Source organism: Prionailurus viverrinus, chromosome X (genome assembly GCF_022837055.1).
Source record: "Prionailurus viverrinus isolate Anna chromosome X, UM_Priviv_1.0, whole genome shotgun sequence".
NCBI lineage: Eukaryota > Metazoa > Chordata > Mammalia > Carnivora > Felidae > Prionailurus > Prionailurus viverrinus.
The window spans coordinates 114,858,341-116,011,773 of NC_062579.1; the positions used below are offsets into that span (position 1 = coordinate 114,858,341).

A 1,153,433-nucleotide genomic window follows, 5' to 3' on the forward strand; every position below is an offset into this window, starting at 1 on the left:
GAAAAGGTAAGCGTGAGGTGATGGATATATTAACTAGCCTTGTAGTAATCATTTCACAATATGTATGTGTGTGTTTGTGTACCACATCATCACATTGTACATTTTACACTTACCTAATGTTATATGTCAATTATTTTTCAATAAAGGTGGGGAAGACAAAGAGCTTTGTGATAATTACTTATTTTCTTCCATGTTCTGTGTGGGAGTTCAGCATTACATCAAGATCTCCTTTACACAGGGGCACTTGGAGACTGACTTAGGAAGGACCCGCTTTCAGCACCACTGACTCATGGGAAAATGTAGAGGAAACCCAGTACAATACTCATGGAACCAACTCCGCCTCCTAGCTTAGGCACTGTTTTCATTGGGATCAGCAGATTAAAGCCATTTCCAGCGGTTCCTGTTCACTGCTTGAACTATGACTAAGGGACGGGCAATCTTTTCCTTTCTCGAGTTCAGAGAATAAGAACTTTGTATCCTCACATTCAGATTCAGGGCTACAAGATATTTACTGAACTCTGTTAATCTTACTTCTGTAGTTTTTTTTTTCTCATGCTCAAAATCCCTGTGATATGAAAGAGTGAGAGGTGAAAATAAAGGAAAGGAGGGAAACATCAATGGTGTAAAATTCCTGATAAAGTGAGAAGGCTATTTCATCCGTGGTGTCAGCGGGCCACAAGTAAGATTCTAGGACACTGGTGCAGGAGTTGTGCAGAGTCCTTGTCACTCGGATGGTTACTTTCCCTGGGTTCCGTGGGAATGCAAGTTCTGCCTATGGCACTGCCTCACTCAAATACAACTGGCTCGGATCCCCAGGCCAACGTTCTTTCTCCACATTGTGCTGTTGTTGAAAACAGCATTATTTAAAAAATTATCTTCATTATTTGTAATTGGCGATTACCAGTTTCCTCTGCACTTTGTACATTCCGTCTAGTGCCTTGCTTTAGAGCTGGTTCCTACATATGAAATCAGTCTGAGGGCCTGGACGCTCCTGGCCCAGATGTCCGACTCAGCCCTCTTCTCCCACTCCACTACCCGGGTCCCTCTCATTACTCAGTGCAAATGTCTTTTCACACTTATTACCATTTGAAATGACCTTGTTAAATGGTTTACTGGTTTATGATCAGACTCCCCAACCAGACTTAGAGTCCCCTGAGGATATGACTTGTCTCTGTTCTGTTCCTACAACCGTATCCAAAGTTCCTAGAAAAGTGCCTGGCACATAGGCAGCCTTAGATAAGGCCGTATCAGGAGTCTGTAAGAATCGAATACTCGTCCTTTCCCAAAGGATAGAATGTGTAATAAATGCATGCATACATAAAGGCATACATACATACTCCATTAAAAGGGACCTTCATAGCAGGGTGGGGTGTAATATTCGTTCTTTTAAAAAAGTATTTATTGAATTAAAACCACAAGCCATATACCAAGGTAGGTGTTTAGAGTAAAACAAAAATACAACATGGTACCTGCCTTCAAGGAGCTCATAGAGTAGTAAGGAAAGAGACATGTAAACAAAAATGGATGTACAGTACCATATTCCAAGTTCATATAAATCGTCCTTGACTTCCCATTCCTGGCTTCATTAGAGTCATCCACGGGGACTTAAAAAACCCTGAGGCCTGAAAGAAGCCGGATTCACAGGCACCGGATAGGATGCCTTCTAGATGAAATCTCTGGAGTAGGCAATGCATAGAAACAGAAGGTAGAATGAATGGTTGTCAGAGGCTGGGGGGTTGGGGTGGAGTGTGAGAGGGAACAGGGAGTGACTGTTAATGGGTATGAAGTATCTTTTTGGGGTGATAGAACTCTTGTAGAATTTGATAGTGGTGATGATTGCACAACCTTGTAAATGTACTAAAAACCATTTGATTGTACACTTTAAATGGGTGTGTTGTATGATATGTGAATTCTCTCTCAATAAAAGTGTTAAAAATTGCTGATGCCTGGCTCCTACCCCTATAGATTCTGATTTAGTTGGCCACAGGTATATCATAGGCATTGGGGTGTTGGAGGCTTCTCTGGGGACCCAGGTTGAGGACCATTGGCCTAACTACAGCGGTGGCTCAGAAGAGGCAGAGAACAACCCTGTTTGGATGGATTAGAAAAGGTGTTTTATGCTCCAGCCAGGGCTTAAAAAGATAAGTAGATCACTTGATCTTTCATACGTGTGATTAAAAGTTGTTTGGGCAGAGATGGTCTGTTATTGCTAATTTGCCAAGATTTCATGAATATCTAGGCATTGATCTGTTTCAGCAGCATTGGCAGCAAGGGTGAGATTTTTTTTACATTCAAATATAGCATATGGGATTGTATTCTTCTGTATTGAAACAGTCAGTATGTATTCTTCTTGAATACGTATTCCAGGGCTGGCTGGCTTGCTCAGTCGGTAGAGCATCTGGCTCTTGATCCTAGGGTCCTGAGTTCAACCCCACACTGGGCATGGAGCCTAATTTAAAAAAAAAAAAAAAGAATATATACTCCAACCCTAATGTAGCCAAGTTTTTTTTTTTTTTTTTTTTTTTATAGGAGAGTTGATAAAGTCAGTGAGCATAACAAATTTTGAATAGCTTTGGATCATAGATGGCTTGCTGTTTGGTCAGAGAGATTGCTTAAACCATGGCGGGTATTTCCTACCCTGTATCTGGTAAGACAGTAGATATATAGAACCAGTACAATTTAACAAAGGAATGTTCTTACGTGTTAGCCCCCACTTTTACTCTTCTTACAGTTACCTTAAAATTCTCTGGCAAAACAAGTCAAAGACCCTTTGATTATGGTTGTTTTTGCAATACAAAACAAGTTGTTCAAGAAGAGAATTAGGAAATCCGATATAAGTTAGAGAGGTACCGCTTCATGTTCCACAGCCCGAAATGTGGGTAATACAGCTGACTTAACCGAATTATCAACTAAAAATCCTTCCCATCTCAGGGGACTATTAATGTTCATTCCAGTGCTTCTCTACCTGCTTTTACTTCAGCATTTAGAGCATGATCATAGGGGGCAAGAACTTTCACGCTTACTGGTGAGGACTCCAGTGCAGCAAGCGTGGGCTGTGGTGGAAATATGAATTTCTGCATGGTCCCACCCAGATGCACATGACCCCAGCTCACACTTGGAGCAACCCTGCAGTAGAGATGACCTGGAAGGAGCAGTAGCACTAGCGACAAAAACAGCGTTTTGTATATATAAAGCACTTCTGCTTTTTAAAAAATTCCAATGTAGTTAACGTACAGTGTTATATTAGTGTCAAGTGTACAATATAGTGATTCAGCAGTTCTACAAATTACCCGGTGCTCATCATGATAAGTGTACTCTTAATCCCCTTCATCTGTTTCCCCCATCCCCCTGCCCAACTCCCCTCTGGTAACCCCCAGGTTGTTCTCTAGAGTTAAGAGCCTGTTTCTTGGTTTGTGTGTCTTTCTCTCTTTTGCTACTTTTTAATTGTTATTCCTCAGATGATCTTAGGAGACAGACTGGGCAGATATTGTCCTGCCCATTTTACAAATGAGGACACTGAAGTGCGAGAGGTTAAATGATTTGGCCAAAGCTGCGCTATAGTAGGTGAAGTAGGTGATAAAAGTCAGGACTGGAATCCAACTCTTCCTACTCCTAGATGGGCACTGTTGCTATTAAACCCACAAATGCATGTTTAATAGTGCAGTAACATGCAGTCATTTGGTGTAAGGGCGGGCAGTTGCACAAACCTCAGTACTCTTTATGGGCACTGGACAATAATCAATGCTAAGGCCTGTTTCATCAAGGAAATAGTCTTTAGAGTAGAAGATAACAGAATATATTGTGGGAAGAAGTTTTTTTTGTTTTAACATTTTAAAATTTAAAACACTTTAGAGGCACCTGGGTATCTCAGTCGGTTGAGCGTCCGACTCTTGATATCGGGATATCGGCTCAGGTCGTGATCTCGCTGTCATGGGATTGAGTCCCACGTTGGGCAGAGCCTGCTTGGGATTCTCTCTCTTCGCCTCTCTCTCTACCCCTCCCCCATGCTCTCTCCCTCTCTCTCCCTCTCTCTCTCTGTATCTCCAAGAATAAATAAACTTTGGGGTGCCTGGGTGGCTCAGTTGGTTAAATATCCAACTCGATTTCAGCTCAGTTCATGATCTCAAGGTTTGTGGGATCGAGCCCCCCATCGGGCTCTGTGCTGACAGTCTAGAGCCTGTTTGGGATTCTTCCTCTCCCTCTCTACCCCTCCCCCTGCTCATGCTCTCTCTCTCAAAGTAAATAAACATTTAAAAAATAAAATTTAAGATACTTCAAGTCCTCTGTTGTTTTAGTTGGAGCCCTCACTTATATAGAATAACCTAATAAACATTTATTCATTTATTCAATAGATATGCCACAATCTTTGGAAACGCCCTCAGTTTTATATGTATTATCATTATTTTTATCCGCTATTATTATAAAATGTATCTGCATATTACACATCTTTATACTTTGGTGTTTTCCATGTGTAAATTCACTAATAAGCCCATTGGCTATACTTAGCAATTCCTTATTCAGTCATTACTCTCTACTCTCCATTTGCTTCACCCACTAGATGATTTCTAGCATATGAATCACCCATTCAGGTGACCATCATTCTTTCATCCCCCAGATTATAATTCTTTGCTCTTGAGTCTCATCCCTTTGCTCCATTTGAATAGGACCCTATACATTCTCCTTCCAGCCATTGACTTGGTTCTTAATTTGTTTCTCACATAATCTTGGCCGAAAGGCTCTTGTGTAGCATGTTCTGAGCCTGTGTTGCCGCACGGTCTGGTGGGTTGGAGCTAGCCCCCAGTTACTTTCTTCTGCCTTCTTAACCTTGGGGCACTGAAATAATTCTTGGGCATGCTCAGCATTCCCTTCTCTAGTGGCAAGCTGCCTTCTGACTGTAGATCCAGAACACGTTTTGCAGGGAGTCATGCAACGAACAAGAAACTGATGCCAGAACGTTCTTGATCAGTCCTACAATTTCCTAATGACTGACTCCCAAGTCCTCCAGATGTCCCTTCCTTTTCTGATGTCTCTATTCCCATGTACAACTTCTTTTGTGTCATCTTCCCCTACAGACAATTTGGAAGGACTCTGACATGCCCTCTGTCCGCCCGTACATCTTGCACACCGGTACTCTTCCACTTAAGTCTCAAGTGTATAGCTTTAGGTTTTGTTTCACCAAGTTTGTTTTGTGCTTCTTAAGCCTGGTCTAGATATTTTAAACCCATGCTGCCTTTCTTTTGCTGCTCCTGCCTATGTGATGGAACACATCAGCTGAATCCACTGTGACTGGCGTGATTGGCCAAAGGAGGCCCCAATATGGACCAAAATGGAAAACAGGTACAGGTGCAGAAGAGTGGAGATGAGCCCACCAAATTTAGCAAAGCAAGAATTTCAAGTTTTAAAAACGCACGACATTACGCCCAGATGATATGGTTTCCTGACTACTGTATTCTGTATAGGGTAACTTGTCCCTGGGTGTTGAGTATTAAATGTCTGAGCTCAGGCTGCCATAACAAAATACCACAGACTGGGCGGCTTAAACAACAGAAATGTTTTTTCTCTCAGTTCCGGAGCCAGGAAGTCTGATATCAGAATGCTAGCATGGTTGGGTTCTAGTGAGGGCTCTCTGGCTAGCACATGGCCACTTCTCATTCTGTGCTCACATGACCTTTTCCTCTAAGTGTATGCAGACATGGAGAGCGAACTCTCTGGTGTCTGGCACTAATCCCATCATGAGGATGGAACCCTCCTGACTTCATCTGTGATCTCCCAACACTATAGAACTTCTAACACTATAGAACTCACAGCGTGCCTCTGAGAGATGCGAGGGAGACTTGGGCAGCCAAGCCCACTCATGCATCCTTTGAGATTAAACCAAAGTGACCTTGAACCTGCACCGGACTTTTTGGTTTGGTCTCATGCAACTGTAATCAACTGTTCTTTTTTATATCTCCACTGATCTGCTGTAGACCTTATCAGTGGGTTCACAGTCAACACATAGAGGAAGGGGCTCTGTGGGAGGCTCTGACTCCCTCCTCGCTTCACGTTCACTTCTCCTCCCTGCTTCCTTCATTCTAACTTTTCTGGTGGTTGATCCTGGATATGTAATTGCATTGGCATTGAATAAATCATCTATTCATTTATTGATTGATTCAATCAATCATTTAATCTTTCAAGAAATATTTTTAAGCACCTACCATGTGCCAGGTAGTGTTCTGGGCACTTAGGACAGAGCAGTGAACAGCAGAGGTAAAAAACCCTGCTCTTGAGCAGCTGACATTAGAATATTAGATGGTGTGCAGTACGGTGGAGAAAATGGCACAGGCAGGAAAGGGCGGTAAGGCATGCTGGCGGGTCACTTTAAATGGGATGATCAGGGAAAACACCACTAAGAAGCACCATTTGAGGACAGACCTGAAGGAAGTGAGAGTATAAATCATTCGGGTAGCCTAGGAGAGACGGTGTCAGGTGGAGAGGAGAGCAGGTGAACAAGCCCTGACGTGGGAACAGGCTTGGGATGTTTGAGGAATGGCAACGAGGCCAGTGTGGCTGTAGAGGAGCAGGGGCCCGGTGTCACGCAGGGCACTGCAAGGTGCCCCACGGGATCACACGTTCCTATTATATACTGTACCACACCAAAGCATGAAGAAAAGCCAAGATTTGTTGAGGATCAAGTGGACTTTCCTTCATTCATCCATAATAAATATCCTTTCTAATCTCCCTGCATGGGCATTTTCTACTTTAGGGCAAGTCCAAGTCTACCAGTTATCTCTGGATAAAGCCCACTGCTAGTCTTGACTGTCATGGGTATACGTTTGTTGCTTAACTTAATGTAGTTCACATTCGGTAATGTAGTTCACAGCCAGTTTCTGATGCATCTCTCTTTTAAAAGCATTGTTGTAAGGGTGCCTGGGTGGCTCAGTCGTTAAGCGTCCAACTTCGGCTCAGGTCATGATCTCGCAGTCCATGGGTTTAAGCCCCGCATCGGGCTCAGTGCTGACAGCTCAGAGCCTGGAGCCTGCTTCGGATTCTGTGTCTCCCTCTCTTTCTGCCTCTCTCTCTTTCTCTCTCTCTCTCAAAAATAAATAAACATTAAATGCATTGTTGTTGTACTATAAAGTGTTATCAAGAGCTATCATATATTGAGTGCCTGCCATGTACTGGACACCTTACAGATGTTGCATCATTTATTCACCCAACAATTAGCCAACCAATTAGCCTTTGGGGTAAATATTATTATTATCCCCGCTTTACAGACGAGCATACTGAGACCCAGGGAGGATGAACACCTTGCCTAAGATTATAAAGCGAGACTTTAAAACTGTACCCGAGTCAAAAGATCCTCTTTTTACCACACCTGGCTATAGTTCTCCTTAGATAGATGGATTTCCCCATAATGGGATCTCATAGTTGGAAGCTCATATCTTGAGACCTCGATGACTTTGTCTTTTGTAGCAAGTCCTACCACTCCCTAACATCTTAGAAAGCAGAGAAGCTTTACCTTCCTTGATCCCTTCTATTTCCGTAATTGAAATTTTGCCCCGTTCTGATAGGGATTTTCATATCCATCCTATATGTACGTGTCAAATGTTTTGTCTTTTGATAAGTTAATTTCAGTTATTACCAGAGGATAATCAGAAAAGTTAGTATTTTTCCCTTTTAATTACATAGCACCTTTTCTAGCATTTACTTCTTAGCAATTATGTTAACCTATTTCTTTTTTATAACCTTTTTTTTTTCAGAAGATATTCATAAGAAGCCTCCATTTCAGGATTCTCCCATGCCCATTCTAAATGTTTGTCATGTTTTTGCTGCTTTCAACACCATCATCTTTTTTGTTGATGTAGTTGATATTGCCTCCCATCCTCCCCCTTCAATCCAATAACCTTTGATATTTCACTTTCCTATACAGTTTGGGGGTCATGAGGTCATATCCGCTCCCAGTGTTGATCTTTTCTAGTCTCATGTTCACGTGTGTGCGTGTGCACGTATCAGGTACCCAACCAATATGTCTTTCATTCTTCTTAAATCCTAATGCCCTATGACACCCCCTATCACCCTCTGCCATTCAATCAGTGGTTTCCAGTGCTTCCAGGAAGGGCAATCCTTTTTTTCTTAAAATAGCCATTACTGGGCTTTCATCATCCAATTAATGTATTTAAATCCTCACAGAGACAGTGGCTTTCAGAGTTAGGGATCTCTAAATTTCCAAAATTCTGTTGACATATCAAAAGGCAAAACTGTCACATCCATGTGAATGGCTATAATAAAAAACTGACAATCCAAGCGCTGGCAAAGATGTGGGACCACAGCTGCACTGCTGGTGGGAATGTCAAATGGTGCAGCCACTTTGGAAAACAGCCTCACAGTTCCTCAAAAACTTAAATATAGCATTATCCATGACCCAGCAATTTAAGTCCCAAATATATACCCAAGAGAAAGGGAAATCTACGTTCAAACCAAAGCTTGTACATGAATGTTCATAGAAGCATTACTTATAACAACCAAAAGGTGGAAACAACCCCTACTTCAATCAACTAGTGAGTGAATTAGCAAAATGTGGCCTCTCCATACAGTGGAATATCATTCAGCCTGAAAAAGAAGGGAATCTGGTACACACTACAATATGGATGGCTCTCGAAACCATGCTAGGTGAGAGAAGCCAGTCACAAAATTCCACATATTGTATGATTCCGTTTATATGAAATATCCCAAGCACGTAAATCCATAAAGACAGAAAGTAGATTGGTGATTGCCTGGGATTGTGCGGAGGGGGGAATGAAGGCCTCTAATGGATTTGGGGATTCTTTTGGGGTGATGGAATTGTTCTGAAATTATATACCGGGGATGGTTGTATAACTCTGTGAATATACCAAAAACCACTAAATTGTACACTTTAAATGATGAATCTTATGGTAAGTGAAAGACACCTCAATAAAGCTGTGAGAAAAGAAGAAAGAAGGGAAGCAGAGGGAGGGAGGAAGGAAGGGAGGAAGGGACACGCCTGGTCAACGGGGACTCTAAGCTTTACTATAAGCCATGAACTGGAAAAACTGAGAATATGACGCAAGCAAAGGATCTAGTCTTTAGAAACAGAAGTGGAGCATGCCGAGAGGTAGGGGAGAGGGTGGGGGCGGGGAGAAAGAAGTATGAGGAAGCAGTCAGACACTGGTGTCCCATCTCTCCCACTTATCCCATATTAATAAGGGTGGAGCCTGTGGGGGAGTGGAGTTTGACAAAATCATTCCAACCGAGTTTAAGGAGGAATTCACAACAGAGTGTACTTAAGCCATCTTTGCTCTTTGAGACCCCAGGAGATCACCTTTCAGAGCGCCCCTCATGAACAAGGGGCAATCATAATAGGGGAGAAATCAATGCAAAAGGGTGGGCCACTTTCTCCCTCGGCTCCTACCTGGATTAGAGGGATCCAGAAGTTTCCATGTGCTCCTAGTGGATGACATGTAAGCAGCTAAATGTTGGGAGCGAGCAGGCCTGCCATGGGGCCACTGCAGTGAGGCCATGGTGGCCCATGGCAGAGGCTGCAGGTGGACAGCCTAATCCAGGGACTGGATGGAAGATGTGGCTGAGACTCTGAGGACCTGAAGGGCAGGGCTGAGTCATCAAGGTGGGCACAACATCAGGCCTGAACTGGGCTTAGAGAACTGACTACACCTTTCACAAGCCCTGGCCCTCATCATTGGATGCCAGGAAGGTGTTCAATGATGGAGTGGGGGTACCTAGGGACATTACTGGAGAGGCCAGTGAGGGCCCCTACAGGGACCCCCATATACCAACTTCTGTTGCCATTTGGGGGACTTTGAAATAGGGGTGGGTGATAAAGCTCTGAAACACTGAGAATTTGCCCAAAGCTACTAAGGTAGCCCAGAAGAAACTATTTTTAATGGACAGAGAACTGAGTTTCCATTGATGAGAAGATAATTAAGATACCTTTCACCACTGCCATCCATGAGAATAGGCATTTCAGGCAGATATGAGAACGTGTGCCAGGGTTTCTTGGCCTTGGTGTCACTGACATTTTGGTTGGATAATCCTGTTGTGGGGGTTGTCCTGGGCAGTGTAAAATGTTTAGCAGCATCCATACCCTCTACTCAGTATATGCCAGTAGCAGCCCCCTCAATCATGACAGTCTGTTCCCTGGGAGGCAGAATTGCCCCAGTGAAAAACCAGTTTATTACAGCAATAAAGAATGCCATGCGTTGTAGATATATCTGAAGGTGGAGGATAAGTTTTAGCCCCTCTGTCTACATACGTGTCCCAGCTTAGGCCTCGAATATTTCACGCGACGTGAGCCAAGCCAACTTTCTCTCTCGTATGACTTCCTACCCCTGTTGACCACTGTGAAGAGCCTGGAAGCCATATTCTTTCATGCATAATACATGTCTTTCTTTGTATTCAGCCTCGTTTCTTATACTAAAATTACATCTTGTTTCTTTACTCTCAGAGCCCCACAGGCTCTGTGTTGAGCTTCCTGTGTTTTTATATTATTTGTATTACCTGTTCTGAGATGTGCTTTCCCCGTTGGTGAGATTTTAATTAGTCCTTCCAGGTTTCCTTTGACCTCCCTCGTCTTCTTTCCTCCTCTACTGCCTCCCTTAGCTGCTACTCCTCCTGCTTTTCTATTTGCCTCTTCTTGCTCGTACTGGACCCATGTCTATTGGCTTACCTCTTTGGTCTTGTCTTCCATTGGCTTCTTGGAGGCCTGTCTGCTCCACCTCTACCCTGCTGCCTTCTCTGTGCGATCCGGCAAACCACGTCTGCTGACTAAAGGAAGCAAGAGTGAGTCTGCCATTCCTGTCCCCACCTGTCTCTTCCTGACACCTCTTCTTGCCCCCTAGCATTTCTGTCTATTGGTCTTCTTTGTTTCTTGTCCACTGGAAGCTGAAATCCAGCTTCTTCCTTCTTTACCATGCTTGTGACAACATGTCCCTGGCCCTCCAGCTGCTGGAGGGCCGACAGCCTGGTGGAGGGGAAGGGCACAGGGAGGTGGATCCTGGACCTTAACACTTGACTCATCTGTGCAACATGGGAGTAACACGAGTACCCAGTCCAGGAGGGCACTGGAGAATTAGGGGCTTTGGCAGTTTCCAACGTACAGTACATTCTCGACCATCTAGTCTGGCATCTAGTAGATAACAGAGTGAATGTTTGTCTGTCAAATGGCTGAAAGTTTGCATCACCACCATCCAGCCTGAGGCCAAGGGCTCAGTAAGTGCTCAAGGCAAAAATGTCCTTGAATGGAATGGAACCAAACTTTCCTTCCCACATTGGATTCGACAGTCCAGACCTCAAACCCAAACCTTACTTTCCTCATACGTCACAACCTTTTCTCCTTCAGGTTGAAACCTCTCCTGCATCTACAATTTGATTTCTCGGGAAAGCAAAGACGTTACCTGAACCTACTACATAGAATCCTTCTTAAACCATTCCTGCTGCCTTTTCTCCTGGTGCGCTCACCAAAAGAAATCCACGTTTTCTGCTGATCTGAAGCTTATACCAAATTCCTTTACTTTCTGGGATTTAATTACGATGAATACGTCCCTAGGGCTCACGTTGATCGGATTAGGAACCAGGATCCCCGGCACAGGATTGCGGTGCAGCATCTGAAGCAGGTCCACAGGCCACTTCTTCCCTTCGTGGAGTGTGCAGTCGCTTTCTTCCCCCAGTGTGGAATCTCTCAATGCCTGGCTTCCGCTCTGTCTGCAGCTCTCATGGAGAGCTGGCGAGAGAGGCTGCCTGCATGGTCTGCTTTCTTGTCACTTTCTTCTTCCTGCTCCCCATGCTTTCGCCTCCCTCTACCCTGCTGCCATTCTTCGGACTTTTTCTTTGCCCTCTGATTACTAAAGTCAATTTAATCCTGTTGGATGAATTGAGCAGGTGGTATTAGCTCCCCTGACAGATGAGGAAACAACTGTGAAGCAGTTAGGTGACCTGTTCACACCATAGAGTGGCCCATAACTGACACAGCAGAGATTACAAATAAAGGCCCTACCTCTTAGCCTGTGGTTTTTTCATCCTGTCTAAACTATTCGACTCTATTATTTCTCTGTTTATTTATCTATTTTGAGAGAGAGAGAGAGAGAGAACGCGTGAGCTCACATGAGCGGGAGAGGAGTGGAGACAGAGAGGGAGAGAGAATCCCAAGCAGGCTCCGCACTGTCAGCACAAAGCCCAACATGGGGCTTGATCTTGCAAACTGTGAGATCACAACCTGAACTGAAATCAAGAGTCAGACGCTTGACTGAGCCACCCAGGTGCCCCTAAACTATATTGACTTTAAGTAGAGCATCAGGGATGGGCAAAGTGGTCATTACTCAGTCTCTACAGAATCTATGGAATGCTGTGGTTTTGTCCTTAAAGGTTAATGCAGATAAATACTACAGAAGGAATGTGCATTAGCTCCCTCTAATACTTGTATGGAGGTGGTGTTCAGCATCATTAGTCTTTTGTTCTTTCCAAAATTATTTATAAACCTCAACAGGAAACAATAACTGCAAGTGTATAGCACTTTAAATTTACAAAGTCCTTTTATGAACCATATTTCCTTTGAATCCTCAAAATAATCTTGCAAAGAGGACATCATTAACCCCATTTTACAGATCATGAAACTGAGGCTCAGAAAGCCTAAATGATTTAATGCAAGACACAGCTAGGAAATAGCAGAGCTGTGACTTAGATGCTTTTCCTCATGACTCCAAACCTCATATTCTTTCTCTTTTAGCATTGCACTTCACACACGAAGGGGCTGCATTTCTAAAACCCATTTAGCTTAGTTTATGAATATTTATTGTTAAGAGTAGAAATGCATCAAATTTACTGACAAACAAGGTAAAGGCAAATCAGTAATATTATGTTTAGCTATTGATATGAAATGGAGCTGCTTGCAAAATTAGAATTCATTACAAGCAATAGATCTTTTTCATGACTAGGCTTTGCTGGATCTTATTATCTTGTAAATAGCACCAAAATAAAAGACTTGGGGTTTAATAGGGTAATGAAACAAGTTGATTTAGTTCCCAATTGAGCATGGTGGGCCGCAGCCTGCCTGATCGCTCACTCACAGAACCCAGGGGGGTTGTGGCAGGGTCTGGGGGACCAGACTGGGCTCTGCAGAGATACATGGGTGTCACCTGCATTGTCAGCATCAGGGGCTTGATCAGGATTTTTGTAATGAAGTTAGAAGCGAGGAAGATTTGGATTATAAGACTGCATTATGTAACTCCTTGAAAACTCAGTTTGGAATAGAATTAAGCCCCAAATGTGCGAATTCACTTAGTACAAGGAGATGTGGTTTCCTCTAAGCCAGAGATTCTTACTCTTGGCTCCATGGATGGACTTCAGGTGGTGCGTGAGTGCCCTGAAGGTCAGGGGTCATGCTGAGAGGATACATGCTTATGTGCGTGTTTCTGGAGTTTCACAGAGACGGCAGGGAATGGTGAGCTACTAATAGGGTGCAAGTGGGTACTTACTAGGTACTTGCTAGGGAGTGAGTAAGCCCACCTGAGGAGAGTGGGGACACGGGAAGTTCCCAGGCAGAACCTAGGAGATCAACCAACTCTAAGATGTGTCGGATGTTTTAATACAATGATTCTCAAGTCGGTATCACATGAACCACAGATGGCATGATTGGATCTCATGCTAGGGGGTGATTTTTGATGACTTCTGACCTGGGCCTATGGGTGCACCATATGAGGTTCCCCACGTCCCTGAAACCGGATGTGACGTTCTGCGTGTATGTGCGTATGAACATGTTTCTAAGGAGAGGAGCTCCAGTGTTTCACCAAAGTCTTGCAGAGGGTTCTTGATCCCTGAAGGTTAAGAAGCCCCGAGGTGGAAGAATCATCCACGAAGCTTTGAGCTTCTGGCAGTGACAGGGATTCAGATTCCTTGCTATGTCCTACTTTCATCTTTATATGATCTCTTTTCCATCTCTCTCTCCCCCTCTCTCTTCTTACTTGACAAGACAGCATATTCGGCGCAGAACAATGAAGTCCAATCTGAGGATATGAGAGCTGGCTGGGGAGAGCTCAAGGGGGTGATTCCGCGGGGATTAATCTCAGCAGGTGTCCCAGAAGAGGCCTCTTTTGCAGTGAGGTCTAGCAGGTCTGCCCAGCACTGAGTCCTGCACTGGCATGCGGGAAGAAGACTTTTTGGGTAGGGAGACATGGATAGGAGGGCTGGGGCTGACCATATAATGGAGTATCAAGTTTACACGCAAGGCGAGGGATTTCCCCTTTGATTGTGTAAGACACTATAAATGAGGGAGGCCATTGCCAGATGGAATACTTCATGGGCTATTTATCATTATAAAGTGGGCAGGAGGAATTGACCGACCTGGTGGGTTAATCAGAATTCTGAGCAATGGCTTCATTACATGATAATTCAGCGCACAAGATTTCTACAGCCCCTGTCTTCATTAACAATATAAATATTTCTTTAAAATAACATTTGGAATGGAACTCGGGAGTTTCTTCCCTCGCCGAACTGCTAGGAATTGATTCGCACCTAGGCTTCGGTGCTCCCAAGAACCAGCCACAAGACATGAGTTACTGTGCTGTAATTCTCACCTTGCCAGGGTTTCTAGCTTTCATGAAGGAAACTGTCCTTGGCATCAGTAGGAAATCTCCAGGAGCAGATTGGATCCGTGACAGGACTGCCTCAGAATAATCTGGAATCCAACTGGTGCTCTCGAGCTTACCTATTCATTCCCAGCGAGAGCCAGCGGCTCTTGCTGGTATGCCACATTTACGTAATAGGTGTGCTTCTGAAAATCAGTAGGGAAGTTACACAAACATCGACATACATAACGAAGCTTTAAGTTAACATAATATGGTCACTATTGCAGAGCAAGTTTTTACGAAGTGAAATCTTTTTTTTGTACTGTGCGTATCACCACTGGTTTTATAAGCATGTGTTTTTGCCTATTAAATTTGCTTAAATTGAAATCTATTTGTATGTGAGCCTAGGGAACTCATAATCGCTGTCTTCATGTGTTTAAGCTGATTGGATCAATATTTTCCTTGGGTCTCTAATTCTTTTTTGTTGGGAGCAGATGGCCCTGTTACATGAATAATAAAGTATGAAAACTGAGCATACATGAAAAAATTAGTATTATAATCAAACATAATTTATGGCATAGTTAAAATGAAATATGTCTAATGATTTGTGTGATAATTGCATCAAAATATTAAGTGGTTTCAAAAAAACCCCAAAATATTAAGTGTTTTCTATAAATGGCTATAATTAGTGTGACTCCTGCAGGCCTATGAAACATTTGTAGGGACAGACGTCACTGAAGAGAGTGGTAAGGAAAACTGACTGATAGCCTCTTCTACAGCCCCTACCTAATCATGACTCAGGGAGACTCAAACCTTTCCTTCCTTCAGCTGGCTGTTTCATTGGCCCAACTTTCATGGAGCTCCTGATAGAGATTTATTGTGTCACACCTAACCCTGTAAGACCAAACCAGAGAAATCACATCCACCATGGACCAGTGGTTCTTCAACTTGTATATGAGTCAGAATCCCCAGGAAAACTTGTTAAGGCATAGATTGTTGGACCCCAATTCCACAACTTCTCACTCAATAAGGCCTTAGGGTTGGGCTCAAGAATTTGCATTTCTTTTTTTTTTTTTAAGATTTTATTTTTATGTAATCTCTACAGCTAATGTGGGGCTCAAACTCATGACCCTGAGATCAAGAATCGCATGCTCTTCCCACTGATCCAACCAGGCACCCTAAGAATTTGCATTTATTTTTATTTTCTTTATAAAGATTTTATTTTTAAGTAGTGTCTACACCCGATGTGGGACTTGAACTTACATCCCTGAGAGCTACTTACATCCCTGAGAGCTAGAGTCATATGCTGCACTGACCAAGCCAGCCAGATGCCCCAAGAATTTGCATTTCTAACAAGTTCCCACATGATGCTGTTGCTGCTGGTAAGGGGACCACACTTTGAGACTAGTGGCTAAAAGGCAAGACTTAGAACTTCAGGATTCAAATGGTAATCAAGAGAAGTCCAAAAAGTGGTCACGTTTATCCCCCAGCATGGGGAGAAAACTGGGTATAGTGGTGACTATACCTCAGGGGCTACCAACATTCCTCACAGTCTCTCCCCGCAGCATTTCACGTTTGTGGATTCCCTAGTTTGTTAAAAACTTATTTGCTCAGCACCTACTAGGATAAAGCATAGAACGAAGCATTGGAGATGCATCAGACGTGGCTACTGCGGTACAGAAGTTTACAGTATAGAAGGTGTGATGAGACATACTCACCAGTGAGGATGTAGGTTGACAGTGCTCAGTGCCTACAAGAAGTAGCACTTCTGAGCCAACAATACTCTCCTCCATTCACCTCCCACTCACCCAGATGACAGTTTCCCACATTCTCTTTCCACAGTCACCTAATGCCCATTCTCACTTTTGGCTGATGGCCTTACTTTTTACTTCACTTAGAACAATTCAAAGAGAATTTCTGTGAGCTTCCACAACCACCTTTCCCCAACTACCTGCACCTGAGCCATGTACCCCCTCCTCTCCCATTACACTAATGTAGTAGTCAAGGTTCTCCAGAGAAACAGAATCAGTAAGGGTGTGTATGTATGGGAGACACAGAGAAGAGATTTATTGTTAAGGAATCGCTTCACATGATTGTGGGGGCTGGCAAGTCCAAAATCTATAAGGAAGGCCAGCAGCTTGGCAACCCAGGGAAGAGTTGATGTTGCAGCTGGAGTCTGAGATAGTTTGGAAGCATAACTCCCTCTTCCTCGGGAGATGTCAATCTTTTTCTTAAGGCCTTCCATTGATTGGATGTGGCCTGCCACCTTATGGAGGGTTAACTGCTTTACTCAAAAAGTCTACTGAGTTAAATGTTAATCTCATCCAGAAAGCACCCTCGCAGAAACATCCAGAATAATGTTTGACCAAATACTTGGGTGCTGTGGCCCAGCTAAACTGACACATGAAATTAACCATCACACTGGGTTAAGTGGTTATGCTTTTGTCCAGCCCAGCCCTTCCAGGGATGCCCTAGATCCCACATCGCTCACCTATTTAGGGGCTTTTCTCCTACCATTGTTTCCTCATTCTCCTTCCTCATCAATTTTTCTCACACTCCCGGGTCTTTCCCATAGCATGGAAACAGGCTAAATATCTCTCATCATTGCAAAGCCCTGATTCTACATCCTCCTCCAACCACTGCCCTGTGGCTCTGCTCCTCCTGCCAGCAAAACTCACCCAGAGAGCTGTTTAGACTTGTCCTTTCTACTTGCACTCTTCCTCATTCTCTACTGAACCCACTACAGTCCAGTTTCCATCCCTCACAACTCCTCTTTCTTCAAATATGTCCTTCGCTTGGTTTTCAAGATACCGCATCCTTTGGGTTTTACTCTTAACTTAGCAGCTGGCAACTTCTCAGTCTTCGTTGATGGCTCCTCCTCCTCTCCCTGACTTCTAAACATCGCAGTACCCCTTGGCTTAGTCCTGGGCCCTCTCCTCTTTTCTACTATGTCCACCTCCTAGGTGAGCTCATCTGGCCTCAAGGCTTTAAATGTTTTGAATACACTGATGACCCCAAAATTACTCTACTGGAGGGGTAACAGCAAACTGTAACCGGTGGCAAACTGTAACTGGTGCTCAGAAGAAAAGATACACAGTATTGTGAGATCACATACCAGAGATGCTTGCCTCGCTCTAGAACAGGGGCCCGCAGACTTTAACCTGTGGGCCGGTATTGGACCTGCCTTTGCCAATAAAGTTCTATTAGAAGTTAGCCACCCCCAACTGCTTGTATCATCTAAGGCTGCTCTTGCACTAGAATGGCGGAGACTACACCGCCTGCAAACCTGGCAGTATTTACTATCTGGCCGTCTGTAAGAAAATCTGTTAACTCCTGGGCTACGAGATCAAAGAGCGAATGATATAGGAGTTGAGGTCAGGAGGGTGAATGTGAGTTATCCAGGCAACAAAGTGGGGACGGTGTCCCAAAGCCCCCAGAAGAGCACTTGTGTGGGTCTTGTGAGGGAAGGGAGCTTGGGGAATCAGGGGACCGGATGGAAAGCTAGTGCAGTGGGAGAATGCAGATTCTGATTCAACAGGTCTGGGATGGGGCCTGTTATTCCGCTTTTCGAATAAGTTGCTAGGTGATGCCTAAAGGCCAGGGCCATATGCCACCTAGAAAGTAGAAAGGCATGATCTCATTAAAGCTGAGGGGTTGGATGAGGGGCCTGAAGGAAAGGAAGGAATCAAGGATGATTCCCGGTTTCTAACTTGAGCTGCTCAGCGGTACCCCTTCCTGGTAAGGGAAAACCGGGGAGCAAGCAAGTTAGAGTACGGAAGTGATGAGTCACATCTTGGAGGAGTTGCATTTGTGATGTCCTTGGGATATTTACATGTAGACCAGCAGGTAGCTGAATGTTCAAGGTCGAGGCCAAAGGGGGGAATTAGGATTTAGGAAACATTTCTCAAAATTAGGTGAATGAGGCTTGAGTATTTTCATAGGCTTAGGGGAAGGTATAGGTGATGGGGCAAAGCTTATGGAGCTGAATCCAGAGGAATTACTACCCATGGACAGGAAGAGGTTGGGGCGTGACAGGTAAGAATAGGTATTTATGCAGGGACGTTGGGTAGTGCTTGAGGACACTGGCTGCTGGCCTCTATTTTCTTTGTGAAAAATGAAGTAAGGCCATTCAGTGAAACTGCAGTGATAGCATTGAGAAAGGGAGGAGAGGAGGGAGGAATTTTCTGTATATGTGTGAGTGTATGTGCAAAATATCAAAAATTTGGGTCTTTTTGGGACACCTGGGTGGCTCAGTCAGTTAAGCCTCTGACTCTTGATTTCAGCTCAGGTCATGATCTCGTAGTTCGTGAGATCGAGCCCCGTGTCTGGCTCTATGCTGATGGGGCAGAGCCTGCTTGCAATCCTCTCTCCCTCTCTCTCTGCCCCTCCCCTGCTTGTGCATACTCTCCTTCTCTCAAAATAAATAAGTAAACATTAAAAAAATTGTGTCTTTTGTATACGTGCTGCCAAAGCAAGCACTAAAAATTTGTGTCTTCTCATAATTTTTTTTTCCTTTAAGCATCATGGTTAAGTGGTGTTTTGGAAAAAGCGTAGAACTTGGGAAGAATCAAGAAAACTGCTATTGACTTTCTACTTGACCCTTGACAAATCCTTTCCTTTGTGTGCGCCTCAATTTTCTAACTTATAAAATGAGAGGGGTTGGAATTGATCCCTAAAGTGTCATCTAGTTTTATGGTTCTGATTCAGTACAAGAAAAGAGTTTTAAATTTAGCATACAGATAAAGAAATATTTAATAGAAATGTTTATATTTTATCTTGGATCTTAATAAGGAGTACCTACTCTGCCTAGAATTGGATGAGTCAAGTAAACATTTCATTTCAAATCATCCTAAAAGTATTCAATGCATGATAAAGAATAAGGGTCACGTAGGGATGTACGTCTTGCAGAATTTCTGACTGAAGGTACACGACACCATATAGCAGTTATAATCTTCCAAGGGTTTGGTAATCCTGAGTCCATCTGCACAAAACGCCTGGGAGATTTTTACTTCCTCTTAAGATGGTGTTGAAACCGAGGCAAGGAGATTGTGACTTGTGTAGGGCTTGGAAGGAAATCGTATAGTCCTGTTCATTAAAGCTAGGACCTGAAGAAGAGTCCCGTTTGCCTGATTTTCTTTACTTGACGGGAAAGGGCTCTGGAGAAAGCCTGTGGGGCGCCCGTGCCGCATCACCCTCACAGTCACATAATGACACGAAGTGTATCCTGTGAACAAGGTGTTCTTCTTTCAGAGGATATTTGAGAGGCTCCTTAAGAGCTGGGACCACAGGGCACCTGGGTGGTTCATTCGGTTAGGCGTCAGACTCGATATCAGCTCAGGTCATATCTCTCGGTCCCTGGGATCGAGCCCCACGTCAGGCTCTGCATTGACAGCACGGAGCCTGCTTGGGACTCTCTCTCTCCTGCTCTCTCTGTCCCTCCCCTGCTTCCTCCCTCTCTCTGTCTCAAAATAAATAAATAAATAAACATACAAATAAAAAAGAAAGAGCTGGGACCACATACAGCTCTTGATGTTTCCTACAGTAGTTGAATCAGAATGTGTTTCTTTTTAAAAGCTGTGTTTTTTTCGAATGAGAAAGTTTGATTTTTCCCGGCTAAGGTCTGGCTCACAATTAGGAAGTCCTAACTGATCCTTAGGTTCCTAGTTTTGCTTACAGAGAACGCGATTCTTAAACTGAGTTCCTGGCAGGAGTTTGGTTTTTGCCCAATCCGCTCTCTGGAATGAGAAAGTGGATCTTGGCCTCTTACTAAGCTGCTGTGTGCCCCTGTAACTCAAGTTCTGCTTTTCTGTGTTCCCATTTAGTAGTCCAGAGCAATAGTGCTTCTGCCTATCTACCTCAACAGCTTTTGTGGAGATAACTTTTAAGTATGCTGAGCTCTTAGAAGAAGGGTGTTATATATATGCAAAGTATTGTCATATACGTGCCAGATGCTTTCTAGTGAAGATAAACTTTAGTTTTTAGAATGTTCATTTATTTATTTGGAACGAGAGAGCATGTGTGCGCACAAGCACACACATGAGTGAGCAGGGGTGGAGCAGAGAGAGGGAGGGAGAGAATCCCCAACTGAGCGACCCGGGCACCCCTAAGATGAATTTTAAAACCAAAATAAAAAGAATTTGTAGAGTAGAAGTTAATAAATATAAATGAATATTCTGGTCGTATCTGCTTCACAGGGGAGTTGAAAGAACTAATTGATGCTTGTAAGTTCCTCGCAGTCTTTGAATTAAAGAGTCTAGAATTTGCAAGGTATGATTACCTTCTGTATTATAAATGTTATAATTAATACACACATATTTTCCAGTTCAGATGCATAGCTTGGGCTTGTTCAAAATGAATAAACCCTTTAAAATGAATATTTGGGGGAGTAGCTTTTACATCCTCTAGAGTTCTGACTCATCTGGGTGGGCACCAATCGATACCAATCGGTGGACTCTCGTCTCACCCAAGTACATTTTATCACCTGTGCTTTGTAATTTGAGTAATCTGTCTTGCATTCGTGGCAGAAAGAACTGAAATAACCTTGTGTTATGATTTATTCACGCTTGATGGAAATCAGGAGCCAAATAAAAGGGAGGACAGATATTTCTCTAACAAGGTTACCTCAGATTGCTTGATGTTCTCTGTGACATTTGCTTGCAAAACATTCTTCCAGCTTCATTAAACTGTCTTTGGTAGGTGGCAACTGAATGCTCCCTGTGGTCTAGGTTTTCACATTCCCAAGTGAGTGGGTGGGCTTGGATGGGGGCAGACAGTGGGTGTGGTCATGGGGCGTGGCAAAGAAGCGGTCTTTAAGCAGCAAAGACCTTTGGGACTTTTGGGAAGCATAGTATATTTACATTCATTTACTGAGAAAATAGACACAATTTGTTTAGATTGCAAAGGAATGTCCCATTTAGGCACACACTGTTCAGAGGACAGAGGGCAAAATGCTGCTGCCCAAGGTGACCTGGTCAGAGTATACCAGGGAAAATGAAATGAGATGGATGTTTTTATAGTTCAAAAACACTCGAATGCTGTTAACCATAACGTTCTTCCAAATTTGCTATAGGCTTGAAATTTTTCTAATAAAATGTTGGAATAGGAAAAACAAGAAACGCTCTTGACTTCTTTTATACTACCAGATCTATTTCATTCCCTTGTAAGTTAGATATTCTGGAATATCCTTTGCTCTTCTAAAGTGAATATTAGGCACTTCTCTCCCATCGCACAAAGGGGTGACAATAAGATTATTAGAGCCACCTATGGTAATAGGTTCTGAAACACACTGAACCATACAGGAAATAGGAAAGATGATAATGACAGACCTCACACACACATATTACTAACACCCACGCAGCCAGGGGGACCTCAGCTTTTCCTTTTTGGAGATGGGTGTGAGGGAGACGGGAAGGGGCAAACAGTTGACAGTTAAATAAAAAAGGCAGTGGTTTTCGTTACGTGATGTGCTCAATAGGTTCTTTAAAAGTGTGGATCAACTATTTAAAAAGTGAACTAACCAAATCTCATTGAGTGACTGTTGCAACTATGAGGATTGTATTTTCCAACCCCCAAACTGGGACACATACGGTGAAACTGGGACTGCCTGGAAAATTCAGGATATGTAAGACATCCCACACTCTGGTTCCGGTGTCTGTCTTTGTACTCCCAAAGGCTGAAGGAAAACATTTGTGATCAAGTTCTATGGTTTGTCATGAATCTCATTTTATGTAAAGGGACAATTGGCATTTTGAATTGGAGACCTGGGGCTGAAAGCACATGTGCATAATGTAAATATCTTAATTATCATTCATTATGCATCTTTGGGAGGTACATTATTATACATAATTATGCATATGCCTGTAAAGAGATATGGCTCCTACCTACAGTGACCACATTTCCCAAATCCCAAACTGAGAAGCATAATCAGAAACGTGGTCTGACAAGGAGATTGGATTTTTAAAAACCTGGGCTGCCTTGGAAAAGCTCTAAGCCGGGACGGAGTCTGTAAGACCCTAAAGCATGGTGGTCTTCAGAGGGAAAAGTTTAGATGGAGGTCACGACTGGGTCACCTAAGAACCACTTGGTTGTATATCTTTGGCATCTGGGAAGAGTGAGGGAGACTTATGATGGAAGCTTTAGGCACTAGAGAACATGGTCTCCATTTGGCAGGAAGACAGAGGGGGAGAGGAAACAAAAAGAGACTAGTATTTCCAAGGGCAGGCAGTACCCCAGCTTGGACTGAGGGCTGGAGCCCCAGGCCCCCCCGCTCACAGTGTGTCAGCCTGCAAGCTGTTACGGGCTTGTTTGTGTTCCCTGAAATGTGTATGTTCAATTTCTAACCCCCAGTACTGCAGAATGTGACTACATTGGGAGACAGGGTCTTTAAAGAGGTAATTAAGTTAAAATAAGGTCAGTCGGGTGGGGCTTCATCCCATATGACTGGTATTCTTCTAAGAGGAGGTTAGGACACAAAGACAGGGGAGAAAAGCATGTGAACACACAGGTAGAAGACAAGGCCAAGCAGAGAGGTGTCAGAAGGAGTAAACTCCGCCAACATCTTGATGTCGGACTTCCCACCTCCAGAGCTGGGAGACAGTACATTTCTGTTGTGTAAGCCTTTGGGTCTGTGGTACTTGGTTACAAAGCCCTAGCAAACTAATGCACAAGCAGAATGTTGATGTGATACAGGGGCTCCAACAGGAAAGGAGCCATGTGGGCCTGGGAGAGAATAGGCCCTCTGGGGATGGCTTGGCCCTGGGGTTGAACTCATCTGCTTCTTGGAGTAAGCTTCAAGGACAAAGGTAGAAAGCGTGACACTCTGTGAGGCCTATGGCCTGTGAGGTTTTTACCCCTGGCTCTAGCCTCTCCAGAGGGATTCGAACATCACGTATATCCAGTATGAAGCTGGACCAGAGTTTACATGAAACCAGTTTGCGGAGACACCAAGAGGCTTTGTGTGTGGACTTCTAATGATATTGCTGATGGCTGTTACCCACTAGTACCCCTAAAGAGGGGTACAGGACCACAGAACAGCATCATCTTCAACAGATACCCCAGGAGCTGTGTGAATCTGATCGTACACGAGGACAACATTCACTTGCTGTTAGCTTGTTTCCATCTGTTCCCAGCATAGCTGCTTTTTCCCGGGTGAAGTGAAACTCAGGTTAACCACAAAGCCATCGCAGCGTTTGTCTCTTGACTAGGCAGATTGAGAGGTGTCCGGGAGGAAGAATTGCCCCTGCTATTTAAGGTCCTTCTATCTGGATTAAGAATCAAATTGACATGAAACCGATTAACAGGAGAAAATCAAATGTAATAGTGTATGTACACACGGGGAATCTACACAGACATGGAAATTCCAAAGAAGGTGAGGCAACTTAACACTTACAGGAGCTAAGGAGAGGGGTGGGGGTCTGAGGACACAAAGGGGAGAAAGACCTTTAGCTGGAAGGTAGGAGGAGATGTTTGGAAAACAAAGGTGCCCTATTATGCAGATAAGTGTCTTAGGTAAAGAGGAATCTCTGTTGATAGCTCTCTTCCTGATATTGGCAGGCAGTTGACTGGGAGGTAAAGAGCTTTTCCTGAATGAGGTGGATCTTGATTGCTTTGAACTCAAAATAACATTCAGGCCAAAGTGACCCATCTTGGGGTGCCTGCCCTCGGCCTCCACGGAGGTCCGGACTTAGCCTAGGAAGACAAAAGAACGAGAGGGGGAAGGAAACAGGGGAGGCTCCTGACACCTCTCTCCCTCCCTCTTATAGATGTCCTTTGTGCCAGGGCTGTTCTAGCTGATGGACGTGCCCTGTCTCATTCCCTTCTTGAATCCAGCAAATGAGCCAGGTGGGGGAGGCAAGAGAGGCTCAGAGAGTGAAAGGGACTTACCTAAAGTCGCAGAGCCAGTGAGTGGCAGGGCCAGGGAGAGAAGCCAGGTCTGCATAACTCAAAGCTTATGCCCCTGATTACCCCACATGCCACGTCCCCGCCGAAAGGATATAAATAGATGATTCTGGACTTACTCATTAAGTCTTAGGATGCTAAAACGAAAGAACAACTTCCTTCCCTGCATTCCTTGAACGCATCCTGAAACTGGGAGGAGGCAGTCATGTTCGTGTTGGGGGAACAAAAATACTACTTGTTTTTTTTTTTTTAATATTTATTTTTATTTTTGAGGGAGAGAGGGCGCGAGCGGGGAAGGTGCAGAGAGGGGGACAGAGGATCCGAAGTGGGCTCCGTGCTGACAGCAGAGAGTGGAGACCATCAGTTCTGGCTTTGGACTGGTAACTTAGCCAACCACTCTTCTGTCTCATTCGGTCTTCACCATGGTCCTGAGGGGGTGGCTAGTGTCACCTCTGTGTTACTGATGAGGAACTTGAAGCCAGAGCACTGTGACAAGAAACTGGAATTATCTAATCCTTTTAATTCAGGTTTTGAAAAATAGGGGGGGGGGCAGGAAGCTTAATTATGACTTCCCAAGTGAAGTTGCTTAAAGAAGGTTGTTCCAGTAAATAAATGCAGTTTGATATGGCAAAATATTTCAAAATGTGTAGCTCCCAGTGGAGAAAACCTAAAGAAAAAGCGATTAGTACCATGGGGCCGTCTGTCGGCTTAGGTCACGTCGTGAGCGAGGGCCTCATACTGGGCTATTGGAGAAGTCCGAGAAGTTGAGAGCAAACCCTAACCTTTGGGGCCACCTGAGACAGCAGTCTCAGAGCTGGCTGAGTCACCGGAATGACCCACTTCTTATAGAAAAGCACAGAACACAAGAAATCAGTCATCCTGTACCGCTGAGATAACTCACAAATCCGGAAACATGCACAGAAGCTACACACATAGACAATAAACCCGTAGCTTGGGCCCCATTCCTATGCTAAAATGTACCACTCTCACCTCCTAGTCTACTTACTGTCACAGGCTACACTTTGCTCGAATGCTCAGATCCACTGGGGGTAGAAATCCCAAGCATAGCAACAGTGTCCAAGCAGAAGCAGCAGTCAGATGTCCTTAACTAGCAGAGGAAAGGCCTGGGTAACCATAATGGAGCTCAGGAGCCAGATCGGAAGTGGGTTCAGTCGTAGCTGGCATAGCAGGGGGCTGGCAAGTGCGCGGGTGGTGGTGGTGGTGGTGGCAGGCAGCCCCTGGCTTTTAGTTTTTTTGCCCCAGGCCCGTGGAAATCTCGTGCTTCTGGGCAGTGCAGCTGAGTGCCTCTCGGCCAGTGAGGAGAAAAATGCTGGCCAAAGAGGCTTGATCTTCCTCAGAAATGACAATAATTGCCATCGAATGATAGCTTACCATACGCCAGAGACTACTCTAAGCAGACATTATCTCATTTCATTTTATTGAGTGACCAACGGCAACCCTATGTGGCAGGCATTATTGTGATGCCCCGTTTTCCGTGTGGGGAAACAGAGGCTCATGAAGGTTAAGTAACTTCTGAGGTGACACAACTTCAAAGTAACAGGATTTCTGGTACGTGTGAATTCCGAGTCCAGGTCTTTACCCCCTAGGTCAGGGGATTGCAAACTTTAACGAAAATTTTTGTGTGTATTTTTATTTTAGAGAGCGCGAGCAGGGGAGGGGACAGAAAGAGAGAGAATCTTAGACAGACTCCACACTCAGTATGGAGCCCGACTCGGGGCTTGATCCCACAACCCTGGGATCATGACCTGAACCAAAACCGAAAGTCAGAGGCTTGACCAACTGAGCCACCCAGACGCCCCAGATAGCAAACTTTTCTGTAAAGGGCCAGAAAGTAAATATTTTCAGACTCAGACCACACGCTCTCTGCTGCGAGGACTGAATTCTGCCCTGATAGAGAGTATGCAAATAAATGGGTATGGCTGGGTTCCAATAGAAGTTTATTTAAAACACAGGCAGTGTGCCGGGTTTGGCTGGAGTTTGCTGACCTCTGAACCAGGCTATAACACTTCCCTGTCTGCAGCCGCATGTTGGTCTGGGCTTACAATCACATGCCCTGGATTTAGAGCCTGATCTATGGGAAGGAAAAAGAACTAAGGACTTGGGGCTTGAGCCCCAATCGTGGAACTACGTTTCCGTGGGAATCTGGGGGCGTTCTGTAGTGCCTTTGTGCTTTAGTTTCCCTATTTAGTGAGAAAAAGGAGAATCACTGTTCTGTCTACATCTCTGGAATATATGTTACCAGGATGATGTGGAAAAGATACATGGCCCGCATGTTGAAAAATGAAATTACCATGCAGATCTTAAATGCTTGCTTTCGCTTACACCAGGGAGTGGCCGTCTGGAGCCCCTGAGCCCTGATTTCCCCAGAGATTACAAGAGAGGCCTGGCCCCTAGTGTGTTCGGACAGAGCAGCAGGTGAGTCCCCGGCACTTGCACATCCATGTGAAAGTCGATTCCTATGGCAACAAACAGAATCAGAAGCAGCTCCCTGGCTGTGCGAAAGAACAATGGGAAGACAGTAAACCAGAATGTGAAAATCAGACAAGATAGGGGATGGCGAGGAAGAGTCCGTGAAGCTCAGCTTGAGTGGCCAATGCTGATACCGAAATAAACTGCTGATGTTGATAATGCATCTCTCTCAGCAATAAGGGATTGTTTTCATCGGGTGAGAGAAAGCTCCGGCTTTGTTGAAGCCTGTGTGTGTGACACCATTAAACAGTCAAATAATATACTCCTTCCTGACAAGGAGCCTCTCCTGCCAGTTGCCAAGAGAAGGCGCTTCCTTTTGCCTTCTCGTCCCATGTGGGCACCCACGGGAAGGCCTTCCCTAGTCCTGGAAGGCTCCCTAGTCCCGGAAGCCTCGGTCCTGGAAAGAATCTGCACCAAGGGGCCAGGAGCAGCGGCACACTCGGGGAGATCATTTTATCTAACTATTTGTGTTTCCACAAGGGCAAGTGACACCTGAAAGGTGGCCGGGAGGAGGCCCTCTGATGTATAGCAAGACCCACACTACACAGCAGGTCTGCTGACTCTCTTGCCCCATGAGTTGCTCTGTATTTGGAATCTGAAATGTTTATTGCCATACAGCTCTTTTTGTGGAAACACCCCGATTTTGGCAAGTGAACCCACGTTGAGAATCTCCTTACATTTGGGCACATCTTGGGTTCACAGCCAGCTATCGGGCCTCTTTCCTTCCAAAGAGAAATAAAGAGAAAAAGGTCCTGTACCCCTCTGTGTTCCCATGGAGTCGTTTAAACAATTAGGCTACAAATAGTCCCTTGTTCTTTTCCCTTTGTCCCAGTGGTTGTGACTTATGGTCACATTGAAAATAGCTGAACAGGTATTGACTAGAGTAAGATACCTGCTTCAAAGCTTTCCTTTACTAACAACTGTGAGACCTAACCACTGTGTAGTCCCTTTTAACTAACACTCAGCAAATTAGGCCACTGAAGTTTCCAAACAATGAAGTGTTTTCTTGCAGCTTTGCCGGTCTAGGAAGGACTCAGACAACAAAAACCTCTTCCTGCCTGGAGGTGATAGTTAGCTGCGCCTCTAATTAGCCTCTCGACCTATTTGCACACAGCTGTAGTAGCTTTCTAATATTTCCGGCTGTAGTGTTTCCTCAACGTTGCCAATGTATTTGTTTACACACTCTGCGTTGTACACTTGAGGAAATATGGGGGTGAGAAGAGGTTAAATATAGAGGTTAAGAACTTGGGATTTGGAGGGGTGCCTGGGTGGCTCAGTCGGTCGAGCGTCTGACTCCGGCTCAGGTCATGATCTCACGGGTCGTGAGTTCGAGCCCCGCGTGGAGTTGGCGGCTGTCAACACAGAGCCTGCTTTGGCTCCTCTGTCTCCCTCCCTCTCTTCCCCCTTCCCCCCGAAAATAAAAACGAAACATAAAAAAAACACAACAACGTGGGATTTGGAGTCAGCGTGGAGTGACCGTGGGAAAATTAGCCAATGTCCTCTGCTCTTTCATCGATAAGGCGTGGAAAATAATGGTCCCTGCCTCCTAGGACAGAGCTGCAGGTGAAATGCGCTGATGCAGGCAGTACTTGGCAGACGCGCGCTCAGGAAGTGTTAGCCATTATTTCCTTGGGGAGCCTGAGAAGTTTATACTACTTATTTTCTATGATACAGGAAGACACAGAAAATATTTATTTTGGAGCCGTGAATAATGTGAGATAAAAATACAGAAATGCCGATCGTTAGTGCTGACACACACCCCCTCTCCGTGAAGCCTACTTAAAGTCGGTTTCTCCATCAAAAATTCTGTACTGAGAGAGACTTTTTTCTCTCAGCCAAATGCCTTCCGTTTTCAATGTAACGGGTGTGTCTTATTATTGCTACATCATTTCCCACTGAAACATCTTTCCTCCAGAGCATGTGATGTCATTTACAGCTACTGGCACAAACATTTTTTCCATATTTTGTCAATTAAGCGTGTCCCCGAATTGAATGTTTACACTCTTGTATGGTTTACTGAACTACTTGCAGGAAAAGGGAAATAATGACATGGGGGAACAAAATCAGAGATCGTACTTTTCGGCGCTGAAGAGCTGAGGGTAGAAACCTACCCTGTTGACTTCATTAGTGAATATTAAATATAATTACGAGGTTTGTAATGAGCATACTGATAACTTTGGTAAGCATTTCGAAGAACAAATTAATATTTAATATTTGGAACTCAAACTTTTGCACCGATGCTTGCCAATTGTCCCCTAACAGACAAGATTTGCCTTCAGAAGCACATTGTACAGCACACTTGTGCAAGGTAAGGTTGCTTATTGCCAAAACCTAGGTAGTGCACAGTCAAACTCATTTGTGTTGGTGACGCTGGTATGCTAACATGGGCAGTCACCGAAATCTTTGGTTTCGGTATACGCTGTTAGGTCTGGATTCTGTTCCCCTTAAATTCCCATTTTGAAATCCTCAGCCCCAGTACCTCAGAATGTGACTATATTTGGAGACAGGGTTTTTAAGAGGTGACTGAGTTAAAATGAGGTCATGAAGGTGGGCCCTAATGCAATATGACTAGTGTCTTTATAAAAAGAGATTAGGACCCCGACACACACACACACACACACACACACACACACACAGGAAAGACCATAGGATGACACAGGGAGAAGGCAGCCATTTACAAGCCAAGGAGACAGGCCTCAAAGAAATCAACTTACCTGGCACTGATCTCAGCCTTCCAGCCTCCAGAACTGAGGAAATAATTTCTGTTCGTTAAGCCCTCCAGTTTATGGTACGTTGTTATGGCAGCCCCCCCCCCCCCAAAACAAATACAAAAGCTCAGTCATTGATGCGCTTGACCCTGCCAGCTGAGGCAGAGAATCGTAGTTGGTTCATATTTGTATCTCCTTCTACTTCAGTGACCCAACGTGTGAGGAGCAAAGCCGTCACAATACCCATCCAGCCCCGGCCAAATGGCTGCCCCTTAGGTAACAGAAGAGCTGGGTGTTTCAAACAGAGGTCTGGCATTGGGCACCAGAGATTGGTCAGGAGGTGGGAAATCTAGGTGGACAAGGCATAGGCTAAGTGGACGGGAAGGTGTCAGAACTCAGGACAGGCATAGAAGTGAGCTGGGCTAAGCAGAAAGTGCCAGTGATCGACATGCCAAGACGTGAACTTGATTCAGATGTTGAGGTCTGCTTTAGCCGGAGGTCTCCCACCCTCTTCTTGCAGATGCAGGGACTAGTCCTGGGATGGGCAGTGTTGAGCTGGAAGACACGGCATGGTGCAGTGGAAAGAATATTTGGCCTCCAGTCAGGAGGCTTGCTCTCACAGTTTTGGATTGAAATTATTTTGGCAATTCGTTGTCCTAGAATGTATTGGGTATTATCTATCGATCTATTGATCTATCGATCTATTTAGTTAATGTTTATTTTTGAGGGGGGGAGGGACAGAGAATCTGAAGCAGGCTCCCAGGTGTCTGCGCAGAGCCCAATGTGGGGCTCAATCCCATGAACCACGAGATCAAGACCAGAGCCAAAACCAAGAGTCAGACACATAACCAACTGAGCCACCCGGCCACCCCTGTGCTGGGTATTTATTTTTAGTGATCGGGTTCTGAACAAGCACTAGGGACACAAAGTAACTTGTGGTCTGGAGGGAGAGAGGGGGAGATAAAGAAGGAAATTGCAGCAGAGGTGGGAACTTCCATTTAAGCTTAGTCAGAACCTCTCCCACACACACCCCCATGAAAATTTAAAACACTGGGTAGGCCAAATGTGCTCAAACTGCCCAAAAGCAAGAAAGAAATAGCAGGCTATTAAAGTACCAGCAGGTCAAAATTCAAGGGAAATGGGAACTGAAGTGTTCTGCCAATCCAGGCGAACTTGGCTTTTCAGCTGTGGTGGCCTCCCAGGGTAAGGGGGTGGAAAAGAAAACCCAAGGCATGCCCTAGAGAAAGAAACTAATAGAAGACTCTCTCCCATATTAAACTTGGACCCCAAAGAATTATACTCTGGTAGACAGTAGGAACCGAAGGTATTCTCCTTCAGAGTTAACAAGAGGACTGGAAATAAAAGAAATAAAAGAAGAAAAACTTGTCACTGAGAATTGTAGCCATGAGTCTGTCCTCATGTGAAATTGTACATAGGCAGTTGGCATTGCCTATGTTGGCATTAATGGGTTGTCAAAGAAACATCAAGCTGTGCACTATACTGACGGTGGTCTTGGACCGGTAATGCCCCCAAGCACCTGGCAGAAGCAAACGCAGATCCTTCTGGAAGAAATGACCTTCATGTTCATCCTGAAAATTGCCTACAAATAATTCTACAATGAGACATACACTCCACCTCAGTTTAAAGAAAAATAGTGAAATATTTGAACAGCACTTTAAACAAACTTGACCTAATGGACTACATGGAAAATATTAGAATCCACAACTATATTATTCACATTCTTTTGGGGCATGTATGGAACATTTTAAAACTTTGACAACACCTTGGGCCAAAAGTCTAAACTTATTTCAAAGTATTGCAATCATCTCACTGCAATAAATAGAAATCAACAGGAAAAATACACCTGACACAGTCTTATGTATTTGGCTTTTATATTTATTCATCACTTTATTGTTTTTTTTTTAATTTTTTTTTCAACGTTTATTTATTTTTGGGACAGAGAGAGACAGAGCATGAACGGGGGAGGGTCAGAGAGAGAGGGAGACACAGAATCGGAAACAGGCTCCAGGCTCTGAGCCATCAGCCCAGAGCCTGACGCGGGACTCGAACTCACGGACTGCGAGATCGTGACCTGGCTGAAATCGGACGCTCAACCAACTGCGCCACCCAGGCGCCCCTTAACTTTATTATTTTTAAAGTATGCTCTATACCCATCATGGGGCTCGAACTCATGACCTCAAGATCAAGAGTTGCACACTCTACCGACTAAGCTGGCCAGGTGCCCCTCATGACTTAACTTAAATTCTTCTGCAATTTCTTCATTTTTGCATTGAGTTATGACATGGATACAGTAATATACAAAGTGCACTAATCTTTGGTATCTGGCTTTATGTATGTATGTATGTATGTATGTATGTATGTATGTATGTATTTTAGAATTAACATCCAGTAGAATTGACTGGTAGATAGGTCTATGAATTTTATACCATTTATAAGTTCATATAACCATCACCACAATCAAAATACAGAATTGTTCCATCACCTCACCTTTAACCCCTGGCAACTCCCAATCTGTTTTCCATTATTATGGTTTTAGTTTTCTCTTCTCAAGAATATAATTAAAATATAAAAATACATACATGCAGGCTGTAACCTTTAGAGACTGGCTTTCTTCATTCAGCATAAATTCCTCCAGATCCATCTAAATTGTTGTGTGTACCAATCGACCATTCCTTTTTATTGCTGAATAGTATTCCATGGTATGAATGGACCACCGTTTCTTTAATCGTTTACATGTTCAAAGACATGGGGGTTTTGCTTTCAGTTTGGGCTGTTATTAATAGTGTTTCTATAAACATCCATACACAGGCTTTCGTGTGGATATTCATTTTCATTTTTCTGGGGTAAATGCCCATGAATGCAATTATTGGGCTGTATGTTTAATGTATGTTTAATTTCATGAGAAACTGTCAAACTAATTTCTAGAATGTCTGTAACATTTTAAATTCTCACCAGCAATGTATGAGTGATTGTTCTGCATCCTTGTCAGCACTTGGTACTTTCAATATGTTTTAAAAAACTTGTGGTTTGAAATAATTTTATTTTTTTAACAGACATTTATGTATCTATTCATTCATTGATGTATTTATGTATGTACATATGTATGCCTGTATGTATTTATAAGTAAGCTCCACGCCCAATGTGGGGCTTGAACTCATGACCCTGAGATCCAGAGTCACACGCTCTACCGACTTTTGCCACGTCTGAGAACTTCTCTCCTAACCCCATGCCGTGAAGGTTTTCTCCTATGTTATCAGCTAAACGTTGTATGGTCTTAACATTGTATGTTTAAATCTGTTATCCATTTTGAGGATAATTAGATATGAGGTTTAGACTGAGGTTTTGTTTCTTTGCCTGCGGATGTCCAATTGCATCAGCACCATTTGATCAAAAGACTGTCCTTCTTCCGTTGAATGCTTGCGTTGCTTTGTTAAAAGTCAGTGAGTCATACCTCTGTATGTCTCTTTCTGGATTCTCTAGTCTGTTGCATTCATCCGTGTGTTTATTCTTCTGCCAGTACGATGCTGTCTTGAGTATTTTAGCGTTATAGGTCTTAAAATCAAGTAGAATGATTCTTCCACTTTGTTCTTCTTTATCAAAATGGTTTTGGATGTTCTAGTTCCTTTACCTTTCCATATATATTTTAAAATCCTTTTGTCTGTAATCTACAGAATGATCCTGCTGGGATTTTGATAGGAATTGTGTTAAATTTGTGTATCAGTTTGGGGAGCGTTGACATCTTTACCATGTAGAGTCTTCCACTCCATTAACATAGTGTGTCTCTCCATTTATTTAGGTTTTAAAATTTCTTGTATCAGAATTTTGTAGTTTTAAAAATCTGTTTTGCATTTGGATTTATGTGTAAGTATAAAAAAGAGCAGGATAATGAAGGTGCGGCTGTAATTTCAAGTAGGTTAATCAAGGTAATATTTGAGAAAAGACACGAGGGAGCTAGTCATGCCAATATTTGGGAGAAGATCATTCCTGGTGCTGCAAAAGCTTTACCAGTACAAAAGCTCTAAGGCAGGAGCATTCCAGGCATGGGAATAGTAAGGAGGTTAGTTGACAGGTAGGGCAAACGAAGGGGAGAGTAGGGAGAGAGGCAGCCAGAGAAAGAATGGAGGGACAAGGCTGTATAGGACCTACTAGTTCAGGCCTTACACAAGACTGTGGTTTTTACTCTGAGTGAACTGGTGAGCCCCTGGAGGGATCTGTGCAGAGGAAGGCCTTGATCTGACTTTGATTTTAGGAGAATGCCCGTGCAGCTGTGTTGAGAAAAGACTGTAAGTGATCAAGGATAGAAGAAGCGAGACCAGTTTAGGAGGCTCGTGCAATAAACCAGAAGTGGTTGGATTCTGAAGAGTTGGTTCATTCAACTCATAAGCATTGGCCAACAGTGGAGGCTGTAGGAAGTTATCGATGATGCCGCCAAAACTCAGGTAATGATCTGGAAAGTGACAACTATGAAACCAAATTTGGGAAGGAAAAGTACATTACAGCAGCATGAATAGCCATCTAATTACAAGTGTTAAAACCTAATTAGTATTCAGTTTATAACACCTAAGGTGCAAACAGCAGTGTGTAGGAAGTGTGGGATGCTGTCGGACCCATCCTCTTTGCTTGAGTGAACAGCAGAGTCTCTATTGTCTGTCATGGGTCTCCACAGATATATGGATGGCATATCTACTACCTTTGAAAAAGTTATAAGGACTCAGTATTAGAAATTAGGCAATTAATTTAGCAGAGATAGTATTGCACCATAGGTTTACTCCTTGAGAAAACCAAAACTTGAATTAAACTGCTAATTTGAGAAGCCAAGCAGAAATTTACTTAGCTTTGTTTCTGCTACTCAGCTGATGATATGTGACCCCAAATCACACCTCCGCTTTCTGATGTGTGCATTCATAAATGCTTGTCGTTGGGCCTGATATAATTAAATGGATTTTGAAATGTTTTTCGAGGTACATTGCCTCTCCATCCTCAGAGTGCTATGGCCATTATACTGTAGATCCTCATTAGGCAAAGGCTTACAAATCTTCAGTGACTTCATAAGGATGGATTATAAAATTAAATCAGGGTTTTTAATGTTGAAACTTATGAGCTGTAATTTTATTAGGGCATATTTTTCTTCCTCCTATTGCACATATCTGCAAATAGCTTATACTCTTTGTATAATCCCAGTACTAGTTATAGACTATTTACTTGTTTAAAAAAGTAATTTAGACTGGAATGAATAACTATGCCTTAATAGATATAAATATGTTAAACTTATTCCTGTGATTAGTTCATCATTTTGGTGGGGAGGGGGGCAGGGGGAGACTACATAGAATTATCCATAAGGTGAATTAGGACCTAATGGGGGCCTCCTAAAATAATGAAATAATAAATATGAATTCTCTAGTTTTTTCCAGAATCATTGGGTAATGTCATCTTAGAGGTAGGACGCTTAACTGTTATCTGGAACCATATCTTCTAAAGGAAAAAATTCTTTCCCCAGACTCCCTAAGATTTGGTCATCAAGCCTCTGCTTGGACATCTTCATCAATGGGGAGCTCACCACATAGTCGAACAACCTAGTCTTATCAAATCTATCTCCCCAGCCCTTCTACCTTCTGGTCCCTCTGGAATAAATCACAGCTGGTCTACTCCCTCTCCCACTTAAAAACCCTTCAAATACTTGAAGCCAGGCGTCCTTGACCTCTAGACCTTTCCCCAAGCTGGTTGCCTTCCTCTCTGAATGTGTGTATGTTAGCTTCTTTCTCAGTATTGACATCCTTGGCTTTGAATACCAAACACTTTGGTATCTTAGTTGGACCTTTTCTTTCCTCAGTTGGAGCTTCTTGAGGGTTCTGTCTCAGATCATTTACCTTAATAAGAAAAAAAAAATCTCCACAATGTTTCTAGGTCTGTGTGGTCTAGAAGAGGAAGGCACCCAACAATCTGGAAGGCTATCTCAGAGTCATGCAGGATACTTTTTTAAAAAGTTTATTTATTTTCGAAGAGAGAGTGTGCATGAGCAGGGGCAGGGGCAGAGAGAGAGGGAGAGAGAGAGAATCCCTAACAGACTCCATGTTGTCAGCACAGATCCTGACACGGGGCTCAAACTCACAAACCATGAGCTCATGACCTGACCGGAAACCAAGAGTCAGATGCTTAACCGACTGAGCCACCCAGGCGCGCCAGGATACTCTTTAAGTATGGACAGGACATCAAAGAGTGTAAATACAGTAAAATCTTTGGGTTCCCCTACACAGGTATAACCCTCCTCCACAGGTACAATCAGACAAATGTATTTGCTGGAATTTTCTGGAACCTTGCCAACCATTCTGTCCGCCTAGACTGTGGCTAATTGCTAGCAGTTACATTTCATACTAGTGAATTAGGCAACTCAATGTCCTGCTTGATTAGTAAGGTGATATCACTGGCCCACAAATAACTGAGGGTAAGTTTACCTGAGACTTCTCAGGGGCTAAACTGGATCAATTCATCAACCATCCAGTCCACTATTCAGTGACTGACCGCCAGAAGCAAATGTTAATTTGCTTGGTTTGGGTTCATTAATACTAGCTAATACTGATTGCCTAGTATGTGCAAGACAATGTGTTAAGCATTAGGTCATTTAATCCTCACAACAACTTTATTAGGGCAGTTTCATCATCCACATTGTACAAATGAAAAACTGAATGTTCAGAGAGGTCAAGTAACTTGCCCTGGGTCACACAGCCAATAAATAGCAGAGACAGAACTCAGGTCTGAATCAGTCTCACTGCAAAAGCCTAAGGTCTTCATCTTTACCTTACTGTGCAGTGGTCTATGCAGCACAGCTCTGGAGTCGTAACGTCAGGTTTAGGGTTCATCATGTGAGTCTGTGGCAAGGGGAGAGGTAGAGTTCTGGTGGGGAAATAGGCCATTCCAGAAGAGACGTTGTCAGTTTATTACTAACTGTGCCTCTCTTTTCACCCTCAGTATCATCATCCAGGACCCGCTGGGGATCCTTTCCAATTCATCCTAATATGTGGATAAGAGAAAGCTAGAGCACATATGACTCAGAATCTTCCTTATCCTCTCTGGTAACATGTTCTTACTTAATGGGAGACTTCTGGATGAACACCTTTGTGTTAGATATTGAACTTTGCACAGTGATTAAAATGCTGGGGTTTTAGGTCAGGGAAACTCCCCAGCAAGCAGGTGGAGATATGTTGGATCAGATATGACCTTGGGAGCCTTGACTGCAGCTTTTTGTAGAGCTAATTCTATAGATGCCCGATGAAAGCCATCAGTTAAGAATTTGGGTATCACATCCACTTTCATAAGAACATACCTTTCATAGGCAGAGTTTGGGCAATGTTTTCATCTGTGGAAAAGCCACTAATCAAGCCACTTAATCAGGTTCAGTCAAGCAGGTTCTTTGGTTTGCTAACCCAGAAAGTTACACTGAATAATAAAGCTAGCTTCTTGGCTGCAATATAAAAGATAAGGTGGGACGCGCACACGTGTGTGTGTGTGTGTGTGTGTGTGTTTAAATACATTTCAGATAATAACCAGATTACGATCACGAAATTCTAGGATCTACTGGCTATAAAGTGATACACTAACTGTTGCTTTCCAATTTTTGGTTGTAATGTGTGAAATAGATAAGCACGTCCTTTTATCAACAGCAGTAGAAAATGCAAATCTATTGGAATAGTGATATGAACTACTTGATGTTAATGAAGAGAACACTTTTTAAAGGAAATAATAGGTGTTTGGGACTGTTATTACCAAAGATCTGTGAGCAAATGGGGAAGGGTAGAAACTAGAATCTAAAGAAGCAGAGCAATATAAAATGATAAGTCAAGTGGGGCCTGTGGAGTTAATTTCACAAATGACAGATACTTGAGCTTGAATGTCCAGTCTACACAGTGGATATCTATAGTTTATTTTGAGTAAACAATATAACATAATTAAAGCTTCACCCTAGGGGTTTTTGAAAAATGGCATGGTTACCCATTTCGGGTGTCCATCCAGACTGGATTGGTATTAGCATTCCATTCTTAAAATCAGCAAAAGAGCCAAAATAATTTTTGTTCAGTGGGAGACTAACTTTGGTCCATAAGGCAAGCCAGAGCAATAGTGTCTGTATTAGCTTCCCAGGGTTGTCAGTAACAAACTGCCACAAACTTGGTGGCTTTACCCAAAAGAAATTTGTTGTCTCGCAATTCTAGAGGCTAGGAGTCTGACATGAAGGTGTTGGCAGCGTCATGCTTCCTCTGAGGGTTTCAGGAGAAGAAAAACGCCCGCCTCTTCTAGTTTCTGGTGTTGCCAGCATCTTTGTTTTGCAGATACATCACACCAATCTCTGTCTCCATCATCAGGTGGCCTCCCCTTCTGTGTGCCTGTGTCTCTTTGCCTACAGTCCCCTCTTCCTATAAGGACAGCAGTCATCGGATTAGGGTCCACACTAATCCAATAGGACCCCATCTTAAATTGGTTACGTGTGCAAAGACTATTTCCAAATGAGGTCACATTCGTAGGTATGAGGGGCTGGGACTTCACCTTACCTTTGGGGGAGACACCATTCAATCCACAGCAGTATCCTATAAAATCTGTGGATTTTTGAAGCTCTCTTTATCAAAGAGATGCCAATCAAACGCACTTCGAGGATGTCATATCTGCGGACTGACTTCAGATACTTGAATGAGAAGGTAATAAAGGGCAGAACCAAGAACTGGAATACTCTCTCCTAACTCTTCCCACCCACCATCTCTGCCAGCCAGTATACTTCTTAGGGCTAGTGGACAGGGTGGGGAGTATCTTCTGAGTGGCTACACACTCCATCCCCAAGCTTCCTCAGATTCCCATTTGTCATAGTGTCCCTGATTAAGAGCACAGACCCTAGAGTCTGATTGTTTAGGTGTAAATTTCAGCCCCTACTTGCTAACCGGCTCCGCCCCCCGGCACCACCTACCAGGCAAATTGGGGGGGGGGGGGCTGGCACGATTCCTTTAATTGAGTTTCTGACAGTGAAGTTGTTTAGTGACTTCTGTCATGTGGTGTCAAACTCACTGCTCCAACTCTGTTATCTTTGGGATACTTTATTTTTTTATGTTTTCATCAAAAGAAAAATATACTTCTTGATGCGTTACATTCTTTTATTCATATACAACTGGATGCCTAGCTCTCTATTCTGAACCTACTGCACAACGTGGGGTCTGGCCCATTGACCTTTACAGTCTAGTGGAAATGAGCACAAAAATATTTTCTGGGAGTTCTTTTTTCTAAATATTATTTTTGACAAGTGCTGGATATTTTAAGTGATCTTTGACTTAAACCCTGGCAGTCTTATCTTTTATGTCCTCCTTTACTCTTGTGGATGCGTTTGGGTAATTATTCTGAAAAGAATGTCAAAACACAGCAAATGGTTTAGAATAACTCTGTTTATATCCCTGAGAGTGAGAGGGGAAAGGTCTTGGGAGTGAATTAATAATGTCCTATAGCTGCTTGCAGGGGACATCAAACAAATTGATAGTGATCTTGTTTGTACTGTAAGATAGTACTGAAATTCATAAGGATGAACGAAAGCCACCGAGCCAAAGGCCTGGACCACAAGTAGGGGGTGTTCCCGCGTGGGTGTGGGTTGCTCATTAGCGAAGGAAGGAAATTCAGAGACAAGATGGGTGGTCAGTAAGCTCATCAAAGAAACGTCTTTGTGGGTGCAATGAGGGTATGATTATTTATAGCCAGCAGCAGAGTATATTTGCTTTTGTCTACGTTGTGAAATTATTCTGTATCTCAAGGGAATCCATCCGGGCCACTTTGAAAGGAGCTTTATCTTTTTCTTCTCCCAGGTCACTGAGTATTAATGGGACAACTCATCACTCCACGGCACCGGCATGCGTATCAGGAAAGAGGAAGTTGCCCTTTAATAAAACTCGAAAACAGCAATATTTTCTCAGAAGAAATCGCAATTTTCATTTTTAATGTGTTCCGATAAAGTCGCAGAAGATCCAGGGCTTTCTTTGATTCTCTGAGGTCAGTAGGGGTCCTTGACTATTATTTCCAGGGCTTCGGTAGAGCCCTTCTCCACCTCCTGGCCTCCCAAAGAACCCCAGGCACACCAGGGAATTCAATTTCACTTATAAAGCACAACGTGCAATGAGGGCTTGACCCCTGGGGCAGGAAGTGGCACAAAGGTACCTGCAGTTCAACGTAGATGTTCTCGGAGGAAAATATTCTCATTTCCAAAGAAAATCTGCACCCAGAAAGGGGCAAAAATTTCCAGAGCTGCAGGTAGGAAGGCAGATGGCCAGGGTTTCTGCCCCCAGCTCTCCCACCGGCTCCCTGTGTGGCCATGAGCAGGCAGGCCTCGGTGTTCCCATCTGTAACATGATTGGGTTTGACTCGATGAAATCTAAGGGGGCTTTCTTGCTCTCAAGCTGATATGCTTCCCGACACCATGCAGCTGGTATCTGTGTGGCTTCTTGGGTCCATTTCTCTGGCCAGGATCTTATCCACACTTTCGTCCAAATACCTTTCTATTTCTTCCCCTCCTCTGCTCCTTCCTTTCTCATCATTTTGCTTCTTCTCTTTCTTCTGGCCCATCCGTCTTCTTGTCTTTCCCTTCAGCCTAAATGAGGACTAAGTAAGTTCCCGTTGGGCTCTGTTTAATGTTCAGGTGGTATTTGGCTCTATCAACGTCTGTTCTGTAGACAGAGCAGACTTTTTTATTTCAAATCAAGTTTTAAAAGGTATCTGGAAGGCTCTTAATACCACTAGAGTATGAGGAGGTGGCCTCAAAATACTGCAGTAGCTGTTTTCAATGTAGCACTCAGGGGTCCCTTCACCAGACTGCTGACATTACGTCTGCAGTCTGCGCTCTCTCTAACCTCAGTATACCCACCCCCAGCCCCAGGGAGTTTCCCACGGCTGGAGAGACGGGCTGATTTTATGGGACTCTTGTCTGAAACCGAGCTACTCTAACTCCAAGAGTACAGACGTTGGCCTGGAAGGTCTTGGGGCCTGTCCACCTCAGGAGCCACTGCGACACAGGCGTGACGGGCGTCTCCTCCGTAAGCTGGCTCTCATAGCCAGCTACTGTTGGGTAGGGGCCACTACTGTGAAGGGTTTGCAATCCAACCCCCTCCGCGAGCAGGCAGAGTTCTGATCTGTTTCAATATTTGCACAGCACACTTTTGCGGCCTTTTAGGTTTTCAGTGGTCACCAAATACTCTCTGCCCTCTGATGTGGGACATTGGAACTGAATAGACGCTAATGTGTATTCGCCGTGCGCTCAGTCCATCCTTGCCACAAATCCGTGGGGCAGACACTATGATTATCGGCCCTAGTGTGCACAGCTGTGGAAGTTCAGGCGTGGGGATGTCAGGCAATTGAGATAGCACATATAGCCAAGGAGGACTTGAACCGGGTGTCAAACCCAGGTAGCTCTGGAAAAAGTATTGACCTGTACCCACCGTGCCGTGCTCACGCGTGCTGTCCCATAGTTCCACACGTGTGTAGTGTGGACCCATGACTGTCTGTGGCCAGAGACCACGTCCTCAGCTGCCACATCCTGCTGGCGCGTGATGAAGAGAGGAAGGGGCCCAACCATGCTCTGCCTTCTCTCTTTTGGTTCTGTTGCCACAGCCATTGAAGTGTGGGGGAAATTCCCTGAACGCAACCGACAGTCGTAGGTTGCCAGGCTTTGGGGCGTCACTCCGTAAAGCAGAAACCTGACGCTAAATGCATCCCTTGGGAATTACAGAACTGCCAAACTAAAATGGCAGGTAAATTGTGATACCTAAAACCTGGGCTTGAGGCAGAAACCAATGGGGGTGGGGGAGGCGGGGACAGGGAACTCTGTAAAATAGACTGTTAGCATTCATACAATAAACTTGTAATAAACTTGGCAATTGTCATAATATTTGGTTTCATTGAGAACACAGCCTCTTAGCAACGGGGAATAACTTAATCTGTTAATTAAATACAAAATTCAGTTCTCATAAAAACATAATAATTAGCCTTTTCTTACCTTAGGATATCTGCATCAGCAAATACTGGAATTTCTCAAGAAGGGAGATGAGGGGGTTCTTACGTCTGTGATGCTCACCGTGGCTTTGGCACTGAGCTTTGCAAGTTCAGCACTCAGGAGACTGTTTTTTACTTCTAGATGCTTTTCTTGCAATTAGGGTACGCTAGTATCCAGTGACGGCAGATGACTCAGTTAAATTCATGTTGCTTGAACTACGAAAGATTCATCTATTATAAGCACGAGTCCTGCTGTGAATTTCCACTGCTTTAAGCCCAACTAAACCTTGCCTCCCCACCCCCCTCCGAAAAACACCTCACTTTAGCAATTTAAGAAGCAAATCAGTTAACCATTAATTGGTAAAGTTGACAATTGTCTAGAACAAGAGTGAAGGGACAACCCCTTGAAGATGTGGATAATCGCAAACATCTGTAAGGACAGGATGGTGGCATGGTGAGGCACCCAGGGACTCTGAGGGACCTGCCTTCCCAATCCAGCCCTTTATTTGTTTAGCTGCAGAATCATAGGTGGGCCAATTATTTAACATCTCAAAGCTTCCCTGTCTTGTTTGGAGTTAATTACATGTACCTTTGTAGTTTCATTGTTGTGAAGATTAAGCAAGATAGTATGAATGAGAGGCTGGGCCCAGGGCCAATGTCGCCCCCACCCTCCTGAGCCAGTCACTGAACTACCTGCGGTTTTCCACAGAAGCCAGGCTAGGCTCTCTGCCCGTCTCAAGGCCTCATAGTCCCCTTCGGCCCGCTATGCCTTTGTCTTCTCCTGGCTTACACCGACTTGTTCTCTAGGCACGCATTCAGAAGTCACCTTCCTTAAGAAGCCTTCCTTATGGTTGATTGTGCTAAGTGTGATGACGGCCATGTTTTTTAAAAAGTCCTTCTAGTGAGTTCAAGAAGCATAATAAAGTATTTACAGGTGGAATGGTGTAATGTCTGTGATATGGCTTGAAATACTTCAGGAAAAAAAGTAAGGGGAAGGGGATGCATGGAAAGACAGTTGGCGGGGTGTTAAGAACTGTTGAAGCCGCGTTATGGGGACACGGGTTTCACGTATGTTTCTTTTTCATTCGGGATATATTTAACATTTTCCATAAAACACAACCAAATCTAACTTCGCCCCCCTCCTCAAGTTGATTAGGTGTTTCTCACAGATACTCCTTTTTATTTTAATGTCCATTTATTTATTTTGAAAGAGAGAGAGACCGAGTGGGGGAGGGGCAGAGAGAGAGTCCCAGGCAGGTTCCACACTTTTAGCGCAGAGCCTGATGTGGGGCTTGAACTCATGAATCATGAGATCATGACCTGAGCCAAAAATCGAGGTTCGGATGCTTAACTGACTGAGCCACCCAGGTGTCCTTCTCCTACATGCTCCTTAACCACGCCGTTATATCATCCCTTAACTGCTGTCCTAATCATCTATTTTCCTGGATAGTCTCCGCTATTAGACCGTGAACTCCTTCAGGGCAGAGACCTGCGTATTACTCATTTATGTATCACCATACCTGGCACAAAACATAAAAATGTAAAAAGATCACTTGGGAGCAAATTATTCATTAAGTTGAATATACATTTTGTTTGGAATGTCTCTTGCCTGTCTTGAAGCCTCCTCCGAGGAGCTTGTTTTCAGGACCTTCCTAGGGTAATTTTAGGAGCTGATAATCCTCTCCTATTTCAGTCACTGGCTTTTAGAATTAATTACAGAAAAAAAAAACCCATTATAATACATCTTGTGCTAAGAATCGAAAACTCTCCATCACCAGTTGTCTTTAATTAGAAGGAGGTGATTTTCCACTTTACTCAAAGAACGAAACCTCCACCTTCTCCCAACAGCTTTAAGCTGCAACTTTGATTTAACATGTGTTTACATAACACTTCCTTAACAGTTCCCCAGCAATGGCTGTGGCCTCCCAAACCATCATTTTCTAGGTGGTGAGTATAGACTCAAGGCACATTTATGACATGTTGGTGCTGCCTAGGGGTGTCCCAAACCTCCACTTACCTGGCACCTTTAGATTATGCATAAAGGTAACAACGTGTACTTAGAACACACGGTATGTTACTGAAGATCAAACTTCGGACGTTAGGATACATTCCACTTAATTGCCAAAAGTCTGTGGTACTACTTTGCCCATCTTGAAGCATTGAGGCTTTTCCTCATCAAATAATTAGAAGCAAGTTACTCACTCAACAAATAACTGTTAAGCTCTTCCCGTGCGTGCCAGGCCTGGCCCTGTGGAGCTTACAGTTTAGAGAGTTCCACTAGTCCCATTTCAGGGATGCAAACAACTAGTGTTGGAAGTTCTTATTGGGGGGCGAGCACCCGGGTGGCTCAGGTCATGATCCCATGGTCATGAGATCAAGCCCCCCATTGGGCTCCATGCTGATGGCGCAGAGCCTGCTTGGGATCCTCTCTCTCCCTCTCTCTCTGCCCCTCCCCTGCTTGTGCTCCCCCCCCCTCTCTCTCTGTCTCTCTCTCTCTCTCTCTCTCAAAATAAATAAACATTTTTTTAAAAAAGGAAGTTCCTACTGGGGCTGTCGGTGAAGAGTTACTCCTTTGAGCATTACATTTTTCCCTTCTCAGTGGTTTCTTTTCTCTGCTGGATCATGCCCATCAGCATACACACATGTCATGATTTCTCCCAGTTAAGGAAAAACCATCCCTCTCTAGCAACCACCAGGTTTCTTTGCCCCTCTGTACAGTAAAATCTCCTACAAAATATTGCCTATACACACATCTCCACTTTCTTGCCTCTCATTCTCCACTCATATTAGCTGTTCCCTTCCACTGGAAAGGCTTTTGTCGAGGTCACCTCTGACCTTCGCTTTGTTAAACCCAATGATCAACTCCTGGTCCTTATTTTGCTGACCTGTCAGAGGCATATGACTCAGTGGATCAGTTCCATCTCTGAATCATGAATCGTGTCTGGGACACCACACTGCCCTGAGTTTCCATCCCCCCTTACTAGCCATTCCCTTTCACTCTCCTTTGCTGGTTCACCTCTTTCTTCCATCCTGTATCTTTACCCCACCTGCACTCATCTCCATGCTGCTGTCAGCAAATCTCAGGCCTTGAAAGACCACCTATATGCCAACTGCTCCTAAATAACAGTCTCTGTGCTAGACCTCTCCTTTGAACTCTGGGCTCATACATGCACCTGTCTGCCCGACACTCCTGCTTGGGTATCTAGTAGGTATCTGAAACTTCACATAACCCAAACTGACCTCCTGATCCTTCACTCCCTTCCAATGGCTTCCTAGCTCTGTTAGGAGTAAAACTCCCATTCCTACAATCACCTATTAAGACTCTACATTCCAAGTTTTTTCTGCCTGGAATACCTTTCCCACAGATACCCGCATGGCTTCCTCTGCTCTTTCTGATCTTTGCTCAAATGTCACCTTCTCAGTAAGACCTTCCCTGATAACTCTATTTAAAACTACAACCTTCTTCTGGCCCGCACTCCGTATCCCCTTTATTTTACCTATAGCTCTTGTCATAATCTAACATACTACACATTTTACTTTCTTGTTTATTTTCTACCTGTCCCCCCCCACCCCGCCAACACACACACATACACTGAGAACATAAACACCAGAAGAAGCAGGACTTTTTTATCCGTTTTATTCATTGATGAATCTCCAGTGCATAGAACAATGCCAGGCACATGGTAGGCACTCAGGAACTTGCTATTGATTTCTTGAATGAATGAATGAATGAATGAACACTTCTTCTTATCCAGGCACGGGAGATACAGTAACCAACAAGACATAGTTCCTACCCCGAGAAGCTCACAGTGTAAGGAGGAGAAATAGAGAAGTTAACAGAATTTCTATTCAATGTGTTAATTGCAGTGCTAGGGATGCATGCCAGCAGGGCTATGGGAACACATGGTAGACAGTCAATAAATGCTTGCTAAATGTTGAATGAATGATTTCTAGTTAGTTTACTAATAACAACAGAAAGACTTCTCTTGAAAAACTGACAGCTTCCTAATGCTTCTTGTCCTTTTCAGCCCCTGGGGAGCCACCAGAAGCTTAAAGAGAGCCTGTTGATACGAACGCTGTCCGGCTCTACCGCCACAAAACCTAAAGCACTGATCTTTGTTACTTGTTCAAATCACAAGGCAAAAATAGCGTTAAATTGGAAGTCAAAAACAATAACGTGCCAGGATACATAGTTCTGCTGAGAACTACAATAAGACTTATTATTCCGCATTAAGATGTAAATTGCATAGTCTTTTGAGTCAATATTTGCTGGTTTTATATTTCTTTTAGCCAAAGGTGAGTCCGTTTGAGGTGGGGAAAAGAGAAAATAACAAAAGCATGAATTCCTGCAATGGAGCCTTCCTCCTGCTGCTAAAACTTTGCACTGAAGCTGTGCTTGACAACAAAGCAATAGATTGAAAAATGAAAAATGGAGTCAACCAATTGTTCTGTCCACATGACATGCATCCTTTGGCTTCTTTCCCCACTGAATTGATATTGTGTATATGTGGTTTGAAGGGTTGAAAATGGGCCAGTGGTGGGGAGAGTATTATGAGAGGCATTTGGTTCCAGATCCTTATGTCTTTCCCGTTATCTGGCTTTTCTTGGGTGGCGGGAGCTTGGGAGTCAGCATGAAGTGTTGCGCAGCTACCCTAAATGTGGTGTGCATATTGGGGTCCACAGTAGTCCTGTTTCATTTTTGTTCACATCCTGAGAATAGTGCACCTTGATGTCTACCAGAAGTAGACAAAGTTTTCACAGAGGCCATCGGTAGTTGGTACTGTGGATTCGGGGCACAGAGAGTGAGAAAGAAGGACAGAGAGGTTTGTTTCATGGGAGCCCCTGCACTGAAGGGGCCCGTAAGAGAGAGGATGTGAAGACAGTAGTCAGAGAAGCTGGAAGAGTGGTCCATTTCAGTGGTCAAGGGAAGAAAGGATTTATGATGGAGACGAGCAGCATCCCACGTCTCCAAAAGGTCAAATGAGAGGAGGACTAGCCATCAATTTGGATCAACCTCAATACCTATCAGCTTATGAATAGATAAGCAAAAAGTGGCATATCCATGCAATGGAATATTATGTACGCTTCAAAAGTATTGAGGCACTGAACTGTGCTACAATGTGGATGAACCTTGAAAACATTATGCAAAGTGGAAGAAGCCTGTCACAAAAAGACCACATGTTGCGTGATTCCATTTATATAACATGTATAGAACAGGCAAATCCCTAGAGACAGAAAGCAGGTTAGTGGTCACCAGGGGCTAAGAGGGGAAGAAGAGTGACGGATTAATACCTACAGGAAAATGTTCTGAGATTAGAGGCGATGGTTGTACATGTGAACGCACTAAATGCCACGGAATTGTTCAGTTTACAATGGTTAACTTCATGTTAATTCGAATTTCACCTCAATTTAAACTTGCTTTTTTAAGTTTATCTATCTTGAGAGAGAGAAAGAGAGAGAGAAAGCGAGCATGTGAGCCAGAGAAGGGTAGAGAGGGAGAGAGAATCCCAGGCAGAGGGGGAGAGAGAATCCCAGGCAGGTTCCGCACTGTCAGCACAGAGCCCCACAACGGGCTCAAACTAACAAACCGTGAGATCGTGACCTGAGCTGCAATCAGGAGCTGGACACTCAACGGACTGAGTCACCCAGGCACCCCCCACCTGAATTTAAAAGATAAGATTAGGACTGGGGCGCCTGCGTGGCTCAGTTGGTTGAGCATCTGAATTCAGCTCAGGTCATGATCTCGCAGTTCGGGAATTTGAGCCACGTGTCCAACTGCAAGCTGACAGCATGGAGCCTGCTTGGGACACTCTCTCTCCCTCTCCCTCTCTACCCCTCCCCCACTTGTGCTCTCGCTCAAAATAAATAAATTTTAAAAAAAGTAAGATTAGGACTGAGAAGTGGACATTGGATGAGGAAGTCACTAAGACTTCTGTGGGAGCAGCAGCAGGTGCTGAGGTGAGCGGAAGCCAAACTCCCGCCAGCTGAGGCGTGATGGGCTGTTGAGAAAGGGGACGCAAGGAATACAGGGAAATATGTCAAGATGCAGCATAACAGGGCGAGACTGGAAGGGCGAGAGGAAGGTGTCGTTTATTCATTGTCAGATCAGGGCGACCTGAGCCTTTGTATCAGCTGAGATGAAGGAGCCCGTGGAGAGAGCAGGGCTGAAGATCCAAGGACACTGGATGTCTGATGAAGCACGGTCCCCGCAGAGGACATGGTGACGGGAGCCAGAGCAAATTGAAGGGGCGAACCTTACATAGCAAGCAGGACTATGCCTCCCCCTCCATGGGAGGTGGGAAGAAGGGATGCCAGGGCAATAGGGATGGGGAGAAGAAGCTAATGACATTCCCGTCTCTGGCATTGTCTCTGTGAGATGGGAAGGAAGGGCAGTACATAGAAGAATGATTAAAACTGGTCACCTGAAGTCACCCCATGTGGTTACTGGAAGCTAGCTGACTTCCTTTCCTATAATTTTTAATGAGGGAACAAAGATTGGTCTCAGGAGTCTTTAATCTTTATTTATTTCAATTGTCTATATTGAGCTCATATTTTTTTTTTGTCTTGAATCTCTTCATCCCCCACACACATGAATTCAAGTTTTGAATTTCATTTGTCTAATGAGTAAATATAATTGTAATGATAAAAAGAACAGTAGATTCAGCGAGTTCTCCAATTGTAATAATCTTAAAGTACAGTGTCTGAGGCATCTAAAGTTCAGCACCTTAGAGAGTTAATTAAGTCAAGTTAATTGGCAAAGATCTAATCTCCAGATAGGTAACATGGTTGATTATCTTATTTATGCGTAAACAGAGTAACAGAGGTCATTACAAGACTTTTTAGAAGATTATTGATTGATATATAATTTCTTAATTAATTTTGATTGACAACATCTCTTGCTACGTGAATTCCCCCTCCCCCTCTTTGCAATCTCAACACAATTGATATTATTGAAATCATGATGATTTAGTAAATGTGTTTTTTTGTATAACCTAGTTTTAACATGACAAAAATCCCCTGCCATTTGGCATTTTACTGTGACTCTCTACAAATCAAACATGTGTGGCATGCAGCCAAGGACAGAACCGGGAAGATGGAAGTTTCTGGGAGCTCTGGAGATACTAATGCGTGCTTTAGTCTCCTTTGATCTTCCTTTTCCTCACTCCCACACTATGTGAAATAAACACACACTCCAGGTAAAAACCATGTGCTTCCTGGGCACATGCGATGTCGAGACAAGCTTTCCAATCCGTCTTCCCAACCAGTCTGCAGCCTCCAAGCCCCTGCTCCACAGAAATGTTAGTCACTCTGGCCACTCTGTTCAATGCAACCATTTCTAACAGTGAAGGTGGAACGGACTGCTTTGTCACTGGAAGGCACTGTGAGCAGGAGAGAGCATCTGCTTGGGAGGCTGTAGAAGGAGTTTCTAGTTTGGATACTTCAGACTAATGTGATCTCCTGGGTGCGTTTAAAGATAAATTCTTTCATTACAAGATCTACAGTAAGGTTGAACCAAAGAGATGTTGAAATCATTCAAGTGTAACTATCTATGTATCTGTGTATATTTCATTGAGATGTCCCCTGGTATAATGTTACAACTATTAAGACCCTTGTTTATCTGGGGGCGCCTGGCTGGCTGAGTAGGTAGAGTGTACGACTCTTGATCTGGGGGTTGTGAGTTCAAGCCCAATGTTGGGTATAGAGATTACTTAAAATATTTTTTTAAAAGATACTCGTTTAGCTAGATCCCTCTGTTTCCTCCAAAATAGTATCTTAAAATGTATTTCCTATCTTTCCTTATAACAGTAGTTGTTTCTAAAACTATATTCCCAAAATACATTCTGAAGGCTAATTAACTTTCTTTTCTGGAATATTCCATGTATTAACGCTAATGATTTCAAAGCATCTATCTGGAACACACCATGGGCTTTTGGAGAAAAGGAGCTCATGTGGATTCTAACTCACTTTAAAGTGCTTGCTTCCACATTTGCAAGTTACCTTCACCAAACGTCTGCTATTCTGACCATTTTAGAAGCATAAAAGATGGAGTCCAAATGATCAAGTTGAAAAGAATGGAGAAAATCGACAATAATACATAAAGCAGCTGTGTTTAAAAGAAACCTTCAAGTATTCCCCACCTCATCACTGGCACAGCTGTAGGGGAAACTGCTGTAAATGAGCATGTTTTACATTTGGACAGTATAATGAATTTTCCCATAACACTTAAGCAATTAGCTAAGCATTGGTGTTTTGCATAGAATTTTGTCCTTGTTATAATAATTTCTTACATGTTTATATCACTTCAGGGTTTACAAACGTGCTTTGATGTATATCGTCTTACTTTAACAAGTTTCTATGCCAGGCATTTGGCACACTCCATAAGCCATTTCATTTAGCCCTCACAACAGTCCCATGCAGTAGGGCCCGTGATCTCCGTTTGGGAATGAGTGGACTAAGAAAGCAGAGCCCAGCTTCGAACTCCAATCCAAGGGACCCAGAACCCATGCTCTTTCCCACCAGGCCGTGTGGCCTCTGAACTTTGCTTTTGCTTTCTGCCTGTCGTACCCCACGTCTTACTAACCCGTGATCCCTCTTTGTGCAAAAGTTTTATGGCTAGTCACTCTGGAGAAGTAGTCATATAAGAAAGAAGCGCTGAACAATGACAACCATAATTATGACAGTAATAACAATAACTGCTAGCATTCATTGAGCTAAGCTGACTATCTGGCACCAGCTGGGGGGCTTTAGATTCCTTATCTCATTTAATGCCCACTTCGTACCTACGTTTCATTGGAACCTTACGCAGTTCTGGGATGCTGGCAGTGGTCGTGTCATTCTTCACTTTACAGATAAGACCTCAGGTTCCTTGAGCTTAAAGGACATGTCTGAGGTCACGCTGCTTAGCAGTACGGATTCAAGAGTCCAGATCATCTGTCTTCCTGTCAGTTACCCTTACTCTCTCTACTACACCTCACCAATACCAGCCCTTGGCCACTCTGCACCACAGATGATACTCTGTATCTTTGTTTTACCATTTTATTTCCACAGCAGGCACCAATACTGCAGTAAAATTAATGATTGTGTCCTTCTTTAGTGCTCCTCTATTCAAATTGCTTTGTGCCCCAAGGATGAGCAAGTGATGGCCTCTCTGAGCATCTGTGTCTCTTCTTCATTTCATCTCGTTCCTGACAACAAATTGAACTTCTGATGGGGATGGATAAGATTCTGACTCATTGAGCTGCAAGGCAAGAATGACTCAGTAGAATGAATGTGTTCTCTGGGAAGTCTAGAGAAGTGATCTTAAGGAAGAAGAAATGTACTTTCTTCATGTGTACTAAGAAAACTATGTCTCTCTACAGGCTAAGTGACTGAGTCAGTGCCCCAAAGCATATAACCTATCTTGTTCAAAGTTCTGTGAGACATCCAGCTACTTTGTCTCTGTTGTCTAGGAGGAAGCGAGCATAGGGAACCGGAGAACTGGGTTCTAGACCCAGATCTATCACTAAGCCTAAGTCTCTTCATTGGTGAGAGGATGATATGGTAGTAAATCATCTATAAATGCCTTCCTGCTTCAAAAATAACAATAGCTAAATTTGGTGGAAGACTTTATGAATCACTTTTATGAACTCCATCCCATTTACTCATCATTACAAGCCTGCAAAGTGGATGTTTGTCTTTCTTCATTTTATGGATGAGGAAAGGATCAGGGCTCAAGAGCATAAGTGATTAGTCCAAGGTCATGAAGCCACAAGTGGTGGAACTAGAACCAATTCAGGTCTTTTTCACCTTGAACTCCACCTTCTTTTCACTATCACACATCTATATGTGTTTATTCTATGTTTGCACAATCATTTGAACAGGAGACAGATGCGATCTAAGGTTTAAGAAAGAAACTTAAGGGGGTGTCTGGGTGGCTCAGTTAGTTAAGCATCTGATTCTTGATTTCTACTCACATCACGATCTCATGGTCGTGAGATGGAGCCCCATGCTGAGATCTAGCCCCATGCTGTCAGCACAGAGCCTGCTTGGGATTCTCTCTCTCTCTCTCTCTCTCTCTCTCTCTCTCTCCCTCTCCCTCTCCCTCTCCCCCTCCCTCCCTCCCTCCCTCATGTGCTCTCTCTCTCTCTCTCTCTCTCAAAATAAAAAAATGGGTAGCTCAGTCGGTTAACTGACTCTTGATTTTGGCTCAGGTCATGATCTCATGGTTGGTTGGATGAAGCCCCTCATTGGGCTCTAGGCTGATGGTGCAGAGCCTGCTTGGGATTGTCTCTCTGCCTCTCCCCTGCACTTGGTCTCTCTCAAAAATCAATCAATCAACATTTTTTAAAAAGATATGTCTTCTCCATCACCCCCACAGCCAAATGGTTACATTCTTCCTCTTCAGTGTAAAAATGCTGAAAAAATTGGACTCATGGTTTTCTTTCCATCATCACTGCCATTTAGGCATCATTAATGTCATAATCACCTTATTAAGTATATCCAATTTTTCCTGTATCTCACCTGCCCACTAATTCATCCTTCCATACCACCATCTAAGGTTTCTTTCTATTTTTTTTATTTTTGTTTATTTATTTTGAGAGAGAAAGTGCGAGAGAGAGTGAGCCCCGATGTGGCGCTCAAACTCATGACCTGTGAAATCATGACCTGAGCTGAACTCAGGAGTCAGATGCTTAAGTGACTGAGCCACCCAGGCACCCTGAAGAAAGACATATGCAGGATGACTTTCAGGTTTGGTGCTATGGGAACTGGGTCAATGGCTCCTTTCCACCAATAATAATAACGGTGATTAAAAAAAACACAAAACCTACATGATGCTTACTACGAACCAGGCCCTGTTCTAAGTGCTGTACACAGGTGAACTTGCTTAATCCTTGCAACAAACTTTATGAGGCAGAACCTCTTATCATCCCCACTTTGAAACATGAAGAAATTGAGGCAAAGAAAGGTATGATTATCTGCCCAGATTCACACAGAGAGATTTGTGGCAAAGTTGAGATTGGAATCCAGGAACTTTGGCTCTTGAAATCCATGCTTTTTAATCACGACACTAAGCCACCAATAGGATATGGGAGTGCCCGTAGTCCTATAGCCTTGAAAATACTTCATATGCTGTCAAAAACTATTGCCAATGTCAATACAAAAGAATACCTTATTATTACTTTATATATTTATATTGTTAATAAGATGGAACAGCTTTCATGTATTTATTGACCATTTAAAATGTGTACTGCCTGCTAGTATCATTCATTGATTTCTCTATTGGGATTTTTTCTCAATGTTGTAGAACTATTTATATATAAGGAATATGAGGTCTTTGTTATACATATTAATTTATATTGTATGAATTTGCCAATATTTGACCATGTATGATTACAATAATGGCAATTTCAGATGGTTCAGCCTAATGTTTTCATTCCATTAGTCATAAGAATAACTGATATTTATTTAGTACTTGATATTTGTGAGGCACTGTGCTTTATTTGCATGCATTGCCTGCTTTGACTCTTACCACTACCCCGGGAGGTGTGGACTCTTATCTCCATTTCCAGATGAGGAGACCGAGGGGCAGAGAGGTTAGGTAACTGGCTATAATTCCTGAAGCTAGTTAGTTGGTAGGCATGGGTGGGAGGTCTATCAGGAGTGAAACACAGTCTTTCTGACTCAAAGGCCTGTGATCTCAACCACTGCCCTATACTGTGTTGCATTTTCTTTCTTCTAGATAGGTTCCTCAAAGAGTTTCCTGGTGGAATTTTAATTGGGATTGCCTTAAGTATAGATTAGTATGCGGGGACTCAGTATCTTTATACTGTCAAGTCCTCCTATCTGAAAGCAAGGTATGTTTCTCCATTAATTCAAGTATTCTTTTACTCCCTTTATAGAGTTTTATAGATTTATCCATAGGATTAATCACAATGATGATTCCAAGGATTTACTGAAGGTTATCCTTTGGGTTTTTAACTTTTCTGTTGCTAATGTGATAGGATTTTTTTCTCCTATTATATGATCTAAATGCTTATTATTATTCTTACATGGAAGACTATTGATTTTTGGTACATTATTTTTGTAGTTATCCATTTTATGGGGTTTTCTTTAAGGATCTATTCCTTTCTCAGCCGGCCGACCAAGCAGCCTTTAAATCTTTAGGTGGATCCCCACTGCCTTAGGAGACATGTATGTGCCCTCATAAGGTATCCAAGCCTCTCTGTGGCCTGCCCTGGTCCACCTACCTTCCCAATAATGTCTCTTGCTACTTGCCCACATGGATTCAACGTTGGAGCCAGACCAACCATTCTCATGCCAACTCATGCCTTGGTACATATTACACTCTGAAGTGCTTTTCTCCTTTCTCCACATCTGCCTGGGGAATTGCCTTCGGGTCTTAGCTCCTCAACTCTTCTCTGAAGTCTTCCGTGATTGCTCCAGGCAGCTTTCCCACACCTTTCTTTTTGTCCCCACGTGGCACCATGCATATACTCCCATTATTGCAATTGCCAGGCAAGAATGTCATTGTTTCTCTACACCGGTTAGTGGTTAAGATGGGCTTTAGAACTAGACAGACCTGGGTTCATACCCAACACAACCAACTGCTACTTGTGTGACCTTGGGAAGGGCATATTACCCCTTGTGGATAAGAATAAACACTCTAGAGGGCAATTGTGAGGATTACTTAGGGCAATGTGTACAAAGTACAGAGCCCAGGGCTAGGCACCAGTAGATGCTCAGTATCTTATACTTTTTTTTTGAGAGAGAGAGAAAGAGTGGGGAGGAGAGGGACAGAGGGACAGAGGGACAGAGGAAGAGAGAGAGAGAGAGAGGGAGAGAGAGAGAGAGAGAGAGAGAGAGAGAGAGAGAATCTTAAACAGGCTCTATGCTCGTCACGGAGCCCGATGCAGAGTTTGACCCTGGGATCATGACCTGTGCCGAAACCAAGAGTCAGATGCTCAACCGAGTGAGCCACCCAGGTGCCCCTTCAGTATCGTTTTAAATTAACAACATAGAAGACAAGAAGAGGGTAGACTAACCAGAAGGTGGGGGCTTTCAGGACAGGGGTGTTGCCAAGGAGAATTTAGGGTAGTTACACTGCACAGCAGGGAGAGTGTAACTTACCTTTGGGCCTATGTAGGAGGGCTATGGGAAAATGAGCAGCCTCCAACTGGGAGTATTGCTAGACAATAACATTTTATTTTTTTAATTTTTTAAAGTTTATTTGCTTTGAGAGAGAGAGAGAGAGAGGGAGAGAGAGAGTGTGTGTGTGTGCGCGCGCGCAAGCTGGGGAGGAGCAGAGAGAGAGAGAGAGAGAGAATCCCAAGGAGGCTCCACATTGCCAGAGTGGAGCCCAATGTGGGGCTCAAACTCAGGAACCGTGAGATCATGGCCTGAAATCTAGAGTTGGACGCTTAACTGACTGAGCCACTCAGGTGCCCCTAGACAATGACGTTTTAAAGGAGATTCAAGTTTTAGTTGAGGCAATAGAAGCTGAAGAGGGAATGTTTAAGGTTTCCACCAGGAATTGCACGTGATGTTGTACCTGGGAACCCTCACTCTTCCTACACCAGAGACCAAGTTGGCCTAACAGTTTGAGGTATAAATGGAGTCCTAGTGGTGGGTCTTGGGAGGGAGGCCAGATATGGGGCCATCACGCATGCTAGTCAAGTTTGGAGTGACAACAGTCTTATTTTACTAGTTGCTCAGGGTTCTGAGGATCAGAGGCCGGAAACTACCTGAGGCTTCTTTCTGAGTCAAGTACAGAAAATGAGTCCCAAAGCCGTGCCTCATGGTATGATTTCCCCCAGCCCTCTACCTGACAACCTTATTCCAACCCCGGTAACCAAAGGCCCTCTAATTCCTTTGTGCTGCTTTCTGTTGGGATAATCTGCACAGCTTTGGTCATTTGGCAGCTGCTATGCCAGGAGGATGGGAAAGGGGCTCCATTATCTTCTATTAGGGTATCTGGGCCCCATGCATCCTTTGCCTCCATGTGTCTTCTTGGGAAGGCCTTTCCAGGGGTTTGGCTGGATCTTAATTCTGATGGAATATACACCCTCATGCTGTGATGTCTAGAACTAAGTCAGCCCTGGATTGGGGTGTTGACCATTTCCTTTGCCAATGGTTTTGCTTTCGTTTGTGCAGCTCAAATCTTTCTCTGGTAAGGGAAAAGCTGAGAGAGAGAGAGTGAGAGTGAGTGAGCAAGACTGAGACCGAAACAGAGGCAGAGACAGCAGGGGAGTGAGGGGTGAAATCAGTTCACTGTATCAGGGCTCCTGGGTGGCTCAGTCGGTTAAGCATCTGACTTCAGCTCAGGTCATGGTCTCGCGTTTTTGTGAGTTCAATCCCCGTGTCGGGCTCTGTACTGACATCTCGGAGCCTGGAGCCTGCTTCAGATTCTGTGTCTCCCTCTCTCTCTGCCCTTCCCCCACTCACGCTCTGTCTCTCCCTCTCTGAAAAATAAGTAAACATTTTTTAAAAAGACAATTCACTGTGTCTTTGTTTTAAGAGATAAACCAGCAAAAATGCAGATGGTGGAGACAGACAGATCTAAGTATAGCACCAGCTTGACTACCTACATTTTAAGCCTGTGGTGTGGGCCTGGTTATTTAATCTTCTGAGCTTCATGGTTTTCATCTGTAAAATGAAGATATCATTTCATGAGCATGAACATCAGCAAATACACTTACAAAAAAAAGCGACTTTCTTCTTTTTTTTTTTTAATGTAATTTATTGTCAAATTGGTTTCTATACAACACCCAGTGCTCATCCCAACAGAATCCCTCCTCCCTTCCCGTCACCCACTTTCCCCTCTGCCCCACCCCCCATCTACCCTTAGTTTGTTCTCAGTCCTCAAGAGTCTCTTATGGTTTGCCTCTCTCCCTCTCTAACTTTTTTCCCACTTACCCTCCCCCATGGTCTTCTGTTAAGTTTCTCAGGATCCACATATGAGTGAAAACATATGGTATCTGCCTTTCTCTGCCTGATTTATTTCACTTAGTATAATACCCTCCAGTTCCATCCATGTTGCTGCAAATGGCAGGATTTCATTCGTTCTCATCGCCAAGTAGTATTCCATTGTGTATATAAACTACATCTTCTTTATCCATTCATCAGTTGATGGACATTTAGGCTCTTTCCATAATTTGGCTATTGTTGAAAGTGCTGCTATAAACATTGGGTTACAAGTGCCCCTGTGCATCAGCACTCCTGTATCCCTTGGGTAAATTCCTAGCAGTGCTATTGCTGGGTCATAGGGTAGATCTATTTTTCATTTTTTGAGGAACCTCCACACTGTTTTCCAGAGCGGCTGCACCAGTTTGCATTCCCACCAGCAGTGCAAGAGGGTTCCCGTTTTTCCACATCCTCACCAGCATCTATGGTCTCCTGATTTGTTCATTTTAGCCACTCTTAGTGGCATGAGGTGATATCTCATTATAGGTTTGGTTTGTATTTCCCTGATGAGGAGTGACGTTGAGCATCTTTTCATGTGTCTGTTGGCCATCTGGATGGCTTCTTTGGAAAAATGTCTATTCATGTCTTCTATCCATTTCTTCACTGGATTATTTGTTTTTTAGGTGTGGAGTTTGGTGAGTTCTTTATAGATTTTAGATACTAGCCCTTTGTCCGATATGTCATTTACAAATATCTTTTCCCATATCTTTTCTGTCGGTTGCCTTTTTTTTTAGTTTTGTTCATTGTTTCCTTTGCAGTGCAGAAGCTTTTTATCTTGATGAGGTCCCAATAGTTCATTTTTGCTTTTAATTCCCTTGCCTTTGGAGATGTGTCGAGTAAGAAATTGCTGCGGCTGAGGTTAAAGAGTTTGTTCCCTGCTTTCTCCTCTAGGGTTTTGATGGTTTCCTGTCTCACATTCAGGTCCTTCATCCATTTTGAGTTTATTTTTGTGTATGGTGTAAGAAAGTGGTCTAGTTTCATTCTTCTGCATGTTGCTGTCCAGTTCTCCCAGCAGAATTTGTTGAAGAGACTTTTTTCCATTGGATATTCTTTCCTGCTTTGTCAAAGATTAGTTGGCCATACATTTGTGGGGCCAATTCTAGGGTCTCTATTCTATTCCATTGGTCTATGTGTGTGTTTTTGTTTTTCATCTACTTCTGAAGAAATCTCTTAAAAAGCAAAATCTGGCCCAGAAGTTGTCTGGCTGAAAGTACCGTGGATTAAGGATGCACCCAGACCTGAGCTGAAGTCCTATCACATCACATCTCAGAGCCTCAGTGGTGTTCTGAGAGGTAAACCTAAATTGAATTGAACTCAGTATAAAGTGTACATGAAATACCTAGTGTGGCTTCTGGAATACAATAATACAATAGGGCCTTAGCAGTTTTAGCTGTTACTGTTATCACCATCATTTTCCTCCTCCCCTTCTTCCTCCTCATTATTTTATGAAAGGTGACCTAAGCAGGGAGATTATGATCTGGGGGATATATACCAAATATGTTTGTATTTCTAGTTTTGGTTTCAATAGCAGCGGCAAATGTTTATTTGATGCTTAATGCTATTCCAACAGGTGTATTCTGTTTGTGTGCCCACTTCTTAATTAAATGTTGAGTAGTCTCAAGTAACGGAAACGAAAGCTGTGTCGTGGTTTGGCTTATGTCTAGTCGCTGCCTGTCAGGATGTGGGACAACATGCCATCTACCAAGAGTCCCTGGAAGTTCTTTGTCCTCAAAACTATGAACCCTTCCAGCATCACCGGGATCAGGCAGTATCTACATGTCCTGAACCAGTTGCTATCCATGTTCAGTCCCTACAAAAAGAGGGCTTTTTTTCCTTCTTTTGTGTGCATTTGTGTGATGAGTGGAGGTGTTGATGGAAAGTGGCTGCAGCATGGAAAGGGACCAGATCTTTTCCCTCTTTGTCATTTAAGAAAATGATTCAACTTCCCATTTGGGGAGTGTCTAAGGGTCACCTTTATGCAATTATGACTCATTTTCTGTTTTTTGTGTTATATTCTTAGACTTGAAAACTCATACAAATGAGATTTTTTTTATATATGTTTTCTTAATAGCGGAAATGACTAAAACTCGCTAAAAATCAAATACCTTTGTGAGGGTGTCGCTTAAAGTTGGAAAATGAAATCTTTTGTTGAAAAAGAAACTCTTATAGGTAGTAGTAATTCCTTCTCCCCTAACAATGCCAAGGTGGTGAAAGAATTATCTTGGGTGCTTAAAAAAATGGATCGATTTAATTTTTCACATCCCAAATTGTTAACAAAAGAACAATAACAAAATATTTCAGTAGGCGGACATGCACGCACACCTGGGACCAATTAAATATTTTTCCTTCATCTTAATCAGAATGATCAGGCTTTCTTTCATAGTAGACCTACATTCCTCCGTTTTGAAGGTTTTTTTTTTAAGATTATTTTTAACAAGCCAAACTCAGTGATTTTACCAATTTCACATGGCTTTCGTATATTATTTCATTTGATTCTCACAATGGATAACAGGTAACAGTCTTGAAAGGTAAGCCGGTCAGGCATTATTTTCTTCCTATTTTACAGGTGAGGAAAAGTGAGTTTTCCACCAATTTAGGATCACACAGGATTACACGTTAGCCACAGAGTCAGACTCAAACCCAGGTCACCCGACTGCCTGGCCCCGTGCTCTTCCAGATGTACCAACCCGACTACTTGATGTGCCTTTGTTTCCTTTCCAGTCCTTTAGCATGGTGTGCAGAACTAGATCAGTTTCCCACAGCCTCTTCCAACAAAGTCCACAAACTCGGTGGCTTGCAATAATAACGATTTATTTTCACAGAGTCCTGGATTCCCCAAGTCCAAAATCAAGGGTTCAGCAGGGCCATGCTTCCTCTGAGAGCCCTAGGGGTATGTGCTTTCTTTCTTCCTCCTAGATTTTGGTGATTGCTGGCAATGCTTGGCATTCTTTTGCTTCTGGCTGTGTCCCTCCAGTCTCTGCCTACGTTGTCACATGGCCTTCTCCCTGTGTGTCTCTGTGTCTGGGTCCAAATTTCTTTTTTTTTTTAAGGGCACCACTGACATGGGACGAGAGCCCACCCTACTCCGGTACAACCCCACTTAACTAATTGCGTATGCAACAATGCTATTTCCAAATAAGGTCACATTCTGAGGTACTAAGGGTTAGGACTTTAATGTCAATCTTTTTGGGAGACACAATCCAGCCAATAACAAGAACGAATTATGGCTTTCTTTTTTTAGAGTGTAATTTAATAAATTATACTAAAGCCCATAATACATTATCACACCCAGAATCAAAGGACATATATAGATACTGACGAAAACACACACAAATAACTTAATCAGTGATATGTTGTTTGGTGATGGGAATCTACTACAAACGGCCAGTGACTTGGTGCTTTTAGTCCACTTTCTGGGCATTGTCGTTTATATGGGCACGTCTTCTCCCATAACTGACATTTCTTCCTTGAGGCATGCCAAAACCTTTTAGTTCCCAACGGGAAGGAAGGTTACTGGAGATGGATATTTTTGAAAAATGTCTTCAGGTATTTAATGTGCATCCTTCGTAATGCGGATCTGGATATCACAAGAGCTATAACTGAATTCTCGTTTAAGTGTGATTCTCACGGGCAGTTGCTTTTGGGGGGTGTTTGGGGGGGGTTTATCATTAGAGAGGAGTAATTGGAAGGTATTTCCTTCCAATTTGGGCAGTAGTGTAAGTTTCGCTTTGAGAGATAACCTGAATCGGTGCTTTGTAGGGCAAATCTCCGTAACATTCATGACCACAGGCTTTGGCCTTGCAGAAGGCCTCTAAATAAATAGTGGGATTTGGTGAAATGGACATTAATTTAGCAGTTATTCTGTGCAAGGCCCTTTGCTGTAGTGGACACAGAAAGTCATCACCCATGCTCCTTACCCTGCAGGGAATCCAATCTGGCTATTTAATTAGAAAATACTGGCAACTTCCTAGGTGTCAGGAACTGTGAAGACACTGGTCATATAAAGGATATGGAGAGAAAAAGGGGAAAGAAGAAGGAAAGACTTCACAGAAGGCTCCACTTCTAGTGGGTTGGGGAAGGCAAGTAAGAAGCCTTACATGATTCAGTAGGTTCAGGCTGTGGCTGGAAAGAACGGGTGCGCCTAACCTAGCATGGGGCCTCAGGCAGAGCCGCCACCGTGCAGGACTCCGTGGGCCATCAGTCACATAATTTGCAATGTGGGAGTTTCTTCTTCCAGGAGGAGGTGCTACCTGAGCTGATTGGGTGATGAATTAGAGTGAGTCCGGTAAAAGGTGGAGCAAGGAGAGATCCACCTATAGCTCACGCTAGTCTACCAATTAGCCCCTTTCTCTAGCTATGTGCAGCATGGCGAAGGGAACGTAGCAGTCTAACTCTGAGTCTTCCAGCAGGGTAGGGGCATGGCAGTGACGACACGGGGAAGATCGCCCTGGCAGCGAAACATAGAAGAACGCAAGGGGGAGGGTGTGGAGGCGGTGAAGCCAGTTAGAGGCCATTTGTCACAAGGGAATGTTAGAAGGGAATGCTGTCATTCCCCACCAGGCCAGTAACTTGGTCTTCCCACTCCTCGTCTGGCCCCTGCTACAACCTATTCCCCACCCAGCAGCTGAATTCAGTGGTTTAAAGCATAAATAGAATCATGTCACTCCCTGTTTACTGCCTATCAGTGGCTTCTTATTGGCTCTTAACACAGCTGGCCTTGGTGTCCAAGGCTTGGCGATGGCGAAGCCTCCCTCTTCTTCCTATCTCTTTCATCCCTTTCGCTTTCCCTCTCCAGCCCAACTGCTTTCTTTTCAGGACTTGAAACACAAAGCTCTTATCTGTTTTGAAACCTTTGCACTGGCGACTCCCTCTACCTGGAAAGCTTTCTTCCCAGATCTTGTTATGATCCTAATCTTCCAGATTTCAGATAAAATGTCATCTACTCTCAGAGAGGTCTTTACCTCACCACCTCATCTAAAGCCTCCTCCCTACTGCCCTATCTCCTCATCCTGCACACTGGACACTGCTGATTGCCTACCCAGCATGAATCTTCCAGTCCTTCCCTCTTCCTTCCTAACAGAAAACTCAATTTGTTCACATATTCACCCCTTCCCCATTCAATCCTGAGTCTTAGGGGAAGCTGATGCTACCCCAGGTCCAGGAATGGACATGCCCAGGCTACAGATTATTGCATTTCACTTGCCGATGACTGGTTGAGGAACCCAACTCTGGACGATTTATTCTCTCAAACAGCTGTGTTCCACACACCGCTCTGTGCCCTGAGGATGCTGCAGTGAACAAAACAAATGAAATCTCTTCCCACGTGAAGCTCACATTCTAGTAGGCAGGCAGGCAAGGAGCTAGGCCGAAATATGGAGAGTGGCTAGAAGATGATTGCAATAATCCAGGCAAGTGAGGATGACTGTGGCGATAGCGTAATGCTGAGAAGTTGTAGATTCTGGATATGTTTTAAGGTACAGTTGACAGAATTTCCTGATATATTGAATGTGAGGTATAAACAAAAGAGAGGAATCAAGGGTGATACCAAGATTGTGTTGCCTGAGTAACCAAGAGAATGGGGTTGCATTCAACTGTACAAGGCAGATGGCAGGTGCTATGGTCTGAATGTGTGCGACCCCCCTCCAAAAAATCCGTATGTGGAAATCCTAGCCTTCAAGTTGATGGTATTAGGAGGTGGGGCCTTTAGGAGATGATTAGGTCATGAGGGCCCAGCCCTCATGATTACTGCCCTTCTAAAAGAGACCCGAGACAGCTAGCTTGTCCCTTCTGCTATGTGAGGTTTCAGGAAAAGACAGTCATCTGTGAGGAAGCAGTTCTCACCAGACACCAAATCTACCAGCAGCACTTCCCAGGCTCTAGAATTGTGAGAAGTAAATGTTGTTTATAAGCCACACAGTTTATGATATTTTTGTCATGGTAGCCTGGACAGACTAAGATAGCAGGATAAGCTGGATTTGGGGAAGAGGGTAGGATAGGGTAGTCAGGAATTCCGTTTGGGACATTTAAGTTTGAGATACCTATTAGACGTACAGGTAGAGATGTCAAATTGGTAGTTGATTATAGAGATTCAAAGGAGAGGTCCAGATTGGAGATATAAATCTGAGAGACATAAGTGTACAGATGATGATTTACGTCTTGAGAATAGATGATATGACCACGAGACTGAGGGTAGTAGAAAAGGACTAAGAAAGGAGCCCTTAAGCTCAGGCGTGCTGTGGATGAGGAGAACCAGCAAAGGAGACAGGAAAGAATGGTTAGAAAGGTAAAAAGAAAACTAAAAGCTTGTGGTTTCATGCAAGTCAAGTGAAGAAAGTTTTCAGGGAGGACAAAGTACCTGATTGACCAATTGTGTCAAAGGCTACAGAAAGGTCGAGTAAAATGGAAATGGAGAAATGACTATTGGATTTAGCCACATGGCAGTCATTGTTGACCTTGACAAGAGCAGTTGGGGTACAGGTAGGGTGAGCCTGATTGGAATGGATAGAAAAGAAAACTTACAGAAAAAAAAAATCGAAGACTGAGTTCACAGGCTGCTGTTTCAGGAGTTTTTCTGAGAGAGGAAGGAGAGAAATTTGGGTAGTACTTGGAGGGGAAATCAGGGTCAAAAGAAGGTTTAGTTGTTTTTTTTTTTTAATTTTCGTCAAGATGGAAGGAATAACGGTATATTTTTATGCTCATTAGAATGCTCTCCGAGAGAAGGAGAACTTGAGATGGAGAAGAGGTGGGAAATTTATTAGAACAAAGTTGTTGGTTCAGTGAGAAGGCCTGGAGTCTACTGCACAGTTCATCCGTCGTGTCTCAGCAGAGTATCCGGGCGCAAATGCAAAAGTAGGAACGCCGAGTAGGGAGTTGGTGGGAGTTCTCTTCTGTTTTCTCATTGAAATGGGAAGTAAGGTCACCATCTGAGGGGAGGGGAAGATGAGAAAAGAAAGGAGAACATCAAAGCATGTTCCAGGACAGTGGAAGAGAAAATGGACTAAAAACACGGTTGCGAGGCAGGATTAAGACTTCGCCTAAGGTAGTGCCCAGCAGTCTCCAGTGAGACCAATCATTACGGCTGTGTGGTTTTCTCTTGGCACATTCAGCCAAACGGGAGAGTGTGAGTGAGAGACAAGATGGACATAATGAGACAGGGAAGATGCCTACCACAGGATTTCTGGGAAAACTTTCCTCTCCTTTGAGTAGGAGTAGATCCAGATTGTGTGGGAACTGCAGCCTTCACAGTTTGAGAAAACTAATACAAAATTGCGAATATAACTTTATTTATAAAGCTTTATCTTTAGAGTGAGGAAATAAATTAATGGGTCATGGCTTTTAAAAATCTGACCTCACAAGTTCAGCAAAACAGCACAATACTTTTATTAACTGGCAGATCACAATACAGTTTCTCCCCCTGGGTTTTGGCAGAATACACTTTGATCACGTCTTTTCCTGACAATTATTGTGTGAGATTTTCTACAGAAAGATAAACTAGTCCTTCCTCTAATGTGATTGGTCACCATTTTAGTTTTCGTCATGATAATTTAAAACAATACTCGTATAATAATTTAGAAACAGTTTGAGGCTTTTCATTGGATGCTTCTAATTAGTGAGAACCTTAGTAACTAAGAAACATATGAAAATACATTACTAGATCCATGCTAAATGTATCCACGACTCAAGTCTCCGTTAGCTGGATTCCTGAAATTCCCATGGCTGTTCTAGTGCCGTCTGACACAAAGGGAACTGTGACTGGAGATGCCAGAGTGGAAAGAGACAGAGGCCTTAACTGAAAGTGCTTAAGATACCTTGGCAAATTTTGCATAAATCCATGACCCTGTGATTGCTAGGCTTTTCCCCAGAGCTTGGGAAGGAGTTTGTGCCAGGGAAGGACCCAGAGGCTTAACTGAGCTTTATTAGCATCACAATAAGCCTTCCTCCTTCTTGGGACGCCCACCCCCAAGAATGTCTCTCTTGCTCTTCTGGAAGTTGTAGTATTTTTCCGTGATACTTAGAATTGCTGCAGCATCTTGTTCTCAGTCCAAAGATGAAGCCAATTGTAAGATGACAGCGTAGAGATAGATCCTTGGATCCTTGGATCCCACTTGGATCCTTGATGGTATTGTTGAGCCATTGATGAACCAACTCTGGAAACCTGCCTCACTTGTGGACTTCCTGTTCCATAAGATAATAACTCACCTGATTCTTAAAACCATTTTGAGTTGGAGTTTCTACTACGCGTAGCTGAAAGCATCCTTATTTCCTTTGTTTATTGTCCTCTAAGCATTTATTTTTGCTAACGTTATCTTTTGAGTTTACTCCTTTTTTTTTTTTTTTGGTCTGTCTAAATGTAAATTCCGTGAGACTTTATCTTGTTTGATGTGGTATCTGCAAGACCCAAAAGCCAGTTCATAGTAGATGTTCAATAAGCATGTGTTGAATTGGACAAAGGAAGTATGGCATTGACAGTGAGTGACGCTGGCAGTGAGTCTTCACTTTCATTATGTTTCACACTCCCAGCTATGCACCCTCACAGAAAGAAGCTCATTTCAGTAAAAATATTCTCCTGATATTTTGAGATTGCTATGCCGAGGCACTGCCGTTGCAGACATTTCCCTGTTCCACTCAAGACAAGTGACCTGCTGGTTTTCTCCTGTCAACAGGGCCAGTCTGGGGAATGGATATGTAAGCCCAAAGGTTGCATTGTCTTGTTTCCATAGAGTATTAAATTGTGGGCTATATAACAGTTTAAAAAGCTAGACTTCTTGGTGGGGAAAAGAAAGAAATTTTCTTTGGAGAGTAACTTTTGGCTTCTCAGTATGCTTTGTTCCTCGCATTCCATCTGTCAGAGTGTTCTGACATTTCCCCGAACAGAACATCATCTGTGTTTGCCCTCTTCTCTTTATTCCCTGAGTTGGCTCCTTCCTGGAGTTATCTAGTGTCCTCAGCACTTTCAGAAATGTTCTCTAACAACCCACTCTCCATCTCTGGCCAGTTTCATCCTTAATTCCCTATGTTAATGATTGCTCTCTGCCAAAGAGTCTTTAGTGGTTCCCTGGAGCCTTGGGGGTTAAGGCCACATTTGTTTCCTCTCATCTTTAAGAAAAAGTTATTGGATTCCCTGGAGACAATGACTGGGGACTCGTAGAATTAGTGCTAGTGGCAGCAGCCAATTCCAACTAGAGGATAAACAAGGCATGAGACCATTCTGCAAATTGGAGAATAGGTATGGATCCTTTCTTTCTTGTCCTTTTCTCCTCCTTCCTCCCTCCCTCCCTCCCTTCTTTCCTTCTTCCTTCTCTCTTTCTCTCACTTACTATGTGCCAGACAGACACTGTGGTCAAGGCTGGGGATACAGAAAAGAATGAGACACACTTTTGTCCTCAAGGCGCTCACTGTGCAGTTGAGGAGACGGACATAAGCTGGGGTTTATGGTGCAGCGTGGTGAGGGTACGCATTCGGTGTTATGAAAGCCTTTAGAAGAGACATGAAGCCCACTACTGGTGGTTCAAGGAATGCAGAGAGGAGGTGAATCCTCTGGTCATCTATCAAGGATGAATAAGAATTAGCTCAGTTTTGGTAGAGTATTGATAGAAGGTATTCCAGGGGTGGGGAACAGCACGCACCAAGGTCTAAAAGCAAGAAAGTACGTGGCACATTCACGGCAGCTTGGCTGGGACAGCGGCACTAGATGAAATAAAACGAGTAAGAAAGAACCATCGCATGGAAGACTCCAGGAGAAGTGTTTAGGTATTGATGGGTTTGCAGCAAGGAAATGACATGGTCAGATTTACATTGCAGAAACCTCACAATGGCTTCAGGGTAGAAAAGATTGGAGAGGATTCTCACAGGAGGGAGATCAGTTAGGAGCCTGGTGCAGTAGCTTAGGTGAACGATAACGATAGCTCGACCTGGGATGTTAGCAGCTTTTGTGGAAAACTCTGAACATACGTAGAATATGTTTGGGAGGTAGGACTTCTAGGAAGGAATTAGTGACTAATTGGTTATTGGGAAGTTGAAGGAGAGGGAGAAGTCAAAATAAGGATGGGGACAGGCAAGGATTTCTTAAACAGCACACATTAAAAACAAAAACAACAAAACAACACCACCACCAAAATGAAAGAGTGATATATTGGCTTCGTGGAAATTAAGAAACTCTATTCATCAAAAGATGCCGTTCAGAGAGTGCAAAGGCAAGCCACACACTAGGAGAAGACACTCACTCACATGTATCTGTCAGACAACTCATGTCTAGAATATATAAAGAAATTGTACACATCAGGAAGAAAAAGGCAACCCGGTTTAAAGTCTGAGTAAAAATCTTGAATAGTCACTTTATAAGAGGACTTCCAAAGGGCCAATGAGCATATGAAAAGGCGCTCAACATTATCAGTCATTAGGGAAATACACATTAAGTACACATCAAAACCACAGTGAGATACTACCATACTGCCACCAGAATGGCCGATATTTAAGTCTGACAATAGCAAGTGCTGACAAGGTTGTGCAACGATTAGTGCCCTCATATACTGCTGGTAGGAGTGTAAACTGGTACAACCACTCTGGAAAATTGGTTGGCAACAAATACAAAAGTGAAATATGCCTATTCTGTGACTCAGCAGCCCCACTTCTAGGTATATACCTGAGATAAATGAATGGCTATGCCTACCAAAAACATACACAAAAGTGTTAATGTCAGTGTTACTCATAAGAGCCCCAACTGGAAACAACCCAAATGTCCGTCAGAGCGTGGATAAATGTATTGTGGTGTATTTGTACAATGGAATATTACACAGCAATAAAAAGAACAAACTATTAGACTCTTACAGATGCAGTATTTGTGAAAGACAGAAGACTGCCTATAATATGAACCCATTTATGTGAGCAGACAAAACTAATCAAAAGCTGATTGATGTCAGAATAGTAGTTCTCTTTGGATGTTGGTACTGACTGGAAAGGGACACTCAGGAGCCTCCTGGGTACTAAAAACATTCCATATCTTGATACGGCTGTGGGTTATATGGATGCATACATATGTAAGTATTCATTGGATTTTTGTACTTGTTTGTACTTTCCTATATGTGTATAATACCTTAGAAATAATGAAATAGGAGTCAAGGGTGATTTTCAGGTTTTTCATATGAGCTACTGGGTGGATGATGGTGCCATCAGCTGACTTGAAGAATATAATTGCAGTAGACTGGGGCAGACATAGAGGTTGCAGGGACAGGATGAGGTCAGATTCGGACATTCTCAGTTGCGGGTGCTTAAACCCACTGAGATGTATCTGATGGACACTTGGGAAAATCCAGACTGGATTTTTCAAAGTAGTGGCTATTTTCCACACCAAAGTGTATATTGTGGCTGTAAAATATGGTAAAAGCATGGAGCCCATAAGGTTCACAATTACAAATGATCTTTGCTCTTCAAAACCCTCATGCGGAAAATAGTATGGACTAATGAATAATGTGGGTGAAAAACAGACCAGTTGGTGAAGGGTCTTACATCTTAATCTGAAGAGTTGGGAATTGATTCAGCATGTAGTTGAAAGCTATTATGGGTTCTTGAGCCTGGGGGGAACCTAATGAAAATACTCCTCAAAGTAGATTACTCTTGTAGCCATGAGAAAAATGCACAGGAACAGGCCGAGGCTGGCATGGGGAAGACCAACAAGGACGCCAGCAGCAGTCATTTAGGCTTGAGGTCAGAATGGTCTGGCCAGAGGCATGCCATTGAGAATGAGGAGAAGATTCAAGCCCAAGAAGTGGTGGGGAGAAAACAGCACTCGATGGCTGACGATGTAGCGGTGGGAGGGAGAAGGAAAATGGAAGTCTAACTCCAGCTGAAATAATATGACTCCAGCAGACTTCTTCAAATCAGTACTTGAACCCATTTCGTACTGATTGAGCACATTTAATGAGGTAACATGTGCAAAGCAGTCTGCACAATGCCTGACGCATGCTAAGTATTCAGTTAAGTTAGCTGCTATTATTCTATCCGCAGCTCTTCACCGCTGGAGAAATTCACCCGGCCAGGCAGCTTGGTTCCACTTTCATGATTACCGACCTCAAGTGGGTCCTTGACACAGCATATTCTTTCACTTGCTGCCCCGCTGTTACAAATCTTTCCCACCTTCCTCAGGCACGTTGCCTCCCTTCACCCTTTCACTCTCGCTCTAGGAGGCTCTCACTAACCTCTTGCGCTACAGAGAAAATGGATGCCATCAGAAAACCTCTCTCTCAACATCTCACCACCCAGTCCACATGTTTGTCTCTCCCCCATGGTCTCCTCCTCAATGGCTGCTGTCATGGAGAGGGATCAAAGACTAGTACCCTAGAGAGCGCCCCTTCCTTCCTACTCTGGACCTCTAGGAAGTTTGGGATCAATCCATCACCTGTCTCTTCCACCTCTTCATCTCTAGAAAAGAGAAACTAAATGCAGGGTTCTACTGCTTGGGTTCACATCCTGGCTTTGTCCCTCACCAGCTACAGGCAAGTCTCTTACCTCTCAGCACCACCAGGCCCTCAGCTGTGAATAAGGACCCTCTTGGGTTGATGTGAGCCTTTAATGAGACCATGCACAAAAAAGTGCTTAGCCAGTGCCTAGTATGTGTATTATCTATTACTTCTTCAGTCTTTCCATTGGCATTTAAATATTCTCAAGTGTCTCCCATCTAAAGAAAAAAAAAAGCCTTTGTGGATCCCACAGGCTCCTTTAACTATTGTTTCATTTATTTGCTGCAACAAATGAACAAATATTCTGGGCACGTTGTGCTCGGTCCTCCCCTCCCATTCACTCTTCAAATCTTTTCAATCTTGTCAAGGTCACCAACAACTGAAATGTTGCAGGATCCAACAGACATTCTTCTGTCCTCATCTTATTTAACATTTCTGCAGAATTTCCATGTTTTCTGAGCCTGCCCTCATGTTTTAACGCTTCACTGCCTGTGATTTCAGGACCCCCACATCTTAATTCTCCTCCTACCATTCTAGCAGATCCTGCACAGTCTTTGTCATCCCTCCCTCCTCTACCCAAACTTTAGCTATTGGTAGTTGGTAGTCTTAAGGCTCTGTACTAGACCCTCCCATGACTTCAATTACCATCTGCATTAGTCAGTGTGGGCTGTGTTATGCTGAAATCTCAGGGACTGAACACACAACGATGGTTTCTTTCTCACTCAAGACCACCACAGGGCCTCAGGCTGACACCTTGTCATCATTTCATGACGTGGCTTCAGTGACCACCACATCAGGAAGGCAGGATGTGGAGGGCTTCCGCTGCCCCGTAATTGCTTCCAACTTGATAGTGACACATGTCACTTCCACAGCCGGAACTAGACACACTGCTGAACCCAACTTCAAGGGAAATTGGGAAGTTATATTATGTGCCCAAGAAGGAGAAAGCTGAATATGGTGAGTTGTACAAATTTCTAATACACCATTCATATGCCAGTGACTCACCAAATGATGTGTCCAGCTCAAACGTCTCTTGTGACCTCCAAGTCTGTTTAAGTTGGGACTCCTGGTTGCAAGTAATAGAAATGTAACTCAAATTATTTATGGAGATAAAAGAACTTGTTTTAAGGATTATTAGATTGGCTTGAGAAATTTAGAATCTGGTATATGTACCTGATATATCTACCAGGAATGAACTGAAACCAAGGAAAACAGAACCGAAGAATGACTCTGTCCATCTACCTCCTGGATTCTTCTCTGTGTTTGTGTCTACTTCATGACTCTTTTTTACTTTTCTCTACCTGAATGTTTCTGCCCCCAGTCATCATGGCAGAAAATGATCACTGCCAGGCCTGGGTTTCAAAGCCCTGTTTCAACCAGTAGGAGAGATTAGGATTCCTTTTCATCAGTTGTGTGTCCCAAATGCTGAGAAAGAATATATATTGTCCAGCCTGGGGTAGGTACCAGCTCCCTGGTTAATTCACTGTGTCCAGAGTGTCTGTTAACCAAGTGACTTATGGGGGAGGGGGCGGTGGGCAGCAGAAAGGCAATCCCCAGAAATTGGGGGCAGTTTGGGAATAAATAGAATGGCAGATATAAAATAAAAAGATAGTTATATATTTAGCAAATAGTTGATGAATACCTACTATATTCCTAACCCTGTTCTGGGCACTGGGCATACATTATTGAATGTGACAGAGCCCCTGCCCTCAACAAGCTATATTCTGGTGGAAGCAGGCTAGGGTAAAGAAATAATAATATAGTTTGAGATGATGATAAATATTAGGGAACAAAATGAGATACATGGATTAAAGAGTGATAAGGAGTGACATTCTAGATAGGACGATCAGGGATGGGCCCGCTGAAGAGGTGCTATTTGAACAGAGACCTGGATGAAACGTGACAGCAATTCCTGAGAATATCTGGGAGGGAGAGTGTTTCTAGGCAGAGAGAAGAGCAAATATAAAGGCTCTGCAGCAGGAGTGAGTGTGGCATGTCCTCGTAGGAGCAAGAATGCCAGCGTGGCTGAAGCGGAGTGAGCTGGGGGCAGAGTGATTGCCACTGAGCTTGGAGAAGCAGGCAGGGCCAGGTCATGGAGGGACCGGTCGGCTCTCTAAGGAATTTGGGTTATAATCCGAGCATAGTGGGAAGACTTTGAAGAGGTTTGGGAAGCAGGGTGGCATAATCTGATGTATAGTTTTTAAAGATCGTTCCGCCTGCTGTGTTGGTAAGAATCTCTAGCAGGGTGAGAGGAGGAGAGGGGAGCCCAGTCGGAGACTGAGACTGCGGCAGGTGTCCAAAGGACAAAAGACTATGACTAGAACTAGGGCTGTCCCAGTAGCGGCGGTGAAAAGAGGTGGTTACACTGTGGATGTATTTTTATTTTATTTTTTTAAGTAAACTCTGCCCTCAATGTGGTCTTGAATTCCTGACCCCAAGATTGAGAGTTGCATGCTCTACGGACTGAGCCAGCCGAGCGCCCGACCACGGATGTATTTGGAGGGCAGAGCTGCTTAGAGCTTCTGATAGATTAGATGCAAGCAGAGAGGGAAAGGGAGGAATCCAGGGAGGCTCCTACGCTTTTGGCCAGAACACTCAGATAGATGGTGTTGCCAGTTACTGAGATGGGGAAGTCGGGGAGAAGCAGGCTTTCATGTGGTGAGCAAGGTTCAGGTTATGGGTTTTTTCGGACAAATGAAATTTGAACTGACAGACATCTATCGGGTGGAAGCCACGGGGAGACAGATGATATCGATCCAGGGGGCCGGATGTGCCAGAGGCACTTCAAACAGAGCATACTTGAAACCAAGTTCAGAAGCTTCCCACGTGGTCCTCGCCAATCCGTATCTTCTCCCTGCAAGAGAATATGCAGTCAGTCACCAAATTACAACTTGTTTCAAGGCCAAAATCGTCTACCACTTCTCCCAGAAATGATCATGTCACCCCCTTGCTCAAAACTATTCAAGGGCTGGGGAGCCTGGGTGACTCAGTTGGTTACGTGTCGGACTCTCGATGTCAGCTCAGGTCTTGATCCCACAGTCATGAGGTGGAGCCCTGAGCCAGGCTCCATGGATTCTCTCTCTCTCTCTCTCTCTCTCCCTCTCTCTCTCTCTCTCTCTCTCTCTCTCTCTGCGCCCCTCCTCCAGTCATGTGTGAGTGTTCTCTCTCTCTTTCAAAACAAATAAACAAATATCAAAATAAATAAACATTAAAAAAAAAGAAATCTGGCTTTATTAAAAAAAACTATTCAAGAGCTTCTCATTGCTTCGGGACAAATCCAAACCCTTTCCCACAAGCAACAAGGCTTTGAGTGACTGACCTCGTGATCCCCTCCAATTTTCTCCCACATCTCAGTCGCTCCTTCCCTGGCACACTCCGCTCCTGTCACACCAGCCTTCTTTCAGTTCCTGGAACACACCGCAGACTCTCCCCTCTGGGCCTTGTTTGCTGTTCCTGAAATATTCTTTTTCCACCTCTGCAATTTAATTTCAGTAGGCAGGATAGCATCAGGGTGACGAGGGCAGGCGGTGCAACAGCAGAATCCACGAGAACTGCCTGACTTTCCTGTGTGCCTCGGTTTCTCCATTTGTGCGATGACGATGCGTGGCTGTTGTGAGGATTAAGGGCATTCGGTCACGTAAAGCCCTTCAGATAGGACCTGGCACAGAGCAAAGGCTCAATAAACAGCGGCTCACTCTCTCTTTTTCTCAGAAATGTCTGGGCCCGACGTGGGGCTCAAACTCACAACCCCGAGATCAAGAGTCACGGCTCTCGTGTCCCAGCCGGCCAGGTGCCCCCAGTTGCTGTCAGTGAATGAGTTCCCCCGGGGCCAGTTTCAATGTCCTGTCCTGGTCATTTCGTGTGACCCTGACGGTGGAGGTCATTCTTTCCCGGTCATCTGCTTCTGGCGGTTACCCACGGCGCTGCACCATATATCGTGCAACAGAGCGGGGCGAGGGTCTCAAACTCCCGTGTTCCGGAGACGTCCTGCTCGCCGACACAGGCCTCCGACTCTGCTGTTGGCAGGGTCTCCGCGTTCCGCGTGAAACACAGTAGCGCGTGTAAGAAAAGCAACGCTCTGTTCGGCACAGGGTGGCACGGACCCATTGCTACGGTGAATCGTCCGCGCACCGGGCGCCGTGCAAGACGCGGGCAACGTACGTCCCTGAAGAGGGCCACGGGGGGCACGTGTGGTTGAACAGTGCTTCGCACCGACGTGAGTCGCCCGCGCACCTTTTGTGTTGAACACCGTTTCCACCGAGGTCACCGGAGGAAGCTGTGCTCGAGCCACACGCCGCTAAACACGCTATTTCCCAGAGATGGGGTCACGCCAGCGACACACGCGCGTAGCCCTGTCAAAGAGAACATCTCTGGGGGATACTGACTGGGGAAGGAGGAGAGGGCCCAAGTCTGTTCCTGAGGCCACTGCCTCTCTGTCTCGCCTGTTGCTTCTCGCCCGGCGCCTTCCGACCTCATCGCACAGCCTCCGTTGCCACTGGAGCGTCAAGTGCGGTCCAAGGTACGCACGCAGCCTGCAGCTTTCACGGGGAAGCCGCCGAAGGGTTCACTCCAGGACGTAGGGACGTTTCCTTGCCCTTGCGCTTGAAAGGGCCTACCTTCGGGCCTCCTCCTCGGACTCCCACGCAGCTTCAGGGAGGGTCACCCCTGCCCAGAGGGAGCGGGCAGCCCATCAATAGAATCGGTGCTTTCCCTGCTGGCCTACGGCGATCCTCCACGGGCCCCGTCCCCGAACGCAGATCTGGGTTAGAGTTCATCCTGGGGCGTAGGTCGGGGGCTTCCTCGGGACCTCCGGCTAGGCTCGACCCTCCCACCCAGTCCCTTCGATGTCCCCCCTGCGGTAGAGGGCGGCTCACTTACACGCCCCCCCTTCCAGGTGACCCAGTGCGTACTCATTGGAAAGACACAGAAGCAGACGTACAGACGTATGCACGCCCCCAAAGGGCACATACACATTCTCCAAACAGGCCCGTCTGAACCCTTATTAAGGAAGAGAAACATTTCCTGACTCCACAGTGATCAGCTCAGCTGACCCAGGAGTGCTCTGGAGGTAGCACTTTCCTCTATTATGCAGAGCAGTGTCAGCCCCCCTTTGTTCACTTTAGTGCTTTCTAGACTGTGCCCCAGGGCCTGTAGGTGCATAAGAAATGGAAGCCATTACCGGGCTGCTTACCTCTTAATGGCCACCACTTAACTACACAAACACCTGGCAGAAGCTTTGAAATAAAAGGGTTTCCTTTGTCTTGCCTTTTTTTTTTTAATTTCATAAATTTGACATATTGCATTTTGTAACTTTAAGGTATACCGCATGTTACTTTGATACATTTCTATATTGTAATATGATTGCCGTTGAGGCAAATTTATCACATTGCGTCATTCTAGTACAGTATTATTGTCTACATTCACTGCAACGTGCATTATATCTCCATGGCTTATATACGACTCCTTACAAATTTATACCCTGAAACACCATCAGTCTTATCCACCACTCCCCCCATCCCCTGGTAACCCCCATTTTACTCTCTGGGTTTGTGGGTTTTTTACTGGTTTTAATTTTATATTCCTCATGTAAGTGCTATCATACAGTACTTGTTTTTCTCTGATTTGTTGCACTTACCATAATACGCTTAAGGTCTGTTTCTGTTGTACCAAATGGCAGGAGATCCTCCTTTCTCATGCCTCAATAATATTCCTATGTATATATCATAATCCATTCATCTGTTGATGGGCATTTGGGTGTGAATAATACTGCGATAGACATGGTAGGCACGTATCTCATGGAAATTCTGTTTTTGTTTCCTTTGTGTACATACCCAGAAGTGGGATTGCTGGACTCTATGGTAGATCTATTTTCAATCATTTATAAAGTTTGTTTGTTTGTTTGTTTTTGAGAGAGAGAGACGGAATGCATACACATACACTCATGCACACATGCAAGTCGGGGGGAGGGACAGAGAGGGAGAGGGAGAATCCCAAGCAGGCTCCTCACTGTCAGCGCAGGGCCCGGTGTGGGGCTTGAATTCAGGAACCGTGAGATGGTGAGTTGAGCCAGATCAAGAGTCAGATACTTAACCGACTGAGAAACCCGGGAGCCCCTTTTTTCAACTTTTTGAGTAATTGCCACATTGTTTTCCATAGTGGTCGGACCAGTTTCCGTTCTCATCAACAGGGTTAAAAGTGTTCCCTTTTCACCACATCCTGGCCAGCCCTTGTTGTCTCCTGTCTTCTTGGTGATGGCCATCCCTAACAGGTGTGAGGTAATATCTCACTGAGGTTTGGGTTTGCATTTCCCTGATATTGAGCGATGTTGAGCATCTTCTCATGGGCCTGCTGGCCATTTTGATGTCCTCTTTGGAAAAACGTCTATTTAGTTCTTCTGCCAAGTTTTTAACCGCCATTTTGTTAAAAAAAAAATGGTTGTTTTCTTGCTATTAAGTTATGCTAGTTTTTAAATATATTTTGGATATTAACCCCTTATCTGATATATGGTATACAAAAATTTTCTCCCATTCTGTAGGCTGTTTCATTTTATTGTTTCTTTTGCTGTGCAGAAGCTTTCGCAGAAGGTTGATGTAACCACAAAAGCAAAAATCAACAAATGGGGCCATGTCAATGTCTTGCCTTTTGGAGTGTGGTCACTTTGCTGGGCAGGGTGCTCAGCTGTCATCTCAGTGCACCCGAGGGAGTCCAGGGTGGGGCTCTAATGTCCTGTAGTCCAAGTAACTATGTGGGCTATAGCTTGCTGATGAGACAACAATAGGCTGCCCTTGTGGTTACCTATAAAATGCTTGGAATGATTATTTAGCATCTATCTTTGCCTCAGACCAGTTTCTCCATGTTTGTTTCCACGTCCGAGTGCCTGGCACATAGTAAGTGCTTAATGAATAGTCAATGGATGAAATTTCTGGAAGTGTGAATAGGTGACCATGCTTTTAGAGACAAGTGATGAAGGAATTCAGAGAACTCAAGGGGTAGGGCTGGTGGTGGAGGATACAAAGTGAGTAGAAAGGAGACTTGCCAAGTTCACTTGGTGTTAAGGAGTCAACGGCTTTATCTAAGAGGTAACTCGGTATTGCCAAGTAATTGGCATTGCCAGTTACCACTGGTCCAGGTGGGGAGGTCAAGTCTAGAGCCCCAGGACTGGAACACCAACAGAAATTCAGCATCATGAAGTAACGACTTTTCCAGGAAGCAGGCAAACACAGGGGGAAATGGGTGAGTTCCAGATGCCGGAGCAAGCGTCCTTGGCCGGGGAGGGGAACAATCCTGGAGAATACAGAGGCTGGATACTGGCAATTGGAACCTCAGCTCAGGACAGCTGGGCAGCAGGAAGCGAATCCACAAGCCCAGATGAACTCATCAACAGAAGTTGCCAATTCACACAGCCAGAATGTGGATCCTCGGTGCAGAAGTATCAGGTCTGAACAGCAGGCCCTGAACCAGCAACAACATTTGGGTCTACGTCATCGTGAGATGGAGGCCGTGCATCCTGAGGCCAAGAACTAGGCTCCAAGTGTTGGCAGGATGGAACTCCCAAGTGCAAACTGACTTGGGTGTGGGAAAGTTTACAAACTAAGGCAGGGAGCCAGGCAGCTCCTGGAAGCAAAGGATGATGGGATACAAAGGGTACCTGAGCTATCCTGACCTCCTGGGCCTGGTCTCTTCATTCCTAGTCATGTTCCTTTGCTTTTGCTCTTCTCTTTCCTTCTGTCCGTCCCCTTCTACTCCTCCTCCTCCTCCTATTATTATTATTATTAAACAGATAATATATGAATACATTTTAAATATTCATTTATACAAGATTCTGATGTTACTATTACTTCTGTGAAGTCCAGTGTGTTCTAAGAAGTCTATCTGACCCTGACCCCATTCTGATGTTTTAATATGTTTCCTTGGAACTTCTGATTCGGTTTTGTCATTACTGTTTTGTTTCGGTTTTGTCCCATGACTATGACCTCAATTATTATCACTTTGAAAACTTTCTAGAATTTCATCTATGGCCATTGCAAGCTTTCACAGACAGGGCCTATTTCCTTGGTAAACCCTGTCATCAATTCATTCATTCAAAGCACCTGTTGAGTACAAAGTGCCTCGTCTGTACTGGGTGCTTGTTTAATCCACAGCTTCATTGCTTTTGGAAGGAGAAGCTACTGGCCCATATAGAAAATATATTTTTTGTCAGATATCTTTTTTAAAAAAAGAATAAAAGAGGAAAGGAAAAATTACTGTGAATGCTGATTAAGCAACCAAAGTCGGTCCAGTTTTATTTTAGGACTAATAGTTGGTCTAGCTTAACTGGATTGGCCTTTTGCCAGCTCTTTCCGCCCAGCCTCCAGTGTGGCCCTCTGATACCTGTTCCACCGACAGGGAAGTTAGCTGTTCTTGCTAAAGGTCATCATTATCGCAGGCTGCTGTAGTTTATTGCTCCTAACCTGGGAGAATTCCCTTTAATGGGTTCAATTTTCATAAAGTCTTTCTGCTCTTTGGAGCAGCCATAATTTAGTGCCCCCAATTAATTGAGGGAGCTAAAATTTCATACATAGTTAACTACGCCTTCAATCAGTATTTGGTGCCTAGAAAATAAGTCCCCAATGGACATTTGCCCCTACAAGTCATGCCGCACCGAAAAATCGGTGCCTGTTTGCAGACTGTTTCTCCTTCAAATGTTCAAGTTCAACAAGGATAGCAGTCGGCCGAGTGGAGAGGGTTTCCAAGAAAAAGAGCACTCAATGCTACTCTAGGGTATCCGACAGAGAAATGGAAGCGACTTTAACTTCCTCCAGGTAGATGAGTCGATGGTTATATTATCCACTCTCCAACCCATGCTAAATGAGTGAGGGTCCCCAAGAAGCTATCCATTCTCTTCCAGTGGGTTGTAACTGTTTGGGAGAAGCAGTTACTCAACCCAGTGCCTGACAGGACCTCACCAATTATGGATTGTTCAGATATGGCAGCTCAACCTGTACACTCCTTCAAACCCCCGGGAAGAAATATTTTTAAAAGGTTCACACAAGGGGCACCTGGCTGGCTCAGCCAGAAGAGCATGGGACTCTTGATCTTGGGGTTATGAGTTTGAGCCCCATGTTGGGTCTACAGATTATTAAAAAATAAAAAGCTGAAGAAAAAAAAAAGGTTCATACAGATTTCTAGATTTCTGCCTGGGATGGGCACCGTGGGGAAGGGACAGAGTCCTGGCTGGGAGGTCTGCACTCTGAGTCCAGCTCTGCTGCTGAAACTTCTTGTGTGGGGTTGGATGTGTCCCTTCTAGAAATCCTGTCTCTCTTTCCCCAACTGCGGGACTTTTATCATCACCAACTACCACGACACACTGTGGGAGAATTGTCCTCATGGTAATTTCTCATAGCAACATTACTCATAAGAGTCTAAAAATCAAAACAACGTGAATGTGCATCAACTGGCAAATGGCTAAACAAAATGCGGTCTGTCCACATAACAGAATACTATTCAGCCATGAAGAGGAATGGAGTACCGATACACATGACAACATAGATGAACCTTGAAGACGTCATGCTAATTGAAAGAAGCCAGACAGAAAAGGCCACATATTATATGATTCCATTTATATGAAATGTCCAGAGTAGGCAAGTCCGTAGAGACAGAAAGTAGATGAGTGGTTGCCAGGAACTGAAGGAGGACGAGTGGGGAGCAGCTGCTTGATGGGTACAAGGTTTCCTTCTGGGGATGCCAAGCACATTCTGGAATTGAATGGTGGTGGTGCTTGCACAACTCTGTAAATATACTAGAGACCACTGAATTGTATACTCTAAAAGAATCACCAGAGTAGCTTGTTTAAAATATGGATTCTGGTCGTCTCCCTCATAGATCTGGCAATCAGGAGGTCAGGCGGTGGGTGCCAGGTAATCTATATTTTTAACAAGTGGCCAGGTAACTCTAATTGTCAGAGAAGTTTATAAAACACAGCTGTAATGGCTTCCCCAAGAGTTCTTCCAGGTCTCTACTATTTGACTTCTTTGCGAGTCACGTTACGCATTTCTCTCTCCACATTACCGTGCACCACGCACTTGTATCAGTACACCAGATGTCCCTCTGGGGAGATCGACATGGGTGGCATACACCCGCATACACAGGGCACACACAGTCGTTGCCCTGATGGACCTTACCTGTAGTACTCTGGGTACAGGGGATGCTTCTAAATGCCTTTAAATTCTAATTCACATTCTATTAACCAACCAACCAAACTACTATAAAGAGAGAGCCCAGAACATCCACCTAATAAAATCTTTTTTAGGTGGGAAAAACAAAATCAAGATATCAAAGGGTGGCTTCCGACCAAATCACCCTCCTTCGGTGTGGCCCTGCAGAGTCCACGGCCTACTCTCACAGTCCCTTTGGTTAAATTAATAACTGGGACACTCAGTGGATGGTTTCTCAGAGGAGTGTGATAATACGGAGAACTCCACACTGAGACATCACTTCTGAGGGAGTTTTAGTCCATGGCAACACAGAGGCTGAATATATTTGAGGTTTTGGGGGTAGGGGAAAGTCTTCCTAACTGACCGGTCGAAGGGGGCCTCGCAGCAGACGCCTTGAAAATTCTGAGGTTGGCCTTGGGGGGAGAAAATGAAAGTACTACACAACAGTGAGATTGCAGTTTCAGAAAGGGTGCCGCACTAATGAACGCTGAAGGTTTGGAGACCAGCCGTCTGAAATGATGTCGATGTTTTTGAATGTGATACAAAAATGTATACTTTCACCTAATAATAATGGGCCCTCGATAAATCTGTAGAATTGACTTGAGGAAAAAGAAAACCACTCTGGTTAGAGCCATCAAACACCGTCCTTTCTTGGTAAACTAAGAATGCTAGAAAGGTCACGAACCTCTTCTGGTTCAAGTCCCTCTGTCTCTTGATGGAACGAGGCAGGGCAAACTGGAGGAGGAAGCCCACGGTAGGCCTCCCCTCCATCTGGCTGGCTGCCTCGGCGACTCACACTTATCTCTCCCCCCGCCCCCGCCCTTCTCTGCCCCTTTCCCTTCTCCTTCCTCTCTTTCCTTTCTCCACTTCTTGTCTACCTTCCAAGGAACCAGAGGCCAGTGCGCCCTGGTCCCTGCCTTCAGGGAGCTCCCGGCCTGTGGGGGGACACAAACAGCAGACAAATGAACTCGAGGCAAAATGATACCTGCTGTAACAGACATGTGGACAGGAGCCTGGACCAACATGTATTTGTCTGAGCCTTTCTAGGAACGTAAGATGTGAAGGAGGCTGTTTTGTTTAAGGAGCAGCGGCACCTTTTGTTTGTTTCTTTATGCGGGGGAGACTGACCTGAATACCTGGAACACCACGAAATAAGGGCACCTGTTTCCTTCCTGGAGGAAATGCTTTGAAGACGTCGGATCCCTTCCAGGTTCCTGAGGGCTGCCGGGTTCTTGGATGGTTGTGAAATAACTGTTTTCAGGATAGGAATGTGCCTACTAAAAGTCACAGAAGAAGAAAGCATCTCTCTGACTACTAAACACTCAGGTTGTGGACCGTTCAATGTGACAAGCTAGCATTAAGGCCAGGAGTCCCTTCTGTCTTTTATGCTGCAGGATATAAATAACAGTGCTGGGGAGCTTGGTCCCTCACACCTGCAGCACTGAGCAGGCAGTGCATGGTAGCAGGCAGCGTTTGAGAGCGTACCCCAAGGGTGACCTAGAGTTCACACTGATTAATATTTGTTTGGCTGGTACCCGATGGCATCCTTGATTGCACAGAACTGGGAAGATTACAGCCGGACCAGCCCCGTAACGCCTTCTTCCTGGAACTGAGACTGCTAAATAGGTCCTTGACGTCTAGCGTAAGTTCCCCTAGCATTGCTTATATATACGCTATTATTTTCCTTTTTAAACTATAAAATCTGAAGAAATGGTAATACAGTCGTGAGATGTGGCAAGTAATCTGATGATGAGAAAAACAGAGACATATTGCTTATTTCTCACTTTTTTCTCATGTTACCGAATGCCCTTCTCTCCTCTGGTTGTTTCCTTGTGATTCTGTGCCACAGTTTAACACCGCACATGTCCTAATTCTGCAATACAGTTTGCCGAGTATCTCTAGGCGTGGAGAAGAGAGCTGAAATAAAATATATTTTTAGCCCGTTGTTAACTCCTGATTGCCCATGCACACAGACGCCGTGTTGCAAAGGATGTGGGCTCGGGAGGGAGCGGGAGCTGCATAGGGACCCGGTCTTGCCCTTCAGGTAACAAATATTCATGGACCAGGTACCACTTCTCACTCATTCAGCGTGTGAACTTGGGTAACAAACTTAGCCCTTTCTGAAGCAGGGTTTCCTCACTGTAAAATGGGAGTAACAACCTCCCCTTACTGTGTGCTGAGGAGTGTTGTGAGTTCTTTACACGCTGAACTCTCTTAGGCATCAGAACAACCCTATGCCAGGTCTCTAATTATTGTTATTATTCCTATCTTGCAGAGGAAGAAACAGGAGCACAAAGAAGTTGAGGAGTTGAACTAGGTTCATAAATCCTTTAATTTCCGTGGGCCTCAGTTTCCTCATCTGTAAAATGTGATAGTAATAGCGCCAAATTTATAAGATTATTGTAGTGTTGAAGTAGGCTAACTAGATAAGCCACCCAGAAGAATACTTGATGCAGAATGAGCCCTCTCAATTCCCATTCTATTATCTTTAAGGCACTTGGCACTTTCAGAAATCGCCTTCTCAGTACATTCAGTCCCTCTCCCATCCGATCAGGGCCTCTGTCTGGGTTCTTCGCTGTCCTATCTCTTAAATGCCTAGAACAGCGACTATACAGGGGCTCCCGGTGGCTCCGTCGGTTAAGCGTCCAACTTCAGCTTAGGTCATGATCTCACGGTCTGTGAGTTCAAGCCCCGCATCGGGCTGTGTGCTGACAGCTCAGAGCCTGGAGCTTGCTTCGGATTCTGTCTCCCTCTCTCTCTGCCCCTCCCCTGCTCACTCTCTCTCTCTCTCTCTCTCTCTGTCTCAAAAATAAATAAATGTAAAAAAAAAAAAACAGCGACTGTACATAGAAGGTCATTACTAATTATTTTGTGAATGAATGCATGACCATGCTAATGACGTCTACACTCATCTGCCGAGGCAAATGACAAGTGAACCACGTTTCCATTTATTTCCTCCACGATAACTACTTACCACAGAGCGGTGACTTGGTTTGCTCTACATTTAGTGGCTCTATATTCATTCGATAATGAAACTTTCCTACTTTTTAGCCACACCAAAACTGCATGGTCTCCATGTAGTAAGGTGATAGCAGTCACCCTGAGTTTTTGTTAAAAGTCTTCAATCTCATGCCAGGAGACAATATCATCCGTATCACATTGTTATTCTCTGTTGCAAGCCCTTGGGCGAATTCCCCTCATTCCCTTTGTCTTTTTTGAGGATTTTAGCTCCCGGTGCACAGGCACTCTCTCCAGTACCGCTCCTGTGTTAATTCTTGGTGATTTCAATGCCGGCATAGATGATCCGCCCAACACCCTGACTTCTTGGTTCCTTGACCTCTTCCCCTTGTCCGGGCACCCCACGGTCATATCCGACCTCTTGTCATTGCCAATAATTGTAACCCTTCCGAGTTGAGTTTCACGCATCCTGGTGTCTTTCCACTACTTCCTATCTTTCTGGTCACTCCCTCTAATGCCCAATTTCCGACTGCCCCTTTAACCGTAACACACTCTATAACGCTCTGCTCCTACACAACTGAACATGCGTGACAGAAACCCCACAAAGGTGCTGGCTGGTCTTACGTTAAATTCACAACCATGACCCCCAGATAGATCCTTAATGTGCCTCAGCAGCTACACGCTATTTGCCAGGTCCTTACACTTGCCCACTCTCCAAGATGACTGAGAAAATAGAAGCCATCAGGACACTTTCCTCAGGCTCCCACCACATCTACCTGCCTGTCTTCCCTCCCGTTAAACTGATAAACTGTGCTAAATGTGATGGTCAATGTTTAGTTCTCATGTTACTTGACTTGGCAACAGCTTCTTGACACGGTTGAGCATTCGCTTCTCCTGGAAATGCTTTCTTTGCTGAACAGTCAGGACACCCAAATTGTTGGTTTTCTTCTCTTGCTGCCTGTTTGTCTTCAATCTCCTTGGCTGACTCTACCTCACCTCCCCAGGCTCCAAACACTGCAGTTGCCCTGAGACAGTGTCTACACTCATCCCCTTGGTGATCTCAGCCAGTCGAATAGCTTTGAATACCATCTCCATGTTGACGACTCCCAATTCAGATCTCCAACCCAGACTTGATCATCCTGCATAAGAAATGCAACCCAACTGGGGCACCTGGGTGGCTCAGTCAGTTAAGCGTTCGACTTCGGCTCAGGTCATGATCTCACGGTTCATGAGTTCGAGCCCTGCATCGGTCTCTGTGCTGACAGCTCAGTGCCGGCAGCCTGCTTCGGATTCTGTGTCTCCCTCTCTCTCTGCCCCCCCCCCCCGCCCTGCTCCCACTCTGTCTCCCTCTGTCTTTCAAAAATAAACAAATGATTAAAAAATAAAAATGTTTATTTTCTGTCTTCCCTTATTAGAATAAACCCCATCGAGACAGAATATTTTTTGTCTGTGGTCTTTTTCATTGATGTGTCCTTACTGCTCAATACACTACTTACTGTGGAGTCGGCATTGAGACTATGAAATCAGAATGTCTGGAGGGGGAAGGCCCTGGCGATTGGAATATTTAACATGTTTGCAAGATGATTGCTGAATATCAGGGAAGTTGGGGAAGTCTGGCCTAATCAAACCTTCTATTAGCTGCACCTTCCTTGCCTCCCTGACTTAATTTTGTTCCTTCTCCGCCAACTCATGTTGCTCTACCTCACTGGGGGGTTGTTTTTCCAGGTGTACAAGAACTTTCCAGATCCACCACACTGGTCTTTTTGCGGTTCCTATAACGTGCCAGGCATCTTCCAACCCCAGGGCCTTTGCAGTTTGATGTTCTTTTTGCTGGGAACATTTTCTGTATGACTGGTTGACTCAGTTTATTCAGGACAATAATTGAGTTTGTGCAGTTTAATTCAGTTTATTCAGAACTAATAAATACTCAGGACTAGGCTTCAAAGACCCTCGAAAAGGTCTTTCCTTGTCTTAAAAAATTTTTTTTTAATTTATTTATTTTTGAGAGAGAGACAGCATGTGAGCAGGGAAGGAGCAGAGAGAGAGAGAGAGAGACAGAATGCGAAGCAGGTTCCAGGCTCCAAGCTGTCAGCACAAAGCCTGATGCGGGGCTCCAACTCATGAACTGTGAGATCATGACCTCAGCCGAAGTGGGACACTCAACCCAGTGAGCCACCCAGGTGCCCCCAAAAAGTCTTTCCTGGCCCCATCATTCTCAATCCCCTACCTGCTGTATCGTTCTTCATAGCACTTACCACTACCTGGAATTAGGTAATATGTTTATTTTTTGTCCGTGTTGACTACAGTGAAACATAATAGCTAACACTCCCTACCTTCCAGGTACTATTTTAAGCGCTTTGCAAACGATAATTTTCTCAATGTTCACAAAAGCTCTGATGTTACTGTTACCATACTCACTTTGTAGATGTGGGAAATTGAGGCATGGAGGCGTTAGGTAGCTAGCCCAAGATCAAACTACTAGCAGGTAGCAGAGACTGGACAATTTGGCTCCTGAACCTGCCTCTTAGAACATGACCTGAAAAAGAAGGTTTGTGTGTTGTACTTACCATTATATCTCCAGGGCTGAAACATGCTGGGCACATAGTAGGTGCTCAACAAGTGACAGTTAAATCTTGGATCATTGGGGATTTTATTAGCCTGTGAGGACAGCTATAACAATACCACAGTCCGGGCATCTTCAATAACAAAAATCTATTTTCTCATATTTCTGGAGGCTGGAAGTCCAAGGTCAAGCAGGTTGGTTTCTCCTGAGGCCCCTCTCCTTGGCTTATAGGTGGCCACCTTCTCACCGTGTCTTCACATGGCCTTTACTGTGAGCGTGCACAGCCCTGATGTCCTTTCCTGTTCGTCTAAGGACGCCTGCCCCACTGGATTCAGGCCCCCTCCCTTAGGAACTCATTTTTACCTTAGTTATCTCTTGAAAGCCTTATTTCCAAATACAGTCACATGACGGTAAGGGCTTCAACATAGGAAATTTGGGGAGACACAGTGCAGTCTTATAATAGGGTGGAAGCCTCGGTTGCTAGAGAACTAAGACAGCAAGATCAGAATTGCTACCAAGGACAAGACATGCCAGGGTGAAAGGAGGTTTATTTATTAATTTTTTTAATGTTTATTTATTTTTGAGAGAGAGAGAGCAAGCATGAGTTGGGGAGGGGCAGAGAGAGAGGGAGACACAGAATCCACAGCAGGCTCCAGGCTCTGAGCTCTCAGCACAGAGCCCAATGTGTGGCTTGAACCTATGAATTATGAGATCATGTCCTGAGCTGAAGTCGGACGCCCAACCGACTGAGCCACCCAGGTGCCCCAAGAGAAATTTATCCATCATGTAGTGGGTTGGTTTTCAATATCTTTCTTTTTTTTTTCTTTTAGTAACTGAAGCCCTTTCTCAAAAGCAATCTCCTGAGACAGCCTACTACATCAAGCATGCAAACTGGCTTCACTTTTGAGAGCTGAGGAAGGCTGTGTGGACCATGAGTGAGTACTGTCCCAGGAAAGCCCCCTGACCAAATCCAAGTACCTCACCTTACAGAAAAGACCTTTGAGTCTATAAGGCAGCTCGAACACTCTCTCAATTCTCCATGTCTCGCAGCCGGCTTGGTCTCAGCTCAGACAGGGGGATTGAGTCTCCAGTTTGGGGTTTATGGGCTGCAGGTGGCAGCCTGGAGCCCTAGACCGACCGGATCCCGGCGGGCCTCAAACCACGGGACTGAGAATCATGCCTGTCATGACTCCACCAGGTGTAGCTGGGGAGGTCCGACCTCGCCCCAATCAGGATAACGACCAGGCTGCTGCCATTTTTGTATTACTAACAGCTCATCATTTTTATGAAAGGTTTAGGCCGAGTTTGAGTGAGACAAAAGCTTGCAGTTAAAGTTCTCCGATTGTATAGATCTCTATCGCCTTTATCCTAGAGCACAGGAACTGGTGAAAACATTATAAATCACTCCCAAGTGCCTCAGTTCAAATATTATTTCAGTATGCAAATTACAGTCATAAAGCATAATGAAGCACATTTGAATATCTAGTACAAAAGTCACCATATAAATATAAAATAGGAGTGAATGAATGTGGTCAGTGTTTTATTTTATAAATGCAATTTGCCTCCTGAAGCCTTTAAAGAGCTTCTGGCCAATACTTGGAGAGCTCAGCTAAATCTACTACCAGGAATTTCATCGTTTTAATCTTGAAAGAAGCAAGAATATGAATATATATATGTGTGCATTTGTGGCTATAGGTATAAATATGGATGGAGACGGAGAGATGGAGATAATGTCATCTTGTTCTCTGTGTTTCCTACTGATGTCCCGGTTTTAAGTAGCTCCTCTGGTGTGGCCATTCCTTGGTTCAGAGACTCTTACAGGCTGGATTCAGAAGTGTACCTTGGACCACCTTGCTTGCAGGGCTGGGGCATGGAAGGAACTCAGACAGGAATGACTGGAGGAGCATGTGAATGAGCCTAGCTAGGATTAGGCTGCTTTGTTGAAGAGCCAGGGTCCCTGATAACAGAGCTACGGTACTGAAGAGCCCATAGGGACCGAAATGACTTTTGTTCCAGGACGTGTGAGTGTCACGACCCAGAGTCCTGCTCACTGCTTTGGTGTGACCTAAGTCCCCGGGATTTCTGTTCAATCACAAGTGGTAGAGTCCTTATGGATAAATGGTAATGATAGCTTACTGTTTCAGTAGCGTAGGACCTCAGAAGTGGAATTCGGATGGTTTAAAGAGAATATTAAAAAGATAATCCCAAAAAAGGTCTTTCTTATACTCTAACCCAAATCTGTGTCCATCTCCAAACATAGATGGGAGTGAAAGTCTCATCTCTGGCCCTGTCCTTTGCTTTTGCTCCTGTCTTTCCTTTCTTCTCTTTGTCAGTTATATGCTATTCCATATTTTATATTATAGAGGTAATACAAGAGTCCATCCATGTTGTAGAAGATTCTGGTTACCATTGCTTCTGTCAAGATCCAGCTTAAGATTGATGTTTTCTAAGAAATCTTTCCCACTCTGATACCTATCTGATAGTTTAATGACTACCTCCTTGGGACCTTAGATTTTAGTTTGTTCCCATTACCAGAACTCATTGTCTATCATTTTGTAAAAATTCTATACTTTTACTTACATGTTCTATCTCTCTGAGTAGATTACCACAAAACAATGTATCAGGTACTTTTTATATTAACGAACAGATAATAGCTTTTGGAAGGAGAAACTTCTGATTAGATTTAGAAGAGGAGAACCTCAAAGACCTAAGCACCCAAGCTTCATGACCTTCACTGACCTCGTAGTCATTTCCTTTGCCCCTGGATTGGGAAGGTTCTATGGTTCTTGGCTTTAGGAGCCCTATCCTTGTCCCTGCACCATTCTTTGTCCTTTTCTGTTTGTTTGAAGCTGAGTTTCTGTTCATTGTTAAAGCCAGGCTGTCCATTACAAAGGCCTCTTCAACTTTTGTTCTAGACTATTCTTTGGGTCAGTCTCTCTAGTGTGAGTTTTCTCAGCATGTGGCCCAGTCCCCTAGCATGCTTGATAAAATGTAGATTCCTAAGCCCAATCCTAGACCTTCAAAAAGGTCTGTGATGGGGTCTGGGAATCTGCATGTTGACATATTTACCCCAAGTGTTTTGGAAGCAGACTAGTATCCGAGAATTCTCTTTCTAGTAGCTCTGTGTCCACCGCGGCAAGGTCTATCTTGACCCTCAGTGTCTCTACTTTGCCTCATCTTCCTTCACCACCCACACAGAGCAGACTGCCTTCACTTTCTGAATGGCTCTTTCTAGTCTGTGAAGTCAGCTCTTGCACAGATGCAAAGCAGATCTGCCTACCACTGAGCTCAGTGGCCAATAAAACCCCTCATTTATATAGGCACTTCTAATGCTGGTTTCTTTAACTATCTTCCACTAATTTCAGAACCCAGATATCTTCAGGGCTGTGGTCTTCCCAAAGCTTTCATAATTTGCTTTCATAATTTGGCCCATACCATAGTATTTTAAATGAACACTGATCATGGCATAGGTAACAATCCCACCAAGGAAAGAGGAAGTTCTGTGTATGTTCAAAGTCATGTAGTCACACGGAAGCCATTTTCAGCATATTCAAAATACTGCATATTTGCTTTAATTCCAGTACTATTTATCGTGCATGCTTCATGTCCTGGATGTTATGCTTGCCAATATGGGGCTAAAAACAAGCATTAATGATCAATTCTTATACATAGTCTGTATCTTCACATTCTGATTGGTATTTGTCTGCTCAGCTGTCTAGAGAGTTGAATCAAAATGAAAGAAATCACTTGTTTGGCAAATATTTAATGAACACCACACATTGTGCTGGGTCCTGGAGACATAATGGTAACCAAAACAGACATGGTTGTTGCCTTCTTGGAAATGATAGTCTAACAGGAGATAGAGACAGCAAGGAGATAAAATAATTACATATTGCAAAATGTGTCAACTCAACACAAACCATGGCATGATATACTGTAAGGGATAGAGCAGAGATGAAGAGATATGGATGGATTCAAGATATAATTTGGGAGTGAAGCCTTCTAGATTTGCTGATGGATTGGATGTGGAAGGTTGAAAAACCAAAAGCAACCAAAGAGGATTTCTAGATTTCTGTCCTGAAAACTGAGTGGATGGTGGTGTCATTTACTCATATGAGAAAGACAAGGCATATGATATTTTGCCAATGGATGGGTGGGAACTAAAAGCTCTAAATTAAATATGCCATAGTTGAGACGTTCTATGAGAAATGCAAGAGTATATTTGGATATGTGCACATGGAATTCAGGAAAGAGCCAGGGCTAGCCAGTTTTCAGTAGGAAGTCATCAGTACAGAGGTAGACTAATTTTCCTGGGCACAGCATGTGGAGAGAGAAGGAAGAAACCAACAAGCTAGAAAGTATTTGAAGAGATGCTCAATGGGATCACCGCATGGAAAGATGATGTCTGAAAAGTGGAAAGTGGCAAATGTTGATGAGGATGTTGGATCAAGGAGCCCTCATGTAGTATTGGTAGTAGAGACTGGAGCAGCCATGCTGGATGGCAGTCTGGTTAGTCCATGATCAAATTCAGCACATACTCCATGACTTAGCAATTCAGTTTCTGGGTGTGCAGCTCAGAGGGTCAATGGGGGACATCTCTAAGGATGTTCATGGAAGCACTGACAATCATAATGGTGGTGGTGAGTGGGAGATGATCTGTGTGTCTACTTCTGGGGGAGTGGAAAGGCAGGAAGTGGGGTCAGTCTGGAATACTATGTGATAGTAAGTAACAGATCAGATAGATCTAACTAATGTTGAGTAAATAAATGCAAAACAGCATGCCACATTTAATGCAGTATGCTTACAGAAGTTAAAACAACTCTGTATTTTATAAGAATACATACAAACAAAAGGATACATGTGGAATACATCAGGATGGTTATCCACAAGGCCAAAGGAAAATGAGATTGGGAGATGGTGATGAAAGGGAATAAACACATAAATAAAACAAGAGAAGGGCCTTCTGCAGGCCCAAGATAATGGGCCATGATCTGAGGACTAATAAAACCCAGCCCTCCGGAGGCCCCAGTCAAAAGGAAATAAAAGGTGAGGAGGGGTGCCTAGGTGGCTCGGTCGGTTAAGTATCTGACTCTTGGTTTGGGCTCAGGTCACGATCTCACCGTTTGTGGGTTTGAGCCCCACATTGGGCTCTGTACTGACGGTGCAGAGCCTGCTTGGGATTCTCTCTCTCTCTCTCTCTCTCTCTCTGCCCCTCCCCTGCTCTGTCTCTCTTAAAATAAAAAGCTTAAAAAAAAAAGATGGGGAAAGCAGGTTCCAGACTGCAGAGCAGCAGTGGGAGAGGTGAATGGAATGAATTCACTGGGTAGGTATCGTGTTTACCATGCCCTGAAACTACATGCAAGACGCATTCAGATGTTGGTTACCTGATGGAGGTCAGGGGTTTCTCCCTTCTCATTTTTTGCAATTCCAACCCATCCTCATTCAACCAAGATTTTTACACTTTGATTCTGGACAGAAATGATACACAAGTCAGAACGACCATTTCTGATTTGTCTCGGGAGATACTATCCTTCAATGATTTAAGAGTAAATGAAGCAAGAGAAATATGTTGTCCTTCAGTTTTCTCAGGTACAAAATCTTGATCATATGGCCCTCATTACCTCTTGCTGGTTTATACCAACAGCCTCCTCACTGATCCCCTTGCCTGACAGTTCTTGTCCAATCCATCCTCTGTTGCCCGGATGGTATTTCTGAAATGCAAATGTGATCAAGTCATTCCCTTCATTAAAAATGTTGTGTGGCTCACCAGTGTGTCCAGAAAAAAAAATCCCCTGTCAGGAGTAAGGCAGCATGGTACCGGAAGATCGGGGGTTTGAGGGTTAGATAAATCAACTTGACCATCAATTGGCTGTGCAACCATATATAAGTTACCGTACCTCTCTGAATTTACTTTGTATACCTGTAAAATATGGGATAAGAATTCTTAACTTACAGGGCGGTGGTCCTCATACTTTAGTTTGTGTCAGAATCCCCTGGCAGGCCTGTTGCAATGGAGTGCTGGGACCTGTCCCCAGAGCTACTGACTCTGCAGGTCTGTGAGGGACTTAAGAAGCTGCATTTCTAATACGTTCCTAGGTGACACTGATGCTGGTGCTGCTGGTCCCAGGGCGTCACCTGTTGAACTACTTATATAGTTTATTATGAGGACCAGGAACGATGCATGTCAAGAGCCTCCCTGCGACACCAGCCATAAACTGTTGAAGCTTTCGTGCCCCTCCATCTCTTGGTCTCCGCTTCTCAAGTTTCATTGCCCACCACCAACACATCCTGTGTGCCAACCACAGCAAACCACTCACGGTTCCCTGAACCTTCTGTGCAGCTTTTGCCCTTAGGGGATTTTCCCTGTTCTTGTCTTTCTTCCAAGAATGTCCCTGTCCCTCCTGCCACCCATACCACATCCTACTTTGGAAGAACCTCCTCCTTTTCAAGGCCCAGCTCAAATGCCCTGGAAGTGAGTGTTTGCATATCTTCTCCCGTTGGGATTAATTGGTCTTTCCCAGTAACGCTTCATCTATCTGTTCATTTATTCATTCGTTCCGTAAATATTTATTGTCACCGTGTGCCAGACTCCGTGCTAGCTGTTGGGAGCACGGTGGTGAGCAAAAAACAGTAAGGATATTGTCCCTACTCTCAAGGAGTTCAAAGCCTTAGAGGAGAAAAGAGATGGCCCTCAAATAAACACAAATGAATGTAAAATTACAATAGTGACCAGCAGTTAAGGGGGTGGGGGAGGGTGATGCTGCTTTCAGCATTTAGACGAAGATTCACAGAGGTTTAAAATGACGCCCTTTCTATATGAATCATTGAGCTCTGTAAGGTTGGAATGAGGCAACAATCCAAAAATGAGTTGGGGATGCATAGCGCCTGGTATACAATGAACGTATTTTCTGACCCATTACAAGATTATTTCCTTAATTTTCATGATGGCATGATATGGAATCTCACCATGAACACTTGCTGAGCACATAGTATGTCCTTGCCAGTATTCTAGCTGTAGCTACTCTCAGAAGTGTCAAGATGGATAAGATGCCACCTTTAATTCATTCCCCATACCACAGTAAAAAAGAAATCTCCGAAACACAACTATATCACTCCCTATTTAAAACATCTCGGCTGCTCCCCCTGTGTTCTTGGGAAAACTCCAGACTCTTTATGTAGGCTATAAGGCCCTTTGGGATCTTCGGATCTGGTGTATATCTTCTGTTTCAGCTGCTAAGACCAGTGCCCCCGCAAGTGGTCCAGCCAGAGTTGCGGTTCCCTGAATGTGCCAGACTCTTTCCTGGAAACTCCACTCCTCATTCCTGTTTCCCTTGGCCACTGCTGGTGAATATAGGCTAAAAGCTGAATTTCCCTACATTGGGATAAACCCGCCAAAAGACTTCCTTATAACTTTTCTTAGCTCTTCACCTTTCAATCTGGGGTGGGAGGATGGAGTTATTTATGAATGACAATGTCATTAGCAACTGAAAGAGGATTCCAGGGGTCTTACAACATCCCAGACACTTGTAGTTCCTGATTTAGCAGCCCCATTTTCAGATTAATTCCAGATGAGTTTGTGATAGTTTGTTGAGTCAACCCAACAGTTTCTGCAGAAGGAGACATAAGCAATAGTGACCCTGTCCTTAAAGAGAATCTCCCCTAGTTTGCGACTCAGTGAGGGACCAAGAGGTTGTCCCTTGTGGCTCTGCTAGGGACGGAACATATGTCTGCATTTCAGGTTTCTTAACTTATAAATGGAAAATCACTCTGGACCTTATCTGCAGAGTGCTTCAGGATCCCAAATGGGTCTGCCCCATAAATTCAAAGCGGACCGTAAAAAAAAAAAAAAAAAAAAAAGCAAACCCAAAGGTTGTGGCCAGATCATGTGGCTGCTCCTCGAGGGAAGGTTTAGTCTCTCAGGAATGTCTGCATCCTCTTTCCTTCATGTTATTGACTGTTAACACCTGGCCTTTCCGTGCCATAAGAAGAAACTTTATTAAAATATTTTGGCACTTCTGCTTTTAGTAGAACTAGGAAGCCGTGAAGCATGCAAACAGGGCATGAAAATGAAACACATCCTGAGGACAGTTATGAAACTTTTTCAGACCAAGAAAAGTTTCACTTTAGGCTATGTTTCAACGTGAGCGGGAGTCTGCATGATTTCCTCTGCTTCAGCCAGCAGATCCATGTCTATTTTCTGACTCTTCACTTCTTGGCTAAAATGGCCCACTGGCCTCCTTGGGGCAACCTTGGACAATTCTAATGAGAGCAGGCAGCAGAAACTTCCAGGTAGAGATGGGCCTCTGCTGTCCATTGCCCCCATCCTAAAAAGTCAGAATGTCGATGTTGACTTACAGGCTTCTGAGCAAACACTCTATAAGCTGAACCCAACTTGGGAGATCATGAGTGTACCCTGCAAGGAACCTCAGTCAGTTTATCTCACAATATGGTTCTTTGTGTGCCTCTTTTCTCCACTAGCATGTGAGCCTCTGTAAGGCAAGGATTCTGGTCAATCTTATGTGCTTTTCTCTTCCAGCCCCCCTGTACCACTCCCACCCAACTCTATCCCCACCCCTTGCTTCTGGCACAGTGCCTTACAGGCCTCCGTGAAACCTACTGAATCAAAAAGTTGATTATATTTATGTTAGGATGCTGGCCTCTCACCACAGACTGACCTGTATTTGCTATAGAGTGGAATGCAATACATTGAGGGGCCATCTGGGACCTTCCTCTTCTGGTGGGTTAGTATTGAAGTTCCAGGAAGACTTCCCAAAGCACAGGCCCTCGGTCCAACACTGTAGGGAAGCTTCCAAATAGCAAAATTATGCCTTTTTCCTCCAGATTATTCTTTACGTGTAATTAGTGAAAAAAATTGAGTTACACTTTTTCAGACTTCCTTTTCATGGTGAGAAATATGGCAGTCACGGTGTCCATTTATAAATCGCTGGTGAAAGATCATGATGCTTAATTTTCCCACCCTCTGTCATAACCTGAATCCCATTAATGAAGTTAATTCGTCTAAAAAAAGAAACGGCCCCTGCCATTCTTCTCTTTCTGCCGGTCTGTCAGGTGACACATGAGTTCGTGGACACATCCAGGCAGGACCTGCAAGCATAAAATGTGCCAGGATTGTAAATGATGCTGAGAAGCCATTCTGCCATGGCCAACTGGGAGAAGCAAAGGAGCCCCGGACACTGTGCAGCATTCTCTTGTCCTCTCTGTCTCTAAGCAAGGAGTTTTCATTGTGAAAGGGCAAACCACAACATTTGGATGCTTGGATAACTGCACCTTTGATGATAATCCACAGCGTCTGAATGTGGGCTGGGAGCCTGGTTAGATGAAAAGAGTTGAGAGATTCCCATTCAAGAACCATTTTGGAAGTTTGAGCATGGCATATCTCTGGAAGGACAGTGTGAGTAGTTTTCATCCTAACTCTTTATTGTTGCTCTGGACACCAGAGGCTATCAGTAAAAACTAACACAGAGATACATTTCTAAATCAGAAAGTTGAGAAATGGTCAGCTCGGGTCTGAACTGAGGGTTCCTAGTCCACCTGGGCCTTTTAAATGAAAGTCATCTGCCATATTTCAGTCTTCCAGTTCCTCTGGCCAAAAACCTTGGAGTCCTTTTACGCATCAAATTCAAATCATCAATGAGTCCTATTGGCTCTACCCTCAAAACATGTCTAGAATCTGACCAATTCTAACTACTTCCGCTGCTACTACCTTGATTTACACCAAGATTTGGGTTTACTCAATAGCTCCTTTCTTGGATCTATGGGCTTATACTTTTCATCAAAATTGGAAATGTTTTTACTACTAATTCATCAAGTGTTTTTTTCTTCCCCCTCTGTTCTCCTTCCGGGACTCCAATTATGCATATTTTAAGGAGCTTGAAGTTGACTTACTGCTCATCAATGCTCTGTTTATTTTTGCAGGGGGTATTCCTTCTTCGCTCTTTCATTTTGGGTGATTCCTATTTCTGTGTTTAACAGATGTATTAATCTTCTCTCATGCAATGTTGAATCTGTTGCTAATCCTAATCCGGGGTATATTTCATTGCAGACATCATTATTTTCATCCCTAGAAGTTCAGTTTGGATCTTTTTAAAAAATATCTTCCATGTCTCTTATTGGAGTTCAGTGTTTCCCGCCAGCTTCCTGAATATATGGAGTACAGTTTACTGTTATTATCCACTAATTCTATCATCTGTGCACATCTAGGTCCATTTTCATTGATGGATTTTCTCCTCATTATAACTAGCATTTTTCTCCTTTGCATGTTTGATAATTAAAAAGAATTTTTTTTTAATGTTTATTTTTGAGAGAGACAGAGTGTGAGCAGGGCAGGGGCAGAGAAAGAGGGAGACACAGAATCGGAAGCAGGCTCCAGGCTCTGACCTGTCAGCACAGAGCCTGACGTGGGGCACGAACCCACAAACTGTGGGATCATGACCTGAGCCGAAGTCGGACACTCAACTGAGTGAGCCATCGAGGTGCCCCTGCATGTTTAATGATTTTTGATGGGATGCCAGACTTGGTGATTTTTTTTTTTCCTTTGTAGGGAGCTGTGTAGTTTTTGATTTTCTGTAGATATCGTTGAGCTTCATAATGACCACACTTCAGCTTTTTGGGGGTGCTAAATCTGTGGTCTTCTTTCTCTATGGTACCCTTAACCTTTCCTATTAGATAATTAGTGTTAGTGTGGCATTTGGTCCTTTGACAGAAACAGCTATCTATAAATGATTCTGTGAAGTTTCCTTTGAACTAAAATTCTCATGTATAGGGCTCCTTTGTCATTTTTCACATTTTCGGGGGATTTTATACTGCCATTGGTGCTACTTTATTCATCTCTTTTCCACCTTTGCTTCTTCCCTATGCAGCTATCCCTCCACTGTCCTATTGTTTGGGGTCCTGGCCTATGGCTGTTAATGAGCATGGCTAAGGGCCTCTCCAGATTCAAACCCTGCATCGTCTTCAGGTGGAACATTTAAAGCAACATTGAACAAACAAAAACTAGATGTGGATATGTTAATACAAAGAACATGATTAGAAGCAGGATTTTCCAAATTTCTTGAGAAAATTTCCTTTACTTGCTTCTGATGCATCTACAATATATCACAATCAAAATAGTTAGCAAGGAGTGCACCTTAAATATGTCATTTTCAAGTAGGGGCAGATCATATTTGTCAAGGGGGGGGGGAGCCTGAATGATGACAAATGGAATGGAACCATAGCAGTTCCTGAATCCAGTCTTTCGAAACTTTCTCTGAAGTGTAAAAAATTAGGGGGCACCAACATATTCCCTCTTGAAAGGCTTTTGTTGTATAATTTCTATGGGGGAGAAAAGAAGGATGGATGACAGCATCGAGAATCTACCTGAGCAGAAACTGTCTATGAAGATCATCTTTCTGAATAAAAACAGGATTTCCTTTGTGGCTTAATTTAATGAGCAGTTATGGTAAAACATTATTAATTCAGATACGTTCATTTTCACAGCGGACTGAAGCTTACTCTTGTCTGGCAAGTTTCTTCTTTCTGTTTGGCTATTATCTAGAACTTTGTCTTGTTAGGTCACCATCCTTAATTCTGTTCTACTTTTCATCATTCTGGCTACCTACCCTTCCACACACTTCATCTGTGGCTCATCTTCTTAACTTGATCTCAAAGTGAAGACCCCATTAGCCAACTTGATAATGATCCTTTGGATGTGTACAGCACTTTTCACTTTCCAAAGACTTTTAGTTTTTATTTCATTTGATCTTCACAAGAGGCAGTTTTTCTCTCCATTTTACAGATGTGAACATTGAAGTTCAGGGTGGGAATCATTAATACTGCTCACCAACTGTTTCCACTTCCTCCCTTCCACCTCCCCCCTCCCATGCAGATGCTAGGATGGCAACTTCTGGCTTCTTTATGGTTGTGTGACACCAGCTGACTGGTACTCATCAATGAGTGGTTAGTGGAAGTGATATGCACCAGTTCTAGGCTGATCACTTAGTTATCGATATTGTACCGTCCAGAGCTCTCTTTTCCCCTTGCCACAGTGACTGGCCATATTTGTAATAGTGGCTAATAATAGAATCATCTGTTGGGATTGGGAGGTTGTAAGTTCATCGTAGGCATCCTGAGTCCTGGATTCAGGAGTAAATATCAACTGAACTATATTGCAAGTCTTCTCATCTATCCCACTTTCCACAAAAATGTCTTCCGGCAAACAGAATTAAACAGTGTCCTGTTTAACTTGGTCTAAGTCTCTAAATACTAAGATGCACTGTGAAGCTCCAGGAGGTGAATAGCATGTAAATTTTCCATAATTGCCCGACCGGGTAAACCTATCTGTTCGTGCACAGGAACTTGCAGGATTCGTGTTGTGCGTAACACACTTTGGAAAGCATTGCACCTGACACCCTGTGATTCTCTTCATGTGCCTTTTTTCCTCTTCCTTGGGCTAAGAGCTTTGGTTAAAGATGTGGTTAGGGAAGTTTGGTGGAGGTCTTGAGGAAGAGTAGGGTTAGGCTGAAGACCACTTATCAGCAAGATCAGCCCAAGTTGGGGGGTGTGGTGGCCAGGGAGAATATCTAAAGGAGTAAGACCAAGACAAACCATGGATACAAGCACAGTGTCAACATGAAGAGAGAGAGAAGGGCAGCCACCTAGAGAAAGGTACAGATGATGAACAGCCAAATTAACCTCCAAAAGACATGGTTGGTGAAAGAACCTATAGATGGGGCAGAAGGCCAATCGGGCAGTGAGCATGAGAAAGGCAAGGTCAGAGGTGCAGCCTTGCAGACTGCTGTGATACCAACTAGGAAAGCCTGTAGTTAGGGAACTCACTAAGTGCTAGGTATTTTGATTAGCACTTTACACATTTCATCATTTAATCCCACAGGCATGGTTGTGTCCCCACTTCACAGACGAGGAACCTAGCCATTGTTACCCTAACATTAAAAGACCAGGTTGAGATTTGCATCCTCATCAGTCTAATTTCACCACCAGGTGTGTAGCCACTATGGCCCCCTGCCTCCCTACAGTTCGTGAAGTCCAATTCTTACCAAAGATCCTTCCTGCCACATTGGCTTTTCTCTTTAATGGCCTAATTAGCAGACTTTGAGTATATTGTCAATGGAGGATTCAGAGCAGTAGACCTGTGGATATGATAGAGGGGACTTTCATGTTTGGATAACCAGTATTCTAGTTTTCTTCTCAAAAGTCAATCCTATAGGTAAATCATCTTCCAAAATTATGATAGGTCAGTGAACAAAATACTTTCAAAATGCCTTGATGAGTAGAATCACTTTCTAATTTAAGGCGACATCATTCTGATGTCAAAAAGAAACCGCAGTGTGGTTTACGCCAGAAGCAGAAACTGGTTACAAACCTATCTCTTCCATGGATGGTTTTGGTCATTTGTTACTGGATAAATAAGTCTTAAATTGCTAAGTCTCTGAAAGAAAGTGACTTCTAATTCCAAAAAGCCTCTTTCTCTTCTTGCACTGCTAAAAGATTGGATTTGGATCATTTAGTCCCCCCCCCCCCACACTATATTTAGTTTCTGTGATTAGGTCCACAGAGATCAAGAAACATTAGTCATAAACTTTGAAACGAAAAGGCCTCTGATTCATCTAGAACTTGTTGAGTGCATGAGTCAGTGTATTGATTAACTTGAGTGGTTACTGACATTTTTTCCTTTCATTACTAGTCATCCAGACCCAGAATTGGTAATGAGGTACTGTTTTATACTTCCTGATCTTCAGACTTTGTTTGCTGTGGTTTGGTTAGCTTTTTTTTTTTTTTTAAGTTGTCTCTTCAAGGCTGAAAGTCAAGCTATAAACAAAGGCATTGATTGACTCAGTGAGTTGAATCACTTGGTATTTAATTATGAACTACTTGGAAATTGTTAAAAATTCATGCAGTCTTGTATTTGTGGTGGTACAGGTTTAAAAGTCATTAAGAAACAGCATGACTCGCTTAGATAATTAATATTTGGCTTGAAAAATAAAAACATTGCAATTACGAACAGCATGACCCATGGTCAATTATCTATCACGTTTTTTTCAAGTAAACTCCACAATTCAAATGGATTCGTTATGAAATTGGCCATTCATTCATTCATTCATTCAACAAGCATTTCTTTATAATTACTAACTACTGAGTGACAGGAAGTGTGCTGGAAAGTGTCAAGGTTACAGAGACGAACAAAACCCTTCCCTGTCCTCAAAGAGCTTATAGTCTAGCAGAGGAGTTAATACCTCTGCCCACAAAATACCCAATGAAAACAAGATACATGTGGAAAATAGGTAATAGAAGGAAAACAGCAAAGTAATTCAGAGAAGAGATATCTTACTTTTGAGCGGAGGTGGGGACAGAATATGGGAAAAACTTCACAGGACATATGGGATTCTGAGAAGCAATAGTGGACAGAGAAGACATGATTTGAAAGCAAAACAGTTATGAGAGATAAGCAACATTCAGGGACTGAATCTAAGATATTTAATAGCTACAAATGCATGGTATAAGGCAGTGCCTCCCAAACTCTGTCATTTGTAAGAAATGCGAAGGTCTTGTTAAAATGCAGATTTTTTTCTTTGGTAGGTCCAGGGTGGGGGATGCGATCTGTGTTTCTAACTGGCTCCCAGGCGATATCCATGCTGTTAGTCTGTGGACCACCCTTTGAGTAGCAAGGTCCTAAGGCACTGCATTAGAAGTCAAGGACGAAGGTGTGCTAATGGCCAACAGTATGACGCAGATAATAGGGACTATGGGATTTTATGTGAATTTGAGGTCAATAAACACTGGAGTGGTTAGAGAATGTTTCAGAGGAGAAGCAGAGCTAAAACCAGGATGTAAAAGGGCAGAAGACTCAATCGAACATGTGTGAAGAGGCACAGATTCCAGGAAGGTAAAATATGGTGAGCAAAGGTGCGGAGGAAGGAATGCATAGGGGGTCTCCAGGCAACAATGAGCAGAGCGGTCTGGCTGGCATAAAGGCATTGTGGAGGGGATCAGTGGGTCATAATGCTAAAAACATAAAGTTAGGACCACATCACGGAAGGCCTCAGTAATGAGACTAAGGTGCTTGGGTATCAGCTAGTCTACAAGCTTGGCATGATGGGAGTACCCATTGGAAAATCAACAGGAAACCCAAAAGTACTGTCCCATTGCTAAGCCATGTACCCACAGCACTGGGCCTTCCTGAAGGGGAGGCCTTTTCTATGCTGCACAGAGCTGCATGTGGGCCCCTGAGAAAGAAGCCTGGTAAGGCAAGGGACAGGCCAGGCTGGACTTCCACAGAGGGTATGTTTGCTAATGCTCAGTACTCCTGTGTACCAGGAGAAAACACGAGGACTCAGCCAGACTTAAAGGAGTGAGGACTAGGGAGAAGGGAATCATTTCAGCCTTGGAGGATGAAGAAACTGCTCAACGAGGAAGCCTAGAGTTTCTGCAGGATCACGGACCCCTTTGAAATCTGATGAGAGTTACGGACCTTTCCACCCAAATGAACACACAGATGCACGTGCAAACACAATGTGGCAGAAACGTACAGAGGTTTTCTGGAAGTGTCTGAAGCCTGCCCGTGTATTCCTAAGGCTAGAAACTCTACCTTCTGGAGAGGAGAAGAGAAGAGGTGGAAGTGAGCTCAGTAAGAGGAGAGTCTAAATACTTCAGTATAGGATTGCCTGAGCCAAGGAAAAGAGAGTTTCTAGAAGGGAGCGGGAAACATAAGACAAAATCAGAGAGGGAGGCAAAGCATAAGAGACTCTTAAAGACAGAGAACCAACTGAGGGCTGCTGGAGGGGGGTGGAAGTGGGGGATGGGCTAAATGGGCGAGGGGCATTAAGGAGGGCGCTTGTGGGGAGGAGCACTGGGTGTCGTATCTGATGAATCACTGAGTTCTGCTCCTGAAACCAATACTACCCTGTGTGTTAACTAACTTGAATTTAAATAAATAAAAAGAGAGAGAGAGAGAGATGATGGAAAAGGTGGGTAAGACAGAGAGGAATTCTAGGATGACCATGAAGAAAGTTGAGGAAGCTCACGGCAGTGAGTAATGGTGTGAGGTTGTTGGCTAAGGAGGGTGCATAGAGTGGACAGCTTGAAAAAGTGTTGGAATTGGCACTGTGAGCATAGGGAGTCCGTAAAAGATGAAACCGAGATTTGCAGTCAACACCCGATGTAATACTAATGATGAAAGGTATGGCGCTTTTGAGTTGGGGGATTTCTCTGTGCCAAGTGTCCCCAAGGACTGACCATATATATCTGACACGGTCAATGGCAGGGCTAAATACTTGGGACAAAATGCTGGTCGTGCAGGCTCCAAGCTATAATCTTCGTATGTTACTGCGAGTTTGTGTTCTGTAAACAACTTTCCAAGGGTGGTTATTTCCCCCATCTAGCCACATTCTTCCCGTGAAGAGGCAGTGTTATCTGTGTAGCTAATCCATTGGAGAGACAGCCATTGACAGCGGAAATAAATTAAATACTGCACCTATTGTACCTAATATACTTAATCGACACTACTGTATACACATGCAAATTGGGTGCAATTTCATATTAAAATGTGAATGTAAATCATGAGTATCAAATAGCCCATCAGCAAGAATTTGGAATATGTAATGGTTATTGGCATACTATCCAGTGTGGTGATAACAGTCCAATTTGGAGCGGACTGAATGCGGGCAGATTTTGGTTTCCTCTGCTTCCTGGCGAAGGGTCTAAAGGTCCTGAGGGGGATGTTACGTGGATCAGGAGGGATAGAGACTGATCCAGGCTAACATGGTAAGGCACGCACACATTTTGCAAACAAGTGATGAGTTGCTTGTGGCTGCCAAAATTCTGAGTGGATTTGCAAGATTGATTCGAATGATTGCCTGCAGTGTAGACAATCTGAACTTACCACATTCCACTTTCATCAGGTCGGACGTAGGCGCCCGCTGGGATAGCACTCACACAGCACCTAGCGCAGGGCCCCGTGTGTGAGGTGGGTTCCCAAGGGGGGGCGCTGTCTCCTTTTAGCACGAGGTGATTGCAGGAAGGATGCACTGCTGTTTCGACAACAGCACGACAAATCCACCTTTAGCGATGAAGGCTTCCACCCGTGGTAGAACTTCAGTTTAATTTTAATTCATAAATAGTTAGATTTTTGAGCCTCCACATGAATTTTGTCGACATTTGTCCACATCACAAAAACGCCACACCAGATGACACATTTTGGCACTGCATCTCATCTCCATTTGAGAGACAGAGAATTGTATCGGGGAGTTGGCAGAGGTGCATATCTGCATTTCTAGCTGGCTGTAGCGTTCTGTTCCTCTTTGAAGCTCTAAAAGTTATCGCTTCTCCTAAGCTGCGAGAAAATGGCTGGACTCGCCAAGATGCCAATATTTTACCATCATCAATTCATCCAGCGCCCGAGAACATGCCGATCGGTCACCTCTGCTCTTCTAACAAAATAAGCAAAATGGAGAGTTGTAAAATTGGGGGTCACAGCCTATCAACCACTCAGCTGTCATGTGTAATATAAGCACAACACTGTCTCCATCAAAAAAAAATTTGCCAAAAACCTAACTGTATTCTAGGAAGAGAGGGGCATAAAACCCCAGCCTTCAGGGGTGCCTGGGTGGCTCAGTCAGTGCATGGGTCATCCGGCTTCGGCTCAGGTCACGATCTCGCGGTTCATGGGTTCGAGCCCCGTGTCGGGCTCTGTGCTGACAGCTCAGAGCCTGGAGCCTGCTTTGGATTCAGTGTCCCCCCCCCCCATGCCCCTCCCCTGCTCGTGCTCTCTCTTGCTCTCAAAAATAAATAAACATTAAAAAAACAATAAAGCCCAAGCCTTTGAAGGGGAATACATGGACCCTGGGCCCTCGGAGATCACAAATGCTACACAGGGCCAATGGAAGACACATACAGAGACCAGAATAAACATGTTTGGTCACATGTGACCTCCCAGTCAAGCATATGACAGGTAGGATGTCTTCATTTGGTGTCTTTCCTTTATTTTTGGTATCTCACAATCTGTGGACAACCATTTTTGAGGGCCTACTCCGTGCAGACCCTCACGTCTATATCTGTGGTGATCTACCCAACTGACTGGACTCAGAAAAGACAACAGAGTGGCCTTTGTGATAAGTCACCCTCCTTTCTCCAGAATTTTCTAGGCTTTTGATAAGGGGTTCGGGGTGGTAATGAGGGCATGAGCTCCATGTTTCTGTTTAATTGAAAGACAAACATAAGGCAAGCAGAATCTTGTCATTAAATATCAACTGTTAATATGAAATCCTCTCATGTAGAATTGAGTTAGTTTTGTGTGAAGCGAGTCTCTGTTCTGAGGGTAAACACCATGACCGAGAATGGGAACTCGCATTCCATGAGATACTCTGCATCTGTGCTTGGAGAGCACACGGAGAACACGGATTGCTAAGCGTTACCTGCTACCCACACCCAAGACACGCATACCATAGTGTGCTGTCCTCTACCCAGTCCTCTTCGTTACACAGGGAAAGGGTGGTCCCACAGAAATGAAACAGATGTGCCAGTCAAATCCTTGGCTTCCTCTCACCCACTGCCTGGATCGGTACTCTCTGAGAAGCAGAGCATGATTATTGGAGATGGGTGGCATGAGTTCAAATCCCAACTCTGCCACATTCTAGCGGCGTGACCTTGGGTGAGGCCCTGAATTGCTCAATGCCTCGGTTTCCCCATCTGCACCACGCTGATAGCCGTGGCACCTCCCTCCCTGGGTTATAGTGAGGATGAAGTGTGTGAAGGGTTTAGAACGGTATCTGGCATCTAATGATAGCAATCACTCTGTAAATGTAGTTGCTGGCGGGGGGTGGGGGGCAAGGCGACTGAGCGGGAGGAGGCAAGAGGGTAGGCCCCTGAGATGCAGAGCCCCACCCCGGGGTCGGAGCCTGGGACCGGAGGAGGGGAAGGATGTGTGAGCCGCAGGCCAGCCCTGGGGTTCCAAGAGCAGCTGTGGCCTGCGGGGCACTTTGCAGATGGTGGCTTGGGCAGTAGCAAAGCCTCAGAGTGATTTCCGTCCAAGCCCCGCACTGGCAGGCTCGGGAGCAAAAGATTAGATGTGACGGGGGTGTCCCCAGGCCGCAGACCCAGAGGCAGCCTCACGGTCTTCCTCGGTTGAAGAGTGGCACGAAAGAGCGGCTGACTTGGCAGGCCGCCCGCCAGGAGCTGAGGACGAGCCGGGGCGGGAGCGGGGGACGCAAGGTGACAGTTTGCTCGGGAGCGTGGGGCCTGCCGACCCTGGAGCCCCAGCGCGAAGCGGGGAGAGAGCGCCCCTCAACGGACGGACCCCACGTGTCTGCCACCCAGCCAAATGGGGACCAGGAAAAGGCATGGATTTGATTTCTAGAAAAAGGGGCACGCGCTTTGTGCACCTGTGTTTAAATTAAGGCCCGAGATTCCCGCGGGGGCCCCACGTTCAGCTCTTTGAAGGGTCTCAACGATGCCGCGCGCTGCTGGTTGTTCTTGCCGCTTTATCGATGAAGAAGGTGAAGCCGGGGGAGGCCGTGGAGCTTGCCCCAGGTCGCAAGGCTGGTGCGTGACAGAGCTAGGCCTCCAAGCAGCTCTCCGGGTCCCCAACCTGAGGGAGTGTGCACAGCCAGATCTCACAGTCGAGTAGGCCTCGGTCGGGCTTCGTCAAACGATAGAGAGCCCGCCACGTGCCTCCTGCCCAGCCTCCTCGTCTGCCGGGGGCTTGAGCAGGGTCCACTTTATGTGTCAGAACGAGCGTCCTGGCCAGGACGCTCACCCCAGCCCCGCTAGCCTTTCAAAGCTCACCTGGCAGGTTTCCCAGAACAAAACAAGGCAGGGTCATTTCATTGCCAGGAAAAGAGCTAGATGACACTCATTCGAGCTATTTTCACGTGGTGTTCTTTTTTACTGTATGCAATAAATATGTCAGGCGTCAGACCCTCAGTGACAAGAAATCGCCAAGAACATCTGGGATACTGTTTGTGAAAAAAGGCTTAATCCAAAGATTGGTGTGTCATTGGAACAAAGATGCCGTGAACCCTTAAGCCTGGAATTGTTTTGGCAGCCAGGCCCCGGGCTGCCTTCTGATTCAGAGAGTTCCTCGAATTGGTTTATATCTCTGTAGGCTCTTTTACCCCACCTCGGTCTCACCTTTACCATCGCGCCTTCTTGACCACGGCTTCTGATAATTTGAAGTATTAAAACACGTACAAATTATATCTCAAAAAGTGGATTACAAGAGATCCGAAACCGGACGGAAGGAATTTCAAGCAAACACGTTGATCTGGACACAAAAGAGATCCCAGTTCCAGCACCCACCCTGAAAATTGCGGGCCATGCTAGAACGGAACCTGGCTGGTGCAGTATGGGCATTGGAGCGCTTGACTGCACTGGGTTTTGGTTGTCTGACCTTGGCCTTGAAAGGGCCCCTGGTAGAGAGCCATTATCTGAGTTGAGTTTACCTTATTCTCATCAAGCTTGACACAGCTACATAAGCCACAGAATTTAAACGCTTTGTAGAAGCGCACATAATACATGATGTGCTTTTCTTGGTAAAAATCTCCCCTACTTAGGCAAAGAATATTGAATCTTATTTCCTTTCTATGTTTGGAATTCTGGCTCAGCTTCTTTAAATCTTCACTGACTTACCTTTCAGCAGTATCTCATTTGAATGCTTTCGGTGCCTAATGCTAATAGTACAGTTTTTCTTGATGCTTTTGGTTTCACTTTGCTTCCTGGTAGGGTATGTCATTTTTAGGTAGAAACGATCACAGGCAAAATAATGCAATGAGGGATTTGGATCCACAGAGAAATATCATTTTGTGCTTTCTGTAGATGATAAGACTCTCCCTACAGGTATGAAGGCACAAGACTGAGCAGGCATACCTCCGGCCTTCTGAATATGATAGAGTCAACCCCTGATTATCCACATAGACTTTATCCTCTCTGTGAATTGTTTGCATTAATTTTTTAATGCCTATATCAGCTTCCCACACCCCCACGCAGCTTTCTCCCAGGCCGTCTCTCCCCATTGACCGGAATGATTTACATTCTCATTTGCTGGGAATAGTGACGGAAGTTAAAAATGTAAAACAGAATGAGGAAAGTAGGATAAAGCAAAAGACAAAATGTTCTAAGCTGGGACAGTACCCTTCCAAAACCAAAAAGAAATGACTCTGGGCTTTTCCAGCATCTTGAGTTATCTGTCCTACAATTCCTCTCCCCTTTATGGCTTCCCGAGATTTGGCTACCATTTCCATTTGGTGTTGAATCATGCACAGACAAGCAGACTTAAGCCAAGAAGCCTGTACATCTTCCATATGGAGCTGTTACAGAAATTACCCAGCTGAGGTTGAAACAATGAAAACAAGAGGCCAGTCTTGCTGGGACAGTAAAAATAATGTGAAGGTCAAAGACCAGAGGATAGAAAAGTTGACCTCCATTTTCTTATTTGTCCTGCACGACTCATTGTTCTGATGATTTTTCAAGTAAAAATGGCTGTCGTATATAGAGCTTTGGGTGAAATTCATTAAACGTTGTGTTCTGGGGGGCACATGTGCTCATGTTCTCATCTCTCTGAATAATTGGTCACAGTGAACCAGGCAAACCCTGTTCGTACCGTGGTGAACCTAGCAAACCATTCTTCAGACATCTGTGAAAACTTCAAATGCCTTTTCTCAGAGTCTTTTTTTAAAAAGAAAAGTGAATCTGTGTATTTGAGAAAAATACTGATAAGGGGATGCTATATATTATCCAAGTAAATCGTTAAGCCTTTTAAAAGGATTTTTCTTGGAGACTAAACATCAGGTTTTGTAAAATTATACAGACTTAAAATGCAATAAGGTCATGTTCATCCAAGAGGAACTTGGAAACTGATGTTGGTTGTAAACTTTGGTTAAATTCATTCTTATTTCTTTACTCTGGGTCTTTGTTAGTAGTTCATAAAAAACATTCTCAGTAAAGTACCTTTATGCGGTATCTCGTTTGAATGCTTTCATCGCCTAATGCTAATTTCACAGTTTTTCTTGATGCTTTTGGTTTCGCTTTGCTATTACTAAGGAGGATAAAGAAGAAAGTCTAACGGCGGAGTCTGTTTCCTCTATCTTGGTTTCGTCTGATTTTACATGGCTACATGGCTAAAATATCAGGGTTTTCTTTTTTTCTTTCTTTCGTTTTTTTCATTATCCGCGGATCTTGCTTTTCTAGGTAAATAATATTACGACTGGGCTGTGGGTAAATCAGCTCTTGCTTGTGATCATGCTACAAGTGGACTGTCGACTCTACGTCCAGCTGGAAAAGAATGAGAGCCAGCACACGAATGACAAAATGTCTTCTTTGCTGACAGCAACAGTGGGCCAAGGCACTTGATGTTGGATTAATTCCTTTGAAATTTGGTCCCAGGTGCACGGCAGGGTTGAGACTTTCAAGTTTATTTAGCACGACAGGGGAAGTAAACTAGTCAGAAGCACATCGTTTCAAAAGCCTGAACCAGGAGGTAGTCCGGGAGACAGCTTGAACGGGGAGGGGCGGGGGAAGAGCCATGGATGAGTAGACGAGGGCTCTGGAAACTGGGGAGCTTCGGGCAAGTCACTTCCCCGCCCTGAGACCATATTTCTCCTCTGCGAGGTAGGAGCAGTAATACCTCCCGTGTTCTTGCGGGGATAGCGTGGAAGAGTTTTGCAAACCATAAAATACCAGAGACTTGTACTGGATTCTTATTATTGAGAGAGGAGATTGCTATTCTCCTAAGAGTACAAAGAAACTGTTGGTTGTTTATCTTTATGTCATATGTAATATGTGATTTGCTGTTGTTTAATAACTATAGAATGTTTATATTCCGCCAGGGTGCCAGCTGGCAGAGTTTACACTTCAGTCAAAACAGATAAAGAAGGAGATGTATCATATTAGAAGGAAGGGGGGGGTATTCTTAAGACTTCTGTGTTAATGGTTATGCTTAACTCACTTTCCGTGCCCAGTTTTCTAGTTAGGAATTTATGGAAAAGTGGTTCGGTTTCTCTGAGTTTCTAAATTCTATTTGGTGCACTGTTGTTCCCCAATCCAAATTCCCTCGTTTGAAAAGCCTGGAAGCCATTAACAGCCTTTACCATTCAGCGTCTAGAAGATGCCGTGGGCTCCAGGTATCATCTATCAATTGGTGATACTCAGGAGGGAGCTGAGTCATTTTCTGGATTTTTTTTTTTTTTTTTTTTTACCAGTGACACAATGTCATGGTGACATTCTCAGTCTCTTAGTCACTCAGGTCAGACAATATCACTGACTCTAAGTGCTGTGCCTTGTCCGCAAGCTCTGCACACTTCCACTGAACACCCTGTGCTGTCTCTAGAATCACCCATTACGTTAGTGTGGTTTTGCATCCCTTCCTTAAACTACGGGAGGCATGAGTACAGCAGGCTGGTCAGAAGGAGAAAAGCTTTGAAACTTCATATCTTGGTTGTAGTAAGTAGTCTTAAAGTGTTAGCGACAGTTACTGTTATTTTGGAAGCACTTAGACTGGAGGTATCCTTGGATGTCTTTTCCAGAATTGCTCGTGGCAACTCTTCTGGAATCGCTAGCAGACATTGTTGGTTGGCAAATTCAGCAGCCATTTTCAGCTCCCTGTAGATACCGGGAAGCTAGGGACCCGTAGCTAGGTTTGGCCCCGTGGTTCGGTGCAGGACAGTGAGACCTAAGGGGAAATCTATCGTAGGACTTGGTGAATGCTTGTGCTTTCATGATAGCAGGGCACACATGGCTACCCTTTTTATTCTTTTTTTAAGTTTCTTTCTCTCTTTCTTTCTTTCTTTCTTTCTTTCTTTCTTTCTTTCTTTCTTTCTTCATACAATCTCTACATGAACGGGAGGCTCGAACTCATGACCCCAAGATCAAGAGCCGCATGCTCCTCTGACTGAGCCAGCCAGGTGCCCCCACGCCTTTTATTCTTCTTGCTAAAATTTAAACAGAATGTCTGAAGCTTCGGCAGCCTTCTTGTCACCATGAAGTGACTTTGAGTGTGGCAGAGTGTAGAGGTGGAAAAAAACATAAGTCCTTGAGGACACTGTTGAGCTATCTGCCCAACTCTCACACTGCCTTGTTCCATACCGTCGCTCAAGTGAACAGTAAAATGTCCTTTTTAAAAAAAATTTAGTTTTAATTAGTTTTAAATTTTATTTAAATCCAAGTTAGTATATAGTGTAATAATGGTTTCAGGAGTAGAATTTAGTGATTCATCACTTACACGTAACACCCAGTGTTCATCCGGACAAGTGCTCTCGTTAATGCCCATCACCCATTTAGCCCATCCCCCCACCCAACACCCCTCAAGCAACCCTCAGTTTGGTCTCTGTATTTAAGAGTCTCTTATGGTGGGGCGCCTGGATGGCTCAGTCGGTTAAGCATCTGACTCTTGGTTTCGGCCCAGCTCGTGATCTCACGGTTTTGTGAGTTCGAGGCCTGCACTGGGCTCTCTGCGTGGAGCCTGCTTGGGCTTCTCTCTTTCCCTCTCTCTCCGCCCCTCCCCCACGCATGCTGTCTCTGTCTCTCTCAAAAATAAACTTTAAAAACATAAAATTAAAATGTCCCTTATGGTTTGCCTCCCTCTCCATAAGTGTCCTTACATTTTCAATGACTATTCAGCAGGTATTAGTTATGTTTAGCCAAAAACCTTCCCAGTGACTATAAAACGCAAAGCTTCGTGATCGTTTCAGAAGGATGGAGTTGTTTGAAGTTTGGGCATTCTCTGTCTCCAAGTTATGCGAAGGGCATGGTTTTCACGTGATTTCTACCCTTTGGTTTGCCAGCAAAGCTTTATAAAGCATATTTGAAGGAGAAGTCTGACACCAGAATGTTTTCATTAGATGTCACTTTTGTGTCTAAGATTTGGGTTATCTACTGCTGAGGGCAAGTCCTCCCACAACTTGATTCTCCATTGACTTGTAACAATATTACTGTTATTTATTACTCCCTTCCACAAAAAGAAGTAAAGTTGGTTTTTCCCAAGTTGGAATAAAAAGCATCCTTAAAGCTCTTCTTCGAAAATAAACATAGGCTAACATGAAGTAGCCAACAGATAATGGGTACAGTATGTAACCACCTGCCTCATAATGCCCTGAAAGGATTGAAAAAAGAAAAAAGGAAAGAAAGAAGGAATCTATGTGAAAACCATGCCCTTAGCATAACTTGGAGACAGAGAATGCCCAAACTTCAAATAACTGTAAGTGAAAACAGAAAATTCACCAGTTCCCAGAGTGTGATCCCTCATGACCCGTAACCCATGCCTGTCCTGCCGTAAGGCAGATGAAGAAAAACTTCTGGGAAGACAGAACAAGTTAGCAAAAGGTCCGAAGTTTATTTTAAATCTACTGCCAGAAAGACTAACTCTACACTAAGTTTGAAGATACTAAAAGAAGGGGCTCCTGGGTGGCTCAGTTGGTTAAGCGTCCGACTTCAGCTCAGGTCATGATCTCATCGTTTGTGGGTTCCAGCCCCACATCAGGCTCTGTGCTGACAGCTCAGAGCCTGGAGCCTGCTTCAGATTCTGTGTCTCCTCTCTCTGCCCCTCCCCTGCTCATGCTCTGTCTCTGTCTCTTAAAATAAATAAACGTTAAAAAAAATTTAAAAAAAAAGAAAGAAAATACTAAAAGAAAAAGTTTCTAGGAAGATCAGAGCAGGAACCACAAGGAGGAACTTCAAATTATACAGGATTGAAAGGGATACACATGGTTGAAAATGGTCAAGCCCTACTTAAACAGGTAGGCATGATGTGAAAGGGCAGGCAGGGGATAAAGGAATAGCTTTCAAAACACGTAACTCTGGAGGGGAAAACACAAAAAGGAAGAGAAGAGAATCATTTGGCAGTTGGGTACCCAAGAGGAATACAAGGGAAAAGGGGGAAAGTTTAGGGCCCCTGCAAGACAAAAGAGAACCACAAAATCTAAAAACTTCCAATCCTCTCCCCTCTCAACCATCACTATCGAATTACCTGAGCTCTGCTATACTGACAGAGGAAGCTACCTGTGTTAGGTCAGCCTGGGCTGCCATAACAAATATCATAGACCAGGTGGCTTCAACAATAGACTTTTATTTTCTCACAGTCCTCGTGGCTTGGAAGTCCAAAGTCAAGGACTGGCAGGGTTCAGCTTCTTGTGCGGCCTTTCTTCTTGAAGTCAGCCACCTTCTCACTGTGCCCTTCCATGGTCATTCTTCTGTGCATGCATGGAGAGAGGGATAGAGAGAGACAGAAAGAAATAGAAAGAGAGAGAGAAAGAGACATCTCTTCTTCTTATAAAGCCACCAATCCTAAAGGATAAAAGCGCTATCTTTATGACCTCATTTAGCCTTAATTCCCTCTTTAGAGGCACTATCTCCAAATGCAGTTGAGGTTAGGGCTTCAACATATGGGATGTGATTTAGTTCATAGCAGTGTTGTTAAATTAGAAGTCCTGTAAGATGCCCTAATACCATAAAAATGAACAAAAGAAAAGAAAGCTATGGCAGAAAATCAAGAAATAAAAAACATATATGAACTGAGGATAATACTCCCACCCCAAAACAAAAGGAGACAAAACATGAAGCATACAAAAAACTGTATGTGAACCAGCAGACATAATTAAATATATTCAAACAAGCTCTTAGGGCTATAAAAAACTACCTTGAATCAGAAAGTCAAAAATGAAAAGTAGAAATGGACTGAAAACCAGGTGAAATAAAGAAAATTTAATGGACTTTGGAAATAAATAGAAGAAAAAGACAAAATTATCTCATAAAAGAATAACAAATTACAAGGGACACAAGGGATGGGGAACAGGTTAAAATGAAAAAAGGCAGGGATATAAAACCAAGAGAAGGAAATGCCATAAAGAAATAAGAAAAATGGTCATAGAGAAGGCAGTGGAAAGGGACGAGAGGCAAAGAAGGAATAGTATTTGTATTATTGGAGTCCCTGGAGAAGAAAAAGCAAAACACTGAGACAGGGCCACGAGTTAAAAGTATAAAATGAGAAAACTTCCCAGAAATAGGAAAAGACCTGAATTGACCCAGGGCTACCTAGGGAAATTAACAGAAAATGATCAGCTCCAAGACATGACCTGGTAAAAGTATTAGATTTCAAAAACAAAATCTTCACGGCCTCCGGGCGAAAAGATCAATTAGCTTATAAAACAATTAGACTGACATAGACTTTTCAAAACCAACACACAAAGCAGGGCAACAATGGAGTAGCAGAGAATTAAAACAAAAACAAAAACAAAAGCAAACACAAAAACAAAAACACAAAGCAGACTCAATGAAAGATAGTATGAACCGAGGATGATATATCCTACCAGGCCATCCTTCAAGTTTCCAAACAAGAGAAAGCCAGTTTGCAATGTACAAGAACTCAGGGAATTCTGAAATCATCAGCTCATTTTGAGGAATACTGTAGGGGGTGAGTTTCATCCAATCATTATGCCTGGGAAACTTTTGCAAAGGACTGGCAATGAGCATGTTAAAATATAACTAAGACAGAAAGTAAGAATTCTGGTGGGATATTAATGCACAAAACTTCACAATCCAATCATCATTAGGTGGAGGGAGGAGACTGAAAGAGGAAATAGCAAAGGCAATAGGTGTGCGTTAAGGGAATTGGGAAAAACAGGTCAACCAAACAGGAAAAGGTTAAACAAGAACGCCAGGTATGTTAACAAAGTATACCCACGACAGTAACCACTAGAGCAAAAGCACAGGCCTTCGTCAATAACAGAAGAAAATTATAAATGAAAAAGAAAAGTACTTCTATCTAGTAGGGGAAAGGCACAGAAAATATAGCAAAAGAAACATAACGACAGGATATTGTGGCAGATTTGAGAGAAAACCTATCAGTCATATCAATAGATGCAGATAAGCTTAACTCCTTAATTAATTCTTAATTAACACTTTGGTTGGCTCGTAACGCAAGATCTAATTATAACCTATACAAAGCTGGACCTAAAGCAACTTGATTTGGAAAGGCTAAAACCAAAGGGATGAATGAAAGAACAGCTGACAAATGGAGACCAAAAGAGATAGTGGTGCTGATACCGGACAAAGTAGGTTTCAGGCCACAAGACGTTAAATGTGATATAGTAGAAAACTTTTCTTATTGTTGGTTTTTTCTTGGCCAGACTTTTATCAATTTTATTAATCTTTCAAAGAACCATCTTTTGGTTTCGCTGATTTTCTCCATTGTGTTTGTTTTCGATTTAGTTGATCTCTCTTCTAATCTTTATTATTTACTTCCTTTTCCTTGTTTTGGGTCTCATTTGCTGTTCTTTGTTGATTTAAGGTCAGAAGCTTAGGTCAGTAATTTTAGGTCTTTCTCCCTTTTTTTTTCCTATTTTATGCACTTAATGTTATAAATTTCTCTATGGCACTGTATTAACTGTGTCCCGCCGATTTTGATTTGCTGTATTCTTACTTTCATTTAGTTCAAAACACTTTTTAATTTCCCCTGAGGACGCTGTATTCACCTATGGGTTGCTTAGAAGCAGTATGTTGTTTAACTTCCAAATATTTGGGCATTTTCCAGATATCTTTTTGTTATTGATTTCTGCATTAAAACTGTTACAGTCTAAGGATGTAATTTATTATTTCTATTCTTTTAAATTTAAATTTGTTTTTATGGCTCAGATTATGGTATATTATTGGTGAATAGCTCATGTACTTTCAGAAAGAATGTATGTGTATATATATGCATATATATATGTATATATATATATGTGCTGTTTGTATATAGATATATATACTGTTTTATGTATGTATATATAATATATATACTTTATATATATATAAAGAATGTGTGTATGTATGTCTGTGTGTGTGTGTGTGTGTGTGTGTGTATACCTACTGTTGCCAGGTGGAGCATTCTATTAATATCAGTTAGGTAAAGTTGGTTAGTAGTGTTTTTCAGGTTACTATATACTGTCTTTTTTTAAAAGTTTATTTATTTAAGTAATCTCAACACCCAATGTGGAGCTTGAACTCACAGCCTGGAGATCTGTCAGCTGAACCAGCCAGGCGTCCTAAGGCTATCTGTATACTTTCTGACATTCTGCCTACTTGTTTTATCAATTCCCGAGAAAGGAATCTTGAAATCTCCTATTGTAACTATCGATTTGTCTATTTATCCTTTCAAATTGATCAGTATTTTTGCCTCCTATATTTTGAAGCTCTGTTCTTAGGTGCAGAAACATTTAAGGTGGTTATATCTTCTTGAAGAATTGCCCTCTTATCATAGGTGATGTCCTGTTTTATCCCTGATGATATTCCAATGTCTACTTTGTCTGAAATTAATATAGCTTTCTTTTGGTTCCTGGTTGCATGTTACATCTTTCTTCATATTTTACTTTTAACCTATCCATTTAATTTATACTTACAGCCGGCTTCTTGGAGACATAAAGATACATATTAGTGCTAAAAGCCATGATTCACAATAAAGATATATCATTTATGAATATTTATGTACCAAATAAGACATCAACCACTTTTAGGAAGCAAAAACTACAGGAGATGACACTAATAATGGAGAGATTAATAAACCACTCTCAGTGTAAAAAAGATGAAGTGGACAACAATTAAGCAGGGAGAGAGAGGAGAGGAGCTAAAGAACATAATCAACTGGGTAGATTTTATGGATATATATATTGAATTCCCTTATAAGAGCAAGTCCACATTCTCTCAATAAACCACAGCACAGGCACAATATTGATCGATACTAGAACACAGAGAAAATATTCGTAACTTCCATAAAGCAAAAATATTACAAGGGATACTCTCTAATCACAATATAATGAAAGTAGACATTGCTAACAAAACAAACATAGAAAATGTTCTTCAAACTGAAATTAAGAAAACCTACCAAACAACTCTTCAGTGAAATAGAAAATGTAAATTGGCATTATAGAATGTAAAAAATAATTATACTGAAAACACTATATATCAGAATCTACGGAATGCGCTCAAAGCAGTGATCAGGGAATCACTATACACTCTCACTATACACTCTTCTCAATAAAAATGAAAGAATGAAAAGAAATGAAATACTTCTCAAAAAAAAAACTGGGACAAAAAAATCAAAGTAAAAAAAAATGAATAAGGAAGAAAAAAATAAAGTTAAAAACAGGAATTAATGAAGCAGAGAATGGAAACAGTAGATTTAATTAATAAAATCGTTGGATTTGGTTTCTTGCAAATTATCAAAATAGTTAAATCAGTAACTAAAGAAAAACAGGAGAAAGTAAAATTGTGTAAAACAAGCAAAGGTAAGAGGGAAGAACTTTAAATAAAACCTAAGATATTATTTTTCATACCTGTATGTAAAAACATTTGAAAACCTTAATGAAGTGCATGATTTCTTATGAAAATGTAGATTACTGAAAATGAGCTTTTTGATTTTTGATTTAGAAAGCTAAGCAGATCAACTTCCATTGAAGGAATGCAGAAGTTTTAAGGCTTTACCCTCACACCAAAAGAAACACGAGGCTCAAATGATTTTACAGGGGAATCCTACCAAATCTTCAAATACCGGTTTGTCCCAATGTGCTGTAAATTATTCCTGAGCATCGAAAAAAACAAGGGGGAGAAACTTTTTAGCTCCTTTTACAAAGCAAGTATAACATGGATATCTAAATTAGAGGAAGTCAATATTAAGAAACTAGAGAACACCATCACCCATGAATATCAATGCAAAAATACTAAATAAAATATTAGCAAACAGAATCCAATACCGTATTATCTAAATAGTACACATGACCATGTGAGATTTATTCCGGGCATGTAAGGTTGGTTTAATAATAGGATATTCATTAATACAGTGTATTTATAGATCTCAGGAAACAAATCATATAATTATCTCCATAGATGCTGAAAAAACTTGTAACAAAATTTACTATTCATTCATGAGTAAAAACATTGAAGAAAATAGTAATTTAATGTGTGACAAAGGTGTTATCTCAAATCACTGGGATAAAGATGGACTTTTTCATAAGAATTTCTGGGAAAACTGGCAAGTCATTTGAAAAAAAATATGTCCTTTCTTTTCACATAAAAGACATGAATAGATGCCAAATGGATTGGGATCCAGATGTCAAAAAATGAGACCATACAAGTACTGGAAGAATATTGGGTGAATTCCAATTTAAATTTGATGTAAGGAATGCCTTCCTAATTGTGACTCAAAATCCAAAGCCAATAAAAGAAAAGATCAATGAATTTGACTACATACAATTAAAAAACACATGGCAAGGAACACTATAATAAAGTCAAAGACAACAGACAAACTGGGAGAAAAATATTTGCAACATACACCATAGACAAAAAGGCTTATAATCTTACTATATAAAGAATTCTTAAAAATTGACAAACAACAAACAACCCAATATAATAAATGGGTAAAACACAAGACTAGACAATTCACACACAGAGACACAGAGACACACAGACACACAGACACACACAGACACACACACACACACACACACACACTTCCTAGCTCTGTCTGCTGAGAGATGTAGGAGCAATGATACCCCAGTAGCAATGAGTACACCTAGTGCCCAGTTCTTGGTTTCTAAATACCTTGCTCCCATGAAAGCAATCAGAGACCCCCGAGGAAATGCTTGATTCCAGACCCGGAGCAAAGAAAATACAAATGAGCCTCGAACATGTTGTGGTAACTAAGAATCAAGAATTGCTCAAAATGATGGTACATGTCAGTAGGAAACAAGTTCCAAACTAAAAGAGCTCCCAATGGCCAAATATGGTACGATCTGAGAAGCAAAATAAATAATGATAGTATTGGATTATAGTTCACAAAATATAGTAAGTGTACTTGAGTCCATGGTGATGTAAATAATTCAATAAATGGGGGGGGGACAGCCCTTAGAGAATGATGCCAATTGATAAATGAAGAAGGAAAGAGGGAAATAGAAAATCACTATTAAAACATTACAATAATAATTGTTGCAGCAAGATCCAGTGGTGGATGTTAAAAGCGGTGGGCAAAAATTTGTGGAGAAACAGATTATTTCCACAGTCTCAAAGTGTCTTCCTCAAGGTCTTTATTAATCACAATGGGAAAAGTCATGACCTTACAGCAGAGAAACCCAGCAGACACTTAGACCAGGTGATCAAAGTTAACGTCAGCAGTGATAACATGTTAGCACCATGAACCCCATTATATGATGCACTAAGGAAGGTGTAGTATTACTTCTTAGATATCCTTACCAGAATCGCATAACCTCAATCTAATCAAGAGAAAATATCAGGCAAACTCAAATTGAAGGACATTCTCAAAATAACTGGCCTGTGCTCTTCAAATACCAAGGTCATTAACATCAAGGGAAGACTTAGAAACCATCACAGATCAGAGGAGACTAAGATGACAGGACATCTAAATGCAACGAGGGGGGCGCCTGGGTGTCTCAGTCAGTAAGGCATCCGACTCTTCAGCGAAGGTCATGATCCCAGGGTCGTGGGGCTGGCCCTGCCAGGGTCATGCGGTCGAGCCCTGCGAGTGGCTCCGTGCTGAACGTGGAGCCTGCTTGAGATTCTCTCTCTCCCTCTCTCTCTGCCCCACCCCCACTCGTGTGCTCTCACTCTTCAAAAAATAAAATAAATGCAATGTGGGATTCCAGATTGGACTCTTAAACAGAAAAAAAAGATGACACGAGGGGAAAAGTGGTGACATTCGAATGATTTCTGTAGCTCGGTTACTAAAATTGTACCAATTTTAATTTCCTGGGTTTGATAATTTTAGGATGGCCTTGTAAGGTGCTAACATTAGGGGGAAGCTGGGTATAGAGTATATGGCAGCTCTCTGTACTATGTTTGCAACTGTTCCCTATGTCTCAAATCATTGGCAAATAGAAGGTAAAACCCAAAAAGACAGACAAATCTGCCTCCCCTTCTGAAGCCATCTTTCTGATGGGGACAACAGAAAATAAAGAATAAATGTAACAGTCGATTGAAAAACAACAACGAAACCCACCTTCCCAGGAAATACTGTGAAAACCTAGGGTCACACACAATCTTAATCCTTCTCGGGGATAAATGGACTTACATTCCTGCACTTCCGTAGTTTCTGTTCGCTGGCCTGGGTTGCTGTGGGTGGTTCTTTCACGGATCCTTGCTGAGTTTTTGACATTCGTATGAATATACAGAGCCTTAAAAAATTTGAATCAGGTGTGACGAGGACTGAAACTTACCCCTTTCAGTTTCTTTTGATGGAATCCTCTCGAAATCAATTGTCCTTTTCACCCCTTCCCAGGAATATATCTCACTGAGGAGATTTCCACTAATGTACATCTCTTAGAAAAGAAGGCAGGGTCTTGGTTCCCAGGAGGAATTGGGCCTGGGGCTTCTGAGGAGACCTTAGTCCAATCTGTGCACAGATCAACTTCTTTCACGTGAAAGTTTAATTTTGAAAATTCAAAGGTAATACAGGGGAATTACAAAAAAATTTGAAAAACACAGAAAAGGAAAGAAAAAATTCACCCAAATCTCATTCCCTCTCCTTCCCCTAGAGACTACTATCTACTTTTTGATGCATTGTCTGTTCTGTGCAGTTCAGGACTGTGCCGTGTATGTAATTGTGCAACATGCCTTTTACATTCAGAACACAACAGTTTTTGGGAGTATCACAAACCTTTTGTAAGCATAACTGTAATGATTGAACAGTATTTCTTCGTGTGCCTGTGGACCCAATACGTCCCCTGGTTTTGGATGTTTCATTTGCAGACTGACTCCTTGCTAAATGATGCCAGCTATTGGCGAGTTTTGCGGACAAGTATGTGATGGAGAGGAATGGACACTGGGCTTGAAGCAGGAGACATGGGTTAGAAGTTGGACTCTGTTCCTTATAAGCCTTTCAAACTGTGTTCTGCTCATTTCCGCCCTCTGCTCTTTTCTGTTAGAGGCAAAAATGCCATCACTGATCCACAGTCCCCAGGGTTTCTTCAAGCTCTAACACTCTATGAGAAGAATATTTATTTTAGTTTAAAACTTTTGTGAGGTTTGCAGCAATTTTCAAATTCTTGTCTGTCCCTGTGTCAATGTTGACACTGATATTTACATGTCGATACATCAAAGTTTATATAGGTCATATTTCTATAGTTCAAAATGTCAGGTAATGGCGCCCACATGATTTTGTTTTGCCAGTAGGCACATTCTTTGGCACCTGGGAACTCTACAAAACTTTCAAAGAATTATATGTTATCTCCCACGTGTAGAGAAAGCCCCTGTTTATACACTACAATAGCCACATGGTCTTAACCACATTGACTGTTGATTGAAATTCTGCTCATGGTCCAAGAGGAATACCAGGTCTTGATCAACGGACTCGCCTTGAAAAGTTTGTTCCTTATTTTACGGTTATCTTCAAGTCTCATTGAGGTTGTGAACTTGTCCGTATAAACTGTCCTGATGCCTCTTCAGCCTTAGAAAATGTTAACTGTAAACAGAATTCTTGCAGAAAGGTTTTATCATTATTCTATCAGTGAATTTCGAGGAACTACACTATGTTGAGTGCGACACATAGGTTCTAAGTGGCTACGTGGAAACCTGTTAATACAGGCTAATGTATCTGAAAAAATAAAACCCACTCACTAAAAATATGTGTTAGGTTGAAAGCAGGTACTGTAGCCAAAACTGTGGTATGTGAGAATGGAAGGAAACTACCAGGTACCACATCCATCCTTCGCTAGCTCTGGCATATGGGAGCACGAGATTTTTTTTCAAAAAAAGATTTTCTTCACACACACCACATTTATTTCTGACGCATTTGAGCAAAGTAGGCCAAAGTTTGCCTGCTTTGGAGGTAGACTATGGTTGCCATTTGGCCGAAGTGAAACATCTGCTCAAACGCGGCTCAGCAAATCAGAAATGGGAGGGATGAATTCTACCCGCTAGAAATCAAAAGAGGGATTTGGGAAAACAGAAAGCATGTAGGTCCTGTGTTGGCAGGATTTTCGTAACATTTACTGTGTAAAGTATACCGTGTTGGAGAAAACGCGCATTATTGATGACATTAATGTAAAACGAAGGTATGGTCAGAGTGTTTCTTTCTTCAGAGCCTGTGGCTTTGTTTTTGGTTTTATTCTTTAATTGAGAACTACTTTGGTACTTTACACTCAACAGAGCCAGTAGAATTCCTTCCAGGAAGTCCTGCTTTAAATAAGGTAAATTGCATGTGTTTTCTAAGGGTGAAAGAAAAAATTCACCCAAATCTCATTCCCTCTCCTTCCCCTAGAGACTACTATCTACTTTTTGATGCATTGTCTGTTCTGTGCAGTTCAGGACCATGCCGTGTTCTGTGCAGTTCAGGACCATTGCATGTGTTTTCTAAGGGTGAAAGAAAGGGTGTTTCCCTGTTCAAGCAGTGCCACGGGGCAAAGTGTCTACATAACGTGGGACCTTTTGGAGCTGAATGAACACTTGTTGATAGTTATTGACTTAGAGACTGTCAATCCTCAGAACAAACAACAGCCTCAACAATTCTCTTATAGACTGTCGGGTGGAAATTTACACTTTCTCCAAAGGATTATAGTTTCCTTAATTAATAGTTCAAATAACAAGTATTTTATAACGTAATTAAAAAATGGCACAAGATGCAATGGCTTGAGATTTCAGGATGGCATGATGTGCGCATTCAGCTGGGACTCAGGAGATGTGTGGTTATGGTTCTGGCTCAGTTATAACTAGCTATATGATCTTGGTGAGCCATCTGGGCCTCTGTTGGGTTAGAGATAATCAGTAAGGTTCCTGGTCATGTTGATATTCAATGATTCTATGATCTATAAAACTGAATGATGACAGGAAAGCAAAAGGCCATCTTGGGGGCATCATCCTGCCGATAAATTCAAACTTAAGTAAAAAACATCATGCTCTAATAAGTAAGGCCACAAAGTCTAGCGAGTTGACATACGGGAAGGCTAACGGAGGCTCTAAGGTGACACCCTGAAGGGTTGTGGGGGGAGGGACGTGGCCCTCTTCTTGGCTTAGTCTCTCAGAGGAAGTAGCTTTGGACTGGAGGACACCTTTTGATTAGATCCCTGGTAGCAAGGCAAAGTAGACTATTGGGTAGAGATGGGCAGGGCCCCCACTTTGCTTCTTCACAGTAGATCCTGTTATCATTGGCGGTAGCCCCAGAGGTGTGTGATTCATTTAGGTGGCTGTAGGTTTAGGAAAGAAAGAGCCTAAGCGCGGCCACTGGGTAAGTGTTGGAAAGCCTTCTCGGCCACGCATCTGCTCCCGTCCAGCCGACCCCAAGTCTCTCCTACATCACCCTGATCTGGTTCAACTGCTGTGAAAAGAGGAAAGGTGAACCACCAAGTGGCTGGACAGCACGGCCTCTTTGGAGCAGCAGTTCTCAGGAGGTCAGATGATCAGCCAAACTTTCCGGACGCTGATGCCTCTGTCCCCCCTTTCCCCATGGAACAACTGCACTGATTGTTCCTCTGACACCCATCCATGAAACTTTCAGTTGAAAGATGAGTAAGTTCTGGGGATCTAATGTTCAGCTGATGTATAGGGATCTAATGGTTGCTATAGATAATGGCACTGTACTATATACTTGAAATTTGCTAAAAGAGTAGATCTTAAGTGCTCACACACACACACACACACACACACACACACACCACACGCACAAATGGTTACCATATGAGGTGATGGATGTGTTAATTGGCTTGACTGTGATAATCATTTCACGATATATACAAATATCAAACCATCACTTTGTATAACTTAAATATATACAATTTTTAAAAAATGTTTAGTTTTGAGAGAGAGAGAGAGAGAGAGAGAAAGCATGAGTCAGGTAGGGGAAGAGAGAGATGGGGACAGAGGATCTGAAGTGGGATCTTTTGCTGACAGCAGAAAGCCCGATGTGGGGTTTGAACTCATGAACCATGAGACCATGACCTCAGCCAAAGTCGGACGCTTAACCCACTGAGCCACCCAGGTGCCCCAATATGTACCATTTTTATTTCTCAATTATACCTCAGTAAAGCTGAAAGAAAGAAGAGTATGTCAAAGCATGAAGGACTTATCAGTGCATTCCACTTCTTGAAAATAGAAAGGCAGAGCAGCTGAAAGTTTACTGTAGGCAGTCATTTTATTTTTTCTAATGCCATTGCTAAGGATTTGATTCTTAGCAACTTAATAGAAAAATAAAGGTTTCACATGATGCTAAGAACCAGGAAGCTTTAAACAAACACACTGATTTAAAACTCTTAAATGTTTCAATATGAAAATCAATAACCTGAAAGCTTTCCAAAAAATGATTACTAAGTAAAAATAAGTTTGTATGTCCTAATATTATTTTGACAGGATCCAAACTTGCAGCTCCTTAACCAGACTCTGTACCCCACGGCGTGTGCGCCCCTTTGCCAAACAAACAAACAAACAAACAAACAGAAACAAAAACAAAAACAGAAATGTGAAGGAAAGCCCTACAAACACAGCCAGTGCACTTAGCACAGCTGATCTCACCTGAGCAGCCTCTGACACAGCAGCCGGAGGGATGAAGAGAGTAGGCATTTGTAGGAGGCTTTTTACCGTTTACAAAGCACTTTCAGAGACATTAGGTTCCCTCTCTCTGGCCACCGGGAAGATGCTTAACTTCCTTCTGGAATCCAGCCCTTCAACCTTGCAGAGTGGGCTCCGGGTAGAGACTCTTGGCACTCACACTGCTGAATGGGTTTATGAGAGCTGCCCAGGGACAGGGCTCTGAGCTCCAGGAAGCAGATTTCCCAACCACCGGATCAGGATTGGAGATGATTGACCTGGGTAATCGAGGCGACTCTTCGCTTTGCCTCTCTCATTATTATAAGTTACCAATCTGCATTTGGTCGCGGACGGAGGTGGCGGGTCGCAGGGGGCAGGGGTGGGGTGGGGTGGTGGTGTTGTCTAAAGGGACCTCAAAACAAGGAGCCCTAGAATGTCCGAGCGGGAGTGTTTCCAACTCCCTTAATTTGTAGACAAGGGGATGGAACCCTCAAGAAGTCGGGAGAGAGAGCTGCGGACTCCGTTGTACAGCAGCAAGGTCTATGCAGAAGAGAATTCCCCAGTGTGGTCTCACAGCCAGGCCACCGTGCACTCCCCCACAGTCAGCCTAAAGACTGTCTCAAACCTAGATTTCTAATCTCCAGGAAAAAGACCCATCTGAGTCTCCTTAAATGATGAAGCAAGAATTGCCCCACCATCTTCTTGTTTCCTGTGGCCGGACTGACTTTCTTTAGTCTGAGGGCATCGTTCAGCCAACTGCCTCTCCCCCAGGTCAGCCACGGTTGAGATCCGGGAAATTGCACCATGAGAATTTTTGTTTTTTAATCCAACAGTTAACTGATGCCAATGCAGCCCCCAAGTTCCAGAGTGGTAGAGGCCATGGCAGTGGCCCCGGGGCTATAAACAATAACGTGGTAAGGAGAGTGTATGTATCCTGGGCTTGGAGCCCAGACGACCATGTCTGAGCTTCAGTTGCTCAGCTCTGCCACCGTATGATCTTGGCAAAGTCACTTGACCTGTTTCCTCAACTGTCAAATGAAGATAATGGTCCCTTCCTCGATTCCTCCCCACTCCCCCCCCCCCCCTACAGTGAGAGGAAAGCCTTTGGTCTCATAGAGTGGAGGCTGTGGGGCAGCACGGATTAGACCTGAGCCTTGGCAGCAATCCAACTTGGGGACGACGCCTGGCTGTGGCACTTAGGAGCTCTGTAACCCTGGGCAAGTACTCAGCCTCTGAGAGCCTCAGCTTCCTCTTGCAAGATATGCATAACAGTAGCCCCTACCTTGCAAGGAGTACATGCAATAAGGTAGGTAAAATGCTTAGCATAGCTCCTGGTCCATAATAAAAGCTCAGTCAACATCATCTCTTTATTCTTATGCTAAAGATGTACAAAGAGTGACAGGAATGTACCACAGAAAATCGTGACAGCATCACCTTCACTACCGGACACCGAATTAAGCAGTGATTAAGCAGTAAGATAAAGTTAGCGGGAGTGGATATTTAGGACCCAGTAGGCGCCCAGAGCCAGGGACTATGGAAGATTTCTGAGATGGGGTCACCGTCTGCAATAATCAGACAGTCCGAGAGTAGGGACTTTCCCTTGTGATACATGATTGAGGTCCAAAGTCAAAGTGGTAGAACCAGAAGTTGGGAAAAATATTACACATGTGTATTCATGAGGCTCATCCTAAATTCAGAGGGTTGTCCCGATCTAATTTCACATCGACTCCTGGGATTGCCACCCTCACAGAGGATAGACCCTGCAGGGACTCGCTACACGTCAGATCCTGTGCTGGGCTTTGACGACACGGACCTGGGCCCTGCCCTCATGTGGCTTCCAGTTTCTGGGAGCACTTGCACGGGACAAATACAGATATTCTGAAGTTAGAAAGGGTCGAAATGCTCCTTCGACGAGAATCATTCTGGATTGTCTCGCCCACATGTGATAACGGCCTCAGATTCGGAGAATCACACTGGTCCCTTCCAAACTCATGACAGCACCAGGCCGCTCTACCGAGGAAAATCCAGTTGGGGAAGGTGACGCTTCCCAAATGGAGCCCACGGAATTCTCTCAAGCAGGCTTCCTCAGATGAGTTGTTACCTTGGTCAGGATTGCCTCCTAGAGAGAGTAACTGGGCCTGACGCACACCAGGTCGGAAACAAATGCTTAATATTTTAAGTGGAAATCGGAGGCGTGACAGGATGACGTACATATCACACGCTGTCTTTGTGTTCATTTCTTGGAACCGACATCAACAGTGAAACTTTCTTAAATTAATCTTAACTGTAGACACTATCTACCAGAACCTGCGTGATGGTGCCTTTACTACACCTGTTAAGAATCAAAGATTTCAAGTTCTTTGAAATGAAGATTAGTACTCAGAGGCTCCAAATTAAATTCCTTTAAAAGTAGCTCAAGTCAGGGTCACCTGGTGGCTCAGTTGGCTAAGCATCCCACCTCGGCTCAGGTTGTGATTTCAAGGTCCTTGAGTTCGAGCCCCACATTGGACTGTGTGCTGACAGCTCAGAGCCTGGAGCCTGTTTTGGATTCTCTCTCTCTCTCTCTCTCTCTCTCTCTCTCTCTCTGCCCCTCCCCTGCTCATGCAGCGTCTCTCTCTAAAAAATAAATAAACATTAAAAACATTTTTTTTAAGTAACTCAAGTCAAAAAATGTCCCTTTGGAAAGTCTGAGAATTGGCATTCCTACACAATCAAGCATCTTAAAAAATGATTTCTGGTTTTACCTCAAGAGATTGAGTCACGAAGTCTGTTTTGATTCTTTTCTCTCTGAAAAGGTGGCTTTCTCTTGGGCCAGTGGCCCTCCCAGGCGGTTCTTTGGGTCAGGGTTTTTGAATAGGGGGGTTCGGTGAGGTGTGGAGGGGGCCTGGTCACAGAGAATAGGAGAAGCCAGCAGAGAGAGGAGGGTCCGAGTTGGAGAGGCTGCAGCTTCTGGAGTATTGGGTTGAACTAAGAGTGGTGTGGCCAGATCAGAGAGGGGCTTTTCCAGGCAAAGCCCGGACCACAGCCTGGCCCAGAGGAGTCTTCCGTAGCTAAGATGCCCTGGGGAGTGGAAGAGGAGGGAAGCGAGCTGACCCCAGGGAGTAGGTGGCTGAGCCACCAGTCTGACGGCAGCGGTTGGCTCTGCCTGTGGACAGCCTTTTTCACGTTCTGTTGCTACTGCCCTCCCTGCAACCTGCCTTCCCTTTCCTCCCGCCAGCGCGCCCGAGGAAGCGTGGCTTGGAGGCGTATCTGCAGATCCATAAGGAGCTGGCTTGTAAGGCTCTGGGGCCCCATCAGAGCCCGAGAGGGGCAGGAAGACGAGGAAGGGAGAAGGCCAGCTGCTCCCCACCTGGGAGCCGACAATGCCAGTGAGTGCGTGCTGGGCCTGGGCAGCCTGGCTGGCCTCAGGGACAGCCTGGCCCCTTCCTGCTGCCAGTCTCAGGCCCTCCCCATTCCAGGAGGGTGGCTGGGAGCGAGCCCCTTCCGTCCAGTCCACCCTTCCCCCCCCCCCCCCCCCCCCCCCCCCGCCTCCTGGTTTCGATCTCGGGAAGAGAAAGCCCCCCGTCCCTTTTCTGAAGCAGCGGCACACCCCACTTGTCTCTTCTCTCCTTCCCGCGGGCACTTCTGTGCCGAGTGCTGCCTCTTGCTGTCTCCTTCTGCTTCTGCTTGGTCCTCCCGCTGATTGGGAAGAAAGTGCACCAGTGGGGTGATGGGGGGGCTGCAACTCTTAAAGGAGCAGCTTTATTTCGGTAGGAAATGTATTTCCCCAGCACTTTGTGTATATATTTTTGTCTTTCCACAATCAATATAATCTGGTGAGAAAAGTGAATACAAAGTGACCATTATCACCACATTTAAATGTTAATTGTAGACGTTCTGGTTTTCCTCTAAGGATTTTCTAGCAGATCGAGCACTAGCCCAGGCAACAATCATTATTAGCAATCAAATCCAATTTGGGAGTCATTTACTGAGGGCACCAAGGTTGGGGGCCACGGATCTGAGCAGGGCAGTCCCTGCCGCCTCAAGGGCTCACAGGCTAGGGCTGAAGACTGGAATTCCCACGAACAAACAAGCCCCAGAGAGAATCTGAAAATCACCTGCACCAATTTTGCCCATAGCTCTTCTACCCTGGAGTCTTTGACCAGAGGAGTTCGCAAGAAGCCAAACCGATAAGACGATTTGAAATGTAGTCTTCCCATGGCTGCTCGTTGGGCTGGTGTGCAGTCAGCTGGTATTTGTAAAGAACTCGGTTTTGTGCAAAATAAACATTTGAGCAGGGCCTTCAGTGGATGCTGGTGTAGCCATCTCAGTGCCTGGTTTCTGTGTGTTCCTGGCGTGCTTTCTTTGTCATACAAAGATTGCAAAAGAGGTGACCCTCCGGCCCCTTGGAGTTCAGATTCTGGAGTTCAGATTCTGAAGGCGTCCATTTCTTCAAAGCTGTGGCACTCTACCTCATTTAGCCCTACACGGGCTTCCCAGTGTCTGGGTCCAGTGCAGTTCCCCCTCTAGGAGAAATGTCACATCTTGAGCAGAGTATCCAGTCTCAGTGCCTCCGTTTCTCCTGGGGGGGGGGGGGCGGGAGGAAAGCAAAGCTATCTGGATGATTTTGAGAATGTGAGATAATATTAGGGAAGCACAGTCACACAGAAAGGAAAATGGCCAGAGTGGCAAGAGCCAGATGGCCGCTGGATCAAGTCTCTGTTTTTACGGATGAAGAAAATGGGCCCCAGAGAAGAGACTTTGCTCAGTCACAGAGTCGCTGATAGGATCAGAACTGGCACCTTGCTCCTACTGCTGTTCCCAAGAGAGTCCTAGACTTAAGCTTTCAATAATGCCCTTACACGATTCCCTCTGTATAACCACATGAAGGAGGCAAGCGAGATGTCCGGGACCCCAGAGTACTACCTTTCCTGAAAGGCCACAGCCGGGTCCCGCCCCTTCCGACACCCCCGGTCCGTTTCGAGGCCAGGAAGCCTTCCCTGAGGGTATTGGCCAAAGGGAGGCACCCTGTCCTGGAGCGCCACTAGAGGCTTGCGCGAGGGAGGAAACTGCACCTGGAGAGGAAGATTCTCTGGCCAGAAGGGAGCCGGGCCGCCGGTGGGTGGGCTCGTGGGCACACATCCAGCGCCTTCCCCATTTCCCAGAGGAGGGAAGAGCATTAGTCCTCTGGCCCGGGCACGTGGCGGCTGTGCGGGGAAGGTGGTAGTGCAACCGAGTTTCCCAGCGTCCTGACCCCGCACCCAGAGTTCACGCAGGGGCCGCCATTCACGCCCACCCTTGCAGCCCACGGGATCCAGGGCCCGGAGCTCGCCGACCTACTGGGTGCGCACCGCGCCCGGTAGCCCGGCACGGCACTGCGGCACGCCCGGTGACACGATGAAGGTGACCGCCTTCTCCTTCCCGGCCCCGCGTGCTCTGCGCCGCGGGCCCGAGGGATGCTCGGGCCCGCCAAAGTTTGCTCCGGCGCTCGGAAGCCGGAGCAGAGTCCCCGGGGCTGCGGGGGTCGACCCCCGTCCCCGCGGCGGTTAGTGCGCTCTTTTCTGGTTCCAAACAGTAACTCCCGCGGTGGGAGTGGGCGGGGGTTCGGAGGGGGGGCTCCCTCCTCGGAGCCTGTGCCCCGAGCGCCCCCCTCCCCTTCCCGCACCCCTGCGGGGCCGCCCCTCGGGCTCGGGCCAGGGTCCCCAGCTGGGCGGCCGCTGTCACCAGCTGATTTTGACAGGGTGGGGGGGGGGTCCCGGGCGGCGCGGGCGGGCGCGGCGAGCCCCCTGCCAGATCCCGGGCCGATAACGTGCCGGCTCCATGTCGCGGCTTCGGGCTGCCCAGGCTCCGCCCCCTGTGAGTGTGTAAGTGTGTGATGCTGCCGCGGCCGCCGCCGCCGCCTGTGCAGCCGCCGCCGCCGCCGACGCCGCCGCTGCCGCCCCGGCTGCCGCGCCGCGCCGCGCCGCCGCCGCTACCCCGGCCGCCCCCGCCGCCGCCGCCGCCGCCCCGCAGCCCGCCAGGCGGGCGGCCCCGCCGGCCCGAGCCCCCAGCGCCTGCCGCCGCAGCGTCGGGGCGCTGGGCGCGCGGGCAGCCGCGGAGCGAGCGGACCCGAGCGGGCGGCCGGGCACTCGCCCGCCCGGTGCCACCGCCGCCGCCGCTCCGGAGCGCAGGACCGGGCACCGCCGGCGCCCGCCGCCGCCGCCGATGCGGCCTGGGCACTTTTAGCCGGGCGGGAGGGCCGGAGAGCCGGGCCGCCGAGAGCAGCGAGCGAGCCGCGCCGAGAGCCGCGCCGACCCGCCGCGAGCAGGGACGGACGCCCGCCCGCCGCCGCCGCTGCCGCCCGGCCGCTATGGATCTATTCGACTTTTTCAGGGACTGGGACTTGGAGCAGCAGTGGTAGGTGTTGATCTCTGCCTTCTCCTTGCGACGCGGGTCCCCCGGCCGGGGCCGGGCTTTTCGCCTTTGTTAAGAGGAGCCGGGGCTGTGGTGGGGGCGCCCCAGACGCCCTCCCACTTGCTCCCAGCCACCTCTGGCCCCGCCGCCGAGACTCCTCTCGCGCGGGTGCCCGGGTGGTGGTGGGGGCGAGGGGAGGTGGCGGCCGCGGGTGGAATGCGGGTCCCGAAGGCGTCGTGTGGCGCTCCAAGTCCTAAGAGTTGCCTGTGGCCCGGATGGGAGCCCGCGCCGCCCGCGGGCCGAGCCGCACGACCCCCGCGGGGATCTTCCCTGCGCACCCACCGGCCCGGCCCGTCTCCCAGCGCACCGGATCCCGCCTGGCCGAAAGGCTTCAACTTTCTAGGTGTCGAGCGCCGGCGGCCGGCCGCGGGAACCGGCAGCGGCAAGGTGCCGTCGGCCGCCCTCCTCCGTGTCCGCGACCGCCTCCCCCGCCGCCGCCGCCGCCGCCACCTCGGTCCCCGCGCGGCGCGCACACCTTCCCCCGCCGCTCGCGCAGCACAAGTTCCCCGCACGCGGGTGCCTGCTGGCCTCGCGGGTCGCCGAGCGGGGGACGCCGGGTCCGGGCCGACTTCGGCGTTGGCTCTCAAGGCAGAGATTTTGAAGTTAGTCCCCCGAAGTCTGCTGCTCCGACGTCTGTGCACATTTAATTACCGGCCGGACCCCTGTCCGCCCCCACTGGGAGGCAGCCGCAGGTCTGTGTGATGGGCACCCAGCTCGGATTCAGAGGGTTAGTCGGCTCTTCCCCAAATACCGTAAACTTGTCGCTGAGAGCGTTTTGAAAGATGGTGCAAAGGTGACTGGGGAGCCGGAAAGTTGTTACTCACCGCGTGCCGTGCGCGCGCGTGTGCATAAATAGTGATATACATATCTATTAACTTTTAAAAAAACTCCACCTTCTGCCACAGGCGTTATTATTGTTAATCCGTCACAACATTTTAACATACCAATTGCCGCCCCCCCCCCCCCCCCAGCCTGTGGCTTGAGAAGGGGTGAGGATGCGGCGGCAGCGATTTACAATTGCATCTTGGTTATTGCCTTTTTAAATGTAGTTAGGATAATCTACAATACAGACCGGTGGTGCGAAATCTTCTGCGATGTTAAACTGCTAGCAGCCGTTGGCTATGAATGCTGTGTATTTTTACAAGGATTTCCCTTGCTGATGTGATATTTTAGGCAATTTCCTTCTTTAGAAAAGGGTCATACTCTTAGCCAATAGCTTCATTATGCCAATCGTGAGCCCTTTAGTTGCAAATCCAAGATAATCAGAACTTAAATACATTTTCTTTTACAGCAATTCCGGGTAAATCCTTGCAGCCACAAATTACACTGTATCAGTATTAATCGGTAAGGCATTTTTGATACTATGCACGGTTTTATCAACCCTGCAGAAAAACATTCTGTTACGGTTTTTAATAACCGTGCTGTTATTTAAAAGTAAAGATCACAATAAAATTACTCCTCAATTAAATATTATGCTCCTGCACACAGCCTTTACTCTGCTTCACTAATTTATTTTGCAGACAACTGATAACCACAGCATTACCATTTGCATACAATTTGCCTAATATATGGTGTGGGTAACATCATTAATTTAACAGACGTTGTTATAATTGATTTCGTGGGTGTAGTTCAAGTGTTAAACATATCCAAGGTATTAGGTTTAAAAAAATGTGTTTCTTATATTGTTTTAATTTCAGTTTAATCTTAGACACATGCAGTTGCATATTTAAAGGGGATGGGCTCTTTTGATTCTTTTTTCAGAAAGACACGCCCCCCCCCCCTTTGGGGACTATCATTTCTTTTTTTAAAGAAAAGGCAAAACCTTTTTCCTCCAGTTTTGTAACTATGCCACATGCAGACTTGGACACTCTGTGGATATTATGTGAAATATGGATGAATTAGTGTAACATATCTGCATAAATAAGCTGGCCTTTTCCCTCTGTGCCCATGTGCCAGGAAAATTTCTCCTTCTTACTGTTTGATTGCGAGGGGCAAACTTCCTTATGAATCTGTTTGTAAACATTTGTAATGTGGGTTGTGCATCTGTCTTGAACCCCCCCCCCCCAAAAAAAAAGGAACATAAACGTGACAATAGCAGATGAACTAAAAAAGCTTCATACTGCCTTGAATGGAAATCTGTACTTTTCCAAACTCTGCGGACATGTAGAGCACACCAGTTATATGTTCATTACCTGTTTACTTCCTTTCCTGGGGAGTAAGTAGCTGCTTAGAGTGCTGGCATCCATTCTTCCCCCTCCCCCCAGGAGGTCCAAGGAAAAAGGCTTGGGCCAAGTTAAGGGTCTCATTTACATAGTATCTTTTCTCAACCTTCACTTGTAGAACTGAAAACTCTGAGCTGCCTCTAGTGCAACCCTAGATGTCTGACAACAAATGGATCAGGCCAGCTACAAAACAAACTCATTTACCTAGACTTAATGAAGGAAGACTTTACATACACAGGCATATGTGTTATTTGCAAACACTTGACTACAGTAAACAAAAAGTACATGCCCATTTACAAACACATTTGTCAGAATGAATGCAAATGGGAAGGATGGGGCATGAAAGACGATGTGCTGGGTCTGGGAGTGCTGTGTGCCTAAAGGAACATATCCCTGGATTTCACAAACTGCCCGCGTATCTTAATGGGTGGTGCTCTGGACTCGACGAAAGGGCCAAAGCATAAGTTCTTTAAGATTCTTGGATGAATGGGCAGTGTTCACCTGAGTCTGAATTTCATATGAACCATTCTGTGAAAGAAGAGGAAGGTGCAGGTGTCTGTCTGTGTGCACCAAACACACCATTGCTCTCAAGTAAAAGAAAAAAAGGAAGAAAAAATGAAATTTTACAGCCTGAGCCATTCTATCGACTTGCCTCTGGTAACTCAGTAAATGAATTCTTGAGGTGTCTGGAGATCTTGTGGCGAGATTTGGCCTTGTTTACCAGCGGTGGGGATGTCATTAATCCCCATTTAAGAGGGGATAAAAGCAAAATCGGAGGGGCTACAAAGTGTCCCACCTTTCAGTCCTGTGAGCACCCCCCCCCCCCGTATTGATTAGGTATGGCTTTGTGACAGGCCAAGGTCCTCTGTGGCGATGTTTACCTTTTCATTATTAAAAAAAGAGGGAAGGAGAGAAGGGCCCACAGATAGAGACAGGGGTGCATCCTTAAACATAAAAAATGGAAAGCAAGCCACCAGGCTACCAAAATCAAAGTGTGAAAAAGTCTAGTGAAGATTGTGGTGAGGCACTTGTGACCCAAGGCCGGCAGCAGTGGTTTGTAGTTTTTAAGTGATGTCTCACAAGTAGCCTAATTAGAGGCCAGCTCGCACACGGGCAGTTACACAGGAAGAGACTTAAACTCACTAAACCGTTATATAAATAGAAAGTTCAAAGGTCTGTGTGGGCTGTCAAGGCTGGGAAGGGGCCATGTGCAGGCCAGGCTTCTCCTCCTCCCGCGAAGGCGGCCCCGGGGGCCTGCCCCAGCGGCCCCTGCCTTCCCCAGCCCTCCTCGACCCTGCGGGGGAGGGGGAGACCCTGCTCCACTCTGCAGACAAAAGTGAACTGTTTCACGTCCAGCCGGGCCCGGCCCGTGCGCGGCAACAGCCCGCCAGCCACTGCCAGCCGTGCGCGCACAGGTCTTCCGAGGCCCCTCCGGCCGCAGTCCTTCGGGAGCGTGGCACAGACCTGCTCCTACGTGGGAAGATGTGGGAGGGAGAGAGCGCGCGCCAAGGGGTGGCAGCACCGTGGGGGCGGCGGGGCAGGGTCCTGTTCAGACCCCGGCCTACAGGTTGCCAGGGTTTGTGGTTCTCTACCTGCGTCCATTTGTCTCCCCCCTCTCTGTTTGGCTTCCATGAAAAAGGAGCCGGTCTGCGGTCTGTTTTCTTTGCTAGTACAATATGCATTCTCCAGAGTGCGTGAGCGTTCGTTCAGCAAACCGTGGCGGGGGTTGAAGCTCTTAAGGGAGTGTATGGATGGGGAGGCTAGACCGGAGGCCGTGAAATTAGCCAGTGCTGAGGTCTCCTCCGCAGCCCCGCCAAGCCCTCCAAAGGATAAAAGCTATCTCGGTAAATCTGAAAAAGGCACGTCTATTGGACAAGAAAGAAAATTGTCTCATGTTAGAAATCAGTTTAATGATACATGAATTGTTTTGCTAATGATTCAGTCAAGCGTTTAACAACTTTAAAATATACAAATCAAGATTGAAAATGACTACCTCAAAAATGAAATCTGTCATTATAGACATAAACGAGATTCCAAACATTTAAGCATTTTGTAGATGGGTAAAAATTATATTGTATTTAAACATGCTAATTATTGTTGAATAGAAATGGCTTTAATGCGCTGAACCTTTATTTCATGCTCATTATTCTTAGCTAAGACTATTTCTTGCATGCAAAATTGGCACATATTTAATGTAATTTCAGAATCATAAAGGTCCAATAAAATGGCCATCTCTGGAACAATCTAGAAGCTCTTGCCCTATGGGCTTGTAACTCCTACCTCAAAAAGTGAAACTGCCACACAGTTGATTAGCCTGTCCTGTGGACAAAACAATTGGTACAGGGACAGCATTTTTCACTTTTAATTTTGTCTTTTTCAGATTGTTGTGGGATAAAGAAAGAGGTTTTAAAAACTTGTTTACTGATAATGGGAAGAAATGCATTGCTGTTGACACCACAACTTGAAGCAACCTTTTGGAGTGTGTGTGTGTGTGTGTGTGTGTGTGTGTGTGTGTGTGTTTCACCTGTGCGTTCTAGAACGCATCGTCATCATTGCTACTGTGATTGGAGTGTTTACTCTGTGCCCCAGGCATCACCGGATGCTTTAAATAGTCAATCTCACTTTATCCTTCAGACGTCTTTATGGGATAGGACCTGTTACGCTCTCTGTTTTACAGATGAAGTAATGGAATCACTAAGCTACTTGGTGATACAATCCAGGTTCTGCCTTAGATGGAGTTGACCCCACAGCCCGCACCATTGACAGCTGATACCTTGTGTGAGCCTTTTCAAATGTGGGATACTTTCCCATATGTCACCTCATTTACAGATGAGCAAACAGCCCTAGAGAGGTCGTTTGACTCGCTTACGGCCACACAACCTGGTTAGTAGTAGAGCTAGGTAAGAAATCCACATCTCCCAATTTCCAGGTCAGGTGCCTTGCCATGAAACCTCATTGCCTATTATTTATTGTTACTGTACGGGCCTGAGCATTTAGCCATCACTGAAACAAATGGATTGGATTGTGTATATCATACTTGTGTAAAAAAAAAAAATTGGTGGAATTAGCACGTAATTGACTAGGCATGGGACTCTGCTTTTTTCTTTTAGATAAAAAAAGAACAATTTATGTACTGATATAATCTCGTAGCACTTCTTTGATGGATGCCCCTTCAATGAAAACCTGTGAATGGCAAGATATATATAAAAAAGAGGCAAAACTCAAGTCCTTGGGAACTGTCTATTTAAATTTGAATGCCTTAATTTTGAAGATTTGATACTTGATCATAAAGAAGATCATAGGTATATTTGGATCCTCAAAGCTGGGACTAGGAGGTGGATAACATTTCTTCCCAAAGCTTTGTAACTTACCGTATCGGTTGTTTGATGTGATCCTCACCATAACCTTGTGGGTTTGTCAGGACTGAGACTGTTAGCTTCATTTTGTAGATGAGAAAACTGAAGTTCAGAAAGGTTAAGTGACTTGCTTAAGTTTACACAGTCAGTGGAGGCCCTAGGATTTGTGTTTATGGCTCTTTTCACTGCGTTACTGCTGTTGCATTAAGTCGTCGATGTCTAAATATCCACACTGCCTCCTAGGGCGTGGTGTATCACCCTCTTGCATCATGTAGCACAGTGCCTTTCCCATCACAGGTGCGCAATAAACATCTGTTGATTGATGTTACAGCCCATCAGCTCAAAGAGTGTCCTATGCAAATGCTTGAATCTTTCAAAGATAAAAGTTGCTCAGTAAATCCTGGTGATAATACTGGCCCTCTGCCTCTTGGATAGTGGTTTAATTGTCTGTAATCTTCTTGAAGATCTCGGAGCCAGTCTGGCCTCTCTTACAGAAGGTAAGGACAAGGAAGAAGGGTTACGAAAGAAACTTAGGCAAGGAAGAGGCAAAATTGGAACCCATGTTATTTATGGGTACGATGTTTTAGAAAACAGAATTTCTCTGAACTCTCAGATATGCGTAGAACTGAAAACCCCAACTTTTAAAGCATGGGATACAGGAGTTAACGGACTAGGATTGTGTCTCAATTCGTACGGAGAATATTAAAGAAGAATGTGTGACAAAAACCTGAAGGAATTGAACGGTCGGAGGTTGGGATTCCTCCAGCTTTCCTTGAATTTCAGCCTTTCTGACTTGTATTTCATCACGAGAAGGCTGTTTTTCTACTTAACTGTAGCAGATCCACGCCATAAATTATCATGACTGTTAAACAAAGGTCCGGCGCTAGGTTCCTCTAATGTAAAACTTTTATGTTGCACTTTAATGAAATTTTATATGCATGTTCAAAGCAAGGTACACTTTGCGCTGTGGAGAGGGCGATGCTCTGAATTGTTGAATTTATTTTAAAGTAAATCTTTTCGATGACCTTAGCTGCTAACATCCACCCACTTACTGAGCTGCAAGAAATTATCTGAGGGCTTAAATAAAATGGCATGATTTAAGCAGGGCTGACAATAGCACTACAGCTAGAATCTGATTTTGATTATGGAGTGCTCAGTTTATGGAACGCTATTTTTTTTATATACCTGTGCATTTTGCTTCATTTGAAAAAGAACGCCAGCCAGTGATTTAAAGTAATCTTTGATTTGGTTCTTCAGTAGGCATGTGCTGGTGTATGAGGGTATAAAAGCCACACGTTGGGAAATAAGCTAAGGAAAGAGGTTTTGGTTTCAACACAAGCTCAAAATCCCTCATCTGTTTATTTTTTTCAGCATTCCCTTGGCTGGAAAAAAGGAAAAGAAAAAAAGACGCTACTTCCATCCTATAAAGAATGATTCACTTTGTTACATTTCCAAATAATAGTTGTCTGTATTGTCTATTGTCTTCAGCGAAAACCAGATCTCAGTAGCGGATACTGGTTCGCTCGGTGGCCTTGATTAAACTGTATTCCTGGAGTCCGAATTTTGTGTTCTGTAGGCAACATGTCTCCTGGAAATAGCATCGAAATGGTTTCGTTTTTATATAAGTAAAAAGTAAAACCCTATTTACCTCATAGTAATGCTGCACTTGCTTTAACACTCATTGCGAGAAGTTTCTTCGCGTCTGAGGTACTCTGGGTCTTCAGGTCTCTAGTCTAGTTCGATCAAACCAACCAGCCAGAAGGAACGTGTTATGAAGTCAGTTTAACCTTCTGACGGTGGCAATATGTACATGACGACCTAACCATCCAGTGAACAACGAAACATGCAATCACAGAGGCTTTACTTCTCCTTCCAGCATGCCAGTCAACTAATTTTTTTAAATAAATTAATTTTCCAAAGGGACTGGCTGTTTTCATGCCAGGTCGGCACAGCCACAGTAACTAAATTAAATTCCAGCATTGATGGATGTTTCTGACGAAGTGCCATGGAATCATGGAGAGGTCTCATCAATTAGCCATTATTTATTTGCTGGCAAAAGGCTTGGCTGTGGTGTGCACAAATTAATCAATTCCTCGAACCTAATGCTTCAAGACTGGAGGGCCCTTCAGAGTCATGTGGTCTAGCCTCTTCATTGTACAGATGAGGAGACCGAGGCCCAGGATGGGACAATGCCTTGCCCAAGGACATACAGTCAGTAAGGGACACAGCTGGGGTCGGGAGCCCTCATGCCCTAGTTCAGTGTTTGTCAGTTCTAGCAAGAACTGTTTTCAGGCATGCCTGGGTGACTCGGTCGGTTAAGCACCTGACTTTGGCACAGGTCATGATCTCACGGTTTGTGGGTGAAGCCCTGCATCAGGCTCTCTGCTCTCAGCACAGAGCCTGCTTCAGACCCTCTGTTTCCCTCTCTCTCTGCCCTTCCCCTCCCCTCCCAAGAAAAAATAAACATTAAAGAAAAGAACTGCTTTCACTGTGTACCTACTCTGTGCCCAGCACACTGCTAGGCAGTCACTTTTAGGGGGAGATGAAAGGAACGTAAAGATGACCTCTGGCCCCGCTGACGTGACAACAGAATGGAGAACGAGATCGGGGGAAATAGTGTGTCATGGGTGTGAGTAAAATAGGAATTCAGGGAGAGCGAGCGTGTGAGCTAGGATAGGAGAAGCGGTCGTCATCGGGGCCCATGAAACTCGTTGAGTACTATTGGCACGGGCCAGAGTGGACACGGAAAGCCAGAAATGTGGATTATTTGGATGGCCAGCCAGAAATGGGGATCGTTTGGAGGGCCGGCGGCAGCCCACATTCAATATTAAGCAATGGTTTTGGCTCCGGAGTTGTCTGGTTTGACGGGATGAGCGTGTGCATGTGACCTACCGAAGTTACGTTGTGCCGCACGAATGGCGTATTTTCATGCACACTGACCGCCATTGACTGGGAGACAATTGCAGAACTCTTGACAACTATGCTGACTCTCTGAATTATGGAAATATTGGCGCAAACGCTCTTCAAAGAAATCCCAAATCAAAGTTTGTTTTCCCGAATCGGTTGAAACAAATGTTTGTAAATTGGCACAGTGGCCGACAAAAGAGCCGTTTTCAAAAGAGGCACATGTTGTGGCTCTTGAGATGTGCCCAAATATCTCTCTTTGGTTCTTTCTCCGTTTTTCAAAAAATAATTAACTCATTTGTCTGGAAGGTGCCTACCGGTATTTTGACTTCTGTGTTTCCTTTCCCTAAAGAGCGAGTTGGTGCCTGGGGGTTTATATCTGTGTTTCTGATTAGTTCTTTGGCCACCAGATAATTCTTGGTCTGTCTCATCCTTCAGATCTCAGCTAGGTGTCTGGGAAGCCTCTAGCTGCGGTCCTCTTCATCCTCTGCCCACCAAACTCACATACTGATGTCCTGTCAAGTTAGACTCTCCTCCTCTGAACATACTTCTGACATATGACGTCATACGTCATATGATGTAGCATCATTCATTCATTCATTCATTTATGCCGAATTCCTTTGGGCACTTTGCTAGGTCTCAAAATATTAAGTCTAGGCATCATAATAACAATCGAAGTGAAGATAATAAGTAGAGCTGACGTTTCCTTTGTGAAGGGCTCCGGTTTGCGTTATCTGATTGCCCGATTTTACAGGGCGGAGAGACTGGGACGTAGTGGTTCAGTGACTTGCCCAAGGTCACGCAGGTAGTATATTGCAGAGCTGAAATGAAGCCTTAGCTTCTCTGCTAACCCGTGATGATACCCTGAGACACATGCTAGAATACTGGCAAGACACTGCATGTTGCGGGGCACAGCCGGGGATGGGGCTGATGGGGCCTTTCTCGCTCAGCTCTGGTACTTACCTGTGGGGTTGGGTTTGAAACCATAGCCAAACAGGAGATGTAACTGACCTGATCTCTTACACAGCAAGACGTTGCAAGATTGTGCTCCTCTTGGGTGTAAGCAGCAGATTGGGTGTTTGGGAGGGAACTGGACTGATCTGTAAACTTTAACTTAATTCAGACTCGGGAAGCATGAACTCAATGAGGGTGGATTCTGCTTTCTTTTCTTTTGTCCACTAGTGCGTCGGCAGTGCCTAGAACCTTGTCTGGCATGCAGTAGGCGCTTGATTACTTTTTGCTGAACAAATAAATGGATTTCTGTACAATAGCCTGCTTAATGCTGTGTGTGGTCAAATTTGTGAAGAGATAGTTCAGAGGAGCAAGAATGAGGTCAAAGAGAAGAGCTAAAATCACAATGGTCAGACAGGTAGGTCCAGGTAGGTACATTGCCTTACCTTCAATAGATGTATTCTTGAAATAGCATGCCTATTAACATTTTATAAGTTAAATGATCTCGATGTGCATCTTGCCTGCCAGGAATCCTGTGGGGACTTCTTTATTGATGAGAATAATCGCTCCCAAATAGCCCCAAGCTTATCACTTTTGTGATTTTAGACTTTTACATATAGCTTCTCTCCCCCCACAAGTTATACCTACATTTAATATCTACAATAATGCTATGAGGGTAATTGTGCCCACTTAACAAAGAAAACATGTCTTAACTTATTGCCATCATTGGATGAGGCTTTCGTCCAGTACCAAGTGTGTGTGTGGGGGGGTGGGGGGAGGCGAAGAACACGCCTTCAACATTTGCCGAGTATTTTTCTCCACGCTTTAATAGCATTGTCTCCTTTGTGCCAGATGCCTTGTTTGTTTGTCTGTTTTGTCTTTCTTTTCTTCTTCTTTTTTTTAAAAAAAATAGTTCCTGCTTTGGAGGCTAACCTAGGATTTGGGTTTTCCTAACATATATTTTTAGACTGAACACATTTTCTATTTAAGCCTCTGGAGGATTCAGATTACAATTTCATCCCAAGGATGTGCAGAAAAGATTCCATATGTTCCGTAAGATGGTTCGATAGTCAGGGTAAGAGAACCAACATTTGCAGAGCATCATGTCACATGCTTTGCACACATCACCTCTTGAATAAGCATCCCAGAGATAGGTGTTCTTACCCTTGCCTTCACAGAGTTCGAATCAGCTGTGTCTGAGCTGGACATAATAGAGTTTGATGGGTGATAAGGAGCATCTTTTCTTGTGTCTCTTGGCCGTCTGTGCGTCTTCTTTGGAGACATGTCCGTTCATGTCTTCTGCCCATTTTTCTATTGCATGATTTCTTTTGGGGGCTGAGTTTTTATAAGTTCTTTATATGTTTTGAATAGTCACCCTTTATCGGATATGTCATTTGCCAAGTTCCATTGAATGATGAATGGATAAAGAAGATGTGAGGTATATATGTATGTATGTATGTATGTATGTATACACACCCACACCCACACCCCCCCCCCACACACCCACACAGAATGGAATATTTCTAAGCCATAAACAGAACGAATGAAATCTCACCATTTGCAGCGGCATGGATGGAGCTAGAGAGGATAATGCTAAGTGAAATAAGTCAGTCATAGAAAGACAAATACCGTAAGATTTCATTCACATGTGGAATTTAAGAAACAAAGGAAGAAAAAAAAGAGAAATTAACAAACAGACTCTTAACTACTGACGGTTCCCAGAGGGAAGGTGGGGGGATGGGTGAAATAAGTGATGGGGATTAAGGAGGGCACTTGTGATGAGTACGGGTGATGCATGGAAGTGTTGAATCACTACATTATACACCTGAAACTAATATTACACTGTAATGTAACTCACTTGAATTAAAATTAAAACTTAAAAAAAATACAGTTTGATGGGCAACTTCAAAGTATATAAAATAATCTTGGAAAAAACCCTCAAAACATGTTTGTATTGTTTTCCCAGCGCAAAATGAAACACGACACAATGCACATTGAGGAAGACAGGTAAAACAGGATGAAGAAATCTAGGACATTTTAGTGCAGATGAAACACGCGAGTGGTTAAATTAATCATATGCTAAGACACATACTAGGAGGAGAGATAGTAGGGACTTGTGGGTCTTTACTGAATTAGGGCTCATCGTCAGAAATGAAACATATCTGGGTCATAAAGATCCCGGAGAAGTGCAGGAGCCACCGTGGACCTTTTACAAAAGTTAGCTATTAAATATTAACTCTGTCCCTTTTGCTGCAATTCGGCATCTTGGCCCATTGGTTTTGAGGTTCTGTAACAGTTGAAACGTAAGCAGCGCACATATATTCAGACTGCAAGTGGGAAAAGTTCCCCTCAAGAATGATGAAGACCATTTTCGTTGGATTTTGATCAGCATTTTACCCAGAAGTCACAGGGAAATGTCAATGGGTGCTCTAAGGCCATTGAAAATTGACACGAGCGCCTCACTTCTGCTGCCCAGGCTTTTGTAAACAACCGCTGTTACTCATGTATTTTGAACAAAAAAATAGAGATTTGATGACCCTTTTTCAAGGGGCTCGAAAAGTTAAAGTGAATTGTAAATGTAGATTAGTAGCGAATGATGACAGCCAAGCCAGTTTTACCCCAGTTGATTAATTTATAAGCATACTGGGCAATGATTTTAACCAACAGCTATGCAGAGTAGAATCCTAATGGGAACTGTCTGTTAAAAATTACGTAAAGTAGGGCATTTGATTTATTTCATAGTTTCTCAAAGCTCAATTTTAACTTCATACAAAATAATGCATTAGTCACCCGGGATAAATGACACATTGAATGAAGTTGTGATTTTGTCTGCTTCTCCTAATCTGATTTAGCACAGGATTACATCTGGCTTCGTGGTTTATTCCTATCCTAAACATTTGCCGGGGAGGGAGGGATGGGAGGCGGGATCTGTGTATCTCCTGTTCCATATCTCATTAGATGAGGCTGGGCCGTATAGCCCTGGCCCACCCTAGCCACAGTGAGGCAGATGGAAGGATTTATAGACACAGCCCCTTTAATACATGATGAACCGACAGATTTCAGTTTTGGTGGTAACCAATTTGAGATTGGTTACATTTTCAGACCTGGAATATGTATTATTATAAAGTATCTTTTTTAATGTTTATTTTTGAGGGAGAGAGAGAGAGAGAGGGAGAGATTGGAAGGGGCAGAGAGAGAGAGGGAGGCAGAGGATATGAAGCAGGCTCTGATGTTAGTGCAGAGCCCACATGGGGCTCGAACCCACGAACCACGAGCTCATGACCTGAGCCGAAGTCGGACGCTCAACCGACTGGTGCCCCTAAAGTACCTTTACTAAAGGAACACAAATCACTAAAATTCATGAAAACAAGTTAGAATGTGAGAGACCACCAGACTTGGCCTAGGTGCCTAATTCCAGCCCACCATCTCCAGTCATGCCTTTCCCCTCGACCCTGTGGCTGGGGAGTCTTTTCTGTGGACCACGAATGGGGTAGTGGTTGCCCCAGGGGAGCACATCCCTCTGAGCCTTACAGTGTCACCCCACATTCAATTGCCGTGCCAACAACTGCCAACTTTTTCTACTGTGATCACTGTTATCGCCATCTTTCATTAGGTTCGTTGCCTTCCTGGAAGGTGGAAAGGTGAATTTGTCCGGCGGAAAGGCTCTGAAATCTGTTTGGCCTGCAGTGGCACACCAAAATTAGAAGAGCCGGGAGGTTTTACATTCATGGCTGACTGGAAATATGCGGGCTTATATTTTTAAGATGTAAAAAACATGACTAGTAGAAAGTTCATAGAACTTCATGGACATCAAATAACTCTTAAAAACAGGTAAATGATGAAGTATGGGGTACGTTTCCCCTAAATTGAACATAATCATAAAAATTCAGGGAAAAGCAATATATTCTGCAAAATTTATGAGTTTTTTTTTTTTGTGGGGGGGAGAGTTTACAAAGCTTGACAACCCCCAGTGCATCTGGCCTGGCACATTCCTGTTTGTAATGAGAACCTTATGGGGTTCTGGGCCTGCTCCCCAGGGGGTATCATAAATGATACGCAAGTCAGAGACTTCGTGGCTCATGGCATTTCCCAGAAATGTTTTAGTTAAGCTGCCTCACCCAGCTACAGGGGCAGAAGTTGGGATGAAGTCCACTCATAAATCTTCACTGAACTTTAATTAAGTTATTATTTTTTTGCTATTGTTCATAGGAATTAGAGAGGGGAAGACATAACTGAGTGAATATATACCCACCTGACTTCACAGAAATGGCCCAGCTTCTTGAGGTTAATGTGACTTTTATTATTTCATAGGCACACATTTTTTTTTAATTTAAACTTTTTTTTAGTGCTTACTTTTGAGAGAGAGAGAGAGAGAGAGAGAGAGAGAGACAGAGTGTGAGTGGGGGAGGGGCAGAGAGAGAGAGAGAGAGAGAGAGACATACAGAATTCGAACCAGGCTCTAGGCGAGCCATCAGCACAGAGCCCTACGTGGGGCTTGAACCCATGAACCGTGAGATCATGAGAGAGAGAGACAGAGAGAGAGCACAAGAGGCAGAGAGGCAGAGAGAGAGAGGGAGGCACGGAATCTCAAGCAGGCTCCCGGCTCTGAGCTGTCAGCACAGAGCCCAGTGTGGGGCTTGAACTCGTGAACTGTGAGATCATGACCTGAGCCAAAGTTAGAAGCTTAACCGACTGAGCCACCCAGGTGTTGTGGCACACATTTTTTTTTTTAACAACAACAACAACAACAACCAGAAAACCACAGAAGTATAAATTCCTGAATGTAATTGTGATGTGACTTTATTATCAAAAGATGTGATGTCATTCCAACCAGGATGCTGTGTTCTGGTGGTGGTGGTGATTGGGGATGGGAAAAGCTCAAGCTGAAGTGGCCTGTGCGTGTTGACCCCTTAACGTGCTACTGCCGCTCCTGGGAATTCTGGCCCTTCTTTTTGTGTGCCCAGAGCTCTGCAGCCTTTGGGAGAACCCTGTTGTTACTTTGAACTACACAACCCTCTGGGGGGCGCCTGGCTGGCGTGGTTGGTAGAGCATATGACTCCTGATCTCAGCGTTGTGAGTTCGAGCCCCACGTTGTGCCTAGAGATTAGTTGAAAAAGACAAATGGACTACACAGCCCTCCGTTCTGCATCCCCTACCTTGCTGTTGCCATCTTTTGAATTCCTGACATTTATTTCTAGAATGAATGCTTCCTTGGGTAGGTCTAATAGCATTCAGAAATAGATACCTTATAGCATGAACATCACTGTTCTTTTCATTGTCTTTCTTTTAATCATATCTGTTACATCTGATCAATTTTCAGACTTGTTTACCCTTTATTAGTGAGCTGGGATACTTGCAGCAGTGTTTTGAAAGGGGAAAAACAACACTGCTTTCTGGGAGCCATTTAACTAATTTCTCCTAAGGACTATTTGTGCATTTTACGAGAGGAATGTTTAAAAGGTTGTAGTGAATGAGGCAGCTACACTAAAAGACTGAGGAGATGAGACAAATGCAACATTTTTTAAAGGGAAAAAACCAATTTTTGCCTTTCATAAGTTTATTTTGAAAGGGTAGTAGAGAAATTGCTGTTTCGTCACTGGAAAAGAAGAGGGAATTACATATTCAAGGGACAGAAACCTTTAACATCTTACAAGGTATTGCAGTGAATTCCGTATTGCAGGTCCTAGACTGTTGTGGCTAATAGAAATTTGTGCCCCTGCCAACTGTACGAATCAGAGGCAGCATGTTTTGTTTAAGTTGTCGAATTATTAGACCTTCATCATCAACAAAATGGAAAGACACTGGAAATTGCAGCCATTGTTTAATAGTGTTTAATAGTGAGACTTCATTTCCTTTCTTTCTTTTTTTTTTTTTAATTTTTTAACGTTTATTTTGGAGAGACAGAGACAGAACATGAGTGGGGGAGGGGCAGAGAGAGAGGGAGACAGAATCTGAAGCGGGCTCCAGGCTCCTAGCCGTCAGCACAGAGCCCGATGTGGGGCTCGAACCCACGAACTGTGAGATCAAGAGGTGAGCTGAAGTCAGACGCTTCACCGACTGAGCCCCCCAGGCGCCCATTGTCTTAAGTAGACGATGGATGATGAAGGCTTCTGGCGTCACTCCTGATACTCTGTACCCCCTCCATTGCATGTTAACAGGAGAATTCAGGCTCTCTGTGAGCCACATCTTTTTTTCATAATCATAATCTTCCGTTTAAAAACTGAAATGTAAAAGTCGTAAAAGCTATAAAAATATAAAAAGCAATACGATCGGTTTTCATGAATCAATTTGAGCTCCTTTGAGTGGTGTGCACGCGCAAGGATGAACACGCGGATACGGCGTGCTTGTCATGAATGGCGAGATCGGAAGGAGCGGTTGTGGTCTTCGAACTTCAGGCTTGTGGAGGTCTTTACGGGGATGAGAGCTAGGCCAACTATGGGGCAGCGCTGACGCCCTTTCCTCAATCTCCCTGCCAGTCGATGCCCAGCTTCTGCCAGTCCAAACAAATGGGAGGAGAACAAAAATCCCTCTCAAGGCAGCTCATTTCTTCCTGTTTGGACCGTTCTGATACAGACTGCATCGAATGTATGAAAAGGGCCTCTCTGGAGCTCCCAGCTCTTGGTTGTGTTTCTGCCCTGGAGGCCACACAGAATAAATATAATCTCTTCAGTTCACCTGAGCCCTTCCTGGGTTTGAGGACAACCCTCCTGTGTTCACCGTGTTCTCATTTCTCAGGGCAAGATGTCCCAGCCTGTGGATAATTGCATAGTGAGAATCCTAGCAACCCTGCCTAGATCTGCAGGCGGGAGGTGGCCGTGCCCCGAATGCCCTCGTTCTATTTTTAGGGTGGATAGAGCAGGGAGAGGCCTCTCCGCCTTGTTTTCAGAAGCTGGGGTGATGAGCAGGTCCTCAACAGCCCTTGCTCACGGAGACTTCCCTCTGGATATCTTGTCCTTAAATAGCCCTGATATGGAAATCCCAAAGGATCCAAAGACTAACAAGAACTTTTCCAGAAGGAATCAAATACCTCCTGTTGGGCCTTGGTGCCTCCTGGGAAACTGTATCTCTCACTGTGGCTTCACTGGCCTGTACTTGGCAGGTGTGATGGCCCCCATGTATCGAGCGGCTGTTGCATATCAGACACTCCTCTGAGCGTTCTCTAAACATAAACTTTGTCAAGCCTCCCAGTAACCCTGTGAGGTAGTCGACGTGTTTGTCACTGACGTTTTTACCGTGGGGACATCGAGGCCCAGAGAGGCTAAGCCATTTGCTCAAGATCACCTAGGTAGGTATAGTGGCTGATTTGCACCCTACACTGTCTATACTCCAGTGTTGAGATGTTGCTCCACACTGGCCGCCTCTGAACAAGCCACCACTTGGATGGCACAGAAGCCCCCTCTTCTCCTTGCTGTGACCGTCACTTCCTCTTGCAAGATGGAGAACGGGATCTGAATAGCATTCCACTGTGGTGCCACATCCTTGACTGGCCACGTTTTCCTTGTGGTCTGAACTGACCATGAAATGCTTGAAGCAGGTTCCGCTGAACCTTTGCGATAGATGAGATCCTAACATCTTCTGAAGTGGGGAATGGGCGTTCATTCATCCCTCCATTTGTGAGATATGTTGTGGGTGTCTCCCATCGGCCAGGCACGGGGGATCTCATGGTGGCCAGTGTAGGAATGGCCCCTGGAGCCCAACCATTACATTCGTGAAGTAGGATGAGAGTTGGGCCGACATTGTATATGATGATCCTTCCGGTTGCGGGGATTATGGCACTCTTTAAGATGACAAGAACAGGTACCCATTGACCCGTCCTACTCAGCCTACCCTTCAGTGCCACTGCTCTGGTTGATCCATACTGGAGATTTATGTGAACGGGATCAGCATGAGAAAGAGGATTGGCCAGAGCCACGGCGAGCCATTTCCAAAGACACTATTCTGAAAGGGCTTGAGCCATCAATCATATGTTGAAACATAGGGCACAGGGCATGTGGCTTTGCCTGTGGCTGTCCGGAGGCTAGGCTGACCCAACACTGCCTCAAATAGTTTCTTCGGTGTCTAGTACTCATTATTTCCACCTGTTACAGGAGAGGGCCCTGAAATCAAAAGCTGGCTCTATGACATTGCACTTCATTGTTGATTACCACTTCCTATACTACAGTATTGACGAATTACTGTAAAGTCTCGAATTCAGCTTCACGATATAGACTCTGCCAAAAGGAATCTAAAGCACAAAATCATTTTTTCACACATCATTGTCACTGCGATTAATGGGGCACCCTGAGATGAATAATTTCTCGCTACCAAAGGCTTTTTTCATAAATATTTCGAGTCAGGACTAGAGACTTGACTTGGGGGATTAGCTTAGTAAGGAGACTTTAGATCCCATTTTGTGTGGGTCTAGTCTTGGCACCGCAGTATGAATTTTTCTAACAAGACCAAACAGAGCCAGCTCTTTTTCTTCCAGAGAGCCACCTTGACTGTCAGTGTGGGTGATAGATGACGGCCTCTGTGTTAAGAAGTTTATTGTATTTAATTGGACCGCGGTCTGTTGTGCTCTCAGTGCTTTGTTGGCGCCGTCTTCCTCTTCTGCGAGAAAGTTATACATGACTGTGGGTCATTTCCTGACCGTCCGGCGAAGCCTTTATGAGCCAGCATCCTCTGAGCTCTGCCCTCGGCGGTGACCCCACAGATGACTGACCTTTGATGGGGAGAGGAAGGAGTGGCATGTGGCACTTGGTCCCTTTCCACTTGAGTGGAGGTGACTTGGTGGAGTTTTGGGTGGGGGAGTATGTATGCCTTGTGTCAAAGCTGAGACTGACCGACCCTTGTCAGGAATGTTGCAGGGGGGGGGGGGCGGGGGGAAGGATTCCAGCAGGAGATAAAGGTTGAACTAGATGACCTTTGAGGTTGTTTCGACTGTTGCGTTTTTATGATGCTTTAAAATCCCTTAGGAGAATGGTATAGGGCATTGGCCAGGACTCTCAAGCTTGAAATTGTCGGAAAATAACACCCAAATCCAATCACACCAAATTCACTTTAAATTTTCAAAGTATGCGGCTCATATTTTTCCCGACTTTGGGGGGAGGGACTACGGTGAGAGCGCAGGAAGAAGATTATGGCAACAGAAAATACAACAAACAATGAAAATTGCACCGACACCCCAAACTTTAAATTAAAAAAATTTTTTTAAGGATTGGGAATCGTTGACATATAAAGTGTTTAAAACCTTTTTGCCTCCTTTGTGAGCACAACCAATGGAGCCTATTAATTACTGTTGCCGCCTCTCGGCATTTAAGGGTGCCTTATCTAAATAGAGACAGGGAAGCTGGCCGCCGCTCTCCCCAAATCTCTTCATTCTTGCAGTCCTGACTCAGCGTGGGGACCTTCCTCCATTCGGCTATTGACATGCTCGTTCCAGAAGTGGCTTAGCTCTTCTCTGGGTCAGGAGCGAGAGGCTAACATTCTCGCAGTGGAGAATGTACGCTTATCTCCCTCTAATCCACTCTCCGTGTGATTCCAAAATCAAACCCAGGCGTCTTATTCTTCTTTGTTCGTAATGCCACGGAATAAATATTACAGTGTTTAAACACATTCTTGACGAAATCACTTGCAGCGATTTCTAGTCCAGTTCGGTTTGTAGACTTTAATGTCTCCCACCCGTGTGGACATGAGACTAATGCAAAGTGGAAGAGACTACAGATTAAAAAAATAAGTGATAAAGAGAGAGCTTAAAAACTCAGAGAGGAATTTGAACTGTCCCTTGTGTCCATGCATTAGGGCACATGCTAGGCACGTGGCATCAGTTAATGACATTAGAAGGGGCTATGCAGAAGCATGAGGAAAGAAGTTAGTAATAATGTTCACCCGTGCGTATACAGAGCATATACTTACACACACGTGTCTATGTACACGTATACACATGTACACACGCATGCATACATAAGTTAACTGTAGATTCTAGGCTTTTGTGAAACCTAAACTCTTAAGACATGTGGTTCCTGATACCCTATGCCACCTCCGTCGCCGATAGACACAAACAACCTGTCTTCCTCTGTTAGCCTTTTTGTGTGGTTGAGGGCTGTTCTATCTAAAAAACTTATGCCATTATTGTATTTTAAACACTCCTTTAAAAAAAAGAGCAAAATAATCAATGCCAGCTGCCCTGAACACTTGTGCGTTTAAAGAAAAAAATTATGTCAAGCCAGCTTCCATCTGAGATGCTTCAAAGGGGGAGCGTTTACTATCCAACGTTTTCAAGCTTCTAAAATCTCTTAATGTCCAGGATGCATTCTGGGCCTGCTGCTTGTCTAGAACTGTTTTGAAATGCTTTTGGATTCAGGGAACCCCCAGATGCGTGTAGCCCCACGCCCTTTTCCCCTCGTTGGTTTTGAGACCCCTGTGTATCTGGAGGCAAACGTATTCCATGTGTTTCCAATTCATTTACACTGAACTCGTCGAAATGTGGCCTCGTAAGAGCGATTTGAGGTTCAAGAAGCTTTTGTGCATTTTTTAGTGTAAGCTTTTGAAAACCTTTCCCACCACCCCCATTCGCCCCAAGAAAGGCCCGTTTTGCCACGGGTAAGCAAATCGAAATGCCGACAGGTCTGAATTCCTTGGTCACAGTGTGTCCAGGCGGCAGGCACTGGCTCCCATGTTTTTGCGTTGGGCCGACTGGGCTCCCCTGGCTCGGCCGGCTGTCTTGGATGCGGTGGACGGAATTTCTGCATAAATTGAAACTGGACAGGGAATTGATGCCTTCTAACCGGAACTTGCACTCACCTCTTCAGAGAAGAGAGGCATTTGCACTAATTTGTCACCTGAAATACAATGTCTTAAAGTGGAAATGACTCCATACCGCAGCTATAGGGTGTCTTTTACTTTCGGCATTACAGCTTTTGAAAAATTTGTCGTCGTTCCACCTGCAGTTACTTTCTTCCCATTTAATAAGCAATCTGATATAAAGTGATCAGAAATCTCCTTGGGTGCTGCCGGTGGCAAACAAGAGCCCCCGAGAAGCAGTCCGTGTGGAAGCGAGTGTCGTGGAGCACGAAGGCGGCACGGTGCTGAGGCCGGTGGAAATGAAGGTCAGTGTGACAAGCAGGTACGATTCCAGGGGAGCCTCTGATGGTGCCGTTGTCACTGTTCCTGCAGCCTGTGCCAGCACAGAGGACTGGCTGATTGCAAACCCCGCACAGGCGCGAGGAGTTCCTGGATCTCAAGGTACATTCATATATAACTCTTAGTAGTCCCACAGCCCAGAAAAGAAGCTTTTGCCTTCATCTTGCTAAGAAATTCTCTTAAAAAAGAGTATGTTTGGGGCGCCTGGGTGGCTCAGTTGGTTAAGCATACGACTTTGGCTCAGGTTGTAGTCTCACAGTTCATGAGCTCGAGCCCCATTTTGGGATTCTCGCTTTCTTCCTCTCCCTGTCTCCCTCTCTCTGCCCCTCGCGGGATTCTCTCTCTCTCTCCTTCTCAATGCCCCTCGCTCACTTTCGCTTTCTCTCTCTCTTTTTCTCTCAATAAAAGGATATGTATGGTTTCATGAATTAACATAGAAACATTTCATATGAGATCATTTGGGTTCTCAAGATACATTTCCCTTCCATCATAAGCATTAAGAAGACCTGAGAACCAAATTATGTGTATTTCAGTGTGTGTGTGTGTGTGTGTGTGTGTGTGTGTGTGTGTGTATAATCTCCAGGGATTTCTAAACCTGCTAATGCCAGTCCTTGGATTTGTGCTGATGTGGAAGCCAGTGGCCAAATGACCACCCAGGTTCTCAGTTGGGGCCACATAGAATTTCACACGAATATTTCAGGTTAGATTTGACCTGATCATAAATTCTTAGTTTTGTTTTTTTAAAGTGTTTTTATTTATTTTTGAGAGAGAGAGAGCGAGGGAGGGGCAGAGAGAGAGGGAGAGAGAGAATCCCAAGCAGGCTCCATGCTGTCAGTGCAGAGCCCGATGCGGAACTAGAACTCAAACTGTGAGACCATGAGCTAAGCAGAAATCAAGGGTCATCAGACGCTTAACCGACTGAAGCGCCCAGGCACCCGTAAATTCTTATTTTTGTAGCTTGGGAGTGTGTGGAGTCGGTGTGAAAAAGAGAGCGGTCACGTGAGCCGTGTGTGGGCGTCCTGCAGGGGGGTTGAAAGGCACTGTGTGTGTGGAGCAGCCTCACTCACCCCCCGGACCCACATCTGCCCTCCCCACGTGCACCACTCTTCGGCCGAGTTCACGCCACTGCCGGGTCGGGGCACTGAGCGGGGGCGGACAGCTTCAAATGAAGGCTCTGCCCGTGAGCCACAACCTTTCCCTTTGTGCTTGTGGTGGCGGGAGATCGTGCAGCTGGCCTCCCCCGGTCCCAGTGGACTCCGGCTTGCCTCCGGGCTCTCAAGACAGCCCCGAAAAAGTTCTAATGCAAAACAGTCAAACCGTGGCTGTTATTTGCTGGCCACCTGTCCCGACCTAAAGTCTTCACTTCTCCAAGGATCGCAGGTGCACGGGGCTCTATATTTAACGTTGTGGGTTGTCGCCGAGGCAGTTGACGAGGCTGTGCCTGCATTGTGTTTAGCTAGATGACCAGGTCTTGTCTGTGTTCCATCCAGTGATAGGGGTAGTTTCACGTTATGTGTATTTTGGGGGGGGGCGTTTTGCATTAAGAGGTGACAGCGGGCTTTCTGTAGGCACTCACTCACTAGTTTATACAAACAGGCCTACAAGTGTGTCTGTCTCCAGAGCAACAACAACAACAAAAAACAGGCTTGGAGGGAAAACTTCAGTTCCTTCCTGCTGGGGCAACATGCTGCAGGGACCTTTTCAGTTTCGCATTCACTATTTTACTGTTTGTTCCAGGGCTACATTGAGTGGGAGTGAAATTTTAAATGCACATTACATCTCTGAAAAGACTTTTAGCATAGCGTCGCTTGGACGGTTGCACAGCTGGCCAACAGTCGCTCACAACGGATGGGTATTTGGACCGACTGAGGCCGGGCAGCAGTGGCCTCACCAGCCCTGTCCCCGTTTGTGCAAAAGACCCTCAACAACCCTAGTTTGTCAAGATATACCCATCTTGTTGATCTGATCATGTTTATATTTCCGTTTACTGTAGCTTCAGTCTCCTGGCACATACTCGTTTATAAACCATTCCAACACCTTAGTTTAGACCCCCCCCCCCCACACATGCACACACACTCACACGCACAGGCACACACATACATAAAAAGAGAAACTGAGGCACAGAGAAATCATGCACCTTTCCGGAGATCAAATTTTGTGTTGGTGGTCGTGTCGAGAAGTCATCCCTGGCATTGGAATCCCACCGCAGTCACTAAAACACTTGCTCCTCGCAGCATCCTTGTGCAGTGCAAGGCTGATGCATATGCATATGAATCTTCATTAAGATGAACGTAAGATGTTATCGTAACTGTTAATGTTAATATCTGTTCTCAACATTAATAACCAGATGAGCAAAACGAGGCCGATAGATCTCAGTTCTGTATGTGATTAAAATTATTTATTTTCATCTTCAGGGAAAATGTGATGTGGATTGCATGGTTTCCCCTGGATTTGTTAATAGTGACATTGTAACACACACACATGCACACACACCCCATTCATGTAATTAAACCGATTCATCAAACATATTGTTGGAGAATCTCGGAAACGCGTGGGAGAGAGGATTAATTAACTCAGAAGCATGTAAACTCTCAAAAGTTTGTCAGCCTATTTTTATTATACATATGCTCTCCCATGTATGATTTGTGACAGCTTAAGGACAGATGGCCAAGTGATTTACAACTCTGACTTCAATTATATACCATGTAGTTCAAGTGAAAATAGCTCTCTTGCAGCCCAAATAGAGATGTTAGCAACCATTTATAAGAAGTGTTTTGAAATTCGAATCAAAGTCAAAGCCTGCTTTGTTTGATTTTGTGCAAAAAAAAAAAATTGGACTGCCTGTTCCTGAAATTATCAGTAAATATTAATCTCTGTTCCTTGGGCAGTTTTAAAATTGTGCAAGTTTAAAAGCGATGCTTTTTTCTCCTTTGTGTAGTTCATAGCAGATATTTCGACCCTGTCACCTCGTAGGGAAATCCTTGGGTCCACCTCCTCCAGATTGAGAAAGAAATGGCATACTGTAATGACATATGACATCGTGTAATCACGTAGGCAGGGATGAGGAGGAAGGTCAAGGAGAGAGAATTCTTTTCTGCGTTTTGACTTGTAAAGGCACCCACCCCACCCTTATATTTTCAAAGTGGCTGTTAGCGTTTCGGTCTCGATGTACAACTTACGTTAAAATCTGTGGCGTGTGTGTGTGCGTGCTCTTGGTGGTGGTGGCGTTTTGAGAAGCGTGTGCTTTCCTCCTGCAGACTGTAACCTGGCCTTCTAACGTGAGGGGCGAGGGTAAAAATAAATATATGCCTCTAGAGAGAAGAGGGGGTAATATATTTTTGCCTTTCCATTTTTAATTTGCCCATTCTAAATTCTGTTCCAGAAGGGTTTGTATGACTGTATACTTTCCAGAAATATTCTATTTTTGTAGGCTAATGGTTCAGTTTACTTCTCATTTCTTCATTGCCTTTCAGATAAGTACTTCCCCAGGAACTTAGTATTAAAATTTGCCTTTCCAAATGTACCATCTGGAATTCCCAGAGGAAATTATTTTTCAAGTGTCAGTCTCACTCATGAATTTGGCTATAGAGTTGAGTTCTTTTTCTAGCACAACCCCCCTCCCCAATTTCAGGCGTTTTCATAAGTGAAGATACAGAGGGACTGAAAAAGGATCCCTGGATACTTGATTTCCATAAACATTTATTCGTGTCGAATTTTCCAGAATATTCCTATCATAAAGGGAATGTAGAGACAAAGTCTGCACTCACAGGCGTACAACAGCCTAAGAAGCCAGGTGTAAAGGGCACTTTTCCATTCTCAGGGCTGTTTTTGTATGTAGACTCAGAGGCGTTTTCTATCCGGACTGCTGACGCCTTCCAGAAAGCAGGCGGCAGGCAGCATGTGTGTCCCGGGACCCTGAGTTTGTCCTCCCCTGGACTCAGGGGCTGTGGCTGCCACATCATCATTTGGAGCTACGACTCACAAAGTACTCGGTCTACTTGTCGACAACTGTTGCCCACACCCCTCCCTAAAAGTTTTAAGAAATCAGGTCAGTTGAATTTTCTAGTATTTTTGGAATGCAAATTACCCGTACAAAAAGCTTCAACTGCAGTTGTAATTGTAGCTTGTTAAAAGTGAAAAACAGAGTTGTCAGAATTCTATTAGGAAGAAATAGTTTGGGTAATATTTTTCGGCTATATTGACCTTGCTAACTCTGTAAAAAGCCAGTGAGTACAACATTTTCATTTGCGTGTGTGTGTGTGTGTGTGTGTGTGTGTGTGTGAGAAGGAGAGAGAGAGAGAGAGACAGAGAGACAGAGAGAGAGACAGAGAGATATGGAGACAGAGACAGGCAGAGACACAGGGAGAGACACAGAGAGACAGAGAGAGAGAGAGACTAGTCACTGGTTTCCTCTTCTTTCTTTCTATAACCAAACATAAGACATTAAAAGAGCTTTGACATAACATTTAAAATCTAAACTACAGCCAATGTCAATATTATATAGCTAATATTGACTTTAATCAAAAAGGTCTGGTTAATGTTAAAGCTTATAAAGAACAAACAAAATTGTGACACTTACCGCTAAACTACCACTATACAAGTCTATGGGCGATAATCTCAGCTCTGCGAATGAGCTGACTTTCAGAGATAATGGTGCTATTAGTCAGATTTGGTCCTTTTACCTTATCTATATTGTAGATAAATAGCTCACATTTAAATAATCAGAATAGAAGACTTCATAAATATACATGAGGTTTTTGGCTATAGATTTCAACACTATCTAGCTGTACATACAGCTACAAAGAGATGGGTATTAAACATAGTATGTTATCACTTAAGTATTTTGTAGTATCATTGAAAGGGATCACACCCGAGCCATACTTGTGAGGATTTCAAATGTTAGAGAAACAATTGAATTGTGAAATTCACCAAGAAAGACAGGAAGAACGTTCTGAACGGTCCAACCAGTTTGGAGATGAATGAAGGCAGCAGTAACAGTTCATTCTGCCTCTGTGTGTGTGTGTGTGTGTGTGTGTGTGTGTGTGTGTGTGTGTGCGCGCGTGTGTGTACATGTACATACTTATGCCCCTAATTCGTCCCATGGCGGGGTCCCAGTGTGTTATTGGGATAAAATGACATACAAGAAATCCGTGAGTCCTGAGTGCTCTGAGGGCTCAGAACCCCCAGAGAGCACCAGATCTTGATTGCCAAGTTCAGGACTTCTAGGACTCTGCAGTCACCCAGGTACAACTCCACACAATGTCTTCAGTGAGCAAGAACGCTTGGGCAGAAATGGGCAAAAAACCTGGTATTCTACCCTAAGAGCCTTTCACTTCTCCCTTATTGATTGATTTTGTTACTTAATCAGTTGATTCTTATTTTATTCTGTGAGTTGTAATACACTGCAGCCATTACTTGTATTTTTTAATGTTTATTTATTATTTTGAGAGAGAGAGAGAGAGAGAGAGAGAGAGAGAGAGAGAGAGAAGGAGAGAGAGAGGAAGGGGCAGAGAGAGAGGAAGACACAGAATCCAAAGCAGTCTCCAGGCTCTGAGCTGTCAGCACAGAGCCCCACGTGGGGCTCGAACCCACGAACCGTGAGACCATGACCTGAGCTGAAGTCAGATGCTTAACTGACTGAACCACCTAGGCTTCCCGACTTATATATATTTGAAGCATTTGAGATAATTTGTAGATTCATACACAGTTGCAAAAAATAATACACAGAGCTCCTCTGTACCCTTATCCAGTTTTCCTCCTGGTAATATCTTACAAAACTGTAGTACAATATTACTGTCTCATTACTTTGAAGCACATTGTCCCAGACTTGACCAGTGGGCGACCCTTCAAGTTGGTTCCTGTGTTCTTTTGATCTTTGAGCACTTCCTTAATTTCTGGTGAGATACGCCAAGCTCATCTTGTGTTTCCCTGCCTGAGCCCTGGAATCATCCATTTGTCTCAGGATCTTTGATTCTTTGTATTGGAAGATGGTATGTAGAGAACAAGATGTGGGGGGTTTGGCGTGTTTTTTACTGCTGGAATGTCATGATCTCTACACCATCTCAGCACATACACAGCGATGAGATATTTGTATGTGCATATACACAGATACGTGCACACACACACCTCTGTGTCTATATTGGCCCTTCTGTGCATGTATTTAAATCCCGTCACATTCCAGTCTTCCCCGTTTTCTGAGTGCTAACACCTTTCTCTAAGATTGAGAAACCTAGCTGTCATGATCCACGATACACTTAACTTCTCTAGCATGCTAACCCACACCACTGTGAACAACTGATTCAGGCAAGAATCACTGATGGGTTCTAAAAGTAGTGGGCGGAAGTTTGAGGAGGAATGAGATATTTACACAACTTCTACGTATGTGTCCACAAAACATCGCAAGGGGTATCATGCCCTGCCAGTGGAGAAACGTGGGAGACGCCACCTTACCCAAGTGATCAAAGGTACGATCACTAGTATTAGGATGAGTTGACTTCATATGCATCCCGAGGTGAGGTGTCAAAGAGGATTGTTCCTGCCAAAAATGTGTGACTTGAACCTAATCCTGAGGGAACGCCAGACAACAAACTCAAATTGCGGAACATTCTACAAAATGGCAAGGCCATGAAAAACTGAAGAAGCGAAGAACTACTTCAGGTTAAAAGAGACTAAAGGCACATGACAGCTACACCTAAGACATGAACCTAGATTGGCTCCTAAGTCTCTTCTTTTTCTTTTTCTTTTTTAAAATTAAAAAAAAAATGTTTACTTATTTTTGAGAGAGAGAGAGAGAGAGAGAGAGAGAGAGAGAGAGAGAGAGTGTGAGCGGGGAAGGGGCAGAGAGAGAGGGAGACACAGAATCTGAAGCAGGTGCCAGGCTCCCAGCTGTCAGCACAGAGTCCAATGCGGGACTTGAATCCACAGACTGTGAGATCATGACCTGAGCTGAAGTCGGACGCTTCACTGAGTGAGCCACCCAGGCGCCCCTTCTTTTTCTATAAAGGATATTATTGAGGCAACTGGCAGAGTGTACATAAAGTTGCTAGATTAAACATTTTTTTTTGGTAATGTGTATTTACTCTTGAGAGACAGAGCATGAGTGGGGGAGGGACAGAGAGAGAGAGAGGGAGACACAGAATCCGAAGCAGGCTCCAGGCTCTGAGCTGTCAGCACAGAGCTCACCGCGGGGCTCGAACTCACGAGCCAGGAGATCATGACCCAAGCCGAAGTCGGACACTCAACCGACTGAGCCACCCAGGCGCCCCAAGATGATAGATTAGATCTAACCATAGGGCATCAACATTTATTTCTTGATTACTTGATAACTGTATTGTGGTTATATATGAGAATGTCTGTATTTCCTGGAAATACACACTGAAGGATTTAGAGGTAGAGGAGAATCCTGTCTTGGTGAAGGATATATACGTGGGCTTTAGTTTAATATTCATGCAGCTTTTCTGGAAGCTTGAGTCGTTTTCAAACTACAAATGTTTTAAAAAAGAGATAAGTCAAGGTCCACTCATGTACCTCTATCACTTTCTGGAATAGTAGTACGGTCCCGGCTATGCCACCCGAGGCCATCTGGTCCGCTTGCCCTAAGTCTTGTTGGGCTCAGGTGAGCCTGCTTCTATATTCCTGTAGGTTTCATTCTCCTCCTAAGGGCGGAGAAGCAATTGAGGGATGGTGTACATATTGCCCCTTCTCTTACCTTTCCTCAGCAGTTCTCCAGTGACAATCTGCATCTAGCTAGCCCACGAAAGTGATGATGCGATGAGCCATAGGCAGTGTCCTGTAATTGCAGATTTCAGCTTCCTGATAGATCCAAAGTGGCTTATGGCAAGTAACAGTTTGCCCCAGGAGAACAGCAAAGGCGATTGCAATTCATTTTGCTTCTTAAAATCTCCCCCAGAAGAGGAAAAACAAGAGGGCCCATACAAAGTTGAGGGATTTGTTAGTTTATTTGGTATTTGCCCTCACAGGTATGTCTCAGTTCATGTATTCTGTCTACTTTGGGAAATCATCAGCACATTAGTAAAGTGTATAGTATTTTTAATTACCGTGATGGGCTTCCCATTTAAGAGGGAATTGAGGGGCGCCTGCTTGGTTTGGTTGGTGGAGCACGCGGCTCTTGATCTTGGCGTTGTACGTTTGAGCCCCATGTTGGGTGTAGACGTTACTTAAAAATAAAATCTTAAAAACAAGGGGGGGAGTTGAGACAAATTCCTTTGTAAACATAAGTCATCCCTTCCTACTTTTGACAAAGGAAATGTTTTCTGTGTTTATCTGTCTTTTGTTGTATAAGTGCACATATCTGTTAGAGAAATCCGTACGGTGTTCTCGTTGCCCAGCCTTAGACCTTAGACAAAATCCTGGTCACAAAGTCTTGGGAGACAGAGAGTGGAAATTGGTGCTGGGCATGATATTATATGGAAATCAGCTGGATCAGGAAGGATTCTGGAACTGGGGAGGGAGGGCAGTGCCTCACCAATAACATTTTGGATTCATTGCAATTCGTTTTTTTTTTTTTCTAAGTAGTGATCATAGTTCAAAATGATGAATATTTCTTTTTTTTAAATTTTTTTAATGTTTTATTTATTTTTGAGACACAGAGAGACAGAGCATGAATGGGGGAGGGGCAGAGAGAGAGGGAGACACAGACTCGGAAGCAGGCTCCAGGCTCTGAGCCGTCAGCCCAGAGCCCAACGCAGGGCTCGAACTCACGGACCGCGAGATCGTGACCTGAGCTGAAGTCGTCCGCTTAACCGACTGAGCCACCCAGGCTCCCCCAAAAGGATGAATATTTCTAAAAGAAACCATTGGCCCTCAATTCACTTAAACCAGTGTATTCAAAAAGCCACATGGATGTTGTTTTCATTCAGAAAATTACTGAATACCTGGGTATGGAATTTGCTTCAACTTCAGCATGTTGAGTGCAAGTGGCTCCTTTTCTAATTTATTTATTTTTATTTTAGAGAGAGAGAGGAGTGTGAACAGGGAAGAGGGGCAGAGGGAGAGAGAGAGAGAGAGAGAGAGAGAGAGAGAGAGAGAGAGAGAGAGAGAATCCTAAGCAGGCTCCACACTCCATGCAGATCCTGATGTATGGCTTGATCCCACAACCCTGGGATTGTGCCCTGAACTGAAATCAAGAGTTGGATGCTCAACTGACTGAGCCATCTAGGCACCCCAAGTGGTTCCTTGTTTAAAAAAAATACTTTTGTGGGGTTGGCAGGTGCCAGATACCTAAGCACATCAGATAATTACAGCGAAAAATACCAAATGTTGATAAATCCTTTTGAAAACTTTGCCTTAGCAACTTCTTCAGTTTTCTTTTGCTGCTCATCAAGTTGAGAGTCATAACCTAAAATTATATTGATACCACTTTTGTCCCAGATTTTACATCTTGAAATCTCACAAAACATCACGATGTCCACACAAAGCGCTGAAAAAAAGTAGACCCGTTGTCGACTCCAAAGGTGGTAATGGAGGTGAGCCCCAGGGTCATGCCCAGGACATTTTGTCAGCCTCTTAATTCGTGACAAAATCCGTGCTAGTCCAGCGCTGCCCTGGGTGGGTTGGGGGAGTGGTGTGGTTGTCATGCCTGGCCCCATGATCTTCACCATTTCACTGAAGCTTTCCTTCAATCCTGCATCATCCTTCAGTGAAGATGGCATGTGGCGGTGTGCTGTCATTCAACGAGCACCGGAGTGGGCAGCGAGAGGAAGTTCTGTCACCTCCCCGCTCTGGGCTTCGGTTTCTCGAGGGGGGACCAGTGAATCTCTCGGGCACCATTCCCGGGCCCCTGGTCTGTTCCTATGAAATGGGGCCTTTATAGGCAAACCCAAGGCACAGAGAAACACAGCCACCGCCACGGGCTGATCGGTACACGAGTCCACTGGCTGTGTTGACATTTCTCTTCTTGACCTAATCATTCGTTTGTTTAACTGATGGTTGTTAACATATCAAAATCGAGCTTGAAAAGTGATAAATTGGGTGCATGTTTATCCTCTTGTCTCTGATGCGACATGGTTTTTGAACAGCCACCTTTTGATGTGCACACGTGCTCCAACGAGGTTAGGGTGAACGAATTGTGTGGACAGGAGTGGTCCCACCACCTGGCAACCTGCTTTGAAGTTTCTAGCAGCCTCACAACCAGGTTTCCAAACCAAAGAATGAGGCATCTTGAAAACCCAGCCAGCTTTTCCTAAGCGTTGCCAGGTGGTCTTAAAGATTATTAAGAAGAAAATAGGGACATTTTTCTTTGCTTCTGGTGTTGGAAATGAGACGTAAGTGGGTGACTGTCTTGGAACAGCCTGCTGCTTCCTCATCATTTTAGTGCCCATCTCACTGGGTGGTTGTGGCCGTGGGACAGGTCGATTAGTAAACGGGCTGAGAAGCGTGCCTGGCATGTCATAAAGAGCCGGGCCTCCCTTGCAGGGCCCTTGGGAGCATTAGATGAGTTTATACATCTAATATACATTGCAAAGTATCTAGAACAGTTCCTGAGTCATAGCGAGTGCTCAAGAAATGTTAGCTGCTGCTATCATTCTTACTCTCAGGTCATCCGGGGTCAGGTTTGCTATTATTATCCAGTAACCTTATGCCGGGCACGTAGTAAGTGCTCAGTGAATATCAGGACCGTTCCTATGAAAAATATGATCGCCTGATAAAAATGCCCAGAAATCTCCCCTTGGGTTGAGCCGAAAACATTTTCCAAGGCAGATGATTTGGCAAGTGTCGCCTCGGGGTGATTTGCGCGGATCGTTCGTAATTGCCGTGTATTTCTCTCCCTCCCGTGTCTTCCGCCCTCCACGAGAAAGAACCGGACGCCTTGAGATCCCCTTACTCCGGTCGTAATCCTTGTATTTTGGCCTGCTTGCCAATGTCTAGTACAGTTAAGCTGCACTTCCCCGTGCCGCCAGCAGGTGCTGACGACGGACGCTTGGTGTGTGAGAGCCTCAACATTTTTAAGACTGGAAGCCGGGAATTCAGGGAAACAAATTCGTGCCATACTTCGTGAACAGGGACATTGGAACTTGCGTACAACGAATGGGCCCAGGACAAGGAATGCCAGTGGGTATGGTGCTCGAACTCCTTTGTCAGGGAATTTACAGCTCAAAGCCTTCTGCCCTTGTCTGTTCAATCGCCTGGGAGGTATTGGAGTGCCTACTGTCTGCAAGGCGCCCGGTTGAGTAATCTGGGAACCGATGACGAGGAAAAATAGAAAACAGACATTAACTTTGCCCTGGGGTGAAGTTTCTTTTTTTTATAGGCACACACACAGGAAAATGGCTTTAATGGTAGTTCATTCAGAAAAATAGAACTTCTCTCATTAACACAGACTTGCTTTATTAAAAGTGTACCAGAAAGGTTACAGCAAACATGAAAATATAGTGAAAATCTGAACAGAACATTCAAATGCATTTGCGAGATGATGAGATGAAGGCCAGATGCCCCCCCCCCCCCCCGCCCCTGTCCCCTTTCTGAAGTAGTCTTCACAAAACACGGAGTTTGTTAGGAGGACCGGATATTCAACTTCACCAAAGAAGGCAATTTAACCTCGTACCGATCTAAATAAGATGAACCGTCGTGTTCCAGAACGCTGAATGTTTTCCTGCTGTATCTTGCGTGGAGCAACGGTATACAAGTCTCATGTTTCCAACCTGTCCTTTACCTTGGGCTTTAAATAGAAAAGAAACTATTCGTCAGCATCTTGAGGGTGCTGCTGAACAGGTATTCATTGACGGAGGACCGCTTCCTATAGGTAACATGTGAAGGAGGGAGGAGCGTGGGATCTCCAGGGGCCTCAGTGTTTCCATCTGTGAGATGGGGCTGTTGTGAAGGTCCTAGGGGGCAGTGTAGGCCAAAGCACTTGTGAGCTATGAAGCGATATACAAATGTGGAGGCTGGTGGAGCGGTTAGTGCTGTTCCATGTATTAGTTTTAAATTTGGAAATGTTAGAGCCATATGGCATGCGTCTGTCTACACAAGAAGTTGGAAATATTTGTATTTTTATTACCGGGGGATCAGATGTTTGCTCGCTTTGACAGCAACACAACTCAGCTGATTTTACTCAACTTTTATTTTTATTTATTTATTTATTTGTTTGTTTATTTAATGACGGCTGCGTACCTTTGTGGGAAGAAGAAGTATTTACGAGAGATCATGAATTGCCCTTTTAAAAAACAAAATATTGGACTAGCGTCTGCCTGTCTTATTTGTTCAAGTGTTGTTAACGCTCTTCAGGGGTGGTTTTTAATCAGTTCATCAACATCACCAAAAAGTACATCATTGAAACCTAGATTTAGTAACACAGCGAAGGCAGATCATACAAATTGACATTTGTACGTTTTCCTGATTCTCATTTTGTGCAAAGCTAACTTAAGATGCCAGTGACTCACAAAACATATTGTTTCAACATGTTCAGATTGCTAACAGACCATACTGTTATGCCTTTTAGATTCCAATAAACCATATGAAAATGCTAATTATTGAGTCTACATTAATTTGTATAAATTATGCAAATTGAGTAGCAATTAAGCACTACTGTGGTTGAGGTAGATTCCATGCTATTTTTTAACTTAATGTTGGACTGACATAGACTCTGTTCGCTAAAATAAATTGTTTTATTGTTGAGTGTTTACAAAGCAATTGCTGATGGTAATTGGTTGTAGATGACACTATTGTGCATTTCAGTAAGATTTATTTAACCATATGCACTACAACCAAAACACACACACGCAGGAAGAATGGTCAAGGAGTGGCTTTATAGGCAGTTCAGTCAGAAAAAAAAAATAGAGCTTCTGTCCATTAACATAGACATTCCTTATGAAAGGTGTTTTAGAAAGAAGAAAACAAATAAGACAAAGGGAGAGCACTTGGAGAGATGGGGTTAGGAATGTTTGAAAGAAGGAGACGACAGCAAGAGGTCAGAACATCTCCCTCCGTCTTTTGAACAGAATCCCAGGGAGTGATTGTAATTTTAGATGCCTCCTTGGTATATGGATGAGAAATTCAGCCCCAATCTGGTCAAACCAGTTGTGTGTGCTTTGCACTGGCACACAGGGGTTTCTCCCTGAATCCCTGAGACACGCACAAACGGTCTAACCAGATCGCGTGCCTGGGTGTGTGCACGCGTGCGTGCACGCTTCCATGTATGTGCGCATGTGTGTGTGTGTGTGTGTGTGTGTGTGTGTGTGTACTTAGCAGTTGGTGGAACGCCATCTTCACACTGTCTCCAAACACTAAATTATTAAGTGTCCATGTCTCGGGAGCGGGTCGGCCGCCTGGCTCGTCTTAGCCCCTCTCTCTGGAAGACAGGAACTCTCTCTGGAAGGCAGTCACCCTCTGTTACCACTGAGCAGAACTCGAGGCCACACATCGTTCTGTCTTTGGGATTCAGATTGGGTTTTCCAACGTAAAGGTTAAACACGTTGATACAATAATTGCCAGAGGAAAATAAATCCTTCCTCTCCTCCAAAATGATCGTGTGAAGGAGTGTGTAAATTACGATTTGCAAGTGCAGTACTGGCTTTAACGTTGAAACATGGCCTTGTGGTGACGAGCAGATCGTGTCAGCCTTTGCTAATTTATTTCATTTTAGTTTCTCTAACCGGCAATGAATCGGGGAACTTTAGATCCATGCAAGTGTCTTCCTGAGAGTTTAACCAAAATAAAGGGAATATGTTACCGAATGTCTACTGAGGTCATATTTATGCCATTATTCTAATAAGTTTAGTCAGACGAATCTAGAAATTGATTAGTTTTACCAGCTCCATAAATGTGTTTTCCATAACCTCCCAACCAATTTTCATCAGTTTTCATTGGCTTGAAATATATCAGAATTCTGAAAAATTCATTGAGTAAATCATTAACTCCAGTTTTTGTTACTTGATATTTTAATAACGAATGATAAATCTCCTCAAGGACTTTTTCAGCTTAAACTTTATGGCTTGAAATACAGCTCACTAAGTCCTTTGGTTTTCCTTTACAAACCAGACTTAGTTGTAATCCCTGTTACTTTTGCCAGATTTTCCATTTCCCTGGCTAAATCCATTGGGGGAAACAAGGTTTTAGAGCAAGGTCTCTACTGTGAACGTTTCATTCACACTAGCTCACTAAATCATGTAGAGTCAAAGGATTTGAATAGAACTCTGCTTCCAGCAAAAGAGGTGAAGCTGTGCATTGCCACGTGGGTCAAAACTTTGTTGCGTCTCTCAGCTAGGATCACTGGGCGGTACGGCGGCGGGCCAGCACTGAGCCAAGCGTCCAGAGACCTCTGTTCGGGACCAGCTTCGTGGCTTTAGGCATATTCAAACTCCGTGCTTGAGTGCCCTGATCTGTGGCTGCCGTGGAGAGACCTGAACGGATGTATAAACGGCAGGGATTATCACTTAGTCAGAAGAGCCAGGTAATTTAAAAGTCAGCATCACGTGTTGGTTTCAGCTCACACCCTAATACCAGACAGCAGTCCCCCTCTGGGGGCCCTCTGTATTAATGTTGACAAAATAGGAACCGTGCCCATTGGGCAGGTACCAGAAGATGCCTGATAAAGTTTTATTTGTTTTCGTGTTCATTGCCTACCTGCCGACATTTAGATGCTTAAAACTTTATTGAACTGTCTAGGCTACCCCAGACTTGCTAACAGAGAGCCGTTCTGTTTCTAAATCACGGATCCAATCTGGTGACCTGCTTACTCAGTAGAACAGGATGGCCCCACAAATGACATCCTGAGATATGTAGGGAAGTGCTGAAAGGTGTAGTTTTGTGGCCAAGGGGACAAGGATTGGGGTGCCAACCTTTTTAGTTGCTAGCCGGGTGACCTTGGCAAAGCTACTTAAAGTCTTGGTGCCTTAGTTTTCTCATGTGTAGAACAGAGATACTCACAGTACCTGAGTCATTGGGTACCTGATCGCGACGTAATCCACACAAGGACTTGGCCCATAACACTTAATACTCATCGCCGCCACCACCTTCATTGTGGTTATTCTTACAAAGGTACGGTTTTGATTATTGGGAATTAAGTCCAGATTCCCGAGACTGGCATTGATTGATTTGACTGATTGATCGAAGTATAGTTAATACACGATGTTACATTAGTTTCAGGTGTCTAATGTAGCGATTCGAGAACTCTGTACGTTAAGCTGAATCTGTACGTTCAGCTGGCCTCACAAGTGCAGTTACCATCGGTTGCCATATGACGTTGCCATACCGCTGGCTGTGCCCCTCACACGGCACCTTTCATCCGCATGACTCCCAAGGCTGGCATTTAAAACCTCCCTTAAAATGATCTACCTCCATTCTTTTCTTTCTTCACACATTGAAATTTTGAAGTATAAGTATGACCCAAATATTGCAGGGGACATAATTCTACCCAAATAATAATTTGTCATTTATGTGAAACTCAAATTTAACGTGGCATCCTGTAGTTGTACCTGTAGATGTAGCTGCCTTCCTCACAGGTGTGCTCCTCCCTTTCCCACCTTGTCCCCTGCCTCCAGCGGGGAAAGATCTCCAGGAAGGCAGAGCCGCCCTCACCTCCTGAGTCTCTAATTAAATCCTGCTCAGGGGGCACCTGGGTGGCTCAGTCGGTTAAGTGTCCGACTCTTGATCTCGGCTCCGGTCGTGATCTCATGGTTTGGGAGTTCGAGCCCCACATCGGGCTCCATGCTGACAGTGCGGAGCCTGCTTGGGATTCTGTCTCTCTCTCTCTCTCTCTCTGTGCCTCCCCGTGCTCTCTCTCTCTCTCTCTCTCAAAATAAATAAACTTAAAAGAAAAAGAGCTGCTCAGACCCCTGAGCATATGGTTATAGCAAGAAATATTTTTATTCTTTTCCTTCATCTTTCGGTGAACATTTTTTTTTAAATTTTTTTTAACGTTTATTTTTTTGAGACAGAGAGAGACAGAGCATGAATGGGGGAGGGTCAGAGAGAGAGGGAGACACAGAATCCGAAACAGGCTCCAGGCTCCGAGCTGTCGGCACAGAGCCCGATGTGGGGCCCGAATTCACGAACCCTGAGATCTATGACCTGAGCTGGAGTCGGACGCTCAACTGACTGAGCCACCCAGGCGCCCCTGTTTCGGCGAACATTTCTCTATTCTTGCTCCTCCAGTGTGCGATGGTGTAGACTGGGGGGCCGCCCAATCTGCTCGTGGCTGCTGGCTGCACTGCCCACGCCCGTCACCGCCTGGTTCTGCTCCCTGGCCGGCGGCGTCCGCTTTCCTAGCACGTTACATAAGCTCCCCTGCGTGACGCTGATGTGTGGCCACGGCGGTGAGAAATTGCTAGGCCCCTGCTGCAGACTGTTCCCTGTGCCTGGAGTACTCCCCCCCCCCCATTTGCATGCCCACATTTTGCCCTTGACAAATTTTACCATCCGTGAGGACCCTAAATGCGGTCCCTGGAGTCACCTCCCGTGGACGCTCCTCAGCACCTGCCTTCCGTCAGGGGGCTGCCTTCTTGTGCCTGGACGCTTGGCCCACAGTGTTGGGAGCTGGGGGGGGGGCTGGGGTGCCAGCCCGCGGGGACTCACTGTCCCTTCCCCTGGTGCCTCGCGCAGTGCCGTCGGCATCACTGAGGCGGCGTCGAGGGCTGCCCAGTGGAACTGACCGTGCGAGTAGAGGCCCCGGCCTACCGGGAAGGCTGCCAGGGAGAGAGACTTGCTGGAACTTCTCTCCGGGTGTTTTCCTGAAGAAACTAATGCAGATATCTAGTGATCGTTCGTTCCCAAGCTGAAAGCATTTTTGACTACCCGTGTCAAAACTTTGTGAAGAGACTAATAAAAAATAGCTTCATAGGATACTTAGCGGTCATGAACTTTGGGACTTGTCGTCTCTGTATGTGAATCCTAGACACCCATTTTGATATCTGCACTTTTGTTGAAAACCTATTAAGCCAATAGGAAAATCAAAGATCTTTACCCATCTCTGTGAGCGGTGAAATCTGAATCTATAGCTTGCAGTCGAAACTATTTTTTTTCCCCCAAAGCCTTTGAGGGCTGTTACTCGGTCTGGTGCAAACAATTTATTGTTAAAGTCCTAGAATATTTGCATTTTAATTAAAGAAAATTTTAATTAAACTGGAAACTTTGTTGAGAAAAGGCAAGTTCAGACAGCAAGTACACTTTGGGAATTCTGCGTTTGGTGCCATTTAAAGAGTAAAATGGCATGTGTCTGTCTGGCGAACTTAGTTGAAAACATCTCCCAGCCCCCTCTGGGGAGCGATTGCTGGAGCAGCCGAGGGAGGCTGGCCTCAGAAGGGCTGCACACTGGCCAGGTGTTGAGATGTTTTAGACAGAGATGCAGATGAGAAATCAACTTTTCTTTGGCAGGGGATGGCAGGGGGAGGTCAGACGGTCAGAAGAAATACAGAATCTCTCTTTTTAAAAAAAATTTAATGTTTATTTATTTTTGAGAGAGAGAGAGAGAGAGAGAGTATGAGCAGGGGAGGGGCAGGGAGAGAGGGAGACACAGAATCCAAAGCAGGCTCCAGACTTCGAGCTGTCAGCACGGAGCCCGATGTGGGGCTTGAACTCGCAGACTGAGATCATGACCTGAGCCGAAGTCGGACGCTCAACCGACGGAGCCACCCAGGCGCCCCTACAGAAACTATATTAATAGAAATATTTTCATACATTTATGTCAGCAGTGACCTGGAGGCATGGCTCTAGCCCTGGATCCACAGTGAGAAGACTGCGTTCACGCCTGGGTTCTGCCCCTTTTAAAAGCTGTGTGACCTCGGACAGGCCATAGAGTAAAGAATGAAGTTTCCCCAGCCGTGAAGTGCACATGGTAACCTCTGCCCTCTTAACACCACGAGCTTCTGTGATGGTCAAATGATGGAAAACCATGCAAATGCAAACACCATTAATGCGCGATATCAGTGTACAAAACACTTTGGTTAAGATTTGTGAGCAAATTTAATGTAAAGTACAAAAACAGTGAATTATTTAAACATTAGGGGGAAGTGCCTCTTATTGTTGAAATGCAAAGTCAATGTCCTGATGTTTCATGATTCTCTTTTTTTAAAATTTTTTTTTTAACGTTTATTTATTTTTGGGACAGAGAGAGACAGAGCATGAAGTGGGGAGGGGCAGAGAGAGAGGGAGACACAGAATCGGAAACAGGCTCCAGGCTCCGAGCCATCAGCCCAGAGCCTGACGCAGGGCTCAAACTCACGGACCGCAAGATCGTGACCTGAGCTGAAGTCGGACGCTCGACGGACTGCGCCACCCAGGCGCCCCTCATGATTCTCTTTTTAATGTTTATTTATTTTTGAGAGAGAGAGAGAGAGAGCGCGCACGCACGAGCGCAGGGGAGGGGCAGAGAGAGAGGGAGACAGAATCCAAAGCAGGCTCCAGGCTCCCCGAGCTGTCAGCCCAGAGCCCGTCACGGGGCTTGAAGTCGTGAACCGTGAGATCACGACCTGAGCTGACGTCCGACACTTAACCAACTGAGCCACCCAGGCGCCCCTGTCATGATTCTCAATGCAGCTGCGAGGAAATCACGATTAGGGTTTTGAACCGCTCTCCCAACTTTCAGATTGACAAAGGTCACACATTAATTTCACCTTACTCCAAGTATATTCTGAAAGATGAGGTGCCTGTGTGTCTCCAAAGATAATCATGGAACTGAAAAGGTTTCTTAATATCCTGTCATGTACACATGACAACAGCTGTCAAAGAAGAGGTTTGGTGAACATGCGTCAAGTCCCAGGGCAAACGCTGCTTAGGTGAGAGGTACATATCAACAGGCACAGAGAGTGACTGGACTGCCATGTGCTGGGCGACAAGAGATCAGGGACAGGGCTTTCCGAGACTATTTACATGGTCCGGGTGTAAGTTGATGCAAGCCTGCCCTGCGATGGTAGTGTGGGGTTGGAAAGGAGAGGAGGAGAAATGCATTTCGAATTTTTGATTTGTCCAAGGTGTCCTTCCTTCCAGCGAGCACTTATGTAATGGCAGCCCCTTGGATCCTGCCGTGGCTCTGTAGGCAAAGTAACAGGCAAGGCAGGCTTTTGTTTGTTTCCGGGAGCTTTCACTGAGGCCCGTTCACTGTTGGTGGCCTGGTAGCCAGCGCCCTGCATCTCCTCCCCACTGCTTAGCTGACAGCTGCAGGTAGAGAAGCTTTGCCTGTTCGGGAGGCAGCTCTGAGAGCAGAGGGGAAAGAGGGAGAGGCTGGGGGTGGGGGGGGGGGAAGCGGAAGTGGCTCCATCAGTAGCATCGAGATTAAACAGCTCTCCCATCTAATGGTAGGAAATGAGGCATTTTCAGTGGGGCCAGCTCTGATAGCTGTGTCCTTGCAATGCCACACCGAGCGTGCGGGGGTAGGAGGCAGTTTGTAGTGAAGCAAGTTAAGAAATAGACCCAGACATGGGTCATCTTTCTCCTCGGCACAAAGGTGGCCTCCAGTGAGATTAGACCAACCTTCCCCCACACTGTCAAAGTCTACAACAGAAACACCGATGGATATTTGACTAAATTAAAAAACAAACAACTACCCTTTCTAATGTAGGAGCTGTTTATCAAGGACTTAATCCAAGCAGATGTTACGGGGTCGTGTATTGATGCTTACCGCATGGAAGGCACTGTGACGAATACAGTCAATGCACAGCCAGAAACATGCAGATTGCCAGGCTCAGCCCTGGAGACTCAAATAAATGGGTCCAGCCTGGGGCCCCAGAAGCTGCCTTTTTTAATCGGCTTCTAGCTGACGCCCATGCTGCTGGTTCCCAGACCACGCTTGGCATAGCCAAGTTGAAGGGCACCTTACTAGAGGCGTGCTTCTCCAACTTTATGGTGTTACGATGCAGATTGCAACTCCGTTGATCTAGAGAGGCAGTGGCCGAGTCTACCTGACTGTCGAAGCCCACTGTCGTGCTCACCACCACCATCTGATCCTTCAAGAACAGCAACCAGAAAGAAGACAAGGCTTCGATTCCCGAATGGCTACCCCTTACGGATTCTTGGTTTGTTCAACGTGTCGTGCCAAGTGCTCTGCGTGTCTTCTCTCATTTAGTCCTGACAAGAGCTTATGGAGAAAGATAGGAAAAAAAAACCAAAAACAAAAACGAAAAAAAACAAAAACAACAACAACAAAAAAAAACAACTTAGGGAAGACAATTCCCATTTTAAAGATGAAACAACTGAGCCTCAGAGAGATCTCCTCCACGCTAAAGACTTTCATTTGCTATTTAAAGTACCTGTCCTCTGTTGTCTGTGTCCCTCGATGGTCCTTCCTTGACATGTTCTCGGCTAAGCAGAATCTTTGTGGCTCCACGCAGAAAAACAGACAGGCTCTGCTAACTAGAAATTGTTTTTAATCCCCCAGTAAGCATGTGATGCATTACATAGTTGTATTTTTTCTTAAACTCTGGGTAACCTCTAAATTTAGTCTTAAGAGAGTTATGGGCAGACAAAACAATGTAATTTATTAGGCCTTATTATGTACCTTGTACTTTCATATCTGTTTTTTATTTTTTTAACTCTCTGTACTGCCCTGAAGGTCGGAATGATCCCCCCTCCCTCATTTTAACAGATGACAACTAGAGAAGGTTCTTGACCTGCTCAGCATCACACAGCTACAGAGACTGGGTTGGGCTCGGAAGCCAGCTCTTACCCTTAGGCCCTACTGCCTCCCAGTTCCTCATCTGTGAAATGGGGGAGAATAATACTCATTACTCAGACAAAGTCTAATACCTGGCATTGATTAGCTGTTCAATACAGGGGAGCCGTGTATTACTTCGATTGTTTCGGTGGGGCTCAACGTGGACGGAAAGCCCTTGCGTCACCGCCCACTCCCAGTGTCTCTGGAAGTTAAATGCCCTACGTCACTTTGTTAGATTATGTCTGAAACTGCGGCTCGTTTAAAAGGACCTGATCTGAGCTGCTAGATATAAGACGTCGTTTCTTTTCTTATAGCCCGAAACACCAGCTTGTTCCAATTAGAAATAACTGTAAGGCATCTGCTGAAAATATGTGCACTTTTGTTAATCTGGGGTTGCTCAAGAGAATGGAAGAGAGGTTTATATATTACATTTGCTAATAAAGAGAAATGTTAAATATAAACAGTATTTCAAGATGAGGACGAAAATGAAATACCTAAAACCTTACCACGTCCAGCTGGTTCATATTTACATCGCCAGAAGGAAACACTGGAAACCTTCTGCATTCTTAAATTAAAGGGACAAATCGTTATCTGCAGCGAGCCGTGGGCCAGGGGCGGGGTGGGGCCGGAGATAATAGTATCAGCAGGAACAAAGACCGTCACTGACCAGCGAAAGATTGACTTTCCACCCCACCCCATTTTTTCTGAATCTAAAACGAATCCCATCACACTGCGTCATGTAACACGGGAGCAAACTAGAACAGAGAAAAGCCAGTGCAGTCACAGAGGCTAAGTGTATCCTCCCCACAACGGAGACTGTCCTTTGGCGTAATTCACACCAGCGTGGCCTCCCCTGGAGCGGACACCACTTCCTGGGAGTAAACGACGCTGGTCTTAGGCTACCGGGGTCCCATTCACTTAGTTATTGCTTCAGGACCCTTCCCGGTGCCCTCGTGGCCCCAAGTGAGTGAATGCAGTTTCTCTAACACCCTGACTTCTGGGAGTGGCTTTTGCGTGACGAGAAGCCGCTTCCTCGTAAGCCACGCAAAATCCATGCAACGAGACGCCTCTGGAACTCCCAGAGCCAGTGTCAAGCTGTGAAAGCGGCCGTAGCCGGTACCTTGGCCGGTACAGATCGCTGGCATCCTTTACAAAAGCCGAGACGGGTGGAAAAGACAAGGTCTACGAATTGAAGATCTTACAGCTGTGCCACATGCTTTTGAAAAGAAAGAACTCAGTCATTCAAACAGCCTGGTTTTTACGAAGTGACATTTCAGATTATGATACGACATCGCAGATTTGACACGATTGTGCTAATTGTGAGAAAATATGCTACTTTGATCAAACCGGAATAAAGGAAATAAAAAGACAGTGTGGTTCCACTTGCGCTGAAGAGTGGCTCATCCTCACAGCTTTTGGGTTGTTACCGTCCAACACCCTTAACGTCTCCCTAGCCGGGAGCCTGTTGCCTGCTTGCTGTTAATGGGAATTTAACATACGAGCTTTCGTGTGAGTTGTTTGCCTAATTCGGATTCCTCGTGCTGACTGGCACGGATTGTATTTAACTGGTTTTATTGTGACGTGACTATGATGGATGTGACAAGGGCTTCTATTATTCGCTGGGGAGTGTGGCCGTTAATGAAGCCATTAGCCGAGCTAAGGCAAGTGAAGAAAATAGGGAAATTACCATTATTCCGAAGCCATTAAGTTGTAATCCGCCACTTTCTCTCCTTCCTCAAAAAGGCGTCGTCTTTTTAAGGCCTCCCTGACTGTCCTTTAAAGATTCATTAATTCATTAACTTTCCAAGGAGATAGGGGTGGATGGCACGGTTGAAATTTTAATCAGTCCGGCATATCATATTATTACCATTACGCCGGTGTCTGTGCTCATGGCTGGACCACAGCAGGTTAATTTTAAACAGACCACATTACAGCAGATGTGGTTCTGTTCTGTGCGTCACAGAAAGAGCTTCACGGAGCTCTTTTCATGCTCAGTAGATACACAGGACAGGCAGTCTGTACCCTCATGTTACAGATGAGTGAACTGAGGCTTAGGGGGCCTAAATCACCGGGGGAGTGATAGCACGTGGGAGAACACGGGTCTCCCATTTACATTCTCCTTGAACCCTTCTGTATTACAGCGTGGGCTTCTCCCGTGCAAATGCTTTGCTGCGAAAGGGAAACTAACCTCTGCTTGGCACACGTCTTTTGAAAAGGAACGTCTCGCGTTGTGCCCTGTGCCCAGTGCGTGCCCACCATCTTTACATCCGTCTCCGGTCACGGCTGACCAGGGCTTTGCGGAGTCGGTTACACAACGGCAGTGTGCTAGTCCTGGCCCTGCCGGGCATAGTCTCCTACTTCTGCATTTATGTGGAGAGGCGAACGCTGCCTGTGGGACTCATAGATGTCTTCTGCAGCGTCAGGAAGCTTGCCCCGTGGGTGGTTTCAGTTGACTCAAAAAAACCCAAAAACCGTTCCGCTCGGTCAAGCTGAGCAAAGTCTACTTTTTGGCAAAGGAGAAGGTTCTTAAAGACGCAGTCCTGGGTCCTGCAGCCCTCAGGAAATCACGGTTTCCCTAGCAGCACTTAGCGCAGTTTCTCCTGCAGATGGACGAGGAGGTCAACTTCCATGCCTGATCCTTGACCTCTTAAGGAAGTTTGCCACCCAGAACCCACAGCTTAGCTCACTGAGGGTAGCCTGGCGCCAAATGGATGCATTTTCAAACCCATTAGTGCAGGCCCGGTGCATATATAATTGTTACCACACACGTCGAGGTCCAGTTGGGTAAAGGATACAGATTAACGTCTCCTGCACATCCATCCGTGCACACACGTGCCCCCAGGCTGAAGGGCAGTCCGAGGCCCGAAGCAAGTGGGATCGATATTTCTTGTCACATTTTTGCATGTTTCTCGAGGTGGGCTAGAGCCTGGCCCTGAGTAGAAGCTGGGTGCGTATTTGTTAAAGGAATGGACGGAAAGTTAAGGGGCACTGGCTGCGCGTGATCTTTGGGGTCACTCTCATCTTCCTCACCAGCAAGGCCACACGTGGAAGTGGAGCTTGGTCCCCCACATCACACGGTGGACCACCAGGGGGAGAGCTGTAATGGCCTCTCTGCCTCTGAGGCCTCCCAGGCCCGAACCTGGCCGCCTGGCCTTGGACATGTCTGTGCCAGTTAGCACGTGGTCTCCTGACACCTTCCTGACAACTTTTCACGCTCTGGAACCACACAAACAGCTACCCCGCGACCATGGGCAAGCTGCCTCGTGCCTCCCAGTCTGGATTTCCTAGGCTAGAGCACGAGGAAGGCAGCAGGCCTATTTTTTTGCGACAGGGTCAAAGTAGGTGTTCGGACCCGTGGCTGCCACCATCCCTGTCGCTTATTTATTTTTGTCCCTCCGTGTCCATGAAGGCAGAAGTCTTTTTAGCCACAACATCTAATTACCTCCCATGGGAAGGAGCTGGAAAGACGGAAAACATCCAAAAGGTCAGTTCAGTTAAAGCCGGTGATCGGCCACAGTCTGAGGTGAGGTGGTCATTCTCGAACTTGGAACAGATGGTCACTAAGCAGGGACCCTCCCAGGGCCACCCTCTGCATGAGGCGCTGTCTTTCAGGAGGCATTTCCTGGCTTGCCCGAATTGGTTCCGTGGTTCCGCTTTCCCTGAACAAAATGCTCACCGGGTCTAAATATAAGCCAGCCCTTTCCTTAATTACTTTTTAAAAGTGGTTTTGGGATTCACCGTTTGAATGACCCACGTGACTTCTTACACTCATGGCTGTCTCTTAAAAGCATCCCATATGGGAAATGATTTGATGCCCTAAGAAAACAAGCGGGTTGTGGGCTTCCGTCCTCTCTTTGTTTTGGTCTCTTCCGCTTGGACCAGCAGAATCCTCATTATGGGCGTAAATGTGTGTGGCATGTGCGTGGGTCTCCGTTCGTCTGTGCTTTAGAGATTGGCTCCGCTGCAAGGCAGCATTGTAACGGGCAGCCTCTCCTACATGTTTATTACTAATATTAATATTTCCTCCTGCGTTTTGCAGGGCTGTTCTGTACAAGAAGCTATTGTCTTATTCTTACTTTGAGGTTTTGTCAAGTGCCACGCTCTCAGGCTCCTGAGTTGTTAAGAAGCCATCTTCTCAAAAAGCCTGTAGCGAGAAAGCCGTGAGAGTGTGAGTCCATTGAGCTCCGTTCGTGTGGGTGGCCAGGCCAGCTATTGGCAGAATTGCTGGGCCCATGGGACAGTCACCACAGTCGTGACTCAATTTGGGAGGAGATGCTTTGAGGCTGCGCAAATATCCCATTGCTCTTAAATGTTTCACCCACCAATGTCAGCATCCATCGGTGAACGTTGCCTGCAGAAATGATTACTGTGGTGTTCTAATGAAGATTTTCTCTTTCCCTCTTTCCCTCTGCTTTTATTAATTGGAATTCTTCTGTAAAGAAGATCTGCCCCTTTTCCCCCGTTATGTGTTTATTCAGTCATGTATTTATATTAGTACGATCTCACAGATATTTCTTTTATTCTATGGGTCATAATCTAATACTGTCATTTATTTTCTTGCTCACGCAAGATGGCCACGCTTCACTTCAGATCGTGAAACAGGCTGGAGCGGGGAATGCCCTGCCCGAGATCATGCCGTGGCTTTGGACGCAGCGCTGGTTTTAGAACACAAATCTCTCTTTGAACTCAAGGTTTAGGCCTCTCCCCTCATATGGCGCCATTCTGTGAAGCACGGTGAAAAATATTTAGGTGCGTCCTCTTGCCCCGCTCTCCATTTTGTTTATTTTTTGGTTAATTCAGCTTTGCTTGTATTTACTTTATAGTCGGGTACAGGAGGAACTCGTGGATGGGGGCCCTGCTGTGTTTAAGTCGGTCACGTACACAGCGCTTCGCCAGCATGATCCACTGGAGAAGGGGATTTAAAATAAGATGGGCGCATTTTGTATCCCTTTTAAGTGGTCACCCCATGGTGATTGCTTAGGTCACCTCCCTAAGGCAGCATAGGGACGGGAACACATGGTCAGCATCCTAGTTTCCCTGGGACAGTCCCAGTCCTGTTTTCCAGGTGTAATTGTCACGGATGTCCCTTTTTTTCCTCAAAAGTTTACCGATTTGGATGAATGTTTATATGGTCACCCCAGACTTTCAATCTTTTGGTCCCCGTCAGACTCACCTGGACGGCTTGTTATGCCACAGACTACAGTGACCCCTCCCCCACAGCGTCTCCTTCCTTCGGTTTGAGGTGGGGCCTAAGAATGGGCATTTACAGAAAGCTCTAAGGTGATGCTGGTGCTGCCTTGTGGGGACCCCGCTTTGATTACGACTACCCTGAACACTGGACAGACACTCACTGGCAGATGAATGGATGAATGGTTGGCAGGGATAAGATTTGGTCTAGTGGGAGCAGATAGGCAGTTAGGTGGATGCACAATGATGAGATGCTGCTGTCATGGCGGTGATGGAGCTAGTACGGGATGCTCCATGAATGAATACCAGGGGCACCTGATGTGGATTTGAGGCCTCCCTTCCTGGACTCTGGGAAAGAGGTTGTATTGAGCTCTCAGTGCCTTATCAAATCACCTTTTTCCTAGTCTGTTCTACAAGTGTTCAGTAATTCAGTCAATTGGACACCAACCGACAGTCCAAATCAGCATTTTTCTACTCTTGACTTTGATTTAAATTCAAGAGGTGAGGAACCACTTGCTCACCGTTCCCAGTATGGGCATGCACTGTTCAACTCCGTTCGAGGAACAATGTTTATATACATATGTGCATACAGGTTGAATTGGACTCCATTTCTCAGTTGTGTCACGGAATAAAGACAGAGTCATTTCTTTCTGTTTAAAAAAATTTTTTTTTAAATGTTTACTTATTTTTGAGAGAGAGAGAGAGAGACAGACAGAGCACAGGCAGGGGAGGGGCAGAGAGAGGGGGAGCCACAGAATCCGAGGGAGGCTCCAGGCTCTGAGCTGTCAGCACAGAGCCCGAGGCGGGGCTCCAAATCATGAACTGTGAGATCATGACCTGAGCTGAAGGTGGTCACTTAACCGACTGAGCCACCCAGGCGCCCCATCATTTCTTTCTGCCACCTGCCTGCATCTACTAGACCAAATAGTGTTGAAAAATGACCTTGAATCTCTATGGGATCCAGAATGAGAAGTACCTTATTACTGTACATATTAAGGCAGGAAACATGAAGGCATATGGCCCATTTTCAAAGGAATTTTAGCAATAACAGATGGAATAAAAGATTTTCAGTGAGCCCTTTACTTAACCACAAAGTCTGCTTAATCAGAACAACCCATCCCTCAAATAGTTTAGTAAAATTATGTTTCCTTGGGGGTTCATAGTTTGAAGATAGTAAAAGGGGTATTTGTTTTTCACGACACCACTAGGAAGAGTATTCCATAGACATGTGCATTTTCCAGTAAGAACCTAGCCTTCAGACTCTGTTCTCAACAAGGTTGAAGTTTGCATTGGAATGTGTCACTGAACGTGGTTTCTCCTCAGATCACCTAGTGAGAGGAGTTCCAGCTGATGGCATAATCGCTGGGTGTCAAGCCACTTGATTGCGGTTAGGAATATCGCCCTCCTTTCTAGGGCTGAGTATTTGGCTTGGCCTCCATCCATAGCGTGTTGAACCAGAACTACCAGCAGGGACTCTCTCTGATGGGCCCTGATTTTATACCTAAGGTGCGAACAAAAATGGTGGGAGTCATCACCTTCGTGGTCAGGGATGTACTGTGTGATTAGTATAATAACATCCAGAAACTTTCCACTGGTAGGTATTATTAATGTTTTGTGGTAGAAAATAATCTTTTATACCTTGGCATGATGCCATGGGATAGATTCATTTAAAATATTTTTCAGTTTTCCCCTCCAGTAAATTATGCTTATAGAGATGTAGTTAGTGACAAAGGCAAGATAATAGTAATGACGCTACTAATTATATTGCTGTACATAAAAAGTGACATCGATATTATCAAGTGCCATTAATAGCCGCAAATGGTGTCAGATGCAGCAACCTTTGATTTGAACACAGCTTGTAAATCTTGTGAGACCTTCTTCTCCCCTACCAATTTTCAATTTTTCCTTGGCTCTATAGTTAATTGTTATTTAAAGAGAAATAGAACCGCTTAGGAGAGCCAGCATACCCCCTTTGTAGCAGTGGCTTTGGGGACAGAGTTGACACCTGCTTCCTAGATGGCCCCAGGGAGGTGACCTTTTAGTCTGGTGTGCTAAGGACAAAGCAGTCTCGTGCCCTCGTCCTTCATATAAAGGAGAATACCACCGACCGTCATGATGACCACAAAGTTGGCAGCAGTCTTTCCTTTGCAATTTTTTGGTAGAAGCCGATGATCGACGATGGTGTCTCCGGCTTCTAGGTGTCTCCGGCTTCTAGGTGGCTGCCGTGCGTGTTCTGCATCGCTTCCTGTGTAGAACTGAGTTTGAGACCCAGCACCCAGTGTGTATCGTTGTATCCACCGTGTTTCCACTTTGTTGTTTCGCTGACACTTAAGTAATGTTTGAGGGCTTGCGTCGTATTCTCCATGGAAATTATTTTCCCCTTTGTTTCTGAGGGAAAGAATCCCTTGGATGGGCATCTTCCCATGGTTCCAATCATATCATCAATAATACGACAGATTCCGAAGACCCGTGCCTTAAGTTTCCCTTTTCTGCAGGCCGGGGATATTTAGAGTGTTGGAAGAAACAATGTTGGGTTTGTGTGACGTGGCTTTATGTTTGCTGCGGTCACGTGCAAAAAGATAATTAACATTTAGCAGTGATTGGGTCCTGGTAGTTGTATTTATTGAGCAGCTAGTAAGTGCAAGGGGCTGTGAGAAATAAACATGTGGTCAAGACATTGACTTTGCCCTCGAGTCATTTAAGGTATTGTTGGGGAGATGATACATGCCCACAAACACCGTGAAGAGTAGACAGGGTTAGGAACTAAGAGAGAGCCTGATGCGAATTCACAGGAAGGGCTGCTCCCTTCCCACGGCGAGGGGTAAGGAGTGGCCTTCAGATTGGCTTTGTGCGTGAGGAGATGAGAAAGAACAGTCTAGGTGGAGGATACAGGGGGGGAAAGGCAGAAAATAAAGAAAAAACAGGCCAGGGAACAGACTGCAGATTCTTTTGGCTGGTTGCATGCCAGGGAATAAGAGTGGGAAGGCCTGGGCCAGCCGAGCAGGAGGGGTGTCTGCCGCGTGGCCGGGGGCCACAGGACCTGCCGCCTGCAACTTCAGCTGTTGGGGCAGGGAGCTCCAGACGCTGGGGAGCCACTGTCCCCTAGGGAAGTTTAGGTGGTGTCCTGAGAGGTTGGAGGGATTGGTCGGCCAAGGAGTCCAGCTAGGAGGCTTGTTGAAAAAAAACAAAATAGGTAATGGTTTTGCAACCAGTGTACTTATAACACAGGCATCTGTAACATCGTTGTGGTTTTGGAATGAGGAATTTCTTCCTCTGTGCGTATTTTTATTTGAAGATAATAGTTTGAAAATGCTCTTATATTGCCACATAGATCGAGTAAGAGAAAGGATCTGGAATAGGGGTCTGTGTGTGTGCTTGGGATCCCTCCTCAGTGCGAGGATCTCGAACCCTAGTATGCCCGAGGGTCACCCCTGGAACTCTTGTTAGGATTTTAGATTCCGTACGTGCAGGCTGTGGCCCAGAAAGCACCACCTATGCCAAAGAGTCCAGGGCCCCGGGTGGCTCAGTTGGTGGAGCATCTGACTTCGGCTCAGGTCACGATCTCACGGTTCGTGGGTTGTTTGAGACCCGCATCAGGCTCTGTGCTGACCGCTCAGAGCCTGCTTGGGATTCCCTCTCTCTCTCTCTCTCTCTCTCTCTGCCCCGCCCGCACCTGCGTTCTCCCTCCGTCTCTCTCTTGTTCTCTCTCTCTCTCGAAAATAAATAAACATTTTAAAAAAGAGTCCAGGGTGATTCTGATGCAGGCGGTCTCTGTCTTTTCCAGGGGTAAAAAGGCAGGAGTCTTTGCCCACAAGTGGCCTGCCTGTCGCGGGCCAGTGACCGTGGTGGGTACCCTGTGTGCCTTCTCTCATTTTGCCCTCAGCATTTCTCTGTGGGAGGGAATTGCTTCATTCTCACCTTTGGGTGAGGCCTGTGAATCTTTCTCAGGAGCAGAGGTTCCAACACGCTTCAGTAGGGTGTTGGGATTGTGTGACGGCACAACAAATTGAGTTGCCATGAACGTGGTCTGGTCCCAAGGCCCCCCTATAATTCAGAGTCTCTCAAGGGAGAAGCGTCGACTTCCCAAACATCCGGTTTAGTCAAAACCGAACAAGGAGAAAGCCCTTCTTTGAAGACACAGGTTGAGCTGGAGGTGTAGCCTTCTCTTTTGTGCTCCCTGTCTGCCCGGCTGTGTGCCAAGATCAAGGTCACGTCTCCTCTTCATGCTACACCTGTCACTCTCCTTCGCTCTCCTTGCCAGGCTCTCGTCATTGGACACTTCCACTGCGGAAAGTTGACTGTGGTTACCTGAAGTCCTTGCAACGAGCTTCGGGCTGGTGCCGTGTCACACTGTGGGACGCTCTGCCGTGGGAGGGCTGAGATCATTTCGTTCAGCTCTTGCCACCCAAGCCATTGAACGCTGCCCTGTGTCCTGTGGGTTTCCTGGACAGAGACCCTGTGCCGGGGAGACTGGCACAGTGTTGCATCTCCAGCCGCTGCCTTCCCCGCAACTGAGATGTCCATCCACGTCTTAGGATGTGGCTGCATGAAGCAGCCATTTCCTATTTACTTTATTTTGATTTTCTTGAAGTGTTTCTTTATTCATTTTGAGACAGAGAGAGAACACCCGCAAGCGGGAGAAGGGCAGAGAGACAGGGAGAGGGAGAATCCCAAACAGACTCCTCACTGCCACTGCAGACTCCCATGTGGGGCTCGAACTCACCAATTATGAGATCGTGACCTAGGCAGAAATCAAGAGTCAGACGCTTAACCGACCGAGCCACCGAGGCACCCCCTATTTACTTTTAAAACGCAATGTTCCAATCTTACGACGTAGACAAGTCCATAGGGCGGGAATCCCTCTAATAGAATTGATTCTGGCCAATTAGTTCATGGAATCAAGAGGATGAAAATTTCATCTTTTCACACCTGCATGCCTTACTGTGCATGGGCTGCCTACCTCCTTTATCATTTTTAAGACTTCAAGTATGATCTCTCATGAAAATAACTCTGCACTAGTATAGAGTTCTTGGGTTTTATGATGTTTTTATTTGTTTTACCTGTAAATAGTGGAAACTCAACAAATACTCATCAAATTAATGAATGAGTCTTTATTAGAAACGCATTTATGGGGCGCCTGGGTGGCGCAGTCGGTTAAGCGTCCGACTTCAGCCAGGTCACGATCTCGTGGTCCGGGAGTTCGAGCCCCGCGTCAGGCTCTGGGCTGATGATGGCTCGGAGCCTGGAGCCTGTTTCCGATTCTGTGTCTCCCTCTCTCTCTGCCCCTCCCCCGTTCATGCTCCGTCTCTCTCTGTCCCAAAAATAAATAAACGTTGAAAAAAAAAATTAAAAAAAAAAAAAAAGAAACGCATTTAATTGGCCAGCTAGTAAGTTCTGAACACATATTTGTGGACTGGACGCCCTCATGAAGGAATGGTCAGAGACGCCACTAGGAAATTTTCCGCTACAGCTCAGGTGATTTCCTCACGTTGCAGGTAAAATCCGTTTCTCCTTATTGACTTTGCGGAGTGTGAGTGAGTTCCCTTGGCCATTCACCATCCCCTCTATGTTTGAACGAAGTTCAGAATTCTTCCCTTAGTCCAGTCTTCCTCCAGCTGGATAATCACAGCCTCATTTGCCTTTCCTCAGAGTTTCATCTTCCAAGGCCTCCAAGAGTCTCTGTGGCTCTCTGATCCTCTCTCTGTTGTGGATCCCAGGCCTGGAGGTGCCCAGTCGAGGTTCACAGAGGATTAGCGAGCATTTTGTACCTAAACCTGGATGATGTCAATCACAGACTTCGTTAGTGGATAGCGAAGGCCATCAGACAGTGGAGGTTTCCTTAGATTTGTGACGAGGTTTTCAAAATCTGGTTTGACCACTCTTTGCTCTTCCTCCTCCCAGCTGCTATTTCTAGAACTCACAACTGTGATTAGACAACATCGGGAGAGGAGGCTCCTGCGTTTCCCTCTTGGTGATTGACAACGATATGCTTAATAGTTTATTAAGCATGTTCAAATAGCTTCCTCCAAGAGCTGGAGCAAGATTCCCCCTCTCCCCTGTAATTCTGCAGCTCCCAACTATTCCTTTAGCTGGAAAATATTGATTTGCTATTGTGTGGCCCCCAATGGATTGCTTCTTATCTCCAAGACTGGATTTTTGTTAGAATGAGAGCTGACAGAATTCAGATTTAGTCAAGAGAAGTATGCCAGGGTCGGCAAAATGTTAAACACTGAGAACAAATGGGGTATTAACTCGGGAAATTTTGTGTGACTTTCATGCAGTGAAATTCTGTCAGGAATCAGGACCTTTGTGGCAGACGTTTGTAGAAGATAATTATTTAAATGTTCCAGCCTCCTTGCGGACAGAGGGGATTGATTTCCATGGATCTGTTTGTACAGGTTAGATCATAAAGCAAGACTAAAATGGGAAACAGTCCACATTTTCAACAGGAAGAGAAGACTTGAATCAAGTTTGGTACATCCATACGTACAATATTTCTTCTTTGTGCTTTTTAAAAATGGCCGTTTTTGTGTTATGATGGCCCTGTGTTGCCTTCTTATGCATACTCATAGTCTTTCTGGTTATTCATTCTACCTGAGCTCTGTCCTGGGCGCCCTGGTGCTCCTAATGCACGTTCTGTATCTCACAGAGAGTGACGGGGGAAGGTGAGGGGTGAGTTGTGGTGTGGAGACCCCCCTAGCTTTACCCCTGGCAATGTGCTCCGGCTCCAAGTGGCCGCAAGGCCTGAACTGGCCGTGTGGCTCTGTTGCGGGCAGAGGCTTCACAGGTGAGATGTGCGTGGGAGCCGGGGTGGGCTGCACTGTGACCTTGGGGCTGTCTCCACCTGGGGAGGCTCATGGTCGGACCCCCTTCCCTTGGAGCCAGATGCGTGGAGTCCGACACGGGGGTACATTTGCCTTTAATTGCATTTGGTTCCCACCGGGTTCTGAGTGATGTTCCCGAATGCCCCGCCACGCTCCTTGGTCTGTTCACGGGGCTGTTTTGTTTTTGACCAGAAGGACCAAGTTTAATATTACAAGGCGAGTCTTGGCTTCACAGCACAGATACCTAGGCGTGAATGAAAAAGTCAAATCGAGGCGAAAGCAAGGCTTTAATGGTTTTCGATTTTTCTCTAACGTGTTTTGTTCAAAGTCTGTTTACCTCTAGATATGGAAATCAGGGACATCCCTCACTTACTGCCTCTGTAGTGACAGTTCCTAAGTCAGTCAGGGCCCAGCTCCGTTCTGAGCAGTGGTTGGTCTGTGGGAGAAAAAAGCAAATAGGAAATGAGAGGCTTCTTCTCCCTACTAGTTTGGTCTTGGTGGTGAGACACCAGATATCTGACATCTAGTGGGGTTTTAAAAACTCTCAGGGTGGTTCTCCCTTTTATGTCCAAACACATTCTTTGCGGGTGACAAAAGAGGAGACTCTTTCTTCTGTGGCCTTCTGTCTCGCGTGTGTGTCATTTTTTGTAATGGAACTGTAACTAAGAGATGACGGGCACAGATCTTCGGTGTTCAGTTCCACAAGTTTTGACAGTTGCACCCGCCCAGGTAACCGCCACACAAAGGAAGATACAGATGGGTTTTGCTCATTAGCAATTGTACGCCAGCCACAGACAATGTATAATTTGCTGGTAGCCACACTAGGAAAAGTAAAAGGAAACAGTGACACAATTTTAATACATACCGTATTTGAACCCAGTGTATTTAAAAAAATTTTTTTAATGTTTATTTATTTTTGAGAGAGAGAGAGAGAGAGACAGAGTGAGAGCGGGGGAGGCGCAGGGAGAGAGAGAGACACAGAATCGGAAGCAGGCTCCAGGCTCTGAGCTGTCAGCACACAGCCCGACGCGGGGCTTGAACCCACGAACTATGAGACATCATGACCTGAGCTGAAGTCGGACACTTAACTGACTGAGCTACCCAGGTGCCCCTAACCCAGTGCATTTAAACTGTGGCAATTCACCCCAAAATTAATATAGAAATTAGACCAAGAAACGTTACACATTTTTGATAATCAGTCTTTGAAACTTGGTGTATATGTGTGTGTGCATATGTATATGATAACACCTCAATTTGGATGCTAACTTTTTAAAAATCATTACAGTGAAATCCACATAACATACAACGTGCCATGGCTTTCTCTGAAAGGGTTTTGAAAAAGTGCTTGAAATGAATGAGCAGGGGCTGCGTGAACAGAGCGCTCTGCCTCGGTTTCCACTTCCCAGTGACACAAAATTCTGAATCTCTGTGGACAGAAGGCAGACATGTCTTTTCATGACATCATCTGAAGACCCGAACCATACCTGAGCCTCAGGCTGTGCCCTCGATCTGTTCCTTGTTGTTTGCTCCTCTTCTTCTCATCCCTGCCCTCTGACTTCCTTCCGCTTATATCACTGAGTGCTTACCGAGGGCAGGGCATCTACAGAGTTGTGGGTGAGGGAAAGGCAGGGACATCGTCCTGGTCCCGGAGCAGCTCAGAACGCAGTGGAAGGTCCTTCCCCCCACCCTTGTGGAGAAGTATGACACAGCCCTTGGATTAGACGAAAAATTAGGCTCTGAAAAACCTGTTGTGATGATCGGGTCATGCCCTCATTCCTTCATTCGGCAAGTGCTTTAAAACCCTTACCACGTGCCAGGTGCCAGGCTGGTTGCTGGGAGGGTTGTAGCACAGCGTGTATCCTCCCAAAGCTGGATGTCCGTCTGAGGGGTTTAATCTACAGTAGCTGTTTTATCAAGAAGAGAGGAAGGCTTGGTAAAGCCCACGACGCCACCGGGGAGGGGCAAGAGGTTTAAATCAGGTGGACGTGCGCCTAGGGAGGGGTTCCTGGAGGGAGGTAAGACCGGGGGTTAGAACGGGGGCCCGCCTCACAGTCTCACCCCTGCTGCAAACATTTTGAGAATTTTCTTCAGGGTTGGCCAATATTCGGGATTACTCATGTGCTTAACTAAAACCAGAATGGACTGTTCTGTGGCGGGGACAACAGGAAGCCCTTGGGTTTCCCTTGCGCTTGCCACGTGTTCCCATCCGCATTTCACACTGCAATGAGGGACCGCGCTGCATGCGAAGAGTTCACTCGATTCCTATGCAAGGTCCTTCCGGAGCGCTCCCCAGACTTAGGTTTTCATTGACGTCACTGGATGCAGAGCCCCTGGCACGAGATCTGGCCCGTGATGTTTGCTCCATAGATATGGGCTGAGAAGCCGAATGGGCAGATGGGTGGGCCGGTCCCCGTGAGCGTCCGGGCTGCTCTGCCGAGTCCAGCCTTGCAGAGGAGAGCCACCTTGCTGCTCGATGAAAGGAGCGCTGGCCTAGAAGTTAGGGTAGCTGAACCGTGGCCCCATCTCTGTCGTTCATTTTCTTTGTGACCTGGGGCAAGTCACTTAACTCCTCTGGGGCTGTTGCCCGTCCCGCAAAAGGATGAGTTTCAACTCCATGACCTCTAGGATCTCGTTTCACCTTCCATGATCATCTGGCTCCCGGGGTTTATTTCTTCCGAGCCCCTGGCCCCGACCGAACTCCCACCAGTTGAAAACGGAGCACATTGGGGCGCCTGGGTGGCTCAGTCGGTTGAGCATCTGACTCTTGATTTCGCCTCAAGTCACGACCTCGCGGTTTGTAGGATCGAGCTCTGCGTCGGGCTGAGCGCCGACAGCACGGAGCCTGCTTGGGAGTGTCTCTCTCCCCCTCTCTCTGCCCCTCCCCAACTCAAAATAAATAAATAAACTTGAAAAAAGAAAAAAGAAAACGGAGCACATTGACAAGAGTTTTGGGGGAGATGTCTTATTCCCTTGTTGCTGCCAAGGGGAGTGAAAGGGCAGCGAGAGGTCTCTGTTGGGAGCTGTGTTTGGTTCTTCGTCTCATCATTATCCACAGGCTGAGTACTCGATCATCGCTGTGCATTACGAAGAGGAAGGGCATACGTCATCTGACGCATATTTCAAAGCACGTTAGTATTGTGCTCGAGTGAGTCTGAGCCCTGCCCTCATAAGGCGGTTTCTATCTCAACCTTTTCAATCCTTAATATGTTCCACCTCCTGATTTGGGCACCAGACCTGGATTTGTGAAGACATGTCTGGCAGCAAGATTGGCGTTTCTTTTTGTAGTTGGTTACTGTGTGAGCTTCCAGCACCTGGGAGACGAGCCAGCGAACAGTTAGAAAGATGAAGACAGCCAGTGACTGTAGGTGTTGCCACATACACGCAGCCCATTCCGTCCTCCCGTACAAAAGTAAAATCACCATCGACATCTTTCCGCGTATGTAAGAGTCTGCATTTGCAGCTTTGGAATATTCGTTCAATTTTTACACATCAAATTATGCACATGCCAATAACCCTGTAATTTATGGATGCTTGCTATTAGGTTTGGTTTAAATGAGTTGCTTCCGAAAAGGAACCGGCTTCTGTTCTGAAGAAATAAATAAACCGCATGAGGTGAGCTCTCCTACAACTGATTTTCAGCGTGGAGTTTTCAGGGTGTAATTTAGAAGTAGCGGTGGAGGTTTATGACCAGAGAAAGTGTGGGTATGTAGGTGGGAGGCTACATGGATGTGCTTGTAAATGACTGGAAGCCGGAGGGCAGAGGGAGAGATCTGGTGGTGCGGATTTCAGCTCAGTTTCACATCTCTACCCTAAGGCATTAGATGCTGCTAATTCCTCAAAAGCCAAAGATTTGTTTTACAGAAGAAATTCTGATTTGATTAAGATATTGCTTCCAGACCTAATGTTCCTTTAGCAAATCATGCCTACATCCATGATTGGAAATAAACTGCATGTTATCTAAGCATAAAGAAGCCACATGATTTGGAACTATTCTACAGAAGTAACATTTAGTGTAATTACAGTACATTTAGATTAATTATAGTGCTGGTTCCGGGCGCCACCATAGTTAAGGTCGTATCAGCATTTGCGTTATTAACCCTGTGCAGAGGAAGTTTGTCCTCTGGCTGTATATGTTTTCCTCTGGAAACTACTTGCATTCTCTATATGGCTGGAGGGCCATTGAACGGCCTTTCTACTTTCAAGGTAACTTTGAAAAGATACGATTTCAGAGGAATGATTCTTGTTCAGATGGCTGTTTCTGTGTAGAATCTCAAAATCGGCAGAGATTAATTTTCCAAAAGTGAAAGTGGCCCAAATGTTTAGTTAGGAAATGGACTTGCTAGCAAATGCTCGCGCCTCCCTTTCGGAGGCTTCGTACCATTGACCACAAAGTACAAAGTGGCTGATGCTTAACCACCGTGTCCAGGATTTACCTATCCAACCTGGGTTGGGCTTCATTCAAAGTGACCTCCTCGGGAGGCACCGCCTCAGTCCCACAAAGCTGCCAAACAATGTTGGTGACTGTGCGGTGTCGTTCTTTCTGAATATCATCATAAGCCTCAGATTTTCATCTCTCGATAGCATCGGTGATTTTTTTTTCCTGAAACAACCAAAAGTAATCTGGAGCCAGATTTGGCAAGTAAGGAGGCTGATAAGGTCGAATACATATTTTACTAAAAAATGAGCTGTGCGTGTCTCCTTGAAGACCGCGTATAGTTTCCTTTTTGCATTGCTTCGAAGGTCCGGGTCTTCGTTTGAATGTCAAATGTCTGCTAGTTTGTTATGTGAAGAGTCTCATTATTTGATGGTCCTATGTCATATGAGTAAAAGGTTTCTTCACAAGTCTAAGTGATCGACTTTAATGGCACTAAAAAGTGTTCTGACCTGTTATACATGTTAAAAAAATTTCCCCAAATCTATCTTTCTGTAAATGAATATAAATATTCTTCAAAATTTTTGTCATAATAGCTAGCATCTTACTGCTGAATGCTTATCATGAATCAAGGAGTGTGTTTTCTATGCTTTAACTCATTCACCTGTGATTTTTAAAAAGGTTTTATTTTTATTTACGGTTTATTTATTTTTGAGATAGAGTGTGCCAGCATGCGAGTGGGGGAGGGCCAGTGAGAGAGAGAGAGAGAGAGAGAGAGAGAGAGAGAATCCTAAGCAGTCCCCGTGCTGCCAGCTCAGAACCTGACGCAGGGCTCAATCTCATGAACTGTGAGATCATGACCTGAGCTGAAATCAAGAGTCGGACACTTAAATGACTGAGCCACCCAGGCTCCCCTAAAAGATTTTATTTTCTAAACTAATCACTACACACAACATGGGGCTCGAACCCATAATCCCAAGATCAAGAGTCATACACTCTGCTGACTGAGCCAGTCGGGTGTCCCACCCTTGATTTTTTTTTTTTTTAACCAACTTTAGGCAGCGGTCTTTTCAAATGGTACCAATTACATTTACAGGGTGATTAAGTCACTTGCCCGAGCAAGAATCAGGGCAAAAGCAGTGGATTTTTGAAGTCCTGACTCGGTTTGATTTTTCTTTTCCCCTTCTGTTTTGCCCTGCTAGCTTCTCTTTTACCTTTTCCTGGTAGGGGCGTGCAGGGGAGAAGCTCTTATCAGGAACGAATGATGCCACAAATCCGGACTGAGATCAGTGAGGTTCCGAGCTCTGAGACCGGGCTCTCCCTGCTTACCACGCTGCGTGTTTGAAGCCAGAAGCCAGAGGCTTGGGTGTTGTTCCCCACACAGCTCTCATTTACAGACCTATATATAGCTCCTCTGTCACCAAGCTGGGTTCCCAATACCCATCTTCCCCTTTTCGACGGGGGGAATATTTAGAAGAAATAATAGAGAGCACATATGTTCTCATGGCTGTCTCCAAACATGTAAGAAAAGAAATGGAAAAGGACGTGCCAAACAAAACCACCTCTCGGTAATAACACTGTAATGTAAAAATTACAGCCTGGAATTCTTGGAAGTGGCTCCATGCACCCCCCCTCCCCCCCACCACCTCAGAGAGACTGGCACTGGCTCTTTAGATTTACTCAGCTGAGGGGAACTTATTTACCAGCGCCAAATGCATTAATTTAGTCCAAGGGAGGAAACTAGCAATGGACGCCATTCAGCTTTCTGATGACTGGGTATGGCCATTTTCTGAAGTACTGACTTCATTTAGAGGAAACCCATTAACAGACACCAGGGATCCCAGGCACTCGTGGGCCAGGGAGCCGCCCCTTGAATGCCGTGGGCTTCTGTTCTCGGTTCTTGGCACCTTTGGTGCGCTACGGAAGGCCAAGTGGGAGTGCCCGCCGACGTCGCCACTCCAAGAAGACAGGTTCAGCCCTGTCATTTTTTAGGTAATGTGGGGGAAGCCGGTTTGGCAGTTTGAGTTGGTCTTTTCTAGTTGAGTGTGTGGAACAATGACTACTCTCTAGAATTGTGGAACAATTCTCTACTCCCTCATCACATAGATTGCTTGGCTCAGGGAAGGGCCAACCAAGCCTGCGGTGCGGCACGTGAGGTACTCGGCCCAGCACGGCGCTTAGGCGGCACCAAAGACTGAGTGATGGAGGTAAATAATAGTGAATGTGGCATTTGTGAAAAATCAAAAATGAATGTAACAGAATCCATGATGAATTAAAAGATCGAATTAAAACAAATTTTTTTAATGTCTATTCATTTTTGAGGCAAGAGAGACAGGATGTGAAGGGAGGGGAGAGAGAGAGAGAAGGAGACACAGAATCCGAAGCAGGCTCCAGGCTCTGAGCTGTCAGCCCAGAGCCCGATGTGGGGCTCGAGCCTATGAACCGCGAGATCATGACCCGAGCCGAAGTCGGACGATTAACCGGCTGAGCCACCCAGGCGCCCTAGAAAGATCTAAGTTGAAAATAAAGCCAGGATCAGTAACAGTGCTGTTCTGAGCAACGTTGGAGCCCAGGGTGAAAGGAAAAAAGCATCTTGCATTCGTTTTAATTAAAAAACAAAACAAAAAAAACCAGTGCCCTACAATTGCATTTATCTTGATGACTGAGTTTTTTGCACACCTGCTGCTCCCCTGAAAGCCCAACTCTACTGCCATGTCTCTGGAGTTTTCCCTGATTTCTCTGTCTCCCCCTCCACTGGCTTCTGTGTCAGAAAGTACAGATCTCCTGACAGCATTTGGCACGGTGGCCTCCAGTTATTTGTCTGGCGTTTCTGCCTCCTTCAGAATAGAATGGCTTCCTTGAGGATAAAGACCACGATGCCGGCCAGACATTCAGTAGGTCCACAAAAAAATATTCGCTGGTTGTTAGAAACCAGAAACGAGTGAACGGATGTGTCACATGAATAAGGGAAAATAACATCTTGAGTCTTTTAGTGCTTTATTAGTGGGGTTGCCATTTCCCAGTCATTCCTAATGATAACCTTGGCCCGATCGGGACCCTCTCTTGGGGAGACCCAAGCACCATGGAGAGAACCCTCCTTCACGAGGATGGCTCAGGGGGAGGGGTGTGTGAGGCGGGAAACAGTGGAGTCGGCCGCTTGAACTGGTCCCGGCACCGATCTCCTTTCACTCCTTTCACGGCCCGCCCGAGGACAAGGCAACCAGGAGTCAGTGGGGGCTCAGCAAAGCTTCAGAGCCAAGGGGTTCGCCAAATCGCCAAATCGCCAAATCCGATCGGTGCTTCGGTGCTTCGGGAAGCGCCCCCACCCTAACCCCCGTGGCTTTCTTCTGGGGCCTGGTCCCTCAGCCTGGCTCTGCCTCAGGATAGGGGCGGGGGTGCCTGGGCCCCGCCTTGGCCCCACAGAACCGAACCGGCAACTCGGCTGCTGCCAGAGGGTGGGGGGGGTGGGGCCCGTGCAATATACACAGATGACACTTAGGAACACAGCCTCGGGCCTCTGTGCAGACGACTTATGTGGCCCTATGTGGCCCACTGCGCTCCTTTCTTTGAATTGCCCTTAACCAAAACCATTTACCTTAGGGCAGCCTACTAAAAGAAACAAACAAACAAAAAAGGAAACCCTGAGAGGGAGGCAAGTTATACAATATTCATGATCGCTTCAAATCAGAGACGCAGACGCCAGTATTGACATGGCCCCTTGCATGTGGAGCCCCTGTAGGACGTTGGGAAATGATTGGACCTCCTTATGGGGACAATGGTGCCGGCGCGTGGCCACGTGGCTGTGCCTACCCAATGTCGAATGACCGGTCTGTCTGATTTCCTTTTGAACCACACTGAATCACTTGGCAGTTTGCTCTGGCATCATGGAGATGCAGCCTGTGCTGTCCTGGGAGCTGTGTATTGATGTAGTGTTAAGAAGCCACGGCTGAAGGGTGAGTAAGTCATGCGACGCTAGAGTACGCACCCACCCACGGCAGAACAGAGACTCTGCCGCCCAGGGTCTTGCCAACATGCTCGGGAGAGCGGCACCTTCCGCGTCTCCTCTTGGCCCCCTGTGTCCCGTGAGCAATCTCAGAAAGATCCCAAACCTCACTCACCTCCAGAGCCCTGTCCCGTCGTGTAAGGTGTCGGGAAAACAGTGGCTCTGGCCGTGCCTCCCTCCCTGCCCCAAGCCCTACAGCGACTCAGGCTACAGACAGACCTAGGCCGACTCAACCACTGAAGGAAAACAAACCTGATATTCCCGAGACTAGCAGATGTCTCTCTTCTTCCCGCCCTTCCATTCCCTCTTTCTCCTCCTTTCCTCCCTCCTGTCCCCACCTCTCGTGAGGGGCTGAATGCCAGGCCCTGAGCCAGGCGCCAAGGGGACGGGACTCGGTGCCTGTTTTCATGGCGAGAATGTTCTAGTCCGAGCGGGCAGATGTGCAGAAATGAGCACAGATGGAAAGGGTCTCACGTGCGATGGCAGCGAGTGATTTGAAGGATGAGAACAGGACGATGTGACGCAGCCAGGGAAGTGGACGAGCCCGACTTGAGCCTGGGTGGTCTGAGAAGGGCCTGTCTCAGCAGCCGCCTGAGTGAGGAGGGGAAGTGAGTGTCTCCGGGAAGCTTCTCCAGGAGGTAGCCACGCAATTACAAAAGGCCCCGAGGCAGGGACATGCTTGGCTCGTTCGAGGAACAAAACGCGCCTTGTCAAGGATGGTAACCTCACAGTGGATGGGGTCAGGGAGGTAGGCAACGACCAGATCAGTGGGTGTTTCAAAGGCTGAGATAAGCGATTTGAATTTTATTCTACCTGCAGTGGGAAGGCATGGGGGGGGGGAGGTGGAGGCAGGAGGGACCGTGTGATCTGACTCATGGGTTAAAAGGGTGCACTGGCTGCTGGGCAGTGGCCACGCGGTGCGGAGGGGAGCAAGGAGGCAGGGGAGGCCGGCCGTAGAGGCGGGCGAGAGGCGATGGTGGGAGGGGGCGAGAGGGGAACGGTTGCAAGTCGGATGTGTACGTGGGGGCGAAGGCTGATGAAAGGGAGGAATCGGGCAGGCCCTCCCAAGTTTAGTATCCAGTGCCAGCCGGATGGTGGCTCCTTCATTTATTATGCGTTGTGTTCGTGTCACTAGAGGGTTTGCGGAGATGGTTTTTCCAAATCAAAGGGCTAGTCTTTGCCTAAGAACCACTGAGGTTGTATCTTTGGATGGACAAGAGTAAAATAAGACGGAACTGTTTGCGGCCCACAGAGGGTCACCTTTTCCTTCCCATCGCACATACTCATTTGTGGGCTCTCGGGCTTCTTGGGACCGAGTTTCAGCCTGGGCTGTTTTCCCGACGAGACAGTGAGCCAAGTGAGGGTAGACAAGGCACTCTTTCCTCCAGCTGCTTCTGGTGTCGGTGCGAATGTCTGGCGCGTGGCAGGGGTTTGGTAAATGCTTGGTGAAAGGAAGGAAGGAACGACGACTGCCCCTGTCTTTAGAGCTTGTCTACCTTTCGTTTGCAAGGGTGATCGTGGACATGAAGGGGAGACGCACAGGGTAAGGGAATCTCTGCAGAGTGGGAAGGAAATGTCAGTATGCCCAGAAGGGGACCATGTGGTCGAAAACAACAAACACGCTGTACATAATTTCTCCCTCACCGTGGAAGGATTCGATAAATCTACGGTGGCACTTGCTTGTCTGACAATATCATGATGCTTGAGACTAAATTTCAACTCTAGTTGATCGTTTGAATCCAGTCGCAGGTACATTTTAAATGTATATTTTGTTCATGTCTGAGACCCTTAGGATGACAGATCTATGACCACAAGACCATATTCAGTGACTGATAAAGAAATTGCTAAGAAAGGGAAGTCCGTTGATGCGACAGAGGCAATGGACTTTCTGGAAGAAAGCTATTTTTCTCCAAAGCATTTGGTAGTTCCTTCTTGATTCAAGAGAAGAGCATCGACATTACTCAACACGCTCTTTTGGAGGCATGTTGGTGCGGTCTCCCCCGCCTTTTCTCGCCCAACTTCTACTCTGCCATTTGATACGGTTTTCGCATTCTTAATTACTTATTCTTCTTTCCTTCACTCCTCTTCTGTGCCTTTCCTCTTACTCTTCCAATGCTCAGGAACACTGCTCCCTCGCCCTCTCTACCTCCACTAACCCAATTATCCTTCAGTGTTCAGCTGAAGTACAACCTCCTCCAAGCAGCCTTCCTGGATTTCCCGAGGCCGAGTGTACACTCTTCCCGGGTGTTTCCTCTGGCCTTACGTTATGTTTTTTTGTTTTTTGTTTTTTGTTTGTTTGTTTGTTTGTTTATGGCTGCCTCACAGAACTACACCATATCTATCTTCCACAGTCCCTGGAGAGTGCATTCCACAAAGTAAGGTTCGATAGAGACTATTGAATGGCTAAGTGGAATTGCAAGAAAATCATGATCGTTTTTCTCATCCTCTTCTGCTGCATCGGAAGGAGGATATGTGAAGACTTGGCTGCTCTGTGCTGTGCTGTTTACAGCAGGTCAGAACAGTTGCAGGATCTGATACATACCATGTAATTGAAGTGACGAGGAAAGAGCATGGATGTTTGTCATTGGTAGAATCATGGACATGCGGGGGAAAATTATTTCTTGGTGCTCGGAGGAGCATTGTGTAATTCATCTCTAGTTTATATATATATGAGAAGAACAGATTCTGTATCCCCTGTATTTTATTTTCTTAGGTTGTAAAAACTGGCTTCTTTCAACCACTTGATTCAATCTTCCCCCACGGGCATCGGCAGCAAAAATTTATGAATATTTTTTATTAGTGATGATTTGGTTTTTATTCGTAGGAAACAGAGCTAGAAAAATTTTAAGGTCATTAGCCATAAGAATTTTAAATACATAGTCGTTTGAGTACGTTAGTTTTAGCTTTTAGGTTCTCTGCTATCTTTAGCTTTTTCCATTTAAAGTTAATAACGATAAAAATAAATCTCGTATTTATTAGCTTTTTTCATCCTAAGGTGTTTAACAAACCTTAGGAGTGCAAATATAATGTAGTAAATCCATATGCTTGCTCCTAGGTTTATGGCCCTGAGTGCACTTGATTACAATTAGTTCTATTTCATTAAAATGGCCCACAGTGCACAGAAGAATTGAGTCCAAAGTTACTGGAAAAGTGTTTGCAGAAACCCTTGTCAACCCATTTAACATGTCTCTCAAGATACCATGTTAACACAGAACCTCCATATTTTTAAACTCCAAAATATTTATCTTTAGTCCTCTTCTCCCTTATTTCACAACCATTTGTCGCGTAACAACGGTGTTGGATTCCGAACTCAACCCTGGGGACAGAAAGGTCAACAAGGCTGTCTGAACTATGTGTAAGTAGATATGGGTGTGTATAGATAGCAATAAGGTAGGTTGTATGTATATAGTAATAAGGTGGTAGGTATACACACATACGTATATGGGTATAAAGTATGTCTAAAAGCATATGTCAGAAGTACATTGCCAGGTGTGTGCATGCCCTACGCCTCCGTTTACAGAAAGTTTACTGTCTGCTCTAAGCACTGTGCCCAATGGTTTATACACAGTATCTCATTTAACATTTGCCGCAACTCCCCGAACTACTATTATCCCCATTTCACAGATAAGAAACCCAAGACTCAGAAGTACGATGCCGATTTGCCCAAGTTTACCTCCTAAAGGTGGTGTGGTCGGGGTTCAGACCCAACGTGTCTAACTTCCAAACTCCTGTTCTTTGCTAGTATATATTTGAAGTGTCTCTTGTTTAACCTTATACTAATTTTGTCTGCGACATTAAGATTCAGGGTCAAAGAGAAAAGAATGCAAAGTATGAAATTGGTCGCGTGAGTATGGATACCGAGGATCTGTTTGTTTACTCGATACGTGCTTTGGGAGTACAAAGTCAGCCTTCAGACTCTGGCGCCTGGTCCGTACTTGATTCAGAGCATGAAATACAGCATTTCAGTGACAGCTGCATTGCCCCTCTTCTAGCTGAAGACCACCTTCTTGAATTACTTTAGGGTGCAGCCGTTTAGCTATCATGGTGGCAGAGAAGGAGCTTCCAGACTCACGATGTGTTCAAATGCCAGATGTGCCACCAAGGTAGTCTGTGAGGCCCCCATCCTTAAGAATGTCCACGTGGTGAAAACCATCTGTCCTGAAGAGCTGAGCCATTGACCTGGTCTCAAGATCTCAGACAGTGTTATGATTTTGCAAAACACGCACAAGTCTCAAGTTAATTTCACCTGAGGCCAGACCCTACTTTGGAGCTCTTTAGAAAAAAGGTGTTGGGGCACCAGGGTGGCTTAGTCGGTTGAGCGTCCGACTTTAGCTCGGGTCATGATCTTGCGGTTTCTGAGTTCAAGCCCCGCGTTGGGCTCTGTGGTGACGGCTCAGAGCCTGGAGCTTGCTTTGGACTCTGTCTCCCTCTCTCTCTGCCCCTCCCCCACTTATGCGCGTGCGCGTGCGCGCGCGCGCTCTCTCTCTCTCCCCCCTCTCTGTCAAAAATAAATAAAACATTAAAAAAAATTTAGAAGCAAGGTGTCTCTGCAGCCCCTTACTCTACCTTCTGCTCCCTCTCAGGCACTCAGTAGTTTGGGCCTCGTGGCATTTCTTACGATTGCAGTTCATTTTGTGCGTGTTGTCGTTTGTTTACTGCCTGTCTCCCTGCTAGATCATGAACTCCAGGGGAACAGGGACCGGGTCTGTCGCTCAGTGCTGCACCTTACCTGCAATGCTTAACACCCTGTGGCTGGCAAATAGTTAGCACCCGATTAATATTTATCGAGGCACGAATAAATGACTGGAATCTGATAGAAGACCAGACACCTGCAGCCACGTGGTGGATTTAGTCTTGATTTATGCCACAGAGATTCCCCTTCTCAGTTTTTAAGCACAGCCCAAGTTCCATACCTCTTCCATGGCCTAACAACTCTGGGGGTTTGATGTGACGGAGGGCAAGTCTGTTTGCTTGGTGATTACAAGAGACAGATACAATATTTACTAGCCTTAGCGACTCCTGAGCAAATGTGGTCCCTGGAGAAGGACACACCATAATAAAGCAGGGAAACCCAGCCGTTATCTCGAAGCAGAGCTACCCAGGCATCAAGGCCGTGACTCACGATCCTGTGGTCAGGAGCGCTGGAGTCTTCAAGGATAATTTATGGCGACACTGATGAGACACAGTTCCTTTAAATACTGTACCTGCCGAAGTACTGTGGAGTGGAGAAGTCAGCTCGTGGCTGGGCAGAGACCTCGTTGACCCCTTGTCACTCTCCGACACATCGTCGTCTCAAGTGTTTGCTCTATAGTGCTCGAGTCCTAAAGTGACCCAGGAGAGATGAGCTGATCACGGCTGCTTCACGCGCAGAGGATTTGGTTTCTGCAAGCGGAGCACACATTCATCTTTACCCAGCCCATTGTTCTTTGATTGGTTAAATGATGCTCTAAATGGAGGACTGTGATAGCACAAAATAAATGTTTTATACAGTGCTAGAAAAAGCTTTAGGGGAAAATTTTAGCGAAAGAACAGATTCTTTCTTGTTTCTATAGAAACCAGTAGCGATCAGGAGGAGAGAGGTGTTCTTTCAAGTGTACACGGTAGTAAGGCCAGCTTGGCAGTCCCCTGCACACTGGAGGGCTGCTGTGAAAGACCCACCAGCTGGGGAGTGCCTCTGTGTGTGTCCCTTTGATCTCATGGGGAGTGGGGGACATCTTGCCGGAAACCCCCGCTCCGTCACGGGCCGAGGAGGGCTGCAGGCATCGTAGGAGTCGCCCGGCATCGTAGAACCAGAAAGGCTCGTAACAGGAATCTCTTGTTGAAAGAGGAAGAAAAAGATAAACATAAGGAAAGCCCTAATATCAGCTGTCAACAGGCCTTTGAACTGCTGCTTACCATGGAGCAGAAAATGTCCTGGTCACGTCCCGACTAGATCAGTCATAAACTGGCCCAGGCAAGCATGTGAGCCATGGGGTGGTGGGACAGTCTGGGGCCCTTCCAACTTGTCTGCTTCCGTGCGATCTCTTTCTTAATGAAATTAGAAGTAAATGTGTCCCTTTTAGTGGCATTTGTAAAGCTGTTACATTCTGGACAAGTGAATGTTGGGCGAGACTTAAATCAAATTCCAAGGCAAACACTTTTCTAAAGCCTAATCAATACTACAGCTTTAAAATGAAGTTTAGGTCCAATGTAATGAAAGGATGAAACAGGCGCGTTTTGCTTCAGTCTGACGTGTCCCAGAAGGTAAGAGGAATATCTAGTAACTGACAAAAGGGTTTTCCCTTTGCCTGACATTTACTTTGTATGTAAACAATCCAGTATATTGGCCTGTCAGTGTATTAGTTGGTGGTCCAAAACATGATGCGAATTTAGAGAATATGTCTTTCTGCTCACAAAACACACTCTTGATCAACAGGAGAGCATTTATTGCAGTCTTGCCTTGCAGTTGGCAGAGCAGAATGAATCATTTTGAAATATAAACTTCCTCAGATCTAAAATATATCACGAGAAAACACAAGACACGAGGGGAGTGGATTACGGAATAAAAGGGACGTAGTTAGTAGTCCATAGGTTATGAACATCGGCGGTCATTCGTAAAATATTGGGACAAATGTAGAAGGCTGCATTGAGTGAGTGTGGCTTAAAAGCCGTGCAACTTCCTTGAAGCTGTACTGTCGAGGCAGGGCGGAGGAAGTGACCTCGTGCTGGCTGTGTGGCCTCAGGGAAGTCACCCCGCCACTCTGAACTTCAGTTTCCTTGGCTGTAGAATGGTAGTAATATAGATAATGGTGATAGTGAGGAGGAGGAGGAGGAGGAGGAAGAGGGGGGAGGTCTCTGTCGTTGGGTTGCTGCGTGGCTTAAAGGAGAGCATTCTAGAAAGCTCTGCACGTAAGAGGTGCACAATGTGTGTCACGTTCCTTTCCCCCTTCCCTAAAATAACCATGTTAGTACCGACCGAGCATTTCTCTTTCACCAGACTTTCCACTGTCATCTGTCTGCTCTTAAAGGAGAACTCAAGTTTTGCTAAAAGATCCTTGGGCAGAACAGTAAGCAAACTTCTCTAAGTCAGAAGCTTACATGGAATGAGAAATACCCCATATTTTCTAGACACGTTTCAGTTCAGCTCCCTTTCCCCCGGGAGTAAAGTCGAGGTGTAAAATCCATCAAATCCTTCTATGGATTGCAGATGACGAGACCTTGGGATTTGCTGTGCCAGACCCAAAACAAAGCTCTTCTGGAGAATTGTGTGAATGTTTGACTTCTGGGGTTGGAGTCAGAGTATCAGCCTCATCTGACATTAGCATTCAGAAGCTCTTCCTGCTCTTGGATAAGTCTTGGTTGCGTAGCACACACATAGTAGGAGCTCAATAAATATTTGTGGAATGAATAAATGACAGTATTTTGAAATGAAAAGTGTAATGCTTACCAAACAGATCTCAATACATTTCTTTCAGCGATTTTTTTTCCCTCCCGTACAGTCATGTGTCCTATTGGCCCATGTGCAATGTTTGAAAAGGGGGTAGCTGTAGGTAAAAATGGGAAGAGCCCTGGTTTTCATTTCACTGGCCTTATTGATGTATATACCAGTGTCTCCTACCGATGTAATTGATTGTATTCGTGTCTGACTTAATTTTGACTGGATCAGGATGCAGGCTCAGTCTAACTTCTACCAACCCCGAATGACCAGCCTTTCTTTGTGGTGGTCTATAATCTCCAAACAGCCATTATCAAATAAAAAATGTATGGCCTCCCACTTCTGGAGGCTAGAAGTTGGAAATCGAGATGCTGGCATGGCCGTGCTTCTGCTCAAGGCACGAGGGAGACTTCTAGACGCATCACTCCAATCCTCTCTCACATGACCAACTTCTTCCTGTATCTTCACATGGGTTTCCCTCTGTGCCTGCCTCTCTGTGTCTAAATTTCTTCTTTTTGTGAGGACACCAGTCACACTGCATTACGGTCCACCCTGGTGATATCATCTTAACCTGACTGCCTCTGTAAAGGTCCTGTTTCCAAATAAGGTCACATTGTGAGATAGTGGGAGTTAGGACTCCAGCATATCTTTTTGGGGGAGACCCAATGAACCCAGAAGGACCTGTCATCTCAAAAGCTTGCCATTTGCAGCTGTGCCTCTGACACTCATGGTCTAAATGGAGCCTTAGCCCCCGAAAGCAACTCCAATCTTTGGACCTGCTTGCTAGGCAAGCCTGTGGACTCTTTAATTGTTGACCAGGCCCCACTGTTAGACCCTAACTCTGTGGATCTTTAAGGATGAACATGACCACCATATCTGGTCAGTTACAGCAGCATTGCTTTCCAAATATTCTGGAACTCGAATTTGTCGCTAATTCACCCCGGCCTGCCCTTCACCCCCCTCCTTCCACCCCACAGTTAGCCTAGGTTGGTAAGCTTAACTGGATCTGAATGATATAAAGAAAATTTAAACTTCTGGGCAAATTAAATTTAAATGGGAAACCAGATGGCAAAGCTGTCTTGGATTATAAAGTAAAAGGTAGTATTGATTAAAGAGAGGATTTCTAAAAGTCTTGCAGCTACACTGTGCTCCAAGGGGTGAGGCTGCTAACTGAAATCCTCCTAGGTAAACAATGCCAGTTAAAAAAAGAAAAGGCATTGAATTCATTTGCTCAGAAGCAGGCATTCACAATGCAGCATTATCATTTTAAAACTACTTCATCTTTTTGGGAAGTTTGAGAAGGTTCATTATCCTAAGGACAGATGGACGGACACCTGATAAAGTATTTATGTTCCAATCTAAGGATCAGCTCAGGATCAGAGGGCCAGTGGTGGTAGGACTAATATTTCTGGGTTCATCTACATGTAGGAAGCTCTTTCTAGAAATTATGAAAAAAATTATCCTGGGGCATTAGCAATTATTTTGATTAAAAATTGATAGGGACCTTCAAAGGACATTATCAAGAAATTGAAAAGACATCCCATAGAATGGGAGAAAATATTTGCAAATCATATATCTGATAAGGTACTAGTTTCTGGACTCAATCAAGAACTGATACAACTCAATAGTCAAGAGAGTAATGGCCCAATTAAAAATGAGCAAAAGCTCTGAGTAGACATTTTTCCAAAGAAGACGCATAAAAGATCAACAAACACATGAAAAGATGTTCAACACCCTAAGCCATCAGGAAAATGAAAGCAAAACCACAATGAGATACCACTTTACGCCTTCTAGGATGGCTATGCTCAAAAAAATAGACAATGGTGTTGGTAAGGATGTAGAGACATTGGAATCCTTATGTTTTAATGGTGATGGAAGATGGGGCGGCCACTGTGGAGAACAGTTCGGTGGTTCCTCAAAAAGTTAAACATACAGGTACCATACGACTGAGCACTTCCGCTCCTAAGTGTATATCCAAGAGAACTGAACATACGCATCCACACAAAATGTATCCATAATAGCCCCCAAATGGAAACAACCCAAATGTCCATCGGCTGATGAATGGATATACGATGTACAGTCATCTGTACAGTGGGCTGTTAGCCGCAACAAGGAATGAAGTAATGATACATATGCTACAACTTGGATGAACCTTGAAAGTATTCTGCTCGGTGAAAGAGTGCAGCTCCAAAGGGTCATATATTATACAACTTCATTTGTATAAAATAAGCAGAATGGGTTAAATCCATAGAGTGGTTGCCAGGCACTGTGGGGCAGGGGACAGGATGGTACGTTTCTGTGAATATACAAGAACCACTGAGGTGTGTACTTTATTATTTTTTTTAATGTTTATTTTTGAGAGAGAGAGAGAGAGAGAGCGCACGAGCGCATAAGTGGGGGAGGGGCAGAGAGAGAGAGGGAGACACAGAATCCAAAGCAGGCTCCGGGCCCTGAGCTGTCAGCACAGGGCCCGACTCAGGACTCGAACTCGTGAACTGTGAGATCATGACCTGAGCTGAAGTTAGATGCTTAACTGACTGAGCCACCCAGGGGCCCCACGAGGTGTACACTTTAAAACGGTGAATTGTATGTCTATGAATTATGTGTCAGGAAAGCTGTGACGAAAAAGTTGCGCTCGCCAGCTTTAACATTCATTGATGATTCATTGGAACAGTGACTAGATCCACTGTTTACCACCTGGCCCAACAAAATGTCTATCGGGGAGGAGTATTTTATCACTGGCATTTAGAATTGCTGCTGTGTGGTGATAATAAATAGCAGACAGCCTTAAAAAATGGTTAGGGAAGTTACATCGGAATACATTAATTAGGTAAGGATCACCAAGCTTCTGGAAACAAATACACAGAAAGCTTTCAGGGTTGGGCCAGGGAGCAGTGGCAGTCGATAGCCAGTGGTTTGCTGGCCTTCCAGTTGGAAGATCGGCCCATTTAGTGTCCTTCAAGCCACTGGGACCCTGATCCCCAGCACCTCCACTAGAGGGGGAGCAAGGCAGATGAGGGAGACCCACCATAAGCGCAGTGAGTTAACTGCCCCGGGGGAAATTCTATAGGAACTGGAAAGTCCGGGCTAGTGTATAGTTTCTTATGTGTGTCTGTGAACTGCAAGTCGATCGTAACCTGTGCTCTTTAAAATGGTGACAGAGACAAAAATTTTGTCCTCAGGAATAGCAGAGAAAAATTAAAGTTGGCAATAAACTTAGCATCCTTATCAGTTGAACATCGGGATTATTTTGAATTGCATTAAAAAAATGCATGTGGGGAGGAAGGCTGACTTTGATGTGAACAGCCGTTAAAAACCAACAGCACATTTAAGGTTAACATCTTTCTTATTTCCACACATGGAGACCTTTAGTGTTTTCTTGCAGTCCTGGAAACAAGTTCAAGTCAAATAATACAGGGATTTGCAATTTTATCCTCTGGAAAGGGAAGCTAAAGGTTAGGAAAAGTGGAACACCCTGTATTTTTGAGGCGAAAGAAAAATCATAATTTAGCAATAGAATTAGTATTAGCCGTGCGTTCCGATCTGACAACTGAAACTAAGAATGTGTGGCGAATGTGCATCTGTGAGACTCCAAACTGAAAAGCTTAGAGCTTTCTCACCCTTAGCGTTGTGTACTCTGCCTTGATAAGGAGGAGACAAAGAATAAGCCACCAGTGTTTTAAGAGAATAAATATAGAGGTTATATCAGAGGGATGGTGGAGATGTAGCCCAATCTATATTTCTCACCGCAGCATCGGGGTTTATGATGACCTGAATCACCCAAAGAAAGAGTAAATAGTGTTCAGTAAGGATTCAGTTAACAACTGGATTTTATCATTGTCTGAGGCCTGAAAATTGGTAACCCGTGTCTGTAAGCGCACTGGTGGTTCCCGAAAATATTCAGTGATCCGCACTGGCTCGTTCATTCTCGACAACATATCGTCAGGCCTCCCCAATATATGAGCTGATTTTCTGATATGGAGATTACTCGTGGCCCTCCTGCCCTGGTGACAAAGGGGAGGGTTGGGGCTTTGTGAAGGGATCTGACTGAACAGCCCTATAAGTGTTGGTGTTGACAAAGCCAAAGTTAGTGGATTCTTCATTATGATTCATGGCCCCTTGTAGGCAGCGGCACAACAGACTGAGCCATAACCACAGCTCTGGGTCTGGTTTGCTTTGATCCCAGTCAGTGACCTGGAAATCTCTCTTAATAATAGGAGCACACAGATTCGTTCTGTAGCGCGGCAACTTGTTTATTCTTGTTTGGGTCAAACTGCTCACGGATGGGGATGTGACTGACGACGTGCAGTGGGCTTCGGGGAGATGACTGATTAATCTGGTGCTTAGGTGGCTTCGGCGTTAGCCTTGTACCCGCTTGCTGATATGTCTAATAGTAACGACTGCCGTTTACTGGTGCTGGACCATGCCTTTCATTTACCTCGTCGCCGCGTAATCCTCAGCCGACAGCTGAGAGGTGCCCATTATGATTTCCATTTTGGAGATGACAAAACTCAGAGTCTGAGGAGTGCTTGCAGCTGGTACCGCGACCTGCCCCCGTTGGGAGATTGTGCAAGTTCGTGAATATACGCGTAGTGCTGGTGAGCACGTGCGCGCGCCTGGTGGCTGAGCACGGTGCCTGGGACAGGAGAAGGACAGGAGAAGCCCTCAGTAAATGAAAGCCATCCTTCTTTTGTCTTGCACGGCACTGAGTATTTTGCCGGCCCTAACAGGTTCGATAGATAGTAGTTCAATTGAATTAAAATCTTGCTAACTGGATTTTGCAAGTTGGCTTTCCTTCTGTAATTAGCTTTCTGACAATTTGGGTGGTAATTGGTTGATGGAAAGAATAATTAATAATAAAGGCTGTTTATTTGTGGGGTAAGCATTTATCATAGTTTTCACTGCTTTCCGTCAGCATTTAATTCACGAAAAGGCTCATAAGTTAACTGCAGAGAAATTATATTACTAAATATTGAATAGTAATTACAATATATGATATGTTTTCCCTTTAATTAGCAAATAGGCTGTTCATTATGTTTTAGATAATTGTGACATATCATTTGATTTTATTTCTTTATCGTTTGTGGCAGGTGATTACATTTCCACAGGGTATAATTTTTTATCACATTATTTTGAAATTTGATTGCAAGATTATGCAGTACAGAATTCAGTGTATTCAAATCACCCTGAATTCTCTCACATTCTCTGCTCCTGGAAAATCGGCACTTCTTTTTCCCTCCCTGCGTGAGCATGATACGTAAGAATTCGTTATTAGCGAGCGCCTGTAATTGTGTAAATCTCTCTAAATGCCCCTGATCAGAGACCTCGGACCTCGAACTTGGGAACTTCTACTGGTTTCCCGTCACAACAGTCATCTCTTTGAAAATCTCTTTGGCTAATAAAGGCACATAACATATATATGTAAACAACAATATAAAATGACATATGATAATGCAATCGGATAGGTAAGCATTGATGACATTATAATATCTAACAACATTATAATGAATAAAAATGAAAGTAAATGCAGATTTTATGTACGAGTGTCTCCGGGCCCTGAGGGAGCTCGGGAGCACGGTAGTGATGGCTGCTGGCTTTCCTCTCCCGTCTTTGAGTAATTGGGCTGATAATGCCCCTCATTGCCCTGCTCCAGGATTGACACTGCGAGTTTAGCTATGACAGGAAATCAGTAACGGTGTGTGTGTTGCCTGAATGCATTCAGACCTCCCTGCCTCTGCTTTGATAATGTTATTTATGATGAAGGCGAGATCACAGGCTGCACAAATTACGGTTATCGCGGTATTCAGGCATCAGCGGATAAGGCATCCAGATGCCTGGTCACAATTTGTCTTATTAACTTGATTGTCTGATTTCCTACAAGTTCTGCAATGTCTACATGGCAGCCTTCGCGGGGAAAGTTTCACAGAATTCGCACTGTTCTGCGCAAGGCAGCCGCCTCGGTTTAAAATAAGATCCCATCAGGGGAAGGGGGCAGGGGCAACAATGATATGGTCTTACGAAGATTGCTGAGATACTAGATGTGAAGCAAAACTCTTGCGTTCCCTCGTTTCGTTTTGTTCCAAGGTGTTTAAATAATACTGCTCAATGCCATCAGGACGATGTCAGTACTTCAAGGGAATAACTTTCCTATTTAGATTTGGCCATGCAGTCTGTTTAACAGCTATTCCCTTTATAATGGCATGTTGCGGTTCCCAGCATTCCTTAGGGCATGCAGGGAGAATGGCATGGACCTCTTGAATAATTAATATGGTTTTCAGAGCAGTAGTCATGGAAACCCAAGCAGTGTCACATATTTGGATTATAAGAATTAGGCACATTTTGAATATTACATTGAACCCAAAGAGGTGGCCATTCCCCCAAAGACAAAAAGCGTTCTTCCCGATTCCCCTAGCTCAGTGAAATGAACATGGGTTTACTTATTTATTTATGTTCTAGGCCCCGCGTGAAACTAATCCACGCTTCGTAAGAAAATTATTTTTCTATCTTTTGCGTCTGAATTGCTTAATTGGCTTCCTCTGCTCTATATTTGGCGTCTCTGTTTAATTGAGATGTTTTCGCACACCGGCTTCTGTTTTCATACTTTACCCGGTGCTGTTCGTGGTCACAGGTTATTACTTTTTTATTAAAGACAAAATGTAGAACTTAATTTACAATAAAACAGCATAGACCGCTTGCTGTCTTGAGTATCTCTAAGGTGTCACATCCTATCTAATGCTACGAAGGTGGAGGATTTTCAAGAGGGTTCGATGGTTGCTCTAGACAGTGTTCCCAAGAAGTTCCTAGACCTGTTCTGTTAGACCAGTTGTATGGCTCTTTTATTTGTCTCAAAAAGTGTCTCTTCAGAATCAATATCGTCATTACCTTGGTGTGTGTGTGTGTGTGTGTGTGTGTGTGTGTGTGTGTGTGTAAGAAGTCAACCAGGCAATAGCAAAAAGCTATCATCCAGTCTTCAGGAAGAGTGTACGTGTAAAGAATAAGAATATGTGGAAGTTATTTATAGAGTGTAAACCCTCTGGTTTCATAAAGTGTGTTATGCTGTTATTTGCTCAGGTTTATTCCACAGACAACTGCACTAAGAGTCCCAAGCCTCCTCTTTCCTAGGGGTGACGAAGGAAGTGATTAGTAAGACCCTTACCAAAGATAAAGGAAAGCCAAGACCTCGTTTTATTCCTACTACTGGTTTTCTGCCGGCTGTTTCAAGTTGACTTCCTCGCAGAGACGTGTCCCCTCACGGAAGCCCCCGCGGGTTTTGATCGCCTCACTGTGTGTTCCCCCTTGCCAAGTACCCCTGGGTGGTGGGGTCCTCCTTGGCAGCCCCAGATTGCCCCCTTGCCTGACGTGGATCCTTCCTCTAGGACGAACACTCTCGGTTCGTCCTTTCTTCCCCCAAATGTGGTTACCGCAGTGCCACAGTGATTCCCTGGCGTGAGGCCCCGCCTACTTGTCACCTCTCAGCCCCTGCTACTGCTTTCGTTAGGATTCTGGCTGCGTGGCTGGCCGTCCATCTGGTGAGGAGTGGCAGCCCCCCCCCCCTCTTCCTCTGGTCCCCCAGTGGGTGCGCTGTCCCACTGTGCTTTCTTTTAGTCCTGTGTGGCACGTACTGTGGCTCTCGGCCTTTAATTCTTTCCAGTGAACTGACCCAGTCGGAAAATTCCGAATGCCTGTGATTCGAGGTGCTCTTTCTTCTTGGAAGTTCGCAGCCTGTGTTTGTGAAGTCTGCCTGCCTGCAAGGGCCTGTTGACTTCCTCCCTGCCTGTGCTTCACCCCCAGGGCTGTCTCTTTGACGTTCCCCCAACTCCTTTCCTCCCTTCTTTGTTTCATTGGCAACGGCTTTCCTCCCTACCTACCCCCCCCCAATCGCTTTTTCTAGCCTGTTCCTACTAGTCTTTTAAGGTTCAACTTCCTGGTCATCTCTTGCCCCCTTCATGGTCCCCGGGCCCTCCCACACTGAAGCAGACGTGCCGGGTGTAGACAGGCTTGCCTCCACCCCCCTGAAACTGCAAGGGGCTCCGGGGCGAGCAGCCCGTCTTCTTTATTTTTCCGGCTTCTGCCCTATGGACAGTGTCCAACACGTAGGAGGTGCCCAATAAGCGTCCCTGGCAATGTTGGGGTCCGTTTCAAACTCTGTGAAGATTGTCAGGCTGCTTTGTTTTGTTGCCTCACGTGAGATTTGCTACCTCTACTTGTGCCCCAACACGCCACGGGACACTCCAGGACGCCTCGTCACCCAGCTAGCGCCCCGCGGGGCAAAGATAGTTGAATGTGGACTGTGAAACATGCTGATTTCAAAAATTAAATCGCTTTGCAATTTCTCATGTAAGTGCGCACGTCTGGTGGAGGAAAAAGAAACGTGGAGCGTGTCCCGTGACATTGGGTCTGGCCTCTTAGGCAAATGTTTTAGAACGGTACCCTCCGCCCACTGCCCAGAAGCACTGCCGTCACCTTAATTAATTACAGACACAGAGATCTCCCCCGGACGGGGGCTTTGGGAGTTCCACGGGGAAGGACACCTAGCCCCAGAGGCTCTGCGGTTGGCGTTACCGCAGTCGCGGATTTCGTTTCCGGGCCGGAGTCAGCTACACTTGAGCCGTGCCTGTGTTCGCTAAGCTGTTTTGAAGCGGGAGGCACCAGGGCTCTTGTGTCTGTGATCAGGAATGCAGCAGGCAAAATCAAATAGTAATTTGAAATAGAAATGTTCTGTTGTGACAATTAAGCACCATTGTTAGCCTCCATATGCTGAACTGAAAACCCAAGTAGGTCTGTAATTGATGGCTGAAATGGCTGAATATAGCCTCCGTATTTGTTACCAGATTGCCTCCAATATATTTTGTCTGTAAATAACGTTGGGGTAGTACACACAGCTATATGGAGCGAAATTTTACCTGAGATGCACGCTCACAGTTTTCCCTGAGTTCAGTGCAAGGCCAAGCACAATTTAGTTCGGTGAATAACAGGCTTTTAACAGCAACATGTATATCATAGCCACACGTGTTCCGAAAAATAAACTGATTGTTGTCATTTGCCACAGTAAGGAGACAGTTGTCTGTAGTAATATATTTAAATGATGCTATTAGTCATTTATGCCCCCAATGTAAATGCTGTTTCCTGTTTGTTTTAGTAAATATGACAGTATAGCAAGAACCTCTTGATGCTCAGAGACCTAACTGGAACCCGGGCTAAATAAGATTAAAGAGCATTCCCTGCTCGCAGCGCGCGGCCACCAAGTTAAAATCGTCTTCTGTTTTGCGACGGCCTGGAACGCCGGTCACGGACCTGCCGGCTGGGCTTTACGGCGCTCAGTCTGCAAGGTGGGCAAATGGACGTGAGGACACAGAAATCTTCTTCGAGGGTAAACGATCGCGAGGTGCGGGGAGTGGCGAGGAGAGGTGGCAGAATGTGGCGCTGGCGAGGGGAGGATGGGCAGGGGTTCCTTTGCGACACGAGGAACCACTTTCCTTTGGGTCCTGCATCTCTCGCAGAGATTTTTAGGGGGAACGTGTGGCTTTTTATGTTTTCCATTGCCGAGGGAGGTCATTGCCGTGTCCTCTGCCGCCACGCTGGCCTTTGCTCAGAGGCGTCTCTGTGCCCCGTGCCTCCTATTTGCCAGATGGCCGTTGCCGGGTCCGAGTCGGTGAGGCTGGTGCTTATCAAATTCAACTCAGCTTCGAGGAGTCTCCGCTTCTAAGGGGCTTATCCTTGGAGGCGGCCCATCCACCTTGTGTAAAAGAATCCCCAGGTACAAAATCCAGGTCGTGGCATATTTCTTTTGAGGTAAAAGTAGTTAAAATAAAATCAAAAGTAATTTTGTCCCATTCTTTACAATACTGGCGTAAGTCAAGCAGACTCGCATGAAGGGCCCCCAGTTTTTTTTTTTCCAAAGGAAACTATTGGAAGTTAGACACTTTGTAAAACGAATAAGCTCTATTAAAAAAAAAAAACCTCAAAATTAAACAACTTTCTTTTTTTGTTTGTTTGTTTTAAAGTTATTTATTTATTTAGAGAGAGAGAATATGCAGGACAGGCAGAGAGAGAGAGAGAGAGAGAGAGAGAGAGAGAGAGAAATCTTAAGCAGTCTCCATGCTCAGCATGGGGCTTGATCTCACGACACTGGGATCATGACCTGAGGCGAAATCAAGAGCCGGATGCTTAACCGACCGAGCCACCCAGTCGCCCCCAACTTCACTTCTTAACATAAATACGAAAAAAGAAGTTTATACTGCTATTAAAACTTTTTCTTTTTAAGTTTAATTTTTATATGTTTTCGACGTACAAAGAAGTTGCAAGAATCGTGCAAAGAATGCCCATATACGTGTGACCCAGATTCCCCCAATGTTATCATTTTACCACATTTGCTTTTTTCTTCTTTGCCTGTATAACTATCTATGTATCTATGCACTTTTTTTCTGAATTATTTGAAAGTATAGACATGCTACTCCTTTTATCCCTAAATAGTTGAATGTATATTTGCTAAAAACAGTCTCTTACATAAGCGCGGCACGTTATTCACACTCAGGAAGTTGACCTTGGTATGACACCGTATCTAATCTAGAGATATCCAGATTTTGCCAGTTGTCCCAATAATGTCCTTTATGGCAATGGAGGTTCAGCATTCAGCCTTTAGTCTCCTTTAATCTGGAAAATTTTCTCAGTCTGTCTTTGTTATTTCATGACCTTGATATTTTTGAAGATTATAGGCCATTTATTTTGCAGTGCATCCTTCATGTTGGGTTTGTCTGATGTTTTCCTGTGAGTAGATTCAGATTACATGCTATTGGCATCTCGATGCATCATATCAGAGAGCACATGCTGTTGATTTGTCCAATTACTGGTGATGTTCTTTGATCACTAGGTGAAGGTAGTATCTGTCACCTTCCTTCCCTGTAAACTTAGTATTTTTCCTCTTTGTAATTAGTAAGTATCTCATGGGGAGATACTTTGAGACTGTGTAAATTATCTTGCTCCTCATCAGAGTTTCACCCGCAGCCCAAATGACAAATGGGCAAGAGCATGTGAGTAGACATTTCATCAGAGGGTTTTACAAATGAAAAGATGGTTAGCATCATTAGCCGTCAGGGAAATACACATTAAAACCACAATGAGATCGTACGTCACACCCACTGAGATGACTGTGATCAAAAAGACACACGATAACAAGTGTTGATGAGGAGGTAGAGAGGTTGGAAACCTCGCACGTTGCTAGGTGGTAATACAAGATGGCGGAGCTGCTGTGAAAAAATGTTTGGAAGTTCCTCAAACAGTTAAACACAGAGTTACCATAGAGTACGACCCAAGAATTTCACTCCCAGGTATATATTCAAGAGAATTGAAAACACAGGTCCACACAGACACTTGTACATGAGTGTTCACAGCAGCATCATTTATTTATTTAAAACAATTTTTAAATTTTTAAACTGGACCATCAACACAGACCCCGACTCGGGGCTCAAACTCACGAACTGCGAGATCATGGCCCGAGCCGAGATCAAGAGTCGGACGCGTAACCAACTGTGCCACCCAGGAGCCCTGCAGCATCATTTATAATAGCCCCAAAGTGAAAACCAAAGTATCTTTCAACTGATGAATGGATAAAGAAAATATGATGTATGTCCATACCATGGAGTATTATTTACCCCTAAAGAGAAATGGAATTCTAACCTATGTTAAACATGGCTGAACCTTGAGAACAGCATACCAAGTGGAAGAAGCCAGTCACGAAAGACCACATACTGTATGATTCCATTTACGTGAAATGTCCAGAATAGACAGATCTGTAAGAGACAGAAAATATGTTTGTGCTTGTCAGGGGCTGAGGGACGGGGAAATGGGGAGCGACTGCTTGATGGGTACAGGGTTTCCTTTGGGGTGATAAAAAGCATTCTGCAGCTGCTGGTGGTCGTACAACCTTGCGAATAGACTAAAAGCCACTGAATTAGCATTTGTTGATTATTCATTGGTGACTCCATCGAACCAGTTATTATGGCGGATGCTAAGTGGTGATTTTTAAAATTCCGTCATTCCTGTGACATTTCTGTTGGCTTTCCACAATGAAGCCAGACTTTCCTCTCTTCCTCTTTCTTCCCTCCTTTTTCTGTCTTTCCGTGTGGATTCTTATGTTTTTCAATGGGCTGTGATCCTCCACTATCATTATGGTTCTGATGCTCAAATTGTTCCCAGTTTGACCCAGTTATGGGAGAGCCCCATAACGGTGGTTCGGGTGTCTGTTTTTGTCACGTGCCCGCCATTCTTTAAGACCGTTCTCACTTTATCCATTAAAACAAAAATTATCCCGGTTCATCTTGTACTTTGTCTGTTCCAGCCCTGGAACCGGCTGTTTTCCAAGGAATACTGTCAGTGGAAATGACGTTTGAAAACCAAGAGCTGGGAACTACGTGTGCTTATTACTGCTGGGACGCAATTGAATGTGAGCCCTCTTAGCAGACAGCGCTAGAAAATGCAGGTGCATTCTAGAGAAACCTGGATCCCTTCAGTCACTGTATGTTAACTTAGTTGCTCCATTCTAGAATACGCAGAAAGTTTTGTAATTGTCTTTAGCCTAAAGGTATATGGTTGAAAGCTACCTGGTTTCAAAAGCTACCTGGGTTCCTTCTCCATCGCGCACCTCCCCCCACACACCTGCCCTGAGTGTACTTACGTTATTCATTTGAAAGATAGATCAGCTCATTTGTTTCTTCGGGGGGGTTTGTTTCCTCATCTTTAGTATTTGTTTCCCTTCTTTTGAAATCATTGTGAAACATTAACATGGTTTCAAATGTTAGAGCTTTTTCACTTAAAAATATGTCCATGTCAGTTCATAGAGCTCTTCTGCATTTTAAAGCGTATTTTAATTAACCGAATCTCTAGTAAAGAAATGTCAAATAACTTCTTGCTAGTAAAGAAATGTCAAATAACTTCTTGCTTCTTTACAAAACACGTCACTTAATCTTTTATTTTGAAACTTATTTTCAAATGCCGGGACTTTTTAAAATGATGGCAGAGAATGTTAAGGAATCATTAGCAATCCAAGAGAGAGCGCTAGGAAAATGGCTGATGTAATAATTGAATAATCAAGGAAGAGACTGAAAAACTAAACTTTATTATGTCTGCTTACCAGCTGTTAAGGTGGGTCACTGAGGTCAGCTTGACCTAGTTATGTGTCCCTGGGGATAAATCAAATCACCCCCCCCCCTTTTTTTTTAACTGAGTATCTACTTTGTGCCAAGTGCCATTTGGACATAGAAGAAACATAAGATGCAATCCCTGACCTTAAAGAGCTTCAGATCTCACTGGAGGCAGAAGGCAAACATGGATAAACGGAAAATCCAACCTTGCGGAACAAGGCGCTGTTCCAGGGTAATAGATAATTATTTAACAAATGGATTGTTCCAGCTTCCAAGAAGATCGTGACTGCTCCAAGAGTTCAGAGGTGAAGAGCTCTGAGCACTGGCCTGGCCCAGTCCCGGGATGTCTCAAAGCCGGGATTTGAGATGGTTTGGGAGGGCACATGGGTAGGTGCAGGGAACGGGGAAGAGCTGGTGGGTACAGACAGAGGCAGTGCACCCCAGTGGTTCTGAGGACAGCACCGGAGCCAGGATGCCCGGATTTCACTATTGGCTCTACTGGGGTCAGGTCACTTATCCTTCCAGGTGTCGGCTACCTTCGTCTATAACATAGAGCAATAATGGTATCTGTCATGTGAAGATCTTGTGAAGCTTAAACAAGGTAACCCATGCAGCATTTAGCACAGAGTCTGGCACGCTCTCAATAGATATTTGCTATTTTTGTGTGAAAGCGCAATGGTAGGAAAGCAGGAGATGTAATAATTTAAGAAGAGTGAATAAAAGGGGCGCCTGGGTGGCTCAGCTGGTTGAGCGTCCGACTTCGGCTCAGGTCATGATCTCACGGTTTGTGAGTTCAAGCCCTGCGTCGGACTCTGTGCCAACAGCTCAGAGCCTGGAGCCTGCTTCGGATTCTGTGTCTCCCTCTCTCTCTCTGCCCCTCCCTCGCTCATGCTCTGCCTCTCTCTCTCTCTCAAAAATATATAAACATTAAAAAAAAATTAAAAAAAAAGAAGAGTGAATAAAGGGGCACCTGGGTGGCTCAGTCGGCTAAGCATGCAGCTTTGGCTGAGGTCATGATCTTGAGCCCCGCATCGGGCTCTCTGCTGTCCGCACAGGGCCCGCTTTGGATCCTCTCTCCCCCCCTTCTCTCTGCACCTCCCCCACTCAAGTGCTTTCTCTCTCTCTCTCTCTTTCTGTCTGTCTCTCTCAAAAATAATAAATAAAACAAGTTTTAAAAGGAAGAAGAGTGAATAAAGCAGTCTGATTGGATTGGAGTGTTCAAGAGGGGGGCAGTGGGAAGTATATGTTGAGACTGTCTTATGGAACGAGCAGCCGTGGTAGCTGATATTTCTGTGTATCAATCCGTTTACTCCTCTCACCAACCTTATGAGTTAGGGATTACTAGTGTCCCCAGTTTATAGCTGAGGGCAAATCGAGGCACAGAGATGTTAAGTGACTTGCCCAAGTTCACAATGCTGTGGAGTGGAGGGTCCGAGGTGTCAGACCAAGGAGTTTGAGTTTTGTTCTGTAGGCAATGGGGAGCCATTGGGAGTCTTTAATTGTGTGTCTGTAGGTGTGAGGGAGGTTACTCACATGAACTTGTTTGAGTTAAGGAATTGTTCAACCTGCCTGTCATACTGGAGGAAGACAGAGAGAAGGGCAGAGAGGAAGGGAAGGAGGGAAGAAGAGAGGGAAGCAGGGAGGGAGAGAGAGAGAGATACCTAGGGCTCAGCAAATGAATGAATAATGATACTTCCTCACTCTGGGCTGCCTCTTGTAGCGTGTATAATGGTGTGTAATGGAGAAAGCATCTCATTGGCACAGTTACAACTATGTGCACACTGAGAACTGAATTTTAATAGGTGTGCATTCAGATGAAGTGTATGGTCTTATGTTTTGTTTTCAAACTTGAGAAAATATGATTTTCTTTTAAAAGGTTTCTAAATGTATTCACTGTAGATTCACTAATACTGAATGTGAAGTTGCACAAATTCTCTTGTAGGCCGTAATATAAGTACTAGCTCAGCAGACACACAGCATTAACTAGCCTTGAGTTACAGGGTTTGTGGCTACTAGGAGAAATGTCATTACGCCCCTTCCGGGAGCTGTTAACCTTGGAAATGGGGGAGTTAGTTGTGGCAGGTGCTTTCGTTGGTAGAAGATAATCTCAGCCACACTTTGATGGAAATAGTTTTTAGGCTTTTAGAGTTTCAAGAGGTTAATATTCCACACGTGTTCCTTTTAGGTGACACTAGCTTCCTTTCCTCTCCTGAGTATACATTATTACAGGAGGATAATACTCGAATTGTTGAACTAGAGTAGTGACAAGTGTTTTAGTAAATCTGTGGAAACGCTTTGGAATCTGAGCCCTGTCAGTCTACAAATTAAGCAAATATATGCCCAGTTCATCTTTTCAGTGCAGTTTAAATATTTGAAACAAAGAATTCTCCAGCGTTTGGAGAATGGGACAGATATTGGGCTAATAAGGGGTGCCCTTCTGAATACTTTTACATATTTCATTGGCGACAAGAGAGTACTTTTTAAATTACCTACATTACCATTGACATCAGTGGCCAGTTTAACTCATAGAATCGTAGACTTTTACAGTTGGCAGGAATTTTAGACATTATCTGATCTGCCCTCTTCATTTGACCCAATAGAGGGTATGGCTTAGAGGCTCAATTACTTGTCCAAGGTCACATACCTAGCAGAGCCTGCCTTCCTTCCTTCCTTCCTTCCTTCCTTCCTTCCCTTTCCTTCCTTTATTCTTCCTCTGTTCCCTCTGTCTCTTCCCTTTTCCCTTTCTCCCTTCTCCTTCCCTGCTTCCTGATTTTCTCCCAACGAACATTTATGTACTGGGCACCTTCTAGGTGCCAGATACCAGTCTGGGCACTGGGGACCCAGCAGTGAACGAGGCAGCAAAGTTCCCTGCTCTCATAGTCCCAATTTAATGTACTCTTAAATGCCTTTCTTCCAGACTGGAGCTCATATCCCTACTCTGTTACTCTGCTAGGGATTCACTGACCAAGACAATCTAGAGGGAGAGATAATTTCTGCCTTAAACAAAAGCACGTGCAACATTATGCAGCCAGCCTTCTGCATATTTTAGGGGATAGGTCCAGGAAGGGGCTATTCTGTTTACCTGATTCTGACAGTGTTTCCAAAGCCAGAAAGGCCGACCACTCCAAAATTGGATGACTGGTGGGAAATTACTTTCAAACATATTGCTCATGATGAAAAAACATTTTAGTGTATGAATATTTTATTGAGCAAAGTGCCTGTGAATAGCTCCAGAATTTTGTAATATGCAGCATGAGGTGTGTAATAAATTTCATAATTGAAAAAAGAAAGGTGATTACAAAAACATGGCTTTAAGGGGGCTAATAACTCCCAGAAAGAGCACGCGAGTGCATAACTGCTTGAGCATTAGAGTGCTAGATCTTGCAAAAGGCCCCGTAGTGAAAGTTGGAGTTGAGTCCTTAAAAGGAAAGAGCACACTCAAGGTACCTTTATCTCTTTGCCACGGGAAGGAGGCTGCCTGAAGAAGAGTGGCTGAGCTCCACTGTGGAGCCTGGCTCTACGTCCCTTCGCAAATGGGACAGATAGGATCCAGGCTTATACTGGCTCCCGTTGGAAAAGCAGGCATATAGATCTAGAAATATATTAGTTTTTCATGCATGCTTAGAGATCCGCTGTTTGCTTAGGTGTCAGTCCAACCTTTTGTTTATGCCACACTTTCCTGCTTACCCGACATGCACTTTGCACATAGGAGATGTCCCGAGCTTGTTGTTGATGTCCAGTTTTCCAGGGTTTCTGCCTCCCCCAAAAAGCAGTCCCCCTGAGGTCCTCTTCGGAGAGCATCAGTGTGCTTTAGCTGTGATGGCCTCACTAGTCCGGAGAATGGCTCTTTTGACATTGTGGGTGGACTTGGAAAGGCTGGAAGATGGCCTGCTCTGGTACTCTGTCCCACACAGGCTCTCAGGCAGCCGCGTGCACCTGCCCGGGCATGTGCACGGCATGGCTTTCCACATTAACGGAATGCAGCACGTTGATCCAGAAGCAGCAACATTTGCTCATATGGGTAAAATGGCGACATCTCTAATGCAGTGATGTGACCCAGCCAGAGTCACTCTTGGCAACGATGGAGTGGCAGTTGTGCTGTAGCTTTAAAGGCTTCATTCATGCGGTGGATGGTGGACAGGGGCCGCTGGGCAGGGGCCGTAGAGGTGCAAGTTTCACTGTTGTTGCCTCATCAGGCCTCCCCTTTGTTAGCCCTTCCGACTTTTGAATTTGCCACTTTGCACCCCAAGATCAAACTGGAGGGAAACTACTTGTGAAGGTCAGAGAGGGGAGGGACTTTGACTTCTGGGTTCCAGTAAAGAACATGTTAAGCCCGTGGGTTTGTTCAGTGAGTCACGTTGCAGAAATTTTGTGAAATTTTTCCTCCAGACCAATTGTTCCCTGTTCACATTAAAAAAAAAAATCAATATCTGAGTATAAGCTGATTAGAATGCTTTCTTTCCAGCGTGAAAAGTTGTGCTTTATTTCAATCAAGGCAGAAATACCAAAACATTACACAATTTACACTAGCTTACCAGTGCGAAGTCAGGTTTGTTTGGTCATCTGCACGCCACTGGCGTTTTTTTTTTTCTAATCATCTTGCCCCGGATTGTTGGAGAGAGCTGATAAGAGATGATGCTTGATTAAAGTGAGCCGCAGGACCCCTGCTCTGTCTTTCAACAGAGTTTGTACGGACGTAGTGACATACTGGCCATGGAGATCAGAAGAGCCACTGTATATCACTGATTAAATGAGACTGAAACCATGCCATCCATGGATCTGCATGGCACGTGGCCAGTCAAGAGCTGAGCTAGGTTGGCATTCACGGCAGGGGAATTGGAAAATTGCCCAGGTCACACCTAACCCAGCGGGTCTCTCACTGTGGTGACAAGACAAGTTGACGGACTTCGAGAACTTTCGTCTTTCCACAGATGGGGGAGACACAGAGGCAGTGAGAGGCATTTCACCGCGCTGATGTGACTTTTTAAATTTTTTTTTTTTCAACGTTTATTTATTTTTGGGACAGAGAGAGACAGAGCATGAACGGGGGAGGGGCAGAGAGAGAGGGAGACACAGAATCAGAAACAGGCTCCAGGCTCCGAGCCATCAGCCCAGAGCCTGACGTGGGGCTCGAACTCACAGACCGCGAGATCGTGACCTGGCTGAAGTCGGCCGCTTAACCGACTGCGCCACCCAGGCGCCCCTGATGTGACTTTTTAAATCTACTGTCACCGGTGGCGTGGATGTTAATTCCGGCGGTGTTAATTATGAGGAATTAAAAAGCCACTCTGAGCAGACTGTACCTTTCGCACTCTGATACAAACTAGGCTCTGGCATGAGAATGTCTCTTCATGCGTATCCAACCCCAAAGGGCCACCGGATGCGGTGTTCTGAATGTGAATCCTGAACTTACGAGGGGCCAGGGAGACAGGATTCCAAAGGCGGGTGACTGTTTCAGGAAAATACTGGAGCCCCTGCCTGGAAATCACCCGGCCAGTGACATCCGGAAAGGAGAATTTATTTATTTGCTTGTTGGCGCGTTACGACTTCTGAAATACAGTTTTTACTGCATTCTGTGTAGGCCCCACTGCATCTGGGCTCTCGGCGTTGGCTGTGTGCGGCCGCTAACAGGTAGGTTTGCAGAAGCTCTGCAATTGTTTGCTGTTTAGTGCGTTGCCCGAGTGGCTCTAGGGTGTCCGTTTCCTCTTCAGGAAAATTTCACCAGCTTCTTACAAATGAGGCACTCCTCCACCAGCCTAATGTATTACGCTCAATAGCAGTCTCGTTACCCCAAATATGTTGCAGAAAGTAAACTGTGAAAAAAGAAATACCAATATAAACAGTGCGGCTGTAAGGCAGATGCTTAATTTATATTACGGTAACCTCAAAAGGCCATATTATGGAGGAAACCCACCTAGAAATGGAAATAGGTAAAACTGTAAAATGCTACCTTTCAGCCAAACTGAAACCCTATTGTTCAGCGGATTAGGCATTGAGGCTGGTCACAGAACAGCAGCTCTCCGCGTCAAGAACACGAGTGTTTTAGTAAAGGCATCTGCTAATCGTTACCAGAAAACACACAGTTGGATAGACATTAAAATATACTACCTTCCATAGAGAGCAAAGCTGGCGGTGTGCACACAGAGCCGTTCTTGGATTTGCTGGCTGTCTGAGGAGCAAAGACAGCCATTGGCTATTAGGAAAAAGAAGGAAGCAAATCCATCAATATGTAATTGGCCCTTCCCTTTTGTCTAAAGATCATATTGCTCAAGGGGGCCTAGACAGGCACACCACTTTTGTTCTGTGTGTGTGCTCTCTTTTACACCTTTCCCTGTCTGCTGAGTGGGCACGTACCCGGGCCTCGCTTTTGGTGGTCCACTAAGAACTCTTTGCATATCCACACTCTGCATGCTTGTAGGTCTTTCTCTCACCCTCTGTCCCTCCCTCCCTTTTTTTTTCTTTTCTTTCCTTCATCTCCGGAGCCCCCGAGACCTTGGTGATTCTCCCAGGAACGCATCCTCGCCGCCCTCAGATTCTCTAAGAAGTGCGGGCCAAGGCAGCATTGCCTCGTTCAAGGTCCTAGCGGGTCAGAGTGTGGGAATCCACTCTGTGGCATCTAGTGGCTCCAAAGAAATCTTCATGGACCCTTCCAGAAGAACCAGAGAGTCCTGAGGGCAAGGTGGAACAAAGCCCCGGGTTACTAATATCCAAAATAAGGAATTTCCACATTTCTTCTATTTCTTACGTTCTATTGTTATATTTCTTAAATGTTCCCTACACCCAAGACTCAGTAAAATGGTTACTTTTCATTATGTTTTCAAAGAGGGGCACACGAAGACAGGGGAGTGGTCGTATGTGCAAAATGATTGGACGGAAACCATATGTCTAGTCTTGCGACGTTTCCATTCGGAAAGTACTTGTCTGTGCCAAAGCAGTGGGGGGTGCTTGGGGTGCAGGTTACCGTATATGCAACCCGTGTTTACGATTTCCCTTAAATGCACGAGCTGGTTGTTTCTCTTTGAATTGCTCTTGCCACCACCTGGGTCTTACAGACAGGCCAGCGTCAGTGATGAGCTTGTATGTTCATCGAAACACCAGCAGTCGTCACCCAAATGTACGCTTGGTCTGAATTTTCTTCCTCTTGAGCTTACCGGTAGTGCCATCAAAAGAGAATGTCAGACATGAGGTCCATCCGCAGACCCGAGCCACGGGGAGCAGGGGGGACACAGGTCATCATAATTAGCTGACGGCGAAGTTCTCGGGCAGCGCTGGAATGGAAAGAATGCTGGATGTGTATGGAAGTTTGTCTGCAAGTCGGTCCAGTGGCTGCATTGTAGGGCAGAGAGTTCCAGAGCTCTGCAGGCAGAAGAGCTGGCCCGGCCCCACTACTGGTGGCTAAGTTAATTCACTTATGAGAGCTTCCATCTCTCTCTCTCTCTCTCTCTCTCTCTCTCTCTCTCTCTGGAATCGAGCTGATCATCATTTCTACCTTGCTTTTGTCGCTAAGGATCAAACAAAATACACAGCAAGCACTGTAAGTACCGTATAGTGCCACACACATGCCGCTTATTCTTGTGCGTTGCGTATTATTATCTGCATCCCTTATTTAATGGCTTCCAGCCTTGATCAGCTCTTTCAAGGCGTGGACTGGATTTCCTGCATCATTAGCGAAGAGACTTCCTTTTCTGAGAGGGCCAAGATTAGACTCTGTGTAATGTTGCCTTCCTTAGAAGTGACCACGTTCGAGTACTAATTTTACGTGCTCTTGAGCATTTGGCAAATGAAGTGGAACACTTTTGAAAAAACATCTTTCCATTCAGACAGTTGTCTCACAACATAGACCTAACGTTTCTGATCCGAGCCAGGCTACACACCGTTTTCAACGGGATTTCTTTCTTTCGTGAAAAATGCAGCTCACCCACGACTTGTTCCTGTCTCAGGAAAATGCTCACCGCCACATTTCCTCATTAGCTTCGCCTAAGACAGGCTCCTGTGTCACAGCTGATGGAGCCTTTATGAGCCTTTTAGCCAAATGACTGATGTTTGCCTCGTTATGTCAGATCTGAGGGCACTCCTGGCATCTCTCTTTATTCCCTGTCGAACACCATCAATCGAGCAGCTGCCGGCACCCGTGATCAGGCTGATTATGAAAATGTGCTCAGGAGCCTGACGACGCCGACTGGCTTTTACCTGAAGACGCCGGTAGACGTTCTGTGAACGGCGGAGTTTGTCCCGGGACGGGCAGGTGACAGTCGCCTGAGTCCGTTGGAACTAGGGGTGGGCCATGCAAATTAACTTTGGCTCATTATGGAAGAAGTTCCTAGAAAGATGGCTCTTGTCCCTTTTAGCCATTTCTCCATTCACCCCTGAGAAGATCCTTTGGTCCTTTCATTTTGATTTCTTGTCCACTAGACAAGTTCATTACTCCCAGGGCTATAGGAAGAAAGATAAAGCCCGAGGCCTGCTCATAGAGAGTATGTTTCTCTAAATGCACTTCTGAGAAATGATGGCAAACACTTGTTTATGGAGAGCGTCAAGTTTCCCTGATTATGTGATGACGGCTTTCTTCGTTGCCGAAGATCAAAATGATCTGTGAGGTTTTGTGATTGTGGGACTGCTCCTGGCCCGCCCGGCTGATGGAGTGCTCTGCATGTGATGGGGGTTTGGGATTCCTGAGGAAACCCCCCTCCCATTCCCGAGCCAGCTGGAGGGGGTCAGGGGTTCTTGGCCTGTGGCCTCTGGATAGGGCGTGGCTAGGTGCCTTGTGTGGTGTCAGCTCTGTGACCTTGAGCTCATCAATGCCAGGTGCTCCCACCCAGGCTCGGGCAGGGTGACCTGTCCCTCATGGCTCTGAGGTTGTGACAGCTTCACAGCCTTGCCTCCTCCCAGCTTGCTGTTGACCCAAAAGTGTAGCCTTATGGCATTTCTCTCTCTGTCCCCGGATCGAGCCTCGCTTTGTATCCTTTCTGGCTTAGAAAACCGGAAGCTGGTTTTTTAAATAATTTAGTTCAGAACCTCACGTTGCCCTAATGGTGTTTGAAATAGACCATTCTGCAGACCCTGTATGGGGGTCCAGGCTGACGGCCCAGAATCACGTCCCCATGTATTCAGGGAAACCTGGAAAGACTGTCGCTGGAACTTGACATGCTCATTTCTAGTCATTTCTGACCAGCTTTTAATTCTCTAAACCAGCCAGTCCCTGCGGTGGTCAAACAGTGGGTGGGTGGGGAGGAGTCTTTATATTTGTTTAACACTTTGTATAGATAGTATATCACAATTGCATTTCTCTGTAATGACAAGGAGTCTAGAGACATGGGTGTGAATAAGGGCCTGGTGGTATGTAAAATACGTAGTTCAAGACCACCTGGGACCTAAAGAGGAAGTTTGGTAAAAAGCATAGGTTTGCAACTCTGGCTTAGCGTCAGAATCGCCTGGGGAGCTTGGAAAACATACCCGTGTCCAGAATCCACACATGGCAGTTAAGTCCAAACCTCAAAGATCGGGCTTCTCAGTCTAGCCTCTGGCCTTATTGGTGCTGTGAACTTAGAGAAATCATTTAACCTCTCGGAATCTCAGGATCCTTATCTGTAGAATGAGAATCCGAGTAATGGCTACTGTGTATCAGTTGCTTCCTCTATACCAGCCACGCGCTGACTGCATTACCCGTGCGGTCTTCCTTAACCTTCACAAAAACCTCAGAACGTTGGAGTACTATAGTTCACTCCATTGTACAGATGTGGAAACCGAGGCTCGGAGCGTTTGGAGAATTTGTCCGGGGTTACACAAATGATGAACGTAGCACCAAGACTCTAACCCAAGTGGCGTTGGCCCCAGAGTCCAAGCTCTTAACCATCATTCTAGGAAATAGGGATCACCACCGTCATGATAATTTCTTTGCCGAGTTTATGTGTTTGAAAGCTCTTGCAACTGTATGTGGCTCTGCACGTGGAAATTGTTTATTGGTGGCAGCAATAGTAGTCAGAAGACTGGGTTGGGAATTTCAGTTTTTGAAACATAAATTCCAGCCAGGCTTTAGTAAGGTCTGGAATCAATTCAGAAATACATCTGGGACACCCTCCTCAGGACCTCTTTTTACCTAATGTTTATATCTGCTAAATTTCAGGTTCTTGCCCACTTTGCAGAGCTAGCTGTGTAACATCAGGAACGTAATTGGTGTTTAAAAGAAGAGAGGTGTAGTTGTCATGTGTGAATTAGGTGCTTGGACTTTTTTCAGTGCCGGGTTGATCACACACATCTAATTTCACTCCTTTCCAAAGCCACACCAAAACTACAGTGAAGGAGGTGTTTTTTTTTTTTTTTTTTTCCAAAGGGATAAACCCCAAAGGACTGGGACAATGGAGTGGAAATAAAACTTGGGAGGCTGGAGAGCATTTGGAGAAATAGTAACCGATTTAGCAGATCTAGAAATCCAAGCCCTAAGCCGGCAGCTGGAAAAGCAGGGAATCCGTCCAATTCATGTCACAGAACCCTCAGAAAGCCCAGGAATTGCTGGTGCCAGATATCCTAGGAGCTGTGTAAGAAGACATTCGATCCCTAACTCCCCTCCCTTCCTCTTCCATTCTCCCACCTCTGCAGGAAATGGGGGGTTTATTCTCTGAGAGGGTGAAGCAGAAGGTTGTCCTGGGGTACTTTCCTGGAAACAGGGACATGAAGCGAACACAACATACACCACCGACCAAATTCAGGGACTGCCAGTCTGCTTCCCCTCAAATGCTGGCAAACAGGATCCACCCTTATATTCCACAACGAAAGGAGATAGAAATGTCCATAAACTTCCTGTGGGAGGGAGGGAGAGACGGAGAGAAGGAGGAGGGGAGAGCGAGACAGAGAGAGAGAACAAGCAGGTATCATACAAAGGGACAGAAATAAGAATGGGTATGAACTTCTTAAGCAACGATGGAAGCCAGAAGACAATTCTCAAGGAAAATTACTTCCACCCGAAGATTTCTACCTAGCCAAGTGATTGGTCAAGTGGGAGGGTAGAATGAGGACAATTTCAGACACTCAGGATCTCAAAACAATTTGTCTCCAACCAGTCCTTTCTGAGCAAGCTGCCGGAGGACTTGTTTGTTCCGTAGAGCGAAGGAATATATCAAGCAAGAGGGTGGCATCCATACAGGAAGGGGACACAGGAGGGCCAACACGGGAGACCTGCAAGGGCAGGCGGGCTGCGGGGTGATGGTGAAGCGGATCCCCCGTGTAGACGGGACCAGTCTGGGTTGGAGAAGGCCAGAAGGCTCCGAAGGAAATTTATCACATTTACTGAAGATCAAATGATGGTACTTCCACAGCTGGGAGAGAGTTTGGGTTTGTGTTAGTGATAAGGGCAGAGAAAAGTAAGCCAGGCAAGAATAAAAGCCAAAGATGAGCATTAACTGCAAAGAACTGTGCAGGAAAGGAAAACCATAGTCTAGACAACTTAGTGTTGACCAGCATGTGTAATCCTGAGAATGTAAAAGTAAGTTTCGATGTCCCCAAAGTTTTGATAAAGTGTGTTAGGAAGGTGGAGGGATGGGAAGACTTGAGTATGCGGTTGGGTCGGGGGAGAGTAAGAAGGCTAAGTGGTCGCCTTCCATTGAAGGAAGTGATCGAAGATATCTGAAACTGGAAAATCAAGAGCTAGCCATACGATTGTGTTATGTAGAGAAATGGGGAGCAAGCGTGCAAAGGACAAAGTCAAGAAAAGTTACAGTTGCCTCTTGAGGGGAGGGAAGGAGATGCGGGTCGAGTGCAGGGCTGGAGACTGTCGTCACAAATCGTTTGCTAAGCAGGTGATGGTCACAAAAGAAGAAAGAAGTCCATCAGCAGAGAAGCAAAGCCTTCCTCGGAGGTTAATTGTGGAGGAGAAACAATCTAACACCGAGGAAATGAGCTCTGTGCATCCGGGGAACAAGAGCCTGCCCCCAACGTTCATGGCCCCTTGCGAATTGGCGTGACTGCCTGGCCAAGGGGCCGGGAAAGCAGCACAAAGAACCCTTCATCTAGCCAGGTCTCTTCTCTCATCGCTTGCAAATGCAGTGGCACTGACCCAAATCCAGTGGGCACTTGCGAGGTAGCCTCTGAACAGAGCATAAAGTGGGACTGCTATGTTCCATCTCCTTCGTCTAGCAATTGGGATTTTCCCTGACTTGGGCGTTGGCATTGGCATCGCTCTTTAGTATTTCAGCTCTCTGAACTAGGCCGAAGAGCGACACGCTGAACCCTGGGACAAATCCTAAATGCCAGTTAGCAAGGTTTAACGAAATCCAAGAGCTCAGCACACGGGGAAAATCATATTAACAGATATTTGTAGGCATTTACATAATTGATGCGACTCAGTAGTTTAACCAGGAGAATATGGGAAATAGTTGTTACTGTTTTCACCTCCTTTTGTCTTTCTGCATAATAAAGACGTGGCGATGGCGGTATGTATTGACTGACTCCTCACGGAACGCGATCTGTCTTGCCACAATAAAAACTCCCTGATAAACTCTCAGCGTTACTAATGAATGACTCAGTAATGATGCTATGTCACCTCTTCCTGTCTGTCACCAGGTAGCAAGCAGGAGTTGGGAGGGAGGTATTGTAGCTGGACTCTCCAGGGAAAGGGCTAGCAACATCACATGGGGCAGAGGAGGAGGAGGGGGTCCTAACTACCCTGTTTTCTGGGGTAAGGCTCCGGTTACTTAATTCGAAACAGGTAGCACCTCGGTGCGGTTTTCCAGGACCCTCTGCTTGCAGGGCTTTGCAACAAAGAGGGGAGCTTTCGAGCTGGAAAATGCTTAAGGGCGTTTAAAATCTCCAGCCCTGCTGCTTTTGTGCGTTGCCCTAAGAAAGGCCCTAGAAGGGAGTGGGGAGGCAGAGGTGGGCCAAGAAGTGAGTGCGGTAATCTCAAAGAGCGTGGTGGGCCGGCCAGGGACGTTTCTTTCTGTGCACCAGGTAAAATCCACACAGGAACCCTTAATCGCATGTTGTTCTATGGTATTATTAAGTGAATACATTTTTCATGGCCCACCTGCTAGTGTAACTAATTAACAGCCATTCTCATTAATTACATTGATCAGGATCATAAAATAATTTCAAATTGCTGAACATGATCAGCAGGAGTAAAATGGTTTCACTTTAATCCCTTAATGATTTTTTCATGATTAATCAAACAAAATATATGTAGTTATTTGATCCACTTTTTTCATCTTGGAACTGCAACTCAGGGCAATTATAGTAGACATAAAGTTGATGCAAACAGAACTACATTTCATGCAGTAGCTAATTAAGCAATAAGGCACAATGGGGTGGGGGGATATGATTATCATGAGATAATCACCCCCCTGAGGAGTCACAAAGCAAAAGGAACAGTTGAGTACCTCTGCTCCCACAGGGCTGTGATTACCTTCGGATAACCACATATCCCGCCGGCGCCTTACTGCTAATCGGAAACTCTGTTTTACGCAGAAATAAATTGAGGAAAAATGACTTTGATCATAGGAAATGGTTCATTACTGTATAAAGGTTTCATCTATTAATAGTGACACCATGAATGCGTGCTTTAGAAGGTTAACTAATCAATCATACTGTGATGTCATCCATGGGTGTTGGAGCTATTTTAAATTTATTGTTTACACTTTGAGGAAAAGCATACGTTTGGTGGTTTGGGTGTGTAAAACGTCGTCTCCAAATGCTCATCCGTCTACTAATTTTTGATCGAATTGGAAAGTTCTTGCATTTAAGGTACTAAGTGTTTCTTGAACGGAATCCTAAAAGAATAGCAGGGTAACTTACACGGTCTAACAAAGAACAAAATAAATCTGTTAGATTTTGGCCACGATCTCCCACATCGCTTCCAGCTCCGAAACTTTCACTGTGTTGTGTAGCCAGCTGCAGACCTGACGGTGGGAATGCACGACCATTTCAGCGGGGAAGATGATTCGGGCTCTTTCTAGAACATGGCTCCTCTCCCTTTCTTCCAAAGGGAAAAGGGATGAAAAAAATCACACGCACGCAAAGAAGAAGGTGAAGCGACCAGTATCCTTCCTGTGCCCAGGGCCAACTGGAAGCATAGAAGGTCCTGCTCTCCTGGATGAAGGCCGTCTGTGGCCTCAGTTTCTCCGTCCTCACCTGTGCACCCTGTGGGGTGTGAATTAAGTTCACCCCAGCCACCAGACCGAGTTATTTCTTCTTTTAGGAGCAATAATGGGGTTAGAGCGGGGTCACACCAGTCTCACCAACGGCTTCTAAGCAACAGAGAGTGGAGACTAACACCTAACGGTGGACAGCATTCTTGCTAACTGTTGAGAGATACCTCGTAAACTTTATTTTGACCAACGAAGCTTCCCTTTTTGTTATTAAAAATCACTACAATGGAGGGGTACCTAAAGCGATCAGATTTATTTCATTTCATAACCCCCCGCCCCCTCTTGGCTGAAGTATTTAGGGCATTTTCAAAAGTGGTTCTTTGTTCGTTTCTGTTTTAACTGTAGAACGATAGCAAACAACTTAAATAGTTGTTGATTTTTGAAGATGTTCATCCAAATTGGCCCAGGTTTCTTTCAAAATGAGGATGGCTGGTTTGGCATCTGTGGGCTTCCTGGAGGAAATGTAGCCGTGTACTTATTGTGACCCTGTGACCTGAAGATAAATCGTGTCGTGTGCAGGATACGTTACTGCCTTTATGACATATAGAAATCAGCAGTTGAGTGCGTCCCTTCCACAAAAGCAGCCTTCCATTGCTTATATTGTGTTTTTAATGTAACTTTGTTAACAGTGTGATGCATTGAAAAATATGAAGGTAAAACAGTTGGACACCAGACTCAGTGTTTTTCCTTCAAGTGTCGAGTAAGTGCTAGTTTTGAAAAGAACAGGCTACCTTAACCCTGCGAAACATTCAATTCAAGCCACACTGCTTGATCAGGTCAAACCATTTGGCTCTATGCGGCTCTGCTTGGCATGGGGCTCTCTACCATTAGAAGCACATTTTGGTCAGGGTTAAGAGTGAGCAACATTTTATTGAAAAACAAAATAGGCACAAGAGATAGGCAATCAGTATGATCTTGAAACACTGGCTTCATACTGAGTGTACTGGTCCCGCGGCTTATCTCAGGTTCACAGCACTACTCAGGCTTACATTCCGCATTACGAAGAGGAAATGTCAGTTATTAACTTAAGTAGCATAGGTAGGAATTGTAAAAGGGCTTTTAAAGTGCCAAACGCTGAAAAAGGAAATTAAATGTAGTTATTTATGATAGAGCTTTGGAAATACTTAGATTTGTTCTTGGGAGGCCTGGCATTTAGATTTTAAATTACGTGCACTCTTCAAACTTGCACAACTCATGTAAAAATAATAATAAAGGCATCTTCCCCTATAATCATCCACGTGTGCATTATGTGTGTTGGGCTGTGAATATTCCCCACCCCCCCCAAAAAAAAACCAGCCGACCATCCCCACTTCAGCCTTCTCTCAAATGTGAAACAACATTGTCGCCGAGGAGTTAAAATGATGACAGATGAAGCTTCACGGATGAATGAAGGTCATTTGAAAAACTCTTATCAGTTTGAATTCCTTAATTTTTTGGTTTTAATTCCTGTGACTCCTCAACATTTGGTGGAGACCGAATAGAGGAATCTGCACCTGTAAACACTGCAGGTGTTTTGATCTTTCCAGGCTTACGCAGACCCAATAAAGTCTTGTGTGGAATTTAACGGCACAATAGGTCTTTAGCTAGATAGCCCACATGATATCAATGAAGTGCCATTTAGGAATTGCTCATTGGCCCAAACGAGTGGGGGGCCAGCTTGGCGAGACAGATGGAAAGGGCTGCTTTAAGAAGGGATCAGAAAAGGCATTGCTCCTCCGCTGGCCTAAATCCACTAATCTGATGTTATTATTAGCGATAAGGAGCAGTGGCCAGAAGAAAATCTCATTCTCTGCAAATGTCATTTAAATAGGACTCTGATATTTTCCGGTCAAGTCGACAGGCTTTAGTCAAATAGTGAGCACTTGATTTGTAAATGCAGGGTTGGGGGGCGGGAGAAAAGCTTCAGTCCAGCAGTTCTTAGGATGTCGGCTTACCGGTATTGATTAATTGTTCAGCAGTGGCAGCTGCTTCCTTATTAAATGTGCAGCTCGCCATACAGAGGAGATCAGGTGTAGGAAACGTTTGTTGACGATTCACCTTTTCTCCCAGTGTGGCAGACCGGACCCTTCCGTGTTTCTCGACTGCCGTTCCTGGGAATTCACCTCCTTCCCTCTCCACCTGCTGCCCCCCAAGAGTGGGTTACGAGGGTGAGCCTCCCCCGGATTGTGACTGCACAAGTTAAAGAATCTTGGGACATATTTTATCTTTCTTCTCCTTCTTCACTTAAGTACTAGCTGTACTTCCAGAGGTAGCACGTACATTGCCTCAGAACCTTGCTTGGGGAATGAGGCCTCTCAAGAAGCTGAAAGCACTCTGTGGGACCACTGGGGGTACTGTTTACCAAGGTATCTGCTCTTTGTTTTGAAATTGTACCCCAGTGAGGGCAGAGCTTTTCCGGTTTCCTAAAACATCTCCCAGGCAGAGTGGAATGTACACTTTAGAAGGATCTGGCATATCTGTAAATCCTCAATTGGCCTTTAAGAAACACAAATCCAATGGGGGGGGTGGTGGTGGGAAGAAAGCTCTCTAGCCTTTCCTCATTTCTTCAAGAGCAATTTTCAATTCATCTACCTTTAGGATTCCCCAGCCCTTTGAGCTCCCTTGGCATTTAACTTCTGGGGCCCTCACTTGGCATCTGGCATAAATTACATGTGCACGTATTACACGCACCTTTTCTTCCCCTTCCAGCTGGAGGGCTGGAGCTTCGTGGGGCGATGCCTTTGTTACTGGAAATCCGTATATCGTGAATTTTCAAGAATTAGTTCATTTTAAAAGATTTTATCTGGGTCCCATAAATCATCAGAACGCCTTAGAAATGTCAATATCTCAGCATCCTAACAACCACCTCTGGAAGCCTCTTTGGGCACGGAGCATAAAAATGTTTGGTTATACCCTGTGTCCTCATTATTGATACACAAAAGATGACCAGTGTACCGATGATTCTTTCCTCATTCAGTAAATTTCTATTGAGTAACTACGATGTGCCACACATTCTAGCTACTTGAGGATACAGCAAACAGCGAGACAAAGCAGAAGGCGATGCCTGCCATGAATGAAATAGCGTTGGCTCACGTCATAGGGAGGGGTCGGGTGACATGGCAGAGTGGAGCACTTCCTGGACTGGGGTGCTCAGGGAAGGTCTTTCGGAAGAGGTAATGTTTGAGCGGAGACATGAAGGAAGATCCAGGAGGAGAGTGTCGTGTGCTAATTGCATAGCACATACAAAGGCTGAGGCGTGAGGGAGAGAAAGGAGGCCGGTATTGACATGAAGACAGTGCAGTGGGAAGCGGCTGGAGAATTGAAGTCAGGCAGTGACAAGATTTGGTTTATGTTTTATTAATAAGAAGTTGCTCTGGCTCCTGTGTGGAGAATGGATTGGAGGGGGGTGATGGTGGAAGCAGGGACGTTCTTATGGCAATTGTCCCAAGTGGGAGTTGGTTCTGGCTGAGACCAGAGTCACGGGCTTATTATATAGATGGAGAGCAAGGGACTACGTTTTGGAAGCACGCAGATGAACCTCGCTCAGGGTGTTCAGCGAACATGTGGAATCAAGGATGTCTTGAGGGTGGCTGTTGGGGCCGTACAAACAAGAGGATGAACGGAGAGGTAGGCAATATAGAGTTGTAGTCAGGAGCTCACGCTTTGGAATGGAGTGGCGTTGCTTGTGATCCCTGGACAAGTTGGCTTACTTCTGTGGGTCTGACTTTCCTCATCTATAGAAAGTGGGTAATAGGAGGTACTTCCTAGATTTTTCTTAATGGAACACGTAAGAACTAATGCTGGTAAAGGCTTATTGGCACAGTACATCATAAGCACTCAAAAGATAGTTACGGGAGTGTTAATTGATAAACAACTCTGGAACTTTGTGTAAGTTTGTATTAAATAACTGAAGAGGGATCCCCCCCCCCAAGGTGAAGTTCCTGATTTGAGGAATTAAAAAGTCAAGTCAGAAATGCCACTTAGCTGAGGGCGATGTCAGTAGCGTAGCTGGCTCTCCCGAAAGGTTCCCTTCGCCACACGAACCGTAAGAAATAACAGCATTGGAAACGGAAACTCTACACAAAGCCTAATGCTCAGCATAATGTGAAAAAACTGTGAGTAAAAAGGGAAAAATGACCACATCCCAGAGCGTGACCTTACTCTTCCGCTTGCCTCCCTGCTCTGATGTAACAGCCAGATCCAAATTCTCGTGACTTTCTTTCAACGAATTTTGTTTGTTTGTTTTTAAATGCTACTCCATTGTTTCTTTGGTTTTGTAAACTCGTGTGTATGCCTTCCTTTCTTGCCTTTGTAAGTTATTTGATGCTGTTTGTCAGGTGGTCTGGAGAGCGTTGTCTGTATCTTTCAAATCTTTCAAATCGAATGGTTTTACCACCATCTGGCTTGGAGTGGATCTTTCTGGATAATTTTCCTAGGTATGCAGTGATCCTCTTTCAATGAGTTTATTCAGGTCTTGTTTTCTATTTGGGAACATTTTCTTGTATTACAATTTTACACATTAATTGTACCAGTGTTTTGTTTCTCTTTTCCAGGGACTGTGGTGATATGGATACTATTTCTGACGTTTTTTACTTTTGTTTCTGTGTCATTTTTCTTCTCTCTTGGTTGTTTTCTTTTAATGTCTCTTCTTAAATTTTTTTTTTAATTTTTTTTCTTTTTCAACGTTTTTATTTATTTTTGGGACAGAGAGACAGAGCATGAACGGGGGAAGGGCAGAGAGAGAGGGAGACACAGAATCGGAAACAGGCTCCAGGCTCCGAGCCATCCGCCCAGAGCCTGACGCGGGGCTCGAACTCACAGACCGCGAGATCGTGACCTGGCTGAAGTCGGACGCTTAACCGACTGCGCCACCCAGGCGCCCCTTCTTAAATTTTCATTTGACTGTCTTTTCCCTTGTGATTTGTTCTTTATTTTCCAGATAGTTTTTTTCTTCTCCATTTCATTCCTGTATTTCATCAACCCACTTCTCATTCCTTTCTGTTTTTCTTCTACATTAAAAAAAATGTTTATTTATATATTTTGAAAGAGAGTGAGAGGCAGAGGGAGAATCCCAGGCAGGTTCCACAGTCCGCGTGGAGCCAGACGTGGGGCTTGATTTCACGACCGTGAGATCATGACCTGAGCTGAAATCAAGACTAGGACGCTTAACCAACTGAGCCACCCAGGTGCCCCTCTTGTACACCTTAAATTTTAGTTTTTGCATTTCTGATTCAAGGTAGTTTTTCATATCTTCAAATAACTTTTTGAGAATGTTCTTTTTGAGTGTATTCCTCTTTATCGTGTTAGCTTAACACTTTTCTTGTGCTTCATAATTGTTCTGTGGAAAGGGGATTTCTGCAATTGATGAGTATAAATTTTCAGTTCCTAGCTATTGACATGGCCACAAAGAGTGATCACGTAGTAGGTCACAAAGCAACCATGAATACTTTTCACAAAGTAGAAATAGTGAAGATAACACTCTGTGGCCACAATGTAATGAAACTAGAAAGCACTAACAAAATAAAAACTAGAGTGTCACTTTTGTCTAGAAATTTTTTTTTTAATTTTTTTTTTTTTTAACGTTTATTTATTTTTGAGACAGAGAGAGACAGAGCATGAATGGGGGAGGGACAGAGAGAGAGGGAGACACAGAATCGGAAGCAGGCTCCAGGCTCTGAGCCATCAGCCCAGAGCCCGATGCGGGGCTCGAACTCACAGACCGAGAGATCGTGACCTGAGCTGAAGTCGGACGCTTAACCGACTGAGCCACCCAGGTGCCCCTAGAAATTTTAAAAGCTCCAATTAATTCCTTCTAGAAGGAGGAAACACAAACTAAAATTATAGACTAGAAGATAGAAATGAAAATACCACACAGAAGAATCTGTGGAATGCATTTCAAACAACAGAGGAAAATTCATGACAACGCACACTTTTACCAATAAAAACGAAAGACTAGAAATACATGGGGAAACACCCAGATCAAAAAAACTGCCAAAAGAACAACAAAATACACCAAGAGAAAACACAAGAAGGGAAATAATAAAGATTAAAAAAAAAAAAGGAAAATAATGAGCTAGGGAACAGGAAAAAAGAGTAGATCTAATCAATAAATCTAAATCCTGTGTCTTAAAAAATGACTGAAATAGAGAAACCACTAACTTACTAAAGAAAAAGAGAAGGCACTTTGCCAATAATAGATGAGAAGGAGGAGATATCCATTTGAAAAAAAGAAATAAAAACAGAATCCCAAGAGACTACTTTTCAGACATCCATGGAGATTGGAAACTTCAAGAAAATTGATAATTTCTCAGAAAGATGTGGACTATCAGAATTTAGATGGTCTGATTTCCAAAGCTTAAACATATCAACACCTATGAAAGCAATAGAGAAAGCTCCCAAGGAGCTACCTCACAAGACCCAGATGGTTTCATAGTTCTGAAACTAGGTATGTGTTATGGTTGATCAAACTTGTGACTATTTTGTAGATAATGAATGTAGGTTTCTCACTGTTGGAAGGAGTTACAAATAAGCAAAGGGAGAAGGGTAGAATGAAACTGGCGGTGTTGGAGTACAACTGGAGGTGTCAAATGGACTCCTGTATTTTAGATAAGTAAGCAGTAAGTGTGTGCATCCATGTGCATGCTTCCTGGCTGGACCTGCTGTGAGAGCCTGAAAGGAATAACGCCCTCATAGCAATGAGCATACCAAGCACCCGGATTTTGTTTTTTAAATACCATCCTCCAACATGGGAAACCAGGAATACTTGGTGGATTGATTGACTCCAGCACCAGGACGGGAAAAGAATAAAATAAGTCTGAAATACCTTCTGTCAGAAGTAAGGAAGTGCAAAAAGTTGTCAAGGCATGTCCAAGGTACACGGGAGCTGACATAAAAAAGCACACACGGGTCAAATCTCAGAGAATGGGAACAATAAAATAATGATGTAAGGCAGTATAACTCACAGGATAAAATAAATATCCATTAGCTCTTACTGCTATGCCAATGGATCATAAAATCTGTTGATGAAAGGTTGAGGAGAAACAAGATGTTAGCATGGTCTCAAAATATCTCCCCCAAATTTTGATCAGTGGCAAAGGAAAAAAACTTAAAAAATTACTTTAGCAATGTAGCAGACATCTCTCCAACTAAGTGATGAAAGTTCCCCTCACCAGTAGTAAGTTATATGGACCTCACGGACTTCCTGAAGTGAGGCACTGAGAACAACAAGATGACTTTAAAAAAAGGTTTTTTTTTTTAATGTTTATTTACTTTTGAGAGAGACAGAGACAGAGTGCAAGTGGGGGAGGGGCAGAGAGAGAGAGGGAGACACAGAATCGGAAGCAGGCTCCCTGCTCCGAGCTGTCAGCACAGAGCCCGACGCGGGGCTCAAATCCACAAACTGCGAGATCATGATCAGACACCCAACCGACTGAGCCACCCAAGCGCCCCAAGAATAAGATGACTTTAATGCCACTTTTGTAGAATTCTTGCCCATGTGCATAACCTACATACGACCATGATAAAACATCTGACATACCCAAATTGGGAGACCTTTTACAAAGCAATTGACCAGTATTCATCAAAAGTGTCGAGACCCTGAAACTTTGACCTTGAGACACAAGATGTGGAATCGTCACAAGTCGGAGGAGACCAAGGGGACACAACCGATTCCTGAATGGGATCCTGTAACAGAGAAAAGGACATTAGGGGAAAACCTGTTGAGGTTTAGTGTTTCATTAATGTCAATTCCATTTTTAATAATTGGATTGCAGTTACGTAGGTTAATAATATGGGAAGGCTGGGCAGAGGATGTACATGAATTCTTTGTACTATGCTTGCAACTTTTCTATAAAGTCTAAATGTCTTTCAAAATAAAAAATTAAGTCATCTTTGCAGATAGATTCATAACACTTTCTAATGCCAGCCTAGTTTTTAACAGCCTTTACATTTTTTACTGTGTAAAGCCTTTAAATGCCTAAGCCTTTTAAACGCCATAGTAAGGGCACCTGGGTGGCTCAGAGGTTGAGTATCCAACTCCTGGTTTTGGCTCAGGTCGTGACCTCGTGGTTCATGGGTTCGAGTTCTGCATTGGGCTCTGTGCTGGTGGCGTGGAGCTTGCTTGGGATTCTCTCTCTCCCTCTCTGCCCCTCCCCCCCCAAAATAAATAAATAAATAAAAACCGAAAAGAAAAAAATCTTCAAAAAATGCCATAGTATGTTGTTATGAATGGAATGCTTGGATCACCCATAAAGACCGAATGTTGAAACCCTCCATCCCAATGTGATGGTATTTGGAGGTGGGGCCTTTGGGAAGGAGTTAGGATTAGATGAGGTCCTAAGGAACTGAGCGTCACGAATGGGATTAGTGCCCTTGTAAGAGTCAGGAGAGAGTTCGCATCCCCTCTCTGCCCTGGCCATGTGAACATTGGGTGAGAAGGCAGCCGTCAGTGGCCCAGACGAGGGCCCTCATCAGAACACAACTGCGCTGGCACCCTGATCTTGGCCCCCCTGCTTCCAGAACCGTGAGAGGGAAATGTCTTCTGTCTGAGCCGCCGAGCTGCGGCGTCCTGTGATAGCAGTCCCGGCAGTCTAAGCTACATGCGAAGGCTGTAGCGGTACAGGTTTCAGGAGCCATACCGTCCACGGGTCACCAGTTTTCATTCACTTAATACTAAAACTATACTGGATGTGAAATACTTGCGGATTTTGCATAACCTCTGAATCATGCTTGTGAACGTCTAGTTACCATTGTGCAACATAAGAGACACACATAGAAGAGCCAGTTAATGGAGATTTCTGGTTGATACGATGCCATGTAAAGGAGTTGTTTCCCTGACTTAGATCCGAGTTAACATGGGTGGAATAAATAACTTGTCCTCTCTCTCATTCTCTTTTTTTTTTAATCGTTTTTAACTTTATAAAAATGTATTTATTTTGAGAGAGAGAAAGAGAGTGTGCACCAGGTGTCAGTACTCAATGCGTAGCAGGACCTCAGTGTTCTAATTTGTGTCTTGATGCCCAAGACCCTAACTATGGTGCTTGACACACGAAGCCCAATTCTTATCATGGCCTTAGAGCAAGAGAAATGCGTGGAAACGAGGTCAACTCTGCTCTCAGAGGTAATGCTTTAAAAAAAGAGAGAGGGGGAGCCCAGGTGGCTCAGTCGGGTAAGCGTCAGTTGGAGTTAGAGTTAGGGCTGCGGCTGGGCTAGGGGCTAGAGGGGGTGGTAGGGGCACTCCAGGCCTGTGGTTTTGAGGTAAGCTGCCCCGTGATTAAGACTCCAGGCCTGAGTGCTCTAGGATGGACCGGCTGTAGATGTGTTCAGAGGTCACGGGTGATGCTCAGGGCTCTGTGGTCAGAGGTGGGCTTGGGGTCAGTGGGTCCCCTGCATTGCCCCTCCCGCACAGTGCGCAGCTTTTCTGTGTCTGTAACCCCAGCGACTGGCTGGGGCCTGTGCCATGGTAGGCACTAAGGATACGTCAAAAATAGAATATTAGAAGCAGTCCATCTCAGGGGAAGGGATCAGGTTCAGCGGCTGCAAACCCCCAAGACTCTGACGCTTGGAGGGGCCCAGAGACCGTGTTCGTGGGTGAGGCGTGCACCTTCTCTCCCAGCCCCTTTTATCCCTCTCTGGCCCGCTTCTCAGAAGTCTTCGCGGGAGGGCCCCCTGTAGGTAACCTCTGATGTGCCTGATGACCTGAGTGTCTCCTGGAGCACATACTTGGGCAAGGGCTTCCCCATCAGGACTCTGACCCTAAACCATGAGAGGCATGTGCAAACTTGGAACACCCCTCTCCGGGACAGCCTCCTCAGCCAGGACTGAGAGAAGGAGCCCCCTGGCATGGAGGCAGGTGCTTGGTCCTTGTGCCCTCAGAACAGGGCCTTTCTCATGTGCGAGGGAGGCACTCGGTGTGCTGTGTCCCTCGCCTCCCTGCCGTCCGGTCCCTGCCTCTCCCCACAGAGGCCCCTGCAGGAAAAGCTCCTTGGCGTTCATCCCTTTCAATTTCCCTCTTCTTTCACTCATTGAGGAAGGTTCTGAAGCACATTCTCTCTTTCCCTCGTAAAGCCGTTGTCTCAGAGTGGGAAACCTCACCAGGAGACACCTGAGCCCAGCATTGTCTTTGCTGGTACTTGATCGGAGGAGCTCGGAAGAAAAGCAGGACCACTGAGGGTCCCGCCACTGTCCCCACCGGGGATGAATCCCGTCAGGGCACCAGGGCTCGTTGACTTCAGGGCAACCCCCCCCTCTATACCGGTGCTCCTCCTACCTCTCCCCTGTTATGGGTTTTTAGTTAGTTGTTGTGTGTGGTGTGAGATAGGGGTCTGGTGTTCTGCTTGGGGCTGTCCAGTTTTCCCAGCGCCAATCACTGAGGAGACTTGCCTTCCACCATTGCGTATTCTTGGCTCCTTTATTGAGAGTTGTCCACATACGTGTGGATTTGCTGCCGGGCTCTCCATTCTGCTCCATTGGTCTTTCTGCCTCTTAGCCCATAGCATCCTCTTTTGGTTACTTTAGCTTTGTAATATAGTTTCAGATTAGGGAATGTGATGCCTCCTGGTTTGTTCTTCTTTGTACAGATGCTTTTTCTCTTCATGGTTAGACACCTTTCAGGATTTTTCTACTTCTGTGCCAAATGGTACTAGGATGTTGATTGGGAGGGATGACATTGAATCTGTATATCACTCTTTGGTAAAATGGATAATTGTATAATATTCATTTTCAGAATCCATGAGCACATGATATCTTTCCATTTATTTGTGTCTTTTTCAGTTTCCTCACCAATGTCCTATCGTTTTGAGGATACAGGTTTTCCATGTCTGTGGTAAAGTTTCTTCCCAATTGTTTTCTTATTTTCTCCTTGTGATGGTTCAGTATGAGTTTGACCAATGTGATAATTTTTGTATCTTGACTTTGTATCCTACAACTTCACTGAATTTGTTTGTTTTAACCTTTTTTCCCTTTCTTTTTTTTTTCTTAATTTTCTTTTTTTCTACCATTTCCACAGCACAGTGGCCACTAATGTAATTCTACCACAGTGTCCTTTAGTAATATGTTGCATCTTGTGAACTGTGTCCACGTTGGGTTTGGCCTCCATCATGAAGTTGGATGTGTTCTGCACTTTTCTGGTAGTTACTAATATAGTTGTTTTGAGAAGTAACGTAGTTTCCGTGAATTTCCAACATACAGCAAGTCTGCAATAGCAGCAGAAATACTCTTTATCTCTACACTCAGCTTCACCAGCTGTCGTCTTACACAGTTGCCACTTCATACGACATACTTGTTTATTTTTCGCTCAAAACAGGACGCCTTCCACGGGAACTGTCATAGAACTCCCAAACAGGGAAATCATTATGGTTTCCTCATTATAATCCAATCCAGAGGCCGCTTTAACTGTCATCACCTGCCCAAACTCTGTGACAATGACTTCTCCTGTTGTGACCCACTTTACTGTTCCTGAGACTCTCCCTCAGTCTGGACAGCCTTTTCTGTGTGGCTCCTATAGTTAGTATGTTTTTAATCTTCGTTCATGTCGTGACATGTTTTAGTACTTCAGTCATGACTTTAATTGTGGTTCAGTTTACAAAACATAATAGTGACCACTTAAAAGATTAAAAAAAAATTTTTAACGTTTATTTTTGAGAGAGAGAGAAAGAGAGAGAGCGAGCGAGCATGAACAGGGGAGGGGCAGAGAGAGGGAGACAGAATCCAAAGCAGGTTCCCGGCTCTGAGCTATCCGCACAGAGCCCGACATGGGGTTCGCACCCATGAACCGTGAGATCACGACCTGAGCCGAAGTCGGACGCTTAACCTTCAGAGCTACCCAGGCGCCCCTAAAGGATTTTAAGTCTACAGTTGTATGCCACTAAATATATTCCCATTGTGCACAAATCACCACCTTTCATCTTGAGAATGTCTAAATTTTGGCCTACTGAAAATCTGTGTATATTACACATTAACTCCCCATTCCCTTTCCCCTCTGCCTGGCAACCATATTTTACTTTTTGTAGGTGAATTTGATTATTTTGGATATCTTAAACAAGTAGAATCTTAACAATATTTTTTTCTGTGATTGGATTATCACCCTTGCATAGTGAATTGAAGGTTCATCCATATTGTGACATGAATCAGTACTTTAGTCCTTTGCATGACTGGGCAACATTCCGTTGTCTGTACTTCACCCATTCATCCTTCAGTGGACACTTTGGTCGGCTTAGCCTTCCGACTCTTGTGCATGGTGGTGCTATGAACTTGGGGGAAGAAATACAGAGTGAGTCCACGCTTTCAAATATTTGGGGTATATACCCTGAGATCTATTAATTTTATTTTTAAGATTTTGAGGAGCTCCCATTCAGTTTTCCTCCGCAGCTGCACAAATTTATTTCATTTCTTGCTATGTTGGAAGAGTATTTCAGTTTATGGATCTACCCCATGTTATATATTCATTTACCCTTTGTGGTATGTTTGCATATTTAGTACCATTTTCCAGTTGTGAATAGTATTGCTATGAATATTTATGTTGGCTTTGGTTTTGATTATGGTTCTGGTTCAGGATGTGTGCATCATGGCTGTGGTTTGTTCCTATGACTTATGGTACCTAGTTAGAGCTCATGGTGTGTGGTTGATAGATTATGGCTTTAGGATTCTGCTGTTTAATGGTGTATGGTTTGGGGTTTATGGCATACGGCTTTTTGGTTACATGCCCTTATGATTTGGGTGTTTTAGCGTGAGGAGGTGGGAAGAAGAGGGAATGAGTGTTACTGGGTTTGAGATGAAATGTTTTTGGGGGTGAGTGGAGGAGGGGGTGAGCTGGTATGTGTTTGTGGCCGGAGGGTGTAGGAGGTTCAGGGGGTGGTCTGTGGGGAGCCGGTGGGCTCAGAATTTGGAGGGTGGTGGTTTAAGGTGAGTGAGGGAGGGGGTTTGATAGGGTGATTGTTTAGGTGGTGAGGTGACAGTTTGGGGCATGTGTTTATAAGGTTATGGGGATGATTGCTTATTTGTTGAGAGATTAGAGGGATCAGGTGATAATGGTTTAGGGAATGAGGGTTTAGAGATGAGGATAGGAGTTAGGGTGAGCCTTGAGTCATTGGAGATAATGGTTAATGTGTTTAGGCTGGGGCGGTGGAATTCCGATGCAAAGAGAACCCGGTTGTCCAGAGGACTCATGAGGGAGAGCACTTGACCAAATAACTGGAGTTTGTGGGTTCCAACTTACAGGTAGAAGACCGTGAGAGAACTAGGGGTTAGGATCAGGGTACATTCTGCATACAGATCCTTTTGTCAGATACGTGATTTACAAATATTTTCTCCCAGTTTGTGGCTTGTCTTTTGGTTCTTTGAGCAAGGTTTATCAGGGTAGAAGTTTTAATTTTATAAAGTCCATGTTGTCAATTTTTTTCTTTTTTGGACTGGTCTTTGTGTTTGTGTTTTATTTTTTTAAATATTTATTTATTTTGAGACATCGGTGCTGTCTCCGGTGCAGAGCCCAATGTGGGGCCGATCTCACCAATTGTGAGATCATGACCTGAGCGGAAATCAAGAGTCAGATGCTTTACCTGCTAAGCCACCCAGGCGCCCCTCGTGTTTGCACTGTATTGTGTTGTATTGTATTGTATTGTATTGTATTGTATTGTATTGTATGTATTCATTCATTTATTTATTTTTTTGGTGCAAAAAAGGTGATTTTGTTAAAGCACGGGGACAGGACCTGTGGACAGGAAGAGCTGCCAGGGACCATGATGGAGTCTGGGGAGGTGGAGTCCAGGGGAAGTTTCCAGTGAGATTTTCATATGCTAAAGAAGACTCCCAGGATATTAGAGGCCTAGCTTTTGTCAAGCTAAGGTTGGTTTTCCCCCTAGCAAAACATTAGCATTAGGACAGTAGGGAGTTCCTAGAGAAAACTCTACCTGTCAATGGGCTGCAGGTAATAAGGACCTTTAATTTTATCTGCCATTTCCTTCTGCCTTTGTTTCTCACATCATTCCCCCAGGAACAATTTTGACCCTTAAAATCTTTGAGGCTGCTGAAGGTGGAAGGTCTCATCTTCTGTAACTTTTCCTGCTGAATAGGGGCGTCAAGATGTCCCTACCTATGGGTCAACATTGGTCAGTTGGGGAAGCTATTTATATATAAGAGTTACCACAGGCAGAGGCAGCCAATCCAAGGTAAACACATATATGAACCTCCTTGAGTAGAAAGGACCATCTGTCTTCTAGAAGTTGTGGCTGTGAAGGAGTCTTGGCACCAGGCAGGGAGACACCGGAAAAGACAACAAAATAAGGTTCATATGATGAGAAAGAGAAGCCTAAGTATATTTAAAAAAACAAAAACAAAAACAAAAACTTTTGTTCATTACTGACATTTGAAGAGAGATTCGAGGCCTTCCACGGGAAGGCCTTTCACGGGAATAAGAAGGTATGTCAGCTTGCATAGTACATTCCTGTGAGGAAGGTACAAGTTTAATTCTTGATACATGAGTCCATGAAGAATGGCCTTCGAATTTTTACTGTAGTGGGAGTACAGAGTACAACCAGGTAAGGGGCCCTTTAATTTTGGAGTTAAATCCGCTGTTGTATGAGACTTCCAGTGCTTTAAATACATCATGTCTCCTGGGTTTATACGGGGTGGGTTTCTAGTAACTGGCAGATCAGGTTCGGGGAGGCTATGACTTGCATATTCATTTAGAGATGCATGAATTAACCCGGCCTCAAGCGAATAAGTAAATAAAGCACTATAGTCTATCTATTGATAGGTCTACAGTGAAGAAAGACCTTCCATAGGCAATTATTGGGGGAGCCCATCCCATCTTTAGGTGTTTAAACAACCCTCTGCCCATGGGGTCCTGTTACTATCTGCACAGAATAACAAGCAAGGAGATTGTCCATACCTGTGCTATTGTGACAATTGTTTTCCAAATTTATCTCAAGTTGTCCAGCTTAGGCTGGAATAGCCTTTTCCACCCAAATCTTCCAGATGCCAAAACCGCAGGTTCCTTGCATCATCCCAGGTTGTCTCTAGAACAGGGGCACACAATCATTTGAGGATATGTGACCTAATACAAACTGTTTCTTTCGTCACCTGAAAATTTGTACCAGTGAGTTTAGGGCATAAAAGCTTTCGTTTGTGTTGAATCGCAAGGGAACACGTCTCTTTGAAATGTTTCCAAAACTCTGGGTGTTTGCTTCTTATGTAAGTTATATGCTGTTAACGTGCTTCGTGGGCCTTTGCTATTTCCTCTGACCTGGGGGAAGCTTTGGACTCAAGACGATTCTTACCTGTCACGTGCAGTTTGGCAATAGAAATAATAAGGTGAGCCTTGTAAGAAGTCGTTGATGCCTCGCCATCTTTAGAACTTCTGCTCCCTGGGAGTATTTAATAAACCCTACAAAGAGGCAGTTGTATTCTGTGCACTGGAAGTTCAACATACAGCTATAATCCAGCCTTTTTGCCTTTACTGAGGTCGAGGAGACAGTGTGACCCCTGAGAGTAGGGTCCTCTGTCCGCACTGACCTCTCTCTCTGTCTGGTATTTGATTAGAGGAGTTGACCACAAAGCTGTGGTCGGTTATTGGATTATCTAGTCTGGCAAGGCTTATTCCAGGATCCACAGCCCCGGGCCTGACATGCCCCAGGGTGTCAGTGAATTTGTCCAGATGGTGTGATAAAGCTATCAAAGGGCTGTCCATGTAAAACTAATTTTAACTAGATTTTCAAAAAAATAAACCATGCAGTACTTCTCTATGAAGAACTGGGACGGGTATCATGATATCCGAGGAATACAGGTGGCAAATTGCACCTTCAGAATCAGTGGGAAATTCTGGAAGTTGCCTGGCTCTGGAGGAGGCCAAGGTTTTTGTTTGTTTGGCAGAGGAGTTGGTGAAATCTTTCAAGCTGCTCTGTGGACATCTCCAGAGTCTGCATTTTACATTCTTGTCCTGAAATTCAATTTTACTTTGTAATGGCATATATATGTAAAGGTGCTTTTAACAACAGGAACGTTGAGTGCAGTGTGGAAAGTCTTTGAGCCAAACCCTGTCTTCGATGTGCACTCAAGATTCCATTAAAGGGGAGTTGCAACTGAGCTCGCAGAGCTGAGGGTAAAATTTGAATTCTGCTGGAGGAAATCAGAGTATTAGAAGCTGGGATATAGAATTTCACTTTTCCCCATGCTGATATTGACTTTCCTCTGGAGCATCACCAACTAGTGAGATCTCGTTCAGTTGCATGATTTTTTTTTTTTTTTTTTTTCTCCACTAACCCAAATCCAGAGATACAAATCCGGAGCTTAGGGGGGTCTCATATAGATTTGCGATATTCCTGAGGGTGTGTGAGATCTTAATCACTTTCATATTTTATTTATAAAGCAAATGTTTCATGACATTGAAACATTAAATGGATTTTACTCAGCCATGTGCAATGTATAATTTTCTAAAATCTCTGATTAATTTAATATGGGTGATTTTCATTCTTTGATACATGGCCTTACTGTAATTTACAACAAGCTATAAATACTTGAAATGCCGTGGAAATATGGTTGGGGGAATATTATTAACACCTGTCTTATATGCTAGTTAGGTTATATTAAGCTCTGAACGTATGCGGGTATGTTTCTGGGATACCATCTGAATTGCGTTCCATCTGAATTTGTGTATGTAATGACTGGCTGGATTATAAGGGGTTCTCACTATTTTCTTAGCTTTTGATCCAAAACCAAGCCTAAATTTGGGGAGTTTTATGGAAGCATTCCTTCTTTTACGCACTTTTAAATTTTTGTCGAAGCAGAACTGCCAAATCTGATCCTTCTCTGCTTCTGTGCAAGGGCAGGTGGAAAGGCAGCCTGCAGCCCAGGAGAGGAGACTTTTCTCTGAGATCCTTGGCCTGCCCTCTGCCCCTCCCACATCCAGCTGGGCCACACCCTGTGACAGCTCTGGCTTGTCCCTAAGCACTTGCCCAGCTCTGCTGCTGAGGAATCTGAACCTCACTGAACCTCGATTCCTGTATCTGTAAACTAGGATTGTTTTAAAAATTAGGTATTACACACACACACACACACACACACACACACACACAAATGCACGCACGCGTGCACACACACATACACACACAACACCAGGGGAGGAGGACGGGCGAGGGTCTGGTACGTAGTATGGGTGCACCATTATTGCCACTGTTGTTCATTTTCTGCTGTTAATAATCCTGATTGCAAATGACTTGGTATTGAGTCACAGGTATTGGCCGTTTGGTGACGTGTTAATGGCCAACCCACGAACACAATCTGGGATGCCTGACTCGCCGTTGCGGGTTTACCCCGCTTGGCCATGATTTCTGTGCCTGTCGATATTCCTTGTCACATGACGTCTATGTTTTTGTGCATTTCCTTTCCAAACAATAGCAGTGAAACAAAACAGAAAACAAAGGTTGTCGCGAATTATTAATGTGTAGCGAGGGCAGAGCAAGACATTGTCCTCTTTTCTGTTTTTCCCCCTTCATTTCGATGGAGCCATAGCAGTACACATAAAAGGGGTGTAGCCGCCTCTTTCTTATTCCACAAGATTAGTGATTTGTAGAGTCAGCTGGGGATCTGTTCCCCCAAGTGCATTTCTGACATTCCGACTGCATTTCTGGTGGGGTAACGTGTCTGGGGAGTCTCGTGGTCCAATGCGGCCGATGTGTTGCTACAACCTGCCTTCTGGGAAGTGCCATCGGGGTATCTCCACACAGAGCGACACCGACGTCAACTGGTCCTGTCAGCCTTTGGAAAGTCCACTGTGTTAAGAGTTAGAATAAAATCTATTTTTTTCATAAATTTCATTTCTCCATATAAATAAGAAATTCCCTTGAAAAGGTAATTCAGGAACCTTATCAAATAGTAAATACAGCTAAGGAGGAAACAACACTTGGAAAGAATTGTATTAGCAAACACCAAAAGCAGCAGCTTATTAAAATAATGTTTTGCAAATTCTTGGTACTCAGTCCGTGTTTTTCGGACAATAATCTGTCTTCCTAACGGTCCCAGTGTGAATGTAGGAAACAGGCCTGTTTACGAACTATACAAGGTGACTTAGGCAGAAAGCTGGAGCTTGGACATGCAGGGTCAAGTGCTGGCAGGTAAGGAAGTCTCTTGGTGAGTAGTTGTCGTGTTACCCTGCGGGGTATTTCCCATGGTGCATTCTTTTAAGTTTAATTCCATACAGTTAGCATAGTGTTATATCAGTGTCAGGTGTACTGGGTAGTGATTCACCACTTCCCTACATCACCCTGTGCTCATCCCGCCAAGTGCGCTCCTTAATCCCTTTCACCTATTTCCCTCCTCCCCCACCCGCCTCCCCTCTGGTAACCATCACTGTGTTCTCTAGAGTTAAGTATCTGTTTCTTGGTTTGCCTCTCTTTTTTGCCCCCTATGCTTGTCTGTTTTATTTCTTAAATTCCACAGATGAGTGAAATCATACGGTATTTGTCTTTCTCTGACTGATTTATTTCGGTTAGCGTAATACCCTCTCGTTCCATCTATGTTGTTACAAATGGCCAGATTTTATTCTTTTTTATGGCTGAATAATATTTCATTGACTATATAAACCCCAACTTCTTTTAAATTTTTTTTAACGTTTATTTATTTTTGAGACAGAGAGAGACACGGCATGAACGGGGGAGGGGCAGAGAGAGGGAGACACAGAATCTGAAACAGGCTCCAGGCTCTGAGCTGTCAGCACAGAGTCTGACGCGGGGCTCGAACTCACGGACCGTGAGATCATGACCTGAGCCGAAGTTGGACGCTTAACCGACTGAGCCACCCAGGCGCCCCTAACCCCGACTTCTTTATCCATTCATCAGCTGATGGACACTTGGGCTGCTTCCATAACTTGGCTATTGTTGATAATGCTGCTATAAACATAGGGGTGCGCATATCCCTTTGAATTAGTGTTTATATTCTTTGGGTAAATACCCAGCAGTGCCATGGCTGGATTGTAGGGTAGTTCTGTTTTTAACTGTTTTTTTTAAAGTTTATGCATTTATTTTGAGAGAGAGAGAGAGAGAGAGCGCGCGCATGAGCAGGGGAGGGGCAGAGAGAGAGGGAGAGACCGAATCCCAAGCAGGCTCTACGCTATCAGTGCAGAGCCTGACGCGGGGCTCGATCTCACAGACCTGTGAGATCACGACCTGAGCTGAGATCAAGAGTAGGATGCTTTAACTGACTGAGCCACCCAGGTGCCCCTATTTCTAACTTTTTGAGGACCCTCCATACTGTTTTCCAGAGTGGCTGCACCAGTTTGCCTTCCCACCGACAGTGCAAGAGGGTTCCCCTTCCTCGCCAACACCTGTTGATTCTTGTGTTGGCGAGTTTAGCCATTCTCACAGGTGTGCGATGTTCTCTCATTGTGGTTTTGACTTGCATTTCCCTGATGACCAGTGATGTTGAACATCTTTTAATGGGTCTGTGGACCACCTGTATGTCTTTGGAGAAATAGCTGTTCATGTCTTCTGTCCATTTTTCAATTGGATTATTTGGGCGTTTTGGTTTTGTTTGTTTGTTTGTTTGTTTTTTTGGTGTGTGTTGTGTAAGTTCTTCATATATTTTGGATACTAACCCTGGATCAGATACGTGATTGGCAAATGTCTTCTTCCATTCAGTAGGTTGTCATTTAGTTTTGCTGATTGTTTCCTTCGCTGTTCAGAAGCCTTTTATTTTGATGCAGATCCAATAGTTTAATTTTACTTTTGTTTCTCTTGCCTAAGGAGACATATCTAGAAAAATATGGCTGATGTCAAAGAAATTACTGCCGAGGATTTTTTTTCTAGGATTTCTGTGGTTTCGGGTCTTGAATCCATTTTGAGTTTATTTTTGTGTGTGGTGTAAAAAAGTGGTCCGATTTCATTCTTTGGCATGTAGCTGTCCAGTTTTCCAAACACCATTCGCTGAAGAGGCTATCTTTTTCTCATTGGATATTCTTGCCTCCTTTGTCGAAGATTAATTGACCATATAATAGTGGGTTTATTTCTGAGCTCCCTATTTGGCTCTATTGATCTATGTGTCTATTTTTGTGCCTTCCATGGTGCATTCTTATGATGTAGCTTTCTAATTTACTGAAATTGACAACACCTAATTCTCTGAGATGTGTGATTTTGAGAATGCCATAGTTTGGATGGTGACTTTTAGAAGGCAACCTCTTAGGAGAAGCTGGCTTGTTGCCTCCTGCTTCTGGATGGTTCTAAAGGTCTTGCTGTCTTGTCTACAATTTGTTGAAATTAAATACAAAATTCAGGGAAGATGGTCTAGTGGTTAGTATAAGTCTGTGAAAATGAGCAATATGTTTGTGTATACATATGCAGTATTAGTTTTCTATGGCTGCTGTAACAAATCACCCTACACTTAGTGGCTTAAAACAACACACATTTATTCTCTTACAGTTCTGGAGGTCAAAAATCTGAAATGGGTCGATAGGGCTGTTCTCCTTCTGGAGGCTCTCAGGGAGAATCCCTTTTCTTGTCTTTTCCAGTTCCCAGAGACTGCCTGCATTTCTCGGCCATTGGTTCTCCATCATTCTGACCTGTGCTTCTTTGTCCCCACCCTGTTCTCCTTCTCTGATTCTGTCTCCCTCTTACCAGGACCCCCGTGATAACATTGGGCCCCCTCACATAGCTCAGGATAATTTTCCCACATCAATATCCGTAAGTCAATCACCTCTGCAAAGTCTGTTTTGCCAAATAAGATAACATAATCGTAGGGCCCAGGGATTAGGATGTGGACAATCTTTGGGGGATGCTATTCCTGTGACCACACATGATTAACCTTGTGCCTCAGTTTCCTCATTTGTGAAGGACTGGCTAAAACCTCCCTCTTCCCCACTAACCCTTCCACTCTTTGAAATTTAGTGAAATATTTTCCCCAAAGTGCTCTAAGCACCTTTGGGGATTAGTTCCTATGAGTGACAAAGTGGTTAAGGATGATATGCCAGTTGAAATCTGAAACATGAAACTCAGAATTTTCTTACCTCGCCTTAGGTTCTCACCTGCCCTTCCACCTGTGACTTGGGATCTCCCACCACGTCTCCACTGACCAAATGCGACTGCAATTTTCTCCTGCTTGTAGTCAGTCCCCACTTAGTCCATTTTACATCTTTGTCCCAGCGTAGCCGAAAGCATCCCTTGGCAGAAATCACGTCTTCCCTGAGCTATTTGATGGAGCCTGAACTTGTCGGCCTGCACCCATACGTTCCACGGTGCCCCAAACTACTTTGCCATACTCATCTTCCTTGGATTCCCTAAGTGTCCTTCCTCTTTCTGCAGACCGACTCGGACACTCAGTGTCCCCTGAGGGGGCTGCGTGTGCTCCTAGCCCTGAACCTCATGTCACCCCCACACCGTTCCCTAGACTTCCTTGGGGATCTTCCCCGTCTGGCAAGGTTCCGGTTTCAACTCATCCGTGAAACCTGCTTGCCCACTCCAGCCTTCGAGGGTTTTCGTTTCTGCGAACCCTCTGGTAGTTATAACCCATACCACTCATTTTGGCGATTGTTCGGGAGTGTCTAATTTCGTTAATTATCTTTACGTGTCCATAGGTCGTATTTCTTCAAATAATTATCATCTCGAGATCAAGGGCCATACATTTCACATTGGCGAGCTCTCCACTCAGCATTTAGCACCCAGTAAGCCTTAAATACATATTTCTTGATAACAGTGTGTGTGTGAATAGGGATTAGCTTTGCAGACCTTTTGTTCTGGGATTTATTTTCCTGCGCTATTAATCAGGCACTTGATGCTATTTAAATATATGGACATTTAATTCCTTAGCTCACACTCTGTCTGCTATGGAAAATTATGTACTGGCTCATTTTTCTGACTATGAAACTATATGGAAGTTCGTGTAATTGTGCGGTGAGCAGCGCAGACAACCTTTTGTAGTTCGGACGATAGGGACTTTTTTTTGAGCTTTGGTCCATATATCTGACCAGGTCTGTGTGAAGAGATTTCTCATCTATGGGTACTTTCCCCCTACTTAATGTGTCTGAGACCTTTATGAACAAAGCCCTGCCTCCTTGTGCTCTGTATTCGTAAGGCCTATCTTTGGGATTTCCTCCAAGGATGCCCCCACTGTGAGGCGGCAAACTCTCTCGGAAAGCCGTTGAATATACACTGCTTTCCTGATACTGTCGCTTCCACCTGCCGCCACCCCTGTTGTTGCCAAACTGAAAACTATACGCAGCCATATTAGCAAAGGAAGACAGACGCTGCGCGTGCAGGAAAACTATTTCTAGGGGCTTTCGAAGGGATAAGAAGACATGATCGTTAGACCTGTCCTGGGTTCGGGGGATCCTTAAGAGCTGGATTTGTGAGCCGGCCGGCTGGCTTCTGGCTGACTGGCAACAGGAGAAAGCTAGCACTGGACGTTTAGTGCAACACGATTTTCTGGGTAGTAAGAGGAGTTAACCCATGTACAAGTATTTATGAGCCTATTGATGAAAATTCTAAGTGGTTTGAGGCCCCAGATAAATGTGGCCTTCATGATCCTTTTCTTTTCTTTTCTTTTCTTTTCTTTTTTCTTTTCTTTTTTTTTTTTTTAAATTTGATCCTTTGAAAGGAGGGGGGAGGGAAAGAGGAGGGGGGTTGATCTTCCGCCGACGTTACAAAGTAATCACCGTATTTGTGTCAAGGCTGTCTTTTGAGGCTATAATAATGATCACATCGCAAATTTTAAGACGGTCTTTTCACTCCAGTTTCTAAATTGGAGAGGCTCTTTCTAGGACACTCAGTGGTGACCATAAGGATCATTTTTAGCTTTCATTATTATGGCCTGCCTCCATTTTGCACCCCCTAATATATGAGGCCATAGAAATCAGAAGTGTGAATTCAGCCTTTCCTTTATCATTGCAGTTCCCTACTTATCGTTAAATCCTTAATTTTGAAGGCTCAAGTGGCCTATTGTGCTGGCAATTAGCCAATTGCAGGTGCAAAATCTCGAAGGCATCGATAGGGAGGTCTTGGTGGGAATCGTCTTAAGAACTGATCTCTCCTTATGCGCTGGGTTGCAGGATTTGTGAAGGGTGGGTGTGAAGAATATTAAACGGAGACAGATGCCGTTCCAGGAAAGAATTGCCGAAGCCCGTGAAAATGAACATGAAATTGCTTGTCTGAGGGTTGACCTTTGCTAGGCAATAGGCAAAAGAGACCCTTCACCCTAAGCCCTTCACAATAGAAATAGTCAGGGCGCAGTGGAAACGGAGGCAGTGGGACGTGTACCACTGCCCTGCCATCTGCCTGTCAGACTTCAATAATGCTGCAGCCTTCCACCCCTCTCCACCCCACTCGAAATCAAGGGCAGATGTTCGAGCTCGGCATATAAACCCCAGCACGATTTGGCCCCCAGCTTTGTCTCCCATCGACCCCCACCCCCACCCTACCACTCCGAACCCTGTGCTCTAGTCTCCTGTTTTTCACCCAGGCTGTTCCCTCTTTCTGAAATGCCTTTCCCTGCTCTCTATACACCTTAACTAATCTGCCAAGAACCATTTCAAATCCTCATGTCTTCTGAGAAACTCTTCCAGATCCTTCTAGCCAAAGGTAAAATCTTTGTCAGTCACATCCCTGCAGCACCTTGTAACTCTTTTTTTTTGGGTACTTAGGCCTGCATTAGAGTGATTTGTGTCTCATTCATCTGTGTATTCATCTGTAAAAACAACCATATAGCCAGCTTTGGAAAAACTTGGCATAAGAAACTCTGAGCACGTCTCTTTAAATAAGATATATGAAGAGTTGGCAGCTCATCAATGACTTAATGGACAGGCTGGGGGGGCCATCACAGATCAAGAGCTGAATTGTTAGGATAAACTGTCAATTGGTGATCAATTGGAAATGGAGACAATCACTTTTAAAACGATAGTCGATGAGGAAGGGGAAATGGACTGATGGTAGTTTAACGTGCAAATTTGCACTCACTTTTGTGAGAACACGGTATCACACGGTCCTGTGACTCCTACAAGCTGTGTTTTGTTTTGTAGCCTTCTACGCCTTTCTGAAAAATCGGGCATTGCCGTCCAGTGAGGTGGGAGGCTGCATTGTCCTTTTGAGGGAGAGCAGCGTCTGTTAATGGCATTTGTGGACCTACTGGTAGGGGTCCGATTAAACAAATGAGATACAGTATTCCAGTTTGTAGCCACTCCAAGCTATGATCCCTGCTCAGCAGGGTGAACACTTTGGCCTCATCGTAGCCAGCAGGACTCAGGAAACCAGCTCAGCTGAATCCACATTTCTGTAACAGACTCCCTCTCGCACATCTCTCTTCTGTGCTTTATCGATGTTCAGTCTTCCCTTTCTTTCTGGGCAGAGATAAAGGACTGATCGTTTTTCCCGAGTGAATGATTCCGTGCAAGAGATCTCCCGCGTTGTTTTCCCACCCTTGCTTTTTGTTGTTGTTGTTTTCATTCCCCAAATAAAAGGCCATCTCTGTGAGCCAGAGTCAGTTTTTGCTCGGCTCCAACAATCTTGTCGGCAGTTTTTGAATGTCCGCAGCAAGTTTATATGGCCTTCAACACCCTGCACAATTGGCGCCCGCCTCTTCCTCCTGTCATTTCCATGCCGAGGGAGTTCAGGCCCGGTTTTGGTTAAGAGAGTAAACGGAGTCGTGAAATGCAAGAATGTTCTCAGCAGCCAAGGACAAACGCTCCTGAGCTCCTACACCATGGTGGAGGCTCTTTGCGACTGGCCGCCTTGTACACGGGAGGCGTGTGATCATTTGGGAAGAGTGATAACGGAACTGTACTTCGACGGTGTCATTCTGGGGCTTTTAAAGTTTAGACAGAGTTGTCAAACCATTATCGTGGCTCTCCATCATAATCCCTAAAAGAAAATTACTGTATGTGGAATTAAAATGAATCGTTCCTGATTTTCCCGTCTCTCTTCTATTTGTGCCTTTAGGGGGCCTTTAAGGACTAGAAGGCAGAATATTATGAAAGGAGATATATTTATTCTGCTCCTGAGAAGGCTCGATGCTCTTGGCCTCGCCGCCTGTGAATCATCCTGTCTTTCCTCCCTTGAAGGATAAATATGGCATTCATTCCAACCCATTTAGCCCATTATTCTTTTGTATATAAAATAGGCCCAATTAAGACATTCTTGTGTTAATTTCTGCATTCTATGTATGGCTAGAAAGAGTTTAAAAATATCCATCGCTACGACCGTCTCAAAATGCTTCGTGCATACTGAACATACAGCCGCGGCACCGCCCCGCCCCCCCCCAACTGAAGGCAATAATTCACCCAATCACGGAAATTTGCGATTTTCTGTTTTCCACTTACCTACATTAAGGGTCTGTCTGTGCACAATCCAATATTTAGAGAAAAACACGTGTTTGTAAATATCTGGGGTTTTGACTAAAAATTTCAATTTTCATCCAGATGTCTGGCATTGTAGAGACCCAGCCTAGGAGTCTACTCTCTCTGTGTGTTAACTCATTCGTGGCTACTCAAGTGAACATGCGGAAAGTGACGCACAGCCCTGGTTCTTCTCTCCCTCATCTGCCTCTGCCTCCCCTGCTCCTCCCCACCGATGACAGCGTGGGATCATTGCTTTCCGAAGTGTCTCGCTGAAATTCCATTTTGTGTCTGCCATTGCTTACGCCAAGACGTTAGACAGACCGCATTTGGCCAAGTCTGGACGCCTGGGCTCTCATCCTCCTCTTACCACTTACTGGCCATGTCATCTTTGGAAACTCATTGAACTTCTGTTGGGGCCTGGCTTCTTTAACATTGAAAACCGAAGGAACCCAGGGACGAGTTGGGACCCTGTAATCGCTCAAACTCTGTTGCAGCCCAGAGTTCTGTGAATTCCCTGAGCTCCACGCTATGTATGAAAATTAATTGTTAAGGAATATTACTGTGTCAGTCTGCCTTTTGGCTTTGAGGTTATTTTGGCACGTTGTGGGTAAGTTGCTAGAGTATACAATAACTAAAAACATGGTTTTCGAAATTTTTTGGAAAAAGGACATTTTAAAGGACAATTCCACTTTCTTTATGTTGATGTGACCCCCAGTCACCTCACGTTCACTTCTTGTAAAATCTTTCTTGTATGTACCTTTTTGATAAACTCAGCGTGTAAGAACCTCATATGAAATATCTATCCCCAAGATGCCATCATATTTGGTTACTAGAAAGATTATCTTCCAGAAGAGATTCACCAAAGTTCCTCTGAATGGCAGGGAGGACATGATAAACCTTTAAACTGAAGTGGCATCTAGTGAGAAAATACAGAGTATATACAATGAACCTTCTTCCTCATTCATGCTCGCTTGTGCTCATCCTCTCCCTCCCATATATAAACTTTCTGTGTGTGTGTGTGTGTATGTATGTATGTATGTATGTGTATATATTATATATGGCTCTACATTATAATCCCTAAAAGAAAATTACTGTATATGAGAGTGTGTGTGTATATATATATATATAAAGAGAGAGAGAGAGAGAGAGAGGGAGAGAGATTATTGGAAGAAGCTGAAAATTATTTATAACCTGAATTCTATTCTTCCTGTAACTAACTCTTACTAAAAATTCTAAATATCTATTTGAGTCATTAAACAAAACTCATTTTCTTACCTAGGGGACAATTGAAGCTTATAACCTTTGAGATGGAATGAATCTAATTAAAAAAATCATACCCTTTCATTCCTTTATGAATCTTTCCCCATATGATGACATCAGCAGAAATTAGTACAAGGTAGATTTTACAAGAGGGCCTCATTTTAGCTGGGAGGGTTTCTTTAGGCACCGTTATAGTTTTCTTAATGAAGAAAACAAACGAACGAATTCTGCTCCTGGAAGACATGGGCAAGTCCTAAATAGGAAGAGGTTTCTAGCCAAAATGGATGCCTGTTGAGCCAGTCACTTCCGGACAGTCCATCAGGATGAAAGAACCACCCATGCTATGAGTGAGGTTATGGCCCAGCTGTTCAGAGGCCAAAACATGTGTGGGAATACTCAAGGGCTCTGGGGGAATTGAGTTGAACATTGTTTTCTTCCGATTTCTTTAATTCCCCCAGAGTCCTTGAGTATTCCCGCACATGTTTTGGCCTCTGAGCAGCCTCACTCGCAGCATGAATTGTCCGGAAGTGACAAGGTAGATTTTACAAGAGGGCCTCCTTTTAGCTGGGGGCTTGGGAGGATTCCCCCAATATCCCTCCATACAGGCCCTTCTGGCTTTCAGAAAGACCCTGTCATTTGGCCTGCAGGAGTCCGTTCTGACCTCTCTGAACCTGGGGCTCTAGACTTCCTTGCAAATGGCTCGGCTGTAATGTCAGCAAAGCAGCGCTGGGAATGGTGGGCGCCCCGTCTGGGGTGCGGTCTTACCGTTGACGCAGAACCGGAACGAGGACTTTGGACCACACAGATGGCTGAGCCCTGAGCTTACCTTATAGCAGAGAAATCCTCCGACTGCCCCCTTCGACTTCTGTTCCCAGATAGCTCCGATGTGTTTGGTATGCCTGCTTTGTAGCCGAGCTGTTAGCGAACGTTGAGGAAAACACATATTTCTTCTTTTATTCCTGCCACTGGTCTTCTAGGAGGTGGCAGGATGGCCAGAAGACGAGAGACCGGTGGAAGAGGAGCTGTTGCGTCAACCTAAGACGTTTCTGTGTAGATCACAGCAGCCTATTCTCCATACGCCTTCTGTAAACAACCCTGTGGGGGTGCTTTGTTGTAGTTTGTGTGTCTGGGCTCCGAGCTGCACCAGCTACATGGAGAAGCCAAGGGGAAGATACGTGCCTACACATACAACGTTTGTCTTCTGTCGTCCTGCGTCTGTAGGTGACTTTCCCGGGGGGCCGTCTTGGTGACTGCTCTTTCACCCTTGGCTGTGTGGTGTTCTGGGTTCTGTGTTATCTACCGGCACATTTTTGTTCACTCTAGCAATTTTGCCGAGAAATTCTTAATTGGGATTATTGTCCTGGCAAAGCATTTTCCTCAGTGTGATGAGAAGTTCATCATTCGGGAGAGTGACGGTAATTCCCACCTCGATGTAGGCCCCTTTGTGCTTGGCTCGGGAGGACTATGTCAAACCCTAGAATTCAGTCTGGCAGAGCTGTCACCAAGATGGGCGTCAAAGGCATTAGGCTTTCGTGGGGAATAATGCCTTGGGCCATCGGTTGGGTAAGGCAAGGCTTGTCTCTCATTCCTACTCGGTGGGCTAGGACATCCACATGCACGTGGTGGTTTGCGGCTAACAAACATGAAGGGAATGAGCCAGGTGACAGAAGAGTTGGGTTCGTAATAAAGATTGTTTTCATTTTTCCGAGAACAGCTCTTGGCCATACCATTCTTGTTCACAAGCTATACCTTAGAACTTCCTCAAAATAGAAGGCCAGGGTCTTTGAAAGATCTATGTGAATCACTCAACATGCCTTGGGCTCAATACAGAATACAGCCATATCCTCCTTCTATGGTGAGTGTTTTGGTTGTAACTTAGACTGGCCTTGCTCTGGGAAGACGTCCACATTGGCAGCGTTGGATTCTAGTCTCTCTGAGACTCCGATCGCAATTGGTGACTTGGAGCAAATTGGCTTATGCATCTCTACTGGGTCGTAACTTCTCGGCCCCTAGTGGGGCTCTTTTTTTTTTTTTTAACTCTCCCTAGGAGGTTTCAGGACTCTGGTGTCCCCAAAGGAAAGCAGTGCCTGTTTAGCCTCTAAATTTTAGCCAACTGTCGTAACCACTCATTTCAGGAAAACCTTTGATCAGAAGTGCCAACTCATACCATAAAGGACTGATGGGCAATCTCAACTCTCCTTTTGCCTAGTCTGCCCTCTGTCGGTGATATCGATGAGTGTTCGCATACCTAATGACACTGTCAGAGAGCGAAATAATGATGGAAAGCACTCTCAAGGGAGAGCCGTCCAAGGCAGTAAAAGCTTCCAAACCAGACAAGTGTATGGATTCAGAAGAGGTGATTTCTGGGAGCTGTCCCGGTCTTGCAGCAACAGCAGAAGTGACGCCGAAACTAAGGGCATACCTTTTCCGAATTACGGTACTTGTATTAGAGTGGAAGCCTTCTTGGACAAGACTGGGAATGGTAGTTGGTTCGCTAATCAAAAAGTCAGCTAAAGCAGGGAATTATTGAAAAATTACAGCATATGAAACATTTTACTTTGACTTAACATGCCTAATATGTGTTTATTTACTAATTTTTGATGGTCTTTTTTGAAGCATTAGATATATTGATGTAATATAGTATTATGACGATGTAATATAATATTAATGTAATATGATATTACAACATATAATATATGGAGTTGTAGGTCTCAGGAGATCTGCACTCTTTCTCCTTCTGGATGAATCACTGCCCCTCTCTGGCCCTTACTTTTCTCATATGTAAAATGAAGGGGCTGTGGCCAGTGATTGTAGTTGACTCTCATGCGGAAGACTGTGTATGGTCGTTAATATTGAAAGAATCACAGACTTGGTTTTCTAAGCATTTGAGAGGCTCAGAGCTTGAAAGAAGTTGTTTTTTGGGGCACCTGGCTGGCTCAGTCAGTACAGCCTGCGACTCTTGATCTCAGGGTCGTGAGTTTGAGCCCCATGTTGAGCGTGGAGCCTACTGAAAAAAATTGTTTTTCTTGAGATCTGTATGAATGGATGTACTTTGAAAAAATGAAAGGATGTCTTTGTATCCCTTTAGTCCATTGTTGCCTAGCTTAGTGCCTGACATGGGTGAAATGTTTCCAGAAAACATCTGGAGGAATACCAGAAGCATTGGAGGGTTTCTTTTAGTCCTTATGGTTTTTTTTTTAATGAGTTCATTTATTTTGAGAGGGAGAGAATGTGTACATGAGTAGGGGAGGGGCAGAGAGAGAAGGAGACAGAGAATCCCAAGCAGGCTCCGTGCTGTCAGCGCGGAGCCTGACCAGGGGCTCGGACCCAGGAACTGTGAGATCATGACCCGAGCCGAAATCAAGAGTCAGACATTTAACCAACTGAGCCACCCAGGCACCCCTAGTCTTTGTGTTTTATAGAAGTGTATTATCCCTTCTGTTAGATGGTTCACACACATATGTCCTGCTCGAACATTTGAATAAAGATGTCCTTTTTCACTTGGTCTAGAATGAAAGATTGCATGTTTAAAGCCGCCTCAAATAATTGGAGGAACACGGGGAGTTGTAACTGGATAGGTAAGTAAAAGAATAGAAATAAACAGATGATCTCTGTAGGGAAGACCTGTGTAGGTGTTAGTCATTAATACAAAAAAGAAACGGCACGTTTCAGACTGTCTCAGGCTACGGGGGCCACACCAGCCCCCCAGTTCACAGTAGAAGCAGCCACTATCCCGGCCAGCTCCTCTGGAAACCCTGCTCTTTCCACAGGCGGTTTCATAATTCGGCCGGCACGTGTGCCAGTTAAAGCCTCCAGATCAGTGGAAGGTCTGCAGTTAGCTCACCCTTTTATATTCAGAGAGTGATTTTATAAGTGCAGTTTGACAAATGCCACACATTTAATTTAATTCTTGTTTCTAACCCGGCAGCTCTAGACATTGTAAGCCAATGGTAAATAACACAGCATAGATTTTTGTTTTGTTTTTTTAAAGGGCCAGATCTAAATAATTTCTGATTTATTGGGCAATTTTGAAGTGTTGAGAAATGCATCTTCTCAAGTTAAAATCTGCACAGGTTTTGCAGTCCACCGTCCCTCCCCGTCACCACCTCTAGACTTGTCACCCATCATTCTTTCTTTGGGATTTCTCTCCTTTGCTACCTACCTTTTCCAAAAAATCTTGGTGTACACAAAACTATAATGACCTAGCTCTAAATGCATGTGATTGCAGGGGCACCTGAAGGGCTCAGTTGGTTAAGCGTCCAACTCTTCATTTCGGCTCAGGTCATGATCTCGGGGTTCCTGGGATCGAGCCCCATGTCGGGCTCTGCGCTGACAGTGCGGGAGCCTGTTTGGGATTCTCTCCCTGTGCCCCTCCCCCACTCACTCGTAGCTGTCTCTCTGAAAATAAATAAAGTGAAAAGTTTTTCTGACGTGGCATTTTTTTTTAAAAAGGCTTTTGCTTTCTGTTTTAGTGAATCAGCATTAAAGTTGCCTCTCACCTTTTAAAGTGACATAGCCAGATTACCAGCATCATTTTACTTTCTATATACCTGCGTGAGCATACCTTTTATGTTGCCTGTGCAGTTCATATTCAAGTTGCTGATCGTAAAAGGGTGAGTTTCAACTGATTTTTATGTTTTCCCCTTTATGTATGTGTACACTTTTCATGGAACAATAATGACCAGAAGGAAAGTAAGACTAGCTCGTTGCAGATAAATGTACTCAGCATTCACTTCTTTTTACATTTCTTTTTGCTTAGCCATCAGTAGAATTTATAATGCCAAATACTATTCTCTGTCACTTGCAGTATAAGAAAAATTACTACAGCCCAAAGACACATTCTAGGGCACCCGAAATCCAGGTGAAAACTGAAACGTCTGTGCCATATCCGACCCCATCTCCACCCTCCCCCATGATGACAATCCTTTTTCTATTTGGAGATTATCTCCATCTTTTAAAAAAAATTTTTTAATGTTTTTATTTATTTTTGAGACAGAGAGAGACAGAGCATGAGCAGGGGAGGGGCAGAGAGAGGGGGAGACACAGAATCCGAAGCAGGCTCCAGGCTCTGAGCTGTCAGCACAGAGCCCGACGCGGGGCTCAAACCCACGAACTGTGAGATCGTGACCTGAGCCGAAGCCGGACGCTTAACCGACTGAGCCACCCAGGCGCCCCAAGAGATTATCTCCATCTTAAAACCGTATTCAGAAACATTGACGGCCTGGGAACAGAGTTCTAAGAACTGCCAGAGGACGCCTGAAATTTGGTTTGCGCTCAGCTGATCGCACAATACAAACGGACAGGAGAAAACCACTGCTAGCACTTTGAATCTCTGATGATGAGCTCCGCTTTCTACCTTGTTTTCTCCCTTTGCATGCTCATCGGGCAAGTGCCTCTTGTGGGGTATCCGTCTCGCGGCTTCTGAGCAGTTTCCTTGCCACTAGGAGGGACCTACCGCTCCTCACTGACTTGGTCCCAGTGATCGGCTTTCTGCGCAGACTTTGCTTCTCCACAGGGATGAGCTACTTCAGAGAAGGGAGATCTAACTTGAGGCTCTCCGCCCAGCAGCCAGACCCGGTCATTAGCTGCGGATATGGACCTCCAGGCGCTGAGCTACAAGATTGATGTGTCTGTGGCTGATTGAGCATGCTGGCCCATCCTGAGACCAGCGTCACTTGTGGAATTGTTATCTTGTCAGTGACAGATGTGCTTTGTGGTGGTGACTTTTGACCCCCTCCTCCCTCCCAAAAGGCCAAAGGAGCCAAAGGAAACTTCAAAGAACAGGAGTGTGGTCACCCGTTGCAGGCTGAAAGAACATGTACCGTAATCAACCTCATTATCAGTCACATTTCGCCTTGCGCTAATCGGAGTACATTTCGTTTAGTGGTCTAGTGCTGCCTGTCCCTTCCTCCTCTGGACTGGACATCAAAGGCTTCAGATGCTTTCATTTCCCTAGTCTTATTAACGTGCCGTAAAAAAAAATATATATCACACTTTCTTTCCACCATCGAAGAAATGTCTTTGTTCCTAAAGATAGGAGATCCTTCGGCCATTCTGACTTCGAAGGAGAAAGTAAAATGCATTAGTTCAGTTTGAGCACGAAAGACCGTTATCGCCAATGACCTGTTTCAGCAGGGCATATCATGGGGATTAATGACAGACTCAGGGGAGCTGATGACCCACAGCAAAACCAAAGGGCCATGAACCCCCATCAGCCATTTAATTCCCAGGGAAAACCCATTCAGAGGTAATTATTGCTGTTATAACCTGAAAAAAAAAAACCAGAGGTGCATGAATTACATTAATGAGCTCTGATCATTTTATTTTATAATGTTAGCCCCAGAAGAAGTAGATGGACTTAGAGATGTGAGTTTCCCTTTTTAATTTCTAAGAAAACACTCTTTCGGAAACCATGGTGGTCCCGCGATGAGCCCGCAAGTTTGGTGGACTCTCTTCCCTGTTCTGTGTTCAGTTTCTAATCCCAGACACCGTGGACCAGAGAGACATTGACCTCAGGCTGTATTGTCCCAAGCCACCCAGGCACCCCCCGGTCGTTGATTTCATCTGGAGATCCTTGACTGATTGCATATACACTGCCAAGATCCTGTGTCCAAATAAGGTCGCAGTCTCAGGTTCTGAGTGGACATATATTTTGGAGATCACGACCCAACGCACTACAGGGAGCAAATGCCAGGCATGGGCATTGGAGAAGACTTAATGGCGGAGGGAGGCTTAACGTTCAGACATGTAGAAGGGTCTTTCCGGGTGGGGGTGCCTGGGTGCAGAGACAGGACAATGGAGGGATTGGGGCAGAGTGCAGGTGGAAGATTGCCCAGGCACAGGATGTAGAGAACAGGGGTGAGGGACACGTTTGGGAAGACGGACCGGGGCCATGTCCTAGCCACTGGCCTGGGAAAGACTGAACAGGTAAGAGACTATGCAGGCACGTCCAAGAGAAAGGGACCAGAGATTCGAGTCAGGGCAGTAGCAGTAGGAACTGATGAGAAGGATTGGATCCTGAAGGTAAAATGACCTGGAAACTTGTGTATGTCACAGATGGAGGAAGCGGCCCCGGGCAAGAGCGAGTGAGGGGAAAGCAGCAGAGATGAGCCCCAGATGTGAAGCCTGCACGACTGGGAGTGTGTGTGTGTGTGTATGTGTGTATTCTACTCTTTCTAGTCTGTGTTCTATCTATATAGATATAAGGGAATGGGAATTGGGAGAACGAAGCAAACTACTTTTAAAATAGTTGCCTGAGAGAACCATGATTAGAAAGTCCGTGTAGTTGACCCCCAGTCGTCCTGCTTTCTTTGGCCATTTGGAAAACGTTTTTGCCTAGCGGGTTGCTTCCTCTGGTGCATATCTGGGCTTGGCATTATAAAAAGATTCATGGGGCTGTGAATGCATGGCCTTCTTAGAGCCAAAGTAGTCATGTCCATGTTTAAACATCAGAGCAAGAGCAAGAGAAGGTACCATGACATATGCCTTTAGGAGCGCGGTCACGATGCTTATAGATAACGATATGCTAATTGCCATAAAGACACAGTGGCAGTTTCTTCGAGATTTTCCCGCCTTCTCTGGATGGATATAACAGCTGTGCTATAGTAGAAAACGAACTTGTGCCCTGGCAGATGAACTGTGGTCATCTCTAGCAGGCACCTCTTGGAACGCTAAGCTGTTAGTTTTCTCTGCCCGTAGGAATGAGCCTTGGCACCAGGCATAAATGTAATTATGATAACTGTCATCGTCCTGTTAGATAAATTGAAACAAAATATGCATTTCCTAAAATATGTCCCGTTTTTAAACAATTATCCAAGGCCAATAGAAACCTCATAAAGAATGTTAACTTGTAGGGGCTCCTGGGTGGCTCCGTTGGTTAAGCGTCCAACTTCGGCTCAGGTCACGATCTCACAGTTCATGACTTCGAGCCACGTATCTGGCTCTGTGCTGACAGCCCAGAATCTGCAGCCTGTTTTGGATTCTGTGTCTCCCTTTCTATCTACCCTCCCTGGCTCATGCTCGATCTCTCTCTGTCTCTCAAAAATAAACAAACATTTAAAAAATTAAAAAAAAAAGAATATTAACTTCTCTCGCGTTCGTTACAAGTCCGTGGTGAGTGAGTGTGTGAGTGTGTGTGTGTGTGGCCGGTTTTCTCATCTGTCAGCGAAGGGACAGAACCAGATGACTTCTGAGAGTACTCTGAGTGTAAATATTATGTGCTCCTAATAGTGGGAATAGAACAGCAACAGACGTGCCTAAAAGTTTGAGATCAAGCCTTACATTAGCTTTCAAGTGGCAAGTTCTTAGTTTAATGAATCAAAACTTTGAAAAGTCAAATGTTTGATTAATTGCACCATTAACCTATTCCTATTAGTCGATGGAAACAAATTGTTTATTAAATTAATTTCCAGTTGGTAATATGTAAACTTGTAATTGAATTAAAATCCCATTATGTATTTTCTTAAGACAAAAGGCACATTGATATATAGTTTGATGAGTGAAGCATAACAAATGCTAAGCCATCAGCTCAGCTGGAAGAATGATGATCTCTTACCGAGCTCTTTGCTGAGGGAGTGCTGGGCCGAACAACAGTGGGAGAGCAAGCTCTTTATGGAACATGAGCTCCATTGCACCCTGACCAGTGAGTGTGGCTCACACTGGCCTCAGTGGATCTGACAAATCAGCATTTCGGAGGTGAGGAGGCGTTTCGAGATGATCAGGCTCCCTTCCGGTTGTTTGAATCGGCAGCTGCCAGTTTAACAGTCCTACGACCCTGCTTGAGCCCCTCTGGCAGCAGGGAGCTTGCGGGCTAAGCCAAGTTTGCTTCCCTTTGGATGGAGCCAAACCTTCTCCTGTGTCCCCTGGGGGCCCCTCAGGGGGCTGCCCCTTCTTTCCTGAGACTGTGTTTCAGAAATTGAAAACCGGAGCCCATATGTGCCTGGAGTCTTGCCTTTTTTTTTTTTTTTTTAAGTTTATTTATTTCTTTTGAGAGAGAGAGAGAGAGAGAGAGAGAGAGAGAGAGAGAGAGAAAGAAAATCCTAAGCAGACTCTGCACTGTCAGCACAGAGCCCGATGCGGGGCTCGATCCCATGAACCTTGAGATCATGACCTGAGCAGAGATCAAGAGTCAGATGCTTAACCTACTGAGCCACTCAGGCGCCCTCAGAGTCTTGTCTTTTTTAAAGTGAAACATCCCAGCTCTTCAGGCCAGCGTTGAGAGCCCACTCTGTTTCACTTGTGAGAGCATTGCATTCTGCCTCGTTCCACTGAGCAGTGGGCCCACAGTGATGCTCCCTGTGGGGAGTCAGGGTGACCAATTCGACTTCTTTTCCTTAAGGGCCTTAGTGCAGGCCTGGGAGGCTCCTTGATGAGGGGGGAGGTGCAAAACCTGCAAAACCTCCCTAAGTAGGCATTTCCCAGCAGTTAGTCCCTCACTGGGCTTTGAAATGCACTGGGGACCCTATGGGGCAGTTTGGTTTCCATTTTGGGGGGAAAGACAAGTAACATTTGCAAGCCATTGCAACGGAATTGTGGGGCATTTGGGGAAGTATTTCTCTGTTGTCCTTGAAGACTTCTCTCATTCTTGCAGGTGGAAAACCCTGAAGGTCACCTGTGTGCACACTCCAAGCATGTTTCCAAAGTGGCATAGCCTGGGCCCCCGACCCCGTGTAGGCCAAAGTATAGAAAGTGTAGAAGGTGTCTCTGGGGCTTCCGTCTGCTTCCCCTGCCCCCATTTCTACCAGAGCCCTGGAGGGAACTTGCAGACATGTGACCTCTCCAGCCCCTCCGGTGACTGGTCCTGTCCCCAACCAGCTCCCTGCTCACCTTCGTGGGCCCCCTCTCCTCGCCGTCCAGCAGATCTCTGGTTCAGCCTGACATCTTCACAGCTGCCATTCCAAAAGCTTTCCTTTCTCTGTGAGCCTGGCCCTCCTGTCTTCGCCCTCCTCCAGCTCTCAGCAGTTGGACTCACCTTCTGTTTCTCCAAGGAGGTCAAGGCCGTTGGGCTGCTTGGCACAGGTTTCCTCATCTTTCCACCCCTCCAGCTGTCATGGTGCCTCTCTAGCTCTTCTCACTTCCTGCCTCAGGAGAAGGATCCTGCCCCTTCCCACATTCACCCCTCAGTCTCAGAACCCTGGGGCTTTCTCTTCTCTTTATGTTTGTAGGGTTGAGGGTCCTAGAGGATTCTATTTGCCTGACGACTCACCACCATAGAAGCTGCACCCTGAATCTGAATAAATCGCCTTTCATTCTAAGAATATGTAGTGAGATTACACTGATAAACTGTTTCTGCCTAAACCCGGGAAGGAAAGACGGCACAGATTCCTGATTTGGCTAAGATTGCTTCAAGGAAGTTTGCAGAGAAAGGAAAACAGATCTATTTGGTTGTCAGGCGCCTGCAATTGAGATAAGGACGAGGCCAAAGCCTGACTGATGTGACTGGAAATGATACCTCAGCAGGACAGTTTCAGATTGAGGCAGTTGCACGCACACACAGACAGTACACAACAGAATGAGCCGGAGAGGCCAGGTCCCCTCCTCCGGGCGGCACACACAAAAAGGAGAACAGGGAAGGAAGAGGGGCTCATCCCCCCACCTTTGCTGAAGAGTTCCGGGGTGGGGGAGTGGCCAGAACCCAGGAGTTGTTGAGAGGCTGTCGTGACCGTCTTGCGGGGGATATGGGGAGGCGGGTGGGAGAAGGCCTTGCAGCCTCTGGTGTTCAGGGAGGATCACAAGGCTTCCCGCCAAAACGCAGACTGGCTGTGGTTCAGGCCTCTGCCCTGTGCAAGGTCACCGGGACGCCATGACAGCACCATGACCATATGGCAGCAAAGGACCAGATAAAGCGCAGATAATAATGTTGTGTCTTCGTGTCTGGTGTAAAGCCTGCCTGTGTGGGATGAGGGATTCCGCTGAAATGCAGCCATCATTTTGAGTTTCACTGGCCTATGAACCCAGTAGTGAGCGACCAAAAACTAATTTCTATTTAACTCGCATGCTAACTTAATAATCATATAAATACCTTCATGTTTAATGCTCAAGCAGAATTTCATTAAAATTTCTTTGACGTTAAGCCAAATTTTGAAGTGAATTGGAACTGGTTTGCGTTTCTTAAATTGGTCTTTTCTTTGGAAATAATGAAAAAGTGTTAGAGTCTTGGCCGAATTCCAGTGACTGTGACTCAACTTTGTGAAAGTTAGATTTTAATATTTACACATTACATAGTATAATATTTATACTAGGCAACAGATTGGGAGTGCGGAATTCAAACTAGGATACACTTTGACTTGGAACTCCGGGATGGCAATTGTCACGCCCGGAGAATCGGGTTATCTCATCCTGAGACTGGGGCAGCTTGAGCAAAGGAGTTTGAAATAGAAAAACTGCTAAGCGTGCACTCCTAGCTTCTACTCGTGTGTTGGGTTTCGGGGCAGCGTGTGCTTTGTGTACTGGCTGATCGTTGATCGCTGTCTCATTGAGATATTGAGGGGACGGCTGCCTCAGCACCACCCAATGGACCAGCTAGGCTGGGAGTGGCCTCAGGGAGGTGGCTGGTGACCTGTCCTGAGCATGCTGGCATCGGAGAAGACAGAGGAAGCTATCAAAAGGTGAATAATATCCTAGGGGGGCGCTGGAAACGATCCACCACAAACACTGTGTTTTACATGTGAGGAAACTGAGGCCTGAAAGAGTGAAATCATTTCCTTGAGGTCGCCAAGCTGGTTAGTGGTAGGTCTGCGCTGGAAACCCAGGTCTCCAGGCTCCCGCCCAGATAGCTCTGCCGTTCCCAGAGGGAAACCCACACGCACCTGCCTGATGTTTACATATTTGCTGCTGTAAAGGGCGTTCAAGAGTCAGTTAGGGGTTGGAGGGCAACCAGATGATATATCCGTTCCTTTCACAGCCCCCCAAGTCAGGTTCCGGGGGTGCTGTGCACAAGTACATCAGGTCTGCAGCCAAGAGAGGAAGGATTCAACACAACGCCCTCTCTCCCCAGTCACAACCATGTACCAGTGGATTGTTGAGCCAACCTTTGAGGGTTCTTTTCTTACTGAGCGGAGGGCTGGACAGTGGAACCAGATGACTTCTGTGGTCTCTTCTCGTCTGAGATGCTCTGATATAAATCTGCCTCACCCAAGAAGCACCTGGGTGGCCCAATCGGTTAAGCGTCTGAATCTTGATTTTTGGCTCAGGTCATGATCTTCTGGTTTGTGAGATCGAGCCCTGCATTGGGCTCTGCGCTGATAGCACAGAGCCTGCTTGGGATTCTGTCTCTCCTCTTTCTGTACTTTTCCCCTGCTCCTGCTCTCTCTCTCTCTCTCTCTCTCACTCTCTCTCAAAATAAACATTAAAAAAATCAATCTGCCTCCCCCCTAAGTTGTGGGTGCACACGTGTGCCCACACTCAGGGCCCGTTAACATTCACCGCAGCCTGCCCTTCAGCCGGACCACTGGGTTAAAGAGCATTAGGTTGTGCCCAGAGGACAACGTTGAGGCAACCAGTTACAAAGAACACATTCTGTCACTCACTTGGCCGTTTGGTCGGCCCCTCCCTCTTTATTTAATAACTCTCTCTGCTTTGTGCCAAACCAGGGGCTTTCCTTGGAGGGCTTCCAGGTTTCTTCTCTCCTAAAGTAAATCCCACACAGTCTGGAATATGACAGCCTTTTCACATGGAGTGGGTTGCTTGCAGACACCGAGGCCCGTGTAGTTTTTAGCGATTCACGAGCATTTGAAAGTAAATTTCCCTCTGTCGCCTGCCCTTTCTCTCCCCAAGCAGTGAGCCGGCAGCACTGCCCCGGGCTCAGGGAAGCTGAAAGGTGGCACAGGGCAAAGGGCACTGAGCGGAGAGTCGGGACCTGGGCGCCGGTCCAAGTCATGCCACTGACCAGGTGGATGGCATCCGCCGCCCCGGTTCCCCTCTGTATACTTGATCTTCCTCATAAGGGAAAATGACAGCTTTGATCTTGATGCCCTCTAGAGATCCTTAGGTTGGAGGTTGTTTTCGTGCTCAAGTTTCTCCCGTGTTCACATTCCTGGCTTGAACTACATACAATCAAGCGTTTTGCAGGTGTGTGTGGCGCCTCTCAGGATCATTCTGCTCGTATTGGAAGATGTATTGTCATCTGTGTTGTTGTAATGTCAGGGAACCGTCTTATTAGTCAATAAAATTGATGCGTTAATATGCAGGGTTTGATAAATGAGTCACAACAGATCTCATACTGCCGTAATATGTAAACAGGGCGAACCCATCTTTGATTGTTGTGTTCAACTACAATGTGAGAGGGCGACTGTGGCCCCACTTATCTTGAGCAATTGAGCGTCTAGTTATTTGAGGTAATTTCAGTGTCTTGTGTCAATCTCTTAAGCTACTTGCATATGAATAGAAAGCATATTTTCAGGTCACTTTCAGATGGTTATTTTTATTTAGATTTACTGGGTAATAGTACCTTACATATCTGTAGAAGTGGGACTTCTTGCCTCTTATTTTTCTCTCCCAAAGGTCTAGTGTCTTCTCTTAGCGATAAGCAAGGATAATGTTATAACACAGATAAAGCAAGTTACCTTCACAGATGTTTTCCCATACATTATCTTATTTGAGGGTCACAGCAATTCCCAGAGACACTTACTGGTGAGAAAAGTCAAGCCTTGGAGGACTGAAGTGGCGTTAAATGACAGAGCAGGTGTTGAGGCCGTCGGGCTTTGCCCTGCCTCACCCATCGGGCACTCTTCATGCATGAGGCACTCTTCCGTAGAGACATCTGAAAGCTTTAATGAATCATCCTCATGCATTCATTCACCTCTGCTCATAATATTGAAGCCCCACTAATGTCATGTAACTGGGAGGACAAGAATGATTAAACCGTCGAACCTGTGGTAGGCAGAATAATATTCCCCTCAAAGATGTCCGTGTCCTAATCTGCCAAAGCCGTGAGTACTTTACCTACAAGGCGGGAGGGACTTTGCGGATGTGATTAAGATAAGGACCTGGAGAGGTGGAGAGGTGATCCCGGATTGAATGGGTGGGCCCTAAGTGTGATCACAAGGGTCTTTCTAAGAGGGAGGCAGGGGGGTCAGAGTCAGAGAAGATGTGATAAGGGAAGCCGATGTAAGAGAGAGATTTGAAGATGCTACACTGCTGGCCTTGATGTTGGAGGAAGGGATCATGAGCCAAGGAATGGGGGTGACCCTTGGAAGCTGGAAAAGTCAAGAAAAGCCATCCTCCCCGCCCCCGCCCCTCCGAGCCTTTAGAAGGAACACAGCCATAGACACCTTGATGTTAGCTCAGTGAGATTCATTTCAGGCTTCTGACCTCCAGAACTGAGAGACTGCACGTGCGCTGTTTGAAGCCACCAAGTTGGTGGTAATTTGTTACAGCAGCCACAGGAGCGTCATACGGTGCTTAGCTCGGGGAAGTCGCCATCCGTTTAGCAGCAGACAGTTCTGGTAGAGTGGAATAAGTGAGGTTGAGGAGGAGCTGTGGAGTGCTGGAGAGTGGAGACCAGGGGCTCTGCTCCTAGCCTGGATGGAAGGTGCAGTGTCAGGCGACAGGGAAGATGAGTCACAGACATCTGGGTCACTCCGGACGGAAATGAGTAGCCTGTGAGGGTTCCATTTGTCCTGAGGGGCGGGGGACAGAGCGGTAGAGGACCCACTGTTCCCGAGGATTCTGTGTCCTGGCCCAGTCTTAGCAGAGTCATGCCATCTGCCTCCACGGAGGCACGCAAGCCCGCCAAGTGGCCATCGGTTGTAGATCTGTGTGACATCGACATACATGAAATACATATGAGTGTGCATATCTAGAACTCTCCGAAGATCCATCTCCTGCAACCCAGCAGATATGCCGGCAGAATATTCTCCATCCATTAACTTAGGGACACACTGCGGAATTTGAAACAGCTGATGCTTGAAGTTGATCATCTCCTTTCTTTCCAGTTTGCGTTAGAGCATACATTACAATGAATGGAAGCAATTACAGGCGGATTCAGTGACAGTGCCATCATTTATTGGAGTATAATTCCTCTAGCCAATCAGTGCTCCAAGTAACAATAAATCATATTAGACTCCCAAGTATTACTTGAGCATGTTGGGGGCTATGGATCAATGGGTATCTGATACTTGAAAAGCTTCAGCATTCAGTTCTTGTTGAATCTGTAATTAACAAATGAAACTAAACTAATCACAGCAAATTGTTCATTTGCCTACATTCTTGTTGTCGAGCATACTGTGTGCTGAGGAACAAGAGTGTGAAGTGCTGCGGAGTGTGGGCCTGTGCTCCTCGCGTGTTGTGCCCATCAGCAAATGAATGCATCTATCAGAGCATTCGAATGGTGTGTTAGTGCGATAAAACGCTTCATCCTTGCAGGCTGCTGATTCATCTGGCTTGAACAGTATGTGTTAATCAATGATTGTTTTATATTAAAAGGCACAGTTTAATTTTGCTACAGATTGGCTGGCAACGTTCCAAGAAAATATCAGTAAACTGAGGAGCTCTAAAAGTAACGTGTGAAATGTATGTGAAACAGGTAGGAAGGAACTGCTGATGGCTTAGGCTAATCAAAATGCTTCCTAGCTGTGACACGCACTGGGGAAAGAAAACAAGCATAGAGGGCTTCAAAACCACACGGAGTTTAGATTTAAAGACACAGTTATTGGTGGAGTGAGGCCCACGCTGTTATTTAGTCTCTTAGTTTCTATATCCAAAAAAATGCCTTCCTCTTGTAGAATGAAATTCACATCAAGCCTGGGATAGTGCCTCGGCTCTTTTGGTATTTCAGGGAAGGGCGTGCGCTACGTTTGAGACACTCATTAAAAACATTAGGGATCGCGATGTTCAGCGACTACTTAGCATAATTTTGTTTTACTAGTTTACTAGGCACCAGTGATACTCAGTTGAGTCTTAGTGTTAATACGCTCGTAATACACAGTGCAGTGCCTCCGTATGGCGCATTGGGTAGAAGCATATTAAGCATACTACACAAACACAGCTCGACACCTCACCTAGTATTGATCGACAACGCCCCAGTTAGACAATATAGCGGTCACGAGAAGAAACATTGGCATATGTGCCCCAGGTCTAAATGAAAATGAGATTGAGGGGAGCAGCTGAGAATAGAGAAGGGGCCACGAGGTTAGACTGTTCCAGTGAACCCAAAGGCACAAAGCCTCTTACTGCCCTAAGGCAGCGCTCTGAAACCAGTATCGGTTAAGATGAGTGGGTTATTAAGTAGACCTAGAAAATCATTCTTTTTCAGGCCAGTGCTGCCCAGTACAAATCTAATGTGAACCCCAAGCACAAGCCACATACACGTGTTTAGATTTTCGAGTAGCCACATTGAGAAAGGTGAACAGAAGGAGCCACCACCACCTGCTGCCAGTCTACTTGGGTGTTTCGTCCAGGTGGGAACATTCGGGTCCCGGCCCCGCACGACATACTAGACGGGCAATCCGCACACGCGGACTTTGCAACGCCAGGCTGACTTGGTGACCGCAGGTGAGCAGAGCGCCCCCACCTGCACAGCGGAGCGCGTCTGTACCGTTGCTGTTGCTTTGTCGCCACAGGTAACGTCCTTCATCACCAGTGTCAGGGGGTGTGTGGGCGCCCCGGGCCGTCCATCGGATCCACGCTAGACGCCTGCGATAGAGCCGCCTCTTGTGTTGACTGGCTTTTCACGAGATCTGGAAAAACAATGAAAGCTAGCGCTTTCTTTTTCAGATGAATTGGCGGGAATATTGGCTGTTAAGCCTTCTGTGACAGTATTCGCAGTAGAGAATTTTCTCTTTAATCGGTGAGTACGGCGGAGGGGAAGAAAAATCTGCCACCAGACACTGTCATGGCACCTGAAGTGATGATAATGGTAATGATTATAGGGATGATAGATAGAGGAACTGCTGTTTGATCAATATAGTAAGTTATTTTTGTTTCGATACGAAATGTTAAAATACTAAATCGCAAGGCATTGTCCATTTTTATTCACTGCTCTTCAGAGAGCAAATGCAAAGTGACAGAAGGGTTTGAATAACAATAGCAAGCAAACCTATAGAATAAGCGTTGTTAACTGATGCCATTAACGTGTGTCATGTTTCAAAAGACGAACATGTTGTTTAATTTGCTCTTTTAAAACATCCACAACAAGCTCGCTGAGCGTTTAAATAAAACAGAAATCGTCCATTAGAACAGAAGGAAACTATCTGGATATATTGGTCACAACTTGCTTGCAAGCGTTTCTGACAGCAGCCCTCTGCTGAAGGGAAAATTGCACAAATTGCCAGTTATTATCATTTTTAATAAATAAGCCTTCTATCCTCTCCCTCCCTCCCTCCATCCCTCTGGCTTCTATGCGATTGTGCTCAACAAGCATATTTTCAGTGGGACCATTTCTATTACAGAGTGATTGAGCTCTGATTTACACATCAATTACCCACCTTCATGGAGGTTTTCGTGCTCCCCTCGCTGACATCAATGAAGCATAACTGCGTAAACGCTTTATTTCATACCAGTTTCGGATAACTGAGACTGATAACTAATCATATCAGGAGACAATGCGCTATAACACAGGAAACAATAAATGCTTCCCTTTGAAATCGCATCATTCTTTATGAGCTCACCATTCACATGCTTATCTCAGCCATCCATTTCTTTGTGTATGGCGCTTCCTCTCACTGGGTATCACAAGTGCAATTAGGGTTTTACCCTTGAATACCAGCACCTGCAAATACCAAACTCTCCTCTTCCCAGCTCCCCCAAAGAGCAGAAAGTCTCACCGTTCTCACGCCACTGCCGTAGACCAGTTTCGCCAGGCATGGGCCATCCGAGGGACTGGCTTGGCTGCAACTTGAATCCTCTGTTCACTCGTCCACGTTTGTCCCACGGGATCATCTTTGGTTAGCGTGTACTTGAACGAGCTGATGGGCAGGATGTCAACCCCCCCGTCGCTCGAGGACCAGCTGCAACGCACCCCACACCAACCTGAGAATGTTCCCACAGCACTTTGTTCCTATAGGCACGGCATATGTCACCCTATACTACGATTCTTTGGGAATGGATTTGCCTCCCCTTCTGGGCTGTGAATTTCTCAAAGAGTCGTACTGTGTCTTATTTTTTTCTAAGCACCAAACATGGTGCCTGATGTGACGTAGGCACCCGGTAAATGTTTGTTGATTAAATAGACAAGTTAATTAATATATTAATTAATATGTCTCTGTCAACATTTGTCACTGAACTTGGGCAGAAAAAATATGTTTGCCTGTCGTTTGTTCATTCAGTCAGTCAAAAAAAATATTTATTAAGAGCTGAACACTGAGCTTGGCACTTTTCCAGATAAAAGGGAAGCAAAAAATGCGTCAATTCCTCTCTGGTGACAGTCTCACTGAACACCCACAGTTCACTGAGACAGAGCTGGAAAGGGGGGAAGGAGGAGCGCGGTGCCGGAGTAGAAGGGAGAGGAATAGGTGACAGTTCTGAGGTCTCGGTCATCTGCCCGCACCGGGAAGCGGCCTGACGTTTTCATCGTGAACTGCCTCGGAGATGCATTCTGAGGGTGTTTTAGTTTGCTAGGGCTGTCGTATCAAAGTACCACACACTGGCAGGTTTAAACAAGAGACAGGGATCGTCTCACAGTCTGGAGGCTAGAAGTCGGAGATCCGGGTGTGGGCAGGGTGGGCTCCTTCGAAGGCCGTGACGGAAGAATCTGTTCCAGGCCTCTTCCCCGGCTTCCGGTGGTTCGCCGGCCATCTTTGGGGCTCCGTGGCTTGCAGCAGCGTCGCCCCCTCATCTGCCTCCATCTTCACGTAGCCTTCTTCCTGTGTGTCTTTATGTTCAAATGTCCCCTTCTTCTAAGGTCACCAGTCACATTGGAGTCCGGGCCCACCTTCCTCCAGGATGACCTCACCTTAACTTAGCTAATGTCCTTCACGATGACTGCATTTCCAAGTAAGGTCACCTGAGTTCCGGGGGTCAGGGCTTCACCATACGAATTTTGAGGGGAACACACTTCAGCCTTTGTCAGACACCTCATCAAGGCAAGGGGGAGAAGTGGGACCCAGGAGAAAGTCACAATGTCAAGTCCACGTGATCTGTGAGAAAACAAGCATGGTGTCATGACAATAAGTAGACGCCTGGACAAGCTGGCTGTGCCCCGCGGGTCTTTCCTGCAGTCTGAATGTCGTGTTCCTGGCTGTATGCTCAGGCCAGAACTCCGGTGGTGGCTGGGGGTGTGGGGGAGGTGACTGCGCCACAGAGAGGTGGGGGCCCAAAGGGTAAGCCTTTAGGGGGTAGAATTTGCCTGGGTAAAAATTAGTGAGTACACGAGGATCAAAGGGTTGGGTGAGACATGAAAATAGAGTCAGCCTAAAGCTGTCAATTATAAACTGCTCGTTAAGGGCATTAATTTCCTTAGTTTAAAGGTAATTAAGAATCTGATTTCTGAGAAAATATTGTTTTAAATTAAGTAGTTATTGAAATTGTCTTGCTTATAGCTAGCTGAAAATAAAACACCTTTTAAAAAGTGTCCTTTATGAGAAGCCAGGTTCTGTGAAGGCTTTGACTTGGAAAAGAATTCCCCATATTTAATGGGCATGGAGAGGAAATACTTCAGGCAGCTTTTTCGTAATTCGAAAGACAGAGCTGCGCTGTGTAGGTCGGCTGCAGAGGTAACAGGTGTGGAGCTGGGGACGTGGCACACAGGACGGCGCCAGGACCCACTGGGGCTGGACAGGAGATCCAGCGAGAGCAGAGGGTGAAGCCAAGCCTTGGCCACCCAAGCGGGGCCTGCTGCCTGCCACAGGGCACAATTCCAACCAACACCGAAGACCTTCGGAGCCATTGAGGACGCTCAAGGCTTGTCGCCGCCGTCTCACGTGTGGACCCGTGGGTTCGTCTTTTTCTCTTTTTTCGTTTTTCACAGAATCATTTCTTTAAAAATTTTTTTTTAAATGTTTAGTCATTTTTGAAAGAGAGAGACAGAGCGTGAGCAGGGGAGGGGCAGAGAAAGAAAGAGACACAGAATCCGAAGCAGGCTCCAGGCTCCCAGCTGCCACCACAGAGCCTGACGTGGGGCTCGAACCCACGAACCATGAGATTGTGACCTGAGCCGAAGTCGGACGCCCAACCGACTGAGCCACCCAGGTGCCCCTGAGATCATTTCTGATGACGAAAATTCCCTTCAAGCAGATGAAGTCTTAGATCCAGAAGCTCCTTAAAGCTCAGCACTAGTCTCAACTCTGGGTAATTTAAAGAAAGAACTATAAATGAGATCATTTCAGGTCGACACTAAAGAGTACACAAAGAAACTGGATGAATAAACAAGAAAATAATAAAAATGGTTACATTTGATTGGCAGTGGTGAACAGGATAGGTACTTGCAAGAGTGGGAGTGAGAATGCTGTGTAACATTTTGATTTGTTTATAGTTTTAATGTTTGAACCAATTCAAGAGTCCTAAAGCTATAAGTACATACATTTACTGTATTCACTCTCTCACTGCGGCTATTCGTAGCGATTGTATCCACTCCAGGCCCTTACTCGTCTTCGGGAAGTCCTTTTGAAAGGTTCTGAGTCATGCAGTTGTGCGCCGCTCTCTTGGTTTGGCCACATTGAATGCGCAGTGCTTGTAAGACACTGGATTGTGCTACCGAGGGGTCAATGAGCCAGAAGAAGTGATAGTGAATTCTCATTTTTGATGAATGGATCAGAAGTAGAGTTCTCTTTAAGTGATTTGCAATAAAAATGGAAAAGGGACGCTTAGCCGCGGAAAATGTTATGAAAGCAGAAAAGAAACTTGGGGATGTTTATGTATGTATTGTGAAGCACGGTCTTCTTGTAGCGGGGTGCCTGAGTATGGAAGAGGAGGGGTGCTTGACATGAAGTTGAAGGAGATACAGGCACACTGTCGTCAACGGAGAGCTAACACATTGTGAGCTGTCGAGGAGAGGAGGAAACTAACACTTGGTGCGGAGACAGATCCCTCTCTCTGGCAGTCATGGGTATTGGACCGTGTCTCTTCACCAACGTTTATAGTGGGTGAGGACAAAAGAATTTAATTTCACTGCAAAGACTGCCTTTAAAGTACATTTCAACAGGCTTCTAGAAAGTTATTGATAAAGCTGAATGCTGCTGCAGGCGGATGGGAACCTTCCGGCTGCCGGGCTCATGGTCATGCTGTATAAAAGTGGCATTTCCATTAAAATGGAATCCTCCAAAAATGGAATTTTAGTGCACTCTTAGAATATTGTTGATCATCGACATCCATATTCGACCTACTAGCGTCTTCTTTTAGGCTAAGGGGGCGGCCTCGGGATTCTAGCAGCCTCCACGGCGATTCTGCTGGCACCACGTACGAATTGTGTGATGCTGGGCCTGTTAACCTCCCTGGGTTTCGTGCAGCTCAGTTTCCTCATCTGCAAAGTGAGGATGGTAGGTACCTCATCAGAGTTTTTGTGAGGATTAAGGAAGATCATGGTCACAAAATGCCTATCTTGGTGCCTGGCACGGAGCAAGGCATCAACAGAGAGTAGCTGTTGGTGTTACTGTTGTTCTGCCTGACAAGTCTATGCTTGTAATAACGGCTTTTTGCCTTCAAGGCATGTCTGCTGACATAGATTAGCAATGTAGATTTCTGCATAATAGAATACATCTGTTCCCTACACAGCCTGGTTCTTGATTTACCTTCATGTTAGGCCCATCAGATTTAAGCATGCCCAAATGGGTCCAATAGAGGAGATTATATATGAATGATCTGATATACGAAGACCAGAAGTTGTTTCATATTGGATGCCTGAGACCCACTCTGGGCGATTCTGATGCACTCGGTCTTGGCACGTGACCTGGGCATGAGGATTTATAAAGTCTTCCCTGGGTGATTCCCATGCACAGCCAACGGTGAGAGCCAGATGACAGAAGATTGAGAATATTTAGAAATATTTTAAATTAGGGGCACCTCAGTGGCTCAGTTGGTTAAGTGTCCCATTTATGCTCAGGTCATGATCTCAAGGTTTGTGGGTTCAAGTCCCATGTCGGGCTCTGCACTGACAGCGTGGAGCCTGCTTGGAATTCATTCTCTCTCTCTCTCTCTCTCTCTCTCTCTCTCTCTCTCTCTCTTCCCCCCCTTTCTCTGCCTCTTACCCACTCATGCTCTCTCTCTGTCTCTCCCTCTCTCAAAATAAATAAAATAAACTTTAAAAAAAGAAAATCTTAAAAAAAGGAAAAGAAATACTTTAATTGAACAGGTAGAATTTTAAGCCTCATGTCAGTATTAGTTTGTGAATTGAGTCTGGGCATTTGGTACCTCTATCACAAGGATCAGTTTTGAGTCTATGGAGAAAAATTCCCAGGGGATATCTGATGGGCTTTGTGGGCCCTGTAGCAGTATCTCAGACTTTTTGAAAGAGCCCTGGGTTAGGAATCAGATGAGTGGTGCCCTGTCTCATAGTCTGGAGCAATTTTCCGAGCCTCTGTTTCCCATCCTTAAAAGGAAACAATATTCCCTGCCCTGCTAATTTGCCAGACGTTGGTGAGGTGTGCGTGAACTAACGTGCAGTGAAGTTTTGTGTCATGAAGGTGAAGTATGGTCAGGGTACCAGTGGTCTTGCCCATGACAATGTGAGCAGCTCCTAGTAGTTTACAAGACCCTTTCTCACCCCTCATCATGTTCAGCCTTTACACCACCTGCAGGAAGAGGGAAGAGAAAGATGATTCCCATCTTACAAATAACAAAACTGAGGCTTAGAAATGGAAAGTGCTTTAGAAATGATCAAGCGACGTCGAAGTGAAAGAGGTAGGGCCCCGGCTTGGATCTTCCGAATCTGGATGCCGTCATTTCTGGACACCCCGCAGAATCTTCAGGAACCACAGAACCTGTTTATTTGGTTGCTGTCGGGTTTGGTTTTTACTAGGTCTTTGCCATCCCTAGATGTGATCAATTGTCTTTACCGCTTGAGTATTGGATATACGTTAGAAGTAATGCAGCATTTGGGGAGTTTCATAGGCTAGTCAGAATAATTTTATGCTAAGCCTAAGCCAAACACTTTAAAAAAAAAAGTCTTTGGGGCGCCTGGGTGGCTCAGTCGGTTAAGCATCCGACTTCGGCTCAGGTCATGATCTCACGGTCCGTGAGTTCGAGCCCCGCGTCGGGCTCTGTATTGACAGCTCGGAGCCTGGAGCCTGCTTCCGATTCTGTGTCTCCCTCTCTCTCTGACCCTCCCCCATTCATGCTCTGTCTCTCTCTGTCTCAAAAATAAACATTAAAAAAAAAAGTCTTTATTTTCAGAAAGAGAATGCGTGAGTGGGGGAGGGGCAGAGACAGAGGGAGAAAGAGAATCCCAAGCAGGCTCCAGGCTGCCAGCACAGAGCCCGATGTGGGGCTTGAGCTCCTGAACCATGAGATCACAGACTAAGCTGAAATCAAGAGTTAGACTCTGAACCGACTGAGCCACTCAGGCGCCCCTGAGGCAAACACTTTTTAAAAGCATTTTCCTCACAATATCTGTATTTGACATTGCTTGTTTGTGTATAGGAAGCTTTACACCCCAGTGAAATCATTGTAAGCTCCCAGGAATGAACCCCCTTAATGAGCATGGAGTAACACAGGACCAGGAATATATAGTGGAGTATTGATCCATGCTACAGGATGGATGGACCTTGAAAATACCATGCTGTGTGAAAGACGTCAGGCACGAAAGACCACATGTTACATAATTCCACGCATATGAAATATCCAGAATAACCCAAGTCAGAGAGAAAGCAGATTAGTGGTTGCTTAGGGCTAGGCTGGATGGGAGATGGTGGGAGGTGATCACCAAAGGATAGAGGGCTTCTTTTTGGAGCTATGAAAATAGTCTAAACCTGTATCACGACAGTAGTTGCAGAACTCTGTGAATATGCTGAAAACCACTGGGTTGTACACTTTAAGTGGGTGAATTGCATGATATGTGAATTATATCTCAGTGAAGACTGTTAATAATTTGTTTTTAAATGAGAGGGTGGGGACTGGGAGTTAAGGGGAGCTAAGTGACAGACATAAGACAAGGAGAGTGGTTCTTGGAATGTCTGCCTCACCGCACTGGAAGATGACCTTGGCAAAGCTTCTGCATGATCTGAATTTTTGCTTTTGTTCCCAGAGGTGGAGGGAACAGGGGTATCCCTGAGATGCCTCTACAAGGAAATATTGAGCCAGTTTCCCGCCAGGACTTCAGGGAGTATTGGTGTGTACTTTGTTTTAAAAAAGCACAGATTAGAGGCGCCTGGGTGGCTCAGTTAGGCGGCTGACTTTTGATTTCGGCTCAGGTCATCATTTCACGGTTCCTGAGTTTGAGCCTCACGTCGGCTCTGTGCAGACAGCACAGAGCCTGCTTTGGATCCTCTGTCTCCCTCTCTCTCTCTGCCCCTCCCCCCCTTTCTGTCTGTCTCTCTCTCTCTCTCTGTCTCTCAAAACTAAATAAATGTTAAAAATATAAAGCACAGATTTAAGGAAACTCTAAGAATAAGCACTGCCCCATTTCCCTAAGACCTAAAGAAATTGGCATGGCCGCAAGGGCAGCTGACAGATATGTAGAGTAATTGTCTCCTTTTTGTTCCGATCTCGATTTTTTAAATGTATTTAAAAAATTGTTTTAATGTTTATTTATTTACTTCGAGAGAGAGACAGAGAGCATGAGCGGAGGAGGACAGAGAGGGAGACACAGAATCCAAAGCAGATTCCAGGCTCTGAGCTGTCAGCACACAGGCCGCGAGATCATGACCTGAGCCGAAGTTGGATGCTAAACGTACTGAGCCACCCAGGCGCCCTCGATTTTTTTTTTTTTATTTTAAATGAGAGCCACCGTCTGTGGGGAGTCCATTTGCTGAAGAGACTGGTTGTATGCAGAGGTCTCAATGAATCCTGCTGTCTGAACATGACTTAGAGGTTCTACTGATTGTAGAAACTCCTTTTCAAGGCCATGTTCACATGTCCAGATCCCAGGTCCTCATGTGTCTCCCCTAGATGTGTAAAACAACTATGACCTGCTTTTAGCTTTATTTCAGAGTTTTGAATTTAGCACTTTACATTTAAGTGCCCATGGATATGAACAGTATATAACTTGGGGGTGATTTTGAGGGAATTGAATAGCCGAGATTCATTTTCTTTCTTTCTTTCTTTCTTTCTTTCTTTCTTTCTTTCTTTCTTTCTTTCTTTCTTACTAACAGAAGCTTTGTAAAGATTAGGTCAATGTCAAATTAAAAATAGGACTAGCTACTGAAAAAAAAGTGCCACTTGGAGCTCCGGAACATGTAGTGAGTACAAATACAAATCTCATAGAAGGCAGAGATTCATTCAGGAGAACCATAAGGAGTGAGTTATAGCTTACGTTTGTCTCTTGGGTGAATTAAATATGTATTTTTTATGCCTTTACAAAGATATCAGCCAAAAAAAAAACCAAGGTATTTTAGTGCCAGTTGAATTAGAAAATGAGTAAATCCTGTATTAGTTAGCAGTGTTTTTAAACAAGCTGGTCATTTAAAGATATCAGTGTTTTTTATTAATGTGTCCCCAACTAGCTTTGTAAAATAACTGAATTAGGCAAAGGATGATTTTTGAACTTCATGGAATCCACAAAGCAAATGGACTTCAACTGGGTTTTACTCTCCCTGGCTCAGCTTCTCCCCACAGATGTAGTTAATTTTTACAATCCCTTTAGGGTCTGTACGTTTGGTATAAGGAAACGAATGGTTTTTCTATACTCGAATCCAAATTAAATTCCTAAAGTTTTTTTTTTCCTACTGGCAATTTCTAATCAAAGACAATCCTGAGGAAAGTTGACCCACAGAGTGCAGATGGGACTGATACTTCTTCTCGATGGAAGCCCGGGCGGCAGAAGCCCGGTGTCACCACAGACCTGCTGCGAGGCCCATTACCTTTCTGAGCTCAATTTCCTCATCTGTCAAATGAAGAGACCGGGACTGCATGATTGCTACGGTCTCTTCCTGTTCTGACAGCCTTTGTTCTAAAAGACTAGCCTGTGCCGTCAGCCCGACTGCGCTACCACCGTGAGCTAATGAAGACAGCACAATGGAACTTTCTCGATCTCAGCGAATCTGCATGTGCTCTGGGTTTTCTCGTCCTCGGAGTGCACCTGTGGCTTCTGGTGATGAAAATGGGAGTTGCCTGTGTACGTGATCGGGTTTAAGTGCCAGGATGGGAGAGTATCTGAGTGAGAAGGAGAAGTCACCTTTGCGTTTACCTGGGTGAGGCCTTGGCAGGAACCCCCCCGCCCTTCTCAGGAGGGTCTTAGCTTCCTCCCGTGTTAAGGAGGGCAATCTCTCTGTCATTGACGCCAGGGCAACAGACGGGTGGGCAAAATCGGAGCTAACAGAAAAGCCCCATTCTAGAGAGAAGCTTCTCACCCTCACGCCCTGCACGGATTCCAAAAGGGAGAGGGGCTCCGGAGAGAGAACTCTCTCTCTCTCTCTCTCTCTCTCTCGACCTTCGGATAATTAAGACTCAATTGAGTTGTGTGTGTTTGGTGGTTTTCATACCACTGTAATGTGACCAATTTCATCATTTCCTGGAGTAAAAAGTTGGAAGAACATTGTATAACTTGCTATCAGGGAGAGGCCTTGAGTTGAGTTTTGGCTCAACCCTCCCCGTCCTCATCAGGGTGAGTAAATTCGGATTGTTCGGACCAATAATATGGTGATTAATCCTGATTTCTGGCTTGAGCGTTTCTTCATGGGCTGTGGAGCCCTTCTCTCCTCTGGGAAACGAGCCTGGGCGGGTGAAGGTACATCCGGTCATCAGGGGACGGTCACAGAGTTTCCTGGGGCCTCTGTGGGGCTCACACGTTCCGACACGACCTGCGTGAATCAGAAGCACTTTAATTGAGTAGATAAAGAGGGCCTCATAATTATAAACTGCAGTAGGTATAACAAGAGGCTAAATACATGGCTGTGGTCTTAATTAGCCGGTGCTTCGAGTTACTAATTCTGGTTTCAGTCAGAAATCGGTGACATTCCCCACCGCGAAAGCCTCGTCGCCGCGTAGTTCGTTCCTCATCAGACCTCGCCGGGTGAAGCTTTCAGCACAAGGCCGTGCCCAGCGAAAGGGGAACGCGTTGCAGAGACTCGGTTGCCTTCCAAGGGCAGGGGAGCTCTGTGGAGATGACATTCATTCTCGCCAGAGATGCGAGGCTTTAACCGTCCTCTGTGACGCAGGTTACAAAGTGCAGCAGGCAGTTTCCCGGCACCAGAAACACCCCTGTGCGCCCTCAGTCTGCTCTTCCTGTTTCCATCTGGAATTTGGTGGCTAATGCGCTGCTGCAGAATGGAGCCAAGAGCCTCCTAAGAAATCGGAGCCGGGTCGAAAGCGTCCGGAGGTACCCCGGCTGCCAGCCGCTTGGACGGTTGTCGCGCGAGTCCAAGCGCCGTCTCCTTTGCTTCTCCTTCCCCTTCTGTTCCTTCAGGGGTTGAATTCTGCCTTTTCCCTCAGAGGAGAAGGAAGGTGGTTCGCCAAGCCGGGGCACCGGAGGGCTTCGGTTCCCTTCGAGGGAGAATTAAACCTGACCCGTGGGCCTGTCATTCTGGGCCGTCGGGTGCACAGAATGAATGGAGGGCTAGAAAACGGGCATCTTGCTCGCGTTCCTCGGACGCCTGAGGTGTGGGCTCTTGTTTCTGCATGTAGAGTCGCATGCTGGGGAAGGGCAAGGAAATGAGGTGTCTTCCTTTGTGACAGGCCTTCCTCCCCCCCCCCCCAGTACTGCTTTAACTCGTTCGTCCCCCTCCACGCCTGACGCCCTCTCTTTCTTACATTTTTAAAAAATTTTTTTAATGTTTTTATTTATTTTTGAGACAGAGAGAGACAGAGCATGAATGGGGGAGGGGCAGAGAGAGAAGGAGACACAGAATCGGAAGCAGGCTCCAGGCTCTGAGCCGTCAGCCCAGAGCCCGACGTGGGGCTCGAACTCACAGACCGTGAGATCGTGACCTGAGCTGAAGTCAGATGCTTAACCGACTGAGCCACCCAGGCGCCCCTCTTTCTTACATTTTGACACACGGATGACGGGCTTGGGTTACGAGCGGCCCGCGGATGGTGCTGAGGTCGAACTCGGGCTCCGTGTACACGGTCTGAAGACATCGCCAGGTCTGGCGGATTCCCACAGCGGCCCTCCAACACGGTGGTAACCGGTTGGGGTTCTGATCTCAACTCGTGGGTGGAAATGAGAGCTGATGCCGGCAACCGTAATACCTGTGGATGGTGTCTGAGACTACAAGACGTAGGCTGCCTTCCTTCCGGTATCTGGACTTGGCCTCATTCTTGACCGGACGGGGCCCAGATGTGGGGTCTGGGCTTTGTGTGGCGCTCCGGAGGGTCTTTGTGTTTTCCCGGGCAGTGTACGATACCATTTGCCGAGCACTCTTGCGACCGGCCTGGCGAGCTCCTGTGTCTGGCGTTGTTTGTATTGTGAAAGCATAATGTACGTTGGAACATCCTTTAAATGTTGCCACTTTTTAGATTGGAGAAATGAAGTGTTGTTGATTTGGAAGAGAAGGCTATCAGAGTCACTTTGAATGTGTCAGTTCAAGGATTCCCGTGGAGAAAGGTGGATGATTAAGTGTAGTGGCATCTCACACTCCACGTATATCAATATCTAGTTAAGCTGCCGTGGATATTTCATGCTCTGTGCCCTTATTTTGTAAATTAAAAGTTCTGATACTCATGAGCAGACTCGGCTCCCAAGGATAGGCATTAAGGTTTGGGATGTATTCAAAACCTGTCGACTGTACTCTTAGATCAGCGTATCTCTTGTAATTCCTTTAGCTATTACGTTCATTTGCATGCCAATTATCTAATTAAGTCTTAACATGGCGGTATTAACATGGGGAAGGAAAGCAACATTTGTACAGCACCTGTTAGGCATTTTACGTACGTTCATATAATTTAAATTTGCCCAGCATATGTGTACTCGCTTTGAGTAAGATTTCAGTCAAAAGCAGGGGACGGGGAAACCCAATGGACAAAAAGAATTCACCACTTTTGATACTTCCAGATTATTGTTTGTTTGTTTATTTTGAGAGAGAGAGAGTGCACAGGTGTGGTGGAGGAAGGGCCGAGGGGGAGAGAGAATCTTAAGCAGGCTCCATGCCCGGTGCAGAGCCCGGCACAGGGCTTGATCTCACGACCACGAGATCATGACCTGAGCTGAAACCAAGAGTCGGACGCTTAACCAACTGAGCCACCCAGGTGCCCCCACGTTGTAGTTTAACGTGTACGTTCTTGCCTGATGAAGAAGACAACTGTTTTCTTCATCAGGAAGCATTTCCTTCTATAAAATTCAAGGTCCTGGAGTACATCTTAGGTATTGTCTGGAAGCTTTTGTACTGAACCTCCCATGGGAAAGCCTGAAATGCAATGAGTTACAGAGCTATACAGTGTTTCTAGAACGTGTGCCTTAACGTCGTTCAAGGCTCTTAATCACCTTCTTTAATTGTTAGTGGTTTGGACTTCAAGCCAGGCACCTTTCTTTTGAAGAGTTTCCTTAAAAGGCTGTCACCTGTGACACAAACTATGAGAAGGCCAAAACGACACGACCAGTGTGAGAAGGAGTGTGAGTGAATGATCTCGTTACAACAGGCTCACTCTAACAATCCGAGTTATGGTTTGTCTGTGACATATTGGTTAATCCCTTCCCCTTAGGACTTTGTAGTATCTGTGAATTCTGAGCCCTGAGCCATTGGCGACAGAGCAACTTGAATTCAGGACCTTTCTGTGCAGTGGACTGACTTTTGGGGAGCCTCTAATTGCCTGTAGCACTCAAGCAAGGACAAGGAAAGAGGATTCTGCAGTGCTTAAGTGGGCATGAGTAGGATTTCTAATCAGCAAGTTTCCATTTTCCTCTGTATTCCAAAGAACTGGCTGGGATCTTAAACCCACTTGGGGGTCAAGAAAAGGTTTCTCTGCTCTCTATATGGTATCCGTTTGGGGAGCGTTGCCTTGCATTGTTTTTCTTCTTATTGATGACAAGGGAGTGCTGAATGACTTAAGTGACTAATCTTTTTCTCCTTTTGTCTTTTTTTTTCGTATCAGTCACTATGAACAAGACCGAAGTGCCCTTAAAAAAAGGGAATGGGAGCGGAGGAATCAAGAAGTCCAGCAAGAAGACGATCTCTTTTCTTCAGGCTTTGATCTTTTTGGGGAGCCCTACAAGGTAGCTGAATATGTATGTAATTTATCTTTCTGGAAAATGCTTGCTTGTTACATTTTTGAACACACTAATCAACGTTTAATCTATTTTTAAAGCACCCGAATCATTTCCAGGAGAATATATTTCACAAATGAAATATGTACGTACACTGTATTGGGAGCAGTCGCAGGTTTCTGAGGAAGCCTTCAGAGACAAATTCTGTCTTCTTTGGGGAGTACCGTCAGATTTGAAAGGAACTAGTGAGACTTCCCGTCTCCAAGGAGTTCTCTCCCGCCCAGCACTTCCTACAGCAAGCAGTGCCCTCTTGACGCTTATCCCCACTCTGGCTATCAGCAAGGCAGCCCCTGAAGACTTCATCAGAATGTCAACGGCTATGTCTCTTTCTCCTCCCGGTCAATGCCGTCCATTGCTAGCAAGGCCAGTGCTTTCCTTTTCCATTTTATATTGCTAGCAGCCGTTGAGTGGTTTGAGTGCTCTTTGAAAATCGTTGCTCTAGGAGAAAGGGAAAAGCCAATCGTTTTCTCCGGTGGTTACCAATCCTGGATTAAGAGATCGCCTCAGCCAGAGCGGCTGGTGTAGCTGGCTTGACATTCTGGTGGTATTCTGGCTAGTGTGTAGCTCCAACAACACTCATACTGCTGAACTTTCTATGTGTGGGGTTTGGGGGAAGAATCTTGTGGAATTGCTGGCAGCTGGTTGGTGTTTATTGCGATTTAGTAGCAGTGTAATTTTCTGTAATGAAACAAAACTGATGTAAGAGTTAAAACAACAATAGAGAAAATTTTTGAGAGTTGTGATTTTCGAAGGGCACCAATTAGAAGACAATGACTTCTGGAAAAGGAAAGGACAGCATAGGCACAAATACCACTCTGGGGTAGAGAGTAAGCTGTTTGGATCGGTGACCAGTGAGACCAGAGTCTTGCTGCCTTGTTTGTGATAAGTAGGCAGCTCTTGACTAAGACTCAGGTGCTTCCAAGTTCGGTGAGTCTGGCCAAGCGAGTCAGGTCACCTAACCTACCGCTTTGCAATCTGTCAATAATAGTATAATCCTTCAAAAAGCGTTTTTCCTATCTCCATTTATTTAATGTATACAGTGCCTTTGAATGCACGTATTTAGGGATATGATCGGTTTAGCAAACACTTATTGAAGGCCCACTACGTGCTAGTCACGTCTTAGACTAAGGTACAAAGAGGAACAAGACCTAGTCCCTGCCCTCAAGGACTTCCTTGCCCAGTGGTAGACATCATCATGGTGAGTGAAGGCGTGACTGCGTGGTAACTGCTACAGAGATGGGCTGGGGAGAGGTTCGTGGAGATTTGTATCTCGTGCCAAGGAGTTTGGACACAATTCCGCACATGAAGAGAAGTCACTGAGAGCTTTTAAGTAAGGGCACGTCCAGGACAGACAAAGAGCTTTAAAGGTGATGTTGGAAGCGTGGAGAGTGGGTTGGAGGTAAGGAAACTAGAGGCAGATAAAGAGGCCCTTGTAGTCAGCTAAGGGGAGTTCATGGAAGGCAAGATTTAAGGTAGAGCAAGTGGGTTGAAATGCTGAGACTGGCTGCCTGCGTGGATGTGGGAAGTGTGGGACAGGAATGAATGATGCCCGTATTTTTGACTTGAGAGTATGGCAGTCTCACTAACAGACTGTTGAGGAGGAAACAGGGTTGGTACTTGTGGAGAAAAAACACAATTCTGTTTTGACCATGCCAGTGGGATATGAAGGGAGAGATATCCAGTAGGCATTGGATGGAGGGATCTGGAGCTAATGAGAGTGGTCAAGAGAGAGAGTTTGGTGTTAGCAGGCAGGGGGGTAGAAGCTAGCAGATGACTGAGTAAGAGGGACAAAGTCAGAATCTTGGGGAATAGCAACATTGAAGCAGTAAGCAAGGTGGCAAAGTAGAAGCCAGGAAAGGAACCTAAAGAAGGAGTGAATGATCACAGAGGTAGGAAGAGAAGGAGAAGAGAATCATTTAATAGAAGTCAAGGGGATACAGGGTTTTATAGAGGAAGGATTTGTTAGTTATCTGTGTCTGAGTGGCCAGGAAAGGTCAGGACTGGAAAGTGGCTGTTGGTTTGCTAGTTAAGGGGGAGGGGGTCAGTGACCTTAGGGAGAGTCGTTTAATTGTTGATGGTGGTGCTCACTGCAGGTAAGCCAAACTGCCTGGGGTTGGGGAGTAAATGGGAGGTGGCAAAAGAAAGACAGGCAGCGGGTTTTTGTATGGAGGGAGGAAGAAAGGAAGGTAAGTTAGAATGTAAGGGAAGAAATTATATGGAATGCAAGAGGCTTTGTTTTTAATAATGAGAGAAATGTGAACACATTTAGAGATTGAGGGGAAGGACCCGATGTCCGTCGAGAGGGAGAGGGTGAAGGTAGTGGAGGAAGAGGTGATGAGTGGGGCAGGCTCCCAGAGGAGATGAGCAAACGCAAAATCAAGCATGTGTGAAGGGTGACCAGCCATGGTGAGGAAGAGTGGGAAGGAATATTGGGTTGAGAGCAAAGCAGGAGAGTAGAAGAAAGACTGGGGGAAGGGCAAGATGTTGTGGCCTCCATTTTTTCCGGAAAATGGAGGAGAGTCCAAGGATGATAGATGCCTTGTCCCTTCTTAAGAGGAATAACCAGATGAGTTTTATGTCTTATCTTTGGATGAGTTAGAAAAGTCAGCTTTCCTCAAGAGTCATGCTTAAAATTCAAAATCTACTTCATGCCCAACACTATTATGAGGCATGGGACCCTTGGTTTATCCTCCCCCCTTTATAATTTAAGTCATGTTGAATTAATGGTCTTGTATCTTTAAGGTAAATGCCATCTCTTGTTAACAAGGCCTGTGATGCAGATGCGTGTTCACTTTTAGATGTAAGCAGTATATTTTTGAGTAGGCAGTTATTAAAAAACCTGTTATCAACATTGTCAGAAGTTTTCGAAAGTCATCTGTCTTGCTATGACAAGGGTATATCAGGTAGGGACACTAGATGGGAACATTAGTCTAGCCCAGAGCCAGGCCGTTGTGTGATTAGTAGCCTATTGCCTTTATGCTTCTTGATCAGGAAGAGCTTTTGTTCTTCTCAAGACTGTATAGGAAAGGAATTAAGCTATTGGTTGATGACCTAGGAATTCTTTCTTCCTCCATTGCTTTGATGATCAGCTGCCATCTTGTGCTGTGTCCATGTTCAGGGTTCCCTGGGAGATCACCGGGGAGTATACCTTTCCTTTCCTCTCATACTATGATACTAGAACTGGTGTGCATCTCCATAACTCCCCGAGCCTGGACTAGTATGGACACCCTTGGAGTATCTGGACATGCCGGTGGCAATGGGAGTTTTAGAGCTGGCCCACGGTCCACTGGTAGAGACAAGGACATACCATAACCCCTTCCTTAGGGTTGTGGTAGGAATGCTTATCAAATTAAAAATCAGAACTCCTGGTGGTGGATCGGGACTTTCAGGAAACTTCTTGTCATCTTGAAGCCTACAACTCGGCCTGATCAGTTGTCCAATGGTGTTGGTAGTTCATAAAGTAGCCAATGAGTATCGGTCCCTAAGACCCACTGCCCTTTCTTGGCAGTTAGAAGAAATGGTGATCTCTCATCAGCCTGGTTGGTTTCTTTCCGTTCTTTGCTTCACCCGTACCGTTCCCAGAATGGAAAGAATGTTGACCACCCCTAGATTTGGTTGGTGATGGCTGCGTTTTTCGCTTATAACTTTCAAATCTGACTTTGTGCTGTGGTGCTGATAAGGAGGTCTTCAAAAGCACTTGAAGACTGTGAAGCTCTTTGCCATGTCAGGTTAGTGTGGAAAGACTGGGCGGGACAAGGACCTGGCATGTATCAAGTGCCTACCGAATGCCAGGCACGTGCTAAGGCTCTATACATGTGTGTTTAGTCCTTATGGCAGCCGGAGTACTCATTTTCCTCATGTTGACCACAAGGAATTTGAGGCTCAGAGAGGCGAGGTGACTTCTCTGCTGCTTCATATCCATGTAAATGATGAGTCTAGACCCAGTTCTGTGTGGTTCAGTATCTGTCACAGGAAGCTGTTTATCCTCCCATAGGAGGTCAGAAGACCTGATAAGCTTACTTCCTGTGTGACTTGGGTGAAGAAGCTTCGTTCCTCTGACCTATAGTTTCCTCCTCTGTGAACTGAATAAGAATACCTGATATCAAAGAATCCCTGATAATAATAATGATGAGAAAGCAACAACAACTAACAATTTCTAGCTCTTTGCAGCTCTGCAAGAATGAGGAAAGCAAGGCACAGAGAGATTAAGTGGCTTACCCAAGGTCATTTGGGTCGGGGAGGTAGAAGGCAGACTGAGATCAGAGCTGCTCTGTTGAGTCATGTGCGTGTTGTAAGGATCAAGTCAAACGAGCTGGGAGACCTTGCTTTGAAATCTGGCAAGTGCTGTACAAGTTCAAGAGACCATTGTTATTATAATTAAAGAAAGAAATAACAATTTACAGCTTAGAGAGATTAACTGTAAAACTATTACAATTAGAGAAAAAGGAATTACTAAATCACACGCATTAGCCACAATGAAATAAAAGGAAAAAATGAGCCCCCAAACTTAAATTATTTTGTGACTTTTATTAAAAAGAAATGCCATGGTACAAATAGCCTCCTAGGACATTAGTCTTGCAATGAACTTCTACTTACTGATTTGTAGATAGCATTAGAAGCAAACTGAGGCAACTTTGCATTTCCTAAAGTAATGAGAGGCAAAAAGCTTAAATGGAGGAGTGCTGTTAGTCATGAGCCACAAACCAGACGTGTAATTTATGCCTGAAAATACTTGGAAAATGCATTTCCTTGATGATGGAGAAATTGTGATTACTTAGAAAGTAATAGCTGCAGAGGTTACCTTTAAGAATCAACCAATTATCTAGCACGGGAAGGAAAGAATCGGCCTATTGAAAGAAGGCTGTAATTGATTGAAATGGCTAAATTTCATTTTTGCCATGTTTATAATGTCCAATCAAGACTGCCAAGGATACCTTGCTCCTTAATAGGATTACTAAGACTCCGGAGGGTGAAACAGAACATGTGGAGTGTGAATCACAAGTTGCTGTGGTGTATAATGAGAGTGCATCGTGCGGGTGTGCATAAATGTATTTCAGGCCCCATTGGGTTTTCTGTCTGGTAGCTCTCATAGCTACATCTTGAGAAATTTAAAAACTGGTTGACAGTCACCCAGCTCTGGTGGTGGAGAGGCAGAGAGGCGACTCAGGCGACCTGGACTGTACTGGTAATTATTTGGAGATTGTTCAGTGGTGGACTTTTTGAGGCTATGTGTCTGTGTGTCCTCTGTCCTAACCCTGCCTCGTGACTGTGTTGAATTTGCCAGTATGTGTCTTAAGCATGACCGTGGTAATTCCTACCTGTAGCCGCAGCACGTCTGTTATGCAAAGCATGTGGATCTTCTTCCTTCGATCAGCAACTCAGAAAGTGTCGCCAGTGAACTCAACCTCGAACTGTCTGCTGTGCAGTTCCGCTCACGAGTCTCTCTGAGACCATTGCTCTGTGAGGAAGCTAGTCTAAGGGAGTGGACATCCCTTCATTCCTCCAAGTTGTCTCGGCTCTGCCCCTAGGTCATTTGTGCACAGGAAATCCCCACACCTGGAGCCATTAGCCTAGCCCCCTAACTCCACATAGAGATATGCCTTCACCGAGTTAGACTTTAATGCAACACTCTCATTTTTTGTCATTGTAAGAAAAAGCCACATAAAGATCATCTTTGCATCTTCTGTGAAATTGGGACTGAAAAAATGGTTTTATTGTACAGAGGTTCTTGTAACTGAACCAATGAGAAGAATTCCTATTACGTTTTAGTATCCGAAAGCCATTTAATCTTATTTAATAAATTAAGATATGTCTGCTTCCTTCCATCTGACAAAGAGAATTCTATAAGCTGGGAGCTTTTCCTTTTTGCCTTAGCTACCAGGAAACTCAAAGTTCAATTGAATGTTCAATCACGGTAACCAAGGTAGCCTGGCTTTTGCTTTTCTGTTGATGTACCTTTTACTCCAAGCTGTTGCAAATCCTTTATTTTGATATAGGTAGGGTATGAATTATAATTTGATTCTGTTCGTGTTAGCAACGAGTTTTTGAGTACCTGACGTGCATCTGACATGGTGCTAAGCCTTGAGGATGTAAAGGCGAACAAAAGGCGGTCTTTGACTTTTAAGAGCTTGTAGTTTTATGCAGGAAAAGAAATCATTACTGTAGCATACCCTGTATGGTAGGAGGTTGACCTTCTGGACGTATTGAGAGAACTTTTAATTTTCCTCTGATTTTATTTACGTAGATACAGTTTTAGACATTGGCCAGGTTAGAAGGTCTCCTAATTTCAAAACCTAGAGATGGGGAAAAAAATCTTAGCATGCATTGGAAGCCCAGATCATTATAACAGTAGAAGTTAATAAAGAGACATTAAAACCTAACCAAGGTTCTCCCCATTGAAGAAAAGATGAGTGTGGGTGGCCCCTTTTTTTGCTGCTAAACTAGCTTGCTTGCAAGCAGATGAGTCTCAAGTTTCTTGAGACTTGATTGTGTTGGCCCGGAGAGAGTGAATTACTTCTCAGGGGCTTTGAGGTATTGTGGTGGTCTTTTTGATATCACGAGGCAAGGTTCTGATTCTGTAGAACTCAGTTTCAGTGGAAATTCAATGAACTTTCAATGAAAGTCCAGTAACCTTTCAGTGAAAGTTGGGTAAGTTGAGCTTTGAGCTTCCTGGTAGCTAAGGCAAAAAGGAAAAACACTCAGCTTATAGAATTCTCTTTGTCTAAGGGAAGGAAGCATATCCAAATTCATTAAAATGAGACAATGTAAACTAAAGGTGTTTGAAATGGGAAATAAACAGTTCAGACATTTGGAGACAGCCAGGTATTAGTGTTCGTTAAGCAATAATCTGACCCAAGAGGTAAACTGTTTGAGGGACCAGAACAACTTTGCAAGTATTTAAAGTTTGCATCAAATTTGTACTGGGCTTTCAGCATGATGAGATCTCCTTGTTTTGAATTTCGGGTCTGAATAGGAGGGAGACTGGTTTTGGCTGCTACCCAAATGGTTCGTTTGTACAACGTCATCAAAGGAGACCCCACTGTATATACAAAGTTTATTCTGGCCTTAGCTGAAGACTAATTTGTCCCATTAAAATGGACAAACGTAGGGATTTTTCAGGGAATAAAAATGAGTTCTGCTCATATCTATCTATTAAATACGCCTTTCAAATGTACTTCTGAAAACGGAGCGATTATTCGGCTGAGGATTATATGGAATGTTAATTGTTTCATCACTGCTTTAGCACCAATGTTGCATGTGAGGCAATATCAGATGTTCTTGTGGATAGGAAAACTAAAATGGACATCTATTGGATCTCTAAAATTCCCCCTCCCCAACAGAACCCTTTTAACATATATTTAACATACTTTTCCTTAATCTCTGGAATCGTATTTCCCTAATTGCCCTCATTTCTTTGGAAATGTCTTCTATGATTTCACACATGCTGTGAGTTGGATACTGTATACACTCTATGGAGACCATGTTAACAACGGGGCCAAGGTCACCAGTTTGATTCCCTCTCTGGTCGCTCCTTCTTGGTATCCTTTGTTGCTTCCTCTTCTTTTCTCAGTCGCTTAAAGGTTGATGTTCCCCAGGGTTGCCTCCTGAGCCTGATCTTCTCGTTCTGTATTTTCTTTCTCTGGGTGATTTCATCCATTTCCTGCACTTCACCCTCCATTCATCTGCACCCTCTTCCATCCTCACATACGGAGAACAGCACACGGCCATACAGCCTAGGTTTAGTCTGAAATCCCAGGCTTGGATAGGCACACCCCCGTGTATGCCAGGAGATGGGGCTGTGTTAAGGGCAAATGAGAAACCTGAGATGTTAAACCTCTATCTGCAGTGGAGGCGGTATCCATGGGGAAGTTGTCACTGCCTCCCATGCGTGGAGGGCACGCCTATGGCTCCTGGGAGCCAGAGGTGATGTAGGGTGGCTGTCTTCCCCATCCAGTGGTCCTGCTGCCACATGGCCCCACGGATGCCAGTAGCCGTGTTTCATTGCAATATCTTGGGCCAGGATAGTGCAGCCTAAGCACAAAGAAGTCCTTTGCCCTTCTGAATTCAACCGCTTGTTTTGAGAACACCTTTGGGCAGGTAAAGGGAATTATAAAAAGGCGCTTTCGGAGATGAACAGCTGAGCTTTTGTCAAAGTCATTTCCAAGTATGTAGCTAGCCACCGTTTTCTAGTTCTGATAGCTGTGCTTTCTGTATTACAGAAACCCATGCAGGAACTTAATTGTTTTAAGAACAACCACAGCCATTTTAACAAGATTAGTATTTCCTGCAGGGGAAGATAGAGCCGGTATGTTGATTGCCCACAGAATGATTTAGTGGCCAACATCACTTTGGAAATCTGACTTTGTTTTGATTTACGTAAGCAGCGGTTTAAGTCCTTGAATAAATTTTTTTCTGAATCATTGAAAAGACACAGGAGAGCTTGAGTCAGTGTTGATGAACAATTGCACCATTTCAAAGCAAACAAGTATGAATCATCAATACGTAAACACAGTTGCCCCCAGAATGTGTAGGCAGACACTAGTAATTTATACAGTCCTTTCATTAAAAGGAATTAGATTCGCTTTAGTCATGTTAGCTCAATTAGATGTTGAGCTTTTCTGAACCAATATATTCATGACCGCACGATTTCACCGACTTCCTTATCCAATGGGCTAAGCCTTTTTCATGGTATAATGTGGCGCAAAGGGCTGACGTGTCAAGAACAAACATAAGTCGAATGTTCCATTACAATTCCCGGGCTCACCAGGCTGAAGTTGTCCCTCACAACGCGGAATGTAACGGTTCAGCTCCTCTGACCTAAAAGAAGTTATTTTGCTAATAAAATTCTTCAGCGACGTCATTTAAAACTTTCTCCCAATGAGCACGTTTAAGGATAGGCCAGGGAGTATACAAACGTTAATCACACAGCTCATTCCAAGAGGCTCTTTCCATAGTGTTATTGGGTTTTTTTTTCTTACATAGCACATGAAAAGTATGAAATTATACGGCAGCATGAGAATTTTAAAGAACCCTATATGCTAGTCTGCTTAGGACATCTGTTTGAAACATTAACATTAGGAAACACAAACCTATTCATTCTCTCTCCTCCCACCCCCATCTTTTTGTTATTTTAGACAAACAAAGGTGATGCACTTGCCAACCGAGTCCAGAACACGCTGGGAAACTATGATGAGATGAAGGATTTGCTAACTAACCATTCTAATCAGAATCATCTAGTGGGAATCCCAAAGAATTCTGTGCCCCAGCCTCCCATCAACAAAAACGAGCCAAGCTTTCTCCCCGAGCAAAAGAACCGAATGCTCCCACCTCACCAGGATAACACTCACCCCTCGGCCCCAATGCCTCCGCCTTCTGTCGTGATACTGAATTCCACTCTAATACATGGCAACAGGAAATCAAAAGCTGACTGGCCACGGGATGGTCATAACGCTAGCCTTGTACCAGCCAGCCAGGCAAGTAGCCAGCCAAACAAGATGCAGCTGCCTGCGCAAGACCAGCCCCAAGCCCGACTGGAAGACTTCTTCGTCTACCCGGCTGAACAGCCTCAGGTCGGGGCCACCGAAGAGTCAAACCCATCTGCGAAGGAAGACAATAGCCTCAAGTCCAGTGGAGGGGATGCTTTCAAAGAAATCTTTCAGTCCGTCTCGCCAGAAGAATCTGAATTTACAGTGCACGCTCCTGGGTCTCCCCTAGTTGCCTCCTCTTTGTTAGCTCCCAGCAGTGGCCTTTCGGTTCAGAACTTTCCACCAGGGCTTTACTGCAAAACAAACATGGGGCAGCAAAAACCAACCGCATATGTCAGACCCATGGATGGCCAGGACCAGGCACCGGACATCCCTCCGACACTGAAACCTTCCATTGAATTCGAGAACAGCTTTGGGAATCTGTCATTCGGATCACTGTTGGATGGAAAACCCAGTGCGGCCAGTTCAAAGCCCAAACTGCCCAAGTTCACGATTCTCCAAACAAGTGAAGTAAGTAATTTTTCAAGTTTTGTTTGTTTCTTTCTTTTTTTTTCTTTTTAGTTCACTTCTCTCACCGCTGTAATCAAGTATTCACAAGCACCTCTTATTTACCTTCTTGAGCCGTAGATGAGACTCTTCAAGGTCAGAGTCTGAGTCTTGATCTTCTGTGGCTTGTGACTTGACTGATTAACATTCTGCAAATACAGTTAAATCTCCGTAATGTGGAATGGCAGCAGACAAGGTCAGTCTGAGTGAATGAAAATTTGGACTTCTAAAATAGTTTCAGAGAGTGCACCTGTAGCAATATGTACAGATTAGTAACACTGGAGATTGTAATTGGTCGTAAACAGTATGAAGTCCCTGAAAAGATTGTGAGCCACCGTAGGCCTTCACTAGCAAGTAGCAGGTCATAAGCATAAAACACAGAAGTTCCTTAAGGTACAAGACTGTACAAGTGTGATTTGCTGGCATCGGAAGTGGAAGGCATTCCTTAAGAATCTTAGTTTCTTGAGTGCTTGTGGGGGCTATTCCTTGGCAAGATCCTAACGTTGTCCTCTGTATCCCTCAGTCCTCCCTTCTGCACCACCTTCCTCTGCAGGTACCTACATAGCCCTCTTACACTACCTTGACCCCTTCTGTCAAAGCCAAAGGCATATGCTCAACCACAGTGCCGCTGGGTTTAGAATGACTAACTGTCCTACCCATCTCAGGAGTCATTGCCTTATAAAAGAGAAGTCGGAGGGACCAAAGCCTCTCCCAAAGGAATGGATCGCTAATGATTGGATCCCAGGCCTTGTGGTCCCTGGGTGGGGGACATATATTGGGTGCCCCTCAGACACCACCATGTAAGCGGCTGCCTACTGCTCCTCAAGTCTTGATTGGAAGAAGCCACTGCTTTTAGATTGGATTCCTGTTACTGGGGCCTAAAGGCTTGAAAAGACACAGAGGAAGAAAGTAGGTTGAAATTCTTACTCAATAGGAGTCACAGACAGTCTGTGTGAATTGTTGCAGATTCTGAGGTAGTGGTGTCTCAATTACAGAAATCTGACCATGTGCACCTCTGGCCCTTCCGCCGTTATCCGTACTCAGCAGATGTGGGGATGTCAGAGGATGATGGGAACACAAAAGAAGGGGAGGAGTGGGGCTGAGGGTTGTATTTTCCGAATGTGTGTTTTTAATACTGTTTCATTTCTGAGGCGGTTTCGCTTCTCATCATTCATCAAGTCTTGTCAAGCTTCCCCCTGAGTATCTCCCCAGCCTGTCACCTCTTCACCCTCACCGCCTTTCGGAGTGCCCGTGGGCACCCACAGACAGCCCCTCCTATCTGCTCTCCCTCCCTCCAGTGTCACCTCTTTTCCAAACCATCCTCCATTCAGGCTGACCCAGTGGGCTGACGTAGCCACGTCACCCCTGCTTTGCATTCTTCAGTGCCTTCTCATCGCTCCCCGGACAAGGTCCAAATCTCTTAGTCCCGCGTACAAAGCTCTTCACGCCGATTCCATGCTTCTCCTCTGACTTCACGTTTCACCGTCTCTTCGTGCACAGATGAAATCCCAGCCACATGGAGCTGCCTGTGGCTCCCCATCATGTCACGCGTTGTCACGCTTCCTTGCTTTCGTGCCCGCTGTTCTCTCGGCCTAGAGCATCTGTCCCCACCCTCCCTTGTCTTCCGGTGAAGTCCTGTTCCTCCTTCGGGTCTACCCGATTGTTCCTTTCTCTGTGAAAGCTTCCCTAATTCCACCAGGCTTACTACAGACTGCTCCCTCTGGAGTCCTCTAGCGCCTTACGTACCCCTTGACTGGCACTTACTTCGTGTATCATAGCTACCCGTTGATGTGTCTGTGTCCTCTATTAGACTGTGAGCTCCTTGAGAGCAAGGAACGTCCCATTCTTCTCTGTATCCCGAGCGCCTAGCAAATGCCTGGTACGTGGTAGCGACTTAATAAATGTTTGCTGAGTGAATGAATTTGAAAATTGGTTACTTGAGTACATTTTCGAAGCCATGATGTGAAGCAACTCACACGGAAAAGGTAAACGGTTGCTAGAAAGTCCATCGTTCGTTGTATCTCTTTAATTGGACCCTGATCGCCCATGTCTCGTTCTGCTCTGCTCCTGCACAGTCATTGGGAAGTCCTAATCCTAATTTCCACTGGATGACTTCACACAGGATTGTAATACTTAACATCCACAAGGAAACGTGCATTGAGAGACGAGTATAATGAGAGGCTGGGATCTTGTTCTTGTCCCTTCTCTTGCCCCGGTACCTGGTGGTGGTCCCTCCTCCCACGGCAGCGCCGTCACTCGGGACTGGTCTGGGAGTTGTACTGGCCCATCAAGGGGTCTGTCAGCCTATGTCCATACCTCATTAGTGGAGTGACAAGTCACAGACCCAGTGAGATTCACTCTGTTGTCATCCCCTCTCTTCTACATTCACGACATGGCTGACCCAGATTCAGAAACGACTTCATGCTTTTGCTCAGCACTCTGGCGCACCAATGAGAGGTACATTTCCAAAGAGAGTCTGAGCTATCTTCACTCCGGAGACGATGATCCAAGGAGCAGCCTGTGTGCACGCAGCCTTTGGTGACAGTACAAATAGACTTTGGTAGAGCCTTATATGAAAAATGGGTCAGGTGCAATAGAGTCACGGTAAGAGATCAGTGAAGAGAGTACTTATTTTAAAATATTGGTCTCAAGAAAGGATTTGAAAGAGGGGTAGACACAAGCTTAGGGCCCTCAAGTCAGGAGAACATCCTGGCTTCAAAGGTAATATGAAAAGCAAGGGTAGGAGGAAAGGAAACCGGAGATTGACAGCCTGACAGGGAGCTTAGAAGGGTGTAGATTAAAACATAGGCATAAATATAGACAGGGTGGAGCATTATGGAGCTTTGCACCTAATGGAATTTATGTGGCTAAAACTCTGACCAAGGCTGGAAATTCACCCTATTAAATCTTGATGCACTTTTCAAAAGCACTTAGCATTAGAATTCAGCCCCGGTCCCTGGTGCCGAGAGGTCCGGGCGTTGGGTTCTGGGTCCCCAGTCAAAATAGCCATCGTTGATGAGTGGCAGCATTCCTTGGAGTTATTACTCAAAAGGGCTTGTCCAGAGAGCAGTCACAAAGAGGGTCTCTTTGTGTATTCCCATCTCTGTCCCTGGTTCTAGTGAGAGGAGGTCGACCCGTGTGTTAGTGAAGTGCATTTGGGAGCAGCGGGGGGCTGAATGCCCAGGAAACAGACCGCGTTCTAAGATACACAAATAAGCAGATACTAATATATTTGTGAGTTGGGAGACACAAACTGTTATTGAAATGACACGAGCACGTGCCTATGCCCTTGTTCTTTTCCGTGTCTGTGCTCGTGTCTGGAGTGGAGAAGTGTTACTTATGGCCCATCCTTGACATATTTCCTGGCTTCTTCGAATTTCTGTATCAATAAGAAGGATTCTAGAAGTCTAACCAACTTTATGGCGAAAGGTCAGCTTTTCAACTGAAGCATGCTTTTGGAACAGAATTTGTTTAAAAACTTAGTTTTACAGAATTTACTAACATTCCAGGCAACCAAAAAAAAAAAAAAAGGAGAAAAGAAAAAGACTGATGTGTTCTTCAGTTGAGCTTAGAAGAATTTTCTGGGAACTGCATCTGAAAACAGTAAAAGGCCTATTTATATCCAGTGGAAACTGAGGGTACTTGCAGATGGTATTTTATTAGGAAATGAATTTGTTAATAAATGTAGCTTTATATGTGATTTCATTACATACATTTTTGCTTATGTTTCTCATTGGGATACAAATCTTTTGGTGTAGATAGCTGTGCATTTTGGCACAATTTGTTGTTAGTATACTGTCTGGGAAATAAATGATTGCATGCAAATGAAAGGGCCAGTGACAGGTATGAAGTATTTCCATCCTAAGTCAATAAGCTTTCATAAGTACAATACTAACGTGTGGAGTGTCATCACCATAAAGGATCATTTGCCTTGCAAGCCGCTCTTGGCTGTGACCCTAAGGCTATCTGAGGCTCCAGCTGCCTCCAAATTAGGAGTCTCTTAGCAAAGTTTGATGGAACCCATAGGAATGATGGGATCTGGTGTTCGCTTATTTTAGTGGCTGGTTTTGTCAACCAGCTGCAAAGCTGTTGCTCACATTTGTGACTGCCCGTTTTGTTGTGTGTCCTATGCAGTGAACACTGTGGGTATAATTAGCTTTATGTATTGTGAGGTAGATGGGGAAGCTCAAGTCCCTTGGGGGAGAACCGCTGAGGATGCTGGGAACTTAGCACTCAGGTGCCGGATGTGCCCAGGCAGCTCCACAGGAACCACTGAGGCAGCTCCTTCAGGGAGGGTTGCTGTGTGCAACCAGGCCGAGCATTTGCCACTTGATGTGCATCACCAGTTTATTTATTTGGGGGCCCACTGTCACGGAAATAAAATAGCACCCAAGCAGTCTTCTTCCCACCCCATCGGGACTGATCTTAGCATTCAGTCCATACAAGCGTAGGATCCAGAAAGTTTTGTATGTCCTCTGTCAGTCCATCCCCTAGTGGTTGCTTTTCACTTGTGCTTTTTGACGACGTCTCCAATGGCATGGTGTCATTGGTGTTAAAATTCATTTTCCATGGGGCGCCTGGGTGGCTCAGTCGGTTAAGCGTCCGACTTCAGCTCAGGTCATGATCTCACACTCCATGAGTTCAAGCCCCGCGTCGGGCTCTGCGCTGACAGCTCAGAGCCTGGAGCCTGCTTCGGATTCTGTGTCTCCCCCTCTCTGCCGCTCCCCTGCTCATGCTCTGTCTCTCTGTGTCTCAAAAATAAATAAAAACATTTAAAAAAATAAAAAATAAATAAAATTCATTTTCCTTACCACACGTCTTCATCCCCTCATAACTTCAGTGTCTCCCTAAGCTGACTGAAGTGGCCCCAGGGAGGCATCTGAGAAGGAAAACCGGTGATACAGGTAGAACACGGAGCCTTGCACTGTTCGTGATGGAGAGGTCAGAGGTGCTGGGTGATCAGGTAGGGTGTCTTGGGGAGGGGCAGCTGAGACCATCCTCACGGTCTTGGGGTGTTTCGCCAGCCATTGACACAGAGGAGTAACCCCGGGAGGTCTTACAGAGATAGGATGCAAGATGCATTTTGAACTTGACCTTGAATCCTGGGTGGGATTACAGTAGGTGAAGAGGGATCAGGAGGGCAGTTCGTATTTGTGCGAATAGGGATGGATGGAGAGAATGGCAGGTACCAAAAAGGGAGGTAAGAACACAGAAGATACATTCTGAAGATAGGCCAGTTTGTCTGCAGCTGTGGGGTTATGGCACCAAAGTAAGATAGGGCTCAAAAGGCTGCCTTCTAGGTGTCTTGAATGCCTGGGTGATGTGGCAACCAGATGGTAATGGTGAACTTGAAACTTGACTTTCCCAAAGGCTTCACATGTGGCAACCTAGGAACTGTCTCAAGCCAAGTGCTCTCACCAGCTCAAGCAGTAACTTCCGAGCTCCAGTGCTCTCTACTCCCTTTCAAGAAAGCACATCTCATTTCTGGGGTGCCCGGGCGGCTCAGTCGGTTAATTGTCTGACTTTAGTTTCGGCTCACGGTTCATGAGTTCGAGCCCCGCATTGGGCTCTACGGCTGGCAGCACGGACCCTGCTTGGGATTCTCCCTCTCCCCTTTTTTCTCTTTGCCTCTCCTGCTTGCACACACACACTCTCTCTCTCTTTCTCTCAAAAATAAATAAACATTCTTTAAAAAAAGAAAGCACATCTCATTTCTTACTCTGTAGACCTCAGCTTCTCCTCAACATGCTTTCCCAAGGCTCTCTCTAAAGTTGTGCCAAAATGGTTGTACTCAACCAAGCTGTCTTTCCTGGGTGCCCCTGCCCTTCGTTGTCCCTTTCCATCCATTTGCTCGTTAGCACTAGGCAAACTGAGGAATAGAGCTCAACTTTGGCTTGGTGAAGGGCTTGTAGATCCCCGGTTTTCTGTGTGTGTGTTTTGTTGTTGTTGTTCCTTCTCATTTCCTCAAATCCTGTTCTTTAGGGTCTGTATTTTCTCTTGTAAAACTCCATGTAAGTGATTCTAGCCACCAGTGTCCTGGAACAATGTCTGCTATTTCCACATTCTATGTTTGCAATGAATTGGGCTATTCGGTTCAGCACAACTGTCTTGGTGTTCTGTGCTTTTAAATCCCTTGTTACTTTTAACATTCTTTTGGTCAGAAAGAAGCCAAAAGATTGATTTATTCTTCTTCCACTAAAAAAACAACAACAAAAAACAACAACCTTTGAATCTTACACTCTGCAAATTTAAGTCATCCTTAATAATGATACATTTTGAAACATCACTATTTATTAATTTCAGTGAATCTTCAGGAGATGGCTGAAAGTCAATCTTACGTGAAGGAACATGTGGTATACTAGCAAGTATAGTTTGGACGATGTCTACTGAGCTCTGGGTTCCACATCTGGCCTTGACTTGCTCTGTGAACTTGACAGAGCGATTTTGCCTCTCGTTACATGGGGAGTTCCGACTAGCTCACCAGTGAGGTTTCTTCTAGCTATACATCTCCGAGGGCATGCTTCTCCTTTGTGTTGAGCCCAGACCTGCCTTGTTTGTGAAGTTACTTCAGCCATTCCCTTGTCATGCACCCGCACCAAGAGTGTGGGGACAGCATGGAGGGATGGAAGCCTTGCCTGAATGACTCTTACCACCATCCTTCCGAACAGCTGGGGACGTTTTTAGACTAGGGAAATAGGGGAAAGCTAGAATTGGATCTTCCTTGGGGATTGGATACTAGTTCATCCTGGATTAAACTCATTTTTTTTTAAAAGATAAACAGCTATATGCTGTATTTCACTGGAAAACACCAAGCTGTGAACTCAGGAAATAGCCTCCTAATCCTTTTGTCACTACCCACTCACATCGTGAAAGATGGAGAACTTCTATTTTCACATTACTTCTCGGAAAATATTTTGACAGATTCAGTATGCAGTAAAGTGATAAGCTTTTGTTATGTGTGTTCCAAATCATCCTGTTATCACTGGATGTATCGATTAGCTTAGTACATTCTGAGCCAGTCATAAAAAACAGGCTGCTCACATTCTGTGTTAAAGAATAAGAAAAATTGACAAGTAGATAACCATATTGATTCAACCCAAATAGTGAATGCAAAGGGCTTTGGAGAGGAGTTATAAACTCTTTATGGCTGCTGTAAGTCTCTTTAGTATTTTTTAATTGATGTGAAAACAAATAATCCTTAATTAGCCATCTTTTTAAAAAGTACTGTTCTTTGCTTACCAAGTGAGTTGATAATATAGGTGACAATAATGAAGACCTACTACCTTTATACTTTAAAATCTACGAATGCTTTCACATACATCGTCTTATCCTCATCTTACGGAGGTACAGTTGACAAGTAACAATTGTGTCTGTTCAAGGTATACAGCTAGATGTTTTTATATACATACACATTGTGAAATAACCTCTGCGACTGAGCTAATTAACATATCCATCACCTCTAGCTGCCACGTTCTGAGCATGTGGTGAGAACACTTAAGATTTATTCTGTTAGCAACTTTCAAGTACTGCTTGAAACACAGCACTGCTAACTGTACTCACCACGCAGCACGTTCATTAGCTCTCTAGAACTTAGTCATCTTGCATAACTGAAACTATGTACCACTTAACCAACATCACCCCAATTCCCCCTCCATGTAGCCATCTTATTTGGATCCGACTCTAAGAGAGTCCGGGATTATTGTCATCCCCGCTTTTCATAGGTGCAGAAGGGTAGTCTCAGAGCGACTAAGAGTTTCATGCCTAAAGTCACATGGCCAGCAAGTGACTCTGCTGGGACTAGAAGCCAGGTCTTCAGTGCCATTTCCACAATGGCATTTGGGGTCCAGTGTGCTACTGTATATATATGGGTTAATTTTCCAAAAGTAGCTTCTCTGCTGGCATATAAGGGGCAGGAGAATAACGAGCTGAATCCAGCTTAAGTTGAAATTCCCTTGCTGGGTTCATATTTCAAAAGTCTGGGGCCAAGCATACCAAAAGAGCAATTTTTCTTGTGGTATTACAGGTTACAGTCATGTGTTTTTCATTTACAAATATGGTGAGAAGTAGTGTTTTTGCAATATTCCTAAATGAGTAACATATGACACAACTTGTTAGAGGACCTTTCCTTGGTTCATAAAGTTTCTGAGTTTTTGCCTATTTGGTAAGATGACTTTAGCAGAGTGCTCAGACAACATAGCTAAAATCTGGATTTCTGTAGCCAAAACGCAACCACTGAGTAGATAAGCCTGAGATGTGAATGAGAGGTCACTAAAACGTGGGCATGTGAATGATTGCCATAGAAGTTACGAGTAAGACTTCTCTCAAATGTTTGAACCCCCCTACCCCCCGCCAAGCAGACTGAAACAACTTGTGGGTCATGAGATTGCAAGAGTAGTTAACAAAGAGCAGGCAAGGTCCCTGGCTTTTACTCATAGATACTCCATGGAGGAGTCTCCCTGTTCATCAGCACAAGAATGTGGTTCATCCATGGACTGCCTACACAGAAAGTCACTGCGAGAATAAGTGAGCTATGTAGCTGTGAAATGGCTTTGAAAATTTTACAAGACTCCAGAAATGCAAGACTTATTAGTTTTCTGTAGATGACCCTAACAATGTGTCATAAACTGGACGGCCTCGAACAACAGAGATGTATTCTCTCCTAGTTATGGAGGCTGGAAATCCAGAAAGGTGTCGGCAGGGCTGAACTCCACCCACGTGCTCTATGGGGGAATCTTTCCTTGCCTCTTCTAAGCTTCTGGGTGGCCCGTGGCTTGTAGCGGCATCGCTCCCATCTCTGCCTACATCTTCGCCCGTCTTCTCCTCCTGTGTGTCTCTCTGTGTCCTCTCCTCTTCTTGTAAGGACATCAGTCACCAGATTTAAGGCCTGCGCTATATCCCCGGTGATTTCATATCTAGATCCTTAACTGATTACATCTGCAAAGGCCATATTTCCAGATAGTCACATTCTGAGCTTCTGGGTAGAGATGAGTTTTTTTTTGGCGGGGGGGGGGGGGGGGCACTATTCAACCCACTGTGAGAAGGGTCATTCTTCCACTTCCCAGACCAGGAACGGAGGGAGGCCAGACAGTATTCACTGTGAAACACCCAAGCCAGTCCCTAGGAGGGAGGTGGGCTTCCCCATCTCAGAGCCGACTTCAGGTTTAGTTCACAATGGTTTGGAGCCCGATTCTCTAAACTCTTCAATTTGTGCCTATGTGAAAGATAATTTCTGTGGATAAATGATTCAAATAAAAGTGTGGAAAAGTGATTTAAAAAAAATCTTTTAGAATAAGTATAAAGGTTTTTGTCTTAAGTAATAGAGAAAACAGAATTTGTTGATGCAGTTGACTCAGTTATGAATTAGAGCTTAGGTGGGCAGGCTTATTCTGTGGAATAAATATTTTCGGTTTTGTGGGCCATACAGTCTGTGGCAAGTATTCAACTCTGCCACTGTAGTGTGAGAACAGCCATAGACAATACCTGAATGAACAGGCATGGCTGTATGCTGATAAAATTTTTTATATGAATACCGAAACTCAAATACCATGTATTTCCATGGGTCATGAAATATTGTCTTGATTTCTTTCAACCACCTTATAGTATAAAAATCATTCTTAGCCTGCGAGCCGTATCAAACCAGGCAGTGGGCTGTGTCTGACTTGGCACAGTTAGTGAGCTGAGACCTGGACTAGATCTAGACAAAGCTTCAGACAGCAAAAAACATTTGGCTTCCTCTGCCTGTCGTCAGCAGGAAGATGGCCTTGAGTAGAGAAGGAGAAAGGTCAGCCCTGCAGCTTGTAGATTGCAGAATCCTAGAGTCTTGAGAGATGTCTGTAGTCGAGGGAGAGTGGACCCCTAGAAGGTTTTGCACCCAGGATCAGAAATACTTTTTTTTTAATGTTTATTTATTTTTGAGGTGGAGGGAGGGCAGAGAGAGAGGGAGACACAGAATCGGAAGTGGGCTCCAGGCTCCCAGCTGTCAGCACAGAGCCCGACGCGGGACTCGAACCCACGAACTGTGAGATCATGACCTGAGCCGAAGTCGGACACTTAACCGACTGAGCCACCCAGGCGCCCCAGAAATACTTTTCAAACCGAAAATTGTATCACCATTCAGCAGGGTTCTTTTTCCTTCGTAACTCAGGAGGTGAAGATGGTTTGTCTTTTGCTGTTTTAGAATTGGGGTGCCTGAGTTCCCAGGGCACTGAAGTATGTATTTGACTTGGGTGTGGGGTGATAGGGATTTTTAAGATTCTAGGAAGAGCAAGTCCTCTTGCACAACCTGAGTTTTTGGGTCCAGTGAGAAGAAAGGGCTAGTGGTCTGTGGCATCCCCTACAACCTCTTCAGAGCTGATGTGTAGCAGGGATTGTGCATGTGTATACACATGTGCATGTGTCAGTGTCCAAGTGTCTCTCTGGGAGGCCTGAGAAAGCCAGTGGCCTTCTGGGAGGAGAAGGCTAGACAATGATGTCTTTCTTGGCTTTCCCCATGAAGTTTAGCCCAGACTCCAGGGCAGTATCTAGGTTCTGAAGGACTGACAGAAGAAAGGATCTATGTCATTAAGGCTTTAAAGTTGAAACAGGGTTGAGCTAAGCCTCCAAATACATGGTTTGATGGAAAAAAAGAAGTCAGATCTTAGCCAGATCGAATGAACTGAAATAAAGCCTTACAAGTTGGTGCAGTTGCAAGGGCCGTGATCCTGTGATACAGGGGTGTCATGATAGCTCTTAAAGCGTGTACCATAGAAGAATGTTACATCCGTGTTGTAATTTCATCAATTAGGTTCGTGGGGGCAGAGGTAGCTGCCGTCTTAGACAGTTTCCGGAGTCACCATTCACCTAGCCTACGTATGTGAACGGTGACTCCTAAAGCTGGTTAAGGAAATGTCCCTGGCTTTAGAGCAAAGCTGTTGTTGGACCTGCCTTTGCCTGTCAGCCTCTTATTCATTCGGGTCTTGAGGCAGACTTACTGGGGAAGCTGGCGTCCTCTGGGATACCCGGAAGTGCCCTCCCGGGCACCCAATGGAGATGCAGACCAGGATGCTCACCGTAAGTGGGGTCTCTCCAAGTCAAATGGTCTCTCCCATGTGTCAAGGCACCCATACTGTCTCTCTGTAGCTCTACTCTGCTTGCTTGAACAAACGTGGTCTTTAGGTCCTTGGGAAGATGAATAGATCTAACATCCTCCCAGGCAAGATTGATGGGTAAAGAGGACCCATATCAGAGAATTCAGTTTGAATCCACAATTTACCTATAATAAATCTCAAAGAAAATGGTCTTGTTGGATATTTGAGCACAGCATTTGGCCCAAGAACACACATAAGAGAAACCCAAGTGTAACATTTTGAGTTGTTCACATTGAGCCTGATGTTATGAATTGTGATGCTTTAAATCTGAAAATATTGTCATATGCATTGTCGAAGAGATCCATTAGAAGAGAATACCTAGAAGACATATCTTTTTTTATCTGTTTGTTTTATCTCCTCATTCATCCAACAAACTTTTAGTGAGCACCCATTGTGCGCCAGGCACTATACCGGGAGTTCGGAGGCCGAGACGATGAAGACATGTTGCTTGATCTTGAGTAGCTTAAATCAGGGGATGTGGACACAGAAACGGAAAAACCACTGTGAAATATGATGCACGGTTGTTGAATATTCTTTGGGAGTGGAGAGGATGACTAAGACTGGCTGAAGTGTTCAGGAAAGCCTCTTCAGAAGGCAGTGACTGGTGTGCTAGCTCTTGAAGTATGATTGGAAGTTTTCTTGGTGGAGTGGCGGTATGGACATTTCCTACAACGTCAACCCACATTAGGTTGCAAACGGGCCTGATGATTCCTGAGAGGCAAAATAATCCTCCGTGTTTGGGGAGTTCAGCTGGAAGATTGGGGTCTTGGGGTCAGCTCCAGGCGTTGAGGAGCTTTTCAGTGCTCTAAGATGGCCGCTGATGTTTTAAGAAAGTCATGCTGGAGGAGGGACCGACAGGGATTGTAGGAAGGGAGGAGCAGGCATGATAGGGCTGGTGAGGTTCGAGGCAGAAAGAGCACTGAGCAAACTATTAAGGTATTCCAGACCAGAAATGCCAGCAATTTGAATTAGGCCATTTTTCAGATTTTTAAGGTTGAATTTGGGTAAGATTCAGTTATTACTTAGGTGGGCCGTTGAGAGGAAGCTGGCAGAGAGGATCTAAAATGGCTTTGAGGTTTCTAGCTTGGGCCATCGGTGGATGGTGACACCATTACCCAATAGCCTTTATTTTGACACCCAAATCTTCACAAAGCAGGTAAGTTTCTTCTGTCTCTTTTATTGTCATGTTTTCATGATGTTAGAGGCTTTGAATGTCGTGTTATTTGATTAATGTTTGCATGGTGCTTCTCGTGCAAAGCTTTGTAAGAAAAGTCATGATTATTTTCTTATGCTTCAGTGAAGGATTTATTTCCTATAAATGGCCTTTTTGGTTCTGCACTTAAAAATTAATATCTTAACTCGGAAAGATTATAGTACTTCAGAGAACATGGGAAAATATGCTGAATACTTTCTTAGAAATCACAAAATTGGAAGTGACAATTTTCTGTAAGTTATGGAGTATATTAAATATTGAATTATGTTTTGTATGTTGTAATTTTTGAAAATTAAGTGAACACATTTCCAGTTGAATTTTTCTTGCAGTAATAGCTGTGGACTTTGCTATGGTCCTTCCTGGCTTTTTTTTTTTTTCCTTTAGACTCATGCCGTCAACACAGGGAATGTGCTTACAATGGTGAGTTGGGGTAACTTTCCACTCAACACTATGCTCCTCCCGGCCATAATATAATCTTAAGTGGGAAATTGCATCCTTTGGTTTTGGTGGAGTTGGAATAGGGTTATTGCAACTGGCTATTTATATAAATTGCTACCTTAAAAACTGTTCAGCTCTGTTTCCTTGCCTTTATTTGGTGGACATGGTCATTGCCTTTCAGCTAAGGTCATGAATTTCTGGCATGGAGGAGGTGGAAGCAGGAGAAAGGAGCAGAACTGAGTTTACGACATGTTTGCACCCCATGGTTAGTAGGATTGACATTGTGTGTTTCAAATATAGGAAAAGATCATCATGTAGTTACTTGATTTTACTTACCCACTCCTCCTCTGTCCTCAACTATTTTAAATTCTCTCTGTAACTCCTGAATATCTGGAAATTATTCTAAACACAGACTTTGGGAGTTGAAAGCCTCACGTGTTGGAGGTGGTGAACACAGAAGCCAGGTGGGAAAAGGTCTCCTCAAAGGCCTCACTGTACCTAGTTACAGATCTGAGCCTTGAACTCTAGACTTGTAACTCTGGACATTAAGGTAAAATAAAAAAGTGGTCGATATCTTAAAGAACAATGGTCTAGTTTATAGAATTAGAGAATCTGCACATTGGAAGGACCCTGCACAGCCAACCAGTCCAGCTGGCTTGATAGAAATGCATTAGTCTGCTCTTAGGTGGCACATTCTTCACTCAAGAATGGGAAAGTCCTTAAAGGCCACAAGTGAAACCTTCATCTGAGAGTACTTGCACCAGAAATTATCAAGTGCAACATGGAACTTGGCCACTTTCCACAACTCAAAGATAACAGACAAAAGTTCCTTCGTTGGGATGTTCCGGCAAATATATTACCCATGTGAAAAAACAACATCTAGTTTCTGTATTTTGACTTCTGAAGGAAAAGGCATCCCTGCCACATAAATATGTTCATTTCACCTTCTGGGAGGAGAAGCAAGGAAATTGCAGCTGCAGTGTGTTATTGAATCTTCCTGAAATTAGCCTGTAGAGTTTGGGAAGATTGAAAGATTGAATGCCAGTGCCTTCACACACACAAAACAAAAAAAAGGCACTCTACCTTTGCTCTAGTACTGGTTCACCTCTTAAACAGCGTTAGTCAAAATCCCCCTTAAAAATTTCTGTGTTCTATATCACAGCTCTGAAACAGTGAAATATACATTTTGGCTTGGGAAGAGATCACCGATGAAATATTCGACTTAGTTTGTGGATTTTAATTGCAACGTAATTTACTATGTGATTTACATAGGTAGACATAAATATATTTCTTCCGAACCACATAACAATATGCGTGTAAAAGCCGTGGAGTAAAACAAACAAAAATTGTACTTGATCACTGGTAAGAAAAGATTACGGTTAATTTTTTTTTAATGGCAGTCTGATAGTAAAGTCAAAGTGGCATGGGGGAAAAATGATTTCACTAATAGAAGTTTAAAAACTGCATTTTCATAAATCAAGAGTATATAGTACTTAGAGCTAGAAATAACAGTGTTGTGCTTCCTGTTTTGAATACGCCATTAGGCATTTTTGTCTTTGCATTCCTATTTAATCTGTACAGCATTATTTATTCCAATAATTAGTGTTAACTTTCTTGGCAGTAGGCAATATAATTACCTTTAAAATTTAAATGGGATAAAAATGCCTTGAGAACATGGTTTAGGAAAACTCTTAATATTTATTTTCAGTGCCTCTTTAATTATTCATTTATGGAGTATTTGAAAAAAAAAAAAAAGAATCTTGAAAACTGGGAGGCCACACTGACAGAATGACATTCCAGATGAATGGCTTCGTGTTCTCAGTTGGTTGAGTAACATCCTGGACGGCTAAGCCATTAGTGATGTCCAATGGAAGCTCCACTACCCATTTACCTTGCCAATCTAAATATATTTCATTTATTTTGTTTTAAAGTTTATTTTTTCTGAGAGAGAGAGAGTGAGACAAACGAGTGATGAGCGGGGGAGGGGCAGAGAGCGCGAAGGACAGGGGATCCGAAGCAGCCTCTCTGCTGACAGCAGAGAGCCTGATGTGGGGCTTGAATTCACGAACTGTGAGATCTTGACCTGAGCTGAAATCGAGAGTTGGCCGCTTAACTGACTGAGCCACCCAGGTGCCTCTAAATACATTTTATTTAGATCGCCCCACACTGCTTTTTCTTATTATGATTGGTTCCCATTAAAATAAATCTCTCTCTTAACCCTGTACCCGTCCCTTTCCAGGTTGTAAAATCCCAAGTTTGTAGCTCACCGAATTACACGCTTTAACCCCTCCATTCACCAGGCAAGGAGGCAGTTACTTTAGTTTATTTGAAGAGTCTTAGTGCCATGTATGTGAATCTTGATTTCGAATATAAATATGAAAGTGATTATTTTCTTAACTGTGTAAGTTAATGAGAAACTAGCTTTTCAGCCTAATAAACCCTATAGTTCTGAAGGAGCATACGAGTCTCAAAGAAAATCAGTGTTTCTAAAGATGGGAGGAATAAAGTTCGTCTGTTCTGAGCCATTCATTATGTATTGAGCACATCTACATGCACAATGCAGTTTCGGTTTTATGGGGGATTCCGAAACATTAGGAAAGACGGCTGGATTTTTACCAGTTCCAGTCAGAGAATAGGTACTTGGCACAGAATAGGTGGAGTCCATAGCATATCTGGGGCAATTCGAAAATAACCGCGAGAAAACGTGTCTTCTGTTGTGTGATAACAAGGAGAGCAAACAGGAGGGTGTTTTCTGTGTAGGCCTTGCCTGGAGATGCGAGCCCTGAGACTGACCAGCCAACAAGGCTAGGATTTGAGGAGGTGAGCCCTCTAGGTGAGGGAATTAGGTGACAAAGGCGAAGAGTACAAATCAAGAACAGTTTTGATAAGTAACGACCAGTCACTAAATCGTCTGATGTTGTCAGGCACCCCTTCTGTGCAGAGTACTGTGCTGGGGCGCTGAGGGAGACCTAGTTGGATGAGATCGTGCCCTACATTCAAGAAGCTTCCCTCTAGCGTGGCAGCTAAGATATGTACACAGATAATAACAAAACGAGACCAAACACCAGGATTCCAGGAGCGGGCAGCGTGCTACAGGAGCCCGGAGGAGGGAGAGGGGCAGGCTGGCGGACAGGTGTAGGATGGGTCTGGGGAAGCATTGCCATCTGCAGCAGGTTCTAGAAAGCACTACCATGAAATCATGGCAATTCATTATCTTTTGGGGCCACTAGCTCCTTTCCCCAAATGGATGTATCCAAACAATTTCGTATACAATTGCTTAGACTTCCTGAACACAATCTGTGCACCCTCCGGGGAGTGCGCGCTGTACCCCAAGTTGACACCTCTGGCAGAGCAGGGAACAAATGGCTTCGGAAAAGGGTAGAGCCATATTCACATTGCATCTCTGTCGCCTCTACCTGTGGGATTTGGCCAAGTTTCTCAAGCCCTGGGTCTCAAGTTTCTCATCTAGGAGACAAGGACAGTAATACCCACTTCAGAGTACTGAGGCATGAAACGAGTCTGCAGAAGTCACGTGATTGTGTCACCAGGGGCCAGACCCATTCCACTTCTCACGGTACCGTGTGGCTGTGCATGGTTCCCCACGAGCAGCGGGACTGGCTGCCTGGCTGTGCTGTTTTATTAAGTGCTGTTTTTCTTCTATCCATTCCCCCCAATCAACAAGCTATTTGTTTTAAAATGATCCCTAGGATTTAAAGGGAATGAGCATATGGGGCAACATGAACTGGGAAATAATAATCCCACACTGGATTCCTAGAATAAGCAAAGTCAAAAATGAGCCTGAGTGTTCTCTTTGGATGTTGTCGATCACGGTGTGCCGGCAGGTGCGTGTACGTGCGTGCATGCATTCGTCTGGGTGTGTATGTGAATAATGGGGCTTTGTGCTCTCTTTGTTCCACCCTCCCCTCCGGAGGGCTTTGTGCTTTCATGTTCCTCGGTTATGCCTGAAACCGTCTTCCTGTGTCCACTCTTCACCCCCCCCCTCCAGTTTGTTTTGATTTACTGATGGATGCCTCAACATTTTGGTAGGAGCAATCCAGCCTCACAGAAATACACACACAAACTCAAAAGTTGACATGTATATACTCAAAAGCCCATATAACAACAGAACAAAAGCAGCGGGTGACGAGTACATACTATAGTTGTTGTACGAACTTCTAATGTAGCTTTACGAACATGATATTTAGAGAAGAAGTCAAAGGAGGGTGGCAATAGGTGGTGGGGTTTAAAATCAAAAGTTACTCAGCTGGTCGTCATACAGGTGGCTCAGGTCGGCTTTGTATACCATGAGCGTTTTGATTGCAGGGCTTAAACATACGTAGTCCTAATTTTAAGAAAACCGGTGGAATACATACTCGTTACACAAACAAAAGCCCTTCCATTCAGCTTTTCATTGCTTTACAGTTATTTTCTCCCAAATAAAATGAGTAATTATTTGAAAGTACTTTTAGCACACACACCATGTGGGCTAAGCTTGCTCCTGACATCCACAATCCTTTGAATGGAAGTGCCACAGGCACCCTGCCACTATAGGCCACAGCCAAGTGTCATGTGAATCTGAGTCTCACGGGTTACGTAGGAAAGAAACGACAGCCACACCAGCCTTCTCCCGAGAAAGATGCAAAATGCAGGGTCTAGAGAACAGCAACAAGGTCTTATGTGACACTAGGTGCTGAGTAGGTATTTCATCCATGTATGTTGGTGGATGGGTGGATGAGTGGATGCTTGGATGGATGGATGGATGAATGGAGGGAGGGAGGGAGGGAAGGAGACAGGGATGGATGGAGGGATGGATGGATGGATGGAAGGAGGGAGGACAGGAGGGAAGGTTAGAAGGATGGATGGGTTGATAAATGGATGGAGGGAGGGATGGAGGGAGGGAAGGAGAGAGGGTTGGATGGATGGATGGATGGATGGATGGATGGAAGGAAGGAGGGAGGATAGGGAGGGTTGGATGGAGGGATGGATGGAAGGAGAGAGGACAGGAGGGAGGGTTGGAAGGATGGATGGATGAATGGATGGATGGATGAATGGATGGATGGAGGAATGGAGGGAGGGAAGGAGAGAGGGATGGATGGATGGAAGGATGGAAGGAGGGAGGATAGGGAGGGTTGGATGGATGGAAGGAGGGAGGATAGGGAGGGTTGGATGGATAGATGGAAGGAGGGAGGACAGGAGGGAGGGTTGGATGGGTGGATGGATAAATGGATGCAGGGATGCAGGGAGGGAAGGAAAGAGGGTTGGATGGATGGAAGGAGGGAGGATAGGGAGGGTTGGATGGATGGATGGATAGATGGATGAATGGAAGGAGGGAGGACAGGAGGGAGGGTGGGATGGAAGGATGGATGGATGGAGGGTGGTGGGTATTTCATGCAAGCCTAGCGATGTAGCAAGATTAGAATCAGGCATGGTTATTCACTTACATGACAAAGACAACTTTTTGAAAACAAGATCTTTGTGATTTGGTTTACGATAGTAAACACTCTGTATTTTTCTAATCAGAAACTTATGAAATGATCCTAAATTGTATTATTTGGCTATTTTTTTCCCCTTTGTGCTGAGAAATTCCAAAAGTTGATGATTTGGATAGGTACTAATTCCTAAAGCCCAGGTCTTGGTGAAGTCCACTAAAGAATTTGTGGTGCTCAGGAAATGGCAGATATCAATCTCACTGCCATTGTCATTTTTAGAAAGACAATTGTTCTGGAGTCGGGAGTGGGAGTGGATATGCGTGTTGCTACACCACACCCTTGCCTGAGGTGAACGGGGTGGAGAGATTTGACTAGAACATTAGGAGCATCTAGCTGGGCTGACTTGCGGTCTAGGGTCCTCTTGGATCGGTCAAGTCCATCCCTTCTTCGAGCCACTTATTTCTCAGCTCTATCAGAGGGAGAAGTAATCCCTGCTTTGCTCTCCTTCAAAGGCTCTCCGAAAATATACTGAGTTCACGGATGTGCGGGTGCTATATAAACTGTAAAGTGCATTATGCGTGCAAGACAGGAGCGCCCCAGATCCTTTTACCGGCCCGCACGGGACCACAGGTGTGTTCCTCTCCACCACTGTGGTTGTATCAGGCTGTGTAGTACTCGGTGGCTGAATGGCTCAATATTTGAGGTTAAAATATCACGTTTTGAGCTCTAACTTAGTCTGTTTGTGCACGTTGACGGTTGCTGTGTGGAAGTGCCTTTTCGACTTTGCTTTCTCGTGTGCGTGGAGGGAGGGTCGGAGTGGTCCTGGACTGTTGCTCTGTTAATTTGGCCCGTGTGCATTTATTTTACATGTTTGGCTTAGGTCTTTTTAAGTGCAGAGTTGATATTCAGGGCCTGTGCTCCCCTCTCCGTGGAGAAGTTGTAACTGCAGTTTTTGTTGGGGAGCTTTCCAAGCCTGGCCGCCCATCCCTCCACTCCGCCTTTCTCTTGACAAAACTCGAGCCCCAAATGCTTTGCCCATTCCTGGTCAAGGTTTAGACTCGAGCTCTTCCTGAGTGGTAAGACGCTTTTAGTTGGCATCTTGTCTCTCGGAAGACCACTTTTCTGGGATCACTGACTTCTGTTGGCTTTTGAGACTGGGGGAGGTATTTAGAACATTTCTTTTTATGCGGCCGCATTGCCCAATGGAAACTTGCTTTCTATTGACTTTACATACTTGAGATGAATGTGTGCCTGGCTTTCATTAATTTTACCTATACTTAATTGCTTGGAAATTACCCCATGTGAGAGCCTTTGCAAACATTTTAAATGAAGACAGGCTAATGTACAATCTCGACCTGAAAGGCATTTAAAAATTTAAAAGCATCATCGTTGGAGAGGAAGTGATGGAGGCTATTCTCAATGAGTAGGATCATTATTATTATAAAATAATTAATGAATATAACCAGCCCTTCCTAATCAGAAAGCTTTCAAATTAGAAAGAGTCAGCCCTTAGAATTCTGACCTCTTTGCATTCAGCAATGTCCAGCAGTTTTGATTCTGAAGAAAGCTTTTGGTGGGCCTTTAAATTTGTACACTTAGCTTCAAATGCAGCGTATTTCTGTAGTGTTCTATGTGAGCCCAAATCGCATTTGCTGAGAAATGCGATTCATTTCTATGAACCACTTTTAAAAGGCAATATAGAAAGCTTGATAAAGGGGGCCACCTGTAAGTATATCATTAATGAGGCAGAGTCCAATTTCCTAACTTGGCCCCTCTCTTCAAAACACAAATTCCTGTAACCACTCCAAATAGCACTCAGGCACTTAGAACAAATATATACCTGGCCACCTACACACCTGTTTGATTTCCTAAATGTCAGAGCAGAGCTCCAGAGTTTAAAAGTGAACCTCAGTAAGAAAGTATCAATTTGCAGAATAAGCACCCCAGTAGCTAGATTGAGAAATGCAATTGTAATTATTTGGTGAAGTAGAAATCAGGTCACTGCAGCTGCACGTTGGTGGTAGTACAATAAACTTAGAAGGGAAATGTCTTAATTTTTTTTTTTTTACTCACATTGCCATCTTTTAACCTTGGGTTTTTTAGAACCTGTTTTTCCATGGGCATTATCTATATTATATATGTAACACCAAAGCAGCTCTTAGGCTCCAACAGCTAAGTGGAAATAAATGTGTATTTGTTGAAAAGCTTTTCTAGTGTACAAGGAGAGAACATTGTTTTTCTGCTTTAAGGAACATAACTTAGAACAGGATCCAGGTTAGACATTTCCAACTAAAGACATTTCTGTAGGTGCTTAAGTTCAAATTAAATGCGTTAAAACCCAAATTAGAATCAATCTGATGTGAGCCAATTTAGTCTGAGCCACAGTCCTGGGCAATGACAAGTGAAGTGCTATGTCAAGGCTTAGCTCAGCTCTTGGCAGAATAGTGGACCAGTGGCTTCCACTTGGAAGAATAGTGACCAGTGCCTAAAAGTAATGTAGTAATTAGTTTTGCACATTAGTTAGTTCTTGCATTATTTACACAAAACCAGGAACATTTTCAACCCAGCTAGTTATGCCTGTCCCATAGCAGGAATTATTGGAGGACGCTGAAGGAATATACTGGGTCACCTAAAGCATTTGCATAGAGATTTAAGTGAATTTCATTCCTGGCTAGCACAAAGTAGCACACGTGGTGACTTTATTTTCCTAGGAGTTCGAGGTGTGTGTTTGTGTGTGTGTGTGTGTGTGTGTGTGTGTGTGTGTGTTTAAATGCTGGATGAGGTATTCAGAATTATGAATAGCTAAATGAAATGCCCAAACTCTAGAATGGGTCAATAAAATACCACTGTAGATAGGAGCCATCTCAGAACTCCCACTCATGTACATGTAAGGGTTTTGGAATTTAATGCTCCGACTTGCCAAATATCTCCCTTTTTCTGAAGAACTCCCTTCCAGCCCCCTACCGAAATATTTTATTTTTTAAAATTGCTGGTCTTTTGTAAAAATTCAGAACTTTAATATATCATTTTCATTCATTGATTTCATTCATTCATTCGTATCATTCTCCTGCTGTCTCTTTTTCTTTCCCTCTCTCTCCCATGCCCTTCCTCTCTCCACCTCCCTCCCTCCCCCTCCCTCTCTGCCTCTCCCCTGTCCCTCTCCCCCTCCCTCCTCCTCCCACTCTGTCTTCCCCCCTCCCTCTCTGTCCCCCTCCCTCCCTTCTTTCCTCTCCCTCCCCCCACCATAGGAACTTTCATTTTCTTCTCAGGTGATTTGAAGTCGAAAGGCCTGTGTACTGTTTAATTTCAGAAATCGCCAAGATGGAATTCAGTGGTATATTACTTGTGGAACTTTTCAAGTGTGTAATTTTTAGCAAAATCTAAACGAATCTGTGATAACTTATAAACATGATAATAAAATGTTGGGTTTCTGTAATTGTTTCCATTCTGACAAATTCCTGACAATTTCACATATATATTTTATACATATATACCTGCAATTCACAAATTGAGGAAGGAGGTGAAATCACATGAATGCTCACAGCAGTGGTGACCCCCCTTCTCTGTTGTGCTTCAGGCCGTCAGTCAGCACACAGTGACTGAGCGCCTACTCTGTGCTAGATATTGACAGGGCATGACTCAGACGACAATAGGAGTTGTTCTGAGTGGAATGCTTTCTTTCTTTCTTTCTTTTTTTTTTTAGAGAGAGGGGGAGAGAGAGAAAGTGTGGGGGAGAGGGGCAGAGGGAGAGAATAGTAAGCAGGTTCCATGCTCAGTGCAGAGCCTGACATGGGGCTCGATGTCCTGACCCTGGGATCATGACCTGAGCTGAAATCAAGAGTCAGATGCTCAACTGACTGAGCCCACCCAGGTGCTCCTAAGTGGGATACTTTTAAAGTGAAAAGAGGCATGAACCACTGCTATGGGTAGTTGATCTCAGCAGAGGGACCTGTAGACAAGTGATTTAGCCTCTCTAAGCCTCAGTTTCCTCAACTGGGGATGAGAATACCACATACACACGTGGCATGTGCATGGTGCCTAACAGTACCTGGTTCACACGGTGGGCTCCCCCCCCCAAATGTCCCATTTCCTCCTCTTCCCTGGAAGCGTTCCCACCCCTGCAATCCTGTACGTTTTTGTCTAATAATACTTAATGGCACTTAGCATGTCTTCTAATGTCATTTGGATCATAATTCACTGGAGAGCTGGATCTGTGCCTTATTTATCTTTGCATTTACCAAGAAACCATTAATTAATTAATTAGTTACTGATTGAACACCGTGATTTAACAGAAATATTTTTTAATTTTTTTTAACGTTTATTTATTTTTGAGACAGAGAGAGACAGAGCATGAATGGGGGAGGGGCAGAGAGAGAGGGAGACACAGAATCCAAAGCAGGCTCCAGGCTCTGAGCCGTCAGCCCAGAGCCTGACGTGAGGTTCGAACTCATGGACCGCGAGATCATGACCTGAGCTGAAGTCGGACACTTAACCGACTGAGCCAGCCAGGCGCCCCAACAGAAATATTTTTAAAACAAGATGGGTAGAGATAGGGAGGTAGAATAAAGCATGCCCGTATCGGATGAATACGTTAGGAACTGTAGAAATAATAATACAGTGTGAAGTTCAAGCAGTGACTATGACCAGGGGAATATTCCCAACTAAATTCTGATATAAGAATCATCAGTTTTGGGGTTCTTGGGTGACTCAGTCAGTTAAGCATCTGAGTTTGGCTCAGGTCATGATCTCATGGTTTGTGGGTTTGAGTCCTGCATCAGGCTCTGTACTGACAGCCTAGAACCTGCTTGGGATTCTCTCTCGCTCTCGCTCTCGCTCTCTCTTTCTCCCCCTCCCTCTCTCTCTGCCCCTCCGCTGCCTGCACTCTCTCTCTCAAAATAAATAAATAAACTTAAAAAAAAAGAGAATCATCAGTTTTGATTTCATAAAACATGTGCATTGGCATTTTCATTGCAACTGGGTGAAAGTAAGGAAGTAACCATCGCTGTGTGACAGGGTTTCCACTTTTTAAAAAACAGAACAAATTATCAGGTTTCAGTCTCAACTATTTTTTAAAAAAAATCTTGCCAAGAGCTTTTTTTAAAACTTGTAATTTTGTCCATTTGGGGATGTGTTTGAGTTTCTTTTTAGATGCTTAAAAATAACTTCTGGAGATTGCAAAAATTGAAAGTTTTTTCATGGCGGTAGCCTTATTTCTTTATTTTTAATTAAAGTCAATTAGGTGCTTATCAACGTGTTGATTTGGTAGCAGCAGAAAATTCAGTAGTGCCTTTCACACTAGAAAAAAAACTGTTGAAAGGCAGATTTTCAAATGTCATTTCGGTTGATGAGATTTAGAGTTTTCTACATATTTAGTTTGCTCCTTAAGATGATATTGGTACTTAGATAAGAGCTCATTATCTTAAGACTTTGATTTCCCTTCTGCTTGATCCTGCTGTGAAACCAAAAGCTCGTGTGTGTAACTTCCTGGTCTCTTTCTTTACAGTGTTTTTCCTTTGTGGCACAACCCAGGATGTAGGGAGGCATGCCGAAGGGTTTCATCCACACTGATGCTTAAACAGTTAACGTTGTTAAAGGAGACCAGCTGAGTAAAGAATTTGGACTTACCTATGATAAATCTCATTGCCTTCTGCCTTTCTCCACCTCTCCTTTTGCTTTCCTTCTGTTCTGAATACCTGCTATGCTCTAGACATCAGAGACATCAGATATGCATACCCAGCTGCCTCCTAGACATCCAGAGTCAGGTGTTCCCACAGGCACCCCATACTCAACTAACACTGAACGGTTGATGGCACAACCGTGGAGTCCGCTAACATTCCTTCCCGTCCGTCTTGCTCTGTTGCCGATGAGTCATGACGCCCTACCTTCATTTGCTTTGAAACTGTAGCTCCGAGGCTTGGGCCATCACCTTACACCAGGTGATTGTCATGTCTCACCTGATTTCTGTACCTGAGTTTCTCGCCTCTGGTCTTGTCCTTCCCCCCACCCCCCATGCCTTCTCCACCTTGCTGCCAGGCTGACCTTTGAGGGCCTCCCATTGCTTAGAGGTAGAGGTGAAGCCCTTGGAACCCCCTTTTGACCTGACCCTTGCTGCACTTGCCAGAGTGGGTGGCTTAAACAAGACAGTTGTTGTTTTGCACTTCTTGAGGCTACAAGTCCAAGGTCAAGGTGTCGGCAGGGTTGATTTCTTTTGGGGCTTCTCTCCCTGGCTTGTAGATGCCCTCTCCTCCCTGTGTCTTCACGTGGTCTCCCGTATATGTCTCTGTGTTCTGCTCTCTTCTTCTTAGAAGGACAGCACTCATTCGATTAGACCCAAATGATTTTGTTTCAACTTAATTACCTTTTAAAAGGCCCTGTCTCCAGACACAGTCACACTCTGAGGCCCTAGGTACTGGGCCTTAGGGCTTCCACATATGAAGTTTGAGTGGACAGTTCAGCCCAGAACACTTGCTTTCCTGATACTGGCAGTCTAGGGGGCAATTGTCCTGCCTAAGGCCTCTCTTACTATTTATGGCAGCACACATTGGGAGTGTGATTCTCGCCGTGGGCATCTGGGGTGTTGGGGAGCCCCCAGGTTTTAAGTATGTGCGCTGCCCAGACCCCTGCTGAGCAGAGAGTGTATCTTCTTCTAGTTCATGGATTTTGTTGACCTGATTGCTTGAGCAGCACTGCCAACAGGCTGTTCTGTAGAGCAGAGGGGTACGGATGCCCTGTGATGATGTTGGCTGTACTGCCTGATCCCAAGGGCTTTGCCCTCACTCTCAGCACCCAACGCTGTTGTAACTGTTGAATATGTGTCCGTTAGCAGAACGCCACGTTGATGCGATCACATCTAATCGTTTGCTTTTGCAAGCATATCTGAAAAACTTTACCCTTAGCTCCTCTGGGTTGATTTCCTGCTGCAAAGCAAACTTGGATACTCAGAAAGCAGTTGCCTGGCCTCGGCAGGTCCATCACCTTATAGATGAATGGAAGCTACTGGTTATTTGTTCATTCGGAAACATACACATTACCAATAGCCTGTTCTCTCTCTGGCATGTTTGATTGACAGGCACCATTTGCAGTCTCCAAAGTATTCTTGGTGTATACAAGATTCCAGACTCGTGTGCAGTCCAAATATGAAATTAAAATGTTACTGAAAGACTCGGGCTTTCTCAGCCAGGCCTGACAATTCATCTCATGGAAGGCCTGTTTGAATCAATGGACCCCTGACGTCATCAGACCCAGCCTTCTCTGGTCAGAGGAGGGGAAGTGTGTAGGAGCATAGATCTTCCAAAGGGAGAGGGCTGCAGTTTGCAGTGAGGGATTGTCAGCCAGAGGGAACTTGATCAATTTAGCATTAGTGATCAAATATTTGAGAAAGAGAATGCCTCAAACTGTCAGCATATACAGTTGACTCTTGAACAATGCTGAGGTTGGGGGGGCAACCCCCATGCACTCACAAATCCATGTGTAACTTTTGACTCCCCCCGCCCCCAATTTAACTATTAATAGTCTGCTGTTGACCGGAAGCCTTACTGATAACATAAACAGTAAGTAGACACATATTTTGTATGTTATGTGTATTATGTAGTGTATTCTTATACTAAAGTAAGTTAGAGAAAAGGAAATAGTGTTCAGAAAATCATAAGAGAAAATTGATTTATAGTATTGTACTGTATTTATAAAAAAGAAAAAAATCTATGTATATGTGGACCCGTGCAGTTCAAACCTGTGTTGTTCAAGGGTCAGCTGTATGATCATTCGATGGCAAGTCAAAGATGACTCAGTAACCTGGGGAAAAGCTTTTTGTTTTCCCTTAGATCAAGCATTACTGCCAGCTCTCTGGCCATGTGGACCAGAGGCTCGTTGAACTACAGAGAATGCAGGGAAGGGTGCAGAGAGATCATCTAATCCAAACCTCTCATTTAGACATGTGGGGGAAATGAAGCCCAATGATAAGAGGTAACGTGTTGCTTGGGACAGTGTGTTGTGCGAGTGACACGGCAGGGAGCAGGATTTAGATCTCCTGCCCCTCAGTCCATCCTTCTTTCCTCATCCTACCAGGGTGATGAGACCTCACCATTCAGAGGGGCCGTGGCTGACCGTCTCGGTTGAGGGCAGTAGGGCTTAGCGGTTAAGAGTGTATGACCCAGCAAGAGCACTGCTAGGAATCGACCCAAGGGATCCAGGAGTGCTGATGCAGAGGGGCACTTGTACCCCAATGTTTCTAGCAGCGCTTTCAACAATAGCCAAAGTATGGAAAGAGCCTAAATGTCCATCGATGGATGAACGGATAAAGAAGATGTGGTTTATATATATAATGGAATACTACGTGGCAATGAGAAAGAATGAAATCTGACCTTTTGTAGCAACGTGGATGGAACTGGAGAGTGTTACGCTAAGTGAAACAAGTCATACAGAGAAAGACAGATACCATATGTTTTCACTCTTATGTGGATCCTGAGAAACTCAACAGAAGACCAGGGGGGAGGGGAAGGGGGGAGGAAAGAAAGGTTACAGAGAGGGAGGGAGCCAACTCATAAGAGACTCTTAAAGACTGAGAACAAACTGAGGGTTGATGGGGTGGGGGAGAGGGGAGAGTGGGTGATGGGCATGGAGGAGGGCACCTGTTGGGAGGAGCACTAGGTGTTAGATGGAAACCAAGTTGACAATAAATTAAAAAAAAAAAAAAAAAACATGCACTCCAGAAGCAAACTGCCCGGATCTGAATCTCATATTCTGTGGCCTTCAGCGGGGTATTCTGGATGGCTTAAACGACACAAGTTTACTTCCTTACAGTTCTGGAGGCTGGACGTTTAAGGTCAAGGTGTGGGCCTGGTTGGTGTCTTCTGAGGGTTCCCGGGCTCGCAGGTGGCAGTTTCCTCCTGGCGTCCTCACGTGGTCGTCCCTCTCTGTGCCTCTACGTCCTAATCCCCTTTTAGAAGGACAGCATTGATATTGGACTGGGGCCCACCCCAGTGACCTCCTTTTACCTTAATTACTTCTTCAAAGGCCTTATTTCCAAATACAGTCCATTTGAGGTACTGGGGTTTAAGACATTAATGTGTGAATTTGGGGGCATACAATTCAGCCCAGAAGCGTGACTGAAGGTTTTAGTTCTTTAAACTACAAAATGGGAATGATAATAGGTCCTGCTCCAGAAAGGTGTGGGAATTAAACGAATGGACTCCTCTCGAGTGCTGAGAGCAGTCCCTAGTATGTGGTAAGCCTGCAGGAAGCCTTACCTAATATTCTGGAAGGTTAGCTTCAGAGTAGTTTTGAAGCTGTTTCCTGGCTGACTGTGTAAACACAGCAATAGCACACATTCCTCATTTCCAAAAGATCTTTAATTCACAAACTGACAAGACACAATCCAAAATACTTTGTTCAATGAGACTGTTCCACATGGATCAGTATAATTTGAAACACATTGAACAGAGGGTTCTGAGGGGCGGAAACATGCTACGTTTAAAGAGACAGTCCTGGATAATGCCCACAAAAGGTACAAATAACGAACAAAGGGTAGAATTGTGCTCGGTTTGCGCTTCTGGTCCCGTGAGCTATTATTGAATAAAACTTTCTTTCTTAATTAGTTGGCTGGCACCAGAAATATCTTTTGGGCCTAGCACCCTGGTGGATGAAACCCAGACTTCTGAAACGTACATACCTTTTTCTCCTTTCATTCATTTATTCAGCAAAGGTTTATTTTGTATCATGGTGGTTGCCATCTGTCACCTCAAGAAACTCCTAGTTTGGAGGGGCGATACAGGATTATAAGTGGATGAAATAGAAGAGATGGCCAGGGAGCCACTTAACTCCGAAGAACTAGTTCTCATCGCCTCTGCTTGGCCTCTCCCCTCTGTAGGCGATGGCAGTCATCAATGAACGAAACGAGGTCAGAAGCACTTGTTGTTCCTAAAATGATTAGTCTTGGAATAGTAGTCTAAAACTATAATTTTTTGGCTTCCTTGCCTGATTTGTAGATGTGATAGAAATGTTCTTCAGAAGGGCAGGATTGAGATCCGATTCAACAATTCGGTTACAAGGGTTTCCTGAATAAAGCAAAAGATAAAATTGGCCCCGCATGTTTGTCTGAACGTGTACCGTTCTTGAAGTACGACGAAGCGTTCAAATAACACCATCGTATCGTGGCCATGGGTATCTTGGCCAAAAACTCAGCATTAGGAAGTTCGAAGAATGATTCATCTCAGTATGTTTGCTTTTTCTGTAAGGAATAAATGATTTTCTTCACAAATCCAAACAAAACAAAACACCCAAGGTTACCCTCTACCGTAATAAGGGAAGCCTTTAGAATGCAGTATACTGGTCAGCAGCACCAATTGGTATCATAGGGCCCATGGGCTGCACATGATATTCTGGAAAACCTGACCCACTTTTCTGTGTGCTGTTTTAATACTTGTGCCTTTGTTCACAATAGAAGAGGTTGCTGCTAAGGTAAATCAAACTTAACTGGCCACTTTTGGTTTTGGTGAGTTTTGTCTAATTCCTAAGAATCTTGAATTATTAATTTCTGGCAAGATGAAGTGACATTTCTTTTAGTGCTACCTGTATCTATTTATATCTATAAACCTATATATATAAACATATAAAACTTAAGATATAGTTGCGTATTCTATTTAATTTCTTGTGTTACGTATGCAGAGATAATGGATGTTATCAACATATAGTGATGCTCTCACAGGTCAGTTTTTCCAGGAAGCCAACTCTGAGATGGAGATTTATTTTTGTCTGTGGGAAGCTTTTTGGGGAGTGCTTTTAGGGTCAACACTTACGAAGGAGTAAAGAAACTGAAATGACCCATTGTCCTGAATTGACATCACATCCCGGGTCTGTAACCCCTGTGTCACCCAGTTACTGGACACGTGCGGTCCCCAGGGAGTGGGTGTGACTTTGGGTGAGGGGCTCGCTTAGGCTAAGGGCAATCTCTGGGAAGATACTCAGTTGAGAGCAGTCAGCACCCGACTCTCCTAGCTGCTGGAGGAATGACTGTGTCTGTCTGGAGCACGGGTGGGAGTCCGGGACACTGGGGACACTGCATGGACCCATGCATTTACACAAAGATGCATATTCTTTGCATCTGATGGAAAGTGGTCTTTCCATTGGTGGTGGCACACTTAACAGATATTTGGCTTATGACTTTTCATGCCTATCTTTAATGTTCCCACTAGTCCTCTCTGGACTGATTGATATATGTGTCTTCTCCTTACATTGTCTCTAGTCAACTTAACCCAGTGTGTGTTTCTAGCCCCCTGGACCAAGCCACTTGAGGAAAGACTATCATTTGCTATATACTGACATAATTCTTTCTTTTGTATACATGCGAGTGCCTGAGCCCATTGGCTGTGCCTGCCAAAGGAGAGGAAGCCATTGTTTCAATTGAATGACTGTTTCTGGCCTCACCTGCCTGCCAATAAGCCGTTGTTTGGTGTGGACTTACATTGGACTTAAACCCCTATCCTCACGCCACTGCTTCAAAATGGAAGTAAAAATCAGAATCCTATTTAAGAATGAGACACCCAAGGACTGGACGCTGTGCCATTGGCTAGGACCAGCCTACTGATGGTGTATTATGAGCAAAGCTCTGTTAGCTGGAAAAGACCCTCAGCTCAAAGGCGTGTACTCTAGGGCACTACTCTTTTTAAACTTAAAGGGACCATCGCGTCCAATCTAGTGTCCATCAACCTTGCCCGGTAGAGGGCAGAGAAGGGGGCAGTGAAGTTCACGAAGTTCCAAAGCGGCCTGTGAGCAACATGTTTACGTACTTTCAGATTTTAAAAGACAATTCTGGCTTTGTTGGTCTTACGTTACCTGGGGTTTGTTGGAATGTTTGGATGCTCTAACTCCAGACAGATACATTCACAGAAGCATTTGCATTCATGCTGCGATTGTCATTTAATTCTAATGAATGAGTTTAGGAGAATTCTTTGATTAACCATTTCTAGTAAGGGTTTTGAGATTCTGTGTTTAGTTTTGAAATTTGAAAATAGACCGTCTGTTTCAAACTATGTGTGGGGTATCCTAAAGTGTACTATTTATTAACCGCCATACAACCTGTCCACTCAGTTCCCATTTGTGTGGACTAGGTTTTATTTCAAGCCTCACTGTAACTTCACAAATATCTACTGAGTGCCTACTAAGTAGAAAACGGTATTTGTATCATAAGACCCCATCTGGTGACAGGTAGCGAGGCTGTGCATTTGGATGGTGCTGACACCTGGTCATGATGGAATCTGTGCCATCGGAGACAGTGCCCCAACTATGTCTGAGATAATGACACTGTAGTCTAACGCATGTATGTAGAAGCTGAAGACAGGCCCGATGAATAACAATACCCTCTGACAGCAAATAATCAACGCAGGAAATTTAGTGTCACGGTTGATTGGTTATTTTCATCACCCTTTGTTTAAAATCATTTCAGAATTAATTGGCATTCATTAACGAAAGTCTTTGCAGTGGAATTGCAGAAACAGTCATTAATGTAGCTAATAAACATAAAAAAGAAAAAAAGGTCCTATTACTGGGTCCCTACAGGCTGTTAACTAACATTTTGAATAAGAATACATAAACATAAATTAAACATTTTTCAAACTGCTAAGAATGTGGGAATTTCACTCGGTGGTCTGTAATAAGGCTTTGAACTAAATTGTTCTTTTTTTTTAAAAGTATACTCCAGAGAAAGTAGTTCAGGTTAGGAATCATCATCTTGGGTGAGCTGTCAGACAGAGAAGCCAGGGCAAGGCCAGAGATAAGCCATCCTATCAGCTGGTAGAATTCACTTAAAACTAGAGTCTTTCTAACACAGAACAAGAGCTAAGTCTAACATTGTGGCGTTATTTGATCACGCAGGAGGTTCCTAATGTAAGCACCTTCATGAGATTCAGAGAAAGACATGTTTCATAAGACAAAGAAACAGGTCTCTTTCTGAGACTCAGTGATGCTTTCTTGACCAGGTGCTTCAGGTGTGGCTTATCGGGGTTACATATGCCAAATCTTTAACCCCATCTCATAAGAACAGACTCCAGAAAACATCCACATAATTTTGGAATGGTGGAATGATCCTTACCTCTGTTTCTGCCCGGAGACCCAGGTACTAGGACTTGTAAATATTTTCAAATGAGCTGTTGACCTGCGTTCCCCGTATATCTTCATATGCACCACTCCGTTAATGCCCGAAAGGTACAGTGTTCTAGAAGTGATCTGCAGCCAGGCTAGAGAATCCGTCACGATGCCACCAAGCACTTCCAATGATCTGAATGGAAGTGGAAACAAAATGTAGTTTTAAAAATTCACTTACTATGCAAAGGACATTCATGTCCTATGGCGACGTTGTGTTTTTAAGAACAGTGCAAGGCATGGGGGTCATCTCCTGGCTGCAGAGTGTGACATCCGTACTGATGGCCAGAGACAGCTTTCAGGTACACCTGTTCCTTCCGCTCCCACCAGTTCAGTTGTATGGCTAGCGGGGGGAGGGGGGGGAGAAGGGTAGCTGTTTGCTCCCAGTCCTGCTAATGCTGGTTGTATTTAGTATCGTAATTATGTGATTTAATTCGGAATGGCGTCAACCAAAGAAAAATGGGTGTGAAGAAAAGGAAATTGTTTCTCCGATGACATGAAGTTGAATGTTTTGACAGAACTCAGTTCTGTTAGTTTCCTATCGTTGCTACAACATATTACCACAGACTTAGAGGCTTACAACAACACAAACTTATTCTCTTATGCTTCCAGAGATTGGAAATCTGAAATGGGAATTCTAGGTAAAAATCAATGTGCCTGTGTTCCTTCTGGAGGTTTTAGGGAAAAGATTGGTTCTTGTCTTCTTTAGCTTCTGGAAGCTACCTGCGTTCCTTGGCTTATAACCCCTTCCTCCATCTTCAAAGCCAGCAGTGTGTCATCTTCAAATCCTTCTCTCTCTGATCTCCACTCCCATCATCACATAGCCTCTTGTGCCCCGGCGTTCATTGTCACATCGCCCTCTCTGACACTGACTGTACTGTTTCCCTCTTCCACCTTTGTGGACTCTTATAATTTTGTTGCCCTGTGATAGCCCAACGCAGTCTCCCCATCCCAAGACCCTTAACCTAATCAGACACCCAAAGTCCTTTTTGCCACAGAAGGCAACGTATTTAAAGGTCCTGTGGATTGGAATATGGGCATCTTTTGGGGGGCATTATTTTCTCTACTAGCATCCAATCTCTGGGCCGCCAAGATTCATGCCCACCCCGACATACCCGCAAGTCTCAACCTGTTCCATCAGTAAAGTTCAGTTGATTAAAAATGTAATCAAAATAAGTGTTGATAAGACAACTGTTAAAGATGGAGGAAGAAATTATACAAATCTAAAAGATTCTGCACTCAGATTGCTTCTTAAGTGTCTTAAGTTCCTCGTCTTCTCGCAGGAATCTCCAACAAGTCCTAGAGCATGCGCTAGAGGTGTGTTTTATGTGAGAAGTATATTGTAGAACTCAAGGACTTTGGCTTTGGATTAAAAGATTTATGAATGAGGGATGCATGGGTGGCTCAGTCGGTTGAGCATCTGACTTCGACTCAGGCCACGATCTCACGGTTTGTGAGTTCGAGCCCTGCGTGGGGCTCTGTGCTGACAGCTTAGAGCCTGGAGCCTGCTTCGGATTCTGTCTCCCTCTCTCTCTGCCCCTCCCCCACTCGTGCTCTGTCTCTCTCTCAAAAATAAATAAACATTAAAAGAAGTAAATGTTTAAGAAAAAAGATTTATGAATGAATTCACAGTTTTATAGGTGAAGTTATAGTATGGTTTTTGAGGCACCAAATGTGGCAATACCCCATGTGAACAAAATCCTTTCATTCAGTGACCAACTATGGGTTGTAATCAAGTCCAGTTGAAATAGCTTCTTTAACTCTAGAGTAATTCTAGGCTGAGAGTTACTGTCCCAGATGAATAAGCAAAGTTGGGCTTTATGGGTCTTGTGTTTAGGTCTTGCTGCTATATCTTCTTCCGTTGCCAGATTGGGCTCTTCACTGACCCCCAAACTCCTCATGCACATTTCTCTCTGTGCCATTGTTCATACCATTTTTCCCTTGTCATTTTTCTAGTGCCCCCCCTTCCTTGCCAACAGGAGACATTTATCTTCTCTCTGGTTCTCTTTTAAAAGGAGCCAATTTAGGCAAATGTACAGTTCTGAACTTGGGCAATTCGATGAATAGGCTCCATTCCTGAGCCTCAGAGACTCACAAGGGTTGGGTCCCTTGGACCTGGATGGGTCCACGAGGACCTGGTGGGGGTGTTGTATATGGGATGTGACAGAGTCCAGCCTTGTCCACTGAAAATTATTTCTGTTGTATTCAGAAATGGTAGGACCAGAGCTTCTGGTTCCTGATACGGATCATAGTAGGGTAGCCCAGAAAAATGTTTTGCTAATGTATTTGAACATAAAATATGCGGGCGGGTGATTTGTAATGGGATGCCGATACCCTTTGAATAAATGCCAAATCTCCTCAGAAGTGCAAACGCTGAATGCGTTGTGACAAAACATAATTTTATTATGGCAGCAAACGCACACGCGTGTGTCTGGAGTATACATGTAATTGCAGGCATCATAGTACAGGGGATTTCATATTTAACTCTTAACTACAACTAAAGTCAGTCCTGGTGTGATAAAGAAAAATTGTGTTAACCTTTGGTAATTAGAATATAAAACCAGGAGGACTAAAAATTGTTAGTCTAACTTTTGTTTATTGACTAGAACATCTAAATGGCTTTAGGCATCGCAAAACAATAAAAAAAAATGTGGCTTCCTATTGGGTCTTTGATCCATTTTAATTTATTTTTGATGCTGTGTGCAGTTTCTGAATATCTTTTGTGGCTTGTAATAAAATAGCCGCAGTGCAATTTTGCATGTATCTCAAGCGACGTGTGACCTGCTATGCAAATTTAATACCAAGGTGCCAAAGCTGAATTCATAATGTTTCCCAGCTACAGAGCTGTTTAAGGCAGTTTAGAAATCAATGAATATGTAATATGAAGGTGATAAGACCTAAATAAAAACCCTATTTATCTACTATGAAAAAGTATTTATACACAGAATACTTAGCACAAGCAGAAAATGGACAGAGTTTCCAATTATATGGTTTGCATAAACAAATGTTAAACTGCGTGCTCTGCATAGATAATAACGTAGGCAGTCCCTCTGCATTGTGCTTTAAACTTTGAAAATGTTTACAGATGTGTTCTCCCTCTTAGGATATAAATAAAATGAAATGTGCAGCCGAAGCAGTGGGATGTCCTCTGAGGTTCTAGCAGTTTTTTTTTTTTTTTTTCCGCATGGTACGTCAGCTTAGATTCTATACCTACTTGATAGAGGACCGGATTTCTTTAATGCAGATATGTGTCTGATGATGTCTTGCAGTTTGTTTTGCAATGAGAGAGATCAATTGACAGCAATTGACGAGAGCGAGAAAATCTTTCACCTGGGTTATTTTAGAATGTGTACTATTATAAGGGTCTCAACTTTTGAGATGCCACTATTCAAATCAATGCAATGCTCGTGATTCTGATGGAGTGGCCATGCTGTAATCTGAGTAAACATGTCAGGAGTTTGCCGGCTGGTTCTTGTGTAGTAACTGGCTATGCCGTGGACAGAGGTGGATGGGGCGGTGGGGGCGGGGGGGGGGGAGACAGGACTTGATTGATGGGAATCAATCCTAGCTTTTTTTCATGAGACAAATATATTTCTGCTTCCCCCTCAAGAGAGTTAAAAAGCAAGCTAGTGCATTTGTGTATAGGCAGTGGGTGCACACGTGCATATGTGAGTTATGCGTATGCGTGCATGCATTTTTGCATACGTGCGCACGCACACACGCATACACGTACGTGTACACACTCAAGCTGCACTGTTTTTATGACACCCCTGCCAGTCAGATTGCAGACACATTTATATCCTTTGGCTTAGAGTAAGCTGCCACAATAATGACTAATAGTGTGTAGAGCAGTCAAGGAAAATGTAGGGGTGGGATTTGAAAAAGGCATCCATAATGCCATCTGGGTGGTGCTGATACTTGGAAGAACTGGGAATGAACCAATGTAGAGGCCAAATGCTATCATAACAAAGTCAGAAGAAAGTCCAAGTGATAGGGGAAGTCACGACTCTTGGTAGAGAGTGATGAACTTTCATACTGGGTCTGTGTTTAGGTCTTTCGACGGGGGCGGGGGTGGGATTAGTTTCTTGAAATTTAGTGCAGTGAAAGCTGCAATTTGCCCTTCGACAGGTTGCCAGAAGAGACACCACAGCTAGAAAACTGGAGGGTCTCTGCCTTTGAATTTTCCCTTGCCATATGTTCCCTTTGGAAAGCAACATACTCACTAAGAGGGCTTAAAAATCAGACAGTAATCCAGAGGAAGGACCAAATAAAGACTAAGTATATCCAATGTAATCCCAAGATTTTCATATCAAATTTTATTTGTATTGGTGTTTGTCATTGTATATTTTCTGCATCTCACCTGAAGGTTATGTATTGCTTTCTAAATGAGATGTGATGTCAGGTACTGTTCATCTTATTAGCAAATGGGGAAACCGTCAGGGTAAGTAATGCTATCCTCAAAAGACTGCTGGCATATCTGGGTTGTGGAGACTGGTGAAATGGAGATTTGGCAATTATCTGGGTCATTTCATCAACATAGACAGCCAAACTTGATAATTCAGACAAAAAATAATCTACCTTGGCCACTTTTATTGAACAGATGAACTGAAAAATTGCCAAACCCCTACTTCCTGATGCTCTGTTCAAAGCAGCCTTGTCTGCCACAGGGCCGGGCGAGCAGGCTGACTCCCAGGGTAGGCTCTCGTTCTACTTAGCTTAATTAAATGTACCAGACCCCCGAAGTGATGGGGTTACCCCCGGGAGTACTTGAGCCCCATATTGAACCAAAGAGACACGTGCCGTGGACGTGGGGAGGTGCCGTGTTTAGCGCCCACCGTGTTCCTGAACAAGCCCCAGTGTTGACACTGAAGCCGACCCCCCAGCCTCCACAGACTCCCCTCCTCTAATGCATTCTTCCCAGGAAGCTATTCTGACCTTGGCCCTGTTGCTGATGCTTTTGGGAAGAAGAAGCTCATAAGGGATGTTTTGGAATATAACTCCAGAAAAGCATTAAAAATTGTTGTTGTTGTTGTTGTTGTTGTTGTTTAGAAAGAACATCTGCAGCCACTATTTTTCAGGATTCTAATTTACTGCTGTGCAGACAACAGGCCAAATTATATTATCTGTATTTAGCCCAGTCTGTTGCTGTACTTCTGAGGATTTAATTGGCAAGCAAGTGTCCTGTCAAAATGCTTTCTGTGGCTGGAGATCTTTCTAGCTCTTAAAGATTATAAGGCTCAAAATTAACTAGAACTCCCCAAATAAAATTTTAGCTTGTCGTGTAGGGCCTTTGTCCTTTGTATTCGGTGAAAACCTTTCTTTCGTAGGTATGATGATAGTGTGTGTGTGTGTGTGTGTGTGTGTGTGCGCGCGCGCGTGGTGCCCATGTGCACATGTGCCCACACCATTATGGTAAATTGCCTTGGTGGATTCCACTCAGCTGTGCAAAAATCTGTAATGCTGGCAGGAGCAATTATATCATGTCCATAATATTGAAATAGACCTCCCAGATTTAGAAAAAGCGGTGTTTGAATGGGCAGACAAAATTGTGTTCTAAGCGATGTGCTTATAAGCATTTTGATGAGCATGAAGTTATGTGTGGAAAATGTTTGACCTGTCTCTCAAAACCTGGTCAAATACTGGCCACTTTTAACATTCAACGTGCTCTTTTTTTTTTTTTTCAGGAGACTTTAAAAACCTGTACAAGGCCCTCTCTCTGTTCTGATTTCCCTTCCTTCATGGATAAGAACAATGTGTTCATTGTTTAACTATTTGTTGCCATGATAAATGCCAAAACTTCGAGGGAATTCATATAAAGTCCAAATGATAACAACACACCCAAAGAGACTCTGCATTTCAAATACAACACATTGATCAGTTGCAACGATTTTCCGTGATTTTCAATTTCCAAAAATAGCAACAATATGTTGCAATTATTTGAATACTTACATAGAAGAGCACGGTTTTCCTGAAGAAGAATTTTTCTAGACTCGTTGCTTTAGAATGTAGTTTTCAGTGCATCCTATGGAAACATCTTGTGGCACACTCGTGCTCTCATTTTTAACCCTGAAGAGTAATTTACTTGGCAGTTAAATTGATTTTATTGGCGGCTGTGTGTCTGTACATTAGTCTGTGACTTACTGTGAAATTTGCCATCTTTGCCATGACCAACCCATGAAATTTATCATCTGTCTTTCTGATTTACATAAAACTCCATTTACAACCATCAAACCCAACTCACGAGTGAAAAGTGTTAAAACGAAAATCCTCAATGTGGAAGCATTTTGACTTTGTATTTGGTGTGCAGTGAAAAGGTAAATTATGAGAGCGAACCATGTACAGATATTTTGACATTTATATTTTTAGGTTTCATTTGATCTTAAGTGTGCCATCATTATGAATTCATTTCGCTATTACTGGAAAAGTACTTCGTATAATGGATTCATTTGGTATCCATGTGGATGTCACATGTTCTTTTATACATGTTCTCCTATAATTTTATTTCCATTCCACTTTAATTCAGAATTGGTTAATGGACTCTATCATAACTACAGTTCATTTTTAAAAATCCAAACCTCCTAACTAAATTTTCTCATACTTAAACTGTTGAACTACATGGCTTAGAAATAGCAAATTTTCCTTGGTCCTTGTCAGAACTACGGAGTAACAGCTGCTCCAGTAGAGTGGTGTGCACTGTGGACAACGGGGCACAGCGACACAGAAACAGAAAAGACGTTAAAGGTGACGTTGGTGAGGGAAAAACACACCAACACCATTTCTAAGTCAGTTTTTCTGTACTGTTAAATGCTGCCTTATCAATCCATCCTTTGTCCGCACCCCCCCCCACCCCAATCGTAATGCTTTCTCTGTCTCTTCAATGCTTCAGTAGGGACGCTTCACCCAGTGAAGGAATATTTAGCACCGTCAGGAGGGTCACATGAAAACCCTTCCTGATATCTCCAGACCAGGCTGATGGATCAGTTCCCTTGCAGAGGATTCTTGTAAGTCACTCCCACACTTAGTGAAACCTTAAACAGTAGAATTACCTAATGTTGCAGCCCAAACCCACACGATTTTAACGATGAATCTTCCTCGGGTGTTTTAAACAAAAGTGGCTTCATATCCAATTATGTTGGAAAGGCCACACGGTCTGCATCAAAGCTTGGGATTGCTGAGAAACAATAGCATAAGGTCATAATTTTCGCTTGTTTGTAGAGCGATAGCGGACTGTTTGCCCAAGATTCGATCTAGGGAAACGAGCCCCTCTAGACTCACTTGGAAAAGCCAGCAAACTCACTGAAGCTCTTTGCCTATTAGGCTCTGGATGAAAAGCGAGGCTGAAAGCTGCCAATATTTATACACAGTATTTGATTCGGTTGTTTTATCTTATAGTAAAACCAGTCAGGGGGAGACAGAGACTTTGAGGGACCAGAACAAACAAAAAAGTATATATAAAACTATTTAATCAAGGTGTGGTGTCAAGGCGTCTAGACCTCTCTATCCCACTGTCTGCGTTTCTTGTTGCCTTTAACAATGTGCCATTTTTCTACTCTAATATTACTGTGGTCTTCTAGTTCGGGAGCAAATCATATACCAAAGTACTTTTGATATCTCAGGGTCATGAAGACAAAGCAATGCCAAGCTTCTACCAGTAGTTCAGACTCCGATAAGGGTTTTTGTTTTTGTTTTTCTGCCCTCAGTCATCATTAAACATGAACACTCATAAACAGAAAACCCGTGTCATGCTAAATGCTTCCTTTAAAATCATATCTGGTTCCCATATTGTGCCTGGATGCTTATGCCAGAGAAAATGATTCTCATGACTCGGATATAATCCCCAAAGTGCATTCAACTTGGAAGGTAAAACAGTAGAGGTGCCTGGGTGGCTCAGTCCACTGAGCATTGACACTCGATTTCAGCTCAGGTCATGATCTCATGGTTCATGAGTTCAAGCCCGACGTTGGGCTCTGTGCTGACAGCACGGAGCCCACTTGGGTTTCTCTCTCTCCCTCTCTCTCTGCCCTTCCCCAGCTCCCTCTCTCGAAATAAAAATAAATAAACTTAAAAAAAGAGAAAGTAAAACAGTAGGTTTATTATAGGTGGGTCGTGGATTTTGAAACTTAGTGTTTGTTTTATAGCTGTTTGAGGGTAAATCCCTTGCTTTGTAATGACTGACCCAGTGGGAGGGGCAGTATGTCAGTAGTTGACTCTGAGGCAATAGAATTTAACAGGGTTCGCTGTGTGGTTCTCACCTTTCTTCTGCACCCTTACTCTGCCACCCATGTTGATGACACCCAACTCATATCACCTGTCCACAATCACATTTCCAACCGCATATTACATTTTTTACCTAGATGCTCTGCACATAATAAAAGACCAACTCTTTTATTCTTAAGTGTTACACTTATATTAATGAGTTATAATTATTAATGGAACCTTGCGTAACTCTGAAAGACATAGCTCTACATTCTTTTACAACAGAATATTTTTCATTTTTGTCTGCTCAAAGACCATCATCCACACAAGCACCCAGGCTCAAACCCTGCCCCCCAACATCCAGTCATTTACCGCCTGTCGACTGACCGCTGTGGCTTTGCCCACTGCCACCTTCCTCCTCAGGCCCCTCTTCATCTCCTGTCAGAATGACTGCAGGAGCCTGTCCAGCTGCTGGTCCTGCTAGCAATTCCGACTTTGTCTTCCATGTCACTCATTTTCTGTATTCTTTGATTGATTGAGTTTTCAAAAAAACATTCCTCACCATTCGCTTCTTTGCTCAAAAACCTGGATAGTATGGTGTTTCCTGAAGAACAAAGTCCACACTCATCCAGACCCTCAGCCCTGAGCCCATCTCCCATTTCCCCTCCATAACTCCATCTGGCCCCATGAGCCTTGTGCTCTAGCCTGAGGTGTGGACAGCGTGTGGTGTCCTCATACACACCAGATGCTTTCACCTCTGTCCTTTGGCAGAGACTACTTTGAGGTGGAATAATCTTCCTTCCTGTCAAAATCCCATTCGTTTTGTAAAGTCATCCACAAAAGTTCCTCCTTCTGGGCTATTTCTAGTGTTCCCACCTCTCCTAAGCAGAATTTATGATGCCTTCCTCTGTGGACCTTTTTGAATATTTTAGTCATAACATATATGACACTTTAATTTTTATTATATCATCTCTGTCTTTCCTCCTACAGTGTTGTTCCCTGAGTAGGTTTTTTTGTTGTTGTATTCATCATGGTATCCTTAATTCCTAACATGGGATTTTCATTCAGTAGGCATTTTATAAATGTTTGTGAATTAAATCTCCCAGAACCAAATGGGGTCCACGTAAGTAGCAGAAGGTGAGGGTACACCAGGCATGATTTGATGGCAGAGGCAGTATGCTGCCTAGAGGTTATCGCGGGATGTCATTTTTTACTGTGATCAAAACAGCAAATAGGCTCTTAGTCGGCCAGGAGGAAGTGTAGTGTTTTGCAAAAGGACAGTGATCATTGCAGTTGACTTTGAACTCTTAGGACTATGACATGAGAGTTTCACTGAGGGCTGGGTGCCACCTGTAAGCTGGAGTGAATGAGAAGGGGAGGGGAGGGCTCTAAGCTTTATCACGTGAAGCAGAAGCAGTGAACTTAGGGGAACAGAAGACCTTTCATTATGCATCTCACAATCTGTCAAATGGAAGGAAAGCAGAATTAAGCTTGTTCTTTGTGGCGCTAAGGGATGGAGTCCCAATCACTGTACGAAAGCTTTCAGGGAGGCCAGTTTTAGCTGAGTGTTCGATAATGCATGTCTCATCCTGAGGCGGAGGAAGTACAGGTTCCCTGTCACAGAAAGTATGGGACGAGAAGCTGCATGGGGGAGGGACGTACCACATGAGAATTTCAACTAGATGACCACAACTAAATGGTCCTTCCAGCCCTACAATCCTGTGGTTCTATACGTTGCGGGGCAGGCTCTCCTCATTTCATACAATATATATGGACTCGAGTTGTCCAGGCACATTTTCATCCTCTATCAAGCAACTGCGTATCTGAAGCCCCTTGACTGGTTTATTTCTCTAGCTTCTGTTGTCACTTTCTTCAGTGTAAAAAGCACCTGTGCCCTCCAGTTATCTTTGGAACCTTCTTTCTCGGAGCCCTGCCCTGCATTCTTGTGGTTGTGCTAGCTATAGTTCTTCCTAGGAAGCCATATGGACAGGATGGCATTTTGGACACCGTCCATCCAACAAGGAAACAAGTGCTTAACCTTGGCGTATGGAGCGGTGGAATTGTATGCCAGAAGGTACTGTTCATAGTTTCTGAAAGGGATCTCCCACCATGGAACCTACCGGCATTACCCTTAGCATAAAAGCTACATGTCACATAAGCTCAGCTATTGGAAACTTCGAGAAAACCCATACATGAATGGTACACACGAGACAAGAAGAACTCCCAGTACTACAATGCCTGCACTTATAACTGAGTTGTCCTAGATACCTGTGTGTTTCCTTTTCCAGACCGAGAATGTTCAGGGTAGGACCATGGGGTATGTCGATGTCATATCTAGCCTGGAGCCCAAGGATGCTCTTTCTTTAAGGCATAGAAACATTAAATGGGAGAGCTCTTTTGAAAAGCATATGGCTTTCTGTGTTTCGGTTTCTGCCTCACTGACCATTTACTACATTATCCCATAGTCTAGGAGCGAAAGTCACTTTTGGGTGTAGTGGGAAAAAAATCATCAGCCATTTTAAACACTGTCTACAAATGTGTTGCCTGATTTACGCTTAAACAGAAGATTCTTATTTTAGGAGAGAGAAGATTCTTTCATGTGTCAGGTTTTAGAACCAAGCCGCCTCTCTCAGTGGCCTGTCATCTCCTTGAGGGCAGAGATTATGTCTTGTCTTTCTTTGTGTCCACAGGGCCTGTCAGAGCCGCTCGCACCCACAGTAGTGGCTTTGGAGCCGTTGGCTGGAGTGAATGGTTTTAATTTAATTTGAAAAGTTTTGATCTGTTCTAGCTTTTAATTCAGTGTTGGTTTCCTAACAATAGGTCTGATGCACAAATTGGGAGAACCTGGACTGTTAGAAGAATCTCAAAAAGCAATATGAATATACAGAGAGACCATTTCATTTTCATTTCTAGGGATAATAATAAGATGACCTCTGATATTCCTCTCAATACCTCTCTTTGAGGAGTTGAAATGCTCTGCTGGCTGTATTTGTACAAGGATATCTTTTATTAAAGTTTTATCTACTCATTGTAGAGACTAGAATCTGTGCATTGTAATCCTTAACATATTCATCTGTTTTAATTATCCCAACTAGGATCTCTTTGGCACTTCTGTGTTTGAAAATTCTATCACATAATTAGACATATTTATTGCTTTGTAAAGAGTATATCCTGTTACAGAATTTAAAATCCTAGATGTTTTTTTTTTCTTTTTCTTTTTGGTCATTTGGGGAGAGGAATAGAAGTGGCATTTATTGAGTATCCCATAAGTGCCAACAAGTATGATAGGTTTTTGTATGCATCGTTTCATTTCATTTCTGCAGTTCCTTGAAGCAGGAGCTGTCATCCTCCCAGTTCTATTAACATTGAAACGGAGGCTGCAAGGGACTCAAGTATCTGGACCGAAGGCACAGAATAAAGGATTTGAACACAAATCTACCCAGTTTCTAAACTGATGTTTCTTTATACAACAGTGTATCCATTTGGTTGGGCTTGTGGCCACTACAAGTGTTTTACATTAGCGGTGGATTTAATATTGATCCAGTGTCACCATTAGAACTTTGCAATGCCTGGGGTGCCTGGGTGGCTCAGTTGGTTAAGCATCGACTCTCACGGTTCATGAGATCGAGCCTCGTGTGGGGCTCCACACTGACAGCACAGAGCCTGCTTGGGATTCTCTCTGTCATCTCTCTTTGACCCTCTCCCTGCTCACGCTCTCTCTCTCTCTCTCTTTCTGAAAATAAATAAGTAAACATTTAAAAATAAAACAACTTTGCAATGCCTGTCCTTTATTCCAAGGAAAGCTAAGATAGAAAGAGATGCAGAAAGGATGGCCTCTCAAATTTTAGTGTTTTTGGTGTCAGGGGGCTGGGGTTTCCAATGGCTGAAAATATAAAATACGCTCATAAAATAGAAAGGATAAACCATGTCAGAATTACCATGCAGCCCCCTTCTCCCCATCTTTTAAGCTCTACTAACTTATCATTACATTTGTTGGCTTGCCATTGTTACCACTCCTGAATTTCGGGTTTTTAAAAACTGCATGCTCACTCGTTGTTCCGAAATGTTCTGGTAATTAGATCTTGAAAAAAAAAATTCAGTATACTATATATAGATGAGCTTGTCTGTAAATTTGCATGGATTAGAGCCTGAACTGTGTATTTCAACCACCATATAGAGATATTTAGAGCATCCTATAAAGTTATGCCATGGAATAAAAAGGAGTTAAATCAAAGATTCATGTTGCCTCATGAGTAGAGACAACTACTCACAGGTACCGTTGTAGTCTAAATGAAAAGTGAGTTTTACAAGTAATAACTTTTTTCTTGTATTCTTTGATCAACTCAACTCAGTTGGAAATGCACAAGCAATAAAGAAATCTCCAGCAGGTTAACTTTTTGCCTTTCATCTACTGTGGTCAGAAAAAGAAATCTAGAAATAGGGTAATAAGATACAACATGGACCACTTCGGACCAAGATTTCATGGGTCAACTTTTACAGTTAAAGTGTAGGCTAATCACATCCTAGACTAAGTTGATCGCCTTAGCCAGATGTGCTGAAGTCGTGTAACTGCTTCTTGACCTACTGTTAACTTGAATGTGAAAAGATAGGATTAGACTGAGTACAGTGACAATTTTCAGAATATGTCTTCATGTGTCCTTGACACCTAGACCAGTGCCTGGAACTCAGTAAATGGTAGGCACTAAATAAGTGTGTATTTTGAATGTATGAGTTAGTGTCTTTAACATAAGCACTCGGGAAAAACACAATGTACTATGGACCACCTCTGCAAAATTATAATGACAATTATGTCATAGAGTTGGTATAAGGATAAAATTATTTAATCATGTAAAGTCCCTTGAATAGTACGTGGCATATTGTGATCACTTAATAAATATTGGAGTATAAATTATATAGTAATGTCTTTTCACAATGACTTTGCTGTTGGAACCGAGTTTGAGACACACACATATGCATGTGTGTGCACACACGGTGTGGCATAGTAGAGAGGGTGACATACTAGTGGCCAGGGGTACTGATTTCTGACACTCATTCCACAGTGTGCATTTTCTCTGACCCCAGGAAAGCATCGTTGCTTATCTTGCTTCAATTGTCATGCCTGTAAAATGGGAATTCTAATATTGAACGGCTTAAAGGCAAGGTCTTGAGACAAAACCTCTCCAGAGGACTTTTCTACAATACTTAATGGACATGAGCCAATGCTAAGCTTAACATAAACTGCGAAAGCCTGATATGAGAATAGATTTGTGATGTATAAATACTTAATCTGGGGGCCCCTGGCTGGCTCAGTCAGTTGAGTGCCAGACTTTGGCTCAGGTCATGGTCTCATGGTTCGTGGGTTCGAGCCCCATGTCGGGCTCTGTGCTGACAGCTCAGAGCCTGGAGCCTGCTTCGGATTCTGTGTCTCCCTCTCTCTCTGCCCCTTCTCGGCTCACACTCTGTGCTTCTCGCTCTCAAAAATAAATAAACATTAAAGCAAATACTTAATCTGAAAGTTGTCATAATCTGAAAGTTGTCATCGTGGTGATGATCGGAGACTCGGGAATGGTGTTAGATTAATTGAACTGAAAGAATTCCTCACACAACAGATTCGGAAATGGAGCCCCAGTTAAAAATAAGGTAAATACTCCAAAGCCAGTTACTGTTACTAAGGGGAAGATTCTCGATTAGCAATTAGGTGTTCAGCTGGTGATGAGCTTGATCAAGCTAATTCTTATTGCATCACTGACTTGGATGAAAAAATGGCACAACAGAACCGAAGACAAATAAGGCTCTTAAAAGTATGCAGTGATAAAATGGATCTCTTTGAAAATGGATGATTCCCTGTACCCTTCCTCTCTGCCTCCCTTGATAGCGATGTCCATCCATCATATAGGCAATATAGATCTGAGAGCAACATTTATAATTTTTCTAGGGTTCTGTTCCATCTTCCTGCTTCGACAGATGAAAGCATTGAAATCCTTATGACTTTATGAATAACATAGCACTTAAATTTTGTTATCGTAGTGGAATAGATAGAACCTCAAGTTTACCATTTTAGCCATTTTTGTTGATGTACGATTCCGTGGCATGAAGTACGTTTGCAATGAGGTGTTACCACACTGCTCTCGGTTGCCAAAACTTTCATTATCCAGAACAGGCACATAGCGTTTTGGAAAATAAAATAGATCTTGATTTTTGGAAAATTGTGTTGGGGTGGCGCATTATCTCCACGTACATAAGTGGGTTTATTTCACGTGTTTTTCTCCTGTTGAATTCAACTGAAACAATTGGTTTTATCTTCTAGGTATATGCCATATCCCTCTGAGGCAATTTTCACAGTTTTGCATCTGGGAATCTCAACAGTGCTGTAGGATGGGAGGAGGCACTGGTTTTAGGTCGTTTGGCTGACCTGTCATCATTGTGTCTCTTGAAAATAACGACAGGGCTAATTTTAGTATTCTTCATGCTGATTGCTGTTTTTACATGTCGTTTAATTATTTAGACACCTCTCTTTTTGATACTGAATCACACCTGATGAAGTTACTAGCGTTAGCGCGTTTAAATGTGCCAGCCGTGGTCCAATATGATCATGGAAATGCTTAGCATACCAAGTTTAGACCACATTGCCAAGACCAACTGAGTGAACAAGGGGTGAAGGCATTGGCCCTAGGTAGACTAGCTTTCCCCTTGCTTGAATATATCATAGTTTAACAATTTCTAAGAGAGAACAAAGTCTTCAATCCAATTTGGCTCTGGGAAAAAAAAATCATTTTGCAAAATGGATAAACTGCCATTTTCCATACCCAGTGATTCATCATGTATTTCTAAATTCTGGTAAGAATTGTTACAAGTCTTTTCTATAGCATTATTTGAAAATCTACATTATTATGTATGACAGACCATGTCAAAATAATTGTGTGGGGGACTGGTCTGGGTTAAGGGGAATCATATTTGATGTTACTAATTTTCACATTATTTCACCCATAAAAATTCTTCTAGCAGCAAAAGTTTTATTGCACTGTATTTCAGAGTCTCTAATTTATTCATGGGATAAATGTTTCATATAATGAATTTTCGAGTAAATGTATTCTGAAATTCATGCATAACCACGGCTGCTGTAAAACCATAAAAATTTGGTTAAAATTGAGGCATCTCTCTATTCCTCTTGGAAAGTATAGTGGGGGACCTGGAAGATTTTATGCTAATGAAGACAATATTGTTCGGCTTTCCTTTTTATCCAATATAACCCTTTTATTGAGTTCAAGCCATTATCGCAATTAATAACTTTAAATGGAAGCACTTCATCAATTGTATTGAGCCACTACTACTGCTTAAAGGGTCGCGAGTGCCAGGCCCATTTTGTGTCATTTCCCATACACCTCTTGGCTAGACGAACGCTCTCTGTATTGCCTTCTGGATGTCTTGTGTGGTAGTGGTTCAAGAGCCCTCTGCCCTTTGGTCTTTTATCTGCCATTCTCCCCTCACTCCCTCCATGCCCTGTCTACACCTGTGGATACCCGTGGCGGAGGTGGTCGCCGAGCTCTACACTGAATAAAGACACGTGAATAAAAGCAGTGGTTTCGAGCGCTCGGTCCCACTTGCCTCCACCCTCACCTACAAGAGTGGGATCAGATTACATCACCAGGGATTTTATTCTAGTTTCCATTCTTTTCAACTTGCAGAAGTAAGAGGTAATCCTAGGATTTGGAAGCACAGAATCTGTGTTTATCGTTAAGCCCAGGAATCGCTGTGATGTGGGAATGTTGCCATATGCCAAACCCGTGGAGTTACATCTAAAGATCAAGTTCACAAAAATAACTCTGATTCTGAAAGCACACGATGGTACTGCATTTGAAAAGTTTTTAAGTAGAAGCCCCTATTCTGAAAAATATCTGGAGTTCACTCCTCCTCAAGGCTGTGTTTCCTAGGGACGGGGACAACACAAAAGTTGAAAGATTACATGGCACACACGTGCCTGTGTCTAGACAGGCTCTCTGGAATGGAATCCTTCCCTGAGAGGTGAACGGTGATCAGAAAGGGATGGGCAACCCCCTCCTCCAGAAACCGAAAAAGAAAGAAAATTGGCTATGCAGTAGAGTTTTTTCAATGAGTAGAACCAGAAATTCAGCATCTAATTACTCGTCTCAGTTGGAGAGGAGCTGTTGCACACCCATACCTGGTCATTCGTTCAACAATGTGTGTTGTGTACCTACTATGAGCCAGCCACTTTTCGAGGCACTAGGGACATTAATGGTAAAGCCAGGTCCCTGCCCTCATTCACCTTCTGTTCCACAGAGGGGTGGCGGATGGGGGACAGAAAATACACAAAATAAATATAGACTGAAATACAGATCGTGCGGGATGATGATAGTGCTGAGGAGAGCAGTTGAGCAGGGAGGGGGTTGGGGCATGGGTTACAGGGGCTCAAGTTTTTTTTTTTTTAATGTTTGTTTATTTTTGAGAGAGAAAGAGTGCACAAGCTGGGGAGGGACAGAGAGAGAGAGGGACACAGAGGATCCAAAGCAGGCTCCGCATTTGACAGCAGAGAGCCTGACGTGGGGCTTGAACTCATGGGGTTCAGGTCATGATCTTGTTGGACGCTCGACTGACAGAGCCACCCAGGCGCCCCCACAAGGGCTCAGTTTTTAAAAGAGTCGTTAAGAGAGGCTTGTTGAGAAGATGACATTTGGGAACAGACTTGAAGGAGGTGAGGGAGGAAGCCATGGGTTTCTGTGTGGGAAGAACCTTCCAAACAAAAGTATGTCTGAGAAATACAAAGCAGGCCACTGAGGCTGGAGCAGAGCATGCGATGGGGAGAAAGCTAGGAGGTGGGGCAGAGAGCTGGCAGTTGGATTTGTGGTGAGTGGCCAGCAAGTCACAGAGCACCTTGTAGGCCATTTGTAAGGGCCCTGGATTTTTCTCTGAGTAACATGGAGCCTTTGGAGCAGTATGAACTAGGCATGCTTTTGTGGCATTTTGACCATTAAAAAAATGCATTGGGGTGCCTGGATGGCTCAGTTGGTTGAGCATCCGACTTCAGCTCAGGTCATGATCTTGCAGTTCATGAGATCGAGCCCCAAGTCAGGCTCTGTGCCGACAGCTCAGAGCCTGGAGCCTACTTCGGATTCTGTGTGTGTGTGTGTGTGTGTGTGTGTGTGTGTGTGTGTGTGTTTGTGTCTGCCCTTCCCCCTCTCATGCTTTTTTTTTCTCTTTCAAAATAAATAAACATTAAAAAAAATTTTAATGCATCAAATTGCGTCCTTTTCCTTGGTATATAACATCAAGTTTGGTAAGAAGTCTGCTGGGACTGGCACCTTCAGCGTGGGGGAGGTCAGCCTTGCTCTGAAGGATGCACAGTTTGCCCTGATCTTAAATAATTAGCAATAGATTTCCCAGGAAATGGCTCTAGTATAGAATTTGCAGAGTTTCCCATTCCACCCAGCACGCAGAATTTCCGACAATAAATTACATTCCAAAACCACTAGCAGTCAGCCTAATTATAGGCATCTAAACAATCCCCTCTATCCATTGGCAGAAATAAACTTGAAAAGTCTGCCCAGTTATTGACTCTGAGTCCCAAAATCAATGTGAGGTAGTCAGTTCTCAAATAGAAGAGGCTGAGGAGAATGTAAGAAGAGGCTTGAAAAATTAGCCTCTTCAGAAATGCAGGAAAAGAGGATGTTTGCAGTCTTAAGGGGGGCGCATTTCCTCACAGCCTGTCTTGCAGGGGCCCTATTTAGGTAAATGAGTTCATCTTAGTCTGCTCAAGAAGTTCTGTTATTATAAGGGCTCTTTCAGGGTATGAAAATGCAAAGTGAATCTTTGGGTGACCGGATGCATGGAAACAGGTTTTAAATGACTACAATGTAATTGATCTATGCTGCCATCAGTTGTGACCCAGGTAATAGTGGAGCTAAAACAATTTCAAGTGGGTCAAGACATCCCTGGAGTACTTGCTGCCATGATATAGAAATCTCCCAGCCATGTGTCTTAAGTCCTGTAAATCATGTTAGACTTAATGAAACCTTCTGCAGGAGCGTTCCATTTCTATGATGCATTTAACTGCAGTTGTTGACATGTTGTATCTGGATTGAAGAAATATATAAACTTTTGATTAATTGCAGTGGTACTAGGAAGATAAAATATATGGACCACTAATTTTTTTAAAGTAATGTCCAGAGTGTGCGTCTTTATGTATAATTGCTCCCTAATTATTTACAGCAGGCTCCCGTAGATTTTGGCTTCCAGCTCAGACTAATATTTGCACTTCTACTTTATGGGTTTAGTTTATGATGTTTATTTTTTTAAGATAGAAAACTCTTAACACTCAAGTCTGATCCGGGTTGTCGTGTTTATTTTCGTTGCTTTGGCACGGCCGCGTCAGCTGTAAAAACACTGCCAGTTTAGCCTAGTTCCGTCGAATGGATTCAGCGACCGTGGCGTGCCTACTGTGTGCAACGCTGTGTTCGGGAAGCATCTTCACCATGAGCCGGAATATACGACAGCCCCAGTACAAGGTTACTGACAACCCAGATTTAAAGCCAGACATGGCCACTGTCTCCTTCCTCATCCTCTCCCTTCTCCATGTCTCACACCAGTCCTCTCTCCATACACGCACATGTACATACCTTTAATCTTTTGCCTGTAAATCTGGTCAATTCTCCATTGTTTTTTCCCTTTGGGGTTTAATAAGTATCTCCAGCCAATGTTCCATAAATTCTTGAGTCACAGTGATAATAGTGGTAGAGAGAGCAACACATTTGGTACTTTTTATCTCATGTACCAAAGTAAACATTCATGTTGCCATCCATTACTCCCCAAAAGATGCTGCAAGCATATTGGTTAGTGATATTTTGATAATAACTATATAAACCTTTTTGTCATGCTATTAGGACTCCCACACTTTCATTCACAGAACATTTTATTTACATTGTCAAGTAAGACGGTGGCAGCTTGACTGAGACTTGCAGTGTATCACTCGCTTCACTTTCCAAGGCAAGTCCTGGAAGTTGCTTCCCCCTGCCCCTCCCCCCCACAAATGGATCTAGAACCATTCTTTGGAAATGTAGGTTTTCAATTATGCTTAGAAGGAAAAAACATATGTGTGTGTGTGTGTGTGTGTGTATAATATATATATATATAATATATATTATATATAAATAAATATTTATATTTATATATTTGTATTATATATAGTAATATATAATATTAAATTATATATATAAATATATATATTTTATGTTTTGTTTTCTTTTTGAGAGACAGAATGTGAGTGGGGGAGGGGCAGAGAGAGAGAGGAAGACACAGAAATTGAAGCAGGCTCCAGGCTCTGAGCTGTCAGCACAGAGCCCAACGCAGGGCTCGAACCCATGAACTCTGAGGTCATGACCTGAGCCGAGGTCGGATGCTTAACCGACTGAGCCACCCAGGCACCCCGTATTTATACCCATATTTATATGTATATTCATATATACCTTCCCTCTGCATCCTGGGTTTCTTTTGGCCACCTCAGGAGGCTGAGGTGATTCCAATCCACCAGGGTTTATGTGTCTGACTGCGTCTTGACATTAGAGGCTTAAAACCCATGCATAGAAAATTCATTGCACTTGGTGGAGGCCAACTTTCTTTTGCGTGTATGTTTCACAGTCAAAGCAAGATGGTCCCAGTGTGAAGGAAACTTTTACATGCAGGAGGTGGCACAGAACTGAACAAAATGGGGCCAGGCAAAAAAAAATTACCTATGGACAAAGGGAAACTTGAACATGGCAGTAAAGAGCCCATGCTTTGGAGTGGTACATAACTGGTTCTACCACTTATTTGCTTGGTGACATTGGAGAAAATCCTTCTGGGCCACTGTTTGCTGCTCACCTGTAAAACGTGGATAATAGACCCTGCCCTGTGGTGTCATCGTTAGGCTCAAATGAAACATGCATTTAAAATCACTTGTGAGGATAACGTGAGATATGATTTATAAAGTGATCACATGGAATCACTTACTAAATGAGAGCTGTTATTATTGTCCTAGTAGATGGATTATCTGTGTCAGCCCCTCATTAGGATGGTACCATCCACCTAGGGCTAGCAGTGGAGGGCAGGGAAGGATTGTGGGCTGAAGATTGTTTTCTGACTTTTAGGGACAGATAATTTCAGGCTTGAAGAGACAGGGTAAGCTTCATGGAGGAGCCATGATTTTATCTGATTGTTTTCAATTCACAAGTGTATTGGTTTCCTAGGGCTGCTGTAAAAAAAGCAGGTGGCATAAATGGCAGAAATGTATTGTGTCACAGTTCTGAAGGCTAGAAGTCCAACATCAGGGTGATGGCAGAACCACAGTCACTCTGAAGGCTCCAGGGAAGGGGCCTCCCTTACTTCTCCCAGCTCCTGGTGGCCCTAGATGTTCCTTGGCTCATAGCTGCGCACTTCAGTCTCTACCTTCTTGGTCACGTGGCCTGCTTTGTGTTCTTTCTTCCCACGAAGAGAGTTCTCTCTTCCTACGAAGAGATTTCTGTCAGATTCCTACGAAGAGATTTCTCTCTTCCTATGAAGACATCAGTCATACTGGATCAAGGACCCGTCTTACTGTAGTATGACTTCATCTTAACCTCACTAATTGCATCTGAAAGGACCCATTCCCAAACAATGTGGGTCATGTTCACAGGTCCCGGGGATCAGGAGTTCAGCCTATCTTTTTTGGGTGCACACAGCTCAGCCTATAACGGCCAGTATGTATTAAGGTCCTGCTCCGTGCTGGGTGCCAATCTTAATTAGGAAGGATTGGCAGGTGGGGCCGAGGAAGGAGGGCTTGTAAGTGAGGGACATCATGTGAGTTAAGGTTCGGGAGAAGAAAAGCACCATTTTGTCCAGAAAGGAACATATTGATGTGCTTGTCAGAGCGGACGTTTCCTCATGACCGTGGGGGAGGAGTTGCAGGGAAGGTGGGCGGTGTCACATATGACCAGGCCTTCTGATGTGTGGAATCACACTGGGCCCTTTTGCCTTAATGCCCAACTTGGGGACTGACCCTTCCCTCCACTCAGTCTCACGGGCAGCAAACCTGCACGGTGTCCTAGACTTCCTACCTCTTCCCACCTCCGCATGCCCCTCTTTGTTCGGTCATTACGGACTGTCAGGCTGACCTCTCCCCACACCCTTATTGCCTGAGACACGGCTGCGTTTCTTTCTTGCTTCTTCCTCTGCCTACAGTTCTTCTGCCTAGTTGATCTCACATATGGCCACAGACCTCATCGTCCCAAGCTCCTGTCAGAAACCCCTTCGATAGTTCTCCAACACTCACGTGATAAAAGTCAAACTCCTTCCTTTAGCACAGAGGCCGAATGTACATACTCCTTCACTACTAGACCCCATTTCCCCAGAAGGACTCTTCATTCCCATCACACTGAACTCCCACTTGGAGCACTTCAACTACCCCGCGCCGTGTCCTGCGCATTGCCTTCTTTACATCCTGTTCCCCTGGGGAATGCCCTCTTCCTTTCTCCCGGTTCACGGTCTTGTTAGTTCTTTCTGAGCCTTGAATTGAATACTCGAGCGTCATCTCCTCCAGGAAGCCTTTCCTGACCCCCTTTCTGGTCTGCGACAGGTGCTCCTCCTTTTCATGCTTCCTGAGTACAGAGCTGTTGTCACTTCTCTGCCCACCCAGTGAGTGCTTGAGAAGGGCCCGTGGCTCATGCCTCTGTAGCCCCCAGGCCTAATGATGGGTGTGGCCCAGGGAAGGCTTCCAGGAGAGGTTCAAGAGCTGGAGCTTGAAAGGGCAGAGGGAGTCCAACGTCGCGGCCTTTGAGTTACCCCTGAGATGACCGACCCCCTGATGCCTTCTGGCACAAATGCAGGTAGAAGCATCTCCATGACCTACAAACACTGTAACCAAAGAGGAATTTAATGCAACTGAGAGATAAGGGGAGAAACTTTCTAATTATACAGCCCACGGGCCCTGTCATTTGGCGGGGACCATATGCAGCACTCACTTTTCTCTGTTTTAATCCACCATTTCCCAAAGTCTAATTATTGAGAGAACATTAGGCAGAAGATGGGGAGTGCAGAAAAAACTTCAGTAGACAATCACCTTGTAAACATCTTGTGATGGGGACGGCTATTAAACAGGAACGCTCAGTACCAACTGAAGCTCGGGCGAGTTTAGCCAAGCAAATCAACGCAAGTTAATCTTTCAGTGTCAGCTGGCTGAGTTTTGGACGAGTGATGAATGCCTTGACTGGAAAGATGGAATGCTGGAATGCCAGCCAGTGCTGTGACAGCTACAGATGGTGCCAATTACTGCCAGTGGAGCCTGTGTCCTGCTGGGAGCCCAAGATGTCTGATTTGTGGCCACAGGAAAATGAAAAAGAGGCCTTCCAGCTGGGCCTGTCACCTGTCCTTTATTGTTCTGTAACCAAAATTGTATTCAGGTGTGAAGACCATTTCGGTGATGGTGGCGGTGGGGGGGTGAGGAGGGGAGGCGTCGAGTGTGGGGAGAGGACCGTGTGCCTCATGTGAATTTCACAGCCATGCTAATTGCCTAGCATGTGCCTGAGGAGGGTGGGGCGAGTCACTACCAAGGATGGCCGCTTCTTCCCACCCCATTCCCAGAAAACAAAAGACTCCCTGGAAATCATCCTGGAATACAGACAAAGGCAAATGAAAATATCCCACATACTTGTGATTTCCACGGGGCTGGATACACAGCATCAGCATCTAGCGCGTCGTTTGATTAGGTGAGCCCTGCTTAGAAAGCCTGCTCTGCTTCTGTCCCGTGGCAGGCTTCGGAGCTCGGCTCTTCCCATGTTCACATCACGGCAATGAACGAGCCCACGATCTAGTGCCCAAAGGCCTGCTAGTTTGCTTCTCCTCTGAGGGGGTTGCTGGTACTCACACTCCGGAGGCGATGACCAAGAATGAAATTTTGGCTTGAACCACAACATCGTTATAAGAGGAGCAGCAATAACAGTTTTGAAAAATAAGAGTAACATCAACAACAGTATCCGCCTCCACTCTCATTGGAAGAGAGCCCTGGATTACTTTTCCGACGTGATTCCTCATCTTCCCAACAACCGTGCCTGAGAGATATTATTACCCCACTTTAAAATGAAGGGACTCAGCAACAGAGAGACTGGATGGTTTTCTCAGGGGCTCAGAATTACTGAGTGATGCCACCCAGATTTGACCACAGTTCTCCAAATCTTAAGAAGAAGGACGGCCAAGAATGGAAAAGAAGGCTACTAATTTCCGTTCCGCGTAGTTGAAGAGACAAGTGCTTGAGAAATGTCAGAAGGAGCAGTAATGGCCCTGAGACTGGGCTGGTTACTAGTAATGGGATAGTAACGAGGCACAGAGGCAATGGCAGTGGTCCTAATTAATACATCATTTACAATTTTGCTGTTATCGGCAGCCACGTTTTTTCTCCAGTGGGTTATGGCAAAATGTTACGGTCCTGGCCTTTGATAATAGTTAGGCGCTGGGGTGGGTTTTCATGAAGCAGGTGGGGAGATGGGGATGGCTGGCACCCAATTGCTTGAGTCAGGAGGAGACACCAGCCTACTCCAGTTTCTGAGCCTTGGAGTGGCGTTAGACTCTTCCAGAATGCCTAAAAGGAGCCCCTCCAGCCTCACTCACTAATAGTTCCATCGTCCCTCAGGAGCCCCATAGATTCAGGGATGTTGTCCTCCATGCATTATGGTTTCCCTAGAGGTAGAGCTGTAGTAGGTGTCTGCTGGGGTTCTCTCCTCAGGATTTGGGGGTATCGGTCCTGGGTCTGAAATGTGTATTCCATTAAGAGGCTCTCCCCCTTCCATAAATCATGAAGCAAATCTAGTGACCTCTGAGAAAGCCTCAAATACTTAACGCAGTGTCTTAAAAGATATCCCCTCCAAGTCTGTGGGCGAGTCGAGATGAAGCTTGGGTCCTAAGGAAATTTGGCTCACTACGAGGTGGCTGGTGTCTTGAGACCATTTCACTTTTCTGACATAATTCACATCTTTGATAAACTTTCGGAACACGTCTCCCTTTCCTGCTTTGTTCGTTTGTACATTTTTTTTCTCATTCAACGCAAATGACCGCTTACTCCACTTCCACATTCCTTTCTCTTTGTGATATTTAATGGAATTAGTCTAGACATCTGTGATCTCTAATTGATTTTTTTTCCCAAAAGGCAATTAGCTATAAGAACTTAAGCCACTCAGAATTACTTTACTTGTAATATTGTGACCTTTGTGGACAGAATATCTGGGTCATTTTCGTTTTCCTTCCTGACTTTTCAAGGTGGCCAAGGGTATCCTCTAGACTCTGTTGAGCACATGTATTTTTGGAGGGATTTTATGTAAATTTAATATAGTATCTGAAGGGTAACAGGCCATCAGTGATGGCCATGTGGGGATGGTTTCAGGGGTTTTTAAGATCACCCAGGGTTCACTGATTTGCTAGAAAGGCTCATAGGACTTAATGTACAGTCTTACTGATGGCTCAGATTTATTATAGAGACAACAGCAGGGATATGTAGCTGGATCACTAAGGGAAAAGATCCATCAAGAAGAGTCTGGGGGGATCCATGTGCAGGCTTCCAGTGCTCTCTCTCTCTCTCCCACGAGGGGCCACACTGAATGCTCTAACCCCAAGTAGCAAAAATGCAGCAACCTGTGTGAGATGTTTCTGCCCAGGTCATCGCATTTGAGGCTTCGTGTCCACGTTTTTTACTGGGGTCTGGTCACATGGGCCCACTCTGCCTAGCCACTACCAAATGTCCAGATTTCAAGAATATGAGAGTCATCAGTGACCCAGGCAGGTACAACAGCTTTACATTTGCACTTAGGGAAAGTCCCGTATCCATGTAGGGAGATACAACAGTCCATCTTAGAAAGCTAGGTGGCTTCCTTCATATGTTTCCATATGGACCTTTTCAACCTGGCCTGGGGCACACACACGATGTGTGATCCCTGAGGGCACATGTGGTCCCCTGCAACTAGAGTTCACGAGGAGTAGGCACCCCGAGCAGTACAGGCTAACAGAGCCCCTGGTGTGACTGACCTTCCCCTCAAAGAGGAAGTGCTGGGTCTGAAAGGTAGGAATGCTGCTTTATGGTTGAATTTAGATGTTTGCTTATCTATTTACTTCCTTATTTAAAATTAATAATGATCTTGGGGCACCTGGGTGGCTCAGTCGGTTAAGCGTCCAACTTCGGCTCAGGTCATGATCTCGCGTTCGGTGGGTTCCAGCCCCGCATCAGGCTCTGTGCTGATAGCTCAGAGCCTGGAGCCTGCTTTGGATTCTATGTCTCCCTTTCTCTCTGCTGCCCCCCACCCCCGACTCGTGCTTGCTCTCTCTCTCTCTCTTTCTCTCTCTCAAAAATAAACATTAAAAAATAATAGAATGAAATAAAATTAATAATCTCCTGAAGCCAATTTAAGCATCATAATATGGAGACCTGCTACTTTCTCCATGGAATGATCTGGCTGGAATTACCTAACTGCTAATACTTTGTAAACTGAGATGGAGAAAGAAACACTTTTTTCCCATTTTATTAAATCTGACTGATAGGAATTGAGCTGTTTTGCCCTCAACTTCACACACAAATACGTAGCAAACTTTAGGATCCTTTTTTTTTTTTTAAATATACTTGAGGATCCATTTAGCAGCAGGACTCCATCAGTAGACAAATGGTCCTATAAAAATGACCCTCTCAACACCTGGGAATCAGATCAGAAGTTCCAGATAAGCCTGTGTTTGCCAGTTGGTGTATATTGTATTTCCAACCATTAATGCTTTGGAGAATTGGTAGTTTCTGCGCCAAATGGCCATGGAAGCTAAATCGTAGTCTCTTAAATGAGAAAGTGGCTTTCCTATTAGAACATTTGGAAATGAAGATGGAGAGGGTGACAAAGGGGTCGGTAATGACACAGCACTTGGTAGTTTACAAAATCGTGTCCCCATTGATTCTCACAACTGTCCTCTGAGATGGGCACTTTCCTTCCCACTTCATAGGTCAAGAAAAATGGAGGTTGGGACCTGCTAAAAATCACTCTGAACATACAGATAACAAAGCGGGGATTCAAATGTGGAGATTCCGACTCCCACCTCTATACTCCTCACTCGCCGCAGGCTCTGAACACTCCGCCCTCAGCTGGCTTCAGCCAGGAAATAGCTCACAGTAGAGAGAACATTCTTGATAGCCTCCTAGTGCCTCGAGGCTGAAGTTTCGCTTGCCAACATTCCTCGCTTTTTCCATTCGAGGAATCACAGGGTTCCTGTAGGAAGAGGTTGTATTCCGCCTGTTTGGGGCAGCGGGTGGTGGTGACGGCCTGGGTGGATGCCTGCTGTAGAAGGACCCTGGGCACAGGGAAGCCGCTGCAAGACACAAACCCGCAGAGACTCAGCAAATACAATACGGCCTAAGCTCCGGATGTCACACGGGCTGGAGGAGCTTTGGGCTGGTGAACTGTCCTGCCCACAGAGGTGGTCACCTAAAAGCCTCTTGAGTCAGACACGCCGCCGCTGTGGCTAAGTCATCACCTCCCTCCCTCGGTCATTTGTGCAGAGGCAGCTAAGGATGGAAGCAAACCTCTAGGCTTCAGCCTTCCCCGGGCCTGGCTTGTTGCTCAAGGAATCTCCGCCGTCTCCCCGAACCCATGTTCATTTCCTGCCGGCAAAGAGAAGGGGTAAGGCTGGTGCGATCCGTGGGCCGCAGGCCCCAAGTGGACAGTTTGGTGCAGAGCTGGAGGAGAGGACGATGGGTGGGTTTATGTAACATTAAACCCAGGCGGGCACTTACCTACTTTGCCTCGGTGGGACTCGTCTAGGACTTGGCACGAATTCGTGTGCATTTCATTCCGCTTGGCCCCTGGCCATCAGGGAGACTCTATTTTCATTTTGAAATTTCACTTGGCAGATCCTTAAAAGTCACCAGAGAACTTCTCTTGAGTAATAAAACGCAACTTTTATTGGAAACTAATTATTTTTTCAGATGAATATGCCAGCTGTTTGAAAATGTTCTGGTCACGTTAAAGCATATTTTAATAGTGTGCCTACAGATCCAATTGTGAAATCCTTTTTGACAGTAACGTATAAGCACTTTATTCCAAAGTGCCTTTAAGGCTAGTTCCGTGCAGGTCTAGAAAGCTGATAAATGGAAAAAATATCCACTAGTTGAATAAATCAATGATTTGGGGAATGTGCAAATACTGTAAAATTCAATATGTAAGTTACAGCGTTTTTTTTCCTTTGAGCTAAGACTGACAAAATAAATACAGATTTCATTCACTGAGCGGTTCTAAGCTTTTCGAAGGAAGTGGGATCCGATGACTTGGGAAGGTTTGGGTTATGCTGAGTATACTTGGCTTTGTGTCTCATTAATGGGGATACCTCCTCTGGTGTGTTCCCCATGTTCTAGGCTCCCCGCTCGCCGCTGGGATGTGGGTGCGACACTAGGCTGAAGCGGAAGGCATTGTTTTGGCCTGCCAGGAATTTATAGCCCTGTGGGGTGCATCAGAACTGGGGTGAGAACAGACATGTGAACAAGCCAGAATGATGTGGGTGTCAGATAGAGGTTTGAGGGATATCTTGAGCAAGCCCAGAGCCTGGTGGACATTGTGACTGAAGGAAATGAGGCTAGAGGGAGCAGATAACGGAAGGTCTAAATGTCACACAGTGCAAAGTTTCTTCTCTTTTCTGCAGACGTTTGTGAAAAGGGGACTCACGTATTCAGGCTTCGTCTTAATTGTGGTGGAGAATCGATCGGAGGGGCAGGAGATGGGACTAGGAGGCTGACCAGTTGGAGCTGATGTGGTAGTTCAGGGGAGGGTGATGGGGGCTTGAGAGAGGCATTAGAACAATTATCCAGGGAATTCAATCCGTGCGGAGTGTGATCCGGCTAATCTGGGGGTGAGAGTGGGGGCAGAGGGAGGCACTTTACTCTCAATCACTTGTTTTTATTGGCTTGACTTGGCCAGATGATGGTCTCAACTCTCCACATCGCTTTGCCTTTGTCCCAGCTCTTGTATCCTTCGGACAAATTGCTAGCGTCTCTAGGTTTCCTTTTCGCCAGCTGGAAAATAGGGATAATAATTCTTACCACCAATGGTAACGGCCTCATAGGAATGTTCCACGCATTTGTGTGATGGCTAGCATATTCTTGGCATGAAATGATCATTAATAACATTCCTAATACTTCTGCTAATGTGCTTCGGGATCTTCAGAAAAGTCACCGCCCCCAAATACTAAATATTTGAACTAGGAGGAAACATTGGGAAGTAATAAAAGGCTGACACCATTTCCTTAAGCAATAATCCCTGATGGCTTTCCTTTCATTCGCAAATCCTCTCTGATCCATTTTCATTGAATTCACAGAGCTTCATTTTGTCAAACAAATGCAACATCCAAAGTTGTCATGAGAACCTTCCTAGGGTTTTTGCCACACATTGGAGGCCCCCTTCCAGCAGCTCAGACGAGGCTCCAAGCTCCTAGAGTGTGCCTGTCTGTCTCTGGGTGACAGTTGAAATGCCATGGTGCCTCAGAGTTTGACGGACTCCTTTGCCTGTGGCCCAAGGGCCCAGTGACAGAAAGATGCTTTTTTATTTTTCAAAATGGTGATGGAAAGTTTAAAAAAAAATGCCTTTGCTAACTCACTTCTGGCTATTGTAGAGTGTTAAGGAAATAAAATGGCTTGAATTAAGGGGAGCTTTAGATGGCATTTTCTCTCAGGAAGCCAACCTCCACCATCCCCCTCAAAACAAATAAGACAAAAGTGCATGTTCATGAGGGGTTTAGCAGCCACGAGGACTCCAAGCACACGTCTGGGCAAAGATCCCAGAGGCCACTCTCAGAGGTCGACTCTTTCTGACAAGTCACTTCACAGAGACGACTGCTTCAAGGAATGGCATCCAGTTCCTTAAGTGGCCTCCATCCCCCATGCTCCTCTTACTTGCTTCTCATTGGCTGAGTTGTGACAGTCTCTCATTGACTGGGCTGTTGCTGGGCAAGGAGAAGATCATCTTGCCTCCTGCTGGGGTAATGAAGCAGTGGCTTCTTCCTGTTGGGAATGTATGTCTTTCTCTGCTGGGGTCTTCAACTGGTAGGGCAGGAGAGTGGTCTCCTTTTAGCTTCCTGACTCCATTGGAAATGAGAGTAATGTTTTAGTAGTGTTCACATTCCCAAAGGGTTCACCCCTGTGCTTCTCCAGGTGCCTCAGACCAGCTTCTAGAAAAGTGTTCCTTTGCATGCGTGCATTCTTCAGGACTCGGCAAGTGTAGAGCCATGCTACACGTCCTTTCCCAGGTCGTTTTGGTGAGAGGCCAGTCCCAAAGAATCTTACCCATGATAGCAACATTTGACAGCTTTATTTTTTTAATGTTTATTTATTTTGAGAGAGAGAGAGACAGAATCTGAAGCAGCCTCCAGGCTCTGAGCTGTCAGCGCAGAGCCTAACACTGGGCTCGAACCCACAAACTGTGAGATCATGACCTGAGCTGAAGTCACATGCTTAACCGACTAAGCCTCTCAGGCACCCCCAAGGTAGCAACATTTTAATCCATCTAAGTTGTTTGCTATTTTTTTAATTATTATTTTAAAGTTCATTTATTTCTTTTGAGAGAGAGAGAGAGAGAGAGAGAGAGAGAGAGAGGAGGGGAGGGGCAGAGAGAGAAGAAGAGGGAGAATGCCAAGCAGGCCCTGTACTATCAGCGCAGAACCCGATATGGGACTGGAACTCATGAACTGGGAAATCACGACCTGAGCCGAAACCAAGAGTCAGACGCTTCACCAACTGAGCCACCCAGGTGCCCCTAAATGGTTTGCGTTAGTAGGAACAGGAAGATTTAGCCTGCGAGACTGTGGGGCTGGCCCTGACTTTATATCGGGCTACTGACTCACTTTTTATACCACACCCCCGAGCATCTAAAAAGCAGCATTTTCCTTCAGAGTACTGCCTTTACCTTGTCATAGAGGTAACTGAAGAAAGGAGGCATCTTGGGACACAGCACTTACTTTTGAACAAAATAGAGAGCCCTGTTTATTTTTAGAAAGGAAGAGTTTAAAAAGCATTGGCTACAGATTCAAAAGGCCCAAGGTACAAGAAGTTCTGCCGCTGGTTTTTATTAACGTGGTTGGGGTTCGGTCACGTCAGCATTCTGACCACTTGTCTCTTCTCATATAGAAACGGAACATCTACGACCTGCTCCACTGGCCTCTCGGCATTTTGTTAGGGGGCCACAGAAGATGTTCCATATTGTCATTCTTGGAAAACTGTCGAGGGCTGTTCATTTGGAGGTTTCTGTTTGGGGTGAGGAATGTATTATGAGCGAGGGGCCTGTGATTGTCCAGGTTAATTACCTGTCAATAGAGGCAGGAAGAATCCAGTAGCCCGGCAGACCGCTCATATTCGCGAAATGCTGAACGACAGGTTTGTAACTTCCTTTTTCCTTGTATCTAAATAGCACTAGCTTAGAAGTGATTTGATCTTTGGTCAAGAGGTTATCACTGACTCTGATTTAGAGATGCCGTTCACTGGCCATCAATGACTGCGGTTGACCCCAAACAATTATAATAATTATTCTTTTCCCTGCAAGGTTTTGGCTGGAGGTGGGGTTAACTGTTTTTCCCATCAGCGAACTGGTGGGAATAAAGTAATCAAATGTTAGTTTCTTTTGGCCACTCATGCAACATAGTTCCCACAGGTTTTATGTTATCTCTTAGGGACATTTGATCGTGGCTGAATGATATTGTCATGAATTTATTCATTAAAATATTTGTGGTGCAACACTCATGCCTCCAGAGCACTGTCACCTTAGGTACTAAATAATGTAGGATTTTTGTTTTGCCAGAAACCATCATGTCTCTTAAGCCTCGTCTGCTTTTCTGTCTTTTGCGCATTCATTCCTCTACTTGATAAATATTAGAATGAACCCTTGTTCTTTCTCTGAAATGGGGCTACTATACTCTGGAGGCGGGGTTCAGTAAGCGTATCTATGATGCCTCGCACGGAGGAGTCTCTAAAGGGATTTTCATGAAAATGAAAACATTTTAAAACACAGCACATGAGCCAAACTATAATTTTATTAAAGCAAAAGCCACACTTCCTGAAACTCCATGATTTGTGTTTTTCTGCCTCTAGGGTCTTTTGTGTTTTTTTTTTTTTTTTTTTTCTCCTCCTTTGGAGCACTGCCATTGGGTTAACATATCAGTAGATGTACAGCCCACCAGCATATATAATTAATGCTTGGGAATTGTGGCTTTCAGTCTCACCAAGCACAGGAAAATGTCTCAATTTGACAGTGGGCCTGACCAAATGCTAATCGTTTGGGGAGAAAAAACTAGCCAGTTATGTAGCTACATGTATGTGGTCTGTAATCTAAGTGGAAGGAGATCAAAACCCAGTCAGCTATTTCCATGTGATGGCCTCACTTCCGACAATAGTACCATTCTCAGTAAGACTATTAAATATCCTTGCAAAGCCTCATCGTATGGAAGTATAGTAGTGTGGGACTGGAAGCCTGGGGACAGAACACGTGTGTCCTGGCCCTCTGTCCACCCAGTGGGGACCTCCCAAGCCCTATTGGCCTTACACAGGGAGGTGGTGAAGTGTTTCCTCTGTACATTCTCTGCCTCCAGTTGTTGTCTATGGATCCCTATCCTTCAATAGGCCCTTCTTTGGCTCTTGACCTTGAGATCTTACCTAATCTCAGCTCAAGAATTTGGCCCAACTTTGGAGGAGGGGATTATGGGGATGGCAGTGCTGTGAGACGAGTGGCTTTGGAAAGGCTGGATGATCACTAGTGGGGATAAAACACTAGCTCCTACCCCCGAGGATACTGGGAGGTTCAAATGGGATGGCATGTACAAAAGGCCTCGGGGGTAGGAGCTAGTGTTTTATCCCCACTAGTGATCATCCAGCCTTTCCAAAGCCATATAGTATGTATGGAGTCAGGATTCAAACCCAAGTTCACATAGACGCCCCACGCTGTGCTCTTTTTGCTATACGACACTGATTCCCTCTCCGTCTTTGCTTCTTGAATCTGGAAATGACAGATGGTAGGGACTGAAGACGGGCCATTTTCTTGGGTGGCTTACACTAGCCAGTGCCATAATTTTGAAGATACTCACTAAAGCCATTTCAGGACTTTAGAAGATTTTAAAAGTCCAGCTCAGTGTTTCCCAGTGCATTGCCCCCCTCCCCACCATTCCCACCAAATAACGTGGGCAGTGAAACCCATCTACCAGAATAGTCCATCGTCAACCTGGTTTTCCTTATGTTTTGTGCCTTTGTATTTTTTGTGTGCCTTCAACCATTTGAATATATACAGAGTCACAGGTGTGAGAACTGAAAAGAACCCTCTGTGATCATCTCGCATGTTTGACAGATGACTAAACTTGGGTCCAGAGGAGACTCTTATTTCTTCCAAAGTTACACAGCAAGCTAGTGGCAGCACCAGAACTTAACCCTGAAGAAACTGCCACTGTGCCTGTAGATGTAAGTTAGATCACCCAGACCCATTAGGTAGCAGTTCAGATAGGAAGACTCTTAGGTTTTGCAGTGGCTTGACAGGTACCTACAAGTGCATGGAAAGCACGTACATTTTAGGCATTAAATCAAGAAACCACACGTTATCTTTGATGATAGAAAAACCAGAGATCTGGGAAAATAATTATTCCTTGGAGAATGGGTACAAAAACACTGTCTCAGATTTTTTGATTTACAGCTCTCTTTGAAGATGTGTGTATCCTTATATACGTACCCATTTTTCCTTTACTAATTCTTTCAATCCTACATTTAGCTCTTTGGAATTTAAACATAATCTGTGTTTTTTGCTTTGTTTTGCATTTTGTTTTTTGTTTATTTTTTTGAGAGAGAGAGAGAGAGAAGAGAGAAAGAGAATGGGCATGAGGGGGGCAGGGACAGAGAGAGAGGGAGAGAGAGAATCCTAAGCAGGCTCCGTGCCCAGCACGGAGCCCGACGTGGGGCTCCATCGCACTACTGTGAGATCATGACCTTGAGATCATGACCGCAGCCGAAATCAAGAGTCGGATGCTTAACCTACTGAGCCACCCAGGCGCATTTTGCTCGGGCACATTAAAGGCTCCATTGGGGGTGGAGCAGGGATGAAGAGTGGCTCTACCGTATAGTTTATAAGTTTTAAACAGGCCAACTGATTGGTACATATTGGAATATTTAAAGAAATGAATGCAAGTCATTGCAGACTCTTTTACGGAGCAGTGCAGATAAATTTATCTTGGTGCACGTGAGTTAAAATCAAGACGGTAGCTCTGTATGTTTCAATCTGTTAATATTCAGACTCCTGTTTTCAGTCTTTTACGGATTCAAATACAAATTAATGTTCAGCAACGTTCACCAGACAGCTTTCTGCAACAAATCTATATTGGTTTCTGGATAAAAAGTATGCTTGATTCACCATGTCCCCTGAAAACTTGGACTTTCAGGAAGGAGAGAGTCAAACTCTTGGTTCAATAATTCCATTGTGTATGGGTTTGTGGGAAGTGTTAGAAATGATCAGTTTCGAGTTTAAAGAGGATAATTAAGAGCTCCAAAGTTAATGTAAGCATTTTATTTTCAGTTTGTAGTGTGTAACAGTGGAGTTACTGCATCAGAGTCAGAACGCAGTGGACTTCTGTGTTTCTGTCGTTAAAATCAAAATGGAACTTAAATTATCATTAAGGCTCCTAAGATTCTAACATCAAGTGCTTGGTGAACTGCTGTCTAGTTTGCAGGTAGGAAAATTACGAACTAGGTTTACTGCAGAACCAAGTGTGTTTTGAGTATGGTTTTACCACAGGAATAGGATGACTGCATCTTAACATTAACCTTCAAAAATAAAACTGTCCATGATTTTGTCAGCAGAAAATGGGTTTATTCGGGAATAGCAGAGAATTGCCATTTGGGATGTGTAAGCTCTGGCAAAACCCCGGGGAAGGTTCTGCGAACAAAGGAGAGGAGAGCTCTTTGATAGAGGTAGAGGGAGAGTTGGGAGGGGCTATGATAAACACAAAGTCCACTGGAGCAAGCTGGGAGTTGGTAGTGTAGAGGCTTCTCGTTGGCCGAGTTGTGACAGTCTCTCATTGGCCAGGGTGTTGCCGGACAAGGAGAAAATCTTCCTTCTGCTGGAGTAGTCAAGTAGTACCTAAAGTAGTATGGACTCGGGAGGTATGGCTCTTTCTGTTTGGTCTGCCATTTTGGACTGGTAGGGCATGAGAGATCCCCCTACTGGCCTCCTGGCTCCATTTTGAATGAGGTTTCTTTTTATTAATTTTCACACTAAACCCTAGTGGTTCATATTCTCTGTTCTGGACTTTCCATTTCCTTCATGAACTCGTATCACTCCATCTCCCCGTTGACACTCAAGAGTCCTATAACTTTTCTCTAGATTTCTTCTCTTGGCTTCAGAAATTTTATTTCGATTCTGTTCTAGCCTATATATTCTTGATTTATCCAAAGCTTACTTCTTTTTATACTGTTCCTTTTCTCTTCTTTTTGTGTTTCGCTTCTATTTTGTGTTTATTGGCAGAGGTAAATCATTTACTGTTCATCTGTTTACAACTCTAGCTGCTTCCTCCTGCCCAGACATTTAATCTGACTTTAAAACTTTCATTTTGTTTTCATTTTACAGTTGATTTTCCCCATGAAGCTTTTGTGATACTATCGCCTTATGGACCTGAGGTATAATGGCATAATACTATAATGATCTAATGCAAGCGACTTTTGTGTGAAAGAGGTGTTTTCTCAATGAGTGTGACAGTATTTCTCCAGCATGCATTACTCCGTTTTGAATAACAGAAAGCATTTGGTATCCTTCGAATAGTAAGAATAGGTGAAAAGTGAAGGTTTTATTGATCAAAGTTTATATGTTTTTTTTTTAAATGAATCCGAAAATAGCAGTTGCTGCAAGTGTTTAAATATAGTGGAGGAACTCCTTTGTAGGAATACACAAATACACAGATACTCTTTCAGTGTGTGGATGGTTTTTTTTTTTTTTCATGCCTTGCTAAACAATAAAAGCTGACATTTAATAATGAGCCTTTGCATTCTGGGTGAAGGGCGGGGTATTTGTCAATGTTTGCATGTGCCTATATCATGGGCGGGGGGAGGGAGGGCGGGGGGGGGGGCGCGGGTGTGCAGGATGAATTTCCTAGTTTGTCCTCTTTCTCCTCTTTTCATTTTAATGGAGGGCCCCGAATTCTTTATTCTCTTAACTGTGACTACTCACCCAACAACAAACACTAAAACATTGACTAAGGATGTACCTGGATAGAAAAGGCCAGAGCTGTAGTGTGATCTATAAAGAGGACTCTGTTTGAGGCTCAGAGTAAGACATACTAGTTAGTTGATTAAAAACGAAGTCCTTAATGGCTTCTGTCATAGATTCCTATGTGATTATGGGGTGTGGCGTACTGGCAATAGAAGAAAAAAAAAAAAAACCTGCCAACCACAGAATGGATTTGGTTGAAAGGCTTTTAAAAGAGGGTTTCGAAGCATAAATGAATGTATATATAAGAAATATATAGAAAGAAATGTGTAAATCTGTGCTTATATTATTCTTCTTTTCACTGTGTTGGGATTTCTGTATAGAAACAGCATAGGAAAACCTGTTCCTAATTGTTTACATCTTATGCGTCCAAAGAAAGGAGTAAGTACCGATGCTAAGAACCCAGGACGATTACCTTACACTTTTCTAATCGCCGCTTTCTGCGTCCTGTCTTTCACTGTTCAAAACAGCTGTGTGCAGAAGGAGCCCCTCTGAGGACGGTTATCGTGGGGCTCAGCCAGGTTAAGTGGCCCCGTGAGTGACGGGGCTGGGGCTCAAACCTGACTTCTCAGCGAGCGCGCTATTTTTCACTATCAAATTCTAATGTTGTATAACGTTAAGAAGTTTGCACGTATGCAAAAATTTAAAGAAGAAAACAAAGTCGAGGCATAACATCGACCGTGTTGGCTTATTTATGTGTGTATGTGCATATAGATGACAAGAATTCAGATGGTCCTCACAGTCAGAGTTTTGCACCTGGTTTGACTCCTCCTGATGTAACGTTATGAGCATTTTCCCGTGTCATTACATAGTATGCAGGATTGAAATTTTAAACTTTCAAAGCCTTTCTCCTGGCTTATGCTGCCCCTTTTCAAGGTGACAATGCCCAAAATGGAAACATGACATATTCTGATATTCTAAGAGCCTTCGAATATTTATGACGGTATTGTGGTACGGAAGCATCACATTAGGGTCAGGAAGAAAAAAATGTGTTTTTGTCTCTGTTTTTTTGTTGTTGTTTTTGGTCTGTTTGTTGGTTTGCATCAGTTCCAAAGAAGGAAGGCATAGAGAGAGAGAGAGACAGGCCTGTACAGCCAGCTGTCAGGTTTTTAAGCTGATTTTGCTTCACTTCTTACCCCTATGATTGTCATGGTCTGTCCCTTATTTCTTATCTATAAAGTAGGCGTGCCCCTCACCAGGGACGGGAGGATTCGGTGAAGATTCAGGATCCCTTAACATGTAGGACTGTGGCTGAGGAAATAAAGGATAAGCCAGGACTTCCCAAGCCGTGTCTGCCGTGGCGTCGTGGAGGGTGACCTTGGTGCCCGACTCCCTTATTTTCTTACTTAGGAAATGGACCTGTCAGGGGATTATTGCTCTGGCCACTATCCTTTTGTGAATCAACTGGTCATCGGTGCTGCTAGGTTTCCTGTCTGTGGCTTCATCTCTAACATGTTAGGCTCGCAAAAGTGTGGACCAGCTGATCTGTGCATGCCTACAGCTTCAAAACGTGGTATATGACTGTCATATTCCGTACGGAGAGTAGATGACCAGACGGGAGCCCCGTAATGCAGGGCCATAGGCGGTTTCCATTAATCCCTTCCCCGCTTCACAATTTCTTTTAGGAGGCAAGTGCTTCTTGGCTTCTTGCAAACCAGTGTTTTGATGTGTTAATTTAAAGTGGATCAGCAACATATGGACTCTATTTTCCTCGAAGTATCCATTGGTTTAAAAATGAAACAAACAAAAAGGACTTGGGCAAATGTTTTAAAAGCATTTTGAAACATAACCCAGACTTGCTGGGCCCGTGCCTTTATATGAATGTGACGGTTATTGTTCCCTTTCCTTTAAATCCCGAGGCCTGCAGTGTCCATCACAATTATATGTGCACCAAAGAACCAGTAGGTGCAAGCTGACACTCAGACCGTATTCTTGGAATGATAATACGCTGTGTAGCTTGTTAATTAAAAAAAAAAAAAATAGTAACCGGGGGCACCTCGATGGCCCAGTCGGTCAAGCATCTGACTCTTGATTTCAGCTCAGGTCGTGACCTCACGGTCCATGAGATTCAAGCCCTGCGTCGCACTCTGCGCCGACAGGGCAGAGCCTGCTTGGGATTCTCTCTCTCTCCCTCTCTCTCTGCCCCTCCCCTGCTCTCTCTCTTTCTCTCCCCCTCCACTTAAAATAAATAAATCATTAAAAATTAAAAAAAAAAATAGTAGCCCAGGCTGAAATGAGTCGAAATGGCTACTTGATTAGTAGTGTGTTCCTGTTCTTATTTAATCTTGAATTCCCGACAGGGTTCTCTTTGAAAATTCTGCCTTCTGCCTCCGGATGTTGGCCCTTGTTTGTAAGATGCTACTTAGTTTTCTCCTAGCTACAGCCTAACCTTTTGTATCTGAAGCGTTTAGAAAATGAATGAATTCATAGCATCGTTTGCCTTCCTTTATACCCGGAGTGTTTGGGAAACTACGAATGAGAGAACACAGGTTGCAAAGCCAGGCGGAATCCCTCCTCTTACTTTTATTGTATCAATCAGAGTGTTGGTTTTTCTAAAGGGATCAATGCCGTTTATCTGTTGGAGCACATTAAACCCCTGACTAAAGGATTTAGGCTAGTGTTTTCTCTTCTAGAAAGGAATTACCACAGCCATAGAAATCAGCGTAGTAAGAGGTTAAGAACATTTTATCGATTTATTCATTCGTTCGTTCATTCATTCATTCATTCATTCTGCATTATCTTCTACTTTGTGTCTTGCACAAGAGACGAAGCATGGGCAGGATGCTGGGGACTGAAGCAAGGAGGGACCCGGTGCCATCAGGGAAGATTTCTCAGAGTGGATTTACTTTTTTGAAACCTGAGGGCCAGTGCACTGGTAGGAATCGGTTGCGAATGGCAGCCCATCAGGTAGAAAAGAGATTGTATCAAAGCACAGAAATGGGAAAGGGTCTGGCTAAGTTTGGAAAGAAGGAAAATCAGCCTCTGTGGCCATAGGGTTGGTGGCAGAGACGCAGATGATCTAGGGACAGGGTTCCCAGACACAAGAGAAGCGTTAGACGTTTGATTATTTCTCTTAGAAGGACACAAATCTTTTTCAAGTGCATTTTCCCCCGGGACCTTCCGACTGCTACGTGAAGTTTTCCCGACTCACTCGTGCAGAGACACAGCTGTCAATAAAAGTTACTGTTGGCAGTAACAGACCAGTCCTCACAAACTCCTGGTCACACTTGAAGACCTAGCTGAAATGGCTCTTTCGCAAGGAAGTCCGTCTCGATCCCCCCACTGCTGGTACACTCACATAGCGCTTAGCATGCGTGATGGGTATTGCTTTTTAAATCCTCCTGGCTTCTGCAGGAGTCTGCCCTGCCTCTCTTGCTCCCTGCTACATCTCAGGAAGTAATTTTCGGAGGTACTAAAGAATACGCATTGAGTTCACTAAAATCCTACCAAGGATACAGGTACAACTTTGAGCGTATATGCGGGGAAAAAAAAAATGAAAACCTTTTGGCCTAAAGAGCAAATGAAGTATTTGTTGATGAAAATAACAGCAAGGCGGGAGGGGGGCGGGGTGGGGGCTTGTAAACAACAAGAGAGTCCCAGGCAGGAATATTTGGGAAGCGACCCTGTTTGTTTTTCCATTGCCTTTCATAGTCCAGGGTCGCTTCCCAAATATTCCTGCCTGGGACTCTCTTGTTGTTTACAAGCCTCCAGCCACTGGCGCCACCCCCCCCCCGCCCCCCCCCCGCCTTGCTGTTATTTTCATCAACAACAAATACTCCGATGTGATGCTAAACTGAGCTATATTAGATCAGCTAGAAATCTTTTAGGCTCTCAAAGCATGGGGATTACATATTCAAAACAGGACCTAATGTTTCAGCGCTTCATATTCTACTATAATTATATGGTTCAATGCAAGTGATTATATCTCTTCTTCAGTAACGGGCTGCAAAGTTTTGGTTTGCCGGTTCCCTCATAATTTACTGCCTAGGTATAATAGGCCAGTCTTGCGGAAAAAAAGATGATAAATGATGCTGGCTAGGATTCATAGATTTATTAAATTTCTATCAAACAGTGCAACAAAAAAAATCTGCTTAAGTTAGAAATGGGCTCAAATTTTTTAATCAAAATTCATGAGTCCTGATGCTTGGTTCAGTAGGTCCAAGGAAGGCTTGAATTGAAGACTGATTAAAGAAAATAAAAGGCTTATTTGAAGTAATTTTTCAATGACGGCTTTTAATTGGATGTTAAATCAAATTCTTATCTGCCTTTCTGCAGATAGCACATTATATAAAATACAGTTAGTGGCACTACCACTGTAACGGATACACTGAATAACAATTGACTTCTTACTTTACACCGAGAGGGGAGAAGGGCCGCGGTTGTCAGCCTGTCAGAAATTAAGTATGTAAATTAATGCCTAAGTGTATGAATATGAATATGATTTACAAGAGGCTGGGAGTGTTGTTGGGGGAAAATACTGCGGTTTTTCTTTCCCCTTCAAGGTGAACAAGCGCTCGGCGACCTTTCCAGGCGGCGTCAGCCGGTGTGCCCCCATGTGCGTTTGGCCACCGAGCTCTGGCTGGGCCCTGGAAGCCTCCCGAAGAGCAAATACTGGGCTCCTTCGCTGATGTCCCTTTCTGCCATCCATGAATGTCAGCCCGCAAAAGCAATTTCATTAGCATTTCCTCATTTTCCAATATAAGCGCTTGGTGTGGCCTACTAATGGCCCCTTATCCACCCTCTGTGGGGGACGGTGCTGTGCTTCGTGGACGGAGGGGGGGCTGCCAGGGCCGGGGGCTCGGGGGGCACCGCACTTGGCACATGGGGGCACTCAGAGCCTCGTCTGGGCGCCACCGTGGGCTTTCCTTGAAAAGCACGCTCCCTCTTGGCGGCCGCTGTTGGGGAAAAGAAGGGGGGAACAAATGCCCCTTTCACGGCTGACTTAGGTGGCGGTGGTTTGTGAGAGTTCCTGGAACTTTCGCAAACGCTGTGTTAACTCCCAGGATAGCGTTTACAGATTGAGGGGATGGAGTTTGCCCACACTGGTTTTCTCGTATCCATTCTTGATGGTAGATCTTTAGTAGACAGCCCATTAATTTCATGCTTCTTTATTGCCAAGAATAATATCCCGTAGGCTTGGGGGAAAGTTTCTCCCATTTTTGTTCTGATGTTCCGAGCAACCGTAAAAGCTGCCCTTCATAGAATTTTAACGGGGGAAACCCTAGCACATCTTCGTCTCCTTGTTACCCTAAATAGAATTGCATCCGTCTTGGCTTTCCGGGTTTGAAATCACACACCATGTAGTCATTTCGCTGCTTGACAATTATTCAGCCTCGTGCAATTTATGTTGCCTGACTAGATAGTCTCTTTTTTATTGCGTATTTCACTGACCTTTTCTCTTTTTTGGAGTAGACTTCAGTTCAGTCGCCTGATTCTAAATTTCATTAATGATGATGCTTACGCCTGCTACATGTTGAGCACCTACCTGGGGCCAGGCTGGTCACTTTGTAGTGCTGGTCACAATCACCGGAGGTCAGTGCCAGGGCACCCGAGGCGTGGCCCGAAGCCACTAGGTTAGAAGTGACCAAGCCGACACTGTAGCCGTGCGTGCACGGACCCCAGATCCAAAGTGCTCCAGCAAGGTAGCTGGCCTGAAGCCCATTTTACAGATGAGGAGCCTGACGCTCAGGAACGTTAAGTGATTAAGAGGATGGCAGTTAAGGGGCTGATGTGGAATTTGAGTCAAGGTCTCCATTTCCTCCCTTCAGCCCTTCCTCACACCGCACCTTGGGGCTAAATGCCTGCACCCCTGATACTCCTCCAGAGCTCCCTAAGCAGGGACCCTCCCACACACCTCGTTTTTGTTGAGTTTACGCTTTGAGGGGGAGCCCACGGTGCACCACCCTTCTCTCTGAAACTCTTTCTACGACATGTGCTCATCTGTCATCTGATGTCTTTCCCTTCCATGCCCCAGCCTGGGGACATCATTCCTACCAGGGCCGTCCCTCCCAGATTCCCTCCTCTCCATCCTCGCACCAGATTCGGATTTCAATCCAGATCCTACAGAGTACTTGCTGTGTAACCTCGGGGCAGTCAGTGAACGTGTGTAAGCCTCGGTTTTCTTTGGTCACGTGTCACCCCCTGCCTCGCTTGTCATTTTCAATGGTCATGTCTTGTCTCCCTGAGAGACTAGGAACTACTTGAGCTATAGATATATATCAATGTAGCTCAATAAAAAGACAGACCCTTGACTCCGCTTTTGGTGGCAACCATTTACAGTAGTTCATCTTTATTCTGTGAGCTACGCACAACAATTGATGCTTATTTCCAAATCCTCCAGTGTTTGCAGGCTGTAACTGAAACCCCGTGAGGATGCCACGGTTATGACACAGAGCTAATAATTCTGTGCTACCAATATTGTCTAATATTTTAAGGAAGGAGCCAGTCTGTGGAGACAAACTGATAGTTTCACCACCATGTATGATGGGCTTCCTGACTGGCTTTGCACAGCTGCAGCCAGGTCACGATGCTGGATCGGAAGTGCTACACAAACCAAGTTCGAGTTCATTTGCCTCATTCCGATGTACGTGAGGGCCAGATCCTTCCCTCTCTGTTACTGTGTTGCTTTCCCTGAGCAGGAGTTGCCTTGGGAATGAGGGGGGCGTGGTACTTCCAGAGCATTTCAGGATTCCTAGATTCCTGAGCAGGTACGCATGCCTCTGAGATGCCCCACTGACAGTGGCCGAGAGCACCCAGCCGCTCGGCTTTCCTGCTGAGCAGGGTCCAGAGGACAGGGCTCCTGTTCCGGGCAGGTCTGCCCTGAGTGTCTATGCGTGTGTGTGTGTGTGTGTGTGTGTGTGTGTGTGTGTGTGTATACCAGTGGATATCGGGAGCTTCTGAGTACAGGATCCATGTTGTCTCGGGTGGCCAAAGGTCAGGTGTTTAAATTACTGTAGTATTGACACCCCTCAGCCTTTCTTAACCAGGCCTCTTGGATGCCAGCAGATGACTCTGTGAACTTTGTGAGTCCTTGTCTGTTTTCTGTTGTTAGGGTGTCCACCTACCCCTGTACGTCCAGTACTCAGCACAATGTCTTGAACCTAGGATGAGCTCCCTCAACGTTTCCAGACAGAAGGAAGGAGGAGAATAAGGGAGGGAGGGGGATGGAGAGGGACACGAGCGCAGGGGGGCAATTTAGTCAAACCACTGGGGAACCGAGCAACTCATTAATAATCTGACTATGGAGTTTGCGCAACTAGTTTTATTCCTGAATAGCATCCCAATTAAAAAAAATTGGATTTCAAGTGAGAGAATGTCATGGTCACATTAGTATTGAACGAGCCAGAGCACGTCCCTGATTTAATTATGTTATGTGAAAATCTAAGTAGTGATGTAAGAACATCTCCCTTTTGGGGCATTTGCTGTTTTTAATTTAACCTTTGTGGCAGCTGAAACCATCTCCTAAATAAAGCGGTATTATCTGGTGAAGACCCTAATGAACATTGGCAGAAATTCATGTTTTTCTTTTAACTGCATAGAAGAAAAATAGCATGTTACTTGTGCAGATATGTTTCTAATTATAGCTTTTGCATTATACTGTTTTAATTGTCTTCTTAAATGCAGTGTTTGACATTCTGCCAAGAGCTGCTCAATGATTTCTTCATTGAGCAGAGGATTTTTGAAGCATCAACCCCGCTTCTTAAAACTGTACATTTTAACAACATGAAAATCTCCTCTTTCCTCCCAGAGTCAAGTTGCACCGTATGCTCCTCCTTTCCCGGGGCACCTCGTCCCCTGGGCCCGGATGCCAAGGCCAAAGTCAGGGGAGCCTGAACAGCCATTTGTAAGGCTCCCTTCTCCTTTTTCAGCTCTAAGACCTTGGGGATGTTGTGATGATATAGCTGTTTGTGGGGGAGGAAATGGGATGAAATGAAATGAAACCAGAATCACTCAAGTCCGCATTTTTATAGTATGCATAATCTGCTTTTTTTTTTCCCCTGGAAGTCATGAAAGATGTTCTTTATTTCTTGTTTTACAAAAATAGCTGCCCCTGGGTGTTGATAACGCTAGTTTAAATTCTTCAAAAGAATCTGTGAATTGTAACTGTTTCGATAGTTCTGCGGCTATTTTAAAGTTTGTGGGCTTTTTTTTTTTTTTTTTTTGCTCAGAAAAATGATACACTGTGGGGTAAATTTTATGTGTGATTATATATGGCTAGAGGAAACTTCTGAGGCAAGAGCACAAATGGACTTAGGGAGCGGCCCCCCGATAATCTGGCCCAGCCGATTTTTGTGACATGCACATCTTGTCTTTTGACGGACACTAATACTATCTCTGTTTTGGTGTCTTGGAGCGCTGATGTGTATCCTGCCTTTTACTAAGTGGCAAAAGGGCCTCTTGTCCTGGTCGATTATGACCAGGATCACCTGTGGGTGCTGAGATTCTATCCAGCGCCTGGAACTGGCAGTTTCCCGCCCATCGCTGATGGAAGAAAGCCCGTGGGGTCCGTGTTGTTATGGTGGAGCTTCAGATCCTGCGGAAGCCATCGTCACCACCTGATCTGCCACTTAGCCTTCCAAACCTGTCTCCTGCTCCTTCTGGATAGATCATCCTCTCCCGATCTTTCTACAGGTGTCTAGCTAAGAGGTACATGATGAACTGCACAACTTCCCTGATTTAAGCAAGCTCTTCTTTTGGTGAAGGAACAATGTGATAGCAGGCCTTTTGTTTCTGATCAACAGCTCCCCATCTGATTTATCAGGGCTCCGATCAGGGGTAGACCAGGAAAGCAGAAAGCACAACCGCAAGCCTCCGAAATCACCGAACCTAGTAAAATTATGTTCCAAATCTTATTAAAAGCACTAATGTACAACATACATCGATTATACAAGAGACCTCATTATGCCGCGTATAATATGCAACACACAAGAGCAACCATACTGTAAAGACTTTTTATCTCTATTAATCTAATAAGCTAAGTCTAATGAGCATTAATTCAACGTTTAATTGCCAATAATTGTGTTTGGCTTCTTAGAATTCTAAGGAACTTTTGGCAATTGATTTGGTTTTCCACATCTCTTAAAAGTCTCTTGCTGGGAAATGTGAGCCGATATCTTTTGTTCCCTCTTGATGAGTTTCCCAGTAGGAAAGACCATCAGTATCAATGCCTTAAGCTTAGAACTGCTGTTAAGTGTCTACCCATGCTTTAGAAATTGCCATTGTTGTACTGAAACCTCTAGAGGCCTCACAAGGAATTCCACGATAAAAATCTGGGGACCAGACTACCTGTTGGTCCTCTTCCTTTCTCAGTTTTGTGCCTCTCCTTTCCAAAAAAAAAAACCCCAAAACAAACAAACAAACAAACAAAAACAAAACCCACACAACACACACACAACTCTCTAAAAAAAATCAGGTCTATCTCTGAAGGAACAAGAAAGCAGAAAATGTCGAATTGTGGTGATAGGAGAAGGTACGAAACGGGAAGATTTCTTTTTTGCCTTGAGGATGCAAGGTCTGTTTATGGGCTCCCTGGGTGGATCCAGACGTCTGGCCTTAATGCCACTAATGAAATTAGCCACCACCAACCTCTTCTTCCTGCTTTGCGCCCCCCCCCCCCATTTCCTTTAGGACACCAGCAAGATAGCCCCGCTGGAAAAGCCATCCAGCATTTGGGTATTGATTGATTAGGCCTTGTTGAAGGGGCAGGGAGCCACTGTTGGAGGAGGACAAGTCTTAGTCAAGTGCAAGTTCTGAAAAGCAGAAACTTCTCTGCAGGAGACACACCTCTCTTCCCTGTTGGGAGACTGTTCACTTTCAATGCACTGTTAAGGAATAATATGCAATAATATGAATCCCCTGCCCTCCAGAAGTTCGTAATTAGGAGGGCTAAGAGAAATATACAAAGTAGTGTAGTGAAATCGGTAACAGGGCTGATCATTAACAGCATCTTTCTGAGCTACGCGTATAAATCGGATGGAGGCATGAACATGCTCATTGCGTTTACTGTCTCATAGATGGAGTTTTTCATGTTGGCTGTAGTGGTGATTACGTCCTTGCGATTGTCCGAGCGAGTTTGGGAGTTAAGGGGATAGATTAATATTCGAAACTTCCTGATTGCTTTCCATCTTGCCATCAGGTTATCGTTTTACATGCACTCAAACCAGAAACTCCCGTGTTCAATCAATTCTTTCCATACCATATATTTAGCCCTATCTTGATCATGACTGAAACTGCATTTGTCACTTTTGTTTTCCAATCATGGTGATGCTAAGGCAGTCCAGTGCTTTGTCTGTACTTAATTATGATATTTAGTTACAGAAAAATGTTTCCGTTTTTCCCAGTCTACCTTAATCAAAGCCTTTGGTCTGACCTCCCAGCTCTGGATCAGGTTGTATTTGCTCTGCAACAAAATAGCAGGGGGCTTCCTGCTCGGGTTACACTAAATCGCAAACTGATGAGGGGTGACAGGTTGTGCAGTAAGGTGGAATCGCGCCTTGTTTGATTTTTGCCTGTATGGGCCAGATTTCGATACAGAGACAAAAAGAGGAGGTCACCGCACATGTGCAGATCGTCTGAAATGAGATCACAGCACCATGGTGACAGCATCTTATTCTTTCATAAGGGAAGCATATAGAATTTTCTAACACAACCCCAAATACCCAAACATCATGAAAATGACTGTGCAGTGAACTACCTGTGTATGTATTTATATTCGTGTATGTGTCATGTATGATTAAACACATAGGTATTTTCGTAAAGATATTCAATAAAGATATCTGCCTGCTTCGGTCTACCATGCCATCTTACGAGATGTTTCCTAGTTTCTGCTTGGAACTCCTGAACACCTTTCTGGAAACAAACATGCTGTTGGTCATCTGAGCCCTTTGCTCCTTCAAAAAAAAAAAAAAATCATTGAGGCAGAACAGCTGATGTGGAAACATTGGCGAGTTTTAATGTTTATGATTAGTGATTATTTACAAGTTTCGTGGACCGAGCTTGACCAGCAATGCATGGAAAGAGAGTGGGCCTGTATCAGTCTAGTCTTTAGAAGGCAGCAGCCTGCATTTACATCCAGGAGCTATCTCATACTAGCCTGGCAAGATACTGAACTGCCCCAAGTCTCATTTTCATTGTCTTTAAAATGCGGATAATAATAGTGCCTACCTTACAGGGTCAGCAAGGATCACGTGAAATAAAACTGGCAAAGTGCTCAGCACAAAAGGTTAGCTATGTTGTATGTGCGCTAACATTTAAATAGAGCTGTCTTGGTGGAAAAACAGAGCTGGCTGGGGTCAGCAGAAGGCAAGAACAGTTAGCAGTCGAATACAGCAATACAGGCACTTTTCATACCTTGCCCCGGCATCATCTCCAATGAAAGAGTTAACTGCGCTTTCTTCTTTGTGGGTGGAGTATGAGAATTCGGAATTTTATGCCTTTGAGATGCAAACACTTCGTTTGATAGTGGTTACTGGCATCCTTTGTAATTCATAAATAATCAACTTATTTATTTGACATAAAAAAGGCAGCTCAAGAATGACTCATTTCTCTCTGTTGTCTCCATATTGCTAAATTGGAGTCTTCGCTCACTGTAACCAAAAGTAGTAGTTTTGAATTTTAAAAATAAAATAAATAAAACCGAGGCTTCGCGGCGATAACTTCCTCGCTCTCTGGGTGATTAGGTTTAGGTGGTGCACGTGTGTGTCCTTTCTCAAGTCCCTAGATTTGACCCATTGACCCCTGGGCGGGGTGGCTGTACAGGGAGCCACCGCATAACGCAAGGACATGGAATCCAACAAAAGGGTCAGAAGATGTGAATTCTTGTCCTCCAAAGGGGAAAACCCCATGAGGAGGTTGAACTATGTAAGTCGATCCGATGGAGTTTCATTCTGATATATTTAGGAAATTTTGTTCTATGACAGTCTTGCCTCAGGGTATATAGCTTTCTGGTTGTGGCTGGTACTCTATCAAATTTCATTTGGGAGAGAGCAGGGGTTTACGAACTGCAGACAGCTGTTTTTGCAAATAAAGTTTTATCAGCACACAACCGTGCCCATTTGTTTACTTCTTGTCTGTGATTGCTTTTGTGCTTCGAGTAGTTGTGACAGAGGCCATGTAGCCTGCCAAGCTGAAAATATATACTGTATGGTTCCTTACGGGGAAAATGTGCTGCCTTGTGTGCATGTGTGTGACGCAATATGCATAAAATGTGTATACACATATAAATTTTAGAGTACCATGTGTACGTATTTATTAGAAAATAATAGATTACCATGCCATGCTCCTAGCATGCTACTTGGCTGCGTTAGGTGCCCAATATATGAGACTTATTCATAGATTCTTAAGGAATAGAAATACTCCTCAAATATTTGATAGACATTTTTGTGGTTTTGTTTGGTTTTGGGGATGATTCTTTGGCAGACATCTGCAATAACTTGTTTTTTTAATTTTTTTTTAATGTTTATTTCTGAGAGAGAGAGAGAGAGTGAGCAGGGGAGGGGCAGAGAGAGGAGGAGACACAGAATCCGAAGCAGGCTGAGGCTCTGAGCTGTCTGCACAGAGCCCGACGCGGGGCTCCAACTCACAAACTGTGAGATCATGACCTGAGCCGAAGTCGGACGCGTCACCGACTGAGCCACCTAGGTGCCCCTGCAATAACTCGTTTTAATGAAAGTAATGGAAGTTGACTGTGGAAAAGTGGGAAACTGCAGTAAAATGGAAGGAATGGAATGAAAAACGCTCATAATCTCGCTAACTATCAATGACCACTGTAGACGTCTCGGGGATAGCTGTCTCTTCATTCGGTTATTTATCTCCTCCAGACAGAACCGTACTGTGTATACAACCGTCTGTCGTCCTTTTTTGAGCATTCTTACTTATCATAAATTTTTAAAACTTTATTTTAGGGACTGATAATATAAAGTTATAGCATATGATTAGGTCGTATTTGGTTTAACCACTCCCCCTGTGTTGAACACTTAGACTCTCCATTCTTCGGCACAGTAAATAGAACTTCAGGACATAGTATTATACCTGAGTCATTTCATGTGTGTCAGGCTCTTTTCCCTGATGATAGGATCCCAGAAGTGGAATTACTGGGTACGTACATTTTTAAGGCCGTTGATATTTGTTGCCGGATGTCGTCCATTACAATGAGAGAATGCTGAAATCCGCTACTCCTCCCTGATTGACAGCACTAGGCGGCATCCCTTTGAACATTATGCTCTTGTGAAAGTTGAAATGTATCGTTTTAAATGTATGCTAACAAAATACTTCCCCTTACCTCTCCATCTGCTGTTGTTGGAGCATTCGGAGATGTTCTGGCGCGTAAGGCTGAGTCTTTGCCATTCAGGAGGCTTTGCGGGAAGAGATGCCTCTCAAAGTAGGAAGGCCATCCATCTCTCTTTCTTCTTGCTGCCCAAGCCCAGGCCCAGGCCCAGGCAATAGTTCAGGGCCTGCTGCCAGGGAAAGAGCGTGCTCTAGGTAGGCAGACCAACCGTCCTGTTCATTCGTCTGTTTCTTTCTTTCTTTCTTTCTTTCTTTCTTTCTTTCTTTCTTTCTTTCTTCTTTTTTAAATTTATTTTTGGGAGAGCACAAGCAGGGGAGGGGCAGAGAGAGGGGGACAGAGGATCTGAAGTGGGCTATGGGCTGACAGGCTGATAGTGGCGAGTCCAATGTGGGGCTCAATCTCACGAACTGTGAGGTCATGACCTGAGCCGGAGTTGGATGCTCAACCGACTGAGCCCCCTATTGTCCTGCACTTTCAATGCTCAACTGGGCAGTCCTGGACAAACCGAGATAAATGCTCACTCAATTTTGCTTGGTGTCACCTGGACATAGGACTTGAATCCTGGAAATGTCAGACAGGGGATTTGTAACATGACAGAGTCCTTACAGAAAGCTGCGTTTCTGTGAAAGAATCTCTCCTTTGGTTCGCATGATCCCTGAAGATGTTTACAAAATCATAAGCCATTCTACTTTGGAAGCTTTGAAACGTTTTGGTACTGGACTTGATTATTCGCGTGACTTTACGGGTCCTGGGGCCTATCTTCTTTCTCTTGAACTATGGAAAAAACCACATTTAAACCCAAACCAGAAAGATTGAAGGGGTTTTGCTCCTCAAGAAATACTGTGAAATGGGTTCAAGGATTGTGACTGCGATAAGAAGGTATGAATGTGGCGTGACGATGAGGGCACAATGTATTCGGAGAAGCAAAGCGGTTCTGAAAATGACATTTTCTGACACAGTTCTCAACTGACATTATGGTAACTCCAGAACACGCTGTGTGCAGATGGTGTTGATTCCAGATCACGCTAGGGGAAATGGAGGGTGGAGCCATTTTTCATTATCTTTTGAGGACGGAAGGATCATTATGTTGTCCTAGGGATAGTTTTGTTAGTGGAAATGCCTCTGATTTTCCTTCCATCCATCGTTAATAGACTCAGATGGCGTCAGGGCCACCGAGCCTGCATCCGTCTCCACTTGTAACAAACCCGAGCCACCTTCCGGCTGGGATGAGAATCGTCGTCCCACCAAGGGAATCCAGTCACGTCATCAACTTCTTAGGCACGTGGTGCGAGAAACCTGTGAAGCAGCTGACCGGTGGTAGTTGCGAACCCCCCGCATTTATTAGAGAAGCTTTTCTTGACGCTTGTGTTTTGAGCCACAGGTAGAGACCATAGAGGGGAAAATTCAGCTGGCAGAGCTCACCCATTTCGCAAGCAACGCATCTGCCCCAGAGCCAAGTTTTCTCTCTTCTCATAACAATGAATAGCATCGTAAAGTGAAAACCAAAACACTGAAGCCAGGCTCCGTGTCCTCTTCTTTGTTGCCACGTGTCCTAGCTGGCATTTTTGTTGGGTTGGAAACTAAGGCACTCCCCAGCTGGGGCCGGGTGTCCCCGGTCGGCTCACCGAAGCGTCAGACCTGGCCAGACCAGGGTTTACAATGGGGACAGCGGCACACCTCTCGAAGTCTGTGAGGCAGCATCGACTGGAGCTGCTTAAAAAGCCAAAGTGGAGTTTTCTGTGGGTCTCCTTCCAAAGGATTCGACTTCCTCCCCGTGCTCCCTGATGACAGAAAGCAGTGTAAAGCGCGCGCGAGGGATGTCCCTTTCTTCCTTCTTTCCTGGCAGAATTCACAAAAACTTCCTCGGGCTCTCAACGGTGTCTCTCTCGGCGCCTCCTCAGGAAGAGAGATGGCCCTCAGGCGTTGTCCAATAGCTACCGGGAGAGAGGCCGTAAGAATTATAGTGCCAACCGCACCCTCACGATCGGGCCGGCTCCCTGGATTCCCGGACCGTGGCGGAGCGAGCTGTTTGTCATTGAGAAGTGCCATCACTGAGAAGAAACTGGAAAGTGTCTGTGTGTACAAGAGTGAAATACTCTGAAATCTAGAAGTGCACACCTGGACTTTATATGCTTCATCTTCTGGACCACTTAGAGCATTTTCAAAGTGCCTTAAGCAAGGCGTTGTTGGTTGGGTGGGTGGTCACTACAGTAAAGTAAAATAAAATCACACGCAACTCTTATTACAGTTTGACGTCACCTCTTCGGAACATAAATATGCAGGATTTTAAAATGCGCCTGTATTAAGCTCACGTTCAGTCCCGAGCCTACAGTTATGACCCCTCAACACCCCATAAGCCAAGAGAGGATATAAGGGGAACTCTTCTCCTTTGGGCTCTCTCCATGTTACTGCACGCACCTATGTAGCCTTAGGAGGAAAATGGAAAGTGTGGTCTTAAATTTTGCTAACACGGTTCCTATGTGTTCTGGGCTCCATTTCCTTATAGGCGAAGCGACTTTCTCTCTTCCTATCACTTCATGGATTGGTTGTGGAGTTATAGCTCCAACTGCACTTGAAATATTCAACTATTTGGAGAATTTTAGAGATTGTAGTATTTTTTATTGTTTAAATCTATTCTTGTAAAGTACTTTCTGATACTGTATAGTTTGAGGAAAAAGTCATTGTACCTATAGCTCAGTTCTGTGTGTATATGTCGAAGGAAGGGAGACACGAAAACACAGAATGATAGGGGCGCCTGACTGGCTCAGTTGGGGGAGTGTCTGACTCATGACTTTGGCTCGGGTCACGATCTCACGTTTCGTGGGTTCGAACCGTGTCGAACTCTGTGTCGACCACGCGGAGCCTGCTTGGCATTCTTGGTCTCTCCTTCTCTCTCTGCCCCTCCCCCACTTGTGTCACTCTCACTCTCTCAAAATAAATAAATAAACCGAGAAAAACATAGAATGATTAAAAAAAAGTGAATGATTGCGATGGCATGTCACTGAGCTGCCTTTCAAAATCAAGTCCCACGGTCTCTTTATCTCCTCAACTGAAAGCATTCACTCTCCAGTGTGTCTCTACTTCCTGTTCGGTTCAAGTCCTGTTAAGTCAACTCCCTCAGATTCACTAGCTCTCTACACTGCAAACTCATTCACTGATTTATTCAACAGACGTTTACGGAGCCCTGACCCCATGCCAGGCAGGCACCGGGCGAGGTGCTGGGAATGTAGCAGTGAACACAGTGGACAGCGTCCCTGTCCTCACTGCCGTTGCCCCGATGCCCAGCGTGGCGTCAGCTGCCCAGTAGGACTTAGCGATGTTTGTCGAATACGTGATGAACCACCGAGTGAATTAGCATATGACAGAGAAAGTGTGTGATACAGTGTTCTGCAGGTTTAGACTTCGTTAGCTGCAAGCACCTTTCTCTGACGATTATGACCCCCCCCCCCCCATATGGTACTTACATTATCAGAATGCTGCTTGGGCATGATCCATTGTGTCATTGAGCATCTTCTTGTGAAGATCCAGGAAAGCAAGTTTTCTCAGATCTCCATCCAAGAAAGGGCTCTCCTTAGCATGTAGTTGGCCCCTTCTCATTTCATGTGCCCTCTGCATCTCCTGACTTCTCAGGGCCTCCTCTTTGCTCTGGCCGCCAGGAACCAGCTCCTTTTTGACCCTTTTTGACCCTAAGTATCTGGGCTCTAATAGAAGCCTTTGGGCTACTGAATCTTGGCCTTATTCCACTGTCCTTATTCCTTCCATTTTTTATATCATTGTATTAAGTTTATCTCACAGGCTGCCTCACACCTATTTTGTGACAGGCCAGGATTGAACTGGAAAATATAAAAGTGAATGTGATGTGAGGTCACTGACCTTCACAGCCTAGGCTGATGAGGCTTTTTCTGGATAACTTACTTCTTGAACTCTGGGTATGCTTTGCTGAATTACTTTATATTTTCGAATAAATGTACCATGGCCCTTCTCAAAACAACAAATATTGATTTTTTTTTAAATCTGTTTTTAGGATTGAGAATCTCAAAGCATTTAGTAGGCTAAAGGTGTCTAGACTTAGCCATATTCTCCTGGTAAAAACTTTTCTAGTACTTGGCATTGTGCTGGACACTCAAAAAATGTTTGCTGAATTGAATTAGCCTGCATATTTCACCTGGAGAGTAAAAACCAAAACCCAAATCTTGGTCCCTAAGACATGTGTTAAACCTCAGGCTGGCTTTTAGCACTGGATTTTAGAATCAGTATTTTATAAATTTAAAAAATTTCTTTTAATATTTATTTATTTTTGAGAGAGAGGTAGAGAGAGAGAACCAGCAGGAGTGGGGCAGAGAGAGAGGGAGACACGGAATCCGAAGCAGGTTCCAGGCTCCAAGCTGTCAGCACGGATCCTGACACGGGGCTCGAACCCACGAACCGCGAGATCATGACCTGAGCCGCAGTCGGATGCTTAACCGACTGAGCCACCCGGGCGCCCCTGGAATCGGTATTTCATGATGCCGTTTCCCAAACACTTTCTGCTTTGCATCTTTGAATGAAGGAGAAGACCTTACTCCAGGGTTAATTTGGTATTTTCCACTTCTTTTCACCTGATTATCTTTATGAAATAGCAAGGTCGGAAATTAGTAAGAGACACTGAGGATGAATGCGCAGATGCTCAGGGTCTGGACCTTCAGACAGACAGCTTTGATCCCAAGTACTTCATTTTGATTTTGACCACTGCCTTGGTGGTGGTTCCCGTTGGGAGCATAGCATGCAAGGTGTCACCCAGGAAAGGAATTTGCCCAGGGAATAAACCAACAACCAGAAGGTTTTCCTGGGAGCAGAGGGAGTAATTCGAGCAATAACTTTTAGAGACTTCATTTCAGAAAAGTTCAGGTTTTAATATTCAAATAATAATTACATTAATCTGTAGATTAGTCAGCTGAAATATTAAATGCTTTGGCACAGGCTTGAGGAAAACTGTCCTAACAGTGCCAAAAAGAAATCTTATGGTTGCCTTTTAAATACCAAAGAAATTCCCCATTGTTGTGATAAAATACAGATGTGGCTTAGAAAGGAACTTGCATCGTGAGCAGAAATAGAATATATAATTAGAACAAAGAGGGCTTAAATCAAATTAATCTTAATCTGACAGGAACAGTTACATTTACATCATTGAGTGCAAAGTCATAGCCAAAATTGAAATTAGAAACAGATAATTATGATAAGAGAGGACACTTATGCTGACTTTTCTCGGGCGTAATTGGAAAGCATACAAAATGCAATGCTTGTTCTAATTAGAATTAGCATTAAAAGATGCCAGTTTTGATGAATTCTAGGTTTTGCTATAAAGTAAGTTGTTTAAATAATTGGACTATGGACATGCAAATTTATTGGCCTGTTTGTTCAAGATCAGAACAGGAAGCTAGTTTAAGAATACCACTTTCATAGTAGCAATAATAGGAATTATGTTAATTTCTTTTGTCAATGGCATATTGTAATTGTGTTGGCTTTGTGTTGGTTTGTTTCTGAGAATCTGATTTTATTCTTGAAACCTGCATTTTGTTTCCTTTTGCAAAGTCTCTCTTTTTTGCACATGTACCTACATATCCGCGTGCCTGATAAAAACAGAAGGTCCACTTGTTTACTTGGCATGCACACATTTGTGACGTGAAACTGTTTGTGACATTTCACAAATGAAGACGTCAAAAGGCTTTGTGATACAGTCCCATTATTTCATCTTGAAGTTGAATAGACTTGCTATTCCTGAATGATTGTACTCAAAGGGAAAATTTGCTTCTCATTGACAGATCCTTTTGAAACACTTGTCCCTGAATTCCATGCCAGAATCAATCTCTTTGACTGCGGGGCATTTGCAGTGATCCTGGCGGTTTAGAGACGCAAGGGAAGGGGTTGGCCAGCATTCTGGGGCTTCAGATGGGGCCCCGGAAGCCATTACCCTATGGTACACGCATGCAAGGTGTCACCCAGGAAAGGAATTAGCAGTCTGTACTCTCTGCTTTTCCCAATCCCTTGTCCTGTTTCTCTTTACTTACTTCCTTTTCCTTCTTTCGAGGTGAAGCTTCTGGGTTCTTCAGTGGCAGCCGTGGGCCTCGCTGGCTCCTCGGCCTCCAGGGACCTTTGGGGGTAATTGCATCCTGTTCCATTGGACCCTTTCTGTCACATGGCAATGCCCATGATGGTGGATTGGCAGTCTCCTAATTCCATCTTCGTGGGTAACGGACGGGTTTCTGGTGAGGGAGACGGACCCAAACACACCAACGGACTATTATTTTAAAGCCCCTTACTTCTTGACTGGGGGTAAAGGGTTTTATCTATGCATAAACAAAGTATGCCTTAGCTGCTTTCTGAAAATAGATGAATCGGGGTTTATGGAACCCCTTTCTGCATAGCATAGAGGATTTCTATTTAGGGTAACAGTGAATGCCTTACCATCTAAGTGATGTCGATTTCCTTCCCAAAAAGGTCTTCATGAGCAAGGATTCTGATCTGTTAGGGATTATTTAGGGTGATGCAGCCTGAGGTTTGTCTAGTTCTACGACCTGATCGCTGTCTGCTTTCTTCTTTGCTTCATGTTCGGTCAGCATTCCCCGGCGCTCAGAAAGGCCAGCAGTGCTGAAGTGTGGATTCTCCCTTGATTATGGGTTAGCGGCATCTTTCTTTGGCCTTCCCATTTTTGTTAGGATCGTGTTTTTGTTCGGTTTTGGTCCAAGGGCAAAGGGCGAAGGAGAGGGTAGCTGGTATCTGATTTGGGGGAGCACAGTCCTATGATATGCAAAATGCCGTCTGAATTGAACTTCTCAGACTGTTGTACAGGTGATATAATCCTTGCCAACACGAATTACAGAAATGGTTCCTGTACTGTGCATTGTATTCAAGAAAGGCAGTTGGAAAGGAAAGAGGATTCTCAACGCCAAGATACAAAAACCGATCATTTATCGCAAGGTTCAATTTGTGTTATTAATGTAGTTAGATGATGTAGGTTAAGTATCGCAGGCGATTAAAAGATGGTTGTAAAAGCTAAGCATGAACAAAGAAGTTACGTGACCATCCCAGGAAGCTTTCTGTTAAGAAGCGAACAGAGCCCCTGCACGGATGGGCTCAGAAGAGTTTTTTCACTCGAGAGACGAAGACACGAGGGCGGCTTGATGGCAGGATCGGCTCACGAAGGCCTCCTGCAACCTTAGCACAGTCTTACGGGAGAAAGGCCTTCCAGAGCTTGTGATTTCATAATCTCCTCGCAGCCACTCGCTGAACAAACTAATTTGCTATGAACTTGAAAGGGCTGACAAACAAATTGCTGCCATCTTGATAGAGGGTGATTATTGGCATTGCCGGCTCAGTTGGTTCTTCGTAATGAAATAAGACAGCTTTATTTTCCCAACTTGGCTTGTAATGGAGGTGAAGGATATTTAATGTTTTTTTAATGAGCAACACTACACAGCTAGATAGCGTTTTACATTTGCAGATATCATTGAAGTCAATTGTATTTTGTTCCCCTCCTAAGCCTTCCGTGAAGTAGGCCGGGTTGTATAGAAAGAATGACAACAACATAATCAGAACGCTCGTGTGTGCTGATGTCTGGGGCCCCTGGGACACTGGCTCGAAATGTGGCTGCCGGGTGCCCACCGCAGGCCACGCGCCTCCTCCACACCCTGCCTTCTGCTTGGAATTTTGGGCTTCCTCCGCTTCCCCTGCCTGGTGAACTCTTTCTCATCCCACAAGAGCCTCCCCTGGTCTCCCTTCTGTCATTTCCTCTGCTCTCTTCCCAGCCCTGCCCCCAGCCGTTGGTCCCTGCCTTGGGGGATCCCACCCTGCTCTTTTCTAGGCTATTAGAGTGTCTATCAGTCTGATTACAATGATCTTGTCACATACGCTTCCCGGACTAATCTTGTGAACCCCTGTGGCCCCTGCATCTGAGACTTGTGTCCCGGTTACCTGCAGGAACTGGGAGCCGAGATAAAGATGCTTTAATTAAATGCAGTTCACACCTCCTTATAGACCTGTGCTTCCAGGTCTTTAGAGGTGCAAGCCTGCTGTTACCACCCCGCTGCCCTTACTGGCAATTTTCTAGAGTATGTTTGGGATTCTCTTTCAAAGTGGAACAAAAATGAGCACGTGTACACGTTTGTAAGCCACTGTGCTCTGTAGGACCTTTAAGTTTTGGGGGGCACTAGGGGTTTAGGCTACAGATAAAGCCTTCCCATAGGCATCACATGGAGAATAAATTCAAAAGAAAAGTTGCCTTCTCGGGTAGAGATCACGAGAGACAGAAGCAGCATTTTGGGTACACTGACCAAAATGGTTTTGGTTTGGCAGAAAGTTCTGGGGTATTATTTCGTGTGCTGGTCTGTTGGTCGTACAGCCTGTCCATGTGGTTCTTCCTGGGCTACGTGGACTTGGCAGTCCGATTGTGCATCACCTCACTTCTTTTTTTTTTTTTTTTTTAATCCCAGCCTTTGTCATTGAATAACCCCAGCGGCCCCTTGAAGTAGGTGCTGTTCTCTCCCATCTCCAGGTATGAAGGTTGAGATTCAGGAGGCCAGGGAGCTTGCCCGTCTCTGTCCCGAGGGAAACTTGATAGGGGACAAACCGTATTACAAAATAGATGGCTTACTATAAAAATCTTTACAATTGGACTTGCTTTCTGGAAAGCCAGATGCACCTGCCTTACGAAGGGGCTAGTTTGAATACACTGGCAGTTAGAGCAGCACGAAAGCTGCCGACAGAAGAAACTAAGGTGACGGGGTAGCAGGCAGTGCCAACGGTGATGTGTTTTTGTTCCCTATTGATAAACTGTTCAACAGTTCTTAAATGCATTGTATTTAGGCGCAACGGTGTCACTGGCTACCTGGGTCGGAAATGTAGAGCCATTTCTTAGTACACTGGGGACAAAGACTTCGGCCCTGCCCCTCCATCCTGGACTTGGCTCCTGTCTCCCTCTGGGGGCCGTAGTTTCTGCGGGAGTCCAGAACAGACGTTCTCTGAAAGATTTGGGAGAGAGCCAGAGTTGTTGGAGTAATATGGAAACTGCTGTTCCTCGGACTGAGGGCTCCAAATTAATTGAACAGATTCCAAACCCAGACCCCTTCTCACTGCCCTGATATTAAATGTTGGGCTGTTTCCCAGGAAAGATCCACAGATTTCCAGCTGTCCAAATGGGAAATTCATTTCAAAGAAGTACATTTTGCATTCAAGTAAAAAATGGTTCTATAGCATTGTGATTCCTGCCGCTGTAGGCAGAGCTTTCTTTGGGAACACGTGCCTTCTTTAGAAGTCCGGTTATCAGCACAATTCATATGGGCCGATTCAGAGCCCTTTCAGATTATTCAGCCATCCACCCATCCGACATACATTTGTTCAGTGCCTACTGGGTGTGAGTACTGTTAGACATTTAGTGGTTTGTCGTGGGGAAGGGCTGAAGGGTACAGAAATTGATCCTGATTGGTCTGGACCCTGCCTCCATGCAGCTTTTGCAGGTAGAAGGGGAAATCTGCATGCAGCAAGGTGTGGGCACAAATAACCATACTTGAAGGTAGAAACTACCGTGAGAGGTACGGATTAAGTCCGCCAGGGTTACTGGGGAAGGCTTCGGAAGCAGGCAATGATATTTGATCTGAGCTTTGAAATGTCAGTGGGATTTGTCATTGTGGAGTTGGGGGAGGTGTGTGGTTGCCAGGGCAGGAGGCATTACAAGTAGCGGAACTGTAGGGGCGCCCGGGTGGCTCAGTCGGTTAAACGTCCGACTTCGGCTCGGGTCGTGATCTCGCTGTTCGTGGGTTCGAGCCCTGTGTCGGGCTCTGTGCTGACAGTTCAGGGCCTGGAGCCTGCTTCGGATTCTGTGTCTCTCGCTGGCTTGGGCCCTCCCCCATTCACACTCTGTCTGTCTCTCTCAAGAATAAATAAACGTTTTAAAAAAAATTTTTTTAAAGTGCCGGAAGTGTAACACACACGCGGACAAATGGGTGAAATGTCATGTAGATTTAAATTGCATAACAGGTGATATTGCAGGGAGTCCCTGATCCTTTGAGAACTAGAAGGGATGACCATGGCTCCTCTGGCCCAGAAATGTCTCCCGGAAGGCTTGGATAGAACATTGAAGAACCTGAATGGGTTTCCTCATTCCTTCATGAGGATTGATTGGAAAAAAAGATTTTAAGACAGAGGCTCCCTTGACCTGCTTATGATGACTTTTCAGGGTTCAGATGCACACAAATTATTTGTAGTTTCATATAGCATCAGTGCATTTCACTGCAAGTGTATTTGTGCCATACTAAAACCGTGATCTTTAGAAGAGTATGCCTGCAAGGTTGGCCTCTGGTGTCAGAACTTGGCTTTGAAAACATTCCCTGGGGTGCGTAGGTGGCTCAGCCGATGAAGCATCCGACTTTGGCTCAGGTCATGATCTCGCAGTTTGTGAGTTTGAGCCCCACATCAGGCTCTCTGCTTTCAGCACAGAGCCTGCTTCAGATCCTCTGCCCCCCTCTCAAAAATAAATACATGGACAGTTAAAAAAAAAAAAAGGAAAATGTTCCTTAACTGCAAAAGCTGCCTCACTGTGCCTAGGCTGTTGCTATAGGCAGTGTGGTTCGTGCTGAACACCTGATCCCTTTCTGCGAGTCTGGAGTTTTGGGATACGCTAGGTAGAGAGCGCCCACATGGCCAGCCCCAAATGCAAACCTTGAGCGCTGAGTCTGTAACGGGCCGCCCTGGGTAGAAGCATCACACGCACAGGACTCCATTGTCACCGTTGGGGCAGAATGCACTCTGCGTGGCCCTTCCCGGCGGGGAGAGAACATAAGGAAGCCTCCAAGACACCACCTGTGTCTTTTTCCCCTCACGATATTCTCACGTGTCCTTTCACTGTCAGAAACCGTAGCTGTGACTCTAACTGTATGCTGAGTCCCGTGAATTCTCCGAATATCGGTTGGCAAATGCAGTAATTGCCACCAACAGAACCAAGCCCTCCATTTCCTCCTTGTAACCACTTCCTCCTGGTCTTTTCCATCTGTAATTGCAAGGAGATGGCCCCTGATTTCCATATTGTACTGCCTGGTAATAAACATTCCCTCCAACCTATTTCATTCCCAGAATAGAAGCCACCTTTGAGCCCCATCGCCGTCTTGTCTGTGTTGTGACTGGCAGTCATCCAAGTAAAGACAGTAGTAAATATTTTTTCTCCTCTCACACCAGGTGATCCTCAGTCGATCTGATTGCTGACTCATTTGCTCCCTTGCTGTAACAGATGTTGCATTTGGAGATGGAAATCAATGTTACAAAGTATTAACAGGAGGAGAACTTACAGGAAAGTGAACCCAAATGACTCCCTGCTTATTTAATACAGCATGATCTTGGCCTGTTGTTACCTCGGGTTTTGCCAATAGATTTCAAGGGACACAATTTTAAGTAGGCAATTAGTTCTGTGAAGTGCATGCATGCATCCCAGATAGCCAAGGTAGGAAGACAAGACCCCACTTTGAAATGAAAGGACAGATCTAAAGTTTACTTGCAAAAGACACCTGCAGAATTCATGCAAGACTGGATGTAGGCAGGAGACCGTTGGCCCTACAAATGTGTTTTTTGACCCATAATAGGTTACAGCCTGATTTAATAGGTCACATTTCACTGCCTTTATGGGCATCCTTACATCTTCTTTTCAGGGTAATTATCTCAGCACACATCTGATGTGGCAATGTAATTGACTCTTGCTTTGGTACAGTTATAGGTTAATGAACCAGACTGACTTTTTTAAACTAAATCACTCATGTTTTGTTTTTGAAATGAAATAGAAATGTGTTTGGAAGGCGATGTTTGATACATTAAAAATTCTCAGATGGCTGACAACTTTGATTTCTCATCCTTTATGCATCTCAGTGTGTAGCCATGAAGAAAGGATTACAGAGGCATCTGAAAGCAGCTTGGATGTTTGAAATTTAGAATCCAAGAGGAAAGAATGGCAAAATGATGTTTTATGAGTTTAACACTGGGTGTATAAAATACCATGTGATTATGATAGAAGAGTGGTTTATGCTTTCCAAGCTTTGGTTTATTTTTTCTGCCCCTATGAATTGCAGGTGTACCACTTGGTTACTTTAAAATTTCCCTCAGAACCTTTCCAAAAGTCTGTTTGGGCATGTATCATTTTATACTCTGATGAAAGCTGTGTGATGATTTCTTTATTAGGAATTTCCAGATAATTGAAAGCAATGAAGAAATTAGGGATATTTCGGCTTAGAAGTGGGACTGAGAAAGCAGATGCCTTACACATTTTATTTGACATTTTGTATTTGCCATGGAGTTAGAGTACTGTGGAATCAAAACCAGCATAAGATAAGAAGACAAAATACAATGATAACAAGTCATTCGTCCATTGATCAAGAAGCAATTGGTTATGTATGGTATAATCTGTTTTGTTTTTTTAAGAAAGCTTATGTATGTGAAAAACAAAACACTAGAAGACCATACACCAAGATGTTATCTCTAGTAATTTCTAGGTGGGGGGGGGGGAAGGTTTCATTCACTGTATTGCCTACATTTTATATAAATACCGTGCCCTTTTTTGTTATAAGATAAAATTATGTATCTCTATAAAAAGAAGTGATTCGCGTGGGGAGCTATGAAAGTAATAGTATACATTTGAATGTGGTTATTTTTTTTTTCAAATCTTGAAGAGGAAACAGTACCCCTCCGATGAAGGCTGTTTCTAGCTCTTATAACCAAATTGAAGGCCAGGGCAGTTTTATAAGCACTTGTGAAGACGGTAGCCTGTGAGTCAGAAATGAGATTCGCTCTGGAAATGTGCAAAACTGGGGAGAGAATTAATCAGAATGACAAATGCCAATGATGAGTATGCTTCAGAGATGTAAAGCTGCTGTTGGAAAAAAACATTGTCAGGTCTTGAGGTTTTGGGAGAAACCCTCCATTTCCAAGAATTTCCTGTTCGAATGGAGATGTAGGTCTCATCTTTAGTTATTGCAGATACAACCAGCAGCACATACTGGTCAGAAATGGCAAGTCAGGATGACTGCCTCTATCCTGTCATTTTTTTAACTCGCCTACCGTTATTGGTTTATGACCCACCTATTCTCCAAAATGAATCAAGGCAGGCGAAAAATTAAAATGAATATTGGCAAAGGCAATTAAAATAATGTTTCAAAGTGATAAAAAAAAATATTAGGGGAAGAAGGTGAGGACATACTGGAAACCTTAGATATAATCATCATCCTAAGAGCAAATGTGCAATTTTAGAATCTGCCCCCCCCCCCCGATTCCTTCTCCCTCGTATTTATGGGGATTTTGTTTCTTTGGCCTCAAGACCAGCAAGTTGGGAGTGAAGTTCACAACTAGATGGACAGGCCACTCTCTGCAGGCAATTGCCCAGCACCGTTCCAGGTTCGTAGGCCACATGGCAGGAAAAAAAAAATCAGAAAGTGTCTTGTCATGTAATGAACTTTGGGGGCCTTTTGCAAGATCAGAAAGAGCAAGTCGGACTTTATTGGACTGGAACGTGCAGAGGAATTTTTATCAATTGGGTAGCTCAGCTCTTCTACTTGATTCATTATAATAATGCACAATCAGCAAATCCTTATTTTGAACGATTATTCACACAAATGGATCCACCCTTAACGAAATGCTCTATAGGATAGTGTCCTCTTCGTTCATGTACATGTAGTCGGTATCCCCGAGAGCACATGCTAAGTGCTATGTAAGCACTAACCTTTCTTATTATTACGGTTAACCCTTTAACAACAGGAGGGTTAAGGGTGCCCATCCCCCATGCAGTTGAAAATCTGTATATGACTTAACCCTCCACCAAACTCCACCAAACTCCACCAAAACTTAACTACCAACTCCACCAAAACTTAACTCCACCAAACTTAACTACTGCACCAAAACTTAACTACTGACAGCCTATTGTTGACTGGAAGCCTTACCAATAACATAAACAGTCAACACATATTTGGTATATGTTTTATCTATTGTATTCTTACAATAAAGTAAGCTAGAGAAAAGAAAATATGGTTAAGAAAATCATAGGAAAGAGAAAATATTTATCAAAAAAATCCATGGACAAGTGGACCCGCACAGTTCAAACCTGTGTTGTTCAAGAGTTAACTGTACTTACTCGTAAGTTTATCACATTGAATCTGTGAGCTAGACTTTGTTGGCCTCATGTTACAGCCAAGCAAAGTGAAGTCCGCGGTTGGATTAGTTTCCTATGGCTGCGGTAACAAGCTAATACAAACCGAGTGGCTTAGAAACAATAGGAATGTATTCTCCAGTAGTTCGAGGGGCTAGAAGTCCAAACCGAAGGCTTATGCAGGACACCCCTTTGGGAGAACCCTGCCTTGCCTCTCTCAGCCTTTCCACACCTCCGCCTCCATCTTTACATCAACTTCTCTGTGTGTATGTCTGTCGTCTACTGTTCTGTGTCTGTCTCAAAACTCTTCCTTGTACAGGGATCCATGTGATTGTATTTTAGGGCCCACCCAGAGGATCCAGGGTAAATTCCTCCTCAAGACCTTTAACTGGACCACATCTTTTGTCATAGAAGCTAACACTCACAGATCCCAGGGATTGGACAGGGACATACCTTTTTAGAACCATTATTTGGTCTTTCACACAGTTTGTTCAGCCAATAAGTGGCAGAACCGAGATGGACTGAAATCTAGGTATCTCGATACCACAGCTCATGTTCTTTCTAATACCATCTTAAAATGTACCTTAATTATCTCTGCTCCAGAAAAAACTTGGAGATCACCGTTTAGAGGTTAGGAAACTGAGTCCCCCCCGAGGAGAAATGTTTCAGAAGTGTTGTTAAGAAATTAGAACGACAACCTTAAAAGCAAATCATATCCACGGTTAATCCAGGCAGGATATTGTTTTCCCATTTCCCTATAAGGAAGTAAGGGTTTTCCTTGGAATGTTTCATACTAAAGACTTTGAGATATTATTTAGACTAAAGTAGGCTAAAAAGAATATTTTATTCCATTATGTATTTTAGTGAGCTTATTGCCAGTAATATGTTTAGCATAAAATTTATTAGTGGCATGCCCTTTAATTTAGCCTGTCTAATTGGTGCTAATTTAGGTAGATTGTATTAAATTACACCATTTCATGTAGCTATACATGGGTCAAGAAATCTATTTCAACAAGTTAGGTAATTTTTCATGTAGCTGAACAGTAAAAAAAAAAAAAAAATGGCAGCGAGGTGGCTGAAAAATGCAATATTCCAAAATACTAATTTTCCTGGAGTCTCGTCTCATTTTCCCAATCTGTAAAAATTAGGCAAGGTACACATGAAGGAAAGGGGATCGATCCTTGTTCCAGCCTTCCATTTCACCCCAATTCACCCTTTCACCATTTCCACACAATTCACCAGGTTAACCGGCGAATAACCCTGGGGTGGGGGGTGGTTTGCCATCTTTGAGCTGTATGTTTTCCTATTTGAATCTTACCAGTTAGAAGGTGCTGACACTTCCCGCCTCAGTGGTATAAGGAGAGACCAGCTGACATTCGGAAAACACACAGACAAAAACAGAACATCGCCGCGAACCCTCTCAGTGGTGCGCGGTGCTTCCACAGAGGATAATGGCAGTCCACGTTGGCAGTCCCCCTGCGGCATGGTCTCCGGGTCATGCTTCCCGTTTTATCTTACCTCTGCCCTTAAACGACGCGTATCTCCTGTCACCTACCAATGACTGAACGGATGCCGCAACATGACGGGAGCCCATTCTAGAATGCAATGACCATCTTCAGGTGTGACTTGTGACTTGTCTTTCTGGAAGGAAGGGTTGCCGTGGTCCTCGGAAGGTCTGCAGTGGTTCCAATTAGACCCACAGGTGCCTTTTTCTTCTGTTTTCTTTTAGACAGTGCAACGCTGGGCAGGACTGCTGAGCCACCCACAGATTGGACAGACACTTCCAGCTTTATCTAATGGGGTCTGCAAGATCACAGGACATCCGAGCCCTGGGTGCCTTGTAAACTGAGTGTGGGCAGTCTTCGGGGCTTTCTGGCACGATCTAGCTTCTGCCTCGCCTCCTGGGCGTTCCACAGGAACGGGAGCAAATGCCTCACAGCCCAGTTGGTTTTGCCATTGTGCACAGCTGAAACCTGAGGCTTTAGCGAATGTTCTTTTCAATGGCAAAAGAGACCCTCGCTTATCCGGGGAGTGACAAGAGTACAGAGTAGGTTGAAGAAAACTTAATGCAGGAGAACTAGGAGCCGTATGTCTATTTCTGGGGCCCGGCGGTGGGTAGCACCCCGTTACTGCCACCGAGTTCCTGGGCCTCTCCTTGCAGGAGATGGCTGAGGTGATGTTTTTGTGCGGCCCCTTGTGCCGGGCATTTGGGTCGCAGACCCAAGACATAGGAGAGAGGAGGCTCTGCGGGGGGAGGGGAAAGTGCAGGAAGCGAATGAATTTGAAACAGCGTTTTATTTAATTTTTTTTTTAATGTTTATTTATTGTTGAGAGACAGGCAGAGAGCATGAGCAGGGGAGGGGCAGAGAGAGGGAGACGCAGAATCTGAAGCAGGCTCCAGGCTCCGAGCTGTCAGCACGGAGCCCGACGTGGGGCCCGGACTCACAAACCGTGAGATCACGACCTCAGCTGAAGTCAAACGCTTAACCAATTGAGCCACCCAGGCGCCCCTGAAGCAGCATTTTAATGGAAAGTCAAGAACCAGTTGGGAAGGACACCCCAGACTCAGGGAGGCTGGGGGAGAGAGGGTGCAGACCGGCAGCCTTCTGGGAGGGGTGCTTTGCTGGCTGAAGCCCCAAGCCAACTACCTTGATGAGATGAACCGTTCCCTGGTACCTAATGCCAGAATACTTAAGGATTAGATCGCTCTCGCTGAGTACCATTCCTCCTAATAATAAAATTAATTTGACCATTTGGAACAAGATTTAGTAATGGGCCTCATCCAAGCCTCTAAATATGCATATTCCACTTTGGAACTGTACATAATTGCTCAATTGCACCTGCAAATCATGTTGTTAGCTCACTAATTATTCAAATAGTGGGGGCAATTCCACAATTGTGTGTGTAATTGTGTTAATTGTTAATGCAGTTAGGTACAGGTGCACCGTGACTAATTACACATGCAGAAATGGCTCCCGAACAGTCCACCGTCTCCACGCACGGGCCGTCCGTCTCCGAGACACGACAGAAGTGGGTGACACACACAAAGCCACAGGCCATCAGTGGGGGTCGATCTGGCACAGCTTTCACTTGGGACCACAGCATATACGTTTGGGAAACAATTAGGTCTTTGAATTCAGCTATTTATGCATTTGCTTCCCTTGCGACCCTGTCCGTGAGCCGAGAGAGGCAGGGGGCACACGCACACACAGTTACACGGTCAGACGTGGTCACACAGTCACACGCTCCTCAGGCTCCACTCATCTTTTCACTGATGGTTCTCTTGCCTGGTGAGTTTAGCTTTTAGTCAGGGGTTTGATCACTGTCTTTCCCAGTCACTATATGGTTTCAGGAATCTCATTTCGCTGAACCCGATAGTGGGGTATTTATGCCACTTTCGGAGTCAGGTGCAGCCTGGGAGGTGACATTTGGGTGATTTCTGGGACGTTCTGACAGCTTATGTCTAGAGGACCGAAATCGGGAGTGCTACCACGTTCATGCTTCACCTTCTCGCTCATCTCTGCATCCGGTTCAGCCTCATTTCACCTGGTGGCTCTGCGTAAGGCCCTGGCGAGCGCCTTCAGCAACAAGACAAGTCTGGTGAATGCAGAAGGCTTCTGTGTGGCGTGGTCAGGAGCTGGGTGCGTGCCTCATGCGACGGGAGATACACTAGAGATAGGCTGTCGATGTTTCAAGATCCCCCGAATTTCAGATATTCTGCCCAATCATCCCCGTAAACCAGAGTCTCTGAATCTTTGGTGGATCACAGTGTATTTTGAAAGTCTGATCAAAATGATGGAACCTCGTTTCAGAAAATGCACATAGGCAGTCATGCACACAAAATTTTCTGTACGATTTCAGATCCCCTTCAGTCCATTATGGATCCCAGGATAAGAACCCATTCCACAAATGCTTCGTGTTTTAGCACCTAGCAGGGTTCTCAGTTCATAGAAGGACTTAGATGGAATTAAATACATTATATGTAGGAACTCTGCCTGATAACTGAATGAAGTTGGTAAGAATTACACTGCAAATATACTCCTCTCTCTCTCCCTCTCCCTCTCCCTCTCTCTCTCCCTCTCCCTCTCCCTCTCTCTCTCCCTCTCCCTCTCCCTCTCCCTCTCCCTCTCCCTCTCCCTCTCCCTCTCCCTCTCCCTCTCCCTCTCCCTCTCCCCCCACCCCACACACACCTGTGAGATGATAAATTCTACTTCTCTGTTTGGAAAGATATGGTCAGCATTAGCTATAGGTTTCTGTTATTGTCACGACCATCTGTTAGTTTCATAACACAGTTGGTAAATTTAAAAATGAGTATTCACCGCCAAGTATGTGCTTGATGATCTGGAGCTCTTGTGCTCAGGAGGGAAGGAAGAGAGGATGAGTTGGATAGACGTTTATGGACTTGGGTAAGCATAGACCCACTTGGACACGGAATGCGGGACTCCCAGGCTGCACATTCGTCATGTGCATTGCAGTTCGGGCCCTTTAGCATTTAACGTGTACTTATTGTTTTGACTTTGCGCCCTGTAAGCCTAGCTCTGAGGAGCAGGCTCTCTTATGAGGATCTTTATGTACCGTCCCTGCTGTAGGGAAGGTGGGTCAGCTGTAAAAAATTACTTAGCGCTGGCTTGTGAGCCCAGTGCCAAAGGACAAAGGACCACGCGGAAGACAAATCAGTCTGTGAGCGACGCGGGAGGACCTTTTTAGGGAACACTGAGGATAGGGGCAGGGGAGCCCACCCGAGTGTGGACTTGGTGTGGCAGAAGAGGTGCGTTCTTCACCACAGCTGTGTGGGGAACAGAAGTGACCAGCTGCATACCTGAGTTTGTGGGCCGGCAGGTGCCCAGTGGAACGTAGGGATAATGCTAGAACTCACCTCACAGGATCGCTGTGAGGATTAAATGAGATAATCCTTGCCGGGCATTCAGCGCAGTGCCTAGCACATATTAAGGACTTAGTCAATGTGACTATAATTTGTAACATTATTACCATTATTGTTATTGTGGTTATTATTTCTATTGTCGTCAGTTTAATCTATAAATATGGGAAATTAACCCCGCAGTGCTGCGCCTTCTCCCCTCCCCCCGGCAATTAACACTGTCCCCCCGCCACCGAACATTGTTCGTGCGTTCCTTTTGTCATTTTCTGTAGTCAGCCTCGTAGGGTAGGCATCCGTGTCTTTGTCTCATCCCACCAACTAGACGAAATGGCTGAATTAATTTGCGAAGGCTGCTGTGGCAAAGCCCCACAAACAAGGTGATGTAAGCAACAGAAACGTACGGTCCCATCGTCTGAGGTCAAGGTGTGGGTGATTTCTTCTGAGGGCTGTGATGGGGATCTGTTCCAGGTAGGGACGGCTGTCTTATCACTGGGTCTTCACAGTCTCTTCCTCCTATGTCTTTGTCCAAATTTCACGTTTACAACCATGCTTCATTTTATTGCCCTTTGCAGATAGTTTTTTTTTTTCTCTTCTTTTAACAAATCCGAGGTTGGTAGCGACACTGCGTTGAGCAGGTGTATCAGTGCCAGTTTTCCAACGGCGTTTGCTCCCTTTGTGTCTCTGGGTCACATTTTGGTAATTTGCACACTATTTCAAGCCTCGTCATTAGTATTGTATTTGTTATGGTGATCTGTAAATAGTGATTATGCCTCACTGAAAGCTCAGATTATGGTTAGCATTTTTTAGCAATAAAGTATTTTTATGTAAGGTATGTACACTGCTTTTTAGACATAATGCTATTGTAGACTTCACAGACTACAGTATAGTGTAAACATAACTTTTATACACACCGAGAAACCAAAAAAATTCACTCGACCCGCTTTACCATGACACTCACTTTATTGCAAACGGCACTCTCCGAGTTAGGCCTGTGTAAGGACACCGGTCGTACCGGATCGGGACCCACCACAGTTGACCTCATTTTGACTTGATGATATCTGGAAAGACCCCATCACCAAATAAGGTCATATTCTGAGGTACTGGGGGTTATGACCTCAACATGAATTTGGGGGGGAGACAATTTAACCCATGGTAATGATCATTAACGATAGGGCTTATGTTTTGCTGGTCTTTGAAGCATTGTCTGGGGCTATGCCTGGACCTCAGTGGAAGGAGCAATGGGCCCAATGTGGTGGAGACCAAGGAACCTGGGTTCTAATCTTGTTTCTCTCTATCCATGGGCCACTTAGCCAGTCTAAATATATATATGCAAAATACCTGCACATAATACATGCTCAGTCAAAGATGATTATTGCTCACAAATGTTTGCTGAATGAGTGAATGAAGAACCACATGAAGGGATGACTGAAACATAGGTGTCACTCTTTGATAGCATTTCATGATTTTGTACCCAGTCCATATATCATGGAAAGGGAGTCGTGCACTGGTATGGAATGGAGTGAAAAGTTAGTCAAGTTTCTGAATCCGTTTTTTGAACAACAGTCAACGTGTGTGTGTGTATGTGTGTGTGTGTGTGTGTGTGTGTAGTCCAAGCTGCCTCTTTCAGACGTGATATTTAATTTGTGGATAGGCAAAGCTGTTTCATTATCACCCCAAATTGAAATGTGTCTACTAAATTTCAAAAATGTGTGTCATTATGTAAAAAAACCCCAAACCTCCCAATAACAACAGTGGCCACAATGCCCAGTAGTGAGGAAACAGAAGAGAGGTACTTGTTTTGAGCGAAGGAAAATTGGAAGTTGATGTTGACATTGTTCTTCATTATAGGTTCGATTCATTAGGATAGGAGTGTCAAAATCAAACCCATATTTCCCTTTGCCTGCTTGTGTCAACACCGCAACAATGTCTCAATGTGCGTTATTTGCTATTTGGTTGAAACAGATCGGAAAATCAGTAACACCAAAAAGCCAACCTCATAATCACCGATTTTTAACACCGTGTCAATTGCTGTAAATCACAGAGATATAGATACGTGTAGTTGTCATGTCAAAGGTGATTAAAAGATGCCGAATCTCTAATCACTGCAATGAAAGAGATTGTCATCAATAAAGAGACTCTAGAGCTGGGGAATGGTATTGATCCGAGCAGAGGAATTTGCAAACTCTCTTTCTCAGTTAATCTTGCCCTTCTAGAACTGTAGCAGACAGCTCTAAAGATATAGTGGTGCATTTGATGGAAGAAGAAAGTCCATATTTCAGATAAGGCTACTTTGTTCGGTTTCAGCTTCCAGGTTCTAATGTGCGCCTTCTTGGTGGATGGTGAAACGTCACTCATGTTACCCGAAAGTTGTGCCCAGTTTAGAAAAATCATTTGGGGCCGGGAGAGGGACTTCAGTGATCGTTTATCTTTGGTTAGAATTATCCACGGGCAGCGATTGGTTTCATACTCACTGTAAAGCGCTATAGAATTGTGTGTAAAATGCATACTAAATGGCCTAATGCAATAAAAATGAAGCATGTACTTCCATTAGGTTTTCTGTTTTCAGCAGTTCCACAAAGCCACATATCAGGAACTGTGTCTGCGTGGATCCCTATTAATATAAACTCTGTGTGATTGCAGGGCCCACAGGGCCCTGGCTATTTATATCTGGGGCCTAAACCAGCATTCTCTGTGCAGAGTCGACCCACGTTCCCACTGTCCTGCCCCTGTTCACGCCACCCTCTTCTGCATGCTTGGGTGGTCGTATTTTGAAATTTCCCCAGGCCCGGTTTGTCATGCAGTCACGTTTCTCGTCACATCTGAAGGCTGTTGTGCCTCGCATGGTAATGAGGCCCTCTTTGTTTCCGCTGCTGCACTGCTCCCAGTAAGTCCCATCCCTTCCATTCTGCAGTCTGAGGGCTAGTTGCTGTGAAGGCAGAGCCCTGCAGGGCCCCACAGAGCACACGACTCACCTATTACTCGGTAGGGTTTTTAAAAACTGATTTACATCAGTTTTGGGTTTGAAGCTGTTATGTGTACTCTGGGTTTTTTTTTTCTTTTACATGCATTAAAACAATTTATGGGCATCATTTGCAAGTGTTGTTCGTGTGGCACATGTACATTTGCCCAGATTATCATGCTCGTGTATACAACTTACTGCATATTTAGCAAAGAGGCCGAACTAAGTGACGCCCACTGGCATATGTTCTAGGGAGAAGTGATACTCCTGGAGGCATTAATTTCTTTATGAATTTAGTAGCTCTGATGATATATTTCCCACCTGAACTACTGAAGAGTGTGATTGTCTGTCATCTCTTGAAATGATTATTTGGTTTTCAATTGCTTTAAAGTGTGTCCTAAGAACATGTTGCCTTTCCAGAGATGCAGTTGGTCGATTTTCCTTTTTTTTTTTTCATGTTTATGTATTATTGAGAGACAGAGAGAGACAGAGCATGAGCAGGGGAGGGGCAGAGGGAGGAGGAGAGGCAGAATCCGAAGCAGGCTCCAGGCTCTGAGCTGTCGGCACAGAGCCCGACGCGGGGCTCTAACTCACAGACCGCGAGATCGTGACCTGAGCCGAAGTTGGACGTTCAACCGACTGAGCCACCCGGGCACCCCAACGGTTTTCTAAAAATATGTGCCCCTGCCTTATCTCAGCCAATGAAGAATCTAGTTCCACATCCCTTAGCTGGACCCCAGAACATGAGTGGCAACTTGATGCTGTGGAAGGATGGTGGGATTGGGTTTTCTATAGTTCCATCTTATCCGCTTGCTGAGCATACCACCATCCCCACGGGATCAATGTCCTGAGTTAGGACCGAAGGTCTGGTTATTGCCGAAGGTGATTATTTCACCCTAAGAGTCTAGGAGGCCTTGGGAATAGTAGTTATATAGATACAGGCTCTTGTACAGTATAGACCATGGAGAGGATCAGACCCCTTCATTTCACAGCAAGGCATCTTTGGCCCAAAGGACAGAAGTGATTCACCAAACACACACCGGATGAAAAATGGGCCCCAGCTGCCAGAGTAAATAGTGAAGGATGGTTCAGGTGATATGGTTTGAAGCTATCAATTGTTGTCCTGACAAAATGAGGAAGGCTTGAGAGTCCAACCCTTACCGTGTGTTCTGGATGAAAGTGTAACTCATCTTCCTAAAAGGAATCGTTCCTTGTAGATTCTTACAAAATGACTTACTCTCAGTCTTATTAATTTCAGCATGGCCATTTCATTTGATCACCAGTCCCAGCATTGATTGGGGGAGCCCTGTAAAGTCCAGGATACGTTCTCTTCCTGTTTCTTCATTTCCTAGGTGAGAGATCCAGAGAGAAGAGTAGAACCAGGGACTTCTGACCTCAGCTACAAAGTTCTTCCCACTGGCCACCCCATCCTCCCTCGGTTAAACCATGCATTTCAAAACTTCCCTCTCTGTTGTTGGTAGAAGCAGGCAGGCTGATTCTGAGATCTATTTCTTGTTCAAACTACAGCTCTGGAAACAGAGAGATGGAAATATAAGTCTATTGATACGTTGCCTTGACCAGACAGTGGAGCTGGTCGTCAAAGGGTCAGCTTGGCATGATCAAGGTCAAAGGAGCATTTCAAACCTGATCAGACCACAAAGTTTTTCACTTCAAAAGCTTCTGGTCATGATAATACTGGAGAGAGTAGATTTGCTGTGATTAGAGTCTAACCAAATAAACAAGCAAGTAGTGAGCCCATTAGAGAGAATTTGTGAGAAATGCAGCCTTTGAAAAATTAGGCTTTGACATTCCCGTTTTGCCGTTAGATTATCGGTTGTGGGCCAATGTATATGTATTCTATGTATACTCGCCTACGTATTTCACATTTGCAGAGAGAAACACTGAAGTTTCAGCTTCAGAAATCCAGAGCAGGGTAATTCAATTTGTTTTTTAAAACTTTCGCTCCTTAACGACTTGTCTGTCTTCAACAGGCTCAACATAATCTTACCTTCTGGTTTGATGTAATTTTTTACCATTGATATTTTTTTTTCAACGTTTTTTATTTTATTTTTGGGACAGAGAGAGACAGAGCATGAACGGGGGAGGGGCAGAGAGAGAGGGAGACACAGAATCGGAAACAGGCTCCAGGCTCTGAGCCATCAGCCCAGAGCCCGACGCGGGGCTTGAACTCACGGACCGCGAGATCGTGACCTGGCTGAAGTCGGACGCTTAACCGACTGCGCCACCCAGGCGCCCCAGATGTAATTTTTTAGATAAAGGAAATTTGTTAGATAAAGAAAAAATGGCACCAAATCCTCTCATGGCCGCTTTAATCAGCTTCTCTTTGAGATCCTTTGACATAGCCCATTGAACTACACATTGTACTCTGTATACATTGATTTGAAGCAATTAAATTGGCCATAGTAGTTGTGAATGTGAAGAAATCATCATGATACCTTGTTTATCCTACAGAGCTGGGCATCTGTAACGTTATGCTCATCAGAACAATGGAAAAATTGTGCTTATGGAACGGCAACGTGTATGTTCACTACATTATGTTATATTGGTACAGCGAAGGAGTTTTGCAAAGTGAAAACAATGAACACAGTTTTAATAAGGGCTGCTGCATACCTTCCATTTTGGTAATATAATTTTGTTCGCATGCAGTGGTTAAGAGCACAGGTTTGAAGTCAGACAGACATGGTTGTCTGTCTTGGCTTTATCGCCTATTAGCTGTGTGACCTTGGGCAAATTACTTAGCCTCTCTGAACCTCACTTTCATCATTTATAAAATGGGGATAATAACGCCTGCATCATAGGTTTTGTTAACATCTAGTTTGCGTTTCTGCACCTTACCATTAACTCAGTGTACTGTTAAGCACTCAGCTGGGCAAATAACTATGTGAGATGCCACTGCCGGGATGGTCTGCAGGTAGCATTCAGTGTGCCTTGAGGGCAGCTGTCACCAACTGATGGACTAGGCCTGGAGGTTGCTATTAGGCCATAGGTTCCTCATAGGTTTCGTGTTAAAATGGGCACAGAAATGCTGACTGTTCACAGAAATGCTTGTTGAGCACTTACAATGGGCCAGGCCTGTCCTTTATCTTACTTAATCTCCATGACAACACTATGATGTAGGCATGAGAAGGATCATTTACAGAAGTGGGGCCTTTGCAGCTGCTCCAGAAATTGCATGTTGCTCCCGAAATGAACAAATACCATTATTTTGTGCACGTAAATCAAAATTTACAAAATGGGTTTATTCATCTAACCTTCCCTTCTCGACACTTCCAATTTCCTGTCTCTTTACTTTGACTCGCTCAGTTGTTTAGACTGAACGTGGTGCTACGGAAGTCAAGGCAATGGCCGTGACCCCAATGCCCTGAGAGCCAGAGAATCTAAGTGGGAGCTTTCGCCTATTGCCTAATGCACCTGGCTCTGGGCAAAGCTGGATTCTGACTTTCGGATGACCCAGCCTTTGATGGTGAAGGTGGGGGAGGGCGGGGCCCACACTGCCTGGGACTAGGGTGTAAGCATAGACAAAAGTGCCAGCCACAGCCTCCCTTTTATGTGTCTTGTGGCCCACACATGGCTTTCTCGCGTGTCTTGCATCAGAGTCTGAACAAGCACCATGGTGTCACACTATTTAACGTTTAAAATTTTCTGAAGATTTTTTGAACTGCATTTAGATACTGTTTTGTGGGGGTAAGGTCGGCACAACTCTCTCCTCCCCTGCCCCGCCCCCCCGCCACTTCCCAATAGAATACAGAGGAGACCATGTAGACAAATCAATTAGATCTTCCAGAAGAAGCTTGAGCAGAGCTACTTTAGTTGTTTAATTTAATCGAAGCGACTTGAATCGAATGAGATGGAATCATAAGGTAGTGAGTCCTCTGTCATGGGGATTATGTAAGTAGTGGTTATATAATAGGATTACAAACACTTGGCCTTTTCAGTCACATGGACCAGAATGTAGTCCCAGTCCTTCCATTCACATGGCTGTGTGACCTTGGGCAAACTCTTTTACCTCTCTGCACTTCGTTGCATCTTAGCTTTAATTTTTTTAATGTCTATTTATTTTTGAGGGAGAGAGAGAGAGAGAGAGAGAGAAAGACAGAGACAGAGAGAGATGGAGTGTGAGCAGGGAAGGGGCAGAGAGACAGGGAGACACAGAATCCGAAGCAGGCCCCAGGCTCTGAGCTGTCGGCACAGAGCCCGACGCGGGGCTCGAACTCACAGACCGCGAGATCATGACCTGAGCTGAAGTCAGATGCTTAACCGACTGAGCCACCCAGGCGCCCCTAATTCTTAGCTTTAAAATGGGCCACATGTTAGAAGGTTGGAGCATATAACCCACCCTCCTTTGGGGTCCTTTCTCTGCCAAGAGTATATTGTGAGGTGAATGTGTCCGTTACCGGACAAGCCATAAAAAGCATTCCATCGAGAATTCAGTCTGCATGTGACAGATGGCACACTCGTCATTAGAGAGTTATTTCATTTATTACCTGGTCCTTCTCCTCCCTGCCCTCCCGCAGATTTGGTAGATCATGGTGAGAATTCGAAGGCTTTGGGCCCCTCTGCCATACCTGTAAGGGCTGTCAGGGGCTGTCCTTTTTCAGAGTGCCCATCTTATTCAAGTAACCATTTTGCCCCAAACTCATGGCTTCTAAAATCAATGTTGACTGTGAGTGTTCCTGGGAAGACAGTTTTCACAGCATATTTGGACTGCCGGTGAACCTGTGGGAATTTCCTTCCATTGGATGTAAAATGGTCAAGGAACAGAAGCTAAAGGAAGAGCGAAGTAGACTGGCAAGGCGCTAGGCCGCTCAGTGTTGAACCTGAGGCGTCCATACTCGGCAACTTTGGAGGCCTGGCTGGGGGAGCAACCTGGTGTAGCAATGACAACGGCAGGTGTGCTTCAAAGCGTGGGCTCTGATCCATGATTGTACAGGTGACGTACCTTCCAGATGCTCTCTTCTGCTCTCAAGTCTTCAACATGCCATTTCATAGGTCTCTTTCTAGACCATCAGTGGATTGTTTTTCCTTTTATGTTGATGGTTTGGAATTGGCGATAAACATTATTTGCCCCGTAACAGAGAGAAGTATCCTCTCATCCCAGAGGGGAACCTTCATTGCGGTACCTGAACTTGGCTCCTGAATTCCTGTGGCTTTGGTGGGAACTCTGTAAATCTGTGTTGGCAGATCAGCAGCACGAAATGATGCAGGGAAGCCAGAGGGACGAGTGTACACGAGGACACTAAACCTCCGGGGCATTATTTGCTCACATTGGTCCTTCTAGCAGTACTGGTAGAAGATATTCTTCATATCGCCCTCCTGTAAATGCCCTCCTCCCTGTTGTTTTCATATGCCCCAAGGGTGCTGTTCTTAGCATTTTGAATGAAGGGGTTAATATCTTCACATTAAGGATTTAGGAGATCTCACTTGGGGTTAGATTATCATTTACAGAGAAGAGAAGCTGACAATCTTGAAAATGCTAATTGGAAAGCTTATCATTACAAAATAGGTGTTTGAGGCCACTTATAAAGCTCCTAGCATCCTGATAAGGTGCCATGCTTGCCTTTTGAGCTCAAATTGTAAAACAAAGGCAAAACATTTAGAAATTAATGAAATGGATTTTATAGGTATACCTAAGTGCCAAGCTAGATAATTTCAGGATTAGTGTGATCACAATAAATTTTTATTTATAGTATGCCCTCAGCCCAGAGCCTGTTGGGTGCACAACTAAATGCACACTAAGTATCAGTAATTGCATCGTTTACATTGGTATGTTATTTTAGATTTAAAAAGTCCCTCTTCTTTATGGTAATCCATTTGAATGAAGGATGCCCTTAAAACCGATTCCAGATATCGTCAAATAACACTTTATGGCGTAATATATATCGGTGAGTTTATTTATCTTGAGTTGGGAGCTTTTATAGATTCCAGCTATACGTCTTCACCACAAATCTTGTTTTTTGTGCTCGTGGCATCAGTGAGAATAAATGGAAGTTGTGGGTTCTGTGGAGGCCACTGGAGGGATCTCCCCATCTCCTAATATATCAGTGTCTCTTCGTGTCTGCTTCTGATGGGGTCCAACAGCAGGTCAACATCCTTAGGTAAAGAAAGGCTTCCTCGGAGTGAGCAGCAGTCATTGAAAGTAAATTAATGAAAGCCAGTGACTGCTGATCTCTTTGACAAGAAGGAATTCTTGCTGCCAACATTTAGAAACCACCAGAAGTGGTCTCCATTGGAAACCAGGTTTCGACTTTCTGCCCTGGGCTGCCAAAAGTATTGCAGTGGAAAATGCGAAAGTAAGTTGAACTTTGAATTATGATTTCAATGACTGTCTAGCGAAATGGATTCATGCTCCGGCACTGCACCTTTGAGGCTCCGGGTTGATTTGCGTGAGATCAAAATCTGCCTGGTCTGACAGTCGAAAAGGTCGCAAGCACACTCGATGTCTGGTGGTCTCAGTACATTCCCAAATCTTGATTAAAAAAGGAAGGTTTAGGAACTATTACGGGATTTTTCAAAATAATCTTTTCAAACAGAGCCATTTCTACATGTTTTGGCTTCAAGTGTATTGACTTTGCCAAGTACAGATTATACTTTCAGTACCATTTAGCAGTAACCTCCAACTCAACGAGAGGATCTCACGTGATCGACGCACTTTGCTTTGGGGCCAGCGTGTTATTTTTGAAAGTGACATCTAATTGTTGTTGTGGTCTCCCTGATCATAAAAATCAAACTGTTCACGTTTTAAATGCTTCCACTGGAGTTCTAATGCATATTGTGTGTCTGTTGCCATCTTGAAAATATTTCCGGAATGGCCTGACAATTTTACTTCTGTAGATCATGTGGGCTCTCTACCTTTGAAATTGAAAGCTCTTAACTTTAGATTGGAGACTTCTTTTTTAATATAATACTGTTTTTTTAAATTTTATTTATTTTAAGTAATCCCTGTACCCAATATGGGGCTCGAACTCACAGCCCCGAGATCAAGAGTTGCATGCTCTTCCAGCTGAGCCAGCCAGGCGCCACTAGATTGGAGACTTCTGCTAATTCGAGATCAGCTGATAAGCACAAGTTGAAGTTTTGAAATTAATTTGCTTTGGACCACAGACCGAGTGACTTGTTTTCATGGTTTGGAGTCGCTTTAGAGACTGGATTCTAGGCCGGCCCCTTTGTTTTATATCTGGAGAAGCTGTGACTTGCCAGAAGTCGTACGGTGCCATAGTCACTACCTGATCAAGTCTGTTCTCTTATTCAAAGTTAAGGTCAAGTCTCATTTCCTCGCCTGACTACCCCAGATCCTCGGACAGTTTTCCCTTCTCTGACTTTCCATTAAAATTATTGTCAAAGCCGTTCATCTGTCTTTTTATTATTTTTTAGAGATTTTCTTTTTAAGTGATGTCCGAAGCCAATGTAGGGCTCGAACTTAAAACCCTGAGATCAAGTGTTGCGTGCTCCACCAGGTGAGCCAGCCAGGTGCCCCACATCTATCTTTTGAAAAGCAGCTTTGGCACACAGTCTGGGATTTCTAGGATAGTCCCGATGTGAAATAATCACCTTCATTCTCCCTGTATAAGATGTTCTGGAAGTTCGCATATTTGGTCATCCGAGGCATGCCACCCAAACTGGCTCTCATACTCACCCAAAGAAAAATCCTCGCGCCCGTGGGCCTAATTCAGGGATCAGAAAATGTGTGCTGATCGCCACTGTTGTTACTCATTTTAGGCATGTAGGTCCTGTATGCTCACCTAGTGTATATGCCCCCTGAGGACATTTAGTCCGTTCTTTCTTTCTTTCTTTCTTTCTTTCTTTCTTTCTTTCTTTCTTTCTTTCTTTTTTTTGGTGGGGGGACCGTTTTCTTAGCATGAACAGGGGTAAGTGTGGTTATTTCCCTGAGTGTATTTTATTCGTGTCAGTCATGTGTGGTAATTGTACCTGGAATTATAAATAGCTGCCAGGTGTCTGTTTATCCTGCATACTTTCACAGCTAAGAAATAACCAGTTCCTGGTTTTTACGCACATGTGAGACAAGCTAAGATCATTGGTGCCATGCATATGCCGTCCACGTTAATTGGCATAAACTGTCAGGCTCCATAAACCGTGGTACATCATGCATCACTTCCTCTTTGGTGTTCGGCGTATTAAGGCGATGGGCTCACGATGTGCCACGGAGCAGGCCCACACTTAATGCCACCGACCCTTACTTTATGACGCCGTGTCAAGGGTCTGTGTTCACAGAGTGATTTTCTGGAAAAGTGCCATGCCCTTCCATGAGCCAAATGTTTCAGAGTGTCCCATAAATGCTGGGAAGATGGGGCCTTGGGGCCATCTCTCAAGCTAACTGGAGATACTAAGTAAGGCCCAGGGGAAGTTTAAGAAACAGGAGCTTCTTGTATTTGTTGTATTGATTTTGCTGCCAACAAAAAAGTGTAACCAGTCGTGGTGTTTTCAAAGAAAAGCATCGGGAGTAAACTCCAGTTTTAGAGAGCAGTTTCCCGGACGCACGTGCAGGTGCATTTGGGGGAAGGGCCACAATCGCGGATCGTTATCTATAATCAAACAGCGTGGTGATTTTGCCAACTCTCTGTTCTCAAATAGGAGACCATCTTCATGGTAATCAAACTGTTACTCTGACACAGTTTGCTTATCGGGAGACCAATTTGCAATTGTGACCTGAAAATGGAGGTTGTCTTTCAATTCATTTGAATTGCAAACAGGGTAGGCAACCTATAGCTACTGTGGCATATTTTTTAAAGCAAAATCAGGCACCTACATTGACCTCCTATTTACATTTCTTTGAGAAGAAAAAAAAATCACATAAAAGCTATCAAGAAACACATTTCACAGCAGGCAAATTAATTGGTTTTACAGTATTTGAATGGAGGGTTTGTCAAATAAAACATGCCGTGACAGTTAATAGTGTCATTTAGAGCCAGAAAATTATTGGCTTATTTGTTATTGGATAAAAGGAAGGCAAACATTTTGTATTAGGAAGTTTTAATGTGTTTAAAATCCTCATTAGGGATTAATGGACATGCTTGCTTAGCATAACGCCTCATTAATTTGGGGCTAAACAGTTACTTCTGTGTTTCAATCTCAATGTTGTTTCTTAACATTTTTTTTTACTTCTCTTTAATTAGATCTTGCGTTTGAGTTTGGTCTCTACACCATTGGAGATGTAGAATTAATTAATGAGATTTATAAATCTAATGGAAGTGAGTTATTCTTAGCTATTTCATTTTAGCGAGCAGTGAAACCACATGTAAGCGGGCGCAGATCTAAGAGATTTCAGAAGTATGGGGAAAAAAACGCAAACTTCCCTGAATATATTTAGCAGTGTCACTTGGCATTAATAGATAAAAGTGTTTTAATTAGAGTTATAAATAATAGGGGAGCTGGCGAGGCCTCAGCTCCCAGGCGCGCGGTTTGTACTCCGGGATCATCACTGTCGGAGAGAAGAGCGGCTCTAACTTTTTCTGTGGAATGACGGCGTCATCCGCTGGCAATTAAGACAATCCCAAGTGCAGGCGTTAGAGAGTCAAGAAGGCACCGAGTTCATTAGAGGTTAGTCTGAAAGTGGAGCCGCTTTCTATCAAGTGTATTCTGTTGCCACGTTTTTATTGAGCACATGTACGGGGACGGCTTGTAAACTCGGCTGTGCTGATGTTGCTTTAAGGAAAATTTCACTAGAGGAAAATCACACTGAAATCTGGGTTTCTCATTTGAGAGCAGACATTTGAATCATTAGCTATGTAGTTTAGAAGACCGAAGTGGTTTCTTTAGGGCAAGGGATTGTGAGTGTCAGGGAGAGACCTTCATCTTCCAAAAGTTTTTCGAAAAAACATGAGCCCAAGAGGTATTTAAAAGGTCCTTCCGTAAATGGGGTTACAGCACTTAATTGAAGACCCCATAAGATGCCTGTGGCAATGTCTTCAGAAGCTGCCAGAAAAATCTGAGCCCCTACTTCATTTTTTGCCCCAAAGAGGGGGGTCCTTGTCAATCCAGGTGTATTATAAAAGATAATCACGTTTTAAAACGTTTCACGCCAACGATCACATGGTAAACGTGGAAAGCATTTGCTTAAATACAAAATATTTTCCTAATTTAAAATAGCTCATCTTTAACCAATTTGGAAACTCCTTTCCAGTGTTCTATGGGAATGATCTCTCTCAGGAGGCTATGGGTTAATCGAGTGCTCTGCTTCCCTCGAGACAGAGTTGAATTCATTTAGCCCCAGAGAGGAGATCCTCAAACCCCGTGGCCATATTTGGCCCTGGGCTTAATTTCATCTGGCCTTCTGGGTTATATTATGGGCTTCACCACTGTGGGGTCCCAGAAAATCATTACTCCTGCTCCTGGGCTCTCTGCTTGTTTCATGCAGAACAGAGCCTCTCGCAGATTAGAGCAGTTGGAGAACCATGAACTGTGGGTAATTAGCTAATCAGTGTTGGAAAGGGCAGTACTCATAGTGGGCAGAAGAGTGTCACCTCCTCCTAAATCACCGGAGCTACTTGGCCTCCGGCTCCCCCCTTCTCCCTGGCCTCCTCCTTCCGTTATCTCCATACTCCTCGGGATCCCCACCGCATCCCCTGTGTTTCACGAGTAGCTAGCTAGCTCTTTCTCTCTCTCCCTGAAACCTTGCCTGATAGTGCGGTTAGACTTGCCTAGCAAATCCACGTTCCTGTTCTCCAGCACAACTATTTCCCACCTTTCCTTTTCCTTCGCCTTTCCAATAACCACCTCCCATTCTTAGCTGATGACCTTGTGACATACTGCATAGAGAAAAATAGATATGGTCAAACACGGCCCTATCTTCTCAGTCCGACCCAACTGCTTATGTATCTAGACACTCTGCCTTCCCTCCTGTTACAATGGAGGAAGCTTCCAGAAGGGTCCATGCTCCTACTTCAGGCCATCCTCTCCAGTTGGGTCCTGATGCGCTCTCTCCTCCTCGGGGACTTTGCTTTCACCGCCATCTGCTTTCTCTTTTGCAACACCTTCCCCCTCTCCACTCATTGGTACATAAAATGCCTTCATATCATCCCTCTTAAAACAAAACAAAACAGGGGCGCCTGGGTGGCGCAGTCCGTTAAGCGTCCGACTTCAGCCAGGTCACGATCTCGCGGTCTGTGAGTTCGAGCCCCGCGTCGGGCTCTGGGCTGATGGCTCAGAGCCTGGAGCCTGTTTCCGATTCTGTGTCTCCCTCTCTCTCTGCCCCTCCCCCGTTCATGCTCTGTCTCTCTCTGTCCCAAAAATAAATAAATGTTGAAAAAAAAATTTTAAAAAAACAAAACAAAACAAAGGAAGCACAGCATCTGGCCCGCATCCCAACTTCCTCTCCCCCCATTCCTTTGCTCCCTTTCACGGGAGGAATCGATTATTCCCTCTCTCCTTCCACCCCGCGTTCCCTCCTCAACACATTCCAGTCAGCTTTGCGCCCACAGCATGCACTGAAACAGCTCTGACCAAGGTTGCCCATGACGTAGACTTTGCCAAACCCAATGGCCAAGTCTGCATCCTTATCTTACTCAATGACCGCTTTCTCCTTGAAGTACTTTCTTCTCCAGGGTCTGGGACACTGTGCTTACCTGATTTTCCCCGATGCCTCCCTAGCCCCTCCCAAGAATTCATGTTTGGCTTTCCAATACGTGGCACGTGATAATATGCTAATGCTTTAGGTCATGTGGACCCCTAGCAAAAGAGACTGTAAATGGTCTCTTGTAAATGGTCTTCAGGTTCGGTTTCACGGATCAGGCCGATAGGATGTGTGGGCTGCGTGTACTATATGACTACATTACATAAGCGTTGCCTTCTTTTTTTTTTTTTTAATTTTTTTTTAACGTTTATTTATTTTTGAGACAGAGAGACACATAGCATGAAGGGGGGAGGGGCAGAGAGAGAAGGAGACACAGAATCGGAAGCAGGCTCCAGGCTCCGAGCCATCAGCCCAGAGCCTGACGCGGGGCTCGAACTCACGGACCGCAAGATCGTGACCTGAGCTGAAGTCGGACGCTTAACCGACTGTGCCACCCAGGCGCCCCAAGCGTTGCCTTCTTAATTATGTCTGTGTTGATTGGTCCGAAACTTAGTTTGCCTTTCCCCTGCTTTTAACAACCATCAACAGGGGAAGAGAAAATGTGACTGGAATCTGACAATTAGCATCAGTGATCCATGGAGAAAATAATCCATGGATAAGAGATAGAGAATTGAATGTTGAGAAGTGTACTACTATGTAGAATAAAATATATGTAATATAATAGAATAAAATCGGAGGTGAATACAACTATAAAACTCAAAAGATACCCCAGAGATCATCTCACCTGGCAACCAGTCCAAGACGAAGGTTGCTCCGTGGCCAAACGGAAACTGTTAGAACAATGGTATGTGTGAGTGTGTTTGATGCTATCCTTTTTTCAGAGATTGCGCCCTTCCTACCTTTTGGATATTGGTTTTGTAATGTGCTTTCAGGGCAAAGCCAAAAGTCGGCAATCCTGTTATTTTTGTAACGTCATGTGAAATACAAAACACTAGGAACTTGTGATATAATCCCATGCCTTTGTCGTATAGGCTGGAGAGAGATGAAGTGAACTGTCCCAAAGCACACAGCTAATTAGTGGTAGAACTTGGATATGAAACTGTTTCCTGTCGGTATGTTTTCCTTTCACTGCCTTATAAGATCACAGCTGAAAGCGAGGTTGCTGCTTTGCAGTGGTTTGATTGCTGGATACCATGAGACTTTGCTGTGATCACGGAGCGGTTAGGAGTATCCAAAAACTCTGAAAACCCTTAATGTTTACTCTGTAAACAACAAAATTCAAACGTGAACTTGCTTGTGGTATGTCTTCTTGGCAGACGTAGCTCACGCATGTTGGCCTTGTTCACAATGGCTATTGACTGAGTTCAGAAGTTGCCTAACTTCACCCCAGTTCATACATCTGTAGTGTGACGGTATCCTCTTTTACTGGAAGAGATTACGGCCCTGCACACAATTCAGCCACTAACGTTAATGGCAGTGCAGTAAGTAGGGATTTGGTGGAATCAAGATTTAAATTTTAAATGGTTCCTGGTTGCGATGCCCCAGGACGCTAGACAGGACAGAAATGGGTATCCCACAGGCCCTGAGAAGTGGGATGCTGGCTAGGAATCTCAAAAGGAAGGGGCCGTGGCTAGAAGGTCTATGGGTTATAGGCAGGCACTGAGAGCAGACAGGCAGGAATGGGCAAGCAAGTTGGGCCAGAGACTGGGAGGCTGGCAAAGGGAAGTAGGAGCGTGCATCTTAAGTGTGAGCAGCACAGTTAAGGAATCGAGGTGCAAAGCGTAGAGAATGTGTAAGTAGGAGGTCTGGCCCTGGAGCCCCCTGGGCCACAGAGACCACATGGCCTAGGCGTGGGCGTGGACAGCGGCAACGGTGGCAGCGGCCGGAATGACCTCGCTGCCAGCCTAGGTGACCAGAGGAATGAGGGGCGCTTCCAGGTGGGCTCTTGGTTTCTTATGGTAATCTTTCTAGATGTGTGCCTTTTCCTTAGTTTTCTTTAAGACGATAGAAGCCCACTGCCCATTTATAGCTCACTCTTCTATAGAAACTAGTCATTACACCAAATAAATGAACAGTGAGCTAATGGCTATTCAGAGCCCAGTGAATTAAGTACTCTTCACTTGAAATTCCATCTGCCATTAGGTACTCTGAGCTGATGATGGGCCTGTCTGCATATGCATTCCGCCCTTGCCCATACCTAATGTAATCAGTGAAGAGATGTCCTCATAATGAAGCACATCGCCCACCCTTCCCACCTCCCCCCGCCCCCCATGTCTCTCTGTTGTCTTACCCCCTCAAGTTCCATCTCCAGCCTCCTTTGCCGTCTTCAGGGAGAGCCAGCAGGTGGAGTAGCAGCCTGAGACTCCTTATACGCCGGGCCCCTCCACAGGATTTAATAATTAGTGACAAGCACAAGATGTCATGGGGACCAGTTTACAAGGTGACCAAACTGTCTCCTTAGTGGTCCCACGTCTCAAGGTGCTGACGCCTTGCCAAGGGCCTCAGCGGCACCTCGGAATAAAAGTTGGGGAGGGGGGCTTACGACGCACCCACTACCAGGCTAAGGTATAGCTCAGCCTCACAACAGTCCGAGAAATGCTCGTTTTGCTTCCCTTATATAGATAGAGAAACAGAGGCTCGGAGAAGTTAAGTATCTTGCCCAAGTTCAGAAAGCAAATTAAGTATCAGAGCTGGGATTAACATCCAAGTCGGTCCACCTTCTAAGACCGTATTCTTTCCACTCCCCTTTGGTGCCCCCAGAAAATGTAGCAAATTATCTTGTTTATTTGCTCAAATAAATACAATATGCTTGCGTCCTCTTCCTTTTTTAGTTCTAATTCCATGGAAGATTCTAGACAAAGGGTCATTTTTCGTACTTGGCGTGAAATGGCAAGGACATTAAATTCCTTTGATCTTCCTGTTCTACTTTTTGTTCCTTCCTTTCTTAGAGGGAATGGTGGCTATTAGCTTCTTTTGCGTGGGGTCTTTCGGCCATGTGACTCCCTTAAAAATTGGCCCGAAGCAGTATTTTAAAGTAAACTCCAACTCTTTGGACACCCAGGACTTTTGCTGTATTAGAAAGAAATTGGAAGATGAGCTGGCTGGCTGTACCGTGTAACCGTTGTGAAATCTTTTTTGTTTTGATTAAAGTTCTATTACCTGAGGACTTCTGTCTGCAGCTTATGTAATATTAACTGTTCCCGTTTAATCAGAGATTCATGAATACCAACTAGAGTAGGGACAGGTTAAGGTGAGGCAGGAAGCAAGGGACTGACGGATCCTGACGTGAAATGGGTTTGCAGTTTTCCAAATTGGAGAACTGGGACTCCCTGGATGAGGTGGGGAGAGAAAGGGATCCCCAGGCACATGCAAATTAAGAACTTCTGAGGCTGCTGCCCCTTGTTTTTACAAATGACCGGCCATGGGGATTCAACATTTTTAACAGTCGGGAGACTCATTTGGTAGTACAATATCATAACCTGCCTTTTCCTTTTATTAGTAATGCCGTGTCCCATAAATCAATCAGGGGGATAAATGTGGCAATTTGTTAATGAAAATACAAACGGAATTAGTTAGGCGTCCGCCATCTCTGTCAGTCACGCATATTGTTCGGCTGGGCCGTTAGCGTGGTATTTGGTGTTGCGGGAATCCAAGCATCCGCTGGCAATTAAGCTTGGGATTTTTGAGTTTTACTTTGTGAAGCCTTTGTCAAGGTGGAATACGCCCGGGATGGTGGGCTTTGATTGCCAGATATTGTGGGACGACAACCTCAGGGTGATTTTAGGGGGGAAAAAAAAGAAAAGAAAATGACCCTTCTTCTCTCGCAATCCCTTAATAATAATGCACTCAGAGGCACGCATTGAGCTCCCCCGGGTTAACCGTGTGATGATCACTATTCTTTTAATGTTTTACATTAATCTCCGTGTTTTCTATTAGTGCCAGCAACTGCTTATGTCTCTCAATGCCACAATCAGGGTGTTTTTGATATGTTGTATTACCCTAATCGCCAAGAAGTATGCCCCAAACTGATTAATTCTAGAATGATTAAAACATCCTATGCAATTAATTCATTTATTGTTGCTGCAGTTAATTGAATATTTGATGATTTAAAGGCACCCTGATTATCTCCTAAGATATGTGTTTATCACCAGGCAGATGATGCATGCGTGGTCTCTCTGTGGCCGCATGGGGTGGCAGGCGGTACTGTCACGTGCAGAGAGGGCAGGCACTTGAGAGGGCTCTCAGTCAACTCGCCACCTGCCCGCCGTGAGCCTGCCTTGCCTGGCCCTCAGAGGACAGCATCGGTGCCCCTCGTTGAGAGGGTCGTCGGGGGCCAGGCAGGAGAGCACAGGCCCCCCGATGCGGCGCGCAGCCTGCTGTCTGCTCTGGGAGGAGGGGGCGGAGAGGGGGACGCGAAGGACGCTGCGGCTCTGAGTGGCTAACTTGCGCTTTGTGGACTATCTGAATACTCAAGAGTGGATTGAAAGCGAGGAGAAGATGGCTCGGGAATTGAGCAGTTCTAATCCCGCTGTCACCACTAGGGTTAGTCTCCTTTGCCACCTGTCTGAGTGACTCCTCCAGAAGTACTGAGAGTGGGGTGTGTGTGTGTGTGCGTGCGCGCGCGCGAGAGAGAAAGAGAAGTGGGGGAGAGTGGCACTGGACAAAATTTCGGGGCCGAGCCCCAGCCTCAGTGCAGCTGTCTTCAGTGTGCAGAGTGACCCCCGGCGCGCAGCTCTGCAGGGGGCTCAGAGACTGAAGTGGCCTCAGGTGATCCCTGGCCTCCCACTCCCATGTGGAGTGAGGACTACGGCGGGGACCTCGGCGGCTGGGAGCTCCTGTCGGACATGGCTGTGTCCGTGAACCCGGTAGGTACCCCTCTCCCCGACACCTAAGCCCGACCTCCCGTTCCATGTTGTCTGTTCCCCGTGTAAATGTTTGTCTCCCCAATTTGCGTGGAGTCTGGAAGCCAGAAATTATGTTGTCTTCGGCGTCTTCAAACCCTCCCCCTTGGCACCATCCTGAGCACAGTGTGAGCTCAGTCAGGATTTGTTGTCTAAAGAAAGAAATGCGAGAGCTGATGAATAGGCGGTCGGCGGTGAATGCGATCCCATTACCCGTGTCACGACTACCTTACAATGTATGTCCCAGTGGGTCTCTAATTGTTTGTTTTGCCATCCCATCTAGACGTTTAACTCCGAGAGAAAGAGGCCAAATCTCATAGCTCTTTGTATCACCAACCCCCCATGCCTAACACTATTCTAGGCGCAGAGGAAGTGCTTGCTGGTGATTTCAAAAGCACGGGCAGGGGGAAAAGCATTTGCCTCTCAGATGTAGTTGCCCGGCGGTGACAACAGCTGTGGGACGGGGCCAGACGAGTCTGCGGGACTAGGGACTCCATGCCAGTGCTGGATTCCACTACTTTCTGAAACAGGAAAACAATCGGCGCACTCGCTGTGGATGCATACTTCTTTCACTGCCCTTGTCTGTAGAGTCCTTCCCAATCCTGAGTGCTAGGCACCCCAAGAAGTCATTATTAGATTTGCTGCAAAGCCCCAGAGTCGACAACTCTTTCTATGTTGACACCACTTCCCCCATAAGGAAACGGATGTTTATAATGCCAGGTGTGGGAATGATATGTACAGTTGGCAAGAGTGAGTCAGGTGTTGCCTTGAAGAGACGAGAAGACTAGACTTTGTAATGAAGCAGTAAGAAGGACAACAGAAACCCTGTGAGATTCGAAAGGAGCGGTGTTATTATTATGGTGATTTTATTTTATTCTACTTTATTGTACAGTTGGGAAAACTGGAACTCAGAGGGGCCCTACCCAAGTGGTAGGGGCCAAAACTCCCACCCAGCTCTTTATAGACCCACAGGCAAGTGTCTGTGCTGCCTGCATATTGCTGATATTTGTTTCTCTGTAGTTTAGAAATTAATCTTATGGGGATTTTTTGGCAGGGGGTTGGGGGGTGGGGGGAAGAGAGCCAAGCCCTCTTTATGAGAGAGGGACATACATGTTGAGCCCAGATGGCACACACTGATATGATGCAACAGTGATAATGAAGATCTAATTCTGCTATAATCATGTTGACCTTTGTCAGAGGTTATTTGTTAGAAGTTCAAGGATTGCCTTGGAAGATACAGTTGCTGGAGCACTGAGCAATGGAATGAGGTCGTATTTGCTGTTAAGATTAATCACTTGAGCTCTGGAATCCTGTCGTATGTTAGACCAGCATCACCCAGTCTGTGTTCTACAAGCACTCATTCTATGGGATGGTGGTCATCGTTGATTGGGAAACAACAATCACGAAAATTAAAAACCCAAGAATTCAATGATCAAGAAAGTTGGGAAAGTGTTGCATTAAACCAGTTAGACAGGTGTCTCAGAGCCTTTAATTTGCATGGTGGATTTGCTCGTGGGGGGGTGGATTGCAGCATTTCCCACACTTCTTTGGACACGGACACTTTCATTTTGCACACCTAGTGTCTGTGGGATGGTGTCTGTGGCACTTACTGCAGTCACGGTGGTACGTTAACTGTGATTCCCCATATCCCCCTTCCTCCTGAGTCTACGAACTCCATGAGGGAGACAACTATCTCTCCTCTTACTTTTCATAAGCCTAGAGGCACAGTCCCTGGCCCTCAAAACTTTGTGTTGCGTGAATGAATGAATGAATGAATGAACTGTCCTGGGCCAACCTACCCGCGGTTCCCTGTTGGAAACCCATATCGAAGGTCCTTTAGAAAGTGTGCCTGGCCCACTTTTTCAGTCTTTCCTTCTACTGTTCTCTCTACCCAGTACTAGAATAGCATTATTCTGAGAAGGGTAACTGAATAATTTGCCCTCCAAACTGGGACTTTAGTAAGGGCGAACGGAGACACTGGCGATAATTCCTCCAGCGTTACAGGTGTAACATCCCAGATGACGGACGGCCCCCTCATTATTGGTGACTCTTTCTCAGCCTGCCTCCCCCGGTAGGGATTTCATGCTCCTTTACTGATGGTTATAGCATGTATTTTTATAAGGTCGAGGGACACTGGAGCCATATATTTTCCATTTTCCCCAAATACGCGTGTGCTCATACTTCAGTCTTTCGGACTAACTAGGGGGCTGTCACTTAACTGCCCTTGCAAGAGATCGGGACATATAGCCTCTGTGGCAGTGCCGCCTTTACAGGGCTGACCTTTCACCTTCAAGGCAGTGAATTAAAGCGACCAGATGTTCTCCTCGCCAGAACTGGAGGGAAGTGGAAGGTGACAAATGGTGAAGGTGTGAAAGAGAGAGGGATGTTGGGGGGTGGGTGGTGCTGTAACTCACACGAGTGACGTCATGCCTGGCAGACCTTTCCCCGGGGGGTTGTCCCGTGCCCAAGTCCCCCGTCAGGCACTGCTTTACAGCTGGTGTCTCACTTTGGTGTTGGGCTTCTTGCTTTCACTGATTATGGAGATCGGGAAGATGTCACGCTTGGAAAGACGGCTCATGGGATTCGCTTTGTATGTTTGTGAGATTCTTTCTCTCCGAGTGCCAAGGCAAGCGTGCGGTTTACACGGGAGTTTGAACCTTAGTGTTTTGGAGAAGAATTGTAGGCGTCCGGTTGGACCCCGAAATTAAAAGACAACTTAATCATAGAGGTGTTTCTTATAAGCCTCATCTTTAAAAATATGTAATTATGAATAATATATTAAACTCTGTCAGTGGGTCAGATAGGCCTTAAAGATGGGGAAGCCGAGCCCCTTCTTTGGATAGATGAGCAAAGTAAAGCCTGGATGCACCAGGGGAGGAGAGGCCAGCATCCCACAGAAAATCAGTGACAGAACGAGTCACCCTTTCTACAGTCTTTCGGCACCTTCCACTGTGGTCTGACTGCTTCGTGAAAGTAAAACAAAATTGGCCACTAGCAGATACTTTCTGCTTTGTACTAACTAGGGGAAAAACCCACATCGATAGCTGTATTTGCTTTCTTTACTGTTTTTCCTGCGCTGTAAAATATTGTACAACGAGCTTCTCTGAGAAGAGCTAGATCGTGCTTAAGGTTTGTTTGTTTTTTATTTTATTTTAGGTAAGCCTTCCCAGCGATCCAAGCTGTGTTGAAGAAATCTTACGGGTGAGTTTAAACCTTTATTTCTGTGCCTTTTAATAATGAAGCAATGGATCTGCTTAACTAATTACTTTGCTGTTTCGGGGGGGGGGTGGGTATCCTGATGGAGAAGTCTCATTTTCCACTTTGAAGACCCCTCTGCTCCCATCTCCTGGCTCAGTTCTCCCCTGTCACCTGTCCCCCAGCCCCAGCCAAGCTAGTCTTGTTGTCTCACCAAGCTTCTATTTCATTCTCGTGCCTTTCTGGCTCTTTCTTTTGAGACTCCCCACCTTCTTCAGGAAACTCTCCCTGTTCAGGCAGCCTTCTCTCACTCTGGGCGTTCTGCTCTCTGGGACCTCCAGTCTCAACTTCATTGCCGCTTCCGGCTCCTTTGTGGGTGGAACATGGTTATGGGGCTTCTGACCTACGATGAGGGGGCAAGATGCCAGAGTGGGGAGTGAAGGCAGGTTGTAGGAAATGTTACTAATGGGGGGATGTGGGCGTAAGGATGGCATGGAGGCAGCACAAAGTTGCAAAGGTGGCAGTGACCCCTCCCAAAGTAGATGATTCAACCAGAGGAAACCCCAGAGCCCAGCCCGCAAACTGCGTCTCCTGTCTCTGGCTGTTAGCATCCTAAGAACTGCAGTCGTGACCGTGAGTTCCAGGGCCGGCTCTACTGTTTGTCACTCTGTGATTTGGACAGAGAACTTCATCTTTCTCAGTCTCCGTTCCTCGTCTGTGAAAGAGGATAATAATACCTGCCCTGATTCCTTTATAAGCTGCCAAGTGGTATATAAGTGCTCGTTATTATGATAAATGATGATCCGTGTGGCCATGAGAAAACCACGCAGACTTTCCGCTGAGGAAAGACAACAATCCGTGTGCCGTTGAAAATTCCGCACGTCCTTCCCTCACTTTCCAAAGTGAGGATGTCGCCCCCAACTCTCCCTGAGACTCCCCGTGGTAAGTGCCTTCTCAGCAGCCCAGTGGTCCAAGCCAACCCTGTGACGGTACAGCCGAAGGAGTAATAAAGAGGAGAAAGCTGTTGATCATCACGTTCACCGACCACCTGATTTCACCTGTTGTGGATATTTGCGCACTCTTTTCAGCCCAAGGGCATTGTCACTGGCTTATTAAAGACACGAGTCCTATTACTCCCATCAGAGATGAGACTGCTCTTGAGAAATCTACGCTTGCTCCTTTCATTGGACGGACACGGGTCAGATACGGCAAATCTTTGCCCTCCTTAAAAGAAAGGTAACACAGCAAGCAACCTGTCTTCCTCGAGTCTCTACGGCAGTCGTGCTTTGCCAGCTGAAGTCAAGGGTCTTTTCTGAACTCCCGAAGGAATGTCGGACTGATTTCAACATCGCTGCGTAGTTTGCCGCAGGTGGAATCCCTCCTTAAGAGCAGCCCGGCCCTGGTGCCCGCGTGGCCCACACGGTGCCTGAGCGAGGGGAGCGGGGTGAACGAACACCTGGCAGAGGCTGGAGGAGCCACTTAGAGAGAACAACAGAATGTCGCTTAAACATGGAAAGAAAAGAAGCAGGTTGCCTTAATAAGCTCATAAAAGATAGCACCCTTTGAGAAAGTAACAAAAGTCCTTCTGTTCTTGAGAGAGAATCTAGGGAAACGTCTTTTTTTTTTTTTGAAGGGCTCTAGATTGTATAGAATTCGGTTTTTTTTTTCAATGGCACCATTAATGAGTGGGCTTTCCTTTATTGAAGAATGGCATGTTTCATCACCCATGCTTAGAATAAAAATAAGCGTTTTGAAGTTCGTGTCCCAAATTTCATGACTAATTCTTCAATTTGTACAGACCACTCTATGTGGCACAACAGAGTGCTGGCTGGCCATTTTTGTTGTCATAGGTTCGTGTTCCTGTTTGTTTGAGACACTGTCCCCTTGCTGTCCATCCGCCTCCTTCTCGGGGGGCACCTTTTTCTTTCTTTCTCTTTTTCTCTTTCTCTTTCTCTTTCTCTTTCTCTTTCTCTTTCTCTTTCTCTCTTTCTCTTTCTCTTTCTCTTTCTCTTTCTCTTTCTCTCTCTCTTTCTCTTTCTCTTTCTCTTTCTTTCTCTTTCTCTTTCTCTCCTCCTCTCCCCGACACCCTGAGCGCTTTTCAGACAAGCTGAGCCAAGCGCAAAGTCATGTTCTCCCTCACTGAGGTCCAGCCGTGTGGACGAAGGGGACACAGGAGTAGGAAGAGCTGTTCCATCACTCTCTAGCTGTGTGGCTTTTCGATCTCTTCATGTAGTAACCGGGGGGGGGGGGGGAATTTCTCACCCTCCCACCCCACCTCCCACCTGCAGTGAGAGAATCTTTAAAGTGTGCACACGGTTTGCTCTCCCAACTGCCCCAGCTCACTGATGCCCCCTTTTTGCCCTCTGTAGCCCGACAGACTTCTTTTATTAACCAACTAGAATACAGCTGGCCTCTCTCAGGCCCTCCGTCCCCAGGCAGTGGAAATACCTTTCCCTAATGCATTTTCTTAGAGCCTCGTTTTCCAAAACGCCGTTTCAAATTCAAACCAGTTGGCTTCCTTTGAAAGTTCCTCTAGCCATTTCTCTGATAATGGCCTCGGCTCTCCTTTATACCGATGCCTTCCACTTCTCTTTCTTTGTGCGCCTGGCTCTATGCTGTCCTGTAGGCCACCTCCTCGGGTCTTCCAGGGCTGACTCGACCGGATGGGATGACCTTAGGTTTCCATAGCACATGACTGCCTTTGAAAGCACTTGAACCCCATTATCTTATTTTGATTATAGGAAACGTGGTGCAGGCCCTAATTATTTCGAGAAATTGAGGCCCGGAGAGGTTACAAATGATCTGTAGCAAGGGTGAAGCCGGTGTACGGCAGAAAGCAGAAATAGAACCTGGTCTTTGTTTTGCACTTCACCAGACTGTCAACTGCCCCATCACAGACCTACGGGGAGAATCTCTGGATTAAAAAAACAACAAAAAAAAAAAAAACAAAAACAAAAAAAACTGCCCCAGATGCTGGCTGACTTAGTTCTAGCAACTTTAAGAATATCAACAAACCAGTGTAGTTGGAGCAGGTCTCAGGAATTCATTCTCTTTCTACCATTGTTGAGATGTTCAAATTGCACTTCAAATAATAAAATAATAACAGTAAAAACCCCCTGCCACTAATACAAAATCATATCAAGGTGCCACTTCTAGGCAGAGTACTTGAGCACATTAAGTCATGTAGTTTTCACAACAGTCCTGAAAGATTACATTATTAGTCACATTTTGCAGAACAGGAGTGAGTAGTACCTATCCGTTCATTCTGTCCCTATTGACGTACCTGAATCCATTCTGATTTCACGAGCCCCCGGCTCCTTTGTGATTAACGTGGTGATGGCATCAGCCACCGATTCATTTCAGCTTCTGCTCGTTCCATAAGTTGTGCAAATTCAATTATGCCAAAATAATTTTATGTAGTTTTTCAAACAGACCAGAATTCACCAGCCGACAGCACCTTTCCTCCAACCACCCTCCTCCCGCAAAACAAGCCGTATAAATTCACTTGTCTTTGCTCCTTGACAAGTATATTATTGTGTATTATAAATTTTATAAATCAGAAACGTAAAGGCAACAACCTGTGCCGCACAGCCCGGACCGCGTCCCTGCTTCCGTCAGCATGCCATTTTCTCTTTAGAATCAAGCTACCCTCGAGTCCAAACAGAAATGAAAAAGAACAATAACTCTGGCCCTGATGGTGGTGTTTTGCAGTTACAATTCATCTATCATATGAGGGACTCCTAAGCTGCTCATATGTAATAATACGGGCAGCGGTAGCGGCTTCTTTTCTGGGCTCTGCGGGGTTTGATGGGTCCTAGAGTAATCATTTCTGGAAGAGTTAAGCCGAGGAGAGCAGCATGCACTAAATGCTAGCCAAGGATGGATGTTCAATGATTATTTGTTTTGCAGTAGCGTGATTTATTTGTTCCTTGCGAGAATTTACTTAAAAATATCAACAAACTATCAATTAAGTCCTTTCTCGAGTCAAAAACGCAGATAGAGCGCTTCTCTTAGATTTGACGCTGAACAGATTGTGTTTCCTAGCAAAGTACCTTCAGTAGTGTATAATTTCATAGTGTAACATCTGTAAGGGTAATTCACTGTTTATGACGAATGCTGAATTTGCTAGCTAAGATTTAGGGAACTTGATTTGATAAACTGTATCATCTTACAGATTTCTCCCTGCCATATGGATCAGGTTGGTAAACACCGACACGGGTACCTCTTTGGATTACGGCATGATCTGTGTTTACAGCATTCTAAATTATGGCAATTCCACATATTAGGCCTGTGTTTAAGTGTACAGTTTCAGCATGGAAATATCTGACCAAATAATTACAGGATGACCGTTTACAGCACTTGCTAGTTTTTGCTTTGAAAGGGGAAACAAATGAAGAAGCCCATCCTAAGAATGAGAAAGAAATGGACCAGGGAGCAAAATTGGTCAATTATGTCTGAAAGGAAATTTGATTGTATTATCATAACTATGCACCATAATCAAGCACCTTTCAGTAGAATTTCTTTGATAAATTTAACCAATAATTAGGCAATTGATTTTATATCCTGTCAAATTAATGTATAAATAATGTTCAAATTGGCATCATGCACACTACTTTCTGTATAGCTGCCTTAAATACTAATCCTTCCGGAATGTTTCAAAAGGCATCCATCCTATTCTGGTGTGGACTTTTGAAATTATAGTTTCTTGCAATAGTAATGTAGTGTTCCATCCAAGAAAGACAACAATTGCTAAATGTAATTTAGACTATAATTAATGTTAACCTCAACGGAGTCAAATAAATGAACTAACTAATGATCACACCGTCTGCTATTCTGATGACTAGCTCTTACCTAATGACATTGGGAAATATGTAAATTTGTCAGCAGGTGAAAATGCCCTTGACTGGGTAAATTATGTGGAGTATTACCTTTTCTGAAGCTAATTCAAAGCACTAATGGACTTAATGCGTAGCATGCATATGTGAGGTGAGCTCTGTGTGGGAGCAAATTCTCAAACACAAACCAACCCAGAAGAAAGATGCTAAATTTAATTATAACAACTATTACGTGAACAGTGTAGGTAAGCCATCCAGTGGGCTTCCACATGCTGCACTTAGAGCCTGTCAAGCAGTTTAAATATTTTCATGTGGAATCTGGGGGGTTGCAGCTAGTGTATGATGTGAATTTTAAATGATTATACAGACGTCATTGGGAAAATGAGTGTAACGTGAGTAACGAGGTGACTGGCCCAGGGAATCATGGGAACCTGTCAAACGTGGGACATGTCAGGGAAGAGATGATGTCAAATGCCAGTAACTTAGCAACTCAGCATTTAGCTGTCCGGGGAGTGAGGAGCCCCTTTCAAATAACCGAGTCAATATAGGAGTCCCTGTATATGTTAGGTGTGCTATAAAAATCAGTCTGTTTTCTGACAACCTGTTTCTTTTTGTGAATATGGTGATTTATTATTTTCTAGTGAATTGAATGAAAGCAGGTGAGAATTTAAGCCACGTGTAGAATTTACACCTGCTTTCTGTATCTTGGGCGTACACAGAAGGTAATGAAACAGTCTATTGCTTTGCCAAAAAGCAGTCTAGGCTTATCTGAAAGAAGTAATAGCTTCCAACTGTTGTTTGAGAACCAGCCTTATTGTCCCGGCTGCGCTAGTCGGATCAGGCTGGCAAAAAAAAAAAAAAAAAAAAAAAAAAGGAAGGCCGGGAGGTTAGCCATTGCATTTGCATCTGTGTAGAGGTACAACCAGCGTCTCTGGAAAATACGTTGAGAATGTAGTTTTGTAGCCTCTTCGAATCAATTTGGGGGACACCTTCCAGTTTGGGAGCGAAAGAATAGAGCAAGGCTTGCACCTCCTCCTGTTAAGCACCAACGGCACTGTGGACAATGAGAAAAAGAAATGTACACTCCATAACAAGACCTACATAAGCCTAAGTCACAACTTATTTTGTGAAGGTAAAACAGGGAAGAATCCAAAGGATGGTTCCCATGGTCATGAACCTGGAGCATAGCTGATGAAGCACCGCCTTTTAGGATAAATAGCACACCATCAAAAGCAAAACCAATGTGGGAATGATGGGGATGGGTGTGAAGGCTTGTAACGGAAGCTCCTGTGGACCAAGTCTGGAACATACCTATCTTGAAAAGTGGGAAAGGCAGGCTTGAATGAGAAGTTACATAACCAATGCACGTTGGTGGGAAGCACTTTGTTGCTGAAGCAAGGCAGAGGAGTGAGATGCTGCTTTGTGAGCGGCCTGTAGGCCTGATGTCTCTCGATAAGACAGAAGTAAAGGCCAAAGCACCTGATCACACACACTGGGACTGAGAGGAGAATCCCTGCTAGTCTGGGATTGAGCCACAGGCCTCATTGCCCCCAAAACACCCTGCAAACAACTGGTCCAAGAACTCTTCTCACCAAAAAAAATTAGTAATAATAAAAAAAAGGAACCACCATATGCAAAAATACCAAAAAAAAAAAAAAAAGAAGAAGAAGAGAAAAATGAACAAAATAATGTTGCTAGGGAACAAATTAAAACTATGACCAACACAGTGGCGTGAATTGTTAAAACATGAAGCAATTTTATCTAAAAAAAAAAAACAAAAAACAAAAGAGTCCAAGCAGTGACACAAGAGCTTAAAGATGCTGTTTTAAAAGTAGATAAATCAAGAGCTGCAAAGGAATGAATTCTAGACAGAAAATTATTAGAATTAGCACATTTAAGTTCTGGGGTTTTTTTCTGAAATAAAGGAGTAACAGCGACAGATGATTAGTTCGTTAACTTCACCAAGAAAAAGGAAAAAAACCCACAAATATGTAAAGGAAGCAAATAATAAAGAGTGATAGCTTTTCAGATACAGAGAAAATTAAAATAATTGTTAGTGGCAATTTACTAACCTCTGTGAAAGTAAATATAAGCATCTAGATGAGATGGACAATTTTTCTACTGAAATATAATTGACTGAAACTGTCTCCAGAAGAGAGAGAATCTAAATAGTATTATCACCATCAATGAAATGAAGATGAGTCTCACTCATTAATAAAATCATCAGTCCCAGACAAGGTTTCACAGGAAAATTAAACCAAACCACGAAGGAACAATATAACTCAATGGTTTCAGAACATAGAACAGAAAGAAAATATTGCCAAGTATTTTTTCAAAAATTTTTAATGTTTTTATTTATTTTTGAGACAGAGAGAGAGACAGAGCATGAGCAGGGGAGGGGCAGAGAGAGAGGGAGACACAGAATCCGAAGCGGGCTCCAGGCTCGGAGCTGTGGGCACAGAACCCGACGCGGGGCTCAAACTCAAGGAGTGTGAGATCATGACCTGAGCTGAAGTCGGACGCTTAACCGACTGAGCCACCCAGGTGCCCCTGCAAAGTATTTTTTTTTTTTAGAAAAGCCAAGCTAGCACATAATATTGATGCCAAAATCTGACAAAAACAGCATACCGGAAAGAAAATTACAGAATAACATCACTTGTGAATATTGATGCAGATTTCCTCAATGAAATATGAATGGAATCAGACGGAACTTTAAAGGATGTGCACCACGACCAGGTAGCTTTTTTTCCAGGAAAGTAAAGCTGGTTCAATATTAAGAAATCCATGAATGCAATGCTAAACAATACTTGACAAAACACTTACACTGGATAAAATAGAAATAGGTGGAAACATCCTTAATGTGATAAAAATATAACCATCTCCACCCAAAAGCTAGTGTAACGTTTCACATAGAAGCTCTAAAAGCATTCTCATTGTAGTTGAGAAAAAGACTAAACGTTCTTTATCACCATTATTATTTAATATTGTCCTGGAGGTTAGCCAAGGCAATTAAACAAGCTAAAGAAATAAGAGGCATTAAAATAGGAGGGAATGTGTAGCATGACTATTATTTTTAGATTATATATATATTGTTTTCCTGAAACCCCCGAAAGAATTAACCAAAAACACTATTACAGACAATGTAACAATTCAGCAATATTTCAGTGTGCAAAATAAATATATAGAAACAGTCTTTACATGTAAGCAACCAACTGTAAGAGATAATGGGCCAACAGACTCCATTTATATCTTGTGAATTCATTTAACAAGAAATGTGCCAGAAGCTATACGAATACACTAAGTCACTATGAGAGACACCAAAGAACATTTAAAGAAATGGAAAGGCATATTCTTCTTGGGTTCGAAGATGATATCACAAACATTTCTATTCTCCTCAAGTTCATCTTGGCTTCTGACCCCACACCACACAACAATATGGTTTCCGGATGCATTACAGGTTAAAAACAAAACCAGAAAATGCTTGAAGTAAATGTGGGAGAATTTGATAATTTTTTATTTCCAGCCCAGGTCTCCTGATGAGCCAGCCCGTGCTGGTTGGAGGTAGTCAGGGGAACATTGAGAGGTTTGAGGAGATTGGAGAAGGTTTGAAATGGTCACGGAAAGGGAGAGAGGGGGCTACCCAAGGGATGCTATTAGTAAGATTATGAGATAGTGTCAAGGTTCCAATCTGTAGATTGTGTAAATTTCTCCAGCAGTGCTTACTTAGCTCGTTACCCAGAGACCACTGACCAATGGGTCAAGGGCAGTCTGGAGGCCCCAGAGAGGTGAAATAAATTGTCCCAAAGCACATAATCGTACAGCCACCAAGAGGATGAAACAGGATTGGAACTCAGGTTGACCTGGATTGAATGTAGACACTAATAACAACGTCAAATGCTCGCACAGCAGTTGTTTGTACCTAGCCCTTTTCTAAGGATTTTACATATAGTTAGTCATGTAATCACCCTGCTGATGCCAGGAAGCAAGTGCTGTTAGCATCCCCACCGATACAGATAATGAAATGGAAGAACTTTGAGCTTGAGTGACTTTCCAAGTTCAACAGTTAGCCAGTGGCAGAAGCAAGATCTCAACCCAGGCAGCCTGGCTTCAGAGTCCATGCTGTTAACCATTATGCATTCTGTCTTTCACCATGAGGATACAGGGCTGAAGAAAGAGGTTTTAAGTGATCACTACAGGCCTCAGCTCCTAACCCAGCTGAGAGTGATGAGGCTAGGCGAGATTGCTAATAATACCATGTGCCAGAATCAAGAAATCAAGCCTACCGGATGGACCAGATCCAAGAAAATGAAGTTCCATGGTGGCATACCAATATGGTAATGCACTCGAGTCCACCAATGTTTAGATAAGAAAAAGTTTAGCGGTAACATGTATTACTGCTCAAAAATGGTCCTGTGCAAGTATCTAGAGCAGGGTTCGGCAAACTTTTCCTGTGAAGGGTGAGATTGTAAGTATATTTGGCTTTTTAGGCCTTTTGGTCTCTGTCTCAATGGCTCAACTCTGTTGTTCTAGCATGAAAACATCCATAGACAGTGTGTAAAAATAATGCTTGTGACTGTGTTCTCCTAAAACTTTATTTACAAAAACAGGCAGTGGGCCAGAATTAGCCTGTGAGAGCTAATTTGCCAAACCCTGATCTAGAACTCCTAGAACTAAGAAAGGGATAGATCTGCTCTGCTCAGTTCTACTTAGACCACACTTGGCATGTGGTATGGATTTCTGGCCAGCACATTTTTTTGAAAAATTACATTCAGTAAAATTTACCTTGTTTTTTTGGTGCATTCCTATGAATTTTAATGAATGTATAGATTCCTGTAACCACCACCTTTAATGGAATACAAAACAATTCCAATTTTCCAAAGAATTCCTTTATATTCCCCTTCTGCAGTGGCTCTCCTCCCTACCCTCACCCCCTAGCAACCACTGATCTGTTGTCTGTCCCTACATCGTGTTGCCTTTCCCAGAACACCATATATAAACAGAATCATATAGTACGTAATCTTGCCATAGTGATTCTCTCACTCAGCATATGCCTTTGAAATTCATTCAGGTTGTTGTGTTTAGAAATCATTCATTCCTTTCTATTCCTGAGTAAGATTCCGTTACATGGATCCTTCACAATTTGTTTATCCATTCATCCATTAAAGAGCATTTGGGTCGTTTCTAGCTCTTTGGTGATTATAAATAATGTTGCTGTTAATAATCATGTACAGATTTTTGTGTGATCGTATGTCTTTATTTGTCTTGGATAGGTACCTAGGAGTTGGGTTGCTGTGGGTCAAGTGTATGTTTAACTTTAAAAAAGGCTGAATTGTTTTCCAGAGTGGTGTACTATTTTGCATTCACACCAGCAATTTTTTTTATTTAAGCCTTTTTAATAAGTATGTAATGGTGTGGGTGCCTGGATAGCTCAGTCGGTTAAGCGTCTGACTTCGGCTTAGGTCATGATCTTGCAGTCCATGAGGTCAAGCCCCACGTCTGGCTCTGTGCTGACAGTTCAGATCCTGGAACCTGCTTTGGAGTCTGTGTCTCCCTCTCTGCCCATTCTCCACTCGTGCTCTGTCTCTCTGTCTCTGTCTCTCTCTCTCTCAAAAATAAATTATAAAAAAACATTAAAAAATGAAAAAAATAAGTATGTAGTGGTATATCATTGTGGTTTTAAACTGCATTTCCCAAATGACTGATGATGTTGAGCATCTTTTCATGTGCTTATTTTCATTTTTCTCTGTCTTCTTTGATGAATTGTCCACTCAAATCTGTTGCCAATTTTAAAAATCAGATTGTTACCTTATTGTTGAATTTTCAAGGTTCTGTATATGCATTGGATATAAGTTTTTGGTCAGATATGTGCTTTACAAATATTTTCTTCCAGACTGTGGGTTGTCTTTTCATTTCCTTGATGGTGTCCTTCTAAGAGCAAAAGTTCTTAATTTGCTAACATCCAATATATCAGTTTTTTTCTCTTAGGGATTATGATTTTGGTGTTGAGTCTAAGAACTTGTTGACTAACCCAGGATCATCCACATTTTCTCCCGTGTTTTGTTCTAAGAATTTTAGAGTTTTATGCTTTATATTTAGGTCTTTGATCTGCTTTGAATTAATTTTGGTATGTGTTGTGAGGTGTAGGTTGAAGCTTATGGCTCATTGTGCTCTAGCACCATTTGTTGAAAAGACTATCTTTCTCTATTGGATTGACTTCGCATTTTTGTAAAAAGTAGATTGACCTTATTTATGTGGTTCTATTTCTGTATTCTTTAGTCTTTTCCATTGGTCCATGTCCCTGGCCTTTACCCCAAACCATAATGTCTTGATTACTGTAGCTTTATAGCAAGTCTTAAAATTAGGATAATGCGAATGTTCCAACTTCATCCTTTTTCTAAAATGATCTCTCTATTCTAGTTTCCTTTTCTTTCCACATGAATTTACAGAGAATCCTGCTTGAATGCTAGTTAGGGTGTGTTGTATCTATATAGTTGAATTTACCTTGGGGCATCTTTTCAGTCACGAACACGGTGTTCCTCTACATTTATTTAGCTTGGCCACCCCATTTTTAGAGGGACGTTGATAATCTGTCATTCCATTTTGGGAAACCATGCTACGGGGGAGATCCAAACCCCTAGAAAAACTACATGAACAAAGCCATTCATTACAACATTATTTCCAATAACAAAGAATGCTGCTCTGTGTCCAACCGTAGATGGATAGTTAAGCAAATTCTGATTTCTACACTCAGAAAAATAACCAGTCATTAAAAAAGATGGCTTTGAGGATGATGTAGCGATATGGGGGGAAAAAAATCAAAACCTTACAAAATACTGTTAAGCGAAATAACTAGACTGTAACATTTTATGTACTTACTTTTTATAGCTATGTAAAGATATGAATAAAAAGAAGCTAAAGGAAAATACGCTGAAATAATAAGTTTATTTTGTTAGAGTGACAGGATTATGGGTGAGGGTTTTTTTTTTTTCCTTTTCTAACTTCTGTCAATTTCTAAAATTTATGTGTGTTCCGTAACAAATCTTAAGAGGTACGCTGCTGAACTGAAATGCATTTAGCAAAGGGTAGGCAGAATAGTGAGTGCATTCAGAATCAGAATGGCCGAAGAGCCAGGCTAACCGAAAGAAGATTGAACTAGAAGAGGAAGCAGGCCACAGCTGCTGAGGGACTTCCAGTGTGGGAGCGAGGCTCACAGGTGGATTTAGGCGAGGAGGCCTCATATGGTGGAACACAACCCCTGAGGGGCAGTTCTAAAGGGGTAAGTATCTGAGCAGTAAAAGGAAGAACGTTCTAGGGAGACATCATGGTTAAGGGAGTAGAGCTTGGCTCTTCTCTCCTGTGGAGCATTCTTGGGTAACTTAGCCATTCTGGATCTCATTTACAAAACTGGGATAATCCTGTGTAATTTTCAGGATTAGTGGGAGGATTGCGTGGGCCGGGGTGTGCTAAGGCCCTAGAACCATGCTTGGAACACTGGGTAAATGTTAGGTCCTTCTTCTCTCCCCTGTCCTAATTGGTGGATTTGTCTGAGGATGAAAGGAAGTGAGGGTTCTGTTACCAGAGTTATTCAAGCAGAGGTACAGTGTTTCCCCAGCACCTAGAGGAGAAACTCCCATATCCTTATCTTGGCAGTCATGGCCCTTCCTGCAGGTCATCGCTTTTCCTCCATTCTCCACAGACGTCCTTTCCCCTAGGATCGCTCTTCTCTGAAGCCCTAACTGTCCACATGAAATGAATCTCTCTCTCCTTCCTCTGGGTCCCCTCACCACCTTTTCTGCATCTGCACTTGTCACTTGTGCCTCTCGTGGCATAACGTGAGGCTCCTTAGATCAGAGGCTGTGTCCCGTTGGCCTAGCCCAGAAGCCCCTCCACTCCCACATGTTCATGAAGGTGACGAGTGTGGGTGGATAATAAAGTGCATATAGGTAGGTGTTTGTCGTGTGACTTCAGTTTGTAGAGGAACGGTTAAAGAAAATGGTCTCACAGTATCATGCCCATCCTTGGGAAAGTAATAATATGTTTTTCGTGAAGTTAATAAGCAGATAATAGTGTTTGGTAAGTAGAATAGTTATACGAATATTAGGCATTGTAATGACTGCATTTCTTATTTCTTCAAATAATGTATTTAGCATTACTTTTTGTGCTAGGTTTTTCCATTGCCAAGTATTACTTAATACCTTTGCTCTAACCCATTTTTAATATTGCTCCTCAAAGTCCAATAAGGTTGGCATTACTGCTTTAAGCAAGGCATCGATGAAAAGCAAAGGTGGAGGCCCCATATGCTACTATAATCGGAGAGAGCTGATCCGAATCTGTTAAATAATGTTAAAGGGGCTGATTTGGTACCATTCACTGTGTTTATTATCATCGTGGTCACAAGAAAGATGCCTCCATGACATGTGTCTTTTTTCCTCCAGAGGGAGTTTTCTAGACTTTGTTTTATGGCTGAAAACCGGTATGTTGCTTCCATTAGACACTCAGCCTCACAGCAAAGATTGTGTCAAAATGGCGCACTTCCCCCAAATCTTCCATTCCTGGGATGATCATGCTAACACAAGCCAACTCATCCAGCTCTCCCCTGGCAACATGCTTATTAGAATTTGCCAGATCACAAAATACAGATCAAAGGCGCATCTAAAGCTATGGCAGATAGAAGCATCCCGGCTACCTGGGCCTCTGGTAGTTTTCTCTTCAGTCCCTTCCAGCTTCTTGGAACCTGTTAAGGGCTGGAGAAAACCCGAGGCGCTTGTCCGCCCTCAAATCTTGCAGCCTCTTTCCTGTTCTTTAGCCCAAGAGCTGCTAGCACAGCCTCACACACCTAGCACTTTTGATACCAAAGTCAATGGTGGTCCGTGTCACTTAGCAAAGACCACAGAGCCCCTTGACTAGTCTCTGAACCATTATGGGCTTCGGGTTTTCCACCTGTAAAATCAAAGCGTTGACGATTTTGCTCTGCCCAGTACAGTAACAGTAGCCACATGTGGCTGGTTACTGAAGTTTAAATTAGTTAAATTATAATAGAAGTTCACATCCTCAGTCCGTTAGGTGCATGAGGGTACATGAGACCCTGGAAGGGCCCTTTCCAGAAAAATGATACTATAAAAACCCTGCACCTGATTTGTATTCACCCTTCCCTCTCTTTCACTCCCTCTTTCCTGCCCTCTTCAGCTTTTTCAGAAGATCCATTACTTTGTACAGGAGGTGGCTCCCTACACCTTGATCTAATACAATTCCAGGGACCCTAGATCCAGATGATTAACCTTAAAGTGGCCTAAGTCCTGTGAAAAGACATTCGTTGGATTCTGTGTTAGTGACAAGGCTTACTTTCTTGTCTATGCCATCCAGGCTGTGTGATGCGCACATGACAATGAATTGGGAAACTAGCATGAGCGAGGGCAGTGGTTTCAAAATACTTATAAAGTAGCTCCTAAAACCACTGAGATATGGTTGGCCTGCAGAAAGGGGACAACGTCTGGTTCCTGCTGCGTGTTCGACAATGTTCCCGTTGAGAGAGACCATCCTGATGGAGCACAGTGGTGGCCAAAGCCCAGAGTGCAAAGCCACCACCTGGACAGAGGTCCTTCACCCGCCATGTGCTGGCTGTGTGACTTTGTGCCAGAGGTTGTTCTTGTGTGAGATGCGGCTTATCTGTGAAATGAGAACAATGGGAATGATTTCCCTGGATCCGTGAGCGGACGAGACACGGTGACATAAATGAAACATTGAAATATTCAGGGAATTCTCACCACTAAATCCTTGCAAACTTCTGTTGGATTTAATGGTGACTCTTATTTTTTTTTTTAACATTTATTCATTTTTGAGAGACAGAGAGAGACAGAGCGCAAGCGTGGGTGGGTCAGAGAGAGAGGGAAACAGGCTCCAGGCTCCGAGCTGTCAGCACAGAGCCCAACGCGGGGCTTGAACTCACAAACTGCAAGATCATGACCTGACCCGAAGTCGGACGCTTAAGCCACCCAGGCACCCCTGGCTGAATTGTCATTCAGCAATTCCAAGTATTCTCTAAGTGTGACTTTGAAGTCTGTGTTTCAACCCCTCACAGACTCTAGTCTGGTTTAGCTGAGGAGTTTAAATTGCCCCTGCAATGGTTTTCCTAATTATTAAATATATGAGCTCCTTTCACATCTTTAATACAGGACATTTTTTTTTCTTTTTCGTTTTTGACCACTGCATGGTTCATAAGGCACTTTGCAGCTTTTCAAATTGTTACATGTGTTTAATTAGCCTAGAGACCCTGCCACGTTGATTTCTGTCAGCTGCATAACAGTCTCTGTGGGTAGCTTGCAAAACCCTGTCCGGGATTGTTTTTAATGATTTTGCACATTTCTTTTCTTTTTGAAAGCAAATGAAGGGCAGACTAGATGAGCAGGAGTCAGTGGCGGGATGGCTGTGGCGGGAGGAGGGGGGTGTTTGGGTGCTGTTGTGCTGGGGAGAAGCACGTGACTGGAGCCCAGTAGAAAATCACTGGTTGACGACTGGCGTTCGGACAGGAGTTGATTACACACCACGATCTGAAGCCCAGGCCTGAGACAGGCAGGTTTGTGAGGGAACGTCCTTCATGTGCATTTATTTACCACAAGCTCAATGTAACATTTGCTCACTAGAACCTTTCCAGCAAAGGGTTTGACATTATTCTCTTTGGATCTTCTCTATGGTACTTGCCAAAATTTATAGCAAGGAGGAAATGTATTGATCTGGTTACCCCAAGAGATGGTATAGGCTGAAACTGATAGAGTTAAAGAGGATTTAGAGACATCCATGGGCAGTGGACTCTTACAAGATCATTGAACAAAGCTTGGCGGGGCTGGGGGGAGTTGGATGGGGTCCCTTTCTCATGGTGTGCCTAAAAGATGTCAACGGGAAACTCTTAATAAAAAGACACTTTGATAATAGACTATAACTGTGATTGCCACCTTTTTATTTAAAAAAAAAAAACCAACAAAACATGACTAGGTGATGAAATGCAAGAATCAGGTTGGATTTCTGTGTAGCAAATACTTACTATATAGTAGCTCTGTGTTCTGATTTCCAAAGAGGTATCACATGTCAGTAGCTACTTCTAGCTTATGCTGTGTGGCAAGTAGCTGTTTTCACCAAGGCAGAGAAGGACCAGCCTTCCTGATTTTCACCCAGGACTGGAGCTTTATAGCATGCCTCTGGGGCAAGGTTTTATGTCCACACTGCCTGGCCCCTCGAGTGTTCATACTGAGTTTAGAATGTTCTCTTTCTCCATTAGCCAGACATCCCTTTAGAAAAAGATACGGCTCTCACTTGTGCTGCTTCTTTGCCACTCTTAATATGGAATAAAGAAGCTATTTACTTCCCATTATTTGAAGTAATTCCAGAAAGAAACTAATCTGGAGAGAGGAGTGACTGTCCAGGCAGTGAAGAAGACGCAGCCTGTTAGGGGCTTGGAATATTCTGAGGGGGCTTTCTGAATCAATTTCACTGAGGCGTGGTTTTGATGTTGTTAAATTCAGGCTACTGCCGAGTTTGATGCCTCTGTTGGCTTATTTTTATTTTTATTGGGGAGAGTGTGTTGATGGGGGAGGAGGGCCTGGTGTACCGTAGCTACACCAACACCTTATGATCAATTTGTTAGTTAATTTCATGTGAATGGGGCAAATCAGTTCTCTTTCATCCCCCCTGGCGCTGTGATTCTGTGAGTCTAAGATGGAAATAGCTGTTTCAGAGGAAAGACAATTCCATGCAAATCATATTGGCTGGAGTTTCAACTGTATTAGTGGCCTGATGCCTTATTTTTCCTGAGCTCAGAAATAATGAGAGAGCAAAGCTACGGCCAAGTTGTTCACTGGAGGGCTCTTTCCATGAAAATAGATATTACTTCTTTTTTTTCCTCAGCAATTGAGCCTTTGTTCCTTCTAAAAGCAGTTGTCATGAACTCCTCATTACCATTTTTCTTAATGTGATAAGTGTAAACTACAAGAAAGCTATCATGTTTGAAAAGCTATGGCAGCCTTTAGAAAGGAACACTGACGCCTGGCATAAGTCTTTAAAAAGGCTTAGACTGGGGATTGCAACAAATGTATCCTCTTGCCTCCCTGTGCCTGGACTTGTCTTTTACTTACAGCAGAATCCGTGTTGCTACATCTGCAATCTCTGTCTGTCCCGCAATGTGAGATCAGCAAATGTCTTGGGTGATTTCTGGAACGTGGTAGCAAGTCGATAGCAAAACTGTTTCTTTTCTTTTTTTTTTTTTTTAATTCAACTCTGACAGGTTTATTTTAGCTCTACTTTTGAATGATAACTAATAATTGTTATCTTATACCCATTCCAATTATGAATACTCTGGTCACCTAGAGCCAGCCGCAACCCTGTACCTGGACCTGCTCCAGCTACCCGGCTCTTACGTACGTTGCAGAGAGCAAAACCATAATAATGTTTTTTGGATGAATGAAATTAAATGTAGATCATTAAAGATGGTGTTGGGGGAGCATCCAATGAAAGTATATAAATTTTGTCAAATTGGTTTAGCTGACCTGGAGGTAAAGGAGCATATTAGAGCTTAGCCATAAAGAATTCTTTCATTAGGCGCTCCCAGGTGGCTCGCTCAGTTGGGCGTCCGACTTCAGCTCAGGTCATGATCTTGCAGTTTGTGAGTTCGAGCCCTGCGTCAGGCTCTGTGCTGACAGCTCGGAGCCTGACCCTATTTCCAATTCTGTGTCTTCCTCTCTCTCTGCCCCTCCTCTGCTCACACTCTGTCTTTGTCAAAAATAAAGAAACATTAAAAAGAATTTAAAAACAGAATTCTTTCATGTTATGATGATAGCATGTGTCATGCTATCCGGTGAAGTTGCTTGGGAAAAAAATGGCTATAATATTATATTATAGTTTAATTTTTTTTAACGTTTATTTATTTTTGAGACAGAGAGAGACAGAGCATGAACGGGGGAGGGTCAGAGAGAGGGAGACACAGAATCTGAAACAGGCTCCAGGCTCTGAGCTGTCAGCACAGAGCCCGACGCGGGGCTCAAACTCACGGACCGTGAGATCATGACCTGAGCCGAAGTCGGCCGCTTAACCGACTGAGCCACCCAGGCGCCCCTATAGTTTAATTTTTTTAAGGTTTACTTATTTTTGAGAGGGGGTGTGTGAGAGAGAGAGAGAGAGAGAGACAGGGTGTGAGCAGGGGAGGGGCAGACAGAGAGGGAGACACAGAATCTGAAGCAGGCTCCAGGCTCTGAGCTGTCAGCACAGAGCCTGATGTGGGGCTCGAACTCACAAGCCGTGAGATCATGATCTGAGCCAAAGTTGGATGCTTCACCGACTGAGCCGCCCAGGCGCCCCTGTATTACATTTTAAATGATGGTCATTTGGATGTAATTGATGGCAAAATAATTTGAAACACAAGAATTAGAAACTGGACATCGAACTTTGAAAATCACTTTTGAAAAAGAGTAACAGTGTCAAAATTAGCTTATGGCTGAAGGAAACAAGTTCCTGGCTTAGAAAGGTTGAGTTGCGCCCAATGTGTCACCATGGTGGTCTGCCCACCTGTTGCTAGAGGTTTCTCTGTGGACTGTGTGCGTAGAGTGGCTGAAGTGTCACTGCACATGGCCGTACACATCCCCGTTACACTGAGTGAACGAAATGCAACTCCTCGCATCGGCCATGGCAAGAAGATGGATCGATTGTCTGAACGAACACATAGTGTGGCCACAGGGTCACTGATCACCACGCTCCCCAACTGTAAATTAGAATTAGGCCCTTTAAAATGTTTTTTAATGTTTATTTATGAGACAGAGAGAGAGCACAAGGAGGGGTAGAGAGAGAGGGAGACACAGAATCCGAAGCAGGCTCCAGGCTCCGAGCTGTCAGCACAGAGCCCGATGAGGGTCTCAAACTCAAAACCGCGAGATCGTGACCTGAGCTGAAGTCGGTCGCTTAACCGACTGAGCCACTCAGGTGCCCCTGGAATTAGGTCCTTTTAAAATAGAACCCTGGTTGGGGGGGGGGGAGGGGCAGGCAGGATGAAGGCAGCAGTTTAAGGTGCACCTTGTGCATGTATAGTCCTGGGGCCGATGGAGAAAATTTCCAGATTCCCTGAAACAACTGCCGGCCCTAAAGAGCTTTAAATAAAGCAGTCAGTTATTTATTTGAAGACAAAAATACTGTCAGGATTTTTATAACATGTCAATGAAATCATAACTTAGTGTTAGAAACTTTTAAAACAATTAGCCTTTTTCTTACTTTTTTTTTTTCCTGGTGGATTGCATGATGTGTTGGCCTATTGTTGGGAAGTGATGTTTCATATGACAGTTGAATTTATGCTTCTTCCCTACCGGCACTTGCATAGAAATCAGAGATGCAATCTCAGGAGACTGTCTTAAGACCATTCCAAAGAGAAGAGTATCCATTCAGTTTCATGGAACAGCATTTTGACCACTTGAGAGGCTTGGCAGGAGCATCAGCGATCAAGCCCAGAAAAGCCCACCGTTGTTGGACTTTCCAAGAGCTGAGCAAACAGACGAATTGGGCTGTTAGCTGTCTCACCGCGAGCTAGAAGGCCCTCCACAGCCCTCCTTCCCCACCGTCCCTGGGACAGTGATGGACTTCCTTAGCCAGTGTGCTCAGCCGTGTTTGCATGTCACATAAAACAACAACAATAACAGCAAAGCCTGCTCTTTCAGATTCAGTTTTGCATCATAAATATCCTCGGCTGTACCGAGATGAAGAATACGATCAAAGGTTCATGAAGGCGGTGCGGTTGGTCCTTAACCTCCCTCCCCTGCCTCTCTAGGAATCCCTTTTCTAGTACCCTGGGCACAGGCCCCCTTGCCTTTAGAGATGCGCCCCCATTGCCTTCTAAAGCAGTAGGCTCCATGGTTGAAAAGGCCACATGAATGGAAAATCTTGTATAGCTTGAACTAACATTGGTTCCCCGGTAACTTCTCCCTACAGGACATAGTCCTAACCTCTTGGTCCACAAAGCAGGTTGCAGATCTCTCCCATATGAGAACCCTTAGGCTCTCTTATATTTGAATGCACTTCTCAGAACTTCCCTCTTCTATAGACTAAATGTTCTCTTTAAAAATGTTTCTTTTTAATGTTTGTTTATTTTTGAGAGAGAGACAGATCGTGAGAGGCCGAGGGACAGAGAGAGAAGGAGTCACAGAATCCGAAGCAGGCTCCAGGGTCTGAGCTGTCAGCACAGAGCCGGACACGGGGCTTGAACCCACGAACTGTGAGATCATGACCTGAGCCGAAGTCGGATGCTTAACCGACTGAGCCACCCAGGCGCCCCCTAGATGTTCTCTCTTAAAGTGCATTTATACCTGTAATGAGCTTTCCAAGCTCTTACAGTTCTAGCGGTCATCCCTGTTAAGAGAACGCAGTATTCCCAGACTCCTGCTGAAATGAGCCATCCAGGATGGCGGTCTGTTTCAGATGTGGCCTGTCCCATACAGCGTACTATTGTTGTGCAATCAACGATCGTCTTCTGCACTGGAGGCAGCATACTTACCTTAATATCACCTGTGTCGGCATTGGTTCTTTTGGCTGCTGAATCCCCTCAAGTTTGCTTCGGGTCAACTAAAATCCTTGCATTTTCATCCCATGAATCACAGCTAAGTCAGGTGGGCTTTCTCATTCTGCAATTTTACACTTGGTTTGCAGAACATAATTGCAGTTTTCATTTACCTCTGTTAAAATTCATCTTATTGGCCTCAGGCCAGGTTTGCAAAGTGTTTCTGAATTTTGATATTCACAGTTTAGTGTCACCTACAGTTTTGATAAGCACACATGTTGTATGTCCTTAAGTTGTTGATTAAATGAGATAGTGCTTCTGAGTATCTCTGTCAATCAGAAGGCCCAATAACAAGTAAGGCACTATTATCATTAAAACTGGTAAACAAGGAAGGACCACAAATGGCAGAGCCTTAGGAAATGCCTCTGGAGGCTGCCTTCTAGGTTGACCTTATTTACTCAACAATTTGTGTAAGTTTATTCAGCTTAGGGCATGTTAATGCGCCTTGCACATCTCCATCCTTAGCTGTAGGAGTTCTGTGTGAGGTTTGGTAAATGCCTCGGTGGGGCCAAGATGTACTGTGGCAATCCAGTCTTCCAACTAGGTCCTCATTTCCCGGGTGGTATCGATGTGCTAGATTGTGGCCTGGTCAGGGTTAAATACGCCCTTGAACCCGAAGTAAGCGGGATATTTTGTAGGAGCATCTTTAGGAGAAAACAGTCTGGGAAACACAGTGTCTATCCTGGGAGGGCCCAGAGGGGAGGGAGAGAGAGACAGAGAGAGAGAAAGAGAGACCAGTAGCTCTTCCCCTGCACCCTCCTTCCTCGCATGGGTACTTTTACGACCCTGGCCAAAGGGCTCCAGCCTCCAGTCCTTGTCCTCCCAGGGCCTGTCGGGAAGGAGAGCCGGCCAGGAGGAGCAGGTGCACGTCTCTGCAGGGGCTGCCTGCTGGGAGGCCACACTGGGAGTGGCAGCATGTGCGGACTCCTCTCCCGGCTGAGTGCTGGGCTCCCTCCGGGGGCCTACCCCACGGCCCGCCTCAGCCCCGTGGTCCATTTCCTACCGAACAGCCCCACTGCTGCTACAGGTGTCTGTGCGGATACTCTCCCTGCCTGGCTTCCCTCAGCCAGTTAGCAAGCAACAGCGGATTGAGGACTGAGGAATGGTTTGGCTGCTGTTCTCCCGAGGCCCAGTTCCATGGACAGGCCCTGCCAGGGACACCAAGGGCCCTTGACCCTTATTGCCTGGCCACCCTGATGCCTAACTCCACCTCAGCCCCCATTTCTGCCTCTTCAGAGAGCTGCTGGGGCTCATGGATACAAAGGTTCTAAATCCTTCATTCAAACAAATTAGGTTTTCTGGTAAATTATTAACATCCCCTTACCCCCCCACCGCCACCCCCCACACACACACACGTGGTTTTGCTCAGGAGGAAGGGGGGCACTTTGGCTAAAGAAGCAGATTTGACTCTCCAGTGAACATACCTCATTCGCCTGGTCGGGGCACATGGGCTGAGCTCACGAGTCTCACGTTTACGTTCATTTTGGAGAAAAGGGGGTGCCGATGTTCCTGCATCCCGAGGCCCCGGAGGCATGGCAGACTGCGCAGTGTATATGTTTACTATCCTATTACACTTCCTGGAACGAAAAACAGAAGGAAAAGTATCCCCTCCCCCAGTGGAAGTTGGAGTCCAAGGTCATTTCAGTCCAGGCCTCTGTGAAAATCAACTCCGGCCTGATTTCGTGGCTTCGTCTATTCAGTCGTACTTGTAATTTAAAAGCATTCAGCTGTTCCCACTTACTGGTACTTCCCAAGCTACACTTCTGTTCTTAGCATTTCAGCAAGGGGAAGGGGGAAGGTGGACAGAGCCCCTCTCATCTGGAGCCGCGGACGGAGCCTGAGCTACCCATCTGCTGGGCTCATGCTGGCAATGCTCTAGCTCTGCTCGCGGGCCAAGTTGCCATGAACCTTGCCTTTGACACCGTGTGCTTCCCGTAACCTTGCACGCACATTAGCTCCTTTTCTCCTGTGGCCCGGAGCGGGCAAGCAACTTGACCGGGCTCACTCGGGTAGCTTTTGGCCAAACTCAGACATTAGTTAAGCTCTCCTTACTCTTCGTCCGGGGGTCTTTTAGGGATCTTTCTGATTCTAGCAACAACAACAATGAAATATGTGAGATCCCACCTTTTATTCATTAAGATGGTTATCTGAAAAACGAATCATCTTGTCAGTTAACTCTTCGAGGTAAGGACCTGAATATTTATCTTATGCTTTTTAACCTAAATATACGCACTCAGGAGCGCACACACACGTACGTGTGTGCACACGGCTCGCGAGGTGGTTAGCACATCTAGCAGCATGAGCCCTTCTGAGGAAGGTTCTTGACTTTGTATCCTTTCTAGATCCCAGTGACTAATGCATAATGACTACGCACTACAAGTTAGTAGAGCAAAATGCGGGGAATTCACCAAGCAGACCCCGCCATTTACTAGTTGTGTGGCCTTGGACAAGTCACGTCCCCTCTCTGTGTCTCCAAAGGATTATGATAGTGACCCCTGCCTCTTTAGTTTGTAGTACCAAAAGACCGAGTGTGGGAAATAAGCATCTGGTACACGGTAAGCGCTTGGTGAATCTTGGTATGTTTATTATTCTTATCAATTCGGTTATGATTCTTATTATTAATCCATGCATAGAAACTGTAGATGCTAATAACAGCATCTCATATTAACCAGGTACCACGTACCAGGCACTGGAGATACGAAGTTGAATAAGACAAGGCTTGGGACAACATCCTAGTTATTACAAATAACAGCCAGTCGGCCAGCTCCGTGTTAGATGAGTATGGGATGCATTTGAAATTAGGAGAGTCTGGAATCCAGACCATCTTCTGCTCCTCAGCCAGTGGCACACCCAGCTTGTGTGTCTAAGTCCAGCAAAGTGATTCTACCCACAAGTTGTTTTGGATCCGTTAGCGTCTTAGCCATGAGCCATCGTACGGATAATATGGTGGAGAAATAATCATTGGTGGAAAACTGGGCCTTTTCTGATTTTGCTGGGTTTGAGTGTGAAGTCTTCAGATCACATTAATTTAAGCATCTGCCCCATTGTTAGAAATTACATAGAATGCTCTGTTGCCTGTGAAACCTATTCTTTGTCCAATACTGAAAGATAAAAACGTCATTGCTTACTTAGTTCTTTCTCCATTAACTTAACCATGTTAGTCGACTTTACAATAACAGTCAACCTATCTGGTGTAGTGGAAAGGATGTGTGCTTTGGAGTCCCCAGCATTCACTTACCACTGCCCAATGGGAAGATGAGTCCCTGCTTCATTTCTTTCTTGGGGAGGATCGAAGGCGTTACAGAGCAGCTTCACGCGCGTGCGTGTCTGTGTGTGCGTGTGAGATTTTTGTTGTTAGTGGAGGAGTGACGCTTGGTGTTAAGCCTGGGTGGTCAGCACTGGAGCCTGATGAATAGGTAGGCTTAGGACAGTTGGATAAGGGTGCACGGGTGTTCTTATCTTGGGAATAGCAAGAACATAAAAATAGATTAATATCCTTCGAGTGTGAATGAAAAGGATGACAGTGGAAAATCTGCTGTGAGCTCTCCACACCTTACGGGTCTAGCTCATTTTGAGAAGTGAAAGAGCTTGCTCCAACGTTCCTTGCTGAAGATATCCTTTCAGGAAATTATATTCCTTTCAACTGCAACCTCCCTACCTTAATCAAATGCATCGGTGGTAATATGCAATAGGCTTGCCGTTTCATGAAATCTCGCGTTTCAAATACAGAGAATCAGTTTTACTCGATGGTGCACTCTGGGGGTAATTCGATATCATCCAATTCCACCATCAAGTAAATTCAGATGATCTGGGGGAGAAGGTACATCTCTGAGGAGGGAGTTCATCCTTCCAGGCGTATGAAACACCTTTTAATAAGCCCAGAGGCACACCTCTAAAGCCAGTGGCAGAAAGGGAAATAACTAAGCCTCTCATTGATTGAGGCATACTCCCCAGTTGCCGATAAGAGATAACACTTCTTATCCCAGGCTAGGGCTTATTGCCCCTTCGTTAGCTCGGGCCAAATTAGGACCTGTATCTTGTAAATGGAACTAATTTTGGAGAAGACCAGCCTTAATCAGGAAAAAAAAAAAACACATCTAAAATTTAAAAGAAATCATTCAGTAACTAGAACTCGACTTTAAACTGTTGTCACACAGAGTTACTTTGGACCAGTTTTGATGAATGCATAAACAGCATTTGTCAGGAATGTGATCAATTGCATACAAATGCACAACTCAAAACCACTTGAAAATAGTCTCTCTCTTAAGTAGGTTAAGCATCCCCTCTAAATCTTGTATGCATCTTTAATGTCCTTAGCGCCTCCTGTTAAATAGTGCGAGGTAGAACCCAATCTGTGTCAGCCCTTGTCTGAATCATACTTACAAATTCGGCTTCAGCGCTGCTCTGTGAATGAACCTGTGAAGTATCTCCTTGCATTACCGCTCTTCATACATCAAAGACTCTTTTTGAACTGGGTAATTATAGAAGGAAAAAAAAAACATGTTTTAGTGCTACCTGAGAGTTCTTATTAATATTACCTTTGAAATGACTAATTATGTTACCCATAAAGATTGGGGGAAAGTATTATGTAACTGACTCATTAAAAAAGGCCTTTCATAAACTTTGATCCTCTCCGCTCCTCCCCAAAGCTCTCCTTTCTTTCCATTATGGCACTGATTTTTCTTTTGGATGTTTATATACCAAAATGTCTGATGAATACAACACACGCGGGTGCCCTCCCGTTTCACAAACTTTGTCATCGCTGGTGCCGGGATGTGAAGCATGTGATTTAATTATCCTTCCTCTTTGGGTACAGTGTGTTGGCCACGAGCCCTATGACTCCGGTAAGATTTGAACAGCAACTCTTTTCAAACCGAGTGTTTGAAGGCATCGGGAAGGTGCCCCTGCTGATAGCGGAGAGCGGGAGCCCGAGGGGCTCCTCCTACTTTGGAGACTTGGACTCGCAGACACCCTGTGGGTACGGCTAGGCGGAACGGTGCCGCCAGTCTCACAGGAACCTTCTCGAGGAATGAGGAAGAATTCTCCTCGGCTGCCTCTTCTTTGCCTGGGAAAAGCAACGGCGCGTGCCCAATCTGTGTCCAGAACGCAGGTAGCGACAGTGCTGCCCTCCCCCTGAGCTGCCAGATCACACCCGCTGCAGGAGACCGGGAGTGAGAAGAGCCCCAGGCAATCAGGAGTCCTTCCTGGGAGCACCTCAGATAGCTGACAGAATGCAGAACTCAAGCCTTAGAAGAAAAGTTGAAGGTTCCCAACGAATGAACGAACAAGCTGCAAATGTCTCAGACTAGAGAAGGGGACAGGGTTGCTGTCTTCCAGCAGCTGAGGGCTTGTCATGCAAAGGAAGAGGGGACATGTTCTGTGCAGTTGCAAAGTACCATCCGTAGGTAGAAGCCCCTGGGAGACAGGCGTTTGGCTCACGACCAGGAAGAATAGTGTGATCGAGCTGTGTCACGTGGGACAGGCAGCGTCAAGCGTTAGTGAGCTCCCTGTCACTGGCACTGTGCAAGTGGGTGTTGGATGGCCCCGTGTGTCACAGGTAGGCTTCAAGCACGGGTATGGGGCAGGGGGAATGGAGTGGATGAATTTCAGTTCCTCTGAAAACAACTAGGCCGACTAAGTCAGTAAGTATTTATAAAGGGCCCTGCTATATTGAGTGCCAAGAAGGTATTTGATTTTCTCAATGCCCCAAAATAAAGTTGCTTTGTTTTTCCTCACCAGGAGATGACCCATTCCTGGCCTGCTCCTCTCACTGCCATGCATACTTCTGGAAACTCTGAGAAGAACACACTTTCCATCCCAGGACAGGTCAATTCTCTTCCTTCCTCCATTTTCCTTTATCTTAGTTTAATTGTACCGGTCTTCCAGTTGGATCCTTAAAAATAAAAGTGGCCTTGGTGCTCTGGTGCCCTATAATCTAGACTTCCTCTTGCCCCTTGGGATGTTGATAGAAATCTCGTTTTTACCGAGAGTCTCCAGGACCATATACCCCCAGACACTGGCTTGTGGGGTGTACTACCTAGAGCACAGCCACTGTCCACATAGATGATGTAGCAGCAACATCCAAGACTTTAAAAAAAAATTTTTTTAATGTTTATTTACTTTTGAGAGAGAGAGGATGAGGGGCAGAGAGAGGGAGACACAGAATCCGAAGCAGGCTCCAGGCTCTGAGCTGTCAGCACAGAGCCCGAGGCGGGGCTCGAACCCACGAACTGTGAGATCATAACCTGAGCCAAAGTCGGACGCTCAGTCGACTGAGCGACCCAGGTGCCCCCATCCAAGACTTTTTAATCAAAAAAAAAAACAAAAACAAAAAACAAAAACCTATCCTCTTCACCCTAATGGATCGATTTTCAATTTTGTATATCACCTTCCAGCCCTTGCGCACAAGCACACAGATCTTTACACGCCAACACATCATATTGACAGAACTTCTTTTACAGTGCTATTGTCAAATGTTTCATTTTTTCCCCTCACCTGCTCCCAGTAAGAATTTTCTCTCGCCATCCGTTTCTAAAATGCCTAAGTAACCATGGCTATTCTAATAGCACACTTTAAAAGAAAAAGTAATGTCTTTCTCCCGTCCTTCCTTCCGTCCAATTAACCATCCGTTCATCCATCCATCCATTTATTCAGAAACCATTTTCTGAGGACATACAACAGACTTAAAGTTAGGGGTGAAGAAAAACCCTCTACATGTTATGAGCTAAATGACAAAACAATGTAGAAAATGTCTTCATAGAGAATGAAAGGTTCCGAGAACCACTTTGAGGGGCAGAGAAGGGCCCAAGAGAAGAACACTCCATGCGGAAGAACATGACGGGCAGAGGCACGGCGAGATGAGGGGTCACGGTGCGATCCATGCTGGCATGGTCTCGAGGGGCTGGCTCAGAGTCGTGTGATGGGAGGCGGACAGAGACAAACCCCCGGCCAGCAAGTGCATCTCTGTGAAAGACCCCAAGTGCCAGCCAAGGAGCGTAGACTCCGAAACCCAGTCAGATCCTTCAGTGTTTAGGGCCATGAGTTCAACAATACCATTGGCCTAAACTGCGTTCAGTTATCCCCTCCCACCTGAGAAAGGGGTCAGAAGTAAGTGAGCAGCAACCCTCTCTGTCCGTGTCCGGTGTGTGTCATCCCCTCCTGTAAACCCTCCTTAGGCCGCCCTGGACTGGCGTCCTCCTCCCTAGCATCCTGGCCAAGGGATCGGCTGAGCTGCTTCGGACGTTGAATCCAACGCACTGATACAGCAATTGCATTGTTTTCAGCTGCGTTCTCCAATTTTAGAGATAATCCGTCCAAGTTGCGATTTTGACATTTACCAGTGTATACAATAGAACCGGTTGTTTAAACGGGCTTTTGTAGTAAGTGCACAATTTGGAATCAGGAGCGATTCGCATTTTCTGCCAATTATCTGTGCTCCCATCGACCCCATGATAAAGGTAGAAGCGACTGGGATAAAATGGTGAGACCGGGATGGCTACACACCCACTCTTTTGTTTCACTTGGTTCCTGCCAAAACATTGGTCTGAAAGAAAAGTACATTTTAAATAACGGTAATGCCATCAACAACATAATGCGTGTGACATGCCTTGCCGCGTTCTAAGCAGATAATATCTAGTAAATGATTCATTCCTTCATACCCAAAGAGATTGGTAATTTGACTCTCCCTAATACACAGAGGAGGAAACTGAGGCACAGAGTAACGTAATGTGCCCCGAATGACCCAGCTAGTCAATCAGGGAACCAGCCTTTAGATTCAGGTGTTCTGGTGATGTGTCTATTACACAGATTTACAGATGCCTCGGTTTAAATTTCATCTTCCAAAATGCGGACACATACAGTAAAAACATGTGACTGGGGTGAGCCCCCTTTCCTCAGTGCTTGCACCGGAACTAGGTGACAGCACCCTCCCAGAAAGCATCTATTTCGTACACACGTGATAGAGTTTGCACAGCCGTACAGGTTCTGTCTTATTTGCCTTCGGAGCTACAGACATGGCTGCTTTTAATCCTGGCTCTGCCGGTTGCTGGCGAAGTGGTCCCATTCAAGTTCTTCTGAGCCTCAGTTTCCCCATCTGTACCATCTGAGTGGAGGTGTGTGCACATGCGCACACGTGTGGGTGCGTGCTGTATCCTCCCACTGGATTTTTTGGGTCAAAGAGTCTGTGATTCTGCAAACTTACAAAAGCAGACACCGTTTAAAATTCCCAACTTACTGAAGTTTACTTATCCATCCCCAATTGAAAGTGCCGTGTTTTTTCAGAGAGAATGGAAAAAACTCACAAGGAAGGGAATACCTTGCTCAGCAGAAGTGAGGGAGCTAATAGTGTCCTCAGGGGAAGTTCAGTCAAGGCTTCGTGGAGGTAATCAAACTCCAGACAGAGGCTGGCACTCTACAACCTGTGGGCTTTTAGGTTTTTTAAACGGTTAGGATTTTCAAAAGAAAAAGAATGTGAATATTGTTACAAGTATTAGGAGTTACGTGAATGATGTGAAATAACACGGGTGATATGAATTCAAATTTCAGTGTCTGTAAACCAACCTGTCTTGGAGTCCAACCACACAAATTTGTGGCAGAGTTGAATCGTTACGACAGAAGACTGCATGCCCCCCAAAGCTTAAAATATTTAGTATCTGGCCCATCGCAGGAAAAGTTGGCCAATCCCTGCTCTAGAATCTAGATCCTATGGGAGCCTCTCATTGTAGGATGATCAAGGCTGTTATTTAAAATAGCCTCGGGGTGCCTGGGGTGGCTCAGTCAGTTGAGCAGGCCATGATCTTGTGGTCGGTGGGTTCAAGCCCCTCCTCGGGCTCTGTGCTGACAGCTCAGAGCCTGGAGCCTGTTTCGGATTCGGTGTCTCCCTCTCTCTCTGCCCCTCCCCCACTCACACTGTGTCTCTGTCTCTCAAAAATGAATAAACGGTAAAAAAATTGTTTTAAATAGCCTCACAGAAGTTTGTGAACACAACTTGGCATCGTTATCGTCTATTACTAAAATTACTTGTATGACATATCTATGAGCAAAATTCACAGATTGAAGTCAGACATTTTTTTTTAATTTTGGATTATGTGCATCAACAATTATTGCATGAAGAATGCAAATTTTTTCCCACAACCAAGCCATTTCCGATCAGGGTTGGGTGTGTTTGTACAGTAACTTGGGTAATATCCAGAGGTGTTTCATTTTTTTGGAATTCTGTTTTTAAAAAGGGTTACCCAGCTTAACATTAAAAATGGTATCAGGAATACATAACTCCAGTGAGTCAAATTCAGTAAATAACATAACCCTCGAATTCGTGTCATGAGTCACTGCCCTGATGCTTTGAACAACTGACGGTTCCAGTCTAAAGTCCAGAATTCTTGGATGATGTTTAAAAATTCAGTCCAGATTTCTGGGACCGGTATGTTTCACTCTCTGATCAAGTATCTGGTCTACTTGACTTTTGACCTTGTCATTTGATTTCTAAGGGTACATGAGCCCAAACTTGCCCCATACAGTTGTGATGGAGTCCCTTTTAAAAAATGACAGGTAGACTGGGGCGCCTGGGTGGCTCAGTCGGTTAAGCGTCCGACTTCAGGTCAGGTCACGATCTCACAGTCTGTGAGTTCGAGCCCCGCATCGGGCTCTGGGCTGACGGCTCAGAGCCTGGAACCTGTTTCAGATTCTGTGTCTCCCTCTCTCTGCCCCTCCCCCGTTCATCCTCTGTCTCTCTCTGTCTCAAAAATAAATAAACGTTAAAAAAAAATTTTTTAAATAAATAAATAAAAAATAACAGGTAGAATTATTGGTGTATAGTTAAGGACATACAAATGGTTAACCACTCATTCTGGGAGATGAGGTATTTTGGACGATTGAAATTCTTGGATAACTAAAGGCTGGCCTTCCATAGGAGTCATGTAATACGAATCTTTCTGAGATGTAATCAATATTTTTCTGACTTCTTATAAAAATTATACTGAACACGCTTTAGTCTTTCTTGATAACTTAGACATCATGATGAGCGCTGGCGATTGAACTATGCTGTAATACTGTACTGAACCGTAATTATGCCCTCGGGAGCTATTAAGATGGGTAGGAATGCCTGCCTCCGTATTAAGTGGCCATAGACTCTTGTGCTTTTTACGTTCTGACTTTGTTGTGCCTCTGGTACTGTTTTCCCCTTCCCCACCATCTATGATTTGCTAAGGAGTGGAATCAAATGGCCAAGCTTATTAGAGTTTTTCGTCAGAAGTCAATTCTCTATCAAGTGAGGGTAGAGAAATCTTTGAGCAGCAATCTGCACGGGCTTTTGTGATAGCTCTTTAGTTGAGAAGCCTTTTCCATCTCTTGTGGAGTTTATGGTAGTCCTCTGGAGTGATGATCTTGCTGGAAGGGAAGTCTCCCGGGCAGCAGAATCATGCGAAATAGGTAGCAGAACTCGCTTTCCGGGAAAGGACAGTGTTACTGTTCTTGATTGCTTCTCTCAAAGACAAATGATGCTGCGATTCTATTTTTCTTCTATAGGGTGGCAAGATTCGGCTTCACGAATGGATTACTTACAACGGTGGTTGACATAACTGACTCTTGCGTTTACTTGAATTCACGGTCTCCCTTTCGAGGCTCTTGTCTCGCAGTCAGGATTCTCCCTTCCATCCACACGGTGTCGTGCGCGCCCTGTACGTCATTGTGGTGCCTCTGCCTGCCAGTTTCGTCAGGCGCCACACAGGTGTGCCGTGCTCCCCGAAAGCCCGCTGTGTCTACATCTGCGTTTCTCAAAAAACAGTGAATGAATTGTGTGCGGGATGCCTTTCAAATCAAATTCAAATCCCTTTAAATAATGTGCACATCGCTTCCCATACTTCACCAAATTTGTAATGAAGTCTTAAGAACCCTTCTCTTGTGAAAATGAGACCCACCTATCGCACACGTGTCACAGCGAAGGTAGAAAACTGGAGTGGTTACTATAAAAAGGAGGAACCGAGCACATCTATTAATTACGGTCTTGTTTACGCTTCTCCGAAAACCATGATCATTTGTTAGTTTGAACCAGGGCCCCTTTACTTCCTTAGAGACATCATTGCCTAGCTAAGTGAGAAATTAAACACTTGAATTTCACACATGTGGGTCATTTGTTCCCACGTTGTACACATTTCCAAATAGACAGCGGTCTTAACTTACAGTTCTGATGAAATGGCAGTTATGGTCATGTTGCAGCAGGTTCGACTAGCAAATGTTTATCCTTCGAATAGAGCTCTGCACAGAAGCCGGATTACTGGAATCGTTAACAGTGGTTCTCTTTGTGCAAACATTAGTCAAGTCCTATCTTCAACGATAACAGATACGCGTCCTGTTCCCTTTGTATCATTGTAACTAATATTTGTATTATGTGTGTTCTTCCTTATAGGAATCCCAACATCTGACCCCAGGATTCACCTTACAAAGTAGGTGTTTTCAAAAAGAATTCTTCTCAGTCCAAACATTCATGGCCTCTCCCCCTCCCCCACTTTCTTCTCATTCCTACTTAATATCATAAAATATGGATTAACAATAGCAAAAAGTCATACTGTGATGCATCCAGGCGGCTCCTTTATTTTATTCATGTGTTATTTGTGACGGGATGCCGTGAAAACATGTAACTGGAAGGGCTGCACGTGTGAAGACCAGTTGCATTGAGACTGATCGTTTGACAGGGGGAAACACGGCTAGTAATTGTGTGTGCCTTTCTTTTCAGAGTGGAGTGACCCGACCGGCAGAGCTTCTACAAAGTCAGTACCGCTCGAGTCGTAAGTACTTTGATTTCCAAAACAGGCTTCTTCGGGGGCATCTGGCAAGGGAACGGTGCCTCGGTGCTGAGCGAATCTTGTTCTCTGTCCTGCTCCTTGACAATAGGAACCTTGACTCCTAATAATACAGAGTTCAGTTAGGGAGGAGAATGAGATTGCCCACAATAAGCGAGTCACAGTAAAACTGAACGAGATCACCATTAGACTCTGTAATGATGTAAATACAGGCTGGACTGGTACCTGGAGTATGAAATCAACTATGATTCTTGACTGGTTGTTTGAACATTGTGTAACTTCAGCCGCAGGCATCCTTAGACACAACATTCCGACACCCCGACTGGGGAGGGGAAACGACACGTCTCGGCAACCATGTTTGCAGGTCTTCTGGGGACTGTACATTAAATGCAAACAAGGGCAGCCTGGAAGAGAGGGAATAAGAGATTACATGGTGCTGGGTTGAAGTTCAGAACTATTCACTCAGTGCCGTCTTCATTTCTTATTAATGTTAACTGAAGAAGGGGTATGGAGAAACCAATTTCCTCAGATTAACTGTTGTAGATTTTGTAATATCCATTTGTCCAAGAACGTATCAAGGGAGTATTTCTCTCACAACTTCTTTCATTCCTAATAATAGAAAATGAAAGTCGACTTTTCTATGTGAGTAATAGTCACCTTCTTGAAAATTTTTGAAATGAAATAATTTATGACATTCAAGTGGTCTAATGGCACACTTGAAGTGAATTGCTCACCTTTTGGAAGATCACGAAAAATGACATAAAACAACTGGGAATGACTCCCACATAGACCAAGGCTCTGCGAAAGTCAATGGCACGTCCACGTTCCTGGTTCCGTTTGACAGCAAAGCTCCCATCGCCAGTGCTCTTAGTTGGTTTTCTGGCCTGATTTGCGCCTTCTAATCAAGGTTCCATTTCAGCAACCAAGAATTCTCATTTAAAGAAGTGACCAAAAATAAGAAAGGGGAGAAAAAACTATAACCCTGAATTAAAGTCTAAATTAGATGGAAACACAGAAATCAAAATCATTTTTGATATTGTTCATTTCAGTGTTTTCCATTCATCGCATTTTGACTTGCCCTTTCTCTTGTCATTCTAGTAAACAATAGATCTTATTCTCCTACCTTACCTCTCTCCCATTAAAATGTCAGTAAAATTCACACACACACACACACACACACACACACACACGCACGGGCGTGCGCGCATGCGCACACGCAGGCACTTACGGAATCAACACAGGTTTCCAAACGTGAAAAAATTAAAAAAATATATTTTTTCCCACTGTAAAATGATCCTACTCCTAAAGCAAGAGTATTAGGCTCCTGCTGTAAATACGCTGATTTCCATACAGACCATAAAAGTCAATATTTCAATAGTTTGTAACTAACAGAAATAAACTCGGCAATTGTGATTTATAGTTAGAGGCTGCATTTCCAGAAAACAGTACTTCATAGCACGGGGGTATACTGTGTAATTCAATAGGACTAAGGTTCTCTATGGGAAGCATGGGTAAAACTGAAAAGATACAGAGTCGATTTTCTGAACGAGCCACTCTCTTTTTGGCTGCTGGATCTAAAGACCGAGCATTGTCCTTCAGACTTTGGCTGGAATAAGTCCCCTCCTTTATGGTAGGGTATAGGTTTCACAAAGGGACAGATAGAGTGATGGTAATTATTTTTAATTGTTAGCTTCCAAACAGTTATCCACTTAGCCAGTACTATCTCTCCCATATTTTACTACATTTTACTACAGTGTGATTTTCAAGCCAGCTTCTAGGATTTTCCATCAGGCAGGGTAATCCTCCCGGCAACTAAGAACATTCTGTGTGTAGACAGACTACGGGTAGCCCAAGTTTGGGGGGAAACAACGCCTCAGCTGGCCCTCCTGCAGGAGAGGCCCCTTCCCGAGGCCGGCAAACATCCTGGACATGCAGTCACCACCTACAGTAAGACAGATGGGAGTCTTCTAAGCCGAATCCCTTAATTACTGGAATACTTTATTAGTTTTCCTCATCTGGCCTTCTTTTCTCCAGCTGAAGAAATATAGACCTTCCATTTGGGCCTGGATTATTTGTAAGAACTGCATGCACGGGCAGCAGGTTCGAGAACACTGATCCGAGTACGTGCGAATGCAACCTGGGAACCAGCCAGGCTCCGTCTGTGTTCTTGACAGCCGCTGCTCTCTCTGGGCCTGACCCCAGCGGTCTGACTGGCTTTTGGAGAACTGGGTCTTTTCCTCTCGTGGTAGATCTTATTGACAGACAGCGCTTTCTATGGGATGTCCGTCCATGAGGTGATATCCTGCCCACTCTGGCTAGAACTCTCTCTGCCCATTGAGGCAAGAGCATTAGTCCTGAGTTTCCATCTCTGTTCATGGTAGTTAGAGTACTGGGGCAGGGGGAAGCACTGACCTAGGATTCAGAGGATATGAGTGTAAATCATGGGGGTGCATGTATTTTTATTTCAAAATATACAGATAGAGTTCCTTAAGGGAAGTTAAGCAAAGTAATGAGCAATGCATATACGTGTAAAGGTACACACGCAAATATTTGGCAGAATTCAAATGTAAACAGTTATATTTTTTAAACAAGTTATACTCTTTAGTAACTAGATTTAACAACACAAAAATGACTTTACCTTTAACCCTTAATAATCTCTGGAGGTGGGGCGCCTGGGTGGCTCAGTCGGTTGAGTGTCCGACTTCTGCTCAGGTCATGATCTCACAGTTCGTGAGTTCAAGCCCCGATTCAGGCTCTGTGCTGACAGCTTGGAGACTGGAGCCTGCTTCAGATTCTGTGTCTCGCTCTCTCTCTGCCCCTAACCTACTCGCATTCTGTCTCCAGCTCTGTCAAAAATAAACAAACGTTAAAAACAACAAAAAAAAAATTAAAAAATAATTTCTGGAGGAAAGAAAAGCCAATTGTCTTTGTTTCCCTCCACGTCTGTGAGTGTTGGAAGAGGCCTCACCCAAGGCTTCTAAAAGATCTATCTCCCAAAAGAGGGTGGGACATGGGCGTATGAGGGTCAAGTTGTATTTCTTGGGGCTCTAGAGTTGTATATTTGTACAGTGGTACCATATGCATTCTGCCTCTGAAAGATCCATTTATTTCAATTATGAGATTCAGGGATTGGATGTATACACTGGACAGTATGTTACTTTCTAGTTTCTTAATGAAGCCATTAAGGACTGATGGAGGAGAAAACTGAAACCAAACCCAAAGAACTTGGAGTTTCTTTGTTGAGTTGGACTGCTTCTCGTGTGTAACATCTTGTCAAGTCCTTGTCAGTACAGTGGCTTTACAAAGATACTTGACCTCGTTGATCTTTTATGAGCCATCCTACATAGGAACGTGTAAGATGTGTTCGGTTGCCCTGAGAAGCATTTTCAGACAGCATCCGGGAACTCCAGGGTATCCATCTTGTCAGTCCTTGACGTCAGCTAATTTTGTGAATGTAGTGCCTTTGTTATAGTTGGTTGTTAGCGTCTGGACTCTGTCCAGTTGGAAACCATCCAGCCCCCCTTTTAATCAAGCAGCTCCTGTGTTTTAAGCCATGCTGTCTTGAATGCCTGGAGAGTTTCCATAAAAGCCCAATATGAAGGCAGATGTAGCCAAAGTGCTTTTCTTTCCTTGCCATAAAACCGCCTCTTTCACTTGTGTTAGCTACAGGTTTGAAAACCTCCCAGCCCTGGACCCAGAGACCTGAGGAAAGGCGTTGTGGACACAGACTAGTTGTGGCCAGTCTCAGTTTACCTGTGGGCGATGGCCTTGTACACCCCATGAACAAATCCTTGAATGTAGCCCTAGTTGAGAGGAGGGGGAATTACACCGTCACAAGAATGGCAGAGGGTCTCGGGCAATAATCATTGTGCTGTTGAGTGTGCACGCGAGGCCAGGGCCCAGGGCCCACCCCCACTGTTCTGACACACATCACCTCACTGTGCTTGCCAGCCATCCTGGAGGGGCTCTGGATTCTTTCCGTTGTTTCGTTGAGAAAAGCAAAGCCAAAATACGGCCCCTCCTCATGAAGTGTGCACAGTCCAGTGTGAAGACAAACTAACCGTGCACACTTACCTTGAACGGACACGTCGGCCGTGAGCGCACAGAGGGCCGAGTGAGTGATGCCGCTCCTTGGCAAGAGAGCCCGAACGCAGGCCTCTTCCTCCCACCACGCTGCCCTTCTTCGTGTACTCTCATGAGCTCAGGGATTTGGGACACCACATTGGGCATTTTGAACCTGGGAGACTTGTACGGCTGAAGTTAGTGGGAAGGAGTCCCCGATAAATTATAGCAAAACCTGGTCAAAATTGCTTGAAATAAAGCATTATTTCTTTTTTTTTTTTTAATTTTTTTAACGTTTATTCATTTTTGAGAGACAGAGAGAGACCGACTGCGAGCAGGGGAGGAGCAGAGAAAGAGGGAGACACAGAATCTGAAGCAGGCTCCAGGCTCTGAGCTGTCAGCACAGAGGCGATGTGGGGCTCAAACTCATGAGCAGGAGATCATGGCCTGAGCTGAAGTTGGACGCTTCACCGACTGAACCTCCCAGGCACCCCAATAAAACATTATTTCTAAACTCTTCTTTTTGTGGTAGGAAGAGTTCATTACCATAGAGAATAGAAAGATTATTATTATTAGAATGTTTCCCAGTTCATTATAACCACTAACAAGCATTACATTATTTCTTAGGTGACTTAAAATTTTTTTAACCAAAGAAAGAAAGAAAGAAAGACCCTCACATTCACCACCCTGCCCATCCTACCTAAATTTTTCTCGTTGAAAATGTTTGTTTTGGGGCACCTGGGTGGTTCAGTCAGTTAGGCGTCCGACTCTTAGTTTTGGGTCAGGTCATCATCTCACTGTTTGTGGGTTCGAGCCCCACATCAGGGTCCGTGCTGATGGTGCAGTGTCTGCTTGGGATTCTCTGTCTCCCTCTCTCTCTTCTTCTTCCTCTCTTTCTCTCTCAAAATAAATACGTAAACTTAAAAGAAAATGTTCGTTTTGAGAATGTGATTTGAGATTCGAGAATGGCCTGGGCTTACTATGGAGCCTTAGTCCACATCGGTGGCAATTTCATATACTCTTTTATAAGTAGATGTTCGGTCTGCTTTCCGGATAAAGTTCTGGTAGCAAAGCGCCTGTGTAATGAGGCAGGGGGAAAAAAGGGCTGTGATTTTCTTAATCAGATGAATTCTTACTCAGAGTATGTGATTGGGTACTTGGAATTTGGGGATGTTGATGATCAGTTTGTGGCTTACAAGAGCCCAACTGAACTCTCCTGATAAACAGGTAAACTCGATGAGCTCCACCGCTTCCCGCCATTCCGGGTTTCACATCGAGACGAATGCCAACTCTTGCTTTGAACCTGTCTTGTGTGCCCTGCATCTCGGGGCTTTTGCCAACTTTTCCTAAGGACTTAATATTTTTTTGGACGTCCTCCACCACATCAGGGACAGCCACCTGGGAGCAGAGAAAACCAAATTTGGCAGCCTGTTCAAGCTGTGAATTAAAGGTAATTCACAGTTTGAAATGAATCAGCATGAGGTCCTTAAGAAGAGTAATCAGACATCAAGAGGATTTTATTTTGAGGATCGTATATTGGCTAATGTGACAACAAGCAATATTGGCATTTGGAGTGTTCGCGTGGAGAAGGGCCGAAGCTGCTGGTGCTTGACAGGCCCCAAGACTGCGAGGCAGGGCTCCTTTAGCGGGAGCTGTGGGTTTCTACTTGCCTGACAAAAGCTCAAAACACAGATGTTTGTGTTTTGTTTTTTTTTTTTTTTTTTGCTCAGGTGGCATAAATCTCAAAAGATCGGAGTTGATTTGTGTGTTGTACGTGTGCCCAAGATTCATCTGCTTCTGGTGGATTGTGAGAATCTGTCATTAGAGGCAAACCTCTCTCTCTCTTTCTCTCAGACAAAAGTCAAGTATCTCTTTTTTTCTACCTGGTTTGCAGCAATATTTATTCACTCATTGAAACTTTGGTTCCCTTTCAGCAAAAACACATTAAGCCCCTAGTCCGTAAAGCTCCAGGTGGAGCTCTGTGGTACATTGAGGATGAATCACCACATACCCCTCCCTGAAGGAGCTCCCAGGTTAGCAAAGGTTAGAGTTACACTGATAACACCAGTGCCTCAACCAACCCGTATCTACTCAGTGCCCACTATGTGCCGGGCGCTTGGTCCCTTTATAACGAGCCTGTGGCAGTCGCCTCGTTATATTCCACAGAGGCAGAAACCAAAACTCAGAGGCATCGAGTGAGTTGCCCACGGAGCCAAAATAACAAAGCCAGAACCAGACAGACTTCAGAGCATGTGCCCTTAACCTCCACTGAAGCCATCTCATAGACACTTGGGAGATGGCCCTACTGATTTCCAGTCAGTTGTGATCTTGCCCAGGCATTAGGCCAACTGGACCGACCGCAGGTGCGTGCCAGAATGGTCGCCGTCAGTTTGGTTTAGATCAGGGAGAGCATTCGATCTTAATACCGTCACTGAGTCGGGTCTCGCATACACTGCCCATGTGGACGTGGGCATTGCGTAGGCAAGTACAGGTCTGTCCTCAGCTCGGGTCCTTCAGCTCAATTGTGTCATCATGCCTGGAAGATGCTCCCTTCAGAGAGGCAGACGGATCCGTGCCTCTAAGGGACTTAGTAAGGTTGATTTCTGTGACCCGTGGTGGGAACAGCGTCTCTGTCCAGAAATCTCCATTTTCCCCTATTAAAGCAAAAAGAAGACAACTGATGTTTAGGTCCGTTTTCATGAGAGGTTCAGCCATCACCCTTCCTGCTCGCCAACGTGGTTGACAATTGAAACGTTGCTTTTATGTCCTTCATAGTGGAATAATTAAAAAAATATGTCTTCCCAGCGTGATCAACCAGTGGCTTATTTCCAAACTCCCCTTGACGTTTTCAACAGTAACTGGGAGGGAAAGAAGTAATGCTGAAAATAATCCCACCGTGATTGATTACCGTAAAGACTTTCGCACGATGCGTTAGCCTCATGGGAGTTTCACGTCAGTCCTGATAGCCACAGGTGAAAAGAAACCAGGCTGAGCTTGGGGAACACACTTGCCCGAAGTCTTCCAGCTACAGATGGGGGAGCTGGGACTGGAAGCCAGAGTTCCGCATGCCCGTTAGAGCACGCTGCCTTGGGGGCACCTGGGTGGCTCAGTCGGTTAAGTGTCCGGCTTTGGCTCAGGTCACGATCTCGCAGTTTGTGGGTTCGAGCCCCACATCGGGCTCTGTGCTGACAGCTCAGAGCCTGGAGCCTGCTGCGTATTCTGTGTCTCCTCCTCTCTCTGCTCATGCTCTGTCTCTCTCTGTCTCTCAATAATAAATAAACGTGAAAGAAAGAAAGAAAGAAAGAAAGAAAGAAAGAAAGAAAGAAAACACGCTGCCTTGTCCCCAAGAAAGAAAGAAAGAAAGAAAGAAAGAAAACACGCTGCCTTGTCCCCAGACGGCTGCAGGGCTGGAGCGCATCACAAATCTTCCAGGTCCAGAAGGCAGAGCAGCACAGTACGTGAGCCCCTCGGCCATTCCTAGAAATGGAAGAGAAACCCAACCAACCAGCACAGCTGAGACTGGAGTAGCTGAGAAGGAATGTCCACCCTCCTCGTAAACTATTTTCATTCTTCTCTCCCATCCTGTCAAGCATCTCACAAACAGCCCTTCTGCTTTCCTGACGCAGAATTGGTAGAATTGGTGGAATACTATAGATGCGTGCCCAGTTACAGCTGTAAAATCAGTTGAAAAATCTGACACATGCCTTTCTTGGTGGGTCGTCCATCCACTTCAATAATGAGGACCCAAACAGGACAAGTTCTCCAAGCTCTTTGATTGACATCTCCAAATATGCTGCCAAGATGGGCACAGAGGGACAGAGAGACGTTATGCCTTGTAAACCCAAGTGAACACAGTGTCTTTTCTTGGCTACCCCCTGGGATCTTGGCACCCAGGACCCACCAGTGCAACCTTAATACACTGCCTTCGTTCAGGTTCCACAGTGCCTGAGAGAGCAGTGTGGGAGACAGGGAACCGGGGTGGGGGGTGGAAGGTAATGATTTGCCACCTGAAGTATTTCTAGACCTTCAAGAGGAAATCCACCCCCCCCAAAAGGCCCTAGTGCTCATAATATCTAGAAGTTGTCTAGGATCTCTGGAAACTGAGAGAGTTTTTCTAGGTGTCTCCGAAATCAGTTTCATACATCATGTGATACAACGAGAAGGGAAGCATAGAAACCGCACAGGAACACTGCGCTTGGGTAACTCTAGCCCCCACTTCTAGGCACTTTACGTACGCATGTTGTCACTGATGCCGCCACTGCCGTCATTGCCACTGCTCCCAGGCGTGTCCTCTGAAGGTTCTCACCCCAAACAGCCACGGCCACCCAGCCGCTGCTAGAGCTAATGCCGGGCACCGGGCCTTCCTGGTGTCCCAAGGGACCCTGTGCCCTTTGTCTGCTCCCGCCATGCACCACCTTTCATTCTCCAGCCCCTGTGTAAGGGGCTCCAACCTTACGGAGAAGGAGATTTCCTCTTAGCAGGTGAATGGCTTGCGCAGGATCGTGGACCTAGTTAGTGAAAGAGCTAGAATTTCACTCTAGGATTCTTGGATTATGAAACTCAAACTTTCATTTCTTATAGCGTACCTGCCATACCTGTATCACATTTCAGTTGAACAGTCATTAATGGCTTTGTTTCCATTTTTTTTCAAGTTTATTTATATATTTTGGGAGAGAGAGAGAGAGAGTGAGAGAGAGCAAGTGAGCATGAGCAGGGGAAGGTCAGAGAGAGAGAGAGAGTGAGAGAGAGAGAATGCCAAGCAGGCTCTGTGCCGTTGGCACAGAACCCCAGGTGGGGCTTGAACTCGTGAACCGTGAGATCCTGGCCTGAGTTAAAACCAAGAGTTGGACGCTTAATCGACTGAGCCACCCAGGTGCCCCTGAAATCATGTGTTACATTTGTTACATGTGGTCTCTTAGTCCTGGGAGCCGGGAGATGGGACGTTCAAATCCCAGTTGTCGCAATCGTTGCCACGTGACTTCATGACATCACTCGGTGCTTCCCTGAGCCTTTGCTTCATCAGATAGAAAACGAAGAGTTGCTATTCCTCAGATTCTGCAGTGAATTGTGCTGCTGTCAGATGAGCTCACAGAGCCGATTGTAGGCACTTATTTGCATGACTTCTGTCCCCACATTAGAAGTCAGGCAAGTCGGGCTCCGGTGGCTTGAGCAAGGTGCCCAGGCTTCTACAACTCGTAGTGTTGCAAGGCTTAGTCCTAAGCTTCTCGAGTCCTAGTCGAGTGCTCTTTTTGCTAATATCCGCCATCACTTCTCACAAGTGTGGTATCGATGTGGTTTGAATCAAAGGATCGATTCCCAATGCTGGCAGAGAGCAGTTGACCCAAAATCAATCCCCATGTGTACCGCTCTTCCCCTGGTTAGATTAGCTATGCCCAGCACATTCCTGAATGTTTTACCACGTTGACAAGACTCAGTGCGTTTTCCCACCCACCTACTCGCACCCAAGGTATCATTTATTCAATTTAGTGATAGTTTGAGCGTTTGTAGAAAAATTTGCAAACTTTCCCCTCAAATCGCATACTCTTTATAACCTCACTGTCTTAGTGCATGCGATTTGGCGTTAGGTCAGCCCTTTATCTTCATGGTTTTTGGGGGGTGCTCTCTTCTTCGGAGATTCGAGTGGACCTGAAAACTGTGATCTGCCTTGACCTTTACTCCTGGATTAAAATTTGGGGATGCTATCGTGGTCACCATGCCTCGAAGATTAGATCCTGCCAGTCACTAAGAAATCGTAAAAGTGCACCGTTGCTATGAACTTTGAGAAAACATAGCTTGCAATTGTCAGCGACAGCCTCTTCATTGAAATAATCTGCCTTTCCATCTGCTAGAAAGAGTTTGGGGGGGGGCACCAAAAGATTCTGTCTTGATGGATTCTTTTAACATAAAAGGTGGCCGTGGTTTGAAGCAAAGCTGTTTTTTGCATGAAATTGAAATGCACTTCAAGGTGGCGGGAAGCCAAGATGCACAAGAACCGCGTAGAGACACTTAGGAAAGATACTTCTGGGGGGGTCCTTCCCGGACAAACCTCAGGGGTCCTGGGGTCCAAGTGGCAGCCACTCCCAAACCACAGATGGCTGTGCCCAGGGCTCGGCGCAGTAGGGAAATGCAGGACAGGGGCGCCTGGGTGGCGCAGTCGGTTAAGCGTCTGACTTCAGCCAGGTCACGATCTCGCGGTCCGTGAGTTCGAGCCCCGCGTCAGGCTCTGGGCTGATGGCTCAGAGCCTGGAGCCTGTTTCCGATTCTGTGTCTCCCTCTCTCTCTGCCCCTCCCCCGTTCATGCTCTGTCTCTCTCTGTCCCAAAAATAAATAAACGTTGAAAAAAAAAATTAAAAAAAAAAAAAAAAAGAAATGCAGGACAGCCACACGACAGACTTTCGGATCAAGAGGGCGAGTAGTCAGCGATTTGCCCTGTGGCATAAAGGGCATGAAATCATATTGGTGCTCCCGAGCTGGGGAAATGAAACGAGCAATAGTGAGTGTCTCACTTCTGAAGAAAATGAGGGGCTGAGGCGTTTGAAATTTCAGGGACGTTCCATCCCTTCGTGGTGAGCCTGGCTTTATAATCAGTTGCGGGCTATGTCTGTGGTTCCATAACAGGAATTTTTTGGTTGTTTGACCGGGCTTTTAGAATTTCTTTGTTGACACGCTCGTAACAGGGTTTCGATGTGTGTTTCCTACACGATGAGTAGAAAACATCTCTTGACCTCTCTGGATGGAGCAGTTTCAGACAGAAGCGACACTCTCATTCTGGGCAAGTTGGCAGACTCTTTCCCACACGACAGATATCCAACACGAAACCTGTCAGACAGTGTCAGGTAGCTGGGAGTGAGAGATGTGGAGGAACAGAAGACGCATTCGATCGTGATCCCTCCTCCAAACCCCAGGAATGTCCAGGAAAGCCTGACCAGCAGACTTCCCACTCGTGAGGACTGTCGAGCCCCAGGTAGCACCTTTAACATAATAGATTCGAGCTGCTTGAGGAGAGGGGTGGTGTGGATTCGCCTGCCTTTCCTCAGCAGCTGGTTCCAAGGCCTGCTCCACAGTGGGTAGCCAGCCCACGTCATCGGGTGAATGGTAGGTAAAAAGACCCAGAAAGCAGGAAGGATCCAGAAGGTGTCAATTACTACAAACATCTTGATATATTTTATTCTTCCGTTCCTCAATCCACGCATGGAAAGCAGTATAGCGCTGAGCTGGAAATGGACAGGCTCTGGAGCCAGGTCGCCTGGGTTCGAATCCCACCTCCACCATTGTTTAGTCAGGTGATCTGGGGCAAGTTGCTCAACCTCTCTGTGACTCAGTTTTCCCCATCTGTAAAACGGGGATAGTAATAGCAGCTACGTCGCAGGACTAAGCGGCTGAAGTGCTGATCGCAGCGTTTGGTACATCGGAAGTTCTCGGTACACGTTAATGGTTGTGATTCATTATGCTCACGCTTAGTACCGTCATCACTACCGAGTGCTCTGAGCTTTGCACTCGATTCTCTGAATTGTACCAGAGGTTCCCAGTTGGGGCACCACCTCTCCAGAACTAGCAAACCTGGACGACGTCGAACCTTTCCTCTGTTGACCCACATACCCCAGCCCCTGGGGATAAAAACGGCAAATGGCTGAAGTGTCTTGTGTGCACACACTTTCGGTGCTAGGCACATTCTTCCCCTCCTCAGAGCTCATCACAGCATCTTATCACAGCCACAGCTGTACTTTGAATTCTGTGGTTATTTTTAAAAATAAAAGCTTCACTTATTAAGTGCCGGGCACTGTGCCGAGTGTTGATATCCACTAGCTAATTGAATCGTCACACTGCGGTGGTTCGTGTCTTGGAACCCAGGTCCGGCCGACTCCGATAAGAGATCCCTGAACCCTGGCCTTCCTACCTACCCATGGAATTACTCATCCCAGAATCCACCTGAACTTGATTGTTTGGGGAAATGACAGTACCTCCTCAGACATAGCAGAGAGGAAAACAGAGGACCAGAGCCTGATCGAAGACGTGCTCCGCCCCGCCCCCATTCCCAGGACAGCCTCTCACCTTTGGCAAAATCGCCACTGGGCTTATTTCCTGAGTCTTAGCTGTGGACCACTTGGTTCACATGTACATGAATAACTACTCCTGAAATATCATAACAAGCATGTTGGCAGTGTTCTAATCAGATAGAACAGAATCCTTTTCTGAGTTCTTTTTTTTTTCCTGTATGCGTGCATAAGGGGATTCGTCTGAATAAGAAAACATATGAATAAAATTTCATGGGCTAGCCCCCGCCATTCTGTGAAATAAACACTCTATTCCCTTGCCTGGGCAAATCATTCCTGATGCTTCTGTTTCCTTGGTCTAAAAAGACATTTCAGACTCTGCCTTTAATTATGATCAGGCTTGACTATGAATCCCTTGAGAAATAAGCTTGTTTTTGCTGGGAGGGAAGGTAAAATAACATTTAAATAGGTTTTAAAAATAAGAAAGAAATCTCAGAAGACACACTATTGTAGAACATACTGTATATCAAAATATATAAGCGCGTAGTTGTAACAGTGACTTAGTAAACACATTGCTGAGTGAACTATGAAAAATAATCCACTGCGGTGCTATTTCCTTTACTCCTAAGCACCGAGTTAAGAGAACATTGCCATAAAGTAGATATGCACTGTTTAAAAATATTTGTGTGTGGTTTTCTTTTGAATATCTCTTTCGGACCCAGTAGACTAATCTTTTTTCTTCCCTTGCTAGGAAAAGCACACTGTCAGGAATTTAGTTAAGTGGTATATTAAGTGGCGGTCTAAAACAGTCTTGGAAGATAGTATTTCTGAGCAAAGAAACGTCTTCAGCACTTTGATTCCGTATGTGACGTAAATCAGCTCTTAAACAGAATCAAAAGAGGTCCGGTAATTTATGTAATTTACAAGTTGCCACCCATTGTATTTGCTACTGGCACCTTTATTATTATTATGAGAGCTTGAATCTGTGAGTAAAATAAATGTATCAGAGCAAGTGAATGAATTTCTATGTTCTGGAAAGTGATCTTTCCCTGGACAGCACGAACCATCCTGGTTAAGCGACCGACCACCTCTGTGGAAGAACAACCCTCCCAAAGACCATTCTTGGCATAACGTTTTATGTTAAACTCACAGAAGCCCTGTTCCAAGATTCCAGAATAATACGCGGCGTTCCCAAGCATATGTCCTGCCATTGCTCTCGCTAAAACTTTTACCTCTAAACTGTAAAGTAACTTGACTTTTAAAATCATGCCACAGTTCAGGTCTGTTGTCTTTTAGTTCCGTGTAGAAAAAAAAAAGTTTGATTAGATATGATGAGACAGTTAATTATGCACATCAGAGCACATCAAGCCATTTCTGGTTTAAATCCATTACATAATTTCCCACGTTTGAAGCTATGGCACAAAACTCTTTTCTGTTTTTCTTTAGGTTTATTTATTTATTTTGAGAGAGAGAAAAAAGAGACAGCACGAGTCGGGGAGGGGCACGGGGAGGGGGGGGGAGAGAATCCCAAGTGGGCTCCGGGCTGTCAGCGCAGAGCCTGATGAGGGGCTCAAACTCACAAACTGTGAGATCACGACCGGAGCCAAGATCAAGAGTCTAACGCTTAAGTGACTGAGCCCCCCCCCGGGCACCCCAAAACTCTTTTCTTAGTTGAATTCGAATAAGGGTTCCAAAGAACTGTTTCTCATAAATGGCAATTCAACAGTTCCTTCCTTTCAAACGAGGGCAGAGGACGAGGCAGGCAAGTCGCGACAGTGTGTGCAATGAAACCGAGAGGCTACACGCCCACACACCCGCTCCACTGTGGTGTCGTTTGGCTGCCTGACGCTTATCACCGAATGATTATAACTCACCATTTTACGTGGGAGAGGGAAAAAAAAGACATATAGAGATGTTTTCCCACTCGAAGCGAACCTGTCACAAAAATCCTAGCATATATTTCCAAACAGATAAAAAGGTAATTTTTCACCCTTAAAAAGAAGCCTTCACTTTGAAAATGATTCACTGCAGGTTTCCTCTAAATAGGAAGCTCATCTCATGCATTTACAATATGGTTTGATTTTCAAAACATCAATTTACAGGCACTTTCCAGACACAAATCTATTGTGCAAAATGAGGCTTACTTGTGTGGCATCCAACAGTAAAACTATTTCTTAAAAAATCGGGGTCCGTGGTTTATAGAGTTTGCTCATCATTAATATTAATTATTTCTAGTCCAGCAGCTTTCGCTAACCCAAGTAGAGACGGAGATGCCACAGGCTGCCTCAGAGGTAGTTCCATAATGCTCATTCATAATTAGCGAAATGCCGTATTTCAGCAGCAGTCAATCAAACATGGCCTTGTTCTTGTTCTCACGGGAACCTAATCCTCGAGTCCCTTCTTTCCCCTTCAGTTTGCCTGGTTCACGGGCGCATTCCATGAGCCGAACATCTAACGGGAAATTGGTGAGAAAATTAGGGCCGTTTTCCCGACGAACGTTTCAGACGGAATGTGACCCTCGGCGTGTGCAGAATACTCACAGCCACCGGGAAGTGGGCACATCAGTCACTGGAGATGTGGCCGAGCGTCTCTCGGGACACGAAATCTCTACAGGACCCCGGCAGCCCACGTGAAAGGGTCACCTGGCGTCATCGTTTGGAACAGAGTCAGATGCCACCGAAAAGGGAGGCAGGGCTGAGCTTTGCAGCATCATAGGAGGTCTGTGCACCCGGAGCTGTAAGCATGTCTCTGATACAGAAGACACGCCTCCCCACGTTCCCGGGATTTTTTTTCTTCTTTTATCAATAAGGTGCTGGATGGGGCGGCTTTTTAAAATGTGTTCTGTCTTTGTTGGAGGGAGGGTCAGACCACGCAGGAGCATTTACAGCAATATAGAGATAGGCATTAGATGGCTTCTCTATTCTCCTAAGATGCTTCCTTTGGGAAACTCCCCCTCACTCTGCATGAAGATAAACAGCCCTGGGAGCGCCTGCGTGGCTCAGTCTGTTAAGCAGCCTGCTTGGGCTCAGGTTAGAATCTCACGGTTCGTGAGTTCGAGCCCCGCGTCAGGCTCTGTGCTGACAGCTCAGAGCCCGGAGCCTGCTTCAGATTCTGTGTCTCTCTCTCTCTCTCTGTCCCTCCCCTGCTCGGGCTCTGTCTCTCTCTCAAAAATAAATAAACATTAAAAAATATTAAAAAGAAAAGAAACAGCCCCTGAAATAAATGCAAGCATTTAAAACCCTCATCCAATAACTTGGCCAAACACAGTTTTGAACTTCCATATGGAATTGAGCTTGAACAGCTTTGCCAAAGGTTTTTCAGAACCGACTCTACAGGGTTAATCCCAGGTCTTTTATTTGTAGAGCACTGGTTTCAGACTTTTTTTTTTTCAAATGTAATTGTCTCAGATAATTTACAAGAATACATTGAGCTTCTCAACTGTAAAACAAAACGGTCCATTGCTGCACTCGGGGTGAGCACCAGGCAGGTTGGCCAGAATGTCACGAATGTGGCACTGGGTGGTTATTTCAAGGATTTTAGTATATTGAGCCTCATCTTCTAATTGAAAATCAGGCTTTTACTGGGCTGTTTACAATAATTCCTTATTAGTGTCAAACAACTTTCTTTGGGAGCTCTGGCTGTATGGCCTTAAACTTATGCCCATGCAAATGGTGTGGATATTTAAGGCAAATCAATTCAGAGGGAAAGAAAGTAACCTCACTTTTCTGTCAATTATGTGGATGTGCAGGGCAAAATTATTTTACATAGATAAAATATCTAGCTTCACCTTCACTCAGTTCTTTACCATAAAATATCACTGTGGAATGGTAATTGCTACTCAGGAAAAAAAAAAAAAAACAAGTCTTTTATGATGGGATATATTTGGGCACCAGTGGGTTAAAAAAAAAAACTAACAAGTCTTTTCATTGTAGAAATCCTTTGAGCCTTTAATATGCTAATGTTCACTGTGTTTCTACAGGAAGGGTATAGAATATGAAGTGTTTCCCAAACTGACTTGGCCATAGAATTTTTTTTCCCCAGGATACCTACCAGCTTTGTGTGGACCAACTTGGGCCATGCACATGTAGATAACTTAGTCATGACGGAGCCGTCCCCCGAGAGGGAGACTCTTCTTCATTAGCCACCTGGAGTGGAGATGCTCCGTATTTGTTTATCTTGCCATTCTCTCTTCACCTTTCCTTTGGTGGCCCCGCCAGATCAGAAAGTACGTTCCCGGTGTAATGTCCCTTTTAGGCAGCTTAGTGAAATTACAATTTGCATTCAAAAATCACGGAGGCTTGATTTTTGCATCGGTAACATAGAAGGTGTTCTGAAACCTCACCAACTCTCACTAGGAAGATTTCCTCTGGAGGAGCCTTTTGTCTGTTTTTATTTCTTATTTTTTTTCCCCGGACCACCTGCAATTTTAAGTTTGTCTCCTGAGTGGTTGACTCCAATCCCCCGATCATCTTCCCTCACTGTGGGGAGAAAAGCTGGCTGAATAGAGAAAGAATCACCGAACATTCTTGGCAGATAATTTGCTGCCATGTTTTATAAAACCAGGGACTGGATGTGCTTAAGAGCTTTTTATTAGATATTGCCGAGAGAGATAATAGTTCTATTATCCTGGTGACTTCTGAGACCATTCTGAATGCTGGCATTATTGAAAATGCGGTAATGAAGTCAACTCTCAAATCTAAGCATGTGGATTGTCCCCTTCAAACTGTGTGCGGGAATGTGTTTTTGGAATGTGAACTTGCGTAACGTTAGATTGAGGGGGAAAAGAACACAATTAAGAAGATAGTTTTTCTCCTTCATTTTGGGAGGGAAGTTCCATCACACACCATCCAGAGACTAAAGGGAAGAATTTCCCATTTTGCACTGGTTTTCTGTGTATTACTTGGCTCTATCAGTACCAGTAATCCAGAGCTGATGTAATCCCTCCTAAACAGCCAAATCATAGTTTCAAAGAAGCCAAGAACGTGTCTTTTATTTAAGCACTTTCTTGATTACGTATCTCCTATTACAAGGAGCATTCACTCTGCAGTTCAGCTGTTATAAACTCATACGCTGGAATTTTTGGTCTTCTGATCTACACTCTTAAAACAAAGAGGTTTCCGGGCACACAGTACGCCATTTAATTATCATTTGAATGACTTCACTGACTGAAACGTTAGTTTTGAACATATTTTACAACAGTGGCTATAACGTACAGGCCATTTAGAATTTTCATCGTGTCTCATCTCGTTCACATGATCTGAGGTGTTGATAGTATTGATGGGCAGCAGAGAGGAGTTCTGACTGGCCTCTTTCACCAATTACATATTGTTACTTGTATTTAGTCCTGGCGTCTACTCAGTATCAGTAACATGCGTCTCCTAAAATTTGTAGAGACTGGGATCGTTCAGTGATAGTATTTGGAATATATCATAACAGCTATCTTAGAATATGGAAGAACTCAAATACTGAAATGTTTATTTCTGGGGTTAAATCAGGTTCTTCTTTGCATTATCTTGGTCACCTGGACTTGGAAGTGGCCGAGATTTCGTGTTTGCAAAATCCGGTCGATCGACTGCCTTATTCGCTGAGGTTGGGGATCTCAGACTGCAACATCATCCAGGCTGTAGCAAGTCACTTTCGTGGAGGGCATTTTTTAAAGGCACACCAGTATCCCTCCAGTCTACCTTCATGGTTATTCTTTGAGGAAGTACGTAGAGTGGATCCAGAAACCCAGCTTATCTTGGAAGTTGTAAAGTCATCCTACTAAAGGGATGCTTCTTACTGTGAGTTGAGCCTACTCTTGCTGTCCTTGTAGTTTTTTGTTTGTTTGTTTTTGTTTGGTTGGGTTTTTTTTGTCCACGGGGAGAAAGGGGATGGGGTGGGAATGATCCTGGAAACCCAGGTGGCAATGTGAGAAGGAATGTCTATTTTCATCTACAAAGAGAAGTAGAAATGAAGCTCTTAGAAGTCAGAAGGCTCTAATGTTTGCCGTCAGATGAAGTTCTGCCAGCAAATCGGCCCCAGGTGGACCTGGCCTTGGGGTGGAAGGATTCTTGTTTCGCATTTCTCTCACTGCAGCTGAGTTCTGATGAAAGCCAAGAGAGTGACAAATCGAAAAGTATGGAACAAGGGCTTAGAGATTCGCTGATGCTGCACTGTGTGTCCTTTGTTAAGGTCCAGTGCCCTCTGAGCACGTCTTCATCATTTGGTACATGTCCAATGAGAGATATTTAACTCAAAGAGAAGCAGGCAGACTACTGATTGAAGTTGACTCTGCCAGTTGGCCTACCTTGAAAGCTCAGAGTGGATTGGCTTCAGATGGGTGACTTAAGCAGTTTTTCAAAAGGATGTCCAACTTCAACTGGTTGGGGATCCAACTCAGTGACTTCAAATCAGCCAGAAAGGGTTTGGGAAGGCTTCTCTGCCTCTGCAACTGCTGATTTAGCAATCGAGAGTCAGGAGTCTTGTCGATGGTGTGGTTAATACAGACGGCGAGCGTTGTGTCTGGGGAAGAGACTGTTGCAATTCGTGATGAAGCCCGGTGGTTTGACTTTCCCCCGGATTCCACAAAAACAATAGTCTGAATGTTTTCCTTTTTCACAAACATGCATTCCAGTGTCCTAGAAACAGGTATAGACTCATGCAGATTAATTTGGCATAGTATGGCAAATTGCTGCCACAAGATGTATTTTAGAGTTACTTCCTTAGCTCAGGCTGATGGCTAGAATCAAATAAAACATAAAAGTAGGTTTACATAGATGGTTTTATAAATCAGATAAAGCTTTGTGTTACCTACCTTTGGAACTGGATGCATTTTTTTTTTTGCAAGCAATGTAAGGGTTGTTCATGTAATACTTTCATTATTTCCAGCAAGAGAGAAACAAAATAGAAACAAGTCCATTGAATTTGGCCACCATTAACTACCATTAACTGTAATTTTTCCTGACAAGCTCTCTCTCATCTGATGATGAGTGAAACATTGGGAAAAGTCGCCTGAAAAATTGCATAAATGCTAATGAAATATGCCCTCGTATTTTAAGTGTGCCCAGTTCAGACGTTTCAAATGGAACCATTTATAATGTGTTAGCAGCCAGAACTCCATCTTGTTTTAAATAAATTTATTTTTCTACTTCTCGTGACGCTCTACTTCACTGTGGGAAGACTCCCGACATTTCACTGCACCGGGCGGGTCACAAATGGAATAACGTGAAATAACATTATTAGGGAACTGAAGAAAAGGATATAGCAATAATGCGTCTTGTAGTAAAATTTGATAGTTCTCTAAAGATCAATGAATGTGTTTGTTTACTTTGAAGTGAAAGGACAAAGGCTTCCTAATGGAATCCAGAGAAACACCCGAATGAAAGGAATCTTTGCCAGATGAAATGCGCTGCTTTCCCAGTCTGCAGTGAATTCAGAAAATGTAGCGCGCACTTTGCAGTAGGAAGAAATAGCCTAGGTACTGTCTGTGATGCCATGCCATTCATTATTGAGCTACCCTGGAATGCATGGAAGTCCTCTCGTGGCCACACAGAATAAAACAAGCTGCAAGTCGCAAGGGTCTTGTCCCGTCCCAAACATTGATGGAAAGGGCACTCCATAAAAGGAGAAAGAAACAGCGGGGCCACCTTCATTTGCATCACCAAACGCTAATGATGGAGGCGCTTTTATGGACACACTGTGTACACAGAATAGGTTCAATTAAAAAGAAGCTATTTTACACTGGCCTTTACCCCACCAGGATTTTAAAAAAAGAAAAAGAAAGAAAGAAAGAAAGAAAGAAAGAAAGAAAGAAAGAAAGAAAGAAGAAAGAAAGAAGAAAGAAGACACCACAAAGACCATTTATCTAGGTAACAATACGTTACTTTAAAACAAATGAGACAGAGCATGGGTCTCTCCCATGGTTTTTCTCTTTGCCGCTTCTCATCGGGACCAGTCTGCATCTTAGACTTCCCGAAGGCATATCTTTGTCAAAATCAGGTAAATGTGAATGACGCTTGGGGTATGCCGGAATGGAATGGCTGATCCTCCTACTAAGAACAGGATTCAGAACTTATGAGTTTAAAATCAAGCTGCATTAGCAGGGACCGAACATGAATTGCCGTCTGATATTTCTGGCCTTGAAAAAAATGAGTTGGGGGTTTGAGTTCAATGCCTATGGACAGATGTTCCACAGACAAAAAACGAGGCTCTTAATTGGCACTAATTAGCACCCTTGTTGGCAGGGAGGGATTGACAAGGTTATTTCTATGGCACCCTCCCCCCGCCGCCGGCTCCCAGAGCTGTTCTTTCCAGGACAAGGGGAGGGCAATGTAGGTAAACTCCTGCTCTCAGCCTTCAAGGATTATTTGTGTCCCCAAACAAAGAGAGGCTTCACGTTTCTAAGCTGTCAACTTAGTGAGATTCTTTGCCGAGGATATACATTGGCTTTTATTTTTAATTAAGTAAAGTGTAATTAGTAGGAAACAATCAATACGGTAGAGTGACAGGCACTTTTTTTGTTGGTGTGTTTGTCCCTGCTTAAAGAAGCAGAAGCAAAAAGAAAAGAAACAAAGAAGAAAAAGGAAGAACAAGAAGCTGTATCAAAGGATGAAAAAAACAATCACAGCACATTCTAGATGTTCAAACTCTCATGGAGCATAGCGATGTGTGTTTTGTACCAGCACGGATCCCCGCAACGTGCTGTGCGGTACATGGTTTCGCTGCGCTGCTTCTAGTCCCTGCCATCTGTAAAATGGGAAGAGCCACCCGCCTTGTGAGAGGGCTCGAGAGTTGCCAGAACGAGGGAGGGTGGAAAGTGAGCGTGTGATGAAGGAGCCTGTGGCTGCATTCTGATAAATCTTAAGCAAAGCTATGTGGAAATACGCTTTAAGTTTCTGCAAATGCTCCTCACTTCATAATTGCAAGCTTGGGAATTATGCAAAAGTAGTTATTTTTGCATTTATTCAATTTAGTGCTAATAAGGAACTCAAAGAATGGATTAAAGCCATTTTTAGTAGCACGACAGATTCTCTTATGCTGTAGCATGATGGTGTACGTTTCTGAAGAGCTAGAGAGGGTGGCGAATCTAGATTAAGCCCTTATTTTCTCCCAGGGAGACTAAGGGATTAGATCTCCCCGACAAAACGGACCCAAGAGTTCCCGTCAGTAAGACTCACAGGTGTGAGAAATCATACATGGGGCCGGGGTGGCCGCATTCAGGTGGCTTAGAAGCGGAGCCCGATCTGGGTATTTCCCGAGAATGCACTTTAAAGAAGAGAAACCTTCCAAGGTAGTGAAGAGAACGGGACGGGGCAGGGAGAGACAGCCAAGCAAGCTGGTGGTCTGGACTGGAGCCTGGCTTGAGCCCGATCCCACAGGGAGTCCTTTTGTCTCTTATCAGTCAGTCGTTGGATAGGGGCTTCCTATCCAAGAGCAAGGTGGCTCTGTTTCTGCCAGGGGCCGCCCTCTGGGTGACAGGGACGTGGCGAGGCCCTCCAAGCCAGGGCCTGGGGCTGGGAGAGCCAAGTAGCTGCTCCCAAGGCAGGGCCTTCTGGTTACCCAGCAGCTTTCCGAAGAGCAAGATTTTATTTATCCCTAAATAGCCTTTAATAGGTGGTGCCGGAATGCGAAGAGCATTGTCTTTGGTGTGAACAGTCTCATTTGAAGTACAAAAAGGCGACACCCACGTGAATTTGGGTTCTTAGTTGTTGATATGCTCTAGAAACCTGGGAATTGTTCTGCAAACGAGCTCTGCTCTCTCCTACCTGCCCATCCTTCCGGGGGGGGGGGGGGCGTCATGTGGCATGCTTCCTGCGGCAGTGCCACCGAGCCCTGTCTCGGGATTGCCCACAAACATGGTGAGGCCTTTCAGAACACCGGACCATCCCAGCGAGAAGTCACTGCGCCTGCTCTAGAAATGCCCCCATCCGAAGGGCGAAGGTCCTCTGATTTCCCAGCCACATCCTAGCACGAAGGGCCCGCATGCCTCTCGGCTTTCACTAGCCCTGCGTCCCCTCAAGGTTTCTTGTCCCTGAGTGCACACGTACACGCCCTCAGCGCCCTGTTCCCGCTTTCTCACCGAGAGCACCTGGCGAGGTGTCACGCTCTCAGGTTCCACGTGCTGCCCTGATACCCCACGGTGCCGGCCACCCCTCGAAGCAGCCTCCTCAGATGCCCCAGGCCCTTCCTTGTCCACTCGCGGCCACACTGCTCTACAGATCCCTGCAGCCCAGCCATGATTTTCCGACACTGCGGCCTCTGCCGCCCTTGAAGGAGTTTCGTAAAGAGAACCGTGTGGCCAGAGTGGTGCTTCAGAAAGATCTCCGTGGCCCAGATGAGAGATGCTGAGGGCTCGAAACAAGGTGAGAGGGCAGACTGGCAAGGACGGTCTGTGGTCGCATCAAGAGAAGTGAACGACTGGCGAGATGATAGGAAGGCTAGGGGAGAAATCTTAAGAGAATCCAAAGCGGTCTTGCTTTGTTGTACAATCCCTTTTGTATGCAATGCCCAGAGTAGGCAAATCCATAGAGGGAGAAAGCAGATTGGAGGTTGCCTGTGGCTGAAGGAGAGTCAGGGACTAGGGAGTGATGGCTAACTAGTACAGGGTTTCTTTTTGGAGCAACGAACATGCCCTGGAACTAGGAATAGGTGATTGCTGCACAACATTATGAGCGTATGAAAAAGCATGGGCTAGACCCACTTTAAAATGGTAGATCTTATGCATGTTTTTTAAGTGTTTAGTTTTGAGAGAGAGAGAGAGAGACAATGCCAGCGGGGGTAGGGGCAGAGAGAGAGGGAGACACAGAATCCGAAGCAGGCTCAGCACAGAGCCCGACACGGGGCTCGAACCCACGAACTGTGAGATCATGACCTGAGCTGAAGTCGGACGCTTAACTGACTGAGCCACCCAGGTGCCCCAACATGTTTTACTACAATAATAGATAGATGATAGATAGATAGATAGATAGACCATAAAATGAATGGATTGATGGATACTTAAATGAAACAAACCAGAAGGAGGGGCAAGCTAAAGATGCTGAGTTCAATTTTGTTTTCTTAGGCTTGCGGCATTTGGGGGATGTGGTGGTACACTCTCCAGTGGAGAGCTGGATTTATGAGTCTCGAGCTCATGAGAACATTCTAGACTGAAGATGTAGTTGTGGGGATCAGGGGAGTGGATGATGTCACCCAGAAAGAGTGGAAAAGCAAACAGATCAAAGGGAAGGGAGCCATTTGCAGGCAGGTGGACAGGGGAGGAAAATCATGTCTGTACCCCCTTTCTCGACTCCTTACATTAGGAGACATAAGCCCCATTACTGGCCATGCCTCCAGCACCAGCATTTATCTTGCATTCTGTCCTTTTTCCTTTATGTCATACTCTCTGGGATTTGACCCCACATGCTGTGTGAGTCAAGTTTTGCTTTGAGGTCTTCTGTCTAGTATGTGCCAAAAGGGTGACATTTTAAGCTAAGTGGACAAAAATCGTGGCACAGCAATGTTTTTGTTCTAAAATATCACATATTTAAAGAGTTTGAATCTGCCTTCAGATGGCATTGTCAGAAATAACTGGAAGCAAAATTCGGCTGTACCACTAGCAGGAATAGAAGTGAAATCAATGAGGTTTACCAAAACAAAATAACAATAATCTCTCTTAAAAATAAGCAATGGCTTAAATAGGGTGAAGACTGACGTGGGGTTTGGTGGAGTTTGGCTTTGGAGATATTTTAACTCAAGTGGCTCAGTTATTCTGGGGCACCTGGGTGGTGCAGTCGGTTGAGCTGTTGATTTCAGCTCAGGCCATGATCCCAGGGTCGTGGGAGGGAGCCACGTGTCAAGGTCCATGCTCAGCGTGGAGCCTGTTTCACATTCTCTCTCTCCGACTCTGTCTCTCTCTCTCTCTTGCTCTCTCTCCCTCTCTCTCTTGCCCCCCTCCCCCACCAGCATGCTCTCTCTCTAAAATAAAAATTTAAAAAGAGGCTTGGTTATTTCTCACTTCAGCAAATCGGTTCCCGGGACCCTCTCTGTCGTCACCTTAGATGACATTTTCTATTAGCGAACAGGTTTCTGTCCTACCCCTAGATGCGTCTTTCCCTGGGTCATTAGATGGTGAGGCGACTCCATAAAAAGAGCACGCTTGGGAGTTCTGGGAAAGTGGGGTGAAGCCCTGCGTTAGCTTCTTGGGGCTGCCGTAACAAGGCCCCACAAACTGGGAAGGCTTAGGACAACAGAAATGTATTGTCTCCCAGTTCTGGAGACCTGAAGTCCCAGGTGAAGGTGTTGGTGGGATTGGTTCCTTCCGAGGACTGTGACCGAGGGCGTCTCTCTTCCTGCATCTTTGCACGGTCTTTCCTCTATGTGTCTCTCTGTCGACATTCCCCCTTTTTGTGAAGACACCAGTCGTGTTGGATTAGGGCCCACCCTGTTTATCTCACTCGAATTTGGTTACCTCTGCAAAGACCCTCTCTCCAAATAAGGTCACATTCTGAGGTAATGGGAGTTTAGGACCTCCTATGAATTGGAGTTCGACCCCCAAGGAGCCTGGTTCCTGAATTTGCCTTTTCTGAATGGCAGCCGTTCTGGAGACCTTTGTCAAACGTGTTCCCTCAGGTGGCCGTAGCGATCCATCGCTCAGGTCATCCGTCCCATCGCAGACAGTGGAATTGGAGGGCATGGAATCTTCCCCCTTGGGAGCTCCCTTCTCGGCCCTCTCAGAATGACATGGACGTAGGGAGCTGACTCAGGAGACATCTGCAAGCAGTGATTTCCAGATAACAGTGCTACTGCAATTACCAAGTTAAGAAAAGCCTGCTCAACCACCACTTGGGCAATTGATAAAGTAATAGGGGGAAAAAAACCCAACAGATTTTCTTTTTCCTGTGGAGACAGACTGTTTGTAGGAAGCAGCCCCCACATTCTGTGTAAGCAGGTCTGCCGTGGGTTTTCCCGACGTCCTTAACCGAGCCCAGCTTCTGACCGGCCTGTTCTCCCGTGGTAGTTCGTTCTGGGGCTTTGCGGTGGGACTTCATGCCAAGAGAACCCGCTGGAGACCAAGAGACAGACCAGGCTGTTGTCCCACATTCCGTCTTCACTCGATCGCAGGTTCTTGTTTTTTTGTTTTTTGTTTTTCCTGAGGGAAGGTGGCTATTGTGAAGCTGTCAAACTGAGGCAAGTTCAATGGGCTGAAGTGAAGGCGCCCATTAACAATAGCAGCTATCTCTGTCAGAGCCAGGCAGCCGACAGTTACAAGGCAATTTGGCCCTGATAGGTGGGTGATTAAAAATAACAAAAGGCAAGAAGGAGGACAGGGGACAACCCCTATTACTCCGTGGGCTGGAATCCAAGAGGGCAGCCAGATAGTCCACGCTTGAACCTGGCCCCCAGTTAGTGTGGCGGGCCCCGGGGACGGGGCATCTTCTCTGGTGTCTCCCTGGGTAGGGTCCGGGGGCAAGGGGCGGAAGGTGGGCAGGCCGGGTGTGTGTCATGTCCATGTGTCAGGTGACTGGAGCCTGAGCGTGGGCATTCTTCACGGTGTCACATCTCAGACTGAAGGGTAGGCGTGGACAACCGGAGGACGGTCAAAGGGAACTGCTCTCTGTGCTCGGGGGGGACCCCAGTCTAAATTGCATCTGTGATCGAACATTGGCATTACCGTAGAGGCGGCCCCCCCAGCCTTGGGCCCTGAAAGGAGCCGGCTACCTGGTCCCAGGGGGCAGGGGCTGGAAAATCGATTGGCTACCGAGCTCCAGGCCTGGCTCCGGCTCAACAGAGGGGGACCTGCTGCGCCTCTGGGCGGCCTGCCGCTGCCATCGGACCAGCAAGGAGGAGCTCCTTCTCCTGATCTGGAGCCGGGGAGGAGATTCGGTCCTGCGTTCCCTGTGCTTCACGAATCGCTTCCTAAAAGGATCGGCCCAGGGCCAACCCCACAAACTCGTCCCAGCCTGTCCGCCCTTTAACCTCTAAACCGTGCGCCTCCTTCCATCGGTCCTGATGTCCACTTACATCAACTCAGCCCGGTTGTCAGCCCACATTAAACATGCGCCTGCCTGGGGGTTTTCTGGGGCTTGGGCCGGGGGTGGGGAGAGACAGGAGCCTCTGCATGGACGAATGCCTCTCTTGCCTAGCCTCGGGTTTGGAAATTCTGAAGTCAAGGAGGGGTAGAGCATCTCTGCCGAAGGGTTCTTGGCTTGGTCTCTGCCCCCCTCCGGACAGCTGTCTCTTTAATGCAGTGCTTTGTCGCTCCTGGAAAAGACAAAGCCCTTTTCCCTCGGTGCGGCTTCTGCTGGCTGTATCAATTGCGGTGTTAAATGTAGGAAAAATGGAGGGCGAGGAGGATTGTGGGGGGCGGAAATAGCCCTTTTTCTGTTGGCATCTTTCTCCGTAGATGTGAGGAGGAATGCACGTGAGACCTTCTGCCGATCTCTCTCGCAGGGCAGGACGTGGAGTGCTCGGGGACACGGGCTTTGCCATCAGGCAGGTGTGTGTCATCATCCCAGCTCACTCTCTCCCACTTGGCCAGCTGTGTGCCTTTTTTAAATAACAGCTTTATTGCGATTCAGATACCATAAAATTCACCCTTTGAAAGTGCACAATTCTGTGGTTTTTAGAGTCACTTCTCTCTTGAGTTCCAGAACATTTGCATCACCCCTAAGAATCCCCGTGCCATTAGCAGTCATTCCCCATTCCTCCTCACCCCAGCCCCTGGCGACTGGTAATCTCCTCTGTGTCCCTATGGGATTTGCCTTTTTGAGACATTTCATCTATATGGAATCATTTAATACGTGGCCTTTTGTATCTGGCTGCTTTCCCCCTAGCATCAGGATTTCGGTGCCTGTCCAGGCTGTAGCCCGGACCAGTATTTCACTCCTTTTCATGGCTGAATAATATTCCAGTACAGATTGACCACATCCTTTCATTGTACTGCTGGGTTTCCAGGCTTCTTCATATGTTACGGATACTAGACTCATCAGGTATATGACTTGCAAAGATATCTCTCTCCCCTACCCTAGGGACACTCTTCTTAACGTTTCCGAGCCTGAGTTTCCTTGCCTAAAAACAGAAAATATACAAGTACAACCTCCCAGATTTCTTGGAAAGAGTCAGTGAAGTGATCTATTGGTGCACATCACCAAGGGAATGAATGTCTGGCATACGTTAGGCTTACCTGAGTATTAGCCGACTTTGATTCATTGTGAGACGGGGCAGGGTGTGAGCCCTCAAGTCATAATTATACATCTGACAGGTGTTACACGAAAGGTTCAAAGTGCTTTGATTGGGCTAACATGTTATTCCTGGAATGACTGGACCAGTTTGGGGGGAGTGATTACATTTGTGTTCTGAATATATTTTATAGTTCTAGAAATGAGATTATAATTACTGGCCAGTATTGGGATCTGCCACTCTCCATGTATCTATTTTTATAGCTCTCTCTGTTTCTCTCTCCATTGAGACAGCTGGTTGCCCACCTATCACCAATGTGAGTCTATGAATAACTTGATAGAAATAGCCTAGTGTTGGGGCGCCTGGGTGGCGCAGTCGGTTAAGCGTCCGACTTCAGCCAGGTCACGATCTCGCGGTCCGTGAGTTCGAGCCCCGCGTCAGGCTCTGGGCTGATGGCTCGGAGCCTGGAGCCTGTTTCAGATTCTGTGTCTCCCTCTCTCTCTGCCCCTCCCCCGTTCATGCTCTGTCTCTCTCTGTCCCAAAAATAAATAAAAAAACGTTGAAAAAAAAAATAAAAATAAAAAAAAAGAAATAGCCTAGTGTTGGGACAGGTATCCAGGATTGGCACTTTCTTACCTAAAGCCAAGTCATGAAAGAATTCTTTCCAGTTTTCTATGATGTTGACCCACCGTATGTAAAACCTGCTCTGATGGCTCCCTGGTGTTCTTAAACCACTTTCTTTGATTGGTGATTTCCTCTGCAGTGATTCTTGTAATGCTGCTTCTGAATGTGTTGTTTGAAGAACTCCTGTCCCATTCATCTTAATATCAATAATAATAGAAGGAGTAGCATTTGTTAAGCGCTCACCCTCACACTCTTTTTGCGTGGCATTTAAGTTACTCTTTCCCAAAACCAAGCAAAGTAGGTATCAGCAGCCTCCTTCTAGAGATAGAAAACGGAGGCCCGGAGAGGTCAACCAGTTGACCTAGATTTGCACGGCTAGTGAATGCAAGAGCCCAGTCCATCCAACTTCCATCCAACTTCCAAGTCTTCGCTCTTGCCTTTAGATCTTGTCACCTCTTAGGAGATTGAATTTTCCAGAGCCATGAATCTTTAGGCATCTGGGTTGTTTCTTGTTTCAGAATTAGAAAGCCAATCCCTTCTGGTTCATCGAGGAATGGTGGTACATAACAACCGAGATCCGTGTGCCATCACTGGTCAGCAGCGAGCCCTCCCTATTTTGAGAATCCTCCTCTCTCAGAAATCCAGCTCTTCTTTTCAAGTCAAGGGCAGTGCTAAGGTGATGGCCTTACATGTATTCAGCAGGGTCACGGGCTTAGGAAACACCCGCAATGTGTTGGTGAGCCACCATGAATTCATTTGCGCCGAGTTAAAGTTTGGAGAGAGATGGCCAAAATGACTCAACATGGCTGGCTTTCCGCATCAATGTGATTGTGCCATGTGCTGTAATTTATAGTGTAAACAAGTTTTCTGCAAAAGCTAAATATATCACGCAACTCATTTAACATGCACAGAAGGAGCCGTTAAATTATTTCAGTCCCATTACTCAAAATGTTCAGAAAATTCCTCTGTATTAGAGCCAGTGCAGGATTGGCTCTGCAGCCAAGTGCATCAACATAAATGTTGAATTCCTGGGGGAAATGCATGTTACTTAGGGAAAATATATGCCCAGACATTGTGGAGCCCCTTCTAAAACAATTCTCATTTTGTTCGAACAGTAGGATCAAATTTTCAATCATGTTACCCAGCGTCTCTGCATTTGTAAGGCTTGCAGGCAGACGTGAAGGTCAATAAATTGGTGATGCATTTTTAAAAGATTAATACTTTCCAAAATGCAGAAGTGGAAACTGAGGTTTTGCGTGTCACTTGCTAATTTTGTCTTTACCTACATGGAAAGAATCTCTTGTGGTAACCATATGTGATGCCTCAAAACTGTTGAAATTGGAGTAATTATCAGAACAAATGGTGTCATTGGATGATATTAGTCTGTTTGTGTTCCTTCTGTCTACCCAGTGAATCGACATTGATACAGAGTTTTAGAAACACTTGAAGCATAGTCATCTGTGATTCCATGTTTATTTTAAAATATATTTAAAAATGGATCTAACCTTCCTACCTACCTAAAACATACCTTTAGATTGACAGTTTCCCGTTACGTGTTCCTTATCCAGAAAGGACGTACCCCTTCTCTACCTAGTCTTTAAAGGGTCTGGATCCGGAATGGTATGAAATTTTATCAAGCGTATTTTTGGCATCTATTAAGATGATCATATGGTCTGTATCATTTTATTTGTTGATAACATGATGCAGCATACTAATGGATTTCTCAATATCAAGCTGTTCGTGCACTCCTGGAATCTGCTAGATTCATATTTTATGATCGATGTGTAGTCCAGCTGCATTTTATGTAGATTTGGATTTTCCAGATTTGAAAATGTTGATATAATGATAAAGATTCTGTACTGAAAAACTTGTTCCACTTTTGGTGTGCAAAAGCCGTAGGTGGCGAAGGTACTGTTCTTTTCCTTTTGGCTTTAACGCGAGGATACATTTCTCCAGTCTTTCTTGTTTTCAAATAAACTGACATCTGATATATGTAGGATCGTCTAGGCTGAACTGTCTTGAGCCAGTAATCACAGGAGGTGATGACGATTGGGTGGTCACTGTGTGCTAGGGACTTGAAGTTGGGTTATTTCACTTCATAATTACAGAATCCGATCAGGTGGTGCTATTATGATCCCTCATTCACCCAGGCACGGGAAAGTTCAAGGAATTTGGTCCAAGGTGACACCGCTACAGGGAGTGAGGGTTTGAACCTGGGCCTCTCTGTCTGCAGAGGAGGCTCAATACCTACTCCGAGCTGTTCACTGTGCCCTCGAGCCACACACAGGTCAACTGGCTTTGCAAAGAGGAAAGTTCCTGGTCTCCCAGGACTCTGAACATTGGCTAGTTCTTGCAGATGTGTTTCGCTGGACTCGAGCTATGGCTAACTTAGCTCACATTCATCACTCGTGGCAGAGAACAAGTCCATTAGGTGTTGTTATGCTTATGGTAGTGACACCCCCAGCCTTCGTTAGCACTTACATGTGAGCAGCACGTTCGACACTGAACATCGGTAAATGAGTGGTTCGGCGTGGCACCGGGACCTGGAAAGCAGAGATTTCTGGTAGCCTGGGGGAATAACCCTGCCCGGCACCACGGACACCCTGCAGGTATCCAAACAGGCCATGTAGGCTGAGGTTTGAACCACAGCTAATCTGAGTCTTGGCAGAACACCTAGTGATCCTCCCAGAACAGGAGAGGACAGGAAGATCTTATGATGTACTTCAAGGCCATCTGCTGCTCGCCCCCCTGTGTCTTCTGGGAGGCTGTCATGAGACCATTTCCCATCACCTCCCAGGTTCTGATGAGATACGGAACATTCTGTCCCACGCCCCGCAGAATAGACCTGCAGCCTATAAAACCCCTTCACTGAGACCAGAAATGGGCTCCTTGGTAACAGAATACCCCACGACTTGCTCTGCAGTCACAGGGCACCTTTTGTTTTGCTGTCGTCTTTTCTGGTGTGTGGGACGAGGAGCGGGGGGCGCTGGCACCTTTGGCAAGTCCTCCTTTCTTTCGTTATGTAAGTACTAAACTGTCTGAATCTGAAAGTGAGTCGCTGTAGCTTCACCAGTTGAGTCACTCAGGTCTTAACCTTGGCCTTGCCCTGGCGTGTGTGTGTGTGTGTGTGTATGTGTGTGTGTGTGTGTGTGGCAGGTGGTACCTGAGCTCGCCTGATGGCATGCTCACAGGGCCCTGAGCTCCATGTGTCCAAGAAAGCTTTTCCAGCTCTAGCACTTTATAAGGCTGAAACCCTGTCCACGCGGGCTACGAGACCATTCCTCCTTCTACCCTAAGCAAAAGTGGGGGGGGGGGGAGGGGAGGGGGTTCCTTCTGATGCAACAGAAAGAGCTGAGCCTAGAAATCAGGTGGGATTTTCATACAGAATGGAGCGGCATCACCTGTCGACATTTTAGCTGGGCCAGAATGGTCAGATGTGACCATTTTGCTTAAACAATCCGAAGGAACGTGTGACTTCTTTATGTATCAGCGTAAAGCAAATCCTATCTGCTGTGTCAGTTCAGGTAAGCGGCCCTTTTGGACAGCCTGTCTCACAAAATGGGTCCGGAGGAAGAGTTTAAAGCCCTCTAAGCTAAAGTGTTGTGTTCCAGCAGCCGAGAATTCGCAGTGTCTCAGATGTAAGAATTGGTCCTTGCCCCCACGGAGTTTCATGTGAGGCACAGTGGCTGTCAGCAGGCACAATTTGTAGTGCACTTAACAGCGACTTAATATTTCAGTTGTTTTGAAGAGTTTCCATAGATAGAGATTAATGGACCAGCTCGATGAAGGAGTTCTTTACTTAATCCTTTAACAATTAGGAGCTGATGTAGAGAGATAAGTAATGAAGTATCCTCTGTGAGTGGGGGGTACTTTGGAGGTAACCGCAAGGGTTATTTTTTCTCTCTGATCAGCTGTGGTTGCTCTCAGAAGCTGATGGAAGGCTGAAAGGGACAACCCCAAATGAAAGGCTTCGTGGTGAGAAGTTGGCATTTCCTCCTCAGTTATGAGCAGGGCTCACCAGGTGTGTCCCCAGAAAGAAAAGTTGAGGACTAGAGATGCCCCTGCCCAGGAGCCGAGGCCTGAGTGCAGCATCAGAGCCCGGGGAGAACGAAAGGACATCCGTCAATACAGAGAGGCAGCCTAGTGGAGGGTGTGTGTGTGTGTGTGTGTGTGCATGCTTTGGGCTTTGGTAGAATTTGTGACATAAACTCCATGCCTCACAGAGTGGCTGAGAAGACTGTGGATGTCACGATCACCAGTGTCCCAATTCAGTTGATTCTGACACGTCTGTACAATCCGGTTCCTTCTCTTCTCCATCCTCACTGTCTCTGCCCTGGCCCGGGCTGCCACCCTCTGCCACCTGGGCCACGCCAGTGGTGATCTAACCGTTTTCCCTGACAGCTCCTTCTTCTAGTCAGTTTATATATAGTCTTTCCTCTCAGAGATCTCTACTTCCGACCTTCCGTGCTCCCTCCACGCCACCCACCCCCACTTGGAAACTTTGGTTTCCCACCTCCCCACTTTTAGAAAAAGGCGTGGCCCAGTCTCCCCCCCCAACCTACCTCCTTAGGCTCCTCCCTTTTCAGTAACACATATCTACACATAGTATATTTGAGCCAAACCAAGCGTCCCACTCTTCTCGAAACTTCAAGTCTTTGGGCACCTCTGTCTGTTCTCCTTAGGCTTCTCTCTCCTCTGGGACTCCCCAGGAAGTTCATTCTGCCTTCAGGGCATTGCTGGAAGGCCACTGCTCTGCGTAGCCTTCACCAGCCTCTCAGTGGAGATGTAGACATTCCTCCCTCCTTACGCACCTCTAGCACTGAATTATAACATTGTCATCGTTTGCTGATGGAGTCTTTGTCCTTGCGAAAAAGGGCCAGCTTATTGGGGGAAGGGCCCACATCATACTCCTAGTTGCTTCCCTATGAGTGTGTTTCAAGCACAGTCATAGCAAGTAACAACGATAGTAACTGTATTGATTGACTGCTTACCAACCACTTTATGTACATGATCTCATTTCATCCTCATACTAATCCTCTGAAATAGGGACTATTACTGGCCCCATCTTAACAGATTAGAACACTGAAGCTATAACAACTCACCCAAGCCCACACTTGGTAAGTTTTAGAGCTGGAGTTCAAATTAGCAGAGCCCAACTCCGCAACCTGTTTCCCCCACAAATATTTTCTCAAGGCTTTAACTTAAAAGTCTGATTCCATGACCATCCTGCTGGGAACCTTGGAAAAGCCCATCTGAGGGCCAATGCGGGGCCAAACAGTTTGAAGATCTAGGCTATACGCTAGACTATATGCCCAATGAATGGTCTTGGGTGAACCCCTATTAATCCACTTGGATAGCTCTCTCTTGCCCAGGATGACTCAAATGGTATCATTTTTCAGGGGCGTGGGTGTAAAAATAATGTCAAATGTCAAGATCCCTGCTTGGGGTATTTTTTAAGACAAAAGATTCTCTTTTCTCCTTTGGAATTATCTCAGCATTTGTTTTCAGGTCCAGGTGGGTCCACCGGGTTCTGGTCTTCTCTGGGGAAATCCAGCCTCCGATGTTTTTACACCCACACCCCTGAAAAATGATACCATAGTGTTATGGTGTGTGCAACATTATTGAAAGCCATCAGATTTCTATTAGGCAGTTTGTCATTTGCATGATAACATTGAGTTTCCCGCATCGGGAGAAATTATATAACCCAGAGAAATCTGCCAAGAAAATGAAAATCAAATTCAAAATAATGACCGTGGAGCAGAAAATTGGTATTGTGCTGAATTTATGTGATCAATTCTAAGGAAGTCCAAGGTTGGAGAGGTGGCAGTTTGATCCAAGTCAATAGTCATATATATCAAGGTGCTCACTATTAGCTTTGGCTGATGTATGCAATACACATATAAAGCCATACATACCACCTGTGCATCTAGAGAAAGGAGATCCGTTCTTTTCTCTTTTCCTGCCATTGCCTTTTATGTACTCAGCGCTGTGCCCACACAGACTGTTTGGCATTTCCTGCTCTTCGAGTTACATAGTATTTTATTCCCATTGCACAGAGAAGTAAACCGAGATTCAGAGAGGTGAAGTAACTTAAATCGATCTAATTAAATTCTATTCAATCTCCTTGGAGCCAAAATGACCCCCCAAAATAAGACTTGAGCAGATGAGCTGTTTTCGCACTGGGCAGGGGAAAGGTTTCTTGAATTTAAAAGAGTTTGAAAACCATTGGCTTAAAGCAGAGGGTCAGGAAACTTTTGTGTGTAAATGCTCAGATAGTAAATATTCTGGGTTTGGGGGGGCCGTATGTTCTCCATCACAACTACCGAACCCAGCCACGGTAGCACAAGAGCATAGCCAATATGAAGATGAACGGGCATGGCTGGCTTCCAGTATGACTTTATTTATGGATAATGAAATTTGAATGCCGTGTAATTTTCATATGTCATGAAATATCATTCTTCTTTTGATTTTATTTTTCTCAACTATTTAAACACGTGAACACCATTCTTAACTCATGGGGCAGTTTAGGAACGGAGGGAGGGCTGATTTGGACGGAGGGCCTCAGTTTGCCAACCCCTGCCAACTGTATCCTTCCTGAAGGAGCACTTTACCGGGTGCTCATTCTATGAACCCCCTTCTCTGATCTGCGTGGCAGGGTGCGTGATTGAGTTGAGACCCAGGCCGTGGGCGCAGGGTTAATGGGCCCCACCCAATAGGTCTGCATTGGCCCTCAGACTGGGCTTTTCCAGGATTCGCAGCAGGGTGGTCATGGAATCAGACTTTCAAGTTAAAGCCTTGAGAAAATTAAATGCAGCTTCTCCCAAGAAAGAAGTCTGAACACCCTTACCTCAGGGAAACAGAATGAACGCTTTGAAAAATATCACTACCTCTTCCTCATCGCCTGCCTTGCTTACCAGCAAATGATTCAGTGCTGCAGAGGGTCCAGAGCACTAGGTAGGAAAATATATAATTCCCTGAGTAATTCTAAACCAGTCATGTTTCATTCCTCCCAGCCTACTTTATGAAGAGAAAGTGCCCTTTAAGGAGTCAATAGGGCTGAGTTACTCTTCTAGAAAAGGGCCCACAGTACGATGGCTCCTAATTTTTGTTTAGAGCTTAAAACCTGAGTGAAACAGTGTCCACACTCCCCACCTTCATCCCCACGTCTGCCACCGCACAGTGTGGACAGCAGCACTGGCTCTATCTCCAACACCATTCCAAGTGCAGTCTCCCAGTGTGGACTAACTACAGAGGGGGACACTCAGGCTACCAGATGGAAGCTACCAGAGAGCAGAGTTCTGTCCTAAGGGGCAGAACATTCTAACGATTAAAGCTCCTGAATACTAGAAGGGCATTGCCTGCTGCCCAGCAGACAATGGCTTATGGCCATGTGGTAGAGATGTTGTAGATATTTCCATTGTATGGCAAGGTGAAATAGATAACCCTCACAGGCACTTCCAACTGTAAGAGCCAGGGTCTATCTGACCGTTAGTCACCAGCATGGCAGCTATTTCCACGGATACTTAGAAGCTGGACTCCAGCCAGTATCAAGTGGTACGCCTGACAAGCTGTCTGCCCAGAGAGGTACCATTTTGTAATTCAGAAAAAGGCACAACGTAGGCTTGCAGCCTACACGTTCAGGATTGTGAAGGTTGCTTCTGAGCAAGGATTCTGGATCAACTAAACAGCCTCTGAAGCCCCAGTCTTTTTTTTTTAAGTTTATTTATTTATTTATTATGAGAGAGAGAGAAAGTGAGAGAAAGAGAGAGAGACACAGATAGAGAGATAGGGAAAGAAAGAATTCCAAGCAGGCTCCGTGCTGCATCACCAGCATGGAGCCCGATGCGGGGCTCGATCCCACCAACCGTGAGATCATGACCTGAGCCAAAATCCAGAATCCGATGCTTAACCGACTGAGCCACCCAGGTGCCCCCAAAGCCCAGCCTTTTATACAAAGCTTAGAGCCAAATGCATATTGGAAGTTCCTCGTGAGAGTGGCATGCCCAACGACGAGGCGCTCAAGGTGAGTACAGCTTCCAGCGAGGGACCAAGTCACACCACAGATATAAGGAGCAGGATATCAAGGCCACTCTTACTTCGTTTTTAACTTCCCCTTGGAACTGTATGTTTCCTCAGGGCTTTCAAATCTCCAGGGGATCTTAAGCGCTCTGGGAGGATCGCAGGAAACCCCAGACAGCCATGATGGGTTTCGAACATTCTTGAAGAGTAAACCCAAGCACTGAAGCTTTGCAAACTCCTTCAAGAGCTCTGAACCATGCTATTTGACACCTCTGCTTGTCTTTGGGTCACCACTGGAGCTCTTTGTTTTCTTGTTCCAATCTGTAAAGTACCGTTTCTCAGGTAATAACAATAGCAGCATATATTGACTCCTAGGCAATTTGTAGGAAGTTTATTTTCTAATCCTTCCCCAACTCTCCAAAGTAGATATTATTGTTGCTCATTTAAACATGTGAGAAAATGCAAGATTTGAAGAGTTTCATTAACGAGTTCAAGAGAACAACCCCATTAGAAAATTCTGTACTTGAACTCAAGTCTGTCTGTCTCTCAAGCTCTTGCTCGTAAGCCAATGCTGCCTCAAGGAAAGGCTTCGTTTACATAGAGCCTTCTGTAATCCTGTTCCAAGCCTTCTATTGTTTCCTCTTCAAAATCACCTAAGCATTCCACTATTTATTTTTGAGAGAGAGAGAGAGAGAGAGAGAGAGAGAGAGAGAGAGAGAGAGAATGCGAGCGGGGAAGGGGCAGAGAGAGAGAGAGAGAGGGAGACCCAGAATCCAAAGCAGGCTCCAGGCTCTGAGCCAGGAGCCCAGCACAGAGCCCAATGTGGGACTCAAACCCATGAACCATGAGATCATGACCTGAGCCCAAGTCAGATGCTTAGCTGACTGAGCCACCCACTCACTCCAGGACTATTTTATTTCTTGATAATACAGAATTGATATGTCATGGTAAAAATAAAAACCAGAGAGTTTTCACACAAAGACAGGCGCTGCGAACTACCGGATCCTGAACAAACATCTGGAGTCACTGAGGAGGCCTCCTTTGTTCTGTTTTCATCTAATTGAAAAGGGAAGAACAATTATTTTTTAAGATTACCTACACGGGAGATTTTTTCACACTGTAGGATACCCAGTGTGTGATGAATTTGTCTATGCAGTTGTGACCTCCTGAAAAGAACTTAGCATTTTTCTTCTGAGACTACCTTAACTGCAGTGGGTGTGAACGGTGCTGCTATAATAATTAAATCCAAAATCTTTCATAATCCTCCTCGTTCCCTAGAGTAGTGTTCAGTATTAGTTATGGATGGAAATGCAAACAAGTACATGTATATTCAAGAATAAAGCTTAATAGGTCAGTGAAGGAGCCTTTCTAGTTGCTTCCTTGACTTGTGTTTACCAGGACTTGAATATATGCATCCAATTGTCCTTTATTAACAACCAAATCCACACCGAGCTTGTTGCATGGGGGGCGGGGTGTTTAATGTCAACCGCTATGGAGATTGGTTGCCTGTTTCCGGAATTGTACATCGGAAGGCCATTCATTTCCATGTTAGAATCACATAGAGTTGGTTGGAGAATAAGATAACTGCTGAGTTCAAGACTGAAATCTGACTCTGGATGTGCTAGTTCTCCCTGAAGAAGACCCATAAACCCGTTTCTGGATTAAGCTTTGAGACTTTGTGAGATGTTTACCTTCAGGTTGTTCAGCAAATGAAGATGAGAACAAGGTCTCAGAAAGGCTCTGCTTGTGATTACTTGTTAATGGTGTTAATGGTGTACATTATTTCTAACTATGATGCAATATTTCCAAAGTAATGATACCCTGCATTAATTTTGTGCCTTCCTAAAGCATTTCACATGCTTTTGCTCATATAATGCTCACCCCCACCTCCACCCCGTGAAAGAGTTTAATTATTATCCCATTTAACAGATGCGGGACACAGATGAGGTACAGAGACAGAAAATGCCTTTCCCAAGATATCAGAGTTTATGATTAGCCAGCACTTGAATCCAAATGATCTTGACTCCATGTCAGTATGTTTTGTGGGGTTTTTTGCTGTTGTTGTCGTTGCTGTTGATTTTATTTAATATACCATCCTTTGTAAATTACACCCTCTAGGAAAACATTAGATATTCTCAAGTTCTGGCTGGAGATGGTCTGAGTTCCATGTTTGCCTCCATGATTTCCTAGCTTGCATAATCACAAACAAGTTCTGTACCTCTCTAAGCCTCACTGTTCCAATGGAAAATGGGGCTAATAATAGCCCCTCCTTCAAGCTTCTGGTCAAATACTTGGCACTTTCCCTGACACATAAATGGGTCTTCTGAATGGAAGTAATTGTTGATCATTTATTTTGCTCAACACTTCTGTGTAAATTAACATGTAGACATTGCCCACCTATATTAAGACACACACACACACACACACACACACACACACACACAGAAAATGAAGCCCTTTATGACCACCATAAGTATTAAAATATTTGACTTCTATAGCTTATGAGAATGATACCGTTTTCGTTTGCCACAATGTGTTATAAAGAATTATTTGTTTGGAGTCGTAAGCCTGCAATTGCAAGAAATGTGAAGATACATTTTGTCTTCTCTAAGATCTTGAAAACATCCATTAGTCTCATGAAGGACAGTCATAAATCTCACAAGTTTAGTTTATCTGAAACCAACTCTAACAGCTATCCTTCCTAGCAATCATTCTTTATACTGACTGGTCTTTGGTTTTCAGACCTCAGTGAACATGTCCTGATCTTATGTGGCTGAGCATGAGAGTAGGGGGGGCCGTGTTTTCTTTGAAGAGTTATTGGCTACCCACTCTGACCCGAATCTCTTTCTAACATTTGAACATAAGTTCTCAAATAATGTATTCCCTCATTTATCACATTAGAAGTTGCCTTTTGCCTTTCAACGTCCCTTCTGGAAAAATCACACAGGTAGAAATTAAGAGATGGGAGTTGTAGGACTGGCTCTCGCACAACTAGCTGTGTGACCTTGAGCAGAGCCCTGGACTTCTCTGAACCTTTCTTTCCTTGTATGCAAAATGAGGGTGGTGGACTGTCATTTCTGGGAAGACAGAAGTGAGTAAGTTGCATCAGCAGCCCACATGGGAAGAAGGGGACACTCAGCGGAAAGCAGGGCACTGATCCAGCTGGAGCCGGGGGCGGGGCAGAAGGAAAAGGTGTCCTTTCTGAGACAGGGGTTCTTTCTTGAAAGCTTTTGCAGAGGAGGTGGGATCTGGCTGAGCTATAGAGAAAAAATAGGATTCACAGAGTCGAAGAAGGAAATTGTAGCCTGGGAGCTGAGCCTGATTCCGAGTCTGGAAGCAAGAAAATGGTAATCAGTCCAAGGAGGCTGGGACTGCCCCCATTTGAAGGCTGGGAACGAGGTCTATAGTTGCATTCAATACATAAAAATATTAACACCAATTGCTCTTCGAAGGCTATGTAACTGGCATTTTAAGATCATCAGTCACTCTTCCTGCTGTGGCTCAAGTTTGGGGGTAGAGCGGATGGCACTGTAGGAACAAGAGGCTCTGTGTGCTCGATAAACAATTTTGAAAGTGCTAGTTCATCATCAAAGTTCGTATCTTTCAGGTACCTTGCCTTAGGAGAGAAAGATTTCTCATCCACATCATGGGCTTACATCTCTTGGATCAAATTTTACGGGAAGAGATCGGTCATATATCAAAAGGTTAATGACTAGCCATTTCTCGCCCAGCTATTTTGTGGCCACAGAGCTGCCACAGTGCAGAGGGCACTGCAAGGCAGCGGAAGTTCACTGGGCCTTTTGCCTCTGTCATCCAGAGAGCCCCAGCAGGCTGCGACAGCAGCCTCTAGAGCCAGGGGCTGTTACCATGCCCCTGTTCTTTCATGGGCGACTCGGAGCATCTTTTCCTGTAGAGATCCAATGTCACGTTCCACTCCACAGTGATTGATCAGTACATTTATTACACTTTCAGTAGTAAAAATATATAGACTCCAGTCATCTCTGGAGATGCTGAAATAGTCCTTTTTTTCCCCTTGATTTAGGGGAAGGTAGAGCGGGAAGATGTGTGCGGAGTATGACATAAATATAAGAGCTCAAATATCTAATTAGCTGAAAGAATCTTGGTTCCCTCTGCACCTTTGACAGAATTGCAGCTGTCAGATTGTAGCTCCAATATTTTATCCTCATTGCAAGATGTATCTGAGGATGGTTTTGAAAAGACGCTTTGTAACACGAACATCACCCTGCTTTTTTCGTAGGATGCTTGAGGACGACTTGAAGCTGAGCAGTGATGAAGACGACCTTGAGCCGGTGAAGACCTTGGCCACTCAGTGCACCGCCACTGAGCTCTACCAGGTAGGAGGAGCCTCGGGCTTGGGTCGGGACCTAACGGGAGGGAGCAGAAAGAACGGGAATGCCTTTGCCATCTACAAGCCTACCCTCTGCTTTACCTCTGGGCTTTAGAGAGAGGAAAAGAAGCAGAGATCGGCATGGTGTTCTGGAACAGGTTGAATCGGCTCTCAGTGTCATTCAAGCTGTAGTGAGGGGAACACCCCTTCACCCCCTCCTTCCGCTCCCCTGTCGAACGCACAAACTGGTCCTCAGTAAGCCACAGACTGTCTTTCCCTCTCTTGGACTAAGTAAGCATCGTCTCGGGTGAGGTGTAACTTTAGTGACCCCGCTGCGAGGCTCACAGGCCACGCTCATTCACGAACCTTCAGCCCGGAGGCATGTGGCAAAAACTTGCTGCTGCCCCATCTTCGTCTGCGCTGCATCCTAAGTACTTATGGTCCTTAGCACCACATGAGACGGCAGACACTTGTTTGCAGCATTTCCAGTGAGACTGGCCTTGTCGTTTTGCGAAGGCCAAGTATCGTCCACGAAGCAGGAGAGCGGCAGCGTAGCGTATCGAGCCAGTGATGCTTCTGCGTTTTCTCTGTGACAGGGCTGTGTCCCAGGTGGGCTCCACCTGGGTGTGTTTATCACCTTAGATAAGGAGTGTGCAAGGGTTGCCTTTTCTTAAAGCTGATACCTGACCAAGTTCTTTTCTACGGTGAAGTTGGCTAAGTCGGGAAAGTGAAAGCAGACGGTTTCAAGGGATGCTCATGTCAAGGTAATTGTCAAGTACAGAACTCCAGGCTGGCTAAATGTTCTCAGACGGGTCGGCAAAAAAAGCTTGGGAAAAACTCCCAAGGCTCGCCTCTTCCGCTCTCATGTGCGGTTGTTGGCCACGCTGAAACTCCTACCGTTTGGTGGAATTTTAAATTTGAAGTCATCTGCCATGTTATGCGGCCAACACTTTACTCTCCATTACTTTCTCCTCCTGATTCGGCTTGCGTTTTTCGTAATATGTAAAAATTGCATCTCTGCGCTTGGGTACCTCATCAAGGACCGGCGCCGTCGTCTCCCAGGGGCTCGCTGTCCCCGTCCCGGATGCAAGCCGTCCCTCTCCTATGTGAACCAGTGTCTGTTATTGCTGCTTTCTGCATTTAAGATACCAGTGACACGGATTGTGTCGGTAAATCAAACAAAAAATCCTACATCATTGAGTTTGACAGATGCAGCATTACTTTTTAATGGAAATGTTTAACATGGTAATCAACAATAAGTGGGAATAGATTCTGTGCATTGACTTCCTCTCTATGGGATTACGGACATGCAGTCTGCTTTTTAGCTTCTCATATTGTCATATTCTGTATTTACCTGAAGGACTGGCATCAGGTCTGCGGGCCCGAATCATCTGGGTTTTTAGGATGTGTGTTCGGGGAGTGTGTCAGTGCCGAGACCCCCGGATAATCCTAGTTGGTGCGTTGGAGGCTTTCTGTGGCATGCTGCCGTTAGACCAGTCATGCCTCCACCAACAAAGCTTCTCATTTGAAGGGGAGATTGAACCGGGGGATCTAAGGCAGGGCAAAAATGACAACTTCTTCCCCCTCGCTGGGCCCAGGGAGCAAGAACCAGATGCAAGGTTATAAACATTTATAAATGAGCCCTCGGTATAGAGTTTAAGGACTCGTTAAAAGGCAGGAAGGCTAAAGACCAAAAGAGAATGTTTGTGCAGGAGCGGACTGGATAGCGCCAAGCAGTGTTTGTTGAGCTCCAACTTCATGAGGCCTCACTTTTTCTTTTTTCAAAGATACGTGTATTGAAATGATTTTCCTGTTTTGTTTCATCGCGGTAAAATTCATGGCACGTAAAAGTCACCATGTAGCGCATTCACCAGATTGTGCCCCTGTCACCAGTTCCAGGATATTTTCATCACCCCTGAAGGAAATCCCTCATACACGAAGCAGTTTTTCCCCATTTCCCCCCTTCCCAGTCCGTGACGACCAATAGTCTACTTTCTGTCTCTGCAGATTTGCCTAGTTCATAAATGAGTCGGAAGGTACGTGACCTTTTATGACCGGCTTCTTTCACTTGCCGTGATGTTTTCTAGGTCCATCCATGTTGTAGCAGCGATCAGTACTTCATTCCTGTTTATTCTTTTCTTTATCTATTCATCAATTGACGGACATTCTTTCAGTCTTGTAACCGGGACCATCACACTGCCAGCAACATCAGGAGGCGAACTCAGGGCTCCCATTTACAGAGCCACCCTTATTCTGTGCCTGATATTAAGTTAGGTGCTCTGTCTTATTTGAACCTCACCAATAAACCTTAGAGGTAGGTTTGCACCCCCTGTCTGAGCTACAGAATTGCAGCAATACTCTATTTGTGCCAGGATGATGGCGGGGGGGGGGACATATAAACAAATGCATCAGCGCGCATTAAGTGATGCGTCCAAGTGGCCAGACCACACCATTGGTTTGAGCTGACATTATACTTATAAACTTTCTCAGAACCCGGTGGCTACATTCATGCAAATGTAGTCCAAAAAAAAAAAAAAGTCATTAGCTTTTGGGAGTCTCAGAGCATCTCATCTGTCATCATTGTACCTGGACTCACCCAAGGAGATCCAAGTTGTCCAAGCTTAGTGAGAGTAGATACCGGTCTTTTCCAGAAGCCCCTAAGACCTTACACCGGAGTCTGCAACATAAAGAATCCCATGAGAATGCATTTCCAATGTGTGTATGAAAATGAAACGCAGGATCAAGATGTGTCAGTTTCTAATATGACATTTCGGTCCCAAGTCTCTCATCATCTACCCGCCACTGGTGCCCTCCACAGCAGTAATTAGCCAGGCTGGGCAGCTCCCGTGCACAAACCCCAACAGAACAGTTAGGATGTGTTTAAAGGCTAAGCATTATTCCTACAAACGGGAACATGGAGTATGAGGCTGGAATGGGTGAGCTGTGGAGACTAAGGACTGTTTAAAAAAACAAAAACAAAACCTTTTCAACAAAAGGTTTCACCTCCTAGTGATGCTTTGAAGTCAGGGATACACAATCACTTAATGCACATAGTTTCAGTGAAGAAGCAATAGTGATTATACCCTGAAATGTTGGTTAAAAGTTTGTGTCTTTCCTCTACATTCCCTGCTGCATTTTGCTTTCTTGCTTGGGACCGTTTGGGAAGCAGATACGCCATGGATGGACACAGTTTGAATCTGGCTCTGCCTCTTACTGGATGACCTTGGGCTCAAGACCTAAGCGTGTCTGAAATGGGGGTCACAATAGCACCTATTTTATTAGGTCACAGAGGATTTAGCAACTAAGTGAATGGATAGAGTCATTGTCACTACCACCGGTAACAGTCTAAACCATCTCATGTTCTTGGAATGCTAGCTGCGTGACTTTCGATTTGGTTGTAAGGAATAGGGTGTTAAAGAGAGCCACTGAATTAACTGCCTGGAAAACAGCCAGCGTGTGGCAAACCTGAGCGAAAAGGTTCTGTGTTGTCCTAACATGTATTAGCTCGGTGTGCCTGGCCGTGAGAATTACAAGTGTAGTTGTGAAGAATGTTCTGATAACCACAAGCGCTACACAAATCAGCGGTTATTCTTCCTTGTGGCCTTTTTAAAATTTTTTTTTTTCAACGTTTATTTTTGGGACAGAGAGAGACAGAGCATGAACGGGGGAGGGGCAGAGAGAGAGGGAGACACAGAATCGGAAACAGGCTCCAGGCCCCGAGCCATCGGCCCAGAGCCTGACGCGGGGCTCGAACTCACGGGCCACGAGATCGTGACCTGGCTGAAGTCGGACGCTTAACCGACTGCGCCACCCAGGCGCCCCACCTTGTGGCCTTTTTAAACATTCATTGGAAGTCCCTTCTTTTGGATCCATTGGTACATAGATATTGCCCTTCATTTTGGCCTTGGTGTCCATAGGGATCTGCTAGGAACCGGATTGAATGTCTTCACTGCCCTAAATGCCCCATAGGCATCCATTGGCTATGAACACCCTTTCCTCCCCTTTGACCCTTGATGAGTTTTAAACCAGACGTCACAGGGAGAAAGGCCAGGTTGCCAATGACACTACACCAAGTCCTCCAGGAAAATTACGCGTCTCTAAACATGAGTTTTTCTTCAAAGGCCTGATGTGGGTGGACACCTGAGTCATACCTTTTGATTATGCTTCTTATTTCCCCTCAACTCACCCTGGAGAAAGACAGAGGGTATGCTGTGATGCTGTACTCACGCTGGCTTTCAAATCTTAGGAGCTTCCCCAGAATGGGAACTAAATCATCACTTGAAATGGACATTGGACATTGGAATGTTTCAGAACCGTGTTTGAATTGGATACAGCATTTTATAGTTAGTGACTACATAAACGTCCCTGGTGCAGTATGTTGGGTTTTTAAAAGCTGGATATCACTAACACGGTGGGGAACTACATGATACCCATCACCCAGCTGACTAGGTCCCAGTTTTAGGTCTCAGCCTCCTCTCTTAGCCTCATAGATACAAAACCCCACCCTGACCTTCCCCATACAACACTCACTGAGATGCCATTTTCCAGTCAGGCATCTAGGGCGGGCAGCGACGCCGGGGTGTGCCCGCTGGGGTTTGGCAGGCACGGTGCAGTCGGCCAGGCCTCTCAAGAGCGCGCGCATGCGCGTTTCCTCCACGTGTCCTCGCCTTCAGTTTTCCTTTTGGTCAAATTTTCCTTCGTATGGTTCTTGGGACTTCAAGAACCCCTGAAAATGAGGAGTTAAACCTGGAATCAATTTTCATTTACAGCTGAGAAGCAGTTATTCATGCTGGCCTCGCAGCTCAATAAAAGATCCAAAGATATAGACCTTGTGCATCTCTTTCAATAGAAGCAGCCTAATCAGTCTCAAATGTTTTTTTTAACAAAGAAATTGTATTGACAGGTTTATTAAAATTGCTGTCTTTAAAGTTTTAAGCTACCCACAATTTGACCTAGTCCAAAGACTTCCACACGTTCTGGAAACATCTGCTTAACGTTTTAGTGCATGATAATCACGACGTCTGATTGACCCAACCCTCGAGCGCAAATCGCACACTCTCCTGGCAGGACAGTCTGTGGGGCCCGGGCTCTGAACCCAGGCTGGCTCGGAGCATGGCTCTCTCGCGCCCCAGCCCTCCCAGACTGGCATTAGAAGCAGCACACTTTAGACACCGTAAAGGCTACAAAGAGATGGGTATTGTTAGAAACCGCCTTCAGGGCATTTGAATATTAATACCATCTTGTTATTAATGTGAATTAGACCGAAATGTTAGAGGACTTCATTTAGCTCTGTGAGAAGTTTAGCCAATGAGTCCTACGATGGGAAACGATCGGTTAGTGACCAGGCTCAACTCTTTACCTGAGATACAGCCCGACGTGGTGTTGGTGCTTTAAAAACAGAGCTGAACAATTCAGGTTTGCTTTGACCACAGAGGCTTTCCAATGAGTTGTGTCTGGATACGTTATTGCAAGTAGCTCCTATGTACCCAGCTTTATTTAACCCGATCTTCTTTCTTTTTCTGCCTAAGGATCACCCTAGTACCCCTAGAGATGGGCGGTTCATTCAAAGCGTCACTAGACGCCAGTATAGGGGGTGCATCTCAAGTATGTTAACATTTACGAAAACGTAGTGTCTTCACAGCTCTTTCTCTCCACTCCATAATTTTATTTTTTGACTGAAGGTCGCGGATTGCCTCACACAGGTAGCTTGCTTTTTATCCAGGCTCTTGATTTTGGTTTCACATTGGCTTGTTTGTTTCTGTTACTGTTGGGCCACCTCCCTGGCTAGGTCGTCTGTTACTGGACCATCGCAAATGAGCTGAATTCCACGGTAGCAGAAGATATGAATATGCTGGCAGCTTTGGGATGTGTTCCTTATACCTGGGATGCATATTAAACTTCCAGGACATAGCAGCCCAGTTCAATGAAAGCCTGCTTTTATGTTCCAAGCGTGCTAACGAAAAACGATGTAGTAACTCTCGCGCCTGCTATTAGCTGGCTCTTTGGAAGCCAATGTGCTGTCGTGAATGCATTCGTTGTGACAGCAGATACCCTGCCCTGCTGTAATCGGTCCTCTGTTTTAGCCACAGTTCTCCCTCATCATGCTGAACAAGTTGTTACCTCCCCAGGGTTTCTCTGCATTTCCATTTACTTTGTTATCAGCAGAAAGGCTGGGGAAGGCCCTCTTCAGTAATGACATCAATATGGCACACACAGCAAGACAGGTCAGCCTGTCAGAGCTAAAGAAACAGCAGATAGATTAGGATGAAACCAGGTGCAAAATAACTTTGATAGAGTCTTTTAATGTAAACAGTTTATCTGTCATTGCCTTTCATTGAAATCCCCCACAAATGATAGAGTTTGGGCAGTTGAGGCTGTAGCATGTAGCTGAATAAAATGTGTACCTTGTCATACTCCAACTATCCAGCAATTAGAGAATGAGAGGACATTTTAATTTATTCATTAAAGACAGGAAAGTAAATAGGATAACATATAAGGTTAATAGAATAACATTGGCCCTCATACTCCCAAGACTGTGTTTCCCATTTGGCCGTATTAGCATCGAGACCAGATTAATAAGAAACTGCTTAGGGCTTGTATGATGTGATTTTTTAATATGCTCCAGGCAAGTCTGTGACTGTTTAGAAAACCTGAGTGCTGATTTTTTTTCATTGTAATTAGCTCTTCTACATTTAGTAGCAAATATTTTGACTCGTAATCTCCGTAGATTACCTTTTTATTGTAATCTCAATAAAATGCTTCGAGCACGCAGAGAGGCAGAGAAGCACAGCTGACGACCAGATACTGGCTAGTGTCCACTGCAGAGCCACTGGGAGTTTAAATCGGACATTGGTGAGGGGGTGCTGTGCACCCTAAGAGCCAAACGGAAACAACAATGGGTTTGATCTGTAATTTCAGAAACGGTGACTCTTACGTAGGACAGGGATGAGCAGGGCCTCTTGTTACATGGCACATATCTGTAAAGTGCATGGCAGGGCTGGTGGGGGGTGGGTAGCAGCAACCTCTGGGAAGCTGGGGATCCCTCAGTTGACTTGAATTGAACTTGCCCTTGTCACTGCCCCTGGGATGGTCCCGTCTCCACTCTCACCCCACCCTTTGTTTGGTCCAAGCATGTTCTTTTCTTAGGCCCCTTCATCACCCCAAGTTGGGTCCCAAATCCCTGGTTGGAGCCTGTCTTGGAGTCAGTAGCCAACAAACCCCAGGCAACGTACCATGGGTACTGGAAGTTTGCTGGAAGTTTCCAAGTCTTCAATTTAATCAGGGTTCTAGCATATACTAGAGCAAAATGAGCATCTTCAGTAAAAGCTGGGTAATAAAACCCTGCCAGACTGAAAATGTGAGGTTTTGAAATTTATATGCCGGCTTTGAAAAATATACTGGGGGCTTTGGTTTATGTCCCAAGAATGCTTTACTCTGTTCCCCAAATATCTGCCATCTGCTGGAAAAGCTACCAGGCAGGCTGCAAGGACGTGGGGTGTCATCCTGAATGGGAAACAGAATCTGACTTATTCTTAAGCAGCTCTATATTTTTCTATTTATTTAGTAAGAGGAAAGAGCATAAGCATTGTAAATACACAGAAGAGGTATCCAAATTTGAGATTAGCTACCAGTCTAAGACTGGCCACTCAAAATTCAAGTAGGTGGGCAGATAAAAGCAGCAGACGCTTCCAGAATGTATGGGATGCCATAACCCATATTTCACAGACGATCTCATAGAACTCTTTGGAACATTAGACATAAACATTTGGAAACTTGATAATAAATCTTGTTTATTGTTAATGGAGGTAGACTCTGCTTCCATATTTAGCCGTGGCTCATGCGTGTATGACTGCATACTTGCATGTTGTATAGACTGCAATACTTATGTATTAGAATATAAAATGCCAGACTTGAAAATAACCGTGGAGAGGGGTGCCTAGGTGGTTTAGTTGGTTGAGTGTCTGACTTTGGCTCACATCATGATCTCACAGTTTGTGGGTTCAAGCCCCGCATTGGGCTCTGTGCTTACAGCCTGGAGCCTGCTTTGGATTCTATGTCTCCCTTCCTCTCTGTACCTCTCCCTGTCATGCTCTGTGTCTCTCTCTCTGTCTCTCTCTGTCTCTCACTCTCAAAAATAAATAAACATTAAAAAAATTAAAGAAAACTATTGTGGAGAGCCTTTATTCCAGCTGCCTCATTTTGCCAATAAGGACATTGGGGCACAGAGAAGTCGGTATTTGCTGTTGTGAGATAATGGAAAATATATATAGGGATGCATTAATCTCTGGCCCTGTTTCCTGGCATGGGGCTCCTAAAACCCTTGTGATTTCCTAAGTGATAAGAGCACTAGGAGCATCTTTTGTTCTGACACTTGGTCTTTGAGCCCTGTGGCTGATACAGGGCACCAAATCCCTTGGAATTTCCTGGGTGATAGGAGTGTTCTAATGAGGTGACTCTGCATGGGCTCCTGAATGGTAGCTTCTCACCAGAAAGACAAAGTCATGATTAGAAGCTTGGAACTTTCAGCCCTATTCCTCTACTTGATCCTGCTACACATGTGCACGTGCACACATGCACACACACACACACACACACACACACACACGCTTCTCTAGAGAAGGGAGAGATTGCAGAAGCTGAATTAACAATTAATCATACCTATGTGAAGAGGCCTCCATAAAATCCCAATAGTATGGGGTTTGGAGAGTTTCCAGGTGGGTTAACACACCACATCCCAGGAGCGTGATTGATGAACCCCAAGTCCACAGGGACATAAGCTCTTACACTTGGGACCGCCCAGACCTCACCCTGTGTATCTCTTCATCTGACTATCCATCTGTCTCTTTTATCATGTCCTTTAACAAACCGGTAGACATAAGTAAACTGCCTGAGTTTTGTGAGTCGCTCTGGCCAATTTGTCGAACCTGAGGAGGGGGAACCTCTTGTTTTTTAGCCGATTGGTTAGAATGACAGGTGACAACTTGGGCCTGCAATGAGCATATGAAGTGGGAGGTGGTCTTGTGGGACTCAGCCCTTAACCTGAGGAGTCTGACACTGTCTCCAGGTAGAGAGTGTCAAAAGTGAGTTAAATTGTAGGACCCCTTGCTGGTGTCACACAGAACTGCTTGGTGTGGGGACAATCCCTCACACATCTGGTGTCAGAAGTATGATGAGTGTGGTAGCAGTGAGAGAGTAAAGACGTCTCATAGGTGGAAGACTAAAGGGTTTTCTAATACAGGTATATGGATAATGGTGGGTGTAGTGTTCCCACCCAGAGGGTAACGTGCTCTTAAGGGACAGAAAGCCTGACTACACTAGTGTGCTGATGCTGAGGATGCATCATCAGTGTTCACTTCATGGAGGTTGTAGAATACTTTCATATAATGGGGTACCTACTATGCACTAAGAATATCCTTCCCATTTTCCTGCTCACATGTGGTAAGGAGAGAGCCTCTATTAGATAATAGAGGCTCCCACCAAAGAACACATGTCATGTTGTGAGAAGTGTCCCTCTAGCATGAGGGGCAAGAGGGGCAAGAGGGCTCAGGTTGGCAGTGGAGGGGAGAAAATTGAATTTTCAAATCCACCAATATCAGGGGACAATAGTAACTAAGTGCCTTTTCCATTGGTCCTTCTAATGGGGAGAATAAATAACTCAAGCCAATGTTGAGTTGCTCTGCCTGTTGTCTCCACATTTACTCCACTTAGAGAATGATTAATGTCAACAGAAGACTCTTCTGAGTGAAGCATGCTTCTTCACCAAAGACAGTGCATTTTTCATTAAGTTACAAGATAGCAAAAGTTTAGGTATAAACAAAATCGCCAGGTGACAAATGGATCTTGCTAAAGACACTGGAAAAACTCCTACGAACTGCCATGTTAGCAAAATATATATATAAGAACAAATATGACCTGCTACCAGGCTACTGTTCAACTGGTACTAGGCAAGGTCTTGAATGGCAGGGTGGGTGAACTTGATTGATAGTTCACCGAGCAGTAGGAAGCCATGAAGGGCTCTGAGAAAGTCATGGCCAAAGTGGAGCATAAAATAGGGATGGGGCACCTGGGTGGCTCAGTCACTTAAGTGTCTGACTTCGGCTCAGGTTATGATCTCGTGGTTCCTGAGTTCGAGCCTCGTGTCGGGCTCTGCGCTGACAGCTCAGAGCCTGAAGCCTGCTTTGGATTCTGTGCCTCCCTCTCTCTCTCTGCCCCTCCCCTGCTTTCTCTCTGTCTCCCTCTCTCAAAAATAAAAACATTTAAAAAAATTTAAATAGGGGTAAAATAGAGAGACCAGAAGACCAGTGAAGGGGCAGTGGCCATTGTCCAGGTGAGTGGGAAGAGTAAGGAGGGGCACAACCTTCTGCCGAAAAGCAGACTGGGAAATCCACCCCGGCAGTGCCACCCCGGACTCCTCTCTGGGGTGGGAATCGTAGCCCCAGGTGCGCTCGCAGCACGGATCTAGATACACGTATCCTAGAGCTCAGCTTTTCCTCCGGCGCCCTTCCGTGCCCAGAGTAGTGCCCAGGCCTATCCGATTCCGTGGCCATCCGCAACTCATTTATCTGATCAATGTTTATTAAGTGACTGTTAGCTGCAAGATGCAGTTCCCTCCGCCTGGAACAAATTTCCTGCAGGCTCTGCCTGTCAGAATTCTATGGCTGCCCCTTTTCTGTCTAGCACGGGCCTACTTCATACACACATAGAAGTCAGTGAGTTAAATCAAAATGGGAGAAGCCCAGTACTCCAACGATAGGAAACATGTTTTTACTTCCTACAGGTTCCAGGTTCAAACACGTGACGTTTTCCACGTATCCTTCTGTGCACCTCTTCAGAGGGTTAAATGCAATGGGTGGTATTTTCCTAAAGGTTTCAGTCCCTGGATATACAGTCAGAAATTCAGGCAGGCATTCAGGTGTTGCAAAATGCTGAGTGACATTTTCTCCTCTTAATCTGCCATCCTGCCTATGCACGTGAGCCGCCCGCTGAAACCCCAGCCTATAGGATATAATGTGAGCCTCTGGCTGTTTCACTCATTCCAGTGAAGTCTATTTAAATGATATAATTAAGCAACTCCTTTTTATATTTGGGCAAGTGTTCTCAGTATATGTCTCTTTACTTGATTTAACCAATTCTGGAGATACTGATTTTAGACCATCGCAATACCCTAATGATGAGTTCATTTGTTAATAGAGGGGTTTTCTCTTCTGAACGTAGGTGATCGATACAATTTACCAATACATGCCACTAGGTTAAGGTAAGGCCGTGTCTCACAGAATAGCCCTGTGAAGAGTTAAAAAAAAGGGAAAACACAGAAGCACAAAAGCCATGCAATCAATGGTTCTTCTGCCTTGTTTCCATAATGCCCCAATAGACACTTATTTAAAAATTATCTGAAGGATTGACTTTTCACTTTTTTTTTAAATCACAAAATGTGTTGTATAGACCCAGCTTGGATATATCTGCCAGCAGAATGCCAGGAGAAAAACACATAAGCGGGAGAGGCAAAAGCTATAGAGAGAAGTGCTAATAGAATCACGTTGTATGCTTGACTGACAGCATTATTATTGATTAAGGAAAAAAGCAGTACCTGAATACACAGCCTTGGAAAATGAGTCCACTGCTATAATATGTCTAGGCCATCCACGTGCTCACCTTGACAGTCTCAACAAACAGGAACCATACTGCATTGGATCCGTTTTCTGCACACCTGGGGCCAGGGCGAAGGCATTATCATAAGTGTGGCTATCACGGTTCAGGGCATGTTTCTGAAAAGCCCCAAAAGATTCTCTCAGTTAAAATAAATAAATGTAGTATACATGTTTGCTGGACTAGAATAACACCGGGACAGAATTCCCTTACCAGAGGGTTTCTTGAAAGGTAGGTACATCCATCTACGGAGCAAGCGTTCGTAGCACTTTCTCCCTAAAGAAACATGGCGTTACGTATGCCATGGAGGATGGGACTCACCAGACGGCCACGTTCTTTCCTTTCTGCTTTCTGTTTTCTCAGGACAGCTGTAACACTTTCATGGTTCCTATAATTCAGTATGGTCCCTGATTCACTTCGGCTTCGGCGCGGCCGGAGGAGTGTCTGCATCACAGAAAGGCGAGGTCCTTTCTTCATTTGAGGAAGATAGATGTAATGAGTGAGCACCTATGAGCGTGTCCTTTACCCCATCATCCCTCCTGAGGAATCAGTTCATGAACACTCCTGGGATGAGAGACGAGCCTTCTCTCCGGGCGTATAATTCTTCAAGATGCCCTATGACAGAGGGAGGGAGACAGAGACATTTGAGTGTTTGCAGGAGCACTCGTGCCCCCACAGTGCCCCCCGCCCCCCCCCCCCCCGCGTGCCCCCGACGGCGCCTCGGGGGCCCTGACCTCGCTGCCAGCAGCAGCAGCCCCTGAGAAGGTTGAGGGCAGAGGCCCACGTGAAGGTATCGGGCTCTGTCTCCTGCTGGCCTAGGCGTGTCAGGATCTAAACACATCAAAACCTCCCTCGGGGAGGACTTTCCAGATGGGAGCATTCTAGTCCGGAATAACTGCATACGTCTGCTAGCTGCTACCGGGTCACTAAGTCAGCAAGCCCATAAGCTCTCTGGCGGTGCCGGTGTGTGCGCAGAAGCCAGAAAGCAGAGCAGGCTGTTTCTCGAGCACCGTCGTGGATGCGGGCTACTCGCGACCGCCCTTGATCTAGATGGGGCAGGACTGATTATCTTCATTTTTAAAATGAGGAAACTTGGGGCGCCTGGATGGCGCAGTCGGTTAAGCGTCCGACTTCAGCCAGGTCACGATCTCGCGGTTCGTGAGTTCGAGCCCCGCATCAGGCTCTGGGCTGATGGCTCGGAGCCTGGAGCCTGTTTCCGATTCTGTGTCTCCCTCTCTCTCTGCCCCTCCCCCGTTCATGCTCTGTCTCTCTCTGTCCCAAAAATAACAAAAAAAAAAAAAAAAAAAAAAAATGAGGAAACTCAGGCTCAAAAGTGTCCATCACCTTGCTAATGTCATGACAATAGTAAGTGGCAAAGCTGGGGGCGGAACCCAGGTTTCTGGATTTCTTTCTTTTCTTTTTTTAGTATGAAATTTATTGTCAAATTGGTTTCCATACAACACCCAGTGCTTATCCCAACAGGGGCCCTCCTCAATGCCCATCACCCACTTTCCCCTCCTTTCCACCTCTCCCCCCGCCATCGACCCTCAGGTTTCTGGATTTGTAGCTCATCAGTCTTTCTGCCATAGTCCACGGCCTCTCCTCACACCATGGTGGAATATATTTTCTAACGTTTTCATTTATTGTATCATCCTTAGAGTAGAGGTGCCTTAGTGACAAGATGAGTATCATGTTACAGAAACGCGGCACAAAAGAAGTAGAACGTAGGTTTTAGAAAGCGTATAGACATTGCAAATTAAAGCAGCATGAGTGTTAACTATCTAGCCTCCATCTTCCAATCAGTTTAAATTACTTTTAATGTATGTTTTTAAACTCAAAATGATCTGTCATCCCAATGTGCAACCCTCGTAATGTGTGGTGAATTACACGAGATCATTTTGTTTTGATTCCCCTCCTTTTTAAGGGGATCTCCCATTTTGTATTTGGGATTGGTCTTTTCACGTCACGTCGTTTCAGAGCAAGGGATGTTCTCCCTGTGTATTTTGTAGACTACTTCTCAGACCCTAAAGACATAGATATTTTTCCCACAAATAATTCACTTAAGTTTTCTTCAAAGTGTGGGAGCTGAATAATTCTCTGTATCACGCTTGAAACAAAGTCACATCGCAGTGAGCATAAAGGACACACACTGTGAGCTCTGTCTCAGGTCTGACACTCCCTGCGACCGCTCAGCTTGGAGATCAAAGGTGCTGAGCACACAGGAGGGTGACGTGAGCACGTCTGAGCAGAGCGGTTGGCGCTCCGGAATGATCCCGAGTTAATTCCCAAAGGAAAGAGAACCTCTCGGCATAGACATTTTCAATCAATAGCCAAGCAGCCCAGAAAACATTAATTTCAATGAAGTTATTTTCCTATGATGGCTGTATAGAGAGACATAGGTTTCAAAGAAACTGGCCTCGAACACGATTATGTTCCTCCTGATCAGAGAAGAGAAGACATTTTCAAAAACCATGTCACTGAATGAAAGCTAGGTTAAGCAATGTCACTTTGATTTCTCCCTCCCTGTCTTCTGCCAGTGGCCTGCTCATACTATCACTTCCAGCGTGCTTTCAAAGGAAACCACTCGAACAGCATGCTCGTTACTTTATGACATAGCCTTCGTCTTCTTTAAGCACAGACTCATTTGGATTAAAGAGATGGGGCGAAGTGGGTTCGTGTGATTTCCACAATGACACGTCTCCATCCCATTTCCCTACCCCGTTCCGACCCAGCCAGGACTGGGGGACGAAAGGCGGTAGAAAAGGAAGGTGCGGGTGTGCACAGGTGGGTAGACTGGGTCCGGCCCCTGCCCCCTGCCAGCATCCGCCTCTTCCTTTCCGCTTCCTTTCCGGGGCCGTCTCAGGGACAGACCTGCATCTCCGAACTACATGTGAGACGTGACACGGGCCAGCCACACACCTATTGCTTATTTTATCATCTTCACCTGTTACCTCTTGCTCCCGCTTTCTTGCTGCTGTGCCGCCTGCCAGAATTCAACCCCGGGCACACATGGTGAGAAGGTGATTTCTGCCACCGAGAGGCAAATAACCTGCCCACATATTAATGGGTATTTATTTACCTAGCAGCAGAACCCGAGACGTCGTAGGTGAGAAGGACTTGAATTCCCAGCACTAGTCTCTAAACTTGCGAAGCGTTTCACTTCTTTCAAACAAAATCGCTTCGAAGCATGTCGAGCCGTAGTTAGGCGTAGAAGGCTTGCTTTGGGGTATTTCCTCAAGCAGTGGTCACCCCGAACGCCGAGTCCAGCGTTACAAGTAGCTGCCTCTACATCCTGTAGGCCTCACCCAGATACGAAGGTCTCCGGATGGATACTTCTGGAAAGGGTCTGAAGGTCTCAGTGCTCCCCATAGTAAGTGTTCTTTCTATAGTCTGAAAAAGTCTAGGGGAGTACAAGTTTGGTTCTGATTACATAATTATGCTACAGAAGTATGAAAAAAATCATCACTGAAACCCTCCAGGTGCTTAAACAGTTTGATAGACTGTAGCCATTCTGCCATCAGCGCCCCCAGCTGTGTTGCTTAGCAACATTTTAATTCCAGAAGAATCGAAGGAGATGCAATCCCTGTGGAGAGGGAAACAGAAATCTCTAAGAGGGCTGTTGACAGATGATCTGAGTTGTTTCTTCTAATATACTGTGAAGATCACTAGCTCTTTTCATGAATGATAAATGGACTGTACACAGATCAATGGGTTCAGCAATAAACTGGAACCAGGCTCCATGTCTAAGGCGACACAGGCCGAGAGGCCCAGAGATTTCCTCATTTCGATGATTTGGTGTGTGTTTTCTTAAAGGTTCCACGGGAGGACATTGATCCGAGTAGTCGGTCGTCCCTTGGCCTTTTGTGGTGTCTGCTAATAAAAATGATTTTAGAAATGGCTACTTTGGCCTTGCTCTCACCACGCAGGTGCGGCCAGGTGTCAGTAGTCAGGCAGGGTAAACGGGTCCCTGCCACAGATCTAAAAACCTGGGATGGGCCCATGACTGTCCCCCCCCCCCCCCCCCGCCCCTGCCTCTCCATCCGGTGGTAATAACCCAGGCAAGCCCACCCAGCAGGTAAGATTTGAGTGCAGGGTGCGGAGACAGGAATGAGTGTCTGTGTCTGAAAGCTGCACTTGGACAGGTAACCATGTTCCCCGGGAGAGGAAAATTGCTTTCTGTGTCTCCAGTCTGCTTATCGCAAAGCAGCCTGCTTCGGTTAGGTCCTTATGTTTCGGAAGAGCATTTTATATTGCTTATTGTTTGGTAACTAGTTGCAAAGATTATGCCTGCTAATGTTGTCTAATTGCATTTTTTTTTTCTTCTGCTTACAGGCTGTTGAAAAGGCAAAACCTAAGAACAATCCTGTGAAGTAAGTTATTTTTTATTAGTTGGCATTTTTAATTTGAATGGACTCCATGCATGTGAAGAAAAATAAGGTCGTAAAAGAGACCTGGGATTTCAAGTTCGTCTCTGTTTATGACAGTCGACAGACAAAAACAAAACAAGGTGGGGGGGGGGGACCCACCAAAACCCAAAAAGGGCTAGTGGGGACTAGCTTTTATTTTTATTTTATTTTTGCTTGTGGTCCCGATGACTAAGTGCCCCAAGTCGTGCCCAGTTTACATAAATTAATACGTGCCATCCATGAAGAGTTGCCAAATACTATTATAATCCCATTCGAGGCACGGCACTTCAGGCCTTTGGGTTTTGCGCATGCTAAAAAGATTATATATTTAATTGCAAACCTTGGACCTACGACAGAGACTTAAATGGCTAAAAATGTGCCAAGTGATTTCCAGCCACGTGGGGAGCTTCGGCACCTTGGCATCAAGGCCTTGCTACCCTGTTAATGAAAAGCTCATAAAAATATATTTAACTAAAGGTTTTTCTAGCTAACAGAGAGCTATTGCCAAGGCATTTTTATGGGACACTCTTAAATTATAAACAACCAGCGCCGTATTCTTTTAAATATAGTACATCTTGGACATCCTGCCTCTTCCAGAAGGGAGACTTTCAAATTAAGAAGGATGTTTGCCTTGTCATTTGGGTTTGTGACATCTGATTGCACTGTTAATGCATACTAGGCCCACCAGCCATATGGCCTAGGGAAGTCCTGCTCTCCTGTCTGGGTTGTTACAGGCCTCGCAGTATCACGCCTCAAGGAACTCCGCGTTAAATCAGGGTAGCCCTGTCCCGTTGTCGTGGGCACTGAATGCAGAAATGGGGGGAGTGTGTTGATTTTTAATAGTTTCTGGGAGAATGGGTCAACTGATAGCGATGGCAAGACGGCTGCTTTTCCAAGTCACCAGGGTAGTGTTTAGCACACCATTAAATCCAACCTCTAATTAATTTTTCCAAAAGGTTTCGTGTCCTTTTTCAAATTCATTTTTCTTAGGCCACAGAATATTCCTTATCGGCTTTTGTAGCCTCTCGAGGAGCTTCTGTTGTCTGGAGATGTATTGTGCTATAGTCATCTTAGGGGAGTATTTCCAGTAGCTGAGTTTCTGGCTGGTTGTTTGATTGGGGTTGAAATCTTCTCTGCAGCCTGATTTCTTTCCTGTCTATGCCCTGAAGGCTTCTCTACCGCCAGCCTGTGGCGGGATTAGAGGGTGGTGCTAATGAGGCCGAGGCCAGAACTGCTAGTCCCTGGGTGGGCCATTAGCAATCTTCTTTCCCCTAGTCTTATTGCACCCTTCCCTCCAGTCCACCGGTGTGCAGATGTGTGCCCCAGGTCACAAGGGATGGGGCAAGGGCTGGAGGAGGGTAAGCCCAGGCCCTCAGTGGGGCAGACATATCCAAGTTCAAACCCCCCCGATAGGAAGTAAGACCCGGGCTCCATCTTGGCGTGCTCCTTGTAAGGATTCGATTTTACAGATAGTGTGTGTGTGTGTGTGTGTGTGTGTGTGTGTGTATACACAATATATATGCACAATATATATATTATGGGTTCTGGCTAATTCACGGTGAGACTCCATCTAATGTCTAGCACCATAAGTCGTATGGTAAAGAGAAAACGGGAAAAACGGCAGAGCCAGAAGATTAGTGATAGAATATGGAGCTTTTTACGTGTAAATATATTTGAAAATCTGCTTAGTAATAAGCCTCACAATCAACTGGTAGATGCTTAGAATTGTCTTCTAATTAAGTAAGATGCTGTTCTTGGTGTGCCTTTGGGTACCGGGCTACATGCGGGCTCACAACGCCTAGCCCAGCCGCCCAGCCACAACCGCTGGGCACTTGAAGAAGAGAGATATCTTCAAGACCTTAGCTCAGGGACAGAAATTCCAGAGCGTGGGTCATTTACACTGCCTGACAGCATAGCCAAAGCGGAGTTTTTACAGTTTTGTGCGTAGCGGTCCTCTTTCTGGTTCTGATGTCTGGCGGAGAATTTTGGTTACACACAGTGCACTGAGACCTCAAATAGAGTAAGGGTTCAACCCATGTTTTTGTGACTGAATGAGCAGGTCAACACGTTGGACACATCCCAGAAAACAGTCCTTCCGGGAACCTGGCCTGGAGGCTTCAGGAGACGGTTGGCCGTATGCTAACTAGAGTGTCAGACCGGAAGGGGCCGTCTGTTATGACAGATGAAGTCATCCACTACCCCCTTATTTTCGGCTCGCGCCACATATAAAATACTCCCACGTTGCTCTGGTTCATCTGAGCTGCTTTGCCTCTGACCAGTCACTGGCTTGATCTTCTGTGCCAGAATTGACATTTGATGGAGCGCACGATGGAAAGTGTATACATACAGTCTTGCTGGAAAAGTAGAGGTCTGGAGGCATTTACAAATAAAGCATGAACGCACATTGGTGCGCATGATCATATGTGTGATTGGATGTCGTCGTCTGGTGCAGGGTTTGGCAAATGGTTGGGGAAAAGAAATCAAAAGAATATTCCATGACATGTGAAAATTACATGAAATTCAAATTTCAGTGCCTATAAAAAAAGCTATATTGGCACACAGCAGCACTCATTTGTTTCCGTATTGTCTGCGCCTCCTTTTGTGCTACAGTGGCAGAGATTACTTGCGACAGACACCATACAAACCACACAACCAAAGCTGTTTACTACCTGGCCCCTTACAGAAAAAGATTGCTGACCCCTGCCCTCATTGGTCAGGTAGAAAAAGGCACAGGGGCACCTGGGTGGCTCAATCGGTTGAGCGTCCGACTTCCACTCAAGTCATCTCGCGGTTGGTGGGTTTGAGCCCTGCATCAGGTTCTGTGCTGACAGCTCAGAGCCTGGATCCTGGTTTGAATTCTGTGTGTGTGTGTGTGTGTGTGTCTCTCTCTCTCTCTCTCTGCCCCTCCTGTGCTCTCTCTCTCTGTCTCTCCTCCTCTCTCAAAATAAATAAACTTAAAAAAATACAATAAAAGCAGGGGTGCCTAAGTGGCTCAGTCAGTTAAGCGTCCAACTTCGGCTTGGGTCATGATCTCACAGTTCATGGGTTCGAGCCCTGTGTTGGGCTCTGTGCTGACAGCTCAGAGCCTGGAGCCTGCTTCAGATTCTGTGTCTTCCTCTCTCTCTTCCCCTCCCCTGCTTGTGCTCTTTCTCTCTCTGTCGAAAATAAATAAAAATGTTTAAAAATTTTTAAAAATAAAATAAAGAGAAGAAAAAGGCACAGATGTAAGCTTTTCCATGACTGTGCAAGTTAAACTTATCAGCCCCCCTTTTTTTGGCCTTTAAAACATGGAGCAGGTGTTTACTGAGCCCTTTTCACGGGTTCTGGATATCTGGGGATGATGTCCCACCCAATTGTCATTTCTCATTCAGAGCAAAGAGACTGCTCCTAATTTACTATCTTTGAAGTCGTTATGCGTATGAGACCTATTGACAGAGCAGCTATGTGTCAGAAACCGGTGAACACAGAGCTAGAGCATACTGCTATCCTTCCAAGTTGTATGTAGATGGGTATATTGCAAAAGGCACGTGCATGTTCCAAAATTCCATTACTCCCCAAGATCTGATTAAGACTAAGCATACTTTCAATCGCAGTGATGGTAAATGACTCACAATATCCATTTAGTTGGTCTGTTTTCCCCTCCAAGGGTTTGCTTCCTCTTCCCCATTTCTCAAGCACTTGTTCAATTTACTTTTAATGCCTTCATGGTTGTAAGGTTCTTTCAACACCACAGGGGGACCGTGGTACACATTAATTACACTCCATAGAAAGGAGAAATTAAATATATGCTTAGTGAAGGTAAGCCCATAATGTACCTGGATACACTAATGATTCTACCCTGAAACATTACATATTACCTCTGAGGGTAAGAATCAAAATGGAATGTTCTTAAGATCAGTGATCAGGACAAGAGATGCTGGTATATTTCTCAGTCTGCTGGAGCCGTGCCGATATCAAAGCTTGATTAGTATGTTCAAACTGTGGCTCTTTAATGTGTCAGAGAGACTTTCACTTGTATGTTAATGGTCTGCAGCAATTATCTTCAAGCTTTCATTGTGACAACAAGGCCTGAGAGATGTACAGATTTCTTCTACCATATGTGACTTATCACATACATTTTTTTAAAAACACATTTCTGTTATTAAGACATATGTGATAGTACACTTCTGCAAATGTGAATTGCTTTTGGCTAAAAGCCATGCACTAATAAGTTGAGTTGAATCTAACCGAGGTTGACATCTGTTACCAAAAGGAGGGGCGGGGGGTGGAGAGGGAGAGAGAGGGAGAGCGAGCACAGTTGTCAAGCATCACATTCTTCCTTGCTTTTACACTTTAACAACGTTAAACAACGTAGTTGTTGTCTTTCACAAATCAGGATCAGAATCCACTCTGCTTCGGAAATTACAGCTTTATTTACGAGCCAATCCATCTTACAGATACGGTGGTTTCATTATTGAAATTGACAAATAGCCACAAAGATTGTCCTGCCCATGGTGTTTGTGCATTATTCATTTATTCACCCAATGAATATTTATTGAGAATCTACAGCGTTCCGGGAACTGCGATAGATGCTGAGGGAATTAAAAATAAATCTGACACAGGTCTTACCCTCGAGGAGTTTAGAGTCCAGTAGGAGAGATAAAATCGGTTTGTAAAGAACTAAATACAAGATAGAGAGAGATGTTTGTTAAGTAGGAAACAGATAGAGTACAAGGGAAGCTCTAAGGACAGAACGTGCTTCCAGTTAGCACTGGTGGAGAAGGCGGGGGTGGGGGGTGGGGGGTGGGGAGGGACATTTGCACCAGGACTTTAAAGACTTGGTTTGAGCCACTGGTGCTGAGGTGGCAGGCAGTGCAAGGTCAGGTTGGAAACCAAAGCTCAGAAGAAATGGTGACTTAGGGACCTCAGCATTGAGGAGCCCTAACTCGTTACTGTGAAATCATCATTTACTCCCCTATTACTAAACATAAACAATGAGTCCATAGACGTGGGATCCAGTCCTCAATCCAACACTAGCTTATGGTATGGGGTTGTACATGTTCCTTCCTTGCCGCAGACCTCAGCTACATTATTTGTTTGGTTCTTCCACCTCTTGGGGAAAAAAAGCCAAAGCTTGAAATCCTGTTTTATAATTATTTTAGGAAATATTTGATGTTAAGGTTTGATATAGATGCACACAAGCAGGCACACTGTAAAGATCGCATGTATAATACTCCTGTTGACACACACACACACACACACACACACACACACACAGAATGCCATTTCCCATCATTTCTGTCTTGTGTACCCGTGAAATGAGGGACAAGAAGCCACATCATTAGAATCTTAAAGAGATACGTTAGATAGAAGATTGGCGTGGCCCCAAGAATGTTGAGTTGAGTCATTTAAATGACCCCTCGCAACCAGAGGTAATTTTGCAGTTAGAATCCCTATCTCTTAAGACGCTCTCGGACACACGCACATCACCGCTGTGCAGAACATCGCCGGAATCCCCACATCGTCTCAGAATGATGGAGCAATGGATTCTGTACTGTGTTCCACCAAACATCAGTCTTGCGGGGTCTTCTCCTTTGGGAATAAAAGGCTCCAGCACCCTTTCCTGGAGTGCCCTGTGCATTTTTGAGTAATGCAGGCTTGAAGGAGTCCTGCAGAAAGAGGCTTCTTTACCTTTGTCTTAGCCAAGTTTTCCCAAATGTGTTTGGCCAGAGGACAGCCCGACCTGACACAGTGTTTTGTGGAACACAGAACTGGATGCACAGGGCCATGGGAAATAAGATGACCCCACGGGAGTGTGGCTTCCATAGGTAGTTTGAGAAAACCAGGGTCCAATAACTTACGTCCAGTCCCTAATAAGAATATTTGCAATGAGCAGGCTAATTTACAAGTCAGCCATGGAAAGGAAAATGGGGACTATCCTGAGGGGTGGTCCTCAGCGAGGGGAGTGGGAGCTTTGGGTGAGGTCCCTCTGAGTGAGATCTGTGAAGCCAGCAGTCCCCAGTGAGCGTCATAAAGGCCCAGTCATTTCCTGATAGTGAGACACCCAGCCCAGTGCGCTCCCTGTGACACCAGCCAAAGTCTAGGCAGCCTCTAATCGGCTCTGGCCATTTTAAGGGTAGTTAAAGGAAAGAGAGCAATCAAACCTCTGTTTAAATGGCTGCATAAATGGTGCTGTTTATGTTGTCCGGATAGCTAAAATCGGATGCAGAAGGTCTCAGCAGGCATCTGCACAGCCCAAAGTTCTGGCCATCCTCCTTTTCACTTGGTAATGGGACTCGAATCATGGAGGCAATCCCAGATGACTGCCCAGAACCCTGGGGTGCCGGGAATTCTGTCCACTGTGGACCCGCTGCCTCTTTCTCATCACCTCTTAGGACACACACGTTCACTTTCAAATTTGTTGGTGGTTTTGAAAGTCCTACTAGTGAGCGGGGCGCCTGGGTGGCTCAGTCGGTTGAGCGTCCGACTTTGGCTCAGGTCATGATCTCACGGTTCATGAGTTTCAGCCCCGCATCGGGCTCGGTGCTGACAGCTCGGAGCCCGGAGCCTGCTTCAGATTCTGTGTCTCCCTCTCTGTCTGCCCCTCCCCCACTCGTGCTCTGTCTCTCTCAAAAATGAAACATTAAAAAACTTTTTTTAAATAAAAAAAATGTGAAGTCCTACTGGCGCACTTTTTATACCAGTTTGTCTTCTTAGAGTATGGCCTCAAATGTTTCCAATCTTAACGAACCAGCAAGTTTGCTGGCATTCGAACAATTATGCCAACTTCAATTATGGTAACTTTATTTTTTTTTAATTTTTTTTTCAACGTTTATTTATTTTTGGGACAGAGAGAGACAGAGCATGAACGGGGGAGGGGCAGAGAGAGAGGGAGACACAGAATCGGAAACAGGCTCCAGGCTCCGAGCCATCAGCCCAGAGCCTGACGTGGGGCTCGAACTCACGGACCGCGAGATCGTGACCTGGCTGAAGTCGGACGCTTAACCGACTGCGCCACCCAGGTGCCCAAATTATGGTAACTTTATATCGATAAGGAAGAGTTTCTTCAAAACTGCAAGCTCGTTGGTTTGTCTCATTAGCATCTCCGATCTTTTCGAAAGCATCATGAACACCTCTTTTTTTGAGGTGGTGAGTTAACATGCTAACGACCACGATGATGAAATGGAAGTAGAAAGCACCCATTCATTCATGAAGCGACAGCACTCATAAGATACTCCTTTATCCAGTGCTTTATAAAGTACCGGGCAACTTTCTAACCCTGTGCTTCTTAGCATGTGCCGCTTAGAAGAGAACAGACAACTCTTTCATCCGTTCACCCAGCCCAGCCCACTTTGGGGTGCATACGATTTCCAGCTACAATTTTATTTTAACATCAGTGTTCGGCAGTCTTTCAGAAAGCTGCTGAAAACTCAGAAGCACGTAGCCGATCTGCTAGAAAGTCAGGCAAGCCATGCATGTGCGTCCTTTGGACAAACATGAACTGTTCCAGGCTCGGTCGATGGGGAGAGGAGTAAGGTAGAGTGTCTGCCCTGAAGGTCCTCACTCTCCTAAGGAAATGGCCGCCTCGATGCCCTGCAGAATAGACAGGCTCTGTGAGGAAAGCAGAGGAAAGTGTGTGCAGCATCTCACGAGGCCCAGAGGAAGAAGCGAGCACCTGCTCGGTGTGGGCTCACCCTCGCTCCACAGGAGTCCCCGGGTGAACCGTGTAGGGAGAGCCACTCAAGAGAGCCGGACAGCACTCGCAAACGGCATGGCGAGAAGAAAGCAGAGATTGTGTTGTGAGCCGTGTCTGGGAGGTTGAGGCAGCCAAGGAGAGGGGGCACTTTTCTAGATGGAAGGTGATGATACCATGTTTGTGACTCGCAGGAGAGCAAAGAAGGGACACATGCCGGGACACAGCCAGAGATTCGGGCCCCGCTTTTGACATTAAGAGGAGAGCAGTGCAGTGTGGACAAAACTAAGAAAATGCCAAAAAAGGATTCTTTTGTTCTAGAAAGTTAAAGGTTAGAGTTAGGGAAGGATTAGAAACCTTTTTTAAACTGTTTGCAGAGGAATAGATCTATCAAATCCTTCCTGATTAGATCTGGCTAATCCTTTTCGGCAGACTTTTATGTCAATCTCCACGCACGCAGGGTTCCTCTAAGCATTGGGCTGCTCCCTTGTGGCTTTATCGACCCTTGATTGTTTCTTACATTTTTAAAAACTGTGCTTTCATATGGTTCCTTTCACATTATTCAAACGTCTAGTATTTTGGGCATGGCACATAACATTATTATTCTAGCTTCATTTTCTGAATTCATTGCACAGACATAAAAATTCTTTCTGAATGTATTTTTATCAGCCACAGACGTAAGCACAGTAGGGCTATTTTGATTTCTAGGGAAACGAGGCATGCCCCCATGGTAACTACACACAGGACTCCAAACAGTAAATCAGCCCTCCATCGACCACAAAATATGTTCAAAGTCAGGAGCCTGGGGTCATGAGTTATTATTTAGTTGACTGAAATAGGAAGCATAGAGTTTCTGCTTTTATTAAAGCTTTTGTCTAAACCAAAAGCAGTTATCCAGAGAACCAACATTAAAAAAAAAAAAAAAAAAGGTAAACCATTCTTCCACAGGGAAGTGTTTCCATTTGTAGAATTTACAGCACGGGGATAGATTACATGTCATTAGAACCCAGAACCCAGTTTCTGTATACACACGCATTTATGTACTCTGTGCCTCAGTATCCCCTCCTGCCCCGTGGTGATTTACATCCAAGATGGAGTTGGTGGTGATAGGCAGACAGAGCAGCCGTAACTATAGAAGTTCTGAAATCTCTTCCTTGGTGTCCCTTTCTCTGTCCTCATCACCCCCTAATATCTGACTGCTTTCCTTCCTCCAAGACCATATCCCCACATGTGCGTGCCACGTCGTTGGGGAAAATATTTCAGAAAAGCCTTGTGGCTTTTTCTATTTTTTTTGTTTTAGCAGCTTCAGGGAGTTTATGACTGCACACCTCCACGGAATCCCTGAAGCTCACCGTGCATCATCAAACCCCGCAGTGTGAGCTACCAGGAGTCTGCTAATAATAACACCTACACTGGAAACACCCCTTATTCATCTCCCTTCCACTCAGTAGAGATGCAGATTGCTACACTGGCTAAGTGAAAGTTTTACTTGCCTCAAGCTGTGATGCGACAAATTAGACACGCTAGCAAACCTGCTTGAAAGATAGGTGTGGGGGCGCCCGGGTGGCTCAGTCGGTCGGGCTTCCGTCTTTGGCTCAGGCCATGATCTCACTGTTCGTGAGCTCGAGCCCCGCGTCGGGCTGTGCACTGACCGCTCAGATCAGAGCCTGGCGCCTGCTGCGGATTCTCTGTCTCCCTCGCTCTCTGCCCCTCCGCTGCCCACACTCTGTCTCTCTCACAAAAATAAATAAAACCTTAAAAAAAATTAACAAAAAAGATAGGTGTGGATGTGTGTATATGCCCTCTACACATATATATGTACACTCGCTCACATATAACTGAAACCCCACCTATTGCCAAAAATGGATTTGACGCGATTGAAACAAGATTGTAGGGGAGGGTGCTTAAAGGAAACGGGAGACCCTGCTGTTTCCTAGCACCGTAGAAGCATCTGTTTACATACGCGTAGCAACTAGAAAAATGCTGTGTGGTTTTGAATCCACCCAGGTGAAGGCTGCCGGACCATGACAGAACTAAGCACGGCCAGGCCCTTCTGCAGGGACGCCATTGGGGCACAAAGCCTGTTGGGAGATCCCCTTGGAGAATGCCATCACACGCGTGGGAGGTTCTTCCGCTGGTGCTTAGTGACAGGTGCTAAATCTTTGAAAGTGGGTTTCACTTTTGTAAACTAGCCAGGACGGTGACTCAGAGCCATGGACGTTGAAAAAGTAGCCAGCGAAGGAAATGCACGCGGATATTGGGTCAAAACGATAGTGATGTTCCCTTGTGGATAGTGAATGCTCCAAGAGGAATGTTAAAGGCTTTGTGCAAGAGCGACACCATTGGACAACCACCCTGTGCAAAAGAGCAGTTCCTCCCACCCGTACCTTCACCATCCCCTTTAGGCTCCTTCGTTGTCCACTTTAGCAGTTACCATCGTACTGTATGTGTCTGTCTGTTAGATCCATCCATCTCATGGTCATTTCTCTGTGTTTTGGACAATTACTGAACTCGTTATTGGCCCTCATGTGGGTTACTAACTCTGTACTCCATACTGGTTTTAACTCCAAGGCATTTTAAAGTTAGTTTTACTGTCTTTATAGCACTAGAGTTTCACCTCACGGATGATTCATTCTCCTGGTCTATACCCAGCTGCCGACCGCAGGACATAGCCCCATTCTTGATCGTGAAGGGAAGGCACAGGGGCAAAGGTGTCAGCTGCACTTGATGTCATTAAGCATTTTCGAGAATGACAGAAGGCACAAGGAAGGCTGTCTCCTCTTTTTGAAAGGCCATCCTGACGCTCAGAAATTAGCAGGATGGGGCACACAGCAGCCAGTGCCAAAACACACACACACTGGTCCTCTTCCTCAGAGCTGGGAAGGCTGAGAAGCGCCTTCCCCACGGGCCCATAGTCCCAGCAGTTGTTGGATGGCTCCACCGGAACTTTGGCAGATCCCTCACTTTATATCAATGTGTATGAAAGAAACCAAAACAAGAGCATGTTTCAGGAAATAATACCACCACAAGATTACTTTTGCCTCATACAGCATCTCCTAGAATGGAATGGCCTGATCTCCTCCCTCGGGGATTGCTCTCACGCTCGCAGTAATCGAGGCTGATGTTATTGGCAAATCACCTCTGGATGAGGAACACGCTCCAGAGGAAACTTTGTGTGGGACGAACTGTTTTCTGGTGCCAGTGGCATGTTCGCCAGGCCCGTGCTGTGCAAGTTCCCAATCTTTCTGCTCATTCAGGCAGCACATTCATTAGCAGCCCTTCAGGCAGTGTCGAATAAGTGGACATATTAGGGAAATTTACTTTGAATTGTTTTGGAGACTTACTGGCTAACAGGTCAGTAATCAAAGTGTAGCTTTTAACATGCACATTAAATAGTTTACTGGTAGTGGCAGGACTCACTATCGTTTGTACTTCAAATGCTTGCCATAAAACCATTTTGCATGGGGTCCCTGGGTGGCTTAGTCGGTTGAGCATCTGACTTTGGCTCAGGTCATGATCTCTTGGTTTGTGAGTTCGAGCCCTGCCTTGGGCTTTGCACTGACAGCACAGAGCCTGCTTCGGATCCTCTGTCTCCCTCTTTCTCCACCCCTCCCCGGCTCTCTTTCTGTCTCAAAATAAATAAACAGTAAAAACAAAAAAACAAAAACCATTTTGCCTAATGATTTAAGTCCTCAAAGATCCTGGGTCGACAACAGGGCAGAATTAGGGAGGGCAGGATAAGGGGAGAGAGGATGGTGATACCGGGTATTGAGGCTGTCATACTACTACCTTTGTAGGCATGGCTCACCTAGCAATCATTTCCTGCTTGTTGCCTTTGTTAACTATGAAAAGAATCCAGAGTTATGTTGACGGCAGAGTGTAGCACAACTAACCAGAAGATCCCAATTCGGAAATGTACCCCAGCTCTCAAACCCCTCCCCCCAGTGGAAATTGAGAATATTACAAACAGAATATGTTGAGCCTCTAGGATGCAAGAAGGGAAGGAGGAAACTGGAAGAAGGAAACTGGAAGGAGGAAACTGGAAGAAAGGAAGGAGGAGAAGCCACACGTCAGGGGACTCTGGTAACCTTGGGGTGACATTGACTCTGAAGAGCTGGAGGAAAGGTACTTAAAAGCTGATTTGATTCATGAAGACAGAAGAGTTGAGTCGGGGGTGGGGGGAGCCAGAAAGAATGGTTTTATGCGCAAGAGAGGGAAACAGCGGAGGGGGAGCTCCTCAAAGTGTATGCCACGTCTTAGCCCTCCAGTTTCTCAGGCGAAACTGACAACAGGCAGGAGAGAGATGATTCCCCCTGTTGTGTTCCTGTGAAGAGTCTCAGTGCTTAGGCCAGTCATCAGAGCACGAGAAAACTCGATCAGGGATGATGTGCCTAATGCCTGCTGCTGGGTTTGAGATAGTTCAGACACGAAGCGTAGAAGCCAAAATGCTGGCCTGGGCTGACTGGTTGGCACCCTTCTTTTATGAGTTTTGTGCCCAGATTATTACTATTATTTACTTTAACCAAGAGAGGGAAAGTAGAACAATTCCCATGATCCAACAGTCACACAAAGCTTTTTAAGTACTGATGTAAGTGGCATAAGGCTTAATACTTGGGTTCCCAGCAATCAAGAAACAACCTTGTGCAATATCACCAGAGCTCGGTTCCCCAGTGGGCATAACAGAGATGATTAGATATATTGAGTTCTTTGTTTCATTCAAAGAACACAGAATCTCATACACGTTGGTGTTAGCTTCCCTTCACTTCATTTCAATTTTCAATAACCAGGGTCATCACATGTAACCGTTGCTTCGTAATGAAACTTCATGTCGAATTGGATTTGTCTTTTAGGTGAAAGTATATTGTGAAACCTTCTGAAATCGGATGTTTAAAATAATTTTTACTGCCACAGAAATCATAAATATACCTCATATTCTGAACGACAATAATGTGGCCAGTGAATGATAAAAACAAAATCTCTGAAAAAAAATGTTATATTTCTGCTTTTGATATTTGACAAGCCTGGGGAAAGAAGTGCCCTGGTTAATCAAAATGATTTGGTTAACAGAACTATCAAATGTAGAGAGAATGATTTTTAAGGAATTAGAAGAGCGTGAGTACCCTTGGCAAGAAACAATGCGAGCTATAATCTAATCCTTCTTCAGTGGCTCAGCCACCACCAGTTGATTAACCAGAGCATGCACTTACCAACAGGAAGCACATAGAACTTTTGAATAACCAAGGCTCCTGTGCAAATAGCATGATGAGAACCATTCATAGTGTCCTCGTATAAAAAAGACCAGCGATAACAAGCATTGGCAAAGGCGTGGAGAAAAGGGAACCCTTGTGCGCTGTTGTTGACAGTGTAAATTAGTGCGGACACTGTGAAAAACAGTACGGAGCTTTCTCAGAAAATTAAAAATAGAACTTACCAGGGGACGCCTGGGTGGCTCAGCCGGTTAAGCGTCCGACTCTTGATTTTGGCTCAGGTCGTGATCTCATGGTTCCTGAGATCGAGCCCGGCACTGGGCTCTGTGCTGACAGCACGGAGCCTGATTGGGATTTACTCTCTCTCCCTCTCGCTCGACCCCTTCCTCACTTGCACGCGTGCATGCATGTGGGTGCATGGGTGCTCTCTCTCAAAATAAATATATAAACATTTAAAAAAATAGAACTATCGTGCATTCCAGCAATCCCACTTCTGGAAATACATTTGAAAGAAATGAAATCATGATCTCAAAGAGAGAGTTGCACCCCCATGTTCATTGCAGCATGATTCATGACAGCCAAGACATGGGATGAATGAGTAAAGAAAATGTGATATATAATAGAATATTATTCATCCAAACACACACACACACACACACACACACAAACAAAAATGGAAGGGAATTCTGCCATCTGCAGCAACATGGATGAGCCTTGAGGTGATTATACTAAAGTGAAGTAAGATGGACAGAGAAATTCAAATACTGTGTGATTTCACTTATGTATTTGGAATCTAATAAAACTAGAACTCATAGAGACAGAGTAGATTGGTAGCTACCAGGGGAGGGAGCATGGGGGAGATGGATGAGGGTGGTTGAAGGGTACAAACCTCCAGTTGTAAGATGAGTTAAGTTCTGAGGACCTAATGCACAGCATGGTGACGGTCCTTAACAATGCTGTATTGTATACGTGACAGGTGCTGAGAGAGTGGGTCTTAAAAGTTCTCACCACACACACACACACACACACACACACACACACACACACGGTAGCTATGTGAGGTGACAGTTGTATTCACCGAACTTACTTTAGCAATCATTTTTTGCAATATAGTCTATCAAATTATCATGTCATGTGCCTCAAGCTTACACAACATCGTATGTCCATTATATCTCGATAAAGATGGGGAAAAAATTTCCCGGTGCCTAGATGTGGTCATGCCCAGTCGGATTCCTCGGAGTATCCAGTTATGTTCCTGGATTTAGCAGTTTTCCCAGGAAAACTGTAGTCAGTGTCACAGTGATGTGAAAAGCATTGTGGTGGTATCTGTACAAATTCTCTGATGTCCAGATAAGTCAGGGGTCACCCACACAGTTTATCTTCTCATTCGCAAACATGAAAACAATTAGGGGGATTTTCTGATACATTGTCCAGAGCAGAGCTGCCCCACAACTTTTTAGTGGCACAGGTAACAGAAATGCAGAGATACCGATCCTTGTAAACCTCATGTTCATTTTCTTTAAGGTTTAGCTTCACGGTGATGATTCCCTCTTCCTTCTACTAATTTGATGGTCTAAGTTAGCTTTTCCCAAAGTGTGACCCATGGAGAGTGTTTTGAAAGATGTTAATAGGTGTTATTCAGGAGACAAAACAGACAGTGTATGTGGGTGGGTGTGTTTGGTGGAGATTGGTCAACTAAGTATTGGGAAATGCTGGATTAAAAGGGTTTTCTTCTAAGTTGCATTTTGAGCCCTTAATGCATCTCTAAGAGGGAGAAATATAGTTTAATGCAGTGTTTGGCCGGCTTGTTTGACCTAGAAAGCTTTTGTCTGTGGAATATCAGTCTACTGTGAGATATGCTGCAGTAACTAAAGCTGGGTTGCATTAATGGTGTCAACTCATGAGTGAGTTAAGCAAACTGATCCTCATTTGAGGGTACCTCCCCCAAGCTAGAAACAGAAGTTTCTTTAGCCAACCTACTGTTGGTGTACAGAGCCACTGGGGCACAACCTGGAAGGTTCACCAGCCTGCCAAGGGGGCCGCTAAAGGGGCCACTAGTCTGAATCAACAGACAGTCGTCCTGAGCAGAGTCTTCCAGCCACAGCCACACTGTGAGCAGGTAAAAGTGAACTGGAAAAGTGGAGTTCTGGTCTCAAGAATTAGATGAACATGAATACCCGTGTTGTCTAGATCAGCATCCCATGTGATGTCTATCCCTCTCTTAAAACTTTCTTCACTGTAGACATATAAAGTGGAGCTTTTCGGATGATAGCACAATTTCTTAAAATAGCTATTTTGAGATATGATTCACGAAACATACAGTTTGCTGATTTAAAGTGTATAATTCAGTGGATTTTAGTATATTCACAGATTTGTGCAGCAATCACCACAATCAATTTTAGAACATTTTCATCACCCCCAAGGGAAACCCTGTGCCCATTAAGCTGTCACTCCCCGCTGTGTTGCTCCACACAGCACTTACCACTCTGTATCTATGGATTTGTCTATTCTGGACATTTCATCTGAATGGAATCATACAACATGTGGTCTTATGTGCCTGCTTCCCTCACTTAGCATGATGGTTTCAAGGTTCGTCCAGGTTGTGGCACGAATCGGTACTTCATTCCTCCTTATGGCTGAATAATACTAGTCCATCTTCTGGATAGACCACATCATGTTTGTCCATTCCCCCACTGATGGGCATTTGGGTTGTTTTCACCTTTTGGCTCTTGCAAATAGTGTTGCTGTGAACACACATGCACAGGTTTTTGTGTGAACATGCTTTCAGCTCTTTTAGGTCTATGCCTAGGAGTGGAATTGCTGGGTCCTCTGATAACTCTGGGTTCAGCCTTTTGAGAATCTGCCAAACTGTTTTCTAGAGTCACTGCTCCATTTGCATTCTCATCAGCAGTACATGAGGCTTCCAGTTTTTTGGATGACATCACCCACACCTGTCATTGTCTGTGTTTTGATTATTGCCATCCTAGTAGGTATGAAGGGAGAACTCACTGTAGTTTTCATCTGCATTTACCTGATGACTAATGATGTTAGGCGTCTTTTTGTGGACTTACTGGCCAATTTTATGTCTTCGGAGAAATATCTATTCAGATCCTGTGTCTTTTTATTCTTTATTTGTAGTAATTCTTTATATATGCTAGCTACAAGTCCCTTATCAGATTTTTGATTTGCAAAAATTTGCTCCTATTCTGTGGATTGCCATGTCACTTTCTTGATGATGTATTTTGAGGCACAACAGTCTGTAATTTTGATGAAATCCAATGTCCCTATTTTTTTCTTTTGTTCCTTGTGCTTTAGTTGTCATATCATGAAGGTCCACACCTTCCAAGGGTTTTAGTTCTTAGGTCTTAGTTTTAGGTTTTTGATCCATTTTAAGTTGACTTTTATGTATAGTCCGAGGTGAAGGACCGAAGACCGTCGTCCTTTTGCGTGTACAAATCCAGTCGTCCAGGCATCATTTGCTGAAAAGACTATTATTCTTTCCCTGTTGAAATGGCTTGATGCCATTGATCTATATATCTGTCCTTATTTTCATACCATGCTGTCTTGGTTACTATAGCTTTGTAGTAGGTTTAGAAATTAGCAAGTTTGATTCCTCCAACTTTGTTCTTTTTCAAGATTGCTTTGGCTATTCTGGGTCCCAATTACACATTTTTAAGCTTCACTCTACTTGTATAGGCACCGCCTCCTAGTTTAGAAGGCGGCCGTTGAGCCACTATTTGAACTTAGCACATAGGACGCGAAGACAAAAACCCTTAGCTCAATATGGAAGTGGATATTTCCAATTGTGAATTCAAAAGCCAGAAGAGAATGAGACTGGGAATTAGGCCTCAAGTCTATTCCGTAGTCTCTGAACCAGGATGGAATCCAGGTTCTCTCCAAATCTGTGTGTCTACACTCGTGAATCACCGTGATTTCAATTTTTCGTTGTGCTGGAGACGGTGATTCCCCAGAGCCTCCGTTGTGGGTGAGACGCACTAGTTGACTCTAACTAGGAGATGTCACCAGGAAAATAGGAAAACCTTCCCTTTTTTACATTCCAAATATATAGTGAGGAAGAATTTAACAGCATTTTAAGTATATTGAAGGTATTGCAACAAAAGTAAATGACAGCTTGATGTTTAATGCTTAGAATAAAATGACTACATCGTGTGGCTCCTTCTCAAAAGCATCCAACATCTTATGGATTGGTAAGCTGGTGTTAAGTATGAATGGTCTTCTTCAATTCTGTAAACCGATTCATTCTACTTACAAAACAGGGGGGCGGTGTGGGTATTGTATCAAATATCCAAGGCTTCCCCGTCCATGTTCTTCCTTCTTGGCAGTTTTCCGTAATTTTATGAAATATTTTAATGTGACAAAGTCACTTCAATTACACAGTCATTATAAGTTTTGCCAAGGTTGAGTATGGATCGTTTTGTGTTCATTAGAGCACAAAATTAGAATTTTCATTGCTGCAACTGTAAACACTGTTTGGCTCAAAGGAATCAAACATTTTCTCATAAAATCTTGGATAAGTGATAATGGGCATTTTTACTATTTTTCAGCATGTTTTAATTTTTTGAAACTATTTTCTGCTTTCCCTCTTTGGGTCTATTTCAGGAAGTTGAATAAGTGATTCCCCCCACCCCACCCCACCCCACCCCTCTCGCCGACTTGAACTAGCAGGCACAGAGAGAACAGTCCCCAGAGTCAGGAGAAAGAGAATAAATTATTTCTTTAATTTTCTCAGCTTTAGTTGGCCCGAAGTCTGGCAGTTAGACCTGAGTAAGTCTGGCAAAACCATCTGGCACACCTACATCTGTTCTCACATTTGCCAATCAGGATTTATCAAAAACCAATGGCTCAAAAACGTGAAGCTCTTAAGAGGTGCTAATTTGTGGCTAAACAGTAATTCAAATGCTATATACCATTTGGTCCTCATGGAGTGTAGTTTTGGTTTTGGGGAATTTAGTGAACCTGTTTCATCTTCCTCTCTTATGTTCTCTGGAAAAAGAAGAAAGAAGAAATGGAAAGCAGTTCGTATCTAAGAACCTTCTTTTCCTCCCTTTGATCCCTTCTGATACTGGAAGGGCTGCCGACAGGGTTTAGATACCTTGGTACCATTTATTAATGGGCAGTCAGACATTCCTGCTCTCTTCAGTTATGAGGATGTTCTCAGTAAAACACCAACACTTGATTCTAAATCATTGCCCACTTACCATCTCTGTTCTCCAACCTTCTGCCTGCCACTCAAAGTCAGTCATCTGTGAAGAACCCTCCCCTCCCTTTCCCTCCCCACCAGCAAAGGGGAGAGGGCATTCATTATTCATTACCATGCTTCCTCTTGGCCAAGGTGTATTCTCTTGCTTCAAACTCAGAACAGCTCACTGGCTTGCGGGGATCCAACAGCCACGGGCGGAGGAACAAGTTTATTATGGAAAGCACATGACTCTGCCAGATTTCACTGACAGATTTTGAAGCCGGAGCAAGGAATTGGCTGGCACTCTTCGTGCATTAATGTCCTTTGGCCCTCAACGTGCTCATTGTTACACAGGTGCACCTTATAAAGCACATAGACATTTCTAAGCTAATGAAATAAATAACGCCATTCACATACCAACAACTATGAGGAGTTGATGCCCCCAAAACAAATCTCTACCACAACAGCCCATGTGTAATAGACTAAATTATAGTTTGATACAATGATAGATTGTTTTGATCAGACCTTGTAGATTCGGGGATCGAGTGGTTTACTTTTGTACCTTGTACGCCTGTATGCCTGGCACAAGGCGTTTTGTCCCTGAGTTACCAAAAGCACTTGTCAAAAGGTGGTTTCCCCAGTAAATAGATGACTCTCAAGGTCAGTTTTACGATGTGCCATCTAAGTGCATGAATATTAAACTCTACTACTGTTTGCTGAAATTTGGAAACTGAAACACAGCAAACCATGTCTAACTTTCTAGTAAGGAAAAATAAAGCATGTGTGACAGATCAAATATGGGCATGTGTTAAAAGTCGCAGTGTGCATTAGCAGAGTTGAACAGGGTCCCACAGATAGAGCATAGGGAATCGAAAAATACGTCAACTCCTAGGAAAACACACGATTATTTGTTTTGTAGGATGTATATAGCCTTTGCCTGGAAGGGTTTTATTCTCTGCCGGGAAACGTGCAGTGTACCGAATGCTCCCCCTCACAGGCTCCCAAATCACTTTTGAAATCCAACCCAAAGCTTATCTGACTACACGGTTTATGGGGCCGGTGAGTATCTAGACCTTAGAAGGAGGAGGACTTTGTTACAGAAAAGGGAGGTTAGGGGTGATTTGTCTGGGCTGTCTTTTTTGGGAAAAGTGGAATATGTCAAAAGGGAGCCCCAGCTTAGACTTTGGCGATTGCCAGAAGCTAACGGGGCCGAATTATATTTAAGACTTCAGCTCTGTTACCGTAGATGTAATAACATTAGAAACGACCCCCATATTTCAGAGTTTTCATGGACATAATTAATGACCAACAAGCGTGATTAAACCCACCAGCTAATAAAAAGAGAACAGTGAGAGTTGTAACAAAAACAAAAACAAAACCTTCGTGTGTGTGTGTGTGTGTGTGTGTGTGTTGTGTGTATGTACTTTTTTAAAAGTTTTTATTTATTTATTTTGAGAGAGACTGAGTATGAGCAGGGAAGGAGCAAGGAGAGAGGGAGAGAGAGAGAGTCAGGAGCAGGCTCCGCACTGTCAGCGTGGAGCCCATTGTGGGGCTCAATCCCACAAACCACGAAATCATGACCTGAGCTGAAATCAAGAGTCAGCCCTTAACCGACTGAGCCACTCAGGCGCCCCGTGTGTGTGTACTTCTAGCAAACATCAATTTTCTGTCACTGAAGGCAAACCTGTTTAGCTTGAGGGTTCGTACCTGTACCTCATGCTTTCCATCTAGATGAACAGTGCTTGATTTTTATGGGGTTTTGAAAATGGAGACAACTTGGACAGCTACTCCATCTTCCAGGGAAAGCATTCGGTAGGATTTGATGCACTTGAATGGAAATGTGATGAACCTCTTGTCTGCGAGACACTGAAGGCGATGCCAAAGTGGGGATGCCAACACCCGCCCCCAGGGCATTGGACTTTAGTTGTGGGGTGTGGGGGTAGCTCAGATACACAGATGCTGCCACTTCCAGATAGATGCCAACCTAAGCGTGATACAGGATAGTTTTTTTTAATGTTAGAATCAAGCCAAGCCCCCCTCCCCCCCCCCCACCCCGACACACACACGCAGACAAATCCTGCTGGCTCCAGCAGCCTTTGGGTAATGTGAGTGTATGCAGCTTCTGCTGAGGTCTAACCGCTGTGTCCTTCGTCTGTGTCAGATTTTGCCAAGAGGGTCTTCAGAGGCTGAATGTCACCAAACAACGCAGCCGGATCAACTCCAGAAGTGACACACCCCCAAATCTAACCACTGCGTAGACAGTGAAAAAGTAGATCCGCATGGCATCGGATTGAATGATTTTAACAATTTGCTTTCAAAAGCAGCTGTCTGCTTGGCCTCTGTTTCCCCCTGACTCGAATGAAAGAGGAAACCGCATGAACTCTGAGGCTCTAGGTAACTCTGGTCCTGCCTAAAATGCAAATCCTTTCTATTAATTTGTACCTTCCTGTCATTATGCAGGTGTAGAGAGAAATCTGAGGGTATCTAATTGTCTTATCCCACATTTAAAAAAAAGTTTTAATGTTTATTTTATTATTTTTGAGAGAGACAGAGAGTGTGAGCGGGGGTGGGGCAGAGAGCTAGAGGGAGACCCAGAATCCAAAACAGGCTCCAGGCTCTGAGCTGTCAGCCCAGAGCCCGATGCGGGCCTCAAACCCACAAACCGTGATATCATGACCTGAGCCAAAGTCAGACGTTCAACCGACTGAGCCACCCAGGTGCCCCATATCCCAAATTTTAAAGATATCTTCATAAAGACACATTGTTATCATCTCTGTTTAGAGAAAATTAGAAAAGAATAGAAAAATAACTTGAGCTTTTTAACCAATTTACACAGAGACAGTGCATAGCACACAGTAGGCATTTAATATGTGTTTAGATGAATGGATGCAAGAAATACCGAAGGCAACCTCAGCCTTTGGAACAGCATCTCCGCCGCGTGTCACACATGCACACTTGTCCCAAGGAATGCAAGGAGGTCACTTCCGTAGCAAAATTCTGGCCGTTAGCCCTGGCCTCAGGAGTCTAAGCCCTCTCTCTGTGGGGCTTTCAGAGAGCCCGGGTGACAGGAGGCGCAGCGTGGAGAAGTGAGGGGCATAGGCTGTGGTGTCCGTTCAGATCCCGGCCCTTCCCCCTCCCCACCCGGTAGCTTTAGATTTGCCTCACTTCTCTTTGCCTCCTTCTCCTCATCTGGAAGATGGGGATAATGATAGAACCTGCTCCGTAGGGTGTGGTGGAGATGAAACACGCTGACAATGAGTAAGGCACTCGGAATACCATACCTGTACAAGTGTCTGCCAGAACGTTGGTCCCCGTGTTGGAAGGCCCGCCAGCTGGGTTCACTGGCAAGAGCTCTGGGCCTGATGTCAGGAGACTGGGATTTGAAACCTGGCTGGCTTTGTGGCCTTGGGCAATTTCCTGAACTTTTCTCAGCCTTAGTATCCTTATTTCTAAACTGGGGTAATGCCTCCTATAATGTGTAGAAAAATCCCCGGCATATGGCAAGTGCTGGATAAACACCTGCTGTGGCTGCTGGATGCAGGTTCTTAGAGCAATTGCCCCAAAAGCCAGCCACCATTCAGCTGATCCGATATTTCTAGTATTTTCCCTGTCTTGTCTATTGCTTCCCATGTTCTGTGTGTTATGTAAAGAGTAATCCAGAGGTGGGGAAGCATCAAGCCTGCAATGGAAGCTCCATGTGACCATTTGAGTTCTAAGCTCGCTACATCTCAAAGGGAAATAGCAAAGTATGTGTCGGCGTCCTTTGCCAAAAGCAGCCTAGCCACATCCAAGCCTGACGGTTCTATTTATTCAGTCTCTTCTGAAACGAGAAGCCCGGAGAGACATTCTCCTAGCCTGCATCACGTAGGTTACGGGAGCTCCCCACTACTGACGCCGTCTGAATGGTGCTATAGGTCCAGAGGGAGATGCCCCCCATCCCCCCCCAAGCCACATCACCTTGCCTATGCAAAGCAGAAAGAGAAGTCTCTAAAGTTCAGATGAGTCACTTTTGTGGCGTATCTGTGGGGAAATCGGTTTCATTGCAGAGCCGAGGTGGAAGGAGCCATGAATGCCATTGCTTCTAAATGAAGACGGAGCATATGGAGAACACAGAGTGGAATTTGTAGCTCATAATTAGAGACGATATGTGGTAGAGTCCATCTCTGGCGTTCACAGCCACCCGCTCCTTCCCACATCAAAGCGTCGTCCTATTGCAGTGACCTCCTCACCATTTTCCCGGCAGTTGAACCTTGCCCACGACTTCAATCCATATTCATTGATTTTTATCGCTCAAATGAAAGCCTATTGGTGGATCTGTTTGGGTGACCTCTTAGAATAAAAGCCTCGATGTCACATGGAGAGCGCAGCTTATGAATTCTTCCCTGATGCTCTAATTGAAAAGTATACAAAGCATTCAGCGGATGCCTTCCGCCCAGCTCTGTTTCTTCCCCGATAGTTTAAGATTCTTCAACCCTGAGACCTAAGGCCTCATTTCCTCTAGTGATTGTGTTTGAGGTGGGTTTTTTTTTTTTATGAATTCTAATCATTGGTTTACCTTTCTGTGCCACTTTGAGTAATGTTAGGTTTTTTTTGTTTTTGTTTTTATAGTATGCCTGAGACTTACACTTTTCAATTTATCCAGAGAACTGATAGATTCTGGAAGGAAGAGAAATTGGGACCTTGAACACAGACATATATTAATAACTACTAATGCTATGGCTAGAATTCTTTCACGAGAGGGAGTATGGCCAGGACTGAGTTCAAGGCGGGAAATATGTCTTGGCAGAGGCCTTACAGTAGCCGGACCGATAAGCTCCATAATTTTCCTCTTTCAATAAATAACTCTATTACCACAAATCATTCTTCCCTTTCTACTTTTTTCTCTCACCTTTGTCTCTTTTATTACATTTTCTCCTTCCTTTCCTTTTTCTTTCATCTTGACACTTCTCGCCAGGACCCACACTCGGCCTCTTCCCCATTACCCTGCAGTCCGCAGAACACACACAAAGCTAAGTGAAGGCTGGACCAGAGGCGAGGGGCCTCTAACTAGTCTCTTGAGTTTGGTTATGAGTTGGAGCACCACACAGCCATTCAGTCACAGGCAAGAGACACCACGCATTCTGCGTTCTGGCCAGATGTTGGCTTCTCTCGTGGAGTGTCATGAAACATATTTATAATGAAAGCACCACCAAACTCCCTACTTTAGTAGAGTGAACAAATGGCATTATGATGTTTTTATGTATTCACTGTTAACTTGCACTTCCAGAACATTGAGATGGTATCCAAAACCCCCCCAATGGAAGCCTTGGCTCTGTTTTTCATAAGCTTCCCACTCTGTTTATATACAAGGCTATATCTTAAATATAAACCTATCGTCAGGTTTCGCAAATCAATACCATAAGAGTGTGAAATGGTCCCCAGAACTCTCCACAAGGGCATTTCGCAGTAAAAGCAATTGAAAAAGATGCTGCAACGGAATATCTTATGAGATAGCCATTTAGATCACAAAAGGGCCATAAAAGTCACAAGCAGTTTGTGTGAAGCAAGGTTCATAATATAACCATACAGGACTTGCTAGGAAGAAAGAGGAAAATTGCAAACCAATTTGTGGTTATAGCTTTTTCTGTCAATTCTATTGGGATTTAAAACTTGTAAAAGGTAGAAACTTCTGCCAGCTTACATTATGTAGAGAGTGTGTGATAACTATAATCATAGCAGCCAAACAAACACCAATTATTTGAAGCCAATAAAGTCTTTATTAACTTCAAGGCAATTAGTGCTTCTTGGGTTCATTTAGCCACAGAATGAGAAGGTGCCACCCAAGCTCATTTGTCAGTAACAAATTTGGGAGACATCCCAGGATGTTTCAATTACATCTTGCAAAAATAGTTTTGCAAATTCTAGGTGAATCGTTGCGAAACAGAGTAGACAAAAGAACGGGCCTACACTTGAGAGCCCATACAGACTCCAGGATTCCAAGATGGCGCACACAGGCAGGCCTCAAGTGGCATTTCCTACCATCAGATGCCTTATCTATTGTGACAGTCTCTGCAGACCAAGTAGCCTCCTGAAAGCAAGTTGCAGCAATGATTGCTGTCTTTACAGAGCACCTGCTGGGCACTACACGTTCTACATGCGTCGTCTCTAGTCAGTTCAGCAGTTATGCGAGGTCTCATTCTCTTTGTGCAGATGACAAAGCTGAGGCTTGGAAAGGTTATTTAGTAGTAGTCGAGAACCCAATCCAGAGATGCTTGGGTTCCCCACCTGGGATCTTGCCAGGACACCAGGCTCCTCCTGTACTCGACGAGTCAGTTGATGGCCAGAGCGACACAGCTTGCACATTTTTGTCCTTGGGTCGCCATTGGCATTAGCACACGGAGGTATAATCTTCACATTCTCCCGACTGGAGACCAGAGCTGACAGGTCTCCTAGACGTGTACCATTCTGCATTTCTGGCACTAGCTCTAAATTAATTTCTCCAAACAGTAAGAAAACTAATTAGATCACAATCGCAAGTCTTTTAGCATGAATCTTTATGATTCAGTGTTGATTACAAGCTAATGCATAGCCAGTCTACTCGGGTCTTTATTTCCATCTGAGCAATAAATGTAGTTTCTGGTTTCCCTTCCGTTAACATTTCTCTTTAAAGAGCAGCACTCCATTAATGAAGATAGATGAAATGAAATCCCATCTCTGCCATACTCAATCCGATTTCTTCAAACGAATGAAAAGTAATACTGACTCTTTTAGTGTCATTAGAAAACCTGGCATCTCATAATGATCTTGAGGTTGTAGCCTAGCTTATGCCAGGAGTCCCAGTTGTTTTGCACCATGGCGATTCACCGAAGCACTTTCTTCAAGTGGCGAAACAGATTCCAGCAGGTGCCTTTGTCATCTGTCTCCATCTATGGTAGCCTTTCTGAGAGCAGAGAGGAATGTCTGTTTCTGTGTTTTGCAGAAGCCCCCGTCATCCTGATTCCATGACTGAAGGGTGCTTTCTGCAGATGGTTCACTAGCCCTCGCTAAGAAATCCAGATTCATAGGTAGTCCAGAAGAGTTCTGGAAGTTCCCAGCCAAGGCTCACAGCCAGCTTCTGACCCTACAGAATGAGGCACGCCCAAGTGCACGAAGTGGGTGGGCAGCCACTACCTGGAACGTGTCAAGGCGCAAAGGGCTTTGGTGTGCCAGGCAGCATCACAGCCTCGAGGCAGAGCTATAACATGAGAAGCCAGGTGTCAGACAGACCCAGGCCATCCTGACACTGCTGCATGCTGGCTCTGTGGCCTTGAATTAGACTGGTTTCCTTCTGGGGCATCAGCTTTTTCATTGGTAAATGATAATAATCTCTGTGCTGGCTCCCTCACCTGACCTCAAGGCACTTCAAGGAACAAGAGAGTTGGTTTTTGTTTGTTTGTTTTTTGTCCAAATGATATGTAAACTATAAGAAGCTACAAACCAACATGAGATTTTTCTCACCACCCATTGGCCAAAAGGGTAGATAAAACATCAAGCCTCAACACGTCCCGGCCTATAAAAGACATTAGAGAGTGTCCTATGAATCATCTGGGAAAGCTTTCACCTTGCTCCACACTGTGGTTCTCAGCTAAAGGGAAACAAAAAGCAAAAGTGGAGGCCCTGGTGGGGGTCTGAGTCACACAGGGCACTTGCTGTTTCCACACCGGAATGGAACTCATCGGGTGCTAGCAGGAGCCTTCTGTGGCCCCGGGCCAGCCTGGGCCGCTGTGATCTGTGTGGAGTCCCCTGGCCTGGCATTCCTTCCCAGGCCTGGAAACTGGCTCATCTCAAACAGCCAGGGCCAATTAGTAGCTGTGCCTTGGACAAAGGTCACCCTGTCTCCCAAGGCTCTGTCCTCCATGCCCTTTCACTACGAGCATCCTGACGTTAGGATTTCAATTGCGTTGGTCCCGAACCACCACATACGTCACAAGTAAAGCGAGGACTCTGAGGCCTCTGGCTACTGGAACTACAGAAATGTCCATCGTCTGGCTAATCATGAACCTAATGGGGGCTCAAATAGCACAGGACTTAGGATCTCCTGGCTACTGTCACAGTGCTGTTTCCGTAGCTGCTGCTGGCTGACTTCAGAGAGGGACTTGGAATGAGTGATATTTTTGCAAGCTGCAAATGCCTCTGAGTAATGGGTTTCATTCATTTCATCAAAGACTGCATACATTTTACCAGCAGTTGTGCTAAGATGAGCATTTAAGAATTCATATGCAAGCCATGCTTGCGATTTACATTCCCCACGCTGAGTTATTTCACAGTATCTGCCTATCGCAGTGCATTGATATTTTCAATAATATCTCTGCTCCCTAAGAGTGAAAAGAAAAAAATGTGTAGGTTATAACAGCCATTATAACCCATTTATCAGGGTGGTGCAGTTATAAATAGTACTTCTCCAATTAATTGGTAACCTCAGTCATTATATACACACAAATCACACTGAGCTAGCATCTTCTAATTTGCATGTCTTATACCACTTGTATCATCTATAATGACTGCTGTTGTTGAGATAAATTTATTAATGCGACTCAGAAAGACAAAGGTAAATCATCTTGCTTTTCCTTGCGTATCTCCTGGGAGTGGGGTGAGGTTCTTTTTCTGAAGAAGTCAAGTCTTTGGGCCGGCCAAGCACTTGGAGGACCAGCTTGGAACAGCACGGTGGGAAGGACCCATTCCAAAAGGAACAGAGTGGGGATCACAGCATGTTCAACCTTAAACCCAACCGTTCCTGTCCTTCCCATGCTATTTACACATAGCTGGGCCTTTATTTCTATCATTTTTTTTTCCTGGCTGTCGTTGCTGCTACTGCTGATATCAGGAAGCATGACACGGGCCAGTGTGAGCCTCGGTCTAGCCAATGTGTAGCAGACTCCAGTGGGTACCACGAGACTAGCACTCTGACCAAAGCTGCCCCAGCTCAGCATGTCCCTCTGGGCCGGGTCTGTTTGCCTATCGAGTGAGAAGGATGGACGAGAGCATTCCAAGTCCGACTCTGAAAGCCTCCATGTGGGACGCTAGGAGTTTGTATTTGCTTCCAAGGATGGATTGTCTAGGACCAAAGGTACCACATGGCTCGAGACTGGGTATGGCCCAGGGCCACTTAGTCTCTTGAGAATTTTCCAGATTAGAAACAAGCGAGGGCTACTTTTGGCTCCTCGGGGTTTCACGATAAAAGACAGGCCTGCTCAGCGGCCACTACTCTTCTTTGGGTTTGGAAAGAATGAGCTACGGGCATCTACCAGTCTCTTTGTGGTCTTGGGCAAACGTGCTTGAGCCACCTGAGCCCCAGTGTCTGAGATGCTGGAGCCAGCTACATACCCTCGAAGGAGCCTTCCACCCCCAACATCAGACTCATACACTCCCTCCCTCCAGTTGAGTCCACCTGGTTCCAGCACCATCCCGTCTCTTTAGATAATTACTATAAGGACCGAGGTACTTTGTATCAAGTACTCAGCCCCTGGCACAGAGTAGTCACTCAAACCGGCACTATTATTCCTATTATCTGTTATTATCTGTTATTCATGGTTTACTTTGTCAGTCGTTGATTCCACCAACCTTACCGAAGTCACAAAACACACGCTTTTATACTTACGTTCATTCATGCATCAAATACTTAACCAACACCTACCAGATGCCAGGCACTGTTTTAGGACCTAGAGACACAGCAGGAAACAAAAGAGTCCAAAGCTCTGCCCTAGTGGAATTTATATTCTATTGAGTGGAGATGGACACTAAATGATGAAGTATATAATGATAAAATATGTTGCAAGGTGAGATGTGTTATGGAGAGAACTCAGGGAAGAGTGCTGCAGAGGGATGGGGTGGTCAGGAAGGCCTCGCTGAGAACTGGCATCTGAGCAAAGACCTAAAGGAAATGAGGTGATGAGCCCTGCAGAGGTTTGGGGGAAGAGCATTCCGGGAAGAATAGCACATGCAAAGGCCCTGAGGTTAGCACACACCAGTGTACCTGGTGTGCTTAGAAACTGTAAAGAAGATAGTTCCGTCGAAGCAAAGTAAAGATAAGAATGTTAGGAGAGGAGGTCAGACTGTTCCCTGGGAATCATTATGCATAAGAGATTGGAATGGCCCCGGCCACGACTCTGAGTTGGGAACCACTAGGAGATTTTGAGCAACCTGATGTGATATCTGTCATAACACGATCACACTATGGTTATTAAAAAATGACTGTGGGGCTCAGGGGTGGAGGCAGAGAGAACAGTAAGGAGACTATTGCCATAATCCAGGCAAGAATGGTGGTGGCTTGGACCAGGGTGGGGGCTTTGAGGGTGGTGACACATGGATGGACTAGAGACATACTCTGAAGGGAGAGCACATAGCATTTGCTGATGGGCTCATTGAATGGAGATAGGAAAAAAAAATACAGCAGTCAAGAATGATCCCAAGATTTTTAGCCTGAACACTTGAAAAAATGCTATTGCTATTAATGGAATAATTCATTATAACTATTAACAGCCTGATAACAGTGAGATCAAATGAAAATATTTGAATAATTCTTCCCAATAAGTGGACCGGGAGAATGTTAGCCACTTGCTATCTTTCTTATAGCAATATATTTTTTAAGTTGATCTGAGAGAGGGAGAGAGACAGAGCATGAGCAGGGGCGAGGGCAGAGGGAGAGAAGGAGAGAGGGAGGCGGGGTTAGGAGGTTGATTGACTCTTTCACGTGCCGTTCAGCTCGCTGAACCTACTGCTGATTGACCTCAGTTCTTCTAACAGTTGAGGGAGGCAGATTCTAGATCTCCAAGGTCCTCTAGAGCCTACATCATGCTATGAGACTGTGATTCTGCTCTGTCACTATGGAAGTGTGATTAGGAGAAGGCCGTTTGCCGCTTCAAATGGGGTTATTTACTAAACCAGAAACCTAATTGATGGTGATGGATATTTTATTTAAATTACATATGGGAATTATTCCCCAACCCCTTCAGGATAGCATAGTAGCAAAAGAGCACAGCCTTTGGAGTGCGATCTTTAAGCCAGTTGCTTCCCTCCCCGAGCCTCAGTTTTCTCAGCTGTGAGGACTAAGTGGGATCGCAGGGCACGGGACCTGGCGCACGGGGGAGCCTAATAAATAGTAGCTGTCGTCCTCATCATTAATTGCCGTCGCTATTAACCGAAGAATAATTCGTAAGCATTATACATCTTCAATTGTCATTACAGAAGCCTGCAAATAATTTGGTGAAAGCATATGTTTAAAGATTTTAGTATTTGTTCTCCAATAGATTTTTCTGAAACTACACATATGGATGAACGATTGGCAGAAATAGAGCAGAACTTTTCAAAATGTGTTTCGGCAAAACAAACAGAAAAACAACCAAGAGGCAGGATCGTTGCTTCCTGGCCATTCACTGCCTGTGAGGCCTCGGACGAGTGACGCATTAAGAGCTCCTTTATGTTAAATGTTATTCGCGTTATCGCTACTACATATAATGTGAGTGGTAATGTCGGGCATCGAAGTCAGAGGAGAGAGGAAGCAACTTTGAAATTAGATTTAGCTGAGACTTTCCCGTTAGAAGCTGCACATTGTCGATCGGCTTACGATGAGCTGATATATTATATATAATATATATATTCTGTATATATAGGGAACCTGTTCATTCTCGCGTATTTCCGAGCTCAACCTTGATCTTCCTGCCATCCTCCCCTATCTCAGTAGCTCATTTTCAGAGGTAATGCTATTGATGCTCCTTGCTCTCGGGGACAAGTTAAGTCCATATCACCTTCATCTCAGAATCCTCCTGCAGCCGCCTCGGCCCCTCTCCCCCAACTCTGTGATCTTCACTTTCAGGTGAAGACCCAACCCGCCCCACCCCCACGACCCTGTGATCTTGGGTGTCAGGTGAACTCAAGCCTCGCCTCATCTCCTTCCTGGCTTCTAGGAGGACACTGTCATGTAATCAGAAGCTTGCCTGCAATTGGACTGTTTCGCAATAATTGCCATGTTTTCAATAACAATGATAAAAAGGCAAATATCAAGGCCTCTGGCTGACAAAAGCAGATTTCAGACAGAAATGAGAAAGCAGCAACTTACTTCAGCAATAAAGAGAGTATATTTTATACTCTAGGTTTCTTTTTTTTTTCGTTTTGTAAAATCATGCCTTTCCAGTAAATGACATCCCAGAAGATATTTATCAAAGGGGGAAAGCTGTGGAAAGGAGCACCTCGCATTCACTTTAATATTTTGCCTTTTCTTTTGACATTTTCTTGCCTAGAGATCTAATTCCATTAAATATGTACATTTTTTTTTTGGCTGGAAGTCTTCTTCATGTATCTTTCAGATAAATCTTAAAAGTACATAAGGTCTGGAGGGCAGCTTTTTTTAAGTGCAAATGAGACACACAGTAGAATATTGTCTATGAGGTTTCCAAATTATTTATACTCCTGCCGCGTTGTACCTTGCTCTCTCTGTGATAATGATAAGGGGGAAGGTAAGAGTCCAATGTGCCTTCTGTGGAGCACTGTCAGACCACATTAGCCATATTTAATGTCCGACATGCAGGAACTTTCTTTGGCTGATTGCTACTTTGATTGGCTTTATTAAGCATTGTTATGACCGTAACTTTGCCTGATGGATAAGGTAAATAGAAGTGTGACAAAGTGTCAGGTTAGCAGTGTGCTGGGTAATACTCCATTGGGCCTTGGCACGGGGGTTCGGGTCGACTGTTCTGCTTCGCCATTAGACTTCTCTAGAACCTTGCTTGGAGTGGCAGTGTTTGCTAAATTGGAAGAATTCTATTCCGGATTCTATTCCACTGTGGGTGGATTGGGATGTCTTGGAGTAGACCTTTCAAACCTAAAAGCTTTTTAAAATTTATTTTTATTTCTTATTTTTTAATCTAAATTCCAGTATAGTTAACATACAGTGTTGTATTAGTTTCAGGTCTGCGATGTAGTGATTTAACAAGTCAGGTGCTCATCACAGGTGCCCTTTTTAATCCCCATCACCTGTTTTATCTAACCCCCCCCCCAACCTCCCCTCTTATAACCATCAGTTTGTTCTCTATAGTTAAGAGTCTGTTTCTTGGTTTCTCTCTCTCTCTCTCTCTCTCTCTCTCTCTCTCTCTCTCTCTCTCCCTCTCTCTCCCCTTTTCCCTTTGCTCATTTGTTTTGCTTCTTAAATTCCACATGTGTGTGAAATCATATGGTATTTGTCTCTCTCTGACTTACTTCGCTTAGTATTATAGTCTCTAGCTCCATCCATGTCGTCGCCAATAGGAAGATTTCACTCTTTCTGTGGCTAGATAATATTCCATTGTGTATATACACCACATCCTCTTGATCCATTCATCAACCTGTGGACACGGCCGCTTCCATGTCTTGGTTATCATAAGTAACGCTGCTGTAAACATCGGAGTGCATGTAGCCCTGTGAATCCGTGTTTTTGTATTCTTTGGGTAAAAACCTAGTAGTGAAATTGCTGGATCATAAGGTAGTTCTATTTTTAACTTTTTGAGGATCCTCCATACTGTTCCGGAGTGGCGGTACCAGCAAAGCCGAAAATCTTGCATCCATAATTTCTTCTCTTTATTCTTCACTCCACACATCTTCAGCTATTTCCTGCATTCATATGAAGGCAAACTCTCACCACAAGGATTCACAGACACAGGATTTAGAATGTCACCGTCTATGGGTAGTCACTGCGGTGGGATCGGGGAGCTGCAGGTGGGGGGGACCCAGAGTTGGAGTAATCTAGATTTGTTTTCTGCTGTGCAACAGAGCTTCTGCTTCGTGACTACATACCTTCTGGGTGTTCTCTTTAGAGCAGGTAAGACCTCAGTAAAAGAAGAGAAAATGCAAAGTCATCGAATAACTAAAGTTAGTCGTAGTACCGGGAAGTTACTGCAGGGCTAGAATATTCAGGTTGGCGTGTGACATTACTCAGGAGCTCAGGACTGCAGGCCAGGCCAGCCAGTGCAATTCGTGGCTGCTGGCCTATGGCCCTATGGGACGGGCGAGGAGACCACAGTCAGGAGCAGTTTTTCTTTTGCATTCTGGAAGCAGGAAGCAAGTCTCTGTGATGATAAGGTTCTCTGCTTTCAGGTGGGCCATGTGAAGGCGATGAGACTGAAAGCAGATCTTACATGCTCCCACCACACCCGCCCCGCACCCCTCCCCCCCCCACACACAGATGGTAATTATGCGAAGTGACAGAGGGGTTAACTAACCCTATTGTGGTAATCATTTCACGATATCAAATGATCATGTCATATACGTGAACTCACACGATGTTACGTCAGTTATATCTCAATAAAGCTTGGGGGATCAAAATAAAGACAGTGAGACTAGACATTCGAAAGATAAATGTGCGAACCCAGAAGAAAAGGCAAAAGAGGAGGCAAGAAGGGGGAAAATCTAGCCTCAGCGCAAATAAGCCACATCCCCGGTCCACCTGAGACCGCCCGTTTGGCAAAGACATCTTCCCACAGGAAGACCTCGTTCTTCTTTCCTCTCCGCCTGTGTCTTCTCCTGTCATTGGATAATTGCCATAGCTTGACTCAACTAATTTTCCTATCACTGAAGACAAGGGTGTGTTGAAGTTGCTACACAGCGGAGGAGATGGTGGGAATGAAGGGAGAGCACAAAATCTGTTGCTTTTGCAAACTTGTCATCGAGAGGATAGCCAGAACACAAATGATACTGTTTTGGCTTCAAAAGGGTAAGCAGGTGTCTTCGAAGTCCCAAATGAGCTGTGTACAAGCTTGTACAAACAAGCGCAGAATCAGGCCTGTTTGTTATTCACACAAACAGAGTGTAAACCATCTGAATTCCACCGCTCCCAGAATTCAGATGGTGCACAATGGTCCATAATGAGCAGCACCTGTGCTTACCTCAATTACCAGCCAGTTCTGAACAACGACAGAAAGGGCTTACTAGATTTTTTTTTCAATAATGGATTTAGTTATGTCTTTCATAATTGGATTCAAAAGCTCAAAATTTCATTTTGCAACTTGTTCATAAAATTTGTATGAAAAAGTCTGGCATTTATTCAAAAGAAATAGTCTATGAAGGAAAAATTGCAAAACAGCCAACCGCTGGTAACTAAGCAGCCAAATTATAGTCCAAGCACTTGGCAAATACACCATCTTTTTATTATTTCAGTAATTGAATTTCTGTTAAAGCGTGGAGCATAATTTAACATGAGGAATTTATTTATAATACAATAGTGTTTCAGTAATAAATGCATTATTATTGTCACTTTTAATGGAGTCTTATGTATTCCCTCTGAGACTGTGTGGCAGACTTTGAGACAGCCACTGCACCAGTGTTGTTTGTAGACAATTGAATTAATTGGAGACAGGGTCATTAACTCGACCTGAATACCTCTGATTGCTTCTGTAAATAAGGTTAGAGAGCAAATGGCTAATCTTCATCGTCATTATAGATTCCTCTTCCATTTTCACACTGCCTTGTATGTTAAGATCGTTTTGCTAAGCAGCTTTGCAGACTCTTCTCATATTTACAGTATTGTCTTGCGTGGCACATAACCATAATTGTATCAGACTTATATTACATTCTCCATATCTTCATAAAACACGATACTAGAAAAGAACCTATGTTGAATCACAACTCATAAAAACCATCAGACCAATAAATGAATAAACCACAGTGTATAGGCCATCGTATTAAAGGAAAGTAAAATCACAGAGCAAAAGTTGCTTTGGTCTCCTCTTGCAGATCCGTGTACAGTTTGGAAACACAATTAACACAGGACGGGCTCCCGAAGATGCAGCCTCTAAAGAAAGAGCACAGCAAGGGAAGCATTGATTTAAATCTCTGTGTGTTTCAGGTGATACCGGTGCCATTTCTTACCCTTCTAGAGTAACGTTAATAACATGCAAATTACAGGAACTTGGGTTTGTTCTCCCTGTTCATTCTGGAATGGAGTTACCTTAACTATTTGAAATATAAATATTGAAAACTTTTAATTATTTGACTTGTTATTTTTCATAGAGTATTCTGTTATAGGCATATAAGATATTTAGGGGGCATTTTGGGGGAAATTTCTCCATTAAAATGACTCAAATAACTCAGAAAGACATGTACTGGAAACATTTCTAAAAATGGACTTTCTCAAGTCATTTTAAAATACAATTCAGAAAGAAAAGGCCATTAAAAATGGAAAATATTATGGGGAACAATGAGACTTTTACAAGTAAGATACCAGAATGAGACAAAGGAGAAGGAAGAGGAAAGAGAAAAGCAAAGTGATTCTATGCCTTATTATTTCTCTTGACAAGAGAAAAAAAAATTACTGAAAATATCAAAGCGATCATTGGCACTAGATCTGTACAACTAGAAGAGTATCTTAATTCTATATATGCCATAGTTCCAACACCAGGAATCGATCATTGTCCTACCACCGACTGGAAGCCCATCAGTTTGTGCCAGCTTTATTCAGGTAGGATTGGCAAGTAAACTCCTACAAATTTCAGATGTGCGCGATGTTGTTTTCATAGACATATGCATTGTGGCACGAGCACCACAGTCAAGCTGATTGACACATCCAACACCTCACAGAATCACCTTCTCTGTGTGCGGTGATATCTACTCTCTTAGCAAATTTCAAGTGTACAATACACTCTTATGAACTATGGTCACCATGCTGTGCATTAGATCCCCAGAAGCAATTCATCTTGTAACTGAAAATTTGTACCCTTTCACCGATGTGTCCCTTTTTCTCTCAACCGCCCAGTCCCTGGTGACCACCATTCGACTCCCTGTTACTGTGAGCTGGCCGTTTTTCTTTTTTTTTTTTTTTTAGATTCCACCTGTAAGTACTACAGGCAGTGCTTTTCCTTGCGTCTGGCTTCTTTCGCTTAGCATAACGTCCTCCAGGTTCATCCGTGTTGTTGCAAATAGCACGATCTCCTTCTTTCGTAGGGCTGAGCAATATTCCATGGTAAATTCATACACTGCATTTTCTTTATCCATTCATCTGCTGGTAGAACAGTTATGTTGTGTTCGCGTATCAGTGTTCGTGAGTTTCGTGGCTGAGAGAGTCCCCATTTCCCTTGGCTACTTGATGAGTCTTGTCCAACAGATCAAAAAATAACCACCGTTTTGGTTCTCTCAGACTTGTTTTGCATTTATATATTATTTGTAAAACGTGTGAGAACTTGAGTAATAGCTCATCCTCGTACATGTGAATGTACATTTGTGTATCCTCCTAAAACATGACTTGAACCCAAATAGGGGCTAATATAAACCTTGGCCCACAACAATATCTTCTGTATTACATGTCTAATGCCTAGTATGTACTACAGAAGTCAACGTTTCTGCCCTTAGCCAGCTAATAGCAACATTACTTTTTAAACTAATATTATGTACCTCACTTGGATTTTAGCTAATTGATGTATGCACACTCACACATACTGTCACTCACAGGCACATGCACACACACACTCACACACATACACACACACTTATCCATGGGCACACACACATTCTCTCTCATTCAGACACCTTGAATTTAATCATAGCTGTCTGAAATATATATTGGAACATAATTGTCGTCAAAGGGAATTTTCCAGCATATAACCTTTCTGGAAAATATTCCTCCCAACACTTTTTTTTTTTGGTCCCATGTTTCCAACTGGCAGAGTAATGTACCTGGATCTTGTCATCATGAAGCTAGAGCAGTGTAGACTCCTGGAAATGAAACTGAGATGTTGCCATGGAATTTGAGATAGTGATACCATCAGGCTAGAAAACATAGTCACATCTCACTAAAAGTACATGCCTCGTGTGGTTTGCAAGTGAGCATTTCTTTCTTGTTTTGGGTGTTTAATGCCCCTAAGTTGTGAATGCTTTGTCTTCACTGTAAATCCTTAAGATGTACCTGTGTTTGGGCTTAGCTGGTGGGGGCCCTGTATAATCGTGACCTGCTGTTGACATAACTCTTGGGACATGCACCTTCCCAGGTTTTTCTGCTGAGCGCGAATGTAATTTGCTTAGCCTCAGAAGGCATTTTTAATTGTCAGTTTTTAAAGTCCTTTTTATTCTAAACTCCACCTTCTTTGGAATTGCTAAATCTCCCAAATTCTCAGCATGACAAATTTCTCCACATGACAGATTCCTCTTAATGACAAAACCAAACACCCTGACCTTATTACTACCAGCCTGTTGGTCATTATCACAGATCCTGCTAGTTCTTGGAGAAATGCCTAAGTTTGTTTCCATTTCTTTCTAGGTCAGCTTTTAAATGGCTCTGTGTTCATTTGTAATACGGGATTGCCATTCTTGTTGCTGTTGAGCTAGAGTCACGTGTAAGCTCTGCCATTCCACATACGAGAGTCACTGTTGAATAAGGCTACCTATACCCGGCTGTCTCATTGCTGGTGGCTGCGATCGGACGTCTGCTCTCGATGTCAAAAGCAAGCTGGGTGCAAGATGACGCAAGTGTGGTCCCCTCTTCATCTCTCATTTGCACTTGACCTCCTTTAATTTAGCATTGATGAGAAGGGAGGCTGTTAGCTGGAAGGCGAGATTTTTGGGCAGATAGCATTACAGGATTAAGAAGATCCAGTGTTTCTTTGGCTGTCATTCAAAATAACAGGCGTAGGAAATTCTGTTTAAAATAGCTGGGCTTTTTGACTCAAAGGGCTTCTGTACAGAAGATTTCGGATGTCAGCTTTAAATATGACATTGATAGTCTTAGGCAAAGAATGGGAGTGAATTCTTGTAGGATCTGTCGTTTTTTTCCTGCCTGTTTATTAATGGTCTTTGTGATTTATAGTAAATGCTGGGGAGGATTTTCAGGCCCATTTATCATGGGAAGGGAACACCTTCTTGTTCTTAATGTGAGTGTGTCATAATTAGCAAGGCATGTGGGCTAGGAGATTTAGTTCTATCTTTTGTGAAAGTCCTTCCACCTCATATTTAATCCCAAATTGATTGAATATTTTTTCTTCCATGAGGAAATTAATTATGCCACTAGAAAAACCATCAAGTCGAAAGGGAGTTAATATCAAGCCCAATGTAGACTGGGCTGGTTAATGTATCAAAATGATATGACAAGAGTAGCTCACATTTCACACAAATCGGAATAATGGAATCGTCATTTTAATTAAGAACAGGGAGGTCTGTGTGTATGTGTAGCGCTCATTTTCAGTCAGGGCCACACCATTTACTTCCTATGTTCATGCACATACGTGCACTCTGCAACCCATCGACGCTGTTGCTCTAAATACCAATTACGTTAAAAATGTCCATCCAGGGAAGTTGCATCTTGCCATGGAACTGAAGCTGAAAAGAGAGGCAGGCACTGTGAGGGAATAGCATCCATCCAACCAGCTGAAAGGTTACAAATCTATCATTAGGCAACCCGTTTGCCTAATCATTTTCATCACATGAACTTCTGATCCAGGATGTTCTGGTGTTGCACGGGCCCGCCTAAGTATTGCCTTCTGTTGAGAGTCCGCAGTACAGAGACATTTCAGGTTAAGTATTGTTCCTTCCCACGTGACCTTGTCTGCACTGACTTTCTGTTCACGATGAGCCATTTGGAGTGTTTTTTTCATAACGAGAACATTGCACACAAGTTGTTATGCCGGGCACCTTGGGATACACAGAACGACTACAGAATCTGGCACCTGCCGTCAAGAAGTGCGCAATTTAGTTGGGTGGGCAAAAGGGTTAGCCCGATGAAATAATTTGAGAATAATTAAGTAATAAACAGTGATGCAGTTGGTGAAAAGAAATCAGAACAGGTAGGTATCAAGGAGAATTAAAGTCATTGGAGAAGACCTTATTTTATTTGAATTTGAGCTTAAAAGATAAAGATTTCAGCAAACAGAAGAGGGAGGAAGAAGTCTCATTCTAGACAGAATAAACAGGCTAAGCAAAGACATGGGAGGAAGTGCGGGAGGACGGAGGGGACAACGGTAGCAGATGTGCTGGGACTAGAATAAGAACCGGCACCAAGGTAGGGTGGACAGTGGACACATCTTGGCAAATCCTGTGGAGAAGAGCACATCTACCCGTGAGGGAGTCGCTGTGAACTCTAAAACCAAGAGCTCTCATGTTGTATGTGGTCCCTGGGACCAAGTGCCAAAGAAGTCAAAGCTTTTGGTCCAACAGGGAGCAAGGTCAAGGAGAGTGAGGAAAGAACACCTGGTTTGCGATGGGAAGTGGGCAGGACGGGGGTCGGTGGTCACCACTGAAAGCATTTTCGGTAGGTCAAAGAGTTACAGAGCCTGATTACTGGGCTTATAGAAGTTTCTAGGAGCGAGGATGCAGAACCAGCCTGTGTCCACCACATCTTTAAGAAGTGTCACGGTGGAGGAAGATCAGTGACTGTTTCCCGATTTGGAACTTGCAGCCTCGTCCCACCCAGAAGGGCTGTCTGAGTGGCTTCCGTTCCTCATGGTTATGTGTTATGTTCCCGCCTCTTCCTTGTGGTAGGGTAACACGCTGCAGTTTTGCAAGTTGTAAGTTTTACTATTCACTCGAGTGTCTTAATGCTGATGTTTGTGATATGTGCCAGGCACCGTTATGCAGGCACTTTTAGTAAGGACACTGCATGAGTTTTATTTTAGAAATTATGTGTGTGGCTTTGAATGCCATTCATTGAATTCCCTGCCATCCCACATACAGGACGGTTATTACCTTTATAATTAAAATTTTTTATTTTAAAAGCACACATACCAGTATTCATAAATGTAGAGGGTGTTATTGGAAGAATCCTAAGAAATGGCAACAGTGAAAAACTTTGGAAAACGGGGTGATGGGACAGTAGAAGGTCAGAAGATCTACTTTTCATTGTATCCCTTTCAGTATCTTTTGAAATCAATTTCATGTTTATTATCTATTTAAAAACAAATACAATTTTTGAAAAAACACAAGGATGTGAAACATAAAAGGCATTGAAATTTCCCCTACTGGGGCGCCTGGGTGGCTCAGTCGGTTAAGCATCCGACTTTGGCTCAGGTCATGATCTCACGGTTCGTGGGTTCGAGCCCCACATCAGGCTCTGTGCTGACGGCTTGGAGCCTGGAGCCTGCTTCAGATTCTGTGTCTCCCTCTCTCTCTCTTCCCCTCCCCCCCTCAAAAATAAATAAACATTAAAAAAAATAAATGTTCCCTAGTCGGTCTTCACAAACTCTTCATGTATGTGAAAGAGTCATCTGCTAGGCTCCAGGAGGTTTGTCATTGGAGTCAAACGGAGCAAGGTTTTCCTGGCATAAAGCGTTGATGGCCTTCAGTGCTTTCAACGTCACATTCTTGCAGACTGTCTCATTTGGTCCCTTGAGGAACACCTTTGGAATTAATTCTGTGTCCCTGTCGCTTTTTGATATGATGACGACAGTGGGTTCTGTAGTGGATCCCTGATTCCTTTCATTTGCTCAGGCACACTTGCCATTGACCAAATAGTCACAATAGCCTGGTAAAGCCCCCCCTTGGATCCCAACCACACAACTTTGGCTGTGAGGTCCTGGAGCTTTGTGGGCAAAATGGGGAGGATACCTGGTCCACATACACCCCGCTCAGTGTTCTTATAGCAACGAAATGAGGTCATGGGGGTGAAGATGCTGGAACATTATCAAGTGCCCTGCACTTAAAAACTATTTTGGTCTTGTTGATCCAATGATGACAGTATCCTTTTGGGACCATAGGGACATAGACGGTAGGCAGTGGATACACCCAGGGACCATCTTCGCAGAATTCTACAGAGAAGATTTCTTCAGGGCTTTACTCTAGGGTGTCTTAGGTGCATGAAGCATTTTATAGTGTGTGTGTGTGTGTGTGTGTGTGTGTGTGTGTGTGTGTGTGTGATGAAGCCTCTGGCCTTAGAAGCTTACCCTCTAAATCAAGTGTCTGTGATGCATCAAGGAACAAATCAGACATGAAGGGGAGCAGACAGTACTGATAAGGAGACTGGCATTGAGAGACGTCAAAGAAGAAGTGGAGTCTAGGGAGACACTGGAAGAGGGATGCCCACTTCCCAAATCAAGAGGCAGGGGCTCTTGTTGAGCTGCTCCGCCCCTATCTCCAGCCTGCTTTGTCCTCTCCTAGAATATTCAGCTTGCCTACTGCCCAGGCTCTTCTGCCCATCTCCAGACCAGTTCTGTGGATACAGGGAAGAGATCCCTGCATGGAAGCAGCTTCTGGGTTTGGGTCACCCGGTCAGGGCACATACCCTGCTTCACCTACGATTTGTGACTGATGGAATTCTTTGTTGGAAGGCTTCGACCTTGTTAGAGATTCCTAGCATCTGGCCGTCTCTGGGATCCTTATGAATGCAAACTGCCAATCATTCCTTCTCTGCTTTGCTTGGAGACCAGGGCTCAAGGGAGGCGGCGTTCACGTCCACTCGCCTGCCTTTGCTCTCTCCCTTGCTCCCATTTTTTAAAAAACGTACTTTAAAGGCAAAAGGGACAAAAATACTCTGCTGTGTATGGTTTTTTCCCACCTGTTTAGCTGTTTGATTGAAGCAGCTCCGACTGCTAGTGGAGAAGTCTGTGTGGTTTTTAATTATTTCCAGAAAATTTTAAATATCAGTGTATTCTCCCAAATGCGGAGTGTGATGCTCTCGAGACATAGCTGGCCCATTAGCCAGCATTGACCAGCCTTCCTGGGAGCACGCTGGCACCCTCCGCGGTGCTGTCGCACCTTGGGCTGCATTAGGTGGAAGCCAGATGCCTTGCTTTTTGGCTTTCTTTCATTTCTTTGAAGCTGCACATTGAATTGTGTCCCATAATATCCTTAAAACTAGTTTTCACCTTGCCATTGCTTGGTACTCAGTCTCAGTGTTGTCAGCTATAAAATGGAAGTCGTAAGAGGGTCTGCCTCACAGGACGGTCGCGAAAGTGGGGGCCCAGCGATGACCATCCGTGCAATGCAATACCTCCCTAACGCTCGGCGAGGATAGTGGCAAGCCGCCTTTTGAGCCTCGCAGTGATCCGTATGCCACATTCAGAGGAAACAATCGTGCATTTGGCCACCTAGTGGCGCGGGCAGGTAGCCCTCAGGATGGTTGTAAGCCTATCAGAAGGAATCTGAGAAAAACTCTTCAGGCCCAATTGCCCAAATGAACTTGATAGAATTTGAACTTAAACTTGACCAGGTTAGATTTAAAGTGGCATAAGGTGGTCAAATTTATCTGTTGCTGACGGAGGACATGATAGTTATGGACATTTAAAATCCACAGGTGACCTCCAAATGGTGATTTTGCCCTCAGTTTCGAATCCACCAACTTATGTTTTGCCCCAGCAGCTTATGTCTGAGTAGCCCATGTAGGTTTTAGGCTCGCTCCTCTCTGTGCAGCCCACCGATCAGAAATATCGGCATCACCTGGGAGTGTAGTAAAAATGCAGAACTCAGGCCCCATCGGGGCCTAGCTAATTCAAGTCTGCACATTAATGAGTCTCCCAGTGATTCGTGCATACGCTAAAGCTTGAGAAGCCTCAACTAAATGTGCTCACTCGGTCCTCTCGCTGCCTGTGATATAGTAGACCCATTTTACAGGCAAAGAATCTGAGACCCTATGTTAAGTGCTTAGTCTAAGATCACACGATAATAAAGTATCCAAGGTGACATTCAAGAGATCCTCTGACTTCCAATCCTACGCTCTTCCCACTAGACTAAAACTACTTCTTTAAAACCAGTAGGGGAGGGAACTGTCTGTTGGCTGTATGGGATGCTCCCTGATTCATGAAACTTACCAGCCTATTAGATGTTTAAAATCAAAAACAAAAACAAAGCAGTAGAGGAAACGTAGCTATTTCGATGTGTGAAATAGCCTGAAAATGGAGACGGGCCACAAGCAGGAAAAGAAGGCAAGGGCCTGGGTCTGGTCAGTCTCCAGAAAGGCTAACCAAACAGGGGTGCCTGGGTGGCTGAGTCGGTTAAGCGTCAGACTTCGGTTCAGGTCATGATCTCACGGTCCGTGAGTTCGAGCCCCACGCCGGGCTCTGTGCTGTCAGTTCAGAGCCTGGAACTTGCTTTGGATTCTGTGCCTCCCTCTCTCTCTGCCCCTCCCCCACTCACGCTCTGTCTCTGTCTATCAAAAAATGAATAAACATTAAAAAAAATAAAAAAAAAAGAACAGCTAGCCAAACCATTCTGGTTGCAAATCAAATGTAATTACGAGAAGCCATTGGCAAAATCACTCATCAGTATCATCACCTCAGAAAGGAAGTAGGTGTCGGGTAAGTTAGGACAAATAGGCATTTCCACTCCTTATGAAAGTTCCAAATGATCGACTCACAGCTTCTCCAGAAGTTCATCACCCATTGCTGTGGCACTAATCTACTAGTGCCTTCCTGACACCGAGCTCTGCCTCCTAGAGACCCTGCGATTACATGGGGGCCACCCAGATTATCCAGGCCAGGATCGTCTCCCCATCTCAAATCCTGAATTTCTTCATATCTGCAAAATCCCTTTTGCCACATGAGGTACCATAGTCACAGGTTCTAGGGATTAGGACGTGGACACGGTTGGGGGGAGTCATTATTTGGCCAACCACAGCTCTCATCAGTCGGTCAGGGCTTTGAACAATGTCACGTTCAGTAACACCAGGATCGGACAAAAGGGCAACACCCAGTGTGCGCACGTTGGGCAACGACAAACTCTGGTGTGGCCTGAATTACAGCTGGACAGTGATTCTCTGTGCGCTCATCAACAGCGTCAGTCCATTACCACAAAAGATGCTTGATCCTGAGTTGCTGGTGATAATGTTGGGGTATGAAGCATTTTACTTTCAAACTGTGTTTGGGGGCCACCCACCCCAGAGAAGAGGACACACTACTGGGAACACCCTCTCCCTACTATCTACCCTATTCCTGTTTCCACCAGGGCAACTCTGCCTTTATCTGTTTTATGTATTATGCCTCTGCATATACTCCTTTGCCCCAGGGCTATCCCTTTGCAACTTGATGATGACGTCAAATATGGAAGCATTTCAAATCATCTGGTAGACAGACGTTTGAACCCTGTAAAACTGGAAAGGGGTCATGTTGCTGAAATTCATACAAGTCTCAACTAAAGACAAGGGTTTAATAATACAGGACTCCCCGTCAAACGCCTCCTGCTACTTGCCTCGGGCACATTCTGGGCCTCGTGAAATATGTTGCCAAGACCGGTACCTGGTCGGACCCTTGCTTGTCGGACCCTTCCCATGTACGTCTCCCACTAAAAAGTTGTCATCCATTCTGGAACCTTTCTTTTTTGATGCCCACACAGCTTGATTGAGTAGAATGGCCAATTCATCATCCCTGTTTCTCTCCTGAGGAAGGAATTTACAGTTAAATTAGGATTAGAATCAGTACTGATGCAGATGTTTGGCTTTCTGGGAGCTGTTAATCTGAATTAGTGAAAAGTCTGATTTATAAACTAGCCCCACAGAAATGCAGCCTTAATCCTCTAAGGCTCACACAAGAGCTCTGTGACTGATAAAGTGTTGCCAAGAGCAGCCTTAAGGAGCACATTGGATTGTGCAGACATCTCCTCACACACTTCGTCTATGGTCCTAAAAAGTCCCCCATAAAATTCCCTATACACTGTACTTTCATAAGGATCAGAATCTTTGAGTTGGAGAACACCTTAAAGATCATCCAAGCCCACTTGGGACCCACGATAGAAATCTTTCTACCGTGTTCTCTGTTGCCAGCTATCTGGTCATCTAAAGGTCTTGAGCTCGCGGGCCTTCAAAGCCTTGGCTTCTCTCTGTGACCAGCTGTAGATTTTTTTAAGTTTATTTATTTATTTTGAGACAGAGAGAGCATGAGCAGGGGAGGGGCAGAGGGAGAAAGAGAGAGCCAATCCCGAGCAGGCTCCTCCGCTGCCAGTGCAGAGCCCGACACAGGGCTCGTGGTCTCGCGAGCCTGTGAGATCAGGACCTGAATCAAAATCAAGAGTAGGACACGTAACTGTCACCATCCAGGCGCCCCTGACCTACAGCCCCAGCTATAGGTTTTTAAAAGTCTTCCCTGACGTTGAAGTGAAATCTTCCAGACCAGATGTCCAGCTCATTGGTCCTGGTTTTACCTTGCCCCTCAGAACAAGCCCACCCCCTTTCACACAGGACAGACCTTCCGGGGTTTTGAAGACTGTCATCATAGGAACACCCTCCTCCCTGCCCCCGAGTCTTCTCCAGGCAGAGTACCCCCAGTTCCTTCCTATGGCTTTCGAACTATCTTACGGTATCGTGACCTGAGTCCTTTATTGCAGAAAAGGCCTGGTCAGCGTAAGCATAGAGAGACTGTCATGTCTAGAGATTAAGGTACTTGGACTTGCACTTACAACCCATCTTTCCTCCTCTGGGATGCTCAAGCCTTCCACACCAGCGCCAACCCTGCCTGGAGAAGGCATCGTCAATGCCCCCTGGACTTCTGTCCCACTGGCCTACTCTTTGATCCCTCTCCCTAACCCTGCATTTCCCCACTAGGGTCTTTGACTTGCCAAGCCAGCCCCTTTGCACTCCGTCTGGCCTGCGACCACGAAGACCTATCACATGGGGTTGGGGTTAAAATGAGGCCTCACCTACTCAATGAAGGCTTCTTACCCTGATGAACACAATAGCAGAATCTGATCTCTGGAAAGGTTGAGCAGCTGACTTTGAAGTTGTTACAAATGTGGGTCCTTTGAGAAGTTTTATTACATCGGGGTGAAGTCCAAGAGCACAGTTTTAATATTTACAGACTCGGGAGTTAGACGGTTTAATACATCGAATGTTAATCATTTTTAGTATAACACATTATCTTTGTCGTAACCACTAGCATTCTTTTAAAAAGCAGTTTAGTAAAATACGAGAGGAAATGGTGCGTGGGAAATAATTCTAGTACAGTTTGGCAAATGAAGAATGTGTAAACCGCACATTAGTCCATCTCCTAGGCAGAATCAAGTATGGCATGCGCTAGCTTCACTCGTAGCCACTTTAATATACATTTGGAAAATAAACTGGCGATGTCTGAAAATAAATGTAGCAGAAGGGGGACTTTAACTAGCTGCACAGCTAACGGGTTTCAGCGGAGACCTGTGATGATTTGCCAAGTTGAAAGTTCCACCGTGGATTCCAGACAAGAATGTGGCCCTAGGCCAGTCATTCTGTTATTGATGTTTGTACTGCTTGTGAAGACGGTGTTTCGGTTTTGTATTCATTTTTGGTTCCCGGGAGCTGCTCCAGCTCGGTGCCAGGTGGGCCCAGAGGAAGTGAGGGTCAGTTACACTCAAATACGTGGCTTGCGTTCCTCAGCAAGTGGGGTGCAGCCAGATTCTCCAGCAAGCCTGGGAACAGCAGGTAGATAATAGAGGTGTAAGAAGGTACTGGGGAGCGCAGTTTTGCTTCCATTTTAAACGACTGTTATTCCCTCCCACGATCACTGGCTCTCCCTGTTTCCAACCGTGCAACTGCCCAGAGAAAGCAATTCTTTCTCATTAAGATGCTCCAGTCCTTCACCCCCAGTTTGAGTCCTCTTTGTGTCCTCTCTGAATTCAAGTCCACTTTCCCTCTCACCCCTATGTATCCATGTTCGTCAGTGTGGATCTGAAAAGCTGGTGAACCTCTTCCTGTTCTTTCTACACTACTTTCCTTTAAGGGGTCATTGTCAATATTGACTGGCCATGGCGTCCTTCCTGAGGACACAGCAATAGATTTAGCTGTAAGAAGTCTTAGGGAAAATAATTTCCGGTGTCATTTTATTGGGTCTCAATCAAGGTTACTCTGAGGTTTGAAATGGTCTTTATTTCATGTCTCTATCTATCTATACTTAACTTAGACAAATAGTTAGAGTCAGTTTTTCATATGTGGTTTCTGTCCACATCTACAATCCCTTAATCAAAATTCTGAAATTGAAAAAGTCCTAAGAGCTTTCATTTTCAGTAACTTTGAGACAAACTCACTTCACGGCAGAGCCCAACCTCAACTGATGTGCAGATATTTTTTTAAAGTCTTTATTCCTCTTAACTGATGATGTTATGGTAACAATATTAATGAGTTTTTGAGTTTTATAAAAGGGTGCTTCCCCAGATCCCACTTGAGGTAATATATGTATATACACACACATACATACATATATATATTCACACATATACATATATATATACATACACACACTATATATACATATATATACGGTATATATGGTATATTCACATCAAAATTTAAAAAATCTGAACATTAGAATTCTTCTCCCCTTCAAAGGGCTTTGGATAAGGAACAACTGTGTACAAATGCACACATACAAGTTTCCAACTAAGTCCATGAAGCTTTACTGTGATGTAACTGATGAATAAGTTTATTCTGGTAAATAAAACATTTGTGTTTTATGTATATCACCTCAACGCATTTGGTTGTAAGGGAATAATCCCTGGGATTGTTTTGTTTCTTACAGCAGTTGCTCGAGAATAATCCAGTAAATGGAAACGCTATCCAGAAATATTCCAAAGTAAATCTAGAGTCGAGTTTGGTAATACTAGGATGGCCTGAGTCTTATGAGAATGCAGAAATGAATGCAGCTATGAAAGAAAACTAGGTGACCACTTTTCACTTGCAAATCATGAGTATGAGGTCGATTTTCTCGCAGTCCGGCAGCCAGTCAGCTCAGGCCAGTGGATGCTCTGTGCTGGACTTAAAACTTTACTTGGGGGGAATCAAGGCCAAGTTAGCATAACGGCTGGACTGGTCTCATTAAATCTGTTCCCTCGGCCTTTATTTAGTAACCAAAGACAAAAGCAATTGATTAGATTTAGAGGGTGCTTTGCATAAATACAGAGTTTTTACTGCCATTAAGGAGAGTTGTAGGTCCCTGCCCCCGCTGTCCAGGACACACACACATGCACGCGCACACACACACACACACACACACACACACACACGTGCGTGCACCTTCCCAGGAGATACAGTCCCCTATTTCCTCTGCTTCCCCTAATCTCTTGGTGTGTTTGGCAGAGAAATGTACTTTCGGATAGCATTTACTTAGCAGATAGCATTTTAAAATGAGCTTTGCTATATGAAAGAAAATACCTACCTGGGAGATTAAAGGGGCAGTCTTTAGGGAGGCAAGGTACATGGAATGAAAAGGCTCTCTGCACGGGATAGTGACTGACAAGGGGCCCATGCTGGCTTAAAAGGGATCCTGTTCCTTCCCAATCAGCGGCTGAGTATGGAGAAAAAAATAGCCACTGCTGAGGGGGGCGGATGGGGGCAGGCAAGCAGTCTTGGGCAGAGGGGTCCTTTGGGGTCCTTCTTGCTCCAGTTTGAAGGTGGGACCACAGGACGAGATGCCGTCCGGGACTAGAACTGTACTCTCCTGACTGAACTGAGGGGAGAGAGCCGGGCCAGGAGCTGGGAGCATGAGCGGCCGTGAGCCCCGGCCGATGGGTGGGCCGGCCCGCTGGCCCAGCAGTGACACTGCTCTGGCCCCCAGCCCCGGCATCACCATGATGAAACTTCCCTCCAAAGAGGGTATTGGGCTCATGAGATAGGAAGATGAGAGCCCTTCCAACTTCCTGAGGTTGCAGCCCCACTTGTGACACTGAGCCGGAGGGCAGGGGGCAGTGACAGAGCCCAACATGCCAAGCGGCAGCAGAGGCTGATTTGTTACGAGCACAGGGAGCAAACGATTACTAAGAAGACTGTTGATTAGCATCAAAGGCAGAGTGTGAATGGTATCAATTTTCAAATGCTTTGCTTGGTCAGCTGTACAAATTTGAAATCCGTCATTAGACTTGCTCGGTCCTTTATGACCATAACCTCCCGGTAAGAGTCTTACAAAGAGTTTACAAATATTGGGATGGAGGCGGCCAAGAAATGGGGACTCCAGTCACCTGGGTGCCGGGTGCCGGGCACCTGGCAGGGAAGACGCTTCCCACAGTCCCTGCCCTTGGCGTTCTCCCCTCACTTGTCCAACTCGCTGGGGGGGCAGAGGCAAGCCTCCCTCCCTCTGGACCTCAGTTTCCTCCGATTCAGATGGGGGTTGAATTCACTCATCCTCGGCGAGAGAACTAACTATACTGTGTGTATAACTGAGATCATAGCCCCTTGACAGACCTCTGGGTTTCTGAACGAGATGGCACCCGGAAATGAAAAATTATCTCAACTAAAAACAACACGGGACCATTAAGAATTTAAGGCTGCGTGCGGCATGTGGTATGTGTATCTGTGTCGGGAAGGCATGCAACCTTGGTCTAAAGTTTTCACGTGGAATGCGGGAGGCAAGGCCTTCCTGAGAGGGGAGGCAGTGTGACGGAACCCGAGGAACTTGGCCGCACGTTTGACCTCCGGCCGCTCACGGGGCCTCCTGAGCCTCACGTTTCCCACGTGTGGAATGGGACTGTGGGCTCCATTCTGCCTGTATCCAGCAGATCGTGGGTCCTTATGCCGAACGTGGCAGCGGGGGTGCTCTTTGCCCGCTGATCCGAGACTAAATGAGGCAGCGGATGATGTCATTTTTCTTTCAGCCCGCTCTTGGCCACTCCTCAGCCCCCACCTGCGGTGCAAGCCGGCGGGGGCTCCGGCAGCTCCAGTGACTCTGAGAGCAGCTCTGAGTCAGACTCTGACACTGAAAGCAGCACCACTGACAGCGAGTCCAATGAGGCGCCTCGTGCGGCCACGCCAGAGGTGGGTGAAGCGTCCAGGGCCGCGACCATGATTTCCCTGTCACCCACGCACACACACGCACACACGCTGTCGGCACGATGAATACTTCAGGAAGGTATTTGGGTATTTGACATCATTTTTTCCCTCGAAAACATGTGTATGCACAGTCCCTTCAAGAAAGACATTTCTTGCCCTGTGACTCCCTTAGCTTGTCTGAGCCTCAAGCCTCGTCATGTGTAAAATCTGGAAGAGTGATACCTGGGATAGCAACTTCTCTTTTGAGAGAACCAGTCAACACCCACTTTTGGTCGTGGGGACACCACCCCTTACTCCAGGTTGAAGTGCTGAATTGCTGCTTGGCAAGTAAGACCCAAGAAATGTGATGGATTTTTTTTTTAATTTCAATTTGCAGCCTCCAAGTGTGTTTGATAATAATTCATGAACACATTTAACACAGCTCCATAAAATGCCAAAATTATACTTTTGAAATAAAAAATGTGCTCTTCCCCTCCCTTCCTCTCTGAGTCCAGAATAACCCCTCAGTTCCCCCAAGCCTGCACCTCAGACAGCAAGCAGGTCCGTCCAGGGCTCTGTGGACACTCGTTTGTAATAATCTGAACGTGGACCATGTGCCGGGCTCCTTGAGAAGCCCTTGACCTGATCTTTTTCATGTTATCCTCAGAACAATTCTCTGGGCTCCTCGCTATCCTTATCCCCATTTTATAGAATAAAGAATAAGGTTCTGAGAGATTGAGAGAGAACTTTCCCAGCATCTCCCAGGTGGACACTGGGAGACCCAGGACCGAAATCGGGCTCTGTGCACCTGCCAGAGCTCATGCCCTTAACCAACAGTGGCAGCCGATACGATTTCCTCGACCCTTCCCTGCCATTGCCCTGTGCGGGTTGGAATCCCAGCTACTCAAGTGTTTTTAATTCTGTCACCCTCTGTTGGCTGGTGCCATAAGCCTCAGCTGACGGCTTTCAGAAGAAGAGCAGTTCTAATAAAAAATGATGGCTCTTTTAGTTCAACAGGCAGAATTCAGAGTTGGGAATCAAGCACCTGAATTGTACGCGTCATTTCCATGGCTTAACAGCGGACGCTAATGCCTGCATGCATGTCCCCATAAATTGGTTATTGCCCATACACTGACAAAAATGCAGTGTGTTTTTCTTTTTTGGAAGTCAGATCTTTTCATCCTTCAGTAAAAAGAGAAAAGGCTTGTTCTTTTTGCAGTGAACTGCAGCATCATATAGGAGGCACCAGCACTTTGGCAGAGAGGAAGCCTTTCCTTTTGAATTACATGTGAGGCACGTTTGCATGGGTCTTCAGGACCCGAGATCATTACTTCTGCCTCCTGGTGAGAGGTTGGGCAATGAGTCCCACCAAAGGATTTGGGGAACAGGTTTCCCTGCCAGGCCTCCCTGCCCGCTCTCTGGAAAAACCCTCTGTGAAGAATTCTTTCCTTCCTGGCCAGAGTGGAGAATGTTTTCAGAAGAGGAGTAGCCATTTGTTGAAATAAGTAGATCGGGGCTGGGTTGTGGAGTCTTTGTCTACCTGGGTAATTTGATTAGTGTGGATTCCATGTGTGTTTCTAAATGTGTGAATGGGCACTTAACACGCACAGCTTTTATCAGCACTTGGTGTACCGAGTGTCCGTCCAGATTCTTCCAAGAGGTGAAATTCTTTCTTGCTGTCGTTTCTCATCCGCAGCCTGAGCCGCCCTCAACCAACAAGTGGCAGTTGGATAAATGGCTTAACAAAGTGACTTCCCAGAACAAGTCGTTTATTTGTGGCCAAAATGAAACGCCCATGGAGACGGTTTCTGTGCCTCCTCCAATCATCCAGCCAATGGAAGTCCAGATCAAAGTGAAGACAAACCCCAGCCAGGTCCTGGCTGAACCCAAAGAGAGGCCTCTCCTCAGTCTTATCAGGGAGAAAGCCCGTCCACGGCCTACCCAGAAAACTCCAGAAACAAAGGCTTTGAAGCATAAGTTGTCAACAACTGTTGAGACAGCTTCTCAAAGGACAATTGGAAAAAAACAGCCCAAAAAAGTCGAGAAGAACACCAGCATTGACGAGTTTACCTGGCCCAAACCAAATATTACCAGCAGCACCCCCAAAGAAAAAGAAAGCGTGGAGCTTCCTGATCCACCAAGAGGCCGCAACAAACCATCTGCCCACAAACCAGTCCCTAGGAAGGAACCAAGGCCGAACATTCCCTTGGCCGCCGAGAAAAAGAAGTACAGAGGGCCTGGCAAGATCGTGCCAAAGTCCCGGGAATTTATCGAAACGGATTCATCGACATCTGATTCCAACACAGATCAGGAAGAGACCCTGCAGATCAAAGTCCTGCCTCCTTGCATTGCTCCCGGGGGCAATTCTGCCAAATCGAAGGAAACCTGTGGTGCCAGCCTGACCCTCAGCACCTTGGTCAGCAGTAGCAGCAGCAGCAGCAGCAGCAGCAGCAGCAACATATCCGTCAATAGTGAGGAACCAGCTTTTTCGCCCATCCCTGTCATGCAAACGGAGCTTCTGTCCCCTCTACGAGATCACGAGAATCTGAAAAATCTCTGGGTGAAGATTGACCTTGACCTGCTGTCTAGAGTACCCGGTCACAACGCACTGCAAGCAGCACCAGCCAAGCCAGACCCCAAGGAGACTGCGCTGAAGCCCAAGCGCCAGACCGCTGCTGCGGCTGTGGAAAAACCCGCCCCTAAGGGCAAGCGTAAGCACAAGGTAAGCTGTCCCCGGTTGCCTGCCGAGTGAGCATGAGCAGTGGCTGTGTGTTGGCGAACTTGATCTGGAGTCCCATTTGCAAGGAGGCTCATGGCAGTGCATTGCAGTGTTTGGAGAAGGCAATGCTGCTTTCCACGGGAAAGTATTTGACATGACCGGGGAGGATGTGTTAGGAACGGTCCGGGTTTGGCAGGCAGTGTGAAGAGTATCCGATATGGTACACGAAGGATTATGATGTGTAAGAAAGACCATGAAGGCCGTTGCCTTGCCCCAGGTAGCCAGTCCCTGGGATGGGCTCCTTAAGCGACTCCTGCTTTCATGTCCACAGGCCACAGTCCCCACCCTGGCAGCAGCCGGGCACTCAAGTGCTCCTAAGGTCAAAAATGCATTCTCTGGGCCTTGTGAATTTCCCCAGACACACATCAGCATCCCCGCACCTGGGTGATACTTTGATGACCCGGGTTCCTGGCCGACACACAGTCTACCCAGCCCGCTGGGTCCCCTGACCTGTGTGGTTGGCCCGACTTGTGGAAACCTCACCTGCGAGAGGTTAGGGCTGAATTCCAGTGCTACAAATTATCATCAGAAGGAGAGGGATGCCCGGCTTTCTCAGCCAGTAGAGCATGCAACTCTTAATCTCGGGCTCATGAGTTCAAGCCCCACGTTGGGTGTAGAAATTATTTAAAAAAAAAAAAACAAAAAAGCAAAAAAAAAAACAAAACTATCATCAGAAGGGAAAACCCAAAATGGCCTCTTCCATTTCAAATACCTCTAGGCAAGTGAGTTTGTATCTCATAGGCTCATTCTGTTGTACCTCCAGATCTCAGGGTAGTTTTTTAGAGTAACACCATCTCATCGTGATATTTGGGTAGTATTACTTTTAATGGCTGCCACAGAAAGTCTGGGGCTCTTGCCCTGTCACCGTTTCCCCACTCTTAGGGATGACGGCAGTGCAGCCAGGGTCTGAAAATTATAGATTCTCTTTGCTTTTGGTAGGAGATTCCTGTGCCACCCAATCTTTAATCAGAGGGTCACATCGCAGCTCAGCTCACTCAAATGCCAACTTCTTGGTAGGAACTAAGCTAGGCAAGGCCGATTGCTTTTCTTTCTGATCAGAGATGTGCGTTTAACTCCCCTGGCTAATCTAGAAGTTAAAATAGAAGCAAACTGTCTCCCTCGCTCGTGCGTTTTAAATGTCTGCATGTGCCATGTATTTCAAACACTGTATTTTTCTTCCCATTAAAGCCAACGGAAATTGCAGAGAAAATCCCTGAGAAGAAGCCACGTCTGGAGGAGGCCGCCGCTATCTGCCTGCTGCCCCCATGCATCTCACCAGCCCCACCCCACAAGCCTCCCAACACTAAAGAGTGAGTGGTTACCCTGTCTTTGTATGACACCTCGATTGTTCAGATTCTTTAGAAACATCGACTGAAGCCTTTTGTGGGGGGGGGGGGGGGGCGGGGACGGTCCTGTTTCAGAGGGATGGTAAGTAAGAAAACAGAAGTTGCTCAGTCCAGTCCTGACAGCTGTCCCTGGCCACCGGTCTAACGAGGGTGGTGTAAAGGGGGGGAACACAGGCTGCCACATTTGGGGGGACTCCATGAGCTTTCTAGCAGTGTTTCTTTACTCCAACTCATGTGGAGGACCAAAGTGAACTTTCAGCACTAAGGGAAGAGTAAAAGGAGTAAATGAATTAAAAAGGGACAGAATCAAGAAGCACCCATCACTTGAAGCAGATCACCTGCTTCTGGGCCACTTCTAGTTTTGATAGTGATGAAAACAACCCCTTGGCCTTAACGGGATGCCCCCGATGCTGCTTTGTCTCTGGTGCCATTACTTAACCTTAATACAGAGCTTGAGGACTAGTAGGTACCTCCTGAACTCCTCGGAGGCCGGGGACATGACACGTTTGTGGAGGCCAGGGAGATGAGGGGCAGTTGTGTGTCAGGGAAAGCCAGCTGAAGATACGTATGTTCGTTCCAACCAGCTGGCGCCCCTTCCACCTCTCCCTCTTTGCACCAAAGGGCCAGAGTCAGGCGCGAGGCCCCCTTGTCCCCTCACTCAAATGGCCCCAGCCTTCCTCAGACAAGATCCCCCCTCTGTTGCTACCGAGTGTTGGGACCGAGTTCTTCCATCTTGTAAATATCACTTAACTAACAGTCACGTCAGCTACTGGAACCATTCCGTCTGGATACTTATTGCCATAAATTCATTCAACATTAGAGATTACTTCCATCAAAGACCAGTTTTGGAGCCTATTAGCAGCCCAGAGCAGAGAGGCAATCTGGCTTACTGCTGCTAACAATTGATTTCACAGATTACTGTTTAACATCAGTGATATGGCATCAATCAGCCGCATGTAAGATGTCGGAAATAAGTTTTCAGCTTCCATTTGCTTAGCTCCTTGTTGTTTTGAGATGAGAGGTAGGAAAAGGCCAATTACCACGCTACCCACCTGGTATAATAAGATTTGGGCCCCGAGCTGCCCCTCTGCCAGAGGCTCCATAGCGCTTTGTGTGGTGCCTGTGTATCCCGGGTATAACTTCGCTCTGAAACATCCCGTTGCATATTTGGCTTTCTCAGAACTAGCAGCCCCTGCAATGGGGCAAGCTGAGCCCTTCACCACAGAGTGAGCCAGGCCTGTGGGGAAGCGTGCTTCTTCCCCAGTGGTCAAACATGGTCCTTCCATGGCCCTCCTCCTTTCCTGGAGGATGGACTAAAATGGCGTCGCTGGGTGGTACTACCTTCCCAGTTCCCAGGCTTTGGCCAGTTCAGGCCACTTGAAGGCACCAGGAAAAGGCAGGAGGCGTTGCCACAACCATCAGTCTCTGATGCCAGTCTCCCTAAGCAGCCCAGTGACCTGTTATTTCTCCCATGTCGTTGAAGATTGATGACCAACTACTCAGTAAATGTGCCATAATCTGAATTGGCTCTTCATAAAACGGTGTTTCTAACTCATGGTCTTTACGGTCTTTCTGCTTTTGTAGTCGTTAGGAAAGCAGTGTTTACCTAGTAGCATTTATCATTCAGGAGGGGCCCGAAGCAGGTTCTTAGGCTCATCCAACAAATCCATGTCTGCTCTGTCCACTCCTTGTGCCTTGTCGACCCTGCAAACCCCATCCTTGGAAATTTCTATGAGACGGCGTTCACTTTTCTGAATGAATGTTCTAAACCTAGCCAGGAATGCCACACCAGACCATGACAGCTGTGGTTCCTGTTGTCCAGCAGGAGGACCCTGCGGAGCCCCGCCCGCACCCCGCATCCCGCACCTCCCCAGGAGCTTGAACCATCAGCAGGGCCTCTGAAGCACTGAGTGGTGGTGGGGACACACATCTCTTGTCTGCTGGCTTCCTCTGCCATACACGAAGAGGTGCCCAAAGTGGCAAAAACCGTTCTCATAGTAAGGCGCCATAATGGTGACAGAGCGATCTGTAGAACATGCTCTCTGGGTAGCCTTCACCAAGGAAGTTATTAAAGGCCCCATGGTTGTAGCTCACTAGCAAACGCATGGAAAGGGGCCCAGGTGACCAATGTCCGCTGCACAGAATGTGCTGGCCTGTGTGCGGCATCCTGTGTACAGTGGCAGATGGAAAGGCCTAGCCCGACTGTAGTAGCCACTGGCAAATCCAATGCTTCTAGGGAACAGCTTTGCCCCCTGAAGTCCTCACTACCTTCTCAGGCAGCTCAAGTAGTGGAGGAGTGGCTGTGGCTAACAAACCATTCACCGCCCCCCCATAGATGCCATGGCGATGCTTAACATCCCTCCATACAAATACCTGGAAGTCCGATGCCTCCGTATTGATTACACTTAGGGTGGCCTGATGTTTGTGGAGCTTCCTCGTGGACAGGAGTCCAAATCCACATGTTCACCATTGTTTTAATCAGACATCACAGCTATCCGAAAATGGTTCTCCGCGTCAAAACAGTTTGCAAAATCCACTGGCAAATATTTTTTTAGTTCATTTTAACTAATTGATGTAATGGCAGAAGCAGTTATGTTTTTAGAACTGTTGCTGCTTGACAAAAATTGACATAGGGCCACATTTATGAAACAAAAGATGGAAGAGATGGCAAATATTATTACAGTTGGCAAATGTGGGCGACACAGTGGAAGTGGAATGAGCAGACGGCGTTGACTGCTACCATTGCAGGAAATCAAACCACTTGAATGCTTGTTCATCTTTGATTTGTTGCCTTGAGATATTGTAAATCTATATTTCTAGACACTGACTGAAATTGACCAAGAGGAAAACATAAATTCTCGTTGACTTAATTTGCTATCGAAAATTGTAGTCAATAATCATGGAAAGTAAATGGCTGCACAGTGCAATATTAGTTGTCTAAGAAAAGATTAAAATTCAAGTAATCTTCATTGATTAGGCTAAGACAGTAACTAAAATGAAAATCCATGACCCAATTACCATGTTAAGCAGCTAGCATAAGGTTTTAGTTGTTCTGTTTTATTTGAAGTCTCTGTCTATTTGATGGTGCCCATTTAATGGGCAGATAAATCAGTCTGAAAGCACAGGAGTACTTCTAGAACTACAGATGTCTCGTGGCGATATGACAAAATAGTTTTCAAATGGGTTCTGGAAAGTGGAGCACATCAGAACTCTCCAGCGTAACAGCTTAAGGTCAGGGGCTTCTTACACCTCAGAATGGGCACAGAACATTGTGAACGTACAGTGTGCAACGTGTCACAAAAGTATTTAGCGTGTTATTGATAGCTAAGTAATGTAAAAGCATGCTTTTCTTAAGAAGATATCCCCCCGCTAATTGTTTATTGTACCATTCACTGTGTGATTATGCAGTTAAGTCCTGGGGCAAAATAAGTAGGAACCATCCTAAAAAATGACGGGATTAAAGTCTGCATTGGATTTTCCATAAAAATCTAATTAAGAGGAATCTTGAAAGGTTGCAGATATCACACTGTAGCACCCTCCATTAGACATTTACATTTTTCATGGAGTTCTGCTTCAAAGACATGTGTTTATTCTTGGATACATACATTTGCATTTATTTATAGTTATATCTCTCTATAGATATCTATGTCTATGTGCATTTTTATATATATACTCTTCACCATAGGCAAAAGACCATCAACTAAAATATCACTTAAGTCGAAAGTACCAGCAGCATGGGAAAAGCCACAACAGAGAGACAAAACTTTATGATGCCCTATACTTTTTGTTTACACAGGAACAATTCATCCAGGAGAGCAAATAGAAGGAAAGAAGAAAAGCTGTTTCCTCCGCCACTTTCCCCGCTGCCAGAGGATCCTCCACACCGTAGAAACATCAGTGGCACCAATGGTCCCTTTGGTCAAGACAAAAACATCCCTGTTATTGGACAGATCACCTCTACCAAACCTAAGAGGAGTGAAGGCAAATTCTGTGCTACTTTCAAAGGGATATCCGTAAATGTAAGCATCTTGGAAGAAATATTAGAATCATCAGGTAGAAACAAGTTGACCCAGCTTATCTAACTGGACGCGACCATGGGGGGATGGGCGGAAGAGGCAGAAGATACAAGTGCGTGTGTGCAGAAACACGCAAACTCTCCGTTATTTCAGATCTTGGTTATTCTAACGTAGGATGAATTTTTCATTCCAGTCTTACTTAACCAAACAGATTATTATGCAGAGACTCGGGGCCTTGGATATCCTTTGGTCCAATGCTTTCATGTCTTGGCAGTGGGAAGCTTCCAAAATACTGATCACAGCATCTGGCACGGGGTAGGCACCGATCATTTAGTGAACACGTGGATGGGGTGGGATTGCCCAAGGTCACTGAACTGGGGCTGGAACCCTCAGTTACATCTTCCCACCACCCAGCTTAGCATGGGTGAATTATGCTTAAAATAGTGGCTGTAAAGGATGGAATTTAAAAGATGAATCTGTTGCTAAAAATCACACAATTGTGGTTCTAAGCCCAGCCAAAGGATTATCCAGCCCTTTGGATTTTCTGCACGGCTGCTCCATTAGCATAGAAAATTGAGACTCTGTATCACTTTTCACATCCGCCCAGTCTTTCCATCTGTCTCAGGTATAGGTACCTGAAGCACAGAAGCCACAAACAGTAGTGTCATCAGTGAATATTAACGACCAATGCATCTGCTTTTCCATGTATGTGCAGATGTAGCGTCCATATACATCTAGTCTCCTTTCAGTGTAATATAAAAACGTAGTTATGTGAAAATCAATGAGCTTTCGAATGTCTTGATGCCAACCTGGTGGACACGGAACCAGAAGTGCCCATTTACCACTCCCACAAAAAGCCATGAGGCCTCTGAGCTTGAAGGACCCCGACATAGAGTCCTCCGTCATCTGAGATGGCTGGCATGGCATATGTATCTGGGCAAATATCTTCGCCGGTATAGAGAAATTGTTGTTATAAAATAGTCCTTTTCCATATGAAATTTGCATGTGTGTACACACACCAACGTAATATTTGTATTCACATTTAAAACTGCCGACTTTGTTAGAAATAAGCCATCTAGTCTCAACAATAATTATACTATCCTATTTTTCACACCTTATGTAGGCAGCTGTCTTTGTACAGGGCCTGGTATATCGGCACAAAGAATCAGGTGCTTAATACAGTTGTGGTTATGACAATGGTACCGCTCACAAGAATCTGCAAAGTCATTTCTACAAGAACTAAAAGCAGCTAGGGAAACCTGATAAGTATGGTTACTTCTTCACCTAGAAATGGATTGTCCTTCTTAAGAAAATCACTGGAGTGTCCCATGATAGTCTCCCATGACTGACCACCCATTGCCTCTTCTTTGGCCATTCGTTCTCTTTGTGAATGGCTTCAAAGCCAGAATACTAGTATATTTTTGCCCTAGCCTAAGAGTTAAGATACTTGGTTCGTAGTGCTAAAATTGCAGTGGGTTTTCTGTGGCCTTGGGCAAATTATGAAACCTCTAGAGTCCATAAAGTGAGTGCATTTGACTAGATGATCTATAGGGCTTCTTCTAGCTCCCAACGTGTTTTCAGTTTTGTGCTCTCTGCATCCCCTGTATTCCACATTTGCATGAAGACTTATTTATTGAGTCAGTGGATGGCTGAGCATGGACAGAGGACATGTTTATGTAACTTACATGATCATGGCTGAATAAAGCCATTTCCAGTCCAATGTGCCAGGACTGACATCAACGCCATGTGTGCAGTTGGATGTGGTGCTTCAGAGTTCTTGTCACATATCTTGGCCGTAGAGATGAGTGGGACCGTCTTGGGCTGACTCCACTGTTTGGTCTGGGCCATCTGGCTTTGGCAGTAGAAACATGGAGTTGGCTTAGGAGTTTTAGAAGGCTCCGATTTTTTTATGTGTTTGGGTTGAATAAAATCCATGATGATTTGTCAACTATTTTCTCCCTATCCATCATAACAATTTTTAGATGTGTAGCTCTCATTAAATTCATCTCAGCAAGCTCTTGGCGGTAAGAATTTTTGATAATTAGAAGATCCTGGATCAAGTGGAAAAGATACACTTTCATGGACATAAGAAATGTTCACATTTGGCTTCTATTTTTAATTTTTTAATTTTTTTTATTATTTTTGAGAGAGACGGAGAGAGGGAGAGAGAGAGAGAGAGAGAGAGAGAGAGAGAGAGAGAGAGGTAGAGAGAGAGGGAGGCAGAGGATCCAAAGCAGGCTCTGAGCTGACAGCAGCGAGCCTGACGCGTGGCTCGAACTCATGAACCATGAGATCGTAACCTGAGCCGAAGTTGGACGCTTAACAGACTGAGCCACCCAGGCGTACTGGCTTATATTTTTAAGGTGACCTTTTGCCTTTTGACTAAGGCAGGTATGCATTCATGTACTCAGCAGATTACTGGGAGCACAAGGCTGTGGGGCAGGGGGTATGGGGTACGGTAGCCATGTCATAAATCAGAGATGGCTCCAGTGTTCAGAGAGCTCTCAGTGCAAGGGAAGCAATGAAACATGTGCTCAAAGAGCTAGAATATAAAATGGCTGTGGTGATTGGTGTCATAGAGAAGGGATTGACACAGACTTCAGATCTCTAAAGGGACCAAGGAGGATTAAAGCACTTCTGGCTGTAGACAGAAGGTGGTTTTCTTGGAGGAGAAGGCATTTGTTGAGCTGCACCTTTATAGATGAGTACGGTTTAGAAATAAAGGGAAGCAGATAAAGAAAATGGGATCTGTCCATACAATGGAATATTATTCAGCCTTAAAAGGGAAGGAAATTCTGACGCATGCTACAACAGGGATGAGCCTTGAGGATGTTATGCTAGGTGAAATAAGCCAGTCATGTGTTTTACCACAATTTTTTCAAATTAAAAAGTAAATTATCTTAAGGCAAAAAAAAAAAAAAGCAACAAAGGGGAGGTTCTTTCAACTTTAAGACTACACATGAACCAAAGCAGGACAGTGAAGAAAGTGAGATGTGTTCAGTCTGGCGGAAGTTCCGTGGGAATGAGTAGTGGGAGATAGCGTGAAAAGCTGAAGCCAGATCTGGGAGGACCTTACATGCCAGCAAAGGAGCTCAGCCTTGGGTTTGCATTTGGATGCGAGGCAGTGAAATGCATTGGAGCTTTGCGTAAGGAGTGCAGGCTGGCCGGCAGCAGATTGAGAGTGGATTGGGGAGGCTAGCGGGGGTCCAACCAGGAGGCTGATGGTCTCGGTCAGAAGCCACGAGGACCTGCACTTTGAGGCTTCAGAGGAGGGAGGGACAGACTTGGGAAACACTGGGGAGATGGAATGAATAGGACTTTGGAATTGATTGGATAAGGGCAATGAAGAGGAAGAAATTAAAGATGAGATACAGCTGTGAAATTCATTTTATTCTGAAGCTCTTTGCAAAAGAGTTTAGGAACATTGTCATTTTTTGAAAGGAAAGAATTTACAGAACTCCGGTATATAAAGCTGATTGAGCAGAGCAGCTCAGATGGAAGGCAAGGTCGGGAGACACTGGTTCCAGTGTTCCTACCCCAGGGATGACCACAGTGCCCTTACTGACATGGAGAAATCCAACCTTGGTGACACGGAAGACCATCTGCCATTAATGGAAAGAGGGGACTGCTTTGGTTATCAAATTCGTTTCAGAGCACTTTGAGGTACTAATGTGCCATCTTGGTGGTAATGATCCAGAGGTGATCACTGCAGGTCTAGAGCTCCAGAGAGAAGGTAAGATCGAGGTTTCCATTTGGCAGTAATCTGCATGTTGTCAAATCTGTGCCAATGCATACACGATTGGCAAACCCTGCCAAGGTCAAGGAAGCAGAGATCTGAGGAATGAACCTTGGTAGATACCAACCTTAGGGAGATACCAACTCAGAAGAGCAGAAGGAGGAAGAGGTCCCATGGCAAAGCATGGCCAGAAATAGAACAGTCAGGATCATCCCACCATTGCCAGGTGGGGAGGGCGGAGTCTACCGTGTGAACAAGGCACGTGGTCTCGTGACACATACTGTCACAGGATTATAAATCTTTTCACCTACTTTCTTCATCTGGATCCCACTCTTTTTATGGGCAATGACAGTTCAGAGTGAAACCCAGAAGTCTCTTACCCATTTGGTTTTTGATCTGGTCGAGCTGTTACCATCCCGGAGGCCCTCAGGTGACATAGACACAGACACTAGTCAAGACCTCAGTGAACAAAAGGGCAGCTTCAGCCCTGGTCCCAGGCTACAAGGCCTGGTATGCTGGTATTTGCTGCACTGAATTTGGTATTTTGCAGAGTGACTAAGGTACCTTATTTACCCTAGTGAAAGTTCTGAGCTGTTCTCTTATCAAAAGTATACATATCAGGTCCACCTCTCTCTCTCTCTCTGTCTCGCTGTCTCTCTGTTTGTCTCTCTCTCTCTCTTGCTCAGTTCTCTCTCTCCTTGCTCATCTATCTTTCTTTCCCTCCCTTCCCCCTTCCTTCTATCCCCACCCACCTCTCCTACCAGATTTCCCAATGGCTGTGTTCATGGGGTAATGGGGCTTACGTAATGACAGCGCCTGACTAGCTTGGGGTTGGTGTCGTCACAGAGAAGAAGCTGGTGATATACCAGGGTCACGTATTTATCCTGCAGCTGTATGCATTGTTTTCTTTTCTCTTGCCTTGTTTCCTAATGTGCTTGACATTCAAAGTATATCTTCGTCTTTTTTCCCAGGATGGAGACACTCCAAAAAAGACCGCGTCTGCCACCGTCACGGTCACCAACACTGCTATTGCCACTGCCACTGTCACTGCTACTGCCATTGTCACCGCCACTGTCACGGCCACTGCGACCGCCACTGCCACAGCCACTACCACAACCACTACCACAACCATTTCCACCATCACATCTACCATCACTACTGGCCTCATGGACAGCAGTCACCTGGAAATGGCATCCTGGGCGGCCCTGCCCCTTCTGTCCAGCAGCACCACCAACGTCCGGAGACCCAAGCTCACTTTTGACGACTCGTATGTTGTCCCCCAGTTATCAGGGACACGGCGGGGCGGGGGGTGGAGGCTTTATGGCTTTTCTAGCACCTTCCACGTGTCACCCAAAGTAAGACCTCGGCAGTAGCTCCTCCTCCCCACGCACAGCTCTGTCCCCACCAAGAAATGTCTTTGGCCCATTTTAATCATGGAGCTCTGTTACCGTTTCCAAAGACAGGTGCTTAATTCTAGGTTGCTTTGTCCCCCTTTCTTATCCGCGTCCTCAGATGGAACAGTGTGTCAACGGCAGCCAGGTTCGTTTGGGTCTGTGGAATGTTCAGACCGTGGAATGGCTAGGTTAGAGGGGCAGTTATTTATCCTAATGCTCCATTACACACTTCACGTTCCACTTCTGGGGATATTTCCAGGCTGGTTGTCATACGAGGGAGGGCATTCACCTGCCCTTTTGAGGGCGTTGTATTGGAATGGATTTATAGCGAAATAATCTGTGATTCTTCTGGCTGTCGGCAGAAAGATGAAACGTTGGTTGCTGAAAGAGCTCGTTTCGTTTGTTTAGGGTTCACAATGCTGATTATTACATGCAAGAGGCTAAGAAGCTAAAGCACAAAGCTGACGCACTGGTAGGTTTTGTTCCTCTTGTTGCTTTCCTCCCACTAAGGTGTTATGCTTTGAAGGGGAACCAAGAAGGCACTTTACATACGAGTCAGAGTTCCTCGCTGCTCTGACACAGGGAGACTGGGGCTGGTCGATTCCTCACAGCATAGTTCCCAAGTCCTTGAGAGAGTGTTGCCCTGCCATCATCCATGTTCTTGCTCTTCCTCCCCTTGCCCTAACTTCAGGAGCTAAATGGCATACGCTATTGCTATCTTTCAAGTGAATTTTCAAATGACTTTTGAAACTGCCCTGGAGAAAGTGGGAACCCCCACTGGTCCCAATAAATCAGGACCGGTGTGCAGAGAGGTTATAGAAAGCTGGTTACGTGGCCTCAAAAATGGGCTTTGGGAAACCCGGGTGTGTAGAAAACCCTCCGCCCTGTGCTGCATCGATCACATGTTTCCAGAGTGAGACGTACAGCCAGGCGAGGACCCTACACAGAGAAGGGAACTTCTGTCATCTGGGTTTCTGAGGACGCATGGCCCCACTGCCTCCAAGGGTCTTGGCCACCTAGATCAACCATGAGCTCAGCATGTTGAGTTGTTCTGACTGCGCCTCCCCACAGGGGGTGTCAGCCACGTGCTACACAATTCTTTGGGGGCCTTTAAAACAAACATGATGCCCAAGCCATACCCCAGACAAATGGAATCAGAAGTTCTGAGACTGGGACCCTGGTATGGGCATTAACACTCTCCACTGTCCTAGAGAAGGCTCTCCATGGTATCCTCCACCATGGCATTGGGTCCACCCAGGACTTAGAGGACCCGCGGTGTTAGGCCCTGGCAGGGCTGTGACTTGTGTCAACACCAGCTGCATCTGACGCTTCCCTATTTTCTGTCAGTTCCCCACCATGGTCCAAATTGCTCAGGTATTGCCTACAGCTAACCTTTCTGTGGGGTGAACCGTCCTTTGAAAACTATTGTCCTCTGCTCCTGCAAATGAAAAAGACAAAGCAGGCTCGGGTCCAGCTCCAGCAGAGATGCTGGGGAGACGGTGCCTGTGACCATTGTATGGGGGGCCGGTGATATGGAAGGTGTGTCCTCAACTCCGCAGCAGCACAGAAGTGCTCTGGGGTCGACCCTGTCAAAATCAGGGCAAGGGAGCACATAAACGTTCTCTTGACAAGCTGGTCCGTGGGCTCAGGAAGAGTGGGATGTGCAGAGGAGACCATGTGGGTGAGACTTAAAAGAACTGAGAAGCATCACAGCCACAGAGATACATATGTGTGATTAAGAACTAATACTCTGTACCTTCCACTGTCGTCTTTATGTGTACCCCCAAAATCACTCTTGGTCTAAGCCATTTAGAAAATGCATTTTCATTTGTGGGGATTTCATCCCCCACAAGGGGGCAAAAACCAGTTTTGGGGGGTAAAGTAAAAAAGTCAGACATTGCAATGGTGTGTGACCTGCCCCCCCCCCCCCAGGCCACAGTACATAAAGAGATAATGAATATATTTTTGGCATTGGAATTTCAGTGGAGCTGTGTGAAAAAAATATCTGAAATAGCTCCCTCAGTAGCCAGAGGTGAGGTAGTAATGATGGAAAAAAGGTGGAGAAACACTCATCTAGAGGAAGATATCTTTGCTAGGCTTATATCTGTGTCAGGGCTAGAAGCCCCTCTGTAGTTCAAGCCCCTCGTTTCATGGATGGGGAAACTGAGGCCCAGGAAGGGGGCGTGACCTGGCCACTGATTGGCACTATGGCCATGTAATTTTCCATCTGGACTTCAGTTTCTTGTCTTGGAAAAAAAGAGAGGTTTGGGCTAGGAGATCTTTAAGCAGCCTTGCAGCTATGGGTTTGTGAATGAAAAGTCACTTTGAAAACTCAGGATGTAAAGATTAATTTCCCCATGGGAGAGTCAGTTGGAGCTGGATTACCTAAGGAAATAATGTTGTAAGGCAAGAGAAGAAGGAGATAGTTTGCATATACACACACAGGTTTTCATCAAATCACTTTGAATTTGGTTGAAACCAGTATTTTCCCACAATAGCTTACAGTAAGGAAACCACAGAATTCCTGCGGTATGTAAAAGCCGAAGAACATTTGTTATAGAGTCATTTACAACAAGCGATTGTACTTAATCCTTTGCTAGAGACAGCCTCTCTGCCATTTTGAGAATTGAAACCTTGACAGTCACAAGAAAATTTTTGATAAAAGGTATACAAGAAAATTAAAATAACTAAGTCTGCATTATACTGGTTCTTTTCCATAAAATTCCGTATTAGTGGAATTCTTACATGCCGCTATCAAAAATTGAAAACATTAAACACTGTTATAAAATACTCACTATAAAAGTGTCATATATAATATTCATTACACATAAAAAAGAAATCAGTATGTCTAAGTCAGTTTAATCATGACCATTATCAGGGCTAAAACCTTTTGCAATAAAATTTTACTAAACTAAAATATTTAGTAGTGCTATATTTTTTGGCTTTTTGACACGCTATTTCAGACCATCATTTACAATGAAAGTGATGTGATTATTGTCAACAGTCGCACTGAAGCCTCACATTTGTCATGACAATAGCGTCAATTTGTTACCCTTCTCCTGGGGTGGGAGTCGACGTGCTCCCAAAGAGTTCCAAGCACAGACTGTACGTGGACTTGGTCCAGGAGCCTTACCAAAAGCAGAGTTCATTGCAAGGTCTGTCCATAGGACCCTGCAATGACCAGGCTAGTCCATTCACTGCATAGAAACTACCCAAGGCAGTGATTTGCATGCCGGGCCACTAAAAAATACTGACGACAACAGTACCACAAATATATGATAACACCACCACGACACGCACGCCACCTTGGCCGCCTTTTCTCTTCTCAACCAGCGCCAGTGTCATGACAATAGAACCTTAAATCAGCTGCGTCATTGTCGATACAAAGTCACACATCGACTCCCCTTTCCGTCACGGGGCCTGTCCTGTGCCTTGGGGAATGTGTGGCAGTCTCTCCGGCCTCGTGCTCATGACCAGAAATATCTCTGGACGTTGCCAAATGTTCCCGGGGGTGGGGGGTGGAAAATTGCCCCAGGTTGAGATCCACTCCTTTATAAGAGGGAGAAGAGAGGCAATATCGTGCTCACGAGCGATCTTCCCGTTTCAGTTTGAGAAATTTGGCAAAGCCGTGAATTACGCCGACGCAGCCCTGTCGTTCACCGAATGCGGCAACGCGATGGAGCGCGACCCTCTGGAAGCCAAGTCTCCGTACACCATGTACTCTGAGACCGTGGAGCTCCTCAGGTTCATGGCCTTTCCAAAGCCATCTTCCTAAGCTCGTCTCCCTCATAATTAGAATCTGCTATGTTTTCCAAAAATATCATTTCCTCCTCCTAATGGTTTGTCCCGTGCGTCTTCTTCTTAGAAGCCATCATAATTAGTTCTTACCATTTGATTAACGTCATGGAAAATTTATAGTTGATGGACACTGCCTTGATAAATGACCCCCTTCAGAGGTTATAATGTGAGTGTTATAATTTGCAACATTCATAAAATTAAAATGGAAACGTGGTGGGTGGAAGTGAAGTGTGATAATTTTACCATTTGGCATTGACACTTGCCTTTCCAAAGCACAATTCAAGAAAGGTGGCACTATCGGGACTCCTGTTATAAACCATGTTTTCTAAGTATTTCTTCCTCAGTTATTAAAAAGGGGCCATGATTACAGGCGCCTGGGTGGCTCAGTCGGTTAAACGTCCATCTTAGGTCAGGTCGTGATTTCACGGTTTGTGAGTTCGAGCCCCTGCGCCGGGCTCTGTGCTGGCAGCTCAGAGCCTGGAGCCTGTTTCGGATTCTGTGTCTCCCTCTCTCTCTGCCCCTCCCCTGCTCACGCTCTGTCTCTCTCTCAAGAATAAAATAAACATTTTAAAAAATTGTAAAAAGGAGGGGCCGCAGAGTTGACATTTAAGGCCACAGGTGCACAGTAAACTTCCCATGTGTCTGGAATTTCAGGGAAACAGACAAGGTGATAGCAGGGGGAGGGCCTCTTGTTGGTCTCTATGGAGGAGAATTTGTGGGAAATCAGAAAAATTCCTGGAAGAAGGAGAAAGAAAAGAAAGGCCCATCGTGGTATTTTCCGGTAACCTGCAGATATTTGTAAAATAATTTAATCCACTTCTGAATAGTGGGAAAGCACCATCATTTGCTGGATGGAGTAAATAATTGCTTTTGAGATTGAGTGAGCCGTTCTTTACCTGATAGGTCCTTATTTCCAGGTCACCTCTGGCTCCATTAATTGATTATGCTGGGCCTAGTTTTTACTATGTTGCATGTGTCTGCATAAACGGTTAAAAATCTGAGGCCCTTGTAATTAAACCTTCAGACAAACACTGGACACGTTTAGCATGCATATTTTCCCAGAAAAGCACTCCAAAAGATCAAAAGAGTGTGGACTATTCTAAAGAAAAAAAAAACTATGCTTGCATAGAATCAGATGATTAAGTTAAAGCCACAAAAGTAAGGAGATTATGAGGACAGCAGCCTCACCTTGCCAGGCCAGGCAGCCACCTTCCAATTTTCTGTGTTCAGAGAAGCATGTGAAGTATCTCTCGGACTTACTTTATGCTCTGTGAAAGCCACCACTGCCATTCTGTAGCTTTATAAGGGGAAATTGATTTCTCAGTGTATTCGAGGCTGCCAGGGACTTTCCAAGATGCACAAGATGAAAATTCTCGCAAAACTTATAAGGATTAAAAATTGGGCAGGGCGCTGGGGTGGCTCAGTCAGTTAAGCTTCTGACTCTTGGTTTCATCTCAGGTCGTGATCTCACGGTTCATGAGTTCAAGCCCTGCATCGGACTCTGTGCTGACAGTGGAGTCTGCTTGGGATTCTCTCTCTCTCCCTGTCTCTGCCCATCCCCCACTTGTGCACATTCTCTCTCTCTCTCTCTCTCTCTCTCTCTCTCCTCTCTCTCTCTCTCCCCCCCCCAAAATAAATAAACAAACATAAAAAAAATTGAGGGGTGGGACACCTGGGTGACTCAGTTGGTTAAGCGTCTGACTCTTGATCTTGGTTCAGGTCGCGATCTCAAGGGTTTGTGAGATCAATCCCTGCATCAGGCTCTGTACTGACTGCACAGAGCCTGCTTGGGATTCTCTCTCTGTCTCTCTCTCTCTGTCTCTCTCTGTCTCTCTCTCTCTCTCTCTCTCTCTGTGTGTGTGTTCCTCCCCCCATCTCAAAATAAATAAACTTTAAAAAAATTGAGGGGCAATATTAGTGAAGAAACATGGAGAAAATTCATGTTCTCTACCCTTCCAAAAATTCAGACTTTAAAAAAGGCACTTTTTAAATTAACAAGAAAATATAAAAATGCTAATACCTAGTGTTAACACACACACACACACACACACACACACACACACAATAATGGTGACCTAGGCCTCTCCTTTGCTGGAAACCTCTACAAATGAGCATTTATACCTTTTCAGCCAGTAATTCAACTTCTGGAAATTTGAATTTCCTGTACTGAAGGAAATAATTGCAAGAGTAGAGCAAGTTATCTGTATGGTTTTCAGTTTGGCATATATTATAGTACACAATTAGAAGCAAACCAAATAATCAATCACAGAAGAGTAAGTAATTACACTGTAGTACACTCAACAGAATTCTTTGCAGCCATTGAATTGCAACAATGACGGGGACTATGTAGCTGCATGAAAATGTTTATAATACAATGTTAAAGTAAAAACGAGCTGCAGAATTATATACACACAACATTGCTGACCATGAAAAGCATGTTTCTGCTTGTGGACTAACCTGGAAGGGAAATGAGATCATGGCTGCAGTAGGGTGAAATTATGGGTGTTTTCTATCTCGCTCTATTTTTCTTTCTAACTCATTTTCTTTTAGGAAAAAAAAACATCCTGTCTTAAAAATATAAAAGCAGAACATATCTTGTTCTTGGTAAAAATGCAATGTGAATCTTTGAGTAATATTTATTTCCATTAGAAAACACATCTTTTTCCATAATTATGTAGCAAAAAATATTTTTTTCCAAGCACAGCTGTTGTTGTCTTCTCATTATGTGATAGTTTGTTCCCCCCAGGAGTATATCTCAGTAGAACCTGGTGAAAGTGAATGGAGAATGTATGCACGTTTTTTGTTTTTTAAGTTTATTCATTTATTTTGGGCAGGGGGTGTGAGTGCATGAGTGGGGGAGGGACAGAGAGAGAGAGAGAGAGAGAGAGAGAGAGAGAATCCCAAGCAGGCTCCATGCTGTCAGCATGGAGCCCAACATGGGACTCGAACTCACAAACCATGACATCATGACCTGAGCTGAAACCAAGAGTCAGACAGATGCTTAACTGACTAAGCCACCCAGGCGCCCCTGAACATTTAGTTTAAAGTCAATATTTTTAGAGTTTATTTTTGAGTGAATTGTAGATTCCTGTGCAGTTGTGAGAAATGGTACCATAAGTTCCTGTGGCCCCACCCTCCCGTTTCCCCCAACGCCGATAAAATCCATGGACTTTGTTCAGATCGCCCCAGTTTTACATGCACCTCTTTGTGTGCCCTCTCTCTACGTGGACAGTTTTTATATTTTCTGTAAAGCATGTGTGTGTCTAATTGTTTTTTTTTTTTTTGAGAGAGAGAGAGAGAAATTTCAGTTGAGAATAAAATGGGCTAAAGCAACTAGGTCTTTGAAAGTAGTTGCAATTATGGAGAGACTGTAATATGAACATAGTTTTTAGTAGCATAATATTGTGTTGCAGAGATTTTTATTACTCTCTCTCCGACAGTATGCTGGCCACAGAGAGAGAGCCCAGTTTTCTTCCTCCAAGTAATTATAGTTGCTCTGAGCCCTGGGAGTCTGCAATAGAAATGTATTTGTGCAAACAAGTGGGGCATCACAATGAGTTGACATTTCAGCGATCCAACTGTCAAAGACAGTTTGATTTATTACATAATAAAACTCCTTTTGCTTAATATGGCAACGACAGAAGGGACCCACATCACGTGCTCAGGTCCTTTTGTTGGAAAATGTTCCCTCAGCAGAAGTGGAGCGGTAGCCAGGAGAGCAGGGTGATAATAGCATGCCGATGGGGCGCCGAGTCTTAGGGGGCAAGCCCAGGGGTGCTGGTGTTCTGGAGAGGCTGTCGAAAACAGGGAGTCTGTGGTACAGGCTCCCCATCACCTTCTCGTAAATGAGAACTAGTCCACGCTGCCTGCACACTTTCAGCTTCCTTCTGCAACACTGAACTCCATTACTCATTCCTCCACAGGTACCTGTGAAATTGCATTGAAGCTCAGACAATGATTTTATGCAATGAATTGATTTTCAAGAGTCTAAATGCCCAGAATGGGATGTGCTCAGCTAGAAGAAAAAATGTGAGAGCTGCTCAACCTTTGATCACCCCAGTGTAGAACAGTAACAATTAAAGAGAATGGAAAGACAAAATATACCAGCACCATAAATTAAGGGCACTTAGACCTTCAAATGCTGTGAAATCGACCTTCCTTTTAAAAAACAAAAAAACAAAACAAAACCACTTTCTATAAGAATATATTCAAAAGCCGAGCCATTAGAAAAGACCTCTTTCACTGCGTGATTGTGGGCTCCCCATGCCCGTGTCACACAGAGTCGTGTATTATTTACCTCGTCTGTCATAAAGTCAGCTGAGACTGACATTTGTGGCCACCTCTCGTGGCAAGCCAGGAATGTCTTTAGCTAGAGTGGTCCTAGAAACAGCCTTTTGCCAGCACTTGTTTTTATTTTGTTAAGTTTTTATTTAAATTCTAGTTAGCGGGCACGTGGGTGGCTCAGTTAAGCATCCCACTTCAGCTGAGGTCACCATCTCACAGTTCGCGAGTTCGAGCCCCATATCGGGCTCTGTGCTGACAGCTCAGAGCCTGGAGCCTGCTTCACATTCTGTGTCTCCCTGTCTCTCTGCCCCTTAATAAATTGCAGTTAATAAACCTACAATGTCCTATTAGTTTCAGGTGCACAGTATAGTGATCCAACACTTCCATATGTCACCCTGTGCTCATCACAAGTGCCCTCCTCAATCCCCCATCACCTCTTCCACGCATCTCCCCATCCCTCCCCATCACTTTGTCCTCTAGAGTGAAGAGTGTTTCTCGGTTTGTCTCTCTCTCTCTTTTTTTTTCCTCCCTTGGCTTGTTTGTTTTGTTTCTTAAATTCCACATACAAGTGAATTTGTCTGTCTCTGACTTATTTCACTAAGCAGTATGCTCTCCAGCTCCGTCCATGTCCTGGCAAATGGCAAGCTTTCGTTCTTTCTTATGCCTTTGCCGGCATTTAGCAGACCTTCCACGGCCCTGCCCTGGCACACGGGCTCCCGCTTCAGCTGACCTCTCCAGAGCTCCCTTCTGTATGTCACTCTGTCCATCGTCATTTTGCACGTGTCCAGGAAAGCGTGCTCTCGCCCGTGCTTTCGTTCTCCCACCCAGAGCAAATGTGGCACCGAGGCATGGGAGTTTCTGAGGGGTCACACAGATGGCACTCGAGCTTGTCCTTTCTCTCCAAAGGTACGCGATGAGACTGAAGAACTTTGCGAGCCCCCTGGCTTCGGACGGGGACAAAAAGCTGGCAGTATTATGGTAAGTCTCATGGAGGCTATGAAACAGCTGAAATGTCACAGAAGGATTTGAAAACTCCAGATCGACTTAAGCTGCTTACCCCAGATCATTATTCTTGTTTTCCATTAAACTATTAAAGGATAACTAATGGATTTCTTCAGTCGCTGACTAAACATTTACTCTCCTAATTTATAGTCTTATCAAGATGGGATTTTAATGCTTACCCCTTCTCTTTTGAAAATTTTTCTTTTTGCACTGGTGTTCCTCAAGAACCGTAGGAGGGGAACCGCAAACTATGAATCAGCATTTTGTTGACAACGTGTAGCTTTCATTACGCACCGGCATTAACATAATCCTTCCTCATCACCACAGCTACAGATGTTTATCACTTCTCTACTTGCGGATGTTTAAGCTGAAGAAGGACCATGCCATGAAGTACTCCAGATCACTGATGGAATATTTTAAGGTAATCCTTATTTTGTATAATTTGTAAGTACCGAGTGAATAAAATCACTAATGAGACGTGGCAGGCATGTTATTAAATGTCAAGGTCGTTGCTACCAAAGGCTTCACCTAGCATGCCCACCGGCCGTGGCCCTCCTGCCTCTCCCTCACGGCTCAGCAGAGAGCTCAGGTTTGGTCCAAGCAAAATGGCACTTCGCATCTTCCTGGTTGCAGTCAGGAGAACGATGCCTTCTCCCCCACTGTGCGTGGCGGACCCACCAGGGGACACAGGTTGTGACTGTGGCTGTGACCAGTGCCGTGTTAAGTGAGCGGCCAGTCCCGAAGTTTCTCAACAGTGAGAGAAGTCACTGCAGCCACCCCAGGCTCTGGGGGGATAGCCATTCCCTTTGGCCGTGGGGAGTCTTGGAGTATGGTGGCTGCACTTTAAAACAACTGATTGCTTTGGTTACCAAAATAAATTAGGAAAGAAAGAAAGAAAGAAAGAAAGAAAGAAAGAAAGAAAGAAACCCATCATCTAGGGAGCTGGAAATTTTAATTTGCAAGCAAAAAGAAAAAAGGTATTTTAACTGCAAAGAGAATGCCAGAATTGGAGAGCGAGCCCAGATAAAAACTACCAGCCTGATGCTTAGTCTGGCCTCTAAAGTGTCACTGGCTCGGTGATCTGTGAAGCTTCTGCTTCATTTGCCCCCCAACACTGACCATGATTTAGACTTGAGAAGGCTCAAGGTTCCTGTTGGTCCGGCCATAAAAGGGAAGGATGATTTTATTATTATTATTGTTGTTATTATTATTATTATTTCTGCCAAGTGCATGAGACTGCTTGACTAAATTGCACCAAAGAAGTTATTTGAAATGAATCCAGTCATGGCCTCACATGCGTCACCCGAGTCCCATGAGTGACATCGCACAGCTGTGTGAGGACGCTGACTAGGGTGGGGAAGAGGGCAAGCTCGCTGAGGCCTCACCGTGCCGTGGAGCTGGTGCTCACGTAGCTGAACGGGTGGCACACGACAGCTGCCCATCCCTTCCTGTGTCCACGGGTCTCCAGCCGTGCTCTAGAAAGGCGGTCGTCGAACCTGAGTGGGCATTTAGATGCCCTGGAGGGCTTGTGAGAGCAGAGTTCTGGGTCCCATCCCCCCAAGTGTGATACCAAACAGATGTTAAATAAGTCGCTCTTCCGGCAGCGTGTTGAACTTCTTTTAGATTAAAACCTGGAGTCTCCAGAGAAGTATTGTGTGCTCACTGGGCTCCTGAAAATGCCCACCCTGCCCAGCACCCCATTTGCAAAGGGGGCTGGGCCGGAACCCAGGAGGCAATGGAAGAGCGTAAACTTGGTCTTGACGCTGCAAAGGCTGGCCTGAGTCGGGTTCAGTGCCCCCGGGGGTCCTGGTCCTGTGCCCCTTGGGCTCTGACCTGGGGAGGTCATTCTAATGAGCCGGACCACTGTCCTGAGGCGGTGGTGCTGAGAGCCTCGAAGTGTGTGCTCTGCCAAATGCAGAAGGCCCGGTTTTGAGACCAGCCCGGTCCCGTTCAGAGAGAAGGATGCTTTAGTGTCCCAAGGCAGCGCGGTCCTGGGCCAGTTGCATTGCCAAACAGGGATTGGCCTGTCAAGATAGCAAATCAAGGTGATTCGCAACCGAATCGACCACACAACGCTGCTGCTGCCTCCCGGCACCTTCCTGGGATGGCAGAAATTACGGGCCACCTCGCCTCCCGGGGAACAAGTTTGCCAGGGGAGCTACAGGAGAAAAGCTTGCCAGCACTCTGAAGAGCTTGTTTTGCAGAATAAATTTCAGATGAGGATAATTAAACCACTTCTTGGAGAACTGAGTCTGATTTCACTGGGCCTTTTAGTGTATACGATCTTTCATCAAGTGACTTTCATGGTCCTGATTGGAGCCCACTAATTATCCTAACCAGCTATTTTCATCGAGTGTGTGTCATAGTGTGCATTCCCGAAATGCTGCAATCAATATTAATGTACTCTAAATCACACTTCCATCTGTTTCTGAATTAATAAAACACAAAATAGATGTCCTTACGTCCCTCTCTCTCTCTCTCTCTCTCTTTTGTAGCAAAATGCTTCAAAAGTCGCTCAGATACCGTCTCCCTGGGTAGGCAATGGAAAGTAAGTATCTCATGAAAATTGCTTTTTCAGAAACTCAGGGGACTTAATAGACCCCAGATATTTTGTATTGACAGCTCAGGAGCACAGGTCAATTCTGAGACTAGAGTAATTTTGGTGCCCACGAAATTCTAGTCAGCTTTCAGCTAACGGCCAGACAGAAAAGTTTAACATGGTGGCATTCCAAATTTCTTTAACTGTGTGAACTTGAAGCCAAATTATGGCCATAAAAATATCTGTTAATGAGATGGCAAGCACCATGCCATTTCAAGAGAGGCAGGGTAAAGTTAACTCCGCGGCAGTGATTTTTCAATGATTCACTCAGTAATAAAAGACCAATGAAATATTCATTGATGTATAGTAAGTGCTGTTTAATAAAACCAAAGGCATAATAGTGCTGAGAACGTGAAGGCACTTAGTCAGCCAATTATCTGAGCCTTCGTGGTGATTTTTATATTAATACTCAAACAGCCTCACCTAAAATACATAAAACCACCTGCTATACCGCTGGCGTAAGGCTCGATGGACCCACCCACGCCCGCGGGCCGCCCGGTCTCCCTGCAGCAGGTGGCAGTCAGAACCTCCTGGAGCGGGTCCTGGGCCCCTCCCACTGTCCAGAGCTCCCCGCGGCCTGAGTGGCCCCTCCCCCTCACTGGCCGTGTTTCTCTCTGAGATGAAAGGGCTGGACCCGACAGCCTCCGAGGCCCCTGTGAACACACGTACCTTCTAAGAGGGAGGTTTGGAGCGTCTGCCTGGGACCTGGCCCCACGGCTGCCTTTCTGTGCTTGACCATCAGTGTTTCCTCTGATTCCCGGACCTCCCTCGCCGCCGCAGACCCACCTCCCACCCCCAGTGGGAGGGGCAACTTCCACAAAGAGACGCTCTTTCCCATTTTTCATCATCTCCAAATTCTGGTATCTCTGAGCCATACGTTTCTTCCAGAGTAAAATAGTCTCCTCTGCCACTTTATAAATCTCCACAAAGCTCACTCCCAGAGCGGTGGGACGTGAACTCTGCTCTGAGATCGTTCACACATTCAGACAGAGGGAACAGACCCATTAAAACCTGCACATTAACTCAATTACTGTATTGGAAGTATCCTTTAAATTGTTGATTAAGTCTTACTTTTATATCGAACAACAAAAGCAAAAGAATGCTTCTGTCTGGAAGTTTGGAAAATAAAAATAACCACTGAAAGGCCCAGAGAAAGCTATTTTCTCTGAGCACAGGGTAAAGCAAGGGCAAGTTCAGGTAAGCAGCCATTAAAGGATTTCTGGGGAAGAACAATTTTTTTAATTCTGAAACGAAAGAACTCAAACACATCCTAAGCTTGTGAAGTCACATTAAAAGCCTCCTGAAAGGATGTTTTAAGCAGCTTCTGTCTGAAGAGAGCATGCTCCCTTTCGTAGGCCATAGAAATTTTGAGTGAGGCAACTCAAAATGGTCACCCAGGGGTTACGTCCTATTCATTCAGCACTTGGGGCGCGTCTCCGTATGAGGGGCTGGGGACACAGCTGAATTCGATGTAATGCCTGCAGTCCAGGAGCACACGGTCCAGCCCAGGAAGGTGACAGGTGGGAAGAAAGTTCTGTGGAAGCCCAAGGGAGAAAGAGCTTGGACCTCCCTAGATGGTCAGGGAAGGCTTCTCGTATGCAAGCAAGACCACAGCCTGGCTTCCTCAGCGAAGGACGGTGGCTGGCACCACACAGGGAGTCGCGGGGCACCTTCCGGAAGCGGCAACCCCTGACCTTGAAGGCTGGGGGAGAAAATTGCAAGGAAGCGGTTGGAGGAAGCAGAAGAAAAATCTGCTTGCTACGGAGCGGGGCGTGGCAAACTTTTGCTGAGGCTGAGGGGTAATATCTGAGCACACAGATACTTTAACAAGCGTTGGCTGCTGCCGTTGCCGCGGTATTTGGTGCCGCGGTTACCATTTGAGTCGGAAAGCACACACTGTCGCACCCCTGGAGCGCCCACCACTGTTGGGGGACACTTCACTGGAGGCACTTACCCTCAGTTGTCAGAAAGGAATGGGTCTGCCCCCCCCCCGACCATTTGCTGTCTCCACTAAAGGGCCATTCATTCTTCATTCACCCGGTAAATAGTGTTCACTGAGTGCGTACTATGGATGGGACGCCCTGCCAGGCACTTGATAAACATGATCCCCCTTCCTTGTGCTCTACGTTGTTCTACCCTCTCCAGAGCCTCTTACAGGTACTGGATGCTAACTAATGATACAGGGGTGGTGGGAAGACAGTTCATTCATTTCGTTAACTAGTATTCTTTAAGTACATAGGATGTGCCCCAGGCACTGTTCTAGATGCAGGGCACAGCGCTGGGTGACACAGGCAAAGATCCCTGCCCTCCTCGAGGCCACTTTCTGCTGGAGAAAAGCAGGAGAAAATACGTGGCATGCAAAAACGGTGGTAGATGTCATAGAGCAAATGGAAACCAGGAAGGGGCATTAGAAAGCTCGTCTGGGGTGGGGCAGGGAGCAGTACACTGGTCTTGAACAGGGATGTTCAAGAAGGATCGTGGAGAGCAGCCCATGGAGATACCCGGGGAAGTGCATTCCAGGCAGAGGAACAGCAACCACCTTCCGGAGTGCGGGGCGCCTGATGAGTCTGAGGAACAGCGGGAGGGCGAGTGTGGCAGACAGGTGGACAGGACCCGTGTGCTAATGGCGGGAGGTGTGCGCCTGCAGGTGCACGCTCATTTGGGTGTGCCATGAACGTATGAAGACAAAGACAGGATCTACAGGTAGACCCACAGAAAGAGAACAGGACAAGGAACCCCAAGCAGGGGGCGAGAGCCGAGTTGGAGTTGGAGGGCCACCCACCCCCTCCCCGGGAGATGCGTGTGGCATCACGCTCCTGTGGCCAGGTTCACGGTTCCTTAGGCAGGTTTGAATTCTTTCATTAGTACGGTGCGTCAGGCAGATCCGCTCGGCAGGATGGCAGTCCTAGAGCCACCCGGAAGACCAGCCATGTCCAAAAGCAAACCCATGTGCTGGCTCTCCTTGCCTCCTCTACTGGTTATTGACAAGGAAGTAGGAAGTAACGAGCAAAGAAAGCCCCTCATTCAGCACCTCACTGTTATCAACTAAAAAGTCCTTTTTACTGGGGCACCTGGGTGGCTCAGTGGGTTAAGCATCCGACTTCAGTTCAGGTCGTGGGTTCAAGCCCCACATCGGGCTCTGTGCAGATGGCTCGGAGCCTGGAGCCTGCTTCAGATTCTGTGACTCCCTCTCTCTGCCCCTTCCCCAGGTGGCTCGCTCTCTCTCTCTTTCTCTCTCTCTCAGTAATAAATAAACATTTAAAAAAAGTCTTTACTTTTTAAAAGTTTTTTAATGCTTATCCATCTTTCACAGAGAGAGAGCCAGAGTGCGAGTAGAGGAGGGGCAGAGAGAGAGGGAGACACAGAATCTGAAGCAGGCTCCAGGCTCTGAGCCATCAGCCCAGAGCCCGATGCAGGGCTTGAACCCATGAACCATGAGGTCATAACCTGAGCTGAAATTGATGCTTAACTGACTGAGCCACCCAGGCTTAGGCGCCCCTAAAAAGTCTATTTTAAAATGTACAAAGTAAACTGACATTATGTGTTTCCCCCCGTGACTTCTGGACATGATTGGAAATCACTGAATCGGGGCTTTTCTTCCCGTCAAGGAACAGCTCTGCAAGGGGAAGGGGCATGGCTGGGAGCACACGGCCAGGGTTAGAATGCAGGCATCCTGGGACTCCAGGACGTACTTTGTCCCCAGCACCACACAGTTCCCCTTTCAACATTCGTGACACCTGACAGCCTTGTGATTTTCCTCCAGCGATTACGAATGAGGACATATTCTTTTCTTGCCTTACGTTGTCATTAGTTAACCCTTCTGGGCTTAGGTTCCTTAGCTGGGACGTCTGTCTCCCCACCCCACCCCTCCCTGGAGGATAAATCTTTCTACCAAGAAGTGTCAAAAGATCTCAGAAACTATAAACAGAGCAGGAAACCTTCACTCCGTCTTACAGACAAGTGCACAGCAAGTGTGGGGATCCACTTTCCCCCTCATATTAGAACATACCAGAAGATACACTCTGTTTCCAGAAAATGGACCAAAGCTTTCACGTGGCTCAGCACAGCCTGCATGAGTCTCGAGGCAAGCACATCAGGGTGAGTTGTTCCCAAATTGGCTTAGCAGCGCTCCAGCGTTTTGGTACTTTGTGATGGCCGTCCCCCCAAATCCCGTGTGTAGGCTGCACATCTGCTCTGTGCGCGCGGATAGGAAGGCCGGGGGTGTGCACAGGCCTCGCTCCTGCGTCCAGGAAGCCACCCAGGCCCTGCATGCTATGTGCAGACAGCAGGTGACTCCTTGTTGCTGACGTTAAAGAATTAAACCAAAACTTATATCCAAACATTGGTTCTGCCCGAAGTAGGAACTGTGAAGACTTCTCTTTGTAAACAGCGTGCGGGTGAATGGTCAGCAATTAACAGCCATCCCTGTAGCGTGTCTTCCAGAATCTTAAAGAGATACTCAGAATCTTACTTTTTCCAGCATCCCTAAGACTGCTCCTTGAGGGGGCTTTGAGGAACTGCATTTTGTTTATCGTGGTGACTGTATTTGGAGCAAATTGTCACGCTGGTTTCAACAAAACACTGATAATAGCCCAACACCGTGCATCCAGTCGTTCCTATGCCAGTAGCCATTCTGGCAGCAGGTAGAGAGATCATTGTAGCTCTGAGCCGTTTCTCTCTCTGAAACATCACAACTCGTGTTAATGTATTCAAAGTCAGAGCTACATTGGTGGATAGAATTAATGCCAGAGAAACATTCACCCAGCTCTCTCCGGGATCTGAAAACGAAAGTAGCAGTACATATGGAGTCTGCAGGAGGCAATGAGATGTCAGTGTTTAACTGAGTTAGAAAAGGAGAAGCATGGCTCATCCCGGAGCCTGGCACCGTAGCCGCGTGTGGGCTGGTCAGACGAGGCTGGAACGCAGTGATAATAAGTAAACTCTCCACACTGGGCCTCTAGAGCAAACGGACGTGCTGGCAGGAGCTCCAGGGCGTCCTCTGAGGACCAGCTTCGCCACACTTGAGCTTCATACGTGTTCACCGTGCTAACCCTCACGGCGGCAGCGATGTTCCCGTGAGGCCTCGGTGTGGTGCCGGAGGCCTGGCAGCCTGCCGTCGCTCTTCACGGCCAGCCTAACCGGGCCCGTCTCTTCCCCATTCCCCAGGAACACTCCTTCCCCGGTGTCTCTCAACAACGTCTCTCCCATCAACGCGATGGGCAGCTGTAACAACGGCCCGGTCACCATCCCCCAGCGCATTCACCACATGGCCGCCAGCCACGTCAACATCACCAGCAACGTGTTACGGGGCTACGAACACTGGGACATGGCCGACAAACTGACAAGAGAGAACAAAGGTATGCGTGCCTGCTCCCCCCACGTCCGCGGACCACGGTCGAGTCAACCGTGCTCCGAAGGGCTAGAGTTTTCCATGCTGGTCTTATCTTTCTGTCTCTCGGGCTTCCAGGGTGTAGATGAGGAGAGGGGGGTTAACTCAGGGCTGACACGGTGACCAGTTTTTTGCTGAGAGAGTGAACAAAAACCCTGGGATTTTTTTTTCCTCTTTCAAAGCTTAACCTAATCTGAGCTGTGATGTGTTGGCAAATGACTGTTTCAGATTTTCACCCCGTGGTAAGGATCAGTGCAGAGAAACCGAGGCCAAGTGAAAAAGAATGATTTGCAAATTAATTAAGATCCTGTTGGCCTCTGTCATCAGCTTTAATCTTTTTTTTTTTTTTTTTTTTTTTTTTTTTGGAGAGGTGAGGTTGTGTCTGTGGTAACACGTGGCTTTTGCTACAAACAAACTCGGAGAGGACCCTGCTTCACCAGAGAGTGAGCCAGTGCTGTTTGGCCACTTATTTGACGTGGCTGAGTCTGGCCCAGCAGTCACGGTCAAGGTGGACGCAGATGCGGGCCTTTCAGAATCAGACAGCAGAGACCGCCCGGCAGTTTAGAGCAGTGGGACCGTGTGGCCAGGGACTGGGAGTACAGATTGTGAAGCCTGGTGATTTAAGTTCGAATCCCGCCTGGGTCATGCAGTGCTGGGCGACCTCAGGCAAGTTGCTGAAATCCATGAGCCGCTTCCTAGCTTCCATTGCTGTAATGGATATAATGATGTATAAAGCAGCTAGTGTAAAATGGCAGGTACGAGGAAGAGATCCGACAAATATTTATTCTCTTACTCCATGTTATTATGTGTCTATATGACTCAAACATTCTGTGGCTCTCAAAGCACGTTCCGTAACCTGAGACTTCGACCCACAGCCCAGCTACACACTCCCACCGAGCCCTGGGACTATTTACATGTATTGGTTATATTGGTAACCAGGAAGAAATTGGGCAACAACTTCCACATGCCAGGCACTGTGCTGTTTGCTGTATCATTTGTTGCCTCATGTGTCCCTGTTTTGTAGATAAAGAAAAACTGAGACTCGGTGAGGTTAAGAAGCTCACCCACGACATCGCAGCTCTTAGTGTTGGAAGCAGGAATTAGATCTAGAACCGTGTGATTCCAGAGTCTGAACCCTTCACCTTCAGAGAACTCCTGCCCTCGGTTACCTGAGTAGTGGGCAGTTCTGAACTTCTCTACTTTTCTACGCTTATGAAAATCCAAAGACAACTGGTCCAGATGGCCAGGCCCATCCAAGAGTTCTAGAACTGCAAGCGAAAGCATTAGCATCTTAAGGCTTGCGTAGCTTGTCTGCCTCCACTCTTCTCTATCTTATTTTGTATTGGTAACTGGAGGGCAGCTCGATATTTATGGATCGCCGTCATAATTGCATCCATTTTCAAAATCTGTTAAAAGTAATTCCTTCTAAATTAGCTGCAGAACTTTCCAGGAGCGATGTGGTGGCTGTGCTGATGTTCAAGGGAAACGGTGCTAATCTTGTCCTTAGCACAGTGTGTCAAGAGTTGTTAAGTTCCCTGCCTGATACTGAATCCAAACGACTCTGCACTCTACCAGCAGAAAGAACATGTTCCCGGCTAATGCTGGCCTCGGGCTCTGCAGTGGATTGGGGAGAGGGCCCAGTTCGGAATCTCCTGTTTGAAGCCTTGAGTTCCACACGCTTGTCATTTTTGACTGCGTGGAGTCAGAGACCCTTCCCCCCTCTGTCTTGTCCACATAGGCCTTTGGTCTAGAACCCTGTTCCCTACCTCCCCAGATGCTTACTTGAAGCAGTCATGAAAATGGTGACCTGGGTATCTAGTTAGGAATGCCACGGTGGGCTTTGTACAGAGAACACCCAGGAGGTGTCCTGCCTCACACGCGGCTCACGTTCACTCAACAATGACTAGGTCCTTGAACATTTCCCTTAATATCATGTTACGTAACAATGTATTTTAGATGCCAAAAATAATTTACTCCTTTATCAGCAGAAGTTACTTGTATCGCATAGTACAGCTTTAAAAGTATCACATAATCAAATGAAGGCGTCTACTCTTTTCCACATACCTCCCACCCCGCTCCAAAGCAGACTGTCTACAACTGCAGTCTCCGTGGTTAGCAGTGTGGTCACAGCACTGCCCCTTCTCCCAATCAGCTGGAGGGAAATCAGCCGGGTAGTCTTGCCATCCACATCCTGGGGGGTGAGGTGGGAGTTGTGAGGGACAGATATCTGCAGGTCGCCTCCCTTCCCTAAAGGAATTGGTAATAAGACTTACCCCATCAGATGCTTCCTAGACATTTATTTAGCGTTAGATGCCGATGGCTATAATTGCTGTCCAGGTTCACTGGCTGTGTCTGCATCATGCCGAGAAAAATCGGTAAACTCAGTTCATTTAGACAAAAGGACAGGAGAATACTTTCAACTCAGTAATACATGCAGTGGCAAACAGCTCGATACCCTATCGACCATCGTTCCCTACCATTTTGTGTATATGGACCTCCGTCTAAATATAAATTTATAATCTCTAAAAATATAAATTGTGTATGTGATGTCAAAATAGATTTAAATACATTTTATTTTATCTATGTATTTTGTGTATATTTCAATATATATAAATGTTATGTATCTTTATTATATGAACATATACAAATATGGAGACAAATACATTTTTGTATATAATGTGATGTGTGTGTGTGCGTGTGTGTGTGTGCGCGTGTGTGTGTGTGTGTGTGTGTGTGTGTGTATACCTCACAAACCTCCACAGGATTACAATGTATTTGTAGAATCTGCTATCTGTCTGAGAAAATACATCATGATTTGAAAAAACTTACCAGGAATCAACATATTTAAATGGAATTGTGCTTTATTAATCCCAGTAACGCATATAAACGTTATTTATGCTTCAGAGTTTTTAGATCTACCTAGAGATTAAAATAATAGTGCCTCCTATACCTGTGGAGCTTTGGGCCCCCAGGAGGTAGTCTGTACATTTTTGTTGAATGAATGAATGAATGAATGAACAACAAATACTTTTTCGGCGTCCATGTGGTTGCGTTGGTGCGTGAAGGCAGCTTACGCAATCTGGCGCATATTGCTGAGATGATCCTTAAAGGCCTGACCAACGTCTGCTCTGATTTTCAGAATTCTTTGGCGATCTGGACACACTGATGGGGCCCCTGACCCAGCATAGCAGCATGACCAATCTCGTCCGCTACGTTCGCCAGGGACTGTGTTGGCTGCGCATCGATGCCCATTTGTTGTAGTGGGTGCTCCCCCCATGTCCAGCATCACCACCCATCACTCTACCTCTACCAGAGCACCAACGGTCACTGGTGGAACTCCACTCATTTGGGAAAGTTCTCTTTGATTCTGTTTGTTTTTACACTTCTTTTGATACCTGTGAAAAACAGAAGTCATTGTAAGTGGACACTACAACTTGAGAGCGGTATATGTTTTATTACTTAGTCATTTTTCAGTATTTTGTATGCATTTCTCAGATCCCACCATCTTTTTGTGCTTGATACGATGACACAGTCCCTACAGTATTGTTTTAAGACCACACTACCCAAAACAAAGAATGGGAAATACTTGTGATGATAACAGGTTCCTGAGAACTGAAATGAGATGTCATATATATATATATATATATATATATATATATATGATCTTAGACACAAAGGACCTACAAAGATTCAAATTTTCAACAATAGCCATTCCCCAAACTCTACTCTTATGTCCAGAAGAGAGCGTATTTCAGAATCCATTGTTAAACTTTTGTGGTTCCCGCAGACTCAGTCTCCAGGTGAGAATTTTCATTGTCAAAACCCACTGGTTAGATGTTGTAGCAACATCGTAAAATCAAGAGTATTAAGAAAATAGACGAGCGTAGCAATGCCACTCTTCAACAATACCGTGGCATACAACCAGAGCACTTTTCTTGCTGGCATCCATTCCCTGATGCCCTATTTTTAAAATTTTAATGAGATGAAGTGGCAACATTTATTTCTAAAGCGTAAATCCTCACCTGGGATTCTCTTTGTGTAAAGCTCTCCTTTTGAGGGGCAGTTAAGTGGGTGCACACCCTAGGAGCCAAAATACTGCCCTCCAGTTTTAGAGATGAGAGATTAGGAGAGGTCTGGAAATGTCCAGGGAACCCATACCTCTGCCGTTCTGCAGTTGGTAGGCAGGTCCATTCCTGGCAGGATATTTTTATTGTATTTTCCTCACATCTCTGGAAACAGAAGTCAAGTTTATCACTACCTAGGAGTAAGAATATACAGCTTGCCTCCTAGTGACTTTAAAATCTGGACTTTGCCAATTATAAGCCACATTTTCTATTTTACAGTGTTTCTCTTCCGCCTCCTCTTTCCCCACCTCCTCCTCCTCCCCCTCCTCTTCCCCCTTGTCGTCTTCTTCTTCTTCTTCTTCTTCTCTTTGATCTTTCATTTCCTTTTCCTTTTTCTGGGCTCATTAGCCTTTGACTCAAATACTGAAATCACTGATTTTATTCAAGTCTGTATTAACAAGAATCATTTTCGTGAACATTCCAGAGAAAACTCTCAACTCTCTAAATACTGGCTAGCTTTTTAACAACAACGGAACAAAATGTGTCTTTCTTTGAAAGATCCCTGAAGATTGGGAACAGCTCACCTAATTTGGAGACATTTCTACATCACTTGTAACTATCCCCACCCCTTCTGATCCTCTGCATTCATTTTATGTCCCCAAACATCACAGTGTAAATATCATCTTTGGTGTTCCATCTCACCAGAAGAATCCCCCACACATAGTGCACACTATTCATATGTCGGCTCTTTATACTTACCTGCTGGTATATAATTCCACGTCGCCTTTAATCTGTTGAGTTTATCGAATTCTGTTCACCGAGTGATGACCAGATAAATAATACATAGGCACACGAGAGGTGCAAACTTGTATGATTTTTAAAGCAAGTCTTGTAAGTCTGTGACAGGAACAGCAAGGGATCGCCCTGCACTCTCATCATTGTCAAGGTTGCAAAAGAGCCAGACTTGAGCTCCGCCCTGGTCATCTTTGAGTTTAAGACCCTGTGCTTTATAATGAGGTTGTGGAAGTTGTACTCCAGTGGCTGAGGCCACGTTGCCAGATGACTGCTGGGAGCGTCCCAGCAGCTGAACCCAGAACTTTCTACGCTCCCGGTGCGGTTGAGCTATACATTCGCAGCGTCCGCAACAACACACACACCTGCAGACATGCACACAGACAAATGAAACCGGAGAGAATCTTCTCTGAGCCTCTTAAATGGGGAAAATAATAATACGAAAGACTCCAAACACCCAAGGTGGGTGTCACATATAAAATTTCAGCTGATGGCTTCAGTGACCCAAGTTCTGTTTGTTTTGCGCGGCTTACCGGGTAGAGGGCCTGACTATTATTATATATAATGAAGCCCACTGGCTTGACTTGTAAGTTCAGCCTAAACCACGATCCTAGACCATCATGGATTTAGGGGTAGATTCTTCTTGAAATTCACTCTCCAGAAACTAGATGTTAGAATGCGAGGGGCAGTTTCCAAGAGAAACGAGCATCTCGCCTCGTGGATGGATGAAAGACTCATAGCTCTAGTTTCAGCGAGTCCTTTTATCTACTTTACATACAACAGGGAGGCAGCAGAGAATCCCGCTGCCTGATGTCACCTCTGGTGGGTGACTGTAAAGTGTGTGCCAAATCAGCACGATGATCACATCTGACAGTTGAGCTCAGGATCACCACCTGATTATTTAGTAGACCTATTTGTAAAGCAGCTTAGAAACCAATTAAACATGGAGGATGAATTGCCTTCCTATCCCCAGAGATGAGACGTCTTTCGGTTTCACGATTAAGGACTGTTGCTGTTTTCTAGGCACTGTATTCATCACATTGTAAATGGTGATCTGTGTCGTAGGCGTGCGGCGATGTGAGGGATTGAGATATTTTGTCAAGTAAATCTCTTCAGTGTACCAGTTTGTGGGAGGGATATAGGACATGTGGATGGCGGTGAGAGATCCTGCCTCGAGACCTTGACGGAGGCTTGGTGAGACACATCTCAATAAGCACACAGAGGTAGGGCGATGGGCAGAGTAACGGAAACCTGAGCGAGTACACAGAAGGATCTCAGCCCTGCAACGTGACCCGGGTGGGGCCACCACTATGCCTTCCTTTGTCACCCAAGCTCCAGCCACAAAGGGTTTGACGAGTTTGTGTTAGGATGTTGGCTTGGCTTTGTATTTTTAATTAACTTTGGATTTTTTAGTGGTTTTGTCATATTACTGTCTGATTTTGGTAGGTAGGATTAATTTGAAAAGAGTATACTAGTGTGGTCCTCGGGGTAGAATTTAGCCGTAAGCATGTTGTTAGCCAGCCTGTAGACTGTTAATTACTTAATAATCTCATTGGGAAAATACTTGTAGTTTTATATTTGGATGACATAATTGGAAAAGCAGATTAGCTGCTGCTAACTTTTAAAAGACTTGACATTGACATCAAAAGATTCAAATCTTCAGTCGATAACCAAGTTGCTAAATTAGAAACCATTGGCTAAAATGTGTTTTGTTGAGTTTCCAAGTGTATGGATTTGCATTTGGACATTGCACCGCTCAGTGCGTCGGAAAGATACTTGCTCTGTCATCTTTCCCAAAGCTGTCTAATTCACAGTTTGTTTTGTTCAGATGTGCATCCCAGAGGTTGAAGTTGGAGTCTGAAGTTGGAAAGCATTTTTGAAGGCAGGATCCATTTAGCTGTGAGGGCTTCCCCCTCACGTACTTCTCAACAGACATGATAAAATTCACCTGCGGGAGTTGGCAGGTGGGAGACCCACACCGGTTCACTGGGTAGGACTACTCAGTAAGGCAATGAGCTGCTTGCTTAGAGAAGCATCACTATCCCCATTGAGAAACTGTGTGGCGAGACGATGTAGCTGCACGATATCAAACGAATGGGTCGATTCAGTGCCCCCGAATTCAATTCTGTGGGGGAAAAATATCGAGCCAGTTGTCACTACTGTTACGCAACTGGCAGACTAAACTCCTCTTCGTCGTTATGGTTGTCGTTGTTGTTGTTGTTGTCTGTCATTTCCACCCGCACAGCCTTATTCTCATAATTAAACCCTGATTCATTTTCTCTTTGGTGTTAGCAAACTCCAACAGCAAAGATGGCATCTGTGTATCGATAATTGGCATTTACCCTGGCAGGAGGCTAATCGGATAGGCTGGTCTCAGACATTAATCCTACCATCTGATATGTTCAGGGAAAGAAAAAGTAATTCCCTTTCCATTCTCCTCCTTGCAAATCTAGAAGCCCTCTTTACCAAGAGCATCACATTTTCCTCTGTAATCCATCGACTCAAAGAAAATTGCATTGTGGGGAGGGCGGAGGGGGGTGGGGTTGGGGGGGTGGAGGGTAGGGAAGTCCTTGCAGGCCAGGCTGCAGTTCTTGCCCCTTTCTGCTTCTGACATGAGATGTTAATGAATCATTATTCATCAGGCTCACATTGGGTTAGGGGACACTGAACTGCTTTTCCGATCCATGATCAATCATCGTTCTTCTAAGAGATTGGAGCTTTGCTGTTTCATTAACTGTGCAGTGTAGACTAATGGTGTTTAATAAAAATCATTCAAAATTTCAAACTCTTTCTCCAGTGACCTCAATTTTGTTGGCTCTTTGACTTGTACTAGACTTTGAGGAGGGAAGGGGGAAGCAAAGGAAGCCTGCTACCAGGCCCCTGGGCAGGATGCTGTGGTGGCAGACAGCTGTGGGAAACCTCCTGAAGAATGCCACAGTGGATGGTCTCGGCCGGGGATAGCTTGTTCCCACTGAGGGACTCACTGTTCTCCAAACTCTGCAGCAGGAAGCCAGCTGCCATATCCGGAGCTTAGTAAGAATTGGAAATGCATTACCTCTTTGGTTTTGGCCGGCACCACTCGTGTGGCTACCAAATAGGAGAGGTATCTCTGAGAGTAGAGCCCAGGGGGGGACAGCGGTAGCCAAATGTATCCCAGATGCTCCAGCCCTTCTGTGAAATCAGTGGAGGAGGAGCTCTAGGCAGGAGGCTGCGTTGGAGAAACCCACAGAGAAGCCAGGCTGGTGCCATGATGCCCAGATCGAGAGCTAGCCTCTCCCCTGGCCAGCCTGGCACGCAACCAGCGGCGGATTGGTAAAATGGTTAACAGCCAGCCCCTGTGAGAACAGAAAGCACCTGATTTGGAGCATTTGCCAATTTCCGTAGCGTCAATATCCCCACCATGGCCGATTCCAAGCTACTCACTGTGACGTCGCAGAACACAGACGGGAGCAGATGCACGCCACGTTGGGGGACAGGGCAAGACAGCTCCAACACACCACCGAATGCAGCTATTCAAAGAGGGTTCAGATTTCACGTTGACGTTCACGTGGACACACGCGTGCAAACACGCACCCATGCACACACACGTACTCTTCTGTGACAACTGTTACACGGCTTTCAAATGTGAATTGATCCTCTATGACTGTAGGTAGTTTGTGATATGGCCCAAGAGGTATGGATTTTAAGCAGGAGACAGCTGAGAAGAATGGCCTCTTGAGACCAAAGCACAGACGAATGGGGGTGGGGGCGGGCGGTCATCATATCTCAAGGGAAACCAGCAGTGAGAGCAGCCCTTACAAAATCCACCTGGTTGGTTGAAAATAGGATAGGTGAGTGTTTTTCTGTTACTGTTATTTTTCAGATTCCAGTTGGTATTTCTAACCTATAAATCTAACTCGGATACATGACTTAATCCTTCCAATGACAACCTTTGTGTAGTTAGGAAACATTAGGGCCTCTATGGAGAATAGCATAATCCAAAATGCATTGTGTGGTTTTCTCGGAATATGGAAACTCAGTATTTCTCCCACCTCCCTGCTGTTCAGAAGATTTTTACTTTAGTTATTAGAGATCGAAGTTACGTGTTTAACATGTGTTTTTAGTTAAAAGTATCTACTTACCGTCCTAGCTCTGAATTCAAACCAGAACGTCTCCTGTATCAATTACATGACTAATACTCAGAAATGATCATCCAAACCAAAATAATTCCCTTTTCTACTCAATATAAAGAAAACCAGGGTCACTAACAAGAAGGCATAAACCTCAGTATATTTTCCTAAGAGAATGAGGTTTTCATTACACACACACACACACCCCCCACACCCCTAGGCCTCCTCGTTATAAATCATCCTGAGAGTAGAATAGAAAGTCTCAAAGGGCCCATCCTCTTGGTCCTGTGCATCTTCTGCAGTTAATAAGAGGTTTGTATCTGGAAGGGTTGAAGAACTTGCCCTACAATCCCATTTGTCTTGAAACATTTCCGTGTTCTGTCTGAGCCTGTGTCCGTGGCCGAATGTTAGTCCCCGGAGGAGGCCCATGTCTTCTTTCTTTCTTTCTGGCCTTTCTCTCTTGTGCCCCTGCAGTTCCTTCTGTGGCCAGCGCAATAACAGAGTTGCAGGGGGGTCTTCTATCCCCTCATGGTGTTCATGCACCGCTTGTCCTGCTGGTCAGGTTTAGTTGACATCACACTCACACAGAGACTCAGTTGCCATAGGCAATGGACCGGTTTGCATGGATACGGAGAGCTAGAAATATGTTCATCGTCATCCACTGATTGCCTATTTCAAAACCATCCTCACTGATCATATTCACCCACAAATATTACAAATGAGATCGATTCGGTCTCAAGACAATCTGTCAAATAGTTTTCTTCCTGGATGATTCGACTCTCTGGATATTCTGGAACGAGAAATGTCTGAGATGAAATCCCTCACATTTATTCAATTCTACAAATTGCTGTTTTGATTCCTATTTTCATCGGAGTAGTGCTTCTGGAGAGTGTTTGATGTAGCGTCATCTTCAGATAAAATTAATACATCAAAAGTGAGCCCAGTATTGATACGATGCTCGTAACACTTCTTGGGATCAGAAGATACCTAAAATTCTTCCCCTTGGCACACTTGGTTAGTTGAGTGAGATGTCCTTAAGATCCTCCACAGAAAAGACTGGTTTCTTTTCTGGTTTTGTGCTGGTGGTTGTGGCTGTGGCTGTGGTTGTTGTTGTGACCTGTTTCTCTCTCTCTCTCTCTCTCTCTCTCTCTTTCACACACACACACACACACACACACACTTTCTCGCTTGCTTTGGCTCTGGCTTTCGCTTTCCTGCTCGGGCTCTTTCTGTCTCTAAACAAATGAATAGTTGAGTTAAACGTGAGCTTCTGAATTGTACTTGTTCATGCTTTTAAGACATAACAGATTAATAAAAATAGATGTGTTCTGATTTAAAACATGCCACTTGGAAAGGCATGCTGTATTATGAAATCATGATATTAGAAATACTAGTCTGTTGAATCCATTTGTCCAATTGTATAACTTTGTGGAGCAGTGTTTTGACCTTTACAACATAATTTTGGAGCAAGTGGAGGCCTGGCAACGGCAAACATCTTCGGATGTTGCCGTAACCGTCACAAATACGAAGAACAAATTTCTGTTCTACAAATTTCCCAGAATGCTTCGGTCAAGAGTTTTTTTAGGTTCACCTGTTTCTTTTTTTTTTTCTTTCCCCCCCCCCTCTCTTTTTTTTTTTTGAAGCTGCTTACTATTACTGACTGAAGAAGTATGTTGATTGATTATACTGTGTACTTCTGTTCTCTCCCTTTGTCTCTCTCTCTATGTCTCCCTCTCCATTAAAATAGTGAGATGTGGAGTCTTTGGTAAATCTGCATTTAGACCAGGCTGTAGGCTGGGAATGAGATCGAAGTCTCAAGAAACCTTGATGGGTTTTCAAAGAGGGACACTGTGTTCATTGGGCCCTTCCACACCTGACAGGGACAGGTGATAAGACAGAAGTAGTTTGTGCAGAAGGGCACTTTTCAAATGTCCTCTGAGACCCAGTGCAGTTTAACAAATGACTCCACCTGTTTTTCCAGCAAGTCGCTTGACTGAGACTTGAAAAATACCCCTGAAACTTACCGGTGGTGGGGGTGGGGGGGTGTCTTCTGCCTGGTCTACAGTGTGTGTGTTTGCTTTGTATCTAAGAGGCGCATTCACGTCTTGTGTGCTCGTGTGAAGTATTTCCTAGCATTTCCTTTAGCCTGTATATAAGAACCAGAAAGATAATCCCAACGTGTTGTAAATGAAGATGTGGCTCTATAAACCTTTCCTTTGTTCTTAAAGAGAAGACATTTCCATGCATATTTTAAACAGAAACTTTGTATATTTAAGTGTCATGAAAAATGTTTATTGAGTACCCAGAATACCAGTTGGGAATTTAATTGTCATCATGTGCTTGGGCGGGGGGGCGGGGTGCTGGCCAATGCCATGACTGTGGGCCACTGTGGCAAGCCGTAACTGCACAAACAGAAACGTGTCGCCTGTGTGCATGTATGTGTGCGTGCGCGTGTGCGACATGTCTGGCTTGCTGGGTCCTTCACGGGATTTTAGCTTTCCCTTCTTGAAAAACATTCTTTTACAGTTCCAGGAGGCCATGGCCATGTTGCCATCTGAAGGCAGTGATTTGAAATGAAAACTCTTTTCCTCTTGGAAGCTTTTATCATAACATTATGGTCCAACCACGTGGATTCCGCTGGCCTTTGTGAGGGAAGAGGCTCTGTTCCAATCCAGCTGAGTTTCCAAGATAAAACTGTAGGTCAAGACTCATGGCGGGGGAAGGTTGAGGCCACCTCAGCTGCAGCAACATATGAGCTGAGATGCGCCCTTCAGGGTTGGACTGAGCCTGCCCCGAGCTGTGGCTCATCGCTGGGGCCACTGTCCCGACCGGGACTTCCCCGCATGTCAGTGGACAAGGAGAACCATCAGAAGTAGCCTGGCCTGGACCCTGAGAAGAAAACTTCCTGAGTCCCTGCCCTTAGTGGAAGACCGTTTCCCACACTGGCGGCAGCCCGGGTGGCCATTAAAATGCGATGGATAATTCATAAAGTGCCCCCTTTGTTTTACCACGACCCAATTAGCCTTTTGAACCACGTTTTCTTGAGTGCAGCTTTCCTTCCTCATACTGCAAATTCTTTGTCTTGTCATAATTTCAGATGTTCTGTATAGACCAAGGTAACTGTCCTTAACATCAAGCAAGGAATGAAACGCTATCTGGTTCCAAAAACTGGTTTCATGTGCTTTCTATGTATAAAACTGTACCTGCCTGTGTGGCTTTGCATTTCTAATGTGTGGCGCACAAGCGTTTTGTTGGTGCTTTGTTCTCAGTACAGTAACTCTGTGTACAAACATTGTAATGTAGTTTTGTTGTTTCCCAACATGATGTCTCTGTAAAAATGATATTGGCTGAGCTGGTGCATCGGTTTCTCTCATAGAGGCATTAACTATACTGCCAATGCATTGAATTATTTAAAAATGCAAAATAAAATTTTTATGAAAATCTCATTTTAGACATGGAGATTATTCTGCTTACAGACTTTCCAGCCTGAAGTCCCTTGTTAGCACCCCTTTCAAAGTATAATACATAGTCTGTGCTCTCACTTACCTCAACAGCTTTAAAACTGAGGGCTGTAAAGAAATCAACTCTCACGAGGCCGACTCATTTCATAAGAGAGACCCTCAGACCATCATTCAAAGCCCATTTCAGAGTAAATCATCAAATGTTTCGTTATCTGGATCCCTGATACACAGTACAAAAAAAAAAAAAGCTTCCAATTAGGAAGTCATAACTGTACTGGGTGCTGAGGGACAACGAGGAAATTCTCAAAACTAGGGTGCAAACTTAAAAGCACAGTGATATTTAGGTCGATATACGATTTGAAGTCATCGGGAAAAGGTTAAGTGTATCATCTTTACTAAGGCAGGAGATCATGGCATGTTTTAGAACTATTTCCTTCAAGATGTTAAACATTTTCCAGACCATGAAAGAGGAGGTCTCAGGTATCTAGAAATTTCTCTGGCCAGGCAAAATGAGAAAGCTCAATGCTAAGACATCATACGGCAGTTACGAACAGTTGTGGGTTTTTTTTAAATTATTTTAATGTTTATTTTTGAGAGATAGAGAGAGTCAGAACGTGAGGGAGGGAGGGACAGAGAGAGAGGGAGACACAGAATCTGAAACAGGCTCCAGGCTCTGAGCTGTCAGCACAGAGCCCGACACGGGGCTTGAACTCACAAACCGAGAGATCATGACCTGAGCCGAAGTCGGACGCTTAACCAACCGAGCCACCCAGGCACCCGCACTTACAGACACTTGTAAGTGAATGCTGTTAACACTCGGTGGAATTTTCTGCAAACGAATGAACTACAATGGGCTTGGCCAGATATTCTGACACTACATAATGGTAGTCCAGGTGTGAATGCTAATCGAGCTACGTGTCACTGAAACTGGCGGTTGTGATGCTATTGCTGAGAGTTCCAAGTCTTTTCCAAAATGTGGAGCCTCTGATGGTAAATAGGAACATTTTTTCTTAGGAGATAATGAAGAAATATTTGATCTGAGCCAATAGAGCTAAATGGATTATAAATTTGTTCTCCAGCAACCAAGATGTTTTCTACTCTCAAAAGCCGAGGCCGTGAATTCTGATTGTGCCTGGGTAAAAGTATGCACGCGTGCAGAGAAGAACTGGAGGAAATGTGCAGAATGACATTTTTAAAGGTTAGAGTGCCGGGATCATGCTCGCTGGGCAGTTTACGCAGCCCTCACCGTGCACCAGGCACTGTCTTAGCACTTTCTGATATGCTAACTTCTGTAATCTTCCTGATGGCCCTATAAAATAGGTTCTATTACATCCCTCTTCTGTAGATGACAAAACAGAGGCACAGAGAGGTTAAGCAGCTTGCCTAAGGTCACACAGCCAAGATTTGGACAGTATGACCCAAAGGCCTTGCTCTTAACCGTCTACTGCTTCTATCGTGCATAATGCTCTTGCCTCCATACCCTCATTTCATTTTAGAACAAAAGTAAAGAGAGGCACCTGGGTGGCGCAGTCGGTTAAGCGTCCGACTTCAGCCAGGTCACGATCTCGCGGTCCGAGTTCGAGCCCTGCGTCAGGCTCTGGGTCGATGGCTCAGAGCCTGGAGCCTGTTTCCGATTCTGTGTCTCCCTCTCTCTCTGCCCCTCCCCTGTTCATGCTCTGTCTCTCTCTCTCCCCAAAAAAATAAATAAATGTTGAAAAAAAAAATTTTTTTAAATAATAAAAAAGAAACAAAAGTAAAGAAGGGCCCTGAGCCCTCAGGAAAAGATGTCCCCTTAATCCTTCCAGAGGACTCTAAAGGAAAGGCATGGAGTCAGCCTTCTGGAAATGCCTCTTTGCATGAGGACCGACAGGGTCCCAGGTGGAGTCAGCAACTCAGGAAAGGTTTGGTGAGGGGTATCCTCTATATGGCTTTGGATCGGCCTATCAGTTCACTCGGGAGATGGGGCGGCATGGCCGACCCCCCACTCCCGGTCTCTGACCTGCAAGCACGGATGCCCTGGGCTATGAGGCAGGATTTTAGAGTGGCCTCTTGTTGCTTGCCTTAATGGAAATGCTTACCCTTTCCGTGCCCCCCTTTCTTTGCAAAATGGGCTTGATAAGATCAGCCTTCTCCCTGCTTCCCAGAGAGGAGCAAGGTTTCATAAAGACCAGTGTTTCTCATCCGACAGCCCCACTCGGCAACTCCAAGGGCGGTAGAGCAGTGACGGCAACCGCAACGTCCACAGCGTGTGGATGGTTAGCAGAGGGTGCCACGTGGAGGGCTGGGAGCGCACCGAGCCTCACGCTTCGCACAGAAAACGTGTTTAGCTTTGCGAGTTTCTGCAGGAAGTACATGTGGGGCTTCGGTGGGCTCTTTTGCCCCCTTTCCCCGTTTTTTTTAGAAAATGAAACATAATCATAAAACCTTTGGCTGTGATATATGAGGGGTCTATGTAACTTGTTAAGGGGGATTTTGCCAAGTTTCAGGTGTACACATTCGAAGTTGAGACGAGTTCTCAGTGTGAGTAGTTATGTGCAGATCATGAGCTGTGAATTCAGGAGGCGAGTGGGGGCCAGGAAATCACCTTCCAGCCCTGTCTTTCTAGCTCTGTGACTCCATCCTGCAGCCTATCCACCTTCCTGAGGATGCGGGAGGGAAGATTCTGAGAGTCAAGCCAGAACAGGAGATAACGGTCCTTCCAGTGCTCTAGAGAAAACACCCCAGAGGAATCCGAACTTGCATCAGGCTTCTCCAGGGAAGGGATTTCCTGTCACACTTTCTAACTCTCCAGGTATTTCCCAGTTAGTTCAAACCACAGTGCACTTGAACTTACTGTCATCTCCTAAATAAGGCAGTCCTTGCAGCAGGCCAGAGAGTGAGTCGAGTCCTGACAGGAGGCCTGTGCACCTGTCTGGAAACGTCTCAGATGAGGCCGGATCAGGGCAGAGGATGATGGCGGTGCGCCGAGATTCTCCCAAAATTCTCTACTCTGAGGACACAAGAAAACCCAGGGAGTGGGAAGGAAGCTCCCCTCTCAGAAGTTCATTTAGATAGACACCCCCCCACCCCCAAAAGCCTCAGCTGGGCTAAAGTCTTGGCAGACAGCAGTCTGGGACTGGTTCGCTTAGAAGCCCACTGACAAAACCCGGGAAATCCACAGCCCTTTGTTTTAAATACAGCCCAAATAAGCAGATTTTGACCCATTTAGAGCCTGCCCGCTTTGCCTAATCCAAGTGCCGAGTCCACGGCCCCCAGGAATTATCTTGTTCTCTTCCTCTTCTGGCTGGAGACCTCTCAGGAAGGTCTCCTGTGAGGGACACCCCCACCCCCACATGCAAAGCTGCCCAAGTGGCCTCCAAATAAAGCGTGCTTTAGTCCACTGCCACCTTGTGGTCATACCTTTTTCCTCGCTGGGTCCCCCGATCCCTCGAACTCACTACACCCGGGCCACAAACGATCAGCTGACAGGAGCAGTGGTGGGCTCCATTCAGAGTCCCCTCCTGGCACCCTCCAGGCACCCCTGACATCCCCTACACCGGCCAAGTCTTGGCCTCAACTCACTGGACCAGTTGTGTGACAACCACCAGACACATCCTGACGCATCAGCCACTGTCCCCCTGGAAAGGGCCAGCCCTCACAAGGGGTGGCCCAGATATCCCCAGCATCCTGTTGTGGCTCAGTCCCAGCTCCTGCCCTACCGGCTGCCTCCCCAGGCCCTGCAGACCAGCCAGCTAGATGGGTGGCCTCTGCCCTGGCTCTGGGCTTAGGGCTGGGCTCATGTCCTACAGTCTGACAAAGGGCACCTCAACCTTGGCTGAGCCAACATCTCACCAGAAATTCTCATTTAGTTGATTTGGGTACTGCTCTCCCTTCCCCTGAACTCCCAGTAGTGTGGTTTCTAGAGCTCTCTAAGTGATCCCAATCTGCAGTCAGGATTAAGAATCATCTTTCTAGGGGCACCCAGGTGGCTCAGTCGGTTAAGCATGAGACTTTGGCTCAGATCATGATCTCGCAATTTGTGAGTTCGAGTCCCGTGTTGGGCTCTGTGCTGTCATCTCAGGGCCTGGAGCCTACTTTGGATTCTGTGTCTCCTTCTCTTTCTGCCCTTCCCCCATTCATTCTCTCTCTCTCTATCTCTCTCTCTCAACAATAAATAAAAACATAAAAAAAGAATCCTTTTTTCTAGCCAAAGTTCCTCCAGCTGGGGCTGTACCCCATCTCTCACTGCCCGCAACCCAAGTATTTGGCCCTGGCAAGGCATCCAAGGTCATTCAAAAGCCAACGGACATTCGGGCTTGGGAGCTGACATCTAGACTCCATGGTACCCTCTCCGGATCCCTGAATATTCTTAAAATCCCTGTGCAATCTGTTACCAACAGAAATTGCCGTCCACAAAACAACTGTAATTGCTAAGCAACTGTCAAGTGCCAATCGTACCCCTTTCTGAGTTAAGACCTGCCAATTCTCCCTTAGAATGTAACCTTTAGCCGGGGGCAAAGAGGAAGTCTAGGTTTACATCTGACCTCGCACGAACTCCCCGTGACTGTTCCTTTTCGGGACCTCAGTGTCCTATCAGTTCAATGAGAATGACAACAGCTTTGCTTGATGCCCAGTGGGAATAAGGATTTAGGGCACAGCATACGCAATCTCCGGCCGAGGGACTAATATGGGACCTAGGCTGGCCCTTTCTTCCTTGGGCTGGAACCCTCCTCTCCTGACCATCCTTCTGCAATGTCTGAGGCAGCACCTAGGGAACTTTCTGAAAGTAGACCCTTTCTTTTAAGCCCCTGCTTCATCCTAAAACCTTTGGGTAGTCTGCGGTATAGTCCATACGTTTCATGTCTGTTTTAATACAAAATGTACCTTTTCCACTTCAAAACCCAAATTCAGGCTCCACGACGATGTTCCTTGCTTCTTCATGGCTCAGCAAACTCAGCATGTTGCCTTGAACCAGATACCCTCAAAGACCCTCTCTAGTTCAAATGCACTATGAATTCACGTCTGAGAGTGGCTCTCAAATCTGACCCTTTCACTTCATCACCCCGGCCACAGCCTCAGTTGAAGTTCTAATCGTCGTCATCACATGCCAACTCATCTTCCTGCCTCCCTCAGCTTGGTGGCACAACTTACTTTCCTGCAGCTGTAGAACTCATGTTACTTTGCTTGGTCAAGGCCAGCAGGAGAGGGAGTCTGTCCTCTAGACTGTCTTTTTTTTTATGTTTATTTATTTTTGAGAGAGAGAGTGCGCAAGTGGGGTGGGGCAGAGGGAGAGGGGGACAGAGGACCGGAAGGACGCTCTGTGGTGACAGCAGAGAGCCCCATGCAGGACTCGAACTCACAAACCCTGAGATCATGACCCAAGCTGAAGTGAGATGCTTAACCAACTGAACCACCCAGGTGCCCCTGGGCCTTCTTTTAAAGAACTTGCTGGATTAGGTCAGGCCCACCCAGGAGAATCTCCACTTCCATTAACTCAAATCAAACTGATTAGGGCCTTAATTACTCCTGCAAAATGCCATCATCTTTGCCATATAACATAGCCTCATCACACAAGTGACATTCAGCCTACTCACGGGTCCTGCCCATACTCAAGGGAGCTCACACAGGGCGTGAGTGTCAGGGGCAGGAATCTTGGAGGCCACTTAGAATTCCGCCTGCTACATGCCTCTGAGCGCCAGAAGTCTCCGCCTCCTGTCTAGCAGACCTTTTCCCTCCTATGATCTCTAGAGCACTGGACCTAAGAGCTTCTTGAGCAGTGGCCCTGCCACCAACAGAATCCTTTTCTCCCTGCCTTAGTTTCTCCAAGCAGAAAGTTCTTCAAGCAACCCTTATTTCTGTGCTGCCTAAAGGAGGGTGATAAATTAATGAATGAATTGTGTTAAATTCATTAGTCAGATGAAAGGTGCTATCGGGATGCAAATTATTATTATTTTAAAATCTTGTGGCTGTCATCGCAAAGTTTGCACTTGGTTATTAGACACCGTGCCTTTGCCATCTATCAGCCCCCAGATCAATAACAATGCTCGTATTTTGTTTCAAACCATTAATTTGAAAATAAGCACCTTGGAATGATCTGCTCTGGGAAATTGCCAGCAAGAATTATAAAAAGAGATGTGCATTAGCTGAAGCTCAAAGAGGAGAGCCAATCAGAAAGCAGGAGGGACACATTCCCACTGGTTGCTCTCTCTTCCCTCTGGGGACTGCCTCTCAGAGTCTCCCACCTCCCCAAGGGCCAGGCGCAGCCCTGAGGCTCTTTCCCCTTGACTGCAGCTGTCACAGCCCCAAGATGATTTGGGGCTCCTTGGGGGCAACTCCCCTTCCTGGTCCCCGCTTCCCAAGCCCTCCTCGAAGACCTGAGCCCTGCTCCCCAGACAGCGTTAGTCTCTCCACGGGGCAACCTTGTTCTCTGCAGTGTCTTGCTTGAGTCTCTGCTCGCTTCTGTCCCTCCCCATCAAGCTGTGCAACCCCTCCTGACCTGTTTCCCTGCAACCCCCACCCCCGTGTTGGTCATAGGCGAATCTCTGTTCCACTGGCCTAGCCTTTACCCCTTCAGGAAGCCCCCATCCCAGCCCCAGCCCCAGCCCCACATAGTCCTCCTGGGTCCATTCTCCCCGGGAGCACTCCCCAAGGCCCAGCCCACCCTCTGTCTCCACAGCCTACTGGGGAAGCTAATGAGCCAACAGCAACAGGAGAAAGGATTGAGTGGGTGGGAAGGGAAAGGAAAGCAGGCCTTGACCTCGAGACACCTAAGCCTAAGGCCTCGTGTCTGGCTCCATACCTCTAGCCCTTGACTAGCTGCAGGAGACCCCTGTCTAATCCTCCCAGGGACAGGGTGACTGGATTTGAAGGTGCAGGATTGCAGGGGCAAGTTGAGAAGGGACCTGTTACTCTCCTTAGCTCTGACCCGGAAAATAATTCTAAGTGCTCGCCATCAAGGCATCTGAGAAATTTCTGCTCCCGGGCCAGTGGCTTCTACTTAGCGACCGAATTGTGTCTCCCTACAATTCATATGTTGGGGTCCTAACCTCCACTACCCCAGAATATAACCTTCTTCAGAGATAGGGCCTTTACAGACACAGTCAAGTTAAAATGGGGTCGTGAAGATGGGCCCCAATCCAATATGACCGATGTCCTTACAAGAAGGGGATTCGGGGGACAACCTCGTGCACAGGTAGAACGCCGTGTGAACATGAAGACAGCCATCTCCAAGGCAAGAAGAGAAGCCTGGAGCAGATCCTTCCCTCTCAGCCCTCAGAAGGAACCAATCCTGCCCACACCTTGACCTTGGATTTCCAGTCTCCAGAACTGGGAGATGATACATTTCTGTTGCTTAAGCCCCCTAGTCTGTGGTGCTTTGTTACAGCGGTCCACGCAATTGAATATACCTGTTCTCCTCCACTCATTAAATAGCCATTCTGTGCCCCGTATGAGGTTCTGGGACCTCATGGGGGAGCCGAACCACATCCTGCCCTGCCCTTGTGGAGCTTATGGGCCAGTGAGAGAGAGAGAGCCGTTCGGAGACAGTTCCACAAATATGTGTGAAATTGCCTCGAGAGTGAACGCTGCGAAGAAAAGCCGCCTGGTGCTGCGGCGGAGTTATGTGGCGAGTCAAGGACGGCTTTGCCGAGGAGGCACCGATTGAGCCGAAATCTGAAAGGAGACAAGGTGGACAGGGAGAAGCAGTTCAGGCCTAGGGAACAGTAGGTGCAAAGGCCCTGTGGTAGGACTTGCCACAGGCCCTGCTCAGACTCTCGGGTGGCCCTCAAACATCCATCAGCCTCGCAGCCCACACAACACTGCCATTCAGCCACCTCTGGCTGCGTGAGGGCGGCCCAACAGATCCTCGCTGGGGTGTACCCATCGACAGGGGAGGGAGAATTCCGGTGAGAAAAAAAAGCCCGTGAGCTAAGGCAAGAACAAGTATGCCCAAACCCTGGCTTCGGTCCTCCGCTCCCTGGGTTCATGAGACCCAGAGTAAGGACAGCAGAGGCCCAAACATGTCACTTAACCTTTCTGAATGTCAATTTTCTCACCTGTAAAATGGGGATGATAAAAACACCTCCCAGTGTTGAACCACTCTAAAATTTTTTTTAACGTGTTATTTATTTTTGAGAGAGAGAGAGAGAGAGAGAAACAGGGTATGAATGGGGGAGGGGCAGAGAGAGAGAGGGAGACACAGAATCCGAAGCAGGCTCCAGGCTCTGAGCTGTCAGCACAGAACTCATGAATCATGAGATCATGACCTGAGCGGAAGTCGGACGCTTAACCAACTGAGCCACCCACGCGCCCCTATTATTTTTTTGAGAGAGAGAGAGAGAGAGAGAGATTGAAAGAGCACGAACACAGAGAATCCAAAGCGGGCCGACAGCAGAGAGACTGACGTGGGGCTCGAGCTCATGAACCGTGAGATCATGACCTGAGCCGAAGTCGGGCGCTGAGCCACCCAGGCACCCCAGTACTGAACCAATCTAAAGACTTCAGCACAGGAGAAACAGAGTGATCCGACCCCCTCTCCCTCACCACCCTCACATCCCGTATGGGTATTGTTTCTGGAAACGGAGAACAGCACACAGTAAACTGCCTTAGATTCACAGCAGACCACAGGTGGTACAGGTCAAGCAAGTTGGGCCCCTGAGGAGAGGGCACCTCCCATGGGGGCAAAGGCCAGCGGGGTAAGGATATAGTAGCCAAGGGGAGGCAACAGGACCAGGCTCCCTCCCCAGGGCACCCGGGAGCTGCTCCTTAGACCTGTCCCCACCCCAAACTGGTTCTGGCCCCCCACCTCTGGCCATTGGCTATATTTCCTTCCTGCTTTTCAGGGGCCATAATTTATGTCTCTGCAAAGTCTGCGTTCTTTGTCGTGGAGCCATTGTGTTTGTTAGCATAATCATTTCTCAGAAAGGATGTCAATAAAGGCTGGGGAGTGAAACACAAAACCCCCCACAACCCCAACTGCTAAATAATTTCTGGAATGAGTTGTCAGGAACCTTTTATTTACTGATTTCGCGCATTTCATTTATTTCTGGCACGGGGCCAGCCTTCCTGACAGTTAAGATTTATTGATTTAATTGCCTAGGGTAACCATGCAATAAAATCATCTCAAAGATAAATTTTCATGGCACTGTGCAGCATGGAGGTAATTTTTCAAATGCTACGGCTATATTTCTGCAGGTTACAGGTGCAAAATTTGCTTAAAGCAGGGATGTCTCATTATTGCAGCTCAGGAACATCGGGGGCCAGCTCTTTGGTGGAAATTCTTTAGAGAGAGAAAGAGCAGAGAGAGAGCCAGAGAGAAGAGAGGAGGGGAGGGGAGGGGAGGGAAGGGGAGAGGGGAGGGGAGGGGAGGCCAGGAGGGGAGAGGAGAGGGGAATAAGGGAGGGAGGGAGAGGAGAGGAGAGAACACAGGCTTTTCAGGAAAGAAATGATATTTCCTTAATTGGTTCATATATTTCAATGCCCATGAGAAAGCGGGGCTCTACTTTAATTAGGAGTGGGCTTGGAGGTTATTTACAGTGTTCTGCGGATTCATTTGTTTCCAGCTGTGCGACGCTTTGTACCGCACAAGCTTCACAAGGTAGATGATTGCCACTTGTGACATTCGCGTGTATTTCTTCTTTAGATTTTTTTATTTACCCTGTTAAAGTGCTCATTCGTGGCTCCGAACAACGGGTAAATGAAAAAGTCTGATTAACTCCCAGGTTAATGGCAACATTTCGGGAAGTCAAAAACAGCATAAACTTTTAACAATGTGAAATCTTTTCTTATCTCTCTTGATTTATTTTACAGTGTTTTTGCTTTGATTGCAGGTTTCAGATGGTGCCGTTTAATAGCTTATTAAACTCGCAGCCTAGCAGGTTTGCTGTTTGGATAAAATTTTATTTTTGCTCAGGTGTAAACCTTCGGAGCAGGTTGAGATTTTTTTTTTCTTTCCACCTTATGAATTCCAGCAGCCGAGGTCTGGCCTGTTTTCTCGGATGCCGTCGGCGCGACGCAGGACCGTCCAGGAGCTGGTGTGAAACCGCCGCCCGGGAAACCTCTTCCTTGCCCATCCTGGAGAAGCGTGACACCTGGGAAGGGCAAGGGAGGCAGCTTCAGGCTTTTCGGATCAACCAGGATGAGGAGCCAATGACCATGTGCTGTATGTGAATCCCTGGCCCCAGGCCCCTGTTGCTCCGAAGGGGAAACTGAGGCCTGGGGAGTTAGGAGCAGAGACAGGTCTGAAGGCAGATGTCCAGACGCCCTGGGAACATCTTCCCCTTTTTCTGCTACCCATGTGGCCCTGTCCCCACTGCTCAGGCAAGCAGCCCAACTGCTCCCTGTTGGGGGCAGCTCACGGCCCCTCTCTGTACTTCCACGTCTATTTACAGGTTGAGGGCACTGGCGTAGGTGCTCCCCAAGTGCGGGCCCAGTGTGGACAGTCTGCAGCTCCGGGAGGGGGGGGGCACAACCCAACAAATCCACCACCAGAGCCGCCAGAGCGGGCGAGTTCAATCTCTGCATTTTCTCTTCCAAAGAAGTGGGCTTTGCCTAGTTCCTAGTCCCTAGTTCAGCTCGGACCGGCTGAACCACAGCAAAGTGAAATCCGACTATGGCTAAAGAGACGGCAGTGGGAATTCGAGATAACATGAAGCGGTGAGTCCAGGGGCGCCTGGGTGGCTCAGTCAAAGCATCTGACTTCGGCTCAGGTCATGATCTCATGGTTCGTGGGTTCGAGCCCCGTATCGGGCTCTGTGCTGACAGCTCAGGGCCTGGAACCTGCTTCGGATTCTGTGCCTCCCTCTCTCTCTGCCCCTCCTCCACTTGTGTGCATTTGCTCTCTCCAGCTCTCTCTCTCTCTCTCTCTCTCTCTCTCCATGGGGTCCATGGGGACCCGGCTGGAAAGCACGTGCCCGGGTGTGTCCGTGGCCATGTTTCTCAGGCAGGGTGCTAGGACCAGTTCTAGGCACAGGGTCCGCGCATGAGCACTTCACGTACCCCACACACCTGGAGGAGGAGTCCCGCATGCAGGAGCTCTGCAGGAGGCGGTGTGAAGACAGGGGCCACATGGCCGTTGTGGGGATCGGACCTCCACCTGGCTCAGGGGGTCTCACTGGCACCTGCAGAACAGCCTCCTGCCTTTTCTCTCTGCCTCTGCTCTTGCCCCCTTCCGGATTCTCTGCCTACACAGCAGCCAGCCAGCGGCATCTTTCTCGGGTGCAAATCTGATCGTGCTGTGCCCCCACTTAGGATCCTTAAAAGATGCCCCATCACCCCGAGGATAAAGTCCAAAAGCCTTAAGGTGACTTGAGAAGGTCTGGATGACCTGCCTCCTGCCTTGCTCTCCATTTGTTCTATCCCTTCTCATTCAGCCAATCACTAACTCCCTTCTAGCTTCATGAATCAAACCAGGGGCTCAAGGCTCAACTCTCTCTCTCTCTCCCCCCATCCCTCCCTCTCCCTTTCCCTCTCTCCCCCTCCCTCTCTTTCACACACACACACACACACACACCCCTTATTCTTAATTTTCTCCTTTCCACAATCATTCACGTCCAATCCATCACACAGCCCTGTCAACTCTACCGCCAGTATGGATCTGGAGGCCGTCTCCTCCTTCCCACTGCCAAGGGCAACGGGAGGGCAGTGCACGGTGACACGCGCTCCTCAGAATGAAACGTTCGTGTTCCAGAAAACATTGTTCGGGAGAAGCTACCCGGAGGATAAATGCCTAACCCAAGGAGCTCCTTGTCCCAGATGAGCCTCTGGTGTATCTTAGCTATCGCCAGCCCACCTCCCCACCCGCCCCTTCGGAACACACACGCCCTCCTCGGCGCCATACCAAAGTCGCATTCCGTTTTCCCAGAACTACCTTGTGCCTTCCTTTGCCCACACCGTTCTCTGTACCTGAGGGAAGTCTATCCCTCATGTTCCTCCTGGCAGTTAGCACAAGGCCGTGTCTGGACTCGATGCTCTGCAAGTGACTGTTAACTTGAACTGTTCTACCTTTCCCTTGGCCCAGGTCACGTCTCCCTTCCCAGGGTTCCCATCTTTCACGTGAAAGTTGAGCGCCCAGCCCAAAGGCACACATCTGAATCTCTGGTCCTTTCCACTCATTCCTGGGTCACCGCAGGGGGACACGGGAGAGCAATGGAGGTCTTCCCCCAGGCAAAAAAAAAAAAAAAAGTCAATGGCCAATAAAGGGCTCATGTCAAGAGAGCGGTTTGGGGACCACAGAAGGGCAAGGCGGAGGACAGCTGATCCCCAGTGAAGATTTCAGGGAGCTGGTTAGGACCCAGTTAGTCCAAGGGTAGGGGTGGAAAAATGAAGGTCTCCCTCATATGGAAGACATTAAGATTATAAAGCAGGAAGTTCGTGGTGGGGAGGATATTAAAAAGCACACACTTGTGCTAATTTGGAAACAGTCAATTGGAAGAATGTGCAGGATTGGGGCAGATCTGGCAATGTTCTCTGGCCTAGAAAGCTGGGGGCATATTTCTCAATTGATCAAATTCCTACGGGCGTCAGGCAGACTTCTGACATGGCCCCATCAAACAGCAGCCTGAATTCCAAGTGCACCAAAGCATTTATGGCTGGGCATTAACATTTTAAAGTCCGCCGGGACGTTCATGTCTCTCTACTTAGAAAATTCCCATTGTCTGGGGTGCCAGGGTCTGGCCCGGTAGAACCATCAGAAATCTTTCCATTGCAGTGGCCTGTGTGCACCTGGAATGGAAGGAATGACTGGGTTCCTTGGTTTGTCTATGCAAGAGACTGACCAACATATCTGGTCTGTTGCACATGACAATGGCCATTACAGAGTGCGCATGACACATGTAAATTCAGGCCAGGCAGGATTAAATGAACCATGCTGGCACAGCGTAAAGCCCTTTCTGTTGCTGAGTGGGTTCAACTCCCAGGCATGTGTCCACACACACTGCCTCACACACCTTGCTGAGTCCTGTTGGTAAGGTGACAGCAGCCAGGACCATGCGCACTTCCCTTTGAATTGGGTCATTGCTACAGAGCCAAGAAAAACACATCATTTGAGGTTTCTTGTCCTGTAACAGTGCTTCCCCAGGGGCCCCGTGGCTCAGCCCGGCCGACGGAGAGAAGCCAGGGCCATAAGCCCCGATGGCTGGTCGTTAGGCACAGTCTCATCGTGTGGATCCACCCAGATCCGGCTTCATGTTGAACTGAACTGCTCTGCCTCACCTCCCGGCCCCCATCTTCTCTGAAACGCATCCAGGGTCTTATCCACTCCTGCCTTCGTGAGCCCAGTAGTCACTGGACACCCACTGTGTGCAAACACCAAGCTGGGAACAGAGGATATGGAAATGAATGCAACACGCTTCCCTCCTCGAGGGAAGACAGACAAGAGACTCCTACAAAACCTGTGCTTAGTGACCTGTGGCTGTGAATGTGGACATGGCTTTGCCCTCCACTTCAGTAGATCTCAAGTTGTTTCTTCTTGGGGCCCTTTTATATTCCTAAAAATGATTGAGGGCCCCAAAGAGCTTGCATTTTTATGGATTATGTCTATCCTCCTCTACCATATTAGAAAGGAAAACTGAGAATTTTTAAAAATATTAATCTGTTAAATAACTTTAAAATAAAATAAACCAGTACATGGTAACATAAATAACATATTTTTTAAGCTTATTGATTTATTTTGAGAGAAAGAGACAGCACACGTAAGTGGGGGAGGGGCAACGAGGGGGGAGAGAGAGAATCCCGAGCAAGCTCTATGCTGTCAGGGTGGAGCCGGGTGTGGGGATTGAATCCACAAACCGTGAGATCATGACCTGAGCCGAAGTTGGACATTTCACCGACTGAGACACCCAGGCGCCCCTCCCCCTAGCTACTTTTCTTTTTTTTTATATACGAAATTTATTGTCAAATTGGCTTCCATACAACACCCAGTGCTCGTCGCAATGAGTGCCCTCCTCAATGCCCATCACCCACTTTCCCCTCTCCCCAACTGCCCATCAACCCTCAGTTTGTTCTCAGTATTTAAGAGTCTCATGGTTTGCCTCCCTCCCTCTCTTTTTTACCCCCTTCCCTTTCCCCATGGTCTTCTGTTAAGTTTCTCAAGATCCACCTATGAGTGAAAACATAGGGTGTCTTTCTCTGCCTGACTTATTTCACTTAGCATAATACCCTCCAGTTCCATCTATGTTGCTACAAATGGCCATATTTCATTCTTTCTCATTGCCAAGTAGTATTCCATTGTATATATAAACCACAATTTCTTTATCCATTCATCAGTGGATGGACATTTGCCAGCTACTTTTCTTAAAAAATATGTTATTTAGAGGTGCCCCTGCCCCAGTTACTTTCCTTAAAGAATGTGTTCTTTCGAGGTGCCTGGGTGGTTCTGTCAGTTAAGCATCTGACTTCAGCTCAGGTCATGATCTCATGGTTCATGGGTTCGAGCCCCATGTGGAGCTCTGTGCTGCCAGCTTGGAGCCTGGAGCCTGCTTCAGATTCTCCATCTCTCTCTCTCTCTCTCTCTCTCCCTCTCCCTCTGCCCCTCCCCCACTTAAGTGCATACTCATGCTCTCTCTCACTCCCTCTGTCTCTAAAATAAATAAACATTTAAAAAAATTTTTTAAAGAGAAGTAACTATGGGCCCTGGGTGGCTCTGTTGGTTGAGCATCTGACTCTTGATCTCAGCTCAGGTCTGGTGCTCAGGGTTGTGAGTTCAAGCCCCACATTGGGCTCTGCACTGGGTTCTGAAGCCTACTTAAAAACAAAAAGTAACTACATTTTCTAAAATAAAAACAGTTTAGTGAGAAGAGTTGCATTGGTTTACATTATTGCAAAATCTTTAATATTGTCTTAACGACAGGTTGAATCTGTTGCAATATGTACAGTTGAAGACATATGAAGAAAATGCACATAGACAAGCATTTGGAAAAGGGAAATCTATTTTAATAGGCTTTTCAGGGAACTGTGGGTATTCTTCTTTGAGACAACATGAAAATCTCAACAAGAGGAAGGTTTTTTTAAAGGTTAGTAACAATAAAGATAGAAAACTGTATCCAAAGAGTCGCCTGGGTGGCTCAGTCGGTTAAGCATCCACCTTCGGTTCAGGTCATGATCTCACGGTTTGTGAGTCCAAGCCCCACATTGGGCTCTGTGCTGACAGCTCAGAGCCTAGAGTCTGCTTTGGATTCTGTGTCTCCCTCTTTCTATGTTCCTCCCCCTCTCACGCTCTCTCTCTCACTCAAAAAATAAATAAACATTAAAAAAAAAGAAAACCATATCCATGAACATTTTCTACTCTGCTATATTAAAATCCACTGGTCTCTCTTGCCCTTTGAATGGATCGTTTAAGCAGTCATGATTTGGTAACACTGTACATTAGTTATTAGGAAAATACTAGTGCCCTGAGGTACGTCAACGCTCCAAATGACAGCATCTTTCATTATGCAATACCTAAAAGTCATGTTTCTCAGTATTACCACCTATCAGGAAAAGTCTTTAAGTATTGGGAAGCTGTCAGACTCACAGTGCTGGATCCAACTTTCCCAAAATTGTGATTTTTGCCTAAAAGCTCAAATTTTATCAGTGGGAAAAAAAATGTTGTTTTCTCGAAGTGATGGGCTCACTTTGTTCCTTTTCAAGAAAATCTCTGCTAAATAAATGCCCAACTCTACACGATAGCTTGTCCCTCATTCTTTCAAATAAAAATGAAGTTCTATGAAAAAATAAAAGTTGGCCCGTTCAGATCTCAACCGCACAAGTGATTTCCTTTGAGTCAACCATCATACCATGGTGTGCAATAAATGCTCTACACAGAGTTCCCACTTTGTTGTACCGACTGTGAAAAGGCTATGTGTGCAAGGTCTGAGCTTTAATAAAATTAGTATTTGTTTTGCTACTCAACAAAGACATTCTTAAACTGGCAAAGTGGTTTTGCCAAGTGCCCATGTGTGGCAGTGAATACAAAAACTAGTTGATTCATGCTCAGGTGCCAGCAGTGAAAAAGACATAGACTCCCCCAAGGGCGGTCGGGACTCCTATGGGTGAATGGACCACACTTCAAGAATCACTGTTCTATTTCATTTTCACGCCACTCTCTTTAAAATGGGTGACTAGGGGGGCACCTGGGGGGCTCAGTCAGTTAAGGGTCTAACTCTTGGTTTTGGCTCATGTCATGATCTTGCGGTTCCATGAGTTCGAGCCCCACGTGGGGCTCTGCACTGGCACCTCAGAGCCTGCTTGGGATGCTCTGTCTCCTTCTCTCTCTGCCCCTCCTCCTCTTGTGCTGTCTCTGTCTCTCTCAAAATAAAGAAATAAACTTTAAAAACAAACAAAAAAAAAGATTAAATGGGTCACTAGGCCCCCAGACTCTAGCACCTGTGTCGTTGTGTCTGCAAACTTTGTGAGGACAGGGTTGTGCTCATTGCTGTTTCCCTGTCACCTGGTGCAGGGTCTCATTTAATGTTTGCTGAATGGATAAATGAATGAGAGAATGAATTGCGCAGAGTGGAGCTGAACATGAGGCACCAAGAACGGTTCAGCCAGAGGTGGCTGTCCTGCTCTCCAGCTATTTCTCCACCCTTCTAGTTCTGCATATGGAAGAGTGGAGCACGCCTGTCGTGCAAGGGTGGGACTTCCAGCACAAGGTGAGCGGAAGCCACATCTACGGAGTACCCCTGCAGTGAGTGTTTGCAGTGGTCCAAACATGGCTCACTAAATGGGAACTTGTGGGAAAATGGAAGCTCCACTCTTTATCTTGCAAAGGCCATTTCAGTTTTCATTTTAAGATACCAATGATGGTGACCTAATGACGTGTGACTGACAGATGGCACCGGCAGACCCCCGGGGAGACAAGGCTGTGCCTACAGGGCAGGTCGGAGTGAACCACGACCGGGCTCAGCCAATAGTTCTGACCACTTGACCAAGAGCCTTGGACATGAGAGCCACATTTGGAAACCAATTTCACATTTAAAAGGTAGTTCACATGGGGCGCCCGGGTGGTTCGGTTGGTTAAGCGTCCACCTTTGGCTCAGGTCACGATCTCAGGATTCATGAGTTTGAGCCCCATGTCGGGCTCTGTGCTGACAGCTCAGAGCCTGGAGTCTGCTTCCGATTCTGTGTCTCCCTCTCGCTCTCTGCTCTTCCCCACTCACACTCTCTGTCTCAAAAATATATAAACATTAAAAAAATAATAAAATAAAATAAAAGGTAGCTCACACACTGGATGTTGTACGTAAGTGATGAGTCACTGAATTCTACTCCTGAAGCCAATACTGCACGGGAATTTAAATAAAAATTTAAAAATAAATAAAAGGTAGCTCACAGAGATCACAGAAGAAGAAGGAACTGTGTGCAGGAGACATGGCAAACCACAGGGAAGTTTCCTCCTGTTCAGAGCAGCGTGTGTGTGTGGCGATGACAACAGTTAGCAAATGCATAGGTCACGTCCGCTGCTGTGGGAGATCCTTCTGTCTCGTTCGCTGTGGCCTAGCACAGTGCCTGGCCAATAGTGGATCCCTGTCTATATACATAATTCAATGAAAACATACATAACAAAATTCATGGGCCCATGTGAGGCATAGGGATTTGTTGCCTAAAGTTTAGCACAAGAGGGAGAAAGGAGGGATGTCCCTGTTTATTACCACATCAGTGTGTGTGAAGGTTCATGTACGATTCAGGTTCCATGCTTTCCTGTTCAGGTCCAGGAACTACCTTTACATGTTCCTTACTGTCCAGTGAGCTGTGCATGGATACTCTCGTATCTCCCCACAGAGAGGAAAAGGAAATATTGCGGTTCCGACTCACATGCCATGGCTCTTCAGAACCTGCCGGTTTGGGAACAATCTAGATATACTTGGCTCCGCAGATCCCTGACAGCAGTAACTTAATGCTGGCTATCCCATTACTCGTGACACTACCATTATCCATTGGGCCACGTGTGGACACCGGCTTCCACTGACTGTCAGACATTGTTACTATGCTTCATTGATGAGGACTACCATGTAAGCCTTCCCCAGAGTATGCAGGAACATTTGAATAAGTTCTCTGGTCATAATCAATGCACCATTGGGCATTTTACAGCATTCTTCCAACCGTGTCCTCTCTTGAGCTCCCCAGGATGTAATCACTGCATTTCTAAAATGGGACCTCTTTCCATGTTGACTGCACCCCTGCATTCCATACACTGCTGCCAGAAGGGAGGATGGGTGAGGGGCCCATTGGCAAAGTGTGAAAATGAAGAGCAGTCCCATTCATGTAAGAAATGAACGTGACATCACCACATGGTTGAAAGCAAAACACGACATGGATATTTATCAGAAGGGCCCATGGAAGACAGAGGCAACAGTTGCCTCCATATGATATGACTTTTTGACAAGTGGCACAGACCCACAGAAGGGATGGTGCTCTGGGTGTCAGTGATGGGGGACACACCAGGTAAAGGGTTCCTGCCACTACCCTCCACCCTCAGGTGCTGTAGACTAGAGGGGGGCTATGGTCACAACACAGATGTGCAGGGGCTCATGCACAGGCCCACACATGCAACTCAAGCCCAAGGGTTGGTGGTGCACTGACAGGAGCCCAGAGCCCTGGACTCATCCTGTGTCAGTCACGAATGAGACTCACATCAAAGCATCACATCAGCAATATTCTTGCAATCCAGTCTTGCACAATGTCATGGAAGAAATGCCACACAGCACACTGGAACAGCCCTTAGCTATTACTTGTGGAGTTCCTTGGGGCATCTGGTTGAAACTACAATCAGTAAGGGCACCACAGGAAAATAGTTGGAGGGTACCCAGAGAATTAGCACTGCCAATCTGGCTACTTTCCATCACTGGAAAGGGACTTCAAAATTTTCAGAGAAGGCTTTTATAGTGATCAGGACCCACACTGGACCAAGTCCAGGTCTGGGGCACCATGGCCGGGTGACATTGCTGGCCCCCTGGCTAGTCCTAAGCATCAGAGGGGTTCTCAGAAAAATTTGGAAGGCATTCCAAATTAGGGGACCTCCTGAAGGATGGGGTCCAGGTCAGGCAACATGTTTGTTCATGTCTGAGGGCAGTATGATAGTGAGAAACTGTACTTCCAAGCTCTCCTTAAATCTACATGAACTTAGGAGACTAGTCCTTACCCACGGAATGAGTAGAATTGAAGTGTGCTGCCTCTGGACCAAGCTAAAGAGCAGGTATGACTTTTCCAGCCTTTATGTAAAGCCACGCCTTCCAGCTAGAAGCAGAGTTCTCTGAGGTCTTAGTGGTAGCATAGCCACGAGACGGAAGGACTGGGACCCTGCGTCACCATGTGGTGGAAAGGCAGTCAACCAGCAATGCCCACCGTGCTCTGCCACCTGACTGAGAAAGAAACTTTGTGTCAAGCTGCTGACATTTGGTACGTTTGTTAGAGAACCAGTGTTATCCCAATTGCCCAGCCCAAGCTTACATTGGCTTATGTTTAAAATGGGCATGTGCAATTTTAAAGCTAAATGTGTTCTCTAGCATTCCAGTTACCAGCAACCCCATTAAGGCTGACATAGCTCATGACTCAGTGGGACTGCAGTGGGTGAAGTAACCAGATGCCTAGAGGCCACAGATCAGGGAAGAAGGACTAGCAAGAGGGACAGGTCTGTGTTTTTAGCATTTTTGCTTTCCTAGCTATACTCTGCAAAACTGCTCTTCTAGGCTCTGACTGCTGAGTCTGAGCTCTCCCCAGAATTTCCCCCCATCTCCAGGAGCCATCTTGGAAATAGGGGAGCTAGGATAATGGCGGTTAACTCTGGAGCCAAAGAAATAGATGGAGAGAGGTATTGAGGTCGACTTGCATTCTCTGAATTTATTAGGCAAAGCTTTGATTGACTACATGATTTCCGGGCCCTTCATAGTCTCCATTTTTCTGTGAAATATAGCATGTAGAACGCTAATAATGGATGATATTGATTTAATGGGGGATTTTCAGGAGGAACAGATTTTTATGAGATGCAACAGTACTTACTTGAAACATATTGACATTTTTAGTGGTTGACAGCATTCATGCTGAGTAGCTTCCAGATTTGCAGAATGCAGGCTTGCAATAGGAGAAAAGACAATGAAGATCATTAAGAATTCTAAATTAAATCGGGAATCTTTAAGAACTGTAAAGTTTCAGTCGGAAAGTAGCTGTCAAGAGGGCCCCAGGTATTAACTGTGCGACTTCCAGCCACAGCAATCATGCCTCAGAAAACCATAGAAAGGACGATTCATTCTTTAGCTGTTTTCCTACAGGAACTCATCTCAATAGGAAATGTCTTGGCTTTACTCCAACCCTGGGAGTTTCCAGCAAGTGTGATCACTTCTTTTGTGGTTCCCCAGCTATCAGAGCCCAAGAAACACTGCAGAGCTAAGTGATGGAGTTATATGAGCGAGACGGAGCGGTAGAGGCAGCGTGAAAAGCAACATCTTTATCATCAACCGGGTTGTCAGCTTCTAAATATATCACTAGTCTCTCGGGGCTGGAATATCACCAGCGACTCATCTTCGTACGTCCTTCCAAGCAATCACACAGTAAGCCTCACTCAATGATGTGCACGTAGTAGGAATCAAAGGTCACTTATCCATGGACTCATTCGTTCATTAAATACATATTCCTGAGGCCCACTTTGTGCTAGGCCCTGGGGATACCTAAGCCTCCGATTTCACAGTACAGCAGGGGACACGTGTGCGTAGGTCACCACAATCTAGTTTGAGCAGCATGAGTAGAAGTGTGCTGTTGTACAATATTTGACAATATGTGCAAATGCTCAAGATGCGGCAGACAGGAAAAAGGGATAGATAACACTGTATGTTTCAAGGTCATACAAAAAATAGTCATGCGAGCATATTTTTGCAAAGGTAAACTTGGAGACATCTACCCAACATGGCATTGCAGATCCATACTTTGAGCCCTGTCTTGTCACATTGCCTCTTCACCCTTCCCCCTTCCTTTCCCATTCTCCAGACCCACCCCAGTGCAGAATGAAACGTGGGGAGAAAATATTTTTAAGACGATAGCCACATTCCAAAACAAAATAACATCTCTGGACCTAAAATGGTACAGAAAAACAAAGTAGCAAGCAGGGATAGCCTATCCAGTAGTGCCTGTAGGGTACTGATTTGGAAAACAACCAGAAGTGTCTAAGAGTTCACTGTCGAATGGGCAATGAGGCGTAAGAATACACCACACACTATGGACAAAAAAGCAAGGCTTGCTGCTTGAATGATGGGCTGGAACAGGACTCCTCCACCGAGGAAGCAGGCGGAAACATCCAGGGACATGGGAGGAAGCAGACCACACTGCTCAGCATGACCTCGGGCCAAGGTGCTTATGGTCTTGTGGTTGGATCTAAGAAATCCCCAGTACCACGGAGGAGCGGGGAACCCTATGCTGTGCCGAGGGACCTGGGAGGCTGGATGAAGGCAAGTGCAAAACCATAAGTATGTTTATAATCCTCAGACAGAAAGGAAAGAGTAACTAATAAAATGAACCATAAATTATGAAAAACATATGGAGAAATAAACCAAATAGAAATTTGAAATACTGGCAATTCCATATACATATATGCAATACACATATATTCATATATACAGAGAGTAAGAGAGAGAGAGAGAGAGATGGAGAGAAGGAGTCAGAAAGAAAAAGACACAGAGAGAGAGAGATTGAAATAAAAACTCGATAGGTGGGAAAGAGTCAAAGAGCAAATCATTAAACTGGAGAACTCTTCTACAAATCAGCACAGAGAGACAGAGATACTAAAATGTATATGAAAGCATCTGAAAAAAAAGTATAAGAGAAAAGTTGAGACATAAAGTGTAGATTTAGAGATTTCAACATACATGTCTTAAGAATTACAGAAGTAGGGGGTGTTGGATGGCTCAGTCGGTTAGGCATCCAACTTCAGTTCAGGTCATGATTTCACGACTCGTGAGTTCAAGCCCCACATTGGGCTCTGTGCTCACAGCTCGGAGCCGGGAGTCTGCTTCAAATTCTGTGTGTGTGTGTCTCTCTCTCTGCCCCTCCCCTGTTCATGCTCTGTCTCTCTCTGTCTCTGAAAAGTAAACAAACATTAAAAAATTTAAAAAGAATTACAGAAGTAGGGACACCTGGGTGGCTCAGTCAATTGAGCCTCCAACTCTTGATTTCAGCTCAGGTCATGATCTTGGCTCAAGTCATGATCTCATGTTTGTGAGACTGAGCCCCATGTCAGGCTCCATGTGTGGAACCTGCTTGGTATTTCTCTCTCTTCCTCTCTCTCTGCCCCTCCCCTGCTCATGCATGCTCGTGCGCTCTCTCTCTCTCTCTCCCTCTCTCTCTCGCTGTCTCAAAATAAATAAACATATTTTTAAAAAGAGTTACAGAAGTAAAGAAATGGCATAAAAGAAATATGTGAAGAGTTAATGGCTGAGGACTTCCCAGAACTAAAGAAAAATATCAAAGTACCACCAAATCAATTTCACATGGATTACTGATTGAAATGTTAAAGGAAGAACAATAAAGCGTATAGAAAATAAAATAGTAGAATAACATAAGAGAATATGTGTATGACATTGGGGTAGGCAAAGATGTCTTAAACAAAAGAAAAAAATCATGGGGGTGCCTGGGTGGCTCAGCTGGTTAAGCATCTAGTTCTTGATTTCAGCTCAGGTCATGATCTCAGGTTCATGAGATCAAGCCCTGAATGGGGCTCTGCACCTGGCAGCGTGGAGCCTGCTTGGGATTCTCTCTCTCCCTCTCTCTCTCTGCCCCACCTTGCTGGTGTGCCTATGCATTCTCTCTCTCTCTCTCAAAATAAATAAATAAACTTTAAAAAAAGATAGAAAAAAATCATTAACCCTAAAGAGAAAGTTTGCAAAGTGGACATTAAAATTAAGAACTTCTGGGGCGCCTGGGTGGCGCAGTCGGTTAAGCGTCCAACTTCAGCCAGGTCACGATCTCGCGGTCCGTGAGTTTGAGCCCCACGTCGGGCTCTGGGCTGATGGCTCAGAGCCTGGAGCCTGTTTCTGATTCTGTGTCTCCCTCTCTCTCTGCCCCTCGCCCGTTCATGCTCTGTCTCTCTCTGTCCCAAAAATAAATAAACGTTGAAAAAAAAATTTAAAAACAAAAAAAATAAAATAAAATAAAATAAAATTAAGAACTTCTGTTCATCCAAAGACACAGTTAAGAACTTGGAAAAGCAAGAAACAAAGAAAATATATCTGTGATAAATATAAATGATAAAGAACTTGTATCCAGAATATTGAAAGAAATCCTGCAATTCAATAAGAAAAAGACATTGTTAGGACAATAGGAAATGACTGAGCAGACATTTCATGACAGAAGTTAGTCAAATGGCCTACCAGCATAGTTGAGGTGTTCAATGTCAGTAGTCATCAAGGAAATTCAAATTAAAACCACAGTAAGGTATTACCACACACTTGCCCAACTGGTTAATAAAAGAAAAAAATATTGACAATAGTATCAGGTGTTGGTGAACATGCGAAACAACCAGAACTCTCCAACATCTGTGGGGGGCGGGTAGAAATTGGTACAGCTATATTAGAATATTGCCAGTACCCACATCCCCAAAGGCAAGGGAATTAAAAGCAAAAATGAACTACTGGGAGCTTATGAAGATAAAAAGCTTCTGCACAGCAAAGGAAACAACCAACAAAACTAAAAGGCAACCAACGGAATGGGAAAAGATATTTGCAAATGACATATCAGACAAAGGGCTAGTATCTAAAATCTATAAAGAGCTCACCAAACTCCACACCTGAAAAACAAATAACCCAGTGAAGAAATGGGCAGAAAACATGAATAGACACTTCTCTAAAGAAGACACCCGGATGGCCAACAGGCACATGAAAAGATGCTCAACGTCGCTCCTCATCAGGGAAATACAAATCAAAACCACACTCAGATATCACCTCACGCCAGTCAGAGTGGCTAAAATGAACAAATCAGGAGACTATAGATGCTGGCGAGGATGTGGAGAAACGGGAACCCTCCTGCATTGTTGGTGGGAATGCAAACTGGTGCAGCTGCTCTGGAAAACAGTGTGGAGGTTCCTCAGAAAATTAAAAATAGACCTACCCTATGACCCAGCAATAGCACTGCTAGGAATTTACCCAAGGGATACAGGAGTACTGATGCATAGGGGCACTTGTACCCCAATGTTTATAGCAGCACTCTCAACAATAGCCAAATTATGGAAAGAGCCTAAATGTCCATCAACTGATGAATGGATAAAGAAATTGTGGTTTATACACACAATGGAGTACTACATGGCAATGAGAAAGAATGAAATATGTCCCTTTGTAGCAACGTGGATGGAACTGGAAAGTGTGATGCTAAGTGAACTAAGCCATACAGAGAAAGACAGATACCTTAGGTGGATCCTGAGAAACTTAACAGGAACCCATGGGGGAGGGGGAAAAAGAAAAAAGAAAAAAAAAAAGAGGTTAGAGTGGGAGAGAGCCAAAGCATAAGAGACTCTTAAAAACTGAGAACAAACTGAGGGTTGATGGGGGGGTGGGAGGGAGGGGAGGGTGGGTGATGGGTATTGAGGAGGCCACCTTTTGGGATGAGCACCAGGTGTTGTATGGAAACCAATTTGACAAGAAATTTCATATATTGAAAAAAAAGAATATTGTCAGTACCTGCTAAAGCTGAATATATGCATACTTTATGATCCAACAATTATATTGTTAGGTAAAACCAGCATAAAAGTAGATATGGTGCACCAAAAGACATGTTCAAACTGAAAAAAAAAAAGCCCAAATGTCCATCAACAGTACAGATCAATAAATTACACTATGCTTGTATAATTGAACATTATCCAGCAATAAGAACGATCGCTTCTACGTGCAAAAACATGGATGAGTCTCGCAAATCGTACTGGACAGGAGCGCCCAGACACAGATCAGTAGGTAACACGTGATTCCATGGATACACAATTGTGAAAAGGGGGCAAATTAATCTAGGATAGAAGCTGAAATCGTGGTCACCTCTGAGGAGGAGGGTGTGGAAAGTGGGAGGGTGAAAGAGAAGGGCCACCAGGCTCTAGTAATGCTGTACTTCTTGATCTAGATGGTGCTCCCGTGGATACATTCACTTTGTGAAAATTCTTCAAACCACACCCTTAGGATCTGTGCACGTTTCTGTATATAAAAGTTTATAATGGACAAAAGACATCTAAAGTCTCCAGGATATACTGCTAGTGAAAAAAATCAAGGAGAGAAAGAAAAAAGTTCACATGTTCTCATTTTTGTAAGCTCTACACCCAATGTGAGGCTCGAACTCTTGACCCCAAGGTCAAGAGTCTGATGTTCTTTTGAAAGAGCCAGCCAGACGCCCCTGAATGTTCTCATTTATATAAAAAGGGGGAAGGATATGAATACACACACACACACACACACACACACACAAACCTATCTTTACTATACCCTCCTCCAAAAAAAAAAAAAAAATAGATAGCCATAATATCTGTTTAAGGGCCTCCTACAGGGAAAGAGGGGACACAGGATAACAGTAAAAGTGTAAAGCCATACCTTTTAGAGTGTATCTGAATTTTTAATCAGACTTTGGAATGATATAAACATTCTGAATAATTATAATGCAAAGTTAAATGAAAACGAAAACAAAAGTCATTCCTACAAAGTGGTGGCAAAGCCGCACACAATGGAATTTGTTCATCTCTAGTGGGATATAATTTAGGAGGGGGGGAAAAAGCCAACCAAACCAAACCCAAACCCCCAGAACAACAAAGAAAAGCAAACAAGCAAAAGCAAAACAAAACAAAAACCCTGAAATTATTTTATTTTCAATAATTGTACTGGTAATTTTAAAAATAGTATTGCTGTTCTGAATCTATTATCTATCAATCTATTGGTCAAATGAGAGATATATAAAGCAAATAAGGAATTCTGTTAATGCCATTAGCAATTAGGATTTTCTGCACAGGAGAAAAGAAATAGAAACATAACACTGAGGAATTTGACAATAAAGTCTACAGTCATGATTTTGATTTGGAAGTATTAGTGTAAATTCATAATGTATTTGGATCTCGATTTGAACAAACCAAGTAGAAAACATTGTAGGACAATTTGAATGTTCGATGATATTAAGGATTTATCATTTTAGGTATGAAATAGTCTCTAAGTTTTTTTTAACTGTGCTTAAAATCAGCACAGGGAAGATAGACAACGATATTGTAATAGTGTTGCACAGTGACAGATGGTAGCTATACTTGTGGACAGCATAGCATAATGCTTAGAGAAGTTGAATCACTATGTTGGACCCCTGAAACTCACATAACATCGTGTGTCAACTGTACTCAAATTGAAAAAAATTAAGTGTGTTTAAAATGCCAAGCAGGATAAATTAAACTAAGTCCTCACTCTGCATACCTATGCACATCATAATAAATCTCATGTTCTGATATGGAGGAAAAAAGGAAAATCTTAAACACTCCCATAAAGGCAGTATATTAACTACATATTGCTGCATACAAATAACCCCTAAACTTAGTGGCTTAAAACAGCAAACATTATGTCACAGTGTTAGTGGATCGGGAATGTGGGGGCAGTTTGTCATTGGTTATTGGACTGGGCTTCAGTTCTTTCTTAGCTATTGGCTGGAGGGGCTCCCTCAGAGCCTTGCCATGTATGCCTCTCCAGGGGAAGGTCACAACATGAGAGCTGACTTCATCACAGCAAGAAAGCAGGCGAGGAATAGAGACCATACAAGATGGAAGCCAGATTTTTTCTATAACCTAGTCTTGGAAGCACCATCTCATTATTTTTGTTATATTCCATTCATTAGAAGAAAGTTACTAGGCCCAGCCCACAGTGAACGGCAAGGGACTGCAAGAGGGGACACATACCAGCAGGTAGAGATCATGAAGCATCATTCATTTCAGAGGTAGCCTACCACTGGAAGATAACCGATAAAGAAACAAAACTTAGATTGGCAGATTTTTCATCAGCAATAATGGATTCTAAAACATAATGGAAGAAGAGCTTCAAAATGCTGAAGGAAAATAGCCACCAATCTAGAATTTTATTCCAAGCTCTCTTTGGTATAATGAAAGAGATGTTTCTTCAAAAGTCAATGAAAAGTAAATCAATTTTTTAAAAGACCATAGCTCTGGAGTAAACAAAAGTATTCAATACATCTAGAATAGAAAAACTGGTATAGCATTCAAGACTAAAAGATAAAACATGTTTTTCTGTACAAACGTTGAGTTTCCCACCACTACTGAGGGATATTTTTCAGTGGCAGGAAGAAAAGTGATCCGAGAAGGAAAGAATGGGATGCAGGAAGCAACTGAAATGGTGTGAAGCAGTAAAACATGTCCCATCAGGGGAAAAGGAAAGGTAAAAAGTTGTTGGGAAGAGATGACTTCGTTGTGACCAAAGATCATCACAAAACTGACACCAGACAGCAGTTGCCACCACAACTTACCAGAGGAAGAGGTCAACATGTCGGGTAGGTCACATGACTTGCACATGACACAGCACAGAGCTTCTCCCTTCTACACTCCCTTCCTGGAAGGGACCTCTGGGAGGTCATAGGAAAGAGTTGGAGGCCAATGATATAAAATCTCACTGGAATTATTCCATAAAAGGTGGTAAATGTCAGCCAGCAAGAGTTTTGCTTCCTTATAGGTATTTCACTATAAGCTTCCCTTCCAGCTCCAGTAAGAGGAAACTAGGAAGGAACCAGCATTTTCTGACGGAGAGAGACCTGTGGAGAGGCCAAAGGAAGAAAAGAACTAAGGAGCACAAATGAAGAGGGAGGCCAGAAAATAAGGCTCTCAAATGCCCAGTCGAAGTGACATAATTTTAGACTTAGGAAAAGAAAAACAGGGCAAAACAAGACAAGATAGTAAAGATATTGCACCAAGGGCATCTGGGTGACTCAGGCTGTCAAGCTTCTGACTCTTGATCTCAGCTCAGGTCTTAATCTCAGGATGATGAGTTCAAGCCCTGTGTTGGGCTCTGTGTCGAGCTCCATGTTGGGCGTGAAGCCTACTTAAAAAGAGACAGAGAGAGAAAGAGAGACTGTTTCAAATGCTTACAAAGGTTATCTCTGGGAAATGTGACAAGTGATGATTTTTATTTTCTTTTTCTTTATTTTTATGTATTTTCATAAGTTTCTATGGAAATAATACATTTTTTTGTAATAGTAAACAAAGATGTGTATTCAAAAATGAAACAAGAGTAAATCACAAAAACGACCTTTATCTTTCCAGAGTCCTGAGGGTTTGTCATAGTGTGTTGGGGGTAGAGTTGTTGAAAATGGTAACAGGGAAACATTATAAACTGGTCTCGCCCTACACCACCCCCACATCAGTTTCGGATACCAGACGGCATCCATCTTCCTGTGGGAGTCACAAGTGCAACTTACATGTGTCACTTCTGTGTACAATTGGCTGAGTTGCCCTCCTCTTCACGAGGAGATAACACACTGAGGTGGAAATTCCATGGGCCTGAGTCTCGGAAGGGCCGTGATGAAGAGTCCCTCTGCTGACCCATGTCGGATGCATTCCAGGAGCACAACAACCCCGACTTTTATTACTTGGCACCACTCAGATTTGGGAGTTGTTTGTTGCCGTAGCCATTCAGAGATCGCCTTGAGAGATCTGTCCAGCCGATATTCTATTATTATAAGGGTTTCTCATTTTTCTGCTGACAAATTTAAGAGCCAAATGAATGGAGCAGAAAATAGGCCTCCCCTAACATCTTTTGAATGACAGGCTTAAAATCACCTGATGGCTTCACCTTAAAGTTTCAACACTTCATGCTTAGGAGATTTGCTCCAATAATGGCCAGGGCTCTAGAAGGATCTGTTCCTATTATTTACTCACAAAATGTCTCCAGTACTCTCAGAGAAAAAAAAAAAAAATCTCAGGATTGCGGCACATCAAGGCCTCCTTTTCCTCCACGCAAATGGCTAATTGCCTTGGAATCCCAGAGGCAGTGCAAGGCAGAAGGGAGAGGGAAAATAAAAGAAAATTGCTTTAAATGGGCTAAATATACCTATGAAGAAAAAAAAAAGCAAATTTTCCTACAAGGCAAGTGCATCAATTAAACCTTTCAATGGGGAGATCTTTCTTATGCTCTCGGCATTAGTCTGGAATATATATTATGGAACTCTATTTACTCCTCTAATTAATATAAATGAGTGGTTACCATAGCAATTATTGCATTATATGATGCACATAAAACCCTGGCTATGCCCAGAGCTAGGGTCAACATTTTAAATCACTCTTGACTCATCATGAATCAAATGTCCCTTTCTGGATATTCCGCTGCACGAAGGTTGAGCATATTTATTAGTAATAATGAAATGTAGAATTAATGTAGCACATTGTACCTTCAAAGTGCTTTAACAGTATTAACTAGCTAACCTCCACAGTGTCTCCTTTGTGCCTGTCTCACCCATCCTTCCAGTGGGGAACCAAGAGGAGGCCTGCTGATGGGGATGGCCCGGGAGCCATTCCCACAAAGGCTTGGAAATCCAGGGTCTAAGATGACATTATTTGCTAAAGCAATGATAGAAGAGAGAATAGTTTCCATTAAGCCAGAGTCTGAGGAAATGGGAGGAGCCTGGGGCAGCCAGGTGGAGGCGTAGGGCAGGGGGCTCTGGGGGAGGAGCTTGGCCTAGAACACAGCTTGATGGCCCTTCCAGTCAAGGCCCACAGAGAACTCACCAGCCCAGCGCTATGCTGCCTCTGGCTCACGTTCCTCTCCGTGCTCTCGAAGCTGCTGGCACACGGCCTATGACCCAGGTGTGTGGTCAGGGCCAGCTCACCGGTGCGAGGCCAGGGTGGCTGCCCAGGGCTTGAGCTCGGATGGGCTCTGGGCTTGGTTTAATGCTGTGTGCCCGCTGTTCGAAGTTCTAAACAATTTTATCTTTGACTTTGGTAGGTGAAGTCTGCTGGGACAGTAAGGCTGGGAGCCTTGGCTCACGCCCCACCCCACTCACCTCCCTGGGACAGGTCCTTGGCTGTCTGCTCCCCAACCCCGCTACTCCTGGGCACCGCCTCACCTCACCCTTCACAGCTCTCTGTCCCTGGCAGGGGCCCGGGTGTAAGCACACCACCACACTGTCGGCAGCTAGGCAGAGGTGCCCCTCACCTTGACCCTGATCCAGGTGTCACATGTGTCTGGGGTGGTGGGGTGGTAAGAAAGAGAAGTGCCTGGCGCGGTATCTCTGCCCTCCAGCCCTCATGCGGGGCGCCGTGTGGCCATCTGGCATCAGGTGGACCTCATGGGGCCCCCAGGCACCTTTGAGGGTCTGTACTTGCCTTGCGAGTATCTTCATGCTCAAGTGAATGTTTATTTTTATTTTTGAGGGAGAGAAAGAGAGAGAGCACAAGCAGGGAAGGGGCAGAGAGAGAGGGAGCCACAGAATCCACAGCAGGCTCCAGGCCCTGAGCTGTTGGCACAGAGCCCGACGCGGGACTTGAACTCACAAACCCTGAGATCACGACCTGAGCCGAAGTTGGACCCTTAACCGACTGAGCCAACCAGGTGCCCCTATAGTTTTGTAACTTCAAGAGTCCTTTCCCTGACTTTTTAACAGGGGACCTCATTCTAATTTTGCACTGGGTCTCACGAACTATGGAGCTGGCCTGCCCTTAGTAAACATTTGTTCGTAATTGTCGCTATTATCTACTGAGCAATAACTCTGGCTGAGCACGGTGCCAGGTGAATTACCTGTATCATCTCATCTAATCCTTGCAGCAGCCTTAGGAGGTAGATATTACTTCTTATTACCTCCATAACTTAGGAGTTTGGGGTCCAAGTTACTTAGCTTTTATATGCCTGTTTTCCCATCTGTAAAATGGGCCATCTGGGATTCAACCATATGAAATTGCTATTTTGTAGGTGAGGAATGGTCAAATATTCTAATTGTGTATGATTCAACCTAATATCACTCTCCTCATAGGAGTACGGGGAAGATCCAATGACCTGGCCCAGGAAAACGATTGAGAAAAGGGCCCAGCTCCTACCAAGCACCCACCTAACATTCACTACTTGGCTTTTGTTGACAGTGATGACGCCATTCATGGTATAAGAATCTTTTTTTATATACAAAACTGAGGGTCCTAGAAAGTTAAGTGAAAGTGTCGTAAAGTGATGGGTGCATCCTGCTGCAATCGTGGCCTAGGCACATGTGTCCTGAGCTGACCTGTGTCCCGTCTCCGTGGCTGACCCAGACTGTGCAATCCAGCCCGGATGCCATGCTTTGAAGCCCACGGTAGCACTGGTTTCTCACTGTTCCTAAAATGAGGGAAACGTCTGTGACCTGAAAATGCAGTCTGTTTGCCTGCGTGGAGGGTGGGAGGCAGCTTGCCAGAAAGGTATTGTTTAGAGAGAAGGAGCGTTTTCCGTATTTAGATCCAGTTTTCCAAGGACAGACACATCTCAAGATTCGTCCTCTCTGATGGCTTCCTTCTTGGAGGACTCAACAGGATTATAACGGCAATTGATTTCTTTTTATTAGCTGAGGATGAACTGAAAAAGGGTAAAGGTTCATTTTGGATAAATCCTCAAAAGTTCGGGGAGGCTCCCAAGACTCCTGCTGAACTTTCTTAATCTCTCTACAGCTTTGCGTTCTGTGTAATTATCCATATTTGTGAAGGGTAAACGGCTCCTGCCTTCTTCATCTCTGTCACTGCCGATGGCCCGCCGGTCCCAGAAGCCCCGCCGCCCTTCAGCGAGAGCCCTGCACTTCTCTCTGCCAGCCCACACAAGGTCACCATTGTCTGGGAGGACACAGGGCGGTTCTTCCCTGAGGAAGGCAGGCCGAAGAGTGGATTCCGTTCAACTCACAGAGCCGGCAGGCAGGGGCCAGTGGGGAAAGGGGGCTGAAATTAAGGAGCTTTAAAAAATGAAAGGCCTTTTGAAAACGAATGCTCACCATTTCTCTTACAGAAGAGGAAACAAAAACGCCTTTCCAAGAATTTCTTGACAGGCACTCCAGCAGGCTCGCTGAGGGACTTTGAGAAGTGTTTTCTCATCCACCCTCGGTCCTAAGGCAACGTTGCCACTGGCGAACAGGAGGAGGAGATAGGTAGAGTGACTTTGAAACGCTTCATGCCAAATCCCATCCTGTCACACAAGGCTGTTGCAGGCATCGACACACCATCTGAGAGGCCTGGGCCCTCATCCTGGCTCTGTTGATCTCTAGCTTTGGGCCTGGAAGCAAGCTCTGTCTTCTCCGAACCTTGCTTTCTCTGGCTGGAGAACGAGGGGCAGACCAGCCAGATAGCCTTACAGGCCAGTCCTGCCACCATAGGATTACAGAGTTCTACATAAAATTTGATCCACAAACTTGCATTAATGGCTCTGACCACGTGAAGTAAATTACTACCTTCCTTAATATAACGTCAAGTTTATATCCTTCAAAGCTGGCAGTCTCTGCTATGGAGTGGATGTTTCTACCCTCCCCTCTATTCATACGTTGAAGCCCTAAGCTCCAATGTGATGGTATTTAGACAGGAAGACTTTGGGAGGTCATTAGGTCATGAAGGTGGAGCTTTCATGATAGGATTAGTGCCCTTACAGGAAGGGGCAGTAACGTGATGGCCTCTCTCTTTTCCCCTCATGAAAACACAAGATGGCAGCCATCTACAAACCAAGAGAAGGGCTCTCACCAGGACCCAGCCATGCTGGCACCCTGACCTTGGACTTCCAGCTTCCAGAAATAAATGTCTGTTGTTTAAGCCCATCCAGTTCTAGGATATTTTTGTCATAGCAACCTGAGCTAAGACAACCCTCCCGCTAGAGGGAAGCCCTTTGGGTGAGAAGGTTGACTCTCCAAGTTGTATCTTATACCCTGAGCTGAAGCCAAGAGCCCCATTCATCATATGGCTGCCTCATTGATTCCTGACTTGGCTCACACACTGGCCACATAGGAGGTGGAGAGTGGGCATGGTGGGGGGTGGGGATGGCGCCGGGGTGGGGATGGTGGTGGTAGCAGCAGTGTCCCACCCTGTTATCCACCATTCTGGCTAGAGGGTGGACATTGGACGCTCCCCTTTATCACTTCATAACATAAAACAGGCAGGGCTGGAGGATATAAATAAGACCTTACAGGATTTACTAAGGACTCAGGAATAACAGTTGAAAAATTAAGTGAAGTAGTCTTAGAACCTAAATAATTGTCTTGCAAACTTTGTTTTATTCTCTAGAGAATGCCTCGGCCCAGTCCCACCCTAGATCCCGGCCTGCAAGCAATCACTACAAGAGCAATCTTGCCACGCACCCAGGAGTACTAACTCAGAGATGTAAAACATTCCCTAAACAGTAGACTCAAAAATGTCAGTTTAAATTAAAAATATTTTTAATTTGTTTATTTAGTTTGAGAGAGAGAGAAAGAGGGTACACAAGGGGCAGAGGGACAGAGAGAGACAGGGAGACAGAATTCCAAGCACAATCTGCACTGTCAGCACAGAGCCCGATGTGGGGCTTGAAGTCACGAACTGTGACATCATGACCTGAGCCAAAGTCAAAAACTGGACACCCAACCAACTGAGCCACCCAGGCACCCCAAAAATGTCAGTCCAAGGAGAAATCAAGTCACCTTCACTCTCCAGCCCTCCTCAAGGTCACCTACCTAGTCATAATTGTCTCAGAATCCACCTTTCTAGGGATAGACCCTGAGAGTCAGGGCAGAGCACAGCTACCAAGGACTACCCAGACAACTTGAACTTGATTGCAATGTAAGATAGTAATGGCAACCCTTATAGCTACACCAAGAGCTAACATGTGTGAGCACCTGTGATGCCCCAGAGGTGTGTCTGAACCTTTTACATATGCTAACTGATGGACTCCTCACAACAAGGCTATGAGGTTTATACTATTATACTCATTTAACAGATGAGAAAATTGAGATCCAGAAAGGGGAAGAAGCTTGCCTTGCCCAAGGTCATAGAGCAAATTATAACAGAGCTGGCATTCAAGCCCAGGCAATCTGATGCCAGAGCCCACACATTTAATTGCTACACGTGCTGTGAGATACACCCAGAAACGGCATGGGGCGGAGCATGCCCTGAGATGAGCTAAAGAGCCCAGTCCTCAGACCGGTAGACAAACAACAGTATAATGCCATCGAGCACAGAGGGGATAGTTACTGCCTCCTCCTGGAGGGTTTATGGAAGACACCAAAGATGAGGAGACTTGCATTAGATTTAAACCTTAAAACAAGCAACTACTCGGGCTTTCATCCAGAGCAGCCCACCAAGTCTCCCCGAGTGCACTCTTGCCATGCGTGAGGAGAGTGTCTTGTTCTTTGTCACTTTGGTGAAATTCTATAAGGTAGGCCACATTTGAAATGTAAAAAAGACATTTCATACGTTAAGAAATTACTGCAGAGCAAAGATGAAATTTTAAAATACATGAATATCCTCTCACACAGGATGGCCACTACACAAAACAGAAAATAACAAGTGTCGTTGAGGACGTGGAGAAACTGGAATCCCTCTTGGTGGGAAAGTAAAATGGTGCAGCCACCATGGAAAACAGTATGGCAGTTACTCAAAAAACTGAACATGGAATTACCCTATGATCCAGCAGTGACACTTCTGGGTGTATTTCCAAAGGAACTGAATCAAGATCTCAAAGAGATGCTTGCACATCTATGTTGATCAAGCGTTATTTACAATACCCAGAGGCATTGTATCAAAGGAACTGAATCAAGATCTCAAAGGAATTGAATCAAGATCTCAAAGAGATGCTTGCACATCTATGTTCATCACACCATTATTTACAATACCCAGAGGCATTGTATCAAAGGAATTTAATCAAGATCTCAAAGGAATTGAATCGAGATCTCAAAGGAATTGAATCAAGATCTCAAAGAGATGCTTGCACATCTATGTTCATCGCAGCATTATTTACAACACCCAGAGGTAGAAGGAACCCAAGTGTGCACCAACAAGGACGAATGCATTAACAAAATGTGGTCTGTACATACAGTGTAACATTGTTCAGCCTTAAAAAAGGACATTTTGTCACATGGCACAACGTGGATGAGTCTCAAGGACATTACACTATGTGAATAAGCTAGTCACAAAAGGACAATATTGTAGGATTCCACTTATATGAGGCACTTAGAGCAGTCAGATTCATGGACACAAAAAGAAGGATGGTTCCAGGGACTGCGGAGAAGGGAAATAGGGAGTTGACATATGATGGGAACAGAGTTTCAGCTTTGCATGATGAAAGAGTTCTGGAGATCCATTGAAAACAATGTGAATATTCTTCTTTTTTTTAATGTTTATTTTTGAGAGAGAGAGAGAGAGAGAGAGAGACAGGGCGTGAGCAGGAGAGGGGCAGAGAGAGGGAAACAATCTGAAGCAGCTCCAGGCTCTGAGCTGATAGCAGTGAGTCTGATGTGGGGCTTGAACTGATGAACTGCAAGATCATGACCTGAGCCGAAGTCGGATGCTTAACCGACTGAGTCACCCAGGCGCCCCAACACTATGAATATTCTTAACATTATTCAAGTGTATAAATTGAACCTGTTCAGATGGTAAATTTTATGTTCTGTGTTTCTTACCACAGTTTTTAAAAAGCAAACGTATAAACTATGGCAGCTGTGTTACAATCTCAATCAAATACAAAACCGCCATTTTGAAGTAAAGTCCGTTGATTCCTAACAGACCTTTCTTCACACTGATGCTACCTTGATTTCTAAGCATAACATGAAATGACAGCCAGATGCACCTGGAATCCATGAATGAATCCCACTTTGCCCTTTCTGTTGCTAAAAGCTTCCCCCCCCCCCGCCACCATATTAGCACATTATTAGCAACAAACATGCCAACTGCTTAATTGGGAAAACATAGCCACAGCATAATGATCGATGTGTTCAATAACCATAACGGTATTTATTCTGCACGAGATAAAGATCATCAGAGTCTTGTAAAAGGCCTCAAACATGGAAACTATTGTCTTCCCATTTAAATAGAAAAGAGGAGTCTATGATCTGTGAGATCTGTGCTGCATGTTAAACAATAAAAGCCCTTGAAAGGCAAATTATGGCCTCATCGAATGATGACTGGGGCCCCCCTGTGCTTGGCTACAGCAAGCCTCAATCCCTACCAGGGTCTAGTTAAGGGGTCTCTGGGGTGAATGGGGCTGGAGAGGGGGTTTCTGCAGTACTCAGCAGAGTCAGGGTCCCTTCTAGCCTTCCATGTACTCACTGCAGTGGAGTCCTCAGAGGAACTCAGATGGAGCTCCCATTCTCCACAAGGGCGGAATACACAGTGTTTGAGAGTATGGTTTCTGGAGTCTGAGGTCCTGGATTCAAATTCCAGCCCTTCCGCTACTGATAATGTGACATCAGAAAGGTCATTTTCCTCTGAATCTCATCTATAAAATAAGAGAATAACGGTAGTGGGCTCACAGAGTTGTGACAACAAATGGGATAATGTATGTAAAGCTCTTAGCACCATATCCGGAGTTCATTACATCCGTAATATCTTACTGCTATTGCCATTTTAGGATGGTGCTTTAAACAAGGGAATGCTCAATGGCCTTCCTGGCACATTCTGCAGCTTAGATTTCCTGGAAAGGGAAGAGTGAGTGTCTTCAGTAATCACTGCACTTGGACATGGTTCAGTCAGTAAACAAGTAGATCCTGGGGACTCAAGCCCAGTATTGCCCAGGAACACTGCTGATTCTGCCCCTTCATCTTCCCATTAGCCACGTGGCCCTGCACTTAGTAGGCCTCTGTAAATGTGGCCGAAAGGAGATGTCTGAGCAAGCACTTCCGTGGCTCAGAACATAGATTTCTGCTGCATCAGTCGAACCCTCAAATCACTATCCCTCCTCACCACCACCACGGCGTTGGCCAAGTTGCTTGGCTTGGAGCCAATAGAAGAAAGACCTGAAAGTCAAGGTCTCCTCCCTCATAGATCCAGTGCTCTGGCCTTGACCAGCCAGACCACCAAAGAAGGCATGCCTTCCTTACCTGCTAGAGTTTAGTCCTTCCTCAAAGAATTATCAGGGCTTCCCCAGACCCATGTGGGTGGTTGTTTGAGGGCAACCAGCACACCCACTGACTGACACAGGCTCCAGGCTACACCCGGAATAAACCAAGTCTTACTTATTTCCAATAATCTTTCACTCCTATCTTTCATTCTGAAAGCATTTATCATTTGCCAGACATAGTTCTAAGCACTTTATACCTATTTGCTTATTTAATGCCCACAAAAAACCCTATGAACGAGATATTCAAACACGTCGGGTCTTCCAGCTGCTTAGTTCCTCAAAGGGGCCCAACAACGCTGATGCAGGAGATTCTGGTGTGAAGTAATCTTCCCAGTCCAAACAATGTGCCCTCTGCAAGGTGAACCGAGGGCAGCCGACGTTAGAGTACAAAGAATCACGAGAAACATTATTTTTGAAATGAGTTATAGGGGCGCCTGGGTGGCTCAGTCGGTTGAGCGTCTAACTTTGGCTCAGGTCATGATCTCACGGTTTGTGAGTTTGAGCCCCACGTGGGGCTCTGTGCTGACAGCTCAGAGCCTGGAGCCTGCTGCGGAATCGGTGTCTCCCTTTCTCTCTGCTCCTCCCTCCTTGGGCTCGTGCGCACGCACTCTCTCTCAATAAAAATAAACATTAAAAAGAAGAAATGAGTTATGGAAATGGTCTGAAGGCCTAGCACGTGGGGTACGTCCTAGAATACAATATAATACTGAGATAGGATGTGTGGCGTACGTGAATGAATGAATGAGTGAATGATGCCCATTGATTTTTTTCAGCAAAGGTTTATGTTAAATGATGCTTGCTATGGTCTGCATGTTTGTTTCCTCCCCAGATTTTTAGGTTGAAGTCCCAACTCCCAGTGTGATGGCATTAGGAGGAGGTAGGGCCTCTGGAAGGTGCTTAGGTCATGAGGGTGGAGCCATCATGAATGGGAGCAGTGTTCTTATAAAAGGGCTCTACAGAGATCCCTCACCCCTTCCACCGTAGGGGGATATAACAAAAAGTCAGTTGTCTGTAGCCCAGAAGTGGACTCTCAGCAGAGCGTGACTGCACCGGCACCCTGAGCTTGGACTTCCAGCCTCCAGAACCATGAGAAAGAAATGTCTGCTGTTTATAAGCCACCCTTTCCGTGGCAATTAGTGATAGCAACCTGGAGGGACCAAGACAATCCAATAGCTGAAGAAACAAGGAAAAGCAGAGAGGTAAGAAGACACTTTTCACTTATGCTTTGTGGGACCCAGACTCTGTCCTCTGGGCTACTAAACAGGAAGTTAGTTGATGGATGCAGGCCTCCCAGGGTCTTCCATCTGGTCAGAACCCCAGTGAAAGGCTCGTCTTCACGCTATTTCCAGGGTAAGCACCTTCACGGGGAACTGGGCCCAGCCCTGCACTATTAGCTTTAGATGAGCCGGGCAATGCTTTGAATCCTGGTTTCAGTAAACATCTTCTCTCTAATCTGTAAGCTATTTATCAAATATGAATGTGCTTTTTGAAATGAGTAACTCATTTCCCTGGTGTTTTTGTTCCGAAAATAATTGGAAGTGACAATACAAAGAATTACACATGGAGTTGAATCATCATAGAATAAATATAAAGTTGGAACTGCCCTTGGAGGCTCACTCTCTTGTGCAGCTTCCTCTCCAAGGAGGCGCGGGTACTTCCATAGACAGATCTGTGTTCCATTATTGATTAGCTTTTAGACTCTTGTTACATATTAGATTACGGTGGCTCTCTGAGTAGAGAATGAATAGTCCAACTACACATACAAACATCGTAAGAAAGAGCTTCTAATGTGATTTAAAAAATAAAAAAAGGAAACCTCATTTGGGCAAAATTGGAGAAAATGACAGAGTCCATTAAGCCCACGCTCTAGGTGACTCTTTATATGAATATTCTGGGTTTTTTTTTTTTTTCCAGAAGGAAGCTAAAGATCATTTTTACCCAATTTGGCATTTAGGCATGTGTGTGCGTGCATGTACGCATGTATATACATCAACCGCTTTGGACAGCAATTTGCAACTAAGGCATTAGAAGACGTTCTGAAGGAGTAAACGATGTATAAGACTATTCCGTAAGATTAAGCCATTAAAACTCTAAAATGTATGTTGGAACAGCGTTTCAAGCTCAAATATCCTGAATTTAGCCAAAAACATTTGGCAGCATACTCTTACTTCTGCTTCCTCTCCCTCTCCTGCTCTCTCTCAATTTTCCTTCTCGTTCCTATATCCGCCTCAGAAACCGCACGGGCGAGGGACCAGGGAGCCTTGGAAAGTTGTGCTGGTTCTAACGGTCCTGTGCCAAAACAACCAACTGGATGTGGGCCTGTTTATTCACAGCACTTCTTAGGCATGATCCCAATGACAGAATCCTGGTTGCTAGACCGAACCCCATTTTGCTCATTCGAGAATGTATTTCTATTGGTTAGAGAGGCACAGACAAGGTTGTATTATTGTCCTCGAATGGAGAAAATAACCTTCCTGACCACACACGTATCGATCAATATCTGAGCTTGTATTGCTGCTGTAACAAATGACAACAAGGTAGTGGCTTCAAAGGACACAAATTCATTATCTTCTAGTTCCAAAGGTCAGAAGTCACACATGGGCCTCACTGTGCTAAAGATCAAGGTGTTAACAGGACTGAATTCCTTTCTAGAAGACCTAGGGGAGAATTGGTTTCTTTGTGCTTTCTGGCTTCTAGAGACTATCTGCATTCCTTGGCTTATGGTCTTCTTCCATCTTCAAAGTCAACAGTGTGGCATGTCTCTGACCCTTCTTCCACCATGGCATCTTTTTCTGACTATAGTAGGGAAAGTTTCTCTGCTTTGAAGGATTCTTGACCCTTTAGCCATACAAGGTAACATATTGACAGGTTCTAGATTCAGGACATAGGTATCTTTGGGGGCCAGTACCCTGCTTTCCAGGGAGCTCCATCATTTTTGTTGTTTCTCTTCATGGTGGTGATGGCAGCAGAACCTTCCTGACTTCTGATGGATCTGAGAAGAACGACAGGGCTTACTCCATCCAAGAAACTCAACGAGGAGCCTCTTCCCTCTGGGCCATCGTGGGGGTCATTGAGATGCTCATTGGCCAAGGCCTGGCAGCAAGGCGAGAAGCTCATCTGGAACCTCTGATGGATGGGGTGTCATACTCGGGCCCTTCGGTGTTTGTGCTACATGACACAACTTGGCCACTTAATGGCTCCTCCTTCCTGAGATTAGCAGTTGTTTCTGCACGGATGGACATTTTCAACTTGCATAAAATTGTACTTTGAAAGTTGTCTGCTAACAGATATATAAAGCGTGTGTGCACATTGAACATAAAGCGCACATTTTCTTTTGCCAAATTAGTGGATAACATGCTTTCGCCTTCACTTGATAAACACCCTTTTCCAATTAAATGCCTACTAAATAGCAACGTAATTGTACAGAGCGAAGGGAGCGCAAAGTCAGCGGAGGTGCCATAATCAACTTTCAAGCCAAATTACTAGGCTTTCACTGAATCATGATTCCATGGCAGTTAAAACAAATGTAGGTGGCTGACACGGAGCAGGAGATCAATTGCACTTTTCAACACAGGGAAGTTATGTATTTGCCCCCCGAAAAGGTGTTTAAGTGATCAAATATTTCACAATACAACTTGACTAGTGGGGGAGTGAGGAGGCAGTAAGTCCCAGCGAGGCGCAGCGAGGGAGCGGACGCGACGCTTGAACTCGCATAGAGAAGTCCAGGCTGCCAACTCCTGAGGGAGGACTGGCGATGTCTTGTAAATCCGGGCAGTTCAGACTGTACGATTCAGGCTGAAAAAATAATCTCCCTCTCCTTCATTTCCTGTGTAATTAAGGAAAGCACTGACTTCGTTCCCTGTATAATTACAGGCCTGGAAATGTGGCCTCAGGCTGTCTACACAAACGCCAATAAAATCACCTGCAAAGGGGAAAATATCGGATAATCAACTGGTGGCTTGGTCAAACAACTGGTTTAAATTATTTTCTTCCCCCTGTCCCTCTTGAACCGATGAGAAAAGGTAAATGGGCCTGAAGTGTCTGGTCCTGTGCCACTTACTTGGCCTCATCGGCACACACACCTGACTCTCCTGTTCACCCAAACCTCGTTATGATACCTATTCCCTCCTGTGTCCCTACTTCATCAATGAGATCGAGACCAAGAGGCATGTATTTCACCTCAACTGTCTGCCCTCTGCCCGTGTGCTAGAGTATCCTCTGGGCCCATTCTGAATTCTGTCCTTCTTCTTAGTTGTGTGACCTGGGGCAAGTCACTTCACGTCTCTGAATGTCAGTTTTCCCATCTGTCAACGAGACAGCTTGAAGGTGAGCTATGGTAAGTGCTAGAGGAAATGTTAGTGCAGATAATGATGGCAATGTGGTACCGAGGGAAGGAGAAGACAGACGGCGGTGATATCAGAGTCACTTTCCTTGATAAATCTCTGCTGGAACCTCTCTCCACCTCTTCTCCCTCCATCCCAACTCAAGCCACTTGGTTGAGGGCTTGGAGAGGGAAAAGGGGGGTGAGGACATAAGAGCTCTCTAAGACACGTGATGGCAAACAGTTCTGACAGAGGCCAAGTTGCCTTTCATATTCCTTCCTCTCTTCTGTGAGAAGGAATTACAAATGTGGGATAAATAATACCATTTGGGACTTGGAGTAAGAGAGATCTGAGAGCCATGAATGTTCCTTTCCTTCTGGAAAGATTACACTGGATGGTAAGATGTGAGAAGAAGAAAACCTTGGAGCCAGAGATGCCTCTGGATGGAGACTGGTCCAGTTGGGTCGCAGAGGGTATAACCTCTGGGTCCTACCTCTTGGCCTTGGGCCAGTCTGGAAGAGACCTGAGACTGTAGGTGTGCCCGCGTCTCCATTCAGTTCTCTTCTGCTGGGCAGATGGAGAGTACAAGTTTCACCCTGTGCAAAAAAAGCCTTCCATTTTTATTTTTTATTATTTTGGGTTTTTTTTTTTTTTTTAGAGATACAGAGTGAGCGCAAGTGGGGGAGGTGGACAATGGGAGAAGGAGAGAGAGACCTGCCCTGAGCTCAAATCAAGAGTCTGATGCTTAACCGACTGAGCTGCCCCTCCATTTTTTTAAATGCAGTCTCTTCAAGTGTTACATGAGAGATGTTCCAGAATATGAAATCCAGAAAGAAAAAATCAACCAGAAGTACAACCATCAATTTCATAACCCAAACATGCAAGCAAAACCTGGCTTACGATACAATAGCCCTTCTCTGCTACATGGCTTCCTGTCAGTCAGATAGAAGCAGGGAAATCATGGGTTGTGCAATCGGTGAGATGTCACCTGAAGTCCTAGTTGCTCATGTACAAGCCTCTATAATGTTGGGCTACTTGGTTTACCTCCCAAAGCCTCGCTTGTCTTACCTCTAAAATGGAGGGGAGGATTATAGGTCTCATAGCTACTTTTGAACATATGAAACACAGTTATAATAACTTAGTTTTTGTGGTTTTAATGAACATTTAACCTTAGCATAGTTTTAGATTTACAGAAAAACCATAGGGTAGTACAAACAGCTCTTTTGTATTCCACATCAATTTTCCCTACTGTTAACATCTGATATCAGCATGAGACATTTGTTACAACTAATGAACCAATATTGAGACATTGTAGTTTTTAAAATTTTTTTTAACATTTATTCATTTTTGAGAGAGAGACAGAGACAGAGCACGGGTGGGGTGAGGGCAGAGAGAGAGGAAGACACCCAGAATCTGAAGCAGGCTCCAGTCTCTGAGCTGTCAGCACAGAGCCCGATGCTGGGCTCGAACTCACAAACCATGAGATCATGACCTGAGCTGAAGTCGGACACTTAAACTGAGCCACCCAGGTGCCTCTGTTTTTAGATTTTTTTTTTAAAGTTTATTTATGTATTTAGAGAGAAAGAGAGAATGAGCTGGGGAGGGGCAGAGAGACAGGGAATCTGAAGTGGGCCCTGTGCTAACAGCAGAGAGCCCCATGTGGGGCTCAAAGTCATGAACTGTTGAGATCATGACCTGAGCCGAAGTCAGACACTCAACTGACTGAGCCACCCAGGTGCCCCGATACATTGTTATTATTAAAGCCCATACTTTATTCCTATTTCCTAAGTTTTTACCGAATGTCCCTTTTCTGTTCTAGGATCCCATCCAGGATTCTATTTACTTGTCACGTCTCCTTAGGTTTCTCTTGGCCGTGAAACGTCTCTTGGAGGTTTCTCTCAGGCTTTCTTTGTTTTTGATGACACTGACAGTTTTATGGAGTACTGGTCAGGTATTTTGTCAAATGACATTCAACTGGGATTTGTCTGACATTTCTCTCATGATTAGACTGGGGCTCTGGCTTTTGGGGAGGAGGACCAGTCACAGAGGCACAGCGTCCTTCTCATTCCATCATATCAAGGGAGCATGCTATCAACATGACTCATCACTGTTGACGTTAACCTTGATCACCTGGCTGAGGGAGTGTCTGTCAGGTTGCTACACGGCAAAAGCTGCTCTGTTCTCTTCATGGTGTTCTCTTTGGAAGGAAACCCCCACGCACGGCCAAACGTTAAGGGGTGGGGAGTTACGCTCTACCTCCTTGAGGGAGTAGCACCTACATAAGATACTTAGACTTCTTTTCTACAGATTTGTTTGTTCTCCTTCATTTAATTATTGATTCAAGCACTTCTTTGTGTCAGTATGCACTCTTGAACGTTATTTAGTGCCTTGAGTCAGAATGTAATATTCTTGTATTTATTTATTTTGTTGCTCACTTTGTTCCAGCTGTGGCCATTTTTATTTTTTTATTTTATTTTTTTTCAATATATGAAATTTATTGTCAAATTGTTTTCCATACATCACCCAGTGCTCATCCCAAAAGGTGCCCTCCTCAATACCCATCACCCACCCTCCCCTCCCTTCCACCCCCCATCAACCCTCAGTTTGTTCTCAGTTTTTAAGAGTCTCCTATGCTTTGGCTCTCTCCCACTCTAACCTCTTTTTTTTTTTCCTTCCCCTCCCCCATGGGTTCCTGTTAAGTTTCTCAGGATCCACATAAGAGTGAAACCATATGGTATCTGTCTTTCTCTGTATGGCTTATTTCACTTAGCATCACACTCTCCAGTTCCATCCACGTTGCTACAAAGGGCCATATTTCGTTCTTTCTCATTGCCAAGTAGTACTCCATTGTGTGTATAAACCACAATTTCTTTATCCATTCATCAGTTGATGGACATTTAGGCTCTTTCCACAATTTGGCTATTGTTGAGAGTGCTGCTATAAACACTGGGGTACAAGTGCCCCTATGCATCAGCACTCCTGTATCCCTTGTGTGGCCATTTTTAGAGCTCTTTCGGTGGCTCCTGTGTCACTCTGCCATGCCCCACCCTTTTGTGTTTTTGATCTGATCCTTACTTTCTGGCACAACATGCTCTAGGATGATCCCATATATTTCCTTCCCCAACCCTGAAATCTTCCATTTCTCTAGGAGCCTCTTTTCAGAAACCAAGTTCTGGTTTGGAGTGGTAGCTATGCTTGTTGCTATGAGAATGTCTCAGTGGAAACAGATAGGTTATATGTCTATACATGCTCACTCATGTATATACTTATATCTGTAATTATTTCAGTATCTGTGTATGTGTCTCCGTCTGTGTCTATATTAAGTTACACATGAGTCCATACTGTGGTCTCTACTCTAGGACCACGGGGTTCATTCTAGTTTGCCTCCCTTGCGTGTGTGTGTCTCTCATGCCAACAGTGACAAACCTGCTTCTGACCATCTGCCACCCATTTACCGATTTGTTTCAATTCCATTATACACGTGCAGTGACTTCAAAATCATTAACCCATACAATGGGAAACAACTTCACCAACTGGAATACAACATGTATGCACAGTTCCTTTTGTCTTTCAACTTAACATCTCCACTCATTATCAAAGTTACTTAGGTCAATGCCTCTGTACCCCACCCCCTTCAGTGAAGTTATGTCACACATTCGTAATACGGTTACATTATTTTGTCAGTCTGCCAATTGGAGTTCATGATCACCCAAGTGACTCTTTTTAAGATTTATCGTTCGTGTGGTAAAGTTCTGTGGGTTTTGTCCAATTCGTAGTAACACTATTTATTTTTGAAAGAGAGACAGAGAATGTGCGCCAGTCGGGGAGGGGCAGAGAGTGGGAGACAGAGCTCAGAGCTATGAGCACAGAGCCCTGTGCGGGGCTCAAACTCATGAACCGAGAGATTGTGACCTGAGCTGAAATCAAGAGTCGGCCACTTAAGCGACTGAACCACCCAGGTGTCCCTGCATCCAGTTTTTAGTGACTATTTCCACTTACTTTGTGAACACACGGATATAGTTAGTATAACTATTTTAACACCCTTGTCTGCTAATTCTAAAGTCTGTGCCAGTTCTTAGGGCACTTTTGATTTCTCGAGGGAGTTTCTATTTGATTTTTCTCAACTTAGTGATGTCAAATACCTCATTAATGTGGTTAAAGGCCAGCGCTACATCTTTCCTGTAAATTGTAAATTTTTCACATTTTTCTCTCAGGTTTTGGATCTTATTTCTAAAAGTCAGAAGAGGCTTTCTGTGTCAGTGATATTAATGGTCTAGGTTACAATCCTCCCCTCCCCCGCTTTGCCCATCATCTTTCAAGTTCTTGTATGGTGTGCTTTGTTCTTCCTTTTAACATTTTCAGACACGTGGTGCATCCTGGGTGACTCAGCCAGGGGACACTGGGAAGTGAGCCCTTCATTGGAAACCCCAGAAGTCCCGCTAAGCCTAGAGGCTGTGTGTCCAGGTGAGCGCCTCAGACCGACTGAGTCCACTAGTCATTTAGGAACATAAGGCCTGCAGGGAAGGCCATGGCCTACTTCCCCTTTCCTCCGGGGCCAACAACTCAAATGGGACACCTTCAACCTAGGGAACTATATGGACAGGATTTGATGGCAGTGTCTCCTCCAAGGGGTCAGGGGCATATTGGGCTTGTTCACTGAAATGAACTGTACCAGTGTCTCAGCTGTGAAATAAGCCCCAAGGGAGGGAGGATGCTACCAGTGCCAACAGTAAAGTCAGAGGCGGAAAGTGCTGTGAGGACCCGTGCTGAGAAGACCTTCACACGCGCGCGGCTGACGCGCCGGTGGTTGAGGTGAGACCTTAACCTGGCACCTCCGGGCAATCCTCCAGGATGGCCACCAGCCCTAGGTTGTCCTTCCTCACCTGCCATCACCCAGCACAGCTTCCAGCACGCGAATACCCGCCTCATCCCCCTACGGGGTTAGCACCCAAGTCCGGAAGTACCCCTAATAAGGCAAGTATGGACCCCAGACTGGAAACAAGAGCGGGACGCCCAGTGGGGCAGGTTTGTTTGCTGAAGTCCGACGGCCTGAAGGCAGTGATTTCAGACTGGAAAGTGGAAAAGGGAACAGAGCGACGTGGACACTGGGAAAAGCAGGTGGGATGGGAAAGTTTCCTGGTGGCAGGCAGGGAGTGAATGGGTTTGGCCCGGTAAGAGTCATTTGTGGTCAGGAAGTGGGATGATTAACATCTCCATGTAAGGCTAAATGCCACCATGTTATCTGGCGGGGGGTTTGGGGGCAGATATACCAAATCAAGGTGATGGGGGGGGGGGAGAGCACAATGAGTCGCTGAAGAAGATTACTGTGAGAAAAGGCATGGAGAAGACACCCTCTCCCGGCCAGATGGCCTCACACAACTAACTGGCGGAGATGAGGGGGTTAGCACATCAGTTTGGGAGGCTGTTTAAGGGGTGAGAAAGAAGTGGCCCCTTCCTCCCACCACAACATCTTGGCGTCACCCACCCTGCACTCCCCCTCCCCCCTGAAGGTGTCAGGATGGTCCCTCGTGAGGTCACAGTGGCTGGGGGAGTGGCCAGATGACCACACAAAGCTTAAGGGTGTGGTCCCTCAGGGCCCTGGGAGGGGTATATATAGGGGCGCCTCAGGGGTCTGGGCCAGACCGCTGGGAGTCTTCGAGATGGCTAAGGCGACTAGGAAAACCCAGAACCCACCAGCTTGTAGCACAGCTACACAGCAATCGACATCAGGCCCCAGAAGGAGGAAACCCGCGAAGACCCCCCGTCAACCCAAGACCGGAGGCAGCGGCAAGGTAAGACGACCCCACCCAACCCAAGCTCTTCTTCCCTAGTGTCACTTCCCACAAGACTCCTCTGTGCCCTTACCTGGCAAACACCCCCTCTTCCGAGGGGTTCTCCCAAAGCCCCTGTCCCATCCACCCCCGACCCTGTTCCCCTGACCAGACACTCTGTTGTCTTTCCAGGTGACCAAACCAACCATAAAGGTGAAAAGACAACTCCGGGGGACCGTGACCAAGAAAGCCCCGATGAAGACTCCCATTTCTTCAAAGAAAGTGAAGAAAGGTAGAGGGACTGCCCTGTTCGGCCATTACCGCAGGATGAATAAAGCGCAGAATCCCCATGATTCGCAGTGGGACCAACCCAGCACCTCAAAGGTGCGTGGTGGCCGCTAACTCTAGAGTGAGGCCAGAGATTTCTGAGGTCTGCCCCTGAGAAATGGGTGGCTGTTTAGTCATCGAATTTCACACAAATGGGGCATACAATTGGCAATGAAAATAAAATGACCTGTTAAAAAAAAATCTGTGTGTCTCTGTGAGTTCTCTGACGGTGGGGAGTGGGGAAGGAAGGGGAGAGGTAGGCGAGCAAGGGAGGGAGCTTGGGCCTGGGGGGTTGGGGGTGAGACCGGAAGGTCTGGTAGGCCAGAAAGTGGGGATAAGGGCCGGGTGGGAACTGAGCACCGAAGACGAGCTTCCCACAGAAGAGGAAGACCGGAAGAGGAGGAGACCGGATTTCTTTGTGTGCGTGTGTGTGCGCACGCAGAGGTGTGGACCTAGTTGGGGAGAGGTGTTATGTGTGGGGTGGCAGTGTCAGTCCCTGAAACAGCATGTGAGGTCACTGACTGCAGGTCGCCTACCTCACAATGGGTAGGCGTGCCCCACCCTGTCCTGTCAGCCGCAAAAGGCCCTCAAAAAACCTGAACTTCTCACCCTATGAAAAGCCCAAAGGACTAAAATAATGGTGTTTTGGGAGGCCACAAACCCAACATTGAATAGGCCACTTTCTTCCTGAGATTACACACACATACACAGACACACACACATAGACACACACGCACACACGTACAATTCAGGTCTATTTTGTGCCTTCTACGACCCTACCAAACTGAACATATAGTGTATGTTTATACTAACGATTTTAATGTCCCTGTCAGCTCATTCTAAAATCTGTGTCAGTTTGGGGTTGGTTTCCCTTCCTCAGGGTAGTTTTGTTTTTGTTTTTTGTGGGTATTTTCTAACTTAGTGAAGATAGACAGCTGTTAATATGGTCAAAGGCCAGGACACCTGGCTGGCTCAGTCGGGTGAGCGTCTGACTTTGGCTCGGGTCATGATCTCATGGTTCATGAGTTCTAGCCCCACGTCAGGCTTTGTGCTGACAACTCAAGAAGGCCTGGAGCCTTCTTCGTGTCTCCTGCTTCTGTGTCTCCCTCTCTGTCCCTACCCCGCTTGAACTCTCTCTCACTCTCAAAAATAAAGATTAATATGGTCAAAGGCCAGCTCTATATCCCTCTTGTGAATTGTCTATAGTTTTTCACAGTTTTCTGTCAGGCTTTGGATCCTTTATCCAATGATTTTCCAATGTTTAAATATAAGGAAGTTTAGCCCTAACATTAGCCCTAATCAGGGATCTACATTACAATGTTTTCCCAGTTTGGTGGTTGTCTTTTATGGTGTGTTTTTCTTTCTCTTTTAAAAGTTTATTTTTACTTTTTAAAGTTTATTTATTTTGAGTGCGAAAGAGAGAGAGAGGCGGGGGTGGGGAGGGAGAATCTCAAGCAGACTGTCAGTGCAGAGCCTGACATGGGGCTCAAACCCACACACCATGAGATCATGACCTGAGCCAAAACCAAGAGTAGGTTGCTTAACTGAGTCACAAAGGTGCCCCTCTGCCTTTTACAATTGTGAGCAGTGTGATACATCCTGGGTGAGTAAGCAACTGGTGAACACCAGGAAGTGAGTGTTTCAAGAGAAACCCAGGAAGCCCTACCAAACCAAAAGGTGGCCTGCCCAGGAGAGCACCTCAGGCTGGCTGAACCTGCTAGTCTTAGGAAGCATAAGGCTGGTGGTGAAGCTCACCGTGTCTTTCCTTCAGGGCCGTAAGGCCAAATGGGCAACCCTCTACCTACGGAGCTGTAATAGGACACGATCACATGGTGTCTCCTCAAAGAAGCTGGAAGTTTGTTATGGCCAGAGCCAGCTTCATGAGCACAGGTCTGTGAGTTTGCACAGGGTACCATGTTTACAAGGGCACTGTGTACTTGGTTTGATGCTCTGCTCTTGGAATCTTGAAATTTGTAATAATTTTTGAACGGGGACCTGTGTTTTCATTTTACACTCAGCCTTGCAAAGTGTGTAATTGGTTTTGCCCCCACCCTCAGGCCTCTGGAATCAGATTTTCTGTGGTGAGTGCCAGACCTCTAAGCATGAGGGTGTGAGTCCTGTGGCTGTACTGCCTCTCGGCTGCAAACAGTTCTCTGACTCTCTCATCCAATTTCACGTGGGCAAGACATAAAGACACAGGTAGACGCCCTTAAGTGGATAGCAAACAAGTGCGTGGCCCTCAGGACACTCCTCCCAGCAGGTCCCCACGCTGGCCTGCTGGCACTCCCAAATGCAGCGTGCGTGCGAAACCAGGACCCCAGCTGCTGGGGCCTCCTGTCTGCATCTGAAAACCATTCTTGCACTTTCCATTTGAAGCCACACCTTGAAACCCAGGGCAGCCCTGCTAGACGGAATGTTAGTGCAGATAATGATCTTTGAATACTCTTGACTTCGAAGTTCTGAAACGAAGCCGTGACCTGCGGGAGCTTGTGGTGTCCTCTGCTTTTGAGACAGAAGAAAGGGGTCGACAAAGTCTTTGTAGATTGCGAGGACATCAAAAGGCCCTGACGACCTTTTTATAATCGTGAAGGATTCAACCACGTGGGGATGAAACGTTGCCCCAAGCGCTCGCGAATTCTAACATGAAGAAGAGGCGATGGGCAAAATATGCTGGTCAGAATCCAAAAGCAGCAGAGGATGTGGGGGGCTCTGGGTGAAACCTCGCTTGTCTTGCCTGTGTCTAGTTGAAGCCAAATGAAAGCACTTTGTCCTTTCCCGAAAGCCCATTTTCTCTCCGTCTGTCTCCACAGCCGCGGAGATCTGACAAGGCCGATTTCAAACGCCGATGACCACACATTCTGGAGAATCGTACGTTCAGGGCACCACAAGCGGCTCCTTTCATGCCTTCCTTTTCTAACTTGCTAGCTGCACATCAGAGCTCTGGCCTGCCCTGTAGAACATAAGCTGTATCATCTCTTTCTTTCATAGTCGCTCCAAGCTGAAAGTGACCCAGCTACAGAAACGGGTGTTTTGCACCTGCCAGGAATTTACTCTGGAGGAGTTTCTCTCTGCACTGCCTCCTCCGCTAAGCTTCTTCCAAGGAGGAGGGGGGTGAGCCTGAGGGTTCTACCTCTCAAGTGGCCCCTGGCACAACCGCTCCAAAGCGTCGGCTTGCGTTTCAGCTTTTCCTTCAATGGGTTGAGCAGGAACTTCTGAAATTTGGAGGGAGACGGATTTTGTCCCCTCTGAGTGTTCAGAGCTGAAGCATGGGGACAGCGGGCTTGGCAGCGGTGGGATAGTACCGTGGCAGGCGTTTCACTTTGGACCTGTGTCAGCAGTCCTGGGAGCCGTAGATGACTCAGCCTTGCTAGTCTATCTATGACATACGATCACAGAGGCTTACACACAGGGCACTGGGGTCTAAGCATGCTGTGCCAGTGCAGCACTGGCCGACCTGCCACACGAAAGAATGTAGGAGCTCACTTTGGCTGCCGACAAAGGCCCCCATGATAGGACTGGTCAGTCACCTGCTTTGTGAACCACTGATGTCACCGTTGCTCAGCCATCGGAGCAGGCCCATGGGATTGAAAAGACCACCTAATACCAGTAATCACACAACGGTCTCTGACGCAGGCTGGCCCAGTAGCTCTCCCCGACCCCCATGCCTGCTTTCTGTCATTGGAGAGACCAGTTGCCCTGAGCACAAGGATCTCTGGAGTGCAACAGATTCTAATCAGGAATAAGTCAACACGTTTCCTCTTACGACACATATGGCCCACACCGAAAAGGCAGAAGAACAAACAGAAATCCCTTCCAGAGACAAAGTCTTCAAGCCATGCGGTATTCACACTGGTGCTTCGTTTCTCTTGCTTTTAAGGATCTGGCTGCATTCCTGCAACATGCGAGAGACAAACAAAGATGACCCACATCACACCTGTTAGGTGTGGTGGTCATTATCAAGAGAAACACTGACAAATACAAAACCCAGAAACCAAGTTGTGGCAAGGGCGTGGGGACATTGGAACCCTTGTACGCAGTTGCTGAGAACGTGACTTGTAAGAGACATTATGGCAAACAGTGTGACGGTTCCCCTGAAAATTAAGAATGGATTCCACTACTGGGTATCTGTTCAGAAGAGTTGAAGCCGGGATCTCCAAGAGATGGCCGCACTCCCGTGTCCGTTGCTGCATCATTCACACCAGCCAAGAGGTGGAAATGGCCGATGCGTGGACAAAAACGAATACATGGTCTGTCCATACAGTGGCATATTATGCAGTCATAAAAAAGAAGTAAATCCTGCTGTACGTGACAGCACGGATGAACCCGGAGGACATGATACAAAGTGACACAAGCCGGCCACAGAAGGACAAATCCTGCACGATTCCACTTGCACAAGGGGATCTAAGGTAGTCAAATTCATAGAAGCAAAGAGAATGGTGGTTGCGAGGAGTTGTAGGGAGAGGGAGCGGGGAGAGGAAATAGGCACTTCTGGACAAAGGATATAGTTTCAGCTACGCTGTACAGCATTGTGCCGACTGCTAACAATACTCGATTGCGCACTTAACAGATGTGTGAAGAGGGTGACTTTCCTGTTTGTTCTAGCACAAGAAAACGAAGATAACCCTTGGGGCGCCTGGGTGACTCGGTCTGTTACGCATTCGACTCTTGATTTTGGCTCAAGTCGTGATCTCACAGCTCCTGAGATTGAGCCCCGCGTCAGGCTCTGCACTGGGTGTGGAGCCTGCTTGGGATTCTGTCTCTCTCTCTCTCCCTCTCTCTCTTTCTCTCTGCCCCTCCCCCACTCGCACACACACCTCTCCCACTCTGAAAATAAATACATGTTTAAAAAAAGATAACCCTTTATTTACCGAGGAGCTGCAAGTAGCTGACACATCCTACTACCCTGGCACCTTCACCCATTTTCCGTCTCAGATGACACAGCTAAGATCGGGTGTCTAGTGTTACCCTGAAAGGCCACTTGAACCACCTGTGCCTTCAAACGCAGCTCAAGCGCAACGTGGATCCCCAAGGACCAGGAGGAGAGGCCCTGGCAAGAAAGGAGACCGGGGAGCAAGCGCGGGGCCAGAGTTTCGGATGTCACTGGGGGGCCTCCGGGCTGCCAATTCTGCTGACTTCAAACTGGACTTGACTGAGGACACTCATCTGTGATCCATGATGGTTCTGCCCCCTGCACGTGCTTGTTGATCCCATACACAGAGGGGGAGAAAGATGGCCACAGGCACATGGGAGAAAGAGACCCATTGGCCTGGGTGCTAGACCAGTGTTTCCCAACCTGTGAAACCACGCGTCTTTGAGGGGCCTCTGCATTAATGCAGAGGGCTCAGTGTGGAAAGCAGGCCTTAACCCCAGAGCAAATAAATAGTCCAGATGCTTCCTGCGGGTAGCATAGTATTGTGGTCAAGAGTAGGACTTTGGAGCTAGACAGCCTCGGTTCAAATCTCAGTTCTGACAGTTTCTCACTTTGCCGTGTCTGTTTGCTCACCTAGATAATAGGGATATGTGGTAATATTTACATAAGAGTTAGCATATGCGAAGCATGTAAATATTTGATCATTATTACATGCACGTCGCAGTTTCCTAATGTCTGTACTATATATAATGTATAGATTATAGATTATAATAAATGAAATACAAATGTATTTTAAAATGTAACTAATCGAAAGTAGTTTATTGTCATTCTGCATTTTCTCAATCAACCAATGCCAAAAAGTATAATTACTGTCAAGTGAGGGCATCATGATTGATTGGGGTGTACAAAATAAAGGATGGCAGGCCTCCTGAATGCACTGCCCCTTGACGGTGGTGTTTCTGCAGCCATTCGTCTAGCTGGACCGAGTCTGAGATTCAGGACTTGGTGGGCCCAGCTTCTCATCCCAGCCCCACTCCTCTGTCAGTCATTCACAAAACTTTTATTAGGAACCTAATTATACTAGACCAAGATGAGACACTACCTCTCACCTGTGGAATGGACACCTAACTCCCAGTTTCTTTTGAAAATTAGACGATTAACATCTGTAAAATCGTCTAGCACCGTGCCTGGCACAGAGAAGATGTCCAATAAATGGCCGCTATTTTCCTAACTTGTGAAATGGCAATTGAAAAATGGCCAAGTTATAACTTGCCTAATCTCTTAAATATGAAAAATCACATAAGGTTCCATGGGAGTCACAAGAGGTGAAATGTACCCTGCCCTCTTCAAGCAGGGGCTGGGCAGATTATAATAATTAGATCTCATAAATCAGATCTTACAAGGCTACTGCTGTCCTTTGAGAGAAAGAGCCCAGCACACGGGTACTGGCAGGAGACACCCTAGACTGGAAATGCTCCATGTCATGGAGTTTAATCAGGTGGGGGGGTCAACGTTTAGTTGTAGATATGACTCCCAAAGGGGCTCTGATCTCTATCACTATCCTTTAGATAAACATGTGGGCCAAAGAGAGGAGAAGGGGGGGGGGTCTGAGTGCTGGGTTGAAGGATGGGAGGATGAAGTGAGGCGGACCAGGAGCATCAATTAACTCCAGGTGCAGAACATCCATTAGTAATCACATCCCTGTGCTTGACATGACATTCCAGCATATGCATAAAGAACACTTCAGTAATGACGATAAATCCCCCCCCCCCACATCAGGCATCAGGGTGACACGACATGTGCCATGAGCTTTCTGGAAGCTAGTTATGCATCCCCCAACCCGGCATGGAGGGTACGGGGTGAATGAGTTGGACAAGGACCTTACCCTCATGGAGCTTGCAGTCGAGGAAGGGAGACAAATAAACACATGAACATAAAATATAATATCAAGGTGTGGTAAACACTATGAAGCAAAATGAATCAGGGAAAGGGGTCCACGAGTGACACCGTAAATGAGGCCAGACGTAGAAGGGCTGTTTTAAGATGGAGTGGCCAAGAACAGTGTCTCTGAAGAGGTGACTTTTGAACAGAAGGGCGAATGTGGCAGGGGGAGCGAGCCCTGTGAAGGTCTGGGGCAAGTGTTCCGGTCAGATGGCCAGGCAAGTGCAAAGCAGAGGCATAAATGAGCTGGTGAGACCAGGAACAGTGAGAAGAGCAGCATGGGGGTTGGAAGGAAAAAGTAGAAGAGGTCAGAAAGGGAGCCAAGATACGACCATCTCTTGCCTACACTGCTGTAATAGTCTCCTCAGCCGGTCTTCTAGCTTCTGCCCTTGGTCTCCTTCAATCTATTCTACTGCTTCCCAAACTTCGCTGTGCGCTAGAATCACTCGGGGAGCTTGTAATACTTCCCACGACCATGTCACACTTGAAACTGATGTAATCAGAAAGTCTGGAGGTGGGTGCCAGACATTAGCATGTTTAATGATCCCCAGGCATCCCCAGGATGCAGTGAAGTTTGGGAATCACTGGCCTGTTCTCAACACTGCAGCTAGAGTTGTTTTGATAAAGCAAGCCTAAAACTATTTGTCCCTCTCCTCCTTCAATCCCTCCAATGGCTTCATGGCACTGAGCATAAAATCAGGCTTTTTCCTGTGGCCTCCGAGGCCCTACGTGACCTGGCTGGCCCTGTTCATCTCCTCAGCGTCATCTGGAGGCGTTCTTCCCCTTGCTTACCGTGCTCCAACCGCTGGCCTGTTTTCTATTCCTCGAACATACTGAGCTTCTCCTGCCTCAGAGCCCTGGTGCCTTGAAATTGGAACACTTTTCCTAATGAGATGTGCAGGGCTGGCTTCCTCTTGCTAATCAGGCTCAGCCCTAATAATATCACCCCCGAGAGGCCTTCCCTGCCTCCTCTAGCTAATTTTGTACACCCGCACACCGTATGGATGCTGTGATATGCCATCCAGACTCTCCTTTAGGAGAACTTATTTCCCCAGCTGCCAGGAATAGTGCCGGCACTTGACCTTGCCTGGAGAGACCACACCTTCTCACGTGCAGCCTGCGTGCGGTGACTCATCATCGTTGGTGAAGTAGAAGGACACAGCCGCCTCACTGCATTTGAAGGGCCTGTCCAGCCACAGCACTCACCAAGGGGCTGACTGAAGCTTTGAGCAGATGTCACAGCCCAGCGTCTCCCTCCATCCAATCTCGCTCCCTGCCATTCTACAAGAGCACTTGATCACAAGAGCATGCCCTACTATTCCGGCACCCTAATTTCCATGTCAGAATCCAATATAACTCAAACTGCCAAAGTTGGTGCGAGGAATCTGAGGAAGCAAACATTAAGACAGCAACCTGGAGCGACACCAGGGCCCTTTTGCCGGACATAGCTGGCATAGGAATAGCTCTAGCACAGGGGAACAATTCAATTAAGACTCCTACCTGTGAGAACTGGGATGTCATACTCGTGGAAGGAGATTCACTAGCAAGAGTGCAATGGGGTGGCCTTTGCTAAGCACGATTGATGCTTTGGAGAAAGACAACCAAAGACTAGGAGTCATTAATTGGCAATTAATAGCTAAGTGTGAAAAACAGAGGGCTTCCCTTGTAGAAGGGAAAGGAGTTCTCATCTCTTGTATCCAGAGAGCGGAGAAAGCTGAGGTCCAGGCCTGGAAATGAATCATCGCAGTACCAGAGCCCCCAAAGAAGCCCATACCCTTGACCCCATTTTCATTAGCCCTGACTGGGAAAGAAGGGGGACCCAAATCACAGCATGTGGCACCTGAGTTGATGCACCTAAAAATCTGGGATCCTCGGGATTCCCCTGAAACCTCTGCATTTACAGAAGAAGCCCGCTCTTTCGTAAATGTTCCTTCCTTTCTGGAGAGTGAAGCAGAGGCTTCTCCCCTGAAGGTGACTCGTGCTCCATCAGGATCTGCCTCTGCCTCTGCCTCTGCCTCTGCCTCTGCCCCTGCCCACTAGCTAGGATTATGTCACAATATGACCTGGCTGGAGGAAGTGCTGGGCCTCTAAGGGAGGAGAGGGACTTGGCCTCCAAGGAGCAGGTGGGCCTAGTCAGCATGAACCAGGAGGAGTGAGGAGAGTGCACATGGGTCTGAATCCTGAGTGCTCTGGGGCAAGGGAGAGCCAAAGGTCATCAAGTGGCTATGCAGCCAGAGCTGCTCTACATGAGCTGGGTTCTTTCAGATCCAGATGACCTCACTGAACTCTACCTTCAAGAAATTCCTTCAGTGTTACACAAACTATTCAAGGGAAAATAAGATGTACATCCAACTTATTTTATGAAGATATCATAACTATGAAATAAAACCTGACAAGTACAGTACAAAAAAATTACATGTCTGGGGCGTCTGGGTGGCTCTGTTGGTTGAGCGTCTGACTCTTGATTTCAGCTCAGGTGGTGATCTTGCAGTTTGTGGGATCGAGCCCCATGTTGGGCTCCACGCTGACAGTGCAGAGATGCTTGGGATTCTCTCTCTCCTCTCTCTGCCCCTTCCCCCACTCGTGTGCACTCTCTCTCCCTCAAAATAAATAAAGAAGCATTAAAAAAATATTACATGTTGGGGTGCCTGGGTGGCTCAGTCAGTTAAGCATCTGACTTCGGCTCATGTCATGATCTCACACTTCATGGTTTCGAGCCCCACCTCAGGTTCTGTGCTGACAGCTCAAAGCCTGCAGCCTGATTTGGATTCTGTGTCTCCCTCTCTCTCTGCCTCTCCCCTGCTCACACTCTGTCTCTTTCTCAAAAATGAATAAACTTACAAATTTTTTAAAAAATTACAAGTCAATCTTACTCAAAGCCACAGATGTAAAAATCTTAAATACTAGCATACCCAATCCAGCAATATGTGAAAAAAATACATCAGGATCAACTTGGGTTTATCTCAAGAATGCAAAGTTGGTTCAACATTAGAATATTAACGTATGCAATTCATTATTAATATAGAGAAAATCAATATTAAATTAACATAAAGGAGAAAAAACACATGATTTTATTAATTGATGAGGAAATTATGTTTGATAAAATTCAAAATATGTTCATGATAAAGCATCAAAACCTCTTCAGTGGCAGAGAGCTTTGTAAATATGATAGTGTTTCAAAAAACCGACCACAAACATAATGATGAAACACTCAAATCTTTCACTTTGTGATAAAGAAGACAAAGACTGTCCATTATCACTATTTCTATTCAACATTGTACTGGAATTCCTACTCAGCACAGTCAAGCAAGAAAAAAGAAAAACATAAGGGTTTTAAAGACAGAAACAAAACTATTACTCACAGATGATCTAATTGCATACATTGAAAATCCAAAATTATTACAGATAAATTATTTGAATTAATAAGAATTATCAGATTTACTAGATTCAAAACAATACTCACAAATCACTTCCATTTCTAGATAAATACAACTTTTAAATATATATCTTTTAAACTATCATTAAATTAATACAAAACTTGGGATAACTAACAAAAATGTGCAGATAATTGTAAAATAATATTGACAGAAATTGAGGAATATAGAAATAAATGGGGAGATATTCCATGTTCATGGGATGGAAGGCCCTATATTGCAAATATATTAATTCTCTCCAAACCAATCTATAGATTCAATGCCAATTCTACCCAACAGGTGTGAGTGTGTGTGTGTGTGTGTGTGTGTGCATGTAGAACATGAAAGTTGATTCTAAAAGTTATATGAAAACGCATAGGGCCAAGAATATGCATTGAACAGCACAACTTGGGAGGATTTGTTTTGTTGAATATCAAGGCTTGTTATAAAACTACAGTAATTAAAACAGTCTGGTTACATAGAGTAACCAAGTGATCAGAATACAAAGCCCAGAAGTAGAACCACACATATATGGACACTTGTTTTGTGTAAAAGGTCACTATAGAGCACTAGAGAAAGGATAGCCTTTCCAATAAATGGTATTGGATCAATAGGATATATATTTGGGGAAAAAAATGAAATTGGGCCTGTCCCTCATTGATACACAAAAATCAATTATTGTGTTGTAGAGCTAAATGCGAATGGCAAAATAATAAACCTTTTAGAAATTAATATAGGAGAGTATCTTTATCAGCTGAAGATTTAAAATAATTTTAAATGGGACACAAAAAGCACCAATGAAGAAAATGTTAAGAAGTTATTTTTATTAAAAGACCTCATTAGGGGCACCTGAGTGGCTCAGTCAGTTAAGTGTCCAACTCTTGATTTTGGCTCAGGTCGTGATCTCACACTTTGTGAGATCAAGCTCTGCATGGGGCTCTGTGCTGGCAATGCAGAGCCTGCTTGGGATTCTCTCTCTGCCTCGCCTTCGGCCCCTCCCCAACTCATGCATATTCTCTCTCTCTCTCAAAAATTAATAAACTTTTAAAAAAGAGAATTCACTGAAAAATATAAAATATAAATATAAATATATACATCGGATCATACCACTCCCTGCTTAAAACCTTCCAAACTTCTTTGCCAAGCCCATACTTGGTCTAGTACCGCTCTCCCTTGTCTGTTATAACCCAGCTATACTCTAAATCCCTTTCCTACATCTGGGACTTTATACATGTTTTCTGTCTGTCTCTATTCCACTCTTCACTTGACTTGCACTCCCATCCTCTAGATCTCAGCTTAAATGCCTCCTCCCCAGAGAAGCCTCCTTTGACCATCTAATTTAAGTAAGGCTTCACATTATTATCTGTAAACCACCCTTGCCTTTCCTTCATAGTACTTAGTATGTATGCTCATTATATAAATCAGTTATTTTACTTGTTCACACCTTTTTGTCCTATTACACTTAAGTTCCAAATATATGTTAAATGTGGATGGATGGATGGATGGATGCTGGAAGCCGAGCTATCCCAGCCTGAGTGGCAGGGCCCGGGCCGTGGACGGATTGGTGACTGCGGGGCGGCCCACGGACAGGGAAGCTTCTTGTCCTCCTGCTTTTAGGTAATTTGGCCTTAAAACTACCTGGGGTATTGTCTGTTGGGGAATTGTTCTTGACAGGCCCTCCAGGAAAAGAACCGTTAGGGAAGAAAATAAGGTTCCGCAAGAAATTGAGCGGCCTTACGTTTAGCCCTTGCCATCCCCTATGGAGACTCCTCTACTTACAAGAAGGATAGCCTCCTGCAGTTGCCAGCAAAGGGGCCTGTAAAGGAGAGACATAAGATTTGAAAGCCTCACTCTGGAAACTAAGGAGTGTATCTCTGGGCACAGGTGACTTCAACCCTAGGCCCACCTGGCTCCCCGGAGGCATTCCAGATGATGACTGAACCTAGTCGGTTAAGGTACAGGATGGTCCATTCGTTCCTAGGTGCATTGTCTCTCTGAGAATGTATGAGGGGTGGGTTTCTAAGGCTTTTTCGGCCCCTTTCTGGCACCTGGGACCGAGGCGAACACATTGTTCTTCTGCCTCATGTGGTCAGGAGGTCATGTCCCTGTCACTGTTCCACTAGAGGTGTTGAGAAACGGAGGGCCTTTCACGAGAACAGCAAAGCAAATGCTTTGTAGATTATAGATAAATGCAGATGCATAATGTAATAATGTAAGAAATTAATCAATAATCAAAGGGTATGTGGGAAAATTAGGGGAAAATTGCCATGTTATTTCTTAAAGGTTGTTGACACATAGGAACATTTTCAAAGTTAGGTAATGTTAGAAAAACAGAGATGACGTATGCTACAAGGATATCACTAGCAAATATAATGCCACATTTGCTACAATAAATCGGCCAGTTCAACACACTGCTTTTGTCTGTGTCCATTTTTATTTTAGTTTTAGTTTTTTATTTTCTAGTTTTTTATTTTAGTTTTGTTTTATTGTCACCGACACCGTTCTTCCTTCGGGAACCCCTGCTTGCTGGAGCTGGTCTCCAGCAGATGGATGGATGTACAGATGGATAGATGGATGGATGGGTGGATGGATGGGTAGATGGATAACTGAAAGGACAACATAGTCATCTCCTAATCCAGAATTTGCTCTTCATATCTGATGAAAGCTCTCCATTTTGAGACCCTAAATTCAACAATTTTCTTTGGATATCTTTTCAGGTGTGTAAAGGATCATTTATTTATTTTTTATCCACTCATCTATTCAATTATCAATATTCAACAAATGTTTTTGAAGAAGCTATTTGAATAAGAGGATAACGGGTCAAGCCATTGAACGAGCAGATTTATAACTGAAAAAAGAGACGTGAAGGGCACAGTGAAATTCTTACATACATATACACTTAAAGGCCCCATAGAAATATGATTTAGAGGAGAAGTTTTCTATGCTTCAGCTGTGGCTTTCTTGGCAGTTGAGAGAGTGAAAGATGGCAACATGCTCTGTAACATCAACAACTTTTTATTCCCAAATTTGCAAATGAGTCATCAGTTACTTCTGTCAATTTTCTCAAGTATCATATAACAGCTGTAGTTGGGAAATTACATTGTTTACTGAGTCAACTACTGTTTCCGGTGATTGTCTGAAAGTGGTGTGTGAACAGTTTTGGAAACATCTTCTGAGTTATTCTACTTCTTTAGTAGGCGCAGAGAACAGTTAAGAGAAATTAAGATGTGTGGTGTTTGTAAAACACGACTGCAAATTCATTGACACTCTTCCCATTGAGATATGGGGTTCATGCCCCCTCCCTTTGAGTGTGGGTGGGCTTCCAACTTCTTTGACAATTACAGTATGGCAGAAGTGACTCTGTGTTCCAAGGCTAGGTCACAAAAGTCTATGTAGATCCTGCCTGGCTCTCTTGAAACATTTGCTTTCTTTGGAAGCTCCGTATCAGGATGCTATCTTTTAGAAAACAGATATCTTATCATAGGAGATCCAAGCCATAGTGATAGGGCCACGTGGACATACTCTGGTCAACAGTCCCAGCTGAGCCTAGCCTTGAAGACATTGCAGCCTAGGTGTCAGATGTGAGTGAGGAACCCTTCCAGCGAGTGCCAATCCCCAGCTGTTTAAGTTACCTGCTTATGTGAGTCTTCCCAGCTGAGGCCCCAGAAAATGTGGAACATTCCACTGTGCCCTGTCCAAATTCTTGACTCACAGAATCCTTGAGCATAATAGATGAATTATTGGCATTACACAGGGTGGTTTGGGGTAGTTCTCTACGCAAAGATAGTAATCGCAACAGAATGACAAAATGAGAAGTTTGGTTAAAGTACTGAAAGATGGCAACATCTTAATATGGAATGTTGCAAGGTGAATGAATAAATAAGTACATGCACTATAAAAAGATTCACAAGGCAGACTGAGAATGATAGCTTAGAAGCAATAGTCTCACTCTCAAGGTTAAATTTTTGGACAATGTCCCTGGGTTATGTGATTATTAGTATTTGACCCATAATTTAGGAAGAATCCAATGCCCTCCTATTATATTAATTATCCAAAGGTCAGTGTTCTGACATCCTCAGGCATCTGGAACATAGCCATTGACCTAGAAATGAAGAAGATATGTAGCCATAAAACAAACAGACAAATAAGGGTTGATGAATAAATAGAAGGATGGATAGAATAAATAGAAGGAAGGATGGATAAATACAAGGAAGGATAGGTATAGCAAGTGTAGTGATAAAACAAGTGTAGTAAGAGGTTAATGATAAAATATAGATATATGGGTGTGTATTATATCCACTGCTGTATAACAAATAACTCCGAAAACACAGTGCCTTAATCGCACCTTTATTATTTCAAAGTTTCTGTGATCAGAAATGTGGGCATGGCTTAGCTGGGTCTTCTGGATCAGTCTCTCACAGCGTTGCAATCAAGGTGTCACCAAAGCTGCAGTTTTTTTAAGGCTTGACTAGGGGGTGGGCCAAGTTTACACAAGAGATCATTGGCTGGATTCATTTCCTCACACGCTGATGACCACGGGCCTCCCTCAGTTCCTTATCACATGGGCCTCTCCATAGGTTGGCTCACAACATGGCAGCTGGCTTCCCTCAGAGTGACACAGTGATGGAACAAGAGAGCAGTAGTAAGACTGAAGTCAATCTTCTGGAACCTAATCTTGAGAGTGACACCTCATCACTGTGGCTATATTCTCTTCATTAGAAGCAAAGGATTAGGTCCACTCCACCCTCAAGGGGAGGGGATTACACAAAGGCCTCAATACCAGAATGTGGGTATCATTGCATGATTGGCGGGGGGGCTTCTGTAAAGGCTACTATGTCCTTCATGAGTCTGCTGTAAAATGAACATTTTCATTATAAAATATTTGGGGAAATTATTTTATATATATCAATCTCCAAATCTGTGTTCTCTACTCTGTGGGAAGCCATAGCAAACCTCAGGCTTTAATGTGATTATACAAATTAAGGCACCAGCTTAGAAGCGTTAAGGCATATAGACAAAGAGAAAAGTGAGAGCTTGAGAGAGAAAAAAGAAGGAAAATGCTATCCGAGGCCGTGTAGTGCTGTTTTTTTTTAAGTTTATTTATTTATTTTAGTAATTTCTATATCCACTGTGGGGCTCAAACTCACAACCCTGAGATCAAGAGTCCCACACTCTTCCAACAGAGTCAGCCAGTGGCCGTGGGGCATGTTGTGTTGGAGCAAGAAATTCCTGAGCTCACAGTTCCTGAGAATGTAGATGAAATAGAAAACACAGCATTCGAAACCTTTATACATAGTAATAGATTTAACCCACACGCTGAAACAACGAGGAAGGTGATATTATTATCCCCATTTACGGATGAGAAAATTGGGGCACAGGATTTTTTCCCAAGGTCATAATGTCAGTCTTAAATCATCAAAAGGAACTTATATTCACCCTTTTTAAAAAGGCAAGGAGCATGTCCTGTGCCTTAGAACGATTTCCAGCTGAAAGAATTCAAATCAAAAGCATTCCTGAGCTGAAGGCCATAAACTTGAGTTATCTGAAATGTCCCCTTATAAGGACCAGCAACATTCTGTTGCTTCCCCGAAGAGACCTTCACTGACCTATGAAGATTCCATTCTTCCTCCTTGAACCCCTGGCTTTGTGCTCCAGAATCCTTGCAGTCCTGGCAATCCACCAGGCCTGTGATCCCTACCCAGGGATGTGAGATAAAATACAGGACTCGGGTTAAATTGGAATTCAGATTAACAACAAATACATTCTTAAAGTGTAGGCATATTACATGGGATGTACATGAAAAAGGGTTCATTGTATATCTGAAAGTCAACTTTAGGCACCCAATAACTTGGTCTGCTCATCGTACCACCACATCCCTAAGCAGAGCTCTCCTGCCCAAGCCCCTGAACCTCCCACGCCCCCTCTCTTTGATTCCCCCAGGACTTTCCACCTTCCACCTTCCAAGCCCAAAGGAAATGAGAAACTGGGGAGTTTCGGCTCCAGCTGCCAGAGGCTAGAAAGGGCCGGGGGAATTGCTTCTGGCATCCACAATTAGCCCTGGGATCACATTTTCCCATAGAAACAATGATCCTAATGGTGGCTGGCTCCCTAGTGCTATGGGCCCTATAGTCCAGCCATATTCTTGGTTAAATAGGCTTTTGTGGACTGGCCTGGGAACCTTCTCACCATTTGTAACATTGTTTCCCTGGGAAAAATGCTTCTCGAGTTCCAAACAACAGACTTACAAACAAACTTTTGGAACGAAATGCATTGGTAAGTTGGGGAAGCCTGTAGCCTCTTCCAGAGTCATTCAAAGACCTGTGACTTCACTCCAAGATGTTAGCAACGTTTAGGACTACTTAGCATACCAAAGGGAGGCCACTGGATTTGCCAAAGAAACTTTAAAAAGCAAACAGACAGGATTGACAGAGCCATAATAGACGAGCTGACTCCGCGTTCGATTGGCTTCATAGGCCAGCATTTACATTGAATGATTTCCCTTAATCAAACACATGCCTTATCTGGACAGGCAGGACACTTATCCCACTAAGTGGGTGGTTATTAGGGAGATGGCAGGTACTCTGTATCTAATTGTACATTTAGCACCCTTTCACAGACACCAGAGGAAAGACAAACTTATTTTTTCCCTCCATTGTCTGATACTTTCAATGTTTCATGGGTTCGTTCACCTTGATGAAAACAGAGCAATTATTCAGCTTTCATCTGCTTCTTTGAGAGGCATATGGGAAATTCTGCTTTCAGGAATAAAATGTTAATTTGGAAAAAGGACTCCAAGGCATTCTGAGAGGCGGTCTCCCATATTGCCGAAATTACATGCACAGCAAATGCGGCAGGGTGGTTACTTAGGAGACTAAAACAGGAGGAATAAAATGTATACAGATACCTCATTTCTCATTAATTATTATTTGAAATGAAATGTAATGCCAGGAGCTATAGGGTGCCAGAAGTAGAAGAAGGAAATACATCATCATGTATTTAAAAACCTTTACAGAATATAATAATAATGAGGAAATTATTACACTACTCATCTTCCAGAAGCACTGTAGCCACCTGTTCACGCCTTTATTAATCACCAAGTTTCTTCCTTAACACTGCACGGCAAAGATCATTAAAGGGAAGAATACAAAAATGGAGGTGCTAAGAAATAATGTATTTCGCGGAGCAAAAGTATATTAAAATGCATCATTTTAATTAAGACTTTCACTAGTAGAGAAAGTCATATTTTAGGTCTGGTTTATAGCAACCTATAATTTGACTTAAAAGAATAGCAATGCATATTAGTAATTATTATTGTTGATATTATTAATTTGTTCTAAAATTAGCTCTAAGAGATTCTTTTTTTTTTTTTTTTTTCTCATCTGAACGGCAAAGCGATCACCACCATGAGAGTGTATTCACCGCCTTAGTTCAGAAGGAGACATTCAAGTCCGGGCTATACACAGTGGGAAGGCACCGCGTTTCTCAAGGGAAGGGTGCATCAAAGCCTGGTCCCCATGTCCCTGTAGGCTCAGTCCCTACCCAGGTAATGTGTGTGGCCCTCGTGGTTCCTGGGGGGACACTGGTGGCACAGGGTATATCGACAAATGCCTACTTAAGGGTGCTGAGAAGGAAAGTTGGATGTGGAGTCACCGCACTCTGTTCAGGTTTTGACAAGGGCATTTTCTGGAGCACGTGACCCTGGGCAAGTCACTTGATCTCCCTCAGACTCAATTACGTTCTTTTTCCGTTTTTGCAAAACCTTTCCAAATTTCGTTGAAAGTTTCCCAAAGGTCTTGGTTACTGTTACTTTTGAAATTGTGAATCTGGAAACGGTTTACTAACAAAAGTCATTAAGATGATATGTTCCGGCAATAATTAGCATATAAACCCTAAATTGCTTTCTAGGTAGAATTGTGAGGACCCTAGCTATCATTGCTTTTCATGGACTTGATTTTTATTTTATTTTTAAATGAACACAAGGTGAAATCGACATTTGGGGACACAGAGTTCTATGAATTTCAACATATGCATAAATTTGAGTAACTCCCACCGCAATCGGGATATAGAACAATTCCGCCACCCCATAAAACCACCCCACCATCTCTTTGTAATGTGTTCTCCATCGGTACAGTTTTATCTTTTCAAGCTTGTCATACAAACGGGATCATACAGTACATGACCTTTTGAAATTGGCTGCTCTCACTCAGCATGCCTTTGAGGTTCATCCAAATTGTTGTTATCAGTAAATCGCCCCTTGGTATGGCTTTGTGACAGTCCATGGTATGAATGTACCACAACTTGTGTAACCAATCCCCCACCGAAGGACACTTGAGTTGTTTCCAGTTTGATGGTGTTTCCAGTTGATTCCTCAGGTGATTGTGAATAGACCCCCTAGGCGTTCACACGCAGGTTTTTGCGTGAACGTGACTTTTCATTTCTCTAGGGAAGGGCGATTGCTGAATCCTATGGTAAGTACATGTTTAACTTTATAAGAAATTGCCTGGTTTTCAGTGTGGCTCTACCATTTTGCATCCCCAAGCACCCCCCAGCAACGTCTAGGAATTGTAGTGGCTCTCCCTCCATCCATGCCAGCACTTTGATTGTCCATAGTTTTTATTTTAATCATTTAATAGGGTTGTAATGGTATTTCATTGTTGTTTTCATTTACATTTCACTAATGTCTAATGATGTTGAACATCTTTTCACATTCTTATTTTCCATCTGTATATCTCCACTGGTGATGCGTCTGTGGAAGTACTTTGTCCATTTTTTTTTTAATTTTTAATGTTTATTTTTGAGAGAGAGAGAGAGAGAAACAGAGCGTGAGTGGGAGAGGGGCAGAGAGAGAGGGAGGCACAGAATCCGAAGCAGGCTCCAGGCTCCAAGCAGTCAGCACAGAGCCCGACGCGGGGCTCAAACTCATGAACCACAGGATCATGACCTGAGCTGAAGTTGGACGCTTAACCAGCTGAGCCACCCAGGTGCCTCTGCTCACTGATTTTTTTTTAAATTAGGTTGCTTGTTCCCTTAATGTTGATTTTTGAGAATTAAATATGAATTCTGCATACAAATCCTTTGTCAGATATGTGGTTTACCAATATTTTCTCCCATTGTGTGATTGCCTTTTTATTATCTTGACAGTGACTTTGGCAGAGCAAAATTATTTAATTTTGATGACGTGTAATTTATCATGCTATTCTTTTATACAGTATGTTTTTGGTGTCATGCCTAAGAATTATTTGCCTAAATTCAGGTCAAAATCTTTCTTTTTTTTATTTTAGAGAGAGAGAGAGAAAGAGCTCAATCTAGGGAGAGGGGCAGAGGGAGAGAGAGAGAGAGAGAGAGAGAGAATCTTAAACAGGCTCCACCCTCAGCGTGGAGCCCAACACAGGGCCCCATCTCATGACCCTGGGGTGATGACTTGAGCTGAAACCAAGAGTCAGACATTCAACTGACTGAGCCACCCAGGCCCTCCCAAAACCTCTTTTGAAAAAGTTTTTCTGCCTTAGGTTTTACATTTGGGTCTATGATATATTTTCAGTTAATTTTTGTATCAGTTAATTTTTGTATAAAGTATGAAGTTTAGGTCCAAGTTTATTGTTTTGCCTGGGGACGTCCAGCTGCTCCAGCACCGTTTGTTCAACAGGCGATCCTTCCTCCATTGAGCTGTTTCTGTCAAAAGTAAATTTCTTTGTCAAATTTGTCAAATTTGTCAAATTTCTTTGTCAAATTTTCTTTGTCAATTTTCTTTGACAAATTTCTTTGTCAAAAGTAAATTGGCATCATCATCTTTTGCCTAGACCAGGGATTAGCAAACAAACTACGGTCTTCATTACGTATTATCTATCTATGGCTGCTTTTGTACTACAAGAGTAGAGCTATATAGTTGTGAGAGACACCACAACTCTTTTCTATTGGGCCATTAACACAAGTCTGGCCCCTAACAGAAGAAGTTTGCCGTCCCCTGGTCTAGGCTACTGCAGCAGCTGAACTGTCAGGCTATGACCTTGACAGTTCATTCTGGGTTGCTTGGAGAATGAGCCGGCAGGGGCTGAGGGTTCCCCCTTCTCCTAGAAGGGAAGAGGCTGCGCGCTCTCTCTCTCTCTCTCTCCCTCTCTCTCTCTCACACACACACAAAATAAATAAATGAACATTTTTTTTAAAAAGGTGGACTACAAGGGAGGCACGTTCTTCTTACTGAGACCCAGTAGTGCTCTGGCCCTTGGCTCACTCCTTCATGGGATGACAGGGGAATGGAGGGTCTGTGCCCTTTTTTCCTGGATATCCTGGAAACTTGTATTTTCTTTAATAATGCCCATTCTTTAACCCATGCTAGGTGGCTTTGTGAAATTTATCCGGAAGGCAAGTGCCTAACAGCTGACAACCCTGAATAGACTCATCTTGCACACCAGCTGGGACCCCAAAGGAATCCAGCTAGCACAACAGCCTCCTAACTGACCTCCTTGCATCCAGATTGACTCTCCTCCAATTCATTTTTCACACTGTTGCTAGACTGGGTCTTTCTAAACAAACCTATTGTGTCACCCACCTTCCCCCCCGCCCCCCACCAATCCAATTTAAAACACTTCAGTGACTTCTTATTGGTCCTAAAATAAACCAAAATCTTTAACACGGCTTCATAAAACCCAACGTGATCTGGCCCCTGCCTTTCTCTCCAGTTTTGTCTCCTACCGTTCTTTCCTCTCTGAACTCCAGCCACACAAACCAGGATTTAGTTTATCTCAGTGAATGTTTCACATGCACTTGAAAAGAATATTTCTTCTGCTGTCATTAGTGTTCCATAAAATGTTGATTAATTCCTCTTGGCTGATAGCGCTGTTCAGTTTTACATCCTAGATTATTTTTTTCTACTAATTCGATCATTTACTGAGAAAAGAGGTTTTTTTTTAAATATATGAAATTTATTGTCAAATTGGTTTCCATACAACACCCAGTGCTCATCCCAACAGGTGCCCTCCTGAATACCCATCACCCACCCTCCCCTCCCTCCCACCCCCCATCAACCCTCAGTTTGTTCTCAGTTTTTAAGAGTCTCTTATGCTTTGGCTCTCTCCCACTCTAACCTCTTTTTTTTCTTTCCTTCCCCTCCCCCATGGGTTCCTGTTAAGTTTCTCAGGATCCACATAAGAGTGAACACATATGGTATCTGTCTTTCTCTGTATGGCTTATTTCACTTAGCATCACACTTTCCAGTTCCATCCACGTTGCTACAAAGGGCCATATTTCATTCTTTCTCATTGCCACATAGTACTCCATTGTGTATATAAACCACAATTTCTTCATTCATCAGTTGATGGACATTTAGGCTCTTTCCATAATTTGGCTATTGTTGAGAGTGCTGCTATACACATTGGGGTACAAGTGCCCCTCTGCATCAGTACTCCTGTATCCCTTGGGTAAATTCCTAGAGGTGCTACTGCTGGATCATAGGGTAGGTCTATTTTTAATTTTTTGAGGAACCTCCACACTGTTTTCCAGAGTGGCTGCACCAGTTTGTATTCCCACCAACAGTGAAAGAGGGGTCCTGTTTGAGAGAAGAGTTTTGAAGTCTCCAATTATACATATGGATTTGTCTACTTTTCTTTTTAGTTCTGTCAGTTTTTGTTTCATATATTATAAACATCTGCTGTTGGTGCATACACATTTTAGATTATTATTTCTTCTCAGTGAATTGACCCTTTTACCATTTCACAATGGCCCTCTTTATCCTTGGTAATCGTCCTCATTCTGAATTCTAATTTGTATGAAATTCATTTATCTACTCCAGCTTTCATTGGGTTAATTATTAATGGCATATCTTTTTACATCCTTTTACTTTTTTTAAAGTAAGCTCTATGCTCATTGTGGAGCTTGAACTCATGACCCCAAGATCAAAAGTCACATGCTGTACTGACTGAGCCAACCAGGCACCCCTATATCCGTTTACTTTTTATCTAGCTATACTGTTATATTTAAGGTGAGTTTCTTGTATACAGCCTATAGTTGGGTCCTGTGGGTTTTTAAGTGTATTCTGAAAATTTCTATCTTTTGTTTCATGTTTAAACTATCTATATCTAGAGGCGCCTGGGTGGCTCAGTCAGTTAAGCGTCCAACTTCAACTCGGGTCATGATCTCATGGTTCGTGAGACCGAGCCCCACGTTGGGGTCTGTGCTAGCAGCTCAGAGCCTGGAGCCTGCTTCGGATTTGTGTCTCCCTCTCTCTGTCCCTCTTCCACTTGCGCTCTGTCTCTCTCTCTCTCTTTCTCTCTCTCTCTCAAAAATAAATAAACATTAAAAGAAATTTTAAACCATTTACATCTAAGGTAACTGCTGATAGATTTGAATTTGGAGCTACCATTTATTATTTGTTTTCTCTATTTTTCATTCATATGTTGCCACTCTTCTGCCTTCTTTAGTGTTATTCGAGCATTAGTAATGCATATTAATTAATCTATTGTGTTTCTGATTATATATCTTTGACTAGTTCTTTTTTATTATTTGTTGTTCTAGCAATTACAATGCACATATGGAACTCTCATGTTCTACTTAGAATCAATGTATTAGCACTTCAAAGGAATATAGAAATCTTACCACTCTATCAGTCCCTTTCCCTCCCCTCACTGTATGTTGTAATTGTGTTATGTGTTACATCCTTTACATTACAATTCAATCAGACAATTTTATAACTTTTGATTTCAACTTTTGCATATGCTTTAAGAACTCAAGATGCAAATAACCTATTATAATTACCAAGATATTTACTATTTATGTTGTTCTTCTTTCATTCTTGATGTGCCAGTTTCCTTCTGGTATCATATCCCCCACCCCGAATTCTTGGCTGATAGTTCTTTTCTTTTAGCACCTTGAAAAAGCTTTACATTTTCTTTCTGGCCTAAACAATTTCTGGTTAGTGTCAAGCATTCCCTGAACAGTAGCATGGTGGTGGCAGCTGCTAGCTTGGGGTATCGCATTTTCATAGATTTGACTAGTAAGAAGATAGCAAGTTCGAATGAAGTTAGATAGTTGATGACTATTTCTTGAGCCAGAACTAGAAGTTTTCTCCTGGAACCCTCTCTGGGTTCCAGGCTACCATGAGCCCAGGGATGGAAATATAGAAGGAAAGAAACTGGTAAAGTGACCATCAATTTGTTGATACTTCAAATTCTGGTTTTCCTCTTCAATCTGCCTTCTACAATTTACTTCTCAGAGTCCTCAAATAGATACTCCATATATTCTGTCTAAATTTTAGGGCTACAGTCAATAGGAGAGACAGGGTGGAAAGTGGTTACTCTATCTTACCTGAAACCAGAACTCACTCAGCCTCAGTTCTGCCACTTGAGAACCGAAGCCATCTAAAGGCACACAGCTTAACTGGATTAAGATCATGATTTTACCATTCCATGAAATTCTGAGGAAGGTGAAATTGTATATACCTATGTTTTTCCAGGGACTTCCTGAAAATTCATTTATTTGAAAAAAAAAAAAAGGACAAAAAAGGACAGCTAACTCTCATCAGAGCTTAAAAACCCTCACATCACTGTGTCCACCCGTTCCAAAGTATTAATATATCACAAACTATGTCTAACACTAATCATGTTTTAGCATTGATTTATCTACCTTAAATCAGACTTTGCTTGATTAACAGATTATTTTGGTGGCTTTTTTTTTTTTGAAGTTGACAGTTAACGGACCTTACCCCAAGATAATCTTGATGGACCAAGGTAGCAATCAAAACCCCTTAACAATACTTTCTACTTTCACAAAAATAAAACAGTTAAGACAGATCACTGAATAAAGATCTCAATAAGAGTTTATGCATCACAAACGAGAGTCATAAAAACTGTCCAGTTCATTTCCACATACCGACCTTTACTAAGTAGGAAGTTTCCTGGATCTCCCTCCCAGCATGCTGAATGAGAGGCTTCTACATTTGTTTTGCTTTGTTACTCACAATATGGAAAAGAATGCAATTTTATTTTTATATGTCTGTTTTTTTTCATTCAAGAACTTTCCTATATTACAGTCATGTGATTAACTCCTCCTGGGTCTCTCCCAAGCTCCCAGACACCCACCACAAAGCACATGTTAACTTCCCTTCCCTTCTTTATCAATGTTCCTTGTTTCTATATATGCAAATTTATCACCTCTTTTGCAGAGAAGCAAACCATAATTATTGTATGCATGAATTGTAAATGCCACACACTAGTGTGTTAATATAGGTATGTGTGTAATTAAATATGTCTGAGCTAAAGGAGGAAAAATAACCTGTTCAGATCTTATTCCAATTTATTTACAGGTAATCATGTTTGTTCTTTTTATTTTGCTTAATTTCCCAAAGGCTCTTTTCTCTCCGTTTTGCTTTTCATTGTAAAGCAGACTGACATTGGGTTTTTAAAAATTATTGTGTCAGGGGCGCCTGGGTGGCGCAGTCGGTTAAGCGTCCGACTTCAGCCAGGTCACGATCTCGCGGTCCGTGAGTTCGAGCCCCGCGTCGGGCTCTGGGCTGATGGCTCAGAGCCTGGAGCCTGTTTCCGATTCTGTGTCTCCCTCTCTCTCTGCCCCTCCCCCATTCATGCTCTGTCTCTCTCTGTCCCAAAAATAAATAAACGTTGAAAAAAAAATTTTTTTTAATTATTGTGTCAATATCATGTCATATGCATGGTGTAATCAGGAAGTGAGGCACTGTGATTTTCAAATCTGTGTCTTTAAGATTTTGCTTTGCATTTTAGAAATATTCACTGTAGTTTTAACTGTCATGTTGCAGTTTCCTTCTCCTCTCCACCTTCATTTCACTATCCCGAAGTCTCCATTCCTGCTTGAACACCCACTCCACTCTCTGTTTCTGACTTGAGGCCCCTCACTCTCTAATTACCCCTATCAGGAATGACTCACATTTTCTCACATGGAGATTCATCTCTGATCAAGTATTCAGAGATAAGGCTATCTACACTAGAATTTTGCTTGAGGGGAAATCACAGTGGGGAAAGGACTTGTATAATTCCACGGTGTGGGGGGGGCGCTTTATTTATATCTATTCTCTGGGCTTCTTATTAAACAAATTCACAGAGCTCTTCTGTATATTTGTGTTTCCTGTTGACAAATCACTTTGATATGCATTTGATCTTTACAAATCTTGACTGCTTGAGACAGAGAACATCATTGCTCTCCTTGAACAGATTAGGAACCTGAGGCTCACCCAAGAAAGGGGGCACTATGGGCTTTGTGCTAAACTAGTGTTGGGGAGGAAGAAATTTCTTCTGTTCTTTAAAGCCATTCTGGTTGGACTGAGAATCAAATTTGCATGAGGCAGATTCACAAGAGAAAATCAAATTTGGTTTCCTATGCAGGGGGAACTGACACAGAAGTGAAATGTCAAAGACAGTCAGGCAACATGAGGCTTATATGACATCCTGAGCTAAGGAGAGGGGTAAGAGTCTGGGGATACAAAGGGGAGGGAGACTATTAGCAGAAAGTTGAGAGGAGATGTTCAGAAAACACAGATTGCTCTGTTATGAAGATAAGTTTCTTAGGTAAAGAAAATCTGTTCATAGCTGTCTTCCTGGTACAGGCTCTCCCTTCTAATATATATATATATATATATATATAGGCAGTTGGGGGGAGGCAAGGAGCTTTCCTTAAATCTGCTGGGTTTTGATTGCTTTTAACTCAAAAATAATTTTCACACCAAAGTGGCCCATCTTGGGGAAGCCTACCCTTGGACTCTATACTAGGCAACTTTCCCATGATTGCTTATTTATTTATTCATTCATTTATTTACTAAATAAATATCTTCCGCATTCTTAGAATGTTCCAGTTTCTATGCTAGGTGGTAGGACCAGCTCCTGTGTTTCTCCCCGACTCCTGAAGCAGACAGATAAGACAATTTCCTTTATGATGTAGGCAACAAAATTCTTTTTATTTCCAGATCAAGCCCAAGCATATCTCAGCCCAGTCCAAGCTGAATTAGAAATTAATGAAAGCAAGCAGAAATAGCAGCAAACCAGGGCTCAAGAGATATTATGCAGCAAACCTGACTCGGCCTTTAACTCCAAGTATGGCTTTAGACAAATCCTTTCCCCCTCTCTGGGCCTCAGTTTCTCCATCTTTAAAGAGAAGTGGTAGACTAAGGGCCTTAATAGTCCTAAGAATCTGCCTTTAAAGATTCATGTTAATTGGCTTTTACTATCTATTCTAAGATACACTAAGGCAGTGACTCTCCGTGGGAGAGGGGGTGCATTCCCCAAGGTGAGGGTGTGTCAGATTCTCAGAGTGTGTGGAATTTGAAAAGGCACTCTTAATATTATAGCTGAAGATTTCAACAAGGGGGGAAAGTGCAGAACGCAAAGTTTATGTAGTCTTCTGGACTGGTGAGAACAGATAGCAAAGTCGAGTTAGTATGGGGGTGGGATGATAGGTGGGCTAGTGCGCTCTCTGGTGACCTAAAGGGCCCGTGGGTTTTAAGAAATCCAGGATCCTCTGCCTGACTTGTAGGAGTGGCAAACAGGGCTAGGCCAGGCACCGCAGACCCTTTGACCATCCCTTTCCCCCAGGGACCCCTGGTAGGTTGTGCACTGGGTGTCACTCCACCTCTCCCTCCTCTAGGTCCCGGTCATATGTTGCAGGGAGGGGCTCTACTGCAGGGCTTTCTCCTGGCTGAAATAGCTCCCCTCCCCGATCGACTTACTGATTGAATTACTGCCTGCTACCTGCCAACTGGCTGATTACTTAACAACCATTTACCTTGTTTTGCTGTCTTCCTTTACAGACAATTTAATTTTGGTTTTGATCTCCATAGTGCGGGGCTTTTTTTTTTTCCTTTTTGGCCTTCCAACTTGTTGATTTCAGCAAAGATGCCCTCATTGCTGCCCAATCCACTCTTTATTTCATCTCTCCTTTCATTTAACCTGTCTGTTTACACGTCACTTTCATGGGTTTTCATTCCCCCTCCATCAGTTGTCACTTTGGTTCACATTCCCTCTGCCAGCCTCATCTGTAGCTTTTGTCTATCTAGCGTTTATCTGTCCATATCTTTCTGCCATATTCTTGCACCCTGCTAGACCTGAAGTAGCGATTTTCCCGATTTGCCTGAGAAAACAGTTACGGGCTAAATGATTGTGCTTTTCAAGCCTCTTCTACTAGAAGCCCACCAATTATCATTGATCAAGGACTTTCATTAAGTGCATCGTTAAGCAAACCCTATTCTTTAACACCCCCGAAATCTGTCTCTCCCAGAAGAAGGGAGCAGGGGGAAAGTCCAGGGCAATTCTGTTGGCTGAGTTCTTCACACAAATGTGAAGGCGGCAAAAAAGCGGCCCTTCATCTCGATAGGGCCGCTCTCGTCTCCACACGAGCACGTAACTGGCAGTGACATAAATCGATTTCGTACGGATTAACACAGGCTTCCATGCAGAAGACAGGCAGGGTTCCTGGTGACTTCCGTCTGAAGAAAGCTCCCAATTTCTTTTCTCGCCACCCTTTCAAATAAAATAAATGCAGGAGCTTGGAGCTGAAAGTCTCCTGGGTGCTAGTGAAGCGCTGTTGAGAGAAGCAACTTGGCACGCACCGCTGAACTCTCCTTGCTCCCAGAAATGCCACTTGAGCCACCTTCCCAACCTCCACCTCCGTGGCACCCCTTTGAAAAGCCATTGTTTCGATTTCAACTGCTAACTGTGGCCACTGACTCCTCATTTACCCCTTTGAAGCCCAGCGAAAAGGAGAAGTCAGAGGGAGGAAAGACCCGGGCAGAGCCACCCAAGAGCAAACATCAAAATGCTGGCACCCTGCGTGTGTTTCAAAAAAAGTCAGGGAAACCTGGCGGGAGCCAATAGCGTGTGTTTCTTATTCCTAAAACTCCAGCAGGCTTCACTCTGCCCAGACCAACTTTTGAAATGGAAAGGAGAAAAAAGAGGGGATGATTAACAAAGAAGAGAAGCCATGCTTAGATGATGATTTCATTTCCCAGACATGCCTTTCCTGCCTCATTAATATACCTCTGGAGTGGATGAAAGTATTTGGCATCCAAAGCAGGTAGTAATGGCCCATCAAGAGATCCCAGGTCAGCTTCCTAATGCCTTATCAAAGGTTTATTGAAGAATGCAGTCATCTTGCTACTCTCACTGGTTCTAAAGAGTTACATGAAGACAAATGAAATGCCCCTTTCCTTCACGCGTTTTGTCCTCAACCATCTCTGACACTATCTTTCATGTATAAATCATACTTTTCTGATAGCGTTTGGCTGGGTCTCTCATATTAACAACGGGATCAAGATAAGGCCAGAGGTCTGAGTAAATGTGTTATGTTCATTTAAAGATGCAGAAACATGTTCACAGCATATTAAACCCCAGAGAGCAGTGGGCTGTGTGTGCGTGCTGCGATTTTACTCGTGCTGGAACTTGGGATTTGTATACGGTAAATATATTATTGGAACTCTCTATCTAGATACAGTTAAGACCAAGACCACATTATTAGCACCAATAACATGGAAAAGCTGTTCTTACCAGAGGTGTTGTTTAACCCAAGCTTGAACAACTTTCTGCCTGTTTGTCACTATGTAATAGTGGAGACAGGTTTACACAGGTACCCAGCCTTGGGCGGTTCAACACTCTGGACGCTTGCAGTGGATCTAAAGTCTCTCGTGTGTCAAAGACTGCCCCATCGCCACCCTGCCTGTTCCTCTGTCCCTAGGCTTTGAGCCATCTTTGGCTCCTTCCTATCCCCTGTTCTCTGCCCCTTATCAGTGGCTCTGTCCTGTTGTTTCTCTGCCTCTACCTGTTCCATCCTCCCCGTGGCTGTCCCCACTCAGCACCTCATTAGCTCTTATTGGGAGTGTTGGGTAGGAAAAGTTTCCTCAGCTCTTCAAGATCCTTCTGGCTGGACTAAGAATCAAATTGACAGGGTGCCTGGGTGGCTCAGTTAGGTCGAGTGTCCGCCTCTTGGTTTCAGCTTGGGTCATGATCCCAGGGTGGTGGGAGTGAGCCCCACATCGGGCTCCGCAATGAGCATGGAGCCTGCTTAAGATTCTCTCTCTCTCCCTCTGCCCCTTTCCCGTGCTCGTGCACTCTCTCTCTCTCTAAGATAAAAAAAGAAATTGGCATGAGGCAGATTAACAGGAGAAAATCAAATTTAATAGCGTATGTACAGGGAACCTACAGAGCCGTGAATTCCAAAGCCAGTTGGGCCACAGGAAGGAAGGAGAGGGGTAGGGGCCTCTGGATACAAAGGGGAAAAAGAAAGGCAATTAAGCAAGAAGGTAAGAGGAGACGTTTGGAAAACAAAGGTGTCCCATTATGCAAATAAGTGTCTTAGGTAAAGAGGAATCTCTGTTAACAGCTCTCTTCCTGGTACAGGCAGGCAGTTGAGGGGGAGGTAAAGACCTTTTTCTGAATTTGCTGGGTTTTGACTGCTTTAACTCAAAATAATGTTCATGCCAAGTGGCCCATTTTGTGTGGCCTGCTTTTGGCCCCTAAAGGATACTGCAATGATCTCTCTGAGGGTCTACGCACACCTGCCAATTCACCCAGTGAAGGCACCCATGCCAACCCACCCACCACACTGTGGCTGAGTGTCTATCCGGAAATGCAGCCCTAATCACATGCCTCCTTACTCAGGGCTTCCACTGCAAAACCTCGAAAGGCTTCAGTTTGCTTGCAGAAGGAGTCCTACTGCCTTGCCATGGCATTCAAAGTCATCCTCCATGAGAATCCAGAAGACTCGCCAGTACCACCTTTCTAAACCAGTATTTTGTTACTATTCGCCTTCACGTATCCTCTCTTCCATCCAAACTAAGCTACTGGGGTACCTGGGTGGCTCAGCTGGTTGAGCGTCTGACTCTTGATTTCAGCTCAGGTCATGATCCCAGGGTCACTGAATCAAGCCCCGCATCAAGATCTGTGCTGGTCAGGCTCTGGGCTGATGGCTCAGAGCCTGGAGCCTGTTTCTGATTCTGTGTCTCCCTCTCTCTCTGCCCCTTCCCCGTTCATGCTCTGTCTCTCTCTGTCCCAAAAATAAATAAACGTTGAAAAAAAAAAAAAAAATTTTTTAAAAAAAAAAAAAAATAAAAAGGGGTGCCTGGGTGGCGCAGTCGGTTAAGCGTCCGACTTCAGCCAGGTCACGATCTCGCGGTCCGTGAGTTCGAGCCCCGCGTCAGGCTCTGGGCTGATGGCTCAGAGCCTGGAGCCTGTTTCTGATTCTGTGTCTCCCTCTCTCTCTGCCCCTTCCCCGTTCATGCTCTGTCTCTCTCTGTCCCAAAAATAAATAAACGTTGAAAAAAAAAAAAAATTTTAAAAAAAAAAAGATCTGTGCTGGGCATGGAGCCTTCTTAAGATTGCCTCTCTCCCTCCGCCCCTCTCCCCGTCTCACATGTGTGTGCACCTGCTCTCTCTCTAATAAATAAATAGCATTTATTAAATAAAAATAAATAAATAAATAAAATGAACTAAGCTACTTGCTGTTCCCCATACAACAGACTTTCCAAGCCTTGGCTCTTGTGTAAGTTATTCCTTCCACTGTTCGTGTCCTGCTCCCATCCCATGCCAACATGTCCAAATCTTACTCATCTTTCAAGACTCAGGTCACAGGTCAATTCTCCTGTGCAATCTTCTCTGTTTCCCGCAGCCAGAGGTGATTGCTCCCTCTGGAAACCTGCAGAATACTTGCTCTTTGCCTCTTTGGTACCTTGTCACTCACTGTTTAGCCTGTATTCAGATAATTCCTCCTTATACCTGTAACAGCACTTTTTATTTCCAAATATTATTGTATATTATAGTTCATGTGATCTTCTTAACAACGCTGTGACACAGGGAGGGTTTGTTCTCCCTATTTCACAGATAAAGAGATGAAGGCTTAGAATCGTAAATGACAAGGTCCCACTGTTTGTGGCAGAGTCAGGAGTCAGCCCAGGTTTGCCCCTACAGCTCCAAGCCTTTATAATAGGGAAAAATACGGGGAAAATGTAGTTGAAATTTCTTTTTGACAGAGTGAGACAGGGTTTCATTTGGATGATAATATGTTGTTGGACTCGATTCATCTACCTACTTCCTCCCTCTAAGTGATTTGGGTGTATACATACCATAGAATGGTGGAAAGAATACATTTTAACCTGTGTTCTACCACCTTCAACTTATGTGTTCTTGGCAAACCAGGTTCCTCCCTGGTCTCTACTTTCCTGATCTGTAAAATGGATCTGTAATCCTGGAATTACTTAGCCAGGATTAAGAGGAAAATACATTCACTAAGCACACATGAGGTATTCAGCAAACATCACAGGATCAGTCACTACCCTTCTTTCTCTTATGTGCATTGGGCATTCCCTGGGACCAGACAGATTCATCTTAGTTCTCCATCCACTTTGGAAAATAGGGAGTGAGGATACAAACACCTCTATCTCTGCCACCAAAACTTACCTGAATTCTGTCCTAGGGTAAATCAATGGAGCAGATTGTTTTCTGACCTTTTCTAAGTGAGATGTGCTCAAAAGTATCCCAAAGAGCTCTTTTTTTTTTTTCAGAAGCAACTTTACACAAATGATAAGGCTTTGCTCATAAGTCTGACCAGAGTACATCCAGGGATGAGAGCCAATCTTCTGGATTTGATGCGAAAGACCAATTTGTGATGGGGCCACATTATGGTAATTGGCTAATTTAACTCAATCATCGAGAGAGAGCACAGAGCTCAACAGACCAAAGATTCCAGACTGATCTACACATGGATTGCTTGGCCATGTAGCATGCTATCCCCTTAATTCCACCTAGCCTCTTGCTACTTTGTTGTAGGACAATTACCTGTCCAGTTACCAGGGAGCCAAATGATTGATTCAAATTGAGAACAAATAATAGAGGCAAATCAGGGGCAAACAGGGTAGGATTTTTTAAAGTATAGTATACATACAGAAAAGTACAAAAACCAATGAATTTTTAAAGTGCACACACCAATAGAACTCCATCTATGTCAAGAAACAGAATATTAGCTGGATCCCAAAAGTCTTCCTCATGCCTTCTTCTAGCCACTACTGTCTCCTCCAGGGCAAATTAATTTGCCAAAGGACATATCAAGAAAGGGTGAAACTTCTACAAGGCCACCAGCATGGGAGGCAAGACACAGAGCAGTGAGTACAAGGTGAACAAAAGATTCTTAACTATTAGGCTGGTCTCTTTATAGCCACACTGTGACAAGAGAACAAGTAAAATGACAGCCTGGGAGGGTAAAGTGAGAATTGGACACACTGGCAGTGTGATCGCAGACAAGATACTTCATTTTTCTCATTTTTAGCCACAGTAAAACAGAAAAAAAAATGTCTACCTTGAAAAGCTATTGTCATAATTAAGTAAAACCATGCATTTATATTTTATTATATAAACTTAGTAGGTGTTCAATGAATAGGAGCCACTATTTTGCCATCATCATTATCGGTGAGTTTAGACGATGCAACGTCATCCTAATTTCGAGGCACGTGCACTCCTGAAGGGATTGGCTACGGTTACCTTTATCTGCTACAAGGAGCATGTTGTTTGGGCAACCTATTTCTTTACTGTTTATTTAAACCATATCAAGTGTTTTGATTGAGTAGAGAGCAGTTCAATTCGGAAGCTGACACTGCGCTATAACAAGTGGTTTGTATATTTTATTTAGCAAGCAATTATCCTTATCAGTTGCCAAAAAAAAGTTTTAATTCTATTTTGCAAACATTGTTATTTGAGGACAGTGTCTTCAGGGTGACACCTGTAAAGACAACACAGTGACCCTTCCTGTGCACTTGAGCTTGTTTGACATCTTGGAGATTACCTCCCTTTATTTCAACAGGCCTTAGCTCTAACCCCTGAAAGTCCCCTTCACTAGAGGTGTAAGCCACCTTAATTACCACCCTAGCTTTAATCTATGTCAATCACAGTGGCTGCAAGAGGTGAACCCTTGCCGCTGTCCTCACCGAGAGACACAAGGCCAGTTCCTACAAACATCCCTGAGGACCAGGCTATCGATGCCCAAGAGTTAATTCTACCTGTTTCATCAAATAACCAACATGTTTCTGGGCAATCAAGGCCCAATCTCAGCTCTGCCACTTGCAATTAGCTAGGGCTGCAGGCAAACATTGAACAGAAACCAATGGCACCTTCCCATGGGGAGGGCTGCAGGAGCAGGGTGAGGAAAATAGAGCACAGAGGGTCCAAGGGCTGTGATGGGCGAACTAAAAAAGAGAAGGATATCATGTTCAGAAAAGCCTTTCACACCATTTCTGTGAGTTGCTCAGATCTTATTTTGGCCATCTCTTTTTAGTCATATGTATTATGATGAGTTGAGAAATGTGTTCTCTTTTCTGTTCCTCTAAAGAACACTTAGAAGCAGGTGGGGGTAGTGATTGGTTTATTTTTTTTTTAATGTTTATTTATTTTTGAGAAAGAGAAAGAGAGCATGAGTGGGGGATGGGAAGAGAGACAGGGAGAGAGAGAAGCTGAAGCAGGCTCATCTCTGTCAGTGCAAAGCCTGATGTGGGGCTAGAACCCACGAGCCGTGAGATCATGACCTGAGCTGAAGTTCGATGCTCTCCAGACTGAACCACCCAGGCGCCCCTAGTGTTTGTTTTAAACCCATTTTTAAAGTTAACATCAATAATCTTGGCTTCCTTTTTCAACAAATGGTGCTGGGAAAACTGACTATCCACATGCCAAAGAGTGAAGTTGGACACTTACCTAACACCATATGCAAAAAGTAACTCAACATGGATCAAGCACCTAAATGTAAGACCTAAAACAAACAAAAAAAACTCTTAGAAGAAAGCATAGGAAAAAAGCTTCACAACGTTGGATTATGCAATGATCTCTTGGATATGCTACCAAAGGCACAGGTAACAAAGGAAAAAAATAGACAAGTTAGACCTCATGACAATTTTTAAATTTCGTGCATCAAAAGACACCACCCACAGAGTAAAAAAGCAACTCACAGAATGGGATAAAATATTTGCAATTCATATATATGCTAAGAGATTAATACTTAGAATATGTAAAGAGTTCCTAAAACAACCACAAAAACCCGTACAACCTCATTCAAAAATGGGCAAACGACTGGAATAGACATTTCTCCAAACAAGATATACATATAGCAAATAATATGAAGAGGTATGCTCCATATCTCTAGTCATTAGGGAAATTCAAATCAGAAGTACAATGAGATACCTCATACCCATTAGGATGGCTACCATCAAAAGAGCAGAAAACAAGTGTTAGCGCAGATGTGCAGAAACTGGAAGCCTTGCTCACTGTCAGAGGGAATGTGAAATGGTACAGCCGCTATGGAAAACAGCATGGCAGCTCCTCAAAAAATTAAAAATGTAATTACCATATGACCCAGCAATTCCATTTCTGGGTATATACCCAAAAGAATTTAAAATAGAGTCTCCAAAAGGTATTTGTATACCCAGTTTCATAGCAGCGTTATTCACAATAGCTAAAACGGGGAGGCAACACACATGCCCATCGACCAATGAATGGATAAGCAGAATGTGGAACAAACATACAATGCCACATGATTCAGCCTTTCAAAAGAAGAAAATTCCACAATATGCTACAAAGATGAACCTCGAAGGCATTATGCTAAGTGAAATAAACCAGTCACAAAAATTCAAATATTGTGTGAGTCTACTTATATGAGGTACTTAGAATAGTCAATCATAAAGACGGAAAGTATAATGGTGATTGGCAGGAACTGGGGAGTTAGTGTTTAATGGGGACAGAATTTCAGTTTTGCAAGATGAAGGACGTCTGGGGATGGCTGGTGGTGTGGTTGGCTGCACAACACTGTGAATGTATTTAGTGCCACTGGACTATACACTTCAAAATGGTTGAGATGGTCAAATTTATGTTACATATATTTTATCACAACTTTTTAAACAAGAAAAACAAATGGCCATGGCTTTCATGATCTTTTGCTCCAAGCCTTCAACGAAAGCACTTCGTATTATCTGCTAGGATGCTTCTTGCCCTCAGAAGAAAGGAAAGATATGTTATTTCCGGAACTTTCTGGCTTCCTTTTTACAATGCCTGGCCTCTCCCCAGTCCAATTCCATCTTGTGTTTGGGCCCATCCCACCTCAAGGCTCCTACAGGCACCAGCCCCTGGCCTCTCCTTACTTACCTATGGTCCTTACTCTGCAGGGCCAGACACTCTGGGCTTTCCAGTCAGGCAGGTTGGAGGTTTCCCTATAAACTCTGGCATCCCTGGCAAGCTATTCCTCTTTATAAGGACAAGATTCAGTTCATGCTTCTATCCCCTTGGGAAGCTTTCCCAGACCCACCCAAGAAAACTTGATCCTTCCCCTCCTTGTTGCCACCTTTACCTGACCTGGAGCCCAGCTCTGACTCCTTTGCATGTGGAAGGATTATTCATCTCTTGGTCTCACACTCTGTGCCTTTAGCTTTTCACCAAATTCCTGACACATGAGAGACAGTCATCTCCCGGATCGATGAATGAGTCTTAGAGCTGATCATACGCTATGAAAAAATTTAGTTGCCAGTTTCTTTTGTCTAAATTTTTCTCAAAAAGTAACAATATAGTAATAATAATTTCAATCCTTCCTACGTTCAACTTAAAGCAGAAGCTTCTTTTAGTGACATATCTACTTGCATTAAAAAAATAACTAGAAACCTCCAACCAGCTGGTCCTCCTGTCAGCCTTCCTTCCCTCTTTCCTTCCTGCTCCCCTCACAGAGTTTCTAGGGCCTGATCTACTTGGCCGATCACACTCCTTGACTTGAGGTCTCACTACTTGACTGCATGTTTAGAGGGCTGGAAGAGTTACATTCAACTTTCAACTTTCACTTGAGCTGGGCATCCAAAGTTGTCCTAAAACTAGCCTACAAACCAGCCTCATATCACAGCACCCCCTGGAAGTTTGAGTTCATACCAGCCTCTAACATCACCTCTACCATGGAAAGAGCTGCTCCCCCCTCCCCCCATAACACTTTGTATCCCCTCCCCCAAATGTGTGTGTCCTTTGTATACCTACGCGGGTCTCCATAATTCTGTCTTGTCCCTGTTGGTATTCTAGCATGTGCCCTGAGTGGCTACCCAGTGAATACTGGTTAAAGCCCAAAACCTATAATCTGTCTTTCAAATGTCATTTTATTTAATATAGATTTTAGAAACCTTAAAATGCACTTAAAGTCAAACTGACTGTGATTTTCAAATGGGATTTCTCTATTAGCTTTTTTCTGAAAAAAAGCCTCCCTTATAAAGAGAAAGCAAGTCCATCATAATTAGGTGGGAATTCTTTTTTAAGATTTTTCAAATCAGTAAAGATGTCATTAGCTGAATCACATAGCCCTCATTACTTGATCACATGTGACAATGATTCAACTGTCATTAAATAAGAATTAAAATATTTTTCTGATCATCTTGATTTTAACATGCATTTTCATATGTATTGATGGCACTCTAACAAGGACTATACACAGCAGAGTTCCCACAGATTAGAAATCATTTTGTCCGTAATGCCAATTATTAAGGGTCAATTGACATTTTCATCTTGAGATGTGATTTTCAGGTACAACTGGCCCAGAGATGCGAGCTGAATAAGAAATACTTGATTCTGAAAGGCAAGTCACAGAAACCACACCATTTTTGGAGATTAAAAATTGTCTGTTGCTTTCTTTGGGGTTGGCCATGGAGAGAAATAGCCGTGCATGGGATTTCTTTGCTTTGGGGGAATTACTTTTGTTTTTTTAGCAGTTAAACCAGATTTATCTTCAGAAATGAAATGTTTCTCTGGGAATTTCTCAGGGGTGCACTGTGATTGAAGCTGGCCCATTTGGCCTGTTTTCCTTTCCACATTTTGCCACTACTCACTCTCACAACCTTCCCATCAACCAAGTAACCAGGAGCCTCCTGACGGTGACAAGTAAGAGGATATGGAGAACCTACCGACAATGACTTCTCCCGCAAGGTCTCTGGTTCAGAAACTCCCCCACCCAAGTTGGGGGGAAGCCTTTTTGAGGTCCCTGAGCTGTTTTCTATCCATTTAGGTCACTTAACACCTATCAAGCCAAGTCATTTAGAGAGCATTAAAATTAATGTCCAAGAACATTCAATGTAAGTGAACATATCCGGGAGATTTAATCACTCTGTCTAATCAACCTAAAGGCTCTAAAAGCTAAACAAGCAGTCTATGCCAGAAAGGTCAACGGGTACCGATTTCCCTAACACCAGATCGCAGGCTTCAAAACAAGGGCCAGTCAAAAGTGACAGATTCCAGCCGTGATGATGTATGGAGACCTTCTCGGGTGACCTGAGGTGGCAACCCACAATGTAATGACTCATCAGTGAGGAAGAAACAGTGGAGAGGGATCAGGAAAACAGTAATCTGGTTATGACATGTAATGTATGCCTAGAAACGAGTGTCAATTTCACCCAGACGGCCTTGTTAGCCTTGAAAAATTAGATCAACACGAATGAATGGAGTTCTGAAAGTTCAAAAGGGTTTTTTTCTTTTTTTTTTTTTTGAGGAAAAAAAAAAGATTGCTTCCTTAAAATCAAGGAACCACTCAGGAGGCATACAATGCTATTACTTCCAAATGTCTCTCCTTACCACTCCGAATATTTTTGTCTCAGATTTACGGCAGTTTGAGCTTGTTTTCCCCCAAATCTTTCTTTATCTGAAGAACCCCTTTTAATTTGTAACTTGGAAAAAAAAATAAATTCTCCACAGACATTCATAGCAGCTCCTACCTAGTGTTGCAAATTCTACTTTCAGATGGCATTCAATTTTTGCTCATTTTCACCTGAATCCTTTTGTTCTGTGCAGCAGAAGCAGGCATTCCTATTTCCACTGCCTTTTGTACTTCTCTTGTTAAGACTTCTAGGTCCTGAATAAGAAATTCAAGCTTGTGAAGGCAGATTAATAAAAATCAGAAACAAGAACAGATTTCCGTTTCCAAGAGCACACGGAGCCAGCCTGAAGTCCCTGAGAGCAGCAGGTACCAGAGGCCAGAGTCTGCCTTCCCAGACAAATGTATTTATTACATCTACATGTTAGTACTTGGATTGAACGGGCAAACTCATTTAGCAATTCACTTATCGCACCCAAACCCCAAGGCTTGTTTCATCCTAGAGAATGTTCACGTGCCTTCCAGATGCTGGCAACATGAGGCAGTAGCCATGATGTCTGTTGTATACGTGTGTGGGTGGGGGCACAGCGGAGCAGAGGATGTCCCTCAGGAAATTTCGAACTGCAGTGGCTTTGTGCATGGCAGTGAGTCCTGTATAGATTGCAGTCTTTGTGTTGGTTGGGTTTAAAACACAGAGCTTTCAGAGAGAAGATGATAAGACAGAGTGAGTGGCCTTAGACCATCCGCTGTATAATTAGCTTCTACTGAAATTAAAGGCTCTTAAGTGATATGTTATCTTGTTGTCAACTTGAGTGTGATTGCAAAAGATTTAACACAAATCGCACTATCCCCCTTCTGCACGCATCGCCCCCAACACACACACACACACACACACACACACACACACACAGGATTTGTAGATTCCATTTAGAGTAGGTCCTCCCTCCCTTCATCCTACAGAATAAATTTGCTACTTATTTTACAATGCGGATTGTTTTTAGTCAGCTCAATATAGATGAAAGCCACACACCCAAGGAGCCCACATGTAAAATTTTCCTTGGAGTTGTAAGTGATGTTATTCGCCATGTACTCAGGTCTCATAAATGTAGATCCAAGCCGGTCTGAGCTAGCTCTGTTTTTAAGAGTATTAGATATAGCTCACCTTTTAGGTGGGGGGAGGGTTATTGTAATTTAGTTACACTTGGGATTTGAGGCTTTGAAATGATTCTTTGGGTCCCCAGGGGTGAGGTGGGGTGGGGTGAGGTGGGAGACGGGTTTAGGCTGGTTTCCAATTCAATCCTGTTTGCAAAAAGAGAAACCTGATCCCACATACAGAGGGCTTCGTATAAGAGACCTTTGCTATTCTAGGTGGGGGTCTCCAATTTCAATTCTCTTTTTAAAAGGGAAAACCTGGACTCAATCCATCTAAGTGAAGGGTAGGTTTTTTAGCTTATTTAAGTCTCAAAGGGGGAAAAAAGCCCCCTTAGACACATCTCTTTGGTTACAAATCTGTTTTAACCTTTTCCAGGCAAGACACATTTCCCTCCCAGTTTCCAGTCTATAAATATCAATGTGCACAGGAACAGCCCTTTCCAGATCATTAAAGCATAAAGTTAGTGGCTCCTCTATCAAATATTGGCCAAAATGGTATCCTTATTTACAGGGACCCCATCCTCCTCCTGCACTCCCACCAACCACACACACTGTGCAATCTCCTAACGGATTGTCTTTGAACAATGACTATCTGACTCGTCCGTGGGATCATTTGCAGCTCCTTCTAGTGTATATTATTCCAGTTCTCAAGAGTTAAAAATGTCCAGACAGAAGGCAACGTTACAAAAGGTAAAGGAAAAATAAACTAGCAGAAAGCCAGAAAGCAGCAAAGGAAAATCTAAAACGCATCCCACAGATATATGTATACTTGGCTGAAACATGGCAAAGTAGAGCCAAAAATGGAGCATTTTAAATCCAAATACTGCATCAATCCATGGGTTTAATATAATACCTCACTCCTTATAAATATGGTTAAAAGTTATGAGTACGACCCTGGAAAATGACCCAGCCAAAAATGAATGCATAAGAGATGGGCTGCTGGGTTTAAGGCACTGGGTCTGTCAGGCAGGAAGGAAAAATCTCCTTTGGGAGGAGAGAGACTGTTACATCATTTGTGAATCGGTCCTGCTCATTTTATGAGGTGTGTGATAGAGTTAAAAAATAGTTTATGTACAAATGTGTGGTCCATAAATCAATAGAGGTATCATCGTTTCTAAAGGACAGTACAACATTGATTAAATGACGATTTCCTTACTAATAATGTTAACTTCAGAAATTGTTTCTATCCTTTCTAGATTTTTATGAGGGGAATTTATAACCAGATTTACATAATACTTCATGCAAGACATCTTTGTTTAAGGGAACACTGCATTGGGCCAGAGTGCATTGACTCAGATCTGACTCAGTGCCTTGGCTTTATGGAACTGGCTAATAAAAGCCCAGGTTGAGCACCTATAAGCCATGTCCCAAGAGACTCTGGAATCAGGTGCCATGATCTGGACAAAGGCTTCAAGAGATTTTTAAAGATAAAACGGAGAAAGTTCAGCAAGAAGGATCTGACATGGAGGCAATGCATCATAGCAGTTCAGCACGTGGACCTTAGAATTGTTGGGGAGGAAAATTCTTTCTTCATTTTTCAAGTTTCTTTTGGCTGGTATAAGAATCACATTGACATGAGACAGATCAACAGGAGGAAATCAAACAAAAGTTTAATAGCATGTATACCTCCTGTATCCATGGGAGAGACACAAGGAAAGCGACCACTTCAAATACCATCTTCAGCTAAAGACAAAAGAAGACGTTGAGGGGTGGGGAGTCAGTTATGGGAGGTGATTGGGGGTCGGGGGGAAGCACAGTAATAAGAGACAGGTTGTTATGCAGATTTAAGTCATTGCCTTCTCCACTGATAACAGTTTCTAGTGATTTAGAGTCAACCCCCCTTCCTGGTACAGGGCGGAGGACATGCTACAAGTGGAGATTTCTCCCATAAATGTAAATATCTCTTACAAAAGGGTAGCTTCTATTTGTGTTTCAGAACTCTAGCACGTCTGTTTTTAAAATAAGCAGCTCAAAACAATCGATGTGCCAAAGGGGCATATTTTGGGGTGGTATATTCTGTGTCCCTTCAGAATCCAATTGCCTCAGGGCAAAGCCTGGCTGTACTACCACAACTATGTGAACATGGGCAACTTAATGCCCCTGAGCTTTCGTTTTCTCATCTGTGAACTGGAGATAACCACAGTGCCCACTTCAGAGAGTTTGTAAAGACAAAATGAGAGTACGCATATAAAGCACTTAGAAGAGTGACACAGAATAAGCAATAGGTGAACGTTGGTTCTTGTGTTTTGCTAATGGATAGAGGAAGGACTCCAGACCACTGCTGAAAGAATTTACACACGGCTGCTTTTGAGATTGGATCCACAGGATGCCACTGGTTCCTGGCATTCATCTAAGAGCAGGAAAAGAGAAGTGTGAGGGCATAACTGACACCTTCTTGCCGGGCAACAAGTTCTTTTTCCCCTTCGTTTATTGAACAACAAATGTGGCTCCGGCACAAAAAATAGAGCAATGAAACGAATAGACGAAGTTCCTTGATGGGTGAGTCTTACAGGCTACCCCTTCTTCCCACCCGTGGGCCTGAGGGATCTGAAATAATCTTTCACCAAGCATAAACCATCATATCTTCTGCCTCTGGAGCCCCTATGGTTTAGGACACAAGCCCCCAAACTGTCTGCAAAATGACATATGACTGACAGCTTTCAGAGTCACAGGTGTTTGCAGTAAATACTCGTTTGAAAATGAACACAGAATATCTTGATAACTTCTAGGATGTTTCTTTAGGTTTAAAGTATTTGGTATTTTTAACCTGCCTAGTTCTCCAAAGTTTGTTAGACAGCATAAACCATATATTCTACAATAAGACAAAAATAAACGTGGAGGCTTGGCTCAAAATAGCAGATTAAAAACATACATTTTCAACCCCTCGGCCTAACGTCATTAGAAAGTCCATACAAATAGGTTTCATAGGAAAGTCATAAATGGAAAGCAGCTCTGATAAACAAGAAAGACTGCCATCGGGAAGCCAGAAATGTTAAGGAATCTCAGGAAGATAGAAAGCAGATTAGGCTGAAACTAAAGCCAACATGCATGCAAGAGATCACTTCAAACTCACAAACAGTAGGTGCAAGGACCTGAAGACTCTCCAGGACACCTGTCAGGGCAATTAACTGGGGAATTGTTTCCAATCAGAGTTCTAGAAAGGGAGATGACACAGATGAGAGAGGGAAGAGAATAAAAAATAGAAGAAAATTAGAAAATTTCCCACAGCTAAAGAAAGACATGACACTTGAGAAATTCCAGGGACTTCCAAATGCTAAAAAGAATGAATGAAAAAGATACTCAGTTATGTGTATTGTGGTGACCTCTCAGAACCCCAAAGATAAAGGAAACAGTCCTGACAGCTATCAGAGATTACATACAAAAGAACAAGGATCAAATTCACATCAGACTTCTCGGCAGTAACACTAAATATTAGAAGATGATGAGATGGTAAAGGTGAGAATGATTTTGAAGCTTGAATCTTATACCTAGCTAAACAAGGTTGGATGCAGACAGGTAAAATAAAGTGATTTTCAGGCATACTGGAACCCCAAAAGTCCATAATCCGCACTTTTAAATTTCTTGATGTTGTCATTCAGCAAAATGAAATCATAAATGCAAGAACAAAAGATGCTAGGATGTGCACGAAAAGGAAGTGAACAAAGAAATCTGTAGAAGGTATAGTGAAGCCCAGAGAATAATGAATAATATTTTTAAAAGGAGGGTAACAGTAAGAAATTCAACATCAAATGATCTGAAAATGGAGGGGAAGGTCTGTCAGTGAACACATGCTCTTGTTACCTATGGGTCAAGGGCCATCGTCCTGATTCTATCACTGGAGAGAGGCAGGGTCACCAGAGCGGCTTAGAACCTGGGCTGTACAATCAACTGGCTGAGGCAAGCCCTAACCTCTGCTGTTTGCTCACTGTATGACTTTGGAAAATTTACTTACCTCTCTTTGTGGCCGATTTTTTCATCTGTAAAACGGAAATAATCATTAAAACCATCTTGCTGAAGGGCTGTGAAGCTGAAATTAGTTAAACATTGTACAGCACTTGGGACACTGTCTGGCACTCAATAAATGTCAGCTATTAGTATTATCATTGTTAGTATTAACTCTAGATGGTGACTTTACAAATATAAGTTTAAATACATGGAAAGAATTTAAGGGTTAGGGCTATAGGAATTGAAGCAGGCATGTATAACTTCCAAACCACTATAGGAAAAAAACACGTTGAATAAGGAAAATGTGAGAGGCAACAGAGGCTGGACAGAAAAACAGGAACAACAATAATGAATTCTTGTATAAACAGAAAACAAATTAAGGTAGCATGGATCAGTAACCATAAGCATTGCAAATAAATCCCTTTATTAAAGACAGAAATGCCCAGATTGGGTGTAAAAAATCTAATTATATACTGTTTCTAAGAGATGCACCTAAAACAAAATGACACACAAAGGTAAAACATGAAAGGATGGAAAAGATATTCCATGCAAATGTTTGCAAAAAGAAAACATAGGCAGACTTACTAATATCAAGCAAGATAGAATTCAAGATGAGAAACATTAAAAGTGACAAAATGGATATTTTGTATTGGGAAAAGGAACAATACTCAAGAAAGGCACAAAGGTGGGGGCACCTGGGTGGCTCAGTTGGTTAAGTGTCTGGGTTTGGCTCGGGTCGTGATCTCATGGTCCATGGGTTTGAGCCCCATGTTGGGCTCTGTGCTGACAGCTGGGAGCCGGGAGCTTGCTTCAGATTCTGTGTCTCCCTCTCTCTCTCTCTGCCCCTCTCTGGCTCACACTCTGTCTCACACACACAAATAAACAAACATTTAAAAATTTTTTAAAAATAAAAGAAAGACACAAAGGTGAACTTCCTATGTTCACAAAGGTGAACATTTAGCAACACAGTTTTGAAATATATGATGTAAACATTATTATAAATGGAAAGATAAACTGAAAATTCATAGTCTATAATCCTGGTGGGAGACTTTAACCTAGCCATCTAAGAAATCAACAGATTGAGTGAACAAAAATGCAATTAACCATCTATTAAGCCACACACAAAAAATCTCAACAAATTCTCAAAAACTGAGATGACACAGGTCATATTATTTAACCTAATTCAACAAAATTTGAAATAGACCACAAAAGGATGAACAAAAACATTTTAAAGGTTTTCTAAATAACCATTAGATTAAAGTAAAAACTAATGAACAAAATTTATAAACTCTTTAGAAATAAATAATCATAAGGACGCTATTTACCAAAACCTATGAGATGTGTCCAGTGTCAAATTCATAGGGAAACATCATGCCATTTATCAGAAACCATGAAATCGTGAAAATAAATGGCCTATGTTTTTGCATAAGATGATAAAGAAAGTACAAGACCTGTCAAAGAAAGCGATAGAAGTAATTACTAAAGACAAAGCACACATTAATAAAATATAAAAACTAGGTTTGATCAATTAAAAGAAACATAAATAAAATCCACAAATCTTTGAAACTATGTCAAGAAAAGAGAGAAGACACATCTAAACAAATTAGGAATAAGAAAGGGGATATAAGTAGTCACTGAGAAGAGTCTATCCCTTACAAGAGAATATGCAGGCATATCCCAATAATTTTGAAAATCAAGAAAGCTCCTATGTGATGTAAATTGTTTCATAGCATATAATGGCATGGACAGTTTACTTTCATGTTCTACAAGGCTATACTACATTGAGTTCCACAAACGATAGGTTTAGCACCAAAGGAAAAACTACAGGCAATCTTATCTCGGAAAATAGATCTAAAATCCTAAGTAACACATTAGTGATTGATTGCTGCTGCAGCCAAGTAGGCTGTAGCAATGACTGTCAGTTGTCTACTCATTATCCATTTTTTTCTTCCTTTGTAACAGTAGCTTAATTTTATTTGGTGGGGAATGTGCCTGGCTGAAAACACACACACACACACACACACACACACACACCAACTACATTTCCCAATCTCACCTACAGATTTACGGGATCGTGTAAGTCGGCACTTGCAAATAAGATGTAAGTGAAATTTCTGGGTAGGGATTCCATGAAAGCCCTTAGAGGGGGGACAGGCAGCTCACCTGATTCCTCTCCTCCTCCCTCTCCTCTGTGCTATCTATTCTGCAGAGCCACTCTCCACCGTTTCTGACTGCACTCACTCTGCTCTGTGGCCCAGGCAGCTGACCTGGATGGAACCCAGCAGCAAGTAAGTATCCTTGCCCTCTGGATTCTAGTTGGGTTTGACCAATGAGAGACACCAGCAGGAGGTGGAGTCTGGAAGGGCAGAGAAATCAGTATATGTGTCCTCTGGACTCCCTGCCTGTCCGGCCATGCACTGACAGTGGCTGCTTCCCTCTACCTAAGGCCACAGCTCTGGGCACGCAGCCCTCTCTTACAGCTTACAGCTGTAGCTCTCTCTGGGTTCCTGCAACCATTCCCTCCCATCACCGCTTCAAGCTTACAGTTCCTAAGGGCTCTCTGCTCTTGCTAACTGGGTTACCGTTGCTAACTTCCTTACCGTTCCTTGTTCATTTCCCATCACCTTACCCACACCTTTGTGAAGAGTCCATCCTTTAAATCTACGTCTTTACCCCCAGGTCTTCGCAGCACCCTGCCTGATGCACTCATCCGGTCTCCTGCCTGGAGCACAGATGTGTTAGCTGGAGCACCCACAGCCATCTCAGATAATGAGGCAAATTGAAGAATGGAACTGCAGGTGAAGGATGGTGAGGCAGAAGAAAGGAGTCTGGCTCCTTGATAACTGGATACAGTCTCTAGACCAGTTCCCTGATGTGAGAGAATTAACTCCTAATTGATTTAAGCCACTCTTTTATTCATCATTAGCAGCCAAAAGTAGTTCCTGATTATTCGTGGGATTTATAAGAATGAGAACTTAGTTTAACATTAAGAAATGCATTGATAGGGGAGCCTGGGTGGCTCAGTCTGTTGGGCATCTGACTCTTGATTTCTGCTCAGGTCCTGATCCCAGGGTTGTGGGATGATGCCCCATGGCCAGCTCCATGCTGAGTGTGGAGCCTGCTTGGGATTCTCTCTCTCCCCCTCTGCCCCTCTGCCCTGCTCATTCATTCTCTCTCTCTCTCTAGGATAAAATTTTAAAAAAATTAAATTAAAAAAGAAATGTATTGATATAGCCTACTACATTAACATATTAAAGGAAATAAACATCAGAATTTTCTCAATAGGTGGTCAAATAGTGCTGATAAAATTTGATATCCTTTTTTGACAAAAAATAACCTATGAATTATGGGTATCTTATTTACTTTTTAAAACATGCCCCAAATAAAACTATAGCACATATAATAATGAGGTATCAGGAGTGTGACATGTAGAATTCTAAGATGGCCCCCAAATTATGCTAGGAATACCAACCAATGGAATAAGGTGATAAAAAAAAGCAAAGGTGTGTAAATATTGGTAAGAAAAAGACAAAAGTATAATCATTTGAAGATAATATTTTATCTCTCTAAATCCTCAATTAAAAAAATACTAAAAAGGCAAGGGTATTCTATTAAATTGGCCAGATGAAATGTCAATAAACAAAACTCAGAGCTTTCCTTAACATTAGCCATGACAATTTAGAATGTGTAAATGATAAAGAGATCCCTTATACAATAGTGAATAATAATCCAAGAAAAAAAAGCAAAATAACAATAAAGACAAAATATAAAATGCCCAGGAATAAACACAAATACCTGTATATAGAAAACTACACAAAAGTAACTAAAGAAAATCAAAATGTGACTAAAAGAGAGATGTGTCATATTCCTAGAGAGGAAAAGCCAATTTTGTAAAGATGTGCATTTTCCTCAAATTAACTTATATATTCAACGTGGTTGACATCAAAATCTCAATGGGATTTTTTAAAGTTTATTTCTGAGAGAGAGAGAGAGAGAGAGAGAGAGAGAGAGAGAACGTGCAAGGGAGGGGCAGAAAGAAAGGGAAAGAGAAAGAATCCCAAGCAGGCTCCTCACTGTCCGTGCGGAGCCTGATGCAGGGCTCAATCCCATGAACTGTGGGATCATGACCTGAGCTGAAATCAAGAGTCGGACACTTAACTGACTGAGCCACCCAGCGCCCCTCAACGGGATTTTTAATGTAATGTGATTATGTAGTTCTTAAGTGTGTATATATATATATATATATAGAGAGAGAGAGAGAGAGAGAGAGATACTGTTCCATTCATCTGTATATCTATTTTCATACCAATATTTCATGGTCTTAATATATTAATTATGACTATATATAACATATATACACATATAGATAAACACATACATAACATATGTATATATGCACATATGCACATCACGCACATATAATAAATATGTGCATACATATGTGTGTATATATATCATATATGTGTTAGAGATAAAGATATGGAAAAAAGACTTTTATGGCAGCAAAAACAGAAGCAGGGGCTCAGTTAGAAGACCTTTGCAATAATCCAGGTGAAAGGTGATGGTAGCTTGTGCTGGGGTACAGCACTGAAGATGGGGAGAAGTGCTAAATTTCTGGGTATATTATGCAGGTAGAGCTCATTGGATTTGTTGATGGACTAGATGCAGGAAAGAAAAGAAGTCAGAGAGGACTCCAAGATTTTTGACCAGAGCAAGCAGAAGAATGGAAGTGACATTATTATGTATTATTATAAGGAAGATCGCAAGTATTCTAAGGACTGAGGTTGACCATTGGGCAAGATAATATGGAGGTCATGTGCGAGCTTGAAAAGAACAATTTCAGTGGAGGAATAAGGTCAAGGCCTGCCTGAAGTGGGTGCAAGAGAGAACAGCAGGACAGTGGAGATAGGGGGTGGCAACAGCTCTTTTGAGTTTTGCCATTAAGGAAAACAGAGCAGTGGGACAGAAGTTTGACACGCATGTGAGGTCAAGGAGGCTGTCATAGTCCCATCAGGCTGCTATAACAGAATGCCACAGACTTGGGGGCTTATAAACAAAAGATATTGATTTCTCACCATTCTGGAGTCTGGAAATCCTAGATGAGGGCACCCGCATGGTTTGATGAGGGCCCTCTTCTGGGCTGCAGACTGCTGACCTCTCGTTGTGTCCCCACATGGTAGAAGGAGCTAGGGGCTTCTATGGGATTCTGTTTATAAAAGCACTAATCTCAAATACTGTGTTGTAAGTTACAGTAATACTTTGTATGCCTTACTGGATATTGGAATACCATAATGTCTGTATACATACATAGAAAATAAATGTTATTAATAGTCAAAAAATATATGAAAGCACTAATCTCATTCATGAGGGCTCCACCATCATGACCTAGTCACCCCCCAAATGTCCCACCTGCAAATACCATCACCTTTGGGGGTGAGAATTTTAACATACGAATTTTAGAGGGGCACAAACATGCAGACCACAGCAACGTCTTTGCTTTAAGATGGGGATGTGTTCACAGGCTGGATATAGCAGGTATATTGTTAACACAAATGGTCTGTTTGAAAGCAGAAAAGTGATGATGCATTTCTCTTTAATTTATGATTTGGGCCTTCTCTGGAGATCCGTGTATGGATACAAGAACTTATGGACTACCTCCCCTCCAATCCTGAGTCACAGAAACTAAGCCTGGCTCTCTCATGCTCTTCCATTTGCACTTGAGGGTCTGATCTCTAAACTTGGATGGAATTACGTCACGCCTGTTTTGGGACTCTGCTGGAGGAGGTAATGGGGGCACCCATGGGGCTCCTGCACAAAATGGACCTACCATTTCCTTTCCAAACTCTCACCTGGTTCTTTCTGCCCAGAATCCTTGTGCCTCCTTTCCTTCCATGTTAGAGTAAAGCCAGCTAGAAGCCCAGAGGTCATGATTTATGGCATAGATTGCAGTGATGATTTCCTGGATGTATACTTATCTCTAAACTCACCCAGTTGTACACATTAAATATGTAGAGCATTTTGTTGGTTTTTAAATTTTTTTCTGATGTTTATTTTAGAGAGACAGAGCACGAGCAAGGGAGAGGAAGAGAGAAAGGGAGACACAGAACGCAAAGCAGGCTCCAGCTCTGAGCTGTCAGCACAGAGCCTGACGTGGGGCTGGAACTCACGAACCGTGAGACCATGCCCTGAGCCGAAGTCAGCAGCTTAACTGACTGAGCCACCCAGGTGCCCCTAGATATGTACAGAAGTTTGGATGTCAACCATACCTCAATCAAGTGGCTTTTCAAAAAAAGAGGAAAAAAAGAATTAGCTTCCTTTTTGCTTTTCTCACTCAACTGCTACATTCCCCTCCCTGAGGCTGTGATGGCCAAAACCCAGTTTGAGCAGAGAAGGGTGATGTGGCAAATAAAGGACTGTAGGGACAGGATATATGTGAAATGTCATTATTTCATGTATCGTCCCACCACACCCAACAATATGTCATCAGTTGCCTTTTTCCACGAGCGAAAATAATCAGCAAGGAGCTTGAGTCCAAGGGAAAGAGTCCAACTCTTGGAGACTAAGCTGCTAGAACCAATTTGTTTTTAAGAAATCCCTGTCTCTTAGCCTTCACATAAAACATCATGCCAGCTTAACGCTGAAGGGGGTCAATTCAGACTCTTCTAGTTAGAGAACCTGTCGCTGAAATGCACCACTTGAGCAAGGCTCTCCGAGTCAGAGTGGTCTTTACTGGCATTGTTTCAGTGTCTTGAGGGGATCTCATCCTTGGTTGCAAAAGCACATGCAGCATCTCGCCCCTTGACAGCCAGCATATTTTATTGTCAAAAAGTAGTCTTGGCTTCACTGCTGGACTCTTCCTGCCACAGCCGGAAAAGAAGTAAAATCAGAGGCCATATTTTGATCCTATTCCCGATTTCCACTCTTCCTTTCAAAACCGAGACGTGCTCAGGAGACAAGTTGTTGGCCCTCAGGTGTTGCTATGAACAAATCAGCTAGGGCGTTCGGGCACAACCTCTGATTCTTTGTTTCACAACACCCTTCCTTGTTGCACGTTGCGGGCTCTCTATCAGTACTAACTCTGCCCTTCCCAGTTATCACTCACAAAATAATGATTAACTAAATGAAGAAAATAAACCCTTTGCTTCTGTATGCCAGGTTGTCAGTGATGAACCGAACAGTAATGAAAGCAACTGAATGCAACAATCATATATGCCCTACACATATGCCAAGAGCCGACTTATACTCTATATGTCAGTGGTTTTATTTAACTGTAGTGTGAAATACCTGCTTTTGTGCACACGTGATAGTAATTGCTCTTCTATTTGTTTGTCATTGGTGTTTTGTAACACCCAACAGTGTCATTTAACACCTTTTTATTCTTTCTTTCTGGGCAGATTATTTGTCATTAAATTTGCAGCTGCTATCACAACCTTCTTGGCAATCAATGAGCTTAACTTGGGTATGAAGTCTGAGTGTATGTTCAGTCACGTGAAATAGAGACCAAAATTAATAGAGGCTTCAACAAACTAGAAGTTGATTTCTGTCTCATGTGAGTCTGGAGTCAGAAGCTGCAGAACTGGCACAGAGGCTCTGTTCCAGGAAGCCATGCAGAGATTTAGGCTCCTTCTGGCTTTTTGCCCCACCTTCTCTCAATTGTTGCCCTCACCTGGGTGGTCCAAGATGGCTCACTGCCGCATCCATGTCCAAGATGGCGGATGGAGGCAGGAGAGGGGGAGGCACAGGCCCTTTCCCTTTAGGACACACTCAGAAAGTTGTACATATCACTTTCCCTCACATCCCATTGACTAAAATTTAGCCACACGACCATGCAGAGCTGCGCAATCTCATATTTATTCTGACTGTGCTTGTGCCCAATGAAAGTCAAAGTTTCTTCTTCTGCAAAAAGGGGGCTTTGGATCTGGGTGATCCCTGGCAGCCTCTGTCGAATCCTGATTTTGCTACAAGGACCAAATCCTTGAATAAAGCACCTGTAGTTTGGCCTATTCTTTGCTTTCAGTGAAAAAAAAAAAATATTAACTTATTCCCGGAAAGCATTGTTGTGTATTGCATTGGAAATAACGTTGTGTGCTTTGTTAGAAAAGGACATGAAAGCTGCAACGCCTTTGTGCAACCTTTAACAAACTTTTTGTTTTTTAACACACTCATCAGCATATTTTCTAGCTACATTTTACCTCTTTTTTCTTTTTGGCTGCTTATGTGAAATCATCACAAACACACATTCACTTATCCTAGAACAGACAGATATACAGTCTGTAGTCATACTTTAGCTCTACTCACTATTTAAGTTTACAACATTATTTGGAACTATATTTATATTACCATTTTCTTGAGTTCTTTTTATAGCTCATTAAACCGCTTTGAGAAATTGATCGATTATTTTGAATTGGGGATATAATCAAGCACATTAAACAATAGGAACAACAAAAAAATATAATACCCATAAACTATAACAACAAATGACATAAAACATAAGTGAAGGGCCATCTGGTAACTGAATTATTAGGGAAGACAAGCTGATAAATTCCATCCTTTAAGACTATACTGCTTATTAGGAATGTTAAGGAATTTCTGTGACATAATTGATCTTACATTTCCAATCTAGGGAGCACATGTGAATTAATTAATTTCATTGCCTGTTTCACTAAAACTACAGAACTCTCTTGTAATCACTTGATAGACTATCAGGGATCCATTAGTAGTCTGACCCCTGCACCTTGAGAAACAGTGTCTCCGTATTTAAGTTGGCCCTAGTGTGGTTAGTATTTTTATTTGCAGAGCTTAACCAACCAGTTCAGTCTGGTGTTACAGCCAGCACAAAGGCTTAAAGCAGGAGGGTGTGTATTCCTGTTTAGGGTGGGGGTGCAGGTGTAATGGGAGGTTGGAAGCAAGGAAGGCAGAAAATCAATATGAGTTAATTCCTATTTAAATAGAAAATTCCATTAGCAGAGATTTTAATACCTCTGAAAATTAGTTTGAGTCAGTCCCTGGTATAATGAATTAGAAAGTCATCTTTGCTACCTAGTGACCACTTTTCTCCACCTTTACAAAGCCTTGGAAAGATGCTTTAGACATGCATGTATTTTAGATTCCAATGATCCCTGGATTCTTAAAATCTCTAGCAGCACTACCAATATACTGACATTCCGAGACCAAAGTCCTTATGAAAAATGGAGATCAAAATAAGTGTCAACCTACCACTTTTCCCTTATGGATTTTGGAAATTTATTAGAGTAGAACATAATCTGCTAAAGGAAGAGGCTTCCCTCTGGAAACTACTGGGCTGACCAGGCCACTTTACTCAGTTTCATTCTCTTGGCCTTCACTGAATCATAGCTACAGTGCCTTTGGAAACCCTCACCAAACTTTTGGCAGAGATAAAGTTGATCTAGAACCACGGCATTGGTTATTTACAAACCGGCAAGAAATCTGAAAATTTTTGAGGAGTCGGAATAAGATTGATATTTACTTTAACTCATTTAACTCAGTGGAGTGCTTTTCTGATTGAATTAGAATTGTAAAAATTGATGGATCAAAAGACATTTGCTCGCTTCAGAAAACCCTTCCTATCCTTCCATGAAATTGGAGAATATCAAGCCTACAAGAGTCACATTTTCTTTCTATTCTGCTCCATCTGGTACTTGATTCTAAGTGACCACCATCTGCATTAGCTATTCCCACAGTAATGGTGGATAATGAACCCTCCTTCCAAAAGTCAGTACCATGCAATAATAAGCAGTTGGTTTGCATTCATACATCTACGAATTGGCTGGGCTTCAGGTGGTCTAGGTTGGGCTCAGCTGGGCTTGGCTGTATGTAAGTTGTGGGTTAGATCCAGAGCTGCTCTACAGGTCTCTCATTCTCTTTGGGCCGGCAACTACTTGGGCATGTTCATGGTGAAATGTAGGAGGGCAAGAGGGTAAACCGACTTCAAGTTTTGTGTCACATGTACTAACATCACATTAGCCAAGACCAAAGTCAAAGGTCAGGAAAATATACTCTGCTCACCACAAGGCTATGGCAAAGATGTAGACATATTACAATATTGCAGAGGATAAAGAATTGGGAGCAACAGCTTAGTCTACCATACTGTCCCTAGGTTCTATAACTATTCGTCACATAACGTAGTTCTGAGACCACCTCCCCATCATGAGAACTCTCCTCTGAGGGTGATTATGTTTCTCCTTGTTCCTCTGATAAGGCACTGGGACCATGGTTATATAATATTCCAGGCAGTTTTGATAGTCAGCAGACACATACCAGGGGTTACCCCCTGTATATTTGTCATTGTGTCTACCAGCCCTGGTTCCATGTATTGCCTGAACTATACACAGTAGACAAGACTTGTCATCTATTTCTGAAAATTCTACTTCATGTAACATGATATGCCATTAACTTTTTGGCATTAATACTTTGCTAACACATTATTAGCCATAATACTCTTCAATTAACCATCTCAGTTATGATGTTTCCATTGCCATTTTCATGTTGCAGTTGGTTAATGCTCCCTTTAGGAAGAACACGTGATAGGATATTTTGTAGGATCCACTGAAGCATTATGATTTTTAATCAGAATTAAAAATCAATCGGAATATATGTATGTGAGTGAGTGAGTGAGTGAGTGAATTCCTCAAATTAATAGGGCCTCATTTATAGTGGGAGGCCATAAACTCATTCAAAACATTTATCAACACTGCCTTGCATATTACCTTAGGAGTCTACAGAACATGCCATAAAACACATGGGCATTGATAGTAGATTTAGATGTAGGTCCTTAAAGAATAGGACTCTGCTTATGCAGAAAGAATATTCAAGGTCCCGCTCCTTAACACTTTAATGGGCATATTGTTAGATCTCATGGAGGAAAATGAAGAAGTCATATTAGCCTTGCTAATATTAACACCACATAGCTGTTTTTAGAATTCTGGAAAAGTAGACAAGTAGCCTCCAAATCCCCAAATAGGAAGTAACTCCCAGAGATTGGTGCCATGATGAATGATCTCAAGATGGCTTAGCAATATTTCTGGACTATATGTGCTTGCAGAACCCTGTTATTCCCCTATCAAAGGTGGACTGTATTCCCCCTTTGAACCTACTCAGGCTTTAGTAAATGCTTTCACAAAGTAGCAGAAGTAACACTGTGAGGCTAGGTCACAAAAAGGCCATAGAACTTCCACCTGCCCACTCCATCCCTTTCTTGGGGTGCTTGTCCTTGGAACCCAGGCGCCATCATGTGAGAAAGCCATGAGGGCACATGGAAAGGCTACTTGTAGGCAACTGCAAAACATGTGAATGATTCAGCCTCCAGCTTTTGAGATAATCAGTTGAGGTCGAGTAGAATGGAGCCCTACTCAAATTGCATATTCATAAGCAAAACAAATGTTGTGTTAAGCCACTATTTCGAGAACTTTTTCATGCAGCAGTAGATGCAGGAATGGAAGGGGAGCAGAGACATGTGGAAGTACTTTGAGTGTTTGTGAAGACAAGGGAGAGTGGAAATGGGAGGAAATAGAGGAGTAAAGGGGAGGTAATGAGTCTGGTTTTAGGTATGTTGTGTTTGAACTGCCTGAGAGGAGTTTCCCAGTAGAAATGTTCAGTAAGCATTTGGAGACAACAAGTCAGAAAGTTAGAGGGGTCACCTTTCTGCAAAGAATATTGTCCTGGGAGGCACGAGACCTCAGTTCACATCTGACTCAGCTCCTAAAACTTGCTGGGTGACCATCGCAAGAGGCAAGCCCCTCTTCCTCTCTCAGAATCAATATCCTTTATGTACGTCGAGGGAGGCAGAATTGTAAGGTCCTTTTCTGCTCTAACATCATGCACCAGTAGTTATTCCCAGCTGCATATGTGTTTCTTGTACCAGCACAGAAGGAGAGTATAACTGAAAATGGTGGTCCTCCACAAGTTTAGCATTCAGTGAGGAGAGTTCAAAAATCAAATTTAACTTGGATTTCTCAAAGTCACATCTCCAATGACCACATAAGAGGCTCTTATACATTCAGAGAATATGGTTTACCCAGAGAAAATCAACCTTAGGGAGTTCCCGTGATACGGTGCACTGACCCAGTAACAAATAGGAATGATGTGCTTCTTTCATTTTTCTAACCAGTCCTGACCTAGACAGGCTGGAACACGTTGTAATTATTACACTCAAACTGATAATACTAAATAGTTTCCAAAGTTGGCTTCCTACCTTTATCTGTAGAGCTATTTCCAATATCATGAATTCAATGTGATTCTTAACCTGTTGGGAGTGTTCAGGAGAGCTAGGGAGATTCTGTCCAGAAAAATAAATATATATCTTTACACAATCACTTGAACAGCCTTGACCACTTTTGACCATAAGAACAGCTTACAGACCACTCTCCCCACGCTGATCCCAGAGCTCGGACCAGCAGGCTAATAGCCTCCATGAATGAAGACCATTCCATTCTCTGTATCAGTAGATTGACTTATTAAACAACAGTTACTGTGTGATCATGGCGAAGCTTCTTAAATTGCCTTCCTTGCTCTTTCATTTATTGTTTCATTATCATCTTTTTAAAAATTTACTTTTAGAGCAGTTTTAGATTCATAGCAAAATCAAGTGAAAGGTACAGTCCTTCTATACTCCCTGCCTCCACTATCCAAGTCCCATACCACAGTGGTACATTTGTTACAATTAATGAACCTACACTGAACCATCCTTATCACTCGAAGTCCATTGTTTACATTAGGGTTCACTCTTGGTGTTGAGCATTTTGTGGTTTTTGACAAATGTATAATAGAACGTATCCACTATTGTAGTATCGTGCAGAAGTGTTTCATTACGCCATAAATCTGTGCTCTTCCTTTTCAACTCTCCCTCCCTCTTAACTCCTGACAACTGCTGTTATTACTGTCTCCATAGTTTTGCCTTTTCCAAAATGTCATATACTTGGAATCATACAGTACATAGCTTTTTCAGACTGGCTTCTTTCACGTAATCTGCATGTAAGGTTCCTCCCTGTATTTTGATGGCTTCATAGCTCATTTCTTTTTTTGTCACGACAAATATTCCATTGTCTGGATGCACTACAGTCTATTTATCCGTTTGCTTACTGAAGGACATCTTGGTTGCTTCCAAGTCTTAGCAATTATGAATAAAGCTGCTATAAACATTATTGTTCAGATTTTTGTGTGGACATAAATTTTTAACTCATTGGAGTAAGTACCCAGGAATACAGTTTCTGCATTGTACGGTAAGATTGTGTTTAATTTTGTAAGAAACTGCCAGACTATTTTTAAAGTCACTGTACCATTTTGCATTCCTATCAGCAATGAATGAGAGTTCCTGTTCCTCCACATCTTAGCCAGTATTTGGTATTGTCAATATTACAGATTTTGTCCATTCTAAAGGGTATACAGTGGTATCTCATTGTTGTTTTAATTTGTGATTCCCTAACGACATACGATGCTAAACATCTTTCTTTATATGCTGTTTGCCATCTGTATATCTTCTTTGGTGGGCTGTTAAGGTCTTTGGCCCATTTTTAAAACATATTGCTCATTTTCTTACTGCTGAGTTTTAAGAGTTATTTGTATATTTCAGATAACAGTCTTTTATCAAATGTGTCTTCTGAAAGTATTTTCTTCCAATCTGCGGCTTGTATTCTCATTCTGTTGACATTGTCTCTCACAAGTCACAGGTTTTACATTTTAATGAAGTTCAGCTTATCAATTATTTCCCTCATGAATTATGCCTTTGGTATTGTATCTAAAAAGTCACTGTCAGACCCAAGTTCATCTAGGTTTTTTCTTATGTTGTCTTCTAGGAATTTTATATTTTTGTGTTTTACATTTATGTCTGTGATCCATTTTAAGTTAATTTTTGTGGAGAGTATAAGGTCTGTATCTAGTTTTATTTTTTTACCTATAGATGTCCTGTTTTCAACCACCATTTGTTGTTTTTCTGTTGTGTTGCCTTTGGTCCTTTGTCAAAGATCAGTTGGTTATTCTGGGTCCTTTGCCTCTCCATATAAACTTTAGAATTAGTTTGTCAATATACACAAAATAACTTGTTTTGACTTTGGTATTGTGTTGAATCTGTAGATCAAGGTGGGAAAAAACTGACATCTTGACAATATTGAGTCTTCCTATCTATGAACATGGAATATCTCTCCATTTATTTTCTTTTATTTGTTTTATCAAAGTTTTGTGGGGTTTGCTGTATAAATATTGTACATATTTTGTTAGATTTATACTTAAGTATTTCATTTTTGGAGGCACTAATATAAATGGTAATGTGTTTTTAATTTCAAATTCCATTTGTACATTGTTAGCACATAGGAAAGCAGTTGACTTTTGTGTATTAACTTGGTATCCTGAAACCTTGATGCAATTGGTTATTAATTCCAGGAGTTTTTTGTCAAACCTTTCAGATTTTCTACATAGACAATCGTGTCATCTATAAACAAAGACAGTTTTATTTCTCTTTTCTCCATCTGTGTATCTTTTATTACCTTTTCTTGTCTTATTCAATTTGCTAGGACTTCTGGTACAACATTGCAAAGGCGGGGGTGAGTGCAGACATCCTTGCTTTGTTTCTGATCTTAATAGGAAAGCTTCAAGTTTCTTACCATTAAGTTTGATGTTAGTTGTAGGTGTTTTGCAGATGTACTTTATCAAGTTTAGGGAGTTCCCCTCTAGTCCCAGTTTATGGAGATTTTTTAAAAATCATGAATGGGTATTGGATTCTGTCAAATGCTTTTTTCTATATCTATTGATACAATCATCAATATTATATCAATATGATTTTTCTTCATTAAGCTGTTGATATGATGGATTATCCTTTATTGTTTTAAAGCAGTGAGTAAACAAGGAAATAATATCTACCTTGTGGTATTAATGTAACGCCTAAATTAAATAATACATGTTAAGGGCCCAGCATCATGCCTGTTAAGTAATAGGAGTTCAGTAACTGGTAGTTCCTCCTTTTGAACACTTCCACAAAGGTAGAAACCACTGACACCCAAGCCGCTGTCCTCAGCCTGGTCCCAATGAGGCGCTGAATTCCCTGCTAGAGGAAAATGCTGGTACTTGGGACAAGGCTATCACCACGTGATTTCCAGTTTTCTGATTCTTACAACCTCATCAAAGAGCAGGTCTCATGGTGCAGTGCTTCTACTCTGTATTCAAAGCAATTATCGTCAATACATGTCTAATAGCAAGCACAAAATGAGTAGAATCTGTCTTAAAATCCTTAATTTGCAAAAGAATGGTTACTTTTTTTGAACACTAATTTTCCTCCTGACTGCATCATCATCTCATAGTGAATTTTCTTATGTTTAGTCGTGCAAGTGTCTGCCAAGCTCATTAGACATCAGCTGATAAATGGATTTGACCCCATAATTTACGAAATATCCCACTGAGACAGTGGAGCAAAAAGTCCAGGGCTTAGAGTCCACCGATGTTTAATTCATCCCAGAGTATTTGGAGGGAACCAGACCTAAGGTAGTGAATCAACACAGCTTTCAAACACATTGGTCAGAAGAAGGACAAACTCCAATAGGAGCATTATCAACAATAAGTTACATGCACACTTTGAGAATCAGGGTGCCAAGGGGTAAACATCTTCCTAGAGTGGCTGGCACGGCATTCTGAAACAGGCACGCTTACAGAAATGAAGTGGGCACAATCCCTGCCCCCACAGAGCTTGCAGTATCATGGAGGCAACAGCGATGGAGACAACTAGTTAAAAAACCGAGGGAGACCTGGACAGTCCCCAGAAAGCACCTGCGATGATGTAGATGGTGAAACTTGTAGAAAGTTTGAGTGTCTGTTCTGTTGATTTGGTTTGGACGTGTGGGAGTTTTAAGTAGCTGCAGCGAGATAACAACTACCACTGCTACAAAATCAGTCTCTTCTTTATGCTTTATATGAAATGACTCACTGGGTGCTCAGAACTGACCTACCCACGTAAGAGGTAACATCATCATCATTTTCCTTTCACAAGATGGATAATTAAAATGAAAACTGCGTGGGTTTACAGGTAATTAGAGAGAGATTGCAGATCTATGAAATACAACAAAAAATAAAGCTTTCAGATAAAAAGAAAACCCTTTTGACCGCAGACTAGGTAAGAAAACCCTAAATGAGACTTGAAAGGCATGAAAGAAATAATTATTGTTATTTTTAAAAAGTTTTTATTTTAATTCCAGTTAGTTACCATACACTGTTACATTAGTTTCAGGTGTACAATTTAGTGATTCAACACCTCAATACATCATCCTGTGCTCATCACGACAAATGTACCCTTTAATCCCCATCACCTGTTTCACCCATCCCCCCACCCACCTACCCTCTGGTAACCATCAGTTTGTTGTCTAAAGTATCTGTTTCTTGGTTTGTGTCTCTCTTTTTCTTCCCTTTGCTCATTTGTTTTATTTCTTAAATTCCACATATAAGTGAAGTCATGGTATTTGTCTTTCTCTGACTTATTTCACTTATAATACTTTCTAGCTCCATCCACATCATTTCAAATGGGAAGATTTCATTATTTTTGATGGCTGAGAAATATTCCATAGTGTGTATGTATGTGTGTGTCTGTGTCTGTCTGTGTATACACATATATATATCACATCTTTATCCATTCATCAGTCGATGGACACTTGGGCTATTTCCATAATTTGGCTATGATAGATAATGCTGCTATAAACATCAGGGTGCATGTATCCCTTTGAATTAGTGTTTTTGTATTCCTTAGGTAAATACCTAGTAGTACAACTGCTGGGTCGTGGGTACTTCTATTTTTAACTTTTTGAGGAATCTCCACACTGTCTTCCAGAGTGACTGCACCAGTTTGCGTTCCCACCAACAGTACAAGAGGGTTCCCCTTTCTCCACATCCTCACCAATATCTGTTGTTTCTTGTGTTGTTGATTTTAACCATTCTGACAGGTGTGAGGTGATATCTCATTGTATTTTTGATTTGCATTTCCCTGATGATCAGTGATGTTGAGCATAAAAGAAATTAATTTTGATAAATTGGATCATGTTAAAATTAAGAACTTGTTTGTCAAAAGACATTACTAAGATAGTTTAAAAGACACCACGAAGTAGAAGATAGTCACAATACATATACTATACAAAGATTCATATTCAAAAATATGTATGTATATTTAAAAAGTAAACCATCTATAAACTATCAAGAAAAGACAGATAACCAATAACTATGTAAAGGCATGGACAGACACCTCACAAAAGAGATATTAAAATGATGGTAAAAAACAAATATTTCTTAATTTCACTAATCATAAGACAAACACAAAGGTATATCACAATGAGACAACAGCACACACCCTCCAAAATGGTTGAAATTAAAAACATGGAAAATACTAAATGTCAGTAAGGATATGGAACAACCAGAACTCTCATATTCTCTTGATGCGACTGTAAATTGATAAAACCACTCTAGAAAATTCTTTGGCATTATGTGCTAAAGCTAACCATATGCATACCCTATGACCCAACAATTTAACTGTTAGGTATATGTCTAATGGAAGAGTTTATATATGTTGAACAGAATACAAGTACTAGAATGTTCATAAAGCACTGTTTATAATAAATTCAAACTGAAGATTACTCAAATGCCTCCCAACCATAGAATGGACAAATTACAGTATATTCACACAAAGGAATAGTATACAACAATGAAAATGAATAAGCTATAACTTCGTGCAACCACACTGATGAATCTCATAAATATAAATAAATGTTCGTAAAAGAACTCAGGCCTAGGAGAGTACATGTTATTTGATTACATTGATATAAATTAGAAAAACAAGTAAAACTTACTTAGGCTGATAACATTCAGGATCATGATTACCTTGCAGGTAGAGGAAATGACTACAAAGGGGCATAAGGAGAAATCTGAGATGTTGTTATATTCTGTTTATTGATCTGGATGCTGTTCACACAACCATGTGCAGTTTCTGAAAATTTATCAAGCTGTACCTGTGCATTTATTATTTATTATATTTTGATAAAAAGACATAAAATATGTCAAACACCAAAGTGCCAAAATTTATTGGATTTAAAAAATAAAAAGCTTTGCCTATTTGGGTACTCATTTATAAATGGACTATAACAAGCCACTGATATGTCAAAAGAATTTAGCATGTTATGTAGAATAATAAAAAATTAAAAATGATTCCCTAAATATACTCATGGGTTTTTGCCCAAGAACAACAGTTGACCTTTTAGAACATCATTATATGCAAAAAAATGAAATTAGACCTTAATCTTACACCATACACAAAATCAAGTCAAAATGGATTAAAGAGGATCTAAAGATGAGATCGAAAACTGTAACACTCCTAGAAGGAAACATAGTGGAAAACTTAATGACATTGGACTTGGGAATGAATTCGTGGATATGACACCAAAACTACAGGCAACAAAAGCAAAAATAGAAAAGTGAGACGACATCAATTTAAATGATTCTGTACAAGAATTACCAAAGTGAAAAGAAAACCTACAGAATGGAAGAAAATATTTGCAAACCATATATCAGATAAAGGGTTAATATTTCAGAATATATAAGGAACTCCTACAACTGAATAGCAAACACACACACACACACACACACACACACACACACACCAAAACAAACAAAACCCCAAACACCTAACAACCTGATTTGAACAATGGGCTAAGGACTTGAATAGACAATTCTCCAAAGAAGATATACAAATGGCCAAGAAGCATATGAAAAGATGCTCAACATCACTAATCATCAGGGAAATGCAAATCAAAACTACAATGAAATAACCCCTTATACTGATTAGAATAGCCTGTCAAAAATAAAACAACAATAACAAAAGATTAAGAAATGTTGGCAAGGATGTGAAGAAATTGGAGCCTTTGTGCATGCTTGGTGGGAATGTAAAATGGTGCAGCTATTCTGGAAAACAGTATGGACATCCCACAAAAATAAAAAATAGAACTATCAAATTGATCCAGCAATCCAGTTTCTGGGTATTTATTCAAAAGAATTGACATCAGTATTCCGAAGACATATCAGCACTCCAATGTTCACTGCAGCATTATTCACAATGGCCAAGAGGTGGAAACAACCTGAATGCCCATTTATGGAAGAATTGATAAAGAAAACATGGTAAATATGTACAGTGAAATATTACTCAGCCTTAAAAAGGAAGGAAACCCTGTCATATGCAACAATATGGATAAACCTTGAGGACATTTTACTAAGTGAAGTAAGCCAGCCACAGAAGAAAAACTACTGCACGAGTCTACTTATATGAGGTATCTAAAATAAACTCATAGAAGCATAGAGTGGAAGGGTAGTTGCCAGAAGCAAGTGAGGGGCAGGGGGTGGACTGAGAGTTGCTAATCAACAGGTGTAGTTTCAGAAATGCAAAGTGAAAAAGTTCTAGAGATCTGCTGTACAACATCATGCCTATGGTTAACAATATTGCATTGTACAATTGAGAGTCTATAAAATAGGTACATCTCATGTTAAGACTCTCATCAAAATAAAATTAAAATTAAAAAGATTAAAGAGGTGTTTTACTATTTTCTATTCATTGACTCCTCAGATGTTTATTATTTTCTCCTTTTTTGCTTAATTTATGTTTATTTTGCATTTCTTTATTTAGTTTTTGAAAGTTGGTACTGATGCCATTGGTTTGAAACCTTTGCTCTTTTCTGATATAGGATTTTTTTTTTATGAAATTTATTGACAAATTGGTTTCCATACAACACCCAGTGCTCATCCCAAAAGGTGCCCTCCTCAATACCCATCACCCACCCTCTCCTCCCTCCCACCCCCCATCAACCCTCAGTTTGTTCTCAGTTTTTAACAGTCTCTTATGCTTTGGCTCTCTCCCATTCTAACCTCTTTTTTTTTTTCCTTCCCCTCCCCCATGGGTTCCTGTTAAGTTTCTCAGGATCCACATAAGAGTGAAACCATATGGTATCTGTCTTTCTCTGTATGGCTTATTTCACTTAACATCACACTCTCCAGTTCCATCCACGTTGCTACAAAAGGCCATATTTCATTTTTTCTCATTGCCACATAATATTCCATTGTGTATATAAACCACAATTTCTTTATCCATTCATCAGTGGATGGACATTTAGGCTCTTTCCATAATTTGGCTATTGTTGAGAGTGCTGCTATGAACATTGGGGTACAAGTGGCCCTATGCATCAGTACTCCTGTATCCCTTGGATAAATTCCTAGCAGTGCTATTGCTGATATAGGATTTTTAATGTTAATAATCCTTTTTTTTTTAACCTTTGGCTGCTTTTAAGATTTTGTGTTTATCACTAGTGTCAGGCAATATGATTGTGATGTACCTGGATGTAGTTTACTTATGTGTCTTGGGTTTCCTTGAGTTTCAGGAATCTGTAGATCTATAGTTTTCATCAAATATGTAATTTTTCAACCATTATTATTTCAGATATATTTTCCACTCCCTCCCCACACCCCCACCTCACTTCTTCTCCTTTCAGGATGTTGATTATACATCTATGAGGCTGCTTGAAACTGTACCACAGCTCACTGATGCTTTGCCCATTTTTTTCAGTCTTTATTCGGTCTCTTTTTCTTTCGGATAGTGGTCTTCAAGTCCAGTAGTCTTTCCTTCTGCAATGTCTAATAGGCTTTTAATCACATCCATTGAATTGTTCATGTCAGATATTATGGTTTTTATCTCTAGAAGATAGTTCGGGGCTTTTTTTCGCCATATATTCCACATCTCTACTTAACATGTTCAATATCTCATCTTGTTTCTTGGAAATACGAAATACAGTTATAATAATTGTTTAACATTAGTGTCTATTAATTACATCATCTGTATCCTTTTTAAGTCAGTTTTGATTGATGGATTTTTCTCCTCATTATGTGTTGCTTTTCCTTGCTTCTTTATGTGTTGTATTTATGCCTGATAATTTTTTTTAATGTTTGTTTGTTATTTTGAGAGAGAGAGTATGAGTGGGAGAGGGGCAAACAGAGAGGGAGACAAAGAATCCAAAGCAGGCTCCAGGCTCTGAGCTGTCAGCACGAGAGCCTGATATGGGGTTCGAACTTACAAACCATGAGACCATGACCTGAGCCAAAGTCAGCCACTTAACCAACTCAGCCACCCAGGTGCCCCTGATAATTTTTATACTGGATTCCAAACATCATATATTTTAACTTGATGAGTGCTAGATATTTTTGTATTTCTATAAATATTCCTGAGATTTATGTGTGAATAGTGTTACATTACTTGGAAACAGTTTGATGCTTTCAGGTTTCACTTTCTACTCTTCCTATGTGGGACCAGAGCAGCATTTACATTAGGATTAATTTTCCCCTATGATTCAGGCAAGCCCCATTTGCACATTCTACCCAATGCCCCATGAATTAAGAGATTTTCCACTCTGGCTCTTAGGAACAGGCACTATTCCAGGACCTGTGTGGACTCTGGGGACAGTTTCCTCTATTTCTTTTCTGGTGGTTCTTTCCCTGACTGTAAGCACTTTCCTTACATGCATGTACTTGTCAAGACTCAGCTCAACATTCAAAGGGGACACTGAAGATCTTCAGAAGTTTCTCTCTCTGTAAGTATCTCCTCTCAGGTATTTTACTTGTAAACTCCAGCTGCCTTGGCCTTCCTGGATTCTTAACTCCTCCCTCCACATAGGAAAACTACACTCCCTGCTCCCTGGCGTAGAACCTTTCTCCAAATATCAACCTGAACCAATTACAGGACCAACCCCATTTGTTTCCCATCTCTCTGGGATCACTATTCTTCATTGCTTAATGTCCAACATCTTCAGAATCATTGTTTTATATAATTTGTATTTTCTTGGTTGTTTTTTCAGGTGGGAGGTAAACCCAGACCCTGCAACTCCATTTTACCCAGAAGCAGAATCCTCAATAGTTTGTTTTAATGGAAGAATTGAGTGTATTTACAAAGAGGAAGGTTACAGTGAGAGGGAGGTAATTTAATATTAAAAAAAGAAGATAATCAATAGGGCTCAGTTTTTGAGAAGGCAAGTATAGATTAGATCTATAATATAGGTGGAAGAGGTTGATCGATATGGTACAAAGAGTAGCTCCCCCATTATAACAGGAGAGGCAGAAGAGGGATGGGTGTAAACGTGGCAGGATTTCCCACTTAATAGACTGTATTTTTCTGTGAAATATCAGGCAGAGATACCTGCTGAGAATGGAGAGGGTGCTAGAGGTGAGAGACGTTAAGGAGACAGATGGTGATTTGAGAAAAGATGCTGCAGAGAGGGGGGATTAGTTGATCAGAGAAACATATAAGGATGGCCAAGTCTTTACTGATGGACCTCTTGAGACTGGTGACTATAAATATATATTGGAACAAGTCTAGCTTCTTGATCCTGAATGGCTCAAATTCAACATGTTTACAACAGAAAACATCATCTTGAAGTGACTACTTGTCTTGGTTAACTGGATGGATACAACATAACATTTGTAGAGATGGTTAGCACAACAGCAGGGACAACTTATAAGGGCAATGTGTTCAGTTTTGGGCAACCTGAATTTAGGAGTACCTAGTGACTGCCAACACCACACAGCTTGAGCTTCACATATAGGTAACACTAATCGCTATGGCTAACTTTGGTCCTCAGTATTCCAGATCATAGGTGACCCTGGCAAAAAAATATCTCAATGAGTGGTAGAGGCAGATGAGTGGGGTGGTAACTGGTCAGGGCAAGGGTAGGAGGAAGACATAGAGACCAAGGAAGAAAAAGAAACAAGGGATTTCAGCATGTTTAAACATTTATGGATAAGATCCAGGAGAAGGGGGTGGAAAAGGATGAATATACAAAAGAGAGAAAAATATTGCCATTACTGTGTGGTATTTGAGAAAGTGGGTAGGGTCGAGATCCAGAACACAGGTAAAAATGTTGGCCTTATTACTTATTTATTGCCTTCAAGTATAGAGACCGGAACTGTCAACAGAATAAACGACTTGAGTTTCACATAGATTCCTGACTCTGAATGCCTCTGCAAAATGTGTGTGTTGTGCCGATAAAAGAATCAGGTAGGACAGGCAGAAATGGTCTTCTGATGTAACAGATCATAATTTCTGGAGACAAAATATAGGGCTGTATCTTAGACCCTCTTCTTAATTTGAGAGGCCGTCAGTGGCAACTGGCTCTTGTCAAAACCAAAATTGTTCTTGTGGACCTTGAAAACAGTCACTAAAATACAAGTAACAACACTTAAGCAGGCCAACTTGGCCAGTTACTCCAGGGCGCATTTGGCAGCCAGCTCCACTTGGCAGCCTTACACAGAATCAGACCTTTTCAGGAGCATGAATGAGTGTCTTCCATGGAAGGCTGAAGGCCATTTTGAAATTCTTCTAGGCCAAGGTAATTTCTGCTGTATCCTAGGCTGTCCAAGAGGCATCCTGGTGACAGCATGGACCTCAAAGTCAGATTGCCTGAATTCAGTTCTTGGCTCTGCTACTTACTGGCTGTGTTGCTTTAGGTAGGTTATTTTAAGGAACCTGTACATTTGGGGCATCTGGGGGGCGCTCTTTCGGTTGAGCATCTGACTGGCTCAGTTCACGAGTTCAAGCCCCACATGGGGTTATGTGCTGACAGCTCAGAGCCTGGAGCCTGCTTCAGATTCTCTGTCTCCCTCTCTCTCTGCCCCTCCCAGAGCTCATGCTCTGTCTCTCTCAAAAATAAACATTAAAAAAACTTTTTTAAAGGAAACTATACATTAATTTTCTCATCTGTAAAATGGGAAGGGGTTATAGTACTTACTCCATAGTATGTGTATTAAACAAATTAATGTTTGTAAAGCACTTAAGATAGTGCTAGATACATAGCAAATACTCAGTGTCTGTGAAATAAAAATTAATATTTAAAATGACAAAGAGCTGCACTGTAAGAATTCTGCCTACAGGGTAAACTTTTATCTGGGTAAAAATATTGGCCAGTAAAGTCAACTTTGATAGTATTACCAACTTGTCTGTTAGCTAAATTATATCAGACTTACCTTAGTCGACTAAATAGAATACTGGAGATGCTAAAGAGAGCCATGATCTTGAACTGTACGCCATGAATCTAGTAAAATTCTAGCAGAGAAATATGAAAATTAAAGAAGGTGGTATGTAAGGCATGCTATTCATACCCCCTCAAGTATTGAAAATCGTAACCTTATTTAATTTAGATTTCTGGAAAGGTTTATGCTTGGCCTCATTTGTTTATTTGCTGTAGAAACACCTTCATTGAATTGTGCTTAATTGTCATGTCTTTGGCTTTTACCAAGGATACTACACAAAGAAGATATGCCAAAATATTTATTAAATGAATGGATGGAAGATTGCTGCATTGATTGCTGTCTTTGCTGCAAAACTATCATGCAAGATATTGTCCATTATGTTTTTCAGTGTCTGCAGGATAAAAAACTACGCCACCAAGGAAAAGTTTGATTTCTTAAAGAATTAGTAGATTTGGGGCGCCTGGGTGGCACAGTCGGTTAAGCGTCCGACTTCAGCCAGGTCACGATCTCGCGGTCCGTGAGTTCGAGCCCCGCGTCAGGCTCTGGGCTGATGGCTCAGAGCCTGGAGCCTGTTTCCAATTCTGTGTCTCCCTCTCTCTCTGCCCCTCCCCCGTTCATGCTCTGTCTCTCTCTGTCCCCCCAAAAAATAAATAAAGGTTGAAAAAAAAAATTCAAAAAAAAAAAAAGAATTGGTAGATTTCCTCCTATCAGAAAATAACTCTACAGCAACATGTTCTCTGGTTGCCTGGAAACTCAGAGTCACTTTTTTAAAAGTTTATTTGTTTTGAGAGAGAGAGAGAGAGAGAGTGAAAGAAAGAGAGAGAGAACACACACAAGTGGGGAAGGGGCAGAGAGAGAGGGAGACACAGAATCCAAAGCAGGCTCTAGGCTCTGTGCTGTCAGCATGGAGCCCGACACGGGGCTCAAACTCACAAACCGTGAGATCATGACCTGAGCTGAAGTCTGATGCTTAACCAACTGAGCCCCCCAGGTGCCCCCCAGAGTCATGTTTAATGGTCAATCACTGGAACTCTTAACCTCGATGTTAGTTTATTTTCCATTCTCGCTTGCATGTATTTGACTTTCCAGATTCATCCTAACGACTTCAATGTGTATCTTTTATAAGGACAATAACAACAAATATTTATTGAGTTCTTACTATTTTCCAGATAATGTTCTAGGAGTCTTGTATACAGTATCTCATTGTAAGCTGCTGCAAATCTTTTTGGAAACTATAGGGATATAAATCAATAAAGATGGATGTACATGCCAGTGTGAATTGATTATTAAATGAGAATGAGATTTTACAGTGAGAAATAAAAATACTCAACATTGATAGATCAGTTGGTTACTCTTGTTTACAGAAGAGTTTAGGGAACTTCAGTTTCTAGCAGTATTGTCCGTTAAGATACCCTGAACAACACTCGTGATAAATATAACTGAAACACTGGATGTCACACATCTATCCCTAACACTAATGATTTTCATTTGTTCCTGAAAGTCCTGCTGCTAAATGAAAAATCTTTTCCATTAATTTCAAAGGGAAAAATTATTATGCATTCATCCCAACCTAATACCCCATTATCACCTATACTGAACAATGAAATTGAATAATTGAATGATAAAATAAGTATATATAAGTAACAAACAACAATGTGAAAATAAAGGTAGCTTGAACATACAGTGTAAATTAGTAAAGGTTTATTATACTCACTCTTTTTTTCTTCGTACATCATTTTCTTGATCCATTTTTTTAGTATTCAGGGCATGGGAAGGTTCAAGGTCATGTTGTGTGACACTGCACCCAAGAATAAAGGTAAAGAACAGAAAATCACCTTTAGAGGCAAAAAAAAAAGCAAAATACTAAACCATGTTGAAATACGTGGTGTCAAAAACAAGACAACAGACCTCAAATGCAGTTGTTTATGCTAAGCCCCATGTCACCAAACTGAGATTTCACCTAATTACAGTTTAGGCTCCCCAAGAAATGGAACCTTCAACCAATAAATTAGGAATCGTCTGAGCAGCACTACTTAGGTAATCGGCCTGATGGACACTTATCATCCCCTAAAGGAAAATAACCTTGTAATAACCAACCTGCTTTTATGCCTAGCATAACTTCCTTGTTCCTACTCCCTTCTGCCTATAACTCTTTCATTCTGTATAGCTCCTCAGAGCTCCTTTCTATCTGCTAGATTGGAATACTGCCTGATATAAATCAACTTTTGCTCAAATAAACTCTTAAGATTTTTAAGATGCCTCAGTTTATCTTTTAACAGTGGAATATAGCATGTGCACAACAGAAGGTGCACAACTTAGTAGTTAGAAGAAGTTACCTCTTCATCCCTTACTTGGTATATGTATGCCAAGTAAATGTTTTGGGTCCATTGAAACTCGATGCACAGTTCAACTTTGTTCCACATCATATTTTCCGACTAAAAATGGTTGTGTTGACTACATTCACAAGGATGTCTTTGTCTAAAATAATAATTTTGAAATATCACTTTTTATGGCGATTAATTTAGTGTGATTTTAGTGAAGAAAAATGATGGCACGAAACTGCTCTAGTAACCAGTGTATTACTTTTTAAATGTTTATTTATTTTGAGGGGGGTGAGGGGCAGAGAGAGATGGAGAGAGAAGTAGGCTCCACACTGTCAGAGTAGAACCCCACTGTCAGCACAGAGACTGACATGGGGCTTCATATCACGAACTGCAAGATCATGACCTGAGCCGAAATCAAGGGTAGGATGCTTAACTGACTGAGCCACCCAGGTACCTAGTAATCACTGTGTTCTACACCATCACATATCTGCAGAAAAAACAAAAAGCCAATTCCACATAAGGATGTCCTGGATAAATCATTAAAAATTATTAATTGTATTAGATCTTAGTCTTTATCCTTTTTAAAAGATTTTTTAATGTTTATTTTTGAGAGATGGAGAGAGAGCACAAGTAGGAGAGAGGCAGAGAGAGAGGGAGACACAGAATCCGAAGCAGGCTCCAGGCTATGCACTGACAGGCTGACAGCAATGAGCCTGATGTGGGGCTCGAACCCACAAACCATGAGATCAGGACTTAAACCAAAGTCGGATGCTTAACTGACTGTGAGCCACCCAGGCGCCCTTTAATCTTTGTCTTTTTAATATTTTTAATATTTTGTGTATAAAAGTATCTGAACTTTGAATTGTGAGCGAATAGATGCTTTTCTCATAGAATACGTTTTTACTTGAAAGAACAAATCAGAGACAAACTATGCTTATTCAAATTTGGGGGGTTTTTTTTGCTTTTTCAATTTTTTAAGTTTATTTTACTTATTTTTGAAAGAGAGACAGAGAGAGTGAGAGGGGGAGGAGCAGAGAGAGAGGGAGAGAGAGAATCCCAAGCAGGCTCCGCATTGTCAGCACAGAGCTCGACGCAGGGCTTGAACTCACAAACTGTGAGATCATGACCTGAGCCGAAACCAAGAGTCACATGTTTAACCAACTGAGTCACGCAGGCACCCTCAAATCTGGGTATTTAAGAGACATTTCCTTGAAAATGAACAAAGTGAGCTTATCAGTTCAAGAAAAACAACTGATAGAATTTGTTGCCCGTGATAAAATTCCAACTGCAAAGTAGAAATTTAGAATTTTGAAAAACTCGAATCCACCACTTTGAATTTGACAGCTTCCAAGTGATTAAGGGTTTTTCTAATCAACTGGGCAGTAATATCACTGAATGTGAATTTCTCATACTATAATAATGAAGTATATCAATGTTTAGAAGATCTGCATAATTCAGTAAACAGTATTTTATCCAAAATGTCTCTAATGTATAATGCAGCAAACATATCCATGAGTAAAAAAATCCATTCAAAGTGTGAGATCGATGGATTTGAATGTAAGCCAGTATGATAGATTCATTGATATGGTTTCAGAATTCATATTTTAAATTCTAAAAACCACCATTTGTTGGGTTTGGTGTAATATCAAAGAAGAATATCCAGTATTATTATAAAAGGCTATCAGACTATACTTCACTGTTCCAACTACGTATCTGTGTGGGGCCAGATTTCCTTTATACACTTTATACAGTGTATAGCCTGGGCTGCCATATATTGATTCATAGATGGTGTATGGCAGAACTTGAGGGATAGGGACATGTGATCATATAGATTAAGAATTATAGCTAGATGTAGCAACACGGAAAAGCTCAAAAATAACAAAGTGAGTAAAAGAAGCAAACAACAGAAAATTCCCTAGAGTGGGGTTTCATTTAAAGTTCAAAACCAGGCAAAACTAACAATACGCTGGTCAGAGATGTATGTATGAGGACAACAAGGAAACAGAAGAGAAAAGCAATGATCGATCCAAAAGTTAGGAGAAAGGTTACCAGCGGGTGGGGATGGGGGAGCAGGGCATACAGGTGGTGGGGTTTTTAAATTATTATTATTATTTTGTACGCATGGTATATTTCACAACACTTGAAAAGGATTGGAAGCCCCGGGTCATAACAATTTAAAACAAAGTTTTTGCCAGTTCTTTGTAAAAAACCACCACTAATGACTTTCAGCATATGCTTTACTAGGTTGGCATGCTAAACTTGATTTGGGGCAAGGAAACAATAAGCAGTCACTAATGATGGTTTCCATATTTCTCTTCTTCACATACAGTGAACATAGTCTCTGGAGAGCAGAGATCACCAGAGTAGATGAAACAGGTGTGCCGCCCAATGCTCCCCTCAAGTCCCAATTAGTCACGCAGCAAAAGAAACACAAAATGAGGCAGGCACATGCTTTGCTATTATTAAAGAGCTATAAAGATATTTTTAACGTTTATTTATTTTTGGGACAGAGAGAGACAGAGCATGAACGGGGGAGGGGCAGAGAGAGAGGGAGACACAGAATCGGAAACAGGCTCCAGGCTCCGAGCCATCAGCCCAGAGCCCGACGCGGGGCTCAAACTCACGGACCGCGAGATCGTGAAAGATATTTTTAAAGAGTATCATGTGTGAATGCTTTCCTCCCGGAGTTAAAGATTTGAGGAGGTGGGTTGGTTCGGGAACTTCATCAGAAGACATCACTGGCAAAAATGACCCCTCCCTTCATTTTCACAGACTTAGGTGTGTGCAGGCTGAAACCCTCCCTAACCATCCAGCAGGAGGTCCCAAGCCCTTTCACATCCTCCATAGCCCTGGGGTGAAGATGCTCCGGGAAAGTCTCCCACCATTGAGTGAGAACTTTCCAGAGTGATCCTGTGAAGACAGAAATTGTACTTTCAAGAAGTCCGAGGTCTCCAACTACAGCAGTCATGGACTCTCTTGCTAACTCTGATTTCTTGGTAGTAATGTCAATAGACTTTTTACAGAATCATCTCATCTAAAGATAAGAAAACAGAATAATGTTTCATCAATTCTCATTTTCACAGCAACCTTATGAAGCAGGTACTTACTGTACCCATTTTGTAGATGAGGAAACTGAGGCACAAGAGGGGAAGTAACACGCCCAAGGGCATCCTGACTTTACTATTGCCAGAGCCTTCTGAAGGGTCTCTCTGTCCTGTCTGACTTCTTCTGTTCATCCACCATCTTGTCTAATGACTGCTTTCTCTAGATTGCCTCCATGAATCACTGCACCCCACTTCTCTGGGCTCTTATGGCACTTTGCTTGAACTACTTGAGATGACTTTGTTCATCTTTGTATACAGCACAGCTACCTCTCCCAATTATGACACTTCAGATACCATTCTAGGTAATGCAAACTTACTTTTGGCCTTTTTGGCATCGGTGTTAGTTTTCATTCTAGTACACGCAAATCAGAAGTCATTCCTACTGGCAATAATTTGGGGGGTGGGGGAAGGCAGGAGAACCAGAGGAAGGGAAAAGAAAAGGGAGGTAAAGAGACAGGCAAAGAAAGAGGTGAGAGTCACATAATGAAGCCTGGGGAGAACCAAAAGTAGTTAAGGAAGGGTTAAACAAGGCCAAAATCAGTACACTTGCCTTTGCTCTTACCCCACACAGAGCAAAGGCCAGCCAAGGCTCTATACTAGGGAAGAGGCATGGGAAACACCCATACCACTCCGAAGTGTAGGGCAAATAAAGGTTGTCCAAGGTAAGGAAGGACCCTTTGGTGGGAGTTTCCACAGCCTCAGATCAACCTGGAGAGGCAGTGAACATGATTCATGACCCTAGTCCCCTTAATCCTTTTCTTCTGCCACGAGGTCTAAAACTCTGTCGTGTAAGTCAAGACAATAACAGCAGCTTCAATGCATTTAATACTTACTATGTGCCAGGCACTAGATTAAATGCTTTCTGCACATTATCTCATTAATCCTCACAACACAAACAAGTTAGAAACTATCCTTTTCTTCACTTAGTAACAGAAACTGGAGATTTTACGGATGTAGAGCCTTGGCCAACGTCACACAGCTCATGACAGGAGATTCTGGGATTCAAGCCCAGAGCCCTGTGATTCTCATACTGATGCTAATAACATTATAGAAATCAAAAGCAAAAGAATTCGCCTATGGGGCGCCTGGGTGGCTCAATGGGTTAAGCATCCGATGTTAGCTCAGGTCATGGTCTTGCAGTCCGTGAGTTTGAGCCCTGGGTCAGGCTGTGTGCTGACAGCTCAGAGCTTGGAGTCTGGTTCTGATTCTATGTCTCCCCCTTTCTCTCTGACCCTCCCCAACTTGTGCTGTCTCTCTCTCTCTCTCTCTCTCTCTCTCTCTCTCTCTCAAAAATCAATAAACATTAAAAAAAATTTTTTTAAAGAATTCACCTGTGATTCCACCAGTACATAAATCAAATAGGAAGTCATGGTGGAATGACAAGAGCTTTTTGAAGTCCTGGATCTGCCACCCCCTGCAAATGTGATCTGCAGCTGCCTGGCTTCACTAAGCTTCAGTTGTGCTCATCTGTGAGTGAGTGTGATGACGGTGCTAACCTCCCAGGCTTGTTGTGAGCATTAAATGAAATAATGTGCATAAAGCTCCTCATAACTGTAATTTACGGGATACTCTGGTTGTCATTATTCTTGTCTTTTATATTCTCTTCCAGCTCTTGTCCACGGGCATATAACCTCTCCCAGCTATGATCATTGTATACACGAGTTCATTGCTTACTCCTCGCTCTTATCAAGGACTCGCTGCCTGCTTCTGTATCATCACTATCATCATTTTGTAAGGTAGTATGCTATCTTTCGTGGGTGTGTCAAAATGCTTCAGACCCTCTCTGCACTGTCGGGTGGTGTATCTATTCCTGAAGCTTCGCTACACAGACACAAGATCCTTTAAAGATCTGTATTCTTCTGAACATCAACAGGAAACTTTAAACTTGAGGTCTATAAAGGCTGAAGAAGTTCTTCTGGGAGCAGAGTTGGCCAAAGTCAGACCTGCTGCCAGTAAGGCTTTCACGAGCCAGAGCAGTCCTGCCACGAAGACAGCACCTCAGGACCCATAGACTGTGTTCTGTGCCCTTGCAAAGATGGGAAACAAAGACAGAGGGGGGCCTGGGCAGTGCTTTTTCAATGTCACTGTGAGAGTTGCCATGCATATGGCTGGGAGCACTTATTTAGAGGTTGCAATAGATGTAAATGCAAGTTCCAAGTACCAAATCCAAAGTCCTTGCCCAAAGAGGTTATATTTCAAAGCATTCAGATTGGATGTGGGAACAAAGAGGAAAGTGGCCCAGGCTGACAATCGCAAGGAGTCTGAAGATAGAATTAGTACTGTAGGAGGCTTGGCTGGGAGGCAGGTCAAGGGCAGGCCAGAGTCAGAGGAGAAATCAGAAGGAAAGGAGGCCAGAGACAAGCACCAGTCAGGGGAAGGAAAAACTAGGAGAGTACAGCAAGAGGAATCAGAACCCAACCATAGGGGAAGAGACCTTTTCTAAGCTGCCTCATCCAGAGGGGTGAGGTGAGAGGAGGAAAGTAGTCTCTCTTGGTGATGACAAGAAAATCAGATGGTGGTTAGCTTCAGGAGCAGGAAGTGAGCCTAGAGGGCACAGGTGTTGACCTTCAAATAAACCCAGGGAGTGTCCAGACTGTGTCTGGCTCCTTCCACTGTGCCACATGGAAGAGATGATGGGGCCAGAAGCAGTCACAGGCCAATTTGAGTGTGACCTCTCTGTATAAACCGTTCAAAATTTCCCCTGTGCTCTTAGGACAAATCCTGATTGCACTCCATGGCCTAAAAGGCCCTGACCACCTTTCCAGCCTCATGTCTTTGCACCACCCAGTGTGCTGGCTCAGAGTTCTTCCTCACCGGTCCTTGTATGAGTCATGCTCTTCCTTACTTGCAAAGCTTCTTATATGCTGTTCCTTCGGCCTTCAACATGCTCCTATCCCACCTCCCTCATCTGGCTGATTCCTACTCATTGTTCAGATCAACTGAAATGCCACTTTCTCCAGCAAGTGTAGGTTTGTGCACTCTATAGTGACACTTGTCAAATTCTTTGGTAATTGGTACCTTCCTGCCTCCCCCATAATCTGTGAGCTCCGATGGGGCAAGCACCACATCTATCTTCCTCACCGTTGATTCCCTAGTGCCTGGCACAGAATAGGTACTTGATAAATATTTTGAATAAAATAGTAAATAGATGAAAGCAAATTAATTGACTCCTTTTAGTCTAGTTACTACTTACTGAATGCCTTGTCTGCAGCAAGCTTTGTTCTAAGAGTGGTGATGAGGACAGGCATGGTCCCTGTCCCCATTTGAGCCCATTGCCTAGTCTAGTGGGAGCACAGACAGGTCCATAAAGCATCCTGGTAGAACAAGTGCTCCAGGGATGATGCGGAGTGCTCTTGGGAGTGGGGAGCACATGCTGAAGAGAAAGGAAGAGGAGAACTTCATGAGAGGAAAGGATCCTAGCTTAGCCTTGGAGGCCCAGTAATCCCTTAGCAGACAAAGAAGAGGGAGGAAGGATGTTTCTGGCAGACTGAGTAGCTAGAGCAAACTCTTGGAACCAGGAAATAATGGAAGATGTTCTAGGGACAGCAAGTAGGTTGGGTGACCACTGTCAAAGACACCTACTTTTGCTCTATGAGATGAGGATGGAAAGTAAGCAGTAGCCAGATCACAGAGGGCCATATTTGCCAAGCTAAAGAAAACAGACTTTATCTCCTAGTCAATGGGGAATATGAGAACCCCTATGCTCTAGTTGGTGGGTAGACTGCCGTGAGACAATAGCTGCTATGCTTGGAGTCTTTGCTCTGTAGGCACCACAGATGAGAGAAAAGATGTTCTAAGGAAAACATTGTGGTCTGTAGTCTAAAATTGTATAAATGTTTATCAAATAACAGAGGATGAGAAAGGATGTTGGCTGCATCCTAGAATACTCCAGTGAGAGGGGCTGGTTGGGGTCAAACCTGTGATATACATCCGCCCCCTTCTCCCTGGCACAGATGAGCCACACAGAAGGACCACAGCATAGGCATAGGTGACAGGGACCAAGCGAGCACAGTGGAAAGAGTAGAGGAAGGAAGACAGGAGAAGCTTCCAAATCCAGCTCTGCTGTGCAACTTTGGGCAACTTGCTTCTCTCCTCTAAATCTCTGTTTCCCCTGCTAAGCCCTTTTCAGTCTACTGTTGTATGAGTTGATGGACATGTCGGTGTACACAGCTGAGTTTTAGGGGATGGCCCACCCCAAGGTCACTGCTAGCCTTTGTGCAAATAAGAAAAAAGTCACCCCTTCCGCTAGATGCTCTCTCTGCTTACATAAACTGGGAAACTGGTCTAAGAAACATATACATTTTTGCTGTTTACTAAGGGAAGGACACCCCCCAGGGTGGCATAGTGTACAACCTACATGACTGTCCAGCATCCCTGGACCCTCATAGCACTCATGTCAGAAAACAAGGGCTGGAATGGTCATCAGTCTGGTCCAGTGAGGCCCATCTTATAAGGAAGAACATGACTTTTGAGATGAGCAAAGTAGATTAGGAGAGCTTGTCATTAGGCAAGAACCAGAATGACTGCCATCAACAGAGCGATGGTGGTGGTCCTGCAGCCATCTCTTCTTCATGTGAAGTTCTCCAAGATGCCTCCAGCCAGAGACCACAATTGAATGTGGGGTCTGCAGCAGAAAGCACAAGGATTTGTTGAATGGCCTAACTGCTACATGTGGTGGAGAAGGAATGCTTCTCTGCAATCACCCCTTTGGGGATGAGGACAAGTAGTTGAGGAGGTCCTCTCAGGCAAGACTTTCTCAAAGTCATTCCAAAAGGGCCCTACACTATGGATTCCACCTTAGACACCTCAGATACCCAGACACAGAGAACCACGGTGGACTTGGCATGGAAATCTCCTAAATATTTTAAAGAACTGATGTTTTTTCCTCCACAAATGAAACCTTTACAGCACATGATAGGTACATTTATCTGGGACTGAGTTATTTACCAGCAACTAAAACATGAAATTAGCTGGTCCCTAAAGGCAATTTTGTCCTTCTTTGTCTGGTGCTTTAATAAATCATCCCAACCAAGGAGGTCACGAGGCGTTGGGGGTAGGGTTCCACATTTGCTTTCCATATTCTCACATTCTGCATGAACAGCCATTTTCCATTTAGGGCCTGTGATGACCCCCTTGAGACTGTCTGCATGATCCTGTGATTTCTAGTTTCTAAGGGACCGGCCATGTGTTTGGCTTGGCAGGCTCTAACGGGAAACTTTCTTTCACTTTTTTGGGTTTTCAAATTTAAAGTCCTAGGAATGTTTTAGAAACAGGCCCCTGACCAGGACAATGTTTCTACTGTAATAGAATATAACAGGGACACTTCTCATCAGCATGATCCTTCTCCTTCCCCAGCCACACTTTTTATGAGAGCAAAGGAGGCTTGATTGCAACGGTGCATATTTCCATCAATTCCCCCACTGCTGTGAGAAATGTGAGCGTGCATGAACCGCTTTCCTCTTGTGTTGACAATCCAGGAGTCCTAGGAGATGCCATTTTTCTGCCAAAGAGTAAACCCATGAGCTGCTGGGAGAAAGGAGGACCTAGCGTGGGGCTGGCTCAGAAGATGAAAGGAGCTGCAGCTTACGGTCCAGTGACAATTCAGTGATGGTGACAGTGATGGTGATGGTGATGGTCATGCTGAGGCCACAGGGGCCTTTATCCTGGGCTGAGGGGGTTGGGTAGGACCTATGAGCCATGAGCCTTGGTGATCCATCTGGAAATATAGGCAACATGAATCTGGCCCAGATCTCTCAATGGCAGAGGTTCAAGAGCGGTTGCTGATCTCTTTTAACAAGTTCACTCTGCAATGAATGGAGTGCTAGAAATGCAGGTGCCTCCTGAGACTTATAAAAGCCAACAAGACATGAAAAGCAAAAGGCTCTTGGTTCTTCTTCTTGGTCAGCATTGCAGTGGCTGAATCAGAATTTCCTTATTAGGTGTTTGCATTTTCTTCAATTTGTATGTTGTTGTTGTTTTTAAACAAATGAGTGCCCCCTGACACCAGGATCTGGAAATGAGACAGCTCATTAACTATCATGATCTGAGAGGGCATTCTCTTTAATTTTTAAAAATTAATCACTAAATCTTTTGTGATGCCTTCGATACTAATTTCACAAAGCAAACCATTGCCCTTTAACAGAGCAAGGAAACCATGAGGAAGCACAAGATTTCACTGTTTGCTTCCAGGGCCCTAGGAAATGGAAGAGTGAGGTTGCTACCCACCCCCGTCCCCATTTCGTGCTTTTTTTTAAAGAAAAGATTAATTCTTTATGATGCCTTTAATGGAAATGAAGAGAATAAAATTAGCATTAGCATTTTATCACAAAGTTAAGACATTGAAGGAAAATGTCAAAGTGCCCATTTTAGTTAGAGCCCGAGAGAGAGACGGACAGAGACAGAGACAGAGGAGAGAGGGATGAGTCTTTGAGCCTCAGAGCCTCAACTGTTTCTGCTGTAAAATGAGGATGTTAACATAGGCGGTGGTGCTGCTTAGAGCTGACACGTGATGCCCTTACCCAGAGGCAGCCCCGATCCGTGACACTCTCTTTAAAGACCTATTTGAGGCAATAGCTGGGACATCACTGTCTAGCCAATTTCCAAGGACGTGGTATGCATTACCATGCTGAACTGGGTATGCATTATCAAGCCCTTTCAAGTCCTTTCTGGAACCAGCTAAGAAATAAACAAATGAAAACATTCTCCAGTTGATGCTTCTCCTTAACCCTACGAAGTAGATAATATGATTGTTCCCACTTATGGACAAGGAAACTAAGGCTGCAAGTGAAGTCATTCGCCCAAGATTGTACCATTAATAACTAGGAAAGTGGTGGTCCACCCCAGGACTATAGGTGACAGACTTCGTGTTCTTTTCTATAAACCACTTTCCCTGGAATTGGTATGACTGAAATTGCTCAATGGCATCATTAAATCATAGAAATATCACAACCACCCATTTCTTTTCACAAATGAGAACCCTGAAGTTCAAATCGGGTAAGTGGTTTGACCTAGGTCACACAGAGAATGATTGGCAGAGATGGAAGGAGAACAAAAGTTGGCAGGCCCAGGAGGGGCCCTCCCTAGGAAACCATCCCTCCTCCCCAAGACCACTGCTCAGAAGAGGGAATGGAAGGAAGGAGCCGCTGAGACTTCTGTGCCCTGACCTTGGGGCTGGCCCTCTTCTGGCAAGGGCTCTTGACCTGGGAACCGAGAACCTGGATTGGACAAAACCTACACTGTTAACCTCACCAGCTTCTAAGTAGAATGTAGAATTGCCCCCGAGTAATGTCACTAAGACATTTTATAACTGTGTCTCAATATTCTTGGTTACTTCCGTAGTGTCACATACTTTACGCTTTTAAAGGCTTTTCTAATGTGGGCCTGTAGGCTTCAGTAGACCACCAAGGGGACCAGGGCACGATCCAGGTTCAGACCTCCTGCCCCATCATTAAAGAGCATTCTCACGCCAGGCAAGGCTAATGTCTGAGGGTGAACGGTTCAACACAAACTCACCACCACAGCAGCACAACTCAGAGCTATTCTGAAATAGCAAGCCTCTCCGGGGCTCAGCTGTGGCTCAGCAGTGCTTCGGGGAGCAGGAATTACATCATGAGTCAACAGCAAACCTCAGCCAAGAGTCCATTCCCTTCTTAGTAACCCCACAAACTGTTTGCTACCTGATCTCCTGGGCTGTGGTCATCGGCCCATCTAGACTGAGCTCTGCCCCTCAGTGGGCCAGAGCAAAGCAAGTCCTGAGTCTTCATTCCAGGAAGAGATGACTGGCCCTGGATTTGTGAAAAGAGCATGACATCAAAACAATTTGTCAAACACGCATCAAGCCACGCCCTGTAAAAGCTCTCCACCAACGTTGGGGAGGCAGGCAGCGCACCTGATTCTGGATACCTGGAGAACATTCTTCACCTGCACCATCACCCTGTCCCTTGCTGCCTCCTCCCGTCCCCTTTGTTGAGCGCGTGCCTTGGGGTGAACTTGGAACTGTGAAAAATGTGTATTCCATCTGATCTTCGCTCATGTTCCACTACTTACTTTTCATCTAAGGAATGATGCTTTGTTCCTGCATGAATTTAGCACATGGATTCTCCTGTGCGCAGCTGTACCAGGATCTGTGTTTGTGAACGCTATTTCCTCATCTGGACAGAAAACACTCTAATTTTCACATGAGAGAAATGCCCCCGGGCTTAGGATGGAGCAGCAGTCCCATGCAGTGAAGGAGTGGCCACGTGTCACCGACTGGAACAGGGCTTCCCAGTTCACATAGCACTTCACGAACATCTCCACAACCCTGTCTGGGGGGTGGTATTACCGTCACTTTAGACAGACGAGGAAATAAGGTCACGCGAGTCACCAGAGGTCACACAGGCAGCCAGAAGCAGAACCGGAGCTTAGATCTTCTCCCACCAAGCGCCTGCGTGGTGTGAAACTCTACAGCTTTGGTTTCTTTGCGCTCTGAAGGTAGTGAGAAGACAGTAGCAATCGTCCGGTCTGACCACTGGGTGACATTTTCTTCCAGATCCCCAAATGTCTAGGGTCTACAAGTGTCCCTATGTCTAGTGACATGCCCAAAGCTAGATGCAAACATCAGTTCTTCCTGCAGTGGGGTTTCAGCTTTACCCCATTCCCTTGCCCAGCTGAATACAGATCGAGCATCCTAACGAGCCAATGAAGGCTGAGAGACAAGGAGAGATCCTGCCCCAGCTACAAATCCTGTCAGAAGGCAGACAGCTGGCTTTCTGTCCTCGGACATGACTCCACCAACTGACACAGAGCGCACGTTCCTATTCCAAGACTCATGGGACACACATTCCCTGGGACCTCAGACGACAAAGTCGACTAGACAGGAGTCTAAGGATGTCCCACTTGGAAGCGCAGAGAATGAATGGCAAAGTAATGGAGGGACACATTGTTTAAAGGTCCCTGCCAAACTGTCTGAATGTGACTGGTTCCCACGACAGTCTGGTGCTGGAGATGTGCAGACTACACCTGTAAATACTCAGCTGCTGGGACAATTACAGGACTTAGCTGACCATCTGTCATTTGGGGAAACAACTGCCTAATTGCATCCTTAACTGAGTATTTGCAGATGTGTTCGGTACATGCAAAAGAGGAGGCCACTCAGAGCCATGACCGAGGGCCTCATTATCACATTATCAAATCCTTCTACAACAACCAGAGAAGACCTGCGCGTCAGCAGCTTTCCCCTAGATGGGCCGTCCTAGTGGGACAGGGAGGAATAGGATGAGAGAGAGGAAGGGAGCAAGGCCCGTTCTTCTCCGGAGGCCCTGAGCCAGGCTTCTGGGGTGGTCTCGCCCGGGCTCCTTACTACGACAGAAGTGGCTTCAGGGCATTGGCTGGGGACGGACAGAGGGAGGGCCCTGGTTCCCCATTTCCTCAGAGCTGTCCAGAGACAATACTGGCTAAACATACGTCAAGTTTAGTCAGATCCTCCAGAGCAGCCCCGCCTTCATTAACAGCGTCTCCACTGACCCGAGCGCAGCCATTGCTGTCAATTGTTGGATCTACCCACGGAGCTGGTTGGGAACATGGGATGTTGTCAAATGATGGCAAAATGTAAGATTTGGCTCAAACAATCTCCTTTCCCCTTTTATACTCACCCAAGGAGTTACAGAAGGGATTCCCTTGCCTGTATCTCTCAATACCAGGTGAGGGAGTGGAGGTAGGGAGAAAAGAGGTCACACAGAAAGTTAGGGATCGAACCGAGACGAGAATCCAGGTCTCCTGGGACAGGGGCCAGGACACCACCTGTTTACCAACTGCTGTTTAATACGAAACGCACAGAGATGACCCCTTTGAATAAATAGCATGTGTGATGGATCCTCGAGAGAGACGAGACCGGCCACTTCCGGCCCCCTAACTCTCCCAAACCCGTCCTGAAGAGCCCTCGGCTGCACCTCAATTCTGATTAATATTTGGCAGATGGTAGTTCCCGTACCCATGTTGTCACCAAGACTTCCGAAAGTTAACGGCCCTGGAAATATGCATAAATTAATGATGGCTGTGGACGGCAGAATCTTGTGGCAGGCAAAGCCATAAAAATCGAGAACAAGCTTCCCTAGGTGTGAATATAAAACTCCTCTGGGAACATATCTGAAGGAAGAGTGTTTTTATAACGCTGAGTTAAAATCTAAATTACATTATTCAGAGCTGTGTAAGTATGAACTAATAAATAACACATAAAATAAAATAGCACTTTATAAGGAAGGCTCATCCTATATTTCAAGCATTTTCCCACTCTTAAATTCGTTATTTAATATGGACACTTTTAGCCACAAAATTTCTAGAGTTTATTCAATATCTTTTATGTGCTTTACAAGGTCATTAGAGAATTTATTTGCTCTTTCCCTTACAGATTGGAAGGTGGGCAGTGATATATGAGGTTTCACATTTTATTTATTCACCAAACTGTTCCAGATGTGATCCCATCATTTATCCACTGACACATCAAACCTGCTGGGCGCCCTGCACACTGACCTCCTCCCCACGTTCGCTTTCATGCTCTTAAAGTTACAGCAGGGCTCCCTTCGACGAGGAGACAAGAGAATTGCTATTTGGGGAGAGGCAGTGGCGGGAGGGAGGTGATCGAACTTCAGTAATAAAAAATTTAATTGCTCGGCTACAATTTGAAAACGATATCCAGGTGGACAACTGACCTGGCACCATTCTCCCAAAGCATTGCTTCCCTGCACACCCTCCACACCGGGCTGCGTGCCTCAGGTTTGGAATGTGCCGGATCTGAATAAACGGAATCGAGCAGGTACTAAATCATTTCCCCCCTCTCCTAGTGATTTGTCACCGTAATAAGCATTCTGAGGGTGATAGACCTTTTATTACTACACACTGTTAAGCAGGAAGGAGGCTGCAATGTATTCCTGGTGCTCTTTAGGGAAAATAATTACCCCGTGCAGACATTTTTTTAAAATATCGATTTAACAGAAAGAGTTATATTTAAACCCAAGTGCTTATTTAGTGCAACATATGAAACATTGTTATGTTTGTGTTGGTGACTCGTTCTATGACACCACGGTCCCTGAAACGTCCACCACACTTCCCCAACCACCTCCCAATGTGTTTTTTGGTGGAGGCAAAGGAGGAGGAGGGGGTTCCCATTTGAGGAGTGCCTCTCTAATTCCAGCTCTACGTGTATAAATACTGATACAGGCAGCTAATATTTGAGGAGCATTTTGTAATTTGCCAAACAATGTCATTTGCATCATCCCATTTGATCCCCACAACGTCCCTGTGAGGGATTCAGGGCTGATGTTATTAGTCCCATTTTCCAGAGGAGGAGACTGAGGCTCAGAGAGACTGATATGAGAATGCACACAAAGTATATAAAGAACTGGCACCATAGGTAGGCTTTTCAAATTTAGGAGGAGAGGAGAGGAGAGGAGAGGAGAGGAGAGGAGAGGAGAGGAAGGAAGGGAGAGAGAGAGAGAGAGAGAGAGAGAGAGAAAGGAAGGGAAAGAAAGAAAGAAAGAAAGAAAGAAAGAAAGAAAGAAAGAGAAAGAAACCAGCCACAGTGCATGGGACATACTTATACTAAAAATTTATCATTCTTAAATTTTTTTTTAACATTTATTTATTTTTGAGACAGAGAGAGACAGAACATGAATGGGGGGAGGGCCAGAGAGAGAGGGAGACACAGAATCTGAAGCAGGCTCCAGGCTCTGAGCTGTCAGCACAGAGCCTGATGCGGGGCTCGAACTCACGGACCATGAGATCGTGACCTGAGCGAAGTCGGCCGCCCAACCGACTGAGCCACCCAGGCGCCCCAAAATTTATCATTCTTTATTTGAAATTCAATTTAACTGGGCATCCCGTTCTTCTATGCCATAATCCTAAGCTTAGTGGGAGTCTGAAATGAGAAGTCCTAACGCCTTCTTGTCCCCCACCAGAAAAGAACAAGAAAGAGTGTGCTGTGATCAATTCAGGCAAAAAGTGAGTGATTTTAAATTCTCCCCTGCCTCCCCAGAGTCCACCTGGGACCAGAGGCAGGAGCGCTGGCACTCACTGTGACGGGATCACAGCGCACTCAGTCCAACCCCAGTGGGAAACAGTCCTTTGAGGTCCCCATGCCCGAGGGAATGCAATGATCCCAGACCACCTTTGTCTGGCGTCCCCCACACTTAACCCTGAGGGCATCATCTGAATGCAACCTGATCCACAAGCCCAGTACCCGAATGGGTGGTTCTCATTCATAAATACAGAAATGTACATCAAAGCAATGCAATTAGCAGTTTCGACTTAGCACGTTGGTAAAACACAAAGCACTATTATACCCGGTGCTGACGAAGGTGAGGGAAAACAGGCCTCTCATATAGTGTCAGTGAGAGTGTAAATACATGGCATCTTTGTAGGAATCAATTTGGCACTATCTATGGCAATTTAAAACTCACATACCCTTCGACCCAGAGGTTTCACCCTGCCGGAAATTAACCTGCCCATAATACCACCTGAGCAGAGGCTTGCACCATCCAGCCCTATCCACTGACCACAAGACCTGACTAGACAAATTCAACACGGCTTTGCTCCTAGCACAAATAAGAGCACCCATCATTAGCACCAGGAACTGGGCTGAGTTGTTCACTCACGTTGATTTCGTTCAATCCCATAAAGTCAACACTGGCATCAACGCATTAGACTCATGTGGAAACTGAGGCTTGAAGCGATGGAGTAACTCAGCTCACTCCAGATCACACAATTAGTAAATGGAGGAGCAGGGATTTGAATCCAAATCCATTTTACACGAATTTCCGCTCTTTCAGCCCTTCGACGCCACCGCCAAGAGAGAGACCAAGGAGGGAGCCATGGCGACAGACTCCCATGGGGGAGCAGGAACTAACTAGATGTTCCCCTCCCTGGTGGGGTTGTGGTGTTTTCTGTCATGGTTCAGCTGCTCAAACTTCTAGAACTAGTCATTAGCAGGCAGAGGAAGTCTGCACAGAATCCAGGGTCTCCCGTGAGCCTCCTGGGGTAAAGAGTATAAGTGAATGGATTCCATTTCTTTGTTTTCAATCAAAATATGTAACAATCTTTTTTATTTAAAAAATTTTTGTACTCAAGTCCTTTCATCAAAAGCAAATGACAGCTGGATGGTATAAATGACAAATTTGGAGGTGTCATCTTGAGGAGACAATGACAACATTTTGAAGGGCTGACACTACTGCGAAGTGATCAGGAAGGAATTATTTTAAAAAATGTTCTGGTTCCATGATTAACCCTAAAGGCAAGAAAGATGTAACCCTGTTGGAATGGTTTGTTTTTTCATGAAGTAAAAGATGAATGGCTTTAATGAGCAACCACTGAAACATTTCAACTCCCCTCCCAAGCGAAAGGAAAAAGCAAAAAAGGGAAAATGGTTACCGAGTACGTAGAGTGTACAAGGAAGACACTGTGGTAGGCTTATGTCCTTCAGAGGCCGCCATAGTCCTGCGCTGCCCTCAGAGATCAGAGACACACGTCCAAAACTGTAAATCAAAGCAATATGGCAGAGAGAGCAGAGGGCTTTAGTCTACTGTTCATACTAGAGATTGACTAGATGGATCTTGGGCAAGCGCCTCAACCCCACCAGGCCTCAATATCCTGATCTGTAGCGTGGGAATAATAATGCCTGTCTTGTACCTCATATGGGCCATTACTCTGTTGGAAGTAGAATGAACAGAGGTAAGAGAGTGCTGAGGAAAGTTAAAGCATAATATGGATGCCTGTGCTGTTGGAAAGAGGCTGCTTCTGGAGAGGACGTTAAAGGTATGTCTCCATTCTGCCTGGGCTGGCCTCCGACCCGTGGAAAAGTCACTTCCTCACCTCTCAGGCTTCTTCATTGGGGGGAGAACAGAAGGGCCAAATCTGGCTAGTATTCAGTTGCAAATATGTGCAAGACATGGGATATACACCTTAGAAAAATAACAAGTGCAACCTTGAACTACTATGCCCCCCAGAAAACATTTCCTGAGAGCTAAAGTGTCATGGGTTGTAGAGGATGCCATTTGTAAGGGGCGTGTGGTTTATGTGTGAGGACATCTGGGGCCTCCTTGAAGGCTAGCGTATCACGCGTTTACTGCTGCTCTCGTTTGGGCCCCTCTCACCAAAGTGCCCGCAAAGAGAGCCTCTCTGGGATGACCAGCTCTATAATTTTCTTTTCATGTGTTCTAATTGGCATATAATTGATACACAATAAAATGCACTTATTTAAACTATACTCTCATTTTGAATATATAAAAATGCCTTAATTGTTGCAATACTTTTATATCTGCTTCACCTGGTAAGTCGCCTCTCCATGTACATTTCTTCATCATTGATTTCTATTTCTTCACGTGTAGCCTGCTCAGGAACACTTTGCAGGTGCCTGCTCCGTATTTAGCTTTTCAATAGTTTTCCCTCCGGTTTGGTAACGTGGAAGCATTTTGCATACATTTCTTCTTCATTGCTTTACAGATGCTTGTGATTCTTGTCATCTCTAACAATATTTTCTATCTATTATTAATCTTTTCATAGCCACACCATTTCATCTTCCATTTAAAAAGGTAACTGTTGTTCAACCGCACATTGAATTTCCTGAATCTGGTACGTCTTCTTTAGAAAATAATTTCACTAACCAACACTAATGTACATTTGAGAATATGAGAATTTAACTATGACCATTTGATTTTTGTGTTCTAGAAATAATATGATGTTTCTGAGTGCACCGCAGAGCTGTCCAGCCAGGCTGCAGTGTGGTTGCCAGGGTCCGTGTCCATCCCGGTGCTGTTGTGAAAATTACGTGCAGCCACGCAGGCATGGTCTTTGCACTCTGAGCTGTGCCGTCCACGTGTGAACAATCGTGTTCACCCAAGCCACTCATACTGTTGGCAAGAGGAATGAAACCTTCAGCTTCGGAAGGAAGACACCACCATACTGTGAAAAGCAGAGTGGTGGACGCCCCTCTCAGATCACAAGTGCTGAGTTCTTCAAAGTTTTCTCTTGCACAGAGCCCGGGGCTTTCGATGTATTTGATGATTTACCAAGCCAAATGAACATGACCCAGCTTGCTTTGCCCTAACTGCTTGTGGCACAGACCCATCTCACTAGAAGCAGATGATGTGATTCGATGGCTCAAGAGCAAACTGAATCACATAGTGGCAAAGTTGACAGTTTCTTTTTGTCCAGTGATAAAACATATGCTTGGCAATTGACACTCCGGTATACAGGAAGCATGATTCTCTAAAGAAAAAGCAGAGCGCTTGGGAAAACTGGATAGAAGTGACTGACTCAACATAGCCAAAGGCCAGAAAGCCCCTTGCAACACCAGCCAGTCTCCTACCTTCAAGAAGCCTCCTCATTGTTAGCTTTGTGGTCCGAGGATAGGCAATTGCAACACCTAGAGAGAGGTGATAGGGCCCTGACTCAGACAGCCAGCTGTAGAGACAAATGGGAGAGGAGCGATATGAGAGGTATGTTGAGAACAGCGATACAAGTCCTTAGTTGCCTGTCTGTATTGCCAAAATATAAATGATCTGAGCACAGGGGCGCCTGGGGGGCTCAGGCATTCAAGTGTCCGACTTGGGCTAAGGTCGTGATCTTGTGGTCTATGGGTTCGGGCCCTGCATCCAGCTCTGTGCTGACAGCTCAGAGCCTGCAGCCTGCAGCCTGCTTTGGATTCTGTGTCTCCTTCTGTCTCTGCCCCTCCCCTGCTCGTGCCCTGTCTCTGTCTCTGTCTCTCTCTCTCTCTCTCAACAATAAGCAAAAAAAAAATTTTAATAAATAAATAATCTGAGCATGGAACATTTCTTGTTAACTATGTAAAAACCTGACTTGAACTGGGGCGGCGGGGGGGAGGTGGTGTTGCTTATGGTCTTTATTCATCCTATATAATGTGAATATTCATACATTGCCCTGCAGAAACATCATTTGTTTGATTATACGGTGCTGCCCCAGTATTATGTAATATATGATGTATGCCATGTATTACCTTTTTAAATTTTGCAGAGTTTAAAACTGTGAACCACACCTGGCTCTGAAGGTTTTGGGTAAGGGATGGTGGATGTGTATAGCATTGTGGTTACAAAGATGTGCTTTGGGGGCGCCTGGGTGGTGCAGTTGGTTGAGCGTCCGACCCTGGATCTCAGCTCAGGTCATGATCTCACAGTTCATGAGTTTGAGCCCCACCTCAGGCTATGTGCCGATGGTTTGGGATTCTGTCTCTCCCTCTCTCTGCCCCTCCCCCACTTGTGTGTGCTGGCTCTCTCTCTCTCTCTCTCTCTCAAAATAAATAAACTTAAAAACTTTTTGAAAACAATGGGCTCTGAAGCCTGGTTCCTAACCCCAGCTATGCCGCCTATTAACTGTGTGACCTCTGGTAAGTTACTTTTCCTCTCAAAGCCCTGATGAAAATAATGGCCCCTGCTTCACTGGGTTGTTGTAAAACTGAAGTGAACAAATAAACATAAAATGCTTGTGTTAGAAGGTGCTTGGTATTATAAATAATGATCTGGGGATAACTGGCATAAACTTGGCCTCCCCAGGAAGCCAGGCTCCTATACCCTAAGAGCCCCTGGACACTGGAAGAGAGCGAAGGGAACCATTTCCTGGCAAAACTAAATGGGATTTAGACTTGGCTCTACTATCAACCCGTGCTGTGACCTTGAGAAAGCCACATCTCCTCTCGGGACTTTCGGGATATGAAAGGGGAAATGAGACTATTTCTAAAGGCTGTACAGTTTGAACACATTGACTCCAACAGGTACATTGCAGAACAACTCTGATTGGGGATTTGAAAACCTTTCACTTGCTACTTTCGGGGGGGGGGGGGCGCTAAGGAAATACAATCCTTGTTTTCGTAACCCAGGGCCACGTCCAGGGCTGGAGCAGGGCAGCAGATGGACAGACCCATCTCCTAGATGTTTGTAATTGATCAGGACACACTATAATGAAGTAATTTTCTTGTCTTCATTCTCCATGCCAGCAGGGATCCGTCTGCCATGCAGGAAGGGTGACAGAGTAATCTGAGCCACAGCTGAAAACCTGCTTTTTCTCCACAGTTATTTAGCCTGCCACGAGCTATGGCAGGCGGTGGGAAAGAGTCCAGACAAGCAGGGGAATTTGGCTGCTCTCAAAATATCATACGGGAACTTTAAAAATTGAACTGATTTATGCTTTGTAATGTTTTCAATAATGTGTAAATTAAGTTAGAGTTTGAATCGGGGCTAAAGGAGAAATTTTATATGTTACCAGCCATGAAAGGGCCGCAGAAAAATCTCATTGTATGATAATGTTCCTTCTGCTGTACCAGGAATTGCATTTTGCATAAATAATGGGTCCTGGGGAAGAATATGTAACATGCATTATTTTTTTAGTATCAAAGAATGCTCAAAATTACCTGGCGACCTGAAAACTCCTCTGGGGTTTATGAATCTCTGGGTGGAGGCAAAGGCATCACCCCTGTAAGTCTGGCTTACTAGCTCTGCAGGCTCAAGGCACTGCCATGGGCATTTGACAAAAGGCTCAAACTTCTCAGTTGAGGCATGGATGTCCCAAGCCCATTACCTTCCCCTATTCAGACTCTGGATTAAGAAACAAACTACATTCCAAGTGGGTACCCGTGTGGAAGATGATGCCGCCCCACCCATGAAAGCTGTGTTAAAGTAGCCGAGGTCCTAGAATGCCCTCCTCACGTCCATTTTCTGAGCCAGTGGCCCATTTTTCCCCTAAGGTTTCCCCTACATGTTGTAGTCCTTTGTTGCTATAGCTCCTTATCTGTGAACAGTTAGACAAGCCTTCCTGAAACTCAGAGGCCCTGAGTTGGTCACTACAATCCATTCCATTTAGTATCGTCTCATTTGAGGGGACTATAACAAACATCTCTGGGGGCCCTGTGCCTCTGCTTTGCAGAATCTTCAGTGCAGCATCCATTGGTGCTATGGAAACCTTCAAAAGGGATCTGTCCAGCTTATCAAAAGGCATGGAGAGTTTGAAATTTGCATTACTAAACACCTTCTCTAGAAGTTGGCATTCTGGCTAATTCTACAAAGTATTAGACAATTGTTTTATACTTGAAATATCCCAAGTGAAAACACTTGGTAGAGCATAAAGTACAGATGGTCCCTGACTTACGATGGTTTGACTTAGGATTTTTCAACTTTACGATAGTGCGAAAGCGATACGCATTCGGTAGAAACTGTGCTTGGAATTTGGAATTTGGATCTTTTCCTAGGCCTAGTGATATGCAGTCCAATTCTCTCTCATGATACCAGGCAGTGGCAGTGAGCCGCAGCTCCCAGTCAGTCATGCAATCACGAGGGTCATCAACCGATAGGCTGATGACCATTCTGTCCCCATGCAGCCATTTTGGTTTTCATTTTCAGCACAGTATTTGATACATTACATGAGATAGTCAACACTTTATTATCACATAGGCTTTGTGTTAGATGACTTTGCCCAAGTATAGGCTCATGAATATGTTGTGAGCACTTTTAAGTTAGCCGTGGCTAAGCAAGGATGTTCAATAATTAAATATGGTGTATTAATGAGGTGTATTAAATGTATTTTCAACTTATGAGTTTATCTGGACCAAACTCCGTCATGAGTCAAGGAAGATCCATACTACACAGTATACAGATGTCACGTGGAAGCTTTGCCATTGCAGAGGATACTGCAGTATAATTTGACATAGTATTTAAGTTACGAGATGTGAAGGAGAGAGTAAACATTACTCAAGGACCTGACTTCCTCTTCCAGAGAAGGGGTTAGTATGCTTTAGGTTGTACATAGGATAGTTGTACCACGTTAGATGGAATTATGACCTTGTTATTGTCTTTATTTGAAGATTAAGTATGTTTTACAGAGATGTGCATGGGTACCAAGTTGACAAGACATGAACTTTTGGTGGATAATTTTATGTGCCAACTTCACTGGGCCATGAAGTGCCCAGATAGCTGGTTAAACATTATTTCTAGGTGTGTCTGGGTGTATCGTGAAGCTTGAGAAGTATGTTGGATGCAGGATGGGCCAGAGTACGAGGAAATTAGAGAGAAGGCGTTAACCACCAATGGAGCAGCCAGAGAAGCGGGTTTCTGGCCATGGGAGGGCTATGTCTGGAGATTAAGCTCTGGACACAGTAGGATTGGCTCTGTTCTGGATGGGGCCAGTAACAGGTTAACAGTGCTGTGTATAGAAGGTTTGGAGCTCAGGCCATTACCTCAAACACACCAGTGGGGCCAGCCTGGTAAGGTGAAGGCTGAATGGGCTGGCTTTTGTCAAGGAGTCTGTGCCTAGAATCCTAGATCCATGGCAACAATGGCAGATCCAGACCAGCTGAGCCTCCGAGGCCCCAGCCTCATGGCTAGTGACCCACACTCACAACTGGCCCATCAGGTGCCAGAATGGTGATCATTAGTGATATTGCAAGCCTGACATTAATACAGAACTTGTGCTTTTTGAAGCATTTCTTCATAAATGAATTCATTTTTGCCTCATAGGAAATCTTAGGCAGGTAAGGCTGATGGTATCTTCACTTGCATAGAGAGAGGTTTCTTACTTAAGGTTACCCAACCGGCCGAGGACAGAGAACAGTGACCTAGCCTCTAGTCTCAGGTTTTTCCGCCAGCCTCATGTCCTGTTTAAGGACCAACTGGCTCAAAATCAGTCAGGCTTTCAGTGGTGAATAGCATATTTCCACAGGGCCTCCAGGTCCTGGGCTGCTTAGAACCACGGCCCCTCATTTTCCAGTAGGTCTGCAATTTAAAGACTGGATTCTGGTGTGAAGTATCTGGAGTCTGATAAAGGCTAATTACAGTTAAGGAATATGAAAATGAGGAACTCGAAAGAAGATTGGCTTCTACTACTGCCTGGGCAGGATAATCAAGAAATTAGTGGAAAGTGATGGTGACCATAAAGAGGCACTAGAGGATAATTGAAGTATTAAAATTAAAGATACGCTGGCAAGTGGTCCGTCCCTTGAGGATCCAGGCCATCTTCTTTGCGATCAGACCATAGTATGGCTGAAGAGCTTTTCAACAAGGCAAGGGGGGGCTCTGTAGAGAGGTTGTCTCCTAAGTGAGGGCTGCAGCTGCAGCTGAGAAACACCAGCTAACGAGTAGGTTTCTGTGCATGATGCATGGCGACCCTGGCTGGGCCCCACTTTTGGGGTTGCTCTGACAAAGTAGAGCAAGTTCACGGAAGCTCAAGCAGAGAAGTGAAAGGTCTGCACTGCCAGCATGGAAAAGCCTTTAAGGATGGCCAGGGTTTTAGCTAGTGACGCAATGGCTCCAGATGGGCACAGTCAGTATTTTCAGTTATTTTAGTGGGGACGCCACAAGGAGAGGGGATTGTATATAGTCATTAGATTCCCAAAGTAAGAGCTAAAAGTACATTTAAAGCATTTTAAACCAAGTATTTTTGAATTCCTTTCTTGTTCCACACAGTGGGCATATACTTTTCATATATGGGCTCACTTATTCCTCAAGAAGACCATCCCATGAAGTATCATCAGAGCTGCAAAAAAGAAAGGATTATCCTTCCCCCCCCACACACACAATTGCTAGAACTGAGGCTCAGAGACACGAAGTGACTTGCCAAGAGTCAAGTGAGGGGAGACCGGATCTTGATTTCATTTCTGTCCTGTCCCATAGCCAATGCTCTTTCCATGATTTTTCACAGATTTTAATGTGACATAAGAACCACTCAGCATTTATAGTGTGCAACGGTGGAATCTATGCTTCATGAGGCAGTTAACTCGCTACTATGTGAGACGTTCAAACAGAAGCTGGAAGAAAATCACCAGGTATTCAGACATTAGTTACAGGTTGGACCAAATAACCTCTAATGTCCCTACCATCATGGAGCTGTTTGGACCTGGCCACCTCAAAAGCACATGTGAAGTGGGTGGGACACATGTTATAAATAAATCCCCGATTGATCCCTGGTAACTGGAAAGAGGCAAGATCAATGACTCACAAATCATTCTAAATCCTTCTTTTAGCCTCCTAATCCAGAGGTTATTTACTACCCACTTCACAAAGTTCACTAATTTGACAGCAGCTTTCTGTTTTCTTGCCCTTTAAGGCAAGGTAGAAAAATGCCCACAGGGGAAAAGAGGGGCAGATGGTCCAACCTGGATATGCAGGTTAGCATTGAAAACAGTTGCCAAAGGTCCAGGGGAAAAGAAGTGAGATGGCCCACCTTGACATAGGACCTATCGACATTTTCACCAATTGTCATTTTCCAAAAGGCACAGGGTCTCACTCTAGCTGATAAATCTTACTCTTCACCCTCAAGCTTTATAATAGGATCCTTAAGAAGAATGCTCTTTACTCGAAACCACATCCATCTGATCTCTGGCTAACCTTAACTATGAGCTTTGAACGTGCTTGCTGACTGAGACTTAATGTGAGTTTTGATATCATTTCATTTGGTAATGTGATCAAAGCGAACACTTAAATCATTAGCCTGAAAATACAAATGCAGGTGGAGGTACAAGTAGAGCTTTTATATCTTTATACCCCACTTACTTCTTCAGAAGGATTTTGGCAGCCTAGATACAGTATTTTAGAGGAAATACCATGAAACCAAAAATGTTTAAACACGAGTAGAAAACAGAAGGATCAAGTAATAATAAGGAGTTGAGGGGAGGAAAAAATGATTATACTGGAAAATCTGGGTCAGAGGTTGCAAACTCAGATGCCTATAGGGGCCAGGAAGGTAGCATAAATATGTGGACTGGGTCAGATGTAAGACAATAGGGAGAGGAACTGAAGAATATATATATTCTTCTGTATATACATGCATACTCTGTGTGTGCATGTGTGTGTATGTGTATCTAAAAGCCATGTAATTAATTAACTAATTAATTAGTGATTTTGAGAGACAGAATCCCAAGTAGGCCCTGCACTCTCAGGGTAAAGGCTGAGGGAGTTCATGACCTGAGCCAAAATCAGGAGTCGACACTTAACCCACTGAACCACCCAGGTGCCCCAAAAGCCATGTAATTGTTTTTAAACACAAGGCTAGCTGAACATAATTCATCTATAGGCAACATTTGGGCCCCCGTTTCTGACTCCTGACCCAGATGAAGAGAAACTTAAAAGTGAGCAACAATTTGATTCTGAGGTTCTTGGAAGACAAGGCAAAGATAGATAGCTGATGATCTACAGTATCTTCAGCAGCTCATGAATGCAACTAGACTAGTCTGTCAAGAAAGATAACCTGTTTCTTATTTCACAACTCTAAGAAAAACACATCGCCTAGGTCTTTGCTTAAGGAAACTTGCACAACATAATAAAGCTTTACCCAAGAAATGTCCTGATAGTCCACATGTGGTGTCTATTATGTGGACCCTCAGGAAAATCCAAATATATAATGTTAAGCTGTAGTTCTGGGAAGGCAATTCCATTGGGGAGCAGAGTGATAAAGACCAGGTCTGTAGCTTCCTGGAGCTCTGGTATGATGTAGGGATAAAGCTTTGAAAATTTGGAGGAATTTCCTAAAACTGGCAACCTTGAATATCAATAACTTCCTCTGGGTTTTTGACATGCAGATAATTCAAACTAGAGGTCCTAAGAGATGGCTGGAAAAAATGGGAGGTGGTCTTCAATGTTGACAGAAAGAGGATCCATATCCAAGTCAACATGGAGGTAGCCAGACTATCACCTGCAGGCTGGGTCCACGCTCGTCTCAAAGGGCAGCTTCGTTATACATTTGGGAGGTACTCTCTCTTTCCCCAGTCAGCCTTTAGCTACAACATGTCTGTGTATACCACACACACAAGGGGTTGTGATCCCATTCATTCTGATGGCTTTAAATACCAATTTTCTGTTCATGGCTTCCATATTGCTACCTCCAGTCTAGATTTCTTCCCTGAGTTACAGATTTGCAGAGTCAACTGTTCTCTTTACATCACCCCTTGGATGTGTCATAAGCATCTTGAATCTTGCATGGCTAAAACTAAATTTGATTTTTTTCTTTCTCCAAATTTATTCCTCTCTGTCTTGTTCACCTCAGAAAATGGCATGAACATCTTCCCAACTGCTCAAGCCAGAAAGCTGGGAGTCATCACCCTGGCTTCCTACTTCTTGACATCACACTGGAACATAGAGGAAAAGAGCCTGGGCCCTGAAGTTCATTGCCTGGGTTTGAATCCCAGGACCACTTTTAACCAGCGGTGTGATCTTCAACAAGTCATTTAACATATCCATCAAAGGAGACAGGTAAATGTTTTGAAGGGGCACAATCACCCCAATGTTTATAGCAGTGCTATGAACAATAGCCAAAGTATAGAAAGAGCCCAAATTTCCATCAATAGATGAATGGATACACACACACACACACACACACACACACACACAATAGAGTATTACTCGGCAATCAATAATAATGAAATCTTGCCATTTGCAACTATGTGGATGGAACTAGAGGGTGTTATGCTAAGCGAAATTTATCAGAGAAAGACAAATATCAATATGACTTCACTGATATGTGGAATTTAAGATACAAAAGAGATTAACATAAGGGAAAGAAGGCAAAAATAATATAAAAACAGGGAGGGGTATAAAACATCAGAGACTCTTAAATATAGAAAACAAATTAAGGGTTGCTGGAGGAGCTGTGGGTGGGGGTTGGGATAAATGGGTAAGGAGCATTAAGGAGGATACTTGTTGGGATGAGCACTGGGTGTTATACTTAGGGGATGAATCACTGGATTCTACAGCTGAAATCACTATTGCGCTGTATGCTAACTTGGATATAAATTTTTAAAAATAATTAAAAAAAACAAAAATATCTATGACTCTGTTTTCACATTTGAAAAGTTAGAATAATAATAACACCTATTTTTATAGAGGTTTAGGAGGACTAAATGAGATAGAGGATAATAAGCTCTTGGGATAATAGCTGGTACTTGGTAGTAGGTGTTCAGTAAATGGTTGCTGTTACTATCTTCTATGCCACCTTGTACTTTATCTATTAGCAGTCTCTTTCCTTTGTAAAATATAGATTATACAACCTATCTTATGGGATATTTGGATGACTAAATGAGATCAAGTACATATCGCACCTGAGTGGCTGATCCTTAATAAATAGTATCCTTTATTAGTGATAACTAGTATTTTTGCTGAGGCATCGAGGAGTGGTAAGAATTCATTCATTCATTCATTAATAATTCAACAAATATTTTTGAGCATCCGCCAAAGATCAGGCATTGTGACAGATACTGAGAATAGAGGAATGATCCTTGCCTTCATGGGAGTTTATTTTCCAATGAGGGTTTGGGCATCCAGTAAATGTAGTCAATAAACCATCACATTGTATGTTAGTTGGGGAAAAGTGCTGCTGGGAAGAATCATGCAGAGAAGGTAAATAAGGAGTTTAAGAAAGGGGAGACCTCCCTTAAAGGTGACATTTGAGTAAAAACATGAGGAAGGGAGGAGGACACCAAGCGGATATCTGAAGAAAGAGGATTCGAGGCTGAGTAAAATTCAATTGCTAAGGCCTTAAAGCAGGACATGGTCAACTTGTTAGAGGAACAGCAGAGGCTAGTGTGGCTGAAGTTAAGGTAATTAACACAATTGTAGCAGATGAAGTCAGACAGACAAGGGACCAGACCATAGAGAGCCTTATAGATCCTGGTAAGGACTTTAACTTTTACTTTGAAGGAGATGGAAACTTTCAGTGATAGAAGAAACATGATTATGTTTTAAAAGTCCACTCTGCCTGTGATACTGAGAACAGACTCAAGGGAGTGGGGTAAAAATGGAAGCAGGGAGTCCAGCCAGGAGACTATTGCAATCAGGTGAGCCAGAGATGACGACGGGTTGGACCACAGTGGTATCAGTGCAGGTGGTGAGAGGTGTTCAGATTCTGGATATATTTTGAAAGTAGAGTTCACATGGTTTGCTAACTAGCTGTGAGGTATTTTTAAAAAAGGGGAAAGTTGAGGATGATTTCAAGTTTTGGAATCAGAAAGGTCTGGTTTCAAATCCTAGCTTCACAATTTATCTGCTGTGTTTGAATTCAAGTGGCAAATTATAATCCCTGGAGCTGGAACCCACAGGCAACTAAAACCCTGAGAGAGACAGACCTTCTTCTCTACTCGAAAGAGCTTTGGTTCCAAGGGAGGGAATAAGCAAGAAATCAAATAATATCTGGGAATTCCTTAAACATTTGGAAATAAGATAACAAATTGAAAATAATCCATCGGTCAAAAAGGAAGTCTCAGTGAAGTAAAAAAATATACATATTTTACTGAATAAAAATACAGTGTATCAAAATCTGTGGCATGCTGTTAAGAGTGCATAGAAGAAAATGCATAGCACTAACCACTTATTCAGAAAAGAAGAAAGTTTTCAAGTCAATAATCTAAGTTTCTGCTTCAAGATATTTTTTTAAATCAAGCAAAAGAAAAAATAGTGAAGATAAGAGCAAAAGTCAATGAAATTTAAAATAATAGAAAAAAAATGAAACCCAAAGTTTAATGAAAAGATCAATAAAATTCATAACCTTCCATTAAGACAAAGAAGAAAATAAGACACATATCAATATCAGGAACAAAATTAAGGAATATCCCTACAGACCTGTAGATAATACAAAGAAAATAAGGGAATCATATAAACAACTCTATCTACATATATTCAACAATTTAGATAAAATGGACCAATTCCTTGAGAATCAGAAACTATCAAAATTTACCAAATATGAAATACATAATTTAAATAATCCTATGGCTATTAAAGACACTGAATCTATATTTTTAAAACTTCCAAAAGAGAAATCAGTACTCCCAGATGGATTCATTGGTGAATTCTACCAAACATTTATAGAAGTTATAACCCATTTTACATAATCTTTTCCCAAAATAATGAGAAGACAGAACACTTCCCAACTCATTTTATGAGGCCATCATTACCATGATACCAAAACCAGACAACATTATTACAAGAAAAGCACTGACCAATATTCTTCGTGAATACATCTTCTCAAATATTAGTAAATCAAATTCTGCAATATGTAAAAATAATCATTTCACAACCACGTGGGGTTTATCCTGGAATTGCAAGGTTGGTTCAATATTCAATAATCAATAGATATAATCCAGAATATTAACAGTATAAATAAAAAACACATGATTTTTTTTCAGTTGGTGCAGAAGAATCATTTGACAAACTCCAATACACATTTATGATAAAAACTTCCTCAACTGATAAAGGGCATCTACAAAAAACCTTCACCTAACATCACACAATGGTGAAAGACTGGATGCCTTCCCCTTAAGGCTGGAAATAAGGCAAGAATGTCCACTTTCACTATACCTAACTCAACATCATATTGAAAGCTTTAGTGCAATAAAGAAAGAAAAAGAACTAAAAGGCATACAGATATGAATGGAAGAAATAAAATTGTCCCTATTTGCAGATGACATAATTGCTTATGTAGAAAATCCCAAAGAATCGGGGCGCCTGGGTGGCTCAGTCAGTTAAGCATCTGACTCTTGATTTCAGCTCAGGTCATGATCTCACAGTTTGTGGGATAGAACCCCTCATCAGGCTCTGTGCTGTCAGTGCAGAGCCCGCTTGGGATTCTCTCTCTCTCCCTCTTCCCCTCTCCCCTTTTTGTGCTATTTCTCTCAACTAAATAAACATTTTAAAAAGAAAAGAAAATCCCAAGGAATCTACCAAAAACTCCTAGAACTAATAAGTGAGTTCATCAAAGTCACAGGATACAAGATCAACACACAAAAATTCACCATACGTCTATACACTGGCAATGAACAGTTGGAAACCAAAACTTTTTTAAATACACAATTTCCAATATCTCAAAAGTCTGAAATACTTGGGAATAAATCTAACAAAACATGTACAGAATGGGTATGCTGAAAATTACAAAACACTAATAAAAAAAATGAAAGGCAACCTAAATAAATAGACAAACTGTGTTCATGGATTGGAAGGCTCAGCATACAGTGTCAATTTTTCCAAACTTGTTCTACCAATTTAATGCAATCCCAATAAAGTTCCCAGCAGGATTTTTTGTATGTATACACAAGCTGATTCTAGAATTTATCTGAAAAGGAAAAGAAACTAAAATGTTCTAAACAATTTTGAAGGTATAAAGTTGGAAGACTCACACTATCCAATTTTATAACTTACTATATAGCTACAATAATCAAGACAGCATGGTATTGGCAGAGGGATAGACACATGAATTAATGGACCTGAAGAGCCCAGAGAATGACCCTCACAAATACATTCAATTGATTTTTGACAGAAGAAAGATAGTCTTTTCAACATATGGTATTGAAAAATTTTGACATGTATAGGGGGAGAAAAAGCCCACACAAAAAAATCTAAAAACCTCACTCTCCCTAACCTCACACTTTATAAAAAAATATTAACTGTATAATCAATCATGTAAAACATAACACTATAAAACATTTAGAAAAAGAAAAAGAAAAAAATTTCCTTAACCTGAAGTTAGGCAGTTAGTTCTTAGACATGACATTAGTGGACTGATCCATAAAGGAAAAATTAACAAACTGGACTTCATCAAAAATGAAAACTTCTGCTATGTAAAAGAGACTATAATAAAATTAAAAGACCATCTAAAGACTGGGAAAAAACATTTTAAAAATCACATATCTGATAAAGGACTTGTACTGAGAACATATGAAGAAACTCAACAGTAACTCAACAATAAGAAAACAACCAATCTAATTAGAGAATGAGAGAAAGACCTCAATAGACCCTTCACCAAAGGGTATAGATGGATGGCAAATATGTACATGGAAAGATGTTCAGCATCATAGAAAGATGTTCAGCATGATTAGCCTTGAGGGAAATGTAAATTAAAACCACAATGAGATATCACCACAAACTTATCAAGGTGTCTACGATAAAAAATACTGACAAATGAAGTATTTGGTGAGCGTGCTAAGCAACGGAACTCTCTTACATTGTTGGACAGAGTTCAAAATGGTACAGCCACTCTGACAACAGTTTGGCAGTTGTTTTTTTTTTATGTAAAGTTAAACATGCACTAACCATATGACCTACCAACAGCATTCTTGGGCATTTTTACCAGAGAAAGTAGAATTTATGTCCATACATATGTCCATGAATTTATGTCCATGTAGAATTTATGTCCATGTATATCTATGCTTAAAATAGCTTTATTTACAATCACAAATTGGAAGCCATCTAAATGTCCCTCATTAGGTAAACAAATTGTGGTACATCCACGCCATGGAACACTACACAGCAATGAAAAGGAATCAACTGATGATACAGATACCAACTTGGGTGAATCTTAAAGGTATCACTGGTTTATATGACATTCTCCAGAAGGCAAAACATTAGTGGTGGAGAACAGTATAGAAGGGTATTAAGTTCTAGACACTCTATTCTGTTACATTGATCTATATGCCTATTCTTACTGCTGGACTATGACTCTTTCAAGGGCAATGGCAATATCACACTTACCTTTGAACCTCCAACACTTTGCCCATCATAGACACTCCTTGCAGGTTGCTGGATGGAAGAAGGCTGACTTCCAAATTTACATATAGAGACAGAAGCGGGCAGATTCAGAAATAGAACCCAGATCATGGCCCTTCCCACCAACACATGCCATCTTTCAATAGCCAGAAATAGCAACTATTTCAGCACATCTCCTCTAAGAAGGTTAAGCTCCCCATATTCTAATTGCTGTGCACAACAGCCAAACTCAAGGATAATTCCATCACAGAAGTGGCCTGGCTCTAAGTAATTCTGAATTTTGATAGGCTAATCTCTTGCTGAGATGGTAGAGGGGACTTTCATTTGTCCATATGCCTCTTTGACTAGGAAATTTGTGGTACATTGGCAAGGCACCCTCAACCATATTGCAAACATTTTTAAAAGAGCTGCCAGCAGCAAATTTCAGATGGGTCTTCCATCATCTTGAATTCTGATGATTTGGGGCCAAATCCTTAGCATAATTTTGTAGAAGTCACAGAGTGTCAATTTTGTGAATTTTGGCAAGTCATGTGTTGTTTTTTCTTGGCTTAGAAAGTTGGTATGCTTTATGCTTTTGTAGATTGGAGGCCAGAATTCTGCGGTTGTCCATTTGCTCATGTTTATAAGATTGGTAGCTGATGGTTCTATACATATATCACATCAGCATTTGTGAAGATTGTGGCAATCGGATTCTGGCCATATGATGCCATATCAGACAATCAAACTTCATTTGACCATCCAAACCAATTATATGCCTAATAAATTAAAATAGTCTTGTCTGTCGCAAACACATTCAAACATTCTTAAGGCAAATCACACAAAATAAATGAATTCAGCAAAACAAATCCTTTTGCAAATTAATATTATAAGTTCATGATCTGCCCTCTCAAATAGCTAATCCTGAAAACCACTGTCTCCATGGAAGCACCCATCAAGCCTCCTGCTCTCTGCTGCAGATATTGCCTGTGGAAATCCCACACTTCATATCCATTCTGTGGTTAGAGGCTCATATGTGTCTGAAGCTTAGTGGTGTCGGCCTGCCCATGCATCCAGGCTGCTGGGTTACTGCTCTGGGACAGTGTCATGCATGCCACATGAATGAGCGGTGAAGGAAAGAAATGGAAACTATAGAAGCTCCCAGGTTGTCAGTTTGGTCTAGGTCACCTGCTCTTGCTCTGCCATTATCTTTAGTTCGTTGGTTCTCAATCCAACTGCACATTAGAATCACCTGGGGAGCTTTTAAAACACACCATGGCCAGAATCCACCCCGGAAAAGAATTAACTCCAAATCTCTTGAGGGTTGATCCAAGCATTCATTGAGTACAATTCTTCAGGTATTCCCATTGCGGCAGTCTGGAATACTTGAGGAGTGTTCCTCTGAATCGACCACAGTTAACAGATTCTCCTACTCGGTCACTGTGATCCCTGCTCCAACTCCAATTTCATTGGTAACCTTCAGATTCCAGAAGGACTTTGTGAAAGTGGATTTATAATCTGGGAGGAAGTCGGCCTTCTAAAGGAATCTCTATTGGTAGAACTGTTGCTGGGAGGGAAAAAAGAAATTTGCAGTCAAATGTCAGTCCCAAGGTTCTCTTTGAGGTTACTCCTTCAAGCCCTGAGTCCCTCATAGGCACAACTCCTTCACTCCAAGTGTCTGGGCAGTTCTCAGTGATGGCACAGGCTCACTGTGCCTGGTGATAAGAATGGCAAGAGCATAGAAGCCTTCCTCCTAGCTACGGAGTCAAAATGGTATCCTTGGGGAACCTCATAAAACAAGTCCAGTACCCCTCCAGGCTGAGAAGTGAGCTGAAATTTTGTCTTAGTCTCTTTAGGTGATCTCAGCTTACTAACACAAACATACCTCAGGAGCATGTAAAACATAAGCTATAATAATAGTTAACATGACATATTCCCAAGTGTCAAATGCTTTATGTATATTGATTTACAATACCCTATTCAATAGGTACTATTTCTATCTCCATTTTACAGATGAGGAAACTGAACTACAAAGGAGTTAAGTAACTTGCTCACAGTCATTAAACTAGCTAGCAGCAGAGGCAAAATGCAAATGTAGGCAATTTGCCTCCACATCATGCAGGCTTAATCACTTTGCTCCCCTCACTCCTAAATCCTTCCCCTCACTTCCCCTGTGTTTGATCCCTGTTTGGCTTTGTACCTTGGCTCCCATTTCCCTCCTTGCCCTAAACCTTATTGCCCTGTTTTAGACTTGTTTTCTGCTTTGGCCTTAGCCCTCTCTCCTTTTAGAACTGCCCTTTGGTCCTTACTCTTTGGGTCCATCCACCAGGACCACTCATCACACCTATTCCTAGTGCCATCCTGTGCCACCCCTCACCTTGGCCCTGTGGACCTGACCCTTTGGGATTGCTCCCTGTTCAGCCTCCCCAATGGGAATGGTACAATTAGTGAAAAACAACTAAGTCTCACTGATCCCTCTCTTTTCTGGACTAAGTATCCTCAAATACTTCAATATGCTCTGTTAGCTCATGACCTCATGCACCCTCTCTGTCCTGGACCCTCTGCTTCAGACATGTTCCAGTATGTCCTTAATCATCCCAGAGTGTCATGTCTGGGACTGACCCCACCACTGGTTGAATCTGATAAAGGTTCTCTGCCTCTTCCCCCACACTGTGCTACCATAATGCCCTATGGACATCCCCATCACCACACTTGCCACATTATACATGTTTGGCTCTTAAGAGCCACCCAAGAAATATTTGATGAATGACTGATATTTTAATTCCTGTTTCTGTGTCTTTCCCCCCTACTGAACTATAAGTACCTTGAGCTACCTTGCCTTATTTACATTTACATGCATTATTCCATGCATATTGTGGTCCCTCGAAAAATGTTTAATTAAAAATTATTCCTAAGAGTTTTATTAATAGTAACTACCAACACCATGAAATTACAATAATTCTTCCCACCCTTCCTTTTTGCAAATTTTTCTTGAGATAAACTTCACATGACTTACTAAGTGAAAAAAGCCAGTCTCAAAATGCTATATACTATATGGTTTCAACTATACAACATTCTGGAAAAGGCAAAACTATAGAGACAGTAAAAGGATGAGTGATTGTCAGGGATTAGAAGGAAGGGAGGGATGAATCAGCAGAGCACAGAGGATTCTTAGCCCTGTATACATATACATATACATATACATATACATATACATATACATATGTATGTGTCAGTGTAAGTTCATCAATGGTGACAAATGTACCACTCTGGTGGGGGACAATGATAGTGGAGGAGGTTGTGTGTGTTTGGGGTGGGGGGACAGGGAATATAAGGGAAATCTCTGTACTTTCTGCTTAATCTTGATATGAACCTAAAATTTCTCTAAAAATAAAGTATATAAAAATTCACATAAAATTAACCATGTAAAAATGCACAATTCAGCATCATTTAGTATGTACAATGTCATGCAAGCATCACCACTATATAATTCTAGAACATTTTCATTACCCCTTCTCCAAAAGACACCTTTCCTGTTAGCAATCACTTCCCATTTCCCTCCCCACCTCCAGCCCCTGGCAACCACTAATCTATCTTCTGTCGCTATGGATTTGCGTATTGTGGATACTTAATGTAAATGGAGTCATATAATATGTGGACTTTTGTGACTGGCTTCTTTTATTTATTACAATGTTTCCGGGGTTCACCCATGGTATAGCATGGATCAGTACTTCATTCCTTTTTATGGCTGAATAATAATCCATTGCATGAACATTGCAGTAGTTTCTGCTTTTTGTCTATTATCAATAATGCTACTCTGCATACAAATTTGCATACACATTTTGTGTGGACATATGTTTTCATTTTTCTTGGATATATACTTAAAAGTAGAATTGCTGGGTCACAAGGTAACTCTATGTTTAACTTTTTGAGGAACTGCCTAATTGATTTCCACAGCAGGTGTACCATTTTATATTCCCATCGGTAATGTATGAAAGTTCCAATTTCTCCACATCCTTATCCATACTTGTGTTTTCCCTTTTTAAAAAAAAAATATAGCCTTCCCAGTGAGTGTTAAGTGGTGTCTAATTATGGTTTTCATTTGCATTTCCCTAATGACTAAAGATGTTGAGCATCTTTTCCTGTATTTCGCGGTCATTTGAAGAAATGTCTATTAATATTCATATGCCCATTTATTGATTTGGTTGTCTTTTGTTGTTAAATTCTATTCTGGATACAAATACCTTTTAAATATATTGTTGTAAAATATTTTCTTCCATTCTGTACATTGTCTTTTCACTTGATTCATAGTGTACTTGGATACACAAAAGTTTTGCTTTTGATGAAGTCTAATTTTTATCTATGATTTGGTTGCTTGTGCTTTTGGTGTCATATCTAAGACATCATTGCCTAGTGCAAGGTCACAAATACTTATGCCTATATTTTCTTCTAAAAGTTTTATAGGTTTAGGTCTTACATTTATATCTTTGATCAATTCTGAATTAATACTCATATATGGTGTGAAGTACCAGTACACGTTCATGTTTTTCCCTGTGGATATCCAGTTATCCCATTTCTTGAAAGGGCTATTTTTCACCATTGAATTTTCTTGCCACCCTCCTCAAATATCAATTGACCATAAATGTAAGGGCTTATTTCTGGACTCTCAATTCTATTCCATTGATCTATGTCTATCCTTATGCTAGTACCACACTGTCTTGATTAATGATGTTTTGTAGTTAAGTTTTGAAATCAGGAAATGTGAGTCCTCCAACTTTGTTCTTCTTTTACAAGATTGTTTTGGCTGCTGAGGTACCCTTCTATACATTTTAGAATCTGCTTGTCCATTTCTGCAAAAGATCTGAATTTAATGGGAATTGCATTGAATCTATACATCAATATGGGGAGTGTTACCATCTTTTTTAAATTTAAATTTTAGTTGGTTAACATACAATGCAATATTGGTTTCACGAGTAGAATTCAGTGATTCATCACTTACATATAACACCCAGTGCTCATCACAAGTGCCCTCCTTAATGCCCATCACCCCTCTAGCCCATCCCCCACCCACCTCCCTCCATCAACCCTCAGTTTGTTCTCAAGAGTCTCTTGTGGTTTGTTTCCCTTGCTCTTCTTCCTCCCCCATATGTTTATCTATTTTGTTTCTTAAATTCCATATATGATTGAAATTATATTTGTCTTTCTCTGATTCACTTATCTTGCTTAGTGTAATACATTCTAGCTCCATCCACGTTGTTGCAAATGGCAAGATTTCATTCTTTTTGATGGTTGACAATATTGTCATCTTGACCATATCAATCTTCCTGTCCATGAACATGGCCATCTTTCCATTTATTTAAGACTTCTTAAATTTCTTTCAACAACGTTTTGCAGTTTTCAGCCAACAAGTCTTATACTCCTTTGGTATAACTTATTCTTAAGTATTTTATTCTTTTTGATGCTATTGTAAATGGAATTGTTTTAATTTCATATTCAGATTGTTCATCCCAGTGTATAAAAAGACAACAGGTTTTTGTAAACAGATCCTGTATCCTGCAACTTCGCTAAATTCATTGATTTATTGATTGATTCATTGAAGATTTTTGTGTGAATTCCTTAGGATTTTCTATATGAGACCATGTCATTAGCAAATACAAGTATTTCCCTATTTCCTTTCCAATCTGGAAGCTTTTTATTTCTTTATCCTGCCTACGTGCCCTGGCTATATTCAGATTTTCTATTTCTTCTTGAGTCAGTTTTGATAGTTTATATCTTTCTAAAACTTGCTCATGTTTCTAGGTTACTTAATTTGTACACATACATTGCCAACACCTTCTTGATAGAATTGATCCTTTATCATTATAAAATGTCCTTTTTGGTGTCTAGGAACTTTTTTTCCTTAAAGTATTTGATATTACTATAGCCACCTAGGCTTTCTTTTGTTTACCATTTGCATAGTTTATTTTTTTCCATCCTTTTACTTTCAACCTATTTGTGTTTTTGAATCTAACATCTCTTACAGACCGCATATACAGTAGTCCTCCCTTATCTAAGGGGGATATATTCTAAGACACCTAAGTACTGAACTATTTGCTGTTTCAGGCATCCACTGGGTATATATATACTGTTTTTTTCCTACAAATGCATACTTATGATAAAGTTTAATTTATAAATTAGGCATAGTAAGAGATTAACAACAATAGCTAATAATAAAATAGAGTAATTATAAGTATACTATAATAAGAGTTATGTGAATGTGGTCTCTCTCTCTCAAAATATCTTATTGTATTGTACTCATTCTTTTCCTTCTTGATGATGTGAGATGTTACAATGTGAGATGTGAGATGATAAAATGCCTACAAGATGAGATGAAATGAGGTAAATGACGTAGGCAGTGTAATGTAGCATTAGGCTATTACTGACCTTTTGACATTATGTCAGAAAGAGGATCATCTACTTCTGGGAGTGCAGCTGACCAGAAGTAACTGAAACTACAAAAAGTGAAACCATGGATAAGAGAGAACTACTGTAGTTGGATGACTTAAAAAAAATATGTCAATGTCTGCCTTTTAATTGGAGAGTTTAATATATTTACATTTAATGTAACTGCAAATAACATAGCTTTGCCAATTTGCTACTTGGTTTCTATATATAACTTTTAGGTCCTAATTTCCTCCATTACTCTCTTCTTTTGTGGTAGATATTCATTAGTGTGCCATTTTAATCTAGTTAAAAATGGACCTTAATTTAGGAAGATCTTGTTCAGATTAATACCAACTCAGCTTCAAGAGTATGCAAAAGGTTTGTATGTACACAGCTCCAAATGTCTACATTATGCTGTTATTGTCACAAATTACACCTTTATAAGCTGTGTGCCCACCAACATAAATTTATAATTATTACTTTATGCAATTGTCTTTTAAATAAAATAGGGATAAAAAAGAGAGTTACAAATAAAATACACATTTATACTGTCTTTTATGTTTACCTATGTAGTTACCTTTAATGGTGCTCTTTTTTCCCGTGTGGACAGAAGTTACCACTATTCAGTATCCTCCCATTTAAACCCAAAGGACTTAAGAATTTCTTGTTGGGCAGATCTTCTAGCAATGGACTCTTAGGATTTGTCTCGAAATGTTTTCATTTTTCCTTTGTTTTTGAATGATAGTTTTCCTAGATATAGAATTCTTAGTTGAAAGGTCTTTTTCTTTGTGTACCTTTAATATGTCATCCCACTGTCTTCTTGCCTACTTAGTTTCTGATGAGAAATCACCTGTTAATTTTATTGAGGATCTCTTGTGTGTGGGTCACTTTCTTTCTTGCTGAAATGAGTCATTTCTTTCTTGCTGCTTTCAAGAATTTATCTGTCTTTCAACAGTTTGCTTATCCTACTTGGAATTCATTGCATCTCTTGGAAGTACAGATTAATGTTTTTCCTAAAATTGGGCAAATTTTCAGCCATTATTTATTCCAATATTCTTTTTCCTCCTTTGTCTTGGTCCTCTTCTTCTGAGACTTCCATTATTCATATGTTGGCAGATTTGATGGTGTCCCACAGGTCTCTGAGGCCCTGCTCATTTTCCTTCATTCATTTTTCTTTATTTTCCTAAAACTGAATAATCTCAATTTTTTGAGCTTTATACAGCCCTTATAGACATCTTATTCCCAGCCTTTCTTCTAACCTTTTTGGTTAGTCTATTGTTCCAATCATTATCCATTGCCTCACACAGCAAAAACTAAAATATTTTCCTGTAAATGTTTTTGAAATAAGCCTCCAGGGTAGCAACTTTAGGACTGGGTGACTTTTGAATCAGGTGAAATAAAGACAGGGCTTTTGAGTAGGTCTTCCAGGGAGCCATCGGACAGATGAAATAATAATTCTTTGCAAATTAAATCTGTTCTGTTCTCTCCAGAATCAGGAATGTGGGCTGTTATTTTCAAGGCCACCTCTGAGTTGGATAGTGAGGGATAGAACTCGGGTAAAGGAAAATACCATAAAGTTTGCTGTTCTTACTGAGATTCAGTTGTGTATTTTTAAAAATAAGTGCCCCTTGAGTTGCTACAAATCTTTATTTAACTCCCAGAGTTCCAAAAAAGTTGATTCTTACAGTTTTTGCCATTTTTAAATTGCTTTTCTGGAGGGGCAGAATTTTAAAGTTCCTTATTCTGACATTTTGCTGAAGTCACCTTTCATACCATTTTTGAACATTTTATGTGTTACAAGCACAGAAATATCTATCTTTATAAAGATCTCATTTTATCCTGCTAAAAACCATTTAATATGGTTATTCTTCTTCTTTAATAGATGGGGAAAGTATGATGAAAATATTCTAAAACTGAATTATAGTGATGGATGTACAACACAGTAAACTTACTATAAACCAGTGAATTGTACACTTAAAAATTGCTCGGAGAAGTTAAATAACGTGTTCAAGAACATACTTGGAAGTTGCAGAACCACGATCTGAACCCAGTCCTGTTTAACAGAAAAGAATATTTTCTTTCTACCATATTAGATGGCCTCCATGGTGAGGTCAAGGTGGAAGTCTGCTAAATCAGAATCAAGGAGATTTAGGAGGGTAGTTAGTAGTTGAGACTATAAGTGAGTACCATAGAAGGGCCCACATTCCCACAGAAAATGAACATTCCCACGGGTTTGATTCAAGTTGTCATCAGATGGAATGTCAGGTGTGTAATGCATACATAATCAACAGCTGATGTCTGCTATAAGCCGCTTCATGTTCTTGCTATATGGCCATCGCCCTGGCTTGCCAAAGACAGTGATGGTTTTTGTAAAACTGACATCTGTCCCCACAGAATTGTCTTTGAGGCCAGGCCTAGCACCTAAAGGTGACTGGAGGAAGATCCTTGAGGACCTAGAAGATTTGATGAAGCAAGTACTTCCTCCTAAACCTCTTCCCAATTTTCAGGCCAGGACAAACCCCTTATTTATATATAGGCTGTTCAGAGTCTATGGATCTTTCACTTGGAGAAGTTGCCACTGTTGCAATTTTACATTTATTGGTACAACTACTGTTTATCTATTTTCCCCATCAGAATGGAAGCTCCATGAGTGTAGAAACCCTGACCCTCTTTTCACCTCTGTGCCAGCATCTGACACATAGAAGAGATTCAACAAATATTTGTGAATGAATGAATGCAAGGATGAATAAACAGGCAACTCAACTTCCTTCTTTGATACTGGCTGGTTTTGGACTTAAGCTCCATTTAAGAGACTAAAAGGTTAAAACCACTAAAAAGTGAAAATAAACAAGACACAATATAGTTAAAAGGGACACGGAAAAAACAATGAAACCATTTTTCCAGGAGTGGTTCCATGGTTTGTTTTGCCTATACCTTATACAATTTGAGAAGAATCCTTTACGAAAAAGAATTTTGCCTGAATGAAGAATTGCTAGGATCCCCTCCCACTCAAAGACATAGGCACAAACCAGAAAACACTTTTATCCAGGCAAGAGCAGCTGAAAGCTTCTGCCAAGAAGCTAATGCAGAGTCCTCAGATGAACCCCATCTGGCTGTGGGTGTAGAGAGGGAGCATATGATCTCCAGCAGCTGTGGAAAGCCTGGTGTGCTGCTATTCCCTTAACAGGTTCCCAGGCAGCTGGCAGTGCCACCTTCCCATTAACTTCTTTGGGTCCCAGGTACCCTAGGTGGCCTATTGTGATTGGTCCCAATTGTAGAGTGCTCAGAAAAGTCTTCTGGTCTCTCGCTCCCTAGAGGCACAGAGAAGAGGAAACAGGCATCCCTTTTGGAGAAAGAGAGATAGGTATTGAAGAGGCATATTGTAAAGACTAGGGGACTCCCTGAAAACAGAGAGTTACACCAGAGACATCACCTCTAGCCATGCTGACACACAAAAGGCATTCAGGAAACACCTGTGGCATCTAGATGGTCAGGGACTGACAAAGGGAGCTGCCATCCAGTTCCATTCCGATCCCAGCCCTCCATCCCAGCAGGAGGCTGCAGAATCACCTGGGGCTCTTCTTAGCAATCACTGACCTTCTTTCCCTCTCAGACCAAAGCTGCATCTCTCTGGTTTAACTGAGCCACAGAATACATAGGTTTCCTGATATTACTTGAAAATAGTACCCTTTGCAGCAATTGTGCCATCAATCTAAAGGACATGCCTCCCTCTGTGAACAGCAAGGCCAGAGACAAATAAATGGCCAGGGAACATCATGAATTCCCTTGTGACAGGGCAGCCCAGAGAAAGGGATAAAGTCCAGCACATTTGTATAAAAATAAAAATGGATGGTATATGTTCTGCAGCAATCTGAATTTCAGCTTGTCTGGCATCTAAAAATGCCTTGCTGATCTTCAATGTCAACTACCTCAGAGTACAGACTGCTTATCAGACTCTTTAGTGAAAATATAAGCCTAAGTGGATTAACTTCCAGAAAGATCCCCATACCTTTTGCTAACGGCAAGGCAACCAGCTCTCCCAATTTCTGCACTGCAGGGCTTGCCTACAGACCAACATTATCACCTACAGAGAAGGAAAAGAAGCACCTGGGCACTGGACAGGGGCAAGAGTGGAGCATCCAATTATCATGCCTTGGACTTGCTCCTTCTTTGTCATTTATGTTACAAACATTTGCCCGTACAGTGGCAGACAACTCTGTGATCACCTTGTGGGCAGAGATCATGTCTTATGTTTTGCTATAAAGGAGCATGAATACAGCATAGAAGAAGATGTGGCCTTGGACTTTAAGGAGATCACAAAATAGCAGGAAGAAAGACATATAACCCAATTAAAATTCATTATGACCAGTGTGATGATAGAGGTAGACATAGCACTTGGTCTCAAGAGATGGTGAGAGGTTTCCTGAGTAAAGTGGCCTCCAAGGTGAGATCAGAGAAGGAGGTAACACTATGCCAGTTGAAGGGAAAGGGTTTTTCAGGCAAAGGGAAATACATAGTCAAAAATCTGAAGATGAGGAGGAACAAGACATGTTATGGGAACCTAAGGAAGCTTATTCTGGTTGGAGAGCCAAGTTTAGTCTGCCTGATTGAGAGGAAGCAAGAGATGGGGCTGGAGAAACAGGCCTGAGCCTGATCACAAACCATGTTAAGAAGTGTGAATTGTCACTGCAGCAATGGGAAGCTATTGAAAGGTTTCATTCAAGGAAGTAGCTGGTTATATTTGCATCCTGGAAAGATCCCTCTGTCTTCAGAGTGCAGGATGGATTGAAGGAGAGACTACGTCCACATGGGAAGACTGTTGAAATAGTCCAAGTAAAAGATAATAGTGGCCTGAACTTAAGTGGAGACAGTGGGGAATGGAGAAAAAGTAGACAGATTCAAGATGTATTTTAGGAGCCATATTCAGGAAGACATGTGGGGTGAAAGAAAAGAAACAGGACTGGGTATTTCTATTACCCAGGGCTGAAATGAGAGACTGGAGGCAGCATCTAGAAAAGAAAGTAAATTTGGATGTGGATCGAGAGATCGTTGCTACCAAGAGGTGCAAGTAAGCAAAAAACTAGCAGCAGGACTCCAAGGAATAGGCCACTGTCAGATCCAGAGAAGTTGTGGTCTGAGTAACCACTGTGGAGCAGACTCTGGCTGGCAGGAGCTTGAGGGTGTCAAGAACTGTGCTCTCGGGGCGCCTGGGTCGCACAGTCGGTTAAGCGTCCGACTTCAGCCAGGTCACGATCTCGCGGTCCGTGAGTTCGAGCCCCGCGTCAGGCTCTGGGCTGATGGCTCAGAGCCTGGAGCCTGTTTCCGATTCTGTGTCTCCCTCTCTCTCTGCCCCTCCCCCGTTCATGCTCTGTCTCTCTCTGTCCCAAAAATAAATAAACGTTGAAAAAAAAATTTTAAAAAAGAACTGTGCTCTCAATGAACAGCTAGCTCCTGTAGGCTAAGGAACAGGACCCCAAATTACACCATGCTTCTTCCATGTTTTCTGTTCCAATTAAGATAATCTCAGGGACAGGAGCAAGCCAGAGCCCAAGGCTGACGTGCATTAGATTCAGTTGTAGGAGACAAAGGCAAGGCAATATTTCATCATTGTGTGGGTACACGATTAGCTCTTATTTCCCCCACAACTAATGGCAAAATTCAATTAAATAAAACCATGAATTGGAAGGTCTCTCCATAGTTCTCAAAATATTGTGATTCTCCACTACTTTATACCATCCAATTGCATGGCATATTCTGCTCCCAATATTTTGAACGGTTTTATAGTTATGTTTTCTGCCTCTTCACAGTTTTTACTGAGATCCTCCACTGAAGAATAAATAAGGTTGTGGTAGACAATAGGGACCATGGGCAAAAATTGAAATCTACATGTCAGCAGGTCCTCAAAATCAGTGGTCAGGAGGGAAGAGAAACAAAAGAAAGCCAGGCATGCTGTGGTAAAAGATGCGGGCTCCTGAGAGCCCCTGGTCCACAAGGCTGAGATGGCTTCGGGTCCCAGGGTCTAATGGCAGACCTACAGAGATCTCCTGAGACTATGAGGCCTCGGGCTGCCAGAAAGGGCCATGTGCTACATGTGGTGGATGCCCTTCTGAAACAATTTTCTCATCCAAATGCCTTCATGCAAATCCCAACTCAAATGAAAAAGTAAAAGCTGTCAACTCTGATATATTAGGAAGATAATTCAAGCAGCTGCTATTTGTATTTTATTTTTAGACATCTTTTTTTTTCCTTCAGACAGATCACAATTTCTAAAATATTATTCCTTCTTCTAGGTCAAACAACATCTGTTGTATACAAAAGAAAAGAAACCATTTCACACTGTCAAGTTTACAACTTCCATTTTTATTGTGCCACAGCAATATCATGCAATTATTTTATTTTGCCTCTGAAGAAGTCATTATGGTCGATGGCATCAATATCTCATGGATTGAGGGGTCCCTGAGTAGATCGTGACACATTGTTGATGCTTTCCTTGTCAGTGATCCTTGGGTAGGCTCTGATATGATAAACCACAATCACTCAAAATGATAAGTACCTGTTTATCACTGAGATGGAACCCTGATTATTCCAAAGGATACTTTCAAAAAGTTCCCTCTCATTTGTGCTTCTCTCTTAGAATCTCTGGTAAATAAAAAAAATGTGGATGAAGTCATTCCTGCAGCTTGGCCCTAATGATGAGAAGGGATGCTATTAAAAGAAGCAAATGAGCAAGTTTTCGACTAATGAGCAGGTTACTACAGCTAAAAATTACCAATGAATCAACCTCTCTGGCCTCCTTTCAGTTTGACGTACGTGCTGTTTGCTCATTCTGCCTGGAAAGCATTTCCTCCTGCCCCCTCCTTACCTAGCTAATGCCTACACATCCTTCAGATCTTAGCTCAGCTGTCACTGCCATCCTTAATCCCTTCCCCCATAGAATAGGTCAAAGCCCCTTATTATACATTCTCACCACACCACATACCTTTCTGTTTTAGCACTTACCACAGTTGCGATTTTATTTACGTATGTGCAATCGTGGAACTGAAGTTCTGAATGTAGGGGCCATGTCTGATTTGCTCATCACTATATCCCTAGCACCTAGTATGGTACTTGGAATATAATGGACATTCAGTAATCATCTAATGAATCATCAAGCTCTCTGTTCCTGTATTGGCCAGGACAAATAGCACTAGCTGCTGTAACATACACTCCAAAATCTCAGTGGTTTAACACAATTAAAGATTCATTTCTCACAATGAGATCTAATGTGGATTGGGTAGTTCTTGTTGGAGGCTCTTTTCCACGTGATAAGCCAGGGATCCAGGTTTCCTTCATCTAGTGATCCCACAGTCTTCAACATATAATCTCCATAGACTCCAAAGAAGTGGAAAAGAGAGCATGGACAGTCATGCAGGGGATTTTATGGCCAGACTTCTAAGACATACTTTCACTCTTGCCCACATTCTATTGACCAGAATCTAGTCCTATGCCCCAACATAACCACAAGGGTGGCTGGGAAATGTAGTCTTCCTTTGTGCCCCAGGAGAGAAAACAGGATTGGCAAGTATCCAGTCCATCTTTGCCACGCTCTCTGCTACAACTCACGATCTTCTACAACTATGGGTACTGTATGAGTCAGAGTTCCTCATAGAAACAAAATAGGATGGATGGATGGGTGAATAGATAGATAGGTTGAAGAGATTTATTATAAGAGTTGGCTCACATGGTCATGGAGGCCAAGAAGTCCCACAATCTGCCATTTGCAAGCTGGAGAATGAGGAAAGTGGGTATTGTAATTCAATCCAAGTCCAAAGGCCTGAGAATGGGGAAGCCGATGCAGCAAGTCCTGATCTAAGTCCAAAAGCCTGAGAACCAGAAGCACCAATGTCTGAGGGCAGGAGAAGATGAATGTCTCAGCTCAGGAAAGAGAGTGAATTTACTCTTCCTCCACCTTTTTGTTCTATGCAGACCCTCAAGGGACTGGATGATGCCCACCCACACCGGTGAGGGTGATCTTTTCTCAGTCTAGATCTATGTTCTAATTTCTTCCAGAGACACCCTCAGAGACACACTCAGGAATGTTTTACTAGCTATCAGAATCCCTTAGCCCAGTCAAGTTGACACATACAGGTACCAACAAGAAATCTAATCAAACAACCCCCCAACCATTCTCAAATAGGAGTTAGGGGTTTTAGATTACTGGTGTCTTAGATAAGAAGCAGGTAGATGCCTAGAGACATACAGAACACAACCCACAGGTCAGATTCCTTGATTTCCTCAGCTCTCCATCACTTATCACTGGCTTACAAGGTTTTCCATGATTTAAATCTTAATGTATCTCCAGAAGTAAGCAACTCTGTTGAAGGTAACTTGCTGCATCTTAAATATTCACGTAAAATTTTGGCATTTGCTCCAAGATATACCCATGGGCATTTAAATTTCGACTGCTTCCCTTGAAATTTCTAAATACAGTTATCATTCCAGGAAGATGCCCTGCCTTTATCCAAAGGTTTTAGAGGCTGCTTGGCATGAGTGCAAAGGTCTGAGCCACAAGGCCCTGAAAGCCCTGAATAAAACTGTGTGGCAAACCAAGTCTACTAGAAAGAGCCCAGTAGAGGGGCCCCTTACTCCCTAGGACCCTGTGTTAGTTTTCTTGGGCTGCTGCAACAAAGTGCCACAGGTCAGGTGGCTTACACAAGAGAAATTAATTTTCTTACAGTTCTAGAGGCTAGCAGTTCAAGATCAGCATGTCAGCAGCGTTGGTTTCTCTTGAGGCCTCTCTTCTGGACTCGCAGACGGTGGCCTTCTCTCTGTGTTCCCACACGGTCACCCCTCTGTTTGTGTGCATGTCTGTGTCCCAACCTCCCTTCCTTATAAGGACACTAGGCAGATTGGATTAAGGCCCACCTATGTGACCATCTTCTATCTTAATCACCTCTTTAGAGGCCCTGTCTCCAAATACAGACATATCTGAGGTACTGAGGGTTAAAACTTCCACATAGGAATTTAGGGGGGGGGCACCTAATTCAGCCCATAACAGACCCCAAAGGTAATCCAAAGAAGCAGGGACAGCCACAGTACTGGCAAAAGGACAAAAATTCCCCCACTGAATTTGTTGCAAGAAACAAATTGACCCTCCTTCCACACACACACCCATCCATCCAGGTTTTGACAGGTTTAGATTCTGGGCATTTTGATTTAGGGAATCTTTGCATCAGCCCAGTGGCTATGGAGGAGTTCTGTGCTTTGTGGCAGTGGCTGGGGTACATCTCAAGCAATAAAAAGGATTTGAATCGCAATCATTTTCCTTCTCTCTGTCTTTCACATCGCCCTGACTTGCTTGTTAAGCTTTTGAGGAAAATCACAATTATACACACACTTTCTGTGCTGAAACCTGCCACCGCTCTGTTTTCTGATAAACATGCCCTTTCCCCAGAATTTTATTCCAATGCCAGGCTGTGATCGATTCTGGTGCCTGTCTTGTTCCTGTGTTCTACGACAATCCTGCCTGCACAAGAGGCCCTGGCCCTTCAGAGGATGTGCGCAGAACTGTCTCTCCACTCTTCCCCCAGCCAGCAGTCAGCAGCTGCCGAGCAGAAATGGGTTTGGGGAATACCAGTGTGACAATTACACAGGTATCTGGGAGGACCCAAAGCTCTGGTCTCGGCTGCGTGACGGCTTCAGGGAAATTAAGTGCAAGCTGTTTGGAGAATATTTCTCCATAGGACATTATGAAATCCCAGAGGCGGGAGTGCGTGGACAGTGCCTGCTTCCCTCTCCTCCCCTCCCCCAGTTTCCAGAAAGAAGAAAGAAAAAGCTGCAGCTTTGTATTTGATATTTAGAATTAATTAGAGCCCCAAATCCCATACCAGCCAGCAGGTTTCTTAATGAGGCCAGTGTATTCATCTTCTTCAGCCTACTTCTCCAATCCGTATCCAGCCCACACGGGGACCATTATAGTGCCTCATGATGCCCCATGGTTTTCAAAGTGCCACCACATGCTGCTACCTCATCTGGCCCCCACGATCACCCTGGTAGGTGGTCAAGACAGAAGTCATTCTCCCCACTTCCTCAATGAGTTTTCAGGGAGGTTGAGTCACTTTCCCAAGGTCATGCAACTAATAAGCAGTAGAAACTGGATTTGAACTCAGCTGGTCTAGCACCAGGGCCCGTGCCGTGAACCACTGCTCTTCTCCTGCCTCCTCAGAAAGAGGCATGCCTGCGTCAGTGTCAAGGAGGCAAACCTAAGGCTCCCGGGTGACAGAGTTACCCAGCTCGGGTTGCAGGGAGAAAATGCAGGGGGCTCAGTTAAATTTGAATTTCAGATGAACAAAGAATAAATTCTTAGTATAAGTATGTCCCAAAGTTATGCTTATCTCAAATACTGTGTGGTATATACTTATACATAGGAAACCTTGACTCAATGTCTATCTGAAATTCAAATATAACCAGGTATCTAGCTTTGTGTTTGCTAGATCAGCCAACACCATCCTCAACACTATCCTAACAAAGCTGGCCAGCCACCTAGCCTTCTGATGAGCTCTGCCCCAGTCCTTCCTTTGCTTATCTACTGCCACTTTCTTCTACGGTTCCTGGACTGAAGCCCTCCTCTGGAATTCAACTGTCCGATATGTCACCAAGCCCCAAAGAGTTAGCACCTGCTTCGGTTCTTCCATCCGGCTGTGCCTCTCCACTCCGCAACCTCCATCCTGACCCAGAAGCCTATTCCCTCTGACCCAGATCATTACCAAAGTCCCAGTCACCACACTCGACAGATGACTGCCAGATTTTTTCCTGACCAAAGCACAAGGCATTCTTCTATTCTAAACCCTCAGAGACCCCCTAAGCTCTTTAATGTGGCCTTCAAAGTTTTCCTGATCAAATTCCAACTTGATGATGCCTCCGCCTCCCTGATCCCCCACCATGGTTGAGTGTGGACCCTAAGCCTGAGCCGCACTGAGGATCCCAGCTTTCCGCAACACATTCATGCTTGCGTCTGTCTCTCCACTGGCCTTGAATACCACTCCCTTGACATCCCCAAGTCCAGTGCTACTACCGCTACTTCTACCCCCATGGCTGCAAGTGATCTTTCCTCTGGCACAGCCCTCACAGCACTTCCCAACCATTTTGGTACATGCTATACTCTTTTTACTTTGGGACATGTCTTAGCCCCTCTTTCCACCATATTACATGCCTGGGGGACAAGAGCTAGCTTGCTTTCCCTCTACATGATGTAGCATAGTTTCTGGCACATGCTAAGTGTTCCATAGAAATTATTGGATATAAGTGAATGGCTTGATCCCACAGACATTCTCTACTCTGTGACACCTATTCTATGCCCATACTGGGCCAAACCACAGGGCTAGAGCAATGACTAAGATCTGGTCTTGTCCTCAGGGCACACCATGAAAACAGAGCAACTGGAACTGGAAGAAAACTCGGTTACCTTGAGGCCAATCTCAGCCCAGGGTTTCTGCAAAAGGATCACACACCCGACTCCAGAATGCTTTGAAAAGTAAGGCAGGACCTTACCAAATGACCCTTCAGAAGTTAGAGAGGGTAGGGAGGGGCAAGGAGGAAAATACATACTATAGCATGCAACAAAATATCCCCAAAGTCTTCTTTCCACCTCTACATCCCAAGCCCACTCTTCATGGTGACTGCTCTTGGTTTCCGTGTCTGCACACCAGGCACTACCTGCACAACCTAGAGTTTCTAAGGAGGCCAAAGTTTGAAAAGTGTTTGTTCCCACCATAAATCAATGAGATACCCTGTAAGGGCCTTCTGGAGGTGAGGAGAAAAGTCCTGAAAAAGAATAAAGAAGGAGAGAGTTTGAAGAAAGGCCTGAACAGGGGGTCAGGAGCCCATATTCCTCCTCCATCTTTGATGATACTTTGTCTTCCAAGCCACCACCCCCCTGCTGCCACAACTCGCAGTAAGTGGTCTCTAAGATGGCCTCTTAGATGCCCCCAATGATCCCACCTCCTGGTATTCATGTCCTTGTATAATCCCTTCCTCCCAAAATTTGGACAGGACTTGGATGATTCACTTGTAATGAAACAGAACATGATGGAAGTGATGGGATGTCACTTCTGAATTAGGTTATTGAAAGATTCCAGCTTCCATCTTGGTTTTTTTCACTTATTCATACTTTCTCACTCTCTCTCAGATCACTCACCTTGGGGGAAGCCAGCTGCCATGGCATGATGCAGCCATTTGCAGAGGTCCACAGAAGTGAGCTGGGAAAAGGATCCCCCCTTAGTCAAGCCTTGAGATGACCGCAACTTCGTAAGAGAGCTCGAGTTCAAGGCCTCTAGCTAAGCTTCCCCCAGATTCCTGAGCCATGCAAACCACACGATAATGAACATTGTATCAATCACCCCACTAAGATGTGGGGTGAGTTCGTTATGCAGCAATAGATAACTGATACACAGCTGAAGCCCCTGCATGCTTCTGCCTCAAGAGAAGTGATGTCGCCGGCTTTGGGAGCTAGCCGGCAGGCAAAGATGTAAGCACACCCATCATGTTTCATGTCCAAATGTCATTTTCTAATGCTGCAGTCAAGATGCTAGAGCCAGCAGTCCCCAGAGACAATCGAGGGGCTTTTATAGCTGTTACAAATCCTGCTTCATGAATCCCAGACCCGTATGCAAATGTGAAGCTCAACCTTTGATAAGCCATTTGATTTCCCTTTTAGTTAATGAAGTGAAAATACACCATTTTACACTCAGATTAAATTGCTAAAATGTTTCACTCTGGTCCCCAGTTAGTTGTAATTAAAAATAGAAAAGGGAAGAACAGGAAAAGTCACTCACTTTCTCCTGGTGTCCTGAGGCATGGAAGGGGAGACTCGAGTGGAGGTAAGGGGGTGGGAGGGAAGGGAGGGGTGAGAGCACAGGGGGAAGCCTCCAGGCCCGCCTCAACTGGCAAAGGGTGTGCCCCCAGGCCTGAAGCCCCCAGGAGCTCAGAATGCCAGGAGAAATGCTGCCCCGGGCTTTCTGGGTAGGAAGAAGGGAGACAGGGTACTCCGCAGGGGTATTTCAAAGGGCCCAGAAGTTCCTGAAACACAGCCAGAACCAAGTATATGAAAAAGTGTGTGTCTGCGAGTGTATGGGTGATGATGGTGTGTAGGTACCTGTGTGGGAGTGACAGAGAATGAGTGAGGAGCATATATGTACCTCTGCGCGTCTCTGTGTGTGTGTGATATAGGTACTCATGGGTGTGAGAGAAAATGGATGAGGGCGTCTACGTACTTGTGTATGTGAGTGAGCGAGAACAGTGTGAAGGTACATGTGCATTTGTGAGAGAGAATGAGGGAGGAGAGTATATAGGTGTGTGTGTGTGTGTGTGTGTGTGTGTGCATGTGAACACTGCATAGGGACCCATGGATGTGAGATAGAATGGGTAAAGGGGAGTATATGCACCTAAGTGTGTCTGTGTGGGTGTTTGAGTAAGTATATGAGTGGGGGGTCTATAAGCACGTGTGTGGGGGAGGGCTGTATATGCATGAATGTGTGTGTATGGGAGATTAGGCGAGGAGCCAGATATAGGCAGGGGTGGACACTTGTACAGATGAAGGGGTGGATGTGTATGTTTGTGAGTGCATGGGGAAGAAGTGTACATATGTGTGGAAGAGCTATGCACTAGGTGAAGGAGAGCATATATGTGTATGCGAATGTATATGTGGGGAGATCTGTATATAAATGTGTTAGAGTGTCTTAGTGACATGTACATGTGTGCTGGTGTGAGTAAGGGGTGATCAAGGGGTTGTACGGACATATGTGTTCCTAAATGGGTTAAGGAAATATATATGTACGTGTATGTGAGTGCAAAAGCACATGGGTGAGGGATGCATGTGCTGTGTTAGCATTTGTGAATATGTCTGCCAAGTGTATACATATATGTGGGTATCAGGCTGTTCATGAGGAGGTTGTATATAAGCGTGGGTAAATTTCCGTACTGGTGAGAGGGTGTATATGTATGTGGATGTGACAATGTACAAATGAGGGGGTGGTGTGCACATGTGTGCACATTTTGGGGTGCACAGAGGAGTGTATATGTGATTATATGTATGTGTATGCGAACAGCATGGGTTAAATGTGTATGTATATGTCTGTGCATGAATGTATGGGTATGTAGGTATATATGTGTATGTCTGTGACAGATGGGGTGAGAGTGGTGTCTATGTGTACATGTATGGTAGGTGTGTGTACAGGTGTGTAAGTGTACTGGTGATGGCTATGTTTATACCGGCGGGGGATATGTTTATAATCTGAATGTGAGAATGGATGGCTAAGAATGGACTATATGTCTGTGTGTGTGTGTATGAGTGAATTGAGTGCATAAGCACATACATGTGAGTGTATGGTTGCAGGGTATATGTGTGAGTGAACGGATAAGCGGTTGTATATATACTTCTGTTTATGTATAATTTTAGGGGTGAGGTATAGGTGTATATGAACGTGTGTGTATAGGCACATGTGTACATGTGTGAGTTTATGCATGACGCAGGTCTATATTTATGTGCTTGCGAGAGAGTATGGATGAGGCCAGCATATGTGTGTGTTTGTGCTTGAGTGTACAAGGTTTATATTTACATGTGCATATGCGTGAGTGTACAGTTGAGGGGGGTAGTACGAGGATGTGCTTGTTGGCATGACATTATAGTTGAAGCTGTAAGGTCATGGGTCTGTGTATGTGAGTGTAAGCAAGATATATGTGTGCACATTGTGAGATCATGGGTTTGGGATGTCTGTATATGTGTGAATGAGATTATGGCAGAGGTAGGTTTATATGTATGCATATCTAAGTGTGAGTATGAGAGACTGAGTGTAAATATACATGTGAGAGGGGTTGTATATACATGCATGCACATATATGTATGGATGCAGAGTCCATGTATGTATGCATGTGCAAGTGGGGTCTACATGTATCTGTGTGTGTTAGTGTATGGATGAAGGGATGTGTGTGTGTGTCTCAGGTGAGATATTTATGTACATATGTGTATGCTAAAGTGTGTGGCTGTGGAAAGTGTGTACCTGTCCCCATGTGAGTACATGTCCAGAGGCCTGTATGTGTGTGTTTATGAAAGTCTGGGTGAGGGATGCACATTTAAGTGTGTGTGAGTGTGTGCATTAGCAAGTATATGATTATGTCCTATGTGTAAATGCACGGACGAGGGAGTTTTATATGTTCTTGTGAATGTATGTGAGTGTATGGGTAGGACACACGTACACTTGTATCTGTTCATACATGCATGTTTGTGCATATATCTACATCCACGTGTATGTGTATTTATGGGTGGGGATAGAAATAAGGGTGTGAATGGTGAGTTTATATTTGAGATAGTGCCTGTATGTGTATGTGTGAATACATATGTGAAGGGGTGTGTATGTTTGTGTATGCTTTGGTGATAGGGTGATGGAGTTTGCATGTAATTGCACATGTGTCTTCTGGATGTGTGGGGGGGGTCATATCTGTGTGCATGGATGTGTCTACATAGCTGAGGGACTATGTGTATATATGCGTGTTTAAGAGTGTATGGGATAAGTGGAGTGAGTGTGTGTGTGTGTGTGTGTGTGTGTGTGTGATGGGTTGCAAATTTCATGTGTGAAAGTGCACGGGGAAGGAATTCATATGCAAGTGTGAATGTATGGGTGCTGATTTTTATGTGTCTGTGCATGAGGATACAGAGGAGGAACGTGTATGTGTGTGTGCAGATTAGGGGGGCATATGGCATGTTTGGGGATAGTCATGCATATATTGATAAGGGCAGGTGTGTATACATGTGTGAATTGGAGAATATATGGGTGAGGTATAAATGCATATGAACATGTGAGTACTTGTGTGTCAGTATAGGCATGAGGTGGTGTGTGTGTGAGTGTGTGTGTGTGTGTGTGTGTGTGTGTGTGTAAGGGGGTGTATTTGCAATTCTGTATGTTGGCGTGGACTCTATATGTATCAGGATGTGTGTTTGTATATGTATGAGTGTACTGGTGACATGTATACATACGTGTGTTCGTGAAGATATAGTTGAATGGGCTGTATATTTATGTGTGTGTTTCAAAATAAGGCCACTGTATTTGTACGTATATGAGAGAAAGTTTATGGGTGAGGGCAGTTTATATTACCTTTTGTGTGTCTGTAAGCATGTATTTGTGGGGGTTGTATATGTACCTGTGAGCATATATTTGTGAGTGTGTTGTGTATGAACCTCTGCGTGTGAGTGTATGAGTGTGGGAGGCATTTATGCACCCTTGTGTGTTTGTGTTGCATTGGGTGTGTGTCCCTTTTCTTTAGAGCATGCATCAATATGGTGTAGAGCTGCAGAACACAGCTTCAAGTCAACAGACCTGGGTCGCAACTGCTGGCTCTTTGACTTGATAGCTGTGTGACCTTAAGCAAGTTACTTGACTTTCCCATGCCTCTGTTTCTTCATCTGTAAAATGAGGGGAATAATTGCACTGACCTCACAGCGTCGTGAAGAAGATTTTAAAAGATCATACGTAACACTATATTTCTGAAAACGCTCAGCACAGAGCTTGGTACCTAATAAACTCACTCAACGAATGTCAGTTGTCACAAAGATATTGTTACAATTTTGCTTATTCGTGGCAGATTCTCAAAGTTGCCCATCGAGCTAACAAGAGTTGTATTTATGGATCCCTGCCAGGCAAGGGGAAAAGGCGGAGGGGGCGGGCAGAGGAAGTTCTGAGGAGAGGTGCATGTCCTGGTTGACCCTCCGTCCAAGGACACTGGCCTCCAACTGCCACAAGTGTGAATAGCGACCCAAATGGCATTTGCAGGCTCTATTGGGTTCCGGCACAACTTGCCTCCAGCAGATCCAAGAATCGAGGTTGTCTCTGGACAACCCCAACCCAACTAACCCACTGAGCGGCAAAGCACTGAGCGAGAAAGATGCAGGTGGGGGACTGGACAGTATCTGGTTCTTTTCATAAGAGAGACTCCATTTCACGCACTAGTCCGTGTGAACATTTAAGTGCCTAATACTGTGTGTTCCAGATGGGTGCTGCTTGGAAGGGTCTGCAGTCACTCATTCATTCCACAAACACTCGGTGAGTGGCCCTCCTGCTAAGGTTCTGATACAGTGTCTGAGGAGGGGCCAGGAATCTGCATGTTTCTGCCCCCCGCAGGGGATTCTTAGACAAGCGGGTCCAGAGAGAAACTCTAGTGCAGAATCACAGAGATTCAAGGCGAAGTCGTCATTGCACAGATGAGGAAACCGGCAGCGGGAAGAGCAGTGCTTGCTAACAAATGATAGGCCACAGCTCAAACCCCTGTCCCTTGCCTCCCAGCTCGGCACACGTTTGGCCATAGCAACACTTCTCAAAAGGGGGTGGGGGGGACTGGAGCAGAAGGTGCAATCACACAGGGGTCTTTTTGATCTCGCCGCCCCCCACTCCATCCTGGCCTTTGAGAATCTGAGCCAGAGCAAGCATCTGTTGTGTCGCTCACACCCTGGGAGGGCGTCGAGGAAGAAAAAGGTTACGGAAACTGGGCTCAACATCATAATGTCTCCCTGCCGGGGCCGCTGCATGAAACGATGAGGAGGAGGGTGGCGCAGCAACCTGAGCCCTGTGTGGGGGACGTCCTCGCTGGGAGTCGGAAATAGAAGGCCCGGGCCTTCCCTTGGCCGGGCGAGGGCTGTGGAGGCAGTCCCGCGGCAGGGGTTTGGGCGCTGAAAGCCTGTTGGCAATAAATGAACGGGCTCACGGTGCAGTCTGGCTTGAGAGAAACTGGGCGCAGCCAATGGCATTTCATAGCAGATACCCTTCAAAGACATACTTACAAAAGGGCCGAGTGCTATTTTTAACGCAGTCCTCACACCAACTAACAGCCTGTGCCGTTGCCCTCCGCGTGGCCTGTTCATCTCAGACGCCGACCGCTGGCAGAGGCTCTTCACAATCCAAGCCCACTGAAGCCCCTGCGCTTCCTTTATCTGCCATGACTGCGAGGTCTTCAAAGAACCTTCGTTGGTGATTTTAAAACGACCTCCTCCAGCTTGGAGCTTCGTTCGCCCGGGAGCTTTCACTTGGGTGCTGGAGGTGAGAAGGGAGCGCCGCGGAGGCCGGCCGGGGAAGTGGGCCGCGGCCCTGCTGAGCTGACACGGGAGCCTGAGCGGAGGACTCCGTGGTGGCTGCAGTGTCGGGGGGCGGGCTGCCAGGCAGTTCTGCCTCCTCCACCGGCTGCCCACCAGGCCTGGGCTCCCAGCGCCCTCGCCTCCACTGGAGCCGGGCCGAGGGAAAGGTGGAGCTACCTCACCCCTACTCCACCGAGTCATTCCTCGCGGCGCGGCTAGACACACGGGGCCACTAGCATAGCAGCAGCAACCACGAGCAGTTGCTTAACAAAGCCACCAGCTGGGCCACAGGCCAAGCTCTGCCTCTTCCGTGCGCTTTCTCCCGGCTGCTGCGAGGCGGGAGGCGGCGGGGGCAGGGGGGGGAGTTGGAGTTGGTGGGGGGGAGTTGGTGGGGGTGGGGCTTGTCAGCTGGCAGACAGCCAGAGACTGAGGAACAAGCAGACTGTAGGATGCCTGAGGTCGCCTGTGTGGCTCAGCAAAGGCTGGGCCAGTGAAGGTGACACATCTCTGTGGCAGTCGGGCCGGCCATCAGCTTTAGTAGGTGGAGCGTGGAGCTGCTGATTCTGTTGGGATGTTCCCATAATGCACTCTGCTGCATGTAGAAGGTTGACTAAAACCGGATTTCCAAAGTTCTCTGGTCTTTCCTGCCCAGCTCCATCCTTTATGGTCTCATAGCTCTGTCCCTGCATCTGTCTGCCACCTGCACCCCCCATAGCTGTACGCTCCTCTACCAGGATATAGCTTCGTGAGACAGGGTCTCCGTGTCCTACATACACCTTGCCCATGGTCCTGCAAATTGTGGGTGCCCAGAAATGTGTGTACCCCTGTTGCTGAGCAAAAATGTGATGCTCAGAGCCCCCTCCGCTGCCAGCCACGATGCGTTCACTCTGTTGGTGGCCACATACGATCCTATGATGGGGGACGGTGGGGATCAGAGCAGGAAATCACATCTCTGGCGCCCACATGCCTTAGGTGCAGGCATAGTATCTCCATCCTCAATGGCCCTGGGGATTATCCTCAAATTATGGTTAAGAAAAACACTGAGATTTGGGAATATTTGGTAAGTGACCCACATAGGTAGTCAGTTGGCAAAGCCAGGTTGGAATCCAGGTCCTAATGAGAATTAAGTGAGCTCATGCCGGTAGAAGAGTTAGCAGGCCACCAGTCAGTGCTCCATGGACGGCAGTGCCCAGCATCCTTTTCCCATGTGGTAGCTGAGCTGTGGCACCAGGGGAAGGAACTCCCCCTCTCCAGCCCTCAGTTTCTACACCCCTGACCTAATGGGACTGGATCTTCCAAGTCTCCCTCTCGGAAATACTGGGTTGCTGGCAGGTGAAGGACAAAGAAGAAAGCAGCAAGGCAATGCGGTGGAAGGTCTCTAACGTCATGAGGCTTTCCTTTCCCCCACGTAACAGAGATTCTTGAGGGTCCACGGGCAGACTTCAAGAGAGCTATTGATCCCTGAAAGAGTCCATGCAACGTTGTGTGCATGTGCCAGGGGGAGTTTTCTGGAGAAAGCAGCCACAGTCTTAATGTGAGTCCAAGGCTTCAAAGAGGGTGGTAGAGGACATAGCCAATCCTTCAGGAAGGCACCCTATATCCACTGGGCACTCTTCCCCAGCTCCAGTTTTCTTATCACTGTGAAGGTCTAATCTGACCTAAAAGAGTTGTACTCAAGAATTGGGGGTACCATTTGCATATGGCTTAAGTCGATCAACAGAGGGCCTTGAAATCAGATAAACGGACTCAGCCACAGCACTGCCACTTGCTGGCTGTGTGGTCTCAGCCCAGTTACTTGCCTTCACTGAGCCCCAGTGTCGACACCTGTACCTAATACCAATAGAATTGCCATGAAGTTTCTGTAAGCAAAAGTATTACTACTACCTGGCACGTGGTAGGTGTTGGGTAAACATTATCTTCCTTTCCTGCCTTCTAAGTCTACTTATAAGGTTAAGTTCTGATGATTCTTCAGAGTTGGCACTCACTCTTGTTGCTTAGCAATAAGGGTTCATAAGCCTGGGCTTTCCTTGGGCTTCCGAGAGAAACCTCAGCTAACCCCAAACTCCAGGATTCTCAGCTCTGGCCAGGACTTACATATTCATGGCTAGACTACTATGCCAGCCCACTCTCAGCCTCGGCTGGACTCAACCATGTCCACTGAACTCAGGAAGCCAGATTCATATCAATTCCTGACATTATAATCTCCACTCCACTCATTCATTCATACAGAAATCCATGGCATTATCCATTCACTTGATAACTCTGTCCCTTTTACATCACTCCCTCCCTGTCCTTTCACCCCCCTGTCACTCCTGCCTCATCCCCTATAACACATGGCAATGAGCTGATGGCATCCTTTCATATTTTTCTACGTGCTCCCATCATCATATTTGGATATACGCGCATGCACACAAACACACACGTGCACACGCACACACACACACACACACACACACACAATCACATTTGGGGCAGTTGGTCATTGTTTTCCAAAACCGAGATCATATCGCGTACACTTTTCTGCACCTTGCGTTCCTCATTCAGCAATCCCTCCTACACAATCCCTCTAGGGCAACCGGCAAAGTTCCAGCTCAGTCTTTTTCATGGCTGTGTCCATATCTACCACCCACCTTGTCTTTTAGCCACGCTAACGTACTGGCAGTTCCCTGAATACCCCAGAACACGTCCTGTCCCTGTGCCCTTGCCCCTTCTGCTCCTTGGCCTGGAAAGTCCACTTCTCTGTCTGCCTAGAAGACACCTTCTCATCTGTTGAGACTCAGCTTATGGCAAGGTTTTCCTGGCCATCCCCTGACCCAAATGAGTTAATCTTGCTCTCCTGTGTCTTCAAAGGTGCTTGGACCAGACTTTTATCTGAGAACATCTCAAGTGTTAGTGAAGTCACATGCTGACATCTGTCTCCCCCCGCACAGCCCTGAGGTCCAGGAAAACATACTTGTCTATTTTGTACCTGGCCAGCACCCGATGGGTACCAAATCAATATTTATTGATATTATGAATGAACAAATGAGGACGAACGAGGCCTTGAACCAAAGGACTGGCAGTGGAGGGGGGCAGCATTGGTGGGCTTTGAGCTATTGATCAGGTAGAGCTCCAAGGTCTTGGCAATTGGCCTGCATGTTTCTTATTTCCATGAAGAACATAACCACCATGAGAGATCACATCTGCCTTGTTCGTAGCTCCATCCCCATTTCCTGGATTAAATAGTGCCTGGTACCTAGTTGGCACTCACTAAATATTTATAAAAGAAAATAATTCCACTGTGTCCAGGGGTCTCTGGCCCAGGCCTTACCCCTGCCCCTGAGGAAGGTGCTCTTTAGCAGGCCAAGCCTCTGTCCCTGCTGGACCTCCAAGACCTCCGCCATCTACTTGCCTACCTGAGCCGTTCAAATCAAGGTACAGGACAATTTCTCCAGGGAACCTTTCTGTGGTCTGTGCCTCAGCTAGCCCCAGAGATCTCCAGCTCAGGTCTGGTGCCGAGGAATGGCCGCGTGTGCGTGCATCCGCATGCACGTGTACAACTGTCTGTGTACAAAAGGCATGTATGAGTGTGATGTAGGGTCCCTGGCAGGGAAGCTCAGAATATTTCCATCACACAGAGAAAGAGGAGGCTGAACCCAAGGTTTCTCCTGGGAGAACCAGAGGAAACTGAGGTTTCTGTGTTGCTAGCGTGGCAATGGGCAGAGTCGCCTCATTCTCTTGCCACCTCCAGGCCAGAGTACAGGTTCCGGAGGAAGACCTTTAGCCTAAAGCAAACTCAGGAAGTAGGCCTAACTGAGGCATATTTACCATGGGATGTCCTTAGGAACCCTGGGTCTGGGAACAGGTATAGAAGAAGCAATCCAATCCCCTGGCAGAGCTTCAGGAAGAAGAGACAACCCTGTGCTCACAGCCCCATCCAAAGGAGGGGTCCCCAGGGGCTGAACACTGCTCATGTGTAGCAAAAAAGGGGCAGGGGAGAGCAATTGCTTCTTGGGATCCATGGACACACTTGCCTATGGCCCGTCCTATAAATCAAGGTTATAGGCCCAAGGAACTCGTCATCCTAGGACAAAGTGGTAGCCTGAGCAAAGGCACTGGCACTGAAGAGTGTGGAGATTTCCAGAGCTACATTGAGGAGGTCAGTTTGTGTGGAGGGACATGAAGGGCGGGTAGAAGTTTGGTAAGGTGGGGGATTCATCCTGAGGGGACTGTGAGGGGAAGGAGAGAGTGGGATAGAAAAGAGTTTAGGCAGGGGTGCGGCATGATCAGTTGGGCCTGTAAAGGACACTCTGGTGGCAGTGTGGAAAACAGACTGGAGGAGAGCAAGACTGAGGAGATGTTTAGGAGACAGACTTTGCAGAGCTGGGCGGTGGTGAGGGACTGGAGGGCAGGCCTGGATGGATGTCAAGGAGATGATGGAAGATGTGGAAGATGGGCTGGATTTGAAGGCAGTCTTGACTGTGGGAGGCAAGAGTCCAGTCAGAGGTGACACAACTTTACAAAGAGGCAGGAATACAAATGATGAACAGAAGAAGAGCCTCAGGAGGATGTCTGTGTGGCTGGAGGGACTTAGAGGCACTGTCTTGACCAGTTTGAACTGCAGGCCTCAGCAGTCAACCGAGTGCAAATGCCTCACAGGCAGCTGGGATGAGGTCAGTGCTAGAGAGAAAAACATGACATTGACCACATGAGATGACTCAACCCTCAAGCCAGGCAGGAACAACATCACTGACCCAGAACAGAGGCTCAGACAAATTGGGCAACTGTGGCCTTCAACCTGGCACAAGGCACGTGCCACGAAGCCTGACAGCGATGAGCTCTCACAACTTAAGATCTACCTCTCATATGTATGGCTTGAAGGAGATGCATTTAACTTAGGTTTGGAATATAAAATGTTTATACAACCATTTATTCCATTAGTACCTTCACTTCCCACTTCAGAACTAAATGTCTCTACTAATTAAATACATTTATTTTAACTGCAGAAGCATTTATTTCCAAAATAAGGACATGTTAATTATCTGCAGAGTGAAATTAACCCCAGGATGCTAATCTATACATTCATCTGCCTGGATATATATTACCCGTGGATGCCAACCGTCTCACAGCACTGCTCAACACTCTCCTGAACACAGGAATTCTTGCCACCTGGATCCACGTCCTTCTTGTTATCCTCTTGCTGAGAACTGCGTGGCGATGTGAAATGTGGAATTTTAATATTACTATGCTCATTCCAAACCTGAGAAGACTAGAGATTCAAGATTCACAGGCATGTGCCAATATAATTCAAGGGCATTTTTGCTGGGAGAGGAGGTAACTGTCTCCAATTACCCTGAGGAGTTTTTTGCTCATGTTTTATGAGAACTGACACCTTAATTCTCTTGTCACTGATACTTCCTAGACACGGGTACATATCTGTAATTCTCATGATAAGTCATTAGTATTAATTAAGCCACATCAATAGCATAATTTAGCTAGTCAGTCAACATCTTCTGCGAGCTCACTATGGGGGCAGCCCCAACTCACAGCATTGGAGAGTTAATAAGGGAAGAAATGCAGCATGGGAAACAGAGAGTTTTCTAGAAAGATGGGCATTCCTGTCTTCATAGCCACCGGGAAGACACTTGCAGAAGCCTCAAGGACTAAGATCCTCTTTTATGATATGACATCTGTTTTTCCTCATCTGCACAATGGAGCAGCAATACCTTGTAGCCATCTGGCACCAAAAGGGAGGAGCTTCAGAGGGAAAGGAATGCATGTGGTTCTAGCAGAGACTTGACCGCTGGTCCACCAATCCTGGTCAGTCAGAAGTGAAAAGGTGAGAGAGCTCTCTTAGTTAACAGAATCCCTTCCTTCCTTCTCTGCATCCCTTCCTCCTCCTTTCTCTCTCCTCTCCCACCATCCTTTCTTCCTTTGAGAATATTTACTGAGCACTTACTATGTGCCAGGCACTGTGCTATATAGTGGAAGGACATTAGTGAACAAATCCAGAGTCCCTGCTCCTAAGGAGCTGAGCTCCAGGTGAAGGGGAGGGGGTGGTATTTATAAATAAATGAACAAAGACACAAACAATATGTCAGGTGTTGAAGAGTGCTATACAGAAAAAGAGAAGAGGATAAGGGGACAGAAGTGATGAAAGCAGATGCTATTTTAACACCAGATACTTCCCATGTATGACAGAGACACAGCAGCCCAGTGACGCGGTCCCTTACACAGACAGGCACATTAAGTCCAATGAAGTGGTTTTGTACACCATACAGACACCCTGGTCCCATGGAGAGGGTAACTATTCCCAGTCTTCCTTGGGATGACCAAGACATCGCCCATTGCAGGGATTAGGTGGGTTAGGCCAATGTGGCTTAAGTTAAGCCTGGAGACTTCTCATATAATTGCTGTGTGTCCATTAGACTGGTTATTCCCAAGGTGGCAGTGAAAGTCCAAAGGAAGATGGATATTCCTGCACTTCGATACTCACATTCAGGAGGTATACATGTAGTGTTAGTAGCGACTGGACCAAATTCTGCCCTCTAAAAGTGCTAGCTGGGTGCTGTTGGAACTACAGACTGGAAACACCCAAGTGGCTTTCTTAGCCAAACACTATGTGCCAATGCCTACAGAAACACATAGGCCATCACCGTCCATTTTTCCCCTGGGGTAGCAGCTTTCCCTTGGAGAGCTCCTGGCTCCTGAAGAGGGGTAGGATCAGAAGTGATGTTTCTATCTCCATGAATGACACATAGGCTGGACTCGAGGTGAACAAAAGAGGCTCAAACTGAATGGGCCTTGATCTTTTGGAGAGCAATCTAACACCAAGAACATGCAAGGATACATTAAAGAGTTCCAAATGAAGGACTGAAACCCCGAATCCTGCGGCCAGCCATTCATCCTTGATTGTGTTGTGTGGAAGAAATATGGCAAAAAATATGGATTGTGTAGGCCAGTTTACACATATAATTTTTGAGCACAGTAAAGTGGATTCATGCGTTGAACCCTAAGTTCAAGGTGCTTGGATTTGCTTTGTTCAGCAGCCAGTGGTTCTGAGGACTAGACTCAAGGGGTGTGTATTAACAAATATCTCTGATAAAGGACAATGGAGGAAAGATTGCCTTCATATGCCTATGGATGTCTACCAACTTGAAAGAATATCTCATGTTAATGAGACTCTTGTCCCTTCTTAGTGGCCATAGAAAATGTTAAAGAGGTGAATTATTTGGAAGACTTAAATCTGTGTAGATTACTATTATATATCAATTTGTTTATTTGTTGTTACCCATCCCCTTCCAGATGAATGAATGCTCCATGATTGTTTTGTATACTGCTGTGTCCCCAGGGCCTAGATAAAGTCTGGCCCCAAGTAGATACTCAACAGATATTTGTTGTATGAATGAATGGCATAACTTTTTGCAGCAGGTCTCTGGGAGAACATGAGCCACAGCCCCAGAAGGTACCAGGCTGCCTAGAGAGGGCTGTTTGTTTTGTTTTGTTTTGTTTTGCTGTTACACTAGTGAGAGTTCTGGATATATTCTGGGTATAAGTCCTTCATCAGATATGTGCTTGGCAAATATTTTCTGTGCCTTGTCTTTTCTTTCTTTCAATGGTACCCTTCGAAGACCTGAATTTTTACATTTTGATAAAGTCTTGTTTATCGTGTAGTTCTTTTATGGCTTGGGCTTTTAGTGTCATATCTAGAAAATCTGCCTAAGCCAAGGTCACATAGATTTTTTCCTATGTTTTCTTCTAGAAGTTTTATAGTGTTAGATTTGACATTTAGGTCTGTGATCCATTTCAAGTTAATTTCTGATTATGGTGAGGTAGTGATAAAGGTTCAGGATTTTTGCATTTGAATTTCCAAGTTCCAACACCATTTGTTGAAAAGATTCTCCTTTCTCTATGAATGCAGCAGCAGTTGTAATAACACACTATTGGAAATGTAAATGTTCCTTAATAGAGGACCAGTTTAAAAAAAATCTCCAACACATCTACTCAGTGGAAATCCATGGCACCATTAGAAATAAAGAAACAGCTCTACAAACATATTTAAAAGTAAAATTCATTTGCATTTCCTATTCTGTGAACTGTTTATCTTTTCATTCAGTAAATATTCACTGAGTTCCTATTGTGTGTCAAGCAATATTCTAGGCACTGAGGACACAGCGGTGCTATCTGGTAGGGAAAAACAGACACTAAACAAAGAATTAGCAACACATTAAGTCTGATGATAACAAGAGCCGTAGAGAAAAATAAAGCAGGGTAAGAAAGGTGGGGAGTGTGGGATTTGAGGGTTACAGTTTTAAATAGGGTGGTCATGGGGGACTTTACCATGAAGGTGACATTTAAGTAAAGACTTAGAGGTGAAGGAGTAAGCCACACAGACATCTGGGAGACAAGCATTACAGGCTGCAGGAACAGCAAGGCCCAGAAGTGAGAGCTGTTGCAGGAGAATGAAGAAGCCAGTATCACTGTAGCAGAATGATTAAAAGGAGGGGAGCATTAGGAGACGACTGGGGACAGAAGACAGATCACATAGGCCTTGGAAGTTACTGTTGAGGACTTTGGCTTTGACTCTGAGCGAGATGAGGACTGATTAGGGGGTTTCAGCAGAAGAGGGACGGGTTTATCTTGTTGGTTTGCAGGAGCTCTTTATATACAAGGAGATTACTTCTTCATCTGCCCTACGTTTTAAAATTTTTTATTCCCCATTTGTCATTTATGGTTCGACTTTGCTTATAATATTTTTATATGTGTAATATTTTTTTATAACTTGTTAATTCTGGCTTAGCCAAATTTATCAATTTCTTGCATAATGCATAGTTGTTATTGGCCTACCCAGAATTAGTTTTTGTTTCATCCAGTAGTGGACCACAGTTTTCATTTGGAATGCATCCTTCTCCCCACCCCTCCTTCCTCATAATACGCATGGTTTAGGAGCCTGAAGCCTGTTGGAGACCTATGCTGCTCCCAGGGCCCAGCTACCGGCTTCCAGTTCCACATCCTCCTCTGAACAGATCAAACTCCATAGCAGGCTGCCTAAATTATCGTGCACCCAGCTGTTTGCAAGAGGGTCTGGGGGATGGAGATTCTGCCTTTCTCACCACATACCTCTTTCATGTATGAACAATAGAAAGAAGCAAACTTGTGATCTATTATCTACCTTATCTCAACCCGAATCAGAGGGAGGAGGAGCAAGTCAGCAGTACCCAAGAAGCTCTCAAGCCATCAGACTGAACTTTACTTATACACTTATACCTCTTTCCTTTAACGCTTTTATTGACTCCTGCTATTTCCCCACCCAGTGTATAAAAATAATAACTACCTCACAGAGTTAGGAGGAGTTAAATCAGTTACTACATCGAAGCCATTGAGGGCCTGCAACAAATGCTTCCTAAGTGCTATTGAGCTATGATTATTCTTACCTCCCTCAGGGTAGACTTAGAGCGTCTCCTCTTCCAAGTCCATATTTAGGCTGATGTTTCCAGTTTCCTCGATTATGTCATTTAAAAAAATTCTTTTAATGTTTATTTATTTTGGAGACAGAGAGAGACCGAGTGGGGGAAAGGCAGAGAGAGAGAGGGAGACACAGAATCTAAAACCGGCTCCAGGCTCTGGGCTGTCAGCACAGAGCAGGATGTGGGGCTTGAACCCACGAACCGTGAGATCATGAGCTGAGCCAAAGTGGGATGCTTAACCGACTGAGCCACCCAGGCGCCCCTCCTCTATTATGTCATTTTAATCTGGGGGAGTGGTAGAGTGTCTTCGGTGATATTTTAAGTGTCTGAGCAGTCTTTCCTTGACGACAATCCTAATAGAACTGATTTTGCTTCAAGTGTGCGAAAATGCATCACATTTCTGTGGTCTCAGGAGAAGCTACATGCTGCCTTGCTGGTGATGCCTGCTGGTGTTTAGCCAATCTGATTTTTTATTGCCAATGTCTTTGAACTTTGGTTTTGCTTTTTGGAAGAGACCTGCTTTTTTTTATATTACTTTTTGCTATGTCTACTTTTTTGCTAAAACACGATTAAATATTAAAGGTATTGTTCATTTGAATTTATTTTATGGATCAAAAGTTGCATCTATATGGTAATGTAGGGTGATTCGATATCAGGGTAATGTTGAGTCATCCTATCCAAAGCCAGGATATGTCTTTCCATATATTTCAATCTTCTGTTAGGTCCCTCAACAGTTGTCTTCATATAAATGCTGCATTTTGTAAAGCTTATTCTTGTTTTTTCAATACCCTTTTTTTATTATTTTTAAATATGGCCTTTCCTCCCTTTGTTCTACATCAGGAATAGGCAATCTACGACCTATGGGGCCCCAGCCCACTGGGGTGCCTGGGTGGCTCAGTCGGTTAAGCATCCGACTTCAACTCAGGTCATGATCTCAGGGTTCAAGTTTGTGAGTTCGAGCCCCCTGTCGGGCTCTGTGCTGACAGGGCAGAGCCTACAGCCTGCTTCAGATTCTGTGTCTCCTTCTCTCTCTGCCCCTCCCCCGCTCATTCTCTGTCTTTCTCCCCAAAATAAATAAACATTAAAGAAAATAAATCCAGCCTACTGGCTGTTTTTATAAGTAAAGTTTTGTAATAAAGTTTAAATGGCCATACTCAACCCTTCGCTTGTCGTCTGGCTGCTTTTGTGCCACAGTGGCAGAACTGAGTAGTCGTAACAGAGATCATATGGCCCGCAAAGCCAAAAATATTTACCATCTGGCCTCTTACAGAAGTTTGTCAATCTCTGCTCTATATTTTTGATCTGGTCTTTGTTTAAATAAAAGAATGCTATTAATATTTGTGTATTAATTTTACACCCAGCTATCTTACTAAATGTGTTTATTTTTAATAGTTTTGCAGTGTTTTTCTTAGGTTTTCTAGGTATAACATCTGCAAATATTGATAACTCTATTTGCCAATATTTCATTTAGAATTTTTATATCTACATTCACATGAGAAATTGGCTTAAATTTTCTTTTGTGTTTATCTGTCTGGGTTCAGACTCAGAAAAAAAGAGCCACTTAAATATCCCAAGAGTGTTACTATAGAAATCTGGGATTGTTTTAATTTTGAGTCCTTTGAATTATCCAAATTATTTGAATTATTACTGTAATAATACTTTAAGGGTTAGGGGTGGATTCCAAATGAAAACAGGCCTATTCCTGGATGAAGCAAAATTTAATTCTAGGTAGGCCAACAACAACTATCCATTATACAAAAGATTCATAAATTTGACTGAAGATTAATTTGAATTATTGGAATTAATATAGAAATCCAGGCCTATTTATATTTGGGGAAAGCTGGTGGAGCAAGCCAGCAGAATCACTGCAGAAGATCAACAAAGTTGCAATCGGAAGGTCTGGAAAGCAGACACTGAACATGTAAATGTGAAGCATGGAAGTGAGGGAATTCTTCTTACTCAAATTCTTACTGGGAAACTGCTGGAATTCTCAAGGACCTCTGAGAAAGCTCCCATTCTGCAGCAGCCAAGAAGCGGTTCTCAAGCTACTGACGAGAAGTCACTGTGAATCTCTCATTTGTCCTTATGTCTGATTGCACTATATCTCAAAGACAAATGACTTCTACTTCCCTCTGCCTCCTAAATCTCGTGAGAGTTCCACTCACCTGGCCACCTCTAAACCCAGAACAATTACAGGGCAGATGATTCTGGGAAATGTAGCCCCTGGTTTCTCCAAGGGATGGGAATGATGCCAAGTTGACAACAGACAATCTAGCATCTTTTTTAAGCTTTAGTATCAATGCTTTCTTTGTGCAGTAAATATATAATCTGTTTATGTGATTATTCCATGGGCCCATGTAAAGAAGATGCATTCCCTGATTTCAGAATATACAATCAATCTACCTTCGGGGCGACTGGGTGGCTCAGTCAGTTGAGCGTCCGACTTCAGCTTAGGTCATGATCTCACGGTTTCTGAGTTCGAGCCCCGCGTCGAGCCCGCGTCGGGCTCTGTGCTGACAGCTCAGAGCCTGGATCCTGCTTCGGATTGTGTCTCCCTCTCTTTCTGTCCCTCTCCTGCTCATGTTCTGCTTCTCTCTCTCAAAAATAAACTTTAAAATATTTTAAAAATAATCCTTCTTTCTTGACTAGGTGTTAATATGGTAGATTTTATAATTATGTTTAATAATACATCTTATTAATTTGGTTACTCACATCCTCTACAATTATTTTTTGATATTTGTTAAAGAATAGTGGACGGGGCGCCTGGGTGGCGCAGTCGGTTGGGCGTCCGACTTCAGCCAGGTCACGATCTCGCGGTCCATGAGTTCGAGCCCCGCGTCAGGCTCTGGGCTGATGGCTCGGAGCCTGGAGCCTGTTTCCGATTCTGTGTCTCCCTCTCTCTCTGCCCCTGCCCCGTTCATGCTCTGTCTCTCTCTGTCCCCCCAAAAAATAAATAAACGTTGAAAAAAAAATTAAAAAAAAAAAAAGAATAGTGGAGCTAAATTAAAAACTCCTACTTTGTGGGGCGCCTGGGTGGCGCAGTCGGTTAAGCATCCGACTTCAGCCACGTCACGATCTCGCGGTCCATGAGTTTGAGCCCCGCGTCAGGCTCTGGGCTGATGGCTCGGAGCCTGGAGCCTGTTTCCGATTCTGTGTCTCCCTCTCTTTCTGCCCCTCCCCCGTTCATGCTCTGTCTCTCTCTGTCCCAAAAATAAATAAACGTTGAAAAAAAAATTTTTTTTTAAACTCCTACTTTGTATGTTTCTAATTCTCCTTCTACTCCTCTAAATGTTGCTTTATGAATTTTGATGATATGTTACTTATTGTATAGGTATCCTTGCGTTAGACCTTCATTAAGTATTATACTCTGCCCTTCTTTGTCTCATTTTTTCTTGAATTCACTTTGTCTAATAACAATTTTCAGATGTCTTCTTTCTTTTTATTTCCATGTGTCTTCTATGTCTTTGCCCATTCTTTTGCTTTCAATTTTTCTGAGACACTTCATTTTAGATAAGTATCATATAGTCAGTATTTAATTACATTTTATTTTGCTTTGTCAATTCAATATCAGAGTTTCTTTTCTGTGTATTAATATGGTAGGTACATTTAATATGAATGTTACAATTTTTTTTAAAACTTTGATTTTCTGCTTTGTTTTGTATGTTGTTTCCTTCTGTTATTTTGGAAGATGTGTTTCTTAATTCTAATGGATGTCTTTGTAGGAATAATTTTATATGCTGTACTTAATCCTCTACTATCTATTGATTTTTTAATAGTAGTAAATATATGCCTACTTCTAACTTCCCCTTCCTTCTACTTCTTATTTTTGTCAGGTATGCCATTAGTCCTAGTTCTTCTAGTTCTTTTATTGGTTAACTTTGTACATTTAAATATATTTATGTCTTTTAAACTTTAATGGCTATCCCTAAGAATATCTTTTGTCCCCTCCATTTACTATGAAAAATAAGAAAATCAGCTTACATGTACAATCTCATTTTCTCTCCCCTTCTACCCCCTAACTTTTGTTATTTATTCTAGTATTGCTCCACTGTCATGGTTGACTACATTTACATTGTGTTTTCTAATGTTAATTCTCATAATTGTTTGAACCTTTAACCATAGTTTTATATTGGGTTATATAATCTTTTCCTGAAGACTTGGTTATTCCTCCACTGTTTTCTAATGTTCAACATGGATTGGTTTTTAGCCAACTTGTGATTTTTATGTTGTTATTGGTAGCTGGACCATTTTTGCCTGGTCTCCCATAGGATTTTTTTCCTTTATCTTTTTTTATAAAGTTTATTTATATTTATTTTGAGAGAGAGAGAGAGAGAGCATAAGCAGGGGAGGGGCAAAAAAGAGAGAGAGAAAGAGAATTCCAAGCAGGCTCTGTGCTGCCAGTGAGGAGCCCGATGCAGGGCTCGATCCCACGAACTGGGCAATCATGACCTGAGCCGAAATCAAGAGTCGAGTTGGATACCTAACTGACTAAGCCACCCAGGTACTTCTCCTTTATCTTTTAATTCAGGCAACTTTACTAGACTATGGTTCTATGCTGACTGGTCTTTTTGTTTTTCTTATGACGTACTATATATACCTTGTCAATCTTTGGACACAAACCTAATATAAAAAAGTTTTTAAAATTATATCTTGGAATATTTTCTAGTTTTTAAGGTTTTTTTCTTCAAGAAGAAAACATTTACACTTATATTGTCTCTCTCTTTCACCTGTCTTCCATGTCTACAATTTTTCTGTAATCAGTTTTTAAATTTCCATTTGATTTTGCCTAATTGTTTCAAGGCTATCATCCAAATTTCTGTTGTCATCAGTGTTTACTATTACATCAGTTAATAGTATGATTATATTACATCATCAGTTACTACAATTTGCAAAGTAGCCATAATTTCTGTGCTTTTAGCTTTCTCTTCCACTTTGTGTCCTAGACATAGCCAGCTTAATTTTAATCTCCTTCTGTTGCCTTTCTTGATTCCTTATGGCTCTGCATTGAGCTTTTAATTCATACAGGATTTCTTTTTAGTTCTTTGAATTCTTAGACAAATATTTAGTCATAATTTTCATCAGCTCCACATCAAAATGTTCATACTATGTAGACTTCGTTTGCCTTTTTCCTCTGTTATTTTCTACCATTTCATGATATTTTTGTACCAATCTCCTGGTTCTCTTTGCATTATTAGTCATCCTTGAGTGAGCAGAAATCTTCTGAGACCAGATCTTTGAAACAAATAGTGTGGAAGAGGGGCCAAGGCAACATTCTGGGTTAGCAGAAAATCCCCTGATTTCTAGTAAAGTCCTTCACAATTCATGGTCTTGTGGGAGAAGATGGTGGGGTGGGTTTTGTGGATGTGTTTTGTGCATGATAGAGAGTGACAAAGAGGTACTTTAAACTTTTTTTTTTTTTTTAGCACACAAAGAATGACTACTATGGAGCTGCTTAAAACCCACGAGTTTTCCTCCACATGTTGCACATATACAAAGATGGGGTACCTGTGAGTTTTGTCACTCATTCGTATCTCCCCTGCCATCTTAAAGTATCCAAAAGGGTTTGGGAGGCTTCTGCAGTCAAACATGCACCCAGATCTGATTGCTTCAAGTAAAAACTGTTGGATTTTCCCTCAGGGTAGACCACCTAATTTAGAGAATTTTCTGCTTTCCCAGCTCTCCCCAAGATCTGGAAAGACATTTATCTACTACTGGTATCCCCATCACTCTAGTCCAATGTTCACTGCATGTGACATCCCGTCTTACTTTTGTGGTTCATGATTATAGGTGTTTCCTAGTTTCAACAAAATTAGAGTATCTGTTTTTGTTTCTCATTTTTTTTTCCAATTTGGTTTCAGAGAAAATACATTCTTTTATTTTTTAAATATAATTTATTTTCAAGTTAGCTAACATACAGTGTATACAGTGTGCTCTTGGCTTCTGGAGTAGATATCCATGATTCATCACTTACATACAACACCCAGTGCTCATCCCAACAAGTGCCCTCCTCAATGCCCATCTCCCATTTTCCCTTCTCCCCCACTCCTCCATCAACCCTCAGTTTCTTGTTTATTCAAGAAGAAAAGGAAATAGAGTCTCATGAACAGGTAGCAGTTTCTGCTACCAATATCTTAAAACTAATGCCTAGGAGGAACCTCGACTACTTATTTACATCTGTTGTGCTGTACATGGTGTGGCAGAGACTGCTACCTGTTCATTAGAATCTATTTTCTTTTCTTCTTGAACATACAGGAAGACAACGTCTCCCAGCCACCCTTGCAGTTATATGTGGCCACGTGATTGAGATTTAGCTAATAGGATTTAAGCAGAAGCAAGATGTGCCAATTCTAAGCCTACTTCATTAAAAGCTCCAACACGCATTCTTCTACACTTTTTCCCTTTTGTCTGATTAAGTTGGAGATAACCACAGCAACACTGGTAGCCATATACTATAGAAGGAAGAGCCTCCTTCAGCCTGCATACCTGAATGACTGTGTGGAACAGAGCCCCCTGTCAATCTGAGACCATCTTGGATTGTTACATGAGCAAGGAATGAAATTCTACTGTATTCAGCCATTAGATGTGTGAGTTTGTTTATTAATGCAGCCTGACCTAACCAAAACAATGTAGTGATTGATGGAGGCAAGACAACAGAGAAGACTATTCAGTGTGTGGTTATCCTTAGAGACAATTATAAAAATTATAAGGATCAGACACCAACACTGGTTGACCAAACATAGGCCACAACAAGCAGTAATATGATGCCAGAAAGAGGGGCCATGGCTTTGAGAGGGAGACTGACCATTGCTGTGGACAGACAAGCAAGAGCAAAGTAGCCAACCACTAGAATCCTTATATTAAGGAAGACTGCAGCCTACCTGTCTATAAAATACAGGAAGGAAATAGGACAAAGCAATCAAAGTGAATCAAGGATATAACTCTTTGCCCATAACAAAATTTAAAGGAAAAACTTTCTTTACCTATTTCATGCTGAAGGGGCCTTCTAACTGTCAAACTCTCTATAATCAAGTAAGATTACATCACCCAGACCTTCTGGGACCCAGAGTGCATTGGACCATGTCACTGATGGGTGCGAAGGAAAAGACCCTTTTGGCCATAGCCATTGCAGCTCACGCCCTCAGAAGAATGGAATCAAGAGGCATTGCTTTCAAGCTTCTCCTTCTCTACAAAGGGGTTTGAGATCCAGACCTCCTCCTAGCCACTGTTTCTGCTTCTTTTAACATCCAGTCACCAGGTATCTATTAGACAGTAAGCATCATGGTAATAAGAACTGGAAAGACAATGACTCTTTACCAATGTCTGATGAGGATGAAGACATGACCCCTCCCTCAAGGAGCTCATGGTTTTCGCTTGGCATTGCCCTTACTCCCCAGGCCTGACAGACTGTGGAAAAGCAGCAATCTCAGGTGGACTGATTGGGAAGTTAATGAAGATTCAGCGAAATGGTCCTTATTTGCAGGGACCCCTTCCAAGGCTGTGCACTTGATTATGTATTTGTAATTTTGAATTCTTTTTCTCAAAGAGGTACCCCAAATTATATAAGCTTTGGGCCCTATAAAAACTCAATCTGCTTCTTGGAAGCCAAATAGCTTGATCAGAAATAACTTCCAGGGCTCAGTGGGTACCGGAGCAGTCATGGTTAGATATTTAAATAAAAACGCACAGAATATGCAGGACCTTCAGGCTGAAACCAAGGCTCTTTGCGGATGGTGTGACTGCCAGGAAACAGAAAGCGGGGCATCTCCATCTGCTGGCAGAAGACCAAAACTACACCACATGGTCTTGACATTGGGCTTTGTTTCCCGTTAAGTGAATAAATAAAATCAAGCAAGCAACATCATAGGGGGTTAGGAAAATAGGACAAGGACTCAGGAGCACGCTCCCACAACAAAGCCATCACTTTCATTTTGAGGAAGACCTCCCAGGTTGTTTGCAGGCACTCACAGTTCTACATGGACACAATGGGGTTCTAGACAGTCCTGTGTTGTACAAGGCATTTTTGTTTTCCCGGATCATAAGCATTTTACATGCTTCTACATCGCCTTCATAGCCAGCTGTTTGAATTGCTCCATCATATACCAAATGGGCCCTGAGTGATTTCAGCAGCCCCCTCTAGGTAGCTTCCTTACACCATTTTTACATATAATGCTGGAATGGCCGCTTTTGAGTATAGAACTTTGTCTTTCGCAGGAGTTACCTAGGGAGAACTGTGGCAACCAAACCCCAGTCCATAGCCTGGCTTAGGGGAAGCAGGGTTTTCAAAGGACAGAGTGGCCAGGCCTACAGTCAGGGCTCAGCATGCACACAGTGGATGAATAAATGAATGAGAGAATAAATGACATGCAAAATGAGCCTGAGGGGGTTCCTCCAATTTGCACAATCCCTGGAAGATTCCAGTGTGCCAGTCCTACCACATTCTCATCCATGTCGACAACCATTATTCCGAGAATTCTGGCCAGGAGGTTTTTGACATTCTGCTCTGGAATCTCTGAGTTCCAACTGCTTTCACAATTTACATACTCAGTCAAATGTAGAATCTAGTGAATTATTTATAGCAATTTCACTCCACATATTGAAAGGGCATTCTACATTAATCAATTACAAATTGTGATAAATTGCTTTCTAAAAATTATATACATGAAACCCAGAACTTGCCAAGCCCCCTCTACTGGGCACACCCACCTCCAGTCCACATGCGTTTCTGGCCACTGCAGGCTTGCAGAATGATCAAGAAACAGGCAGGAGGGTGCACCAAACAGCTGATACAGAGTGAGAGGCCCTGGCTTTTCTTCCTGTTCCTACCATGGATTTGCTCTGTGACCCTGGACAAGTCACATCACCTCTCTGGTCCCTTACTTCTCAATCGGAGGGCTACCTTACTTTCCGAGGGCCTTCTAAAACTACAGTTCTATTAGTTTATCAGATCAGACAGTCTTGGAACCTGATAAGATCACTAGGCATAAGAAGGCCCTTCCTGGACCAAACACTCCACGTCAAGACCTTAAGGATGGGCCCACACTGTCATCCATTTATATAAGAGAGAAGATGGCACAGGCACACGACAGCCCGTCATCAACCCAGGAACTAGGATGTGGTTGCAGTAATCATTCTCCAGGAAACAACTTGGGAGCATGGGCCTAGCTAGAGATGGTCTGACTCTGCTATATGCCCACAAGACAAGACGCGCCTTCCTGCCAGGCAGGAGGCTGGGGAGTGCAATGCCATCAAGGACCACACCTCTGCCCACCTCAGCATGCCTGGGACTGGGTTACCAATCTCAAAATACAACTCAGAACACTTTCTAAGCCCTACTCTGGGCCAGGTGGCCCCAACAGAACTGCTGTGTTCTTAAAGAGGGTTCCAAAAACCACAGGGAAAAATTAATTTAGACAGGGTGGGGAGATGGGGACAGATGGTGCCAGGAATGACTTCCTGAGGGAATGACACTTGTGATGAGTCTTGGACAAGTTCGATTTTGACGGAAACCAAGAAAGCAATATGAAGGGGGGGGGTGGCGTGGGGGGAGGGGGAGTTCCTGTCAGAAAGCACAGTGTGACCAAAGTTCTGGAGGCAGGAAAGCATGGGGTGTGGAGTATAGCAGTGAAGGCATGGAAAGACCTCCCTATCATCAGCAGGCTCTCCTGCTTGGTAGGAGTTTACTGTGGCCGGAAAAGGAACAGATCAAAACAGGTCCTGGCCCCAAAATGGGGCCAGCTGTTGACCATGACCTCCTGCGCCCTCAGCCTGCCCTTCCTCTGATGTCGTCACACTCTTAAGGCAGTCCCAGAGTTGTGCCAAGACAGATTCGTGTTGCAATGTGGGAATCAAGAGGCTGTGTCTTGTTTCCTTGGCTTTAAGAAAATCTCAGTGAAATAGTGAGGTCTGCCAAGAGAGGGAAGAACTGGGTTGGTCCCCAAGGAAGAGGCGGCTTCTCCACCACGGCTGTTCTCACCATGCAGCAGCGGCCTGGGGTCTCCAGCAGCTCCCTGTTCAGTGCCCCTGCTGCCAGGCCTGATGCTTCCCATATGGTCAGCTCAGATGTGCAACACTCCTCAATTTTTATTATTTGAGCAATATAATCATTATTGCTCTCGTTACCCAAAATCACATAAACACCCGTTTAAGAGTAATGTAGGGATCATTTTTCTCTTTTATTTGATGAGACAATCTTTCTGGTTGGCTGTTCTGGCAGGAGGGGTGGGCAGTGCGGAGCAGCCTGCCTCATCACACTCTGTCCTACGTTTGCTCCTCAGCTGCATGCCCCACAAACCTGACCCCTGCAGGTTGGAAAAAGAGCCATGGAGGCCTCAGATGGTGGAGCAAGGGCTAGGGGCTCCACAACCTGACATCCTGCAACATCACCACCCAGAGTCATAACTTGTTCAGGCCAGTGGGCAACCTAGTGGTCTACCTACATTGGGAATGGCAAATAGGATTCATCTCAATTTCCAATCCTGAGTGATTAGAAATGTCTGCCTGGAGTGTTATGTTAAGAAGGACTATGAGGGGAGCCTGGGTGGCTCAGTCGGTTGAGCATCCGACTTCGGCTCAGGTCATGATCTCACAGCTCATGAGTTCAAGCCCCATGTCGGGCTCTGTGCTCACAGCCCAGAGCCTGGAGCCTGTTTCTGCTTCTGTGTCTCCCTCTCTCTCTGCCCCTAACCCACTCACATTTTGTCTCTCTCTCAAAAATAAACAAGCATTAAAAAAAAAAGGAGTATGAGGTAGCATCTGGACCCTGTATGAATATGCCTTTGCCAGATAAATGAAGCTTTCAAAACCTGTGGAAGGGGAGGGAAGGGATTGCCAAGGGCCATCTTAGACTAAATATGTACCGTGTGCTAGGCGCTGTGAACACTCTCTTCTCCATATCCCACTGGACTAAGCACATGACACCACCACCCACCCACGCCCCTGTGTGTGTGCGTGCACACACACACACACACACACACACACACACACACACATTAGGGAACAGCTAACTTCTTAGAGCATCTTAGGGCAATTTACTGGCCCTATTCCCTGGACCTGCTTTTTGAGATGAGACACCACTTTCCACCCTTTGGAACCCCCATAGCCCAACATAGGGCCTGGCCCAGTGCAGAGTTTCAGGAAAGAGTCCCTTGAGTCAGCAGAGAAACCAGGTGGGTGTCCAACTCTAGAGCCCAAAGTCTTCCTCCTGTGGGGCATGGCCCAGCTTCCCTTGAGAGTGCCACTCCATGCAGGGCTGAGCCTGAGGACAGGCCTCATTTTTGCCAGCAAGGACCTGAGACTCCGAGGTTTGCTTGAACGTTGTTCGTGAACCATACTTTCCAAGCACATGGACACGAGTCTATCCCATCCCCTGAGAGCTCTGCCAAAGAATGTGTCATCTCATGACCTCTTGAGGGGCAGAGGAAGAAGGCAAATGGATCAGGTTCTTGGGGCTGTCGTCACAAAGTACCACAAACGAGGTGGCTTAAACAAAAGAAATGTATTGTTTCCATTCTGGAGGCAAGAAGTCCAAGGTCAAAGTGTCAGCAGGGTTGGTTCCTTGACTTGTAGAAGCATCACCCCGATCTCTGCCTTCATCTCCATTTCTGATGTGACCTTTTATAAGGGCACCAGTCATACTGGGTTAGTGGCCACCCTAATGAGTTAGGCTTGACTACATAGGGTCTGCAAACACTCTCTCTCCAAACAAGGCCACACTCTGAAATACTGTAGTACTGGACTCTAACAGGAATTTAGGGGGAACACAGTTCAACCCATAACAGCAAAGTGTAGCCAGAGGACAGAGGTCAGCAATAAGCAGTGACGTGATAAGAGCCTAAAGGGCTTTCCGAGGGAGGGCAGAGAATGGGGTGCCAGAAAGAGGGTAGGGACGGCAGCCCCACCTCTGCCTGTTTCCCCTGTCTCTGCCTCTCTGGGTTGTCGGGGGGAAAGATAGGAAAAGCTGTGTTTCTCTGACAGGAAAGCACACATGACTAGAGTTATTGAGGCCCCGGGGGTGCCATTTGCTCTTATTGCCCCTTCCCCACCCTCCCCGCTACATGTCCATCGACACATGTACCTACACAGCCAGGGACAGGAAACTGGAAACCACCTCAAAGACATAAAACTTCATAAAGTCCTTCCTCTTTGCACAAGAATAAGCCAGTTTCCCATCAGTGGGCTAGCGGAACTTGCAGTCGTCACCTTCTGTAGCTTAATGGTTGTCCACAAAAGAATAGCAATTGGATGTTTTTCAAACCTGGTTGCAGGTTTTCTGTAATCCTATATGGAGAACCTGTGGCCCAGAGAGAAGGGGCTTACCCAAGGTCACACAGTGAGTTAGAGACAGACCTGGATCTCACTCCTCAGTGTCTAGCATCTTACAAGAACTCCCAGATCCTGGGAATGGCTGAGCCCAGCGTTTTTTCTACCACTTCCCTTCCTTCCAGCGTGCCAGCTCGCTGATCTTGCTGGGAAAGTGGTGGCAGGTTTTCCCACCCTATGCAGGCCCTGGGGGTTATCTACAGGGACTTCCCAGAAGTACCTCCTTGCACCTAAGAAGGGATTCCTGGTGGCAGGTGGGGAGAGGGGCACATTCCCAGTGTTGTGCCAAAGCATGCCCTTTGTGCAGGTTGTGTGCCCCCCATCTTCCCCGCGGAGACAACTGTCGCTTCCTACTCTTTGGCAGTCTGCCCTCAGAAATGTATCACCTGACATCTCAGGGCCGTTTCTGCCGTGCTGGTAGCCACACCAGGAAATAGGCATCAAGTGAACAGTACAACATGGAGGCTTGGGAGAGACTTCTGACTTCATAGCAACCACTCCAGCTGCTGGGGTGTCAGCCTCTGTCCCGTTCTTCAGTGGCTACTCAACAGGTGGCAGGGTAGCTGAGCTTGGGACCTAGATGGCGAGTGAGGAAGGGCCTAGAGGGAGTGTCCAAGCCTTTCAGGTGCCAAGAGCCAGGGGTACAGCAAGAGTCCCAGCAGCTGCATGTTACCCAGGAAACACTTGGCTCTCACTAATAGTCCCCAGAGGTAGTGTGTTCTCCAGAAGGATGTCCTCTTCTCTGAGGGAGTCACTGACTCCTGTGCCAAGATGCCTGTCACTTAGTCTATTTAACTAAAAGGCAGCCCTTGTAAACGTTTCCTCAGCAAGACCCACAGCACACAATTTGTCTGGGGACACTTGCATTTGTCACCTTTCTAACTGCCAACTATTATTAAAGGCATTAGAAGAGACCTAAAGTAACTATTTCACCATTAACATAGAGATGGCTTTTAAGTTGTCGTGGAATAAAAGAAATCGTGAGACCATTCAAATGTATGAGGTCAAGCACCTAAGTGAGCAGCTGCTCCGTTCTTTAAAGTATCTCACAATTTGCATGTAAGAGATTTCATGCAATAGAATGAACTGAAAAATGAAGCTGGGAATACTGTTTATCTTACCTAAGCCACGAGATGTACTAGAGAACTGGAATGTCATACTAGCACAATGCATTTTTATAAGCTACCCATTTTACACTGGCTTTTAAACAATACCTCTCCTAGATCCATCATCAGAAATTCCTCAAGGTCACCCTCATGTTAAGGTTTAACCAGAAAATGGAGTTGGCAACCCATTCATTGGCATTCTATTAGCATGCATCAAGCTGGTATGGCAGGTCTCACACTGGGCACCTTATATTTTATCCCCTCTGCTCTTAGCAATAACCCAGGAGGCACATATTAACACCAATTTATAATAGGGGCAACTGATGCCCAGAGAAGTGAGGTAACTTGCCCCGGGTCACACAGCTAGTGAGAGACAGAGCCAGAATTTGAACCAACATCTGTGCTCTTCAGTGCTACTATCTGTCCAAAAATCAACAAATAGGAGCCATGTGACTCTGCACAGACTACCCTGGGGAATCACTTGGCCATGGCTCTTCACCTCTCTGTAGGAGATGAGGGACCAGTCTTCAGGGCCATATAAAGTGTGAAATGCCTCTCTTGTACTACCTCATATGTATCTAGTCTCATTGAGGAGCCAGCCCGACACTTCCATCCAATGAGACATAAAGAGTAAGAATATCCACTTATGAACATGAGCGTGTATCACCCTCCAAATGGGTGGGGGGGGGGGGGGGAATTACAATGCCCTCTTTGGGCAGTCTGGCTCCATGACTCATTCTCTACTCTTGATTAACATCTTACAGTGCCTCATATATGGGAGTGCATGATACGTATTTATCGAATGAATAAATGAATGAGAAAATGAACAAATGAATGGATGAGGGAGCAAATGGATTCCTCTGGTTTCCTATTTTTTGTAGAGGCTTCTAGGGCTCTCTCACCCTTCCCAGCCCATAGCCAGCAGCACGGGTTTGCACAACAAAGAGGTAGGAACAAAAGTAGTCCTGGAAATACAAGCAAGGAAAATTTCAGAAAGTTTGCATTAAGACAACACCAGTTTTGCCTTTGAATCTAAGCCCCCAGTTTACCAGTAAGGCCTCTTTCCGTTTCTCTTAGAGTTGGTAGCTTTCTAGATGTCTGATTACACAAAGTCTTTCCTCCAGATGTATTAAAAAAAAAAAACTACATAAATGTCCCCAGCCTACACACAGCTAAGAAAATCATTCTGGGAGGTGGAGGGTGCTCCAGGAAGGGGTCTCTGACAGCGAGCTGAGTGAGGCCCAAACAGGATGAAACATTTTTAGGAATGAATCCTAGTGTGTTTTCGGGAGCATCCAGGGCCCCCAGCCCTGAGATCCTTTATAGAAACAGACTTGGTTGGAATCGATTTGCTGTGTTGATGAGTTTACTCATTACATCTCGGGCAACACGGGTGAGACAACATGTTCTCCTAGATCGAGGACAGATCGTCGATTCTCTTCTCTCCCCGAGGGTAGGAAACATTTCCGGAGGAAATGGAAAACAGCTGGGGAAAAACACAGCCCAGGGGTGAACCTCAGATGCCATCCACCAGATTAGCTCCTGAGATCCATTTTCTAAGGAAGAACAATACACCCTTAATGCAATTAGACCGCAATACTGCAAGCCAACCAAGAAGCTAAAAGGCTTCAGTATCTCCCTAAGTTCTAAGTGGCTTTGTGTGCACCAGTTTAACTTTCCACCAAGATTTTAGGAGTGTGACATTGGAGCCTATGAATTTAGATAGCTCATTGGTTGTGGGACACTAACCACGCACCGGTATCAAGTATGTTTTCAGATCCCTCAAACACGAGGGGAATTCAGGTAGAGCATCATATGTTACTACCTACTGCAGACTCGGACACAGCTTGGAATTTCTATTACGGCCTTATCCATAACTTTCAGACTTCATTAATTTGGGTAGAATTATGGTTTGGCTTTGGCTTTTGGAAAAGGTTGTGTGTGACAAAAAAATTATGCTTTCAATTTGTAAAACCAAATGCCTACGTGGGACCTGTCACGGCCAGCATGAGCTGCAGACAGCCGCACTGATGGGGTTAATTGCCATTTGAAAATAATTCACTGCCTCCAGATTGATTCTTCTGTGTTTTGTCTTTACACAACATTACTGTGTCTCGCTCTAATTATTCAATGCTAAGTTCATACTTCTGAAGCAGGAGACTGCGGTCGGAGGGAATGGTGTTTGATTTGTTGCCATGGAAACGTCTTGCTGTAGATGGACTCTAATCCCATGACAACTCTCTCTCTTAAGAACCATTTTTTTCTGACATAATAAAAATCTGATCAAGGTCAGATTTAATAACCATCTCAATTCCCCGACTTTCCCCTGTATTTGGTGTCAGAGAGTCATTTTTGACAAAGAGACGCTTAAAAGAACTTTGGCTTGTTTTCCGCATGAAATTGTTGTTTATGCCTCTAGATGCAGAAACCTGGCCCCACGTCACATTAATTTGCAGCCATACCTTTTGTTATTGCATAATTTCTGCATTAAACGAAACTTACTTATAATTGTTTGCGCTGCGTTGGCAGATGTTAACATTTTGTGGAGCATTGTTCTTGCTAATACATACATTAGGGGTATCAATAAAGCTTATCGTTTGCCAACAAATGGTGTTTACAGTATTAACAAATGCCACGACCATTTATCTTTCAGTTTGCACTGTAATAGTCTTCTGAACTGATTATCATGCAAGACGCAAGCATCAGTTTGGTGAGACAGGAAACATGCGACGCCACGCCGAAATGAAATAGTCTGTATTGGAGAAAGGTAAATGGAAAAGCACCTGCTGGGTGACCTTAAGCAAAGCCCTTCCTCTCCGGGGGCCCTTGTCGGCCTCATCTGTATGATTCGATCTGTCGGATGACGGGAGAGACCACATGGTGTCTAAGGGCCCCTCCCACATCTGACACCCTGATGTACATCAGCCCTGCCCACTGAGGCTCCTGAGTGTTTCCTGGAGCCCTAAGCCTATAATCAACACTCTTCTATCTGCCATGGGTGTGGTATGACTTGGCCTGTACCAACCAAAAGCCTTTCATCTGCTTCACTGTAGCCTTGCGTTCATTCTGTGAAGGGGAAGGTCAGCAGCTTTTCACTCCAGTTTATAGGTGAAGAGCCCGAGACTCAGAGAGGTTAAGCCTCACCTGCCTGACATCACACAGCTTCTATTTAGCAGAAGTAGGTCTCAGATTCCCACTCTTCCACCCTGCCAGGGAAGTTGGGTTAGTGAAGCTTTGCCCAGGAGGCCAGATGCACCCAACCCCTATCATATTCAGGATTAGGAATCCCAGCTCTGTCTTACCACTTATGTGTCCTAGGGGAAATTATCTAACTTCATGCTACCTAAGCTTCCTTATGTGTAAGAAGGGAAAACTGACCCGGCTATTTCACTGCGTGGTACCAAAAGCTGAGATTTATACACGGGCAGTGCTGAACCCAGGGCTTGGCACACAGTAGGTGCTCATGATGGCAGAGATGATTAGCATCATCGTCACCCCCACCAACTACAGATGGAGCCTGCACACCCCCTGACAGCCGCCTTTCCATCATCCCTTCCATATTCTCTGGAGATCTGGGGGCTTTCTCTTCCTTTCCCAGGCTTTGGCATGCCCATCATTCCCAATGACTACAAATCTTACAGGAAAACACCAAACATAAAATAAACCAGATGCCTATGTGCTTAAATCATTCCATTCCTTGACAGTCATTCTGTAAACATGGTTCTGATCTCCCTTTAGACATAAAAGCCCCATGATTTGTGTGACAAATGTAGCAGATGTAAATATTTTTCTTGCCTACTCTCCCACTTTCCTTCTTCCACTCATCAAAGCTTGTGCCACAGCCACAGAAATCTTTGAAGGTGGCATTCTCTAGAGTGCGAGTCATCATAAGGCCAGGTGACCTGAGAGCCCATTCATCTGAACAGGGGATCTTCTCCCAGAAGACTTCACTTATTTTGCAATTCTACAAATGTCTGAATTGTCTGGACTGTGCAAGACTTGGAGTGGTGCACAGGGAAGGGGAACAACTTTTCATCACTTATGGAGACACAGATTCTTTGCCTTGCCTCACGGCCCTGAGGACCTTCAGTTGTTTCTCATAATCACTCTTGTTTGGGGGTCACCCACAGACACAGGACATCCCAGTTCTGGCTCCGGAGTCTCCATGAATTGCCCATGCAACTCTCTCACCCCAGTTTCCCATCCAACCCCCTCCTCAACATACCCACCTTGACATGAATGGGTCGGACTAGATGGCTACCAGTGACCCCTCCTGTGCTGCCAGCGTGGATACAAGCCTGGCTGATGGGACTGTGACTCACTGCTCTCAGGACCACAGCCTCAAGAAGGGACAAACATTGAGTCACTCTTGCCCACCGCTCCCATAAAATCCACTTTTTTTCATTTACCAGAAACCAATGAAGACATGTTAAACAGGAAGTAAACATTATACAGACATATGGCCAGGTGTTTGCTCTGTGAATGGTGGTGCAGATAGTACCCTGAAATGCAGGCAAGACAGTTGGTAGATTGCACACTCTCAAATGGCCTCTTGCCGCCCTCTGTCCCTCTCCTTCCAATTCTACCACTAGGGAGATCTTGCTAAAACACAAATGTCTCCAAAATAAAATACACACCTTACCATGACCCTGTCCAACTTGAAGGTCTTCATCAGCTCTCTACTGTCTTCAGAACAAAGCCTAAGCTCTTAAGTGGGGCCCACTAGGCCCACCTGATCTGGCCCAACTGCCCTCTCCTGACTCAACTCTTCTGTCTCCATGTGCCAAGGCATATCAGCCTCTGATTCACCCATCAACTAATTCATTAATTCTCTTCCTTTGCTGACTTCCACCCCATCTCTGCTGAAAAGGATCACTAGCGTGAATTGAATACTATCCATGATAGATTGTCTACAAAAATGACTGCTAATAATTTCTCTCGTTCCTATAAACACATGACCACTCACCCCAGCAATCCCACGTGAGCCCAGCCCCCAGCAAATCTACTGGTTACGTGCAGCCACAGGAAGGAGCCTAAGGAAGATCTTAAGAGATCTTAAGAATCACCCAGCCCCCCCCCAGGGCATTGTGAGAAATAATACATCTTTGTTGTGTTAAGCCACTAAGTTGTGGGGCACTTTGTTACCCAGCAATAGATAACTAAAATGTCACCTATGTGCCTAGCAATTTTCCAGTGTGAAATTATGATCTGGATCCTGTTTTTAATTTTTTTTAATGTTTATTTATTTTTGAGAGAGAGAGAGAGAGCAGACAGAGAAAGGGACAGAGGATCTGAAGCAGGCTCTGTGCTGACAGCAGAGAGCCCAATGCAGGGTTCAAACCCATGAACCATGAGATCACGACCTGAGCTGAAGTCGGACGCTTAACCGACTGAACCACAGAGGTGCCTCGGGTCCTGTCTTTTAAAAGCCTACAGTGTAACTGGCCTTTACCTCTTACATACATACAGCTATTAGAAGAAGAGGAGACAATCACTAATTATGAGGCCATATGGTACTGTGGAAAGTGCCAGAATCTGGGCTCATATCCCAGTCTGGCTGTGTGACCCTTGGGAACCCGTATTTCTACTCTGGGTCTCACTGTGTTTCCGGTACATGAAGGGGTTGTACTTAAGCTCTGAGGGACCTGCCGGCCCCAGGTCTGCCCCAAGTCAACCCCAAGTCCACTCCAAGTGTGAAATGCTCTTGGTGGACTCTCTGAGGGCTGTGGGAGTGACATGAAAAGTGTGCTGGGAAGGGGGGGGCGCTGGAGGGCTCAGTTGGTTAAGCGTTCCACTTCTGCTTAGGTCATGATCTCCCAGTTTGTGAGTTCAAGCCCCACATCCGGCTCTATGCTGACAGCTTGGAGCCTGGAGCCTGCTTCAGATTCTGTGTCTCCCTCTCTCCGCCCCTCCCCTGCTCATACTCTGCCTCTCTCTCTCAAAAATAAACATTAAAAAAATTTTTTTTTTAAAGTGTGCCGGGAAGGGAATCAGAAAATAGCCTGTGAAAAAGTACTTTGTTGGAAGGGACCCAGCATGAGACACTGTGCCTGAGGCACCAGGGTCACAGCAGCGAGCACTCACCAGGCCTTTCATATGACGGGCATGGCACAGGCTGTGATTGTGGCCGGGAAGGAACTATGGAGAGCAGACCTCTTCTACCATCTGTGTGACCCTGAAAATGGCACATAACCTCTCTGGGCCTCATGCTCCTTGACTATAAACTGGGCATGGGAGGGGCACAGTGTGGCCAGACTCAGGTGAGACTATGCAGACAGAGGAAAGGGCTCCATCCATCACAAAACACTGTGCCCAGGAGCGGTGTGTCCCTGTGGCCTCAGCCGTTGTGAGTAACCTGAGCAGGTCTCCTACGGAAGGTGGGACGTGGCCGTGGAAGTTTGGCAAGTTTTGCACGAGGTAAGGAGGAACGTGAGGGAGCTTCCCTGAGTCACAAAGCTCAGTGCACATCCAAGAGAGACAAGCCTGTCCCTTGACAACCACCCCCCAGCTGCGGCTGTCTGGATGACCAAGACAACAGTCCTTTTCCCTTTATCTACCCCAAGTGTCACTCAGAGGCAAGAGCAGGTTATCAGACACCCAGTGCTGAAGAGAAAATGAACAAGCTGCTGAGGCTACCAGATCTTCAAGTGCCGTCAACGGTCCACTTTGTCTATATCCCAGTCTCACTCTTTTGTGAGAAAACATGTCAAATAATTTATGACCAGAGCCAAGAACTGAAAGGAAAGTTGCCACAGGCACATGAGAGCCACTGCTGTCAGAAAACACAGGCAGATGGGCTTTGGCAAGTACTGGTGAATGTCTTGCAACATCCCAGTGAGTACTGTGAACCCCCAAGGAGGGCCTGCTGATGGCGGGGCTGCAGGCGGGACGGAAAGGGCAGAGAGCAGCACAGGAGCTTCCCTCCTTTGCACAGAAAGCCCTGGACCTGAAACCCCCACCACAGGTGATGGGCAGTGTTCAGCTCGGCCTTCCCAACTGGTAAGCTCACCATTCTCTTTGGGGAAAGCACACGGGAGCGGGAGTTAGGACATCCTGGTTGGGGTCCTTGGTTTGCCTCCTATAAGCTGAGTGGTTTGGGGCAGAGGCTTTGTCCTCTCTGGTCCTCCGTTTCTTCATCTGTGAGATGAGGTGGATCCCCACCGGTGCCACGAGCTTGTACAAGATGAGAGAAGGCAATGTAACCTGAAGGCTGTAAAGTATTAGAGAAATAGAAGTGATTTTTATTATTAAATCAAGCCTTGGAATTTCCATTTACTGCCTGCTCTCAAGGTTGAAAAATAGAGCTCAAAGGTCAAGTACAATTTGTTAAAACCTAATTAGAAGACAAATTTTCTTTCATTTGAACACGGGATACAGAATCCAGCAGCTTAAGAAATGTGTATGGTTTATTTAAAACTCCTTGCTTTAGTTCAAAACTTCCAGGATTTGCCGAGCAGTCGCGCAGCACAGGCGCTCTGACGGGGACACACAGAGGAGGAGAGGGTATCCAATACGGATGAGAAGACAAGGCCACAAATAAGCAAGAGACAGGGCATGCTTGGGGGCTGATACAGCTACAGGCCTACTGCCCTAGGCCAAGTTCCCTTGGGTATAGCAGTCTCATCTAATTGGGAAGAAGTCAAGATAGCTCTAAAACAAGACCCTGAAGGACCAAATGGGAGCAAGCATGAAAGAAGGAAAGAGGCAGAGGTGGGGGGAAAGCAGGCCCAGGTCAGGACTCGCCAAGGTCTGGCCCTAGCTGTGCAGATACAGTGCCCCAGCCAGCTGATGAAATGAGGTCTGTCCCTGGAAGCCAGGAAGATCAGGCAATGGAACTTGGCCTTGAGTCACTTCTCAGCGCAGAGCCGTAGAAAGCCATGGAGTTCGTCAGAAGTCGCCCCAGGTGCTAGATTTTCTTCTGCTGGCTTCAGTGACTCCAAAGCCTTCCTGTTTCCCGGTCCTACCCGAACACAGGACCACTCACTCTCAGGCCGACCTCAGTGTGCAATAGCCTGGCTGTTTCACTCAGGCAGCCAGCCTTTCTTTCCTTCCATAATCATCGATTGAACACCCTGAAGGCTTTGGGATAGGTCAGTTTGCTTCGGCTCAACTGCAGACCCCAGCTATTCAATCAAACGCTAATATAGGTGCTACAATGAAGGGGTGAAGGGGATTTAATTTCCTAATCAGTGGACTGAAATGAACCCAAGGTGGGTGGGGGTATCCTAGGTAGGCCTGACCTAGTCAGGCGAGCCATTTAAAGGAGGGTTTAGGCCTTCCCTGAGGCAGGGGCTCCAAACAGGTCTTGGTCACCGGGTGTCACCCTGCCTGTGATCCCCCCCCATCCCCTGGGGATAACAGGCTTCAGCTGTGGCTCCAGCTGGCTTGTCATCTTCCCTTCTTGACTGCCTGCTCTGCAGACCTCAGACTTGCTAAACCAGGCCCCGCATTTCATGAGCCAGTTCCTTGTAAATACACACACCCACACAGAATATAATAGAGTAGTTATGAGACACACGCACGCAGTTTACTGTTGCTTCTGCCTCTCTGGTTGACTCCTTACAGATAGCAACCACACAGTACCAAACTTCAGGGCACTGAGGGCACCATGGTGAGCAAGACACAGTCCCTGTCCTCAAGAAGCTCAATATCTATTAGACATGAGACAGGTAAATCATCTAGTATTTCAAGACAGCAGACCTATTCGGTGGGTACAAAGTTTTGGTCATGCGAGATGAATGGGTTCTGGAGATCTGAAGCACACTGTGCCTAGAGTTCACAACACAGCACTGAGCGCTGAAATTCCGGTAAGAGGGAAGAGACAGCTCAGTACTGGAAAGGGGTGACAAATGGAAGCACGAAGGACATTTAAACCAGAATAACGAGGTAAGAGATGCTTTAGGGAGAACATGACGACAGATTGAAATTGGATGGATAAGGAGTTCGCCATGTAAAAGGGGAAGAAGTAGGAGTTCCCAGACAGAGGAAGTGTTGTGGTAAAAATATGGAAGGTTAGCTAAGGCTGTATCACATACTTGAAAGTTGCTAAGTGAGTAGATCTTAAATGTTCTCACCACCAAAAAAGAAGTGGCAATTACGTAACATGATGGAGGTGTTAGCTACCCCTAAGGCGGCAATCGTTTTGTGAGATGCAAGTGTATCAAATGAACACCTGTATACCTTCAACTTAAACAATACTGCATGTCAGTTATACCTCAATAAAGCTGGAAGAAATAAATGTGCATGGAAACTTTTTTAAAGATACGGAATATTCCACCCTCACTGACTTTCCCCTCTGGATTCTCAAAATTGGTAAGATCTTGCTACTCATTCTATTAACATCTAGGAATTTCTCAATCAAAATACTCTGAGTTCATAACCCAACACAACACAGAGTCCGGCACTGAGTAAGTACTCAGTAAAGATTTCTGAAAGGGCATCTGGGTGGCTCAGTCGGTTAAGCGTCCAACTTTGGCTCAGGTCACGATCTCACGGCCCATGAGTTCAAGCCCCGTGTCAGGATCTGTGCTGACAGCTCAGAGCCTGGAGCCTGTTTCAGATTCTGTGTCTACCACTCTCTCTGCCCCTTCCCCACTCATGCTCTATTTCTCTCTCTCAAAAATAAATAAACATTAAATTTTTTTAAGTAAAAAAAAAATAAAATAAAGATTTGTGGAATGAACAAATGACTTATTGGCCATATATGCCTAAGTCATATATATGACTTATTGGCCTAGATATATTCCTATATTCTGGGTAGGAACATAAGTCAGGCAGAAACAGTGCTTGTTGAAGTAAGGAAAAGAAGAAGAAATCAGGTGGTCTTCAAAGATACTTTGAATAATAGCTCTCCTCTGGTACAGTTTGGGCAAGGTAGCCACAGCCCACAGAGCCTCTATCCACATGCAGAACTTTTTCCTGAGTTCTAGGTCAATTTGAAGGAGTGCCACCTGGTCCAGAGGTGACAGTGTGGGTATGGAATGAAAGAGACATCAGGAAAAGGAAGAATATGGATGTGTCCAGGCCAAAGGAAGGCCAAGATCAGATGGTAGAAAGGAAGATAGGGTCTGATAAACAACACTGTATCAAAAGACCTTGGAATTATGGCACCAAATGTGGCCAAGAAACAAAACGTAAGGGAAAAGAAGGTATGTTTGCCTTAATTATAAGAGGAAAATGGCAGTACTAAAAAAAAACAACCTGGCCTGGAAAGGTCTGATAACAATAGTGGAAGCTGTTTAAAAGTGCCCGACAGTGCTCTCCAGAATGAAGTCAGTGAGATATTGATCCCTTGAGGAAATGACTAAGTCTCCCAATTAGCTATCCCCAGGAAGATTTCTCCGAGAAAGCAGGGAACCAAGCAGTCTTGTTCATAGTGGGTCAATACTGCTGACTCAAGTGACATTTAGCAGTTGGCCTCTTACAGTCTGAACATACACTTAGCAAACAAAAATGACATTGACAAAAACTACCGGCAATGGTGGTAATATACCACGTGATTCCTTTTGTTTTCCTTCTTAAATTTTCCAATTCATCACAACTTGTGCCAGGTGCTACAGGTCTAAAGATAAGTTGGTCATAATCCCTGCCCTCAAGGAATACTTCCCTGAGAGACATGAAAGAACAAAAGTGGAAGAAGTCTACATGGGACTCCTAGGGGGTCAGGTGTACTGAAGGGAGGACGGTTCCAAGAGGGGGCTATTGTTTGCCAGGTAGAAAGCCATCAGGAGAAGGGAGAGACATTCCAGGCAGAGGAGGTCACAGGCGGTAAGACTCAGAGCCTGGCAAGTTTTGGAACTAAGGTATCACCTACTGGCTGGCATGCCAGGTGATAAAGGAATCCTGAGAACATGGCAAGGGTCAGATTATCAAACGCCAATCTGTGCCATGTGAAGGAGGTTGGGGTTGATCCTCTAAGAGTGCTTAACTCTACATGAGAGTCACTGGGGGACTGGGAGAAAAATGCCTGGAGACCACTGAGCCAAGGTCTGGGTTTCTGGATGCACACCAAGGGTGGCAAAACGAGGCTGGAGATGCTGAAGAACCTTTACAGTGTTCTTTGATGGTGGAGGCCATGTCCACCACCCCTTCAATGATATTTACGGACCTAGTAAGGCACTCTAGCTCCAAGTATCTTCCGTTAAAACCTTTAGATGCGACGACTGATATTGAATTTGAATTTTTTAACCTGCCTTCTTCACAAAGCCCAAAGAGCATTTCATGACAACATAGGACACCCTACTGTCACTCTCCTCAGTCCCACACAATCCCCGCCTTCAACTTCACCAGCTTCTTGTGTTTTAATTTTCCTGCTTTTGTTTGATAGTAGAGGACAGAGGCCCTCCCTGGGACCTCCCTCAGCACCAGCACCAGCATTCAAGAAACTGGCTTTGCTCGCTCCCAGGAGCTATGGGCAAAAGAAGTAACGAGGTGAGGATGCCCCCAAAGCCGTCCTGGGGAAGAGGCCTGCACACTGTCTTTGGACTCCAGCCTGCCAGCCCACACTCCAGATTTGGACTCGCCAGCCTCCATCACCACATGAGCCAATTCCTTATGATCAATCTCCTCATATATACACACACACATCCTATTGGTTGTTTCTCTAGAGAACCCCGACTACAAGACTACCCCCACATGGCATCAGTGGAGAACACAGAAGGAGCCAGCAGGAGTGATGGACTCTTCCTGCTCCTTGCCCCACTGGGGTCTCAGAAGGCCAAGTGGGGAGCAAGAACTCATCCCCTCTGGCACTAGTCAGCTCTTCCCCCTATGCTGTGTCAACAGAGGCCAGGTGAGAGCAGAGTGAAGCCCTTCCTCTCTCTCTGGAGCAGGGATGGATCAGAGGAGGCCTGATCAGGAGACTGAACTTCCACCCCCACCCAAGCAGTAGCATGAAGCCCAGCCTGGGTGTCAGCAAAGGCCCAGTGGTGAACTTGGATTTCCATCCTCACCTGGCAGTGGGGAGGCAGCGCTTCTGTTCCCAGGCAAGTCGCGCTGGGTTGAGCAGGTTTGTTGGTAATGGTATCGGTGTGACGACTCCCAAAGTACTTTTCGTGTGTCAAGCAAATGAGTAAATATATTGACTTTGTTGGAAACTAAAATTCTCACTGTGGGAGAAAAGCGATGTGGATATAGAACTGAGGAGAGGAGAAAGAACCCTGGATTGGAATTAAATGTGTGAGTGTTGAGTTGCAATTTCAAATGAGATGAGAGGACACATGCACACACCTGGGCTTCCTATCGCTGTCTGCTGCAAGTCGCTAGGAGTAGGCATGCCCCAGCAGCAAAGAGCCCATCTGACCCCTAGGTATTGGTTTAAATTCCCCTCTGAAGGGAATCAGGACTTCCTGGACAAATGGCAGGTTCCAAGCTGGGGGAGAACAGGGAAACCCTGTTGAGGCAGCCTCCCCATAGTGGTCAGAAGCCTGCCGACAGTCTCTAAAGGACACTGGCCTCATGGGCAAAGGAGGCTCCAGGCTGCATGTGGTTAAGGGGAACCCAAGAGGCTAGAATTCCTGGCCCACCTATCAAGGCTTCCTTGCCATGATCTTTTGGTGTTCTGTTCTCTTGAAGGCTGTGGCCTGCCTCAATTTTGCCACAGGGAAATAAGGGAAGAGGCTTTTGGCCAACCTGAGCTGGATGTTTAGCAGGTTTGGACACAGTTTGGGGAGCATCCAAAGCCAGGGTATTCCTTGGAAGGACCATTGGCTACCCTGTCTTTCCTCAGAGTGTCTCCTTCTGTAGTGTGTGGCTTCTTCCTGGGAAGTTCAGATGGTTCTTCCAACAGGAGAGGATGGTCTCCATCAAGCTTGTAGGAGGCCCAACGGAGTTTGGTATTTTTGTTATCGATTTTACTTTAGGGTGATTCCCATGTGGAGAAGTAGTTCTCAGTCATTTATACACTGGGAGCCCACAGTCAAGCTTTCTTAGCATCCTGTATGACAGATACGCTGTAATTGACGGGATTGGGATGTAGGCTCGAATCTAAGGAACAGCTAGGCTTCTCAGATAGTCCTTCCTCTGCCACCTATTTTTTTCTTGTAATTGGGAACCTATTTGATGCCAGCTCAAAAAATGCTGAGTAGCTATTCTGTGCTAGAAACTAGGGACCCAAAGATAAGGAAGATATGCCCTGTCTTAGCTTAGGCCGCCATAACAAAATACCTCAGACTGGGTGGATCAGACAACAGAAGTTTATTTCCTTACCCTTCTGGAGGCTGTAAGTCCAAGATCAGGGTGCCAGGTGGTCCAGTTTTGACGAGGGCCACCATCTCACTGTATGCTCACATGACCTTTCCTCAGTGTGTACACATAGAGCGAGAGAGCAAGCTCTCTGGTGTTTCTTCTTCTTAAGAATACTTCTTATAAGGGTCCCACCCTCATGACCTCATATAAACCTAATTATCTCCCAAATGCTCCATCTCCAAATACCATCACATTAACCCTGAAGGTTTCAACATATGGATTTTGTCAGGGTGGGAAATATAATTCAGTCCCCAGCATGTCCTGTCTTCAAGGAGCTCATGGTCTTTGGCTAGAGACAGATAACTAATCCAACAGGTGCAACATGGTGTGGGGAATTCTGAAACAGAGGCAAGGTCAAAATGTACAATTATAATGAGGGCCCACTTTTCACCTCTTAGTTGGGCAAAAGTCCCAGAAGACAGACATCAAGCAAATAATATCAGCAAGCCATGCATAATTACAAACCATGAGAAATAATATGAGGGGAGAGCCAGGAGGCTATTCTAGAAGGAATAGCTCTGGGGCCAGAGAACAAGCTGAGTTCAGTTTGGACACGTTGAGTAAGAGGGGCCTGTGAGGTGGTACTTACACACTGTAACACAGAAAGGATTTTGATTAGGAATCAAGTTCAACAAATAAGGAGACTTGCTCCTATACCTCCTAACCCCTCCTCAGTGGTGAGTAATAGAGCCAAAAGTTGCAAAGGCTATGGGGCACCTGGGTGGCTCAGTTGGTTAAGCATCTGACTTTAGCTCAGGTCATGATTTCACAGTTCTTGAGTTCGAGCCCTGAGTCAGGCTCTGTGCTGACGACTCAGAGCCTGGAGCCTCCTTCAGATTCTGTGTCTCCCTCTCTCTCTGCCCCTCTACCACATATATTCTCTCTCTCTCTCCCTCAAAAATAAACATTAAAAATTAAAAAAAAAAAAGAGTTGCAAAGGATACAAAATGCCTTGAGCGTTTGGGAATCAATTTTATGAATTTTATAGCTAATGAATCAGGGCTATTCTTAAACTAGTAGAGGTCTGGGGCCCATAGATCCTCTGACAGAAATCCATACTGGAGTTCCGGGGGTCTCAGAGATTGCTTACTAAAACTTCTTTATCATATGGGTGAGCAATCCTCAGCCCAGAGAGCAGATCTGTTCAAGTTCATGCAGCTGGTTTCTGAGATGTCACACCTTTAGGCTTTCCTCAGTTACTGTGTGACCTTGAGCAAGCTCCTTAGGTCCCCTCTGCCTCAGTTTCCTCATTAGCAAACTAGGAGCAGTGACAGCAAGTACTCTGTCATGCCACTTCTGCAGACCCCTTTGGTGGCACCAAGATCTGGGCCCTCTAGATGAAGTCATCCCTCAAAAGGTCAGCCGGCCTGCTGGGTCAGCCACTCCTGCAGGCAGAAGGTGACTGGACCCCTTGCTTGCCTAGAGGCAGTTGTAGTATTAGGGCTTCCCACACAGCGATCTGGGATGGGGTGGGGGGTGGTGTGGAATGCCCAAACATCCACTTCCACAAAATATGGATTACAAATCTAGTCAATGACAACAGCTATCCTATACTGAGCATAGACCATGTGCCAGGCACTGTGTTAGGGATGTATTCATGGCATGGTTAACCATGAAAACCACCTTGCAAAGTAAACAGAACCATCCCTATTGTACAGAAGAAACTGAAGTGAGAAACTAAACAAACATTCCAACCAGTGTGACAAGAGTGAATGTCCTTCATATATAAAAAGCTGTCAATCAGCAAGAAAAAAACTCAACACAAAAGAGACAGAAGACACAAATAGAGAAGTACAACATATACATTCTATATGTTCAATAAACATTTAAATGCCCAAGATGACTGGTAATCAAAGAAATGAAAATGAGACACCAGTATCTTGCACATCAAATCGACAAAGCTCTTTACGGACACAGACGCTGATGGCTTATTGATGAAGTACTTGGGTCCCAAAAGTCAACATTTTGAGGGGAAAACCTGAATTAATGGCACACATGAAGATTACTTAAGCCAAATGGAAGAGACTCCTTCCTGCTGCCTCCCCAAGGACTCTCAGCACACGTGCACCTCCACGCATCTGCTTCCGGCCCATTCCTGCCTAGAAGTTCTCCTTGCCCTGCTTTCCTCTCCACCAGGCTGATCCTGTTTCCCTGAAGGCCTATCCTACCCTAAAGAGATTCAGCCTGTGCCCCCCTTTAGGCAGCTAGCCAAGGATACCAGGCAACATAGGGTCCCTCGGGGAGGCTGGGAATCCCTCAAATGTGTACCCTGCACCCCAGCATAGGCCCTCCTCAATAGACATCTGGCAGGGAGGTCACAGACATGGCAGTGCAGTCATGGAGATCTGGGAAGGTCATTAAGTAGAATAATATTCCAGAAGGGTATATATACTGCTCTGTTCCCTATTATCCTATTTGCTTGTACCTTTCAGGTCCTCAACAATTTATGGCCCAGCAAAAATCCCATTAGGACAGGCTACAAGAAGGTGTTCAAATTACATCACCATACTGGAATTTGGGTTGTTGAAGGCAATTCCAAATGAAAGAGCCACCGGCCAGGACTTTGGTGGTTTCCATTAAAGTGGAATTTGCCTTGTAATGTCATTAATGGGAATGAGATCTGCCTTGTCTTGAGGTTGCCTATGGAATGAAGTGATAAATGCCTGCACAAAAACTGTAAGGAGATTCTGTAGACGCTAAATACAGTCCTTCAAGTGCACAATTCAAGTGCATGCCGTGTCGCTGAGGTTGACCGATGAATGGGAATTCGGTTCCACAGTCTCAGGGACCCGGAGCAGCACGGCGACTATTAGATGACGTAGCTGGTGATGCTAAACACTGGCTATATATTTGTATTTTGTGTATAAACATGACGGCCTCTCTCCCATTACTCTGAGGAATCTTTGATAATTCACATGTGAAATTAAAGGCATCTTATTCATTCGGTTATTTATTATTCTCTGTAAAATGAGTTAGGAATTTGTCCCCGTGAATAATGTTAGCCATAATAGTTAATTTACTCCTATTCATTGGCAGTAATAAAAATGTACAAGGGGAGGCAGAAACATTATTATTTCTTGCTTGAAGTGCAATTTCATGTGGTGAGAGAAACATGTTAATATGCTGCAAAGTGCTACAGGAATTTCGTTCTCAAAGGAATGGCGATATTAAATGTATTCTGACAAGAAGGAGCCTCGGAAGGGAAACATTTATCTTCATAAAGTCATTAAATTTACTGAGCACCATCGCATTCTTCCTGCAATCTGCTCACTCCATTAAAGGCGAAGCTGCAGAACTGGCATTTCTGAAGAGAGGAAGAATGGGGGCTCTTGCCCCTAATCACGGGCTCCCCCCTCCAAACTGGCAGCTCCGGCCCAGACACACATGTGGGTGGCTCTGTTACCTCTTCCCCAAATAAATACACGGGGTTCTGACAAGTTTCTTCCTTTCCCGAGGTCAGATGATGCTTCGCGGGACTAGGAGATAAGAGATTTTGCAAACACTCCTGTTCCACATGTCAAGGGGCTTTTGGCTCTGGGGACCTTTTCCCACACAGGCCCGGGGCGGCACGATGGCCCGAGCTGTCTCTTCACTGGGGTATCCCCCTCTGTACATAGTGTCACGAATCAGCTAAAGTCGTGCAGACTTTCAGACCGAAGCCACGCTGCCAGTCTGGACACACAGTAGAAAACGAAAACAAACACAATCGTTTTCAATGTACCATGAGGACATTTCCCACTCGCCCGGGACCTTTTCTTCACAACACTTTGCAAATAGCTGCTGCTCTGAGGATAAGGACAAATAGCCTATCTGCATTCCCACCCTGAGAAAGAATGCAATTCCAGGTGCGGTTCAGGAGAGGATGAGGGGAGAGAGCAGGAGACAAAGATATTAAATTAAGAAGAGGTGTTGTGGATAGTGATTTAAAAACCCCAGTGCAAGTCCGTCTAGAGAAGCAAATAGCTTTAACTGGGCCAAGAGAGTGAAGGCTTCCTCCACACCATGCCGCGGACCACAGCTGGGGCTGTCTAAAGCCAAACCCGGAAAAGTCAAGCCATTTATGTGGTGATGGGAAAAGCAGATAGTCGAAGGGAACTAACTATAAGCCTCAAGAGGTCAGAGACAATTTTGGTCACTATTAACATCCCAGCACCTTGCTCACAGTGGGTGCTCGAAAACATTTGTTAGGTAAAAGAATGCATAGATGCATGCATTGTTCAGTTTGGCAGAACTAGATGGATGCGCCCCTAATCCAGTCCTCCAAGGGACATCAGTCTGCCCAAGGGACGCTGCATTTTGTTAGCATGATGGATTCTGAAAACGCTTGACTAGCTTGGTAGAATTTCCAGTGACCAATTCCCAGAACTCTGTTCTGAGAAAAGCCTACTATTTGTTGAGTATCCGCCATGTGCTAATTATTATTTAACCTGTGTTCTCATTTAATCCTTAGAACAACCCGTTTTACAAGTGAGGAAATCTCAGAAAGGTTCAGCAATTTGCCTAAGAGCACACAGCTAGTAGCTGGTAGAACAGTACCTACATGCCAGGCCCTGTTCTTGGTGTTGGATTCAACACAGCAGACAAGACAGCACATTCTCTGCCTTCCCACAGCCAATGGTCTAGAGGTGGAGACTGTCATTAAGCAAGAACTCAATTAACCACATGGCTACACTGGTGGTAAGGGCTACAAAGAAGAAACAACAGGTGAAACTAACCTTATCTGGGATGAGGGTCCAGGGGCTTCCTTGACAAAGTGACATTTGAGTATCACTTTTAAGGATCAATTAGGATTAAGTAGATGAGAAGAGCCGCAGAATAGGGTATCCCATGTGAAAGGATCCAGTGCAAAGGAAGGTTCAGAGGCAGGAAGAAATACATTGCTGAGGAATCTAAAGGCAGCTGAGTGGCCAGCAGAGTGGAGTGGAGAGCGGCCCAAGCAGGGACTGCAACAGGCCACAGGGGCCACGAAGCTGTTGGTAAGGATTTGGGGATTTAGTCGAGAAATTATAGAAAGCTATTGAAAGGTTTTAAGCCAAGAGTCCATAATTAAGAGGTCATTTTGCTAAGTCGTGAGGAGCAGATGGGAAGAGGGTGAGAGGAGAGGCCGGGTGATGTGGTGGGAAAGCAGGATGAAAGGAGATGGCAGGGAGGACAAAGAAAGGGGGAAAGAGGAGAAAGATGGGAGATGGGACCCACAGAGCTAGGCAGTAGACTGGCTGTAGGAAGTCAGGGAGGAGGACAGGCCTTGACTCTCAGACTCTGGATTGATCAACTCAATGGAGAGGAGCACTCTCCACTAAGACAGGGTTTGGGATAGTGCAGAGAACATTCTGTCTACGTGGCATCTACTTACTCCACATGCCAGCAGGCAATCCCTTTCAGCTCAAATGCTGAGAGCGCTCCATCCTTGGCCTGGCAATTTGCACCAATTGTGGAGGTGAAATACTCAAATTCAGGAAGGCGTCTGAACTGGTCAATGGCCACTCCAATGACATAACATGAGAAGGCCGATGCCTGTCTAAGTTACAGACAAGAGGCTTCACTTTAAAAATGCTGATTGTGTCACAGAAGCATCCCCATCCCCACCAACAAGTAGCCCAAACCTGTTCAGCCTCTCCATAGTTTTGACACCAGGTTTCCCAGCCTTTGCCCCTGTGCAGAACAAGACATCACTGATGGGCCCAAGTGTCTGTCTGAGCCTCACACAGTCTGTTCAATGATTTTTTAAAAGACCTTTGAAACATTCAAGTGAATAGAGGCATTTGAGAAAATCTGCCCTCTGTAACTGATCTGGCTAATTGCCAACCCATCTGGCGGCCCACAGAGGAGAAGGGAGAGGAGGTTTCAAAAACTGGACTGTGCCAAGCTCAATGTTTAATAGCCCAGTGACTGTGCGAGATGATCAAGAGGGAACAAGTTGAGCAATCTTTGTCTGAACAGAATGGTAGCAGGATGGCCCTTCAAAGAGGTACTTGTTCCCATAAAGCAAGATCATTTGCTTTTAGTGCTATTTTTATTCAGCGTTTATTGATTTATTGACCCCAAGCATGGATTGTACAGCACATCAGATTCCTACATATACAGTATGTCTCAATAAAGGAGGTACATTTATTCAACACACATTTTACATGAAAACGTAGAACTAAATTTTCACAGGTCCTCATGTCTGAGCCACACAGTCGTCATTCTGCAGACCCTTCACGTATGATGACATTGCCCTGTTACTTCCCAAGCACTGCTCCATGCTAGGCCCGGTAGACCAACTCTCACTGTCTGCCTCGGGGCCTCACTTAAGCAGCCTTCTGGACTACCTTCTCTCACGTTCTATATCTGGCTTCCCGCTTGGTGCTCAATTCACTTTTTTTTTTAATTTTTGTTAAATGTTTATTCATTTTTGAGAGGGAGAGAAAGAGCATGAGTGGGACAGGGGCAGAGAGAGAGGGAGACACAGAACTCGAAGCAGGCTCCAGGCTCTGAGCTGGTGGCACAGATCCTGACATGGGCCTCAAACCCACAAACCACGACGTCATGACCTGAGCCGAAGTCGGATGCCCAACCGACTGAGCCAACCGGGACCCCCAGCGCTCAATTCCGAATGCTTTTAGAAGTTCAGTGTTCCTCCATGAATTCCAAAACAGGCTTCCCCACAATCCTCGACTTCCTAGAACTCCTCTAGCTGGGCCACACCCAAGCATAGGATCAGAGTAGCCCCAGCACTAACCCTTGAACTCAGAGCTACTTGAACCAGTCATGGGCAGAGACATACATATGCATATGCATGAAATTACCCCCCCCCAACACACACACACACAATCCTTCTGATCACTTTTGTCATAAGTCACACATGGTGGAGACTAGTGACATCACTCAGATTAATGTTCCCCAGGGAGACAGAGCTTGTGGCACCATGCTGTCACCAACTCAACTAGCTAAGGTACCAGACCCGCAGGAACTGCATATCCTGGCAGAAGTCTCTTGGCCCGGGCCAGCATGGTTGAAGATCCCACAGCTGCTGATGGTGGGGCCAGAAAGAGGAGTCTTCTCTGAGGTAGTTGCTGGGCCAGTGGCAATGCTAGGACAAGGGTGTGGCAGGCGAACTCTAAGGCAACCCCCAAATATCCTCACCTCTGATGTTCACATGTCCGTATACTCTCCTTGCCTAGTGTGGCAGTACCTATGACCTGCTTCTAATATATAGGATATGGCAAAGGTGATGGGATATCACACCCATGATTATCTTTTATATAAGACTCCATCTTAGCAGATGGGAAGGAGAGATTTTCCTTGATGGCTTGATGAAGTAAGCGGCCATATTGAAGAAGCCCATGTGGCAAAGGGAGGATCACCCTGGCTGCCACATGGAGAATGGACCGGTGAGGGGCAGGCATGGAAGCAGGGACCCAGTGGGGCAATGGCTGTGGCCGAGGAGAGACAACAGTGGCTTGACCAGGATAAGAACAATGGGGTTGGAGAGAAACAAATGGAGACAGGCTACATTATGGAGGTGAAACCAACAGAACTTGCAGATGAGTTGGATGTGAGGAGTGAGAGCGGGAAGAGTTGAGGCTGCCGCGATGTTTATGATCATTCTGTTCATGATTATTAAAGTCATATGTACATTATAATTGTGGTCATTCATGAGAGGTAAGAAACAGATAAATACAAAATCAATTTTTCCCATCAGAATAGTGAGGGAACTATTCTGGAACACACTGATTTCCTTAATAGTGTCCATAATCGTGAATGACTTGTCTAAATATCATCCCTCAGACAAAACAGCAAAAGTGCCCACTCATTTATGAAGTACATAACGCCTTTTATACAAGTCGAGTTTACTTAAATTTTTTTCTAACTGTTCACAAAATGTTTCAAGGAGAGAACATAAAATTCTAAGAGCTGCAAAACTGGGTAAGGACCTCTCTTCTATGTACAGAAGGAAGCAAGTACAGAAGAGAGTTACATAAATATATGATTGCCATAGAAACACTTCTTGAGTGGAGCAGACTGACTTGGAGAAAGAGAATTAGTTCCTGCTGGCTACTCACTTTGTGTGTGTTTAATTTTTTTTTTTATTTTACTTAATCTTTATGATGACCCTACGAGGTAGAGATCATTTTCATCTTCATTCTATACCTGGTATTTGATAATGGTGGCAGAAAGCCAAATAACCATTTAGTAAGTGAAAACTTTTTCATCTCACTTCTTCCATCCAAGTAAATTCCAATGAATTAAAGAGTTCAGTTTTTTAAGTTTATTTATTTATTTTTGAGAGAGAGAGAGAGAGAGAGAGAGAGAGAAAGAGAGAGTGAGCAGGGAAGGGGCAGAGAGAGAGAGAGAGAGAGAGAGAGAGAATCCCAAGCAGGCTCCACTGCCAGTGCAGAGTCTGATGTGGGGTTCGACCCCACAAACTGTGCATGACCTGAGCCAAAATCAAGAGTCACTTAATGGACTGAGCCACCCAGGCGCTCCTAGAGTTAAGTTTTAAAATGCAGCTATTAAACAGTACACAGATACATAGGTAAATATTGATCAGATCGTGGAATGGGGAAAGATTTCCTAAACATGATAAAAACTGAAGCATAAAACAAAAACACTGATAAATGTGGTTATAGATATGTATTTAAAATCTCCACAGAAAAATTCCATAGGCAACATTTAAGACACAAATGACAGAGTAGGAAAATATCTATAGCCACTACAACACAGAGCTAATGACCTCTTCCCAGTGGGGTGGCTGCTTTGGTGTCAGAATATTTCTATCTGAATCCTGGCTCTGCCATTTACCAGCTGTGTGACCTGGAGCACGTTTTTCAACTTCTCTGCTCCTGTTTTCCTCATCAGTAAAATGGGAATAATAATGGCACCTACCTATTGGGAAGGATTAAATGATTTCATATAAAATGCTTAGAACTAGGCCTCCCGCACCATAAATGTTCAGTGAATGTTACCTATCATCTTTTTTTTTTTAAGAAAGAAGGTGCCCTACTCTTTTTTTTTAAGTTTATTTATTTATTTTGAGAGAGAGAAAATGTAGGTGGGGGAGGGGCAGAGAGCGAGGGAGAGACAGAGAATTCCAAGAGGGAGAGAGAATTCCAAGCAGGCTCTGCACTGTCACCGCAGAGCCCAGTGTGGGGCTCCAACTCATGAACCGTGAGATCATGATCTGAACTGAAGTCGGATGCTTAACCGACTGAGCCACCCAGGCACCCCCAGGCATAGACTTTCTGAAAAGTAATTTATCAGTTAAATATCAATAGCCTCAAAAATGTTCATGCTCTTTGACCTAATAATCTGACTTCTAGGAATCCAGTCTTAAAAACATATTAGATAAATATCCATATGCAAGAAAGTTCATTGAAGCAATATTTCTAAAAAATTGAAAACGGCCTGTACCCTCAACAACAGAAGAAGGTTAAATTATGGTACCTCCATACATGAGAATAGTACATTCCTACTAAAAGCCACGTTTTCAAAGAGTATTTCATGATACATGGAGATGCTTACAATCTAGTAAGTCAAAGAGTCGGTCATGGTCAGTATACAAACAACTCTGACCCCTGTGTGTGCATGTGCCTATGTGTACCAATCATTCTGGAAGAAAATGCACCATGATATCAACTGTGGTTATCTCTGAGTAATGAGGTCATGAGTAATGTTTCTTCCTTCTTTATACTTATCTTTGTTTAACACATTTTATACAACAAGCATGTATTATTTTTAGCGAGAAAAAGGAGTTAAAATACATTTTGATTTGGTGCTAGGATATTTGAATTTTAAGAGAAATCCCAGGAACCTAAAAAAGGCGAGAATGCATTAGAGAAAGTTTCTGTCTTTCTAATGATGTGATCATCAGAAGTTTCAGAGGGAGCCTTGACATCAACTGCTCCTTGGTGATTACATCTTCTCTAGAGCCAGGAAGGAAAGGTGGAGAGGCCTCCCTCTGTGTGCTCACCCTCTTTCCCCAGCTATCTAGATGAACTCTGAACTTGGAGGCTGAGAACCTCATTCTTGCTTGTGTGTTGGGATCATCAGATCTGCTCTTGGCTGTGCTATTGGGGCCGGGATCTTAGCTGCTGAGGGTATTAGCTCTGAGTGCTACAGATTCAGGGAACCCATATCTTGAATGATAATCCTCAGGGTAATGTTACATTCCTACCGATTCTCTCAGCAAAGTGGTAACCATTTTGCTACTTGCTTAGAACCCACATTCTATTTTCAGTATTAACTAATTTTTTTCACTCCCCCAAGGAGTCTTCTAGAACAGGCCAAGTCTGGGACCAGGCCAGGGCTTGGGGTGAGGTGAGTGAGGCATCTAGTGCTTTTGTGAATTATATGTCCCAGGAGCTACACTTGCCACACCCTAGTCCCTACCCTGAGGCAAAAGGCTGACAATTATCTCTAACAAAAAAAGCCCAAAGATTTAAAGTCTGAAAAAGCGTTGATGGAAGAGAGCTTTTTATTTTCTTTAAATCTTGGTCCATGAAATATCCTTGGTTAGGCTTATAGAACATTCATTCAACAGTTCAACGGGCTCTGTGTGAGGTTCTGGGGACCCACAGAATAATAGAATGGGGAGGGGGGAGGTGTGCACAAGGTTCCCGATGATGTGTTCACAAGGCCTTACTTTTGTAAAAGGTGCAAAAGTAAGATGTGTTAACCACAGTCAGTTAAGCCTGCTGCTCCTCTGACTTGCCCCTGGACCCCCATTTCCCCTCCCGTCTGGTGGCACTGAAGTGGCTCAGGCATTCTGGGGAAGGGGCTTAGGGGAAGTTGATTTGAGATAGTGATTTGAGTTTAGTAGGATATATTCATGGGGTTTGCAGTTAAATTATTCCTAATCATCTTACTGAAGGAATGACTTCCAGGACATTCCTACCACCCCCAAGGCTGACCCACCTGGGGTCGTGACATGAAGGCCCAGAAGTCACACTGCTTGGGCACACGTCCCATAGCAGCTGGTACCAAAAGTGTGCAGAGAGTGGAAGACAGATGAGGCTTGAGTATGCCGAGTCAGAAACTGGTCTGAAAAATTCTTTCAAATCTTACATACAGACTTAGAGAGAGAGAGAGAGAGAGAGAGAGAGAGAGAGAGAGAGAGAGAGGTTTTCCTAAATCTGACAACAATAACAACGGTTTAGATGATATGAAGTTGGGAGAAAAAAGTTTTTCTAAACTGTTACCAGTGTAAACAAAATTCAACCAACGATGGCAGAGGAAAGAAACATTATCTTCTGACTCTCTCCACAGAAAATCTAAAATTGTCATAATGTGGAAGTGACTAAAGCACATGTCAGGCCGTCCCTTCATTAAAATATTGTGTTATTTTTCCGGATTTTGTGATATCTGTGGTATTTGTCAGCCTTCCAAATTTGTGATCTCTGTGAGTTAGTCTCCCTTTGCAAACAAATAGTGATTTTTGTACCTAATTTTGAATTTGTGATTTTGGTTTCTTTTCTTAAAGAGGGTCACATAAATTTGGCAAGCTTCAGGCCCCCACAAAATCTGGACCTGCTTCTGGCAGGAGACGATAGATCACAGAGGTTTGGAGATGTATTCGTGATTTGTGTGGGTACTTTAAAAATCATTTTTAACAATAAGAAAAAACGGGGAACGTACTAAATTCCTGTCTTGTCTCAGTTTCCCACACCTGGGGAAAGGCCTGCTTGATGCGCCCTCAGCCCTCCAGAGCCATTACCCAGGGGGAAATATCAGCTCTGCTGGGAGCAACAAATGACCCATCGCTCAGAGCACTGTTTCTCAATTACGCACACAAAGAATTTCACCACCTCCTCCCCCCACACACACTTCCTCTCGCTTCTGGATTCAAAGGAAAAATATTTCTTGAGCACGCAAGGCTCCAGGTCACCTTGGGATCAAGCCAGGCAAGAGGATCCAGAATACAGAGTGCAGTTGTGTGGTAGGAGTACGGAGAGATGAGGTCAAGTCTGGCCAGGAGACAAGGAAGAAGGCCCAGGGAAACCAAGTTCAGTATTCACTCCTTATTTGTCCTTGCTCGCAAGAGCCCAGTGGATCTACAGGGATAGCAGAAAGGTGGCCAACCGGCCTCAGAGGGAGGGGCAGGTGGCACAGCAGGCCTAGAAGAGTGGTGTGGTGCCCGAGACAGTCACAGGAAGGGGGATGGGACCCAGACCACCCTCACTGCCAGGGGCCCCAGCTCGTCCCACACTGGCTCTAGAGAGGAAGCCTGCAGGGTAACATCCCTGCTTTGGAAGCAGGCAGGCCGGAGCCTCAGCTCCACCCATGTGACCTGGGACAAATTATTTCCTTTCTCTATGCCTGGCTTTTCTCGTCTATACACTGGGGCTACCAACACCCACCTCACAGGATTCTGACAAGGGCTTACTAAGATAACACTAGTGGTACCAGCATTTACTCAGTGTATACTATGTGCCAGGCACAGCACAAAACACTTCACTTGCTCCCTTAACCCACACAATCACCAGAACGACCCCTCGGGGAGTTTTTCTCATTATGCCTTTTAGAGATGTGGAAACTGAGGCACAGAGGTTGAGTAATTTGCTTAAGAACATACAACTGCTAAGTGACAGAGCCAGGCTTTGGGGCTCAGGCAACCCAACCCCAGGGCCCGCGTATCCACTCACCCCTCTACTGTCTCTCACCGTTAACACTCGCGATTGCTGTTTAAGCCACAGACAAAGCACGGAAGGGCTAAACCACAGCCACTAAACAGGATGGAAATGCTCTCAACCCTGCCGGTGGGGGTGTAAAATGGCACCCCATCCAGGGAGAGAAACGTGGCAATATTTAGCACAAATACGTGGGTATTTACATTTTCTGGGTAATTCTGGCAATCTACCCCATCAATACATTGGCAAAGATATGGAAACACACGTACACAAAGCAATTTGTTGCCAAACTGTTTGGCAAAGCAAAAGACTGGCAACAGCCCAAATGTGTGTCAATAGGGGATCAGGTGAACAACCTGTGGGGCATTCACACAACAGAGTGCTGTGCACGTGTTGCATAAATGAGACATATCAATATGCCACTATAAAGTGATTTCCAGGATATATTGTTAAGTGAAAAAAAAAAACAAGGTGTAGAAAAATGTGTATATCATACTACCATTTATCCAAGAAAGGAAGGAGATATATATATATATATATATATATATATATATATATATATATAATATACACACACACACATATATATATATATTCTCATATTTAAAACATTCAAAAGTGGAAGGATGAGCCGTAACCAATTTTGAAATGGTTTCCTCTAAGGTGAGGAAGAAACAGGGTGGAGAGGACAAAGATAGAAGCTAGATTTATTTGAATATAATTTGGCTTATAGATTTGACTTTGGAACCACATAACCATGTTATATAATCATAAAAGAACACTAAGAACACTAAAAGAGCAATTCCCCAAAATTGAAAGCAAAATGAAATAAATGAATTTAATTGTGTATGTAGTTGGTGGCAGAGAGACAGTATTCTTTTAAACACAGTAATCTGATAGTATGTCCCTAGTGGGATTTGCTTTAAGTACAAGAACTACAAAAAAAGATGTAAACTATTTATAGTAACCATATTGTGGTGGTAGCATTAGTATTGGTATTCTGAGCCAGTTCTATTTGTATGATGAAATAAATTGAATAAGTAATTGTGTGATATTTTAATTCTATTATCCCTAGTGGCCTTGAAAACTGGGATTCTTAGCGTAAGAGTCAGGAGATATGGATGTAAGATAGAAGATGTTACATAAACACCCTGTAGTCCTGAATCTGAGTTGGAAATATCAGCATGAACTCATGATATATTTTATCCTAAAAAATGCATTGCCTAGTTCTTCCACTGAAAAGCTCTAGAAACAATGGCAGACCCAGGAGCAACAAGCACCCTTAAAATGCAGATTGTGGTCTTGAAATGTCATTTACCACAAGAAGAAACGAGAGCTTCTTGGACAAGTCGCTGATCCTACGTCTGGGGCAGGAAATGTACAAGAGAAGCCTGGAGTGTATTGTCCTACTAGAGAGCAAGGAAACTACCAAAGACTACTGGGGTCACGGCCAAAGGACTCGGGAGCCAACCTGAAGAGGCGCCCGCTGGCCAAAGATGAGACAACTTGAGTATCAGAAAAATAATGACTTCAATGGATCGAATGCATCAAATATGTTTAAATCCATAATTTCATTATAAAAATCTAATCACTTTAGCACAATGAGAGAGAGCCAATTCATTATTGTGAAAATTTGTAATTAAAAGGAAAGAATTGGTATGAATCCTACATTTCTGTATGGACTATACTACTGGATAACCAAACAGTAGATGAGGGAAATTTCTCTTTATAGAAGTACTGTATAAATGAAGCATGAATATATATGAATATACTGAACAAGTGAATATAAGTGAATAAAAAAGAATGTACTGAATAAATGGAGAAGTAATTCAAGTTAGCATATTACTAATAAAGTAGTGGGTCCAGGCATTGAGCAACATCCAGAGGCTTGATGTGATTTAGATTTAATCTGGGAGGGAGCAAGAATAATATGTCATAGGTGGTGTTGGTGGCCTCATTCAGAAGGCACATCCCAGAAAAGGGACATACCCAGACAGGATGTGCCTTCTGAATGAGGCCACCAACACCACCTATGACATATTATTCTTGCTCCCTCCCAGATTAAATCTAAATCACATCAGGCCTCTGGATACAACTATCAATTCATAAGAAGTACAAAGGGCAGAGGAACATCTTAACCTGGACCATGGGGACACATCAGCAAAATTCAGATTGTGAGAAACTACATGAAAACATCTTGGTTTATTCAGCAAATAAATTACAAAGGGGAAAAAGGATATGGAGAGGATTCCTGTAATTTTAAAAAGTCCTGAAAGACATATTCACCAATTGTAATATAGGGACTTTTTTAGATCCTGAATTAAATGAACTGCGTGTGTGTGTGTGTGTGTGTGTGTGTGTGTGTGTGTGTGAGAGAGAGAGAGAGAGAGAGAGAGAGAGAAAGAGAGGGAAAGAGAGAGAGAGAGAGTAGGAATTTGAACACTGAACATTGATTACATTAAGAGATTGCCATTTATATTTAATAATAGTATCATGGTTACGTTATAAAAAATACTTCATGTCTTTTTAAAAATGATATATATGTGTGTGTGTTTAATGTTTTCATCTATTTTTGAGAGAGAGCATGAGTGGGGGAGGGCAAAGAGAAGGAGACAAAGGATCCAAAGTGGGCTCTGCGCTGACAGCACAGAGCCCGATGTGGGGCTGGTACTCACGAACTGCGAGATCATGACCTGAGCCGAAGTGGCTCAACCGACTGAGCCCCCCAGGCGCCCCATCTTTTAGAGATACATCCTGAAATATTCACAGATGGCTCGCTACAAACCTGGAATTGCTCTAAAATAACGTGGGAGGACCGAGAACCGGCCCTGAACTGACCACCATTGAAACTAGGTGATAGGTATGTGATGGCTTATCAAGCTGTCCTCTCAACTTTGTCTATTTTTCATTTTCTATTATTTTTAAGCTAAAGGTCAAGCCATGAGAAGTGGTAGAGAGGGAGGAGGACAGGCGGAGGTCCTCTCAGGACTGACCGCTCCCGAACGGGAGGAAGCTGCCACCTTTAGCAAGATTAGTCTTCTGGGACCTCCTAGTCTTTGGTCCTCAGGGACACAAGAACCCTGCCTCTGTGACTCCTGTCCTCAATGACCATCTCAGCACAAGCCCTTATTCCTAAACCAGTGAGGACGATTTTTTCTAAAAAAACCTCTCTACTCAGAAGGCTAATCTGAAACACAGCTTAATGCTACTATGAGTTTTTAATTATTGTGGCCGTCAATTGATCTCAGTGTTGTAGTGAATGGTTTTCGTATGCTTCTGGCCTAAGACTTTAAGCACAAGGCACAGTTGTAAACCTCCGATGTTCTCGTAGCCATATTTCCATAGCGTTTTAATACTTTACAGAGAACGTCCCAATTACAGTTATTTGTCATAGCTCACACTGGGAGGTGACAGCGGTGGCAGTTTTGTGGAAGGAACCTTGAACTAGATATCGGAACGCCGGGGTTTACATTTCATGACTCACTGGTTTAGCCTCAGCAAGTATCTTGACCAAGGTGAGCCTAGGTTTCCTTGTTTGTAACAGGGAGATGATGTGCCTGACTGAAATGGGTGTTTTGAGACTCAAAGTGAATAATACATGAACATACCTTCTAAACTGTAAAATGTAAGGCACATATAAAAGATACACACTCACTTATACAAGTGAGAAAATATGCAATAATGTGAAAAGCCCAATCACTAGCTATTTAATTCATGGAGGCCTACCGAATTTTCATCATCTTCAAAGGCAGACTTCTCTTCCCCTTCTTTCTTTCTTTTTTTAAGTTTATTTATTTATTTTGAAAGAGAGCGAGAGAGAGAGTGTGCATGCACGCGCTCACTCACACACATACACACGTGTGCATACAGTGGGGGAGGGGCAGAGAGAGAGGGAGAGAGAAAATCCCAAGCAGGCTCCACACTGTCAGTGCAGAGCCCATGTGGGGCTCAGTCTCACAAACCCTGAGATCACGACCTGAGCTGAAAGCAAGAGCCTGACACTTAACCAACTGGGCCACCCAGGCACCCCGCCCCTCCCTTCCCCTTATTTCTTAGAGCCTGCTTGTGTCTGCAGTGTCTGTGAGCAACACAAGGGAGACACCACATACGTACCCACAGTTCCGGCCACAGAGGACCCTTGGCACACACTTACCACAGCAGAATGAATTGGAATGTGCTCCATGGCACTTTCCCCCTCCAAGTTGTGTTCAGCCTCCACTTCCGGGCCTCCCTGAGAGCCACCACAACCTATACTCCAGACAGATGACGGCAGTCAATAAATGGCCCCTGCAGCCAGCCACTCACAGGCATCGGTGACAGCATCTGACAGCAGGCTCTCTCATCTTGGATGGTGATTTGGAACTACCTACGTTTCAAATACACTTAGTTTTATCTGCTTGAAACTTTACCTTTATTAGAATTTGACCTTGTATGGATCATAGATATGTGGTTCTTCCCCTAATTTTTAGAGAGATTGGCTCTTACAACAGGGATGCTGCTACTTTCTAGGGTTCTGACTCTTGTCAATTTCACCCCAGACTGGGAAGGTGTCTAAGCAACAAGATCTATACATGAGTCACAGCCAGAGTCATTGGCAGATGGGATTATAGGTAAAATTGGACGAGGCCCAGTGTGAGCAAATAGCTGGTAAGAGAAGTAGCCAAAGGGTGGCAAAAGTTATAGCACTGGTGGGATTGGGCAAAGTTCAAGGAAGCCAGGAGGAGCAGGTCCAATAGAGGCTTGTTTAGAGGGTTGTTTAGAGAACCTCTCTCTGTTGACAGAGTAGATTGCAAAAACATTTAAATATCCTAGCTAGCAGGGGCGCCTGAGTGGCTCGGTCAGTTAAGCATCCAACTTCGGCTCAGGTTATGATCTCAACGGTTTGTGAGTTCGAGCCCCCCGCGTCATGCTCTGGGCTGACAGCTCAGAGCCTGGAGCCTGCTTTGAATTCTGTGTCCCCCCTCTCTGCCTCTCCCGCTTATGCTCTGTCTCTCTCTGTCTTGAAAATAAATAAACTTTAAAAAAAAAAAAACAAATAAATATCCTAGCTAGCTTCTTCGAAGTTGCTTGGACTGAAGATATGTTCTGACTTCTGCCTCCGAATTTCACTGTTAGTCATTTGGCATTCAGTTCCGATTGCCTCTGCTCTGCTGGATCCTCAACCCAGTCACTTTCCAGGCTGGTGGTGGAGCACCTCTGGCCTGCCTTGGAGCTCCAAGACACTTCAGAAAAAATGATGCCAGAAGCATAAAACAGAAGGTCAAAGATACACCCACAGATGCAAAGTAAACAGCATTGGTATTATGACTATCAAAGTAGAGTTCAAGGCAACAGAATTAAGCAGAACACAGAGAGATTTTAAATAAGTAATAATAGTGATGAACCTAAACATGCCAAACAATCCGACATCAAAATTCATAAAGGACAACTTCTAGAACACGATGAAGCCAGAGATGTAGAAGGACCCACATGGTGGAGGGCCTTGAATGCTTCTCAAGGAATCTGTATCCTACAGGGCACAGGAAACCAAACAGCCTCTCGGCTCCTTGTGTGCATCCTATAATTTCCTGCTTGTGTCAAGCTGTGTCTGTGAGCAACACAAGGCCGTGGTCCCTTATTCCCAGTATCAGCTACAGCAAACACAGAGGACATCCAGCTGACCACTCTAGAATGAATAGGAATGATCTCTACAGCGTGTTTCTCCATCTGAACTATCCTCATTCTGGCAGACACAGATCAGGGCCTACCTCCTAGATCAAGGCTTCTTCTCACCCCAAGTCTCCTATGGCCCCTTCCTCTCACCTCCGGGCCCCTGGAACTATTATCAGTAGAACCCTGGGAAATTAATCACACACCTTGCCTTGTGACCTATCTTCTTTCATATTATCTGTTTGAACTATTGTTTGAATCTCACCCTGTCATTTCACGTGTCACAAGTTCATGTTTATCTCCCCAACTTGGCTATACCTGCCGGGGATCTGGCCTGGTCTACAGTTCTGTACACTTGCTCAGAGTGCTTTTTGAGGAAGAGGGCAGCTGGGCTAAGAGTCAGGAGACCGCCTCCGATCAGAACCAGCTATAATCACCCAAGGCAACGGAAAGGAGCTAATATGTGCCTGTGCTGATAAGCGGCATGGGAGGGATCCAATGGCAGTGAAATCTCATGAAGAATCAGAAGGGCTGATGAGCTGAGAGGAATAAGAAAGACTCAAGGACCTCTCCAACTGAGCCGGGCATGATCTCCAGGGTTCCAAGCGTGGCACTGACATCCGTGACCCGCATCAGCTAAGCTCTTCACACCAAGAGGGCACGTGTAAAAAAATTTACACTCCGAGCCATTTGCTTAGCTGGTTGAGGGCCAAATCATCCAGTGGCTCTGATGGCACTAGGATGGCACAGGGACAAAGGAAGCGGGCTCACCAGAGGCCACTCCCCTGCGAGCATTCCGCCTGCGGTCCTGGCACTTCCAGCTAACTCCCCGCCCTGAAGATTATCCACGCTCTTTGCGGACTGAAAGTAAAGCTCCCTATGGGGGAGCTCAGGACACCCCTGGGGCCCCCAGAACCAACGATAAAATACCGGCCAGCCTTGGCTGGAGGCCCTCAGCTCTAGATGTCAGGCCAAAACGGGCTACCCAGAAAGCCTGATTCTGCGCCTCCCACGTGTCCTCAGCAACAGGCCGCGGCTCTGCCGCACAACTCCCGCCCCGCCCCACGGTGCCGAGGGGCAGTCCGTCCTCTGCGGCCCGAAAAGCCCTAGGAAGCTGGCCTCCCCAGGTGCCCACAGGCACAGGGAGTGGTTCCTCGCAGATCATTCAGTCTGAACCTCTCCAGGGAAGAGGGAAAACCTCAGACACTCGAGAGTCGGAGACACCTGGGCTCATAGTTTTGTGACCGTGGACAGACCATTTCCCATCTCTGGGGTCAAGTATCCCTCCCTGCACAGTGGCCCAAAGATGGTAATAATACTTACCCAGCAGGTTGTTACCGGGGTTCCATGGCGCCCAGCACAAGTGGGCACTCAAGAAGCAAAAATAATTAACTGCTATCACTCTCCGTTGTGGTAGAGCTAGTCAGGGAAAGGTCTAGAAAGGGAGGCCATCTGTGAGTCTCTGGAGGACAGATTGCTGGGCTTCTGCCTCTCCCCCAGGACATGGGCGCACACATCCACGCATGCTCACACAGGCCTCCCAGGGCTCGCCGGAGGCCTGAGCAGAGCTCCACCCCGGTCTGCCGCTCGCACAGGTGAGCCTCATAATTGTTCAACCCATCCCCACAGGAGCCCCAGCAGAGGTTGAACTCCCCTTCCTGGCGGCCAGGCCGGGAGCCTACATCTTATCTGCATACTGATGAACATCAGTGGGAGAACCGTGCGGTTTTGATCCTTGTCGGTGCGCAGGGTATCCTTTGCCGGCAAGAAAAAAATTCAACGAGCAGCAGCATTTCAGTCTTCCAGCCCACTCCGTCTGCTTTCCCCCTGGAGCTACAGCCAGAGAAGTGGCCTGAGCTGTGCAAGAAGAGCTTGCCAGCACCGTAGGCAAATCTCGTGCAGGGACTCGGAGTCCGTGACCCCAGCCCCTTTGGTGTGTGTTCTGCTTGCCAGTTTCTAAGGCACTTCCACAGCCAGGATCCCTTTTAGTCCTCTGAGCAGCCCTGGAGGGGTAATGATGGAGGCACCCACTTTACAGAGCAGGAGACCCGGGGCTCAGAGAGGTAGGTGAGTCACTGGAGGTCTCCCCGCCCACCCCTCTCTACCCCCTAGTGATTCTGAAGCTCAAATTCCAACCTGAATCGGGACTCCACACTCCACATTCCTTCTACCCCACGCCATTACTTTGTATCCCTTCCTTCCTTTCTTCTTTACTACTGAGCCCACAATCTCCACCGTGCCCTGATTTACCCTCTTTTTTCTGCGGCTCCTGCTCACCTAAGGAGTTTTATGGTCACAGAGTATGGCCAAGCCCTCCGGCCACAAAAATGAAGACCTGGCAGCTTCTGTTTTTAACAGTTTAATTTCAAAGGAAATGGACCTCACTTAACTAAATTTCCCCTTCTATTTTTTCTGGCTATTAAAGAACTTGCATATCTAATAAATATTTAATAGGAATTCCCCTCCAGCTGAATTCAGGCCCCTCAGCACCTCATTACCATGTCTTAGAATAGTGTCCTCATTGTCACTTGCTTAATTATGCTAAGAAAGAGTTGAATTGTGTGGCTGTTGGGATCAGAAAGCGATTAAATTCACTTGGCGAGACTTTGGATATCTCATTACTATCCTCATTTAGCACTTCTAATGGAGTTATTTTTTTCCCCCAATACTGACTTGGGAAAGGCTGGCTCAGGGTAGCTAAGTATTTCCCTAAGCCCTGCACAACTTTGCACCGTGCCAGAAAAGATCAGAAGTTACTTCACACATCATTTGCACTCCCAAGAACACCAGCCACCCAATGAGCAGTGACGTAAAGCCCTGGAGAAAGGGGTGAGGCAGGTGACGGGAGACAGCGTTCAGATCAGGCAGCGCAGTCCCCTCTGGTGACTGAATCCTTCCTCGGTGGCGGCATCAAGGGCTCCTCCCTGCCCTGCTTGCATTCCTCCGGTGTCAGGAAACTCACTTCTCCCTGAGGCAGCCTGTTCCCTCCTTGGACCACTCAGTAAGTCCTTCTCTGCTTTCAGTCACTGGTCCTCTCCCCTCCGGGTCCTCCGTGTTGTTTTGTTCTGTTTCGTTTTTTGTGGTTTTTTGGTTTGGTTTCGTTTTTGGTTTTTTGGTCTCCTTGCTTTTTTGGATGACAAAGAAACCTCATCTCTGTCCTGGCAGGCAATCCTGAGATCCTTCATTCTTCATAGGACAGGATTTCCACTCCCTTCCTCATCCAAATAAGGCCCCCCTGGCTTCCCTCCTCCCTCCATTCCTTCCTGCCTTCTTTTCTCCTTGAGTGCCTACCCGACTAAGGGACAGCATTGAGCAGTGAATATTGCAAACGTGACCTCTGCTCTCTCAGGACTTAGCGTCTAGGTGGGGAGACAAACAGCACAGAGACATCTATACTCATAACACGAGCAGTATGTGAGTCACAACACGAGGGGCAGCATCTAGAATGTACTGCATGCTCTGTGCTGGGGATGGTCCATGGATTACTTCGCTTATTCCTCACAACAACCCATTCCACAGAGCAGGAAACTGAGGCACACAGAGGCTAAGGAATTTCCCCAGGATCACACAGTAAATAGCAGATTGAGGATGTAGACCCATGGAATGCACTGTTATTGGGTTGCCCTAGTACGGAACCCAGATTTGGATTCAGTACCCCCAAAGTCCTCTGACCAGTCAGGGAAGGGCGCCGCATTCCCCTCCCTTCCACGAGCTGGCTCTTATGACACTGCTTGCCTGTTGCTCATCCCAGTGGCCCCTCGCTGAGCCCCTCCCCACCTCGCCCTTCCCCAAGACTTTCCCTCAGCAAGCTCCTGCCAGGCCCTCGCACCCCGGCCCATGTGCTTGTAGGACCAGGGTTCGGCCAGAGAGAACTGAAGCCTGGAAGAGTGGCCTAAAGGGAGGCCCCACTCTCCGCTGCATGCTTCTCAGCATCACTGGGCCTTATTATTTGTAAAAGTCTGCTCCTTCTGTCCGTCAATAAAATAGACATAAGAGCGCTAAGCACAGGCCGAAGCCTGAGCAAAATTTATTTTGTTCTTCTCTCCTCTGTGGTGGACCCCATCTATTAGAAAGTATACATGCCGGGGTAGGCCAATACGGCCAAGTTGAAAAGTGTGTAACCCTCTGATGTCCAAGAAGTTGTGAGCCTGGGCAAGCCCCTTCCCTCCGTGGGCATCCACTTGCTGGAGAAGGAGCAGTTTGGGCAGTTTGGGCAGAAGGAGCAGTTTGGGCCCCCCTCCACGGGCCTTCCAGCTGTAAGACAGAATGGGGTCAAGCCCACTTATTACATGCTCTGTCTTCCAAGAACATCTTTGAGTACCTACTAAGTGCAAACCCCTGTGCAGAGGGGTGACGGGGATTCTGGGGAAGAGTGACCAAGGAGGCAGAGATAGCCATTGGATGCAATATTTTGGCCTTCCTGAAACCTCCTTTGTGCCCAGTTGCTGGCTTTTTGCAAGCCCAGTCACGTGTCCCCGCGAAGCACCCACACTGCACAGCAGGCCAGAGGGGAGGGAGGCCCAACCTCAACCACAGGCTGCCTTCTAACAACTTCCAGGCTGCTTTCCCAGTCGTCGCCCAGCCACCTGGGCTCTGGGACTAGACTTCCTTCTAACTGGCCTCTGCCCAGACTAGGGAGGAGACGGAACTTTCCGAAACCACACAGAACCATTGTTAGTATCCGTCACTCTTGGGGTTATTACCTGGCCTCAAACACAGTAGGAAAGTCAGAGGGGTGATATCTGAAAAGAAAAGATGTAGCTCAGAGGAACACTGAGACACATCCCCAGGACCGGCCTGCCAGCTGGCAGTCTGCATTCCGAAGCTTGTATGCTGACGTGGTCGTTATCTCAGGGCTGACTAGATATGGGACAGCTCACCCACACCCTGAGAGCTGCCAAGGTCCTAGGGAGGGGAACGAAGAGACCCTTTACTGGATTACAACGAGAAAGAAAACTGCTGAGGCGCCTAGCCCCTCTCATCACTGGGTCCCCGGGAAGCCAACTGGCCGTGAGGAAGTTGCCTGAGGAACATGGAAGCATGGCTGTGGGTCCTTGTACAAGCCACACCCCTGGGGGCTTGGGTGCCTCCCTGGATACGTGGGGCAGCTGCCCCAGGCAGGCTTGGATCTCCTATTCAGCCCTTCAAATGCAGAGACCCACCGCGAGTCCTCATCAGGGTCTCAAAGCGTATCCCAAGAGAGCTCTTCTCTTCCTCTAAACTGGACGCCTGCCCGCGTCTTCTCCCCCTTCGGCATCTTGCTGCTTGCCACGCTGTCAGTCCTCACGTCTCTGCCTTCCCACCGATGCAGTCATTGCCACCTGGCCAACAAGGCTTTGCATACAGGCCTCACTCAGCAACCTGCTTTTCACGCTTCTTCCCCCCGGGCCTCCACATCCCCTGTGCGGTAATGACAATGTAAAACAGCCCTCAGTGCCAAATCCACCCCGTACTGCCTTAGAGTCTATTGCTGCCGCTTTTGGCGGGGAGAAAAAATGAAACATTTTCTTGGAACTTCCGACCCAAATAGAGTCGTCTTCTCCAATAACCCAAACCTCTGAAAGGGCACACAGGCGGTAAGTACATAGCCCGAATAGACCCATACATTTGAATCAAGTGACTTGGCTCAGGAGCACTTTTCCCACAGGCACCGGGTAACAGGACCACAGGGTGGCAGGCTGGAGCTGGAAGGGCACAGCGGGGGGGGGGGGGGGGGGTCAAAGGGCGGGGCTTCAGAACTCAGACTGACCTTGATTAGGCAGATGATCTCGGACAACTCCTTTTATCCCTCTAAACCTGTGTCTCTGGCTGCAGTATGGTGCGAACAGACTTGGTGTGAAAAACAAAACAAAACAAGATGCTAAGGGAGGAATGTAATTGACAAATAATTTAATTGACAAAAAACACGGCATTTACAATAGTGCCTACCGGGACTCTGTCCTAGACCCTTTACCGGCATTAACTCATTTGACGTGCATCGCAATCCTTTGAGGTAGATACCATTGTTATTCTCTTGTTATACAGAACACTAAGGCACAGAGAGGTTAAGTAACCTGCCCAAGGTCACATAGCTGGTGAGCAGCAGAGGTGGGATCTGAACCCTGCTAACCTAGCTCCAGAATCCGGACATGTAACCGCCATGCTATGCTGAGGAACGGAGGCAGTTTTCACTGTCTCTGATTTACAGGTGGCTAATAGGCTTGGACTCCATATCCAGTGTCTCCCCCATACTTGGCATTGCCTCTCACAGAGGCAGTGCTTGGTGCTCCTGGGAAGTCTCACGAGAGACTGGATTCTGAGGTCCACAGCATTGATCTTACACACAGCAATGCCCTCATTTATCATGATTCTTTGATCGATAGCTATTTCAGCAACTGGAACTTTGGGCTGGTACTCATGGAGATGACACTTGGCCAGGGCCAGTCTTCTTTCAAGAGGCCAGTGCGTGTCCCCGGTCAGAGAGAAGCTCCAGAGCTCCTGCCATTCCCGAAGCATGAGCCTTTTTCTCTGCAGAACTGAGGCCACAGTTCGAAGCTGTCACTTGGCTTTCGAATAATAAATGTCTGGCTTGGGAGATTAACGGACTTCATTTCCTTTTCCCTCATTTTATGCGGCCTACTTGGCTTACAGGTTGCTTTAAGAGCAAGAAAAGGAGTTGGAAACACCTTTTTAGAAGCAAGGCAGAGCCCTGTCGGTCCCCTGCAATGTTTTCCACCTGTCTCCTCCTGTAGCGTCCCCTTCAGAGAGCGGGACTGTCAGAGGCAAAGTGCCTCTATCACACTCTGCAGCCTGGCACATGAATCTCCCTCTCCCGAGACACACACCAAGCAGCCAGCTCAGAACGTGCTCCCGCCCCTGAAGCTCTAGAATGTGTTTCACAGCCCTCTCGGAATTCTCCTATCTCAACACATTGAGGTAATAAAACTACTATCAAACTACAGCAACGTGGTAAAACAAAAATGCCTGATGGCTTTTTGTTTTTTTCTTTTTGTAGCCTTTATCTCTGGGATGGAGAAACATTCGTGCAGACGCTTTGAGGAGGGAGCCCAGCCTCCAGAGCAGAGGATGCCTATGTCCCCCGCCCCTCCCCTTACAGGACACATGCTTTTAATCCACGTCCTCACCACTAAGGTCATGTTTCTAAGATCACTCCGGCGAGGAGAGGCAAGACTGCAACATAAAAATAACTCCCACATCATGCTTTTTTCCAGGTCGAAAAGGAATGCACGCACGATCAGAAATTCTTTGTGATGAAGCACAGGGAAAATGGCCGAAACAGAGGAAATGGCTGAGTGGATTGAATCTGGAAGTATGCCTCTGTAGATAAACAGCCCCATCGTGGGCTCTTTGAGAAGAGTCAATACAGGCTCCTTGATGGCATTCAATCAGGGAAATAACGGATGGAAGGAAATCAATATTCGCTGAGTTTCTAGAGAGCTGAGGGCACACTGCTAGCTGCTGTCCTGCGTGCCCCCTCATTTCAGCTGCAGAATGCCCCCGTGAGGGAGGTGTTTGCTGGACAGATGAGGAAACTAAAGCTCAAAGAGGGCGTGGCTTCCCAGGGGTCAGATGAACAGGAAGGGGCAGAGCTGGGCCTCACACATCATGATGCGTCGCCCTTTCTGAGGAAACTAGCGAGAGGCACCATAGGAAATACAGCTTATCATTTTGACGTGCAGAAACCTAGCATTTCCTGGAGTCTGAGTTCCTACAACACATAGTGCCTGTCCACCTAATGCCTTCACTGAAGGAGTGAGAAAAGGTTTCCCTGGGGAGTGCTGGACGCTGGTGTGCTGACCATTCCTAGCAGGTATCCTTTCAGTTGCAGCTATTCAGTTCCCTGCTTCACTCTTCTGGCATTTTCCACAAGCCACAGAATAGATCCTCACCCGTCTCCATTACTTAGGAATCTTGTGGTTACAAGTGACAGAACCCAAACTCAATCTAGCCTAGGCCTCAGCCCAAAAACCCACGTTTTAGATAAAAAATCCAAGGCCTGTAAAAGGCAAGAGTCCTCAGAAACAACAGGAAGTAGGGGTTCAAATACCGTCAGCTAGTTTACCCATGAGCATGTACACTTTCACTCAAGAATTCTGTGTGTGTGTGTGTGTGTGTGTGTGTGTGTGTGTGTTTGGTTAAAACTTTACAATGTGGTGTAGCTTCAGGCCTGACTCTTTTGAGGTCAATTTCAAAAATCCTAGAGAAGAGAGTTTGTTCCAGCTTGGGATAATGTCTCCACCCGTGAACCAAACAACAATGGCCCAGAGGGCCAGATCGGAACATAGCAGCATTGAGGGGAGCAAGGAGAGAGGCTCAGGAAAGGCACGTGAGACAGGCAATCCTACTGAAGCCTGTAGATCATTTTGTGGGTTAGCTACCCTTACGAGCGCCCATCCTGGTCCCGTTGGCTACAGCCGAGGATACTCGAGTTGTACTGACTGTGTTTGACCAAGAACGACCCGTCGAGCTGGGGCTGAAGGTGAGACAGGCATGAGACATATCAGAGTAGACATATCAGAGACGTAGTCAGAATCTAGGAACTACAGACACTCTTAGATGTAGCAGTCAGCCTGTCACAGCCACGTGTAAGGGCTAAGGCTCAGAAAAGCTGTGCACTAGAGCATCAGCACACACTTGACCCTGATTCAGGCTCCAACTAGTAGACAGTCCTGCCACAACCAATCCAAGGGTCATTAGGGAAATATTCTTATGGGAAGAACTTTGCCACGAAAGGACCAGCATGAGTCCTGCTCATCAGCCATTTTATTTAATGTCAGCTCATTTTTCCATATCCACAGAGACCATATATCACCTGCTACACTTGGCCTCCATTTCTTTCCCCGTTACTGGGAACAGAATCGGTGTCCATGTTTGTCTTCCCTGTGATGAAGCCCAAAGATGAACTCAATTCTCATTACCATCTCATCTGAGGTTCTGAGAATTTTGTCTTCCTTCCCTCATTGTCAGAGATTGCTGGCCGACCCTGGTCCGCAGACCTGCCTTGTATGGCAGGTGGTGTTTTAAAAACTCTGAGTTACTTGCCAACACTTAGAACTTAGGGGATTTGTACATCAATATGCAAGTTTCCAGCTTCTCATGAAAACTTGGGAGACCTGGTCACACCTGGCCTCCAGGCCTTCCTGACAACAGTCAGCCGAAGCTGAGTGAGGCCGACATTTCTGTGGGGCCTATGCTCTCCAGGTCACCCTCTCTTGTCTAAAACCCCCTTCACTCACTACCTGCACTCATGCTCTGTCTGGTCTCTGTAGACCTTTGCCAACCCTTGCCTTCAGCAGATTTTTACTTCCACTGTGTGGAACGAGGCTCATGTATTTCTCTTCTACCTTACATCACTTTCTTTTGGAACCTAACTGCTGGTAGATCATGAAGGGTCTGGAATGTTTTGCTAGAGTTTGGACTTTATCCCAGACCCTTCATGATGTACCTCCCAACGATGTTTCCAGGCCATAGCCACCACACTCCACCATGTGCACTCTGCAGGCGCCGCACCCAGCCCTCCTTCATTCCCCAGGTACAGCATTGTGATCTCCCGCCTCTGGCACACTTTATGCTCCCTGTGCTTAGAATGCCCTCTGCCTGGCTGCTCAACTCTTCTGGGCTCTAGCACAGCCCAGATGAAATGCATCTCCTGTCCACAGTCCTTCCAACCACATGCCCACCCAGGGCCACCTGCTAACCCAGACAGTGTCTTAGTGGAAATTGGAAAAACGTGCCCCTTCCTCAAGATTTGTTCTTTTATCTGCTAGAAAACTGTCCTGATCAATATCTACATTCAAATGCTTGCAGTGTGAATGCTTTCTACTTAAATTTAGCATCTTTGTGCAATATGTGTGTTGCACAGCTGTACTTGGCGGACTAGCTCCTGCCAGGGTAGAAGGAGAAACTCCTCTGTGCTCCCGCAGGATTGCCTCACACCCCCACCAGAGAGTAGGAGACATTGTAGTATAATGGGCTGCTCAGGCCTGTCATCCCTGCAGACTGGTCAGGAGTCCTCAGAAGGCAGGAACCACATCTCAATGATCTCAGGATTCCCAGAACCCATGGAAGGCAGTCCATAATGGGCATTGAATCAGTTTTTCAACTGTTGGATTGTGAACACTTGGCAGCTGGGTGGAGTAAATGGAAAAGAGCAAGATCAGACAGCCCAAGGGCGTTACCAGAGGGAGGGGGTGTCAGCTCACAGGCAAAGGGGCCCAAGAACCCCTTCGAAGCAATTGGTTCTGAATTGTCAGGAACAATATTATACTTGGAGATCTATAATGCCATTAAAAGAAAAACCAAGGAAACTGACTAAAATGTGTTGTGTTATTCCATTTTCCAAATGGATTTTCTTTATATTTTCCTGACTCCTAATACAATCAAATAGCTTCAGCCTGACAGCCATCTTACTTAAACGAAAACATGATTTAATGAAATGATATTTTATGAGTTGTAAGCCAAGCAAATATTTGATATAAAATAGAGAGGGAGGGAAGGCGAGGAAGGGTAAGGAAGGCAAGAAAACGCAAAAGAAAGCCGCTTCTGGGGGGCGCATGCAGGCCCAGTTTACAGTTGTCATGCCTCCCAGTAGGGTTCCTGACTGGTGTAAGGGATGAGCAGGGAGAATGAGGTCAAGCAGGTAGGAAGAAAGAGACAGGAAAAGTCACAGAAGGCAGTACAATCAAAACAGTAAGCTTTGCTCAGCAGACATGATGGCACCACTGACCACAGAGCCCTTGGCTTGACAGGGCCTTTCTCTCTCTGCAGCCCACGTCTGTGGACTGGCTGCACCCCCAGGGTAGTACCACCAGGACTTAAAAGGATCCAGGCCAAAGTGGCATCTTGTCCCTCTAAGGTCAGGAGTCATCTCAAAGCAGCCAGGTCTGAAGCCAGGGCCCTAACTTCCGGCTTAACAAGAAGTTCAGGGTCTTGTTGGGTCCGGCCCCAGGGAAACAATCCAGGCTCTTGCTTACCTTTTGTAGAACTTCTCTTCCCTCAGCGCTGCAGCCCATGCCTCACCAGTGGAGGAGTCAAGAGGTATTTTCCTTGCCCAGTGCTTTGAAACTTCCTTTCCTGTGTTTTTGGCAGAAAGAGAAGGTCTACTACCTCCTCCTGGACTAGAGGAACCAGAGGCTCCATAGGGCATCGTCCATTTCTAAAAAGCAAACATCCCGAGAGAACAGGACCAGTCTCCTGCCTCACCCCAGTGTATCTTTCTTAAACCACAGCTCCGGCCCCATGTCACTGCCCTGTTTCGGGGCTCACACTATACTGGGCCTGGTGCTCGGTATTTTCCAGGTAATTAAGCATGCAAACATCACCTCAGTCTCACTGGGCAGGGACTGTTATTACCCACCCCCATTTCAATTTCACAGATGAGGCTTAGAGCAGTTAATTCATGCACTCAAAGTCACGTCATTAAATAAGTGGTTGATCCCAAATTTGAACCCAAGCTTGCCCAAGGCCAAAGGCCCATACTTGTAATCACTAAATTAGGACTTCCCAAGAAGGGTGCTAGAGGATCTTGTTACAATGTGGATCCTGACTCAGTGGATCTGGGATGGGGCCCGAGATTCTGCATTTCTGGCAAGCTCCTGGAGGATGTTGATTCTGTGATCCCCAGACCACACTGGTAGAATGGCACGGCTCCAGCGTTTTGTATTTCCCAGAGGATAGACACTATAGTTGGTGTTCTTCTACCTTAGAAGCAAGAAGACTTGTAGCATACATACTCTGTCTGGTCCACCGGCCAGGGGTATCATTCACCAACAGCCATCATGGCCGAGAAATGAGCATGATTTTCCCAGCCTTCCTAGGAAATGACAGAGGGAAGAAGCTAATAGAAAAGCCATCACTTCCACATCCCTACATTTATGGCCATTCAATGCTTCCTCCCATCTCCCTCCGGCAAGTCTCTGATGTTTGCTCGTGTGAAACTGGGCCTAAGAGTGAAGTCCCAAATAATCTCCCCCTTTGAGCTGCTAATCGAGCACCTGCATAGCCTACTTCTTTAACCCACAAGTTGCTGAGATGGCCCCAGACAATAGGCCAGAGGGACTGTGGGGCTGTATGAAGACCTCCACCCAACACTAAATTCCACTGAGACGCTACACATCTTGTTGCCAAAGCCCGTTTACACGATTTTTGAAATCAGTGAATAACCAGGAAGTTGCTCTCCATGTGACCTCCTTAGAGACTTAGGAAACGTCAACTCGACAAAACAGGTACATCAGTGGAAGCTGTGAGTGTCCAGGCTCACAAGAGTGTCCCTGTAATAGTCAGTTTCCTTAGCCAGTACGTGTGCAGGTGAGGACTGACACCTTCTCGATAAAGCTGTTTTCTGACTTCTAGAGGTCACCCTTCCAAACTGGAAGTAGACAGTAGGCCCAAGTCACCCCTCCGCAGGTCTTTTTTATTTAGAAAACACCTATAAGCTTTGAAATGTTTCAGAAATGTGCAAGGAGCAAGCCAGAAGGTAAGGGAACCACAATGTGAATGCTCAGCAAGCCCGTGCCTCCAGCAGAGGCGAGCATGACAGGCTCTCAGCAGACTTTGATAATTAAGGGTGTTCCGTTTCCTCTAAACAATGTTGTTGTGGTGCCTTTAAAGGAGGAATTCTACAACCCGCCTGAATCTTCTCAGTTCCACAAAGTCTCGGAGTTGACAACTAATAATTAATTAACAATGAACAGTGTCTTGCTGCCCATCACAGTGACTGGCACTCTCATCTCTGAAAAGAGAAAGATGTGCTAATGTGGCAGGCTTCATAATCCCCGCAGCTTTCAGCTCACTGCCTGATGTGACAGGGCAGATCTCTTCTCGGGACAACTCGGCAAAGGTGGGGCGGCGGGGGGACACAAGCGACAGCTTTCTGGAGCCAGGCCACAGAAGCCACCTGCCAACGGGGCAGAAGTGCATGGTCCAGAAGGTCCTTACCCAGCTCTTTTCATTCATTGATACCATTGTCTTCCTCTCTGCATTGCCCCTCTCGCTAACTCGGCCCAACTCTGCCCACACATACTGAGCGTTTCCTTGTGCGAGGCCCCGGGAACTCTGGAGGTGAGCAAGCCAGGTGCTTCCGAGGGACCTGGCCGCTGAGCTGGGCTGGGGTCAGTGAGATCACAGAAAAGGCGTCTCATTGTCACTGAGCTGTGTAACCCTCATCCCGGCAGGGCCGTTTTCTATTCTCTCCTTTCAAGACATGAACCTCCTCATTTGAAGAACTCCAGACTCAAATACACACACGTGAGCAGACCTTCCAGATGACTGATACCCAGAGCCACCTACCTGCCTGGCATGGAACTTGGATTTTTTGGGATGGAAGACCAGACAGCTGGGGCCATTTGCTCAAGTCACTTGGGGGAATCTGTGCAACCGTGGCTACAGCGCAATCAGGAGAAGAAGCAGAATTAAGACACAACCGGCAGCTTCCTGGATGCCGGGGGTCCTGAATTCCAGCCTCGCCCTGCCATGGACTTGCTGTGTGACCTTAAGCAGATCCCCTCCTCTCTTTGGAGAAACTAAGATGTCTGTCTGCCAAGAGATGGCATTGGACTGAAGGATGTTTGTTCCTCTCTGCATGCCATCCCTGGAATGACACCTAGCCGCGCATGAGATACCTGGAAGTATTTGTTGCCTGAACGATCTGCTCTGGATCCTTCCAGAACTGTGAAATCATCCCCCTTGGTACTGCGAATCTGCCCTCACAGCTAGGCCCTCTGATGACAGAATCTTCACTTGAAAGGAAGATTATTTTTAATCAGGTGACAACCATTTGGGTTTCTCTTTTACTCTCTCAATCATTCTGCAGCTCATACTTGCTTCCTCCAGAAGCCGCTGCGGTCCGTAAACATAAGGAAAACATTCGAGATAAAAACCTGGGTCCCCTAATCCCCAGCCCAGACAAGACATCACACAGCCTCACAGCCAATTCATACAAGGGAAGAAGGGAGCAGACAGAAGAATATTAACACTGTCAATCTGAAAACGCGAGTTTAAAATTAGTAAAGGGAAAAATATGTCAGTCATGACTCAGGCATCACCGATTGCTTTGCATGTTCAGTCCTCACACAACCAACCAACCACTTGAAATTCTTCATATCCAAAATATTTACTGGCAAAAATCAGGGCCGAGAGCACTGTGCCTGAATAAACACCCATCCCCCCTGCAAAAAACAATCAAAAACCAAACCAAACCAAAAACACCAAAATGCCCAGACAGGGAGAGCCTGAAAGGAGAAATTTAAATCCTGCACTGACCTTTATCTATTACCCGAGAAGTCTGGATTTATTGGAAAGTGTGCCCTCCCCCCCCCAAAAAAAAAGTAAAAAAGAAGAACCAAGGTAAAATCTGCTGCCGAAGGAGGAGACCATGTAGTGGGCAGTTTTCCTGTGATTAAAGCAATTCTTGAGGCCCCTTCCACCTCTGTCCTGAACACTATAACTGGAGGCTGGAATAAGTCGGCAAGAGAGAAATACAGCATTCACATAGGAGCCCCCACCATGCCCTGAGGATGTGGAGTGAGGCAAGTCCAGGACAGGCAGGAGGGCCGTCATCGCAGGGCTGTTGGGGGCGGGGGTGGTGGGCAGATGGCGCAAGGCAGGAAGGGGAGCGAGTCCTTTGCTCTTCACAGGGACCCCAAAACCCCACCCCTGGGACAAAAGATGAGAGAGAAAGGAGCATGCTCTTGAAGCCCATCGCTCACCCTCCTCAGTCGTCACGGTATAGGGGCCCCAGGAAGAAAACAACTCACCGAGCACAAGTGCTAGCTCTCCAGAGACTCCAGGAGCCGCTGACCACCCCCAATGCACACTTACACATTTCTTTTCTTTTAATGTTTATTTATTTTTGAGAGAGAGAGAGAAAGAGAGAGAGAGAGAGCGCAAGTAGGGGAGGGACAGAGAGAGAGGGAGACACAGAATCCGAAGCAGGCTCCAGGCTCGGAGCTGTGGGCACAGAGCCCGACGCAGGGCTCGAACTCACAAATGGTGAGATCATGACCTGAGCTGAAGTCAGACGCTTAACCGACTGAGCCACCCAGGCTCCCCCTTACACATTTCTTTTTTTTTTTTTTTTTTTTTTTTTCAAAATTTTTTTTTCAACGTTTATTTATTTTTGGGACAGAGAGAGACAGAGCATGAACGGGGGAGGGGCAGAGAGAGAGGGAGACACAGAATCGGAAACAGGCTCCAGGCTCTGAGCCATCAGCCCAGAGCCTGACGCGGGGCTCGAACTCCCGGACCGCGAGATCGTGACCTGGCTGAAGTCGGACGCTTAACCGACTGCGCCACCCAGGCGCCCCTACACATTTCTTATGTTAGGTGCAGTGCAAACATCTAGAATGGAAACGAGTTTAGGAGGCTCCATGTCAGCTCTCCTGCAGACTCTGTGTGTTCTTTCTTGGGCAAATCCAGCCCCTTTCCGGCTTTGGTGTCTGCACAGAGGGGCTACAGCAGGTGATCTCATAGGGACCTTCCAGTCTGGTCATGACGTGGCTAAAGCAAGGTCAGGGGCTGTGGGAACACAGGAAGAGCCCCCTCTTCTTGCCTGCACTGGGTAAAATTGGGGACGCATGCTCCGAGAAAAGAATTCAGCAAGTATTCAACACAAGTTGCCCTGCACTTGCTGTGGGCATGACCAGAAACTTCTAAATCCAGTCCTGGCCTTAGAGACACTCGATTAGCCTTGAGCAAAGTACTCATTATCCAAGTGACCCAAAGCCACCCCTGCCTCCCCTGACACTAATGTCCTGGCTGATGCAGGCCTACTCTGTCATCCCCACAGACAGCCTGTCAGCATCTCATAATTAGGAAAAAGCTGTTTCTGCAATCATCAAGAAGATCCATTTCACAGAGACAGCTTCTGCATGTGAGATGGTATTTCAAACAAAAAGCTTTCAAATACCAAAATCCGGGCACTCCACCAAGTCATATCTTGACAGTCTGGTCCTAGATGACTCAATATCCTGAACTCACCTTCCTTTTGCTCCAGACAAGAAATTGCCCTTCTATTTTCAGGACCAGGACTGTTCGAACCTTTAAAGTAATTTTTCAATCTGGCTGAAAATACCATTTGCAATGGGAAGAAGTCTCAAATGAGACAATAGAATGATGTTACTTCCTAAACAGAAAGAGTCCTCTTAACTAACATATAGGTAAACACACGCGTGCACGCATGTGCGCACGCACGTTCTAACATTGAAAATCAACTAGAAAACTTATAAATAGGGATACCGTATAGCAGTTTCTGGATTATAATTTAATAAGAAACCCAATATGAAAGGCAAACATTTAATCAAAGTAAATACGGTCACTCCAATCATGACCAGCCATGTGCCTGCTCATTTCGGATTCACAGGGATCCAAAGAGACCATTGAGACCTAGAAAGTGAGTGGTAAGAGCTCTGAAATGGGTATTAGGTGTTTACACAAGAGCCATCAAAGGAGCCGAAGAAACTGCCCACCTGACTTTCATTTTCGTTCCATAAATCTTGCACAGGTGAAGGACTGAGGGTTTTCTGCCACTAATCAAAGGAAACTTTCTTTTCCAGCAAGGTCTAGGGTCACATGACTTAATCTGCCCAATGTAAATGATGTGGATTAAACTAAGCTCTCAACTCTTCAGTTGGAGAAAAGAGGAGGAAGCAAAGCAAAGGGAACACTGATACCTCCCCCATCTGACTATGTGTCACTTCCTCTTGCAAGAACTTGAAGGCCAACACCTGTAGCACGTCCTTCATTTTTCTTTCAGGTCCACATCCACTATACACAGATGAGGTTTATGGTCTGTGGGCCAAAGGCAAATAAAATGGAATAGAGGCTGCTTTGGTGGGAAAAGATGAAGGAGGTTTCCTTTGCAGTTCCCATGTTCAATGATAAGTTCATTAGCAGAATTGCTATTATATGAGTAATAAGTACTCATTATAGAAAAATCTGGAAAAGACAGAGAAGTGGAAAAAGACAGTTGAGTTTCCATCCTGAAATGACCAATGTTAACACTGATATATTTCCTTCCGCCTGTTTGGTTATAAATCAGTGCTGCTTGTTTTACATGGTTGTAATCAAATCAGATCTACATTTTCATATCTCACCTTTCTCATATATAATTATGAGCATCTTCAGACAGAAAGTTCACCATATATGGTACTTAACAGCCTGAGATTTGGAGGGGGGGTGCCTGGGTGGCTCAGTCGGTTAAGCGTCCAACTTGGCCTCATGGTTGGTGGGTTCGAGCCCCTCATTGGCCTGACAGTAAGGAACCTGCTTGGGATTCTCTCTGCCCCTCCCCTACTCATGCACATACACATGGGCTCTTGCTCACTTGCTCTCTCTCTCTCTTTCAAAAATAAGTAAATAAACTTTATTAAAAGGCCTGGGCTTTGGGATCAGATGGAGCTGGGTTCAAATTGCAACTTGACTGCTCACTGGCTCCTTGCTTTTGCACAAGTGACTCAACCTGTGAGCCTCAGTGCTCTCCTCTACAAACCAGGAACGACAGTAGCCTGGTTCCCATCACCAGGGTTGTTCTGAGGCATAACGAGTTAATTCTATAAAACACTTAGCACAGTGCCAGTGGTAACTCCTTAGTACACGTTAGCTGATGTTATTTTTACTAGCATTTTTAAATTATCCAATCTTTTATTGTTAGCCACTGCATAGCTTCCAAATTTCCCATTTGGACAACACTACAATGTGCATGTAAATAGTTTGAATTCTTTTCCTCAGAATATATTTTCCAAAAGTGAAATTCCTGGATATTCTGTGGTTATTGATATGCGTTGCCAAATTTGTTGGCCAGATGACTTTTGCTCTACCATGAATCAGTGTGGAGATATTATCAAGGGCAGCAGAACCGAGTGAGCTCAAGGGACACTTGAAGTCCTTAAAGATCTTAGGGCTATGAGGGCCCTTGAGGAACACCAAATGCAATCCTGTTTGGATTATTAGTGGGATACAGCTGTCCATATGGATGACCTTGGCGTCATTTGAGTTGAGACCTCGTTGACCACCGGGCAATGTACATATGAAGCAGCATGTGGTGAGGCACTACTGAAAGCCCACAACATCCATGCCCAAAGGCTACTAAGCATTTGGTACCATGGATTCTAGCCTCCCCCTGAAAGTCAAGGGCATATCTTTCTACCCTCTTGTCACATCTCTCTCCAACAGGAATATTTCTGAGCATAGTAGTGGGGTATAACCCATGCTGTTCCTTTATCTGAAGTATATTTCCCCAGTTTTTGGAATGGTTCCCTCCTTCGTGTGCCTTATTCTCAACTTCAATGCCAAGAGGCAAGAGCACCCAGCACTGAGTAACTGCTCCACGGCTCTCTATAGCTGTGCAAATTCATTTCATTCCAAGAACTCATCATGGCCTGTAGTCATGTCTTTGTTCACTTATTTATAGTTGAGCCCCTCAGCTAGACTGTTCACTCCATGAGGGGTGGACTGTGTCTCAGTCTTGCTTGGTTGTATCCTTAGTCTCCCAGCTAGCAAAGGGTCTGGCACAGAGTAGGCACTCCTCTACGCCATTGACTGTTTGATACTCAGTGCCCTCTTGGTCACATGGGCAGCTGGGCCTTGAGCTGGGCCCTTGGGGTACAGGAACAAAGAAACACACATCTGCACCTTTAAGGAGTGCCCATGGCTGTCTCTCTGCACAGCTGTTTCAGCAAGAACTAGGAGCAAAATTCTCTAATGTTAGAGAGGCAGCCGGGAGCCAGAGTTCACTAATGGACATCCATCTGTGGGAAGGTTTATTCCACCACCCCCAAGGCACACGCTCATGGCTGGCACCTGTGGGATTTTGTCTGCTTTATAAAGCCCTCATAACCTATTCCTTGGGATGCCCTTTGAACCTCCCACAAGCCAAGGGCTGAAAGGGCTGGTGCAGCAGAGCGAGAGTAAAGGAAAGATGGGGGTAGGGGACAGAGGGCAAGAGCCTAAAGTCTGGGTTCCTGTCTCAATGGTGCCTCTTATGATACTGGCTGGGTCATTCCTGAGCTTAGGTTTTGTCCCAAATAGTAGTAAATTAGACTCTCCCCTGCCTCTTGGGAGGCTTCAGTAGTCATGTGCACAAAACGTAAGGGTGAAACAGGAAGGCTGAGAGGTCATACAGTAAGCTGGGGAGAGGAGTATGCCAGCTCAGTGACCTCGTGGGACCCCTCTGGGGGATGTCAATGGCAGAGATGAAAAGAGAGAGTCACACCTTCTGCACCTACACCTATGCTTACCCTGGCCGACGAATTCTCGTGAGGCCTCCTGAAATAGCCCCCAGGTTGGACTTCCTCCTCAATGTGTATTCAACAGCTCTAAGAAGAAGCTAGTCGTTTTCTTCGAGGCAAGTTTTCTAATCAAATAAGCAGTATCTCCACAGCAGCCAAAAGAAATCTTTAATTGATGAACACCAAAGCTCAGACAAACCACAAATGCCCCATTCACCATATCAGTCCTACAGAGGAAGTTGTGCTTGTGTCAATTTCCCCTGCCATGTACAGCTGCAAAGCTGGCTTATATTACTAATTACATGCAGTATGTGTGTCTCGGGTTATAACAGATGGTGTTTGCGATGCATGCAGAAGCTTCAGATAGCCAAATGGCGCAGCCATGGAGATTTTCCAAAAAGAAGACAAAAACAACAACAACAAAAAACACTCACACCAGTGAATAGCTGAAGAGTGTTTATATTGCTTTCTACTGTGGCAAAATAGAGAACATCCGATTCCTGTGAGAGCTCTACTGACTGGGAGAAGCCAGCCAAACATGAAGGGGCAGATGCTACTGAAAGACAGTACCTGCAGGGCGTGTTCTCACCCGTTCTAGAAGAGCTATTACCTTAAAGAGGTGGAAGAACAGAATTTGGGCCTCCTCATCTTGCTAATAGATCTGGAATTCCCTCTACTTGCCAAGGTTGCCAGATCCATAAGTGGACTGCTCTAATTGGAAGAAAACCTTGTTCTAATAGAACACCCAAGATTTCTTTCCTGTAACTCATAAAACCAGAGGGGGACATGACTGCAGCCCCCTTACTTCACACCAGAGATACCTGAGGCCCAGATATGGGAGGACAGTCAGCCCAAGTCTCATGGCTAGATAATGACTTGCACTAGCCCTCTAAACTGGTGCACCCCACCAGGCTCCTCACATACCTAGAGGCAAGCAGAAAGCACCTACTCATGTTTCTACCATTCTCCAAAACCCACCTGCCCCAGCTTATTCCTGACCTGCTCCTGCTCTAATATCCTTGTGACTCTTGCCTACCTCTGGACCTTCAAACTGAGGCTTGGATTTCATCACTAGCTCTCTGTAAAGAACTTAGACTTGCCTCCTCACCCTGGCCCATACCTTTGGATCCACTGTCTCCAATCCACAATCCCAGTAATCTTATCTGAGTCATTGCCCAGCCAATCCAAACCGTGGCTTCACCACCCCTAACGAGGAGGAGATTCAGATAGAGACAAAACCAGTACCAGAGTCTAGGTCTCCTGATTCTGAGACCAATGAACTTTCCACTATGTGATACTCCTTCCCTTGCCCCTGCATTGCTATTAATTCCACCTCCACAGCAGCCCGTAAATCTAGTTCCTCTTGTTTATCATATGAAGATGGTTCTCATGTCCCCACACCACCTTAATCACCCCTACCTGAGCCTTCCCTCTTCTACATGAATTGTCCCTAGCTTCTTCAAGTTGACTTCATAATTCATTGTTTCCAGATCTTCAGAGGGCTCATAAACTCAATCATCATCCTCTTTCTGTCACCTACAACCAAAAGAAACATGACTCCAAGTTTCCTGAGATTTTCACACGCATGTTTCCTCTCTTCCTTCACTTTGCTGCTTTATAGCCAGTGTGGTACCTTTCCTTACTGAATGAAATGGAAGACCAGGTATCTGTACAATCGGAAGGGTAGAGACAAGAGGAAGTGTGATAATGTTAGAGACCAAATCTTTTACTTACCACTTTGCTGAGTGCAAGCCCAAGCCTTCTCTGGGCTCCTCCAAAGATACCTCCCATCCCATGAAGCTCAAACAAGAGTGCACAGTAATTCACCACCTTGCTTCTTCTAAAGATCTCCACTCCAGATGTCAATCTCTGGAGCAGATGAGTTCCTGAGGTGGAAAAGAAGTGCTTAGGAAAATCACAGGTCTATGATACAGTCTGAATTTGTCCAGCTCCAAGTCTCTGCATTGAAAGTGTGAAAGGGAATAGCATCTGTGTTCTGCCAGAGAGAATCTAAGAAACCTTGAGCTGGAGGTGACACAAACTAAATGTTTGGGTTTGTAATGATTGGCAGCAAGGTCATCAAGTTGGTAGCTAACAAGTCACACAAGAACAACTTCTAAGCCAGCTGCTTCCTAAGACGGGCAGCATTGTCCGAGAAGATGGTCAATGTGATGGTGAGTGGACAGCAATGTTCCTGGCATAACTGTCCCCAAAGTGGCTAAGATGTGGTCTTGCATGTCCCATTGCAATTAGAGGAACTATGGCCTGCTAATAGCCTTGCAACTGTAAACTCCCACAGAAGGGATTATGGGCTCCTACTAATACAGTAATGTTAGAGTGAGTTTTGCTCGATTACATACTTGGCCTCAAGCCTTCTATTCAAGGCATTATGACAGCATTCTCCCAAACTCATCTACCAGGAAATCTGGTTTTGCCTCCTACACTAGTCCTAGAAAACCACCAAAGAAAGATTTTATTTGCTCACTGAGTTTGCACTTACTTGCTTTATTTTGGGAAATGATGATGTGTCTAGAAGCACAAAAAGATGAGGCACAGGAACATAATGTCACCCACTTAGCCCAGGGAAACACAGTCCTTACATATTTATAAATCCTTTCTGCACACTAATTGATTACTAATCTTTTGGAGGAAATGCTAACAGCCCAGATGGCCATAATCCGAAGGAAGGGAGCTAGTAAATGACTTCAGATTAAGCTGAATAATAATGATGAAGAGGGACTTACAGATCCTGCTGGGGTATACACCTAGATGGAAAGAAAGAATCAATTTTTTGTGGATTTTTAGCAACTACTTTCCCACTAAGGAGCCTTTGATGAAACAGCCTCCTTGCCTAGTTACAAATCATCTAAGAGCCTGTAGTTGGCCCCTTTGAGCTATTTAAGCAACCATAGAAAATAAAGGGGTGGTGCTTATTAAATTAACATTGATCTGCAAGTGAAACACTTTGTGACTTCTTCAGGAATGGTATCATGAAAAAAGTGTGAGGCACTCACAGAAAGGACTTGGCATTTTCCTTCATATCACTGGTGCTGTATCACCAGAGCTACTTGAGGAATGGACTTCACACTGCTCAAGCCAAAAAGTAGGAGGAATAGATTCACGCTGAGGTCTTCTGATGCTAAGTTTTATTATCTACTACACATCCAAAATATAAGTCATGGATCTCTGCCCTCAAGACAAGATAACGACTACCTTTAACAAATGTGCAATCACTCTAGAGACAGACAGCAGCCAGGTACATGAGAAAGAATGTCAGCATCTGGCTCCCTTTTTCCCAGGAATATCTTGACTTTAAATACCCTACTGGATAGTATCCCCACAAACCCTTTAATTGTCCTTCTAGCCCTTCAAGTGCCAATATTTCAGCAAATAGTGACAGTCAAGTCAGTAATCATAGCAATACCAACTTTAACAACTCACAAAGATCATATATCAGACCACGTGTCCTTGGTTCTCCACTGATATTGACAACATAATGCTCCAGATTTGAGAGAGAGACATTCCTATAAGTTGGTTTTCAGCTAGAGGTCTTTGATTGTAAGCAACCAAAAAAGATTCTGGATAACTTACACACACACACACACACACACACACACACACAAATGGAAATGTACTGGAAGCCTGTAGAAAAGTTCAAGAGATCATAAGAAAGCTAAAGAACCAAACTTGAAAGAGCCAAGAACCAGGGTGCTCCAGAGGGTCTGGAACCACTCAGCAGCTTCACCCAAGTATATACCACCACTGGAATCCATTCACTCATCAAATACATATTTACAAGTACTTACCATGTGCCAGGCATAGTTCTACATGCTAGGGATACAGCAGTAAGCAAAACAGAAAACACCCCCACTCTCATGAGGTTTCCATTCCAGTAGAGGGAGATAGATGATGATGATGATCATGATGGTGGTGGTGATAGCTCCAATTTACATCTACTCTGTGACTAGCACTGTGCTAAGTCATGCCAAGAACTGCCCTAAGTACTGAAAATACAGCCAGGAACAAAACCAATAAGAATCCCTGTCCGTGTGAAGCTGACATTATAGTGAAACAAATGAATTTAAAACACCCAAAAATCGAAGTCCTAGGGAACAGCTTACGATTAGTCATGCTTAGGTCATGTATATGCCCTCAGGTTTGCCAGGGCAGTGAGAAGGAGGAGGGCAGGAATCCAGATTTATCATCAACCAAGCATGAACCCAGTGGAAGAAAAGTCCCTAAGAAGAAATTAGGTAACTATGAGGAAAGGAAATGGATGGTAGGCAGTGGAGGGAATGAGCCATTCATGGTGCAATGGAGACTACTTCAGCTGGGCCTTACTGGTGTGTCAGGATCCTTAGAAAAAACATACCGGAAACTAGATTACATAAAAACAGAAATAAAATGATATTTTGGATTGCTTGAGCTTGAATATGGCCCCATGATTTACAAGGTTAACTAGAGGATCTTGGGCAAATTATTAAACCTCTCTATGCCTCAGTGTCCTCTTCTATGAAATGGGGGATGTTGTTAATATCTACCAGTAGTGATGTCATGAGGAGTAAATGAGTTAATATTTATAAAGTGCTTATAACAGTGCCTGAAATATAGTAAGTACTCTGTTGAGTAAATAAAATAGAATACTTAATCAATGCAAAGTCATCCATAATATATTATGCAAAAAGAGTAGGTTGCACAATAGATGCCCAACATACTCCCAATTTTTTTTAACGTTTTTATTTATTTTTGGGACAGAGAGAGACAGAGAATGAATGGGGGAGGGGCAGAGAGAGAGGGAGACACAGAATCGGAAACAGGCTCCAGGCTCCGAGCCATCAGCCCAGAGCCTGACGCGGGGCTCGAACTCACGGACTGCGAGATCGTGACCTGGCTGAAGTCGGACGCTTAACCGACTGCGCCACCCAGGCGCCCCTCCCAATTTTTAATTTAAAAAGTAACAGTTATGATAGAAGGATGTATAAGAAATATGCATATCAAGTGGTTTGCAGCAATCATCTCTATCTGCGAGTGGGAGATATGGATAATTTCTATTTTTTCCTTTTTTTCCCTTTTTCTGTATTTTTTGAAATTTCTAGTGTTAATATTGATTACTACCATAACTTTTATGTTATTAGAAATACATCTATATCCAAACACATACAAACACCCAAATATCAGTAAAACAAATGTGTTGGCAGATGGGGAAGTGACCAATTGCAAACATGTTTAACTTGCTTAACACCTTAACGTTACTTCAGTAAGACACACTGAAGGGAAAGAAAAGTCAGGAAAATTCCTGGCTCTAAAATAATGATAATACGGGCACCTGGGTGGCTCAGTCAGTTAAGCTGCTGACTTCAGCTCAGGTCATGATCTTGTGGTTTGTGAGTTTGAGCCCTGCATCAGGCTCTGTGCTGACACTTCAGAGCCTGGAGCCTGCTTCGGATTCTGTGTCTCCCTCTCTCTGTCCCTCCCTCACTCATGCTCTGTCTCCCTCTCTCTCTCAAAAAAAATAAATAAACATTAAAAAAATTTAATAAAATAATTATAATAAAGATGCTGTCATGATTATTGAGAGGCTAATATTACAGTGGAAGAGAAGCAATCAGCAAGAAGGATCCCATCTGAACACTGGGGTCCCACAGCCCCTAGAGCTGCTCAAGACTCTCCTGCCTAATGGGACAGGACAAAGCCTGACATCGTTTAAAGAAAGTTTCTGGCAACCTGTGAGACAATGTCAAGTGATTTAACACACACATAATTGGAGTCACAGAAATGTAAAAGAGGAACAAGAGAGAGATACATGAATATACTTCGGAGTGATAACAAACTTCTCACCAGAAGCTATGCAAACCAGAAAACAACTGCACAACAACTCTAATGTGCTAAAGTAACTGTCAACTGAGGATTTTATACTCAGGGGAAAGAGCTTGCAGAAACAAAAGTGAAATGAAGAATTTTCCAGACAAACAAAATCTGCCATGACTCCTTGCCATCAGACATGCACTACAAGAAACGTTAAAGAAATCTATTCAAGCAGGAAGAAAATGATACCAGATGAAAACGTGGATCTATACACAGAAATCGAGAGAACTGGGAAGGCTAACTATGTGGGTAAATATTTAAATGATTTCTTCACATTCTTTTAAATTTCTTTAAAAGCTAAGTGACTGTTTGAAGCAGCAATAATTATGAATTGTTGTGCTAGTAACATATGCAGAAGGAAAATGTATGAAAATGATACCATGAATGATAGGAAGGAAAATGGAAGAATATTGTTGTGAGGTTCTTAGGGTGTATTAACGGGGTATAATATCATTTGAAGATAGACAAATAGGGGCACCTGGGTGGCTCAGTCAGTTAAGTGCCAATTTCAGCTCAGTATGATCTCGCTGTTTGTGAGTTCGAGCCCCGCATCAGGCTCTGTGCCACCAGCTCAGAGCCTGGAGCCTGCTTCGGATCCTGTGTGTGTCTCTCTCTCTCTGACCATCCCCTACTCATGCTTTCTCTCTCTCTCTCTCTCTCTCTCTCTCTCTCTCTCTGTCTCACTCTCTCTCTCTCTCTCTCAAAAATAAAATAAACATTAAAAAAAACCCAAAGAGGTAGAGCTAATAAGCCAAGAGAGGAGATTAAATGGAATGCTAATAAAATCGTCTAATAATATCAAAAAAGTCAGGAAAGGAAGAACAAATGAACAAAGAACGTGTGGGGAAAACAGAAAGCAAATAGTAATATGTTACATTTAAATACAAACAAGTTGGTAATTACATTAAATGTAAATTTATATAAGAAATCCACTTTAAATATGAAGACACAAATAAAAGGATGGAAAAATCTGGACCACAAAAGCACTAATCATAAGAAAGCTGATTAGCTATATTAACACCAGACAAAGAAGACTTCGGAACAAGGAATATCACCCAAGCTAGTGTGGGACATTTACATTTTATGATTATAAAGGGGTCAATTCATCAAAAGGACATAATAATTCTAGATATGTATGAAATCAATAACAGCACGTCAAAATACATGAAACAACAATGGACAGAAACAAAATGAAAAATGGGCAAATCCACAATTACATTGAGAGACTTCAATATTCTGCCTTCAGTAACTGACACAAGTATACTAAAAACAATCAGTAAGGATATAAAGAATAGAATGACATCATTAACCAATTTTACCTACACAACATTTATAAAACATTCCATCCACTCACAGCACAAAGGACATTCTTTTTGAGTTCGCATTGGACATTTCACCAGGATATACCATATGTTGGGCCATAAAACATGTCTTGATATATTTAAAATAATTGAAATCATATAGAGACTTTTCTATAGCCAGAGTAGAACTGAATTAGAAAGAAATAAAAATATCTGGAAAAGCTCCAAATATTTAAGAGTTAAAAAAGGCACACTACTAAACGTTACTTTTGTTTCTAGTCAAGACAAAGTATCATGGAAGGTACTTACCCTTGGTAAGTATTCAAAGTATTATGGAAGGTACTTGAAATAGCTAAAAAAAAAAAAACAACTAGACAAAATACACAAAATATGTCACTTAAGACAATGGACATCAGGCAACAAAAAAGAGTTATCCCTGAAATATGGAAAAATGAATGAGGTGAGCCTTAATATTGCCCCAGATTACTACCTGAAGAAAGTTTCCAGGGTTCAGCACAGGGAGGGGGAGCCTAAGCAGCCTCTCTGAATTAAGTACACGAAGGTGGGAGCCTGAAGAAACAGAGGTGACTAGATTCATATAACAGAGTTTCAGAGGGGGAAAAGCTGCAAAGAGAGAGAGAGAAGTCCAGAGATCTTCAGGGGGTCTCTCTAAAATATTCGGGAAAATACTGATCAGTGCAAGTGATGAAACTACCCAAAACCAGGAAAACAATCACCAAAAAGCATTATAGGGAGCAGTGCCCAGAGATCATACACAGGCAGAAATAGTATCTGTTGTCCAGTTAGTGTGAGAAATCTCATAACTCAGGGAGCACCGGTTAAAGCTGTGATTCCCAATGGAAGGCAATTTTGTCCCCAAGGGAATGTTTGGCAATATCTGGAGACATTTTTGGTTTCCCAATCAGGTGCATGCTATCTAGTATGTAAAGGTCAGGGATATTGTTGAACATCCTACAATGCACAAACAGCCCCCCACTCTAAGAAATTATCTGTCCCAAAATGTCAATAGTACAGAAGTTGACAAATCCTAGGTTTAAATAATAAAAAGGATCTTGCCTCAGGGGTAATCAAAAATTAACTCTGGACTAAAACCATGTTCTTGCCCCAACTAACAAAAATTTCGCCCATGCAAGACCAGAAAAGATCAAACTATTTCCACGTAACTGCATCCCAGGACAAAGCTCAAGAATATTTATAGGAGGGGGCTCCTAGTTGCCTCTGTAGGTTAAGCGTCTGACTCTTGATTTCGGCTCAGGTAATGCTCTCATGGTTCATGAGTTCAAACCCCACATTAGGCTCTTTGCTATCAGCGTGGAACCCACTTCAGATCCTCTGTCCCGCTCTCGCTGGCCCCCCACTTGTTCTCTCTCTCTGTCTCTCAAAGTAAATAAACTTTAAAAAAAGAATATTGGGGCGCCTGGGTGGCGCAGTCGGTTAAGCGTCCGACTTCAGCCAGGTCACGATCTCGCAGTCCGTGAGTTCGAGCCCCACGTCAGGCTCTGGGCTGATGGCTCAGAGCCTGGAGCCTGTTTCCGATTCTGTGTCTCCCTCTCTCTCTGCCCCTCCCCTGTTCATGCTCTGTCTCTCTCTGTCCCAAAAATAAATAAAAACGTTGAAAAAGAAAAAAAAATTAAAAATAAATAAAAAATAAAAATAAATAAAAAATAAAAATAAAAAAAGAATATTTATAGAAGTGTCAAAATATTCAGTATCTAATAAGGTGAAACTGACAATACTTGACATCCAATAAAAATTTGCCAGACAGGCAAAGAAGAAGAAAAATACAATCTGTAACGAGGACAAAGATCTATTAAAATTGACAAAGAAATTAAATATAGAATAAGTTAATAGAAAAGGACATTAAAACAATTATATAATTGTATTCCATTTGTTCAAGAAGCTAGAGGAAAGATTGGACATGCTGAGTAGAGAAATGGGACATATGAAATGATCCAAACCAACTTCTAGAATGTCTAAGATGAAAAATACACTGGATGGGATTTAATGACAGATGACACATTGCAGATGAAAAGACTATGAAGACATGGCCATACATACCATCTAAAACGAAACACAGAGTGAAAACAAACTCAAAACATAAATAAGTAAACAGAGCATCAGTGAAATGGCACAACTTCAAGCAACCAAATATATATATATATATATACAGTTGAAGTTTCCAGAAGACAGAGGGGAGGGGGGAAATTTAAAAACTATTTGAAGAAATAATGGCCAAGATTTTTCAAAAGTTAATGACAACTATGAACCAGCAGAGCCAGGAAACTCAACAAACCCAAAAACAAGAAACATGAGGAAAGCTGCACTAACACATCTCATAATCAAATTGCTTGAAACCAGTGATAAAAAGAAAATCTTAAAAGTAGTCAGAAGAAGCTGAATGATACAGAAAAGACATGTTGGCAAGGAGATGGAGAAACTGGAACTCTGGGGCTTTGCTGGTGGGAAACGTACAACAAGGAAGTATTGTGGAAAACAGTATGGTGGTTCCTCAAAGAATTAAAAACAGAATTACAGGGGCGCCTGGGTGGCGCAGTCGGTTAAGCGTCCGACTTCAGCCAGGTCACGATCTCGTGGTCCGGGAGTTCGAGCCCCGCGTCGGGCTCTGGGCTGATGGCTCAGAGCCTGGAGCCTGTTTCCGATTCTGTGTCTCTCTCTCTGCCCCTCCCCCGTTCATGCTCTGTCTCTCTCTGTCCCCAAAATAAATAAACGTTGAAAAAAAATTTAAAAAAAAAAAAAAAAAAAAAAAAAAAAAAAAAAAAAAAAAACAGAATTACAGCATGATCCAGTATTTCGAATTCTGGGTATATACCTGAAAGAATTGAAAGCAGAGACTTGAACAAGTATTAACAGGTATTTGTAGATCTATGTTCACAGCCACGTTACTCTCATTAGCCAAAAATTGGAAGCAATCCAAGTGGACATCTCCAGATGAATGGATAAATTAAAAAGTGAAATATACATATAGTGAGATCTTAGTCAGCCTCCGAAAGGAAAGGAAAGGACAGATATTCTGATACATGGTACAGTGTAGATAAGCCTTGAAGGCATTATGTTAGGTGAAATAAGACAGTCACAATGGACAAATATTGTATAATCTGAGTTATATTAGTTAATAGAGTTGTCATATTTACAGAGCCAGGAAGGGCAATGGTGGCTTCAGGGACTGTGGAGAGGAAGTGAAGGGAAGCTGTTATTTAATAGGGACAAAGTTTCTGTTGTGCAAGATAAAGAGTTCTAGGGATGGATGGTGGTGATGGCTGCACAGCAGTGTGAATGTACTTAATGCTATTGACCTGGACAATTATAAATGTCTAAAATGATAAATTGTATATTACATATATTTTACCTCAATTAAAAAATGAAAGAAGATGATATTATGAATAACTTTATGCCAATAAATATGACAACTTGGATGAAGTGAATAAATTTCTTAAAAGACAGACTACCAAGGCACATCCAAGAGGAAATATGTAATGACAAGTGTTGAACATATTAAGGAAATTGAATACTTGTTAAAAACCTCCCACAAAGAAAACCTCAGGTCCAGATATCCTTAATAGGTGAATTCTAGCAAATATGTTTTAAAAATTCTATTCAAACACTTCCAGAAAATTAAACAGGAGGGTCGACCTCCCAATTCATTCTATGAAGCCAAACCAGATAAAGATTTTTTTAAAAAAAGAAAACTACAGGTAGATATCCTTCCTGAATGTAGCTATAAAAACTCTAAAAAAGTTATTCAATCCAATCCAAAAGCACGAAAAAAAAAGATGGTACATCATAACCAAATGCAGTTTATACCAAGAATGCAAAGTAGGTTTAACATTCAAATATTAATTAATGTAATTTACCACTGCACAAGAATAAAGAAAATACATGTGACCATCTCAATAGAAAGAGAAAAAGTTATTTAAAAATTCCAACATCCATCAAGATTAAATCTGTCAACAAACTTGGAATAGAAGGAAACTTCCTCAATCTAATAAAGAACATGCTTTAAAAAACACTATAACTAACATACTTAATAGTGAAAGATTGTTTTCCTGCCAAGCAAAGATGTCTACTCCTACCACTTCTATTTAACATTGTACTGGAGATCCTAGCCATTGCAATAAGGCAGTAAAGTATATATAAAAAGAAGAAATATACAAGTATATTATATATAGAGAGAGAGACACAGAGACAGGGGCTGGAAGGAGGACAGTATGTATAGAGGAATAAAGATGAAGATAACATTCATATGGAAGTCCAGACTAGGGATCCATAGACAAAAGTATACTAGTGGTTGCTTAGTGCTGGGGGGAGGTAGGGGACAGGGTGTAGAAGGATGATAGCTAAGAGATAGAGGTGTGTTTTTTTCTTCATGTAATGAACATAATCTAAAGTTGACTGTGGTGATGGTTGCAGGTTAGCAAGCCTGATATCACTATACATGTATACTGGAATTGAACAATCAAGTAAATGGATGGCAATGGTGGGAACCAGCTTTCTCACTGTCAGAATGGGAAGTACAGCTAAGCAAGGGGAGAAGGCTAGAATGATTGATGTGGTAATGGAGAGTTGGCTACATCAGTATGAACCCATGTTAACTTTAATATATATGCAGATGGCTACATATAGAAATATTTATAGATGTGTGTTCATGTGTATATACTCAGGTTAGTACATGCACATATATATGTTTCTTTGCTCTGTCCGTTGAGGACCTAGAAGCAAGAACCCCAATAGCATTGAGCACGCTTAATACTTGGTCTTAGTCTAACCATTCTCCAGTAAAAGGAACCAGGGCTCCTTGGAGAAATGGCTGATTCTAGGAAGGGTTAAGGATATATATAAGGTGATCCTATAACATCTTGTACAGTAAGCAAGTGCTCAAAAGAAAACCTCCTACATTGCTGGAATTATGTCAAGGGGATACATACACAGACTGAAAGAGCTCTCAGCCACAGGAGGAACAATGGGAACAACAAAATAACATATTGGATTATAACCTGAAGTATAATATAAATGCACATGAGTCCATATTATATAATCATATGAGTGAATGAATAAATAAATGGGAGGGAAGAAACCAGTCTCCCATGTAGTAGAATTCCAAATAATTTATGTAAACATTCCCCCCTCAAAGTGGTGGAGTGTCAATCCCCATGCCTTAAATATGGGCTGGGCATAGAGCCTTCCTTCCAGAGAGTACGGACGGTATGGGAGTGATTTTATGGTAGATAATCCTAACATTTTCTCATCCAGGTCAGATTCAACAGCGAGGAGTCATATGGGTAGCCTGTACTTACCCTTGACATCATGTGATGAAAACGGCACTTTATCTGTGATCTCCCAAAACCCCATTAAAGGACAAAATTCAACTGGGTAAATTTGCAGACCTAATTGGCTTTATTAAGCAATTCATGAATTGGGCAGCATCCTATCTAGCAAATCAGAGAGATATTCAAAGGAGTGTACAAAATGGGAGGTTTTTTAAAGAAGGAGGGTGGGACTAGGAAGTCACCAGCAAAAGAAAAAAAAAAAGGATTGTTTCTGGCAAGATCAGCTTCCCTTAGGGGGAATGGCAAGAGGTCTTACCATGCAGATTATCTCCTCTTATGGGAGGCAGAGAGGGCCCATGTGACAGATGACCACACTGGTAATGACCAGAAAATTCCTGACTGACCAGTTAGGAGTACCTTCTGGGGGAGGTGCAAACTACAGTTAGGTTAGATATTAAGCCCTAGTTTGGTGACTTGGCCTAGAATAAGTGACTCCATCTTGTGACTGTGGTTTTCTTCTTAACAACCCATAATCTAGGTCTAATCATGAGGAAAACATCAGACAAGTCACAATGGAAGATCATTCTACAAAATACTTGACTGGTACCCCCCCCCCCCAATCTGTCGAGATCATAAAGAACAAAGTCTCAGAAACTGTCATATTCCAGAGGAGCTCCAGGAGACATGACAACTAAATGTAAGGTGGTATGTGGTGAGGGAAACAAAGGCAAGAAAGATGTAGTTTAAATTAAATTCCCTTATGGCCTGCGGCCTATTGATAGATGTCAGGACACCTGCTGCGGGTAACACTCCCCAAGGCATTTATGGCTGCCTTAATGCCTTAATGTTTACGCCTTAAAAAACTAAAAGCAACCTTATCTTGACAATAGCTAAATCTTCTGGTCCTGTGAGACCCTGCTTTCAGCATCCAAAAATTCCTTGGAAACTAACTTTATCTCTACTCCTCCCCTCCAACCCCTGCCCCACGAAATCTAAAAGTATATCATCAGTCGCTCCTCACAACCCCAGTGCAGCTCTTCCTGCCCATGGGTCCTGTCCCCATACTTTAATAAAATCACCTGTTCGCACTGAAGACATCTCAAAAATTCTTTCTTAGTCATTTGTTCGTGAACCCCACTTCAAATTTCATCAGTATATGTCCCAGATGGGATCCTGGAACAGAAAAAGGACATTAAGTAAACACTAAGGAAATCTGAGAAGTGTAGACCTTCATAATCATAATGTATCCATATTGGTTTATTAATTGTGACAAGAGTACCATACAAACTACTCTCAAAGTTTATTTTTTAAAAGAAACCTGATGCCCGATCCCACTCACCAGAGATTCTGATTTCATTGGTCAGCTTTGTGGCCTGAGCACTGGGAGTTTTCAAAGCCCTCCAGGTGATTCTGAGGTGCAGTGAGGTTTGAGAACCACTGGATGCAGGCCAGGGGCTATCTGCTTATCGACAAGGTCTACTGGCCCAAGTTTAATCTGTAAAACCGTATTTCTTCAACAGTGTTTCCCTACTTCAAGCATAAACAGGTGGGCCCAGACAGAATATCTTTCCATATTCTCCTAGATTAAATGGTGCAGTTCAAAAGAGCTACGAGCTACTGAGCACTTGAAATGTGGCTAGTATGGCTGAAGAAGCGAAATTTTCATTTAATTAAAGTTAATTAATTCAAATTTAAATACCAACATGTGACTAGTGACTAGTGATAGGTTGGACAGCACTGCTCTATACAAACACAATCACGTTCCTAAGAAAAGATTTCTTAATGCTCTTTTTTGGCTCTGGACTACTTTCTTCTGTCTCCAGCTTTTTCTCTTCCTACAAGTTGGAGTCTCCCATTTGCCAGGAGGCATTTTTACTTTAGAACAACGGTGCCCGTGCGGAGCTACCGCGCTCCCCCACGTTGGCAGCAGAAAGGCTCCGGTCCTCCCTGGCCCTCCCCCACCTGCCGGGCCTGCCGCCGGCTGTGGGAAGCAGCCTGTTGTGCTCTTGGATGAGAGCATTTCCTCCAAGCCTCGACCACCCCGCCTTTCTGGAGGAGGATGGTTCAGTCTAACTTGAATTTTTCAACTGCTCTCTGGAGTTCATTCCCAACTCCTAAAGAAGAAAGGGAAGCAGGGTCTCCTGGTGGAGGGCTGCAGATGTTCTGGTATTTGTCTCTGTTTAAAAAATAGTTTCTCCCCAGCCCTCTACCATATCCACGAATTTCTACTATACTGCACAGCGAATGGCTACATTAAGCATTTGCAAGGTCTGCACCATAGTATCACTGATAGCTCAGTGGCAGAATACGATGACACCACAGACTGCCTGGCTGGATGAGTAGTAGGGGGAAATAAGCATTCTGGAGGGAAGGGATAGATGGAGCTTTATCACAGACCACTCGCGGACTGCCGGCTCCTACTGAAAGCAAAAACCAAAACCAAGGTTTGAGACAAAGCGCTGCCAAGCTGGAGCCGCGCACCTTGTCCCTTACACGTTACGCTGGAAGTTGAGCTGTCTTGGCTGAACAGGTGTGGGGTTTGTGTGGTTCTCACGAGGCCAAGAGGTGGGGGGAGAATGGGTTTTCTTAAAAGTAACAGCTTCAGCAGTTGAGGCTGTCCCAGGCCGATTTCACAGATCAGGACGGAATCTAGGTTATCACGAGCAATTAGCAGAGGAAAAAAACGAACTGGAATTAGCAAGGCCTCTGATCATCCATTTTGCCACAACCGCAGGACTGTGTTCAGGGCCGGTGGCTTCAGGGCTTGTTTTTGTTTTTAACAGCTTCATTGACATAGCGTTTAAATCCTATAAAATTCACTGATTTTAAATGCACAAGTCAATGATTTTTAGCAAATTTGTATTTGTGCAACCATCGTCACTTGAGTTTTAGACCATTCCTTCTACCACAAGATCTCTCGTGCCCATTCGGTCACTACGTATCATCCCCAACCTCCCCCAGGCCTTAGGCAGCCACTGATTTACTTGCCATCTCTATGGGTTTACCTGGACACTCCGTGTAAATGGAATCAGCAATATGAAGTATTTTGGGATTGGCTTCTTTCCCTCGGCATGTTTTCAAGGTTCATCTATGGCACAGCACGTATCTGCACTTCATTCCTTTTTATGGTGGAATAGTATCCAATCGTGTGGCTGATGAGGGAGCGTGGGGCAGGCTGAGGGCAAAACCCAAGCTAGCACCCCTTCCCCTCCCAGGTGGGACACGTGTGATATTCCTTGGACACTCCCAGCTACCCCAAAACAAAACAAAAGACAAAAAACAAAAGGTTAAACTGATAAGTCTCCCCCCATTTACCAGAAAAGGCAATCCCATCGGCAGCCTAAAGTCCAGGAACTCTCTACTATCTTCAAGTTAATGTTTTGCTACAGGGAAAGACAACCTTAGCTTGACAACAGCTAGGCCTCCAGTAAGTCTTGACCGTGTGAAGTCTCTTTGGAAACTCCCTCTCCCCGGACTCAACCCCCAGCACTTACAGTGCAGCTCTTCCTGCCCATGGATCCTGTCCCCATGCTTCAATAAAATCACTTTTTTTTGCACCAAAGACGTCTTCAAGAATTCTTTCCTGGCCATTGCCTCCAGACCCCACAAACCACCCCACCATCACCCCAAAACTTCATCATGGCTATACCACATTTTGTCTATCCATTCATCAGTCAATGGACATTTGGGTTGTTTTGTCTACTATGAATAATGCTGCTATAAATGTTTGCGAAAGAGTTTTCATTTGAGCAGATATTTTCAATTCTTTTGGGTATGTGCTTGGAGTGGACTTGCCAAATTATGGTAACTCTAGGTCTAACCTTTTGAGGAACTGCCAAACTGTTTTCTCAAGTGACTGGGCCATTGTGCATCCCCGTTGGCAATGTATGAGGGTTCCCTTTTCTGCGCATCCTCACTGGCATGTTATTTCTCCTTTCTAAGAACTAGAGCCTTTCTAGGAGGGGTGAGGTGGCATATCCTTATGTTTGGATTTACATTTCTCTACTGGCAAGTGATGTCGAAGAGCTTTTCATGGGCTTACTAGCCATTCATAAATGTTTTGCGTTGAAATTTTTAATGGAGTCAATTGGGTTATCTTTTTATTATTGAATTGCAAGAGTTTTATTTAGATTGTGGATACAAGTTCCTCATCAAACCTATTTGCAAATACTGTCTCCAATTCTCTAGGATATCTTCTTACTTTCTTAATAATGTTTCTGGAAGAATGTAAGTTTTTAATTTTAATGAAGTCCAATTTATGATCTTTTCTTCTTTTACTGATTGTGCTTTGTAAAAAATCGTCTCTAAGCAATTTTTGCCTAATCCCAGGTTAGAAAGATATTCTCCAATTTTTTCTACTAAAGTCTTTACAGACAACAAACTCCTATCCTTCTACCTCAACAAACATACCTTCATAACAACATGGAAGGCCAGGCTCAAATGGAAAATTCTTGGACTCAAAATTCTACACCTAAATGTAGTGACATGGAGAATGCCAGCTTCCAGCAACTGACCCACCAACTATATCCCCCTTCAGTCCTCACTCTGGGCTCTCCCTCACTGAGATGGGCCTCACGCTTGCATCTGTGGACGTACTAGCCCATGCTTGTGAGTTTCATCCCCACTGTCCCCAAATGGCAAACAGCTGCCTCCTGGCCACCCCTCAATCACATAGGTGCCCACATCAATTGCAGGTGTGTCCCCAGAAAGGCAGGCCTCAGAAAGGAGCTTGTGAAGACTCTGGAAACAGGCTTGTGGCTGTTTAGGCAGGGAATTTCAGCTTCCCAGGTATCTATTGTGTGGTCTAGAAGGAGGCCAGGGGCCCTGTGCAGGCACATCTCTTTGGTTCCACTGTCTCTTCCTCAAAGTGATGCCCTCTAAAGCATAGGGACCAGAGTGGGCCTCTTGTATGGGTCTAAGTGTGGCTGCCAAATCCTCAGGGGGGAGAAAGAGGAGAACTAATGGCCAATGGCCCCAGGAATTTGCCCACAGGAAGCCTTGCTCCTCCGTGGACTCCTATCCAACACTGAAGACAGAAATGGGCAGCTAGGGCAAGATGACCAAATTAATCCATCTCTATCAAGGCAAAGGGGTGGGGGAAGCAACCCTCAGAGGGAATGATTTGGTCTTAGACCTTACAAACCTGGGCTACTATTTACCACCACTTTCCTGTCCTTTAAGACTTAAAAGCCCTCATCAAAGAAAAAAAAAAGAGCAGAATTTTTTGGTAATTTTCTATGGTAATGAATGGTCACTAAACTTATTTGTGGTGACCATTTCACAATATATACAATATTGATCATTGTGTTGTATGCCTGAAACCAATATAATATGTCAGTTATACCCCCCCCCCAAAAAAAAATTCTCAGGGATGCCTGGGTGGTTCAGTAGGTTCAGCAGCTGACTTTGGCTCAGGTCAGGATCTCACCATCCGTGAGTTGGAGCCATGTGTCGGGTTCTGTGCTGACAGCTCGGATCCTTGAGCCTGCTTCGGATTCTGTGTCTCCCTCTCTCTCTGCCCTTCCTCCTCTCACACTCTCTCTCTCAAAAATAAATAAACATTAAAAAAAATTCTCTGAACATTGCCTATGTCCCCTGGGGCACAACATTGTCCCTGGTTGAAAACCACTATCTTAGATGGAATATTCTACAGCCTTGACAATGATAGGTTTACAAATTATATGTAATAGAAAATGCCTATGTAACAATATAAAAAAGCAGAATGAAAATATATATTCATAACAAGGCCACAATTCCTCTAGTTGTTTGGATGGCCTGAAGTCCCTCTCAGAATAGAGAGCCCCAGCACATTCCCACCTTCACAATGAGCTGCCTGGTTTGAGCAGAGCCAAGAACTCTGTTTATTCATGCATGAGCAAGCTGCTGATAGGAAGGCAGTGCAATGCGGGGCGACATTCAGCTCTGGACTGGCCATGAATTAGTGTGCTTATGTGTTGCAATTCCCTTGGTGCAGGTGGGACATATGATACTCATTCACTCAGCACCAAGGGCTGGCCGGGGACTCAGGACCAACTCAGCAGCAGCAATCTGTCATCTGTCACACACCTTCTTGTATTGCCTTTCTCAGCTTGGCTGGAGCCTCTGAGACACGCGCAAGTAACCATTTCAAAGGCTGCCCTAGACACTATAACTCTGTTGTGGTAGAAGCTTACAGAAGACAGATGCCTCCAAGAGAGGGATGGCAACCAAATCTTGGGGCATGCAGATACCCGGCAAACTGGAAAGATTTTTGAAAAGGAAGAGGAATTGGAGTTGGCCCATGCACAATGATAACAGATGAGTGCTTTCAGGAACAAAGAAACATACAGCTGCCAGAGCTTCGATGAGCTCCCTATTAGATGCATCTATATTATAGAGACAGAGACAGAGGATTGTACCTGACAGTGTGAAACTAAAGAGGGAAAGAATGTGGTGAGCCATAGCATCCCAGAGATGACTGCCCAGGTCCCATTCAGAGCACTGATTTCTATTCTTTATGGATTTGGGGAAATACTGGTACTATCTCTCCATAAAACAATTATGATCAAGTTATGGACATCCTAATTTTTTCTCTCTTCAGGGTTCTGTTCACCACCCATCTTCCTTTCCATTGCCCATGTTCAAAAATTGTGATGGCGTATGGTGTAGAAAATTCACTTTAGTAAATTTTGGGTCTTTAAATTATTTATGCATTTAACGAACACTTCCTGAGGTTTACCATGTGCTAAGCCCCATGCTGGATGTTGGGACTATCATGATGAATGGAACAAACATGGGCCCTGATCTCATGGCATCTGCATTCTATCAAGGGAGAAAGGTAGACAGAAATAAACACAGAAGCATAATAGAAATGTCATCAGGTAATGACAGATGACTATGAGGACAACATAGCAGATTGGCAAACAACTGGAAGGAGGGTGGTCAGAAAAAGCATCTCTAGAGATAACCTTTGAGCTGAGAACTGAATGGGGAGAAGGAGGAAGCCCTGAGAAGACCTGGGGGGAAAGCATCATAGGTGAAGGGAACAACTGATAAAAATGCTGTGAAGCAGGAAGGAGCTTAGGTTGTCGGAGGAACAGCAAGGAGGAGAAAGAGGAAAAGAAGGAATAGTAGAAGATGACATTGGAAAGGCAGGTGGAAACGGGTCATCCAGGGCCTGGCAGTCCATGGTAGTATGTTAGGATTCTATTGCAAGTAAAATTATAATTCTTGGGAGGGGTTTACGCATCCATCCCTCCATCTTTTGGTACTAGCATCCCAATTTCCTCATTGGAAATGTCTTCTTTCCCCATCGGGAACAGTCCAGTGGGACCATCAGTCTGGATGTACCAGACCCTTGGCACAAGACCAAGCTAAATTAATAGAGTGCGCTCTTGCTGGAGATTTTTTCCTGTTGATTTTATAACAGCTTTATTGAGATGTAATTGACACCCCATACAATTCACCTCGTTAAAGTGGACAATTCAATGGTTTTTAATATATCCAGATCTGGGCAACCGTAACTCCAGTTGATTTCAGAATATTTTCATCACCTCAAAAAGAAACCCTGTACCATTTAGCTCTCGTTCCCTCTACCCTCTTTCATCCCTCCCCCACTCCAGTCCTAAGGAACACTAATCTATTCTCTGCCTTTGTAGGATTCCCTTTTCTGGCTATATACCTTGAATGACATCATATAATCAGTGGTCTTTCATGTCTGGCTTCTTTCACTTAACTTTCTAACACTTTTGAGGGTTATCCATGTTGTCACATGTATGAGTACATCATTGCTTTTAATGGCCGAATAACATTCCACTGTATGGATAGATCACATTTTGTTTATTTGTTCTTCAATTGATGGACATTTGGGTTGTTACTTTTTGACTATTATGACTAATGCTGCTATGAATGCTTGGGTACAAGTCTTTGTGTGGTCATATGTTTCCCATTCTCTTGGTTAGACACCTAGGATTGGATTTGCTGGGCCATATAGCCACTCTATGTGTAATATTGTGAGGAACTGTCAAACTGGTTTGCACCTTGGCTGCACCAATTTACATTACAAAGAGCAATGTATGAGGGTTCCAATTTCTCTATATCTTCACCAGCAGTTGTTATTTTCCATTTAAAAAAAATTACAGCCATCTTAGTCAGTACCTAATTATGTTTAGAAGCATCTAGAAGTGGTACCTAACTGTGCTTTTGATTTCATTTCCCTAATGCCCAGTGATATTGAGCATCTTTTCATGAGTTCACTGTCCTTTTTCTATCTTTTTTGGAGAAATACCTATTCAAATCCTTTGCCCACTTCTTTGACTTCTCTGTCTTTTTTTTGTTGAGTTTAAAGAGTTATTTATATATTCTGGATGCTAGATCCTTATCAGATATATATGATTTGCAAGTATTTTCTCTGAAGATTTAAATTACAGTGCATCAGAGATTTTAATCATGATGACATCTACTTTATTTTTTCCTTGGTTGCTTGTGCTTTTGGTGTCATATATAAGAAACCATTGCCTTGGGGTGCTTGAGTGGCTCATCGGGTTAAGTGTCTGACTTCGGCTCAGGTCATGATCTTACAGTTTGTGGGTTCAAGCCACACATCAGACTCTGTGATGACAGCTCAGAGCCTGGAGCTTGTTTTGGATTCTGTGTCTCCCTCTCTCTCTGCCTATCCCTGCTAGCTCTCGCTCTCTCTCTCTCTCTCTGTCTCTCTCAAAAATGAATAAACATTAAAAAAATTTAAACAAAAAAGAAACCATTGCCTAGTCCAAGGTCATGAATATTTACAAAATGTTTTCTCCTAAGAATTAGTTTTAGCTCTTATATATAGATCTTTGATTTATTTTTTGTATATGGTGTGAAGGAGTTTCAGATTAACTTCTTTGCATGCAGATATCCAGTTATTGGGATATGTTGTTGTTTGGTGGTTTGGTGACTTTTCTGAACTAATTCTGTAAATCTATATTCTTTGTTGTGTGTAGCCACTAAAGTCTCTCTTCTTTTAGCTTAACAATCAGCTGATGATTGGAGAAAGATTTCCTTAACCTGATAGGACACTGCTCCATCCCAAATTTTCTTAGCTAGAAAGTCACCTAATTTATAGTGGGTTTGTGGCATCTAAACACCATCTAAACAGTCCTTGGGAATGCTGTCAATAATTTTTATTAGGATGAATTAAGGTTCTTCTGAGGGCATTTAGTTGCTTCCTGCATAGTATGGGGGAAAGGAAACACTGCTGTGAAGTAGGTGGCCTAAAGGTGGTTTCTTTGTCTATGTTTTATTAGGGGGTGACCCTTTCACCCAACATATATCACACCTCTCCCCATTCAGTTTCTGGCAATCTAAACACTGATGTCACACACACACACACACACACACACACACACACACACAAAAACACAAAGCCCTTTTTCCTCCTTGCTTATTGGTTAAATGTTAAGAATGAAAATTTTGCGTCAGTGTTCAGTTCTCAGCCAGTCTTTATCCATAATGTCTGGCTAACTTGTGGGCCTGTCACTGTGGGCCCCCAACTCTCCACAACCTCACCTTCTCCCTTTTCACAACCTGTCTCTTCTCTTCCCTTATTTCCCTTCTTCTTCATGATCATAGCACCCTCTCTCTCTCTCTCTCTCTCTCTCTCTCTCACACACACACACACACACACACACCCCTACCTCCTGGAATAAGAGGCTTCTCAAAGGTTGTCGATTTTATTTTAATCATCATCATCTCTGTTCCATATGGTGTTAGACCTTGTAGGATTGTCATTTGGCAGGGTCTTCTGGGCCTGAACTCAGTGATCTGAGTGTAGGCTACTACTCAATTTTTGTAAAAGGCCGAAACTTCTTGGTTTTTTTCACTCTCTTCACCTTCCTTGGAATTGTTGTACTAATATGAGAGGATTTTTTTCTTGACTTTCCACAAAGCAGTCTTTTTATTCCCCTCTGTATCTTGTTTACCTGGAAGGGCAACAGGGTGATTCCAGAAGGGCAATGGGTTGGAGGAAGAAGGTGGGGACTGAATGGAAAGGAAGGTTTCACGAGAAGGGGCACAGGTTAATGTGGAGTTTTGTGCCAGGCAAGGAAAGGGTGGGAGTCTTGGGGGAGGGGAATCAAAGGGAAAGAAGAAGAGGGAATTGGGTGAGGTGCTCTCACCTTGCCAGTCCCTGTGGATCTGGGTTGATAGTGGTTCTTTCTCTTCTTCTTTTTTGTGTTTGGGGTTAATTGTCTTGTGCTTAGTGTTGGTTGTTTCATAACTGTGCTCACTCCCTCTGGCTTCCTGGTAACTTTAGCCGTGTTGAAACCTCCCAATGGTCTTCTCCAGAGCTCCTGACCAGACTGTAAAATACCCCTTAGTGGTACAATGAGGAGCCACACCCTTTGGCTTTGTTTGTTCAGTTAGGCACTTGCCCCAGCCAGTAGGGGATATGCTGGGTGGGTGGGTGTGAGCTTAGACATCACAAAGAATCACTCCTGGCTCCTCCCTGGGGGTGGGGGTGCTGGGTAAACCAAGAAAGTCTGGTTGGAGAGAGTGGGAATTTTCTCAACAACCCTTTCAAGAGCTTTCCTGAACTGACCCACCATTCTTTCTCATCATCTGCACACATGGCAGGCAGAGGGTGTTTCCTCCAAGCCCTGCCCTTTAGCCACTCTCATTCTTTGTTTCATTCTGTTCTTGCCTATATTTCACTGTTGCCTAATATTTTGGATGTCTTACCTAAAATTCTTCCAAGATAATGTGACTATCTTTGTCTATGGAGATGCTAATCACCCCACTTCTTTCCAACAGTTGTCTTTTATGCACGTTGAAGACCATTCACATCTTGGCTATTACCAGGAAACTTTTCCCAGTGTCTTTGTCAAGCTCCTCAGTTTTCTATTTTATAGTCTGAAATTGCTGCCTTTGTCAGCAGTCAAAACAGTGTGGTACTGGCATAAGGATACACCCACAGATCAATCCAGTAGAAGTGAGAGTCCAAAAATAAGCCAATATATCTAGAGATATTTGTTATTGAGAACAGTGTCAAGAACATTCAATGGGAAACAATAGTTATTTCAACAGATGGTGTTTTGACAACTGGATATCCACACACAAAAGAATGAATTTGGACCCCTACCTCACATCATATACTCCAAATGGATCATAGACCTAAACATAAGAGCTAAAACTGTTAAACTCTTAGAAGAAACACAGGCAAAAATCTTCATGACACTTGAATAGGCTATAGTTTCTTAGGTATGACAATAAAAGCCAAAACAGTAGAAGGAAAATTTGATAAATTGACATCAAAATTAAAACCCTGTGATTCAGGGGTGCCTGGGTGGTTCAGTTGGTTAAGTGTCCAACTTTGGCTCAGGTCATGATCTCATGGTTCATGGGTTCGAGAGCCCTGTGTCAGGCTCTGTGTTGACAGCTCAGAGCCTGAAGCCTGCTTCAGATTCTGTGTCTCCCTCTCTCTCTTCCCCTCCCCCACTTGCACTGCCTCTCTCTTTCTCTCTCAAAAATAAATAAACATTAAAAAATTAAACAAACAGGAAAACAAAACACCCTGTGATTCAACAGACCTCATGAAGAAAGTGAAGAGACAGAAATGAATGCACAGAACAGGAGAAAAAACTTTATATGTCATATATCCATAACCAAAATTTATCCAGGTAATATAAAGAACTCTTTCAACTCAATAATAAAAAGACAACCCAATTTAAAAGTGGGAAAAAGAATGAGGAGGTCAAAGTTTCACTCCTCACAGATGACATGATACTCTATATGGAAAACCCAAATGATTCCACCAAAAAACTGCTAGAACTGATCCACAAATTCAGCAAAGTGGCAGAATATAAGATCAATGTACAGAAATCAGTTGCATTCCTATACACCAACAATGAAGCAACAGAAAGAGAAATCAAGGAATCGATCCCATTTACAATAGCACCAAAAACCATAAAATACCTAGGAATAAATCTAACCAAAGAGGTGAAAAATCTATACACTGAAAACTATAGAAAACTTATGAAAGAAATTAAAGAAGGCACAAAGAAATGGAAAAACATTCCATGCTCATGGATTGGAAGAACAAATATTGTTAAAATGTCAATACTACACAAAGCAATCTACGTATTCAATGCAATCCCTATCAAAATAACACTAGCATTCTTCACAGAGCTAGAACAAACAATCCTAAAATTTGTATGGAACCAGAAAATACCCCAAATAGCAAAAGCAATCTTGAAAAAGAAAACCAAAGCAGGAGGTATCACAATCCCAGACGTCAAGCTATACTACAAAGCTGTGATCATCAAGACAGTATGGTACTGGCACAAGAACAGACACTCAGATCAATGGAACAGGATAGAGAACCCAGAAATGGACCCACAAATGTATGGCCAACTAATCTTTAACAAAGCAGGAAAGAATATCCAATGGAATAAAGACACTCTCTTTAGCAAGTGGTGCTGGGAAAACTGGACAGCGACATGCAGAAGAATGAACCTAGACCACTTTCTTACTCCATACACAAAAATAAACTCAAAATGGATGAAAGACCTAAACATAAGACAGGAAGCCATCAAAATCCTCGAGAAAGCAGGCAAAAACCTCTTTGATCTTGGCCGCAGGAACTTCTTACTCAACACGTCTCTGAAGGCAAGGGAAACAAAAGCAAAAATGAACTACTGGGACCTCATCAAAATAAAAACTTCTGCACATCGAAGGAAACAATCAACAAAACTAAAAGACAACCGACAGAATGGGAGAAGATATTGGCAAATGACATATCAGATAAAGGGTTAGTATCCAAAATCTACAAAGAACTTATCAAACTCAACACCCAAAAAACAAATAATCCAGTGAAGAAATGGGCAAAAGACATGAATAGACATCTCTCCAAAGAAGACATCCAGATGGCCAACCGACATTGAAAAACTGCTCCACATCACTCATCATCAGGGAAATAGAAATCAAAACCACAACGAGATGCCACCTCGCACCTGTCAGAATGGCTAACATTAACAACTCAGGCAACAACAGATGTTGGCGAGGATGTGGAGAAAGAGTATCTCTTTTGCATTGTTGGTGGCAATGCAAGCTGGTGCAGCCACTCTGGAAAACAGTATGGAGGTTCCTCAGAAAACTAAAAATAGAACTACCCTACGACCCAGCAATTGCACTAGTAGGCATTTATCCAAGGGATAGAGGTGTGCTGTTTTGAAGGGACACAGGCACCCCCATGTCTATAGAAGCACTATCAGCAATAACCTAAGTATGGAAAGAGCCCAAATGTCCATCAACGGATGAATGGATAAAGAAGAAGTGGCATATATATACAATGGAGTATTACTCAGCAATCAAAAAGAATGAAATCTTGCCATTTGCAACTACGTGGATAGAACTAGAAGGTATTATGCTAAGCAAAATTAGTCAGCCAGAGAAAGACAAATATCATATGACTTCACTCATAAGAGGACTTTAAAAGACAAAACAGATGAACATAAGGGAAGGGAAGCAAAAATAATATAAAAACAGGGAGGGAGACAACACATAAGAGACTCTTAAATATGGAGAACAAACAGAGGGTAACTGAAGGGATTGTGGGAGGGGGGATGGGCTAAATGGGTCAGGGGCATTAAGGAATCTACTCCTGAAGGGGTGCCTGGGTGGCTCAGTCGGTTAAGCGTCCGACTTCGACTCAGGTGATGACCTCATGGTTTGTGGGTTCAAGCCCCGTGTCAGGCTCTGTGCTGACAGCTCAGAGCTCACAGCCTGGAACCTGCTTCAGATTCTGTGTCTCCCTCTCTCTCTGCCCCTCCCCGGCTCACACTCTGTCTCTCTCTCTGTCTCTTTCTCTGTCTCTTTCTCTCTCTCAAAAATAAATAAACATTAAAAAAAAATTTTAAAGAAAAAAAAGAAATCTACTCCTGAAATCATTGATGCACTATATGCTAACTAACTTGGATGTAAACTAAAAAAATAAATTAAATAAAGTGATAAAAAAATAAAATAAAATAACAAAAATAATAAATGAATAAATAAATAAATAAATAAATAAATAAATAAAAGTGGGCAAAAGACCTTTAAGATGCTTCTCCAAAGAAGATACACCAGTGGTCAATAAGCATATAAAAAGGTACTCAACATTATTAGCCACCAAAAAAATGCAAATCAAAACCAAAATGAGATACCACTTCACACCCACTAGGATATAGATAAGTAAAAAGTAAGCTTATAACATGTATTGATGAGATTGTAAAACATTGGAACCCTCATACCCTGCTTATGGGAACGTAAAATGGTGCAGCAGTTTGAAAAAAATGTGCAGTTCCCCAAAAAGCTAAACACAGAGTTACCACATGACCATGTGCGTATCGTTGCTACGAACATTCATGAACAAGTTTTGTGCAGATGCGGTTTTCATTTCTCATGGGAACTCCGCTCCTAGGTCCATACCCATGAGAAATGAAAACTACGTCCACACAAAAACTCATACACGAATGTTCCTGGCAGCATTATTCCCAATAGCCAAAAGGTGGAAACAACTCAAATGTCCACCAACTGGTGAATGGATACATAAAATGTGGGATATTCTTTGGCCATAAAATAAATGGAATTCAAATACATGCTATACCATGCGGGAGCCTTGAAAACATCATGCTAAGTGAAAGAAACCAGTTGCAAAGGACTACATATTATGATTCCATTTACATGAAATGTCTACAATAATCAAAGCTATAAACAGAAAAGGCACTAGTGGTGGCATAAGGCTAGTCAGGGAATAGGGAGATTGGAAGGTGATGATTATGGCGTGCAGAGCTTCTTTTGGTCATCATGAAAATATTCTAAAATTGATTTAGATGAAGACTGCAGAACTCTGTGCATGTATTAAGACAACGAATGGTACGTTATAAACAGGTGGATTGTATGGTAGGTGAATCATATCTCAATAAAGCTGTTAAAAAAAAAACAAGGAACAAGAACCATCCTCATAAAGGTAGTTTACTAGTTAGTGCTTTATAATCAAAAAGTACTTTGCAATCAGACCTGGTTCTGAGTCTTGACTCTACCACCTACAAGCTGTGTGGCCTTAGGTGAATCATTTCCCCCTTTCTGGCTGTCAGTTTCCTCTTCTGTGAAACATGCTTAACAGTACGATCTACCTTATACAGTGATTGTAAGGGTTAAATTAAATGGTGATTTTTCAGACGTAAAAATATGAAGACCCCAAGAATATATTTGTGGACTCTTGAGAATATGCCCCCTGGTCTGAAGTTTAAGAAATGCTGCCATCTCTGTTCATCACAATCAATAAAAGCAGTGCTGAAACAGACAAGGAAGGCATGTATCACAGTTCACTTATGTGGGGTCCCCAAGATCATCCAGAATATACTCACTCATTAGATGTAACAGAACAGGGGCACCTGGGTGGCTCAGTCGGTTAAGCATCCAACTCTTGGTTTCAGGTCAGGTCGCGAGCTCACCATTCATGGGCTTGAGCTCTGAGCTTGGGATTCTCTCTCTCAAAATAAATAAAGAAACTGAAAACAAACTTACAAAAAATAAATAGATCTAAACAGAACATTTTATACTTACTGCAGAGAACTCACTGACCTTAACCTCCTTGAGAATATCTCCGTGGCAACTGTAACTCTCATATTCCGCTGGAGGAGTGTAAAGTGTTACAACTACTTTGAACAACTGGTTGGCAGTCAGTTTACCTACAATGGAATATTAGTCGGCATTACAAAGGAAGGAAATTCTTAAACGTTTATTTATTTATTTTTGAGAGACAGAGAGAGAGAGAGAGTGCAAGCAGGGGAGGGGCAGACAGAGAGGGAGACACAGAATCCGAAGCAGGCTCCAGGCTTCGCGAGCTGTTCAGTACAGAGCCAGCCTGGAGGTTCGAACTCACAAACTGTGAGATCATGACCTGAGCCAAAGTCGGGCGCTTAACCGACTGAGCCACCCAGGCACCCCTCGAATATGGCTTAGTGCATGATAACAAGGAGGTGCATGAGGAACATTTATTTCTTTATTCTATTTTCGTGAGATGCAAGAGAAAAGAAAATATGCATTAATAAAAACTTCTTTGAAGTGTAATGCTTACATGCCCTGCTTAAGTATTAAAACTGCCAGTTGTTCATATTCACAAGACTATTTTCTTGCAAAAGCTAATTTGACTGTGACTTCTAATGAGATGTAAGTGGATACAACAACTCAGGAATGGAAGCGATAGAGAATTATCTGCAACTCGCATCTGACTCATCAATATGCTGGATTAGACTCCTCAATAGCCACTGGCCATAGTATGACTGTTGAAAATACGTCCAGGGGCGCCTGGGTGGCTCAGTCGGTTGAGCGTCCGACTTTGGCTCAGGTCATGATCTCGCGGTCTGTGAGTTCGAGCCCCACGTTGGGCTGAGTTGTCAGCACAGAGCCTGGAGCCTGCTTCAGATTCTGTGTCTCCCTCTCTTTCTGCGACTCCCCCACTCGTGCTCTGTCTCTCTCAAAAATAAACATAAAACGATTTTTTCAAAAAGGAAGAAATTCTGAACCACGCTACAACATGAAACCCTGAGGACATTATGCTAAGTGAAATAAGCCAGTCACAAAAAGATAAATACTGTGTGATTCTACTTCTACTGTGTGATTTTCTACTTAGAGTAGTCAAAATCAGAGACAGAAAGTAGAATGGTGGTTGTCAGAGGATGTGGGGAGGGTAGAATTGGGAATTGCAGTTCGATGGGTATAGAGTTTCAATTTTGCAATATGAAAACATTCTAGAAATCTGTTAAACAACAATATGATATTGTTCATACTACTGAACTATACACTAAAAAATGATTGATGGCACATTTGATGTTTTCTGTTTTTTAACCACAATTTTAAAAAATAAAAATAAAATAAACCACTTTCTAAGTTACAAAAAGAAAGAAAGAAAGAAGGAAAAGACAAAGCTTCTCACCTCGAGTCCAACACAGCGGTCCTCCTCCTTGGCTGCATTTTGGAATCACCTAAGATTTAAAATTTTCTGATGGCTGAGCCCCACCTTAGAGACTCTGACCACCTTTGTCTGGGGCATGGACGAATAATTTAGGTGACTCTAGAATTTAGGTGATTCTAAAAGACAGCCAAGACCACTGAACTAGAGATTCAGAGTTGGTGTGGAGGTCTCCCTGGGGGCTCTGGATGGAGTTTCCAGGCCCGGTGCACTTGAAGGGGCTGAATTCTTGATGATTGGAGTAGTTGTAGGGCACCATGGGTAACTTCTGGGTTCCTGACTGGAACACAGGAAGGATGGCAGCGTGATTGCATCAGGTGTGGAGACCTGAGGGCAGGGGCTTTGCAGGGAAAGACCATGGGGTCGGTTTAGGAGACCTGTGGACACTGAAATGCCTGTCAGAGGTCCGTGGAGAGACAGTCAGCAGGGAATTGGATCTTGCAGTGTGGAGCGTGGGGACAGGTCCGAGGCAGAGGTCAATTTGGGTAACGCTGAAAGGCACAGGGATTGATGAGACCACCCTGGAGAGGAAGTGTAGCGCAGGCACGCAGAGTTTCAGAACCGGACTCGTGAGTACTCCAATTCCGGCTTGGGAAATGGAAAAAAAGAAGGGATTTTTTTAAATGGTAAACATGAGAGGCACCTGGGCGGCTCAGTCGGTTGAGCGTCCGACTTCTGCTCAGGTCACCATCTCACAGTTCGTCAGTTTGAGCCCCGCATGGGGCTCTGTGCTGACAGCTCAGAGCCTGGAACCTGCTTCAGATTCTGTGTCTCCCTCTCTCTGCCTCTCTCCAGCTCATGCGCTCTCTCTCGCTCGCTCTCTCTCTCTCTCTCTCTCAAAAATAAATAAACATTAAAAAAATTTCAAATGGTAAACATGATAATGGTTAATATTTATTAGCAATCAATTTGTGCTGAGCCCTGCTCTCCAAGCCCTGTTCTCAAAACTTTACTGTTTTAACTTGACACACAATTGTTTGGTTGTGGGAAATGAAGCATCCAACTACATTTTGATTTTTGGCAGCTGAGAGCTTTCAAGCCCCATCCCTCCCTTCCCTTTTGCCCCATATCTGAGTGAGTCAGGTGCTTTGTCCCCCAGCAGAGATTTCAAACCGTGAAAGGCCCTGCATCCACGCACAAAGTCCCACCCCAGCTCTACTCCCCATGACAACAAGCACCCGAAGCTGCCATTCCCCCCTAACGGGAACCTGAGCCCTTCTCCTTGGGACTCCTGCTGCAGGTTCCTTTGTGAGTAACCAACTGTTTTAGTTTCCTACGGCTGCTGTAACAAACTGCCAGGAATCCAGGGGCGTAAACAATAGAAATTTATGCTCTCACAGTTTCGGAGTCTGGAATCGGTGTCACTTGTCTGAAATTAAGGTGTCAGCAGGGCCACACTGCCTCTGAAGCCTCTGGGGAGGAAGCTGTTCTTAGCCTCTTTCAGTCTCTAGTGGTTGCCGGCATTCTTTGGCTGCTGGCCCCATCGCTCCAATCCTCAAAACCAGAGCCTTCACGTTTCTGTCTGCTCCGTCTTTGTATCTCACATCACCTTCTTCCTCTGTGTGCACCACCTTTGTCTCCCTCTTATAAGGATACATGTGACTGTGTTTAGAGCCCACCCAGATAATCCAGGATAATGTCCTCACCTCAAGATCCTTCACTTCATCACATCTCCAAAGACCTTTTCTTCCAATAAGGCAACACAGTTTCCAGGGATTAGGTCCCAAAGTCTCGAGGAGACATTTTTTTCAGCCTATCACAACACACGTTGGTGCCTATGTGTCACTTGTCCCAACATCCAGAAATTCTTGAGTGAGTGAGGACTCCCCAGTATCCATCAAGGGATGGTAGGCACCCCCCCCCAAAAAAACAGTAATATTATCCCCAATTCACAGATGACATGACCAAGGGGACACTAGAGGCTGGGAAACTGGGGCAAGATGTGTTTGGTTATGTTTTGTTTCAAAAGGACCCCTGCCTCATTACCTGAAAAATCTCTTGGCTCCTTAACAGAAAACAGGCAATTAGTGAGAAGGCCATCCACAGTGCAATGAGCTAGCCTGGACGTGTTGGAGGAAAAGGGAAAACAAAAGTTGAGACCCAAAGGAGCCTACAGAACCCTAAGTATAGAACGAGCTGATTGTGCTGTTGAGCAGAGCAAATACCCTGCACGCACACACTTGGCAGTGGGCAAGTGGCTCCAAAGCCGTAGTGGATCTTCAGCTCTATTTATATGAAATGAAAGCTACAGTTGTTTTACATCATCCCACTTTGAGGAAGCAGCAGATATTCAATGTACATTAGTAGTTACCTGGACAGCACTGCCTCTGACATACTCTTTCATAATTATCAGGCTTAGTTGACATTTTGTTCTTCACAGTTCTTTGTAAAAAAATTTTAATGTTTATTTATGTTTGAGAGAGAGAGCAACAGAGCACAAGTGGGGGAGGAACAGAGAGAGAGGAAGACACAGAATCCAAAGCAGGCTCCAGGCTCCGAGCTGTCAGCACAGAGCCCGACACGGGGCTCGAACCCACGAACCGTGAGATCGTGACCTGAGCCGAAGTCGGATGCTCAACTGACTGAACCACCCAGGTGCTCCTGTTCTTCACAGTTCTTTACTGGTTCCTCCTCCGGCTCCCCCTAACATCCTTCAACATTCCTCAGTGAGGTCGGATTGCATTCAGTTTTCCCACAGAAGTGAAGAGATCTGGGTTCAAGTCCCGCGTCTACCACTAACTGGCTGTGTGACCAACACAGAGCAAATCCCTTCTATCTGGGCTTCAGACTTCAAATCTGAAAAGCAAGGAAGGTGTATGGCCCTGTTCAAAAGCACACAGTTCTTTATGGTGGCTAAAACACCCTGGACCCTCCCCAGAGAGAACTGATCTAAAAGGAAGCTCTTAAACCACAGCGCCGCTGACCCCCACAGGAAGCTGCTGCCTTTGCAACGTCTCAAGTTGGCCCTGAATCTACTACGTGGCATTAACGCAAAGAAAGACAATCATTCTTCTTTGGAATGACTGTAACAGATTTCATTCTTGGCAATTACTGTAGGTGGGAACGAGAAAATTCTTTCATGATGAACAAAAGCTTTTGTGTCTTTTCCACACAGTGGAAAACTGCCTAGATGGACACAGCAAACTGCTCCGATGGAAGACTTTGGAATGTCTAATTTGAAAAACAGGCACGTGGCACTACAGTGAAGGTCTCTGCCTCCTTTCTCCTCTAGCTCTTTTCCTCTCCCTTGCTTGCTCCAGTGTGCCAGATGTAAACAATCTCTCCTCTGGAAACTTTAAAACTTCACCATAATCATTTTTATTGGTTTTAAGCAAGTACCAAATTAATTAGCAAAATAGTGCAGCCAAATAAGCGGCTTAATGTACTCCCGGGGTAGACAGCCTTTAAAGAGTCTCTTTATTCCATACTGGCTAACCCATCTCCCTCTAGCGTAGGACACTGGGGAAAGCATGGGCTTTGAGCCTGATAAAGTCAGGCTGGAATCCCAGCGCTATTATTTCCTAACTGTATGACTTGGGGCAAGTTGTTTGTTAACCTTTCCGGGCCTCTACTTCCTCCTCTATAAAATCTGTCTTATCATAGCTACTCACTATGGTAAGTGGTTTACATGGATTATATCACTTTAGCCACACAGTAGCTTCTGAGGTTGGTGTCACCTGCTTTTATTGTGAGCATTATGTGAGATAACTCAGGTAAGCAACCAGTGGGTTGCTGAAGAAAATGGTAGCCAGTTACTACTGTGTGCAGCTTTGTGCTGGGTACTGTGGCGGACGTCAAGAAGTATTTACTCATCAAACATAAATTGAGCACCTGCCATGTATTTATTTTAAAAAGTGGAGCAGGAATGTTCCAAGAAAGTATGTGACTCAGTTTCTCAACCTTGACTGGTCCTCTTGTGTTCAGGAGGATTTCAGGTATGTTGAATTAAATACCCTCCCTGGCTCTAGGAGTCGTGGGTTTGTCTCCTGTATTTCCTTGTTCTCTCCTCTAGTCTCCTGCGCTCAAGGCCATAAACTTGGACATAATCCTCTGGGGCGGGGGAAGCGTCACCAGCATTGCTAACAAGGCTGGATATAGACCACACCAAAGGCAGAAAAGATTTAGAACATTCAAGTGGTCTGTGCAAGAGAAGGTAGGGGCTTACACTCCCCTTCTGCAAACTCTTCACAGAATGGCCACCCTCCAAGTTGGCCTTGGTCCACTGACTATCCCTCCCATTTCCCCCTTCTGCCCCACATGCTCCTTGCAGAGCTTTGCCAAACTCCCGCTTTTTGATCTTCTTGGCATTCTTCAGGTTATTTCCTAGGTCTGGCGGAAGATGTCTGTGCCTGTTGAAATTCACCTCATCCTTACAAGCTCGAATGGCCCCTCTGGGGATGGTATCAGGAGTGAAAGCTGAGGTGCTTTTCCATGGTATACAGTGAAAATAGCAGCTCTTTAATATGATGAGAGCTGAGTATAGCACTTTAATCCCTATTAAAGCCATCACAAATGTAAGGTTAATTTTTTAAATAAAAATGAGAGCAGTATTTATGTAGTCTGCATAAAGCAATTGTGAACATAAATCAATTAATAAAAAGTTAGTACTACACACCAGATGTCAGCTTATCACCAGATGCCAATATTTATAACCGTATCTATCTATATCACAAACATACCCTGCTGCATAGATTAACATATAAACACTTTTGAATCATATGATTACATGTGATTTATAGATTTATATATGAGAAAACACAATTAGCCAAGGGAAAAACTATAAAGATGGTTGAGGTGCTCAATAGCCTAAACAATACAGGAATACCAAAAACGAGAATATGGTACCTAGTTGTCAGTGAATTAAAGGCAGAAACGTAGTATGTAAAGACCTCACACTCGTTCCAAATTGTAAAAAAATAAAATAAAATAAAGTAAAAGTTTGATCCACTTAGTTTGAGCCACGATAGTGGGTTAGCTAGTGCCCCCGCCCATTCATTTCCACCTGGAACCTCAGACTGTGATCTTATTTGGAAGGAGAATCTTCGCAATTGTAATTAGTTAAGGATCTCAAGATGGAATCATTCCGGATTTAGGGCGAGTCCTAAATCCAGTGACTGGCATCCTTATGAGAAGAGGAGAGGACATGGGGAGACACACAGGAGAAGGCCATGTGAAGACAGAGGCAGAGCTTGGAGTGATGCAGTTACAAGTCAAGAACCACTGAGGATTACCGACAAGCACGAGAAGGCACGAGAGAGGCGGGGAACAGGTGCTCCCTCAGAGCTACCAGAAGGAACCCACCACACCGACAACTTCCTTTCAGACTTCTGGCCTTCAGAACCACCAGAGAATACATAACGTTGCTACAGTAGCCACAGGAAACTAATACAGCGACCTTAACTCGGATATCCAAACCTGATGAAGCACCAAAACCGAGAACTAAAAACCTAATTGTGAATATAGAAGCATAAATTCTAAATAAAGTATTAGCAAAGCAATTCCTGAAGAATAATACACACTAAAAGACTAGTTTACTGTGACTTGGCAGGTTTTCCTTTAGGTGTACATAGGTGTTTGATAATTAGAAAAACATGTGAATAGTATTCATCACATCACAATCAAAGCTATATGACCATCTTGATAGGTGTCAGGAAGTTATCTTTTAAATTTTTTAATGTTTATTTTTGAGAGAGAGAGAGAGACAGAGAGAGAAAGAATGAGCAGGGGAGGGGCAGAGAGAGAGGGAGACACAGAACTTGAAGCAGTCTCCAGGCTCTGACCTGTCAGCACGGAGCCCGATGTGGGGCTCAAACTCACAAACCGTGAGATCATGACTTGAGTTGAAGTCAGACACTTAACCAACTGAGCCACCCAGGTGTCCCAGGAAGTCATCTTTTAAAATTCACATACAGGGTCGCCTGGGTGGCTCAGTCGGTTGAGCATGGGACTCTTGATTTTGGCTCAGGTCATGATCTTGCAGTTCATGGGATCAAGCCCTACGTTGGGCTCTGCACTGACAGTGAGGGGCCTGCTTGGGATTTTCTCCCTCTCTTTCCTCCCTTGCTTAGTCTCTCTCTCTCTCTCTCTCTCTCTCAAAATAAATCAATAAACGTTTTTAAAAAATAAAATCCACATCCATGAGTTCCTAATAAGTATTATTATTTTTAAGATTTTAGTTTTTAAGTAATCTCTAATACCCAATATGGGGCTCAAACTCATGACCCCAATATCAACAGTTGCACACTCCACCAACTGAGCCAGCCAGGCACCCCCCAATAACTATTCTTAGTACAATGTGATTATAAAGACATTGCCTTAGCGGGCCATACAATATGCATCTGAATGCATATGTGTGTGTATCTGTGTATACATACATATATTTCCCAGCTCTGTGCACTGAGAGGACCTAGAGTCAATGGCCCCAGTAGCAATGAGCATACCTAGTGCCCAGATGTTGACTTCTAAATACCATTCTCCTTGGAGAAATGTGCAGGCACAGCAAATGTACAAGATGAACCTGAAAAAGAGCAAGGTATAAAATAAATATCCACACTGAGGCCACACTGAGAGATAAATACATGATTGAATAAATAAATGAGAGAGAAAGGAGAGCTCTTTCAATTCATAAATATAGCAGGAATGATGGACCCAGAAAATTATTTAGCAAACACCATGGTAATAATTGTTTCAAGAAAAATCATCAGCAGATACTAAAATTAGTGGATAAAATTATAACGAGAAACAGGATATTTACATAGTCTGAAAACATATTACCACAAGATATTTATAATTACTGAGGGAAAAATTGTAACTCCACAGTGAAGAAACCTGGAAAACAACGATCAAAATTAACATCACTGGTATCAGGACATATCAACATGAGGCACCTCTTGACAGGAGACCCTAAGAAGGGCACAGCATCACTTCTGTGGTATCCTCGCCAAAAATGCAAAATCTGCATTTAACCGAGGAAACCTCAGACAACAAAATGGAGCAACATTCTACAAAATAATTGGCCAGTTCTGTTCAAAAGTTTCAGAATCAGTAACAATAAAGACTAAGGTACTGTCCCAAATCATAAAAGACAAAGGAGACATTTGATTTGATCCTGGAGCCAAAAAAAAAAAAAAAAAAAAAAAAAGGTATTAGTGGAACAATTGATAAATTCTGCATAAGGTCTACAGATTGGTTTATAATATTGCATCATGTTATTTCTCTGGCTTTCATACTTGTACTGTGATTATGTAAGATGTTAACATTTAAGGAAGCTGGACGAAAGGTACATGAGAATTCTTTGTGCTATTTTGCAAATTTTTGCAAATCTGGAATCATTTCAAAATCAAGAGTTAAATTAAGAAATAAACTTAAAGAACCAAAAAATGTTTTAACTCTAGTGTATCTCATACAGCAGAATTTTCTGCAAACATTAACCTTAGGGTTTTCTTAAAGTAATAGGGTGCCAATGAGGAAATGCTCACACTATATTAAATGGAGATATATCACATTCTACTTCTACTTAGGAATGCAAGTGAATGAACTCGAAGAACTACAAGGATAATTCAGTTAGGTGGTTACAAATAAATGTACAGGACTTATAGTAATTCTGTATGCCAGCAATAACAAGTTAGAACATACAATGTTAAAAGAATATCCCATTCACAATAAAACCTCTAGAATGCTAGGAAGAAACTTCCACTTTAGTAAGAAGGATATGAAGTCCAAGTGAGTGATGAGCTTGGACAGAGTTGGTAGAATTGGTTAAAAATGAGGAAAGAAACGAATCAGTATCTTGTACGATACGTTCTTAAGCGAGCAGAATATGCCACCCCCAAATACGCCACTTTGGCATAAGGATTATTTTGAGCTAATTATTTTGAGAAACTGCAGACACAGGAGGAGCTCTGAAAACAGTAGAAGGGACCCTTTTGTAAAGGAAATTTACATTAGAAAGGCGGCCTGTACCAAGAAGGGAGCTATTACCAGAGATCCCTTTTTCATCTTAGAGACTTGTCTGCATGGCAGGGCAAATTTTCTTTAGGAAACATTTTCACTTCTCACCTTCCTTTGAGTTGTCTCTGCCCCACACTTTGGAAACCCTAGGCCCCTATCCCTTTCCGTAACTCAGGATGGTATATTTACCTCAATAGTCTGGCCACCTTTTGAGTCGCATATCTTTGTGGGACTCCCATATGTGCATGCATGTAATTAAAATTGTTTATTTTCTCCTGTGAATCTGTCTTTTATTACAGGGGGCTCTCAGCCAAGAACCTAGAAGGGCAGAGGGAAAATTATTTTTCTTCCTCCACACCATTATAAATAGCTCATAACTGTGAATTAAATAGTTAAATGTGAAATGCTTAACCACTGGGGTAAAATAAGCTGGGCACTATTTAGGTGAATGCTTAATCTCAGGGGAAGGAATAGTTCTTTAAGCATAAGTAGGTAAAAGCTGTAAAGAAAAAGACTCCTAGTTTTGCCTACACAAAAGTTTTAAATTTCTTTATTTCAACATGAGCATAAGGAAAAACAAAAGAGAAATGCCAGATTTAGGAGATTTAATATATGTGACAGGGTCAATACCCTTAATAGGTTAAGAGCTCTTACAAATATACAGGAAAAATGACCCCAACAGAAGAAACAAATTGGCAAGAGACACAGACAGAAATGACAAAAGAAAGACAGGGAGAGACAGAGAGCAAGAGAGAGGGAGAGGGAGGGAGGAGAGCAGAGAGAGAAAGCGAGAGAAGGATGGAGGAAAGAACAGAGGGAAGGAAAGGAGAGAAAGAATGTATGCCTTTGCTAGTAAACAAAGAAATGCAAACCAAACAATATTTTTGTCTACAATATTTTTATCTACAAAATTGACAAAAGTGAAGAGAATTATGTGAGGTTTGTGAGCATGCAGAGTTAAGTGCACTCCCGTAATGTATTGTGGATGACGATGTAAATTCGTGCAATTTCTCTGAAGTGCACTGTGGTGACATAACAAGAACCTTAAAAGAAATTCATTCGCTTTGACCTAGAACTTCCAATCATTCAGTGGACATATCGGAACTGCCTCCAAGAAAGTATGCGTGACATACAGTGGTACTTACAGGAGCAAGATGCTGAAAACAGTATAAATAGGCAACACCAAAGACACAGTAAGGAAACCTTGGCCTGTTTATCTATAAGGAAAACTACCATGCAGCCATCAAAAATCATCTGACAAAACTGTGGGGATTGTAAGAAAAATACTTATGAAATATAACATATTGTTAAGTAACATACGATATAGGGTAAAGTAATAAAAAAAACAGGGTACAAAATAGTACTAAAATATAATCTTAATTTATTTTTTTCCATTTTTTTAAGCTTGATTTATTTTTGAGAGAGAGAGACAGACAGACAGAATGTGAGTGGGGGGAGAAACAGAGAGAGAGAGAGACACAGAGTCCGAAGCAGGCTCCAGGCTCTGAGCTGTCAGCACAGAGCCCGACGTGGGGTGGGACCCACAAACCGTGAGATCATGGCCTGAGCTGAAATCAGACACTTAACCAACTGAGCCACCCAGGCGCCCCAAATATAATCTCAATTTAAACATATATGTTCACAATATATAAACATCTCCACCATTTCGCTTATTTCAAATGTAATAAGAAAGTCTGTCTTGAATACACTGGGAAACTTCTGAAAGCAAGAACTTTGAAAACACAGTGGAAATTGAAATGCTATGATGTTTTAATTGAAGAAAATTCAATTATATGATTTGAAATCATATATGTGTATATATATAATCCATTTATTCAATAAATATTTATCAGGCACCAATTATGTGGCAGGAAGTCTAGCAGGCTCTGGGGACACAATGGTGAGCGAGGGCACAGACCTGTCCTCCCGGCATTTACATTCTCGTGTGGCAGTTTTAGCCAACATATAAATGTGCAAATAAATATATATCTACAGATTTCAGTAAGTGCCTTGAAGAAATATTACAAGTGACTACTACAGTGCATCAAGAGGGCTGATTTTTTAGGCGTGTGAGCATGGTTTGCACAGCATAGCAAAAGAGCTAAAAGTTGTTTTCTAAAATGCTAAAGTGATTCTTCTTTTCATAGGACCCTTAGCAATGATTAGTGATCTTTCCTTGTTACCACTTTTGCCATATTTTCCCAAATGTCAGCAATGAACTTGTATTCCTTTTATAATCAAAAAAGAATAAAACACTTTGCAATGCACTTCACCAAGGAGGTAAAAGGCTTGTATGCTAAAAACTATAAGACACTGATAACAAAAGCTAAAACAGACACCCATAAATGGAAAGACATCTCGTGTTCATTGACTGGAAGAATTAATATTGTTTCAATGGCCATACTACCCAAAGCAATCTACCGATTCAGTGTAATCCCTATCAAGATCCCAGTGGCATTTTTTACAGAAATAGAAAAAACAATCTTAAAATTTGTATGAAACTACAAAAGACTCCACATAGCCAAAACAATTTTGAGCAAGAACAAAGCTGGAGGTATCACACTTTTGGATTTCATAATATATTACAAGCTACAGTAATCAAAACAATATGGTACTGGCATAAAAACAGACACAGAAACCAGTGGAACAGAATTGAGAGCCCAGAAAAAAACCCACGCATATACAGTCAACTGACCTTCCACGGGGTGCCAAGAGTACACAATGGGGAAAGGACACCATCTTCAATCAATGGTGTTGGGAAAACTGGATATCCATATGCAAAACAGTGAAATTAGACCCTTATCTCACACCCTACACAGAGGTAAGTCAAAATGGTTTAAACACTTAAACGTAAGGCCTGAGTCTATAAATCTCCTAGAAGAAAACATAGGGAAAAAGCTTCCAAGACCTTGTGTTCAGCACTGACTTCTTGGATAGGACACCAAAAGCACTGGCAACAAAACCAAAAATAAACAAGTGAGACTGCATCAAACTAAAAAGCTTCTGCACACAAAGGAAACAATCAACAAAATTAAAAGACATTTTCAACCTACAGAATGGGAGAAAATATTTGTAACCTCTATATTTGATAAGGAGCTAATACCCAAAATATATAAGGAACCCTTGAAACTTAATAGCAAAAAAAGCAAATAATTAAAAACTGGGCAAAGGACTTAAATAGACATTTCTCCAAAGAATATGTACGCATGATCAACAGGTATATGAAAATGTGCTCAATGTCAGTCAGTAATCATCAGAGAAACGCAGATCAAAATCACAATAACAGGCACCTGGGTGGCTCAGTTGGTTAAGCTTCTGACTTCAGCTCCAGTCGTGATCTTGCGGTTTTTGAGTTCAAGCCCCGTATCAGGCAGTCTGCTCTCAGCACGGAGCTCACGTTGGATCCTTTGTTCCCCTTTCTCTCTGCCCCTCCCCGCCCTCTCTCTAAAAAATAAATAAACATTTTTATTTATATTTTTTAACATTTATTCATTTTTTGAGAGACAGAGAGACAGAGCAGGAGTGGGGGAGGGGCAGAGAGACAGAGAGACACAGAATCCGAAGCAAGCTCCAGGCTCTGAACTGACAGCACAGAGCTTGACGCGGGGCTCGAACTCACAAACTGTGAGATCGTGACCTGAACCGAAGTCGGATGCCTAGCCAACTGAGCCACCCAGGCGCCCCAATAAATAACATTTTTAAAAAACCACAATGAGATATATCACTTCAGACCCGTTAGGATGGCTATTATTAAAAAAACAAAAGACAGAAAGTGGTTTCAAGGATGTGGAGAAAAGGGAATCATTGTATACTGTTGGTGGGAACATAAGTTGGTACAGCCACTATGTTCACTATGGAGAACAGTATGGAAGCTCCTGAATAAATTAAATAGAACTATCATATGATCCATCCATCCCACCTCTAGGTATATACCCAAAGGGATTGAAATCAGGATCTCAAAGAGATCTCTGTGCCCCCATGTTCACTGCAGCATTATTCTCAATAGGCAAGGTATGGAAACAACCTAAATGTCCATCATCAGATGAATGGATAAATAAAATGTGATTGTCGTCATCAGCTGGGGATACTCTGACAAAGTACCATAAACTGGGGGGGCTTAAAAAATAATTTCTTTCTCACATTTCTGGAGGCCAGAAGTCTGAGATCAGGATGCCAACATGGTTGGATTCTGGTGAGGGCCCTCTTCCAGGTCTCAGATAACCAACAACTTCTATCCTCACATGTCAGACAGAGAGCAAAATAACTCTCTTGGGGTCCCGTTTATAAGGGCACAGACCCAACTCAGAGCCATCATGACCTGATTAGCTCCCAAAGGCTTCACCCCCTAATAGCACCACATTAGGGGTTAAGGTTTCAAAGTATGAATTTTTGGGGGGTGGGGGACACAGACCTTCAGTTCACAACAGTGATATATACATACAGTGAAATATAATTCAGCCCTTAAAAAGAAGAAAATCCTGCCATTTGTAGCCACATGAATGAACCTGGCAGATAGGATGCTAAGTGAAATAAACCAGACACAAAAGGACAAATACTATATGATACCACTTATAATAAGGAATCTAAAATAGTGAAACTCATAGAAGCAAAGGTTAGATGGTGGTTGCCAGGGGCTGGGGTGAGGGGAAACAGGGAGTTATTAGTCAAAGAGTATAAAGTTTCAGATCTGCAAGATGAGTAAGTCCCGAAGATCTGTTGTACAGCCTAGGGCCTATAGTTAACAACACTGTGTTGCATACTTAAAAATTTGCTAAGAGGGTAAATCTCATGTTAAGCGTTCATATCATAAAAAATACTAAATAAAGAGGGTAGTGGGAAAACTTTTGGAGGTAATGGATATGTTTATAGCATAGATTATGGTGATGGTTTTACCAGTGTATACTTGTCTCCAAACTCATCAGGCTTTTTACATTAAATGTATACAGCCTTTTGTATGTCAATCAGACCTCAATAAAGTGTTTTTTTTTAAAGAAGCAAACAGTAAATGTAAAAGAAAAACATAACAAAAATAGAATAAAATAGTTTAAATATTACTCCTTAGTTTGCCAATCTTCCAAAAGTCATACTGTCTAACAAAGGCATCCTGTATATGCCTCACTGCAGTGTCCTGATGAACACATAGCCTTGTCCAAACTGCTTTTCAACTCATCTTTTAAGCTTTGTCATGACATAAATACCCCTGTAATTGGCTGACTGCAAATACAAAAAGAAAGTCTGCTTTGACTATACTGGAAACCCACTAAGAGCAAAAACTTTAAGAGTCAAAATTGAAATGCTGTGATATTAACAAAAAAAGAATTCAATTACAGTTGACCCTTGAACAACACGGGTTTGAACTTGAACTATGCAGTTCGCTTATATGTGGATTTTTTTAAGTGCAGTACTTTAAATGTATTTTCTCTTCCCTATGATTTTCTTTTTTTAATTTTTTTTAATGTTCACTTATTTTTGAGAGAGAGAGACAGAGTGCAAGCAGGGGAGGGGCAGACAGAGATGGAGTCACAGAATCCGAAGCAGGCCCCAGGTTTGAGCTGTCAGCACAGAGCCTGATGTGGGGCTCAAACCCATGAGCGGTGAGATCATGACCTGAGCTGAGGTCGGACACTCAACCAACTGAGCCACCCAGGTGCCCCTTCCCTATGATTTTCTTAATAACATTTTCTTTTTTCTAGCTTACTTTATTATAAGAATATAGTATATAATATACACAACATACAAAATATGTCTCAATTGACTGTTCATGTTACTGGCAAGGCTTCCAGTCAACAGGAGGCTATTAGTAGCTAACTTTTGCAGGAGTCAGAAGTTATATGTGGATTTTTTGCCAGTGTGAGGGGTCGATATCCCTAACCCTTGCCTTGTTCAAGGGTCAACTGTATATGATTCGAAATCATCTTTGGAGTAAACTCCAGTTATATGAAAAAGATACTGGGATGATTTGTGGATAGCAGTATCCTCTGACATTTGTAGGATGTAGATTCAGAAGAGAAATCTGATAGGCAGTGAATAGAAAAGAGGCTGGTTCAGACAAGGTGTGATCCCTAAAGAACAATTAATGACATCAGAAAAACAACAACAACAACAAAACAATGGAAATATATTGTAGCCCAGTCAATTCAGAGGTTTAGGACCATTTATGGTAATCTCAAATTGAAAAATGGTCAGTGAGCAAAGGGCCAGAAATCAGGAGGCTTTCAATCAACTACTGTTAAGTTGCTTCAGTGGTTAACTAGAGCTAGTTCCAAATATTGTGGTTTTCCTCTTTTCTGGGTACACACGTGGTAGGATTGAAATTCCTCAACCCATTTGGAGAATTCAACTTGTATCTTCCCACTTGGGTTGACCAAGTTCTTGCCTGAGCCAATGAAATGTCCAAAGAAGTTAAGGAGGGACTGGTGCCATCGTGGTCATAGAACCCTGTATCAGGATGGAGGTTCTAGCAGTGTGAATGAAGACAATGAGCAGAATTCCTGTGAGCATGTAGCATGGACAATAAATATGGTTTTCTGCTAAGCCACTGAGATTTGAGGGTTATTTGTGACTATATCAAGACCTAACCCATGCTGACCCATACTGTTATTAATCCAGACCATCAGCTGTCCTGGATCAAATTTATCTAAACCTTTATTTCTAGTAATGGAAAGTTTGGTTGCTGGTATCCAGCCAGTAAAAAAATAAATAAATAAAAGGACACTGGTCTAACTTTCACGGAACAGTGAGAAAGAATAGCTCATAAATAGCTATTGTACAGGCTTTGGGGTGTGGAAAAAAATAGGAAAAGTGTGTTCAAGTTCTGGCTACTACGAGCTCTGTGCCATGGGCCAGTCACTGACCTCTCTGTACACCAATTCTTTTTAATCTGCAAATCACATAGTAACAGCAACTATTTCTCAGGGTTATTGTAAATGGATTTAAAGCATTTGGTACAGTGGCCAGAAGACAGCAAGTGTTTAATGACTATCAACATCATCATCATTATTGTTACAGTCAAACCTGGGATTGTGAGTGTTCCGCAAGATGAGCAAACATTTCTAACAAATTTTAACTTGATAAACTAGCGATGTCTTGCAATATGAGTAGTTCATGATGCCACATGATCACAACTGAGCCAATGGTTCCTGAGTCCACTGTGATCTACAAGTGCTTTGGATGACAAGCCTTTTTCCAGAACTAATTACGCTCGCAAACCAAGGTTTTACTGTACTTCTCGGTATGTATTTACAATCTTCCTTTTGAAATGCCATAAGATCACTAACTTGTTAACCTTGTGGCTCCCCACAGAGATAAGCATTTTTTGCATGTAAATATGCCATATTTATTGATCTCTCTGTCTCTGCTCAATGGAAGAAAGTACTGTGGGTAGAAATAAAATATCAGCCTCAACTTGTACATATACCCAAGCTCTTGTAAGTCATTACAATGTGTTTTTGAGAGTTGCCACTTCACTGCTCTATAAAAAGCTTCCTGGAAAAAGTATTAACAGATGGCCTCTTACTCTCTGAGACTGTTACTAGCACACCAGATGGCAGCCCAAATGAGAGGATTCAACTTCAATTCTCCAAACTGAAGGAAATGTGACACTAGCTTTTTAATAGGTGTGCAGCATTAAAGGTAGCAAAGAAATGATCAGTTAAGATAAAAACTCATTTTCTCTCCTTATTTCAATGTGGAATACAGTCTCCATTGTCTCACTAGCTTGCCAGATAGTTCATATAAAATGCTGGAAATGGTTTGCCCAACACAAACAGAAATTTTATTTGAAATGACTGACAGATTTATGAGGTGTAAGGCTAGTCTAAAGAATGAAAATACAAGGCAGTGCCCCAGGGACGAATGCTCTGTGCCACGGACACTCCTTTCTCTCCAGGACCATTCATTAGTTTGCGACATTTTGCTCTTATTGTTAGAAATATTAGGCCTCAGCTCAACTGTCAAACTTTTGACAGGGAGGTAATAACTGTTCTAAGATACTTATCATCTTTCCAGATGTCCAGCTCACCTACCAGTGAATAAAAGTCTGGTCTGGTGGCTCTCTTCCCAGGCATCACTACCCAAGTTCTCCCAGGTGCCTTTGCAAAACAACCCTATCCCATTAGGGTTCAAGAAAAGCCAACAGAATCTTCATATTGGCTTAGGAAGTTGTCCTTCTACCATCTTAGATTACACGAGTCAGTGAGGATGTTTGTAGATATCGGAGAATCCCCAAATATCAATGTTTCAAGACGCCATGGGCCCCAACCCCAAAGGTGGCACTCAACTATGCCATTCTGCAGGCCACTGTGGATCTTCAAGTATGGATGCCAGTGGGGCATGTTGTATGGGTGGATTTTTGGCAAGGTAGCATGAAATATGGTGTGTAGCATGAACACACAACATTGAAATATGTATGTATATATAGCCTCTGACTCAGTCATTTGGGGGAAATGGTAAATCACAGCCTCCTTGACTACACAAGGCCCTTAAGGGGCTTAAACCTGGGAATTTTTTAGCCTTGACCACTGTTGTCCTCTCCTGTCTCAAGTGAAGCTATAGCACAGGGCTGGGGTAGATACAAAAGAAACATGACTTCCACAAGCCAAATCAAATTTCCACGAGTTCCTTCCAGTTTTCTTGTGAACTCTTAGGACAGCTGGAGGCAGTAAAAACGAGGGATTAGATCCAGCCCCTGCTCTCATGGACCCTCCATACCTGTGAGCTATAAGCTAAGACTATGGGAACTCTACAATTGGAAGAGACTGACAAGGTTCCAGGGCTCCAGGGAACAGGTACAATCTAAAGAAAGAATGTGTCAATCAAGGGGACTGACCAGCATAGGAAACCAAGTTCAAATAAGTGCAAGTTGTCACATATAGTCAGCATTATCTAAGGGAGAGTAATCCTTGATCTATGGTCATTAAAGAGATGATCTTTGCTCTGGGACAGAGATTACTGAGCTCCCTTGGGGCTGGAGTAAAAAATCCTACCCTCAGGCCACCCACTTCTCCAAGGAATATTTGGCTACATGATTCTGCTTCCCAGGTCCGTAGATATAGAGAAGGAGGCCAAAAGCATTCTAGCTACTGAGAAGAAGGAAGCCCAGTTATAAGTTCTTTCACTTTTTGCTCTATACATCACTGTCTGGTGTTTCAGTTAGCATGAGTATATGCTCATTTCTGATATCCTGACACAGTTCAAGTCTGAGAGGCAGAATCTGGAAGTGGAGTTCTTAACCTGGGGTCCATGATCTTTTTGAATAGGTGTTTAGGAGTTCAATGAACTCCGTGGAGCCATATGTATCACCATGTGTGTATATGTGCATATAAGCATGTGAGGATATGAAGTAACCCATAGATTCTTTCAGATTCCCAAAGTGGTCCATGACTCAAAGGTTAAAAACCACTTTTCTAGCTGCCTCATTGGTGAACATGTGAAGGTGCCAGGAGGGTGGCATGCCTGGAGAGGGCATGGAAGCTCCGTGCTGCCCCCACCCCTCTAAAACCTCGCCCTGTGCAGCTTTTCCATCTGTCTGCTCCTGAGTTGTATACTTTGTAATAAACCAGTAACAAGTTTTTTTAAAAACACTTCTCTAGAATGTGGTGACCCAGTTAAGGAGTTGCTCTTGAGAAACCCTGCCTGCCACTCACCATCCCCCCTACATGACACCTGGGTATCTAGAGGACATCATTGCATCTCCCTAATTACAACAACGCAAAGCCTGAACCACAGCAGGAGTGCTATTTCTTCTATCCCTAAATATTGTCAGAGAAGGTTTTACCACTGCTCTCAGTTAGGATCCAAAAAAACTGTCCTCAAAGCAAAATAATTCCTCTATTATTTGCCACCAATTCCTTACCCCACAGATAAGGTTGTCTTTTCTGTGCTGCTAAGTCTTCATATAATTGGCTCATCTTCCAAGAATTAGAAGAGAGGTCTGGTGGAAGACTAGTTCTTCTCAATCCAAAAAAGTCTGGATTTTTCTTTACCACGTGATGTGTTAGGGCTCAAAAAGAGGTTACATTAATCTCATAGTAATTAAATGAAAACACGATTGCCAATGAACAGCAGAGGACAATGTACAAACTTGCAAACCACAGAGATACCTCTCAGACAAAGAAAGCATTTATATAAAGTCAAATATACTGATAATAACATCGCATATTTATCATGGTGGTGGATATAGGCAAATCCCACAGAGAAAGCCTTCCTTTTGGCTTCAACATTGGCTGCCATCCAAAATTCACAGACTATAAACAATGAAAGCCTTTCCATGAAGAAAGTTAGGAGTGGAACTCACTTGGGGTCCCCAACTTTCTGAGGAAGTGCTCAAGCCATAAGTCAAAGTAACATTTTCATCAGCCCAAGGTGGCAGGCAGGATAAATGACCTGGCCATGAATGCACACGTTGAGAAGGAACTGAGGGGCCCTCAGGAAATACCTGCAGAGCGCTGACGCCCATCTCAGCGGGCCTGTGCCAGAGAGGAAGGCCCCAGTGAAGGTGTTACACCACAGTGGGAAGCTCAGCTCCTCCAAGCCTGTCTCCCTCCCGTGAAACACAACGGCTTCATTGTTGACGTGCTGGGGAAACAAGTTTGTGGTTTTACAAGCGGCCTAATTCGGGGAACGTGCTGGCTGGGCTTTTATGTGATACAAAGCTAATGAAGGTTGAAGATGGGCCTAAGTCAGGTCATGGGTGCAAAAGCCTAATGTGGCCTTGTCCAGGAGACTGGAATTTTCTCTGTGACTACTGCTGCCCCAGGTGAGCAGATGTCCACATTATTTTACCCCATATTTTCCTGAGGTGTTGACGTTTTCCAGCTTTGGAAGATGTAAATTTGTGATGTGTGAAATGAAAAGTACAGTACCAGTTCCTTTGAAAACCTAAAAGAAAAAAAGTCATTTAGAAAAAAATTCTTTCCCTTTGAGGTCACTGGGTTGATTTCACCTCAGTCTGGCTGTTAGCAAACCTCATTACAAAGACTTACTTTCTAAATATTGAAGTTTCTGCACATTGAGAGAAGAGGGGAAAACAGGCTGGGAGAAAGATGGGATGATCAGAGCTCTTAGCAGCTTGGCTGACTGGGGTCCAGACCCCAAAGAAGGAGTCCATTGTTGCTGGAAGACCTAGACCAGTGGTCTCAAATCCACAAGGAGCTTGAGGGAATGATCCCTCCTCATTCTTTTTCCAAGCACTGAAATATCTACAGGGTATTCTGGGGATACAGAGTGGGGAAGAAGTCACTTCCTCCCACCCAGTGAATCACAGTCACACTCCACATATCTTCTGGGCTGGGGTCTCTTTCTTGGGGAGAACGGAAAGTTGGAGATACGATGATGGACATCTATGCCTCCCAGAATACTTGCAACCAGAGACCTAAGGTTCAGAGAGGACTCTAACACATAGTTCCCCCACAAAAAGAAGTATCACTGGGAAATTTCTTGGGCACTTGTAGATCCTTAATTAGAGCTTTCCTGTGGGCAGTGATGGGTAGAGAAGCCCCAAATCATGTAGAGCTGCAGATGCTGCGTGCAGGGTTGGACTCTTTCCCACACACCAAGCTCCCAGTGCCTCCATCAGAGTTACAAATGGCTCCATGCTGTGGAATAATCCACATATAGTAATCACACATGCAAAGGCCAAATACACACTTTACATATACTGAATATGTAAAGTGTCTGGCACAGATGAGAAGGGTGAACACATCATAGATAGTGACCGTTATCCCATGATTGAGCCTGTGACCAAGTTCTACCACTGGACTGACTTCCTCAAGGGCAGACTTCTCTTGGGATCTCTTGCACTCTTCTTGGAAGACAGCATCAATGCATTCAGTGCTCAGTAAATGTTTTTAAATGAATGGATGAATAAAAGAAAGAATGAGTGAATGAATAAAAGTAAAAGCACTGCATAGGCATTGCTTGAAACAAAGAACTTTCTCTCATCCTCCACATCAAATCAATAGTGCTGATCTTACCTCCCAACATCCTTAGAGCCATCCCTCACTTCTCTCACCACTGCCCCTACCCTGTCATTAATTCCAGCTTGGCCTCTTGGAAAGTCTCCTAGCTGGTCTCTCCTCCATGTATCTCAACTCGCCTTCCAATTTATGCTTCATTCTACTGCAGTCAACGGGATCTATTTAAAATTCATAGCTGGCCATCCAGGCACCTGGGTGGCTCAGTTGGTTGAGCGTCCAACTTCGGCTCAAAACATGATCTTGCAGTTCAAGAGTTCGAGCATCATATCGAGCTCTCTGCTGTGCGCACAGAGCCTGCTTTGGATCCTCTGTCCGCCTGTATCTGCCCCTGCCCCAGTTGCACTCTCTCAAAAATAAACATTTTTTAAATAAATAAATAAAATTCACAGCTGATCATCATGTCACCCTCCTTCTTAAAACATCACAATGGATCCTTTGCACTTGAAATAAAGACCGAACTCGCTACCATCATCCAGCAGATTAAAGATGTAGGCTGAGTTTGAGCTGTAGGAAAGTAGACCTGCACGGCCACAGTCATGGGACTCTCAAAAGCAAGGCACAAGACAGATGAATTCCACTTCCAGGTAACAGTACCCATTCCTGGGAGGGGCAGCCCAGGCAGCAGCTGCTGAAGAAAGTCCTTCTCCTCCCTCCCCCCCAGATATGGAGGACACCTGTGGCTGAGACTGAGCAGAATAAGAAATTTGAGAGAATAAATTTTGGGCTTCAATGTCCTTGGGGTTAAGAATTCTAAGCTGTGGTCTTCACTTACAAGGAGAAGGGATTTCAGTTTTGGACCCTAACTTCTTTGGACCTTAACTTATAAAAACAAGAGGATTTAATTTATTTTTGTCTTCCAAAATTTTAATTTTTTTAATTTTAATTTTTTTTATGTTTTAGAGAGAGAGAGAGAGAATGAGTGGGGGAGAGGGGCAGAGGGAGAGAGAGAGAGAGAGAGAGAGAGAGAGAGAGAGAGAGAATCTTAACCAGGCTTCATGCTCAGCATAGAGCCCAATGCAGGGCTCTATCCCAGGACACCAGGATCATGACCTGAGCCAAAATCAAGAGTCGGTTGCTCAACTGATGGAGCCACCCAGGTGCCCCGTTTTTTTCAATTTTAAAGTAAACATTTCCCTTAGTACTTTTTATTTATTTGTTTGTTTGTTTTTCCAATTTTTATAGGGCTAAAATACATAAAACTATTTTGCCCATTTTAAATTTTCTCTGTTTTTATTTTAATTCCACTATAGTTAACATACAGTATTATATTAGTTTCACGTGTACAATATAGTGATTCAACACTTCCATACATCACCAGGTGCTCATCATGACAAGTGCACTCCCTGATCCCCATCACCTGTTTCACCCATCCCCCTACCCACCTCCCCTCTGGTAACCATCAGTTTATTCTCTAGAGTGAAGAGTCTGCTTCTTGCTTTGTCTCGCTCTTTTTTCTTTGCTCATTCGTTTTATTTCTTAAATTCCATATACGAGTGAAATCATATGGTATTTGTCTTTCTCTGACTGACTTATCTCACCTAGCATTACACTCTAGCTCCATCCATGTTGTTAAATGGCAATATTTTGTTCTTTTTATGGCTGAATAATATTTCATTGTGTATATAAACCACAACTTCTTTATCCATTCATCAATTGATGGACACTTGGGCTGCTTCCACAATTTGGCTATTGTAAACAAAGCTGCTATAAACATAGGGGTGCGTGTATCCCTTTGAATTAGTATTTTTGTATTTTGGCCGGTAAATACCCAGTCGTGCAATTATTAGATTGCTAGTTGGTTCTATTTTTAACTTTTTGAGGAACCTCCATATGTTTTCCACAGTAGCTGCACCAGTTTGTGTCCCACCAACAGTGCAAAAGGGTTCACCTTTCTCCACATCCTTGCCAACACTTGTTTTTTGTGTATTTGATTTTAGCCATTCTCACAGGTGTGAGGTGATATCTCATGGTGGTTTTGATTTGCATTTCCCTGATTATGAGTGATGTTGAACATCTTTTCATGTGTCTGTTGGCCATCTGGATGTCTTCTTTGGAAAAGTGTCTATCCATGTCTTCTGCCTATTTGTTAATTGAATTATTTGTAGGTTTTTTGGTGTTGAGTTGTTATCTTGACCATTTTTAAGTACACAGTTTGGTGATATTAAGCACATTCATATTGTGCAATCTTCACCACCACGTATCTCCAGAACTCTTTCATCTTGTAAAACTGAAGTGCTGTACTCATTAAACACTAACTCCCCATCTCCCACTCCCCTCAGCTCCTGGAAAAGACCATTCTACTTTCTTTTTCTTTCTTTCTTTCTTTCTTTCTTTCTTTCTTTCTTTCCTCTTTTTTTTTTTTAGAGAGAGAGAGCATAAGCAGGGGAGAGGGGCAGAGGAGAGAGACAGAATCCTAAGCAGGCTCCATGCTCAGCACGGAGCCTAACATGGGGCTCCATCCCATAATCCTAGGGTCATGACCTGAGCCAAAATCAAGAGTTGGACGCTCAACTGACTGAGTCAGCCAGGCACCCCCCTTTTTTCTTTTTTAATCTCCCCTTTACCCTCTGGTACTATAAGTTTGGCTCTTTAAAAATTCTACATTTCAGCAATATAATGCAATATTTGTCTTTCTGCCTTTCTGGCTTATTTCACTCAGTGTAATGTCCTACAGGTTCATCCATGCTGGTATGAGTGGCAGGATTTCCTTCTTTTGTAGGGCTGAGTAATATTCCATGTATGTGTATGGGTGTGTGTGTGTGTATCACATTGTCTTTATCCATTCATTCATTGACAAACATTTATGTCGTTTCCATATCTTGGCTACTATGAATAATGCTGCAATGAACATGGGAATGCAGATATTGCTCTGAAATGGTGATTCCACTTCCTTCATATATACACTCAGAAGTAGGAATGCTGAATCCTATGGTGGTTCTATCTTTAATTTTTTGAGGAATCTCCATACTGCTTTCATAACGGCTCTATCAATTTACATGCCCACCAACAGTATAAAAGTGTCCCCTTTTTTTCCACATCCTTGCTAGCACTTGTTATCTTTTTTTTTTATATAATGGCCATTCTAACAGGTGTGAGGTGATAGCTTATTCCGGTTTTGATTTGTATTCCTTCATAATTAGCAGGGTTGAGCTCCTTTTCATATATCTGTTGGCCATCTGTATGTCTTTGGTAAAATGTCTTTCGAGTCCTTTGCCCATTTTTAATTGGGTTATTTGTTTCTTTGCTATGTAGTTGTATGAATTGCTTATGTCTTTTAGCTATTAAGCTCTTATCAGATATATACCCATGTCACTTTTTGGTGGAAGCTTGAAGAGCCAGTGCATAATGCTCAATGTTCCTTCCCCCTCCCCGCATGGTGATGAGGAAAGCAGATGTGGACAAGGGGGCCTCCAGCAGCCTGCATTCCGAGGGACTATGAATGAGAAATCAAACTTAGTTGTGTTACTCAATAAAATGTTCAGAGTTGTTTGTTAATGCAGCATAACCCAGCCCATATTGACTGATACAGACTGTCTTTGATGAAAGGGTTTTCTAAGGAAATTAGTAGTATAAACATAATCTCAGGGGTCAATCTATGTAAGGATTTCTTCAAGTGTGTCAAGAGCGCCCATTTACTTAATAAGAATTGCCATGTTTATAAGAATCATTATTGTCTCTTCATTAAAGCAGGTTCCCAAAGATACTTTCTGGTCCTGGTTTGACTGATATGAACTTATTTTATGGCGTTCGTCAATTGTTAATGTATTCTGGGGAAGATTTTCTGCCACATCCTCAAAATCTTTTCGGTCAAATGTTTATTGAGCCCCTACTTCAGGTACTTGTTTCTAGGTATGGGGGGTATAAATAGTAAACAAGAAAGACATGGTTCCTTCATGCAGAGAGCTGTGAAATGTTCCAAAGGAAAAAGATAGGGTGCTTTGGGAGTGTATATCATGAGACCTGAGGGGTCAGAGAGCCAGAGGGGACAGAGAAGGCCTCCTGGAAAATATAACATTCTCACTGAGACCGGAAGAATGAACAAGAATTAGCCTGATATGGCACCTGTCAGTACAATCTTGATCAAATAGAATATCCAAGAAATAGGGTATTTAGGTTAATTTAAAGTTCTAACTTTTAATGAAATGATTAATTACACCTCATTTATAAAGACAAAAGTTCCAGTACTTTCTATTTTCTCATCTTACTGTTACAAACTCTCAATGAGGGGGGGGGATTGGTTTTGTAGACATTTTCTGGCCCCACGCATATCCCTTAGCTCTTACCATTTCCACGCATACTGGCCCAACTTCCAACTGCCAGTACCTGAGTCTCTTTGCCTGAGTGTTGTGTCTGGCCACTAGTGTCTGCCCCACCTGCCCTCATGGTAGCCCTGAAGGCTGAGGAATTAGCTACAACTCTGAGAAAATGGCAGATGGGAGTTAGTGTGTGATGTGTGAATGACCCAGCTCCTTCGCCCCTCGGGCAGGATAACTCAGAGGCACATGTCCTACTCTGGTACCTAGAGGTCTCCAGGATTCAGCTCCTGCTGCCCTCACTGGTGGCTGACTTGGTAACATACCCTTTATTGGCTACTTTCCTTCCCTGTATCATGTCTTCGTTCCTCCACAGGTGTTTTCTGAGATCACCTCCGTGATAGTGAATTTTGTGCGTCAACCTGGCTAGACCGTGGTGCCCGGTGACTTGGTCAAACACTCATCTGCACGTTCTATGAAGGCATTTAAAAAATTTTTTTAATGTTAATTTATTTTTGGGAGACAGGATAACAGAGTGCAAGCAGGGGAGGGGCAGAGAGAGAGGGAGACACAGAATTCGAAACAGGCTCCAGGCTCCAAGCTGTCAGCACAGAACCCGACGCGGGGCTCGAATCTCCAAAGTGCGGGATCATGACCTGGGCCAAAGTCAGATGCTTAACCGACTGAGCCACCCAGGTGCCCCTAAATGTGATTAATAATCAGTAGACTTTGAGTAAAGCAGGTTATAAAGCAGACGACTCTCCACATATGGGAAGGCCTCATCCAATCAGCTGAAGGCCCTAAGAGAAAAAGACTGAGGTCTCCCAAAGAAGAAGGAATTCTGCTCGACAGCCTTCAGACTTGAGCCACAATATCAGCCCTTCTCGGGTCTCTAGCCTGCTGGCCCACCCTGCAGATTTTGGACTTGATGGCCCCTGATTCCTTAAAACACATCACCAATCTGTCTTACCTCCCTTTCTTTGTCTGCCTTTCCCTCCTTCTCTCTTTCTGTCTCTATATATGAATATATATTCATACAAATATATGGACAAATATATATACAAAAATATATACACACACACAAATGTGTAGCCAAGCGACTTGCTGAAGTCACAAAACTACTTTGATGTAGAGCTCACATCAGAAGCCCTGTCTCTTCAGTGGCACCATTTCCACCCGTGAAGACTGGGTAAAAACTTGCCTCGAACTCCCTGTGTCCACGGCAGACATCATGAATTGATCTTTCTTTTCCTTAGAACTTTCCCTGGACACACCCTAGGCAGCCTTCCGCAGTCAATACGGCTTGGCACGGAAAGAGACCGGGCGACTGTATCACCATGCTTTCTGACTTCGGTAGCAGCTGATGGTGTCTGCCTCTTTTTCCCACCTGTGGTGTGTCACCGGCCCCCTTGAAGCTGGAGCCAACTGTACCCTCCAGCACTCTCCCAACCCTGCCACCCCGCCCCCCCAAGTAGGTGCCAATTCAAGCCTGCTCCATTCCCCGCTGGGGCTGCGGAGACTGCCCCTCCCCACAAAACCTCACACCCAGGACACTGGAACTGGAAAGGAAGGGTAAGCCCTGGAGCCCAAACCTGCCGGCCCACAACAGCTGAGTCTGACACAGGCCAGGGCTGGGCGGGACGCCGTGCTGATGGGCCAAGAAGGGGGACACATGAGTGAGTGGACACCTCCAGGCACAGTGAGTTGTTTCAGTCTCTCGTGCCAGGGCCCTTTAGAGGAGTTGGCCAAGAAAAGAACAGAGCTCGCTCGCAGATGTGCCAAAGTGCTCACAGATGCTGCAACATCCTGTCAGGATCCGAAGGCCACGGATTTGCAAGATAGACACGGCGGGGCTGGCAAACCCTCACGGGGCAGGAGCCGCTGGCGTGGAGCCCTGGCCCTGCCGAGACCCTTCCGACCAGCTCCGGAGACCACGCGGTCTGGGTGGCCCCTAGAAGACGACGGAGTCCCCCACGAGCTCAGCTTGCGGCCCTGGAAAGGTGGGCCCTCCCGGTGGCAGGGCGGCAGCTCGCGGCCACAGCCCGCAAGAGAGGGGAAAGGAACAGAAAGGCTCGAGGCTGCAAGCGAGTGGGACACGGTGATGGTGACAGCGACAGCAACAGTCGGAGCCTTCCACAGAGGCAATGTAGCAACCCAGGCCCGGCCTCTGCGCCCTCACCCCTGCCTGGGAGCAGCCGTCCTGTCAGATCAGCACTGTGGGCTGGACAGGCAAGGAGGGAAAGAACAAAGCCGGGGATCCCAACTCCCAGGGAGAAAACAGTCCGTGCTTTGCCAGGGTCACCTTGATGAGGCCACGGACAATGAAGCAAAAGCCATCTGATCTGCACAAGGGGTTAGGAGACCAGGGTGTCAGTGTTAGCATCACCACTGACCTCCAAGGTGACGCACTCAAGGACAAGGCTAGCCGCATGCAGGGTGATATCGCAGTGGTTCAACTGGTCCGATCAAATCCTAAAAACGACCCAGTGATATAGGCAGGATGGAGCAACCCCTTTTCCACACGAGGAGACCTAGTAAGGCTCAGAGAGGTTAATGCACTTACTTACCTAAGGCCACACAGCCAGTCAGGGGTGGAGTCAGAATTCACACCCTTCTCACCTGTGAGGGTTTCTCTCGCAAGCTCTCAAACAGTGATCACAAAGCAAGACAACAAATACCTTTCAAACATCCGTGAAGCCCTGTGCTGAGAAAGCAGTGGTAAATAAGATAGCACAGGTTCTCTGGATAGCTCTCTGGATCCCAAATGCTAGGGGGAAACGCACAATGATGCATTAACGAGAACATAACTCGACTTCAGGAAAAGGGGGGTGCTGTGAAAAAGTGAAGGCAGGTAACATGAGAATGATGTGGCAAGTCTAAAACTTGGTGGTCAGGGAAATGGGGCAAATGAGGCAAATGATGTTTTCAATGGCCCAGGGCCTTGTGAGGAAATCCTGCTCCCCTAGGCTGTGCACGAATGACGGCCAGGCCAGGGCCTGCCGTCCAGATTGCATCTGGCTTCTGGAGGTGATGACCTCCAGAGTAACCCTGTGTCTCCATGCCCTCTGCCACAAGTGTCCCCCAGGCCTGCTCCCCTACTCTGGAAGTGGCCCTCAAGCTACACACTGGCCCGGTAGCATGCCGGTCTTGGCACACTCGCATGTGTGAGAGTTTGCTTTGAGATGAAACTCATCCAAGTCTAGTTTGTTTTTTTATGTTTACTTATTTTGAGAGGGAGAACATGAGTGGGGGGGTGACCAAGAGAGGGAGAGAGGGAATCTCAAGCAGGTTCTGTGCTGTCAGCACAGAGCCAGATGTGGGGTTCGATCGCACGAACTGTGAGATCATGACCTGAGCCGAGATCAAGTCAGATGCATGACCAACTGAGCCACCCAGGCATCCCTCATCCAAGTCTAGTTCATAAAAAAAGAAGGGAAAAAAATTCTGTGAGATGCGTATTGCAACTCACAAGGAATACTGCTCCTGTGTGGAGAAGAGCTGACCTTTCCCAAGGGGAGACCCAGATCCAGGAAGGAGATTTGCCCTAGGTCACTGTCAGGGTCAGGGTCAGGGCTTGAATTTCAGTACTGGGAGGGCAGAGATGGAAACACAATCCCCAACCACCAGGTCCTCACAGCTTAGGCAAACAATGAAAAAATGTTCCAAATAATTGTCTCGACCCTGACACTTGCAAAGTAATAATTCTGTTAGCCAGCTGTTTTGGTTGTTTTTCAGCAGTGTCCCCTGACTAGAGACCCACATCCCTCTTAAATGTTTCCACTCTGGCAATAGTGGCCTGGGATGTGCAGATTAATCACTTTCAAGAGGGTGCCATCTTCTCCACCTTGTGGAGTTTGGGAGAAGAGAAGACACACTTAGGGAGCAGATGCCAGATGCAGCCTGGGTGTGATATGGCCCCAGCAGCAGCTTACTGAGAGCCCCCAGCCCCCAGGCAAGAGGAGCTCTGCCTGTCCGTGTTCTCCTGAGGAAATCGGCCCAGAGAGGGTAAGTGGCTTGCACAAGGTCATCCAGCCGTCACGTGGCAGAATGGGATCAACCCAGCCACCCAGGGGAAACCTGAGCCACTTGAAGTTCCAGGCAGACTCAAAAGAGGGGACCAGAGGACAGAGATGGGGGGGGGGCTCCTCAGGAAATCTGGTTTATTGACCAAACCAGAAAATACCAATTGGGGGACTGCATGTCTCCACCGAGTTTGGAGACCTCTAACCAGGTGGGACAGCCTCGTGAGGAGTCAGAGGAGGTCAGCAATAATGCATTGGGACCTCAGGAGCCCCACATGCAAAAGGCCTGATGTGCCACCTATGCCTTTGCTGGTTTCCCCTTCTCTGGCCACCCAGAGTTAACTTTACTGCTGGTCTTACCTGCAGCCCCAGGCCCGCTGTGGGGCCTGGGGAGACCACACCAGGGGCGGGGCCTGTGTCAGTGCAGCCTGTGTGCACAGGGCCTCCCAGAGCCAGGACATGGTGACCACTGGGTGCACTCAGCAGGGCCTGGAATAAGGTCGCCCAAAGCTGGTGTGCCCGTGTATGTGTTAGGACATGGGCGGTAACCAAAAAGAGAAAAGTAGAACATTACCTCCAGTTGCTGCTTCTAAGTGAGCAAATTCCTTCCTCTGAGGCCTCTAACCACTAAGCAGGTCAAAGAGACTATTTGTTCTCTGAACATGTGGCATTTATTACCGCCCACCTTGGATTAGGACTCTGTGCCCAGCTTCAGCCCTGACCACCCTGAGTCTCCCCGTTCCCTCAGGGCAGCTCATTGCTGCCCACCCGGAGTCACCCTTCCTGTGAAGGGTGGCCAGGGTTTGCAAATCAAAACCCAGGACGCCCAGTTAAATTGGGATTTCCGATAAACACCAAATCTTAGTTTAAGTATGACCCACACGATATCTAGGATATACTTATAGTGAGCAGTTATTCATTGTTCATCTGAAATTCATATTTAACTGAGCGTCCTGGATTTGATCAGGCAGCCTTATTCCTGCAGCCCCTTGGTGGTTGGCACCTGCCGCCAGGACCGGCGGATGGAGAAAAAGAGTGTAATATCCTGCTTTGCAAAAGTATTTGGGGATAAATACTACAGGCTGCCGCCGCGACATTTCTTCTTCTTGTGTCATTTTTGGAGGACGTTTTCACCATATAGAAAGCCTACCTCTTGTGGGATGCAAATGAGACCCAATCCCAGAGGGGGGAAAATGAGTTAGAAAGCAGTTAGAAAACAACCCCAGGGGATCTGAGACCCGCGCTTCATCTGCCGAGTCTTTTATTCTCGTTAATTCATAACAGTGTCTTTTAAATCCTGGACTAGAATTCGAGAACAGTCGGCGGCGCGTGAGTGTGACAGTCATTACTCCTAGGAGACGCCCCCTCCGCCAGCTGGGCGCCCTCCGCGCGTTCTTGGTGCCACAGCGGCCTCCAGTGGTCCCCCGGGGAACTGCACGCTGACTCCACCATCGGGCGAGGGACGAGCCGGGTCCCTTGGGCTGCGGAAGACCGAGGCGTCCCTTGACCGCCCAGGGGGGCCTGGGCTGCGTGGAAGGATCGCAGCCCAAAGACACAAATCCAAGTGCGCCACGTCGAAACAAAGCTCTTCCCTGCTGCTGTGAAGTTCTGACCAGCCAGGGTTATATTTCATCTTTCATGCCAGTGTAACATTGCTGACCCAATTTTACAGATGTTCGCTTCAAACCGGACTCGGCTTTGTGAATATTCTTAACTATCAAGCTGCGGTGATAGAAACGTCCAAAAAAATCCTTTAAATAGATGAGAAGCGGTTGGGCTCAGAATTCTCATTCTACCAGTTGGTTATGGTTAAATGGATAGCTGGGGGGTGTGGGGAAGGTAAAAGCACCAGAATTAAGACCCCCACTCGCACCCGTTGCTTCTTGCCTCCAACTAGCAACAGTCTTACTTCATTTCTGAGAAAGGGAAGCACTACCGATCCGTTATGGAAAACATACACAACTCCCATAACCTTGTTCATTTTCATATATGTAGCTCGGAGCAAGCAGTTCTCCGCCACAGCCTCCCTTTGATTTGAAAGCAATACAAAGAATAAAGGGAAATGAAAACTATGGCCACAGAGAGGCCAGCGCTTGATCCTTGCACACACACAGACACACACACCTTCTTGCTTCCCAGTTACATACAAAGGCAATTTTCCAAACGGGTGGGCACCAGCCTTTCCCCCTATCACAAGTTGGTCTTCTGGCTGCTTCACAGCTTTTGGGTTGGCTCATTTGCACATCGTTTCAGCTGAAATCTCCCTCCTCGGTGGGGACCCCCAGGGAGAGGAATGTTGCCCAGGCAGCAGCCCTGGCAGCAAGGCCTTGGGGAACTGGACGGGGAGGCAGCCACAGAATAGACGCAATAGACTTCGGTCTGAGGTCTGCTCCACTTGGCTGGCTGCAAATTCTTGGCTGAGCGGCTTCCCTCCTTCTGAGTTTCAGCACCCCTCCTGGAATAAAGAGCTTCGTGGTCGTCCTCCCAACTGTGAGTCTCTGATTCTAGCGATGATGCCTTTGGTCAAACTCTTCAAAAGAATTCTTTTTATTCATTCATTCATTCATTCATTCTGTCACTCATTCATTCAGCAAACAGGAGTACCTAAAACGTGCCACACACTGGCTTAAGAGCCTTAGCATAGAGAAATGAATAAGGAATGCCCCCTTCTTGCAAAGTGACAGAATTAGAGGAGAGGTATAAACCCAGGTGCCGGGTGCCCTGCCGATGACAGTGTAAATTTGTACAACCTCTTTGGAGGCCAGGTTGGCGCCAGCTCCCAGACTGTCCAATGCACACACTACATTAGTCGAGAGCCCTACCTGCCTGACTCTAGCTACCTTAAGCAGAAAATGTTTGGGTTTCCTTTTTTAAGGCTATTGAGTTCCAGGGAACCTGAGGGGAGGCTGAAGGCTGCAGTCTCAGACCCAGATAGAGACAAAGGTGACCGGACACTGGCAGTCACAACTCGCCCATAACTGTGGGGCCTGGGCCCTGCACCATGCCACCGCTGCTTCCTGCCACAAAGATGGAGTCACCATGGTTCCTGCGTTGGAGGTGTCTGCTTAGCTGGGTCACATGCCCACCTTTAGCCACAAGCGAGCCACAGGAAAGTGGGCATCCAGCATTTTGTGCCTCTACAGTGCCTAGTGGACTCTGCCCCCCACCCCAGAGCAACGGCGTGGGCAATGTCCCAGGCAAAGGAAGACATTTATGATGCTGGTGGCCAAAATCATGACAAGCATCCTCTACACATGCCTTTGGCCTGGAAATTCCAATCCCACAATTTCCTTTTTTTTAAGTTTTTTTTAAATGTTTACTTATTTTTTGAGAGAGAGAGGGACAGAGTGTGAGCAGGGGAGGGGCAGAGAGAGAGAGGGAGACACGGAATCTGAAGCAGGCTGCGGGCTCCGAGCTGTCAGCACAGAGCCCGATGTGGGGCTCGAACTCACCAGCTGTCAGATCATGACCTGAGCCGAAGTCAGACGCCCAACTGACTGAGCCGGCCAGGCACCCCTCACAATTTCCATTTCTGTAGAGGTACGTTAATACTTAACGCAAGTGCACAAAGATGACTGCACAGCAGTGTGCTCTGCGGGGAAATGAAACTTGAAACACCTAACGAGTCAGCAGTGGAGGCTTAGGTAAGTTACAGACAACACTGCTGCCGTTGTAAAGATTGTACCCATTCGTTTCACAAACGTTTGTCACGGCTGTTACTATGTTCTAGGCAAGGGGAGACCATGGCACAAAAACAGACACCCCACGCCCCCCGTGGAGCTTACTGGGGTGGGGGGGGGACAGATAACAGAGGAAATAATCAGAGAAATGAATGTGAAAGTACAGCCCAGCTGAGGCTAAGAACGGGTACGGGTGCCATGTAACCGGGCGCGGTCAAAGGCGTCAGAGAAGGATGCCTCTGGGAAGACAGGGTAGGCATTAGGACAAGGAGTTGCGGCGGGTCGGCAGGGCCCAAAACACGGAGGGACCGTATACACAAAGGCCAGGTTCAAGTGTTTTCTGCTTGCCCTCATTCCAATGGGAAGCCAATGAAATATTTGAGGGTGGGGGTAGTAATGACATCAGATTTGCGGTTTTCAAAGATCATCTTCAGAACCATGTGAACCGGAGTGTAGCGCCGTGCGAGCGGAGACCACTTAGGAAGCGGTCGCGTGTCCAAGTGATAGCACATGGTACCTGGACGGGTTGAGGACACACTCACAGAGGTAAAATCCGCACGGTCTGTGGGTGGATGTGTCTGCCCCATGGAGTTGTGAAGCACAAGGCTGGGCAAAGCAGCAGTCTCGGTATTAATCTTTGTAGAAACAGTAGCATTTATTAGCTGTCCTGGAAGAGGAAGGAAAGGTGGTTGCTCTCTGGGTTTGTCCCCCAGGAGACAGTTTCATGTGCTCGCCAGGAAATGCTTCAGATTTGGGTGTCACAGCACGTTGGAGTTGGGAAAGCCCTTAGAAATTACGCGGCATGAAAAACAGGTTGTAAAATAGAAAAACACATGGGATGTAGGATAGGGCCCAATTGTTTTAATATGTTATGCACAGGCAGGCTATGCCAAGTAATGGTGGCGGTAGATTATTGCCTTTGCTTTTGCACATTTTTCTAACTTTTCTGTGATGAACACGTAAAACACTTTCCCAATCAGGGAGGAATCCAATATAATTTTTTAAAGGAAATTACCTAGTATATATAACTCCTCTTCTGGAGAGGGAGCAAACTGACACAGGAGAGGTCGCTCGATGGGGTGCAGGGAGAAATCCAACCGTTACTAGACAAGGGTTTTGTTGTTGTTTTAAATTCTTCATCTTTATTTGAGAGCTGCTTGCCCTCTTGAAAGATTTTCAAGTCTACATGCAAAGGGCCACTTACCTTGTATAGCCAGCAAGTTATTTTAATAGCTGAGTATGTTGTCTCCAAATCAAAAACGTCTCAGAGACAGAAGGGGTTTTAGTAGTTAGTTGTGCTCTGGCAAACGATTCCCTGTGTCAGGATCAGAGTTTCTTTTTTTCTCTCTCTCTCTTTTTTTTAGTACAAAATGAGTTTAATCTGGTAAAAGTTGCATGTGAAATTTAGAAGCACACTGAACTTGTTTTTAGTTTAAATGTATGTTTTTTCTAAATTCAAGTTAGCTAACATACAGTGTAGCCTTGGTTTCAGGAGTAGAACCCAGTGACTCACATAGGACACCCAGCACTCATCCCAACAAGGCTGTCGTGGGGGCTGACCTGGGCGTGCCTGCTATCTTTTCTGGCCTCTCTCCTTGACTCCGGTAGCGGCCCCCCTCTCAGTTACGACCACCCAATATGACTTATGACATTGCCAAAGGTGCCCCAACGGCAGCATTGCTCCCCACCCCCAGTGAGAACCACTGGCCTAGGTGACGCTTGGGGTGACACCTCGGAGCCATGAGAAAGCACGTCCGATCGCCCTTGCCTAGGATGGTTCCGCACAGATTTCAAGATCATGCCATCCTCTGCCCCTCATTCCTCGTCGCCCCCTACCCACTCCTAAGTCTTTTCTCCTCCAGCTTGAACATTCCTCCTTCCAGTGTTCCTCACACGACAGGTGGGGTCTCCCATTCGTGCACACACCCATGACAGCTCCACGTCCGCACCTAAACACAATTCTCTAGGTGCCGGCAGAGCGCGGGCAGAGCAGAGTGCAGGCAGATGCCCGCCTACGCAGCCAGACATCCCTTTCACTCTGGGCAGCGAAGCCCCACTAAGTCCCACGCTGACATGTGGACCAAAATGTTTAAGGTTTGCACAGGGGACACTGCTCCCTTGGGTCACCCCTCCTTGACACCTGTGTCCCGGGTCTCAATTGTTAGGCCCATATTTATCCTTCTCAAACTTCACCAAGTCACCAGAAATCGGTACCCATGCTTGCCCCTGAGGACACAGAGATGGGTGGGGAATGGGACAGGATAGAAAATGACTCATCGCTGCACACATGTGTGTGCTTTCTAAAACTCTGTGCCAGTAAGCTTTGTATATTGCCCAGTCGCAATAAATAAGCCAGCCAATAAACACACTGGGCATACTTCACCTGCTCAGATTCACCCAATGCTCCCAGCCTGTCCTGATCCATTTGGAAACTTACGATGTCTTCCAGTGTCCTCATTTTCTTCCCCAAATATGAGAAGTGTGCCATCCAAATCTTCACTCAAAGCCATCAACAAGGAAAGGCGGAAGAGACAAGCCAGGATTTGTTAAGGTACTTAAGGCACTAAGTGGGGGCTTCTCCAGCTGGCACCCCACAAACCCACCCATTTCCTTCAAGATGACAAGCCAGCCCTCCTTTCAGTGGCTGCTATTGCACATCTGGTTTCCCTAAAGAGGCCCACTAGATCGGCCACCCCACTTCCTCCTTCTTTCTGGGGAGTCTCTAACTGCAGGGTAAGCTGAGAGAAATAGCACTGCCCAGCAAGGCGCTTCTATGCCCAAGTGCAACTTACCGCCTACCTCCCATAATTCAGCCGCTTCTCAAATCCCACAGCACACTTGCCCTGGCCTCACACGGGTGGGGGCAGGCTGGGTACTGTGAGGGGGCAAAACCGTACGATGGGATGGAGGGCCGTTAAATGGCTTCACTTATTTTAAGGCCGCATCAAGCAGTCCCAAAACAGCAGCAAGAATTGCACACACAATGATAATGGCAAATTTAATATGATTTATTCATACAATAACTCATGCTGCACTTAACACAAATACAAGGATACCTTTTTCAATAGTGTGGAGGAGATGAATTCATAAAACCTGTTAAGTAAATAATGAATTTTGAATATAAATCACCTGCAAAGGTTCTTTCCAAAGCACACCCGAAATGACAATAAATTAGGGCAAGGGTTTTGTAAATGTCAGCCCCAGTCCTGCTCTAAACCATCTCACCCGCATAAATCACACTTCCTGACTTTTACAGACAGGAAAAAGCAAAAGCGTTAACCCCTGGCCTTTGCTCCTCTCTTTGTCCACGTCCTAACTCTGGCTTTCTAGCAGGTGCCAAAGACACTAGACATGGAGCCTTTGTTCCCTGCTGCCAGCAGGGCTCCCTTCTGCCCGGGGTGTGCCACATTGCCCTCTGCATGCACCTGCAGGTGGCCTCCCAGACACCGCACCCAGAGCCAACCGAAGCCATGTCTGTTTTCTCCAGCCTGGAATCGCCCCCATAGAGGCCTAGGACCACGGTCCAGAATCCGGAGTCAAACATCCTTTCATGATTATCAGCAGTGCCTGCCAGCGATCTTGGTGGGATATGGAGTAACAGCCAGGAAACTCGGATCCCCAAGGAAAGCCCTCAAGGATGGGCTTTCCACCACATCAGATTGTATTTCAGCAGACACTTGAGAGGAAAGCAACATCTGCCCCACTAGGTAGGCAAATGGGCGGGACACCAGCAGGAACTTCAGATGCACGTGGGAGGCAAGTCCTGAGAGCGGTGAGGGCTCTTACCCATCATCGTAACATTGTAGGCGATCCCAGGGCACTGGCTAGTGACAACCCTCTCAGCTACAAGTTCTCGTGTATAGAGGAGAGACTGCCTGGGAGAGGTGAGGGGACACCAAGTGCACTGGGGCAGAAGGGGGCTAGGCTGACAGCAGGCTCAACCACAATGGGCTCTACCTAAGGCCAAAAGAGATAATGGGCGGAGCCAAAGGGGGCACCTGGGTTCTAGTTCAATTCCCAATCCCAGGCCAAATTCAAGAGACTCTGCAAAGGAGCTGTAATCTGCAGGCTGGACTTGCGCAAGGAGAAGGGGCTGAGCTCCATTTTGGAACTGATACCCAAAGCCCCCCTCACACAGTGAGGAATGATGGCTTGGTAACCCGGGCAGGCATCAGTGAGGTCGGCCTGCTGCCATCATTCAGAGAAACCTTACCCACTGTAGCCAGGGTGAGGCTCCGCCAACCAGCTTGCTCATCTCTCAGCATACACCCCAACAGTTTTAAGTGATTAAAGATGAATGCAGACTAGATATATACTCAAAAGTACTTAAAAGGAGAGATTTGAACAGATAACCGTATACCCATGTTCACAGCAGCATTATTCACAATAGTCCAAAGGTAGAAACAACTGAAGTGTCCATCAGGGGACAAATGGAGACACAAAGTGTCATCTATCCATACAATGGAGTATTATTCAGCCTTAGAGAGGAAGGAAACTCTGATATATGCCACAACATGGATGGACCTTGAAGATATTCTAAGTAAAAGAAACCAGACACAAAATGACAAATATTCTATGATTCGGCTTCCATGGGGTTCCTAGAGTAGTCAAATTCGTAGGAACAGAAAGGAGAATGGTGGTTCCTGGGACTGGGGAGAGGGGGAGATAGGGAGTTGGGTGTTTCATGGGGACAGAGTTTCAGTTGTGCAAGAGGAAAAAAGTTCTGTGGATGAGGTTCCAATGGCACAACATCGTGAAGGGACTTAATGCTACCTACCGAACTGCACACATAATGGTAAATCTTATGTCATACGCACTTTACCACAATTTTTTTACTGCATACAAAAATTTGAAAATTTCAGTAAAAAAGGATTAATGTAGGAAGGGTGGCACACTCATCATGACTTCTTGCCAAAAGCCATTAATGATGTAAAAAAAATGCCGACGTTATTTCAGATCACAGAGGTGGGATACAGGATTGGATGTGGATTTCATCTGTGTACAGATAAAAACATCTTCATCTGTGCATATGTATGTGGGTAGGAAAAAGAGCCAAGAGAAATGCACACATGTCTACAGTAGCTATGTTCTGGACATGGTGGTCATCCTCACCATCTGGCATGTATGTCTTCCAAATTTTATACAATGAGCATACATTATTCTGATAACAGGGTGAAGAGACAGGGTAACTTAAGTATAAAAGCAACCACAAAATCAGGAAAGGAAAATGAAATATTTATTCAATCTCCAGATTTGGAAGGATCCCTGTGTTTACCGGGGAAAAAACATCACGCAGGGAAAGAGTAATTTGTTTGATTATTTTAAAAAGTGAAACCCATAACCAAGATTTAAAGGCAAATTCACTGGAAATACAACTGGAAATACAAATGCCCAACAATTTTACAGAGAGAGCAATGTTTAAGGATGGTAATAAGCAAAGAGTTAGAAGGTAAAACAGGATGCCACTTTCACCTGTTATCATTAGGGGTGGGGTCTGCTGCGGGTTTTTGGTTTTATGTTTTTTATTATTGTATGCTTGTTTGCTTTATTTTTAGTTTTACTACCCTAAGGTAGCAGGAGAGTGGGGAGAGGGGCCAAATCGAGAAGCTTTTGACAATTTGGCACTGAGAGACCAGCCTAAGGGAGTCATTTGATGTACATAAAAACATTTTATTCACAAAGTTGTTCATCACAGCATTATTTACAATACTGGAAATCAGGAAATAAGCTAAATTTTCAATAATTTGAAAGAAGGTTAAGTAAATTATGGTAAAAGTACACAACAAAGTATATTACCACCATCATAAAGTATCTGCAGAAATTTGCAGTAACCACACATAATACTTAGTGAAAAAAATAATATAAAACTGCACGATAAAACACAGAGCATGATCACAGCAATGTAAAACATTCATACCCCAGAGAAGACACGATATTCAGTGACCATCTTGGGGCAAAATACTGATGCATATTCTTACCTTTTACTGTATTTGTTTTCCAATTTTTCTGTAATTAACACATTAATTTTGCGTTCAGAAAAAGATACCTTTTTCCAAAGCAGCCATAAGATTCTTTAGTGATGTTCCTGTTCATTTCATGCCATGACACACTCTAGAGTCACAAAGCCTCAGCTTCTTGGAGATAGGAGCAGGTGAGTGGCTGTGAAGAATGGTCATGAATGGACGGGGGGGTAGGACAACCTAGGGGTGGGCAAGGAGGTAGGGATTGGCCAGGGAGAGTCAGGGACCAGTATGAAAACTGGTCAGCCGAGGAAAGGGGCTTTGTGGAGTCAGGGAAGACTCTGACTGCTCAACGAAGGTCTGAGGAGACCCAGTAGTAGGCACTGACGGTGTTCTCAAAGGGCAGGATCAAAGAGGGAGTTCAGGAAGACACGTGGATTCTTCAGGGGCAAGGGAGGAAAGAGGAGGGGGAGGTAAGCTACTCGGAAGGAGGTGAGAAGGGCTGGGGAGATGGTGATGGCACTAGCGGTGGGGGAGGAAAGAGCCGATCGCCAGAGGGCGCTCCCGGCGCCACGCTTCAACCTGACGTCCCTGGCTCGCCTCCAGACAAGTCTTTGCAGGCAAACCTAGGGTGCAGAATCGGCTCACAGGAGGGACTTGCCAACAGCTAGGTGGACCCAGCTCACGCAGTTAGTCTTGGGCAGCTCTGTTCCACTTTCTGCCACGATGGAAAGGTTCTAGATCTGTGCTATCCAATATGGTGCCCACTAATCATACAGGGCTGATGAGCACTTGAAATAGGCAAGTGCAACTTCGATTCTGCTTCTGAAATGTTTATTTCATTTTAATTAATGTAAACAGTCGCATGTGCCTAGTTGCCACTGGACAGCACACAACTAGGGGCAGTGATTCTCAAAGTGTGGCCTTCGGGGGAGCAGTGTAATTTGTAAGAAATGCACATTCTCAGGCCCCACCCCAGATGCAATGAATCAGAACCTCGGCAGGCAGGGTCTGGCACGCTGGATTTTAGCAAGGCTTTGGGTGGTTCTGGCGTACCCTCGTGTTCGTGAGCCATGGAGACAGGTCCACTCAACCTTTCTTGGGTCACTAGTCTGGTTTCAACTGAATTGTATCAAAGAACCCCTGCTCAGGTGATATGGGGCTTTCTACAAATAAAGTGACTGTGGAACCATTAATAAAACACGTCGAGCTCAGTGAGATCAGAGAAAGGTCACGTGGAGCCACAAAGATATGCTTACTCTAGGCCGAGTCAAGATAAGGAACGTGGTCAGCTTGGACATCAGAAACCCAGAAAGCGGCTAGTCATCCCAACGTGTGCCAGAGACGTGCAAAAGGAAACAAACAGTGGCTCTAAATTGGGTTCAGTGTCAAAAATAGAAAGCTCCCCCACAACCTGTAAGAGTATGTGCATCCCATCAAATGTGAAACGCAGCCTTAACTTCTAAAGGGAGAGATCTGTAAAGGGAAGGCCAAGAAAAACTAAAAGCTAAGGAGCACTCTGACGCTGCGTGCTCAAGTAGGAGAGACGAGACAGAAGCACTTCCGGTAGAGGCGGATCCACACACAAAAGCGCCCCACGTGGACCCGGCTCCGGATATGGCTTTGGTCACCCTGGCGAATTACGGGCCAAAACAGCAGCTGCACACCCAATGTATCTGCCACTTCACTCTTTTCTGGCGCAGTTCAGCTAACAACTTCAGCGAAAGCAGAACGTGGCGATTTTTGACACTAAAGCTGTGCCTCAAGAAATAGAGCGAGAAAAAATGAGGAAGTGTACATACTGCAGCCAACAGGCACAGCACACGGATGTGAGATAAAGGCCTGTGTTCAAACTTATCATTGTAACTGTGGAGGAGGAGATAAAGCTAAACACATTGAACATATGTCACGAGGAATTTGCAGACTGGATTGTAAAAATCTTCATGGAAGTGATGAGAGCGGTAAAAAGGACAAAGAAGGAGAAATAAAAGGCCCAGGGAACCCACCGACAAGTAAAGCGTAGGCATCCAGAAGAAAGATGAGCCTCAGGATCAGGAGAGATGAATAGGGCCCTTCACTCTTCAACTAGAAACCGTTGTTGCCGGGACACTAAGTCACAATCAATTAGAAGAGCATTGTGTTACCATATGCACCTCTACTGTAGGCTAATTAGTAAAAAAAACAACAAAAACAAAAAACCATCTGAAACTACTGATTTGAAGTAATCTCTTAACATGATATCTTGCCTTTTTTGTTACAATTTAATACACAGAAGTAACTTAACCTAATTTGCTGAAGTTTGTTTCACAAGCATTTACCATTAAGCACTGATGCACTTAAAAGACACAATTACTAGAAATGACTCACTTTGATACAGGACTACACATGATATTGATTTAGAATGTGGTTGACTCCTCTGATGACTACTGATAACTGATCAGCTTCCACTGTTATTAACAGGAGTTGTGACGATCCCACCCTCTTTAATAGGCTAAGCTTATTACTACCACCTGCCTTCTGGTTACTTTCATGTTTGGGGAACACGGAACTACATTCCAGGGGATTAGAAATCACCTAATATTATACTAATGAAGTTTTAACAATTCTCAAAATAATTTAGAATTTAATAAAATTAGTGTTGTCTTTAATCAGCAATTAAAAGTCAAATATTTCTGGCCTCCTGGATAAGTGGATATCTGCAACCAACTATTCCTGAAGAAGGAAAACACTTAACAGTTTTGAGTGACTCAATTCATGGATACAGGTATAATGTAACACATAACAGTGCCTTTCAAGAGGTGATCTCTGAGGTCAAGGGTCATATTACTTGCTAACAAATTATTACTTGGGCCAGACATCTCTGAACATTTTTTTTGAACATTTTTTTTTTTTTTTTTTTTTTTTTTTTTTTAATTTTTTTTCAACGTTTATTTATTTTTGGGACAGAGAGAGACAGAGCATGAACGGGGGAGGGGCAGAGAGACAGGGAGACACAGAATCGGAAACAGGCTCCAGGCTCTGAGCCATCAGCCCAGAGCCCGACGCGGGGCCGAACCCACGGACCGCGGAATCGTGACCTGGCTGAAGTCGGACGCTTAACCGACTGCGCCACCCAGGCGCCCCTTGAACATTTTTAACTGAATTTCCCATACATTTCATGCCTCTGGTTTACTGAGCATTACGTACCATTTGATATAGAGATTCCACACTAATCACTTCATGCCTAGATTCCACATTAATCACTTCATGCCTATTTTATCTTTGGATTTTGAAAATTTGCAATCTTAAGAACAAAAATTGAAGATAAGACTTAAATGCATCTGGCATTATTATTTAACATTTTAAAAAGAAACCTGAAATACTGACATAATATTTTGAATATATTGGGCTAAATAAATTATTAAATTATAAACAAAACAACCAGGAACTTAGTGTTAAACAGCATGTGACATACAGTTACTTTTTGAAATGCACTAAATTCCGCAAATAATTCCAGTATTTCTTGACTATAGCGTTACGTTAGGTTATTATGGTCTTGATGGCTAAAAGAATGACAATTTTCATTTGCTCGCTTTACACTTATCCATTCGATAAATAAGCTATGATTGTTCAAAATGGGAAAGAATGGTTCAGTCTGATCACCAAGTAGAAATGAAGACTCAATAAAGAATCAAAGGGCTGGGCTATTACATATTCTTAGGCCAAACTGTTGATGCACACTTTGATTGCCTACCCCCGGGTTGCTTCCAATATTGTGGGTAATCGCCAAATAACCAGCTCTAACTCCTCCTCTCCCCAGCTGGAAGGGAGCACATTACGTACGCCCTCCTCAGTGCTTGGCAAGACTCAAGGCATCAATGACTGGAGAAGGTCTCTGCCCTGGGAGTCATTATACATGTTGTGGTCCTGCAGAGGGTCGGAATCAACAAAATACAGTTCCCCTGCATGGATGTCAGAAAAATTAGCCAGAAATTCATGGGGATCAAAGCCAACCCACACAGTGTACCTATAGTCTATCGTGCGTATGGAATAGCCCATGACCTTTATATCTTTTAAGCTCGGCTTGTCAGAATTCCACTGAGGATAGTCTGCGGGCCGGGGGTACTGGCTATAGGCAATAGACTCACGGGGATTACCACGAAGGTGCGGGTCCTCTCCCAGGTCCTGGAGTTGAAAATGCTTCCCAAGGTTCTGGCCTTCTCGGCACAGCTGCACATGAAACGAGGGAACAGGACAGCGAGGTGGGACGTGCAGGCCAGCAAGTCCCGCGAGCGTAGGAGAGAGAGAAAGAAGTTCCACCAGGTCCATGACTCGCCGGCCTGAAACAGGAAGCGATCCTGCTGAATGGACTACTTTACGGAAGCCTGCACAGCCAACAGGATGAGGACAGGAGCCCATCTGGGCACCACGCGTTGTCTTTTGTTTTTTTACATGTATTTTTGGCCCAAGAGTTTAGGAACAACGCCAACTCGGCACCTCACCCAGTTAGAGGACGCAAAATGAAGGTGCCCGCAACCAGCTGGCACTTTTAAAAATGATGTGAATTTTGGAGCCATCAGTGTAATAACTGATTCAGGCAAGGATCACCCACGGAAGCCCAAGCCACCAGGTAAAAATCTGTTGTGGGACAGGATATTCAGAATCTCAACAGTGTCACCCTGCAGATGACTCCTTCCTGGATGTCAGCACATCTCCTTTAGATTGTGGGAGAACACGAACAACATCAAACTTACCACCTGACCCATGTTGTAGCGTCTACTTCAGCAGCATCACAAACATTCACCCTGTTCCGCAGCCATCACCACCATGCATGCCCAGAACTGTTTCCATCTTCCTGAACCAGAGTCTCTCCTCATTAAACACTACCTTCCGCATCTCCCCTGCTCCCCAGCCCCTGGCACCCACTGTCCTACTTTCTGTCTCTATGACATTGGCTCCTCTAGAGACCTCGTGTAAGTGGCATCACATAGTATTTGCCCTTTTAGGACTGCTTACTTCACTGAGCATCATGTCCTCAAGGCTCATCCATGTTGTAGCAGGTGTCAGAATGTCCTGCCTTCTTGAAGGCTGAGTAACATTCCGCTATGTGGGGAGACGACATTTTGCCTATCTATTCATCCGGCAGTGGATACTTGGGGTGCTTGAGCCTTCTGGCGATTATGAATAATACTTATGAACATTCAGATACAAGTTTTTGTTTGAATACCTGTTTTTAATTCTGTGGGCTATATACCTAGGAGTGGAATTGCCCAGTCACGCGCTAACTCTACCTTTAACTTTTTGAAGAATGGTTAAACCATTTTCCACAGTGGCTGCACCATTTTACATCCCCACCAGCAGTGTGAGGGTTCCAGTTTCTCCACACCATCCCAGTGCTGGAGTTTTCTGTTGATTTTGATAATGGATAGGAAATGGCATCTCATTGTGGTGGATCCACCTTTAAAGTCTCAATCCTGTACTTTCTGTTGATTCCTATTAAAACCGGTCTGGGCTTTGGACCATCATTCTGGCCTTTCTGGATCTTTAAGAATTCGTTTTATACTGCCCAATTTTATTTCAACATATTTAATTTGTAAGTTAAATAAAAAGAAAAGAAGCTTAAAGAAAGATACTTTTACAAAATGGCAAGACTGGCCGACATGGCCACCTTAATCAGGACCAAATCTGGCATCACTAACATTGGCACATGCCACCACCGAGTGCCCCCACTGTGACACCAAGGAAGCACACAACCTCATGTCCAGTGTGTGTGTCAAAAATGTTTACCCTGAATCTAGTCATGAGTAAGCAATGACACAAATCCAGACTGTGGGCTGCTGCCCAAGACAGGTACCCCAGATGCCTGTAAAAAGGTGAGGTCAGGGAGAAATGGGGGCCCAGATCCCATCAGGACTTGTCAGCTGCTATAAGGACTTCCACTCAGTGAGGTATGTGGGAGGCTCCAGAGCAGAGCTGTGACACCACCTGACTCGGGTTTTAACAGGATCACTTCAGCCACTGCGAGGAGGAGGAACTCCAGGGGACCACGAGCACAACCAGGGAGACTTCAGCAAGCCACTGCAGGAATCCAGCAGGAGATGGTGGCGGTGTGGCCCAGGGTGGCAGCATGACTCAGTGAGAAGCAGTACAGACAGACTGAATGGATAGCAACAGGCTTGCTGACAAGGACTATGTATTACATATGGAGGACAGAAGAGAGGCAGGGGTCAGGAGGACTCCACGATTTTTTGGCCTGAGTCAGCACAGCCATTCCCTGAGAGGGAAAAGAGGGCCAAGAGGGTCTTACAGTGAAAGGCCAGAAGCCCAGCTTGGGCACGTCAGGCTGGCCAAGTGGGACAAGCTGTTGGAAACCCAAGTCCCAAAGTTCAGGGAAGAGACAGAGGCTGGAGATAAAATTGGGGCATAAACTGGGAACAGTGCAGTTATGTGAATTTACAACTTGCTGAACACCTCCCCAAAAAAGTTTCAAAAAAAACACACAAAACATTCTCAACCAGCCAGATTTCTCCAAGGAAACAAAGGGCTATAATCATGCCTTGAAAAGGTTTAACCTTATCAATGACTTGAAAGAAGGCAAAGCATGCAGCACACGAAAATCACGTGTAGAGAAAATAAAATTGGGCTGTTTAAAGCAAACTGAGAAAGATCCAGAAAGGCCAGGATGATAGGCCAGAACCAAGGAAAAAAATTTTTAATAGAAATCAATATAAAGGGCAAGATTTAGATGTTAAATGGATTTAGATAGATTAAATAAAGAAAGAAGTCCAGAAAGGGAACAACCTGGCTTCTGAGAGTTCATGGAAAACATACCCCTAAAAAAGCAAATGTCATCTGAAGTACATGACTCGTCTCTGCACTGAGCAGATCAACTTAGGAAGTAATTCACAAAGAACCTGCACAGATTGCCCCATGCTGTAGCAAGGGGTATCTTGTTCAAGGGACATTTCTGGAAATCTTTTTCTTAAACTGGAGTTTCTGGAAGACAGAAGCCACAATAACTGTGGGCCTGAAAGAACGGCTGCAGGCCTGGGGATCCCAGCCTAGAGAAGAGAGGTATTGGTGTCATTTTCAAGGCTGGGATGGACTGGCACGTGGAAGTCAAAGTAAACTTGCTCATTGTTGCGGAGTGCAGAAGCAGGTCACCTGGCCTACTTGATAGATCCAGCGGCTCACTAGACCGGTAAGCTGCCAAAACGGCAAATGTCTTCCTCACAAAGGGCCGAGTCCCCGTAGAAGTGTGCAGGCAAGAGTTATGCTCATCTGTAGGGGGACAGCCCCAGCCCTGGTGGAGTCTGTCACCCCTGCGTGGAGCGCACTATTGTCACCACCACGATAGTCCTCCTCATCCTGGGGGTGCCACCTACTCCTTCCTCACTCCCCATCTTCCATGCTCCTCGTGGACGAGGGCCGTACTTGGTGGCTCTGGCCCTGCCACCCCTCCCTGACCCGGAGGTACTCAGGAATGCCAACACTGGGCAGGAAGACGGACCAGGTAAGCCCTGGGCTCTGAACTGGTAAGGTGATTTACATGTAAACTAAAGAAAGCTTACTATCAAGCAACATCACTCCGGTGTATTTTATACCTGGCTCCATCAATTCCAACACAGAATCGAAAGGGTCGATGTAAGGGAAAAGCTCCTCTCCTGCCTCTGGAAGCGGAGCCGTCTTCCCGGGAACATAGAACATCAGGGGCACGCGGGTAGCGACGTCAAAATTGCTGTATTTGGCCCATTCTCCATGTTCACCTAGAGCCCACCCTGGGTCATAAAAAGCACAGAACGACAGAAAACGAATAATGATATTATTCATTGCCCACTTTAGATACCGTTTCATTTCCTGTTGTAAAAACCAGAGGAAACAAACACTCATCAGAAGAAATTCCTCTATAATGACCACAAAAAGGGGACTTCCCCTAAATCTAAGTATTGCTTTATTTGAAGTTAGACCTTTGTCCTGAATGAGGAAACTCTAAAAGGAAAAAAAAATACTAAATTCTCAAATGAAACTATCTTCTTTTAGCAAACAACTAGCAATTGCACCCAGGCTGGGTGCTGAGGGACCCATGGCCCCGCACAGACGTGCCGCCCCTGCTGAGAGGGGCTCCCCTTGCCTGGACGGGGGCTCCAACAGCCAGCGCTGCCGCTGCCCAGCCCTGGGCTGGCCTCTCTTGATACAAGTCCCGCAGGCTCAGGTCTGCACCTGATGGCATGCCGCCGAACAATGAGCTGTGACACTGTGGCACTATCACTCACATTTTAAAAAGACAAGGATAGCTTATTCAATTTTTAAAATATACCACAGACCAAACAAATATAACTTGATTTGAGATCCTTAACCTTGATAAAAAAAAAAAAAAAAAAAAAAAAAAAACCACTTAACCCTGACTTAAAACATCCATCCCTTGCAAAAGACAGCTTGAATACCCTAGGCTGGAAATTTCTAATGTCTGCATCGGAGCACCCGTTTTGACATAAAAAAGATGAAAGAGATTGCACATTGAGTAGTTCGTGTTACAAAATAACCAAAGCCACATCAAGCTGCCATGTATGGATTGGAGAAGGCTTTTGTGGTTGGGAGGTGGGAAGTCTCAGGAGGGCCATCTGTCATCAGTGCAGCTGCCTCAGAGCAAAGAGAGCTTCCATGTGGGCCTGGCCTTCATGGGTGCACCAGACTGTGTGAGCACTGGAAGAGGAACTGGGCACGGGAAAGAGGGGCCAGAGGGGATGGCAAACCATCAGGAAACAGCGAAAACTTAGGATGCCTCCACAGAAGACAAAATGATGTGGGACTTTACAAGGCTTAAGGCAGGCCTGTGAGAAATCACATGGAGAACTGTCTGTGACATTAGGTGGAAAAAGCAAACTAGGGAACAAAACAGTTTATAAGCACAATCGATTCTGCCTTGTTCCATGACTATATCACACACACACACACACACACACACACACACACACACACTCCACCGCCACATGTATATGTACAACCAAAGGCTGCCAAACGGATCCCAGATCTGTCAGCACCAGTTAGCCTCGGGCATGTGGGAGCAGGGTGATGGGGACTGGGGGGTGTTGTTTAGCCTCTATTCTTGAGCTTGATAAAAATTTCAAATTAAGAAAAAAAGTTTTAAATAAACTGTTTCCATTTTTGGAAAAGTAGGAAACTGCCTTAATTAAAAGAGAGAAAGCACTGCGAGCGCCAGGCTCTTGGCAGAGAGAACATCGGGGCTGGGAGTAGAGGGGTGCAGTCAGGTCTGAGGGCCTTGTGGGGCCCTGCCAGGATTCTTCTGGATCCTCCTAAGAAAAACTGAAATCCTCCAACAGTCTAGATGAGCAGCATGGGTTAAAAGGGCTCCCGACACAAATGGAGGGTTCCTGCTGAGTTCATCAATAAAAAAAAAAAGGTTGCTATCAGGTCCCCTCCCAAGCATCCAAGATGCTCCTTGTACCCAAAAGAGGCCCCGCCCCCACGGAGAGAGGTCCCAGGACTAATAGGACAATCATAAAAGCACCCTGAGACCCCAGACTTGGGGCACTGCTGATTCTCAAAAGAGAACACGCCTATGTTTAAGGCGATCTAGAAAAGCACATTTCACAGAAAAGTTCCTATGTTTTGCGTGACTCACCAAGGTATTTGAAAATGCTTACCATGATCTGAGGCAAATGCAATGATTGTGCTATTGGTCAGCTGGAGATCATCCAAAGCACTCAAAAGGTAGCCAACCTGTGTATCCAAATACGAAACAGAGGCAAAGTAGCTCTGGCGAATTTTCCGCTGCACATTAAAAAAAAGAGAGTGAGTGCAATTGGAATTGCAGTGGCGCACAGAAGAGTGTCACCTGAGCATTCCGCCACTGACGCCCTTAACTCTCTCAGCCAAAACATAACGTGTGTTTCCCCACCATCCATAGCCCCTTGCCCACATGGTCCCGGCAAAATCTGGGTCCACAGCAGATCCAAAAGGAAGATTATTTTCTAAGTGAATCAGATTTCACTTTAGGGCACAGATCACAGCAGATGGATGTGCCACTTACTATCCCCTTCTGTCTCCTTCACATAATCTTACGGGTCCCAGGAAATGGCCCCGTACACTGAAACTCATCCCCCAGGCACTCCAAACTCCCACTGAGGGTGGCACCAAAGACCCCACCAAAGCTCTATTCACTCCCAAAGGACCAGAAACTGGGGGGCTTAGAACAATAGAAATGTTCTGTCTCCCAGTTCCGGTGGCCAGAGTCCGAGATCCAGGTGTCGGCAGAGCCAGGTTCTCTCTGCCAGCTCTGAGGGAGGGGGCTGCTCTTCCAGTTTATGCGGGTGCCCGGCATCCTTGGTGCCCATGGGCTTGTGGCCACATCACCCCAATCTCTGCCTCCCTCCTCACATGGCCTTCTTCCTGTGTACAAGAACACAGGTCATACGATTCCAGTATGACCTCATCTTTTTTTTTAAAAAATGTTTATTTTTGAGAGAGAGAGAAGAGAGAGAAAATGCACACAAGCGGGGGAAGTGCAGAGAGACAGAGAGAGGGAGAGGGAGAGGGAGAGAGAGAATCCCAAGCAGGCTCTGTGCTGTATCGTAGAGCCTGACATGGGGCTTGAACTCACGAAACCACAAAATCATCACCTGGGCCAAAATCAGATGCTTAACCAACTAAGCCACCCAGGTGCCCCTCCAGTATGACCTCATTTTAACTAATGACATCTGCAATGACCCTGATTCCAAACAAGGTTCCATTCTGAGGAAGGAGGAGCTCATGGCGATGGGACGAGGGGGTGGGGTGGGGGTGGTCCCTGCTGTTCTTCTTCCGAGATGAGGGAGATGGCCACAGCCCAGCACACGAGCATGCACGATTCTGGCGACCGTTAAGGGGCATTACCAACAGCGCTGTTTACCAAATATTTGCCGGGTGCCACCCGATCCTCGGAGCCACCCTTTACGGTGAGCATTAACATTCCCATATGACACGGGAAGATTCCAGGGCTCGGAGAGGTGGATTAACTTGCCTGGAGACACACAGCTGGCCAGGGGGACATGGCCCAGGTCAGTACCCACACACATCCTGGGTGTCCCCTCCCCGGGGCTGTCCACCAGCCTCCATTTCTGAAATCCCAAGTGGCATCATCTGCCGAGAGATGGGGCAGAGGGGTAGAAGGGGCAGGAGGAGAGTGGCACGGGTTCTGAGCGGCCGCACAGGTCAAAGGAGTGCTGAGCAGAGAGCCCCCATGGATGGGCTGCTGGGGCTGGAGGCTGGGCCCATGAGCGTGTCTCCACCTCATGGCGGCCCGGGTTCACTCCAGCAGCCTCAGGACTTGGGTTTCAGAGCAGAGTGGGTGGTGGGACCATTGTGTGATCGGAGCACTGCAGGCGAGGCAAGGATCGGAGCACAAGTGTACTGAGGAGCTGGCAAGAACAGTAAGCGACCTGCCCAGGAGGAGACTCCAGAGGGGACAGGACCCAGGGGGAGAGGAGAGGGCCACACTCACAATCCCCATGAGGCATGTGGAGAACGGAGACATGGAGCAAGGGAGCTGTGAGAAGAAGAGACTGCGGTCAGTCGGGGTGATGACCGAGCAGGAGTGGACCCGGGAGGTGGCAAACCCCGAGTGTGGCCCCTGAGGTCACTGGCTCATGTGGAGCTGAGGAAGAGGGCCAGAGGCTAGAGAGGGCAGAATTGAGACATTCAAGAGTGGAGTGAGATGCGGCCTGGGCACAGACACCCAAAGCTGCAAGAGGACAGTGAGCAGGGCCCAAGTTCAAGGTGAGTATGCAAAGGCAGGAGCACACAAGCACACCAGGGAGGTCCTCTGGGCGGCTGCACCACCCGTGAGGAGGAGTGTGGGGAGGGGAGGAGAGCACCTGAAGGAGCCCTCACACGCAGCTCGCACTTAGACGCTTTCATATGTGCTCTGTGCTCCCTGCTGAAAACCTTTCTCCACCTCGTTTCCATTTTACAGAGAAGGAAGCTGAGGCTCAGAGACGTAAAACGACTTGCCATGGGTTGTGCAGCTGGTATGGGGCAGAATGGGAATTCGAACCCAGACCATTGAGAAGCCTGGACAACAGCAACAGCAGGTACCTCACTAGCTTCCCATGCAGACCAAGCGAGATAGCAACATAAAACACTGGGCACCCTTCCTGGAACACAGTCCCATTTCAAGAACATTTTAAGTGGCCGTCACTAACATCCAGGTGTGGCCTCAGAGCTGCAATTCGCGCAGCCTTGCTCTCAGAACCCCGGCATTGGGAAGTTAGGAATGGGGCCAAGTGGTGAATCTACTCCTCTCCAAACTCTCACCACTGCCCTCCGAACCTCAGGAGTCCAACAGATACGAGGGGCGCACATCCCTCACCCTTTTGTGGTGTTTGGAACTGTGCCCTGTAGCAGTATTTCCAAACCTCTGAGTGCATCAGAATCGCCAGGTGTGCTTTTGCAAATGCAAGTTCTCAGGACCCACTTCAAGCTCCCAACTCCCTAAGTCTGAGTGACGCCAGGACTCTGTGCTTATAAGAAGCCCCTGTGGGGATTCTGATGCAGGCGGTCCAGGAAGCAGCCTTTAAAAACACTGCCATCTACCTTCCATGGTAGATTGCCTATTGGTGTATTCACATAGTAACAGAAGGGCAGAGCTGCGTGTGGAATAGTCCAGAAAGAGCATTGGCCAGCACGGTTTCTGTACTCCAGGGGGAGGGTGACTGATGAGTCAGCATGAGGATTCTAACTCTGGCTGTTCCACCCCCACGCGATGGCAAAGAGACATCAGATGTCGCAGCGGGACAGCCACGTCAGTGCCCCAGCTCCCTCTGTGTCAAGGCCCTGCCCACCACACCACCGCCTGAGAGTGATGGGTACCTGTGCAGGCTTCCCCACAGAGAGGACCTGCCAGTGCCAGCAAAACAAACATTCTGGGCTACACAGGAGCTGCCCGCCGTCCCATAGCTGATGAGCTGTCACCTGGATTGAACAGCACCCCCATGAGTTAGTGATGGTCGTCCAGGCCTCCTCCCTACCCCGGTGCCTACGTCCTGTGAATCACCAAATCTCCAGATGCCTCCTTCTTTGGAAGTGGAGACACTGATTGGGAGACTACATCCACTCAGCACCCCCTACATCCGAAATTCCTCCAGACCACCCCACCCTCAGCACCTCACAAGACACCTAGCACAGAGAAGATTCTTAGGAAGACATGATGGGTAGAGTGGTGTCTATGGAGAAAAGTGGTGTCACCAATGACATCACACCAGAAGTGCCCAATAATTCCCTCAAATATGTCCTTGGTACCTGAAAATCCACAGGAATTGGGCCATAGGGCACACTGAGGTTCAAGGCTTGGACGTCCTCCCGCTGCCTGATGTCCATCCAAGGGTTGTAGGCCACAGGAGGGAGGCCAGCAGGCACCTGGGGATCGGGAGCCAGGGTGATGTTCTCCAAGGGATACAGCTTCTGAAATTCCTTGGGGGAAAAGCACACAAAGACACCAGGTTGTCATTCTTTTCTGGCAGAGGCACAAGGCTGGGACTCTACAGATATTTATACTGCCTTTTTAAGCCTGTGATGCACTTACATGGCAGCTCACTGACACTACAAAGTCAGACTTGAGGTCACACTCACAAGATGCCAATGGTAATGATATCGTCACTCGTTTTCTATGAACCAAGCAGCAACGGCTCTCTTTTCTCCTATATATCAATACCCTCCTATTCCCATCCCCACTTCCCACCTCCCCTCCAAGTGGAAAAGGTGTGGAAGGGTGTTTCCAGTTCCCAAAACCTCCCTCCGGTTTGGCAACACCCTGGGAGTTGCTCACAGAACGTGCTCAGGCACGCCCGTGGTTGTGCCTGATGACAGTGCAAGGGCAGCAGACACAATCAGCAAAGCCACGTGGGCAATGCCCAAGGGAGACCAGGCACAAGTTTCCAGAATCCTCTCCCAGTGAGGTCACACAGGATGTGCTTAATCCTCCCAGCAGAGAGCGGTGTGCCAACATGTGTGAAATGCTGCCGGCACGGAAGCTCGTTAAAGCCTCAGCACCCGGGCTGCTTCCTGGGGTCACTCCCCCGGGCACCCTCTGCCCTCACATACCCAAACTGCAGACTCCAGGCAGGAGAGCGGGAGTTTGCGTCAACAGTTTGGGCACAGAAAGCCACTCATCGCTCTGGGAGCGGTGCCAACTCCAGCTTCCCAGAGGCCAGCCAAAGCCCAGCCTCGCAAGCAGACCTTTCTAAGGAGAGCAGCCAGGCCTGCCAGGTTAACCCCGGCTGGGAGGGCCAGATCCCCTGCGCCAGTCAGAGCATCAAAGAACATGTCTTTTGCTCTCTACATCCATCACTAGTGAGGGGCATTCTTTACAAAGTCAAAAGAATGGGCTGCTTAGGCCTGGGGAAGACACGACAGGGAAAAACTGAAAAGGATTTTTAAACAGCAGAGACTACATGCTCTGAATGACGGACATGCAAGCAGTGCCCTGTGTTGAAGGGATCTGACCCACCAGGCTCAGGGGGAGTGCCAACTACTGAACACGGCTTCACGTTCCTTGGAACCGTGCCCCCAAGGACCATCCCTTACCGAGGGTCTTGGCAGCCGGCTCTGACTCCCTTATCTCTGGTGATCTTACCATCCAACCCAGCACATGCTCACGGAGTCCAAGAGAAAAAAACTAAAACCCTCCAGTGGGGGAGGCAGAAAACCAAGCATTTCCAACAAGATTCTTACATACCCCAAGTCTACTTCTTAGCCTTGACCTCTGCATCCCATCTCCACACCACTGAGTACAATAGTGCCATCAGGCACCCCAGCGACAGGGCTGGCAGGATGTGGCCGCCCTCACTACACTAATCTCTCCTTTGAGAAAGGACAGAGCTGTCACAGCTGTGCTGGATCAACCCTCAGCCAGATCTTCACCTTGGGGTATCTGAAGGGGATGTGCGGCTTATGATACCCAACAGCCAGGAAGAAAGGACTGGCTGATGTTTTCATCTTTTCCAACAACCGTATAGCTTGCTCGGTGCTCTGTTTGTCAGGCAAGGTGCCCTCCGGCACATCCGCCACATCCACAGGGCAAAGCAGGTTGGCATGGAGCTGTCCGTCCGGCCCCCTGCATGTCTTTGAAAACAAAACATGTAACGCTGTCAGCTCTTGAAATGCAAGAAACAGGAGTCATGAAGTCTGCACACACAGAGGATTTAACATTCATATCACTAGCCTGTAAATCTTCATCATTCAAAGTGGTCGGGCACACACGAACTAGAACTAAAACAGAGAAACGTTTCGTCTTTTCTGGCCTGGGCCAGAAATCCACCAGCACTTAGCTTCTTGCTGTTCATCTTCTGTCTCCAGGCCTTAATTAATTAAAGGAAGCCCATGTAAACGAATGACCAAAACAAATTTGTCTCCAGCTCAATAAAAAAAAAAAATAAGCGAATTAAAAAATGGACAAGGTACTTGAACAGAGATTTCTCCAGACAAGACAGATAAGTGGCCAAAAAGCACATGTAAAGATGCTTCATGTCATTAGTCGTCATGGAAACACAAGTGAAACCCAAAATGAGATACCACTTCCCACCCACTACAATGGCTAGAATTTTTAAAACTGGACAGACAATAATACTAGGATGGCTAGAATTTTTTAAACTGGACATTAACAAGTGCTGGCAAGGATGGGCAGAAACTAGAGCCCTCATACATGCTGCTGGGGATGTGAAATGCTACAGTCACTGTGGAAAACACTCAGGGGGTTCCTCAAACAGTGAAACATAGAGTTAGTGTGTAACCCAGCAATTCTACACCTAGGTGGATACCGGGAAAAAATTAAAACCTACGTCCACACAGATACTTGACCTGGCAGTTCCACCTAAGAGAAATGAAAAGTTAAGCCACACGAACACCTGTACGTGAATAGCAGTATTACTGATAGTAGCCAAAGAGTGGAAACCCAAGTGTCCATCAGCTGATGAACGGATAAATAAAACGTGTTATCTCCTCCGTACAATGGAATACCATTTGGCTATAAAAAGTAATGAAGCTATGGGGAGCTTAGATGGCTCAGTCAGTAGGCATGCAACTCTCGATCTCGAGTTTGTGGGTTCAAGCTCCATACTGGGTGGAGAGGACTTAAAAATAAAATCTTTAAAAAAAAAAAGGTAATGAAGTTCTGATACATGCTACAACATGGATGAGCCTCAGGAACACTATGAATGAAGCCAAACACAAAACGCCATATACTGTATGATTCCATTTACACAAAATGTCCAGAATAGGCAAATCCATAGAGAAAGAAAGTAGATCAGTTGTTGCCATAGGCTGAGGGTTCAGAGAAAATGGGGAATGAATGGTAACGGGTACCCACATACTTTCCGGAGTAATGGAAATGCTCTTAAATGGATTTGTTGATGGTTGCACAACCCTGAGCATACTAAAAATCACTGAATTGCACACACTAAAAGGGTGACTTTTATGGTGTATCGATTATATCTCAAAACATTTTTTTAACAACAAAAAAACCCCTGTCTTCAATTTCAAAGACAGACTAAGACTTATGAGTGACAAAGTCCCAGTCAACTGGATAAGGTCACAATCCATGGAATTTCCACATCTTCAACGATGCCATGCACAGAATGGAACCTATTGCTTCATTGCCCAAAGTGGTCATAGTGCCCACAAGGCCAAGGTCAGTTCTGACCATGATTTTGGCCTCACAAACACCCAGCTGCTGCTGCCCCATCCCAAAAAGCAGCATTCTTACACAGGCCAATCTTGGCCACATCGCCCCCAGGCAAGACAGCCCAGCACCTGCTCACCCTATAGCTACACATGAGCTGCAGCACTCACGGGGGTCTGGGACAGTCAGACCCACTGCTTTGAGGATGAATGTGGGGAGTGAGGACAGAAGCCAGCATTTATAAGTGAGGTCACCAAAAACTCTCAAAACGGCTTCAGGGGATGAAAGCATTGAGACATGTCTTCCCAGTGTCACTCTGGTAGTACTCAAGGCACAGGCCAAAGGCCAGAGCCCTGAGCTCTTGCTGTGTATTCTGAAATGGAAGGTTGTCAAAAATTTAGAATACTCCTCTCCCCTGACCAACCGCCTCCCCCAAATCCACATCCCCCTCCATATGAGGTCTTTAAAAACCTCAGAGGAGGGGCGCCTGGGTGGCACAGTCGGTTAAGCGTCCGACTTCAGCCAGGTCACGATCTCGCGGTCCGGGAGTTCGAGCCCCGCGTCAGGCTCTGGGCTGATGGCTCGGAGCCTGGAGCCTGTTTCCGATTCTGTGTCTCCCTCTCTCTCTGCCCCTCCCCCGTTCATGCTCTGTCTCTCGCTGTCCCAAAAATAAATAAATGTTGAAAAAAAATTTAAAAAAAAAAAAAAAACCTCAGAGGAGTTATGTCCTATCTCAGTTCTCCAGCTGCTTTTCTGAATGTTTTAAATGTGGTGTTTAGTTTCATTTCTACATTGAAGGTTCCTCTACACTAAGATTAAAGTTCTCTGCAGACTCCTTTTTTTTCTGTAAGGCTCTAAAATTTCAAAACCCCCGTCAAAGGTCTCAGCACCTGATCCTATCCGTTAGGCCTGAGACAGAGAGACAGACATATATATGTACATATGCCTTTCTCCCAACTTGGGCCAAGGCCCCTGGAGGACAAGCCACTCTTCTCCCTACCCAGAGTAAGCACCCGGCAGCCATTAAATGAGCCTTACACACTAGAGCATAAGGTTCTAGAACAAGCCATATCCATGTGCTTCTAAAACGAAGCCACCTCTCCCAGCGGATCTAATGCTAAAGATCCCGACATCTGTCTCTGCCACGTCATGATCACAGACTTCACTGTATAACCAACCTGAAAGAACATGTGACATATACAGCAGTTAACCTTAATTTGCTAAACAGGAAAAAAAAGCAGTTCCTCTACGGAATACCACCTCTTTCACATCCTTACCTTGGTGTTTTCATACTTTTCAGAGGAGGGATGATAAGGTGGAAATGACCAGCTATATGGAGAATCATCACTATAATTGGAAGATATTCCTTGAGAGGGGAAAAAAGAAAGTCATTAAGTAAAATCTGAAGGGTCCTCCAATGCCCTCCCCACTCCAAATTAAAACTTTGTGAACGAGGGAAGTATCATCTTCCTTCTTTGGACTTCAGTTTCCTCATCTATAAAATCAAGAGCTTAGGCAGATGATGAGAAGTCCCCATTAAAGCCAACTCACTAGGTTTCTGGGGCACTTGGGTGGCTGAGTCAGTCAAGCGTCCGACTTTGGCTCAAGTCATGATCTCGCAGTTCATGAGTTCGAGCCCTGCATCGGGCTCTCTGCTGTCAGTGCAGAGCCCACTTCAGACCCTCTGTCCCCCTCTCTCTGCCCCTCCCCCACTTGTGGTCTCTCAAAGATAAATAAACATTTAAAAAATGTACCTTAAAGCTAACTCGCTAGGTTTCTATTTGAGTAGTAAGCATCCGACCCCGTAGTCCCTTAAACCCTGGCTATTCATGCTAGGCCCTGAGGAAGGCCCCCTCAGGTCAGCCAGCCAGCTGCAGCAACAGAGACCCACAGAGCCCTCGCTGGAGCCTCTACCCTGTCCTACAATGGAGGAGCAGAGGCAGCAGCACCACCACGGGCCAGGTGGGGAAGGGGAGGCTCAGGGAAGGTCGGTGCCTTAGCTGATGCCAACCAGATATAGAGGAGTGAGCTGGGACTCAAACCCATGCCCTAGGACACCTGGTTCAGTGCTCATTCACGAAGCAGAAACCCACCCCTAAGCTCAGCAGCCTTCGTCTATTTGGGAAGACAAAATAACAGCAAAACCATGGAAGGACAGCCCCCTGTCTAGACAGTAGAAGTGCTGTGTAAGTAGGGAAGCCACAGACGCGATGGGTCGAGTGACAGCGGGCAGTGGGGCGTGTGTGGGACCCGACAGAAAGTGCTGCCCAGCGGGATGAGATAGGAGGGGACAGGGAGGGTAATGTAGGCAGAACCACAGGAGAAAGAGCATCCCCAGCACAGTGACCCAGGGCTCCAGCAGGGAGCACTGGGCAAGGCAGGACTGGAGGGAAAGGGGGCAGTGGGTGGAGGGCTCATCGACACAGAATGCACAGTGGAGGGAGCAGAGGAAGCCGCTGGACCCAGAGGAGGCTGAGTTCAAATGTCAGCACTGCTCCTTATCACCCATGCAACCTTGGGCAAGCCACTTGACTTCCATTAGCCTCAATTTCCTTCTCAGAAGATGATGACGATGATAAAAACCCACTGTGCTTGCTGTTGAGGAGAGGATTACAGGAGTGGCCAGCACAAGAACTGGCACGGGCCTGGCCATCAATCAACGGTGGCTGCTGTCTTCCCTGAACAGGTCTTTGCCTCATGGAACAAGGTCTTAAGAACAAAGACCCAGTTGAAAAATGGATTTCCACAAGGACCGCAGGCAAAGCTCTCGCTCTCTGGCTAACACGTGGTGCTTACAGACTGATTCCACAATCTAATTACCAGGAGGAATGAAGCCAAACAACGCCACTCGGGCCTTCTCTAGCCTCCCTTCCTGAAGCACAACCTCCCCTCTGCTCTAGTCCCTCTGTTCCCCAGGCTCGTCTCTCCCCTCCAGCTGTGCTCAGGCAAGGGGTAGTATGAGGTAAGCACCAAGCGCAGGAAGTCCCTGATGGTGGGCCTTTGGCTACACAACGTCATTCCTGACACACTTGCTTTCTAAAACCAGGCCCGACTCAGCCAAGCCACACGTTATCCTCAACCTGCACCGGCCAGCTGGGCTCCAGAAGGCTCTTGAGCCTGCCCGTGTAACCAGTGAGCAAAGGGAAAGCTCCTGAAAACATCAGTCGTAGTCCCTAGCAATAAGCACCACTGTCGTATAAAGGGGGCTTTCAACACCCTTTCATGCTCCTGAACTACCTGGATTGGGTCGCTACCCTGGGAGGTGATCAAGGCAGCTACAACTCATTTGCCAGGGAAGGAATCTGAGGCTCAAGGGGGAAGAACAATTTGCCCAAGGTTAACTGCACAGCTCAGAAGTGGCAGAGCTGAGACTGGAACGCGGGAGCCCGGATCCCTGGTGCTGCTGCCCATCAGTTCACCCTGCCGGCAGAGATGTTCAACCCAGGGTTCCGTGTGACACAGAAAACCTGAAATCAACCTGGATGAAAGCACAGCATATCTGCACGTGAGACTACCACGCTGTCGTTAACAGTGACTTTGCACGAAGGGCAGCTATGTGGGGAAGAGTTTATGTTTAAAACATTCACAACATAAAGCTGTCTGTACAGGAAAAATCTCAAATCAGAAAAATAATATGTCTGCAACAAGGGAACCTCAAAATATAGTCCTCCTCAGTGTGGTGCAATTACAAGTAATTCATATCCTTTACTTCCTGCTTTCCTTCCCCCCCACCCCCCCCCCCCCACTTTCCGTCAAATAATCATGTGTTAGCTTCAGTACGTTTAAAAACCGTTTTAAAGTTTGTGCTTCAGCATTCCCCTTTTGGCATTCAAGAGAGCCAGTTTATCAGGCAGTCTTGAAAGTTAGCACTGGTGGCCCCTGGCACTCTTTAGGCTAAGGGCACCAGCTTACATTCTCCCTTCTGACCTTACAGGCGGGGAGCAGCAGCCCCACCAAAGCGCAGCCTCTTCACTGGACAAATCAGCATAGCTGCCCTGGTCTCACTTTACTGACAGGGATCCTGGGGTTCAGAGGGTCAGGCACAGAGCCGGACTCACACCCAGCACTGGCACCTCCCCAGCCAGTGCCCTTCCTTCTGCGTGAGAAGTCGAAGGAACCAAACAGCATCATGACTCGTTTCTGAAAGAAGAAAGTCCCACTACCCTTTTTCATGTGTGGTGAGGACAGGAAGCTAAGGTGAGAAGTAGGAGTTTGTACAAAGACAGTGGTGACTAATGAGGGGTCCACCCAACCCATACAGCCCTCTGCAAAGATAGCCCCAGCCCCAGCAGGGGATTCTGGCCCTCAGGCACAGAACAGAACAGAACCCAGACTTTGGACGGCAGGCAGTACCAGGGTGAAAGACTTTTCCAACCGACATGGTCACGTAGCCATTCTCCTTGAAGTACTGGGGGATGGTAGAGAAGTTTCCAGCATGTATCCTCCAGTAGGAATTGAAGTCATACAGGCGGGTGGTGTCTGGTCTCCTCCCAGTGAGGAAGGATACACGGCTCGGAGCACACACTGCTTGCTGTAAGGGAGCAGAAGCAGAGGAAAATGTCCTCAGAGGAAAACAGTCTGGATGCTAAAAGGTAACCAGGCAACCTCAAGAGTCCTCAGTAAACAGCTTGGCAGCTGAGTCATGCAGATCTCAAAGCCAACCAGTGGGATCTGGGCCTCACCCAGATGCCAGGAATGTCTTCCCAGGAAGAGGCAGGGGAGGACTCAATCCCTCAAACCAGCAGATTATTGTGTCCTTTTGTGTGATGGAGTCTTACAGGTACACAGAGCAGGAAAGGGTCTGGAGGGCAGACCCATGAGGGGGCTCAGGGAGGAATGCCACCAAGGCAAGCTGCATGGTGCTTGCCCAAGTTTGGTCAGCAGACCAGAGAACGGCATTCTGCAATGCCCCTTCCTTCTCAGCACCAGACAATCCTCTTTGGGCAAGCAAGCTGGGCAGGACCATCCTGAGCATGTTAGGGGATGGTCACCCTCTGCCAAGCTTGAAGGCACAAACTTCTTTGCCAGTGCACAACCAGGTTTTCTCTTTTGCCATTTTCCAGACTATGCTTCGCTCTAAAAAACACATGCCTGGCACCATCAGTGTCACCTAAGCGTAGCTGAGAGGACCCCATCCCCCAACCCTCAGTGCACAAGGTACACATCCACACCTAGAGGTCCCTAGACGTACCTGGGCAAAGGCATTCTGGAAAAGGAGGCTGCGGGATGCCAGTTGGTCAATGTTTGGGGACCTTATGGCCTTGTCCCCATAACAGCCCAGGGAGGGGCGCAGGTCATCCACGATGATTAGAAGGACATTCAGAGGACCTGCATGGGAGAGAGAAGCTTCAGTGAGATCACCTGCACTGACAGTGAACCCCCATCCATGGGGGGTGCTAGGGTACTGAATGGTCCTAGGCTGGCCCCTGCACCCTGGACAGCCCAGCCAACCAAGACAGGGAGGGGGCGATGAGGGTTGTGTCTCAGGGAGGGTGGGAGTGGGTGCACAGAAGCAGCCCCAGTCCTGGGTGGCAAGATTAGGCTCTGGGCATGGCCTCAAGCCTGGACGAAGTCGGGAGAGAAAGGGAGGAAGGGAGGGAGGGAGGGAAGGATAGACGAAAGGAAAGAAGAATTTAGGGAGGGAGGGAAGGATGGATGGAGGGAGGGACAGAGAGAGGGAGGAAAGTAAGTTTGGATGTTAGAAAGAATAGCAGATGGGACGGATACAGGAAGTTAAGGACCGGTGTAGGCAGGAAAGGAGATATGGAACCCGAAATCTGAGCGAGAGCCAAGGCTGCACCTGTGGTCGAGTTGCTGGGCGCCGCAGACTCAAGGGAGGCGCAGACGGAGGCCAGGACCAGGCCAAGCCAAAGCAGACACTGGCCGGCCGGCGGCATTTCTGTCCCGGTGCGGCCACTCCGGGCCGATGGTGACAGGCTGCGGCGGATGGGCCCGCCGCTAGCCCAGCGTCACCTGAGCGATCTGCGCGAAGTGGCCGCGGCCGGCCCCACAGGCCCTGGAGCCGGCCCGGGTGCTAGTGCGCCTGCGCACCTCGTATCCCGCCCCGCCCCTCGGGGGCGGGGCTTAGTGCTGCGCGAGGCCCCTGCGCGTGATCCCGGCCATAGGGGGCGGGGCCGTGGTTCGAGCGCAGCGCCAGCACCGCCCAGCTGCCCCGCCCGCTTGGCAGACCAGCCAAGCCGCGGGTTACTCCCTTGTTGGGGAGCTATGCTGGAATCTTTCCAGGTGTGTCCAAAGTTTTGCGATGCAACCCCTGTCCTTAACCAGCAGTTTTCTGCCTCTTTGCCTTTGCTCCTGTTATGCCTTCCACCTGGAAGCCCTTCCCTTCCGTCATCACTCCATAAAAGTCACACTTCCTTGCAGACCAGCCCAATGACATTCTCCTTCAATGCAGCTCTTTGAGAAGCTGCCTTCCTCCATCTGAAAGGTCCCCCCGTTTATGCATTTGTTCGACAGATACTTACTAAGTATCGCAGATACGTATACCAAGCACTGTTGGCGGCTCGGGAGTTCAAAGTGCCTGCCCTGGTGGGGCTTGCAGACCTTAAATAACCAAATAAACAAAGAATGCCAGTGGGCACACACGGTCTGGACAAATATAAGGCCAGGTGGATTTGCATGTTATTGTTGATAGGGTGGTCAGGCAAAGCCTCATTAGTATTCACTGACAGCTGCGGTGGACACACCCTAAGGTGACCCCCACTAGGTCGTGCCCTTGTATAATCCCCTCCCTTTGGGCGTGGGTAGAACCTGTGCTTCTAACCAGTAGAATATGGTGAAGGTGAGATAGCATTTCACATGTGTGACTACATTAGGATGTATCTATGAGTCCATCTTGTTAGCACACACTTAGAGGCATTCTCCCACTGGTCGTGGAAAAGCCATATTGTAACTGTCCCTGGAGAGGGCCACGTGGCAGGGAACTCTGGATGGCTTTAGGACCTAAGGGTGGCCTCCAGCCAACAGCTAGTAAGAAGCTGAAAACTTGGCCCTAGAACCACAAAGAAATGGATTCGGCCAACAACCACATGAGCCTGATCAAGGACTCTGAATTCCAGAAGGGACTGCAGCCAGGGTATGTGATGGCTACCCAATTCTCTGCAGAAAGATGGCCTCTCTGTCCTCAATCTAGCTATGGACATAAGCAAAGAAAAGACCAATGGAGAAGGGGGTCCCTTCAATGTTCCAACAAAGCCCAAGAGGTCACAGACACGGCTGAGATTGAATTGCAGGGCAAATGGAGCGGTGTGAAGGATGAAATGCAGAAGTAGAGTGAGATGATGATGGACGAGAAGTGAGAGCAAAGCCAAAGACTGAATTTTTGGCCACAAAGCCCAATTTAAGGAACACAAAGCAGATATTTTTCCAAAGTACTTACACACCCCAGCAGACCAGAATATGAAATGCCCTCCTAAATATCAAGGACATTCACACGGTAGCTTCAGCTCACTGAGAAGTATTTAGGGGAGTATCCTGGTTTCACTAAAGACTAAAATATTCAGCTGAGAGCATCATAAAAACAGGCCTCCAATGTCTCAAGACAGGCGCCACTTTGTAGCTCAGTGCCTGCATGAGATTTAATAGAGGCATCCAAAGAAAACAGCCCCAATCTTTCTACATACAGTATATACATAAGCAAGTATTACGCTTCTGGAATATTTTTTTTTAATTTTTTAAGTTTATTTATTTCTGAGAGAGAGAGCACGAGTGAGGGAGGGCCTGAGAGAAAGTGGAAGAGAGAAAATCCCAAGCAGGCTCCATGCCATCAGCACAGAGCCCGATGCAGGGCTCGAACCCATGAACCCATGAAATCATGACCTGAGCTGAAATCAAGAGTCAGACGCTTAACCAACTAAGCCACCTGGGTGCCCTAAGTTTCTGGAATGTTAAAGAAAACATGATTGGTTCCACCTGCAGTTTAAGTTAATGAACCAGACACATACGTTTATCGTCTTTTATGGGTTGTGTTCATCCAAAAGCCAACTCTAAAACAGAGTGAAGTGCGCAGTGAGTGCCTTTGGGAGACATACCTGTGGAAAGGATGAGAAGGGAGCAAGAGTGGAAAGAGGCAGCAGCTGAGCTGTGATTCAGGCCCCAGCTAACCCCATGGGGGTTAGGCCAATATGGCCAGATATTTCTACATCACCTTGATAAGTCATTGAATGCAGATATACCCTGGGAGGGGTCCGAACTTGGGCAAGGTGGCCCTGTGCAGCTGAGGCAGGCCCTGAAGGGGTGGACAGCCCCAAAGGAGGTGCCCTCTCAGCAACTGGGGCAAGAAGGCCATCACTGAAAGGGAGTTTAGGTGACACATCCCTCTGTTCACCACACCTCTTCCTCCCTTTAAAATAATCATGAAGGAACAAAAACAATATAGCCTGACGGCAATAAAGAATGGAAAAGGATGCTCAAATTCATTACTTATTACAGAAATGTAAATCGAAACCGCAAAGAAGTAGCACTTCACACCCACTAAGATGACCATTATCAAAAACTTTTAAAATCACAAGCGTTGGTGAAGATGTGGAGAAAAATCGGAAAACCTGGACATCGTTGGTGGCAATGTAAAATGAGTCAGCTGCTGTGGAAATAGTTTTGCAGTTCTGTAAGAAGTTGAAAATAGAAGTATCATGTGACTCGGCAGTTCTACTCTTACATATATACCCAGAAGATTTGAACACTGGTGCTCCAACAAGTGTTTGTACATGCGTGTTCATCACAGCACTATTCACAATAGCCAAACTGGCTGAAATGTCCGTCGCCAGATAAAGGGATTGTGGTCTAGCCACACGATGGGCTATTATGCATCCATAAAGAAGAAAGGGAGTCCTGATGCGTGCTGCAGTATGGAGGACTCTTGAAAGCATCATGCCAATGGAAAGAAACCAGACACAAAAGGTCACATATGGTATAATTCCATTTAGAGAAAGTATTCGAATAGGTACATCTACAGAGAGAACACCAATTGATGGTTGCCAGGTGTTGGAGGAGGGGATGGAGAGCAAGTGCTGAACATGTACAGGGTCTCCTTTGAGAGTGCTGAAAATGTTCTGGAACTAGACAAAGGCGCTGATTGTACAACACTGTGAACACACTAAATGCCACTGAATAAGTCCTGGGGCCACAGAGCTGCGAGTCAACCTCATTCTTAAGCATAACCAGACAACAAAGAAAAGCTAAATATTTGAGGATGGTGTACAAGATGACAGAGAAGTATCATGAAAAAGAAATAGCAAAGCTGGCACTATAGGAAAGAGATGACTAAGGGACAGGGAAGAACAAGTTAAAAAGGAAAAACAAAAAGACCTTTTATTGGGGCACACGGCTTGCTCAGTTGGTGGAGCACGAGACTCTTGATCTCAGGATCATGAGTTTGAGCCCCATGCTGGGTGTATAAATTACCTAAAAAAAAAAAAGCCCAAAAACACAAAAACTTAGGGGCGCCTAGGTGGCTCAGTCGGTTAAGCGTCTGACTTTGGCTCAGGTCATGATCTCACGGTTCATGAGTTCGAGCCCCGCTCTGGGCTCTGTGCTGACAGCTCAGTGCCTGGAGCTTATTTCAGATTCTGTGTCTCCCTCTCTCTCTGCCCCTCCCCTGCTCGCTCGCTCGCTCACTCTCTCTCAAGAACTAAAAAACTTAAAAAAATACCTTTTATTAATATCCTCAGAGAGACTTGATATTGAATATATAGAACAAAAACAGATTGGTATAAAAACAGTACTATAAAACGTGAAGGATCACTTGAAATTAAAACTACAATTGCAAAATTAAAAATTCAGTAAAAGAACCAAGTTGAGAGGAACTTAAAATATATAGAACAGGGACACCTGGGTGGCTCAGTCAGTTAAGCTTCCGACTTCGGCTCAGGTCATGATCTTGCCGTCTGTGAGTTCGAGCCCCACGTCGAGCTCTGCGCTGACAGCTCAGAGCCTGGAGCCTGCTTCGGATTCTGTGTCCCCCTCTTTGTCTACCCCTCCCCTGCTTGTGCTTTCTCTCTCTCTCTCTCTCTCTCTCTCTCTCTCTCTCTCTCTCTGTCTCAAAAATCAATAAACATTAAAAAATAGAGAACAGAAGTACAGGAAAGGACGATACCAAGTGCTACCAAGAACATGGAGCACTTCAAACTCTCCTACTTGCTTGTAGCAGTGCTAATTGCTACAACTGCTTTGGAAAACCTGGTGGAAGTATTTCCTAAGGCTAAAGCTGAACGCGTGCCTGCCCTAGGAAGCAGCAATGCCATGCCGGTGCATATACTCAAAACGTGTGAGTGTACTCATGGCCACCAAAAGACACGTACAATTCCCGGTAGCATTATCTGTACCACAAGCTTAGTGGCTGTAAACAGCACCCATCTATTACCTTGTAGTTTCTATAGGTTAGAAGTCCAGGTGCAGCTTAGCTGGGCCTTTTGCTCAGAGTTTCACAGGGCTGCAGTCAACATGCTGGCTGGGGCTGTGTTCTCATCTGAGGCTCTGGCTTCCCTTCCCTTCTGGCTCTGGCTGTTGCCAGAATTAAGTTCCTTGTGGATGTAGGACTGAGGTCCTGTTTGCTAGCTGGCCATCAGCCCTGGGCCACTCTCAGCTCCTAGAGACTACTCACAGTTCCTTGCCAGATGACCCTCTCATAGGTGCTCTCACAACATGGTTGTCTACTTCTTTGAGGCCGGCAGGGAATTGCTCTAATTTCAGGGGAGGCCTGGCCCTCTTTTGAGAGGCTCATCTGATTAGGTCAGATCCACCCAGGATAATCTCCCTTCTGATTAACTCACAGCAACTGATTAGGGGTCTTAATCATATCTGCAAAATCCTTTCAGCTTTGCTATATTCTATTGTTTATAAGTAGTGAATTCTGCCCATACAAGGACCAAGGGAGGGGATTATACAAGGACAGGTACACTACAGAAGTAGGAAGCTATATAATAAGGGCTATATAGACCTGTGGCTACCACAGAGGAACCCTGTCTTTCTTGAGCCTTAAGTCCATATCAGAAATATTAATCTAGTCAATTCCACATTTTTCCAGTTACTTTGGGATTTTCTTACTAATTACCAAATATCATTATCAGGCAATTCAGGATTTTCTCCTTCTTATGCCTAGGCTACCACCTAAATCCTGTGAGGCAGAGTTTCATGACATTTGGAGAGACAGTGAGCAAGCACATTTGATCCTTGTCATTGGTCCATGCCAGCCTCCACTGCACTGTGATGTGCAATCCCACCCAGCCCTGAGATAGCACGCCTTCATGCCAGCTTTCAATGAGGCATCAGCCTAACCTGGCATGCAGTCCACACCACTTTCCACTGTGACATTCGTTGGAGGGTGCTTCTCTTTCTCTCTCTCTCTCTCTCTCTCTCTCTCTCTCTCTCTCTCTCGCAGACACACACACACACACAATTTCTGTGCCCTTCTTAGGGAACAGGTATATTCAGCTGCTTTTCCATGCCACTTTAGGGCCACAGGAAGGTCGGTGAGGGGGGGGGGGCGGGTGCTGCCTCAGGCACTAATGCAGCTAGGCCATGCTGATCCAGTGTGAGGGGAATTCTAAGACTCAGTGCACTTTCCATAGTCCAGCAAGAGAACACAAGTCCCTTGCCCTTGGACTTCTACTGCATTCCCACCGTTGACCCTAACTCAGGGCTGAGGGCAGCACACATCGGTAAGTTGGTAAATACTACATGATACCTCACCACAGCCCAAGGGTGAGGATTCAGGGGAGAGTTCAAGGCTTAGCTTTCATTCTGGAGCCAGGACCCTCAGGTGGGCCCTCTTTGAGGACAGGCCCCGCCCCTTCTACTTGCTGCTGTGTCCCCGGGACTAGCACTGCTCATTGGGTTTCAGAGGATGACTGGGATGAGAGCCATGATCAGAATTACCTGGATGAGAAAGCAGAGCGGCCCAGGCTGTACTCAGCCCACCGCGAAGAGGGGCTGTCTCAACCCCACACAGAGTGGCGGGCAGGGCCCTGGTCTCCGTGGGCAGGTGAAATGGTTCTGAGGAGCCTGATGTGGGCTTTGACTGCCACCAAATATGCTGGGCACCGAGGACCCCGTTCCTGGAAGTTGCTCTCGTGTGAGGCAGTTCTGGGGGTCTGCTCTCCAATGGCCTGGGCTGCCCTGAGGTCTGTGATGCAGTGGCAACATCCTGGCTCCTGGCTGGGGGCTCAAGGCGGTGAAAGTGAATTGGATCACAACCGGCATCTGATTCTGTTGAAGTAGAAGCCCCTTGGAGCATGCGGGGTAGAAGGGCTAGGCATCACGGCAGCCTTGACAGTTGCTGAGCTCCTACCCTGGGTCACGCTCTGTGCCAAGGACCATAAGGTGAGCGGATTCTCTCATATGGAAGGGGTTAGTCACAGTCCCATGTGCCTCTGGACATCTTGCAAGCAAGCTTTCCCTTCCCTCATCTTTGCTCGCCTCCTCTCCCCCTTCCCTCACCTGTTTCTTTTAAAGCCCAGACTTTTCCATCTTGTTATTCACTGATCCCGCCAGCTCAGCGGGGGTTGGGTGGACAGGCCGGGCTTGGAACAAGCAAACCTCCTGTTGTCAGAGCCAGGAAGCAGAGCATTTCTAAAATCTTCCACCAGGTGTCTCCCGAGCGCCAGTGTTTGCTAGCAACGCTTCCTAGGTGATTCATTTCCTCACAAGTATGCATTTTTCGTAGAGCATGAGCATAAAACAAAATAAGTAAAACAGAAATGCTGAATCAGACCTTTGTAAGCATTGCTTTGTCACTGATTTGAGGTATGACCGGTTCTTTTTCCGTTTGCGTTGCATTCATCGGGATGAGTTTACATCTGGTCACTCCCCTTCCTCCCTTTTCCCCGTTCCTCTTGGATTTAGGGAGGATTTCTGCTTATTCCCTCAGATCCAGTTTGACAAAGAACCTCAGGGAACAGAAACAATGACAGATCTCTTGGAATAAAAAAAAAGGACTCTTGGTAGAATGCTTTCTGAGCCAGGAGAGGCACTTCTGGTCGCTGGGTCTGCAGGCAAAGCCCAGATGTCACCGGGCGTTGCCAGCTTGCACACTCAGGCTCTGACAAGCAGATGCTTCTTGCAAAGGGGAGCCCACAGCCAGGTTGCCAAGGCAGCTCCCATCACCCCCTGCACTTCTGAAGCAAAAGCCGGAGGACGAGTCAGAGTGGGAAACACTGTAAGGTTTGGTGCTATTCTTCCAGGGGCCTTTCTGCTGGTGCCCTTATGAAACACACCTCAGGCATGAATAGATGCATCGATAGAAGGAACAGCTAAAGACGGCTTGAAATATGCCACCATCAAGGGATAAAAACAGGAGCATACAAGGAATCTTCGGAGTTGCACCCAATTACCATATGCCTTGTTAGACAGATGCCCTCATGAAGTTAGTAGCTGACACTGAAAAAGGTAGTAAGAGCTATCTTGCTGGTTTGATGAGAACTGGCCTTCGTTTGCTATGACACAAGGCCAAGTACTAAAAGGGATGTCCTGCTTTGCCAAGAATTTCAATTCTGTCTTTACCAAGACATGATGTCCCTCTATGCTACATGCAGCCATCTGCTTTTTACTTGAAGAAACGTGCCATTTGGGAAGCAGTGGCTGTTATCACTTGTGGAACTGGTGTGATGTGATATGTCTGTAACATCATTGCAAAGCCTGTCAATATGAGAAACTTCTCTAAGGGCCTGTAAGGGACCAATAAAAACACTGAGGGGTGGAAGGCATACCAAAGGGGGTTCTTGTTAAACGGCATGTGCCGTTCACATTTAAAGTTTTCAAAAGTCCTCAAAGTTGGGATGTCTCTCCATTGAGTCTTGGAGTCCAAGGGCAGCCTTTGAATTCTGGGCAGGAGCAAAGCCTCATAAGTCCCAGTCCTCCCCCTTGAGTGACAGTGTGTTGAGTGGCCATAAGATGGGACAGTTGAAAGAACATGGGCTCTGCCATCAGACAGAGCTGCTTTCAATCCCAGGTCTGCAGCGTGGACGTCACCTACTGCTAACCTTCCCTGGGTCTCCTGGAAGTAAGAACCCCACAGAGACCAGCTGGTGCCCCTCCCCGGCCTCCAGTAGGCACTCAGTGAACAGGGGTTGTGTGTAGCCCATGGAGTCCCAGATCCCCGCCTCCTCCGGCTCCAGCCCCACGGGGGCACAGCTGCAGTGATCACCGGCTCACCTGAGCCTCACACCGTGGCTCATGAACTTCACAGAGATGCCAGCAGGGCCAGCGAAACATTTCCAGTTACAAAGCCACAGCCTGTGGCATGGGGTGGGTGGGGCTTCAGTCTTCACTCAAGTGATGCCTGTCCGGATGCCAGATAGGCTCCAGGGAGCACATGTGGCGTTTCCCAAGTATGCCTTTCATGGTACCAAGATCAGGGGGAACCTGGTTTTCCATTTCCTGTATAACTGGTCTTCTACATCAACAAGCTGCTTAAAGAGTAAGTTCCCAGAGGGATGCGACGGTGGGATGGCGGTGGGGTGGCATCAGCACTTCTCATGCCACTGTCAGCTGGCGGGGGGTCAAGTCAAACGAAAGATGACAGCACCACTGTCTTGCTTCTCTTTCCTGTAACATCTTTGTGCACCAAATCCATTCCAGCCTTTTCAACTCATTAAGTCCTCACTGCGGCCCCAGGGACTGTGCGCTCTGTATTAGCTCCAGTACACAGATGGTCAGACAGAGGTTTGGAGAAGGGGCATCACTGGCTCAAGGTCTCACAGCCAAAAGGGTTGGAACTTAAACCCTGACCTCTTAGCCACGATGCCACACTGCCACAGACTGACCCAGGCCAGGGCCTTGTTTGGGCTGCTGAATGAGCCTTGTACTATGAGGGTGATCACTGTATGTCCTCCCAGGCAACCAGGGTACATAGAGGGTCACTGAGGCACAGAAGCTGGATGGGCAGGTAAGAGAAAGCTTCTAGATCTTGGGCTGGTGAAAACCCTAATTTTGCTCAGGGAAAACATTCACTTGGGAATTCGGGGCCCAAATGAATTCTAATGATAATATCATTAGTTGCCGAGTATGCAGTGAGTGAGAACTATATGGCACTACCTGAAGTTTATATCCCAACCAGGGTGTGGGTTCTAGTACCCTCATTTTACATGAGGAGGAAATGGAGGTGAGGTAAGGTCACACAGTTTGTCAGTGACAAAGACTGACAAAGACAGGACTCCAGACCCGCTCTCTCACTTACTGCTTTGGTGAAGAGGAAGACAATGAACAAATGTGTGACCGCAAGGCACTCCCCTGCAGGAAGCACTCACAGCGCGCCAGGCCCCGTGCTGCCTGCCTCAGCCTCCAGGCTGCCTGGCCTCACCTAACCTCCTTGCCTCCTTAATGTTCACCTGTGTCAGCTGCAAGACATGAGATCACTAGTCAAGACACCCCCGGGTGAGGGGAAGATATCCAAAATCCTTCGAGAAAAAAATGGAGACGATGGACGAAAACAAGACCACTGCAGACCAGCCTCAACAAGCTGCTCTCTGGCATCTTTTCATCCTGTCCAGAGAGAACTGACAGGCTCCCCAGGCAGAGGCCTGTGTAAGAGTAACCAGCACAGGCTGTGTGGCGTCCTCTCTGCCCCTCTCCTCCAGCCATGCTTCCCTATCGATGCTGGCAAAGAGCTGTAGAAGCAGCACTTGGGCGTCTGAGGCTGCCAAGCTGCTTTCGTCATCACCTTTCTCTCAAAAATCAGACCCCAGATCACACTACCCGAGTCATGTGAGTGGGCCCAGGCTCCGGCTGGCTGCACCGTGAGACTCACCTGAAGCAAGACTGCGGGCAGACCGTGTGTAACATAAACGACTAGTGTACGTACATGCTTTTGCCAAGGGGCCTTCCTATGTTGAGCTCTGCGTTCATCCCATTTCCACCACGGAAAACTGTGCTGGGTATCAAATGAGATTTCCCATCATGGTGCGGTATGGCAGGAGGTGAGGTATCCACCCATCCAGGTTGACCCAGGGAGGGCCTCAGTCCTGGGAAGGGCGTCCCTGGCGGCCGAAGGCTGGAGGAAGGACAAACATCCAGGAACTCTAGGCCTCTATAAATCCAACAAATGTTGCCTCTTACTGGTGTTAGTATCACATGCGCACCATGCCTCATCCAAAACCTTGGGCCAGATGAATTTCAGAATTCAGAAAGGTGACAGAGCCAAGGGCCACGTATCAGTGACACCCTTGCAGGGTCTAGCAAACACATGGACATCACTTCAGGGAAACATGTGACTATTAACACCAAGTGTTAATAATGAGGCAAATAAAGAATTTTTAAAAAAGTGACTATTAACCCCAAGTGTTAATAATAAGGCACATAAAGAAAAAAAATAAAGAAAATTCAGGATTCTCTAAATAGCTTCATGCCGTCCATTTTTCGTTTTACCACCAGAAGCGTTTAGGTCAAGCTTACAGAAACACTTCTGGTTACCAAAGCTTTATGGATGACAGAATCGTGGGTGGCAGATCTTGGACCTGTATTACCTGAGGCGGCAGGCTGACGTCGACTCCCACACAGCTGGGAAGAAGCTCCCAGATTTATGCATTGCCAGCACTGACATAGCCCTCAATTCTCAAACCCTGTCAGTTCGTGTAGGTTCACAAAGCCTCTCCATTGGTCCCAGGGGCCGCCATACATCTTTGGTCAAAATGCATGCACGGCACCCAAGACCCCAACCAGGCCACATCCTGTTACAGACTTTTCAGTATCTGCCCATCTCCCATCAGTAGGCTTCAAGATACAGGCCAGCAGTACCCCCCACATCCTTTCTTACTTAGCAAAGACTACTTGGGAAGAGACGCCTCTTCAACCACTATTAGTAGTAGAATGCTTTATGGTTTACAGATTGCGCTCACATGAATTACCTTGTGTGATCCTCACCCTCAGGAGTTAACCTGGAAAATATTATCACTCCTTCGGGTAGATTTTTATATTAGACCTGTCTTTCAGATGAGGAAATTGAGGTTCAGAGAGGTAAAGTGATTTGCTTGGGCTCACACTGTAGTAGTGGGGGTGCCACAGATCAATCCCAGGTTCGTAACCATAGAATAGACATTGGACTTCCTGCTATGATCCCCCTATGGAGGACAGGAGCCTGACCAGCTACATCTAGGTTGCTTTACACACGCACGGGCACACGCGCGCGCGCGCACACACACACACACACACACACACACACACACTTCCCTCTACAGGCAATGAATGCCACTTCACAGCGTATCAAAATCTCTCAAACTCCTAAGCCAAAAATTGTATAGTAGACCTGAATTGATGGTGCCAGGTTGGAGGTGCTCCACAAATGCATCTGCTCCAGCCAAGAACCTTCCTTCAGTTCCCTGCAGGTATCTGGCCCTTCCCAGCAGCCCTTCCCCCACTTCCAACCTAAGAAGCCCCTATCTGCCTTCAAGCCCCAGCCCCTCATCCTAAGTCGGTAGTTCCTTCCTATTCACATTGACTGCCTCTCATTCTGCCTCGTTTCAGGCTCCACAGCATACAGGTCTGCCTGGAAGTTGCCTCCTCTCAGCTCTGAGGAACACACAGTGCACGCCTTCAAGCAACCTCTCGCAAGGTGGGTGTCTACTGGCTTAAATGTGCTTTGCCTCCCGATGTTCTGTCCCCAGATCTGCCTTCTCCCATCAGCCTATGTTTACACCAGTGCTAACAGACACGTGGTTATCAAAGGCCCTTCCTCCTCAGCAGGTATCTGATGTACAAGAGGCCAAAGCACCTCCGACCAAGCCAGCCGCAGGGTAGAGCGTGGCTGCGCCTGAGCAAAGGCAGCTGGTGCCCTACATTGCTTAGCTTACACCCACTCCTCAGGTACTACTAGGTGTAGATTTATCCATTCAGTCAGTGTGGGTTGCATAGCCTCAGGCACTGCGAGAGCCTGACCACACCAGCGGGATGCTGACCCTAGAATGATAATTCTTGCTCTGCAGCTCCCTGGTGGACTGGTAGACTGTCAGGTGGGCATCCGGTTTGAAGGAACACCCTGCCCAACTCTGCTTCCTCCCTCTCCTTCAGTGGGGGTTAGACCCCAATCAGTCTTTGGCATTCCTAACTCCCTCTTGGGGTCAGCTCCCTGAAGGACTTAATCTGACATCGTTGGTTCCAGAGTGGTCCAAAAAGCAGGTGGCAAGATGGGGTCTAGTATGGGATTACTCTTCTCCTACCCTACTGGCAATGACGGCCCATCCTGGAGGACGGGTGGTGTGCAGATAACCCCAGGCACAAGGAGACAGTCGAGCCACTAAAACTTTCACACTAGAACTTTTTGCTGAGCTGGCAGGTGGAGAGTAATTTCGTGGCAGGTGAGAAGATACAGGTATGTGGAATGTATGAGAATGACAACTCTAAGGACGAAGGGAATGGATGGAGGTGACTTCTCTGCACTAGTGGCTTACAAGGGGATGAGAAGCTGCGGGTGATTAACAAGCTGAAAATGAAGGGGGAGCCCCAGAGTTTCCTTGGTAGCTTACAAAGTAGCCCCACTTCAGGCAGTGGCCAAAGGTCAAGCTCAGGATTTGATAGGAATGGCTGAACTTCAAAGATGGCTGAACACTCAGCTAAGGCAGGCCTGTCATGCCAACATCAGAAGCCCACTTGGGAACACCTGCATCCCTGACACAAGGAACAGGGAGGGACATGTAGGGGAAGAGCTGGACTCCCCAGAGGTCTCTGAAACTTGAGTCTGTGGCAGCAGCCCACCCCTTCCCATAGTAAAGTGCTAGTACGTCCACCATAGCTCCGAGGGAGCAACACATTACCCAAGTCTTTCCCCAGAGGTGCCCTCCGTCCCAGGAGGCAGGGTGACCAACCATCTTGATTTGCTACAGAACTCACCCTGCTCCAGCCAGAAGAGTTCCAGGAAAAGCAGGAAGAGATGGGCAGCCTACTGCCAGGTCCTCAACCAGAGTGAAGTCACCATGCCCAGCACAGGCAGGGCATACCAGGCCTGGTCAGGGAGGAAAGGCAGGAGAGGTAATTCTCCCGCCCCTCCCCCACCACGACTGCAGTAGAGGCCCTGGGGTAGCACCGAATGGCCAGAAGCCAGGGGCTCATGATCACAGACATCACTGACCAGGAGGTCTGACCCACAGCGTGGTGGAAGTGGAGGCCTTCCTAGTGATGTAATGGACAGGCAACCAGCCAAGGTACAGCCTCAAGTGGATATTCAAAAGAGCAAGAATACACAGTAAGAAGCTGAGTGCAGCCACCCCAATAAACAAGTCATGATCCCTTGCCCCACTTCTGCCCCTGAGCCAGTTCTGAGACCTACGGCTGAGACAGGGAAACTGAAGGACTCCATAAAAATCGGGTTTTTTGCTCCTTTTCCTGCTTTTATTGTTGGTAGGACCTGCACCCCTACTTTACACGTCTCATAATGCAAATAATGATTTCTCTAGAGTAGATGACATCCAAGGAAGTACCAGGTGACAATGACCAGACGAAGCTGCCATATGCCTATTCCAGACCACTGGTGCTAGACATCTTGATGCCAAGGCCCCTGGCTCTAAGGAATGACACCTGGGCCCCCGCCTTTGTTCTAAGGGTTCCTGGATTCCTGAGGGGACACATACACCAGGCCTCAATAAAAACCCCAGACCCCAGACAAAGACGAGACTCCCTCCTTTCTTTCCTTCCAGAGTCTCCTGAATACTCTGTCCTTGCACTTTCCCTATATCTTCAATACACTCTGCATTCACCTCCTGCTAACTCGCGTTTGATTTCTATTCTGCGTGCAGCCAGAGACACTCCTGGCTAGTCCTGCAGGAACCCTCTGGGTCCTCAGAATTAGCCTGCTGGCATCAGAACCATGGACTAGGGAAGTAGCCAGGTCCCCAGGTAGAAGGACACCACAGCACCATGGCAAATAGATACTGGAATGATCCCCCAGCCCTTCCCAAAGGGACCTCTGGGTGACTGAACACTAGGAAACAGGATAACCACAGTTCAAGGCTGTTGGGCACAGTGTCCAAGTTGACACTGATATGAGAGACTCAATAAACTGTGTCTCCAAATCTGCTTCAGGAGGACCCCCTATGCCTGACCTTCTGAAAAGAGAATGTCATTGGGTCCAAGGTATGCTGGGCTATCCCTGAGCATCTGTCAGTTGGCCTTGAGTGGGGCAAGTCTGGAATCCGATATACTCCAGGATGAGGTGCAGAGCTTAGTGAAATGTCTTCTGAGGAACCTTTCCGAACATGGAAGAATACTTAATGTTAAGTGAAAAAATACAAGACAAGATGGTAATACAGCATGAACTCAAAGGAGTAAAGAAAAAACACAGAGAAAGGTCTAGGGAAGTATGCCCAAATTATGAGCCTTCTTGCCTCCGGGTAATGCCGAAGAGCTCAGGAGTGATGGAAACATGGAAATGAGCATCTCCCCACCCCCCATTAAAGTTGATATAATAAGCTGTAACATAAATACAAGGGTGTAGAATTCCAGAAGTTCACAGCAACTCCCAAGGTTCCAACTGGGCTGTGCCACATTCTGTGTGCAGGCCCGAGACCTAACCAGCGACGTCAAAGTAGCCCACCCGTGTCCGCAGGTACCCCACGGTGCAGCTTCTTCCCATGGACTTAGAGGGTCATTTAAGCAAAACCAGAAGTAAGTGGTTCTCAGGCTGGACCACTTGACCTGGGCCACGTTGAGAGGGACACCGCCAACAAGAGTTGCCCAGGGGCAGAGGGGAAGGGGGGCTAGGGGAGTGTGCATCTTGGAAACAGGACAGATGAAGATCTGGAGATAAAAGGGGAGTGCTGGAGCAGAAGAAACAAGGCTCGCTATCTTTCCACAGCCACACAGCTGCCCTAGCGCTCGTCATGTGTGAGTCCAGGGCACGGAACTAAAGCCAAGCAGTAACCAAGAGAACTACAGAGGCAAGAATAGAAGGAGCCTTTTCTCATGGGCAGAGTGCTGGGCACACCAGCGCCTCCTCTTGGGGGCTGCTTATCTCAGGTGGCAGGGCTGGGGGTGGATGGCAGCCCCCAGCAGGAAGCACCCTGGGCGCTCCCTGAACTTTGGGGTCACTTACAAAGTGTCCATGCGGGGGCGCCTGGGTGGCGCAGTCGGTTAAGAGTCCGACTTCAGCCAGGTCACGATCTCGCGGTCCGGGAGTTCGAGCCCCGCGTCAGGCTCTGGGCTGATGGCTCAGAGCCTGGAGCCTGTTTCTGATTCTGTGTCTCCCTCTCTCTCTGCCCCTCCCCTGTTCATGCTCTGTCTCTCTCTGTCCCGAAAATAAATAAACGTTGAAAAAAAAAAAATTAAAAAAAAAAAAAAAAAAAAAAAAAAAAAAAAAAAAACAAAGTGTCCATGCGAATACTGAGCCCAAAGCAGGTCCGCAAAGAGAGGAGGAAAAAAGCCCGAGGGGTAGCAGGAAGAATCTGAAACACAAACAACCAAGGCCCAATTTAGTATCCAGACTTCAAAAAGGGCTCCCAATGTGACTCTTGATCTCAGTGTTGGGAATTCAAGCCCCAGGTTGGGTGTGGAGCCTACTTAAAAAGATTTTATTTAAAAAGAAGCTCCCAGGGGCACCTGGGTGGTTCAGTCGGTTAAGCGTCCGACTTCAGCTCAGGTCAAGATCTCGTGGTTTGTGAGTTTGAGTCCAGCGTTGGGCTCTGTGCTGATGGCTCAGAGCCTGGAGCCTGCTTCGGATTCTGTGTCTCCTCCTCTCTCTGCCCCTCCCATGTTCATGCTCTGTGTCTGTCTCTGAATAATAAATAAATGTTAAATATTTTTTTAAAAAATAAATAAAAATAAAAAGAAGCTCCCAGGGGGCACCTGGGTGGCTCAGTCAGTTAAGCGTCTGACTCTTTTGATTTTGGCTCAGGTCATCTCACGGTTCGTGACATCAAGCCTCGCCTCAGGCTCAGTGCTGACAGCACAGAGGCTGCTTGGGATTCTCTCTCTCTCTGCCCCTCCCGGGCTCATGCTTTCTCACTTTCTCTCACTCTTTCAAATAAACTTAAAAATTTTTCACGAAAAAAGAGCTCCCCCAACTCACTACAAAAAACACAAGCAACTCAATATAAAGATGGGCAAAAGGCACTTCAGAGAGGAGGAACCAGACCTGCCAAGAAGTATGTGAGGGGAGCCAGGGGTTTGGCTAAAGCTGGTCCCAGACCAGTGGTGCCACAAAACACACAGCAGGAGCAAACTGGAAGCCTCTCTGGGCCTCAAAGGCAAAGAAGCACATGGGGTGGGGAGGAGGCAACATTCTACACAGTGCAGTTTGCACCTCTTGGCAAGTGAAAGAATGGGTGACAGGGTCAGAGAAGGAGAGGAAGGGAGGAGGTGTATAGGGATCACACTGAGCACAAAGGATCAGCTAGGCAGGGGAACGTTTGGGCCAAAGAGGATGGCAGAGCCAGAGTGATTAGCACCAAGAGTAACAGTGGTGGCCAGTTCCTAAGGGACAGCTGAAGCCAGGGGGCTGGGTGGACAGAGGTCACTGGAGAAAAGGATGAGAAACAGCAAAGACAAGTGCTCAGACTGGCCATGGGGGACAGGGAGTTCTGTACTGAGCAGGTGCCGTGGGCTCCAAAGGGGTGATGTCCTGGGGTTGCAGGCCCTGCAAAGGGCAATGGTGAAAACGGCAAGGACTTCCTAAAAGGAAGATGGGAGGAAATAAATAAAAAATAAAATAAAATAAAAGGAAGATGGGGTGTATTATGGGGACAGAACCGTGGTCTGAAAAATAGTCTCCATAGCCCTGAGGCCAAAATCCCGGGAAGGTACCCTCTGTCCCTCACCTCATGACCAGCATTCCTGTTTCCTCCCTCTTCTGCCAGGAAAAGACATGGTGCTGCTACCGGAAGAGAAAGCAGTCCTCCTGTTTCTTGTAAATGTTTTTTCGTTTATTTTGAGAGAGAGAGAGAGAGAGAGCCTGAGCACAAGTGGGGGAGGAGCAGAGAGAGAGGGAGAGAAAAAAAACCCAAGTGGATTCTGTGCTCTCAGCACAGAGCCCTACACAGGGCTCAATCTCACGAACCGTGAGATCAAGACTTGAACAGAGATCAAGAGTCATACGCAACCGACTGAGCCACCCAAGCACCCCAGCAGCCCTCTCTGTTGATTTAATATTTACTAAACAACTACTGTATCCCAAGTACCTGGGCTACGGAAATGAGTAAGACACAGTCCTGGCCTTCAAGGAACTCAGTGCCCCTGAGAGGACCACAGACTCTGGGAGAGCAGTTACAACACTGGGAAATAAGAGCCCAGTGAAAGAAGGGAGGGAGGGAGGTATAGAGTGCTACCTGAACTAGCAGAGAAGAGTGACTGATGCTTGGGCATGGAGAAGTATACGGGATGATGAAGTTGTGCCTGGAAGGAGGACAGGACCTGGCCAGAAGAGGTGAACATTCCACGCTTCAGGTTGTCTTGGTAGGGTATGTGCGCTCAGGGCACAGGGACTCCACAGCACAGTGACCGACAGGGTTGGGCTGTAAGGAGGGAGAGAGCTGGTGCCACTGGATGGCCCTCCCAGAGCTCCCAGGTGGTGGGGCGTAAAGAGGATAGAGCTCACCGGTGTTTTCAGTATGGGGTTGATGGCGACAGATGTGCAGCTAAGAAACCCAAGTGAACTGATGGCTTGTGTAGGACCCACTGGAGGAGGAAAGACAGGAGGCATGCAGGCCGGTGTGGAGGCTCAGGTAAAAAGCCCCAGACCTCAGACCTGAACTCAGGAAGTAGCAGTGGGGACAAGAAGAGGAGCATCTATTCTGATCAGGCATTTGGGAGGCAGGGACACCGGATTTGGTCACCAAGCAAATGCGAAAGGAGGGTGAGGGTAAGGGAACCCCAGGAACAAAGCAGGGCGACAGGGAGTGTGTTGGGTCCCTGACTGAGAGGTAGAGGGCAGGAAACAGCTCTGACAGGGCGGTTGACTCTGTCTGGCACATGTCAGGTCTGAGGGGCAGCAGGAAACAGAGTAGGAATTTTTCTTCTCACCTGCAAAATACGTTCATATAAAGTCCGTCCCTCAGGACCCCACTGGCCATCCCAGGGTGCCCGGGCGTTCAGCCCGGAGGTGCGTGATTCAACCTGCGGGTACCACCCTCTTCCCGCCTCCGTGCTCTCCGGGGTCCATTTTAAGGGTTACCTCAGGTCGCTGAGGACCCTGGGGCTGCCACTTTGTTGCCTACGAGTGCGGCGCGGACTGGACGCTTATAAAGGGCACTGCCTGATCTGCGCCACTGGCACACCTTTGCTAAGCCCCGCGCGGTTCCCAAGGTCCAACATTCCGGCCTTGCCAGCTCCGCCCCCCTCCGCCGTAGCTCCACCCCAGCCACGCCCCGTGACACCCCAGCTCCTCCTCCCCGCCACTATACCAGCACAGCCTTGCTCAACCCCAGCCCCTCCCCGCCAGCTATTCCACGAGTCCCGCTCCGCTCCTCCCCTATCACACCCTGCTCCACCCCAGCTCCTCCCCCGAGTTATTCCACCAGTCCCACCCTGCTCCACCCCAGCTTCACCTTCCAGATACCCTACCAGTCCAACCTTGCTACTCTCCACACCAGCCCCTCCGCAACTCCTCCTCCGAACTATCCTAGCAGTCCCGCCCAGCCTCTCTACAGCCCCGCCCTGTTCCCCCCTCCCAGCTATCTCACCAGTCCACTTCGAGCCTCGAAAGCCCCGCCCCACTCCTCCCCATTTTCTGCTCCGAGCTTCCCCCGCCCACGTCGTTCTACTCAACCCCAGCCCCGCTTGTCACCTCCCCACCTTCTCCCAGCTTTTGCCCATCCCCGTGCCACCCTCCCCACCCCCGGCGCTAGCTACTACTTCTCCGACCTTTCCCCCAGACCGGCCCGGCTCATCCTCACCTCTCTCTCCTAACTTGCCACCAGCCACGCCCTCCTAGTCCCCCACTTCTGCCTTTGGAGGGTCCCCCAGCCCGGCCCTGCTACTCCCCAGGTGCTCATCCATTGTGCTTCCCCAGCTCTTCCCATGGCTCCACCTCCGTCTCCTAAATTTCGTCCCACTCGTCCGCCAGCTCCGCCCCGCTCCTCCCCGCCTGCTCCCCTTAGTTCCATCCTGCTCCACCCTACCTCCTTCTACCCGGTGGTTCCCCCACTCCTCCTGCGATTCCACCACCCGCCAAAGCTTTCTTCCAGCTCCGCCCATCTCCACCCCCACCTCCACCTTCCCAACCTCCTCAGTTCCACCCCGCCCCTCTCCAGCTCCCCTTCTCAGCTCCGCTCTGCTCCTCCCCACCCCCACACCCGTGGGTTCCCTGGCTCCTCCCCTGAACCCCCCGACCACAGCTTTCTCTCAGCTCCGCCCCCTCCTGCCCCAGCTCCGCCTACCCAACCTCCTCAGTTCCACCCCGCCCCTCTCCAGCTCCGCTTCTCAACTCCGCTCAGCTCCTCCCAGGGCCCTCCCCCCAGGGGTCCCCAGCTCCTCTGACTCTATCCCCCACAGTTTCTCCCAGCTCCGCCTCCACTGCCCCAGCTCCATCCTGCCCCTGCTCCAGCTCCTCCTGTCAGTTCTGCCCTCCTCCCCAGTGGTCCCCCAGCTTCCCCTTTGGCTCCACCCCAAGCTCCCCCCTGCAACTCCCCCAGTTACACCTCCCCAGGCCCACCCTGCTCTTCCCACAGCTACTCCTCCGCAGCTTTCCCATCTCCGTCCTGCTCCTTCCCGCTCATTGCCCTAGGTCCTGCCCCAACTCTTTCCCACAACTGGCGCCAGCTTCTTCCACAGCCCTGTCTCACAGCTCCTCCTACCCCAGCTCCTAACCCACAGGTCCGCCCCCACCTACTCCTCCCCCAGCTCCACCTCCCGCCGCCCCGCCCACAGCCCCACCCCCAGACTCGACTCGCCCCGCCCCTTCCCCCCCCCAACGCCCCACCCCCATTTCTATCCTCCTTCCGGTTCCGCTCCAGCCGCCAGCGCCAGCTCCCTATCAAGCCTGATGGTCCCGCGCGCCTCCCGGCCCCTTGAGTCCAACGACGTCTCCTAGCGACCGGGAGACGTGTCCTATGTGCGTGTGTGCGTGTCCTATGTGCGTGTCCTATGTGCGTGTGTACGTAAGTGCGTGTCCACGTAACTGCTTGGCTGCGTGCCTACGGGCTTTCGCCCTGGCGTGCTGCGTACCTCCGTGTGCGTACGTAACTACGTGCGTACGAGCCGGCGTATGCCCCGCAAAAAAGGAGCGGCAGCGTCTGTGCGGGTGCGTCAGGTGAGGGGCCGCCGGCGCCCGGCACCTGTCAGCGGTTCCTGTCAGCGGTTCCTGGTGTCGGGCCGCGGCGATGGCGGGACAGCCACGACGCGGACCGGGCGCTCTGTCCTCTCTCGGTGGGCCGCGTCGTCTCCTCGTCTGGGCGTGGGAGGCGGTCGTCCCGGCGCTGGTGGCCTCGCAGGGTCACGGGAAGCGGACGGTCCCGCCCGGTGGCCGCAGCCGAATCGGCCGAGCGCGCCTGCGGTGGGCGGGGGCGGGGCCGGGGCAGGGAGACCCGCCACGCGCGAAGGGAGCCAGGAAGCCCGTGCGGCTGCGGCCTGCTCGACCCTCGGCGGGACGGTGCCTCTGGCCTGGGGGTTCCCGGACCAGAGGTCTGGAAGCAAGCGCAGAGCGGCCGCGGACACCCTTCCCTGTCCCCTCCTTCCGCCACCGTCACATGCCCGCGACGTACGTGTGCGCCGAGAAACGCGACCATACCTTTGCACGGGCACCGGTCCGCACGCAGTCGTTCCGGCCCTCCCCGCCTCCCGCTGGGCCCTTAGGGCCGCGACCTCACCGAGGCCACCGGCTGTGCGGGGTTCAGCCGGTTGCCCCTGGCACTCCTCCCGGGGGGGTGGGGAGGCTTCCAGGATTTGATTGAGGGGAACTGGACTGTAGGGCCCCCAAATCCTTCCCGTGTGACAGTGTGAGGGCCTGGTGTCCTCTTTCTCCTGTTGGATACGGGTCTGCTAGGCTGTGAGAACACGAGCCACTTACATGAAATGGTTTTCTCTGCTGCCGGCTGGGGCCTTATGTGGTTAGCAGAACCAACCCGTGAGTGAGGTGCAACGTGGAAGGCTGAGAAGTGAAGGAGGGGTGTCAGTCGCGTCAGGGCTGTCCGGCCGTGAGTTCCATGAAGATGGAACAGGCAGGGGGCAGGTCGCTGGTGCCTGCGGCAACCGGTGTGTTCATGGAGGGGGGCGGGCAGTGCGAGGCGAAGAAGTAGAGACTGTGAGTGTAGACCGCTGCTCCTGGGACCTCTGCTATGCAGAGGTTTAGACAAGTTGGCAGGTGCTGGAGACACGTGCGGGCTCAGGGGCTGGGGGGGGGGGTCTTTGTCCCTGCAGTGAGGGGTGTACAGGTGTGGCTTTCTGAAAGGGAGACCATCTCCTCACAGGGGAGGGGAGTAGGGCTGCCTGAGCAAGAGCAGACGGAGTGAGGTCCTCCAGTGAAGGACTGTGCTTGGCCCAGAGCACAGCTGAGGGCAGGTGGCCGCGCAGCTCAGCCCCAGACAGAGGGAACGCAGGGGGTGTGGTGCCAGGGCGGCAGGACGGTGGGTTGGGAAAGGGGTGATCCCAGGGCCTTATCTTTGAGAGTAGATGTGTTCTCTTAAACGAGAGGAGGGGTTGAGGCCAGGTTTATGTCCTTCGAGAACTGGGAGGAGAGATGATCCAGATTCGGGGTGCTCCTGAGTGCAGCGCAGTGCCCCAGGCCCTGTGATGAGGATGATGATAATGATGAGGGGCGGCCACTGTTTGTGGCTGTCCTGTTAGGTGCCACATGCCGGGCTAGGTGCCCCTGCACCTTGTCCCCGGTCCTCGCGGCCCCGATGGAGACTGGGGCTCCTTGAGGTGCCAGGCCCCAGCTGAGGCTCGGGCCGGGGTCGTGTTCCTCCCACTGCACAGCTCTGCCGTGCGCGAGGAGGAGGGACCCCCTCGTCCAGGTGCAAGGACAAGGGGTAGGCGCACTCAGGTCCCCTGAAATCATGGGCTGTCTCTCTATCCCTCGGCGCCTCCTTCTCAGCTATAGAGCGGGGTGACGAAGCGCTGCCTTACTGGGTTATGTGAGGATCGAATCCTGTGATGTGTTGATTGTGCCCACCCCAGTGCCTGGCATGGAGACGGTGCGTGCGCCCTGGTACCAGTTGTTCCTGCTCTGGTTCCTGGTTTCTCTAGGCCCGGGTCAGGGTCGGGGGGTGTCTGTTGATGGTGGAGAGCAGTGGGGCAGGAAGGGGTCAGAGGAGAGTGGCGCCCAAAGGGGTCAGGAGGAGACAGCTGCCAGGACCATGTGCGATCACAGGGCGCCCCCAGCGCTGAGCTGAGGTCGGATACCAAGGGTTTGCGCTCAGCAGCCCCAGGGTGGCGAAGCCCAGGGTGTCCCTGTCTGTGCTGGGAGAGGGGTAGAGCCAGCTCACTGAGCTGTCCAGCCGAGGGGCCCCTTGCCATCTGTGCTCTCCTGGGGCTCAGTGACCTCCGATGTAGAACTGACCACAGGCTGTCCTGGCCATGCCTTTCTCTAGCTATCCCCGCCCTCCTCTCTGAGGTCCCCAACGACTCCATGTGATGGACACGTCATCCTGACCGCCGGCCCCTTCCTTTGTGCCCGTCAGCTGACCGTGTAGTGACAGAGGAGGAAGAGCCAAGGCTCTCTGTTCCCCCACTGTCCAGGTCAGTGGGGTGTCAGGGCACTCCCGGAGGACCCTGGGGAGAGGTCTTGCCCCCAGGTCATGAGCTTGGAGCACTGGGCACGATGCCTGTTGACCTTCGTGGTTCTGTCTCCGCAGGCCTGGTGAGGCCCAAGGCGCTCTGGGGAGATGAAGTTCGGCTGCCTCTCCTTCCGGCAGCCTTATGCAGGTTTTGTCTTAAACGGGGTCAAGACCCTGGAGACGCGTTGGCGTCCTCTGCTGAGCAGCCACCGGAACCGTACCATCGCCATCCACATTGCTCACAGGGACTGGGAAGACACCGCATGGAGGGAGCTGCTGGCGGAGAGGCTTGGAATGACCCCTGCTCAGATTCAGGCCTTGCTTCTGGAAGGGGAAAAGTATGGCCGTGGCGTGATCGCTGGCAAGTGATGAGAAGCCGCATGCTGCTGAGACACCCCCAAGGGCTACTCCCCAGGACCTTGCTCAGGAGTTTTGTGCCTTGTTCCCTTGTGTGAGCTGCTTGGTGTGGGGGCCGTGGTTTCTTTAAGCAGCACACCTTCGGCGGGGCAGCAGGGGGCCCTGGGACTGGGGATGGGGGGAGTTGCTGAGGTCCCACGACTTCAGGTGAACCCTGCTTCCGCTCTGGGCCTCAGTGCCTGGTTCTGACCTGAGAGACAGGGACAGGTTCCAAATGTGCATGTGACCTTCGCTCACGGTTGCACGTGTGTGCCCACGTGCGTGCATGCGACAGAGACCGTGGAGGCAGCACGGTGCACACAGTGGGTCGGGGCAGACTCCAGACCCCAGGCTGTTGCCGGGCTTCCTGTGCGATGCCCCACCCCCACTGTCCCTGTATCCTGGGTGAGTCCCCTAAGCCCTCGGTGGGGGAGGTCCCACACGAGCACCTGCCACCTGCTGAAGTGCTCGGGGACCTGAGTGCCTGTTCCGCCCAGCATCTGGGGCCCTTCTGGTCTGACCTCTGCCTGTTGCCCTAAGCTCTCTGGCTGGGGCCAGCCCATTATTTGGGGGTGGTCGTTGAGGACGAGGCCCTCCACTCCGTTTCGCTCCCTCCCTCGGCCTCACCCAGAACTCCCTAAGCAGACTTTGGCGTGTCGGGCATGCTCAGTCCGAGGGGCCCAGTGTACCCGGTGTCCCCTGGTCTCTGGTGGTTGTAACTTTGAATAATCATGTTCTCCAACAGGCGGGCCTTGGTTTCTGGAAGGAAAAACCATCGTGTGCTTCTCTTTGTGCTCAGGGCTTGTTGACATTGGGGAAACCATGCAGTGCCCAGAGGACTTAGCTCCTGATGAGGTTGTGGCGCTGGAGAATCAAGCTGTACTGACCAGCCTGAAGCAGAAGTACCTCACCGTGCTTTCAAACCCCAGGTGGTTACTGGAGCCCATACCCAGGAAAGGCGGAAAGGATATCTTCCAGGTAGACATCCCAGAGCACCTGATGCCCTTGGGGCAGGACGCCTGGCGAGTGTGGAAGGTTACCGAGAAACCGGCTAAATCGTGACCCATCGACTGACTGTCATGCTGCAGACCTACAAGCCAGGTTCAGTCTGAATCAGCCCTGCCACTGTGTGCTGTTCGTGGAAACAGGTCTCTCCACTCAGATGCAGGGGACAGGGCAACGGGACTTTCCTCGTGAGATGCCTGTCTGGGCTCGCCGGCAGTCTCCAGGACTTCGACGTTCGGGATAAAGGGGAAGCGGCCAGTAAATGTCTTGGTGCCGCCACTACTTGAGTCCTGACTTCCGGGTCGTACAGAGACATAGGTCTGAAGACGACCGGTTCGTGTTTCCTCCTCTCGTTGTTTTGCTCAGAACTCATAGGACGTTTGAACAGCATCCAGGGGACCTTGTGGGAAGGCTGGGAGCGGGCGCTAAAGGGGTGTGCAGGGGTGGCCAGCCACGGGTGCCCCCGTTCACCATGACGACAGCATCAGACTGAGACACAGCATCCGTCTGTTCTTACAAATGACTCTTGCTCTGTTGTCAAAGCGTCCCTTGGCCCATGAAGTATGCGTGTTTGACACATCCCACAGCTAGCTACTTCATGGCCAAAGGAAGGATCCTAAATACAGCACCGATGGGAAAATGATTAAGTCGTGTTGTGTATTCTGTGGGAAATCTTTTGTTGTCGTTGTGTGCTTTCTTAGCAAAGTTTCTGGTGGTCCTTACCGATAGGGAAGATGGGCTGTCCCTCCCCCCAACCCCCAGGCACTGACTAGAATGGGCCGTCTCTTCTGAGCAACAAGAAAGTAGCCCCACGTCCCTTGGCAGATGGGGTGGCCCTGCTTTTAGGTGGGCCTCTTTGGCAGGCCCCTGGCTCTTGGGCTAGAGGCGCTCAGCTGCTGATCAGAAACTTCCCGGCATCACAGGGGCACCCGTGAGGAAAAGCCCTCCTGTTTCAAACACACGAATGATACGAGGTGACACCCCCAAGGTCAGGAGTGAGGCGGTTCTGTCTCCTGACCCGCGGGCGAGGCTCAGGGGACCAGATCTTCCTGGGCTTGCCTCCTCCATGCTCCCTAGCCAGGTCCTTGGCCGAGGCTGCAAAAACGCTGCCGCTTCGAAGGACAGAGGACAGTAGGGGGCCAGAACCTGTCTCAGGCCAGGATTCCCAGCCTCCCCGGGCTTATCGCATAAGGTGTGTGTAGCATTATACGTGAGAAAGAACACAGATTCGCCATTCTAGTCAGACTGTTTATTTACTCCCGCAGAGTTGTGTTTGTTTCCATTAAAGCCGAAAATAGATTGACGGTTACAGTGGTGAGTTTTTAGCTGTCATCAGTGGCCTGTGAGCCTAGGGACCCGGATTTTCCTTGAAATGTTCACAGAGGGCACACTTGTAATCTGAGGAGCCCTCCTGCTCCTCGTTCTCACTGGGGGCCTCATTTGGGGACATGACTGACAGGGCTGCCAGCAGGATGGAATAACAGGTGTTATACAGAGACATCACCGTACCATAGTCGGGGTAAACTGGGGGGCTGACGGGCAGTTCCCCTGTGTCATCCCTTCTGGCAGTAGCCAGGGGCACAAACATCATGTTCCTGGAGGTGCCCTCCCCACTCAGGCCACCTGGCTCACTCGGGCCATGAGTTGCCATGGCATACCCGGCTGCGCTGCTCAGAGACCAAATGCCAGAGAAGGCGAAGGACTGGCTGCCGCTGGGACCCTGAGCATTTGGGGCTGCGCCGAGGACCGTCTTGTCGTCGTTGGCGGGTTCCTCGTGATGGATTCGTGGGGACTGTCTTGTTGCTGCCACCGGCTTCTTTCTCTTTGGAGTTGGTGCACTGGTGCCTAGCCAGGTGGTGGTGACTCTCAGGTCACTTTTCCTCTGAATGTTCCCGAGCAGGAAAGGCTTGTCTCTCTGAAAGTTGGCGTTGCGGTAAATCTGAAACGAGATGCGAGATTCATCATTTTAGTCATTCTGGGAGGGAAGATTTGTGTCTGCTGCCACCGAGACTGCCACCTCCTTGCCCTCTTCTCCCTCCCCTCCCCCTCCCCCTTCTTCCTCCCCTTCTCCCCCATCCTCCCCCTTGCCTCCCTCTCCCTCCTCTTCCCCCCACAATCCCCTTCCACCTCTCTCCTTCCTCTTCTTCTCCCCCCTCCCCCTCCTCCTCCCATTCCCCCTCCCCCCTTACCCCCCCCCACTCCCTGCCCCTGGATCCCCCCACCACCACTCCCTGCCCCTGGCCCCTCCCACAGCAGTCATAATGGTCTGGTTCCACTATGGAGAAAAGTTCCTTTTAAGTTGTCTACAAGGCTCACTATGCCCTGGGACCTAACTAAACTCACTGAATAAAGACACATAAAGCCCAGTTGAAGGGATTCACATACCTATTTGACGTTACCTGGCCTCTGAATGTTTAGTCATACCTGCACACTCCATCTAAGGGGGTTGTAGGTTAATAGGAAAGCCTAGACTTTCTCATCTCTCCATAATGTCTCTTGAGAAAGAAAGTTGTCCTCGGAAATTAAACCCTTTCAGTAGATCATTCATCTGGGGTCTACTAGGAAGGTGCTGAAAAGACAGAAAGCATGGGAAACCAAGGACTTTCTACTTACCAGCATTCTCTTATTCCCTGGGGACTGAATCCCCCAAGGGTCGGTTGCTCGTATTTTGCTGAAGCCGTACAGGTTCAGCAGGCGGATGAAAGTCTTCAAGCTGTCAGTTTCAAAGATTCTCTCCGCACCTCTGCGGTGAAGAACCTCCCTCTGGAAAAGGTCTTCGTCGATGATCACGGTGTCCCCGGCATCGTTCCAGCGCACGGACGTGAAGGTGTTGTCCTCCAGGATCATCCAAAGCTTTCTTGGGAAGGAGAGCCCAAGAATACTGTTGTTTTCTCCCACGTTGGCGGCGCCTTGGTTTGGGGCCTGTGGTTGTGGGTTGTCTTGGGGGCCTGGATCTTGGATCACTGCTTGGTCCCTATTCATCACCAAAATCTCCCCGGAATCCAAATTTGGATCCTGGGATGAACTAGATGGTAATTCTGGTGCTGGCTCTCCATCATCAGATGGGGCCAGCTTCCCTTTGGGTATCTCCTTAGCACTCTGACTAGCCATGGAGCTAGTCTAGACCAAGAGCACTTTTGCCATGAGAATGTCTCACTGACCTCTCAAGTCGCAAATGCCTTCAGTCAGTATGGGGATGCCCAATATATACCGTCCACAAAATTCTAGAATCTCGTAGTGAGGCAACCAGATACCTAAGTCATCGCCTCTTTATTTGTCATGTGATGTCACAAAGGTGGCTCACAGCTGATCTGGCAAGGCAGCACTGGCCAAGTGTGGGGGAGGGGATGGGCACAGGGCCCCCAGCTTCTCTCTTTTCCAAAAGTATATGCAAACATCTGGTTTGAGTTCCCAGGAAGGGCTCCTGTCTGCAGCCAGGAACATTGTTTCATGGGACCAGGCCCTGGATGGGAAGAGAAACCATGATCCGAGGTCCACTCCCACTCCAGGGATGGGGGAGACAAGTTGCTGGTCTCTCAGATTTGGTCAAGAGCCAGGCCCTGGTTAGTCCTGGCTTGGGCTTCCCCCAAGACTGCCTGGGTCAGATGGACCCTTGGGGTCGGTACCTCTCAGAAGATGGCAATCCCTAGAGGACTTGTCCTAGTCTTACTTGGTAGCCCCCGTTTATTCCTACCTGCCCTCCCCCCCCCATACTTACTGCTTTGGTCTCTTCCAAAATTTCCTGCTGGTTACTTGGTACTGCTCAGAAAGGCCCCAACAAAAAGTCCTGTTTTCATGCCCCCTGTGTCAAGTTGTCCTCAGGGTAGGGTCTCAGTTAGGCCCCCTTTTATGCTGCCCCCACACAATTCCCTTTTTGGTCTCTTCCAACTGTTCCTGCTAGTTAGTTGGTCCTGCTCAGATAGGCCCCAACAAAGGGTCCTATTTTCTTGTCCCCTGGGTCAAGTTGTCCCCAGAGTAGGGTCTCAGTTGATGAGCCCCCCTTTTATTCCTGCCCCCCCCACTTCCTGCTTTGGTCTCTTCCACGTATTCCTGCTGGTTAGTTGCTCCTACGCATATAGGCCCCAACAAAGAGTCCTATTTTCTTCCTCCAGGTCAAGTTGTCCTCAGGGCAGGGTTTCAGTTGGTAGCCCCCCATTTATTCCTGATGCCCCCCCCACACTCACCGCTTTGGTCTCTTCCAACTGTTCCTGCTGGTTAGTTGCTCCTGCACATAGACCCCAAAAGAGACTCCGATTTTCTTGCCCCCTAGGTCAGGTTGTCCCCAGAGTAGGGTCTCAGTTGGTAGCCTCCCCTTTTATTCCTGTCACCCCCCCCCCCACTTCATGGTTTGATCTCTTCCATTGTTCGGGCTTGTTAGTTGCTCCTGCTCAAATAGGCCCCAACAAAGAGTCCTGTTTTCGTGCCCCTAGGTCAAGTTGTCCTCAGAATAGGGTTTCAATCGGTAGCCCCCCATTTATCCCTGTCGCCCTTCCCACAACGTACTGCTTTTGTCTCCTCCAAAGATTCCTGCTGGTTAGTTGTTACTGCTCAGACAGGTCCCAACAAAGAGTCCTGTTTTCTTGCCCCCTACAATAAGTTGTCCTCAGAGTAGGGTCTCAGTTGGTAGCCCCATTTTATTCCTGGCCCCCCCACCACTTCTTGGTTTGATCTCTTCCACTGTTCCTGCTGGTTAGTTGGTCCTGCTCAGATAGGCCCCAACAAAGAGTCCTGTTTAATTGCCCTCTAAGTCAAGTTGTCCTCAGAGTCTCAGTTGGTAGCCCCCCTTTTATTGCTGCACCCCCACACTTCCCACGTTGGCCTCCCCCAATTGCTCCTGCTGGTTAGTTGCTCCTGCTCAGCTAAGCCCCAAGAAAGGGTCCCATTTTCTTGTCTTGTCCCCTAGGTCAAATTGTCCCCAGAGTAGGGCCTCAGTTGCTAGCCCACCCTTTTATTCCGGACCCATTAACTAACTTCCTGCTTTGGTCTCTTCCAGCTGTCCCACTGGTTAGTTGGTGCTGCTCAGATAGGCCCCAACAAGGGTCCTGTTTTCTTGCCCCAGGTCAAATTGTCCTCAGAGTACATTCCTAGTTGGTAGCCCCACTTCCTGCTTTGGTCTGCTCCACTGTTCCTGCTGGTGAGTTGCTCCTGCTTAGGTAGGCCCCAACAAATAGTCCAATTTTCTTCCCCCTAAGTCAAGTTGTCCTCAGAATACGGTCTCAGTTGGTAGCCTCCGCTTTTATTCCTACCCCTCCCCACACTTTCTGCTTAGCTGTCTAACACCTGGTCCTGCTGGTGAGTTGTTCCTCCTCAGATAGTCCCCAAGAAAGACTCCTATTTTCTTGCACCCAGGTCAAGTTGTCCTCAGAATAGGGTTTCAGTTTGTAGCCCCCCTTTCATTCCCTCTCCCGCACTTCCCAATTTGTGTCTTCCAACTATTCCTGCTGGTTAGTTGGTCCTGCTCAGATAGGGCCCAACAAAGAGTCCTCTTTTCTTTCTCCCAGGTCAAGTTGTCATCAGAGTAGGGAGTCAGTTGGTGGACCCCCTTTTGTTCCTACCACCCACCCCACGCTTCCTGCTTTGGTGTTTTTGAACTGTTCCTGCTGGTTGGTTGGTCCTGCTCAGAAAGGCTCCAACTGTGAGTCCTATTTTCATTCCCCTAGGTCAACCTGATCTCAGAGTAGGATTTCAGATGGTAGCCTCCTTTCTATTCCTACCACTCCCCCCCCACACACACTTCCTGGTTTGGTGTATTCCAACTGTTCCTGCTGGTTAGTTGGTCCTGCTCAGATAGTCCCCAACAATGACTCCTATTTTCTTGCCCACAGGTAAATTTGCCCTCAGAGTAGGGTTTCAGTTGGTAGCCCCCCTTTTATTCCTGCTGCCTTTGCCCCACACTTCCTGCTTTGCTGTCTTCCAACTCTTCCTGCTGATTAGATAGTACCGCTCAGATAGGCCAGAAGGAAGAGCCCTGGTTTCTTGCCCCGTAGGTCACCTTGTCCATAGAGTAGGATCTCAGTTGGTGTCCACTTTTATTCCTGCCTCCCCACTTCCTGCTTTGGTCTCTTCCAACTGTTCCTACTATTTAGTTGGTCCTTCACAGATAGCCCCAAAGAAAGAGTCCTGTTTCTTCCCCCCCCCAGGTCATGTATTCCCCAGAGTATGGTCTCAGTTGGTAGCCCCCCCTTTTATTCCTGCCTCCCCACATTCTGCTTTGATCTCTAACAACTGTTCCTGATGGGTAGTTGGTCCTGCTCAGAAAGGCCCCAACAAGGAGTCCTATTTTCTTGTCCCAGATCAAGCTCTCCTCAGAGTAAGGTTTCACTTAGAAGCACCCCTTTTGTTCCTACCGCCCCCCCCACACACTTCATGCTTTGTTCTTTTCCAACTGTTCCTGCTTGTTAGTTAGTCCTGATCAGATAGGCCCCAAGAAAAAGTCCTGTTTCCGTGCCCCCAGGGCTAGTTGTTCTCAGAGTGGATTTTCAGTTGGAAGCCCACTTTGCATTCCTGCCCAGGACACACTTCCTGCTTTGGTCTCTTCCAACTATTCCTCTTGGTTAGTTGGTCCTGCTCATGTAGGCCCAAACAAAGATTCCTCTTTTCTTGCCCCCAGGTCAAGTTGTCCTCAGAGTAGGGTCTCAGATGATAGCCCCCCTTTTATTTCTGCCTCCTCCCACTTTCTGCTTTGGTCTCTTACAACTATTCCTGATGGTTAGTTGGTCCTACTCAGATGGGCCCCAAGAAAGAGTCCTCTTTTCTTCCCCCGAGGCCCAGTTTCCCTCAGAGTAGGGTTTCCTTTGGGTGCCCCAGTTTTATTCCTGCTCCACCCGACACTTCCCTAGGTGGTCTCTTCAACTGCTCAGGCTGGTTAGTTGATCCTGCTAAGATAGGCCCCAGGAAAGAGCCCTGTTTTCTTGCCCCCTAGGTCACATTGTCTTCAGAGAAGCGTATCAGTAGGTAGCCCCCTTTTTATTCCTACCCCCTCCGCACACTTTCTGCTTAGCTATCTAACACCTGTTCCTACTGGTGAGTTGGTCCTCCTCAGATAGTCCCTACAAAGTGTCCTATTTTCTTGCCCCCAAGTCAAGTTGTCCTCGGAGTAGGGTTTCAGTTGGTAGGCCCTCTTTTATTCCCTCTCCCACACTTCCCGCTTCCGTCCCTTCCAACTATTCCTGCTGCTTAGTTGGTCCTGCGCAGATACGCCCAACAAAGAGTCCTAATTACTTGCCCCCTAGGTCAAATTGTCCCCAGAGTAAGGTCTTAGTTGTTGGCGTCCCCTTTTATTCCTGCACCCCCTACTTCCTGCTTTGGTCTCTTCCAACAGTTCCTGCTGCTTACTTGGTCCTGCTCAGGTAGACCCCAATAAAGACTCCTATTTTCTTGCCCCCTGGTCAATTTGTCCTCAAAGTAGGGTTTCAGTTGGCAGCCCCACTTTTATTCCTGCTGCCTCACCCACACAATGCCTGCTTTGGTCCCCTCCAACTGTTCCCTCTAGGTAGTTGGTCCTACTCAGAACCCCCCCCCCAAATTCCTGTTTCCTTGCGCCCAGGGCATGTTTTCCTCAGAGGTGTGTTTCCGTTGGTATTCCCCCTTTTATTCCTGCCCCCACACACTTCCCCCTTTGGTCTCTTCCAACTACTTTGGTAACTTGGTCCTGCTCAGATAGGCCCCAACAAAGAGTCCTGTTTTCTTGGCCCCAGGTTACATGGTCCTCAGAGTAGGGCCTTAGTTGGTAGCCCCACTTTAATGCTGCCACCCCGCTTCAAGCTCTTGTCTTCTGCAACTGTTCCTGCTGATTAGTTGGGCCTTGTTAGATAGGCTGCAGCAAAGAGTCCGGTTTCCTTGCCCCCTAGGCCAAGTTGTCCTCAGAGTAGGGTCTCAGTTTGTAGGCCCCCTTTTATTCCTACCCCCTCTGCACACTTTCTGCTTAGCTGTCTAACAACTGTTCCTACTGGTGAGCTGGTCCTCCTCAGATAGTCCCAACAAAGAGTCCCGTTTTCTTACCCCCATGTCAAGTTGTCTTCAGAGTAGCGTTTCAGTTTATAGCCCCCCTTTTATTCTCTCTCCCCCACTTCCTGCTTTGGTCTCTTCTGCCTATTCCTGCTGCTTAGTTGGTCTTGCACAGATAGGGCTCAACAAAGAGTCCTCTTTACTTGCCCCCTAGGTCAAGTTGTCCCCAGAGTAAGGTCTTAGTTGCTAGCCCCCCACCCCCTTTATTCCTGGGCCAACAGTTCTTGCTGGTTAGTTGGTCCTACTCAGGTAGGCCGCAACAATCAGTCCTATTTTCATGTCCTTATGTCATGTTGTCCTCAAAGTAGGGTTTCTGTCGGTAGCCCCCTTTTTATTCCTGCCACCCCCTTACCCACACTTCCTCATGTCTTCTCTCGTAATGGTTCCTGCTGGTGAGTTGGTCCTGCTCGTGTAGGCCCGAAACAAGAGTCCTGTTTTCTTGCCCCCTAGGTCAATTTGTCCTCAGAGTAGGGTCTCAGTTGGTTGCCTCCCTTTTTCTCCCGCATCCCCACATCCTGCTTTGGTCTCTCACAACTGCTGCTATTGGTTCATTGGTCCTGCTAAGATAGGCCCCAACAAAGGGTCCTGTTTTCATGCCCCCAGATCAAGTTATCCTCAGAGCAGGGTCTCAGTTGGTAGGCCCTCTTTTATACCTGCCCTCCCCACTTCCTGGTCTCTTCCAACTGCTCCTGCCGGTTAGTTGTTCCTGGTCAGATAAGCCCCAACAAAGAGTTCTGTTTTCTTGCTCCAGGTCAAATGGTCCTCAGAGTAGGGTCTCAGTTGGTAGCCCCACTTTTATTGATGCCTCCCCTCACTTCCAGCTTTGATCTGCTCCAAAGGTTCCTGCTGGTCAGTTGGTCCTGTTCAGATAGACTCCAACAAAGAGTCTTGTTTTCTTGCCCCCATGTCAGTTTGTCCTCAGAGTAGGGTTTCAGCTGGTAGCCCCTTTTTATTCCTGCACCCCCTCACACACTTCCAGCTTTGGTCTCTTCCAACTGTTCCTGCTGGTTAGTTGGTCCTGCTCAGATAGGCCCAAAAAAGAGTCCTGGTTTTTTTTTCCCACTAGGTCAAGTTGATCTCACAGTAGGTCCTCAGTCGGTAGACCCCCTTTGATTGCCTCCACCAAACACCTGCCGCATTGGTCTGTTCCAACTGTATCTGCTGGTTAGTTGGTTCTTCTCAGACGGGCCGCAACAAAGAGTCCATTTCTCATGACCCCTAGATGAAGTTATCCTCAGAGTATGGTCTCTGTTGGTTGTACCCCTTCTATTCCTGCCACCCCCCTCTGCCTGCTTTGGTATGTTCCAACTGTATCTGCTGGTTAGTTGGTTGTCTTCAGATAGGCCCCAAGAAAATGTCCTATTTTCTTGCCCTCTAGGTCAAGTTTTCTGCAGAGTAGGGTCTCAGTTTGTAGCTTCCCCATTTATTCCGCCCCCCCCCCCACCACCACTTCCTCCTTTGGTTTAATCCAATTTTTCCTGCTGGTTGGTTACTCCTGCTCAGATAGGCCCCCCCAAAGAGTCCTGTTTTCTTCTTGCCCCAGGTCAAGTTCTCCTCCGAGTAGGGTTTCAGTTTGTGGCCCCCCTATTGTTTTCTCCCCCCACGCTTCCCGCTTTGGTCTCTTCCAGCTGGTCCTGCTGGTTAGTTGGTCCTGCTCAGGTAGGTCCCAACTAAGAGCCCTGTTTCTTGCCCCCAATGTCAACTTGTCTGAAGAACAGGTTCTCAGTTGGCAGCCTCCCTTTTTTCCTGCCCCCCAATCCTGCTTTGGTCTCTTCCAGCTGTTCCTGTTAGTTAGTTGGTCCTACTCAGATAGGCCGGCACCAATAGTCCTGTTTTCTTGTCCCCTATGTCGAGTTGTCTTCAGAGTAGGGTCTCAGTCGGTGGCCCTCCTTTTATTCCTACCCTTCTGCACATGTTCTACTTGGCTGTCTAACGACTGTTCCTACCAGTGAGCTGGGCCTCCTCAGATAGTCCCAACAAAGAGTCCTGTTTTCTTGGCCCCAGATTACATGGTCCTCAGAGTAAGGCCTTAGTTGGTAGCCCCACCTTAACGCTGCCACCCTGCTTCAAGCTTCTGTCTTCTCCAACTGTTCCTGCTGATTAGTTGGGCCTTGTTAGATAGGCCGCAGCAAAGAGTCCTGTTTCCTTGCCCCCTAGGTCTAGTTGTCCTCAGAGTATGGTCTCAGTTGGTAGCCTCCCCTTTTATTCCTAACCCTTCTGCACACGTTCTGCTTGGCTGTCTAACAACTGTTCCTACTGGTGAGCTGGCCCTCCTCAGATAGTCCCAACAAAGAGTCCTGTTTTCTTGATCAAGATCGGTTCTTCCAGATCAAGATGTCCTCAGAGTAGCGTTTCAGTTTGTAGCCCCCCCTTTTATTCTCTCTCCCCCACTTCCCACTTTGATCTCTTCCAACTATTCCTGCTGGTTACTTGGTCTTGCTCAGATAGGGCCCAACAAAGAGTCCTCTTTACTTGCCCCCTAGGTCAAGTTGTCCCCAGAGTAAGGTCTTAGTTGTTAGCCCCCTTTTATTCCTGTACCCCCTACTTCCTGCTTTGGTCTCTTCCAACAGTTCCTGCTGCTTAGTTGGTCCTGCTCAGATAGGCCCCAAAGAAGAGTCCTGTTTTCTTACTCCCTAGGTCAAGTTGTCCTCAGAGTAGGGTCTCAGTTGGTAGCCCTGCTTTTATTCCCGCACCCCCCCCCCCCCCACATTTCCTGCATTGTTCTCTTCCAAATGTTCCTACTGCTTAGGTGGTCCTGCTCACATAGGCCCCAACTTAGAGTCCTGATTTCTTGTCCCATAGGTCAAGTTGTCCTCAGAGTCGGGTCTCAGTTTTTAGCCCCCCTGTTATAACCGCCCCACCCCCATATCCCGCTTGCTCTCTTCCAACTGTACCTACTGGTTAGCTGGTCCTGCTTAGATAGGCCCCAGCCAAGAGTCCTGTTTTCTTGCCCCAGGACAAGTTGTCCTCAGAGTAAGTTCTCAGTTGGTAGTCCCCCTTTTATTCCTGCCCCTCCCTCACTTCTCGCTTTGGTCTCTTCCAACTGCTCCTGTTGGTTAGTTGTTCCTGGTCAGGTAGGCCCCCAACATAGAGTCCTGTTTTCTTGCCTCCTGAGTCAAGTTGTCCTCAGAGTCGGGTCTCAGTTGGTTGCTCCCCTTTTATTCCCACCCCCCACACACTTCCCTATTTGGTCTCTTCTAACTGTTCCTTCTAGTTAGTTGGTCCTGCTCACCTATGTCCCAACACAGAGTCCAGTTTTCTTGCCCCCTAGGTTAAGTTGCCCTCAGAGTAGGGTCTCAGTTGGTAGCCGCCCCCCAACTTCTGCCCACCCCCCGCACTTCCTGCATTGGTCTCGTCCAATTGTTCCTGCTGATGAGTACATCCTGCTCAGATAGGCCCCAACACAGAGTCCTGGTTTTTTGCCCCCAAGTCAAGTTGTCCTCAGAGTAGAGTTGCAGGCAGTAGCCCTGCCTTTATTCCTGCACATCCCAACTTCCCGCTTATGTCTGCTCCAGATGTCCCTGCTGGTTCCTTGCTCTGCTTAGGCCCCAACGAAAAGTCCTATTTTCTTGCCGCCTAGATGAAGCTGTCCCCAAGGTAGGGTCTCAGTTGGTAGCCCCCCCTTTATACTCGCAGCCTCACCCCACACATTTTGCTTTGGTCTTTTCCAAGTATTCCTGCTTGTTAGTTGGTTCTGCTCAGATAAGCCCCAACAAAAAGTCCTATATTCTTGCTCTCTGGTCAAGGAGTCCTCAGAGTAGGGTTTCAGGGGGTACCCGTCTTTTATTCCTGCCTCCTCACTTCCCACTTTGGTCTCTTCCAAATGTCCCTGCCGGTTAATTGTTCCTGCTCAGATAGGGCGAACAAAGAGTTATGTTTTCATGCCCCCTCGGTCAAGTTATCCTCAGAGTAGTGTCTGAGTTTGTACCCTCCTTTTATTCTTGTCCTCCCCCAATTCCCACTTTGATGTCTTCCAACAGTTCCTTCTGGTTAATTGGACCTGCTCTGATAGGCCCCGACAAAGACTGATTTTCTTCCCCCAGGTCAATTTGTCCTCAGAGTTGGTTTTCAGTTTGTAGCCCCACTTTCATTCCTGCCACCCCCCAACACACACACACACACACACACACACTCACACGCGCACACACACACACACACACACACACACACACACACTTCCTGCTTTGGTCTCCTCCAAATGTTCCTGATGAGTTGGTTCTGCTCAGATAGGCACCACCAAGAGTCCTGTTTTCCTGCCCCCTATGTCTAATTGTCCTCAGAGTAGTGTCTCACTTGGTAGCACCCCTTTTATTCCTGCCCCTCCCCACTTCCCGCTTTGGTCTCTTGCAACTGTTCCCGCTGGTTAGTTGGCCCTACTCAGATAGGCCCCAGCAAAGAGTCCTGTTGACTTGGCCCCAGGTCAAGTTGTCCTCAGAGTAGGGTCTCAGTTGGTAGGCCCCCTTTATTGCTTCCACTTGCTGCTTTGGTCTCTTCCATCTGTTCCTTTTGGTTGGATGGTCCGGCTCAGATAGGCCCCAAGAAAGAGTCCTATTTTCATGCCCCAGGTCAAGGTGTCTTCAAAGTAGGGTTTCAGCTTTTAGTCCCCCTTTGTTCCCTTCCCCACTCTTCCCGCTGTGGTCTCCTCCAACTGTTCCTGCTTCTTAGTTGGTCCTGCTCAGATAGACACGCACCAGTAGTCCTGGTTTCTTGCCACCGGGTCAAATTATGTTCAGGATAGGGTCTCAGATGGTTGCCTTCCCTTTTATTCGTTTCCCCCACTTCCTGCATTGGTCTCTTCAAAATGTTAATGCTGGTTAGTTGCTCCGGCACAGATAGGCCCCAACAAAGAGTCCTTTTTTCTTGCCCCCACGTAAAGTTCTACTCAGAGAATGGTTTCAGGTGGTTGCCCCCTTTTATTCCTGCTGCCCCCCTCACAGTTTCTGCTTTGGTCTCTTCCTACTGGTCCTGCTGATTAGGTGTTCCTGCTCAGAGAGGCCCCAACAAAGAGTCCTGTTCTCTTGCCCCCAGTTCAAGTTGCCCTCAGAGTAGTTTCTCAGTTGGCAGCCCCCCGTTTATTCCTACCGCCAACAAAGTTCCGCCTCGGTCTCTTCCACGTGCTCCTGCCGGTTAGTTGGTCCTCTTCAAATAGGCCACAACAATGAGTCCTTTTATCTTTCCCCCAGGTCAAGTTGTCCTCAGAGTAGGGTTCCAGTTGGTAGCCCCCGTTTTATTCCAGCCACCCCTCCCCAGCACACACTCCCATCTTTGGTCTCCACCAAATATTCCTGCTGGTTAGTTGGCCCTGTGCATTTAGGCCCGAGAAAAGAGTCCTGTTTTCTTGTCCTCTAAATCAAGTGGTCCTCAGAGTAGGATCCCAGTTGGTAGCCCCTCCCCCCCACTTTCTGCTTTGGTCTTTTCCAACTGTTCCATCTGGTTAGTTGGTCCTGCTCAGATAAGCCCCAAAAGAAAGTCCTGTTTTCTTGCCCCCAAGTCACGTTGTTCTCAGAGTTGGTTTTCAGTTGTTAGCTCCCCTTTTATTCATGGTGGCCACACACTTCCCACTTTGGTCTCTTCCAACTGATCCCGCTGGTTAGTTGGTGCTGCTCACGTAATGCCCTGATGACACATCCTGATTTCTTGCCCCTAGGTCACATTGTCATCAGAGTAGGCCTCAGTTGGTAGCCCGCACGTTCCACACCCCCTCCTCAGGGGCACAGTTGTTCTCCAGGAGGACCACCCCCAAGACCAGCACCAGGAGGCTGGCCGTGGGCATGCCCTGCCTACTGCTTAGCATCCCATCACATATCAGGCCAAGGATGGTGACCAGGAAGAAGGAGTGGTCTCTGGCGTCCGCTTCCTTCACGTCAACACCAAAGACCAGCTGCAGATACTCGCAGGCTTGGTGGAAGATCACGGAGACGTGGTCCTGGTCATCTTGGCCGACCGCCACCAGCATCTCCGCCTGTGTGGTCGGTCGGCTGCTGAGTGGGATACTTGAGGAGCAGGAATGCCACCAGGTCAGCCAGCCTCATGCCGAATGCATCTGGGAGCGAGGGCTGGGCTCCTTCTGGGGCCCCTCTGGTGCTGGACCCCTCCTCATCGGGGCTGCTGGGGTCCTCATCGGACTGGCTCCACGGAGCACCTGCCATGTCAGCGGGGGAGGGGCAGGCATTCGGAAGGCTCAGACTGACTCTGTTGAGGGGCCCAGGCTCCCTCTGTCCTCCTTCTGCATCCTCGCCAAGAATGGCCACAGGGCCCAGGCCCTGCCCTCTGCCCACTTGAGGTGTCCCAGCCGCCTCCCCCCGCCCACACACACACACACACACACACACACACACACCCCGTGTCTGTGAGACTCCACTGTGGAAGTCTGGCCCGACTCATCCACCCAGATGCCCATCCTGCCCATGGCCCTTCACAGAAGGACGCGGGTGCCCGAACTCTGGCAGGTTCCTTCTCTGTGTCCTAGGGACCTGAGTCCTTCGGTCCTCCCCCCATGTCCCCTCTTGGACCCACCACCCGGCCTGTGCCCCTGCCCTTTCTTACCTGGGATCCTGTCCCTCACCCCAAGGTCCTCAGCTCCCTCAAACCACCGAGGTACGGTTGAGTGGACACAGCCTGCGGCCGCCCTCTCCAGAAACCCCGGCCTCAGCGGGGCCTGAGCGCCTCTACCCAGGGTGGGTGGGTGTAGTAGGCCCTACCGCTCTCCCTCAGGTCCAGACACCAGCTCCAGGATGAGCCTGGGCCCGTCCCTCTGGGTCCCCGAGTCTACCACCCTTAGCCCCGCTGGGAGAAGGGCTCCGCCTGACCACCCTGCCGGGGTCTCTCGGGCTGCCGGCTGGACTGACCTGGATTCCGGGATGGGGGGCCGGCCGTGCTCCCTCACATGTCGACGTGCACGCCTTGCTGCCCGGCCGGGCCCCTTCTCTCTGCCGGCCCGAACCAGGCATCCCAGACTGAGGCTCCCACCTCTGTCACCATCCTTTCCGGGATCCTCACCTTGACTCTGACCGGCTCGGGCCGTGCCCCCGCCCTCTGCACAGCTGAGTCTGTGCGCCTCAGACCCAGGCTCTCACTCCCCGCCTTCCTGGAGACAGAGGCAGGGAGCACACCGCAGCCACTGTCCCCTCCCCGCTACATTGTGATCAGCTGCCCAGAAGGCATCGCACTGAACAGAGATCCCAGGCCAGCCTGGCTCGGGCAGGGCATCTCCACTGCAGGGCTCCCCCCCTGGAGCCCCACCGCCTCAGCCTTCTTTCATTTCTTCTGTTCCTCTTAGGGGACCTTTCCCTGCCTTCCCATGGGGACCGCAGCTGCTAGATAGTCACCTATGGGTGGGACGTGTCCTGCCTCTCCTAGTGTCCTCACTGCCAACACAGGGCCCTTCCGAGCGTGAGCAGAGCTCAGCGAATGTCCGGCCACAAATGTCCCAGTGAGCTGGGGACCTCTGCTCAGATCGAGTGTCTCCTCCTTTCTTGGAGACCCAAGCAAAGGCAGGCACACATCTCTATGTCCCTTGTCCAGAATGACAGATGACAAGGGACAAGAAGCAAGAACGAACATCTTTTATTTCTCCATGTCCTGAAACCATCCGTTTACTGCCAGGGTCTTCACGTTTGCAAGACATCCCTGTCTGTGCCCAGCCCAGGCACCGCGATTCCCTTCTGGATCCCGAACGAGGACGGAAGGGTTCCCAGCTCGTTGCACCAAACGGCACAACTCTGACTCTTGAACACCTGTGGCGTGGGTGCCGCTCCCACACTGAGCCCGAAGCTCACGAAACCTTCTATGACAAGGAACGACATCTGAAAACTTCCTCGAGGAAACAAAGATCGATTTCCGAGGCCACGTAGACAGAGAACAAGAACCCACCCAAACGTGCGCTTGGCCCCGCTTTCCCCCAAGCCGCCCTGGCCCTCCACTACTCACAACGCCCAGCGCCCGCTCTGCTCGCACTCGCAGGGGAGAAGTGGCCTGGCTGCGTGTCCCGCAGGAGAAGCTGCTCGACCCCAGGTGGGAACGGGCCCGGCTGCCCCTCGGGCTCAGGCCCGCTCTTCCTCATGGCTCACAGCGTCTTCGGACAGACACGGAGACCCGGGCTGCCTGCTGTTGACCGCCAGGATGTGCTGCAGCACTTGCACGCCGCTGGTTTCTGCGTGGGCCCTGGGACCCCACAGGAACTCGTAGCGTGCGGGCTCGCTGCCGGGCACCTGCCGGTACTCCAGGTACCCTTCCTGCACCCAGACTTCGGTCAGCAGCTCCCTGGGCTCCCCATAGAATACGTGCTCCCTGCCGGCATACACCCCCATGACCCCCAGCGCTTCCCACACCGCCTCCTCAGGGGCACGGTCGTCCTCCAGGAGGATCACCCATAGGACCAGCACCAGGAGGCTGGTCTTGGGCATGCCGTCCCTACCACTCGGCGTCCCATCGCAGCTGAGGCCCAGGATGCTGACCAGGACGTAGGAGCGCTCGCGGGGGTCCACTTCCTTCACGTCGACTCCAAAGACCAGCTGCAGATACTCGCAGGCTCGGCGGAAGATCACGGGGAAGCGGTCCTGGTCATCTTGGCTAACCGCCGCCAGCATCTCCGCCCGTGTGGTCGGCTGCTTGGTGCGATACTTGAGGAGCAGAAGCAGCACCAGGCCGGCCACCTTCACGCAGAGCGCATCTGGGAGCGAGGCCTGGGCCCCTGCCGGGGCCCCCCAGGTGCTCGACCCCTCCTCATCGGGGCTGCTGGAGCCCTGGTGGGACTGGCTCCCCGAAGCGCCTGCCATGGCACTGGGGGAGGGGCAGGAGCTCCGAGGGCTCTGGGGAGGAATCGGGGACCCGGCAGCAGCAGACCCCTCCTCCAGGGGGACCAGAATGAGGACAGAGCAGGAGGAGGACAGGGAGGAAGGAGAGGAGGAGGAGGAGGAGGAGGGAGATGGGTATCCCCCCTCCTCCTCCTCCTCTGCTTTCTCCTCCTCCAACTCCTCCTCTTCCTCCGACTCCACCTCCTCCACCTCCAACTCCAACTCCTCCTCTTCCAACTCCTCTTCCTCCGACTCCACCTCCTCCACCTCAACCTCCACCTCCTCCACCTCAACCTCCACCTCCAAATCCACTTCTTCCACCTCCTCCTCCTCCGCCTTCTCCTCCTTCAACTCCACCTCCTCCACCTCCTCCTCCTCCTCCTCCTTCTTCAACTCCACCTCCTCCTTCTTCAACTCCAACTCCTCCACCTCCCTGTCCTCAGGCTCTGGCAGCGGTGCATCCCATGGCAGCGGGACCTCTCTTGGCTCCTCCTTCAGCTTGCAGAACACACTGCTCTCACCCAGGGGCATGATGGTCGCCAGGCCCTGAAGACAGAAGAGGGGTGGCTCCTCAGGGGGAGGCCCAGCCCACCCAGACCCCGAGCTCCCAGGCCTGAGAGCGGGGCCGCGTGGGGGTTGGGGGCCGAGGGGTCCCCTCTGGGGTGGGATGGGCGAGCCCCCGGCCCCACGCGCGGGGCACGCACCTCGCCTGGACAACCGACTGGCACGCGGCCGCGCCTCCTCTGCTCTGTGACCTCAGGACTCCTGCCTCAGACCAAGGCCTCAACTGCAGAGCTCGCAGAGCCCCTGGAAGAGGGAGGGAGGGGGGGAGGGAGGGGGCGCCTCAGGGTCTCAGGGTGGGTGCAGACCGCGAGCATCGTCCCGGGCCCCCACCCCCCCACTGCGGCCAGGAGATTCTGGCCAGGACTCTGGGCGGCCCCGCCCCGGGAGCCCCCACCCCCCCACCCCCCATCCAGCCTGGGCCTGCCCCTTCTGGGCCTCCGCTGACAGCCAGAGCGGACCCGAGCGGCAGGGCAGGCCTGGGCCCTAGGCAGGTGTCCTGGGCTGCGAGGCAGCGCCTCCTCTCTCCCCTGCACCCCGGCCAGGGCCCGGGATCCTGCCTCGGCTGACCGGGGTCCAGCCCCGCACACCAAGGCCCTCCCCTCGCCCAGACCCACCGCGGGGGCGGCTTTCCGAGGGCGGCCCCGGGGCTGGGGTCCAAGGGGGCCTCCGGCCGTCCTCCCGCAGGGCTCTCCCGGGGAGCCCCGGGCCCGCTGCCTCCCACCACAACCCTCACGGCCCGGCGAGGTCCGGGCCAAGGCGGCTGGCGGCGCACGAGGCGACCAAGTCCGGGGAGGCCCGGGGCCGATGGCGGGGGGCTCACGTGGCTTCCTTGGGGGTCCCTCAGCCCTATCCTCTCGTCCCCATCCGGACTCCCTGGGCGGCCTGGGCCTCGGGCTCTGCCGCCTGACGCCGGCTCCTCGCGCGCAACCAGCTCTCAGTCGGGCTGGGACCTAGAGCCCGAGTCCGCCCACGCCTCACGCCCTGGTCACAGTCGTCGTGGTCGCGCCGCCCTGCGGCCTCCACCGCCGCCCCCACCGCCGGACTCATTCCCCTCTGGGTCCCGGCCCCCTCGCTCCTCCCTCTGGGCCTCACCTCGAAGCCCACGAGGCTCTGCGCCCTTCCCGCGCCTGACGGGATTCGAGGCGCGGCCGGAAGACGCCGACGCCGACGCGACGCCGACGCCGAGGCCCAGGCCCCCTCGCCCCGCCCCGCCCCGCCAGTCTCTTGAGACCCGGATGCGGAAGTCCAGACACCCCGCGGGGCCTCATTCCCACTAGGGGCTTCCCTCGGTTGCCGCTAGGGGTCGCCTTCCGGGCCGGGGCCTGCGTTCTGGGGGCCAGAGTCCCTCCCTTGGTGTTCCCTCCGTGGCCTCCTGCACCCCGGGGACGGCCTGTGTGCGTGGCCGCTGACGATGGGAACTCGTGCCCCTCAGACCGCGGTCTGAAGGTCTCTGGGACGCACCGCCCAGGCTCAGTGACGGGGCGCCGGCCACCTCTGGCCGCCCGATGCAGGGGCTCCCCGGGCCTGCGGCACGGACTGACTTCGTAGCTCTGGGCTGGGGTGGACCTGGTCTCCTGACAGCACCTGGGCCCTCCTCCCCTCTGCCCACCGGAGCGGCTGCTCCCAACAGACAGCGGGTCCTCGGTTCTCCCCAGCTCACCCATCCGACCCCCACTCCCCCGTCCAGGTGATCCGAGACCCGGATGCCCAAGTCCAGCCTCGCCCAGTGTCCCCATCCCTCCCGGGGGCCTGCGCGGACTGACTCTCTTGTGGGGTCCAGGTTCCTTTGCCTGCAGGTCCCTCTGTTCCTCATTAGGAATCGCCCCGGGACACGGCCCCTGCCCTCTGCCCACCTGAGGTGTCCCAGCCACCCCCCGCCCCCTGCGCCTCCTCCGGTGTCTCTGAGACCCGGCTGCGGAAGTCTGGCCCGACTCTCCTCCGCGAGTCCCCATGCCTCCCAAGGGCCCTTCTCAGAAGGCCTGAAGTCTTGAACTTTGGGGCGTCCCCTCTGTCCTGGGGGCCCGAGTCCCTCAGTCCTCCGTCTGCCCCCACCTGGACACCGTGGCCCCGTCCTGTGTCCCTGCCGTTTCCTGACCTAGGATCCTGTCCCTCACCCCAAGGTCCTCAGCTTCCTCAGATCCCCGAGGCACAGTTGAGTGGACGGGGCCTGCGGCCACCCTCTACACGTACCCCGGCACCCGCGGCCCAGGCTGATCTCCTCTCCCCGGGGCGGGATGGGCCCTGCGGATCTCCATGAAGTCCCCACACCTGCTGCAGAAGAGCCTGGGCCCTTCCCCCCTATTATTCCTGCCGCCCCGCCACACACACTTCCGACTTTTCTCTCTTCCAACTGTTCCTGCTGGTTACTTGGTCCTGCTCAGATAGGCCTGAACAAAGCCTCCTGTTTTCTTGCTCCTAGAACCAGTTGTCCTCAGAGGAGTGTCTCAGTTGGTAGCCCCCCTTCTATTCCTCCCCCCTCTCTTCTTGCTTTGGTCTCTTCTAGCTGTTCTTGCTGGTTGGTTGGTTCTGCTCCGACAGGGCCCCAACAAAGTGTTCTATTTTCTTGACCCCATGTCATGTTGTCCTCAGAGTACTGTTGCAGTTGGTAGCCCCCCCCCCCGTTTATTCCTGCCACACCCCCACACACACATTTCTTGCTTTGGTCTCTTCCAACTGTAATCACTGGTTTGTTGGTCATGCTCAGATATGTCCCAGCAAAGAGTCCTGTTGCCTTGTCCCCAACACAAGTTGTCCTCAGAGTAGGGACTCAGTTGGCAGCCCCCCTATTACTCCTGCTCCCTCCCACTTACCGGTTTGGTCTCTTCCAACGATTCCTGATGTGTAGTTGGTCCTGCTCAACAGGCCCCAATAAAGAGTCCTGTTTTCTTGCCCCCTGGGTCAAGTAGTGTTCTGAGTAGGGTCTCAGTTACTAGCCCCCTTTCATTCCTGCTCACCACACTTCCTGCTTTGGTCTCTTCCAACTCTTCCTGCTGGTTAGATGGTCCTACTCAGATTGGCTCCAAATAAGAGTCTTAATTTACTTGCCCGCTTTGTCCAGTTGTTCTCAGAGTATGGTCTCAGCTGGTAGCCCCCCTTTTATTCCTGCCCCCCAATTCCTGCTTTGGCCCCTTCCAACTGTTCCCACTGGTTAGTTGGTCCTACTCAGATTGGCCCCCAAAGAGTCCTATTATCTTGCCGCCAGGTTAAGTTGTCCTCAGAATTGGGTCCCATTTGTCAGGCCCCCTCTTATCCCCCCACCCCCATTTCCGTTTGGTTCTCTTCCAAAGGCTCCTGCTGGTTATTTGCTCCTGCTCAGATAGGACCGAACAAACAGTCTTGTTTTCTTACCATCTAGATCAAGTTGTCCCCAGAGTAGGGTCTTATTTGGTAGCCCCCCCCCCTTTTTTTTCCCTGCCCTCCCACTCTGTCTACTTTGGTCTCTTCCAACGGTTCCTGCTTGTTACTTGGTCCTGCTCAGATAGGGACCAACAAAGAGTCCTATTTTCTTTCCCCCAGGTCAAGTGGTCATCAGAGTAGGGAGTCGGTTGGTGCCCCCCCCCCCTTTTATTCCTATTGCCCACCCCACACTTCCTGCTTCGGTCTTTTCAACCTGTTCCTGCTGGTTAATTGGTCCTGCTCAGATAGGCCCCAACTACGAGTCCTATTTTTATTCCACTAGGTCAAGTTGACCTCAGAGTAGGATTTCAGGTGGTAGCCTCCCCTTTTATTCCTGCCTCCCCCTTCCTGCTTTGGTCTCTTCCAACTGTTCCTATAGGTTAGTTTGTCCTGCTTGTGTATGTCTCCACAAAGAATCCTATTTTCCTGCCCCTAGGACAAGTTGTCCTCACAGTTGTGTTTAATTTGGCACCCCCCTTTTGTACCTGCTGACCACGCCCCCCACACACACACTTCCTGGTTTGGTCTCTTTCAACTGCTCCTGCTGATTAGTTGGTCTTGTTCAGTAAGGCCCAACAAAAAGTCCTGTTTTCTTGGCCCCAGGTCAAGTTGTCCTCAGAGTTGGGTTTAAGTTTGTAGCCCCCCTTTTAGTGCTCCCCTCCCCCACTTCTCACTTTGGTCTCTTTCATCTCTTCCTGCTGGTTAGTTGGCCCTGCTCAGATAGGCTGCACCATGATTCCTGTTTTCTTTCCCCCCAGGTCAAGTTGTCTCCAGAGTAGGGTCTTAGTTGGTAGCCCCCTTTTATTCCCGATCCACCCAGTTCCTGCTTTGGTATCTTCCAAGTGTTCCTGCTGGTTAATTGTTCCTTCTCAAGTAGGCTGCAAGAAACAGTCCTAATTTCATGCCCCTAGGTCACATTGTTCTCAGCATCTGGTTTAATTTGGTAGTCCCCTTTATATTCCTGCCACTCCTCCAAACACACTTCCTGGTTTGGTCTCTTCCAACTGTTCCTGCTGGTTAGTTGGTCCAGCTCACATAGGCACAAACCAAGAGTCCTGTTTTCTTGCCCCCGAGGTCACGTTGTCCTCAGAGTAGGGTGTGTGTTGGTTGCCTCCCTTTTTTCCTGCCCCCCCCCACTTCCAGCTTTGGTCCATTCCAACTGGTCTATTGGTTACTTGGTCCTGCTCACATGGGCCACAAAAGGGAGTCCTGTTTTCTTGCCCCCAGGCCAAGTCGTCCTCAGATTAGGGTCTCAGTTGGTAGCCCCCGTTTATACCTGCCCTGGCAAACTTCTCGCTTTGGTCTCTTCAAGTACTCCTGGTGGCTAGTTGGTCCTGGTCAGATAGGCCCCAACAAAGAGCCCTGTTTACTTGCCCCAGTTCAAGTTGTCCTCAGAGTAGGGTCTTCGTTGGTAGCCCCCCTTTTACTCATGCCTCCCACACTTCCTGCTTTGGTGCCTTCCAGCTCTTCCTGCTGATTAGGTAGTACCGCTCAGATAGGCCAGAAGGAAGAACCCTGGTTTCTTGCCCCCCAGGTCACGTTGTCCATAGAGTAGGATCTCAGTTGGTGTCCACTTTTATTCCTGCCTCCCCACTTCCTGCTTTGATCTCATCCAACTGTTCCTGCTCGTTAGTTGGTCCGACTCAGATAGGCCCCAATAAGAGTCATGTTTTCTTGCCTCGTGTGTCAAGTTGTCCACAGGGTAGCATCTCAATTTGTAGCCCCCCATTTGTTCCTGCCCCCCCCCACCTTCCTGGTTTGGTCCTTCCAGATTTTACTGCTGGTTGGTTGGTTCTGCTCAGATAGGCCACAACAAAAAGTCCTACTTTCTTGCCACCAAGTCAACTTGTCCTCAGAGTAGGATTTCAGTTTGTAGTCCCCCTTTTATTCCCTCCCCACCCCACTTCCTGCTTTGGTCTCTTCCAACTGTTCCTGCTGGTTAGTTCGTCCTTATCAGATAGGTCCCAACAAAGAGCCCTGTTTTCTTGCCCCCTAGATCAAGTTGCCCTCAGAGTATGGTCTCAGTTACTAGCCCCCCCTTTTATTCCTGCCCCCCACACTTCCTGCATTAGTCTCTTCCAACTGTTCCTGCTGGTTAGACATCAATCTCAGATAGGCCCCCCCAAAATGTCCTGTTTTATGGTCCCCAGAGTCAAGCTGTCCTCAGAGTACGGTCTCAGTTGGGAGCACCATTTTTATTGCTGCCCCCCCCGACACTTCCCGCTTTGGACTGTTCCAACCCTTCCTGCTGGTATAGTTGGTACTGCTCAGATAGGCCCCATCAAGGAAACATATTTTCTGCCTCCTACGTAAAGTTGTTTCCAGAGTAGGGTCTTAGTTGGTAGCACCCCTTTTATAGCTCCCCCCCCCAAGACCACTTCTCAATTTGGTCTCTTGCAACTGTTCCTTTATCCTGCTCAGTTAGGCCCCAACAAAGAGTCCTATTTTCATGCCCCTAGGTCAAGCTGTCCTCAAAGTAGGGTTTAATTGGTAGCCCCCTTTTTATTCCTGCCACCACCACCCCCAACACACAGTTCCTGCTTTGTTCTCTTCCAACTCTTACTACTGGTTAGTCGGTACTGCTCAGATAGGCCCCAAAATAATCGTGTTTCCTTGCCCCCAGGTCAAGTTGTTCTCAGAGTTGGGTATAAGGTGGTAGCCCCCGCTTTTATTCCTGTACCTCACACACTTCCCTTCTTGGCCTCTTCCAACTTCTCCTGTTAGTTAGTTGGTCCTGCTCAGATAGGCCCCAACAAAAAGTCCTGTTTTCTTACCCCCAGACTAACTTGCCCTCAGAGTACTGTCTCCATTGGTAGCCCCCTTTTTATTCCTGTCCCACAACGCTTCTTGCTCTGGTCTCTTCCAACTGTTCCTGCTGGTGAGTGCGTCTTCTCAGATAGCCCCGGAGAAAGAGTCCCGTTTCTTGCCCCCAAGGTCACGATGTCCTCAGAGTAGGGTCTGACTTGGTTGCCCCTGTTTTATGTCTGAACCCCCACACTTCTCGCTTTGGTCTCTTCCAACTCTTCCTGCTGATTAGTTGATCCTGCTCAGAGAGGCCCAGACCAAGTTTCCTGTTTTGTTGCCCCCCCCGGGTCAAGTTGTCCTCAGAGTAGGGTCTCAGTTGGTTGCCACCATTTTATTTCTTCCCCCCCAATTCCAAGTTTGGCCTCTTCCAACTGTTCTTGTGGGTTAGTTGGTCCTGCTCAGATAGGTCCCCCAAGAGTCCTGATTTAGTGCCCCTAGGTCAAGTTGTCCTCAGAGTAGGATCTGAGTTGGTAGACCCCCTTTGATTCCTGCTCCCCCCCCCACACACACACTTCCCACATCGGTGTGCTCCAACTGTACCCGCTGGTTGGTTGGTCCTGCTCAGATAGGCCCCACCAAGAGTCCTGTTTTCTTGATCCCTAATTCCAATTGTCCCCAGGGTAGTGTCTCAGTTTGAAGCCCCCCTTTTATTCCCTCCCCCACCACTTCCCGCTTTGATCCCTACCAACTACTCCTGCTGCTTAGTTGGTACTTCTCAGATAGGCCCCAGTAAAGAGTCCTATTTTCCTGCTCCAGGTCACATTGTCCTCAGAGTAGGGTCTCGGTCCGTAGGCCCCTTTGAAGCCAACACCCCTCTTTGGTCTCTTCCAAATTCTCCTGCTGGTTAGTTGGTCCTGGTCAGATAGGCCCTAACAAAGAGTCCTGTTCTCTTGTTCCAGGTTGTCCTCAGAGTAGGGTGTAAATTGGTAGCCCCACTTTTATTGCTGTCCCCCCCACATGTCCCACTTTGGTCTGCTCCAACTGTTCCTGCTGGTTTGTCGGTCCTGCTTAGATAGTCCTCCACAAAGAGTCCTGTTCTTGCCCTCGAGGTCAAGTTTTCCCCAGAGTAGGGTCTCAGTTGGTAGCCTCCCGTTTCATTCCTTCCTCCCCACACATTCTGCTTGGGTCTCTAACAACTGTTCCTGCTGGTTAGCTGGTCCTGCTTAGATAGGCCCCGCAAAAGAGTCCTGTTTACTTGCCCCCAAGGTCATGTTGTCCTCAGAGTAGTGTGTCAGTTGGGAGCCCTCCTTTTATTAATGCCCCTCCCAACTGCCACTTCCCACTTTGGTCTGTTCCAAGTGTTCCTGGCGGTGAGTTGTTCCCTTTCAGATAGGTCCCAACAAAGAGTCCTATTTTCTTGTCCCCAGGTCAAGGTGTCCTTAGAGTTGGATTTAAGTTGGTAGCCCCCCTTTTATTCCTGCACCCCACACACTTCCCTCCTTGGTCTCTTCCAACCTCTTCTGTTGGTTAGTTTGTCCTACTCAGGTAGGGCCCAACAAAGTGTCCCATTTTGTTGCCCCCTAGAAAATGTTGTCCCCAGAGTAGGGTCTCATTTGTAGCGTCCTTTTCATTCCTGCCCCCCTCCAATTCCTATCTCTTCCAACTGTTCCTGCTGGTTAGTTGGTCTTGCTCAGATAGGCCCAAAGAATAAGTCATGTTTTCTTGCCCCCAGGTAAATTGTCCTCAGAGTTGGGTTTAAGTTCGTAGCCCACCTTGTTTCCTGCGCCCCACACGCTTCCCTCCTTGGTCTCGTCCAACCGCTCCTGTTGGGAAGTTTGTCCTGCTCATATAGGGCCCAACAAAGATTCCTATTTTCTCTCCCCTAGGTCATGTTGTCCCCAGAGTTGGTTCTCATTTGTAGCCTCCCTTTTTATTCCTGCTCCTCCCATTCCTGCTTTGTTCTCTTCCAACACTTCCTGCTGTTTAGTTGGTCCTGCTCAGATAGGCCCCAAGAATAAGTCATGTTTTCTTGCCCCAAAGTAAGTTGTCCTCAGAGTTGGGTTTAAGATGGTAGCACCCCTTTTATTCCTGCACCACACACAATTCCCTCCTTGGTTTCTTCCAAAATTCTCCTTGTGGTTACTTGGTCCTGCTCAGATACGCCCAAAGAAAGAGTCTTGTTTTCTTGCCCCCTAGGTCAGGTTGTCCCCAGAGTAGGGTCTTAGTTTGTCGCCCCCTCCCTTTATTCCGCCCCCCCACCCCCACACACTTCCTGCTTTGGTCTCTTCCAACTGTTCCGGGTGGATAGTTTGTCCTGCTTAGATAGGCCCCAACAAAAAGTGCTGTTTTCCTGCCCTCAAATCAAGTTGTCCTCAGAGTATGATTTCAGATGGTAGTCCCCCTTTTACTACTGCCACCCCCCGACACACACTTCCTGATTTGGTGTCTTTCAACTGTTCTACTCGTTAGATGTTCCTTCTCAGGCCCCAACAATACTCCTGTTTTCTTGCCCCGAGTTCAAGTTGTCCTCAGAGTTGAGTTTCAGTTTGTATCCCCCCCCCCCCCCATTATTCCTGTTTCCCACATACTTCCCTCTTTGGTCTCTTTCAACTGTTCCTGCTGGTTAGTTGGTCTTGCTCAGAGAGGCCCCACCAAGATTCCTGTTTTGTTTTGTTTTGTTTTGTTTTGTTTTGCTCCCTAGGTCAAGTTGTCCCCAGGGTAGGGTCTCAGATGGTAGCCTCCCCTTTTATTCCTGCCCGCCCACACTTTCTGGTTTGGTCTCTTCCAACTGTTCCTGCTGGTTACTTGTTCTACCTAGATAGGCCTCAACAAAAATCCTATGTTCCTGCGGCCTAGATCAAGTTGTCGCCAGAGGAGGGTCCTAGTTGGTAGCCTCCTCTTTGATTTCTGCCCCCCACCCACACACACACTTTCTGCTTGGGTCTCTTCCAAATGTTCCTGCTTGTTAGTTGGTCTTGCTCAGATAGGCCCCAACAAAAAATCCTGTTTTTTTGTGCCCAGGACAAGTTGTCCTCTGAGTTGGGGCTCAGTTGGTAGTACCCCTTTTATTCCTGTCCCCCACATACTTTCTGCTTTGGTCTCTTCCATCTGTTCCTGCTGGTTACTTGGTCCTGCTTATATAGCGCTCAACAAAGAGTCCTGTTCTCTTGCCTCCAGGTCAAGTTGTCCTCAGACTAGGGTTTCAGTTGGTACCCCCTTTTATTCCTGCTTCTCCCCCCCCCCACACACACTTCCTGCTTCCGACTCTTCCTACTGTTCCTCCTGGTTAGTTGGTCCTGCTCAGATAGGCCCCAACAAAGAGTCATTTTCTTGCCACCAGGTCAAATTCTCCAGAGTCGGGTTTCAACTGTTAGCCCCACTTTTTTCCCTGACCCCAACGCTCTTCCAGGTTTGGTCTCTTCCAAGTGTTACGGCAAGTTAGTTGGTCCTGCTCACATAGGTCCCACCAAGAGTATTGTTTGTTTTATTGCTCCCTAGGTCAAGTTGTCCCCAGAGTAGGGTCTCAGTTGTTAGCCCCCTGTTATTCCTGCCCCCACCCAATTCCCACTTTGGTCTCTTCCAACAGTTCCTGCTGCTTAGTTGGTCCTGCTCAGATAGGCCCCAAATAGAGTCCTATTTTCTTGTCCCCTAAGTCAAGTTGTCCTCAGAGTAGGGTCTCAGATGATAGCCCCCCTTTTATTTCTGCCTCCTCCCACTTTCTGCTTTGGTCTCTTACAACTATTCCTGATGGTTAGTTGGTCCTACTCAGATGGGCCCCAAGAAAGAGTCCTCTTTTCTTGCCCCCGAGGCCCAGTTTCCCTCAGAGTAGGGTTTCCTTTGGGTGCCCCAGTTTTATTCCTGCTCCACCCGACACTTCCCTAGGTGGTCTCTTCAACTGCTCAGGCTGGTTAGTTGATCCTGCTAAGATAGGCCCCAGGAAAGAGCCCTGTTTTCTTGCCCCCTAGGTCACATTGTCTTCAGAGAAGCATATCAGTAGGTAGCCCCCTTTTTATTCCTACCCCCTTCGCACACTTTCTGCTTAGCTATCTAACACCTGTTCCTACTGGTGAGTTGGTCCTCCTCAGATAGTCCCTACAAAGTGTCCTATTTTCTTGCCCCCAAGTCAAGTTGTCCTCGGAGTAGGGTTTCAGTTGGTAGGCCCTCTTTTATTCCCTCTCCCACACTTCCCGCTTCCGTCCCTTCCAACTATTCCTGCTGCTTAGTTGGTCCTGCGCAGATACGCCCAACAAAGAGTCCTAATTACTTGCCCCCTAGGTCAAATTGTCCCCAGAGTAAGGTCTTAGTTGTTGGCGTCCCCTTTTATTCCTGCACCCCCTACTTCCTGCTTTGGTCTCTTCCAACAGTTCCTGCTGCTTACTTGGTCCTGCTCAGGTAGACCCCAATAAAGACTCCTATTTTCTTGCCCCCTGGTCAATTTGTCCTCAAAGTAGGGTTTCAGTTGGCAGCCCCACTTTTATTCCTGCTGCCTCACCCACACAATGCCTGCTTTGGTCCCCTCCAACTGTTCCCTCTAGGTAGTTGGTCCTACTCAGAACCCCCCCCCCCAAAATTCCTGTTTCCTTGCCCCCAGGGCATGTTTTCCTCAGAGGTGTGTTTCCGTTGGTAGTCCCCCTTTTGTTCCTGCCCCCACACACTTCCCCCTTTGGTCTCTTCCAACTACTTTGGTAACTTGGTCCTGCTCAGATAGGCCCCAACAAAGAGTCCTGTTTTCTTGGCCCCAGGTTACATGGTCCTCAGAGTAGGGCCTTAGTTGGTAGCCCCACTTTAATGCTGCCACCCCGCTTCAAGCTCTTGTCTTCTGCAACTGTTCCTGCTGATTAGTTGGGCCTTGTTAGATAGGCTGCAGCAAAGAGTCCGGTTTCCTTGCCCCCTAGGCCAAGTTGTCCTCAGAGGAGGGTCTCAGTTTGTAAGCCCCCTTTTATTCCTACCCCCTCTGCACACTTTCTGCTTAGCTGTCTAACAACTGTTCCTACTGGTGAGCTGGTCCTCCTCAGATAGTCCCAACAAAGAGTCCCATTTTCTTACCCCCATGTCAAGTTGTCTTCAGAGTAGCGTTTCAGTTTATAGCCCCCCTTTTATTCTCTCTCCCCCACTTCCTGCTTTGGTCTCTTCCACCTATTCCTGCTGCTTAGTTGGTCTTGCACAGATAGGGCCCAACAAAGAGTCCTCTTTACTTGCCCCCTAGGTCAAGTTGTCCCCAGAGTAAGGTCTTAGTTGTTAGCCCCCCACCCCCTTTATTCCTGGGCCAACAGTTCTTGCTGGTTAGTTGGTCCTACTCAGGTAGGCCGCAACAATCAGTCCTATTTTCATGTCCTTATGTCATGTTGTCCTCAAAGTAGGGTTTCTGTCGGTAGCCCCCTTTTTATTCCTGCCACCCCCTTACCCACACTTCCTCATGTCTTCTCTCGTAATGGTTCCTGCTGGTGAGTTGGTCCTGCTCGTGTAGGCCCGAAACAAGAGTCCTGTTTTCTTGCCCCCTAGGTCAATTTGTCCTCAGAGTAGGGTCTCAGTTGGTTGCCTCCCTTTTTCTCCCGCATCCCCACATCCTGCTTTGGTCTCTCACAACTGCTGCTATTGGTTCATTGGTCCTGCTAAGATAGGCCCCAACAAAGGGTCCTGTTTTCATGCCCCCAGATCAAGTTATCCTCAGAGCAGGGTCTCAGTTGGTAGGCCCTCTTTTATACCTGCCCTCCCCACTTCCTGGTCTCTTCCAACTGCTCCTGCCGGTTAGTTGTTCCTGGTCAGATAAGCCCCAACAAAGAGTTCTGTTTTCTTGCTCCAGGTCAAATGGTCCTCAGAGTAGGGTCTCAGTTGGTAGCCCCACTTTTATTGATGCCTCCCCTCACTTCCAGCTTTGATCTGCTCCAAAGGTTCCTGCTGGTCAGTTGGTCCTGTTCAGATAGACTCCAACAAAGAGTCTTGTTTTCTTGCCCCCATGTCAGTTTGTCCTCAGAGTAGGGTTTCAGCTGGTAGCCCCTTTTTATTCCTGCACCCCCTCACACACTTCCAGCTTTGGTCTCTTCCAACTGTTCCTGCTGGTTAGTTGGTCCTGCTCAGATAGGCCCAAAAAAGAGTCCTGGTTTTTTTTTCCCACTAGGTCAAGTTGATCTCACAGTAGGTCCTCAGTCGGTAGACCCCCTTTGATTGCCTCCACCAAACACCTGCCGCATTGGTCTGTTCCAACTGTATCTGCTGGTTAGTTGGTTCTTCTCAGACGGGCCGCAACAAAGAGTCCATTTCTCATGACCCCTAGATGAAGTTATCCTCAGAGTATGGTCTCTGTTGGTTGTACCCCTTCTATTCCTGCCACCCCCCTCTGCCTGCTTTGGTATGTTCCAACTGTATCTGCTGGTTAGTTGGTTGTCTTCAGATAGGCCCCAAGAAAATGTCCTATTTTCTTGCCCTCTAGGTCAAGTTTTCTGCAGAGTAGGGTCTCAGTTTGTAGCTTCCCCATTTATTCCGCCCCCCCCCCCACCACCACTTCCTCCTTTGGTTTAATCCAATTTTTCCTGCTGGTTGGTTACTCCTGCTCAGATAGGCCCCCCCAAAGAGTCCTGTTTTCTTCTTGCCCCAGGTCAAGTTCTCCTCCGAGTAGGGTTTCAGTTTGTGGCCCCCCTATTGTTTTCTCCCCCCACGCTTCCCGCTTTGGTCTCTTCCAGCTGGTCCTGCTGGTTAGTTGGTCCTGCTCAGGTAGGTCCCAACTAAGAGCCCTGTTTCTTGCCCCCAATGTCAACTTGTCTGAAGAACAGGTTCTCAGTTGGCAGCCTCCCTTTTTTCCTGCCCCCCAATCCTGCTTTGGTCTCTTCCAGCTGTTCCTGTTAGTTAGTTGGTCCTACTCAGATAGGCCGGCACCAATAGTCCTGTTTTCTTGTCCCCTATGTCGAGTTGTCTTCAGAGTAGGGTCTCAGTCGGTGGCCCTCCTTTTATTCCTACCCTTCTGCACATGTTCTACTTGGCTGTCTAACGACTGTTCCTACCAGTGAGCTGGGCCTCCTCAGATAGTCCCAACAAAGAGTCCTGTTTTCTTGGCCCCAGATTACATGGTCCTCAGAGTAAGGCCTTAGTTGGTAGCCCCACCTTAACGCTGCCACCCTGCTTCAAGCTTCTGTCTTCTCCAACTGTTCCTGCTGATTAGTTGGGCCTTGTTAGATAGGCCGCAGCAAAGAGTCCTGTTTCCTTGCCCCCTAGGTCTAGTTGTCCTCAGAGTATGCTCTCAGTTGGTAGCCTCCCCTTTTATTCCTAACCCTTCTGCACACGTTCTGCTTGGCTGTCTAACAACTGTTCCTACTGGTGAGCTGGCCCTCCTCAGATAGTCCCAACAAAGAGTCCTGTTTTCTTGATCAAGATCGGTTCTTCCAGATCAAGATGTCCTCAGAGTAGCGTTTCAGTTTGTAGCCCCCCCTTTTATTCTCTCTCCCCCACTTCCCACTTTGATCTCTTCCAACTATTCCTGCTGGTTACTTGGTCTTGCTCAGATAGGGCCCAACAAAGAGTCCTCTTTACTTGCCCCCTAGGTCAAGTTGTCCCCAGAGTAAGGTCTTAGTTGTTAGCCCCCTTTTATTCCTGTACCCCCTACTTCCTGCTTTGGTCTCTTCCAACAGTTCCTGCTGCTTAGTTGGTCCTGCTCAGATAGGCCCCAAAGAAGAGTCCTGTTTTCTTACTCCCTAGGTCAAGTTGTCCTCAGAGTAGGGTCTCAGTTGGTAGCCCTGCTTTTATTCCCGCACCCCCCCCCCCACATTTCCTGCATTGTTCTCTTCCAAATGTTCCTACTGCTTAGGTGGTCCTGCTCACATAGGCCCCAACTTAGAGTCCTGATTTCTTGTCCCATAGGTCAAGTTGTCCTCAGAGTCGGGTCTCAGTTTTTAGCCCCCCTGTTATAACTGCCCCACCCCCACATCCCGCTTGCTCTCTTCCAACTGTTCCTGCTGGTTAGCTGGTCCTGCTTAGATAGGCCCCAGCCAAGAGTCCTGTTTTCTTGCCCCAGGACAAGTTGTCCTCAGAGTAAGTTCTCAGTTGGTAGTCCCCCTTTAATTCCTGCCCCTCCCTCACTTCTCGCTTTGGTCTCTTCCAACTGCTCCTGTTGGTTAGTTGTTCCTGGTCAGGTAGGCCCCCAACATAGAGTCCTGTTTTCTTGCCTCCTGAGTCAAGTTGTCCTCAGAGTCGGGTCTCAGTTGGTTGCTCCCCTTTTATTCCCACCCCCCACACACTTCCCTATTTGGTCTCTTCTAACTGTTCCTTCTAGTTAGTTGGTCCTGCTCACCTATGTCCCAACACAGAGTCCAGTTTTCTTGCCCCCTAGGTTAAGTTGCCCTCAGAGTAGGGTCTCAGTTGGTAGCCCCCCCCCAACTTCTGCCCACCCCCCGCACTTCCTGCATTGGTCTCGTCCAATTGTTCCTGCTGATGAGTACATCCTGCTCAGATAGGCCCCAACACAGAGTCCTGGTTTTTTGCCCCCAAGTCAAGTTGTCCTCAGAGTAGAGTTGCAGGCAGTAGCCCTGCCTTTATTCCTGCACATCCCAACTTCCCGCTTATGTCTGCTCCAGATGTCCCTGCTGGTTCCTTGCTCTGCTTAGGCCCCAACGAAAAGTCCTATTTTCTTGCCGCCTAGATGAAGCTGTCCCCAAGGTAGGGTCTCAGTTGGTAGCCCCCCCTTTATACTCGCAGCCTCACCCCACACATTTTGCTTTGGTCTTTTCCAAGTATTCCTGCTTGTTAGTTGGTTCTGCTCAGATAAGCCCCAACAAAAAGTCCTATATTCTTGCTCTCTGGTCAAGGAGTCCTCAGAGTAGGGTTTCAGGGGGTACCCGTCTTTTATTCCTGCCTCCTCACTTCCCACTTTGGTCTCTTCCAAATGTCCCTGCCGGTTAATTGTTCCTGCTCAGATAGGGCGAACAAAGAGTTATGTTTTCATGCCCCCTCGGTCAAGTTATCCTCAGAGTAGTGTCTGAGTTTGTACCCTCCTTTTATTCTTGTCCTCCCCCAATTCCCACTTTGATGTCTTCCAACAGTTCCTTCTGGTTAATTGGACCTGCTCTGATAGGCCCCGACAAAGACTGATTTTCTTCCCCCAGGTCAATTTGTCCTCAGAGTTGGTTTTCAGTTTGTAGCCCCACTTTCATTCCTGCCACCCCCCAACACACACACACACACACACACACACACACACACTTCCTGCTTTGGTCTCCTCCAAATGTTCCTGATGAGTTGGTTCTGCTCAGATAGGCACCACCAAGAGTCCTGTTTTCCTGCCCCCTATGTCTAATTGTCCTCAGAGTAGTGTCTCACTTGGTAGCACCCCTTTTATTCCTGCCCCTCCCCACTTCCCGCTTTGGTCTCTTGCAACTGTTCCCGCTGGTTAGTTGGCCCTACTCAGATAGGCCCCAGCAAAGAGTCCTGTTGACTTGGCCCCAGGTCAAGTTGTCCTCAGAGTAGGGTCTCAGTTGGTAGGCCCCCTTTATTGCTTCCACTTGCTGCTTTGGTCTCTTCCATCTGTTCCTTTTGGTTGGATGGTCCGGCTCAGATAGGCCCCAAGAAAGAGTCCTATTTTCATGCCCCAGGTCAAGGTGTCTTCAAAGTAGGGTTTCAGCTTTTAGTCCCCCTTTGTTCCCTTCCCCACTCTTCCCGCTGTGGTCTCCTCCAACTGTTCCTGCTTCTTAGTTGGTCCTGCTCAGATAGACACGCACCAGTAGTCCTGGTTTCTTGCCACCGGGTCAAATTATGTTCAGGATAGGGTCTCAGATGGTTGCCTTCCCTTTTATTCGTTTCCCCCACTTCCTGCATTGGTCTCTTCAAAATGTTAATGCTGGTTAGTTGCTCCGGCACAGATAGGCCCCAACAAAGAGTCCTTTTTTCTTGCCCCCACGTAAAGTTCTACTCAGAGAATGGTTTCAGGTGGTTGCCCCCTTTTATTCCTGCTGCCCCCCTCACAGTTTCTGCTTTGGTCTCTTCCTACTGGTCCTGCTGATTAGGTGTTCCTGCTCAGAGAGGCCCCAACAAAGAGTCCTGTTCTCTTGCCCCCAGTTCAAGTTGCCCTCAGAGTAGTTTCTCAGTTGGCAGCCCCCCGTTTATTCGTACCGCCAACAAAGTTCCGCCTCGGTCTCTTCCACGTGCTCCTGCCGGTTAGTTGGTCCTCTTCAAATAGGCCACAACAATGAGTCCTTTTATCTTTCCCCCAGGTCAAGTTGTCCTCAGAGTAGGGTTCCAGTTGGTAGCCCCCGTTTTATTCCAGCCACCCCTCCCCAGCACACACTCCCATCTTTGGTCTCCACCAAATATTCCTGCTGGTTAGTTGGCCCTGTGCATTTAAGCCCGAGAAAAGAGTCCTGTTTTCTTGTCCTCTAAATCAAGTGGTCCTCAGAGTAGGATCCCAGTTGGTAGCCCCTCCCCCCCACTTTCTGCTTTGGTCTTTTCCAACTGTTCCATCTGGTTAGTTGGTCCTGCTCAGATAAGCCCCAAAAGAAAGTCCTGTTTTCTTGCCCCCAAGTCACGTTGTTCTCAGAGTTGGTTTTCAGTTGTTAGCTCCCCTTTTATTCATGGTGGCCACACACTTCCCACTTTGGTCTCTTCCAACTGATCCCGCTGGTTAGTTGGTGCTGCTCACGTAATGCCCTGATAACGCGTCCTGATTTCTTGCCCCTAGGTCACGTTGTCATCAGAGTAGGTCTCAGTTGGTAGCCCACACGTTCCACACCCCCTCCTCAGGGGCACAGTTGTTCTCCAGGAGGACCACCCCCAAGACCAGCACCAGGAGGCTGGCCGTGGGCATGCCCTGCCTACTGCTTAGCATCCCATCACATATCAGGCCAAGGATGGTGACCAGGAAGAAGGAGTGGTCTCTGGCGTCCGCTTCCTTCACGTCAACACCAAAGACCAGCTGCAGATACTCGCAGGCTTGGTGGAAGATCACGGAGACGTGGTCCTGGTCATCTTGGCCGACCGCCACCAGCATCTCCGCCTGCGTGGTCGGTCGGCTGCCGAGTGGGATACTTGAGGAGCAGGAATGCCACCAGGTCAGCCAGCCTCATGCCGAATGCATCTGGGAGCGAGGGCTGGGCTCCTTCTGGGGCCCCTCTGGTGCTGGACCCCTCCTCATCGGGGCTGCTGGGGTCCTCATCGGACTGGCTCCACGGAGCACCTGCCATGTCAGCGGGGGAGGGGCAGGCATTCGGAAGGCTCAGACTGACTCTGTTGAGGGGCCCAGGCTCCCTCTGTCCTCCTTCTGCATCCTCGCCAAGAATGGCCACAGAGCCCAGGCCCTGCCCTCTGCCCACTTGAGGTGTCCCAGCCGCCTCCCCCCGCCCACACACACACACACACACACACCCCGTGTCTGTGAGACTCCACTGTGGAAGTCTGGCCCGACTCATCCAGCCAGATGCCCATCCTGCCCATGGCCCTTCACAGAAGGACGCGGGTGCCCGAACTCTGGCAGGTTCCTTCTCTGTGTCCTAGGGACCTGAGTCCTTCGGTCCTCCCCCCATGTCCCCTCTTGGACCCACCACCCGGCCTGTGCCCCTGCCCTTTCTTACCTGGGATCCTGTCCCTCACCCCAAGGTCCTCAGCTCCCTCAAACCACCGAGGTACGGTTGAGTGGACACAGCCTGCGGCCGCCCTCTCCAGAAACCCCGGCCTCAGTGGGGCCTGAGCGCCTCTACCCAGGGTGGGTGGGTGTAGTAGGCCCTACCGCTCTCCCTCAGGTCCAGACACCAGCTCCAGGATGAGCCTGGGCCCGTCCCTCTGGGTCCCCGAGTCTACCACCCTTAGCCCCGCTGGGAGAAGGGCTCCGCCTGACCACCCTGCCGGGGTCTCTCGGGCTGCCGGCTGGACTGACCTGGATTCCGGGATGGGGGGCCGGCCGTGCTCCCTCACATGTCGACGTGCACGCCTTGCTGCCCGGCCGGGCCCCTTCTCTCTGCCGGCCCGAACCAGGCATCCCAGACTGAGGCTCCCACCTCTGTCACCATCCTTTCCGGGATCCTCACCTTGACTCTGACCGGCTCGGGCCGTGCCCCCACCCTCTGCACAGCTGAGTCTGTGCGCCTCAGACCCAGGCTCTCACTCCCCGCCTTCCTGGAGACAGAGGCAGGGAGCACACCGCAGCCACTGTCCCCTCCCCGCTACATTGTGATCAGCTGCCCAGAAGGCATCGCACTGAACAGAGATCCCAGGCCAGCCTGGCTCGGGCAGGGCATCTCCACTGCAGGGCTCCCCCCCTGGAGCCCCACCGCCTCAGCCTTCTTTCATTTCTTCTGTTCCTCTTAGGGGACCTTTCCCTGCCTTCCCATGGGGACCGCAGCTGCTAGATAGTCACCTATGGGTGGGACGTGTCCTGCCTCTCCTAGTGTCCTCACTGCCAACACAGGGCCCTTCCGAGCGTGAGCAGAGCTCAGCGAATGTCCGGCCACAAATGTCCCAGTGAGCTGGGGACCTCTGCTCAGATCGAGTGTCTCCTCCTTTCTTGGAGACCCAAGCAAAGGCAGGCACACATCTCTATGTCCCTTGTCCAGAATGACAGATGACAAGGGACAAGAAGCAAGAACGAACATCTTTTATTTCTCCATGTCCTGAAACCATCCGTTTACTGCCAGGGTCTTCACGTTTGCAAGACATCCCTGTCTGTGCCCAGCCCAGGCACCGCGATTCCCTTCTGGATCCCGAACGAGGACGGAAGGGTTCCCAGCTCGTTGCACCAAACGGCACAACTCTGACTCTTGAACACCTGTGGCGTGGGTGCCGCTCCCACACTGAGCCCGAAGCTCACGAAACCTTCTATGACAAGGAACGACATCTGAAAACTTCCTCGAGGAAACAAAGATCGATTTCCGAGGCCACGTAGACAGAGAACAAGAACCCACCCAAACGTGCGCTTGGCCCCGCTTTCCCCCAAGCCGCCCTGGCCCTCCACTACTCACAACGCCCAGCGCCCGCTCTGCTCGCACTCGCAGGGGAGAAGTGGCCTGGCTGCGTGTCCCGCAGGAGAAGCTGCTCGACCCCAGGTGGGAACGGGCCCGGCTGCCCCTCGGGCTCAGGCCCGCTCTTCCTCATGGCTCACAGCGTCTTCGGACAGACACGGAGACCCGGGCTGCCTGCTGTTGACCGCCAGGATGTGCTGCAGCACTTGCACGCCGCTGGTTTCTGCGTGGGCCCTGGGACCCCACAGGAACTCGTAGCGTGCGGGCTCGCTGCCGGGCACCTGCCGGTACTCCAGGTACCCTTCCTGCACCCAGACTTCGGTCAGCAGCTCCCTGGGCTCCCCATAGAATACGTGCTCCCTGCCGGCATACACCCCCATGACCCCCAGCGCTTCCCACACCGCCTCCTCAGGGGCACGGTCGTCCTCCAGGAGGATCACCCATAGGACCAGCACCAGGAGGCTGGTCTTGGGCATGCCGTCCCTACCACTCGGCGTCCCATCGCAGCTGAGGCCCAGGATGCTGACCAGGACGTAGGAGCGCTCGCGGGGGTCCACTTCCTTCACGTCGACTCCAAAGACCAGCTGCAGATACTCGCAGGCTCGGCGGAAGATCATGGGGAAGCGGTCCTGGTCATCTTGGCTAACCGCCGCCAGCATCTCCGCCCGTGTGGTCGGCTGCTTGGTGCGATACTTGAGGAGCAGAAGCAGCACCAGGCCGGCCACCTTCACGCAGAGCGCATCTGGGAGCGAGGCCTGGGCCCCTGCCGGGGCCCCCCAGGTGCTCGACCCCTCCTCATCGGGGCTGCTGGAGCCCTGGTGGGACTGGCTCCCCGAAGCGCCTGCCATGGCACTGGGGGAGGGGCAGGAGCTCCGAGGGCTCTGGGGAGGAATCGGGGACCCGGCAGCAGCAGACCCCTCCTCCAGGGGGACCAGAATGAGGACAGAGCAGGAGGAGGACAGGGAGGAAGGAGAGGAGGAGGAGGAGGAGGAGGGAGATGGGTATCCCCCCTCCTCCTCCTCCTCTGCTTTCTCCTCCTCCAACTCCTCCTCTTCCTCCGACTCCACCTCCTCCACCTCCAACTCCAACTCCTCCTCTTCCAACTCCTCTTCCTCCGACTCCACCTCCTCCACCTCAACCTCCACCTCCTCCACCTCAACCTCCACCTCCAAATCCACTTCTTCCACCTCCTCCTCCTCCGCCTTCTCCTCCTTCAACTCCACCTCCTCCACCTCCTCCTCCTCCTCCTCCTTCTTCAACTCCACCTCCTCCTTCTTCAACTCCAACTCCTCCACCTCCCTGTCCTCAGGCTCTGGCAGCGGTGCATCCCATGGCAGCGGGACCTCTCTTGGCTCCTCCTTCAGCTTGCAGAACACACTGCTCTCACCCAGGGGCATGATGGTCGCCAGGCCCTGAAGACAGAAGAGGGGTGGCTCCTCAGGGGGAGGCCCAGCCCACCCAGACCCCGAGCTCCCAGGCCTGAGAGCGGGGCCGCGTGGGGGTTGGGGGCCGAGGGGTCCCCTCTGGGGTGGGATGGGCGAGCCCCCGGCCCCACGCGCGGGGCACGCACCTCGCCTGGACAACCGACTGGCACGCGGCCGCGCCTCCTCTGCTCTGTGACCTCAGGACTCCTGCCTCAGACCAAGGCCTCAACTGCAGAGCTCGCAGAGCCCCTGGAAGAGGGAGGGAGGGGGGGAGGGAGGGGGCGCCTCAGGGTCTCAGGGTGGGTGCAGACCGCGAGCATCGTCCCGGGCCCCCACCCCCCCACTGCGGCCAGGAGATTCTGGCCAGGACTCTGGGCGGCCCCGCCCCGGGAGCCCCCACCCCCCCACCCCCCATCCAGCCTGGGCCTGCCCCTTCTGGGCCTCCGCTGACAGCCAGAGCGGACCCGAGCGGCAGGGCAGGCCTGGGCCCTAGGCAGGTGTCCTGGGCTGCGAGGCAGCGCCTCCTCTCTCCCCTGCACCCCGGCCAGGGCCCGGGATCCTGCCTCGGCTGACCGGGGTCCAGCCCCGCACACCAAGGCCCTCCCCTCGCCCAGACCCACCGCGGGGGCGGCTTTCCGAGGGCGGCCCCGGGGCTGGGGTCCAAGGGGGCCTCCGGCCGTCCTCCCGCAGGGCTCTCCCGGGGAGCCCCGGGCCCGCTGCCTCCCACCACAACCCTCACGGCCCGGCGAGGTCCGGGCCAAGGCGGCTGGCGGCGCACGAGGCGACCAAGTCCGGGGAGGCCCGGGGCCGATGGCGGGGGGCTCACGTGGCTTCCTTGGGGGTCCCTCAGCCCTATCCTCTCGTCCCCATCCGGACTCCCTGGGCGGCCTGGGCCTCGGGCTCTGCCGCCTGACGCCGGCTCCTCGCGCGCAACCAGCTCTCAGTCGGGCTGGGACCTAGAGCCCGAGTCCGCCCACGCCTCACGCCCTGGTCACAGTCGTCGTGGTCGCGCCGCCCTGCGGCCTCCACCGCCGCCCCCACCGCCGGACTCATTCCCCTCTGGGTCCCGGCCCCCTCGCTCCTCCCTCTGGGCCTCACCTCGAAGCCCACGAGGCTCTGCGCCCTTCCCGCGCCTGACGGGATTCGAGGCGCGGCCGGAAGACGCCGACGCCGACGCGACGCCGACGCCGAGGCCCAGGCCCCCTCGCCCCGCCCCGCCCCGCCAGTCTCTTGAGACCCGGATGCGGAAGTCCAGACACCCCGCGGGGCCTCATTCCCACTAGGGGCTTCCCTCGGTTGCCGCTAGGGGTCGCCTTCCGGGCCGGGGCCTGCGTTCTGGGGGCCAGAGTCCCTCCCTTGGTGTTCCCTCCGTGGCCTCCTGCACCCCGGGGACGGCCTGTGTGCGTGGCCGCTGACGATGGGAACTCGTGCCCCTCAGACCGCGGTCTGAAGGTCTCTGGGACGCACCGCCCAGGCTCAGTGACGGGGCGCCGGCCACCTCTGGCCGCCCGATGCAGGGGCTCCCCGGGCCTGCGGCACGGACTGACTTCGTAGCTCTGGGCTGGGGTGGACCTGGTCTCCTGACAGCACCTGGGCCCTCCTCCCCTCTGCCCACCGGAGCGGCTGCTCCCAACAGACAGCGGGTCCTCGGTTCTCCCCAGCTCACCCATCCGACCCCCACTCCCCCGTCCAGGTGATCCGAGACCCGGATGCCCAAGTCCAGCCTCGCCCAGTGTCCCCATCCCTCCCGGGGGCCTGCGCGGACTGACTCTCTTGTGGGGTCCAGGTTCCTTTGCCTGCAGGTCCCTCTGTTCCTCATTAGGAATCGCCCCGGGACACGGCCCCTGCCCTCTGCCCACCTGAGGTGTCCCAGCCACCCCCCGCCCCCTGCGCCTCCTCCGGTGTCTCTGAGACCCGGCTGCGGAAGTCTGGCCCGACTCTCCTCCGCGAGTCCCCATGCCTCCCAAGGGCCCTTCTCAGAAGGCCTGAAGTCTTGAACTTTGGGGCGTCCCCTCTGTCCTGGGGGCCCGAGTCCCTCAGTCCTCCGTCTGCCCCCACCTGGACACCGTGGCCCCGTCCTGTGTCCCTGCCGTTTCCTGACCTAGGATCCTGTCCCTCACCCCAAGGTCCTCAGCTTCCTCAGATCCCCGAGGCACAGTTGAGTGGACGGGGCCTGCGGCCACCCTCTACACGTACCCCGGCACCCGCGGCCCAGGCTGATCTCCTCTCCCCGGGGCGGGATGGGCCCTGCGGATCTCCATGAAGTCCCCACACCTGCTGCAGAAGAGCCTGGGCCCTTCCCCCCTATTATTCCTGCCGCCCCGCCACACACACTTCCGACTTTTCTCTCTTCCAACTGTTCCTGCTGGTTACTTGGTCCTGCTCAGATAGGCCTGAACAAAGCCTCCTGTTTTCTTGCTCCTAGAACCAGTTGTCCTCAGAGGAGTGTCTCAGTTGGTAGCCCCCCTTCTATTCCTCCCCCCTCTCTTCTTGCTTTGGTCTCTTCTAGCTGTTCTTGCTGGTTGGTTGGTTCTGCTCCGACAGGGCCCCAACAAAGTGTTCTATTTTCTTGACCCCATGTCATGTTGTCCTCAGAGTACTGTTGCAGTTGGTAGCCCCCCCCCCCGTTTATTCCTGCCACACCCCCACACACACATTTCTTGCTTTGGTCTCTTCCAACTGTAATCACTGGTTTGTTGGTCATGCTCAGATATGTCCCAGCAAAGAGTCCTGTTGCCTTGTCCCCAACACAAGTTGTCCTCAGAGTAGGGACTCAGTTGGCAGCCCCCCTATTACTCCTGCTCCCTCCCACTTACCGGTTTGGTCTCTTCCAACGATTCCTGATGTGTAGTTGGTCCTGCTCAACAGGCCCCAATAAAGAGTCCTGTTTTCTTGCCCCCTGGGTCAAGTAGTGTTCTGAGTAGGGTCTCAGTTACTAGCCCCCTTTCATTCCTGCTCACCACACTTCCTGCTTTGGTCTCTTCCAACTCTTCCTGCTGGTTAGATGGTCCTACTCAGATTGGCTCCAAATAAGAGTCTTAATTTACTTGCCCGCTTTGTCCAGTTGTTCTCAGAGTATGGTCTCAGCTGGTAGCCCCCCTTTTATTCCTGCCCCCCAATTCCTGCTTTGGCCCCTTCCAACTGTTCCCACTGGTTAGTTGGTCCTACTCAGATTGGCCCCCAAAGAGTCCTATTATCTTGCCGCCAGGTTAAGTTGTCCTCAGAATTGGGTCCCATTTGTCAGGCCCCCTCTTATCCCCCCACCCCCATTTCCGTTTGGTTCTCTTCCAAAGGCTCCTGCTGGTTATTTGCTCCTGCTCAGATAGGACCGAACAAACAGTCTTGTTTTCTTACCATCTAGATCAAGTTGTCCCCAGAGTAGGGTCTTATTTGGTAGCCCCCCCCCCTTTTTTTTCCCTGCCCTCCCACTCTGTCTACTTTGGTCTCTTCCAACGGTTCCTGCTTGTTACTTGGTCCTGCTCAGATAGGGACCAACAAAGAGTCCTATTTTCTTTCCCCCAGGTCAAGTGGTCATCAGAGTAGGGAGTCGGTTGGTGCCCCCCCCCCCTTTTATTCCTATTGCCCACCCCACACTTCCTGCTTCGGTCTTTTCAACCTGTTCCTGCTGGTTAATTGGTCCTGCTCAGATAGGCCCCAACTACGAGTCCTATTTTTATTCCACTAGGTCAAGTTGACCTCAGAGTAGGATTTCAGGTGGTAGCCTCCCCTTTTATTCCTGCCTCCCCCTTCCTGCTTTGGTCTCTTCCAACTGTTCCTATAGGTTAGTTTGTCCTGCTTGTGTATGTCTCCACAAAGAATCCTATTTTCCTGCCCCTAGGACAAGTTGTCCTCACAGTTGTGTTTAATTTGGCACCCCCCTTTTGTACCTGCTGACCACGCCCCCCACACACACACTTCCTGGTTTGGTCTCTTTCAACTGCTCCTGCTGATTAGTTGGTCTTGTTCAGTAAGGCCCAACAAAAAGTCCTGTTTTCTTGGCCCCAGGTCAAGTTGTCCTCAGAGTTGGGTTTAAGTTTGTAGCCCCCCTTTTAGTGCTCCCCTCCCCCACTTCTCACTTTGGTCTCTTTCATCTCTTCCTGCTGGTTAGTTGGCCCTGCTCAGATAGGCTGCACCATGATTCCTGTTTTCTTTCCCCCCAGGTCAAGTTGTCTCCAGAGTAGGGTCTTAGTTGGTAGCCCCCTTTTATTCCCGATCCACCCAGTTCCTGCTTTGGTATCTTCCAAGTGTTCCTGCTGGTTAATTGTTCCTTCTCAAGTAGGCTGCAAGAAACAGTCCTAATTTCATGCCCCTAGGTCACATTGTTCTCAGCATCTGGTTTAATTTGGTAGTCCCCTTTATATTCCTGCCACTCCTCCAAACACACTTCCTGGTTTGGTCTCTTCCAACTGTTCCTGCTGGTTAGTTGGTCCAGCTCACATAGGCACGAACCAAGAGTCCTGTTTTCTTGCCCCCGAGGTCACGTTGTCCTCAGAGTAGGGTGTGTGTTGGTTGCCTCCCTTTTTTCCTGCCCCCCCCCACTTCCAGCTTTGGTCCATTCCAACTGGTCTATTGGTTACTTGGTCCTGCTCACATGGGCCACAAAAGGGAGTCCTGTTTTCTTGCCCCCAGGCCAAGTCGTCCTCAGATTAGGGTCTCAGTTGGTAGCCCCCGTTTATACCTGCCCTGGCAAACTTCTCGCTTTGGTCTCTTCAAGTACTCCTGGTGGCTAGTTGGTCCTGGTCAGATAGGCCCCAACAAAGAGCCCTGTTTACTTGCCCCAGTTCAAGTTGTCCTCAGAGTAGGGTCTTCGTTGGTAGCCCCCCTTTTACTCATGCCTCCCACACTTCCTGCTTTGGTGCCTTCCAGCTCTTCCTGCTGATTAGGTAGTACCGCTCAGATAGGCCAGAAGGAAGAACCCTGGTTTCTTGCCCCCCAGGTCACGTTGTCCATAGAGTAGGATCTCAGTTGGTGTCCACTTTTATTCCTGCCTCCCCACTTCCTGCTTTGATCTCATCCAACTGTTCCTGCTCGTTAGTTGGTCCGACTCAGATAGGCCCCAATAAGAGTCATGTTTTCTTGCCTCGTGTGTCAAGTTGTCCACAGGGTAGCATCTCAATTTGTAGCCCCCCATTTGTTCCTGCCCCCCCCCCACCTTCCTGGTTTGGTCCTTCCAGATTTTACTGCTGGTTGGTTGGTTCTGCTCAGATAGGCCACAACAAAAAGTCCTACTTTCTTGCCACCAAGTCAACTTGTCCTCAGAGTAGGATTTCAGTTTGTAGTCCCCCTTTTATTCCCTCCCCACCCCACTTCCTGCTTTGGTCTCTTCCAACTGTTCCTGCTGGTTAGTTCGTCCTTATCAGATAGGTCCCAACAAAGAGCCCTGTTTTCTTGCCCCCTAGATCAAGTTGCCCTCAGAGTATGGTCTCAGTTACTAGCCCCCCCTTTTATTCCTGCCCCCCACACTTCCTGCATTAGTCTCTTCCAACTGTTCCTGCTGGTTAGACATCAATCTCAGATAGGCCCCCCCAAAATGTCCTGTTTTATGGTCCCCAGAGTCAAGCTGTCCTCAGAGTACGGTCTCAGTTGGGAGCACCATTTTTATTGCTGCCCCCCCCGACACTTCCCGCTTTGGACTGTTCCAACCCTTCCTGCTGGTATAGTTGGTACTGCTCAGATAGGCCCCATCAAGGAAACATATTTTCTGCCTCCTACGTAAAGTTGTTTCCAGAGTAGGGTCTTAGTTGGTAGCACCCCTTTTATAGCTCCCCCCCCCAAGACCACTTCTCAATTTGGTCTCTTGCAACTGTTCCTTTATCCTGCTCAGTTAGGCCCCAACAAAGAGTCCTATTTTCATGCCCCTAGGTCAAGCTGTCCTCAAAGTAGGGTTTAATTGGTAGCCCCCTTTTTATTCCTGCCACCACCACCCCCAACACACAGTTCCTGCTTTGTTCTCTTCCAACTCTTACTACTGGTTAGTCGGTACTGCTCAGATAGGCCCCAAAATAATCGTGTTTCCTTGCCCCCAGGTCAAGTTGTTCTCAGAGTTGGGTATAAGGTGGTAGCCCCCGCTTTTATTCCTGTACCTCACACACTTCCCTTCTTGGCCTCTTCCAACTTCTCCTGTTAGTTAGTTGGTCCTGCTCAGATAGGCCCCAACAAAAAGTCCTGTTTTCTTACCCCCAGACTAACTTGCCCTCAGAGTACTGTCTCCATTGGTAGCCCCCTTTTTATTCCTGTCCCACAACGCTTCTTGCTCTGGTCTCTTCCAACTGTTCCTGCTGGTGAGTGCGTCTTCTCAGATAGCCCCGGAGAAAGAGTCCCGTTTCTTGCCCCCAAGGTCACGATGTCCTCAGAGTAGGGTCTGACTTGGTTGCCCCTGTTTTATGTCTGAACCCCCACACTTCTCGCTTTGGTCTCTTCCAACTCTTCCTGCTGATTAGTTGATCCTGCTCAGAGAGGCCCAGACCAAGTTTCCTGTTTTGTTGCCCCCCCCGGGTCAAGTTGTCCTCAGAGTAGGGTCTCAGTTGGTTGCCACCATTTTATTTCTTCCCCCCCAATTCCAAGTTTGGCCTCTTCCAACTGTTCTTGTGGGTTAGTTGGTCCTGCTCAGATAGGTCCCCCAAGAGTCCTGATTTAGTGCCCCTAGGTCAAGTTGTCCTCAGAGTAGGATCTGAGTTGGTAGACCCCCTTTGATTCCTGCTCCCCCCCCCACACACACACTTCCCACATCGGTGTGCTCCAACTGTACCCGCTGGTTGGTTGGTCCTGCTCAGATAGGCCCCACCAAGAGTCCTGTTTTCTTGATCCCTAATTCCAATTGTCCCCAGGGTAGTGTCTCAGTTTGAAGCCCCCCTTTTATTCCCTCCCCCACCACTTCCCGCTTTGATCCCTACCAACTACTCCTGCTGCTTAGTTGGTACTTCTCAGATAGGCCCCAGTAAAGAGTCCTATTTTCCTGCTCCAGGTCACATTGTCCTCAGAGTAGGGTCTCGGTCCGTAGGCCCCTTTGAAGCCAACACCCCTCTTTGGTCTCTTCCAAATTCTCCTGCTGGTTAGTTGGTCCTGGTCAGATAGGCCCTAACAAAGAGTCCTGTTCTCTTGTTCCAGGTTGTCCTCAGAGTAGGGTGTAAATTGGTAGCCCCACTTTTATTGCTGTCCCCCCCACATGTCCCACTTTGGTCTGCTCCAACTGTTCCTGCTGGTTTGTCGGTCCTGCTTAGATAGTCCTCCACAAAGAGTCCTGTTCTTGCCCTCGAGGTCAAGTTTTCCCCAGAGTAGGGTCTCAGTTGGTAGCCTCCCGTTTCATTCCTTCCTCCCCACACATTCTGCTTGGGTCTCTAACAACTGTTCCTGCTGGTTAGCTGGTCCTGCTTAGATAGGCCCCGCAAAAGAGTCCTGTTTACTTGCCCCCAAGGTCATGTTGTCCTCAGAGTAGTGTGTCAGTTGGGAGCCCTCCTTTTATTAATGCCCCTCCCAACTGCCACTTCCCACTTTGGTCTGTTCCAAGTGTTCCTGGCGGTGAGTTGTTCCCTTTCAGATAGGTCCCAACAAAGAGTCCTATTTTCTTGTCCCCAGGTCAAGGTGTCCTTAGAGTTGGATTTAAGTTGGTAGCCCCCCTTTTATTCCTGCACCCCACACACTTCCCTCCTTGGTCTCTTCCAACCTCTTCTGTTGGTTAGTTTGTCCTACTCAGGTAGGGCCCAACAAAGTGTCCCATTTTGTTGCCCCCTAGAAAATGTTGTCCCCAGAGTAGGGTCTCATTTGTAGCGTCCTTTTCATTCCTGCCCCCCTCCAATTCCTATCTCTTCCAACTGTTCCTGCTGGTTAGTTGGTCTTGCTCAGATAGGCCCAAAGAATAAGTCATGTTTTCTTGCCCCCAGGTAAATTGTCCTCAGAGTTGGGTTTAAGTTCGTAGCCCACCTTGTTTCCTGCGCCCCACACGCTTCCCTCCTTGGTCTCGTCCAACCGCTCCTGTTGGGAAGTTTGTCCTGCTCATATAGGGCCCAACAAAGATTCCTATTTTCTCTCCCCTAGGTCATGTTGTCCCCAGAGTTGGTTCTCATTTGTAGCCTCCCTTTTTATTCCTGCTCCTCCCATTCCTGCTTTGTTCTCTTCCAACACTTCCTGCTGTTTAGTTGGTCCTGCTCAGATAGGCCCCAAGAATAAGTCATGTTTTCTTGCCCCAAAGTAAGTTGTCCTCAGAGTTGGGTTTAAGATGGTAGCACCCCTTTTATTCCTGCACCACACACAATTCCCTCCTTGGTTTCTTCCAAAATTCTCCTTGTGGTTACTTGGTCCTGCTCAGATACGCCCAAAGAAAGAGTCTTGTTTTCTTGCCCCCTAGGTCAGGTTGTCCCCAGAGTAGGGTCTTAGTTTGTCGCCCCCTCCCTTTATTCCGCCCCCCCACCCCCACACACTTCCTGCTTTGGTCTCTTCCAACTGTTCCGGGTGGATAGTTTGTCCTGCTTAGATAGGCCCCAACAAAAAGTGCTGTTTTCCTGCCCTCAAATCAAGTTGTCCTCAGAGTATGATTTCAGATGGTAGTCCCCCTTTTACTACTGCCACCCCCCGACACACACTTCCTGATTTGGTGTCTTTCAACTGTTCTACTCGTTAGATGTTCCTTCTCAGGCCCCAACAATACTCCTGTTTTCTTGCCCCGAGTTCAAGTTGTCCTCAGAGTTGAGTTTCAGTTTGTATCCCCCCCCCCATTATTCCTGTTTCCCACATACTTCCCTCTTTGGTCTCTTTCAACTGTTCCTGCTGGTTAGTTGGTCTTGCTCAGAGAGGCCCCGCCAAGATTCCTGTTTTGTTTTGTTTTGTTTTGTTTTGTTTTGTTTTGCTCCCTAGGTCAAGTTGTCCCCAGGGTAGGGTCTCAGATGGTAGCCTCCCCTTTTATTCCTGCCCGCCCACACTTTCTGGTTTGGTCTCTTCCAACTGTTCCTGCTGGTTACTTGTTCTACCTAGATAGGCCTCAACAAAAATCCTATGTTCCTGCGGCCTAGATCAAGTTGTCGCCAGAGGAGGGTCCTAGTTGGTAGCCTCCTCTTTGATTTCTGCCCCCCACCCACACACACACTTTCTGCTTGGGTCTCTTCCAAATGTTCCTGCTTGTTAGTTGGTCTTGCTCAGATAGGCCCCAACAAAAAATCCTGTTTTTTTGCGCCCAGGACAAGTTGTCCTCTGAGTTGGGGCTCAGTTGGTAGTACCCCTTTTATTCCTGTCCCCCACATACTTTCTGCTTTGGTCTCTTCCATCTGTTCCTGCTGGTTACTTGGTCCTGCTTATATAGCGCTCAACAAAGAGTCCTGTTCTCTTGCCTCCAGGTCAAGTTGTCCTCAGACTAGGGTTTCAGTTGGTACCCCCTTTTATTCCTGCTTCTCCCCCCCCCCACACACACACTTCCTGCTTCCGACTCTTCCTACTGTTCCTCCTGGTTAGTTGGTCCTGCTCAGATAGGCCCCAACAAAGAGTCATTTTCTTGCCACCAGGTCAAATTCTCCAGAGTCGGGTTTCAACTGTTAGCCCCACTTTTTTCCCTGACCCCAACGCTCTTCCAGGTTTGGTCTCTTCCAAGTGTTATGGCAAGTTAGTTGGTCCTGCTCACATAGGTCCCACCAAGAGTATTGTTTGTTTTATTGCTCCCTAGGTCAAGTTGTCCCCAGAGTAGGGTCTCAGTTGTTAGCCCCCCGTTATTCCTGCCCCCACCCAATTCCCACTTTGGTCTCTTCCAACAGTTCCTGCTGCTTAGTTGGTCCTGCTCAGATAGGCCCCAAATAGAGTCCTATTTTCTTGTCCCCTAAGTCAAGTTGTCCTCAGAGTAGGGTCTCAGATGATAGCCCCCCTTTTATTTCTGCCTCCTCCCACTTTCTGCTTTGGTCTCTTACAACTATTCCTGATGGTTAGTTGGTCCTACTCAGATGGGCCCCAAGAAAGAGTCCTCTTTTCTTGCCCCCGAGGCCCAGTTTCCCTCAGAGTAGGGTTTCCTTTGGGTGCCCCAGTTTTATTCCTGCTCCACCCGACACTTCCCTAGGTGGTCTCTTCAACTGCTCAGGCTGGTTAGTTGATCCTGCTAAGATAGGCCCCAGGAAAGAGCCCTGTTTTCTTGCCCCCTAGGTCACATTGTCTTCAGAGAAGCATATCAGTAGGTAGCCCCCTTTTTATTCCTACCCCCTTCGCACACTTTCTGCTTAGCTATCTAACACCTGTTCCTACTGGTGAGTTGGTCCTCCTCAGATAGTCCCTACAAAGTGTCCTATTTTCTTGCCCCCAAGTCAAGTTGTCCTCGGAGTAGGGTTTCAGTTGGTAGGCCCTCTTTTATTCCCTCTCCCACACTTCCTGCTTCCGTCCCTTCCAACTATTCCTGCTGCTTAGTTGGTCCTGCGCAGATACGCCCAACAAAGAGTCCTAATTACTTGCCCCCTAGGTCAAATTGTCCCCAGAGTAAGGTCTTAGTTGTTGGCGTCCCCTTTTATTCCTGCACCCCCTACTTCCTGCTTTGGTCTCTTCCAACAGTTCCTGCTGCTTACTTGGTCCTGCTCAGGTAGACCCCAATAAAGACTCCTATTTTCTTGCCCCCTGGTCAATTTGTCCTCAAAGTAGGGTTTCAGTTGGCAGCCCCACTTTTATTCCTGCTGCCTCACCCACACAATGCCTGCTTTGGTCCCCTCCAACTGTTCCCTCTAGGTAGTTGGTCCTACTCAGAACCCCCCCCCCCAAATTCCTGTTTCCTTGCCCCCAGGGCATGTTTTCCTCAGAGGTGTGTTTCCGTTGGTAGTCCCCCTTTTGTTCCTGCCCCCACACACTTCCCCCTTTGGTCTCTTCCAACTACTTTGGTAACTTGGTCCTGCTCAGATAGGCCCCAACAAAGAGTCCTGTTTTCTTGGCCCCAGGTTACATGGTCCTCAGAGTAGGGCCTTAGTTGGTAGCCCCACTTTAATGCTGCCACCCCGCTTCAAGCTCTTGTCTTCTGCAACTGTTCCTGCTGATTAGTTGGGCCTTGTTAGATAGGCTGCAGCAAAGAGTCCGGTTTCCTTGCCCCCTAGGCCAAGTTGTCCTCAGAGTAGGGTCTCAGTTTGTAAGCCCCCTTTTATTCCTACCCCCTCTGCACACTTTCTGCTTAGCTGTCTAACAACTGTTCCTACTGGTGAGCTGGTCCTCCTCAGATAGTCCCAACAAAGAGTCCCATTTTCTTACCCCCATGTCAAGTTGTCTTCAGAGTAGCGTTTCAGTTTATAGCCCCCCTTTTATTCTCTCTCCCCCACTTCCTGCTTTGGTCTCTTCCACCTATTCCTGCTGCTTAGTTGGTCTTGCACAGATAGGGCCCAACAAAGAGTCCTCTTTACTTGCCCCCTAGGTCAAGTTGTCCCCAGAGTAAGGTCTTAGTTGTTAGCCCCCCACCCCCTTTATTCCTGGGCCAACAGTTCTTGCTGGTTAGTTGGTCCTACTCAGGTAGGCCGCAACAATCAGTCCTATTTTCATGTCCTTATGTCATGTTGTCCTCAAAGTAGGGTTTCTGTCGGTAGCCCCCTTTTTATTCCTGCCACCCCCTTACCCACACTTCCTCATGTCTTCTCTCGTAATGGTTCCTGCTGGTGAGTTGGTCCTGCTCGTGTAGGCCCGAAACAAGAGTCCTGTTTTCTTGCCCCCTAGGTCAATTTGTCCTCAGAGTAGGGTCTCAGTTGGTTGCCTCCCTTTTTCTCCCGCATCCCCACATCCTGCTTTGGTCTCTCACAACTGCTGCTATTGGTTCATTGGTCCTGCTAAGATAGGCCCCAACAAAGGGTCCTGTTTTCATGCCCCCAGATCAAGTTATCCTCAGAGCAGGGTCTCAGTTGGTAGGCCCTCTTTTATACCTGCCCTCCCCACTTCCTGGTCTCTTCCAACTGCTCCTGCCGGTTAGTTGTTCCTGGTCAGATAAGCCCCAACAAAGAGTTCTGTTTTCTTGCTCCAGGTCAAATGGTCCTCAGAGTAGGGTCTCAGTTGGTAGCCCCACTTTTATTGATGCCTCCCCTCACTTCCAGCTTTGATCTGCTCCAAAGGTTCCTGCTGGTCAGTTGGTCCTGTTCAGATAGACTCCAACAAAGAGTCTTGTTTTCTTGCCCCCATGTCAGTTTGTCCTCAGAGTAGGGTTTCAGCTGGTAGCCCCTTTTTATTCCTGCACCCCCTCACACACTTCCAGCTTTGGTCTCTTCCAACTGTTCCTGCTGGTTAGTTGGTCCTGCTCAGATAGGCCCAAAAAAGAGTCCTGGTTTTTTTTTCCCACTAGGTCAAGTTGATCTCACAGTAGGTCCTCAGTTGGTAGACCCCCTTTGATTGCCTCCACCAAACACCTGCCGCATTGGTCTGTTCCAACTGTATCTGCTGGTTAGTTGGTTCTTCTCAGACGGGCCGCAACAAAGAGTCCATTTCTCATGACCCCTAGATGAAGTTATCCTCAGAGTATGGTCTCTGTTGGTTGTACCCCTTCTATTCCTGCCACCCCCCTCTGCCTGCTTTGGTATGTTCCAACTGTATCTGCTGGTTAGTTGGTTGTCTTCAGATAGGCCCCAAGAAAATGTCCTATTTTCTTGCCCTCTAGGTCAAGTTTTCTGCAGAGTAGGGTCTCAGTTTGTAGCTTCCCCATTTATTCCGCCCCCCCCCCACCACCACTTCCTCCTTTGGTTTAATCCAATTTTTCCTGCTGGTTGGTTACTCCTGCTCAGATAGGCCCCCCAAAAGAGTCCTGTTTTCTTCTTGCCCCAGGTCAAGTTCTCCTCCGAGTAGGGTTTCAGTTTGTGGCCCCCCTATTGTTTTCTCCCCCCACGCTTCCCGCTTTGGTCTCTTCCAGCTGGTCCTGCTGGTTAGTTGGTCCTGCTCAGGTAGGTCCCAACTAAGAGCCCTGTTTCTTGCCCCCAATGCCAACTTGTCTGAAGAACAGGTTCTCAGTTGGCAGCCTCCCTTTTTTCCTGCCCCCCAATCCTGCTTTGGTCTCTTCCAGCTGTTCCTGTTAGTTAGTTGGTCCTACTCAGATAGGCCGGCACCAATAGTCCTGTTTTCTTGTCCCCTATGTCGAGTTGTCTTCAGAGTAGGGTCTCAGTCGGTGGCCCCCCTTTTATTCCTACCCTTCTGCACATGTTCTACTTGGCTGTCTAACGACTGTTCCTACCGGTGAGCTGGGCCTCCTCAGATAGTCCCAACAAAGAGTCCTGTTTTCTTGGCCCCAGATTACATGGTCCTCAGAGTAAGGCCTTAGTTGGTAGCCCCACCTTAACGCTGCCACCCTGCTTCAAGCTTCTGTCTTCTCCAACTGTTCCTGCTGATTAGTTGGGCCTTGTTAGATAGGCCGCAGCAAAGAGTCCTGTTTCCTTGCCCCCTAGGTCTAGTTGTCCTCAGAGTATGGTCTCAGTTGGTAGCCTCCCCTTTTATTCCTAACCCTTCTGCACACGTTCTGCTTGGCTGTCTAACAACTGTTCCTACTGGTGAGCTGGCCCTCCTCAGATAGTCCCAACAAAGAGTCCTGTTTTCTTGATCAAGATCGGTTCTTCCAGATCAAGATGTCCTCAGAGTAGCGTTTCAGTTTGTAGCCCCCCCTTTTATTCTCTCTCCCCCACTTCCCACTTTGATCTCTTCCAACTATTCCTGCTGGTTACTTGGTCTTGCTCAGATAGGGCCCAACAAAGAGTCCTCTTTACTTGCCCCCTAGGTCAAGTTGTCCCCAGAGTAAGGTCTTAGTTGTTAGCCCCCTTTTATTCCTGTACCCCCTACTTCCTGCTTTGGTCTCTTCCAACAGTTCCTGCTGCTTAGTTGGTCCTGCTCAGATAGGCCCCAAAGAAGAGTCCTGTTTTCTTACTCCCTAGGTCAAGTTGTCCTCAGAGTAGGGTCTCAGTTGGTAGCCCTGCTTTTATTCCCGCACCCCCCCCCACATTTCCTGCATTGTTCTCTTCCAAATGTTCCTACTGCTTAGGTGGTCCTGCTCACATAGGCCCCAACTTAGAGTCCTGATTTCTTGTCCCATAGGTCAAGTTGTCCTCAGAGTCGGGTCTCAGTTTTTAGCCCCCCTGTTATAACTGCCCCACCCCCACATCCCGCTTGCTCTCTTCCAACTGTTCCTGCTGGTTAGCTGGTCCTGCTTAGATAGGCCCCAGCCAAGAGTCCTGTTTTCTTGCCCCAGGACAAGTTGTCCTCAGAGTAAGTTCTCAGTTGGTAGTCCCCCTTTTATTCCTGCCCCTCCCTCACTTCTCGCTTTGGTCTCTTCCAACTGCTCCTGTTGGTTAGTTGTTCCTGGTCAGGTAGGCCCCCAACATAGAGTCCTGTTTTCTTGCCTCCTGAGTCAAGTTGTCCTCAGAGTCGGGTCTCAGTTGGTTGCTCCCCTTTTATTCCCACCCCACACACACTTCCCTATTTGGTCTCTTCTAACTGTTCCTTCTAGTTAGTTGGTCCTGCTCACCTATGTCCCAACACAGAGTCCAGTTTTCTTGCCCCCTAGGTTAAGTTGCCCTCAGAGTAGGGTCTCAGTTGGTAGCCCCCCCCCAACTTCTGCCCACCCCCCGCACTTCCTGCATTGGTCTCGTCCAATTGTTCCTGCTGATGAGTACATCCTGCTCAGATAGGCCCCAACACAGAGTCCTGGTTTTTTGCCCCCAAGTCAAGTTGTCCTCAGAGTAGAGTTGCAGGCAGTAGCCCTGCCTTTATTCCTGCACATCCCAACTTCCCGCTTATGTCTGCTCCAGATGTCCCTGCTGGTTCCTTGCTCTGCTTAGGCCCCAACGAAAAGTCCTATTTTCTTGCCGCCTAGATGAAGCTGTCCCCAAGGTAGGGTCTCAGTTGGTAGCCCCCCCTTTATACTCGCAGCCTCACCCCACACATTTTGCTTTGGTCTTTTCCAAGTATTCCTGCTTGTTAGTTGGTTCTGCTCAGATAAGCCCCAACAAAAAGTCCTATATTCTTGCTCTCTGGTCAAGGAGTCCTCAGAGTAGGGTTTCAGGGGGTACCCGTCTTTTATTCCTGCCTCCTCACTTCCCACTTTGGTCTCTTCCAAATGTCCCTGCCGGTTAATTGTTCCTGCTCAGATAGGGCGAACAAAGAGTTATGTTTTCATGCCCCCTCGGTCAAGTTATCCTCAGAGTAGTGTCTGAGTTTGTACCCTCCTTTTATTCTTGTCCTCCCCCAATTCCCACTTTGATGTCTTCCAACAGTTCCTTCTGGTTAATTGGACCTGCTCTGATAGGCCCCGACAAAGACTGATTTTCTTCCCCCAGGTCAATTTGTCCTCAGAGTTGGTTTTCAGTTTGTAGCCCCACTTTCATTCCTGCCACCCCCCAACACACACACACACACACACACACACACACACTTCCTGCTTTGGTCTCCTCCAAATGTTCCTGATGAGTTGGTTCTGCTCAGATAGGCACCACCAAGAGTCCTGTTTTCCTGCCCCCTATGTCTAATTGTCCTCAGAGTAGTGTTTCACTTGGTAGCACCCCTTTTATTCCTGCCCCTCCCCACTTCCCGCTTTGGTCTCTTGCAACTGTTCCCGCTGGTTAGTTGGTCCTACTCAGATAGGCCCCAGCAAAGAGTCCTGTTGACTTGCCCCCAGGTCAAATTGTCCTGAGAGTAGGGTCTCAGTTGGTAGGCCCCCTTTATTGCTTCCACTTGCTGCTTTGGTCTCTTCCATCTGTTCCTTTTGGTTGGATGGTCCGGCTCAGATAGGCCCCAAGAAAGAGTCCTATTTTCATGCCCCAGGTCAAGGTGTCTTCAAAGTAGGGTTTCAGCTTTTAGTCCCCCTTTGTTCCCTTCCCCACTCTTCCCGCTGTGGTCTCCTCCAACTGTTCCTGCTTCTTAGTTGGTCCTGCTCAGATAGACACACACCAGTAGTCCTGGTTTCTTGCCACCGGGTCAAATTATGTTCAGGATAGGGTCTCAGATGGTTGCCTTCCCTTTTATTCGTTTCCCCCACTTCCTGCATTGGTCTCTTCGAAATGTTAATGCTGGTTAGTTGCTCCGGCACAGATAGGCCCCAACAAAGAGTCCTTTTTTCTTGCCCCCAGGTAAAGTTCTACTCAGAGAATGGTTTCAGGTGGTTGCCCCCTTTTATTCCTGCTGCCCCCCTCACAGTTTCTGCTTTGGTCTCTTCCTACTGGTCCTGCTGATTAGGTGTTCCTGCTCAGAGAGGCCCCAACAAAGAGTCCTGTTCTCTTGCCCCCAGTTCAAGTTGCCCTCAGAGTAGTTTCTCAGTTGGCAGCCCCCCGTTTATTCCTACCGCCAACAAAGTTCCGCCTCGGTCTCTTCCACGTGCTCCTGCCGGTTAGTTGGTCCTCTTCAAATAGGCCACAACAATGAGTCCTTTTATCTTTCCCCCAGGTCAAGTTGTCCTCAGAGTAGGGTTCCAGTTGGTAGCCCCCGTTTTATTCCAGCCACCCCTCCCCAGCACACACTCCCATCTTTGGTCTCCACCAAATATTCCTGCTGGTTAGTTGGCCCTGTGCATTTAGGCCCGAGAAAAGAGTCCTGTTTTCTTGTCCTCTAAATCAAGTGGTCCTCAGAGTAGGATCCCAGTTGGTAGCCCCTCCCCCCCACTTTCTGCTTTGGTCTTTTCCAACTGTTCCATCTGGTTAGTTGGTCCTGCTCAGATAAGCCCCAAAAGAAAGTCCTGTTTTCTTGCCCCCAAGTCACGTTGTTCTCAGAGTTGGTTTTCAGTTGTTAGCTCCCCTTTTATTCATGGTGGCCACACACTTCCCACTTTGGTCTCTTCCAACTGATCCCGCTGGTTAGTTGGTGCTGCTCACGTAATGCCCTGATGACACATCCTGATTTCTTGCCCCTAGGTCACATTGTCATCAGAGTAGGCCTCAGTTGGTAGCCCGCACGTTCCACACCCCCTCCTCAGGGGCACAGTTGTTCTCCAGGAGGACCACCCCCAAGACCAGCACCAGGAGGCTGGCCGTGGGCATGCCCTGCCTACTGCTTAGCATCCCATCACATATCAGGCCAAGGATGGTGACCAGGAAGAAGGAGTGGTCTCTGGCGTCCGCTTCCTTCACGTCAACACCAAAGACCAGCTGCAGATACTCGCAGGCTTGGTGGAAGATCACGGAGACGTGGTCCTGGTCATCTTGGCCGACCGCCACCAGCATCTCCGCCTGTGTGGTCGGTCGGCTGCTGAGTGGGATACTTGAGGAGCAGGAATGCCACCAGGTCAGCCAGCCTCATGCCGAATGCATCTGGGAGCGAGGGCTGGGCTCCTTCTGGGGCCCCTCTGGTGCTGGACCCCTCCTCATCGGGGCTGCTGGGGTCCTCATCGGACTGGCTCCACGGAGCACCTGCCATGTCAGCGGGGGAGGGGCAGGCATTCGGAAGGCTCAGACTGACTCTGTTGAGGGGCCCAGGCTCCCTCTGTCCTCCTTCTGCATCCTCGCCAAGAATGGCCACAGGGCCCAGGCCCTGCCCTCTGCCCACTTGAGGTGTCCCAGCCGCCTCCCCCCGCCCACACACACACACACACACACCCCGTGTCTGTGAGACTCCACTGTGGAAGTCTGGCCCGACTCATCCACCCAGATGCCCATCCTGCCCATGGCCCTTCACAGAAGGACGCGGGTGCCCGAACTCTGGCAGGTTCCTTCTCTGTGTCCTAGGGACCTGAGTCCTTCGGTCCTCCCCCCATGTCCCTTCTTGGACCCACCACCCGGCCTGTGCCCCTGCCCTTTCTTACCTGGGATCCTGTCCCTCACCCCAAGGTCCTCAGCTCCCTCAAACCACCGAGGTACGGTTGAGTGGACACAGCCTGCGGCCGCCCTCTCCAGAAACCCCGGCCTCAGCGGGGCCTGAGCGCCTCTACCCAGGGTGGGTGGGTGTAGTAGGCCCTACCGCTCTCCCTCAGGTCCAGACACCAGCTCCAGGATGAGCCTGGGCCCGTCCCTCTGGGTCCCCGAGTCTACCACCCTTAGCCCCGCTGGGAGAAGGGCTCCGCCTGACCACCCTGCCGGGGTCTCTCGGGCTGCCGGCTGGACTGACCTGGATTCCGGGATGGGGGGCCGGCCGTGCTCCCTCACATGTCGACGTGCACGCCTTGCTGCCCGGCCGGGCCCCTTCTCTCTGCCGGCCCGAACCAGGCATCCCAGACTGAGGCTCCCACCTCTGTCACCATCCTTTCCGGGATCCTCACCTTGACTCTGACCGGCTCGGGCCGTGCCCCCGCCCTCTGCACAGCTGAGTCTGTGCGCCTCAGACCCAGGCTCTCACTCCCCGCCTTCCTGGAGACAGAGGCAGGGAGCACACCGCAGCCACTGTCCCCTCCCCGCTACATTGTGATCAGCTGCCCAGAAGGCATCGCACTGAACAGAGATCCCAGGCCAGCCTGGCTCGGGCAGGGCATCTCCACTGCAGGGCTCCCCCCCTGGAGCCCCACCGCCTCAGCCTTCTTTCATTTCTTCTGTTCCTCTTAGGGGACCTTTCCCTGCCTTCCCATGGGGACCGCAGCTGCTAGATAGTCACCTATGGGTGGGACGTGTCCTGCCTCTCCTAGTGTCCTCACTGCCAACACAGGGCCCTTCTGAGCGTGAGCAGAGCTCAGCGAATGTCCGGCCACAAATGTCCCAGTGAGCTGGGGACCTCTGCTCAGATCGAGTGTCTCCTCCTTTCTTGGAGACCCAAGCAAAGGCAGGCACACATCTCTATGTCCCTTGTCCAGAATGACAGATGACAAGGGACAAGAAGCAAGAACGAACATCTTTTATTTCTCCATGTCCTGAAACCATCCGTTTACTGCCAGGGTCTTCACGTTTGCAAGACATCCCTGTCTGTGCCCAGCCCAGGCACCGCGATTCCCTTCTGGATCCCGAACGAGGACGGAAGGGTTCCCAGCTCGTTGCACCAAACGGCACAACTCTGACTCTTGAACACCTGTGGCGTGGGTGCCGCTCCCACACTGAGCCCGAAGCTCACGAAACCTTCTATGACAAGGAACGACATCTGAAAACTTCCTCGAGGAAACAAAGATCGATTTCCGAGGCCATGTAGACAGAGAACAAGAACCCACCCAAACGTGCGCTTGGCCCCGCTTTCCCCCAAGCCGCCCTGGCCCTCCACTACTCACAACGCCCAGCGCCCGCTCTGCTCGCACTCGCAGGGGAGAAGTGGCCTGGCTGCGTGTCCCGCAGGAGAAGCTGCTCGACCCCAGGTGGGAACGGGCCCGGCTGCCCCTCGGGCTCAGGCCCGCTCTTCCTCATGGCTCACAGCGTCTTTGGACAGACACGGAGACCCGGGCTGCCTGCTGTTGACCGCCAGGATGTGCTGCAGCACTTGCACGCCGCTGGTTTCTGCGTGGGCCCTGGGACCCCACAGGAACTCGTAGCGTGCGGGCTCGCTGCCGGGCACCTGCCGGTACTCCAGGTACCCTTCCTGCACCCAGACTTCGGTCAGCAGCTCCCTGGGCTCCCCATAGAATACGTGCTCCCTGCCGGCATACACCCCCATGACCCCCAGCGCTTCCCACACCGCCTCCTCAGGGGCACGGTCGTCCTCCAGGAGGATCACCCATAGGACCAGCACCAGGAGGCTGGTCTTGGGCATGCCGTCCCTACCACTCGGCGTCCCATCGCAGCTGAGGCCCAGGATGCTGACCAGGACGTAGGAGCGCTCGCGGGGGTCCACTTCCTTCACGTCGACTCCAAAGACCAGCTGCAGATACTCGCAGGCTCGGCGGAAGATCACGGGGAAGCGGTCCTGGTCATCTTGGCTAACCGCCGCCAGCATCTCCGCCCGTGTGGTCGGCTGCTTGGTGCGATACTTGAGGAGCAGAAGCAGCACCAGGCCGGCCACCTTCACGCAGAGCGCATCTGGGAGCGAGGCCTGGGCCCCTGCCGGGGCCCCCCAGGTGCTCGACCCCTCCTCATCGGGGCTGCTGGAGCCCTGGTGGGACTGGCTCCCCGAAGCGCCTGCCATGGCACTGGGGGAGGGGCAGGAGCTCCGAGGGCTCTGGGGAGGAATCGGGGACCCGGCAGCAGCAGACCCCTCCTCCAGGGGGACCAGAATGAGGACAGAGCAGGAGGAGGACAAGGAGGAAGGAGAGGAGGAGGAGGAGGAGGAGGGAGATGGGTATCCCCCCTCCTCCTCCTCTGCTTTCTCCTCCTCCAACTCCTCCTCTTCCTCCGACTCCACCTCCTCCACCTCCAACTCCAACTCCACCTCCAACTCCAACTCCTCCTCTTCCAACTCCTCTTCCTCCGACTCCACCTCCTCCACCTCAACCTCCACCTCCTCCACCTCAACCTCCACCTCCAAATCCACTTCTTCCACCTCCTCCTCCTCCGCCTTCTCCTCCTTCAACTCCACCTCCTCCACCTCCTCCTCCTCCTCCTCCTTCTTCAACTCCACCTCCTCCTTCTTCAACTCCAACTCCTCCACCTCCCTGTCCTCAGGCTCTGGCAGCGGTGCATCCCATGGCAGTGGGACCTCTCTTGGCTCCTCCTTCAGCTTGCAGAACACACTGCTCTCACCCAGGGGCATGATGGTCGCCAGACCCTGAAGACAGAAGAGGGGTGGCTCCTCAGGGGGAGGCCCAGCCCACCCAGACCCCGAGCTCCCAGGCCTGAGAGCGGGGCTGCGTGGGGGTTGGGGGCCGAGGGGTCCCCTCTGGGGTGGGATGGGCGAGCCCCCGGCCCCACGCGCGGGGCACGCACCTCGCCTGGACAACCGACTGGCACGCGGCCGCGCCTCCTCTGCTCTGTGACCTCAGGACTCCTGCCTCAGACCAAGGCCTCAACTGCAGAGCTCGCAGAGCCCCTGGAAGAGGGAGGGAGGGGGGGAGGGAGGGGGCGCCTCAGGGTCTCAGGGTGGGTGCAGACCGCGAGCATCGTCCCGGGCCCCCACCCCCCACTGCGGCCAGGAGATTCTGGCCAGGACTCTGGGCGGCCCCGCCCCGGGAGCCCCCACACCCCCACCCCCCATCCAGCCTGGGCCTGCCCCTTCTGGACCTCCGCTGACAGCCAGAGCGGACCCGAGCGGCAGGGCAGGCCTGGGCCCTAGGCAGGTGTCCTGGGCTGCGAGGCAGCGCCTCCTCTCTCCCCTGCACCCCGGCCAGGGCCCGGGATCCTGCCTCGGCTGACCGGGGTCCAGCCCCGCACACCAAGGCCCTCCCCTCGCCCAGACCCACCGCGGGGGCGGCTTTCCGAGGGCGGCCCCGGGGCTGGGGTCCAAGGGGCCTCCGGCCGTCCTCCCGCAGGGCTCTCCCGGGGAGCCCCGGGCCCGCTGCCTCCCACCACAACCCTCACGGCCCGGCGAGGTCCGGGCCAAGGCGGCTGGCGTCGCACGAGGCGACCAAGTCCGGGGAGGCCCGGGGCCGATGGCGGGGGGCTCACGTGGCTTCCTTGGGGGTCCCTCAGCCCTATCCTCTCGTCCCCATCCGGACTCCCTGGGCGGCCTGGGCCTCGGGCTCTGCCGCCTGACGCCGGCTCCTCGCGCGCAACCAGCTCTCAGTCGGGCTGGGACCCAGAGCCCGAGTCCGCCCACGCCTCACGCCCTGGTCACAGTCGTCGTGGTCGCGCCGCCCTGCGGCCTCCACCGCCGCCCCCACCGCCGGACTCATTCCCCTCTGGGTCCCGGCCCCCTCGCTCCTCCCTCTGGGCCTCACCTCGAAGCCCACGAGGCTCTGCGCCCTTCCCGCGCCTGACTGGATTCGAGGCGCGGCTGGAAGACGCCGACGCCGACGCGACGCCGACGCCGAGGCCCAGGCCCCCTCGCCCCGCCCCGCCCCGCCAGTCTCTTGAGACCCGGATGCGGAAGTCCAGACACCCCGCGGGGCCTCATTCCCACTAGGGGCTTCCCTCGGCTGCCGCTAGGGGTCGCCTTCCGGGCCGGGGCCTGCGTTCTGGGGGCCAGAGTCCCTCCCTCGGTGTTCCCTCCGAGGCCTCCTGCACCCCGGGGACGGCCTGTGTGCGTGGCCGCTGACGATGGGAACTCGTGCCCCTCAGACCGCGGTCTGAAGGTCTCTGGGACGCACCGCCCAGGCTCAGTGACGGGGCGCCGGCCACCTCTGGCCGCCCGATGCAGGGGCTCCCCGGGCCTGCGGCACGGACTGACTTCGTAGCTCTGGGCTGGGGTGGACCTGGTCTCCTGACAGCACCTGGGCCCTCCTCCCCTCTGCCCACCGGAGCGGCTGCTCCCAACAGACAGCGGGTCCTCGGTTCTCCCCAGCTCACCCATCCGACCCCCACTCCCCCGTCCAGGTGATCCGAGACCCGGATGCCCAAGTCCAGCCTCGCCCAGTGTCCCCATCCCTCCCGGGGGCCTGCGCGGACTGACTCTCTTGTGGGGTCCAGGTTCCTTTGCCTGCAGGTCCCTCTGTTCCTCATTAGGAATCGCCCCGGGACACGGCCCCTGCCCTCTGCCCACCTGAGGTGTCCCAGCCACCCCCCGCCCCCTGCGCCTCCTCCGGTGTCTCTGAGACCCGGCTGCGGAAGTCTGGCCCGACTCTCCTCCGCGAGTCCCCATGCCTCCCAAGGGCCCTTCTCAGAAGGCCTGAAGTCTTGAACTTTGGGGCGTCCCCTCTGTCCTGGGGGCCCGAGTCCCTCAGTCCTCCGTCTGACCCCCACCTGGACACCGTGGCCCCGTCCTGTGTCCCTGCCGTTTCCTGACCTAGGATCCTGTCCCTCACCCCAAGGTCCTCAGCTTCCTCAGATCCCCGAGGCACAGTTGAGTGGACGGGGCCTGCGGCCACCCTCTACACGTACCCCGGCACCCGCGGCCCAGGCTGATCTCCTCTCCCCGGGGCGGGATGGGCCCTGCGGATCTCCATGAAGTCCCCACACCTGCTGCAGAAGAGCCTGGGCCCTTCCCCCCTATTATTCCTGCCGCCCCGCCACACACACTTCCGACTTTTCTCTCTTCCAACTGTTCCTGCTGGTTACTTGGTCCTGCTCAGATAGGCCTGAACAAAGCCTCCTGTTTTCTTGCTCCTAGAACAAGTTGTCCTCAGAGGAGTGTCTCAGTTGGTAGCCCCCCTTCTATTCCTCCCCCCTCTCTTCTTGCTTTGGTCTCTTCTAGCTGTTCTTGCTGGTTGGTTGGTTCTGCTCCGACAGGGCCCCAACAAAGTGTTCTATTTTCTTGACCCCATGTCATGTTGTCCTCAGAGTACTGTTGCAGTTGGTAGCCCCCCCCCCCCGTTTATTCCTGCCACACCCCCACACACACATTTCTTGCTTTGGTCTCTTCCAACTGTAATCACTGGTTTGTTGGTCATGCTCAGATATGTCCCAGCAAAGAGTCCTGTTGCCTTGTCCCCAACACAAGTTGTCCTCAGAGTAGGGACTCAGTTGGCAGCCCCCCTATTACTCCTGCTCCCTCCCACTTACCGGTTTGGTCTCTTCCAACGATTCCTGATGTGTAGTTGGTCCTGCTCAACAGGCCCCAATAAAGAGTCCTGTTTTCTTGCCCCCTGGGTCAAGTAGTGTTCTGAGTAGGGTCTCAGTTACTAGCCCCCTTTCATTCCTGCTCACCACACTTCCTGCTTTGGTCTCTTCCAACTCTTCCTGCTGGTTAGATGGTCCTACTCAGATTGGCTCCAAATAAGAGTCTTAATTTACTTGCCCGCTTTGTCCAGTTGTTCTCAGAGTATGGTCTCAGCTGGTAGCCCCCCTTTTATTCCTGCCCCCCAATTCCTGCTTTGGCCCCTTCCAACTGTTCCCACTGGTTAGTTGGTCCTACTCAGATTGGCCCCCAAAGAGTCCTATTATCTTGCCGCCAGGTTAAGTTGTCCTCAGAATTGGGTCCCATTTGGCAGGCCCCCTCTTATCCCCCCGCCCCCATTTCCGTTTGGTTCTCTTCCAAAGGCTCCTGCTGGTTATTTGCTCCTGCTCAGATAGGACCGAACAAACAGTCTTGTTTTCTTACCATCTAGATCAAGTTGTCCCCAGAGTAGGGTCTTATTTGGTAGCCCCCCCCCCCGTTTTTTTCCCTGCCCTCCCACTCTGTCTACTTTGGTCTCTTCCAACGGTTCCTGCTTGTTACTTGGTCCTGCTCAGATAGGGACCAACAAAGAGTCCTATTTTCTTTCCCCCAGGTCAAGTGGTCATCAGAGTAGGGAGTCGGTTGGTGCCCCCCCCCCCTTTTATTCCTATTGCCCACCCCACACTTCCTGCTTCGGTCTCTTCAACCTGTTCCTGCTGGTTAATTGGTCCTGCTCAGATAGGCCCCAACTACGAGTCCTATTTTTATTCCACTAGGTCAAGTTGACCTCAGAGTAGGATTTCAGGTGGTAGCCTCCCCTTTTATTCCTGCCTCCCCCTTCCTGCTTTGGTCTCTTCCAACTGTTCCTATAGGTTAGTTTGTCCTGCTTGTGTATGTCTCCACAAAGAATCCTATTTTCCTGCCCCTAGGACAAGTTGTCCTCACAGTTGTGTTTAATTTGGCACCCCCCTTTTGTACCTGCTGACCACGCCCCACACACACACACTTCCTGGTTTGGTCTCTTTCAACTGCTCCTGCTGATTAGTTGGTCTTGTTCAGTAAGGCCCAACAAAAAGTCCTGTTTTCTTGGCCCCAGGTCAAGTTGTCCTCAGAGTTGGGTTTAAGTTTGTAGCCCCCCTTTTAGTGCTCCCCCCCCCCCACTTCTCACTTTGGTCTCTTTCATCTCTTCCTGCTGGTTAGTTGGCCCTGCTCAGATAGGCTGCACCATGATTCCTGTTTTCTTTCCCCCCAGGTCAAGTTGTCTCCAGAGTAGGGTCTTAGTTGGTAGCCCCCTTTTATTCCCGATCCACCCAGTTCCTGCTTTGGTATCTTCCAAGTGTTCCTGCTGGTTAGTTGTTCCTTCTCAAGTAGGCTGCAAGAAACAGTCCTAATTTCATGCCCCTAGGTCACATTGTTCTCAGCATCTGGTTTAATTTGGTAGTCCCCTTTATATTCCTGCCACTCCTCCAAACACACTTCCTGGTTTGGTCTCTTCCAACTGTTCCTGCTGGTTAGTTGGTCCAGCTCACATAGGCACGAACCAAGAGTCCTGTTTTCTTGCCCCCGAGGTCACGTTGTCCTCAGAGTAGGGTGTGTGTTGGTTGCCTCCCTTTTTTCCTGCCCCCCCCCCCCCACTTCCAGCTTTGGTCCATTCCAACTGGTCTATTGGTTACTTGGTCCTGCTCACATGGGCCACAAAAGGGAGTCCTGTTTTCTTGCCCCCAGGCCAAGTCGTCCTCAGATTAGGGTCTCAGTTGGTAGCCCCCGTTTATACCTGCCCCGGCAAACTTCTCGCTTTGGTCTCTTCAAGTACTCCTGGTGGCTAGTTGGTCCTGGTCAGATAGGCCCCAACAAAGAGCCCTGTTTACTTGCCCCAGTTCAAGTTGTCCTCAGAGTAGGGTCTTCGTTGGTAGCCCCCCTTTTACTCATGCCTCCCACACTTCCTGCTTTGGTGTCTTCCAGCTCTTCCTGCTGATTAGGTAGTACCGCTCAGATAGGCCAGAAGGAAGAACCCTGGTTTCTTGCACCCCAGGTCACGTTGTCCATAGAGTAGGATCTCAGTTGGTGTCCACTTTTATTCCTGCCTCCCCATTTCCTGCTTTGATCTCATCCAACTGTTCCTGCTCGTTAGTTGGTCCGACTCAGATAGGCCCCAATAAGAGTCATGTTTTCTTGCCTCGTGTGTCAAGTTGTCCACAGGGTAGCATCTCAATTTGTAGCCCCCCATTTGTTCCTGCACCCCCCCCACCTTCCTGGTTTGGTCCTTCCAGATTTTACTGCTGGTTGGTTGGTTCTGCTCAGATAGGCCACAACAAAAAGTCCTACTTTCTTGCCACCAAGTCAACTTGTCCTCAGAGTAGGATTTCAGTTTGTAGTCCCCCTTTTATTCCCTCCCCACCCCACTTCCTGCTTTGGTCTCTTCCAACTGTTCCTGCTGGTTAGTTCGTCCTTATCAGATAGGTCCCAACAAAGAGCCCTGTTTTCTTGCCCCCTAGATCAAGTTGCCCTCAGAGTATGGTCTCAGATACTAGCCCCCCCTTTTATTCCTGCCCCCCACACTTCCTGCATTAGTCTCTTCCAACTGTTCCTGCTGGTTAGACATCAATCTCAGATAGGCCCCCCCAAAATGTCCTGTTTTATGGTCCCCAGAGTCAAGCTGTCCTCAGAGTACGGTCTCAGTTGGGAGCACCATTTTTATTGCTGCCCCCCCCGACACTTCCCGCTTTGGACTGTTCCAACCCTTCCTGCTGGTATAGTTGGTACTGCTCAGATAGGCCCCATCAAGGAAACATATTTTCTGCCTCCTATGTAAAGTTGTTTCCAGAGTAGGGTCTTAGTTGGTAGCACCCCTTTTATAGCTCCCCCCCCCCCAAGACCACTTCTCAATTTGGTCTCTTGCAACTGTTCCTTTATCCTGCTCAGTTAGGCCCCAACAAAGAGTCCTATTTTCATGCCCCTAGGTCAAGCTGTCCTCAAAGTAGGGTTTAATTGGTAGCCCCCTTTTTATTCCTGCCACCACCACCCCCAACACACAGTTCCTGCTTTGTTCTCTTCCAACTCTTACTACTGGTTAGTCGGTACTGCTCAGATAGGCCCCAAAATAATCGTGTTTCCTTGCCCCCAGGTCAAGTTGTTCTCAGAGTTGGGTATAAGGTGGTAGCCCCCGCTTTTATTCCTGTACCTCACACACTTCCCTTCTTGGCCTCTTCCAACTTCTCCTGTTAGTTAGTTGGTCCTGCTCAGATAGGCCCCAACAAAAAGTCCTGTTTTCTTACCCCCAGACTAACTTGCCCTCAGAGTACTGTCTCCATTGGTAGCCCCCTTTTTATTCCTGTCCCACAACGCTTCTTGCTCTGGTCTCTTCCAACTGTTCCTGCTGGTGAGTGCGTCTTCTCAGATAGCCCCGGAGAAAGAGTCCCGTTTCTTGCCCCCAAGGTCACGATGTCCTCAGAGTAGGGTCTGACTTGGTTGCCCCTGTTTTATGTCTGAACCCCCACACTTCTCGCTTTGGTCTCTTCCAACTCTTCCTGCTGATTAGTTGATCCTGCTCAGAGAGGCCCAGACCAAGTTTCCTGTTTTGTTGCCCCCCCCGGGTCAAGTTGTCCTCAGAGTAGGGTCTCAGTTGGTTGCCACCATTTTATTTCTTCCCCCCCAATTCCAAGTTTGGCCTCTTCCAACTGTTCTTGTGGGTTAGTTGGTCCTGCTCAGATAGGTCCCCCAAGAGTCCTGATTTAGTGCCCCTAGGTCAAGTTGTCCTCAGAGTAGGATCTGAGTTGGTAGACCCCCTTTGATTCCTGCTCCCCCCCCACACACACACACTTCCCACATCGGTGTGCTCCAACTGTACCCGCTGGTTGGTTGGTCCTGCTCAGATAGGCCCCACCAAGAGTCCTGTTTTCTTGATCCCTAATTCCAATTGTCCCCAGGGTAGTGTCTCAGTTTGAAGCCCCCCTTTTATTCCCTCCCCCACCACTTCCCGCTTTGATCCCTACCAACTACTCCTGCTGCTTAGTTGGTACTTCTCAGATAGGCCCCAGTAAAGAGTCCTATTTTCCTGCTCCAGGTCACATTGTCCTCAGAGTAGGGTCTCGGTCCGTAGGCCCCTTTGAAGCCAACACCCCTCTTTGGTCTCTTCCAAATTCTCCTGCTGGTTAGTTGGTCCTGGTCAGATAGGCCCTAACAAAGAGTCCTGTTCTCTTGTTCCAGGTTGTCCTCAGAGTAGGGTGTAAATTGGTAGCCCCACTTTTATTGCTGTCCCCCCCACATGTCCCACTTTGGTCTGCTCCAACTGTTCCTGCTGGTTTGTCGGTCCTGCTTAGATAGTCCTCCACAAAGAGTCCTGTTCTTGCCCTCGAGGTCAAGTTTTCCCCAGAGTAGGGTCTCAGTTGGTAGCCTCCCGTTTCATTCCTTCCTCCCCACACATTCTGCTTGGGTCTCTAACAACTGTTCCTGCTGGTTAGCTGGTCCTGCTTAGATAGGCCCCGCAAAAGAGTCCTGTTTACTTGCCCCCAAGGTCATGTTGTCCTCAGAGTAGTGTGTCAGTTGGGAGCCCTCCTTTTATTAATGCCCCTCCCAACTGCCACTTCCCACTTTGGTCTGTTCCAAGTGTTCCTGGCGGTGAGTTGTTCCCTTTCAGATAGGTCCCAACAAAGAGTCCTATTTTCTTGTCCCCAGGTCAAGGTGTCCTTAGAGTTGGATTTAAGTTGGTAGCCCCCCTTTTATTCCTGCACCCCACACACTTCCCTCCTTGGTCTCTTCCAACCTCTTCTGTTGGTTAGTTTGTCCTACTCAGGTAGGGCCCAACAAAGTGTCCCATTTTGTTGCCCCCTAGAAAATGTTGTCCCCAGAGTAGGGTCTCATTTGTAGCGTCCTTTTCATTCCTGCCCCCCTCCAATTCCTATCTCTTCCAACTGTTCCTGCTGGTTAGTTGGTCTTGCTCAGATAGGCCCAAAGAATAAGTCATGTTTTCTTGCCCCCAGGTAAATTGTCCTCAGAGTTGGGTTTAAGTTCGTAGCCCACCTTGTTTCCTGCGCCCCACACGCTTCCCTCCTTGGTCTCGTCCAACCGCTCCTGTTGGGAAGTTTGTCCTGCTCATATAGGGCCCAACAAAGATTCCTATTTTCTCTCCCCTAGGTCATGTTGTCCCCAGAGTTGGTTCTCATTTGTAGCCTCCCTTTTTATTCCTGCTCCTCCCATTCCTGCTTTGTTCTCTTCCAACACTTCCTGCTGTTTAGTTGGTCCTGCTCAGATAGGCCCCAAGAATAAGTCATGTTTTCTTGCCCCAAAGTAAGTTGTCCTCAGAGTTGGGTTTAAGATGGTAGCACCCCTTTTATTCCTGCACCACACACAATTCCCTCCTTGGTTTCTTCCAAAATTCTCCTTGTGGTTACTTGGTCCTGCTCAGATACGCCCAAAGAAAGAGTCTTGTTTTCTTGCCCCCTAGGTCAGGTTGTCCCCAGAGTAGGGTCTTAGTTTGTCGCCCCCTCCCTTTATTCCGCCCCCCCACCCCCACACACTTCCTGCTTTGGTCTCTTCCAACTGTTCCGGGTGGATAGTTTGTCCTGCTTAGATAGGCCCCAACAAAAAGTGCTGTTTTCCTGCCCTCAAATCAAGTTGTCCTCAGAGTATGATTTCAGATGGTAGTCCCCCTTTTACTACTGCCACCCCCCGACACACACTTCCTGATTTGGTGTCTTTCAACTGTTCTACTCGTTAGATGTTCCTTCTCAGGCCCCAACAATACTCCTGTTTTCTTGCCCCGAGTTCAAGTTGTCCTCAGAGTTGAGTTTCAGTTTGTATCCCCCCCCCCCCCCCCATTATTCCTGTTTCCCACATACTTCCCTCTTTGGTCTCTTTCAACTGTTCCTGCTGGTTAGTTGGTCTTGCTCAGAGAGGCCCCACCAAGATTCCTGTTTTGTTTTGTTTTGTTTTGTTTTGTTTTGCTCCCTAGGTCAAGTTGTCCCCAGGGTAGGGTCTCAGATGGTAGCCTCCCCTTTTATTCCTGCCCGCCCACACTTTCTGGTTTGGTCTCTTCCAACTGTTCCTGCTGGTTACTTGTTCTACCTAGATAGGCCTCAACAAAAATCCTATGTTCCTGCGGCCTAGATCAAGTTGTCGCCAGAGGAGGGTCCTAGTTGGTAGCCTCCTCTTTGATTTCTGCCCCCCACCCACACACACACTTTCTGCTTGGGTCTCTTCCAAATGTTCCTGCTTGTTAGTTGGTCTTGCTCAGATAGGCCCCAACAAAAAATCCTGTTTTTTTGCGCCCAGGACAAGTTGTCCTCTGAGTTGGGGCTCAGTTGGTAGTACCCCTTTTATTCCTGTCCCCCACATACTTTCTGCTTTGGTCTCTTCCATCTGTTCCTGCTGGTTACTTGGTCCTGCTTATATAGCGCTCAACAAAGAGTCCTGTTCTCTTGCCTCCAGGTCAAGTTGTCCTCAGACTAGGGTTTCAGTTGGTACCCCCTTTTATTCCTGCTTCTCCCCCCCCCACACACACACTTCCTGCTTCCGACTCTTCCTACTGTTCCTCCTGGTTAGTTGGTCCTGCTCAGATAGGCCCCAACAAAGAGTCATTTTCTTGCCACCAGGTCAAATTCTCCAGAGTCGGGTTTCAACTGTTAGCCCCACTTTTTTCCCTGACCCCAACGCTCTTCCAGGTTTGGTCTCTTCCAAGTGTTACGGCAAGTTAGTTGGTCCTGCTCACATAGGTCCCACCAAGAGTATTGTTTGTTTTATTGCTCCCTAGGTCAAGTTGTCCCCAGAGTAGGGTCTCAGTTGTTAGCCCCCTGTTATTCCTGCCCCCACCCAATTCCCACTTTGGTCTCTTCCAACAGTTCCTGCTGCTTAGTTGGTCCTGCTCAGATAGGCCCCAAATAGAGTCCTATTTTCTTGTCCCCTAAGTCAAGTTGTCCTCAGAGTAGGGTCTCAGATGATAGCCCCCCTTTTATTTCTGCCTCCTCCCACTTTCTGCTTTGGTCTCTTACAACTATTCCTGATGGTTAGTTGGTCCTACTCAGATGGGCCCCAAGAAAGAGTCCTCTTTTCTTGCCCCCGAGGCCCAGTTTCCCTCAGAGTAGGGTTTCCTTTGGGTGCCCCAGTTTTATTCCTGCTCCACCCGACACTTCCCTAGGTGGTCTCTTCAACTGCTCAGGCTGGTTAGTTGATCCTGCTAAGATAGGCCCCAGGAAAGAGCCCTGTTTTCTTGCCCCCTAGGTCACATTGTCTTCAGAGAAGCATATCAGTAGGTAGCCCCCTTTTTATTCCTACCCCCTTCGCACACTTTCTGCTTAGCTATCTAACACCTGTTCCTACTGGTGAGTTGGTCCTCCTCAGATAGTCCCTACAAAGTGTCCTATTTTCTTGCCCCCAAGTCAAGTTGTCCTCGGAGTAGGGTTTCAGTTGGTAGGCCCTCTTTTATTCCCTCTCCCACACTTCCCGCTTCCGTCCCTTCCAACTATTCCTGCTGCTTAGTTGGTCCTGCGCAGATACGCCCAACAAAGAGTCCTAATTACTTGCCCCCTAGGTCAAATTGTCCCCAGAGTAAGGTCTTAGTTGTTGGCGTCCCCTTTTATTCCTGCACCCCCTACTTCCTGCTTTGGTCTCTTCCAACAGTTCCTGCTGCTTACTTGGTCCTGCTCAGGTAGACCCCAATAAAGACTCCTATTTTCTTGCCCCCTGGTCAATTTGTCCTCAAAGTAGGGTTTCAGTTGGCAGCCCCACTTTTATTCCTGCTGCCTCACCCACACAATGCCTGCTTTGGTCCCCTCCAACTGTTCCCTCTAGGTAGTTGGTCCTACTCAGAACCCCCCCCCCCAAAATTCCTGTTTCCTTGCCCCCAGGGCATGTTTTCCTCAGAGGTGTGTTTCCGTTGGTAGTCCCCCTTTTGTTCCTGCCCCCACACACTTCCCCCTTTGGTCTCTTCCAACTACTTTGGTAACTTGGTCCTGCTCAGATAGGCCCCAACAAAGAGTCCTGTTTTCTTGGCCCCAGGTTACATGGTCCTCAGAGTAGGGCCTTAGTTGGTAGCCCCACTTTAATGCTGCCACCCCGCTTCAAGCTCTTGTCTTCTGCAACTGTTCCTGCTGATTAGTTGGGCCTTGTTAGATAGGCTGCAGCAAAGAGTCCGGTTTCCTTGCCCCCTAGGCCAAGTTGTCCTCAGAGTAGGGTCTCAGTTTGTAAGCCCCCTTTTATTCCTACCCCCTCTGCACACTTTCTGCTTAGCTGTCTAACAACTGTTCCTACTGGTGAGCTGGTCCTCCTCAGATAGTCCCAACAAAGAGTCCCATTTTCTTACCCCCATGTCAAGTTGTCTTCAGAGTAGCGTTTCAGTTTATAGCCCCCCTTTTATTCTCTCTCCCCCACTTCCTGCTTTGGTCTCTTCCACCTATTCCTGCTGCTTAGTTGGTCTTGCACAGATAGGGCTCAACAAAGAGTCCTCTTTACTTGCCCCCTAGGTCAAGTTGTCCCCAGAGTAAGGTCTTAGTTGTTAGCCCCCCACCCCCTTTATTCCTGGGCCAACAGTTCTTGCTGGTTAGTTGGTCCTACTCAGGTAGGCCGCAACAATCAGTCCTATTTTCATGTCCTTATGTCATGTTGTCCTCAAAGTAGGGTTTCTGTCGGTAGCCCCCTTTTTATTCCTGCCACCCCCTTACCCACACTTCCTCATGTCTTCTCTCGTAATGGTTCCTGCTGGTGAGTTGGTCCTGCTCGTGTAGGCCCGAAACAAGAGTCCTGTTTTCTTGCCCCCTAGGTCAATTTGTCCTCAGAGTAGGGTCTCAGTTGGTTGCCTCGTTTTTCTCCCGCATCCCCACATCCTGCTTTGGTCTCTCACAACTGCTGCTATTGGTTCATTGGTCCTGCTAAGATAGGCCCCAACAAAGGGTCCTGTTTTCATGCCCCCAGATCAAGTTATCCTCAGAGCAGGGTCTCAGTTGGTAGGCCCTCTTTTATACCTGCCCTCCCCACTTCCTGGTCTCTTCCAACTGCTCCTGCCGGTTAGTTGTTCCTGGTCAGATAAGCCCCAACAAAGAGTTCTGTTTTCTTGCTCCAGGTCAAATGGTCCTCAGAGTAGGGTCTCAGTTGGTAGCCCCACTTTTATTGATGCCTCCCCTCACTTCCAGCTTTGATCTGCTCCAAAGGTTCCTGCTGGTCAGTTGGTCCTGTTCAGATAGACTCCAACAAAGAGTCTTGTTTTCTTGCCCCCATGTCAGTTTGTCCTCAGAGTAGGGTTTCAGCTGGTAGCCCCTTTTTATTCCTGCACCCCCTCACACACTTCCAGCTTTGGTCTCTTCCAACTGTTCCTGCTGGTTAGTTGGTCCTGCTCAGATAGGCCCAAAAAAGAGTCCTGGTTTTTTTTTCCCACTAGGTCAAGTTGATCTCACAGTAGGTCCTCAGTTGGTAGACCCCCTTTGATTGCCTCCACCAAACACCTGCCGCATTGGTCTGTTCCAACTGTATCTGCTGGTTAGTTGGTTCTTCTCAGACGGGCCGCAACAAAGAGTCCATTTCTCATGACCCCTAGATGAAGTTATCCTCAGAGTATGGTCTCTGTTGGTTGTACCCCTTCTATTCCTGCCACCCCCCTCTGCCTGCTTTGGTATGTTCCAACTGTATCTGCTGGTTAGTTGGTTGTCTTCAGATAGGCCCCAAGAAAATGTCCTATTTTCTTGCCCTCTAGGTCAAGTTTTCTGCAGAGTAGGGTCTCAGTTTGTAGCTTCCCCATTTATTCCGCCCCCCCCCACCACCACTTCCTCCTTTGGTTTAATCCAATTTTTCCTGCTGGTTGGTTACTCCTGCTCAGATAGGCCCCCCAAAAGAGTCCTGTTTTCTTCTTGCCCCAGGTCAAGTTCTCCTCCGAGTAGGGTTTCAGTTTGTGGCCCCCCTATTGTTTTCTCCCCCCACGCTTCCCGCTTTGGTCTCTTCCAGCTGGTCCTGCTGGTTAGTTGGTCCTGCTCAGGTAGGTCCCAACTAAGAGCCCTGTTTCTTGCCCCCAATGTCAACTTGTCTGAAGAACAGGTTCTCAGTTGGCAGCCTCCCTTTTTTCCTGCCCCCCAATCCTGCTTTGGTCTCTTCCAGCTGTTCCTGTTAGTTAGTTGGTCCTACTCAGATAGGCCGGCACCAATAGTCCTGTTTTCTTGTCCCCTATGTCGAGTTGTCTTCAGAGTAGGGTCTCAGTCGGTGGCCCTCCTTTTATTCCTACCCTTCTGCACATGTTCTACTTGGCTGTCTAACGACTGTTCCTACCGGTGAGCTGGGCCTCCTCAGATAGTCCCAACAAAGAGTCCTGTTTTCTTGGCCCCAGATTACATGGTCCTCAGAGTAAGGCCTTAGTTGGTAGCCCCACCTTAACGCTGCCACCCTGCTTCAAGCTTCTGTCTTCTCCAACTGTTCCTGCTGATTAGTTGGGCCTTGTTAGATAGGCCGCAGCAAAGAGTCCTGTTTCCTTGCCCCCTAGGTCTAGTTGTCCTCAGAGTATGCTCTCAGTTGGTAGCCTCCCCTTTTATTCCTAACCCTTCTGCACACGTTCTGCTTGGCTGTCTAACAACTGTTCCTACTGGTGAGCTGGCCCTCCTCAGATAGTCCCAACAAAGAGTCCTGTTTTCTTGATCAAGATCGGTTCTTCCAGATCAAGATGTCCTCAGAGTAGCGTTTCAGTTTGTAGCCCCCCCTTTTATTCTCTCTCCCCCACTTCCCACTTTGATCTCTTCCAACTATTCCTGCTGGTTACTTGGTCTTGCTCAGATAGGGCCCAACAAAGAGTCCTCTTTACTTGCCCCCTAGGTCAAGTTGTCCCCAGAGTAAGGTCTTAGTTGTTAGCCCCCTTTTATTCCTGTACCCCCTACTTCCTGCTTTGGTCTCTTCCAACAGTTCCTGCTGCTTAGTTGGTCCTGCTCAGATAGGCCCCAAAGAAGAGTCCTGTTTTCTTACTCCCTAGGTCAAGTTGTCCTCAGAGTAGGGTCTCAGTTGGTAGCCCTGCTTTTATTCCCGCACCCCCCCCCCACATTTCCTGCATTGTTCTCTTCCAAATGTTCCTACTGCTTAGGTGGTCCTGCTCACATAGGCCCCAACTTAGAGTCCTGATTTCTTGTCCCATAGGTCAAGTTGTCCTCAGAGTCGGGTCTCAGTTTTTAGCCCCCCTGTTATAACTGCCCCACCCCCACATCCCGCTTGCTCTCTTCCAACTGTTCCTGCTGGTTAGCTGGTCCTGCTTAGATAGGCCCCAGCCAAGAGTCCTGTTTTCTTGCCCCAGGACAAGTTGTCCTCAGAGTAAGTTCTCAGTTGGTAGTCCCCCTTTTATTCCTGCCCCTCCCTCACTTCTCGCTTTGGTCTCTTCCAACTGCTCCTGTTGGTTAGTTGTTCCTGGTCAGGTAGGCCCCCAACATAGAGTCCTGTTTTCTTGCCTCCTGAGTCAAGTTGTCCTCAGAGTCGGGTCTCAGTTGGTTGCTCCCCTTTTATTCCCACCCCCCACACACTTCCCTATTTGGTCTCTTCTAACTGTTCCTTCTAGTTAGTTGGTCCTGCTCACCTATGTCCCAACACAGAGTCCAGTTTTCTTGCCCCCTAGGTTAAGTTGCCCTCAGAGTAGGGTCTCAGTTGGTAGCCCCCCCCCAACTTCTGCCCACCCCCCGCACTTCCTGCATTGGTCTCGTCCAATTGTTCCTGCTGATGAGTACATCCTGCTCAGATAGGCCCCAACACAGAGTCCTGGTTTTTTGCCCCCAAGTCAAGTTGTCCTCAGAGTAGAGTTGCAGGCAGTAGCCCTGCCTTTATTCCTGCACATCCCAACTTCCCGCTTATGTCTGCTCCAGATGTCCCTGCTGGTTCCTTGCTCTGCTTAGGCCCCAACGAAAAGTCCTATTTTCTTGCCGCCTAGATGAAGCTGTCCCCAAGGTAGGGTCTCAGTTGGTAGCCCCCCCTTTATACTCGCAGCCTCACCCCACACATTTTGCTTTGGTCTTTTCCAAGTATTCCTGCTTGTTAGTTGGTTCTGCTCAGATAAGCCCCAACAAAAAGTCCTATATTCTTGCTCTCTGGTCAAGGAGTCCTCAGAGTAGGGTTTCAGGGGGTACCCGTCTTTTATTCCTGCCTCCTCACTTCCCACTTTGGTCTCTTCCAAATGTCCCTGCCGGTTAATTGTTCCTGCTCAGATAGGGCGAACAAAGAGTTATGTTTTCATGCCCCCTCGGTCAAGTTATCCTCAGAGTAGTGTCTGAGTTTGTACCCTCCTTTTATTCTTGTCCTCCCCCAATTCCCACTTTGATGTCTTCCAACAGTTCCTTCTGGTTAATTGGACCTGCTCTGATAGGCCCCGACAAAGACTGATTTTCTTCCCCCAGGTCAATTTGTCCTCAGAGTTGGTTTTCAGTTTGTAGCCCCACTTTCATTCCTGCCACCCCCCAACACACACACACACACACACACACACACACACACACTTCCTGCTTTGGTCTCCTCCAAATGTTCCTGATGAGTTGGTTCTGCTCAGATAGGCACCACCAAGAGTCCTGTTTTCCTGCCCCCTATGTCTAATTGTCCTCAGAGTAGTGTCTCACTTGGTAGCACCCCTTTTATTCCTGCCCCTCCCCACTTCCCGCTTTGGTCTCTTGCAACTGTTCCCGCTGGTTAGTTGGTCCTACTCAGATAGGCCCCAGCAAAGAGTCCTGTTGACTTGCCCCCAGGTCAAGTTGTCCTCAGAGTAGGGTCTCAGTTGGTAGGCCCCCTTTATTGCTTCCACTTGCTGCTTTGGTCTCTTCCATCTGTTCCTTTTGGTTGGATGGTCCGGCTCAGATAGGCCCCAAGAAAGAGTCCTATTTTCATGCCCCAGGTCAAGGTGTCTTCAAAGTAGGGTTTCAGCTTTTAGTCCCCCTTTGTTCCCTTCCCCACTCTTCCCGCTGTGGTCTCCTCCAACTGTTCCTGCTTCTTAGTTGGTCCTGCTCAGATAGACACGCACCAGTAGTCCTGGTTTCTTGCCACCGGGTCAAATTATGTTCAGGATAGGGTCTCAGATGGTTGCCTTCCCTTTTATTCGTTTCCCCCACTTCCTGCATTGGTCTCTTCAAAATGTTAATGCTGGTTAGTTGCTCCGGCACAGATAGGCCCCAACAAAGAGTCCTTTTTTCTTGCCCCCAGGTAAAGTTCTACTCAGAGAATGGTTTCAGGTGGTTGCCCCCTTTTATTCCTGCTGCCCCCCTCACAGTTTCTGCTTTGGTCTCTTCCTACTGGTCCTGCTGATTAGGTGTTCCTGCTCAGAGAGGCCCCAACAAAGAGTCCTGTTCTCTTGCCCTCAGTTCAAGTTGCCCTCAGAGTAGTTTCTCAGTTGGTAGCCCCCCGTTTATTCCTACCGCCAACAAAGTTCCGCCTCGGTCTCTTCCACGTGCTCCTGCCGGTTAGTTGGTCCTCTTCAAATAGGCCACAACAATGAGTCCTTTTATCTTTCCCCCAGGTCAAGTTGTCCTCAGAGTAGGGTTCCAGTTGGTAGCCCCCGTTTTATTCCAGCCACCCCTCCCCAGCACACACTCCCATCTTTGGTCTCCACCAAATATTCCTGCTGGTTAGTTGGCCCTGTGCATTTAAGCCCGAGAAAAGAGTCCTGTTTTCTTGTCCTCTAAATCAAGTGGTCCTCAGAGTAGGATCCCAGTTGGTAGCCCCTCCCCCCCACTTTCTGCTTTGGTCTTTTCCAACTGTTCCATCTGGTTAGTTGGTCCTGCTCAGATAAGCCCCAAAAGAAAGTCCTGTTTTCTTGCCCCCAAGTCACGTTGTTCTCAGAGTTGGTTTTCAGTTGTTAGCTCCCCTTTTATTCATGGTGGCCACACACTTCCCACTTTGGTCTCTTCCAACTGATCCCGCTGGTTAGTTGGTGCTGCTCACGTAATGCCCTGATAACGCGTCCTGATTTCTTGCCCCTAGGTCACGTTGTCATCAGAGTAGGTCTCAGTTGGTAGCCCACACGTTCCACACCCCCTCCTCAGGGGCACAGTTGTTCTCCAGGAAGACCACCCCCAAGACCAGCACCAGGAGGCTGGCCGTGGGCATGCCCTGCCTACTGCTTAGCATCCCATCACATATCAGGCCAAGGATGGTGACCAGGAAGAAGGAGTGGTCTCTGGCGTCCGCTTCCTTCACGTCAACACCAAAGACCAGCTGCAGATACTCGCAGGCTTGGTGGAAGATCACGGAGACGTGGTCCTGGTCATCTTGGCCGACCGCCACCAGCATCTCCGCCTGCGTGGTCGGTCGGCTGCCGAGTGGGATACTTGAGGAGCAGGAATGCCACCAGGTCAGCCAGCCTCATGCCGAATGCATCTGGGAGCGAGGGCTGGGCTCCTTCTGGGGCCCCTCTGGTGCTGGACCCCTCCTCATCGGGGCTGCTGGGGTCCTCATCGGACTGGCTCCACGGAGCACCTGCCATGTCAGCGGGGGAGGGGCAGGCATTCGGAAGGCTCAGACTGACTCTGTTGAGGGGCCCAGGCTCCCTCTGTCCTCCTTCTGCATCCTCGCCAAGAATGGCCACAGGGCCCAGGCCCTGCCCTCTGCCCACTTGAGGTGTCCCAGCCGCCTCCCCCCGCCCACACACACACACACACACACACCCCGTGTCTGTGAGACTCCACTGTGGAAGTCTGGCCCGACTCATCCACCCAGATGCCCATCCTGCCCATGGCCCTTCACAGAAGGACGCGGGTGCCCGAACTCTGGCAGGTTCCTTCTCTGTGTCCTAGGGACCTGAGTCCTTCGGTCCTCCCCCCATGTCCCCTCTTGGACCCACCACCCGGCCTGTGCCCCTGCCCTTTCTTACCTGGGATCCTGTCCCTCACCCCAAGGTCCTCAGCTCCCTCAAACCACCGAGGTACGGTTGAGTGGACACAGCCTGCGGCCGCCCTCTCCAGAAACCCCGGCCTCAGCGGGGCCTGAGCGCCTCTACCCAGGGTGGGTGGGTGTAGTAGGCCCTACCGCTCTCCCTCAGGTCCAGACACCAGCTCCAGGATGAGCCTGGGCCCGTCCCTCTGGGTCCCCGAGTCTACCACCCTTAGCCCCGCTGGGAGAAGGGCTCCGCCTGACCACCCTGCCGGGGTCTCTCGGGCTGCCGGCTGGACTGACCTGGATTCCGGGATGGGGGGCCGGCCGTGCTCCCTCACATGTCGACGTGCACGCCTTGCTGCCCGGCCGGGCCCCTTCTCTCTGCCGGCCCGAACCAGGCATCCCAGACTGAGGCTCCCACCTCTGTCACCATCCTTTCCGGGATCCTCACCTTGACTCTGACCGGCTCGGGCCGTGCCCCCGCCCTCTGCACAGCTGAGTCTGTGCGCCTCAGACCCAGGCTCTCACTCCCCGCCTTCCTGGAGACAGAGGCAGGGAGCACACCGCAGCCACTGTCCCCTCCCCGCTACATTGTGATCAGCTGCCCAGAAGGCATCGCACTGAACAGAGATCCCAGGCCAGCCTGGCTCGGGCAGGGCATCTCCACTGCAGGGCTCCCCCCCTGGAGCCCCACCGCCTCAGCCTTCTTTCATTTCTTCTGTTCCTCTTAGGGGACCTTTCCCTGCCTTCCCATGGGGACCGCAGCTGCTAGATAGTCACCTATGGGTGGGACGTGTCCTGCCTCTCCTAGTGTCCTCACTGCCAACACAGGGCCCTTCCGAGCGTGAGCAGAGCTCAGCGAATGTCCGGCCACAAATGTCCCAGTGAGCTGGGGACCTCTGCTCAGATCGAGTGTCTCCTCCTTTCTTGGAGACCCAAGCAAAGGCAGGCACACATCTCTATGTCCCTTGTCCAGAATGACAGATGACAAGGGACAAGAAGCAAGAACGAACATCTTTTATTTCTCCATGTCCTGAAACCATCCGTTTACTGCCAGGGTCTTCACGTTTGCAAGACATCCCTGTCTGTGCCCAGCCCAGGCACCGCGATTCCCTTCTGGATCCCGAACGAGGACGGAAGGGTTCCCAGCTCGTTGCACCAAACGGCACAACTCTGACTCTTGAACACCTGTGGCGTGGGTGCCGCTCCCACACTGAGCCCGAAGCTCACGAAACCTTCTATGACAAGGAACGACATCTGAAAACTTCCTCGAGGAAACAAAGATCGATTTCCGAGGCCATGTAGACAGAGAACAAGAACCCACCCAAACGTGCGCTTGGCCCCGCTTTCCCCCAAGCCGCCCTGGCCCTCCACTACTCACAACGCCCAGCGCCCGCTCTGCTCGCACTCGCAGGGGAGAAGTGGCCTGGCTGCGTGTCCCGCAGGAGAAGCTGCTCGACCCCAGGTGGGAACGGGCCCGGCTGCCCCTCGGGCTCAGGCCCGCTCTTCCTCATGGCTCACAGCGTCTTCGGACAGACACGGAGACCCGGGCTGCCTGCTGTTGACCGCCAGGATGTGCTGCAGCACTTGCACGCCGCTGGTTTCTGCGTGGGCCCTGGGACCCCACAGGAACTCGTAGCGTGCGGGCTCGCTGCCGGGCACCTGCCGGTACTCCAGGTACCCTTCCTGCACCCAGACTTCGGTCAGCAGCTCCCTGGGCTCCCCATAGAATACGTGCTCCCTGCCGGCATACACCCCCATGACCCCCAGCGCTTCCCACACCGCCTCCTCAGGGGCACGGTCGTCCTCCAGGAGGATCACCCATAGGACCAGCACCAGGAGGCTGGTCTTGGGCATGCCGTCCCTACCACTCGGCGTCCCATCGCAGCTGAGGCCCAGGATGCTGACCAGGACGTAGGAGCGCTCGCGGGGGTCCACTTCCTTCACGTCGACTCCAAAGACCAGCTGCAGATACTCGCAGGCTCGGCGGAAGATCACGGGGAAGCGGTCCTGGTCATCTTGGCTAACCGCCGCCAGCATCTCCGCCCGTGTGGTCGGCTGCTTGGTGCGATACTTGAGGAGCAGAAGCAGCACCAGGCCGGCCACCTTCACGCAGAGCGCATCTGGGAGCGAGGCCTGGGCCCCTGCCGGGGCCCCCCAGGTGCTCGACCCCTCCTCATCGGGGCTGCTGGAGCCCTGGTGGGACTGGCTCCCCGAAGCGCCTGCCATGGCACTGGGGGAGGGGCAGGAGCTCCGAGGGCTCTGGGGAGGAATCGGGGACCCGGCAGCAGCAGACCCCTCCTCCAGGGGGACCAGAATGAGGACAGAGCAGGAGGAGGACAAGGAGGAAGGAGAGGAGGAGGAGGAGGAGGAGGGAGATGGGTATCCCCCCTCCTCCTCCTCCTCTGCTTTCTCCTCCTCCAACTCCTCCTCTTCCTCCGACTCCACCTCCTCCACCTCCAACTCCAACTCCTCCTCTTCCAACTCCTCTTCCTCCGACTCCACCTCCTCCACCTCAACCTCCACCTCCTCCACCTCAACCTCCACCTCCAAATCCACTTCTTCCACCTCCTCCTCCTCCGCCTTCTCCTCCTTCAACTCCACCTCCTCCACCTCGTCCTCCTCCTCCAAATCCACCTCGTCCTCCTCCTCCAAATCCACCTCGTCCTCCTCCTCCAAATCCACCTCCTCCACCTCCTCCACCTCCTCCTTCTTCAACTCCACCTCCTCCTTCTTCAACTCCACCTCCTCCACCTCCCTGTCCTCAGGCTCTGGCAGCGGTGCATCCCATGGCAGCGGGACCTCTCTTGGCTCCTCCTTCAGCTTGCAGAACACACTGCTCTCACCCAGGGGCATGATGGTCGCCAGACCCTGAAGACAGAAGAGGGGTGGCTCCTCAGGGGGAGGCCCAGCCCACCCAGACCCCGAGCTCCCAGGCCTGAGAGCGGGGCCGCGTGGGGGTTGGGGGCCGAGGGGTCCCCTCTGGGGTGGGATGGGCGAGCCCCCGGCCCCACGCGCGGGGCACGCACCTCGCCTGGACAACCGACTGGCACGCGGCCGCGCCTCCTCTGCTCTGTGACCTCAGGACTCCTGCCTCAGACCAAGGCCTCAACTGCAGAGCTCGCAGAGCCCCTGGAAGAGGGAGGGAGGGGGGGAGGGAGGGGGCGCCTCAGGGTCTCAGGGTGGGTGCAGACCGCGAGCATCGTCCCGGGCCCCCACCCCCCCACTGCGGCCAGGAGATTCTGGCCAGGACTCTGGGCGGCCCCGCCCCGGGAGCCCCCACCCCCCCACCCCCCATCCAGCCTGGGCCTGCCCCTTCTGGGCCTCCGCTGACAGCCAGAGCGGACCCGAGCGGCAGGGCAGGCCTGGGCCCTAGGCAGGTGTCCTGGGCTGCGAGGCAGCGCCTCCTCTCTCCCCTGCACCCCGGCCAGGGCCCGGGATCCTGCCTCGGCTGACCGGGGTCCAGCCCCGCACACCAAGGCCCTCCCCTCGCCCAGACCCACCGCGGGGGCGGCTTTCCGAGGGCGGCCCCGGGGCTGGGGTCCAAGGGGCCTCCGGCCGTCCTCCCGCAGGGCTCTCCCGGGGAGCCCCGGGCCCGCTGCCTCCCACCACAACCCTCACGGCCCGGCGAGGTCCGGGCCAAGGCGGCTGGCGGCGCACGAGGCGACCAAGTCCGGGGAGGCCCGGGGCCGATGGCGGGGGGCTCACGTGGCTTCCTTGGGGGTCCCTCAGCCCTATCCTCTCGTCCCCATCCGGACTCCCTGGGCGGCCTGGGCCTCGGGCTCTGCCGCCTGACGCCGGCTCCTCGCGCGCAACCAGCTCTCAGTCGGGCTGGGACCCAGAGCCCGAGTCCGCCCACGCCTCACGCCCTGGTCACAGTCGTCGTGGTCGCGCCGCCCTGCGGCCTCCACCGCCGCCCCCACCGCCGGACTCATTCCCCTCTGGGTCCCGGCCCCCTCGCTCCTCCCTCTGGGCCTCACCTCGAAGCCCACGAGGCTCTGCGCCCTTCCCGCGCCTGACGGGATTCGAGGCGCGGCCGGAAGACGCCGACGCCGACGCGACGCCGACGCCGAGGCCCAGGCCCCCTCGCCCCGCCCCGCCCCGCCCCGCCAGTCTCTTGAGACCCGGATGCGGAAGTCCAGACACCCCGCGGGGCCTCATTCCCACTAGGGGCTTCCCTCGGCTGCCGCTAGGGGTCGCCTTCCGGGCCGGGGCCTGCGTTCTGGGGGCCAGAGTCCCTCCCTCGGTGTTCCCTCCGAGGCCTCCTGCACCCCGGGGACGGCCTGTGTGCGTGGCCGCTGACGATGGGAACTCGTGCCCCTCAGACCGCGGTCTGAAGGTCTCTGGGACGCACCGCCCAGGCTCAGTGACGGGGCGCCGGCCACCTCTGGCCGCCCGATGCAGGGGCTCCCCGGGCCTGCGGCACGGACTGACTTCGTAGCTCTGGGCTGGGGTGGACCTGGTCTCCTGACAGCACCTGGGCCCTCCTCCCCTCTGCCCACCGGAGCGGCTGCTCCCAACAGACAGCGGGTCCTCGGTTCTCCCCAGCTCACCCATCCGACCCCCACTCCCCCGTCCAGGTGATCCGAGACCCGGATGCCCAAGTCCAGCCTCGCCCAGTGTCCCCATCCCTCCCGGGGGCCTGCGCGGACTGACTCTCTTGTGGGGTCCAGGTTCCTTTGCCTGCAGGTCCCTCTGTTCCTCATTAGGAATCGCCCCGGGACACGGCCCCTGCCCTCTGCCCACCTGAGGTGTCCCAGCCACCCCCCGCCCCCTGCGCCTCCTCCGGTGTCTCTGAGACCTGGCTGCGGAAGTCTGGCCCGACTCTCCTCCGCGAGTCCCCATGCCTCCCAAGGGCCCTTCTCAGAAGGCCTGAAGTCTTGAACTTTGGGGCGTCCCCTCTGTCCTGGGGGCCCGAGTCCCTCAGTCCTCCGTCTGACCCCCACCTGGACACCGTGGCCCCGTCCTGTGTCCCTGCCGTTTCCTGACCTAGGATCCTGTCCCTCACCCCAAGGTCCTCAACTTCCTCAGATCCCCGAGGCACAGTTGAGTGGACGGGGCCTGCGGCCACCCTCTACACGTACCCCGGCTCCCGCGGCCCAGGCTGATCTCCTCTCCCCGGGGCGGGATGGGCCCTGCGGATCTCCATGAAGTCCCCACACCTGCTGCAGAAGAGCCTGGGCCCGTCCCCCCTATTATTCCTGCCGCCCCGCCACACACACTTCCGACTTTTCTCTCTTCCAACTGTTCCTGCTGGTTACTTGGTCCTGCTCAGATAGGCCTGAACAAAGCCTCCTGTTTTCTTGCTCCTAGAACAAATTGTCCTCAGAGGAGTGTCTCAGTTGGTAGCCCCCCTTCTATTCCTCCCCCCTCTCTTCTTGCTTTGGTCTCTTCTAGCTGTTCTTGCTGGTTGGTTGGTTCTGCTCCGACAGGGCCCCAACAAAGTGTTCTATTTTCTTGACCCCATGTCATGTTGTCCTCAGAGTACTGTTCCAGTTGGTAGCCCCCCCCCCCGTTTATTCCTGCCACACCCCCACACACACATTTCTTGCTTTGGTCTCTTCCAACTGTAATCACTGGTTTGTTGGTCATGCTCAGATATGTCCCAGCAAAGAGTCCTGTTGCCTTGTCCCCAACACAAGTTGTCCTCAGAGTAGGGACTCAGTTGGCAGCCCCCCTATTACTCCTGCTCCCTCCCACTTACCGGTTTGGTCTCTTCCAACGATTCCTGATGTGTAGTTGGTCCTGCTCAACAAGCCCCAATAAAGAGTCCTGTTTTCTTGCCCCCTGGGTCAAGTAGTGTTCTGAGTAGGGTCTCAGTTACTAGCCCCCTTTCATTCCTGCTCACCACACTTCCTGCTTTGGTCTCTTCCAACTCTTCCTGCTGGTTAGATGGTCCTACTCAGATTGGCTCCAAATAAGAGTCTTAATTTACTTGCCCGCTTTGTCCAGTTGTTCTCAGAGTATGGTCTCAGCTGGTAGCCCCCCTTTTATTCCTGCCCCCCAATTCCTGCTTTGGCCCCTTCCAACTGTTCCCACTGGTTAGTTGGTCCTACTCAGATTGGCCCCCAAAGAGTCCTATTATCTTGCCGCCAGGTTAAGTTGTCCTCAGAATTGGGTCCCATTTGGCAGGCCCCCTCTTATCCCCCCGCCCCCATTTCCGTTTGGTTCTCTTCCAAAGGCTCCTGCTGGTTATTTGCTCCTGCTCAGATAGGACCGAACAAACAGTCTTGTTTTCTTACCATCTAGATCAAGTTGTCCCCAGAGTAGGGTCTTACTTGGTAGCCCCCCCCCCTTTTTTTTCCCTGCCCTCCCACTCTGTCTACTTTGGTCTCTTCCAACGGTTCCTGCTTGTTACTTGGTCCTGCTCAGATAGGGACCAACAAAGAGTCCTATTTTCTTTCCCCCAGGTCAAGTGGTCATCAGAGTAGGGAGTCGGTTGGTGCCCCCCCCCCTTTTATTCCTATTGCCCACCCCACACTTCCTGCTTCGGTCTTTTCAACCTGTTCCTGCTGGTTAATTGGTCCTGCTCAGATAGGCCCCAACTACGAGTCCTATTTTTATTCCACTAGGTCAAGTTGACCTCAGAGTAGGATTTCAGGTGGTAGCCTCCCCTTTTATTCCTGCCTCCCCCTTCCTGCTTTGGTCTCTTCCAACTGTTCCTATAGGTTAGTTTGTCCTGCTTGTGTATGTCTCCACAAAGAATCCTATTTTCCTGCCCCGAGGACAAGTTGTCCTCACAGTTGTGTTTAATTTGGCACCCCCCTTTTGTACCTGCTGACCACGCCCCACACACACACACTTCCTGGTTTGGTCTCTTTCAACTGCTCCTGCTGATTAGTTGGTCTTGTTCAGTAAGGCCCAACAAAAAGTCCTGTTTTCTTGGCCCCAGGTCAAGTTGTCCTCAGAGTTGGGTTTAAGTTTGTAGCCCCCCTTTTAGTGCTCCCCCCCCCCACTTCTCACTTTGGTCTCTTTCATCTCTTCCTGCTGGTTAGTTGGCCCTGCTCAGATAGGCTGCACCATGATTCCTGTTTTCTTTCCCCCCAGGTCAAGTTGTCTCCAGAGTAGGGTCTTAGTTGGTAGCCCCCTTTTATTCCCGATCCACCCAGTTCCTGCTTTGGTATCTTCCAAGTGTTCCTGCTGGTTAATTGTTCCTTCTCAAGTAGGCTGCAAGAAACAGTCCTAATTTCATGCCCCTAGGTCACATTGTTCTCAGCATCTGGTTTAATTTGGTAGTCCCCTTTATATTCCTGCCACTCCTCCAAACACACTTCCTGGTTTGGTCTCTTCCAACTGTTCCTGCTGGTTAGTTGGTCCAGCTCACATAGGCACGAACCAAGAGTCCTGTTTTCTTGCCCCCGAGGTCACGTTGTCCTCAGAGTAGGGTGTGTGTTGGTTGCCTCCCTTTTTTCCTGCCCCCCCCCCCCACTTCCAGCTTTGGTCCATTCCAACTGGTCTATTGGTTACTTGGTCCTGCTCACATGGGCCACAAAAGGGAGTCCTGTTTTCTTGCCCCCAGGCCAAGTCGTCCTCAGATTAGGGTCTCAGTTGGTAGCCCCCGTTTATACCTGCCCCGGCAAACTTCTCGCTTTGGTCTCTTCAAGTACTCCTGGTGGCTAGTTGGTCCTGGTCAGATAGGCCCCAACAAAGAGCCCTGTTTACTTGCCCCAGTTCAAGTTGTCCTCAGAGTAGGGTCTTCGTTGGTAGCCCCCCTTTTACTCATGCCTCCCACACTTCCTGCTTTGGTGCCTTCCAGCTCTTCCTGCTGATTAGGTAGTACCGCTCAGATAGGCCAGAAGGAAGAACCCTGGTTTCTTGCCCCCCAGGTCACGTTGTCCATAGAGTAGGATCTCAGTTGGTGTCCACTTTTATTCCTGCCTCCCCACTTCCTGCTTTGATCTCATCCAACTGTTCCTGCTCGTTAGTTGGTCCGACTCAGATAGGCCCCAATAAGAGTCATGTTTTCTTGCCTCGTGTGTCAAGTTGTCCACAGGGTAGCATCTCAATTTGTAGCCCCCCATTTGTTCCTGCCCCCCCCCCCACCTTCCTGGTTTGGTCCTTCCAGATTTTACTGCTGGTTGGTTGGTTCTGCTCAGATAGGCCACAACAAAAAGTCCTACTTTCTTGCCACCAAGTCAACTTGTCCTCAGAGTAGGATTTCAGTTTGTAGTCCCCCTTTTATTCCCTCCCCACCCCACTTCCTGCTTTGGTCTCTTCCAACTGTTCCTGCTGGTTAGTTCGTCCTTATCAGATAGGTCCCAACAAAGAGCCCTGTTTTCTTGCCCCCTAGATCAAGTTGCCCTCAGAGTATGGTCTCAGTTACTAGCCCCCCCTTTTATTCCTGCCCCCCACACTTCCTGCATTAGTCTCTTCCAACTGTTCCTGCTGGTTAGACATCAATCTCAGATAGGCCCCCCCAAAATGTCCTGTTTTATGGTCCCCAGAGTCAAGCTGTCCTCAGAGTACGGTCTCAGTTGGGAGCACCATTTTTATTGCTGCCCCCCCCGACACTTCCCGCTTTGGACTGTTCCAACCCTTCCTGCTGGTATAGTTGTTACTGCTCAGATAGGCCCCATCAAGGAAACATATTTTCTGCCTCCTACGTAAAGTTGTTTCCAGAGTAGGGTCTTAGTTGGTAGCACCCCTTTTATAGCTCCCCCCCCCCCAAGACCACTTCTCAATTTGGTCTCTTGCAACTGTTCCTTTATCCTGCTCAGTTAGGCCCCAACAAAGAGTCCTATTTTCATGCCCCTAGGTCAAGCTGTCCTCAAAGTAGGGTTTAATTGGTAGCCCCCTTTTTATTCCTGCCACCACCACCCCCAACACACAGTTCCTGCTTTGTTCTCTTCCAACTCTTACTACTGGTTAGTCGGTACTGCTCAGATAGGCCCCAAAATAATCGTGTTTCCTTGCCCCCAGGTCAAGTTGTTCTCAGAGTTGGGTATAAGGTGGTAGCCCCCGCTTTTATTCCTGTACCTCACACACTTCCCTTCTTGGCCTCTTCCAACTTCTCCTGTTAGTTAGTTGGTCCTGCTCAGATAGGCCCCAACAAAAAGTCCTGTTTTCTTACCCCCAGACTAACTTGCCCTCAGAGTACTGTCTCCATTGGTAGCCCCCTTTTTATTCCTGTCCCACAACGCTTCTTGCTCTGGTCTCTTCCAACTGTTCCTGCTGGTGAGTGCGTCTTCTCAGATAGCCCCGGAGAAAGAGTCCCGTTTCTTGCCCCCAAGGTCACGATGTCCTCAGAGTAGGGTCTGACTTGGTTGCCCCTGTTTTATGTCTGAACCCCCACACTTCTCGCTTTGGTCTCTTCCAACTCTTCCTGCTGATTAGTTGATCCTGCTCAGAGAGGCCCAGACCAAGTTTCCTGTTTTGTTGCCCCCCCCGGGTCAAGTTGTCCTCAGAGTAGGGTCTCAGTTGGTTGCCACCATTTTATTTCTTCCCCCCCAATTCCAAGTTTGGCCTCTTCCAACTGTTCTTGTGGGTTAGTTGGTCCTGCTCAGATAGGTCCCCCAAGAGTCCTGATTTAGTGCCCCTAGGTCAAGTTGTCCTCAGAGTAGGATCTGAGTTGGTAGACCCCCTTTTATTCCTGCTCCCCCCCCCCACACACACACTTCCCACATCGGTGTGCTCCAACTGTACCCGCTGGTTGGTTGGTCCTGCTCAGATAGGCCCCACCAAGAGTCCTGTTTTCTTGATCCCTAATTCCAATTGTCCCCAGGGTAGTGTCTCAGTTTGAAGCCCCCCTTTTATTCCCTCCCCCACCACTTCCCGCTTTGATCCCTACCAACTACTCCTGCTGCTTAGTTGGTACTTCTCAGATAGGCCCCAGTAAAGAGTCCTATTTTCCTGCTCCAGGTCACATTGTCCTCAGAGTAGGGTCTCGGTCCGTAGGCCCCTTTGAAGCCAACACCCCTCTTTGGTCTCTTCCAAATTCTCCTGCTGGTTAGTTGGTCCTGGTCAGATAGGCCCTAACAAAGAGTCCTGTTCTCTTGTTCCAGGTTGTCCTCAGAGTAGGGTGTAAATTGGTAGCCCCACTTTTATTGCTGTCCCCCCCACATGTCCCACTTTGGTCTGCTCCAACTGTTCCTGCTGGTTTGTCGGTCCTGCTTAGATAGTCCTCCACAAAGAGTCCTGTTCTTGCCCTCGAGGTCAAGTTTTCCCCAGAGTAGGGTCTCAGTTGGTAGCCTCCCGTTTCATTCCTTCCTCCCCACACATTCTGCTTGGGTCTCTAACAACTGTTCCTGCTGGTTAGCTGGTCCTGCTTAGATAGGCCCCGCAAAAGAGTCCTGTTTACTTGCCCCCAAGGTCATGTTGTCCTCAGAGTAGTGTGTCAGTTGGGAGCCCTCCTTTTATTAATGCCCCTCCCAACTGCCACTTCCCACTTTGGTCTGTTCCAAGTGTTCCTGGCGGTGAGTTGTTCCCTTTCAGATAGGTCCCAACAAAGAGTCCTATTTTCTTGTCCCCAGGTCAAGGTGTCCTTAGAGTTGGATTTAAGTTGGTAGCCCCCCTTTTATTCCTGCACCCCACACACTTCCCTCCTTGGTCTCTTCCAACCTCTTCTGTTGGTTAGTTTGTCCTACTCAGGTAGGGCCCAACAAAGTGTCCCATTTTGTTGCCCCCTAGAAAATGTTGTCCCCAGAGTAGGGTCTCATTTGTAGCGTCCTTTTCATTCCTGCCCCCCTCCAATTCCTATCTCTTCCAACTGTTCCTGCTGGTTAGTTGGTCTTGCTCAGATAGGCCCAAAGAATAAGTCATGTTTTCTTGCCCCCAGGTAAATTGTCCTCAGAGTTGGGTTTAAGTTCGTAGCCCACCTTGTTTCCTGCGCCCCACACGCTTCCCTCCTTGGTCTCGTCCAACCGCTCCTGTTGGGAAGTTTGTCCTGCTCATATAGGGCCCAACAAAGATTCCTATTTTCTCTCCCCTAGGTCATGTTGTCCCCAGAGTTGGTTCTCATTTGTAGCCTCCCTTTTTATTCCTGCTCCTCCCATTCCTGCTTTGTTCTCTTCCAACACTTCCTGCTGTTTAGTTGGTCCTGCTCAGATAGGCCCCAAGAATAAGTCATGTTTTCTTGCCCCAAAGTAAGTTGTCCTCAGAGTTGGGTTTAAGATGGTAGCACCCCTTTTATTCCTGCACCACACACAATTCCCTCCTTGGTTTCTTCCAAAATTCTCCTTGTGGTTACTTGGTCCTGCTCAGATACGCCCAAAGAAAGAGTCTTGTTTTCTTGCCCCCTAGGTCAGGTTGTCCCCAGAGTAGGGTCTTAGTTTGTCGCCCCCTCCCTTTATTCCGCCCCCCCACCCCCACACACTTCCTGCTTTGGTCTCTTCCAACTGTTCCGGGTGGATAGTTTGTCCTGCTTAGATAGGCCCCAACAAAAAGTGCTGTTTTCCTGCCCTCAAATCAAGTTGTCCTCAGAGTATGATTTCAGATGGTAGTCCCCCTTTTACTACTGCCACCCCCCGACACACACTTCCTGATTTGGTGTCTTTCAACTGTTCTACTCGTTAGATGTTCCTTCTCAGGCCCCAACAATACTCCTGTTTTCTTGCCCCGAGTTCAAGTTGTCCTCAGAGTTGAGTTTCAGTTTGTATCCCCCCCCCCATTATTCCTGTTTCCCACATACTTCCCTCTTTGGTCTCTTTCAACTGTTCCTGCTGGTTAGTTGGTCTTGCTCAGAGAGGCCCCACCAAGATTCCTGTTTTGTTTTGTTTTGTTTTGTTTTGTTTTGCTCCCTAGGTCAAGTTGTCCCCAGGGTAGGGTCTCAGATGGTAGCCTCCCCTTTTATTCCTGCCCGCCCACACTTTCTGGTTTGGTCTCTTCCAACTGTTCCTGCTGGTTACTTGTTCTACCTAGATAGGCCTCAACAAAAATCCTATGTTCCTGCGGCCTAGATCAAGTTGTCGCCAGAGGAGGGTCCTAGTTGGTAGCCTCCTCTTTGATTTCTGCCCCCCACCCACACACACACTTTCTGCTTGGGTCTCTTCCAAATGTTCCTGCTTGTTAGTTGGTCTTGCTCAGATAGGCCCCAACAAAAAATCCTGTTTTTTTGCGCCCAGGACAAGTTGTCCTCTGAGTTGGGGCTCAGTTGGTAGTACCCCTTTTATTCCTGTCCCCCACATACTTTCTGCTTTGGTCTCTTCCATCTGTTCCTGCTGGTTACTTGGTCCTGCTTATATAGCGCTCAACAAAGAGTCCTGTTCTCTTGCCTCCAGGTCAAGTTGTCCTCAGACTAGGGTTTCAGTTGGTACCCCCTTTTATTCCTGCTTCTCCCCCCCCCACACACACACACACTTCCTGCTTCCGACTCTTCCTACTGTTCCTCCTGGTTAGTTGGTCCTGCTCAGATAGGCCCCAACAAAGAGTCATTTTCTTGCCACCAGGTCAAATTCTCCAGAGTCGGGTTTCAACTGTTAGCCCCACTTTTTTCCCTGACCCCAACGCTCTTCCAGGTTTGGTCTCTTCCAAGTGTTACGGCAAGTTAGTTGGTCCTGCTCACATAGGTCCCACCAAGAGTATTGTTTGTTTTATTGCTCCCTAGGTCAAGTTGTCCCCAGAGTAGGGTCTCAGTTGTTAGCCCCCTGTTATTCCTGCCCCCACCCAATTCCCACTTTGGTCTCTTCCAACAGTTCCTGCTGCTTAGTTGGTCCTGCTCAGATAGGCCCCAAATAGAGTCCTATTTTCTTGTCCCCTAAGTCAAGTTGTCCTCAGAGTAGGGTCTCAGATGATAGCCCCCCTTTTATTTCTGCCTCCTCCCACTTTCTGCTTTGGTCTCTTACAACTATTCCTGATGGTTAGTTGGTCCTACTCAGATGGGCCCCAAGAAAGAGTCCTCTTTTCTTGCCCCCGAGGCCCAGTTTCCCTCAGAGTAGGGTTTCCTTTGGGTGCCCCAGTTTTATTCCTGCTCCACCCGACACTTCCCTAGGTGGTCTCTTCAACTGCTCAGGCTGGTTAGTTGATCCTGCTAAGATAGGCCCCAGGAAAGAGCCCTGTTTTCTTGCCCCCTAGGTCACATTGTCTTCAGAGAAGCATATCAGTAGGTAGCCCCCTTTTTATTCCTACCCCCTTCGCACACTTTCTGCTTAGCTATCTAACACCTGTTCCTACTGGTGAGTTGGTCCTCCTCAGATAGTCCCTACAAAGTGTCCTATTTTCTTGCCCCCAAGTCAAGTTGTCCTCGGAGTAGGGTTTCAGTTGGTAGGCCCTCTTTTATTCCCTCTCCCACACTTCCCGCTTCCGTCCCTTCCAACTATTCCTGCTGCTTAGTTGGTCCTGCGCAGATACGCCCAACAAAGAGTCCTAATTACTTGCCCCCTAGGTCAAATTGTCCCCAGAGTAAGGTCTTAGTTGTTGGCGTCCCCTTTTATTCCTGCACCCCCTACTTCCTGCTTTGGTCTCTTCCAACAGTTCCTGCTGCTTACTTGGTCCTGCTCAGGTAGACCCCAATAAAGACTCCTATTTTCTTGCCCCCTGGTCAATTTGTCCTCAAAGTAGGGTTTCAGTTGGCAGCCCCACTTTTATTCCTGCTGCCTCACCCACACAATGCCTGCTTTGGTCCCCTCCAACTGTTCCCTCTAGGTAGTTGGTCCTACTCAGAACCCCCCCCCCCAAATTCCTGTTTCCTTGCCCCCAGGGCATGTTTTCCTCAGAGGTGTGTTTCCGTTGGTAGTCCCCCTTTTGTTCCTGCCCCCACACACTTCCCCCTTTGGTCTCTTCCAACTACTTTGGTAACTTGGTCCTGCTCAGATAGGCCCCAACAAAGAGCCCTGTTTTCTTGGCCCCAGGTTACATGGTCCTCAGAGTAGGGCCTTAGTTGGTAGCCCCACTTTAATGCTGCCACCCCGCTTCAAGCTCTTGTCTTCTGCAACTGTTCCTGCTGATTAGTTGGGCCTTGTTAGATAGGCTGCAGCAAAGAGTCCGGTTTCCTTGCCCCCTAGGCCAAGTTGTCCTCAGAGGAGGGTCTCAGTTTGTAAGCCCCCTTTTATTCCTACCCCCTCTGCACACTTTCTGCTTAGCTGTCTAACAACTGTTCCTACTGGTGAGCTGGTCCTCCTCAGATAGTCCCAACAAAGAGTCCCATTTTCTTACCCCCATGTCAAGTTGTCTTCAGAGTAGCGTTTCAGTTTATAGCCCCCCTTTTATTCTCTCTCCCCCACTTCCTGCTTTGGTCTCTTCCACCTATTCCTGCTGCTTAGTTGGTCTTGCACAGATAGGGCCCAACAAAGAGTCCTCTTTACTTGCCCCCTAGGTCAAGTTGTCCCCAGAGTAAGGTCTTAGTTGTTAGCCCCCCACCCCCTTTATTCCTGGGCCAACAGTTCTTGCTGGTTAGTTGGTCCTACTCAGGTAGGCCGCAACAATCAGTCCTATTTTCATGTCCTTATGTCATGTTGTCCTCAAAGTAGGGTTTCTGTCGGTAGCCCCCTTTTTATTCCTGCCACCCCCTTACCCACACTTCCTCATGTCTTCTCTCGTAATGGTTCCTGCTGGTGAGTTGATCCTGCTCGTGTAGGCCCGAAACAAGAGTCCTGTTTTCTTGCCCCCTAGGTCAATTTGTCCTCAGAGTAGGGTCTCAGTTGGTTGCCTCCCTTTTTCTCCCGCATCCCCACATCCTGCTTTGGTCTCTCACAACTGCTGCTATTGGTTCATTGGTCCTGCTAAGATAGGCCCCAACAAAGGGTCCTGTTTTCATGCCCCCAGATCAAGTTATCCTCAGAGCAGGGTCTCAGTTGGTAGGCCCTCTTTTATACCTGCCCTCCCCACTTCCTGGTCTCTTCCAACTGCTCCTGCCGGTTAGTTGTTCCTGGTCAGATAAGCCCCAACAAAGAGTTCTGTTTTCTTGCTCCAGGTCAAATGGTCCTCAGAATAGGGTCTCAGTTGGTAGCCCCACTTTTATTGATGCCTCCCCTCACTTCCAGCTTTGATCTGCTCCAAAGGTTCCTGCTGGTCAGTTGGTCCTGTTCAGATAGACTCCAACAAAGAGTCTTGTTTTCTTGCCCCCATGTCAGTTTGTCCTCAGAGTAGGGTTTCAGCTGGTAGCCCCTTTTTATTCCTGCACCCCCTCACACACTTCCAGCTTTGGTCTCTTCCAACTGTTCCTGCTGGTTAGTTGGTCCTGCTCAGATAGGCCCAAAAAAGAGTCCTGGTTTTTTTTTCCCACTAGGTCAAGTTGATCTCACAGTAGGTCCTCAGTTGGTAGACCCCCTTTGATTGCCTCCACCAAACACCTGCCGCATTGGTCTGTTCCAACTGTATCTGCTGGTTAGTTGGTTCTTCTCAGACGGGCCGCAACAAAGAGTCCATTTCTCATGACCCCTAGATGAAGTTATCCTCAGAGTATGGTCTCTGTTGGTTGTACCCCTTCTATTCCTGCCACCCCCCTCTGCCTGCTTTGGTATGTTCCAACTGTATCTGCTGGTTAGTTGGTTGTCTTCAGATAGGCCCCAAGAAAATGTCCTATTTTCTTGCCCTCTAGGTCAAGTTTTCTGCAGAGTAGGGTCTCAGTTTGTAGCTTCCCCATTTATTCCGCCCCCCCCCCCACCACCACTTCCTCCTTTGGTTTAATCCAATTTTTCCTGCTGGTTGGTTACTCCTGCTCAGATAGGCCCCCCCAAAGAGTCCTGTTTTCTTCTTGCCCCAGGTCAAGTTCTCCTCCGAGTAGGGTTTCAGTTTGTGGCCCCCCTATTGTTTTCTCCCCCCACGCTTCCCGCTTTGGTCTCTTCCAGCTGGTCCTGCTGGTTAGTTGGTCCTGCTCAGGTAGGTCCCAACTAAGAGCCCTGTTTCTTGCCCCCAATGTCAACTTGTCTGAAGAACAGGTTCTCAGTTGGCAGCCTCCCTTTTTTCCTGCCCCCCAATCCTGCTTTGGTCTCTTCCAGCTGTTCCTGTTAGTTAGTTGGTCCTACTCAGATAGGCCGGCACCAATAGTCCTGTTTTCTTGTCCCCTATGTCGAGTTGTCTTCAGAGTAGGGTCTCAGTCGGTGGCCCTCCTTTTGTTCCTACCCTTCTGCACATGTTCTACTTGGCTGTCTAACGACTGTTCCTACCGGTGAGCTGGGCCTCCTCAGATAGTCCCAACAAAGAGTCCTGTTTTCTTGGCCCCAGATTACATGGTCCTCAGAGTAAGGCCTTAGTTGGTAGCCCCACCTTAACGCTGCCACCCTGCTTCAAGCTTCTGTCTTCTCCAACTGTTCCTGCTGATTAGTTGGGCCTTGTTAGATAGGCCGCAGCAAAGAGTCCTGTTTCCTTGCCCCCTAGGTCTAGTTGTCCTCAGAGTATGGTCTCAGTTGGTAGCCTCCCCTTTTATTCCTAACCCTTCTGCACACGTTCTGCTTGGCTGTCTAACAACTGTTCCTACTGGTGAGCTGGCCCTCCTCAGATAGTCCCAACAAAGAGTCCTGTTTTCTTGATCAAGATCGGTTCTTCCAGATCAAGATGTCCTCAGAGTAGCGTTTCAGTTTGTAGCCCCCCCTTTTATTCTCTCTCCCCCACTTCCCACTTTGATCTCTTCCAACTATTCCTGCTGGTTACTTGGTCTTGCTCAGATAGGGCCCAACAAAGAGTCCTCTTTACTTGCCCCCTAGGTCAAGTTGTCCCCAGAGTAAGGTCTTAGTTGTTAGCCCCCTTTTATTCCTGTACCCCCTACTTCCTGCTTTGGTCTCTTCCAACAGTTCCTGCTGCTTAGTTGGTCCTGCTCAGATAGGCCCCAAAGAAGAGTCCTGTTTTCTTACTCCCTAGGTCAAGTTGTCCTCAGAGTAGGGTCTCAGTTGGTAGCCCTGCTTTTATTCCCGCACCCCCCCCCCACATTTCCTGCATTGTTCTCTTCCAAATGTTCCTACTGCTTAGGTGGTCCTGCTCACATAGGCCCCAACTTAGAGTCCTGATTTCTTGTCCCATAGGTCAAGTTGTCCTCAGAGTCGGGTCTCAGTTTTTAGCCCCCCTGTTATAACTGCCCCACCCCCACATCCCGCTTGCTCTCTTCCAACTGTTCCTGCTGGTTAGCTGGTCCTGCTTAGATAGGCCCCAGCCAAGAGTCCTGTTTTCTTGCCCCAGGACAAGTTGTCCTCAGAGTAAGTTCTCAGTTGGTAGTCCCCCTTTTATTCCTGCCCCTCCCTCACTTCTCGCTTTGGTCTCTTCCAACTGCTCCTGTTGGTTAGTTGTTCCTGGTCAGGTAGGCCCCCAACATAGAGTCCTGTTTTCTTGCCTCCTGAGTCAAGTTGTCCTCAGAGTCGGGTCTCAGTTGGTTGCTCCCCTTTTATTCCCACCCCCCACACACTTCCCTATTTGGTCTCTTCTAACTGTTCCTTCTAGTTAGTTGGTCCTGCTCACCTATGTCCCAACACAGAGTCCAGTTTTCTTGCCCCCTAGGTTAAGTTGCCCTCAGAGTAGGGTCTCAGTTGGTAGCCGCCCCCCAACTTCTGCCCACCCCCCGCACTTCCTGCATTGGTCTCGTCCAATTGTTCCTGCTGATGAGTACATCCTGCTCAGATAGGCCCCAACACAGAGTCCTGGTTTTTTGCCCCCAAGTCAAGTTGTCCTCAGAGTAGAGTTGCAGGCAGTAGCCCTGCCTTTATTCCTGCACATCCCAACTTCCCGCTTATGTCTGCTCCAGATGTCCCTGCTGGTTCCTTGCTCTGCTTAGGCCCCAACGAAAAGTCCTATTTTCTTGCCGCCTAGATGAAGCTGTCCCCAAGGTAGGGTCTCAGTTGGTAGCCCCCCCTTTATACTCGCAGCCTCACCCCACACATTTTGCTTTGGTCTTTTCCAAGTATTCCTGCTTGTTAGTTGGTTCTGCTCAGATAGGCCCCAACAAAAAGTCCTATATTCTTGCTCTCTGGTCAAGGAGTCCTCAGAGTAGGGTTTCAGGGGGTACCCGTCTTTTATTCCTGCCTCCTCACTTCCCACTTTGGTCTCTTCCAAATGTCCCTGCCGGTTAATTGTTCCTGCTCAGATAGGGCGAACAAAGAGTTATGTTTTCATGCCCCCTCGGTCAAGTTATCCTCAGAGTAGTGTCTGAGTTTGTACCCTCCTTTTATTCTTGTCCTCCCCCAATTCCCACTTTGATGTCTTCCAACAGTTCCTTCTGGTTAATTGGACCTGCTCTGATAGGCCCCGACAAAGACTGATTTTCTTCCCCCAGGTCAATTTGTCCTCAGAGTTGGTTTTCAGTTTGTAGCCCCACTTTCATTCCTGCCACCCCCCAACACACACACACACACACACACACACACACACTCACACGCGCGCACACACACACACACACACACACTTCCTGCTTTGGTCTCCTCCAAATGTTCCTGATGAGTTGGTTCTGCTCAGATAGGCACCACCAAGAGTCCTGTTTTCCTGCCCCCTATGTCTAATTGTCCTCAGAGTAGTGTCTCACTTGGTAGCACCCCTTTTATTCCTGCCCCTCCCCACTTCCCGCTTTGGTCTCTTGCAACTGTTCCCGCTGGTTAGTTGGTCCTACTCAGATAGGCCCCAGCAAAGAGTCCTGTTGACTTGCCCCCAGGTCAAGTTGTCCTCAGAGTAGGGTCTCAGTTGGTAGGCCCCCTTTATTGCTTCCACTTGCTGCTTTGGTCTCTTCCATCTGTTCCTTTTGGTTGGATGGTCCGGCTCAGATAGGCCCCAAGAAAGAGTCCTATTTTCATGCCCCAGGTCAAGGTGTCTTCAAAGTAGGGTTTCAGCTTTTAGTCCCCCTTTGTTCCCTTCCCCACTCTTCCCGCTGTGGTCTCCTCCAACTGTTCCTGCTTCTTAGTTGGTCCTGCTCAGATAGACACGCACCAGTAGTCCTGGTTTCTTGCCACCGGGTCAAATTATGTTCAGGATAGGGTCTCAGATGGTTGCCTTCCCTTTTATTCGTTTCCCCCACTTCCTGCATTGGTCTCTTCAAAATGTTAATGCTGGTTAGTTGCTCCGGCACAGATAGGCCCCAACAAAGAGTCCTTTTTTCTTGCCCCCACGTAAAGTTCTACTCAGAGAATGGTTTCAGGTGGTTGCCCCCTTTTATTCCTGCTGCCCCCCTCACAGTTTCTGCTTTGGTCTCTTCCTACTGGTCCTGCTGATTAGGTGTTCCTGCTCAGAGAGGCCCCAACAAAGAGTCCTGTTCTCTTGCCCCCAGTTCAAGTTGCCCTCAGAGTAGTTTCTCAGTTGGTAGCCCCCCGTTTATTCCTACCGCCAACAAAGTTCCGCCTCGGTCTCTTCCACGTGCTCCTGCCGGTTAGTTGGTCCTCTTCAAATAGGCCACAACAATGAGTCCTTTTATCTTTCCCCCAGGTCAAGTTGTCCTCAGAGTAGGGTTCCAGTTGGTAGCCCCCGTTTTATTCCAGCCACCCCTCCCCAGCACACACTCCCATCTTTGGTCTCCACCAAATATTCCTGCTGGTTAGTTGGCCCTGTGCATTTAAGCCCGAGAAAAGAGTCCTGTTTTCTTGTCCTCTAAATCAAGTGGTCCTCAGAGTAGGATCCCAGTTGGTAGCCCCTCCCCCCCACTTTCTGCTTTGGTCTTTTCCAACTGTTCCATCTGGTTAGTTGGTCCTGCTCAGATAAGCCCCAAAAGAAAGTCCTGTTTTCTTGCCCCCAAGTCACGTTGTTCTCAGAGTTGGTTTTCAGTTGTTAGCTCCCCTTTTATTCATGGTGGCCACACACTTCCCACTTTGGTCTCTTCCAACTGATCCCGCTGGTTAGTTGGTGCTGCTCACGTAATGCCCTGATAACGCGTCCTGATTTCTTGCCCCTAGGTCACGTTGTCATCAGAGTAGGTCTCAGTTGGTAGCCCGCACGTTCCACACCCCCTCCTCAGGGGCACAGTTGTTCTCCAGGAGGACCACCCCCAAGACCAGCACCAGGAGGCTGGCCGTGGGCATGCCCTGCCTACTGCTTAGCATCCCATCACATATCAGGCCAAGGATGGTGACCAGGAAGAAGGAGTGGTCTCTGGCGTCCGCTTCCTTCACGTCAACACCAAAGACCAGCTGCAGATACTCGCAGGCTTGGTGGAAGATCACGGAGACGTGGTCCTGGTCATCTTGGCCGACCGCCACCAGCATCTCCGCCTGCGTGGTCGGTCGGCTGCCAAGTGGGATACTTGAGGAGCAGGAATGCCACCAGGTCAGCCAGCCTCATGCCGAATGCATCTGGGAGCGAGGGCTGGGCTCCTTCTGGGGCCCCTCTGGTGCCGGACCCCTCCTCATCGGGGCTGCTGGGGTCCTCATCGGACTGGCTCCACGGAGCACCTGCCATGTCAGCGGGGGAGGGGCAGGCATTCGGAAGGCTCAGACTGACTCTGTTGAGGGGCCCAGGCTCCCTCTGTCCTCCTTCTGCATCCTCGCCAAGAATGGCCACAGGGCCCAGGCCCTGCCCTCTGCCCACTTGAGGTGTCTCAGCCGCCTCCCCCCGCCCACACACACACACACACACCCCGTGTCTGTGAGACTCCACTGTGGAAGTCTGGCCCGACTCATCCACCCAGATGCCCATCCTGCCCATGGCCCTTCACAGAAGGACGCGGGTGCCCGAACTCTGGCAGGTTCCTTCTCTGTGTCCTAGGGACCTGAGTCCTTCGGTCCTCCCCCCATGTCCCCTCTTGGACCCACCACACGGCCTGTGCCCCTGCCCTTTCTTACCTGGGATCCTGTCCCTCACCCCAAGGTCCTCAGCTCCCTCAAACCCCCGAGGTACGGTTGAGTGGACACAGCCTGCGGCCGCCCTCTCCAGAAACCCCGGCCTCAGCGGGGCCTGAGCGCCTCTACCCAGGGTGGGTGGGTGTAGTAGGCCCTACCGCTCTCCCTCAGGTCCAGACACCAGCTCCAGGATGAGCCTGGGCCCGTCCCTCTGGGTCCCCGAGTCTACCACCCTTAGCCCCACTGGGAGAAGGGCTCCGCCTGACCACCCTGCCGGGGTCTCTCGGGCTGCCGGCTGGACTGACCTGGATTCCGGGATGGGGGGCCGGCCGTGCTCCCTCACATGTCGACGTGCACGCCTTGCTGCCCGGCCGGGCCCCTTCTCTCTGCCGGCCCGAACCAGGCATCCCAGACTGAGGCTCCCACCTCTGTCACCATCCTTTCCGGGATCCTCACCTTGACTCTGACTGGCTCGGGCCGTGCCCCCGCCCCCTGCACCGCTGAGTCTGTGCGCCTCAGACCCAGGCTCTCACTCCCCGCCTTCCTGGAGACAGAGGCAGGGAGCACACCGCAGCCACTGTCCCCTCCCCGCTACATTGTGATCAGCTGCCCAGAAGGCATCGCACTGAACAGAGATCCCAGGCCAGCCTGGCTCGGGCAGGGCATCTCCACTGCAGGGCTCCCCCCCTGGAGCCCCACCGCCTCAGCCTTCTTTCATTTCTTCTGTTCCTCTTAGGGGACCTTTCCCTGCCTTCCCATGGGGACCGCAGCTGCTAGATAGTCACCTATGGGTGGGACGTGTCCTGCCTCTCCTAGTGTCCTCACTGCCAACACAGGGCCCTTCCGAGCGTGAGCAGAGCTCAGCGAATGTCCGGCCACAAATGTCCCAGTGAGCTGGGGACCTCTGCTCAGATCGAGTGTCTCCTCCTTTCTTGGAGACCCAAGCAAAGGCAGGCACACATCTCTATGTCCCTTGTCCAGAATGACAGATGACAAGGGACAAGAAGCAAGAACGAACATCTTTTATTTCTCCATGTCCTGAAACCATCCGTTTACTGCCAGGGTCTTCACGTTTGCAAGACATCCCTGTCTGTGCCCAGCCCAGGCACCGCGATTCCCTTCTGGATCCCGAACGAGGACGGAAGGGTTCCCAGCTCGTTGCACCAAACGGCACAACTCTGACTCTTGAACACCTGTGGCGTGGGTGCCGCTCCCACACTGAGCCCGAAGCTCACGAAACCTTCTATGACAAGGAACGACATCTGAAAACTTCCTCGAGGAAACAAAGATCGATTTCCGAGGCCACGTAGACAGAGAACAAGAACCCACCCAAACGTGCGCTTGGCCCCGCTTTCCCCCAAGCCGCCCTGGCCCTCCACTACTCACAACGCCCAGCGCCCGCTCTGCTCGCACTCGCAGGGGAGAAGTGGCCTGGCTGCGTGTCCCGCAGGAGAAGCTGCTCGACCCCAGGTGGGAACGGGCCCGGCTGCCCCTCGGGCTCAGGCCCGCTCTTCCTCATGGCTCACAGCGTCTTCGGACAAACACGGAGACCCGGGCTGCCTGCTGTTGACCGCCAGGATGTGCTGCAGCACTTGCACGCCGCTGGTTTCTGCGTGGGCCCTGGGACCCCACAGGAACTCGTAGCGTGCGGGCTCGCTGCCGGGCACCTGCCGGTACTCCAGGTACCCTTCCTGCACCCAGACTTCGGTCAGCAGCTCCCTGGGCTCCCCATAGAATACGTGCTCCCTGCCGGCATACACCCCCATGACCCCCAGCGCTTCCCACACCGCCTCCTCAGGGGCACGGTCGTCCTCCAGGAGGATCACCCATAGGACCAGCACCAGGAGGCTGGTCTTGGGCATGCCGTCCCTACCACTCGGCGTCCCATCGCAGCTGAGGCCCAGGATGCTGACCAGGACGTAGGAGCGCTCGCGGGGGTCCACTTCCTTCACGTCGACTCCAAAGACCAGCTGCAGATACTCGCAGGCTCGGCGGAAGATCACGGGGAAGCGGTCCTGGTCATCTTGGCTAACCGCCGCCAGCATCTCCGCCCGTGTGGTCGGCTGCTTGGTGCGATACTTGAGGAGCAGAAGCAGCACCAGGCCGGCCACCTTCACGCAGAGCGCATCTGGGAGCGAGGCCTGGGCCCCTGCCGGGGCCCCCCAGGTGCTCGACCCCTCCTCATCGGGGCTGCTGGAGCCCTGGTGGGACTGGCTCCCCGAAGCGCCTGCCATGGCACTGGGGGAGGGGCAGGAGCTCCGAGGGCTCTGGGGAGGAATCGGGGACCCGGCAGCAGCAGACCCCTCCTCCAGGGGGACCAGAATGAGGACAGAGCAGGAGGAGGACAGGGAGGAAGGAGAGGAGGAGGAGGAGGAGGAGGGAGATGGGTATCCCCCCTCCTCCTCCTCCTCTGCTTTCTCCTCCTCCAACTCCTCCTCTTCCTCCGACTCCACCTCCTCCACCTCCAACTCCAACTCCTCCTCTTCCAACTCCTCTTCCTCCGACTCCACCTCCTCCACCTCAACCTCCACCTCCTCCACCTCAACCTCCACCTCCAAATCCACTTCTTCCACCTCCTCCTCCTCCGCCTTCTCCTCCTTCAACTCCACCTCCTCCACCTCCTCCTCCTCCTCCTCCTTCTTCAACTCCACCTCCTCCTTCTTCAACTCCAACTCCTCCACCTCCCTGTCCTCAGGCTCTGGCAGCAGTGCATCCCATGGCAGCGGGACCTCTCTTGGCTCCTCCTTCAGCTTGCAGAACACACTGCTCTCACCCAGGGGCATGATGGTCGCCAGACCCTGAAGACAGAAGAGGGGTGGCTCCTCAGGGGGAGGCCCAGCCCACCCAGACCCTGAGCTCCCAGGCCTGAGAGCGGGGCCGCGTGGGGGTTGGGGGCCGAGGGGTCCCCTCTGGGGTGGGATGGGCGAGCCCCCGGCCCCACGCGCGGAGCACGCACCTCGCCTGGACAACCGACTGGCACGCGGCCGTGCCTCCTCTGCTCTGTGACCTCAGGACTCCTGCCTCAGACCAAGGCCTCAACTGCAGAGCTCGCAGAGCCCCTGGAAGAGGGAGGGAGGGGGGGAGGGAGGGGGCGCCTCAGGGTCTCAGGGTGGGTGCAGACCGCGAGCATCGTCCCGGGCCCCCACCCCCCACTGCGGCCAGGAGATTCTGGCCAGGACTCTGGGCGGCCCCGCCCCGGGAGACCCCACCCCCCACCCCCCATCCAGCCTGGGCCTGCCCCTTCTGGGCCTCCGCTGACAGCCAGAGCGGACCCGAGCGGCAGGGCAGGCCTGGGCCCTACGCAGGTGTCCTGGGCTGCGAGGCAGCGCCTCCTCTCTCCCCTGCACCCCGGCCAGGGCCCGGGATCCTGCCTCGGCTGACCGGGGTCCAGCCCCGCACACCAAGGCTGTCCCCTCGCCCCGACCCACCACGGGGGCGGCTTTCCGAGGGCGGCCCCGGGGCTGGGGTCCAAGGGGCCTCCGGCCGTCCTCCCGCAGGGCTCTCCCGGGGAGCCCCGGGCCCGCTGCCTCCCACCACAACCCTCACGGCCCGGCGAGGTCCGGGCCAAGGCGGCTGGCGGCGCACGAGGCGACCAAGTCCGGGGAGGCCCGGGGCCGATGGCGGGGGGCTCACGTGGCTTCCTTGGGGGTCCCTCAGCCCTATCCTCTCGTCCCCATCCGGACTCCCTGGGCGGCCTGGGCCTCGGGCTCTGCCGCCTGACGCCGGCTCCTCGCGCGCAACCAGCTCTCAGTCGGGCTGGGACCCAGAGCCCGAGTCCGCCCACGCCTCACGCCCTGGTCACAGTCGTCGTGGTCGCGCCGCCCTGCGGCCTCCACCGCCGCCCCCACCGCCGGACTCATTCCCCTCTGGGTCCCGGCCCCCTCGCTCCTCCCTCTGGGCCTCACCTCGAAGCCCACGAGGCTCTGCGCCCTTCCTGCGCCTGACGGGATTCGAGGCGCGGCCGGAAGACGCCGACGCCGACGCGACGCCGACGCCGAGGCCCAGGCCCCCTCGCCCCGCCCGCCCCGCCCCGCCAGTCTCTTGAGACCCGGATGCGGAAGTCCAGACACCCCGCGGGGCCTCATTCCCACTAGGGGCTTCCCTCGGCTGCCGCTAGGGGTCGCCTTCCGGGCCGGGGCCTGCGTTCTGGGGGCCAGAGTCCCTCCCTCGGTGTTCCCTCCGAGGCCTCCTGCACCCCGGGGACGGCCTGTGTGCGTGGCCGCTGACGATGGGAACTCGTGCCCCTCAGACCGCGGTCTGAAGGTCTCTGGGACGCACCGCCCAGGCTCAGTGACGGGGCGCCGGCCACCTCTGGCCGCCCGATGCAGGGGCTCCCCGGGCCTGCGGCACGGACTGACTTCGTAGCTCTGGGCTGGGGTGGACCTGGTCTCCTGACAGCACCTGGGCCCTCCTCCCCTCTGCCCACCGGAGCGGCTGCTCCCAACAGACAGCGGGTCCTCGGTTCTCCCCAGCTCACCCATCCGACCCCCACTCCCCCGTCCAGGTGATCCGAGACCCGGATGCCCAAGTCCAGCCTCGCCCAGTGTCCCCATCCCTCCCGGGGGCCTGCGCGGACTGACTCTCTTGTGGGGTCCAGGCTCCTTTGCCTGCAGGTCCCTCTGTTCCTCATTAGGAATCGCCCCGGGACACGGGCCCTGTCCTCTGCCCACCTGAGGTGTCCCAGCCACCCCCCGCCCCCTGCGCCTCCTCCGGTGTCTCTGAGACCTGGCTGCGGAAGTCTGGCCCGACTCTCCTCCGCGAGTCCCCATGCCTCCCAAGGGCCCTTCTCAGAAGGCCTGAAGTCTTGAACTTTGGGGCGTCCCCTCTGTCCTGGGGGCCCGAGTCCTTCAGTCCTCCCTCTGACCCCCACCTGGACACCGTGGCCCCGTCCTGTGTCCCTGCCGTTTCCTGACCTAGGATCCTGTCCCTCACCCCAAGGTCCTCAGCTTCCTCAGATCCCCGAGGCACAGTTGAGTGGACGGGGCCTGCGGCCACCCTCTACACGTACCCCGGCACCCGCGGCCCAGGCTGATCTCCTTTCCCCGGGGCGGGATGGGCCCTGCGGATCTCCATGAAGTCCCCACACCTGCTGCAGAAGAGCCTGGGCCCGTCCCCCCTATTATTCCTGCCGCCCCGCCACACACACTTCCGACTTTTCTCTCTTCCAACTGTTCCTGCTGGTTACTTGGTCCTGCTCAGATAGGCCTGAACAAAGCCTCCTGTTTTCTTGCTCCTAGAACAAGTTGTCCTCAGAGGAGTGTCTCAGTTGGTAGTCCCCCTTCTATTCCTCCCCCCTCTCTTCTTGCTTTGGTCTCTTCTAGCTGTTCTTGCTGGTTGGTTGGTTCTGCTCCGACAGGGCCCCAACAAAGTGTTCTATTTTCTTGACCCCATGTCATGTTGTCCTCAGAGTACTGTTGCAGTTGGTAGCCCCCCACCCCCCCCCCGTTTTTTCCTGCCACACCCCCACACACACATTTCTTGCTTTGGTCTCTTCCAACTGTAATCACTGGTTTGTTGGTCATGCTCAGATATGTCCCAGCAAAGAGTCCTGTTGCCTTGTCCCCAACACAAGTTGTCCTCAGAGTATGGACTCAGTTGGCAGCCCCCCTATTACTCCTGCTCCCTCCCACTTACCGGTTTGGTCTCTTCCAACGATTCCTGATGTGTAGTTGGTCCTGCTCAACAGGCCCCAATAAAGAGTCCTGTTTTCTTGCCCCCTGGGTCAAGTAGTGTTCCGAGTCGGGTCTCAGTTACTAGCCCCCTTTCATTCCTGCTCACCACACTTCCTGCTTTGGTCTCTTCCAACTCTTCCTGCTGGTTAGATGGTCCTACTCAGATTGGCTCCAAATAAGAGTCTTAATTTACTTGCCCGCTTTGTCCAGTTGTTCTCAGAGTATGGTCTCAGCTGGTAGCCCCCCTTTTATTCCTGCCCCCCAATTCCTGCTTTGGCCCCTTCCAACTGTTCCCACTGGTTAGTTGGTCCTACTCAGATTGGCCCCCAAAGAGTCCTATTATCTTGCCGCCAGGTTAAGTTGTCCTCAGAATTGGGTCCCATTTGGCAGGCCCCCTCTTATCCCCCCGCCCCCATTCCCGTTTGGTCCTCTTCCAAAGGCTCCTGCTGGTTATTTGCTCCTGCTCAGATAGGACCGAACAAACAGTCTTGTTTTCTTACCATCTAGATCAAGTTGTCCCCAGAGTAGGGTCTTACTTGGTAGCCCCCCCTTTTTTTTCCCTGCCCTCCCACTCTGTCTACTTTGGTCTCTTCCAACGGTTCCTGCTTGTTACTTGGTCCTGCTCAGAGAGGCCCCAACAAAGAGTCCTGTTCTCTTGCCCCCAGTTCAAGTTGCCCTCAGAGTAGTTTCTCAGTTGGTAGCCCCCCGTTTATTCCTACCGCCAACAAAGTTCCGCCTCGGTCTCTTCCACGTGCTCCTGCCGGTTAGTTGGTCCTCTTCAAATAGGCCACAACAATGAGTCCTTTTATCTTTCCCCCAGGTCAAGTTGTCCTCAGAGTAGGGTTCCAGTTGGTAGCCCCCGTTTTATTCCAGCCACCCCTCCCCAGCACACACTCCCATCTTTGGTCTCCACCAAATATTCCTGCTGGTTAGTTGGCCCTGTGCATTTAAGCCCGAGAAAAGAGTCCTGTTTTCTTGTCCTCTAAATCAAGTGGTCCTCAGAGTAGGATCCCAGTTGGTAGCCCCTCCCCCCCACTTTCTGCTTTGGTCTTTTCCAACTGTTCCATCTGGTTAGTTGGTCCTGCTCAGATAAGCCCCAAAAGAAAGTCCTGTTTTCTTGCCCCCAAGTCACGTTGTTCTCAGAGTTGGTTTTCAGTTGTTAGCTCCCCTTTTATTCATGGTGGCCACACACTTCCCACTTTGGTCTCTTCCAACTGATCCCGCTGGTTAGTTGGTGCTGCTCACGTAATGCCCTGATAACGCGTCCTGATTTCTTGCCCCTAGGTCACGTTGTCATCAGAGTAGGTCTCAGTTGGTAGCCCACACGTTCCACACCCCCTCCTCAGGGGCACAGTTGTTCTCCAGGAGGACCACCCCCAAGACCAGCACCAGGAGGCTGGCCGTGGGCATGCCCTGCCTACTGCTTAGCATCCCATCACATATCAGGCCAAGGATGGTGACCAGGAAGAAGGAGTGGTCTCTGGCGTCCGCTTCCTTCACGTCAACACCAAAGACCAGCTGCAGATACTCGCAGGCTTGGTGGAAGATCACGGAGACGTGGTCCTGGTCATCTTGGCCGACCGCCACCAGCATCTCCGCCTGCGTGGTCGGTCGGCTGCCAAGTGGGATACTTGAGGAGCAGGAATGCCACCAGGTCAGCCAGCCTCATGCCGAATGCATCTGGGAGCGAGGGCTGGGCTCCTTCTGGGGCCCCTCTGGTGCCGGACCCCTCCTCATCGGGGCTGCTGGGGTCCTCATCGGACTGGCTCCACGGAGCACCTGCCATGTCAGCGGGGGAGGGGCAGGCATTCGGAAGGCTCAGACTGACTCTGTTGAGGGGCCCAGGCTCCCTCTGTCCTCCTTCTGCATCCTCGCCAAGAATGGCCACAGGGCCCAGGCCCTGCCCTCTGCCCACTTGAGGTGTCTCAGCCGCCTCCCCCCGCCCACACACACACACACACACCCCGTGTCTGTGAGACTCCACTGTGGAAGTCTGGCCCGACTCATCCACCCAGATGCCCATCCTGCCCATGGCCCTTCACAGAAGGACGCGGGTGCCCGAACTCTGGCAGGTTCCTTCTCTGTGTCCTAGGGACCTGAGTCCTTCGGTCCTCCCCCCATGTCCCCTCTTGGACCCACCACACGGCCTGTGCCCCTGCCCTTTCTTACCTGGGATCCTGTCCCTCACCCCAAGGTCCTCAGCTCCCTCAAACCCCCGAGGTACGGTTGAGTGGACACAGCCTGCGGCCGCCCTCTCCAGAAACCCCGGCCTCAGCGGGGCCTGAGCGCCTCTACCCAGGGTGGGTGGGTGTAGTAGGCCCTACCGCTCTCCCTCAGGTCCAGACACCAGCTCCAGGATGAGCCTGGGCCCGTCCCTCTGGGTCCCCGAGTCTACCACCCTTAGCCCCACTGGGAGAAGGGCTCCGCCTGACCACCCTGCCGGGGTCTCTCGGGCTGCCGGCTGGACTGACCTGGATTCCGGGATGGGGGGCCGGCCGTGCTCCCTCACATGTCGACGTGCACGCCTTGCTGCCCGGCCGGGCCCCTTCTCTCTGCCGGCCCGAACCAGGCATCCCAGACTGAGGCTCCCACCTCTGTCACCATCCTTTCCGGGATCCTCACCTTGACTCTGACCGGCTCGGGCCGTGCCCCCGCCCCCTGCACCGCTGAGTCTGTGCGCCTCAGACCCAGGCTCTCACTCCCCGCCTTCCTGGAGACAGAGGCAGGGAGCACACCGCAGCCACTGTCCCCTCCCCGCTACATTGTGATCAGCTGCCCAGAAGGCATCGCACTGAACAGAGATCCCAGGCCAGCCTGGCTCGGGCAGGGCATCTCCACTGCAGGGCTCCCCCCCTGGAGCCCCACCGCCTCAGCCTTCTTTCATTTCTTCTGTTCCTCTTAGGGGACCTTTCCCTGCCTTCCCATGGGGACCGCAGCTGCTAGATAGTCACCTATGGGTGGGACGTGTCCTGCCTCTCCTAGTGTCCTCACTGCCAACACAGGGCCCTTCCGAGCGTGAGCAGAGCTCAGCGAATGTCCGGCCACAAATGTCCCAGTGAGCTGGGGACCTCTGCTCAGATCGAGTGTCTCCTCCTTTCTTGGAGACCCAAGCAAAGGCAGGCACACATCTCTATGTCCCTTGTCCAGAATGACAGATGACAAGGGACAAGAAGCAAGAACGAACATCTTTTATTTCTCCATGTCCTGAAACCATCTGTTTACTGCCAGGGTCTTCACGTTTGCAAGACATCCCTGTCTGTGCCCAGCCCAGGCACCGCGATTCCCTTCTGGATCCCGAACGAGGACGGAAGGGTTCCCAGCTCGTTGCACCAAACGGCACAACTCTGACTCTTGAACACCTGTGGCGTGGGTGCCGCTCCCACACTGAGCCCGAAGCTCACGAAACCTTCTATGACAAGGAACGACATCTGAAAACTTCCTCGAGGAAACAAAGATCGATTTCCGAGGCCACGTAGGCAGAGAACAAGAACCCACCCAAACGTGCGCTTGGCCCCGCTTTCCCCCAAGCCGCCCTGGCCCTCCACTACTCACAACGCCCAGCGCCCGCTCTGCTCGCACTCGCAGGGGAGAAGTGGCCTGGCTGCGTGTCCCGCAGGAGAAGCTGCTCGACCCCAGGTGGGAACGGGCCCGGCTGCCCCTCGGGCTCAGGCCCGCTCTTCCTCATGGCTCACAGCGTCTTCGGACAGACACGGAGACCCGGGCTGCCTGCTGTTGACCGCCAGGATGTGCTGCAGCACTTGCACGCCGCTGGTTTCTGCGTGGGCCCTGGGACCCCACAGGAACTCGTAGCGTGCGGGCTCGCTGCCGGGCACCTGCCGGTACTCCAGGTACCCTTCCTGCACCCAGACTTCGGTCAGCAGCTCCCTGGGCTCCCCATAGAATACGTGCTCCCTGCCGGCATACACCCCCATGACCCCCAGCGCTTCCCACACCGCCTCCTCAGGGGCACGGTCGTCCTCCAGGAGGATCACCCATAGGACCAGCACCAGGAGGCTGGTCTTGGGCATGCCGTCCCTACCACTCGGCGTCCCATCGCAGCTGAGGCCCAGGATGCTGACCAGGACGTAGGAGCGCTCGCGGGGGTCCACTTCCTTCACGTCGACTCCAAAGACCAGCTGCAGATACTCGCAGGCTCGGCGGAAGATCACGGGGAAGCGGTCCTGGTCATCTTGGCTAACCGCCGCCAGCATCTCCGCCCGTGTGGTCGGCTGCTTGGTGCGATACTTGAGGAGCAGAAGCAGCACCAGGCCGGCCACCTTCACGCAGAGCGCATCTGGGAGCGAGGCCTGGGCCCCTGCCGGGGCCCCCCAGGTGCTCGACCCCTCCTCATCGGGGCTGCTGGAGCCCTGGTGGGACTGGCTCCCCGAAGCGCCTGCCATGGCACTGGGGGAGGGGCAGGAGCTCCGAGGGCTCTGGGGAGGAATCGGGGACCCGGCAGCAGCAGACCCCTCCTCCAGGGGGACCAGAATGAGGACAGAGCAGGAGGAGGACAGGGAGGAAGGAGAGGAGGAGGAGGAGGAGGAGGGAGATGGGTATCCCCCCTCCTCCTCCTCCTCTGCTTTCTCCTCCTCCAACTCCTCCTCTTCCTCCGACTCCACCTCCTCCACCTCCAACTCCAACTCCTCCTCTTCCAACTCCTCTTCCTCCGACTCCACCTCCTCCACCTCAACCTCCACCTCCAAATCCACTTCTTCCACCTCCTCCTCCTCCGCCTTCTCCTCCTTCAACTCCACCTCCTCCACCTCGTCCTCCTCCTCCAAATCCACCTCGTCCTCCTCCTCCAAATCCACCTCCTCCACCTCCTCCACCTCCTCCTTCTTCAACTCCACCTCCTCCTTCTTCAACTCCACCTCCTCCACCTCCCTGTCCTCAGGCTCTGGCAGCGGTGCATCCCATGGCAGTGGGACCTCTCTTGGCTCCTCCTTCAGCTTGCAGAACACACTGCTCTCACCCAGGGGCATGATGGTCGCCAGACCCTGAAGACAGAAGAGGGGTGGCTCCTCAGGGGGAGGCCCAGCCCACCCAGACCCCGAGCTCCCAGGCCTGAGAGCGGGGCCGCGTGGGGGTTGGGGGCCGAGGGGTCCCCTCTGGGGTGGGATGGGCGAGCCCCCGGCCCCACGCGCGGAGCACGCACCTCGCCTGGACAACCGACTGGCACGCGGCCGCGCCTCCTCTGCTCTGTGACCTCAGGACTCCTGCCTCAGACCAAGGCCTCAACTGCAGAGCTCGCAGAGCCCCTGGAAGAGGGAGGGAGGGGGGGGAGGGAGGGGGCGCCTCAGGGTCTCAGGGTGGGTGCAGACCGCGAGCATCGTCCCGGGCCCCCACCCCCCCACTGCGGCCAGGAGATTCTGGCCAGGACTCTGGGCGGCCCCGCCCCGGGAGCCCCCACCCCCCCACCCCCCATCCAGCCTGGGCCTGCCCCTTCTGGGCCTCCACTGACAGCCAGAGCGGACCCGAGCGGCAGGGCAGGCCTGGGCCCTAGGCAGGTGTCCTGGGCTGCGAGGCAGCGCCTCCTCTCTCCCCTGCACCCCGGCCAGGGCCCGGGATCCTGCCTCGGCTGACCGGGGTCCAGCCCCGCACACCAAGGCCCTCCCCTCGCCCAGACCCACCGCGGGGGCGGCTTTCCGAGGGCGGCCCCGGGGCTGGGGTCCAAGGGGCCTCCGGCCGTCCTCCCGCAGGGCTCTCCCGGGGAGCCCCGGGCCCGCTGCCTCCCACCACAACCCTCACGGCCCGGCGAGGTCCGGGCCAAGGCGGCTGGCGTCGCACGAGGCGACCAAGTCCGGGGAGGCCCGGGGCCGATGGCGGGGGGCTCACGTGGCTTCCTTGGGGGTCCCTCAGCCCTATCCTCTCGTCCCCATCCGGACTCCCTGGGCGGCCTGGGCCTCGGGCTCTGCCGCCTGACGCCGGCTCCTCGCGCGCAACCAGCTCTCAGTCGGGCTGGGACCCAGAGCCCGAGTCCGCCCACGCCTCACGCCCTGGTCACAGTCGTCGTGGTCGCGCCGCCCTGCGGCCTCCACCGCCGCCCCCACCGCCGGACTCATTCCCCTCTGGGTCCCGGCCCCCTCGCTCCTCCCTCTGGGCCTCACCTCGAAGCCCACGAGGCTCTGCGCCCTTCCCGCGCCTGACTGGATTCGAGGCGCGGCTGGAAGACGCCTACGCCGACGCGACGCCGACGCCGAGGCCCAGGCCCCCTCGCCCCGCCCCGCCCCGCCAGTCTCTTGAGACCCGGATGCGGAAGTCCAGACACCCCGCGGGGCCTCATTCCCACTAGGGGCTTCCCTGGGCTGCCGCTAGGGGTCGCCTTCCGGGCCGGGGCCTGCGTTCTGGGGGCCAGAGTCCCTCCCTCGGTGTTCCCTCCGAGGCCTCCTGCACCCCGGGGACGGCCTGTGTGCGTGGCCGCTGACGATGGGAACTCGTGCCCCTCAGACCGCGGTCTGAAGGTCTCTGGGACGCACCGCCCAGGCTCAGTGACGGGGCGCCGGCCACCTCTGGCCGCCCGATGCAGGGGCTCCCCGGGCCTGCGGCACGGACTGACTTCGTAGCTCTGGGCTGGGGTGGACCTGGTCTCCTGACAGCACCTGGGCCCTCCTCCCCTCTGCCCACCGGAGCGGCTGCTCCCAACAGACAGCGGGTCCTCGGTTCTCCCCAGCTCACCCATCCGACCCCCACTCCCCCGTCCAGGTGATCCGAGACCCGGATGCCCAAGTCCAGCCTCGCCCAGTGTCCCCATCCCTCCCGGGGGCCTGCGCGGACTGACTCTCTTGTGGGGTCCAGGTTCCTTTGCCTGCAGGTCCCTCTGTTCCTCATTAGGAATCGCCCCGGGACACGGCCCCTGCCCTCTGCCCACCTGAGGTGTCCCAGCCACCCCCCGCCCCCTGCGCCTCCTCCGGTGTCTCTGAGACCCGGCTGCGGAAGTCTGGCCCGACTCTCCTCCGCGAGTCCCCATGCCTCCCAAGGGCCCTTCTCAGAAGGCCTGAAGTCTTGAACTTTGGGGCGTCCCCTCTGTCCTGGGGGCCCGAGTCCCTCAGTCCTCCGTCTGACCCCCACCTGGACACCGTGGCCCCGTCCTGTGTCCCTGCCGTTTCCTGACCTAGGATCCTGTCCCTCACCCCAAGGTCCTCAGCTTCCTCAGATCCCCGAGGCACAGTTGAGTGGACGGGGCCTGCGGCCACCCTCTACACGTACCCCGGCACCCGCGGCCCAGGCTGATCTCCTCTCCCCGGGGCGGGATGGGCCCTGCGGATCTCCATGAAGTCCCCACACCTGCTGCAGAAGAGCCTGGGCCCTTCCCCCCTATTATTCCTGCCGCCCCGCCACACACACTTCCGACTTTTCTCTCTTCCAACTGTTCCTGCTGGTTACTTGGTCCTGCTCAGATAGGCCTGAACAAAGCCTCCTGTTTTCTTGCTCCTAGAACAAGTTGTCCTCAGAGGAGTGTCTCAGTTGGTAGCCCCCCTTCTATTCCTCCCCCCTCTCTTCTTGCTTTGGTCTCTTCTAGCTGTTCTTGCTGGTTGGTTGGTTCTGCTCCGACAGGGCCCCAACAAAGTGTTCTATTTTCTTGACCCCATGTCATGTTGTCCTCAGAGTACTGTTGCAGTTGGTAGCCCCCCCCCCCCCCCGTTTATTCCTGCCACACCCCCACACACACATTTCTTGCTTTGGTCTCTTCCAACTGTAATCACTGGTTTGTTGGTCATGCTCAGATATGTCCCAGCAAAGAGTCCTGTTGCCTTGTCCCCAACACAAGTTGTCCTCAGAGTAGGGACTCAGTTGGCAGCCCCCCTATTACTCCTGCTCCCTCCCACTTACCGGTTTGGTCTCTTCCAACGATTCCTGATGTGTAGTTGGTCCTGCTCAACAGGCCCCAATAAAGAGTCCTGTTTTCTTGCCCCCTGGGTCAAGTAGTGTTCTGAGTAGGGTCTCAGTTACTAGCCCCCTTTCATTCCTGCTCACCACACTTCCTGCTTTGGTCTCTTCCAACTCTTCCTGCTGGTTAGATGGTCCTACTCAGATTGGCTCCAAATAAGAGTCTTAATTTACTTGCCCGCTTTGTCCAGTTGTTCTCAGAGTATGGTCTCAGCTGGTAGCCCCCCTTTTATTCCTGCCCCCCAATTCCTGCTTTGGCCCCTTCCAACTGTTCCCACTGGTTAGTTGGTCCTACTCAGATTGGCCCCCAAAGAGTCCTATTATCTTGCCGCCAGGTTAAGTTGTCCTCAGAATTGGGTCCCATTTGGCAGGCCCCCTCTTATCCCCCCGCCCCCATTTCCGTTTGGTTCTCTTCCAAAGGCTCCTGCTGGTTATTTGCTCCTGCTCAGATAGGACCGAACAAACAGTCTTGTTTTCTTACCATCTAGATCAAGTTGTCCCCAGAGTAGGGTCTTATTTGGTAGCCCCCCCCCCTTTTTTTTCCCTGCCCTCCCACTCTGTCTACTTTGGTCTCTTCCAACGGTTCCTGCTTGTTACTTGGTCCTGCTCAGATAGGGACCAACAAAGAGTCCTATTTTCTTTCCCCCAGGTCAAGTGGTCATCAGAGTAGGGAGTCGGTTGGTGCCCCCCCCCCCTTTTATTCCTATTGCCCACCCCACACTTCCTGCTTCGGTCTTTTCAACCTGTTCCTGCTGGTTAATTGGTCCTGCTCAGATAGGCCCCAACTACGAGTCCTATTTTTATTCCACTAGGTCAAGTTGACCTCAGAGTAGGATTTCAGGTGGTAGCCTCCCCTTTTATTCCTGCCTCCCCCTTCCTGCTTTGGTCTCTTCCAACTGTTCCTATAGGTTAGTTTGTCCTGCTTGTGTATGTCTCCACAAAGAATCCTATTTTCCTGCCCCTAGGACAAGTTGTCCTCACAGTTGTGTTTAATTTGGCACCCCCCTTTTGTACCTGCTGACCACGCCCCACACACACACACTTCCTGGTTTGGTCTCTTTCAACTGCTCCTGCTGATTAGTTGGTCTTGTTCAGTAAGGCCCAACAAAAAGTCCTGTTTTCTTGGCCCCAGGTCAAGTTGTCCTCAGAGTTGGGTTTAAGTTTGTAGCCCCCCTTTTAGTGCTCCCCCCCCCCACTTCTCACTTTGGTCTCTTTCATCTCTTCCTGCTGGTTAGTTGGCCCTGCTCAGATAGGCTGCACCATGATTCCTGTTTTCTTTCCCCCCAGGTCAAGTTGTCTCCAGAGTAGGGTCTTAGTTGGTAGCCCCCTTTTATTCCCGATCCACCCAGTTCCTGCTTTGGTATCTTCCAAGTGTTCCTGCTGGTTAATTGTTCCTTCTCAAGTAGGCTGCAAGAAACAGTCCTAATTTCATGCCCCTAGGTCACATTGTTCTCAGCATCTGGTTTAATTTGGTAGTCCCCTTTATATTCCTGCCACTCCTCCAAACACACTTCCTGGTTTGGTCTCTTCCAACTGTTCCTGCTGGTTAGTTGGTCCAGCTCACATAGGCACGAACCAAGAGTCCTGTTTTCTTGCCCCCGAGGTCACGTTGTCCTCAGAGTAGGGTGTGTGTTGGTTGCCTCCCTTTTTTCCTGCCCCCCCCCCCACTTCCAGCTTTGGTCCATTCCAACTGGTCTATTGGTTACTTGGTCCTGCTCACATGGGCCACAAAAGGGAGTCCTGTTTTCTTGCCCCCAGGCCAAGTCGTCCTCAGATTAGGGTCTCAGTTGGTAGCCCCCGTTTATACCTGCCCCGGCAAACTTCTCGCTTTGGTCTCTTCAAGTACTCCTGGTGGCTAGTTGGTCCTGGTCAGATAGGCCCCAACAAAGAGCCCTGTTTACTTGCCCCAGTTCAAGTTGTCCTCAGAGTAGGGTCTTCGTTGGTAGCCCCCCTTTTACTCATGCCTCCCACACTTCCTGCTTTGGTGTCTTCCAGCTCTTCCTGCTGATTAGGTAGTACCGCTCAGATAGGCCAGAAGGAAGAACCCTGGTTTCTTGCACCCCAGGTCACGTTGTCCATAGAGTAGGATCTCAGTTGGTGTCCACTTTTATTCCTGCCTCCCCATTTCCTGCTTTGATCTCATCCAACTGTTCCTGCTCGTTAGTTGGTCCGACTCAGATAGGCCCCAATAAGAGTCATGTTTTCTTGCCTCGTGTGTCAAGTTGTCCACAGGGTAGCATCTCAATTTGTAGCCCCCCATTTGTTCCTGCACCCCCCCCACCTTCCTGGTTTGGTCCTTCCAGATTTTACTGCTGGTTGGTTGGTTCTGCTCAGATAGGCCACAACAAAAAGTCCTACTTTCTTGCCACCAAGTCAACTTGTCCTCAGAGTAGGATTTCAGTTTGTAGTCCCCCTTTTATTCCCTCCCCACCCCACTTCCTGCTTTGGTCTCTTCCAACTGTTCCTGCTGGTTAGTTCGTCCTTATCAGATAGGTCCCAACAAAGAGCCCTGTTTTCTTGCCCCCTAGATCAAGTTGCCCTCAGAGTATGGTCTCAGATACTAGCCCCCCCTTTTATTCCTGCCCCCCACACTTCCTGCATTAGTCTCTTCCAACTGTTCCTGCTGGTTAGACATCAATCTCAGATAGGCCCCCCCAAAATGTCCTGTTTTATGGTCCCCAGAGTCAAGCTGTCCTCAGAGTACGGTCTCAGTTGGGAGCACCATTTTTATTGCTGCCCCCCCGACACTTCCCGCTTTGGACTGTTCCAACCCTTCCTGCTGGTATAGTTGGTACTGCTCAGATAGGCCCCATCAAGGAAACATATTTTCTGCCTCCTATGTAAAGTTGTTTCCAGAGTAGGGTCTTAGTTGGTAGCACCCCTTTTATAGCTCCCCCCCCCAAGACCACTTCTCAATTTGGTCTCTTGCAACTGTTCCTTTATCCTGCTCAGTTAGGCCCCAACAAAGAGTCCTATTTTCATGCCCCTAGGTCAAGCTGTCCTCAAAGTAGGGTTTAATTGGTAGCCCCCTTTTTATTCCTGCCACCACCACCCCCAACACACAGTTCCTGCTTTGTTCTCTTCCAACTCTTACTACTGGTTAGTCGGTACTGCTCAGATAGGCCCCAAAATAATCGTGTTTCCTTGCCCCCAGGTCAAGTTGTTCTCAGAGTTGGGTATAAGGTGGTAGCCCCCGCTTTTATTCCTGTACCTCACACACTTCCCTTCTTGGCCTCTTCCAACTTCTCCTGTTAGTTAGTTGGTCCTGCTCAGATAGGCCCCAACAAAAAGTCCTGTTTTCTTACCCCCAGACTAACTTGCCCTCAGAGTACTGTCTCCATTGGTAGCCCCCTTTTTATTCCTGTCCCACAACGCTTCTTGCTCTGGTCTCTTCCAACTGTTCCTGCTGGTGAGTGCGTCTTCTCAGATAGCCCCGGAGAAAGAGTCCCGTTTCTTGCCCCCAAGGTCACGATGTCCTCAGAGTAGGGTCTGACTTGGTTGCCCCTGTTTTATGTCTGAACCCCCACACTTCTCGCTTTGGTCTCTTCCAACTCTTCCTGCTGATTAGTTGATCCTGCTCAGAGAGGCCCAGACCAAGTTTCCTGTTTTGTTGCCCCCCCCGGGTCAAGTTGTCCTCAGAGTAGGGTCTCAGTTGGTTGCCACCATTTTATTTCTTCCCCCCCAATTCCAAGTTTGGCCTCTTCCAACTGTTCTTGTGGGTTAGTTGGTCCTGCTCAGATAGGTCCCCCAAGAGTCCTGATTTAGTGCCCCTAGGTCAAGTTGTCCTCAGAGTAGGATCTGAGTTGGTAGACCCCCTTTGATTCCTGCTCCCCCCCCACACACACACACTTCCCACATCGGTGTGCTCCAACTGTACCCGCTGGTTGGTTGGTCCTGCTCAGATAGGCCCCACCAAGAGTCCTGTTTTCTTGATCCCTAATTCCAATTGTCCCCAGGGTAGTGTCTCAGTTTGAAGCCCCCCTTTTATTCCCTCCCCCACCACTTCCCGCTTTGATCCCTACCAACTACTCCTGCTGCTTAGTTGGTACTTCTCAGATAGGCCCCAGTAAAGAGTCCTATTTTCCTGCTCCAGGTCACATTGTCCTCAGAGTAGGGTCTCGGTCCGTAGGCCCCTTTGAAGCCAACACCCCTCTTTGGTCTCTTCCAAATTCTCCTGCTGGTTAGTTGGTCCTGGTCAGATAGGCCCTAACAAAGAGTCCTGTTCTCTTGTTCCAGGTTGTCCTCAGAGTAGGGTGTAAATTGGTAGCCCCACTTTTATTGCTGTCCCCCCCACATGTCCCACTTTGGTCTGCTCCAACTGTTCCTGCTGGTTTGTCGGTCCTGCTTAGATAGTCCTCCACAAAGAGTCCTGTTCTTGCCCTCGAGGTCAAGTTTTCCCCAGAGTAGGGTCTCAGTTGGTAGCCTCCCGTTTCATTCCTTCCTCCCCACACATTCTGCTTGGGTCTCTAACAACTGTTCCTGCTGGTTAGCTGGTCCTGCTTAGATAGGCCCCGCAAAAGAGTCCTGTTTACTTGCCCCCAAGGTCATGTTGTCCTCAGAGTAGTGTGTCAGTTGGGAGCCCTCCTTTTATTAATGCCCCTCCCAACTGCCACTTCCCACTTTGGTCTGTTCCAAGTGTTCCTGGCGGTGAGTTGTTCCCTTTCAGATAGGTCCCAACAAAGAGTCCTATTTTCTTGTCCCCAGGTCAAGGTGTCCTTAGAGTTGGATTTAAGTTGGTAGCCCCCCTTTTATTCCTGCACCCCACACACTTCCCTCCTTGGTCTCTTCCAACCTCTTCTGTTGGTTAGTTTGTCCTACTCAGGTAGGGCCCAACAAAGTGTCCCATTTTGTTGCCCCCTAGAAAATGTTGTCCCCAGAGTAGGGTCTCATTTGTAGCGTCCTTTTCATTCCTGCCCCCCTCCAATTCCTATCTCTTCCAACTGTTCCTGCTGGTTAGTTGGTCTTGCTCAGATAGGCCCAAAGAATAAGTCATGTTTTCTTGCCCCCAGGTAAATTGTCCTCAGAGTTGGGTTTAAGTTCGTAGCCCACCTTGTTTCCTGCGCCCCACACGCTTCCCTCCTTGGTCTCGTCCAACCGCTCCTGTTGGGAAGTTTGTCCTGCTCATATAGGGCCCAACAAAGATTCCTATTTTCTCTCCCCTAGGTCATGTTGTCCCCAGAGTTGGTTCTCATTTGTAGCTTCCCTTTTTATTCCTGCTCCTCCCATTCCTGCTTTGTTCTCTTCCAACACTTCCTGCTGTTTAGTTGGTCCTGCTCAGATAGGCCCCAAGAATAAGTCATGTTTTCTTGCCCCAAAGTAAGTTGTCCTCAGAGTTGGGTTTAAGATGGTAGCACCCCTTTTATTCCTGCACCACACACAATTCCCTCCTTGGTTTCTTCCAAAATTCTCCTTGTGGTTACTTGGTCCTGCTCAGATATGCCCAAAGAAAGAGTCTTGTTTTCTTGCCCCCTAGGTCAGGTTGTCCCCAGAGTAGGGTCTTAGTTTGTCGCCCCCTCCCTTTATTCCGCCCCCCCACCCCCACACACTTCCTGCTTTGGTCTCTTCCAACTGTTCCGGGTGGATAGTTTGTCCTGCTTAGATAGGCCCCAACAAAAAGTGCTGTTTTCCTGCCCTCAAATCAAGTTGTCCTCAGAGTATGATTTCAGATGGTAGTCCCCCTTTTACTACTGCCACCCCCCGACACACACTTCCTGATTTGGTGTCTTTCAACTGTTCTACTCGTTAGATGTTCCTTCTCAGGCCCCAACAATACTCCTGTTTTCTTGCCCCGAGTTCAAGTTGTCCTCAGAGTTGAGTTTCAGTTTGTATCCCCCCCCCCCATTATTCCTGTTTCCCACATACTTCCCTCTTTGGTCTCTTTCAACTGTTCCTGCTGGTTAGTTGGTCTTGCTCAGAGAGGCCCCACCAAGATTCCTGTTTTGTTTTGTTTTGTTTTGTTTTGTTTTGCTCCCTAGGTCAAGTTGTCCCCAGGGTAGGGTCTCAGATGGTAGCCTCCCCTTTTATTCCTGCCCGCCCACACTTTCTGGTTTGGTCTCTTCCAACTGTTCCTGCTGGTTACTTGTTCTACCTAGATAGGCCTCAACAAAAATCCTATGTTCCTGCGGCCTAGATCAAGTTGTCGCCAGAGGAGGGTCCTAGTTGGTAGCCTCCTCTTTGATTTCTGCCCCCCACCCACACACACACTTTCTGCTTGGGTCTCTTCCAAATGTTCCTGCTTGTTAGTTGGTCTTGCTCAGATAGGCCCCAACAAAAAATCCTGTTTTTTTGCGCCCAGGACAAGTTGTCCTCTGAGTTGGGGCTCAGTTGGTAGTACCCCTTTTATTCCTGTCCCCCACATACTTTCTGCTTTGGTCTCTTCCATCTGTTCCTGCTGGTTACTTGGTCCTGCTTATATAGCGCTCAACAAAGAGTCCTGTTCTCTTGCCTCCAGGTCAAGTTGTCCTCAGACTAGGGTTTCAGTTGGTACCCCCTTTTATTCCTGCTTCTCCCCCCCCCCCACACACACTTCCTGCTTCCGACTCTTCCTACTGTTCCTCCTGGTTAGTTGGTCCTGCTCAGATAGGCCCCAACAAAGAGTCATTTTCTTGCCACCAGGTCAAATTCTCCAGAGTCGGGTTTCAACTGTTAGCCCCACTTTTTTCCCTGACCCCAACGCTCTTCCAGGTTTGGTCTCTTCCAAGTGTTACGGCAAGTTAGTTGGTCCTGCTCACATAGGTCCCACCAAGAGTATTGTTTGTTTTATTGCTCCCTAGGTCAAGTTGTCCCCAGAGTAGGGTCTCAGTTGTTAGCCCCCCGTTATTCCTGCCCCCACCCAATTCCCACTTTGGTCTCTTCCAACAGTTCCTGCTGCTTAGTTGGTCCTGCTCAGATAGGCCCCAAATAGAGTCCTATTTTCTTGTCCCCTAAGTCAAGTTGTCCTCAGAGTAGGGTCTCAGATGATAGCCCCCCTTTTATTTCTGCCTCCTCCCACTTTCTGCTTTGGTCTCTTACAACTATTCCTGATGGTTAGTTGGTCCTACTCAGATGGGCCCCAAGAAAGAGTCCTCTTTTCTTGCCCCCGAGGCCCAGTTTCCCTCAGAGTAGGGTTTCCTTTGGGTGCCCCAGTTTTATTCCTGCTCCACCCGACACTTCCCTAGGTGGTCTCTTCAACTGCTCAGGCTGGTTAGTTGATCCTGCTAAGATAGGCCCCAGGAAAGAGCCCTGTTTTCTTGCCCCCTAGGTCAAATTGTCTTCAGAGAAGCATATCAGTAGGTAGCCCCCTTTTTATTCCTACCCCCTTCGCACACTTTCTGCTTAGCTATCTAACACCTGTTCCTACTGGTGAGTTGGTCCTCCTCAGATAGTCCCTACAAAGTGTCCTATTTTCTTGCCCCCAAGTCAAGTTGTCCTCGGAGTAGGGTTTCAGTTGGTAGGCCCTCTTTTATTCCCTCTCCCACACTTCCCGCTTCCGTCCCTTCCAACTATTCCTGCTGCTTAGTTGGTCCTGCGCAGATACGCCCAACAAAGAGTCCTAATTACTTGCCCCCTAGGTCAAATTGTCCCCAGAGTAAGGTCTTAGTTGTTGGCGTCCCCTTTTATTCCTGCACCCCCTACTTCCTGCTTTGGTCTCTTCCAACAGTTCCTGCTGCTTACTTGGTCCTGCTCAGGTAGACCCCAATAAAGACTCCTATTTTCTTGCCCCCTGGTCAATTTGTCCTCAAAGTAGGGTTTCAGTTGGCAGCCCCACTTTTATTCCTGCTGCCTCACCCACACAATGCCTGCTTTGGTCCCCTCCAACTGTTCCCTCTAGGTAGTTGGTCCTACTCAGAACCCCCCCCCCCCAAATTCCTGTTTCCTTGCCCCCAGGGCATGTTTTCCTCAGAGGTGTGTTTCCGTTGGTAGTCCCCCTTTTGTTCCTGCCCCCACACACTTCCCCCTTTGGTCTCTTCCAACTACTTTGGTAACTTGGTCCTGCTCAGATAGGCCCCAACAAAGAGTCCTGTTTTCTTGGCCCCAGGTTACATGGTCCTCAGAGTAGGGCCTTAGTTGGTAGCCCCACTTTAATGCTGCCACCCCGCTTCAAGCTCTTGTCTTCTGCAACTGTTCCTGCTGATTAGTTGGGCCTTGTTAGATAGGCTGCAGCAAAGAGTCCGGTTTCCTTGCCCCCTAGGCCAAGTTGTCCTCAGAGTAGGGTCTCAGTTTGTAAGCCCCCTTTTATTCCTACCCCCTCTGCACACTTTCTGCTTAGCTGTCTAACAACTGTTCCTACTGGTGAGCTGGTCCTCCTCAGATAGTCCCAACAAAGAGTCCCATTTTCTTACCCCCATGTCAAGTTGTCTTCAGAGTAGCGTTTCAGTTTATAGCCCCCCTTTTATTCTCTCTCCCCCACTTCCTGCTTTGGTCTCTTCCACCTATTCCTGCTGCTTAGTTGGTCTTGCACAGATAGGGCCCAACAAAGAGTCCTCTTTACTTGCCCCCTAGGTCAAGTTGTCCCCAGAGTAAGGTCTTAGTTGTTAGCCCCCCACCCCCTTTATTCCTGGGCCAACAGTTCTTGCTGGTTAGTTGGTCCTACTCAGGTAGGCCGCAACAATCAGTCCTATTTTCATGTCCTTATGTCATGTTGTCCTCAAAGTAGGGTTTCTGTCGGTAGCCCCCTTTTTATTCCTGCCACCCCCTTACCCACACTTCCTCATGTCTTCTCTCGTAATGGTTCCTGCTGGTGAGTTGGTCCTGCTCGTGTAGGCCCGAAACAAGAGTCCTGTTTTCTTGCCCCCTAGGTCAATTTGTCCTCAGAGTAGGGTCTCAGTTGGTTGCCTCCCTTTTTCTCCCGCATCCCCACATCCTGCTTTGGTCTCTCACAACTGCTGCTATTGGTTCATTGGTCCTGCTAAGATAGGCCCCAACAAAGGGTCCTGTTTTCATGCCCCCAGATCAAGTTATCCTCAGAGCAGGGTCTCAGTTGGTAGGCCCTCTTTTATACCTGCCCTCCCCACTTCCTGGTCTCTTCCAACTGCTCCTGCCGGTTAGTTGTTCCTGGTCAGATAAGCCCCAACAAAGAGTTCTGTTTTCTTGCTCCAGGTCAAATGGTCCTCAGAGTAGGGTCTCAGTTGGTAGCCCCACTTTTATTGATGCCTCCCCTCACTTCCAGCTTTGATCTGCTCCAAAGGTTCCTGCTGGTCAGTTGGTCCTGTTCAGATAGACTCCAACAAAGAGTCTTGTTTTCTTGCCCCCATGTCAGTTTGTCCTCAGAGTAGGGTTTCAGCTGGTAGCCCCTTTTTATTCCTGCACCCCCTCACACACTTCCAGCTTTGGTCTCTTCCAACTGTTCCTGCTGGTTAGTTGGTCCTGCTCAGATAGGCCCAAAAAAGAGTCCTGGTTTTTTTTTCCCACTAGGTCAAGTTGATCTCACAGTAGGTCCTCAGTCGGTAGACCCCCTTTGATTGCCTCCACCAAACACCTGCCGCATTGGTCTGTTCCAACTGTATCTGCTGGTTAGTTGGTTCTTCTCAGACGGGCCGCAACAAAGAGTCCATTTCTCATGACCCCTAGATGAAGTTATCCTCAGAGTATGGTCTCTGTTGGTTGTACCCCTTCTATTCCTGCCACCCCCCTCTGCCTGCTTTGGTATGTTCCAACTGTATCTGCTGGTTAGTTGGTTGTCTTCAGATAGGCCCCAAGAAAATGTCCTATTTTCTTGCCCTCTAGGTCAAGTTTTCTGCAGAGTAGGGTCTCAGTTTGTAGCTTCCCCATTTATTCCGCCCCCCCCCCACCACCACTTCCTCCTTTGGTTTAATCCAATTTTTCCTGCTGGTTGGTTACTCCTGCTCAGATAGGCCCCCCAAAAGAGTCCTGTTTTCTTCTTGCCCCAGGTCAAGTTCTCCTCCGAGTAGGGTTTCAGTTTGTGGCCCCCCTATTGTTTTCTCCCCCCACGCTTCCCGCTTTGGTCTCTTCCAGCTGGTCCTGCTGGTTAGTTGGTCCTGCTCAGGTAGGTCCCAACTAAGAGCCCTGTTTCTTGCCCCCAATGTCAACTTGTCTGAAGAACAGGTTCTCAGTTGGCAGCCTCCCTTTTTTCCTGCCCCCCAATCCTGCTTTGGTCTCTTCCAGCTGTTCCTGTTAGTTAGTTGGTCCTACTCAGATAGGCCGGCACCAATAGTCCTGTTTTCTTGTCCCCTATGTCGAGTTGTCTTCAGAGTAGGGTCTCAGTCGGTGGCCCTCCTTTTATTCCTACCCTTCTGCACATGTTCTACTTGGCTGTCTAACGACTGTTCCTACCGGTGAGCTGGGCCTCCTCAGATAGTCCCAACAAAGAGTCCTGTTTTCTTGGCCCCAGATTACATGGTCCTCAGAGTAAGGCCTTAGTTGGTAGCCCCACCTTAACGCTGCCACCCTGCTTCAAGCTTCTGTCTTCTCCAACTGTTCCTGCTGATTAGTTGGGCCTTGTTAGATAGGCCGCAGCAAAGAGTCCTGTTTCCTTGCCCCCTAGGTCTAGTTGTCCTCAGAGTATGCTCTCAGTTGGTAGCCTCCCCTTTTATTCCTAACCCTTCTGCACACGTTCTGCTTGGCTGTCTAACAACTGTTCCTACTGGTGAGCTGGCCCTCCTCAGATAGTCCCAACAAAGAGTCCTGTTTTCTTGATCAAGATCGGTTCTTCCAGATCAAGATGTCCTCAGAGTAGCGTTTCAGTTTGTAGCCCCCCCTTTTATTCTCTCTCCCCCACTTCCCACTTTGATCTCTTCCAACTATTCCTGCTGGTTACTTGGTCTTGCTCAGATAGGGCCCAACAAAGAGTCCTCTTTACTTGCCCCCTAGGTCAAGTTGTCCCCAGAGTAAGGTCTTAGTTGTTAGCCCCCTTTTATTCCTGTACCCCCTACTTCCTGCTTTGGTCTCTTCCAACAGTTCCTGCTGCTTAGTTGGTCCTGCTCAGATAGGCCCCAAAGAAGAGTCCTGTTTTCTTACTCCCTAGGTCAAGTTGTCCTCAGAGTAGGGTCTCAGTTGGTAGCCCTGCTTTTATTCCCGCACCCCCCCCCCCACATTTCCTGCATTGTTCTCTTCCAAATGTTCCTACTGCTTAGGTGGTCCTGCTCACATAGGCCCCAACTTAGAGTCCTGATTTCTTGTCCCATAGGTCAAGTTGTCCTCAGAGTCGGGTCTCAGTTTTTAGCCCCCCTGTTATAACTGCCCCACCCCCACATCCCACTTGCTCTCTTCCAACTGTTCCTGCTGGTTAGCTGGTCCTGCTTAGATAGGCCCCAGCCAAGAGTCCTGTTTTCTTGCCCCAGGACAAGTTGTCCTCAGAGTAAGTTCTCAGTTGGTAGTCCCCCTTTTATTCCTGCCCCTCCCTCACTTCTCGCTTTGGTCTCTTCCAACTGCTCCTGTTGGTTAGTTGTTCCTGGTCAGGTAGGCCCCCAACATAGAGTCCTGTTTTCTTGCCTCCTGAGTCAAGTTGTCCTCAGAGTCGGGTCTCAGTTGGTTGCTCCCCTTTTATTCCCACCCCCCACACACTTCCCTATTTGGTCTCTTCTAACTGTTCCTTCTAGTTAGTTGGTCCTGCTCACCTATGTCCCAACACAGAGTCCAGTTTTCTTGCCCCCTAGGTTAAGTTGCCCTCAGAGTAGGGTCTCAGTTGGTAGCCGCCCCCCAACTTCTGCCCACCCCCCGCACTTCCTGCATTGGTCTCGTCCAATTGTTCCTGCTGATGAGTACATCCTGCTCAGATAGGCCCCAACACAGAGTCCTGGTTTTTTGCCCCCAAGTCAAGTTGTCCTCAGAGTAGAGTTGCAGGCAGTAGCCCTGCCTTTATTCCTGCACATCCCAACTTCCCGCTTATGTCTGCTCCAGATGTCCCTGCTGGTTCCTTGCTCTGCTTAGGCCCCAACGAAAAGTCCTATTTTCTTGCCGCCTAGATGAAGCTGTCCCCAAGGTAGGGTCTCAGTTGGTAGCCCCCCCTTTATACTCGCAGCCTCACCCCACACATTTTGCTTTGGTCTTTTCCAAGTATTCCTGCTTGTTAGTTGGTTCTGCTCAGATAGGCCCCAACAAAAAGTCCTATATTCTTGCTCTCTGGTCAAGGAGTCCTCAGAGTAGGGTTTCAGGGGGTACCCGTCTTTTATTCCTGCCTCCTCACTTCCCACTTTGGTCTCTTCCAAATGTCCCTGCCGGTTAATTGTTCCTGCTCAGATAGGGCGAACAAAGAGTTATGTTTTCATGCCCCCTCGGTCAAGTTATCCTCAGAGTAGTGTCTGAGTTTGTACCCTCCTTTTATTCTTGTCCTCCCCCAATTCCCACTTTGATGTCTTCCAACAGTTCCTTCTGGTTAATTGGACCTGCTCTGATAGGCCCCGACAAAGACTGATTTTCTTCCCCCAGGTCAATTTGTCCTCAGAGTTGGTTTTCAGTTTGTAGCCCCACTTTCATTCCTGCCACCCCCCAACACACACACACACACACACACACACACACACACACTTCCTGCTTTGGTCTCCTCCAAATGTTCCTGATGAGTTGGTTCTGCTCAGATAGGCACCACCAAGAGTCCTGTTTTCCTGCCCCCTATGTCTAATTGTCCTCAGAGTAGTGTTTCACTTGGTAGCACCCCTTTTATTCCTGCCCCTCCCCACTTCCCGCTTTGGTCTCTTGCAACTGTTCCCGCTGGTTAGTTGGTCCTACTCAGATAGGCCCCAGCAAAGAGTCCTGTTGACTTGCCCCCAGGTCAAATTGTCCTGAGAGTAGGGTCTCAGTTGGTAGGCCCCCTTTATTGCTTCCACTTGCTGCTTTGGTCTCTTCCATCTGTTCCTTTTGGTTGGATGGTCCGGCTCAGATAGGCCCCAAGAAAGAGTCCTATTTTCATGCCCCAGGTCAAGGTGTCTTCAAAGTAGGGTTTCAGCTTTTAGTCCCCCTTTGTTCCCTTCCCCACTCTTCCCGCTGTGGTCTCCTCCAACTGTTCCTGCTTCTTAGTTGGTCCTGCTCAGATAGACACACACCAGTAGTCCTGGTTTCTTGCCACCGGGTCAAATTATGTTCAGGATAGGGTCTCAGATGGTTGCCTTCCCTTTTATTCGTTTCCCCCACTTCCTGCATTGGTCTCTTCAAAATGTTAATGCTGGTTAGTTGCTCCGGCACAGATAGGCCCCAACAAAGAGTCCTTTTTTCTTGCCCCCACGTAAAGTTCTACTCAGAGAATGGTTTCAGGTGGTTGCCCCCTTTTATTCCTGCTGCCCCCCTCACAGTTTCTGCTTTGGTCTCTTCCTACTGGTCCTGCTGATTAGGTGTTCCTGCTCAGAGAGGCCCCAACAAAGAGTCCTGTTCTCTTGCCCCCAGTTCAAGTTGCCCTCAGAGTAGTTTCTCAGTTGGCAGCCCCCCGTTTATTCGTACCGCCAACAAAGTTCCGCCTCGGTCTCTTCCACGTGCTCCTGCCGGTTAGTTGGTCCTCTTCAAATAGGCCACAACAATGAGTCCTTTTATCTTTCCCCCAGGTCAAGTTGTCCTCAGAGTAGGGTTCCAGTTGGTAGCCCCCGTTTTATTCCAGCCACCCCTCCCCAGCACACACTCCCATCTTTGGTCTCCACCAAATATTCCTGCTGGTTAGTTGGCCCTGTGCATTTAGGCCCGAGAAAAGAGTCCTGTTTTCTTGTCCTCTAAATCAAGTGGTCCTCAGAGTAGGATCCCAGTTGGTAGCCCCTCCCCCCCACTTTCTGCTTTGGTCTTTTCCAACTGTTCCATCTGGTTAGTTGGTCCTGCTCAGATAAGCCCCAAAAGAAAGTCCTGTTTTCTTGCCCCCAAGTCACGTTGTTCTCAGAGTTGGTTTTCAGTTGTTAGCTCCCCTTTTATTCATGGTGGCCACACACTTCCCACTTTGGTCTCTTCCAACTGATCCCGCTGGTTAGTTGGTGCTGCTCACGTAATGCCCTGATGACACATCCTGATTTCTTGCCCCTAGGTCACATTGTCATCAGAGTAGGCCTCAGTTGGTAGCCCGCACGTTCCACACCCCCTCCTCAGGGGCACAGTTGTTCTCCAGGAGGACCACCCCCAAGACCAGCACCAGGAGGCTGGCCGTGGGCATGCCCTGCCTACTGCTTAGCATCCCATCACATATCAGGCCAAGGATGGTGACCAGGAAGAAGGAGTGGTCTCTGGCGTCCGCTTCCTTCACGTCAACACCAAAGACCAGCTGCAGATACTCGCAGGCTTGGTGGAAGATCACGGAGACGTGGTCCTGGTCATCTTGGCCGACCGCCACCAGCATCTCCGCCTGTGTGGTCGGTCGGCTGCTGAGTGGGATACTTGAGGAGCAGGAATGCCACCAGGTCAGCCAGCCTCATGCCGAATGCATCTGGGAGCGAGGGCTGGGCTCCTTCTGGGGCCCCTCTGGTGCTGGACCCCTCCTCATCGGGGCTGCTGGGGTCCTCATCGGACTGGCTCCACGGAGCACCTGCCATGTCAGCGGGGGAGGGGCAGGCATTCGGAAGGCTCAGACTGACTCTGTTGAGGGGCCCAGGCTCCCTCTGTCCTCCTTCTGCATCCTCGCCAAGAATGGCCACAGGGCCCAGGCCCTGCCCTCTGCCCACTTGAGGTGTCCCAGCCGCCTCCCCCCGCCCACACACACACACACACACACCCCGTGTCTGTGAGACTCCACTGTGGAAGTCTGGCCCGACTCATCCACCCAGATGCCCATCCTGCCCATGGCCCTTCACAGAAGGACGCGGGTGCCCGAACTCTGGCAGGTTCCTTCTCTGTGTCCTAGGGACCTGAGTCCTTCGGTCCTCCCCCCATGTCCCTTCTTGGACCCACCACCCGGCCTGTGCCCCTGCCCTTTCTTACCTGGGATCCTGTCCCTCACCCCAAGGTCCTCAGCTCCCTCAAACCACCGAGGTACGGTTGAGTGGACACAGCCTGCGGCCGCCCTCTCCAGAAACCCCGGCCTCAGCGGGGCCTGAGCGCCTCTACCCAGGGTGGGTGGGTGTAGTAGGCCCTACCGCTCTCCCTCAGGTCCAGACACCAGCTCCAGGATGAGCCTGGGCCCGTCCCTCTGGGTCCCCGAGTCTACCACCCTTAGCCCCGCTGGGAGAAGGGCTCCGCCTGACCACCCTGCCGGGGTCTCTCGGGCTGCCGGCTGGACTGACCTGGATTCCGGGATGGGGGGCCGGCCGTGCTCCCTCACATGTCGACGTGCACGCCTTGCTGCCCGGCCGGGCCCCTTCTCTCTGCCGGCCCGAACCAGGCATCCCAGACTGAGGCTCCCACCTCTGTCACCATCCTTTCCGGGATCCTCACCTTGACTCTGACCGGCTCGGGCCGTGCCCCCGCCCTCTGCACAGCTGAGTCTGTGCGCCTCAGACCCAGGCTCTCACTCCCCGCCTTCCTGGAGACAGAGGCAGGGAGCACACCGCAGCCACTGTCCCCTCCCCGCTACATTGTGATCAGCTGCCCAGAAGGCATCGCACTGAACAGAGATCCCAGGCCAGCCTGGCTCGGGCAGGGCATCTCCACTGCAGGGCTCCCCCCCTGGAGCCCCACCGCCTCAGCCTTCTTTCATTTCTTCTGTTCCTCTTAGGGGACCTTTCCCTGCCTTCCCATGGGGACCGCAGCTGCTAGATAGTCACCTATGGGTGGGACGTGTCCTGCCTCTCCTAGTGTCCTCACTGCCAACACAGGGCCCTTCCGAGCGTGAGCAGAGCTCAGCGAATGTCCGGCCACAAATGTCCCAGTGAGCTGGGGACCTCTGCTCAGATCGAGTGTCTCCTCCTTTCTTGGAGACCCAAGCAAAGGCAGGCACACATCTCTATGTCCCTTGTCCAGAATGACAGATGACAAGGGACAAGAAGCAAGAACGAACATCTTTTATTTCTCCATGTCCTGAAACCATCCGTTTACTGCCAGGGTCTTCACGTTTGCAAGACATCCCTGTCTGTGCCCAGCCCAGGCACCGCGATTCCCTTCTGGATCCCGAACGAGGACGGAAGGGTTCCCAGCTCGTTGCACCAAACGGCACAACTCTGACTCTTGAACACCTGTGGCGTGGGTGCCGCTCCCACACTGAGCCCGAAGCTCACGAAACCTTCTATGACAAGGAACGACATCTGAAAACTTCCTCGAGGAAACAAAGATCGATTTCCGAGGCCACGTAGACAGAGAACAAGAACCCACCCAAACGTGCGCTTGGCCCCGCTTTCCCCCAAGCCGCCCTGGCCCTCCACTACTCACAACGCCCAGCGCCCGCTCTGCTCGCACTCGCAGGGGAGAAGTGGCCTGGCTGCGTGTCCCGCAGGAGAAGCTGCTCGACCCCAGGTGGGAACGGGCCCGGCTGCCCCTCGGGCTCAGGCCCGCTCTTCCTCATGGCTCACAGCGTCTTCGGACAGACACGGAGACCCGGGCTGCCTGCTGTTGACCGCCAGGATGTGCTGCAGCACTTGCACGCCGCTGGTTTCTGCGTGGGCCCTGGGACCCCACAGGAACTCGTAGCGTGCGGGCTCGCTGCCGGGCACCTGCCGGTACTCCAGGTACCCTTCCTGCACCCAGACTTCGGTCAGCAGCTCCCTGGGCTCCCCATAGAATACGTGCTCCCTGCCGGCATACACCCCCATGACCCCCAGCGCTTCCCACACCGCCTCCTCAGGGGCACGGTCGTCCTCCAGGAGGATCACCCATAGGACCAGCACCAGGAGGCTGGTCTTGGGCATGCCGTCCCTACCACTCGGCGTCCCATCGCAGCTGAGGCCCAGGATGCTGACCAGGACGTAGGAGCGCTCGCGGGGGTCCACTTCCTTCACGTCGACTCCAAAGACCAGCTGCAGATACTCGCAGGCTCGGCGGAAGATCACGGGGAAGCGGTCCTGGTCATCTTGGCTAACCGCCGCCAGCATCTCCGCCCGTGTGGTCGGCTGCTTGGTGCGATACTTGAGGAGCAGAAGCAGCACCAGGCCGGCCACCTTCACGCAGAGCGCATCTGGGAGCGAGGCCTGGGCCCCTGCCGGGGCCCCCCAGGTGCTCGACCCCTCCTCATCGGGGCTGCTGGAGCCCTGGTGGGACTGGCTCCCCGAAGCGCCTGCCATGGCACTGGGGGAGGGGCAGGAGCTCCGAGGGCTCTGGGGAGGAATCGGGGACCCGGCAGCAGCAGACCCCTCCTCCAGGGGGACCAGAATGAGGACAGAGCAGGAGGAGGACAGGGAGGAAGGAGAGGAGGAGGAGGAGGAGGAGGGAGATGGGTATCCCCCCTCCTCCTCCTCCTCTGCTTTCTCCTCCTCCAACTCCTCCTCTTCCTCCGACTCCACCTCCTCCACCTCCAACTCCAACTCCTCCTCTTCCAACTCCTCTTCCTCCGACTCCACCTCCTCCACCTCAACCTCCACCTCCTCCACCTCAACCTCCACCTCCAAATCCACTTCTTCCACCTCCTCCTCCTCCGCCTTCTCCTCCTTCAACTCCACCTCCTCCACCTCCTCCTCCTCCTCCTCCTTCTTCAACTCCACCTCCTCCTTCTTCAAATCCAACTCCTCCACCTCCCTGTCCTCAGGCTCTGGCAGCGGTGCATCCCATGGCAGCGGGACCTCTCTTGGCTCCTCCTTCAGCTTGCAGAACACACTGCTCTCACCCAGGGGCATGATGGTCGCCAGACCCTGAAGACAGAAGAGGGGTGGCTCCTCAGGGGGAGGCCCAGCCCACCCAGACCCTGAGCTCCCAGGCCTGAGAGCGGGGCCGCGTGGGGGTTGGGGGCCGAGGGGTCCCCTCTGGGGTGGGATGGGCGAGCCCCCGGCCCCACGCACGGAGCACGCACCTCGCCTGGACAACCGACTGGCACGCGGCCGTGCCTCCTCTGCTCTGTGACCTCAGGACTCCTGCCTCAGACCAAGGCCTCAACTGCAGAGCTCGCAGAGCCCCTGGAAGAGGGAGGGAGGAGGGGAGGGAGGGGGCGCCTCAGGGTCTCAGGGTGGGTGCAGACCGCGAGCATCGTCCCGGGCCCCCACCCCCCACTGCGACCAGGAGATTCTGGCCAGGACTCTGGGCGGCCCCGCCCCGGGAGACCCCACCCCCCACCCCCCATCCAGCCTGGGCCTGCCCCTTCTGGGCCTCCGCTGACAGCCAGAGCGGACCCGAGCGGCAGGGCAGGCCTGGGCCCTACGCAGGTGTCCTGGGCTGCGAGGCAGCGCCTCCTCTCTCCCCTGCACCCCGGCCAGGGCCCGGGATCCTGCCTCGGCTGACCGGGGTCCAGCCCCGCACACCAAGGCCGTCCCCTCGCCCCGACCCACCACGGGGGCGGCTTTCCGAGGGCGGCCCCGGGGCTGGGGTCCAAGGGGCCTCCGGCCGTCCTCCCGCAGGGCTCTCCCGGGGAGCCCCGGGCCCGCTGCCTCCCACCACAACCCTCACGGCCCGGCGAGGTCCGGGCCAAGGCGGCTGGCGGCGCACGAGGCGACCAAGTCCGGGGAGGCCCGGGGCCGATGGCGGGGGGCTCACGTGGCTTCCTTGGGGGTCCCTCAGCCCTATCCTCTCGTCCCCATCCGGACTCCCTGGGCGGCCTGGGCCTCGGGCTCTGCCGCCTGACGCCGGCTCCTCGCGCGCAACCAGCTCTCAGTCGGGCTGGGACCCAGAGCCCGAGTCCGCCCACGCCTCACGCCCTGGTCACAGTCGTCGTGGTCGCGCCGCCCTGCGGCCTCCACCGCCGCCCCCACCGCCGGACTCATTCCCCTCTGGGTCCCGGCCCCCTCGCTCCTCCCTCTGGGCCTCACCTCGAAGCCCACGAGGCTCTGCGCCCTTCCCGCGCCTGACGGGATTCGAGGCGCGGCCGGAAGACGCCGACGCCAACGCGACGCCGACGCCGAGGCCCAGGCCCCCTCGCCCCGCCCCGCCCCGCCCCGCCAGTCTCTTGAGACCCGGATGCGGAAGTCCAGACACCCCGCGGGGCCTCATTCCCACTAGGGGCTTCCCTCGGCTGCCGCTAGGGGTCGCCTTCCGGGCCGGGGCCTGCGTTCTGGGGGCCAGAGTCCCTCCCTCGGTGTTCCCTCCGAGGCCTCCTGCACCCCGGGGACGGCCTGTGTGCGTGGCCGCTGACGATGGGAACTCGTGCCCCTCAGACCGCGGTCTGAAGGTCTCTGGGACGCACCGCCCAGGCTCAGTGACGGGGCGCCGGCCACCTCTGGCCGCCCGATGCAGGGGCTCCCCGGGCCTGCGGCACGGACTGACTTCGTAGCTCTGGGCTGGGGTGGACCTGGTCTCCTGACAGCACCTGGGCCCTCCTCCCCTCTGCCCACCGGAGCGGCTGCTCCCAACAGACAGCGGGTCCTCGGTTCTCCCCAGCTCACCCATCCGACCCCCACTCCCCCGTCCAGGTGATCCGAGACCCGGATGCCCAAGTCCAGCCTCGCCCAGTGTCCCCATCCCTCCCGGGGGCCTGCGCGGACTGACTCTCTTGTGGGGTCCAGGCTCCTTTGCCTGCAGGTCCCTCTGTTCCTCATTAGGAATCGCCCCGGGACACGGGCCCTGTCCTCTGCCCACCTGAGGTGTCCCAGCCACCCCCCGCCCCCTGCGCCTCCTCCGGTGTCTCTGAGACCTGGCTGCGGAAGTCTGGCCCGACTCTCCTCCGCGAGTCCCCATGCCTCCCAAGGGCCCTTCTCAGAAGGCCTGAAGTCTTGAACTTTGGGGCGTCCCCTCTGTCCTGGGGGCCCGAGTCCTTCAGTCCTCCCTCTGACCCCCACCTGGACACCGTGGCCCCGTCCTGTGTCCCTGCCGTTTCCTGACCTAGGATCCTGTCCCTCACCCCAAGGTCCTCAGCTTCCTCAGATCCCCGAGGCACAGTTGAGTGGACGGGGCCTGCGGCCACCCTCTACACGTACCCCGGCACCCGCGGCCCAGGCTGATCTCCTTTCCCCGGGGCGGGATGGGCCCTGCGGATCTCCATGAAGTCCCCACACCTGCTGCAGAAGAGCCTGGGCCCGTCCCCCCTATTATTCCTGCCGCCCCGCCACACACACTTCCGACTTTTCTCTCTTCCAACTGTTCCTGCTGGTTACTTGGTCCTGCTCAGATAGGCCTGAACAAAGCCTCCTGTTTTCTTGCTCCTAGAACAAGTTGTCCTCAGAGGAGTGTCTCAGTTGGTAGTCCCCCTTCTATTCCTCCCCCCTCTCTTCTTGCTTTGGTCTCTTCTAGCTGTTCTTGCTGGTTGGTTGGTTCTGCTCCGACAGGGCCCCAACAAAGTGTTCTATTTTCTTGACCCCATGTCATGTTGTCCTCAGAGTACTGTTGCAGTTGGTAGCCCCCCACCCCCCCCCCCGTTTATTCCTGCCACACCCCCACACACACATTTCTTGCTTTGGTCTCTTCCAACTGTAATCACTGGTTTGTTGGTCATGCTCAGATATGTCCCAGCAAAGAGTCCTGTTGCCTTGTCCCCAACACAAGTTGTCCTCAGAGTATGGACTCAGTTGGCAGCCCCCCTATTACTCCTGCTCCCTCCCACTTACCGGTTTGGTCTCTTCCAACGATTCCTGATGTGTAGTTGGTCCTGCTCAACAGGCCCCAATAAAGAGTCCTGTTTTCTTGCCCCCTGGGTCAAGTAGTGTTCCGAGTAGGGTCTCAGTTACTAGCCCCCTTTCATTCCTGCTCACCACACTTCCTGCTTTGGTCTCTTCCAACTCTTCCTGCTGGTTAGATGGTCCTACTCAGATTGGCTCCAAATAAGAGTCTTAATTTACTTGCCCGCTTTGTCCAGTTTTTCTCAGAGTATGGTCTCAGCTGGTAGCCCCCCTTTTATTCCTGCCCCCCAATTCCTGCTTTGGCCTCTTCCAACTGTTCCCACTGGTTAGTTGGTCCTACTCAGATTGGCCCCCAAAGAGTCCTATTATCTTGCCGCCAGGTTAAGTTGTCCTCAGAATTGGGTCCCATTTGGCAGGCCCCCTCTTATCCCCCCGCCCCCATTCCCGTTTGGTCCTCTTCCAAAGGCTCCTGCTGGTTATTTGCTCCTGCTCAGATAGGACCGAACAAACAGTCTTGTTTTCTTACCATCTAGATCAAGTTGTCCCCAGAGTAGGGTCTTACTTGGTAGCCCCCCCCTTTTTTTTCCCTGCCCTCCCACTCTGTCTACTTTGGTCTCTTCCAACGGTTCCTGCTTGTTACTTGGTCCTGCTCAGATAGGGACCAACAAAGAGTCCTATTTTCTTTCCCCCAGGTCAAGTGGTCATCAGAGTAGGGAGTCGGTTGGTGCCCCCCCCTTTTATTCCTATTGCCCACCCCACACTTCTGTCTTTGGTCTCTTCCCACTCTTCCTCCTGGTTAGTTGGTCCTGCTCAGATAGTGTGCAACCAAGACTCCTGTTTTTTGCCCCCTACATCAAGTTGTCCTCAGAGTGGTGTCTCACTTGGTAGCCCATTATTACTGCCCCACCTTCACTTCCCGTTTTGTGTCTTCCAATTACTCTTGCTGGTTAGTAGGTCCTGCTGTGAGAGACCCCAACAAAAAGTCCTGTTATCTTGCCCCACGGTCAAGTTCTCCTCAGAGCAGTGTTCCAGTTGGTAGCCCTCCTTTTATTCCTGCCCCCCTCACTTCCCACTTTGTTTTCTTCCAGCTGTTCCTGATGGTTAGTTGGTCCTGCTCAGATAGGCTCAAAGAATCTTGTCTTCTTGCCCCCAGGTCAAGTTTCCTCAGAGTAGGGTTTGGTTGGTAACCCCCCCCCCGTTTCTTCCTGCCACCTACCCCCCCTTTCTTTCTTTGGTCTCTTCCAACTCCTCCTGCTGGTTAGTTGGGCCTGTTTTCAACAAAAAGTCCTAGTTTCTTGCCCCCAGGTCATGTTGTCCCCAGAGTAGGGCTGTGATGGAGCACGGTGTGAGCATTCGTCTTGTTCCTCAACCTCAATTTTACCCACAACACCTCAGACACAGTGTTACCCAACGCGTCGGTGTTAGGCGTGAACGGCCGCTTCCTCCGCTGTGCTTGAGAGTCTCTTGTTATGCTTCTCCATGTTCCTCAGCTCATCCCTCTCCAGATCACAAGGGGATTGTCTTTAGTTTCCATTTGTTCCCTATAGAAAACCTTCTCATTGCCCAAGACCTGCTCACTTTGGGAGCACTTGAGTATGCCCTTTGCAGATCACCTTCTGCAGACACTTGGATTCAGGGTCCCTCAAGCCTACCTCTGAAACCCTATTTCCTTTCTTCCATATGGTGGTTTTGCTTCCGCTCTCCCAGATTTCTGGCCTCCTGCTTGCAAATTGGATCTCCTTCGGTATTTCCCCCTTTAATTACTTGATTTGCAAGTTCAGAATATACTCCGTTCTGTTGACACAAAGCACTTCACGGGTCCATTGCCATGCCCACCCTGCTTCTCTTGTCCTGAGCCCACTCCCACCCCACCCCGTGTGTCCTCTCCTGCCATTACCTTGATTGGAGATACACTGAATAATGTTCTTTACTGTGGGGCTACTTTTCATAGGGCCTGCTTTACACAGACTCGCTCCCAGGGACCATTCCTACTTGTTTAGCTAGACGTGACTAGATGGAACCAATATGAAGTATCTGAAAATAGAGGAGAGTCTGAGTGTGGGGTGGCACAAAACCCAAATGAAAGTCATCTTCGCCACAGGTGAGAGGATGGGACACTGGATTTGGGGATACGTGTTCTCTAGGCATCTGGACAACTTTGTTCTTAATCTTCACTCTGGATAGGAGGAAAGGGCCCCGCCTGCGAGGATCCTAGCTCCTTGTGCCAGCTCCACCACTGAGGAGCGTCATTGGCCCTCTCTGAGAGTCCATACTTTGTGTCTAAAAGGGGAACACCAAGAGGGTCTGAGAGAGGGTCTCCCAAGGTGCCTTTCAGTCCAATGGCTGGAACCCACGACGGAGCCTCAGGTCTAGAGTCAGGCTTGCTCCATGGGCTGTGTGCTTCTAGACAGGTTTACCAAGTGTTCATTCCAGAAGTCAGCGTGTCTTGTAAGGCCGTGCCCTGAGAGGATAAGGATTTAAACGGGAGGTAAAAGTAAAACAAAGCCACCATTTCAAAGTCATTCGTGGTTTCTCAGAAGGGGGCTCCTAGCATCTCTTCTTCCACAGCATCTCGGCTTCCTTTAGTTGCACACATAAGGATTTTCCCTTCAGTGAGCTCTTTAAGGAGTGGAAGCGGTATTTCACTGTGGCCCTTGAGAGCCCCTGAGCTCTGTTGGTTACTGACAGGGACAAGACCTATTGGTGGGAGGGATGTGGGAGAGAAGAAGATTCATGAAGACACAGTGTGGCGCTCTGCAGAGAGCAGGCAGAGATTTGGTTGGATTTAGGCACTGTTAGGTCCGAAGTCTTCTGTAGGACTGTTGCCTTATATTCTTTGTTTCAAGAGTCCCCGAATCTCCACTGGGGTTAACAGTCTAGGGCAGGAGGCTCAGCTCGTCCCCTGGAGAAGAAATAGCCACCGTGCCATCTTCAGTCTACATGAAGAAGGGCATGATAGAAATCCCAGTCTCTCTTGGCTAAACCTTCTCAGTCCCAGCATTACAACCCTGGGACCCATGACCACCGCTCAGACGAGTCTGTCTCAGGTAGCTTCTGTGCTCGAGACCCTCTGGGAGAACTGACTGGCCCTCAGGGCTTCAAAGGCCCCAGAGATGACCCAGACGTGTCGCTGCCTTACAGGGACCAAACCCCAGGCTGGGTGAATCCAGCAGAGCACAGCTGACCAGGTCAGGAGGACAGCCACGCTGAAGGGAAAGCGATTTCAATCTTGACTCTCCGCGGCTCCCACACAGCCTGGTGCCCACTGGGAGGGCGCCGAGCTCCAGGTTACAGGGCCCGAGGCCTGGTGTCTCCACCAGGCAAGCCTGGCTCTGTGGCCTTGCCCTCGGCCGCCCCCACCCCCACCCCCTGGACTCCATCCTTTAACATCCCCCTGTCCCCCCCCCCCACCGTTGCTCCCAGTGTCCCGGAAGCCACCCCCTTCCTGGTCCCCATCCCCCGAAGGCACCACCCTTCCCCTGCTGTTGGGTCACCTCACACCCCGAGGGTCTATCTCAGCCACGGCCCAGAAGGAGCACGTCCGTTGTGGACACAAATCCTCGCCACGTCCCAGGCCTGCCTTCTCCAGCCCTGCTGGCCACTGCATTCACCTCACCCTCGCCTGCACCCACCAGCCCTCCAGCCGCTTTTTCTCACCCTCTGCCGGGCACCGGCCCCTGGCCCAGCCCGCCGTTCGTCTGGCCAGCACTGTTGTCTGACACACCTGGAGCCCGTGTCAGGGTCAGACCCCGTGCTACCCTCTCCTGTGGTCTGGCTTCGAGGTCGCTGTCTCCGGAAGTCCTAACTCCTGGCCCGGTCCCCCTCACGATTCCCTTCCCGGGGCTCCCACATCCGGCCCAGCTCCCACGTGGAGTCCCAGTTGGGTGCTCCGTCTCCCCTTCCAGACTAAGGAAGTCCTTGGGGACAGTGGAGACCACGATGTGAACCCGGTCCCAGGGTGTACATTTTGGAAGGAAGAAAGTTGTGTGTGACCCACCAGGAGCTGGGCGGGGTTTAGCGTCTTTGACGTTACAGCCCTGCAAGGTAACAGGACAGCAGGAGCAGGCACGGAGGGCCCCGCATCACAGCGGCTGTGCTGAGCGCTCCACGGGGTCTGGGCCATTTCCTCTGGGCCCCGGTCCCCTGGGAAGGTGTCAGAAAAGGCCCAACCTAGGCCGTGGAAGGTGGAGTCAGGGGCCCAGGTTCCACCTGACCAAGTTGATAGAGCCCTGAAGCCACGAAGCCTCCCGTGTACTGCACAGACCAGCAGCAAAGGAGCCTTTCCTATCTGGTGGCGTTACATTCTGTAGTCGCCCAAGGCTCGGGGACACTGGGAAGGTTGCAAATGGCACGGGGCCATTGGGTGCTTTCTCGAGGAACCATGTGCAAGTGTTGTTAATAGCCGGTTTCCCTCCCATGCTGTAGACAGGGAGACCCGGGTCCTCGGGGTTTCCATCAGCGTTTCTTTTCTGCAGTATCGGACATGTCTCCTTCGGAGATGTTCTCCCATCGGGAACTGTGCCATTAGAGTCACTCTCCGTCAGCGTCTCTCTCTGTTGTGAACTCTGAATCTTGGTAACAGAAGGCGTCTCCTGGTGCTTTTTGCCTACTGGAGGCCCTGGGGAAAGGAGGACCACGTGGGAGAGAGAGGCAGCCCGCAGAGCCTTTTAGAGACTGGAAAAGCAGGGTTCAGGTCGTGTTCTACAAATGGGCCAAACGGGTCCTGCGCACAGGGGCCCCCGAGGCGGTGGACTTCTTCACGGCAGGCTGCTGCACCCTGTTGGCTCAAACACCCGCCAGCACCTGACTCACATTTTCTCTCACGTTTGTGATTGTTTCCAACGTAGCCCAAAGCAGCAGAGTTTGGGCCGTTTGGAGCCTGCGTGCTTGGCGTGCCTCGCCAAACCTCACCCTGCATCTGCGGAGAATACACAAGATAGAGCCTTATGCTTCTAAGACCCCGGGCCAGGGCCCTGAGCTGCTGAGTTGAGCCCCCTCCCTGAGGGAGGCCTCCCCCAGGGGCCCCTTCCCTTGCCTTCATCCCTTAGCCCATGGGGCTGCGGTAACACAACGCGCACACTGAGCGGCTTATGAAGAAGGGACATTTATTCCTCATGGTGCTGAAGGCTGGAAGTGCAAGGTGCCAGCAAGGTGCCCGCGCACGGTGCAGCGAGAGCCTTCCTCCCGGGTCACAGCCGCCATCTTCTTGCTGTGTCCTTTCATGGTGGCAGGGGCTGGGGAACTCCCTGCAGCCTCTTTCCCAAGGTGCTCCTCCCACCCATGAGGGTTCCACCTTCGTGACTTAAGCACCTCCCAAAGGCCCCACCTCCAAATGACATCATTCTTTGGCACTTAGGATTTCAACAGATGTATTGGGGGGTGGGGGGGGGTGGGGGGAGGACACAAACATTCAGACCATAGCACTCCCGTTCTGCATAGGCTCCCTGCCCATAAGCCCCTGGATGGTCTCATGCTGTGAGGGACTCCTGGGTAATGGGGCTGTTCAGGCGCCACCCAGGAGAGCTTGTGTGCTGCTGTGTCTCCTGGTCATGTCTTCTTCCCGGAGCAGCCCCCAATCCCCAGAACCCCCTACAGTTTGCTAAGGAGCCCTGGGGAAATCACAGGTTTGACCCTTAGAGGATGACGATTATCTGGCCCGAGGTGCAGGTTTTGCAGCGGTCAGGTGGCGAGACTCTAAGGATGGCGAGGCCGGAAAGGCTTAGGAAAGCATCTGCTTGCCATGGGGACTTGGGCAGCTGCTGTCTGGCCTGGCCGGGTCTTGGCTTTCTTGCGGGAAGCTGCTGCGGAAGCGCCACCGACTTTGTTAGACCCGAACCACAAAGCCTAACTGCCTGGCTTTAATGCCGAGCCAAACCTGAACGTGGCCCCCGTGGGCGGGCCTTTTCAGCCTCAGCAGGTGCTGTGCTGGACCGAGAGCAGGCAAAGCCCGACCGCCAGGTCTTGGGCTCTGGGCGTGTTGTAGATTTGGGACACCCCTCTGTGGGGTCCAACTCTGTCAAAATATCCTGGGTGCCGCCCTGCACCATCTGGGTCCCTTCCAGATGTGCGCAAGGAAGCACTCGCTCTCCCAGGAGACCAAGAGAAACAGAGCCGCCCAGGGGCATTTCTGACACAGACGAGGGAGCGTGTTCCGAGCTTGGGATGCCCGCTGAAGCTGCAGGTCCCGGGAAGGCCAACCGCAGGGACCCTGAGGCCTCCGTGCACTCAGGGCAGATCCGACTCGGAACCCCTCGAGGGGGCGGCCCTCTGCTCTCGGCTCGCTGTGCGGGCCCGGCCTGGTTATCTGCGGTCCGCAACAAGCACTGGCCGCCTGTTCCCTCGCCTTCCTCCCGCCGCACCCACCAGGCCGTGTGCGTGTTCCCTCAGCTTTCCCAGGAAGGCAAGGCTCTTTTGTCCACCCCTCACCGGGTAAGCAATCAGGATGAAAAGGGTCACGTGCCCCCATTTCAAACACTGCTGAAAATTCAGGCTGTCACCCTGACCGTGACGAGTCTTTGTGGTTCACTTTTATGACAACGTTGCTCTGCCAAGATGCTTCAGTCCCTCTTGGGTAGGACCCCTCCAGACAAAAGGGTCTGGGGGAGAAGAGGGGCCGATGGAAACGCCGGAGTCTGATTACTGAAAGGACACAGTGATTCTGCGACCGTGGAGCAAAAGCCAGCCCTAGGCTTGGGGGGATCGGACACCCCGCCGGGCACGGACAGGGCTTTGTGATCTTGGTGTTCCAGAACTGCTCCTGGAAGCTTAGCCCTCCTCCTGAGGGAAGCCGGAGGCGCTGCCCTCCTAAGCTGCCGATGCTCAGGCGATGCAAACTGACTGCCGGGCCTGGAGGCAGCCTGACAGCACTCTCACACGGCCAGGGGCGGGCCCGGCGGGGTGGCCCAGAGTTCATCCTGCTTCTGCCACTCTCCACCCAGAGACAGCATCGCAGTCCACAGGGCCGGGGCTCGGGCCCACAAGGTTGCCCACCCCTACTCCCGCCAGTCCCAAACCCCGGGCCGTCACCCCTGCTTGCGACCGAGAGGCTCTAAATCAGAGGTTCCCACCACCCCGTCCTCAGGTTCCATGAATTGGCTAGAGTGGCTCACGGAACTCAGGCAAACAAGCTACCCGGTAGCTCACCTCTTGACTGTAAAAGGATGGAGCTCAGGAAGAGCCAGACACAAGAGCTGCCTGCGTATGTGGGCAGAGGGGCGAGGCTGCCGTACCATCAGAGTGCGGCCCTCCCCCACACACCTGCAAGTTCAAACACCTGAAACCTCCCTCAACGCCTCCCTTCGGGGTTTTCTGGAGGCTTCCTCACTCAGTCTGCAGCCCCTCGGCCCTCCCTGGCAGTGGAGGGAGGAGGAATGAAAGCGCCCATCCTCTAAGCACATGGTCCACTCACCTGGCAATCAGGCCCCGTGCTTGGGAGATGCCCAGACTCACCTCATTGACATAACAAGACACCTTCATCTTTTAGGGATTCCTTCCTCAAGCTTTGGGATTAAAAGCATTTGGGGAGGTCTGAGACAGACCCTGGAACAAGACCAGCTATGTATTTTGGTTTACTTTTTTATGATTTTTTTAAAATGTTTGTTTATTCATTTCTGAGAGACAAAAAGAGAACACTCACTCCCCCACAAAGGAGGAGGGGCAAAGAGAGAGACGGGGAGACACAGAATCCAAAGCGGCCTCCAGGATCTGAGCTGTCAGCACAGACCCTACGACGCAGGGCTCCAACAGACAAACCGTGAGATCACGACCTGAGCCAAAGTCGCACACTTAACCGAATGAGACGCCCAGATGCTCCACACAGATATTTGAAAGAAATGTATTTTAGTCATCTCAATGACCACAAATATATTTTCTGCATATGCCATAATATCACACCAGCACGTCAACTATCGTGAATACTGCATCTGTGAGCAAAGGAGCGAAAGAAGTTTGGAACCCAACTTTCTACTCTTTGCGAAGATACCCAGAATTAATTAGGATTGTTGGACCACGCAGGGATTCCATTCTGAATCTTTCGATGGCACACCAAACCGTTTTCCACCACAACTGTATCCTGTCACGGTCCCGCCAAAACTGTACCAGAATTCACATCTGACACAGGGACTGGGCCACTTCCAAGTGCCCCCAGGGACTCCACCCCATCTCCTCCGGGCTGCTGGGGCCAAGGTCCCACGGGCTCAATGGAGCACCTGCCATGGCATTTGGGGAAGGGCAGGGGCTGTGAGGGCTCTGGGGCTCTGCAAGCCAGCAGCAGATCCCTCCTCCAGGGGACCAGAAACTGGGCAGAGCAGGAGGAGGACAGGGAGGAAGAGGAGGACGGAGAGGGAGATGGTGCCTCCTCCTCCTCCACATCCACCTCCTCCTCTTCGTCCTCCCGTCCCACAGCAGTGCATCCAACAGGAGCAGGATGCACTGCTCTTCCTCAAGCTTCCAGAGCTCACTCCTCTGACTCTCGGGCAGACTGTGCCTCGCCCTCCTCCTCCACCTCCTCCACCTCCTCCACCTCCTCCACCTCCTCCACCTCCTCCACCTCCTCCACCTCTACGTGCTGCACGTCCTCCGCCACATCCACCTCCTCTTCCTCTTCGGCATGCACCTGCTCCGCTTCCACAATATCCACCTCCTCCACCTCCACCACCTCCACCTCCACCTCCACCACCTCCACCTCCTCGTCCTCCGCCTCCCACAGCGGTACATCCCATGGCAGCGGGGCCTGTCTGGGCTCCTCCTCGACCTTGCAGAGCTCACTCGTCTGACGTAGGGGCATGATGGTCGCCAGACCCTGAAGACAGAAGAGGGGTGGCTCCTCAGGGGGAGGCCCAGCCCACCCAGACCCCGAGCTCCCAGGCCTGAGAGCGGGGCCGCGTGGGGGTTGGGGGCCGAGGGGTCCCCTCTGGGGTGGGATGGGCGAGCCCCCGGCCCCACGCGCGGAGCACGCACCTCGCCTGGACAACCGACTGGCACGCGGCCGCGCCTCCTCTGCTCTGTGACCTCAGGACTCCTGCCTCAGACCAAGGCCTCAACTGCAGAGCTCGCAGAGCCCCTGGAAGAGGGAGGGAGGGGGGGAGGGAGGGGGCGCCTCAGGGTCTCAGGGTGGGTGCAGACCGCGAGCATCGTCCCGGGCCCCCACCCCCCACTGCGGCCAGGAGATTCTGGCCAGGACTCTGGGCGGCCCCGCCCCGGGAGCCCCCACCCCCCCACCCCCCATCCAGCCTGGGCCTGCCCCTTCTGGGCCTCCGCTGACAGCCAGAGCGGACCCGAGCGGCAGGGCAGGCCTGGGCCCTACGCAGGTGTCCTGGGCTGCGAGGCAGCGCCTCCTCTCTCCCCTGCACCCCGGCCAGGGCCCGGGATCCTGCCTCGGCTGACCGGGGTCCAGCCCCGCACACCAAGGCCCTCCCCTCGCCCAGACCCACCGCGGGGGCGGCTTTCCGAGGGCGGCCCCGGGGCTGGGGTCCAAGGGGCCTCCGGCCGTCCTCCCGCAGGGCTCTCCCGGGGAGCCCCGGGCCCGCTGCCTCCCACCACAACCCTCACGGCCCGACGAGGTCCGGGCCAAGGCGGCTGGCGTCGTACGAGGCGACCAAGTCCGGGGAGGCCCGGGGCCGATGGCGGGGGGCTCACGTGGCTTCCTTGGGGGTCCCTCAGCCCTATCCTCTCGTCCCCATCCGGACTCCCTGGGCGGCCTGGGCCTCGGGCTCTGCCGCCTGACGCCGGCTCCTCGCGCGCAACCAGCTCTCAGTCGGGCTGGGACCCAGAGCCCGAGTCCGCCCACGCCTCACGCCCTGGTCACAGTCGTCGTGGTCGCGCCGCCCTGCGGCCTCCACCGCCGCCCCCACCGCCGGACTCATTCCCCTCTGGGTCCCGGCCCCCTCGCTCCTCCCTCTGGGCCTCACCTCGAAGCCCACGAGGCTCTGCGCCCTTCCCGCGCCTGACGGGATTCGAGGCGCGGCCGGAAGACGCCGACGCTGACGCCGACGCCGACGCCGAGGCCCCCTCGCCCCGCCCCGCCCCGCCCCGCCCCGCCCCGCCAGTCTCTTGAGACCCGGATGCGGAAGTCCAGACACCCCGCGGGGCCTCATACCCACTAGGGGCTTCCCTAGGCTGCCGCTAGGGGTCGCCTTCCGGGCCGGGGCCTGCGTTCTGGGGACCAGAGTCCCTCCCTCGGTGTTCCCTAGGTGGCCTCCTGTGCATATGGTGGGTCCCCCGTCCTCCCCAGCTCACCCATCCGACCCCCGAACCGCCCCCCACTCCCCGGTCCCCGCCCTTGGAGACCCAGATGCCGAAGCCCAGGCTCTAACAGTGTCCCCATCCCGTCTGGGGGCCTACTCGGACTGGTTCTGTTGAGGGGTCCAGGCTCCTCCTTCCGTCCTCCCTCTGCGTCCTCACCAGAAATCGCCCCAAGATCCAGGCCCTGCTCTCTGGTGACCTGAGGCATCCCAAACCCCTCTCCCCCCCCCCCACCCCCCCGGGTCTCTGAGACCCGGCTATGGAAATCCAGACAGACTTGCTGCCGCAAGTCTGTACAGGCCCAGGGCCCAGGGCCCTTCCATGAAGGTCGCGAACTCTCGGAGGTCCCCTCTGTGTTTTCTAGGGTCCTGGGTCCCTTGATCTTCCCTCAGGGTCTTTACTTACCTTCACATCGCAGGGTCTGGGAGTCCTCTCTGTGCTGACTTGAGGATTCACACCTCAGAGGAAGCCAAACTGCCTTCCCAGTCCCCAGGTGGAAGTGACAAATACTACATTTGCCCAGACTGTCACGGGGCTTCCAACAGCTGACAGCTAGGTTGGGTTTTTGTTGCTGGTGGAGGTCCCCTCTCTTCCGGAGTCCAGGGCCCCTTCAAGCCTCCCTCAGCACCCTCCCTTTGATTACCGACGGGACCTAGGCCCTCCCTTCTGCTGACCCAAGTGCAGCACCTTTCAGATCAAAGGTTTCCTCTCCTTGAGATCTCCCCTCCCTCCAGAAGATCTCAAAGGCGGACACATAGGGCCTTGTATTCCTGGGGACTCCCAAGGCTAATAGCAGATGCGGGGTTGGGCTGACGACCCTTCTTTTCTGTGATCGAGGGTCCCTTTACTCCTTCAACAGGATATTTTGATTCATGGAAGGTACTGGCACGCCTTTCTCTGCTGATCTGAAGACATACCCCTCATCCAAGTCTCACTTTCCTGAGACCTGCATCTCTCTTCCCCAGGAGGAAGTCAGGGGCCTCTACATCCTTCTGACATGGGGCCTCTAGTAGATGACCACAGGGACAGGGCTAAGCCGGGATCGCTCTCTTAAGGTTTGGGACGTTCCTTCAATGCTCCTTAAAGATCCTCACCTTGGCTTCTGGCATAGCCTTAGGCTCCTCCCTCTGCTGACCTGAGCCCTTCCCCTTCTGGCCAAGGGTTTCATTGCTCTTACACCACTGAGGCAGAATGAAGAGGGGTAGGGGACCTCTCAGCCTGACAGTTCTGCCAGGGTCTCCCAAGCCTGTCATCAAAGTTGGGACTAGATTCTCTGGGCCCTCTGGAGAGGGTGGACCCCCTCAGTCCATAGTCGTGAGTGTCCTCAGCTTTTGGCTCCTTGATTAGATGCTGCCTTGGAAACGCCCCTTCCCTGTTAGATCCAAGTTTTTGCTTAGCTACAATCCTTGCAGAGAATGACTCAGGATCCCATAGTTGATGTTAGTGGCCATCTGCAGCACCTAAGACTTGTGGTGGGAGGTCAGAGAAGAAGCATCCTTTTCTATCATGTTTCTTCACCAGCCAGCCAGCCAGCCAGGCTTCGTTTTGTTCGAAAAGATTTATTTTCCACGTGGAAGAAGGTGAGCGGCAGGATTTGGGGAGATCCTTCTGTTACCAGTTATCTAACATTGTATCATTGAGTGCAGTGATTTTCACTTTCTTAACCCTCACCTCTAGTTAAAAAAACATGTATTTTATGTCTCTACCAAGCATCTACTTAGAATATGGATAACATTTCATGAAAGAGTCTCTACACTTAGTGTGTGTGGATCACTCTGAAACTTCCTATTGTATTTTCAGATCATTGCTTTTTTTTTTTCTCATCTCTATCATGCTGTTTACTCAGCCAGAGACTTATGTCAGGGATGTATGACCCTTAGATGTGACATGCCCGATTTCTGTGCCTTTAAAGCCCCGGGCATGGCTAGAGGTATTCCACCACAGAGGCACCCCACAGGAAATGGGTTGGAGGAATTCATTCATGCCACCTGCACCCTCAGGTCCCTGAGCTACTGCCATCAGTCTGCTCAGGGCTGTGACGTGTCTGTCTCTTTTGGGAAACCAGCAGCCAGCTGCACATTGGCCATGTTGGGATTGGGGGTGTCCTCCCCTGGGGCCCAGCCAGCAGGCCCCACGTCCGTTGCTACCCACACTACCCAGTCCATCCTGACCCTGGCCTCAGTCTGCATACTTTGGGGTTTTGTCCTCCTGTCTCCCCATGCCGCCCCCCCCCTCACTCCCCAGTGCCGATAGTCACTTGCCCTCCTCTTCCCTTGGGAGTCCCCAGACAAGAATCCTCTTTCAGCGTACTTGTGCTTCCTGTAGAGCTGACTAGACAAACCTGGTGGTCAGTCTCCTAGGGCTTGGTAAATAACAATCATAGCCATGTGACTATGCGAGAATGCACCTGAGAAGCAGTTATTTGCAAAGAGCTGCTGTGAGGGGTCTCAGCCATGGTCCTGCTCCTCTGAGAAGCCCTCATTCCCCAGCAAAGCCTGCTCTGAACTCCAGCTTCCTTGGCAGGGGTCTGACCTGCAGTCTGGCTGCCACCCACCTGCCCTCCTCTGTGGCAGTTATCGCTGGCAGCTGCCCTAGGTGCTTCATGAGCAAGTAATTGACCTCTCTGCCTGTCCTCAGTCACCGAGCCGAGCCACCCTTGCCAGGTGCCCAGAGGATCTGTCCAAAGTTTCCCCACGACGCTCCCCACCCCTGTGGGGATGCAGTGAGAGTCCACAGGCCCAGTGGGTGTGTGCTCTGAACTGCTGGCCCGTTGAGTGCCTGACGTCCAGCCTGCCCAGGGAGTGAGCCTGCAGGAGAACGCTGGGCCACCCAGCCAGCTGGGATAGAAGGGGACCGGGCTGGGCAGGAGAATGGGACAGCAGGGGCCAAGCATGAACACCAGAGCAGCCTTCAGTTGGCCAAGCTCCTACAGCCACGTGCGAGAGTGATCTTCTCCATCCTCACACCTTCCATCCTCACCCCCACTTGGTGTCCAGAGCCATGGAATCCATTTAGGACAGATGGTGACCCAAAGGGGCTAGGAGAGGCCGTGTCGGCAAGGTGCAGTGTCTGGCATCTTGATGGCATCGTTTTTCCTGGGGTCCCTTCATAAAGGGACATGAGGCATCGTGCTTGACATCCTCACAGAGGACAGCTAGAACCCTGCTGGTTGTGGGGAGAACACCTCTGGCCAGTGTAGGACCACAGCTTTGCACCTGTAGCAGGCTCAATTTGAATGGGAATGCTGCCACTCATAAGCTGAACACCGCATGTCAACTCTCTCTGGCTCTATTTCTGGATGGGCAAATGGGTACAGACAGTATCAGTATACATTCAACGTGTAGCTTCGAGTTGTACACGATGTGACCTGTGTGTAAAACGCCTGGCCCAAATTAGGTGTCAGTAGCCTCACCTATTGTTCTTGTGCGTCTAAGCTGTACCTTTCCCCCTTATTGTGAGGATGGATGCTGAACCAGTCAGTGCATGTCTTGTGATCCCTGTGAGCATCACATGATGGAGTTTTTCTTTCCCGCTGCAAACCTGTTGCCTAGCTAATTCCTCTCACATGTCAGAACTGGGCAAACATGGTATAAGTTGTTCTAGAGTTGGCCAGGGCGAACGTCAGGGCTCCTAGAGTGGGCATAGAGAGGACATGGGGCTGGGGCAGGCATCTAACCTCCCCCAGGCTGCCTCTCCTGCTCTGAGCGCCTCAACCTGGAGCTTTGGAGCACCTCGTGGTGCCTGGTTTGAGGCTGTGTGAAGGAGAACTGCTTGTTGTACACCCCTAGGGATGGTCTGACCACCACCACCTCCCCCCCCCCGTTATTTTGTGGGCGCTTCCTGAGCATCTACTTTATACCAGGTTGCAGGGATGCAGGTGGGTAGCAGGTTGCTCATGGGGGCCTGAGCCGAGGCCTGGGAGAGCATCCACGAACTGTAAGTAGCTCAAGGCGGGGGGCAGCATGCTGTGCATGGGGCTGATCCCACGAGGCCTTAGAGGCTGGTCCCAGGCCTGGGGGCGCTTCTTCAATGGTGTATGATGCCGAAATGCTTGGTGCAGAAGCAGGGTGCCATCGCACTCGTGTTCTGGGAAGGCCACTCAGGAGAGTGATGTGGGGGGCTGCGGGTGGAGCTGGGCCTTTGGGGGGGCTCCCGCCATTGTCCAGAGAGGATGAATGTGAGGCTGCTTTAGGCCTGGCCGGGGGCTAGAGAGGAGGGACGGGCTCCTGAGATGAAAGCGAGGTAGAGGAGGCCAGAGTGGTGTAGGAATCAGGCTTGGGGCCTCGGAGAGGGCAAAGCGCTGAGGTCATCATCAGGAAGGCTACTGCACCTGCCTGCTACTGGGTGTGTGTCCTCGCTTGATTTCTTGCGTTTTAACACATGTTCATCATCCATTTAACTTTTTAAATTTCTGTAGACTGGATGTTGGAGAGTTTTATATTTATAGAAAGTCTGCACTCCTTGTACGGAGAGTCCCCATATACTGCACCCCCAGTTTCCCCTAATATTAACCTCTCAGATCAGTAGAGTTCATGAGGTACAACTCGTGAGCTAATGTGGATGCGATATGATTAGCTAAAGTTCACCATGCCTTCAGATTTCCTCAGTTTTCTTCTTGATATTGACCTTGAGCATGTGGCTGAGGTAGAGGCTGTCAGGTGTCCCCTCTGTAAAGGCACTCTTTTATTTGCCGGTTCCACATTGTCCTGTTTGGAAGGAAGTCGCTCTGTACAGCCCTCACTTCACTGGGGTGAGGGATGATGCTCCCACTCTTTGCGGGAGGAGTATCTACTTCAGTCAATTGGAATTCTAATTCAGGGGAAATTTGTCTACTCTCAGGCATTTGTGTCTTTGCCATTTGGTCATGCATTGCTCTCACGATGGACTCAAAGATATTTGTTTTATACTTTGGGTTATATTCCAATATTACTTTCTTTGGTTGCTCAGACTGCTCCATCGTTGGTCATCAGAAGCTGAGTCAGTTACCTTCTGAGTCCTTTTGACATACAGTGTGGTTCGGTTTGTCTTGTTATTTGTTTTCGGTTTTGTTTTTGTTTTTTACCATGTCCCTACTTTCCGGCACTACAAGATGCCCAGGCTCATTGTTAAATGATAAGATATTGATCTCTGTATCTATGTCTCTGTCTCTCTGTGCCTCTCCTTTTCTCCTTCTGTCTTTATTTCTATTATACAGGTTTCTGCCCCTGTTCCTGGCACAGGGCTCCTAAACCCACTGTAAATCGGGGTGCTAGGAGGATCTTTTGTTCTAATGTGTAGTCTTTGGCTCCCGGTTTGATGCAGGGCTCCTCAAACCCTCGTCAATTCTCCAACGATAAGAGCACTAGGAGCATCTTGTCTTCTAATGACGTGACCCTACGTGGGCTCCTGGATGGCTCCTGGGTGGCTCCTAGACCACTCACCAGAAAGACCAAACCATGATTAGAAACTTGGAGTGTTCAGCTCTGTTCCCCCATTCTCCAGATTGGTGAGAGGGGCCAGACATGGAATTAATAATCAATCATGCCAACATGAGGAAGCGTCCATAAAATCCCAATAGTGTTGGGATTTGGGGAGCTTCTATGTGGGTGAATACATCCCTGTCCCGGGAGGGTGGTGCACCCCAAGTCCATGGAGGCAGATGATCCTGTGCTCAGGACCCTCCCAGACTTCCTTTGATGTGTGTCTTCATGTGGCTGTTCCTGCCCCTTAATAAAGTGGCAATCACAAGTGGTTCCCTGAGTTCTGTGAGCTGCTCTAGCAAATAGTCGAATCCACGGTGGGTCAAGGGACCCTCCAATTTGTAGCCCACTCAGATGGAAGCTGTGGGTAACCTGGGGACCTACTATGTATGATTGGCATCTAAAGTGGGAGGCAGTCTTGTGGGACTGAGCCCTTCAGCTGAGGGATCTGGCATTGTCTCCAGGCAGAGAGTGTCAGTGGTGAGTCAATAATTGAATCAGGACACCCAGCTGGTGTTACCTAGAATTGGTTGCTGTGGGGGAAAAGCCCACAGAATGTTAAAACTGTTGTGAGTATGGTAGCAGTGTGGGAGGAAAAGGCAAAAAGGAGGAAGAGTGACATTTTGTTAGTCACTTAATGCTGCATACTGCCTGCCCCAATCCTGGAATCATCCGTACATCTAAGGAGCCCTGCTTCTGTTCCTTGACAAATGGTTTTAGGAAACAAGATGTGCATGTTAGGTGTGCTCATTGCTACCAAGGTGTTGTTAGTTATAGGCCCTCTCTGCTGACAGAGCAAGGACACATATACAGAGGTACTCACCCCTGCGTACACGCGTATCTGTGAACAGTTTTTGTGTAATCTTCTGTTTCTATGTGAAGCTAAACATGGCCTCATGCTGATGACTCCAACTGTAATATACTATCCCCTGGATCTTCTAGCCTCCCACTATTTATAAGTCAACACCCCTCTCAACAGTGAGAAACCTGGCTCCCACTGTTGGCCATCCACTTACATAGTTGTTCAGTTTCAGGTATGCTTGTGTAGCAGCATCAGAATTGTTAACCTGTATGTGCCGTCTTGGGAAATAGTTGCATGAGCTAGAAAACAGTGGTTATCTCATTCCCCGTGTCTTAAGTCTCACAGACTCACTTGCTTCCCTAGTTACTTAGGTAAGAACCTTCTCCCAACCCCCTCCAGTGAAGTTATTTCATATATTTGTGATATGTTTGCCAGAGTTGGATTTCTGAGACAGGCTGCATTCCTTCCTGGGATTCCACTGACCTCCTATGTGATTTTGTGCATGTGTGTAATGGGCATACACGAAGGTACGCTCTTGTGCTGTAAAGGTCAATGGGCTTTGACAAGTGCGTAATACCATATAACCACCATTACAGTATTATACACAGTGGCCTCACTGTTCCAAAATATCCCCCGTCTCTACCTATTCAGGCCTTCTTCCATTCTCCCAAACCAGTGGCGATCACTGAACTTTTAAAATAATTCTCTAATTTTGACTTTTCCAGATGCCAGAAACCTGGAATCATACAGTACACAGCCTTTAAGAATGATTTTTAGGAATTTGAGTCTTCTCTGTTTCGGTAAGTCTAGCTAAAAGTCCGTCACTTCCGTATCTTTTCAAAGAACAGACTTTTCTTTGCATCTATTTCCTCTTTTGTTTTTTTTTCTTTTAAATATTTTATTTGTAAGTAACCACTACACCCAGCATGGGGCTTGAACCCCAAACCCCAAGATCAAGAGTGGCATCCTCCACCAACTGAGCCAGCCAGGTGCCCCTGTTGTTTCAATATTCTCTATTTCATCTACTTCCACACTAATTTCTCTTATGTCCTTCCTTGTGCTTGCTTTGGGTGTGCTTTGCACTTTTTTTTTTTTAGTGTTTAGTTGTTTTTGTGCTGTGCTGTGCTGACAGCAGAGAGCCCAATGTGGGGCTCACACCCATGAACTGAGCCGAAGTCAGTTGGACGCTCAACTGACTGAGCCACCCAGGCACCCCGGGTGTGCTTTGCTCTTTAGTTTGCCAGTGTTGATGGTTAGGCTTTTTGTTTTGTATAAAGTGGGTGTTTACAGCTCTAAATTTCCGAGGACTGCTTTCACCCCATCTCCTAAGCTTTGGCGTGGTTGCTGTGGATTTTGTTCACTTCAAAGCATTTTCTAGTTTCCCTTTGATTCTGGTATGACCCATTGGTTATTGTCACAGACTGAATTGCAGTGCCCCCCAAATTCATATGTTGCAACCATACCCCCAGAACCTCAGAATGTGACTGTTGCTGGAGATAGGGCCTTTCAAGTGGTGTCTGAGTTAAAAGGTAGCCAGGTAAAATGAGCTCTAATATGATATGGCTGGTGTCCTCAGGAGAAGGGTAGATTAAGACATATAAAAGGAGACACTAGGGGTGGGGTGCATGCATGCAGGGTGACCATGTGGAGAGGCAGCAAGAGGGCAGCCACCTGCAAGCCAAGGAGAAAGGTTTCCAGAAGAACTCAACCCTGCCAGCACCTTGATGTTGGACTCAAGTCTTGAGAACTCGGAGGGAATAAATATCTTTTGTTCAAGCCAGGCAGTCTGGTCTTTTGTTCTGGCAGTCGTGGCAGATGAACGCGGTTATTTGGGAACGCGCTGCTTGATTTCCATGTATTTGTAAATTTCCCACATTTCCTTCTGTTACTGATGTCTGCTTTCACTCCATTGTGACCTGAGAATGTACCTCATATGGTGGGAAGTTTCTGGAGGGATGTATCGTAGTCAGGCACGTGGATTTTTCCTGGGGAAAGTGCCCTTGAGAAGCGCATTTATCCTGTTGCTGGGGGGAGTCGTCCACAGGTGTGGTTAGATCCAGTTGTTCCACAGTGCTGTTCGAGTCTTTGATTCCCTTACTGTGTCTCCATCTAGTCCTTCTCTCCTTTACTGAAAGTGGGGTGTGTTCGCCAGCTAGGGCTGCTTAACAAAATGCCACTCACCGGACAGTTTACACAGCACATATTTATTTTCTCACAGTTCTGGAGGCTAGAAAAGTACAAGCCAAATGTTGGAAAATTTGGTTTCTGGTGAGGGAAAACCTCTCTTCCTGGCTTGTAGAAGGTGGTCGTCTCACTGTGTCCTTTACATGGCCTCCTTTCTGTTCACGGGGAGAGAGAGATCTCTGCTGTGTATTCCTCTTCTCACAAGGACACTAGTACCATCAGCCTTGGGGCTTATGACCCCGATGGCCTCATTCACCCTTAGTTACCTCCCTAAGGGCCCTCTCTCCAGATCCAGTCACGTCAGGGGTTAGGGCTGCAGCATATGAATCTGGTAGAGGACACGCAGTTCAGTCCATCACACGGGGTAGCAAAGTCTCCAACTTGTATGGGAGAAGTGTGTGTTTCTTCCTTCAGTTCCATCTGTGTTTGCATTGTTCACTTTGGGGCTCTGTCGTTAGCTTTCTCAGGAGATCCCCTCGACCTGCACTAGCGGTTGGATTGTCACCAGCAGGGGTGGGAGATGCGACCAGGGGAGACTCAGAGTTCCTCTGGTTCATGGTGGTCATGGCTTCCCTTGTACCCAGGCTCAGCTCTCCTCCCACCCCCACCCCAGCAGTGTTTATGAATGGGCCCTCGCTGTTACCCTGCCCCTGGGAGACTCAAGGAGTCCTGCCCAGGTCTTCCCCTCCCCACTGTGCACCCTGGAGGCAGCATGTGGTTCGCTCTCAGTGCGCCCTCTCCTCCAGTGCTCTTGAAACGTCCCCTGTGCAGTGATTCCACTGCTCAGTGTCCTCATGGAGTAGGCAGGCTCAGGACCGTCCAGCTCAGCTGGGACCCAGCACCTTTCTAGAACACATGCCATTGAACAGTGAGAGCTCGGACAGTTGAGGCTGTGTAGACATTGTGCTGGGTGCTCAGGGTCACCGTCCCTTCTTGTATGAGAACCATAGCCACCAAGAAAGTGTGACAGCACCTGACAGAAAGTCCTGGCACCCTGGGCGACCATCAGGGCAACATGTAGACCTGTCTTGTCAGGTGGCTGCTGAGGGGAACGCTGAACCATCATCGCCCCAAACAAACTGAGCATCTGTTGTGAGTGAGGGTCCCATGCCATCAAGGAGCGAGCGTGTGGCAGACCGGCACTCCTACTTAAGACAGCAAGAAGTTGTGCAAACAGTTCAGTAAAGTGCCTGCACAGCCTCGGTGGGCTCTCCCATGTGTCGCTTCATAATGTACTCCATGTTCCTGTCCCTGGTGTTGGACAAGGTGGTCAGTAAGATGGGTGTAAGACCAGGTTCACATCAGCCTGAGTCAGCAAAAATATGCCAGGAAGGCCTCTGCCTTGAGTGCTGTGAGGGGCCCGTGACTCTGATGCTGCACTTGGGAAGAAGAAAGGGTGAGTCCTCTGAGTGCATCCTTCCCTAATGGTCTGAGAGACTATTTTCCTGGCCCCTCTTGTACATAATGACCTGAGGTGGCCTCAGGTGTAGAGGAGGGATACAAGAACACGTGAGCGGCCCAGTTTCAAGTCCCCATTCATCCCGTTCTCTGCCTGACATGGTTTTACTGCAAATTCGGCTTTTAAACTGAGCTGAAGCACCGAGAACATCAGTTTAAGAACTTGAGAAATTTAGCTAAGAACAAAGAAACCCATGTTTCCCTGCCACCTGCACCTTAGCTGTTTCCTGAGAGTTGTTGGGTCACTCAGACTTTCAAATACCACCCTCCTGTATTTTTAGGAGCCCCAGTATGTCTCTGAAATGACGTTCCTAACAGTGACGTTGATTCTGTCATCATAGTGACAGAACTGTCACCTGAATGGTCATCATGTTCAGCTGACCTTTTCAGTTGGGTTTTATATTTGGGAAGGGGAGGGTGAATTCCTTCTTCCAGATCCTGCCTTGAGGCCTCGTGAGCAGTATCTAGTGGAAGCATGAGGAAATCGGTTGAGAGGGGAGGGTGTGCAAGTCACCGTCTGGGCCAGGGTCTGTGCACAGTGCCACTGTTGGTATTGGGGGCTGGGTCATCCTGTGTGTGGGGGCTGTGCTGGGTGCTGCAGGCTGTTTAGCAGCATGCCTGGTCTCTGACCTCTGGATGGCAGTAGCATCCCGTGCCTGCCCCACTCCCCAGGTGGGACAACGAAATGGCTCCAGACCTGGTCACATGTAGCCCAGGAGGGAGACCGTCCTGGTGTGAGGGGTTGCCTTAGATGAGAACCCTCTTCTTGGGGACTTGAGGCTATTTTTTTTTTACATGTTTATTTTGAGAGACAGAGGGTGTGAGCGTGAGTGGGGGAGGGGCAGAGAGAGAGGGAGAGAGAACCCCAAGCAGACTCCATGCTGAGACCTGCTCTTTCGGAGACCTACACAGGACTCAATCTCCTGACCTTGAGATCATAACCTGAGCTGAAATCAAGGGTCAGACACTCAACCGACTCAGCCACCCAGGCATCCCTATTTGGTGATTTCAAAGGCTTGGCTGGGGAACAAGTTCTCAACTCTTGGTGCCCCTCTAAGAAAGCTGTCTTGGGGTTGGATGCTTTATATTCTGTTACATAACCATGTGACACCTGATATCCATCTTTGGGGCAATGGCCCAAAGCACCCGGTCAGTCTCTGAGGCATTGGTGTGTCCCTGTTTCATATGGTGACTCTCGTGATGAGTGTGAACCACAATCATCCCCGAGCCCTAAAGGACACCCAGCCAGAAAATGGTATGCATTCTTCCACAGAACATGCAGCCCAGCACTGACAATGACAGTGCTTCTTTTTCCTGGGATTGGCCATTCAGTGGGTGAAAGGCTCTGACTCTTCCACCGTCCCTCCTGTCACCGTTTGGCACCTTCCCCTAAGAAGGGACTGAGAGAAATGGAACCTAGAGATGTTGGGGGCTCACTGAAGAACAGAGCTGACCCCAGCCCAGGCCGAAGGAGGCTTGGGCAATGCTTTGTGGGGAGTGAGTCCACGCTCACCCAAGTCGCCCGGCTCTACGATGCATCTCACATACTTTGGAGCACCCTTCACGCAGCCCTCCCTATGCAACCCTTGCTGGTTGAATCGCATTTTCACTTTCCTAGACACACTCACCTCTGATGGTGTCCTGGGAAGGAAAGTAAAATCCAGTCTTCTGGGCCAGCGTGGTCTCTCCTCTGGACCCTCAAGCACGAGTTCTTTCTAAGACTATCTGGCCATCCCGGCCCAGCCCATAGAAGACTTTCTTGCTCAGTTCACCCTCAGGTGAGCTCGGACTGCTGCCCACTGCCCAGCCCAGGAGGGCTGGAGGCCAGCCACTTTCCGTCCGCAGAGGGAAGGGTCAACATGTAGACATGACTGAGTGGTGTGAAGAAAGTGTGGGATTGGTCTGCTAATGACATAATGCTGTCTAGATTTTGTAAATATGACCAAGCCCTTTTTGAAAAGCAGACACTGCGAAATTATAGTTCTGCACGTCCGCCCCTTTCTGGATAGATCGACATGTCAGCAAGTTTCACATGGGTTTAAGTTCACAGGAAAGTGGTTTTCAAAACAGCGTGGAATTTAGGATCAAGAGGCATACGGAAGTCCAAAATAAAGTTGAAAAAACCGTCCCTTTTAAGAGCTAAGGAGTTCACAGGCTACTGAATCTTAGAAAGGGGACAAGAACCCATTTGGCAGCATCAGTTTATAAGGGAGCAGGTGGGGACAGGACAGATGCGCTGCAGTCAGATTAGTGCTAAACTCGGGATGACAGGGGCTGCATCCTCCACTGCCATGTGTCCATCCTTTATGGGCTCTTCCTCCTCAGGGGGACTCTCACCTGCTGTCCGGTGGAAAATAAAGGAGAGGGGTCGGTGTCTTTGGGTTCTGGCGGATGGCTGCTTGTGCAGACGTTCCCCCTCCACCTGATTTTGGAGCTTGTCTGGTGTCTATGCCCAATTATTGCCATGGTGAGAGCGTGGACGCTTGCTTCCTATGCTCCTTAAGACCAACACTCTTTAAAGCGGTCCTCGAGAAGAGCGTGCGTTATTTACAAGCTGGATGGCCCAGCAACCAGAGGTTTCTTCCCACGTGGAACCATGATGCCTTGAAATATTTAGTTCAAAAGGGAAAGAAAAGAAAAGAAAGAAAAAGAAAAATTCACAAGAAACTGTACCTGCAGTGAAAGCTGAACATAAATCCTGTCTTCCAGGCACCAGGGAGCAGCCTCTCAGACTGGAAAACTGTGGGACTCTGACAGCGACTGTCCACACCCACATCTGGGTGCTGGAGAACAGTGAGGGCACATTTTAGCCCTCTTATGAGGTGAGACTTGATCTCTTCTCATGTATAAACTGAAGATCCTGCTATCTACGGGCACCAAGAGGACAGGGAAATGTGCCTGGATGGCCAGGAAAACATTGCCACTGTTATCCTTAGGCCACTGATGCTACGTTCTTGGACCTGTCCAGTGCCTTAAAGAGCCTCTTTAACGAGTGGATGGTGAACATTGGAGGGGCTTAACTATCTACTCGGTGCTGCATTATGCCAGGAGCGGTATTCCACTGAATTCTCTAGCACACAAGCGAAAGAGGGCTACCCCACTGCTAAGAAAGAAACATCACAGGGGCCAGGAGCACTTGGGTTCAGCAGAAAATGGCTCCTTTTCTGATACATTTTATTGACCTGCCTGTTTTCTGACAAAATGATCACCTGCAGGGGTTGTAGTGTGCGTAGATGGGGTACCCTGGTGGCCATCAGTAGATGGCAGGTATTCTGGGAAACAACGGCAGTCCAAACCGCCGTGGAATGGACCTGGGGGACAAGGAATCACAGTCATGGAGGCGGCAGGTCTGGAAGCCACGACAGGCATCCAGCGATGGCACGAGGGCAGCAGCCCAGCCACGGGGAGGGGTGCAGATGGCACATGTCCCCGGGCTGGTCTGGGGGTGCCAGGAGCGTGGGAGGCATGGCAGCAAAGCTACCAGCGGCCCGTAGGAATGCACATGGGCAGAAGGCAGGGCAAGACAGACCAGGGGGAAGGCCCCAGGCATGGCCATGGCAGCCATGGGAGTGTCAAGACCTGGGTGCCCTCAGGCTGGCCGCTGGTCGGCCGGCCTCCTGCAGCATCCAGATCCAAGTTGGGCCTGGCTGCCATCCTGGGAATGGCTGGAGGGGCGGACTCACTCCTGACCTGGGTAGTAGGACTGTCAAGCTCTCGGCTACTCACCGGCTCCCACTTGTCCTCATTAGAGGTGGGGAGTTCCTCTGGTTGTTCAGTGGCTGCAGGTGCTGGGGGAATTCCCAGGGCTTCGGGCTTGCTCTCCACCTGCCTTAACCCAGATTTAATGCCCACCCTCCTCTTCATCCTCACGAGGAGGTGAGAGCAGGCTCCCTTAAACAAGGGACTGCTGTAGAACTGTAACTGAGATGCAAAATCGAAAGAGGAAAAGAAATCCCAAGTCACAACAGAGTTGATCACAACCAGCACCAACATTCTAGGCCCCTGTGTGACCTAAGCCAGTGGTCTAGAGACCTCTTTGGAGGCGATCGCAGTCCCAACAGGAAGGTGTGCGCTAGCTTGCCCATCATCCCCATTCACTGACTTATGACCCGCACGTCACCTGGGACAAGGAATACAAGGGGCCAAGTGGGGTAAGCGTGTAAGTCCGACAAAGGGGGACGTGGAGTCTGCAGATGGGGAGAGATCTGGCGGCTCTATGAGCAAGTGTCAGCTGGCAACAGAATTGCCCCGTTGCTGGGAGTTGGTCTTGGCCCGCAGGGGCCCGCTGAACTTGGAAGCACACCCATTTGGCCAGTCTTCAGCAGGCTTCAAAAAGTGCTTGGGGGCTAGCACCCCCAGACCAGCCCAGGGACACAGCTCTTTCACCAAAAGGGACCCGTACACCCACCTCAGTTACGGTTTAGAGCTATGGGCATCATGCATGCACACATCCCCGGTGACACTTGTCACTTGTCCCCGAGCAGGAGGGCATGAAGATACAGTGTCTCCCAAGTTTTATTGAGATGGGATTGTCAGGCAGCACTGTTTAGGGTGCACAGAGCAATGCCTTCGCCTACGTGTGCTGTGGAGTGATGGCCACAGCACACTCAGGGCAATGCCCATCACCTCACATAGACACCAAACCAAAAGAAAAAATTAAGAAACGGGGAAAGAGAAAAAAGCAGGTGGCAACAAGGAAAAAGTTTTCCCCATGCGACGAGAACTCTTAGGATCTACTCTCTTAACCACGTGCCAGCATCCCACACTGCAGCATGTGCTCTCGTCATCATGCGCTGGGCCTTTGAAGAAAGCGCTCAGGACACCCTTGGCACCATCCGGAGCACCTTCCCCATTTTCAGTCTTTGCTGCCATTGCCACTGCCCATAGTGGGACACGGGCACCCAATCACCATCGGGGCTGCTAGGATTTCCAGCCCCCTGGACACCACCACCCAAGAGTCTGCGGGTTCAGCCCCTGGTGGGGGTGGGGTCACCCACCCTTACTTTGCTCAGCATGGGGTCTCCGGGGAAGAAGCTGGCCAGGCACATGGATGGGAGGACATCCTGAAGAATTTTGTTGAATCCATAGAGGATTCCATCGAGCTGGCGGATGAAACTTCATACAGTCTGTTTCAAACACTTTGTTCAGGCCATGCCTCTCCAAAAACTCCTTCTGGAACAGTTTCTCGTCGATGCCTATGCAAGTCCCATCATCGTCCCACCAAATGGATGCAAACTGATTGCTGTTAACAATGTTCCGCAGCTTCTTGGGGAAGGGCAGGCAGAGGAAATTGCCTGCTCCCAAGGACAGGGCGTCACAGGTGGTGCGTGGCCTTTTGAACAAAGGCTCCTCAGTCAAAGCTTGCGAAGTATTTTCTTCAAGCAGCAGCCTGAAGCCAGGGTGTGGGGAGGGTCTGCTGGGGGAGCATAGCTCTGCAAGCCAATTGCGGGAACCCCTATTTCTGGAGGAAACGGCCCATCCTGAAGCCAGGCCCCTGGCCTGTCGGATGACTTTTCTTGTGGTTAGCCATCCTCGGCGGTGGTGCATCCTTCCTTCTTGTAAACATGAGAGTGTATCGTGGCCAGCAGCACCCCTTGCTAACAGTGCAGCTTGAGACACCACAAAGGGGCTCAGGTCACTTGGGGGTGACATTGCAACACAGCTAGCCGGTAACCTAATAAAAGGCCAGCCATGCAAGTGACCTGTCAGTGTGCCAACATTCTGGTCACACAAGGTAGTTCACCCGGAAAGCCGACACTCATCTACGGGTTTAAAGTAACCATGCCAAACATGGGGGCAAACCACCAACTGTCTTTGTGTCCTCGATCTCCCAGGACCTGGCTGACCCACACTGATGTGCTGCCCAAAGGTCAGAGCTCATTTTCTGAGGCCGTGGCCTTGAGAGCCCCGCACCAGATGTATACTTTCAAACAGGCAGCAGAAGCCAGGACGGGTGTCCAGGGTCAAGGGAGTAGCCACACGGTCCTTTCAGCATTGTCACAGCCAGGACGGTGAGGTCCTCCACAGAGACCCTCCTAATTCACCCACGCCTGGGTCACCCGAAGGCACATGGAGACTGCTACTTAGGTGAATGGGTTAGCCAAGGGACCCACCGCCACCTTGCATAATGACGAGGGGGAGGAGGCCTTCTCTTTGCCTCTCCTCAGCCTGCACGTTGCCCCTCTCCGCACCCCACCAATGCCTCCCGGGCAGATTCCCGTGCCCGTCGGAACAAGGCACGAGCCACGGGCCTCATGCTGGCTTACTTTCCTTGACTGATGTCTGTAGGGACACCCGGTTTGTGCCCAGGGTTTGAGCTCTGCAATCCTTGCCTGGGGGGCGGGGCTGGGAGAATCAGTAAGAGGCGGCCGTGCAGAGAAGCCTCTCTCGCACATTCTCCCCACGTGCAGGGCCACCTACCCTGAAGACCCACCACACACATTCGATTCTAGGCAGGAAGTCAATGATCTTCCAGACATTTCCATGAAGGAGAAATGCCTCCACACTCCAGGGCATTCTGTCTAACAGCAAGTCTGAAATACGGTCTGTGGCCTTTGGCTACCTGCAGGAGAACCATGGGCTGAAAAGCCATCTGACTCAAATGCCCGGTAAAATGCAGAGATAGCTAGGCAAGCTAGGCAGAAATCACAGGGGATTTTAAATGTAAGTAGCACTCTGCCGCTGGTGTCACCGAGCAATGCCCCAGGATCACTAAAAAGCCCATTTCAGTTTTAGACTGTCTTGGGTCTCAGGAGTACTCTCGTAAGGCTCCTAAGCTATCCCAATGATGGCACGGGGTTCCCCAGCCAATGGTCGAGTCTCCGTGATGTCTGTGTCTATCTACACTCTCTAGGTTCAGGCTGTACCTGAAGACTCATCAGAGATGTTCACCCACCTCCACACGCCTTGACCGCCTGTGGCAGCTACAAGGTGTTTCATGCTGGCCAAGAAGAACCCAAGCGTCCTGGACCGACTGTATCTCGTGGAAGATGCACGCAATACCATGGAAAAGGAGGAACCAGTTTATTGAACAACTGCAGGGAACAAAAATAGTGGATTGAGCTACATTTGTTACACAGCAAGCAAGAAAGGCTATGCCATTCCCAACGTTCCCCCTCCCCCCCAGAGACAACAGGCTTGCTGGGCGCCGCTTCCAGGCGGTCTCGTGTGCTGGACGTCGGCCGAGCCTGACGGAGAGACGTCAGCAGCTGCCCCCGTTAAACCCTTCCCTCTCCTGCGTGACAATGCCAGTGCGCCTTTTCCCTCCTTTCACAAACGGCTACTTGTTCTCAGGCCAAAGGCTCTTATCCTGGAGGATCTGTTTTCTTCTGCTTCGCCCAGGGCTCTACCAGCAGCTCTTGGAGCAAGTGTACTCCTAGTTGAAAGCACGGGGCTGGCCGGCCGGAAGGACTTTTGTTGGGGGCCCGACAAAGGGCCTCAGACCCTAACAAACACGTGATTCCAGTGGCTGTTTCCAGTTGCAGCAACTTCTTCCAGTTTCTCTAGTTTCAGCTCACGCACATATTCCCAGAATGTAGGAAAAGCACAAACCATTTCTTGCTTATTGTGGCTGTTCTGGCAGTAGCAGCCACTGTGTGTGTGGAGGATTTCAAGGGGGGTGATGACGATGGCCCGTTAAGGGGTGACACCCCCTGGGCAGGACAGGTGCGCCAGCAGCTTCTGCTTCTGCAACAGAACACACGTCTCCCATACAAGCTCGTAAAAAAATACTTTAACAGAATATACTGTACAGAACTAGGATTTAACACGGTATATTACAATGCTAAAATATTTGTATAAATACTATACAGGCACGGAGTCACTCCATTGGAAAGGGCTCACTGATGGGGCCATTAAAAACTGCTGTCAGCATTGCCCAAAGAGAAACGACTTCCACAGCAGGGATACAAACAGTAATGACGGTGTAGGTACACTCGTGGTGCCGCAGAGGCGTATTTACAGTTCCTACTGACTATGCTGCGACAGGAGAATCTAAGCTACATGGTGTGGCCGGCCTGGTCTAAAAAACCATTTTCAAAGAACACTTTCAATAGGAATTTTAGCACTTTGAAAACCAGCTCCTTTTCTGGCCTAAGCAGCCATCCCTAACAGATCCAAGTCAGCTCCTGAGGCGCCTGCCCAGAGGTGATGGTTTTCCCCTTCTCACACACGCTCCCTCCTTCACGCCCACGTCCACTGACACGCGCCCTAGCCCAGCCCGCACCGCGGGTGCCAGTCACCTGCCATGTGTGCATCCCGTCAGGGTGAGTCACTGGTAGGCATTGAGTGCAAACAAGGCATGAGATGGAAGTTCCCGGAGCCCTGGCCTCGGCTCCAGTTCTGGGTGGGGTCAACAAAGAGGCAGAGGAGGGTAGGAGACAGCGTGCGTGCGTCCCGGTGGTCCGCTTGCATTCTGTCCAAGGAAGTGGTGTCTAATCTGGCATTTCAATATTCAGTTTGGGAGGTGGGAGGACATACTTCCCAGGGCTCTGGGTGATAACGACCCTGGTCTTCTTCCGAAACATTGGAGCAATTTTAGGAGGTTCTGGAACTGGGGTTTCTTCGGTTTCCTCAGTGTCTTCATGATGGAGGTCGTAGGAAATGTTTCCATATTCTCTCAAAAATGGGAAGATTTCAAGCAGAAACTGACAGAAATCCTTGCGAATACCAAACCACCCTGAAAAAGAAGTATGAAAAAACTTTTTCAAACACTAGCCTCCACTGAATTTCGTGTGACTTTTCTTTCCTGAATGTGACATTTTACACGTACCGTTTAATGCTTTATCCTGATGTCTTAGAAATGAAGATAGAGCAAGGCCTGAATAGCCACTAAGGGCAAGGGGAAAGGCCTGTGGCTCCGTGGCTCTCCAAGTGGGGCCCCCAGGCTGGCAGTGACCACACGAACCCCTGCAACCTTGTTAGGGATGGGAAACTGTGGGTGAGGTGGGGCGGCCCACAGGCACAGGCCTTCCGGGACTCGGATGGCTGCTCCAATGAGAAGGACCACTCTAGCAATGTCAAGTCCCTGCGGCATCAAGACTTTGTCAACATCCTCCCATCTGCCCCGCCTGGGATACGCTCACATGTGACAAAGAATGTCAATGATGTCATCCCAGAAAGGGACTTCTGTCAGTATCTGGCAGGCACATTGGTCCAGGCAGGCAGGCAGGCAGCCTGAGCTACTTCTCAAAGTTACTTCTCTGAGGCCTGCTCTTGCTGTCTGTACCATGGGACCATCAGCTCAGTGCTGGCTCTCCCAGGGCACAATGTGCCCCGCCCCCATCCCCCTGGCTTTTAGAATGGTGTGCTCTGGGGCTACCCGCAGAGGAGTTCACAGTCTAGTGAGGAGGGAACCTCTGTCAAGGATCACTTCAAAACCGAAGGTGCCATCGTGTGGGTGGAGAGAGAAGAGAGAGCAAGCAGAGCACCGCTGACAAGACACAGTGATGTCAGGAATGTCACTGGGGAGAATGAGGAGGACACAGAACCTAAAAGGACTCTCAGGATTTGGTTGGCGACATGGATCTTCGTCTGATCAATCCTTGGGAGCCCCTGGAAAGCAGGTATCTTGATCCCCATGTTGCAGCAGATGGGATGGGGCTGAGAGGCTAACTACCATGGTCAGTCCTACCTCAAATGGCAGAGCGTACACTAGGAAGGCCATGGTGTGGGGCAGGGAAAGCAAGGTTGAAAGCTCACCCTTTCCTTGGAAAATTCCAGGCCTTCCTCAGGTCCAGATTTCCCACACGACCTCCCTGAGCGCAGACCCTCAGGCTCATCTTTTTAAAGAGTGGGGCCACGTGCATGCACACGCACACGCACACACACACACGCACACACACACACACACACACACACACAGGTCAAGGGCTTCTGAAGTGCTGAGTACATACAGTGGTTTCCTCCCTTCTGTCCAAATGTGGTTGCCATCAGAGTGATCAAGGAGAGCCAAAGGGGGACAAATATTGGGATACAAGAGAATGCGTTGTGGCCATCCAGTTTGTGAACCAACAGGATCTAAGGAAAGAGAAACAGTTGAGGTTCTATTGATAAAGTATCTGAGGGTGGACGATGTCTGAAGCCAGTCCACCCTTCCCTTGTCAGGTGTCATAAGGGGAAAAGTCAGCTCCACAGGAGACTACGAAACCCTCTATTCTGTGGGATAGAATGAGATAAGCTTTTGTATCCCTCTTCAGGACTAAGCAAAATCTGTCCATTTGGGAAGTTTCCAACACCAACATTGTTACAGGAGGCTCCTCTGGTGTTTGTTCTAAAGAGTCAACAGTGCGCATTCTATAATCCTGCACAGAACTCAAAATACCAAAAACACCCAACGTTCTCTTTCTACATGTAAACAAATCAGTACACACCCATGCATCATGGCTAGAGAGACTTCTCACTGCCAGCCCCCCAAAAGAAAGGTCGCTCTAATTTTACCATCATCCTCTCCATGTGCTTTTCAGGGGCCAGCTCATTTCCAGGCAGAGCAGGCTGCCTTGACAGGCACGCAGGGTGCTGTCACAGGGAAGGGTGGGACTCGGGGCCTGAAGAGTTCTGCTGTCGAAAGCTTACCTCAAAAGTAAGGAGAGGCACGACAATGGTCATCCAGCTCAGTGCCATTGTTATGTGTGTCCTTCGCTGTTCTGCAATCACATCCATGGAACGCAGGAACAAAACAGACCACACGATGTAATAGAGGACCACCAGGCACAGAAAGGACATAAGAATCCACAGGGGAACACACACGACCTGAGGGAAGGAGGAGAGAAAAAAACCTTTATAGTTTGTGCCCAGCACCTTAAGGGAGGCACAGCCAAGCCCCCGATGGATCTCTGTAGCTAAGACAGTGTGTGCCCGAACGAGGACAGCCGCCCCGCACCCCAGGGGTGCCATGAAGGACAGTGTGGGGCCTGCCGCCCGCGCTGGGACATGCTCTGCTGTGGGCCACTCCTGGGGGAGGAGCCCAACAGCCGCCCTTCCTAAGATATGACCTCACTCAGCCGGCCCCTGGCTCTGCCCTGCAGGGAACAGGGCAGCCCGCCACCCTGCGCACTCACCTCACCTGCCCCTGACATGCCCTCTCCACGGGCTGCTTCCCCATCCCACCAGAGGCACTTTGGCCAGAGACTCTGGGGGATGTGCTCCTGGGAACTTTCGCTGCCTGGGTTGCAGAAGCCCTCCGCTCACATGCACGCTGTCACTGACAGGGTTCTGCCACCTGGTCCCTGCCACCTTGCCCAGGCGGGTTACACGTCTGCTGCCGTTGCACTGGAAAGACCTGGCTTCACCCCTGCACGAGCCCAGAGAAGAGGCACTCGGGGCCCCACCAGTCTCCCCTGCGTGATCCTTCTCCTTCCTGTTCTGCCCCTTGGATCCATCTGTCATCCTTCCGTCCCATGTTATCGAATGGTAAACTGACTGTGTCCTTTTGGTATATACTTCTAGGATTTGTCACCCATGCACGTGCAGAACTGTGTATCCTCTGGCAGGACACAGGACAACTCCTTTACCCCACAGGACTCCTCCGTGCTGTCCCTGCAGTGTCATACCCTCACCCCACCCCTACCCCAGGCAACCACTGATCCATCCTCTATCACTAGCACTTTTATCTTTCCCAGAGCATGATGTGCATGGCACCACAGAGCATGTGACATTCTGAGACTACCCTCTCTCAATCTGCAGAATGTCTGGGAGGTTCTTCCAGTCTGTTGTGTGTAACGACAGGTCGTTTTTAGTGCCGAGTGGTATTCTGCCAGACGGATGCACCACTGCCTGTTTATCGAGCCACCCGTGGAAGTTGATCTGGCTGCTTTCTCGTGTCTGGCTATCACAAATAAAGCTGCTGTGAACACTTGCGCGTGGCTTTTGTGTAGCTGTACATACTCATCTCTCCAGGGCAAATACCCAGGATTGGTGTTGCGGCGTCATAGGGTGACTGCACGTTTAACTGGATACGAAATTGCCTGACTGTTTCTCAGAGTGCCAGTTCGGTACTCCCCCTGGCGGTGCACAAGTGTCCCGGCCCCTCCGCGCCCTCCCCTGCGCTTGGCATTGCTTTCTTTCTCCTTGCCATTCTGGTGAGTGTGCTGAAGGGCCTCGTCCTGATTTTCCTCTGCCTTTCCCTGATGGGTGATGACATCCTGTCCATGTGCGTATTTGTTGTGTGTCTATCCTCTTTGTGAACGGTCTTTCCAAGTCTTCTGTCAGTTTTAAAATTGGGTGGTTTTTTGAGTTTTGAGAGTTCTTTCAGATGTTTTGGATACAAGTCCTTGTTTGGACATGTGCTTTCCAAATATTTTCTGCTGCTCTGTGGCCTGTCTTTTCATTAATTCCATTTCAATTCTGAGCTTCTTTTATGGACCTTGCTGTTAGTGTCACTTGTAGGGACTCCTCATCTAACCCCAGGCCTCAAAGATTTTCTCCTATGTTTTCTTCAAATAGTACTTTGGTTTTCCATTTTGTTTTTAGACCTATGACTTGAGTTGGTGTGTGATTTTTAATCCTCTCGAATAGCTTGGAGTTGCTGATGGTAGGTCTGGCCAAAAAGTCTCTGGAGAGCCTCTTTCTTCCCTGTGTTCCCTCCTCATGCAGCCGCTCTCACTTGGGGCCCCCATGGGTGGAATGTCCATGATCATAGCAGCCTCACTCGGTCTCTCTTGATCATTGTGGGAAGTGCGCAGACTGCTCCACCTGCTGGGACCTGCACAGGACTGGGGCCGGAAAAATCCCTCTATTCACCTACAGAAGACATTCTTCATTCCTCATCTTTTTTTTTTCTCTGAGGGCACCTTATACTAAAATTTTGGTCTTGCTCACATTTGTTTCCTCCATGTCACAACACAAAATTCTGAACCCAATTACGATTCCCCAGAGATGGCACCCTAAAAGTGTAGGACAGGTAGCCAAACGTTTTATTACAACTGTTTTATCAAAGACTTGGGCAGAGGTGAAGAGTCTTGTCTCTATTCACTATGGAGGTGACTTGTGTTCCCTCATTTTCCTCCCTGTCACCAAATGAATATTTTCTTTTTTTACTCTATTTGTTACTTTTTCTTAAAGTAAACCACGTTCACATGTAAAAGTACACATGAAACAGCAGAGGGGAAAAAAAAAAAACAGAAGAAAACACTGGCATGACCTCATCTCCCAGAGGCAACGCACCTCTTCCACCTCTGTTCTCTGTATCAGTAGTGGGAAGTCCTACCGTATTCTCTAATTTGTAGCTTGCCATGAGTACATACTTACATATATATGTAGCCCGATCGATCCATCCACCCGCCCTTCTATCCATCTATGTAGGCAATTTTAACCACACACCCAGTAACTGAGGCCACAGATTATACGCATGGCTTTACACCTCATCCCTGGAAGGAGTGTGAACTGACACAACTCTTTTGAGAAGCAAGCTGGTAGTGCAGTTTGTATTTCAAAATCTCAGAAAGCTCCCACCCAGTAATACTGTTTCCAGAGTCTTTCCTATGAAAACAATCAGGCAAAGATTTTTATGTACAAAAATATATGTTACATCATGGTTTAGAATCACACTCGTCTCAACTTCAATATTCGGAAATAAGGGGATGGTTTGGTAAATGCACTGGAAGAATACTGCATCAATTAAACCTTAGGTTATATTTAACAAGGCCTTTTCCACACAGGAAAATGCTTACGATGCATTAGAATGAGAAAGCAGTGCACAAAATGACACACACAGTACGCTCTCAGCCATCTGTATGAGACAATAACCTCTAGCACAGGAAACACAAACCACTAACCAGAGAATCTCCCAGGGGATTACAGGGGATTATCATTCTATTACCTACGCTCCTCTGTCTTTTCCAAGTTTTCTACAATGAACACAAATTACGTTTATAATTAAAAAAAGAAAAGTTTATTTTAGGATTTTAAAAGTTACATACAAGCCAGGGCCAGTGGATGATCTTGTCCAGTCTTAAGGCAATGAATATAAACTGCAGGATGTTGACAGAACACAGTATTTCTAGCTAAAAATGAAGAGAAGAGTCAATTAAACAAAGTAAAAGTTGTATTCAATACTGCAATTATTTGGTTGACACACTAAAAGGCAATGCGAATTACAATATGGTAAAAGTTTTAGCAAGTTATAGTGGGACCTCCAGGGGTGCCTGGGTGGCTCACCCAGGTTAAGCACTGACTGGCTCCGGTCACGATCTCACGGTTCCTGACTTCAAGCCCCACATCGGGCTCTGTGCTGACAGTGCGGAACCCGCTTGGGATTCTCCTCTCTCCCTCTCTCTCCGCCTCTCCCCGACTTGCACACACTTTCTCTCTCTATTTTGAGAGACAGTTTATTTATTACTTTATAAATAAATAAACTTAAACAAATTATACTGGGACCTCCTGATTTTCAGCACCACAGGAACAAAGCAATGCAGCGGCAAAAAGAAACCTGCCCCCGGTCTCCTGCCTTAGGCCCTCTACTTAGTGGCTGCTCTGTCCTTTACACTCTTACCAAACAATAACTTTGTTTCCAGGCTCGCTGAGTAGAGGCAATCCGTGGCAGACACCCCAAGCATCCTTCTTGCCCCTACCCACAAACTTCTTGATTTCTAACCATACCTGTATCTCCTTCTTCTTGTACTCAGGACTCAGATCTACACCCCACCCCTTCCTTTCTGGTTCCTTGAGGACCTTGTCACATCAAGACATCAATTACAGATTCCTTACTGCATCTTTTTTTTTTAATGTTTATTTTTGAGAGAGAGACAGAGTGCGAGTGGGGGAGGGGCAGAGAGAGAGGGAGACACAGCATCCAAAGCAGGCTCCAGACTCAGCTGTCAGCACAGAGCCAATGTGGGGCTTGGACCCACGAACAGTGAGATGATGACTTGAGCCTTAGATGTTCAAACAACTGAGCCACCAGGCGCCCTTCCTTATTGCATCTTTAGCCCTGCCTATTCCACTGATCCCTCCCAGAAGCACAGAAAAAAATTCAAGTCATTCTCATCAAACACAAAACAACCCCAAGACCAAATGACCCCATCCATCCCTGGAGTCAGCATCCCCTCCAGCCACAGCACTTTCTGTTTCCATCAAGCTATATAAGACCTCTTGGATGCGCAAGCCCCCCTGGCCTCCCCTGCCATTCTGAGCTCTCAGCACTGTGATCCGGCCCCCAGCCCTGACCACTGGTGACTGCTTCTATCAACGTCGCCAGTCACCTCTATAGCATCAGACCCCCTATGTCAGATCATCCTACGGGGCATCTATGTGGCATGTCTTTCCAGGAGCCCACTGCAGTCTTACCCTCCTCCTCGTGCTCTTACAGCTCCTTTTCAGTCTCCTCCTCTCCTTAAACCCTGATTTCCCCCCAGAGCCTTCAACTCAGTCTTCTGTCCCCACTAGAGAGGCACAGATGCAAACACACATGCTTACACTTGCTTGCCCTGCCGTCCAGAGCCTTGTCTTGTATGACCTCCTGTTGGTTGCTTCTCCCACTCCTGTCTCTGACCTAGCCTTCCTGCTGTGGTCCAGACCCAGCCCTCCCAGAGGTGCCTTGGCTGGAGCCGGCCCCGGACTGAGTCCGTTATCCCCTCGCACCTTTACAACTTTATCCCGTCCCACTCCCTTCCGTAGCCTCCCGCCTTGAAGGTTGGGTGGTAAGGCACCACACTGGGCTCAATTACCCAAGCCACACTGCCAGCAAGCACCCTATATTCTTTTTCCCACTCTTGCATGCTCAGGCACCATGTCCTGTCCTCTCTACCACCCTGAGGACCACTGACTAGTCAGGACCTTCCCCTCACCAGCCCCCCAAATGCCTCCAACAGGCCCCTAACTAGCTTCCCAGCCTCCAGTCTGGAAGGCTCTCTGCTCCCAAGTATCTGGGCTGTCTTCCTTCTGGCCGTGGCACTCACTGCTCTTCAATGGCTTGCCACTGCCTACAAAATGAAACTCACAGGAAGCCATCTGATCTGGCCCAGAGCTTCCCCAAAGTTCTCAGCTCACAGGGCATTTAGTGAGGTAGTAATTCTTTCATAGGCCTCTGGGCTGAAAGAAATCCCTAGCAGTTCCACTGGGTTAAGTATTTAGATCTAAACTTAGTAAGTATTTATGTCCTGAGTAGCCATCTAAAAAAAAAAAACACCTCATATAAATTGAAAGAAAAATATGATTTTTATCTCCTTCTTAAAGAACCACAACTGTTCCCTAAGAGGATGTGTGTGCCTATTGGGTACTGCATCATTTCTTAAGACAGTGCCACCCTCATTACCTGTTCTCCAGGTAGATTTTTGCACAGGACTACCTTTGCATCATGGCAACTGGCAACAACCTTGCTTCTTATACGGTATCATCAAAACCAATGTAGTGTGACCAAAAAATAAAATGGTAAACTACTTGGAGGTAGTAGTTCATATCATGTCCCCAAGGCCGGTTGCTGTCATTGCTTCTCCCTCAAAAATGTCCAATATCCCACGGTGCCCTGTGAGTTCACTATGGCGCCCTGGGACGGCTCAGTGCACGCTCTGAGGACTGAGGATCTGGCCCCTACTCAGCTCCTCTTTATGGCCTTCCTTTCCCCAACTCCCGCCACTGTCTCCTTTCCACTTTGTGTTCTAGGCAACCTTTTTTTTTCTCTTTTTTTACCATGGTAAAATGCACACACTGGAAAACTTACCGTCTTAACCATCTCTAGTTGCATAACTTGGTGGCATTACATACACCCATACTGTTGTGCAGCTGTCATCAACATCTACCTCTAGAAGCCTCGCAACTCGCCAAACTGTGCTCCAGTCATACTGGAGTCACCATAGTTCGCTCAGCATGAGGACAGATTTTCTCCTGCCTCTGTGCCTTTGTGTGTTACTCCTTCTGCCCGGAAAATACCATCCCCTGCCCCACCTGCATAGGCAGCCTGGCAAACCCTGCTCTTCCTCCATATCTCTGTGTAAGCCTATCCCCGGTCACCCTCTAGCAAATGCAGGTAGGTACTCTTGCTCCCGGGAGATGAGAAGCAAGAGGGAGGGAGCTCAACTGCCAGCATGCTGTTTCTTCTTGCAGGCAGGAAGGCTGAGAGTGTGACTGCATGAACGACTTGCATCTTGTAGCTCCACATTAGGAAAATATGGTTTCGTGCCCAACGTAGTCCTGGTCCTTGTATATAACTTTTACTTTCTAAGAAACAAAGTTCCAAAATTTTAGTCATCTTAAACCTCCTCCTCAGTCCCTATCCAACTATATTTAGGTAATTCTCCCAGTGCTTTTCAACCTGGGCGACACCGCTGCTGCCCCAGGAAAAAGCTAGGAAATGCGCAGCGGTACCACCAGCCATCACAAAGACCTGTCATGGGGAGCCCCTCTGCTACCATTTCGTGGCCAGAGGTCAGGCATAAGCATCCTGCAATGCAGAAGTCAGTCCTGTTCAACACAACATTTCCCGTCCAAAAGGCCAATAGCTCATGTCCCTCGCTCCCTGAGAAATGTCGAGCCACATGCGGAGTATCTAGAACGCGTGCTCTCAGTGATTCTGTGTAATGTGAACTTTCGCAAATGATTTTTAAAGCTTGGTTTTGCTTCATCTGCCCAGGTAATAGAGAAAACATGCAGAGCAAGAGAGGCATAAAGTAAAATGGTAAGGGTGACTGGGTGGAAGTGGTGCCTTTAACCGGCACAGGGAGTGCAGATTCAGGTGGGGTTGCATGAGGAGCCTGGAGCTGGCGGAGAGATCGGAGTTTTGCAGTGTGAATTTAGGGAGTGACAGAACCTAAGTGGCAGTGGAGACAGGAAGTATAAACAAGATCAAGATAATTCCGAGGGAGTAGGCAAGGTGAGGACAGAAAGTGCCCCTAAGCCTAGAACCCTAAGAAGCGGCGACAGAGCCAAAGCAGAGGTGACCAGACTAGTCAAAAGCTCAGGAGTGTCAGGAGCTACAGAAAAGATGGACTGAGAGAGACCACTGGATCTGGCCAGTTTCTGGGGAGTGTAGGGCTGAACAGGGAGCACGGGGTCAGAACAGCGGTCAGAACAGCGCTGAGGCAGGGAGCCTTTCTGTGAACTCAGGAGCAAACACTCAGAGGAACCAGCAGGGGATAAGGTCTCCTTCCCCCTGGGAAGGAGTGCCACGCAGAGGCAGACGGGTGGTAGGCTGCACAGGGGGCAAGGAGGGTCTCGGTGTTTCCCAGCCTTGCTCCCATTACTGTCCCCCAAGGAGTCTTTTTCCTAACTGCACTCCTTCATGAAGTCTTCATACCCTGGCAAGCAGCCAGGGGGCCGTGCGGTGAAGCAGCCGGGTTAGTGAAGGCTGGGGAGACTGCAGGGAGGGGAAAGTGGGTCCTCAGATCCCGCGGCCGCTCCAGCCTACCAGCCACACTGCCCCATGCCCTTGTCCCCAGTGCCAGGATGGGGAATGCCCTCCCTGTTCCAGACCAAGCCCTTCCTAGTGCTCAGGGTCCTGTGCCCATGGGGTCCCTCAGGGTCTTATTCTCTCCCCCTCCCTCTCTGTGGGTGCCTTCTCAAGTTCACGTACCCTGAGCCTTCCAGCTCAAGTGCCATCCCCCTTCCTCTACTTTTTACTCAGCCAGCTCAAAACAGAGCATCCGTAGCCATCTCGTTCTCCCCTCGACTCATCTGTATAGGGCTCTGGGCCTTCAGCCTCCGTGTGGTTCGGTGCGGGCTCTGGAGTCAGGCTGACTGACATGGGATCCTGGCCCCAGCCCTGCCCCTTAACCAACAGCCAGGAACACATTCTTTCCTGTCTCTGGAAGACAGGGGTGGTGACTGCATCTACTTCGCAGGGTTGTTGTGAATCTTTAAGAAGATACTACCACATGGGAAGGGACTAGCCCAGTGCCCAGCACACAGTAAGTGCTAAACAAATGTGAGCTGCCATCATTTTTGATACTAGTATTAGTTTTTCTAGTATTACTTTTTTAATTGATCTGTGTATCCTCTGTGTCTAGGCAAAAACAGGGCTTGAAGCTAACTAGAGAGCAGATGAAGTGCTAGATCATGGGGTCTGAGGTGGCAAGGTGGTTAGTTTTATGTGTCTGTTTGGCTGGGCTACATGGCACCCGGTTATTTAATCAAGCACGAGTCTAGGTATTGCTGTGAAAAGTATTGCCTTTCAGTAAAGAAGGTGGTCCTCGATACTGTGGGTGGCTTTTGCCAATTAGGTAGAAGGCCTGAGGCTCCCTGGAGAAGAAGAAATGCTGCCTCAAGGCCGTAGCACCAAGGCAGCCTGCATATTCAGCCTATCGGCACAACCTCTGAACACCAGGCTCGCCAGCGCCCAACACATGAGCCAGCTCCTTACAACTGGTCTCTCTCTCTGTCTGTCTCTCTATCTCTGTCTCCCTCCTTTGCTCCCTTCCTTCTCCCCTTCCCCACTTCTCTTATTGGTTCTGTTTCTCAGGAGAAGCCTGACTACCATGGGTGGCTGGGGCGAGCTGTGATGCTGGATGAAGCCTGATGGCCTGGGTGAAGAGCCAGCGCTCTAAGCCAAGAAACAGAACCATGATTATTTCCATCGTCCTTTTGATTCCTTACATATCATCACCTGGAGTTAATGATTCATCTCTTCCTAACAAAGGGCAAGAGATCTTCATTACAGTAAGTGACCAGATTTCCTGTTTAAAACATTCTCAAATAAACGAAATCTTACCTCCAGGGACCGGTCGTGTCGAAAGCCCCAAACACAAGCTGCCACAGACACCGGGGAAACAAAGAACAGAGGCATGAAGACCAGAAGCCAAAAATGGCTTCCTCTTTCAATCCTGTCACAGACCAGAACTTCGAACATCAACAGGAGCAAGTGGATGCCCACTGCAATTAGCATGGCTTTAAACTCCACACATGTTTCTCCTTCTGCTCTAAAAAGGGACACAAGAAGAAGAAGAAAAATAGTCTCAGTTCAGAATCTTCAAACCAAGCAAGCAGTCCAGGCCAAATACCAACTTATGTTGATACCATGAACTGTAGTGATAAGTCTGACAAAAAGCGAAGGAAGTTAGGTAGAAAACTAACTTAAACTTCATCTTTAATATGTAATCTTCCAAACACCAAAGAACTACTACATGGCAAGAAATGAACACTGCAGGCAAACCAAAGTTTTAACTGGGTAAGGATGTTCTCAGAAGTAATGGTCAGTTATTTCTCTGACCATGTACACAAAGGTTTTATTCACAACTTTGAATTCAGCTGCTTCCAAGATTATTCAAGCGGATTTCTTCTACCACTAACAACTGACAACTATCCCCTAAATCTCATGATCCTCATCCCTCAATGAATTAAAAACCATGTAAATCACATTTCATGCAACACTATAAAAATAACTAGCTTTATGAATCAGCGTGGGTGATAGTTCAAGAAAATATAGCAATTATTGTTAGGTGCTATTTTAAAATGCAAATAAAATTATGAATGCCTTTTTGTTTTCCTTTCTCTTCCACTGGGATGAATTAACACCTGCAGATGAAAGAGAAATAAGAACAGTGAAAACTGTTTTTAAACAAAATCAGTTTACCTAGCTGTTTACATACCATGGAGGAAATGCTCTGATTGAAAACTGAAAAAGAATAAGGCTGCTAATCAAGAAAATGCTTACAAAAGCATCTGCAAAGCCGAGAACATTTCATTCAAAATACAGGTAAACATTTATGATGTATCTTCTTGGTGAAAATATACCTGGAAAGGAAGCCAGTGGTTACTTCTATGGGAACCAAGAACTTTCCACTGGATGACCACAGAATGACCATGCCCCAACATTCACGACACTCAACCACACGCATATAATTCCTTTCCTTGCTCTAAACCACCTGTTGGGATGAGCCCTGGGTGTTCTATGGAAACCAATTTGACAATAAGTTATATTTAATATAAAAAGTAAATAAAAAATTAAAAAAAAATAAACATCGTAAATTAAACCACTAGGGCAAAGCTCAAATAGCTTCTAAATATCAATCAGTGGAATCTAAAATGTTTAGTTATTTAACTTTTCAATCTTTGAGTCGTAAACATTAGACATCTGAAAATATCTCATAAAAAAGAAAAGATTTGCCAGCTGCACAGGTAATCTTCAAAAATAAAGGAAGTCTAAGGACTTTAAAACAACTGCACACAAATGTCTCCCATCTGCCAAGGCTCTTTGTAGGATTGTTTTAAAGTTCTTAGATGCATATGTGCTAATGGGCTAAATCTTATTTTTAAAGTTGATCAAGACTGAAACACCTCCTGCACTTTTCTCACGAGCAGCTGAATGTGCCCTGCCTGTCCGCTGGGCACTCTTGCCCTCCCCCTCTGCCTGGCGAAGGCTGAGAACAGACCCCCCCCCAGTCCCCCTTTTTCCTTTCTGAAGTGCCGGTCTCTGTGAGGGAGAAGAGACTCTCCAGGCCCCAGCAACCTAGGCTGCACAGCAGAGGGAGCCTACTCCAGGAACCTGGACTAGCTGAGGCAGCCAAGAAAGGCTCAGGGGAGTTGAGGGTAAAGGTGACCCCTCTTCCTGGCTCCCAAATGCTCTGCTCTCCTTCACGGCATCTGGGACTCAACTTTCCCTGTCTCAGGGACTCACTGTTTCCCAGCCAAACCACCTCACCCACACCACTAACAGCCCTAAAACCCCAGGACCAGGGGATTGGGACAAGGCGAACCCCAGCTCTGGGACTGAATTAGAGACTGATAGATCCCTGGTGACCAAAGCCAGGACTTTGTTTTGTAGAACTGCTCTTGCAAACATGATAGTCTTATACTTCCTAGTTTAGCATGGTGTAACAGTTCGATATTTTGGATGCATTTTAGTTTACATTGCCTATTGTGGGCCAGCTAGGACCTTAAGCACCCCAAAAAACACTGCTTATATGTAAAAAATGCATATCCAACAACTAATTTAGAAAAGTACTTAGGCTAGAACCCAGTTTGCCTATATTATGGTTCTTATAAAACCCTAGATAGGTAGAAAAAAATAGTGCTTATTTAATTAAAAGTAAAAACAATATCTTGCTCCCTTAGGGAAGAGACCAATCAGTTTTATAAAGCAGTATTACCGATATTGGGGATTTCGTGCCCAGACTCCAGTTCCAACTGAGGCTCCAACAATGACCATCAACTTCCACAGCCATATTGGAGCAAAAACAGCCCAGTAACTCCACTGAATGATGCCATCCAGACGAAGGGCCAGCAGCACAGAGAACAGCAGGAGACAGGCATAGATGAGGAATTTACTAGGAGAAAAGTAAAATGATTAAAGAGGACTCACTTTTACAAATATGTGATACTGAAAGGGAGAGTAAGAACAGTATTTTTGAGCATGTGTAAAGAGTCACTAATTCAACAATCGTTTATTGAAAGGTTCTATGCAGTAGACATACACTGTGTGTTAGGGGATAAGGGACACATAAAGAAGACTAAAATAAGTTCCCTGCTTTCTAGGGCTTCCTGGTAGGAGAGAGTCCACACAGAAACACGTCACTGTATGGGGTGCCTGGGTGGCTCAGACGGTTAAGCATCTGACTTTGGCTAAGGTCATGATCTCACAGTTCGTGGGTTCGAGCCCCGCGTTGGGCTCTGTGCTGACAGCTCAGAGCCTGGAGCCTGCTTCGGATTTTGTGTCTCCCTCTCTCTCTCTGCCCCTACCCTGCTGGTGCTCTGTCTCTTTCTCTCTCTCAAAAATAAATAAAAGCATTAAAATTTTTCTTAAAAGAAACACACAATTATAATACAACATGATATGTGCTGGAATGGTGCTAGGGTAGATGGTGATGGAAACCCAGAAGAAGAAATATGGATTCTGTCTGGGGGTACTAAGAAGGAGAGAAACTTCCAGAAGATATATGGAAAGCTGCCAGGCAAGAATTATTGTGAAATGAGGAAGCATTCCAAGCAGAAAGAACTAGACGTACCAAGACATGGAGACTGAAAAAGGTTGACATGTTTACGATATGGTCAAGTTTTGTCACTAATTATTTGATTCTATTTTTAAAAAGGCATGACATTTTTAATCTTCAATGTTCAGATACAGTAACATTTTAGTACATGTATTATAATTTCTGTGACTGAATAGATTTCTCTCTCGCACTCACTCTCATGCGCTCTCTCTCTCTCTCTCTCTCTCTCACACACACACACACATACACATTTCCCATAAAAGGGATTTCCTGAAGATAATGTCCTTAAAATAGTTAGAAATTACATTGTTGAGGTCTTCTATTTCCAGCTTTAATGAAGTAAGAGGAATGGGGTTTTTCTTCCAACCTTAAACAACAGACTGGACAAAATATATGAAACAACAGTTATCAGATACTGGACAACGGACAACAAAGGACTGTGATGACAGGGACGGAGGGAGGGAGGGAGGGAGGGAGGGAGGAAGGAAGGAAGGAAGGAAGAAAATAAACTTTATTAATGCTCCAGCTTACTGCCTAGAGGCAGTTCCCAGGGTTCAGCAAGAGGTAATTAAAACCCAACCCTACTGACAATCGCAGTAAGTGTAAATGGTCTACCAGTTAAAAGGTAAAGATGGTCACATTGGATTAAAAAGCAGGACAACTATATGCTATCTATAAGAAACCTATGTCATGAATCGATAAAATCACATATTAAAACTAAAAGGACAGAGAAAATTTATACCAAGCAAATACTGACCAAAAGAAAGCTGCAGTGGTATAGTAATATCTGTTTTCATCTTCTATTGTTGCTATAACACATTATCACAAACTTAGCAGGTTAAAACAATACAAGTTTATTATCTCACAGTTGTGTATGTCAGAAGTCCAGACAGGCTTGGTTGGTTTCACTTCTCAGATGTTCATAAGGCTGAAGTCAACATGTCGGTTGGCTGGACTCTTATCAAGGGATTCTGGGAAGAATCGCTTCCAAGATCATTCAGGTGGCTGGCAATTTGCTTTCTTGTAGTTGTAGGACTGAGATCCCAGTTTCTTCACTGACTTCCAGCATGGGGCTGCCCTTAAGATCCTAGATGTATCTCTCTGATCCTGGCACATAAGCCTTTAAAACTCAAAGCCAGCAACAGTACAGTGAATCTTTCTCATGCTTAGAATTCTTCTGACTTCCCCTTCTGCCATATTGCTCCTGCTTCCATAGAAGGTTCTTTGCTTAAGAGCTCATGTGATTAGATTGGGTCCACCTGGATAATCAGGATACTATTCCTATCATCAAGTCCATAACTTTGGTAGGCAGAATTATAAAAATGCCCCCCAAGATTCCTGTCCTCTGTTTATTCAATCAAATACTAATCTAGGTACTGCCATGAAAGGACTTTGTAGATGGAATTATTAATCAGGTGACCTTAAAATATTGGGGATTATCCAGGTGAGCCCAATGTGATTAAATGAATCCTTAAAAGCAGAAAAGGAGGCATAAGAGTGATTCAGAGAGAGACAGCAGAAGAGGAGAGATGAGGCCGAAGGGGAAGTCAGAATGATTCTAAACATGAGAAGGACTCGACCTGTCTTTGCTGGCTTTGAAGATGGAGGAAGGTAGCCATGAGCCAAGGAATGCAGGCAGATTCTAGAAGTTGAAAATGACCCCTGCTGACAGCCAGCAAGAACACTGGAGTCTTCTGTTAAGTTTCTCAGGATCCACATAAGAGTGAAAACATATGGTATCTGTCTCTCTCTGTATGACTTATTTCACTTAGCATAACACTCTCCGGTCCCATCCACGTTGCTACAAAAGGCCATATTTCATTCTTTCTCATTGCCACGTAGTATTCCATTGTGTATATAAACCACAATTTCTTTATCCATTCATCAGTTGATGGACATTTAGGCTCTTTCCATAATTTGGCTATTGATGTTGGGATGAGCACTGGGTGTTGTATGGAAACCAATTTGACAATAAATTTCATATTAAAAAACATGATAAAAAATAAAATAAAATAAAAATAAAATAAGTAAATTGCTGTTGAATTCATAAAAAAAAAAAAAAAAAGAACATTGGAGTCTTTAGCCCTACAACTGCAAGGAACTAAATTCTGACAACAACCCAAATGAGTCTGGAAGCAGATTAATCCCCAGAGCCCTAGAAAGGAATGTGGCCCTACCAACACCTTGATTTTGGCCTTGTGAGACTCTAAGCAGAAAATCCAACTTAGCCCTGCTGTACCTGTACTTCTGACCCACAGAAATGTAAGATAATGAGTTCTGTGTGGTTTTGAGACACTAAGCCTGTGGCAATTTGTCATGGAAACAACAGAAACTAATACTGTCACCTTAGATACTTCTGCAAAGTCTCCCTTACTATGTAACATAACAGTCCCAGGTTCCATGGTTTAAGGCCTGGATATCTTTGGGGAGCCACTTTGCCTACCACAATATAAGACAAGGTATATTTTTGAACAAGGAATATTACCAGCGACAAATAGGGGCAGTTAATAACAATAAAGAGGTCAATTTGTCAGAGGATCTAACAACTGTAAATATTTATGTACCTAATAATGCTTCAAAATGCATGCAGAAAATAAAGGAAAAATAGAAAAATCCACAATTATTATTGGAAATTAACATTTCTCTCTAAACAACTGATAGAACACATAGAAATTACTAAGGTTACACAAGAGTGCAATAATGCTATTAACAAACATGACCTAATTGATACTGATAAAGCATTCCTCCCATAACAGCAGAACAGAAATTCCTTTCAAATGCACATGGAATATTCACCAAGACAGGCTGAAATCTGGGTCATAAAACAAGACTCAAGAAATTTAAAAGAATCAAAATCATACAAAGTAAATCTCTAGGGGCGCCTGGGTGGGTGGCTCGGTTGGTTAAGCGTCCAACACTTGGTTTCAGCTGAGGTTATGATCTCATGGTTCATGAGTTTGAGCCCTGAATCGGGCTCTGTGCTGACAGCATGGAGCCTGCTTGGGATTCTCTCTCTCCCTCTCTCCCTGCCCTTCCCCTGCTTGCACTCTCTCTCTCTCTCAAAATAAATAAACTTAAAAAATTAAAAAAAAAAAACAAGTCTCTATACACAATGAAATTAAACCAAAAATCAACAACAGAAAGATACCTTGAAAATCCTCAAAATGCTTCCAAATTAAACAACATGGTTCTAAATAATCCATAAGTAAAGTAAAAAACCACAAGGAGAATTTGAAAATTCCAGAATAAATGAAAAGTGGAAACACAACTTACTAAAATCTGTGAGATACGGCTAAAGCAGTACTTAAGGGCAATTTATAGCATCAAATGCTTTCGTTAGAAAAAACATAAAGTCAACGTTCTAAGGTACACCTTAAGAAACTAGGAAGAGAAGGAAACTTTAAAAAGTAAGCAGAAGGAAGGAAATGATAAATATAAGTGCAGAAAAATCAATGAAACTAAATCCTGGTTCCTTGAAAAGATCAAGAAAAAGAGTAAACCTATAGTCAGAGTGATCAGAAAAAAATAGTGGGCAAAATCACCAATATCAGAAATGAAAGCAGGGACATTACCACAAATCCTACAAACATTACAGGGATTAGAAGGGGATATTATGAACATCTTTATGCAAGTAAATTTCTTGAGACATTATCAAAGTTCACACCAGATGAAATATCACATGTCTGTATCTATCGAATAAACTAAAACTGTAGTTAAAATCCTTCTCACATAAGAATGAAATATGGCCTTTTGTAGCAACATGGATGGAACTGGAGAGTGTTATGCTAAGTGAAATAAGCCATACAGAGAAAGACAGATACCATATGGTTTCACTCTTATGTGGATCCTGAAAAACTTAACAGAAACCCATGGGGGAGGGGAAGGAAAAAAAAATAAAAGAGGTTAGAGTGGAAGAAAGCCAAAGCATAAGAGACTCTTAAGAGCTGAGAACAAACTGAGGGTTGATGGGGGGTGGGAGGGAGGGGAGGGTGGGTGATGGGTATTGAGGAGGGCACATTTTGGGATGAGCACTGGGTGTTGTATGGAAACCAATTTGACAATAAACTTCATATATTGGAAAAAAAAATCCTTCTCACAAAGAAAATGTTAGGCTCTGAAAAAAAATCTATCAAATACATAAAGAATAAATAGTACCAATTTTTTGCAAATTCTTACAGAGAAAGATAGGAGGGGGATATTTCCAAATTTATTTTATGAGGCTAGCATTACCCTGATACCAAAACCTGACCAAAAAGGAAAACTATAAACCAATATCCTTCATGAACATAGATGCAAAATCCTTAAAAATTTATCAAATTGAATCCAGCACTATATAAAAAGGATATTACAGTATGACTAATTGTGGTTTAGTCAAGATTGTAAGCTTGGCTTAACATTTGAAACCAATTAATGTAATTCATTGCATTAATAGAATGAAAAAGAAAAAACATATGATTATCTCAATAGTTTCAGAAAAAGAATTTGACATAAATTAGGAAGAGAAGGATATCTATGAAAATAATGTTTAATGCTGCAAGACTAAATACTTCCCCTAAGATTAGAAACAAGGCAAGTACATCTATTCAACCTTGTACTGGAGGTCCTTGCCATAACCATAATTCAAGAAAGAGAAATAAAAGGGGTAAAGAGTTGAAAGGAAGGAGTACATCTAATATTTGCAGACAACATGATTATCTATGTTGAAAATCCTAGCTAATCTACCAAAAACAAAACAAAATAAAACAAAACACTTCCAAATCAAATAAGTGAATTTATCAAGGTTGCAGGATACAAGGCAATTTGTACAAAAAAATATTACTGCATTTCTGTTTGCCATCAATTAAAAAGTGGACCCTGAGATGTTTTTTAAACCTATCATTTACAACTTTCCTATAAACCTAAAACTATTCTAAAATTAAACGTTCATGAAAAAAACTGCCATTTACAAACATCATCAAAATATGAAATACTGAAATAAATGTAACAAAATATGTGCAAGACTTGTACGCTGAAACCTACCAAACACTACCAAGAAAAATTAAAGATACCATATGTTTTCACTCATATGTGGATCTTGAGAAACTTAACAGAAGACCACAGGGGAGGGGAAGGGGGGAAAAAAAGTTACAGAGAGGGAGGGAGGCAAACCACAAGAGACTCAAGGACTGAGAACAAACTGAGGGTTGATGGGGGGTGAGAGAGACAGAAAAGTAGGTGATGGGCAGGGAGGAGGGCACCTGTTGGGATGAGCACTGGGTGTTGTATGGAAACCAATTTGACAATAAGTTTTATTTTAAAAAAACGATCTAAGTAAATGGAGAGAGATCCCATGCTTATAGATTAGAAAATTTGATATTGTTAAAGTTTGCACACACTGTGTATTAATTTCCTATGGTTGCTATAGCAAATTACCACCAACTCGGTGGCTTAAAACAACACACATTTATTCTCTTATAGTTGTGGATGGAGGCCAGAGGTCCAAAATGGGTTTCACTAGGTTAAAACTAAGGTGTTACAGGGCCCGCTCCCTCTGGAGACTAGGGGAGAATCCATTTCTTGCCTTTCCCCGTTTCTATAACTGTATTCCTTTCACTCCTTAGGCCCCTTCCTCCATCATTAAAACCAGCAGTGCAGCATCTTCAAATCTTTTTCTCTGCTCACATCACATTGCTTTCATGGAAACCCATGACTGCATTTAGGATCCACCTAGATAATCCAGGATACTCTCCCCATCTCAAGATCTTTAACCAAGTCACATCTTTTGGGACATAAGCTAATATTCACCTTTTTGCCTTAGAAGGTAATATTCACAGGTTCCATGGATTAGGAAAGTGGTTATCTTTGGCAATCATTATTTAGCCTACCATGCTCACCAAATTATTCTACAGATTCAATACAATTTCAATGAAAATCCCTCTGTAGAAACTGATACACTGATTCTAAAAGTTATATGAAAACGAAAGGACTCATAAAGGGGAAAACAATGGTGAGAAAGAATAAAGTTGGAGAACGTATACTACATGCTTTTAAGGCTTATTGTAAAACTACAATAATCAAGACAATGTGGTATTAGCATCAGGAGAGACACAGAGAACAGAAAAGAATACAAAAACAGACTCATACATATATGGTCAGTTAATTTTTGACAAAGCTGCCAAGGCAATTCAATGGAGTGAGGACTGTGTTCCAACAAATGGTGCTGAAACAACTGGAAAGATGAAGAAAATGCACCTAGACTCTTACCCTCACAGCATATACAAGCATTATGTGAAATGGATCAGACCTCCATGTTATAGCCAAAACTATAAAACATCTAGAAAACACAGAAGGAAAAACTACTTGTCACCTAGAGTTAGGAAAAGATTTCTTAGATGGAATACAAAACTGGACTTATTCCAAATTAAAAACTTTTAATCTCCAAAAGAGACAATTAAAGCGGTGCTTGTGTGGCTCAGACAGTTAAGTGCCCAACTTCGGCTCAGGTCATGATCTCATGGTCTGTGAGTTTGAGCCCCGTGTCGGGCTCTGTGCTGACAGCCTAGAGCCTGGAGCCTGCTTTGGATTCTGTGTCTCCCTCTCTCTTTGCCCCTCCCCTGCGTGCTCTGTCTCTCTCAAAATTAAAATAAACAATAAAAAAAATTTTAAGTCAATTAAAAAAATGAAAACCCAAGCCACAAACTGGGAGGACACATTCTGAAAACATGTATCTGACAAAGTACCTGAATCCAGTACATATAAAGAACTTTTACAACTATAAAATGAGAAAACAATCTGATTAAAATCGGCAAAAAAAAAAAATAATAAGGACACTCCATCAGAGAAATTATACAAAAGGCAAATAAGCACATGAAAAGATATTCAATATTTTCAGGCACTAAAGAAATACAATATCAATGCAATACAACAAGATAAAACAACACACTCCCCACCATGGCTAAAATTAAGATGATCAACTTTGACAACTGTTGCTAAGGATGTAGAACAACTGAGACCCTCAAATATTGCTGGTGGGAATGCAAAACAGCACAGCCACTTTAGAAAACACCTGAGCAGTTTCTTATAAAGTTAAGTACACACTTACTCTATGGCCTTGCAATCCCATGCCTAGGTATTTACTCAAGAAAATGAAAAGTATATGTACACACAAAAACTTGTATTCGAATTCTCAAAGCAGCTTTATTTATAATAGCCACTGGCACCAACCCAAATGTCCATCAGCTGGTGAATGGTTAAACCAACTGTCGTATATCTGTTCACTGGAGTACTTACTAATCAGCAGTAAAAGGGAACGAAGCAAGGATGCATGCCTCAAGTGCACTCTGTTGAGTAAAACAACTCAAACTGAAAACACAACATACCACACGACTCCATTTAGTTGATGTTCTGGAAAAGGCAAAAGTATAGATACAGAAAATACATCAGTGTGGTTGCCAGTGGCTGTGTTGGCGGGGAAATCTGACTATAAAGGGACATGAGGGAATTTTTTGCAGTGATGGACCTGTTCTGTATCTTTGGGTTATCCACATATCCACAAATACATGGATTAAAATGCACAGGACTGTGCACTAAAAAAGGGTAAATTTTACTGCATGTAAAATATATTTCAATAAAGCCAGTATATCTATCAATCTATCTGGGCATGCACAGCAACATCAATAGCTGACATTTACTGGACGCTTATGACACGTCAATACTATGCTGCTTTTCACGCATTGTCTCACTTAAGCCTCACAGCAACTCTGCAAAGGAGGAGTTTTCACTACTCCCATTTTGCAGATGAGGAATGAAGGCTTAGATGTTAAATAACTTGTCCAAGCAGCTCACAATCCACAGGGCTGGATTCAAACTAAGATCTATTTGCTATTTGACCCCAGAGTCCTTTTACTACTGACATTATACTGATAATTCAACATTCTTAGAAAAGCATCTGGATAGATACACACTGAGAATTAAGAATGATCTCCAGCAGGGAGGATTAAGGATAGTCTTTACATTCTTGTTTATGATTCCTGACTTTTTTCAAGGTACATGTACTGTACCTGCATTATGAAAAACAACATAAGAAACTTCAACTGGAAAAAAAGGGGGAGGCTGTAAGGATTGGGACCTATAAAACTTGGCTCAGAAGCAGACCTTCAAGAATGTAAACTACAGTGGGAAGACTATCAGATTTGGAAAGGTTGCTAACTAGAATATGTATACAGCCTTTTTGTGTCACAGTATTCTTGTCTATAAAATCAGTAAGGTGGTTGTGAATACAAGATAATGAATCCGAAAAGTGCTTTGTGTAAAGCACTACATTCGTGGCTCTCAAAATCTTTTTAATTAAAAAAATTTTTTTAACATGTATTCAGTTTTGAGAGACAGAGAGAGACAGAGGACAAATGGGGGACGGGCAGGCAAAGAGAGAGGGGTAACACAGAATCCGAAGCAGGCTCCAGGCTCTGAGCTGTCAGCATAGAGCAATGCAGGGCTTGAACTCATGAACCATGAGATCATGACCTGAGCCTAAGTCAGCTGCTTAACCAACCGAGCCACCCAGGTGCCCCTCTCAAAATCTTTTGTATCAGGATTCCTTTACATTCTGAAAAATTACTGAGGAATCCAATGAGCTTTGTTTCTATCGTTTACCTATTGTTATTTACTGTATCGGATTTTGAAATGGCTATTTTTGAAAGATTTATTAATTCATTTAAAATTACAATAAACTCATATATTAACATACATAATGTAATTTTAATGAAAAAACACTATTTTTCAAAATTTGTACAGTTTTGAAAATGTTTTAAATGTCTGGCATCATAAAGGACACCGAGATTTTCATACCCACATCTGTATTCATTCTATTATAATATGCTGTTTTGGCGCAAGCATATGAAGAAAATCTGGCCTCACAGAGATCTGTAGTTAGAAAAGAACGGAATATTTTAACAGCTCTTTCAGATAATGGTGGATATTATTTGACAGGATGCCAAAAGTCAAACAGTGGTAGTTTCCTGAAGGCTAACTGTGATGTGGAATCTGAAACCCTGTCAGTGAACTTCTTGTAGGCTGTACATTAAAATCCATTGGTCTCTCTTGCACTTTGGATGAATGTTTTATCCCTGCAAAATCATGATACCATGTAGGCTGATTGAAAAATAGTAGTTCACTAAGTAATAAGGATCTTTCAAATGTTGACACACTTCACTATACCAAGGCAAGATCACAGTAGTTATTGTCACAACTCATTTCATCAGAAATATGTCGGTATTGGTTGGGGCACCTGGGTGGCTCAGTTAAGCAGCCGACTTCGGCTCAGGTCATGATCTCACGCTTTGTGAGTCTGAGCCCTGTGTTGGGCTCTGTGCTGATAGCTCAGAACCTGGAGCCTGCTTTGGATTCTGTGTTTCCCCTCCTCTCTGCCCCTCCCATGCTCATGCTCTGTCTCTGTTTCTCAATAATAAGTAAATGTTAAAAAATAAAAAAAAAAGAAATATGTAAGTATTGGGAGGCTGTCAAGTTCACGGGGATAGATAAAACTTTTCAAAAATTCTGACTTTCCCTCAAAAGCTCAAATTTTACTATTTGCAAAAATATCATCAGTTGTTTTCCTTGTTGAAAACGCTGAAGGCACTCCAACAGTTTTTTTACATTTTAAATTAGATTTGCGTTTATTGTGTTATCAGTGCTGTTTCCAAGTTACAGGTTCACTTGTATTTTCAAGAAAAATGTCTGCCAAATGCCCTAATACAAATAGCTGTAGTCTTGTGTGTTAGCTGTCCTTCCAGGTAAAAATGGTGTTCCGTGAAAAAAGGCAGCTTGCAGCCCATGCACATAAGTGCTGTTCCTTGAGTCAAGCACTGTACAGCAGACAGCCTTTCTGCCTTCTTCCTATTTTGTCACACAGAATATTAAAATGGACGTGTACTCAAGGGTCACTATTTAGTGAGACTGGTATTTTTGTATGCTTTATTAAGGACATCCTTACGTGAAGCTGGCTGTTTGAACTGTAAGCGTACTGCAGTGAAGACTCCAAAGACTACTAATACAGTTTCGTGTCACCAGCTTGATTTGTGCTCAGGTTCCAACAGTCTACCCACCACTGCTTTTATACCATCGGTGCAAATGTCAACCCAGAGAGAGGCAAAGAACATCTTAGTGTTATGAAAATAGTTGTGACCTCACAGACCCCTGAAAGGTTCTCAAGGACCGCCCCCCCCCCCCCCCCCGCCAAGGTGTCTGTGGAAAATGGTTTGATAACCACTGCACTAAATACATGTTAGTTATGATCAATGCTCAAAACCAAAGGATGTTTTTCAAGCTGTCACAAAGACAAGAGAGCTACCACTGAAAGATGCCAAGGCAAGAATGACTTCACCACTAGACTTTGGAGAAGGAAAGGGCTTGATGGGGACTCATGAGCTCACAGAAATGGAGTCATCGCCACAGAGACAGGAACCAGCAGAGGCAACTTTTTCCCTCTAACGCGCAGGGGGATAGTGCAAAATCCAGAAAACCAGAACCAATTTGTCAACCCAAACCTGTGGCTATACCTATCATTACCAGAAACAATGGACTTGAAAACAATATTTTTTAAAAAAATAAGTGAATTCAAACATCAGCAAATGTGAGGACAATGATAAACAGAGGATTCACAGGTAAATTAAATAATATGTAGAGGTAAAATTTTTCTAGAGTTTCAAACTATAAACAAAAAATAAATGAGGTGGTGGGAGAGTAAACCCTCTAAGCTAAATTCATGATCTTCTCTAAAGGAGAGGATTTTTTTATTTAATTAAAGAGTAGAAATAATGGAAACAGAAGTACCAAAATGTTTAAAATGTTGGGAAAGTGATTATTTTATAATTTTTGATGTAATTTAAAAGGAAATTAAGAGTTCTAGGTCTCTTACATGAAAAATGAAAAATAGAAGCAAGAAACTTACAAGAGGACAAATAATAATACAAAAATATAATTCCTAATTCAAATACTGGGGTTGAAAAAATATAAGTAGGAAGAAATGTTCTTGTATTACTCTTCTATTGTTGTCATGCAAAGTTAGCACCAATCTAGTGGCTTAAAATGCATAAATTTATTATCTTTACTGTTCCAGACATCAGAAGTCTGAAGTGGTTCTCACTGGGCTAAAATCAAGGTGCCACCAGAGCTGTGATCTTACTGGAGGCTCCAGGAGAGACTGTTGCTCTGCCTTACCAGCTTCTAGAGGCTGTTGTGCAGCCCCTTGGCTCATGGCCCCTTGCTCCAGTTTCAAAGCCAGCAGTAGAGAGCCCTCCTTACATTGACTCACTCTGACCTCCTCTTCTGCCTCTCTCTTCCACATTTAAGACCTGTAATAATGGGCCTAGGCAGATAATTAAAAATAATCTCCTTATTGTCAGGTCAGCTGATTGGCAACCTTAATTCCATCTGTGACATTAATTCCTCTTTGCCATATAATGGAATATATTTCCAGGTTCCTAGAATTAGGATGTGGGCATATTTGGGGGGATCATTATTCTGCCTACCACAGACCTACAATAAGAAAGTTCATTTAGTGGATTAAAAAATAAAACCTAAATCTGTTGCATTCAAGAGTCACATCTGCAACCAGTATCAAAAGTCAAACCAACTACAGGAAAGGAGATAACAAAGGTTTATCATGTCTGGGTGGGGACAAGAGAAGCAGTTTACTAGTACAGTAATTTGGTGGATTTTAAAGATAAAGCATTAAAATACTAAAATGACTAACAATGAAAGCATAAACAATGAAAACTTAGCAACATGGCCATAGAATATGGCAATAACGTGACAATTTTTCTTTTAAGAATATACAGAGATATTTTCACTGTCAGCTTCTACACGCTACTGTTAAATCATCACAGATAAAGTAGATAAAATTCCTAAGGAAACTAGAAACTATGGAAATGAACACAAGAGTAGATAAAAATAGCACGGTTCTATACAGAGAATCAAGTAGCAGGACAAAAATAATGCTTTCTTTACATACATACAGATTTTTCCAGAGGGGGAGAAAAAAGATCACAGGGCACTGACACACAAAAACCATGAATCTAATTTAAAATTTAACTGTTTGAGTGCCTACAATGTATGGAATGTATAAAAATGAGAAAGTGGGGGTGCCTGGGTGGCCCAGTTGGTTAAGTGTCCAACTCTGGCTCAGTCATGATCTCAGGGTTTGTGAGTTCGAGCCCCACATCAGGCTCACTACTGTCAGCACAGAGCCTGCTTCGGATCCTCTGGCCCCCTCTCTCTGCCCCTCCCCCGCTTGCATGCTCTCAAAAATACATAAAACATTTTTTAAAAGAAAAAAAATGAGAAAGGAAGTCTCTGCTCTGAAGTTGTTCAAGACTAATGGGAACAGGGGCGCCTGGGTGGCTCAGTCAGTTGGGTAGCCGACTACAGCTCAGGTCATGATCTCGCGGTCTGTGAGTTTGAGCCCCGCATCAGGCTCTGTGCTGACAGGTCAGAGCTTAGAGCCTGCTTCTGATTTTGTGTCTCCCTGTCTCTCTGCCCCTTCCGTGCTTGCTCTCTGTCTCCCTCTCTCTCTCAAAAATAATAAACATTAAAAATTTTTTTAAAAAAAGACTAATGGGAACAGAGGGAGGTGATCTACAACAAGTAACTACATATCATTGTAAACTGGTACATGGAACATTGGTTTCCCTGGGAGAGTTGGGAAGGGAGGTAGGAGTTGGGCAACAGGGTGGGGACAGGGAATTCCAGACAAAGGGATAAGATTCTTTAAAGTATGAAACAGTTTTTTGTATCCCAGGAGACTGAACACCCAGAATAAATTCTGTAAATCTTTGGGGGTGGGGTAGGGAGACGGGAGAAAAGGCACCAGAGGAAATCAGGGAAAAGTAAGCTGGGGTTAGAAGGTAGTGGGATTCGAATAATAAGGTAAAGTCCTTGGAATTTATTAATAGGCAATGGGGAGCCACTGGAGATTTTCTGAGCAAAAGAAAGGTATAGAAGGCATAGAAAAATGTGTAAGGTAGATTGCAATTGGCAGAGACTGGAGGCAGAAATTCTACACAATTCATAATAAACTAACAACAATGGACTGAACATTGCCTAACCATATGGATCTTTTTCAATGCTCACTTGTTAAGCAGAACAGCAGAGCTGAAGAGATTATTTGTGCAACTCTATTTGAACCTTTGCTTCTTCATAGCAAAATGCAGATAATACTACCTCTACCAGGCAGTGCTGAGATCAGAATTAAATAACTTATCAGAAAGCACCTATTGCAGGGCTTGGCACCAAGCAAGTAACTTGTTAGTTTCCTTCTTTAAATAATGACTAAATCCAGGATGAAACAGAACACTATTGGAGAATATTCAAAATCCTGCTAAAGCACGACTGAAACATCAAAACACCCGGGCTGTTGCCAAAGCAAAACTTGGAGAAAATGTATCCACTCCAAAAGTGGAACTAAAATCAAAAAAGAAAAGAAAGAAAAAAGAGGCAAAGCGAAAACTAGTGAACTAAGTTTGTACACTAGTGAACTAAGTTTGTACCTAAGAAATTTAGGGGTGAAAAAACCCCAAGGGAACCAAAATATGGAAATAATAAAACTAAAAGTAGTAATATAGATACCAAAGTGGAATTAATCGATAAGTAACACCAACAGCTAGTTCTTTGAAAAAAAAATGAACAACTACAAAGTTGACTGAATAAGTTAATGCACTCAGAAATTTTAGAAGATGTAATTGGTACACACATTTGTAACTGGGGGAAGAAGGAACAGTATGTCAACTATACCAATACATTTGAGAACCAAGTAAAAAAGATGACTGCATATCAAATAGGAAATCTTCAACCTGACTGGCAATAAGAGAATATGATGCAGCAATAACATAGTGACAATAAAATTTATTAAAAAAAAAAAAAGTTGGCACGCCTGGGTGGCTGAGTAGGTTAAGTGTCAGACTCTTAATTTTGGCTCAGGCCATGATCTCACAGTCATGGGATCAAGCTCTGTGTCAGGCTCTGTGTATGGGATTCTCTCTCTCTCAAAATAAACATTCAAAAAAAGTCACAATCAAAGCCTAAACTACTTTGAATCACTTTTCAAGAAACATTTAGACTAGAGTCCAAGTATAAAAATAGACTTTGCTTAATTCTCCACAAACCAGCAAATGGAGGTTCCACTGGATATTGTGGCATCAACCACTACTTCCTAAATTTCACTTTTGCAATTACACGTTTAAAATGGGTGTATTCCACTCTATGAATCTGTAATGCTAGTACATGATCACTGAGTAGTGTTACATAGGTCTAACTACAAAGCTAGTGTCCTCTCTGAAATGTATATGGAGCTTTCTGCCAGAGGCTCAAATTCCCTCTCTCCACTTTGAGGGACAAGGGAAAAGGACGGGGAGGGAGGAGGGAGGAGAGAACACACCTAGTAAAGAGACAACTATGGGTGTAAAAGTTCTAACATCTGTTATCTGCAAATCAAAAGAATGCAACTGGACTTGTGTTAGACCTATCGGTCTTCTCCAGTTAAATGCAGCAGGTGCACATGCAAACACACGCGTGCACGTGCACACACACACACACACACACACACGCTCTGCGTGACACATCCCTGTAGGTGCCTCTTGTCTACAACTTCAGAGAATGGCTCCAACTGACAAAATGCTAACTGACACTCTCCCAAACTGTTATTTTATTTTATTTTCAACGTTTATTTATTTTTGGGACAGAGAGAGACAGAGCATGAACGGGGGAGGGGCAGAGAGAGAGGGAGACACAGAATCGGAAACAGGCTCCAGGCTCCGAGCCATCAGCCCAGAGCCCGACGCGGGGCTCGAACTCACGGACCGCGAGATCATGACCTGGCTGAAGTCGGACGCTTAACCGACTGCGCCACCCAGGCGCCCCTCTCCCAAACTGTTAAAGGGACTGTATTTCTGACATTGAGCGGAAGCTTACCAACAAATTTAAATTCTTTTAGTGGTGATTTTAACTGGCTTTATTAAGATGAAAAGTGTTTAAGATCAGCTAGCCAGTAGATGTAAGAAAGCAAAAAAGCCCAATAAAAACAAATCACTCTTAAGGAGGTCTAGAAGGGGGCCAGGCTGGAAGTTTATCAGCTGTGCAATTGCCGAGGGTTACTCTTTCCCTAAGCCTGTCTCTTCCCAGGGTTGCTCACATATTAATTCACTAAGATTAGGGGATGTGAAAGCCCTGTGTAAACAATCAATTTTATCTACTTTTGCTGCTACTACTATTATAAAAGAGAAAAGTTGTAACAATCTCACTTAGCAATCCTTTTTCTCACTATTAGACCATAGCTGACAAAGTATGAATCATTAGTTACAAAGAACCTATCTTGAGTTCAATTCAACGCTTTCATCTTAAATTCTAGTTCAGGTACAACCTGTGATCAGGCAAGGCAATTAGAAACCCCAAGCTCAATACTGGGAAGCTTAACTCCTAGAGTCCTAAGAAATCATCAAAAACTCCTCCAACCTACTGTCTCTCACCTACAGCAGAGTCTCCAATGGTACATGTCTATTTGTACTCAACATCCGCTCATTCAGCACATTTACTGAATGCCTCAACATCCTGGACTTCAAAGAGCTCACAGCCAAGAAAAATATGTATGTCATTATCAAGTAATGGGAATGATATTTTTAAAACCAGAAATTATGCATTCAAATGAGACTTGTCTCCTTTAAATAGTCCTCCTGGGAGGCAAAAGGCTAATTCCACTTCATTGCTCAAACCACCTTTGGAGCTGTCCTCCTAGAATCGCCTTGAGAGCCTGCAGTCTGTTCTTCTGAATATCCTCAATGGTGCCAACTCTTCACTGAAAGTGAATTCGATTTTTGGAAATGGGCAAAAGTCAGTCAAAGCCAAGTTTAGTGAACAAGATGTATGATCAAACTAGGTGGCACTATTTTGGTTCAAAAATGATACATGATTATAAAGCAATGAGATGCAGTTCCTTATATGATTTGTAATCTGACTCCAAAGGAAATTTCAGATGAGTAACAAGGTGTATGAGCAGTGGAATAGATGTGTGTGTGTGTGTGTGTGTGTGTGTGTGTGTGTGTGTATTTCTCTTTCCTAAGCAACTTCTTGGAGGCAGAACACTCATTTGGATGTGTAAGCTCAGATAGAAGGTTTACTTTGTTTAATCACAACTCATAAGGTTAGAGTGGGAGAGAGCGAAAGCATAAGAGACTTAAAAACTGAGAACAAACTGAGGGCTGATGGGGGTGGGAGTGAGGGGAGGGTGGGTGATGGGTATTGAAGAGGGCATCTTTTGGGATGAGCACTGGGTGTTGTATGGAAACCAATTTGACAATAAATTTCATATATTAAAAAAAATAATCACAACTCATAAATAGAAGGCTCCTTAGGATGTTGGACCCATTGTGGTATGGTGGACTGTCACTAAATTAGAGAGGTGGCATGGCATGCAGGAAAGAGCACAGGCTTCAGAAGGAGACTGACTCACATTAGAATCCTGACTTGGCCCCCTGCCGCCTGTGCAACTTTAGGGAAGTCACAAGCTCTCTAAGACTCTGCAAAGCAATGCTTATAATCTAACTTGCTGGTTGTTGTACAGATGGGAGATAATGATCCCCATTGTGCCTAACATATGGTAGGGGCCCCATAAGTCACACATATTATTAATAATAACCTCAGTATAATCAAGAGGTTTTTCTTACTCTAGGTGGGTTGAGATGACAGAACGAAAGATAAACCAACATTTGGGTGGTGAGTGAGTAGTTCATTAACAGTACCAGCATACACTCACTACCAATGGATCTGAAGCCTGCTTTAAAAAAAAAAACAGTAATACATAAAACTATTTGCAATAATTAATAACACTACATGTAGTAGTTTTCAATCCTATGACATGTGCCACCTGCAGCGCTCCTACCACACTGACCTTTCACCACTGTCTGAGCATACCAGGTCCTCTCATGAACCCTATGCCTTTGCATCCTCTGTCCCTCCTAATTTGCCTTTCCTGACCTCTGGTCTGACAAAAGCCTACAATTACATCCTTCAAGATTGGGCTGTGGAACCATCCCTGCCCACTCTGACAGAATGATGGCTCTGCCCCTTGTGCTCCCACAGCGTTTGGTTCCTGTCTCTGGAATGCCTCTTCTTGTCTTGAATTTTAATTTCTCTTCCCATTTCTGCTTCTCCTGCCAGGCTTGAGCATGGAGAAGAATTATATCTCATTTATTTTTGTACTTAGAGCACATAGCACATCTCTTGGCACACAGCAGGAACTCAGGAGATGTTTGACCAACGAATGCTTTAAAGAGAAATCTTTTACAAATGATTGGTAAAGACCAGGTAGCTGCCTTTGGTTAACAATTACCAGAAATCACATCCATTTTTCCTAAATTCAAAGAGACAAGATAGCTTACATAGACCCCAGAATAGCTTTAGAAGTTGCAGCATATGGAACTTTCTAAACGCTACCGGCCTCCTTAGTACTCCATGCTCACGTGACAGAACCCCCAGAGCAGCATCCCTCAGCCTTCTCCCCGGTCTGGCTTACCTGCGGGACTCACTGCGTGGCCAGGTGCTTACAACAGATGACTCAGAGGGCCTAGCACAGCTCTCACAGCCTTCCAACACTGTCTGGCTACCAGGGCCAAAGAGCCTTCTTCAAGCCAGCAACTCCAGCAAGTCCAAGTTAGCAGAAAATCCCGAGGCTCCATGGTGCAGGCGGGGTGTTGGCTCAATGCCACTATTCCCAGATCCCCACCTCCCACAGGCACCTCAGAATCAGTCTTCCAATTCTGTATACTGCTAATAGCTGCCTCTTCAATGAATGAGGCTCCCTCACTGCTAAGTTAGGAAGCCTTAGGCACTCAGGGAAGGACTTGGTGGGTCCAGTGTATGTCTGTTTCAGCAAGTCTTAACCTGTGTATCTAAAAAGAGGTTCATGAGCAACCAGTTATGGGTCAGAAGGAAATAGGCAGAGGGTCAGCTGGCAGCCCTGTGTATCCGGTGCTGACACTTGTGAATCATTCTGTTACTGCAGTTTCCCAGGGCCTTGGCAATATAGTAGTGGGTTCAGACTCACCAAGATCAAAAGGTTGGAAAGGAGATCTGGAGCCATGGCCCATGCCTTGGGACCCACAAAACCATGACAGGGACTATTTTTGTGACACACATAACCCACAAAGTAAAGACAGCCATATTCTGCCTTAGCATCACCATCTTCCCTGTCTCTCCAATGGAATGGCTGCATTCTGAGGGAAGGAAGAAGATAAGAAAGAGAACCAAGCCAAAGACCACCAGGAAAACAGTGACTGGAAGAAGCCATTTCAGATTTCTCCTGTAGGCTCTGGAGAGTATTGTATTCATTCATCCATCCATCCATTCATTCATTCCACAAATATTTATTGAGTCAGGTACTATTCCAGGTATGCAGGATACTATAATGAACAGAGTCATGGCCCTGGCCCCATGGAGCTTATAGTTTAGTAGCGGAGACAGGCATTAATCAAATAAGCACACAAATATAAGGATACAAGTAAGTGCTCTGATGGAAGAGTTCAGCATGCTACAGGAATTGTATAAACAGGTATCAGCAGACTTAGGGAAGTCAGAAAAGTTTTCCTCAGCAAGTAACAAGTGAGCTGAAACCTCAGGAATAAGTAAGAGTTAACTAGGTCAGGAGAAGAGAGGCAAACATTCTTGGCAAAGAGAACAGTATGTGCCAAGGTCCTGGGGTAGGAGGGAGATGTTGAACTGGCTCTGAATTAGAGGCAGGGAGAAAGGCAGTAGCACCAAGGTTAAAGGCCCTGGCACAAGGTATCTTCCTGTCTACACTCCTTGGCTTGTGCTTCAGCTGTCTAGAAGGCCCGCCCCAGCATGGAACAAGACTAAAGAACAATGTTCAAAACTAGGTGTGCCCACGGGACATGACACATCACTAGCTAAAAAATTGGACTTGCCAATATTACCTGGCCACTCTAATAGCAATCACCACTGTGAGGTAACACTGCTCACTCCCACTGAGTCAACACTGCATCAGGAAAATGGCACCTTATAAAAGGTCTTTAAACTTAGAGATGCCTTTCAATCCCAATAGAAGTAAAATGTTGATAAATATGTTGACGATTACTATACATCTGTTTAGATACCTAATATTTCATTGTGATTTTCATATCACAATTTTTGCTGGAGGGGAGGGGAAGGGAAGAAGCTACAGGAAAAAAATGGTTAAGGTTCTTATGTGCACAGCACTGCTGTGCTTTGGCAACTCTGTTCACCAGTTAGAACACTCGAGGCAGTTCTTGGGTTCTGAATTATCTGTCACCCTGAAAAATAGTCCTGGAACTTTCTATTTGTAAAGCACTTTGCAATCAATCATTAATTTAGCCTCCCATCCTGCTGAGATTATACTCAAATCTACAGATAAAACAGAAAGATAAGTGAGTGGCCCAAGGCTACAAAACAAGTCAGGTTTTACTTACCTTTCTTATCACTCTTGCCAAACAAGGTAGACACACAAAGCCTGTCCAACTCCAGGACCAACGCTGCTAGGCTGTGGACCAACCCTAACCCCTAGGAGAGGCAGTGGAAGGCACCGCAGTCACTTCTTCCTTACCTACTCAACAAGCTCCTCTACACAGACTGCCTCCAAGGCCAACAATGATAATGACTGCACTGTGATTGGAACATTGGCACTCCAGACTAGAATATGAACTCTGGTAGTGCCCAAAGAATAAGAGTACCTAGGAAGTCACGATGCCTCGTAGCTTAAAGTGTCACTGTCCCTAGGGAGACTGCGCTCCCAACACTCTCTCAGTCTCTCTCTCCCAAGACTTCGCTTCATCTCCCACAAGCAGCCCAGGCAGTGGCCTCCACTGGGCTCCCTCCATACAATACTGAAAAGTGTTGTCAATCATATATTTACATGCCCCTTCTCCATCCCTAAGTTGGGACCTTCCAGCATCTGAGGGACCTAGAATACAAAAGGTTGATTGAGGGCATGGCTTCCCACCAGCAAATAAGGGAAACAGGTACTCCCTTCACAGACTAGTGGACTTAAAAGATCAATTAGGTCAACTCGTTGTCAGATGAGCAGGGAATGTGTAACCCAGTTACATGAGGCCTGGTCCTCAATCCAGGTCTTTTGGCTCACTTTAGTTCCACAAACATTTTATAAGGGCCTGCTAAGTTTCAGATGCGGTGGTAGGTGCTGGGGATAGTGAGAAGAGCAGGAGATGGGTCTCTGCTTCACGGAGCTCAAGGCCCGGGGTGGGGGGGGGGGGGGTGATGGACAGAGTTACAGAACACTTGGGCAAGTGCAAGGACAGGCACTTGATTCCTTAGTCAGTGTTCTCTCCACACTGTCCAGAGGATATTCCCCAGCTAGGAAGCAGGACGGTAATATCTACTTCCTGCAAATAAACTTACAGTGAAGACCGATGAGAAACCACATATGGAAAATCGTCAGGTTCACCCCCAGAGGCATTATGTAAGGTATTGCCATACCCTGACACCGACTCCGAGGATTCAACGTCGTTTCAGATATCACTCGACAAAGCAGCAAACAAGCGAGGGATGGGCATATATCCAAGGAAAACCTCAAGGGCTCAGAGGAACTGGAGGAAACAGCTGGGTGGTGGTGAGGGGGTGGTTAGGGGTGTCGGGTCAAGCGAAATGGCCCTGGCGCGGGGAACGGAGGCCAGGCAGCGGGGCGCGAGAAGAGGGGACGAGAGGGGGCGTTGGACCAGCAGCGAGGGTGGGCCGGCCGAGAGGAACGCGGGTCCCGCGGGGCCGGGGCCCGGGGCTCGAGGCACCGGGCGCGGGAGCGGGAAGCGCTGCCCAGAGAGCCGCTCGCAGGGAGCTGCCCTGCTGCCCGCCGCAGCCTCACGCCCGCCGCGCCTCCCCGGCGGAGCCTCACCTCGGGTTGAAGTCCTGGAAGAGGCCCCTCAGGTTCATGGCGGAGAACTTCGCCGCGGCGGCCTCCTCCTCCCCCCTCCCCCCGCGCCGCGCAGCCTGTGCGTTACAGCGGGTTCATGGTGCCGCCGCGAGCCGCGTCCCCGCCGCCGCCGCCCGCCGCCGCCCGCCGTCCGCAGAAACCTGAACCGCCGACCCCCGCCCCTCCTTCCGGGCTTCCGTACGACGGCGGCGCATGCGCCCGAGCCCCGCCCCGTCGGCCGGGGAAGCGCAGCTTGCCGCGTGCGACGTCGCTCTCCGGGCTGGTCGCGGCCCTGGGTGCTCGCGCGACGGCCCCAGGAGACGGCTGGGGGCGTGGAGGCTGGGAGAGTCGGGGAGCCTGAGGGCGGCGGCGGAGAGCCGAGCAGAGAAACCTACCTGGTGCAGGCCTGCGGAAAAGGAGCGCCCCCCCTCCCCCAGGAGTCCCGCGGGGGAGGTCTTCGCAGACACCTGTCACCTTGGCCCGTTGCTGCCTTCTGGAGATTTCCCCTGAGCCTCGGAGGGTGGGGTGGGTAGTGAGCACGGGTGACACGTTGCATTTTGGCGATCTCAGCCCAGGCTTCACCTGTTAGATCTCCCCAGTCTGCGTCTCAACTTCCCTCCCAAGGCCCAGGCTGGCATATGGACACGTGGGCTGCCGGTCCCAAATTTGGACTACCTGTCATCTTTCCTCCCAACTGCCTTCCCCTCCTGGGTTGCCCTCTCTCTCCATTGGCAGCAGACCTATTCATGGGGGCACGCCAAACTGGAAATCTGGTAGTCATCCTCCCATTTGCCAACATAGTCCAGAGACTCGGCCCTAGCCTAGACTTTGGGGTCACTTCACACCCGGCCTCTCCCTTCACTCCAGGCCATCTATTCATAACTGCCAGGTTCATCTTCCTTGGGCAAGTCAACATCTTTGTGCCTCATTTTTTCTCCTCTGCAAAATGTAGATGATAAAACTGACTCCCTAAACTCAGATGAGATAGTGTGCATAACACTGTGCTTGGTTCACACCAGGTGCTCAGTTGGTGTTGCTCTCTGGCTCCTTCTGGATGCCTGCCTCCTCAAAGAGTCTATTTACTTTTGGAATTGGAGAGCTGGACAAGTTCACAGCAGGTGCCCTAGTCTACCTTCTTCACTTCCGGCTGATTTAAGACTTTTCCATGAGCACAGCAATACCTTGCACATTAGTATCATTAGGGATAATAGTTGTACTTTGTCACACTAGCAAGGTTTCATGAATGGCAGTTTTATATGGGTTAGCCCTGGGGCAGCTTGAGAAGTTCACGATTATTATGATAGTAATACCTTGCCATGATGTATCACCTTTCTTATGAGAAACAGAAAACATTTCACAAGTGGTAATTAGGCTTCCCAAACCCGCTGGAGAATGGATATTATTATATGAGCAGGTTGGTTTTAAGGATGAGTAACCTGAATCAGGTTTGTCAGCTGCTGAAGCACCAGAACTCTGTCCCAGAGTTTTTGGTCCAGCTCCCTTGTCCATCCTCTGGATAGAGTCCAGTGTCCAACCCTGAGGAGGTTCTCAATGAATACTTAAATACAGAAGAGAACACTGAGGCATAGAGAAGCTTATATAATGTGCCCTGAGCTACCCATTTAGTAGACGTGTAGGAGCAAAGAGGCAACTTGGGGTCCTGCCAAAACTGCAGCCCACAGTGGAAAACAGAGGTACTTGCCAGTGGGCAGATTGGCTAGCACCATCTTAATTACTGGTGACCTCCCCACAAACGGGCATTAAGACTGGGATTGTCAGTTAAGACACTTGAACAACAGATACTGTTGCCCTTTCAAAACCTTCACAGACAAAGACCAGGCAGGCTGCTCCAAGTCCAGAGCTTTGGGGGCAGGTACTACTTTGGTGAGGTCCCAGGGAGTCCCAGAGTTGAACCACTGCTCTTCAGGCTCACAGTCCCCTAGACTGGACTAGGTTGTGAGGGCTATCCAGCCCGAGGAACAGAACGCTAATACACAAACCAATTGTCAATGCAATCTTTTGCTCTGACAAGCCAAGTTGCCGAGGGGAGCTTAGAAGCCTGTCCGTGGGAACATAAGGGAAGAATCAGACTATCCCAAAGCCTCACGTCACCAATCTTCACAAAGTGGACGTATCTGGACTTCCTCAGCTTCACTGGAGTCCAGCCCTGTACTCTACTGGTGCTCTCATGGAAATATAAATGCACACCCTCATCATCTCCCCTAGCAAACTTTGACTTGCCACCAGATTTCAGGGCCATCTTAGTACAGACTCTCAACCTTCCCTATACAGAGGCATGAAATGGCTCAGGATTGAAAAAGCCAGAAAGCACATCCATGTGGCTTTGGAGTGGATAAATGTCACAGTGTCCCAGAAGCATCAGTGTATATCTGGACCATGGTTGGATGCGCACCACCGTTCCGATAAGTTGGTGGCTTGTCCAATTCAACGTTCACATTGGCTCCAATCTGATGGGGTGAAGGGCAGGCTTCTGAAGAGCAGGGCTGTGAAAGAGAGAATCCTGGTATATTCAGACACTTTGGTCATGGAAGGCCTGGGTTAGGGGACAGAAATGGCTGTGGCCCAGCTCTCACACCACTTGGCTCCTCCCCTGGGCTGTAGCAGAATGGAGACAGCATAGAATTAGAAGACTCAGACAAGCTTCACCACTGCTCCAGTGGAAGGAGGGATAGCTGGGACCCAATACTGGGCAAGGCCAGCAGACCCACTAAACTTCCTGGAGTATCAGCTTGACAACTTCTTCAGCCAGGAAACACAAGGTGCCAGCTGCACGCTGACCCTCTCTCAACCCACAATTCTCCACTCCAAGTTCCCCAACGTCCACACCCTCAATGCCACCAATTAAAGAATCACTGGAGTCCCCAGGACTCCACTTGCAAAATGCACCCCTTGCTCCCTGAGAGGGCCCTGTGTTTCTGGCTACTTTAAGTTGACTTGGGGGAAGTGTGTGGTCTTTCTCTTCCTGAGATCTCCCTGGGAGCTGTTTGGGGTCTGGACAAGGGTGTGGTAGAACACATAGCTGGATTTGGGGGGCTCAAGGAACTTGGGGAGGAGGATGGGGGCAATGGAAGGGACCAAGAAAGTAGTGCCTTGGTCTGCTTTGACTTGCAGCTATCCCTGGTCTTCAAGAGCCCGGAAAGAGCCACTCCTCACATGGAGGCATCCCTGAGGACTTGCAAAATGCAACTGCTGAGAGACAAGAGGGAGGGAAGGCAGTCCCAAAGCTCCACTGGCCCTATTGTCACTGAAGGTGGCCCCAGGAGCAAGTGGGTCAGCATCCATCTGTCTTGGGGCAAGCTTCCCAGTGAAGGGAGCAGGGGCTATTTCCTATTGGAAGGTGGAGTGAGGAGGCTTTGTCTGGGCCTCCAGAGCTACCACAGTGTCCCTGTGCTTCCCCCCACCCCCCACCCCAGACCTCTCCTGCCACCAGGGGCTCCAGGAAGTCTTCCTAGGTGGAGAGGGAGGCTCCTGGGACTCTCTCCTTCAATGAGATGTGCCTGTAAATCCCAGGTCAAGTACATGTGGCCAGGCCTCTTGGGAAGACAGAAAGAAATGTGCCTGTGAGAGGTCACCAACCAGCTGTCCACACAATTCCCTTCTCTCCTCATCCCTGTCCTGACCTCCTTCCTGTGTCTCCACTCACCGCTTGCCTTTTGACCTTTATGCTTCCATGCTGGCTTTCTGTCACTTTTCTCTGGGACCCTCTGCCCTTACTGATCAGATGCCCCCTGCTTCCCCATGCCTTCTCCTAATGCACCCTTTTTGCTGGGGCAGCCCACAAACTCCACTTCTACTATTACCTTAGATTAATGTCTTTTATGAAGCGTCTGCTTCATGCCAGGTGCTGTGGAAGGCACTGCTAACACACAGCATTGTATGTGCTAAGCTTCCAGGGCAGGAGAACCGCTGAGCTGAACCTGAAAGGACACGTAAGATTTCAAGCCAAGAGGAGAAGAAAGGGGACTGCAAACTGAGGGAACAGCACTTGTAAGTACACAGAAGCCAGCAAGTGGAGGCAGGCGGACCTTTCAGGAGAAAAATGTCATCTACATTCATTCTCTGTGGAGTCTTGGGAGAACCCTCCTTTCGGGCAAGTCCTCTAGTCTGGGCTCTGAGAACTCATTGCAAAAATATTTTCCCCAGACTGACCCCTGGAACAGAACAGGACTCAGCCTGGGCCATGCTAGATGCTGTGTGTAAACACAGCACACAGAACTGAGCAATGTAAAGCAAGAGCTCAGTGAGGTTGTTTCATACATTTCTAATACTGGTAGGTTGCCTTCTCTCAGTCTCCAGTCTATCCGGGGATCCTGTGGCCTCCTGAAATGATTGTTTTCTCCAGCTTCATGAGCAGCACACTGCCCCCTGCTCTGGCTTGCTTGCAATCCTAGGCCTATGGTCAGTGAGAACTCAGCTCAGGAAGCCTGTTACAGACCAGCAACCTCCCTGCATACAGTAGGTACTCGAGGAGTGGTCACGAAATGAGTGCAAGAGTCAGATCATCCCCAGATCCTTTCAAACAAGCCATTCTCCTCCCCCCACGCCTCAAACTGGACCCCCAACATCTGTCGGAACAATGATCTATTATTCCTAAGTTTATAGTAGCTGCAGGCATTATCTGTGGGCACCCACTCTCTCTTTTTCCTACCACATTCTCCAGGTCATTGACACACTGAGGGTTTCTGAGTCTTGTGATACAACAAGTTTTACCATGTTTGCACATGACCATCCATTTGAGATGGGTCATCCATTTGATAACTGATTCTCAAGGGAAAAAAATCACTGCACCAATCAATTTACATATAGATTGTAAGACATATACTGATTCAACAATATTAAATGGGGGGAAGGAAGGTACACCTTAGATGCTTAGTAATAATAGCTCCCTCTCACTGACCACCTACTTTGAGCCAGTCATTTTACATACAGATGACACCTTGTATAATCTTTGTTAGGGTTGAATTATGCCCCCCTAAAATTATGCTGAACTACTAATCTCCAGGATCGGGAAGGTGACCTTATTTGGACGTAGGGTCTTTGCAGACATACTTAAGTTCAGATGAGGTCATTAGTGTAGGCCATAATGA

The 1,153,433-nt window shown here is 46.3% G+C and overlaps 13 protein-coding genes, 8 long non-coding RNA genes and 2 pseudogenes across 51 annotated transcripts; 3 read left to right on the plus strand and 20 right to left on the minus strand.

Annotated features, from left to right (window-relative positions):
- The first annotated feature begins 128,551 nt into the window (after positions 1-128,551).
- On the plus strand, positions 128,552-596,962 carry AFF2 (ALF transcription elongation factor 2). 6 transcript variants are annotated; one of them, XR_007149019.1, is made up of 23 exons: positions 128,552-128,679; positions 281,557-281,677; positions 290,863-291,723; positions 413,430-413,474; positions 439,626-439,712; positions 445,288-445,324; positions 445,615-445,666; positions 485,777-485,873; positions 501,845-501,882; positions 550,439-550,598; positions 552,289-553,314; positions 554,560-554,681; positions 558,514-558,736; positions 563,441-563,736; positions 564,272-564,335; positions 567,471-567,607; positions 572,852-572,923; positions 573,275-573,368; positions 575,443-575,495; positions 580,713-580,903; positions 584,075-586,805; positions 591,570-591,572; positions 596,949-596,962. XR_007149019.1 is itself a non-coding variant. In XM_047844523.1 (21 exons), exons 1-21 carry the CDS (start codon positions 128,633-128,635, stop codon positions 584,194-584,196), a joined length of 3,945 nt encoding a protein of 1,314 aa, XP_047700479.1. In that variant the 5' UTR covers positions 128,552-128,632; the 3' UTR covers positions 584,197-588,364. The 6 variants fall into 6 exon arrangements, 4 of the variants coding, with proteins under 4 accessions (XP_047700479.1, XP_047700480.1, XP_047700481.1 ...); XR_007149018.1 differs by lacking the exon at positions 591,570-591,572 and having other exon boundaries at positions 584,075-588,076; XM_047844523.1 differs by lacking the exons at positions 591,570-591,572; positions 596,949-596,962 and having other exon boundaries at positions 584,075-588,364.
- A 43,299-nt stretch (positions 596,963-640,261) lies between these two features.
- LOC125157716 (uncharacterized protein CXorf51A-like) lies at positions 640,262-640,935 on the plus strand. The gene is made up of 2 exons (XM_047844642.1): positions 640,262-640,434; positions 640,606-640,935. Exons 1-2 carry the CDS (start codon positions 640,303-640,305, stop codon positions 640,813-640,815), a joined length of 342 nt encoding a protein of 113 aa, XP_047700598.1. The 5' UTR covers positions 640,262-640,302; the 3' UTR covers positions 640,816-640,935.
- A 234,646-nt stretch (positions 640,936-875,581) lies between these two features.
- On the minus strand, positions 875,582-929,663 carry IDS (iduronate 2-sulfatase). Of its 5 annotated transcripts, none has more exons than XM_047843417.1 (10): positions 929,433-929,663; positions 928,824-928,960; positions 927,986-928,163; positions 924,910-924,998; positions 921,877-922,077; positions 920,257-920,427; positions 916,626-916,752; positions 914,565-914,738; positions 911,109-911,300; positions 875,582-875,658 (listed from the first exon to the last, which is right to left on the minus strand). In XM_047843417.1, exons 1-10 carry the CDS (start codon positions 929,527-929,529, stop codon positions 875,603-875,605), a joined length of 1,422 nt encoding a protein of 473 aa, XP_047699373.1. In that variant the 5' UTR covers positions 929,530-929,663; the 3' UTR covers positions 875,582-875,602. The 5 variants fall into 5 exon arrangements, with proteins under 5 accessions (XP_047699373.1, XP_047699375.1, XP_047699374.1 ...); XM_047843419.1 differs by lacking the exon at positions 875,582-875,658 and adding an exon at positions 906,671-909,090 and having other exon boundaries at positions 911,118-911,300; XM_047843418.1 differs by lacking the exon at positions 875,582-875,658 and adding an exon at positions 906,671-909,090.
- Positions 929,664-949,498: 19,835 nt separating this feature from the next.
- EOLA1 (endothelium and lymphocyte associated ASCH domain 1) lies at positions 949,499-954,319 on the plus strand. Of its 6 annotated transcripts, none has more exons than XM_047843423.1 (4): positions 949,499-949,613; positions 952,090-952,237; positions 952,354-952,636; positions 953,471-954,319. In XM_047843423.1, exons 3-4 carry the CDS (start codon positions 952,384-952,386, stop codon positions 953,731-953,733), a joined length of 516 nt encoding a protein of 171 aa, XP_047699379.1. In that variant the 5' UTR covers positions 949,499-949,613; positions 952,090-952,237; positions 952,354-952,383; the 3' UTR covers positions 953,734-954,319. The 6 variants fall into 6 exon arrangements, with proteins under 6 accessions (XP_047699379.1, XP_047699382.1, XP_047699378.1 ...); XM_047843422.1 differs by lacking the exon at positions 949,499-949,613 and adding an exon at positions 949,656-949,811; XM_047843421.1 differs by lacking the exon at positions 949,499-949,613 and adding an exon at positions 949,657-949,927.
- A 591-nt stretch (positions 954,320-954,910) lies between these two features.
- On the minus strand, positions 954,911-956,895 carry LOC125157140 (heat shock transcription factor, X-linked member 3-like). The gene is made up of 2 exons (XM_047843420.1): positions 956,290-956,895; positions 954,911-955,615 (listed from the first exon to the last, which is right to left on the minus strand). Exons 1-2 carry the CDS (start codon positions 956,785-956,787, stop codon positions 955,025-955,027), a joined length of 1,089 nt encoding a protein of 362 aa, XP_047699376.1. The 5' UTR covers positions 956,788-956,895; the 3' UTR covers positions 954,911-955,024.
- A 10,459-nt stretch (positions 956,896-967,354) lies between these two features.
- Positions 967,355-968,083, minus strand: LOC125157083 (melanoma-associated antigen 9-like; annotated as a pseudogene).
- A 1,149-nt stretch (positions 968,084-969,232) lies between these two features.
- Positions 969,233-970,604, minus strand: LOC125157922 (melanoma-associated antigen 9-like). 4 transcript variants are annotated; one of them, XM_047845017.1, is made up of 3 exons: positions 970,140-970,604; positions 969,613-969,917; positions 969,233-969,495 (listed from the first exon to the last, which is right to left on the minus strand). In XM_047845017.1, the coding sequence occupies exons 1-2, from the start codon at positions 970,458-970,460 to the stop codon at positions 969,726-969,728; spliced, it is 513 nt and encodes a 170-aa protein (XP_047700973.1). In that variant the 5' UTR covers positions 970,461-970,604; the 3' UTR covers positions 969,233-969,495; positions 969,613-969,725. The 4 variants fall into 4 exon arrangements, with proteins under 4 accessions (XP_047700973.1, XP_047700971.1, XP_047700970.1 ...); XM_047845015.1 differs by having other exon boundaries at positions 969,233-969,466; positions 969,613-970,604; XM_047845014.1 differs by having other exon boundaries at positions 969,233-969,469; positions 969,613-970,604.
- Positions 970,605-970,904: 300 nt separating this feature from the next.
- LOC125157566 (uncharacterized) lies at positions 970,905-972,230 on the minus strand. The gene is made up of 3 exons (XR_007149014.1): positions 972,135-972,230; positions 971,183-971,285; positions 970,905-971,024 (listed from the first exon to the last, which is right to left on the minus strand). It is a non-coding gene; the product is annotated as an uncharacterized LOC125157566 (long non-coding RNA).
- Positions 972,231-989,736: 17,506 nt separating this feature from the next.
- LOC125157906 (melanoma-associated antigen 9-like) lies at positions 989,737-991,107 on the minus strand. Of its 3 annotated transcripts, none has more exons than XM_047844992.1 (2): positions 990,116-991,107; positions 989,737-989,969 (listed from the first exon to the last, which is right to left on the minus strand). In XM_047844992.1, exon 1 carries the CDS (start codon positions 990,961-990,963, stop codon positions 990,229-990,231), a length of 735 nt encoding a protein of 244 aa, XP_047700948.1. In that variant the 5' UTR covers positions 990,964-991,107; the 3' UTR covers positions 989,737-989,969; positions 990,116-990,228. The 3 variants fall into 3 exon arrangements, with proteins under 3 accessions (XP_047700948.1, XP_047700947.1, XP_047700949.1); XM_047844991.1 differs by having other exon boundaries at positions 989,737-989,972; XM_047844993.1 differs by having other exon boundaries at positions 989,737-990,002.
- A 300-nt stretch (positions 991,108-991,407) lies between these two features.
- Positions 991,408-992,733, minus strand: LOC125157907 (uncharacterized). Its single transcript, XR_007149091.1, has 3 exons — positions 992,638-992,733; positions 991,686-991,788; positions 991,408-991,527 (listed from the first exon to the last, which is right to left on the minus strand). It is a non-coding gene; the product is annotated as an uncharacterized LOC125157907 (long non-coding RNA).
- Positions 992,734-1,008,368: 15,635 nt separating this feature from the next.
- LOC125157084 (melanoma-associated antigen 9-like) lies at positions 1,008,369-1,009,085 on the minus strand (annotated as a pseudogene).
- A 1,642-nt stretch (positions 1,009,086-1,010,727) lies between these two features.
- LOC125157085 (melanoma-associated antigen 9-like) lies at positions 1,010,728-1,011,672 on the minus strand. Its single transcript, XM_047843303.1, has one exon. The coding sequence runs from the start codon at positions 1,011,460-1,011,462 to the stop codon at positions 1,010,728-1,010,730; it is 735 nt and encodes a 244-aa protein (XP_047699259.1). The 5' UTR covers positions 1,011,463-1,011,672.
- A 236-nt stretch (positions 1,011,673-1,011,908) lies between these two features.
- LOC125157492 (uncharacterized) lies at positions 1,011,909-1,013,208 on the minus strand. The gene is made up of 3 exons (XR_007148984.1): positions 1,013,150-1,013,208; positions 1,012,200-1,012,302; positions 1,011,909-1,012,041 (listed from the first exon to the last, which is right to left on the minus strand). It is a non-coding gene; the product is annotated as an uncharacterized LOC125157492 (long non-coding RNA).
- Positions 1,013,209-1,030,763: 17,555 nt separating this feature from the next.
- LOC125157901 (melanoma-associated antigen 9-like) lies at positions 1,030,764-1,032,126 on the minus strand. 4 transcript variants are annotated; one of them, XM_047844988.1, is made up of 3 exons: positions 1,031,671-1,032,126; positions 1,031,144-1,031,448; positions 1,030,764-1,031,026 (listed from the first exon to the last, which is right to left on the minus strand). In XM_047844988.1, the coding sequence occupies exons 1-2, from the start codon at positions 1,031,989-1,031,991 to the stop codon at positions 1,031,257-1,031,259; spliced, it is 513 nt and encodes a 170-aa protein (XP_047700944.1). In that variant the 5' UTR covers positions 1,031,992-1,032,126; the 3' UTR covers positions 1,030,764-1,031,026; positions 1,031,144-1,031,256. The 4 variants fall into 4 exon arrangements, with proteins under 4 accessions (XP_047700944.1, XP_047700942.1, XP_047700941.1 ...); XM_047844986.1 differs by having other exon boundaries at positions 1,030,764-1,030,997; positions 1,031,144-1,032,126; XM_047844985.1 differs by having other exon boundaries at positions 1,030,764-1,031,000; positions 1,031,144-1,032,126.
- Positions 1,032,127-1,032,471: 345 nt separating this feature from the next.
- LOC125157421 (uncharacterized) lies at positions 1,032,472-1,033,838 on the minus strand. Its single transcript, XR_007148969.1, has 3 exons — positions 1,033,743-1,033,838; positions 1,032,792-1,032,894; positions 1,032,472-1,032,633 (listed from the first exon to the last, which is right to left on the minus strand). It is a non-coding gene; the product is annotated as an uncharacterized LOC125157421 (long non-coding RNA).
- Positions 1,033,839-1,051,876: 18,038 nt separating this feature from the next.
- LOC125157086 (melanoma-associated antigen 9-like) lies at positions 1,051,877-1,052,782 on the minus strand. The gene has a single exon (XM_047843304.1). The coding sequence runs from the start codon at positions 1,052,609-1,052,611 to the stop codon at positions 1,051,877-1,051,879; it is 735 nt and encodes a 244-aa protein (XP_047699260.1). The 5' UTR covers positions 1,052,612-1,052,782.
- A 281-nt stretch (positions 1,052,783-1,053,063) lies between these two features.
- On the minus strand, positions 1,053,064-1,054,276 carry LOC125157447 (uncharacterized). The gene is made up of 3 exons (XR_007148973.1): positions 1,054,011-1,054,276; positions 1,053,334-1,053,436; positions 1,053,064-1,053,175 (listed from the first exon to the last, which is right to left on the minus strand). It is a non-coding gene; the product is annotated as an uncharacterized LOC125157447 (long non-coding RNA).
- A 4,959-nt stretch (positions 1,054,277-1,059,235) lies between these two features.
- Positions 1,059,236-1,060,586, minus strand: LOC125157932 (melanoma-associated antigen 9-like). 4 transcript variants are annotated; one of them, XM_047845036.1, is made up of 3 exons: positions 1,060,129-1,060,586; positions 1,059,602-1,059,906; positions 1,059,236-1,059,484 (listed from the first exon to the last, which is right to left on the minus strand). In XM_047845036.1, the coding sequence occupies exons 1-2, from the start codon at positions 1,060,447-1,060,449 to the stop codon at positions 1,059,715-1,059,717; spliced, it is 513 nt and encodes a 170-aa protein (XP_047700992.1). In that variant the 5' UTR covers positions 1,060,450-1,060,586; the 3' UTR covers positions 1,059,236-1,059,484; positions 1,059,602-1,059,714. The 4 variants fall into 4 exon arrangements, with proteins under 4 accessions (XP_047700992.1, XP_047700988.1, XP_047700991.1 ...); XM_047845032.1 differs by having other exon boundaries at positions 1,059,236-1,059,455; positions 1,059,602-1,060,586; XM_047845035.1 differs by having other exon boundaries at positions 1,059,236-1,059,488; positions 1,059,602-1,060,586.
- Positions 1,060,587-1,060,927: 341 nt separating this feature from the next.
- Positions 1,060,928-1,062,223, minus strand: LOC125157475 (uncharacterized). The gene is made up of 3 exons (XR_007148980.1): positions 1,062,157-1,062,223; positions 1,061,205-1,061,307; positions 1,060,928-1,061,046 (listed from the first exon to the last, which is right to left on the minus strand). It is a non-coding gene; the product is annotated as an uncharacterized LOC125157475 (long non-coding RNA).
- Positions 1,062,224-1,079,762: 17,539 nt separating this feature from the next.
- Positions 1,079,763-1,081,134, minus strand: LOC125157898 (melanoma-associated antigen 9-like). Of its 4 annotated transcripts, XM_047844981.1 has the most exons (3): positions 1,080,670-1,081,134; positions 1,080,143-1,080,447; positions 1,079,763-1,080,025 (listed from the first exon to the last, which is right to left on the minus strand). In XM_047844981.1, the coding sequence occupies exons 1-2, from the start codon at positions 1,080,988-1,080,990 to the stop codon at positions 1,080,256-1,080,258; spliced, it is 513 nt and encodes a 170-aa protein (XP_047700937.1). In that variant the 5' UTR covers positions 1,080,991-1,081,134; the 3' UTR covers positions 1,079,763-1,080,025; positions 1,080,143-1,080,255. The 4 variants fall into 4 exon arrangements, with proteins under 4 accessions (XP_047700937.1, XP_047700935.1, XP_047700934.1 ...); XM_047844979.1 differs by having other exon boundaries at positions 1,079,763-1,079,996; positions 1,080,143-1,081,134; XM_047844978.1 differs by having other exon boundaries at positions 1,079,763-1,079,999; positions 1,080,143-1,081,134.
- Positions 1,081,135-1,081,423: 289 nt separating this feature from the next.
- On the minus strand, positions 1,081,424-1,082,743 carry LOC125156892 (uncharacterized). The gene is made up of 3 exons (XR_007148833.1): positions 1,082,662-1,082,743; positions 1,081,713-1,081,815; positions 1,081,424-1,081,554 (listed from the first exon to the last, which is right to left on the minus strand). It is a non-coding gene; the product is annotated as an uncharacterized LOC125156892 (long non-coding RNA).
- A 10,335-nt stretch (positions 1,082,744-1,093,078) lies between these two features.
- LOC125156891 (uncharacterized) lies at positions 1,093,079-1,094,412 on the minus strand. The gene is made up of 3 exons (XR_007148832.1): positions 1,094,313-1,094,412; positions 1,093,363-1,093,465; positions 1,093,079-1,093,204 (listed from the first exon to the last, which is right to left on the minus strand). It is a non-coding gene; the product is annotated as an uncharacterized LOC125156891 (long non-coding RNA).
- A 17,156-nt stretch (positions 1,094,413-1,111,568) lies between these two features.
- On the minus strand, positions 1,111,569-1,148,472 carry TMEM185A (transmembrane protein 185A). 3 transcript variants are annotated; one of them, XM_047843851.1, is made up of 8 exons: positions 1,144,942-1,146,020; positions 1,126,563-1,126,739; positions 1,125,128-1,125,207; positions 1,124,186-1,124,393; positions 1,118,466-1,118,549; positions 1,115,122-1,115,298; positions 1,114,443-1,114,566; positions 1,111,569-1,113,226 (listed from the first exon to the last, which is right to left on the minus strand). In XM_047843851.1, the coding sequence occupies exons 3-8, from the start codon at positions 1,125,175-1,125,177 to the stop codon at positions 1,112,982-1,112,984; spliced, it is 888 nt and encodes a 295-aa protein (XP_047699807.1). In that variant the 5' UTR covers positions 1,125,178-1,125,207; positions 1,126,563-1,126,739; positions 1,144,942-1,146,020; the 3' UTR covers positions 1,111,569-1,112,981. The 3 variants fall into 3 exon arrangements, with proteins under 3 accessions (XP_047699807.1, XP_047699805.1, XP_047699806.1); XM_047843849.1 differs by lacking the exons at positions 1,125,128-1,125,207; positions 1,144,942-1,146,020 and adding an exon at positions 1,148,308-1,148,472; XM_047843850.1 differs by lacking the exon at positions 1,125,128-1,125,207 and having other exon boundaries at positions 1,144,942-1,146,011.
- Between the last annotated feature and the right edge of the window lie 4,961 nt (positions 1,148,473-1,153,433).

Bases quoted from the DNA above. Each gene is read 5' to 3' on its own strand.
- AFF2 (XM_047844523.1), top strand. From the start codon at position 128,633: ATGGATCTATTCGACTTTTTCAGGGACTGGGACTTGGAGCAGCAGTG. The intron at 550,599-552,288 runs GTGGGTGAAGCG...TCTCATCCGCAG, and splicing joins CTCGTGCGGCCACGCCAGAG to CCTGAGCCGCCCTCAACCAA. The intron at 564,336-567,470 runs GTAGGTTTTGTT...TTCCCGTTTCAG, and splicing joins AGCACAAAGCTGACGCACTG to TTTGAGAAATTTGGCAAAGC.
- LOC125157140 (XM_047843420.1), bottom strand. From the start codon at position 956,787: ATGGCTAGTCAGAGTGCTAAGGAGATACCCAAAGGGAAGCTGGCCCCA. The intron at 955,616-956,289 runs GTAAGTAGAAAG...ATCTCGTTTCAG, and splicing joins CAGGGAATAAGAGAATGCTG to ATTTACCGCAACGCCAACTT.
- LOC125157901 (XM_047844986.1), bottom strand. From the start codon at position 1,031,991: ATGGCAGGCGCTTCGGGGAGCCAGTCCCACCAGGGCTCCAGCAGCCCC.
- LOC125157086 (XM_047843304.1), bottom strand. From the start codon at position 1,052,611: ATGGCAGGCGCTTCGGGGAGCCAGTCCCACCAGGGCTCCAGCAGCCCC.
- LOC125157716 (XM_047844642.1), top strand. From the start codon at position 640,303: ATGGCTAAGGCGACTAGGAAAACCCAGAACCCACCAGCTTGTAGCACA. The intron at 640,435-640,605 runs GTAAGACGACCC...TTGTCTTTCCAG, and splicing joins AGACCGGAGGCAGCGGCAAG to GTGACCAAACCAACCATAAA.
- LOC125157932 (XM_047845032.1), bottom strand. From the start codon at position 1,060,449: ATGGCAGGCGCTTCGGGGAGCCAGTCCCACCAGGGCTCCAGCAGCCCC.
- TMEM185A (XM_047843849.1), bottom strand. From the start codon at position 1,148,345: ATGAACCTGAGGGGCCTCTTCCAGGACTTCAACCCGAG. The intron at 1,126,740-1,148,307 runs GTGAGGCTCCGC...CTTTTCTCCTAG, and splicing joins TTCCAGGACTTCAACCCGAG to TAAATTCCTCATCTATGCCT. The intron at 1,113,227-1,114,442 runs GTATGTACTCAG...CTTCTTTTTCAG, and splicing joins ACAGAAGGGAGGAAACCACT to GGTGGTTTGGTATTCGCAAG.
- EOLA1 (XM_047843423.1), top strand. From the start codon at position 952,384: ATGAAGTTCGGCTGCCTCTCCTTCCGGCAGCCTTATGCAGGTTTTGTC. The intron at 952,637-953,470 runs GCAAGTGATGAG...CTTTGTGCTCAG, and splicing joins TGGCCGTGGCGTGATCGCTG to GGCTTGTTGACATTGGGGAA.
- LOC125157085 (XM_047843303.1), bottom strand. From the start codon at position 1,011,462: ATGGCAGGCGCTTCGGGGAGCCAGTCCCACCAGGGCTCCAGCAGCCCC.
- LOC125157906 (XM_047844992.1), bottom strand. From the start codon at position 990,963: ATGGCAGGCGCTTCGGGGAGCCAGTCCCACCAGGGCTCCAGCAGCCCC.
- LOC125157922 (XM_047845015.1), bottom strand. From the start codon at position 970,460: ATGGCAGGCGCTTCGGGGAGCCAGTCCCACCAGGGCTCCAGCAGCCCC.
- LOC125157898 (XM_047844979.1), bottom strand. From the start codon at position 1,080,990: ATGGCAGGCGCTTCGGGGAGCCAGTCCCACCAGGGCTCCAGCAGCCCC.
- IDS (XM_047843415.1), bottom strand. From the start codon at position 929,529: ATGCCGCCGGCCGGCCAGTGTCTGCTTTGGCTTGGCCTGGTCCTGGCC. The intron at 920,428-921,876 runs GTGAAGATCTGG...TTTTCCCCCAAG, and splicing joins TCCCCTTCAGATACCCCAAG to GAATTTCAGAAGCTGTATCC. The intron at 911,301-914,564 runs GTATAAAATACA...TTCCTGTTTCAG, and splicing joins GTTGGAATTGATGGAGCCAG to GCCGGCGAGTCATGGACCTG.